The sequence below is a fragment of the Kogia breviceps genome, chromosome 15 (genome assembly GCF_026419965.1).
Source record: "Kogia breviceps isolate mKogBre1 chromosome 15, mKogBre1 haplotype 1, whole genome shotgun sequence".
Lineage (NCBI taxonomy): Eukaryota > Metazoa > Chordata > Mammalia > Artiodactyla > Physeteridae > Kogia > Kogia breviceps.
The window spans coordinates 77,207,796-78,341,876 of record NC_081324.1 but is presented as its reverse complement, the minus strand read 5'-3'; the positions used below and the strand labels follow the sequence as shown (position 1 = coordinate 78,341,876).

Genomic DNA, 1,134,081 nt, shown 5'->3' with positions numbered 1-1,134,081 from the left:
GGTGGATGGACCTAGAGTCTGTCATACAGAGTGAAGTAAGTCAGAAAGAGAACAACAAATACTGTATGCTAACACATATATGAAATGTAAAAAAAAAAAAATGGTTTTGAAGAACCTAGGGGCAGGGCAGGAATAAAGACACAGACAGAGAGAATGGACTTGAGGACACGGGGAGGGGGAAGGGTAAGCTGGGACGAAGTGAGAGAGTGGCATGGACATATATACACTACCAAATGTAGAATAGATAGCTAGTGGGAAGCAGCCGCATCGCACAGGGAGATCAGCTGGGTGCTTTGTGACCACCTAGAGGGGTGGGATAAGGAGGGTGGTAGGGAGACTCAAGAGGGAGGGGATATGGAGATATACGTATAGCTGATTCCGTTTGTTATACAGCAGAAACTAACACAACATTGTAAAGCAATTATAGTCGAATAAAGATGTTAAAAAATATAGTATCAACAAAAAAATAAATAAAACAAAAGATAACCAAAAGGACACCTTTAATTCAAAATTCAAATTGGGGATGATTCTTCTCTGGTTCCATTGGCGCTGAAACCAAGAGACCAAGACACATGAGACCAGCCTAAGGAGCTTAAATGAGCTCAAGAGAAAAGCTGTTTCAGAGTCGAGACACTGGTGTAGCCATTTCTGGGGCCTCCCTCCCTGAATGTAATTTACAATAGCGGCACTAATGCTTACTTGTTTGAAGTGGTGAGGTGTGGTCTGCTCTAAGTCAAAGGCCAAGCAAGATGGCACTTGGAATCCCTGTAACTTTCATAGGGTCAGTGGTCCCCAAATTAAGAAAAGTGTTTTGTTGCTCCCAGAACATTGCCAACCCTTTGGAGACCCCCCAGGCTAAGTGATCAGAGAGCCAGGAGAGCGATACCTACCTATGAACTGCCATCTACACAACTGCATACGTGTACTCTGAGTCTGGTTTACCATCCATTCTGAACACCTTGGTTTTCCCATCAGTAAAATGGGCAGGACTTCCCTGGTGGCACAGTGGTTAGGAGTCCGCCTGCCAGTGCGGGGGACACAGGTTCGAACCCTGGTCCTGGAGGATCCCACATGCTGCAGAGCAGCTGGGCCCATGTGTCACAACTGCTGAGCCTGCACTCTGGAGCCTGCGAGCCACAAGTACTGAAGCCCGCGTGCCCGGAGCCCATGCTCCTCAGCAGGAGAAGCCACTGCAATGAGAAGCCCGCACACCGCAACGAAGAGTAGCCCCCGCTCACTGCAACCAGAGGAAGCCCGCGTGCAGCAACGAAGACCCAACGCAGCCAAAAATAAATAAATAAATTTATTTTAAAAAATTTTTAAAAATTAAATGGGCGTGTATTGGGTACCCAGTAGTGTACACACTAATGATGATCTGTTCCTATCTTTTTCCTTCCAGACTCTGAGGTCAGAGACTGACCACCTCACTGTAGTATCTGAATTCCTGGCACGCAGTAGTGAATGAGTGAACAGGTGAATGAATGGACAAATGAACATATGAATCATAATAACAGCCTACTGTGTGCTGGTGTGCTGAGTTGTCTCCGACCAGCTTGCAAGAACAAATTATTAAACATTCAGGAATTTTGCAAGCCCATTGTTCCATTATTGGTAGCTTGAAATTGACCATGGTGGGAGTATTTACAACAGGGAAATGGGCAATGTTGCAAAGTAGAGCTTCCCCTCTGTTTTCTCAGGGCCTGTTTACCTGCACCCCACTGGATAGCACTTCCTGTGTCAGGCACTGTTTTAAGCCCTTTAGATATATGTATCCACATTTAATCCTCATAACATCAGGAAGAAGGCACCATTGTTATTCCCACTTTACAGATGGGAAACTGAGGCCCAGGGAGGCAAAGCCACTTGCCCAAGTGTGGTTAGGTAGTCTGTTTCCCTTAGATGAATGAAGACCATCCTCACCATCTCTGGGCTCAGCTGCCCTTGGTGGCCTCAGAGGTACCAGCCATTCTCACCGCAGCCACTGCTTGTAATCAGCTCCTCTGGGAGAAGAGAGGCAGTTGCCTGGTGACCAAAGTGTTCCCTAGCTCTCCGAAGGTCACACTGAGTGAGGGGGAGGATAAAGATCACCACACAGGGTGCCCCCTCTTCCAGGGCTCCAGACAACAGATCCAATCAGCCCAGCCAGACCCCACGCGGCGCTCCAGACCTCCTTGGTGCTCGGATGCCATTAGCAGGATTGAATTAAAGGCCTGACGTCCTGGAACAGTGGCAGCAGGCTTTGTGTGCAGAGAGCCCTGCCGTGTGTATGCATCATCGCCAGAGAAGGAGGCAAAGCCCTTTGAAATTGACCATGGTGGGTGACCACAGGGCCCCCAAACCTCACAGGTACTTCTGCCCAGCCACTATTTGCCTCTGGCATGTCCCTTTGGGGCCACAGTTTGGGACAGTCATGGACTCCCCAAAGCTCAGCTTAGGGATTAACAGGATCTCTCCAGCGGCCGTTCCAGCTCGAACATTCCAGATCTCTGCGGGGCCTTGTTTACCCCGCTGCGTTGTCACCTCCTGTGTGTCTGTCTCCCACTCCTCCAGGACTCTCTTAAGAGCAGAAGTGTGGCTCCAGGCCCCAGGCAGGCCCCTGTACACAGCAGGCCTTCGATAAATGGGCGATGAATCAATGAATGAACAAGCAAGCCTGCATATTGTGCCTTCCCGCTGCCTCAAGGAACCCCTGATTATTTCTCCAAGCTGTGCCGTCAGGAACAAACTGCCTGTGGTCATCACACCCAGCCTTCCAGCTCCCGCTGGCTGGTGAAGGCGGCTTGTATGGCAGCAGACCCAGGAGAGCGGATGGGGGCCCTGAGAAGGACTCTCCAAGGGGGTGATGTTTATGCTGAGATCTGAGGAGCCCCGATCACGGGAAAAGGGAGAGCAGCAGAGTTCCTGGCAGAAGGGACCAGCACAAATGCTTGTCTAGAAACTGACCGTGGCCAGTGGAGCTTGAGATGAAGCTGACTGTGTAGACAGATGATGGAGTAAAGACCACCTCCCTTCACCCCATACACTGGGAGTCTCTCCGCGATCACCCGAGGGGCAGAGCAAGGCCACGTGCCCCCTCCGTGCCCCAGGGCACTGTCCCAGGGCTTTTACCCCCACCCACCTGTACTGTACCAGCTCTGAGAGCAACCGTGCCAAGGGGGAGGAGATGCAGCCATGAGAACGTCATTTTCTATCTCCCCAGCAAAAAGCCCCAGCATTTAATCCTTGGATAATTTAATTTAATAAAATTCCAGGAACAGATATTTTAAGTCGGAACAAAATTGTGTCCAGCGGTGGTGGGTAATTCCCAAGGGGCCCAGGGCCCCATTTCTTGATCCAGAGGCCAGTTTGGGTTTCTAGATTCCTTCTGAGCTGACATGTAGTCTCCCAGGCAGCTTTCCAGTTTGCTTGGACCAGCTGATGCCCCACAGCCAACATTTCCCGGGCTTGGCTAGGTCTCAGCACCGCCCACGAGCTTTGCAAATGCACATTCCAGGTGTCACCCCAGCTCTGTGAGTTTCCTGACAGAGTAAAGGGGAGCTGGATTTTCAACCAGGAGGGGGCTGATTCTGCTGCTCTGGCAGGTTTCGGGAGCCCCCTGGTGACTCTGAACGGCATCCTTGTCCCTGGAAACGGCTATAACCCTCAGCTTGGACCTGTGGCCTGCAGGTATGGGCACCTGGTTCTCAGCACTCCCTCCCCAGCGCTCTGGGACGTGGACGTAGGTGAGCGGGCTCAAGTCTCCATGACCGCCGCCCGCCAGCGCTGTCAGCGGAGCCCGGCACCCAGGACACACCCTGAATACATGCCAATCCTTGATGGCCACATCACCAGGCACCGTGGCGCACAATGGCCTGGGCCTGAGACAGGTTAAGTGTTGACTTTGAATTGATGCCCTGGCTGTGTGACCCTTCTGAGAAGCAGTTCCTCTGTCGTAAAGTGGACATGATTCCACAGCAGCTCTCTTGCGCTGTGTCCCAGGCCAGGCCTTTCTGATGTATGTCTCATTAACTATTATTATCCCCGTCTTAAGAAGGAATCATGGTTAGATAGGTGGCAGGACTGGCCGGGGTCACCCAACCTGGTTTCGGAACCCAACTCCTTCAGCCAGCTTCAGGCAAAACTTCTCCCAGAAGGATGGCATTCTCTCTGGTAGTTTGAAATGCAGCCTCCTGGGCCCTGCCTGAGTCAGAATCCCTGAACCTAAAGACTGAGAACGTCCCCACCCTAAGCAACTAGGCTGAGCAGCTAGGACAGTCCAGTCTTGTACGTGGGTGTGCCCACTTCATCAGGGTGGGCTTTCCTGGAATAAGCCAAAGAAAGCCCCCCCACTTGAGCATGCAGGTTGGATTATTATTATTATTTTATCTTTATTGCTGTTCACCATAGAGATAATTAATGCTGTCCTTCTCCATTGTTCCCAGGGAGTTGCCCTCCTGACATCTGGGAGGATGTGTAGTGGAACAGGGGTGGGGGAGGGCATGGAACCTCCGTGGGGTCTGATCCCTCCTACCTATACCCCCAACTCTGCTCACACCTTCTTCCCACAGCCGGCAGGGGTGCGGAAGGGGTGAGGCGCGACGGGCACGGCCGCGGTTGTGGGGAAAGGGGAACCTGAGTCCCCCTCCTCTCCCCACCCCTCTCCCCGCCGTTTCCGGCCCGGGGCGGGGCGCTCCCCACTCCCGGCAATGCGCGAAGCCGGAGCGCACTAGGACCGTGGCGCTCCGCCCGCCGCCGCTATAAGAGGCCGCGCTCGCACCCCACGCGGAACCCGCGGCTCAGACCAATTCCTGGCGTCCCGACCTGTGTCGGACCCGAGGCCGGACCTGCCGCTGCGCAGCCGACGCCAGCCCAGGGCCTGGGAGGGACGAGCGCCCCCGGGCCCCCGCCGCAGGCACCATGGGCGCTACTCACTCCGCGTCGGAGGAGGTGCGGGAGCTCGAGGGCAAGACGGGCTGTGAGTATCCCGCGGGGGACGGGGGCGGGGACCGCGACCGCCGGCCGACTGGCACGGGGGCTCCCAGCCCACGGCCACCCGCTCGGCTTCGGGCCACCGCGCTGTGTGACCTTGGGCTGGTAGCTGGCTCTCTCTGCGCCTCAGTCTCCCCCTCCTTCAAATGGGTCCCCGCCGGCCACTTTGCAGGCTGCGGTGATGCTGAGTAAGTGTCGCGGCAGCTGTGCCTCGGTGCTCTCGGAGTTGGCTGGGAACCCCAGAACCTGGGACTGCGGACCCGGGAGGGAGCGGTGTCCGGGCTCCCGGGACCGGGAGAGCTAGCGCCCATGGACGCTCAGCTGTTGTACGCGACCCGCACCTGAAAGTCGTTTGGATTCAGGATTACCCAGGGGGAGGAAAGTTTTTCAGTTGGCAGGAGCTGGGTGGGAGCCCGGCCCCGCGACCTTAGCGCGGGTGAGCGGGTCTCTGAGCCTCCCGTCTGTAAGATGGGTTCAGGCGGGTCCCCCCTACCCCGCCATGGGTAACTGGGAGGATTAAGCGAGGCAGCGCCCGAAGAGCACTTTGCTGGAGCCCGGCGACCTTCGTGGAGCTCGCCCGGACTCCCGGGCCCACAGAGGCTGTGCGCCCCGTATCCGCCCGGGGCAGGGCGCACCGCACCGGGAGGCCGGGCTGCGGGCCGAGCTGACCGCAGGGAAGTGATGGCGGAAGCGCCTGACCGCCCAAGTCCAGCCGGGCTGGGAACTTGACCCTGGCCCCTGACCTCGGGGCACCCGGTTGTATTACGGGCTGTGAAGGGGGGTGTGGACTGAAGACCGAGAGAGGCCAGGTGAGTGGGCAGACTGGCTTTGGCAGTGGGCAGACCGGGTGTCAACCCTGCCAGCGCTACTTCCTGGCTGTGTGTCCTTGGACTAGTCACTTTACCTCTCTCTGTCTCTGTTTCCTTCTTTCTAGAATGGGATTTCTGCTAGTAACTTGTAGATAAATGCTGAAGAAAACGGGAGCTGCAGCTGTTATTTCCAATCAGGAGCTGGCTCCTGGTGCCTGCTTCGAGTTTAGTGCAGACAGTCAGCGTCCATGGTTGATCAGCTGGAGGGGGCGGCCAGCCATTTGTGCGTGGGCTGAAAAATGACCCCTCCTGACTCCCAATCTAAACACCTCTTTGCAGGAGAATTGAGAAAATTACAGGAAGCCCTTAATAATTGGTGTCTGCGTCTACACATGCATACATGCACAGACATGTATGCGGACACCTTTCTGTGTACAAATATAGAGCTATCTTCAACTGGAGAAAAAAATAGTTGCGGTGCATATATATCATATGGAACCCCTTTTTTTAAAGAGGGGGAGTAAGAGTATATTTTTGTAACTTATTTGCATCAAGGAATTAAGAATAATGAATACTTATTGGGGGATTTGGTAGAAAAGATGAAGGGGGAGTGAGCTTTTCACTGTTAACTTTTTTATGTTTTCATTTTGAACCATGTGTGACTATTTCACTTACTCAAAAAGTTTTATAAGGTCTAGTTCAACCCCAAGGCGCACGTGAGAGAGGAGGTAGGATTCCTGTCACCTGACTTTCTTGGATTTCCCCTGTTTTTATTATTTCTTGAGTGCCCTCTGGCTGCCTTGAATCTGGCTGGTTAGAAATGGGGGTTCTCTGAGGCTGGGATCTCTGTAGGAAGGGTGGGCTGGCTGCAGTCTCTCAGGCAGCCCCCCCACCCCATGGCAGGCAGTCTGGGGGAATTCCATGTGGTTGTGGGTTTGACAGGTGATGGGGCTGCAGTGCATGCTGGGAATCTTGTCAGTTTCCTGGGCCCAGCCTCCTACCCGGACGATAGAAGCTGAGGGTTCCGTGCTTTGTTGCTTTCCTAGAGGTGGCTGATGTGACTTCCCTTTTTGCTGCTCAGAACTCGGATTTCACACCCCAAAGAGGGAGGGGAGACAGAGGAGTTCAGGGAAGGAGTTCTGAAGTCAGACTAGAGGGGAGGATAATGCCTTCCGTTATCTGAACTTCAAGTAGGTGGAAACTTCCCCCTAGTTCTGTGAAAGGGGTTGGCACAGTCTGAGCACTTTTATCCATTCAGACCCAGAGAGGTTGATTTCCTGAGGGGAGATGCACAGTATAAACAGATCAACCCATTGGTGTCAAGTTCGGTGAAGAAGATACAATCCGATGGCGTGAGAGTTGGGGGAGGGGCAAGGAAACATTTCTTTCGAGGGGACCGGGAGGGCTTCTGGGGGGAGGTGGTAATGGAATAGACCCAAGTAAGAAAGAGCCAGCTGCGTGAAGACCAGTCAGAAGTGCATTTGAGGCAGAGGGCACAGCAAATGCCAAGGTCCTCTGGCAGGAACAAGTTGAGGACAATGAATGAGGTTTGTATGAGATGAGGACGTGGACATAGGGCTCAGGTTGGGATGGGAACCTGATTCAAGGGGTCTTGATAGGTATGTAGCCTTGGGCAAGTCATGTATGCCCTGAGTGCCTCAGTTTCATGCACTGTAAAAGCGGGATAAAAGTGAGTTGTTAGGAAGGATTAAGTGAGTGAATTCACGTGAAGTATTTAGAACAAGCACAAGTGTTTAGCATTATCAGCCATGCTTTTAATTACATTGATAGGTCCTGGTTGCTCTGAGCCGCAAGTAAGAGTTGAGTCTCGGTGCCACTTCTTCACAGCTGCATGACCTTAAGCAAGTCATTTTACCTCTCTGAGCGTTAGTGCTCCCACCTGGATCGTGGGGTGGAGGTATAGATTGAACAAGAGGGTGTATGTATGTGTGGCAGTGCTTGACCTGGTATGGGAACATCAGCTCCCAGCATCCTGCGGGCTGGGTGGAGTGTTCCTGTAAGAACCCTTGGGAAGCATCCCCGAGAAGGGGGAAGAGCCTAGGTCCAGGGCAGCCAGAGAACAGGCTGCGCCCACAGGCTTGCTAGGCTTCCCCCGCTTCTCTGAGGACCAGGGCGGTCCCCGATTTGAAGAATCAGCCTGGTCCCTTTGCATGCTCTCTCTTGGAACCCTCACGGTAATCCTCCAGGGAAGGTGGCACTGTGGCCGTTTTACAGAGGCTCAGAGGAGTAAAGCAACTTGCCTCCCTTCCCACGGCTCATAAGCGGAGGAGTAGGGGATCTCAGGATCCCCGGGTCCCCTGTCCTGCCACTGCTGTGCTTTCACTGTGTTTCGTTGCCCCTCAGATTGCTAGGAACCCAGAAGGGATAGGAACAGCCTGCCCGTATATTTTTCTCACCACCAGGCCTTTGTACGATCTGTTCCCTGCGCCTGGAGCACTCTTTCCATCTCACATAATTCGGCATTTGCATACGGCCGTACTTCTGTAACCACCACCGAGGTGAAGATCGCACGTGTTTCCTCTTTGCCGCATCTCTTTATGAAATTCATGCTCTTCCTTGTTGAGAGCTCAGCTTACCTATTGTTTCCTTCCAGAAAGCCATCCCCGGCTACCCTCCCTCCTACCTTTGTGTGTTAAATGCCCGACCTCAGCACTCCCGCAGCCCCTGCATTCCCTCCTGTAATAGCTCACGTCACACCCTGTTACAATTGTCAGCTCTGTCACCTGCCACCCCCTTGAAACTTGGAGCTCCCTGAGACTGGGGGGTGTACTCAGTACCTTTGTACTCGGAACACAAGGGGTTCACGTTGAAGGGGTGAAGGCCCTGGGGACTTTATAACCCAGGGAGTGTTGCCCAGGAGCCAGTGTCCGGTATACAATCTAGTGCCACACCAGCAGCTGGCCTTGGCCACGTCAGCCCCGCCAAAAATAGGCCTGAGCGCAAGCTCGCTCACGCAGGGCATCCTTGGGTCCGCACGCCCACCCCTCCTTGCCTGTCAGAGTCTCGTCGACTGATTTAAAACGTAGACAAGTACTCCCAAACATCTTTTCTGCTCCAGGAAAGCTGAATACCTAGACTGTTAAAATTCATATTAAACACCCGAGCGAAGGCATTCTGGTTGTGTGTCCGAGTGGTGAGCCGGCCTTTCTCCGTGGCAGGCGTGGTGTCAAGCCCAGCGTGTGTCCCAAGGTGTGACGTGAACGCTGGACAGGAAGAGAGGAATCTCTCACCGTAGCGTGTTCCCTGTCCCCTCCTTGAGCTGGCCTGGAGGTGGCCCCCGCTTCCTGTCCCCCCAACCCCGTGTCTGCTCCTGGAATTGGAAAGGAAAGCCTACGAGGAGGAATCTGGGAAAAGTGGAGGTGTCTATATTTTCCTTCAGGCTCCGAGACAGCTCCACAGGCATGTCTCCGTAGATGCCAAGAAGCTGCCAGAAGGAAGAAGAAAAAAATCAATCTCCCAGATCTAGAGTTCAGACCTCATGATGGTTAGAGCTAATGTTTATCGGGCGCCTGTCATCTGCGAAACACTGTGCTGAGCTATGAAGTTTCCCCACAGTGGCTCATGGAATCCTCCCAGGAACACTGTGGCCTTCCCATTCCAGAGATGGGGAAGTCAAGGTTGAAGAGAGGACGTGACTGCCACAGGCCACGGAGAAGCAGAGACGGGATTCAAGTCCTGGTCTGACCCCCGGACCTCATCCTCTGGGGAGGGAACCAGACATGCGGGAGGCCTGTGTGCCCTGGGCTGGCTTCTAGGGGTGGCACTGCATTTTCCACTGGAATCTCCCGGCTGGGCAGTACTCCTGGGTTATAAAGTCTTCAAGCAGCCCCAGACTGCAGCCTCAGCCCCTTCACCACATGCCACATTTCCCTGGTGCACCAGACACCTCCCCTGCCTTCCTGGAGCTCGGGTACCGCCTTGAGGGGTAAGGGCGGACCGGCCGGTACCACTGTGTTCATCCTGTTGTCCCCAAGGCTTGTGAAGCTAAATGGCCAACAAGACCTATTGGCTCCCTTTCCGTTTCCTCTGGGGTGGACTGCGGTTTTAACTTGGGATCCTTGGGGAGTCTCTGAAACCCATAGAGTGGGGTACAGAATTGTGTCCGTGGGGCTCTGGGAGATGTGGACCCTCAGCTTTCCTGAGATTCTTAAAACAGTGAAGATACATTCCACAGTATGTAAATCAGACCCCAATAAGAAAGTAACAATAAGAGCACTTAAACTTTTTTAGAAGAATGAAAACTGGTGGCTCCCTGCTGAGGGAGTAACAGACATATCTGGGAGGACTGGTCCCCAAAGGCTCAGCTCTCAGGGGCCCTGGGCGCAGTGGTCAAGACCACAGCAGGGAGGGCCAAGCGACCCCCGCCCTCTGGAGCCTTTTCTGCCTTGGGCGGGCGGGTTGTCCAGACCTCTGCCCACTCCCGGGCTGCTCCCAGTGTGGAAACGTGCAGGAAAGGGCTGGGTAGCAAGTGAACTAATTCCTGGGCACCCAGAAGCACCCCCTGCTCCGGCCCATTTTGCACTCTGTGCACCTGGATCCGGTCATCCCATGTTAGCAGTAGCTGCAGAATAGGGCTAGGAGGCCGGCAATCATCGGACTTGCCCCACGCGGCAGTGCTGAGACGCCTGCTCCAGGCCGCAGCCCTCTCTGAGCCGCCATTTCCACCCGTTTGAAGATGTGGCAGTCAACGAGATGGTCTAGAGCTGTGCATGAGGTAACAGCTGCTCCTTCTTGGGCCTTTTCCATGCATCATCTCATCCTCCTAAGAGCCCAGTGGGACTTTTGTTACCCGTTTACAGATGAGGAAACAGGCTCAGACATGCAGGTGACTGCTCAAGGTCACTTAGATGCATACGTATAATTGAATCACTGTGCTGTATACCTGCAACTAACACGATTTTGATATTATAAATGAATTATACTTCAATAAAAACAAAGAAAAAAATATATATATATTTTTTGTGGTACACGGGCCTCTCACTGTCGCGGCCTCTCCCATTGCGGAGCACAGGCTCCGGACGCGCAGGCGCAACGGCCATGGCTCACGGGCCCAGCCGCTCCGCGGCATGTGGGATCTTCCCAGACCGGGACACGAACCCGTGTCCCCTGCATTGGCAGGCAGACCCTCAACCACTGTGCCACCAGGGAAGCCCAAGAAAATATAATTTTTAAAAAGGTCACTTAGATGCTGTGTGTGGAACCCAAATTCAAAACAAGGCCTCTTTAATGGTATAGATGATCTTACTTGCAAAGCAGAAGTAGAGATGGGTAGAGAACAAATGTATGGATGCCAAGGGGGAAAGGGGTGGGGTGGGAGGAATTGAGAGACTGGGATTGACACATACATATTATTGATACTATTTATAAAATGGCCCACAGATGGGGGAGCATGCTGTATAGGACAGGGAACTCACCTAGTGCACTGTGGTGACCTAAATGGGACGGGAGTCCAAAAGGAAAGGGATGTCTGTACGTGTATGGCTTATTCATTTTGTCGTGCAGTGGAGGCTAACACGACATTGTAAAGCAACCAGACTCAATACAAATTAAATAAATAAATAAAAATAAATTTAGGGATACACTGTAGGAAAAAAAAAAAAAAAGAAAAAAGCTCTCTCTTTCGGGTGCACGGAGAAACTGGCTCTCCCGTGTGACATAACATAGGTGGAGAGTATGAGTGACCCAAGTCATGTTATCGGTGAGAGGCAACACTGCTGCCCCATGACCTTGTTAACAGTGTTCCACACACTTGTTTACCCAGTTGGCAAAAGGGGAGAATCAGACCTCAAGGCAGATAGGATTAGCCCTGGGTGATGTGGAAAGTTCTAGAAGTGTGGGCTGTGTCCCCCAAAGCCCCGGGGAGGGCAAGCTTGGTGATGAGCAGTTTGAGGGGTGTGGGGAGAGCTAAGAAGAGACCCCCTCCATTTCCTGGCTCTGACTGTGTGGCTCACGTCTGTCTCAGAAGTTCTGTTTTCTCTGCGTGAAAGTAACTGGCAAACCACTCCAAGACTTCCCAGCTCCACGGATTAGTAGTAATTAGATCCCTTATGCATCTTTCTTTCTCGCCTCCCCCATCCCCACGCTGGCAGGCTAATTTTTCTGTGAGTTAATGGTCCCCAGAATGTAGCATGGAATTTAATCACTGCTCAGATATGCCATACGGCCCAATCGTACAGAAAAAAATGCCTCGATAAGATGCTTCTACTTTTGCAAAGCACTTCAGTATCTGCTATCTCAAGCCCGGAGAACAAGGCGTTTTTGGCTCGGGAGTGCCCACTGCTTTGGGAAGATAAGGCAGGGCCTCCTTTTCCCAGCCTGGAGAGGCTGGGCAAGGTGATGAGGAGGAGCCTGGCACCCTGGTCCTGCCAGCCATCCTGTCGCCGGCTCCATCTTTATTATTAATTCATAAAACCAGAAGGTCAAGTGGGTGATTTCTGCCAGTGGTGGAAATCACCTTAAGCGTGAGGACAAAAAGGCCCTGTGTTGTCCCAACAGTGTGACTTCTGTGGACGGACAGGCTGTCAGAAGTGGGCCTTCTGTTCTCAGCACAGCTCCCTGGGAGGTGAAAGGGAGCAGTTAGGTCTCAGGGCCCAGGTACCTCTGGGAGGGAGGGCCGGTGGCCAGGCAGGAGACAGCAGCACGGTTGGTATGACTGAGTTATACAGCGATGGAAAGAGAAGGTGGGGGGGCCCTTCCCAGCTCCTGAGCACCCATGCCAGGGTCTCAGTGATCAGAGAGCCCCAGGTGGGCACCCAGCACTTCACAGGCCTCACCCACCTGGTAGTTCTCAGGGGTTCCCTTATCTTGTCCTCTCCCGCATCTCCAAGGCCTCAGCCAGAGTCCCACGTGGACACAGACTAGTCTTCCGCTGCCTTGACCTTTGCCAGCAGGTAGATGTGGGTTTGAATCACGACGCTGCTGTTTACTGTCTAAGCGAGACACTTTGCCTCCCTGAGTCTTAGTTTCCTCATCTATATGATGGGAATGTGTCCCAGGGCTGCTGTGAGGATTGAATGAGAATTTGAGTGAAGCTCTTCACACGTCATAAGTGTTCAATAGTTGTTGGCGGGTACAGATCATTTCGATTGTAAACCTTTCAGAAGCTGGCCCTATATCTCCTTTTTAAGGGTATTCTGTAACTTTCTTCAGTAATTCAGATCACTTGTGACACATCTGCCATCTTTGACATGCCTCAAGTTTGTCATTTTCTTGATGTACTAATGATCAGGGACCTTAGCATGCTTTAATTTGTATCACTCTGTAGTATTTCTTCTTTAATTTAAAAACCTATGTATTGGTTTTTGTTTTATGCAGACTATTGATTTTTGCAACCATTCTTCCTTACAGATTCAGTTTCTTTTTTAAAAAATATTTATTTATTTGGGCTGTACGAGGTCTTAGTTGTGGCATGCAGGATCCTTTTTTAGTTGGAGCATGCAGGCTTCTTATTTGTGGCACGTGAACTCTTAGTCGCAGCATGCGTACAGGATCTAGTTCCCCAACCAGGGATCAAACCCGGGCCCCCCCTGCCTTGGGAGCACAGAGTCCTACCCACTGAACCACCAGGGAAGTCCCCAAATTCAGTTTCTTCTTATGTAACACACCTTTCCATGGAGTTTGCCACGAGTCTCTGTGAGTTGTCAGCTTTGTCTGAGAATGTCTTTATTTTGCCAGGCTACAGGAATGATCATTTGGCTGGGTATAAAATTTGAGGTTGCTGCATGTTTTCTCTGAGCACTGTTTGGTCTCTTTTTGCTGTTGAAAAGTCAGCTCTTTTGTCTGATTGATATTTCTTTATAGAAATCTGTTTTTTCCCCTCTGTTTAAAAATATTTGTTGGTGGTGTTTTTTTAGGTGCTTTGTGTAGGTGTGGATTTAATTTATCCTGCCTGGGAATGGTTAATGCTGTATTATTCTAAAAATGACTGATATCTTCCATAATGAAGATATTATCTCTCCCCTTTCTCCTAATCTTTTTCCTCAGTAATTACTTTTGAAAGGTGATGAACTGTGTTATTCTGTCCTGAATGCCTCTTTACTTTTCTTGCATATTTCCTATCTTTTTGTTGCTCTGTGCTGTATTTTGATTTGTTTCCTTAGGTCTGTCTTCCAATTCAGTAATTCTCTCTTTAGCTATTATAGCTTTGCTGCCTTAACCCAAATTAGTTTTTTAAATTCCATAGACTTAAAAAAAACATTTTGTAAGTTCTATAAGTTTTTCAGATTCACTGCTTTTGTCATAAGGTACTGTTCTTATATTATTTGTAATTATTTAAAGCTTACTGTATAGTTTCTGCTATCTCATCTTCTTGGGGTGGGGTCCATTCCACTTATTAATTGTGTCTGCTGATTCTCTCTGATATGGTGGTCATTTGCTGTGTAGTTTGGTTTTTGATTCTGAGCTCATCTTTGGGCTGGCTCCCCCCTGGTTTTCACTCATCTCCAGATTCATGCTGAGGCCAAACCGAGTAGAGATGGGCTTAGCTGAAGTACCTCCCCCGTGAGAGTACCCTGTGCCCTGGGCTATAGAAGTACCTCGCACAGTGCTTTGCATTTGTTGTTCTAGGTACCTTAGGGCTCTCACTAGTCTGGAAACACTTTTTAAATTAATTCCTCAATTTGGCTTTCCTGCACCACAGAGGTTTGGATTTTTCTCTCATGAATGACACAGGCCTGGAGTTTTGATTCATCACAGAGTCCCCTTCTTCTCCTCTCTGCACCCTGCCACCTCTTCTGCAGAGTCAGCTTCCTTGTTGATTCTCTGGGCCAGCAGGGAACATTTTTCTGTCCCACCTTATATGGAGAGGCAGCCCTTTGTGCTCTACCTTTTGATAGGAGTCTCACTTCTAACTCCTATGGACCCAAGGCCACTCCTGTCACTCAGTGGGCTAGAAGCCACACCCTTTGCTGTGAGAGCCTGGAAATATTCTTGTACCCCTGGGCCACCTCACTTGCTGGGTCTGAGTCCCCTCCTTGCTTCTGGCACCTGGGGATTTCCTTTTCTTTCAAGCTTAGTGATGTCTTAAATTTGTTTCTAATTTTATCCAGTGCTTCATGGGTTCATAGTGGAATGCAAAGTCTGTGTTAGCTCCTTGTAGAAGGAACTGGAGTTCTTTTTTTGGTCTTTTATATATATATTTTTATTTTTTGGCCGTGCTGTGTGACATGTGGGATCTTAGTTCCCCAGTCAGGGATCTACCCTGCAGAAGCGTGGAGTCTTAACCACTGGGCCACCAGGGAAGTCCTGAAACTGGATTTCTTTACCTAAATGTCCTACCATAATAAGCCCTCGTGCTTTTGGTAAATCTGGAGCTGAAGATTGTTCTGGAAGAATGTGAAAACCAGTTCCCTAGAGGCTCTGAAAAGTGCCCAAATCTCTGCTGATTAACTGTTGCTTTTCTCCCTTCCTCATCTTTAGTGTTTTTATTAAAATGGAGACATCTCTCTTTGATTACTGATGTAAATGGTATGTATTCATTGTCCCAGTCACTTCTTAGTTTTGGCGGACAGCACAGCAGATGGTCATGAGAACGGATTCTGGAGTCACAGACCTGGGTTCAAATCCCGGTTCTGCCACTCATATCTGTGTGACCTTCAGCGAGTGACTCACCCTCTCTGAGAGTCAGTTTCTGTATCTGTAAAATGGGTGTGATAACCCCCAGGAGAGGCGGGCACTGGGATGATGCCTAAATAAGATCATGTGTGTCAGGTGTTTGGCTTAGTTCCTGCCTCTGAGTAAATGCTGACACTTGGTGGTTATGGTTACTGCTCTAAGGCAAATGGGAAAGAGCAGAGGCTAGCCATAGGAAGATGAGCGTGGATGCGCAGAGCATGGTCTGTGTGATTTTGAGAGTCATGCTCACCCACTCTAACAGCTTTCTGAGTTGTCTCATTGCTCATGAGGGGAGAATGTTTTCTAAAATCATGTCCCTTCAGTCTGTCCCAGTGTCCCCTCCAGTCCTGAGATTTGGAGGATTCATTCTGTGCAGAAAACAAAACAAAACGAAATATCCTAACAAGACCCTCGGTACCTAAAATAAATGCCATCCTCAGGGCTGGCATGGGCCTGGGGCAGCTCTTCCTGGGAACCCCTCAGCTTTTGCACTTACGAGGCGGGTTGAAGTTTTCAAGCAAAGGGTTGAAAGCTGCTGGAGGAAGGCCAGCAATTAATCTTCTTGTCGTTGTTTCTGCCTTGGAATAGAATTGAGTTTGATAACTTCATTCTCAAGACCGAGCGCACCCAGGTGCATCTTTGGATTACTTTACATTCCCAGCAGTGAGGTGTGGTCTGGAATGTGTACACGCCCAGCACACGGCTTCCAGGGGGCAGGCAGGTGGAGGAGAGGAGCGCGGGCATCCGCACCGTGAAGCATCTTGTGCGTGCCAGGCGTGTGAGGGGAGGGTCCCTTCCAGGCTGTGGAGGCCGGTCCCTCGCTCTCCCTCCCCAGGCCCCGGCTTGGTCATTGCTTGGGCTGTAATTCCAGGAGGTACACAAGTTCTCTCTCCACTGGGATCCTGGAGGCAGCTGAAGAGCCGCATAGGTACCATGAGATTATTGCTTTGGGGACATAATAATAGCAAGCATGGCGACTCTAGGATCTCATGCTCCTCCGGCCGGGTCCAGTGCTGAGTGTGTATATGATATTTTTTCAATGGGGGCAAAATTCATATAACATGAAATTTACCATCCTAACCATTTTATTTTGTTTTTATTATTTATTTATTTAATTTGGCCACACCGCGCGGCTTGCAGGATCTTAGTTTCCCAACCAGGGATTGAACCTGGGCCGCCAACAGTGGAAGCGTGGGGTCCTAACCACTGGACCAACAGGGAAGCCCCCCATCTTAACCATCTTAAAGCGTCCAATTCAGTGGCATTAAGCCCATTCACAGTGCTGTGCCACCATCGCCACTGTACTTCCTGACCGTCTTCATCACCCCAAAAAGAAGCTTCAGCAGTCACTCTAATCTCCCAACTCGTAGCCCCTGGCAACCACTAACCTACTTTCTGTCTCTATGGATTTGCTTACTTTGGGAGATTCATATAAAAGGAAGCGTACAGTAGTGGCCTTGCGTGTCTGGCTGCTTAATGTCATGTTTTCAAAGTGCATCCAGGTTGTATCAAGTGTCACTGCTTCATTCTGTCTCATGGTGGAATAATGTTCCATTGGATGGAGATGCCGCATTTTGTTCACCTGTTCACAAGTAGATGGACATTTGGGTTCCCACATTTTGACGATTATGCATATTGTTTATGTGATTTGATTGTTTTTCGTGGTGTGAACAGCCACATGTAGGCAGTGCTATTATTATCTCTGAATTACGGAGGAGGAAGTAACAGTCTTGGGGAGAAGGTTTAGTAGGACGAGAAGCTGGGGGTTGAACCTGCAGCTCTTGGCAGCGATGGGATTAGCTCACCTTTCTGTCTGGCTGGGCGCATCTCTGTGTTGCAGGACCTCGGCCAGTGCCTGGGCTGAGTACTGTCCAGTCTCGCGGGACACAGCCAGCAGGAGAGCTTTGGGGATCCCGGAAGCCACCAAGCCTTTCCCAGTGATGCCATTTGGGGTCCCAGAGCCTGCATCCAGGCTGGCACTGCTGGGGGAAACGGAGGGAGGCAGGGTGGCTGTGGGGTGCCCCCGGAGAAAGCAGCCAGCATGCTCTCCACCACCCTTGCTTCTCTCAGCTGTGTCTTGAGCACCCTTCCCTACCTGGACTGCTACAGCTGCCCACCTCTCAGTGGGTACCCAGCCGCATCACCTGCATCTGCCCTCCATTCGGTTGCCGGGCACATGGGATCTTGTTCTGTGGCTTAGCATCCTCCGGAAGCTCAGGGTGAAGTCTAAACGCCTTAGTCTGACGCGTGTGCCCCCCACTCCTGTGCCCCTGTTCCTAGTCCGCCTTCCACCCGTGCTAAAGGGCTTGGAGCTCCCCGAGTTCTCCCACTCTGCCTGCGCCAGTCCTCAGCCCCGGGGAGCCCATCGGGCATCAGCTCCCGCCCCATCCCCGTGGACCGGAAGCCCTACTCCAACTTTGGTGCTCCTTGGCAAGCGGACACTGCACTTAGGACCCTGGATCCCAGTGAGGTGAGGGCTCTGCCTTTTGTGTCTGCATCCTTGGCACCTGGCAGGTGCCCAGCAAACCAGAGGCACTTGGTAATTATCTCTTACTGAGTGTTGGGGGCACCTGTCAAGAGGGTTGAGCAGATAGAGGTGTGCCACGGAGGAGTCCGTCAGGCCCTCACACCCCTGAGGGCAGCCCAGATTCTGGGAGAAAGAAAGAAGCAAGTGGTATTCTGTATGCCCCTCAAAACCAGGCTCAAATAGTCCTGACCAGCCCGTAGCGGACGGGGGTAAATGGGGATCTTCGCTTGCCTCACAAGTCACGTGAGGGAGGCTGGACCTTGTGGGAGATTTCGGGCCTGTTTCTCGGCCCCTAGTCTCCTCCCGCCCTCCTTCCTGAGTGTTGTCTCTGACCCCTGGTCTGTACGACCCTCCTTCCCCAGTGACTCCTTGCTTAGCATACCAGGGCGGCAGCCTGACCATTGGGGCCAGGGCCAGGCAAAGACCCCAGACCCATTAGCACCCCACTCATCCAATTTCTGTGTCCGTAGATTTGCCTATTCTGGGCATTTCACACCAATGGGATCACACACTATGTGGCCTTTTGTGTCTGGTTTCTTTGCCTCAGCAGAATGCGTTCCAGGTTCATCCACGTTGTAGCAGCTGTCAGTACTCCATCCTTTTTTATGGCCACATAATATTCCATTGTATGGATAGAACACTTTTTCATTAAATCAGTTTTTAATCAAATATTGTTCTTTGTTTCCTTAAATATGTAGTTTTTAGTAAACAAGCAAACTGAATATGGGAGGAAAAAAACTGTGCTGCCTGCCTTTTTTCTTCTTCCAGTTTTACTGAGATATAATTGACATACAGCACTATATAAGTTTAAGGTGTGCAGCATAACGATTTGATATACATACATCACGAAGTGATGATCGCAATAAGTTTAGAGGACATCCATCATTTCATATAGATACAAAATTTAAGAAGTAGAAAAAAACCTTTTTTTCTTTTCTTGTGATGAGAACTCTTAGGATTTTCTCTCAGTAACTTTCATATATAACAAACAGCAGTGTTAATTATATTTACCATGTACATTACACCCCTAGTACTTACTTTTTAAATTTAATTTTAAATTTCTATTGGAGTATAGTTGATTTACAATGTTGTGTTTCAGGTGTACAGCAAAGCACATATATCCATTTTTTTTTCAGATTCTTTTCCCGTATAGGCAGAACGCTGAGTAGAGTACCCTGTGCTCTACAGTAGGTCCTTGTTGATGATCTGTTTTCTATGTAGTAGTTTGTTTATGTTTACCCCTAACTCCTGATTTATCCCTCCCCTCCATCTTTCCCCTTTGGTAGCCGTAAGTTTGTTTTTGAAGGCTGTGAGTCTGTTTCTGTTTTGTAAATAAGTCCATTTGTATCATTTTTTAAAATTCCACTTTAAGTGATATGATATTTGTCTTTCTCTTTCTGACTTCACTCAGTATGACAATCTCTAGGTCCATCCATGTTGCTGCAGATGGCCTTATTTCATTCTTTTTTATGGCTGAGCAATATTCCATTGTATATATGTACCCCATCTTCCTTATCCATACCTTTGTCGGTGGACATTTAGGTTGCTTCCATTTCCTGGCTATTGTAAATAGTGCTGCAGTGAACATTGGGGTGCATGTATCTTTCAAATTCGTTTTCTCCAGATATATGCCCAGTAGTGGGATTGCTGGACTGTATGGTAGTACATTTTTAGTTTTTCAAGGAACCTCCATACTGTTCTTCATAGTGGCTGTATCCATTTACATTCCCACCAACAGTGCAAGAGGGTTCCCTTTTCTCCACACCCTCCCCAGCATTTGTTTGTAGACTTTTTTTTAAACATATTTATTAGAGTATAACTGCTTTACAATGGTGTGTTAGTTTCTGCTTTATAACAAAGTGAATCAGTTATACATATACACACGTTCCCATATCTCTTCCCTCTTGCATCTATCTCCCTCCCACCCTCCCTCCCTATCCCACCCTTCTAGGTGGTCACAAAGCACCGAGCTGATCTCCCTGTGCTGTGCGGCTGCTTCCCACTAGCTATCTATTTTACCTTTGGTAGTGTATATATGCCCATGGCACTTTCTCACTTCATCACAGCTTACCCTTCCCCCTCCCTATATTCTCAAGTCCATTCTCTAGTAGGTCTGCATCTTTATTCCCATCTTACCCCTAGGTTCTTCTGACCTTTTTTTTTCCTTCTTGTTTTAGATTCCATATATATGTGTTAGCATACAGTATTTGTTTTTCTCTTTCTGATTTACTTCACTCTGTATGACAGTCTCTAAGTCCATCCACCTCACTACAAATAACTCAGTTTCGTTCCTTTTTATGGCTGAATAATATTCCATTGTATATATGTGCCACGTCTTCTTTATCCATTCATCTGTTGATGGACACTTAGGTTGCTTCCATGTAAGAATGCTCAACATCATTAATCATTAGTGAAACGCAAATCAAAACTACAATGAGGTATCACCTCACACCAGTTAGAATGGGCACGATCAGAAAATCTACAAACAACAAATGCTGGAGAGGGTGTGGAGAAAAGGGAACCCTCTTGCACTGTTGGTGGGAATGTAAATGGATACAGCTACTATGGAGAACAGTATGGAGGTTCCTTAAAAAACTGAAAATAGAACTACCATACGACCCAGCAATCCCACTACTGGGCATATACCCTGAGAAAACCATAATTCAAAGAGTCATCTACCACAATGTTCATTGCAGCTCTGTTTGTAGACTTTTTGATGACGGCCATTCTGACCAGTATGCGGTGATACCTCATTGTAGTTTTGCTTTGCATTTCTCTGATCTTCCACCTGTTTTTTGATGGGGTTGTTTTTTTGATATTGAGCTGCATGAGCTGCTTTCTTAATCCATTCACCTGTCGATGGACATCTGGGTTGTTTCTTTTGGCCGTTGTGCATGGTAGTGCTGTGAACATTCATTTATGGGTGTTTCTGTGGGCGTATGTTTTCATTTATCTTGGTTATATAGAATTGTGTGGTAAATCTATGTTTAATTTATTGAGGAGTCACCAAACTGTTTTCCACAGCAGCTGTGCAATTTTCCATTTCCACCAGCAATGTCTGAGGGGTCCAGTTTCTCCACAGTGTGACCAATGCTAGGTATTTTCTGTTTTACTTTTCATTATAGCCGTTGAAGTTAAAAATTTTTTAATTTAAATAAGATTACACAAGTAATCCTTATTAATTGCAGAAAAGTTAAAGGACAGATAAAGATAAGGCGCTAGAGGAGGGAACTGTCCTGTCATTCTACCATCTGGAACAATTTACTATTTTGTTGTGACCCTTTCGTAATTTTTCTTGTGCACACACTTGTATAACAATATGAACTTTCATGTAAATGAGATCTTTGTTGCCTGTTGGTTTTTCCATGTAATGATATTCCACGAACATTTTCTGATGTCCCACGATATTTTAAACATATTTTCTCAGGCCGTGTAGGATGCACCAGGATTTATTTAACCCGTTTCCCGTGGCCCGGCATTGCCCCAATTTTTTACTGTTTGAAACAGGTGCGATGATTACTCTTATCTGTTTATCTTTGTACCTATGTCTCGGTTCCTCGGGATTTATTCCTAGGGATCAGGTTGCTGCTTCAGAGAGCATATACCAAGCACTGTCCAGCACAAATCTAATGCGAGGTGGAATAATTCTAAATTTTCAACGAGCTATAGATGGAAAGTAATTCCCGATTTTCTAGTAGCCACATTAAAAAAAAAATAAACAGGTGAAGTTAGTTTAATAATATATTTTATTTAACCCATTATAACTAAAATATTATTTCAAATATAATTACTATAAAAATTATTAAGACAGTTTACGTTTTTTTCATTCTAAGTCTTTGAAAGCCGGTATGTTTTTTTTACACTTCAGCACATTTCAGTAGCCACATGTGGCTCTGTATTGGGCAGTACAGGTGTATACTTTTTTGTTTTAAGTTTTTGATACAAAATGACAAGTCACTCCGCGGAACACCCCCCCCCCCCCCCCCCCCCCGCCAAAATTGGGCAGATTAAACTCCCACCAGCCCCATGGAAGGGTGTACATTTCCCTCATGTTGAAATCTAATACCCAAAATAACAAGGTCGAGATGCCAGGCTCCAAGGTGTCTCTGCCTCTCGTTCCCATGGCAACTGTGACCTCACAGGGGCCTGGAGAGAGGGCTCAGAGTGAGGAGGGGGGAAACTGGAAAAGCTTTCGTCCCGGGAACCCTTGAGGGGAAAACAGACAGGGCCTTCCAGGGTGTGACAGGGGCACATGTGTATCTGGAGGTCACAGGACAGACCTTATAGGGGCCCCAGGGTCAGCCGGGGGGGGGGGGCTGGAGTTGAGGGCACAGGAGCTTAGCTGAGGGCTGAGCTCTTGGCTCTGAGGATTTGAGTGCCAAAAAGAGGGGACCAGAATTGGGGAGTTTGTCCTCCTAATTCCTTTGCTTTCAATCAAGCAGGACAGAAAGGTGCGTGTGTCATGTGTGCATGCCCTTTGGATGCAATTAGCTGGAAACTCTTCATTAGAGAAATCTGGCCTGAGGTGGTTTATGGTTTACACAGCGCTTCCTGTCTGTGTGACAGGTCTCAGTGTTCCCATATCGAGGTTGAGGAGAAAACTGTCCCTACCTGATAGGATTGATTGAGGGTTATGTGTGCCAAGGCTTGTCAAGAGTAGAGTGGAACACAGTGCCCGGGACACAGCTTGATGAATGCCTACTGTTAATTAATGGCTCTTGTTGTCATGATGATGCACTAACTTCTTTTTTAATGTCCTTACTGAGATATAACTCACATCCCCTGCATTTCACCCATTTAAAGTGTCCTCAGTTTGTAGTATAATCACAGGGTTGTGTAACAATCTAATTTTGGAACATTTTCATGCCCCTCAAAGAAACTCCTTTGCTATTAGCAGTGATTCCCTCTCTCTTTCCACAGCCCCAGGCAACCACTGGTCTACTTTCTGTCTCTATGGCTTTGCCTCTCTTGAGTGTTTCATATAAATGGAAACCCTCCAGGCGTGTCTTTATGAGGGGCCTCTCTCACTTACTTTTCATGGAGGTGGTTTAGGAGCCTGTGGTTGGCGTTAATTTCTGATCATTATTTCGCAACAGGTCAGTGTATTTTTAAAAAAATTATTGAAATATAGTTGATTTACGATGTGTTGGTTTCAGGTATATAGCAAAATGACTCAGTTATACATACATATATTCTTTTTTAGATTCTTTTCCATTATAGGTCATTATAAGATATTGAGTATAGTTCTCTGCTCTACAGTAGCACCTTGTTCTTCATCTATTTTATATATAGTAGTGTGTGTATTTTAATCGCAAACTCCTCATTTATCCCTCCCTCCCCCCCTTTCCCCTTTGGTAACCATAAGTTTATTTTCTATGTCTGTAAGTCTATTTCTGCTTTGTAAATAAGTTCATTTGTATCATTTTATTTTAAGATTTCACATATAAGCGATATCATATGATAATTTGTCTTTCTCCAACTTACTTCACTTAGTATGATAATCTCTAGGTCCATCCATTTTGCTGCAAATGGCATCAGTGTATTTTTTTTGATCTGTGGGTTAGAGCTGAGAACTCTGGCCAATGTAATCTGATCACCCAAAGCGAGGCAGTGTGGGGTGTCAGTTAAAAAGAAAGCCTAAACTAAACCACACGTGTTCTGCCAGACAAACTAAGTTCAAATCCTTGGTCTGCCTCTTTCAAATGTAGTGACCTTGAGCGGGTTACTGATCTCCTCAGAGCCTCTCTGTGTCTGTAAAATGGGACCCGTCTGTCTGTTGGTCATTGGGTCATGGAGAGGATTAAATAAGCACACACGTGCCCAGGATGCAGTACTTGCCAATGAATGATTCACCGCTAACAATATTTTTGAGATCCCTCGGCTGTCCCGTATGGGACCATATTGTGTGCTTAAAATATTCATTACATGACTAATATATATTGTATATTAGAGAAGGTTTGGAAAATATAAATGAATCAAAGCAAAACAAGCATAGTCTTTAATCCCAGCATTGGGAGATAATTGCTATTATTATTTGGGGAAAACAGGTCGATTTTCTTTCCTTACTTTTATACATTTGTATATACTTAGATGTTTTCCCAGTGGGGGTTCATGCTGTTTTCATAGCAGTTGTTTTTAGACAACATTATGTTGGAATGTATGTTCACGTTCAATACACAACTGTCACTTTTAAAGGCAGCATCTTTTTTTAAAAATTGGCTAAACCAACCATAAAGTATTTAACTGATCTGCTCTTGGTGGGCCCTGAGGTTGAGTCCAGTTTTTACACTGTTGTAGAGAATGCAACGGTGAACAGTTATGTACTCATTTTGTTGTACCCATTGGATTTATTCTTTTTTTTTTTTTGCGGTACGCGGGCCCCTCACTGTTGTGGCCTCTCCCGTTGCGGAGCACAGGCTCCTGACGCGCAGGCTCAGTGGCCATGGCTCACGGGCCCAGCCGCTCCGCGGCATGTGGGATCTTCCCGGACCGGGGCACGAACCCGTATCCCCTGCATCGGCAGGCGGACTCTCAACCACTGCGCCACCAGGGAGGCCCTGGATTTATTCTTTCAGGATAAATCCCCTCCAAGTAGAATTGCTGAGCTTCTTAAGTAAATGTTTTATTGCGATATCACGTACAGAAGAGTGCATCGCTAGTGAGCATGCAGATCCCAGAACTTTCTGAGAACACAGCTATGTGACCTGCAGCTGGATCAAGAATTAAACGCTTCCAGTTCCCAGAAACCCTCTCATGCCTCATTCAAATTACTGCCCCATCAAGGGCAACTTCTATACTAACTTAAAAAAAAATTAAGACGTTATTATGAGCCATTTTAGGTTAACAGCAAAATTCAGGGGAAGGTACAGAGATTGCTCATGGCCCCCTGCCCCCCACACACGCACAGCCTCGCCCACCGTCGGCATCCCCCACCAGAGGGGACATTTGTTACAACTGATGGACCTCCACTGATACATCATCACCCAGAGTCCACGGTTTACATGAGGGTTCTCTCTTGGCGTCCTACATCTTATGGGTTTGGACAAATGTATAATGACATGTCTCCGTAAGTATAGTATCATACAGAGTAGGTTCACTGCCTTAAAAATTCTCTGCTTTGCCAACTGATCGCTCCGCTGGTAACCGCTGACCTCGTTGCCGTCTCAGTAGTTTTGCCTCTTCCAGAATGTCATATAGTTGGAATCCTACTGTTTGTAGCCTTCCTGTCCTGACTTAACACTGCAGATGAGTTTTGCTCGTTTTTGAGCTTTATGTAAATGGAATCATAAAGTAGGTACTCTTCCGTGTCTGGCTTCTTCTGCTTGTTATGGTTTGGAACTCACCCAGGCTATTGTCCATACTATTTGTTCATTTTTCACTGCTGTATCCTATTCCATTACTTGCATATACCACACACTTTATCTGTTCTGCCATTGCAGGGCATTTGGATAATTTCCAGTTTAGGGCTCTTCAAATTGTACTGCCGTGAAATCCTTCTACACATCTTCTGATGTGTGCAAATGTGCAGTTCTGTTGGGTATGTACTTAAGAGTGGAATGGCCAGACCATGGAATACACGAATGTCCGTGCTAACATACATGTGATGTAAATGGCTGTCTTTTCCTCCAGAAAGGTGATAACTGTCCCCAAGGGTTACCTGACCTTTCTGAGTGTCAGTTTCTACATCTGTAACATGGGATGCAGCCTCCTCCCAGGGCGTCATGAGGAACAGATGAGCTAATGTGTGGAGATGAGCCCCATTCCCCCAGCACATAGCAGGCCTTCGGGATGGGTTGGTCATTGTAAAGAGTATTTTCTAGCCAACAACAGCTTCTAGAAAGCCTTGAGAATTCTGAGTTGCATATTCTTTTTTATTTTGAATATTTATTTATTTATTTTGGCTACACGGGGTCTTAGTTGCTGCACATGGGATCTTCATTGCGGTATGTGGGATTTTTTTTTTTTTTTTTTTTTTTTTTTTTAGTTGCTGGCATGCGGGATCTTTTAGTTGTGGCATGCGGACTTCTTACTTGCAGCATACACGCAGGATCTAGTTCGCTGACCGGGGATCGAACCCAGGCCCCCTGCATTGGTAGCGTGGAGTCTTACCCACTGGACCAGCAGGGAAGTCCCCCGAGTTGCAGATTCTTGAAGAGATCACAGCTCGAGCCTGAGGCTAAAAAAAACATGAAGTAAAGTAAGGTGACCAGTTGGCCCCAGAAATTAGCTACCTCTGGAACAGGAAGCAAAAAGATGCTTAAGGGATGAGAAATGCCAAGAGGATGGTGTGGGGAGAGAGCCCTTCCCCAGCCCAGCCACCATTTCGGAAAGTTTTGTTTTGTTTTTAAAAATTTATTTATTTTATGTTAATTTTTTGGGGGGGTGCATTGGGTCTTCGTCGCTGCACACAGACTTTCTCTAGTTGTGGCGAGCGGGGGCTACTCTTCGTTGCGGTGCGCAGGCTTCTCATTGCGGCGGCTTCTCTTGTTGTGGAGCGTGGGCCTTAGCCATGCGGGCTTCAGGAGTTGTGGCTCGCGGGCTCTAGAGCGCAGGCGCAGTAGTTATGACGCACGGGCTTAGTTGCTCTGCAGAATGTGGGATCTTCCCCAACCAGGGCTCGAACCCATGTCCCCTGCATTGGCAGGCGGATTCTTAACCATTGTGCCACCAGGGAAGCCCCATTTCAGAAAGTTTTGCCTGAACTGTCCATAGTCCCCAGGCACCAGGCCTAAGGGCCTCAAACACTAGGATAGTCTGGGAAAAGAGGTGATGTTGTGTAGCGGTTAAGGGTGGGCTGTGGAGCTGGGGAGATTTGAGGTTGAATCCCAGTTCTACCAATCACAGTTGTGTGATCATAGCACCCTCTGAGCTGCACTTTTCCAGTGATACAACAGAAGGAAAAAGTATCTATTCACAGGGTTGTTTTAAGGAGGAAGTGAGAAGGTACACATAAGGGTTTAATATTGTGTGTTTCAGAAAATAAGCACCGACACGTGGGTGGAAGCCTTCTAAAGCCTGGAACCCACCAGGCCCAGTCTTAACTGTGTAATAAATAGGGCCTACCCACCAAAAATGGTAATTAAAAAAGAAAAAGTGTACGTAGGTTTTCTAAAACAATTAGGAGTGGGGAGAGGGGGACTTGGATGACGCCACTCAGAGGGTACGATCTTGCAGTTATAAGATAAATCAGTACTAGGGATGTGCTGTACCACATGATAAATACAACGGACGTTGCCGTATGTTATACATGAAAGTTGTTAGGAAAGTAAATCCTAACAGTTCTCACCACACAGAAAAAAAATTGTTTTTTCTTTTTTTTAAAATTTCTTAACTTTTATTGGAGTACAGTTGATTTCCAATATTGTGTTCATTTCAGGTGTACAGCGAAGAGATTCAGTTATGCATATACATATTTTCATTCGTTTTCAGATCCTTTTCTCATATAGGTTATCACAGAGTATTGAGTAGAGTTCCCTGAGCTGTATAGTAGGTCCTTGCTTGTTATCTATCTTATGTACAGTAGGGTGTGTGTGTCAATCCCAAACTCCTGATTTATCCCTCCCCCCAGCTTTTCCCCTTTGGTAACCATAAGTTTGTTTTTGGTATCTGTAAGTCTGTTTCCGTTTTGTGAATAAGTTCATTTGTATCATTTTTTAAAATTAGATTCCACGTATGAGTGATATGATATTTGTCTTTGTCTGACTTCATTTAGTATGATAATTTCCAGCTGCATCCATGTTGCTGCAAATGGCATGATTTTCTTCTTTTTATGGCTAAGTAATATTCCATTGTGTATATGTACCACATCTTCTTTATCCATTCCTCTGTCAGTGGACATTTAGGTTGCTTCCATGTCCTGGCTATTGTAATAGTGCTGCAGTGAACATTGAGGTGCATGGATCTTTTTAAATTACAGTGTTCTCCAGATATGTGCCAAAGAGTAGGATTGCTAGATCATATGGTAGTTCTGTTTTTAACTTTTTAAGGAACCTCCATACTGTTCTCTATAGCAGCTGTACCAATTTACATTCCCACCAACAGTGCAGGAGAGTTCCCTTTTCTCCACACCCTCTCCAGCATTTATTGTTTGTAGACTTTTTGATGATGGCCATTCTGAATGGTGTGAGGTGATACTTCACTGTAGTTTTGATTTGCATTTCTCTGATAATTAGTGATGTTGAGCATGTTTTCATGTGCTTTAGGCTATCTGTATGTCTTCTTTGGAGAAATGTCTACTTAGATCTTCTGCCCATTTTTTGATTGGGTTGTTTGTTTTTTGATATAAGAGCTGCATGAGCTGTTTGTATATTTTGGAGATTAATCAATCCATTGTTGATTGCTTCGTTTGCAAACATTTTCTGCCATTCTGTGGGTTGTCTTTTTGTTTTTTGTATGGTTTTCTTTGCTGTGCAGAAGCTTTTAAGTTTAATTTGGTCTCATTTGTTTATTTTTGTTTTTATTTTCAATACTCTAGGAGGTGAATCAAAGAAGATATTGCTGCGATTTATGTCAGAGAGTGTTCTACCTATGTTTTCCTCTAAGAGTTTTATAGTGTCTGGCCTTACATTTAGGTCATTAATCCATTTTTTTTAAATGTATTTATTTGGCTGCATTGGGTCTTTGTTGCTATGTGCGGGCTTTCTCTAGTTGCAGCGAGTGGGGGCTACTCTTTGTTGTGGGGTGCAGGCTTCTCATTGCAGTGGCTCCTCTTGTTGTGGAGCATGGGTTCTAGGCACGCAGGCTCAGTAGTTGTGGCTCATGGGCTCTAGAGCACAGGCTTAGTAGTTGTGGCACGCGGGCTTAGTTGCTCCACAGCATGTGGGATCTTCCTGGACCAGGGCTCAAATCCACATTGGCAGGCAGATTCTTAACCACTGCACTACCAGGGTAGTCCCCATTAATCCAGTTGGTTTATTTTTGTGTATGATGTTAGATAATGTTCTAATTTCATTCTTTTACATGTAGTTCTCCAGTTTTCCCCAGCACCACTTATTGAAGAGACTGTCTTTTCTCCATTTTATATTCTTGCCTCCTTTGTCATAGATTTATTGACCATAGCTTTGTGGGTTTATTTCTGGACTTTCTATCCTGTTCTAATGATCTATATTTCTGTTTTTGTGCCAGTACCATACTGTTTCAATTACTGTAGCTTTGTAATATAGTCTGAATTCAGGGAGCCTGATTCCTCTAGCTCCATTTTTCTTTCTCAGGATTGCTTTGGCTATTTGGGGTCTTTTGTATTTCCATACAAATTTAAAAAACTTTTTGTTCTAGTTCTGTGAAAAACGCCATTGGTAACTTGATAGGGATTTCATTGACTCTGTAGATTGCCTTGGGTAGTATAGTCTTTTTGACAATATTGATTCTTCCAATTCAATGACATGCTATATGTCTCCATCTGTTTGTATCTTTTATTTATTTCATCATATCTTATAGTTTCCTGAGTACAAGTCTTTTGCCTCCTTAGGTAGGTTTATTCCTAGGTGTTTTATTCTTTTTTCTGCGATGGTAAATGGGATTATTTCCTTGATTTCTCTTTCTGATCTTGCACTGTTAGTGTATAGGAATGAAGAAATTTCTGTGTATTAATTTTGTATCCTGCAACTTTACTGAATTCATTGATGAACTCTAGTAGTCTCCTGGTAGCATCTTTAGGATTTTCTATGTATAGTATCATGTCATCTGCAAACAGTGACAGTTTTACTTTTTTTCTAATTTGGGTTCCTTTTGTTTCTTCTTCTCCTCTGTTTGCCGTGGCTAGAACTTCCAAAACGGTGTTGCATATAAGTGGTGACATTGGACATCCTTGTTCCTGATCTTAGAGGGAATACTTTCAGCGTTTCACCGTTGAGAATGATGTTAGCTGTGAGTTTGTCATATATAGCCTTTATTATTTTGAGGTAAGTTCTCTCTATTCCCACTTTCTAGAGAGTTTTTATCATAAATGGGTGTTGAATTTTGTCAAAAGCTTTTCCTGCATCTATTGAGATGATTATATGGTTTCTATTCTTCAGTTTGTTTCTGTGGTTTATCACACTGATTGATTTGCAGATATTGAAGAATCCTTGCATCCCTGGGATAAATCCCACTTGATCGTGGTGTATGATCCTTTCAATGTATTGTTGGATTCGGTTTGCTAGTATTTTGTTGAGGATTTTTGCATCTATGTTGATCAGTTTTATTGGTCTGTAATTTTCTTTTTTTGTGTGGTATCTTTGTCTGGTTTTCTTATCAGGGTGACGATGGCCTCATAGAATGAGTTTGAAAGTGTTCCTTCCTCTGCAATTTTTTGGAAGAGTTTAAGGATAGGTGTTAATAACTCTTCTCTAAATGTTTGATAGAATTCACCTGTGAAGCCATCTGGTCCTGGACTTTTGTTTGTTGGAAGTTTTTAATCACTGTTTCAATTTCAGTACTTGTAATTGGTGTTCATATTTTCTATTTCTTCCTGGTTCAGTCTTGGAAGGTTGTACCTTTCTAAGAATTTGTCCATTTCTCCTAGGTTCTCCATTTTATTGACGTATAGTTGTTTGTAGTAGTCTCTTATGATCCTTTATATTTCTGTGGGGTCTGTTTAACTTCTCCTTTTTTCATTTAGAATTTGATTGATTCTAGTCCTCTCCCTTTTTTTCTTCATGAGTCTAGCTAAAGTTTTATCAATTCTGTTCATCTTTTCAAAGAACCAGCTTTTAGTTTCATTGATCTTTTCTGTTGTTTTCTTCATCTCTATTTCATTTATTTCTGCTCTGATCTTTATGATTTCTTTCGTTCTACTAATATTGGGTTCTATTTGCACTTCTTTCTCTTGTTGCTTTAGGTGTAAGGTTAGGTTGTTTATTTGAGATTTTTCTTGTTTCCTGAGGTAAGATTGTATTGCTATAAACTTCCCTTGTAGAACTGCTGTTGCTGCGGCCCATAGGTTTTGGATCATTGTGTTTTCATTGTCATTTGCCTCTAGGTATTTTTTTTTTTTGATTCCTCTTTGATGTCTTCATTGATTTATTAAATTTTGCATATGAGATGATGGACCTTCACTAAACTTACTCTGGTCATCGTTTCACGATATATGTGACTCAAATCATTATGTGGTACACCTTAAACTTATACAGTGCTGTACATCTATTATATCTCAATCAAATTGGAAGGAAGAAAATGAAACAATTGAGGTTATCTAAATACATTGCCCACAACAGCAATGATCAAAATTCTATTTCTTTTCCTTCCACTGCTCTTGCTTTTCCAGATTCTCTGTACACTTCTTACTACGGGTCTCCCAAATCACTTCCGGCACCAGCCTGAACCACTTTCCCCCTTCCCTCCTCCTCTGTCTCTTTTAATGTGACACACGAAGCCCCTTTTTCAGTAGGGAAAATACCCATCTCCAGGAGTGGGAGGGGAGGAAGTCAGAAAAGCAGATACCATCTATTTAATAAGCTGAGGAAAGAGAGGGTGACCTGGTTCACGTTTGTCCTCTCCCAGGAGCTGTTATTAGTAGTAATTGTCTTATTGCTAAGGGGGCAGAGCTAATAATAATAACCCCAGAGCTGTGTTACCAGGAGGAACGGCAAACCCATTCTCTGCTTCTTCATCCTGAGCTTCGTTTTACCTTGGTAGGAGATGGCGAGAGAATGAATGGAACAGGAGGGTGAGGGTGAGGCTCCAGCCTTTCTCCCATAGCTCCGAGTTCAGAGGTCAATGATGCCTTTCTCACTTTTTTTTTTTCTTTTTTTTCTCCTACTTCTTAGTCTCGTCTGACCAGATCGAGCAGCTCCACCGGAGATTTAAGCACCTGAGTGGAGACCAGCCCACCATTCGGTAAGATCAGCATCTGGGTTTGGGTGTCGGACAGGGCCGTGACCCTTGGGGATGTCCCTTTCCATTTATCTCTTCCCCTGAGTGCTGGCTGGCTCTCCCAGAGCCCCTGGGTAGCCCCATGTCCTGAGACAAAGCTGTAGTTGTCGTAATGCTTTTGGTTCCTTCTAGACAAGATGTCCTTAGCCGGGAGGAAAAGAATCTCATCTGTTTCTACTGGGATAACTGGAGTGAAAACAAGGGGTGGGGACAAAGAGCTGGTCAGCCACCCCCTACCTCACCTTGCCTTCCCTGGAACCCCAGACACACATGACGGGCCTGTTGAGTGCCAGGATCACACCCAGCGCTGGGCACCCCAAAGATGAGTCGGTTGTGATGCAGCTCAGTTCAGGGCCTTGAATGCTCTCACGAGGCCCCGGCTCTTGACTCTGCTTACTCTGGCTGGTAGTTCCAGCCTCAGATTTCTGTCAGGGAAAGTCACCATTTCACATTGCGTTATTTAATGTGAATCTTGTAGAAGCTGGGTGGGTTAACTTTTTGTGAGGAGGAATGCCTTGGACTGTTTGCCTTCTTCTACGAGAGGGTGTTCTGTCTTAGGTGGTGGTTGTTATTTAGAACTAAGTTAGTGAGAAGTCTTAGTCAATGAGTCGAGCACAAAGTTGGTGAGGAAGCTTCGAGTTGAACTAAAGCAAGCAGTTTCCAATGTAAAATGAATACTGTTCTACCACAAACTTTCTAACAGATGTAGTTTCCTAAAATAGACATTCAGAGTCTCAAGGTTACAGTCTTGGAACTTTAAAATAAACCTTTAAATAGTCCAGGGAAACATGGGTTTTTTTTTTTTTTTTTTAGTAAATGGACTTAAAATTTAACTAAATTTTTATGGAAAGCAACATGTAAATACTATCCACTTTCTCTTGTCTATCTAAACAAAGGCATGTTGTTAATCCAGTGCGTTATATTCTCAGAGCATCCATTTCCAGAGCTCAGAGTCTGGTGGTCTCAAGCTTCTGATGGCCTCTGGTCTGTTTGATTATATCCAGGGCGGGAGTAAATTAAATCAGGACTGACTTCTTGAATTCTACACATCTCACTCACTAAGCCCAGTGAAGAGCCCAGCAAAAGTTCCTCTGGCTTCTCATTGGCTCTGATGGGGTCACATGCCCAGCGCTGAGCCAGTCACCATAGCCAGGGGTTGGAAATGCAAATTGTTTTTTCCCAGAGCTGTGAGTGAGCAGAGCTGGGTCATCTGCCAAGGGCAGGGGTGGAGGGTGGAGTGATTTCCAAGGGCTTCCTTGGACCAGGGGCTGAGGAATGGGTGCAGGTGTCGGGGAGGTGACACATGTGCACCTGGATTTTGGAACATGGAGGTGTCAAGGGCAGCCTTCATTCCTTTAGAAATTCATGGGCACATGCTCTGTGCCAGGTGGGCAATATCTGTGCTGGCAGGCAGGACCACCATGCAGCTCACACTTTGGGGTGTGTGAAGGCGGGGCCCCCTTTCTCGAGATAATTTTCCACCAAGCTGTGCCCCCAGCCCTATCATAAGCTGCCTTGGACTTCTCATTATTATGGGTCTGGGGTCCATGGGTCTTGGCTTGGTGAGAGGTCTCATGTTGAAATTCCACATGTGTTTTCAGACTTGGGGAAGCAGAGGCAAAACCCAGACTTGGGAAACATATCATATTTGGATCACCCATATCCCTGGCTGCATGACTTAGGGTTAATTGTTCTGTTTCTCTGAGCCTGTCTCCTCCGTAAAGTGAATGTGGTCATTTGGGATTTGATTTGAGCATTAAAGATGAGCATATGCAGGATGATTCTGCTCTGAGCTGGGTTCCTTGGCATTTGGCAGACAGGACTGTCACCATTCGACCGTTGGTGAGGTCATGAGGACCCACCTTGAGATGTCCAAGCAGTGGCCGTTGATTATAGGGCTGGAGTGGAGGTGGGGCGCACAGGTGCTGTGTGAGCAGGAGGTAGCAGTGCTGGTGGAGGCCCCTCCCACTTTGAGATTCCAGCGTCCCGAGCCCTGACTGTGTTGCCCAGCGGCCCCTCATGGGCTTTTGCAAGGATGTACTGAAACGTTGAGCTCTACACTGGTTCTTTTTTTTTTTTTTTTTTAATGTTATTGAAGTATAGTTGATTTACAATGTTAATTTCTGCTGTGCAGCAAAATGATTCAGCTGTACATATATATATTCTTTTTCATTATGGTTTATTACAGGGTATTGAATATAGTTCCCTGTGCTATACAGTCGGACCTTGTTGTTTATCCATTATTTTTTTAATTGAAGTATAGTTGGTTTACAAAGTTGTGTTAATTTCTGCTGTATGGCAAAGTGACTCAATTATACACATATATACAGACTTTTTAAAAAGTTATTTTCTGATTAATCTTTTTTTAATTTAATTTTATTATTTATTTGGTTGCACAGGAGGGCTCCGTAGTTGCGGCCCATGGGCTCCTTAGCTGTGGCATGCGAACTCCTAGTTGCGGTATATACTTGGGGATCTAGTTCCCTGACCAGGATCAAACCTGGGCCCCCTGCATTGGGATCGTGGAGTCTTAACCACTGCACCACCAGGGAAGTCCCTACATTCTTTTTCATATTCTTTTCCATTATGGTTTATCACAGGAGATTGGATATAGTTCCCTGTGCTATACAGTAGGATCTTGTTGTTATATACTAGTTTGCATCTGCTAACCCCAAACTCCCAATCCTTCCCTCTCCCTTGGCAACCAAAAGTCTGTTCTCTATGTCTGTGAGTCAGTTTCTGTTTTGTAGATAGGTTCATTTGAGCCATATTTTAGATTCCACATACAAGTGATATCGTATGGTATTTGTCTTTCTCTTTCTGACTGACTTCGCTTAGTACGGCAATCTCTAGGTCCATCCATGTTGCTGCAAATGGCATCATTTCATTCTTTTTTATGGCTGAGTAATATCCCAGTGTATATATGTACTACATCTTTGTCCATTCATCTGTTGATGGACATTTAGGTTGTTTCCATGTCTTGGCTATTGTGAACAGTGCTGCTATGAACATAGGGGTGTATGTATCTTTCTGAATTATAGTTTGTCCAGGTACATGCCCAGTAGTGGGATTGCTGGATCATATCATAATTCTGTTTTTAGTTTTCTGAGGAACCTCCATACTGTTTTCCATAGTGGCTGCACCAGCTTACATTCCTGCCAACAGTGTAGGAGGGTTCCCTTTTCTCCACACCCTCTCTAACATTTGTTGTTTGTAGATTTTCTGATGATGTCCGTTCTAACTGGTGTGAGATGATACCTCGTTGTAGTTTTGATTTGCATTCTCTAATAATTAGTGATGTTGAGCAGCTTTTCATGTAACTACTAGTCATGTGTATGTCTTCTTTGGAGAAATGTCTATTTAGGTCTGCCCATTTTTGGATTGGGTTGTTTGGTTTTTTGTTGTTAAGTTGTATGAGCTGTTTGTATATTTTGGAGATTAAGCCCTTGTCGGTCACATTATTTGCAAGTATTTTCTCCCATTCCGTAGGTTGTCTTTTCATTTTTTTTTAAATGGTTTTCTTTGCTGTGCAAAAGCTTGTAAGTTTGATTAGTTCCTATTTGTTTATTTTTGTTTTATTTCTATTGCATTGGGAGACTGACCTAAGAAACACTGGTATGATTTATGTCAGAGAATGTTTTGCCTATGCTGTCTTCTAGTCTTATGGTGTCATGTCTTATGTTTAAGTCTTCAGGCCATATTTTAGTTTACTTTTGTGCCTGGTGTGAGGGTGTGTTCTAACTTCATTGATTTACATGCAGCTGTCCAACTTTCCCAGCACCACTTGCTGAAGAGACTTTTTCCCATTTTATATTCTTGCCTCCTTGTTGAACATTAATTGACCATAGGTGTGTGGGTTTATTTCTGATTATTCTGTTCTGTTGATCCATTTGTCTGTTTTTATATCAATACCACACTGTTTTGATTACTGTAGCTTTGTAGTATTGTCTGAAGTATGGGAGAATTATGCCTCCTGTTTTGTTTTGTTTTTTTTCTCTCAGGATTGCTTTGGCAATTCTGTGTCTTTTATGGTTCCAAGTAAATTTTTGGATTATTCTAGTTCTGTGAAAAATGTCATGGGTAATTTGATAGGGATTACATTAAACCTGTAGATTGCTTTGGGTAGTATTGGTGTTTTAACAATATTAATTCTTCAACTCCAAGAGCATGGGCTATCTTTCCATTTCTTTGAATCTTCTTTAATTTCTTTTATTAATGTTTTATAGTTCTCAGCATATAAGTCTTTCCACCTCCTTGGTCAGGATTATTCCTAGATTTGTTTGTTTGTTTGTTGTTTTTGGTGTGATTTTCAAAGGTATTATTTTTTTACATTCCCTTTCTAATGATATTTCATTGTTAGTGTAAAGAAAAGCAACTGATTTCTGAATGTTAATCTTGTATCCTGCTAGTTTGCTGAATTCATTTATCAGATCTACTAGTTTTTGTGTGGAGTCTTCTATAGGGTTTTCTATATATAGTATCATGTCATCTGCATATAGTGACAACTTTACCTCTTCCCTTCCGATCATTCTGTATATAATAGTTTGCATCTGCTAACCCCCAAATCCCAATCCCTCCCTCTCCCAACCCCCTCCACCTTGGCAACCACGAGTCTGTGCTCTATGTCTGTGTGTCTGTTTCTGTTTTGTAGATAAGTATATTCGTGTCATGTTTTAGATTCCATGTATAAGTGATATCATATGGTATTTGTCTTTTTCTGTCTTACTTCATTTAATATGATAATCTCTAGGTTCACCCATGTTGCTGCAAATGGCATTATTTCATTCATTTTTATGGTTGAGTAGTATTCCATTGTGTGTATGTTCTACATCTTCCTTATCCATTCATCTGTTGATGGACATTTAGGCTGTTTCCATGTCTTGCTATTGTGAATAGTCTACACTGGTTCTTTCCCAGCATGAGTGTACATGCAAATCAACCGGGTATCTTGCTAAAATGCAGGTTTTGATTCACAGGACCATAGTGGGGCCTGGGACTCTGCATTTTAACGGTCATGGGCAGTGTTGGTGAGGTGCCTAGAATCTGGGGCTGGCACCCTGTTTGCCCTCCAGGCTTGGATAGGTGGTGCTATCCACCCCCAGGTGCTGAGAGGGCCATGTGCAGCCTCCGATTTCCCATGCCTCGTAGGTCAAGCCAGGACTTGGGAAGGTTTGAGCTGGTCACTCTGCCCGCCACCCTGCACCCCACTTACATATCTCCTGCACACCCACCGCTGGGAACGCCATATGCATTGCCCTTTCCACCCCTGCCCTCAAGCAAGCCCTGATTATATCTACCTGGACCCAGTGAGCAGCCCCTGCTCCCGAGCCCTCGGGGGCTCCCCAGTCAATGTCATGTCCATGCTCTTTAGCTGGGGTCCACCAGGGTCTTCAGCTGCTGGGTTTTGCTTTGCTAAGGTCTCAGTGTGGACACCACCTCCTCCAAGACACCCTCCTGCCCCCTAACCCCCACAGATTCCTCCTGGGGGTGCCCCAGCCCAACATTTACAGCACAGAGTTGTAACTGCCCCCCTTCCAGCCACCAATCCCCTGCAACAGACTATCGGCCCCTTGCGGGGCAGGAGCTGGGTCTGCTCCCCTGGCGCTGAGTCCAGGGCTTGTTACAGGGTGGATGCTCTGGGAGTAGTTGATTGATTGAATGAATGAGAGAGCAAAGAAGTGAGGAACAAGTGAGTGAGCATATTGACTAGAAGAGTTCTCTATAATCCGTCAAGCATGTAGAGCTGAGACCTGTTGTTATTAATAGTCTTTCCCTCACAGGGCTTACATATTCCTGGTAGAAGAATTTATCTGGGGGCCTGGCACATGGGGACTGTTCACAGGTAGAAGCTATTGTTTCAGCATGTTTGGTGCTGCAGAGCCTGTTGCTTCCGCCTTATACAGCCTCACAGGTAGTGGTAGGAACACCTATTCTCCCCATTTGACACATGTGAAAGTGAGGCTCGGGGAGGTCACGAACCTGGCTCCTGGTCACACAGCTCATAAGTGGAGGAGCTGATTTGAACCCGGTGCTGAGGTCCCTCTGTAAGGAAGCTGGGGGCATGGCTTTGACTTGCGAGTGTCCCGTGAGGGCCTCGGTCTCCCTGCTCTGCTCTCTGAGGACCCTCCGCCCTTACCGTCCTGGGATGGGGTGTATCATTCCCAACACCACAGCGCCTGCTGCAGTGTCTGCAGTCTCTGCTGGGCGGGTAGTGTCAGCTCCACACAGTGATAGCCTGGCCCAGCGTGCAGGAAGGAGGTTAACACCACTCGACTGCAGCGCTTATGCAAACAGGCCTGCAGGAAGGGCCTCTTCCCAGTCCCCTGGAACTGCTTTGCCTAATCCTAATCCACCCTCCAGGGCCTGGAGAAGGGCGACGGGACAGTTTTTCCAGTACTCCTCGGCTTTCCTGCACGGTCTCCCTGGGCAGAAGGGATGGGCGGCCCTGGACTGTGATCTGGTCCCCATTCTGCAAAGGGTTTCCTGTGTGACCCCAGGCTGGGCCTTCAACCTCTCTGATCCCTGGGGATGTCCAGGGGAACATCCAGGAGGCCCTGGGCCACGCTAGGGTTTTGGAGCATAGAAAAGAGCTTTGTTTCTTTAGCGTCAAGATTTGTGAAAGTCGTTGACTGGGGTCCCCTGAGCAAGGCCCCCAGTACCCCAGTCTGGGAGGGGTTTGGGATGTGGCCCCCTCTGCCCCCTCCCTCTCAGAGAACAAAGGTGCCTGAGAGCTTACTAGGGTCCCATGGGGGGACTTTGGAATACTTCCAGTGCAGAAAGCCCCTTAAAAGTGACCATTTACACCTGCAGCATTTATACATAGACTAGTAGGACTTGTATGTTGCATTTAAAAGCTTAATGAAGGGCTTCCCTGGTGGCGCAGTGGTTGAGAGTCTGCCTGCTGATGCGGGGAGCGCGGGTTCGTGCCCCGGTCCGGGGGGATCCCACGTTCCGCGGAGCGGCTGGGCCTGTGAGCTGTGGCCACTGGGCCTGCGCGTCCAGAGCCTGTGCTCTGCAGCGGGAGGGGCCGCAGCGGTGGGAGGCCCGCGTACCACAAAAAAAAAAAAAAAAAAAAAAAAAAAGGCTTAATGAAGAATTGAGTTTCTGAATTTATTTATTTTTTATAAATTTATTTATTTTTGGCTGCATTGGGTCTTCCTTGCTGCGCATGGGCTTTCTCCAGTTGCAGCAAGCGGGAGCTACTCTTCGTTTCGGTGCACGGGCTTCTCACTGCAGTGGCCTCTCGTTGCAGAGCATGGGCTCTAGGCACACAGGCTTCAGTAGTTGTGGCATGCGGGCTCAGTAGTTGTCGCTCATGAGCTCTAGAGCACAGGCTCAGTAGTTGTGGCGGGCTTAGTTGCTCCACGGCATGTGGGATCTTCCTGGACCAGGGCTCGAACCCGTGTCCCCTGCATTGGCAGGCGGATTCTTAACCACTGCGCCACCAGGAAGGCCAGGTTTCTGAATTTATGACTTTAATAAGTTGAATATAGCTTTAAAAAAAAATCCTATGGGGTAAAAATTGCGAAAATTGTTTTTAATTTTAACCCACCACTTCCTACCCATATTTGGTCATGTCCCCTCTTTTTCTGAAAAATCATGTAAGGACATCCAGGGGTGAGTTTACCCTGAGACTTTCAAAGCTAGCATGTCAGGGCCCCACTCTGTATGGGTTCCTTACAAGGCCCAGCAACTGACTTTTTTTTCTTTTTTTTTTCTTTTTTTGCGGTATGCGGGCCCCTCACTGTTGTGGCCTCTCCTGTTGCGGGGCACAGGCTCCAGCCGCGCAGGCTCAGCGGCCACGGCTCACGGGCCCAGCCGCTCTGCGGCATGTGGGATCTTCCCGGACCCGGGCACGAACCCGTGTCCCCTGCATCGGTAGGCAGACTCTCAACCACTGCGCCACCAGGGAAGCCCCAGCAACTGACTTTTTAAAGAATTGCTAATGCTGAATTCTTTTTCTTTAAGAGGGCCCCACAGATTATATGTGTTTCTGGACCCCCCAAACCTGAATCCACCCTGATCACAAAGCACTCTGTTTTGAGGCCTCTTGATGAAAAATGCTTGGATAGAAAATGTTCATCTGGGGCTTCCCTGGTGGCGCAGTGGTTGAGAGTCCGCCTGCCAATGCAGAGGACACGGGTTCGTGCCCCGGTCCGGCGGGATCCCACATGCCACGGAGCAGCTGGGCCCGTGATCCATGGCCGCTGAGCCTGCGCGTCCGGAGCCTGTGCTCCGCAACGGGAGAGGCCACAGCAGTGAGAGGCCTGTGTACCGCAAAAAAAAAAAAAAAAAAGTTCATCTGACTTATTAATTGAGCACCTAATATGCAGAGACTTCTATCCTCAGAAGCTTTTCTTCTAACAGGGAAGACCTTCCATAAATAAGCTTGTTAAACAATGCTGATTTTAGACAGTGAAGAAAATACAATAATGGCTTCTTGCACTTTTTCCTTCTTTAGAGGGGTCCCTTAAGCATCAAATTTTTTAAACAGCAGCCTTTGACTTCCTGATAGTGCCCTGGCAGGCTCACCAACCCCTAGAAATAGATGCGATGGAATCCTTCAAATCTAGCGATGGGGGCCAGGAGGGTGCCTGATTAGATAGAGCTGCATTACAAAAATATTTTTAGCTGCATCGAGCCAGCACATGTGGAGTGATTCCCAGCATGAACGCAGCCACAGATGTGCACGGGGAAGAAAAAGGACGCAGTTGCCCGCTGTGCAGTGCCGCCAAAGCGCCAAGCAGCGTTCTGATGGGCCGGGTGTCAGCAAAAGTCCTAACTCCAGGGCTTGCTTTGCGTCCCTCGGCCGTGCCTCTCACGGTTTATCCAGTGAGAGGTTAGCTGTTAGCTGTGTGGTCTCGAGGGTCTCGGGGACCCTCTGAAGTTCACACCATTACCCCATTTGTCAGATCAAGAAACTGAGGCTGAGGAGGTTAAGGTCCCATAGCAGGGCTGTGGCTGTTGGAATAGCCAGAGCCCTGAACCACTATGATCACATCGCTTTTCCCCAAATGAAGTCACTTTTTAACCCAGTCGCTTTGTTTTTTAACCTGTCAAATAACTAAGGACTTACTTTTTCTTTTTTAAAGAAGTGCTCACAACAGTGAAAGAATTGAGGCCCCACCTAGATGGTGAGACTGTTTCACTGTCCGTATTTAACGTATTCCAGGAGTTTACCAGGACTCTCTTTAAAGCCTCAGCTAGGACGGTACACATTCACTTAAAAAGAAAAACCCGCAGTTACTTGTAAAACTGCCCAGGAAACAGCAGGTGTGAGTGGCCCCGGGGCTCTCACACCTGCTGAGGTGACCATGTGAGGTCAGATGTGAGAAGGGGACCCATGAAGGCATCAGTATGGTGTGAAAGGGTGCCCAGGTGTCCCCAGATCAGGAAGAAGCTTCTTAAATGGTCCTAGATTTAGGGGACTCACATTAAAAAAAATTTTTTTAACAGATTCTTTCCCCAGGACCACTAATACTTGACTCAGTCCTTGCTTTACAAAAGTAGGTGCTAAGACCTTCCATGGGGCTTCCCTGGTGGCGCAGTGGTTGAGAGTCCGTCCGCCTGCCGATGCAGGGGACGCGGGTTCGTGCCCCGGTCCGGGAAGATCCCACGTGCCGCAGAGCGGCTGGGCCCGTGAGCCATGGCCGCTGAGCCTGCGCGTCCGGAGCCTGTGCTCCGCAACGGGAGAGGCCGCAACAGTGAGAGGCCCGCGTACCGAAAAAAAAAAAAAAAAAAAAAAAAAGACCTGCCATGGCAGGTTCTAGTGCCAAGGAGGCCAAATGAGAAGTGAGGCTCCCTCTGTCCCGTGGGGGGCTTCTGTTCAGGTGTGTGCCCGTGTGCGGGAGCGAGGTAACTAGCATATAAGCCAGCTCGTTATATATAGTGACGAAGGAAACGGGGCAGAGACGGTGCGTCCTTGGGACCGCCGTGTGGAGAAGGACCTTAGGACAGGGGGTCGGTGAAGGCCCCGCTGAGGTGGCCGCCCTGAGGCTGAGAGCAGAATGGAGAGAAGGGGCCGGTGTGTGGAGGGAAAAGGGAAGGATGCTCCGGGCGGAGGTGGGACCGAGCTCCGTCAGCCCGAGTGATGAGCGGACTGGAGAGTTGGGGGCAGATCACCGAGGCCCGCCTTGGCCGTAGGAAGGACCCAAAATAAAAGACTCAGTGCTGGCTCCAAATACCACCTGGATATTAACTACCTAATTTGTATCTCCGGCCGGGCCATCTCCTCTGAACTCCACACTCACCTAGCCCCTGCCTGTCCCCTTGATGTCCCAAAGGCATCTCACGCTTAACGTGTCCCAGGGCAAAGCCCCCACCCCGGACCTCCCATCCAGGCTGCCATCAGCTCTCACCTGGGTTATCGTAGCAGCCACAGCCCCCCAAGACCTCCTGCTCCTGTTCTCCCTGCCCCACCCTCGTATAGGCCCACAGTGATGCATGGTGGGGGGAGACCCCGAAAATGGCACTTCTCTGCTGAGAATGTTCCATCTCAGCGAGGAGAATAAAGTCAGAGCCGCCTGGCCGGTGCGTCTGCTGCAGATCCGTGGGGCCAGCACCCCTCCGATCTCCTGACCGGCTGCCTTTCACTCCTGCTGTTGCAGCCGCGTGGGTGTTCTTACTGTTCCTGCCTCAGGGCTCTAGCACGTGCTGGTGCTTCTTTCTAAAAGGCTTTTCCCCAGAGTAGGCTTGCCACTGGCGCTTGGAGCTGGATCATTCTTGTTGGGGGGGTGGGGGCCTGTCATGTATGTTGTACGATGTTGAGCCGCATCCCTGGCTGCCTGTAGCACCTTTTCCCAGCGTGACAGCCAGAAATGTCTCCAGACGTTGCCAGGTGTCCCCTGGGCTTGAGCACTCGCCTCCTGCAGGTCTGTGCTCACGTGTCACCTTCACAGTGAGGCCTTTCCCGGACCAGCCCACGGAGGCTCGCACCAGCTGCCTGCGGTCTCATCCGTCCCCGACGCGCTCGATGTGGCTGCGAAGCGCTTCTCGCTGCCTGAGAGGCTCCGTTTTCTTTTTTTCTTCTTTCTTTTTCAAAAGTTTGTTGTTTTCCTTCTTTAGCCAATGTGACTTTGATACTATTAACTCTTAGGTGTCATTTTCTTTTTCTTTTTTAAGTTTTTGGCTGCACCCCACGGCATGTGGGATCTGAGTTTCCCAACCAGGGACCGAACCCACGCCTCCTGCACCGGAAGGCAGAGTCTTAACCCCTGGACCGCCGGGGAAGTCCCTCCGTTTTCTGTCTCTATCATTTCCCCCCACTGGAACCCCAGGAGGGGTCATGTCTGTCCCGTCGCTGCTGAAGGCAGCACGCAGAACAGGGTCTGCCACCTGGAAGGTGCTGCAATACCTGTCGCTCCCCCTGTAATGAGTACATGACCGGTATTGGGGTGCGGCTGGGCCGGGCGTGGAGCAGCGATGGGGAGGCAGGGCGGGAAGCGCGTGCGGGAGGAATCACTTCGCTGGTGCTGCCTCGGCTTTTGGAAGAGGCATTTGTCCGGGGGCGGGGGGACCGGGGCTTTCCTGCTGGAATCTGTTGTGCAAAGGCATGTGGATGGGAGAACCGCCTGGTGCAAGTAGGGAATTCTCAGAGCTTCTCAGACACAAACGCGTATAGATCCTGGGGATCGAGGTAAAATGCAGGTTCTGAGTCAGCTGGTTGGGCCCAGCCAAGACCCTCCATTTCTCACAAGCTCCCGGGTGCTGCTGCTGCCACTACTGGTCCAGGCACTGCACTTTGAGCGGCTCAGCACTGCCTGGCAAGACACGCGCTAGATGAGATGTGCTCCTTCCTGCGTGAGCCCCCGTGGGTCCCCAGTTTCCCCGCTGTTTAACCATCACAAGCTCAACACTAAGTGCAGGGGCCGGGAGGGTAGGGCATGCGGCCCGCAGAGAAGACAGCCCCGTGGCTTTCCTTGATGTGGGAAGCCCTGGACCAGCAGAGAGCAGGGAGGCCGGGGTTCCAGGCTGAGAATCCTCCCCAAACTTGCAGAGAGAACTTGGCAGTTGAGCTGAGCCTCAAAGCCGCCGGAAACCAACCCACAGCGCAAGGCAAGAGGAAGTGCCCAGCCCACCCTCCTTGGTGGTTTTTTAGTCTTTCCTTCCTTTGTGGGCTGGACACTTGTCTTGCCCTCTTTCTGGGTGCCGGGTGGGGCCTCTTGGGGCTGGGTGGGATCAGATGCCCCATGAAGATTTCTCTCGTTCTCTCTCTTAAAATTAAAAACTACAACTCGAAGGAAATAGCAAGTGTGAGGAAGTGCATGGGGTGGTGAGAGCCGGATTCAAAGCGCTTCTACTAGCTGTGTGACGATGGCTTAGTCACTTCACCTCTCTGGGCCTCACTTTCTTGCCTGTAAAATGAGGGGTCATTGGCGTCGCCCGTCATTGGGATGTGAGGGTGATTAAACATGGCTGAGCTCACAGAGTACTCAGCCTGGCACAGGAGACACGAGGAGGACTCAAGGGGGAAAGTTGTAAACCCACAGGAGCTGTGTGCCCCTGGACCCCTCATGGGTAGACCCCTCCGCGCTGGTCACTGGGGCAGCATCGCTGGACCGCTGGCCACCGTGTGTCAGCTCCAGCCCCAGCCCTGGGCTCAGGGTGAAGCAGAGCTGCTCCCACGGGTGGCAGGGAGGCCTTTGGCTGAGCTGGTTCAACCAGCCCCATGGGCACCTGGGGACGGGAGGGGAAGAAGGAAAATGAGACTCGAACTGGCCTTTACGGGACTATTGAATCAGAACCTGCATTTTACCATGATCCCCAGGATTCGTGTGCAAGTTCATGTTTGAGAAGCGCCTAGAGTTCCTTGCTTTCTTTTTTTTATTCTTTTGTTTATTTTTTATACAGCAGGTTCTTATTAGTCATCAGTTTTATACACATCAGTGCACACACGTCAATCCCAATCGCCAAATTCATCACACCCCCACCCCCCGCCGATTTCCCACCTTGGTGTCCATACGTTTGTTCTCTACATCTGTGTCTCAATTTCTGCCCTGCAAACCGGTTCATCTGTACCATTTTTCTAGGCTCCACATGTATGCGTTAATATATGATATTTGTTTTTCTCTTTCTATCTTACTTCACTCTGTATGACAGTCTCTAGATCCATCCACGTCTCTACAAATGACCCAATTTTGTTCCTTTTTTATGGCTGAGTAATATTCCATTGTATATATGTGCCACATCTTTTTTTTTTTTTAGGAAATAAATGTAATTTTATTTTCAGGCTGGTCAGTTTGCTCTTTTAGGCCTTTAACTTTGAAGGATACATGACTTCAACAATCAAAGTGAATTAGAAAAAAGATGAGAAAATAACAGATGTCTTAATTAAAGTCTTTTGCACGGTCAGCTTAGATATAAAAAGAATTTCTTCAAAAAATTTCCTAAGTGTCACTCAGAAGCTTCCTTGCTGTCTGTAACATAATGTGCTGGAGTCCTTGGAATAAAATTATAGAGTGATTTAAAATATATATTATACATTTGCAATGATTGTAAATCAATCAATAGTTTGTAGCATGTTAATGGGGTGAAATAGAGATAAAAGGCAGTCCACATTCATATTTTCAAGATAAATTTACTTCAGAAGTCAAGTGAATTCCTTGCTCATGTTCTAAGTATAGCCATTGTGATAAGACCTAAGATATAAGCAGCCACTAATTTTTGATTGACACTTAAGTGGAGGTAGAGAGGCACCAGCAATTCCACATCCCCCAGCGTGGGAAGCATCAGAGCTGCAATACACACCACTCCCAGGAAGACAGTTAGTAAAGTAGGTCCTGAGGAGACAGTTCTGTTTTCTGGTTGAAACGACTGCTCAAAACATACACTTTCAGTTAAATGTTCCGTTATTCTTTTTTCCTCTTCTTCCTTTTGTTGTTCTTTTGCCGATGGGAGAAGAGTAGCCACGACCTCTTTCCTTCCTAAAGCCTTCCTCTGGCTTTGCTCGGAAACTTGGAGACGGAATTTGTCTATTACACCATAGTGACAGGATCGAACATCTCTATGACCAATCACAATATCCACACAGCCCTGAGGCTTTACTGCACCTGCAGCGTCAGTGACAACATACTTATTTGGAGTCGTACACAAAACTTTGATCTTTAAGGCAAACTCATAGGGATTATACAGCGTCAACATTTGCTTATGCGTTGACTGGTCATCTGCGTAAAATATCAGCCCTGTGGGAAACACAAAGACAGGAAGATTTCCTTCCACTAACTCTGGCTGTCATTTTTGTTGATGCATTGGCACTGAATCCCTCTTGCTGCGGCTTCAGTTTTTACAGTCTCAAATCTATTTTGGGCTTTTCTTAAAATCAGTTAAAAACTCCGAAGCATTTTGGCGATCTCGGCAACACCGGTTCCTCGGAAAGCAGCTGCGACCTGTGCCACATCTTCTTTATCCATTTATCTGTCGATGGGCGTTTAGGTTGCTTCCATGACCTGGCTATTGTAAATAGTGCTGCAGTGAACATTGGGGTGCACGTGTCTTTTTGAATTATGGTTTTCTCTGGGTATATGCCCAGTAGTGGGATTGCTGGATCATATGGTAATTCTGTTTTTAGATTTTAAGGAACCTCCATACTGCTCTCCATAGTGGCTGTATCAATTTACATTCCCACCAACAGTGCAAGAGGGTTCCGTTTTCTCCACACCCTCTTCAACATTTGTTGTTTGTAGATTTTCTGATGATGCCCATTCTAACTGGTGTGAGGTGATACCTTATTGTAGTTTTGATTTGCATTTCTCTAATAATTGGTGATGTTGAGCAGCTTTTCATGTGCTTCTCAGCCATCTGTGTGTCTTCTTTGGAGAAATGTCTGTTTAGGTCTTCTGCCCATTTTTGGATTGGGTTGTTTGTTTTTTTAATATTGAACTGCATGAGCTGTTTATATATTTTGGAGATTAATCCTTTGTCTGTTGATTTGTTTGCAAATATTTTCTCCCATTCTGAGGGTTGTCTTTTCATCTTGTTTATGGTTTCCTTTGCTGTGCAAAAGCTTTTAAGTTTCATTAGGTCCCATTTGTTTACTTTTGTTTTTATTTCCATTACTCTAGGAGGTGGATCAAAAAAGATCTTGCAGTGATTTCTGTCAAAGAGTGTTCTTCCTATGTTTTCCTCTAAGAGTTTTATAGTGTCCAGTCTTATATTTAGGTCTCAAATCCATTTTGAGTTTATTTTTGTGTATGGTGTTAGGGAGTGTTCTAATTTCATTCTTTTACATGTAGCTGTCCAGTTTTCCCAGAACCACTTTTTGAAGAGACTGTCTTTTCTCCATTGTATATCCTTGCCTCCTTTGTCATAGATTAGTTGACCATAGGTGCATGGGTTTATCTCTGGGCTTTCTATCTTGTTCCATTGATCTATATTTCTGTTTTTGTGCCAGGACCATATTATCTTGATTACTGTAGCTTTGTAGTATAGTCTGAAGTCAGGGAGTCTGATTCCTCCAGCTCCGTTTTTTTCCCTCAGGACTGCTTTGGCCATTCGGGGTCTTTTGTGTCTCCACACAAATTTTAAGATTTTTTGTTCTAGTTCTGTAAAAAAATGCCATTGGTAATTTGATAGGGATTGCATTGAATCTGTAGATTGATTTGGGTAGTATAGTCATTTTCACAGTACTGATTCTTCCAATCCAAGAACATGGTATATCTCTCCATCTGTTGGTATCATCTTTCATTTCTTTCAACAGTATCTTATAGTTTTCTGCATACAGGTCTTTTGTCTCCCTAGGTAGGTTGATTCCTAGGTATTTTATTCTTTTCGTTGCGATGGTAAATGGGAGTGTTTCCTTAATTTCTCTTTCAGATTTTTCATCATTAGTGTATAAGAATGCAAGAGATTTCTGTGCATTAATTTTGTATCTGGCAACTTTACCAAATTCATTGATTAGCTCTAGTAGTTTTCTGGTGGCATCTTTAGGATTCTCCATGTGTAGTGTCATGTCATCTGCAAACAATGACAGTTTTACTTGTTCTTTTCCAATTTGTATTCCTTTTATTTCTTTTTCTTCTCTGATTGCCGTGGCTAGGACTTCCAAAGTTACGGTGAGTAATAGTGGTGAGAGTGGACATCCTTGTCTTGTTCCTGATCTTAGAGGAAATGCTTTCAGTTTTTCACCATTGAGAATAATGTTTGCTGTGGGTTTGTTGTATATGGACTTCATTATGTTGAGGTAGGTTCCCTCTATGCCCACTTTCTGGAGAGTTTTTGTCATGAATGGGTGTTGAATTTTGTCAAAAGCTTTTTCTGCATCTTTTGAGATGATCATATGGTTTTTCATTTGTTTATTTGTTTGTTTGTTTTGCGGTATGCGGGCCTCTCACTGTTGCGGCCTCTCCCGTTGCGGAGCACAGGCTCCGGAAGCGCAGGCTCAGCGGCCATGGCTCGTGGGCCTAGCTGCTCCACAGCATGTGGGATCTTCCCAGACCGGGGCACGAACCCGTGTCCCCTGCATCAGCAGGCGGACTCTCAACCACTGCGCCACCAGGGAAGCCTGATCATATGGTTTTTTTCCTTCGATTTGTTAATATGGTGTATCACATTGATTGTATTGCATATATTGAAGATTCCTTGCATTCCAGGGATAAATCCCACTTGATCATGGTGTATGATCCTTTTAATGTGTTGTTGGATTGTGTTTGCTAGTATTTTGTTGAGGATTTTTGCATCTATAGTCATCAGTGATACTGGTCTGCAATTTTCTTTTTTTGTAGTATCTGTATGGTTTTGGTATTAGGGTGATGGTAGCCTCATAGAATGAGTTTGGGAGTGTTCCTTCCTCTGCAATTTTTTGGAAGAGTTTGAGAAGGATGGGTGTTAGCTCTTCTCTAAATGTTTCATAGAATTCACCTGTGAAGCCATCTGGTCCTGGACTTTTGTTTGTTGCAAGATTTTTAATCACAGTTTCAATTTCATTACTTGTGATTGGTCTGTTCATATTTTCTATTTCTTCCTGGTTCTGTCTTGGAAGGTTGTGCATTTCTAAGAATTTGTCCATTTCTTCCAGGTTGTCCATTTTATTGTCATAGAGTTGCTTGTAGTAGTCTCTTAGGATGCTTTGTATTTCTGCAGTGTCTTTTGTAACTTCTCCTTTTTCATTTCTAATTTTATTGATTTGAGTCCTCTCCCTCTTTTTCTTGATGAGTCTGGCTAATGGTTTATCAGTTTTGTTTATCTTCTCAAAGAACCAGCTTTTAGTTTTATTGATCTTTGCTATTGTTTTCTTTGTTTGTATTTCATTTATTTCTGCTCTGAGATTTATGATTTCTTTCCTTCCGCTAACTTTGGGTGTTGTGTGTTCTTCTTTCTCTAGTTCCTTTAGGTGTAAGGTTAGGTTGTTTATTTGAGATGTTTCTTGTTTCTTGGGGTAGGCTTGTATAGCTATAAACTTCCCTCTTAGAACTGCTTTTGCTGCATCCCATAGGTTTTGGATCATCGTGTTTTCATTGTCATTTGTCTCTAGGTATTTTTTGATTTCCTCTTTGATTTTTCTTCAGTGATCTTTTGGTTATTTAGTAATGTATTGTTTAGCCTCCATGTGTTTGTGTTTTTTGCGTTTTTTTCCCTGTAACTGATTTCTAATCTCATAGCGTTGTGGTCAGAAAAGATGCTTGATATGATTTCAATTTTCTCAAATTTACAGACGCTTGATTTGTGACCCAAGATGTGCTCTATCCTGGAGAATGTTCCATGTGCACTTGAGAAGAAAGTGTAATCTGCTGCTTTGGGATGGAATGTCCTATAAATACCAATTAAATCTATCTGGTCTGTTGTGTCATTTAAAAGTTGTGTTTCCTTATTAATTTTCTGTTTGGATGATCTGTCCATTGGTGTAAGTGTGGTGTTCAAGTCCCCCACTATTATTGTGTTACTGTCAATTTCCTCTTTTATAGCTGTTAGCAGTTGCCTTATGTATTGAGGTGATCCTATATTGGGTGCATATATATTTATAATTGTTATATCTTCTTCTTGGGTTGATCCCTTGATCATTATGTAGTGTCCTTCCTTGTTTCTTGTAACATTCTTAATTTTAAAGTCTGTTTTATCTTATATGAGTATTGCTACTCCAGCTTTCTTTTAATTTTCATTTGCATGGAATATGATTTCCATCCCCTCACTTTCAGTCTGTATGTGTCCCTAGGTCTGAAGTGGGTCTCTTGTAGACAGCATATATACGGGTCTTGTTTTTGTATCCATTCAGCAAGCCTGTGTCTTTCAGTTGGAGCATTAAATCCATTCACATTTAAGGTAATTATCGATATGTATGTTCCTATTACCATTTTCTTAATTGTTTTAGGTTTGTTTTTGTAGGTCCTTTTCTACTCTTTGTGTTTCCCACTTAGAGAATTTCCTTTAGCATTTGTTGGAGAGCTGGTTTGGTGCTGCTGAATTCTCTTAGCTTTTGCTTGTCTGTAAAGCTTTTGATTTCTCTGTCAAATCTGAATGAAATCCTTGCTGGGTAGAGGAATCTTGGTCATAGGTTCTTCCCTTTCATCACTTTAAGTATATCATGCCATTCCCTTCTGGCTTGTAGAGTTTCTGCTGAGAAATCAGCTGTTAACCTTATGGGAGTTCCCTTGTATGTTGTTTGTCGTTTTTCCCTTGCTGCTTTCAATAATTTTTCTTTGTCTTTAATTTTTGCAAATTTGATTACTGTGTGTCTCAGCCTGTTTCTCCTTGGGTTTATCCTGTATGGGACTCTCTGCACTTCCTGGACTTGGGTGGCTATTTCCTTTCCCATGTTAGGGAAGTTTTCAACTATAATCTCTTCAAATATTTTCTCGGGTCCTTTCTGTCTCTCTTCTCCTTCCAGGACCCCTATAATGCGAATGTTGTTGCATTTAATGTTTTCCCAGAGGTCTCTTAGGCTGTCTTCATTTCTTTTCATTCTTTTTTCTTTACTCTGTTCTGCAGCAGTGAATTCCACCATTCTGTCTTCCAGGTCACTTATCCGTTCTTCTGCCTCAGTTATTTTGCTGTTGATTCCTTCTAGTCTATTTTTCATTTCGGTTATTGTATTGTTCATCTCTGTTTGTTTGTTCTTTAATTCTTCTAGGTCTTTGTTAAACATTTCTTGCATCTTCTCGATCTTTGCCTCCATTCTTTTTCTGAGGTCCTGGATCATCTGCACTATCATTATTCCAAAGTGTTTTTTTGGGAGGTTTCCTATCTCCACTTCATTTAGTTGTTTTTCTGGAGTTTTATCTTGTTCCTTCAGCTGGTACATAGCCCTCTGCTTTTTCATCTTGTCTATCTTTCTGTGAACGTGGTTTTTGTTCCACAGGCTGTAGGATTGTAGTTCTTCTTACTTCTGCTGTCTGCCCTCTCTCCCTGCTTTTTCTCTCTCTCTTTTTTTTTTTTTTTTTGGCTGCACCACGTGGCTTGCAGGATCTTAGTTCCTCAACCAGGGATTGAACCCGGGTCATGGCAGTGATAGCACCGAGTCCTAACCACTGGACGGCCAGGGAATTCCCAAGAATTCCCTACTTGCACCAAGTGGTTCTCCCATCCACATGCCTTTGCACAAAAGATCCCGGCAGGAAAGTCCTGGTCCCCCTCCCCACGCCCCTTAGGAGAAGCTGCTCCCAGGCTGGAGCCTCCATGTGCCACCTAAGTCAGGGGTGTCGTTCTTAGCAGTAAGACATTTCTTCACCTCTCTGCCTCGGTTTCCTCATCTGTAAGGTGGAAACATGTTCTTACCTTGTAGCATAATAATGTAGAGCTCTCAGAACAGTACCTGACATCTCGGGAGTATGTAGAAGGTTAGCTGCTGCTGCTGTTATAATTATCACCATCATCATCATCATCATTTAAAAATGACAATCTCACTGCGTGTCAGGCATTATGCTAAGCACCTTACCTGTGTTTATCTCATTTAATCATTTCATTAACCCCATGATCCTGCTGGGCTATTCCCACAATCCCCATTTTACAGATGAGAAATCAAGGCTCTGGGATATGCAGTGACTCACCCAGGACCACATGCCTGGTCAGGAGTGGAGCCTGGACCGGCCCCCAGGTGTACTTGACTTCACTTCCCCTTTGATATTGGGGGGTGGTGCTTGGTCTGTACGCAATTCACAGGTGAGGAAACTGAAGCTTGGAGAGTCAGTAAGGTGCCCGTGGTGAGGGACAGTGTGGAGAAAGGCAGCTAGGCTTCAAAGACACCTGCACAGACCTGCCAGGGGCCGTGCGGCCAGGACCCAAAGACACTGTGTCCCCAGTTCGATTCCTGGCACCTGCCTCACCTCTGTCAGTGGGAGGTCAGACCTCTTTTGTTGTTAATTTTCTCCTCCAGACACACAGTCAGGCTTTTCGAGGTCCTTCTGCCTCTGTCCTCCTCCTGGGACCTTGCTGTCTGCTCTCCCTCCCAAGTCAGCCAGGGTCCCTCTGGCCCTTTGTAGGATGTCATGGTGCCAGGGTGGCCCTTCTTGCCACCTTCACAAGCATGGGGACTGGGTGTCTCCCAGTCCCGCTAGAACCTGCAGCTTCTGCATTTCGGGCCTCTGTTCCCTCCTGGGGAGTTAATCAGATCTACTTCCCAGGCGTGTCCCCAGATGTGGTCCTTCCAGCAGCGCTGGGACAAAGCTCCTCTGAGAGCCCCTTCCAGGACTCGGCAAGGCAGAGCGGGGTTGCGATGCTCTCCAAGGATCTGCAGACAGAGGACTCCTGGGGGCACCAGAGGGTGTGGATGCCTGGGGAAGGAGCAGAGCCTGGGGGCCAGGTGCCCTGCCCACACCCGCCATCCCTTCTGCTCAGCTGTTCGGTCCACACACCGTGTTTTGAGCCCCTGCGCAACCCTCAGTTGTGCGAGGCCTTGAGGATGTGGTGCTGGGTAGACGAGAGTCCTGTCCCCGTGCTCTCGGATGCCTGAAGGCCTCCATTCACGGAGCCCTTGCTCTTCGCCAGGCACCGTGCTGAGAGTGACAGCCGCCGGAGGCTCCTGTGCGTAGAGGAGCAAACGGAGGCTCAGAGAGGCTGAGTCACTTGTCCCAGGTAGCAGAGCTGGTAGAACCCAAGTCTGACTCCAGAGGCTGTGCCCACCTCACAGATGAGGAGACTAAGGCTGAGGAAGAGTTCGCAGTGGCCAAGATCCCTGGCCAGCGAGAGCCAGAGAAGGCTTGGGGGGTCTCTGCTAAGGGGCAGCTGCTCGCTTCCTCTCTCTTCTCCCCAGATCCCCTCTCAAGCTCCACGTGGCCCCTTTGACTTGACCTGTTCCCATCCTGGGGGCTCTGGGTTTTCTGTCTGTTTCCTCCTGTGGCTGCTTCCCACTCACGAGGACGAAGGGAAGGATGGGGGCCTGCGCCAGTGAGGGGCGACCGTCATGTGCTTGGAGAAAAGTGACGGGGGCAGTGAGATGATCTTTCACAGACTGAACACACCCGTGGCCCCAAACCCAGAGCAAGAACAGAACATCCTCAGCCCCAAGAGGCCCTCACGCTCCCTCCTAGTCACCGTGCCCGGAGACGGCTGACCGTGAACCTGCACACGTTAGCACCTCACTTTCTGTCCTTTATATCGATGGAGCCTTAGTGCAGTGGTTCTTTGCTTTTGGGTTTTTAAAAATAGTTTAGGGATATTTTAAAACAGCCTCATTGAGATATAATTCACACGCGACACAGTTCGCCCACTTAAAGTCTACAGTCAATTTTAGAATATTTCATCACCCCCAAAAGAAACCCTGTGCCTACGTACGAGCCATTAACTATCCCCCAGCCCCTGGCACCCACCAGTCTGCTTTCTGTCTCTATGGATTTGCTCATTCTGGACATTTCGTATAAATGGAATCATACGCTATGTGGCCTTTTGTGTGTCTTCTTTCACTTCTAAGTGGTGAAATAAGGTTCGCGCTTCTGAGGTTCATCTGTGTTGTAGCATGGGTCAGTACTGCGTTCCTTTTTTATGGCCAAATAAATATTCCACTGCTGCAGGCCAGCTGCTCTGTGTCGCCCCCTTTAGAACTGGGCTCTCAGGAATCTAAAATGTTGGCGTCCACTGATGCCGGCTCCTGAGTTTGGCCAAGTGCTGCAAGCAAGCCAAGCTGGGAGCCCTGGCGGATGGGGAGAGGAGGAAACACACAGACATGGGGAGAACACGGAGGCGTCCGGGCCCAGGCAGGTCCTGCTTCTCCTCCCTGAGCCTCAGCCTCCGCATCTGTAAGGTGGGGGCACGACGGGAGTCAGCTCTGTGATTACAGGACCTTCCAACTCTGAAGGTGCTGAATTCTCCGTGTATGTGGCACTTCCTCCTTCCCAGCATGGGTTGGTTCTAGTTTTGAGTTCTGAATCTGAGGGCCCCTGGGCATCCTCGTTTTAAGTGGCTGATATCCTTCCTCCTCCTCCCCACTGGGCGTGCCCCCTTGTTCGCCGGAATTACCAGCCTGTGCCCTGGGTCCCTTCCAAGGCCGCTGCCCGTTGAAGTCCAGGGAGCTGGAAGCAGATTCCGAGAACAAAGGATGGCCTTAGGCGGGAAGGTCAGGTAGGTGAGGGACCTACCTGCCTCCACGCCTGCAAACCCACAGCCTCTAGGACACCCAGCAACACCTGTGCCCAGCAGCAGAGCGGCTGTGTTTGAAATTCACCCTCTCCTGCAAGCATCTCTCCTCTCTCTCTCTTTTTTTTTTTGGCCGTGCTGCTCTTTGGTATGCAGGATCTTGTTCCCGGAGCAGGGAGACCAGGGATGGAACCCACGCCCCCTGCAGTGGAAGTGTGGCGTCTTAACCACTGGACGACCAGGGAGGTCCCCTTCGCTCTCTTTTTTTAAACAGCTTTGCTGAAATACAGTTCTCATATCCTACAATTCGCCCACTAAGGTGTGCAACGCGGTGGCTTTTTAGTACGTTTACAGTTAGGCGTCCGTCACCATATTCACCCACTAAGATGTGCAACGCGGTGGCTTTTTAGTACGTTTACAGTTAGGCGTCCGTCACCACAGTCGATCTTACGGCGTATTCACCATCCCCAAAAGAATCTCCATCACACCTTTAGACACCACGCCCGTTCCCCATCACTCCCAATCCCCAGCCCCTGGCACTCACTGAGCTACTTTCTGTCTCTATGGATTGAGTTTTTCTGAACATTTCATACGAATGAAATCATACACCATGTGGTCTTTTGTGTCTGGCTTCTTTCACTTAGCACTGTGTCTCTACGGTCCGTCCATGTTGTAGCCTGTATCTATATTTCATTCCTTTCTATGGCTGAATAATATTCTCTTATATGGATAGACCGTATTTATCCAGTTATCTGTTGGTAGACTTTTGGGGTGTTTCTACTGTGTGGCTGTTAGGAGGAATGCTTCTGTGAATATTCCTGGGCAAATTTTTATGTGGATAAGTGTTCTTATTCCTCTAGGGACGTAACCCAGGTATATACCTAGGAGTGGAATCCCTGGGTCACATGGTAACTCCATGTTTCTCACTTGTTGAGGACCTGCCACACCGTCTTCCAAAGCTCCAAGCCAGCATCCTGCTCCTCTGATTCCAGAAGGGCCAACGGAGGGTTTCCCTACCTGGGTTCTCTGACCCCTCGGAATGGGGTGCAGATCTTGTGTCGCTTCATCTTCCTGGGGGTGGGTGTCTAAGACGTTTATCAGATTCACAGGGGCATCTCTGAGCCTCCAGACCCTCTGTGGTCCTGCCAGTCCGGAGGTTGGAGGAGGAGACAGACCAGTGCAGCATATTCCAGTCCTGTCTCATTCTGGACTGTTCTCGTGGAGTCTGCTCAGGACAAAAAAACACAGCTTGAGAAGCGATGAACATGCTCTCTGACGTCTGCTTTCTCTTCTCACTCTTTCCCCGGCGCGCCCCCTCCTTGGTATCCAGCAAGGAGAACTTCAACAACATCCCTGACCTGGAGCTCAACCCGATCCGATCCAAAATCGTCCGTGCCTTCTTCGACAACAGGTGGGCCTTTCTCCTGGAGCTGCCGATGGTGGGTGACTTTGGGGGAGCATTTGCCCATGTAACTTCTTGCATGACTCGTGTGCTCGGAACAGCCCATTAAGCTGACGCAGAGAAGAGGGGGCTTTGTCAGGTAGGAGCTACAAGCACAGGTCCAGGGTCTGGCAGTCCTGGATTCATGGCTGGGTGACTTGGGACAGCTCACTCAATCTCTCTGGGCCTCTGTATTAGTTAGCTATGCCTTTGTAACAAATTATCCCCAAACTTATCAGTTTGAAACAATATATATTTATTGGCTAACCATTTTTGAGAGTCAGGGATCTGGGTTCTCAGGCTCAGGGTGGGTCAGCTGGGGCTTCATTCACCCAAAGGCTCGACTGGGGGAGGCTTTGCTTCCGAGCTCACTCTCCTGGCTGTTGGCTGGAGGCATCTCATGGACCAGTCACCAGGGCTACCACACCTGGCAGCTGGCTTCCCCCAGAGTAAGATGTTCCAATGAGAGAGAGAGAGATTGGGCACCTGAGATGGAAAACACCATCTTTTGGTAACTTCATCTTGCAGATAACATGCCATGACTTTCGCGGTGTTGTCCTCATCAGAAGTCACTGGGTCACCTCGCACTTGGAAAGGGGACTGCATGGGGCATGAATCCTGGGAGGCAGGATCACTGGGGCCCCTCTTGGAGGCTGCCTCGGTTTTCTCACATATAGAATGGAGGTAGTAATAGCACCTGCCTCTCAGGGATGCTGTGAGGCTGTGCTGAGATGAGATATATTAAAGAGCCAGTGTAGCTGTCATTACGCTCAGCACCCTGGCTCACAGACTGAGGCAGAGAGGCACCATGGACAGTATCCCGAAGCTGAGGCTGAGACCAGAGCTCATGTCCCCAAACGTCTAGTGTCGTCGGAGTTGAAAGACTCACATATCCTCACGGAGATCGCTGTGTCTGAGGCTTGGTGGAGAGGTGCAGGGGTTGGGGGGTGAGGGGGTCACGCCCTCTCCAGGCTGCCAGAACCTGTGGGCAAACACACCGGGGGCCCAGGCCTGACACGCTGTGTCTGCAGAGATCGCTGAGAAGCAGAGAGAACTGGCAGAAAGAAGGAAGGGAACAGGCATGTCCCTTCCTTGAGGTCGTATCAGGGGTGGGGACTCCCGGGTGGGTTTCAAGTTGTATGAGCCTGAACTGCCCAGCTCTGGTTCTGCCAGGGCTGCACGGCCCTGAGCAAGACTCCGGGGCTATGGTGTCCTCAGGCTGCCCCAGAAAATGCAGAGGCCTCCCTCCCGGACCTGTGGGGTGAGACCTGAGGAAAGAGTGCCCTGGAGTTAACTAGGCAAAACAGAGAGAGACCAGAACTGCACGTGCAAAGACCCTGTGGCACAGGGAGTGGTGCAAGTGGCAGAGGGGGCCTGGCTGGAGCACAGAGAGGCCAAGCATGGCGAGAGGTGTGGGGTGGGCAGGGCCCTCGGCTCCTTTTGAATCCTGGTTCTGCCTGCGGAATCCCAGAGGGGGGCCTGGGTGGGCAGCGGGGCAGAGCAGGTTTGGGGGCGCTGGCAGCGTGCAGAGGGGAGGTGGCAGGGAGAGCGGTGATGCGGCCCCCAAACGTGGAGACGGCATGGTTATCGGGGCCTAGAGTTGGAGACGTCACAGGAAGATGGTACAGGGTGACCAGAGCCTAGTGATACCTCACGTGTGTCTGTATAGCCACATGGCTGCATGTACGTGTCTGAGGGACTTCTTTCCAAACGGCTGGACGAGACTGGGCCAGCTGTGAAGTTGGCCAGGCCCCAGGGACCCAGCCTTCTCTGGGTTGGAGCTAGAGGGGCTGGTGTCTCCTGCAGTACTAGGTGTGCTAAGGGGAGGAGAGGATGACACCCCAGAGGTCCTGGCAAACCCTGCTTCCCCCGGGCCTGTGGAGCCCACGTAGGGCCAAGGGCTTGGTTCTTCCATCCTCACCGCCAGCCCAGGAGGAGACAGGTTGGGCTGGAGAGGGGCCCGAGGGAAACCTCTGGTATCCTGATTGGGGGGTGGGTTTCTCAGGTGCACACATTGCTCCAAACGTAAGATATGTGCCTTTTACTGTATGTAATTATTCCTTAAAACAAATCTGGGGACTTCGCTGGTGGCACAGTGGGTAGGAATCCGCCTACAGGGCTTCCCTGGTGGCGCAGTGGTTGAGAGTCCGCCTGCCAATGCAGGGGACACGGGTTCGTGTCCCAGTCCGGGAAGATCCCACATGCCGCGGAGCGGCTGGGCCCGTGAGCCATGGCCGCTGAGCCTGCGCGTCCGGAGCCTGTGCTCCGCAACGGGAGAGGCCACGGCAGTGAGACGCCCGCGTACCACAAAAAAAAAAAAAAGAATCCACCTACCAATGTAGGGGACACAGGTTCGAGCCCTGATCCAGGAAGATCCCACATGCTGCGGAGCAACTAAGCCCGAGCGCCACAACTACTGAGCCTGCGCTCTAGAGCCCGTGAGCCACAACTACTGAGCCCGCATGCTGTAACTACTGAAGCCCACACGCCTAGAGCCCGTGCGCCACCACAAGAGAAGCCACCGCAATGAGAAGCCCGCGCACCGCAACGAAGAGTAGCCCCCACCCCCGCCACAACTAGAGAAAGCCCGTGTGCAGCAGCGAAGACCCAACGCAGCCAAAAATAAATAAATAAAAAGTAAATCAAAATAAATTTATAAAACAAACAAAGAAAAAACCAAATCTGGCCCGAGGTGGCTCGGTGCTCAGCTGTCCCCTGTGGGAACCAGAGCAGATCCAGGAGTTGCGTTTTCAGCGCTTAGAGTGGAATTCAGGCGTCGCCGGGCTGCTGTCCGTGAGAGCTGCCTCTGCTGAGGGGCCAGTGCGTGGGCAGGGGCCAGAGGACAAGAAGGCGTGCCCCGAGTCCACGGTCCATAGTCAGGGGCAGGAGAGACCCCCCTGCTGTACTTGGAGCATCTGAGGTTAGGACAGAGCTCTTAAGGGGGGCGGCGCAGGTGCAGTGGCATCTGAAGAATGGAGGAAGGGGCCTTAGTCGACCAGGGAGCGTTGAGTGCCCAGGAGGTGGACATTGAAACAAGCTTCTGGGCCCCTGGGGAGGGGAGTGTGGCGGGAAGGGGTGGTGAGAGCTGGGCAGCTGGGCCAACCTCTTGGGTCTGGGAGACCAGGTTGGGGGCTTGGGGGTCAACGCAAGAGGTGGAGGAGCTTCCCAGAGGGCATCGAGCGGGGGAGCGACAGAGTCCGATTTGCTTTTTGCAAAGCTCACTCTGTCTGCATGTGGTGTGCCCGCTGAGATGGTGGAGGCTGGACCAGGCTATCCCGGGAGAGACGACGAGGGATCCCAGAGAGATCAGAGGAGTGAAACTGGAGATGGACTGGATATGATGGGGACGGAGTCAAGGGATTCCAGGGTCTGCAGGTCTGCAGTGCGGGCAGCTCACGCGGCACCTGCTCTAGGGAATTGCTGTCGGAAGATGACGCGTGACGGCAGGAGGGGGAGGCAGTGGCCGGTAGATGACGGCGAGAGCCTCTCCTGTGGGTCCTGGGGCCTCAGCCTGGGGCGGCTGCTTAGAGACATGGTGTGGAAAAAGGGAGGCCCCGGGTGAGTCTTTGGGCAGCCCAGAAGTCACCAGATAGGGGAGGATGAAGGAAAGGCTTCCCTAGCCTGGACCCAGAACAGCTTGGCGCCTGTGCGTCCTTCACGTCCTGTAAGTTCCAGCGAGGAGGTGGGGGAGGACTCAGAGGAGGGGCTGGAGGCGGGATTTTCCTTTCAAGAAATACCAGCGTCCTAAATACCTTGCTTCCTAAGACGTTTTGAACCAAGAAGCTGGTCTTGGAGGGCCGTTCGAGCTGGGTCTGTCCCCACCTCCAAGGGCTCCGATCCTCACAGGGTCATCGGAGAGTTAAGGAAGCGAGAAGACGGCTCTAAATCAGGCATCCTTGCAGAAAAAAATGCTCTCGTGCTGGGTTGCAGATTTGGACGTAGCCCCTGTTCTTCTGTCCCCCGACCCAGGTCTTGGGTGCTCCGCTGTGCAAGTGGACTGGAGTGCACGTGGGTCTGGCTCTGGGTGCTGCGTCTGGGTTTCCTCGGTCTCTGTGTTGTGGCCACCTTTAGAGACCATGATGCTGGCCCGTGTGGACCTCCCGGGGACACTAGGAGGAGAAGGGATGCCTAGCCCCTGAATCAGGTCCTGATGCTGAAGCAGCCAGGTCTCGACCTTCCCTGAGAAGGACCCATTCGTGGCCAGCCTGCCCCGGGGTTTATCACGTCATCCTTCTCGCTGCAGCCTGAACCCCTCGAGAAGGACGTGCGACCCAAACACAGTGAAAAGTACCTCCGAGGAGCCCGATAAATCCCGGGGCTATTTTTACGCCCTGTAAATGTGGACTGTGCCCCTGACAGCAAGAACTCTGAGATTATTAAAAATCCGCCTGGAGGAGTAGTGGAAAAACTTTGTAAGAGCGAAGATTTCCGGGAAGATCGAGAAAAAACACTAAGACTAGTCTTCCTGAGTGCAGGAGAAGATCTCGCCTTCCCTCTCAGATTTGTTTCCTGATCCACCTTCCCTGTTCCAGGCTTGGGAGCCACCTCTTTCTGGAAAATGTCCTGGAATGGAAGATTGGGAATAGCGAGATCTCTAAACTGTGCAGTGTGGTGCACACTTCGGGGCAGTATTTGAAAAGGAGTAGATGGGCCCCTAGAGAGAGAAGCTCGAATGTATTCCTTTAAACCGAGATATGGTCCTAATCGCAGGTGAGACCCAAATGCATTTGACTAGCACTAGCCCTTGGCTGTTCATTATCCCGGGCCAGCTGAGAACTGTCTCTTTGCAAAAGGATGGACAGTGAGGGCAGCAGGACCCCCAGCCCATCAGCCCGATGGCCGCCTGCACCGGCGCGAGTCGGTTAGTGATGAGGGCTTGGCAGCAGTGGGTCAGGAGCCCGTGTGTGGTTGGAGTCATCTCCAGGCTGTTTTCTCAACTCTTCTTCTCTGCCAGGGCCCCCACCCAGTGGCTTTTCAGTGCACTCACGCATTTGCCGAGTTCCCCGCCGTGCGCTAGGCACAGGGCAGACCCGGCCTTGGGTTCGCTCCCTGAGCCCCGCCTGCAACGCGAGCCCTTTTCTTGCCCCTGCAGGAAAGCACGTCCATAGGGATGTTGGAGTGGCGGGAAAGTGCACGGGGAAGGGAGGTGTGACGCAGGCCACCCTGGGACTCTGTGCCGTGATCTGTCAGAGAACCTGCAGACATTGGCGAGGTTTGCACTTCGGTGGGAAACGTTACTCAGAGCTGCCTGCAGCTGATCATCGTGCTCCGGTTTTAAACAGCTGATAGCAGGAATTGGCAAACTTTCTCTAAAAGGCCAGAGAGTAAATATTTTAGGTTTTGCGGGCCACATGGTCTCTGTCACAGCTGCTCAACTCTGCCTCTGTAGCTTGTAAGCAGCCACGGATACTATGTAAATCAATGGGCCTGGCTGTGTGCCAATAAAACTTTATTTATGGACGCCGAAATTTGAATTTCATGGAATTTTCACTTGTCATGAGATGCTCTTCTTTTTTTTCCCAGCATTTTCTTCAACCATATTAAAACATAAAAACCCTTCTTAGTTTATGGGCGGTATAAAAATAGGCAGCATGTGGGATTTGGCCCCCAGGTTGCAGTTCACGGACCCCGATCTAAAGGTAAGGGTCAGGAGACGTACCTGGGTGAATTACTGCCTCGGTTTCCCCGTGTTTAAGTGCCCAGCTCTGTGCACTGCAGCATGCCCGGGCAGCCCTCCATCCCAGCAGCCGTGCCGTTGCCCGTGTCTCCCCCCAGGCCCTCAGATGGTGATTTCGGGGGGGGGGGGGGCGCCAGGGAGGGGCTGGACTGAACTGCCCTGGGGCCCGGGGCCCCCACCAGCAGGTTGTTGGGAAACAGAACCCAAGGCTGGCACAGCCGTGGTAGGTGAAGTGTGTGTCCAGAAGGGCCGGGTTCTCGAGGGCTCTCGGTAGTGGAGGGACGAGATTCTGTTGTTACTGCACTTCCGACACCTCCTCGTTGCTCCCGTAGGAACCTGCGCAAGGGGCCCGGTGGCCTGGCTGACGAGATCAACTTCGAGGACTTTCTGACCATCATGTCCTACTTCCGGCCCATTGACAGCACCATGGATGAGGAGCAGGTGCAGCTGTGCCGGAAAGAGAAGCTAAGATGTGGGTGTCCCGGGCCCCGCCCCAGTGTGCGCCTGGCCGCCTGTGTGTCCTTTAGTCCCGGTGCACCCCCGGCGGGGGGAGGGAGGGTCAGGGAGCAGCAGCCCAGGCCTTGGGGAGGTCGGTCCCGATCTTTACACACAGACGGTGGCCTTTGCGCCTCCCTCTCCTCCGAGGCTGCTCCATGGCAGCCTCCTTGTTGACACTTCTCAGCAGCTGGTGGTTTCTGGGAACAGAAGGAGGTGGCAGTGATTGGAAAAGGTTATTAAGGCCCTTGGTTTGGACAGACCTGGTCCAATCCAGCCCCTTCCCTAAGCAGCTGTGTGACCCTGAACCTGATGGTGGGGATGAGGACTGAGCATAGGGGTGATTCTGAGGCTGGGTGGGATCTCGGTTGCTTCCTGAAAGTTCCTTTCTTCCCTCCCCTGGCCCATGACCGTCCACCATACGCAGCTTCACAAGGAGGCCTCTGTGGGGCTCAGCCGTCCCGGAGGAACCTCTGCTGGCCCTGGGCTCTGAGCAAGTTTAGCTGGGATCGGCCTTGGTGGGGGATGGCCACCCAGAGTCCCAGCGTGGCTTGCGTCACATCTCCCTTCCCCGTGCACTTTCTCACGACTCCAGCATCCCTCTCCGTGCCACCCGAGGCAGCAGCGTCTGCAGGGACGTGCAAACGCGGGCTTGGGCTATACTTAGCTGGGATGCGTCCTGAGGGCTGTTGGGGGCAGGGCGGTGATACCTGGTGTCCGTCCGGATTCCACACTGTTCCAAGGGCCAGGTCAAGGGGTGTGAGGGCTGTGGGATGGGACGGACTCTGGTTCAAACCCCCGGCTGCCCCTCCCTTAATGGGGTGGCTGCGGGCAAATGCCTTAGCTTTTGTGAGCTTGGCAGCCCCGTCTATGAAATGGGCTCAGGGCAGCCCTGGCCTCATGGGGTCATGTGAGGATGAGGGGGAGAGATGTTTGCACAGCGCCGGGCTGGATAAATGCCAGGGCCGAGGACTTTGTGAGCTTGAGGCTCCCTGAGGCTGAGCCAGGGGGCGGAGCGGTCACCTCCCCTTCAGCTCCTGGCTCTGTTGGGCTGAGGGATGCTGAGTGACGTCAGTAAAGGGACCACATGCTGTCACTAAGAGTGAAATACCCAGAGCAGGTGTGAATGCCCCTCGAACCATCCGGGGCGGCTCAGATCAGCCAGGGACAGGATGTAGGCAGCCGGGTCCATGATCTGCCACAGGCCTGGGATTACAGCCACCCTCTTGGGTCTGTCAGGAATGACACTTTGAAATAACGCTGATCTGGCTTCCTGTTAATGAGATTGTCACATCATCTGCACTCACAGTGTGCCAGGCGGTCACTGGCCCTCCACCAGCCTTAGCTCACCTGGCAACACCATGAGGCAGATGTGTGGTTACTCCCATTTTACAGACGGGGAAGCTGAGGCTCAGAAAAGTTAAGTCACTTGCCCAAGGTCCCCCACCAGGAAGTGGTCGGTTTGGCCCCATGGCCTTTGCCCTTTGCCCCCTATGGCTTTGGCAGTTAGGTTTCCGTTGCTGGGGCCTTTTGGTCAGTTTGCGGTAGGGGAAGGTTGGGGGGCCTTGCCTGACTCAGCCGCTCTCTCCCCCCTGCCGCCCCCAGTTCTGTTCCACATGTATGACTCGGACAGCGACGGCCGCATCACCCTGGAAGAGTATCGAAATGTAAAGTATGCTCCCGCGCCGGCGGGGCCCCGGCGCCTCCCCTGCCCTGCGGCCGGGGTGGAGGCCCGAGGTCACAGCGTCTCTGCTCCACCGGCAGGTGGTCGAGGAGCTGCTGTCTGGAAACCCCCACATCGAGAAGGAGTCTGCGCGCTCCATCGCCGACGGGGCCATGATGGAGGCGGCCAGCGTCTGCGTCGGGCGGATGGTGAGAGCTGCCGGGGCTGGACCCCCAGATCCCCCCTCCCCCGCCGCCCCCGCCGTGGTACTAGTCTGTGTTTCTGGAAGGCCCCAGCGGGCGGAGACTGTGCGTGTCCTGCTCGCCACTCTAACCGGGCCTGGCGCAGACCACTGCTTGGAGGCCTCTCGCTGCTTTCCTGTCCCCCCAGAAGACCGGCCCGATGTCCCAACCCCTGGGGGGTCAGGCCAAGCAGGGGAGTCTGGGCTTTGGGGGCCGTAGACCCCACTACGTAGCTTCCTCGGGCCCACGGGCAGCGCCAGGCCCGGTCGGCGTACAGCCCGGGCTTGCTCTCGTTTAATTATTACTGAGGGGATTTGTAGCCTGGAGGGCAGGGGTCAGCAGGGGGCTCTCTTGAGGGCCCACGATCTGGGGTCCAGCGAGGAGCTGGGAGCGGCAGGGGGTGACGTGCAGATGAGACAGAGGAGAGGGGCTGGGCCATCAGGGCTTGTGCGCTGATGAGGATGGGAGGCCCCCTGCTGACAGAGACGAGGGCATTGAACGCGAGGCACTTGCCAAGGCTGCTACAGTGGCCCGGGCGGGGGGCCGGGCTCGAGCTGTGATGGGGAGGAAGGCGGTGGGACCGCGTGAACAGGAGCTGGACCACAGCTGGACACAGCTGAGGCTTGTCAGGCTCCCACTGGCGTCGCAGTGGCTGGGTCATTTCTTGGAACCGTGCTGTCGGGCCTGGGGTGGTGTCGGTGAGTTAGAGCAGGGTTTCTCCGCCCGGCCTTGTTGGCACGTGGGGCTGTCCTGGGCTTGCAGGGGGTTGGGCCGCCTCCCTGGCTTCCACCCACTAGATGCCAGTCACACCCTCCAAGTCGTGACAGCCAACATGTCTCCAGACACGGCCCACTGTCCCTGGGGCGGGGGGGCGAAGTCACCCCCAGTGCAGAACCGTTGGCGCAGAGGGGCACAGGAGCGAACGGTCAGGGCAGTGGCGACTGGGACCTCGTATGAGCGGCCACTGCCGGCCTTGACGTGCTCACCTGGCGCTGTCGTCGGGGTGGGGAGGCACGGACTCCGGCAGGCACCCCCTGGAGGCTCCAGGCAGCCTGGTGCCCCCAGGGTGACCACACAGCGTGTGCGGGCGCCGTGCTGGGTTCTTCACGTGCATCACTTGATAGATTTGTAACCTTGCTTCACTGGTGGGGACATAAAGAATGTTCTGGACTTTGGGGGCAGCGACCTTTTTGCTGCGCTCGGTGGACTCGCTCTTGCAGGGCCGGGTCCAGTCCAGACAGCCCCTGACGCAGGGGCTCGGAGCCCCCGGGAGCCGTGCGGGCAGGCACGTGACCACCTCCATGGACTTTGTTCCCTGAGGGTGTCGGGTGGTCCGCCTGGGGCCGTCCCCTCTGACTCCTGTGTATTTATAGTGGCTGCAGCCCCAGACACCATCATGGCTTTGGGGTGACCCTAGGCCAGATGGAGGGGTGTTTTCCTGCTGGAACCTGCTGTCTGTGCCCAGGCCTGTCATCAGGAGATGGCAGGCGGTGGGCTGAGGTCACTTTCTCGGCCTGTATTTCATTTGTCTGCTTCCGGGGCCCAGGGAGAGGCTTCTGGCTTTGGCGAAGCCACCCCCACTCACCCCACTTTTGTAACTGCCGCGGAAAAGGCCGGTGGCCTCGGTGGGGAGCGCGGGGATTCCCCGGCCGGCTTGCCCGAGCCAAATTCCCACTTGATTTAATGACACTCTCCTTCGTTAAATTGCTCCCCGTCCCACTCCAGTTTCAGTTGGCGACAGTTTTCTTAATTTGCTGTAGTAAAATTGTTGGCAGCTGGCAGCTGCTGATCTGCATAAAAGCCGCACAACCTTGGAAGCTGGGGCATTCCGGGAGTCCGTGCCGGCTTCCTGGGTGTGCGTCGCGCTCACCGTGTGCATCTTTCTTTACGTGCGGATCCTCCGCGTGCTCTTTGAGTGTCTTCCCGTGTGATCGTCGACCAGATACACACAGAGGCGCAGGGTGAGGGGTGGCGGAGTCAGTTCACACCCTGTGGCCTCTGAGGACGCTTAACGTTTCTGCCCGCACCTCTCGCCAGAGACAAATGACGCATCGCCCCACTGTAACAGACCTCCGAAGCCAGCCGTCGACTGCGGCAGTGAGCTCTTTCCAGGGTGTTTCCCCGGAAAGCCTTGTTGTGGCTGGAAGCTGGGGCAGCTGTGCTGGGGTCTCAGCCTAGGGTGCTGCCCTGACCCTGCAGCCCCTCCACCCGGTGCCCGCCCTCCAGCCCAGGTCTTGGGCCGGCGGGGCCTTATCTGCAATGAGCTCCCCTCGACGCCCTAGGAATCCGGGGTCTCTGGCAGGGATGGGCGGCCACTTCTGTCTGTGCCCCTGGGCAGGAAGAGCAGACAGCCCTAGGGACAGGGCTGGCCCAGGCCTTCTAAAAAATTGGTGTTTCTCATAAAATTAAAAAGCATATCCAGGGGACTCCCCTGGCGGTCCAGTGGTTAAGACTTCACCCTCCGATGCACGGGGTGCGGGTTCGATCCCTGGTCGGGGAGCTAAGATCCCACATGCCTCTCGGCCAAAAAACTAAAACATAAAACAGAAGGAATGTTGTAACAAATTTAATAAGGAGTTTAAAAATGGTCCACATCCCCCCGCAAAAAAAAAAAAAAAATCTAAAAAAAAAAAAGTATATTCAAAATTAGATTTAGGAACAGAACCCACCTCTGGGAGCTGTTGTAAGGCTTGTATCAGTTCATGGTAATAACGTTTGTAAAGTACACACAGCAAACGCTCAGAGAGCGCCTGCCGATGTTTTCTTAAATACACGTAGGGACACATTTCCAAGCGGTACGGAAAGAGAAGCGCGTCTTTCCTGGCCCTCCTCCCATCGGCCCTGGTCCTTTTCCCAAAAGGGAACTGCCCTTGATGGTGTTTTTCCCGACACAGACCGACGTGTACACGTGTGTCTTTCGGTTCTGATTCACACAAAATGGCTCTGAACTGCCGCGTCTCCCTCTCCCCCACGCTGACCCCACAGGTCCACGGGGCAGGTGGCAGCCGTCTGCTTAGCGACGTAGGACAGAATCTGCAGCCATCTTTCTGCTCCTTGTTTGGTTTTTTTCCACCGTGTATGTATCTTGGAGCCATTTCCATATCAGCAGGTCTAGATCGACCCCTTCTTCGTGGTAACCAATAGTCAGGGCGACCACCATTCATCTGGTTGGTCTTGTATTGATGGGCAGTGGGGTGTCAGGCCAGCTTTCACTGTCGCAAAGGGCGCCGTGGGGACTTGGTCTTAGTGCCAGGGGCAGGAGCCCCATTTATCATCTCGTGTGTGTGCAGAGACTGGCACTGCCGGTGACTCAGCAGGTGGGAGGCTCCCGGGCCACGTGTTATCAGGGTGACTCACTTGGCCCTTTCCCCAGTGTCTGCAGTGCAGGCTGGCCCAGAACCGGTCTTACCAAGGCTGGTTTGAGGAGGCAGGACCAAGACATGGCAGGAGGTGTCTGCTGGTGGCCGTGCTGTTGGGGAGTGGCTGGAGGTGGCCGTGCCGGGTGGAGCGAGCCCCGCCTGTGTGCCCACCCTCTTCCTTTCCCACCCTCGTCTGCCCTGTCCTCCCTGGGGGGTGTGGCGGGGGGGGGCGGCCCCTGGTGAGCCTGCACCTCCTTCCATCCCACCATCAATCCAGTGAAGGGGACGCTGGAGTTCAGGGCGACCAGCCTCGAGCTGGAGGCGAACAATCCAGAATGTTCTCCCCATTCTCATGATTCTACCTAAATGGCCCCAGCCTTCTGTGTTGCAGGGTGGGGGGAAGATGGAGAGTGTCCAGGCGGAAGCCCCTCACTGCACCCTGTGCTCTGTCCCCAGGAGCCTGATCAGGTGTACGAGGGCATCACTTTCGATGACTTCCTGAAGGTGGGTACCTGGGGGTGGGGGTGGGGCACAGGGGCTGTGCTGGGGGCTTGAGGGGGGCCCCTGCTGGTCAGGAGGAGATGGGCATCTCTGTGGAAAGGGGTCAAGCCTGGGTGTGGCCTTGAAGATAGTTTAAACTGGTTTTACTTATTTTTATCGGAAGGGTGATGATAGGTATACACGGTCAGAACAGCTAAGCAAGTGCAGAAGGGCCTGTGAGGAAAACTCCATTCTTCTCCCCCCGCGAGTCCCTGGTCCCCCTCCTCAGAAGCACCCTGTTGACAATGGGCACCAGGGTTCTGGAATGTTCTGTGCCTGTACGAGAGCTGCTCTTCACAGAAGCACACACTGGCGCTGACTGCGTGTGGTTCTGCCCTGGGCCTCGCAGTCCGAGCTGTTTGTCTGGCTGCCCAACTTCCACCCGTTAGTGGACGTTCAGGCCTCGCCCAGCCTTCACTGCCACAAACCTGCTCGCAGGCTGGGAACCGGGGCCCCTCGCTGCTCTGATGGGCAGATGCCCGTGGCAAGGAGTCAAGCCCCCCGTGCCCTGCCCGTGCCTTGGCCCTGGGCATCCCAACAGCGGTGTTGCCGAGCCCCTTCCAGGAGGCGAGGAAGATGGGAAGTCAGGGGGACGATACCCAGGGTGGCCCCCTGGCCGGCCGCCAACTCTCCGGGTGGCCCCGAGGGAAACAGGCCTGTGCCTGGGTTGGGGCCGGGGACTCCGGTGAGCTGAGGGGCAGCTCGGCCCGGCGCTCCCCCAAAGTCGGCGCCGCCAACCTGGCCAGTCATGGCAAGAGGAAGGGGGCGGGTGGCACAGACCTGGGCCTGAGGGAGAGACCCGAAGGGCCTGCTGGGCTGGAGGAGGACAGGGGCCCCCCTCCGCCACCCCCAGGGCTGGGCAGGGCAAGCAGACTGGGAGAGGCTGAGTTGGCATTGGTGCCACAGGTCACCTTGGCTTGTTCTGAGGTCTGCACTCCAGAAAAGTGACGACACCCAAGCAAGAACCAGAATAAGGAGTTAGAAGACCAGGGAGGCCAGGGAAGGTTAGGGAGGAAGGACGGCTGCTTTGAGCCAGAGGATAGGATGAAATCCAATTTTGGCCTCAGAAACCAAGCTGCTTCCCCAGAAGGCCGCCTCCGCCACTGCCTCGCCTCTAGTGTTCCCAAGCCCGTTGCCTCTGCACCGTGGGAGTTTTTGCTGACCAGCCGGCCCATCCCGTTCTCTGAGCCCCACCACTAGCCTCTTGCCACCTGGCATCACCCGGCCTTGGGCAGAAACCACCCACCCTGGCATACCGGGTATCTTCTCCTGGGAACGTCTTGTTCACCCAACAAGGAAAGCACCTGGCAGACCGTAGGCATGTGACAGTGGCAGGAAATGTGCCGAGGCCTCCCTGGCACTTGGGTCCCACAGGGCTGTGCTTTCCCCAGCCTCAAGGCTGTCCCTGGAGATGTTGAGGGTGACAGCTTGACAGTTTGAAGTTCTTACATAAGCAGGGAGACAGTGACAAGTCACTGCCCACCACGTCCCTCGGTTCCTGGTCGCATCCTGCCCACCATCTCTCCATCCCCGGTCCTCCTGGGCCCCAAGTGGCCAAGGAGCTGGCGGACGCACAGTTCTGCCCGCGCCGGGGCTTCCTAGTGTGGCAGATACAGGGTCTGGTGGCCTGAGTGTCCGCTAGGGCCCTAGCCAGGATGGACCGTGACGGCAGTGCCAGTAGCAGGTATGTGGCGATGGATGTGGTCTTTGGCAGAAGTTACCTTTCCTGGTCATGAGCCTTGTCTGTCTGGAACATGGTGACCTCCCATCCCTGGGAGGTTGTGAAGACCTAACTGTTGTGACCTTTTAATTAATGATGATGCACAGCCCTTAACAGTTTATAAACCGCTTCTGTGCATGATTCCCCTGGAGCCCCCAAAACATTCCGTGAACGGGCAGCACAGGTGGTGGTCTCGCCATTTTTCTTGTGAAAAGGAGGTTTAGTGGGGTTAAGGAATTTACGTGAAAATCATAGAGCCTGAAGTGGTGGGTGGGATTCAAGTGACTTCAGCTAAGAGCTTGGACTCGGTACTTAATAATAACTTGCTGTGACAATCCAGAAAGAATCCAAATGTCAGAGCCCAATTAACCGGCAAAAAGGCAGATGGAAGTTTCTCTTCCACGCTTCGCACTGGATTCCACCTGCGGGCGCTTCTCCGTGGGTGGCGGAGGAGGGCGGGTGCGAGAGTGGCCGAGGACTCCAGCGGGGATGCCCGCTCACGCTGCTCTGTCTGTTCCAGATCTGGCAGGGGATAGACATCGAGACAAAGATGCACGTCCGCTTCCTTAACGTGGAAACCATGGCCCTGTGCCACTGACCGCCCCTCCCCCACGGAGAACCCGCACTTGGACCCGGGCAGCGAGGCCCACGGGGGCCCTTTTGCTACAGCTCTTGTAAATAGTCAACATCCCTCGCTCACCTCTCTTTCCAGCAGGGTATGGTACATGGGGCTTTGCTGTTTTTATCGCCAATAAAAAAGAAAAAGGGTTTGTTGATGAACCTGGCTCCTGTCTGTTCCCCACGTCCACGCACGCGGCCTGGCCATTTGGCGGCCCGAGGCTGGCCGACCGTGGGCGAGGAGCAAGCAGCAGCAAGTCTTCAGAGGCTGGTTTGCAAGGGGATTTATTTTTTCCGTCCTTTCTGGTTTATTTTGGGTTAAATATTTGCTGTTTTCCCTGCATGAGTGCTGGGAATTCACCTGCCTTCTCAAGCCTAGGCAGGAAAGTAAGGAAAAGCAGCTCCTCGTGGGGGCCGGGACTTGGGCAGGGGGGGGGGGGGGGCTTCCTTGGTGCCACGGCCGGATATTCAGACCCAAGGAGGAGACGAGAGAGAGGAGCTGAGCCTGGGCCAGCTGCAGTGAACGCCCGAGCTTGCCCCGCGGCGCTGGGGCCGCTGGCGGTCAGGGCCTGGCGGGAGCAGGCTGGGTGTGCCCTGAGGCCCTTCCTCAGGATGGGGGCTGGCTGCACGGTCTGCACTCCACCGTCCCAGCGCAGCAGCAGCAGCAGCAGGGGAGGTGACTGTCCCAGGTAGAATCTCCTGCAACTCCGGTTGTCACCTTCCGGCAGTGGGGTTGGAGGGGAGGAAGAAACAGAGGTCACTGATATCGGTTGGTGGCAGTGGCCCATGAGTCAGCAGAGGGCTGGCAGTCGGTGGTGCCCTGGTGACCTGCTGACTCGCTCGGGAGAGCTGCCATCACCGTGGTCACTGGTCACTGTTTACATTCCAGGCCTCCTCCTGGTCGTTGCTTTCATCGACACTTGCTGGGAGGCACCTTCCTAGCCTTCCAGGAAAGTTCCCCTGATAATTGGCTATTGCTATTGTTTGCATTCTTGAATTTGTAATTCAGTTTTGATATTAAGTGTGCTTTATCTGTCTTATACCCGCATGTTGGGGTTCAGAATGTAACAGGCGCCCCCTGGAGTCTCATCCGATGCCCAGCGCCTGGCCTTCCCTTCCGAGGCAGTCATGATGGTCCTTCTTCTGATATCCGCCCCCCCCCCCAGCTGTGTTGTGCACACATTGCTTAGGACGAGATTAACGCCAGTATTAAAAAGCCAGCAGGCGTCCCGAGGGCGGCAGTGGAGCTGGGAAACCCTCATCATTTAGACAGTGAGGGCTGGCGCGGGCACCCCGCCCTAGTGAGCGTGCGGTGGACCGGGCTGGGCCTCCGACCCCAGCCGTGCCTGAGGAACGCCGGGCTCCACGATGCGCCTGACGGGCAGGCGGCCAGGGCCAGCGCGGCCCCATCTCTGGTAAGTAGAGAGCGGTCTGAAGTCACTTCCAGAGCTCTGCTTCTTTTTTTTAATTTTTAAAAATTTTTATTTTTTAAATCGAAGTATAGTTGATTTACAATGTTGTGCTAATTTCTGCTGTACAGCAAAGTGACTCGGTTATACATACGTATATATATATCCCTTTTAAAATATTTTCCATTATGGTTTATCCCAGGAGATTGGATGTAGTTCCCTGTGCTACACAGTAGAATCTGCTTATTTAGACTTGTGCTTAATTCCACAGATATTCTGACATTTTCAAAGCAGTAGGCCAGGGCCAAGGCTGTGCTTCTTACCCTCCAGGTGCCAGCAGTGGGGTGGGAAAGTGGGATGTGATCTCCCTCCCCACTCCCCCCTTCTCCTGCTGCTGGGATCAGTTGCTCACACCCCTGGGTGCCTGGCTGCCCACAGAAGGAATCTAGAAAGGCCTGGTGTGGGGAGACCTCGTCCTGTTTAGGTGCTGGTTAGCTGTCGTCCAGGACGGGTCTCCAGTGCGACCCCTGCAGCCTGGCAGAAGCGCGCGTCCCCCGTGCCCTTCCCTGCCCCGCACTACCGCCAGGGACCCGTGGCGTTACAGAGCAGCCGGCACTGCTGGTGCGGCCACCGTAGGCTGGGTTTTCTGGGATTCTTCCAATTTGCTTCCGTCTTCTTCTCAACAAAGGCAGTCCACTGAAGTGTTTTTATAAATAATAGATCTTCCATCAGCCCCCCCTGCAGAGCCTGTGTTTGGGAGACACGGCCACTGTGGGCACAGGCGGCGTTTGCCCTTGTTCAGAGCACCGAGGGCCGGCCTCGTGTCTTTGAAGCTTTGAGCCTCAGCTTACCTAAACCGCTAATTGAAATGAGATTTATTCACCCTGAGCCCAGTCCATACTGCTCTCTAAACCAAGCTGTTTGTTCACTGTCACTGAGGATGTCGTCTAATCGGCAGGGTTGGGGCTCATTTCCACCAGAGGGTGGGCCAGAGTCCGCCTGGGGCTCCCCCGCCGGCCCCCAGGGCACTGTGTGCGTGATGTGTTTTCACTCATTTGGTCGTTCCGGGAGTGAGCGGGGTCAGCTGTTAGTTGGTGCGGACCTGCTCCTAGGAAGGGTGGTTACTCCCCACAGTCTGCTGGCCTCTGATTAGAAAGAACGAGGGTCACTGCTCTGGGTACGCATCTCAGGACGGCTGTCTGGGCAGTGCGGTCTGCGGAGGCTGGAGGCTGGAGGCTGGAGGCTTGGAAACGGCCCCTTAAGGGCTGGACTGGTGGGCGTGCCCAGGAGGGGCTTTCTGGCTGCAGAGACCCTGAGGGAGTGTAGCACCCTCCCCCCATCTGAAGCAGCCTGAAGCACGTGATGTTTGTTCTAAAATAGGCAAGTTGAGAAATTAATAAATGCCCTTGTTTTACAGCTTTCCTTTGATTAGGAATTATACCCCTGTGACTGATCAGTGCTAAGTCAAATATTTGAAGTCAGTGCTCTGAGGGCCTCAGGCTGTGGGTGGAGGGGACGGAGCAGGGACAGGGTCTGCAGCCTGTGGGATGAGGGTGAGGTCACCTCTCTCCATGTTCTCCACCCATTTCCCAGGAATTGGGTTGAAAGCATATCACCAAGGGGAAAAGTTACCAGAACTCGGCTTTTGGCCATTAAAAGAATACGGCAATTTGACACAAACACGCCGATTTGGTAGGTTTGCAAAAGGGCTGTGTAATGGAAATCTAATATGAGAAGCTCAGGGGAAGGCTTCTGCAGCCACGTTAAACATGAATTATGGATAAGGGAATGCAGTAAGATGACAGCAGCTTCCAATTTTGGCCAGGCATCCTCTGAGGGAACGAACGACTGCTAGACTTAACAAAACCATTCCATTTTTTTCTGATCCAGGCACTGGCAGGTTCGCGACGTGCGTCATGTATGGATCGGATCCTTGTCGCTGCGCATCTGAACCTGTCTCCACTGCCTGTGGTTCACCAGGCCGGAGCTGAACTGCAGACGGCACGGTGACTTACGCAGGCTGACGGAGAGTTAAAGATACAAGTTGCCTTGGCAAGGGCTCTGCCAGCACCTGCTTTGCAAGCTGTCCTCCCACACAGCGACCTTGGGAAGGCCTTGGAGAGTTGCGTGGGAGGAGCTGGGGTTTTCACCATGACTTCCCAGGGTGTCAGTGTTGCCTTTGTCTCCAGGCTCTTCTGGAATCAGTGAACAAGTGCCAGCAGGGATTTGGTGGTGGATGAACTTGGCCCCAGGAGGACTGAGGACTCTGACCGGCACACGGTGGCTGCTCTTCCTTCTAATCTGCATGTTGACCAAGTCAGCAAGGGGCTAGGTTTCTGGTCTTTACCCCAGGAGTGGTCCAAGGGGCAGCAGTAAGGCTGGAGGATGTGCCGAAAAGCAGTTTATGGCCGCCTCCATCTTAGAGAAGCGAGGCGGCAGCGTCAGTTAGTGCTAGCACCGGGAGAGGGGAGAGGAGATAGGAGATACAGTGGTGGGGCAGGGGGGAGCCTGCCCTCCCTTCCCAGGGGACAAAAAGGTCCCTGGCACAGAGCTTTTGCCTGGAAGCCCCTGCCCACCATCAGAGGCAGAGAGCAGGCTGGCACCCGCATGGCACGGGCTGGAGCCCAGCGAGAGGGGCCGTGCCATCGCCCATCCCGGGCAGCCTCCGTCCAAGTCGCCGCATGGCCCACTGCAGCAGCCAGGGAGCCATCTGGCCTGGCCGCTGGTGAGGTGGGCAGGTCTGCGAGGCTCAGGGCTCCGCGGACGGGCGGCCAGCAGCACCACACGCTCCCGGCTGCCACAGCTGCTGCCCGGAGCAAAGGTCCGAGTTGGGAGAGCCAGCCGGCCCCTGCCTCAGCCATTGTCGTAGACCTGGACGGCCTCAACGAGAAGGCTGTGCCCCTACCCGGAAGACGTTTCCGAGGATGAGCAAAGTTGGTTTTCAGTGACCGGTGTTTGTCACTTGAATGCAGAGTGGGATGCGCCATCCCCTCAAACGTGGGGCCTCTGGTTCCGAGCAGGGGTGCGGAGGACTCCGTCCTGGTGTGGTCAGCTCTCCTGCACAGGAAGGACCAAAACTCCACTGTCCGGGACTTTCAGTTGTTCCTCGCGTCAACGGGTCAGCCTCGGTAGGGGGGGTGTAGCCGGCCCTAGGGTGTCTCTGCGAGTGGATTATTGCCTGGCAGCCGCAGCACCAAGGCAGCACGCGGCTGAGGCTGCAAAGTACAGCCGAGCGGCCCAGATGAAACTCCCAGGGCTGGGCTTCCCATGGAGAATCTGATGACAGAGCCATACTTCCTCCCAGAAAATGCCCTTATGCACAGTTTCACATATGGTTGTGTGGGTTTCTTGGATCCTGGGCTAGGAGCCCCTCTAATGGTGGTTCTGGGAAAAACTATTCAACATGTCAGGTGAGATTTCCAGGGTGGGGGAAAGCTGGTAAAGCCAGGGGACTGTCACCATGCACCTTGCCAGGGTGACAAGTAATTTCAGCAATAAATACATTTAAAAAATTTAATACTAGAACCAACATGGACATGTTATAAAGCAGAAAGCAAAGTCATACAATGTTTCAAGATAGGACAGAGATTTCTGGTGTTTGGCCCTCTGGCTCCCCCAGCGGCATATCTGAGTCTCTTCTGTCTTTAGGGGAGACATGGGGCCCGAGTTTGAAAAGCAGAAGAGATACAGAAGAAAAGGAGACGATAAGTCAACTAAGAATTCAGAACTTGCCAAGAAGCTCCCACAGAATAGCCAACGGGGACAGAGGTAAGATGGGTTGAGCAGACGGGGGTGGACATGGGCTGAGATTTTTTTAAGCCACTGGTAAATGTTGGTTCATAAAGGAACTTTGATCCTTTCCCCATCAGGCTATTTCTTCCAGAATGTAAGGTTTACAGCAAAAATCACTGACTGAACTTGGTGTGCTTGGAGATTATTTGGGTCCAATAAACTTCACAAAACCCAGGTGGTTTTCGTGAATGGGAGATGTTATCAACAGGCTGGGAAGAAAAACCCCATGCTTGTAACATTTACACTGGACCAGCAGTTGGCAGTGAATGAAAGTAGTTTAAAACTGTTTTTACTTTCAGTAAAATTTTCTGGGTCTCATTTCTTTTGAACTCTTCCATTACCCTTAATTCCTGCAAAGCTAGGAGGGAGAATGTATCTGCAAAATGAACTGTGAAATGAGATTGGAAGGGGCTGCTTCTTAAAAGGAAAAATAAACTTTCCGCAGTGGTCCAGTTGCATTGAGGCTGTGAGAGGAGAAAACCGTATAAAGCGAGGTCACTAGGGGGTCAGAGCACCACAAGGCAGCGAGAGCGTAAATACGGTACATCATGTGCCAACCGCACATTGGCTTCACTTATGAAGTAACTGCGTTTTCTGAAAGGAAGCAGAAAACCCTCCTGACACAGCTGCCTTCCCGGGAAGGCAGCCTGAAGGAAAGCAGTGCTCTCGGGACGGAGGGGATGGTTCCCAGTCGCGGCTCTCTGTGTGGCTCTGTCTAGTTGGATGTGGGTTTTTTTATGACTGAGGATCTTAATTTGAAAAACCTTCCAAAACCCTCACGACTCAAAAAGTTCTAGGACTCCGTGTGGTGGTGCATTTCCCAACCACGCACGCTTGTGAACAGCAGGAAAGCTTCACTTTGCTCTTGGATCAGTGGGACGTTATCCCCATGCTGAAAATACTCGGTTTGACAGTCCCTTGTGCCTTTTTTTTTTTTTTTCCTTTATCAAGAGTTGTATATTTTGTCTTTCCAAAAACCTGCTTTCGGCTTTTATGATCAACTTCACTGTTTGTTGGTTTTCTAGTTCATTAATGTGTATTTTTTATCCTTTTTAAACTCCTTTAAAGAAGGATTTAACTCCTTCTACTTTGTTTGGGATCACTGTGACCTTTTTTAAGCTTTCTGGGGTGACAGCACATTGATTTTCTGTCTTATTTTCTATAAAGTCATGATGTCTCCCCGCCCATTCGGGCCTCATTCCCTGGGTCTTGGTGTTCAGTGCTTCCGCTATCACCCTGGTCTGGAGAGTTTCTATTTTCCATTTTTCTTTCCCTGTTTAAAACCAAGTTAATTCAGGAGTGCCTGGGGCTTCCAGGTGTATATTTTTGTTTTGCTTTTTGTTGATTTCTAATTGTACCGCACGGGGACTGGATTGGACCTGTCTGGTTTTGCTCTTTGTGTAATCTGAGATTTGCCTTGTGGCCTTCATCCGTGGTCATTTTTTATGCATGTTTTGTGGGTATTTGAAAAGGGACAGAATCCTATCTACATCCATTGTGTCACGCTTATAAATTAAGTAAATCCCTGACTCGCCCACCACGGGCGTGGGTTTTGTTTCTCTGAGCAGTTCTATCGGTTTTGGGCTTTGATATTCTGAAGGTACAGTAGATGGCTGCTGCTGCACACAGCAGTCTACATCATGGGTAACGCGAGGGGTCTGCCCGCCCGATCCTTGCAGACGGAAGCCAGTCATCACACGGAAGGGGCTTCCCGTGCTGCCCCACGTTAGCTCGGTGGTTGAACGTGACGGTCCGTCCGCGCTCTCCCCTCTCTCTCTCTACTCCAGAACCCGTCACCTTCCACCCCACGTGGAGGATGAGTGTTTACGGTACGTAGAAAGTGTCTATAAATAATAGTACGCAAAACAGTTATTAATGAAGTAGTTGTATAAATATATAATTATAACCGTGTTAAAATCTACCAGGAAAAAGTGCTGCTCTCCCAGGTTGGGTGATGGTGACAAGACAACGACCCAGAGTTGAATTCTTGGTCTCAGAGACTAGCATGTCCAAAGGCCCCCAAAGAAGAAAGGGTTTGGAGACTGGACAGAGGATGAGCAGGCGGGCGGGCGGGGGGGCTTATCTGAGAGCTGGAGCAAGGGCGGAGTGGGGTGATGCGGGGCAGTGGAGGAGGTATAAATCTGAGCCATCGGTGTGTGGTACTCAAAGCCATGAGAGAGAGTGAGAACAGAGTAAGATGAAATGAGCCCTGACAAACGCGGCTGCGGAAAAATGAATTGGCAAAGGAGAAAAGCGAAGGCAGTAGAGGAATACGTGGGGGTCACAGAAGCGCGCCCTGCGGTTGCTTTCTTCCCCCAACACTTAAAACCTAGTGAGGTGCTCCTCTGTAGTTCTAAAATACACAGAATTGGTTCTTCCCATGTTTCTCCCGGCTCCCAAATGAGACAATTCCCTAAATGTTGTCACAGGGAAAAGCGAGCGCCAGGTCGTAGTTGTAACCCGGTATGGTGTCACAGGACGAACGGCAGATGGGCACAGTGCTCTGAAAGGCCAGCCGGTCCACTGCAAACTCATAGGCCTGGATCAGCCCCCGGTGTCTAGAGAAAGCACAGAGACAGCGGCGGGGTCAGTCCTGGTCCCCAGCCCCCGATGACTTCTGTCTTTGCAGCAGACGTGCTAGAGACAGGAGAGTGAGTCATCGTGACACGTGTCTGCTTCGGCCCCACAGTGTGTTGTGGACGTTCCAGATCCCGGGACTACAGACAAACAGGTGAGCAGACAAGTTTGATGGAGGGAACTGAGTGCTGGGAGGCACCCGGCTGAACAGGGAGGCAGGAAGGGTCAGCCTCACAAGAGGCTGCTTGGAAGCCAGGCCAACAGTAATCAGAAAGGGTCCTGAGCCTCCGGCATGGGCCTCCCTCCTCTGGCAGCCGCCACCCAGCAGGCTGAGCGTGAGGACTAGGCTTTGCCACTGTCACTGGGATTCAACACCACAGGTCCCTACAGCCTTTTGTCATGGGCTCTTGGCACGTGTGGCCGCCTCCCCCCACCCCTGCCCCGCAGCGTCCTGCTGAAGTGCCGGAAGCAGGCATTCAGCACGTGGTGCTGGCTAATACCACCCTGCCCCCAGGTACATGTGTGTTCCTGACTTCTGCGAAGAGAACGGCTATGCCTGAGGGGACCATCCCGAGGGGACCAATGCGGCCTGCGATGCTCCATTAATAAAATCAAGCTAGGAGTGTCTCTTCTGAACTCCTACAAGCCCGGCCCAAGCACTGACCTGCGGTGGGTGACGAAGTTGTCCAGGTCAGCGTTGCGCACCACCCTCTCATAGGGCACGTGGGCCGTGATGAGGCTGTGGCAGTTGAAGGAGATGTGCCGCACGGGGTGTCTGGAGCAGGTGGGAGAGAACGCTCGTCAAGGTTAAGTCCACTGGAACTCAGCACGTCCCACCTTTGCTGCTGTGGTCTCGGAAGTTTGGAGCTGCAAGGGCCTCTAGAACCATCTAAGCCAGCTTCTTCCTTTACAGAGGAGGAAGGCGGGCCCCCAGAGGGGCAGTGTCTGGCCTCAGTTCCCAAAGCTAGCTGGAGCAAGGCCCCACGCCAAGCCTACTCTGTAAACACGTCTCAACGGCCCTGTGCTTGCTGGCTGATGCCCTAACACCTGGGTGTGTTGGGAGACAGAGGACAACCTGAGACAGTTCGGACACACACGGTGGAGAACAGCCCCACTTCTACCCCCCTGGCTGGTTGGCTGGCCCTGGGCAAGTCACTCCAGCTCTGAGCCAGGCTCCCCAGCGGCAGGGTGTGTTGAGTGGTGCCCTACAAAGGCCCGCCAGTCCTGAAGTCAGAGGGCTACAAATGATACACGTACTCTGGGTTGTGAAAGCACATTCAGAAAGTTTTGGAACAAAATAGCTTGAAACCTATGTAGCAAAGCCTTTTGTTCATTCTAAAAACTTTTTTCCAGTGGAGCACGGAGCCAGGGGACACAGGATAAAAAAGACGTCTAATGCAAGCAGATGACTGCCCCCAGAGGGATTCCCAGCTGTTAAGAAGGTGAGATCCATCCCCACAAAAAACAACCAGTGTTTCTAGAGCACAAGAGCTCTTAGAAGCCACAAGATGCGGCACAGAATTCAGCACTTGGCAGGAGGAAGAGGAGACGGCGGCACAGACTGAAAGGTCAGCCGGGCCCCTTCAGCAGGGCAGAGGGTGGCACGGAGGGGATGAGGGGGAGTCCCTTCAGGCTGAGTTACAGCTGTGCCAGAGGCAGGGACAGGCGTCTTGGCCACAGCAGAGGATTCCCTCAAGAGGGGTGCCTGAGTCCAGGGTTTGCGGCACCAACTGGAGAAAGTGTGGCTGGAGGACTTGGCTCAGGACCCAGTGAGGCGGGAGGGATGGAAAACAAAGCCGCGAGGAGGATGTGGAAGGGCGAGGTCGGAGCTCAGTCCCAGGCCTGCAGCTGGGGGACTGCTGGTGCCAGTGGCAGAAAGGGGAGGTCGAGGCAGAGCTGGCTGAGGAGGGGCGGGAGCACCCGGGGAGCGTGGCCGAAGTGGGCAGCGGGGCAGGAGACCGAGCAACGGCGGGACCGGAGCTTGAGAGGGAATCCAGACCAGCAGCAGCAAGCTCCGCCGCCAGGACCTGAGTGAGTACGAGAGTGCCGGGCAGGAGCCGGACGAGGCATCAGCCTTGCTTGGGTGACCAGTGCTCTGGGACAAGCCACTAAGCACTGGTGAGAACACGTGAGTTAGGAAGGCTGGGACAGGACAACAGTTCTGGGCACGACCTCGCTTAGCCTGGCTTCACCTGAATGACCCAGCCGAGGGAGTGCAGGCCTCGTGCACGAAACAGAGCTGCTGGTGGCGGCCCCTGGGGGCCTGGACTGCCGAGGAGGCTGTCCTAGAGGCCAGGTTGAGCCAGCTCTTTAAAACAAAAGGGTGTCCTGAAAGGCAGATAGTTCTGGGCTTCCAAGGTGTGAGTTTTAGTTGCCTTTTGGCACCACCTGGTGGCAACTAGGTGCATCAACACTGCAGGCAGGGCTGGACAGAGCCAACCAAGCAGCGTGGAGGGCACCGTGATGTGAGAAAGATGCGGGCCCAAGCATCGGTTATCGCCACCCTCCAAGGAAGAAACCAGTTCCTCTTTTGACCTCGTACTTCAGCTAGACTTGTGAGCAGCCTTCATTCTATCACGCTCTGCAGTTAGTGGGGACATGTCTCGTCCCAGAGGTGCTGAGTGACAGCCGGGGGAGCTCGGTGCCCGTCTTGCACAGGCACGGGGGCTGGATGGATGCAAGCAAGCAACGGGGGAGAGCCTTGGGTCCGCTCCAGGCCGCCTCTGCTTTAAAGGTCAGACGCCAGCACGCAACGTTTAACCGGCTGGGCCGCCTTATATCCATTTACCTACATCCGTACAGCCCTCTGCTGTGCTTGGGAGAATAGCTCTCTCTCTTGAATTTTAGAGCTAAAGGTTAAAGTTACAAATTCCTCCTTAGTTGAAGCCTGAATACTTTCAGTCTGAAGCACCCTTGTAAACAGTAAGGAAGATCAAGACTTCCTGGAGTGGAGGAGAGGGGGGGAGGCCCGGGCCCGCCCCACCTGGGGGCAGATGGGCTGCCTGCAGTGCCCCCCGCCCGCTGTCGTCTCTATCCAAGCTGGGATCTGTGGCAGTCTGAACCAGTGTAACAGGGACCAGCGCCATTTCTGAGCCCATTGCACAGCAGCTGACTTGCAGGGTTCCAGTGAGGACCACGTGGCAACGTGTGGACAGCACTTCGCACAGTACCTGGCTCAGTGGCTGACTGATGCCATCACTGCTGCTACTGTGGTTACTAGAAGCATCTGAGGACCCACCGTACCTGGAGTGTACCTCCCACAGCTTCTGGTTCATCCGATAATCCCACACGGAGACCAGGCCCTCCTCGCCCCCACTGACAATCTTCCAGTCGTCCATCTGGACTGAAGAGACTCCGAGTTGGTGGGCAGAGATGGACAGGGCGATCGTGTCAGTGCGGAGGTCGTGGATCCTCACCCTGCAGGGCCAGAGACGAGCACAGAGATTATTAGCATTAGAGCCTGAACTGACGAATTCCTCCTCAGCCATGCTGGTCTGTGTACAGCAACCCTAAGAAAACGGAGTATGAAACCCCTTCAGTGACGAACATCTAAATACGGATACTAAACTTTCACCGCTGCCTTAGTGTACTCTCAGAGGAGGCCAAGAGGTACCAGAGAGGAACTAGTTTAGCAAAGCACAGAATGAGGAGGACTCAGAATACACCAGCTGCCCTGCTCCTCACTTGTATGTGCTCCACAGGGGAGACGGCTGCCCTGGGCACAAGCCCATCGCGAGGGACGCTGACCTGACTGCCGTGGTGCCTCCATGGGGACGTCGGCCTGAGAACGCTGTCCAGAGGGTAAGTATACTGCCCAGCATGGCAGTTTTGTTGTTCATATAAAAGTCTGTTAAGAGCAAGTTGTAAAACAGCTACATTTGTCTGAAACCTGAACGCTTACCTGGTTGGAAGAATAACACTTTTCGGGTAATTTTTTTTTTTTTTTTTTTTTTTTTTTTGCGGTACGCGGGCCTCTCACTGTCGTGGCCTCTCCCGTTGCGGAGCACGGGCTCCGGACGCGCAGGCTCAGCGGCCATGGCTCACGGGCCCAGCCGCCCCGCGGCATGCAGGATCCTCCCAGACCGGGGCACGAACCCGCGTCCCCCGCATCGGTAGGCGGACTCCTAACCACTGCGCCACCAGGGAAGCCCTCGGGTAATTTAATTCAACTTTTAAGTTCATCACCATCTTGTTGAAATTTGGAAAGGCGACGCGTCTACAGTTGACTAAGCATAAGCGTAACAGAATCGTGATAGAGTATGTGGACACTTGGCAGTCACTTATCTGAAGTCTTGAGATGATTACTTACCTTGTAATAATCTGAAGAACATCTTTAAAAACTACTTTCTATACAAGTATATGCTGAATTTCCACATAAGGATAAATTAGATGAGACAGAAATCTCTTATCCACTAGAAGTACCAACACAGTTCTTGAAATAAGCCACATTTCAGTACAGGTGAATTTAACAGCCCCTATATGCTGCAAGTCACAAAGGAAAAGACAGTCGCTGCCTTGAAAAGATGCCACCAGCTAGTTAGCAGGGGAGCTGGACAAACATGTCTGACACAAATAATGTGGGGAGAAGGGATCATCTCAAACATGTTCTAGGTCCTAAACTCTTACAGGTACGTGAGCACGCACAGACACAAAGTACCTTCAGAGTTCTGAGGGGAAATTATTTGAACTGGAAATTCTATATCTAGTTTACCTACCAAGTTTGAGGGCATAATGAAGACTTTTGTTTTTTTAAACAGAAAAGGACTCAAAGTGAGCTACCCATGGAAACTCTCTGAAAGAAAGCGATGTAGCAAAATAGCAGAAGGACCAGGAGGAGCCGACACACGCGCCACAGAGGGATGTATGAGACAAACCCTGAATGCTAGCAGCCAGCTTATCAGAAAGCCCTAATGTGTCAGCTGGGTGGACAGACACACACAGGACAAACGCACCTCTTAAGAGGAAGAGCCTCACATCACAAAGCAAAACTCAATATAGGAACTTCCCTGGCGGCACAGGGGTCAAGACTCTGGTCAGGAAACTAGATCCCACATGCATGCATGCGTGCCGCAACTAAGGAGCCTGCCTGCCACAACTAAAACACAGCAAACCAAATAAATAAATTAATAATTTTAAAAAGCATGTTTGAAAAGAACCAAACAGTACTTAAAACAAAAAACCTTGGGCTTCCCTGGTGGCACAGTTGTTGAGAGCCCGCCTGCCGATGCAGTTTTTAAAGATGTTCTTCATCGATGCGGGTTCGTGCCCTGGTCCGGGAGGATCCCGCGTGCCGCAGAGCGGCTGGGCCTGTGAGCCATGGCCGCTGAGCCTGCGCGTCCGGAGCCTGGGCTCCGCAACAGGAGAGGCCGCGACAGTGAGAGGCCCGCGTACCGCAAAACAAACAAACAAACAAAAAAACCCTCAATATACGCTACACAGGAAAGGCACATTTGCATGTGACAAGGAAGAGGTGACAATTTTAATACCTGAAAAGGTAGATTTCAGAGCAAAAAGGATTAGCCTGAGAGTACTTCAAAATGATAAGGATACAGTTTACTAAATGTTTGATAAAACTTGCCAGGAAAGAAACAAAAAACCCCACATGATAACCGAAACTAATATAAAACTGTAAAAGACCACACATGGACCTAATTTCTGTAGGTCGATTTTCCCCCTTTTAGTAATTCAGTTTCTTTCATCATCATAATCTATTCAGGTTTTCTATTTCTTGAGTTCATTTTTTGAATCTCCATATTTGAAGACCTAGATGAATAAATGACATTGTAGGAAAATAAGAATTATCAAAACTAACCCCCAGGAGATAGAAAATCCAAATAGATCAAGGAACACAGAGCAAGCTGGGAAAGCTGTCAAGGAGCAAGCTGTCCCTGCAAAACAAGAACAAGCAAAATGGGTCCAACCTGGAAGGAACAGACCGCCCCCCTCATTCCCCAAATCCCGGGCTACATCTACTATTCCACAGCACAGCAAAGGGAGGAAAGCTCTGACTCTTTACATGGAGCCAGCATTCTGTTATTACCCAAAACCTGACGCTGCAAGCATGACAGAAGACGACAGATCTGCACCAGTGCCAAGAGAACTCACAGCAACTTGTTAACCAGCAAGTGGACTCTGTCCAGGGTGTCCATTCCTGTGGTCCACCACGCCTCTCTGACAACAAGAAACCCCCAGCGAGGGCCACTTCTGTGGGGACTGACGAGAGATTTGATGACATAGAACACTTATTCCTAATGAAAAGTCTTTAAAAAATAGTAATCTACTTTTACCAATATTATTTCATATTGTTTTTAAAAAATTAGATACAACTAGATAAAAGAAGAAAATAAGTGGACAAATTTATCATTAGGGTTGACAGTCCAAGGTAATTCAGTAATAGTTCAGAATCAAATGTATTTTCATATGTCAAAATCGGTAACTATCCTTTATACAGCCACTAGTTTTTAAAATGTTAATTGAAGAAAAGATCCCACTTAAATTCGCAATTATAAGCAAAATACCCTATAACAACTTTCTCAACTTGGAGCTCTACCGTATACATTACACCAATATTAATTCAAGAGGGCTCAGAGAGCCAAAACAAATATTCAGGATAGGAAGGCCTTTCTAAACGTTACCAAAAAAAAAAAAAAAAAAGTCAAGGCAAATGGTAAACTGTGAAAAATGTTTGCACCAGAGAACTAATTTCTTATTAAAAAAAATTCCTTCAAATTGATAGTAAAGATTGATAACCCAGTATTAAACTTTAATAAAGTTTAAGAAAAAAAAAATAGTTCACAGAAAAAGAAATACTAATGGCTTTTAAACACTTGTAAGATGTTCAAGTTCACTGGTAATGAGCGGAATTACGCACTAAGACTACACTGCAGCAATGCCACTCAACCTGCCTGCCAGCGAAGGTAACGTCCAGTAGCGCTCCGAGGCCCCTTCCACACTGGCGAGCCCTGGGTAGAGAGGTACTTCTGTACGGCTGATGTGAGCACAAGCCCAGAGAAAGTGACTGGGCGATATCCAAAAGAATAAAACATATACTTCACTTTGACCTAGCAATTCTGCTTCTAGGGTTTTATATAGGCCATATCTAACATACGTGTACATCCACATATATACATACAAGGCCATTAGCCACAGTACTTTTTCAGTAGCAAAGATGAGGCTTCTGTTTCAGGCACCCTGTTGACCCTCCCACTGAAAATCACTTCATACTGCTGCATAAGACGTAACTACATCCTTTTAAGTGCACTGCTGAGCTCAGAGTAAGCAACCTCCCTAGGGCCCATGCAGAAAACCAGACTGGAGAGCTTGAGCTGCAATTTTGGTTGCCTCTCTGCATGTGCGGTGGGGGTGAGGCTATTGGCAGGTGCCAATCTCAGGAAGCAATGGCACTGGCTCTTACTGTACCATGGGGGCAAGGCTGTAAGGCTGGGGTCCACTCAAAGGGGAGTATTGAGACCTTGCTTTATAAAAAAGCAGTACAGAACTTCTAGACATGCAAACATAATCCCTGCAATTAAACTCATTAGATAGGCTAGAAACAGATTAGACAAAGCATCTGTAAATTAGAAAATAAATCTAAAAAGTTACCTAGAATGGAGCACAAAGAAAAAAACAGATGAAAAATGTGAATGAAGCGTTAAGAGACAGGAAGGATGGAAGGGGATGATGGTTCAGCTTACGCCCAAAAGGAATCCCCGAAGGAAAAAAATCCAGTGTGTGGGGCAAAGGAGCGATATTCAAAGCATTAATGGCCGATGTTTTTCCAAAAGGAAAGATAGGCATACTCACAAGCACTAATCAGAATAAATGAAAAGAAATACGTATTACAGAGTATCATAATAAAGTGGGAAACCGCAAAAGACACAAGGGGTCTCAAAAGCAACCTGAGACAAAAAGACTTCTGATAATCAGACCAACAGGAAAAATGAGAAACAGTGTTTACACTGCCATGAATCTGAGTGACTCAACGGGGAAGGCACGTAACCTAGCGCCATCAGCAGATGCCAGCTAAAGCCGTGACGGTACATCCGGTACAGTGGAGACCTGCACGGGCATCAGAGAATGAGGCAGAGCTACACATAACTGAGGACAGCCGTCGCCCGAAGGGTCACACACCGAGCGCACCAGGCCCAGCTGCGTGAGGGCAGCTGGGGGGCGGGGGAGGGAGGCACGCATCGGTGTGTGCAGTCGGGGGGCGGGGAGGGAGGCACGCATCGGTGTGTGCAGGCGCCCTCTGGAGAACGCTGTAGCACAGCCGTCGCTCTTTAACTTGTACACAACGTACCTTGTATACGCTCCCATGTGGATGTTTAGTTTCAAATAAAACAGGGTTTTAGAAATCTATAGTCTTATGACACAGGGGTGAGTGAGGTCCATGGCTTCTTCCCTGCCGGCGGCGAGGCTGACTGAGAGCTCCGTTAGTACAGCAGGCCAATCAACACCCCCCCCTCCCCTCTTCCCAGGGAGGGGTCTGTGACCAGAGAGATGCAGAGCAGGGGACACACAGAAGACAAAGAGCTCCAGAGCTCCCTCAGTCAGCATTTACAGACACTAATCTTTAGGCATTTGTTGTGGGTTAGAGAAGGGAGAAAAGGTAAAGTTGCCGCGAAAGGAACTCTGCCTGGAGGCTACAGCTGCACTGCTTACTAATGGGAACTTGAAAAGGAAAGGTGGGGGGAGAAATTTTTAGCTTGAGTACTTTTCAGTGCGTATTTGGTTAATAAGGGTCTATTTTGCTCTAGTGATTTTCATAAAGAGCTCCTCTGTTGAATATTTATACTCCATAATTTACAGTTTGGCTGTTAAGGAGACAAAGGCAAACACAAATTTGGTCCAGAAGTTCAAAGTTTGCCATCTGTTTTCCTATTGTATTTAGATACCGGCATGGATGGCTCCAAACAAAATACACAAATACACCAAAAGATACAGCATTAGTGTATTTTATCACTAAGGAAAACAAAAATGGGCCAAAAACAGACTCGAACTTCTCCCCACAGGGAAAAAGGAGAAGCACTTAGAAGACATCTCCTCAAAGAGGCACTGCTCTGGTTTCTGGCTGACAGAAAGAGATAGCACACAGCACGGGGTGCCAAGTCCACGCGAACCATTCGAGCTCACATTACAAAATGCATCTCTGCTTCACACACCTGACGGCGCGGCCCCAGCGTGCACAGCAGCGTTCCCTGGCAGAGCCCATACCCTCAGCGCTCAAATCAAATTCCCAACGTGGGCAAACAGGTAGCACAGCAAATGGGTACGAAGACGCCAAGACAACTGATTCCAGGGACAAAAAGAAGCCAATGGTAGACACTGTGGATCCCTATCCAGCGCGTGTTTCATCAACTTTGCCCGTTGAAAAGAAAAAAATAATTGGTCTGAAAGCTGTAATTGTATTATGTTTAATATTCATGGTTGGGTTTGGAGGGCTGTTCCAACACTCCCTCTCTCCAGCCCCTCTCTAATGAAAATCACACCATAGGAGTCGGCTCGAGCCCGCCAATTAAAACAAAAGACACCAGAACCTTCCAAAGACTCCAACAGAGGAGCATCCATCTGATGGGCAGGAAAACGTGCTGGAACTGAGAGGGAGGCACGCTCTGGCTGGTCCTGTGCTAAGAGCTTTGAATAACTTATTACAACACTTGCAGATGGAGCAAATGTAACATTTACGCCCCACTCACTCTCCCTAACAGCCAGCAGCAGCACCAGAAGCCACCACAACTTTGTATTTGTCAAGGCGAGAAGAAAGCGCCGACACTCTAATTAGGGGTCACAACTCAGAGCTTGCTTCCCATTGGTTTGGATAAAATAGTCCCATAAAATAATAAGGCAAACTGTATTTGACGGCAAAGATGAAGCCTGTTCAGACTCTGGCTCAGCAGTTTCATTAAGAAGGACCTGACCTTCAGCTATATTTCTATCCAGAAAATAAAGGGAACAAGCAAGATGGCATTAAAACAGTCTCTCTTTTTATAAATGACCAAATTAATCAAGAAAACTCATTATTTTTTTAAAGAAATCAATAACAGGATTCTGTTTTGTCTCATCGAACCTATATTAAAGAGGATTTTTAAATACAACCTTATATGCCAAAATCAGTAGCTATAACATATATATAGCACCAATGATGGCCTTTGGTGAATGATTCATTTTTAATAGCCTTTTCAGGTAGAACTGCCCAGTTTAATCCAACTAGGCTATGGTTAGAGCTCTATGTATTGTAAAGCTGTATCTCTAAAGTTTAGAGTTCTTTGTTTATTGCCCATAAAGAGTAATAAGCTCCTTGGACTGATCACTCAACCTTTCTGGACCTGTTTCCTTAGCTGGGCCAGCATTAGATGGTCTTAAAGAGCTCTGCTAGACCGAACATTCTGCAACCCTTAGCAAGCCAGCCCGTAACACCACCTGTGGACAAAAATGATGTATGGAAACATAGAAACATTTAGCCTACTTTAATAAATCCTTTTAACTTTTAATCAGATGAGTATACCTAGAATAACCTCTCTATTTTATGGTCAACTGATTTTCAACAGTGGTGCCAAGACAATTCAGTGGGGAAAAAAATAGTCTTTTCAACAGATGATGCTAGGACAGTGGATATCCACATGCAAAAAAGAAGGGGGTGGGACTCCCACCTCACACCATATACAAAAATTAACTCCAAATGCATCATAGACCTCAGTGTAGGAGCCAAAATCATAAAAATTCTTTTAAGTAAACATAGGAGTAAATCTTTGTGACTTTGGGCTAGGAAAAGGCTTCTTCAATAAGATACCAATAGCACAAACGACAAAGAAAAACTGGATAAATGGAATTTCATCAAAATTAAAAACTTCCGTGCTTCAAAGGACATTATCAAAAGTGTGGGGCTTCCCTGGTGGCGCAGTGGTTGCGAGTCCACCTGCCGATGCAGGGAGCAGGTTCGTGCCCCGGTCTGGGAGGATCCCGCATGCTGCGGAGCGGCTGGGCCCGTGAGCTGTGGCCGCTGGGCCTGCGTGTCCGGAGCCTGTGCTCCGCGGCGGGAGGGGCCACAGCGGTGGGAGGCCCACGTACCACAAAAAGACAACCCATAGAACAGGGAGAAATATTTACAAATCATATCTGATAAGAGGTTGGTATCCAGACTATATAAAGAACTCTTGCAACTCAATAAATAAAAAGACAACCTAATTTAAAAATGGGCCAAGGATTTGAATAGACATTTATCCAAAGAGGCCAAAAAGCACGTGAAAGGATGTTCAACATCATACCTTTAGGACAGCTATAATCAGAGACCATAGCAAGTACTGGTAAGGATGTGGAGAAATTGGAACCCCCATACACTGCTGGTGGGAATGTAAGATGGTACAGTCACTTTGGAAGAGAGTCTAGCAGTTCTTCAAATAGTTAAACATAGGGTTATAAAAGCCAGCACTGCCACTCCTAGGTATATATCCAAGAGAACTGAAAACATATGTCTACACAAAAATCTGTAACCAAAAAATGGAAACAACCCAAATGTTAACTGATGAATGAATAAGTAAATGTGGTATACTCATACAATGGAATATTACTTGGCCATAAAAAGGAATTAAGTGGTGATTCAAGCTACAACACAGGTTTATCTTGGAAACATTATGCTAAGTGGAAGAAGCCAGTCACAAAAAGTCACACGTTCTGTGATCCGATTTATATGAAATGTCTAAAACAGATCCGTAGAGGCAGGAAGTGAATAGTGGTTGCCTAGAGCTAGAGAATTCGGGGGGACATGGAGAGTGACTGCTAATGGGCACAAGGTTTCTATTTGGGGTGATGAAAATGTTCTAAACCTGACCTGGTGATGACTGCACAACCTTGTGAACTTTACACTGGATTGTATAATTTAAATTGGTGAATTGTAGGTATGTGAATTCGATCTAATAAAGCTAAACATTTTTTAATCGGCTGAAGATGACAGGAGGAAAAGCAGTGGGATTTGTTGGCTCCGTGCATGTTGCTTTGGCAGCCCACTAACAACCTGATGTATGCCCTTACCACCAACTCTTCTTTTTGGCCGCACCGTGCCGCCTGCGGGATCTTAGTTCCCTGACCAGGGACTGAACCTGGGCCACGGCAGTGAAAACGCAGAGTCCTCACCACTGGACCACCAGGGAAGTCCCACCCTTATCACCAACTCTTATTTTGATTCTCCCCAGCAGAGCGTTCTCTGGTCTAGATCCCTGATTTTATTCGTTAGAAATGAGCAGATCCCAGATGAGAAGACTGAGAGCAACAGAACGGGAAGGGACCCCATTTCATACAGCCCTCTACTGCCAACTAAACAGTTTATTTAAATCATTTAAAGAGAGTAGGAGTTCTTCGTCTGACCTAAAGTAAGCCCACTACTGGCCCTGTCTTCTGCTGCTACAACCCAAACCCCTGGACAAAACACACAAACCAAACACCTGAGGACCCGGGGGAGTTGACTCACGACAGTGGATTGTGGGGGACGTGGCCACGGAGGAAGGAGCTTCTCTCTCACAGCCTCACCCCGAGTGGGAGCTCCTGTAGCAGAGCTGTGTGGTGGTACGGGAGCTAAAACGCTAACAGAAACACCCTCTTTCTGAATAAGCAAGGAGAGAAGCCCCTAAGTCCAAAGAACGTGGGTGTGGTGTCTTTGGGGATTCCTCCATCTCTTTTCTCTGTGGTTTTGCCCCAAGGCAGTCCCTGTTCACAAAGCTGTATGGTGGTAGGGATGCCAGCAGGTGAAACCCTGAGCGAAACCCCATCTTCTCGTCAGAGGCCCAGGGGACAAGGGCCCTGAAAGCTAGGAATCACAGGGATGAAGAGAGGGAGGAACTGGAGACGGGGAGCCCGTGATACCGTGTGCGACCCCACGCACGGCCCAGGCGCAGACCCAAAGCAGTACGGCAAAGGCTCAGATAAGATTTCAACCACTGCCAGCTCAGACTGACCTCTGGGTGGCACACGTGCAGGGCAGTCAGAGAAGCACAGCAAAGGTTTTGGAAACTGAACTGACACTGGAATCACCGCCCACGGAAGGCAAGACACAACTTGCAGTCTGGACCTAACCAGGGGGACTGCCTGTTTAAAACAAAAACAAAACTCAGCATCCTCCAGAGGATTATGTAACAGGATCCAAAGTGGACACAAAATGTCCAGGATACATCCAAAATTACTTGACATACCCCCACCCCAAAAGCCCCAGGAAAATGTGACCCATTCTCAAGGGAAAATGTCAACCCTAAAATAACCCCGACTTTTGAAATCATCAGTGACTTTAAAGCAGCTATTGTAACTATATTCCATGAGGGAAAGGTACAATGATAAGAAAGAATGAAATTCTGAGCAAAGAAACAGAAACAATGGAAATTTTGAACCAAGAAAGTATAAAATCTGAAATAAAAAATTCACTAGATGGGTTCAACAGCAGAATGGAGGAGACAGAGGAAACAGTTCGTGAACCCAAAGTTAAATCAGATATTTGCAACTTGAAGAATGTAAGGCTTGGGAAAGAAAATGAATAGAGCTTCAGTGACCTGTGGGATAATATCAAAAAGTCTGTTCTTCACGTCACTGAAGTCCCAGAGGAGAGGGGAAAGGGATCAGTGTGGAAAAAAAGTATCTAAAGAAATAATGGCCCAAAACATCCCAAATTTGGTGGAAGACATAAATTTACAGATTCTAAATGTTCAGTGAACCCCAAAGGTTAAATTAAAGAAGCAAAACAAAAAAACTCACAGTGGTCTATTTCCTGCAGAATTTACCTTGGTAACCCATTCAAGTTTCTCATAACTGTTCTAATTCCTAAGATTTATTTTTGCCTTCATTGAACAAATACAGACTTTAATTGAAAACACCATCCAATGCAAGAAGCAGCATTACTTTATGTAATATTTTAACATGCTGCCATTTGTAAGATGTTATTATAAAAGACACATCTTGGGACTTCCCTGGTGGTGCAGTGGTTGAGAGTCTGCCTGCCGATGCAGGGGACACCGGTTCGTGCCCGGGTCCGGGAAGATCCCACATGCTGTGGAGCAGCTTGGGCCTGTGAGCCATGGCCGCTGAGCCTGTGCTCCGCAACGGGAGAGACCACAACAGTGAGAGGCCCGCGTACCGTGCAAAAAAAAAAAAGACACATCTTGATTTCATAGATGTAAAAATGTAAAAAAAAAAAGTGCATCTTAGAATAAATGCAAAACATACAGATTTAAGCCCTCTCTGAGCACTAGACAGCCACTGTGGTAAGACACAAGCATCCAGTCCTAACACCGGATGCACACCCCTCCGTCCTCTAACGTTACTTACCACTCTTTCTTCTTGGCTTAGCAGGAAAGGACACAATATGCATTAAAAAAACCTCATTGATCTGTAGTGTTAAAACTCTTGTGCAGAGCCCCACCTATATAACCCCACTTTATAACCCTTCCCTCCCAGTGAGGGAAAAGTACAATCCAACCATAACTCAGTTCTCACCCTGATCATTCTCTTAATCTTTATCAGACTCTACTTAACCTCTAGTGACAAACTAGGTGAGCTATTTTTTCATTTTTAATTTCAGCTTATACCCCCCCCCAAAAAAACCCCAACTCCTTAGAAAAGTCCACCCATGTTATTAGCAAAGTTACTCAAGCTGATTTCCTTAAAGAAACATTATTTTTGTTTTAACCTTGAACAGTTTTATGTACCTTTAGAGTCCATTTCATTCTCAAGTTATTTATAAAGTACTAAGAGAATGCAATAGAAGTTCAGTTTTTTAAATAAATAAGGAGGTTCCAAGGTTTTTAAACTGCATCTGTCATGAAGTGATAGCCACCTAGCTCTCTTCATAGTATTTGCCCCCTCCGTCCCACTTCTGAAATAAAACATAAGCTGTACAAGCCTGGGTGTGCATCTCTGATGAGTTCCTACTCATAGCTATTAAGTCTTCGGGAATAACCCCACAAGACATGCCTCTATGCACTTAAAAGTCTAGAGTCCTTATTCCTTCCTTTTTCCAGATGTCTAATATTTTTAAGCCCCATGTTTGAAATTCAGATTGCTAACACTGTTAATGTGATTCATAAAGAACAATCTTACATATGATGGCAACCTCTGTGGTACCAGTAGTGGTCAAATAGCTGGCACACAGATCTAGAAGCGGCCCTGATTAAATGCCATTTTGGATAGCCGCCTCCCCAACTCCAAGTCCCAAGTCTCTTCTTTTCATCCCAAAAGACAAAGGGTGTAAACAAACAAACAAACAAAAACCCGTAACTTTGGTTTACTAATAAAATGGATCTTAACATGGTCAGATTTGGCCTTCTCCTCTGGCAACGGGGAGCATGCTCAGGCAGCCCTGCTCCAGAGGAAAACATCAGCTTTACCCGGTACATACAGGTCTCCTCACTGACAACAGGATGTGCAGCTGACAACGGCCATGACAATCTGCCTGTAACTGTGCTTCTAGAGCTAATTAGGCTACGTTATGCAGCAAGCAGAGGTCTCTTCTCTGGAACACCATTTTGGCTTCCTGGGAGCCTCGCCGTGGTTGAACACCTAAATGGTCATGCTGTCAACAAACTCTGAAGCATAACCTACAATCCCAAACCCTTCCATCTGGATGCCCCACAGAGCCCTCTGCATTTGCTCTCCTGGAGAGCGAGGAGCTGTTAGGTCCCTGCAGGTAGATCCTATCAGATAAGCTTGGAGCCTTTGTACAGCTCAGTCAGAAATGAAAATGGGAGAGTAAAACTATAAACTGATGTGTTTCATTTGCTGTGCCACAAGTGGGGCCACTTATCAAGCCTAGTTGTTTGTTTGTTTGTTTTTTAAAGAGAAAAACTGCCTGGACATATACTGAGGAGTTCAATTCTCAAGCATGAGAAGTACCAGCTGCTTCGGAAGGGCTCGAGGAAAAAAAGATCAAGTATTTTCTTTCAATAAAGCATACTCACATCTTTTTGCTCTATGGGAGGGAGACAGTAGTAGTGAAGGTCAGAAGTTGAAAATATCATCTGACAAAATAATTATTTTTGCAAGCTGCTGCACTGGTGCGACAGCGGTCTGGGATTTGGCACAAAGGAGGACCCGCCTCACGATCTGATACCCCACCAAGTGGCCCGCCACCTGCAGCCCGGGGCTGGCCAGGGGAGGGGCGCCAACTGAACCTGGCCTCCAGCCATGCTACCTCTCTTCAGGGCACTGGATCAGACATGACAGATAACCAGGCAAAAAAAAAGAAGAAAAAAAAAAAAGGAAGAAGAAGAAGAAAAAGGAAAAGACAAGGGGGAGAGGGAAGAGAAAGGAAAGAAGCCTAAAATTTGGACTCAGACGGACTTTTCAAACACTTTAATCCTTCCATGCTGATGGGTCCTGGAGCGGCCGGAGCTGGCACTGGACCCTGTACCGGGAAAATCCGACTCCCTAAGCCAATACGTTAAAGGGAAGACTGCTAATCAGCTAAATAGAAACTGGAATCTGTTCACATGAAGTCTCTTTTCTTCCCCCATCACCGGAGGGACACCACAGTGGTCTGAAACACACTCTTGACATCATTTGGCAGGCAAACCTATTTTGCTGAACATGATTCATCCCTTAGGTTACTGTTTTTAATATTAGAAAGTGAGCTTTTAAATGCCAAACAAATTTTATAGCAGGGGGACAAAAGACATTCCAAGCAGTCTCACTGGACCTTCCACCAACTGCGTCCACCGAATGGCCTAAAAGACAACCTTCCCCTGGTGTCTCAGGAATGGGGCAGAGGCGCGACTCTGGCCGATGATTACCTAAGACAAGACTTTGTCCTCCAGGTCCACAGGGGTGGTATTTACGGGATCAGGGCTGAACTCAGGTGGGCAGAGACGCGAGTGAGAAGTGAGGAGGGTGAGCCGTGGAGGCAATCAGCGAGCTCAGTGGAGGCTGAGCGGCCAGGCCTCCAGAGTAGCTGCCTGTGGCTCTAAGATGTGACTCTACTGACACCTACCTCCTGTCCATGTTGCCACTGACCATGAGATTGGGAGGGCTGTCCCGGAGGTTGACGCAGGTGAAGTCGCCAAGCGCGTTGCCCAGCTTCGAGAGGCAGCGTTCTGCTTCCAGGCTATACACCAGGATCTGGGGAGGAGGAAAAACACGTGGGTGTGCGTTAGGGGCAGCAGGTCCGCACAAACAATTTTCACCCAGCGTCGCCCCGGGGCACGGTCACAGCACCAGCTCCCATTAGAGAAGAGGCTCTAATACTTCATTTCCTGACCCCTTCCAGGTAATGACAGTATAAGGATGTGGCTCTTAGAATGGCACAAGGAAATGCAAGAGTAAAGAAAATCCAAAGAATTCCAGGCCAAGGTGCAAACAAACTCATAGGACACACAAAAAATGCCAAATGGGGAAATTCGGTCTCCCAATTTCTTAACACAGAAAAAGCAGCATGGAAACTAAGGGTCACTGACTGCTTCTGATTAGTTAATGGGGGAGGCCAACAAGAAGTCTGTGTACAGGCTTCTCTCTCTCTTTTCCCCTCTGTATTTATACCACAGAAGGTAAAAAGAACAAACAGTATAAGCATCCCGGATGATGAAGCTTGTACAGTTAACCACTAGATGATTCCTTTAGATTAAACTACAAACCAAAACATAAAGTCTTATTCCCAAACGTTAAAAAAATTTTTTTTAATTGAGGTATAACTGATATTCGCCAACATTTCTCTCTTCAGTCACTCTCCACTAACTAATTATACTAAGCTCTGTTCCATACGGTATGGAGGCAAGTAAAGTATCCTTGATCTCTAGACAATGTATTCATTACATTTGAACACTGCCTTTTCTCCAGCAAATGGGGAAACAGGATGATTCATAAGGAATCTTTCTAAAGATTATTTAAGTCTTTTACTAAAAAAATCTTAGTAATTCAATTAGCATTAAGTGCTTGCCATGGGTAATTGTTGTAAGTACTGAAGACACAGTCCTTGCACCCAAATTCACTGTTCAAAAGCCTCCTCATTTACACACACACACACACACACACGTGAGCATACATTATATTCTGTTGATCATGTGGTTAAAAATCACTGAACTCAAAAGTTTTAATGTTAATATTTTGTAGAGAGTCTCCTCTTAGCCCACCCATGAAAATGATGTGCTATTTTTTCTTGTTAACCTATACATTTATCAATTATCAGTACTGAGAGGTTAATAAATTGACTCTACCTTGAAAACCATTGATCTCAATTGTTAACACATATTTCTAACAATTGAATCTTTGGAAATTCCTAATAGTCAAAACAACACTATAATATTAAGTAAAATTGCTCACAGTACCTGAAAGGAAAGAGGGCAATTTCAAAATGTAAAATGCCTTCTTAATCCCTAAAGACCATAGAGAACAAGCTGACAACGGCCATGACAATCTGGCTATAACTGTGCTTCTAGAGCTAATTAGGCTATGTTACGCAGCAAGCAGAGGTCTCTTCTCTGGAACACCATTTTGGTTTCCTGGGAGCCTCGCCGTGGTTGAACACCTAAATGGTCATGCTGTCAACAAACTCTGAAGCATAACCTACAATCCCAAACCCTTCCATATGGATACCCCACAGAGCCCTCTGCATTTGCTCTCCTGGAAAGCGAGGAGCTGTTAGGTCCCTGCAGGTAGATCCTGTCAGATAAGCTTGGAGCCTTTGTACAGCTCAGTCAGAAATGAAAATGGGAGAGTAAAACTATAAACTGATGTGTTTCATTTGCTGTGCCACAAGTGGGGCCACTTATCAAGTCCACTTATCAATTAAAAGTCTTATCAAGAATTTTATTTTTATTTTCATGCAGTTGAAAATAAAAGTTTCTGAGAAAATTTCAACTGTAAAATATCCAACATAAGATTCTTCTTCCAATTATGGACATAGAAATAAATCAAACCTTCTATCTACAGTGAATATCCTAAACATTACATAAAACTCGGTTCCTGGAGGGCGAAAAAAAAAACCACCAGCAATCTCATGGTCTACCCTGAAAGTAACATTCTGCACTTATATATCACTATACAGCTTTGAAGAGGGCTTCTGGACTCAATCTCTTCTTCTTTTTAAAATACTTCCAACATCTATAGCAGGAAGAAATGTCCATGGTAAATATAAGAATTAAAAGCTGATATTGAGTCTGTTCCTATGTCTTTACTTTTTCTAGAAGTTCTTTTTTGACAAGAGGATAGATCATTTCTGAATGAAACAGTGGCATCTAATCCCTCTCCAAAAAGACTGCAAATTCATCGTATAAGTTAGTAGTCAGGAGTCAAGTATTTTCTAAAATGTTTAATAATTCAATGAATCAGAACTATCCAAAGAGTACCTTGACCATTACGTTTAGTTAAAGACCACAGAGATTAGAAAACACATTACCCATCTCAGAGGCAGTTCTTCCCACGTTACGAGTCCCTCAACGACCTTTAGCATCTCTCTCTCCCCTCTGCGCTCTCTCTCTTTTAATAAGGTTGAGCAAATGGGACTTCATTTTATCTGATTGCCACAGACTAGTGAGATTAATTATTCATGCTCACACTCTCCCTCTTGTTAAGACCATGCATTAGACTAATTTTTCTCTTTATTGCCCTAGTTGGGTGAGTCTCAACCCATGGCCACTTGACTCACTCTCAGAAGAGTGTGGATATGCTGGAAAGAAGGAAAAAATGACCCATAGCTAAAATCTTAGAGAAAATGTTCTGCACTAATGTGACCGCCAAATCAATAGAGGTTGCTGGGGATTTTTTTCTTTTAAGTACCACATGTATATTACAAAAGGGTTTAAATAGTGATTAAGGAGCAAATTTGTATAGAAGTTGGATGTTTCTTTAAGAATTATCTAAAATGCCTGAAGCATGTTGTATATTTTACAAAGGTAACTGCAGGAGATACAGTGTGTAGTCTCGGACACTGCAGGGTCTACTCCTTTCTCTTCGGCTTCCAGGGAGATGTAGAGGGCACCTGGTGGAAGCAAGCATTGCTTAAAAAGAACTTTCTGTTTTTTCCTTCTTAGAGATGTTAAGGTATTTTCACAAATCCTACTCTTAGAACCCTAACTTTCATTTTTGTCAATTATGCAGATTTCTCTGAAATTTCTAAAGAATCTTTGTTTTTTTCTGATTTCAAACATAATATATCTTGTGTAACCTTCTGGATAGCCATCTCTCAGAAATAACCACTTTAACAGTTTAGTGTATACAGTTGTCTCTCGGTATCCATGGGGGTTTAGTGCCGGGAACCCTCGGATACCAAAATCTGCCCATGCTCAAGTCCCTTATATAAAATGGTGTACTATTTGCACATAACCTACATCTTCTCATCTACTTTAAATCATTTCTAGATTACCTACAACACCTAATATGATGTAAACGCTATGTAAATAGTTGCTGGTGCTCAGCAAATTCAAGTTTTGCTTTTTGGAACTTTCTAGAATTTGGGGGGAATATTTTCGATCCGAAGTTGGTTGAATCCGTGGATACGCAACCTGTGGATGTGGAGGGCTATGTACTGCTAGACTTTTTCTATACACGTCTGTCTTGTCTGTTGCGTGCACACACTCTCTCTCTCTCTCTCTCTGTGTATAAAATTATTTTTTTCTCTCGATGGGACTGCTGTTCTACAACTTGTTTTTCCTACTAAATAACATGAGAGTTTTTTCTTCGTCAGTACCTATACATAGATCTTGTTCTTTTTAAAGGCTGCATAGAACATGTCTATGGATATATGATTCCATACTGATGGATATTTGGGTTGTTTCTAATTTTTCAGACAAAATAAATAATGCTGTAATTCTTTCAACGGCCAGTAAACAGATGTCTATGGTTCTGCTCCGTGCAGCAGGCACTGGAATGAACAGGGAGGGTGGGTGACGTGCAGGAGCCTCGGCCGGCTGCCAGCTGAAACAATCCACCTCTTCACCAGCTAGTGCATGGCCACCAACTGTCCTGGTCCGCCATTTGTGGGGCTCGCTGCTCTAAGGAGACCCACCTTACAGCCACGTCCTAGCAGGTGGTGGTGTAACAGTAGGGGCAGCAGTGTAGAGTCAGGATGGAGGTGGTGGCCACGGGCCTGACATCTGGGAAACATCGGCAACGCCCTGGTGCAGGCAGGCCCCGCCGCTTCCAGGTGTGACCCGGACCATTTAGTGTGCCTAGGGCCGGCTTTCCAACCAAACCATGAGGAGAGGGATAAGAAATGGCTACTGCCCCTGCAGTAGGGAGCTCAAGGCAGGCCAACTTCCTCCTTCACCCAGTAAGAACTGGATTTAGCAATACAAACATTGCCTAAATCTGGGACTGCTATTAGCCTCATAACGAAACAGGAACCACTGTATACAGAAACAGCTAGGAAGAGATTACAGAGCCTTGCAGTCCCAGATTTTGGCTGGGTGCTAATGACTGAAAAAAGGAATTCCATTTGTGTTTTCTTTAAGTTTACCAAAATAGTCTTCCTCACGCTCCTATGTGTCATCCGCCAAAGGCGTTACAGCACCTCCTCTGTCCAGCCGAGCAGCGGGCTCACCGCCTCCGGGCCCCAGGCACTGCCCCTCCCAAGGGGTGAGGAGGAGTCAGAAGGCTTCCTCGCAAGACTGTAGCTTTTTAAAAGGCATTGTGAATTAAAGATAATTTGTCTGCCACCATCTTAAAAAAGGGAAGCGACAGAGAGAGAAAAGGTTAGGAGATGCTGTGCTGGGTTGCAGCGAAGTAAAGGCTACAAAAAGGCATGGGGAGGAAGATGTGACTGAAATTCCTGGAGATGACTAAGTCCACCTACTTTCTTTTCTGATCTCTAACAACCCACCTCCGTCACTACCACATGTATTTTGCCCTTCTGAGGGGGTAAAGTCATGATAAGAAGCCAAATTCTAGAGAGTAAAGAAAATAAGCCTCATGTTCTCTCCTCTTCCATCCCAGTTAAGCTTATCGTGTGTTCTCTTTGAGCCCTTAGCAGAGTTTATTCCCTCTTGTCAGTGCTGAAGGTATTCACCATCTACGCACCCCCTCTGGTGTCCCCGAGGCGCCCCCTTGAACTGTACATCTGCTTCCTCCAACTCTTCCCCAGACCCATGGTTCTCAAACACCGGAGGGTAGGAGGGTCACCGAGGAGACTGTGATTTTAGCAGGCCAGCTGAGGCACTGTTACCAAGCGCCATGCCACATATTGTAAAACACTGTCCTAGACTTAAACTGCAAGTTCCTTGGGGCAGCAAATCATTCATTCCTGCAGCACGGACTCGGGGCCAGCATGTGCCAGTACTCAGTAAGTGCTTGTAGATTAACTGACTGGTACACGTTTATCAGGCAAACCCAGGGCTTACCATGGTCTGGTACATAATAAGTACTCAGATAGTCCTTGTTTTGCATATTAACACATTCCCCCATTTCTGGATGCCTAATCTTGCTGCTGGCTTGTACAAAGGAACCACTTCCTTGTACTCAAAACAGGAGGTTCCACAGATCTCTCTCCACAGTCTCCAGATTCCAGAACTCCCAAACCGTATCCAGGCCCAAGGTTCTACCTCTGACAACACAGCACACTATGACTGTCTGGAATGTCTGGAAGACCATCCTGTTTAAAACACTGAAGATTCAGTCTAGTAAACAGTCCTGTAAACATTCTGTTTAACTCCTAAGAAACCCGAGAAAGCGCGAGGAGGCGAAACCGAAGAGCACTGCAACCAGAAAGGGAGCAGCACTCATGTCAGGGCTGCTCTGGGGACACGTGCCAGCGTCGGGGGCCTGGGAAGCGGGGGAAATAGGAGGCAAGGTTTCCAGCCAGTGCCAGGGGGAACCAGAACTCTAAGTCTGCCTGAAGTTGGGCCCCTGGGACAGCTATGTACACTCAGCAAAAAGCAAGACAGGAATAAAAATCTATCCACTGGTGAAGAGAGCCTACGTGGCAACTTGCCTGTGTCAGGTTCAGCTCAGGATGGAAAATGTTTGCCCTCAGCCTGCAAGCCTCACGCAGGTTGGGAGTTTGAAGTTATACTACCTGCAAGGCCAAAAGACCCCAGGTCTAGTACTAAAAGTACTTTCATGTTGGTAACATGCTTCCTGGTACCTGGCAGAATCTTCTCAGGAGGAAGACCCTCTCAACCCAGGGCCCACAGGACATCTACAAATCAGTATCAGCCAAATATGAGCTCACAATTAAAAAAAAAAATTTTTTCCTAACACAGAAACAGCTCATCATAAGTGAGAGACAGAAAAGAGAAGAATTAGGCTTCCAAGGATATCAGATGTTTATCAGATGAAGAAAAATATGCATGCTGGAAATGTTTACAGAAATAAGAGAGGGTGAGGGGTCAAAAGCAGCAAAACTGATTAAGCAGCTTTGAAAAACAAAACAAATAGAATTTCTAGAAGTTAAAAAAAAAAAAAATCAGGGGACTTCCCTGGTGGTGCAGCGGATAAGACTCTGCACTCAAAATGCAGGGAGCCCTGGTTCGATCCCTGGTCAGGGAACTAGCTCCCACGTGCATACTGCAACGAAGGAGCCCGCATGCTGCAACTAAGGAGACCATGTCCTGCGACTAAGGAGCCCACGTGCTGCAACTAAGACCCAGCCGCAACCAAAGAGAAAAAAAAATCAATGGATGAGTTAAACGGAGTCCAAGGGAGAATTTGTGAACTGGAAGACAAAGATGAAGAAATTATTCAGGATGCAACACAGAGAGATGGAGATGGAAAAGATGAGTGAGTGAGGAAGAGCACAGAAGGGAGAACAAGTTGGTCTAACACACATCTAACCTGAGTTCTAGACAGAAAGAATAGAGAGAATGAGGGGAAATTTCAACAAGGCAATGGCTGAGAACTTTCTGCAAGTGAAAGGAAAGAAGTGCAAGAGAACCCCAAACAGGGAAAATAAAACTAAATCCACCCCTAGAGACAGCAGAGTGAAACCATAGAAAATTAAAGACAAGGAAAAACCAGCCAAAAGAAGAGAAAAAGTCCTAAATGGAAATGACAATTAAACAACTTCTCAGTAATAACAGTGGAAGTCAAACCAATCATCTCTTCAAGGGTCTGAGAGAAAATACCTGTCATCCTGGAATGATAAAGGACTAGTAAAACCACCTTTCTAGAATGAGTATGAAATAAAGATGTTTTGGGATAAAAATACCGAGAGCAGAGAGCACTTGTGGCCAAGAGACCCTCACTACAGAATATACTTTTGGAAGATATAAAATCATTCCAGAATAAAAGGTCTGAAATGCTGGCAAGAACAGTGAGAGAAGATTCAGGTAAATGTGCACGAATATATACAAATGTTGACTATACACAACAACAATACTGATTTGGGGTTAAATAAATAGAATAAACTCTGTCTAGTCCTTATTACTCCAAACAGTCAAGTGCCATGCATCAGGGCAAAGTACCAGGAGCACAAAGATGCCAGGTGCACGGGGGACCTCCAGCATCATGGTTTGGAGTGAACAGATAGTTTCTTGGATAGCTGTACCACGTTTGGCACAAAGGAAGGACTCAGTATCTATTTGCTGAAAGAATGAGTAAGTGCTGCACACCTCTGCCTGTGTCGATTACAGGTGAATGACACACCAGCCTTATATTAAAGATATGCCCCCTCACAGATGAACACATTAAGTCAATTTGCTTTCCACCAACAGCAGCGTATTTAGCTGGTTCATAAGTGGGAGGTACAGTTTTATTCCATACAGAACTTAAAGCACAAGACTAGTAATGTTCAATTAAAAAAAAATAAAAGACACAAAAGAAAAAGAGCTCTCAGTCTCTGGGGTAGAATTTACTCGCGTAAATGACCCAAGTTGCTCTTCTGACCCAACATAAATATGACCCACAAAAACGTGCTCAAAAATTTTACTACAAAAAATGCAGGGTCTGCATATTGATGTTCACATACAAAGCTAAGTGAACAGTCTCTATAAATTCACAGATGAGCTAAGATTGTAAAAAACGATGAGAAAGACAGTTGGGGAGGGAAAGCGAGCTAGTGAGAAAAGAGTAAATCATACAAAAAACAGCCAATAAAAAAGCAGTTAATATACATGAATAATGGATGTCTGATTTAAAAGCAGTTTACTCTGATATGATGTAATTTTTGACAATCAGCCAGAGAGACTATTTCGTAAGTCCATGCCAGAGATAAGTCAGCGCAAGAGGCTTGGTAACGCGGCGTATCTGTGAACATGTGGAAAATGACTTTCACCACCATCCCAAAGGTGACTCTGCTGGCAAACAAAAACTTGCCTCTCAGGTGCTTTTAGCAGCAGCAAACAGCAAGATGCAGAGCCGAAGAAATGGACCCCTGACATGAGCACAGCTCCCTGAAACACAGCAGCCCCTCAACAGTTTCCATGACATGCTTCTGGCACAGTCCACCCTCAAACGCGGCACAAAGGGAGAAGCAGCCTGAGCTGCTTTCATGTTTAAGTTTTAATGAGAGTCACAAGCCCACGAGGACAGGGTATTTCAGGGATGGGACGGTGTTGCTGAGCCTCGCCAGGCACCGGGTAGGCAGGCCTGTGTGCACTGCCCTCCACCACGTGCCAATGCACCTGCAACCCCTGCTGTTCCAGGACTGGACTCTGCCCGGAAAGGCACTGCCAATCACCGCAGACTGTGCCAAACATGGGGCTTTGTGATGTGGGCAGATGTCTACAAAGGACCAGAGCGAGGCCAAACCAACACCTATTGTGACCTAAGCCTGAAAAGAACCCAGAGAGCAAGAGTGCACTTGGGTGAAAATGCAGGCCAATATGATCCAATCTCTCTCTCCCCTGACCTCCATAGGTGCTGGAAATGATAAAGGAAGGTAGTGACCAGAATATGGTTCTCTGCTTTGCTTCAGGGATCTCTTTAGACAGTCTGTGTCCTAGTGCTAGAAGAAGGATAAGATACGACTAACAAAGAATGGGTTGACGGGGTACATAAAATGAACAGGAGACGTTCACTGTCAGAGCATTTAGCGCAATGAAGAGATTATAATTATTATGCAAATATATAACTCAAAGCTGAAAATCCTCACATACTCCTTTCAGGTTCCCAACAGGCTTCATCATAATAAAGAGCACGGACAGTTTCGGAGCACTTCACAAATATTAACGACATGTAACTAACCAAAGTCCCCACGAGAAAGAAAATGATCATTAAATCTGTGTTATATAGGGAGGAAAACTGAGGCTGCGAACTACGAAATGAATTCTTCAAAATTAAAGACAACCTGGACATGATTTTTTCAATGGGAAGATTGCAAGTGAGAGCTGGTCGTGTAACAACACTCGTGAGCCTGTAGACTTCACACCGTAGACGCGATTCAGGATATTACGGTGCTGGCGTGTCAGTTTGCAACCAGCCTGGCAACTTCTTATTTGGCCCCAAGTTAGACTAAGGCTTAGAAGGCTTAGAAATGGGTAGACAGGCAGGACGTGGCTACCATCAGATCACCGAGACAAATGACAGCAGATGCAGGAGCGTGAAAGACTGCAGTGAACTACTGGGGCCTTTGGTGCAGGGCCCACAGTCCGCCCCAGTCCCCTTCACACGCTTAAGGGCATAACCACCTTTCACTATATGGTACCGCGTGGCACACGACGGTGCCGGCACAGATGTGATCAGCAGCGTCGTGCGCACGAAGCACACTAAATGTCAGCTGTTAATAATCACCGTGGTACTCCTTTCACACAAATCCTTTCCGAGTACCGTTCCGTCTGATTCTCACAACCAGCAAAGGAAGACAAACACTGCCGTACACATTTTATACATAAAGAAACTGAGGCTTACAATAATTTAAATAACTTGCCCCAAATGACACAGGTAACAACATCAGCTGAGGATGCACTAGGCAGAGCCCAGCTACTCTCATTTCTAGGTCAATGTTTGCCACCATATGACAAGCCTTTTCCCGAGTCCTGGCAAAAATGGTCAGTAATGCCTAACCCTTACAGCGTCCCCTTAAGTGCAAAACACCGCGACTATGCGTCCTCTCACCTGATCCCCACCATGCCGTACAGTGGCCGTCCTGATTTTACTCACTCTATATATGAGGCTGCAGCAGAGGTGTCGAGAGGCCAAATCACTTACACAGAAGTGAAGGTTTGGAACCAGAATCCAAAGCCGAGCAGGTGGACCTCCAACTAGCCCGGGGTGCTCCAAGTGCGGCTCTGGACCGGCAGCATCGGCAGCACTGGGCAAAACAGACCCTCAGGCCCCAACCCAGTCTCGGTGAGTCAGAAGCCTTCAGGTGGAGGCCCAAGAGCTGTATTTTTCTGATACTCCCTGGCGTATGAGAACCCCCGCACTGCACCGACACTGCCTCCCAAGCCAAAAAAGAACCGGAAACATTAAAGCAGTGGTACTCGGCTCTGAATGCTCATTTCCTGCCTCCCAGCTGACGGCAACCGGGTTAAGAATAGCGCTGGGCAGTAACAGTAAGGCAAGGTGAGATGCAGACCCCGTGTGCTGTGAGCGTAAGGGGAGGGAGGTGTTCACTGAGAGCCAGAACAGTTGGGAAGGCTTCTTCTGAGAAGTGGGACCCTGGATGGACCTTTCCTGAAGGACATGGAGAGACAGGAGGGGAAAGGAGGGACTGCTGTTGCTAGTCCGGAATAAACATGGCATATTCTGGACTGCGCAGGCTCCTTCTGGAGGTGCAGGGTGGAGAGTGGGAGGCTCAGTCTCCAGGGTCTGAAGGCCAGGCAGAAGGCGCGCACCAGCGAGTCACCCGGTCCTTGGCGCGCAGCCACTGCTCCGACAAAATCTGAAAGGGGCCACGAGGAGGGACACTGACAGGTGGTACAAGAGACCAAAGGTGGGGAAAGGGCAGGGGCAGGTGAAGGAGGGGGCGCTGGGGAAGAAGTATTCTCATGTCATTTTCAACATATGCTTTAAAACTTATTGTGGAACATGAGATAAGAGTTCACACCCTAAGGAAACTCCACAGTCCAGAGAGGCCACCCAGGGGAATAGGCAGAGCCTGGGCCAGAGGTCCTAACCTAGAAAGATCCAAAGAAATCTGGGTATTGAATCTGGTCCTGGTCCAGTCGGTCAGTCCCATATCAATGGACCACCTGCGGCAGGAGACGGTCGGAACCCAGGTAACGGCAGAGCTGCTTCCTGCACGTGGCACATTCAGATGATTCCTGGCCTCACTGTGACCCACTGAAAACCTCCCAAGCCCTTTAATCTGGAATGCGATTGTTCAAATGTGGACTGAGCTGGGGTTTTCCTTTGACCCTCTACAAAACTGGATTTACCCTGTAAATTAATAACACACTGAGAGGATGCTTAAGAGAGTAACTTTGCGTCCATTAGAAGAACTCATCTGCAACTCAGTAACTGATAAGTTAATTATAAACTCACTCTCTAACACAGTGCCTTATAGACTGAAGTGCCGGGTAAATTAAAAAATCATATTCATCTATGTATTGAATAAAAAGGAAAAGCCCTCTACTTTGTAATATTTTTGTTAGCTTAAGCTGCTATGTGTACTTGAAAACAATAAAATGTCTTAAATATTGTGAAATTCAAACTCACTCAGGCCATTTTCTGTGTGCCCTCTTCTCCTACCCTCTATCAAACCAATACCATCTGTCTCAACTGTCTGGATATATACACAAGGAAAGCCTGCATGCAGCCTATTCTACAGTGTTACTGTTACTGATTATAGAGCAAAAAGGTAAACATTTCCAATAGGCCCCCGCGATCTTCATTAACTGAAAAACGAGCTGATTTTTAACCCTAACAAACTAGTTGCTGCTCATCTGGCACAAAGAAACCAAAGCCACCGTATTCAAAGAGTGAAATAAACGCCAAGATCAACTCCAAGTTCACACTCTCCCATAGGTATGGAACGGTAAACCCGGATGGAAATCCCACATAAATAATCAGGAAAGCCATTAGAAAAATTAGGCCCTATATAAAATTCTAAGCTTAATTCAAAAGACAAATGAGGGCTTCCCTGGTGACACGGTGGTTAAGAATTCACCTGCCAACGCAGGGGATACGGGTTCAAGCCCTGGTCCGGGAAGATCCCACATGCCGCGGAGCAACTAAGCCTGGGCGCCACAGCTACTGAGCCTGCGGTCTAGAGCCCATGAGCCAAAACTACTGAGCCGTTGTGCCACAACTACTGAAGCCCATGCACCTAGAGCCCGTGCTCTGCAAAGAGAAGCCACCTCAATGAGAAGCCTGCGCACCGCAACAAAGAGTGGCCCCTGCTCGCCGCAACTAGAGAAAGCCCGCGTGCAACAATGAAGACCCAATGCAGCCAAAAATAAATAAATAAATATATTTTTAAAGACACATGAGAAAGAAGGAAATGATCATCATATATGTCAATGTAATGGTCTTGTAAAAACTTGCTCAGTACTTCTAGAATTCTGATCAATGTTTTTAGAAATTAAAAAATGATACGTGTCATATACAAAAACTACACCAGTGTGAGCGAAGACAAAAGATACTTAAGACACAGCGCTAGCCCTCTCCAATGAGGCTCCACATCTCAAAGTGACCATAAACGAAGTGACTCAGCATTCACATTAACTTAACTGCATTCATCCTGCAAAAAGTTGAATTCCCCCAGCCCTCCCTATTCTAAATGCATTCTTGTAAAACAACTCTCAGGAAAATGACTCCTAGCAGGTATGGCTTTAGCACAGCTCCCACACCAGTCCACGGCACCTGTGCTCCAGCCCGCTTGGACCACCCCAGCACCACTTCCTGGCCCCCCAGAAACCCTCCTCCAGGCCTGGTGCCTCTGCCTGGACTTGCCCCCTTGCCCAGGCTTTCCTGATGAACTCTGACCTGACCCCAAAGCTGGTGGGGATGGGGAGGTGAAGGAGGCACCTAACAAGTCCTGAGCACCAGCCATAAGCACATTACCTCCTTTCCCCAGGTATTCTCCCATTTCCAAATGGGATGCTGAGGCATGTAAGCAACCTGCCTAAGGCTTATCTGACTCCAAGTCCCCAATGGTTATACCACTACCCGACTTAGCTGTAAATACTTTTCCCTATATTCACTTTCTATAACCTCCATCACTCCCTCCCAGGAGTAGCTCAGGATCACTGGAGATCCTGAAGCACTCTTAGCTTCTACAAGAAGTGGCAGCATTCTAACGAAGTTTTTGCAGAATCACCCATCGTGATTGTAGAGAATATCAGAGGTGGTCGGGTCCTCAAAGGTCTCTAAGTCAGAGACGTTGTCTTGAGAAACCCTTGGGGCTCTATGGAGGCATTTCAGGGTTTTCACAACACGTGAAAACTATTCATTATCAATAATACACTAACAATGATCAATTATTGATACATTCTATTTATTTTTTTTATACAGCAGGTTCTTACTAGTCATCCATTTTATACACATCAGTGTATACATGTCAATCCCAATCTCCCAGTTCATCCCACCACCACCACCCCTCCACTTTCCCCCCTTGGTGTCTGTATATTTGTTCTCTACATCTGTATCTCTATTTCTGCCCTGCAAACTGGTTCATCTGTACCATTTTTCCAGATTCCACATATATGCGTTAATATACGATATGGGTGTTTCTCTTTCTGACTTACTTCAGTCTGTATGAGTCTCTAGGTCTATCCATGTCTCTACAAATGACCCAATTTCGTTCCTTTTAATGGCTGAGTAATATTCCATTGTATATATGTACCACATCTTCTTTATCCATTTGTCTGTCAATAGGCATTTAGGTTGCTTCCATGACCTAGCTATTGTAAACAGTGCTGCAGTGAACATTGGGGTTCATGTGTCTTTTTGAATTATGGTTTGCTCTGGGTATATGTCCAGTAATGGGACTGCTGGGTCATATGGTACCTTCTATTTTGCTTTTTTTTTTTTTTTTTTTTTTTGCGGTATGAGGGGCTCTCACTGTCGTGGCCTCTCCCATTGCAGAGCACAGGCTACGGACGCGTAGGCTCAGCGGCCATGGCTCACGGGCCCAGCCACTCCGCGGCATGTGGGATCTTCCCGGACCGGGGCATGAACCCATGTCCCCTGCATTGGCAGGTGGACTCTCAACCACTGCGCCACCAGGGAAGCCCTATTTTTACTTTTTTAAGGAACCTCCATACTGTTCTCCATAGTGGCTGTTATCGATTTACATTCCAACTAACAGTGAAAGAAGGTCCCCTTTTCTCCACACCCTCTCCAGCGTTTATTGTTTGTACATTTTCTGAAGATGCCCATTCTAACCAGTGTGAGGTGATACCTCATTGTAGTTTTGATTTGCATTTCTCTAATAGCTAGTGATGTTGAGCAGCTTTCAATGTGCCTCCTGGCCATCTGTATGTCTTCTTTGGAGAAATGTCTATTTAGGTCTTCTGCCCATTATTTCATTGGGTTCTTTTTTTTAATATTGAACTACATGAGCTGTTCGTATATTTTGGAGATTAGTCCTTTGTCCATTGATTCATTTGCAAACATCTTCTCCCATTCTGGGGGTTCTTTTTTCATCTTGTTTATAGTTTCCTTTGCTGTGCAAAAGCTTTTAAGTTTCATTAGGTCCCATTTGTTTATTTTTGGTTTTATTTCCATTTCTCTAGGAGGTGGGTCAAAAAGGATCTTGCTGTGATTTATGTTATAGAGTGTTCTGCCTATGTTTTCCTCTAAGAGTTTGATAGTGTCTGGCCTTACATTTAGGTCTTTAATCCATTCTGAGTTTATTTTTGTGTATGGTGTTAGGGGGTGTTCTAATTTCATTCTTTTACATGTAGCTGTCCAGTTTTCCCAGCACCACTTATTGAAGACACTGTCTTTTCTCCACTGTATATCATTGACTCCTTTGCGTCATAGATTATTTGACTATAGGTGTGTGGGTTTATCTCTGGGCTTTCTATCCTGTTCCATTGATCTATGTTTCTGTTTTTGTGCCAGGACCATACTGTCTTGATTATTATAGCTTTGTAGTATAGTCTAAAGTCAGGGAGTCTGATTCCTCCAGCTCCGTTTTTTTCCCCTCAAGGCTGCTTTGGTTATTTGGGGTCTTTTGTGTCTGCATACAAATTTTAAGATTTTTTTGTTCTAGTTCTGTAAAAACTGCCATTGGTAATTTGATAGGGATTGCACTGAATCTGTAGATTGCTTTGGGCAGTATAGTCATTTTCACAATACTGATTCTTCCAATCCAAGAACATGGTACATCTCTCCATCTGTGTCATCTTTGATTTCTTTCATCAGTGTCTTACAGTTTTCTGAGTACAGGTGTTTTACCTCCTTTGGTGGGTTTATTCCTAGGTATTTTATTCTTTTTGTTGCAATGGCGAATGGGACTGTTTCCTTAATTTCTCTTTCTGATCTTTCGTTGTTAGTATATAGGAATGCAAGAGATTTCTGTGGATTAATTTTGTATCCCGCTACTTTACCAAATTCATTAATTAGCTCTAGTAGTTTTCTGGTGGCATCTTTAGGATTCTCTATGTATAGTATCATGTCATCTGCAAACAGTGACAGTTTTACTTCTTTTCCAATTTGTATTCCTCTTCTTTTTCTTCTCTGATTGCCATGGCTAGGATTTCCAAAACTATGTTGAATAATAGTGGCAAGAGTGGACATCCTTGTCTTGTTCCTGATCTTAGAGGAAATGCTTTCAGTTTTTCACCATTGAGAAGGATGTTTGCTGTGGGTTTGTCATATATGGCCTTTATTATGTTGAGGTAGGTTCGCTCTATGCCCACTTTCTGAAGTTTTTATCATAAATGGGTGTTGAATTCTGTCAAAAGCTTTCCTGCATCTACTGAGATGATCATATGGTTTTTCTTCTTCAATTTGTTAATATGGTGTATCACACTGATTTGCATATATTGAATCCTTGCATCCCTGGGATAAACCCCACTTGATCATGGTGTATGATCCTTTTGATGTGTTGTTGGATCCTGTTTGCTAGGGTTTTGTTGAGGATTTTTGCATCTATATTTATCAGTGATATTGGTCTGTAATTTTCTCTTTTTGTAGTATCTCTGTCTGGTTTTGGTATCAGGGTGATGGTGGCCTCATAGAATGAGTTTGGGAGTGTTCCTTCCTCTACAATTTTTTGAAAGAGTCTGAGAAGGATAGGTGTTAGCTCTTCTCTAAATGTTTGATAGAATTCACCTGTGGAGCCATCTGGTCCTGGACTTTTGTTTGTTGCAAGATTTTTAATCTCAGTTTCAATTTCATTACTTGTGATTGGTCTGTTCATATTTTCTGTTTCTTACTGGTTCAGTCTTGGAAGGTTATCCCTTTCTAAGAATTTCTCTATTTCTTCCAGGTTGTCTATTTTATTGTCATAGAGTTGCTTGTAGTTGTTTCTTAGGATGCTTTGTATTTCTGTGGTGTCTGTTGTAACTTCTTTTTCATTTCTAATTTTATTGATGAGTCCTCTCCCTCTTTTTCTTGACGAGTCTGGCTAACACTTTACCAATTTTGTTTATCTTCTCAAAGAGCCAGCTTTTAGTTTTATTGATCTTTGCTATTGTTTTCTTTGTTTCTATTTCATTCATTTCTGCTCTGATCTTTATGATTTCTTTCCTCCTAATAACTTTAGGTTTTGTTTGTTCTTCTTTTTCTAGTTCCTTTAGGTGTAAGTGGAGATTGTTTGAGATTTTTTCTTCTTTCTTGAGGTTGGATTGTATTGCTATAAACTTCCCTCTTAGAACTGCTTTTGCTGCATCCCATAGGTTTTGGATCGTTGTGTTTTTGTTATCATTTGCCTCTAGGTATTTTTTGACTTCCTCTTTGATTTCTTCAGTGATCTCTTCGTTATTCAGTAACATATTGTTTAGCCTCCATGTGTTTGTGTTTTTTACGTTTTTTTCCCCTGTAATTGATTTTTAACCTCATAGCATTGTAGTCAGAAAAGATGCTTGATATGATTTCAATTTTCCTAAATTTACCAAGGCTTGATTTGTGACCCAAGATGTGATCTATCCTGGAGAATATTCTGTGTGCACTTGAGAAGAAAGTGTAATCTGCTGTTCTTGGATGGAATGTCCTATAAATACCAATTAAATATATCTGATCTATTGTGTCATTTAAAGCTTGTGTTTTCTTATTAATTTTCTGTCTGGATGATCTGTCCCTTGGTGTAAGTGAGGTGTTAAAGTCCCCCACTATTATTGTGTTACTGTCAATTTCCTCTTTTATGGCTGTTAGCAGTTGCCTTATGCATTGAGGTGCACCTATGTTGGGTGCATATATATTTATAATTGTTATATCTTCTTCTTGTATTGATCCCTTGATCATTATGTAGTGTTTGTCCTTGTCTCTTGTAACGTTCTTTATTTTAAAGTCTATTTTATCTGATATGAGCATCCCTACTCCAGCTTTCTTTTGATTTCCATTTGCATGGAATATGTTTTTCCATCCCCTCACTTTCAGTCTGTATGTGTCCCTGGGTCTGAAGTGGGTCTCTTGTAGACAGCATATATATGGGTCTTTTTTTTGTATCCATTCAGCAAGCCTGTGTCTTTTGGTTGGAGCATTTAATCCATTCACGTTTAAGGTAATTATCGATATGTATGTCCCTATGACGATTCTCTTGTTTGGGGTTTTTTGTAGGTCTTTTTCTTCTCTTGTGTTTCCCACTTAGAGAAGTTCCTTTAGCATTTGTTGGAGAGCTGGTTTGGTGGTGCTGAATTCTCTTAGCTTTTGCTTGTCTGTAAAGCTTTTGATTTCTCCGTCAAATCTGAATGAAATCCTTGCTGGGTAGAGGAATCTTGGTCGTAGGTTCTTCCCTTTCATCACTTTAAGTATATCATGCCATTCCCTTCTGGCTTGTAGAGTTTCTGCTGAGAAATCAGCTGTTAACCTTATGGGAGTTCCCTTGTATGTTGTTTGTCGTTTTTCCCTTGTTGCTTTTAATAATTTTTCTTTGGCTTTAATTTTTGTCAATTTGATTACTATGCGTCTTGGTGTGTTTCTCCTTGGGTTTTGCTTCCTGAACTTGGGTGGCTATTTCCTTTCCCACGTTAGGCAAGTTTTCAACTGTAATCTCTTCAAATACTTTCTTGAGTTCTTTCTCTCTCTCTTCTCCTTCTGGAACCCCTATAATGTGAATGTTGGCATATTTAATTTTGTCCCAGAGGTCTCTTAGGCTGTCTTTTCATTCTTTTCTCTTTATTCTGTTTCATGGCAGTGAAATTTCACCATTCTGTCTTCCAGGTCACTTATCCATTCTTCTGCCTCAGTTATTCTGCTACTGATTCCTTCCAGTGTATTTTTCATTTCAATTATTGTATTGTTCATCTCTGTTTGTTTGTTCTTTAATTCTTCTAGGTCTTTGTTAAACATTTCTTGCATCTTTGCCTCCATTCTTTTTCCGAGGTCCTGGATCATCTTCACTATCATTATTCTCCCTTCTTTTTCTGGAAGGTTGCCTATCTCCACTTCATTTAGTTGTTTTTCTGGGGTTTTATCTTGTTCCTTCATCTGATACATAGTCATCTGCCTTTTCATTTTGTCTGTCTTTCTGCGAATGCAGTTTTCGTTCTCCAGGCTGCAGGATTGTAGTTCTTCTTGCTCCTGCTGTCTGCCCTCTGGCGGACGAGGCTATCTAAGACCTTGTGCAAGCTTTCTGATGGGAGGGAGTCATGGTGGGTAGAGCTGGGTGTTGCTCTGGTGGGAAGAGCTCAGTAAAACTTTAATCTGATTGTTTGCAGATGGGTGGGGCTGAGTTCCCTCCCTGCTGGTTGTTTGGCCTGAGATGACCCAGCAATGGAGCCTACAGCCTCTTTGGTGGGGTTAATGGCAGACTCCAGGAGGGCTCGTGCCAAGGAGCACTTCCCAGAACTTCTGCTGCCAGTGTCCTTGTCCCCATGGTGAGCCACAGCTGCCCCCCACCTCTGCAGGAGACCCTCCAACACCAGCAGGTGGGTCTGGTTCAGTCTCCTATGGGGTTCACTGCTCCTTCTTCCTGGGTCCTGACACACACACTATTTTGTGTGTGCTCTCCAAGAGTGCAGTCTCTGTTTCCCCCAGTCCTGTCGAAGTCCTGCAATCAAATCCTGTTAGCCTTCAAAGTCTGATTCTCTGGGAATTCCTCCTCCCATTGCCAGACCCCCAGGTTGGGAAGCCTGACATGGGCCTCAGAACCTTCACTCCAGTGGGTGGACTTCTGTGGTATAAGTGTTCTCCAATTTGTGAGTCACCCACCCAGCGGTTATGGGACTTGATTTTATTGTGATTGCGCCCCTCCTACCATTTCACTGCAGCTTCTCCTTTGTCTTTGGATGCGGGGTATCTTTTTGGTGAGTTCCAGTGTCTTCCTGTCAATGACTCTTCAGCAGTCAGTTGTGATTCTGGTGCTCTCGCAAGAGGGAGTGAGTGCACGTCCTTCTACTCCACCACCTTGAACCAATCTCTTACCACTGATACATTTTAATATTAAAACATGTACAAAATGCATATGAATATTCAATCCTCATCTATGTATTTACCTGTATAACTTTTCAGTACTTTGGAATTCAGCAAATTAACCGTGAAGGTCTCCCTACGACCTCATGTCCATCTCAACATGGAGAAAACCACCTCTGTATCACTAAGCTACTGTTAAAGCCCACGAGGAGGTAAGCCCCGACGTGGATGTCACGTTTGAGACATCCCTGTTTGCAGCATGGTCAGATATCCAGCAAATAGTGTGTGTTCAGTAAGCAGTCATTCACAATGACAGCAACGTTAGCAACAAAAGTGGACCCTTTGGTAGTCAACATCACTCAATAACCCAGAAAACTGGTCTCCAAGAGCTATTTTCTTAAACTTTTCCAAGCAGAAAGTAAATAAATATGAAAAATGTTAAAGGTTTAATGTGAAAGTGAAGAGGAAATGAGACACTTACTTTGTGAACTTTCAATTTCAAATAATTCATCCTGCTTGTAAAATACAGCTTTTAGTTCTCCTCTAGAATGGAGCCTTGAACAAAAGGAAAGATGGATTTCATATTCTGGTGTAGGTATGGAGAATGGTGCCAGAATCCATGACCCTCTGATCTCAAAGGCTCTTCCAGACAGGTATTTCAACTTGTGACGAGTGCAATAACCAATCCAGAGTATTTTCACGTCTGCATACAGGGAATGATTACCCTAAGAGACGTTAGCAATTATTTTCCAGTGTGATGTAAGCTGAGGCAGCAGTGCCAAGCCAGTGTCCTTGTCAAACACACCCCAGCCCCCTGGATTACTTCACTCACGTCACCCTGATTAGGATGCGTGCCGTGTTCTGCTAAATACAATCTGCCACCGAATGCCAAGCACTTCAGAACTAAATTAGGAAATATGTCCAAATACACAGAATGATGCTGAGAGCTGTAAGTGGGTCTCTCTCTTCCTTTATGAGGCATGAGACTCATCGTCACCATAATGCTCTTAAATGAGACAATTCTATCTCCTGACTCTCCACCTCTGAGAGCAAAATTTAATTCAGGCAGCAAAAGAATTAATAAAGATGATTAGAATCATAAAGACGTTTTCATGGGTGGAAGTATTTTTGACAGATTCAGGAAGTATGAGACTAAAAACAAATTTTAAAGGGCTATTTGGGCACAAAGGGCCACATTAACAGAGTTGACACTGATCTTTGCCCTGCAACATGATGAAGAGATGAGGCCAGAGTAACTGCTATTCCATTTGTTTTCTTTTATAATTATATGCCACTTAGCAATGACTACCTTTAAGATCATTTACGCCACTGAAGTGTGAGAACCCAAGAATGCAACGTCAACACTTAAGAGTCCATTTTCGGGCTTCCCTGGTGGCGCAGTGGTTGAGAATCCGCCTGCCGATGCAGGGGACACGGGTTCGAGCCCCGGTCCGGGAAGATCCCACATGCCACGGAGCGGCTGGGCCCGTGAGCCATGGCCACTGAGCCTGCGCGTCCGGAGCCTGTGCTCCACAACGGGAGAGGCCACAACAGTGAGAGTCCCACATACCACACACACACACAAAAAAAGGGGTCCATTTTCATCTAAAAGTAAAAGACCTTCAAAAGCAGTCCTTCTCACCATATACCCCTTGCCCAGAAAGACACAGGAATTGATGAAAAAGTACCAAACAATTTCCTGCCCAATCATTCCTGCCAGCAATAAGCACGGCCCTTAGGAGATCCCGCTAGAGAAGTAACAGGAGAGCAATGGGTTCCTCAACCCATTTCAGAAACCCTCAGCTTCCCAGAAACCTCCAAGGACAGACCAGCTCAACACGACTCCACAGGTAACAGAAAAAGTTTAAACCACCTAACTGCTTAAAGAATCAAGGGGGCTTCCCTGGTGGCGCAGTGGTTAAGAATCTGCCTGCCAATGCAAGGGACACAGGTTCGAGCTCTGGTCCGGGAAGATCCCACATGCTGCGGAGCAACTAAGCCCGCAAGCCACAACTACTGAGCTCTAGAGCCCGCAAGCCACAACTACTGAGCCCACGTGCCACAACTACTGAAGCCTACGTGCCTAGAGCCCATGCTCCGCAGCAAGAGAAGCCACGACAGTGAGAAGCCCGCGCACCACAACAAAGAGTAGCCCCCACTCACCCGAACTAGAGAAAGCCTGCACACAGCAATGAAGACCCAACACAGCCAATAAATAAATAAATAAATAAAATTAAAAAAAAAAAAAGAATCAAGGAATGTGGGTGCTGGACAGGAGACCAAAAGTTACATGTCCAACCCTCCTCATTTTACAAAAAAGAGGCAGGTGAGCCTACTGTCTTTAAAGAACCATGGGCTCTCCCTCAAATGGTAGCAAACAAACCAAGAAGGGGCACATATCAGTGTGTGTTGTAGCTCTGTCCACCCTAATAGTGGTCTGATAAGGCTGTCACAGTCCCACTGCACTGATTCCAGGTGAGGCATGTGATTCTAGATGAGGTCATTCATCCTCAAAGCAGAGAGCTACAAAATAACTTAAATGAAGGCAGGACCAGACAGAGAGCACTGTTTATTCCTTCTGGCCTCATTTTGTTGTGACCCTTCTGTAAAGCCCGTGAGAGGAAAGATGTTAAGGAACTGCTAGGAGAATGGGATGCACTGCCATCCTCCACTTTCCAAGGAACACCTACTGTAGAGGGCAACAGCTATCAAAATCATGAAGGCACAGCACCCTCTGACCCAGCAAGTCTTTATTTTGAGGAACTAATCCTACAAATACATTCATGTGGACCAAGTTGTTCAGAATAGCAAAAGACTGGGAGCAAGTTAACATCCATCAATAGGGGGCAGGGTCGCAGAATTACTTAAGGTACAACTACAAGGTGCAATATCATAAAATCGCAAAAAATAAAAAAAAAAAAACCTACCAGGAAGTTTTTTATTATGTTATAAGAAATGATCTCTAAGAGATTCTGTTGCACAAAAAAGTAAGATGCAGGACAAAAATAGAGTATTTTACTATTTATATTTTTTAGAAAGAGGGGATTGAGGGCATGTATGGACAATTTGCTTACATATGCATAAAACATCTCTGGAAGGATGCGCAAGACACTGGCAACACTGATTTAGCTGCTCCAGTTAGAGAAACCGGGCGGCGGGTTGCAAAGAGCGGGAAGGAGTCAGCCCACTGCACACCCTCCCTTTCATGTCTTTTGGTTTCTGAATCAGGTGAACGCATTACCTAGTCAAAAAATACTTTCTTTTTTTTTTTTAAAGATGTTTAAAGATCTGCTCTCTTAAGAAAGAGTACAAATAGATAATAGCCTTTTTTTTTCCTACAACTTTACTTGGCCAAAGAAAGAACATGCTGGCAAACCCAAGCGTGGCCCCTAATGTACCCGAGCACTAACGCTTTCTCTGAGCCTCCCCACCAGAGCTGGAAATGCCTGAACCAGCTGTATTCACAAGCCTTTTCTTCAGATTAAATGGATAAATTTCTGCTAAGTTACTTGGTTTCACTTCCTTAGAAAACTAAGGATGTTTACTAACAGAGCTAAGTTACTTGACAAATACCCATCTGCTGAAATCTGCGCACAATGTTGTTTTAATGCTCCGATGCCAGGACACGGCTGGTGCTCTGTAACTCTCTGTGATACACACATACAGGCTGGCTGGTAGATGTGTGAATGGATGAGTCTGAACCATTATTACTGATGCTCAGACAGCTGTGGTGCCTATGAAATGCTAACGTGATCATCACATGGTGTAGAGACTCTCTCCAAGTAAACAGAAGTAACGCTGCTGAGATACTCCTACAGGCCAGGGAAATTTCAGTTCCTGACTAAAATTCTACTACCAACATTTGAACTTCACGTCTGCTTTTATCACAGTTAATCAACAGTGGACTCTAGCTAACCCCCAGTTCTGTATCAGGTACAAAGGAAGATAAACCAGACTCTGTGTTCTCATAAAGCCTCCATCTGAATCCTAAACATACAGGCCCAGAGGCACAGACACAAACCCTCACGTGGACACAGCTCCAGGCAAACTCTACTGCTCGCCAGTCTCATAGCAACCTAGTAAAACGTGCTGCCAGGCCGGACGGAGACCGACAGGACCAAAGCGTGCAGCTCACAAGCAAGGTGACACACAGCCTGCACATAAGAGTTAAGAATTTTGACAGTACATTATGGGCTGGCAGGATGCTACTAACATGTCACAGAGCCACCCATTACATGGCTTAATTCACACAGAAATGCTGGTTTCTCTAACGAAGCAGAAAATACATTAAACATAATCAGATAAAAGTCCTACCTCTGCAAAAATAAGGAAAGTTTCACAGTTAAAGCCTGGCTTCCCTCACGTTCAAGTGGGTGGCGTTCATGTTGGAAAAGCATCTCAATGCAGAGTTATCACCAGCACTACTAACAACAACCCATCCACCCACACAAGTGTTGGAAGGTTTGGTGGTGTTCTCACTCACAAAATATTTGCATGACTAAATGCGACTGTCAGATTTCAAAGAGGCACTTAAACACATTCTTATAGCAAATTTACTTCCCCTCTTAATTTTATGTTTTGTTTTGTTTTGCGGTACGTGGGCTTCTCACTGTTGTGGCCTCCCTCTCCCATTGCGGAGCACTGGCTCCGGACGCGCAGGCTCAGCGGCCATGGCTCACGGGCCCAGCCGCTCCGCCGCACGTGGGATCCTCCCGGACCGGGGCACGAACCAGCGACCCCTGCATCGGCAGGCGGACTCAACCACTGTGCCACCAGGGAAGCCCTCCACTCTTAATTTTAAAACACCAGTGAAAACTACCGGCTAACAAGTTATTAGAGGGACTATAAACTTTTTAAAATGAATTTTTATCAAATTAATATAAGAATCAGCTAATTCTTATAATTAATTCTTTTTAATTGAGATGGAAATATTGAGAGGCATCCAAAAAAGTGCCTACTTACATCAACACCTAAAGGATGCTCCCAGGGCTTCCCTGGTGGCGCAGTGGTTGAGAGTCCGCCTGCCGATGCAGGGGATGCGGGTTCGTGCCCCGGTCCGGGAAGATCCCACGTGCCGCGGAGCGGCTGGGCCCGTGAGCCATGGCTGCTGAGCCTGCGCATCCGGAACCTGTGCTCCACAACGGGAGAGGCCACAACAGTGAGAGGCCCGCGTACCGCAAAAAAAAAAAAAAAAGGATGCTCCCAGTCTAATCTTGTGCTGAGCTATCCCTTTAACTGGTTTCTCAATATCCACTGCAATTGTATCACTATAGAAATAGATCCACTCAGGTAAGTCAGAGAAATAGGACCTGTTAGATGAAAAATGTATTAAAAATATGAAAAATTTGGGCTTCCCTGGTGGCGCAGTGGTTGAGAGTCCATCTGCCGATGCAGGGGACGTGGGTTCGTGCCCCGGTCCGGGAAGATCCCACATACCACGGAGCGGCTGGGCCCGTGAGCCACGACCGCTGAGACTGTGCATCTGGAGCCTGTGCTCCGCAACGGAAGAGGCCGCAACAGTGAGAGGCCCGCGTACCACAAAAAAAAAAAAAGAAAAGAAAAAAAGAAAAAGAAAAAAAAAAAGAAAAATTTAAACCAACTATCACCTCACTACACTGAGAACTCGAGAAATAAGTGCGATAACTGAAACTTGAAAGCATGATGGATGAAAAATTAGAAAGCAAACAGTCTCTCTCCTCTCATCAAATGAGCTCACCAGGGATCAGAAAAGAAAGTGTTTTCAAAGGCCAAGAAAGGAAACTGCCTTAGGAAGCCGACTGCTGTCCCTTTCCCCCCACTTCCTGGGAAGACAAAACACAGGAATTATATCATCACAGACTTTCCAGCTAAGATATGCTGAATATGCTCCAGCAAAGCAGGCCAACTTGAGCACAAAGGGATCCCTTCTCCCAGTGAGACTAAACTAAGCCACATGTATTTTCTACGGCTTTATCTATCTTCCTGGTTGAAGAATATATAATTGGAATCCATGTGGCAAAACCAGTGAACACCTAGACAGGTGAGATTTGACCTTACAGGTGACTGCATAGGAGAAACAAGATGTAAAAATCACAACCAGAGGCCAGACTCAAACTATGAGTGCTAGAAAGAACAGGAAGCACACAGTGATTGTTAACTTTCTAATGCCGGGTACTATGCTTAAAGCTTTACACATATGTTTTCACTTAATCCTACAATTCTGTGAAGTAGGTACCATTATGAACTCCCTTTTACAAATGAGGGAACTGAGGCATAATGAGGGTCAGGCAACCTGTTTAAGGTCACACAGGGTAGCAGGTGGTAGGCCTGTAGCTGGAACGCAGACGGTGTGCGTCCAGAGACTGGCTCTTTTCCAGTTCACAACACTGCTACGTGAAAAGGGCCTCCTTCCTTGGGAGAAGGACGTCGTCAGAGGAGCTGCTGGCTCAGAGAAGTTCCTTCCCAGGGTTACACCCACCGCCAGCAGGGTCAAGACCCAGCAAACTGGAGGAAAAGCAAAACAAAACGAACCTTTATCCCTCTCCCCCGATTCCACTGGAAGAGAAAGAGTTCTGTAAGTCAGCTTTAAGACTAAGTACTTGGCCTGCAGTCAGGATGGTAAAATACTAAGTAGTGATAAAATTGAGTCATCATGCAAAGAATTTCAACTAAAAACTTGTCTCCTTGTTTCTGGCTGACAGAGTATTAGAGGCACTTTTACAAACTGTGGATAAGAATGTAACTTTTGATGCAACCTTTTTAGAAGGCAACCTGGCAATGTCCATCAACCCTCTGACCAAGCAACATAATTGCTAGCAATTTATCCTAGAGATTTACAAGTTGCAACACACACTGTAGCACTGTCTACAACAGCTCAAACAGAGAAAGCAACCTAAATGCCCACTAGTGAGGAGACTGGTTAAGCAGACTACGGGTTGTAAGCATCGCGGGAATTCTAGGGAGAGGGAGCTCACATGGAGTGCTCTCCAGGGTACATTACCGAATAAAAACGTTGGGCACAGAACAGTATGTACACTGTGATCTCATCTCAACAAAGGTATGTTTTTTAGTGTATAAATGTACCTATATATGCATTAAAATTTTCTAGATGGATACCTAAAAACTGTTAATAGTTTCTTCTGTGGAGTAGGGCTGGGGGAAGGGAAGAGAAAGAAAACAATTACTTATCATATTATATCATTTTGAACTACCTGAATTTTTTTTAACCAGGCTGATATATATTGCCTGAACACATTTTTTAAAAATATATTAGAGATCTTTAATTTTTAAAAATTGCCTTTTAAAAAATAAAACCCATGTTCTTTTTTGTTAATTGCACATCTTGCTATTTTTGTACCTTGTTTCCTTCGTACACCCATCCCAGACTCTTCACACCAAAAGCAGCCTGGTTGGCGGAGACATCTAGACATGTGACAGGCTGCCCGTAGACATAATGGAGGGTTCTGGCAGAGTCTTCAGCTTTTAGCAGGTATACCAGATCTCCAGCAGTGGCTACTGCCACAGGATACCTTCCAGTATCTGGAACTATTTCAAGGTAGTCAACCTGTTAAAGAATAAGAGTCATTTTAGTCCTTCAGGTCTCGCCTACAATTCATCCTGACTTGCTCAAAAATACACAGTTCCTCCTACACATCAATGAGAAGACCAGCAATCCAACAGAAAAAGACGGGCCAAGGGCCAGTTCACAGGAAGTGAAACACAGTTCCTACACAAATGAAAAGATGTTCATCGTAAAAGAAACACAACACACTCCTAACGAGAGAAATAAAAGGTGAAAATTCACCAAGATAGCATTTTCATCTGTCCTATCAGTAAAGATCAATTACTCTGATAAGACATTGGGCTGGAAGTGGAGGGGGGACAACCCCATGTATGAATCCCATTAAGGTTGGTGGGATGTCATCTGGTCCAAAATCTGGGAACACTTAACACAATGTCAGATGTGCATACGCTCTGACACAGCAAGTCACTTCTAGGAATTTATTTACAAATAAACTCACATTTATGCAAAAACAACCGTGTACAACATTATTTGCTGTAGCACTATTTGGTCATAGCTAAAAACTAGAAAACCCTAAACACGCCTTACTAAGGGACTAATTAAATAACTTAACAGTACATCCATGTATCGGAATACCACGTGGTCACAGAAAAAAGCAGGAAGACAACCTTTATAAACTCATACAAACGGGGTCACCTCTAAGATAAACTTGGGGGAAAAAAAACAAGGTAACAGGATTCACAGGGTGCTACTGTGTGCAAAGGTGGGACAGAGAAAGCCTGTGACACACTTGTCTTGTATGTGCACAAATCTAACTAACAACGGCTGCCCTCAGGGAGGGAAACGAGTTGCGGGACAGGGTGGAAGGGAGATTCTCACTGTAAACCTTATCGTGTCTTTTAAATTCTGAACCACGAGGCTAGAGTAACTATTCAAAAATACAAGTTAGTTTTTATTTTTTTCACAAGAAACTGAATAAATAACATAAAATTCACTCAGTTCCAAATTAGACAAAATCACATTTTAACATTTGTGCAAATAGCAAAAATGTGTTGCTAAGAGGTTAAAAGCACCCGAGTTATCTACTTTCTCCTGGTTTCAATGCCATCCTAGGGTAGGAGGCCACTGCAAGCATTCTTATGCCACACAGTCCTCCGGTTGCGTTACTGCTACTACTTCCTCTAATCCGCATGGGTATGAGGAGCTGCCTTTAAGAATAATTTGCTTTCCTATGTTCGTAAGTGGCATGCTTCCCGCGAGTGCAGTTTACATCAGGTTTTCACCTCCCCGAGTTAAATTCTGAGAGCACAAAAGCAGAAGGCAAGCAGAAGGTAAGCCACCTATGTAATTATGAAAATCCATGGTCCCTGACAAGAAGCCAAGCGAGTTCAAAGGCCTGAATCCTGAGAACTGTCCAGAAGCGCTTGAGAGAGTAAACGTCTGGTGGCTCTGCGAACCCTAAGGACCCGCAGTGTGAGGGGCGGCCCCACATCCCCAGCCGAGGGCCCATCGCGAAGGACAGCTGTTCTAGGCCTGCGAACGCTGCCACTGTGATTCAGGGAGCCTATCTGAGGAAGACGAAGACGGCCCAGCAACCCAGGCCGGGGGCTGCCTCTTCCAGAGACAGTACATTGTGTGGCCAGCCTTCACCCAGGGTGAGAAATAACACATAAAGAGCGTTACAACACAGGCCTCCAGCAATGGCTGCTCCATCCCTCTCTCCCCCATCCTAAAAATCACCTCTTGCTTTCCTAAAATCAACATCCTCAGTCTAGCCATCTAATCCACCTTCACGCTGGATGTGTGACGGACCAAGAGGCTCAGACTGACTGCGGTTGTGCCATTTTCTGGGAACTGTAAACTACTTCAGAAAGCTTCCAGTTGGTGCCAGGATACCACCTTATTGCCAAGGCCGGATTTGCACTTTCTGAAGGGACTCACGTCTCAAGTAATTGTCTGAGTTCATATAGCTATTGTTGATCTACAGTGTTCTTTAGGCAGAAACCAAACAACAAGCACTATGTAGTTTTGAGAACCGAAAGAAATATGGTACTTTCAACATTTTTCTAATAAAACCCCAAGAGAAGAAACAGCATCAGGCAGTTTTGAGAACACTACACTAGAACCGCAGAGGCTGAGCATTAAAGGGACAAGCAACTTACAGAGGTGAAGCGGTGATGCCATGGCTTTTTAGTTATTCACGTCTAACAAGATTTTCACCAGGGGTAAAGGGAGAGGAACAGGATTTGTTCCAGGTCAGGCCGTCAATTCATTATTCAGCGTTGGCTTTTCTGTTCACTCCCCCACCAGTGCCAAAATCAAGTTTGCTTTAAATTAAATCCAAATTCAGCACAGACAGATTTCAGCTCTTCCTTCCTACCACCAAATCATCTCCCACCATGCAAATGTTGAGGCTCATGTACAAGTGAACTCAGAAACAGGCTCTATGTAATGAACTAGTAAGGTTAACTGAGCTTTACACATGACGTCATGGAACACGGCTACCCAATTAACACTGACTTGAATCTATACTCACTCAAGATTTACCCTTAATGTCAAGTGAGAAAATCTTCGGATGGAGAAAGTGTAGGATGGAAACTTTCTTTCCCACATAGCCTGCGATGGTACCACTGAACTCATCTTCACTTATGTATCAGGCCAGATCCTGATCTCAGATTTCCAGGTGTGAACGTCCTGTTAACGTGAAGGAGGCTGAGGACCACATGATGAGAAACTGCAGCCCCGATGTCAGCCTTGAGGTCAGAATCACAACTTCTTATCAGGGGCAAGTCAATTCACTGCTCTAAGACTTTATTGGCTTCTTGGTAAATGAGGAAAATAAAACTACTTATTTTGCAAGGCTGTTGTGAGATTTATGGACATGAGGCCCACAGAAAACCCTGGGTGAATGGGCACTGCCAACATCATTACTATCTGTTTATATCAGACCCAGAGACTCTAAGAATGAAAAATAAAATGACCAGACTAAAAGCTCACCAGTTTCTGAACTTCAAATTCTGCAGCTATTTGCCAATATCCCTCCTCATTGGGGCATAACATTACGACATCAAAAGCAGAAGCTGTGGCGACAGTTGCATCTTCCTGGCTGAGGGCTAGTGCTTGTATTCTTGCATCATGCTCAAAACGATGAATAGGATACCTTCCAGTCCTTAGATCCCAAATATTAAGAAATCCTATGTAGAAAAAAAATTCAGGTAACAATTTTAAATTCATTTAGTATGTACAATTATAAAATAATCATGCAACATAAAGAAAATTTTAAAGATAAGTAATATATTGGTAAAAAAATCTGCATCACATATAACAAAGAGCCTATTTCCTTAATATGTAAAGAGCTTCTAAGATTCAATAAGAAAAAAGCAACTGAAAAGTGAGCAAAGGACATGAGCATGCTATGGTGTTCACAGAAAAAGAAATGCAGTTGACATATAAACATTTAAAAAATATAAAAATTCACTCACAATTAGAAAAATACAAATAAAAACTAAAACAGGATACTATTTTTCACCAATCAAATTGACAAAGACAAAAAATTTCATAAAACATTTTGTTTTTGAGGATATGGGGAAATAGGCTTTCTCTTAACTTGTTCATAGGAATGTGAACTATTTCATCTAACTCTGGAAGCAATCTGATAATATCTACCAAATCACAAATGTATATAGAATAGTTACTACGTTTTTAATTATGTCAAAAGATTGGAAGCTATCTAAATGTCCACCAATAGAGAAATACTTAAATAATGGTATCTCCATAGTTTGGAATTTAAATAAAATGAGCAATTAAAAGAGTCAGCCTTATACATGAGCTATATAAAATGATCAACAAAATATACTGTTAAATGAAAAAAGGAAGAATAGTGGTATAGTATGCTATGTTACTTTTGCATTTTAAAAAATGTACACGCACACATACACATAAATGTATACACAGACTATCCTGGAAGGACACTTAAGAAGCTTAACAATGAAAAAGAAATTGTTAAGAATTGTTAAGGCCTCTAAGGAAAGAAACCAGGGAAAAGGGACAAGAGTAGGAGAGAAATTTACTGTAACATCCCCTTGTATATTCTGAAAAATTTTCCCAAAATTATCCTTGCCAAAAAGTTAAATTTTTAAAAAAATGCTTTTATGAGAGAGATCTAAGAAGAATGGGAGGACATAATTGCTGAGTAGTTTTAACATATGGAGTTCTTAATTCATTCTCTTATTTGTCTATTTATGCAACAAATTTTTTTCTAGTTTTGTTAAAATTGACACAGAACATTATATAAGCTTAAGGTGTACAACAGAATGATTTGATATATGTATATACTGTGAAATGATTACCACAATAAGTTTAGTTAACATCACCTCACGTAGTTACAAATGTCCATTTCCTTATGAGAACTTTTAAGATCTATTCTCTCAGCAACTTTCAAATATACAATACAGTATTATTAACTATAGTCATCATGCTGTACATTACATCCCCAAAACTTATTTATTTTATAACTGGAAGTTTGTACCTTTTGACCACCTTCAACCAATTCCTCTACCCCTGGCAACCACAAATCTGATCTCTGTTTCTATGAGGTTTTTCTTTTTCTTAAGATTCCACATATAAGTGAGATCATACAGCATTTTTTTCTTTTATCTCACTTAGCATAATGCCCTCAAGATCCATCTATGTTGTTGCAAATAGCAGGATTTCCTCCTTTGTTATGGCTGAGTAGTGTTCCACTGTATACATACACCACATCTTCTTTATCCACTCATCTGTCAATGGACACTTAGGCTGTTTCCATGTCTTGGCTATTGTGAGTGAACACGAGGGTGCAGATATCTCTTCAACATAGTGATTGCATTTCTTTCAGATATATACCCAGAAGGCAAATTGCTGGATCACACGGTATTTCTATTGTTAATGTTTTGAGGGAACTCCATACTGTTCTCCATAGTGGCTGCACCAATTTACTTGCCCACTAGCACTGCAGGAGGGTTCCCTTTTCTCCACATCCTCACCATTTGCTATCTCGTCTTGGATGATAGCCATTCTAAGAGGTGAAGTAACATGCAAGAAATTATTATTGAGCACTTTTTATATGCCAGGCACTAACCTAGACACTAGCAACATTTGAGAACAGCCATTAACCTACATTCTAAGAGGTTCTTATAAGTATTTTACATCCCTCCTCACCACCACCTTCTTTTAGCCACAGTTAGCAGAGGTGTTCTATTTTGCATAGTCTAAAACACGAGCTTGACTATCCCACACTTGTTAAAAAACCACGATTTAGGGAATTTCCTGGCAGTCCAGTGGTTAGGACTCCACGCTTCCATTGCCGGGGGCCCGGGTTCAATCCCTGGTTGGGGAACTAAGATCCTGCAAGATGCATGGATGGAGCAGCCAGAAAAAAAAAAAAAAAAAACCACCACGATTTACCCATATACTCTACACCCTCCTCCCCAGCCCCGTGAGTGCTGCTCCCCAGATGAACTCCTCTTACACACACTGGCTGTGTCTCCACCCTTCTCAAACTGCCGACAGCCAGGATATCCAAGTGTAGTCCCTGGACAAGCAGCGTCAGCAACACGTGGGGGCTTATTAGAAACGCAGCTTCTCGGGCAGCAAACTCTGGGATGTACGCCCAAGTTTGAGAACCAGCTGTCTGCAGGAACTTACGCTTGTCTATCAGAAATATAAACTTTTCTGTATTTGGAGGGCCACTTATTCTTTTCTTGCCAAATTTCTTTTTACCACGCCCATCCACTAAGCTACCTTTTTACCCACAAAGATTTATTCAAGAAAATAATTACTTTCTGCATCATGCTGGATAATGTCCTGTTCCAATTCCAGCTGATTTTATTTTTCAAAAATCAGTGAAAATAACTGTGTGCAGATAACACAGTCTGTGGTTGTTTGAGTTCAAATCCAGCTCCGCTGCTTGCTAGCTGAAGGCCTTGGGCAAGTTACTTAAAGCTGAGAGCGTGTTTTTTCATCTGTAAAACTGAAGGTAACATTACCCATTACACAGGACTGTTGGGCAGATTAAAGGAGATAAACCACACAAAATATTGGAGACAGAGCCAACATTTCTACATTTTTATGTATGCTATAGTGCCTGCCATGCTGTAGAGCATACTTAATCTATTAACAACACTAATTTCCTCTCTGTCGCCCATCCGTAGACCCAGTCCTATTTCCTACAGCTTTCTAAAATAAAGCTTTCACTTCTCATCTTTTTGCAATCCCTCTTCCCATTTTTCTTGTCTTGTACTTTGTCCTTAAACAGTAAATGCTTTGAACTTAGGATCTTACTGTAAGGTATCATTCATCACTAAATAAATACAGCGAGTCAGAAGAAAAGAATACTTGTGGTTTGCTTTGCAAGCCTTTCAAACTGTCAGTAGGCTGAGTAGGTGATTACAAACAAAAGCAGAGCTTTCTTCAAGTTAAATGTTGTTTCAGATGTAAAACACAGTGCACTCTTCTAAGAATTATGATAAACTGGGGGGATAAGCAGATTGCAAAAGGCTCCACAACACATTCCTCTGGCAAATATTTTAGCTAATTCTTTCCATTTTGACTCAGAAGAAGCAGATACACTGGAAAAAATGTCAACGACTCTACACATTAAATAGGAGACAGGCACATTCCAGGATGTACCTCTTCCAAACAGGCCTGCACTGCATTTGTTTGCAGACATTACAATAAAACAGTAATAAGGCAACCACTATTGCATGAAGCCTCTGAGTGTTCAATCACTTGTCTCCTCTCCTTCAGCGCTAACTTCCATCTTGGGAAGAGCATCATTATCTTCGTTTGACAAAACAGAAGAAACAGAAGCTCTGAGTGGTTCAACAGCTGGTCCAAAGCCACTTGGTGGCTGGGCTGGAAGTTAGCTAGAAAGTGCAGGATGAGCGGCCGCACTTACAAGTGCATAAAGTAACCATGAGCTCCGTGAGCAATCGACATAAACTTAACCTGTGTTCTGCCAAGGGTGGGAGTTATTCAACCACAGCTCACTCGAAGCACACATGGAGTTTATCTATAAACACACTTTTCATTACTAATCCAGTACTGGTTTCCTTGGCATCATTTCCCCAACAGAACTGTATGCAACAAAATACCCTTTACCACAAGGTTGCAGAGTTATTCTAAGAAGGGTCTTTTCAGAAACTGTATTCTAGGTGCCATCCATTTAATGGTCGCATCCTTCTCTTCTGAATGCCTGTTGTGTCACGACCTTTGTCCGTTTTCTCTACTGCAGCTATTAAGTGTATAACTCAGCCAGATCCTCACTTGTCATCAGTGCCACTATCGTTTGCACAGTCCTCCAAGATCACTTTTAGGTGCATTAACATTTAGGATTGTTGTGTCCTCTTCATGAAGTGACCCTGTAATTCCATGAAATGTCCCTCTTTGTGTTATGTTCTTTGCTCTGAAATTCACTTTGATATTGATATAGTCACTCCAACTTTCTTTCGGTTAGTGTTAGCATTCTACGTGTTTTTCTGTCCTTTCACTTTGCGTTGTGTCTTTATATCTAAAGTGGGTTTCTTGGGAGGCATTTAACTGATCCTGCTTTTAACTGGGGTATTTAGACTACTTATCTTTAATGTGATTATTGGTAAGGACGGGTTTAATCTACCACTTTGCCGCTTGTTTTCTATTTGTCCCATTTGTTCTTTGCTCCCTTTCCCCCCTTTTCTGCCTTCCTTTGGACTGAGTATTCGGATTATGTGTTTATTTCATTTTAATTCCTTTGTTGGTTTATTAGCCAAAACTCTTTGTGTTTATTTTAGTTGCTGCTTAGGTTTTTAGCATACACCCTCTGTAACTACCAGTCTACCTTCAAGCGATATTACACCACTTCACATACAGTGAAGCAGCGTACTTCCATTTCCTCCCTCACAGCCTCTCTTCTATTGTTGCCACATTTTTTATTTCTACTGTACGTTATAAACCCCACATACATTGTTATTATTTTTGCATAAGCAGGCAATTGTCTTTTAAAAAGAAATAACAAAAAAAGCCATTTACATTTACCCATGTAATGACCACTTCTACTGCTCTTCCCCTTACCACTTTTAACATTCTTAAATCCTGCAGCTTTTGCAAGATGTGCACTTTAACTTTGCAACTGTGTGGTTGGATATCTGACCCCAAGACACATGGGCAAGGTGAGCAGGAACAGATACAGCAGCTAACAGGATGGATGTTTGAGTGAAAGCTAATTTTATAAAAGGTCATTTTACTATTTAATATAGTCACATCGTGCTACTTTTACAACCTCAAAACTGCAGGGGCGGGGCTTCCCTGGTGGCGCAGTGGTTGGGAGTCCGCCTGCCGAGGCAGGGGACGCGGGTTCGTGCCCCGGTCCGGGAAGATCCCACGTGCCGCGGAGCGGCTGGGCCCGTGAGCCATGGCCGCTGAGCCTGCGCGTCCGGAGCCTGTGCTCCGCAACGGGAGAGGCCACAGCAGTGAGAGGCCCGCGTACCGCAAAAACAAACAAACAAACAACTGCAGGGGCTTGAACAGTGAATACTTGAATTATAAGAATGTTTCATAATATTGTAGTGGATTATTATCCATGTCAACCAATATTTAGCCAAAAAGGAGTTAATGCAACAATACATTCAACACGTATTTGAGCCCCTGCCTTTCTAAGCACTGGAGAAACTGCAGTGAACAAGACAAAATAAAACAAAAAAGTCCCCGACCGCATGGAGCTGACATTCTCGTGGCATCACCAAGCATCTTGATTGGGGGCATACAGGACGGATATGATCTCTGTTCTCAAAAAATTCTCACTGCAGAAAGACATGTTATAGTCATGAAAATATAACAAAAATATAAAAGATATATACACAAGCTGCAATAGGACAATGGCTAAGCTTAACAATGGATAAGTCCTATTGTCAAACTATTTTAAGATTCCCAAAAAGGAGCAGCTAACTTATGCAGACATTTCAAGTTGAACTGGGTCCACATACATTGCACAATATTACTCAATACCTATCAGAGCCAAATAAATTTCCTTCCCAAACAGGTAATGATTTTAAAACTTTGATGTAAATTCATTTGAAAGGCCAAGTTTTATCATATTGCAGACACAGCACTAACATGGATTTGGCTCCTAGTATTGGGTGGATTTCTGAAGTGGCAGGATTGTGTCCTTTTTCTGCTGCATTTCCTACGGAGTGACTTCACAGTACTGAAAGTGGCTGAACATCAATAAAGGTTTGCTGAATGTTTGTCTTACGGTTTAGCAATGGAACATTTGGCTGTAAGAAACAAATCCACTGAAACTGGTTTAAATACAAAAGGAAACAGACTGAAAAGGAACAAGGCTATTTCATGGAACCCAAAGGCAGGAAATGTAGCTGGACAGTAAAAGGGATCAGAACCAGAAGCAGGAAAACATTCAGATCAAGGTAGTACGTCCCTTGCTGCACCATACATCTTGCCTCTGCTTCTCTCTGTAACTGCGCATCCCTCTCTCTCTACACAAAGCAGCTTTCTCTATTCCCCACTTCACAAGGTCTTCTATTCCAAGCACACAACTGAGACTGAAAGTCTGCAGCCCAAATGGTTCAGCCAAGAACATGAATCAGCTGCCCCCGGGCCTGGGGTCCCCATCCTTGTCTACTCGGCTGATGTCAAAAGACCAACTCAAATTCTATGAATATGTCCACCTCTAGAGGGGCTTCAGAGCAAGGAGACACCCCAAAAGGTGTCTACCACCTTTATCCCGTATGCTAGGCCAAGGTGAAAGGAGAGAAACCTTCTCAGCAAGTGCAAAGGGCGCTTCTGTGTGGTTCCTCCGCAGTGACTCAGTACACGGGTCATTGCCATCATTCCCCGAACCAGGCATAAATAACCCTCAGCGGGAGCTGACGCCCACACCGGCAAAGCTCAAAGGAGACCAGGTATCTGTCTTTCTCCATGACAAAACCTCAATGGCTGCGTAAAAGATGTTAACCTCTGAGCTAGTGCTGGGATCACAATACAGTTTCATTCATGAGAAAAATGAAAAGGACACAGGCCCCCCCCAAAAAAGCGTCTCTCAAAAAATGCGGAAGACCACAATGAGTGCGGGCCATCGGCCCGATAAAGTGGACAGGAGTAGGGCTTGGCAGTCCCACCGCTCTCTGGGCTCAGCGCCCTCCACCTTGACGAGCAGCGCCAGGGCTGCGGGAACTCTGAGCTCACCCTAGCCTGGAACAGTCAGTAAGGGGCAGATGAGTAACGACGGCCAGTCTTTGGAGGAGACATAAAGTCTGCTGCTCAGCAGCTGTGGATGGGCACCCATGCCAGTTTGCAGCATGCCCCTTCCACCTCCCAAAGGAGGCCAGCCAGAGTGTGGTAATGAAACTGCACAGAGTGGAAATGGGATCTAAATGAGTTTAAACTGATTTATGTTAGCTTTTGTAAAGATTACTCGATATCAGGAAAGTGCTACCGCTGTGAAATAATGTCGACAATCCTTAAGACCTCCACCTAATGGTACTTGCACAGAATATTTATATTCCTCATCATAGGAACAAGGACCATAATGGATACCGTTTTTGTTTTATTAGGGATGCATATTTAAATTAATCTGCTATTTGCCTAAACAATTAGCTGCTTCTGTTTGCATGCACAAAGCCAAAACTGCAATTAGGCTTCCATCAAAAAGATAAGTCCCAACTAAAACTGTCCCAGTGGAATCATAAGAGCTCAGGGCAGAACTTCCCAAAATTGCTTTTTAGCATAATGGTAATTATGTTAATTGCTTGAAAGGTAAATAACTGCTGAACTGGTTTTGGAAAAAGACAATTGGTATTATCCCTCCCCTCTGATCTTTTTCATGCACCATTAAATTTAAAACAGGTTAACAGTATAGAAAGTCATAGACTGGTCATTTATTGAACTGCACAGTCTGTCTAGTGGTCTTTCGCGCCTTTTTAAAAAAAATTTATTAATTTTTTTTTTTGGCTGAGTTGGTCTTCCCTGCTGCACACGGGCTTTCCCTAGTTGTGGCGAGCGGGCGCTACTCTTCCTTGAGGTGCGCAGGCTTCTCATAGCGGTGGCTTCCCTTGTTGCGGAGCACGGGCTCTAAGCGCACGGGCTTAGTTGCTCTGCAGCATGTGGGGTCTTCCCGGACCAGGGCTTGAACCCGTGTCCCCTGCATTGGCAGATGGAGTCTTAACCACTGCGCCACCAGGGAAGTCCCATCGCACTTTCTTGATCAGAACTTATTTTAGCCATGAGCTCCTGTTCACTTGAGCTCACACAATAAACACCTGAGGCTTGGTCTCAGCTTCATAATAATTAAGTAGACAGGATCAACTAACTGCAGTTCAGAGACACTGAGTGAAGCTGACTATTCATAAAAGACAGCTGGCAATCTCAATTTCCACCATGTAAATAAACACTTGCCTATAAGAAATTAAGGAGTCAAAGGAAATTCTGCAATGAGAAAAAGCATCTTAACAGAAATTTAAAATACACCCATACAGGTCTTAGGTGATCAGTAAATGTTCCTTGCTCTTCCCTGCATGTCAGAGGAAGAGCCATGCAAGAAAGCCAATTCTGCAGATCTCTGGCCGACAGAGAAAAGGCATATTTTTACTACAGTGTAAACCTGGGGCAAACAGGGGCCCAGGGCAGGCCACCTCCCAGCCCTGAGGAGGCTGGCCAAGTGCATCTGTGTATGGGGGATGCTTCTGACCCAGGATGGGGTGAGGATGGAGTTGGGCCCCACCCAGTCCAGGGGCCGTGATATTTGCCCTTCAGACACTGCTCTCAGCCCAAATATTTGGAGGTTTGCCTGCTGAGTTTGTCCTTGGCCCACGGGAGCCATGGGAGTGCTGAGTGTGGGGGCCCTGGGGTGTGTGTGTGTGATGCAGTAACCAAAAATAGCTTTGATGAAGCTTGGACCATGGGAGTGCTAACTGTGGGGGCCCGTGTGTGTGTGTGTGTGTGTGTCTGTGTGTCTGTGTGTCTGTGTGTGTGTGTTTCTGTGTGTGTGTTTCTGTGTGTGTGTCTGTCTGTCTGTGTGATGCAGTAACCAAAAATAGCTTTGATGAAGCTTGGACCAGGCTGCGAAAGTGGGAAGAGCTGGGACAGGGGAGAGTCAGGAGGCAGCCAAACGCAGGTCCCGGCAGTAACATTTTTGGTGGGACTGGGGTTCATTGATATAGAAGCTTCTCATAAACCCACAGCTGAATGACTGCTTTCCCTTTTGCATGTCTCATGTCGAAGCGTAAGGCACTCCTTGTAACCAGTTATGTAAAATATCTGCATCACGGGCACGTGTTAAAGAATCTGTGTGTTAAAGAGACGTGTGCTGAAGAAACCAATTAAGAGATTTTCAAGGATGCTTCAAGGGTTATTTCTTCGGGCTTCTTCATGTTTGATTCATGTATTAAATCGGGCATTTAGAATAAATAAATAAATACATATACCCATAGCACTCACTAAATGTGTACCTCTTCACTCATTAAGTCTACACAACATCACTATGAAATGTAAGCCAGAGATGTGAGTGGCATAAAGTCTGAGAGGACAAAACAAGTTCTGCTTTCATGGGAGAAGAGGCCGGGAGGACATTAAGGTCAGCGTAAACAAGGGACATAAAGAAGGGCTAAATGGTGGAGGGTCTTGAAAAAGAAAAAACGAGATGAAATTTATCCCTCACCTAGATGCTGCATCCACTGTGCCTGTCATCCTCAACGTCCCAGCTGAACAGCGCTCTAAAGCTGAGCTCTGTCGCTTACGGCAGAAAAACAGTACATATGAAGTATTCTGGAAGCTGCTTTCCAGACTGACAAGGGAATGTGAATGGGCCGTGGACCAATGAAGTGACTGGTTAGTGCATAAGCAAAGGAACGACCAGACATAAGATCACCAAAGCAGAAACTGAGTCAAGAAGGAGGAAAGATGAATACATTTAGTTGTCTCAAGTTCAAAGCAGAAAGAAAGAACATGCTAAAAAGAATCAAAAACAAAGAGACAGTAAATTGAAAAGGAGGCAAGTGATATAGTGCGGGAATACGACAATGTGACTAAATAGAAGCATTTACAGTTAGCAAAGTCAAAGGACAAAGAGATCGATGGGGAAGAATTTGGACCAGCTCTTCTATAAGGGGAAGTGCAGAGAAGACAGACAGTGCAGGAAAGACATCACTGTGCACACCGCCACCAACTCCAGCCGATTTTCTCCTGCTCTATAACTAAGTGATGTAAACAATATAGAGTGTATCTGTAACACTGTAACAGACACTGGGAGTGGTCAACGTCTCTAGAGAAGACAGTGGGTGACTGGGGGGAACCAGGACCCGGTAGTGGTAGGGAGAGAAAGAACACTTTTTTACTACATGTTTTTTCTACATGTAATACTACATCAAACAATTTGTTATAATTTGTACACATATCTTTATAAATATTATCAGTGATGAGATATCTTTATTTTTCCCAATCACAATCCACATCATTTTATAATTAATATTTAACACAGATATACAAAATTAAATTAAAAACTCAAATTTTGCTTCCAATTCATTGATGGGTTAAAGTGAATTAAACTCCAAAGGAAAGGGCTTCCCTCGTGGTGCAGCAGTTAGAAGTCCACCTGCCAATGCAGGGGACACAGGTTTGAGTCCTGGTCCTGGAAGATTCCACATGCCACGGAGCAACTAAGACTGTGCACCACAACTACTGAGACTGCTCTCTAGAACCCGCGAGCCACAACTGCTGAACCTGCATGCCACAACTACTGAAGCCCACGTGCCTAGAGCCCACGTTCCACAACAGGAGAGACCACCACAATGAGAAGCCCGCACACTGCCGCAAGGAGTGGCCCCCGCTCGCCGCAGCTAAAGGGAGCCCGCGCCCAGCAGAGAAGACCCAATGCAGCCAAAAATGAATAAATAAAATAAATTTTAAAAAACAACTCCAAAGGAATCCAGAACATCACCACCACTTCTCCTGGATCAGGCTGGCACAGGGCCTGGGCCAGGACTGGCATTCAGTAAGTCTTTGCCTCCTTGTTCTTTTTTTTTTTTTTTTTTTGCAGTACTCTGGCCTCTCACTGCTGTGGCCTCTCCCATTGCGGAGCACAGGCTCCGGACGCGCAGGCTCAGCAGCCATGGCTCACGGGCCCAGCCGCTCCGCGGCATGTGGGATCTTCCCAGACCGGGGCACAAACCCGTGTCCCCTGCATCGGCAGGCAGACTCTCAACCACTGCGCCACCAGGGAAAACCCCCTTGTTCTTTTTCTTTTTAAAACTACTGTTTACAAAAAACAAAAACAAAAAACTACTGTTTACTGCTAACAGGAAAATATGTCTGTGTTCAAAAATAGCTCCACTCCTATGTTGAGTGATATAACTGTATAATATTTAGAAACCTGTGTAATTTAAAAGCAATGCTGGTAACTACTGAAGCTGACGGACAGGGATATGGGGGCTCATCATACTACTCTCTCCACTTCTGCATATTTTGAATTTTCCATAATAAAACGGTTTTTAAAAATAATTTGAAAGGCTATCCCTAACAAAAGTAAAAACATATTAACTTGTATCTTACAAATGTTTTCAGTAGCTGCCCTGAAAACTAAGTGACTTCTCCATGACGATGGATTTACAATGAAAGTTCTAATGATAACACTAGAGGACTTTTACATCTATGCTCATGAGGACTATCAATCTGTAGAATACTTGTTATCATATATTAGCTATTATTTTTTCTTCTTTAGTCTTGATAGGTAATGCTGGCCTCACAAGCTGAGCTGAGAAGCGTTCCTCTTAGTCTATTTTATGGAACTGTGTAGAATTGGTATTATTTCTTCCTTAAGTGTCTGGTAGAATTCACCAGTAAAGCCATTTGGCTTGCAGTCTTCTTTGTGGAAACTTCTAAATTACAAATTCAATTTATTTAATGGAAATATAGCTATTCATGTTTTACAGTTCTTATTAAGTGAACTTAAGTAGTTTGTTTTTCAAAATATCAATTTATCCATTTTATCTAACTGGTTGAATTTACTGGCATAAAGTTGTTCAGAATATAGTTCACTGTAACTTTTTAATATCTATAGGATCTGTAGTGATGTCCCCTCTTACATTCCTAATGTTGGTAATTCATTTCTTTTCTCTTTTTTTCCTGATCTGGTTAGGGTTTACCAATTAGATCAAAATTTTCAAAGGGGGCTTCCCTGGTGGCGCAGTGGTTGAGAGTCCGCCTACCGATGCAGGGGACACAGGTTCGTGCCCCGGTTCGGGAAGATCCCACATGCCGCCGAGCGGCTGGGCCCGTGAGCCATGGCTGCTGAGCCTGCACGTCCGGGGCCTGTGCTCCGCAACAGGAGAGGCCATAACAGTGAGAGGCCCGAGTACTGGAAAAAAAAAAAAAAAAATTCAAAGGAACAGTTGTCCATTTCATTGATTTTCCTCTATCGTTTTTTTCTCTATCCTACATCACTGATTTCTGCCCTTATCTTTATTACTTTATTCCTTCCACTTATTTTGTTTAACTTTTTCTTTTTCTAGTTTAAAGGTGAAAAGTTATACTGTTGATTTGAGACTTTCTCTTTTCTAATATAAGCACTTAATGCTATAAATTTCCCTCTAAGCATTGCCTTAGCTACATCCTATATACTGATATACTGTTTCTAATTTTCATTCAATTCAAAATTTATGAATCATGCTGTGTCATTAAAAATCAGTGTTCATTATATACGGAATCTTTAAAAATGGTTCTAATGAACCTAGGGGCAGGACAGTAATAAAGATGCAGATGTAGAGAATGGACTTGAGGACACGGAGGGGGAAGGGTTAGCTGGGACGAAGTGACAGAGTAGCACTGACATATATACACTACCAAATGTAAAATATATAGCTAGTGGGAAGCAGCTGCAACGTACAGGGAGATCAGCTCGGTGCTGTGTGACCACCAAGAGGGGTGGGATAAGGAGGGTGAGAGGGAGGGAGACGCAAGAGGGAGGGGATATGGGGATATATGTATACATATAGCCGATTCACTTTGTTATACAGCAGAAACTAAAACATTGTAAAGTGATTATACTCCAGTAAAGATGTTAAAAAAAAATCAGCGTTCAATATACACTATGGAATATTAGCCATAAAAAGGAACGAAAATGAGTTATTTTTAGTGAGGTGGATGGGCCTAGAGTCTGTCATACAGAGTGAAATAAGTCAGGAAGAGAAAAACAAGTACTGTATGCTAATGCATATATATGGAATCTAGAAAACTGGTATTGATGAACCTAGTGGTAGGGCAGGAATAAAGATGCAGACGTTGTGAATGGACTTGAGGATACAGTCGGGGAAGGGGAGGCTGGGACACAGTGAGAGAGTAGCACTGACATATATACACTACCAAATGTAAAACAAGTAGCTAGTGGGAAGCTGCTGCATAGCAGAGGTAGATCAGCTCGGTGCTTTGTGATGACCTAGAGGGGTGGGATAGGGAGGATCAAAAGGGAGGGATATGGGGATATATGTATGCATACAGCTGATTCACTTTCTTGTACAGCAGAAACTGACACAACATTGTAAAGCGATTATACTCCAATAAAGATGTATTTGGGCTTCCCTGGTGGCACAGTGGTTGAGAGTCCGTCCGCCTGCCGATGCAGGAGACGCAGGTTCGTGCCCCGGTCCGGGAAGATCCCACATGCCATGGAGTGGCTGGGGCCGTAAGCCATGGCTACTGGGCCTGCGCGTCCGGAGCCTGTGCTCCGCAACGGGAGAGGCCACAACAGTGACAGGCCTGCGTACCGCAAAAAAAAAAAAATTATATATATATATATATATATATATATATATATATATATATATATATATATATATAAAGATGTATTTAAAAAAAAAAAATCAGTGTTCAGTAAAACCACCCCCCAATTAACCAAAGGATTAACACCAAAACTTGTATCATAAATGCAATGTGCCAGTGTTTTCTGCATGATAAAACTATTTCAAATTATTTTCACTAGTAACTTCAAAATTTTGCAGTTATCCTAGAAATTGATCATCTGCTAATGTGTGCCTAAAGCATGAGAACTTCCCTCTCCAGCGTTTCTTAAATTTGAGAGCTTGCAGACCTCTAAGAATTCATCTATGAATCAGTCAGTGTGAGAAACAAAGCATTACAAGGCACACAGGTGATCCCTTGGTGCCAACAGCCTGTGACTACAAAATGCAAATTCAAATAATGAGATCTCACAGTATGGTTTAGTTACAAGGTCAAAAGAGCCAGATTCCTTTTTAAAATTACCATAAAAATACACAGACTTTGAAAAATTTCCTAGAGATCTCACAACTCTCACCCACGATTTTATCTGTGGAATGCTACTTAAGGAACACTGAACTATTATTTAGTCACAATGCATATTCAGTCCAAAGCACATATAAGCAAGTGTAAAACAAATATAACTTCAAACTCCCCTCACTGAAGAATAGAAAAACTTAAAAAAAGCATTTTTATTCAGCAACTTCCTCCATCACATAAACATAGTCTCTATGGCTTGTCTACGAAACAAAATCTAACACCCTAGACCATTCCAGGTGGCAGTCAACTTTGAAGTTCAATGCCCTAAGAAATACCTCCTCAGTACTGAAAGAACCACCTCAGTTCAAAACTCTGCATTTCAATTTTTAAATCCACTCTGAATATCTTTAAAATGTGAGCACTCTTACTGTTAAGAAAAAAGGACTCCATCTGGTATTTTTTTGGTTTTTATCAGAAAGTTGTTTCATATTGTTTTATCCACCGAGTGTCTGAATAAGACTCCTAAGACCTAAGGGTAGGCAAAGGTTTCAGGCAAGAATTACTTATTGAGACTTTTAAGAGAAAAATGACCAGAAAAGGCAGGCCTTGAAAAAACACAAAATTCTCCACAATCCACAGTCAGGTATCCTAGCCATCTCCCAAGCAATGCATTATCAGTATGTTAATAATCCACTTCTGAAACACCTGGGGAGAGGAGGAGATTGAATATTACATTCAAAGGTTATGTTATTAAATTGAAATGTCACCATCAACATACAAATGAGAGACATAAACAAAACTACTGAGGAACTGATTTTTTATTAAACATAAAATTACAAATAAAACTTTAGAAGCACCTAGTCTCTGTAGCCGTCTAAAATATGGTCCTACTGTTCACTGCCAAGAAGAAGCTTGGAGAGAGCCACTCCCATCCATTGTGTGCACGACGGCAAATGAGAAGCCGTAGTCACTTCGGCCCAGGTCGGGCACAGCCCTGGACAACGGAGCGTGCGTGTATTCAGACAACTGCACTAGGAGCGCTGCAGGAGCGGATAAGCCACTTCGCCTTGCTTGACGGCACCACAGAAAGACGACTGCCGGCTGTCCTATCTAGGCTTCCACATGCTAATGTGCACTGGGTCTTCTCTCTCCTCTCCCCACTGAGGGGGACAAATGAGAACTTCTTTGCACCTAAGAAGTGTGTAGTCTCATTTCTCACCAAAGAGTGAGTTTTCGTGACAAACTCTGAACGGGGAGCGGATTCGCGTATGCTGCCGTTCCCCAGTGCTGTGGCTCGAGGCCAAAGGCAGGCAAGCGTGCAGCAGATGGAGTCCTGGCAAGGTCTGCACTGTCCCTGCATTAGTAGCATCTGCTCATTACTCAGAACCTTCGCCTGCTTTATCTAATGCTCCAGGAAAAGCATTTTCATTTGATTCATTTCGGTACGGTACCGCGCAACACAATTAGTGGTAAAATCAAACTGGAGGACGGCCAGTGCTGACAATCGGAAACAAGGCAGAAGAAATATGAGGCCAGTGGGTTGGAATTCAAAAAATCGCAACTGTGGATCATCTTGCCAAATCTCAACACCCCAGGTGGGTGGTACAGTGTTCCTGCAGGGCCAGGAGGCTAAAAAGGACACGGGGATGACTAACTTTTTCCCAAAGCAGTTTCCATCTCCCCCTCTGGACCTGACTCCTTCTGCGGAGAATATGGGTACAGACAGACCATCAAGGGGGTCCCAATGGCTACAGAGCTTCCCTTTGGCACAAACAGGGAGCTGAAGTGCACTGACTCATTATCTTATTCTTCTTTTCTGTGGGGCACACTCATGAATTTCAGACCTCATGGGGTGAATTTCCTTTGTGCTGTGGCACTGCCTAAGAAGCGCATGTTCCCTGCTCCTAGAAAGAAGCAATACAAAATGTGTGTTTGATTATGTCAACCTGTCTCTGCCCAGAAGTAGTTACTCAGGAGTATGTTGGTACAAATACCACAGTGACAATCTGTTAAACTGAAGTAAGACCAAAGACAATGCTACCTGAGGTCTGGGGTGAGGCTGGAGGGGGGAAATGAGAAGCTGTTGCTTATCTCAGAAAGTAATTCCCATCAGACTGGTAAAACAAGCTGAGTGAGAGGAGCAAGGAAACACAAGAGCTTTTATCAAAGAAACAATCCTAATAGCAAAAGGAATTCAAGACAAAGCGAAGTACTATAGATTTTACCCACAGAAGGGTAAAATGAAACCCAAAATAAGACAGACAAACGTGATGATGTAAGTGTAAACAACTAGACAGATCAACTGAACAGAATGTAACATCCAGAAACAGACCCAAATACTAAAAGAGTTTCATATGCAAAAACTTGTAAAGGCAGCACCTCAAACCAGTGATGTAGGGATGGGCTTTCTAATAAGAGATGCTGGAAGGATATAATCAGATTCATATTCTATTCTAGAATGAACTCTATACTGGTCAAGATTCAAATATAAAGATAAGCCATAACACTATCATCCAAAAGAACACAAATAACAAATGTTGGCGAGGATGTAGAGAAAAGGGAACCCTCGTACACTGCTGGTGGGAATGTAAATTGGTGTAGCCACTGTGGAAAACAGTATGGAGGTTCCTCAAAAAAACTAAAAATGTAACTACCATATGACTAAGCAATTCCACTCCTGGGTATATATTTGAAAAAAGTGAAAACATTAATTTGAAAAGATACATGCACCCCAATCTTCCTAGCAGCATTATCTACAATAGCCAAGATATGGAAGCAACCTAATTGTCCATCAACAGATGAATGGGTAAAGAAGATGTGGTGTGTATACACACACACACACACACACACACACACACACACACACACACACACACTGGAATACTTCTCAGCCATAAAAAAGAATGGAATTTTGCCATTTGCAACAACATGGATGGACTTAGAGGGCATTATGCTAAGTGAAATAAGTCAGACAGAGAAAGACAGATACTGTATGATCTCACTTATATGTGGAATCTTAAAAATAAAACAAACTAACAAATATAACAAAAAAGAAACAGACTCACAGATACAGAGAATAAACTAGAGGTTACTATTGGGAGAGGGAAAGGGGGAGGGACAGATGGGGCAAGATGGGGTAGGGGTTTAAGAGGTACAAACTACTATGTATAAAATAAGCTACCAGGATATATTGTACAGCACAGGGAATATAGTCAATACTTTATAATAACTATAAATGGAGTACAACCTTTAAAAATTGTGAATCACTATGCTGTACACCTGAAATTTATATAGTATCATCTCAATAAAAAAAATTTTTTTTAAAGCCCTAACAGTAACAGAAGAAAAAAGAATTATAAGTATCAGGTACACATGTGAAAAAATGCAACCTCTCTCACACTAAGAGAAATGTAAGTTGAAACATTTGGATACCATTTCTTATCTATCAAAGTGACAAATACTGAACAGTCTGAAACATACTTTGCTGAGAAAATGGGCACAACTTCATACCCTGCTGGTTCCAGTGCAAAATAATATAAAGCTCATTCGCATCCACCTTTTTGTGTGTGTGTGTGTGTGTGTGTGTGGTACGCGGGCCTCTCACTGTTGTGGCCTCTCTCGTCGAGGAGCACAGGTTCCGGACACGCAGGCTCAGCGGCCATGGCCCACGGGCCCAGCCGTTCCGCGGCACGTGGGATCCTCCCGGACCGGGGCACGAAGCTGTGTCCCGTGCATCGGCAGAAAGACTCCCAACCACTGCGCCGCCAGGGAAGCCCTCGCATCCACCTTTTGAACCAGACATTTTTGTAGGAAATAATCCTTCCTGCATTCACATGAAATATCATATGTACAAGGCTTTTCACTACCACACTGTAATAGCAAAAGTGAAACACAAATGCTCCTCAATAAAGGACTGTGTAAATAAACCACAGTGCTTGTACACAATGGAATACCATGAAAAAGGAGCGTCTTCTCCATACACTGACAGGGACAACATTTCAAGCTATGTCATTAACAAGATGTAAGCATTCCCAGGTTTATTACAGTATTATTTACAATAGCCAAGATATGGATACAAGCCAAATGCCGATGAATGGATAAAAAAGACGTGGTATACACACACAACAAAATATTATTCAGCCATGAGAAAGAAGGAAATTCTGCCATTTTCAAAAACGTGGATGGACTTTGAGCATATTATGCTAAGTGAGATAAGTCAGACAGAGAAAGACAAGACTGTATGGTATCACCTACATGTGAAATCTAAAAAAGTCATAACTGTTTTAAGAAACGGAGTAAAACGGTGGTTACCAGGGGTTGGGGGGGTAGGCGGGATAAGATTGATGGTGTTTAAAGGTACAAACTTGTAACAAGTGGTGAATAAACCACAGGGTTCTAATGTATAGTATAATGAATACAGATAACACTATTGCACTGTAATTATGTAATGTGATAAATATCACTACAATGGCAGTCATATTACAGTATATAAATGTATCAAAGTAACACACTGTACACCTTAAACTTACACAATGTTACATGTCAAATTTATCCAATTTTTAAAAAGGTACGGGGCTTCCCAGGTGGCGCAGTGGTTGAGAGTCCGCCTGCCGATGCAGGGGACACGGGTTCGTGCCCCAGTCCAGGAGGATCCCACATGCTGCAGAGCGGCTGGGCCCGTGAGCCATGGCCGCTGGGCCTGTGCTCCGCAACGGGAGACGCCACATCAGTGAGAGGCCCACGTACCGCAAAAAAAAAAAAAAAAAAAAGATACACCATTAAGTGAAAAAAACCAAGTTATGGAATGATATAAAGTAGTATGCTATCTTTTGTTTAAAAAAGGTGGGGAGGGACTTCCCTGGTGGCACAGTGGTTAAGAATCCTCCTGCCAATGCAGGGGACACAGGTTCATTCCCTGGCCCAGGAAGATCCCACATGCTGTGGAGCAACTAAGCCCATGCGCCGCAACTACTGAAACCTGTGCCGCAACTACTGAAACCCGCGCCCCTAGAGCCTGTGCTGTGCAACAAGAGAAGCCACTGCAATGACAAGCCCACACACCACAACGAAGAGTAGCCCCCAGTCACCAAAACTAGAGAAAGCCCACGCGCAGCAACAATGACACAACGCGGCGAAAAAAAATAAAAGGGTGGGGGGAGAATGTGAATAGATACTAATACTTACTTGTATTTACAATAAACAAATACTGGAAGGATAGAAAACAAACTAAAAAATATGATTGCTTTAGAATGGAGTGGACAAAAATGGGTAGAAGCAAGACTTCGCAATGCATAACTTTATATATTAGCTTGACCTTACACCCCTTAAAATGTATTACTTAGTCAAATGCATTAAATTACAAAATAAAACCCACTCATTTATGGATTAAAAAATTAAAATCACATATACACATACACCCATAACTACTGTCTAGAAAAATAAACCATAAACAAAGTCCATTGACGAATAAGTGACAAATTGAAAAACTATTTAAAATCAACAAGGGTTATTTCCTTAGCCCTTTATTTTCAACCGCAGAAGGTAACAACCCAAAGAAAATGGGGAAACAATTTGCAGAGAAAGAAATACAGACACGTAAAAACACAATGAAAAGATGTTCATACATACTTATATAAAGAAAGGTAAACAAAAACAACACTGAAATACCATGTCCACCTATCAGACAAGCATGAGGAAGCAGTCATTCTCATATACTTTTAGTGAGACTATAAACTAGTGAAACCTTTTTGGAGGGCAATCTGGCAGCATTTATCAAAATGTAAAGCGTCTGTAGCCTCCAATCCGGTAATCACTGGTAATTTGCCCTGTGACTATACTTGCATAAGTCCATCACAATACTTGTTCAAGGATATTGTTTTGCAGCACTGCTTTTAATAACAACAACAACAAAAACCAATCCAAATGTGCATCGCTAAGGGCCCTAATAAATAAATTATAGTACAGCCACATAATGCAATACTACACAAGCTGAAAAAGAACAGGGTTTACCTATAAGTGTTAATATGGAAAGATCCCAAGATGTGTCATTAGGTGAAAAAGCAACATGCAGAAGAGTACACAGAGTGGGACATATGTGTGACACGTGAGAGGAACTAGAGTAGGGGAACAGGGCGGGACACTTCAACTTCTTTTTGTATACATTATCTTTTTGTGCTTTGTGTGAATATTAACTCAGAAATTTTTTTAAAACCAAGTATTTAAAATACATTATGACAATTATTTGCCAAGTATTTACTGAAAAAAGAAGTTTCCCTAGCCTACCTACAAGGTTTCCTAATATTTCTGTTCAACGCCAGGGATAAGGGTGGCGACTGCAGTTCTAACCAACAAGCTAAAACCAGCACCAGCTCACTCGCACGTCACCAAAAGCTGTGTTTTCAAGCTCACAAGATATGAGGTGTGAGGGTGCAAAAACAGGAGACGCACCTCTTTATAAGTGTCTCTGTGGAGTTATTACATAAACAGCACTACATCCCTGGCACGGCCTAGAAGACACAACCAAAGTTCTCGATTCGCTACTGATGAATGATTCAACCTCAAGGAAATAACTTAGTTGGCTTCTTTGGACCTCAGTTTCCCGATCTGAAGAAGAATATGTGTGTGTGGCAGGAAGAGGCTACTGGATGGTTCTAAAACTGTATATGATTCTAACTTAAAAGTATTACAACTTCTGCATAGTTGTTTGAAAAAAACCTCACTGATAACTCGGCACATAGGAATCACACTCAAGCTGCTCTTATGTTATCTATCCAGGGTGTTAAACATACATGAACTATGTATGACATACCCCAGAGACAGCTTAGCTGAATTTCTAGAGGCGGAAAGGAAAACCCATCAATGGTGCCCAACTAATGCCAAACCAAAATAACAGAGTTCATGTTGTTAAAGTAATAAAATGAAAATATTTACTATTTCAGCTCTAATTTTTATTTCTTAAATGGCATATGGATATAAAATTCCCCATTAGCTCCTTTACTACAGTTTTGTCCCTCTGAGCTACCTCTGAAGATCTGCAACCATGCCATGACAGGAATGCTAACATTCTACAATATCTTGTGATCCAACTTTCAGGCAAGTGGGGAGACAAAGCTTTTGGAGACTCAAACTTTACAACATAATGGAAGTTCGGAGCATGAGAGGTAGTATACAATATCACAGCCATTATTAGACTCTTCTTACCTAGTTCTGTAAATCCACGGTTGCCCACACACAAAAAGAATTCTGCTGGTCCCAGAGAGACAACCTATTACCATAAATTATCTCGTATGGTATGTAAGTGCCAGGAAAAGGTAGGCCCTGCTTTTATTTTTCTATTTCCATATTTGTCAATAGATTATCCATGTCTATCCTCTTTTCACTGTTCCCTTTGGATCAAGCAGAGACTAAAGGAAAAGTAGGCCAAGTATATTTAATACCAAGCAAGTTATTTGCTTAAGATGGCTTGGCCAGCCTTGTGTCTGGCTCTAAAACCCAGCCCTACAGTTCCAGTAGGAATTAAACACCAGTTTGAAAGGGCGCTGTGTTCCAATGCCTACTAATGCATTGAGGGTTACCGGCCAACTTCTTCACATAAAGGCAAGAATAAGGGGGTGTGTGTGTGAACGTGTGTGTGCCCACATGTATGTATGGAGGGATTATGGGTGGAGCCGGCCACAGCTGCTTAATTTTTGTCAAGCTTTTTTTTTTTCTCTTAACAGGGAGGAGGCTTGTGGTTACTTACCGTCCTCATAAGCCGCTACTGCCAGCGAGCTGTTTACTCTCACAAAGGAGACATATGGCTGCATTCCAGCCTCGTCCTCCTCGTAGTCCGATTCCAGGAAGGGGGCTGTGTAGTCCCAGGTGCGGGTGTCCCACACCCTCACGTCCCCTGATGTATATCTGGAAAAGAAGGACATGCTTGGTTCCAAATGGGGAGTGAAAAGCAGGGCCACCGTGGAGAGAATGGGGGAGCCTTAAAACGACAGCGGAGTCAGATCTGGCCAGTGTGGAGCCACTGCTGCAACACTGTTTACACGAGTCACTCCAGCAGAGGAAATGGCAACTCCGTAACAAAAAGGCCAAGAGCACGTTTCCTATTCTCATGACAATGGGGACAATTTCAAATGAGAATACTGTAATAAAAAATTGGGTAGCAAGATCTCCTTGCTTTTCCTTTTTCACTATTATAACCAATCTGCTACCTTAAGTCCTCCCAGTACAGGGATCACTAGCAGAAATGTGTAGAAGCCACACTATTTACACACAGACGCACACACACACGAAAGACAGAGAGGGAACTGCTAAGGACTAATGGTCTTACAGGCACAAGCTTTCTAATACTTCATCCATGCATCAGATTTGACTGATTAAAGTCCCTAAAGACTAATTGATTTGCTGAAACAATTAAATCTTGCCTTTAGCAGCCAGACGGTGCTGCCTTCTCATGAAAAGCTCTTGCCGGAATGTACGACAGTGCCCTGTTTTGCCCGCTTAGAGGACAGGAGCACCCACTCTCTCCGATTACTCCTGCCACTCCAGCAAATGCCTCACTCCATCAAAGCCAAGGCAGAGCCAGAAGCTGCTCAGACACCAGGCCCCGACGATAATGGAATGGCCACAGGATGAGGTGGTGCGCTGGCTGCCACTGCGGTGTCTGCGCTAAGTTCCTCACATCTGCTACAGGGGGGTTGATTCAACATGTAAAGCGACTGTGGGAAAGCACGTTAGAAACGGGGTACTGTATGTATTTCGATGCTCCTCTCACTTCACCCCAGCTTTCACCTCTCCCCTCCGGCCCTGTGTCCTCAAGTCCATTCTCTATGTCTACGTCTTTATTCCAGCCTCGCCACTAGGTTCATCAGTACCATTTTTTTTTTTTTTTGCGGTATGTGGGCCTCTCACCGCCGTGGCCTCTCCCGTCACAGAGCACAGGCTCTGGACATGCAGGCCCAGTAGCCATGGCTCACGGGCCCAGTTGCTCCGCGGCACGTGGTATCTTCCCGGACCGGGGCACAAACCCGCGTCCCCTGCATCGGCAGGCGGACTCCCAACCAATGCGCCACCAGGGAAGCTCCATTTTTTTTTTTTTAGATTCCATATATATGCGTTAGCGTACGGTATTTGTTTTTCTCTTTCTGACTTACTTCACTCTGCATGACAGACTCTAGGTCCATCCACCTCACTACAAATAACTCAATTTCGTTTCTTTTTATGGCTGAGTACAGGGAGATCAGGCTAGGTGCTTTGTGACGACCTAGAGGGAGGCTCAAGAGGGAGGGGATATGGGGATATATGTATGCATATGGCTGATTCACTTTGTTGTACAACAGAAACTAACATAGCATTGTGAAGCAATTATACTCCAATGAAGATTTTTTTTTTTAAAAAAGAAACGGGGTAAGAGTCTCATGACGAACGCACACAAACACAGAGACATGCAGACAACTGTATAGGTGTTCAGTCTTCCTGAGGCCAAGCCATAGTTCCTTCTTTGATCTCACATTACAAGTGTAGAATAGAACAAGACAACTCCAAGCTTTATTTAATTACTGAAGTCTATGACATGATGCATCTATGAAGTAGTTATAGATGAATTTCTCATGTGAGGTTTCTTAATAAAGAAACTGGGAATATTCTGATTCAGGAATGCTTCATTCACTAAATGTAGCAGTGTTTCCCTCAAATTATTAGTTGACAGCAAATACATACATTATGAATTCAAAGGCCATTCTGTCACACACATTCTCTAGGTTGGAGCACTGGACCCTCTCCCTGTAGGACAGTGCCTGGAGAGTGTATGCGTAGTATAAAGAGGCAAATAGGAGAGACGTGCTTTCTCAAACTGGACTGATGGGCCTCTGACCACTGATCCTCCAGTAAATAGAAATGCTCACTCCATGAGTGTCATTACACCTGGCAATGCACAGGCAAAGGCAGATACTGATATCGCCACGGCCAAAGCACAGCCGCCAGCTCCCAGACCCTCCAGGCAGCGCTCCAGATCACCTTCAGTGAGGAAGCCTCCATAAGAACACACACACTGTACTGCACCAAAACTACCAGGCTCACCCTGACACCCTAAAAATGACTCGAGCATTCCCTGCAATAAGGCCACATGCTTAGCAACAGAGACAGTCAACAGAGATAACATGGTTGAATTTCTAGGCTGTGTATGATTATTAGATTCTTAAGGTTAAATTCTATGTGAAAGGAACAAGCCAATTCAGAAAAGAAGGGTAAGAAGGATGGCAACATCTTTCAGAAATACAGAGAAGGTAAGTGAAAGACAGAGGGAACTCAGGAGATCAGAGGACTCAGGAACTCGGAGAGAAAGAAGTACACAAACCAGGAAAATGTATTTCCTTTCCATCAGTCTTGGTCACTCTGTTTCTTATGACCTGTATATGGGACCACACCAGCCGTCTTCACGTGGTCCTTTGAGGTGACCCCTTAGTGGGTACAGACAGGATTTGGGTGGCCTGAGCTCCACCATCCGCAAGCTCCCTTTACACAAGGAGTTCCGGGGTAAAGTAACAACAACCAAAGCAAAATTTGAAAAACTGCTGAACCACACAACCGTGAGCTATGAAATACAATCTGTCTCTCTCTTTTGGGGGAAGAGGAGAGACGCAGGGCAGAGGTCACACAGACAGGAGCATCTTTTAACATCTAAAAGGCTCCTGACCAGCCTTTTCTTCCATGAGGTTGTGCCCTTCCCACTGCAATTCCACCTAAAACGAAACGCGTGCTCTCCTCAGAAAGCCTCAGCCCACAGCCAGACTGGCCTGCCGCAAGCTCCTGACTGTCGGTGGCGGCGTCCATCCCAGGCCACTGGCACAAACCCGAGGGGCTCCTCAACCCCCCCTTGCCCGGCCACCCACACTGCCATACATGCGGTCAGCACGCCCTTCCTGCTCTTCTCGTTCCCAGGCTGCCACGGGCTCCCACTCCCGCATCAGCTCCCAGCCGCCCCACGGCAGCCTCCTCACTCCTGAGCCTCGCCCACCTGCAGCCAGCCCCGCTCCAGCCAAGCCCTCAAAAATACCTGACTGTGGGGATCTCTCTCCCTCGCCCTCCTGGACACTAGACCCCGAGCCCTATCATCTACCATGACAGCGGCCTAGACTTTCCTCTCGTGGCAACTGTGTGAGTACGTGTGTAGTCATGTGACTGTTCATCTCCCCCTACGAACCCACAAGCTTCTAAGGTCAGGGGTTGGGTCTTGCTCACTGATGTTGATCCAGTGACCAGAAGAGTAGAACTAGAATAGTACTTGACACCTAGGAAGCCCTCTGTAAATCCTGAGGCCACAACACCACACTGAATGAAGCTTTAACCACCGGCCAGGCACTGAGAACTCTCCATAAACTGGCCTCCACCCTTCTTCCAGCCTCATTTTCTCCCCTTCCTTAGCATGAGCTGGCCTCTAGCCAGGCCTGCCGTTCACTGGCTTCCACACCATAGGTGCCTCTGCACCTTGGCTCCACCTTTCTGGAGCCCCTTCCCTCCCCATGACCCGGCTGGGTGGGTCAACCTTGGCTACTCATTAGAGTCACCGGGGATGCTTTTAAAACTCCCAATACCCAAGGGCACACCAGATCAATGAAATCTGACTCTCTGGGGGTGGAACCAAACAACAGTGTTTCCCAACGTGCCACCAAGATTGAGAAGCACCTACCTCACTCAAGCCCACCGACGTCTCAAGGCCTAGCCCAGGCCCTCCTCCTCCATGAAGCCTCTCTGACTCAACTACCGTGCCCTTGGACCTGAAGAACGGCGTTCACTGCTACTTCCCACGTCTCCTCACCCGGACCGCGAAGTCCTCGTGAACGCCCTACCGCAATGCCACAGCCTCCATCACAGTGCCTTACGCACAGCTGAAAGAAGGGGGTCCCCAGCTAGTGTGAGTGGCATCTCCTTTTCTTTCTGCTGCCCACCTCCTAGTGCTAATGATCGGTGAGACACCCGGAACGCACGCATACAGATGCGTCAGACTCCTTGCATTTACTTCCAAACTGATTAAAACCTCTCTATAAAACACGGAATAAGCTAAATTATTTTGGTAAACATGAAATTTTCCATATATATCCGTTTAAATCAACTCCATTCTTCACGGCCAAAGAGCATGATAATAGCATAAATGCTGCAAAACAACTCACAAGGCAAAGATAAAAGATTCGGTGTCTCCTTTATGATGGGAAAAGAGAATAAATATCCTATTTGAGCAGGTACCACACGATGACTCAGCAAATGGCTCTAAAATCTAACACATGAAAGCAACCCCAGCAGTGCTGCTCGGACTGTGTTAACGAACTCGCGCTTAAGAAACAGACATTTTCATGAGGGTAAGACACTGGCTGGGGCAGAGGGACGTGGACCCACCTCTAAACGTGACCTAGAGGCGCATAACAGCATCGGCCAGGAGAAGCACGGACAGACACGAAAGGAAGGTAGGGGAAAGAGCCGATTTTTCTCCAGAGCTCCAGATGTCTTTATGGCTGCCTAATGACAATTACACTCAACCAATTAAGACACCACTATGACAGTTGCATTGTCAGTAAGCCTTTGGACCCCAATGTTGATGGCTCTCTAATTAGTGTCTGTGCAAAGTACAACTGCGACTAATATATTAGCTGATGTAAGAACACTAACGAAAAACTAAGGAAGAAAGAAGCCTTTTCCAAACGAGTAAGGACATCCCGGCCCACGGCTCGGGCCAGTGAAGCTGTATGCTTTTCCCAGTCTTTTTTAATGCTTGGCAACGTTGAGTTTACCTCCAAATAAATAGGTCAGAGGCCACAGCTGATTTTTTGTTGAAAGAATGGGAATACAGCCTCTTTCAAGCTCGGCACACCAGAGCAACTGCCAATTTAAAATGATTTACCACTGAAGAGCTTTCATTAACTAGTACATTTCCAATAAGCAGACTACTTATTTGGACTGGGAGACCTGAAGAAAATGGAAGAAATGCTGTACAGCTGCAAACAACCTTGAATCTTCCTCCTCGCCTAAGGAGCCAAGCAGGTGGGAGCTGTGGGGGGATGGTTCCATTCTGCTTCCAGCTGCCAGTGATTTGCTAAAAAAATTTTTTTCAAGGCTCTTCACAACCTGGGGCACTGTTTTGATTTAAGGATCTGGAAGTCAGGTTAAGTGACTTACCCAAGGTCACAAGAAACATTTTAGCGGCACAGCTGGGGTCAAACCGGGTCCCCAGGCTTTTCTCTAACTGCTGCTTTAGTCAACAAGTCACTCTGCCTCCTCCGACGAGTGTCTGTAAACACATATGGCTTTTAAGAACCATCCCGATTTAAGTGCAATACAAGGAATTTACTGTTTCCAATACTGTGACTCAGGCTTGTGGGACATAGCGCCTGATCCTCACTCATCAATTCTACCACTACAGCTCAACTGGAAGGCAAGAAGCCAACAACAAAAAAGCTCAGTATGCTGGCAAGGGGCGCGGGACTGGGCAGATGCAAAGGTGCCGCCTACACATGCTTCACAGGTGATGTGGGAGCACATGTGGGATGGCTGGTAAAACTTCACCCTCTACAGGACCATACTCATACAGCCACCCCCAAAGTCACACGTCTATTCTGATCAAGTTCGCACAGCAGACAAAAGGAGCCTTGTTATGAGGCCTCAGGCCAGGAACAGCAAATGGTTCCATTTGCGTGTCAAAGCCAATAAATCAGTAGTGGCTGCCTACAGCCCTGTGTTGAGAAGGATTCTGAAGCTGTCTTCCATCCAACTCACCAGAAAAATAAACGCTGTAAGGGATCTTTCAGGCCCACCTTGGTTTGGGAGTGAGGAGCCACAGAATCTATGCAAGTTACTTGCATCCTCACTCCATACAGAACTCTGCCTGGGGACCTCCCTGGTGGCACAGTGGTCAAGACTCCACGCTCCCAACGCAGGGGGCCCGGGTTCGATCCCTGGTTGGGGAACTAGGTGCCGAATGCCACAGCTAAAGGAGCCTGCGCGCCGCAACTAAGACCTGGTGCAGCCAAATAAATAAATAAACACTGCCTGGCCAACTCCCAGTCATCCCTTCCAGACTCAACGGCGAAGTCACTTCTCAGGAGAAACCCTGCCTGACTTGGAGCCTCTGCACCAGGTGCCTCTCCCCAGTCAGTGTGTTACGGTGCCCACTCCTCCCCTACCCTAACCTCTCTCACACTGTCCTGCAACCACCTGTAACTGTATCCCTTTGGCCTATGAGCAAGGGATGTGTACCCCTCCCCTCAGCAAGGAATGTGTCTGCAGTATTCATCTGTGCTTAGTACATACTGAATGAACGATTCTGACTTAAACTCAGAAGATGGAAGTGGTTTAAAGCCTACAAAGCAATTAGGCAGAGGCCCCTACAAGTGCAGTGCCCACATTTCAAGAAACGTTTATGCCCTTAACATGCAGAGGTTTTAGGAGCTAGTCACACATACTCCATACTTTCTTTAGTAATACCAAAGATTACAAATCAATGAAAGCAAGAGTATTTACTGTTTTCTATGAAACATGACTGTGTTGTATTATGCAATTAACAAAATGAACTCAATCCCACGGTGCAGTCTTTCTGTGGAAATGCACCACTACAAACATCAAGTGCAGCTTAAGATGCATCAATTGAAAAATAATGAACATCTTAATGGACCTTACGAGATCCATGCACTACACACTTAAAACTGTTTTCCATACATCTTGGTTAATCACAATCAATAGAGTCAGAGTCAATGATGATTATGCAGAGCTACTGTAGCTGTGGCCCTTCCCATTATTCCTTGGAGAACCAGAGATGGATAAATGCAGTCATGAGTTCACCAGTATTTATTAAGGATATTCTGGAGCTCCTTCATTAAGGATAATAATAAATGTAAAGCTCTCCTCTGGTCTCTTATCAATATCTTACCTCAGACTTATTTACCAGAAAAGCATGTACACCTCACAGCAGAAAATAAATAAATAAAAGTATTTATAAAAAGAGGTCCCTAACGGGTAATGATCGAATTCCTTATGGGAAACAATCCAATATCATAATAAGCAGCAGCACAAAATCTATATAACGCAAGGTTGAAAGGAACTGCCAAGAGAAAAAGTTTTTTAAAAAGGAGAAAGACAGAAAGCAAGTCCTTAGTAAGTATAAATATCAGGTGACATTTATCTAATGCAATTTTTATCACCTATCTGTATTTACAAAGCATCTGTTATCATCTCAAGAGCCTCAAAGTAATCCTAGGGATTATCCATTTTTATACATTCACATGAAGCCAGCAGAGTATTATAAACACCATCCTTGAGGTCCTCAGCTCCTGAATAGCAAGTGTTGTAAAAGTCAGGGCAAATACACACTATTTCAGATCAAAGCCATATTTTGGCATGGTACATGGTCAATACAAAGGTACATTTTTAATTACTGGGAAAAGTGGAGAAAAATGGCTAAAAGCAAGATATTTCAAGTTACCTTAGACACGTGCCTATGTCTGAACTATTATTTTCCAATAGTTCTTAATTATAAACAATGATAACATTCCAATAAAGTGTCAATAGGCAAAGTGAACCAACCAGAGATTCAGACACCAAATTTTACATATATAAACTGGAAGCTCAAAATGTTGCTTCATGTCTACGTAAGACTAGCAACCCTCTAGACTGTCCAGGTTGTGACAGACAGAGCTCTAGTAAGGATAAAAGCCAGAACGACAGCCAGAGGTCACTTGGCTGCTAGAGTCGTGTGGGCGGTTTTGCTTGGTGTCACTTGCCTCAGAGGGAATGGAGACGGAGGAAATGCAGGAGACCAAACAGGACAACCGAGTACTTTTCAGGGAAAGAAGACACCTAGCACTTGGTGACATCAGACGATCCAGTTTTCCCTCCAGTCACACTTGACAAGAAGAAACGTGGACACACAGTCACTGTTCCTTCCAGTCAAGGCAAGAGTTGCACCCTAAAAAAGCACATCACCACAGTAGAAAACGGAAGGAGAGGCATTTAGGAGTGTTGAGAAAAACCTTGACACAAAGAGGGGGCTTGATGTTTTTTAAAACCAAAACGGGGGCGGGGGGAGGGGAATGGTCCTCTAATGTGAATAGTGTGCTTTCTTATGCAAACTGAAATGCTTCAGACTTACGAATCTTAAGTAACAGTGAGGAGGGACTTTATTGCAAAACACCACCATACTCCTGGGCATCTGATAAAAGCTTCTCCAGAGCTAATAGCTTAATGGTTAGCAGAGCTGGCACAAGGCTCCCAGTGAGCCCCCCGCTTGACTTTCTCCCGCAAGTTTTACCCGAGATGCTCTCCTTCACTAGATGGCAGTAAAGCTAATATATTCCTGGCAAATTATACCCAGACCTACATCTCAGGTTATAATGTGACCCTTCTGAACTCATGATGTCATCTGTTTTCAACACCCTTAACTCCCAGAGTGCAACTGTGGAGAAAGAGGACAGTCTAGGCCTCACAAAACAGGACGGGGATGCCATCAGAGCCTTCATGCCTTCTAGTCTTTTCCCTCAATGATAAACGTATAATTTGATAAACGTATAATTTGAGAGACATTCTCAACTTCTCGGAGCTCTCACAACAAACAAAAACAAAGAAACAAACACCATGCTTCCTAATCACTTATTATCAACCAACTTTCTAGATAACATCTCTTCTTCTAAATCCAAGGAAGGCACACACTAAACCTCACTGCATTTCAGGAACGCCAAGAGATTACAAAGAAAACAAAGGCTGAGCTCTTGAGAGAAAGAGACAGGTGGCTTATAGCAGAGATTGGTGGCTTCTCAGCACAAATTATTCTCAGGTTAAAGAAATGGGAAATTTTAGCCAGAAAAAAAACAAAGGTTGTATTTGAATTACATACTTAGTCACCTTTGAAGGAAATTCCACTTACCTGACCAGCAAAGAAAACAACTGTTTCCGGTATTTTCTGGGATGCTGCATATCACTGCTAAGTGGCCACATGACACCACAGAGAGGCACGAGGAAGGGCCAGAGTAAGAGTTTGGTAAGTCAAAGATGTGGTAAGGAGGCTCAGAGAGTGCGGGGTCTCAGAAGTGCAAGGAGTCTTCCTTCTATACATACCTTCCCCAAAGTTTCCTCGGTGCTGGGACTCGTGTTAGGCTCTGAGGTTACAAACATGCTTAATACACGGCCCCCACCATTTTAAGACGGTACAGTCAACAAGATCAAACTCTTGATCTTTATCTTTATTTATGGCACTGACCGAAAAAAAGGAAGGTGCACTCAGGAGACCGGGTTTCAGGGATGGTTTAGAGACTTCAAGGCAAAAAGCTAAATGGGAAAGAAGTTGAGGATTATGAAGGCATTTTAAAATAATTTCTTTTTTAAAATTTTTTGGCTGTGCCACATGGCATTCAGGATCCTAGTTCCCCACCCATGGATCGAACCCGTGCCCCCTGCAGTGGAAGTGCAGAGTCTTAACCACTGGACTGCCAGGGAAGTCCCTAAAATAATTTTTTAATCTGGGGAACAAAAAAAATCCATCTGCCTAAATCCAGCAATTAAAATATGTATTAGGACTTCCCTGGTGGCACAGTGGTTGAGAGTCCGCCTGCCGATGCAGGGGACACGGGTTTGTGCCTCGATCTGGGAAGATCCCACATGCCACGGAGCGGCTGGGCCCATGAGCCATGGCCACTGAGCCTGTGCGTCTAGAGCCTGTGCTCTGCAACGGGAGAGGCCACAGCAGTGACAGGCACGTGTACCGCAAAAAAAAAAAAAAAAAAAAAAAAAAAAGTATTAAAAAAAAACAGGCAGAAAAATAAACGGTACACCCCAAAAACCACAACGGAAATTGTGGTAGCATGCTGGGATTTAGGTGGATTTCTCTTCTCCACTTTCTAACAGTTTTGCAAAGACAATGTGGTTTTACTACTGTTTTCATTTTTAACAGAAAGGAAAGGTCCATACATGCCATAAAAGAAACCAAAGTGATGCTATAATAGCCAAGCCATCAGAGTAGCGAGCGAGGGCTGGAGAAGGCAGCGCTGGGGCCCGGCTCTCTGCACACCCCCCACAGAAGCACAGCGGGGGCACACAGGGCACGGATGCCATCCCCACTCCCCGGACCTAACGGAGCCTCAGCTACCTCACCCAGAATGAGCGTTTCGGAAGAGAATCTCTAAGTTCCTTCCAGGTTTCAAGCTGTATGATTCTAAGTTGAAAAAAACTAAGAAACCGGAGAACAGACAAAAGAAATTAGGAATTCCTCCAGCTTCCCATGTAACATGTAGTATACAGGTTGGGGGAAGGGAGTCTATCAAATGCTAATGCTTTTTTTCAGACTAAAAAAATGTATTAGTACTACAGAGCATTTAATGAAATACTATATATCACCTCTAGTTTTTAAAGATGCTTACAAATTAACTGAAAAAAAAAATACATGGCTGTCAAGTTAAGACAAAAATGCTTAGGCGAAGCCTCAAGGCCGCGTGATTAGCTGCCCTATAAGCTACAGATAATCACCCCTCCGGAGGTGGGCGGAGGGGAGACGCTGGGGCGGAGCGGCAGGGAGCGCTAGTAGGCTAGCGCCCCATGGAACCTGTGGGAGGAGGCAAGACTTGAGCTGGACGGGAAAAAACAGGGACTGGGTTTCTTTTGGGGGTAACGAAAACGTTCTAGAATTAGATAATGGTGGGCAGTTACACAAACAACCTTGTGAGTATTCTAAAAAATCAATGACTTACACAATTTTTTTTTTTTTTTTTTTTTTTTTTTTTTTGCGGTACGCGGGCCTCTCACTGCTGTGGCCTCTCCGTCGCGGAGCACAGGCTCCGGACGCGCAGGCTCAGCGGCCATGGCTCACCGGCCCAGCCGCTCCGCGGCGCGTGGGATCTTCCCGGACCGGGGCACGAACCCGCGTCCCCTGCATCGGCAGGCGGACTCTCAACCACTGCGCCACCAGGGAAGCCCTGACTTACACAATTTTAAAGGGTGGATTTTATGGTCTGGAAATTGCATCTCAAGTTAAAAAAAGACATGGTCAGAGGTAACTAGGACAGTGTGAGGGGCGGAAAAACCAAAGGTGCCCTGGGAAGAGTAATGAGGAAAAAGGGAGGTTGGGAACAAATTTCAAAGGTTCCAAACATCAGGAAAAGGTAATTGGAAAACTATCACCCATGAGGTAGGAAAGGAGGCAAACACTCATGGACAAGAGTGAAAGATCAAAAGCTTTGAGAATAACGTCTGTTTCCTCTGCTGGAAAAACAAGCCTCAGGTAAGAGGCGTCCAGGTCCTTTCACCGGACAGGGACTTGAGTGTCTCAGCGTTTCCGAGTGAATGCGCATCTGAAGGGTGCCCCGGTTCTGCACACAAAGAAGAGTAAGGCAGAGCCAAGACTGGGTCCACTCTAAGCTTAAGTGTGACACAAATTAGTCTAAGCCTAAGCAATGCAGCTCCAAACTAGGAACATTTACACAAAAGGACTGAAAAGCTGGGAAGAACCTGGGGCAAGATTCTGCAACATAATCTTCATCAATTATATAAAATACATTTAACAGGTTTAAGTGCAAAAATGTCACATCGGTCAGCTGCAGATATTAAAAAACTAAGCAACTGAACAGATTCTACTTGTGTAAAAAAAAAAAAAATAGAGAAAAGGGAAGGGAAGAAGAAAAATAGGAGAAATGCAAGAGAAGTAAAAGAGAAGGAAATGGTGAGATGGCCACTGTCTCTTTAAGAAGCTCCTTGGAGATACATAACTGCAGAAAGCCTGGTGAATACAACATTGATTGGGAATGAGGTAACCACAAACACCACTGTCTCAAATGAAAAGGGATTCAAGATCTGACCCAGAAAACAAGCATCGTAACCACCAGATAAAATTTTAATGATAAACACAAAATGCTCTATATACAAGCAAGATTGAAGTATCTGATGCTAGGCCATAAACGTAAGGTTCTCTTAGAAAGAGGGGCCATGAGGAGCCTCTCTGACCCACAGATCAAGTTTCATCTTATCGATCCACTAAGCTCTGCCATCGCTTTGCTTTGTGCTGGCATAATCTGTGATGTTGAGCAGGCCTCGAGGGAACGGAGAGGCAGGAAAAGGACTGGCATCTGGACTAGTGGCCAAGCTGCCTTTTGTGAGGTCCGTGTCCAGATAAGAAATGCATAATTGGCTTTCGAGAATCGTCTCCCTTATTTCTAATCCCTCTTATGACTCTTTCAGTTCAATCTCAATAGTCTGTCCTCAAAGGCCTCTGACACATCAGGAGACCTCTTTAAGCTAGAATGATCCCAGTCCCTTTGGGAGTTATTGAGGAATCTCAGAATTAGCAGGTGAAAAGGATCTTACCTAGCATAGCTCTCAGGCCCATACTTGAGCAATGAGGGGCAGAAGCCTAGAGCCACACTGATAACTGAATGGACAAAATTCTAGATTTCTGGTCCATTAATTTTTCTAAAAGTAATAGTTCTATAGCACTCCCAAGAAGGGTATTTACTGGTCTCGACATCATGGCTAGTAAAACACAAGCTAATGGAAAGTGTTCCTCCTAAGGCTTATCTTGTTTGAAGCAAAATACTTTTACATAGGTACTACGGACCACAAAATATTAAAATAATCTGACCCTTGGAAATTTCAATTAAGGAATGCTTCTGAAGGAGTTTTCTTTAAAGAAAAAGGCTCGGGCTTCCCTGGTGGCGCAGTGGTTGAGAGTCCGCCTGCCAACGCAGGGCACATGGGTTCGTGCCCTGGTCCGGGAAGATCCCACATGCCGCGGAGCGGCTGGGCCCGTGACACACACACACACACACACACACACACACACACACACACACACACACACGAAAAACTCTCTCCTACTACTAAGCTGTTAAGTCCAAGGTTTGTTTTTGTTTGCTCCTCCAGGTAGAAACCTTTTGGGTGTCTCACTCTGAAGTCAATCCAGACTCAGAAGTTTAAGTGTCTTGGTCTCTATGGCATTAAGTACACAATGTGAGGCTCTAGTTCAAGACATCTTGTTAATCCAAGAAGAACGTTATCTTCTTATTATAAAGAAACACATAAAAACATCTCTAATAAAATATGAAGAATTCATGAAAGTGGTTTTTGGAACAGAAGCCAAAGGAATTTACAGAAGTTAAAATTAAATTTCTCAGCAGTGGAGACAAACAAAAAGCCTATTTCAGGACAAGTTAGCTGCAAACACGAGCCGTGTGGTGGGGAAGGAAGATTACCTGCGGCCACAGCCCTTCCTCATAATAAAGGCTTCAGAACAAGAGGTCAAGAATAGCACCTGTTTCTGCCAACACTTAACATTCTTGCTTGACTTTTTTATGTCTTCATAAAATAAACTGTTTGCCTTAATGAAAATCCAACAGAACATGCCGTAAGAGCGAGTTAAAAGCTCAAAAGATACACTGACACAAATGGGTTACAGAGCCGCTCCACACCACTCGCTTCTCACCGCTAGCTCAGAGCTCTCAACTAGTGGAGGACAGGGTCACGGCGACGCCCACCTCCACAAGGGTGAAAGCGGGAAGGCCACACTCCCAAGGAGAACGAGGCGGCTGGGAAGCAGAGGGTGGTCCGTGAAAGCGAAAGCCCTTAGCATGAAGAACATTAACTGAGAAACTGTTTCCGCTTACCCAGCAATGACAACACCATCGTGAGAATGCACATCACATAAAACTGCGTCAGGAATGTGTTCCAGCTCACTCACGGCGCCTTTGCGATTCTGCATAAGAAAAGGGGGTGCAGTTTATACCATTCTCTGGATAGCCAGGAGACAAAGCATTTCGCTCTCGACTACATTCATGGCAGTTTTTTTCACGGCATGGACCATGTCCATGGCTATCAAGACATTCGAAAGGACAAAGACAGCTACTGTGTCCAGCTCTGTACGTATGAGTTACAAACACACCGAATGAAACGACCGGGCATGGGGGGCACGAGGCGCCGGCCCGGTCCTTGAGGGGCTTACAGGGTGTTAGCCACTCTACTCCAGTGGGCTGCTGGTGAAGAAACGTATAAAGTGTATTTCAAAAGTTCAGGTCAGAGCAGAGAAGGTAGTTAATGGTATTTTACCTGTTAACACCCCTTATAAATGCTCTCAGAATAAAATTTAAAAGTATATACAACAAGATAATAAGGATGGGGAAAAGAAAAGACAATTGTTTCTGATTGAGAGGTCAGAGGTTCATGGAAAAGGTATTTAAAGGAAACCCTAAAACCCATAACACAGTTGCTCCTGAGGAGGGAACTAGGTGGTAGGTGGAGAGAGGTGAGAGGGAGATGTATTTTCCAGTATATGCCCTTTTATGACTTTTGATTTACTGCATCACGATTGTTTATTTATTGATTCAAAATATATATAAATAAAATAATTATTTTAAAAATAAAGGGAATCTTGAAGAATAGAAAGTATTTACATGTGGCATGTTGGGAAGGGCAGGGCAGGACAGTTAAGCCAAAAAGCAAGCATGAATAAAGGTATTCAAGAACACCAAGCCATCAAAAAATACACACACATAACTGAAGTGCTTTGCTGTACACCTGAAATAATATTGTAAGTCTACTATATACTTCAATTAAAAAAAAAATACCAAGCCATCCATAATCTCAACTTTGCTGTTCCAGCACAAGGGTTAGAAATAGTGTGTGTGAGCGGCAAGCACAGTTCTTAGCACACAGCAGGTCTTCAATAAACGGCAGTTACTATTACTCTTTACATTATTAGGAGACAGATGACGACATCCGTTCCATTAAAACCAACGTTTATTAAGCAGCTGTACTCCAGGCACGGTGCACGACGATCTGCATGGTGATCTCACTGAACTCAAGGACCAAGTCCAAGGCTGAGGGACACAACTGGACACATCCACGTGGGGCTGTCCTGCCCGTGGAGACACGGGGATGGAAGGGAAGGACTTGAGAATCATCTGTTCGAGGGCCACAGCCAAAATGACAAGAACAGCAAAGCTCTTCTGAGGGACAAGCTATCGAAAGAAAAGGAGAGGGCTTGTGTGCTCACGTCCTCCACCAAGTTTCATCACGTGGCTTCCTCCCCATCAAGGGCTCCAGCCCCACACTGGTATTCTGGATTAGAGAGATCCTAGAATGCCACAGTGAAATGAGTGTATGCAAACACCAGGGAAAGGAACATCATTTGCACGCTGGCTCTGAACTGCAGGTCCAGCTCAGTCCCTGCATTCACAGGTCATGCCCTGTGTGGAAGTACTGAGAACCCTGGGGTCCCTTCTCAGCTTCCTCAAACACCAACCTAGGAGATGCCAAACCAAACCACCTTCCCAACCCATCCTGAGGTTGACCATGAATAGCACCAAACCACAGCATCTGCGTGCCAAGGCCAATGCTAACTGAGCAGCAGACACAGGCCACGCCCTGTGGGAGGAGTGTTAGATATATCATTAGACAGTCACCCTCACGACGGTGCAAAGAGCGCAGCTACTCTCAGCTCCACATTAGAGATGAGAAAGCAGAGGCACACAAAGGGAAAGCATCTTGCTCTGCACTACCTTTCATGTTTTCACAAGAATTCCTTTCATTCTAGAATCACAAGAATCCCATCACTACAGTTAATGCAAGAGTCGTCACTTGACATCTCACTTCTGTAGTCCTCAGAGGTAACAGTGCAGGAAATGGGCCTGAGACCCTCCAAAGAGAAGCCTCCCTCCAGTCTCCCTGCAGTTTGACTCCAGGTCATTCAAGCAACGACCTCTTACTGAGCACTTATCAAACACATGGCTTTGGGCTTGTTGGAGAAAAACAACAAAACAGACGTTCAGTTAGATTGTATGTCATCTGTGTACTGGCATTAAGTGCCAGATGCTATGAGGCGGGTCTTTAAACACCTTCACTTCTGCCTGGATGAGGAGGGTGTACCTGCTTCCCTCCCTAGCTTTCTAATACCAAAGAGGAAACAAAGAACTCAGCTGCTGCTTTCTCTCTTAGAATCTGACATTTATGAATTCGAGCCAGGGTACGTGGAATATCTCCAGCTCTCATGCTCACACATCTCAAAAGTATCCCTCCTTCCCGGACAGAAAGGCCCTAGCAAATGCCTCACTCTCAAGCTTTCCTTAAATTATGGCTCCTCCTGCCAGGGTCAGACCCTCTGCTTTCCGGCCCCCAGCCTGTCTAAGCAGCTTTGGCAAACCCAATGCCTGCTCTCACTTATGTTCTTCACACAGACATAACCAAGCAAATGGGCAAGAGGGCGAGGGGGGCCCTCCACGCGAGTTTATTACCTGGAGTGGATTCACAGAGCGGGACCAGAGGGATCTGTACTTAGTGGAGGGTCTTCATGGCCTAAGGACGCCTATGCTAATCCTCTTTAGAAGGATGGTTCTCAACCAGGGCTGATTTTGCCCTCAGGGGACTTCGGACTGGTCTGAAGACTTTTTGGTTGTCAGAGCTGCGAGGGAGGAAGAGGACGCTCCTGGCATACACTGCGGAGAGGCTGCACATGCTGCGGAAGATCCTGCAACGCCCAGGACAGCCCTTACCGCAAAGTATCGGTCCCAGGTGGCACTACTCCTGGGGCTGAGAAACCCGCGTTAGAGGAACGCTACTCTTATTAACTTTGCTAGGGACTGTGACGCTGCCCATATCAAGAGTATCGGTCACTAATCAGGTTATGAGGTGACTGGGGACAGACATGCACATAGGCAATATGTCACCATCAGTAATGAGCAAAAGCTTGTTAATCTCAAAGTCTATTAGGATTGACCTTTACAGGAGGGGCAAGAACACAGTTCTGTCCCTTCCTTCCAACTGAATATCCAGCTACCCAGGTGGGAAGAGACGGGCACCACACTGTCGTCTGGTCATGCCTTAAACAGCTCTATGTAAACACTGTTCTTGACAGTTATTTTCTACAGAAACACCATTCTGTGCAAATTCATAGCTGTGATCTAATATTTCTGTAGAAAGTTTGAAGTGATAAATGCTATGGAAGCTAGCCAATGGGTTATGTGAGGGAAGAGAAGACAGTACTTAGAGATGCTTAATGATCTCCCTCTTACAATTTACTGGAAATAGCACTTTCAGCCCCTCTTTTGTATTCAGGTGGTGCTTTCTTGGTCCGTCCAGGGAGATGGTGACAGCAGAAAGGGGCTGCACTGAGCACTACCCCAAAGACCCCAACCGTCAGAGGCACGGGGGCCGGTCCCTCAGCCTCACCCCTCCTCGAGGACAACAGGATGCTGCCAAACAGTGCGCTTGGAAACAAGCGTACGTACTCTAATGGGCAACAAATCAACAGCTGAAGGGACGCTCACCATCCTCCTCCTCGCTTTGTTTTTGGCAGTTAATCTCAGGATGAAATTGGAAGGACTCGGTGTTTAATCCCAGGCTTGGATTCCTGTGTCCTTGCAGGCTATTCCCCTACAGGTAATGATATTGGCCACTGCCTACCTTCCAGTTGGTTCTTAACATGTGTTCCTTGGCTCGGCACTCTTGGAAGATGAGCTTCCAGCAAGAATAATCGGAGATGCTGCTCTCGGGAAGGTGCCCTTCCTGCTGGCACAGTCTGTACCAGAGTACTTCATCTTCTGCAATCACCTTCCACGTCTTGCTCACCTAAAACAGCAGAAGTGACACAAATGTCAAATTCTGCAATTAGAGAAGTCCCTTGTCATCCAAAAATCAATCAACACCTTTATTACTGCCCTGGGTTTATGGCAGTATAAAATGTCTCATTAACAAAACACTCTGAGGCGAAAAAAAATACAAGCAAATGTTTCCTGTTTTATCTTTCAAGATTTCAAAATTGTTGTACACCAACTAATATCACATTTTAAACTACTTGCTTAAATCATTTTATACATATATATGTATAAAATATAGAGAAAAATACACAAATACATAAAAGGCATAAAATACACACTAACACGTTAATAGATATAAAATCATACACAGCTTTTCAGAACAGAATCTCTTTACTTTTTAACCAATAAGCACTTGTATTTCCATCTTATAGAGCTAGAGACCAATGACCTCTGAAGTAAAGAGCTGTAATAAAATATCCCTAACCCAAAACTTCTGGTCATATGAGAAATTCAGATTTATACTATGTGCAAAAACTTAGATTTTAAATGTGTAGATTAAAAAAATTTTTTAACAGAAAACTCAAGCAATTATCTAGGATGGTAAGATCTGATAGAGAAATTAATATTATGACTGGACTGAATTTCAAATCCCAACAGTATCCATAGGAAATGGCCATTTTAGCTATTAGTGCCTTGTCTTCCAACCCTAACTTTGGGGGATGATGGATATACTTCATCATGGGATAATGTACAGAGCTGGGCAGACTGCAAAAGATGGACTCTGCTCGCAAAACGAGAAACTGATCCAGCAGAGCAACATGATCTGGGCTCTGCAACACATTCTGCTTGCTGTCCGCCCACAGGTTGAGCCTCACTTCTCATAACGTAAGAGTCATGACCAGTGGTTCGTGGTAACTTGTGCTCCTTAACACTCCCTTGGGGCCACTTCAAGACATCAGATACCCAGACAAGGAGAGAGAACATGAGACAAAGAGAGCGCACACAGCATGTGCATGGCAGACTCTCATTGCCTCATTTGAGAAACACCTATAGGGAGTTAGCTTCCAGGACTAGAGTTGAAGATCTCCAAAAATCTGCTCCTCCACAAAACCACCACGAATACTGCCAAAAACTGTCAAAATCAACTTTTTCAGAACTCTAGAAATTAACTAAAGGCTTGCAACATTCTGAGAAGCATTTATTCAAGAAAAATGGCTGAATCTTGGTAAGAATAGCAACCTTTGCATTGTTTTCACTTGCATTAATCCTATCCTCATCCTCTAGCTCCATGGTAGCCTTGAAAACCAACAGCCTCCAACTATAGCAGCTGTAAAAACCAGCAGTCTAGCAGCTCCCAGAGAGGCGAAATGGGTTTATAGCTCTCCAAAAGTACCATCCCCAGAGAACCGTCACTATTTGGCCTGTCTGGCAGCTTGCTAGAAAGCTCTGATCTCGAGGCTTGTTTTTATCTGATCTGACTTAGATCTAACTCTGTCCTATATCCAGGGCATTTGTCAGAAAAAAATAAGGGACAACTGTTTACCAGCGCAGCTGCCCGACATGGCACTACCAAGTAGGGCTAAAAGGAGGCTAATCGAAAGCCTTAAAAAGGAAAACCTGGGGAGTGGGATACCCCATTATAAATATATTCAAAATACTAAAGGAAAGCATATCTAAAGAAAGAAACTTATGAGCACAATGTCTCACAAAGTAGAGAATATTGACAAAGACACTATATATATATATATTTTTTTTTTTATTATTATTTTTTTAAAAAGAACCAAACAGGGCTTCCCTGGTGGCACAGTGGTTAAGAATCCACCTGCCAATGCAGGGGACACAGGTTCGAGCCCTGGTCCAGGAAGATTCCACACGCCATGGAGCAACTAAGCCCGTGTGCCACAACTACTGAGCCTGCACTCTAGAGCCCGCCAGCCACAACTACTGAAGCCCACACGCCTAGAGCCCATGCTCCACAAGAGAAGCCACCACAATGAGAAGCCCGTGCACCACAACAAAGAGTGGCCCCCGCTCGCCACAAGTAGAGAAAGCCCGCGTGCAGCAACAAAGACCCAACACACTTAAATAAATTTCTTAAAAAAAAAAAAAAGAAGATAGTAATATAGGAAAAGAGGAACAAAAAAGACATACCGATAGCTCCTTAAATGGCTGAAGGCAGCCATCACATTTCCCCTTAGTCACTTCTTCACTGGTCTAAACACACCCATTTTCTCTAACTAACTGTCATAGGACTAGCTCCCCTACCCATTATCTCTGAAAATGTACCCTAGTATTTATGCATCTCTGGTGTCCCTCTTCAAAAGTGATACTCAGGACTAAAAAATACCCCAGATATAGACTGTCAAGTGCCATGAACAGAAGGATTTTATCAGATACTAATTTGCTACTTCACTTGAAGATACATCCTCACGGTTACAGAACGTATGGTCCAGAGCTTCTGGAGTCCGTTTATCTTATTAAATATTTAAGGCAGACAAAAAGGTATACATTAGAAACACCCACGGATACACCACCCTGCTTAAGAAATATTACCAATAAGCTTAAAACTCCTATGCATCTCTCAGTGTCCACATCCTTTTCTCGCCAACAGTAACCTCAGTTTGGTATTTATCAATCTTCAGAATCTTTAAATACAAGTTGCAATTAAAAAAAAAAAAAAAGTCCCCATTTCTTACTCTCACACTATTACGTTTTAAACATAAATTCTTAACTTTCTAAACTTTCTATCCATTTAAAATCCCAGCTCATCGCACATACCCACCCCCAGCACTTTATATAATTTTTGCATCTCAATTCTGTCATCCATTGTAGGTATGCCACTTTTCCTTTACATAAGTCATCTGCAAAATACAGTCTGTGGGGCTTCATGTCTTAATTATTTTAAAAAATTAACCAGTATGGGGCTGAGGACGGAGGCCGTGGCAAGCCACTAGAGCCCTCCCCCCAGGCCGACATGGGTCCATTAAGCAGCCCACCCCAGGCACGGCCACAGCATCAGTTACAAATCCACTTAACCACACTGTCATCCCACACTTCTCCATCTTAGCCATAAGGGCACCGGGGAAACAAACCCTCATCTGATCACAAGTGGTCAGGCAATAAAGAATGGGATAACGACTCAGTAACACTGGAGTTCCAGTTTCGACGAGACAGAACCCCATGGTTTTATTTTTGGCATCTTTGGTCCACAGCTGAGCCTGTCCATGACACTGGGTGGTGTCTGTCCATCTGTCTGTGTCAAAGTGAGTCTCAGCACTAGACAATCATGAAGCACAGATAGGGACAGACCAACATCAGCTGTGACGGAGCCAGACTACAGCTCAAATAGCTCCAGAGCAGAGTATTTCTCTCACAGGCCCCTGCAACTCAGGGTATAAATAAAGTATACGGGTGAACACACAGACACCCTCATGGGTTCTCAAAGGCACACAAGTGCTAGCTAACCACACGGCAGTTTACTCTGATCCCTGGGATACATCAGCCCTTTTTTGTAAAAATTATAAAATGTAAAATTTTGTAGAATTTATGAAATGTAACTACTAGATGAAAAACCCAGACTCCTTATTTCACTACACAGACCAGCACTTCCCAAAGCATATTCAATAGAATAGCAGCTCCTTAGGGTATTAATAAGTTACTTTAAAAAAGGATCCCACGGTCACACGAGTTAGAAAACACTGGTTTAAACAAAACTAAGCAGGACTCTTCACTGCAGAACTTCTCAGAGCTTTTCACAGACTGACACGTGTTGCATACCTCTAAGAAGGAAATATAAGAGGCTGCATTCCTCGAACTTATCTGGCTCCTGAACTCTTCTTACAAGGAGTGTCTCAGCAGCCCAGTGTCCTCCAGAAGACACCTTACAGAACGTTGATATGGGTATCAGTCAGTCAATTAAAACATACGTTGGGCACCAAGTGTATGCGGGCACTAAGGCCAGCAATTCTTATCTACTTTCCACCTCAACCTGCCTAACTGACACCTTTTGCAGGTGGGTGACACCCCACGGACATGACCAGATTGCGGCCACCTGCCCATGGCTGGGGAAGCTACAGGGAAAAGTTCTGGTCTCTGCCCTCACAGTCGAGTTGGCTCACAAGACTGGCCCCCAACAGCGGGTAACCTTTGTAATTCTGCAGTCCAAAACTTAGCTACAAGGCTGCACTTTGTTAGATGAAGCCAGTGAATCACCATCATCTCAGGAGAATCCAAATTCAATGCTCAGTGACTACAAACTAGAATGTCCCAATTAAACGTTCTGGATGAGTTTTAATGAGTACTAAACTGTATGAATTCCAGCCACTTTAAAACACGGAAACTTTTCAGAGACTTTCAAGAACTCTCAAATATATGTCAGACCTTAAAAATCTTGGAAGCCGAAAACATTTTTTTACATCAGCTTCGAAGAAACTGTCAAATTGTCTTAAATGACACAATCTGAAATTTGTACAGCAGGGTCGTGGGGACAAAGAGCTGATGTTCCGGTGGTGCATCATCCCCACCGCTAACCCCTAGACCACAGGGCCTCTTCTGTAGAAAACAATATTCAGGATACAGTTTAATCCTGGAAAACAAACAATAAAGCTCTTTGAGGGATTTATAAAAAGCTAGAGGTGAGAATTACTTCCAAAAAGGGATCAGGATTGTATCTAGGATTAGGTATTGAACACAGGAATGTGCCAACAATTCTTTAGCGAATGATAGAGAGAGGGTCACCTTTTTATTCTTCTTTTAGAGGGGAACAAAAATGACAGGCTTTAAGAATTTCTTTTAATCCTGAAAGGGGAAAAAATCAACAAGAAAAACACCTAGTTAAACTTTCACAAGTAAATTTTAAAGAGTCTCACCAAAAGGAAATCTAATTGTTTTGATTTCTTAAATTACATTAAATCTAGAAAGTTTACGAGCCTGAATTTTCCAAAGGCCTAATGGTCTTTCTTTAATACACCAGGATTGGACTGGCCCTGCCCAGTAAAAGCCCCACTGAGTAAGCCTCAGCTGCAAGAATTTGCTAATAAAAATGTCTCCAGCATTTTGCTTTATAGCACAACTATGAATTGCAGCATTAAAAGAAAAAAAAAAAAAACAACCCTGTCTCAAAAACTAGCTTTATTAACTCTGCCTGGATTAAGGTTACCAGTGAGGCCCACAACAGGGGAAAAAGTGTCACTGTTCCAGTCACACAATGACATAATGAAGTCTACCTGGGGAGGACACACCACTGACCTCCCATTGCTAAACCCAGCAGTCTCTTCTCAGTCCTCCTCTCACCTGACCGCTTATTACCTTTGATCACTTTCACCTCCTTGAAAACTGCTCTCCCTTGGTTCAGAGGACTGTGCACCCTAGGTTTCTTCCCAGCTCACAGGTAGCGCCTTCTCGGTCTGCTTATCGTCTACTCACTGTCTGTGCCAGGGCCCAACCCCTAATCTCCTCCTCTATCTACACTCACTTTCCTAATGATCTCGTTCAGCTTCCCGGCTTTAAATACCATCCATGTGCTGACTGCTTCCGGATTTACAGCTTCAACCCTGAGTCCAGCCCAGAAGTCATCTGCAGCCTCACATCCAAGTACGGGTCTTCCCCCCACACTTGCTCACCCCACCATTCTCCCCTCATTAGCAACGGCACCCTCATCCACCCTGCTGCTCAGGCCAAACGCCCTGGAGTCCTGCTGACTCTTCCTCCTCTCCCCACACCCAAGCCATCGGCAACCCTGACTCCACCCACTTCTACCAGCACAGTCCTGGTCCAAACCATCATGAAGCCTTCAAACTGGTCTCCCTGCTGCCGGCCTTGTCCCCCGGCATATTCCTCACATGGCAGCGAAAATGATCCCTTTTAACATATAAGTCAGACCTTGTCACTCCTCTGATTAAAACACTTCAATGGCTTCCCATCTCATTCAGAATAAAAGTTCAAGTTCTGTTAACAGATTAAGTGCCTTTTGAATTTGGACCATCTCTCCTTCTCTTAGCCCTGTCTGCTCACTACATCCCTGTGTTAGTTTCCTACTGATATCCTAACAACTTATCACAAACTTACGGCTTTAAATGACACACATTTATTCTCTTACAGTTCTGGGGGCCAGAAGTCAAAAATCAAGGTGTTGGGGGAACTCTCTGGTGGTCCACGTTTCCACTGCAGGAGGCACGGGTTCAATCCCAGGTCGGGGAACTAAGATCCCATAAGCCACACAGCGTGGCCAAAAAATAAAATAAAATCAAGGTGTTGGAAGCAGGGTTGCATTCCTCCTGGAGGTTTCAGGGGACGATCCGTTTCTCTACCTTTTCCAGCTTTGAGGGGCCACGTACGTTCCTTGGCTTGCAGCCCCTTCCTCCATTTTCAAAGCCAGCAACATAGCATCTCCTCTCCTCTCTGACCTCCTGCCTCCCTCTAAGGAGCTCTGTAGTCACAATGAACCCACCTGGATAATCCAAGATCACTCCATGTGAAGATCCTTAACTTACATCTGCAAAGGTCTTTTTACCATAAAAGATAACGTAGTCACAGGCCTGAGGACTAGGGCATGAACATCTCAGGGAGGCCATTACTCAGTTGCCATAGCCTAGCCACTCTGACCTTCCTGCCGTTCCTCACACAACAGGTACACTCACCTCAAGGCCTCTGCACCTGCTGCTCCCCTCTGCCAGAGACCTGCCCAGCCTCCTTCTTCCCTGCTTCAGGTCTCTGCTGAAAGGTCACCTTCTCTATGAAGTCTTCCCTGGCCACCCCAGATGATGCAACCCCCAACATCATCTCTGCTGTCTCATTTTTCTCCATAGCACTTACCACCATCAGATATATTCTATGTTTAATGACATACTTCCTGCACATAATGTAAAGCTATCCAAAAGGCAGGGGTTCTTATGTTTTGTTCAACGTCTAGAATGGTACATGGCACACAGTAGGCCCTCTGTAAGTAACTGAATGAGAAGAATAAGTCCAACTTTTTTTTATTTTTTAAGTTCAACACCTAAACAAACTGGATTGCTGGGCACATACCCTGAGAAAAGCATAATTCAAAAAGACACATGCACCCCAATGTTCATTGCAGCACTATTTACAATAGCCAGGTCATGGACGTAACCTAAATGCCCATTGACAGACAAATGGATAAAGAAGATTTGGGACATATATACAATGGAATATTACTCAGCCATAAAAAGGAACGAAACTGCATCATTTGTAGAGACATGGATGGATCTAGAGACTGTCATACAGAGTGAAGTAAGTCAGAAAGAGAAAAACAAATATCACATATTAACGCGCATATGTGGAACCTAGAAAAATGGTACAGATGAACCAGTTTGTAAGGCACAAATAGAGACACAGATGTAGAGAACAAATGTATGGACACCAAGGGGGGAAAGCGGTGGTGGGGGAGGATGGTGGTGTGATGAATTGGGAGGTTGGGATTGACATGTATTCACTAATATATACAAAATAGATAACTAATAAGAACCTGCTGTATAAAAAATAAATAAAATAAAATTCAAAAATTACGAAAAAAAAAACTGGATTGTTTTTATTTTCAAAGGTCAGATCCTGGCATGTGCTGTCCTCAGAAGGCTCTGACTTTCTTATTCAAATATAATCTCTTGCTTTCTGATTTGTTTCTCTTTTAAATTTTAATATGAAAAATTTCAACCACACAAAAGTAAAGTGAACAGCGTAAAAAACTCCCAAGTCACCCCCACTCTGTTCAAATGATTACCAATATTTTGCCATTCTTGCTTCATCTAGTTCGCCATCTTTTTTGCTGGAGTTGCTTTGCTTCTCCCTAACCCCTTCTAGAGGGAGCAGCCACTGCAACCTGGGGAAGTAGAAGGAAGCTCCTGTGGATGCCTGGGTGTCCGGCATGCACATACCTCCCTGAGAGAAGTCTGAGGGCAAAGGTGGAAATTAAGAACTAAGGGAACCCTGCCAGCAACTCCAGGTCCTCAGAATAATTTCTCCTCTGAAAATCAACCAGGCACGCTTGGCTCTAAATTCCCAACCTTTAAAAATGTCATTAAGATCTGTAGCTAGAAAAACTCAAATTTTAGTTTCTCCTATTTGGACATCTGGGAAGATCATAAGATCATATTTGCCTTGAAACTTGAAATATCAAAATCTAATACACTGGGCTTTAGTTCCAGAACTACTTATTTATTTTGGTAACACTTCTTGCTTGCAATTTTAACATAAATCTTAAGTTTTTAACCTCTCCCATCTTCCTTTTCTTTATTACATTCTTTAAGGACGTTTTTCTACCTTTTACTTGAAAATCATGGCCCTGTTGCCTTTGCATCTCTATTTCTAAACTTACACATTAGGAAATACACATAACTAAAATATATGCTAAAATTGAAAAAGAAAAAATAAAGTAATAGAGATGGAGAACAAATTCGAGGTTGCCAGGGGTTAGGGAAGGGCATGGCTATAAAAGAGTAGCAGGATTCTTGTGATGAAAATTCTGTATCTTGACTGTGTGGTCACTCAAATCTACACACGTGATAAAACTGCGTAGACTTAAATACACACAAATAAGTGTGTATTAAACTGGTGAAATCTGAATAAGCTCCATGGACTTTGCAGAATGTCATTTCCTGGTTTTGATATTGGGCTACAGTCTGCAAGACATTACCAATGGAGGAAACTGGGGGAAGGGTACACAGAACTTCTCTGCACTATTTTTTGCAACTTCATGAATTTCTAATTACTTTTAAAGTTTTTTAAATGAACACTGGTAAATACTTAAAAACCTTTACTCCTTAGAATTACTCACGTTGTAATATAACAGCACACTCAGTTTTCTCATAAAAACCAAACAATTTTGTAATTTCGAAATCGACAATTTTGTCATTGTTGTCCATTTTAAACTGTTACCCTTTAAAGTGTCTGGAAATCCTGTGGACACACACACACACACACACACACACACACACAAAGTACAAAAGATTATAAGTAGCGAAATTACAAACTGCTCAATGAACTGCCCCAGCATAACTGCTTACTAAAAGCCACACTGTTTGAGACATCCCAGCATGATACTCTCCCACAGAGATACTAAATCCCTCGAGGGCCAAGTATGGATAGCAAGGAGCTAGGAAGGTCAGCATTCAGGGTACACGGGACCACAAACTAACGTAAGGGGACTTTAGTTTTGAAGTGTAAAGCCTCACAAAGCAGAAAAGAGAGAGGATGTAGAAAGGAGACAAAGTCAGAGCCAAATCAATTCTCCAGTATAGTCTGTGGCATAATGAAATCTCAGAAGTCCACCCCGATCAGGGCTCCTTACTGTTAGTTACCAATTTGGCATAAGGACCTAAGCAAACAGGTTTTCTCCAAGGGCACACATACAGTTTATGGTGCCAATTCCACATAACTGGCCCAACCAATTTCACTGAAATCCCAAGGCGGCTAGATTAAAAGAGAACCAGAGAGAAAGAGCGAGACAGAGAGAGCGAGCCCCCTCTAAAATAAAATCATAAAGCAGCAGGACATTCCATTCAACAGAAGGCCCTTTTCCTGTTTCAAAAATAAAAACACCGGGCTTCCCTGGTGGCGCAGTGGTTGAGAATCCGCCTGCCGATGCAGGGGACACGGGTTCGTGCCCCGGTCCGGGAAGATCCCACATGCCGCGGAGCAGCTGGGCCCGTGAGCCATGGCCACTGAGCCCGCTGAGCCTGCGGGTCCGGAGCCTGTGCTCCGCAAAGGGAGAGGCCACAACAGTGAGAGGCCCGCGTACCACAAAAAAAAAAAAAAAAAAAAAAAACACCATGAGAAACAAATGAAAGTGCTACTGATTTTTATTACTCTGTGGTTTTCTTTTAATGCTTGAAAACAACAAAGCCAAGTCACAAACTACTGGCCATCCATCGTCATCTTTGTGCAAAAGCTCCACGAAAAAAATCCCGGCTTAGAACATCAGAGCCACCTCAGGGGTTCTGTTTAAGGATATTTTCAATTCTTATACACGTGCTCTAAAAATTAGGTTCAACCACGAAAGCCCAAATCCAAGTGGCCCAAGAGGGCAGAATGCTGGTGCACAACTGGGCTACTGCGTCGCAAGCTAAACTGCTCACACCTGCAGAACAATCTCACCAGCATAACCAACCTACCCTGGAAGGCAGCCCCACTGTACCAAAAGGGGGGCTTCTTCTTCCACCAGATCCTGTCTTTCACTGATAAACTCTTTGGATGAGAAAACCAGCAGCAGATGTGAAAGCCACATGGCCCTCTACAAAGCAGGAGAGCAAAAGCAATGTAAAAAGAAATGATTCCTTAAACAGCAGCTCCCTATCAGGAATGAAGATTTTATCATCGAAGGCTGACTTTGTGGAAAGCTAGCTATTAGACCCTGTTCCAAGACTTTGGCTAACAGCATCAGGCTGAAATCCAGGAGCTGGACTCGTTTAGCTACACCCTTGTTTTCAACTCTTGGGAACAGGGCCAATGTGTAAAGTTAGAATATAACAAATCCAATTTCCAAGGCAAAGAAGAAGACAATGTAGGTACTCTTACTTAATGCAGTCGATAGGCTCTGAGCATGGTTTACACTTCAAACATTTTTTTGTGTGTGAATTTTAGCCTCTGCATAGTTTCTTCCGAAAGATTTCCACACCCTGCATCAAAAAATATTTGCCAATATCCCCCCGCTTAACTGATGCTGTGGCAATCAAAAATACTGAACACTTTCTCAAATTCATATTTAAGTAGAAAAATAATTTTGATTAAGCAAAATGCTTCATAATAGGGTAAAAACATAATAGGGGAATAGAGTAAAACCAGAAACTCTCTAAATTGTCCTGTATTTTGTGTCATTTCACTGAACTGCCATGGAGTTAGACAGCTCTAGAGTCTGTCTACAGTTTTCACCACCCTCAAACTGCCTTAATATTTTTAACTTCATATTCATGGTGGTGTTTCGGATTTTTATTGTATAGTTCTCCTACCACTCAATTTCACCGAACTCTTTCTCCTGAAGGTAGAGAAACTTGTTTCAAATGCGTTATAGGGTCCAGGGATGGGAAACAGTAACCACTAAACACATTAGTTCTTTGGCAATGGATACTCAAGTGCCGTCTGGGGAAGACAGTTGTCCACGAAAAGCCAAATGGTCAGCAATCACATACACATTTAACTTATGAGAAATTAGACATTCTTCACCAAAAGGGAGAGAATAACAGACTAACTTTAATGATATAAATGCTTCCCTCTTAAAGCATGGCCAAAGCCACACTGGCCTCACCTGGTAGAAATGCAGATCACTGGGCCACACCCCAGACCTCCTGAATCCGAATTAGCATTTTATCAAGATCCCCTGTGATTCACGCACACAATAAAAGTCCAGCCTAGACTGTACGTCCCACCATTCCACGCCATGGGCACGTGCCCCAGAGTAGGCATGAGATGGGAGACGCCGATCTGCAATTTCCTCAGTGGATCTCAGCTCTCACATGCCTCTCGCCTCACTGAGTGGAATTCTGGTGTTTGAAGGGTAATTTGGATCATACAGTGGAACATGACTTCACTGTTTCGTCCCCAGGCTGACCCTCAGCTCCCAACCTAACGTCTGGCGTGACTGAACCAAGGCCTTGCATCTTTGCATTAGAAACGGTGAGGACATTAACAGGTCTGGCGATCTCAGTAAAGGCAAGTACAACCTTGTCAGCCTTGAGCTGCCACAGGTCAGCCATAACTCAGACTGCAGGAGGAACACAGCTCTGGGACAGACAGTCACAAAAAGATAAACACGACATGGTGATGTGGAACATAATCGTTTAAGTTCAAGGTTGCTTTCCTTCGAGTAAAGCTGCTATCCAACTCATTAATTCTTTAAAGTTTGTCATTCTGTAAATTTCTGCTATGGAGGAGCTTCCCATACTTGAATTACACACGTAGGTAAATCTTGACCATCCGGTAATGACAGCTTACCTGCGCGCACCTTCCTAGTTCTTTTCTGTCCAGATACTGAAATATATTGATTGCCAACTCGTAAGGCAGTTGGATATCAAAGAAGGGCACGTCATCCATTTCATTCTGAGGAGGAAAAAAGAAAAGAAATAAGCTTAAGATTCTGAGATATGAAAATGTTCATATTTACAGGCCCTTTAAATGACCAGCAATAGCCTTAAGTGGTGACCAGAGAGCCGATGCTGCTTCCCAGGAGGAGCAAAGCATTCTCACTACTCCGCAGAGCACAGCCACAGAACTAATCCAGAGCTTGACAGCTACGCTCAATTCTCCGACCCCCACAAGCTTACCCTCCTTACATTCGCTTATAAACTCCACAAGACCATTTCCCGTAATGCTTCAAAAAGGAGAAGCAGGGGTGCCATCTCTCAACCTGGGATGTGCCACAGGAATCAATGCAAAGGTTTGTGGGAAAGCTCTCAGCTTCTAAGCAAAGGTGAGTGGTAGGCAGTCAAGAAAGAGCCTTGGAATCAGGGAGGCCACTGGTCCTTCCAGGACAACTGCTATTGGCCCCCAACTTGGAGGGGGGCGAGTGCCCACAGCGAAGAAATGCTGACCTAGGTCACTGCAGTGTTTTCATCAGGAAGAGGGGGATAGGGCTGTGAATGTGAGCAAAAAGTAAACAAATGAAGTGCTGCTCTTGAGTAAGGTGAGTCCGTCTCCCCGTGGCCACAGGAGAAGCACAAGGTTTCCTAATGCACCCGGGGGCTTGTGCTGCTTAACCTGAGTGAGCCAGTGCAAACAGAGCAGTTCTTCTTCGGTGTCATTTATTAATGTGGAGAAATTAGAGCTCGCCTGCCTTTGGATAAGCAATTAGGGATGAGGTAACAGGCTTTATTTGAGAGATAAGGCTGTCATGACGATCCTGGTAGCACAAAGAAATACGAGGGTGAAACAGAAAAAAGGCCAAGTGTGCACATGTATCCGTCTGCCGGTTCCCGAACCCTCCTGCCAAAGCTCACTTTGGTGTATGCTCCTGTAAAGCTGGGAAAGCAGCGCTCTTCATCCCAACAAAACTTGCTTAATAACATTCATTTTTAATAAGCTTTGGCTGACATCAGTGACTTACTGGTCGCAAGCAAACTATTAATTCACTAATCAAATACAACAGCTGTATACTGCAAGGCCGCATGAAAAGAATCTCAGCATTTTTAAGGGAGTGTGAGCACTGACTTAAACCCTACCACGATTCAGGGTGAAGATTTTTCTGGAATCATGTTTCCATTCATCTAGGAGTCTCAGGGCTAAAAGATAATCCAGGGCATAAGGAGGTAATGTATTCAACTGCAAAAATAGCGCAAGGCTAAGCGTGAAGGCCAAGAAGGATCTCTAGAGGAAAAAAGAGGAAAAGCTGACAGTTCTCGGCGGGTAAAGAAGGAACGGAATGTTAAATCAGGACAGAGGTGTTGGCTGTACAGAAAAACAACAGAAAAAAATCTGCAAGTGTAATTGGAAGACAAAGGGGTCCTTGCCTAAAAAAATAATGGAAAGTCATTTGTCTAATGTCATGCTAGGTCCCCTCCTACAGCTAATCAGCTTTACTCATCAAGAGAGAGAGGCACCACTTTCTCTATGCCCAGATCCAACTTGAGACTCCATATCATAACTACGGAGGGAATCGAGGAAAGCTGCACACAGTACAAGACTATCATTCACGGCCCTGGACTTCCTTCTGCTTTCTCTTTTGGATTTTTTCACTATGGTGAGGTGGAGAAGCCTACCTTATCCACTCAGTAAAGAAACAAGAGAAATGTTCCCTGTCCTCATACAAGCAGAATAAACGCAAAGAAAAGTCTGCACTCATGCAAACTGAACTCATAATTAGCTCCCCCCCCCGCCCCCCCGCCGCTGCCAGAGGCATTGCTTTCTTCATTCGGTCCCTTCGGGACTCCCTATAAACTGATGGCTGTCTGTACTTGAGACTACTGCGATGAAGCATGAGAAATCATCTCTGTTTTTAGTTTTGCTGGTGCAGAAAAGTCACAATTCTGGGGGCAGGTGCCTTCTCCCTTTTGCCTGCTCAGTTGGCCAGTTCTCTACTCTCATCCTAGAGAGTAACGCCTCTGCCGCTGGCGTACTCCGCGCCCTGCCAGCGCCCTCCGTCACCCAGCCCCCGGGGCCTCGGGCGCGGCGGAGCGCGGAGCCTTAGAGCACAGACTCCAACAGCTCGTCCCAGTTCTGCCGTCCGACCAGCCACGAGGCCAGGCTACATGCATCTGAGTCTTAGCTTCCTCATCTTTGAGACAGATATTAACACACCTATTATGTTAGTCATAGGGCAGTTATGAGAAAAAAATGAAATAATACGTGGAAAGGGCCGGGCACAAGTATCCAGGCTAAGCATGCAATAATTGATTGTTAATAGTACTATTCCAGGCCCCCTTTTTTTTCCTTCAACACGTACTTTTGATTAGGTCCACGTTCCACGTAACCCCCAGGTCAGCTTGTTGTTTACACAGAAAGCTGTCTCCCCTGGTCACGAAATAAGCACATGACAGTCGATGACAGTGGAAAAGGGATGGTACAGCAGAAGCTGTCATTCAGAAGTATGAATACTGAAAGTATACACACAACAAGGGCTTTTCCAAGAGGGCTTTTAAAAAAGAATCATCAATTTTAAAAGGTTATATACCACAGTAATAACTACAGACGGATCTGCTCTAGTGCACAGAGGATGAAAAGGAGGTAGCCAGCAGGGTGTGAATGACCAGTCCGGGGTATTAGGGCTCCCTCACCAACCAACAGTCAGAGATGCCATGCTGGTGTCTCACTGCTAACACACAGTGTGATTGTTCTTGATCATTTATAAGTTCTGGAGAGCAACAACTGCTTCAAAGCACTGAATCATAATTATGTAAACAGCAACATCACAAAGCCAAACTTTTTTTTTTAAATCTCTGTGCTCTTAGAAAAGGGAACCCTCCTGCACTGTTGGTGGGAATGTAAATGGATACAGCCACTATGGAGAACAGTATGGAGGTTCCTTCAAAAACTAAAAATAGAACTACCATATGACCCAGCAATCCCACTACTGGGCACACATCCTGAGAAAACCATAATTCAAAAAGAGTCGTGTACCACAATGTTCATTGCAGCACTGTTTACAATAGCCAGGACATGGAAGCAACCTAAATGTCCGTTGACAGATGAATGGATAAAGAAGATGTGGCACATATACACAATGGAATATTACTCAGCCATAAAAAGAAATGAAATTGAGTTATATGTAGTGAGGTGGATGGACCTGGAGTCTGTTATACAGAGTGAAGAGAAAAATACCGTATGCTAACACATATATATGGGATCTTAAAAAAAAAAAAAAGGTTCTGAAGAACTTAGGGGCAGGACAGGAATAAAGAAGCAGACCTAGAGAGTGGACTTAAGGACATGGGGAGGGGGAAGGGTAAGCTGGGACGAAGTGAGCAAGTGGCACTGACATATATACACTTCCAAATGTAAAATAGATAGCTAGTGGGAAGCAGCCGCATGGCACAGGGAGATCAGCTCGGTGCTTTGTGACCACCTAGAGGGGTGGGATAGGGAGGGTGGGAGGGAGATACAAAAGGGAGGGGATATGAGGATATATGTATACATATAGCTGATTCACTTTGTCATACAGCAGCAACTAACACAATGTAAAGCAATTATACTCCAATAAAGATGTTAAAAATAATAATAACCAAAAAAAAAGGTGTGGAGAGTAGGGAAAAAAAAAAATCACTGTGCTCTTAGAATTGCATCTAAACTCCAAAATGATGGTCAATCCCAAACAGATCAAGTCCCAGACTCTTATGTAAATGACCTTCCCTGTTGCTACCACTGGCTGGGAATGGCAGGAAAAAAAACCCCAACATACTAAAGGAAGGTCCACATCTCCACATCTTAAGAAATATGTAGACCCACAAGGTCAGGAGACCAAATGCTGAAGTTCCATGTTGCACCCTTAGAATCTTTCTGGCAAGACTTTCTATCATTGGCTCTTGTAGTGGAGGCTGTGGTGGGTCACTCAGATTCCCCCTCTGGATCCATGACACTTTCCCTCCAGATGCCCAGAATGCTGCCTGCCACTGGCTCATAGCTGTGTCCCTTCCCAGGCACTGCCCTTGGCCAAAAAGCTGCCTCATTCCAGGTTACACTCCCTCCTCGAGGGCAGTGTGCATCCAATGACTACTCAACAGCTGAGTATAAAGCCCTCTATGTGGGTGGGACCCCTCAGAAAGGTCAACCCACGAAACCACCTGCATGCAAATCTCTATCTCAGAGTCCGTTTCACGGAAAATCTAATCTTTATTCCCAAATAGTCCTGTGTTCAGCACATTCACAAGAGCTCTTATGCACAACTCCAGAGACATTAGTCTAGGTAACCTACTTCCCTTTCTACTAAGGAGGCAACAGTGGAATGCAGGTAAGTTAGAGTGATGTTACACCAAAACCCAAAAAACTAGAGCAGCTTCAAGGTTAAGTAAATCACTCATAAACTTCTCTCTCGTATTATTAGTAACATATCACTTGGGGAACACCTTACAAAAGATTGAGAGTTACAAGCATGCTTGATCCTTTGGTTAAAAATCCAATTCTTTTATAGGTACAGCATAATTTGACAAGGATGTGGAGCCACATCCTGGACAGAGGCGGCAGCCCAGTAACCACATGTACCTTAATAGTAGCAGCAAGAAGGTCCTAAGCACTCTCATTTGGTACTACCCTGGTTCACAAAGTAAAAAAAAAAAACAAACCAAACTACTACTTGCTACTAGTGTGCAGAGAAACACCCTGCCATCTAAAAGGTGCTGTCAGTGCTCGCTTCGGCAGCACATATACTAAAATTGGAACGATACAGAGAATACTAGCATGGCCCCTGCGCAAGGATGATACGCAAATTCGTGAAGCGTTCCCTATTTTTAGCAATTATACTCCAATAAAGATGTTAAAAAAAAATTTAACTGCAGTCTCTAAATTTTAAAAAAGTTAATAATAAAAAAATAAAAGGTGCTATCAGACTTCCGTCTAGGCTATTTTGAAGCATACAGCCACCCTAAACGTTATGGGCCACATTAACCAACTACATCTATACTAACTTAAATATGGAAATGGACAAGTTGGCAGTTCAGAAACTAAGATATTCCAAGAAGAAAAGAGACACTTGAAATACAGGAAACTTGGTCGTACTATAAAAATGTCAGTATGACTACAATGTTTAGAGAATAATTTAAAATGAACAAATTTATGCTACAGAAGACCAGTAAATTTAAAGTATTAACATTCCTTCAAATTTAAAGAAGGACACCCTGTGGACAACATATAACTTGGGTTTTAATTTTTTTTTTTTAATGGTTGAGATATTGATTCTCTCTCCAGTATTGGTGACTCTTGTCCTGTATTATACATCAAAATCATCTGTGGAGGTGGGGGGGGGTGTAGGGGGTGTGTGTGTAGGGGGGAGTGTGTGTAGGGGGGAGTGTGTCGGGGGTGTGTGTGTCGGGGGGTGTGTGTAGGGGGGGTGTGTAGGGGGGGTGTGTAGGGGGGGGGTGTAGGGGGGGGTGTGTAGGGGGGTGTGTGTAGGGGGGTGTGTGTAGGGGGGTGTGTGTAGGGGCGTGTGTGTAGGGGCGTGTGTGTAGGGGTGTGTGTGTGTGTGTGTAGGGGCGTGTGTGTGTGTGTGTGTGTGTGTGTTTTAAGCCAAAAGCCCAGGGTCTCACTCAGACCTAATGTCCCAAATTCCCAGGGATGGGGGCTCAAGCAGCTCTTCCTCAGGAATCCTCATACAAACCAAAAGTTGAGAACCACCAGCCTAACTTAACCAAAAGATGTTAAGAATCAATCCTTTCCCAATCAAGCCAAAAAAAAAAAAAAACCACAAAGGGGTCATGTTACTTTGTTAATTCAAAGTCAGTGAATACTAGATTTTCCCAAAGTCTACTGGACTTACTCCAAAAACGCTAAGAGAAATTGCAAATAGATCCATCCCCAGGGAGGCTGATTTGTACTCCTATGTGCTAATGTAAGACTAATTCTGTAAATGGACTGGTTTTGTGCCTTACTGTTAGAAATTTAATCTGTCTTCTCTTGTTTAGTAGGAGAAGGGATAATTACTAAGAGCCAAATCAGTAAAAAGTGAAGAAACTGACTTAAAGTTTGTTCCCAATGTAATCTCCAGGGCAAACAACATGAAAGATCTCTCTAGATGGTGTTTTAAGAAACTAAGAAAAGCACCTGAGTTCAAACAATAGATACATAGCATTTCTGCTAAATCCGTCACTGAAAGGAGACGGTTTTCTACATGAATTTATCTCAACTTTCTACATACTGATAAGGAGTAGACGCACACAATCTCAATCAGAAGGAATAGATGAGTTCCAGTTTCACCCGCATTTTCCTTAAGAAAAATATTAGGGGAAAAAAAAGGTCTGAAACCCTGTCAAGATAAACAGCCATTCATTTACATTCCCAAATGTGTCTCAAAACACGATCTTATTTATACAAAAGAAAAAAAAATGACAGAAGTCCACCAAAATGTTAACAGCTGTAGCCACTGAGCAATGACAAGAGATTTTGGTTTTCGTCTTTCTATTCTTCTGAATTTCCTCAATATGTTTACAATAACCATGTGATAGTTTCACAAAGAAAAACAATACTTTTTTTTTTTTTTTTTTTTTTTTTGCGGTACGCGGGCCTCTCACTGTTGTGGCCTCTCCCGTTGCGGAGCACAGGCTCCGGATGCGGAGGCTCAGCGGCCATGGCTCACGGGCCCAGCCGCTCCGCAGCACGTGGGATCTTCCCGGACCGGGGCACGAACCCGTGTCCCCTGCATTGGCAGGTGGATTCTCAACCACTGCGCCACCAGGGAAGCCCCAACAATACATTTTTAAGATAAGGTGTTTTATGTTCAAAACACTATCTGAATTCAGGTCCATGCCAGGTGCTGGGGGGAAGGAGGTACTGCTAGCAAATGCGTAAGAAATGATATCAACACTCAAAGAGCTAAAATCTTTTATAGAGCTAAATCACTGTCACATAAAATGGAATAAAAACTGGAGTCCACAAAAGGCAATAGAGATAGCCCCCCAAAAGTATTCCCAAGTTTATCAGGAAGCCAGCTATTTAGAACCTGGAAATCATTTCTCCGAAGCAACAATGCTGTAAGGAGTGGTTAAGCTCCCAAGCAGTCCACAAAAAGCCAGCTTATCTTTTAACATTTAATCTAATCCCTTGCCTCGCTATGAGAAAGAGCAAAAAAGATATTCAATTCATTTTTGTTGACAGCACACGTGGATGATATAACTGAACTTCAACACTACAATATCTAACAGGTACATTGCACTGCATACAGTAGATGCACATTAAACGTCCATGGGATTTGATTTTTTTAATGGGCTTCCCAACTTCAAGAGCCATTATCATTCACCACCCACTGGTATGATTCCCCTGGGCACTCTGGCAAGGGGTGGACACAAGAGAGCAATCTAAACGACTGGGCAGCGAGGGCGGGGGCGAACCCAGGAGACTGGGCAGTGGAGAAAGCTAGGGAGGCAGAGGAGGCACGACCTCTGCTTTCAAAGCCCCCTTTTAGTCTAAACTGGGATACAGTTCTTCTCTCCAGAAAGAAGTCAGGAGGGGGAGCGGGAGGGGGAGGGGGAGCTCCCTTATCAAAAGCTTCCGGTCCCAGAGGGGCCTGTGTGGGTATGGTTTGTTTGTGGAAAGAGTTTCACCTCAAGGGTCCCAAATACTCCAAGCACATTCATACCATCAGAATTGGCTATATAATTTCTAGAGCCCAGTGGAAAATGGAAATGCGGGGCCCCTTGTTTAATATTAAGAATGTCAAGATGGCAACAACAGAGCATTAAACCAAGCACAGGGTTCTTCTCAGCCTGGGGCCCTATGTGACCACACGGGCCCATGAGGCCAGCTGGCCCTGGCCACCACAGAACCTTTGCACTTGCCATTCTCTGCCTAGAATGCCCTCCCCCAAATCTCTGCACACTTGCTCCCTCACCTCTTCCGTAAGCATGACCTTCCCAGGAAGGCCCTCTTGGATAGCACCATCCCCAACACATACACACTCTATCCCTTCCACCTGCTTTATTCTTCTCCAGGGCATCTATTACCTGACTATTATTTGTTCATTGTCCATCTCCCTCTTGCCCAGAATGTGGGCTTTATAAGAGCATGAATTTTTTCTGACTTGTTCACTGCTGTAGCCTCAGTGCCTAGAAGAGTACCTGGTACCAAGAAGCCACCTAGTGAGCACCTGAGGAGTGAGTGAATGGAGCCCAGGCTGCTTCAAGCAGCAGAACCTTTCAACAAACCAACCGTCCTGAGTTACAAGCTGTTCTAGTGCCCACAGAGACCATTTCAAAACGTGCCCAAGTAGACATGTGCTCACTCGTAACAGGAAAAAAATGCATGGCACTGACAAGAGAACGTTTTAGTTGGCGTAAAGGAAAAGGCAGAGAACCCTGGGCTGGAGGGATCAGGGGAGAGTTAACACAGGAACAAGAATCAAGTTAAGCCTTAAAAGGAAGGCAAAGGACCGAAAGAGGAGGGAAAGTCACTCCAGGTAAAAGCCAGTGCGTGAGTCCACATTTGACTTGGTTGCCTTCTCATCTTGTATTAGTCAGTTTCCTTACTTGTTTCTAACTCTACAAAAAGAGGAAAGTCAAGTCATCAAATTGACCTGTTGACAACATAGATGTAGGCTCTGACAAATACTGACAAAGTGAGCAATAAACATTGGCCAACAGTATTAAAACTTTCATCAGGCCTGAAAACCCAAATCGTAACGCTCTGAATGTTCACAGGGGTTCGAACCATCATAGAGCCTCCTTATGAGGCTGCTGTTGGAAGCAGCAGCTCTGCCCATGTTATTTCAATTCCACACATGCCGACGGGGCCCCCACTGCACTGAGTACCATAGGTTGGGTTACAAGAGGAAGACAAGAGACGCTGCCCTCCAGGGATTCCAGGGGACAGCTTGAAGCAAGTGGCTCACCAGGGATAAGCTTTAGCAAAGAGGAAGTGAGACAGTATAATAAACTTTTCTGCAATACTACTAATAATAGCACCAGCTTTAATTTACTGTCTCCTTATTGTAAGGCCAGCTTGGTGCTAAGAATGTCCCAGCCTCTACACAAGATCATACTAGCCTGGTCCTCATTTGATAAGTAAGGCAGGGTAAGTGACCTGCCCAAGGTCAGACAACAAGTCAGCAGCAGAGACCGCATCTGAACTCAGGTCTGACCGATTCCGAGCCTGGACTTGTAACCAGAGCCATCCTGCCCCATTAATGTTACCCTTTCAGTTAAAAGAAGCAAGACTAGGCTTCTGGGGTCAGGGACTGTGTCCATTCTGCTTACTACTGATTCCCTGGCACCCAGCTGATCCATAAATATGTTGGATGAACAGAAAACACCTACATCGCTACAGTCAGTGCCGCTTCAAACGGTTACCCACTCAAAGCGGTCATCTGTTGTTTCTGCCCAACTCCCATCCCCTCTTTTCCTTTAGGAAACCACCCCACTCTTGGTCAACATGGCTTAGGTGGGGTTGACCCCACTCCTATCTTCAGGAGTGGGCAGTGGATATAAGCCTGGCCAATTTGCTTCAGTGACTGGTTTGAGGATGGCTCCATGACTCAGTCTGGATCAATGGGAATCAATGGGAATTTAAGTTCATGACTTCTGCTGCATGAAACAGATGCTCTCTTTCCGCTGGGTTGCTAAGCTGACAGCATATAAGACTGGAGTTGCTGGCAGCCATTTTATCCCAAATTGGGGTAAAGCCAATTCTATGAATAAAGCCAACAAAAGGAAAGCAGGACTGAGAGATGGAGAGATTTCTACAGAGAAAAAAATATTGGTAACTATTGAGGTAAGTGATGTTAACTAACCTTACTGTGGTAATCATTTTGTAACATATACATATGTCAAGTCACCGTGCTGTACCTGTCAGTGTTCTATGTCAATTATATCTCAGTAAAACTGGGGTGGAGGGAGGACAAAAAAAAGGGAGTTGGAGAGACTTCTAGTTGCATCATAAAACCACCCAGAACAAGGACCACACCTGGAATTTTCAGTTACATGAATCAACAGATTCCAGTTTGGTTTTTTTAAGCCAGTCTGAGTTGAGTGCTGACTGCTTGCAGCCCAGAGCCCTGACACATCACCTAAGCAGAGACGGGACCGAGCAACTGGACTTCATAACCACCACAGGAGAGAAAGCAGCAGCAACTATACTCCACTATCTGTGAGAAGCCTGAATTTACTGAGAAAGGGAAAAAAGACAAAAAAGACAAAGTGCCTACTGCCTCTAAAATTCTATGCAGGGCTGTCTCATTTCTTTCACTAACTGAAACGTATACCAAGAAGACAATTTAGGTGTCCCTAACTCACCACCTAAAACAGATGGTTTCTAAGCACTATTACTAAAAGCTTCACAAGAGAAGATGAGGCTCAATGAGAGCCATTTCTAAGTTTTCATCTCAGCTGGGCTTGTCCATCAAAGGTCTTGCGCGGCCATGTGACACTATAAGGCGATGCTGTTCACATACCCATCAAGAGGCAATTTCACTCCTGACTGCTAACATACTAGTTGTTCCTGCTCCAGTGATGATACTGAAAACTGAAGTGAAAGACACTGCACCAAAAATACAACAGGATGTGCTGGTATAACAGAGTGCTCCAAAGGTGGGGAAAAAAGGGGAGAGGGGGTGTTAGGTGGTACCGGCTTTTTATTTCCCTTTCATGTCAACTGGATGAGCCTGTCAGTTTCTGGGGAGTCCCAAATGGAACTAAATTTTCCTTTTCAGGAGTCCCCCACAGATCAAAGGATTCTTGGGAAGACATAAGGCAAAGACCACAAACTCATGGCCCAAGGCAAATCTAGTGGAAGGAGAGGCTTCGTTTTCTATCAGTTAACAAAAACTAAAAGTGGCAAGAGTTTTTGTGGTAGATTGTTATGTTAACTAGTCCCCTAATTTGTTCATGCTTCTCTGAGTTCAAGCATTTGGGTATCTGACTCTGGGTGAGGCCATATGAATTGTGTTGGTCAATGAGCCAGTAACAAACATGACCTAGGCAGAGACTTCAAAAGCACTTGGGGGTTGGGACTTGCCTTTTTGCTGCTCTCTTAACTCCAGTAAGGTCCACCCAGGGCTACCGAGCTGACAGTCCACACACACACACACACACACACACACACACGCGGAGCTGCCTCGCTGACAGGAGTTAACCTCAGACAGGTACACACACACACACACACACACACACACGCGGAGCTGCCTCGCTGACAGGAGTTAACCTCAGACAGGTACATGAGCGCACTCGTGCCCAGCTCAACCCCGTCACGCTGCAAGATGGTGCGGTAAATAAATCTTGGTTGTCTTAAGCCAAAGTTTTTGGGGGGTTTTGTAGCAAAAACTGATAGAGCCCACATAAAAATACATAATCGGGGCTTCCCTGCGGGCGCAGTGGTTGAGAGTCCGCCTGCCGACGCAGGGGACGCGGGTTCGTGCCCTGGTCCGGGAGGATCCCGCGTGCCACGGAGCGGCTGGGCCCGTGAGCCATGGCCGCTGAGCCTGCGCGTCTGGAGCCTGTGCTCCGCAACGGGAGAGGCCACCACAGTGAGAGGCCCCCTTACAGCAAAAAAAAAAAAAAAAAAAAAAAAAATCGCAATTTTGGGGGAAAAAACCCTCAAGACTCTGCAACACCAGGACCACATTCCTACACGGCAACAAGCAGCTGACCTGGGCAGAGGCTCTCGTTTTTAGCCCAGCCACAGCTTACATTTTCCAATTCGTCACCATCATCTCATCCATGCTAGGGTCACGTTCAGTTGCCATATGTCGTCTCAGTTGGGTGGTGGTATATTTATGGCAAAGAAGAAAGTGAAATACTATATTCCACATACTCCAGTTACTATGAAAAGTGAAAAACCAGTACAACCACTTTGGAAGACGGTCATTATCTACTAAGGCTGAACATACACATATCTTGTAACCCAGCAATTCCACTCCTAAGCAAATACCCAAGAAGAGTGTGTACATATGTTCCAAAAGATGTACAAAATGTTCACAGCAGCACTATTCCTGACAGCCCCAAACTGGCTATTAACTAGTTATCAATAATGCCCATCAACAGAATTAGTAAGATGTGGCATATTCATAGGGATAAATCTCATACATAATGCTGTGCACAAGAACCCAAAAGTATGTGTTGTATACTACTTATATAGTTCAAAATCAGATAAAATTAAAATAAGACGTTAGAAGTCAGGTGAGTGGTTACCCTTGGGTGGAATGGCCCACATAGGGGTTCTGAAAAGCTGGTAATGCTGTTCTGTAACCTGGGTGCTGTTTACATTGATGTGTACACTCTTGGAAATACATCAAGATGTATATTTATGGTTGGTACACTTCAATAGAGAGGTTGCGTTTTTTTTTTAATTTTTAAAAAGTGGGGAAACAAGACCAAGAGGAGGGCTGTGCTTCAAGAAAAAATGGTTAAGTATTTTTCTTTAAGGGTACTGTGAAGACAATATCTACACGGTTATGTTTACTACTTAATGTGACAAAAAGAACGGTAGCCGTTATTTAACAAATTATTACAAAAGTATGGCTGGAATCTGAAGACACAACACCTGATGAACTAGGAAAAAAAGGATCAAATGAGTAACATGTAGCCTACTTCACTCATTTGCACTTCCTCCCTGCCCTCTGTGGGCTTTGGGACTTACAACCCCTGAAATACCTTTTCTATAAGGCTGCCATCATTTCTCAGACTGAAGATACTGGGTGGGTCCCTTAAAACAATTACTTTCCTAAACCTCATCTGTCATATGGGGCTAATGCTGTCCACTGGAGAGGGTCATTGGGAGAACTGAAGAAGACAATGTCTCTAAACCCTGACAAGACAATACCCAGGAGACAAACAGGTAAGCACGCAATGAATTATTATTACTTTATTTTTTATTTATAGCAGTGTTACTGATGATTGCTAAGTACAAAAAACAAACAAGAAAACAAAACCACTAGCCCCAAAGTCTGGATGCTCCTCACGGTAGTTTAGAGCCTAGCAGAACCTAATGTGGCAACTCCAAAGGGAGCAGAAGGGATCAAGGGCATATACTCCAGGGCAGGCTTTTTCTAACCATAAGTGAAACAGATTCTGAAGTCCCTTGGATCCTCCAGCAGGCAGGCCGCTTCCATTTTTATGATACTTCAGTTAGGGCTCCACTATTTTTGGTATCAATGCCTGTGCCTCAGGAATGCTAGGACTAGAAAGAGGAGGGAATCAAGACCTCAAACCAAACCATGCTGTACAGCTGAGAACAATGTCTCAAACTCACCTGATCATCCCAATCACCAGGTTTCTGGGCCCCTCCTCTGGCAACTGAGGCAGCAGGGCTGCGAAGGGCCAGAACCTATATTTTAATAAGGCTTAATGGGATTGTTACAGCAAGTCAAGTTTAGGGAACTCCGACCTGGTGAAATTTAAAGTCCAACAGATCTGAATCCAAATTCAATCCCAAGAACTTGCAGTTGGGTAACCCTGGGCAAATTACAGAAAACCTGCATTTCCTCCCTTGTAAAATGAGACTGACAATACCTACCTCCCAAGATTGTTGAGATTCCTGAATACAATGCCACATTCAGTGGGGAGGATTTGTGACTCCCCAAATGTGCCTTTGTCCTAATAATGCACATTCCTGTTTCTCTTTACCCCCAGAGCTGGTCTTGCCTCAGCCTACAAGTTTACTTTTGTGGGGATAACTTCTGTGTAGATCTGGACTGGCCCGAACAACTCACCAGGTGCTAAGTCACCTTCCCAAGGCATTGAAAAATTTAATTTTTACATGTAAGACTTCTTCAGTGATGACCCGCTTATTACAGAAGCATGCATGACGCCAATATGAATTTTCATATATAAGAATTAACACATTAGGGGCTTCGCTGGTGGCGCAGTGGATGAGAGTCTGTCTGCCTGCCGATGCAGGGGACACGGGTTCGTGCCCCGGTCCGGGAGGATCCCACATGCCGCGCAGCGGCTAGGCCCGTGAGCCGTGGCCGCTGAGCCTGCGCGTCCGGAGCCTGTGCTCCGCAGCGGGAGAGGCCACGGCAGTGAGAGGCCCGCGTACCGCCAAAAAAAAAAAAAAAAAGAATAAACACATTAAATGAGAACGCTTATAACACACATATACACACACACACAAAGGTTATATCTAACCTTAGAGATAGGCAAGCACAGAACCAGAAACTCTGAAATCTTACAGCTACTAATGTTATTTGAATATAACTACATATTATGTTGAATAAGCCATTTCTTCTGGAAACAGCTTAGTAATTACAGAATTACTCCCTATTGAGAAGCCACAGACGCTGTCTTTGAGCCCAATTTAAGTCATTAAAACCTGCTGCCTTTTTCCAACTCTTAAACATGAATGTGTTTCAGGTGATCCTAATTGTGCCAACTGTGTGAAAGGGGCTTTTTTTTTTTTTTTTTTTTTTTTTTTTTAAAGAGAGAGGGTTCCTGGCTTCCTCCAGATTCTGGAAGGGATTCATGCCCCACAAAATAAGCACTATGATTAGCATGGAGGTTCTTATCAAAAGTTTTTTTTCTGCCTTAACTGAAGTAATACATGAACAGTTAGAAGAACTTGAACTGTACAAACATTATATAGAGAAACGTTAAAATTCCTTCCTATCTACGTCGTGAGTTCTCTTCCACAAAGGCAACCTTGTTAAAAGTTTAGGAACCCTTCTAGATCAGGATTTCTCGGTCTCATACTTGCTGACATTTTAGGCCAGATAATTTTTTGTGCGTGCTGTCCTGTGCACTGCAGAATGTTCATGAGCATTCCTGGCCTCTACGCACTAGACGCTTGCAGCGAACACACCCACGCCCCAATTGTGGCATCCAAAAATGTCTGCAGACACTGCCAAAACGCGGGACAAAATCGCCCCCAGCTGGGAACCACACCTTCCAGAGATACTCAATGCACGCACAAACACAGGGGTGTGTACCTCTACTCATTTCCCCACCCCCACACTGGTGGCACACAGTTACTTTCCAACTCATTAGGCCATTTGTACCGGGGCGACGGCCAGCCCGTGCCTCGGCGGGAGGCGACGGCCACTCACCAGGTCCCGGATGAGCTGGTCCACCAGCTGCTCCCCGCCGCCGGCAGCCTCGCGGGCCGGAGGGGAGCGCGAACGGCTCGCCGCCTCCTGCCTCTCGGCCCGGGTCGCCCGCGCCGCCGGGGGCCGCCCCGCGCCCTCCAAAAGGCCCTGGGCCAGCGCCAGGTACCCCGAGGCCTGCTGCTCGCCGCGCCCAGGGACCACCTCGGGCCGCCGCGGCCGCCGCTCAGCAGCCTCGGGCCGCCGCCGCTTCCTCAGCGCCTGGGCCTGCGCCAGCTCCTCCTGCCAGCGCCGGCGGAACTCGTCCAGACTGTGGTCGGCCATCGCTGCCGCTCCCGACCCGCCGCGTCCCCCTCGGCCCACCAGGTGCCACGGGACGGTCCCTCCGCGGGAAGTGTCCGCCGCCGCCGGAAACCGCCGCCGCTGCCGCGCTCGGGTTCCGGGTGGCCTGCCCGGCCCCGCCCTGCCCCCAGTGCTCCCCACCGGCTGTCCCTGGCGCTGTGGCTTGCGGCAACCCAGGCCGGGGTCTGTGCCCTGCCCCCGCCCCCAGCTTCTCAACTTTCCGCTTGTGGCTCTTGCCAAGCGCAGACTGTGCGCCAAGCCCCGTTTTTTCATTCAAACATGCATTGAGCAACTACTATGTCAGGTGCTGAGAATTCAGTATTTGAATCTGCAGCAACAAAAATAATCTCTTCTCTCTTGGGGTTTGCATTCAAGTGACGGGGTGGGAAGGAGGAGGCGTTCAACAAACGAATATGAATGTTTGAATCCGTGGGAGGCGTAATGAAGCTAAAACAAGGTAAGGTAATAAAACAAGGCGAGGGACGGCGATGGAGGATTACTTTTAGAAGGATGGTCAGAGAATGGACTGTCTGGTATGTCATGTGAACTAAAAGCTAAATGAGGAGAGAAACCAGCCATGGGAAGATCAGATCTCAGAAGAGATCTTTCCAGAAGGAACTGCAAGTGAGAGGGCTATGAGACTGGAAAGAAAGAGGCATACAATAGCATACCAACTTCTAAGGGTTTTGTATCTGTTGTTCGCTCCTCAGAGACTTTTATCCCCCCCTTGACCTGGTTAACTCTTACACATCTTTCATATCTCAGTTTTCCTCCCAAACCCCGCCCCCGCAAATCAGGTCTCCCTGCTATTCATTCTTAACAGCATCCCATACTTATAGCACAGAACACAATTTGTAATTTTATATCTGTGTGATGTCTTACTAACATCTCCCTTCCCTACTGGACTGTCAGTTCTTAACTTGGAGGTCAGTGATTGATAGGAGCTCAATAAATATTTACTTCATAACAACCCTTAAAGTGAGAACTACTGTCTCCACTTTACAGATAAATAGCCACAGATCACACAGCTGGTAATTTGCAGACCCAGGATTCTAATCCTCTTTCTTACTCTATACCTGACATATTAATTATCAGAATCATAGAACCCACACATCTAAATCAGCTAGGAACCATTTGGTGGCACCTCTGGTTACCATGCGTGTGTGTGTGTATGTGTGTGTGTTTTCAAATTCAGTGATATCACCAGCATGGTTGTTGACAACCTGGGTGCCAGAGTTGGATCTAGATGGGAATCCCAGCACCTTCAATTTACTCACATCCTCTTTCTTCCAGCAATTCCACTTCTAGGAATTTATGCAAGAGAAGAAAACTGAGGAGTTCAAAGAATACCTTCAAGGAGGTTCACTGAAGCTGCATTGTTTATAGTAGTAAATATCAGAAGCAATCTAAGTAGTTGACAATAGGGCATTGGTTAACTAAGTTATGCTCCATTAGAATGTAAGAAAGATCCTAACTGGCTTGTCAGCTTCATGAGAGCAGAGACCTGATCTATTTGTTCTTTGCTACATCTTCAGTGCTCAAAACAGTGTCTGGCACATAGTACTACAAATGATGAATGAGTAAATGAAAAACTGTGCAGCTATTGAAAAACTGTGCAACTATTAAATTACATTGGAGAAGAAAACTTAACTATGTGAAAATTATTCACAATATAGCAAAGTCAGGATACATAACTGTATGTATGGCATGATCCCAGTGGTGTCTCTTAAAGAGAGTATATGCATTAAGAAGCATATACACCCAAATCTTACCAAAAGAGATCTCTAGAGAGAAGAGAATTATGGGTGTTTTAGTGTTTTTTTCTTTATCTGTATAATTTGCTACAATAAATGTTGTCCCAGCCTGAGTTCCTCCAGAAAGCAGAGCCTGAGACCGAGGCTTGCAGGCAGCTAGTTATTTGTAGGAGTGATTCCAGAGAAGAAGCGTGGGGGACCGAGAAGACTGAAACAGGGAAGGAGGGACAGCTAATCCAAAGAGCATTCTTGAGTTGGTCCTGTTCTGGGCAACTTACACTCAATCTCACTGGGATCTTCTAAGGAGCCTTGAAGATTGTCCTCCCAAGAAGTAAGAGCTGGAAGGGAACATTTATCCACTGGCTCATCCTCCGTTAGAGAAAGGTTAAGCCATGGGTTTTTCATAATCTTTCACTTCCAGGTTGAATATAAGTAAACAGATTCCCATGGATGTCCCACACCAAGGCAGTGAAGAGACGCTGGGGCAAAAAGCAAGAGATACTCTACACAACTAACAGGAGGGACTGTCGAGCACAAGTCAGTTGCTACAGCCAGGGCTAAAGTAAATGGCAAATCAAGAGGATGTAGTGTAGGGCATTAGAAGTGCCCAATAAGTATTTTTAGCTATAAAGATAAAATGAGCTATTTTCCCCCCAGACACTCAGCTAACATCCCACTTCATTCTAGATGCTTTCCATATGAATTCCAAAGATCAAACTTGTTTTTATTTATCTGCTTGTGGGTCAGAAGGCAAATAAGGCTCTTTTTATATCTCTAGGACTTATGGAGCATCTAATACTTGAAAAGCAAACTAGAAAAAGTTGAAAATGCCTAATTTTGATGGTCAAAAAGTCAGTTTCCTCTTGCCCCTTTAAAAGAATTTTAAGGGGCAGACGGGGCAGGCTAATGGGGCAATTAGTCACCCAGGGAAAATGAAAACGGAGGGGAGAAAAATGCTAAGAGGAAGGGAAATACTGTCCTTTTCTCAGTATTGCCTACCATTCACTAAGAATATTATGTTGATTTCATATCTTCCCAATAAAATAGCAAATTTCTGGGCCTCCATATCCTCAAATGAAAAATAAAGGTAAAGGGCTTCCCTGGTGGTGCAGTGGTTAAGAATCCTTCTGCCAATGCAGGGGACACGGGTTCGAGCCCTGGTCTGGGGAGATCCCACACGCCGCGGAGCAACTAAGCCCGTGCGCCACAACTGCTGAGCCTGCGCTGTAGAGCCCACGACCCACAACTACTGAGCCCGCATGCCACAACTACTGAAGCCCACGTGCCTAGAGCCCGTGCTGTGCAACAAGAGAAGGCACCGCAATGAGAAGCCCGCGCACCGCAACGAAGAGTAGCCCCCGCTCGCCACAACTGGAGAAAGCTCGCGCGCAGCAACGAAGACCCAACGCAGCCAAAAGTAAATAAGTAAAATAAATAAATTTATTTAAAAAATAAAGGTAAAGATATCTGCCTTTCAGAGTAAGGCTGGTAAGATGCCATAAGGTGTGCCATATGCTAGCATCCATAAGGCACATGGCAGGCATTCTATGAATGATCGTTATGATCCACATTAATGTGGTTTTAGCAGTTAGAGATTATGTCTAACCTATCCTCTGTACGTCTAGTGTTCCATGAGCCCCACCTTTTTCCCTATCAAGAGTGTTCCTTGGGCTTCCCTGGTGGTGCAGTGGTTGAGAATCCGCCTGCCGATGCAGGGGACACGGGTTCGTGCCCCGGTCTGGGAAGATCCCACATGCTGGGCCCGTGAGCTGTGGCCACTGAGCCTGTGCGTCCGGAGCCTCTGCTCTGCAATGGGAGAGGCCACAACAGTGAGAGGCCCGCGTACCACAAAAAAAAAAAAAAAAAAAAAAAAAAAAAAAAAAAAGAGTGTTCCTTGCAAGTCCAATCCATTCGAGATCTTTGGTTGCAAGCAACAGATGTCAACTCTTGATTCCTCAAGCGTAAAGTAATCGAACTCGGAGAAATAAAGGAAAAGAGGAATGACTAGACCCTTGGAATGCCCAGAACCAGGTCAGATTCACAGATGTCATTATAGGAAATCCTGAACCATCCATTTTGGTTACACGCACCACCTGTCTTCCATGTTCTAGGATTCAAAATCCCAGAGCTGGAGCTCTCGGAGTGTGGCCCTTGGACCAGCATCACCTGAGGACTCCTTAGGAATGCAAACCCTCAGGCCAGACTACTGAATAAGATACTCTGAAGCAACCCTAGCAACCTGTGCTTTAACAGTCCCTCCAGGTGACTCTGATGCACAATCTAGTTTGAGAACCACCACCCCAGAGGATCACTGGAATGGCCTAGTTTGGGTCACATTCCAGGCCCTGACTGAGGAGCGGGGACTCCAGCGGGGTGCATTTCCAGGACCGTATGAAGTGAGGCAGCAGAGTTCCCCAAAACAGCAGAAGAGGGATACTGGACCAGGCTAAAACACTGCAAGGCTGTCATGGGAAGGAGGCTCCGGGAAGTCAGTCTTAGTGCTTCCCAGGCCTGCACACCTCCTCTGCCCATGGTCGAGATGTCGTACGCTCCCCTCCAACCCCAGCTCTTCCGGAGCCCCAGAAAGATGGCTGAAAAATGGCCATCACCCTTCCCCAAGTACCTCCCGCCTCACTCCTCCTCAGACCACTCATAAGCTGGCCTACAAGCGTTCAAGAACTTATTCACTGCAGAGTCAGGGAGGTCTCAAAAAAGTAGTTACAGTGGGGGACAGGAGCAAAGATCATTAACTTGCTCTCATGTACAAGGCAAGAGGGATTATCAGTTTCCATAGCTGCTGTAACAAATTAATAACACACAAACAAACTAAGGGACTTAAAAACAACACGCAATTATTCTTTTTCAGTTCTAGAAGCCAGACGTCCAAGATCTATTGCACGGGGCTGAAATCAAGGTGCTGGCAGGGCCCTGCTTCCTCAGAGGCTTGAGAGGAGAATCTGTTTTCTTACCTTTTCCAGCTTCTAGAATGTGCACTCCTTGCGTTCCTTGGCTTGTGGCTTCTTCCTCCATCTTCAAAGCCAGCAAGGTAGCGTCTTCCTTCCACCATCACAATACCTTCCGTCTCTGTGTTCAGATCTCCCTCTGGCTCCCTCTTATAAGGATTCCTGTGATTACATAAGGCCCACCTGGGGAATCCAGGCTCCTCTCCCCATCTCAAGATCCTTAATTTACTCTTTTTTTTTTTTTTTTTTTTTGCCACTGCGCAGCATGTGGGATCTCAGTTCCCCGACCAGGGATGGAACCTGTGCCCCCTGCAGTGGAAGCGAAGAGTCTTAACCTCTGGCCCGCCTGGGAAGCCCCTCAAGGTCCTTAATTTAGTCACATCAGCAAAAACCTTTCTGCCATCTAAGGTAGCATTCCAAGGTGCCAGAGATTAGGACCTGGCTATCTTTGGGGGCCATTGTTCAGCCTACCACAGGAGGCCTTCAGTGACCACAGAGTCAAATGCCTTCAGGTGACTCCACGAAATCAGAATGAGGCAAGTAGCGCAGGTGTGGACAGCGGCAAATGGAGTGTGGATGCCTGTCTAGAGGGGAAACCGAAACTCTGCTCCAGCCACCGTTAGATCTTAATCCAAATCTTCTAAAACCCAGTACTTGATTTTTAATGACTAGGAACAAATTTTGATTTTTAAAGAATAAAGATTTTTATTAAAAGTGTAAATTGCATTCAGTAGCCTCCAAACCCCAACGATAGTTCATTCTTGAGCAATCCATCAATTAGGACAAAGCCCCCTTCCACTTACCATTAAGATACCTCTTTAGCTCTTGTGAGCAGGACTGAGGAATGGCACCTCATTTGGGGCCACTAATGAGTGAAGAACACCAGGAGACTAACATGAAACTAATAGAAATAATTGTGACTTCAAAGTATAGTGTTTAGAAACATTAACAAAAACATCAGAGTTTTACAAGCATCCATTTCGCATATCAGCATGACCCTGGTGTATTCCTCGCTACAGGCATTATTGCCCTTTGTTGCTGTTTTACGCCTTCATAAATAGCAAAATATAAAATTCCTTGGGGAACAACTGTGGTCTTAAAACTATCTATAGCAAGAAACAATTTGCTTGTTCTTGAGAATTCTCCCATCAATAATTCCATTTTTTAAAATGCTGCACAGACGGAATTCAGTGTCAGCTGCCAGTTACAGACTTAATCACTTAAAAGGAGGTTGTCCCATATGGACACCAGTCCCCATAGCTGTTTCTCTCTCCTCAGTCTCCTCTTGTTTTTATTGAAGCCCTCACCCCTTTCATCTCCCCAGCCTGGTTCCAAAGCCCCTCCCTCCGTAGGTGTTACTCTCCCCAGGGTTCTATCCCTGGGTCCCTTTTATTTATCTTGAAAATTCAGTTCCACCTGAGGCTCATCAGAGATGCTCTGTTAATGGAGGTGGCCATGGTTTTGGGGCTATCACTCCAGCTTAGACTCTGAGACTCCAAGAGCTGATTTCCTTGCCTGCCTACTTAAGAAGCAACACACCAAGGCAACCTTGGGTTTTTCCTGGAGCCGTCCCGGTCTGGGTTCACAGGAATAGATTCTTGTTAGCATGACTTTGACCCTGACTCCGTCAAGACAAGAACGCTGACATCGTTTCTTCAATTCCAAATCCTCCCTCCCAACTTGTTTCTCTGCAACCCCAACCAAGTGTTTCCTATCTCAGCAAATGACGCCGCTACCCTGACGCTGCAGCCAAGAAGCTGGCTGTCCCTCTTCGCCTTCCTCTCACATCAGCAAGTCCTGACAATTCTACCTTCACAATATATCTTGAATCTGTCTGCTTCTCTCCACCTCCCCTGCCACCATCCTAGTCCAAGTAGGGTTGCCAGATAAAATACTGATGCCCAGTTAAATTGGAATTTCAGATAGACAATTATTTTTTTTTTTAGTATAAGTATGCCTATGCAAAATTTGAATTTCAGGTAAGCAAAGAATAACTTTTTAGTATAAATATGTCCTATGCAATCTGTGGGACATACTTCTATTTAAGAAAAAATATTTGCTTATCTGAAATTCCAATTTAACTAGGTGCCCTTTGTTTTCATTTATTAAATCTGACAGCCCAAAGTCCAAGGCACCATCATCACACCTGGAGTATCTCCTCACTGGTCTCCCTACCTCCACTCTGGCTCCTGGCAATGAATAAAAACCGACAGAGAGCTTTTGAAAAAGTGAATCATGGACTTCCCTGGCGGTCCAGTGCTTAAGACTCCGTACTTCCAATGCAGGGGGTGTGGGTTTGATACCTGGTTGGAGAACTAAGATCCTCCATGCCCTGCAGCGAGGCCAAAAAAAAAAAAAAAAAAGAAAAGAAAAGAAAAAGTGAATCAGATCAGCACACTACCCTGTTGAAAACACCTCAAGTTGCCTCACCTGTTCTTGAAATAACAAATCCTTTTTTTTTTTTTTTTTTTTTGCGGTACGTGGGCCTCTCACTGTTGTGGCCTCTCCCGTTGCGGGGCACAGGCTCCGGACGCGCAGGCTCAGCGGCCATGGCTCACGGGCCCAGCCGCTCCGCGGCATGTGGGATCTTCCCGGACCGGGGCACGAACCCGTGTCCCCTGCATCGGCAGGCGGACTCTCAACCACTGCGCCACCAGGGAAGCCAAACAAATCCCTTTTTAAAAACAGCTTTATTGAGATAAAATTCACATACTGTACAATTCACCCATTTAAAATGCACAATTCGGGGGCTTCCCCCTGAATAAATAAATTAAATAAATAAATAAAATAAAAAATAAAAAAAATAAAATGCACAATTCGGGAATTCCCTGGCAGTCCAATGCTTAGGACTCGGTGCTTTCACTGATGGGGCCCAGGTTCAGTCCCTGATCAGGGAACTAAGATCCCACAAGCGGAGCGGCGTGGCCAAAAAATAATAATAAAATAAAATAAAGTGCACAATTCGATGGCTTTTAGAATATTCACAGATACACGTAACCATCACCACATTTTAGAACATCACCACCCCAAAAAAATACCCCACTCCGTTTAAACATCACCCCTAATCCTCTCCTGGGCAACCACAGTTCTATTTTCTGTATAGATTTCTCTATTCTGCACGGTTCATAGAAATGGAATCATATGATATATGGTCATATGTGACTGGCTTCTTTCACTTAGCATAGTATTTTCAAGGTTCATTCATGTTGTAGCATGTGTCAGTACTCATTCGTTTTTACGGCTGAGTAACATTCCATTGTATGAATGGAACACATTTTGATTATCCATTCATCCACTGATGGGCATTTGGGTTGTTTCCACCTTTTGGCTCTTCTGAAACACTGTTATGAACATTCATGTACAGGTTTTTACGTAGTTGTGTTTTTATTTCTCTGGGGTATATAATGAAGAGTGGAATTGCTGGATTACATCGCTTTTAATCATGCTGAATCATTTGAGGAACTGCCACACGAGTTTTTCAGATTGGCTGTATCACTTTACATCCCCACCAGCAATGTATGAGGGTTCAATGTATATTTTACACCTTCCCGTTCAAACCTATCTGTGGTCTGAAGAAGCAAGCCGCTTTCCACCTTGGGGGGCCTTTGCACACACTTCCGTTGTCCTAAAATACTCTTCCCACATCACTCCTCAGTGCAGCTGACCCCATCCACCCTTTAGTTCTCAGCTTACGTGGGACCTCCTCAGACAAGCCATCCCTAAGTGCCGCATCTACGTAATGCATCCACACACAATTTTCACCATCACTGAAACTGACCCTTACATTAACAGTTAACTTGTTTTCATTATTATTTACTTGTTTGTGTGTCTCCCCCATTAGAATGTAGCCTCCCTGAGGGTGGGGCCATCTCTATCTTGTTCATCCTTGTGTTCTCAGCTTGGTTCCTAAGATGTGCTAGATAATTGTTAGTTGGTTGGTTGGTTGGTTGGATGAATGAATGAATGAATGAACGACGAAACGAATGAATCCATGGGTGATGAAGCTAAGAGAAGGAAGAAGGTGTTTCTGAGGTTTGTGACCACACATAGTAGATGCTCAATAAATATTTGTGTTACTGATGAGGCTGCAAGCAATAAAGATATGCACAACTACACACACACACACACACAACGTAAGAGAGAGATGAATTCACTCCTTTAAGAAAGAAGTGAGGAGGGATGTCACTAAAAGTCATAAATCTCAACACGAGTGCTCATATAGGAGATAGAAAGGGTTGCTTGGTATTTTCCACTTTGCAATCTGCTGAAGACATGCATCTCCTCTCCTTTCTGTTTTATAGAAAAATCACTCTGAGCACTTTGGTGCACTGAGCACTTTGGAACTCTAATTACATGTGACACACAAATGGAAAGAAAAATAGGAAATCAAACAATTGAGCCGATAAGTTGCAATTTATATGGGCACTTAATAGCAGCAAAATGCCCTAAGCCACTCAGAATTTCCTCAAAGCACTTTGCAGATGGACATCACAAGAGCTGTCGTGAGAATGAAGTCAAGAATGTCTAAAATGTGCCTGAGTTCCTTGGTGACATGTCAGTACTGTGAGTCTTTTTTAAAAAATTTATTTATTTTATTTATTTATTTTTGGCTGCATTGGGTCTTCGGTGCTGCATGCGGTCTTTCTCTAGTTGCGGCGAGCGGGGGCCACTCTTCGTTGCGGTGCGTGGGCTTCTCACTGCGGTGGCTTCTCTTGTTGCAGAGCACGGGCTCTAGGCGCACAGGCTCAGTAGTTGTGGCTCGCGGGCTCTAGAGCACAGGCTCGGCAGTTGTGGCGCACGGGCTTAGTTGCTCCGCGGCATGTCGGATCCTCCCAGACCAGGGTTTGAACCTGTGTCCCCTGCATTGGCAGGCGGATTCCCAACCACTGCACCACCAGTGAAGCCCAGTGCTGTGAATCTTAATGTCCATTTTCACAATATTTCTCCAAGGTCAATGCCACGTAAGACTTTCTGAAGTCTGTCTCTAGCTCACCTCTGTTGTCTGATTTCTCAACACTGTCCCTCAGTCTCTAAGCTCTAATCGTCTCAACCTCTTAGAGCTTTCTGCCCCATCATGCTCCTATCCCCTCTCACCGGCATCTGCCTAACTCCTACCAGGTTTCATTTTAGAGGTCACCTCCTCCAAGAAACCTTCCTTTCCTTTTTTCTTCTCCAGGCTGGGTTAGATTCTGTATTAGTTAAGATTCTTAGGTTGACTTCTGATTCTGCATGTAAAAAGCTCTGAAGTCTCCACTAACAACAAGTGAAAAGCTGAACAGACTGAAAAATCATCAACTCTTCTTAGATCCATAAAAGAGTTGAAGATAGAGCAAACCACTGCCCCCAAGACTGGTGAAACAGGTGAATACAGGGAGTCCAGCTTACTGAAGCAGCGGCTCACAAGCAGAACAGTGCTGGGGTAGGAAAATTGGAGCTGTAGTTGATGAATTGCCTGAGGTCCAGTGTGCACTAGTCTGAGAGTTAAAAGCTCCAGGGGACCCAGTCACAGTGGGGCTCCACACTTTTCTGAGGTTTTCCTCCAGAAGCTCCACCAAGTTCTCACAGTAAATATCAGAGAAAAGTCCCCTCAGTTCCAGCAGGGAGACAGGAAATGAACCATTTTGAAATACACCAGAGTATTCTGTTTTTCTTAACCAGGCCTGCCCTTAGGAGAAACTAGTTAACCAGAGGGGAACCTGCTAGGGTATTATCAGAACCTAACTGACTTGGAGGAAGGGAAATGTCCAAATCCAGTCAGCTCCAGCCTCCACGTGGGAGAAGGGAAAAAAAAGAGAAAGGATGTAAATTACTAATATCAGAAATGAAAGAGGGGATAGCACTACAGAGCCCATGGACATTAAAAGGATAATAAAAGAATATTATAAACAACTCTATGCCCACAAATTTGATAACTTGGATGAGAACCCACACAAGAAGAAATCAATGAGCTGAATAGGTTTACATCTACTGAAGAAATTGAATCAGTAGTTAATAACCTGCTAAAATGGAAAGCACTGGGCCCAGATGGGTTCACTAGTGACTTCTATCAAGCATTTAAGGAATAAATTATACAGATTCTCCACAATCTATTTCAGAGGATAGAAGCAGAGGGAATACTTCCTAACTCATTCTATGAGGCCTGCATTACCCTAATACCCTAACAAAGACATTATCAGAAAACTACAGACTATTATCTCTCATGAAGATAGATGAACATAGATGCAAATAGCCTCAGCAAAATATTAGCAAATCAAATCCACCAATGAATAAAAAGAATTACAGGGCTTCCCTGGTGGCGCAGCGGTTGAGAATCCGCCTGCCGATGCAGGAGACACGGGTTCGTGCCCTGGTCCGGGAAGATCCCACATGCCGCGGAGCAACTAAGCCCGTGAGCCATGGCCGCTAGGCCTGCGCGTCCGGAGCCTGTGCTCCGCAATGGGAGAGGCCACAACAGTGAGAGGCCCGCATACCGCAAAAAAAAAAAAAAAAAAAAAAGAATTACATACCATGACTGTGATAATTGTGACTTTTAAGAAAGACCTATCAATATAATTGGTCATTCGGATGACCAAATATATTTCTCACACGTATTTGCTTTTCCTCTTCGGTTCGTGGCTCACAGCTCCTGAAACCTTCGGAGTTTCCTAAGTTTTGAGAATGGTCAAGTTACCTTTTGTTATGCTAATGAGGTGCCTTTTGGAAGGCACCTAAGGATGGGCTGGTTGCCCATAGAACCAACCATGTGATTAGAGGGTTGGAACTTTCAGTCCTACCCCCCTGACCTCTAGGTTAGGGAGACGGTCTTGAGATTTGATTCGATCACCAATGGCCAATGATTTCACCAATCATGACTATGCCATCAAGCCTCCATAAAACTCCAAAAGGATGGGGTTTGGAGAGCTTCTGGATTGGTGAACATGTGGAGATGTGGGGAGAGTGATGAGCCTGGAAAGGGCACACTCTCTCCCCTCATACCTTGCCCTATGTATCTCTTCCATCTGGCTGGTCCTGAGTTATATCCTTGCGTAATAAACCAGTAACATGTTTCTGAATTCTGTGAGCCACTCTAGCAAATTAATCAAACCTGAGGAGGAGGTCGTGGGAACCTCTGATTTAAAGCCCACTGAGTCAGAAGTACAGGTAACAACCCAGGCTTTCAACTGGCATCTGAACTAAGGTGGGGGGCAGTCTTGTAGGACTGAACCCTTGACCTGTAGACTCTGATGCTCTCTCCAGGCAGAGAGCATCAGAGTTGACTTGAATCGCAGGACACCCTGCTGGTGTCTGGATAATTGCTTGTTGGTGGGGGGAACCCTCCCCACCAATGTTAGAACTGGATCCAGGAACCCAAAAGAATGACCAAGCAGGATTTATCCCAGCTATGCAAGGCTGGTTCAATACTCAAAAATCAATTAAGGCAATTAATCACATCAGCAGGCTAAGAAAGAAAAATCTAGTGATTATGTCAATAGAGGCAGAAAAAGCATTTGACAAAATCCAGCACCCATTCATGATAAAACGTCTCAGTAAAATAAGAAAAGAGGGGAACTTCCTCAAGTTGATAAAGAATAGCTACCGGGCTTCCCTGGCGCGTCCGGAGCCTGTGCTCCGCAACGGGAGAGGCCACGGCAGTGAGAGGCCCGCGTACTGCAAAAAAAAAAAAAAAAGAATAGCTACCAAAAAAACCTATAGCTAACATCATACTTAATGGTGAGAAACTAGAAGCTTTCCAACTAAGATTAGGAACAAGGCAAAGATATCCCCTCTTACCACTCCTTTTCATCATACTGGAAGATTCTTAGGTTGACAGAAACAGAAACCCAACTTAAAATGACTTTAGCTAAAAAGAGAATCTAGTTTTGCTCTGGGAGGTTCAAGGGTAAAGTAAACTCAGGCTTCAGATCTCTCTTACTGTTGGCTCTCCCCCCCGCTTCCTCCTTCTCTCTCCCTCTTTTTCTCTGTTGGGCTCACTTTCTTCTACTGCAGTTGGGGATAAGCATTCCTGGAACATTAGATGGCATAAAGGAAAGAGAATGAACACATGTACTACAATCCCTGACTCCATCTAGTACGGAATCTGGGGACAACTGGTAGGCAGAGTGTTGAGGAAAGAGGAAGCCCAAAGACTGGCTGCTGTTCTAACACATCCAGGAGCTAGCTCTGTGACCTTGGGCAAGTCACCTGACCTCTATCGTTCCCACTTTCCTCATCAGCAAAATATAAAAAATAACCTAGGCCATCAGTTTTCACACTTTAACGAGCATCAGAAACTCAGGGGGTGGGACGCTACGCCACAGTGCCTGACTGACTGGTCTGGTTAAAGCTGAAGAGTTTGCACTGCCAATGAATTTTCATCCGATCCTATTGCGGCCGGTCCACAGACACACACTTTGAGATGATTTCTGGGGACTTTCCAAATCTGAGATTCCATGGATCTAAAAGCTGTGGGGATAAGCAAAGGAAAAGATTAAGAACGATAAAAGGTTTTTAGACTTGGAATCATGATTGTATGAGGGTGTTTTGTTGCTGTTGATTTTATTTTATTTTATTTTTTTACTGTGCTAAAATATATATAACATTGGGGCTTCCCTGGTGGCACAGTGGTTAAGAATCCGCCTGCCAATGTAGGGGACACAGGTTCGAGCCCTGGTCCGGGAAGATCCCACATGCCGAGGAACATCTAAGCCTGGGCGCCACAGCTACTGAAGTCCGTGCATCTAGAGCCCATGCTCCACAACAAGAGAAGCCACCGCAATGAGAAGCCCACACACCGCAACGAAGAGTAGCCCCAGCTCGCAGCAAGTAGATAAAGCCTGCGCACAGCAACAAAGACCCAAAGCAACCAAAAAAAAAAAATATATATATATATATATATATAGCATAAAATTTACCATCTTAACCATTTTTTTTTTTTGGCTGAGCCACGTGGCTTGTGGGATCTTAATTCCCTGACCAGGGACCCCAGGCCCCAGCAGTGAGAGTGCCAAGTCCTAACCACTGGACCGCCAGGGAATTCCCCCATCTTAACCATTTTTTTTTTTTTTTTTTTTTTTTTTTTTTTTTGCGGTATGCGGGCCTCTCACTGCTGTGGCCTCCCCCGCTGCTGAGCACAGGCTCCGGGCACACAGGCCCAGCGGCCACGGCTCACGGGCCCAGCCGCTCCGCGGCACGCGGGATCCTCCCGGACCAGGGCACGAACCCGTGTCTCCTGCATCGGCAGGCGGACTCTCAACCACTGCGCCACCAGGGAAGCCCCATCTTAACCATTTTTAAGTGTACAATTTAGTGGCATTAAGTATATTCACACTGTTGTAACCATGACCACCATCCATCTTCAGAACTTTTTCATCATCCCCAAATGAAACTCTGTATCCACGAAACACTAAATACCCATCTCCCCTCCCTCCCCCCAGCCCCTGGCAACCACCATTCTACTGTCTGTCTCTGTGGGTTTGACTACTCTAGAAACCTCATATAAGTGGAATCATACAGTACTTGTCCTTTTGTGTCTGGCTTATTTCACATAGCATGTTTTCAAGACTCCTTCACTTTGTAGCATGTATCAGAATTTCCTTCCTCTTCAAGGCTGACTAATATTTCCTTGTATGGATAGACCACATTTTGTTTACCCATTCAGCCATCCATAGGATAGTTGTCTTTACCGTGTGTCAGGACTTTCATTTCAACAAAGGTGGAAGATTTAACATGGTTATTGTAGGGTTTACCAGGAAGCCAATCTGAGATGGAGATTAGCATACAGGGGTTTGTTAGGGACACCCTTGGGATTGCCACCTAGGGAAGGGAGGAGAAAGAAGCAGGACTGGGCACAGGGAGAAGTTGAACTATGATGTGGTCCCTATGACAGACAGCTCTGTACCTTGGTCATTTTCCTTCTGTTTCTGTCTGTGTCCAAATTTTCCTCCTCTTATGAGGACATCAGTCATTGGATTTGGACACACCCTAATCCTGTATGACCTTGTCTTAACTTGTTTACATGTGCAAAGACTCTCTCTTCAAATAAGGTCACATTCACAGCTTCCAGACGGAGACAAACTTTGGAGGACCTTATTCAACCCAGTACACATGTGATATCTGGAGCTGTGGCAGCCATCTTGCAGCCATGAGGCAATAAGCCTTAGGACCCAAACCAAAATACTGAGGACTGTGGAGCAGAAGCAAAGACATAGCCTGATTCTTAAGGAAATAATTGTACCACAAACCCAACCCTGAGCTTGTCTTCCTCCACACCAGGGGTTGACATACATTTTCTGTAAAGGGCAAGATAGTAATATTTTACCATTTGCAGGCCATATGATTCCTGTTGCAACTATTCAACTCTGCTGTTGCAGCAGAAATGCAGCCAGAAATAATATGTAAATGAATGAGCATGACTGTATTCCAATAAAATTATTACAAAAACAGGCAGCAGACCGATTGGCTCACATACCATAGTTTGCCAATTTCTGCTGTGGACTCATTATCAAGTAAATAATAAAAATTCTTATGATTTAAGTCTCTACCAAATGTATGCCACCTGCTATATCTAGGACGGGGTTTCCCACACTTGGCACTATTGACGTTTTGGGCTAGATAATTCTTTGCTGTCTGTGCATTGTAGGCTGTGAAGTGGCATCCCAAGCTTCTACCCATTAGACACTAGTAGCACCCTTCAGTTTTGACAACCAGAAAACATCTCCAGACTTTGCCAAATATCTCCTGGGGAGCAAAATTGTCCTTAGTTGAGAACCACTGATCTAGAGTAAATAGATAGAAATGTAATCACCAGGTCATAGGGCATGTGAATTTCCAATTTTTCCAGGTCTGCCAAATTGTTCTCTAGTATTTATCCTCTCATCAGTATAATTTCAAGTCTAGTGATTCACTTGTTTAAAGTAAGCTCAGTTGCCTACAATAAAGTGATTATTGCCTGAGCAAAGGACAATATGTCTGAATTTTCACAGCAGGAGTACAAGTTTAAATTTATATTTTATTTATTTTTTGCCTGCGTTGGTCTTCGTTGCTGCGTGTGGGCTTTCTCTAGTTGCGGCGAGCAGGGGCTACTCTTTGTTGCGGTGTGCGGGCTTCTCATTGCGGTGGCTTCTCTTTGTTGCGGAGCACAGGTTCTAGGCATGCGGGCTTCAGTAGCTGTGGCCCGCAGGCTCAGCAGTTGTGGCACACGGACTTAGTTGCTCTGCCGCGTGTGGGATCTTCCTGGACCAGGGCTCGAACCCGTGTCCCCTGCATTGGCAGGCAGATTCTTAACCACTGCGCCACCAGGGAAGCCCCAGCCCCATGGGAGTACAAGTTTAATCAGGCCTATCTCCTGTGACTCCAGCGATCAAGGAATTAGGTTTCATTTAAGTGAGCTTTACCCTTTACACTTAAAGTATTGATGAGACTATAATTATGGGGTGGTTAATCTTTTCTCTCCTGCTGTGGACATTCGTCTGCTGTTTTCTCTTTACTTACAAGAAAAGTATCCTTAAGGGAGAAGTAGCAAATGAATAATTCGGAGAACGCTCGAGGAATTACCCCATCTTTCCAGGTATCAGAGGGTTAAATAGGATAAATGTGAGAGATGAGCACCGTGCTGCTCTGGCTCTACTGAATGCAAAAGGGACTTTCCTCGGAATAACTGTGATGTAACTGAATATTGGACTCACTGAAATATTAATCCTCTTGTTTTCCCAGTGGGTCTGGGTCATGGTCCCTGTTCTGTTTCTTAAGTGGATGCTTAATAATCCTGATACATCAACAAGGGCCATAGCAAATATTTATTGAGTGCCAAGCACTTTGCTGAATGCTTGATACATTCTTTCTTTTAATCCTCACAACAACTCAATGAGGTAGGAGTTTTGATTATTATTCCCATTTTACAGATGGGAAAGTGGGGGCTCAGAGAGATGAAAATTATGCCCAAGGCAGGGCCCCACATTGCATGATGGGGCTAGAGTTCAAACCCAGGTTTCTCTGGCACAGGGTGTCAAACCACTGTGCTATAACTCTGATTTAGATTCAAGAACTCTGTTGTTCACCAGGCCAACTCCTGGCATCAAAGCTGGCCCTGGCATTAATACATGGCTTCAGGAAACACAGCTGTTTGGAGGAGGCAACAGCTGTTCATTCATTTATCACTTCACCAAGCCACATGAATTAAAACACCGTAAGGTAAGGCTCAGTTGGTCTCCAGCACCAGGATAGGTTATTATTGATTTAATTAAAGAAAAGAAATACTACCCACCCCCCCAATACACATACACTTCCTGCTAGAAACACTTGAGTTTTGATTTCCGTAGAAGGTAAAGGAATGATTTGCCGCAAAATTTTTTTAATGTTATTGATAATAACAATTCTATGTACATCACCATGCATGTCTGAAAGTGGGAAAGACAGATCAGGATGCTTACCATTCACTCATTCTTTCCTTCTTTCCTTCCCTCCCTCTTTCTTTCTTCCTTTCTTCCTCCCTTCCTTTCTTCCTCGCTTTCTTTCTTTCTTCCTTTTGACAAATATTTACCAAACACTTGCCATGTGCTAAGCCCAGTTTTAAGCACTGGGGTACCATAGGAAGTCTTCATGGACTAGAAAAATCTATCTTATTTCTTTATAAGAGAGAGGCTGCACATCCTTGCAATTGGTATGGAAAGTTTTCTCTGAATAAGTGTATCAACTGGATTTCATGAACTATTTCTCAAAATAATCCCCTTAAACTCCTCCTCCCTTAAAGATCTCCAACAGGACACGAAGGAGGAGGAAGGGAAACGGATGAAAAGTCCTAGAAAAATATCCAGGCACATGCTCGGCAGTAAAAGTGGCCATAGGCCTTTCTCACCTTCTGAGACGGCCCACACTCTGTCTGGGAGAGTGTGTTTCTCTCTAAATAAATCCACTTCTTACCTATCACTTCGTTTCTCACTGAATTCTTTCTACGATGAGACATCAAGAACATGAGCTTCATTAAGTCCTGAAACCAGGTGTATGATCTCAGTTGGAAAACCGTGGGTTTTGGCTGGGTTTGAGTCCTGGCACGTGGGTTCAAGTCCCAATCTGAGGTGCACAGTTTCAGAATTAGTAAGGCCTAAAAGCAAATAAAGCAACCTAAAAGAGAAAAAAATAATGGGGGATGGGGAGGGAAAAGAAAAGAAAAAAAAAAAGTGGCCATAGTCTGGTGAATATCTGCTTCTAGCTTCCCTTTTAGGGCAATTTTTCCCTCTCACTCCCTCTGTATTAGGGCTGCCATAACAAAGCACTACAGACTGGGGGGCCTAAACATCCGAAAGCTATTTTCTCACAGTTCTGGAGGCCAGAAGTCCAAGATCAAGGTGTCAGCAGGGTGGGTTTTATCTGAGGCCTCTCTTCTTGACTTGCACATGGCCATGTACCCGTGGTGTCTCTCCCTCTTTTTATAAGAAGACCAGTCATATTGGATTGGGGCCCAGCTCTAATGACCTCATTTTAACTTAATTACCTCTTTAAAGGCCTTGTCTCCAAATACAGTCACATTCTGAGGTCCTGGGGCTTAGGAATTCTGCACAGGAATTTTAGGGGGGACACAGTTCAGCCCATAACAGCCGCCCTCTCTCCCTCTTCCTAAGTCCCCAGTGGTGACAGAATGCTAAAGAGCATTAATTCTGGGGCCAGACAGCTGTATGACCTTGGTCAAATTATTTAAATGCTCTGCCTCAGTTTGCTCGTCCAAAATAAAGGACTAATAATCATACCTGTCCTATTACATAGGGTTGTTAAATGAGTTGTACATCTAAGGCACTTAGAACAGTGCCTGGCACACAGTAAGCATCGTGTAAGTGTTTATTAAACGTGAAAATCAAAAATGCATTTTTAGGGCTTCCCTGGTGGCGCAGTGGTTGAGGGTCCGCCTGCCGATGCAGGGGACACGGGTTCGTGCCTCGGTCCGGGAGGATCCCACATGCCGCGGAGCGGCTGGGCCCGTGAGCCATGGCCGCTGAGCCTGCGCATCTGGAGCCTGTGCTCTGCAACGGGAGACGCCACAACAGTGAGAGGCCCGTGTACGGCAAAAAAAAAAAAAAAAAAAAAAAAAAAAAAAAAAAAAAAATCAAAAATGCATTTTTACTAAAGCGTTAGGAGAGTGTAACATGTCACTCTCCCAAAGGATTTGCTTTTTCTAGACAATACTCAACATCAGTGACAGGATCGCCAGTTCACAATAGGGAAACCATATATATTTGAGGGTGCGGGCCTTCCAACATTCTTCAAAGCACACTGTTTAGTGAGTGCATGATCTACTATAAAATAGTAACAGTAGCCAACGCATTAAATGTTCCCAGGTGTGCTGGGCACCGTGCTCAGGGCTTCCTGGTAGGATCTTATTTATGAGGTAGGTGCTATTGAAGTAGGTACTATTATTCCCAATTTACAGTTGAGGAAATGGAGGCTCCAAAACACCTCATCTCAAGGCCAAGTTCCCCAGTTAGTGAATGGGGAACTTAGAGTGGGCCCACTCTAAGGTGAGCCAATCTAGGGACTGACTGTCACCTGCAGAGTATTGGGGGGAGAGAAGGAGGTCTTCTCTTCTCCCCCACTTTTCCATCACCCCCTCTTCTCCCTCTGCTGAAGTGACACATCCCCAGTGCCCACGGCCAAGGCTGCACTTTCTCTGCTACAGAAAACATCCAAGCTGCCGGGACCCGACCCAGCGGCACCTCACGAGCCCAGCATTTTGAGGGGCAGGCTTCCAAACAGGGTAATAATCGTCCCATTAAAATTAATGTCCATGAAGTGAGCCGTTAAAAGCGTGCAGATTAAAACGGGGGTGGGGGGGAGGGAATTGTTCAATTTAAATCCAAAGGGCTTTTTAAATAGACACTGTATCTTCATTCTTGGAACATTACACCGGGCAATGGATCAGGTCCCCTCTGCAAAGACTAGGGGGGATTAAGGAGGTGAGTCCCAGGAGAATGGGGAAGTGGTTCTGGCCAGAAGCAAAGGGAACCAAGGTTTATCCAGGGCCCGCTGCACGCCAGGTGCTTGGCATACATTTCTCTCATTTAATCTCTGCCCCGATCCTAGGAGGGAGGTATTATTATTCCCAGATTACAGGGGGCAGTATAAAACCGTGGTTAAGAGTTTAAAGCCTGAGGAAGACTGCCCTAATTTAGATCCAGGTTTATTCCTCATTGACTCTGTGATCTCCCGGCAAGAGACCTTACCTCCCTGTGCCTCAATTTCCTCATCTGTAAAACAGGAGAGTAACAGCACACTCTCACCACCCTAGAATGTGGAAACTCACTTTTGGCAGTGTAGACAGGGGCCTTAGCCCAGGAACCTACACAGAAGGCACTCAGTTAAGTGTTGACCATTATTAAATAGGAGAATTGGGGCTGGGTGGATCTAAAGAGCCACCAAGGGGCTTCCCTGGTGGCGCAGTGGTCGAGAGTTCGCCTGCCGATGCAGGGGACGCGGGTTCGTGCCCCGGTCCGGGAGGATCCCACATGCCGCGGAGCGGCTGGGCCCGTGAGCCATGGCCGCTGAGCCTGTGCATTCGGAGCCTGCGCTCTGCAACGGGACAGGCCACAACAGTGAGAAGTCTGCGTACCACAAAAAAAAAGAGCCACCAAGATCACAGCTGGGATCTAGCCCTGACCATGCTGCAGGTCAAGGGGAAATCTCTCCATGATAAATCCAGACCCAAACTAAGTTCATAGTCTTGAAGAATCTTTTCCAAGTGACCAAAGGACTCCTCAGGCCTTGGCAACACCCTGCCCGTGGGAAGAAGAGGATCAGAGCTGCCTCATCGGGATCTAGAAGGCTGGTGTGGAGCCACCTCCAGGCTCCCCCAGTTTTCTGAATCCCCATGGATTCAAGATGGGTGAAGGTCTCATTCTCCTCCAAAGAATCCTGAGAGGTCCCTTCATCCATCTGTACCTTCACCAGCATGGACAGTTCCAGATTTTCCAGTCTGGAGGGTCATAGGGGCAGTTCTCGGATTAGAAAAAAAAAAAAAAAGAGAGAGAGCTAAAATTCCCTGCCGGCGGCCCCCATCCCCGACCCCGCCGACCCCTTAGACTCGCCATTGAGCATTAAATCGGGATCACTGCTAGAAACTAACCCCTGCAGGAAAGTAATATTGACAAAGGAAGCAGACAAAAATAAGTTTCATTCTGGAAAACCCCTTGTGAGGGTCTTTCGGGCGGAGGCGCGGTGTGCCGGGAACAGCCGAGACTAAGGGCCGACCCCCTAATCCTCTCCCCGCCTCCATCAAGGTTTCTAGCAGCGCTGCGGGCGCGTAAGGGTCTGGCGGCCTATCTCAGATGCGGGTGGGGTTGTGCGTCTGGTGTGCTCATATCCGCAGCCTACAGGTGCGGAGTCAGACCTGAAAGTAGGCAAGTTGGGTTGAATCCGGCCCTCTCATGAGATTTGGAATCGACCCACCTCCCCCAAACCAAACAATAGCTTCGGAACATTTTTTGAATAATGCAGCCGAATTCGATATCGGCTTCATCCAAAACGGCAAACAAGCCTGCCCCCCTCGCCAAATCGGAATTGGAGCTGAATTCAGGAAAAAGAGAAGGAGAAAACCTCCCCCGGTGCTCCACGCCTCCGCGAGGGTCTCCCGCGACCCCTGGAGCCAGAGACCCAAGCGGCCGGTCGCCTTCAGGCGTCCCAGCGCCCCGCGCTCCTCTTCTCCCAACCCGCGCGTCCCCTCACTGCCGGCGCCGCTAGGGTTAAAAGTTACCTCTCGGTTTCTTCTGCCTGCAGCCCACCCCCCCCCGGGGCCGGATGATGTAACCCCCCTCCCCGCGCCCTCCCCGCCCCCTCCACCATGTGACACTTTAATTAATAATAGCGCCGTCAGCACAACAAACGCACAACACAAGGAGAAACTTGGTGTCCAGGGGAGGCCCCCGGCGACTGGAGCGCGGCGGAGGCAGGCGCAGAGGCCGAGGCAGAGGAGGCGAGGGGCGGCCCGACGCGGGGAGGGAGCGAGGCGAGCGGTCATGTGCCCGTGCCCCCTGCACCGCGGCCGCGGCCCGCCGGCGGTGTGCGCCTGCAGCGCGGGCCGCCTGGGTCTGCGCTCGTCCGCCGCGCAGCTCACGGCCGCCCGGCTCAAGGCGCTCGGCGACGAGCTGCACCAGCGCACCATGTGGCGGCGCCGCGCGCGGAGCCGGAGGGCGCCGGCGCCCAGCGCGCTCCCCACCTACTGGCCCTGGCTGTGCGCGGCCGCGCAGGTGGCGGCGCTGGCGGCCTGGCTGCTCGGCAGGCGGAACTTGTAGGAACGCGGGGCTTCTTGGTGGGGCCGGAGCCGAGACCCAGCCGGAGCGAGCAACAGGTACGCGAGCGAGCGCCAGCGCGCGGTGTCTGGGGACTGGAGACTTGCGGCCGGCTTGGGAGCGGGAGAGCCTCAAGTTTGGCGTTCTTCTCTTCCCATCTCCTTCCTCTGCTCCTTTCTCTCGCAAGGATCTCGGCCCTCCTCCTAGGCAGTCCCCATCTCTCCTTCCAAGTACCGGGCCCACCGTTTCTGCCCCTTCTCTCCGAGTCCTAAAGCGCACCTTGCCACTCTCTCCATCGGGGTGGCTTTGGGAGGACCTTAGCCTCCGTAAGCCCCACCAGCCACTCAAACAAACACACAGTGCAAGTAAAAACTGGGCTTGCTCTGAGAACGGTTATAGGCCAAGCCAAAGAATTATAATCTGTCGCGGTTTCAAGACGAGTCCTCAGTCCTCTTTCAGACGCCTGCCACTCCAGAGTCGCCACCGTTTCCATCACCGCCGCTCCAAACCCCCTTCTCCTTAAGTGTCACTTCTCCAGTTTCTGTTACCCGTCTCCCGGCGCCCCGAGCACTTCTCGCGACTTCCTCCCCCCTCCTGGTTTCTGGCCGGCTCCGTCTTTCTCCCTACCTAAAACTTTGCAGTTTTCCCTGCTCTGGCGACCTCTTCTCCCCTCCAGCGAGGTGTCCCGTTTGAGGAGCTTGGCCTCCTCTTCACCAAACGGACGAACTGAGATGAAGGAGATGCCCCCAAGTGAGCTGGGATCGGAGGCTCTCGGGGAAACTCCGAGGGAAAGCCTTAATGAAAGAGCATCAGTTGAGCCCTTTCTGGGTGCTAGGCCTTGTTGAGGGAGATGTTTGAGAGCCTGCAGTATGCTAGGCACTGTGCGGCGGGGGTGGGGGGTGAGTATGGAGCGCTTAGTGTGTCTGGTACCAGTAGGAGAAAGGTCCTGAGCACCTAGTGTCCGCTAGGCCCTTGGGACTGGGGAATTACTGAGCACCAGCTGTGCGCCTGGCACTGTGCTAGGCGCTTTAGGGGAGCAAACGTGTAAGGACCGTCTCTTCAGATTCTGGAATAGAGAGGAGAGCTGCAGTGAGTGGAGGTGGAGAGAGTCAGGCTGAGCCCACCAAAGGTGGGTCTAGGGCCGGAAGGTGAAGGTCGAAGGTGAGAAAGCAAGCCCCGGGATGCCATGGCCCACGGAAACCGAGCGCTCGGGTCGCGGCTGAGCCCCGCGGTGCGCCAGCACTCTGGGAAGCTGGCGCGGCGCCCGCGGGGAGAGGCGGCAGCCGGAGCGTGGGGGGTGGCAGCGCCCGGGGAGATGCGGGGGTGCGCGGGGTGTGAGCCGGGAGCGCGGGCGACAGATGTCTCGTGGGCCGGCGCAGCCCGGGCGCTGGCGAAGAGAGGTGCGCGCTTCGGGACGCTCTCTGCCCGGATCGGCGGTCCCATCCGATTCTTCTCCTCCCGGAAGAGAGGCCCGGGGCTGCCCTCGGCCGCAGAAACCCAGGCTGGGGCCGCCGAATCCTAGAGGCAGGAACAAAATTTTGGATGGGGCACGGGGAGGTGGGGCGGAAAAAGGGAGCCAAGCAAGAGACGCGAAGCCCAAAGTGTGTAATTTAGGGAAAGGCGGGATGAAGGTGGGAAAGGAGGCAAAGAAAAAACGGGCGGCGAGACGAGGAAAGAAAGGCGGGGGAGCTGGAGAAAGAGTTCCTGGAGAACAAGATAGTGGGAACGTGGATTAGAAAGATGGGAAGCGAGAGGAATCCAGTAGAAATGGGGAGGAGGGCTAGGACACCGCTTCCTCCAGTCTTGGAGACCAGGCGAGGCTGGGGAAGCGCTGCCTTCTCGGGACTAGACGGTGCAGGACGCTGGGCGTCCCACCCAGGGGGCGGAGAGCGCCCAGCCAGAGCCCGACTGGCGCGCGTCGGGGCCGGGGGTGCTCCCGGGGCCCTCAGGAGGAGGCTGCCGCCCTGGAGGTGGCCCGAAACCTCCGCGAGGGCGCGCGGGGCGAACACAGCGTGACTCTCTGAGCTCGGGCGCGGGGAAGGACCCACGCGACAAGGAAGGGGGAGGGGGAGGAGCTTTCTCTGGTGCGGCGTCGGCGGATAATTGTCGTCGCAGAGTTTATTTCCCCTTCCTGACTCTGCTTCAGCCCCAGAGCCCCGTGCTACGTCCCGACTCCAGGCCACCTCCTCAGCATACTCCTGGGTTCTCCAACATCCTGCTGTGTCCCTTCCGGGCGGCGTCCCCAGCAGGCACACCCTCTAGGGTCCTCCCACCTCGGGTGCCCTGACCCCAGGATGCCCGGCACGGCTTTCCTGCCGCGCTGCACCTCACTCCCTCGGATCGCCGGTAGAATGGTATTGAACAGAATGTATACCACTACCATCCCGGGGTTCGCCTTGCTGGGTCTCCCAGGCTCGGCCCCTATCACAAGGACTTGGCTTCTCTCGCTGCTGCCTCCAACTGGGGCCTTTCTCCTGCTTTTGGCTTAACCGGGGGAAACCCATCTTTCCCCAGCCTTTGGTAAGTTAGCAAGACGTGAAAGGAAATCCCCTGGAGAAAGATAGTTTGTTGACAGTTTCTGTGTGTGGTCCTCTCCACATTTCCTACCCCAGAAGAGAAATGGGAATGCTCACGGGGTGCCTTATTGGTTTCAGGGAGGCCTGAATCACCCATGTAGGGCAGCCCATTCTCTTAGGTTAAAGGTGAGCTTAGCTATATGCACGACAGCAGTTTCAACAAGCTTGTTTTGAGCCTCTACTGTGAGCCAGCAGTTTTCTCAGAAGTCATCATTAAACAAACAGACAAAAATCCAGCCTCCCCTCTGAGACTCAGTTTTCCCATATGTAAAATGGGGACAATAATAGTACTTAAATGCACAGCTGTTGTCAAGAGGGTAAAATGAAGTCATTTACAGAGAGCTCTAGAACAGTGCCTGGCATGTAAGAAGTGAATATAAATGTGAGTTATCATGACTATGATTGTGCATTTAATATCTTTCTTTCCGAAAGTAGACAACACTTTGCCATTGTCGTTGCTGGTGATTCCACACTATTCTTACTTGCCATTTTGGGGAATCAAGGCCACATGGGCCAGGATAGTATAGGGGTTAAGAGCATGGGTTTAGGGATCCGATGAAACTGGCTTTAAGTCCCAGCCCAAGAACCTTCTGGCAGTGTGACCTTGGGTAAGAACCGTAACCTCTCTGAGCCTTTATCTGTAAACCGGAGCTGTTATCTCTATCAGGATTGTTGGGAGGTTGATAGGAGAGCACCTATTTCACGTGCCCAGTGCAGTGCCTGGCACTCAGTTCAGTTGTCAGAGGATGCTATGAAATGGTTAATGCCATTCAAAGGGGAAACTGAGGCAGAGAGAGTCCACGTGAGTCGTCCCAAAGGATCTATCAATGGCAAAGTCAGAACTGGCATCGGAGTTTCTGCCTTTGAGGGCCTGCAGCACGCAGCCCGTCAGATGACTTGAGGGATGCAGGGGAGGAGATGATACCAGGGCGGCAAGCAGAAGGGGTGGTGAGCCTCGAATTCCCGCACTAGAGAGATTCCCTCTGGGGGAGCCTCGGGGGAGGCTCCTTGGAGGCTGGGGAGGCCAGGTGGAGAATGGCTGTGATTTAACCAGTTACTGCTCCAAGATACAGGAGAGGGAACAAAAGATGCTTTATGGTGAGTGCTGGCTGGTGGAAGCGTGGGAGGGAGAAGTGTCACTTGCCTTGGGTGGGGGTGGGGACGGAGGGAAAAAGGAGGAGGAGGATTCGGGCTGGGGTGGGCAGAACCTTGCCTTAGGACTAAGGAGAGGGGAGAAAGGGGTACTCTGCGCACCCAAGAGGCGACGACGTGGTCAGCAGCAAGGAAGATAATGGGCCAGCAGGAGCCCGCTTTGGTCTGGCCTGCCCGCCAGACATGCTAACTGGTTCTTGGCAGGTATTTTGGGGATTAAGTGGTTAAACCTGGAGGCGCATCCCTCAGGCCTCCCTCCCAGACTGCTGCACCCCTGCCAGGATTACTCTTAGAGCTTGAAAGCCTAGGAAAGGAGTGAGCCGAGGAGAAGGAGACAGCTGTTGGGGGGGAATCCCCGCCACCACCACCACCACCCCCCCCCCCCCGGGAAGGGGCCAGATGTGCAGGACGGTGGCAGCCTTCCTGCCACATGGTCGCTGTCTGGAGTCACTCTCTTGCCTACTGAGAGGCCGGGACACAAGTGACTGAGCTGTGGATGTAAAAACAGCCACACCCGGGAATAATTAAATACACCCCCAGATTCGGGCTGGGTGGATTTGGCAACTGCACCTCTGGTTTTTGTAAAGTCAGCTTTTCAGACCTACATTGGGGGTGGGGAGGAGTGCAGTGGGGGCTTCTGTCACCCTTCTGGTCATCACTGTGTTAGACTGCATAATCCAAAGATGGCCACAACAATATCTTCTCTCCCATTTGCTATTCTATTTGTGTGTGTGTGTGGTACGCGGGCCTCTCACTGTCGTGGCCTCTCCCGTTGCGGAGCACAGGCACCGGATGCGCAGGCTCAGCGGCCACGGCTCACGGGCCCAGCCGTTCCGCGGCCATGTGGGATCTTCCCGGACCGGGGCACGAACCCGTGACCCCTGCAACAGCAGGCGGATTCTCAGCCACTGCGCCACCAGGGAAGCCCCTTGCCTTTTCTTTTTTTTTTTCCATTTGCTATTCTAGAACCTTGCCACGCCCCCATGGGGTAGTGTCGGATTCCATGGCAACAGTGAGCTGCCCCACACCGTCCGGAGCCCATGGCAGCTTGCTTGCCACATAGTAGATACAAAATAACTACGATGAGTACATGAATCATTCAGAAACTGTGCACGGTGAGCACTAGTGTGTCCTAAATTTGGCTTCTTTCACTTTTTCACTTATTAATTATTGAGTTCCTACTGTGTGCAGGGCATGGTGGACACAGGAAGGACCGAGACATAGAAGCCCCTGCTCTCATGGAGCCTACATTTTAGTGGGAAGAGACAGATGATAAATCAGTAAAGATTGTTCTGGTTACAACTGCTGTGTAACCAATTACTCCAAAACTTAATGGCTTAAAACAATTATTCAATTAGGCTCATACCTTCTGTGGGTTAGAAATTCAGACAAAGTATAGCAGGGGTGACTTGTCTCAGTTCCAGGCTGACTCGGGGCTGGAGTCATGGTGATGGGATCTTCATTTATAGGGCTGGCTGTTGATGCTGGGTGCCAGCTGGGACGGCCAATCAGAGCATCTACACTCAGTCTCCTCTTGTGGCTTGGGCTTCCCCACAACATGGCAGCCTCACTGTAGATGGATTCTGACCTGGTATCTTAGAGCTCCAAAGGCAAGTGTCTCGGAGGGTCAGATGGAAGCTGCTTTGCCTTTTTTGACCCAGCTTCAGAAATCACTTTGGTTAAAAGCAGGTCACAAGCCAGCCCAGATTTAAGGGGAGTGGAATTAGACACTACCCCATGGGGCAGTGGCAAGGTTCTAGAATAGCAAGTGGGAGAGAAGATATTGTTGTGGCCATCTTGGGATTATGCAGTCTGACACAGAATTTCAGAAAGTGTTCAGGGCTCTGAAGGTGACACACGAAGATAATGTACAGGCATACCTCGGGGACATTGTGGGTTTGGTTCAGATCACTGCAATAAGGCGAGTCGCAAATTTTTTGGTTTCCCAGTGCATATAAAAGTTATGTTTACATTATACTGTAGTCTATTTAGTGTGCAGTAGTATTACGTCCTTAAAAACAATGTACACACCTCAATCAAAAAACACTTTATTGCTAAAAAATGCTAACCATCATCTAAACCTTCCATAAGTCATAATCTTTTTGCAATAATCACATCAAGGATCACAGATCACCGTAACAAATATAATAATGATGAAAGATTTGAAATACTGCGAGATTTATCCAAATGTGATACAGAGACACGGAGTGAGCAAACGCTGTTGGAAAAATGGCATCAACAGACTTTCTCGACACAGGGTTGCCACAAACCTTTGATTTGTAAAAAATGCAAATATCTCCGAGGTATGGCTTTCATAGCGAGAGCCTGGGGCGCTCCTTACCTGCAGTGGTTGGAGATGGCCACTTTGAGGAGGAGCCAAGGAACCAATGATGTGAGTGACGAAAAGGAGCCAACCACGTGAGTGCCTGGAAGAAAGGTGTTCTGGGGACGTGAGACTCTGCACCTTGTGTTTGAGGAAGAGGAAAACGAGCAGTGGGCTAAGACAACATGAACTTGGGGGAGAGGAAGTCAGAGGGCAGGCAGCGGCTAGATCAGGCCATGGGAGGGAGGTTGCGTTTTGTTGTCAAGGGATTCAAAAGTGCTGACAGTACGTGAAGAGGTGCTTTATAAGAGGAGAATTAGATGTGATGCAATAAACTACTCATCCTCGTGCATTTGCAAATATGAACTGAGCACCAGCTCAGGGCTAGGCACCAGGATGCAGGGATGCAGAGATGAGTAAGTCCTAGAACCTGGCCTCAGATGCTTCTAGACTTCAGGGGCAGGAGACCCCGGCTCTGACCCCCACCCCAGCCTACTCTCACTGGAGGAGACCTCCCACCAAGGTCTGAGAGATTCTGGCCCCTGTGCCAGCTCACTGATGCCCAGCCCTCAGTGCCCTCAGAAGGTTGTGGATACTGGCTGGATTTCCATTCAATTCCGTACTGTCTCCCCTCCCTCCTTCCTGCTTTAAACTGGTGCGCCTGCAGTTGGGTGAGGGATCTCTGTTTTAGGCCACATCAGTGAGATGTGTCCTTTTAGTACTGCTGGATACCCAGGAAAAGAGAAAGCTCCTTTCCCTGCTCTGTGGAGAGAAAATTGGCCACCCACGGAGTGTTGCCATCTTTGAACTTTTGCTCCACAGGCCATGGACTTGGGCAAGACGGAATGAAATTGTTTGGGGAAACTTTATGTAATATTCCTTTTTTAAAGAAAAAATAGCTTTTTTCCTGATTACAAAAAATATTACAAGCATGTTATCAAATACTTGGAAAATACTGAATAAAAGAAAAATTTAATCGATTGTTTTTATCTCACTACCCGTTGTTAACATGTTGAGAGGTTTCTTTCCATTAAAAAAAAAATGCACTGAGAGGTACTTTAACAAATAGAATCCCTCTAAATGCATTCTCTGTAATCTGACTTTGTCATTGTATCGTGGGCATTTCTCCATGCTTTATAGTATTTTCTACGACCTGCTTCTTAGAGGTTGCTCAGTATTTCTCTGTTTGGCTCTTCCACCATTTACCTTCTCATGCAGCTATTATTGGACATTTAGACAGTTTCCAGTGTGATGCAGAACATCCTTGGGTGTAACTCTTTGGGTACATCACAGATGATTTTCTTAAGAATGCCGACAAGTGGAACTTTGATATCAAAAGTGTAGGTAAACATTCTTTTCTTATAAAGGTTGTCTAGAAGAGTACAAAATCTTGTAGTTTCTAGATAAACTCTGCCGCTTGTTCCCTCTTCTCATTTACGTCACTGGCCACTATCCATAATGTGGTTATCGGCTTGGCTCTGGAGCAGGCTGTTACCATCCCCAGCTAAATCTGTGTTATCTTTTTATGGAATATTCTTCATGGACCACATCTCTAGCCATTGTTGGAGTGCATGAGTGAGATGACTGCTGACATGCCCATTCCAACTTCAGGGAAAGGCTGCAAGTCATAGCAGTGTCACTAAGAGTTTGAAGAGCTTCTCTGCCTGCCTGGCTGTACTTGGATCTGGCGCATGGTGCTTAATAAATACTGTAGGACGCTAACATATTGATGGTGGGGAAACTTAGACAAAGTGACTTTGGAGGGGTCCTCAGAGGGTGGGAATGTGTCAAGGGCCATGGGATAGATTTAAGAAGAGGTAGCATTTTCGAAGACAGCCCAGATTTATAATGTTTCAGCCTGTTGGCACACCATGGGGCCTCATTCTTTTTTTAAATTCATTTTGGGGCCTCATTCTTGATTCAGAAAATTTAACTTCTGGTAACTGTTTATCTACTTCACCCAGATTTTATGCCGAGGTAGGACAGCTTGATGGACAGTGACACGAACTTCGGAGTCAGGCTGACTTTCAGATCCGGCCCTGATCTGCCATTTCCCAGTTATGTGACCTTAGGCATGTCCCTCTACCTTCTGAGCAGTATACGGCATATCACTGATGTTCAGAAAAGGGTAAATGATAGTGCAGGATATGTGTTGTTCTTATTTGGTGTAAATTTCAGTCCACGGGCCCATATTCAGAGTATGGTGGGAACTCTTCGGGGACTTTTCTGAGCTTTTTGCACAAAGCAGTTGCTAATCCTGCCCCTGCCCCCAACTCTGTGGATCACCAACAGCCTTCTTAAGCCACTGCGCCGGGGCTGGGGGAACCTCCAGGACAGGACTCCCCAACCTGGGGGACACTAGCCTCCGGCTCCCGTGAGGGCCCCAGCCCTGGCGCTTTGTCCGTCACTGTATCCCAGCACCTGGCATGGTGACCGGTGCAGAATGGGCATTCACTAACTACTGAATGAATGGATGCCTGAATGAGTCAAGGAATGAATGAATTTGGGAGAGGCTCAGGGAATTGGGGACCCACCCCCAGAAATGAGACACAAAATTGGCAGACTTCATACTCCTCTATTCGCCGCCCCCGCCCCCCGACTTCAGAGAGCAATCATTGCTTTGATCTCAAAAGATCTATGACCCAAAGAGATCACCGTTCTAGAAACACGGCCAGAAATAGACAGGACTATAGAAACCACCTACCGCAACTCCCTCACCTTATAGACGGGGAAGCAAGGCACAGAGAGGGCTTCTGCAGGTGCAAGTGCGGTGGGCTTACATGCCGGCTGACTCTGTCGGAGAATGTCTTAGCGTCTCGGAAGAGGTCGAAACCTGGTGGTTTCCTGGCTGTAATCGGCCTGCCATTTAGCTTTATTTGACTTGCATGTCTTCCCCCACATGCTTAAAAATCAGGCACTTTCATATTGAAGCCCACGTTTCCAGTTTTTATTGAAAAAACGGAAAGAGCTGACAATACCAAGTCCCATGTGGCAGCAGAGAGCTGGAGATGGGTGTCAGAAACCTCTTTAGATGGGGCACAAAGTCTCCAGTGACCCTGGCCCCTCCTGGGCACACGTTACTGGGGCCAATGCATTTAAACTTATGACCTCTGGTTTCGGAGACCACCCTGCCAGACTTCCCTTGATGCGTAGACACACCCACACGTGTATCCTATTTTAAATAAATGAGATCATACTGTTCATGCTGTTTTGTAATCTATTTTTTCCCCAATAAAAATAGGTTGCTGAGATGTTCCCATGTCAACAGAGGTTTTCATCATCTTTTTCTGTAGCTGCATGGTGTTCCGTGGCTTGGATGGGCCACGATTTCTTTATCTGGTCACATCCCCAGGGATATTTACGCTGTTCCCCATTTTCTGATAGTTTGTAAGTGAGGTTTAGTCAACATTCTTGTTTGGACAACTTTGCAAAAAAACCACAAAAAACCTGAAGTTCCTAGAGGTGAACCTGTTGGGTGAAAGAATGCGTGTGTTGTAACATGTGATACATAAGGTGAGATTGCTTTAAGAAGGGTCTGTCCATTTGGTCTGGCATCGGTTGTGTGCTGTGCTACCCCCAACTTCTCAGTGCTTATTCTTTTGGACACCATGTTAGTTTGGCATTCAAGGCCCACCTGCCAGAACTTCACAGTGGGCAGAACTCTGAGGTCTCTGGGCTCTCTCTACAGACTTCATATAATCAATAACTGTTCACGGATAGCATTGATAACTATTCACAGATAACAGGGGCAATAGATAGATAGGCAGAGAGAAGGAAACACATCTTTCAGGAGCTGCCAAATGGCCTCTTCCTTTCTCGTACACCCCACACCTAGCCTTCTGCTTTTTTAGTCCCCTCAGCCACCATCTCCTCAGAGCCCAGTGTCCTAACTGGCCAGCATGAGCTACATGGACAGAGATTTAAATGATAACATGGACCGGAGCATCTTCCCTCTAGGAGGATTCCACATGGTGAGCTTTGTACCAATGATTCTTAGACATCAGGACCGACCACTGGTACCATTTGAACTCCATGGTCAAAATAAACCCGCTGAAACCAAAGATGGAAGAGTGGGTGATAAGAGCCTACTGTCTAGCACAGGAAACTCTACTCAATACTCTGTAATGACCTATATGGGAATAGAATAAAAAAGAGTGGATATATGTACATGTGTAACTGATTCACTTTGCTGTACAGCAGAAACTAACACAACATTGTAAATCAACTCTACTCCAATAAAGGTTAATTTAAAAAAACAAAGATGGAAGAGTGGGGAAGTTACCACCATTATTCACGTGCTCACTTAGCCACTGTCACTCAACACGTTGAATTGAATACCTGCTCTGTGCAGGGCATGGTGCTGAGCCCTGAGGATGAAATGGTGGGTCAAGGGGAGAGACAAGGTGTGTGTAAATGCACAGAAAGTATTCTGGGAGGCTTAGGGGTGGAGTGAAGGCGGGTTTCCTTTTATTTCTATATCCTTCTCTGCTATTTGAACTTCTAACTTATCACATATGCAAACGGCAAGAGCAAAAAAGATATTTTTTTAAATTAAAAATTGGGACCTCTTAGGAGGGAACCCAAGGGTCCTAACTCTTCTCAGATGTAGGGAAAGGGGGGTGAGGCTCCTGCTCTAACGCTGCAGCGGGATTCACAGCTCACAGCTCTCCACCTGCAGCACCCCAGCCCAGGTAGCCGGTCTCTGGAGGCTTCCTGTTCTCCCCCTCTGTCCCCCGCCCCTCCACTCTGTGGGTGCAAAGTGGAAATAGGGACATTTAAGAACAGGCGTTTCATGAATCTCTTCAGTTGTGAGCTTTGGTTGTGAGTCAGCATTTGAGAAAGTGCTTTATGAGCCAAGTTTGAGGAAAAACATCCCAGGGGCAGTTCAAGTGGTTCATAGGGAGCTGTGGACTTTATGTTTTTAAACCAGTTTAAAATTGTACAATGACTCCTTACTCCTTTCAAAAAAAGAAAAGAAAAAATAACATAAACAATACAGAAGTAAAGTATATAAAGCAGAACGCTGTAATTGTTCTTTTACTCCACCCCCAAAGCCACTCCCCTGGGGTAACTTTCAGTCTGGAGTATATAACAACAATAACAATAATAATAACAACAAATGCAGACCTTACTATGTGCTGGACTTCTAAGTCCTCACATATGTTAATACTTTCAGTCCTTACATCAACACAATAAGATTCGATATACTCCCCCACCTTTTCCACATAAGGAAACTGAGACCCAGAGAGGTTAATAACTGGCCCAAGGTCACACAGCTTTTAAGTGTCTGAATCAAGATTCCAACTCAGGTGTCGAGCTCCAGAGTCTGGGCTCTTAACCATTGTACTATTTTGCCTCTCTGCCATACTTTTTATATGGATATATACATAGATATAGCTATCTGTGTATGCACACACACACATATTCATTAAAGGAAAAAAGATCTGGGGCATTTGCTCTTTTCAATTAAAAATCATAGCTATCTTTCTGTCTCAGTTCATTTAGATTTACCTCTTTCTAATAGGCAGGTGGCTTAATTTTTAATCCAGTCTCCTATCAATAAACACATGGGTTGTTTCCAAACTCCAGATTTGTAATAAATTCCAAATTTATTACAAATAAAGCTGGAGGGAACATCCTTGAGCACATTTTTCTGACTGCTTCTGTGGGCTAGTGAAGGGTGTCCAATTTAATGTCCCCCAGAAGAAACAAGAAAAAGAGTTATACTTACTGACATAACATATCCTGAAGTGAAAAAAATGCTAACTAAAAAACAAACAAAACAAAATCCTCCAGAAGTGTATGCATAGGCCCACCCTCTGATTGTGGAACGTGCTGTCATGGCGTCCACTGGCTGGCTGATGCCGTGCGGAGGTGTCCTAACGTTCATGCTTCACTGTGGACGCCGACCGGTAATCAGTACACAAATGGGCACAGGAATTTGTCCATTTAGCAGCCCTGGGAAACCCTTAGAAAGACTCATCATATAGGCTCAATGATTTATAGGTAGGAAAAGTGAAAATCAGTTGCTGGTCCTAGTCTTGCAAGGAAACAATACAGTTTCTCGCCCGATGCCGCTGGTATTTTCCCTTCATCATCTCCATTCAACGCAGGGGTCGACACAGCCTCAACTGTCACAACTTTCAGATGCAGTTCCCTGCTCGTCAGGGTCCCCTGTTTGAGCCATACTTGTCACTGCCCTTACGCCTTGCTTAGGCCCTTTCCCCACCTAAATGATCCTGCCTTCTTCCGAATATGGCAAAAACATTGTCTGAGGCTTCCCTGGTGGCGCAGCGTTTGAGAATCCACCTGCCAATGCAGGGGACACGGGTTCGAGCCCCGGTCTGGGAAGATCCCACATGCCGCGGAGCAACTAGGCCCGTGAGCCACAACTACTGAGCCTGCGCTCTAGAGCCCGCAAGCCACAACTACTGAGCCCGTGAGCCACAACTACTGAGCCTGCACATCTGGAGCTTGTGCTCCGCAACAAGAGAGGCCGCGAGAGTGAGAGGCCCGCGCACCGCGATGAAGAGTGGCCCCCGCTCGCCGCAACTAGAGAAAGCCCTCGCACAGAAACGAAGACCCAACACAGCCAAAAATAAATAAATAAATAAAATTTTAAAAAATAAAATAACCATTTAATTAAAAAAAATTGTCTGTGTATCTTCAAGGCCCAGTTCAAATCCTGCTTCCTCTCTGAAGCTTTCCTGGTGAGTGTAACTGCATACCGACTTCTGGGCTCTAAACACACCCAGACCAATATGTCTGCACACTCATTGTCTGCAGACAATGGTCTTTTACAGTCCTGGCCTCTGGCATTTCATGTCTTCCCCAGTAAGACTGGAGGCCACTTGAGGGCAGGCACTGAGCTTTATCTTGTGCAGAGAACAATGCTTAGCACGAAGTCAAGCACACTCCATAACACACAGTAGGTGCTTAATAACCGTGGTTTCTTTCTCTCCCTCCATCGTTCCTTTTTTGTACCCATGCTTAAGGCAGCATAATCACCTCAGGCTAACGCTGCAGGGTTCCACTGACTTTGACTCTATAGTAGGGTCAGTATGACTAGACACCAACAAAGTGAGATTTTTAGGGGATACAGAAGCTGCTTTCCATGAACTAAATTGAGTGTGCTTCTCAGTTGAGTTGACGGTGACTCTGAGTCAGTATTCCATGAAAACATACAGCAGCTACACAGTAAAGCAGAATGCCTTCTTCGCTTGTGCCCTGATGGGACAGGAGGGGAATGGGGGTGGTGGCCTGATGGGACAGGAGGGGAATGGGGGGGGGTGGTTGGCAGGCTGCAGGGGTCTTCTCCCTCCACCTGAGCATGGCAAAAGCAAAAGGTTTGAAGTTGCTGATTCAGATCCTTGTGACCAGCAGCTAATGTAGATTGTGGGGTCTATGTGATTATGGACGCAGTTGTATGTATCGGTCAGGGTCCAGGTAAGAGGCAGAGAGCACCCCCAAACTGAGTAATCAGAGGAGACTTTAGTAAAGGTTCGATGGCAAAGTGTGCGCAGGGTTTAGGAAATCAGTGAGGGATCCTGCAGCCCCCCTCCCAGTCTGGCAGCCCCCGTGGCCTAAAGGTGAGGCGAGGGGACAGGACCCAGAGCCTGGAGAGGGGCCTGGAGCTGCGCCAGAGAGCTTCCTGGCAGGTTCTCCGGCTGACCTGTGGCCCCGTCTCACCATGGCATTGCTGCCGTCTGTGAACTAGACCCCGGAGGAGACCAGAGGCCAAGGGAGGCTGTTGGTCCAGTTCATACAAGTCAATATCCCAGACTTTTGTCCACTTGCAGGTCATAAAGTCATCTCTCTCCTACACCACGTGGTTTGTATGAGGCACATGGCAGTTTCCCCACCACCTGCTTTAGAGTAACGTACGAATTGTGTTTATCTCCTCTGCTGACTGTCCAACCTCATCTCCCCGCCGGCCCCAGGGCCCAGTCTTTGCTCGAGGCTCATCGAGCTCCCTGACCTAGTCATGGTATGTCCTTCCTCTGTGTCCTGTTCCTTCCATCTTCCTCCCCTCGTCTCTTCATCCCCTTCCTGTACTCCCTCCCTCTCCTCCTCTCCCTCATCCTCTCCTCCTCCTGATATGCTTCGCATCCTTTTAAAGCGCACAAGTCAATGGTGTTTATTATATTTCCAGAGTTGTGCAGCCATCCCCGCAATCAATTGTAGAGCATTTTCAGTTCCCTAACAGAAGCCTCATACCCATTAGCATTTAGTCACCAATTGCTTACGTTCCTCCCCAGCCCTGGGCAACCACAGATCTGCTTGCTTTCTTTACAGATTTGCTTATTCTGGACATTTCCTGTAAATGGAACCATACAACATTTGTCCCTTTCGTGTCTGGCCTCTTTCATTTAGCAGCATGTCTTCCAGGTTCATCCGTGTTGTAGCATGTGTCAGTGTTTCATTCCTTTTTATGGCCAAATAATATTCCATTGTATGGAAATACCCTACTTATTTATGCATTCATCAGGTGATAGGCATTTGGATTGTTTCCACTTTGGGGCCATGATAGATAATGTTGCTCTGAACATTTGCGTACAAGCTTTTGCATGGACATATAGTTTCCATTCTCTTGGGTATGCACTGTTTTTCTCTGCCCTGCCCGGAATACGTCACCTTATCCTGGCTAATTCACTGGCATCTTTCAGTACTCAGCAGGGGTCTTCCTCTTTCTCTGACTTCCCCTCCTGCCTCATGAGCTGCTTCTTCTGTGGGCTCCCATAGCCCATGTCTACCCAGATTGTAGGCTCTTCCCATGACACTGTCATTACTGATTTCATCTCATCTCCCTTTGTTGGCTTGTGAGCCCCTTAAGGGTAAGAGCTGTGTCATTGGATCTGTAACACCTAGTATGGTGCTTGGCATTTTCGTCAATGAATGAGTGAATGGATGGATGGGTGGGTGGATGGATGACAGCAGAGACTGTCCTACAAGTCTGCCTTGAATATGGATCCATGAAATGAATAGATGGTGGTCCCGTTCCTGACATGGAGGAGCAAAAAAGTAGTGTGTCTCTACATTGTCTTTTTAAATCACAGGAGATGCCTATGTAAACATGTAGGTCTGAAAACGAGTGTGTGTGTGTGTGTGTGTGTGTGTGCACGTGCACATATATGTTTAAGGAAGGCTGCTATGTGGACAGAGCTTTGGGGGGAAGGGCAGCACCAAGACTAGCTTTGGGGGAACCTTTCCTTCCAAATCAGAGCTTTGGTACCTAGCAGCTCTCGCCTGTCCCCCTCCCCCTCCTGACGAGTGGAGCTGGCTGTGCAGCAGCCCAAGGCGCTGACGTCATCCCCAGTGGCTGTCTGCACGTGCCTACTGATTGAAATACAAATCTTTATTTCTGCAGGTTGGTGAAAACCCTGTGTCCTTGGAGAAAGCCGGTTCCCATTTTCCTGAGGGGGGAGCCCAGAGCTTGAAAGGCCGCAGTTGGCACTTCGAGAAGGAAGTGGAGAATAAAGACGGCGGCGCCTAGAGCAACAGTGGCAACGCGGAATGGGACTGGGGAAGCCCTCTTTGATATCCAGCTGCAGAAACAGACACCCCAACGCTATTTACATACAGCTCTATATATATAGAAAAAGAAAATATGAATATTATTCTTCAGTGCATGCCTTGTCGAGGACGTGGTTCCCTCCCTTTTCTGCACCTTCCGATGTGAACTTTGATGCTCTTTCATGTCTGGGGCACTGGAAGAGAGATGCTTACTGTGTACCTAGAAATTTTGCAAAGACTGGTGGGAATTAGCCTCAGAGGCGACCAACTGCCTGGGAAGGGATGCCGGTGGAGGAGGAGGAGGTGAAAGTGCAAAAAACAAAATAGAAAAAAAAAAAAAGTGAGGACTCAGGGCCAGTTTTGTAGGGGCAGTCTGGGATACCTCCATTTCTAAGTCTTGACAAGTCCGAGCCTCTCTCTCTCTACCTACCTAGATAGATGGCCAGTCCCACTGTCATCAAGACAAATGCATTTCCCCCCCACTACCAATCTGGTGTCTCTGGTGCTTCGCTTAAATTTTGCTGGTGCTAAGTGTGTTCTTGCTGGTGCTGTCATGGTATGCTGTTGCCAGACCTGCAAGGCCAGGGGATGAGAGAGGTTTCTATTTTGCTGTTTCAGATTCTTATTTTAAAGGAATCAGTCACAAAAGTGCCACTTGAGAGTCTTTTCTCTTTCTCTACGTGGGGATGAATATACGGAGGTGTTTTGGAGCAAACCTTGGGCTCTGGGAGGGAGGAACGGCGGGGGTGGGGGGTGATGGCACTGAGTGGCTTGCTGGTTACGGGGTGACTTGTTTGCTGCCTCCTCCGCCCGCAAGTGCCCTGCGAGTTCAGACCACAGCCTCCCCGACTCCCCAAGGGGATTTCAGGGCTTAGGTTTTATGGATTGAAGAGCCAAGAAATGGCTACCTTCTGGTCAAGGGTGATTTATAAGCCAGGGACGTTGGGGGAGGGAGAGGGTCATTTCAATGAAATGCACCAGCATCTCACTTTCTGAGGGTCTGATTTTTTTTCCCCCCCCCAGGATAAGCTACTATTTTCAGAAGTTTCTAGAAGGGCTAAAAAAAGAGGTGTGCTGGACTGAGACTTGGCTGCAAAGACTCTTCAGGGAGTGATGATTATATTTTGCTTTCATTAAAAAAAAATATCCAACAACAACAGGTATTATTCTCTGTGCAGGGCTCACAATGCCCTTTTCAAAGCTGAGATGGTGAGGCACGAGGCTGCAGGTTCAGTCATTCTGCAAGGCTGCATTTGCAGGTCCCACGCGGTACCTGTGGAGGGGGCGTCTGCTGGGCTGGTCTGCAGACACTCTTCCAGTTCTAAGAAACCAGTAGAGGGACCAGCCGTTTTCAGGTTGACATGGGTCTGAAACGGCAGGCAACTCTTTCTCATGGGCGTTGCTGAAAATTACCAGGTCCTTTAGAATGCAGGAGCTTTCAGGGCTGCTGCAAGCTGAGAGCTGTCTTTGTTTAAAAAGAAAAAAAAAAATCCATGCCTTATGTTTTCCTAAATAGCCCTTTAAAGAAAACTGCAACCCAGAACTGCTGAATGTGAGGGCAGCTTCCCACCCCCCCTCCCCCCTGCCGTCCCCCACCCCCCACCCTCCCCCCCCCCCCCCGACAGCTTGGAACTCGGCAAAGCCAAAAGGAAAGCTTGTTTATACAGAATTTGTTTCCCTTCATGGCTGGAGCCCTTCCTGCAGTTATGTTTACAGGGGATGAGAATGTAGACAAGGTCGTCAGGGAGCAGCAGGTGACATACCCGCCAAGCCGTGAACTCAGAGAAGGCAAATTCATTAGAATGATGTGAAATACAGTCTCTGCTTTTATTTAGTCACTTTCCTAGGCAGACGCTAGACTTTCCAGCTGACCCCATTTTCTGGGGAGGGGGTTTCCATTACTGTAGTTGTACGCGATCATAGTAGCTCTCTGCTGCTTTAAGGCTGAACCTTCAAGACCACAGTGGGGATGTGCTGACCACCTAGACACAGGTTAAAGGTCAGAGGATCCTTTTTTTCGACCCTGTCTAGCTTATGACATTCCCACTGGAGGATCCAAACTCCAAATGCTGGGGTTTCAGGCAATTTTGATTTCAATGAAGCCACATCGCTTGAGAGAACTGGGCAGCCAGGACCCTCCTCATGGAGCTTTACAGCCAAGTCCCTTGTACATATTCTCTTATATTATTAGAAACTGTGTATTTATCTAACCCCGGCTTTTTCTTGCACATCATTAATTTGAGTGCATTTCTCAAATGCCCCGATTTTTGACAAGGGGTTGTTTTTAATGCTTGTTTTTATATGAGATTTGACTTCTTGATGGACATTTGTATTAGGAAATTGAAGCATGATATATATGTATATATTGTCTCCACCGTCTCTCCTGTTGCATTACTTGGATTGCATGAGATAGTGGGGTGGTGGTTTTTTTTTTAAAAAATATTTCCACAGTGTGCAAAGTGCTGGCACCATCCCCCCCCCCCACCCCGGCTTTTCTCTGGCTGCCAAGGAGTCATTGATTTTGATTAGCTTCACTGCAGAGCGTCTGTGAAGAGAGAGAGAGAGAGAGAGAGAGAGAGGGAGGGAGGCTTTGAAATAAATTTTAAAAAAGACCTCATCTCAGGTTTCAGCAGACAGCAGTGTGTGTGTGTGTGTGTGTGTGTGTGTGTGTGTGTGTGTGTGTGTGCGCGCGCGCGCAAAGCAGAGGGAGGCCTCTGAGATCATCGTTTAGGTAGCTTGCTGCATAATGAGGTGGGGAGCAAACAGAAGAGCCTCCTTCTTTCTGGTTGCTCTCAGAGGGTGAGGGTCCAGGAGCCACAGGGATCAGAAGCTCTTGGGACCTCAACATTCCAAATTAGATCCATTCCCTTCTGGAAGCTTCTCTCCCTTACCCCAATGCCCACGAGCAAATAAGATCTCTTTTCCCCTTTTCAATTTTGGGTTCCATTTCATATTCCCTTGAGCATAGCTTAACAGTTTCTTTGGAGGAGCCCTGCACCTCTCTGGCTGCTGTCCATGGTCCTAGGCTGTACGTCTCCTAGAACACAATTCCCATTTTGTTCCTCTTTCATTGGGATCCTGGAGGCTTTTTTTCCACTTCTTCCAGTGATCTCATTTTTAAATTCTTTTCTATTTTGATGAGGGGAGAAGGGTGATTTAAACAATACGGTCACAGTACAATGAAGCTGTGACTTTGGTTTCACAATTTATATATCTCATCTCATGTACTCCTAGCTTTATTATCATGTTTCTGACAGTGACAAAATATCACTTCCCCTTGCTTGGGAAATTGAGGGAGTCGTCCTCTGATGCTACACAAGTGTCTTTTGGGGACACTGGCTTACCATTGTGGACTTGTTGGGTGTCCACCTGGTATGAGAAGTTGCAGTGACCAGAATACAGGTTTCGTTCTTCCGTGTGGATACCATTTCCTTTTCTGAATGTCCCCTTAAGTCCACCTGGGCCCATCACAGGGTCAGAAGCTGGTTTGGGGGGTGAGGGGGCAAGCCTAGTCCCACGGGAGCTGATGGAGGAAGTTGATATCAAAAGTATCATTTTGAAGTATCAATCGAAAGCTTATTTTTAAAAGTTTAATTAAGTCATTCAGCACCTACTTATTGAGCACCTACAATGTTCCAGGTTGTAGAATCCCGTCTGGGAAGAGACTTATGTATTGATCATGGAGGGGTAGACCTGCTTGGAACCAGATGGTGCTGAATGTCCCTTTCCATTATGGTTCACAGATTTGTCAGGTCATCCCTGTGACCCCAAGCCTTGCTGGCAGATTGTTCTATAGAATTTATATGTACTGAGATCTACACTATCATGAAGGCAATTCAAAAGCCGACGACCTCAACTCATCCCCAGCACGAAAAGGCTGGTTCTTTCTGCTTCACACGGTAAAGAAGCACTGTGCTAAGAGCTTTACGTGTTTCCCCCTTAGCTATTCCTCACGCCCACTCTGGAAGACAGTGCCGTTATTATTCCCATTTTACGGCTGAGGAAGCTGAGGCTCAGCGAGGTTATGCAACTTGGCCAAAGTTGCACGCGAAGAGTGTAGTGGCTCAGCCCAGACGTGGACTCAGGTGTGCGTGGACCCCACCCCCACCCTGGCCTCACTTCCCTCCAAGCCCCCGAGCTAAGCTTCCTGGTCCCCCGGGGTTCCTTCCTGAGCTGGTTCCACTGGCATCGCTAGTTCAAGGGCAAGCATGTGCCTGGGGCCCCCAGCAAGGAGCAGGGGAGCCTAACTTAGGTTGCATTCAGGGACACTCCAGGACAGCCTGGATTGTTCAGTTGGAGATTTTATGTATTTGTTCCCTGCCCTTTGTGTCCCTGGCTTCTGTAAGGTCCCTGGGACAAGCATCTCATTTGCAAACAAGGCGTGTTTGACCTACTTCCTAGGACATGGGAAGTCTTTCTCAGCTTCTTCCTGTCCCCTCCCCCACTCGAACCCCCGTTTTCTCCCCTCAAGGTCTTCTGCACTCTAAGCGCCCAGGAATGCCTGTGCGCGGTGGAGATGGCTGTGGGGCTGTCTGGAAGCTCAGTGAGCCCTCTGACTCAGCTGGAGAGGCCATACGCTTGGGGACATTCCGTTCTGGTTTCTACCCTTGCTGGTTCGCTGTGCTCTTTTGTAAGAGGAATTTCATACCTTGGAGACGCTTTGTACATATTTGTAATGACTTTATTAAAAAAAAATACAAAACAAAATTGGTTGTGTGCTTCCAGCCAAAGGCCTTTGCGTTTTCATTTCCTTTTGGAAGGCTGGTCCCCAAAGACTACGGGAGGACCTGGCTGCACACGCCAACCTTCCCTGGGACAGAAGGCCACACGCTCATCTCCTGTCCCTGTTGTGTTCCTGGGAACACCCCAAGGGGAGGGTTGGCCTAAACAGTACCCTTGGGTTGAGCAACAGGTTGGGGGAACTGGTCCAACAGTTCAAGGTCAGTGCACAAAAGCATCGTTTATGCATGACATGATGCAGATAAGCAAGTGCGCCTGCGGACTGATGTCTCCAACTATGGGTGAATGGACCGCTCAGGGTGGGGTACTTTCACCTGCGTTTACCTGGTCTGAGTTGTACCAAGAGACCAAGTTCTAGTTTATTCCTAAGAATGGTAGGTTGAGGACAGGTGGTTTTTCTAGATAATAGATCCTCTTTTCTCCTTTGGGGACCCACCCCTTCCCCACTCTCAGTCCATGTGACTTGGAGGGATGGACTTCATTTCCCACCCACCTCTGTTCCCATGTCCAGAGCTCAACAGCCAACCGAAGCTTGTCCAGCGCTCTGATTCCCCAAGCCTAAAGTGATTGGTTTGGGGCCAAACTAACGAGAATCAACCTCAAAACTGCTGCTGGAGCTTTGGGGAAGCAGGGGCTCTCTTTGCTGGGGTTGTGAAGCTGGTAGAACATAAGCAAAGAGCTTCTGGAGGCTCTCTTCCCACCACGTGGGATCCGACTGCCTGAAGACTAAACCATCTCAAAGGAAAACGATTGAGGGATGGAAAGACATGATGCTACTATCATTCCTGGAGCCCTTGAATCCAGCTGTACCTAAAGCCCATACTGTTAACATGAACCAAATAAAGTCCTTCTTTTACTTAAGCTGTATGTGGCCTGGTTTACAAATAATTTCAACCAAAAAGTTCTGCTTGATGACGCTTCTGTGGCTGGCTTCATAATGTTGACCTGAGAGGCACCAACTGTCACCTAATGCTGCTTACATTTTAAATATCCATCGTCATCTGGCATCTGAGAAAACCCTTCTTGAATCAGCCCATGCATCTGGGGTCCAGTCAACCTATAGTTAATGGCCATAGTGGGCTCTGTAGCTGCCACCCCAAGATCCCTTCTACCAGTTCTGGGTGCCATCCTGCACCTTTTTGTGCTTTGTGGCACCCGACACCTTCAGAGGCCTGGGCCTCCTCAATGGAGTGCCTGAGAGGTCTCCCACCCCCCACATTGGCCCACAGCTGGCAGCACAGAAACCTCAGGGTGGGACAAACTCAGATGCAGCTGATGCTCTGGAACTCCCGGCAGGACCAAGCTGAGCTGGGACTTCTCTGAGAGTCGCCCTCTTGTTGGGCCTCATCCCCTCCCTCTCCTGTTTCACTCGTTCCCTTACTAGTTTCTCCTGGGAGCACTTCCTTAATAAATCAAGCACCAACTCAATGGGATCTGCTTTGGGGAGAAACCGCCATCAGATGACCACCCCCTGCATGAAGTGTGTCTTCGAATTTGTCCTAAAACAGGTCCACCTGGCTTTAAGTGGCAAACGGAGACTCCAGACCGTGGATGTAACTTTCAACGACAGATCGTATTTATTGGCAGAATGGAACTTAAGGGGACATTAAAAACACCAAATGCAGCTCTGTTTGGCCCAGAGCAAAAGTACTAAAAGATTCCAGGACTCGCTTTTTACATTTTCTCTTTCCAACCCCAAGTCTTAGCAGCCTGGAAGTCTCCCAATGGCTCTCACACGCTCCCCTTAGGAAGGTAATGAACCTATTACATCCAGGTCCAGAGCTTGCTTTTTTCATCTCATATTTATTATGGTCAAGACCTTTTACGTTAGGAGGGCCATTTTCCAAAGACTTCGTGGAACTTGAGTCAGTGAGTCATAAAATATTAAGAACAGGATTCTCCGACCTGACACTCGATTAATCCTGCTTTTAACAAATGAGTTGCAGAGCCGAGACAGGTAAAAGAGAGTGGCATTGTTCTTCCTTTCCAACGGTGGCTCTTGGCTGCTTCTACCAAAAACTCGTGTCGTGCTAGGGAAAACATGCTGCTTTATGTTTGGAAACCTCTGCCCTGGCCACTGTTCCTCCCTAAAGCAGAAGTTAAATCCTCCCACCCAAAAGAAAACCTCCAGACATGACTTTCCTCCCAGAGGGTAGGGAATGAATAAATAAAATCCTAAACTAAATCATCTCACCTGCCACAGAGTGTTCCCCACACGTGACACTCTTTACAGTGTCAGAGACATGGCTCATTATTTGTGGAATGTTAGAGGTTTTTTTTTTTTTTTTTGGTGGCATGAGTGTAATTGACAAAACCACTGGGGTATTCACCAGTAATCTACATCGTTAGTTTCCCTGGTTCCAGTAGATAATACACTAGGCTTTGTCACCCTGGCGATGGCTACAGGGAGGTGAAGTGACTTCTCAAAGTCACGCAGAGTTTGGAATCAGAATTCCAGGCCTGACTCCCAACAGACTGATCTATCTGCTCTGTCACATGCTGGCACTTTAATAAGTAAGTCTTCTCCAGCTGCAATTTCTCATACTTCTTTGATGGCATCTGCAGGCAAGGCGATCTTTCTGATAAAAACCAGTTGCAGAAGCTCCTGTTGCTTCCCTTCAGTTCTTCCTCAAGGCAGGGGGTACAGAGCAGCCGAATCTGCCCGGCCCCGTTTCCCTCCACTTCCCCTTCCGAGCTGATTATCCACGCAAGTGGGATTGTAACATCGAGGCCATTGCCATAGTAACAGAGCTTGAAAGATGCCACGCTGCCCTGGAAGGGATGTCTTGCTGGGTATCAGGAAATAGCCAGGGATGTCAGGCAAAGGAAAAGGTCCTGGCTTGACAGCACACAGGGGTGAATGTTCTGGATCTCTTGGGGACAGGATGGGCGTGTGAATACTGGCTGAGAGTGAGGTGGCAGCAAGGCTCCCACCATTTCTCCTGGGGCTTTCTCGCTAATCTGCTCAGTAGTCACACAGATTGCTTTCTCTGTAACGCCCTTGGCGCTAGCCTGTTGTGCTGAGGTTGACAATGAGAGAATAGAGTTGGGAGGCGGGTAGGGCAGACAAGATTCCAGTGGCTTCTAAGGGATTACCTGTGCCTTCTCCCAGATTTCAGAGCAGGGAGGGTCTCATGGGTGGAGAACTTGTGTTACAGACATTAGTAGCTCTGGTATAGAGATTCCAGAAACACTGATCACTGCTGTGCTGTATACCACCACCCTGGCTTGTGGAAAAATCCATAACATGGATCATGCCTTTTGCTCTGAAGGCTACCAGGGGAGAAGGCAATGGCCACAGGAGCTGTTGACAAGCCTGAGTCTTAAGTGAGGGACAGGACAAGAGGAGGAGGAGAGAAATAAAGATGGGAGTGGACACCCCACGCCATCTGCATCTGCACCAGAGCTGGCCTTTCTTGATAGCCAATCACGACTGAGCATCCCCGCCAGAGTCCAGCTCAACAGCAATTTTAAGGCCCAAGTCTTTCCATGGACGCAACCGTGACTAGATTTCAGGAGCGAGTGTTCACTGTTAGCATTCTCGGTGCAGTCCAAATCGAACGTGCTATGCACCTGAGCCACTGATGGGCATCAGAATCACCTCTTGTGCTTTTAAAGAAACATGTCTGGGAGGCCCCACGCCTGAAGTGTCTGAGCAGTGGGTCAGCATGTGGTTAAGAGTCAGGCTCCGAAGCCAGACAGGCCCGGGTTGGAAACTTGGTCCATCATTGCTCACTGGGTGGGACCCTGGGAAAGTTTCCACATGGAGCTCTAAGCCTCAGTTTCCTCATCTGTGAAACGAAGGAAAAAACAGTACCTCTGCCACAGGGCTCTTGTGAGGATTACAGGGGGTTGTCCGGGCAGGAGGCTCAACGCTAAGTGTTTGGTACACGTAGTTACTGTAGGTATAAGGTGGGGCTCAGCATTTGTATTTGGAAAATAGTTCACAGTGATTCTCATCTGCGGACTTGGGCCATTTAGGGGGAGATGGTATCTCCAGGCCTCTCTCCTAGTTTGCAGCATCAGGTATTAGGTCACCACGAGTTAAAATAATCAACAGGTGGGACTTGGTCCATTACCAGTTCCTTGACTTGGAGGGAAGTGGGGGACCTACATAGGTGGAGGCCAGGTCTGAGTGAGAAGGCGTCCCCATGTGTAGGGGTAGGATGCACACACCATGATCAGAACAAGAGAGGAAGGTGAAGGTGGGGAAGGGGACAGGGGCCTGGTTTTAGAGGAAGAGATGGAGAGAGGGAGGAAGGAGGACAGTCACTGCTTGAGGACTTTCTCCCAGGAAGCCCCCGGAGTTGGACCCAACACCGCTGACCCTCCGTCATCTCCCTGGTGTGCCTGGGAGCATCGATGCTGCAGTCTTCAGCCCTAGTACACCTGGAAGTGTGCCGAAGTGGCCCCGTCCTTCCAGCAGCGCAGGGTATCCACGGCAACTGAGCGACAGAGCGGGCAGGTGCGCTCACGGTCCAGCCAGAGGCAGAGGCACTCCTCACAGAACACGTGCTGCAGGGACAGCGACCGGACCACCGGGGTCACTCTCCCAAGCATCCACCCGGTGCCCGCCTTGGTCCCAAGAGCTGGAACCCAGTAGTGAACAAAACAGACACTTCCTGCCCTCACGGAACTCGTGTTCTAGCTGGGGAGACAGCTAGGAAGAGGAATCTCTAAGAGGCAGAGGCTGCCAGTTGTAAGTGCCAAGATGGAAAAGCAGGGAAGTGGGGATAAGAGGGCTTGAGAGGCCTGTGATGGTGAATGGGGTGGCCTGGAAGGATGTCCCTGAGATACCGATATTTAGGTCAAACTTGAAGGAGGGTGAGGAGTGAGCCCTGGTGATATCTGGGAAAAGAGTGCTCCAGGCAGAGGGAAGAGCACGTGCAAAGGCTCTGAGGCAGGAGTGTGCCTGGCGTGCTGGAGGAACAGCAAGGAGAGTGGGGCTGAGCCTGGGTAGAGGGCGGGATGAGGTCAGAGAGTTGTGTAGGGCCTTGGGAGGCCTTTGGCTTTTGTTCTGAGAGAAGCAGGGAGTCGTGGCAGGGTTTTGAGCAGAGGGCTGACTTGATATGATTTTTTAAAAAAATTAATTAATTTATTTTTTTGCGGTACGCGGGCCTCTCACTATTGTGGCCTCTCCCATTGCGGAGCACAGGCTCCGGACCCACAGGCTCAGTGGCCACGGCTCACGGGCCCAGCCGCTCCGCGGCATGTGGGATCTTCCCGGACCGGGGCACGAACCCGTGTCCCCTGCATCGGCAGGCGGACTCTCCACCACTGCGCCACCAGGGAAGCCCCTATGATTTGTATTTTAAAAAGATCCCTTTGGCAGCTGGGTTGAGAACAGACCACAGGGGTCAAGAGAAGCATGGGGAGACTGGAAACATTAACGGGTTCCACCACCCTCTGGCTCTATAACTTGGACAAGTGATTTAACCTCCCTGTGCCTCTTTTTCCTCACCTGTAAAATGGGGATACTACTATTGCCCTCATAGGAAGATTAACTCACATTAAAGTACTTTCACACGACAATCAAACGCACTGTATGATTCTTGATTGGATCCTGGATGTGGGGAAAAACCCTAGCTATGAAGGATGTTGAAGACGACTAGAGAAATTTGAACATATATTTGAATATTAGTTTTTTTTTTTTTTTTTTTTTTTTTTTGTGATACGCGGGCCTCTCACTGTTGTGGCCTCTCCCGTTGAGGAGCACAGGCTCCGGACACGCAGGCTCAGAGGCCATGGCTCACGGGCCCAGCCGCTCCGCGGCATGTGGGATCTTCCCGGACCGGGGCACGAACCCGTGACCCCTGCATCGGCAGGCGGACTCTCAACCACTGCGCCACCAGGGAAGCCCTGAATATTAGTATTTTATATCAATTAAAAATTTGATACTGTGATAGTAGAATTGTGGCTATGGGAGAGAATGTCCTTGTTCTTGGGAAATGTCTGCTGAAATATTTAGAGATGACAGAATCAAAATGTCAGCCACTAATTCTCAACAGGTTTAGGGGGAAAAATCTATACTAAGAAAAGACAATGTGGTAAAACGTTCATGATTAGTGAATCTAGATAAAGGATAAAAGGGTGTTCATTCTACTATCCTTCAACTTTTCTGTAGGTTTGAGATTTATAATATAATAATATTAAATATTATAAATATAATATAATAATATAAATATTTAATAATATAAAAATCCAAACAAAATATTTTTTTTAAAAGTTTAAGAAAAGGCACTTAGACCAATGAACGCCTGGCAAATAATAAGTTTTCTATAAGTGTTGGCTATTATACAGTAATAGTTATTATTACATTATATCTGTGTATTGTTTATTATCTGTCTCTCCGTGGCAGACTGTAAGCTTCTTATAAACCCATTCTGGCACGGTATGCAGTAGGTGCCTAATTGTAGAAAGTGTTCTAAAGAAGCGCTCCATGATGCTATAGGAGTATGTTACAGGGGGACTAGTCTGATCTAGGGGGTAGTTGAGGAAGGCTTCTTGAAGGTGGTGACACTGTGTTGAAGCCTGAAGCATGTTTGGGAGTTAACTAGGTGAAGAGAGGGGGCGGGGGCTAGAGCATTCCAGGCTGAAGGGAACAGATGTGCAAAGCTCCCGAGATGGGAAAGCGTTTAAGGCTCTCAGGGATGGCCAATGGGGCTTCAGTGAGGTGGGTGTAGGGGAGTGAGGGAGAGGAGGCGAGCAGGCCACACAGAGTCTGGACGCCCATGACCAAATTCTCACCATGGGCCGAAGGGCAGGACCCAGGGGTCAGCAGACCCAGTGGGCCCCATGAGGGCAGTGACTGCTGCTGTTGTCTCCGCCATGCCCAGCCCTGAGCCTGTACAGAGTAGGAGTTCTGACAAACAATGCCTTTCCAGGCAGGTTAGGTGGGAGATTCTGGAGATACTAGGATGATGAAGACGTGGTCCCTGGCCTCCAGGAGCTCACAGTTTCCTTCTCAGATAATCAGGCAACACCAAATCTGGTGCCAAATTAAGAGATTCAAAGAACACAGGACCACCCAGGGGCTGGGCTGGAGGAGTTCATGACCCAGGACTGCCTCTAGCATTTGGAGAAAGGAATGAGCTCCTACAGAGGGAAGGGGAGGAGGGGTCCTTCCAAACTGGGAAGTGTAGGGTTGGGTGGGTTTGTGGTCAGTGGGGAATGCAGGTGGTGCTGGATTGTTAACAGTTCCCTGGCTGTGCTTCCTGGAGCACGGAGTTGGGAAAGGTGTCCCTAGGGTGGGACAGGCTACCCCACCCTGATCCCAAGTTCTATCCAGACTCCCCATGTCTTGCTCAAAGATTAAGGGCAGGCTCTCTGAGCCTGTCTCCTTCTCTGTAGAACAGGGCTACTATTTCTCCCACAAGGTATCTGCAAGGATGCAAACAGGTAAAGCCTATCATAAAGCATCAAGTGTGAGGCACGTGTAAGTAAAAAATCAATGGGGGTCGTTATACTCTCGCCCTCTTTCCTTTGTATCACCAGCCCTCTGAAACCGAACTCCTGGTAGTGACCAAGAACCGGAGGGCAGTTTGTTCTGTAACATACTCTGACTCTTCTCTTTGGCAAGGAGGGCTTTAAATACGGCAGATTTCTGACTTTGTGTTCAAAATGCCCTTTCCCTGACCCCCTGTAGGCTGGCAGGAGGCACGCCATAAATACCGTGGAGTGACCAACCAGGCGAGAGCGCTCTGTCCGAGCGGAGAGTTCTAACCTCTGCACGTGCTCAGTGTCTGCCTGACTAGCTCCAGCTGACGATCTGCTTCTCAGGCCCCAGCTCTGGGAGGCGGTGGTAGGTGGTGGGTGTGAGTGACCCACTGAGCTAAATTTGATGGCCCTTTGAAAGCGAGATAGGACGTTCCTTTAGCCCAGTGGGCTCTTCATCTATCCATGCATGCATCTGCCCTTCTATTCATCAATCCAACTACCCATTCATTCACCCATCCATTCCCCCATCTACCCATCTATTCACCCACCCAGCTGTCAATCCATTTGCCCGTCCACCCAGTCACCCAAACATTTATCTTTATCCACCCACTTTTGCACTCACCCACCCACCCCTCCACTTGGCTACCATCCATCTCCATCCCAACCATCCATCCATCTCCTCTATCCCATCCATCCAACCATCCATCCACATATCCATGCCATTCTATCCATCCATCCCATTCCATCCCTCCTCCATCCATCTCATCCCATCCATCCATCCATCCATCCATCCATCCATCCACCCACCCATCCATCCATCCATCCATCCGTCCAATGTTTACTGAGTCGGTACTGTGATTCCACTACTAAGAAAGACGGACATGGTCACCACTCTCAAGTGGCTTATAATTTGGCCAAGAGGAGACAGACCTTACACAACCAGTTGCCCAATTAATCATCTAGCTGACAACTGAGATAAGTGCTATGAAGGAAAAACACAGGATCTGCGAGGACATGTAGCTGGGGACACTGATGAGACCGGAGAAACAGAATCAGAGAAGCCTTTATTGAGGATGTAAAGGCTCATTACTGACTCATTCATTCATTTGTTCATTCATTCAGTGCATTTAGGAATTAACAAGGCCCTTTCACCTGTAGAAGTCATCTCTGCCTTTCTAAGCCCGGCTCACAGCAGCAGAGGAAGACTGAGACGTGTGCTAGGCCTGGCCATGTATGTGGGCTTCAACCACCACTGGATGTGGCCTCTGCTCCTGGATCTGGGGTGACGGTGTCTTGTCCACCCCCCCCGCCCCACTAATTCTAATCCAGCTGTGGGAAGACGTGTGGTACCGGGAGAAGAACGGGAGAGAGTCAAACAGACTAAGGCTTGGAGAGACTGCCAGCAAGGAAGAAGAAAAACTTTCACCTTGACATCCTGTTCAAGGAATTGCTGCTACCAAGAAGGAAATACAGATGCTCTGATGCATATGAGAAGATGCTTGTTTGCTCTCATAATTAGGCAAATGCAAATGAAAACTGCACCAAGATAGTGTTTGTCACCTGTCAGACTGGCGACGCTCAAGAAAGGCTTGATAACACGGTATGTTGGTGAGGGAGGAGAGCAAGAGGGCGCGTCATGCTCCGCACTGGGGTTGCAAACGGATACACTCTTTATGGAGGGCGACTTAGCAATATCTGTCAGAACTGCATACCCTCTGACCCAGTAATTCCACCACTAGGAATCTATCCTACTAAGAGCTTGCACACATGTGAAGTGGAATACGTGCCAATGAGAGCTAATATTTATGGAACCCTGACCATGCACCAGGCATGGTTCTAAATGCTTCAGCTGAATTAACTCATTTAATCAACACGATGAGTCCAGGTAGGTGCTATAGATCTCCCTATTCCTGATCTCTCATAACAGCCATATCTGTCATAACAAAAGATTATGAACTGCTAAATGCCCATCAATAGGAGAATGGTTAAACAAATTATGGTCCACCCATAAAATGGGATGTTACACAAATAAGGAACAATCTCTTCAGGCAGAGTTTCAAGTCAAAAAGAAAAGATGTAGAATGCAGTTTGGGTAGAATGTGCCACAACTTACGTCTTTTTGGAAAAGATATGTTTGTGTATATGTGTGTGTATATATATTTAAATTCTGCAAAGCATCTCTGGGAAGATATAAAGGAAACTGGCCCAGTTGCCCGTGTGGGTATTTAGGGGCCTAGGGCTGGGGATAAGGGTAGGAACCCTGTTACCTCTTCCCTTTTTGTATCTTTAAAATATTTTTTTAAATGAATTTTTTATTTTGGAATAATTTTAGACTTACAGAAAAGTTGCAAAGGTAGTACAGACAGTTCTTGAATTACCCCCTCACCCAGTTTCAGTCTCCCCTAGTTATTATCCTCTTGCATCACCGTGGTTCATTTGTCAAAGCTAAGAAATCCACATAGATGCATGACCCTGGACTAAACTCCAGACTTTCTTCAGATTTCATGAGGCTAGTTTTTCTCTCCTGTTCTCTCTCTGTTCCAGGTCCCACACTGCACTGAGTCATCATGACTTCTTCATCTCCTTTTTGAATTTTTGAGTCAGGCAAATTTATTCTCAATTTAAAAATAAGTACAGTTAAAGATTAAAAACGAACCTCCTAAACATCCCCAAACAGCGAAACCAAAAAAATTTTGCTGATGCCAAAAAAGGACCCCACCTCCTGTCTTCCCACCCCTGGAAGGTTGGCGGGGAGACACACGTTCTCCCATTCCTTCTAGTCTGCAGGCTATACCTCCCACAAAGTCTTCTCAGCCTCCAACTCATGGCTCTCTGGCCTGGTCCCCTGGTACACTGCATGACTCTCTCTTACACAGCACTTATCACTGCCTGCCTTGTTTCACAGTTATTTATGTATGCGTCTGTTTCCCCAAGGAGACCGTGTGTTCTAGAGAAGGGGACAGGGTCTATGTGCTCTCTGCCTCCCTTCCCCCGTATCTGATAGGATGCTTTGACTCATACACATTTGCTGAATTGACATCTTAGCTCCTGATGTCGGCAGGAGGGGGAGGGGGAAAAGGAAGAGAAGGAGCGCGGGAAGGAGGCAAAGGGATACATTTAGGCAGTTAAAAGTAACTGACCAGTACTGACTACTATGGCTTGGTGACCCACAACTAATAACGAAAACAAATGGTAATAATAATTATAATGATACTAATAACTGTAATAATCGTAAGGTTTAGGGCTGAATAATTAAAATTTAGCTCTTTCCAGAGATGATCTCATTTAATCATAATAATAACTCTATAAAGTAGGCATTATTATGATACCCATTTTATAAATGAAAACGACAAAGGCTCAGAGAGATGGACTGAGGCACTGGGGGTCCACATTGCTGCTGAGATTCAAACTCAGGATATTCTGACACTATACCCTACTGAAATGTTCGTTTTCTACGTTTTACCACTGAAATCAAAGCTCAGAGAGGTGAAGTAAACCTGCCCAAGGGCAGCCAGCTACTAAAAGGCAGAACTGAGATTTGACCTTGGGTCCGAGGGACTCCAGGCTTGACTACACTGTTCCCAAAGACCCATCCCAGAGCCCCAAGGTTTGGTCATTTGGTTTTGGTCAAGTGCCCCATGCAGGCACTTGGGACTTCTGCCCCCGCAACCTCCGTCTCCAACGGCCCCGCCCAGCCCTGCTCACCTGGCACATAAGGATCAGAGGCTCTCGGAACTCAGCCTGGCAGATAGCACAGATATCACCAGCTTCTGTGCACTGCTGCCCAGTGGCCCGGACTCCATAATTCTGTTTGATGGAAGGGAGAGAGACACAGACACAGCTGTGGTCCCTCGCTGGAGAGACACCCTCAGAAGCACAGCAAGGTCTGTTTCCGGCTCCTGGTTCCTGTGACCTCGGTCAGGACCAGCAGAAGCCAACTCACCTGAGAGGTGCAGAGAAGCTTCAGGGCTTTCCGAACTCCACCCACGCGGCCACAAATGTCGAAAGACTGAAAGGAGAGCGAGGTGATGGCTGAAAAGTACCCAAGGATTGTTCGAGATCTCTTTCACCATTCCTGAACAACCACCATGGACCTCCTCATCTTTGACTCCAGATATTTTCAGGGCACATCCTCCCATTTGAAACTCCTCATTCCCATCAGTTTTGCTTGGCTTTTGTCTTGCTGCCTTCCATCAGCAGGCTCCCCTGCCAGTGGGGCCAGGATAGCGAATATATGGCACGCCTACTGTCTTTTCCCCCTCCCAAGCCCCGGGCAGGCATTGCTAATTGATCACAGCACTCTTCTTCTGAGTCAGGACATAATCATTCTTCTCTGTCCAGCACTCCAGTCAGCCACTGCCAGCAGATCAGAATCAGCAGGCAAGATAAGTCCCAGTGGTTGACAGTGCATGGGTTGCCTGGCTAGTCCTGCTTGGAGGAAGGAAAGGGAACATATGCCATTCCTCCAGAATTCTCTAAAGCCTTAAATAGATAAGGGAAAAGAAAGAGGAGAATGTGTTTATTGTTAGGGGGGAAAACCTGATTTGTACTAATGATGAAAAGAGAAGCACTGCGTACTGATTTGCAGAGCTGAGGGTATGCAATTTAAGAGGAACAGAAAATAAATTCTGTAGCAGTGTTGTCGGTGGGTTGAGAGCTCCAGACTTTGACACTTGTTCTGTGATCACTAGCTGAGTGATACTGGGCAAGTTACTTCTCTCTGAGCCTCAGTACCCTCACCCATAATCTGGGAGTGATAATGGTATGTATTTTGAAGGGTTGCTGTGAAGAGGACGACATGAAATGATGGCATATGGTGAGGTTTATGGGCAAGAAATTAGGATGGCTGTCACCATAAAAAGGAGTGAAGTACTGATATATGCTATAACGTGGAGGAACCTCGGAAATGACGCTAAGTGAAAGAACCCAGACACCAAAGGTTACATAGTGTATGATTCCATTTATATGAAATGTCCAGAAAAGGTAAATCCATAGAGTCTTCAGAAAGAAGACTAGTGGTGGCCAGGCACTGGTGGAGGAATGAAGAGTGATTGCTTCATGGGTACAGGGTTTCTTTTTGGGGTGATGAACGTGTCTTGGAACGAGACAGACAGAGGTGGGAGTGGCACAACACTGAGAATCTGCTAAATGCCACTGAATTGTTCACTATAAAATGGTTAGTGGTTAATTTTGTGTTGCGTGAATTTTACTTTTCAATTAAACAAAGAGATTAGGGTGTTATTCCAGGCTCCCCACTTGCCCTCACTGCCAGGCCCAGCTAGTGAATGGGTCTTCCTCAGGCCAGCCCTCCAGCCTCCCCCAGGCCACCTCACCTTGCAGAGGCTGTAGAGAACGATCAGGACCCCGCCGAGGAAGTAGCTGTTGGAGGCATCGTCACCCATGATGTATTTATACCACAGCTGGATGGGAACGAGTGATCGGAACAGCTGGCTCAACTCCTCGATGACCAGATAGAACTTTCCCTGCAACCACACAGAAAGCATCAATTATTATTAGCAGTAAAGACCCAAAGGACCCAGCTGGGGGGCCCCCCAGCCCAGGGAGTAATGACATTCCAGGTCACAGGCAGCCCATTAATCAGCTTTGTGAAGCACTCAGGCCAGCTCCTAATGGGCCTGCAATGTGGCCGGGGAGACACAGCCCCTGCCCGCTGCCCTCGCACGATGCCCACCAGCCCAGGAGACCAACCCTCGGAGGACCGCCTTTCAGGGAGGGAGAGACTGGCCACCTCTGGCCGAGGGCTGGGGTGCGGGTCACTCCCTGGCGCCTGCTGTGGCTCTGAGGGCTCAAAGCCAATCATGGGGGCACCGTCCCTGGGCCTGCACTCAGGTCACTCTCATCTCTAGGGGGCTGACCCACGCATCGAGGGTGACTGCCCGCAGTGGCGTGGGCAGGGCGGACCACAGGATGCAGGAAGGACAGGCAGAGAAGAGGAGAGGCGGGAAGACGTGCTCTCGCTCCCAGCTGCCCCACCTACTGTCTCCAAGGAGGCAGGATCATATCTGGTGAAAGAACATGAACTTGGCTTCTCAGACCTGGGGGACTCAGAACCTTATCTTGCTGCATGTTCGTGAGCCCCACTGTGCTCATCTACAGAATGGGAATCACAACCGCTACCTTCTAGGGTGGCGCTGAAGATGAAAGGAAATAAACAGGAAAAGCATCTATCGTTCTCTTTCTCTTCCTCTTTTGGCTTTTATTCAAGCTCCTCAAGCTTTCTGGGGCCTGTGCTATGAAATGGACAAGAAAATAACCCATCCTGTCGTGTCCAGTAAAGTTAAACAGACACCTGCTTAGGACTCAGTAATTCCACTCCCAGGTGTGCACCTGAGAGAAATGAAAACATGTCCATCTGTAGGCGAATGTTCACAGCAGCTTTATTCATGATATCTTCAAACTGGAAACAGCCCAAATGTCCATCAATGGAAGAATGGATAAACAAATTGTGGTATATTTATACAATAGGACATTACTCAGCAATAAAAAAGGAACAAATGTTTGCAATACACAGCAACATGAACGAATCTCAAACATTCTCTCCTATTAAAGGAGACAGATACAAAAGAGTACATAGTGTGTAATTCTGATTAATATGAAGTCCTAGAATAGGTAACATAAAACTGCATTGAAGACTTCCCTGGTGGCGCAGTGGTTAAGAATCCGCCTGCCAATGCAGGGGACACGGGTTCGAGCCCTGGCCTGGGAAGGTCCCACATGCCACGGAGCAACTAAGCCATGCGCCACAACTACTGAGCCTGCGCTCTAGAGCCCACGAGCCACAACTACTGGGCCTGCGTGCCACAACTACTGAAGCCCGCGCGCCTAGAGCCCGTGCTCCACAACAAGAGAAGCCACGGCAATGAGAAACCTGCGCACCGCAACGAAGAGTAGCCCCCGCTCGCCACAACTAGAGAAAGCCTGCGCACAGCAACGAAGACCCAACGCAGCCAAAAATAAAAAATAAAGTTAAAAAAAATAAACTGCACTGATGGAAATAAGATCAGTGGTTGCCTGGGGTGAGCTGGGGGAGGAATGACTGCAAGGGTGAGTCAAGGAATTTTGGGGAATGAAAGACATTGTAGATTGTATATGTAAATTTTTTATTTTATATAGGGATGGGGGTGGTGGTTACACGTGGGTATACATTTGCCAAAACTCACTGAAACGTGTGCTTAGAATCTATGCATTTTCTTGTACAGATATACAATGTTATACACCTCAATAAAGTTGACTGAAACAAATAAACAAACACAGAAACAAACAGTCCCGCCCCAAGCATACACAGCCTTAGAGATGTGAATAATCTTGGCTCCAGCAATTCTACTTCTAGGAATTTATCCTAATAATCAGGGATATGTGCTAATAGATGTGCCAGTAGGAATGGCCACTGTAGCATTCTTTGAAACAGTACAAACAAAAACAGTTAACAAACTAAATGTGCAAAAAGAGGGTCTGGTTATGGTAGGGATCGATAATGCAAAGCCATACAGGCAATCAATTATCATCCTGAAAAGGAGTGACTTTGCAGTGAAGAAATCCACTACATACCTCCTTAAGCAAGTGATCAAGGTTAACATCCCCAGTAATAAGTCATATTGAAGCCTAAACCCCTGATAAGATGCCCTGAGAAAAATACAGCATCATCCTGTGTATTCTGGTCAAAAACTTACAAGCTCAACTGAATCATAAGAAAACGAGACAAAGCCAAACTGAGGAACATTATACAAAATAACTGTCCACCATTCTTCAAAAGTGTGAAGGTCATGAAAGACAAAGAAAAGACCAAGGAATTGTTAGATTAGAGAGGACTAAGGAGACATGACAAATAAATGCAACGTGGGATCTTAGATTCGATCCTAGAGCAGGAAAAAGACGTTTGTGGAACAACTGGCAAAATGTGATAAGATCTGCAGTTTAGTTAATAATAACGGTACCAACGTGAATTTCCTGGCTTTGCTAATTGTACTATGGTTATATTAGATGCTAATATTAGGGCAAGCTGGGTGATGGATATATGGGAACTCTCTGTATTATTTTTGCAACTTTTCTCTAAGTCTAAAATTATTTCAAAAGAAAAAGTTAGAAAAGAAATCATCCTGGCAAAGGATATCTATTGATTCAGGGAAATGCTCATATAGTTCCAAGTGGAAAAGATACAGAATGCAGAAACTACTCATTTTCGTTGTGGTTTTCTGCCTTTTCCTTTTTTTTTTTTTGTAGTGAGCATAGTGCTTAAACTAGAGGGAGAAAAAAGTTATAAAAATGCACTGCGGGGCTTCCCTCGTGGCACAGTGGTTGGTAGCCTGCCTGCCAATGCAGGGGATGCGGGTTCGAGCCCTGGCCCGGGATGGTCCCACATGCCATGGAGCAACTGGGCCCATGCGCCACAACTACTGAGCCTGTGCTCAAGAGCCCGCAAGCCACAACTACTAAGTCCACGTGCCACAGCTACTGAGGCCTGTGTGCCTGGAGCCTGTGCTCTGCAGCAGGAGAGGCCACCACAATGAGGAGTCCGCGCACTGCAGTGAAGAGTGGCCTCCGCTCGCCGCAACTGGAGAGAGCCCACGCGCAGCAACAAAGACCCAACGCAGCCAAAAAAAAAACCAAATAAATAAATTTATATAAAAAATGTGTTGTGCATCCATCAAATGGATGATGTACAGAATGTGGACAGAGACTTTATATCTACCCCATTATATTCTGTCTTGATGGGCTGAGCACAGGTCGCTTGGCAGAGGACTTGTTGAGGCAGATGTACCCACATCTGCTAAGGACCAAGGAAAGGTGTCCAGTCATCCACTCACCCCAGTGTCTGACCTTGCAGAATTGGAACGTCACCCCAGACCTGCTGAATCAGAATCTGCAATTTAACAAGGTTCCCAGGTGATGTGTGTGCACGTTCACGTTTGAGAAGCACTATTTCAATGGATAAGTGGAAAAAGGGCAGTGAAGTAATATGGGCAGGTTAAGGAAAGAAAGGTGTTCCAGAAGCCCAGAGGTGATGGAAAGGATGGTCAATCTTTGGCCATCTTGCTGGGCAGCCTCCTGCTTTGTCCTCCTGGCCTCATGGTGGTTGAGGACATGACCACCTCATGAAAGGTCCTATGTCCCTGTGTCTCTTGGAACCCCTGCATGCTGGCATCTGGTTGACTCTGGAGACAGACCCTGCTGTCCCCTCTCAGGCTAATCTTGCACAACCAGCCTGGCTTGCTGGTTAAGAGTGTAGCTCAGGAACCAGACAGCCTGGTGTCAGATCCTGTTGCCAACCACCTTGCTATTACTGATCCTGGGTCACTGTCTTTGGATCCCCCAGTTCTCAGCCTCCACTAGCTGCGGGCTGGTCTCCTGGTCCAGACCCCAAGCTTCCTACTCACCTAACGCATGGGTCTGGAACAGAGGTCAGCAATCTTTTTCTGCAAAGGGCCAGATAGTGAATACTTTGGCTTTGAGGTCATACAGCCTCTTTCACCACTATTCCCCGCAGCTATCGACAATAGGTAAACAAATAGGCATGGCGGTGTTCCAATAAAACTTTACTTACAAACACAGATGTTGCGAGGCATATTTGATCTGCAGCTTGTGGTTTAACAACCCCTGGTCTATAACATCAGAACCTAGATAAGTCAAGTCATGATGGGGACTCCAGTACATCCCCAGAACTTCAGACAAGGCTCAGGGACCAGCTTCTTGGCCCTTCTTTCAGGTGCTCTGCTATGTAGACCAAGCTCTTCCTCTGTAGATGGATTAGCAGTCCCCTACTCTTTGCCGAGCTAATACCTGTTCATCTTCTGGGTCTCAGCTAACTGTCACCTCCTATAAGAAGCCTTCCCCAACTCAATTAAATTAAGTGCTCCTGTTACACCCTTTAAATCACTTCAGAGCACTTCTCACAATATTAAAAAAATTACTTCAGTATCTCTCTCTCCCACTGGACTGTAAGCCCCATAAGTATGAAGATAATTTGGCTCCTGGTCATGTCCCCAGCACGCAGCACACAGCAGGTGCTTATTTAAGAGCTAGAGACCTCTGAAGCGTAAGATTTTCCACCCTTATTACTCAGGTCAACATCTAGAGTTTGCTGATGGAGAAGGAGAGTTGGAACATGGAAGAGAGTACTTCTCTTCATAGGCAAGCCCTGATGTTCCAGAAAATAAAATAAAGGGAGAGAGTGCTAAAGGCAGCAATTAGCTGCTGGGGGGCTGGCCACTTGGAGAGGAGGTAAAACCACTGGGGAAAACCGGGCATATCCCAGTGAAACCATCTCTCTCTAATTAAGCAGTTTTATAATTCCAGGTTGCTTAAGCATGTTATTTCTGACGACCACCAAACGGAACATGTGGTTTCTCCGGGGTGTCAGACAACAAGGAAAGCGATCCGATTATGACCCGTCTGCCCTCCCTGCCACCCGTAAAGGGGGAACAGTAGCAATTGCTGCAGAACTTAGGCACAGAGAGCTCGCTGCTGGGATTCTGATAAAGGGGGCGAGAGCAGTCAAGGAGGGGAAGGCAGGTTCTGTTCTGACTTTTACTGTGAGGGTGGGGGAGGGACCAAAAGTGAAGTGGGAAGCAAGGAAACTGAAGGAGGGCTGACTGGAAGGGAGTGGGAAATGATGGCGAGCAGGATGCTGAGAAGCCGAAGAAAGGAACAGGTTAGGAGAACGCACCTACCAGGGAAAGGTGATGTGAAGGATCATGGGGATGAAGAGGAAGGGGAGAGAGTCGTAATCAGAGTTGTTAGCAGTGTAAATGTACAAAGATATAAAGAATGGATAAACATGGATAAAAGTTTCTTTCTGCATCAAAATTAATAATGAATATACGGCTTTACCTGTTTATAAATCTCTTTCATACACATTTTCTCACCTACAGAAGTAGGACAGCATGGCAGTTAAGGGCATGGGAATTGGGCCTCCAAAGTCAAATCCGCTACCTACTAAATTGGTTGATTTTGGACAATAATTTAACTTCTCTGAGCGTCAGTTTCCTCATCTGTAAATGGGGTTGAAAACACATACACACAGATACACACACACACACACACACACACACACACACACACACACACACACACACACACACACACACACACACAGTGGTGTGCTGGCAAATCAGTTCTCCGGAAAACAACCAAAAAAAAAAAAAAGGCCCTGATGTGTGTGCTTCCAATTTCTGGGGTGTAAGTACTCCCACAGGGCCAATTTCAAGCTTCCTATGGTTTAAGGACTGCTTGCAAATTTCCTGAAAATGTAACCATTGGCTTTCACAAGCCCACACAAACTTGCTCCAACAGGCCAAGGTGATTGTGAGGATTGAATGAGCAAATGCACCTAAAACATAGGTACCCAGGAAGGGCCCAGTGCACGGTAAGAGCTAGTAAAGAACCTCATGATGATCTGGGGATGTGGGCATTATTACTGTCACTCATGTTCTTTTACAGATAGGACACCTCAGGTTCAACAGAACTAAGGAATGAACGAGAATGAGGCAGAGGTGCTATCTGGGACTCCCAGGCCCAGGCTGCATGAGACCTGGCAGCTGTCACTGCCTCCCTCTTGCTTGCCCTTCCTCCCCTTCCTTCCTCCTTTCTCACGTTGTGAGAAACCCAAGGGGACAAGGGGAGACCACATGCAGAGGCCACGTGCAGAGGGAGAGGTTCTGGGCGACACTACACAGGGCAGAAGCATGGAACCCAGCCAACAGGGAGAACCAAGGCCCCAGATATAGGACCTGAGCAAGTCATCCCACCCATGTCAGCTGAGGCATTAGACCTGTGAGTAAAAAAGCCATTGTGCATGGTCCAGCCTCAGCGGACGTCACATGGAGACCAGCTGTCCCCAGTGTACCCTGGCTGAACTCCTGACCCACAGAATCATGGGAAATAATAAAATGGTGGTTGTTTTAAGCCAAAAGAAAGAAAAAAAGAGAAAAATGAACTAAAGTACTCATCTAAGGAGGTGATGGTGATGTTTGCCAGTGTTTCTTAAGGCTGGCTTCTTGGGTTAGCACTCCAAGATCCTGTGCCAAAACGCCAGCCACACTGCCATGAGGAGACAGATACCCGTGCTCCTTTCTAGAATGTTCTTTGAAGAACACAAATCTGATCATTGCAGACCCCTGCTTACAACCCTCCCTGGCTCCCCACTACCCCCAGGACAAAGGCTAAACTACCTACCAAGACCTCTCAACCTGGCCGTCTACAGTGGAGCCATAGGGCACTATGGAGGCTCCATGCATGTGCCACATTCTGGGGAAAACTTGTGACCTTGATCGTGACTACTACATAGGGATACTGTAAGCATCCAACTCAATCAGCATTTCTCAGAGTGTGGTCCAGGACCCTGAGGGTCCCCAAAACCCTTCCAGAAGGTCTGTGAAGTCAAAACTATTTTCATTATAATTCTCAGACATTAATTGACATTTTTATTCTCTAACAAGTATACAGTTGAGTTTTTCCTGAGGCTATATGACATGATTTGCAACAAATGAGAATGCAAGTATCTTCTATCAAGCCAGATATTAATTTATAAAAATGTAAAAACAAGTCCCTTTTCTCATTAATTAAAAAAATAATTATGTCTCTTTAAAATATGTTATTTATTTTAACACATAATGGGTTGATTATTATTTTAAGTTAATTAGTAAGTACTGTAAAAAGTTCTTGGTTTTAATTTCAATTGTGGTGAATTGATTTTAATTTCTATTATGGTTACATGGGTCATAGCAATAACCCATGTAAGCCAGCTCTTTAAGGTCTTCAATACTTTCTAAAAAGTGTAAAGAGGCCCTAAGTCTAAAATGTTTGAGAATCCCTGAGAAGCATGTGGAATAGAGTAAGTATTTAATAACTTTGACTATTATTATTTTTTTAAGAAAGCATTTTATTTTTAAAAATTTATTTTTATTTTGTGTTGAAGCATAGTTGATTAACAATGTTGTGATAGTTTCCGGTGTATAGTTTCAGGTGTATAGTAAAGTGATTCGGTTATACATATATATGTATCTATTTTTTTTCAAATTCTTTTCCCATTTAGGTTATTACAGAATATCCAGCAGTGTTCCTGTGCTACTCAGTAGGTCCTTGTTGGTTATCTATTTTATATTATTATTATTATCTATTTCTTTGATAGGCTGTGAGCTTCATGAATGCAGAGAACCATATCCTGTTCACCATCTTTCCCCTATGCTTAGTCAGGGTGTGTCCCTAGTTGCTGTCACCTTACATTCTTTATCTCCTTCTACCTTAGCACTAGAGTCCTCAATATTTTAGTGGATGATATCTTAAACAAAGACTACATCTCCCAGCTTCTCTTGCAACCAGGTGCCATTTTAGTGGCACTTCAGTGGCACTAAGCTATAGTAGAAGTGTCATGTGACAACTTCAGAGAAACTTTCACCTTATTCTTCCCCCCCTGTCCTCCTTCCTGCTATCTGGAACTTAGATGTGATGGCTAGTGCTCTAGCTGCCATCTTGGACCATGAGGAGAAGTCCCACACCCTAGGACTGGTGAAGTAGTAACCTGGAAGGCGTCACACTACCAGGTTTGGACTGCTTACCTTTGGACTTTACATGGGAAGAAATAAACCCTTCTTAAGTTTAAGCTATTATTATTATTTTTGCTGTTATTGGCTTATCCCAATTCTAACTAATACAAAGGATTTGGCACTGAGTAGGTGATCAAAAAATGTATTTTGAGTGAATGAATGAACAAATGAACAGGTGGGCTAAATGACCTTGTAGTTCAAACAGCTAGGTTTTCCACAGGTGTGGCTCATAGAGAACCCTGATGCCAAAGGTGCTAGGAAGCAAGGGTCGGTGTATAAGGAAGGGTTTATAAAAAAGATGGGGCTAGGAGAGAGGAAAAGGGGCTGTCCAGTGACTGCTGGGTTCAGCACAGTGCATCATGAGAAAGAAAAGCAGTGTGGAAGAAAGGACGATGACTTGGCTCATTACTATGTGCTAGGCACCTACTCTCTGCACAACACTGTGAGGTAGGTGCTATTAATGCTCCCATTTCACAGATAAGGAAAGTGAGGAGAGGATAGCCCCAGGGGACACAGCTAATAGAAAGTTCTGGACACCTCTACCTGGTAGGAAAGATGGCCACTAGTAGCCCCAAGCCAACACTCTCACAGCTTAACTCCAACAGAGAGAGAGGGGCCTAGTTTCTCCCGGGGGGGCCCATATGCCAACCCGGACAGTGAGCCTTGGATGGATTGGTCAGATGGGGCAGGTGGTGGGCGGGGCGCCGTGACTGACAGCCGCATCAGGACCACAGGGAGAGGGAGAGGCGGTTCCCCCGAGAGAGGGAGTGTCAGGAAAAGGAGGCCAGAAAGCTTCTCTGAGTTAAGGCTAGCACTGGGCCAAAGGGACTCCTCATTTCAGAGCCCTCCCCTAATGTGGGGAAAATAAGCAGGAACTGCGTCCAGCCTCCCGGGTGCTTTCCCTCATTTGCTTTTCTTGCCCTGGACCGCTGGTTAGCTCCCGGCCGCCACAGGGGACAGGGCCACCCTTCCGAAATGGGCGGGCTGGGCCCGCGCAAAGAGCTGAAAACAAAGACTTGTTTTCTTGGGAAGGCGGCCTGCAGGTCTGTTATGATTGCAGGCTGCACGTGGGACCGCGGCTGAAAGAGCCCTTCAGAACAGAACAGCCGCAACATCGACCCGCTGAGGAGCAGGCGGGCCCATCTAGGACTTCTCAGACTTGAGAAGGCTTGGCGGGTGGGGAAGAGCTTGGTAGCTGATTTCAGAACAACCTGGCCAGGAGTGCTGGGGGCAAGAGGTGTTGAGGGCACTGGGATTAGAAGAAAGGCTAGAGAGAAATGCAGGGGGTGGGGGAGGAGAGGGACACAGGAGAGGAACTAGGGGATGTGGGCAAAAGAAGAGAGGGGAGAAGTGACAGAGCTAGAGGACAGAAGAAAAAGGGCACCCAGGAGTGAGAGACCAGGCAAAGAGTGGGCCAAGGAGGAGAAAGTAATCTCATTATTAAGCACCTACCATGGGCCAGGAATTGTGTATCAAATGCTCCCCTGGTGGGGTAGTTATGACCCAGTCCCATTTCTCAGATGAGAAAGCTCAACATAGGCACGGGAGGCAGGAATAAATCGTGGGAGACTGAGCTCATGAGATAAGTACAAGGGGAAAGAGACAAGAAACTAGCAGCAAAAGAGAAGAACTAGGGCCAGTTAACAGGTGAGAAAACAGGCTCTAAGAGGTTGTCCAAGTGCTAGACAGGGGTAGAGCCAGGTTTAAATCCAGTCTGACTTCCTATCTCGTGCCATTTCGTGCTTTGAGTGCTATGAGGAGCAAAGAAAGGGAGACTCTAGTAGGAGTTAAAGTGAGATGTGGGGAGAGAGAACGAAAGATACAAGGTGTGGGAGGGTGGAGAACTGAAGAGGGAGGATAAGATTCAGGATAATGGGCACCTTGGCAGGGGTACTGACCAGAGGGGAAACGAAGGAGCCTTTTGGGTGCTGGAAATGTTTTATATCTGTGCTGCCCAATACAGTACAGATAGTACTGTAGTAGTCACATGTGTCTACTGAGCACTTTAAATGTGGTTAAATCTTTACTGAGATGTACTGAAAGTATGAAATACACAGGAAATTTCAAAGTCTTAGAAAAACAACAAAAAGGTAAAATAGCTCATTAAAATTTTTTATATTGATTACATGTTTAAATGATAATAGTTTGGACATTCTGGGATAAATAAAATATATTATTAGAATTAATGTTACTTGTTCCTTTTTGCTTGCTTAATGTGACTACTTGAAAACTGTAAATTGCTTATGTGGCTCGTATATTTCTATTGGAGAGCGCTGGTGATATCTTTACACATATGGATATACATGTACATATTTTACATACGGATACATACGTATGTAAAAACTCATCGAGCTTGTATACTTATAATTAGATCACTTTACAATATGCAATTTATGCCTCAAAAAATAAAGGAAAGAGAAGAGTGAGCCAGGTTGGGTACAAGCTGAGAGCTTGGCAGGTGGGGGGCGGGGTCGGAGGGGGCGGGGCCAGAGGCAGGCGGCCGCACGTTACCCGGCAACGGGCGCTGCAGGTGACGTCACCGGCAGCAGCCCGTCAGTCCCCCTCTGGGTGGCGGGTGGCGGGTGGCGGGGTGGGGGTGGGGTGGGGCCGGGCCAGGCCTCCTGCCTCCTCCTCCCCCAGGCCCGGATGAGATCACCGCAACGGGCGGCCGGCTGTCCCCGCGCTACCAACAAATCGACTCCTCGGCGAGCGCCAGCATCTCATGATCTCATGGTCCCGCGGGACGGCGCCGGACGATGAGGTCACAGCCCCGCGACCCGGGCCGCCCGGGTCTCTGCACCGGCTCCGGGCCGGGACCTCTGGGCGCCCAGCATCAGTACCAGGCAAGCCCCCCGCCCCCGGCTCTTCAGCCTTCAGTGACAAAGGAGGTGGCTGTTTGCGAAGGGCAAAGCTGCCCTCTCCACTCTTTTGCTGCATCTTTCCCCGCCCACTTTGTTTGAACATTTCACCCCTCAGGCCACGTGTCTATCAGGGAGTGACCGCACCAGCTCTCCAGGACTTGAGGTCAGGCGCAGTGCGAGATGACTTGCACGCATGATTTCACAGCCGCCCAGTGAAAGAAGTTCTATTCTTAGCTGTCTGACAGTCTAGGGAACTGAAGGCTCAGAGGGGTAAAGGCCCTGCCCCAGGTTACCCAGCTAGGAAAGGGTGGCTCTCCCTTTCTTCTCCCTAGCTGCACCCCAAACCTCTGCTCCTTTGCCCCAGTTCCTCCTTGCTCTGGTGGGAACAGTGATCATGGCCACGCTTGCTGGGTGCCCACGATGTGCTGGGCACTTTATATTAACAGTCACTGTTCCACATGCCAAACCCACAGGAGAGGTATATTATGGGCTGGTTTGTGGATGAGAACCAGAGGCTCAGTCAGAGGGGTGAAATGACTTGTGGCAGAGCTAGGGTTTGCTTCTACAGCACAGTCTTTGTATTACTCTATACTACCTTCCCCAGCAAAAGATGGAGCTTTCCTGTTGACAGTGGACAATATACCCTCACCTCTCTCCCTCCCCCCCGGGGTCAGCCATCAAAGGAAGTCAAAGAGGGGCCAGTGAGACCCTCTTAGAGAGCGTCCCAACTCCCTTGCCAGCAGCAGGTTTTCGATCACCTACTGCTCACTAACACAGCTCCTCATTCAATCTCCAGCAATATTCACTGCCCAGGCCAACAGGGAGGGAGGGGGATGACTTTTACTGAGTGGCTGAGCCAGGCACTGAGTCACAGCCATTACCAAGCGCAGAGCTGTGAGAGGGTCATTTCCAGCCTCATTCTGCAGATGAGAAAACTGAATTTATTTGTTTTTTGAATGAAGTTTTATTTTACCATTATTTTTTGGCCGTGCCGCACTGCTTGCAGGATCTTAGTTCCCCAGCCAGGGATCGAACCTGTGACCCCTGCAGTGGAAGTGCAAAGTCCTAACCACTGGACTGCCATGGAATTCCCCTGAATTTATTTTAACTAAAGGCAGATGGCAAGGAAGTACAAGTTTCAGCTCCAATATCATTTCCACAGAGAAAGGTCTTCCCATCTTCCTAAATGAGTCCTCCATGAATTCTGTGTTTATTTTATTCTTAGTGCTCATTACAATCTGTAGCTTTATGTCTGTGTGTTTGTTTAATGGTGATCTCCCCAACTCAATGAAAGCAGGGACCCTGTTTCATCCACCACTGCATCCCCACACCTCTGTAGTGCCTGTCATACAACAGACACTCAAGGAATGTTTTTAGAGTGGGTGCAAAGAATTGTTAGCTCAGGCTGGTGGGTAGTGCTGATATTCAAACCAAGGCTCATTTGAGCATTAAGCTTGGGTTTATTTTGTACTTTCTAGGAAGTCCACGCCTCTTTGTACATGTGCTTTATTCACAGCAAAGTCCCTTTGGTGCTCACTCACAGCCTATTAATTCTAAATTTACTCACAGTACTGACAAGCTTGATGTTCTGGTTTCCCAACCAGCAGTGTCCTTGCTTGGTAACAGAGAGGAGAGGGCAGGAGGAGGAAGTTGGTAGGAAATTAGGTGTGGAAGGGAGAAAGTTATACATGCTTATGCCTGCTCGGATCTTTACTAATAGCTCAGCAAGGAAGGAGACATAAAAACTACAGAAAGGCTTCCCTGGTGGCGCAGTGGTTAAGAATCTGCCTGCCAATGCAGGGGACACGGGTTCGAGCCCTGGTCTGGGAAGATCCCACATGCTGCGGAGCAACTAGGCCCGTGAGCCACAACTACTGAGCCTGCGTGTCTGGAGCCTGTGCTCCGCAGCAAGAGAGGCCGCGCCAGTGAGAGGCCCACGCACCGCGATGAAGAGTGGCCCCCACTCTCTGCAACTAGAGAAAGCCCTCACACAGAAACAAAGACCCAACACAGCCAAAAAAAAAAAAAAAAAAAAAAACCCTACAGAAAAGCAGACACAAGGAAAATGAGGGAGTGTTGACCACAAAACTCTGTGGTTTCTTATATGCAAAGGGAGGGAAGGAGATGGATGGAACCCAGGGGGTAGGCACAGGGAGTTTCTAAGCCACAATTAATTTTCTGCTTATTAAGCTGGATACATGAGTACTTATTGTTTACAGACATACAGAACACATTGTTTCTTGTTATAAGAAAGAAATACTATGCACCGTGTTCTTTCATAGAATGGAAGATATATTTGAAGTGTGATGCATATAGTACATTGTTTAAGAGATCTGTAATACTGCTCATCTAAGCCTTAGAATCTAAGGTACTTTAAGCTGCATGAATCTCTGTGTTCTAAAGGCTAGTAAGATGAAGGCCATTCACAGAGTAGGAAGGAAGCTTGCTTCCCATACAGAAAATGTATATGTTTCTTATAAGCCAGATGAACGAAGTTTTGTACAGATTGTTCTTTCAATGTATGGAGCTTGTACACAGGATTTGGAGTAGCCAGTGAAATGTTTGAAAAACCTGCAAATCTACTTTTTCCAAAGTTTAACTGAAAGCTGTGTGAAACTGTGTTCAAAGCCCAAATAAGAGTGAAAGACTTTCAGACTGCATGGAAAGGCTTGTTTCCCATTTAGTAAATGTATGTGTCTCTCATAAGCTAGATGAAAGAAGTTGTGTGTGTGTGTGTGTATGTGTGTGTGTGTGTGTGTGTATACACCTTACACATGTTATCTTAAAGAAAACCACAAGCAGAACATTTGCTTGCTTGCTTTTTAAACTGACTATAACAACCCCATAAGGCAGGGGGCAAATTAGTACCCCCAATTTCCTAGAAGGTACAAAATAAACCCCAGCTCTATGCTCAAATGAACCTGGGTTTCCCCACGAGCCTGAACCACCAAATCTTGGGAGAAACTGAGGCTCGGTGTCAGAGAAGGTCATCATTGTGCCTAAGGTCACAGAGCTAATAAGTGGCAGAGGTGGGGTTTGAATCCAGGTCTGTCTGATGTCAGCACGGATGCTCTTACCCACCACTACGTCCTACCTTCTGATAACTAGAGACTTGTTATTAAAGACCAGAGCCGGTGAAAACACCTGCTACTTTCTCCCTCCAACCTCCAGTTTCCTACATTGGTCCTCTGTCTGCTCTTTTGGCTTCCATGCCACTGGCTGGGACTGGCCTCTGTGCTGTGGCCCCAGGGGCCAGAGGACAGAGAGCCCTGGGGCTGGGCTGAGGCCGCATAAGAGTCTCTAGGCTGTGAGGAGAAATCTGCCCCTCAACAGCAGCAGTCAGGCGCCCAACTTCATTGGCTCTGGTTCGCCTGATTTAAAAGCCTCCACCCCATGAACGGGAAGGGCCCAGGCCACATGTCCCAGCAACATGCATATCAGGAGCTTCCTTACAAACACGGCCCTGCTCCTTGGGACCCAGGAGAGGCCTAATTATAAGGTGTTGATGATTAAGCCCGAAGTGGCCTGGGACCCTGTTAGCTGCAGAAAGGCGGCCTCTTCCCTCTGTCCCAGTCCTAGGTGGATGGATGTGCTTATCTGTCCCCATGGTCAGCTACAACCTTAGGCACAAATGCTCTGGGCCACAACCTCCCAAGCCTGTCTGCCTCCTAAAGCACTGGGGGTTGGGTGCATGGGGAGAGGGAGGCCACGATGGGCAGAAATGGTTCCTTCCTGGTGGTCTAGAGATCATGACGGGAACTAGACAGACACGGGCCCCAGCTGCAGGTCTGTCCCTTTTCTGGGAGGGTGATTTTGCCCAAGTTACAGCACCTCTCTGGGCCTCAGTTTTCTGCAAAGTGCGGGAGGTGGTACAGGCTGAGTAATGGCTCCCCCGATATGCCCACATCCTAATCCCTAGAACCTGTGAATGTTACCTTGCATGGCAAAAGCAATTTTGTGCATGTGCAGATGTGATTAAGTTTTAAGGATTTTGAGAAGGGGAGATTATCCTGGATTATCAGGGGTGGGGTGGGGGCAATGCCATTACAAAGGTCCTAATCTGGGAGGATGGAGGGTCAAAGTGAAGGAAGCAGAGGTTGGAGAGATGTGCTCTGAAGACAGAGGAAGGGGCCACAAGCCAAGGATCACAGGCAGCTTCCAGAAGCTGGAAGAGGCAAAGGAACAGATTCTCCCCTAAAGCCTCCAGATGTAACCAGCCCTACGGACACTTTGACTTTAGCCCCATGAGACTGAGTTTGGACTTCTAACCTCCAGAACGGTAAGAGAATAAATTGTGTTGTTTTAAGCCACTAAGTTTGTGGTAATTGTTACAGCAGCAAGAGGAAACTAATACACCCTGTATTAGTTCCCACTGTCATGAGGAAAGTGTCAGGACCAAATGGTCAGAGAATCTTAGTTTAAGGCCTCTCCCTGAAGGGCTGGCTCTAGGGCAGGATGGGAGGAGGCCAGAAATCACGTTTGGGGCTGGAGTGGCATCTGGTGCTGTGGTCCCCTACCGCCTCTCTGACTGTATCTCCTATGACCAGGACTGGCTACCTAATTTGCAATGCTCGGTGGAAAATGAAAATGCTGGGCCTCTTGTTTTAAAAAAAGTTTAGAATTTCAAGACGGTGACAGCAGATCACTAAAACAAGCGTGGGGGGCTTCCCTGGTGGTGCAGTGGTTGAGAGTCCGCCTGCCGATGCAGGGGACGCGGGTTCGTGCCCTGGTCCGGGAAGATCCCACATGCCGCGGAGCGGCTGGGCCCGTGAGCCATGGCCGCTGAGCCTGCGCGTCCGGAGCCTGTGCTCCGCAATGGGAGAGGCCACAACAGTGAGAGGCCCGCGTACCGCAAAAACAAAAAAACAAACAAAAGCAAGTGTGGGGCCCTGCTGCAGAGGTTGCACATCCGTGAATCTGGCCCTGTGCTGCACTCTGCTCCACCGCTACTGACTTGCTGCTCCTTGAACTTGCTAAGCATTCTTCCACCTCAGGGCTTCTGCACATGCTATTTCCCTTGCCTAGAATACCCTTCCCCAGATACCTGCATGGCATATTCTCTTGCTTCTTTCAAGTCTTTGCACGCATGTCACCTTCCCAGTGAGGCCTCCCTAGCTACCCTATCTAAAAGAGCATCCGCCACCACGACACTCCTGGTTTTACTTTCCTCTACCCGATATATTGCTTATTTATGTCAGCCTTTTGTTTACATAAGTCCCTTGAAAGCAGATACTGTGTTTATTCACTGGTATATACCTAGGACCTGGTATAGGGCCTGGCACAGAGGAGGTGCTCAAAAAAATACTGGTTCAATGAATGAATGTGGATGGATGGATGTAAAGAGAGTAGGATGGTGCTTGGCACGTAGTACGTGTGCTGTGATTGGCTTTTGCAATGACAATTCTTATCATCATTTATTCCTAGGTAATAACAGGGGTAAGGGTGGTGTCATGCCTTCCAGGGCCCCCTTTCCTCTGCTTACCTTGCATTTTCAGTAAATAGCATATTGTGGCTACAGTGATAATAAATAGTAAATTACTGAGCTGCAGTGATTAGACGACTTCATTCATAAGCATAATCTTGTTTACTCTTCACATTACTATGATTACCATCCTCATTTTACAGATGAGGAAACTGAGGCTTAGAGACGTCTACTGACTCACCCAAGGTCCCATGGCTAGTAAGTGGAGCAGCTGAGATGGAGCCTGCTCGTTTGATTCCAAGTCCAGGAGACCCACTCAACTCACTGCACACTCAGTTTGCCTTTGAACATTCTCACTAACTAATTACTTAGTTCAATGTCTGTGTTTTTGAGTGGCTACTACATGCCAGACACCATGCTAGGGAAAAAATGAAACATACGGGAGACCTGGTCCCTGGTCTCACGAAGCTTGCTGTCTAGTTGGGGAGGTAAGCCAGCAGTCACAACAGCACACGATGAATATGTGGGAGCACACAGGTGAGTGGTCCAGCCCCACTTGGGGCCAGGGAGGCAGTTTTCCCAGCAGAGGGAACAGCCACTGTAAAGGCCTGGAGGTGAGAGAACAGGAGCAATGATGGGGGTCGGGGGAGGGACCAAGAGAAGTTCAAAACATCTGGCAAGTGACGGGTGGGATGTCAGGCTGGAGAGAGAGGCAAGGAACAGGCAGGTGTTGAAAAGGACTCCTTGGTCGGCTTCTAGGTTACTGACGGTGCGCTGAAACCGTGGGGATGATGATGGCTCCCCCGCTTAAAATAAGAACAGCCCTGGACACAGAAGCTGGCTGCAGGGAAGCCTCCGCCTCACCTAGCGTGGGGACAGGTCTGCTCTGGGTAATACCAAGCCCCAGGGGCCTGCAGCAACCCGGTCCAGTTCACCAGGGAACAGAGCTCTCGCCCCTCCCCTCCTCAGCCATCCGCTGCCCCTGCTGTCGTCACTCAGCGTGTATTTATGTAGGGACGAAATGTGCCAGGGACCTTGAACAGGGACACGGCAGAGAGTAAGTCTCTGTGATCCGGGTTCCTCTCCCTCTGCCCTGTCCTTGTTCTTTTGTGTGTATCTCCCTCCCCGTCTCTGTCGGCGGGACCAGGTCTTACCCTCACAGCAAAGATTTTGCAGGCGCTGAAAACTCTGCTAAGCCTTCTAAAAGCACGAGCTCGTTCTCTCCTCCCCGGGCTCCTCTCTGACGCGGGTAATATCGTCTATTAGCCCCATACACAGAGGAGGCAGTGGAAGCTCAAAGCCCTCAGGTACACAGCTAGTGGCAAAGCCAGATTCAAAGCCAGGCTGCTCCAAGACCCAGCCAGGGTAGGAAGTGTAACAGTTCTTTCCTTCTTTGGCCCATTCAAGGTCTGACCTTGGCACTCCTAAGCCCCAGGAGAAGAAGCAGGGGTCCATCAAGCCTTAGTGGGCTCTCAGCCGCTGAGCAGTGGGCCTGGAGTTTACCTCCAATCTCTAAGCTCCAGCAGATCCTGACCCGCGGGTGCCACGGGGGAGAACGCACAAAAAGAGAAACATATACACACGTATTGAGAACCTACTATGTGTCAGGAGTTGCTGAAAGCACCTCCACCTGCTTTGTCTCAATTTATTTTTTAGCTTATCTCAAATCTCCCCTAAAACCTTGAGGGAAACAGCATTATCTCTTTTACAGATGGGGAAACTCAGGCACGGAGCGGGGAGGTGACTGGCCAGAGGTGACACTGATGGAAATGGCAGAACTAGGGTTCAAACTGGGATCCCCCTCCCTCCAGAGCCCAAGGTCTTTCCAAATGACTCTGGAATATTTTTGGACAAGCTGAAAGCTGAGAAGTGTAAGTGGTGGGCTCCTCGGACCAAATCTCAGCTCTAACCCCCTTTCTTGGCCCTGGGGTACCTGGAGGAGATGTGAGAGCAGGGCAGCCCTACCCACAGCAGTGGAAGCCAACCCCAGAAAACCAGTAGAGTGGCGGCCCCCCAGCACAACTCCGGGCCCCCACCCAGAGGGAGGGAGGAGGTGAAGGGGACGCCTCTGAGGCCACCTCAGGGAGTCTGGCTGCCTCCCTAATCATTTAGCTGGAGAAGAGCAAAATAATCACCACTTAGCTGGCTAATGAATCCCCGCAGCACCTCAGAGTAGGGGTTGCTACTGCACAGCCATAATGTGGTGTAGAAAGGTACAGGGTGGGCCTGAGAGCCAGGGATCAGGGCCTCCCTGCTCGCCCTGAATGCAAATTCACACCAGCCACTGACGTCACTCATCTGTTCATTTGAGAGTCACTGCACACCTACCACACGTCGCCTAATCAAGAGCATGGCAGACGTCACCCCTGCCCTCCTGGAGCTTAGAGTCTGGTAGGGAGGAGATATTCAACAGTTACCTGGGAAAATGCATACGCCAAACTGCTTTCCATTTTGGTACTGTGGCTCTGGCTGTCCCCTCTCCCTGGCCTGCCCTTTTGGTTTGATTTTGCCTGGCTAACTACTACCCATCCTTTAAAACTCAGTTCCAAGGTCACCTTATCAAAAAAGACTTTGCTGGGGGCTGGTTTAGGTACCATCTCTGTTTTCCAAGAGGGCTCTGCTTCCCTGCCTATCACCCCATCAGACTGTGAGCTCTGAGGTTGAACGTTCTAGGTCTGGGTAGCTCCCATGGTAGCCTAGCAGGGTGCCTGGCACTCTGTTGATGTCTAATAAATATTTGTAGAATGAATATATGAGAGGGTAAATCATGTGATCTGGAAGCAGTAACTTTGGGGCCTTGGTTTCCTCACGTGTAGAATAAGAAGGTCTTTCTGGGTCTAACAGTCTGTGAACAAGAGGGCAGGAGTATAACCCAGCCTCTGAGGGATTGAGGGGGCCTCTGGAATGTCCAAACTGGGCATTAATCATGGTGGTTTGGCCCCTGCCAAAGCCACAAGCAGGCCAAAGCCACAAGCAGGCCAAAGCCTCTGAATCCCTCCAGCCTCTGCCAAGGGAACTGACGTATATGTTAAAGTTCTCTCTGCCTGCAAGGAACTGAAACTGACTCTGACCCACCAAAGCCAAAAGGGACTCTGGAAGGATTCTGGGTTCTCTCAGGCTTCAAGGGAGTGCAGGATCACCAGGCCACCTCACAGCCAAAGTGGAAAAACCTCTCCTCTTGACTGGTGTTTTTCCAGCCTTCCCATGCACACGAGTTACCTGGGGATCTGGTTAAAACACAGACTGATGCGTGACACTGCTCCCAAGTGTTGAATGAATGAATGTACCCAACCTCTGTGTTCCTCTTTCCCTGGAAGAGGGCACTGGATGGGCCCTGCTCGGGTCAGGTGCCTGCCCCAAATTTCCAGTGGCGGGCCGGGCAGTAGAGGCGCCAACAACAGCCACGGCCCCAGCCCTGTTCCCAAGTATCCAGTTATTCCCAGAGAAGCGTGGGCCTAGGGATGGGCCGGCCACCCTAAGACAGGTTGGCTACAGCCACAGCCGGGGGGAGCCGCACCAGCTCCCTAAGTACACAGCGACCATGTGAGCTGGTGAAAGGTATCATCTTTCAACCTGGAAACTGATTTCCAAAGGCCCAGTGCTAGGGGGGCAGGTGGAAGAGAGTTTAAATAGCAGCTGTGTTCCTAATTTCCCCAGGAGGAGGCCTGGCCGCCCCTCCTCCATGTTGAGTGCTTGCCATTAAAAACAGACAGTATCATTTGGTTCAATAAAAAATGAATTAAAGGAAATTAAACGGCGGGGGCCATGCGACAAGCCTTGCCCCCCACTGTCTGAAGCTGTTTTTCACCTTCCCCAGTGGGGAGCACCAGCTTGGGGGGTGTGGAGCCGAGCAGGGCTAGATAGATAAATAAATAACGCAAAAGACCCCCCTCCCTCCCAGGGGCAGAGGCTGGGGTGCGGGAAATCCTGGGTGCCCGCGTGGGCCCTGTCCCTGCTGTGTCCCTTGGAGGCAGAATGTAGCCCTTGAGAGTCTCCCAGGGAACGGAGGGAAGGGAAACAAACAAGACAAGAACAAAAAATGATACGCAGGCCTCTGAGACAGAAGGGGGGTCAGGCTGGCTGAGGGAGGAGATTATGGACCAGAGGGGCTGGGAGAGGGGGGACTCCGGCACCTGGATGGTGGGGAGCGATTCTGGCTGTCCCTCAGCTGCACGAAGCAAGGCTGCTGCGGCCATCCGTGCTGGGGTAAGTGAGTCAGGAGGGCAGGCGTGGGGAAAGATGGGCAAAGAGGAGAGGACTGGGGAGCGGTTAAGAGTGGGGGTCCTGGAACTAGACTGCCTGAGTTCAAACGCTAGCCCTGCCACTTACCAGCTATGTGCCCTTGGCAAGTCACTTACCCTCTCTGTGCCTCTGTTTCCACATGTGCAAATTGGGAGTCATAAATGTCTACCTCATAGGGTTGCTGTGATGATTAAATTAGTTCATGTCTATGAAGCATTTAGAACAGCACTAAGCACACTGGCTATTTGTTACTACTAAATCTTATTATCATAGAATATTGATTATGTTCTTACTGTTGGTCCCTGGGGGCATCTCCCTTGGCATCTGCAGACCCAGCCATAAGCCACAGCTCTGCCCCACAGACCTGCTGTATGACCCTGGGTAAGTGAACACACCTTGCTGAGTCTCGGGTTCCTCATCTACAGACCAGGAACAATCATCCTGGGACAGAGAGTGTCGGTGCCTCCCAAGGTCCAGTCTTCCCTTCCTCCTTCAAAATAAGACTCCTGAACTTTGCTTAAGTCTACTGGCACCCAGCTGCAAGAAGATGCTCCCCAGCTCCCAAGCAGTGATTGTGCCTGAGTGGTGGCCAATGAGATGTAAGTGAAAGTGACAGGAGCAATTTCCAGGAATTGGAAATGCTCACCAACGAAGGGAGAGGAACACTAATGACAGCTGATGCAAAAACCCCATGTAAAATGGTAGCATGCAGGGCTTCCCTGGTGGCGCAGCGGTTGAGAGTCCGCCTGCCGATGCAGGGGACGCGGGTTCGTGCCCCGGTCCGGGAAGATCCCACATGCCGCGGAGCGGCTGGGCCCGTGAGCCGTGGCCACTGAGCCTGCGCGTCCGGAGCCTGTGCTCCGCCACGGGAGAGGCCACAGCGGTGAGAGGTCCGCGTACCGCAAAAAAAAAAAAAAAAAAAAAAAAAAAAAAAAGGTAGCATGCAGAATCCAGAAGCATATAAAAAAGATAATATATTATGACCATGTGGGGTTTGTTCTAAGAATACAGGGCTTAATAGGAAATCTACTAATGCCATTCTTCATATTAACAGATCTAAGGAGAAAAATCAAATGATTTTTGATCAAATTCAACAATCATTTTTTTACTTTCAAAATTTTAATAAACTGGACTTTATGGATGATTCCTTGACACAGTAAAGCATTGGCCTCAGTCCCAAAGTCTATATCTTGTTTTATGGGGGATTGTGATGGTTAGTTTTATGTTTCAATTTAGGCTATGGTATCTAGTTATGCAATCAAACACTGATCTAGATGTTGCTGTGCAGGTTATTTTGTAAGTCTGAGAAACATCTACAATCAGCTGGCTTTAAGTAAAGAAGATTCTCCTCAATAATCTTGGTGGGCCTCATCCAAACAGCTGAGAAGCCACAGAGCTCTGCAGAGGTCAGAATGTTCCACTTTCTTTAACAAGGAAGAACTGAAGGTAAAGGTTTAGGCTTCATCTTTTGTGCCGACATTGATTGACAGAGGCTGTCTAGATTGCTGCACTGAGAAAGCTGAATCTGGGTAAAGCAGGGTCATGATTGTTTAGTGATTCCTGACACAAGCACAGGTTGGCAAACGGTAGCTCCTAGGGTGTTGGCCATCTCTGGATTCAGCGCTGCTCTAGGGATTAGTGGGCACCTGGGCTACAAACATCAAGCAGAGCAAAGAAAGAACAAATCCTAGGGTTGTGTGTGAACATCTGATGCCTTGGGGTAAAACTAAAATTAGCCTTGTGATTTCAAAGAGTTAAGTTGGCCAGAGTCACTTCTGATGGCTTCCAGCACAGACTCCTGGCCACATTTCACTCCTCCGGGTCTTCTATTTCCCAAAGTATCCGTGTGCTGCAGAATACTGAGTCCCCCCACTCAGACAAAACTTTCCTGCAAAGGCCAAACTAGAAGGAATTAGGAATGCAAATGAATTCAAACTCCTGACCAGGGTTAGCAAAATTTTTCTTAAAGGGCCAGAGGGTAAATATATTAGGCTTTGTGGGCCACAGAGATTGTCACCTCTACTCAACCCTGCCATTGTAGCATGAGAGCAGCCGCAGACAATACATGAATGAGCATGACTATGTTCCAATAAATCTTTATTGATAAAAACAAGCACTGGGTCCATAAGCTGCAGTCTGTCTCTGAACTAGGTTTTGCAGCATATTGTGCTCCTTAATACAAGGTTCCATGGTTAATAAGTTGAGAAAATGTCAGGGAAAACAAAGTGAAACAATTTTCTTGGCTGCAAGACTTCTCAGAGCCTTTACTGTGTGCAAGTGGAGGATAAAGTTTAAAGCATTTCCCAAAGTCCTCTGACCATGGAACACCTTTTAACAAAATGCCTATCAACATCTCCCCAAGGTCCCAGAATCATAGATTGGTAAATGGTATTTTCTTCCATCTGATTTTGGTTAGATTCTGACTTTCTTGCTCACCTTGAACTATAAATGGATAACTGCAAATGCTCTCTACTTTCTTTAGAATAACAGTAACCAATAAGCAACAAGGATTTACTGTATAGCACAGGGAACTATATTCAATATCTTGTAATAAACTATAATGTAAAAGAATGAAAACTGGATATATACATATATATGTATAACCAAATCACTTTGCTGTACACCTGACACTAACACAATACTGTAAATCAATTATACTAAAAAAAAAAAGAATAACTAACCAGCCAACATTTGACTTGTGTTATCTTAGTCCTCACAACGTTGTAAGTCCTAATATTCCCATTTTAAAAATAGGGATACTGAGGCTCAGTGAGGTTAATCAGGGTGCCAGAGGGTGAATATCTTACGGGTCTAATCTAATCACATGAGACCTTTAAAAGCAGAAGGGGGGGCTTCCCTGGTGGCGCAGTGGTTGAAAGTCCGCCTGCCGATGCAGGGGACACGGGTCCGTGCCCCGGTCTGGGAAGATCCCACATGCCGCGGAGCGGCTGGGCCCGTGAGCCATAGCTGCTGAGCCTGCGCGTCCGGAGCCTGTGCTCCGCAACGGGAGAGGCCGCGACAGTGAGAGGCCCGCGTATTGCAAAAAAAAAAAAAAAAGAAAAGCAGAAGGGGAAGTCAGGGAGATGTGAAGCACATTCTGGCTTGAAGATAGAGGAGGCCACGTGAACAGACCAGAATGTGGTTTCTGGGAGGTGACAGTGACCCCTGGCCAACAGCCAGCAAGAAAACGGGGATCTCAGTCCTACAACCACACAGAACTGAATTCTGCCAACAACCTGAATAAGCCTGAAAGTCAGTTCTCCTCAAGAACCTCCAATAGGAGCCCAGCCGAGCTGACACTTTGATTTTAACCTTATGTGACCCTACACAGAGATCACGGGCAAGCCCACCTGGCTTTTGACCTACGGAACTGTGAACTAATAAACGGGTGTGTTTTTCAGCCACTGATTTGGTGGTAATTTGATAGGCAGCAATTGAAAACTAGCACGAATCCGTACTATTGTGATCTCATTTTATAGACGAGGAAGTGAAAGCCTGCAGAGGTGAAGGAACCTGCAGGGTGACACAGCTGGTAAATGGCAAAGGGTTTCTCAAACAGGAGTTGAACCCAGGCAGTTTGGCTTTTTACTGTTACGCTGTGTTTTACATATGTATTTGTCTGCAACAATCTCCAACACAGATTTTTTTTTTTTTTTTTTTTTTGCGGTACGCGGGCCTCTCACTGTTGTAGCCTGTGGAGCACAGGCTCCGGACGCGCAGGCTCAGCGGCCATGGCTCACGGGCCCAGCCGCTCCGCGGCATGTGGGATCCTCCCGGACCGGGGCACGAACCCATGTCCCCTGCATCGGCAGGCGGACTCTCAACCACTGCGCCACCAGGGAAGCCCCACAGATTGTTAAGTTAAAAAAAAAAGCAAGGTGGGAGCTGTGTATAGAATATTACTGTTTGATTATATAAAGAGAGGAAGAACATGTACATGGGTCTGCTTGTATATGTGCATGGTAGCTATGAAAAGATTCAAGGATGATATGATTATTTCCCAGGGGGGGAAATGGGTGTCTGCGGGCAGGACAGGGAAGGAGACTTTTCACCATATATTGTTTTTGGTGTTTTGACTTCTGAACGCTGTGATCGTATAACACATTAAAAAAAAGAAGTATCATCAATAATGAGAGGAGTGAGGAATGCTTGGGAGACATATGAATAGGTGAAAAAACACTCTCAAAAGGGCCCTGTACTGTAGGTAAACTGGTTTGTAGGTATATTAATTTGGGCTGCCATAACAAAGTACCACAGACTGGGGGGCTTATACAACAGAAATTAATTTTCTTACAGTTCTGGAGACTAGCAGTCTGAGAACAGGGTTTAAGTCCCTTCTGGGAGCTGTAAGGGAAATATCTGCTCCATGCCTCTCTCCTTGGCTTACAGATGACTGTCATCTCCCTGTGTCTTTACGTGGTCTTCCCTGTGGGGCGTGACTGTGTCCTAATTTTCTTTTTATAAGGACACCAGTCATATTATAGATTAGGTCCCACCCTAATGACTTCACTTTAACTTAATTACCTGTTTAAAGACTCTTTCTCCAAATACAGCCACATTCTGATGCACTATGGGGTTAGGCCTTCAACATATGAATTTTTGCGGGGGACACAATTCAGCCCATAAAAAGAACATTTAATCCAGGGTTTCTCAACCTTGGCACTACTGACCTTTGGGACTGGATAATTCTTGGTCTCAGGGGGCTGTCCTGTGCACTATAGGATGTTTAGCAGCATCATTGGTCTCTACCCACTAAATACCAGTACCACCCCCCATCCGATTATGACAATCAAAAATGTCTCCAGAAATGGCCAAATGTCCCCCTAGTTGGGAACCACTGCTTTAACCCCTTCTAGCCCTGCTGTGTGGGAAGCTGCAGCAAGTACAACTGGCTCTTCCAGAAGTTCTGCACTTTTATACACAGAATGATGTACTGTGAGAACCACAGCTGAGACCTAGCAAACTCAGACCTGCCCTGGTGGAGACCTGCGTCTGCTCAGGAGAGGAGCGGAGAGAGAGAGGAATGACTGACCCCCAGGAGAGAACATGACTCAGTCAATGGGAAACCACTTTGAGAGCGAAAGTGCTGGGTTCAGGGCCCAGAAAAGAGAGGGATTTTAATGGCACAAAAGGCCTCATGAATCCTCTTGGCTCTCACATCCAAGAAAACCACCTTTCTTGCTCTTGTCTGCCTTCCCCTGTACTTAAGAGATGAACCACCGGGGCTGAAAGCTCGTGGAATTGCATCCTGTGGAAACCTCTCTTCCAGGGGCTAGCTGTGCAGGCTGCACCAGGGGTCAGTTAACATGATTTCAGAGATGGGAAGGGCTTCCTCCTTCCCGTTCTTATGGGAAAACACAGGAAGTTGGTCACATGCTGTGTTTTTTGGAGGAACAGGTCAGCTAAACGTTTCCTTGCTTCTGATACAGCTAGTCCTAGTATCCACCCAGCAACTGGATACCCGGCCTTCTACCTTCTGATAACCTTAGTGGGATAAAAACAACCATTTAAGAGATGAGGAAGCCGAGGGCTCCAAAGAGTGAGGTCACCTGTCCAAGGTCACATAGGTAGTAAGTCCAAGAACCAGGATTTGAACCCAGTTTTGCTGACTCAAGGCCAGTTTTCTTCCTGCTGTGTAGTGTTTACTCATGACACACCCGCTACTGAGAGTTTTTAGAGAAGTACCTGCTTTTATATTTCTCCATCTGAAAAATGGGCAGAATGGCAGCTGCCTGCTACCTATGCTAGTGAGAGGTTGAATGAACCCTGCCCTAAGAATGTTCTAGAACAATGCTGTCCACTGGAATGTTCTACATCTGCTTTACTCAACACTGTGGCTATTGAGCAGTGCAACTGAGAGACTGAATTTTAAATTTAATTAATTTAAATGTAAATAGTCACCTGTCGCTTGTGGCTGTCATACTGGACAGTGTATTTCTAGAATCTTAAGCCAAGAGGATTTCATTTTAACAAAAGGAAGGAGCAATGTGGACCAGTCAAGTTTCAAATTATTACTACTATTAATGCTAGGAGTTGGAGTGTCAAGAAAATTTTCCAGGACAAGAAAATTTGCTTTCTTAACTAGGTTCAGGTTAGGTTAAAACAAAAGTTTCACTCGCAGAGAATCAGGGAGTACACGAAGGTGAGGAGGGCATCTTACTCGTTTTTATATTCTCAGGGCCTAGCACTGCCTCTGTAAGCAAATAAGTCCCAAATAATGTCCATTGGATTGAGGAGAGAAAGGGGATGTGGCTGAGAAGAACTCTACGTGGTGGGGTAGCAGCAGGCCTAGTTTTAACCCCCTAACAGGAAATTAACACGAGGCGCTTCATTCAGCCCATAATATCCATGTGTCAAGACAGACCTAATGGTCCTTGCTCTCATGAGTCTGTACTTGAATAGTGGGCACTGAAAATAAACACAAGACAATCCAATCATTTCAGATACTGGCACATGCGAGGAGGGAACTAAAATGGTGATGGGGTGATGCAAACTGGGGACCACCGCTCTGAACAGGGTGGTCAGGGAGGCGAGAGAGTCTCACAGGAAGTGACACTTGAATGATGGGAAGGGGACAGCCGTGGGAACATAGAGAAAAACCTCCCCAGGCGGAGGGAGCAGTAAGTGCGAAGGGCCTGAGAAGGAAGGTGCTGGCTGGTCCAGGGTGATGAGGTCGGAGAGGTGGGTAGGAGCCTGATCAGGCAGGGCCAAGATGCATGAACTGTATAAGTTATCTGGATTTATGATGACAAGTGGCTGCTCTAGACACCCGGCCAGTGTGATGGTTTGGGGCTGAGGTTACAGATCGGTGGCCGTCATTGTTAACTTACCCCCTTCTTGGCCGGCCAATGAGCATGGCTGTCCTGGGAGGCCCAGGTATGAGAAGATCCCGGACAGACCCTCTGGTGTCCGGAGGCACGTGGGAATCAGTGGCTCACCCAGCCCCACACACCAGGGACCGTGGGGCCATCAAGCAAACCCCAAAACCAGAAGCCCTTCCAATATAATTATAATTTAAAAACCAACCCACCCTCTCAGTGGACGGCGTGGAGGCGCAGGAAAGAGCATCTGTGCTGTGAGCCATTACGGGTCCCTGACAGATGTGCTCCTCTCCCCCCTCCCCCCACCAGCTGCAAATGAAGACCCGTCCTTTTCTTCTACCCAGACAAGGATTGATGAGGATTCGGGAGAGCACTCCGACAGGCAAGAAAAGGCTGTGAACCTTTTCCAAGCCTGCAATTTATCTTGAGGGGACTATTCACATCACTTTTTACAGGCTGGATTATGCTCTGACCTGGCACATTAATCTCGCCGAATAAAATAATAATAATCAGAAAAAGGGAGCTGGACAGTTGCCAGGGAGGCATTAATAACTGTCGCCCACACCTCGGAGGTGCAGGGAAGGGGTGCCACCTCCCATCCCCGCCCCCTGGCCCCCAGTGGTGCCCGTTGAAGGGGAAGGAAGTGAGGTAGCCATTGCCTGAACTTGGAGGAATTTTATAGAGATGGTATACGGGGACATCGCTCCTCAGTAAACTCTGAGGAGTTTTCCGAGCAAATCCAGAGAACTTCCATGGGAGGGGGTGTGGTCCAGTAACTCCCTCCCAGAGCAGGGGTTCTGGAATCAGACTGCTTGAGTTCAAATGCCCACTCAGCCACTTATACACTGTGTGACCTTGGGCTACTTCTTAACCTCTCACTGCATTTGTGTTTTCCTCTGGAAAACAGTGATAAAACCAGCAACTGCTAGGAGTGTAAAATGGTGTAGCTGCTGTGGAAAAGTTTGGTGGTTCCTCAAAAAGTTAAACATAGAATTACCATATGACCCAGCCATTCCACTCCTAAGTATTTATCCAGAAAAACTGTGTTCAAACAGATACTTCTACACAAATGTTCAAAGCACTGCTACTCCCAATAGCTAAAAAGTGGAAGCGATCCAAATGTCCATCAATGGATGAATGGATAAACAAAGGGTGGTCTATCCACACAATGGAATATTATTCAGCCATTAAAATGGAATGAAGTGCTGATTTCTGCTACAATATGGATAAATCTTGAAAATATGATGCTAAGTGAAATAAGCCAGACACAAAAGGTCACATAATGTATGATTCCATTTATATGAAATGCCCAGAATAGGTAAATCCATAGAGGTAGAAATCAGATTGGTGGTGGCCAGAGGAAAGGGGAAGTGACTGAATGGGTACGGGGTTACCTTTTGGGGTGATGAAAATCTCTTAGGACTAGATAGAGGTGATGGTTGCACAGCACCGTAAATGTACTGAATGGCACGGAATTGTATACTTTAAAACGATTGCTGGGACTTCCCTGGTGGTCCGGTGGAGGACTCTGCACTCCCAATGCCGGAGGCCCGGGTTTGACCCCTGGTCAGGGAGCTAAGATCTCACATACCGCAACTAAGCCCGTGCGCCACAACTAGAGAAGCCCACAGGCCACAATGAAGACCTAGCACAGCCTAAATAAACAAACAGACAAATAAATAAATAAACGTCAGTTCTTGAAGACCCACCGAAGCCAAAATAAATAAATAAATGTCAGTTCTCTCTAATTTATAAAAATAAAACAAAATAAAATGATTGCTGGCTAATTTTATGTTATGTGAATTTTACCTCAATTTTTAAAAAACAAACAAAACAACAGCACTTGCCTTGTGAGACAGATGTCAGAGGGAAAAGGGTTAGAGCAGGGCCTGGCCCACATGAAGGGCTGACTCCACATTAGCTGTTCCTATTGCCATCAGCGTTGTTACTCTGAGGTTTGCAATCTCTGGCAAACTCAGTTTTTGCTCTGTGCAGAGAGATATCAACAGTATCTACCTCCCAGGATTCAACAAGACGATGTCCTCAGTAGACTATAAACTCCATGAGTATGTAGATTTTTGTCTACTTTGTACTTTGATACTGATGTATCCCTGTGCCTAGAACAGTGCCTGGCACACCGCTGGCACTTAGCAACTATTTCTTGAACAAATGGCAGTGCTTAACACACTGCCTGACTCCTGGTTATTGTTTAGCAATGTTTACTTGCATTTATTACTATTGGTCTGGTTGCTGCATTTCTTTGAAGGTTTGCTGCATGTTCCTTTCGAGCACAGGGAAGTGAGTACTACTTTGCCTTGTAGATTTTGGTGTCTTCATGACAGAGGTGTCTGGACATCTACCATATACGAGAGGTCTGAGCTGAGCTGACAATGGAGTCTAAGCTCTCACTGTGGTTACAAGAGGAGGTGATGAGAGTTAGTGTAGCTGTCTAGACTATCAACTCATCCACTCACCCATCCATCTAGCAACCTGTCTGTCCATCCTTCTAAATATCCATCTGAATATCCATCTACCCATCTAAATATCCATCCGTCCATCCATCCATCCAAGTACCCATCCATCATCTATCTAAATATCCATCCATCCATCTATCCACACAATCACTGGACTATCCATCTGTCACATATCCACCAACTTTCCCATCTAGCCATCCAATTCATCCATCTACCTATATATCCATTCACCCATCCATCTACCCACCCAAACATATATACATACATACAATGAATGCTTCCGAGTGCATATCAGATGCTGGTGATCCATCAACAAAGAAACCAGATGCATTCATTTCCTGCTGTCACAGAGGTTACAGTCGAGCACAGCAGGCAGACAATTAAACAAGCAATTACAGTCAGGGTGGTGAGTGCTGGAACAGGGGAAGTACAGGGTGCTGTGAGAGTCCCCAGTAGGGGCACCACACCTCACCTGAAGGGGCAGGGGAGGTTTCTAAGAAGCTATGATCTGCAGGAGGAGCAGGAGTTGGTTAAGACACAAGAAAGGAAAAGGGTCATTGAGGTAGAAGGGCAGCACATAGCTGACTCTGGAAGCTGTAAGGGTTAGTTATTCAGTCTCAGTGCCTCAGTTTTCTCATCTGGAAAATGGGGTTAGAACATCGACCACATGTCAGACTGGGACTAGTTGGTGTATGGAAGGAAATGAAAGAAGGGTCTGGCTGAAGCACAGGGAACAGAGGGGAGAGGGGCAGGAGAGAGTGAGAGGAAGAGTAAGGATGCTGGACTGGCAGGTGGGCTGCAAAGCCTCACCTGCTTCCTCTCCAGGCAATGACAACCCACCCCTCATTTCACCCACATACATAAAGTCTTTTTATGTTTGCTGCATCTCAAACGGGGTTTTGTAAACATCTCAATTTTCTAAGGGAAGAGACATGTTCAGGCACATGTAGTGACTCACCCAAGGCCCCATGGCTGGAAAGTGGCAGGGTCAGGAATGGCCTAGGAATTCTGACATCCATTCAGCGCTGGGCAGATGATCTCCTGACGTGGCCATGGCCTTGGGAGTTGGAAGATGTGAATTCTGATTCTATAACTGACCAGCTGGGTGGTTTTTGGACAAAATATCTCACCCCTCTTTCAGCCACAGTACAGGGTAAGTGAAAAAATGGCCACCCAAAGATGCCAAGTCCCAACCCCTGGAAGCTGTGAATGTGACCTCATCTGGAAAAAGGGTATTTGAAGACACAATTAAGTTAAGGCTCTTGGCACGGGGAGAGTATCCTGGATCGTCTGGGTGGGGCCCAAATGCAGTCACATGTATCTGTATGAGACAGATAGAAGGAGATGTCATACACAGCAGAGGCCAGGTGACCGCAGAGGCAGAGACTGGGGTGATGCTGCCATGAGCTAAGGAATGCTGCCAGCTACCAGAAGCTGGAAGACGCAAGGAAGGATCCTCCCCTAACATGCAGCACCGCCCCCCCCGACACCTCTGACACCTAGATTTTGTTTCAGTGACACTGATTTTGGACTTCTGACCTCCAGGACTGTGAGAGAACAAATTTCTATTGGTTTCAGCCCCAGGCATGTGGTGATTTATTATAGCAGCCACAGGAAATGAACACAGTGGGCCCTCTGTATCCACAGGTTCCTCGTCTGTGGATTCAACCAATCTCACATAGAAAATCCGAGGATGCGGAACCGCAGATATGGAGGACCAAATGTAAGGGACTTGAGCATCCACGGATTTTGGTATCCGAGGAAGATCTTGGAACCAATCCCTCGCAGATACTGAGGGATGACTGTACTCAGCTTCTCATCTAGAAAGAGGTGATAATAATCTCTCTCTCACTCAGAGGGGTCTTGAGAGCCTTATACGAGTCAAGACATGGGAAAGAATCTAGCAAGAACCAGAATGCACTAGGCAATGAGTAACCATTCTCTGTCTGTTTTCCTTATCTTTCTCCCATACCCACTTTGAGGTACAGCTGGGGCCCCGAAGCTGAAGCCCCTTGGCTGGAGTCCCAACTCTACCACTTAATAGCTGTCTGCCTGCTCAACCTCCCGTCTCCTCCTCATCAATGACAGTAACTGTGCCTCCCTGAGAGGAACAGCAAGAGGCTACATAAGGTAATTCATACGTGAAGTGCTCTTAGTACAGTCTCAGGTACACAGTCGGTACTCAATAATTGCGAGCCATTATTATTCCAGGCAGTCAGTGCGGAGCCAGCTTCCTCACATGCCTGGATTCACGTCTCCTGCCTTCAACAAAGTGCCACAACTGCTATGAAGGAAAAGGTTCGGGGCATGTAGAACCAACCCAAGGGGCACTGAACCCAAAGAGGGGGTCATGGGAACCCTGATTTGCAGCCGGTTGGTCAGAAGTACAGGTGACAACTTGGGGCTGGTGACTGGCATCTGAAGTGACAAGGGGCAGTCTTGCAGGACTGAGCCCTTATCCCGTGGGATCCGACACTATCTCGAGGGGGACAGTGTCAGAACTGTGTTAAACTGAAAGATACCCAGCCGGTGTCAGAGAATTTCATGATGTGTGGAAAACCCACACATCTGGTGTCAGACGTATTGAGTGTGTGTGTGTGTGTGTGTACAGAAGAAACACAGGAGTGTGTTTCTCCTATACACCTGGCCAGTGATCTGATCAGTTGTCACTCTAGACAGATGGTCAATTCCAACCTGCTCTTCTGCCAACCAATGCCTGGGACAAATTCTGAGCTTTCTGACCTAACCGTGATGTCTTTTCCTCACACCGCTCAGTCCTCTGAGTTACAATGATTATCCTCCAAGACCTCTTCAACCCAGCACCTCCTGCAGGCCTCTCCCTAAGGTACACTCCAAAGAATCACTGCCACCAGTCTGCTTCCTGTGTCCATGGCAGGCATCACTCATGGATCACAGAGTCCTTTCCTTCTGAGCCTCGGTACCCTCTATATAATGTGCCCCAGAAGCCACAAAGAGTCAAAAACCTTTGAGAGCCATCCTTCCCTGGGAGAAGCAGGACCCAGGGAATGTCATTGTGCTTTTTTTCCTTTCTTGGGTGAAATTTAGATGAAAATTGCATCAAGGCCAGCTTTGAACAACAAAACTCAGGAAATGCACTTGGAGAGCAGAGACGTGACAAGAAGGTGGTGACAATAAAGAATGATGCTCAGCTTCAAGGGATGATGAGAGGTGGGGGACAGCATCTACTAGCTCAGGCTCTGTTCACTTGATGCACTGACATTAGCTCTGCCCAAGTCCAACCTTTCCTTCTCCAGAAGGCGTCCTGAAACCCCTGCGTGATTGGCGTGATGGGCCTACCTTGGACTTGACGGCCAGGATGATCTTGGGCAGGGCCACGACAAGGCACTTGAGGGCGATGGTGATGTACTTGAGCACAAAGTCTGCGATGCCCACGATCCACAGCAGGTCAAAGAAGTCCAGCGTCTCCAGGTTGGGCTTCAGGAATATGAGGCTGGGGGAGGAGTAAGAGAGTCAGGATGCTCACTTAGGGTCACTGGCCCTTAGGGGCCCTCCTACTCATTCTGGGAGGCTTGTAAATATTACCTGTAGAAAGAGCACTAAACTGGGAGTCAGATATCTGTGCCCTGTTCCTGAATCTGCTATTAACTTGCTGTGTGACCTCAGGTGGGTATCTTAACCTCTCTGAGCCTCAGTTCCCCTGAGAGTTAAATGATGAGACTGGCCTAGAGCATCATTAGTTAAGTAAGGTCCCCTCCAGTTTTATGGGCCACAACAGGCTTCACAAGAGGAAACAAAAGGAAGGAAAGAAGGCCGACCAATAACATGAAGGAGGGAGAGAGAGAGAGAGGAGGGAGGAGGGATTTGATGTGCAGACACTGTGCTAAGCAATTTACTCACTGTATCTCATTGTCCTGCAGAGTGAGCACTGCTCATCCCCACTTTAAAAATGAGGCACAGAAGCTTGAAGACATGAAGTTAAGTTGCCCAAGGTCACACTGCATGATAAGCATATGTGCATCAGTATCAGACAGACTTGAATTTGAATCCAGGCCTCTCCATTACTGGACCCTAGGCAGATAACATTCTTTCTGTAAGCCTCAGTGTTCTCATCAACAAAATGGGAATTGTTCCCTTCCTCCGTGTTACTGGTGGGATTCAATGAGATAATAGGTATACCACAGACTCTGCCATGCAGCAGTGACAATGATAACAACATCTCTACGAGGTAGGCACTGTTATCTACCCATTTTGCAGATGAGAAAAAAAAGGCACAGAAAGGTAAATGAACATGCACAAGGTCCTACAAATATGATGGAACAGTGGTGGATTCGAACCCAGGTGTCCCGGCTACAGTTACTGCTCTCAATCCTTATTCCACAGCAGTACTACTCGGAGTGTGTAAACCCATTTTACCCATCCGTGACCAGATAAGTCAACCTCACACTCAATTTCTGTACTTCCCTCACTGGAGACAGACAATAAGTCATTCTCGAACTGCCACTGATCCATACACCACATGCTGAGTACCACTGCTCTCCATCACCTCTTTGGATGATGATGTTACTCGTATTAATAATATCTTGGCTCTCTACATCATGCTGGCCCTACTCTACATGCTTTACACTTCTCAAGTCATTTCGTCTTCCCAAAGGCTCTATGTGGTAGGCGCTATGATTATCGCATCTTGAGCTGGGGAGTCTGAAGCGCTTTGACGTGGAGTCACCGCCCATGGCATCTCAGCTAGAATGTGGAGCTAGGATTGGAACCAGCACCCAAACTGTGCTGGTCCCGTCGCTTTTCTTCCCGCCAGATTAGAGGCTCTGAGCAAAGGCCACTCCGAGTCCTGCCTGTCCACCAAAAAGCAGGGGACAGTGCACACAGCCCAGAGTGAATGCTTTCTAAACGCTTCCCACATACTCTGCTGGGCTGGTGGAAAACAGTGCAAACTGAGGCCCCCTGAGGAGAGCATCCTAGGAATGAACTGGTCTATTTTTGTACTTTTCTTTTTAAAAGTCAATTTCAATTGAGAATAAAAAATCTTTGAAGGGCTTCCCTGGTGGCTCAGTGGTTGAGAGTCCGCCTGCCGATGCAGGGGACATGGGTTCGTGCCCTGGTCCGGGAAGATCCCACATGCCGCCAGAGCGGCTGGGCCCGTGAGTCATGGCCGCTGAGCCTGCGCGTCCGGAGCCTGCGCTCTGCAACGGGAGAGGCCACAACAGTGAGAGGCCTGTGTACCGCAAAAAAAAAAAACTTAAAAAAAAAAAAATCTTTGAAGAGCGAGAGTAGGGTTAAATCAATGAAAATAATCTATTTTTGCAATCTCTCATGATACCTTTGGTGTCCTTCCACATCTGAGCCCTGTCTCTGTGAGATGCCTCATCTCCAAGTTTGAGTGGCATCCGAGTTACCCTGAGCTCCCCTTTTTGTCTCTGCTCTTGTCCCTCCCTGGGCATAACCCAGGCTGGTTGGTTGACTTCCATGCCCTGCTTCTCTATTATGCATCTCTGATTGCAAAAGAAATGAAGGTCTACCCTCCACTTTCCATTTTATCTCAGAGACACCAATCTGTTAAATTCACCCAGATATGTTTTAGTTCATTGTCTTAGAGTTTTTTCTGTTTTGGCTTTTGGAGCCAGAAAGATGCCCAAGTGTTTTTCCGCAGATTGATCACTAAGTCCACTTATTTCTAACGTACACTATGAACTTTAATGGATGGATACATTTTATTGTCAGTTTTCTGCCCCATTAGCCATCACCCCCAATAGATAAAGTAATTTATCATAAAAGAATAATATTGTGATATGATATGACATATCAAATGTTTCACAGTTTTCCCAGTACTTTTCACATATTATTAACATTTGGCCTCTCTAATAATTAGCCTGTGGGTAGGTAATGACCTTCAGGTGGGTAAGGCAGAAATTAACTTGCTCCCGGTTTCACAAATGCAGAAACTAGGCGAGGTTCGAAGAGGTTCCACTATTTGCCAAAGGGTACAAAGCTGGTACGTGGCAAGACTAAGAACCTCTGACACTGGTCATCAGACTTCAAATCCTGGGATGATTCAAACTCTCTGTTACCTACTGGGACAAAGGCTTATTAGAAAGGGTTTCATTAAGCCAAAGTTTCCTCACCTGTAAAATAGGGACAGCAATACCCTGCTGAGTGCGAGGGCAAAATAAGATAATGGCTATTGGTATCATTTACAAACATACGCTAGGCCACTGACATCAGCAAGGAAGGAGGCTCTGCTCTGTTGCTTTTCTCCTAGGTCACTCTCTTTTTCTTTGTGTGCTGCCAGTTTGACTCAGCACTGGTTTGATGAGGGCACAGAGGTCTGAGCCTGTGAATGTGATCATGCCCAGAGAATGGCATGAGCTGGAAATTCCTCCAAGGTTCTGGGAAACTCCATCTCCTTTACCCTCCACCAGGACCTTGATCTTCTGGGCCAGGCAACTAATGCAGTGTACGGGATGCATGTTGATGCCCTGGAACTAACTTCCCAAATTGCTTTCATGCAACTTCGGGTGGCCCCAGAAAGTGGTGAAACGGGTCACTCCTCAAAGTCCATTTTTAAAACAGATGGACATGATCTGAAAGCTTGGCTTGAGTTTCAACCCTGTGCTAGAGACCATTACTGGCCAGTCCTCCCCCACCATGCACTATGTCACTGCTAGAAAATGCAAAATTACACATGTGGCTTGCATTATATTTCTATAAAGAATTATGCTCTAGGCACGTGTATATGACAACAGGGTGGGATTTGAAAGTTACAACATGACCTAGAGTTACTGCATTGTTCTCAAATGAAGGGGCTGTGGGTCCCGAGTCCAAAAAAGCCCCCCACTTTCTCACTGGGGGTCATACTCCCCTGCTCACCTGTTATACAGCTGCTGGGAACTGAACGTGTAGAGCACATACAGGGTGTTCCCCGCCAGAAAGGCTAAGATCCACAAAATGACCAGCACCGACCTCTTCTCCTAGAGACAAAGCAAGAGATCTGTGGGGATGCTGAAATGCCAAAGGTGCACCTGGCAGGATATTCCAGAATGTTCCCCGACAAATGGCAACTTTTCCCTTTCTCAAAGGTTTGGAGGAAGCGGAGCTAATGGTGAAAGGAAGGGCGTTGGCATCTTTCCATCCCACTGGAACCTAAGGGATGGTTACCAGAGAAGGTAACAGAAATGTGTGAACCTGCTTGGAGAACTATCCAGAGAGTCAGGAGGGCACTGGTTAGCAAAACAGATTCTGGAGCTGGGTGGCCTGGGTTCAAATCCGTGGTCTATTATCTGGAGGTTGTCCATTCCTGGCTAATTACTTAAACTCTCTACATTTCTCTTTACTCATCTGTAAAGTGGGTATACATTGTATCTCTCTTACAGAGTCTGAGAATTAATGTACACGAACTACTTAGAACAGTGTCTGGCATGTAAGAAATGTTAGTTTACATTTACTGTTAGGAACTGAGGCACAGAGAAATTAATTAACTCTGGCTCAAGGGCACATGTTTTAAGCTCCAGTGCCCTCATTAAAAAATGAGGTTATGGGACTTCCCGGGTGGCGCAGTGGTTAAGAATCCACCTGCCAATGCAGGGGACATGGGTTTGAGCCCTGGTCCGGGAAGACCCCACATGCTGTGGAGCAGCTAAGCCTGTGCGCCACAACTACTGAGCCTGTGCTCTAGAGACCACGAGCCACAACTACTGAGCCCACGTGCCACAACTACTGAAGCCCATGCGCCAGAGTCCGTGCTCCACAACAAGAGAAGCCACCGCAATGAGAATCCCGCGCACCGCAATGAAGAGTAGCCCCCGCTCGCCACAACTAGAGAAAGCCGGTGTGCAGCAACGCAGGCAAAAATAAATAAATAAATATTTTTTAAAATGAGGTTTTGTTAAGGATTAAGTAAACTTGATAAATGTAAACATTCAGTCTGGTACAGGCTCACATTTCAGGCTCACTAAATGGTAGGACTTGTTGTTCTGACTTTACAACCCAATAGTAAATTCAGATCAACAGGTTGGAAACTACTGTTCTAACTTTTTCCGGCATGGACCTTTGGGCTACTGCCCTGGACTGACCATTCAACATAGGGCCACATTTATAGGATTAAATTCAAACTCGTACACATGGATGTCAAAGCCCTTTGCAAGCTAGCCTCATTTCTCTTTCTCCGGCCTTGTTTCCGATTAGTCCCCAGCAAGACAAGCTGGGAAACCTTCTCAGTTGGCTGTTTCTCAGTAGTCTCTCAGCCTGACAGCAACCTGAGGAAATTTCTAGAGGAGGCGTAGAGCAGGGCATTCCTGCCTGTGTACCCGGGGATACATAATCAGACCCCCGTGCTGCTGACAAGCTGGAAAGCTTGTCTTTTCCTGGACCAGGGCGGCTGCATTGCTGGAATAAGATGAGGTCATAACTTTCCCAGTGTAACCTTCCCTGTGGTTTCGGTAAATGCTCCACTGTCTCCAGACACAGCTCAGTGCTCGACACACTGTTACAACACACATTTCCATAATGTAGACAAAATAAATGCATCTCCATCCACCCATTATTCCAGGAGGGGTCAAGGTTAACGGCCTGAGAAACCACCTCCAACCAACCAACTGCTCTTATCAGTGATTAATCCACTCGGCAGCCCTTTTTATGCCAATAAATAATAGATTCCGGTTTAATCCCCTGTAAATCCAAACCAAAAGTGGAATAAAAAGGGAATTAGCAATGCCCCGAGAAGCCAGACTCTGAAGGACAAATGGGGTACTTCTCCAGTAGTAAGTTGAGATTCCTAAACTTACTAAGAGTCATGCAGACTCTCTTCCGCTGAAATATACACAGACAGGCAAATCATCACCTGTGTCTTCATAGGGTTCAAAGACCCCTAGAAGCCTGTCCATGGATACAGGCATCCCCTTGCCCCTAAAAGTCAAGTCAAGGCACCATGCAGATGTTACGGCATCTGAGAAAGAGCCAGCCCCAATAGCCTCCACTATGACATTGAACAGCTTGCTGTTCTAATAGCAGCAGAAAGGGGTCTGCACGAACAAGATGAGACTAAGGGTCAAGAAGAACCTCTGGCTCCATGCCCAACTCCAGACTTCAATGTGCTCATGTATCAAATAAAGACTGAGCTGGCATCTGTGCCTCATGGACGCCTAGGTGCTTCTGAGAAAAGCAGATGACCCCAAAGCAAGGTCAGAGAGGATGGTGGCTATTATAGGATCACAAGTGCAGCAGAAAACACAGGCTTGTTAAAAATAACTCAATTAAGTTGTTCTTATGAGCCAGGCACCGCACTAAACACCTTCCATGCACCATCTCATTTAATCCTCTCGACGGGTATATGAAGTTGGTGTGGCAGTTCCTTTTCCAGAGGTGGCACCTAAGGCTGAGATCAGAGAGGTAAGCCATCAAGGGCTTGCAGGAGGGTGGAGGAGCTGGAATTTGAAGCTGGGGGGGAGTACAGGCTCTGAGCTCAATGCCTGGGTTCATATCCTGATGCCACCCTTCACGCTGGCTGTGTGGCCTTAGGCAAGAAACTTATATCTTAGCCAAGAAATTATGGGCCACTATTTCCTCACTGGGAAAATGAGTTCAGAGTGATTTTGCCTCCCTCCCAGGTTGCTGGGATGAATCTGCAAGAGGAGCTGTGAAATGGGTCCAGCACCGTGCTGGACACGGTTAGTGCTCGGCAGATATCAGAGGGCATTCGGGATGATGGTTGTGAAGCCGTAGGGCCACCCAGCAGTGCCTGTGGGGCGGCCTCAACCATGAGCGTGGGTTGGAAGTGAGCTAACTGATTCAATGCCGGGAGGATGAGGGGAATGGGGCACTTGGGGAGAGGCTGCTGTTGGAAGGGAGAAGGATGGCACATCCGGGGATCTGCCCAGGATGGGAGGCAGAAGAATGGCCTCCCAAAGGTGTTCCTGTCCTAATCCCTGCAACCTGTGAATATGTTAGGTTACGGGGCAAAGGGCAATAAAGGTTGCAGGTGGAATTAAGTTTGCTAATCAGCTGACCCTGCGTGGGGAACAGTCTCCTGGATTATCCAGGGGGGTCCAATGTAATCACAAGGGTCCGTAAAAGTGGAAGAGACAGAAGAGGAGAGTCAGAGAGGGATGTGTCTATGGAGGGATGGCCACAGAGATGCAACATTGCTGGCTCGAAGAAGGAGGAAGGGGCCATGAGCCAATGAATGTGGCTGACTTCTAGAACCTGGAAAAGGCAAGGAAAGAGACTGTCCTCTGAACCCTTCAGAAGGAACACAGTCTTGTTGACACTCTGATCTTAGGCTAGAGGGACCCACTTCAGGCTTCTGATCTACAGAACTGTAAGTAAATCTCTTTGTGCGGTTTTAAGCCACCGAGTTTGTGGTCATTTGTTACAGCAGCCCCAGGAGAGTAACTTACCAGGTGACTCACCTTTAGAGAGACCTGTTCCCGGAGCGTGGAGTTGGCATAGGCGAAGGTGCTGGCCATCCCGATGCACACGGCAATGCCTGCAGGACAGAGGAGGGGCCGAGACCACCCACTTAGACTCGTCAGGCCTGGCCCGGGCTTACTAGGGACCCATCCCTGGTCCCCTGGTCCCCTCGGGGCTGACACGCTAACCACAGAGGAGAGAGAAAAATCCCATTTCTGGGGCATTTGGGCTGCCTCGTATATCACTGGGAACCCCAAGCCACTCTTGAGAAGCGGCCTCTGACTTAGGGATGGGATTGAGGCCACTGTGGGCGTATTTTATAGAACCAGTTAGAAGCATGGGCTGTGCAGTCTGGTAAGACCTGTGCTCAAATCTCGGCTTGGACTAATCAGTGCACCTCTCTGAGCCCCACTTTCCTCCTCTGTAAAACAGACAGAATAATAACAGTACTTAACTCAAGGAGGGATACTGCTTACAGCGCACAATCTCTAGCAGTTAGTAAGTGGTGCCTATTATTATTTCTACTTTCAAAAAGAATCTGAGGCATGTTATTTGTAATAAAAGCATATGTAGAAAAAGACCACAACACCATAAGAAATTGAAGTTTCATATTAAAGGGGAAAGAATTCCTAGCTGACAGGAAAACATGACCCTTGCAGAGTAGGGAAAAAGAACTGAATTTTATTCCACAATTTAGCAAGCTACCATCTTGGAATTCTCCCTAAAGAGGGATTTTCGAATCCTACTTTTTGTTCCCTGTGGAAAGGATTCTGCTTTCACATGACATGCAGAGTTCCCATGCTTGGAGTTCACTTTTACTTTTTAAATAGTACGTGTATTCCAGGCATTCTTCCAGATTTTCTTTGTAAAAGATGTGTTTCTTCATTAAAAACATATAAAATCAAAACCAGTAACCCCACAATCTCTTCTTGTACTCTTCTCTTTGATCAACCAAAAAACCCTGCCAACTGAGAAACAAAATGACCAAACTTGAGAATAAAAATTAGTGGTGAGTTTGCTGGAATTCAGGGTAAGGGAGAACACGCCAGTTTCCATTTCTAGGAATAAAAAGGGAGGGACTGACATGGTAGCACCCCAAAAAGGAAGGAGTGATCTGAGTCAGCTGGAACCCACCAGAAAGGGGCAAATGAGACACAAATGATGGCCTAAACTCCTCTAGATATTTCTTGTGGGATGTAATAAGCCAAGAGATAGTAATTAGTACCGTAATTTCTACCATAAGATAAAAACAATAGCCTAAACTCTCCAGGGCACGGCAACATCATGATCTAATAATAGTACGTAACAGATAATAACAACAGTGGACCAGAAACCACATTTATTGAATGTTAAGTGTGTGTCAGGTACTAGGCTAAGCATTTTATGAATCATTATCTTACTTCCTAATAATAATAATAGGTAGTATTTACTGAGCACTTGCTATGTGCAGGGTTCTATGTTAAGCATCTTACATGTGTTAATAATGAACATAATAAAAATAATAATCTACACTTGCATAGCACTTACTCTCTGCCAGGCACTGTCCTAAGTGCTTTACATATGTTTACTCATTTAACCTCACTCAATCTCACAAAGGCAGATGCTGTTCGTATACTATAATAGTATCTGTAACATACTATTATAGTCTATGTATAGCTATAATACATATGTAATAGTATTTGTAATAGTTCATATACTATTTTAACCCCCACTTTATGGATGATTGGACTGAGACACAGAGAGGTTAAATAATGTACCCAGCATCACACAGCTAGGAAGGGGGCAGAGCCCAGGTTCAGACCCAAGCAGTCTGAACTCCTGGGTAGTACACTCTATACCTTCACATCACCCAACCAGCTGTGGAAGTTTCTACCACAACCCCGCTGGAAAGATGATGAATCTGAGACTCAAACAATGTGAGTGGCTTGCCCCAAGTCACACAGCTAGTCGGCCAAGATTTGAACCCAGGTCTGACTCAGAATCCTGGACTCTTAAGGACTTTGCACCATAAGGACCTCTACTGCCTTCCCTTGGCACTTGGGATGGAGACCCCACCCCGCTACCCAACATGAGGCGGCCGTCCGTGAGCCCTGCATCACTCCACACTCACCCAGCTTATGCTGGAAGCACACTTTGGCCAGGAGGATGAGGATGAAAGGCAGCCCTTTCTGGAGCCAGCAGATCACGGCCTTCAGCTCGGACAGGGCCGGGGCAGGCGTCCCCGGCTGCTCGTCGCCCGCCTCGTCGGAGTGCGCGCGGTGGTCCCCGCCCACGTGCTGCAGCAGGGAGCCCCCGCGGTGGCCACCGTGGTGGAAGTGGTGGTGGGGCTGGCGGTGGTGGTAGGCGCCCCCCTCACCGCGGCCCCCGCCTTCCTCCCTGGATGTGGGCATCTGGAGGAACACGTCCCCGCCGCCCGCCGCGGCCCCCAACACCAGGCTGGACGGGAAAGGGGTGGCGGGGAGGCTGCCTGTCGGGAGGCCCGATAAGCCGGAGAAGAGCGCTGGCGGGGAGGCCGCTTCTGCCTTCAGACTCTCAAAGACTCCGCCTTCGTCCACACTCGCCTCAGAGCTGAGCGCTTGACTACGATTTCTGGGCCGGAAGGGAGGAGAAAGCCCCCACCAAGTCAGGCAGTGGAGGATGGGGGGCAAATGACCTTATCAATGATGTTATGGGCCGAATTGGGGCCCCTGCCCCAGGAAAATCATATGTTGAGACCCCAACCCCCAGTACCTCAGCCTGTGACAGTTTTTGAAGACAGGGCTTTTGCAGAGGTAAGTGAAAATGAGATCATCGGGGTCAGCCTTAATCCAATATGACTGGTGTCCTTATAAGAGGAGGAAATTTGGACACAGACACATGGGAGGGAAGACGATGTGAAGACACAGAGAAGGTGCCCATCTGTAAGCCAAGAAGAGAGGCCTCAGAGGAAACCAACCCTGCTGATGCCTTGATCTTGGACCTCCAGCCTCCTGAATTGTAGAAAATAAATTTCTGTAGTTTAAGCCACCTAGACTGTGATACCTTGTCACCCTGCAGCCCTAGCAAACTAATATAAGTAATAACAGCAATAGGGTCATAATCTTTACTGAAATTTTACTATGTGCCAGATACTTTTCTAAGTGCTTTCCATTAATTAACTCATTAAATCTTCCTATCAACCCTGTGAACTAGATACTAATAATACCATCTTACAGATCAAGAAACTGAGGCACAGAAAAAAGTAACTTGTCCAGGATCACACAGCTGCTAAGGTATGGAACAGGGAAGAGTCATACCCAGGAAGGCTACCTCTGGAGCCTGCTTTCTTAACCACTATACTTTACTGAAAAGGGAGCGCAGAGGCCTCTGATTCTAGAATAACCTCAGAAACTCGGGTACCCCTGGTTCTGTAATCTCCAAGTTCAATGATTCCCAGTTCCCAAGAGGATCCACCTTGGTCACAACTGGTATTTGGAGGGCAGCAGAAAGTAATGGGAAGAAGATTTAATTGGAGAAGTCCACATTTGAACCCTGCCTCCACCCTTCCCAGGGGTCTTAACAATCCTACACTCAGTGTTCTCACCTGGAAAATGGGTATAAACACCATTCATGCACAGAATTCCTGGGGATCAAATTTAGAATACCCATTTCAGTGTGCCTGGCACTTAGTAAGTGGGAAATATTATCTCTAATCCCTATGGAACACCTCCAGGGCTAACTGCCATTTCTAGTTCTAAGCACAGGCCTGCTGTATTGGAATCAGGTAAAGGGTGCTGATGCTCTTTCAGAGCCATTACTGGAGAAGCAGAGAGCCTAGAGCTACCCTTCCGAGAATGGTGAGCCCCCAACTGGGTGCACTTTCCCATGAACACCATGCCCCGGAGTTCTGGATGTCATGTGTCTTCTCTTGGGCTTGTCCTTTGCAAATGGAATCAGTTTACACAACAGGTGGAGCTGATTAGCTCAATGTGCTGTGTCAGTGGAAGGGGCAAAGAGCCACCCTCCCTTCCATACCTCACCCCAGAGTAGGGTTCCCAAGGAACCTCCACAGACCCCAATGGTACTCTATATACATCCTGAGTTTACTGAAAGTGAGTGCTGAGTTCCACTCATCCTGTGGAACCCACAATCCAGGGCATACAACCCAGGTGCTTAATAAAAGTATGCTAGTTATTGGGCTTCCCTGGTGGCGCAGTGGTTTAAAATCCGCCTGCCAATGCAGGGGACACGGGTTCGAGCCCTGGTCCAGGAAGATCCCACATGCCTCAGAGCAACTAAGCCCACGTGCCACAACTACTGAGCCTGCACTCTAGAGTCCGCGAGCCACAACTACTGAAGCCTGCATGCCACAACTACTGAAGCCTGCATGCCACAACTACTGAAGCCTGTGCGCCTAGAGCCCGTGCTCCACAACAAGAGAAGCCACCGCAATGAGAAGCCCGCGCACCGCAGCAAAGAGTAGCCCCCGCTCTCCACAACTAAAGAAACCCTACACGCAGCAACGAAGACGCAACGCAGCCATAAATAAATAAATAAATAATAATTTTTAAAAAAGTATGCTAGTTACCATCCAGGCACAAAATGGCCCCAGAGGGAGGCTGCAGGGGAGGTTTTACACTGCTTTCATACTTGATCTTATGTAATCTATTCTCCACTCAGAGACAAGAGTGCTTTAAAAAAAAAAACAAACCCCAAAAACATATATTTAATTATTTCGCTAACCCACTAAAAGGGCTTCCCATTCTAAACTCCTTCCTGCAGTCTCAGATAAACCCTATAGATAGGGACTAATATCATTTCTATTTTACAGATAAACAAACTGAGGCTTAGAGAGATGAACTTGCCAGATATCTTGGATTATCTTGCCCTGAACTCCAATCTCACCACGTGCCTTTTTCTCACTGCCCAGGGGCTTCCTACGGCAAGGCCTTTGCTCAGGCCATGCCCTTCATGGGCTGTCCCCCAGCCCCACCCTGTCCCACCTGGGTAACTTATACTCATCCCTCAGATTTTGGCTAAAAATCTCTTTTGCTTGGTGGAGGCTTGCCTACCTCCTGGACAATGACAGTCTTCTTGCTCTTTGTCCTCACTGCACTCTAACCTCCCCTGCACAGGACTGATCATATTTATTGTTTTACTCCTTACCTGTGACTCTCAACCCTGGGTGTATATTATAATAACTCGAGGGAGCTTTGTTAAAATGCAGGTGCCCTGGACCCAATGTTGACCACCTGAATCAAAATCTTTGGGGTTGGGCCTCAGCACCCCTATTTCTTCAGAGCCTTCCGGGTGATTCTAACATGCAGTCAGCGCTGAGAACGGCACTTGAGACTGGGCCCTGCTCCATAGGGTCAAAGACCATGACTGCTTACTCCCCATTGGATTACCACTTACCCAGCACAACGCACCTTGTGCACAGAACATGCTCAATAAATATTATTTGAAAGAATGAATGAATAAGCATACTAAAGGCTCTGAGAAGGCCTGCAACTGAAAAAATTAACTTTGTTAAACCTAGTGTTTCCAAACTTATTTGACCATGGGATTATTTTCTTCCATGCAAAACCTATTCAATCTTGTAGAACACCTGTGAAACCCAGCAGGGGAGATGCCGGTCTGGAGAAATCTTGGGGTTGGCTTCGCTGGCCTTACAAACTTGAGCTGGGGGTAAGTTATCATAAACCACCAGGTTTACACCCCAGCAAGGGAGGGAACTTGAAGATGGTTACCCACCCCCCCACCTCCCATGGCCCATCCCTCCTGGCTCCAAAAGCCCAGGAAATGTGTGGTCCTATTCTTTTGGGTTTGGGATAATAATAAAGATAGTATTAATAATGACAACAACAACTAACACCATGGCTATGATCCTCAAGGGGACTTGAGCTTTTTCTGCACTTCAAGAAGCTGAGCTCAGAAAGCAGGAGTCCTGGCAGGTGCCCACAGTGGCCGCCCTCTCTCCCCAACCGCCCCACAGGGACCTGGAAAGCCTCCTGTCTGCCTTGAGCTTGCCAGCACTCTGAGTCCACTGGGCTCAGGGGGCTCCAGTACAACAACCAGGGAAGACTCAACCCATCAAGGACCTTTTTATAGCTGGTCTCCCTTCTCTGGGCCTAAATGGGTAAGAATATTCCTTGGGGGGCAGAGGCTGAGCTTACAACTTAACCACTTAAAGGCTAGAACGTGAGGTAGCCCGGGAGAAGAGTGAATCCACCCAGATAGGAGGCAGATGAAATGTGGTATCTCAAAGCACAGACTCTGCAGGGGTCAAATGCACCAGGGCCTGAATCTCAGTCCTGCCACTTCCTGGCTTTGTGACTTCAGGTAACTTATCCTCTCTGAGCCCCAGTTTCCTCATCGATAAAATGGTGATAAAAACAGTCCTACTTCCACAGGCTAATGTGAGGGTGACACAAATAAGCACACAATACACAGTGGCCATTACTTCTTCAGCATGGTCTCTGTCCCCAAAGACCTCACCGTTCATTTGAGAGCAAAGAGTAATTCTGTCTTCAGAAGCTGGAAAAGCTCCAACAGCCATGCTTATTAGATGCTGGGTTCCGTGTTTGTGCATCTTCACTCATTCACTCATTCATAAGCAAACCTGAGTTTTGTTATCTGCCATTTATGGATGCGGAAACTGAGGCCTAGAGGTGAAGGTGCTTGCCAAAAGCAGCAAAGGGGGAAGTGGCTGAGCTGGGACTTCGGCCAAGGATTGTCTGACTTAAGGCCAGTGCCCTTCCCTGCAGAACAGGCAGGCTTGATGGAAAACTCAATACTGCACTGGTGGGTACTTTGTGATCGTGCGGCCAATCTCAAGAATTGCAGGGGACTTGAAATGGGCTGCAAGGGAGGAAAAGCTTGGCTGCCTGTTCCTTGGATGTACGGTCCCGCATGGTGAGGGGGTTGTGGCTGGGAGACTGTCACAACCTGAGAACAGGTCCCCATGGTTTGTACTCTCTTTGGCTTAAGTAGATAGAAGTTCTAGCTTATTAGTGTTTTAACTGCGTTGTAGATTCTGTACTTGTCTATCTGGCATCTACACATTACAGGGTCAAACTAACGGCCAAGGTTGTTTACAACTCCCCTGTGATCCAGAGCTCACATCCCCAACCACCTCCTTTATCTAATTCACATTCTCAGCCAATATTTCCTCTGCCCCAATTCACTCAGAGCCAGGTACAGACAACTAGAGACCACTCCTACAGCCTAGAGCCCACCAACATTATTCAAACTCGTCAATCCTAAGCTGTTTCCCCTCCCCTGCCTTACTCTGTGTGGAAAACACAGTAAAAGCTGTGACCTATGCTTTCTCTTTGCTCCTTTCTGCCTCCTGGCTGAGCCCGGTGCTTCCCCATGTGGCCCTGCATAGGGCGACATGACCCCTTCTCTTGGAAAATGCAAGGAATAAAAATCTTCTTTCAATGTCATCTGCCTCTCCATGTTGCCACTCAGACACCTCTATAAATTAAAATCCCCTGGGTACAATCATTGATACAATGAGTCAAGTGGATCACTGTTTGCACAGGCTTTGAGATTACCATAAGAGTAACAGCAAGCTGTCACGTGTTGAGGATATGAGGCCATTGCTGTGCAAAGCAGTTTCCAATCAGATCTCCTCTGCTCTTCTAACAAGTAGCCCTGAGGGGCGGGTATTACTCCATCCAGTTTTGGGTTGCCCTTGACCACCTGAAGCTCAGAGCCTCAGATGGAATGAGGGGATGCCTACCTTTCAGGTGGAACGTTATCCGTGTTGCTGCTGTGGCGTCTCTGCATTTTCCTTAAGACCTAAAAGTCAACACATGCATGAGCCAGTCTCCCAGTATTCTCAGTGCCTGTCAGACCACCATGGTAACCATAAACAAGTACTACTTGTATCTTACTTCCCTAGAGCTCTCTGACATTTTGCAAACTGTGTTTCGGTCTGTTATGCCATTCAACCCTCAAATCAACATCCCGTCCCATGAAGAAAGTGTCATCAGCCCATTTCATGGATGAGAAGGATGAGACCGGAGAAGGAGGAAGTTCTCATGTCAGAGGAGAAAGAAGTGAACTGTAAAGCAAAAAGGGTGCTGGAGGAGGTCAAGTGAGCAGCAGACTGACAGTTAAGAAACATGGATCCTGGACTGATGCCACCCCTAATTTGCTGTGTGACCCTGGACAAATTGGTAACCTCTCTGTGGCCTCAGACCCCCCCATAGGTTAAATGGGAGAGGGGTGAAGTGTCCGAACCCAAAGCTTCCTTCCAGCCCTCACATTTAATACAGTGGTAATGAAGATCTGAATTCTCATGGAGACACGTCACCTGGTTCACTGTGAGGAACCACAGAGACTTCAGAACTCCATGTTGACGACACCTGAGGTGGGCATTCAGGTGGGGATGTGACCACTAGATTCCAGAGAAAGCAGGCCTCTCCCTCTTCTTCCTCTCCAAAGGGGTGCACGGGTCACAGGAGCTTACCAGAGGCTCCAAACCCTGGATGGAATAGAACATTTAAGTGAATAGTCCATGGGTTGCCTTGAAGCTGAGAATAAGTCTTAGGGCTTCATGGGTGGTTATAAGCAGATGGTTCTGTTGCCTCCTTGTCCCTTGTTAGCCTTCCATTGATACCTTGTTGGGACTCCTGAGGACCGTTATGATCTGAATGTATTAATATCTTGTCCTATTGTCAAACTCTGAGTCATGATTGGGGAATACAGAAAATATGTTTAAAGCCCTCCGCAGGCTACCCACTGCAATCAGAATAAAATTCAAGCTCTGTTCCTGGCCTGCAGGCCTCACCTGTTCCCAACCTCATTTGCCTCCACTCTCCTCCAACCACACTGGCCTTTTCGTTTTTCAAACGTGCCAGCTTGTCCCTGCCTCCGGGCCTTTTTACTTGCTGTTCCCTCTCCCTAGAATGCTTTTCCTTCTGGCTAGCTCCCTCAGGACAAATGTTACCTCCTTCCAGAGGCCTTCTCCTCTCACCCTCCTGACCCAACATACATTGCCCCATTTTACCTTCTTCATAGCACTTATCATTTATTTACACGTTTGCATATTTATGACCTGTCCTCCATTAGAATGTGAATGCCACAAAAGACACGATCGGTCTGCCTGGTTTGCCCTTCTGCTTACACATCTAGAATGCTGCCTGGCACAGAGTAGCACTCAACAAGTATTTATTCAATGAGCAAAACATCAATGGGTCTCTCACTTACCTTTTTCTACATCCCTTGTTCCCTCCCTGACCTCTCACTCTAGAGAAGAAATAAAGGCCAGAGACTTTCCATGAGTTGGTTTAGCTTCCTTGAATATTTTTTTTGTACCAGGACCAAAGATGGCGCTCTTAGTTCAGGGTGCCATAACAGGTTGTTGAATGACTTCCTGATCCTGACCAGCCTTCTTCAGGGGACAGCATTGGTGTTACCAGGGCCACTGATTAGCGAGACAACCCACCAGCTAAGCCTCCTTTCTCATTTGGAAAATCAGCCAAAAAATGGGTCAGTAGCACCATCTTCATATATGAAGGAAAGCTCATCCCCTAAATCTGTTTCAAGAACTTGAAATCTCACCTTAATGCCCCCTCCCCCCGCAATGATTCCTCATCGCCTGCAAATCCTTGGGGAAAATAAAATACAGAATCTCAAGTTTCCATCCATAAATTTGACACAGCCTCCTAAATAAAATACCCAAGATTCCACTTCCAGATGCTTGCTTTCGAAGGGGCTTCAGGTCCTGTGTTGGCAGCAGGCCGTACATAATTATTCCAATATCGAATTCTGTAATAAAACGTTTGCATGTGGGATGCATCTGAATGACTGAATGAAATGCCTTTTTATCCTCTGTTCCATACATCGCGCTCCATCCCTAATAAGAATTTCACCAGAGTTTTCAATGTATGAGAGGTTTTAAGTTGCACCCCCGAGCCGTTATATGACTACATCGAAATGCATGCAAGAGAGCATCTCCTGCATCACTTGCACTGGAAGCAGGCAGGTGCGCTACGTATACAATGCTGCAAGCGTTTTTTATTCTTGCAACCAAAGTTTACCGCGAAACGCCCCTGGACTGCAAGGGCAGGAGATTACGCTGACCAAACCGGAGGGAAAAAATAACGTTCTCTTTTTACCTGCCCAGACGATTCGGCAATCACAGCGGCATCATTCTCGTGCTTCCAAGCCAATCACTCGCGCGGCCGGGGGAGCACCTGACTTCCGAGTGCTTCCGGCCTCTCCCCAGGTTCTCTCAGGTCGGGACGCCCGGCGCTGAGACCCGGGCAACAGCTCCACCGGCCGCACGCACACGATTGCCCGCCCCCTTCCCGGAATTCAGCCAATAGAAAGCCGCCGCTCTACAGGGACCAATGAGGAGGAGGCCGAGCAAGGCCGGCGGGTGACGCGCGAGGTGTGGAGGCAGTGCGTGGGGTGAGGTCACGTGGGGAGGCGCGGGGTGGCTGACGGGAGCTGGCTGGGCTGAGGGCTGCGGGGCCGGCTCCCGCCGCGAGCTATGGGGCTGCCGGCCGCGTAGGGGCCATGCCGCCCGGGCCCCGGGCCTGTCCCGCTCCGCGCCGGGATGGTGAACCTGGCGGCCATGGTGTGGCGGCGGCTCCTGCGGAAGAGGTGGGTGCTCGCCCTGGTCTTCGGGCTCTCGCTCGTCTACTTCCTCACCAGCACCTTCAAGCAGGTCAGTGGCCGCCCTCCCTCCCCGGGTGAGGGAAGCTGCCTCTGCAGCCGCGCTGCTGAGTGTCCGGTGCGCCGGGCCGCCTGGTCCGGAGATGGGGGCGTTCGTGTCCCGGGTCTGAGGACGGGCGAAGGGACCCGCCCATTTCGTTGGTAGGCCTGGGGCAGAGCTGTGACTCGAACCCTGTGCTGTGGGCCCTTACGCTGTGCTTGTTATCACCTTGAGGGCCGTCTCCTTGCCTCCTGCCAGCCAGGCCGAGTGCTGAGCGGGGGCGAACATTTCTCCCTTCTCCTCACGGCCGTTCTGGGGGGCGGTGTCCCCGGATTCCAGCGGGGTAACTCGAGACTGGGAAAGGTGGAGATGCCTGGGCCAGTAAGATGCCCAGCTGAGCTACGCAGCCAGCGCTGGTGTGCCTGGTTTTCATTTAATTTAGGAGCTCGGTTGTCCGGCAGGGAGACGCCTCAGGACCCACGAGGTGCTCTTTCTGTGCATGACGTGGTTGGGTGGAATTTTCTTTTCACCTCCCCATCCGCTTAGTTTTTCTTCTCTTTGAGACTTTGTGGGAGAAAAGGCAGGATGCTTTGGTGGGAAATGTTACCCAGAGCATTGTCCCTTCGTTTAGAAGTCCAGTTCAGGCGTTTAGGTTTTTAGAAAGGGTGAGCATATGCCGGGGTGTACCCGCGACAACCTGGTTTATGCGCTTGCGCTGATGGAGCTAGAAAAGCTCCCCTTTTCATTCTCAGGGGTCATATTCGTATAAAATTTGTCAATGAATAGAAAAGAAATACTAAATGATATGGTTACCTTAGTTTTAGGAGATTGTAAAACGGAAAGTTAGGGAACCGTATCCCATCTCTCACCTCAGGCCAACAGAGAGGCTGAGTGTTGTAAGCCTCTTCTGGTGACTGGGATGCGTTGGTGACATTCATGCAAACTAAGTGCTTGCACTTGTGTTTTCACAACTTCGCAGACACCTGCTCATGGTCACGTGTTGTTCCTTCCCTGTCAGGTGGGTGCTGTAGTGACCCCGGACTCAGCCCTCCACCTTCCTCCCAGCTGATCCAGCTCATCTCTAGCACCATTGGTTTAAATACCAGCTGTATGCTGTTGCTGTCCTGATTTCTAACTCCAGCCTAGACCTATCCAGAAACCCCAAGGTTCTTATATCCCGTTGCTTGCTTGACGTCCCTTTTTGAGTGCGTTGTCGGCTCCTCATACTTGGCCAAAACAGAACTCCTGATTCTCCACCACCACTTCCTCTCCAGTCTTCGCAGCCTCACTGAGGGGCACTCCCATTCCCCAGCCACAGATACCTTCTGCTTTTCCCTGTCTGGAGCGCTGCAGTAGCCCACCAACCAGTCTCGGCTTCCTTTCTTATCCTACAGTCTGTTCTCTACCCAGCAGGAGGAGTGATAATCTGAAAAGAAAAAAAAAAAATCCCAGCACTCCCTTGTGTATAGTTGTCCTGCTTCATTTTCTTTGCCATAAGCATCACTATTTCTGGATCATTTACTTGTTTATCTGTCTCCCCTCACTCTCCCTTCTGGAACGTAATTTTTTGGAGACCAGGGACCTTGTCTGTGTTGTTCATAGAATCCCAGTCTCTAGAATACTGCCAGGCACTTCATGGGTATTCAGATATTGGTTGAACAAACAATCAAATCTTTTTAATTGGGGTGACTTTTCCTTTCTTCCCAGCCTGGCACACTCCTACTAATTTTTCCTTTCTGACTCAGATGCTGTCTACACTGTGACTTTCCCTACAACCACTTTTTTTTTTTTGGCTGCACCGCGGGGCTTGTGGGGTCTTAGTTCCCTGACCAGGGATCGAACCCGGACCCTCAGCAGTGAAAGTGCAGAGTCCTAACCACTGGACCACCAGGGAATTCCTCCTACAAATGCCTTTTACGTACTCTGGTGTACCTTGTTCTTTATTTTTTTTCCCCCGTGTGTCTTTTTTTTTTTTTTTTTTTTAAAACTTGTGATCTGTGACTACAGTCCTAGGGGTGTGTGTGGGGGTGGTGATCGTGAATCCCCTGAAACTTTTGGCAACAGTTTTGTTTTGCAGATTTTTCTGGATCTGATTCCCCCACTGCCTAAGAAACGCGTTAGCTATAACCTCTCTATCCCTGCCCATCAAGCCCCTGGCAACCACTAGTCAACTTTCTGTCTCCATGGATTTATGTATTCTGGACATTTCATATAAATGGAAATATACACTATGTGGTCTTCTGTGTCTGTCTTCTTTCAGTTAAAAGCCAGTTTTCAAGTCTCATCCATGTTGTAGCATGTATTCGTACTTCATTCTTATGTCTGATAAATATGCCGTTGTAGGCATCTAACACATTTTGTTTAGCCATTATCATTTGATGGAAACTTGGCTTGTATCTGCCTTTTGGCTATTATGACTAGGGCTGCCATGGACATTGGTGTACAAGGTTTTGTTTGGAAATACGTTTTCAGTTCTCTTGAGTATGGTCCTAGGAGTGGAATTGATGGGTCACTTGGTAACTCTGTGTTTAATTTTTTGAGGAACTGCCAGGCTGTCTTCCAAAGTGGCTACACCATTTGCAGTGAACTTTTAAGAAACTATACTTGTCAAGTTTTGAAGTAGTATCAAAGAAGATTATCCATAATTATCTGGAAGAGCCATTAAAATACTCCTCCTATTTCCAACTACACATTTGTGTGAGGTAGATTTTCTTCATAAGCTTCACTCTGAACAATGTATTGCAATAAATTGGATGTAGAGGGAGTTGTGAGAATCCAGCTGTTTTCCATCAAGCCAGACATTAAAAATATTTGTAGAAATATAAAAACATTTTCTCATCTCACCAAATATATTTTTTTGTTTTGAAAAACATTTTTCCCCACACACATGAAAAACTGTTGACGTGTAATGGGCACATTATTGTTATTTTTAAACAAATAAATAACTTATTTAAAATAAATGTTTTAAGAATTTGTTTTAATCTCCAGTATGATAAATATCAATAGCCATAACCCTCATTAACTCACATACTGAAGTCCTCAATAATTTTTAAAACTAAAGGATCCTTGGAGCCTATTCTGACCGATGCTCCTCCTAAATGCCTGTGAGTTTGCTCCTCCTGCCCTACTTTGCTGCAGTTTTGGTCCTCCAGCACTCCTGAGCTATGTGGCTTGAGGGAATCTGCTCCATTTTGCCTAGCCTCAGGCTCCATCTGTAAGGAGAGCTGTGCTGTGTGTGGCACAGCTATCTGTCTGTTGGGCGGGAAGGCGGGGTGGGTGTGGTTAGAATTAATTGAGAAGAGGCTGTGAAAAACTCCAAAGCTTTGGAGTTTTTCATATGATCCTTAGCTCTGCTTCAGTGAGACTGTGAACTCGTGGAGCAGATGTGGCCACTTTTTGCCTAGAGAATAGTTGATTATTCTCTATAGCTTTGAATTCCTGTTTTGATTTTCATGTTAATTAATGCTTTGGGGGATAGTTTAAATTGTAGGGATGGGAGCACAGGAGAAATTAGTGACCTTGGTGGGGATGCCATTGGGGGTGAGGGCTGGGTGCTAGGTGACTTGGGCACATTGATTTAACAAATGGTTAGTGAACACCAGCTGTACCAGGCACTGTCTGCCAGATGATGGAGATACAGTGGGTGGCAAAGCAGATCCAGTCTTACGCTCCCAGAGCCTATATTCTGTAGGGGGTGAGGGGTAGAAATGGCCAATGAGCAGAATTATTTCAGATAATCATTTGTGATACAAAGAATACAAAATAGGTACTGTGATAGAGCGGCAAGGTGGGCCTAACTCTATGGGGCATTTGAGCTGAGATTAGAGAAATCCCAGTCTTGGAGTCAGAAGGGTCCTTAGAGGTCCTCTCATGTAAATAACTGTTCTCATAGTTGTTCAAGTGGTGCAGTTCCAGAAAGTGTCAGGGCTATTTGCATAACTCCTTGAAAATATATGAACATCTTTAGCTTTAACGTAATTAAGTATGTAAATTGGTTTCAAGTTAGACACTGTATAAAGTGTAATAAATCATAAGAGAGAGTTGCTAATCTGTTTTTTCTGCTCTGTTTTTCACCGTACCACCAAGGTACATATACCTTTCAGAGTCTGTAAAGTGCTGCACAGGGTAGAGGAAGAAAGCAATTATCTTTAAACTCACCAACCAGAGGGATGATATTTGATGATATTTGGGCATATTTTCTTTCTTCATATTTTAAAAATATAATTAGGGCCTACTGTTTCTTCACTTAACATATATGCAATTTCCCCATCTTTAAAAGCTCTTTCTAGGTGTAAGTTTTTTTTGTGTGTGTGTTTTTGGTTTTTTTTTTTTGCGGTATGCGGGCCTCTCACTGTTGTGGCCTCTCCCGTTGCGGAGCGCAGGCTCCGGATGTGCAGGCCCAGCGGCCATGGCTCACGGGCCCAGCCGCTCCGCGGCACATGGGATCTTCCCAGACCGGGGCACGAACCCGTGTCCCCTGCATCGGCAGGCGGACTCTCAACCACTGCGCCACCAGGGAAGCCCTAGGTGTAAGTTTATATAACTAAAAATTTCCATGATCAGGCTATATTTATTAGCTATTCCCCAAATATTAGACATTGGGATTCCCTCTGGCTTTTATCCCCTTTTTTCTTTTACTTTTGAGACTCATAAGTGATTCTTTTAATGACAGTGCCTTATGTTTAAGTGCTTTACTGATTACATGGGACACATCTCATTTGACCCTTATGATAACCCCCGAAAAAGAGACAGGACAGTTATTAAAATACCGCTTTTAAAATCAGAGGTTAAGTAATATACATTAGTAATAAAAACATTTCTCTAGCGCCTTGTAGTTTATGAAGAAAATTCTGGAGACTCCTTTTTTAAAAAAAATTAATTTATTTATGGCTACGTTGGATCTTCGTTGTTGCGCGCAGGCTTCTTCTAGTTGCCGTGAGCGGGGGCTACTCTTTGTTGTGGTGCGCCGGCTTCTCAGCGCGGTGACTTGCTGCAGAGCACGGGCTCTAGGTGCATGGACTTCAGTAGTTGTGGCACACGGGCTCAGTAGTTGTGGCTTGCGGACTCTAGAGTGCAGGCTCAGTAGTTGTGGCACATGGGCTTAGTTGCTCCGCCAGCATGTGTGATCTTCCCGGACCAGGGCTCGAACCTGTGTCTCCTGCATTGGCAGGTGGATTCTTAACCACTGCGCCACCAGGGAAGGCCCTGGAGGCTCTTTGAGAATAGAGAACCTGCCTATCTTTGTCTCTGTATCTTTAACACATTGTAAGAACTTGATACCTTTGAATTAATCTTGAATTAAAAAATACACACACACACACATACACACACACACACGGAGGTGGTGCTTAAAATTGAGACAGCCTAGTAGGGTAGTGTGGGAAAGGTTTAAAGCCACCTGTCCAATGAAGGAATCCCCTCAGTGCCCTTTCACCACACCCTTGCAAGACTGGACCTTCAGGAAAGCAACCATGTGCTAATTCATTACATTTGCCGTTATGTCTTACACAATCTCTTGTACGGTCTTTTCTGGTTGTACAACTCTTACCAGTTCTTTTGGAAAGGTCTTGAATATTCATGTTTGAAAACAAGTGCAAGTGCTGGGAGAATTGCCATCCTGTTTACCAGGAACATAGTAACATGAAAAGGTCCTTCTGGGTTGCCCATGTCCGTGAGCTCTCATTTTTTTTCAGAAGGAATAACAGGAAAGTTTGAGAGTGATGTCAAGAGCACTTTCAACCTTGTTGTGCGATCCAGTTTACTGTACTTTGACCAGCTTCTTAAGTCTTTATGGCTATTAATTTATCTAGGGTAGCATTTGAAGTGCACTTTAGTTTGCACATAGCTTGATTATGCTGTTAACTGACACAGTCCCAGCAGAACTCATGAATTTACAGGTGGTTAAGCATTGTGCACCTAAGTGATTTGTCCCATATTCTCAAGACTTTTGCATTTAAGTCCTCTTCTTCCCCCAACCAAGGAATACAGATGTTGTTTTTCTATTGATATAACCCGTCCTGTTCCTGCTAGTTCCAGTTCTTTCCTATAAAAGAAACAAAAGAGAGGGGGCAGAATAGAAATGAAAGCCACCTTGAAGGACTGTTTTACCTTAGTAAATTAAGGAACAAAATTCAATAGTGGAGTGGCACACTGTTATTTAAATGCTGGTAATGTTACAAATGGCATATATAACTTTTGGGAAATTATCAATATTTGGCACTATTTAGCATTGACTCTACTAATAATAATTCCTATCACAAATTACTCAAGAGAATAAGCAAAAGGTCTACATTTTTATTGCAGTGCTATTTATGATAACAAACACCTGGGGTGGGCTTAAACGTTGATCTGTAGAGGATGTTTTTACTAATTTACAGCACATCAACGTGATGGATTATTATATAGCCTTGAAAATGTGATTATCAAGATAATGTAGATACTTGAATGGTTACCATCCAATTAGTGTCAAGAGTAGCTGAATGCGAAGCATCCTAATTTGTAGTATAAATGCTGGGGTCAAAGGCTAGAAGTTAATATGCAGAAATAGATACAGCTTTATTCAAGTGATGGGATTGTGGGCAATTTATGTCTTTCATGTTGGTAGTCACTTTTTTAAAATAAAATTTTAATTTTGGAGTAATTATGGATTTACAGAAAAGTTTCTAGGATAGTATGGAGTTCCTGTAGATTCCTCATTTAGTGTCTCCTGTTGTTAATGATCATCATGTTTTTAATAATTTTTTATCATTTTATTTTAAATTAAAAATGAAACTATTCCAATGATGATGAAAAATGTTAATAATCACCTATGTCCCTTCCATGTTAATGGTCTGTAGTATCTTTGCATGCCTTTATCTCAGCTCTTACAAACCCATATGTATGTATTAATACAATTATCATAATACAATGTGTGATAATATGCACATTATTTTGTAACTTGTTTTTTCCTTAATATGGATATCCACCAGGGATCTGCAGCCCTCTATATGAAAATCATCCGAGTGCTTTAAAAATATTGATTCCCAGGTCCCATCCACAGAGCTTTTTACTCAGTCTGGAGTTGGGCTCAGGAATCAGAATTTGAAGTCCTTACATAATCTGATGTGCAAGTCAGGTTTAAGGACTCCTGCTCTGGATAAATACACATCAGTCGTATGTAATTTTTAGGTAATAGCTATGGCTATCCAGTGTTTATTCACTCATTTCTCTGTGGTTGGGGTTACAGGTTTTTTCTACCACATAAACGGTACTGTAGTAGACATCCTAGTACACCCTTAAAGTCTGTACTTTCCAGAGGCTAGGCCTCAAACATGTATTTGCTGTGCCAAAGTACACGTGGATGTGCATGTTTTAAATATTAATAGCTCTTCCCACATAGCTTTCCTAGAGATATCTTAGTAACTGTATAGCTCTTTCCCATTGTCTTAAAGTATAACCTTTGCCATCAACTTTCAAGGTTAGTCCCTTTTTCTCAGACAGTGACACATTGACAGATCATTCTTAATGGCAGAAGCCACAGAGCTCTATTAAAATGGTAGAGTGGTTAAACTATTATGTATAAAAAGCCTCTTGGAGGGAGTCTTATCATTGTTTTGTTTTCCAGTGATAGGTTGAAGAATCCAGAAGATGGCTGTTTCTTGCATGGCTCATTTTTTGGCACTCAGGCACCTTACTTAGTTTCTTTAATAGTATAACAAAGGCAATTTGGAAAGCCCGGCTGTGCCTTGGGGGCTAGGAGAAAAGATCTAAACTCTTGTCTCTAGAGCAACTCCTCACTTTGCATGTCTAGGTAAAGGGCTGGCTGGCATGGGTGTCTTTTATAAAGAAAGGTATGTTCTAAGGGCCACATACTTAGTATTTTTTTATAGAAGAAATTTGCAAGTTGCCATGCTTCTTTTTGCCCCTGAAATCAACCTCCCAATTCAGCGTTCCTCTTAGTTTACCACTAAACAAACTCCTCACTGCAAATGAAAGTAACCTGTGCCCTAGACCTGTCCAGGTATTGTCTGAAATGACAGTTGAAAAGTTTCTTTGAAGTTTCCTCTTCTATTTTAAAAGTGTATTCAGATTTTACATTCTATTCCACAATGTATTTGTTTTAATATAAAAAATATTTTAAATGATTTGCCATCAGAAAAAGTTCAAAACTTTTTCCCTACAAATATTTTGACAGAATTAATGCTTTTGTACACATTTATAACGTGCATGTAATCCAGGGGCATTTATGTAAGTCTGCCAGTTTTGAAGCATAGCCCTAATTTATTACTTCTTCCGACAGGTTTATTTTGCATTAAAATAAATAAATAAATTTATTTATTTATTCTTGGCTGCGTTTGGTCTTCGTTGCTGTGCATGGGCTTTCTCTAGTTGTGGCGAGCAGGGGCTACTCTTCGTTGCGGTGCACGGGCTTCTCATTGCAGTGGCTTCTCTTGTTGCTGAGCACGGGCTCTAGGCGTGTGGGCTTCAGTAATTGTGGCATGCAGGCTCAGTAGTTGTGGCTCACAGGCTCTAGAGTGCAGGCTCAGTAGTTGTGGCACATGGGCTTAGTTGCTCCACGGCATATGGGATCTTCCAGGACCAGGGCTCGAACCCATGTCCCCTGCATTGGCAGGCAGATTCTCAACCACTGCGCCACCAGGGAAGTCCCAGTGGGTGGATTCTTAACCACTGTGCCACCAGGGAAGCCCTGCTTTTTTTTTCATGACTTTGGCTCAGACTTTGCTCGTACTAGGGGCGTGCAGATTCCTGTTGTGCAAGCTGTTTTATATTATTTCTTTCCTATTACTGTAGTTTCTATGAAAAAATTGCTGAAAATGCAAGAAGTGATACTTTAACCTTCTCATTTATGGTGTCTTTGTAGGAGGAGAGGGCAGTGAGAGATCGGAATCTCCTCCAGATTCAAGACCATGATCAGCCCATCCCATGGAAAGTGCAGTTTAACTTGGGCAACAGCAGTCGGCCCAGCAACCAGTGCCGGAACTCCATTCAAGGGAAGCACCTCATCACGGATGAACTTGGTTAGTCTGGCTCCCTTCCTCTCCTGCAGTCCCTGGGCCATTCATAGGTTTTTAAATAGAGATTTTATATGCTGCCTTTCCCCCTCTTGCCCTTTTCCAGCACTTCTCACGTCTTTGTCTTTTATATCTGACTTATCATTCAAGGTTCCCCTCAACATCAGAGAAGCTTGGTTTGATAAGAGACACTCTCCAGAGTTAGAATTACAGTTTTAGCATTTTATCATACGTCAGCCCCTTGACTACTTCCTGCCAGTCTCTTCCCAGCCCCAGTACTTTCAGATCTTAACAGTCTTTTTTTTCGCATTTTGATGGTGAACTCTGCAAGATAAACAGTTTTCCTTCTTGGTGACGTGAATCGTATCCACATAGTGTTGGCATTTAGGATGGGAATGAATGCACTTGTTGACTGCATAATCTCAGATGAATTATAAACACTTCAAAATGTTTTACTGTTACTATTAAAACATCAGTCTGTTTCTTTTTTGTTATATTCACTAGTTTTATTTTTAAATTCCACATATAAGTGATATCATACAGTATCAAAGTATTTGTCTTCCTCTGTCTGACTTACTGCACTAAGTGTAATACCCTCCAAATCCATCCACGTTGTTGCGGATGGCAAAATTTCATTCTTTTTATAGCGGCAAGATAGGGCTAGGGGATTAAGAGGTACAAACTACTGTGTATAAAATATAAGCTACCGAGGTATATCAAACAGCACAGGGAATATAGCCAATATTTTATAATAACTATAAACGGAGTATAACTTTTAAAAATTGTGAATCACTAAGTTGTTACATGAAACTTACGTAATATTGTAAATCAATGATACCTCAATTTTAAAAAACTGTCTGTTTTGGTGCCTTCTCCCAGAGTTTTAGTGTATAAGAAAGGCGATTCCTGTGCTGGCAAGGCGTTTGGATTAGACAGCTGCTAGAGCTCTAACCACTCTAAGACTGGCCCAGTCCCCCAGGGAGAGACTCCTGGTAATGCTCTGCCTGCATTAATTTAGCCCTTACTACATGCTGGGCACTGGGCTAAAAGCTTTCCTTGAACAACATCTCATTTGATTGTTGTAGCAGTCCTGTGAGGTGTAGGTGTTGCTGTCTTCACTTTGTAGTTGAAGATACAGGCACAAAGTGGTTCAGGAACCTGCCCAAGGTGGCAGGGGCTCTTTTATAAATCATAAATGGGATACCATTATCACGCCAAGAGAGTACCACTTTTCCTTAATGTCAGCTATCCAAACAGTGGTCAGAGTTCCCTGATTGGTTTACAGATTGTTTATTCCCTTTTCACCTGGTAGTTTGCAATAATCTGGTTAGTTTGCAAGAGTAAAATTTGCTCTCTCTTAGAGAGTCTCAGAACAAGTGGGTTATGAGTGTGACAATACTGAAATTGATACAGGTAACCTTGAATTAGAATCTTCATCGATACCTGATGAAGCCCAACAAAATGAAGACACATGCTATCTTCAAAATGAAACTGTAGTGCTTTTTATATATCTATATTTAAAGTTTGCAACCCCAGCAAAATAATTAAAAAAGAAGAAACTTTTCCAAAAAGATCTCAAAGGAATCAGAGCAGATGAGATTATTTGGGATTGAAGGAAGGAATCAGGAAAACCTCCCACCTAGATTAGAAGAGCTGGAAAATTTTGCACAAAAATGCACTGATGACTCAACAGTGCCCAGCTCTGTTTTTAAGATCACATTGAAAAAGCAGATTAAATTGCAACTAGCATTTGTCTTGCTTTGTTTTAACAGAGTAAAGTTTAGCGAAGGGAAGTTACTTCCATAAGATGACCCAGCTAGTCAGTCAGGGGCAGACGTAGGACTAAGACGAGGACTGAACTTGGAGTTTGGTGCTTTTTTCTTACAGGCTTTTGTTTGTATGATACTCGGTGAGAAAGCGTGAAATCTTATGACTTGACTTTAATATTTAATATTAGTTATGAATGACAGTTTGTCCTTTTCTTTTGTCATAGCTAGCAAAAGAATGATTTCCCTCTGCTTAATTCAAGTGAGACAAAGACTCTCAGATTTCTTAAGTTCCAAGAACCAATCAAAAAAAATCCAAGAACCGTAGGTTTTATTTTACCTCCATGAATGCAGGAGAGGAGATAAGCAGTATAATAAAGAAAACTTGCAGGAATTTTTGCCTTTTAGCAAGCTGATGCCACCCCCACGAGTGTTGCCAGGGTGAGACCTTATTCAGTAAGACAACCAACAGAGTTACAAACTTTTCAAAGGTTAGAAGTTGGTTTCCCAGTCAGTAGCAGCACACTCTGAGGTTGTGATCTCACAGGACTCCTCATTTGAAATAATGTTTGCAGGAGTACATTTCTGATGCAAAAGGAAAAATCTTGATGGACTTTCACCAGAAGTTAGAAAGACCTGCCTGGTTTCAAAGCTAAATACTTGGCAGTTTGTACTGGGGAAAGACAGAAGGCCTGAGATGCTGACACTTATAACATGGAAAAGAGAAAAGAGCAGAAAGAGCATTTCAACAAGTGTAATGTTTTACATCTTTCTGACGCAGATCATATGATAAGATGCTCTGTATTTATCATTTGGGGCAGAATTTTGAGGAACATGCTGGCTTATTCAGATTTTTAATTTATAACCCTTCTGAAGAAAGTGAGTAAGAATAGTTAGGAAGAATCCCAGAAACTAATGTGGCATTAGAATCAGCCTGTCTTAATTTGGAAGACAAAAGGCATAGTTAAACCACCACAGCAGCCATCTGGTTCTCATAGGCCTCAGTTTCCCCAGTGTGACGGAGGGCCCTTCTGGTCCCTTCCACTCTTATTTTAATGGTGCCTCCTGCTTTTGCACAGACTTTGTTTTCCAGAGTAGTTTCTGAAAACAACCTCATGCTTCACGACGTCTCATTCTCTGAGGATTAAGAAGCTGGGGCATTTAGAATGGAATGATGTGAGGAACAGCTGCTCTGCACCTGTGTGCACCCGTGGGCCTGTGTGTGTACCTGTGGGCCTGGGCCTGCACCTGGGAGTTTCCCATGGACCACATGGTGTCCCTAATGAACTTATTCTTACACTTTTCTGTCCCACTCCCAGAAGAAATGTGTATTTAGCAGCTATGAACAATAAATTAGCTTTTGTGAGGAGATTCTTTTCTTAAAGTTGAGTATGAATGAATGAACTAGGTTGGAGGGGGTGTGTTTAGATGATGAATGGAGGGACTTGGGAGGATTTGTCTTCCTTGGGTATCAGAGTACTGTCATTCCCTAGCGCCGAGGGGTAGTTGAATCCCTGCAGTGTATACTTACAAGGAGCCTAAATCAGTTTATAAAGGTTAGGTGTGACTACTGTTTTAAAAAATCCTCCAAACTACTAAATAAATGGTAAATATTTAAAAGGTATTTAAATGTAAAAAGTATATGTGGAGGTTTTTTGTTTGTTTGTTTGTTTTAAATCTAGAAGGATCTCACTTTCAGGAGTGAAAACCTTGGTTTTTTTCCTCTTTTCAGCTTTTTCTTTGAAAAAGAATGACATTTTTCCCCAGGCATAGATGAAAACTTGGCTTGCATAGGTTAGCACAGGAAAACATAGGTGATGTGATGAGTGCATCAAATATGTGACAGCAGACTAAAAGGTAATTTTAGGTAGATTAGGATATATATAGCCTACTTATAAAATGGGAGTCCATGTTTCCTGTAAACTGCCACATGCAGGAAGCAAGCTCTGATTAGACATTGTCTGATTCCAGGTTCTGTGGTCCTTAGGATGCCCCTGACTCCAGACTCCATCTTTATGTTCTTTGCATGCAGGACTTTCATTGCTGCCTCGTGATCGCCCCTGGTGGGCAGGTTGGGGGACTGCTGGGTTTATACTCAGGTTAGTCTCTGACTTTCAGGTTACGTTTGTGAGAGGAAAGATTTGCTGGTAAATGGCTGCTGTAACGTCAACGTCCCTGGCACAAAGCAGTACTGCTGTGATGGCTGCTTGTCCAATGGCTGCTGCAGCGCCTATGAGTACTGTGTCTCCTGCTGCCTGCAGCCCAACAAGGTATGGAGAGTTGCTCCTTGTGCTGCATCTCCTTTATTCTTTCCGCCTGCATTTCATGAGGAGCATTAGAATCTTATTGTGAGATTCTTTTGGAAATAGAACTTAGAAGGGAACCTTGTCATGTCAGAAAGGGCTGGTTTCCAGTTCCTCCAGTGGTTCTTTGGCAGAATGGGCCATTGTATTCCTAATCAGATATCTAAAGAATAAAACATCAGCCCTCCTGCTCACTTGAGCTCCCCTCTCTCTCTCCTTCCCCCTCCTCTTCCCCGTATCAGCAGTCTGTTTGGGAGAAATTTCCAAGGTTACCTTGTGCTTCTGAGTTTGGAATTTATTACAGGTACTAACTTTTGTTTCCATAGCAACTTCTCCTGGAGCGCTTCCTCAACCGGGCAGCTGTGGCATTCCAGAACCTCTTCATGGCAGTCGAAGATCACTTTGAATTGTGTTTGGCTAAATGCAGGACCTCATCCCAGGTCAGAAGCTGTGATGCCTCTAGCTGGGGTATTTGCTGGTGGGAGTCAGGGTCTGCAGGAAAACTTGAAAATACGCACTGGGGGCTTTTGGTGGGGTGATAATGGAGAAGAGATTTAAATGAAGTTGTGTGGAGCTTTGGTGGATTGATAGTACATCATCCCTTGGTATCCGAGGGTGATTGGTTCCAGGACCCCAAATCCCTAAATGTTCATATAAAATGGCATAATATTTGCCTATTACCTACTTACGTCCTCCCGTATGCTTTAAATCATCTCTAGATTACTTACAATAACTAATACGATGTAAATACCATGTTTTGCTTTTTGCAACTTCTTGGAATTTTTTCAAATACTTTTGACCCGTTGAATCCACAGATGTGGAACCCATGCTATGGAGGGCTGATTGTATTTAGAATGTGAACATGAGATTTATACAAGTTAGGGATGTAAAATATTTATATCAAATCAAGGTCTGACTAACTTGCATCTTCCCTTTCTGATTAGCTTGTCTGTATTTCAAGTGGAAGCTTAAAATTGTTTTTAAGTCTTGGTGGAGTCCTAATAGTCCAATTCCTGAGAGAAATTCTCTCCTCCGTCTTTGACTGAAATTTAAGGCTTTTGAGCAACCGCCCGTTTAGAGTGGGTACTAATTCTGGGACAAAGTTGTGGTTTATTTTAGGATTCAAGGGGATGGGGCAGGTGGGTGTTGAAAAATACACAGGTAAATCTGTAGGTTGCCAAGCTCTCAGTACTTTTCAGCATGTTGTCATTAAATGCTTTGCTCTTGGACACTAAACACGGCACCAGCTGCTGAAAGTGTCTGAACGCCTTTGCCTTTCCATCATTCCGCATCCTCTACTCTCAGCCTTTGTGATCGGGCGGTTGTTGGAGCTCTCTGTAAAATCACCAGACGTGTTTGTCATACGGGCGCTCTTCCTCTGGCTTCCATTCTGCAAGATTGTCCTGGCTCCGTCTGAGATAAATGACTCATTTGTCATTCTCTGGAACTCTTGTACCCTTTGCCAGATTTCTGTAGTCTGCCTTTGGGTTTTATGCCACTCTTTATGTCTCTGGTCTGCTCTTAGAGCATTCAGCATCACTGGGTAAATGTTTCAGGGATTATAATGAGCATTTGAAACATGAAGAAATTCCTGATGTCCTTGTTTTGCTGGAAGAGCTTTACATTTGAATGGGCTTTAAAGGAAATGTGGAGGACGGCTGAACCCATGACTTACTTTGATTCATACTCTCATTCTGAGAAATGCTAGAAAAGGCCAAGTATTTTCTTCTTTAACTGATAAAACCCAGGAGTTATTTCCAAACTTGAGTGAAGATGCTAAAATTTCGCTTTGCATTTTCATTGTAAAGAGAAATTTCCCAGTTGGCAATTTGCCTTTATAAGTGTCCCAAGAAAGAAAAGATTTGGCTGCATGTCTGTAAATTGGGTTAATACTTACAACTTAGATGTTTAGCCTTGGTTTTAGGCTAATTAATGAATTCTAGACTAGCCAAAAACTCAAGTTGCTCGTATGAAAACAAATTGCTGAAAAATTAGCCACCAAGGATGATTGTCTGTGTTAAATCACACTTTGCTTGGCCAGATGAAGCTTGTGTGGTACTGTGGGATTCAGCTTGTGTACCAGCCCTTAGGTACATAAAACTTGACGAAAGCAATTTGAAGTGCATCTCCTTCATCTCTGCAGGGTTCAGTGCCGGGGACTGAATTCCTTTGAAGCACAGGGTCAGGTGCAAAACACCCATTGGATCTTAATCTGACTTAAAATACTTTGAGGAAAATTTTTTGTCTCAAGTTATCCTAGTCACAGCTAGGTTGTTAAAAAAAAAAAAAAAAAAAAAACTCACTAGTGTGCATAAAAGTAACAGTCCTGCGGTGACACTATGTCCATTTTCATGCCCTTCATTGGCATTCTGTGCTGAACATCTGCCTTTGCTCCAGAAAGTGCCCTGGACCCTTTTGGTGACATTTGGAGATGGACTCACCCGGGCTCCTGCAGGGAGCGTCTGCCGGACGCCATCCTGCTCTCTCTCACGGCGCTCTTCTCTTCCCTTTTGCCAACAGAGCGTGCAGCATGAGAACACCTATAGGGATCCCATAGCAAAGTACTGCTACGGAGAGAGCCCTCCCGAGCTCTTCCCCGCGTGACGGTGAGGGAGACTCAACCCACTGGGAGGATGCCCTGCTGAAGAACTTGTAGCCTGAAGCCCTTCTCTGGTCTTCAGGAGAAGACTTGACCTTGACCACTTCTTGTGTTGTGCTCTTTGACCTCACTCGCCCCCCGGGCTTACCAGATGGACTTGTTCCGTAAAGCAGTTGGAAATGCCAGCCAGCAGGTTACATTCAAGAAAGACAAGACTGTGGGCGACCTGGTGAAGGCATCAGCACTCTGAGCGCCTCTGCTCTGCGGCTGCTCGGGGACCTGTGGGCATCTGTGTGTGTTTTCCCCGGGCCCTTCACTGTAAAGTTATTTATTGGACTTCTTTAGAGTAGTGGGAAAATTCTCATGTTTCCTATAGGAAAATTCCTTGATAGTTGAGTATATTCAAGGAGATTGTTCTTGTTATTTTCTTGTGTTCTTGAGTTTCAAGAGTGAGATCGACCCTTCACCCAGATAAAATGTTTGGTCTCTTAGAACATGTATGTTCTCTCGAGGTGGTTTGTTCTTGGTTTTGTTTTAACAGCATCTTCAAGAGTGGGCCCTGAACACCGTGTCCTGACATCTAAAATTGTCTAGAAACTCAGATGCTGTTCCCTTCTCATCCTGTGCCAACTTTCTAGCAGCTGGCACCATGTGCTCTCAGGTTTTTTCCTAGTGGTATTTGGATATGCTTGTTTACCTGTGTGCATGCACCGTTTTAACCAGAAATTCTGCCTTGTTGTCCTGGAGGGTTCTGTTCTTGTTTCCTCTGCCCCTGTTGAAATGACTGGTCTGCTCAGCCGTGGGACAGTGGGAGCCTCAGGAAAGTCATCTGCTGGGCGGCCTCCTCCTCTTCTGTCATGGAAACCCATCTTAAGGCGATTCCTCAGTGGGGATACATCTCGCAACTGACTGTAAGTGGTCGTCCTTTATCGCTTTCAGCTTCGGGAGATGTAATAGGTACAGACATTTGGTTTCCCTGTGATTTACAAAGAAGAACAAAACTCAAGTTTCTGTCAGGGTGCCCTAAGAGACTCACATCTACCCTCCGTGGACATTGGATGTGCAGGCTGCTGGTCCACATGCTGGAGGCGTCCTGTGTTTCTAATATGACACTAACCCTCTCTGGTCAAGGCTGAGAGTATTTGGTCCTCAGATCAGGACATCGTGCCCCTCTTTGCTCTCCGGAGTCACATTACCACACACTGTTCTTTCCCAGAGCCCCTCACTAACCCTGGGATTGGGCAAGGTCTTCCTTGTTCTTTTTCGGTGGTTCAGCGGTTGCCCTCAGAGCAGAGCACGAGATTTACAGCACGCTTTCAGCATTTTTATTTCAGTGGAGCTTTTTCCTTGGGCCGTGTTTGCCTTCCTGTATGTTTCTTCAGTCTATTCAATGGACTAATTTCCCTTAACTCCTTCCTGTTACTCACACGTATCTTCCCAAAGTAGTTTGTCCCACTAAGTCAACTTTCTTAGACGGTGAACTGTCTGGCAGTTGTTTTTAATGTTAGATCCCAGTAAATCTATTCAGTTTGCATCAGGTTTTTCAGATTCTGTGTGTGTTCACTGGTGCTAAATCAGACTGTGTGTGAAAGTAATGGACACGTCTGCATGTTTTACCAGCTCATTGCTTTTGGTAACTCAGTCTGTCTTCTGGTAGTTGTCACTGGCCAGCCTCTCCTTTGAGCTTATTTGAACCCTTGGGCAATAACATAGATTTACTGTGAAAACAGTTTATATCAAAGGTCAGCCATAGCTGTTTATTCTGTATATGAATATTGGCAAGCACGTTTTGCATCTTCACTGCTTTCACAGCCTCTGCAACTTAGGTAGAGAATTAAGCTCGTTTGTTCCCACCTCGTAGATGAGGAAATGGAGTGAAGTGACTTCCCTGGGCCCCATGACAGAACCAAAACACGACCTTCATCTCCGGCGCCGGGTCCACTGTCCTTCCCACCACCCCTTGCCAGCTCCAACGCTGACTCATCTGTAAACACTCCTCTGAGAGTGTACAGATCTCGGTTGTCCAGGCCAGCAGAGGGGAGAGGTGGTATAAGTAGCCAAATTGGGTCAATAATCCAAAGGTCATTTTCATCCAGCCCTGGAGTATGTTTTTCTATACTCCTAAGAGGCATGTTCGCTGTTTTGGAAAGTCACAGTACTGCAGACTCTGTAATGAAGCCACCCAAGGACGTGGAACGTCATGGGTCTCCCCAGGCTTCTAGCCCGGACCCCACCCTGCTCCCCTCTCTGGTTTGTTTCTGGTTCCTTCAACTGAAGGTTTCCAGAATTAGGGAACTTGTCGTAGTTTTGTATGCCCAGAGCTTAGCAAAGTGCATGATACACATCGGATTTTAAAAAAAGATCAGAGAAGGAGTGAAAACACCTTTAGTTTAGAAGAAAATTTTTAAAATTGTTACGTTTGGGGTGAAAGGTAATTGGGTAATTCAAAGCATTTCCCTCAGTTCTGAATCTTAATTGCCACGCTAGTTGCTGGAGCAATAAAGATAAGATCTGTTCTAACAGGGAAAGAAGCATTCTGTAGAAAAAGGCACTGCCTCCACAGGGCCTGGGACTTGGGGTGGCCCTGGACCTGGCGACGCTGGGGCTGGCATCGAAGGGCGAGCTCAGCAGCTCGTGGAAAAGCTGGGGATAGGATTTTAGAGCAGGATTTGCAGTTTTTGGCCTGCTCCCGGAGCTGACTTGGAGGCTGTCCAGGGAGTGCCTCAGTTGGTGAGGCTGCAAAGGCGCTGTGGGAGCTGTGTGCAAGGTTCCGAGCAAGCTGTTCCCATCGTTGGGATTTGCAGGTAGATTGTAAATGAACAGAGATGTTGCTTATTTAGTCTACTCTTTTTTTAAAAAAAAAATGGTTATTGGACTATAGTTGCTTTACTCTGTTTTGTTAGTTTCTACTGTTATTTAGTCTACTCTTCATAGGCTGGAGAGAATTCGGCCTCACAGTCCGTAACTCTTACTTACTAAGACATGGCCTTGCATAGTCTTTCCTCTTCTGAGTCCCAGGCCCTGCTCTGTGATATGGGATCGCATCTGCTCCTCGTGGGGTTGTTGCGAGGTGTTGGAGTGAGTAAAGGCCCAGTGCTGGGCATGAAGTCCACATCTGCAGTCCAGTGGGGGTCTGACATCACATAGTTGGCAAGGTGGGGATGGGTGGGCCCCTTGGGTGGAAGGGTGGCAACTACAGAGCTCTAGGTATTATTTTTACTACTATTTTTAGAAGAACTCATGATAAAGATAATTTTTAAAATGCAGGTAATTCAGAAATGTGTCAAGATGAAAGTAATAATGACCTAAAATCATACAACCTAGAGATCAGCCCGTTTTTTCCTCTTCCCTCATGACTTCTAGGCAGATATGAGAATACTTTTTCTTCTTGAAAGCAATCCTCTGATGGACATCCTTCTATGTGATATATAGGCCTATCTAATAATTTTTAGTGACCACCTGGTGTCAGTTTCATGGATATACCGTAATGTTATTAATCCCAGCTGAGGTCATTTAGCTTATTACTGTTCTTTTTTTCTTTTTTGGCTGCTACAAATAATGCACTGATGATATGCTTTCACGTACACATTTGTATGTTTATTTGAGAATGATTTTCACCAATTTATACTCCCACCTAAACTATGTGGGGAGTGGGACTTCCCCGGTGGTCCAATGGTAAGGGATCCGCCTTACAATGCAGGGGACGCAGGCTTGATCCCTGGTCAGGGAACTAAGATTCCACATGCCATGGGGCAACTAAGCCTGCGCGCCACAACTACTGAGCTCACAAGCCTGAACTAAAGAGCCTGCGTGCCGCAAACTACAGAGCCCACACACCCTGGAGCCTGTGTGCCACAACTAGAGAAGAGAAAACCCCCACGCCACTACTAGAGAGAAGCCCGCTCACCACAACGAAAGATCCCATGTGCCGCAGCTAAGACCTGACACAGCCAAAAATAAATAAAATAAATAAAGTATGCGGGGAGTGTCTTTTGTCATATACCTAAGAACCCCTTGGTATCATTTTTTAACTCTTTTTGCTAATGGATCTCTATGTTCTAATTGATATTTAATTTCTTCCCATATTTTGATTGGGTGTTTATCTTTCACATGTGGTAAACTGCTCTTCTTGACCTTGGCCAGTTTTTCTTTTGTTGGTCTTTTTCTTATATCTTCACTGAAGGAGCTCTTAAACCCCTTTTCTTGTTTTTTTTCAACCCTGCATTACTCAGAATCAAGTGGCTCACTTGTTAACTAACTTTTCCAATTGATCTAGGGCAGCAAATGGGGGCAGTTTTGCCCCCAGGGAACAGTTGGCAACGTCTGAGACATTCTTATCACAACTGAGGGCAGGTGGTATGTGTAGTGGGTGGAGCCCACCACTGCGCCCTCGACACAGTCATCCAGCTCCATGCATCAGCAGTGCCGGCCGAGGCAGAGAGGCCCTACTCTCGGGTCACATTTTACCCCCTTCGGTTAAACAGAAAAACTACCAGGAGCTGAGAGCAGACTTGATTATTTTGCTGCCCTTGCCTTCTGCCGTGGGCAAAGTGCTGCTGATTAAATTACCCTGGAATCCCATAGGACGTGCTGCTTCCTCCCTAGTCTCTACCAGCCCAGTGCTGCCTCCAGGAATGGCATTGTTACTCTGCGGCAGCGTCCCTCGTGTGCTGACCCAATCCAAGTGCAGACACCCTCCCGTGGGCAGAATGACCAGGTTTACAGAGAGCCCTCTCCCCTCCTGGCAGATCTGCCCTCCCCATCCCCCTACAGTAGCTCTTTGCAAGGAGGGCCTTTGGGGGTGGGGCGAGGGGAAATGAGTCACTACAGATGCCATTTGGAAAACTGGTCATTCTACTCTAAAAAGGTACCACATAAGTAAGTAGTGATAATTAAAAGAAAAAAGAAGCCAGTGGGATTGTGAGAGTTTTTTCCTACGCAGCACTTTTCCGGACTCTGTGGCATCAGTGCATTGCCTTCCGGGCCCTTTGCCTGTGCAGACTCTTGTTGCATAGTGTGTTGTCATGGTGTGAGGACAGTTTTGGGTACTGGGATCCCCGTTTTCGCTCAGTCACATGTCTGCAACATTCAATGTCCAGTCAGCTTACACAGACACGAAGAGGAACAGGTGGCCCCCGAGGGCCTGAGTGGGGAACAACAGGGGTTGTGTTTGTGCGGCCAGCTCTGTGTCCCAGCAGCCCCTCGCCACGTACCTTCAGTTGTACAACTTGATTCATGTCTGCTGTTAGAGTTGAACTGCTGGACTTTTTAAAAATAGAAGTACACCCTTTAATATTATAATAAAACAACTGGCCAGTTACAACTAGCGGGCCCTGCAGTCAGTCAAATGTTTGGACAGGGGTCCAGCTGTATTGTTTCTCAGGACTGCACAGTCTGTGGGCTCGGAGGAACCAAAACATATCACTGCTAGAAAGGCATTTTATTTCTAAGTGGGTACTTTCCTGGTTTTTGGTAGGATCAGTAGTTCCTCAGGTCTTTGGACTTTCTAAATTCATACTTTTTTTATGCAGCATAGAGTAGGCAAGCTCTGGTCAGCTTACATCTGGGTTATCAAAATCAGAAGTGTTTGCTAAATGAGAAAAAGTGGTGTTGGCTATCAGTTAAATTCAAGATTTCAGACTATGTTGGTCACATGTCACTATTACTGAGGAGGAGTGTGTATGTTTATAAGTGTAACAGCAGAATGAAGTCTGTGAGTAGCATCCTAATTTTACTGATGAGAGCACAGGCATTAATGACCTTGAGTAAATTAACCTCTTCTGGCTTTGGTTTCCTTATTTGTCAAAGGAGGGTGATTGCTAAGGTATCTTGCAGATCCAAAATTCTGATTTTTGTGCCAAAGATCCTGCCGCGTGTTAAAGCAAGACCAGAGCGCAGCGACTTGGTCTTTGGCTTTGATTTTCACAGGGTAAGTGGAGACCAGCCATCTGGAGCCTGTTTTCTTCAAATCAGGGCTTCCCCTTCTCTCTTGAAAATTTCAACTGGGGCTCACCATTTTTTGCCTTTTTCTCCTCAGATTTTAAATAGAGACCATATTCTTCTCTGCTGGGACCAACTTATTATGTATTGCTGCTCTGCACCTGTGAAGACAGCTGCTGTGTTTTCCATCATAAAAACAGCTGCCTTTTGGCAGGGAAGCCCACAATGTGCTATGTAGCTATACCTTAATACAGTGCTAAATTATTTAGGTATGCTTAACCTGAGATGCTCAGAGCATCTTGGAATTCCTATTAAGGGCTTCTGTAGTCATTGCTCAGTAAAAGGTTTCCCTTTCATTTCTTTCGTGATTACTAGGCAGAAACCTGAAAATGTAGGGAATTACATTTTAAAATATAGAAAATTACAAAGATACTAAATTGTGCCACAATAGTCAGATTCCCCAGCCTCCAAAGATAACCACTAATTAAAGTTTTTGTGTAAAGTTATCTTTTTTTGTACATGAATGTGTATTTTGTTTTAGTACATAAATAAAGGTAGAATCTTGCTCTGTACATAATATTTTAAAACAGTTCTTGTTGTGTTGGCTTAACCCAACTATAGCTAATTAATTTACAGGGCGGGAAAAGTACACATTTGTTATTTATTTTTAAATTTTTGTTATTTTTATTTATTTATTTATTTTAAAGTACACTTTTTTTTTTTTTTCTCGGTATGCGGGGCTCACACTGTTGTGGCCTCTCCCGTTGTGGAGCGCAAGCTCCGGAAGCACAAGCTCAGTGGCCATGGCTCATGGGCCCAGCCGCTCCGCGGCATGTGGGATCTTCCCGGACCGGGGCACGAACCCATGTCCCCTGCATTGGCAGGCGGATTCTCAACCACTGCGCCACCAGGGAAGCCACTAAAGTACACATTTTAATTGTGTCATCTGGCCTCTAAAATAAAGCCAGGGTAGGATTGAAAGCCCTTTTAAAATGCATACAAGTTTGTCATTGCATTTCTGCATCCCTTTTCTGTCTGATTTTTACACAGTGGGGAGACAAGTCTTTTGTGTTCTTCACAAATAAGTTACAGACATTCTATTTCAGCCAGAGTTGACCTGCAGGAAGTGTGCTGAGGTCAAAGCCTGTCACGGCAGAATCCCACTTTCCTGAGAGAGCTAAGAGAAAAAGATGGGGGGAGCCCCACTCCAAATCTCTGAAGTATGTCATTCATTTCAGTTAATCACTAACTGCAGAATTAAAAATATATATAAAATGGCTGGGAAGGACACATGGGGCCCGTCTTTCTGGATGTCTAGTTTGGGGAAAGGATGAGCTGAGCTCAAAGCAGCCAAGTTTCCCCAAAAGCCAACTCTGCTTTGTCAAGTTTGTGACCCATATGATGGTTTTTGAGGGCAGGAGGGATGTCATTTTCTAAAGATGTTCCCAGATGCTCCGTGGGCTGCTATTTGGAGCTGGAATCTTCTCTGCTCACCTCCATAGTCTCAGAGGCCCAGAGTCCCCCCCCTCGCCCCCCCCCCACCCCGCACGTGCTGGACTCGGTTTCTCTCGGGAGGTCTTTATCTGGGCAGCAATCCAGGGCGTGCTCCGAGAGCTCAGGCCCTGACACCCGTGCTCCTCCTGAGCTTTGCCTGCAGCCTGCTGAGTGCCAGCTTGGAGGCCTGAGATAAATAGTCTTGCAGCTGCTTAGCCATCAGCCGGGCTCATTTATTTGACACAAATAAGCTCATTGACCTGATTTAGTGCAGGGAGGAACTACGGAGTCAAGTCCAATATGATCTTAAAGCCCTGTCTTTTCACTGCAGCCTTTTCAGACCTTCAAGGATGGCCACTGAATTAAACCATGGTCGTAGGCACTCTTTCAAGGAAAGAAGGAGGAAGAGAGATAGATGGGAGGAAGAGGAAGGGGAGAGGAGAGAAGAAGGAGGTGCCAGGGGCACAAAGAGCAGTTGCTCTCTGTGCCACTTGGTGGCACCAGTTCCTTAGGTTTTCTGTCCTCAGCATAGTCCTTGTCGGGAGACTGTGGGACCTGTGCCTGAGTGGATCCCCTCTCCCTAAGACAATGAAGGACCATCTGGTAGTGACGACAAACCAAGACTCTTTCCCGGGGCCTGTCGATTTTGTGCACGGGGACTCAGGGGAGTATCCACTGCAAGGAGAAGGAAATAGATCTGCTGCTGGTGCCCTCGAAGACGCCAGGCTTAACTCAGTGCCCGTGACTGACCCCTTCTTCCTCCTCTCCCGTTCACTGAGGCAAAATCTAGAATAGTCTCTTGACCATTCCTACCCAGACAAAAAACATTTGCACCATCACTTTCACACGGCACTGTCTTCTGAGGCCAGTATTCTTTCTCATCTTCATTTTAAGAGCAAGGCTCTGATGCTCAGGTTAAATTTTGCTCCAGGTTATACTGTTAGATGCCAACTTCAGAGCCCTGGAAGGTGCACGCGGGCCCAGCCTAGGAACACTGTGATAGCAGCGACTGTCTTCCTATCATTTCTGGCGCTAAAGGCCTCTTATTTAATCCTAACAACCACGCTTATGAGGTAGTAGGTCTTTTTATCCTCATTCTAAAGAAACGAACTCAGATTAATTTCTTCGCATAGGGGAACACTGTCTTAGTGGTTTAAACCAGGATAGTGATGGAACCCAGATCTTTTTTTGCTCTTGGACCTGGACTTTTAGCCCCTGTGATGTAGTAAGTGCCATACTGGCTCTGAGCTCTGAGAAGGAGGTCCTAGATGGAGGAGGGGTTATTTGCTCTGAAGCTTGCTGTTTGACCTTGGGTTTGGATCATCCTTGATTTAAGCAGAATGTTTCACCTCGATGCTGGGCCTGCGAGGAAGGGTTTCTGAATAATGCATTGAAAGGGGATCTTAGCCTTTCAGCACAACCCAGGTGAGAGGGCTCTATCTTAACATCCTTTTTCCCACTGAGCAGAGTCCTTCCCCCCTCCCATCCCCCATGTACGCGGGCCTCTCACTGCTGTGGCCTCTTCCATTGCGGAGCACAGGCTCTGGATGCGCAGGCTCAGCAGCCATGGCTCACCTGCTCAGCCACTCCACGGCATGTGGGATCTTCCCGGACCGGGGTACGGACCCGTGTCCCCTGCGTCGGCAGGCGGGCTCCCAACCACTGCGCTACCAGGGAAGCCCGAGCAGAGTCCTTATAATGGGCTGAATTGTCTCCTCACAAAATCTGTATGCTGAATTCCCAGCCCCAGTGCATCAGAATGTAACCTATTTAGAGAAAAGGCCTTTGAAGAGTGATTAAGTTAAAGTGAAACTGTGAGGGTGGCTTCTAATCTAATAGGACTGTGTCCTTCTAAGAAGAGGGAGAGACACCAGGGCTTCAAGAAGGCAGCCATCTGCAAGCCAAGGAGGGCCTCAGGAGAAACAAACCTACTGACACCTTGATCTTGGACTTCCAGCCTCCAGAACTGTGAGAGAATAAATTCCTGCCATTTAAGCTCCCCAGTCTGTGGTATTTTGTTATGACAGCCCTCACTGACTGATAAAATCCTTGAAGGAAATGATGCTGAGTTACTACGCAAACCCGAAGGGCAGCACGGGGTAGGGAGGCAGCACTGAGCTGCTATGCTGGAGTCATCTTGGCTCCAGCGTGTCTCTTTTCTGGGCCTGTTTGTTTGCCCATCTGTGAAAGTGTACTTGGGAGCACGTATGAGGGTCCTTCCAGCCCTGGCATTCCAGGATTCTAGTTGGTAGCTTCAGGACCTGGAAAGTGTTGCTTTGAACCTGTGATGTTTAACTGCAGGGAGATTTTGCCCCCCAGGGGACATAAGCCAATGTGTGAAGACAGTTTTGATTGTCAGGAAGTGTGTGTGTAGAAGTACTGTTGGCCTCTAATTGAGGCACAGCCTCCACTGTCCACAGTGTTGAGGTGGAGAAACCCTGGGTTAAACTTCGTTGCCCCTTGAATGGTGATGACGTGGAATTGCCAGCCCCAGTCATTCATTCAGCACCTATTTACTTGGCATTTACTGTGTGCTTAGCTCTGTGCTAGGGAGTACAGAGAACTGGAAGACAGTCTTCTGGAATTTAAAATCGAGTTGAGCCCGAGCCTCTGGTTTGGGGAACATAGTACCTAAACATTCTTAGGTGTCGATGCTACCGTCCCCCTTACGATAAACTGTCACTTTGGGTTTCCAGAGAAAGTCTTTTATGCTTGGACATCCAGGAACCATTTATTTTAGTCCCACCTCATTCATAGACCTACACTAGTATAGCTTGTTTCTTTTCAAAAGATTTGAGGAAACTCTATGTATTTGTATGTAGTACTGATTAGTAAAACAAATTAGAACCAGTTTAAAATAGAATGCCGACATGCAGTTGTGAGACAGCAACACAGTTGATGCATATACACATATATGCATTTTTCTAATTTTTCCTAATTACAAAGTGACATATTGCATTATAGAAAATTAGAGAAGTAAAGAGAATAAAAGCTTTCATAATCCTTCCATTTGTAGATAACCACTATTTGGTGTGTATCTCTTTTCATACACATGCACATATATTAATATAACAGAAAAGAAAATTGGGATCCTATTTTACCATTTTGTAACCAAATGAATGACCCTTGAATGGGGCTTTGACATCTGATTTGGTGATCACCAGGCAGAGAAAGTGGCCTGCATGCCAGGCTGGCTGTGGAGTTACGGAACCAAGGTCACCGCCCACCAAGAATGCATTGATTCAGGGAGGTGGGTGAAGGCCCACATTTCATTTCACAGCTCCAGGGGGCATCATTCATTTGGTAACAAAGAGAATGGTGTGTTCCACGCCACCCCTTACCCCTCCCCCGTTGTGTGACCCAGCAGCCCTGGAACTCTTTTTTGTAGCAGCTTGTTGAGAATACAATTCACTTACCATGCAGTTCATGCAGTTTAAAGTGTACAATTCAGTGATTTTAGTGTATTCACAGAATTGTGCAACCATCACCACAATCAATTTTAGAACATTTTCATCACCCGAGAAGGAAGTCCCATACCTGTTAGCTATCGCCCTCCCATTTCCACCCAATCCTTCCAGCCCTAGATGACCACTAATCTACTTTCTGTCTGTAGATTTGCCTATTCTGGACATTTCATATAAATATAATCATGCAATATGTGATCTTTTGTGACTGGTTCCTTTCACAAGCATGAAAGCACCATGTTTTCATGGTTTGTCCAATTATAGCATGTATCAGTACTTTGTTCTTTTTTAAATATTTATTTTTTAGTTGAAATATACACCATACAGTTCACCCTTTTTAAGTATACAGTTCAGTAATTTTTCCTATTCACAAAGTTAATGCAGACACTACCACTAATTCCAGAACATTTTCATCTCCCCACAAGAAACCCCGTACCTGTTGGCAGTCACTCCTCATTCTTCCTCCCTGCCAGCCTGTGGCAACAATTAATTTCCCTTCTGTCTCTACGGATTGACCTATTATGGATATTTCATATAAGTAGAATCATACAGTATGTAGTCTCTTGTTACTATCTTCTTTCATTTAGCATGTTTTCAAAGTTCACTCACATTGTAGCATGTCTCAGTACTTCATTCCTTTTTATGGCTAAATAGTATGCCATCATATGAATAGACCACATTTGCTTATCCGTTTATCAGTTGATGGGCATTTGGGTTGTTTCCACTTTTTGGTTATTGTGGATAATGTTGCTGTGAACATTTGTGTGTAAGTTTTGTGCAGACATAATGTTTTCTGTCTAGGCATATACCTAGAAGTGGAATTACTGGGTTATATGGTAACCCTATGTTTCATCTTTTGAGGAACCGCCAGACTATTTTCCAAAGCAGTTGTACCATTTCACATTCCCACCAGCAGTGTATGAGGATTCCAGTTACTCCACGTGCTTGCTAAGACTTGTCATTGTCTGTCCTTTTGATTGCAGCCATCCTAGTGATGATGAAGTGGTATCTCATTGTGGCTTTTGACTTAACATATCCCTGATGGCTAATGATGTTGAACATCTCTTCATGTACTTAGTGGCCACGTGGACATCTTCTTTAGAGAGATGTCTATCCTAATTCTTTGCCCATTTTAAAATTGGGTTGTCTTTTTATTCTTGTTCGAGTTCTTTATATATTTTGGATATGAGCCCCTTATCGGGTTCATGATTTGCAAACGTTTCTCCCATTCTGTGGATTGACATTTCACTTTGATGGTGTTCTTTAAAGCATAAAAGTTGTAATTTTGATGAAGTTCAATTTAACTAATTTTTCTTTGGTTGCTTGTGCTTTTTGGTGTCATGTCTAATACCACTTGATTTTTAATGAATGATAATATTCCTTGGAATAGATGTAACATAAAGGGATAATTATTTGATACTAACTTGCATAATGTTTTAATACCCTTATCCCTACCTCCACCCCCAATAACTTTATTCTGGTGATATCTGGAGTTAGACCTCAAGCCATTTGCAAATTTCGTCAGATCCCTGTAGCCTTTGTAAACACATCATTGTTCATCATGTCTCTTTTTCTCCCCTGGAATGTGCTTAGCGATGCCCAGACCTCTGCAGTGCAATTGATAAGGTGCACAAGTCTACAAGCAGCACAACTTCAGGTGCCCTTTGTCCCTGTGATTCCATCGCCAACGTTGCACTAATGCAACCTTGTGGGACCACGTCGCCATCTTCTGGCAAAGATGGGAAAGTGCAATGCCAGGAACTTGAACGTTCTGTGGAAGGTCTTTTCCTTTTTTCCCTTCTCCGTGGTAGATTGTCAGGTACCAACTAATTGTTTTCATTCTGATCTACTTCTGTTGCTTTAAAAGGTTTTTCCACCTTTGGAGGTAGCGTTTAAAGATTCAACCACTTATGAAAACCAAATCTGTTTTCTATAAGGCAGGGAAGTTTGTGTGTTTCTCATTCTACAGGCAGTTCCTGGTGTGTGAAACGTTTCATCATTGAGTAGAAAGCAATAGTTTACCTTCGGTGAGGAAAGGAAAATGAATGCAAGTCATTTCTCTTGTCATATGGGTCATATTATCATATTTGTTGAGTCCCTGATAGTCTAGGACTCTCAGGTGTATCATTATACCTTCTTCTCCCAGCCCTCCCAGGTATACCCAGGTGTATGTATTGTCCCCACTTTGCTGATGAGAGTGAGGCCTTGGAAAGATAAATGACTGGCCTTTGTTTTCTAGGACAGAATGGGCAAAAACTTTTCTTTTAATGAATGATAGAATAGTCAGGATGTGAAATCATTAGTATCCAGTATAATGCCTTATACTGTATTTTAATAGGTCTTTACTGAATGAATGAAAAAAATAAATTCTGTGCTCTGACTCCTGACCTACTTTCTTTTCACCACATCCAGCTGCTTCTCCTGTCATAAATGCCTCATCATTTCAACAAATATTTGCAGTGTTCAATGAGAGAACAGGTGTTTATAACTTTCAACCTTTAATAAAAGGAGTAAAAATGTGAGTTTTTAAAAAATGTGCAGAAAAACACACAGATATTCATACCAGTGTTGTTCACAACAGCCAAAAAGTGGAAACAATCCAAATGCCTGTCAAAAGATGAATGGGTAAACACAAATGTGGACTGTCCATATGATGGAATATGATTCAGCCATAGAAAGGAATGAGGTACTGGCACAAGCTACATCATGGACGACCCTTGAAAACATGATGCTGAGTGAAAGAAGCCAGTCCCCAAAGACCACATGTTGTATAATTCCATTACAACACATGTTGGGGTGGCTGCACAACTCTGAATATATACTAAGAAATATACTAAGAATACACTTGAAATAGGTGTGCATTTTATATTTATATCATGTCCCAATAAAGCTGTTTTTAAAATGTGTACAAGAAGCTTTGCAAAGGGCTGGTGTGTGTGTTGGGGAGAGCTGTTGTGCTTGGGACCCCCCACGGAGGAAGTGGAACCCAGAGTGGAGAGCCAGGCTCAGCCAGAAGGACCTGAGCTTATACTCCAATTCTGCCCCTGACAAGTAGTGTCATTTTACCCTAATACTTAGTTGCTCTGGAGCTTGGTTTTCTTATTTGTAAGACAGGCATGACAGTACCCTCCTCACAGGCTCTTTTTGGCTTAAATAGATTATGTATGTAAAGTTTCTTGAACATGTCACATTCAGCAAATATTCATTTCCATCTTCCAACCCTGAGTTGCTATGATTCTGTGACTTTCAGGCTGGTGAACGGGCTGTTAAGCCCCTTTACCTTCAGAAGCTTCTAGTGGGCAGTGCAGCTGAGTGGATCCAAAATGTGAAATGAGGGGTTTGGACTAAGCTAAAAGCCTGGCCACTTGCAGGAGTCTGTGGTTTCCTCGTTTAGATGCCCTAAGTTAGCGGTCTGCTTGAGCCCTCTGTGGTCTACACTGCAGGACCCCAGTCCTGCCCAGGGCAGTTTGCGAGTCTGTGGGAGACACACGCATTGTCCTCTGATTCTGAAAGGCCTGTGTAGCATCTGTAGGCAGGGCCCTTCTCCTGTCTGCCAGTCACCCCCAGCTCTGCCTCCCCAGTTCCTTCTTCAAGGGGCCGATTGGCAGAGGGGCCTTGTTATAAGGGGGACGCTGGGAGTGTTTCCAACAGCAGAGTTTTTCTTTACCCTTGTAAAGCAGTTTTATCCTGGATGAATAAGGGCCCTTCAGGCTACTCCACACAAAGGCAGATAAGCATGTACCAGTAAGGCTGGGGGGAAAATGAAAGGGTGTGTCTAGAATGTCTCTGCCACCCCCAAGCCGACAAGTCACATCAGTCCTGCTGTCAGACACCTCGGAACCAGAGGAATTGACTCCATTGGTGACCCCTGACCCCTCCCAACAATCCTAGGCAACCCTGGGACCTGGCGAGCTCCATCCCTGTGCTCTTCCTTGAACTAGAGGCTTCACCCAGTGGGCGGTGCTCAACACAGGGGAGTGAATTCCGAACATGGAATTTTCAGATTGGGTGGTGGGGCCTGGGGAGGGAGGGATGTTGGGGATGAATTGCAGGGGAAGGCTGGTCCTGCGATTCTTATGAAAATGAAATAAGAGGGAGAAAGAGTCTATTGGGTTTTGACATTTCCTAATTGTCACTTTTACACTAGGGGAGTAAATTCAAATTGCCCTCTTTTTAAAATTACATAACCCTTCTCCTGTCCTAGGACACTTATTCAAAGGCCTTCATTTGGGGTCTTGTGCTAATAACTGTAATGAGACTCTGGGAGGAGAGCTGCAGGACCGGGACCGGAATGGGGGGGTTTGAATAGGGGGAACACCAGTTAACGGGGGTCGGTCCTCCCTTCTGGCCCTCGGTAGAGGGAGCGTTGTGTGGCAGCATTGACAACGGAGTCTCGAAAGACGTAGTGAAACACAGCACAGCATCCCTGCAAAGCAGGTAATGTTTCCCACTTTACACAGTAGGAAACGATCCATGAGAGGGGATGTGGTTTACCAGGCCCGAGGAGCCAGGAAGTGGGGCTCAGACCCAGCCCTGCATTTTGATGCACTGCAATGGCCTTAGGCAAGAAGTGACTTAAAATGAAGGCCGTCTGTGCTCTTTCCCGGCCTTCTCTCCCCTTCCGCCAACAGCATGCACATGTCTAGGCTGAGCCCCTTGTCCTGTATGAAGAAGGTTTTCTCCCCACGTGGGCGTGCTGGTTCTTGTTTGGGCCTGGAGTGCAGAATCTCAGAAGCCCTATTGATGACACAGACACTTGGAGATGGATGCATGAGATAAGCCTGGTCAGGGCCAGGGGCAGTTTGACCCTCCCAGGTGGAAGATCACGGTCAAGGCAGATGTGAAGTGCAGAAGTCAACAAACTTTCTCTGTGAAGGGCCTGAAGGTAAGTATTTCCAGTTTTGAAGTTATACGGGCTCTGTTTTAAATGTTTTACTTTGCTGTCATAGCTTGAGTGTGACCAAAGACACTATGTACGCAAATGGGCTTGGCTGTGTTACAATAAAACTTTATTTACACAGGTCAGGGCCGGATTCAGCCTGCAGGCTATAGTGTACTGACCTCTGGCTTAGCGAACCAATCTTAATTGGTCAAACTCCCTTCTTAGTGTTGTCCTTAATTTTAGAGACAAAGTGCTAGAAAAGATGGAGTCTTTTCAGTGATCCTTAGAAGGTTGCTAACAACCATGAAAGGCCACCTTCAAAGAAAGAACTCCACCAAATGAAAGCAACAGGAATTCGGAGCTTTTACCCTCCAGCAGATGCTCAGAAATGAAGATTCTACTTTCTTCCCATTGTCCCTCAACGGAAGGCTGGGTGTTTTAATTAGCTAATGTTGGCAAATTGCTTTGAAGAAGATTGTAAAACGTTTTGTGCTACAAGTGCCAAGAATCCTAATTAGCTTTCCTTAAAGATACCACCTGGAAGTGTGATAGCTTGTTGCTAGAGGTCCAAGCCAGCAAGAATAACCTGCGGACCCAAAACCGGTTTTAAAGCAAACACAACTGAATACAATCGGATCTCTACATCGATATCACATTTTCTTCCTTCTCCCGAATCTGATTCCTAGCAGCTGGGATATTAAACCATGAAAGTCTGCTAGCGACACAGGGGCATGAAACAAATTAACCCATCCATTTGTTGCCGCCGATGTTGCCTTTTGGATTTTTAGCTTGTGCGTTGGAGGCCCTGCCCCGACGGGTCAAGGTTACAGGGAGGAGGAGGCTGGCAGCCACTTAGTCATACAGCAGGGCTGGCTCCCAGGTCCCCCAGTCTGAGAGAGACGTGTATATGCTGTCGCTCTTAACAGCTGGATAATGAATTTGCTCTCCAACACTCTTGTTTCATGTGGTGGCAGCGGCGACAGCAGCAGCATCTGATCTGTGTCACCATCAGAAGCAAGTGAGATGTAGTTAATATGGACCTTAGCCACTGACATGCATTGATTCGGAATCTCCAGGCTCTGATGAAGTCCTGCTAAATTGGGGGGGGCGGGCCCTGTGTGAGAGGATGTGGCAGGGGGCAGGGGTGGGGAGGGATTCCTCACCCTCACCACTGTTGACATTTGGGGCCAGATGATTCTTTGAGGTGGGAGAGGGGGAGGCTCTGCTGTGCACTGTAGGACATTGAGTAGCATCCCTGGTCTCTACCCACTAGGTGCCAGTAGCAGCCCTCATTCCCAGTGGTGACAACCCACAATGTCTCCAGATACGGCCTAATGTTCCCTGGAGGGGACAGTCGTCCTAGCTGAGAAACACTGGGTTAAGGGGAGGAGGGGGGCATGGAGTCACGTTTTTCAGGGATGCACTTGGACCAGGGACCTAGTGGAAAGTGGGCTCCAAGCATCACTCTTGACTCCTCTGTCACACCAAGTCCCAAAGGCTGTACCTTGACGGCATGTTCTGCACCAGACCACTTCTTGCCACCCCGCCTCTCCTGCTCTTGTTCAAGCCCCTACGTTTCTGGTCTAGATGATGCTAGCAGCCTCCCAGCTGGTCCTCCTGCTCCCCTTTGCTCCCCATAGGCAGAGGGACTCTCCGGAAAGGTGAGCGAGAGCATCTCACCATCTTGCCAGGAACCCCCAGGCACCCTCGCACTTAACACTGAAATCCCCAGTCCAACCACGTGCTGCGCCCTGTGTGCGCCTCCCCTCTGCCCATAGTCGTCCTTCACTCCCCTGGGTCTCTGCTCAAATGTTCCTCTCCAGGGGCTTTCCCGCACCCCTATCCTGAAGAGCACACCTCTGTCTTCTCTGCACCGGGGGTCCTCAGCCTTGGCACTAGTGACATTTGGGGCCAGACGATTCTTTGCAGTGGGGGCTGTCATGGGCGTTATAAGATGTTGAACAGCATCCCTTCTGCCTTCCCCACCAGATGACAGTGGACCCCCCCACCCAATTGTGACAACCAACAATGTCTCCAGACATTGCCCACTGTCCCCTGAGAGGCAGCATCACCCTGGTTGAGAATCACTGCTGTCCTGCAAGTGTTTTTCTTCACGGCGCTCTCCGACAGGACATCCTGTTTGTCTTCACTGGAATGCAAGCTTTAGGACGTCAGGACTTAGATTTTTCCCCTGCTATATTCTCAGGGCATAGAATAGTGCTTGGGACATAGTAGGTGTTCCGTAATTGTGTTGAATGTTATGAACTTCATACTTCTAAGCAACCTGTGAGGTGATGGGGTCATGGATCCGGGCAGGACTGACAAGCAGAGTGTGTCTTACTGGTTATAGACATCGAAATGCTGTGCCTTGGACACCTGCAAGCTCTTTAAAGCACAGAGAAATCTTTGGGAGCCCTAAGCTAGGGCTCTAGTGGAAGGGCAGCTACAGAGCCCCTCCCTGGAAGCACTTATTGCGGGGATAAGGTGCATTTTTCAGGGGCACCCAGATGAGCCTGCAGACCACACTTGAAGAGACTCTAGGCTCTGTTGAGAGTAAATGGTCCCTGGCCAGCAGACATTTCTCAAACTGAAGGGTTTGTGTGGTCTGGAGAGCCAGCGAACATTCTAGCTTCTGTTCGTGGATGCGTTGAGGATTTCTTTCCTGGCTACAGGTGATACCTGGAACTTGGCTGATGAGGGCGATTCTCCTCCTTTCCTTCATCCCCCTCAGCATCACCAAGACATCCAGATGGATGGCTCTGGTTAGGTGTGGTGAGCCCTACAAACACAGCCGTGCACCATCGTCATGGGGGGTTGGCCATGTGCAAAGCCACTTCTTCCTACTCCTGGTGCTGCTCTTCTAGCTTCTGGTGTTTGCATGTTATTTCTCCCACCCTCTATTCATAGCGGAGGGGACATACTGTAAAGTGTAGCAATTATGAGAAATCTGACTTCAAACTGAGACTCTTCCACTGGCCACGTGACTTTGGCAAATGACTTAACTTTTAAAAAACTCGGTTTGCCCATCTGTACAATGGGGATAATACCCAGCTCTCCGTTTCCTCCTGAGGATGCCATGAAATGAGCAGGGTTCCTCACCTGGCCTGGCCAATGTAAGTCCTCACTGAGGAGTTGCTGTTGTTATTTCCTGCCTACGGGCAGTGCCTTCCAGCTCAGCTCTCAGCAGGGTTCACCTGCCTCTTCCCTTTTCCTCTCGAATTTGGCTCCTGTTGCCTCTTTGGTGTGTCATCGTCCCCACTAGCAAGCAGCTTCCCCCTCCTGGCTCTCACCCCCTCTCCCTCCCTTCCCAGCATGCGTATCTCATCACTGTGATTACACCGTATTAGCCACCGTGATTGCTCCCTGCCCTGGCACCTCATTACTGAAATGAAGTTATAACATTAATGGGAGTCCTGCCGCTAACCCCTCTGCTCGCCTCTCCCGAAAACGCACTCCAGTGATTAGCAGGAGAGACACATGCATACATTCATTTTAAAACTGTTCCCCGGCGCCCACCTCCCTCCACATCTCCTCAGTCACTGCAGAGACGGAGGCCAGGGGGCCTTTTAGCTGCCAGTGGGTGGAGGAGGCAGTGAAGTCCTTCCCAACTGGGGCAGGCAGGATTTTGGGAGCAGCCAACTTTTCCCCCTAGAAAAGAAATGCATTCGGTTTTTTTTAGGGCGGGTGCAATTAAAAACAAAACCAACCCACAAACAAAAAGCCTTAGAGTGAAACAGACTGGGGGTGTGTCCTAGCCTTGCCACTTTCTCCTAGGAGACCTCTGTAAAATTGGTTTAACCTTCCTGAAGTGCAGTTTCCTCCTCTAGTGAAGGGGAGGATATGTCAGATGAGGAATGTGGAAGAGCCTAACGCCTCAAGGATCGCTTCCCTCCCCTCCCCTGGCCTGCGAAACCAGAGGTCAGGGGTGTCCACGGGGCTCCTTGAGGTATCCAGTGTTGGGATGGTGCTGAGCACGATGAAGATGAATTTCTCAGTGACGTATTATTATTTATAAGAACTTGGGTGAGACTCACTCCATCTTCCTGCCCCCTGCCCTGGGGAATCTGCAAATCCACAGACTGACAAATACCCTCCCTCACAGGGCTCAGGAGCTGGGCTCCTAGGTCCTCTCCTTTCCCGCATTTCCTCTGTCCTGATTAAAACTGGGGCCAGGATGACTCCCCCCGCCCCGCCGTGCAGCTCCCCCTCGGCAGCAGCCAAGAAAAGGGAGCAGGGGAACAGCAGAGAGAGGCGAGGGGCTGTAATGAGATTCACCGGCGCCCTCGCTCACCCTCCGTGTCAAGGAGACATTTTCAAAAAGGTTTGACACAGCATCCTCGCAGAGCCCTTTGCCAAAACGCAAGGTGGAGGCCCCCGGAGTACTTTAAGCCGGCTTCTGTTAACAGAGCGGCCCGTCTGCATATTATAATCACGCCGCTCCAATTCCCCGTTAAGCAGCTGTTCCCACAAAGAGGGACAATAGCTCAGCCCCACCCCTTTGAGAGCTGATTTCAGTCTTGTCTTTGCCGGTGCCAATTCTTTGATCAGTTTTCACTTAGGATCTGGAGGGCATGTTACAAAGTGCTTTGGGATGGCTGCCAACAGGCGCCTCACTGGAGCATGACAGGGGCCCAGAAGTGTCAGTGTTGGGAGAGAGACAGAGCTCACAGGATGCCTTTTAAAAAATAATTATACTTGAATTTTAAAAGCAATCTTCATATATGTTAGTAGATTCATTTATATGGAAAGCTATGCCAGTTCCTCTACCCTTTTAATATTTGATGTTGCATCAGCTTCCTTCACAGTTGGAATAAGCGTTCTCTGGCATCTTGGAGACTTTTGGGACTCCTGGGTTAAAGAAAAAGCAATGAGAGGCTGGATACTGTCATTTCTTTCCCATTCCTCACTGGCTCTCCTTCCTCCTACCCCTCAACCAGATGCTTTGTTGCTAAATTGATTGTAGAGGATCCCAGGGAGCAAGGCAGGAAATGGGGGGGGGGTGTCCAAAATAAATTTGGTTTGGTGGTGGTGGGAGTGGTAACAATATCTATCATTTATTTTATTTTTTTATTGTGATAAAATATACCTAATATAGAATTTACCATTTTAACTATTTCTCAGTGCACAGTTCAGTGTCATGAAGTACATTCATATCGTTGTGCAGTCTTCACCACCATCCAGCTCCCGAACTCTTTTCATTTTCCCAAACTGAAACTGTACCCATTAAATACTCACTCCCCTCCCCCACCCAGCCCTTGGCAACCACCTTTCTACTTTCTCTCTCTATGGCTTTGACTTCTCTAGGTACCTCATGTAAGTGGAATCATGCAATATTTATTCCTTACTGTCTGATTTCTTTCACTGAGCATAATGTCCTCAAGATTCATCCCCGTTGTGGCAGGTGTCAGAACTTTCTTTTCATAACTGAATAATATTTCATTTCTGTATATACTACATTTGCTTATCCATTCATCAGTGACGTCCACTTGGGTCGCCTCCCATTTATTGAATCTTACAGTTTCCAGCCAGCCACGTGAGGTATTTGCCTACCTACAGATATCGAATTTAATTCTCACCAATGCCATTTTATAGTTGAGGAAAGGGAGCCTGGAGAGATGAAGGGGCTTGCTTGAGGTGACTTGCTGTTAATTGTTGGGGCTGAGATTTGGTTTGGGGAATGTCTCACTCTAAAACTATAGTTCTCAGTCATACCAGGTTTGCTTAGGAGGTTCCTGGGCCCTGTCTTGACCTATTCTGGTCCAGAAAGTCTGCAGTAGGACACAGGAATTTGTGTCTTAACAAGCACCCTTCTCCAATACAGGTTATCAAGAACTAGAGTCTGCTTAATATGTGTGAAGTCTAGGGTTTTGACAACTATCCTATATGACCTTGTTCCTAAGGGAATTGGAGTCAGCTTTCCCCCAGACATTTTAAGATAAACAGAAGTGTTCTGTGTAGTAAAGAGAGAGTTGGGAGAGACTTCTGCATGCAGTCCATAAGGCATTCATACACAGGGGCATGTGTGAGGGCCTGCAGTTTGGGCTGCATGGTCACTTCTGAGCTTCCTAGCAGCCCAAGCAAGGAGTGAAACAAAATTAGCCACAAGATATATCCAGCTCATAACATAAAACGTACCACCAGGAGCACAGCTATTGTGTGCATTTGGTCTGAGGGCTCCTCACTGAGAAGACCCCGTGCTGTGATGGAAAATAGTCACAAATGCCCCTGAATCAGTTTGACAGGACTGTCCTAGGGCTTTGTCTTTAGGGCAAACTGAGGTGCGATGCTAACGAACCCTTCTGGTAGAGACAGACCTAGAGAAAACTGCACTGAGCCATTTCAAACCTGCTTTCTGCAGGGGTGTGATAGAGTTCTTCGTGTTCTAAAACGGATCCACTGGCTTTTTGTTAGATTGCTGGCCTGCCTCGGCAGCTCCATTCTTTCCAGCTCCTCTCCTGAGCCTGCAGGTCCCCCTGCCCTGGAGAAAAGAGCCCAGCGGGGGGCCTCTGCTTTAATGACTAGGATGCTTGTCTTTAAAGTTTGCAAAGCCCTCGGCCTCCAACCAGTGGCCAGTGTGGCCCTTCTCTCCTTCGGCATGCAAGAAAAGCTGCTGTCTGGTTGAGTGAGCTCTGCTATAAATCAAAGTGTCACCACTTAGCCAGTAGAAGTGATTTAATTAATCCGCTGTGTTGTCCCCTGAGCATCACTCCACCTGACTGCTAATCAACTTCCATCAGCAAGAGGAAAATACAGGTCCTCTTTTACTGAACCGCATTGCATGAGATGAAGGAAGAGAGGGAGGGGGAGAAAAAGTTAATTGCGGCACGGGAGCTCAAACTGTCACAAGAAAAAAGTCTCTCGTCTGGCATCTGCCTCTTTATACACTGTTGTCCCGTCTCGGGTGAGCTGCAGGAGAGGACCACATTTCAGTGATATTAATAGAGACATTATCTATTGTCCATATCTATTTATAAGAAATAATATCTTGCCTGGAAACCCTTGACAGCTGGCATATTGCAAAAAGCAACTGTTCTTTTATCATGGACCCAGTATTTAGACCTTAAAAAAGAAAAACCCACACAAAACCTTCATTGATAATCAGATAAGATTGAAAGTTTATGTATATATCTCTCGGGCACAGGAACATTTTTGACAGGTGACCACCCCAATTTCTGTCACATTCAGGTGAAATAAATGCAAGGCATTTCTCTGCAATGTAATTAGGCAGATCTAGTTAATGCTCTAGTGCTTTGAAGGTGAAATGAGCTTTTGTAATGAGAATTCCAAACCCAGGATACTTGAAACCTTTAATCTTATAATCTTTAACCTTATATCTCGAACCTCTTCATTAATGGGAGCTCGCATGGCTCCATTTTACAGTAGGAGAAACCGAGGCAAACAAGGGTCAGGGAAATTTCCAGAAAGTTGCAGAGCCAATATGAGTGTTCTGAAACTGGGATCCATCCCTTGTTGGGGTGGGGGGAGAGGGGGTGCCTAAGATTCTGTTTTAAAGCATGGGCTTATCTGGAATTGGATTCTTTTCTGATTGCTGAGCACTTACTCGATAAAAAGAAATTTATAAATTCTCTTAAGTAGGATAAAGACCAGAAAACCTTTCATCTGATCCAAAAAATGACATCTTGCATCAATTATGCATAAACCTTGGTTTTTCCCCATCAGAGGACTCCCCTTCCTCCATCCCCCCCACCCCAAGCAAACATGGAATTCCTGCCCAGGTTTTGTGGGTGAGTCATTGTCTTTAAAGGTTAGGGGCAGTGTATAGTTTACCTGCTCAGAACACTGTGTTTCAGCAAAGATGTGCTTGGGATCAGAGCCTCTGCTGTACTAAAGTTGATGGATGTGCCTTTTAAAAGAAAGAGAGCCCTGGAATCTAATTCCAGTAACTCTGAGTGCCCAGGGCCGTTAAGGACTTCCCTGGGTATCTCCACACGTGACCTCTTTATGTGCATTATCACTGCTGGGCCAGGGCCACCCCTACAATTCTGGATGGGTGACAGGGTGAATGACAAGGGTGCTTCTCCATTACTATTAGGTCAAAATCTGATTAAAATGGATATCTGGGGCAGCTTTAAAGGGAAAGAGCTGCCATAAGAGATGCGGAGATGTGTGTGGTCCGTCGAATGCTAGAGGGCAGTACAACCTTCTCCCGTACCCTAGGATGTGGCTTCTCTAGGCGGCTTTCCTCTTTCCTGAAGGAAGGCCAGGGCTGCCTGGGCAGAGGAGAGAGAGGGAGTCACTGGCTTCCACCAACTAAAGCTCATGGGCACCCAAAGGGCAAGTGCTCCCTCCTTGTAGAGGGCGAGGGCCTGCCCCAGTCTGTTGCTGGGGGGAGTGTAACAAGGGCTGGGATTGGAGCCCCATGGAGCTGGGTGGAATTCTGACTGAGTGCCCCTCTCTGGACTCAGTTTCCTTATCTGAAGAATGGGAATGCCCATCTCCCAGAAGGGACATCAGGATGAAATGAGATGGTATATGTAAACGTCCCCAGCACGGCACTAGGCACATAGGAGCTGGTGGATAAATGCAGCTTCTTTGTCCTCCCCTGCACCCTCCTTCCTCCACTCCCCCATTCTCTCATTCCTTTCACCGGCCCTAGAATCTATGCTACAAAGTGCTCGATTTGACAGAGGGTACTCAGATCCCAGAGTCATGCAAGGATCCAAATCCTGCCAAGGCTCCCCCTGCCCCCCCGCTCGCCCGCAGGCAGGCATCAGAGAGTGCCCACCCCTCAGCTCAGGGCGCTGAGACCCCCCTCTCTCCACCCAGCTCTCTTTTCCTTTCTTGCATTTCTACCACAGCCATTGAACCGCACTCCAGGCTGACGCTGGGCATGTGGGAGCCAGCCAGGGACCCCTTCATTGTGGCTTTGTTTATTTTTATACACAGTTTAGAAACATCTGTTCTGACATTTTCCGGGGTCGAAGACAGGAAGAGAACAAGGCTGATATTTCTCAGGTGCTGGTGCCCTAGTGCATCTGTAATTGGAAAGCAAAATGGTTGGGTTGCTTCTCCATTTGTCATAAACATTTCATTTGAAAGAGAAGGCAGTGTTATGGTGCCCAGGGGTCACATTGTATGCAAACAGGTAAACGCTAAAGGGAAGTCTGAGAAGTGAGAAATGGCAAAGCATTAAGAAACCCATGGCAAAGGTCGGTGCAACTTTCTTTGAGACAGAAGACGGGCCATGGGGAGATAGATGAGTGCAGCTCTTCTCTGCTTTCTTGAATTGGAAGCCTATTTTCCTTTTCTCAGTTAATCCCCTTCTTAAGGTGAACATGGTAAAGGTGGTGTCCGGAGGTTCACTGAGGGTAGGTGATGAAATGTATTCGTTCAGAAAATATTTACTGAGCACCTACTCTGCCCAGATCTGTGACACCGCTCATGCCCTAGGTAACATAGTTATAATACAAAGTGGTGAGTATCACCATGGACAAGTGAATTAATACTAAGGGAAGTCAGAGAGAGAGTCAGGAAAGGCTTCATGAGAAGTTTGCCAGGCAGAAGAGGAGGAGGGAGATCAGGGGATAGAAGGAAGAGCTTCTACCAAAACCAGAAGAGGTAACAAAAAAAGTGCTAGGGCTTCCCTGGTGGTGCAGTGATTGAGAATCCGCCTGCCGATGCAGGGGACACGGGTTCGTGCCCCGGTCCGGGAAGATCCCACATGCCGCGGAGCGGCTGGGCCCGTGAGCCATGGCCGCCGAGCCTGCGCGTCCGGAGCCTGTGCTCCGCAACGGGAGAGGCCACAATGGTGAGAGGCCCGCATACCGCAAAAAAAAAAAAAAAAAAAAAAAAAAAAAAAAAAAAAAAAAGTGCTAAAGCCATCAAATAGCATCATTCGATTATATACCGAACAGTGTGCTAACTGCTTTCTTGTTAAATCCTCCAACGTCCTGCATGGAGTAGGTGGTATTATCCCTGTTTTTCAGATGATGCTGGGGGGAGACTTTATTGCTCAGCAGAGGTTAAGGCTAATGTGTGGAGAACTAAGATTTCTCCCCAGCCCTGTCTGTCCCTTGTGCCCGCCATGCTTTCCACTAGTGCCGCACTGCGTGGTCTGACTCGAACGTGGATGATGAAGCTGGAGAGGTTAGAGGGACAGATTGCAAAGGACTTTTCTTGCTGTGTTATAGAGTTTGGACTTTTTCCTGTAGGCATTGGGAAGCCAGCACGGGTTTTTAAGTGGATATTGATTCCGTTACCAATGGGAGATGGGATGGGAGAAATACCCTATGCGAGACTGTGCCCAGAACCTTGACCGGCCGTCAGATTCAAGTCCTGCCCATCCGGCTTCTTGCCCAGCCTCCGGGTTGGCTGGCTGCTCAGCTGAAAGAACTAGACCATTAGGGAGGATGAGTCTCATAAGTGATGTGAAAAGAGAGCCTTTTTCTGTTCTTTATCTTTTTTGGCTTGGGTATGCCTTTTTGTTCTTTGCTATAAAGCTCACATAGGCATCTGAGATTTAAAAATATAATAATGTGGTATAAAAAGAGAAATGAAAGTAAAAATCGTCTTCCAGCTCATCTCATTCCCCAGGTGTAAGCACTGTTAACAATTTCTTGTATAGCTTTCCTGAAATTTTCTATTCAGGTATAAGGATATGTATTTACGTGTAACCTCTTTTAATTTTGTCTATTTCTGAACAACTAATACATGTACATGGTTCAACATTAAAAAGGGTTTTACTGCGAAAAGTCCCTCTCCTACTGCTGTCCCCAGTTTCTGTTTTCTTCCAATGTCACCATCTTCTTGTGTTTATGCACGTGCAAGCTCATACTTTGCACACGTGATGTCTGTTTTTCCTGTAAGTCCAAAAGCTGTGAAGAGTGCTGTCTACACCATTCTATCTCTTGCTCTTTTGCTTCATGATAATTTTAAAAATTCCAATATTTAGATAGTGCTTACCAACTGCCCCAAATTCATCTAAGTGCTTCTTGTATTATCCCACTGAATCCTGTGACAGGGGCAAGTGCTTACATCCCCATTCACTTGGAGGACACTGGGGCACAGAGAGATTGAGTGACTCACCCAGGTCATTCAATTAGCCCTGACTGTTGGGCTGGAATTGAAATAATGCAAGAGGGGAGATACCACTGGTAGTCAGGGCCAGTCTGAAGGTGTTCAAGTCTTGCTTTTTGGGGGATATCAGCGTACCTTGGAGATCTTTCCAGATCAACACATATAGCCTTAATTATTTTACATGGCTGGATACTTAACTTCAGTTACTTCATCATTTGCCTGTTGATAGATGTTTGGGTTTTGTCTAATGTTCGCCTACAAATAGTGCTGCTGCTGGAACTTCCTTGTATGTACACCTTGCAGTGCTAGAGCCAATGTACTGTAGAATAAATTACTAAAGTGGGCTTGCTAGTCACCAGGTATGCACACTTTACGTTTCAGAGGTATTGTTAAATTGTGCTCCAAATATCTGCACCAGTTTTCCCTCCCCAAGAATGTGTGAAAGTACCAGCCCCACATCCTCACCCTCCCTGGGCATTATCAACCTGTTTCATCTTTAACAATCTTCCTGCTGAAAAATTGGCTCATTGTAACGTGCATGCATTATGAGCGCATTTTTTCATGTGTTTATTTGGCCATTTATGTTTGTTTTTGTTTTGTTTTGTTTTGTTTTTTTGCGGCACGCGGCCCTCTCACTGTTGTGGCCTCTCCCGTTGCGGAGCACAGGCTCCGGACGCGCAGGCCCCGTGGCCATGGCTCACGGGCCCAGCCGCTCCGCGGCATGTGGGATCTTCCCAGACCGGGGCACAAACCCGTGTCCCCTGCATCGGCAGGCGGACTCTCAACCACTACGCCACCAGGGAAGCCCTGTCTTTTATAATAGAGATATATAAGAGCTCTTTGAATACTAAAGAAATATGTTACGAATATTTTTCTAGTTTATTGTTTGCATTTGTATTTTTTTTCCACCATGGAGGAGATTTTAATTTTTATGTAGTTAGATATATTACTCTTTAATTTATGGCTTTTGTGTTTGCCTTTTCCTCTCCACAATTATATATTTTTTTAATGACCAATTTTTTTCTCCTTAGCCTTTTTATGGCTTTAATTTTTAAATTGAACGCTAGTGTGTTTGGAATTTATTTTGGTGTGAGGAGTGATATAGGGGTCTGGCTTAATTTTTGCCTTTGAGGGGAACCTGTTTGGACTCCTTGGTGACCAGGCTTCACCGGATTGGGGGGGGACCACTAGCAGAAGTCTGGAACTGGTGGGAGAATTTCCAAAGGGCGGGCCAGCGCCACAGCATGCTGGGGCCTCAGCCCCCAGGGGCTGCCGGAAACCCAGAGTGGCCAGCCCTCTGGGCACCTGGAGGAACAGGGACTCCTCTGGGGTGCATATCTGAACCAAACACAGAGCCCTTATTGTCATAGGGAGAGAAGTGCATCTTATCTGTCTCTGTATATTCTCAGTGCTGCCCTCAGGGCCTGGCACAAGCTTGGTAATTGTCACGTTGTATGGAATCAACTAATTCTGACCCCCAAGCTGCTGCTCATTTGGTGCATTGTGACCCTGGGTTGTTGAGTGCATCCCTCCACGTCTCTTGAGCCACAGTGTCCCCATCTGTGAAGAGAAGATGGGTGATCACAGTACTTAACCCAGGAGCTATTTCAAGGGGTTTCTAGAGTAAAGGGAGAAATGGGTGTGATTGTGCTTGATGAACCCCAACGAGCTCTGTGGATGGAAAGCTGAAACTCTCAGCCACTCTCTGCTGCTATTCATATGTCTTAGCCTGTTATCAGTTGAAGTTGTAAAAATTACAATTCATCTCCTTGTGGGACATGGCTTTTTTATTTTTTAACTCTTAATGAGAAAAGGCAGCTTCTAAACTTTTTTTTTTCTGAATGCGTTCTTATACCTGCCAAAAAGTTGTCTACCACTATCCCCAAACCTCTGACATTTGAGAAAGTAAAGATGGGCTCAGAATGGGAAGGTCTGTATAAAGCAGAATCAGGTACCTACAAGGAACTGACCAGGGAATTCACTTACGGTTCACATGGAAGAAAGTCCTGTGCACTCAGGCTTGATTTGATCCTGGGTGAGACTTGGGCCACTTCCGTGCTTCAGTTTCTCTCACTTGGTTAAAAAAGAGACCTCACACCCAAGAAAAATAAATCTAGAATAGCCATCTAGACTAGTAGTCAAGAGGGTAGGTTCCAGAATCTGACCGCCTAACTTCAAATCCCAGCTCCACCATTTACTGGGTGACTTTGGACAACTCACTTAGCTTGTTTGTCATGGGGTAGGTGAAAACCTGAGTACCTAAGGAGCTTAGAACAGAGCCAGGCATACAGCAAGTGCTTAATGAATGCACCTATTATCATCTTCAAAGATTTCATTGGAATTGACAGCCTGTTATATATCAAGTCATCTTTGTTTGATAGTCCCACAGGAGGTTGTTAGTTTCAGGGGCGGTGGATACAAAAAATAATTAGAGGGATGGTCCTCAGAGAACCTAAGAGATATGCTCAGATAGGAGAGATGCCACAAACACATATGAAAAGACTGTAGGCTTGGGACTTCCCTGGTGGTACAGTGGTATAGAATCCGCTGGCCAATGCAGGGGACAAGGGTTCAAACCCTGGTCTGGGAAGATCCCACATGCCGTGGAGCAGCTAAGCCCGTGCGCCACAACTACTGAGCCTGCGTTCTAGAGCCCGTGAGCCACAACTGCTAAGCCCATGTGCCACAACTACTGAAGCCCGCGTGCCTAGAGCCTGTACTCTGAAACGAGAAGCCACCGCAATGAGAAGCCTGCACACTGCAACGAGGAGTAGCCCCTGCTTGCCGCAACTAGAGAAAGCCTGCGTGCAGCAACGAAGACCCAGCACAGTGAAAAATAAATTAAAAAAAAAAAAAAAAGACTGCAGGCTTAGGGTTGCAGACTCTAGCGCCTATAGAGGACAGACAGGCATCAGACAGGAGTGATACATACTATCTATATAAATCATACATATATGATTGTACACATTAAATCACAAAGGAATAATCTTTTTCTCCATAAAGAAATATGCTTTCTCCATTTGTCTTGAAGTTTGCTCAGCTAGATTTCCTCATGTTTGGTGGAGGCCTGGCTGCAGAGAGATGGTTCTCTAGAATCATAAAAACAACAATGCATGTAAATGACCCATGACAGCTGAGCCTGGCCTCAGAGCCAGGTAGACGAAAGGGAACCGTGGGGTCTTGGCAACTGCAGTAGGGTGACCCCATCTGAAAGGGCAAGTACTTGTGAGTCTAGAGCTCCTACATTTTCAAGAGAAAGCAGAAATCAAGATTTTTATCATATTTTTAAAATGTTGGATACAATAATTTTATCCAACACAGCATGCCTGTGGGGATGAATTTGGCCTCTGGGCGCCAGGTTTGCACCTTTTGCATATGGCCTGTCTCATAAGTGTACAGATGTGCAAATTCACGCACATTGCAAAGTTGTCACGTAAGAAGCATTGCCTAGCTAAGCAATTTTGTTTTTCCAAATCATTCAGGTGTTGTCTCTTCACAAATTCCACCTCATAGGCTGCCATGATCCCTTCACACAAAACTGCCTTTTAGGAAAAGATAAAATGGAAAGCATAGTGTGTTTTCATACACTGTTAGGTTAGAAGAAAGTTATGCAGGGTTTGAAGTTGTGGGATAATCAGTGCAATTGCAATTTTATTTATTAATTTTTTTAATGGTACGCGGGCCTCTCACTTTTGTGGCCCCTCCCGTTGCGGAGCACAGGCTCCGGACGTGCAGGCTCAGCGGCCATGGCTCACGGGCCCAGCCTCTCTGCAGCATGTGGGATCTTCCCGGACCGGGGCACGAACCTGTGTCCCCTGCATCGGCAGGCGGATTCTCAACCACTGCGCCACCAGGGATGCCCGCAATTGCAATTTTAGATGTTACTTGGTTGAGCGTGCCAACATTCACAGCAGCATTACTCATCATAGCTCAAAGGTGGACACAGCTCAAACGTCCATCAGCTGATGAATCAATAAACAAAATGGGACATAGCCATACAATGGAATAATATTTGGCAATGAAAATGAATGACGTGGCACAGGTAGATGCTCCAACATGGATGAACCTTGAAAACATGATGCCAAGTGAAAGCCAATCCCCAAAGATAACATTGTATGATTCTATTTATATGAAAGGTATAGAATAAGCAAGCTATAGAAAGAGAAAGGAGATTCGTGGTTTCCAGGGGGTGGAGGGAAGGGGAACTCGGGACTAACTGCTATTGGTACAGGGTTTCTTTTAGGGGAGACAAAAATGTTCTAAAATTAGATTGTGGTGATGGTTGCATGACCCTGTGAATGTACCGAAACCCACTGAGGTGTGTGGTATGCGAATGGTGTCTCAAAAAGTTGTTTAAAGAAAAAGATTATATGATTCATTCTTTGGTGCTCTTTGGTGTTCTTTGCCAGGTACAGGTACAATATCAGTCATCCCTGAATACAAAGGACAGTGACATAATTAGTGATAATTACAGCCTATTAAATGCATTGGCAGTCAGTTGCCATAGGCAAAGATAATGCAGTTATCTTTGACATTGGAGCACTGGATCATTATTATATTATTTACTAATATTAAGTTCAGAATCCATATCCAGCAGTGTAAACAGTCTTGCTAATTTTAGGTCTGTGAGGACAGGGGAATTTTAAGAATGCTGGTGCCTCTTCCCATAATCTGCCTCATTCCGGCAAAGGGAAGCCTGACTGCTTTGCCACCAACCCAGAGTCAAGTGTGAACCCAGAGGTCTTGGCTCGTGGCCACTGGTCCATCCTGTTTGCTACCACTTGGGGGTTGTGTGTGTGTGTGTGTTGGGGGGGGTGGTTATGTTTTCTTTTTGGCTGCCAGTCAGGCCTCCCCTTTATCCTCTTCACCCTCCAACCCCATCTATGTAACCCCACCAGTGAAGGTGAACTGGACAGTCCGCTCCGCCTTTGCTGAGTGGAAATGAATGAGGGCAGCCAGATGGCCAGAACCAAGTGCCACATCTGGCAGCAGCCTCATCTGCTTTCTCTTAACGGTCTCCTGTTGTCCTCCAACCGGCTCCATGCATTTCCCATCCGCAGAGAGCACCAGTGGCCATGCAGACCATCCCGGGGGGCCAGGCACCACTCTCCAGTCCTGTTGCCAAGTCTCACTACTTTCCCCCAGAGCACCTTGCCCAGTGATTCAAGCTGGCTTGGCCAGTTCCCCGAGTTCATAATATATTTGTGTTGTTCCCCCTCCTCTTCTCTGAACTCTGAGGTCAGTGCCCCTTCCTATTGCTTTTTTGCTTGCTCCAGTGTTTCACTCTGGACTGTCACTTAGCACGCTTCCTGCCTGAATAGGCCAAGACCTGCTAATGAAAGTCCCCCTTCACTCCGGGGGGCCCTTAAGCATTAATGGCCTCTGGAAGCAGATATTGTCTGACTTCCGGGAGTCTAAAGTGCTTGACCTGCACATAATTACAAAATGACCTACCAGACAAGGAAATGTTTGTTTACACTCCATCTCTGTCATCCCCTCCGGCCACCCCCCCAAGGGGAGAAGTTTGGCAAGGTCCATTCCCCCAGGTCCATTGTGAGTCTTTCCTCTTGGTTTCCGTCCTGTCCCCTCCCCTCGGACCCGCCAGTGAGGCGGGCAGTTAAAAGCAGATCGAGTGAGTGTTCTTGCTGAAAAAGTAGTCTGAGTTGTGTAGGTGGATTGCCTTCCATCACACCTGCAGCGTGTATCTCTTGAACTTATAAGATGAGCCAGGTGCCATGTCAGACACAATGCTGTCGGAGCATGTCTGATGTGGTTCCTGCCCTCGTCAAACTTGCAGTTTAGGGAACAGATGCAAGATGAGAACTGCAGTAAATGTTCTGATGGAAGAGTTCAGGGCATCTTGCAAGCATTTAATGGGGAAACCTGACCTAGTGGTACTGGGAGGTTGAGGAGGTCAGAAAAGGCCCACGCTGCATTATTCAGGCCTTGGAGGACCCTGTTCTCATTAAAAAAATTACATTTTACAATGGAGTTAGTATAAACCCAGGCTAGATTCATCAATATATAGTTGTTATTATAATCACTTTGTTCTTCTGATTTTAAAAGAAATTAAGCATTTTTCTCACGGGCCCCTAAAGGTATTGTGGGTCCTCAGCTGTGTCTGATGGAGAAATTAGCTCAGGAAAAGCTGCCCTGAGGAAGAAACAACTGAATTGAGATCCGAGGAATAAACAGGAGTTAATTCAGTGAACCAGGCAATGGAGACAGCATATGCAAAGGCCCTGTGGCTGAGGAACTGACCCTTGGAGAGTGTCAGTGACGTGTAGTGCAGAGAACAAGGGGACGCAGGGATAAAGTGAAACTAGAGAGAAGGCAGGACCACGTGGGCCATGAATGTCATTGTGATCTTTACCCCAGGGCAGTGGGAGATCATTGATAAATTTCAAGCAGAGGGGAGTTTCCCTGGTGGTCCAGTGGTTAAGACTCCGAACTCCCAATGCAGGGGGCCCAGGTTCGATCCCTGGCATGCCACAACTGAAAAAAGATCCCTCATGCCACAACTAAAAAAAGATCTCACATGCCGCAACTAAAGATCCCCTATGCCGCAATGAAGATCTTGCATGCCTCAAGGAAGATCCCACAGGCTGCAACTAAGACCCGGTGCAGCCAAATAAATAAATAAATATTTTTTAAAAAAGTTTCAAGCAGGGGGGTTTGAATGACTTCTGAAGATATTAATAGGAAAAGCTGACTAGAAAACCGTAATGCTCTCCACCCCCAAATTCTCTCTATTGAATCTAATCAACAGAATGAGAACCGTTCTGGAATTGGTCAGGCATCAATGATACTCATATTAAGAAGAAATTGAGACATGGCTGCTGGTCTGTGGTTAGTGGAGAAGAGAAGACAATATTTGCCCCCAAATTTTGTTATGCTCCCCCATCCTGGATCGGGTCCTCAGGAAATAGATTCTGAGACAGAGATTGCGTGTGGCTTTATGGGGGTGTGCTCTGGGGAAAAGCATCTGTAAGGATGTGAGGGCAGGACCGAGCAGATGCAGCAGATGTGTCAGGCATTCCCATGGGGCTCCCTGGAGAAGCATCACCAGTGGAGGCCAGGGAGCAGGGCCTTTGCAACTGCCGGATGAGGGCTGCCACAGGGGCGGCGGAGAGTCTCGGGCGAGCAGCTCTGAGGGCAGTTCCCGTGGAGGGTCTCAATGTCCAGCAGCCAACACCACTGGCCCCTGGGGAATGCACGTTTTCTATAAAGGGCCGGATAGTAAATATTTTTAGCTTTTGGGGCCATACAATCTCTGTTGCAACTACTCAGCTCTGCAGTTAAGGCACAAAAGCAGCCGTAGACACTACATCATGAGTTGGCATGGCTGTTGGCCCATAAAACTTTTTATGGACAGAAATTTTAAATTTCATATGGTTTTCATGTCTCACAAAATATTCGTCTTTTGTTTTTTCCCCCAACCATTTAAAAGTGTAAAAACCATTCTTAGCTTGCAGGCCTTGGACCAGGGTTGGCCTGTGGTCTGTAGTTTGTGACAACCCCTGGCCTAGAGGGATTTAGGAGATACAGGAGTTGGAATCTTTGGTGTTTGAGTTGTCAGCTGTAGGCTGATTGACAGGGGACTTTTCCCTTCTACCTTCAGCTTTCTTGTCAGTAAAATAGGAGTAACTCTGAAACCCCAGGTCCCGAGGTTGTGGTCGAGTAGGGCTGGGGGCGGGGGCAGGCTCTGTTAAAGCAGTTGTGAATCACATTCAGAATATTGAGTACCGCGGGTACATTTTGCCATCAGTACCGCCCCTCAGGCCCGAGCCATGCGTGAGTCTAAAGAAGGTGAGCGTGTCTGATAAGGCACCTGGTGACATCCTAAAAGTGTACAAGAGGGAAACGGAGTCATGGCTGGTTGAGGATTTGGGGGAGTTTTCCCTAGTGTGAAAGTCACTTGGGGCCCAAACCCAAACCAGACGATTTCCTTTCCTGTTTCTCTTTCTGGAGGGATCAGTAGCCCACTCTCCCCACCTCCCTCCCTCCCTGGCCTTCACTTCTCACCCTTTCACACTCCTGTGCGTTAGCAGCCCTTGTGACCGCTGGACTGGTTTTCCAGAGCTGCCTGCAGGAGGCCTCCGAGCACTTTCAGATGGAAGGCCACAGTCTCCCTGGCAGCCTCCTCTCCCCAGCCCCACACGAGCGAGCGCAGATGACCAGTACGCAGCCCAGGAGGCTCCGAGGGAACATTCGGTCTGGGTTAGTGACCGAAGACCCACAGGTTGCAAGAAGAAACTGATAGAACATCAACCTTGAGTGTCACCCCCGGCTCGACCTCTTTCCTCTGCAGGTGCGAGTGCCCCTCAGCCTGCTCTCGCAGCTCACATCGCTGTCAGCTGCTGTCCGATTCAGGGGTCAGGAAGTGGTTGGGAGGGAGCAGAAGGCCATTTTAGGGAGCCGCAGTTCCCACAACGTGTTGCGGAAGTCAGTGGCCCTCCTGAGTGTCTGCAGTCACACCTGACCCTGGGGCTGGCTCTCTGCTTCCGGTACAGCGCGACTTGGCTACTACCGCGCCTTGTCATTTGTTGTCCCATTTAGCTGGTTCACTTGCACCCCACCCTTGTCCTTGTTCTGTTCGATTTCCTTCCTCTCTTACTCTGGAATTATTCTGGTTCTCGTGGGAGGAAAAAGGTACAGCGTTTCCATCTGTCACCCAGTGGTTGTCTGGGTCCTCAGAGGCAGCACATTTGTGACAACTGGCGCTGAAGGAGCTGGGCGATCTTTCTGTTCCCTTTCTGCGTTCTGTATGCCTGGGTCCGAGTGCCATTTTCATTTCTGCCCCTTTAGTCCTGGGATGAGTTTTCTTCCGACAAAGTCTGTTAGCCTTGTTGAAAATAGTTAATGGATAGTTAGTGGATCAATTAGATATCAACTCCTGCAGGCTCAGGAGCATGTCTTGTGTTTATTTTCCTGTGTCCCTGCAGTGCCTGGAATAAACTAACCTTCTAGGGTCACCTATTGGTTGACGGACAAGTCTAGTATTCCACAGGTGGACTCTTTCTTGGATCCCACCCCCCCTCTGCCACCTCTGTTTCTTGGGCTTTTATAATAATTTCTTATTTCACCTCCCTGCCCTCCCCCATTCTCTGGATGGTTCAAATATTTGAGCCTATAACTTCCATTTTTTGGCCTAAGTCTGTTTGGTGGGGCAGCAGGGAGCCCTGATATTCAGATTTTCCTGGACTGTGTGAGGGTGAAGGGGGCCCATTTCTCATCCATCTTCATATCTTCATTGTCTATCACAAAGCCCAGCTCTTAGTGCACATTTAACAATGTGTGCTGAGTGAGGGAGGGAGGGAATGAATGAATGAATGAAAAGGAGGAACCTCTTTAACTCTGCCTGCCTCTGCCTGCCTCCAGCTCGCTCTAACCCCAGCCAGGAAGAATTCTTCTGACTCCAAGCAAAATCTTCTGACTCAGCGTCTACCAGCATATATTGCAAAATCCTCCTCAAAGGAGGGATCCAGAGGGGGCCAGCATCAAATGAGTTTGAGCACTGCTGCCTCCTCTTTCTATATTTCAAGACTGACCATGCACTTTGGTATTTAAAGCCTCAGAGACATCCCACATTTAGAGATCTCCTTAGCTCCGTTTAATCCCAAATTTCCCAAACTCATTTGACCCTGGATCTCTTGTTCTCAGAGAATCTCCCACAACTAGTCTTCCATAACTTAAGAGGTTAATTTGTACACCTGGTATCCTTATTTATAGAATACAGTAATACAATGCCTGATGCCTCAATAGAATGATCTTCACTGGCAGCCCCTGATTGTCTGTTTAGGTCATTTCTAAGAATAAATGGTCAGTCCACAGAAACACGCATTAGCAATGCAGACATGCACAGAAGTGAACGTATTGAAATGACACAGATGTACGTAGTGATGCATCCTCATGGATCCCCATGATGCGACATTCACTGGCATATCCATTCCCATGCTTGTTTATTCATTCAACAGACACTTAATGGAAGCCCATTTGGGGACAGGCACTACTCTGGCCGCTGGGGATGTAATAGCGAGCAAAGCAGACATAGTCCCTGAGCAGCAGATGTGGGTATAAAGAAATTAACGGATGAGACTGTGCCTCCCAACAGGTATTGGGAGAAGCAGGCCTTCCCCCCCACAGTCCTTATCCTTCAATTAAAGGAGACTGTTGGAATCTTTAAAGATCCCTTCCTGCTCACAAATAGATTGTTCTATGGAATACGATGATTTCTGTGAAGGCAAGAGCGTGCCTCAGATGCTCATTTTATATAAACAATGTGTTCTGGATTTAATTTGTATAAATAAAAATTTGTTAAAAGTATAATCCCATTATCTAATAAATGTACATTTTCTTTTTGAGATGTTTAATCCTCATTTCTAATTGAGCTAATGATCACAGTGATACGGGAACAGTTCAGTATTGAAGTCTACCCTCCTCCACCATAGATAATTGCTAATTGTTTTTTATTGTGGTAAAACAAAAACACATAACATTAAATTTACCATCTTAACCATTTTAAAATGTACGTAGTGTTAACTATATTTACATTGTGTGCAACAAATCTCTAGAATTTTTGACCCTGCAAAATGGAAACTGTGTACTCACTAAACACTTACTCCTCTTGCCCCCTTCCCCCCAGCCCTTGGTAACCACCTTTCTCCTTTCTCTTTCTTTGATTTTGACTATTTTAGATAGGTACTTCATATGAGTGAAGTCATACATTATTTGCCCTTTTGTGTCTGGCTTATTTCACTAAGCATAATGTCATCCAGGCTCATCCATGTCAAAGCATGTGACAGGATTTCCTTCTTTTTTAAGGCTGCATAATATTCCATTGTATGGATATAGCACATTTCCTTTATCCATTCATGTGTCGATGGATACTTGGGTTCCTTCCACCTCTTGGCTATGGCGAATAATGCTGCAATGAACATGGATGTGCAAATATCTCTTCAAGATCCTCCTTTGAATTCTTTTGGATATATACCCAGAAGTGGGATTGCCAGATCATACAGTAGTTCTATTTTTAAATTTTTGAGGAACTTCCATACCGTTTGCCATAATGGCTGCACCATTTTATATTCCCACCAACAGCACACAAGGAGTCCAACTCCTCCATATCCTCACCAACACTTGTTACTTTCTGCTCTTTTGATAGTAGCATCCTGACAGGTGTGAGGTGATATTTCATTGTGGTTTTTATTTGCATTTCCCGTGATGTTGAGCATCTTTTCATATGCTTGTTGCCCATTTGTATATCTTCTTTGAGGAATTGTCTATTCAAGTCCTTTGCCCATTTTTTAATTAGGTTATATGTCTTTTTGTTGTTAAGTTGTAGAAGTTCCTTACATACACTGGATATTAAACCCTTATCAGATATATGGTTTGTAAATATTTTCTCTCATTCTGTAGATTTCCTTTTCACTCTGTTGATTGTTTCCCTTGAAGCACAGAAGTTTTTACGTTTGATATAGTCTCATTTGTCTATACTTGCTTTTGTCATCTATGCTTTTGGTGTCATATCCATGAAGTCATCGCCAACTGCAGTGTCCTGGAGCTCTTCCCCTTTGTTTTCTTCTAGAAGTTCTATAGTTTAAGGTCTTACATTTAGGTATTTAATCCATTTTGAGTTAGTTTTTGTGTCTGGTGTAAGCTAAGGGTACAGATTTGTTCTTTTGCGTGTGGATATCCCGTTTTCCCAACACCATTTGTTGACGAGACTGTCCTTTCGCCCACTGTGTCAGTAACTGCTGATTTTTCAATCAGAGCTTAAATGGACCAGGATAGCAGTGGTAGTGGTAGAGGAGGGTTTGTTAGCATTACCTGGGCCCTAGGGACATCTTTCAACTAACTCCCCTCTCCAGTTTGCCTGGGAGTGGGAAGCATGGGGACTGGCCAGGTGAATGTTGAAAAAGCTCCAGGTGATCCAGTACTTGTGCCCCTCTTCTTCTGGTTAAGAGTCTAGAAGCAACGGAGGAAAGAAATCACTAAATTGGCTAGAAGGGTCTCTGTGCAGGGTAGAGACACTTTGCCCCATAGGAGTCCGCTTCGCAGATGTGGACTTTGTTCCTGCTGGGTTTTCTCAAAGCAGGGTGCACCTGTGAGCTCTCCGGGGGCTCGTGGATCTGGCTGCCCAGGTACTGAGGAAGCAGTGCTGGCTGCCCTGTACCTGGGCAGTCTGGGGAGCACTGCCCCCATGTGCAGCTGCCTCCAGTCTGCACATGCATTTGAAAGGCCTTCTTGGGAGGGAGGGAAGGAGGAGCAGCTGGAGGGAAGAGGGGAGGAAGGACAGACAGTTCGTCTGCGTGGAAGGCAGCGAGTGCAGGTGTTTGCAGCAGCAGATGGCAGCCTGCCTCCTTGGACCCCCGGAAATGAGAGGGAGGGGAGGCCAGCCAGGCTCCTGTGGAGCTGCAGCCGGGAGCGGCAACGCCCACCTCAGTGTATATAACATGCACATCTGCTCCTCCCCTCCTATCGATCCAAGGCCAGGAGTACACAGGCATCTCAGAGAGCCAAGTCGTAGCTGCGGGCTTACTAGTGCTTCTAAACGATTGTCGCCCAGAGGCTGTGCTGCTGCATTTCTGAACACCTCCACTTTGGCCGCTAAGTGGATGAGGGAGCGGCCCAGAGCATCTAGCTTTTCCTGCTGGAGAAGGCCATTCACAGGCTGCTCAGCCCTTCAGAACCCTGTAACTTTATGTTTTGATTTTTTTTTTTTTTTTTTTTTCGCGATACGCAGGCCTCTCACTGTTGTGGCCTCTCCCGTTGCGGAGCACAGGCTCCGGACGCGCAGGCTCAGCGGCCATGGCTCACGGGCCCAGCTGCTCCGCGGCATGTGGGATCCTCCCGGACCGGGGCACGAACCCGTGTCCCCCGCATCGGCAGGCGGACTCTCGACCACTGTGCCACCAGGGAGGCCCAGAACCCTGTAACTTTAGATCAGGCGGAGGAAGAAAAGAAGTCCAGAAACAAAGCCTGAGCAGCCTGGGTGCAGCAGAGCTTATATCCCTTACTCTCAGTGAAGGCACTATTCTCTGGCAGGCAACCCAGTGGTGGGTGGGAGGTGGAATGGGCAGGAGATGAGTGGGGGTAGCAGGGAAAAGCAGGTACCACCACTCTGTGTTCACAGCAAAGCATAACTTCCCCATCAGCATCTCTACTGTACTTCAGAATCCTCCTCAACACAGCTCTTCAGGAAGCTACCACTGGCCAATTGGCATTGGCCCTGGAGAGGGAGAGGGAGACCTGTCTTGTAGGGTACTGATCCTGGTTCTGCCTCAGTGGCCTCTGCTCCTCTGGAGGAGTCCCTACACCCTGGAGACCTTAATTGTCCCAGCTGGAAGAAACAGGAAAGTTACTCCACCCCAAGTATTTGTTCTCTCTTTGCACGGTGGCTGGAACAGAAGTCCAGAAGTCCCTGCTCCCGAGTTCTGTGTGGTGTGGAACCTGGGAAATGTGGGAAATCATCTACACCAAATTGAAAGGGAAGGGATGGGGCAGGGGTATGTGTGTCCAACGTTATGAGCGACCGGGGAGATGATAAAAGCCCCCCTCAGCGCGCCTGCACGGGCCACGTGTAAGTTCATTCAATGCCCCCAATCACCACGGAACTAACCCCCAAAACCTTTCCTATTCCACACATAAGGAAATGGACTCTCAGCCAGGGTTAACCCGTCCACACAGCTGCTGCTACTACTACTACTACTGGGCCCGCATCAGATCTCAGGGAAGCTGGGTGTAAAGTCCACGTTTTTAACCACTGTTCTGTGCCACAAAACAAACAAGCAAAAACAAACCAAAGGCCAAAAGCCATTTTCACCCACCAGACTGACGACAAATAATAGGTTTGATACAATCAGTCAGGATGAGGCAGTGGTGGAGGGCCTGCACCTAATTACGTCCAGGAAGGCCTGGAGGGCTAGGATTGGGGCTTGAGGTTGGTGGGCACTTTCATCTTATCTGTGTTTATTTTGCAATGCAGAATATAGTTGCACATGGCTTGGGTTCATAACTCATGAGAGAGAGAGAGAGAGAGAAAAGTGAAGATGGTCAGGAGACGAGAGCCAAAGATAGATGGAGGGTTTTCAGAATCTAGAACTGCCTTTGAATGTGACCTCTTGGCTGCAGAAACTGATGGCTTTGAGCCTTGGAAGAGCTCGTGCTTTTCTCAGCACACCTTTCTTTACTGAGGACTCCTATATTCGAGGCTCCAGGTTGGGCTCTCATCTCTTTCCATGCAAACCCAGGGTGTGTCCTGGTGGTACTGTCTCACGTCTGTCCCCAGTCTGGGTGCCTCTGTGGCGATGAGGTCATGGCCACATACAGGGAGGAACCGGTTTACCCCTCAGCTTCGATTTGTGATGGGCTGTTCCCCCAGAGCAGCTGCTGCAGCAACATTTACTTTGTACAGTGGCCAAGAGAGAGTGAGAGAGAGAGAGAGCGAGAGCGAGAGAGAGAGAGAGAGAGAGAGAGAGAGGGAGAGAGAGAGAGAGAGAGGGAGAGCAGCCGAGCCAGCAAGAGTAAGTGCGCATGAGCCTACCCCATTCCAAAATGTTTCTGACAAAATCTGGCACTCCTGGTTCTAATCAAAATACTGAACTTTGGAACAAATTAACATTCCACAGCCCTCACAGGGAAGGAGAACTCAGCCGAGACAACTTCAGTTCACAACCACAACAAAAATAGCTTCTCCCGGGGAAGACACAGTCTGCTAACAAGGTCACTTTTGTTTTGCTTCCCCTGCCATCTGGCTGAGCGGCACCAGCGGCTGGATTTGGTACCGGCGTCTTCTGCCGAGAGTGGATGGGAGCCGGGTGGCACTGCAGAAGGCTCCTCAGCCTCCTGGCAAAGGGTGCCGGCACAAAGTTACCTTCAGACACCCCCCAGCAGGCACGCGGGCAGATGGAGCCCCGGCTTCACCCAGCCCGACTCTGCTCTGAGCTCCGAGTGTGCAGAAGGTGTGACACCAGCAGACAGCAACAAGCAGGTGGGAATCAGGGGAGAGCGAAAAACACGACAGGATGGGAAAGCTATCTTGGTCTTGAAAAACATTCCAGGACTCAACGTAATGCTCGTTCTGGCAAGTCGGGAGTCTGAGTTCCAGAAGGCGAACAAAGAAGCATGATTTTGGTTTGGGGTTTGGGTTTTTTTCTTTTTTCTTTTTCTCTTCCCTTCTGCTTGCAAGATTCAGCTCCTTTCAGTCATTATCAGGGACCTGCAGTAACCTCCCTTGGTCTGTTTCCTCGTCTGTAGGACGGGAATCACCTGCATGCTGTGGGTGAAAAAAGCGGATGTCATTGCTTAAGGGTGCCTGGCTGGGGTTCTCAGAGAACACACGTGCTCTCTGACCTGGTAGCCCAGGAGGGCTTCCATGTAGAAAGACCCCTTGATAGCCCTCTGCAGAACTTATACATGACAATGGTCTGCCCAGAGTTGCTTCATTTTGAAGGTGTGGAGCTGGGATTTGAACACAAGCATTTTGCTTACAAAGATGCTGCTGCTTCTTCTGTATCAATGATTTTCAATCTTTTAAAAAAAGATCAAAAGCCATGAATATCCACAAGGGGTACATGACCTACTAAAACCATGCTCCTCCTATGAGGAGTCTAGGGATCTTGGTTAATATCATAGTAGACCTGCTGGGAAAACAGACAAACAAACAAATAAACAAAGCTTTAGTAAAATGGAGAAGGAATCTTTAAAATGACCTAAAGCCTCCCTACCCTTAAATGAAGGAAAATAATTTCATTAGAGCATCTCCTTTAGGATTCTGCCCCATCACCGCAAAGACACGTAAGGAAACTTTGATTTCAGGTGAGTTGAATCTGGTCTCTGAGGACTCGGAGGTGGGGTGAGGCTGGTGAAGTTCATGGGACTCTGAGTTTGTGTCACTGCTGTCCCTGGGGAGTGGGGTGAGCAAGGGCGTCCAGGGTCCCACTGGTGCAGGTGGTTCCTAAGTCAGAACTGAGCTATGACAGCTGGCATAGGAGTTAAAAGGTTGGGAAGAGTCCTGGGGCCATTTGCAAGTGTTAATTGGTATTAAGGACTGAGCCCTTCTCTGCTGCTGGTACCCAAGATGCTTGCTTCCCCAAATAGCATGGGGAGGACTTGGCACTGCCCCCCAGCAGGGCATATGGTGGAGGGCAGGCCACTGAGTATTGATTATATACCAGGCAGTGTGCTCAGCTCTGGTGTACAGCAAAGAAGAGAGATAAAGCTCTTGCCCTCAGAGGGCTTTCAGACTTGTAGGGAGCTAGACATTTAACTCAAAGAAATAGCACTTTACATGCCTTTGAGGCAATGAGAATTGTCTAAATCAAAGAATGCATGTGGGAGGAGCTGATGGAGACCAGTGCCCATGGCTAAAGCCTAGACAAGGGCCCTCCTGGACCCCGCCATTGGGAAAGGACTCTCTGCCTTCAGAGGAAAGGAAGGGGACTCGTGCACTTGGGGATCATCAGCCGGGGAGAGTGAGCAACATGGAGTGAGAGGAGGAGAGGTTGGGGAGGCCAGATCTGGAGAACAGAATTTCTGAAGGGGAATCCATGGGTCACCCACATCAGGATTTCCTCAGGGACTTGCTGCCAATTGAGATGCTTGGGCCCATTTCAGACTTCTGGAATCAGCATCTCTGGACAAGGAATCTGGAATCTGCTTTATAAGCAAGTGCACTGGGACATTGTTCTATGCACAGGGGTTCATGGTCCACAGGAAGGCTTTCTGGATTTTATCCCAAATGAAAAGGGAGGCAACTGAAGGGTTTGGAAAAGAAAAATGATACAGTTCATCTTAAAGATGTTGTTCTGCTTCTTGGGTAGGTATTGAGTGGAGTGGGATTGCAGGGGGGAGGTGGAAAGAACACCTGGGCAGCCGAGGCAGAAGTCCACACTGCTTCCTTGTCCTTTGCTTCCCTGCCAGCAGCACCGGGTAGACTAACTCCTTACCTTATTAACCGGTCCTGTGACACCTCCTGGATTCTCCCTGGTCATCTAGGCCCTCGTGTGTTGGCCGCCTGGACCCCAGAATGATAGGTGGATCGACACTGACCCTTGGCTTGTCCACATCTTGGGCCTCAAATTGTCCCTTTCTCCTTTAACATCTCACACAGTCACTCTCTGTCAACACAGCAGTTTGTTATCCAAGGTGTAGGGCAAACTACCCTCTCACCTGTCCAGGATGGCTTAGGTAACATCAGGCCTGAGAACGAGGTGAACCTTTCAGGCATTGTCTCGGTGCTGACGGGCCCTGCAAGTCTGTGACATGAGCTTAGGTGGTAGGGAATCAATGAGACTGCCACCTCCGATAGGTCAAGCTCCTCACAGGGGTCCAGGAGACCCCACCAGGACTCCTGGTTTGCAGATGGGCAAGGAGGAGCCGAGGGTCACAACTCTTCCCAATCAGAGCCTGTGCTAAGTGACTTGATTCAGGCTGGTGCTTACACAAACTGGCCTCCGTCTTTCAAGTAAAGGACACAGTTTTCACTCTCTCTGCGTTTTCAGAGAAGCTGACAGAAAGGGGACATTGAGAATCACAATCAGAGTTCCCTGCCACAGAGCACACAAGATGAGAATTGACTCAAAACTTTTACTGTCATCATTTACTGAGTACTGGAAAGACACACACAAAAGTCAGCAGAGAAAAACTCAAGAGTCCTGGTCTCTAGCTGCATGTCAACAGAACTCCTGAATAATATCGCCTGCTGCAACACAAAGCAGAATCAAACCATGACCCAGCCAAGCCTCCTTAGGTTCCCAAAGTATCAAAGAGATCTTCGTGCTGCCTTCATTATTCTTTTAATCAACTTTATTGCGGTATAATTTACACACAATAAACCCGTTTTAAGTGTATGGGTTGATGTTTTGATAAATGTCTACACCCGGATAACCATGACTTCAATCGAAGTATAGAATATTTCCAACACCCCCCATCCCTGCACATTCCTTCCAGCCTCTTAGAAGAAGTCAGTCCCCCTTCCACCTCTGCCCTCAGGCAACTACTGATCTGCTCTCTGTCACTCCACTTTTACAATTTGTATAATTTCATGTAATGGAATCAGACAGTATGTACTCTTGTGTCTGCCTTCCTTTACTGGTTTATGAGATTCAACCACATTGTTACATATATCAGTAGTTCATTTCCTTTTACTGTTGAGTAGCATTTCACAATTTGTTTACAGATTTACCTGGTTGATGGGCATTTGGCTTGTTTCCAGGTTTGGGATATTATGAATAAAGGTCTTATAAACATTTGTGTATAAGATTGTGTGGACATATGTTTTCATTCTCTTGGATAAGATAAATAAATACCTAAGAGTAGCTGGGTTGTTTAGTAGGTATATATTTATTTCTTAAGAAACTGCCAGACCTTTTATCCAAAGTAGATGTGCCATTTTCACATTCCCACCAACAATATCTGAGTTCCAGGTGCTCCATATCCTCACCAACAATTGATATTGTCAGTCTTTTAATGTTATTCATTCAAATGTGTGTGGTGGTGTCTCGTTGTTGTTATTATTTGCATTTCCTTGATTAGTGTCAGGCACTTTTTTATGTTTATTGGACATTATATACCTTCTTTTAGGACTCTCTTTTTAAATCTTTTGTTCATTAAAAAAAATGAGATTGGGGCTTCCCTGGTGGTCCAGTGGTAAAGAATCTGCCTTCCAATGCAGGGGACACGGGTTTGATCCCTGGTCGGGGAACTAAGATCCTACATGCCGCAGGGCAACTAAGCCTGCATGCCACAACTACTGAGCCCAAGCGCCTCAAATAGAGAGTCCGTGTGCCGCAAACTACAGAGCCCATGTGCTCTGGAGCCTGTGCGCTGCAACTAGAGAGAGAAAACCCACATGCCACAACTAGAGAGAAGCCTGTGCGCTTCAGTGAAGAGCCTGCATGCCACAACTAAGACCCGATGCAGCCAAAAATAATAAATAAATTAATTAAATAAACATTAAAAAATGAGATTGTTTGAATAATGAATAAATTGTAAACATTCTTTTTAGATTCTCTCTACACGTCCTTTGTCAAATATATATATTTTCTCCCAGTCTGTTGCTTGGCATTTTTTTTTCTTTCATTTTCTTTTTTTTTTTTTTTTTTTTTCGGTATGCGGGCCTCTCACTGCCGTGGCCTCTCCCGTTGTGGAGCACAGGATCCGGACGCGCAGGCTCAGTGGCCATGGCTCACGGGCCCAGCTGCTCCGCGGCATGTGGGATCCTCCTGGACCGGGGCACGAACCCGCGTCCCCTGCATCGGCAGGTGGACTCTCAACCACTGCGCCACCAGGGAAGCCCTTCTTTCATTTTCTTAACTGTCTTTCACAGAGCCAAGTTTTAAATTTTGACAAAGTTTAATTCATCAATTTTTTTTATGGTCTTCGTTTTTTGTGTCTTATCTTAGAAATATTTACCCATCCCAAGATCCAAAGTTTTTCTCCTGTGTTTTCTTCTAGAGGTTTTATAGTTTTAGCTTTAACACTTACATTCATTATCCATATGCAGTAGGATTTGAGTTTTATTTTTTCCATGCAGATATTCAGTTGTCCCTTCACTATTTATTGTAAAACTTTTTTGTTCTCACTGAATTACCTTGATGTCTGTATCAAAAATCAATTGGCCATATACCTGTGGGTATATTTCTGAACTCTCTGTTCTGTTCCATTGATCTATATGTCTATCTTTTCAACCAATACCACATAGTCAGGTTAGTACTCCAACGTTGTTTCGCTTTTTAAAATGTCGCTTTGTCTATTCTAGGTCATTTGCATTTCCACATAAATTTTAGGATCAGCTTGTTTCTATTAAACACTGCTGGAATTTTGGTCGGAGTCATGTTGAATCTATTTGGGGAGAATCAGCATCTTAACAATTTGACTCTACCCATCCATGAACATGGTATATCATTCCATTTATTTTAGTCTTTTAAAATTTCTTTCAGCAATGTTTTGCAGTTTTCATTGTACAGGTTGTGTACATACTTTTTTTTACATTTATTTCATTTTTTGGTGTTATAAATATGGAATTGTATTTCTTTGTTTCCATCTGTTCATTACCTCCTCCTCCTCTCCTTCTTCTTTTTCAGTTATCTCTTCCTTTTTGATTCTAACCTGACATTAAAGCCTTAAATATATCTTCTTATCATTGAGACTACTGATATCCAGGGTTCGAAAATTTCCCAGTTGATGGTTTAGTTAAAAATTGGCATTGATGCCACCCTACATCTTGCCTCTCATCTTAGAATTTACAGCTTTTCTTAGCATAATTCTCAGCTTATCAAACCTTCTCCCTTTTATCACTTTCATTCTTTTTCACAGCTCCCACAGTCACACCTCCTCCATATAAGCCTTCAAGAAAAATGTGACAGGTTCTCTGGTATCTTTTCAACATTGAATCTTCCGTTACTCACCACCACATTGATTGAAACAATTATCCAGTTGTTCAAAATGAAGGAATTTTGTGTTATTTAACTCTTGTATGCCTGTGTTAGCTTCTTTGGGGTGCTGTAACAAGCTACCACAAACTGAGTGGCTTACACCAACAGAAATTTATTTTCTCACCGTTCCGGAGGCTGCAGTCTAAAATCAAGGAGTTGGCAGGGCTCTACTCCCTCTGACATCTGTAGGGGAGAATCCTTCCTTGCCTCTTCCAGCTTCTGGTGGTTCTCAGCAGTCCTTGGCATTACCTGGCTTGCAACTGCATACCTCAATTTCCACTTCCATCTTCACTTGGCATTCTCCCTGTGTGTGACTGTGTTTCTTGTTCTCTTCTTATAAAGACACCAGTCATATTGGATTAAGGGTCTGCATACTCCAGTATGATCTAATTATTACATCTGTAATGACCCTATTTCCAAATAAGGTTACATTCTCAGATATGGAGATTAGGACCTTAACATCTCCTTTGGGGGAATACAGTTCAATACATAACAGTGTCTTAGCTCTTTTTGTCTCAAATGTTCTTCCTCATTTTATTCTCTTGAAGAATTACTAGAGGACCTAGTTCAAAATCCACCTTCTTGGTTATTTTTCCTGAATACCACAGGAGAAGTGAATCGCCTCTTTGCCTATCTTTATAAGCATTTTTGAATGACTATTAGAAAATTTCTCACATTGTGTGCCACCTGGGAACAGAAGCCGTCTTATTCATCTGGAAATAGAGCTCGAAGTCCCAGAATCCCATTTAGACTTCCTCTGTGGTGTAGCTGTTCCTAATGTGGGCATTTCAGGCGCATATTCAAACAATCCCTAGTCTGTAGATTTGTAGATTAAGGAAGAAAACTGAGGAAGCTTTCAAGATTCTGTGTTATTTAATTATTTATTTTAGGAATTTTATCATTGGGAAATACCCTGGATAAACATTTGAGGTCCTATTTATATGTCTTCATATGTAAAATTCCCTTTTCTTATTGACTACTGTATGTTCAAAATATAAAATAAAAATAGTCTTGTAATGTAAATGCAATACAACTGAGTTTCTCAACCTTGGCACTATTGGTATTCTGGGTTGGATTATTCTTTACTGTAGGGGGCTGTCCTGTGCATTGTAGGATGTTGAACAGCATCCCAAACCTCTATCTAATAGATGCCAGTAGCACCTTCTTTCCTAGTTGTGACAACCACAAATGTCACATAGCCAAAAATCCCCCAGTTGAGAGCCACCATAGAGAATCTTAAGGCAAATTTCTCATCATTCTGCTTTCTTGTTAGTACTCTCCTCGGCCTGTAAAGCTGCTCTGCACTGAGGCCACTGGCGTTGTGAGTAAATTGCATGGCTCGGCTTTCCCTTGCTGCTGCCTCTGTACATCTGGGGCCCGTGGGTGGCCTCATTCACACAGAGGGAAAAATTAACGCCCCTGCTTATCATAAAGACTCAAGGACTCAAGGAACATAAGGAACCAAGTCAGTGCCCTGGTGTGCCAAACGCTGTTAACTTCACTCTCACCTCAGAATCTTCTAAAGCGCTCGCTGAGTTCCTCCTCAACTAATTGAACTAGAAGGAGAAAGATTGTGCTTTTAGAAGAAAGACCAAAAACCAGGGGTGGAAATCATCTGGAGGAAATTTTTAAAAATAGTGTATACGTGGACAGGAGGACTGGGAAAAGAATTCTGTCAGTGGCCCCGAGCTGTCCAGAACTAGAGGTATTTCCTGCAGCGGTTTCCAAACGCAGACCTGGCCGCCCTCCTTCCCAGGCAGGCCAGATCGTGACCCTTTTAAGTGTAAGTTCTGTTTTGTTGTTCAGAGGGAGAAGGCAGGGCTTACTGTTCGGAAATGACCTTGAATCTGCCCACTTTTCTCAACACTTTTGTTTCAGTTTGGAAGCTGCTGCATTGCAGGGTGGGGTGTGAAGGCCCCCCCTCTTTTGACTGGCTGGCAGGTGTTCCCGAGGAATTAGGAGAATGTTTCATCAGAGTGGAGACCCCGCCTTGGGTGTGGGGCTCTGCTCAGTAATATAAACCCTTCAAATTGTGGGACAGATTTTTGCTGAACGAGAAGGCTTTTCCACTCATGCTTTAAAAAAAAAATGAGGTAAAATTCACATAACATAAAATTAACCATTTTTTAGAGTCTATATTTCACGTATATTTAGTACATTCACAGTGTTGTACAACCATCACCTCTATCTAGTTCCAAAATATTTTCATCGCCCCCAAAGGACACTTCATACCCATAGGCAGTAACTCCCCATTCCTCCTTCCCCAGCCTTACAGCTATGAATCTACTTTCTGTCTCTGTGGATTTGCCTATTCTGGACATTTCCTATAAATGAAATCATACAGTATGTGACTTTTTGTATCTGGCTTCTTACACCTAATGTATGTTTTGGAGGTTCATCCATGTTGTAGCAGGTGTCAGCCCTTCATTCCTTTTAATGGCTGAATAATATTCCATTGTATAGATATGACACATTTTGTTTATCTACCCATCTACTGATGGACATTTGGGTTGCTTCCACATTTTGGCTATTGTGAATAATGCTATATGAACACTTGTGTTTTTCATACTTAAATTTAAAAAAATTATTATTATTATTATTTTAAAATTTTATTTATTTTTGGCCGTTGGATCTTCTTTGCTGCACCCAGGCTTTCTCTAGTTGTGGTGAGTGGGGGCTACTCTTCGTTGCGATGCTAGGGCTTCTCGTTGCGGTGGCTTGTCTTGTTGCGGATCATGGGCTCTAGGTGCACAGCCTTCAGTATTTGTGGCACGCGGGTTCAGTAGTTGTGGCTCACGGGCTCTAGCGCACAGGCTCAGTAGTTGTGGCACACGGGCTTAGTTGCTCCGTGGCACGTGGGATCTTCCCCGACCAGGGCTCGAACCTGTGTCCCCTGCACTGGCAGGCAGATTCTTAACCACTGCGCCACCAGGGAAGTCCCAAATTTTTTTGGAATTGTGGTGAAATATACATACAGAAAATATGCCATTTTAACCATTTTAAAGTGTACAGTTCAGTGGTACTAATTATGTTCATAATGTTGTGCAACCATCACCAGAGTCTGCTTCCCAATCTTTTCCATCACCCCTAAAGGAGACCCCTTACCCAGGAAGCAGTAAGTCCCTAACCCCCCACCTCAACCCTAGCCTCTGGTAATCACTAATGTACTTTCCATCTCTGTGAATTTGCCTAGTCAAGATAATTCATACAAATGGAATGGTATAATATTTGTTTGTTGCTTCTGGCTTCTTTCACTTAGCATAATGTCTTCAAAGTTCATCCACATTGTAGCATGTGTTAGTGCTTTATTCCTTTCTGTGGCTGGATAAATACCCCATTGCAAGGACACACCACATTTTGTTTATCCATTCAGCTGTTGATGGACATTTGGGTTGCTTTCCCTTTTGGCTGTTGTGCATAGTGCTGCTGTGAATAGTCATGTCTCTCACAGGCATTTGAAGAGTGCCCATAACCCTTAGCATAATGTCCTAACTCCTCAGCATGACACCCATCGTGAGGCCCCTTTTATTCCCCTTTGCTGGCGTGCACCCTCCTTATGGCCTGGCCGCACGAACTACTTATGATTCCTGGAGTTTGACTTAATACGCTTCCAACTCCTGTGTCCTTGTACAGGCACATCCTTGGCTTGGAACGCATCTTCTGTACCTTCTCCACCTGGGTACCTCTCTCTTAAGCGTCCTTCAAGGCTGGGATGAAGTGTCGCCTTTGCTGGGAAGAGTTCCCTAGCCCAGCATACCTTGCCAGCTTAGGCAGAGTAGCCAGGCAGAGACCAGGAATGGACCCAGGAACCCAGGCACTGGTGAACTAGTAGGGCGGTGGAGGGTATGGTGCAGTGAGGCAAGGGGGCATTGTGAAAGGTGTTGGGGGGTCAGGGAGAGTTTTACTAGGGGTGGTTTTCTGGCTTCGATGGGACGGATGGGCTAAATGCATCCCAGGTCTGCTGGTTCCCATTGTGTTCCTGAAGCTCTCTCTGCCTCTCTCTGTCACAGCTCTCATCTTGTCATTGTGTCACAGTCTGTTAATCTTGATGGTCTCCTCTAGTGGACGCATAGCCTACTACCTGTACTGAAAATAGGCACACTTCCTAAGGAAAGAAGACCTACTCTTATTTATTGAGCCAGTTAGATTGCATCTTTTTTTAAAAAAATAGATTTATTGAGATATAATTTACCCATGTAAAGCGTGCAGATCCGTGGTTTTTAATATATTCACGAAGTTGCGCAACTCTTACCATAAGAATTGCATATCCGTTGGCAGTCACTTCCCGTGCCCCTCGCTCCCCCACCCCACCCTAGGCAGCCTCTTTCCTTTCTCAGACTGAGTCTTAAATACCCTGAGCATTAGATACCCTCCCTCCCCTTTGCATGTCAGGTTTGAACATCTGAGTTAGTAAGATTTTTCTAGCCAGAGGATGAGAGAGAGGAAGGGTTGTCAGAAAGAAGAAGGAAGGAGGGGACACTCTGGGGCACAGAGGCAGCAGATATATATGAAACTGGGACCGGCTGGCTCAGAAGATTCGTAAGGAAAGAAAGTATTGGGTTGGCCAAAAAGTTCGTTTGGTTAGTGAATACGTTGTTCAATAAAGTTCTTAGTGAAAATGAAAAATGTTGTTTATTTTAACTTAGAACCGAACGAACTTTTTGGCCAACCCAATAGAAGATGCAGAGAAATAGAGAGAGAGCCAAAACGTATTCCTGTGGGAAAGTGCAGAGTTCTCTTCTATCAAAAGAAACAGTGATGTCATGGAAATTAGGTGGCTGGGCATATGGTTGGGATGACTGTTCCCATTGATGACATGAGCTGCTGAGGAGCTACAGCAGAGATGCTGCTGTGTGATCCGTGTGCAACATTTTTAAAGAAAGTGACGAACATTATCCAAGATCCTCTTTCCATCCCCCATTGTTATGTGTATGAGGTAAGCGATCTGCCTTTTGGATTCTAAATCTCCTAATTTAATAGGCTTCTGAACATGTAAACGTGTCTGAGTATAAATACTGTATTGAAATGCAGATTTCCATTTTTTTCCACTATGTTCAGTAAGAAAGAAAAAGAAAGTAACAGGTCCATTTAGAGGACTTCTTCCCCCTCTAATGGGTGAAGCAGAGCACTGAGGGTTTCCTTGGGCAGCAGAATAACGGCCCCTCAAAAATGTCTGCAGCCTAATCCCAGGACCCTGTGAATATGCTGCCTTGTGTGGCAAAGGGGACTTAGCAGATGTGGTTAAGAATCTGGAGATGGGGGGATTCGCGTGGATTATCCAGGTGGGCTCAGTGTAATCATAAGGGTTCTTATCAGAGGGAGGCAGGAGGGCCCGAGTGACAGATGATGTGACCATGGAAGTGGAGGTGGGAGTGAGGCAGGGCCAAGAGTCATGGAACACAAGTGGCCTCTAGAAGCCGGGAAAGGCAAGGAAGCAGAGTCTTCAGAAGGAAGGCAGCCCTCACGACGCACTTCAGACTTCTGACCTCCAGGATGGTGAGATGATAATTGGCGTTTTAAGCCTCTCAGTCTGTGGTAATTTGCTACAGCAGCAACAGGAAACTCACCTAGATTTCTACCTTCAGTTTGAGTTTTACTTTGACAGGACGGCTTTTCCTTACTGAGATAATATCTCAACAACTGCTGTGTGAGTGATGTGCCAGGAGCTGTGCCAGACTCGGAACAGATGTCATCCCATTGCATCCTCCCAGTGACACTACTAGACAGGCACCATCATTACCTGTGTGTGTGTGTGTGTGTGTGTGTGTGTGTGTATGTGTGTACACACGTGCACATGCATATTTATACAGTCTGTATGTGTGCATAAGTGTGGGCCCAGAATCAAGGTGTCGGCAGGACCACATTCCCTCCGGAGGTTCTAAGGGGAATCCTTAGATTAAGCCTCTTCCAGCGTCTAGTGGCTGCTGGCTTTCCTTGGCTTGTGTCCACATGACTCCAGTCTCTGCCTTCACTTTGCGTTCTCCCCTACGTTTCAGTGTCACACCTCCCCATGCCTGTCTCTTCTAGATACATGTGATTGTATTTAGGGCTTGTCCAGGTTAATCCAGGATGATCTTCCCATCTCAATATCCTCAACTTAATCACAACTTTTGCCACATGACTTAATATTCACAGGTTCTGGGAATTAGGAAGCAAATATGTATCTTTGGAGGGCCATTTTTCAGCGTACCACAAGGGGATAGGCACTTTATATATCTTTACCTCTCATATCAAGCCTAAAAGGTAGCTATAACTTCTGAAGTTTTACAGATGAGGAAATCAAGGCTCAGTGAGGTTTACTATCTTGCCAGTATTTGTCACGCAGCTGGTAAGTGGGCCAGCCTCTTCCCGCTACCCCCAAAGAATGTTCATGGGAGAGATACTGGATCACGCTATACCATCCTATGTGACTTCAGGGAGTTTACTTAGTTTCTCAGATAACTTCAGTATCTGAATTTTCATCTGTAAAATGAGACTCAATTAGATAATTTTGGGGGGAAATTCTTTGAAAAATATTATGTTATACAGATGCAAGGGATTGTTATTATTATCTAGAGTGGGTCAAAAGAACATATTCATATAAGAGGAAAGAGATGACTTAACTGAGGACCATGAATGAAATGCCAAAACATTCATAGTTATCATCACCCTGGCTTGGAGTGCTGAGTCTTCACTTAAGATAGTGAATAAGGTTCTGATGTAGATACATTTAAAAATCTTCCCTGGGCTTCCCTGGTGGCACAGTGGTTGAGAGTCTGCCTGCCGATGCAGGAGACACGGGTTCGTGCCCTGGTCCGGGAGGATCCCACATGCCACGGAGCCGCTGGGCCCGTGAGCCACGGCCGCTGAGCCTGCGCGTCCGGAGCCTGTGCTCCGCAACGGGAGAGGCCACAGCAGTGAGAGGCCCGCCTACCACACACACACACACACACACAAAAACAAAAAACTAATAAAAATCTTCCCTGTTTGAGGAATTATACCTGGAGAAGGACAGGAAGAAATGCTGAATTATTTCAAGTTGAGGGGGGAAGGGGAGGGAAGTTTTACTCCTTCTGACGCTTATTTGTCTCTTCATGCTTCCAGGCATTCATAAACCAGTGTGTTAGAATTTGGTTGCAATCGTACCACATGCTGTTTTTGTCTGTTAACTCTCTGTGGTTCTGTCATCTGGGTAATAGAGAAAGGATGGTGGGAGAGAAGTGTGGGTGGAAGGTTGCATAGGTAAGCAGTAAAATGACACCCGGAAGAAAAAGTCAGGCACGGTGAAGAACATTTAGTAAGAACCTAGACGTCTTTATCAAAATTGATCTTTGACTGGTCAGACCTCTACTCTGCATTCACGTTGTATTTAAAAATCTAGATCAGACGTGGAAAACATTTCCCCTTAGAATAGAGCACGTCCAGTGCCCTGGCAGACCGTGCTAATCAATCACAGCAAACCAGTGTTCCAGGAGGCCCCTACCAGTCAATGAACCCTAGCTTTTGCCTCTGTACTAGATGATAAGCCTAGGACGCAAATTTTACTGCATTAACTTCTCTAATTCAGAAGAGTCTTTAGCCTGTTGTTTATACCCAAGCTTAAGCTGCTCGTTTACTATTTTAGTAAAACCTGGTTTCCTTGCGACCCAGTAATACCAGCTACTCATCACTCACTGTGTACCGAGCATGCTACATTTAATCCTCACGAGTGTTTTCTAGGTAACCAAAGCTCATCTGAATATGATATCAATCAAAGGAAGGGTTCTGTTGCTCACACAGTATTTGAAGATCACTGCTCTAGAGAGTAGTGTTTCTGGAGATGAGTGAGACATTGCTCTGCATTTATTATCCAGTGTTTGTTGTTAGATGGCTTTGGGAATGCAAAAGGTGTTGTTTACCCTCAAAAAACTTATGGTGTGATCCAGTTAAGGAAAAACAAAAACCAAACCGTGTGTGCATGTGTGGAAAGAAAGTGAGAGGGCATTGAAGCAAATATGACAAGATGTTGGCAGTTGTTGAATGTGGGTGGAAGATATTCAGGAATTCATTCTTTCAACTTTATGTTTGGAACTTTTCACAATAAAAAGTTGGGGATGGAATAAAATACAGAGAAAGATGTATTTGGGAAAAACAACCCTCTTCATTTATGAGGTTTTTGTCACTTCTGTTTTTATTTTTTAAATTTTTATTGAAATATAATTAACACATAACATAACATTCACCCCTTTAAAGTATATATTTCAGTGGGTTTTTTCTGTGTATTCACTATGTTATACAATAATTACCACGATCTAATTCCAGAACATTTCCATCACTCCAAAGAGGAACCCCATACTTAACAAGCAATTAGTCTCTATTTTCCCCTCCCCTGTCCCCTGGCAACCACTAATATACTACTTTCTGTCTCAACTGATTTGCCTATTCTGGACATTTCATATTAATGGATTGATACAGTATATGGCCCTTTGTGTCTGGCTTCTTTCACTTAGCATAATGTTTCCAAGGTTCATCCACCTTTTTGTGTCTGGATAATATTCCATTGTATGGATATATAACATTTAATTTACCCATTCATCCACTGATGGAAATTGGGGTCGATTCTACTTTTTGGCCATTATGAATGATGCTACTATGAACGTTCATGTTCAAGCTTTTGTGTGGACACATCTTTAATTCTCTTGGCTATATACCTAGGAGCATAACTGCTGGGTCGTATGATAACTCTATATTTTACCTTTTGAGGACCTGCCAGATTGTCTTCCAAAGCGCTGCACCATTTGGCATTCCCACCAGCAGTGTATGAGGGCTCCAGTTTCCCCACATCGTCACCAACACTTGTCATTGTCCTTTTTCTTTTTTTAACAGCCATCCTATTGAGTGTGAAGCGATATCTCATTGTGGTTTTGACTTGGTGGTTTTGATTTCCACCACTTCTGTTTTTTATTTTAATTTTGATGGCTGACTTTCAGCTGAGAAACTGGACCGAGAAAAGCAACAGGGGATCCTAACAGCAATTGCATTCTGCCCTTACTTAGAATCATCTCCTCGTGCTCTACAGACTACCCCTGAGTTGATTGAATCTTGTATTAGTTTTTCTGTTGCTGTCTAACAAGTTACCACAAGCTCAGTGGCTTAAAATAACACCCCAAGTGTTACCATTTCACAGTTCTGTAAGGGTGGAGGTCCAGCATGGGGGAGCTAGGGTCTCTGCTCAGGGTATCACCAGGCTGAAATCAGGTGTCATCTGGGCTGAGTTCTCATCCGGAGGCTCTGGGGAAAATTCCATTTCCAAGATTGTTCTGGTCGGTGGTGGAATTCAGTTTCTCATGACTCTAGAATTTGCTGACTGTCAGCTGGGAGCCACTCTCAGCTCCTAGAGGCTCTCCACATTCCTTGGCACGTGGCCCCCTCCATCATTAAGCCAACAATGGCGTATAGAATCCTCATTCTTCAAATCTCTGACTTTACTGTCTCTGACATTTAGATTCAGCTTTATAGGGCTCATATGAGTAGGTGAGGCCCACCTAGAAAATCTCTGTCTCTTAAGGTCAACTGATTTGCAACCTTAATTACTTCTGCAGAATTCCTTCTTAGCAGTACCTAGATTAGTGTTTGAAGAACTGGGAAAGATGTATATACAGCAAGAGCTGGGCATCTTGGGGGCCACTTTAGAATTCTGCTTCCCACAAGGCTTTTGACACAAACACTAAAATAGGTCTTTTGCTGACCACGGCTTCAAAATGTTTTAAAGCACCAGCCATGCAAGAAGTTCCAGCTTTACAGTGGATATGGGCCAACAATCGTTTAAAATATGACAGTTTTCTGCAAATTCGTTGATATTGTCTCTACTGACTCTTTTTGTTGATTAATGATGGCTTGTTGTTGAATTGATGGCTCCTGTTGGTTTCAGGGACTCTTAACATGTGGACTGGGACCTTGACAAAGTGATAAGTCACACTTTTATGTCCTTGTTTGATTCTGTGGCTCTTTTGAAAGGAATACCCTTCTGATGTGCCCAATAAAATCCTCTCTGATGTGCCAAATATGGACAGTTGAACTTTTAAGGAATTTTAAGCACAAAAAATTAGTATTGGTCCATATTGATGCAAGTACCACTTTATGTTTATTCCTTACGGTGGACATTAGATTTAGGAAATGCTCCTCATTCTCAGCAATGTCACTTCTCTCCCCTGTGTGAGAGTCTACCTCTCACATTCCGAAATGGGAAAAAATTGCCTATTATTATATTAAGTAAATAAACCACAGTGAGCACATGTGAAAGCAGAAATGACTTTGAAAGAGAAAGCCAGTGGGAACAGAGGTCAAGTCAGAAGTGACTAGAAATTCTTTTAATACTGTTGAAATGCAGTAGGTTTCAACTAGTCTAAAAACAGCATTTTCCAGCATGTGTTATTGGGACACTAGTTTCATAAGATGAATAATAGATGTTAAGTGAAAAAGGGTTCTGTGGTCAAATAGGTTTGCCATTAAAGTGTATTAAAATTTCTGAGGGAGAGATACAGTATGTTGTGATTTCCAAACTTAGAGGTTGAATGCTCATTTTGGTTTTCCATTTAGGAAATATTTATGAGACTGGAGCTTTAAGGAACATGCTTTGGGAAGGATTGTATTGAACAAATTCTCTGACTTGGAAAGCAGGACTATGTGTGTTAGCATCTTTGTGGCACCAACCCAGAAATGGACACGTCTCCACATTTGTGTCACAGGTACCTGTATATGGGCCATAGATGCATACATTTGGATCATGAAGATAGATAGCAATTCTTCTTCCTCAAATAAATTTCCCAGTATAATTATTTCCTAATTCCTTAATAGTCTATTAATACTATTCTCAATCTAGCCTTAGAAGTCGCCTCAGACACTTATTACAATTTTATATCTAGTGAATGGAGAAGAGAAAGAAATGAATATTTATTGATTATCCCCAGTGGGGTGGGTGCTTTGCATACTTTGTCCTACTTAAACTTCACCATAACCCTGCTGAAGTGAGTGTTATTACCTTCAGTGCATAAATGAGGACACTGAAACTCAGAGAGCTTAAGCAGTTTGCCTAAGGTCACACAGCTTAGAAGTAGCAGAGGGCATTCAGATTTGGGGTCCAGGATGGTCTGACTCCAAAGCCTCTCCTCTTCTCAATATACCCCCCTGCTTCTCTGCCCTTGTTGCTGATCTATTTTAATTTATGCTATAAATGAGCTTGCTAAAAGATGGGTGTAGATCAAACGTTTCAAATCGAGTTGTATTTTCCCACTGATCAGCATTATGATTTCAGTGATGTTTCATCTGCAACCACCAGTGGTTTGAGGTATATATTTGAGTTCTCAGTTTCCCCATCCCTTCCCTATTCTCTATCAAGTGATTAATGATCTGAAAAACAAGCTTTTATAATGCACTAGGGAAAACAAATTCTGATTTCATTTATTTTCCATACGTCTGTGCTACGAGGGGAGCGTATTTTTCATTTATTTGCATAGTTATAGAAAGCCTACAGCCAGACAGACTCAGGCTCAAATCATTTGACCCTTGGCAAATGACTATTTCTGTGCCTGTTTCCTCAGTCTGTAAAATGGGGATGGTAACTCACTCTTAGAGGCTAGATGAGGACTAAGTTCGTGAAACGGGACAATTTAAAGCACTTTCATAGGGGTGCTTAGAAAAATGTTAACTTCTCTTCTTCCTCAATATCAGGGCATAATATTGGTGGTAAAGATGAAAAACAGGGAAAAAAAAAATGCCAGGACACCATTTAAGGGCTCTGAAAGTAGTTACGAAGAAACTAGCGTCTGTTCCGCTGTTGCTCTTACCGGTTTTGCTACTAGTTCATTTATGGCTAGTTGGTACCAATTCAGGGTATACTTGAAAATTCGAGCAAACATGAACATACATTAATATTAACCAAAGAGCAAATATTTGTGAAACTCCCTTGGCCTTCATGTTTACCTGCACTCTGAGAAGCGTAGTTGGCAGAAGTAACGTGAAACAAGAAGGCTGTTCCCATCATCCATGGAAAGGGATGTCCCCTGTTTGCCACACTGGGCCACTACCTGATCTATGTCCTAAATTGAGTAAGATACATTGGTGTTTAAGCACAAGGTATTTTTACTTAAACATATGTCATTTAAAAATGCTCTTATCTTGATATCCACAGACCTAGAGAGCATAGCGCCTTGCCCATGCTAAGATCATTTTGCTGAATCAATGAATATTTACAGAAACATGCTAAACTCTATTTCCCTGCATATTTAACTCCCAACGGCATGAAAAGGTTTTGTGTCTGGACACAGTTCAGCTCCTGGAAAATATTTTCCCAAGGAGCACAGTGGAAGATGAAATAGCCTGACTGCTCAAAATAAAAGCTATGCCAATATTTGTCCCCCAGACTCACCAGCTCTGACTTTCGGCTGTTTGAGACAGACTTTCATGGCTCAGCAGAGAGAGCAGCAGGACGTCTCACTTCTGCCTGAATCTTAGGTTGACTCTAGACCCCACCACACACATGCGCGCGCTCACACACGCGCACACACACACACGCACACCATAGTCTTCCTGTTTAGAATTGTCAGCTGTCCAGTTCACTCATACCTCCGTCTGTAGGGTAAATAAAGAGAGCTAAAGCAATCTGGAAAACTCGCCACCTTTCCACCCTGTTAAATGATCCTGTATCCACTGTGTACACACCGCATAACCCGTTCCACGCTGCCCCTCAAGCTGCTTCAAAGCAGCTCCTAATCACTGACCTGGGTCAGCTTCTCCTCTCGCCGACTGGAGCCGCAAGGTTTTCCAACCTTGCACCCTTTTGCTTTTGGGTCCTCTGGTGGTCACCTTTTGGACCGTATAGATTAACCCCATTCACAGCAAATTCCGCTCAGAGGCCAGGTGGGAGCCGGTCTGACCAGTGAACTGCACAGTCCCAGAGGGAGCGCTTGGCAGAAAGCCCACTGAGACGGTGACAGCGGAGCCTCCCCTCTGTCACTCACGGCGGCGGATCGGAACAAATTGTCCTCAGTTTTTCATATTTGGGGGAGTCAATGGGTTGAGCAGGGTGGAGCGGGCAATCTGCCAGCGGAGGAGGTGCAGTCTCCCTTTTTGCCAATAGGGGCTTTAAAAATAGTGTCTCAAGATAATCGTTGCAAACAAGAGATCGCAGGGATGTTACACAGAGACACACGAGGAGGTTGTTGCTATTTCTGTTAGCTGCTTGGGTTAAGATGATGAGTGGTTTTTTTCTTTAATGTGGGGCGGGGGCAAGGGGAGAGCAGCAGGAGTTGAGAAACAGAGAGCGCTCTCCAGGGTTCTCTCCGGTAACTGGCCTCCCGGGCCTCAGGCAGCCCAGCTTCTCTCTAGGACGAGTGCAGCTGTGTCCGTATGCTCTCCTTCCTCTCTGGCGGGGAGAACAAAACTCATGACAGAGACAAGAATTCAAGTATCCAACTCCAGTGCTTTTGCCACATCCCTGGCATTTCCCTATTGAACTCAGCTCTAGTTCCTTTTTTCTTTAAATCACTTATTTTACTATTATTTTTAGCTGTGGTAAACATACATACATAAGATTTACCATCCTAACCTACACTTTTAAGTGTACAGTTCAATGACATTAAGTACATCCACATTATTGTGCAACCATCACCACCAACCGTTCACAGACCTCTTTTCATTTTGCAAAGCTGAAACCCCATACCCGTTAAATACTAACTCTCCTTTCCCTGCACCCTCCAGCCCCGATAACCACCATTCCGCTTTCTGTCTCTGTGAATTTGACATGTTTTGTTGTCACAACTTGGTTGGGGTGCTATGGGCATCTGGTAGGTAGAGGCCAGGGATGCTGTTAAACATCCTACAGGGCACAGCACAGCCCCCAAAGACCAAGAATTACTTGGCCCTGTCAATAGTGCCGAGACTGAGAAACCCGGGGTTAAGAGATACAAGGAAGAAGGAAGAGGAAGGAAAAGAAATGGATGTTGACCCGGAGAAGGGAGAATGGAGAGAAAGAAACAGGAGTGGACACATTTACCGCAGGTAGCCAGAGCCAGAACTGCAGCCTGGGAGTCGGAAAACGAACTGGGCTTTTCTTCCCGCCTCTCCAGTAAGCCTGGTCCCCTTCCCTAGTCACTGAGTCCCTTTTTTTCTCTGCCTCAGTATCTTCCTCTGCTTAGTGGGGCTAACGCCAGCCCCCTGTGCCTGACATAGTGACTGAGAGTGACTTCTCAAGGTACTGCCAGGGGTTGAACATGCTTGACCTCCGGGGCCTCTGATGGCCCCCATGTCACCCACCAGCGTAGGTTCGTAGGTTTGACCCTTCTGATCCTAACAGAGGGCCAGGAGCTGAGAGAGTAGGGAGAAAGCATGACTGTGGTCACAGGGCAGTTCCCACATGCATCCTTGCCTAATGCCACCTGCAGACTCTCACACGCCACTGACTGACTCCCAAGAGACTCCCTGGGTTTCAGATCATCAACTGACATTCCCAGAATACCCAGATGATGCATGTCTTTTGAAAGTCCTGTTTTCTTCATTTGAAGGCATTCTAGGTTAGTGACAGAATGCAGAGGAGAGCCTGCCCCGTCCTCTCGGGTCCTGTTTGTAATGTGGTGTATTTCCATATGTGTGCCCGTCATAACACCCGGTGACATGATCGTCTTGGTTGCAAGTGCTCACCTGTCTGGCCTGAGCTGAATTTGCAGATGCTCCCTATCAGCTCCCTATAAATACTCCTTAATGATGAGGTCAGATGAAGCTGTGGAATTCAGCAAAGGATCATTATTGACACAAATCACAGCCTTCTCCCCACCTGAAGGGACCCTGGGCCTTCCAGTAGGAGCAAGGAAGGCACAGGATCACATGTCAAGAGCTTAGAAGAAATCAGACTGAGTTTAAATGAAATCAGGACATGAGAAGATGTGCCAGATGTTAATTACAGGGGAAAATACACGCCTGGTGACAAATGCGCTGTTCTTCTAGGCCTTGCTGCCCTCATTTCCTCTATTGCGGCAATTTCCCTAAGTGCAGCGGGGGCTGGTGAAAAATCTTTGTGCCAATAGAATATTTGTAAGCTACTCTTTTTTTTAATTTGGTAAGCCCACCTGGAATGCTGGCATACATACTGATGAGCTGGAAAATCAAAATGACCACAGAATTCACCTTCCAACAGGGGAAAGGTAAATACTGAGGATTGTTTTCATTAGTCCACAGATCAAATATGAACAGCCTCTGCTGCCAGGGTTTATTGGCCTTCGTGTAGGTCTTTGGATTCTGGGGGGGGGGTGGGAAAGGGGGGCTGCCTCAGTTATAGACAAAATAGATGGCCAGCCCAGTGCCGATTAACCTCCCTTTAATTGATAATTAATTTTAAAACCTATTTACTCTCCCTGGAACAGCTGAGACTTTAAAGAGACCACTGTGAAAACAAATAGAGAATAAAGTCATCTCTCAGGAAATGAAGGGGGCCTCTTGGGGACTGAGAAAGAGCAGACCTCTCGGACAAGCCATTTTATTAAACGATTCTGAATGTTTATGGAGGTGACAGATAAAGTCATGAGGTGGTAACAGCTGCCTTCTAAGTTTGCTGTCTCTTTACAGAACTGCCTCACTCCCCAGTGAGGCTGACCAACTGTCCCCTTGTGCCCGGGACTGAGGGTTTCCCAGGACACAGGATTTTCAGTGCTAAAGATGGGACAGCCTCGTGCCCTATGTGAGCCCTAAACCCTCTAGATCGATTCTTTCCATTTCCTGCCTCCTTTGGGCTCCAGGCATTTGCCAGTCTCCCCTCAAACCTCTTTGGCAATGTTCTCCATCCCCCCACTCCCCATCCTTTAGCCTCATTGCCCTGTGGAACTTATAGAATGGCAAGGTTGCCACATTGATGGATGTCCAGAGTGACTTATCAAATGCATTCCTTTGGCTACTTGTTCAAAAATAGGATTATTATTGTTACTATTTAATTATAAAAACAACTAAAACATCCTTACCAACAAAGAATACCTGGGGTGGGGAAGGGATAAATTAGGAGTTTGGGATTAGCAGATACACATCACTATATATAAAAGAGATAAACAACTAAGACCGACTGTATAGCACAGGGAACTATATTCAATACCTTGTAATAACCTATAATGGAAAAGAATCTGAAAAAAATGTATATATATTATATATGTATATATATAACTGAATCACTTTGTTGTACACCTGAAACTGACATAACATTGTAAATCAACTATCCTTCGATTTAAAATTAATTAACTAAAAAAAGAATACCACCAAACTCAGAAAATGCAGAAAAAAATAAAGAGAATATAAATATACAGAGACTATAAATGGAGCAAAACAGAGATCACTTGAATCTCAGCTCTTGGGGGAAACACCATCAGTATCTTTGTGCAGACCTGTTTATTAATCTTTAAAACAAGGAAGTCTCAAATCTTCTGGTCATATCCTATTTAATCCATTCACTTTTTAATGGCCTGGGGAAAATATGACTGTGGTTTCCACTGTATCTCCATCATGACTATTCTAGATACTCAGAAGAGACCCAGATATGGAGATTCTATTGTTCATAACATCATCTGTAATGGTATATTACAACATCAAAACAGAACAGTTAATGGTAAATATCATCATAATCATGACAAAATGGTATTTTCTACCATTGCTAATGAAAAATGCACTTTGGCTTGTTCAGAATTCAGTCCAAAACATGTTTGGGGTTGGTGGTGGGGCAGCTAAGAGAATCATTACCTGCATGTGTGAGTTTGACTGTGCTCAGGGTGTGAACTGAGATGTCTTGGAGGGCTCACCTTGGCTAATATCTAAACCTATTGACCAGCCCAGTTATTCCTGCAGGGTTTAAATTGGTAAGCTCAAAGTCTTCTCTTCCTGGGGGTCTCTGAGTTTCACAGGAGGGTCTATGAATCAGCACACAGTGAAAGATCTGTGACTCTGAGTTTGAAACCCCAATTCCCTTGTGAGATGTGGCTGTAATATTTACTGGCGTCTGGCAGGGGGATTGGTAAAATATCCACATGCTCTGTGAGTGCAAATGCTCATTACATACAGCAGCCCTAGTCAGCTTCTATTCAAATAATAGAGTCCTAGGACTCGAAGGAATCCTTAAAGATTGCCCTGCTTCTGGAAATATTGGACTTATATACTTTTCACTCATTTTTTCACTCATTACTTTCCCTTCCTCCCTCCCTCTCGTCCTTCCTTCCTTCCTGCAAGGCAGCTCTAGTTGAGACTATGGATTCCCAAGCTAGTCTATCTAGGTATAAACTACACTCTCCATTTACTAACTGTGTGCCCTTGGGCAAATGACCTAACCATTCTATACTCAATTTTCTCATCTGTAAAATAGGGAGAATAATAGTACCTACGTCATAGGGTTAGTGTGAGGATTCAGTGGGTTAATATGTATGTATAGCACAGGTTCTATAACGATTCTAGCTCAGTCAATGCTAATTCATTCGTTCACCTAAGACCTACTGAGTTATTACAACGGAGCAGGGAGTCTGCTAGGTCTGGGGGCCTTGGATTAATGAGAAAACTGATCTCTGCCCTCATAGAGTCTACCATCTAGAGGTAACCAATAAACAATACAAGTAATACAATAAACAATGACATGACAATAAACAAGTAAACAGGTGAAATAATTACAAATTGGGGTAGATCCTCTGAAGGAATCAACAGTGTGGTCAGATGGAGAATAATGAGGGAGGTGTGCTCTTCAGCTACTGCGTGGTTCGGGCCAGCCTTTTTGAAGAGGTGACACTGACCTGCGGTCCATGGGCCAAGCATGGGAAGGGCCGAAGGGAACACTTGCCTGGCAGAGGGGATCACTGGTGCCGAGTCGGGAGCCGGGCAGGTACTTGTGTCAGAGCCAGTGTGGCTGGAGCAGAGCCAGCAAGAGGATGAATGTGGGGTCGGATGAGGATGGAGAGCTGAGCGAGGTCCCCTCACACAGGGGCTCTCGAGGAGGCAAGGGGTGCCGTTTGATTTCAGCTTTTAAAAAGCTCATTTTGGCTGTCGCCTGGAGAACAGACTACAGAGGGGTCTATCAGGCAGTTCTTAGGGTAAACAGAGGAATCCACCCTGGTTTAAGCAGAAAAGAGATTTTTTAAAACGATGTGAGGTCACTCTCAACGTTATTGAAGAGGACCAGACTTGAAACTAAGCTTCCAAGAGCAGCTCCCCAAATGATGCCTGCAAAGGGGCCTGATGCTTCAGTCCCTGTGCAGCTGATGCTGAGCACCACATGCCCCGAGCACAGCTTTCCACCAGGGCCCCAGCTCGACTGGCAGCCTCTGCACCACTGCTGCTGCTGTTCTGGCCACAGGCAGTCGGGGGTCTCTGCCATCTACACCCGCAAACCCAGACCTTTGGGACTCACTGCGTGAGGAGTGGCCGATGCATGGGTTCTGGGTCACGCGCCCACAAGGGGGCCTGGGAATTTGCGTTCTGTATTCTAAAACATTGAGCAGGTGGGACTCACGTGAGGGCAATTCTTTATTCCAAGAGGGCAGCCAAGAATACGTCATATTGCCAGAACACGACAGCAGCCCATGTTGGCAGGGCAGGACACTTGGATCCGGTTGGGGAGCGGTTGCAGTCACAAGGGCGAGAGCCAACAGAGTTGGGACCAGCTCGGTGCCTGGAGCTAGGCAAGGAGCAGCAGGTGGTCTTGAGAAGTGATTTGGAGGTCACAGCTGTAGGACTTGTTAATGGCTTGGATGTGGGGGAAGAGGGAGGGAAAAATCAAGGATGAATGCTGAGGTGCCGGCCTCTAGTCTATAGAGATTTTGACCATATTTTTCGAAGGAAAAATAAAGATACCTCACCTAGCAACAAGACGGGGTTTTGAAATTAAACAATTCCTGGGAAACTGAGGACATTATCAGATCTATCTGCCTGTTCCTCAGAAGTGGATCTGTTATCCAGAATATTCTTCTGCATCTACTTTCTTTGTTTGTCTCAATTATCCCCAGATACCTTGTGAATGAGTATATGGAAGGAACTGATAACCTGGGTCATCATGTTAGCTCTTGAACTCCCCCCTCCCCTCCATTGTCTCCTCTAAATGGGCTTCCAGGTGGTGAAATGGACTGATTTGAGTTTCAGCTCCTCTGTGACAGAGTGCTAACAGGCTGTGAAACGGTTGAGAGGCAGGCTGAAGGAGGTGGCAGGAGAGACCCCATCCTTCCTGCAGGAAGTGAGACTCACGGGCTCACCCAGCCTGTGGTCCGTGTCAGGTCCTTTGTACATAGCCCTTAATGGGGACGACGGTGCATGGATTTGGTGAGGGACATGCAAGGCCATCAGCTTGAGGGCTCCTGGGTCTGCCTTTGGCTCATATAGCAACACAGTCCAAAGAGTAACTCAGTCCCACACGCCATGGGTAAACAAAATCTGCTTTGCTGCATTGGAGGAGGATGAGAAAACAAGTTAGATGCAGAGGAAGGACCAGAAATCCCCTAGACTCTAGCGAGTCTAGGCTTGTGTCTTGATTACTTCTCCTCCCAGGGTGTCTGCAGTCTTAAAAAAACCAAAGGAACAGTCAGTGTTGTCCGGGAGTCCTGGGGCTCCAGGGTTGTTCTAGAAACATCTTTGTTACCACCCGTTAATGCACACCGTGGAGATGGGTGCCTCCTCCCCTGACCCCCACCGTGAGGGTTGGGCTTGCTTTGGGGTTGGCTTCTCACCAATCTCATGTGCATGGTGGCTTTGCCGCGTCACCTTGACTGGGATCACCCTCGTTTCCCAGAATCCCCATCCCTGTATGTTCCCGACGATTCAGTCAATCATGCCTACGTGACGAAATCCCAAATCTCTGCACAAAAGAGCCTGGTAGAGCTTCCTGGTTGGTGAAAACATAGCTGTGCCAGGATTCACGTTGATGATGGAACACATAGATGATGCCCTGATTCCCGGGGAGAGGGCAGGGGGGCTCCATGTTCGGGACCCTCCCAGATCTCACCCTATGTGTCTCTTCCTTTGGCTGGTCCTGATCTGTGTCCTTTACAACAAAACCGTAATCATAAGTCTAGCACTTTCCTGAGTTCTGTGAGTTGTTCTAGGGAGTAATCAAACCAAGGTGGGTCATGGGAACCCCTTGGTTTTGTGGCCAGATGTGCAGGTGGCCTGGGGACCCCACTTGGGGCTGGTGTCTGAAGTGGGGGCAGGTGTGTCTAGCGGCCCAGGTTTTCTGATTGGCCTCTGAGCGATACACATGCCTCGTCTGCTATGCTCCCTGCCTCTTCCACCCAGGTTGCTCTTTGCTGTCCGCCCAAACCCTCTGATCTGCCCTTCTATCACACACTTGTCATTTTCCAGTTCCCTGCGTGTCAGAGAAGGAATGATGCCAGTCAGCGCTACGAACACTAAATGGGTGAATATTGCAATGGCGCTCCAAGAAAAGGACAGAGCCTTGGCAGACCGGGGCAGGCTGGAAGAAATGCAGCATTTATCGGCTTCAGAAACTTGGGAGAGATTTCTATGACTAGAGATTGGGTGAGGTCTTAGCAAGAACCTTTCCTTCCTGAGAATTTTTCTGATACTTGCTACCCAAACCATACAACCCTGGGATTGTATGCAATTTTCCTCCTTGTTTGATTTCCCCTTGCTTTTAAAGATCTTTCTTCACTAGACTGTCAGAGCAATAATAGCAGCTACCATTTGTAAAGAACCCACTCTGTGCCAGCCACTTGCCATACATTATCCCTAAAGCTTGCAGCCCACAAGTTCGGATTATTAGCCGCACTTTGCTAATGGGAAAACTGAGGCTTATAAAGCCGCGTGCTTCGGGCACAGGACCGTAAAAACAAGTATAAATGGCAGAGCTGTGATCCGAACCCAGATCTCTCTGGCTCTGAAGTCCGTGCTTTGCCCTCACCTCCATCTAAGCTCTTTTAGTCTAGGGAGACACCTCTGCGTCTCTGGCACACAGCACCAGGTCTGGCAAAAGTTGCTTTACCTTTTTTGATAAATAACTATATTTTGAAAAAAAAAAAAAAGAGTTGCTTTACCTTGTATTTGGTGAATTCTCCTGCCCCACCATCTCCACCTCCTTCACTGGCCCCTTTTCTTCCCCGACACAGGGAGGTGGGGGAGGAGGGGGGAGAACGGCTTTCCTGGCCTGCCCCCGCTTCGAGCAGATCGCTGGGTATTTTTAACAGCCTGCGAGGACTGCTAGGCAGAGGGGCTCAGGTTCTCAACTTGCCGTGTCAGCCCTGCCTCCCGAGTCCCCCACGAAAGGCTTACAGTCAGCTCGGAGCAGGTTTGCTGATGCAGCCACAATCAAGCATTCGGAGAGCCCAGCGCTGATTCCTTGCCCATCTCTGTCCTGTAACAGAAGATTTTTCAATCGAGTAGGTTCGTCTCATGCACGACATTAGTTTTAAAATAGCTCTAGCCCAGCTCTGAGGATGGCACGAGGCCCCACACAGGGATTTGTACTCGAAGTCATGGAAATACATTTATTTTGCTTTCCTCTTTCTCTCTCTTTGAGAAATACTCATGCAGGGGTATTTCTCGCATGTCAGGAAAAAGACTCGCTCTGCAGTGAAGACAAAGAGTGGTGTGTATTGTGTTTGTAGAGAGAGGAGAGCTCCGTTTGGGCTCACCCGCAGGCTTCTCAGGACTAGATAATGAGGGGCTTCCTTAGCACTTGACCCCGGGAGTGTGAGCTGGAAACTTGCAGCAATGGTGGTCTTCCTGCAATTTCAACACTGGACGCAGGGTTGGCAGAGAGGTGTCGCTTTGCCAGTTTCAGTGTAATGGGAAAGATGAAGCGTACCTGGGTGTGACTGAGCCCTACAGACAGCATGAAATCACAGCCTGAGCCTGTTCTTGGACAGAACGGCTGACCTGCAGAGATCAATGCATAACCTCGTGCGTCATCATTTTGTACCTACTCAGGTGTGTCTACACGATGAAGTCCTAGAAGTGGGGTTACTGAGTGGCAGAATGTGTGCTAGTTTCCTCTGGCTGCTTAGCCACAAACGGGTGGCTCAGGACAACACAGAATTTGTTCTCTCACAGTTCTGGGGGGTCAGAAGTCCAAAATCAATTTCATCAAGCTAAAATCAAGGTGTTGGCAGGTCAGATTCCTTCTGCAGGCTCCAGAAAAATCATTTCCTTGGCTTTTTCAGCTTCTGGTAGCCACCTGTCTTCCTTGGCTTGTGGCCTCTTCCTCCATCTCCAAAGGACACTAATCTCTGCTCTGTCGGCACATCGCCTCCTCCTCTCTGATCTCCTGCCTCCCTCTTATAGGGACCCCTATGATTACATCAGACCCACCTGGATAACCTAGAATAATTTCCCCATCTCGGAATTCCTAACTTAATCTTAAATCCTTTTTGCCACATAAGGTAACACACATTCTAGGGATTACGATGTGCACCCTAGCATTCAGCCTCAAAGGGTCTGTACTTTTATACTCTTGACAAATTGTAAATTGCTCTCCATAAACGTGGTAACAATTTACCTCCTCACCGTCACTATAAAGGCAAAACTATTTCTTATACCTTACCAGCACAGCTTTCTCAAACTGACCTTTTCAAACGTGATGATAAAAAGTCATACCCACTGTGGGTTTAATTAGCATGTATCTTATGAGTGAGATAGAGAATAAGTTTATAGGTTGAAGAGCCATTGTACTTCACCTTTGGTCCTCTGTCTTGTCGCATCTTTTGCCCATCTTCCTTTGGGTTGTTGGCCTTTTTGGCCTTTGAGTTGAATTGCTAATGGTATTGTTATTATTAACCCCTTTTTACAGGTGAGGAGGTTGAAGCATGGAAACCTTAAACAGCTTGCTCAAGGCTGTGGGGTGGTAAATGGCAGGGTGGGGATTGAAACCATCCTTGACTTGGAACTTTATCTATGTTGCAGTCTTATCAGCTGGCAGCTAAGCTAGAGTAGATTATTTCTCTGTCAAAGCACACATTAGGGATAACAAACAAAAAACAAAACAAACAAACAAACAAAAATGAAAAAAACAAAAAAGAGGTTTCTCTTATGCTGGATGGTGCTACTGCAGTTTTCCAAGAGCTTTTATTACCTCTTTTTACCTTCCTAGATATTATCATCCCATTTTATAGGTGAGGAAACTGAGGCTCATGGAGACTTAGGAGCCTGGCCTCAGCCATATGACTGATGGGTATAAATCTAAGTTCAGAACCTGCTCTTAGCCCAGCACCTTTGTGCTATGCCATCAGCCATTTGTGGTATAAGGCTTTCGTAAAGCACCTTCAAATTTTGTTTCCCCAAGTCCAACTATATAATCACTTCTTTACTATCATTTTAAAATTGACTCATTTTCTAAAAATGTATCCCCATTCTAATCAGTAACAGTCTGATGTGCCCTATTTGCTCCTAATTCCACATATCTAAGAATTTCCATGTCCCACCTAAAACTCTCTCCCCGTTTCCCATAAGTGTTAAAAATACTGCACATTTTGGAAACACTGCCTTACATTCATAAGACCTCATGGAAAATGACAGACCCTTATAACCATTGCCCTTTATTAAGCACCTACTAAATGTCAGAGGCTTCATTTAATTGCTATAGCAACTCTAAGAGACTGGGTTTTCTCAGTTCATGGAACAGGAAATGGAGGCTCAGAGAGGTTAGTTGACTTACCCAAGGTCACACAACCAGCAGATGGCAGAGGTGGGATTTGAGCCCAGGTCTTTCTGACTCAGAAGCCCATGCATTTACTCCAGACCTACACTGTCCCAGGTCCCCACAGCCTGGGCACTAGTCAGGTGATTGCAAAGTCTGTCCCCAGTTGGTGATCGCTGGCCAAGACCTCAGTCATCTCTAAGCTCTTTCACTATGCACAGTTAGGATTTCTGAGGCAGCCCACCAAATGATTAAAGGGCCTTACTGGTACGCCCTCAATTGTTTTATGGGCATAACACCTCCACGAGGTGGGCAAAAACAATGAACCCATTTACAAGTGAGTAAAGTTGGATAGGTTACATGATTCCCTAAAGTCACCCAGTAAGTGAGCTGCAGAGCCAAGAATAATAAATAATATTATTTCAGGAGACTCAAACTCAGTGAACCTAAGAGCTTCCCAGGGCCCTGTGGTACTCAGGTCATCAGAAGGTGTTTCCCGGCCCTGACCCTTCAGAAGCAACGCTTCCTCACCAGTGCAGAGGTCAGGGTGCCGTGCTTACGTCTGGGAGTTATTCAGACTGTCCGTGTGAGCTCAGACCACCCAGAGCATTTTCTCACCGTTATTCCTTTCACATCATAGCTAGCGTATGTTTTCCATCAAGAGAACGGCACTATGTATTTTGTAGTGGTAAAAATAATACAGATTTTATTTAGTGGAACGCTCCCAGGGTTTCTGTGAAGATGAATGAATTAGCATTCCCAAAGCACTTTTGAATCCTAGACAGGCTGAAGTGGAGGGCAATTCTATTGTTGTTCATCCTAACAATAGTACAGGCAGAACCCAGAGATATTGCGGGTTTGGTTCCAGACCACCGCAATAAAGCAAATCACACGAATTTTTTGGTTTCCCAGTGCATATAAAAGTTATGTTTATACTATACTGTGGTCTGTTAAGTGTATACTAGCATTCTGTCTTAAAACAATGTACATACCTTAAGTTAAAAATCCTTTATTACTCAAAAATGCTAACCATCATCTGAGCCTTCACCAAAGGTCATTGATCACAGATCACCATAACAAATATAATAATAATGAAAAAGTTTGAAATATTTCGAGAATTACCAAAATGTGACACAGAGACAGGAGGTGAGCAAATGCTGTTGGAAAAATGGAGCCGATAGACCTGCTTGACGCAGGGTTGCACAAACCTCCCGTTTGTAAAAAATGCAGTATCTGCAAAGCATAATAAAAAGAGGTATGCCTTTAATTGATTGGCGGGGCCCGGGCAGGGGTGGAGGGAGTATTTCCTTGATAACCTTTTGATTCTGCTATGAAAAACGGGTTGAACAAAAGGTTGTTATTCCCATGGGTATAAAGATAATTCATAGCTTCTGATCTCCACTTCAGCCATTTCCCTGGTATTCTTAGCTATAGTTTTTCAGATTCTAGTGGCCGGTGTGACTGACACAGCAGAGTAAATTCCTTTGGGCTTACTTCTAGACTGCAGACTATCAAAAGGGTGCTGTATATCCGAGACACAGCTGGTTTGGTTTTCAGACTTCGGGAGTTAAAAACTTACATCCACACAAAACCCTGCACACAGATGTTTATAGCAGCTTCGTGCATAACTGCCAACAGTTGGAGGCGACCAAGATGCCCTTCACTAGGCGAATGGATAAATAAACTGTGGTCCATCCAGACAGTGGTCTATTATTAGCACTAAAGAGAAATGAGCTATCAAACCATGAAAAGGCATGGAGGAAAATCAAATTCATATTAGTAAGTTAAAGAAGCCAATCTGAAAAGGCTACATACTATATGATTCCAACGATATGACATTCTGGAAAAGGCAAAGCTGAGGAGATGGTGAAAAGATAGCGGTTGCCAGCGGTTGGGTGGGAGCAGGGAAGAATAGGCAGAGTGCAGAGGATTTTTAGGGCAGTGACACTGTTCCGTTTGCTACATGTATGGCTGATGCATGTCATTATACATTAGTCAGAACCCATAGAATGTACAACACCAAGACTGAACCTGAATGTAAACTATGACTTTGGGTGATTATGATATGTCAGTGTAGGTTCATCGATTGTACTGTAACAGATGTACCAGTCTGCTGGGGGATGTTGAGAATGAGGGAGGCTGCACATGTGTGGGTATGTGGGAGGTATATGGGAACTCTCTGTACTTTCTGTTTAACATTGCTGTGAACCTAAAACTGCTCCAAAAATTAAAGTCTATTAAAAACAACACACACAAAAAACTTAGAGTATGTCTCCTGGAGATTTCCAGTTTATACATGAGAAGGCTGAGGGTAGACTTGGGCATGCAGTGGGCATCTGACTCCAGATCTGCTGACCTTGAGGTCATTATCCTTTCCACCGTGCCCTACCTGCCAAGGAAAATGTCAGCATCACCCCATCCGTGACCTGGTTGCCCACACTCAGAATGGAAGCCGCAAACACTAGCGTCTGTGGCCCCCATGAGCCACCCCCCGCCCCCGGAACTTCTTCCTCAAGCATTCTTGCTGTTGAAGCCAGACGGTGGCAATCGCCTCTTAATGACAGTGGTGCCTGTTGGCCTGGATGGTAGTTGAAATCTTGTGTGCACACTGGCTGGGCCTTAGGGGGTGTTTATGTTGTGCCTTGAGCAAAGGAAGGCATTACTCACACCAGCATCTGCTCCCGAGAAGTCTGAGAAGCACACTTACTCCGCAGAGCACGATGGAAAAATGCAACCCTGAGCCAAAGGTCATCCTTTGGCTTGTTTGAATGTGGGGAACCAGGAGTCCTAACCCTTTCCTTTCATTCGCCCCAACTGTTGCTTGAAACTCTTCAATCTTAACTTGAACTCTGTAAATATAAATACTTCCAGTTTTTAAAAAAGTATATAAAACTTTTTTTTTTTAGTAAAAAACTTTATACCAGGAAAGTTTGCCTCTTATATCTTTGAATGGATTAAGTTTCAATTTATAAAGTCAGATTAAAATGGGGGAGCCAGATTCCCACTCGCACAGGGTGTTTACTCTGCTCCTGGAAGCCCCGGGAGGAGGTCTGGCCCCTTAGCCATTTCCTCTGACCAGCAGCTGATTCCTTTGATATCCCATCTTGTGTCCTGTCCAAAATAAATGATGGGAGCGATTCAGGCTCCAGTAGCATGGAGAGACCGTCTGCTGGTGCCATCTGATTCCTCAGCAGGCGGAGCTGCACAGCCCTGGGATGCAGTGGCCACCGAAGCGGATTTGTCGGCTGCGGGTTGGGGGATACCACCTTGCCCTTCACACAGGAAAACAGCCTACGAAGAGAGAGCGCTCTGCATAGTCTCAGGTTCCAGGCACTGGAACTTGTGCCAAGAACTCGCCTGGGCCTCTGATCCTACAGGAAGCTGCCTCCTGTGTGATGGATCGCCACTAAGTTGCTGTGTGACCTTGGGCAAGGCACTTCCCCTCTCTGAGAATAATTTTCCTCATATGTAAAAGAAAAGAGCATCATCATAATAATAGTTAATGAGTATATCCTAGGCACTCCCTTAGTACTCCCCTCCCAGAGGTCCTCTGTGATTGACATTATCATCCTTATTTTGCAGGCTAGGGATTGTGACTGAAAGAGGTTTGCCCACAGTCACAGAGCTGGTAACTGACACAGCCAGAATCTGGGCTCAATCCATCCGACTCCAGAGCCTACGCCATTAACCTTCCACGATACGATATCAAACACCTTCCGCACGGTCTCTGCGAATCCTCAAAGCAACCATAGGAGTCTGATGCTATCATTACCCACGTTTTATAGGTGAGCAAAGGTCTTGTAACATCTTTTCCACCTGTGAAAAAACAATTATTTTTAAGTTCAGGAGGCCGGTGACAGAAACATGAGTTTAGGAAGGTCAGCGCTCAGACTTCCTGTTGGCGGAGGAGGAGGGACAGAGGGCATAGAGTGAAGGGTAAATGAGAGGAGCGAAAGTGGCTCCGCAGCCAGGTCTGCAAAGCCCTTTCCAAGGGACCCCTCAGCGCTCCCAAATCATTGATTGCAACAACCCGGGGAGGTAGATGCTGTCACCACCCACTTTTTACAAAGGAGGATGGGGAGACAGAAAGAAGATGCTCCAGGTTACAGAGCTCTTAAGTGGAGCCTTGGGGCTTGAGCCCAGGCCCCCCTGATTCCAAAGACCTAACTCTTGGGGCTTCCCTGGTGGCGCAGTGGTTGAGAGTCCGCCTGCCGATGCAGGGGATACGGGTTCGTGCCCCGGTCCGGGAAGATCCCACGTGCCGCGGAGCGGCTGGGCCCGTGAGCCATGGCCGCTGAGCCTGAGCGTCTGGAGCCTGTGCTCCGCAAAGGGAGAGGCCACAACAGTGAGAGGCCCACGTACAGAAAACAAACAAACAAACAAACAAAAAACAATACAAAGACCTAACTCTTGAGCTCTTTGCCATCCATCCTGCCTCCTGGCCCTGACCCCTGACCCTCTATTCTGTCCACCTGAGCCCTCCAGATTCTATAAACGCCCCATTTACTTTCCAACACCTGTGCCTTTCACTGTGCAGTTTCCTCTGTCCAGAACGCCCCTTCTCCCGTTTGTCTGTTGGCCAGTTTCCTTCACAGTTTTCTGATCAGGCCAGCTCTGGGCTCAAATCTTCTGAAGTCTTTCCTGAGACCCCTGGCAGATGGCACATCTCTCCATCTGTGTCCCCTGAGCTCTATCATGGAAATCAGAGGGTCGGATGATGACGGTGGCTGTAATAATAATCATTGTTGTCGTAAAAACTGCAGCCTTTCTTGAGTCCTTATTGTGTGCCGGGCCGGGTGCTCAACATTCACTCACATACCTCATTCAACGTGCTCCCATCACCTCTTTCTGAAGAGGAAACTGGGGCTCAAAGGAGTTAAGTACCTTTCCAAAGACCCCTCAACTAGTACACGCCTGCACCTGTGCCGTCGTCAGCAGTAGGGGATGTGATGATGGAAACAAGAGACTGGAAGGATGCAAGGAATGCGCCACAAGCCAAGGAACATGGGCAGAGCCTCCAGGAGGGGAAAAAGGCAAGGAAACCCATCTCCCCTGAAGCCTCCAGAAGGAACCAGCCCTGCTGACACCTTGATTTCAGACTTCAGGCATCCAGAACATAAATTTGTGTTGCTACAAGCCACCAGGTTTGTGGCCATATGTTACAGTAGCAAGAGGAAACTCGTAAGGCAGAAATGCTTTTCAAGAGAGGAGCTGACATTCTGTGGTCAGCACCTCAGCCAGGGCCCTGCTTACAGAAAAACATGCTTGTTCAATGAAGATGTGCAGGCTGGGTGTTATCCATGAGCAGGACTGTCAAAAGATTTCAGTCCACCCCCCAACCCTCTACCCCCATCTGGAATGTTGGCTTTTAAACCCGGATCTCTGGGGTTCAGCCTGGCCTTTCTGTCCACCGTTCCGGGAGAACAAGCACATCACCCCCAGCCCCTCTACCCGTCCTGTTCGAATGAATGGTTCTTTTCTATCTGTATAAGGGATTATTGTTCTAATTATTTGTGCATCTCTATGGAAACATTCCTTAAAAATACTATATGTCAACTTGAATTTTCCACCGGCAACGTCTTTGCAACATCTGTCTGTGACCATGGACTTGGTTTACATTGAGGGAGGAGGTACTTCCCTTTTGTCCACGCATCAGTGGTAGATAAAGCAATGGAAAAGCCTCTGGGCGTCAGGAAGCCTGAGCTCCGTCCGGCCCAGCCCTGCCCTTAACTTTCTCTGTGACCTTGGACAAGTCACTTCACCCCAAATCCATGTACTTCAACTTTACTTCCTTACTTGTAAAGTGTGTTGAACTGAATAATCAAGAATACGCCTTTCTGTTCTAAGATTGTATGCTTCTATATCCTCGGCCAATCAGAAACAATGCTTTTCTACCTACCAGCCAGCCTTGTTCTCCATCACTGTCCCTTTGCACTCTGTGTCCAGGGATTACAAAGCTATTTACATTTTTCTGAATGTAGAGTAACAATATTAGTAATAATAATACCAATATCTGCTTCCCATTTGTTGCTACTCTGCTAAGCACTTTATATGCATTATCTCATTTAATCATCACTGCCCCAGGGGTAGATGTGTTTTTTTTTCCCCGTTTTACGTATGAGTAAAATTAGGCTCAGAGAAGTTAAGTAACTTTTCTGTGGTCACACAGTAAGTGGCAGAGCTGGCATTTAAGTGAGCTATCTGATTTCAGAGCCAGCATCAATCTTAACCACTTGTTCATAGACCACGAGGAACGTGGTTAGGGGCCCATCAGCATTTGCAGAATGTTTGAATGAATGAACCTGAAAATCATTCCAAGAAGCAAAACGGTTATCACATTTCCCTGCTTGGGGCTGAAGGTACTTCTTAGAGCAGGCAGCCTCCAGCCGAGCTTCCTGGGGGCACACGTAGGAGCTTCCTGGTTGGTTTACGGCATGCCCTGCCTTGGAGGTCAGACCCGCAGGAAAATGGCAAGGTCTGAAGCACAGGTTTGGATTGTCCCTTCGAAGCCAGAAACCCCAGGGGGAGGGTGTCCCAAAGGAATGCATTTTATTGCGTTTGCCTCAGCTCTGCATTTACAGCATGAATTTCTCAGGCTCACTCCAAACTTGTGTTCTTAACCATGGAATTGGGTTAGTTATATAGAGAGACAACTTTATTCTGGAGTAGACCTGAAAAGAGTTTTAAGCCAGCCCTTGGCTCCCTGCCTTTCAGCCCAGCTGCTCCTGTCAGCAGCGCCTACCTGGTTTCTGAGTGAGAAGTCCAGGCAGGAATTCTTGGATGCTGTAATGAGGAATGAGCATGCTTCCCTTATTCATTTCCCCTTCTGTGGCTAGTTAGGAAGCAAAGAGAGAACCTGAGCATTTCCCCCTGTACATCCCAGAAAGTCTTTTCCCAGAAGATCTTTGCTTAGAAGGTCTAATTCTGTTTCACAGAAGACCAGTCCTAGGTTCCTTCTAGGGCTGCCATGGTTAGTGGTCTGGGTCGTTTCCAGAAGGACACAGAGAAATGCTTCTTTAGAGGGGCTGTGCTAGCCTCTTAGAATAGGTTCATCTTTTTGACCTTTTTTTGAGAGCTTGCTGTGTACATGCTAATCACTTAGAATAGGAGTTCTCAGTGGGGGTGGCTTTGCCCCCAGGGGACAGTCGGCAATGTCTGGAGACATTTTTGGTTGTCACACCTGGGCGTGTGTGTGTAAGGGGTGCCACTGTCAGCCGGTGGGGAGGGCCCGGGGATGCTGCTCAACACGCTACAATGCACAGGAGAGGCCTCACCACAAAGAATTGTCTGGCCCCAAATGTCATCAGTGCCGAGGCTGAGGACCCCTAGCTTGGAGAAGACAGAGTGTGTTCTTCAAGGTAGGGGTCAGGGAAGGCCTCTGGAGAGGGACATTTGAGCAGAGACACAGAGGAGTGAAGGAAATCTGTAAGCAGAGGGGAGGCGCACTGCCTGGTGGGACTGGGGGGTTTCCGTGTAAGTGCGAGGGAGCCTGGGGGTTCCCAGCAGGACGGTGAGATGCTCTCATCCTGTGCTGGTGGGAGTTGGAGGTACTTAGCAGGAAACACATGGTTTAGGTCCTTAGGAATTTGTAGTATCATCAGAATACGAATATAAGTACACATTATATTTAAGAGTCTGGAGACTGATAGTGGCAGTAAGTCTATAGGTGCCTACAGCCATTTCCAAATAGTTTTGGGGATTCCACTCAGTCTTTGCTCACCTCTTAGCCATTTGTTCAATAAATACTACTTAGCACCTATCAAGTACTAAGACCAGGGTAGGCACTGAGGCTTCGAAGAGGCACCACAGGCAAGAAGGAGGAGAAAACCCAAGTTCTGGAGTCCAGTAGGTTGCCTCCTGCCACTCACCAGCCGTGTGACCTTGGACAGGACATTTCTTTACCTCTCTGAGCTACAGGTACATCGTCTGAACACTGGAGGGAGTTGTTGATGGCATCGACCTTCTGGCATTGTTGCGAGTGTTTAAGTCACTTAGCACCACGCCTAGTAAACAGGAAAGCCTCAGTTAACGGCACCAGTGATGAGATGCTATCCCTGTGGCCCGGGAACTCACAACCAGAGCAGAGAGCCCCAGAGAGAACAGTTTACTGTCACTGTTTTATTGTTAAATCACATTTAAACTCATCTCTACTGCAGTGGATGCCCAAGATACACTGTCAAGTGAAAAAAAAAGTATATTGCAAGAATGCAGGCAAAGCACAGTCCCATTCATGTAAAAGAAGAAGTTTTACGTATCACACGTGACTGTGTAGTAGAGAGGTTATGAGCAACGTACGCATATATTAGAGGACGATCTGGAAGGGTACCGACCCAGCTGTTTCCAGGAGCTAGTTACCTCTGCAGAGCGGGATCGGGGCTCGGAGATAACCTTCCGTTTGTGGCAGAGACAGTCACGCTTACTGCATAGCCCTGTGTTCACATCCGTTTCCTCGTCTCCACGTGGTCTGATAGGGGCTGAGTGGCTAATCTGGCCATTGGAGTGAGTGTGTCTGTGTGTCCCTTCTGGGTGGAGGTATTTAGAAGCCGGTGGGAGTTTTTTTACTTTACTCTTCCCTTTGCTGCAGCGACTCCGATTCAGCTGAGATTGGGGGGGTCCCCATTGTCCTGCATCAGACTTTGTATAATTGAGAAATGGACTCTTTAGGAGTGACTGAGATTTGGGGGCTACAACATAGCATAGCACAGGCTAGTTCACACCAGAAATGGCATCTACTTCTGTGCGGTTGGGTTTTTCCACATTAAGCATGCGTTTTAAAAGTTAAACTTTTCTCTGAAAAGGCTGCACACTATACGATTCCACCTATATGACATTCTGGAAAAGGCAGAACTATGGAGAAAGTAAAAAGGTGAGTGGCTGCGAGCAGCTGGGTTGAGAAGGATGCATAGGTGGGGCACAGAGCACTTTTCAGGGCAGTGAAGCTAGTCCGTGTGATCCTGTAATGGGGGGTACATGTCATTATACATTCGTCCGAACCCAGAGAGCGTACGACGCCAAGGGTGGACCCTCATGTCAACTGCGGACTTGGGCAAGGATGGTGAGTCAGGGTAGGTTCATCGACTGTAAGAAATACCCCACTGTGACGGGAGGCCTGGATAGTGGGGAGGCTGTGTGTGTTGGTGGGACGGGGCACATGGGAACACTCTATACTGTCCACTCAGTTGTGCTGTGAACCTAGAACTGCTCCAAAAATGAAGTCTGCTTTTTAAAAAGTTAAACTTTCACTGTGGTACGGACAAGTCCTGTGACTTTAGAAACATACAAATTCCTGAAAACACCGATTATTGTCAGGAATTAGTCAGTCATGGGAAGTCTAGGGGTTCAGTGCCAATGTCAGTGGTGATTTACATCCTTGGGTGGAAGGCCAGTCATTTGGGGGAGCTTCCAATAGTTTGGGGACTCTACGGCTTAGGAAGGAAAAGGGGAGTGAAGACATTCAGGAGGATAACGCTGAAAACAGGAGGCTTTGAAATGGAAGGCAAGTTTCTTTTTGTGAGGCTGAGTCTAGGAGCTACGAGCTGCCTCTTTTCCTTTTAGTATCTTTATTCGGAATGAGACCAACAGCCCAGCCAATATCTATAAATAAACAGCCCATGATGATTTGTCCCTCCTGGTTGCAATTGTCCAAACAAAGGAAAGTAGCCCATTCCCGGATCTAAGCCCCCCTGGCCACTCTGAAGCCTTGGCAGCCCTTGAGTCCCCAGAAAGAGATTTTAGCGGTTGCCGTGCAAGAACCCTCAAAGGCGGTTCAGCTCCGGTCGCCGGCCACAGTGTAAGGATGGAGTCAGCCAAGCATTTGTGAGGCTAAGTGGGAGGAGAAAGAGCAGAAAGAGGAAGGCATTTCTTAGCGCCCAGGGGCCCACATGAGAAGCAGTCTTTCAGCAGTTTGATTTTGTTTTTTTAAATCACTTTTGTGGTGCCACAAACTTGCCCTCTGATCTTGGCAAGGGGAGAACTTCTTGAGATAAGAATGCCAGGGCTGCCCTGCGGCTCCCGCACTTCCATTCAGCCCACTGTGTAATGCAGTCGGCTTGTGCCTCCCCGCCTCCCGAGAAGCTGGGCTTCCGAAGCCAACAGCAGTGTCCCAGTTGGCAAACAGAGGGGCTCCTTCAACCCCGGTGGCTCTGACTGCGTCTTCCTCTTCCTGCTTCTACTTGCCGGCTACTCCTTGTGAGTTTCTCTTGCTGCGTGCAGTGAGGGTGGCTCTTCCTTAGCTTTCTTCTTCCTTTTTTTTTTTTTTTTTTTTAAGCTTCTTTCTTGTCTCAGCGTCTTTCTTCGTGCCTGCCTTCATACAGATTTCCTGCAGCAGGGCCTGAGACCTGTGCGGTCACACCGGGCCCCACTCTCAGAAGGACTCCGTGCTTGGTTGTTTAATGTTTGGCCCTCACCGTCCTGAAGTTCTTAATACGTTTTGAACAAGGTGTTCTCATTTATATTTTGCAGTGAGCCCTGCAAATTACGTAGCCGGTCCTGCCTACAGGTACTTTGTTTTAATACTTCCCCCCAAAAGTATGTGGGCAAGTGACTTAATTTCTCTGTGTCACAATTTTCCTGGGTTATTAAGAGAATTCAGTGACATCGTTCTCGGAAAGCGCGAAGTGCAGTGCCTGGCAGGCATACAGCAGGCACTCAGCAAGTGCTGCTTAGGGTCATCACTGCTTCTGGCCTCTCTCCTCCCTTGAGCTGGTTCGCTCTTGCTCATCTCAGTGAAAGAGATGAGCAGTCATTCAGAAGTATAATCTGTTAATCGTAGGCTCCTCCCACCTCCCCTCTCCACATCCCGACCGTCAACAGCTCCTCTTTATTCTGCATTTGAAATGTTTATTAAACTTTTCCTCTCCTTCCCTCTCGGCCGCCACTGTGCAGACTTCGCTTACACGAGTTATCGCAATGGCTTCCTAGTTAATTTCCTCGCCTCCTGTCTTTTCTTTTCTTTTTATTTTTTTCCCCCCAAAACAGAGCCACTTGATCCAGCAGCTTAGATTAAGTCAAGCTGGTCCAACAGGAATTTATGCAAATGTCCAGGTTTATCCTTGAGGATGGAGTGTGCTCCACTGAAAGGGGTTGGGAAAAGAAAACGAACATCGAACATCGGTGCCTACTTCTGTGCCGAGCTTTGGACACAACAGTTTTGCGTGCAGTCATCACCAGGATGCTGTTAGGTGGAGACGGTCACCTCCCATTTTATGGGGAAGAAACCAGGGCTCCGAGAGATGGTAGGGCTTGGGCAATTTCACGGTGACAGAGCTGGGATTCATACCCAAATCTCTCTGACTTGAAAGTACCTGCTCACCAGAAAAAGGACATGAGTGGAAAAACCAGTGAAATGGGAATAGGACCTGTAGGTTAATTAACAGTGATGTGCCAATGTTAGTTTCCTGGTTTGGCTCATTGTGCAATACTTGTGTAAGATGTTAACAGTAGAGAAAGCTGGGTGAAGCATATACGGGAAATCTCTGTACTATTTTTGAACCTTTTCTTCAACTCTAAATTTATTTCAAAGTACAAAGTTAAAAAAAAAGAAAAGAAATACCTTTCCACTACGTACTCTGTGCCCTTCACTGAACTTCTTGATCTTATTGTCTAGAACAATCCCCACTTCGTGATACTGTCCCCCCAAAACACACACACATGCACACACATGCACGTGTGCACACGCACATGCTCACGCATACTCCACACAGTGTCTTGCACAGGAACGTCGGCCCCAGCTCTCTGCACCCATCAGCTGATGCAGCCCTGGCTATGACCTACCCCAAGGCATCAGTGGAAATTATGGAAAGAGACAGTAACTGGGTGCCTGTGATTTGCACTATAACTGTGTTCACCCCCCCCACACCCTTTGGCTATAAAAATGCAGCGGTGTTTCAATTTATACATTGCAAAATGCCTGTCCTGCCCCCCACCCATCCCCTGCATCACCTCCTCCCCTGTCTCTGAGTTGGCGTGTAACCTTGATGATCCAGCCAAGTGAGTTATTTGAGATGGAAACGTTAATTTATTTGAGCAGATGGGTGTCGCCGCTGCTCTGTAAAAAGGTGGCGTTTTGCCGTATTGGCCCAGAGTGCCGCAGATGAAGTCCTGGCTGCGTCGCTGAATCACCGAGTGTGAACGGAATCATATGTTAACGGCACTAAGGGAAATGCCTATTTAAGCCAAGCCCTTCCAGAAAACAAATCCTCGCCCCCCCCACCCCGATTTTTGTTTTAAATCTGGATTTTCGCATCTCTGATTTGCCGAGGGTCTGAAAAACCTGAAACTCATTATTTCTCAAAGTGTGGTCCAATGTCCGCCCACATCAGAGTCAAGCAAGGGTTTTATTAAAACGCAGATCTGTGGGACCCACCCCTGACCTACAACCCCCCACCCTTGGGAGTACAGGCTTGGGGATTCTGCAGTTTTAACAAGCTCCCTGGGTGACTGTCACACACGCTGAAAGTGGGACCCCCGTGGCTGAAATGATGCTATCAAACTGCCCAGGAAAATCTTCAAAACAAAACAGAACAAAGCAAGAAACCTTGGGATCCGAGGTGGTTTTTTGGGGGGAGGTGGGGGGTGGGGGAGTCCTGTTTTGTTTCTTTCTACTTTCCTCTCCCTTTTCAGATTTTGTGCAAAAAAAGTATTACTTTTGTAGTCGAAAATAAATACGTAAAAGGGATAAAAAGATAGCACAAAGAGATTATTTGTGCACTAGAAGCCAAAAACGGTTTGGAAATGTCAGGAATTTCCAAGACAAGGGGTGTCGCTGTCCTTGGCCCTGAACTTTCAATCTATACTCTCTCCTCAGACACCCTCCACCACCCCACCCCACCCCACCCCACCCCCTCCTCCCCCGACCGCTACCTTCTCTAAGTGTTACATCCAATTTTCTCTTGAATACATGTAGTGAAGAAACTCAATGACCTCCCAGGGGACCTTACTTATAGGGAAGAAGCACAACGAGAGGATTTATGGAACGTCTGTAAAATATGTGTGTAGAAACTCACGACATTTTGATCGCTACCAAGGAGAAAAATGGACAGTTTCTTACCAGTCAGTTGCATGAGCCTTTTTTTTTAAGGGTTTTTAAAATTAATTAATTTCCCCCCCTTTGTTAGGAATTCTTGGCACAGACACAGGCCCTGGAGAAGGGAAACATTGCCCACGGGCTGTATGTCCAAACTGTCAGGATTTCAATCCCAAATCTCTGGGGGCAAAGCCAGATTTCTTGTGCTTCTCATGAAGTGGGGAGAGCCCTGTCAACGTTCACGGGAAGGAGGGTATTATTAGTAATAGTGCTGCCTCTTCTCTAACAGCCTCTGTGCCACTTCAAGCGTCACAGGCTCCCAGATAGCCTCTCCACCGGACTGCCTCTGCACCCAGAGCCATTTTCAGGGGAGAAGAGCCTGAGATGTTTGCCATGCGGCATCAGGCCCTGTCCACCTCCAGCCCCTTGTCAGATGCAGGAGCATCGATTAGGCATCTGGTTTTTCTCAACCTTGCAGGTTCCATTCCATCCCCGCCCCCCCCACCCCCACCCCCCCGGGAATTTGCAGCCAAAGACAATGAGCTGAACGGAATTTCCCGAATGGCTGAAGGAGGAAGAGCCCTTGGAGGAGAATTTGGGCCCTGCATCCTGCTTTTGTGACCAACTAGTCTTGGGCCCTTTCTTGGCCTTGGTTTCTTCATCTGTAAAATAGAAATCCAGAGGAGTTATGAAGATCAGAGAAAATCTATAAACAAAGTTATCAACCAGAAGCGACTTTATCCCCCATCCTCCCCACCCTGGGATGTTTGGCAATGCCTGGAGACAGTTTTGGTTGTCATGACTGGGGCGGGAGGCAGTGCTACCGGCATCTAGCGCATAGAGGCCAGGGATGCACGGGGCAGCCCTGCACAACCAAGAATTATCCAGCCCAAATATCAGTGGTGCTGTGATTGAGAAACCCTGATATAAAGGGCCTGGCAAACAATTAGTGATTCAAGTGGTCCTTGTGAGAAAGGGTGTGGGAAAAGGAATACAGTAAGTGTATTCAATAAACCTTAGCTATTATTAGTAGATCTGAGTTAATTGGTAGTTGCTTCCTGGAACGCCTCGAAGGATTCTAAGGCTACAAACAAGCTCAGCTAGACAGTGTCATGATTGATTAGCGATGTCTGCCACGGGCTTGGCAGTGGGAAGTGGCAGCATGAGTGCAGTGTATTTTCTGACCCTGGACTCTATGATGTCTAGCATCTGTTTCTACTCTGACATTCTGTGATCCTATTGCTATGATTCTGTGAGTCTATCTATAAAGTTCTGTAGTCAGCATTATTTACAGAATATTTAAGCAGGCCAGGCTCCTGCAGGCTTGCTTGGCAGGGGAGGAGGGTGAATGGAAAGCCAGGACGACAGATCTGGCTCTGTGCAAGGTAAACTAGATAGCCGCTGACAGGATGTGGGGGATGTGATGCAGGCAACCCCCCTCTTACTGCCCCTAAGTCTTCCGCACCTCGCCTGGGTTAAAAATGTTTATGGTTAGAGTCACTCCACTGGATCAAACACTGTCTCCAGGAGGCCTTTGTTTAAATGCACAGAGATTACCTAGAAGGGATAAGCATGCAATCCATCCCTATGTATTAATTCAATAAACTAGTCGTTGCTCGGCAGAATAGAACTGAGGGACAGGAGACAGGTTATCTGTGAGAGCAGGTGAGGAGGTGGGGGAAAGCATGCCTCATAGGGCAGGAGTTGGAATCAGTATTGCACAACTCCAGGAGGTACTTTTTGCACTGAATTAAGGTAACCAACTTGTCCCGGGACTTCCCTAGTTTTTTTTTTTTTTTTTTTTTTAATGTTTACTTACTAATTTTATTTATTTATTATTCTTTTGGCTGTGCTGCATGGCATGTGGGATCTTAGTTCCCGGACCAGGGATCAAACCCATGCCCCCTGCATTGGAAGTGCAGAGTCTTAATCACTGGACCACGGGGAAGTCCCAGGGACTTTCCTAGTTTTAAAACTGAAGATCCCATGTCCCAGGAACTCCCTCTGTCCTGGATGATCCCGGATAGTTGATTATCCTACCTCGAGGCCACATGGCATGGAAGGAACTGTGTAGTCCTTGCTGTAATTTATCCCTCATGCAGCTGCCTGAATTCTCTTTCTGGACATGTTCCTCCCTTGCCTGTGAATCCTCTGTGGCTCCCTAGGGCCCTCCAAACTAGCATGGGACTCTCCATCGTGGTGCCCAAGGTGTCCCCAGCCTTGCTTCCTGATGTCACCTGATCCACCTGCCATGAATCACTCCAACTAGTTGCCATATTGGAGACATGCTGTGTATTATTCTCTCTCTCTCTGGGTTAGAGGAGGAGCTTTCCTAGAGAGGGAACTCACTTCTTAGAGTGTATTCAACTTGTGTCAGTAGCAAAAGAGTTACTTAGCCCAGCCTTTGTAAATAGTATAAAACTCATCTGAACACTCCCCCCCACCCCCGCAGTGAATCAGGGCTCAGGGATATGGCTACCACTTTGTGTCAAGAGAAATCCCACATACGCCAGAGAACTCCAGGAATCCTTGGAGGATGAGGGTGAAGCCACCAGGCACATGGAACCACTCTAAATGAAAATAAAGCCTGCCTTCCTTCCTACACTCTTTAAACTTTTCAAAGCAGTTTCACACACACCCCTGGACAGATCCCCTTTGTATCTCTGAGAAAAAGGGAGGATGGGTGTCATGCCCATCTGACAGGTGGAAAAACTGAGGTCCCGGGCAGAGGGTCCTATACTCAATAAAGAAACGTTTCTGGATTAGGAGGATCGGGCACAGTGTCTCATGGCACGTTTGTGCCTGGTCTATAACTAATCAAAGTCTTCTGCCTTCTCTCCTCTGATGTTTTTATTCATTCATTAACTGAATGCTTAGTACGTGTCAGGCACCGTGTTCGTCTCATAATAACGATTATAGCTAGGGTCGTGGGGGATTTTACTACCTGCAAGTCCCTCTGCTAAATTCTGGATGTGCCTTCATTTCAGTGCTCAGAGCAAGCTTTGTGGTATGGGTACAACTACTGTCCCAGATACAGGGGAGGAAACAGACTGAAGAGGGAAAAGCAACCCATCCAGTGTCACTCATCTCACAAGTGGGGGCTCTGCTGAGGCTCATCGTGTTCCTTGGTGTGGTGTGCTTGTGTGGAGCTCTCACTCTCGTAAGGAGAGAGACATGCCAATTTTCTGAGGTCCAGCCTTTTCCTGTAAGACTCTTCAGGCTGTTCCCTCCCAATGAACAACACTCCAAATAGGAGAGAAAGGAGACCAATGTTAATGAAGCACCTTCTGTGGGCCAGGCATGTGCACCTATGTTTTCCACACCACCTGGCAAAGTAGCTGCAGTTGATTCCAGAAGAAATCAAGGCTCCTTGGGTTGACGTGATTGGCCAAAGCTGGCACAGCTGGTGTGCGGGGAGTGGAGACCTGGCCTTGGATGGCGATGCCACATGACTTGCTTTCTCTGCCAGTCTTGGCTCTCCCAAAGGACGTATGGTGGGGAGAGTTTGCTGCGAGTCTTCAGGTCACATAGGAACCACAGAACAGTTCTCTTGCTCTTGGTACGTGATCTTAAGCACACACTCTCGGGACAGGAGCCCCACCCGTTCATTGTAGGGCAGGGGAGCTGGGGACAGGACCCAGGGCCGGGCCCAGTGGAGTCCTGCTGCCAATGTCAGGCAGCAGGTGGCGCTGTGGCCCCGGTTTAACAAGGACAGCGGGAAGGTGGAAAGGAGGGGGGAATCCAGAAAGAAAAACTTGTGGAAAACAAGGATTTAAAAAGAAGAACAATTTGTTCCAAAACATTTGCCTTGTAACAGGGTCATCTATAAATTCTGGGATTTCCTGTTTGCTGCTGGGCAGGCTGGCCGGCGGGCAGGCCACTCTCTTCTCTGCAGGCTGGAAGAATCATTGAAGCCCAGCTCACGAGCTCTGGCCTCCCCTGGCCCAGACTGGCTCTGAAATTTCCTGGCTTTTGTGCCCATAAGCAGGATCCTGTGACAGCAGGTCTCCTTGAGCCGTGCTCCAGTTTCCACGGGGGTGGGAGGAGGAGTGAGATCATGGTCATTTTTAAAGGAGAGACTGTCCTCATGAGCTCCCTGTGTTCTCCGTGCTGCCAGGCTTGTTTGAAGGCATAAAGTAAGAGAAGAGAACAAAATGAAAGAGACAGAGGTGGATTCTTCTATTTTTATTTTCCATAGTTACAATTTTGTGTGTGTGGTGAGAACACTTAAGATCTACATTCTTAGCAAATTTCAAGTATGCAATTCAGTACTATTAACCAGCAGTATTATTAAATCGATTCCCCAGAACTTACTCATCTTCAAACTGTAAGTTAGTAACCTCTGACCAACACCTCCCCGTTTCTTGTACTCCCCAGCCAGCCCCAGCAGCCACCATTCTACTCTCTGCTTCTGCAAGAGCGTTTTTAGATTCCACACATAAGTGATACCATGCAATATTTGTGCTTCTGTGTCTGTCTTATTTCACTTAGCATAATGTCTTCTTGTTGTTGCAAATGGCAGGATCTCCTTTTTTATGGCTTAATAATATTCCTTTGTGTAAATATGCCACGTTTTCTTTAGACATTCGTCTGTCGGTGGACACTTAGGTTGTTTCCATATCTTGGCTCTTGTGAATAATGCTTCAGTGATCATGGAAGTTCAGATATCTCTTCAAGATTCTGATTTCATTTCCTTTGGATTTATAACCAGCAGTGAGATTGCTGGGTCATATGGTAGTTCTATTTTTATTTTCTTGAGGAAGGAGTTAGCCCCTTTAAAAAAGAGAGAGAGCTGTTCTAGTCAATATGGGGAGAAACATTTCACTGGAAAAGAGAGAGAAAATTCTTTTTACCAGCCTGGTAGAACTTGAACCAAGCCTAAAGCCCAAGGCCATGAATGAATGAATGGCTAAAGAAAGTGCATGCATGCATCCACCCATCCATCCATCTATCTACCCATCCGTGTATCCATCCATCCATGAATCCATCCATCCACCACTCATCCATCCATCCATCCAATTGCTCACTCATTCACTCAGCAAACAATTATGGAGTACCTACCATATGCTTGTACCTTTTCCTGTTTTTACTCTGAAGGTAAACCTAGACCAGCTCTGTGGTCTCCTCCTGGGGTCAGTGGCATGTGGAGGACATGCGAGTAACATCTGGAGTTGGGATCCAGAAGGTGGGCTTGTGAGTCCTGGACAAGAACTGTTAGCAAGGATTGCAACATATTTGGCCAGGGTGAGGGGTACAGTTTGTGGCTGAAAACGGAGTTTTTCTCTGAATAAGTCAAACGAGACTGTCTGGGATCAAATCCACGAGGGCTGGACAATCTGGTCCCAGCAAATTAAAACAACATGGGCACCAGCCAGCTACATTTTTGAAAACAGTATTTGTGCTGTTTTAATCAAGGACACCACCTCCTCTGTCCTTTGCTCTTGACAAAAAGCTCTGAATTGAAATGGGGCAGAATTTATAAGAAAATAAAACAATTCTTGGGCATCCCAGCACAAACTCATTTTCCTTTTCATCAGCTTCACAGTTTAAGGGCCTCTCTCTATCTCGTTTTACCCTTCTGCCTGCAGGATTATGAGGATTAATGAGCCCATGCCAAGATAGTGTCTAAGTGACACAAGAGCAACACTGCTCTTTCCATATGTACCTGAACCCAAACTGTTGCATCCTCCCCACAGGTGGCGAGTCCCTTTTAGTAGGGTCTCGGTCCCTGCAGTGACTGTGGACAGCCAAGGGGGCAGCTTGAGCCCCAGGCTGAGTCTGTGTATTAACTGTGTCTTATTTTCTATATTCTGATGCTTTGAACATCTTGGAACCTTGCTACCCAGGGAGGGACTGCTCCTCCTGGGCTTAGCCAGTCCCTAGAGATAGTGAACAACTAGCCAGGAAGCACACCTTTCAAATGCAGACCAACCAATCCAAAGCTCACATCTCCAGCCCTCTTCTTTATGGGGCTCTCACCCTCTGAGCCACTGTCTACCTGCCCTAATCACTGCAGGACACACAACTTGGGCACAGCCCCCATGCCCAAGATCTCGATGAGATTATTCAAACTAGCTCCTCCTGAGCCTGTTTACCCTGCCTCGCCCGTTCCTTCCAGGAGAAACCACAATAAAAGTTCTTGCCTGTGTTTTTCCCTTCCTGCCTCTGCCTCCTGACCGACCCTGGTGCTTCCCCAGGTGACCCTGCATGTTGGGCCCTGCCTCCTGTGTCTAGAGATCTGTGAGTACAATACACTTCTTACTTCATGACAGTCATTTCTGTGTCTGAGTGTCTTATCAAACCTGCTGAAAACGAATCCCAGGTACCCTTAACACAGCGCGCTCTGACTGACTGTGACTGTGGCGGGTCACTGTACTGTCCTGCCTGCAGCCTCCTCTTGGACAGTGATGTCCAGTGCTTGTGGGGATCGAGCAGGTGACAGAAGTGATTTCCCAGCCTCAAGGAGCACCTCTCCAGAGACCTTTATCCCATCCTCACCGTTCTCTCTCTTTTATTTTATTGGCCATGCCACACGGCCTGTGCAGTCCTAGTTCCCCGACCAGGGACCAAACCCATGACCCCTGCAGTGGAAGCAAGGCATCTTAACCACTGGACCTCCAGGGAAGTCCCTGTTCTCTTTTCTTTATAACATTTATTTGTAGTTGAAATGACTCCTTTCTTTCTTTGCCTGCCCCACCCCCACTAGAATGAACGCTTTTGTTCACTGCTGAACACCTAGACCAACGCTTAGACCAGTGCCTGGCACACAGTAGGTGCTCATTTAACAATATGGAATGTGTGTGAACGCGCCTAGCACTTAGCACGCATGCTTGTTGCTTTCCTCCCTCTTTGGTCTTCCGATCTTTCAGGATGCTCTTGCGCGAACTGGCATGGATTTGGGCCACTTTACAGATTGGAAGCTGTTGAAGGAGATTCTAGTCCTTTCTGCTGGCCTGTAAAGCTTTGTGCTTGTGTGGAGGCTCTTGTCCAAGACACTCAGAGCACTTTATAAACATTGATGACATAAATGGTGTACTTTGTTTGCAGCAGGTGGGGCATGATTTGCCGAAGCAGGATGGTTCCCAGTGAAGCCAAACCTGTTCTGGAAGTGAGTGGAAAGTTTGAGCGCAGTCAGAGACCTCAGGGGCCATTGGGCCATTTGCCCAGTGACGTCCAGTGAGTGGCTCAGGACAGCGAAGATTCCTGGAAGGCAGCCCCTCACCCCTAGGTACCCCTTCCTGCCTGCACAGCCCCGTGCCCTGGAGCGGGTATTGTTTTGCTCCATTGGCAGAGCTTCCAGAATCGAGTTAAGAGGATTCTTCTGCTGCCAGAAGGCTCCTTGCATGGATTTATTGAGCCCTCACTTAGCGGAGGCATTGAGGCTGCAAGTCACGTGGTACTCACACTCATTCATCCAGCAGAGCCTTCTGAGCATACAGTCTGGGCAAGGGCTGTGGACAGAGGGGTGAGGAGACCCATGAGGGGACAGTGACTCTCGCAGAGGAAGTACTTGGCTGAGTGCACACAGCACAGGGTCTGTAGGAGCCCAGAGAAGACGGTTGGGTCAGGACAGGCTTCTTGGAGGTACTCCTGTTGCTTCTGTGGACACCCAGGAGTCTTTCAGTTATAGGTTACAAAACCCCAACTCAAACAGACTTAAGCCATAAAGAAAATACATTAACTCACAGAATGGGCAAATGCAGGAGGAGCTGGCTTCAGGCGCGACTGGATCAAGGGGCTGAGACGAGAACTCCATCTCTTGGTGCTGTTTCTCTCTCTGCCTTGGCCTCATTTCCTCCAACCATAGGCAGCATTTACCCCACTTAGGGGCAAAGATGGGAATTGGAAGCTCCTAGTTCCCATTCTTCTCCTTCTATTCATACGTTTACTTAACCAATATTTACTGAGTGGTGAACAAGACAACTTCTTACAGATTTAGCCAACAGTTAAACTTGTGTTTTGGGGCCAAAGACACGTGTGCAAGAATATTCATGGTAACGTTGTTTATTCTAACCAAAGACCAGAAACAACCTAAGTGGCCTCCCGAAAGGGACTGGGTGAGTAAATTATGCAGCAGAAGCCTGGATGGCAATTGGAAGAATGAGGTAGATTTATATCAGTAGTTCTCGCTCTGGTCAGCTTTACCCCCCGGAGGACATTTGTCCAAGTCTGGAGACATTTTTGGTTGTCACAGCTGAAGGGGGAGGGGCAGCACTACTGGTGTGTAGGGGGTGGAGGCCAGGGACGCTGCTCCGCGTCCTACAACGCACGGCGCAGGCGCCACGGTGAGGAGTTACACAGCCCACAGTACCAGCGGTGCCACGACTGAGAAACCTTGCTCTGTATCTGCTGATGCAGAAATCTGTAGGGTATGTTAAGTTAAAAAAAAAAAGCACTGTGGAAAACGATCAGTATAGTAGACGACCATTTGTGCAAAACAAGGAGCACATCTATACATGTGCTTATATATGCATAGAATTATCTCCAGATGAATAAATAAGAGAGCGGGGAGCCGTGTCTTGTGAAGGCCTGGGGGAGGGCTGTGGAAGAGAGATTTATTTTCACTGTACAGCTTTTTCTTTTTACTGTTTGAATATTTTTAAACCACATACATGGATTCTTTAAAACATTAAAATATAAAAACGATGAAAGTTTGACTCGACCTATCCACATTCCCTGTCTGACCCCTTCCTACCCACGTCTTCTCCTTTTGAGATGATTAACTTAAGAGCAATCCCTCAAAGTCACAGTTGGAACAGATCTTAGAGATCATCAAATCTTAGCAGTAATCAAAGAGGTCGTGGAAATGCTGGATTAGATGTGTTTAAGTGAGTCTTTTCTGGAGGACTTCTTAGAGCTATTTTTTTTCTTTTAAAATATTTATTTATTTATTTTTATGGCTGCGTTGGGTCATCGTTGCTGCGCGCTGGCTTCCTCTAGTTGCGGCGAGCGGGGGCTACTCTTCGTTGCAGTGAGCGGGCTTCTCATTGCGTTGGCTTCTCCTGTTGTGGAGCACGGGCTCCAGGCATGCGGGCTTCAGTAGTTGTGGCGCATGGGCTCAGCTGTGGCTTGTGGGCTCTAGAGCACAGGCTCAGTAGTTGTGGTGCACGGGCTTAGTTGCTCAGCAGCATGTGGGATCTTCCTGGATCAGGGCTCGAACCTGTGTCCCCTGCACTGGCAGGCGGATTCCCAACCACTGTGCCACCAGGGAAGCCCCTTCTTAGAGCTTTTAATGCAAGAGTATGACTGGTGGTCTCTGAGGGGGTGCGCCGTACAGAATTAGCAGATGTCCTGACTCCTTTAGCAGGGCCCTAGGGCGGCCATAACAAAGCACCATGAACTGGGGGGCTTAAAACAACAGAAGTTTGTTGTCTTACAGTTCTGGAGGCTAGGAGTTTGAAATCGGGATGGCAGCAGAGCCATGAAGTCTCTAGGGACGGACCCTTCCTTGCTTCTTCATAGCTTCCGGCAGTCTCTGGCAATCTTTGGCCTTCCCTGGCCTGCAGCTACATCCTGTGATCTCTGCCTTCATCACCATAAGGGCTTCTTTCTGTGTGTCTGTCTTCACATGGCTGTCGTCTTATAAGGACACCAGTCATACTGGACTAGGGGCCTCCCCTACTCCACTGTGATTTTATTTTAGCTAATTACAATTACTCTATTTCCAAATAAGGGAACACTCTGAAAGTCTGCGAGTTAAGACTTCAGTGTTTCTTTGGCTGGGGGGTTGCTGGGGGACACAATTTAACTCATCACAGTTCCTAAGCATACACATATGTAAATAGTTTTTCCATTTCATTTCAAAAGACTACTGTTCTTCTGATTCTGTTTCAAGAGACGTGGATCTCATATAGTTCCTTCACTTTGCAGTTGAGGCGACTGAGGCCCAGAGAGGGACAGTCACTAGCTCAAGATCACACAGCAGATTAGGGGCAGGGCTAAAACGAAAATCTAGGTCACTGCTCTCCTGGAGAAGAGAGTCAGTGAACCCTGTCTGTCCTCGATAGGAGCTGCTCTTTATATATGAGGCTGCGACTGACTGGTGATCAAGACAGCATTCATCAATTCATCAACTCATCCACCCAGCTACCATTCCACTGCTTTATCTCCCAACATGCAAGCAAAGCTACCTGATGGAGCAGTTCCTACTCCTATGGACACGGGTCTTATTTCTGAATGTTCCCAAGTGTGTTCTCTGGGACTCTAGGTTGTATGTGATAGAAACCACCGTAGGCTGTTGAAGCCATAAGAAGAATTTATTGGCTCATGTATCAGAGGAGACACGGCTGGATCCAGGAGGCCAAACAACACCGTCCTCATCCTCCCTCTCTCCTCCTCTCGGTCCTTCTTCCCTTGTGTTGGCATCATTTTCAGACACACTTGCTCCGTGGTGGGAAGCATGGTTCTGGCAGCTCCAGACTCACCAGCGCTGAAAGAGTCTTCCCTTTCCCCAGGCTCCCACCAAGGTCCCGAGGAGGGCTTGCTGCCCACACCCCAGAACCTATTCCTATAGCCAAGAGTATTTGGTTCTTTGCTTGGCCAGACCTGGAGCAGGTGAGTGGGGTCAGCTCCACCTGAACCACGATGACTGAGAACGGGAGCGTACTCATTCTCCTCAAAGGTGCTAGTCAGGTGAAACACAGTGGTGGGTTATCTCTGCTGCCCCTTTGCTGACTCTTCAGCAAATACACAGTTACTTACCGTGGTGATTGGGTGGAGACTGAAAGGCTCTGGGCAGCCTCATTCCCACTGCTGCGGGCCAGTTTGAACCATGGGCTCTTTGGTCTCCTCTGTGTTTCTCTAGACTCTTTTCACTCTAATGGATGTTTACTTTTCTATCCCCCACCCATAACCAGACTGTAAACTCCTTGAAGGGCCCTGCTTTATTCCCCTTTGCAAATCAGTATGTAGTACAGCAGGCACAGAGTAGGCTCTCAGTAAATGCGCATTGAATTGGGAATCTCTCATAGGTCCACGTATGTCCTAGGTACTCCAATAAATTTTGCTGAATGAATTAGTGAATGATTGTATTGTTGTGTGGATGGATGGATGGATGGATGCATAGGTGGATGGACACATGGGTAAGTGGATGGATAGGCACATGAATGGGTGGTGGATAGATGAATAGATGGCTGGCTGGCTGGCTGAATTGACTGATGCATTGATGCATGGGTGGATGCATGAATGGATGAATGGATAGGTGAACAAGTTGATGTATGGATGCATGGATGGAGAGGTGAGTTGACAGGGGCTATCATCATCATCACTGTGTCACAGCCTCCACTGCAAAGAGCAACCTCCTATCAAGGGCAAAAAACTCACTGATTCTTTCATTGTCTGGCTACCTGTCTGATTTCTGTAACACAACCTGGTCACTTTCATTTACAAGACAAGGTGTTAGCCCTCATTTGCCTAGTGAATTGCATCTTGATTCTACTGTTGATCATCACGGACAGTAATGAACCGTGCTGCAGAGGACAAGGACCCAGCTGCCTGCTCAAAAAGAGAAGGAAACGGTTAAGAAGTAGGAGCTATGTGCCCCCCCCCCTCTTCCTGTAGACAGACTTTATCCATACGGTAGTGGAGATGGCTGGGGTAATCCTCAAATCACATCCTTCCGGCTCTGTAGAGTGGCAGCTCTCTTACCCTGGCTTGTACAAACCAGGAGAAGGACCCAGGCATCCTGGGTCTGATGCTCTGGAGACAGCCCTGCCTTGACTTTCCTAAATGTGCTGCCCGATGGAGACTCAGCCTGCCTCCACTTCAGATGGAGTCGATCCCAACAGGGAGAGCATAGCCCTCTGCCCTGTGGAACTCTGGCTTCCCTACCCCCCTTGCCTCCTGAGAAAGGGACCAACTCAGCAGTCTGGGAGACAGCCCAGAGGGACCACCCGCACTGACGGGCAGCAGAGCTGTAGGTAGCTGGGCAGCCCCCTGGAGTCCAGCTTGCCGGTCAGAGAGTGCTCACCGTCAAGCACAGCAGACCCACCGTCTCACTTAGGAGTCAGCTCTTGTGACGTTCAGTGAAGTCGTTTGCTGGATGCTGAGCGGAAAGGCTCTTTTCCGCTGCCTCTGCCACGCTCTCCACGGGGCGCTGTACAAGAGCACTGTGCATTCAGCTCCTCCTACGTGCCAGGCTCCCTCCCACCCGCGTGAGACAGCTATTAATATCCCCACTTTACGAAAGAGAAAATGGGCTCAGGGAGATGCGTGGACTCACTCGTGTTCATGCACGAGCCAAGACTCAATCTGGGACTCCCTGCAAGTTCACAGCCACCCCTGTGGACTGGTGTGGCCAGGACTTCAGTGATGCTCACTGCTGGTCCATTTTGGAGTTGAATCAATGGAAACCTCACTTAGCTATTTATTTTTTTGTATCAGCAATTCATGAAGCATCATAGCCTGTGAGGGAGACAAGTTGCCCACGGAAACAAAGGTTGATGCTAAAAACTGGAAATGAGTCAATGTTAGGCACTTGTGTGTCCTTTCTGTTTTGGCTGCTGAAATTGAGTAAAAAGCATGGGACCCTGGGAGAAGTGATGTGAGGATCCCTAAGAGCTCCCATCACCTAACAGCTCCTTGATTTCCTGAGATTTCACCTGGAGACCTTCGTTTCTTAGGGTCTGAAATCCATTTTGATTTTTGAAAGACTTTAATTAAAATGACAATACCTCTGAGAATGGTCAGTCAAGATTTGAGCCTGTGCATCAGCTTAGAGCTTAAGCAAAGGAGCAGAGAGTGTGGCCTTAGGAAAAGGCACACGATGCACAAAGGTGAATGGGAAGCAGGTGCAGACACTGAAAAGAGGACCGACTTTGCCTCCATCATGATTCCACCCAAGGCCAGCTGAAAAGGGAGAATATTGTGTCAGCTCTTTACTGGTGCATTACAGATTATTCTGACACTTAAAAGCTTAAAGCAACAATAAACATTTATCATCGCATACAGTTTCTGTGGGTCAGAAATCTGAAGATGGTTAGTGAGGTGGTTCTGACTCCTGCTCTCTCAAGAGGGAGTGGGTAGGAGCTGGGGCTGCAGTCTCATCTGAAGGCTTGGCTGGGGCTGGAGGATCTGCTCCAAGTGACTCACTCACATGGCTGTTGGCAAGATGATGCTGGCCAATGGCAGGAGGCCTCAGTTCCTCTCTACATTGACGTCCCCCTAGGGCTGCTTGAACATCCTCACAACATGGTGACTGGCTTCCCTCAGAGCAAATGAGCTGAGAGAGGGAGAAGGAGAGAGAAGAAAGAGGAGGCTGCGATGTCTCGATGACCTTGGCTTAGCAGTCTCACTCCATTTCTGCAATATCCTACTGGTTCCACTGTTCATTGCGGGAGAGTACCACACAAAGGTGTGAAAACCAGGTGGTGAGATTATTGGGGACCGTCATGGACACCAACCCGTGGCTTCTGCAGTCATCCTCTTTATTTGACAAGTGACAAAATGGAAGCATGAAGAGCTTACCTGAACACATCCTGGATTTTTTTGTGAGACAGGGGTCACGTCTGATTGTTTGCTATAACATTCCTGGAAGTGCCTACAACAGTGTCCAGTATTTAGTGGCTATTCAATAAACACTCACTGAATGAGACGTGTGAATGAACTCATGCTTGAGAAAGTAAAGTGGTTCTTGAAACCTAGTCCATTTTATTTACTGTCCTGTTAGATGTCTTTAGGGAGCAGGGATCGTGGAAGAGGATTTTGCATTGCTAGATTTCTCATATCATTGACTTTCTGTGCACGTATATCGTTCATTGGGTCCTCTGTTTCTTTAAGGCCCGAGTCTCCTGGTGTGTTGTTGAAGGGAAGGGGTTTGCAGAAACCCCACAGGGAGGAGCCCTCCCCTTCTTTGGATGAAAAAAGGGTCACTGTCCTTGCAATAGAGTTATAACTGGTTACCAGATTTAAACATAGGGCCTCTCATATGTCAAAACCTCAGAGCAGAGAGATTATATATATGGGTAGCATATATATAAATGTATGTATAATTTATGCAATATTTCTCCTATTCACGCTCTCTACTTAAGCTGTCCATTAAAGCCCATCACATTAATTTAATTGAAAAATTCTGGGGGAATTGTATTAGTTTTTTTCCCATTAAATTAACATTACAGTCTTTAAATAGATGTCCTGGATGCCTATTGTTGCTAACAAAATTATTATGCAAATTGAAATCTGCCCTTTCTGGATTTGGCCACCAGCTTCTCACCCTCCTCCTCTTTCCGTGACCCCGTTAATTTAATTGCCCTTTCCCCTGAGTTCCCAGGCCACAGAAGTGGGACAGGAACCCTGGCCTAAGCCAGAGGCTCCAGGCGGGGCTGTGGGGCTGGGGCTGGGCTCAGCAGAGCAGGTTAGAGTTTTAGTCTCTGGTCTCCAAGGCCCTTGTGAAAACACTCTTATCCCGAGAAAGAGAAAAAGGTTGGGTGGTCTTTCCCAGGCCCCTCTGTGGCCAAGATTGTGCTTAGTATTAAAGCGTGTGAGTCGGAGGGGCTGGGTTCAAAATTGGATTCCGCCCCTTAGTGAGTCTGAGATTTGGGGCAAATTTCCTAACCTCTATAAAACCAAAACAACCACCCTTCCCTCAAGGGAAGCTGAAGGAGGCTGTGAAATAATGGACAGTGCCTGCCTGGAGCAGGTGCCCCTGAAGGGTTGCTATTATCATTTATCATTCACTCGTTCATTCATCCATTCATTCAGGAAGTAGTCTTGGAGCCCACTGGGCTGGGTGCAGGGGCTGTGGCGAGAAGCAGATGACCCAGTTGTCTGATCTCCTGTAACTTGTATGGTGGGGTGGGGGTGGGGAATAAACAAGTAAGTAATATGATTGTGCATAGAGGTAGGTGTTATTGCCATTATTAGCAAGTCAGACGTGTGTTTAAAAAGTGAAAAATGCAGCTCTGCTAATTAATCAATCACGCTGATTTGCCTGCCCCACTTAAACCTCCAGGAAGTAGAACCGGCCGGCCGTTTCCCTTGGGCTGGGTCCCAGAGGCCTGGTTAATCCCTGGGTACTAGTTGGAAGGAGCTTTTTCTTTAACGTGAGCTGCTAGATGGCTGGAAACAGAAGCTGAGTGACAGGGACTCTGGAGCAAGGAGATCTCTTTGTGAAATCGGCCATATTCCAGTTTTGGATGGGGTAGGGGTTCCCCCAGCCCTGCTTTGGGTCTTGTCTCTCTGAACAAAGCTCGTGAAGTGATCCTCAGCTAATCTCTCTGGATGAACACCAAGACGTCACTACCCTTCAAGAGTATCCAAGGGGGATGTCTTATCTCATCTTTCCCATCTGTTTGATCTCCAGGAGTCTTTCTCCTTTCATGAATGGGCTCCTCCATTTGCATAGACACTAAGTAGACTGAAATGAGGTTTGAAAAAGGAAAGTCAAAGCTTCCTTTGTCTTTGGGGTTTGAAAACACACCCCTGAAATAAACAGCAGGGGTGGAAACCAGCCTACTCCGGTCCACAGGTTAGTTCTCCCAGTAAAACTAGTGCTAAGCTAGAGCCTGGGAAGATGGGTCCCTTGGCCGGGCAGTTCTAGCTCAGGGTATCTCCTATGGCTAGGGCGGGGGTCACCTGGAAGTTTTCATGCTCATGTCTGGCACCTGGATTGGGAAGACTTGTACAGCTGGGAGCTGGAACAGCTGGGCTTCTTGGGTGTGTATTGTATCTCAGTGTGGTCTCTCCAGCATGGTGGCTTTAGGGCAGCTGAATATCTTACATGGTGGCCAAGGCACCCAAAGCAGATGTCCTGAGACAGAGAGAACCAGGTGGAAACCATATCACTTTCTGGGACCTATCCTTGGAAGTCATGCTGTCACTTCTGCTGCCTTCTGTTGGTTGAGGCAGTCAGAGGGGCCAGCCCAGGTTGAAAAGAAGGGAAAAGAGACTCTACCTCTTGATGGCAAATGGCAAGATTCTGGAAGAACACAAGGGACTGAAAATATTGCAGTGGGTAATGTTTACTCCTAAACATTCCCGGTTGAGATTATCAGGATGGTTGTAGACTCAGATGTGCAAGGTAAAACAAGAACATTTCTAGGAGATAACATAGGAGAACGTCTTCGTGACTTTAGGATAGGCAAATGTGACATACTAAGACATATGTATTGGACTCTCTGTTTCCTGACACACAGCTCCTAAATCCGTTGGAATTTCCTGAGTGATAGGAGGTTCCTTTGTTCTAATGAATCAACTCTCCTGGATAGCTTCAGGATGGGGGCTGGTCATCAAAAAGATCAAGCCATGATTAGAGGCTTGGAACTTTCAAACCCACTGTACATCCTCTGGGGAGAGGGGAGAGGCTGGAGACTGAGTTTAAAGCCAATCATGCCTATATGATGAAGCCTCCATAAAAATCCCTGAACTGTGGGTTCTGGAGAGCTTCTGAGTGGATGAGCACATCATATTTCAGGGAGTGGAGCATCCCTACTCCATGGGGATAGAAGCTTCTATGATTGTGACCCTTCTAGATCTCACCCTATGTACCTCTTCATCTGGTTGTTTATCTACATCCTTTATAAGTAAATGTTTCCCTGAATTTTGTGAGCTGTTCCAGCAAATTATCAAATGTGGGGAGTAGGTGTTGTGGGAACTCCTGACTTTTTAGCCAAGTCAGACAAAATTATGGGTGCCTGGGGCAACCGTTACTTGTGACAGGCGTCTGACTGGGGATAGTCTTGTGGGACTGAGCCCTTAACCTGTGGAGTTTGATGCTAAATGCATGTATTTGGTGTCAGAATTGAATTAAATTATAGGACACCCAGTTTGTGTCCCAAATTTGGAAAATTGGTTGGTTTGGGGGAAAAAAAATCCAACACATTTGGTTCAGAAGTATTGTGAGTATAGAAACAGTTTTCCTTTAACAAATAGTTCTGAAACAGGGCACACACACAACTAACCAGAAAAAACAATTGATCAGTTGTTCATTAAAATTAAGAACTTCTGTTCATCAAAAGACTCCATTAAGGCAATGAAAATGCAAACCACAGACTGGGAGAAGATAGTTGGAATAAAGATATCAATGGAGGACTCATATTCAGAGTATTTCAAGAACTCCCGTAAATCAATAAAGAAAAACAATCGATTTTTTAAAATAAGCAAAACATATGAATATGATTTTCATAAAAGAGGAATCCAAAGGGCCAATAAACCTGTCAAAGAGTCAACATCATTAGTAATTAAGGGAATATGATTCAAACTGCAAAGAATTTTTATATGAGTAAAAGCTTTCAGCTGGACACCTAACATTTTTTAACTTTAGTGTATATAAATTTTACACATACACATACAAGAATGGCTAAAATTACAAAGAAAGAAATCTGTCAATACCAAATGTTGGCAATGCTGGGAGCTGCTGGAACACTCATATACTTAAGATAGGAGGGCAGATTAGGACACCCACTTTGGAAAGTTACTTATTCAGTATTTACAAAAACCGGTTGTAGCACATGTACTCTAGGAATATGCTCAATAGCAATAAGTCAATGTGTGCACCAAAAGACATGGCTAAGAATATTCCTAGTGGTATTATTTGTATTAGCCCTGTCTTAGTCCATTCAGGCGGCTATAACAGAATATCATAGACTAAGTGTCTTATAAACAACAGACATTTATTTCTCACAGTTCTGGAGGCTGGGAAGTCCAAGATCAAAGTTTCAGCCAAGTTAGTGTCCAGTGAGGGTCCACCTCTTGGTTCATAGATGGCCATGTTCTCACTGTGTCCTCACATGGTGGAAGGGACAGAGATCTCTCTAGGTCTGTTTTATAAGGGCACTAATTCCATTCATGAGGGCTCTACCCTTATGACCTAATTACCTCCCCCAAACCCCACCCCTTAATACCATCACAATGGGGATTAGGTTTCAACATAAGAATTTTAGAGGGACACAAACATTCAGTCTATAGCAAGCCCCAAACTGGAGACAACCCAAGTATCATCAACAGCAGAACAGATATATAAAGTGTGACATATTCTTACAATGTGATAATTGCAACACTGTGTATAGAATACTGTATAGCAATGAAATTGGACAAACCCACACAGTAGCATGGAGGGATCTCTCTCACATATCACTGAGTGAAAGAACGTGCTGTATGATTCAATTTACCTAAAGTTTACAACCAAGCAAAACAAATGTTAAGGACAGAAGTAAAATTAGTGGCTATCTTTGGTGGTGGGGGTGGGGATAACTGGGAGGAGCACAAGGAACACTTTTGGGGTGTTGGTAATGTTCTACATCTTAACCTGGTGGTAGTTAGAAAGATGTGTTCACTTTGTAAAAATTCATCAGATTGGTGTACTTTTATCATATGTATATTATGTAGACTTGAGTGAAATAGTTTGCTTTTTTTTTTTAAATAGATCTTTACTGGAGTATAATTGCTTCACAATACTGTGTTAGTTTCTGTTGTACAACGAAGTGAATCAGCCATATGCATACGTATATCCCCATATCCCCTCCATCTTGAGCCTCCCTCCCATCCTCCCTAACCCACCTCTCTAGGTCATTGCAAAGCACTGAGCTGATCTCCCTGTGCTATGCTGCTGCTTCCTACTGGCTAACTATTTTACATTCAGTAGTATATATATGTCAGTGCTGCTCTCACTTCGCCCCAGCTTGCCCCTCCGCACGCTGTGTCCTCAAGTCCATTCTCTATGTCTACATCGTTATTCCTGCCCTGCCTCTAGGTTCATCAGTACCATTTTTATTTTTAATTCCATATATATATGTTAGTATACAGTATTTTTTTTTCTCTTTCTGACTTACTTCACTCTGTATGACACTCTAGGTCCATCCACCTCACTACAAATAACTCAGTTTCATTTCTTTTAATGGCTGAGTAATATTCCATTGTATATATGTGCCACATCTTCTTTATCCATTCATCTGTTGATGGACATTTAGGTTGGTTCCATGTTCTGGCTATTGTAAATAGTGCTGCAATGAACACTGGGGTACCTGACTCTTTTTGAATTATGGTTTTCTCAGGGTATATGCCCAGTAGTGGGGTTGCTGGGTCATATGACAGTTCTATTTTTAGTTTTTTAAGGAACCTCCATACTGTTCTCCATAGTGGTTGTATCAATTTACATTCCCACCAACAGTGTAGGAGGGTTCCCTTTTCTCCACACCCTTTCCAGCATTTATTGTTTCTGGATTTTTTGATAATGGCCATTCTGACCAGTGTGAGGTGATACCTCACTGTAGTTTTGACTTGCATTTCTCTAATAATTAGTGATGTTGAGCATCTTTTCACGTGCTTCTTGGACATCTGTATGTCTTCTTTGGTGAAATGTCTATTTAGGTCTTCCACCCATTTTTTAATTGAATTGTTTGTTTTTTTGATATTGAGCTCCATGAGCTGTTTGTATATTTTGGAGATTAATCCTTTGTCTGTTGTTTCATTTGCAAATATTTTCTCCCATTCTAACGGTTGCCTTTTTGTCTTGTTTATGGTTTCCTTTGCTGTGCAAAAGCTTTTTTAAAATAAATTTATTTATTTATTTATTTATTTATGGCTGTGTTGGGGCCTCGTTGCTGTGCACGGGCTTTCTCTAGTTGCGGTGAGTGGGGGCTACTCTTTGTTGCGGTGTGCTAGCTTCTCATTGTTGTGGCTTCTCTTGTTGCAGAGCACAGGCTCTAGGCGTGCAGGCTTCAGTAGTTGTGGCACACAGCCTCAGTAGTTGTGGCACGCAGGCTCAGTAGTTGTGGCACGCTGGCCCAGTTGCTCCACGGTATGTGGGATCTTCCTGGACCAGGGCTTGAACCCGTGTCCCCTGCATTAGCAGGCGGATTCTCAACCACTGCGTCACCAGGGAAGCTGAAGTGCAAAAGCTTTTAAGTTTAATTAGGTGCTATTTGTTTATTTTTATTTCCATTACTCTAGGAGGTAGGTTAAAAAAGATCTTGCTGTGGTTTATGTCAAAGAATGTTTTTCCTATGTTTTCCTCTAAGAGTTTTATAGTGTCTGGGCTTACATTGAGGTCTTTAAACCATTTGGAGTTTATTTTTGTGTATGGTGTTAGGTAGTGTTCTAATTTCATTTTTTTACATGTAGCTGTCCAGTTTTCCCAGCACCACTTATTGAAGAGGCTGTCTTTTCTCCATTGTATGTTCTTGCCTCCTTTGTTGTAAATTAGGTGACCATAGGTGCATGGGTTTATCTCTGGGTTTTCTATACTGTACCATTGATCTATATTTCTGTTTTTGTACCAGTACCATACTGTCTTGATTACTGTAGCTTTTTAAAAAATACTTATTTATTTATTTTTGGCTGCATTGAGTCTTCACTGCTGCGCGCAGGCTTTCTCTAGTTATAGCGAGTGGGGGCTACTCTTCATTGCAGTGCGTGGGCTTTTTATTGCAGCGGCTTCTCTTGTTGCAGAGCACGGGCTCTAGGCACACGTGCTTCAGTAGTTGTGGCACGAGGGCTCAGTAGTTGTGGATCGCAGGCTCTAGAGCTCAGGCTCAGTAGTTGTGGAACACGGGCTTAATTGTTCCGCGACATGTGGGATCTTCTGAGACCAGGGTTCAAACCCATGTCCCCTGCATTGGCAGGCAGATTCTTACACTGGGCCACCAGGAAAGCCCCTTGATTACTGTAGCTTTGTAGTATAGTTTGAAATCAGGGAAGCTGATTCCTCCAGCTCCGTTTTTCTTTCTCAACCTTGCTTTGGCTATTCGAGGTCTTTTGTGTTTCCATATGAACTGTAAAATTTTTTGTTCTAATTCTGTGAAAAATGCCATTGGTACTTTGATAGGGATTGTACTGAATCTGTAGATTGCTTTGGGTAGTTTAGTCATTTTCACAATATTGATTCTTCCAATCCAAGAACATGGTATATTTCTCGATCTGTTTATGTCATCTTTGATTTCTTTCATCACTGTTTTATAGTTTTCTGAGTACAAGTCTTTTGCCTCCTTAGGTAGATTTATTCCTATATATTCTTTTTGTTGCAGTGGTAAATGGGATTGTTTCCTTATTTTCTCTTTCTGATTTTTCGTTGTTAGTGTATAGGAATGCCAGAGATTTCTGTGCATTACTTTTGTATCCTGCAACATTACCAAATTCATTGATTAGTTCTAGTAGTTTTTTGGTGGCATCTTTAGGATTTTCTGTGTATAGTATCATGTCATCTGCAAACAGTGACAGTTTTACTTCTTCTTTTCTAATTTGTATTCCTTTTATTTCTTTTTCTTCTCTGATTGCCATGGCTAGGACTTCCAAAACTATGTTGAATAAGAGTGGCGAGAGTGGGCATCCTTGTCTTGTTCCTGATTTTAGAGTAAATGGTTTCAGTTTTTCACCACTGAGTATGATGTTTGCTGTGGCTTTGTCATATATGGCCTTTATTATGTTGAGGTAGGTTCCCTCTATGCCCATTTTCTGGAGAGTTTTTATCATAAATGGGTGTTGAATTTTCTCAGAAGCTTTTTCTGCATCTATTGAGATGATCATATAGTCTCTATTCCTTAATTTGTTAATATGGTGTATCACACGGGTTGATTTGCGTATACTGAAGAATCCTTGCATCCCTGGGATAAATCCCACTTGATCATGGTGTATGATCCTTTTAATATATTGTTGGATTCTGTTTGCCAGTATTTTGTTCAGGATTTTTGCATCTATGTTCATCAGTGATACTGGTCTATAATTTTCTTTTTTTGTGATATCTTTTTCTGGTTTTGGTATCAGGGTGATGGTGGCTTTCTAGAATGAATTTGGGAGTGTTCCTCCCTCTGCAATTTTTTGGAAGAGTTTGAGAAGGATCAGTGTTAGCTCTTCTCTAAATGTTTGATAGAATTCGCCTGTGAAGCCATCTGGTCCTGGACTTTTGTTTGTTGGAAGATTTTTAATTACAGTTTCAATTTCATTATCTGTGATAGGTCTGTTTATATTTTCTAATTCTTCCTGATTCAGTCTTGGAAAATTGTACCTTTCCAAGAATTTGTCCGTTTTTTCGTGGTTGTCCATTTTATAGGCATATAGTTGTTTGTAGTAGTTTCTTATAATCCTTTATATTTCTGCAGTGTCAGTTGTGATTTCTCCTTTTTCATTTCCAATTTTATCGATTTGTGTCCTCTCCCTTTTTTTCTTGATGAGTCTAGTTAAGGGTTTATCAATTTTTTTTAATCTTCTCAAAGAACCAGCTTTTAGTTTTATTGATCTTTGCTATTGTTTTCTTCGTTTCTATTTCATTTATTTCTGCTCTGATCTTTATGATTTCTTTCCTTCTGCTGACTTTGGGTTTTCTTTGTTCTTCTTTCTCTAGTTGCTTTAGGTGTAGGGTTAAATTATTTATTTGAAATTTTTCTTGTTTCTTGAGGTGAGATTGAATTGCCATAAGCTTCCCTCTTAGAACTGCTTTTGCTGCATCCATAGGTTTTGGGTCATTGTGTTTTTGTTGTCATTTGTCTCTATGTATTTTTTAATTTCTTCTGTGATTTCCTCCGTGATCTCTTGGTTATTTAGTAGTGCACTGTTTAGCCTCCATGTATTTGTGGTTTTTACAGTTTTTTTTCCTATAATTGATTTCCAGTCTCATAGCATTTTGGTCAGAAAAGATGCTTGATAGGATTTCAATTTTCTTAAATTTTCTGAGGCTTGATTTGTGACCCAAGCAAGATGTGATCTATCCTGAAGAATGTTCCATGTGCACTTGAGAAGAAAGTGTATTCTGCCACTTTGGGGTGGAATGTTCTATAAATATCATTTAAATCTATCTGGTCTATTGTGTCATTTAAAGCTTGTGTTTCCTTATTTATTTTCTGTTTCGATGATCTGTCCATTGGTGTAAGTGGAGTGTTAAAGTCCCCTACTATTATTGTGTTACTGTCGATTTCCCTTTTCATGGTTGTTAGCATTTGCCTTATGTATTGAGGTGCTCCTATGTTGGGTGCATAAAGATTCATAATTGTTATATCTTCTTCTTGGATTGATCTCTTGACTGTTATGTAGTGTCCTTCCTTATCTCTTGTAACAGTCTTTATTTTAAAGTCTATTTTATCTGATACGGGTATTGCTACTCCAGCTTTCTTTTGTTTTCCATTTGCATGGAATATCTTTTTCCATTCCTTCACTTTCAGTCTGTGTCCCTAGGTCTGAAGTGGGTCTCTTGTAGACAGCATATATATGGGTCTTGTTTTTGTAGCCATTCAGCCAGTCTGTGTCTTTTGGTTGGGGCATTTAGTCCATTTACATTCAAGGTTATTATCAATATGTATGTTCCTATTACCATTTTTAATTGTTTGGGGTTTGTTTTTGTGGGTATTTTTCTTCTCTTGTGCTTCCCACCTAGGGAAGTTTCTTTAGCATTTGTTGTAAAGCTGGTTTGGTGGTGCTGAATTCTCTTAGCTTTTGCTTGTCTGAAAAGCTTTTGATTTCTCCGTCAAATCTGAATGAGATCCTTGCTGGGTAGAGTAATCTTGGTTGTAGGTTTTTCTCTTTCATTACTTTAAGTATATCTTGAAGTATACTTCAATGAAATAGTTTGCTTTTAAAAAATAATTATGTCCATGTTCTGTAGCAGAGGTCAGCAAACTCTAGCCCCTGGGTCAAATCCACCCCTTACCTGTTTTATAAATAAAGGTTTTTTAAAAAATATTTATTTTTTATCTACTGTGGTTGTGCTGGGTCTTAGTTGCGGCATGTGGGATCTTTAGTTGCGGCGTGCAGGCTTCTTAATTGTGGCATGTGGACTCTTAGTTGTGGTGTGCAGACTCTTAGCTGCGGCATGCGTGCAGGATCTAGTTCCACGATCAGGGATCAAACCCAGGCCCCCTGCGTTGGGAGCGTGGAGTCTTACCCACTGGATGACCAGGGAAGTCCCTATAAATAAAGTTTTATTGAGACACAGCCATGCCCATTTCATTTACATACTGTCTATGGCTGTTGATGTGCTACAATGACAGAGTTGAGTAGTTGTGACAGAGACCAAATGGGCCACAAACCCTAACATACATACTATTTGGTCTTTTACAGAAAAAATTTTGCTGACTCCTTTTCTATAGACTATCACTTGGGGTCTCATTCAATCCTTATATTAGAGAAGAGTCAGGACTGTTTTTCAAGGAAAATGTCAGCCCTATTAAAAGGCTTTCCTTCAGTCTACTCCCTTACATAGTTGTGGTGCCTTCTATTAGCTGTATATCTCCTTGGGTTTAGTGCTTTAAGACCCCATACCAGAAGGCCAGCCCTGGTCCGCCTTCCAGTGATTGTCAAAGTAATTTGATTTACTTTGAATTTCCTGTCCTAATTCTGTTTTTAAAAATTCTGGTCATTTGAATTACAAAAGTAATACTTATCTTTTGTAACATTTCACATAATAAAGTATCTAAAATAAAATTAATAGTCTCACCACTCCTCTCCAATCCAGCTCCCTGATGCAATCAGTGTTAGCAATTAGATATAAATGTTTCCCTACTGTTTTCTTTATTTATAAAAACATATAGAAACCCACTTACTGGGTATGACTTTTTTTGGTCTTTTTTTTTTTTAATAAAAATAGGATCACATTTGCTTTTATTCTATTTAACAAGGTGTCGCAGGCATATCTCCCAGTCAGTGTGTACAATTTTATTTTATAATTTTTGATATCTGTACTGTGTTCCTTAATATAAATACATCCTGATATTTTTCAACCATTTTCCTATTAATGTACATTCAGATTGCTTCTAGGTTTTTTTTGTTAAACTATTACAAATGATACTGTAATATACTTCTTCATATATTTGTGTCTTTATACACTGGCATTTTCATTTCTGGTGGATATATTCCCAGAAGTGGGAGTGCCGGGCTACAGTTTAGATTTTCAAAAATACCAACAGTTGATTTTCCACCACTTTATAATAATTTACAGTCCTCCCCCAATGGTGTTTGAGAGAACTAGATTCCTTACACCCTCGCCAGCTCTGGATGTTACACATATTTTCCATTTTTGCCAATCTGATGGGTAAAAAATAGTATCTCATTGTTCTCATTTGCATTTCCCTGACAAGTGAGCCTGAGCATCTTTTCATATGTTTATTGAATATTTGCATTTCTGCTTCTGTGGATTTCTGTAGCCTTGGCCCATGTTTCTACCGGGTTATTGGTCTTTTCCTTATTAATTTGTCAGATCATTTTATAACCTAAGCATATTAGCTCTTTATTAATTATACAGCTGCAAATATTTTCTTTGTTCGTCATATGTTTTGCCATGGCTCTGCTTTTGATTTTTTAAAAATTAAATTTCTGCCCACTAGGTTCTTGCTAAGAATATAACTAAAACTGTTAACTTTTCAATTCTTATCAGAATCTCAGCTCTGAGAAATAATATATGTGGAGCTTTATTTAAGCGGTGGTTCTCAAACATTTTCTAATTTAAGTAACCGAACTCCACCCCCCCTTTTTTTCCAGATACGTCCTTGGGTTGAAAAAAGAGAAACTGATGTGGTTGAATTGGGTCTGGGGGCTCAGATCTCTGCCTGAGAGGGACCTCTCCCCGTCTCTTCCTGCTGTCCCTGAGACACTGGGGGAACCACTGGTGCTCCATGGAACCTAGTTTGAGAATCCATCTTGAAGGCTCTGCCGTCCCTCCATTCATTTCATTAGTTTTCTACCGTGAGTTCTGTAGAATATTAAGTAGGATATTAACAAGTGCTTTGTGAAGAAAGGACTCTGAGATTAGTCCATGGCCTGCCAAAATCAGGCACGCTTTCCCTTTTTGAACTAGCTCACATTTGGATTCTTTTGAGATGGAAATGTTAGTGCACCAAGAGACAGAAACTGGACAAAGGGTAACACACAGCCTTAATTTCTTTTCATAGGCGATGCCAAAACAAACAGCCAGTTACTGCCCTTGCTGCTCCCGCCATCGGCCAAAGGTGCGACACTTGTTTTCTGACCGGTCTGAGTAAGTACTGCTCACTTAGCGCGAGTTATGGGTAGCCAAGGACATGGCTATGGTTATGAGTAACTGAGGGGTCTTATCTGACATCTACAGAGGTGACCAGCAAGGAAAAGGGGTATGCTGACCCCTTTTTAGTTTCTCAGGGGCAGAAATTGTGGGCTCTTAGTGACGGTCCATCACACCTTTCTTCTGCCTTATTTGGAATTTGAGTGACCAAGTTCTTTTCCAAAAATCATTTATTTATTTGAAGTCATGCCTAGAAAAAAAGAGCAAAGAGGAGTTTAAATAAAGGTGCTTTAAGGAAGAGATTTGAACATACTACTTTGTTTCCTTCCTAGGTCCTTTTAAGAAGGGACAAAGGAAAGACATTGGCATACCTTGCTTAAGAATGGCAGTCTGTTCATCTTACCTGTTCTTATGAGAAAGAAAAACTCTTTACAAGAAGGATCAATGGACCTAGGTCCCGTTTGGAAACTGTCCCTAGGTTCTTGCACAACAGTGGGCAAAGGAGCTTGGGAAGTGCTGGATTTCTTTACTGCAGGACTTCTCAGAGCCTTTAAAATGCTAGTGTTCACTGTGAGGTCCCAAGAGGAAGCCCTGGAGGGTTTCCCACCTTTCCTTGACTGCAGAACCTTTTGTGGGAAGAGCTTCTCCAGGACTGGCATTCCATCATATGTCCTTTAGGAAAAGCTGGACTGATAGCCTTACATTTTTCCGTGGATAAAACCAGACTCTCAGAGGATTGCAGCCTTTTATTCCTTTGTTTTGGCCACTTATAGGTTGGCTTGTATTGAACTTCCCTTAACCTGCATTGAACATAAACTTGCTATCATTCTTAATGCCAGGTGGTTGCAATTTTACTAGTAGGAGCTGTGCTTTCCTAAGCAATCAGTTTGCTTATATCCAACACCATCAGTTTTGTTTCCCTCTTTGCCCATACTTCCAGGATGCTCAAACCAGATTTCTGGGTCACTGCCAATAATGGTATAGAAATCTGTGGTATATATTTTGGGTACCGATCTTATCCTTTATTTCAACATATTTTCCTACCTTTTCACTGAGTCCCCATTTCCTTGTTTAAACATTTTTATTATGTTGTATTGATGTATGTAAATAGGCTACCTTCTAATCCTATTTCTGAAATGTCGTGGAGCCTAATAATAAGATAAGCACATACCTGTGTATGTAATCCAACTCGTGTATATTAAGTGCGTACCATATGCAAGGTACCCGTTAGGGCCCTGGGGAAATGGAAACGAGCACGTTGTAGCTGTCGTCCCCGGTGGACCACAGTGCTGTTGTTGGTGAAACAGACTAAGTAAATTAACCACCATCAACAGGCATAAATAGTCACGACAGTACTGTGTGTTAAATTGTAAAAGAAGTAGGTGTAAAGTGCTCTGGACGTTCCAGAGAGACTGAGTAGAGAGAGAGAGAGACAGGCAGAGCTGCCCCAGGACCCTGGCTACTGCTCCTGGCTGTCTAGGCCTTTCCAGCATCAACCTCCAGGTACAGGTAGGTGAGAGAGTCTAGATGATTCCAGCTGCAATCTCAAGCCACCCCAGCTAACAGAGCGGAGGGTACCTCTGAGCCCTGCCCAAATGACAGATGTGTGAGCAAAATAAACTCTTGTGGGGTTTTTTTGGCTGCATGGGGTCTTCGTTGCTGCGCGCGGGCTTTCTCTAGTTGCAGCCAGCAGGGGCTACTCTTCGTTGCGGTGAGCCAGCTTCTCATGCGATGGCTTCTCGTGTTGCAGAGCACAGACTCTAGGCACGTGGGCTTCAGTAGTTGTGGTGCATGGGCTCAGTAGTTGCGGCGTGCGGGCTCTAGGGCGCACAGGCTTCAGTTGTTGTGGCTTGCAGGCTCTAGAGCGCAGGCTCAGTAGTTGTGGCCCACGGGCTCAGTTGCTCCGCGGCATGTGGGATCTTCCCAGACCAGGACTCGAAGCCATGTCCCTAGCATTGGCAGGCGGATTCTTAACCACTGTGCCATCAGGGAAGTCCCCAAATAAACTATTGTTGTTTTGAACTGAAAAGAAAGTGCTGTGGGAACCCAGAGAAGGAGCAAATAACTTTGTGGGAAGGAAGGAGAGGAGGGTTGGGATTGTTTGGCTGAGGCTGTGGGTGAGGTTCAGGGTGCTTGCTCACAGCTGGACAGGATCTGCAAATTCGTGTGTCTGAGTCTGTGCATTTTTTGAGAAGAGGCTCCACTGCTCTCATCAGATTCTCAGAAGAGTTCATGACCCGCAAAAGGTTAAGATCCATTGCCTTAAAAGGGTGAGGAGACAATCGCCAGGACAACAAAGAATGGAAAATATGTGCGAAGCCCTGGAAGCCCTGGGGTCTGTTTTGGCGAATATGTAGGGTAGGAATGACTGAAGATTCACATTCACTCCATCGTTCTTTCGTTTGACAAATAATTTCCTGAACACCTACCATGGATCGGGCATTGTGCTTGGCTCAGAAATACAACAGTGTACATGATCTTTTGTCCCTCTACAGAGCTCACAGGCTCCAGAAACCTCCCCAGAAGGCTATCCTAATCCCCATATCTTTTTCCCAATGACCTGGGAGGCGAGCTTAGTCACTGGAACGTACCACGATTTCTTTCTTGGGAAAGAAAAAGCCCCAACAAGGAATGAAAAGACTTCTTTCTAAGTCGAACTAGACAATGGATGCAGTTAATAAAGAAAGCTGGAGAAAAAAAAAACCGTAGCCACGTGATTCGATGTGCTTTTACTTGACTATGATTTCAATTTAAATCTTGATTGTATACAAACAGCATCTCTCAACACTGAAAACCCAGCACCTGTGAAGACTTGTTTTCCTTTTTATCTTTCTCTCTCCCCTCTCTTTTACCTCCCTGCTCCCCCCTGCTAATGCTTTCAAAATTGTTTTCGAGGCATCAGGAGAACTTTATGCTGCAGTCGTGAACTTGATTCTTGGTTTTATCACTGACTCACCGTTCCACGTACTGTACCTCTGATTTTCCATCTCCGAAATGGGTATGATTATACAAGAAAATAATGTCTGTGGAAATTTTAAGAACCTCAGGTGATGAGTTTTGTAGATCTTTCACAAATACGCACACACACACACACACACACACACACACAGAGTATCTGATTAACCTGTAGGCAGAGTGGGGGTGGCAGAATTTCCTCAGGACAACCTCAGCAGACAGCATGTGGTTCCCTTACGTGTTGATGCATTTGTCTGTATGTTTGGTTGAATTATGTCGCTGGATAAACCAGCCTGCAGCCACCTCATACTCGCTCCTGAAACACAACACATTCTCTTTCAGATACAGAGCTTCCAGCTCTGGCTGCTTATGAGGAGGGGAAGGGGAATGGATACGTTCTGTTCCTTGCTGTGTTCCCAGGACACGGGTTCAAGCTTGCCTCCCCACCCCCATCCCATGAGTTTTATTCTCTGGAAGTCTTCCATGAACCTTGGCAGACTCAGAGAATCTGTTACCAATGAGCCCTAAACTGGTGTTTCTCACCTCATGTAAAGTTCATATTGTCTATATGTTGCCCATAAAGAGCAATTGTCTCTGGGAAAGTCTTTCTGTGTTGCAGGGGAAGGTAGGGATTTCAGGGGAAGGACAGCTATGCAGTCTAGTGTGGAAACAGCAAAAATAAACACCAAGGCTCTGGGTTTAAAAGTCAACCGTTTTTTTTTTTTGTTTTTGGGGTTTTTTTTTGCGGTACGCAGGCCTCTCACTGTTGTGGTCTCTCCCGTTGCGGAGCACAGGCTCTGGACACGCAGGCTCAGTGGCCATGGCTCACGGGCCCAGCCGCTCCGCGGCACGTGGGATCCTCCCGGACCGGAGCACGAACCCGTGTCCCCTGCATCGGCAGGCGGACTCTCAACCACTGCGCCACCAGGGAAGCCCCAACTGTTCTTAAAGATGTTCTCTAGTGGACGTTGGGTACTGTGTCTATTGGTTTTGCTTGCCTATCAGCCATTCTCCTTTCTTCTGGAAAGAGCAACCCAGTTTTGTTTTGGTGATCCATCCTCCCCCATTGGATGTCTTTTTGTTTGTTTGTTAGTTTAAATACAATCAATTGTACAGATCATTTATTTATTTATTTATGGCTGCGTTGGGTCTTTGTTGCTGCACGCGGGCTTTCTCTAGTTGCAGTGAGCGGGGCCTACTCTTCATTGCGGCGTGTGGACTTCTCATTGCGGTGGCTTCTCCTGTTGTGGAGCATGGGCTCTAGGTGCGCGGGCTTCAGTAGTTGTGGCACATGGACTCAGTAGTTGTGGCTCACGGACTCTAGAGTTCAGGCTCAGTAGTTGTGGCGCACGGGCTTAGTTGCTCTGCAACATGTGGGATCTTGCTGGACCAGGGCTCCAAGCTGTGTCCCCTGCACTGGCAGGCTGATTCTTAACCACTGTGCCAACAGAGAAGTTCTGGATGTCGTCTTGGTAGTAGTGTCATTAATCAGAGTGACTTACTCTCCTTTGGCCAAGATATAAGCCCATGACTGTGGCTTGTCCAGATATATTCTCCCAGAAATTTGAGTCTTGAAGGACTCCGCAGGGTTGGAGCTCATTCATCCAGGTGTCTGTGCCCAGAAGAGACTGTCTCTTAGTTCCCCTGGGTCTCCAGAGCTGCTGTGGCCTTCTAAGGACTGTTCTTTGGCTATTACATCTATTCTGTGACTCTCCCTAGGCCCTTCCAATGCATACTTTTTTTTCTCTCAAGTTAGTTAGAGTAACCTTCTGTCTCTGGCCATAATGAAGTAACTGGCACCAGACTTGTTTTCCAGCTGTACACAAGTAGAAAACTGGACAAAATATATGAAACAACTGGTTTCAGATACTGGGCAACAGGCTATGCAGAACTGTGAGCCTGAAAGAAAGGACGCAAATGAGTGGGCCTGTGATCACCTTTCTTCCTGGAAGTACTTTTTAGATTGCAGCACAGGAAGGATGATTCTAAGCAGAGCATAGTGGCCTCTTTGAGTTGAGGAGACATAGATGATCATATGCAGAGGTTGATGAGGCTGGAATTTGTGAGGCAAAGTTCCAGAGAAGAAGGTACTACATAGATAAACAGTGCCAGAAATTTGTATAAGGAGCCCTTTGAGTCATTGGCTGAATACTTAAGTTGCTCAGGCTTTGGATAAAATGCTACAAAGATGGCAAAGAACAACTACTGTGGAAGTATACACTGAATAATTCCCAGAGCTCTTATGGGATTGGGGGACCTTCAAATTTCAGCAAGCCTGGATGGCAATAACCTATTGAACATCCAGTGCATTCATTAGAGACCACAGTGAGGTCAGACCTTAGCAGTAGGGCTAAACTAGCCTTAGAAGAAAGGCTCCTCTAGATCCACCCCAACAAAGCTTTTCAAAAAGCCTCAAAAAATCAAGCTGACCAGTAAATAACGTAACTTCTCTCCAAAATCAACAACAAAATCTAGACATTCAATTCATAACATTAATAATATCTAGCATCTAATAAAAAATTACTAGACATCTAAGGAAGAAGCATAGAAATGTGAACCATTACCAAGAGAAATATCAGTCACTATAAACAGATTCAAAATGATAAAGATGGTGTAATTAACAGACAAGGACTTTAAAACAGCTATTAGAAATATGTTCAAAGATTTAAAGGAAAACATGAATATAATGAGAAGTGGAAGAAAAAAATTTTAAAGAACCAAATGAAACTTCTAGAAAGGAAATATATACTATCTAAAATATAAAATTCACTGGATAGGTTTACATATTAAACAGCATATTAAACATATTCTTAGCATATTAAACAACAGCACATTAAAAGTTGCATAAGAAAAAATTAGTACACATGTTGACACAATAATAAAAGTTATTCAAACTGTAGCACAGAAAGAAAAAAGACTAGGAAAAAAATGACCACAGCATCAGAGACTCTGAAACAATATTAGAAGGCTGACCCTACATGTAATTGGAGTCTCAGTGTGGAAGGAAGGCAGAAGTTTGGAGGTACTGATGGTTTCAGGCTCTGCTGGATCCAGGAACTCAGACAATGTCATTGAGAATCTATCTCTCATCTTTGCTTTCCTTGGTTTTGGCCTCATCCTCAGGCAGGCTGTCCCCAGATAGTGGCAGAGATAGCGTCCAGCAGCTCCAGGCTCATATCCCACTCAGATGTAGATCCAAGAGAAAGTGAATTTCTCTTTCCCCATATTTCAACCATTGTTCAGTCTGATTGACCCACTTAGGATCACACACCCACCCCTGAGTAATTCCTGCCTCTGATTGGCCAGGTCTGAGTTGTATATCCTCCTTCCAGGGGGGTGGAAGAGAGCTGCCCTCCCAAAGATAAATTGGGACGCTGTTACCAAAATATGGTGTCATAGATGCTGAACTGCCAAAAAAAAATAGTCAGTTACTACACTTGTATAAAGCACTAAACAATAAGAGCTGTTGAGTACAGCCTCATCCAAGTACAACGTTGCATGTACCAACTCACTTAATCCTTACAACTGTATCAGGATGGAAGCTCATGAAGGACCCAAGTTTATGGTGGTTTTCTAGTTCCAGCTCCCAGCCTTGTGTGACCCAAGGTGGTGCCTCCTGTCCCCAGTCCCTTCAAGTACTGCACTATCAACTTTGGGCTTTCTTTCCTTCTTTATTTTTGGCCCCTGGGAATTACCCCGATTTCCTTAGAAACTTTGTTATGCATTAACAGTAATTATTCTTTTCAACATCTCTCTATATGTTTAATAGCAGGATGGTTTTCAGCTCATCTCCCCATTGTATCAGTGAGGAAACTGAGGCCCAGAGAAGTTAAGTAGCTTACCCCAGGCCACACAGCTAGTAAGTGGCAGAACCAGTATTCAAACCCAGAGCCCGTTTTCTAACGCACCATGCTCTGCTACATCAGTGAATGGTGGCTGGTTAATGAGGTCACACACCTGCGTCTCTGTCCGTGGCAGAGTCTTACCTTGACCTAGGGATCCCAGCTCCTCCCTAGACCCTGGAGTCCTTGAGGGCACCATCCTACTTCCTGATAATTACTAAGCCCACAGGAAAGGGAACCTCAATGTTTATGTAAGACACCTTGCAACCAAGATACTATGAATGTTTTCAGTCTGGACAAGGGGAAAGGGGTGGTGGGGAGAAGACCTGGTAAATGGAAGCCATGGTGGCTTTGTTAGTTTCCTGTGGCTGCCATACCAAATCCTTGGTGTTCCTTGGCTTGGAGCTGCATAAAGTCCAATCTTCCCGTCTTCACCTGGCCTTCCCCTCTGTGTGTCTGTGTTTATGTTCTCTTCTGAGTGTCTAATCTCCCTTTGCCTCACTCTTCTAAGGACATCTGTCATTGAATGTAGGGCCCACCTAGGTAATCCAGGATGACCTCATCTTGAGATCCTTAAGTTTGTTACATCTGAAAAGACTCCTTTTCCAAGTGAGGTCACATACACAGGTTCCGGTGGTTAGGATACAGACATCTCCCTTTTGGGGGGAAGGGGACACTACTTAACCTACTACTATGGAAAAGCTGCCAGACTTTGTTCCATCTCTGAGCTGTGACCGACGTGGAGAGAGCCCCAGGCTTGGCTGAGTGAGCGAGCCGTGGTGGGTTTTTGACAGTGCCTCTTTGATTGTTTTGTACTTTTCTCTTCTGTTTTGAGGTTTTCTGCCCTCTTTTCTGGAAGGTGCACGATGCTCAGTGCTGGGCTCTGTGGTTATTTTCACCTAACAGCTGTGTTTCCGGCGAGCAGCTGGGGATGCTTCTGACTCAGCAGAACCGTAGCAGTAACCGTCAAGAAGCCGTTCAAGCAAGGCTAGAAATAAAGGAGCAGTTTCTTCCCCCATGTCCCCTCCTCCTTTCACTTCCCCACCCGCCAGGACCTTTCGAAAGTCTCAACAAAGCACTTCTTAAAAAACTCCCGCTTCGACCAGTATGCTTAGGCCTGGCTGAAGGTGGCCCTCAGCTAGGCTTTCCGAAGGCAGATGGATTCCAGAAAGGACTCTGGCAAACCAGCCTGGCTTTGTATGTGGGAGGCCCCTCCCAAGATGCCCACATCCCCTCCCCACACGGCTATGTCTTACAAGTTTCCCACAGGTCTGAGCAGTGAAAGCAGAGGCGGGCGGGACTTCTGTGGTTTTCCAGGGTGTGGCCACAAGGGCCAGGGTATCTACATTCAGCAGCCCTTCTCTTTTTAAAAGGTAATGATTTCACCCTGGGCCTGGGAGGCAGCGCCAAAGTTTTACCCCCTGGAGAGAGGCCCTGGAAGTCCTGCCTGCAGCAGGAAGGGAACCAACCGGGAAAAAAAAAAAATTTGCGTCCTGGAGAGCCAACGTCTGTGCATGCTGGTGCCTGCACAAGGCTCACGGGAGAGCGAGACAGCTGCATTCTGAGCCTCGTTCCTGCTGTTCCGAGAAAGAAAGGAACAAATAAATTTAGCTCCGTCCTACGCATCCTTCACAGCTGCTTATTGACCAAACAGAAAGAGGCCTCCATTTCAACCCTGGCTTCTCAGCTTTTTTGCCTGATGAGGTCTGCCACCGCCCTTTACAAGGGGCCTTTCTAGGTGGTGACTGACCCCCGCCGCCTTTAGCTCTCGACTAGAGGCCGTACAAGGAGCTCAAGTTCAGGGTGTGAGGTGCCTTTTGCCATCCTGAAACAAAATGGCGGCCGGTAAATGTTTCCACCTGGGCCTCGGCTACTGGACTTTCTAAGGTATTTCTTTGCAAGGCAGAACGTGGGGAAGGCTTGACCGCTCAGAGGCCAGCCTGTTGTTCCCAGAGACATTCGTTTAATAGCACCATTTGTGGAAATAAAGAACTCGCTTACTGGGTTTGCAGGTTAAGAGACTGGAACGAAGCACTGAAGAGGTTTCATGGGGCTCACCAGCTTGGAGGGGTTCCTCTGGGACAGGAGCAAACTGTGGACCTCGAGTCAGACAGATCTGGGTTCAAGTCCTAGCTCTGCTACCTAAGAGCAGAATGCTTCTGGGCAGGGAGGGCTGTCTCCTCACCTGGAAGTGAGGTGTTGGCCACGATGCCGAGGCTCTCTGAGCCTCGTGAAACAGCAGTAATGATACAGGGTTGCTGTGACATGACATCATGTATTGAACATGCCCAGCCCAGTTCTTGGTGTTCCAGGATGGCACTAAGTCCGTCTGCTTCACCTGCCTAAGCCTGATCCCTTGCCTTCTGGCCACAGCATCTGACTCTTTTCTGTAAAGATTTCGGGCTCACCTTACTCTCAAACACTGGAGGTGAGTTCGTGGCCCAGGACTGATCATGGAGAATCTCACACACCCCTGGCCATAGTGATTAGTTCCTGGATGTTCATGGAACCCAAGCTGAGATCATCAGAGCCAACTTCAGGGATGTTGGTGGAATTATTGGGATGGAGAAAATCTTTCTGCTGGGTTTCTAAGTGGTCAAATTTTAAACATGGTGATGGTGGTTGATCTCTTTATGTAAAGGAAGGAAGAATCTCCCTGAGAATAAAGCCAACACAGAAGAAAGCAAACAAACCGACAAACAGACTGTGTTCTGACCATTTGAGGCCCTTGATTCAGCCATGCCTGAAGCCAATCATCCCATGATCTTTCCAGTTATATGAGTCAATACATTCTTTTTTTGATTTAAGCCAGTCTGAGTTAGGTTCTATCTCTTGCAATCAGATGAATCCTAAGTATTACATAGCTCAGTACATATCTTTTTGTATTTGAATTTACTTGTGGCCTCATCCAGAACCAAGAGGTATGCAGATGACTGCTCACTGCCACCTCCAGGAGTGAGAGACTCTGAAGATTCTCTATGTTCTGGCGTGCTGATTTCCTTTGGGCCTCTCTTGCAGCTAGGGAGGCAATATAGTGTAGAAAAAAGGAAGGAGTTTTAGGGTAAAACAGATTGAGCTCAAATCTCTTCTTCATCATTTACTAGCTCAGAGACCTTGGGCGAGTAACTTATTCCCTGTGATCCTCTGTCTTTTCACCTGTGGAATGGGATAATACTACTACTTGTGAGTTGCAGTGTGTATGGGTACTAGATTCTAAAGCCAGGGTGAAGGCAAAAACATACCTGAAAATCTGATAGACTGCCCTCCCCCTGAAGGCTTGAGAAGCGTTGTTCTAGAATCACACTTAGCGCAGACAGCTATTCATCACAGGAAAGGCTCCCAGGACTGGAGACTGCAGATGAGCAGGTCCATATATTCCATTTCCATGCTTCCTGTGTGGCAAGTCCACATGTGGACAAGACGGGGGGCATTGTCCACACGCTTTCAATGAGCATTTCTCTCTCTTATTTTTGGCCAACGGTGTGTGGCTGAATTGGTGAAAGTCAACGCTCGCAGGGTGTACCAGTCCTGCTTCTGCCTCATAGAGTTGCTGCGAGCATCCGAGAGGCCCTTGTGTAGAATGGGCTTTGCACAGAGCGAGCCCTTAGGCGTCAGACTTGGTACTTGTATGATTTTCACATGTAGCGCAAACCTTGTGCACAGTAAGTGTTCAGCATGGGTCTGCCGAACTGCCTTAAATTCGGAACGAGAGCCCCCAGCCTTGTGGGGAGGAGGTGACAGTTCCAAGGGAGTCTCGACACGCATGGTTCTTGTCTGAACTCGCAGCTCTGACAGGGCCTCTCACCACCACCTGCCTCAGTAGCTGTCGCCCCTCTTGTGCTTTTCCAAGCCCTCAGCCCCAGCACATGGAACATGGGATCAGTTTGCTTGGAGACCACACTCTGGCCCCCAGCCCCAGCTCCTGCCCTTGACCCTCATCCAGTTCCTTTATCTCTTGGAGCCTCAGTTTCCTCCCAGTTAAAACAGGGATCCTAACCCCCAGCTCTTCACGAGGTCATCTGTCGGAACTTACTTAAGTGCACCAGACTTACACCTGGGCACCACAGACCTGAGATTCAGTCTGTGGGCTTGTTTTTTTTTTTGGCCTATATATTTTCTCTTAAATATTTGAATTACATATTTTCTGGTATTTTAAACTGAGGGGCAATTTACATAATATGAAATTATCCATTTTTAAGTGAACAATTCAGCGGCATTCAGTACAGTCACAATCTTGTGCAACTGCCGCCTTGATTTAGTTCTAAAAAACTTTCATCACCCAAAAGGAAGTCCAATACCCATTATTCATTTGTCCCCATTCCCCTCTCCCCCCAGCCCCTGGCAACCAGTAATCTGCTTTCTGTCTCTATAGACTTGCCTATATTGGACACTGTGTATAAATGGAATCATACACTATGTGACCATTTGTATCTGGCTTCTTTCATTTAGCATCATGTTCTTGAGGTTCATGCATGTTGTAGCCTCTGTCAGTACCTCATTCCTTTTTATGGGCAAATGATATTCCATTGTACGGATAGACCACATTTTGTTTATGCACTTAGCCATTCATGGACTTTGGGTTGTTTCTACCTTTTGGCTCTTTGTGAATAATGCTGCTGTGAACATGCTTGTAGATGAGCTAGTTTGAGCACCTGCTTCCAGTTCTTTTGGGCACATAACGAGGAGTGGAATTGCTGGGTCACATGGTAATTCTATGTTTAACTTTTTGAGAAACCACCACTTTGTTTTCCACAGTGTCTGGGCCACTTTTTATTCCCACCACCAAAGTATGAGTGTTCCAATTTCTCCACATCCTCCCCAACACTTGTTACTTCCCATTTTATTTCTTTTATGATAGCATCCTAGTTGGTGTGATGTGGTACTTCAATACAGTTAGATTAGATAGTAGAAGGTAAAAGGAAAAGATTTCACATGAAAATCCAGAGCAACAGCTTCTCTTGAGAAAGAGTTGTCAACACTGAGACTGCATTCGGGAGAAGGCAGGCATTGTCTGAAGCTCAGTGGCAGCTGCCCCTTCAGCTGGGGTGTCCCTTCCGGGTCCTCCACAGGTCCCAGCCCGCCCTAGCGCTCCCCCAACTCTGAGTCAGCTGCTGCTTCTCATCACACTCCACTGCTCTTTCCCTTAAAGAAGAAACCGGCACCCATGTCTCCATCAAAAGTGAGGAAAAAGAGACTTGGAGAGCCCTGTGGTTTTGAAGTAGAGGAAGACCCGCAATTCTCTGTGGAAGTGTTTCATATGCGCCTGCGTCATTTACTCATTTCTGCCACCTGGTCCCCGTGGGCATCTGAGCAGGTGACACAGCCACAGCTAGCTCTGTCCGCTGTCCTTCCTTAGGAGTGGGGGGCGGACAGAGAGATGGCACGGGGACTGTGCCCTTCTCCCAGGCTGACGCACCCAGGCCAGCCTGGGTCTTCCTGGGCTCACACACATGTGGTCCTTCTGCCTGGAACTTTCTGTCCTGCTCTTCCCCACCCAGCACAACTCTGGTCCTTCTCCACGTCTTAGCGTAAGTGCTATTTTCTCCACAGAGTCTTCCCTGCTGCTCCAGAGCACGTCAGGTGTCTCTGCTGTGTGTCCTTGCAAGACCCTGGACTCCCCCCAGGTCCTCAGCACAATTATCACTCATCTATCCCTTACAGGATTTCTTCCCTCTTTGTAAAATGTGGACCCCGATGCACACATGCATAGAATCACATGTCCTGGTTTAGGCCACAGGCCCAGCGCTTGTCCATCCCAGACCCGCCTCGTGCCTGCCTTCATCTAGGGCTGCCACTCTCCCTGCTTCCCGCGGGCAGCGACTCCAGTGTGCACAACATCAACTTTCCAACCCACTTTCCAGTGCTTATGAAACATGCATAATGTTGTTCTTCGGGCGTGTGTGTTTTAAACTTATGTCACTGGGGTTGTATCATAAATCTCAGTCTAGTTCCTACTTTTTTCATCTCGGGCTATGTTTTTAAGATCTATCCATGGTCATATATGCAAATCCAGTGTATTATTTCTGCCTGATGCGTATTATTCCATGATCTGCATTTATCGGATGTGGTTTATCTATTTCGCCTCTCATGGACAGGTAGGTCACCTCTGGCTCCTTGCTGTGACAAACCTGGCCTCCACCAACATCCTCATGTGTGTCTCCTTGTCATCCGAGGCAGGGGTGTCTCTAGGATACACACCTGGGAGAGGCACTGCTGTTTCATAGATTGTTATGGGTTGAACTGAGTAACCCCCGCAAAGGTACGTTTGAAATCCTAACCAAGAGTACCTCAGGATGTGACCTTGTTTGGAAACAAGGTTGCTGCAGGTGTAATTAGCTAAGATGAGGTCATATTGGAGTAGGCTGGACCCTTAATGCAGTACGACTGGTGTCCTTATAAGAAGAGGGAAAACAATGTGAGAAGACAAAGGCAGGAATTCAAATAATGTAGCTGCAAGCCAAGGAGCGCCAAGGATTGGCGGCCACCGTCAGAAACTAGGACGAGGCAAAGAAGGGTTCTACCCAGAGTGTAAGTGGCCGTGCGACCTGCTGACGTGCAGCCAGGTCTGCGTTCGTAAGCTTCTCGGAGCATCTGGGACTTAGAACTTTCTCTTGATGATGAGTACTGGTAATTTGGGTCACTCTCATTTACAAACACACTACATCCATCCATTCATCCATCCATCCACTGTCTGTACATCCACCGATCGTCTGTCCGTTCTTCCATCCATCTATCCATCCATCCATTTATTTCTCCATCCATCCATCCATCCATCCATTATCTATACATCTACCTGTCATCCATTCATCCACCTATTTATCTATTATCCATCCCTCCCTCCCTCCCTCCCTTCATCTATCCATCTATCCATCATCCATCCATCCTCTCATACCACAGATTTTTACTGGGTGCCTGCTCAGTTCTGGATTCACAGTAACGAACAAGACAAACAGTTCTTTGCCCTCATGGAACTCATCATTAGTGGGGAAGACAGACATTAAACTGACAATTATTTAGATACAGATGTGATAAGCTCTGTAAAGGACAAATATAGTGCCTGTGAGAGCAGAGAATTGGGGGCCTTGGCAAAGCCTGGGGGTCATGGAAGACTTCACTGCAAAGGTGACATTGAAGCTGAGGCCTGAAGGATGGGTAGGGATTGGCCAGAGGAAACATGGGCAGGAAGGGCCTCCCACACAGAGAACAGGTGTGCATAGTTTGAGATTGGAAAGCATTTGGTGCTTGTAAAGAAGTAAAAGAAGGTCAGCATAGCTGGAGTGGAGGGAGGGTGGGAAAATGCCTGAGATGTGGCTCAACAATTGGCTGGGCCAGTATCCCTGAGTGTCCCCTGGGGACTTGTGCATGGCGGGGAAGAGCCCCACAGTAGATTAGGAGTAGGAATTACTTTCGTCCACATGGCTCACTTCAAAGCCAGCTCCCTTAGTTGCTGACTAAGAAATGGGCTTAAGGATATCCACTCCATAAAAGAGGTGAGCAATAAAACAGTACTCCAGAAATGCCTCAAGGCACCTAGGAAAAAACAAAACAATTGCATAAATCCACTCATTTTTGCCATTATTTTAAAAATCCCACAAGTTAGTAACACACACAGCAAAAACAAAGGAAATGGCTACCCTTAGCATTTACCTGGTTCTGGTCTTTCTTGGGGACTAAAATATGCTTTTAGAGGCTTGTCTCATTTATCCTAGAGCAGGACTATGAAGTGATAAAGGGTGGATCATTACAGATGAGGCAGCGAGGGAGTTGAGAGGTTAAGTTACCTGCTAAGGTCATGCCACGAGACGGGGAAAGAGGTTGGGGAAGAAGACAGGCTTCCTGCCTCGCCTCTCGGTCCATTGCCAGACCCCTTACAGCCAGACCAGGGAGAAATTGCTTCTCTCCATAAGTGGGAATACCACTGAGAGCTAGATCCACAGAATGGAGAAGAGCACTTGACCTGGAGTCTTGTTACAGGCATGGTCTGTGGTGCAGACTGTGAAAACTATCAGGGAGCCGTCATATTTCCATTTCTCTTGGGCTGCTCCTGTCCAGAGAGAGAGAGAGAAAGGGAGACCCAGTCAAGGCTGGAAGAGCCGGCCTGCAACACATCCACTCAGGGCTGTCAATACTTGGGTTTTATGGACACCCAGATTCAGAGGCAATAGCTTAGTGCCTCTTCATCGATTTAACTATCATTTCAGGTCCATAGCTCACAGCTAGAAACCAGCCTGCATAAAACCTCACATTATGGTGCTTCTCTTCTTCTTAAGGACACTACATTCCATTAGGAAAGCCAAACTCTTAGAGGCAGGCTTGATGGATGAGCCTGACGTTATTATCTCGCTGAACAATTACAGGGCCAACCTCTTAGAGGGGGACTCCCCAGTACACACGTAGGATTTGGTCGACGAGATGTGCGGAATGCGGGGAAGGGCTGGGAAGACAGAGGGCAGCCAGCAAGCCCAGGCACTCAACCCTTTAGTGGGCGTCCAAGTTTACTTGCAGAAGTCCTTAGGGAATTGTGCTTCAGAGAGAGACCTTTCTTCTGACCTAATTTCAGAGTCCAAACAATGAAAATTAATTACTGAACAAGTATGGATTAAGTGCCTGCTCCATCTCGATCCTGGGCTAGACAGCAGGGCCATTTGGAAGCTTTAGGCTGTGGTGTGGTCTGAATGTTCTCGGCATCCCCCTCAACAGGCTGCCCCGGGCCTTCCCTGCCTGTTTGATCCAGGTTGGTACTGGAGACGAAACCTACGTGTTATCTGTGGTCTGGCAGTTCAGAGAGTGGTCAAGCGAGGCCCTTTGATAAGGTGGAATAGGCGAGGCTTTGAAGGACAGGCAGAATAGAGTTGAGGGGTTTGGGGTGTCTGGTAAGGCAGTATTTTGAGACAGACCAGTTTTCATCCATTTCCATCTTCCATCCATGGACATCTTAGCTGATCTGGGACATTGGTGAGGCCACTTCAGGGCAGGCTTGTAGACATCTGCCTTGCAGCCACACACCAGAGCACACACATGGAGCACGCACACACACAAACACACACACAGTATATCTATTCTGGGCATGCTCATTAGCAGCTAACTTTAATCTTCTTTAACGCTTGCATCTCAAATCCCAAATACTTTAGTGTGTGCTGTCTATGAACACACACCAAAAATAGTTCTGGGTAGATAAACACTGAGCCAAGAGGCTGTCTGATTGCAGTTTGAGTCGCGTGAAGTCACTGCCTCCCAGATCGCTTCAGTGCAGCCGAGGAAGGAATCTTAACACAGAATATCAATAGATAACTAACCTGAACCGCACCTCCTCCCACCCGCTGCGGCCAGCAACGCATGCAGCTCACCCCACCCCCTGTGGGAAAGCTGAGATGCTCTGTCCCTAGGCCTTCGGCAAGATGTGTCTGCTTGAGGGTCTGACCACGTGGCTGAAACTCACTGTTTCTTGCGCCCAATTCACCCCCTGCATTGCACACCTAGTTGCAAGATGCAGCAGCTCTTGCAATTAGGTGTGCAATGGCTGCAAACCTGCATCGTTGAAAGAGTTGATGAATGTCAGTGAAAAGGAGAAGTTGACGGTGACTTTCTGCCATCTGCCTCTTTGCTTCCGCATTGCCAAGTACCTGACGCTGGCTGCTGACTTGATATATTCATCGTTATAAGGATTTGAAAGTTCAGAAAAAAATTACAGGAGTATGTAGACTTGTCCCCGTCCACCACCCACAAAAGGAAGGACCCAGTGTCATTTTGTAGTGGGTGAATGCTGGCCCCTCCGCAAAAGTTATGTCCATATCCTGACCACCCAGAACCTGTGAATGTGACTTTAGAAAAAGTGTCTTTGCAGATGTAATTAAATTAAGGATCTTGAAATGAGATAATCCCGGATTTATCTGGGTTGGCCCTAAATCCAATGACAAATGTTCTCACGAGACACACAGAGGACAGACCCACAGGCAAAGGCCATGTGAAGACAGACGTAGGAAGTGGAGTTGTGTGGCCACAAGCGCAGGAATGCTAACAGCCACCAGAAACTGGAAGAGGCAAGGAGCAAAAATCTTCCCTGGAGCCTCTGGAGGGAGCACAGCCTTACTGCCACCTTGATTTTGGACTTCTGGCCTCCAGAACTGTGAGAGAATAAATTCTTATTGTTTTAGGCCATGAAGTTTATGGTGATTTGTTTTGGCAGCCCTAGGAAACTCATACACATTTCTTACTGCATTAATGGAAAAGTGGGCCAAGTTTAAAAATAAAATAAAATAAAAATAATGGAGAAGCCAATAGGATTTAAATAACAAGTTGCATTTATGGGGCACTTACACACCAGGTTCCCGCTCAAATTAGAGTGACAGAACTGAGTTTGTACCTGGCAAGGTCAGCCCCAGAGCTCATGCTTTTAGCCAGCCAGCTACCCTATACTTCTGGAAAAGAGTGGGAGCTGTATTTGGAAAGGGAGATGGGAGGGGAAATGAGAAAAGTTAAGATATGAAAGAGAGTTGGGGAGAATTTGAGAGAGATGTGGGGGCCAGGTGCTGTGGAGGAGAAGTACAAAAGTTCCAAAGTTTTGCTTTACGTTATAAATAGGATTTTTTTGGTGTTCCCTGAGAAATTTGGTAAAGATTTAAATTGCTCTCCAGTTAATTTTTTTTTTTTTTTTAAGAAAAAATTTTTACATGACATCATGACGAGACTTGCTTATGTGTTACCTGTGTTTTATACAGGATACTTTTTCACTCGTTTGACATTTCTTTATTCCCTGTGCTCTAGCTTATCTGCCAAAATCTGTGTTAGGTGCTGGGCAGACGTGCAGGTAAATGAGAACCAGACCCTGCCCTGGGGTGCTCAGCTCATGAGGTGGGCAGGGTCCGGCAGACGAAGGTCCTTGAGTTTGGACATCATTCTGTGGGCAGTAGGGATTTTACGCAGGGGACGAAATTGCGAGAGAGTGAGAACTGGCTCTGTGTTCCCCAGGCCGCTGTGAATCCCTGCCCCCTCTGACCTTTAGCAGCTGGTGACTAAGTGGATAGACTGATAAACTTGCTAGACTACTGAGGACTAAAGAGTTTCCCATTAAGGTGACACCATCGGATTTTAACTTTTTTATTTTTTGGCTGAGCCTCGCAGCTTGTGGGCTCTTAGCTCCCTGATCAGTGATTGAACCCAGGCCCTCGGCGGTGGAAGTGGGGAGTCCTAGCCACCGGACCGCCAGGGAAGTCCCAACACCATCAGATTTTAAAAGTTTTTTTTTTCTCTAGACTTTTTTAGTACGGGGTGGGGAGGGAATGGGAAATGGGGCATGGAGTGATGGTGACTGACTTTCTTCAAATCTTATTGCCTTGGTGGCCCCTACTGAACCCAGTTGTAAGCTTGGTCCTGGCTTTCAGAAAATATTTGCCTTGACAATACGGACAAAATCAGTTTCTGTTCATCTTTGCGATTACATGGGAGTCACATGGGAGGTGATAGTACAGCTCTACAGTTAATAGAATTCAGACTATGATCAGAAATTAACCTTGCAAGCCCTTGGAGAGACATTACATTGGAGGCTGTCATGGTTTCTTGCAGTCAGTCCAGCATAGCTGGGTTTCTACGGCATTGGAGAAGGTTGTTGATTGCTCAGTTGAGCACCAGATGAAGCTGGCCAAATTTTAGAGGCTGTATTATATGAAAACAGCAGATATTTAAGCACTGGACTCATGCTCAGGGCTGAGAGGTGCTTGGAGCTGAGACTACTGCATGGACCACAGAGAAGACTGGCAGGTGAACCCTTGCCTGGCACTTACATGTATTTATTCTACATCTTTTCTCTCGTTATCATATTACTGTTATTATTACTATTCTGCTGAGTCCCTGTTGTTGGATGAATGTACAGAACACAACTGCATACATTGTAGGACTAGACTATAGTATAAATTTTTCTTAAAAGTTCTTGCCTTTCACTATGAGAGTTATCCTTTCTCAGAATAAATTTGGCCGGCTTAACTGTCCGTGTGGCTCTGCCGAGGGATTACAGTCTTCCAGCCTTCCAGCCAAGTTGGGTCTTGTCCACAGTGATCCAGAAGCCAATTTTCTGAATAAATCACAAAAATGCTCCAGAGTTGGTATATTTACCGAAAAGCTCATCTTCTCTTGCTATGCACACATAATAGTTGTGAATGTACTTTGCATTTTGCAGTATTTTATATAGTGTGGCATTTCCCAAAGCGTGGTCTGGGGAACACCAGGGTGGCGGGGTGTTCTGTGGAACAAGAGTTTCCTGGGCGGAATACGGTTGGAAACTACCTGCTTTTGGATGTGTATTCACATGTCAACTGAGTCTAAAGTAAAGACAGCTGGGTAACTTGGTTTAATGCAGCATTGGCCAAATTTGGTTGCCCACGGGGTCACCCTATGTGGTGCACTCTGGCAACCAGAAGCGTACGGGAGGAGCAGGGCCAGAGGGGGCCAGGCCCACCCTGGGTTTCTCAAGCCCTGCGGCAAAATTGAGTTGGAGGGTGGGAGACTAAGCTGGATGTTTTATACTGGCTAGACCTGAACGGGACTTGTTAATATTGGAAACTGGCCAGAAAGCTATAGGATATGCCCAGGACGCCACTAAGAGCTGGGAAAGGGAGATTTATAAGAATATGGCTGATAACTGTCTTTGGAGGAAAATTCAGCCCTTTTCTGTTTGTACCCATTGGGTTCAATAACCTGTTATAAAGAATAGGGTTGAGTAGCATCCCACCAAAATTCATGTCTACTTGGAGTCTTGAAATGTGACCCTATTAGGAAATAAGGTCTTTGCAGAGGTAATTAAGGTGATGATCATACTAGATCAGGGTGGGCCCTAAATCCAACAATGAGTGTCCTTGTAAGAGATGGAAAAGAGGCACACAGGGAGAAGGCCACGTGAAGACAGAGGCAGAAATTGGAGTGATGTGGCCACAAGCCAAGGAATGCCAGGAACCACCAGAAACTGGAAGAGGTGAGGAAGGATTCTCCCTAGAGCCTTTGGAGGGAGTGTGGCGTGGCCCTGCTGCCACCTTGACTTCAGACTTCTGGCCTCCAGATCTGTGGGAGAATAAGTTTCTGTTGTTTTGAGCCACCAAATTTGTATTCATTCATGATGGCAGCCCCAGGAAATTAATACAAGCCGATGCTAGTCTCACCCTCGGGTGGGACAGGATTCCCGCACAGCCTGAAACTGTGAATCAGATGCATCCCTGTGGATGAAGGTGTAATGGATACATGTGAACTCGAGACCTGCTAACTTCTGCACCAGCGGTGGATAATTAGTTAGAGGCTGCGTGACAATCTTGAGGGCTCCATGCAAACGTGGAGGAGGAGAGATTGCAGAGGAAAGGGGCAGTTTTAGGGACACTGAGGGATGATGGGGTACAGGGAGGGCAGGTGAATCCCATGAACTATGAGAGGTAAGTCAACTAGAAAAGATATAAGGAGCCTCTTGTTGGCAGACCTAAGAAAGAGTGACTCAATGAAAAGACACAGCTGGGAGGTGCTTCCAGGCTGGGTCTGCAGTGAGTTGCCATGTCTGGGACCTCAAAGGCCCAGGCAGCCCTTTTGCAATTAATCATTTGTGCCCAGGGTCAGCGTGACATTCCAGTGGACTTGGAGTTACTTCTCATACTGTCATTTAACCTTCCCAGAGCTCAAGTCTCTGCTGTGTGACCTTCAACTACTGGCTCCACCTCTCTTAGCCGGTTTTTTGACCTACCAAATGGGGGTAATAATAATTTGAACTTTATGGGGATTACGTGAGATAATGCACATGCAAGGCGCTCCACAAGTTCATGGCACATGGCAAATACTTGCTTTGTTAGTACTAGTACTAACTAGTTACTAGTTAGTTAGTTACTAGTTAGTTAGTTAGTTACTAGTTACTAGTTAGTTAGTACTAGTTAGTTACTAGTACTAACTAGTTAGTACTAGTACTAACTAAGTACTAACTAGTACTAACTAGTACTGTTACTGTTCCTGTTCATGACCTGTGATCCTACCTACCAGCTTTCACACACTGAGCACTTACTATGTGCCTGACAGCGCTGAGCACCTTACATGTTTTTAATTCTCACAACAACTTCAGGAGGAAGCAATTACAAGTCCTGTTGACCCTTGAACAATGCGGGTCCACTTACACAACCAATTTTTTTCAGTAAATACTACGGTACTACACAACCTGTAGTTGGTTGAACCCTCCGTGCGGAACCATGGATATGAGGGCCGCCTGTGAAGTAATATTCGGATTTTTTGACTGCGCAGGGGTCCATGCTGCTAACCTGTGCGACATTCAGGGGGCCTGGGGGAGGACAGGACATTGGTCAGTTTCAGATGGCAAAACCAGGATTCAAAGTCAAGGCCGACCACATGCAGAGTCCAGGCTGTTTAACTACTGCATCTGAGAGTACACCGGGTGATTTTATGTGCTACACCAGTGAAATTTTTACTTACAATAGTTATATATCTATTCTGTTTCCTATTAGAAAAATACAGGTTTCCTATTTACAGTAATGATTAAATTTTCCTTTTAAAATAAACATTCAGTGCTCACTGCGGCACCACGTATCCAAAAAATTGGAACATACAGAAAAGATTAAAAAGCCCCTGCGAAAGGATGACATGTAAATATGTGAAGTGTTTCATGTTTTTACAACATTATATGTCAATTATATCTAAATGAATGAATGAACAAATGAAGTAAACTTATTTAGCAGCACTATTTGCAATACCCTAAAGGTAGAAAGAGCTCAAATATCCATCAATAGATGAAAGAATAGACAAACTGTGGTGGATGTAGACAACAGAATATTATTTGGCCATAAAAAGGAAGGAGGCACTGACACGTGCTACAACATGGATGAACCTCAAAGACATGATGCTAAGTGAAAGGAGGCCGACACGAAAAGATCACATATTATATGATTCTACTTACGTGAAATGTCCAGAATTGGCAAATGCATAGGAACAGAAAGCAGATTCGTGGTTGTGAGGGGGTTTAGGGGAGGTGGGTATCGGGTTTTATGTTGGAGTGATGGAAATGTTTTGGAACTAGACGGAGGTCGTGGTTACACAGCACTGCGAATGTACTAAATGCTATTGAATTGTTCACTTTAAAACGGTTGCTTTTATGTTACGTCAATTTCACCTCAATAATTTAAAAATTAACTTAAGTTTAGCGAAGGAGATTAATTTCCTTAAAAATTAATTTATTTAAAGAAAAATATGAAGTAAATCATAGCACAGGGGGAGAGTGAAGGTGGTACTTGGAAAATATGGCACCGTGTTATGCGTTAAAAGCGCAAGGCATCTCCTTAAGGGCCAAGTCTGGCAGAGTCTGAGTCTTGCCCTCCTTTGTTTTATTTTCCCCCTGCAGCCAGCTCAGTGCTTAAGAAATACTTGTTGAGTTCAGCGCAGCCTGGCTTAGTTAATTGAGTTAAGGCGAGCTGAGTCGTACTGAATGCACCAGCTGGCTGGCCTGGAGGAGATCCAAGTTGAAGATGTTAAGAATCACACTGATTCAATAAGCGGCTGCAAGGTAGTCTAAGTAATGAGCCCACGCGCCTTTCCTTACCCACCTTCCCCGTGTTGCGCCGGCACCTTAGGAGCCTTCTCTTCCTGAAATCCCCCGTGTGTGTTTGCTGGAGACACCAGGCAAGAGAGTGTAGGAGACGAGGTAAAGGGACGTGGGGAATTTTCTGTCTGTGTACAAGTGCGGCTACAGCTACCTCTTCCTTGTCCCCACACTCAACACGCACCTCACGTAGCTACCTAACTGTCAGCTCGTGCTCTTGACTCTGACTGCCTGAGTTGGAAGCTGGCTGAGCACCTTGGAGAAATTAATTCATCTCTCTGCACGTTTGTCTCCTCACCTGTAAAACGAGGCTAATAATAGTACCTACTGTATGGGGTTCTTGGGAGGATTCGATGAAACAATACCTGTCAAGCGCTTAGCATACACTTTTGGGAACATTGTAAGCACTCAGAAAGGTTAGCTATGATGATTAGCAGTGACCAGCGTGGTAGAGAGGTGGGTTTGAAGTATGTGGCAGGGCTGGTGCCTGGAGACACGGGAGGACGAGCAGAGAAGTTGTTTGTAAACATCTTAAACAGAAGCACATGGCTCACTCATGTAAGTTCTTCCGGGATGTGATGTAAGCTCCCCGCACGAGGCAGGAGTAGCAGAATCTGGCTGTTTTTCTCCATTCTGGTAGGATTTTACCTACCGAGAGAGTCCCCAGTGGCTGCCTGTACCTGGAGAGCAGAGAGAAAGCCACACAAAGTTTCCCTCTTTCTGCTCTCCTCAGGGAAGCTGCTCCATTCTGCATTCTAGGCTAACCAGTCAGTGAAGTAGGGCAGAGGTGCATGTGGTAACCTCTTTCCCGGATCTCTGACCACCCCCCCGCCCCGCCCCGCAAGGCTGCACGTGGGAAGGGCAGGACATGGGAATCCCAAGGTGTGATTTCTCAGACTATGCATTTTGTTGCTGCTGCCCGCCTGGCCTTGGTCAGGCTCCTGCCTCTTTCTGGCTATTTTTCCTCATTTATGAATGAGGGAGAGGGCAAGGGTTGCAGAAAAATCACTGATTTTCAAGCTGTAAAAATATGAGGAGCTGTCTGATAAAATAAAATTGTTCAAGGGAACTGAATATACAAATGGACACAAGAGTTGCCACATGGTTGGGATAGGGGCGGGGGTCCTATATAGTCCCAGACGCTGAGCTTCCGTCACCCATCCTCCTTGCTTCCCTCTGCTGTCTTTCTCCCTCCAGCAGTGCCCAAGATGCATATTTTGAAAACTGCCAACTGGAATGAATTCATGGGGTGGGGCAGGGCTGGAGTCCCAGGGCTGGATAGAGCGTGAGGGGGTCCCAGAGGTAGTCTCCAGCAGCGTGGAGGAGGTGGAGGGCAGATCTATATGCAGGCTTGCCTGCCCATGTCACACTTGGCAGCGTGACATGGGAGTATAGGACACCATGGCTTTCTGCCCGCCCATCATCCATTCCTCCTGGTAGGAGCACCCTGATATTCTTTGGAGGAACCACTCACTCTCACTCCGCCCTTGTGGGTTAGCTAGCCTTCGGCAGTGAGCACTTGACGGGGCCCTGGGCGATCAGATTATTCCAGACCCCTTGCCCTGATCATTGGTTTAGCAATGGGCAGCTGAACCTATCAAAACCCACCAGACGTGACCCTCTGACTTTTACAGAGGCACGCAAGTGAAACCCTTGATTTGACTCTGCGACGATGTACAACAGGTGAAGAAAGCCAATCTCAAAATGAAGCCAAAACAGGGAAAAGCAGAGCTGAAGAGATGGGGAGAGGCGGATTCCTGAAGACTTAAAGGAAAGCCTAGATCCTGCAATGCCTGAAGTTAATATGGCCCTTGCTTCGCCGTTAAAAACTTCAATACGTTTTTGATCTGTCTTAAGTCCATTCAAGTTAGGAGTTTGTCCTTTTGCAACTGAAACCTCCCGACTACTACAGTGGGCAAGTTTTTCACCCCCCTTAAGTTTCAGTTTTCTCATCTACTAAGTGTCTCTAAAAATCCAGAAACCTCACCTTTAATGGGATCTGTAAACACATGTATTTTATCACAGCAGCAATAGCAAGACATTAGCAAGAGCGGTTAAGTATTTTGAATATTTATTAGTTCTAAGGAAAGCAAAACAAGAGTTGGTTAATATCAGTTCACTTTGTTCTCTATAGGGGGTGGGGGGAGCAAAAGACAAATAAATGTCCATTATAAATGGGAACGGAGAAAGCAGGAGCAGACCCCATATTAACGGGAAAATGCCAGGGGAATGCATGTGAGTCCTCAATTTTGGATTTTTTCAATTAGATGGTGGGGAAGAGGTCTGCAGGGGTCTAAGGCTCCTACAATTATTCAGGTAGGTCTGAGCCCCAGGGAGACCCCCCCCTAGTATAGGTAGGGCTGAGCCCCAGGGAGACCTCCCCCAGCCCCGCCCCACCCCGCCCAGGCTCTTGAGGCCAGGGAACATCTAGAGGAAGAGTTGAGAGGGATTTGTCTTGGAGCAGAAGGTTCAGAGGCCCGAGCTCTACAACTGTGGATGAGCTCCCAACAAGCCACCGCAGCTCATGGCCAATGCCATGCACGTGGCCAAACCTTCCCTGACAGACTCAGGCTAGCGTTTTGTGGCCCATAAGAGCTGTTTCTGGGGACTGCCTCTCAGAACGCTATTGTGGTCTGCTCAGGAACCTTTGAAATCAAAAGCCCCAAGCTCCCCTTGTCACTGCTGGCGCACATAAATACAACCAGGGGGGATTTCCCACGGAATTTTTTGCAACCACTCAAATGTTTCATTTCCCATTGTTTGCCAGCCCCTCTCCGAGCCTCAACTGTCAAAGCAGCAGCAAACACAGGCTGCTTTTCCCTCAGGACCCCACGCACGGCAGCTTGCTCCCCCTCCACATCGGGAAGCTGGCGTTGGCAGGATATGATGGGCTCGGCCAGGGAATAAGGTCTGTTAGTCGACTAGTGAAGCAAGTCGGCAGGGGGAATACCCGGCCCTCCCCAGCCCAGCCTGCTGGGGAGGCACAGCTCTGTGCCATCTCCCTGGTTATTCGTATAATCATGGCGACTAGTAATTATATTTATGGAAAGAAATCCCTTCCACAAATCCAAAGCACTTGGCCAAAATATACAATGCAGCTGTTAATTTTTTGCTTTTAAAATATGAACTTGAATCATTTTTTTTCCCTGACCCAGCATGTTTTAATGGAATCCTAAGTTTTATTCCATACATCAGTGCTTAGAAAGGACCATCTTTATTGATTGAAAACATCTGTTTTAGACAGGCAGTATGCTGGACATTTGGGGGACCCAAATACCATAAGGAGGTATAGAGATTTCAAAGCAACACTGGGTGGAGAGTGATAAATGGGAAGTTTATCCAGGGGATGTTGGTCTGAGGGGTGGGTAGGAAGCCAGGCAGACACATCTGTGATCTCTCACCAGCTGGCACTGAGCACACGTAGTATGCATAACCCGGGGCACCCACAAAGCTGATTCTGTGCGGGTCACGGGTAGTGAAGATACCTGTAAACATCCATTCACCAGGGCCCACCCTCTGCACCACAGAGGTTACCCTAGTAATGAATCTATTCATGTAGCCACGCATTCACTCATCCATTAAAGCCACGGATATTTACTGATTTCTTTAGGATGTGCCAATTTGAGGCTATACGCTGGGGACACAGAGATGACCAAAGTCAGCCTGGTGCCTTTCCTCTTAAAGTTTCCATCCCAGTGGGGCAGGCAGCCATTAAACAAGTACCTACGTAGAATAATAAAGAAATATAAATACAATAAGGAACAATCAAATACCCATGAGAGTCTGCGTGCTCCTCTTACTGATCTCCCACTCTGTGCCACATGCTGTGAGGGCCACAAATTTGAATCAGTGCCTGTGCCAGCAAACCCCAAAGACCAACCAGAACTCCTGACAGAAAGAGGCTGGACCGCAGTGACGGTGGCACTTTGCAGTTTACATGGCACTTTTTACACCATGGGCACTCTGGATCCTGCCAGCAGGACTGGGCTGGCTTGTTAAGGAGTTATTCCCTCCACTTCCCATGGGAGGAATCCGAGGCCTGGCGAGATGAAAGGACTGGCCTGCCTGGGGTCACACGGCTAGAAAGAAAGGCCAGGAATGCTACGCCTATTTTTACAATGACAGAAGCGGAAGCAGAGCAAAGTGGTCATTTTATTTTCCCAAAGTCACACTAAGACACACTGTGTGTCAGAGCAGAGGCAACATAAGTGCAAAATTCTACCTGGAAAGAGAACAGATCCTGAGACAGGTGAGTCTCAGAAAGTAGAGACTGAGGAAGATTATAACACAGGACATGAATTCCAACTCACATCTCTTCGAAAGGGACCTCTCCTCTCGGCCTCCCGATGGGTGGCTTTTAGTGTGGCCAGGGAGTGATCTGAAGTCACCAGAACTAACACTTAGCGACCCCTCTGATATCCCAGATATCACAGGATTCCTGCGAGGAGCATATTAAAACTCCCATTGTTCAGATGAGGAGGTTGAAACCCTGACCACACACAACTGGACAGTAGCAGAACCAGAATGTAAACTGTGGTCCCTCTGATACTGGGACCTGTAGAGCTTCTGATACCCAGAGCTGCCGCCCTCTGGGGGCCTAGGAGTCCTGGCAACAGGATGCTGGAGGAGGTGGCCTGCGGAGGCAGGGCCCAGGGCTTGAGGCTGCAGTGCTGCCCAGGAATGCAGCCTAGCCCGCCCACTTTTTAACACAGTGGCATCCCTGACAGACACCCTTGTCCCTTTCCTGTGCTGGCCTTCGTAACACAATAAATAAACCCCGAGAGAAACGTGACCTGAGCCAGGCAGTAAATGATGGCACTGTCAGTTGTACACGACTGTTGAAACAAACACAGACTGTAATCATCGTGCTGTACGGGGAGAAAGACATTTGGCAAATGAGATTCCATTTTCACATTGGTTTGTGCTGAGCATATAAATTTCCTGCGGGCCGGCCAGCGTTGGGGATGTGTAATTGATTGCCTGCGTTATAATAAACAAGCCGTGACAGGTGATCATTCATCATATTCCACTGAACGTTCCAGCACACCAGAAAACGGAGGAAGAGAGGGAACGCGCGAGCGAAGGCAGAGGAGAAGGAGGAGCCTGGGGGAGGGGAGAGGGTCGGAAAGACGGAGTATTCCCGACAGACAGAAAGCCAGGGAAGGGGCGGGGGAGAGAATCCGCAGAGCGGGCTCGGGGAAAGTGAAAGCAATTACTATAATTCTTTTGATTATCTAATTTGTTCTTTCTGGTCTTCGTTATGTGACCCTCCCCCCATCCCACTCCAACACAGGAGGTCCCCCTCGGGGACTTGGGAAGACACAGAAAATGCTCCTCCCAAGATTGAGGAGAGGAAGAGGAAAGGCGAGGTGGGGGAGGGGCCGCGTCTAGTTGTAACCGGAGTAGATATCGGGAAAACCTCGGGAGGGTGCTGCGTGTGTGTGTGTGTGTGTGTGTGTTCGGGAAAACCTCGGGAGGGTGCGTGTGTGCGTGTGTGTGTTCGGGAAAACCTCGGGAGGGTGTGTGTGTGTGTGGCGCGAGTGTGTGCGGGACTCAGCTTCGCCTTTTGCTCTGTGATGCCTCCAATCAGATGGATAGGAACCCGTTTTGTTTTAATTAAAAAAATTTAAAGCGTGTTTGAAAAATAAAGTGAAAAGTTCCTTTTATTGAAGGAAAAAACAGAATCCAAGTTGGCACCGGATCTGGTTCCAGAAGCCTGTCATGTGGGGCTGTCACTCCTCCCCCCTCGTCCCCCAACCCCGCCCCAGCCCCAGCCTCTCTCTGCCCTTGGCCCGGGGCTGGGGTCGAACAGGACCTGTTGGGCAGCACCCTCCTTTCCAGGAGCTTCAACCTAGACCCGAGGCGGAAGCACATTGGCGTATGAAGGACAGAAAGACAAATGCAGAGCTCTCGAGGCAGCGCACGCATTATATAAGTACTTACATTATGCAAAAGCCAAGGCCCTCAACAAGGGAGTGAGTGAAGACAGGGGACAGGGCGGGATTCGTCTCCCCAGTTCTCACCCTGTCAATTTCTAGCCCTCCCATCCTCACCCATCAAATGCCCTCTCATCCCCTCTCGGGTACCAAATGCTTAGCGCAGGTGGGAGCCTCCAACCCTGGGAGCTGGGAGTTGAGGGGGCGTGGCCCGCGCTAAAATAGGGGGCGGAGACTGGGTGTGACTTAGCCAGGGGCGGAGCCCGCGCTGGAGGGGGCGGGGTGAGTACAGAAGAAAGACAGTAACGTGATCGGCGACTTTGCTTCTCATCTCCCACCGCTTCCTACAGTCCTCTGTCTTTTTACCCTAGCTTTAACAACTGTAATCTGTTACTTTGGAGATTATTATAAAGTCGCCGCTTTGGGAAAATCTGTTCAAGAGACCTGCCTTCTGAAAGCTGTGACATCAGCCCCAGCGGTGTGGGCTGCCTTCTCTGGGTGATCTATGTGGTCTTTGAAAGATTAACAGCTCCTTTGGGTCTCCCAAGAATCCCGGAAGAAAGCTAGGGCAGATGCCGTTTTCTCAGTACGCTTATTTCTTCCCATCTCCACATAACAATTTATGAAATGGATCTTAGGGTCCCGAATTTTACAGGGGAAGAAATGGAGACACAAAGAAATGAAGTTACTTGCTTAAGATCTGGCAGCAAAAAGAATTTAAAAAATTGAATCCAAGGGTCTTCCTCCAGCATGCTTTCCAGACTCCCTATGAGGACACATACTTTCTCCCTTCAAGCCCCGTGAATGATAAGTGCACACATGTATGTGAGGGAGAAGAGTTGGGTCTGTTTGGAACGGCCAAGCCCTCCTGCTACGTATCACTCAAATTTGCCCCCTTCTCTCCACCACCACTGTGCCCCCTGGTCCAAGCCATCTTGCTCCTGGACCATGCTCCCACCTCCTCAGGGCTATGCATCTGAACACTGTCGCCCACTCCCATCCATTTTCCACCTGCAGTCAGGATGATCTGTTCATTGATCTGAGCATGAAAACACCATCCAGGTCTTTCCCCAGCTGGCTCAGCCTACCTCCCTAGCTCCATCTTTTATTATTATTATTGTTAATCACTATCATTATTATTATTATTATAAAATATACGTAACATGAAATTTGCTGTTTTAATGATTTTGAACTGTGCAACTCAGTGACATTAAGTAGATTCACACTGTTATGCAGCCATCACTACTATCTAGTCCAGAACTTTTTCATCACCCGAACAGAAACCCCTTACCCATTAGAGGTCACTTCTTATTCTGCCCTCCCTCAGCCTCTGACAACCACCAATCTGCTTTCTATCTCTCTGGGTTTCCCTACTCTGGAAATTTCATATAAATGAAATCCTATAGTATGTGGTCTTTTATAACTTCCTTCACTTGGCATAACGTTTTCAATGTCCATCTATGTTGTAGCAACTTCATTCCTTTTGATGGTTGAATAATATTTCACTGTATGGATAGACCACCTTTTGTTTATTCATTGATGAACATTTGGGTTGTTTCCAACTTCTGGCTATTGTGAATAGTGCTTCTGTGAATACTTGTGTACAAGTATTCACAGAAGCTTGTGTACAAGCTTGTATACTTGTGTACAAGATGTTTTGTTTGAACATCTGTTTTCAGTTCTTTTGGGTATATACTTAAGAGTGGAATTGCTGGGTCATATGGTAATTCTATGTTTAACTTGTTGAGTAACCACCAAAACTCTTTTCCACAGTGACTGCACCATTTTGCATTCTCACTAGCAGAGTACAAGGCTTCCAATTTTTCCACATCCTTGCCAACAGTTGTTATTTTCCTTTTTTTTTTAATGGCCATCCCAATGGGTGTGTCTAGCTCCATCTTTTAGATCTCTCCCCTTCACTTTTACTTCTCTGGGCTTTCATATCCTCAAATATACCACTCTCTCTTAAAAGGGGGCTTGCATATACAGTGACTTCTGCCTTCCCTCGTGTCCAAAGCTAGATCAGATTCCCCAGTGATGATGCATCTAAGTGTCGTAGCCTTCCTTTCATCGGTCCCAACTTGGTTATGAATTTACCTTCCCTGTGTGATTACTGATTAACATCCATCTCCTTGACTTGACTACAACCTCCCCCCGGGCACGGACAATTCTGCTTTTGCCATCCTCTGTATCCCCAGCATTTAGCACAGGCCCAGGTAGATTCTTGGTGCTCAATAAATACTTGTTGGATGGATGGATGAACAATGAATGAGACCCAAGTTTGGGTCCTGCATCCTTATGAATTTCTCTTTTCTTTTTTTCACTTCTCAGTGGAGTTGGTAGGTCTCCATAAATTAGAACCTGAAAAGCCTGCTCCATGCATAAGGTATGTGGAGGCTGATGAAGTTCTGGTTGCAGAATTCATACTCACTAACATGTCCCTCTAGAGCAATGGTGATTCTGGCCCGGGATTCTGAGTCTCGCGTGGGAACAGTGCTGATTCTGCCCTTCAGTGCTGCTGAAGGTTTAGGAGCTTGAAATATACATGCTTGGTGTAAACATGACCTCGGCATGACAGGGTGATCCCTGTGTTTGCCAAGCCATTAATTTTTAAGTAATAACAGCCACTGCAACAAACTGCATTTCCCCCACATTCTGAGTCATTCTTAAGGTCAGAACTATGCGATGGTATGAGACAAAAACCTTATAAACTAGAGTGTAGTGGTGAGTTCTCTGTGTTTACAGCTCTGCTCCTCCACGCAGGTCCAAAGAGCTGAAAATAGAGGATTAAAAATTCATGCAGCTACTCTCTTCCAAGGAATTCCAAATGCTTAGAAGACGATCTTTATCCCACGAAGTCGTCAGCCTTCGGATATCACCATGCCCGTCTTGAAGACAGGGAAACAGAGGCCCAGGATGTGAAGGGACTTTGCCAGGCTGATACGGGAGCCACAGGCTCAGGCAAAGAGCCCCCTCTCACCCATCTTTCTAGCCCATGCCCTCTCCATTAGGTTGATTAAGACAACTGATTTATTCATTCTCGGTGGTTGAGAGGGGAAAAAAACCCAACATGCCATTTGTGTGATATAAATATCGCTGGAAAAAGCTTAAAAACATTGTGTCATACATATTTTCTTAATACCACAGTCAATCACACATGTCCAAGTGCACAGTTCCATCATCCGAGGGGGCGGAGGGAGACCCAGGAGAGACTTAGCTCTGAATCCTGAGTCCCAGCTAAAGATACACTGGCCGTTTTCTCTTTAGCATATTGCCTTTAAAGAACCTCCTAGAGGTCTCAGAAGCTTGATGTTGGGCCAGAACATGAGTAGGCAGGGAAGCAAGGGTGCCAGGGTGCCTGTCAAACTGGACAGTTCCCAAAGAAAAGATGGGGATGGCCATTTCTCATTCAATGTGCTCCCTGGACTCACAGAAAGATTTGGATCTCAACGTGGTTCCTCTTCCCCGGCCATGCACTACCCTCCCCCCAACCCCTCCCACCTCCCCACCCCACCCCACCCCCCGCAGCCACCATCATCAAAAAGCCTTTAATCCCAGTGATTCTACTGTTAGGAATTTAGCCCAAGGAAATAATTAAAGACGTGAAAAAGACTTAGTGACAGGATGTTTCTCACAACACATAGACTATGGCAAAAGATTACAAACAGCCTCCATAGCCAACCAACTATAGGTGATTGATAAGTAAATCATGAAGTTCATCCCCTAAAACCCTGCTCAGATTTAAAAAGAAAAAAAGGCTAGAAGGAAATAAAGCCAAATGTCCACAGAACTTGTCTTTGGGTGTGGAAATATGGGTCATTTTTCCCTTTCCTATAGTAAGCTCTTATTTGGGGGTGATCTATTCAAATTTGGTTGACTCTACTGGAAGCTTTATGAAATCACTAAGATTTAGAAGTCATAAATGGAAGAGGAAGGGACATAAGTAAAGGCCCAGAGGCAAATCAGTGTCAGGGAGAAAGCAGCCGAATTGCAGTGGGAGATTCCAAATGCTGAATGCTGAGAAATGTGGTGGGTCTGTGGGTTGTGGACAGACTGTGAATCTTTTGAAAGCCAAGGAAAGGAAAGTACACTGGATGTGACAGGCACTTGGGAGCCACTGTAGATTCTTGAACAAGAAAAGACATGGGCAATTCCAAGTCAGACCAAGAAGAGATAGTCAAAGAAATGAATGAGCTAGGAGTGAATCTGGTGGTCTCATAAATCTTTTATGGAAGGATTTGATTTCATTGGTTTGGAGGTAAAGCGTTTTTGAGAATAGCGAAACTCTAAAGAAGTCTGAGATTGTTTTCATTTTACAGATGTGACAACTTCAGCCCAAAGAGTTAAATAAATTGTTCCCAGATCCACAGCAAGATGGTGGCCAAGTTGGGAATGGCAACTAGGGGTCCTTATTCCTAGCTCCAGTCCCAGCCCACCTCTTTGCTACCTGGGATCCCAATTCTGAGATGTTAACCATGTGTACAACTTTCTAGGAGAACCAAAGACCCTGGCTTACTTTCTGGAGTCCCACCTAAACCTCCATCTGTTCATTCATTCATCTGTCCATCCAACCATCCAACACTTATTAAGCACCTATTAGGAGACAGACATGCTAAGTGTTAAGGTGGGGGTAGAGAGGAGATGATGGTGGCACATAGTAGGTGCTCAATAAATATTTGTGGAAGGGAAGGAGAGAAGGAAAGAATAGTTCCTGCCCTCAAGTCACACAAGATCTAATTCAGGAAACAGAACCTTATGTGCGGGTTGAAAGCCATGCTTTCACGGAGATGTGAAAGATGTGTACTGCAGCCCCAGGCAAGATACATAACAGAACCAAACCAAAAAGAGTCGACTTCCTCTTCTTATATAAGAGGACTTAATTCGAATAGCATTTATGGAGCAACTATAATGGGACAGGGATTAAGATTGTCTCTGTTTCCCCATGTTTACACATGAAACCCAAAATGGCCAGGAGGAAGGATCTGTGGAAAGTGAAAAACCAAGGGATCACCAAGCGTCCAGAAAGGACAGATGTTGTTTGTTTCTTTGAACGACTTTGACTTCTTTTTCACACTCCAGCCACTTGGTCTGATTTTCCTTTGGTTACTGGTCCTGGGGTCCTTGGCTCTGGTCTGATGGAGGGAGGGCCAAGCTCATGCCACAATCAGACCCTCCCATCAGCCCCACCCTCCTCCATTTCCCTTTTCCAGTTATTCAGGCGTCTCAGACCATTGCAACGTCTCATTGCCAAGTGAACATAAATCAAGAGACCACAGCTCCCGGATCTTTGAGAAATGGGGACTTTGCGGAGCCTTTCCAAGGGGGTGCATGGGGAAGGAAGGGAAAAGAGGCATAAGGAGAAAGTTCCATGTGGTTCCTTTAATCACTGGGTGGAAGGAGAGAGGAGAAAGTTCAAACAGAGCCCCGCAAGCCAGGCCGGGAAGCCAGCTCTGAGCTCCACTGTTTAAGCAACTGCTGCTGGCATCACCGAGGTTTGTCTTGGCCCAGACCTGTCCTGGGAAACAAGAGAAGCTCATGCTCTTGGAATTCGCTCCCTTAACGATTCACTCAGCAACTCGGCTTTGGTGGACAATTTTTTAACAAAAAGAAAGCAAGCAGAAAGAAAAGAAAAGCCAGGCAACCAATGGTTAGATATGCACTCCCCAAACTCATCAGCTTGGACCGGGCTGGGAGGAAGAGAGAAACTTCCTGAGCCTCCCACGGGGAGCCTCTCCCAACTGTGAACCGCCACTTCCTAGAGTGGGATCCTGGGTGAGACACAGCGAAGCAGCGATCTGGAACATTGTGATTCAAATGCTATCCGTTGAACGCTAGGGACTTTGGAGAGAGGCACTCGATAAACAATGAAAGCGTACGGTGGCTCTCAAACAGTTGTCTTTTATTGAGTGCTTTCCATGCACCAGCATTGTACCAGAACTTTCCAGCCCTTGTCTCATTGGGTCCTCACAGCCACTCCACCAGGGCATATGTTTCAGTCCCACTGCACAGGTGAGAGAGCTGAGTCCCGATTCGTCACTGACCCGCCCAAGGACACACAGCTAATGAGTGGGGGGCATCCAAGTGTGAATCTGATCCCCTATGACAGCCCCACCCCCAGTCATGCTCCTGACCACGCTGCCCTCCTGCCTTTATTTGTTGCTTCATCGCCACGTGTCATCACCGTACCTTCTTGGATGACATGGAAAAACTGAACAGGCGTGCACTCAATCACAGGACAAGATAGGACAGTGACCCCGGGCGGCGTCTTCCCCGCTTGGTTACTGAGGTTCTCAGTAGCCCTGGCTGCTTATGGAAAGTAGCACAGTGTGTGGAAATGCCACTGGATTAACACGGGTTCGAAACCTAGCATCCTCAGACCCTTTGCAGGTGCTTGGGTGGAATTCAGGGGTCCATGAGTTTAGCTGGGGAAAAAAATGACATCTCTACTTTCACTAACCTCTAGTAGAAAGGCAGCATTTTCTTCTATGAGGAATGAAGGTGACAGTCCACTGTAGCCTCAGCAGTTCCTGGGACTTCAGCACACATGCAAATCACAGAGGCTTTCCTGTCACTAACAGTTGTTGGAAAGATACCAAAGTATTGTCTGTGCTCCTCACAACTTAAAAATTGCAGTAGTAGACAGACCAGCAACTAGATCTTGTTACGTAAGGCATAATAAAGAAGCTCGTATAGTACCGTTTCACAAACTCGGGTTTTCATATTTTGATATCTGTATTATAGTATAATTGGTTTCCTTTGCAATCCTATGTGCTTTATTTTATGTAGCCTGATTCTGAAAAGGGGTCCCTGGCCTTCACCAAATTGCCCAAGGGACGCATCCATGGCCCATGCCTGGGAAGCTGAGGTGAGGCTCCTGTTCTTAAAAAGTCTGCAGCCTAATTGGAGAATGAGACAGATACACATATCAATATTTAAGATGCAACCTTAAGTGTAAAAGAAAAGAGTAAACTCTTTGAGGGCAAGCACTGCATTTTTTTAAAAAAAACATGCTCTTGAGGGGTGGGGTAAAGTACCTATATATTCTTATATCCATAGCACCCAAAACAGTGCCTGATAATCAGTTGTGATAGGTCATTAACAAATAGTGCCAAATGCATAAGCTCAGCCTCTCAACCTACGCTGCTTACAAGCTGAGTGATCTCGGGCCAGTGATGATGAGCTTTCTGTCTTGATTTCCTCACTTGGAAGAGGGGCTTAGCAAAACCTTTTCTCAACGTTGTTGACACAGTCCAATAAGATGAAGAGTGTGCATGCACCTAGCCTGGTTCTGGGCTCATCATAAGGGTCAGTTCCGAATGACAGCAGCCTCTGTGGCCCCCAAAGCTCTCTTCTGTTGGAGATCAACTTTGAGAAACCTGCCCAACAGTCTCCACCCCTGGGGTGGAGGTGAGTCACCCTGGAGGGTCTGCATCAGAGCTCAAGGCAGATAAATCAGTTGATGTGGGTCTGTCTGTCCCTTTCGGTGCCTCTCTGATAGCCTGGCCGCCCTGCACACCTCCACGGAGAAAGCACTGTCTCGCCTCCATTGTCGCACGAGGAGGCAGGGTGGGGGAGGAGAGGCAGGACTGGACAGTCAGGTCCCTCGGCCTCCTGCCCCACCACACGCCCGGGTGGCATGATCCGTGATTGGAGAACGCCTACCTTATCTTGCCACTTTCATGCTCACACGCTTGCTTGGAAGATGTCTGTGTCTGCAAGGGCTGGTAAGAACCTGGAACAGGCTTTGAAGGTATCCAGCCAACTGAACTTAATTAAACTGCAGTTCCAGAAGCCAACAGCATTTTCCTAAGAAAGCAATACAACTTCTAAAAGTCCCCTAACACTCCCGTGCAGCCCATTTCCTGTGCTTCAGACTGTGTCATAAAACTGTCCATAGGGTGGTTTCCTTTGATGATGGATCCAGTTAGCAAGACATTTTTTTTTTAAGCCAGCATCACTGTCTCATCTTTCTTAAGTTAGGAGCATCCCGGCCCTCCCCTTACACTGCATTTGTTCTTGCTTCTCCAAGCTGAAGTCATAGGACCTTTATCTTTTCAACTTGGCTTCTCGCTTGGCCGCAGAGGCCACCATCTTGGAGAGTCATACGCCCACTAGCTCAAGATGAGGGCACCGTCACACTCTGGAGCCAAATTTGATTGTATTGCTGCACGAAGTAGGGGAAAGTGGTGGCTGAGGAGTGCTCCTGCTTCCAAACATACTTTTCAGCCGTTCATTCTTCAACCGTTGGGCCCTTATTATGTGCTAGGGGCCGGGGATATAACGGTGAACAAGGTAGCACAGCTCCCATTTCCATGGAGCTATATTTATATGGTCAAGGGAGAGAGAGAGATAATGAGGACATAAGCAAATAAAGACATAAAACAGTTACAGATTGTTAAAAATGCTAAGAAGACAGAAACAGATGGCTGGAGTATAGTGGAGGGATGTTCTTAGATAAAGTCAAAGAAGATCTCTCGGAGGAAGTGACATTCAAGCTGAGACCTGAGGGATGAGACTGAGCCAGGCATGGGAAGAGCCAGGGCACGAATATTCCAAGGCAGCAGGAACAGCATGTGCAAAGGCCCTGGGGTGGGAAAAGCTTGGCAAGAGCTAGGAATTGACAGAAGGTCAGGGTTGCTGGAGTATAAGGAAGAGAGTTGCAAGAGGTGAGGAGAGAGAAAGGCGGCAAGGGGCCGTGGAGACCATCGTGAAGAGTTTGGATTTTATTCAAGTTGGTTGGGGACTGAAATTCACATGGGAGATGCTCCACATATGAATTTGTTGGATAAATGGATGATTTAGAAATATCCTTCCGTTTGGAGGCTTAGGCATCAAAAAGTCTTCAGCAATTGCATCCCTATCAGAATTTCCCCCAGGACTCATTTTTCTATCATTCAGTTGATCCATTTGCATATATGCCTATAAATGAGCTCTAAAGACATGGTTATGGGAAGACCCAGGCATGGGTTTACCAGGGCAGCTGCACTGGCTGACTCCAAGAAGGTACCATTCTCATTGTGTTCTCTGTAAATGCACTCCTGGAGCACAGCATCGAATTGGATGAAACGGTGACTCCTAGATTTGGGCAGCACGAGGTCCTGGTCCCAGCTTGGACGCTCACTAGCTGCGCGAACCAGGGCAAGTGTCGTACTCCCCCTGGGCCTCGGATTCATGAAAGGGGATGATGCCAACCTACCTCCCGGGGTTGTTGAGAATTTTCAAGCTAAGGCAGTGAAAGCACAGTATTTGAACTTGGTAAAGAAGGGTAACTAACTGGGGTCCTAGAATGAGCTTCGAGGATCAGTGGACCCCCTGAAATTGCATACAAAGTGTGCGTATCATGTGTGTACATCTGCATACAAAGGTCAGTGCATTTTTCAAAGGAAAGGATCCAAAACTCTCTCCTCGGTTTCTCAGAGACCCGTGATCCACCATAGGGTACATGGTATTATACACCTGGCAGTTGGGACTGCTACTGGCCCTTGAAGTTGTTCTCTTGCTCTGAGATCTAGTTAAACATGTGCTTGTTGATGTCTTGTTTCCTCTGGAGTCTGTAAGCAGATTGCTGGCAAGCGGCTGCCTGCACTGACCCTTCCCTCCCCACCTTCCAGTCATGCTAACCCCTGACTTCCCACGGACCCGCCCAGCAGCGATCCATCAGCCCAGGGCCAATCCCTCCCCGCCGTGCACACAGGAGGCTCAGGTCCCAGCTGCATCAGTGGCCAAGAGTGGGTGAAATCAGCTAAATCAGTGTGCTCTTCCCGAGCCAGGCATTGCCTTACTCCTCCTAGGTAATAAGATGCCTTAACCCAGATACACATTCTCTGCAGGCTACCCCCAAGGAGCAGTAGCTAATGGCAGGGATTTCTGGCACCAGGTTCCGCCCAGGGGGAAGATGCTCCCGTTTGTGAGAAGAGGAGACGTGAGAGCTTTAACTTCCACCCCCCACAGAAGGTTGACCCTGGGTGGTTTGTCTATGTCCGTGTTCCACACACATCCCACATGTGCCCAGCACATTACAGGCACTTAACAAAAGCAATAAATAAATAATGGTCATTTCCAGCCCATCTACCCACCACACCCTCCAGGGATCTTAATGCAGTACCCTCACTTCTCATCTAGCCGATTCCTAACTGGTTCCCCGACCTCTTCCCTAGAAGTAATAAAGTTAATGATACTTTGTGTAGATGTTGCATCTTTCTTCTCAAGAACTCCAAACACTTGACTGTTATTAGCTCTTCATCCTCATTTCTGAGTTAGGTTTAAAAGGCAGGGGTGGGGTATTCTACCCACCCCTATGCCCTCCCACCAAATCGATGTTATTTCAAGGAGCTGAGGCCTAGGACAGGAACGTTGCCCAGATCTGCAAGTCACAGGCAGAGAGAACTAGGAATAAGGGCCTGCCCCCCAGGTCCCCATCCCCGAATTTGATCTAAGACCCCCAAAACCTTTTTTTGCCTGGAAGCAAAGCAGATCTTTCTAATTCTGCTAACGTCCCGAATATTCTCTCAGTTCCTGAGGTTTGAGAAAACCCCTTGCTTAGGAAGATTGCCCACAGGGAAGAAAAGGTCCCACACAGAGTGACGCAGCCAGACACTGGACCAGGACGCTGCTGCCGTGTGGACCACCTCAAATTCAGATGAAGTCCCTCCAACACACCCCAGAGAGTGTGAGTTAGAGATCCTCAGTGGACTTGGATCTCCACGGTAAGCACCTCCCTCCACTTCTAGAACAAAGCCCACAGTGCTGAGAGGCTATACCATGGGAAGCAGCATGGCTCAGGGAAACCGAGAGGCCTGCTCCTGGCTCTAATTATCTGAATAACCCAAGGAGAGAATGAGTCGGAAGTTTCCAGACCTCAGTTGCTTCATCAGTTAAATGGGTCTAATATTAGCCATCCTGTGTGCCTCATCAGGAGGTTGGTAGCAGATGTGAAAGTGCTTTGAAAAAACTAGACATTCTGTTGAGATGCTGCTGCCGTGGACATCAGGAGAGATGCAGTCTGTTCTCTGAGGATCACCTACAGATTTTTGGAGCCAGAGGGGAACTTGAGCCTCACCAGCCTGTCCTTTTTCCAGAAGAGACCAAAGATGGGAAGTGAGTGTAGTAACGTGAAAAATGCCCCCCTGCCACGAAGATAGTCCCATCAGGTCCTTGGAACCTCTGAATGTGATCTTATTTGGAAAACAGTCTTTGCAGATGTGATTAAGTTAATGATCTTGAGATGAGATCATCCTGGATCATCCAGGTAGGCCCTAAATGTTATCACATGTACCTTTATAAACTAGCCATGCAGAGAGAAGAGAAGGCCTGGTGACCATGGAGGCAGAGATAAGAATGATGCAGCCACAAGCCGAGAAATACCTGGAGTCACCAGAAGCTGGAAGAATCAGGAAGGATCCTCCTCTAGAGCCTTGGGAGGGAGGGAGAGGACATGGCCCTGCTGACACCTTGATTTTGGACTTATGGCCTCCAGAACTGTGAGAGAATAAATTTCTGTTGTTTTAAGCCACCGAGTTTGTGGAAGTTTTTGACAGCAGCCCTGGGAAACTAATGCATGAGGTGGGCAAACTCCCACCTTTTATTGATGGTAGAACCAGGGGTCCTGGCTCTGCATCCAGCACGTGTCATGTCACATCCCTCCTGGCCTCTTTGAGAGGTGAGTAATGAAGCCATATGTTACCCAGAGGGCCATCTCTGAAGCTCAGGGTCAAGGGAAGAGAGCAACAGCCGCCGAGACCAGCTCCTTTTGGTAGCACAGAAAGAGAGCTGAAGGAGGCCACTGCACATGCAGAAAATGCACCTCATGAACCAGCTGGTGCCGGCACCCGCAAAATATCCCCGAGACCAAGCTGGCTGACTAGCAGTGTCCTCTGCAAGAAGAGGAATAGGTCTTAGCTACAGACTAGATGCCTGGAGATGCAGAACTCTGTGTCCTCCATGCCCTGAGCTGGCTCCCGTGCTCCTGGGCCTCCCAGCGCAGTGCAGAGCTCGTGTTTTTGGAGGATGGGTACTTGGATCTGATTTTTGGTGTGTCAGAGAGACAGTGGTTTGTGTTCGGTTCTTGCCTGCCATCTGGCAAGGAAGGCCCTCAGCGCTGAGTGAGTCTTCTCCCCGTGAGAATATTCTCATGTTCGGAGAACTCCAAAGATTAATTTCTGACCCAGAGCAGATTTTCACAGCACTGACAGAAACCAGTGCCTTGACTTCTAGTTTCCCACTTAGCCAATCACTGATGAGGGAAATTCCTGCTGAAGTTATGGCTTTTTTCTGGTTCTGGTTCCCAGGGTTTCACAGAGGAGCGGCCACAGTGGGATCGGGGAGCAGAGCAGTCTTTGGATGGAAGGCGTCTTTCCTTTCTGCAGTCTTAGCTGAGCGTTGATGACACCTCACATTGTCGGGGCTGCACTAGGCGCTTGCCCTCGTTGATGGGGACTGACAGCCATCAGTCCCCAGCTTTCTGCAGGGTGTGCCGGCTGTGTGCCCTTCTGGGGCCCACACGGAAGCCTGAAGGGTCTGTCTACCCCAGGGGCTCTGAACCAAGGCACGATCAACCTCCGGGACCGGGCGTTCTTTGGGACCCCATTCTGTGGTGTCTCTCCTGTGTATTGTAGGGCATTTAGCAGTGTCCTTGGCCAGTGGCACCCTCCACCCTGCCGTGACAACCAGAAATGACTCCAGACATTGCCCACATATCCCTGAAGGGAAAAATCACCCCCCTTTGAGACCCACTGGTCTGTGCACACCTGGTTTCCCTTTCTCCTGGTGATAGAAGCTTCCTCTGTGCAGCGTCACCCCCATGATATCTCAAAGTTCACTGTCCTGTAACACCACTGCTGTTTCCCCTCTATTGGATGGGAAGTAAAAATAATCGTAACAACAATTTATTGTATGCTGATTTGAAATCAGTCACCTCATTTAAATCCTTGTTAGCAACTCTATAAAATTATTCCGTTGTAAAATGTTATGAGTAACCAGGAATAATGTATTACAAGACGAGGAGACCAAGGCAGAGAAAGTCAATGAACTTGCTCAAGGTCACACAGCTTTTAAGGAACTGAGCCAGGATTCAAGCTCAGGCAACTGAGCTCTTAAGCACCATTCTACACTACAACTTCAGTCATACGAAATGTTTGGGACATGCTTTCAAATTTTTAACTCTGTAAGTTGTCATTTATACCATTGGGTGCGAGATGGCATGGCAGGTAGCAATGATATTATTATCATCCCCATTTTTCAGATGAGGAAACTGAGGCTTGTCCAAGGCACGTGGTGTTTCAAAGACAGTCCAAGGACCTGAATCCTGGTTTCCTGTCATAGAATTCAAGCTTTTCCTTCTATGCCAGGCTGTATCTGGGCAGGAACTTCAGTGAGAGGGGCTGAAGGTGTAAACATTCCTTCAGATATTCTAGCTGTTAACTGTCAAGCCAGGGAATTGAAAACGGGAATCTGTCCTTTTTCATAGCCATCTTGGAACCCCAGATGAACACCGCACACGGGTAGTTGGGTGCCTGTGTGCATTCTGCATATTTAACACAAGGTATAGCAGAATCTGTCTTGCACCACCCAGACCCTGGAGACAGCTGCTCCTTGCAAGGGCTGCTGGGCACTGCTGGGAGGTGACAGTGGCCATAGCTGGTCAACTGCAGTTGCTTCCTGGACAGAAAAGCCCCCCTTGTTGGTATCCGCCCCTACCACAATCCACTCCCCACGTATCCAGTATCTCGGTGAACAGCCTGTGCAGGTGTTGCGTTGGGGGTGGTTATTATCACTCATGTTTTGCTGCTGAGAAGACCGAGGATTGGAGAGTTTCAGGGACTCAGTCAGGATCCCACAGCCAGTAGGAGGTAGAGCCGAGGTAGCATGCTGGGCCTCTGGCTCGCCTTCGTCTGCTGCCTCCTCTGGTGCCCAGGCCTTCAGGCTTGCCAGGTTTTGAGCACAGAGTGCTAGAGCGGAAACGTGGGGCGCTCAGGGACAGGCCTGCATCCTAAAGGTGACCAGTCTCCTTGCTAGGGGAGTTCTGTCTAGACTGTTCTCTCGTTCAACACGTGGTAGTCCTCGAGGGCCTACTATGTGCGCAGTGTTGTGCTAGTGTGGGGCACAGAGGTGAATGAGTAGATAAGCAGTGGGGTGAATGGTGACCCAGCCCCCCCCCACCCCAGAGGTATGTCCACCTCTGAATCCCCATACCCGTGAATGCGACCTTTTTTAGAAATAAGGTCTTTGCAGATGTAATCAAGTTAAGGATCTCAAGATAAGTTCATCCTGGATCCCTCAATCCAATGACAAGTGTCCTCGTAAGAGAAAGGCAAAGAGAGATTTGAGACATCCACGTGAGGACAGAGGCAGACGTTGGAGAGTTGCAGCCACAAGCCTGGAGCGTGAGACGTTGGAAGAGACCATGAAGCGTCCTCCCCAGGAGCTTTTGGAGGGAGCGTGGCCCTGCCAACACCTTGATTTGGGAGCTCTGGCCTACAGAACTGTGCGAGAATCAATTTCTGTTGTTTTAAGTCAGTGATTACCCCTTCGTGGACACTTGTTATGGCTGCCCCAGGAAAAGAATATATCCTGAAAAGGGATAATTTTTAGAATGAAGGGGAAAAAAAGGAGTGTTGGTTGCAATATGACCCAGGTAGCACATATTCAAATTCACTGGAGCAGACCCTCTCATGCCCTGTCGGAACAACCAGGCAAGTTCTTCATGGAAGTCGCTAAAACAAATGCAGTGGAATCCTCACCCCCGAAATTCCAGCTGTTAAAAGAAGGCAGCCGACAAGTCAGCAGGGTAATTAGACAGAGACAGGAAGTCAAGTTGCTCCAGGCACCTTCACGGGAAGGGTGTCATCAGCCCCAGGTTTATTCATTAATGTCCAAGAATGCCTCCATCCCTCCCTCTCCCGCAAACATGGAATGTGTGTGTGTGCGCATGCGTGCGCTCTGTGGGAGGCCCTGTGCCGGGCTCTGAAGAGAGTACCACACAGCCCCAGCCCCAGCCCCATGGGGCTCAGAATCTGGTGGGAAAGCAGTGATGTCAGCCCCCGTGCTCAGAGGCTGCGCTGGCATTCACTGGGAGGTACTGATACAGCAATGCTGTTTGTTGAAATGGTGGAACACTTCTGTCTGGAGCAGTTGGTAATGAGCTGTTGATCTGAGTCCCTAAGTGCCACCTGCCACCTCGACTGTGCCAGCCCCTCTCCTTGCAGGTCCCCATGGACCTCTTCACCATCCAGCAATAGGGGGAGAATGCTACCTCGGTACAGTGGACCCCTCCAGGATCCTGCTTCTGTGCTACAACCAGGATCTGTTCTGACTGGTCCCTGCTGTCCTGAGTGTCACATATTTTGACTATCATCGCTGACTAGACCTCAGTGCCAAGAGAATAAAAGGCTGGCTTTGAACCTGTGTATCTCAGCTATTTAATCCCAGTTAGTCATCTTGAAATTGCATGCCTTAGGTGCACGGAAGAGAAGCGATGGGGAACCGGTCTGGGTACCTCATTCTGCCATGCCTGGAAAGTAGCCTCAGAGATATCACCTGTTCCCACAAGAGCACTGAAAAGGGTCTGGGGAGAGCTCTGGAACCCAGACCAGTGAACAGATTGGTCAGACCCATGCCTGCAAGTTACCAAGGTCAAAGGAAGATCAGAAGCCAAGTCCAGGCTGTGGACCCCACTGTCTGTGCACCCTGCTGAAAGTCAAGGGTCTGGAGCCAGCAGGCAAGAAGACAAAGCCAGCTCCAGGGTTTACGTAGAGGAGTTTCCAGATGGACCAGAGGTTATCAACTCAAATACTCACAGGAGCCGGGCAGCTAAAGCAGCAGCCCCCAGCCTAATGCTGGGACAGCCTTAACACACTTCCAAAAGCCATTTCTATAATTCTTATTGCATCAAAAAAGAGTACTTTTGTGGTGGGAGGGCTACTGGCCCAGGGATATGTCAGGAGATTGGCTGCAGGTGCCGTAGAAGGAGTGCATTTCTATCCTTCTTTATTTTTCTCCATGAGACCAAGGGACCAAACATGAAAGTTTCCAGGGTCCTTCCATGTGTTTTTTGAGAATTGAAGTTGGACAAGCCCCTTCCACCTGGTCATCAGCATTGTTGCTATTATACAGGGATGAGGATGTTTGGTCCATGAAAGGACAACGTTTTCCAGTAGTTGCAGAAACCAAAGATGGAATGGACTTATATCACTTAACCATTAATTCATTCCGCAAATATTTTTGCAAACCCATTATGTGCAGAGCCTTTAGGGGCTGAGGTAGGGAACAAGTCAGAAATCATCTCTGCCCTTCCGGCACTTTCAGTCAATTGAGCACCTACTATGTGCCAGGCCTCTTACAAAAATAATGTGAAATAATCCCCACTACCCACACTTATTGAGGGCTTATGCTGCCAGGGACAATCAAGTTCAAGTATATACTTCCACTAATAATTGCAGGAACACGAATTAGCTCTTGTCACTTGCCACGTATGTGCTGGGTGCTTTGTGAGCATTATTGGGGTTAAACCTCCAGCAACATCTCCAGGCTAAACACTGCCACTACCCCCATCATCCAGATGAATATACAGAGGCACAGAGAGGCTGTGACTTCTTCCAGCTAGTAAGTGGCAGAGGGGTTTGAACTGGCCAGATCCTAGAACAGATGCTCTTAATTATGCTGCCTGCCTTTTAATTCTCAAAACACCCCTGTAGATAGTCATTCTTAGACCCATTTTGCAGATTAACCTGAGGCTCTGAGAAGTTTTTATTGTGTCTGCTGCTGGGGGCTGGGGCTATTGGCTGCAAAAGTTAAAAGGGCACCAAAAAACTCACTGATCAAGATGATGTTCTTTTAATGGAATTTTTCTTAAACTCAAAATGAGTGTCAAAAACTCCACCATGAACAAAACATCAGAATTTTTTTTTTTTTTTTTTTTTTTTGCGGTATGTGGGCCTCTCCCGCTGCGGAGCACAAGCTCCGGACGAGCAGGGGCCAGCTGCTCCGCAGCATGTGGGATCTTCCCAGACCGGGGCACGAACCCGTGTCCTTTGCATCAGCAGGCAGACTCTCAACCACTGCGCCACCAGGGAAGCCACAAAACATCAGAATTTTAAAGAAAGATTCCACCCTGAACTCGCAGGACCTCGTTTGACAACACCCTAACCCCAGTCCTGTCTTTATTTAAAATTTTCATCATTTGTTCATCATTGATTTTCTAGCATTACTTTTCTTAAAAATATTGTTTTAAAATTTTAATCTTGGGCTTCCCTGGTGGCGCAGTGGTTGAGAGCCCGCCTGCCGATGCAGGGGACACGGGTTCGTGCCCCGGTCTGGGAAGATCCCACATGTCGCGGAGCCGCTGGGCCCGTGAGCCATGGCCGCTGAGCCTGCGCGTCCGGAGCCTGTGCTCCGCAACGGGAGAGGCCACAACAGTGAGAGGCCCGCGTACCGCAAAAAAAAAAAAAAAAAAAAAAAAAAAAAATTAATCTTGATTACTGAGTTGGGGCCGCACTTAAGTTTTGTACCCAGACGGGGACCTGTAGTCCTTCTTCTCACGGCTGCCTTTTACTGAGCGCTCACTCTGGCGCTATAATCGTGCTTTGCCTGTGTCTCAGTTTATCCTCTCAACCGTCTTAGGAGGCAAGCATTATCATCGCGCCTGTTTTACAGATGAGGCTACTTCGGACCAGAGAGGTCCAGAGCTCTGATTAAGGTCACACAGCGGAGGGGCGGAAACTTGAACCCAGCCAGGTTTCCTCGAGAGAGGGAGTGAGCTCCCGGTACTGGGAACGGCCCAGGCACAGGCGGAGGACTGCGGATCGCCCGGCGTGTAGGGAATTCCTGCTGGGCGTAGGAGGCGGGACTTGATGACCTCCGAGTTCTCAACAACGCCCAGTTCCAGCTTTCTACGATCCCATTGTTTCCGAAGAAACGGTCCCGTGGCTCGGCGGCGGCGCCGGGCCTGGGCCCCTGCCTCGGCCTGGATAACCGGGGTGGGGGACGCAGAGTCCCCGGCGCATCAGCGGGCGGAGGGGTCCCCGCCCGCCCGCCGAGCGTGCGGAGCCCCGATCCTTACCGCGCCGGAGCAACCCTGGGAGGGCGAGGCATTGCGATGCAAGAAAGCTCTTGGTAATAAGCAGAATTGGGTTTTAATGGGGTTCGCAGAGATAGAACAGAAATCAAATTAGGGCCTAATTGGCACGCACGCGGCAGTGAGAGCGGTGGCTGCGCGGCGGTCCCGCTGGGGCTGAGCAGCGCAGCAGCCCTGGGGACGCGGCCTCCCGCCGGCGCGAGGCCCCAGGCTCGCGGGGACCCCTCCGCCGCCGGCTCCCCCTCTCCCGCCCGTGCAGCCCGCGCGCCCGCCCCGCCCCCGGAGGACCCGGGCATGGCCTGGGAACGCGCAAATACCGGCCGGCTGCCGGGCAGGGGACCCGGCGCTGGGGCAGCCACACTCAGCACCCACCCCTGACGTTGACCCGGCTCCTAGAAAATGCCTGAGCGGCTGAGCAGCGTCCACGGATGGCTTTTTTGTTTGTGTTGATGGAAAAGATAAAAGGGTGTCGGGTAGATGGCCGTGGGGAAAGGACAGGAGAGGGAAAAGATTTATCAGCAAAAGAAACAGAGAACCCAGCGCGTAATTATTAAGAGTAGTCGTAGTATGAGTGATATTGGGCGCCGACCCTGGGCCAGGTCCTCTGCCGGCACGTTTTGCTGTTTTACATCGTGACTTCTATGAGGTTTGGTAATCCTCTTTCTCTCCATTATACCCACGAGGAGTCGGAAGCACAGAGGGGTTTAGTTGCTCACCCAGGGTTATCCAGTGAGGACACCTTGTAACTGACCCTCCATCCCAAGACAGGGCGACTACGGAGGCTATGCTTGTATCTGCTTCTGCCACGGACAGTACAGACAGTACATGTAGTTAAATTTCTTTTTTATCTATCTTTAAAAGCACTTACAAGATTCTCCTTAGACTGATGATGTGTTGGTTTTGTAAGATGACATTTCTTTTTAAGGTTTTTCAATTTGGGTTTTCACTATATCTGAGGAATTTTATTTTATATCTGCCATATTTCCCTGTAGTGTCCTTGGAAGTCTTAACCCTCTTCAGGCCCCGTAGGTCTGTGCCAAAGAGCACTCCTAGTGTTTGGGGGATAGAAATCGAGAGAAGCAAAGAGAGATCCCAGCAGTTCCACAGGTGAGCAGAGCAACGGTGGAATGAATAACTTTAGGGAAATACCAATAACAACTCTCCCTCCTCAAGCATCCTCTGTATAGTATGTCCATTCCTCAAAAAATTCTTGAAGGGAGGCACTTTAATCCTCATTTTTAAATGCGGAAACAGGTTCAGAGAAGTATAGTGACTTACCCAAGGCCGTGCAGTGAGTCCATGGTAGAACTGTCCCAGAACTGTCTGACCCCAGATCTCACAGTCTCTAGATCATCTGTTCCAAAAGCACCAAGAATTGGTGTGCTGTGCCCTTCTAGCAGTTGGGAGGCGGATGATTTGCTTCCCTCCACACCATGAAGCCTTTGCCAGATTTTTTTCTTTTTTTTTTGGACCAGATTGGAGGAAACTTAGAGCACCAGTACTGACCTTTTTTTCAAGCCTCGGCTGGAGCCTTGATCTGCCTCCAAGGCGGATCAAACATTTCTTGGTGGCAGCTGATTGAGAACATTCTAGGACAGCATTCTCCAAAGTATATTATATGAAACATGTCCAGAATTGTTCATGAAACAACAGGCTCTGTGATCAAATGATCTGGGGAAATTTGGGGTTGAGCAAAGTTCAACCTGCTTCTTCACTGCAGGACTTTTCAGAGCCTTTAACACACTCAGGCATGCGATCTCCAAGAGGGTCCATTGTAAGAAGTATTTTCCAAATCACGGATAGTCTTTTTGACAGAGTATTGTGCAGGACTGGGGTTCCACAGAACCTACTCTGGGAAACATGACCTACTGTGTTCTGGAACTCACGCCTTTAGAATTCTGTCCCTGATTGGGGGTAGAGCTTGCCCTCTTCGTTGCTACCTGCTGTCTCCTTTTGTTAGGAGAGATGTTTTAAAGTCTCACTCAGAAACATGTTCGCAGTTGAACAAGGAGCCCCGACTGTATATTTCCCCAAAGTGTTGCCAATCACATTCCTCAATCAAAAATATTTATTGGGCCCTTATGCCTGCACGGGGCAGTAAGGGGCTCTGAAGACTTAAAAGTAAACGAAATTAACTAGGTGATGTATGTAGCACGTGTAGCCTGGGGAATGGTGGAGTTAGTACTGGAATTTCTGTTATCAGCACAGCTATTAGACCTGGTCCCTGCCATTGTAGAGCTCAGAGACTGGGTGGATAATTAAAACACATGCACTCAACATGATAAAACAGCTTGGCACATCTGTGACAAAGGCCAATTGCAAGTATTTTGGAAGCATAGCTATTCTATTCCCCGAGCACATTAAAAAATCTTTATTAGATTTTTAGTTATAAAATTAATACAATGCCTTTTGGAAAAAAATAAACACTTTAGAAAGAAGAAAACGAAAAGCAAAAGGTTCCTGTTCATACTCCCTACTCTGCCACCCCTAAGTCCCTAGAAGTAATCACTGTACACGCACTGTCTACCATTCCAGACTTTTCTGTGCATGAAACAAACATGTAGATATGGAGTTTTCTTTTTACAAAAAAAGGGGGTCATAAGACACTGCTTGCTTGTAACCTACTTTTTTCCCATTTCACTATACACTGTAGACCTTTCTAACACAACAAGATCAACCTCCCTCCACTCCCAGACGCTCCCAAGACCCAAGACACCCCTTGTGTGCCTCACTTTGTGAACCCCTGAGGAGGGAAAAGCCATACAAGTCCACTCATTTGTTGGACATCTACCGAACGCCATACACATGTGTGCTAGGGGATTGGGAAAGATGGAGAAGTATTTAAATGGAGGGAACACCATATGCAAAGGTGTGCAGGTGGGAAGTCAGGTGAGTGGTACCAGGTGTGGGAGATGTGCCTCTCCCTTTTCAATGCCCAAAGGCCATCCCATTCTATGCACGAACCGTGGTTTACTTGCCCAGTCCCATTCATTTTAAAATGCTTGTTATAAGAAAGATTAGAATATTGCTGATCTGCTGTGGCTGGAGCCTAAGCACCTAGAAGGCAGTGGATCAGATCTCTATAGTGTTTTATCCAGCATCCTCTCCCTGTAAATGCCATGACTATTAAATCTTTTAGCCAATTTCATGATTGTTTCCAAAGGCGCTCTGAATTGGAATCACCTGGTGTGAGACCCTTTTACTTAAAGAGCACAGTCAAATGATAAACTCCGCGACACAAATGAGTGACTTGAGCATGTCACCAGCCACTTGTCACGTTCATTCACACACTCAAGGGGTCAGTTGTAGCTGCAATTAGCTGGTTAACTAGCATTTGTTGGGCTCTCAGGAGTTGCTGAAATATAGCAATGATGGCAGGAGGAAGCATTGCAATTGCAAGGGCAAATGTCTGTCCCTGTGGCAAAGGGAATAGGGGAGAGGGGCCCCTTTAAGAGTTTCCCCGGGAGGCAGTGAGGAATTAAAAAGCAATCATAATTAGTCTTCCAAATGAAACACGATGGGCCAAATGTCAGACGCTCATCCTCTCTCGATGCTGCAGACTCAACCAGACAGGCCCTGCTTGTGTTCTGGCACTCCGGTTCCCTGCAAGGAGGCACGGAGACTATTAAAAATCCCAAATAGCTGAGATTCTCCAGGATCAGCAAATCCGCACAGAAGACCTTAAATCAGCAGAATCTGTGAGCTTTCAGCTTCGGTGGCTGGTGTGCAGGGCTTTTCAATTGTCTCCATTCAGTTCCTCGAGTGGATCTCATAGGCCGAATGAGATCTTTATCATCTGTCACCGGGGCGATGCACACTGGGCCTGCCACGGCAGAGTCCATCCCAGCTGCATAAAGACATCAGCAGCTCGTCGGGGCTGAGTCCCTGCCCTGTCGCCACATATGGAATGCATGGCCCCAGCTGAGGATGCCACACGCCCCTGGCCTCACTTACCCGGTCCTGGAATGGCATCACCTCTTTTCCCACTCAGCTACAGCCCTCTCACTGCCGAAGTCAAAACCTCTGAGAAGCAATTTAAGTGGCTTGTCAAAAAGGAGGTCATCATAACCCAGCAGGTGGCTGTAGATAGGTAGTGGGGAGGTAGTGGATCTAGGGGGCTGTGCCAGCTCTGCTACCTGCCTGCTGAGTGCCCTCGGACGTGTCATTAGAGCACTCAGAGCCTCCACTATAAATGGGCACGAAAAAATCTCCCACCTTCTTGGGAAGGTGAAATGATTTAGTTAAAGCAGAGACTTAGAGTACATGACACATTGAGAAAAGCATGTCTAGTCTCGAGCAAAATAAACACCATTAAGTCTTCTGACATCATCATCATCAAAACACTTATTGACACAATAATGTGAAGGTACTTAATGCCACCTAATTATACGCTTAAAAACAGTTAAAATGATACATTTTATGTCATGTCTATCTAAATTTAAAACAAAACTTATTGAGCAACTGCTTTATGCTAAATGTTGTACCTGCACTTAATCTGCACAACTCTTTAGGTGGGAGAAATTACCCCCATTTTAAAGAAGAGGAAGTGATCTCCGAGCGGCCACCCAGCTAGCAAGTAGCTGAGTCAGGATTCGAACTGAGTCTGCCCGACCCCAAAGCCTATTCTCTTAACCTCGACGTGTTTTTTGTCGTTGTTGTTTTTTAATATATATTTTTTAATTTTTAAAAAATCTATTTTTAACTGCATTGGGTCTTCGTTGCTGTGTGGATGCTTTCTGTAACTGTGGCGAGCGGGGGCTACTCTTCGTTGCCGTGCACAGGCTTCTCATTGCGGTGGCTTCTTTTGTTGCGGAACACGGGCTCTAGGCACATGGGGTTCAGTAGTTGCAGCACTCAGGCTCAGTAGTTGTGGCACGCGGACTTAGTTGCTCTGCAGCATGTGAGATCGTCCCGGACCAGGTATCGAACCCGTGTCCCCTGCATTAGCAGGTGGATCCTTAATCACTTTGCTACCAGGGAAGTCCCAACCTCGACGTTTTGATGTCTTGTTTGCCCGAGGGTGGTATCATCGGATGTCTATTCAGTATATCACGGCAGCTCACAGCCCCATTCATACATTCAGTCAGACTTGGGTGACTACCCGATGGGTGCCAGGGACCAAGTCAGGTACCAGGGAGGCAAAGATGAATGGGAGTCCGAGAGCACTCCTAGCACAGGCCACGGCAGGCAGAAACAAAATACCGAGTCCTTTAGGAGTGGAGCGACTTGTAGACAGAGGACCATGAGGAGGGGTGTCTTTGCAAAGGAAGTAATGGCTGAGCAGAGGGGGATGATTCTTTTCCCAGGACGTGGAAGAGGGGACGGCATTGGCCAAGGCATTAGTGGCAGAGGGGCCATGACTAGTGTGTCAAAAAGTGCAGAGGGATCCAGGGAAAGGAGTTTAAGAAGATGCTGGGAAGCTAGCCAGGCGTAAGCAAAGGAGACTGCATGGTTATCCTGCAAAAATTTTGAAGGAGAATGACAAGGTCATGTTCATAGAGCTACAGAGAGAAGACCCCACTTCACTTTTTGTTTTTGGCACGGGGGCAGGGGTGGCACGGTAAAAACAATATAATGCAAACACCCCAAATGTCTATCAACTGCTGCATAGATAAACAAAATGTGGTACATCCACACTGGAGATTCTACAATGGAATAGTATTCAGCCGTTAAAAGTAATGGAGTACTAACTCATGGATGCACCTTGAAAACATGATGCCAAGTGAAAGAAGTGAGGCATGAAAGGCCATGTACTATATCATTTCACTTACATGAAATGTCCAGAATAGGTAAATTCATAGAGACAGAAAATAGATTACCAATTGCCTGGGGCTGGGTAGGCAAAGGGAATGAGACTAATGAGTGTGGGGTCTCTTTTTGGGATGATGAAAATACTCTGAAATTAGATCTACGCACAAATTTGAGAACGTACTAAAAGAAATAAAATCACTGAATTGTCTGATTTTAAAGGGTGAACTTTATGGTATATGAATTATATTTTAGTAAAGCTGTTATTAAAAAACAATATAACCATATTAAATAAAAGTTTGAAAAATAGAAATCCCCTCTAGTCCTACACCCCCAACATACAGCTATTTCCCACTTGTACATTTCCTTCTTTGTCCCTGCACTTATATATTTTACATGTACACTATCAGAGAGTATCATTTTCTATTCCTTTTTTATCTTAGCATTTCATCACAAACATTTGTTCACATTCCTATGAGGTCTCCATAATTGTTTTCAGATCCAAGTTTTAGGAAGATGAATGAATTCATTCAACAGATATTTTTTGGGCACATGCCAGGAACTGTTCTAGGCACTGGACAAGGCCCCTGTTCTCCTGGAGCTTATTTTCTGTTTGAGAGGACAGACAACAACAAACTGATAAATGAAGAAGATAATTTCTGATTGTGAGGAATATGATATGAACAGAAATCCAATAGGGAAATGAGACAGAGAGGCATGGCATGGAGGTAATATTAGAAAGGGTGGTCAGGGACAGAAGTGACCTTTGAGCGAAGACTTAAGTGAAGAGAAGACACCAACTATGTAAATTCTGAGAGGAAGTATTCTAGGACAAGCATACAGCAAGTGCAAAGGCCCTGAGGCAGCAACATGCTTACATGCTTTAGGATCAGTAAGAATTTGGGTGACAATGCAAAGGGCAGGTTTGGGGAAGGAAAGTTGTGTCAAGGGACCAGGTAGGTGGCAATGGAATTTGAATCATCTGAGACTGCCGTGAACATCACTTTGGCCAGAAGCAAAGACCAACGAGTCCTAGTTGTTCAAGTCCAGTCCTAGCGTAGTTGTCAAAGTTACCTCCTGGCCTGTGCTTGTGAAGGAGCCCGGGAGCCAGAGCTCAGGGTACACTCTGAATCAGAGCCAACACCAGGCCCCTGCTCAGTGCTCTGGCTTTCCCAGGTGCTTTCCAGCACAGCCACATGAAGCCACACCCAGAGAGCCCCTGGGGGCCTCCACAGCCCAGCTAGTGTGTGGGCAGAGCCAGCAAGTGCCAACCTGACAGCTGATGGCAGCCCAGCCCCTCCCTGCCGCCTCACCACCTGCACATCAAAGTGGCAACGCTCCTGGCACATCTACTTCCTCTGGCCCCAAACCCACAGGGCTGGCACTGCGCCCCCAAGCACAGAGCCTCTACCCCTCACCTCGCACCCACGGCTCCCAGCCCTGGGCTTTGTAACTCTCTCCTTCCCTCAAACCACAGGCTTACTTTGGAGACAGACCAATCTGGATCAGGTCCCCTGTGAAACTCGCATGGCTCCCTGATTTCTGCCCAGTAACACTCATTATCCTTTGCATTAATCACTTAATATCTCTCTGTCTTTTGCTTTTGACTGTAAGCTCCAGGAAGGCAGGAACAATGAATGCATAATGTTTAGTACGTCTTACAGTGCTGCCAATAGAAATAGAATGTGGGCCACATACGTAACTTAAAATTTCCTAAGAGCCACATTCAATAAGCAAAAAAAGGTAAGGGCCAAACAAATTTTAATAATACATTTTCTTTAACCCAACAATCCAAAATATTATTTCAACATGTGGTCACTACAAAGACTGTTAATGAGATATTTTATATTCTTTTTTCCCCATACTAAGCAGTCAAATTCCAGTGTATATTTCATATTACAGCACATCTCAGTTAGGATGCTAAATTTTCATGTGAAATAATCTTAGCTGGATTTTATCAAATTTATGGGGAGAGTCCATTCACTTACCCAAGTTGTGCCGAACATACATAAAAGTTTTCCAGTAGTGGAATGAACAGCTTTTAACTTTAAATTTAAATAAAGTAAAATTAAATAAAGTTAAAAATACAGTGCCTCAGGCACATGCCATATTTCAAGTGCTCCATCCCCTGTGTGGCTAACGGCTACCATATTGGAAAGCAAAGATATCAAAATCCCCATATTTGCAGAATGAATGGATTGATATATCCCACTTTCACCATTTCCTTTTGATATGACTTGGGCCTTGGGGTGGTTTTAAATACCCACCGATTCTTTGATACTCCCCCTGCCCAAACGTGGAGCCTGATTCCTCTGCCCTTGAGTGTGAGCCAGACTCAATGACTCACTTGGAAGGAATGGAATGTGGCTAAGTGACAGCGTGTGACTTCCGAGACTAGGTCATGCTGTGTGCTGTGGGTCTGTCTGCCCGTTCTACGTCTTGACCCCAGATCCCCCCAGAGAGAAGGTCTCCCCGGCTCTCTCGCTGCTGTGCAGTGGAAGCCACCTCCGTTGGTCAGCGCTCTCACCCAAGACCACGTCTGAGCCTCAGTCTTCGGATCAAGCCCATGCCTGGTCCAGGGGGCTGTGGTCAGGGTAGCGAGGCCATGAGGTCACAAGGCCAACTTTTCTCAGAAGATGCCCAAAGCACCAAGGACATAATGGTCTTGTCTAAGTAGTGCCCTTGGGTGAGTCCACTAATGAACACGGACCTGTTTCCTTGTCTGTCAAATGACAGATGATAGGAGGACTTAGACCACCCATCAGGTAGCTATGAGGGTCCAAGGAGGTGGTTCAAAGAAAAGCCCTTTCCAACAGGAGTGTCTCATTTAAATACTATTGCTGTGACAAAGGCAGCTTGCTGTGTACATGAAATAGAAAAATGTAACCATCGTCCGATTAATCAGGACTGTCCTAGTCAAAGAAGTCACAGAGGCTTAGGACACTGGGCACATTTTAAACACCAGCGAGATTAAGAAGATGAGGGTGAGTTAAAAAAAAAAAAAAAAAGCAGCAGCTGTTTCTTGCCTGTGGCGTTTCTAGCTTGTGCACATCATCCCTGTAATATTTCTTCTTCCTTTTTTGTTAATGGCTTGGGGGTTTGAACACTGTTTTGTTCAGCCACATGGGGAAATGTTTAATGAATCCTTGTGAATATTCATTAAATGCTGTTAATATTTTCTGGTGGGGGAGGCCCTGCTGCCCGTCCGGCGGGTCTTGGAACGGTGGCAAGGAAGCCGCCCACCACTTGATTTCTGTTACTTGTTTTCCATTTCGTTTGCCCTATTTTCTGAGACCTCAGGTGGTTTGCAGGGGCCAAGGGTGGAGGCAGAGCTGGCTTCCTTGCCTCCTCTCCCCAGACTCACAGGGAGTTTTAGAGAGGGGTGGTGTGGAGTTAAAGATGACTATACCCTACCCCGCAGCGACCACACTCCTTGATATGTACCTCCAAGAAACCCTCACACGTGCACAAAGAAATATGCAGGGAATGCTCCTGGCAGCACCGCTTGCGACAGCAACAAAGAGAGAAACCACACAAGTGTCCCTAACGAGAGGATGGATGGATTTAGAATATTCCTACTAATGGATTACTACGATCCAGGAGTGAAAATGAATGACCAGGGCTATGTGTTACCGTTGAGTCTCTTTTATTGAGATGTAATTCACACATCAAGCAGTGGTGTTTAGGATCTTCACAACATTGGGCAACCATCACCACTAAGTCCAGAATATTTTCGTTACCTCCAAAGAAACCCCATACCCGTTAGCAGCCACTCCCCATTCCTCCCCACCTGCAACCCCAGGCCACCCCTAATCCGCTTCCTACTTCTATGGATTTGCCTATTCCTGACATCTCATAGAAATGAAATCATACAACATATGGTCTTTGGGAACTGGCTTTTTTCATTTAGCATAATGTTTTCAAGGTTTGCCCACTTTGTAGCACATAACAGTACTACATTCCTTTTTACGGCTGAATAGTATTCCATTGTACGGATATATCACTTTTGTTTATCCATCAGTTGATGGACATTTGGGTTGTTTCTACATTTTCACTCTTACGAGTAAGGCTGCTATGAACATTCACATACAAGTTTTTGTGTAGACATTTGTTTTAATAATCTCTTTTTAAAATATTTATTATTTATTTTGGCCGCTCTGGGTCTTAGTTGCAGCATGTGGACTTCTTACTTGTGGCATGCGGACTCATAGTTGTGGCATGCAGAAGGGATCTAGTTCCCTGACCAGGGATCAAACCCGGGCCCCCTGCATTGGGAGTGCGGAATCTTACCCACTGGACCACCAGGGAAGTCCCTATTTTAATAATCTTGAGTATATACCTAGGAGTGGAATTCCTAGGTGATAAGGCAATTCCTCATTTAACTTTTTGAGAAACTGCCAGATTGTTTTCCAAAGTGGCTGCACTATTTTATGTTCCTACCAGCAACGTGTGAGGGTTCCAGTTTCTTCACACCCTCACATGGTTGAACCTGACAGACATAATGTAGACAAAAAAACACGTTGCAGAAGAATCTGTTCGGTATAACCAAACAAATGTACATTTGTACATTTCTATTAGAAACATACAAAATAATACCATAGATTACACAGAGCTACACTATGTGAAGTTAAAATACAAAGAAAGTGATGGGCATGGAAAACACTGAAATGTGGATAATGCTTCCCACTGGGGGTGAGGAGACCAATTCGATCAGGTGTGTGAACATATGGGACTTCCATTACATGGGTGTTGTTTTATTTCTTAAGCTAAGTGCTGTTCATGGGAATTTTGAATTATTCTTTATACTTTGTAATATATTTTTCATATTTCCTCATAATGTATTATGTTTACATTTATTTTTAGGTAGGACATATTTTAGAGGTATGCCTATCTTTTTTTAAAAAAAATTTCTTTCTTTAGGCTGTGCAGGGTCTTAGTTGTGGCACTTGGGAGGCCCACTCTATGGGAGTCTTATGGAACTGGAGAGTTTCCAGGTGGGAAAATCTTCTGAGGGTTTGGGTCTCCATCCCAGCACACAGTTTCCGCCACCCAAGATGTTAGTGTCGTAGGGGTATAAAGAATATTGTCTTTGGGATCTTTATAAGTAAAGAAGACCCAACTACAAGTAACTGCAGTGGCTTTAAATCCAAAAATTCTTTGCTACCCCTCCCTTTAAGAACTGGAGCTTAATTTCTCTCCTGTTGAGTGTAACCCGGTGTACATGACTTGCAACTAGTGAATAGAAAAAGGTAGAAGTGACAATGGGTTATTTTAGAGACTTGGTCATAAAAAGCATTGTAGTTTTTTCCTTTCTCTCTCTTTTGATCACCAATCTTGGGGAAAGCCAGCCACCATATTGCAAGGACACTCAAGCTGTCCTATGGAAAGGCCCGTGTGGTGAGGAGCTGAGACCTCCTGCTAATAGCCAAGTGAGTGAAGCATCTTGGGAAAGGATCCTCCAGCCCTAGTTGAACCTTCATATGACTGCAGCCCAGGACAGCCTCTTAACTGCACTCATGAAAGACCCTGAGCCAGAACCTCCCAGCTAAGCTGCTCCTAGATTCCCGACTCGCCACACTGTGTGAGATAATAAATGTGTATTGTTTTAAGCTGCTACATTTAGTGGTAATTTGTTAAATAGCAATAGATAAGTGATAAGGGATTTATTATCTCACATAGCAAGCTTCTTGAGGGAGAATATTCCAGAGTGGTTAATTCAGTGATACATTGATACCATCAATGACCCACATTTTAAAAATCTCCTCACTCTACCATCTTGAATGTGCTGGGTTTTGTCTTCAAGTTTGTCTCTTCATGATTTCAAAGTGGCTGCCACAGCTCCAGACACCACATCCTTATAGAACTGCACTGAGTGAAAGAGGTAAAAACACTTTTCCCACAAGTGCACCAATAGACTTCTCCATATGTCTTATTGGTCCAGGCACATCACATACTCCTGCCTAAACCAGGTGCTGCCAAGGGGAGTGGAATCACTTTGAATGGCTTGGGCTAAAGGCAAGCACCAGTGGTGGCCATGGAGGCGTGCTACTCACATCTCCCTGATGCAATGAGGGAAGTTATCTGACAGCCTGCAGGTGCTGCACCTTCATATCTGCTGCAGCATTCATGCAGATACCCTCCTCTCCCCAGGCTGTTCCAGAATAGTAACTGTATTTGGTGGGGGTCCTAGAGCTGGGACGTTTCTGTCCCATGTGGGACTCTAGCTCCACATCAGCCCAGCTGAGACTTCCTCAGAGCTGCACTGCAATCTGAGGCTCCTCCTCACCAATCCTCCTTCCTTCCTTCCCCCTACCCTTTCCCATGTGTCAGACCAGCATTGTGGTCTGAAAGCTGCCTGCCTCCTCCTGCTCCCTAATACATCTCTCGAGCCAGTCTGTTGTCTTGACGTCTGCTTCTCGGGGGACTCAAATTGCCTCATAGCCCCCTGGGTCTAGAAATAGGCTTCATTCCCTACGCGTGAAATGCTGTACACACAAACAAAGTCGGCAAAGAGGAATGGCTGTTGGGTAGGTAGCCTGCCAGGTGTGCACAGTATCAGATGAGCACAGACCCCGGCCCCACTTGGACTGCTCGTGTGGGACCTGGCGCGTTACTAACCTCTCTGGTCTCAGCCGGCTCCTTTGTAAAAAAAACACTCAGGGGCTTCCCTGGTGGTGCAGTGGTTGAGAGTCCGCCTGCCGATGCAGGGGACGCGGGTTCGTGCCCTGGTCCGGGAAGATCCCACGTGCCGCGGAGCGGCTGGGCCCGTGAGCCGTGGCCGCTGAGCCTGCGCATCCGGAGCCTGTGCTCCGCAACCGGAGAGGCCACGACAGTGAGAGGCCCGCGTACCGCAAAAAACAAACAAACAAACAAAAAACAAAACAAAACACTCAGGATCGTGGACAACTTGAAATAGCATCTGTAAATCTCCTAGCATATAATAATAACGACAGCTACCATTTGAGTGATTCCTGGTTTAAGGTTCTTTATGTGGCTCATTTCTTCCTCTCAGCTACCCTCTGGGGTGGTGCTATCTGTGGCCCCAAGTCTGAAGCTCAGAGAGGTTAAGCAGTTTGCCGAGTCCCACGTGAGTGAGTGGCAGCGGGGGTATGGAACACAGATCATCCAATCACAGCACTGATGCTTAGGGGGCATCGGGCTGCACAGGACACTGTAAGTGCTTGACGTATGCTGGTGTTGGGCTGGATGGTTCCATGACGGGGCAGTTCAGCATGATGATTGCTGTCATATACGGAGCGCTAGCTGTGTGCCGGATGCTTTAAATAAATTATCTCATTGAAATTTCACAGCAGCCTGTTGAGGGAGGGTCTCTGCAGGCCATTTTACAGTCCAGGAAACAGATGCACAGTGAGGAAGGTACGAGGCTGGGATTCCAGCAGGGCAGAATGACCTCAGAGTCCACATGCAACTGCTGCACTGCCTCCTGGAAAGAACCGGAGCTTCCCCAAGAGGGTGGGCCTGCTTGGAATCCCAGCTCTACCTGTGAGCCCTGTGACATCGGGCAAGTCACTTAATATCACCAAGCCTCTGTTCCCCCACCTCTTAAATTGGAGATAAATAACACCTGACTCAAAAGTTTTTTGTTTTCTTTCTCTTTTTTTGTGAGATTTAAATGAGAAAAAAATCTTTAAAGCTAGGACAGTGTCTATTACCCGAGGAGGCTCTTAATTAATCATCACAGAACTCCAGGCATTGTTGACATTTATCTCGGATTCTTGTCTTCCCAGAAATCATAAATCTGGTTCTGATTATCACCTCACGCAAAGGTTCTTCCCAAGGTTTCTCAGTCTTATTCTTTTATCTATTCTCTAAAATATGATCCAATTTATAAAACTTGGACTTACAACTCCTTTAGAAGCCCAGCTGGTGTGTAAAATGATGCATTCTGTGACACCGCAAAGAGCACAGGCCCCCAGGGGCCCGGCCAAGAATGGGATCCTCAGTTCTTTGGTACAATAAAGGATCCTTTTCTAAAACAAGTAATACCAGCTCACGTGTTTGTGGGGACAATCCAGATTTTCCAGTTTAAAGCAGAGCCCCCAGCATCTCATTCCCACAGGGAAGGCCGGCAGGATAAAAGGCGAATGGCCACACCACCAGCTGTCTTTAGAACTCCTCACAGATCACAGGGCTGTGGCAGTCGCCCCTCATTCAGTTTCCTCATCTGTGAAATGGGCATGATATTTGCATTCTACAGTATCCTACACCCAGCAGGCGTGTAAAGGGACTTGGTGCCGTGAACGTTTGTAGAACGGGATTTAGTCATTCACAGCACTCAGCAAGGGGTTGTTGTCATTCACATCACTTAACAAGAGTTTGTTGAGCAATTTCTTGGATCCAAAAGAAAGATAAGATGGGATCGCTGCCCTCCGAGAGGGTTACTATTCGAGTGGCATCAAGAAGACACTTTATTTAAACCTGTGCCTTGTCTCTTCACACACTCAACCGTTCCATGTTTTAATGTTACTTGGAATTTCAAAATAAATGAAACACGGCCAGGAAAAAAAGAAAACAATTAAAACAATACACACTCTAAGAGATGAAAATAAATGTCCACAATTAGAATTTGTACCCGAAAGTTCATAGCAGCACTATTCACGAGAGCCAAAAGGTGGAAACAACCCAAATGGCCATCAGTGGCCGAATGGATAAACCAGATGTGGTCTATCCATACAATGGAATATTACTCAACCATAAAAAGGAAGGAAGGAAGGATGGATTCACACCACCGCAAATATTAACCTTGAAAACATTATGCTAAGTGAAAGAAACCAGTCCCAAAATATCCTGGATTGTATGATTTTGTTCACACAAAAGTCCAGGATAGGGAAATCTATAGAGACAGAAAGTAGATCAGTGGTTACTTAGAGATGAAGGCAGGGAAGCGGGGTTGGAGATTGGAGAATTAAAATAACAACAACGGCAACAATAATAATGATAAATATTGACTTTGCATGTCCCTCACCCTCTCCCATTTACCAAGACACTTGCCCCCAGAAACAACCATTGTGTAGAAATGCACGTCCCCAAATTTGTGAGTGTCATAGGAGGTGCCGGAGGAGCGTGGGCTGAGAGTATGGGGGAAGCCTTGGAGAGGAGGTGGGAGTGAAGGAAAGGTAACATAGTCCCCTGAGAGGGAGAGGGCAGGGGGTGGGGCCTTGGGGAAGGAGCACAGGGAGTCCATCCCAGGAAGGGTTTGGGGCTGGGAGTTACCAGGGTACATTGGGGGGATGCTGAAGAACCTGTTCTGGCTGGAGTGTCAGGGTCATTACAAGAGAAAAATAGTAGGTGGGGTCAGAGTGCTGGAAGGATAGGACCATGGGGGTCCTTGGGTGACCATGGCTTTTGAGCCGGGGGCTAACTGATTTAAGAGGCAGTGAGGCTGTGCTTATGCGCAGAAGTCTTCACACACACACACACACACACACACAAACACACACACACACACACACACACACACACACACACACACACACACACACACACACACACACACCCCAGCAGCAACAGCAGCTCAAGTCCCAGGGCTCAGATACTCAAGCTTTCTCGAAGGAAGCAACCAATAGCCTAACCCAGGGTGGGGAGTCCTCAGGGATTCATTTCCAGGACCTCCTGTCTTCAGAATCAGGCAAAAAGATTAAGCTCAGACCAAACAGCCCCACCTGGACCCGCAGCACCAATAAATTCCACCCCAACCCCCAACCCCAGGAATTGGGCCCCCGATCTGGGCCCCCGATCTGGTCCCCCCCGGGGCGGGACGATGAGTCCTCACCTGGAGGAGGCCTGGGTCAGTGCACTTCCGCCAGCCCCTGCCTCACCCCTGGGGCGAGCGGGAGGAGATCGGCAGGTGCAAGGGATGGGAACGAACAGGACAGGTGAACTGGGGCGCGTGGGGTGGGGGGTGCGCAGGGAGACCCCGGGAGACTAAGGGCAGATGAGGGGAGCGTTAGCGCCCACAGGCCGGATGTGGCTGCCGGGCTGAGCACTTTCTCCCTTGGCTCGGAGTGCCCGGCTGCTTGAATAACCGTGTTAATCTGTGCGCATCCCGATGGGGGAGCCCCTAGACTCCATCTGTAATCAGGTCGCTACTCTCATTTACAGGGTTTAATGTACCGTCGTTCATAGTGAGACACGCAGTGTCAGCCCATCAAAGGAGCTGCTTTTCTGTCTCCTCCACCCCTTTCCCTCCACCTCTGCCCATGAATCTCAACTGGACCCTGGTCTGCTGCCCCAACCTGCCACACGGCTGTCCCTCTCTCCTCTGAGATGTCCTCACCTGCAGTGCTGGGGGATGGTCCTAAGGTGCGAGTCTGCCCCTACTTCAAACCCTTCATCTCCAGGCCTCACTGCCCAGCCCACCACCATGGCGTCATCGCCTGCGTTATCCTCCCCAGCTAGGCACCAAGCGCGCAGCATGCAGCAGACACCCTGCCTCCCCTGTGCTTTGTGGTGGAGCCGTCCTGTGCGTTGTCAGATGCTGAGCAGCATCCCTGACCTCCACCTACTAAATGTCAGTAGCGCCCTCCACCCCAGTTTTGGAAACCAGAGATGTCTCCAGATACTGCCAGATTTCCCAGGGGGCCTGATCACCCCCCCCCCATTGAGAATCACCGCTCCGTAGGCATATACAGAAGGCCAGGACCACCTGCTCTCAAGCCAGACAGGCCTGGATCCACCCCTTTGCCCTCCGAGCTACACAGCACTGGGCAAGTCACCTTAAATGAAGACAAAATGGTTCCTCTCTTGTAGGATTGGGTGACTGTCAAATGAGGTGATCCATGAAAAACAGCTGCACAGCCAGCACGTAATAAATGCTGGCTGGTACTAGTATGCCCTGCTTTGTTTAGTTCCGTATTCCTGGCATCACCTTTCTCCCCCTTCTGTTGGCCAGCAAACTGTGTTTGTTCTTCAAGATCCAGCTCGCCCATCAGCTCCTCCAAGAAGCCCCTCTCAGTCTCTCCCAAATCCTGGACATTTCTCCTCCTCCACAGCATGTCCCACCTTGTACTGAAGTTGTGTGTTTAAGAGTCTGTCTCCCGCACCTGCCTGTGAGCCCTTAGGAGCAGAGGTCTTTAACCCCAGCCCCTGCGTTCACGCTTAGCTTTGGTTGGGATGGAAAAGTGCCTGTCAGTGCATGTCTCTGTCAATCTGATCCGCAGAGATTGAAAGCCCGTGTGTCTGGCCCGGGTTAGGTACAGTGGGCTGTAGTCACCACAAAGAAGGCTGGAAGCTCATTAGCTCAGAGCATGTCACCCACATCCTTGACCTCATCAGTTTAAGGCAGGGATGATGCAGATGAGGTACCCTGTCTCCAGGTCTCAAACCCGATCTCTGTGGCTCACAGAGTCAGTTGACTCTGAGAATCTCAGTTTTCCCATCTGTATAATGGCAATCATCACAGCTACCTCCCAGGGTTACTTTGAGGACAGAGGTGATGCACCCTGAGCAGTTTGCTCACGATAAAGACATGCATTAGACAGCAGGCAAGCAAACCTAGCAGAGGAAAAGGATTCATAGAGCACATTGCTTTACTAGAGAAGACCAGCCAGGGGTGGCAGTGGTGGATGGTATGTTTCCACATCAGGGAGAGTTTCCTCCCCTTTGTTTGTGGTCTTAATCTAGGAGATGTATGGGACACACAGCTTATTTTTCCTGTTGAGATGTACAGAAGGTCTCTGTGTCCGCGAAGGACAGAAGCAAAAGAAAGCCGCTTAAGTCGCAGCAGCCGATATCTAGCTTGGAATCCAGGAAGAATTAATTGATAACAAGGGTCATTAATCCCCAGAGCAGGATGCCACCAGCACAGATAATAGAATTTCAATTACTGGAGGGTTTCTTGTCTATTAAAGCCCTCCTGTTTCTACAAGGCAGTGTTTAACTATCAGAGCCCCCAGGACACCCTCCCTGCCACATCACTGCAGACCATTCTTGGTATCCTTTGACCTGTAGAAGAGCTAACTGCCTCTGTTCTGTATTTTTTTTTTTCGCGGTACGCGGGCCTCTCACTGTTGTGGCCTCTCCCGTTGCGGAGCACAGGCTCTGGACGCACAGGCTCAGCGGCCATGGCTCACGGGCCCAGCGGCTCCGCGGCATGTGGGATCCTCCCGGACCGGGGCACGAACCCGTGTCCCCTGCATCGGCAGGCGGACTCTCAACCACTGCGCCACCAGGGAAGCGCCCTCTGTTCTGTCTTGTCGAGTGTGTGTGGAGGGGTGTGTGTGTGTGTGTGTGTGTGTGTGTGTGTGTGTGTGTGTAGAGAAAGAGAAAGAGAGTCCCAACTAGATCCTACCTTGCAGTAGCTTTCTTTACTAAAATGCCTTTGGAAGGTATTCAAACAATATCATTCCTCTTACAATTAAAAAAAAAGTTTTAAAATTGCACAGATAACCCATATTCATTGTAAAAAAAAATCAGAAAAATCCTGACAAGCCACAAGAGACAAAAACAATCACCCATAACCCCTCTACCCAGAAAGACCCAGTGTTAACATCTTTCCATGGTTCTTCTTTGTTTGTTTTTCAAGTTCAGCCAATTGCATGAATGCATGCAAACTATTCAAGACAAGTTAGGATATAAAAAAGTACCCCTTTTCCTTCTTCCCCAGTCCCTCCACAGAGGTCACTGCTATTAACTGTTTGGTGTGAACTTGTCCACTGTCTTGTTTTTTGTAGACATGCATGTATGTATAGATAGATACGTAATATTATTTAAAACATACACAGGATCATGCAATGTGTATGTTTCTCTGATTTGCTTTTTTTGTCACCTGACAATGTGTCTTGGAGAGCTTTCTGTACGCACTCATTCAGATCTTCCTTATTCTCTTTGACAACTGGATAACATGCCATTGCATTAACAAACTGTGATTTATAGACCCACTCCCCTCCTGATGGGCACTTAGGTTGCTTCCAATTTGTCACTAATGCAAAGTGTATGTCTTTGTCCACCTGTGCAAGCATTTTTTGTGGGAAAGAGTCATAGAAATGAAGTTAGTTACAGATCACTTGATTTAAATTTTCGTAGACATTATCAAGCGCCTCTCCAAAATGACTGTCCCAAATTATACCTCTCCTTAACAGTGCATGAGAAAATATGATCCCCCATGCCCTTGGCAACACTGGAAATTATCAGTCTTTTTTCTTTTTTGGTCAATTTCCTGTGTAAACACATCATCTTCATGTGCATTTCCCTGATTACTATGAAGCTAGGCATCTTTTCATATGTTTATTGGCCATCAGCCTTCTTTCTATACATATGCAGCCATATACACTTTTTAGATGTATTACATTGCTTCCTTGTAATCTGCCTTTTTTCTCCACGGTACAGGGAGGACATCTTTCTATGTCAGCACACGCACTTTTGCATCATTCGTAGTGCCTATATCACGCGTCAGTACCACCCTTTTCAATCAGTTCCTTATTGTTGGGCATTCAAGTAGGTCCCCATCTTTTGCTGTTTTTGCCAAAACTGTGGTGAATATCATTACAGCTAAGTGACACATTGAACACTCTGATTTCCTTGGGATGAATCCCTAGGAGTGGAATTGCTGGTCAAGAGACACACATATTTTAAGGCTATTGCTACTTATTGCCCAAGTGCTCCTCAGAACAGCCGGCTGGCAGGTCTGCTTTCCCACCAGTTCATGAGAGTGTCCTTAACCAGACATGGCCAAATGTCCCCTGGTGGGGAGAAGTCACCCCCAGTTGAGACCCACTTATTTAGAGACAGGATGATTTCAATGCCCAAACATCTCTAGACAAATATTCCTTTTATTCCCTCCTATGGTCTGACTCAGTGGTTCTCAAACCTGAGTGGTTTATATACAATACCATATATACCCTACTTTATGGGCGGGGAATTTTCAAGGGTAAATCGACTCCATCCTTTACGTCTTATGTGCTGACGTGAGAACCTAAAAGCTCCCTTAAATTTAACACCACCAGTCTCCTGAAGAGCCCTGCGGTGGTCACAAAGGTCTTTCCAACACAGAATCTCTCTCACACCCAGGCTTCTTCTGTGAGGTCAGTGATGACAACTGCCATTACTGGACATATCCCACCGCACCCTCACGTTGGCTCTGTGAGGTAGGCACTATTACTGTCCCCATCCACAGAGGAGACACTGAGGCTCACAAAGCTTGAATAACTTGCCCCACATTACACAGTTAGTAAATGGCGAGGGCATTTGACCCCCAGCTGTAGTGCCTTTCAATAAAAAGCATGCACCAGTGGGTAAAGAAAATGTCTGTAGCCAGCTCTTGTTTACTGATTGACATTTCTGCCTTCATGATTCCAAATCAAGTAGGTGAAAGTAAAAAATGCAGCCTCCGTGGCTCCTGGCTTTTGTCTTCAAGGGGGCAGGGGTTGGGATATCCTGAGCTATGGGCATACAAACCCGAGATTCTGAGTGTTGTTGGAATAATTTCCGCTGTAGGGTTGCCATTTGGCATCTGGGAATGATTCTTCTTTTGTAACTTAAAAGAATATTTATTTACTTATTTTTTGCAGTTGAGGAAACTACCCCTTACCCTCCTCCTTCACCTCCAGAAAGACTGTTTTTTGTTTTGTTTTTTTTTTTTTTGGTGGTACGCGGGCCTCTCACTGCTGTGGCCTCTCCCGTTGCGGAGCACAGGCTTGGGACGCACAGGCCTAGTGGCCATGGCTCACGGGCCCAGGCGCTCCACGGCATGTGGGATCTTTCCGGACCGGGGCACGAATCCGTGTCCCCTGCATCGGCAGGCGGACTCTCAACCACTGCGCCACCAGGGAAGCCCCAGAAAGACTCTTGAGCCTAATAAAACTAAGCCCTTTGAGCTCCTTGGAGGAAGGGGTGCCTGCAAAGCCAAGGGTGTGATTAGATCAGGCAGGATCTTCCTGTTCTGACCAAAGGAACCAATTAGATGATCTAATGGGAAACATTTTTGTCATCCAGAAATTATATGATGTTGTAAAGCTGCCCACTATTGTGTACCCTTGATGATAATAATCATGTCTCCTTCATGTAACAAAATGTAATAAACTCTTCTGACAGCCTTGGTGTTAATGGCCCTGTACCCATTTAGCTGCTGGCTAGAGTGAGGCAAAGAAACACCACGGGCCTGGCCCACCTTGCCGCAGCAGGGAGACTTGTCCAGTGGGCTCAGTGAAAGCAGGAGTCATATTTCTATGCCGTCAATCTGAAATTCCAGCTACAGCAGAATTTCCCCAAAGTGTTTTTGGGGAAAAGTAGTGTTTGGGGGAAATACTAGTCTCAGAAGAAATTCTGTGGGGAGCTTGGAAAATGCTCATTTCTAGTCTTTCATTGTATTTTCTTATGTACGTTGGCATATTAAAGACTCTGAGGAGCCCTGTAGTAAAGGCATCTCTTTAACTGTTATTAACCAGATAGTTCCAAAAATTATTTGACCACAGAATTTTGCGCATATCCCTTAACACCCCCTGGATGCCCTTCTGGTAATCCCGTGTTTGAGATATTTAAATGATCTCTGTTGTCCCAAAAACTTTTGCAGAGAAGACCTGTAGTCAGGGATAAAGGAAGCAGAGGCCATCGTTGGAGGATGGGCTTGGTGATCAGGATAGCAAGACACCTTCTGGGGAATCTTCCCCACGTTTCGCAAATGCCCTAGGTCTCTAAACCTGAAGGCCCCCAGACCTGAAGAATGCCCTTGCCCATGTCAGGTCAGATACAGTTTCACCATTGGCATATGTCAGTATTTTCCAACCATTTTTCAACTGGGGCGGAATTGTTGCCTGGTGCTGAAATTGATGGGAGTGTGACCTTGGGGATAGTTTCGGGTTGAACTGAGGAGGATCCCAAGGAGGGAGTGGAGATGGAGCCAAGAAAACAAGGAGTGATGTTGCCCCCCAGGAGCGGTGCACAAGCTTAGGACTCAGGTCAGGAGCCTCTGAAATGCTCCTTGAGATCATGCCACATGGGCATCGATGGCATGAAAGGAACCCAATGTCACCTACTCCAAGGCAATATGGCGGCAGGGATGTCTAGTGTCTGTATGTCTACACGCCTCCTTCCACAACCATCCAAGGCAGCTGAAAAATTCAGCCAAGTGACGTTAACTGGAAGGAGATGAATGGGGGAAGGCAAGACAGACAGAGATGGAGACAGAAAATGAGACAGGAGTGAGGCTGGTGCAATGATGCTGATCATAGTGTCCTTGGCATTTGCTGGCTTGCAGCCAGCTGCTGTCGGCTCAGACGTGTTAGGTGTCTGTTTGCCTAGGCGGGCTGCAGTTTATTGAGCACCTACTCTGTATTGATTCCTGTGCTAATAAACACGTTCTATATTTTTTTCCAAGGAGAAGACTAAACACATTGTACATTTTGTCCTATGGGGAAGGCTTTTCATCTCCATTACAGAGATGAGGAAGCCGAGACTCAAAGGCTAAGCAATCGAGTAGTGGGGACAGAGCTAGGGTTTGAACTTGGGACTTTCTGAATCTTGAGACTTTCTGTTCTCTTGATCCTGTGCTGCACTGCCTGAGCCATATGGACCAACAGATGCCCCCCTTCCCTCCCTGCATTTTCTTTTACTGAGAGATGACCTACATATGGAAAAGGGCGTGAAACATATATGTCAGTATAAAAATACTTATCAATTATAAATACAATTATAAATACTCATATATCAACCACCTAAGCAAAGAAGTAGAACACAGCCAGTGTCTCTGGGGCCCCTGTGTGTCTCTTCCAGAGGTATCCACCATCTAAACTCTTTAGATATTTATTTTTAATTGTTTTGCCACATATGTTTACATCCCTAAACTATTTCGTTTTGTTTTGCCTGATTTAGAACTTTATATAAATAGAATCATGCTCATAAATTCTTTTTTCCCTTGCTTCTTTTTTTTTTTTTTTTTTTGCGGTGCGCGGGCCTCTCACTGTTGTGGCCTCTCCCGTTGTGGAGCACAGGCTCCGGACGCGCAGGCCCAGCAGCCATGGCTCACGGGCTCAGTTGCTCCGCGGCATGTGGGATCTTCCCGGACCAGGGCACGAACCCGTGTCTCCTGCATCGGCAGGCGGATTCTCAACCACTGCGCCACCAGGGAAGCCCTCCCCTTGCTTCTTTGTGCTCAAGAAAATGGGAGATTCAGACATATTCTTGTCCATGGTGGTAGTGCATTCGTTTTTATTGCTTTGCTGTGCTCCATTGTACGAATGTGCAGTAGACCATCCCTTCTACCGTTGATGGACATTTGGGCCATTTCCAGTTTTTGGCAATCATGACAATGATGCATTGTTACATGTGTCTATGAGTGCACACAGTTAAGAGTTTTTCTAGAACATAAACTTGGAGTGGAATTGCTCAGTCATAGACTGTGTGCATTTCAACTTTACTAGATAAGTGGTTGTGCAAGAGCTCCTGTTCCTCCATGTCCTCACCAGCATTATTGTTTTTACTATCTCCTGTCTTTTCTTCACCATGATCATCTGCCATCTTTATCCTTCACCAATCTGTTCATAAATTTTCAAAGGCACGTGGAGGAGCCCAGCATATACACTGGCTGTACCTGCACTGGACCCTGTATTTACTGAATCAGAATCGCCAAGGGAGCAGCTCAGGAATCTGTGTTTTTCATAACCTCCCCTAGTGGTCCAGATAATCGAGTGGCCCTAATCTAGTGACCCTGTTATCTAGAGCCTTGACATATTTTTTTACGTCCTGGGGTCCTTGTTCCAAACTAAATCTTATGCAGAATGCTGTAGATAAAATAGATAAAATCAGAATTGCCCTGCTTGGAGCAGGAAGTGGGAATGGAGGGTCCCATGAAGCAGACTGGCTGGCTCTCCACCACACTCATTCCTCTTCCTCCTGTAACAGAGCCAGGCTGCATTTCCCAGCCCCCTCTGCAGGTAGGTGTAGCCATGTGACAGAACTGACTACATTTCCCAGCCTCCTTTGTGAGTAGGTGAGCTCTAGCCAATGAGTGGGAGTGGAAGTGATGGGGCATATCCAGGCCTGGCCCGTAAAACGCCGCCCCATCTGTAGGCTAAATGCAGAGGATGCTGAGGCTGAGAGATGGGCAGAGCCAAAAGCTGGAAGGAAGTGGGGTCCCTAAAGGATCGTGTGGAAGGCTGCCTGCCAATCAGCAACATCCATCTGGGATTTCACATAGTAAAAAATAAATGTCTGTTGTGTTAAGTCATAGTTTTCTTTTGGGGGGGGGTGGGTGTCAGTTTGTTACAGCAGCTGGCATTGCCTTAGCCCATCCCTGCTGTTTGCCCCCAGGGCACCTCCACAGACTCTTGGTCCTCTGTGAAGTCATGTGGAAAACCACAGGTATAGATGAAAGGAAACACCACACACAGTCACAAGGCCTGGGCTTTGAATCTCCATCCCTCCATAAGAGGAGGGAGAGAGGACCCCGCCTCCCTCCACTTTTGTATGGATTTAATGAGATAATATATCTGGAAAGCACTCTGGGTACAGTGAAAGGCATTTCAGATGTGAGTTATATTTAGTTATTGATACTGTGTTTCTGCATGTGTTTCTTTCACTACATCCGCAGCCAAGCCTCTCTCCAGTGGCTACTCCACAGAAACTGGAGAAGCATTAACGCAGTAAATCTCGAAACTCAGCCCCTTGCTCCCTACTCCAGGCAAGGCTGGGCCGTGGTCCCCAGAGCAGCTGACCCTGAGCATAATGCAATACTGCGTTCTGTCAGGCTATTTTAAGGCAAGCAAGGAATAAGGCTCCCACTATCCCCGTAAGAAATACACATCATTCCCTCTTCTCTAATTTCCTTTTGATTAAAAAAAAAATCAGCCTATCTGAAAACTATCTGCTATCTCTCCTTATGCTGAGAGATGAGAAGTATATTTAAAAAATGTCAAATATGCTTTCTGGCCTTTCAGAGTCACAGGAACCATTTAGGACTCTTTGCTGGGAGAGTTGCGTGGATGCTTTTGGTGAATGACGAGGGTTTGGGAATCCGATTATCTTAGTTCTCTGGGCTGGAGAAAGAGACAGGTTTAAATTCCTCTGAAATGTGTGATGGAGGTTGTAGCCTCCAAATTAGCCAAGCCCTGTCTGATGGCTGAAGTAAAGAGAAGAGGGGGCAGTCTCTGCTTTTCTTCTGGCCCCCAAACCTTTACCCAGACCCTTCATCTTCTCTCACTTCCTTCCTTCCACTCAATCCGTCTCCAAGGTGGTCACGTGCCCATTCATAGATCAGCACCTAGTAGGGCGGACAGTTCCCATTCTTGCCGGCACACCTGGAGCCCCTTCTGTGTGCCGGGCACCGTGCACGGCCCTGAGCACATATTCCTGTGGACGAAGCCCTGTTTGCCACTCTCAACCACAGCAGGCTTTCTAACTGGGGTCCAGTCCACCATCCCCTCTTCCGCTCTGTCAGACCAAAGCAGAGAAAGCCAGGTCTTCTCACTCATAACAAAATACGTATTACTTTCCTAGAGCTCCCATAACAAACTGCCACAAGTTGGGTGGCTTAAAACAACAGAAATGTACTCTCTCATACCTCTGGAGGCCAGAAATCTGAAATCAAGGTGTCAGTAGGATGCGTTCCTTCTGGAGGCTCTGAGGGAGAATCTGTTCCACATCTCTCGCGTAGCTTCCGGTGGCGGCCAGCACTCCTTGGCGCTCCCTGTCTTGTCACCACATCACTCCAGTCTGCCTCCACAGTCACATCACCTTCCTCTCCTTTTGTCTCTGTGTCCTCTCCTCTTTTATAAGACGCCAGTCATTGGATTTAGGGCCCACCGTAAACCTAGGATGATTTAATCTTGAGATCCTTAACTAATTACATCTGCAAAGATTCTATTTCCAAATAAGGTCATATTCTGAGATGCCAGGTAGACATGAATTTTGGGGGGGACACTATGAAACCCACTACGCACTCTGGACCCGCACAATTCACATCTATCCCACAATGCAGAATACTTTCACCCTCTCCCAACATCTGGAAATGGAGGGATGGACACTGGAACATGGGGGTGATGATAAAACCTCTCACAAAGTGCCATTTGGACAGCAAAATAAGTCATTAACAGGCTTAGCACAGTGAGTGACTGATAAAGAAAGAAATGCACTGATGAAAGGTAATAGTAAAAGTATCTGTACATCCTGTGATGGTGTACAACTGGAGAGATTTTCCCACGGCACTGGTTTTTGTTTTTTTTTGTGTTTTTTGGGGGGCACTGGTTTTTTGTTTGTTTGTTTGTTTGTTTAATCACTGTCTTCCTTAAAAACAAACAAGGTTTCCCATTGTCTGCAGAGCAAAGTCTGAACTTGTTCGTTTAGTTAGCAAGGGCTTTGCAATTGGTCCTCCATCAGAATTACCTCTCTTTCTCACCTCTTACCCCCAAGCCCAGCTGATAACCTGAATTCTCCCAGTTTTTTCTTTGTGTCCTGTCTACTTGCTTCTACCGAAATCCTCCCGCGTCGGCTAGGCAGTGCCTCCTGAAAGCCTGCTGTTCCCAGTGAAGTCTGCCTCTGCTGGACTTGGGTCACTGACTCCGACCTGTGGTTCTTTTGCCACATGTTGATCTCTCTGCTTCACCGCAGACCATGGCTTCATGAAGGCAGGGACTGTGTTTCTGTACGAGCACTCTGCCACAGAGGAAAGCCCGTGGGCTCTGGTCTCACAGCTCTGCCCTTTAGGCAAGAAGCATTAACATCTCTGCACCTCAGTCTCCGAATCTATAAAACAGGGGTCATTCTGTCTCCCTGTTAGGGTTCTTGGGGAGTTAAGCAAAGTAACGCAGGTAAAGTGCCTGGTACCTATGTAAGCAGTCAGTAAGTTCCCATCCACAGATGTGTGTTACCCCCTGCATCTGGTACATAATGGGTTTGTACCAGATGGGGGTTTTGTAAATGTTTGTGGGTGATGGTGAGCCTTGAGAGGAAAGGACACATTCTGGCATAAATTAGGGCATACATTTTTAACCGAAACAACAACAGCAACATGTATCAGGCAAGGTGCTAATGCCTTCCATGCATCATTATGTAATCCTCCCATCTTACCAAGAAACGTATGGCACCTACAGTGCCCAGTAGAGGTCCTGCTATGTTATACAAGTCAATAAAGGCAGCCCTGGGAAAAATCATCCTGGCCAAGATTCAGTGGGGATGTGCCCCTAACTTTAGGCCCCCCTCCCTCCTTCAAAGTTATCTGGCGGCCCCACAACCGCCAAAGTTCCCTCCCTGTCCCCATCCCCAGTGTGCCCTAGCGAAGTGCACTTGTCACCGAGGTCTTCCAGGGGCCAGAGATCTGACTCAGGGCACTGGGGGAAATGTACAGGAAAGGAGGTTGCAGGAAGAGCCGCTGAGAAATGGATGGGCGCTATTCCCATGGTGACTTGAAAATGTTTATGAGGCAGATGCTATGGGGTGGGGGGCAGGGAAATTGAGACACGTGATCAAGGAGGCAGCACCAACCGACGCAAATGGAGTAACAATTCCTTCTCTTCCTCTGGGGTTCTATAACTGCACAAAGTACTTTCCGGTGGAGGGCAAGAGAAGTATAACACTCTGGCCAAGCCTGGAGCTTGCCAGCCTTTGGGTTCCGAATTTGGAATGTGGGCGGGGCAACTTTTTAAAACAATCCCAGCTGCCTGCAAGGTTGGCGCCAGAGTCCTTCCTAGGAAACGTATTTTCACAGCAGCCTGCAGGAGTCGGAAACAGGCTGCCCCGGAGCCCACGAAGGTCAAATATAGGAAGTTCAGGCCACGGCAGGCCAGCCAGTGGGAAGGCAGCGGCAGGGACGGCTGGAGCCAAGTGGTGTCTTTTGCATCCTTCAGATGGCCACCTGTGAGTCAACTTGCTGATAATGGCCCAGCTATGATTCTCAACATTAATATTTACAGCCGGCAGGGTTTGCACACCTTGTACAGATGCCCCAAACAGCAGACCTTGTACTGTGCGTGCGAAGGAAAATTATCACCTTGGATTTGAATAGCTCCTCTTCCCTGGGCAGCTCCAAGGATATGATTTAGTACATTGTTCCGAGGACATAGAAAATACAGAAGGTAGAGCTGCTCCCTTACTACAGAATAATGCAGCTAAGAGTCCAGTCTCTGGAGAAACGTAAGTGTGCGTTTGAATCCCCTCTCTGCTCACAGAGCTGCGGCTCGTCCATCCATCACCACCGTGGGAATGAGGAAAGGATGCCCATCCTTCGAAAGGACACCACTGAGTCCCCCACCCACCCCCTATTTGACCTTGACTAAGTCATTTATCCTCCCTGAGCCTCAGTCTCCTCATCTGTGAAATGGGGATAATAACATGAAGTCTAGCATAGCTCCTGGTTGGAGGCCAGTAAATAATAGTTCATATCAGCTGAATGCTTGCCCTCTGCCAGGCCTCTGGTCTCTGCTGTCTATATGCCCTGTCTCATTTAGTCCTCACGACAACCTTGAGTGTCAGCACCGTCATCCTCAGGAGTTCATAGATGGGGACGGGAGGAGAGGAGCTCCCCTTTTCGTGAAACTCTTAAGAAATCCATTTCTCTCAATACTGCAGTCCCTCCGGCTGGATTTACCCACCTTCCTCTTTGAATGTGGCTTCATCATAGAGAGAGGTTGCAATCATACCATCTTTTCTGAAGTCCAGTGATACAACCCAGTGACCAGGTGTAAACTGGCATTTCCAGTTAAGAGTCACCTTGACTCAATAGGGCCATCATGTAAATCAAGCCGTTTCTGTATGTGGATATGTCCAAAAGACATGTTCTGTCCCAGGGTTGCTCCGATGTGGATGGAAAAGACTTGACTAGTTCGTATCCATAGATGGGTCCCCACGCCTGGGTGCAGCATCACTAGCCTGGCCAGGTTTCGTACTTTGAGCTTCACCTGAAGTTACCACTTTGATCCCTGTTATTCTCACTCTCTTTTGACACACGAGGAGACTAAGGCTCAGAGAGGTGGAGTCAGTTGCCCAGGTCACACAGCAGAGTGGCAGAGCCAGAATTTGAACCCAGATTTCCTGCCTCCAGAGCCCATGATTGTGACCACTTCACTGTACTGCCTTCATCTGTACCAGGAAGGCCTTGGACTACTAGTTCAGGGGGGTTTGGGGGAGTATCTTTTTTTAATAGACTTCATTTTTTAGAACAGCTTTAGATTTACAGAAAAATTATGAAGATAATACCAAGAGTTCCTGTATACCCTATACCCAGTTTCCCCTATAATTAATATCTTACATTAGTCTGGTACATTTGTCACAATGAATGAACCAATATTAATACATTATTATTAACGAAAACCCATACTTTATTATTCAGATTTCCTTAGCTTTTCCCTGAGGTCCACTCTCTGTCCCAGGATCCCATCCGGGTTACTACATAACATTTAGTCATTGTGTTTCCTTAGCCTCCTGTGGTCTGTGGCAGTTTCTCAGACTCTCCTTGTTTTTGGTGACCTTGGCAGTTTGGGGGAGCACTGGTCAGGGATTTTGCTGGACGTCCCCCCCCATTAAAATTTGTCTGATTTTTTTCTCTTGATTAGACTGGGGTTTAGGTATTAGGTATTAGGGAGGAAGACCACAGAGGTAAAGTGCCATGTTTCTCACATCACATAAAGAGTACACACTATTGGGCTTCCCTGGTGGCGCAGTGGTTGAGAATCTGCCTGCCAATGCAGGGGATATGGGTTCGAGCCCTGGTCCGGGAAGATCCCGCATGCCGCGGAGCGGCTGGGCCCATGAGCCACAATGACTGAGCCTGCGCGTCCGGAGCCTGTGCTCCACAACAAGAGAGGCCGCGGTAGTGAGAGGCCCGCGCACCGAGATGAAGAGTGGCCCCCGCTCGCCGCAACTAGAGAAAGCCCTCGCGCAGAAATGAAGACCCAACACAGCCAAAAATAAATTAATTAAATAATTTTTTTCAAAAAAAAGAGTACACACTATCGACTTGATTTACACTTGATGTTGACCTTGATCACCTGACTGAGGTAGTGTTTGTCAGGTTTCTCCCCTGTAAAGTTACTTTTTTTTTCCTCCTGGGGGTTATCTTTTTATCACTTACAATTCACATTCTTTCTAGCGAGGGAATCTTTCTTTGTTTCCACCATATGAAATCTCACTTCTAATCACAGCTGACAAGACTCACGGTTGGGGCCGGCTGCGCGGGCAGGCGACAGGTGCCATCCCACAGGGCACGCACTTGGGGATTGAGGGCTTAGAGCCTTGGCCTTGGGGTCTTGCTCCTGCTACCTTCCCGTCTCCCCAGAGTGGACTCTCTCTGCCTGCCCCCCAGCCTCACCCAGGACTATGTGCAGTACAGGCAGAGTTGGGGTGGGGCGTGTGTGTCCTGTGGCACCTCAGAGCGGGGACAGATTGGCAACCATCTGTACCCTAGACTGGCGGCGCCATGATGCGTTCAGCAGGCAACTCAGTCGGGGCGAGCCTGTTGCACACCCCAGTCCAGGTGCTAAGCGGGGTCTGGCACGGAGACTGCAATACCCATGGGTCACCGGCCCAGCAGGACCGGGGTGGCGGGCCTGTGGGAAGGGAAGATGTCCTGGTCAATTTCCCCACCCTACCCAGGGGACAGCAAGTCAGGCCGGTGGCTGGTGGGAGGGGATCCAGCAGCCAGTGGGCCACACATGCATGCATGCCAAGTCATGGCAGGGCCCTGGGCACCCGGGTCTGCACTTGCCCCCAGGTATCTCCACGCCCGAGAGAGCACAACATGGAATATCTAATAAAAACACTCAGGTCAAAAGAGAAGGAAAAAGCTTTTTATATTTTGGTATTTTAACAGCCCTGTTCCTCTCTTCTGAACAAGAGCCCCACATTTTCAGTTTGCACTAGGCTCCACACATAGCCAGTCCTGCCCTCACTGTCCTTAGTGTCCCCACCCCACACTGTACCCCAAATCTGTCTGAGGAACCCCACCTCTCCGTGGGATGGAGCCCTGCAAGTGGCATTTTTGTGGGCCCAGCGGACTCTGACCTGAGGCCGGCCACGGACCCAGAGGGCACAGCCCTTCTGGGCCATGCAAGGCCCAATGTCACCAAGTAATGGATCATTGGATGAAGAATGACTTAACTTATTCTGCACACAGCATGAAAGCCAGGGTTGGACTAGGCGTTTCTTCCAGCCCCACCCAGAGTTGTGTGACAGCTGTGGAACGCTTGGGGAGACCCTGAGATGGTAGAGAGATTGCTGTGCCAGGAGTTGGACAGAGCTGGGTTCTAGACTCAGCTCAGCCAACTCAGGCAAGTGTGCTTTCCTCTCTGAGCCTTGATGTGCTCATCTGTAGAATTGGTGTAAAACACGAGGTGCCTGGGACTAAGCTTGATCAAGATAATGCACGCAGGTCTCTTAGGTGCGGGGAAGCGTGACTTGGATATGAGGCGTCGTCACCGTATACAGCCAAGTATAAGTGTTTGCTGCATCATTTTGCCCATTTCTGCTTCACACTTGGATATATTTCAATGTGTCCATGCTGCCTGTTTGAGGACGTGAATGCCCAGAGGGTCAAACCCGCCGTCTGTTTAAGTCCCTCCGGGCCCTGGGTGGAGTAGACTGTGGCTTAATGAGAACCTTGAACAGGGAGGGAGGTGGAGGTGTTCCTGATTCACCTGGAGCAGGCTCCTCTGTTTCAACTCCATAAACTGTGAAGGCGACAAAGCCCTTTCTGTATTTTGCGAGAGATACAGTTTGCACATGATCTCATTACCCCTGCAGCCATGAACAGAGTTATGTCGGGCCTTTCTAACAAGTGGCAGTAAAACATTTTATAGGCCCCTCGCTCCCCCTCCCTCTCCCGCACCGTGTAATTTGCTCTGTTTGGGGTTAGACTTGGTGTTTTCCCTCTTTCCTTTCTCTTTCTCCTTGCACTTTCTCTCATGTTAATTACATTAGTCGCCATGGAAACAGTGATGTCATTGGCACGGGAGCGCTCGATGACATCCAAAAGCACAGTTTATAGCATGGTTTGAAATTTATTCCATGGCTCGCAGCCTTGAGGGGGTTATACCTCGATTATATTGCAGGCACCATCTGGGCCTGAGGGTGGGAAGTGGTAGGAAAGCAGCTGAGTTTGGGGTGCCTTCCAGAACCCCAGATACTGGGGTTGGGATGGTTACATTTGGACAGCCTGGAGGACACCTTGGGTACCGTGAAGGGCTGTCTGTTGGTTTTTACCTACACTCACTGCCCAACAGCGCCATGCCCCATGTTTGTTCCCGGTTTAGGATTTCAGAATCCTGCGTGGAGGGGTGCTTAACACAAGAGGCATGTGTGCACGTGCACATGCGGGCATGTCTCTAGCGCGCCCAAACCATGCTGTTAGTATGAACGTGCGATCTGCGGCATGCTATGCACGGTAGTTCAGGCACTGGGCTCGCACACACATGAGAACGCTTGCCCATCTGTGGTTCATTTTGGAAGGTGCAGTTGCATCCACATCAGTGACTTTGGGGCCCTGCCCCACCCCCCGTCCTCCACGGCTCACTTCTCAGTGAAGTTGCCTTTGCCCAAGCTCTGGGGGCGGGCAGGGCTGTGCACGGAGATGGTGGGGCTGTGGCGGAAGTCGGAGCGCTCTGTGCATCTCTCGCGGGGAGGCGTGCAGCTGTGGGCCAGGTGAGGTCGCCCCTATGCCCGGCCTGCCGTTGTTCTGTGGGGAGGCCTCGTGTCTTGATCTGACACTGAGCAGACAGACGCCAAGGTGAAAGCCACTCGGCAGTCCCCTCTTCCTCCCTGGGGACCCACGGATGTGTTTTCAGTACCTGATCTAAGTATCCCCTTGAGTTTGCTGAGGGAGGGCAGGCAGCAAACAGCGTGCAGAGCTAAGGGGACCTCCAGGTGTCCCTCATCAATTTTGGAGCTCTTGGGTCTGAGATCATAAGCATGAAGGGCTCTCTAGCAAGGAGGACTTGGAAGAGCACTGTAGGAGGCACTGAAGCTCAGAGGGCACTGGTTTGGAAGTCAGGGGGTGTGACATTAAGGGACAGACAGTTCACTCCAAACAGCTTCAAGGAAATAGGCAAATTTTTAGCCCCAGAAGTGGGGAGTTCAAGGTGGAAACTTCAGGCATCACCTGCCCCAGGGCTTCAAATAGTGACATCCGGGCTCTCGCTCCATCTTTCAGTCCTGTCTCTCTCAGTTTGGATTCCCCTCCAGGTGCCATGATGGCTGTAGGGACCCTCAGGTTTCCCTTTAAGTCTTCTTTGTTCCAAAAAATGTCATTGGACCAAGTTGAGTCATGTGCCCATCCATGAGCCAATTATTGTGGCTGGGGGGTGGGACTTCCCCTGATTGGGCAGGCCTGGTTCACGTGGCCGCCTCTGCCGTCAGTAAGAGAGGGAGGCTGGGCAGTGTGGAGCAAGATGGGGAGAGGAGAGTTGGCGCTGGGCCGGCTCCTCTTTTTTCTGCCTCTATCATAGGCTTCCCACCCAAGGTACTTGACCTGCTCTCGTCAGAACTTTCAGTGGTCACCAAGCCCCAACCGCATTTGCCACCAGGACACAGAGTTGAGCGAGCCATCGCCTCTGCCCCCACCCCCAGCTCCCAGCTTGCGGGGAAGTGGGGGGCAGGGGTCCACTATGGGAACTGCTGAAAAAGAGATAAGAGCTTCCAATGGAGGAGCCCAAGGGTGCTCCAGGCCCTGAGGAAAGTCTTTAGAGAACCAATCAGATCAGAACCAGGTCCTGGGGGAAGAGGGGGAGGGTGCCAGGTGGAGAAAGGGGGCGAGGTCCGTGCAAGTAGAGGGAAGGGCAGGTGCAAAAGCACAGAGGCATGAAAGGGCTTAGGGAAACTAAGACCCACATGCAGTAGCAATAATAATGATAAGTACTGGCTTAGCCCTGGGCTAAGGGGCGCTGCTTTATCATGACCAACCTCACCAGCCCTGTGAGATAGGTGCTGGGAAGTTAGTTCATACATATACAAAGCACTTAGCCCAGCTCCTGGCCACATAGACAGTCCCAGATAGACGTTTGCTATGGTAGTAATAGTAAATAGTAATAGTAATAATAATTATAATAGGGAGCCATGGATGATGTTAGCAAGGGAAAAGATGAGAGTGAGGAATTCGGGTAAAAGGAAGGGCGCAGAGATGGTTTTGAACTGTGAGTCTCAACCAGGGTGATTTATTTACCCCCACCCCAGGGGACATTGGGCCAAGTCTGGTGACATTTTTGGTTGTCACAATTTGGGAGGAGGGGTGCTACTGGCGTCTAGTGGGTAGAGGCCAGGAATGCCATTAAATATCCTACAGTGCATAGGACATCCCTCACCAAAGAATTATCCAGCCCACATGTCAATAGGTTTGAGGTGGAAAAACCTGAGTTTAGATGAAATATGATGGGGGCCGTTGCAGGACACAGTATGGGTTGTCAGAAGGAGGCTCTGGGCAGGACAAGGGCCCTGGGGTGGCCAGCGGCTGGAAGAGTCTCCCTGCTGCCTCCCATCCTCTCCTTCCCTCACCAAATGAGCATCAGAGAAGGGGCTGGCTGGGGAAGGTGTATGTCGCCAAAAGGTCTGCAGGCCCTGGCAGACTGCGGGCTATGCTCTCTCCCGTTGCGTGTGCAGTTCCCAAGTCACAGGCCCAACAAGTTCCTTGAGTGGGTGCAGATGTCCCGCATCCATGCTCCTCTTGCCACTTGGAGCCCCCTGCCAGAAACCTGGACCCCTCGCTGCTCAGCTTGCAGATCACAAAGCCTGGGCAGCGGGCCTCCCCTTCAGTCCTCTGAGTCAGAAATGTTGATTTGTTATAGTAACATGAGCACAGGGGAAGGACAAGAGGAAAGTGAGCAAGAGAGAGAGAGACATCGACAGCGAGTCAAAAACAGTGAGGCTGGGCGACTTCCCTGGCGGTCCAGTGGCTAAGACTCCACACTTCCAATGCAGGGGGTGCGGGTTCGATCCCTGGTCAGGGAACTAAGCCCCCACATGCCTCGTGGTGCAGTCAAAAAAAAGCAAAACAGTGAGGCGGACCAAGAGAGACTGGGAGAGACAGACTCAGCAGGAGAAAGAACCCCCAAGAAAGAAAAACACAGACCGAGACTGAGAGATGGAGACCGAGACTAAGAGAAGGTAGGACAGATTGAGGTTAGCGAAAAGAGAAGCAGACCGAGAAAGAGCCAGAGAGAGAAGGATTGAGTGGAAGGGAAGACGGAGAAAGTGAGCAAGAGAAAGATTTCCTTGCAAACCCCATGGTCCTGAGCCCAGTAACTCTCCAAGGCTCTGCCCTATTTCAGCCATGAAACTGGGGAATTGGGGACGTTTTCCCGTGGCAGGTCCGGGACGAGCAAGCGAGCGTTGTTCACATTACTGCTGGTGTTCCCTGCTAACTGGACATTAGCCAACAGGAAATTCCTGGGACAAATCTTTCCACTCAGTCTTTTAAAACTTTTATTTATTCTTTTTTAATTTTGGGGGGATTAAAAAAAAGAGGGAGAATGAAAAAAAACAAAAAAGAAAATGAAATGAGCCATTCAGTATAAGAAAAATGTATCTAGCAACAGCCCCAGGCCAGGCCAGGGGAGGCTCGGAATCCATTGTGTCCACTCCATCCTGTTCTTCCTCTGGAAGGATTTATGACCTCACACTCCCATGACATCACAGTGCGTTGCCATGGCCCTACTTTATTATCATAAACAAATGGCTAGGGCTGATCCTTGGGACACTGGCTGGCTGAGCAGGAGGGGGTGGGGAGGCTCTGTGTAATGTGTTTTCTTGGGAAGGCAGCTTGTTCGGAAGTCTGAAAAGCTGTGAAAATAGTTGTACACACAGTACCCTCCGTGCAGCCCTGTAGCCTCTGGACAAGTTTGGCGATGAAGTCAGCTCCCTGCAGGAGGACCCTCTGGCTCAGCGTGTTCTCACTGCTAAAGAGCAGCTTCCCCGGACTTTCCTCACTGCTCCAAACAAGGTTTTCATTCATTCACCCAAAAGGCATTGAGCACCTACTATGTGCTAGGCACTGACAGATGTGGGTTATTATAGACTGATGAAAAACCCAGATACGGGCCCTGCTGCCCCCTCCACCCCTCTCCCGGAACCTGGAATACTCAACAAGTATGCAGATAAATCAATAGGAATGTGTAAAATTGTCTTGGGTTAAGTGTGCCGAAGGAAGCAAACAGGAAATGAGGATGAGAAGAAGTGAGGGAGGAAGCTACTTAGACCAGCAATCTGGGAGGGCCTCTCTGAGGAGGTGACATTTTAGACAAGACCTGAAGGAGGAGAAAGAGTCAGCCGTAAAGAGTGGGAACAGGTGGCAGAAAGTGGGCAGAGACAGCAGCTCCAGGGAAAGTGACTGTCAAGATTGAAGTTCCCATCAGTGGTCTCTTCCTACATATTTTACAGCATCCTGGACAGCTGACTCAGATGAGAGGGCTGGTAAAGAGGAGTCATTTCGTGAATCCGAGTTGAGTAAAGATTCTTTCTGGACCCTGCTGCAGCAGTGCCAGTAAACCCCCATTTCCAACTCAAAGAGAGGTTTGCAGAACTGTCAGACTGGCACTTGGTGAAAACAAATGAGCCAGGAGTAGAAACACCTGTAGGACCCCAAACCCGCTCTCCCTGGCTGAGTCACGTGATGCTCTTAAGCCACAGAAACGAGAGAAGGAAGGGCAGCAAGTGGGACAGATGTGGGCACTGCCTGCTGGTCAGGAGGCCAGATGAGCAACAGAGGGGTAAGCCATTCCCCCCTCCCAGGAGATGGACCCTGAGGGAACCAGGACCCTAGAGCTGGAACGGGATGAGGACTTCTAGATCATCAGTCCAATGATGGGGACAGATGGGGACATGAGGCCCAGAAAGGGGAAAGGCCTGGCCTGAGGTGGCACAGGAAGTTAGGGACAGAACTCTGCCCCTCGCTTGTTTTGTCATCTTGGGGAGCTCACGTCACGTCTCTGAGCCCCCATCCCCATTGTGAAATGGGAAGAATGTACAGAAAGGGCTTTGCACAGCTGCAACATAGTTGCTGTTTTCTACCCCAACTTTTCCAAGAACACATTTATTAAACCCTGCCAGGCACTGTGCTTTGGACCTCTCATACACTCAACTCCTTTAATATTCAGGGAAGTGCTAAGAGGTAGACACAGCTGTCCCCATTAAGGAAACTGAGGCCAAGAGAGGTTGAGTAGCATCTGAGGTCCCAGGGCCAGATCCCACCCCTGACCTTACTGACTTCAGATGGAGCCCATGTTCTGGACCACGGAAGGGTGGCCTGTTCCGTGGTACATAGCTGCGTGCAGGCAGGAGGTGGCGATGGCGACCAGAGAGGACTGACCTCTGACGCAGAGCTAGGAAGGAGTGAGGGCTGCAGAGCTGTGAGAGCAGGCTTGCAGGCCAGCAAGAGCAATGGCGTGCCAGAGGCCCACGGGACAGCAGAGAAGAAAGGACGTGGGAGAGGAAAGAGGACTCCATTCTTCATGCTGAGTGATAGTACCAGAAGCATGAATCTAATTTTTGTGTCCGATGCACATTTAGGCTTCTCCAGATCTGGGTAAGGAAGTGTCAGTTCACACACTAGTAACTCAGCTGGGTCAAGCTAACCAGTTGAAAAAGCATCTATTTGGGAAATTAGGGGGTGGGTGGACCATTAGACTAGGTGTCAGGCACCTCAGCTTCTAGGGAAGTGTCACATTTAATGAATATCTACCCCTGGGCTAAGCACTTTACTGCCCTTGCTTTATTTAATTCTCACCACATCTTGTGATGTTGTTTCCCGATTTATAAATGTAGGGACTGAGGCCCAGAAAGATTCCAGTCCTGGCTGTGTGCCCCAGGGTAGAGATATAATTTCTCTGGGCCTAAGTTTCCTATTACAAAAAAAGTGGAAGAATGGGTCTTAATCAGGGGTTGGTGAACTTTTTCTGTAAAAGGCAAGATAGTAAATATTTTAGGCTTTGCAGGACACATCATCTTTTTTCAACTGTTCAGTTCTGCCCTGTGGCATAAAATCAGCCATAGACAATATGGAAATGACAGATGAGCATGGCTGTGTGCCAATAAAACACTATTTACAAAAACAGGTGACAATACTTTACACCCACTAGGATGACTATAATTGAAAAGTTGGTGAGGATATGGAGAAATCAGAATCCTCATATACTGCTGGTGGGAATGTCAAATGGTATAGAACTTTGGGAAACATGGTACCTCAAGTGTCAAACATAGAGTTATCACATGACTCAGCAATCCAACTCCTAGGTATATACCCAAGAGAATTGAAAACATGTTTACACAAAAACTTGTACACTAATGTTCACAGCAGCAAAATAGTCATGAAATGCTAGTCATAAGAGTCAAAAAGTGGAAACAACCCAAATGTCCATCAACTGATGACTAGATAAACAAAATGTGGTCTGTCCATACAGTGGAATATTATTTGGTTATAAAAAGCAATGTAGTACATCTGATACATGCTACAACACGGATGAACCTTGAATTATGCTAAGTGAAAGAAGGCAGACACAAAATGCTCCTATTGTATGATTCCATTTATTCGAAGTGTCAGGAATGGGTAAATCCATAGAGACATAAAGTAGATTAGTAGTTGCTTAGGACTGGAGTGGGGAGAATCAAGGGGCTGGGGGCGGGGGATGGGGGGGATGCTGATGGCTAAAAGATATGAGGTTTCTTTTTGAAGTGATGAAAATATTCTAAAATTGACTCTGGTGATGGTTGCACCTATCTGTGACTGTACTAAAAGCCTTTGAATTGTACACTTTAAATGAGTGACGTTCATGGTATGTGAATCGTATCTCAGTAAAGCTGCTATTAAAAATTTCATTTACTGGGACTTCCCTGGTGGTCCAGTGGGTAAGACTCTGTGCTCCCAATGCAGCGGGCCAGGTTCGATCCCTGGTCAGGGAACTAGATCCCACATTCATGCTGCAACTAAGAGTTCGCATGCCGCAACTAAAGATCCCGCGTGCTGCAACTAAGACCTTCCCGGCATAGCCCCCCTCCCCCCAAAAAAAATTTCATTTACTGATAAAGCCAAAAAAAAGAGGGGGCAAGAGGGGAATCTTGGGAGTGGATAGAAATGTTCCAAAAATTGATTTTGGTGCCAGTTGCATGACTGTTTATATTCACAAAAATATATCAAACTTTACATTTAAAATGGGTGAATTAATTTATGTAAATTATATCTCACTAAAGTCCTTAATGAAGGGGGGAAAGTAGGCAGCAAATTGGAATGGGCCCATGAGCCATGGTTTGCTGACCCCAATCTACATGATGATCATATCAGGACTCTTTAGATTTCAAGTAGGCAATAACCCAACTCAAGCTGATTTAAGCAAAACGAGGAATTTCTTGATGCACACAACTGAAAAGCCTAGAGGAGAGGTGCGCTTCAGGCACTGTTGGATCTAGGAGTACAAATGTCACCAGAACTGCATATTGCTTCCACTCTCAGTTTCCATGAAATGGCTGCCAGCAGCTCCTGTCACATTTTCCCAGGTTCGAGTCCAGCAGAGGACAATGAGTAGTCTTTTCCAAAGGATGTAACAAAAATCATTGTGTCCTGTTGGTTCTGATTGGGCCACATGCCCATTTCTGATTCACTCCCTTTGTCCAGGAAATGCAGGGTTCTGATTGGCCAGTCCAGAGTCACATGATCCCTGAAGCCCAGGGACTGTGCATAGGGGTGGCAGGGGAGAGGTGGCTCCCTAGAGGAAAATTGGGGAGCTAGACCAGGGGGACCCAAGAACAGAATTCAGGAAGTGTTTCTTATGCCAAATATTTTTGCTTAAGTAGTTCCAAAACACCAAAGGAGTTAAATCAACATTGTTAGTCATGTTCTATCAATGACAAATTGAAGCCCCCAAGAGTGAAGACGGCCTGCAGGTCACTGGCAAAGCAAACCACCCCCAGCCCCCAGCCCCAGCTACTTCACCTTTGCTCTCAGCATGAGGTTTAACTACCTGTGAGTCAAGACAGAAGGGGTCATTTATTCAACAGACGGTTGTTACAGCCAGCCGCACACACCGTGTCTGTAAAATTATCTGAGATCAGGAAATTGAAAGGCCTGGAAATTAAGGGGCAGACAGAAAGGCTGTGCAGCAGCGCACACTGGCTGGCTCTTGGGCTCTGGGGGCAGTGCCCCTCTGCCCAGACAAGCCAAGCCTTTTTGCGGGTGGCAGCAGAGCCTTGAAAGGTCTCCTCCAACACCGCCAGCTGAGTCACTGTCTTCACCTCCCCGGAGGGGGAAACAGGGTCAGATCAAGAGGAAATCAGAAAGTCGGGCTCCTGGGTCCTAACCTCAGCTCTGATGCTAACATGCCGTGTCACAAGAGGTAGCTTGTTTGTCTGGGCCTCGGTGTCCAGTGAGAACGAGAGCCCTTTCACTCATCTTTCACTTCCTCCAGGCTTGATCGGACCCTGGCCCACTTCTATACCTGCGTCACCTCCCACGTCCCCCAGTCTCCCACTCCATCCATCCTGGCCTCTCTGCTCCTTGCACATTGTTGATCGCTCCCACCTCTGGGCATTTGCACTTGTTGTTTGCTCTGCCTGGAAGACTCCTCCTCTCCCCGCATCTTCCCGGGACTGTTACTTCTGGATCACTGGGGGTCAGCTCAGGGAGACCTTCCCTGGCCACCCACGCCCCCTCGAGCCCCAAGGTGAGACCCTCAGGTCTCTCTCCCTCACAATATCCAGTTTTGTCTTCTCAGTAATGGGGTCCAGCTCCAAGATGCTCAACACGGGTTTATTCATTGGACAGAAACAATTATAGGACAAGTAGGGACAATGTGCATCTCTGACCCAAACTCCAAGGAAGACGCAGTGCCACCGTCCCATCCCCCAAACTGGGGCCCAAGCATAGGATGGTGTCCAGTCTGTCCTGACTTTTCTTTCTTCTGCTTGTTTCTCCCAGCAGTTGTTGGTCCTGAGCCAAGCATGCATGTCCTCCCTCCCCTGCACCTTCCCACAGTGCTCTGCGCCAGCAGCCAGGGCAGCTGCCCCGTCCCCAGCCAGAGTGGGTTCAGGCCCTAAACACCTCCCTTCAGTCAAGAGCCGTCCACAGCTCCATGCTCTGTGCCTTTGCAAAACAGACGTCCTCCTCCCCTGCCCTTTCCTCGCCCAGCTTCATCTTGACGCCCCCCTGCCGCGGGCCCGCGCCTCCTCTCGGCACCAAAGCACCATATTTGTGTTTCCTGTGGGCCCCTGCCTGGCTACCTGTGTTCCGGCCTATCCTTTTGCCTCAACACCCTTCCCTATTCCTCTGACCGGCTCCTGCCACCTCTCAGCGCCACCTCTTTCCAGAAGATTCCTTGAAACCCCCCCCGCACCCTGCCCTAATAGGGTTGGGAGTCCCTTTTCTCTCCTGAGGCCTCTCCAGCCACCAAATTCTGCAGCAGCCCTTCCCACACTGAAGGGGATTACCTGCCATCCTCTCCCCAAGTAGACGTGAGCATCTTGAGATCAGAAACGACATCACTTACCTTTGCTGTTACTGCACCTGAGTGCCTGGCACCCAGTACGTGCTCAGGAGATGCTTTCTTGATTGACAGGTGTGTGTGTGCAAGTATGCATATGCAAGTGCTCTGGAGGCAGGGGCTGTGTCCAGTGTGCCCAGTGCCTCAAAGAGCCTGGCCTATGGTGAGTCTCAACAAATGTTCAGAGAGTGAATGAATGAATGAATGATTCCTTCAAGGCCTGTGTGAAGTTACCTCCTCCACACAGAGTGACCAGCCGTCCCCACTGGCCCAGGATGTGGAACTTCCAGTGCTTAACCCGGGCAAGTCCCAGGCAAACTTGGCTGAGTTAGTCGTCCTACTCTACCTACCGCCTCTGTGACCCGCTGTAAGGCCTGATCCCAGTCAGGCTGCACTAAATCCCAGTCACTTGCTACTGTTGTGTATTTTAATGGCTTTCTAATCATTTCACACAATTTGTGGCAATCTTCCAATATTACTAAAGGACAGGGGCCATCTTTCTTTATGGCCCACTATAACCATTCAGGGCCAGACAGAAACAGGCTTGGAAAGATCTTCATCTTTCTCATCACCATTTACTAAGGCCTTGTCTACGCTGTTCTTGTACATTTTCTTCTTTAATTCTCCCAATGACTGCCCGAAGTAGGGATTGTCTTTCTCATTTTACACATGAGGCTGTTTTCAAAGGCCAGAGTTGAAGGCAAGACCAAGGTGAGCTCACATACCTTGGAAGTCGCAGGATAGGAACCCAGGACTATCAGAGGTCATAGCTTTTGCTTAAAGAAGACCCAGAGGTAGCCCCTCTCCGGCACCCGGGTCCTCTGAGGTCTGGTGGCTCCCTTAGCCCCCCTTAGCCCCTGCTGCACAGCTGGATGAAAGTGTCCCCCACTCCGCCCCAGCCAACAGACGAAGATCCTTCAGCTGCCAGAGCAGGGACCTGAGTTTTGGAGAGGAGAGAATAAACATGATTCCCAGGTGGTGAGAAAACAAGTCACTCTCCAGCTCTGGAGATTGGACAGGACCAGATTTGAGGGCCGGGAACCCTTCCTTATCTGTAACAGTTGTGCCGTCATCCTGTCAGACCCAAGAGCAGGCAAAATGGGTCCCCCAAGGACAGGAGGTTGTCTTAGTCTCCTGGGGCTGCTGTAACAAGTTACCAGGAACTCAGTGGTGTAAAACAGCAGAAAGGATTCTCTCACGGTTCTGGAGGCCAGAAGTCCAAAATCAGGGTGTCAACGGGCTTGGGTTCCTTTTGGAGGCTTTAGGGGAGAGTCGGTCCCCTGCCTCTCTCTTAGCTCCTGGTGGCTCCAGGCAATCCTTGGCATTCCTTGGCTTGTGGTTGCATCACTCCAATCTCTGCCTCTGTCTTCCCACCACCTTCCTCTCTTTTTGTCTCTGCATCCTCTCCTCTTATAAGACACCAGTCATCAGATTTGGGGCCCAACATAAACCCAGGATGACTTCATCTCCAGGTCTTTGACCATATTTCCAACTAAGGTCACACTCTGAGGTTGCCAATGAACATGAATTTGGGGGGACCCTATTCAACCCAGTACATACAGAGGTTCATTGCCTTGGGCCCTCCCGATGTCTGCTGAAAACCTTACCTGCATTCCCGTGCCCTCCCTCCGCAGGACACCCCTGCAACAGCTGCCATCGGGGCAGCCACACACCCCCTCTCCCCAGACCCATGGAGCCTCCTGACATGCTCACCCCACCCTCCCAGCCTCCGTGGAAGTCTGAGGGCTCCACGACAAGCCCCACATGCTTGCGGGAGACCCGCGGGAAGGACCACAGTTGCAGAATCCCAGCATTCTGGGAGATGGAGAAGGAAAGTGCTGACTTAAAAATTGAAACCCCGACAGATGCAGCACTCTTTAACTCTGCGATGGACGTGTTGGCACTTGTCAGATCGCAGCACGTTTGCTAATGTGCATTTTCATCAAAGGGCTGAGCCTGCTCCAGCTCCCACATTGTCTGCCTCACCTCTTTGCTTCCAATTCCTTTGCTGGGTTGGTCCTGCCTGTTCTAGTTCCTGATTACTAACCTCCCCTCCCCTTTCCCTCTCTCTCTATCCTCCCCGGAGCCCCCTACCCCAGGCTTTTCTTTCTTCTGTCTTCTTTCCTCTCCGACTCTGGGTCCCCTCTCCTCCTCTTCACTTGGTTCAGCGAGATAAACATTTGTGGAGCAGCTACAGTAAACAGGGGGCTGTGAGAGTGACAGGATGGAAAGACAAACAAGGCGGGTTGTACTCACCCCTTCCTGCCCTGCTCTGTTCTCTGTGTCTCTCTCGCCGTCCCTCCCCTCCTCGCTCTCAGCATCTTGTCTCTCTCTTCTGTTTCGCAGGCCAGTTGAACCGACTCTTCCCTGCTTGCTCTACTAGGTGTTGTGGATGCAAACAGGACCAAGATGAGGTCTCTGCTGTCTCAGAATCTCCTGGTGTTTCTCTCTCTCTCTTCTTTCTTTTCTTCCTCTGACATCCTTCCTCTCACTCCTCCCAAACCCTTACCGCCATTGTCCGTCGCCTTCACCCAAGCCCAATCTCAGGCTTCAGCCTCCCAAACAAGAGAGGCAGGGTGCTCATCTCATGCCCCCCCCCCCCCCATTGATGGGGCCAGGCCCAGCCGTGTTGCCCAACGGTGCTGGAGCCGCTGTCTGGGAACAGCTGATGCGTGTGGACAGACAGGATCCAAAAGGCCCTTGCCCCTGCTGGCCTCCGCCCAGAACTGCTGATCAGCCAGATATGTCTGACTGCACAGGAGCAGTTCCGAGAGGCCTCAGCCCTGCGGGCAGTCAGGAAAGGCTGATGTGGGTGGACACATGATCAGGAGAAGAGTGGAAAGTTCTCCGGCTGGCTCTGTGCTGGGCTGGCTGATTGGAATGGACGTGCGGGGTCGCTGGTTGGCTGGACACTGGGGGGTGGGGGGCAGGGGGCATTGAAGGAGGATGATGCCCTGGTGCTGGAAACCATGGCTAAAAAGGAAATCAGGAATGGAGAGTGACTGGGCTGGAGGTTTCAGGACAGCCCTTGCCACCAGCATCACACCCAGAGTGTGCCCTTCCTCGGATTTCTTACTTTGTGAAATAATGACTTTTAGTATTTAAGGCCATTTGAGCCTAAGTTGTGTTGTCTGTAACTTGCAGCCTAAAGCATCCTAAATAACAGACGAGAATCATTAGAGATCATAATGCCTACACCCCAGGATTGCCATGAGAATTCATGAAAGGATGCATTTAGCTCAGTCCATGGTGCATAGAAAGCACTCATAGACACCACTGTAATTATTACTTACAAATCAATACGTTATAAACAGTACATTATTTGCAGTCAGTTATACATGGGAGTCACGAGTGCTGTTTGCCAAATGTTTCTGGTTCTCTTCCCTTGCAAGCCTAATGCAGCAGTACAGACCTCTGAGATATTGTGGGGTTTGTTCCAGAGCACCACAATAAGGTGAATATTGAAACAAAGCGAATCACATACATGTTTTGGTTTCCCAGGGCATATAAAAATTACATTTACACTATACTGTAGTCTGTGAAGTCTGCAATGTGCATACCTTAACTAAAAAATACTTTACTGTTAAAAAATGCTAACCATCATCTGAGCCTTCAGTGAGTTGTAATCTTTTCCCTTTAGTCACATCAAAGATCACTGATCACTGATCATAAATCACCATAATAGATATATAATAATAAGAAAGTTTGAAATATGACGAGAATTACCAAAATGTGACAGAGACAGGAAGTGAGCAAGTGCTGTTGGAAAAATGGCGCCGATAGACTTGCTTGACGCAGGGTCGCCACAAACCTTCCATTTGTGAAAAAATGCAGTATCTGCGACGTGCAATGAAGCAAGGCATGGCTCTTCTTGGTTCCTTCGCGGGTGGGAGAAGTCATGTGACTATTCACACAAGCTGGCCCTGTTCCCACCACCTCCCAGTACCCGAGTGGCCCCTCATTTTGTCAGCATTGCCCTGTGCCAGGTCCCTCAGACCATCAGTGCTCTGGCAGAGCTGGCAAAACATCGCCTCCCTCGGTGACACTCAGGCAGAGGTGTCCGTGGCAAAGCTGGCTGGGCTCCAAGGGTCTAGGCTATCTCTCAAGTCACACACAGCCGTTTCCCCCCATGGCACCCACATGGCACCTGGGGGCAGCTTGCCATGTTGAAATCATCACCAGACCCCGTAGGACTGGTGTAGCTTGGAGCTGCTGTTTTTATCTGTCTCTTTCTGTGTGATGAATTATTTCCGGGGGGAGCCAAATTGTTCCTCCTGCACTCTGGCCTTTATAGGGCTTTCCTGTAATTCCAGAAGACATGGCTCTATGTTTCATCCCCAGTGGCAGACAGGAGCTTACCTCAGCCCCCATGAGAAATCAGTGATTATTTTAAAAATGAAAGAAAGAAAAGTGTTGGCAATGGTGTGGAGGTATCGGAACACTTGTGCATTACTTATGGGAATGAAAAATGGTACAGGTGCCATAGAAAGCAGCAAAAAGCTCAATATAGAGTAACCCTATGACCCAGCAATCCCACTCCTAGGTAATGAGATATATATATATATATATATATATATATATATATATATATACATATATACTCAAGGGAACTGAAAACATGACCATACAAACACTTGTCCACAACTGTTCACAGCATTATTTATAAAAGCCAAAAAGTAGAAACAAACCAATGCCTACCAATGGATAAACAAAATGTGGCATATCCAGGCAATGGAATATTATTTGGCCATAAAAAGTAATAAAGCATTGATGCGTGCTACCATGTGGGTGAACCTTGAAAGCATGAGGCAATGTGAAAGAAGCCGGTCCCCAAAGGTCACGTGTGATATGATTCTGTTTATATAAAATGTCCAGAATAGGCAGATCCATAGTGGTTGCCAAGGGGTAAGTGAATAACAGGTACAGGGTTTCCTTTTGGGGTGATGAAAATGTTTTGGAACTTGATAGAGAAGAAGATTGTGAATGTACTACACTATTGTATATAAAATAAACAATGAGGACTTACTGTAGAGCACAGGGAACTATATTCAATGTCTTATAATAACCTATAATGGAAAAGAATAGGAAAAAAATATATATGTATAACGGAATCACTTTGCCGTACATCTGAAACTAACTAAACTGTGTTAGTTTCAATTTAGAGGAAAAAAAGTTGTGCATGTACTAAAGGCTGCCAAGTTGTACACTTTTAACATGGTTAATTTTATGTTATGTGAATTTCACCTCAATTGTGAAAATATCAGTTATTAGAAGTGTGTGTGGAGGAGGGGAGGGCAGGCAGGCAGGGAGGGGAGAGGCATGACACCCAGTCCCAGAAATGCCCAAGGCCCCTCCTGCCTGGCCCCAAACCAAGTCTGACACATAGTAGGTGCTGAACAAATGTCTGTTCCTCCCCTCCCCCTCCCCACTACCTGCTCCCTATAGAAAAAGGAAGAAAATTCTTTTAACCACCATCATTGCCGTACTTGAACATTTGGACTGAGTCCTGTCTGCCTTTAGGGAAGGTCTTGTTTACCTTTGTGCCCTGACCACAAGCTTGCCCTGAGATCTGCATTCCCTCCGGCATTGCTGGAGAAAAGGCTGCCCAGCTCCAGCTCCAACCGGCATAATTACACATTACGCTGGGTCTCACTGCCACTGTTTACAGAGCCAGCATCATAATTAACTGTTTATTAGGGTCTTCTGGCCGGCTGGGAGTCCCCAGTTGCAATGCGCTACAGTGTCTTCTGGCTGCACCTCCCTTTTCCTGCCATTCAGGAAAGACCTGGTTTCGGTGGCCGCTGGCCAGAGTCCCTGCATGCTTCAGGAAAAGTTTCTTCGCTGACAGTTCCTGAGGTTCCCTGGGCTGGAAGCTCTTTTTGGGGTGCTGAGAGGAAGTAGGGGCGGGGACAACAGCTGTGACTCTGGCCACCTCTGTCCCTCTCGGCCAGAAGGGGAGCACCTGCTACCTGCCAGACATGGAGTAGGGTGGATGGAGAGATAAGGTACCTCCCAGTCTAGGTGGGGGAGGAAGAAAGAGGAGGAGGTGGTCACCTCCTATAAGATTCTGAGCAAGACCAGCTACGGAATTTTCGGGGCCCAGTGCAAAATGAAGATGTTGGGGCCCCTTGTTAAGGTTATTGAGAATTTCAAGACAGCGACAGAGCATTAACAAACGTCACCCTTCTAAGTGCCAGGCCCTGTGGGACTGTGCAGGTGGTGCATCGGTGAAGCTGGCCCCGGCTCAGAGCATTAGTAACAGCAAGCGTGAATCGAGCACTTACCGTACGCCCGTGGCAGGAGACAGCAGGGTCGGGAGCACGGATCCCAGCTCGGCCTCATCCCTGTGGTCGTGGACAAATTACGCAGCATCTCAGTGCCTCACCTTCCTCATCTCTGAAATGGGGTGATACTAATAAAAAGTGTGGATCTGTGTCTGGCACGTAGTAACTGCTATACGAGCATTCACTGCTATTATTTAGTTTGCAAGGATGGATTCAGCTGATAGCCAGAAGAATCTAAAAGGTGGATGCTATTACTGTGCCCAGTTCCAAGTGGGGAAACCAAGGCACATACAGGTTAGATAACTTAGCCTCAGTCACTCAGATGAGAGGCTCATATTTGAACCCAGAAACGCTCTAGCACCTGGGCTTTGTTGGTGATGTTGGCATGGAAGAAGGGGAAGATCAGTGTGAAGGAGCAAGAGGGGAAGGCCTCGCGTCCACTCTCGGGGGTCAGAGGGGCACAGTGCACCCCCTCGAGGACCGCACTATGCCTGGCTCTGAGTCTGTGCTCTGTAAGCGTGGGTGGAATTGAAGCATTGATGCCGCTTTGTGCCAGGCACTGTCTTAACACTTCATTCACATCTCGATGTGTGTTTGATCATTTCCCTTGCAGATGGGGGCCTTCACCCAGCGCCATGAGATCTCTCCCAGCCAGGGTCACCCAACCAGGAAGGGGCGAGTCAGAGGCTGCCCTCCCGGCTCTCTCGGATTCCAAACTCCTGGCTCTTTCCTGCTCAGCCAGCTCCCCCCCACCCCCCGGAAGGAAGCTCTGCCCAGAAACATGCCCTGTTGGCATTGCTCAGCCTGGGAGCCTCGGTTGGCCCGGATCCCAATACCACCCACGCTGCCCTTCTTCTGGGCCATAAAGATCCCCTCCTCTCACCCCTGCCTGGCCCTGGCAGGTAAAACAGCGAGACCACCCCAGGTAGTGCTCTCAATAACGCTTCCTGACAGAGGGCGGCTGCCCTAGCCCCTCACCTCCATTATCCTCTACTTAGTGGCTCTGATTGGAATCCTCCAAATCCAGATGGGCAAGGAAGGCGGAGCTGTGAGTCCATGGCCGTTGGGCCCCCGGGAGCTCCCAGGGAAAGCTTTCCCTAGCAGTCCCCTCAGAGCCTGCGGGCTCTCGCTGTGAACAGTCCAAAACCCACCCTTGCCTTCAGAGAACCCTGGGCGTGAGTGAGGGTGAGGGGGTGAGTTTAAGGGTGGCTCAGGCTGGCCGGTGGCTCCCTGTCCCCTGCGTGCTGTGAGAGGGAGATGGGAAAGGAGCAGAAGTCAGCTCGGAGTCAGGCATTTCCAGGGACAGTTCTGCCCCCAGAGGGGATCGCTTTTTCCTCTTTGGGGGCAACCGTGCGCCTACCACAATTTGCTTCTTTCTTTTTCTTTATTACTTTTTATGTGAATATAATTCGGGGCTTACAAAAAAGTTGCAAGAGCAGTACAAAGAATTCCCATACACCCTTCCCCTGGATTCTCCAAATGTAAACACTTTATCACACTTGCTTTATTCTTTTCTGTTTCTCTCTAGATAGATATATAGGAGAGAAAGATGTATTTTTTTTCAGAACCGTTTCACAGTAAGCTGCAGGCAGAACACCTCTTTTACCTCTGAATACTTCAGCGTGTATTTCCTAAAAACAAATGACATTCTCTTACAATATGATATCTTACAACGTAATTACCAAAATCAGGTAATTAACACTGAGACAGCATTATAATCTAATCTACAAACTTTATTCAGATCTTGCCATTTGTCCCTAGAATGTCCTTTATAACAAAAGGAAACTCTGGACCCCATATGGCATTCGATTGTCATATCTCTCAGCCTCTTTCAGTCTAGAAGAGTTCCTTAGTTTTTCTTTGTCTTTCAAGACATTGACGATTTTTAAGAGAAGTGGTCAGTTAGTTGTAGCATGCCCCTCGGTTTTGGTTTGTCAGATATTTCTTCATGATTACTTTCAGGTTATACACTTTCAACTGGATGATCACAGAAATGTCCTGCATTTTTCTCAACGCCTCCTTAACAATTTGCCCCATTCTGGTGATGGGGTTAACTGTGATCAATGTGTTAAGGGATGCCTCTATATTTTAAAGCTAAAAACAAATAGAAAAGCTTGAATTCCAGTCATACCCTCTCTAACTCCCAGCTCAGAAGCCACAAAAACCCCCACCACCAATTTGTTTGCTTACTCAGAAAAAACTTAATGTATCAGTTATCTATTGCTGCATAAGAAACCATCCCACGACACAGTGGCTTAAAATAACAGCTATTTTACTGCTTATGATTCTGTGGATCAGGAATTCAGATGGGGCCCAGTGCTTCATCTTATGTGGCTGCACTCTGCTGGGATCTTGGCTGGGGCTAAAAGATCCAAGATGTCCTCCCTCATCTGTCTGGTAGTTGGTGTTGGCTGTCAGCTGGTGTGCTTGGTTTTCCTCCATGTGGCCTTTCCAGCAGGATAGCTTGGGCTTCTTGACATAGTGAAAATAGAAGCTGCAAGGCCTCTGAGGGCTGAGGGCTGGAAGCTGACCAACCTAACTTCTGCTGTGTTCTATTCTGAGGCCAGCCCTGATTCAATCAGAGGGGAGATAACCCTGCCTTTGGATGGGAGCAGGGACAACACTGACTGCAAAAGAGCATGTGAGATGGGATTTGTTTGCTCAGCCATCTTTGGAGATAGAGCACACCAAGGGTGCCTGCTTACTCACCCAGAATGTACAAGAGAGCTACAAATGAGGAACTGGGCAGTCAGCCTTGGCTACGCCTTTCCCAGGGGATTATCAGTCCCTACTCTTGGAATGTTTCATTTTCACTCTCCTTTTCAATTCTGTGCAATTCCAAAAGCCTTTCTTGGGCATCTGTTATGTAGCAATATATATGGAGCACTTACTATGTATGCAGGGCTCAGCGCTGAGGATCGAGGCATGAAACTGAGTTAGTCCTTGATCTCTGGGAGCTCGTCACCTAGAGATAAAACTGAACTATAAACAGACCTTTGCAGGTGGTTGTCAAGAATGTGGGTGTGTGAAGGGTGGACTCCAGAGGAAGGAGGGGCTAAATGTGGCTGGAGGCACTGGGGAAGGGACATAGAAGAGACCATGCAAGAGCTGACTCACGAAGAAGGAGCAGGCCAGGTAGAGGGGACAGCCTAGGGTGGGCGGTGGGCGTGTTGGGGAATTACCCCTACCCAGGAATGGCTGTCAGCAAGGTATAGTGGGGCCCAGGGGAGAGTGCAAAGAGATAAGACTAAGGGGTGATCACGGACTGGAGTCTACAACCTCCAATGCTGGTGTTTCTACCTCCTTCCCTTTCTTCCATCTGAGTGTTTGCCAGCCCAGGCCTAAGTCCTTAACCCTGTAGACTCAGTAGAATCTCCATTCAATACAGACACAGGATGGGACAGGTGAGGAAGGGGGAAAAGACTTTGTAGAGAAACTTCTTTCATCTACATAATTAAGAGCTGGGAAAATGAGAGAGCAAATGCAGTCTGGGAGTTTAGGAGTTTGGAATGGGGGATGAGAGAATGGGGGAAAGGAGGGGACAACTTGCATTCGGTGCTGCTGCGGGGTTTGGACTCCATCCAGTAAAGATGTGATTACTATTTGATAGCTAGATGGCAGTTCTTTGCATGCAACTAAGTCATAGAAGGAGCCATATGGGAAGCCATAATTTATATGGGTTACATATTTTTATATACATGCACCAACAGTCATGAGGGAGGTCACAGTTTTAAAAGGAATGTATTCTTGAAAATCTTTACATAATTAAAACCTCAACTAATTCAAGCATAGCCCTGAAAGGGGTGGCGAGCCTGTCTGTTTATATCCATTAAAATGTCTCTAACACATGGCTGCTATGCGCCACTGGTTAAATTTCACTCAAGCCATTCGGTTTTGAAATGATGCAATTACTGATGCCTTTTTTTTTAAACTGGGAAGATTTGCATGATTCCACATTTTGCACCTAAAGGGAGGCTTTATTTCATACATATTTTTATGTTGCAGTATGTCTTATTTCATATTCTCTCTCTCCCATGTTAGACCGTCACTCACATAGAAGGGAAGACATTGCAGTAGGGCGGGTGTCTTGGGAAGAATCCTGTGGTTAAGAGGGGACCTCTGAGGGTTTCTGGTGCCTCCCTCTTCATGAATGAGACAATAGAGGCTCGGAGGGTTTTGTTTCCAAGATGCTACAGTGAAAAGCAATGAGAGGTAACAGAGGAAAATCCCTCACTTGAACTCAGACATGTGGGCCGATTTTCCTGTTCCAGCCAAATAACATAGCAATGGAGAACTTGGGTTTTGTAGTCTCTGCCACCTGCTAGCTTTCTGACCTTGGGCAAGGCATTTTTCACCCCTCTGAGCCTCAGTCTCCTCATCTACAGAAAGTGGTTCCTAATAGCCACCTGAAGGTGGAGATAATAGGTGACGTGGTTCTTCGCACAGGGCCAGACTCAGTAAATGCGCAGTAACAGGTAGCCATCACGCTCACCGTTACAACATCACCTTGGCCTCTGTGCCTTGCTTATCTGTTTACTTTGGTTTCCCAGCCAGACTGTGAGTCCCTGAGGGCTCACTGGTGTTTACAGTCCCAGCCCAGCGCCCAGAGCGACCCAGGGAATGCGGGATGTCTGCTGGACTCCACACAATGCACCCCACACAATACGGTGCAGGGAGCTGTGGGGGGTTCCATATGACCTCGGGGATCTTTTCCTTCTTCCTTCAAGCTGCGATCCCGGGAGCTTCCTTGTTATATCTGGGGGCGGGAGGGGAAGCAATCCCCACCTCCTCCCTTTCTGGTGAGATGTGGCACCCACGTTTCTCTGTGCCCCACCCTTCCGCTCAGTGGCGGATGGAACACGCTGGTAAACGTCTTTTACCCCCAAGCACTGGGTGCTAAACACAGAGAAAGTGCTCACTAATGCTAATGGGCCGACTATCTAGGGAGTCTTTCCTAAAGAGAATAATCTTCTACCTGCTCAAGCCGCAGAGGGCTGGTGCTGTCAGCACCCTAAGTATTGGTTTCTGTCCCCTAAACAGAAGTTGACAGAGACCAGAACTTGGAGAGGAAAGAAAATAACTTTTACGACACCTATTTCATCTCTGACTTCAAATCTTGCCGAATGCCCCAGCTCCCAGCAGTATGACCTCCACTTTGCAGATTAGGAAACTCCCGCTCAGAGAGGTTAAGTGACTGGCTGGAGAACACACAGCCTACAGGCTGCAAAACCAGGATCCAGACCTGATCTGTGCCACACCAAGGCCAGTGTGCTTTCTTGCATCTTTCCCTCAGGCAGAGGCCATGAGGCCAACTCAGAGGAATGGAATGTCTGACATTCGTGGGCCTCTCTGACTCCCCCAGAAGCTCCTGGGGGATCTTGACTCATGTGCAGGAAGTCAGTCCCCTCAGCCCCCAGCCTGCCTCCTCCCCAAATCCACCAGATGTCTCAGCATTCTCAGAACCCACCTTGTACTCCTCGCGGTGCTTTGGTACACACTGTTCCCGAGTCTGGTTTTCCCTTTCCCCACCCCTTTTGCCTTGAAAACTCCTTTACCTCCTTAATGATCCAGATCAAATGTCTCCCTGACCCTACACATATAACTCACACCCTTATTTTTTCCCCCCATTCAAGCAAGGCTTCCATGTACCTTTGTACAGGTTGTGCACTGCACAACTCTAGAGGCACCATTTGCAAAGATCACAGTGGTATTGTCTAGATGTTCCTTTATATGAGTTGTAATAATGTCCGTTTGTCGCTGTAAATCTGAGGGTAAGGATGAAATCGTGATAGGCACAACACCCAGTGCCTGGTACAGGGCCTACTGCTTAACAAATGTTGAATGAATGAATGAATGAATAGATGAATGAATGAATCTTACAAGATACAGCTCTAATGTACAGAAACCACACACATCCCAGTACTTGCCCTTCCAAACAAGTGTTTCCCCTGCCATAGTCATCTCTCCAGGGACTTACTCTCTTATTCCAGGAAAGCTCCCAATGCTCAAAGCCCTTTTGGAACTCCTCTCTGGGGGTTTCCTTCAGAGCCAGGCTCCAAGCCAGGCTCCCAGTCATCCCTGCTCGTTATTTTGCGATCACGGATTTTTTTCTCACCCAGAGCGACGCCAGCCAGCTTCATCTCCTACCTTGTTCATCAGACCGGGCTCCATTTAACTTTGGGCTCCATCCAGAAAGCAAGTCCACTCTCCAAGAGCAAGGACCTGCCTGTCTCTGAGGAAACATCAGGACAAACTGTCGAGGTGCTGAAGACTAGTCAGCAGCCAGCTCCTGAAATACTGTGCCAGGGCTGCTGTGTCCGGGCAGCCTGTCTGGCCAGGGGTTGGGCTTCCCAGGGACCTCCTTTGAAGCAGCATGCTTACTTCACCATGTATGTTCTGGGGTGCAGTCTTCAAAAATTCACTTTTAATTTCACAGCCTTGTCAAGAACTAACTGAGTGTTAGTTACTGAGCATTCACTGGCTGCTACAATTTTTATGAAAAGTGTCTCCTTTAATCTTTGTAACCATTGGGTGGGATGGCTCTAACTCTCCCCATTTTACAGATGAGGAAATTGAGGCTTGGAGAGGTAAAGAGACCTTCCCAGGTGCTGTACTGGGTCACTGGGGAGCTGAGACTTGGACCCGGATCTGTCTGCCTTCAAAACCAATGCTTTTTGTAGTTGTTGTTTTGTTTTACTCTAAGCACCAGCATTGCCCTTTTACCCTTCAGACACTGTTTCCTGTGCTATTTTTTACCATCCGGGAGGTAGAAATCTGGGTTTCATGTGATTCGCCACTCATGAGGCATTGACGGCTCCTCTCCGTTGCCAGCGGCCGTGCTGGGCTCCTGCCCCCAGTGCCTCTCTGATCAGGCTCATTTGTGCAAATTCCTCCACACTCTTCCCTCGCCCTCCTTGTGATCATGGGCACCCACATCTCCGGCTGGGTCGGGGTGCTGTCACTAGATGTGAAACCAGGCTCAAAATGTGGGCCACATTGAGCTCTAGGCTCTAAAACAGGTAAAACTCACAAACTGGATTTTTTTCTGCGATTAGATACCACAGTTCTTCACACTTGCATATTCAAGAGTGTGGGTCACAGAGCATTAGTGATGAGTTTTAGTTGTTTATTAATTTCTGTCCTGAGTCCATCCTCTGTGTTCAATACATTTCAAACACACTGAGGATTGAAGACTCAATCAACACTTACTAAGCACTTCTCCATGTTCTAGAACAGGGGTCAGTGATCTATAGCCCTTGGGCCAAATCTAGACAGACACCTGTTTCTGTAAATAAAGTTTCATTGGAACGCAGGCACCCCCCCCCCACCATTTGTTTACAGAATGTCTATGGCTGTTTCCATGCTACAAGGGCAGAGTTGAATAGTTAACTGTATGACCCTCAAGGCTGAAAATATTTACCCTCTGACTCTTTACTGAAAAAATATTGTGACTGGGACTTCTCTGGTGGTTCAGTGGGTAAGGCTCCGAGCTCCCAATGCAGGGGCACCAGGTTCGATCCCTGGTCGGGGAACTAGATCCCGCATGATGTATGCTGCAACTAAAGTTCCCACGCGCCACAACAAAGGATCCTGCATGCTGCACGAATATCCCGAGTGCCACCGCCAAGACCCAGTGCAGCCAAAATAAATAAATAAATATTTTTTAAAAATAAGTCTTTAAAAAAATACTGTGACCCCAGTTCTAGAAGACATTGGATGTTTTTCTGACTGCCCAGCCTCTGAACCCCCTTCTTATAATTAAGGAATCTCCCATCTAATGAGGTGGGGCTCACTGCCTACCTTAGAACCTGAAAACACAGATACTCAATGCAGTGGGTTGAATAGTGGCCCCAAAAGATATATCCACCTCCTAAACCCCAGAACCTGTGAATGTGACCTTATTTGGTAAAAGGGTCTTTGCAGAAGCAATTAAGTTAAGGGTATGGAGATGAGATCTTCCTGGATTATCCAAGTGGGCCCTAAATCCGATGGCAGATATCCTTATAAGAGACACACAGAGGAGAGACACAGAGAGAGAAGAGGAGAAGGCCATGTGAAGACAGAAGCACAGAATGGAGTGGCATAGCCACAAGGAATAGTGACAGCCACCAGAGTCAGAAGAGGCAGGGAAGGATTCTTCCCTAGAACCTCCAGAGGAAGGGCAGCCCTGCCAACACCTGGAATTTGGACTTCAGGCCTGCAGAACTGTGGGAGAATAAACTTCTGTGGTTTCAAACCACCTCATTGGTGGTTATTTGTTACAGCAGCCACAGAAAACTAATACGCTCACTTTCCCAGCTTCCCTTGCAGTGAGGCACAGACATGTGACTCAAATCTACCAATCAGATGCACCTTCCTAGGTTAAATGGAAGCTAATGATGAGAGGAAGCAGGGACCACAACTGTCCCGTGCCTTCTCTGTGCTGGCGAGAATGGCATTAAGAGCAGCTCTGTGGGGTTTTCAGAGATATCAGTGGCTGCAGTTTTAGCGGCATTGACCAGTGTCCAGAACTGTTGGTGATGACAGACATGTTACTGTAGCTGTGCCAGAGGGGACAGTAGCAGCATCTTCACTATTAGACTGCTTCTCCGATGATTTAGGGTATAACTCCTGGCTGCACAAACTCCAAGTTTAATTTACCAGCTGGAAATTCTGCAAGCTACCCCATATCCACTGGGTGCATTTTCTTTTGTGATAAAATTAGCCAGAGTTTGTGTCTGTTGTCTTTAGGGCTGTACTCAAGCGGGCTCATCTCAGCTCATAAGACCCAGTGGTTCACTCCTCTTCCCAACTCCTCATTCAGCAATGTCATGTCAGTAGCTTAAACTTGGCAGTGATGGGAGTATTTACACCATAGAAATTGGCAAGTGCTACAAATCAGAGCTTTTTGTTTTTCAAGGAGTTGATTTATCAGCAGTACCACAGGATCTTTCCAACTAAAGCTCTGATTGATAGCCATGGAGTATCTCATTTCATCCTTGTATCCCTCCAATAAGATTCTTTTAAAATATATATATTTATTTATTTGTTTATTTGGTTGCACTGGGTCTTAGTTGTGGCTCGCCAGCTCCTTAGCTGCAGCAGGCGGGCCCCTTAGTTGCGACTTGCCGGCTTCTTAGTTGCGGCACATGGGCTCCTTAGTTGTGGGATGCAAAGTCTTAGTTACGGCTTACATGTGGGATCTAGTTCCCTGACCAGGGATCGAACCCGGGCCCCCTGCATTGGGAGCACAGAGTCTTAACCACCGTGCCACCAGGGAAGTCCCCCACCAATAAGATTTTATGGTCATCTTTCTACAATGAGCAATCCAAGAGAGATGAAGGGATTGTTCAATGTAATATATCTATGAGGTGATAAATCAGGGACCTGAACTTCTGATTTCCCATCCTCTAAATCAAAATAAGGCTAATGACCACTTTTTTTTTGAAAGTGAAGATTTAAAGATGGACAGCACCAAAAAACAAACAACAAAAACCACACAAACCTCCACAATACCCAAGGGACACTGTCTGGCCTAAACTCATCCAAATCGCCAAGGGTCTTGCAGAAGAGGGTTCCCTCCTGGCAGAAAGTTTTCAGGTGAGAGCCTGGGTTCAGAGGCATTTCGACTGGATCGGAAGCACGGTCTGCTTTGCGGTTAAAACTCCCTTGATACTCTCAATGAAGAAGGGGACAGCCTTCCACATTTGGAGAGGAGGAGATTGCCAGTACAATGAACAGGCTAGAGGGAGGCAGACAGTCTCACCTTGACGCTCACAGAGTCCAAGCCTTGCGCTGTGGGTGCAGACAGATTTACCATTAGCAGGAGACATAGAGAGCCTCGGTGCCTCTCTGCAGGGGAGAGATTTATAATGCCCACACAGCTGTTGGAGCACGGCTCTAGCCAAATACCATGTCCTGGGCAGCTTCCAGTCTGAGGCCACATCTTCACTCCTGCTGGCTCATCCTGGAGTCTGGAGCTTGGGAACATCAGAAGGAATCCTGTGGACGTTTCCCTGGTGGAGTCACACCACCTTGTCCCTTTGGCTTCCCCCGGACACGTGCTTGCCTGTTGTGAAGAATGCCACACCCTGACCTCTGCCCAGAAGACGGGCAGGTGCACGGGGAGGCGTGACCCCATGACTGCGTTCTGCTGCTCCCGGCGGGTGCCTGGGGCCGCTGCTGTGGGTCACGCTGGAAACACCTGGAGCCAGAGTTTTACACCAGCCGCAGGGGCTGGGCACCTCCAAGACAAGAGTCCTTCGGTAATAAAGATAAAGGCCAGGCTTCCCTGGTGGCACAGTGGTTGGGAGTCCGCCTGCCGATGCAGGGGACACGGGTTCGTGCCCCGGTCTGGGAAGATCCCACATGCCGCGGAGCGGTTGGGCCCGTGAGCCACAGTCGCTGAGCCTGCGCGTCTGGAGCCTGTGCTCCGCAGCAGGAGAGACCACAACAGTGAGAGGCCCGCGTACCAAAAAAAAAAAAAAAAAAAGATAAAGGCCTCTTCTGTTTTGTGAGACGTGCTACGTGTTCTACGTACATGAGTTCAAATCTTTACAACGGTCCTGCTGGGCATGCACTATACCCCCATTTTTCTGATGTTGAAACTGAGGCCTGGCGAGATTAAGAAGTATACCCAAGTCCACAGTCTGTAAGTGCAAAGGCAGAATCAGAACCCAGGACTACATGATTCCGGTGCTTAGGTATTGAACGGGGCTGAACAGTGTCCCCCCAGTTCATGTCCACCCTGCACCTGGGAATGTGACCTTAGTTGGAAATTGTTTGTGATTAGTTAAGATGAGTTCAGGCTGGAGTAGGGTGGTGTCCCTGTGAGAAGAGGGAGATTTGGACACAGAGACCACAGGGAAGGCAGTTATTGGAAGATGGAGGGGTTGAGACTGGGGTGATGTGTCTCCAAGGAACACTGAGGATGGCAGGCTACCACCAGCAGCTAGGAAGATCAAAGAAGGATCCTCCCCTAGAGACTTCGGTGGGAGCATAGCCCTGGTGATGCCTTGATTTTAGAATTCTGGCCTCCACAACCGTGAGAACAAATTTCTAGTGTCTTCAACCATTCCGTTTGTGGTACTTTGTTACGGCAGCCCTAGGAGACTCAAACAGCAACTTTGCCAAGATGGGCTTTCATGCCAGGGGGCCTGGGAGAGGCAGGGAAGACTGCTCACACGCCCTGTCCTCTTCTGTCCTAACTTCATCTGTGCTCGTCTCCTCTCTGCCAGGACCACACCAGGGAAGCTGTAGGACCAGGCTGCTTCCCGGGCCCTGACCAGAGAGAAACCCAAGAGAACTCTCACTGGGCCCGAGGACCCACGGCCACATGACTAGCCCCTTCCCCTTCCCTTTCCTTTTCCTCAGCCAACGCTGTGGGCCTCTGCAGCTGCGGGTTTGATGTAAGGTGGGGGCGTTGGGGGGAAGGGAGACCCATTTCTGTCAGTAAACAGCCCTCTGGGGGCTTCTTGACTGGTCGCTGGTGGCCTGGAGGGCCCCGTGTCAATTTGGGGTGATGCTGGGCGAGTCATTTTACCTCAGAGAGGCTCCTGAGGAACCGGGCTGCACCTCAGCCTTCCCCAAACAGGTTCTACAGGCAGGGACGCCCTCCAAGTGATAGCTCGGCAATGTTTTTCTTCTTCTGTTCTTGTTCGTTTGTCTGGGATCGGAAAGCCCTCTGCTGTCACCCTGTGTCTCTGGGGACCACCACAGCAGTTCCAAGACTCTGCGATTGGCTCCACCCTCCCAGTGGGCCCACCTGCCAGGGAAGCACTGGAAAGAAGCGTGTCACCCTCTGCTTGAGCAAATGTCTCTCAGGAGAGGCATGGCGAGCAGACTACATATGTTACCGCCATTTAGTGGCACCCTTCTCTCCTACACAGTGGTCCAGTCTCATTTCCCATTGAGTTCCCCAGATCTGGCACATAGCAGTCTCTCCGTAAGCATGTGTGGACTGAACAACCCCCCAGCTCACCATCATCATTTTGATTGTCTCAAACCAGTCCATTCACTGATTGAATTGATCCAACCAACAGAGCTGCCATTTTGGACCTCCTACTATGGGCCTGCAGTCTGATATCTGTCATCCCAAGAGAGTGTATTACTATGGCATTGTTTGCTCAGGCCCACACGGCTGAGATGCAGCAGAGGCGAGATTTGAACCCAGGTCTGTAGAACTCTGGGGTTCCCTCCAAACCCAATCCCTTTCTAGTACACCTACTCCCCTCAAGCCAATCACCTGTTTGGGGTCTGTGGACACACAGCCTTAGTCCAGATCTTTCAGAGAGTGAATTTTGAAAAGTTCCATCTTGAAGTCAAACATTCTTGATACGGGGTTTCTCAGAAACTCTTCAGCCCACAGAGTTCCCCAGGAAGCTGGGGGACGGCGACCTCTTACCAGGAAATCTTGTCGCTATTTTTATGGAGTTGATCTCATCCCGCAGCAAAAGTGACCTGGAGGGTCCAGAAGTGTGGGGTGAGTTTTCTTAGCCCCCTCAGATCATTGAGCTTTGAGTTTCTCAGGATCTCCATTGCTAGGGAAGTAGTCTTTTCATGGGGAGATGATGATGATGACGATATTATGACACTAACGATGACCACTTCTTAGGTCTGCGCCATACACTGTGCTAAACTCTTCCACATCTACTTAGTTCTCAAGGAATCCTGTGCCAAAGGACACTATCCCCATTTCACAGACGAGAACGCTGAGGTCACTCTCACAGGATTCAGCCCTTATTCCAACCAATAAGCTGCCTCTTATTCGATGACGCACGGATGCCTCTGGACAGAAGTGACCACAGAAGGGTCTACTGGAATGATCTAACAGTAGCCTGCCTCCTTGGCCTGCAGAGTTTTGCCCTGGAGACATCAATAAGAGACTCAATTTACTTCTGTCCAGAAACCAGCAGGGCCTCCTCGGGCCGTGGCCCTCAGGTAAGTGGGACCCAGCATGGGGCCAAGGATTCCTTGAGCCTCCCTTTGACCTGTCAGTGGATTCCTTCAAATCAGCCCAGTTTTCCTGTGTTTAAAAGGAGGCTAATCACAGCTAAGCAGTTTGAAGTCCTGGTCTGAAAAGCATCATTATTACTTGCTTGAGGGTCTTGGCATCTCAGGGCCTGAAGAAAAAGAAAAAGAAAAAAAAAAACCACCACATTGATTTCTAATGCAAATTGGGTTTGAAGAGGATCCCAGGCTCTCTGGAGTTCCCAGTCACCCACAGAGGAGGGCACACCCCAGGGGGGACTGTTGCCTCAGGCAAAGAATTTCCTCTTGTCAAGACAAAACCCAGATATGGTCCTTTCCCGCTTTCAGACCCCACCGCTGCCTGCCCCAGGAATGTGCAGCCTCGACTTGACTTAAGTCAAAGCAGAATTCCCATGTCTGTGATCCCAGGGCTGCTTTTCTGTACCTCCCCCACTTCCCTCCCACTGCCCTACCCATCATGTGTGCACACACGTGTCCTCACATGTACACGCACGTGTGTGCACTCACAAACACATGTAGTTCTCACATGGACACATACAACACATTTGCAGACACACACACACACACACACACACACACACACACACTCACTCACTCACTCCCTGGCCCTTCCCCGTTAGTACTTGTTTCTCTGTGGCATCATTTTCCTTGCCGTTTTCTTTGTGGTTTTGCCTGCTAATCACCCCTCTCCCCAGACCCTGGGATCTTCAGCCTATGTGTCGAAATACCTGATGTATTTGCTCAGAAAGACAAGAGCAAATGCAACTCGGGTTTGATGGAAATTCTCTTCTCGTAAGTCTGCTATCAACTTCACCCTGCCCCCACCCTGCCGGAAAAAAAAAACAAAGGGAAGGAAGTGGATTCTTGAAGGCCTTCTCCCTTCCTGGCACCGGGCACAGCCTTCTCTCCCTCCCATCCACACTCAGAGATCGAGATTATTTTTCCCATGTCTTGGATGAGGAAGTCAAGGCACAGAGAAGCTCGGTGATTCATGTTAGGTTAATTAATTCTTTCAAAACGTATTTCTTGAGTACCTACTGTGTGCCGGGTCCTGTTCTGGCAGTGGAGGATGCCACGTTGAACAGGACAAAGAACCTGGTCCCTGGGTGCATGCTCCAAGACCAGTGAGTCGTAGAGCAAGGAGGTGCCCTCTGGTTTCTGTAACTCCAGATCCTTCCGTTTGCTATGTTCCTGCGGGGCCACTTTGGTGCACCTCAGTCACTTTTGCCTTTGTGGATCCCTTCCTCCATAATTACATCTTATGGCTTCTTTGGTATAAAGACAAATATAATCTAGGCCAAATTCAAAATTAAAACATTTTCTTTGACTCTGGAAGTCAGGTTTTTTTACTTCTGATTTTCAAAGAAATGAAGACATTTTCCTGGGCCCTAGGCACTGTGCTGCTGTGCATAACAGGTCCATCGGAGCCCCGTGTCCCTAAACACCCGGGTGGGGTTACCTCCCCTTAAAAAGTGAGCCTTGGGGGCTTCCCTGGTGGCGCAGTGGTTGAGAATCCGCCTGCCGATGCAGGGGACACAGGTTCGTGCCCCAGTCTGGGAATATCCCACATGCCTCAGAGCGGCTGGGCCCGTGAGCCATGGCCGCTGAGCCTGCGCGTCCGGAGCCTGTACTCCACAATGGCAGAGGCCACAGCGGTGAGAGGCCCACATACCAAAAAAAAAAAAAAAAAAAAAAAAAAGTGAGACTTGGGACTATTCACCATAGCTGAAAGGTGAAAATACCCAGATATCCATCAACGGATGGATAAACAAAATGTGGTCCATCCAGACAAAGGAATATTATTCAGCCATAAAAAGAAATGAAATAATGACGGATGCTACAGCGTGGAAGATCTTTGAAGACATGATACTAAGTGAAAGGAGCCAGTCACAAAAGGCCACATACTGTAGGATTCCATGTATCTGAAAGGTCCAGACTAGGTAAATCCATAGAGATAGAAAGCAGAGTAATGGTTGCCAGGGGCTGGGTGTGGGGGACAGGGAGTGACCACTTACCAGGTACGGAGTTTCCTTTTGGGGGTGATGAAAGTGTTTTGGAACTAGATCAGGATGGTTGTACGACGTTGTGAATGTGAATGTTATGTTCTGTGAATTCCATCTCAACTAAGACAAAATAACACTGGTGCCTGTGATTTCCCTCTAACTCACGCTGGAGGCTCCGGGTAGGAGCCGCTGGCCGTTCCCCCCATACTTCTACTACCACCTCCCTCCTCCCATGTCGTGGCCTTTTCCTGGCGTGATAGAAATTACCTTGGCCGAGGAATCCTGGCTGTGCTTCCGATGTCCTGTGGGGCACAGGCCAGAGATTGCACGTGGTGACCCCAGGGCCCAATCTGGCCTGCTGATATATTTTCCTTGGCCTGTACAGCGTTCTTAAGAATTTCCAGTTAGGTGCCAACATTTCAAAACCGAGAGATTTCACATGAAACACACCCGCATATTTCCAGCTTCTCAGGAGAATTTTAGAGGCGCTCACCACTCTGGGGCCCCTTCCCTCATGGCTGTGGGAAACAGGCCGCTGCTGCTGCCCCGTTAAGAGGGGCCCTTCTCTCCAGTTTGCCACAGTTCCCACCGCGCCTCGTCATCTTGGACAGTGCTGGTTGCTCCTGGCTGACCCCTGTGGCCTTGGATTTTGTGACCCCGGCCTTAGGCAAATGACCGAACCTCTCCAGGCCTCCTCAGCAAAATAGCAAAATCAGAAGATGGATTAGGGGATCGTTAAGGGTCTTTTCAGCTGACAGTCGGTGATTCTTAGCCGCAAACTTGATTGTCTACCTGCGACTTTGCTGGCCCTGGGAGTCTGCCTGATGTGAAGGTTTGGGGATGGAGGGCGAGAAGTTGTTCAAGGATACTCTGGGTGCCTTGCTTAGAATCCCTTTAGAGGGGTGATGTGCACCGCCGCCCCCCCGACTCTGGGAGGAACTGGGAGTGTTCACTATCCATGAGAGGCATCCGTCAGACACCATCACAGCCTCCCCTTCTAGGACTGCCAGATTTAGTGAAAAACAAAAACACCTGGCACCCACTTCGTTTGGCGTTCCAGAGGAACAGTGAATAGTATTTTTAGTATAAGCGTATCCCATGCAGTAGTTGGGATATACTTATACTAACAAGGCAGCTTGTGTTTTATCTGGCAGCACCCCTTTTACAGAGGAGGAAAAGGAGCCTGGGAAGGGTGAGTCACTTACCCCAGTAAGTGGCAGATCCAGGAGCCCAAGCTGGGTCAGTCTGAGTCTAGAAGACTCCTCAAGCCTGCGGCCACTAAGACTTCTGGGAAAATCAAAGTACTTGATGCACAGGAGACATGATTTTAAAAGCATAAGCCCCGCTCAGGTGGGAGAGGTGGCTACATTTTTGTGCGTCTCTCTTGCTCTCCAGACTCTTCTGTTGCCTTTCTGTTGGCACAGTGTCCAACATGGGACCCAGCACACAGTAGGCGTTCGTGCAGCATTTTGTCCCAGGGAAGCAAAAGATGGGTTCTGCAAAGTCCCGGCATTCAGCAGAGTGCCTGGTGCATAGTGGGTACTTGATAAATATCTGATGACTGGGTGATCGTTTTTACAGGGACAGGTGACATTTCCCTCTCTGATCACTGTCAGAGGCCACCACAGTGCAGGAAGCCCACAGTGGCCGCCCACTGAAACCCATAAATCACCGCATACCTTAACGGCTGTGCCGCCACCTACATCTGTCTCCCTCGCCTGTGAACATTCTCTGAAACTCACTCATAATCACGACTGAAAGCAACATGTTCCCGATTTCCATATTATTAGAAAGAGGTGGAGCTCGCCATAAATGATTCAAGACGTGTCAATCAAATGACAATACAAATGATGCATTTATTTATTTTCGCCTCTCGCAGCAGACTTGCTTTGTTCCCACATTCTCCTTCTGGGGGGTTTCTCGCACCCTCCTTTCTCTTTGAAGTGCGTTGGCTAATATTTTATTCATTATAGAATTTAACAAAGGCTACATGATGAAAGAATCCAGCGTGGTATCTCTAAGACAGTGGTTAGCAGTACCATGTGGAGACCTCAGGGCTCCACTTGGTTCCAGGAAATTCTGGTTCTTCTTCTGAGTGGATTCAGTCGTTGGGGGAGCAGGGACACAGCAGCGAGCAGGGCAGACACAATCCCTGCCCTCGTGGAGCTGACATTCCAATGGTGACGATTTACGTGCGCCCTAGACGGGAGGCTCAGCCCTTCTGGGCCTCTCCTCTCTCGTTAGGCTGCCAATTCCTACTTCAGCAGAAATCCCACGTAGCCCATTTTAAACAGTTCCTGAGTGGGGAAGGAATGAACAAATCCGTCAAAATGTGCATCCTCTTTGACACTGAAGTTGCACTCCCAAAAACTTATCCTGAAGAAACAATTAAGGATGTACCCAAAGACTTAACCATAAGCGGCTTCCTCTTGCCGTCTTTCGCAGTGGAGAGAAAACAGAAACCCTCTATCCATGCAACAGACTTAAAAAGTGGCTCCAGAGCCTGTGGTCTGAAGCTCTGCACCATACGCACTTGGTACATAGCTTCTAGAAAACTCGGAAAGGATAAAGGCAAGAGCAGTGCTCTCTGGTGATTGGACCATAGGTGGTTTTGATTTTTTTCCTTTTGGCCCCTGTGTGTTTTGAGTTTTCTACTAAGACCATCCACTACTTACGTACCTTACCGAAAATAGAAAGTGAAAAAGAAATATCAGTATTGAAGCCAATCAATCGATGTGCTATTTCCGTGCGCCTTCTGTTGTGAATGAACCACCCCATGTCACAGCCAGAGTCACTTGTCCCCAGACCTTGTGACCACGGGGTTCCCTCCCTGTTCTGTCAGCCAGGGTGTACATCGCCGTCCAAGTTGCCTCCTGGTGCCATGTGGGGCTTTTGAAATCAAGGCAGGTTGCATAAGGGTGGCTTGCCCTGGAGACACAGAGCTGTTTATCACCCCTGAGTTATTTTTATTGGTGTGTAAACCGAGCTCTCCTCCTTGGGAACTTCCTGAGGCTGTAGAGAATCCTGAAACCCCTGCCAGGGGAGGATGGGGTTGGCCAGAGCTGGCCTGGGGTTTTGCAGGAGGCCCCCTGTCCAGAGTCAGAAAAAGGTGTCAAAAGGAACTTGACGCCTGGCCTGGCCTCCTGGGTGTCTGCCAGACCTGTCTGATAGAGGAGATGGCGGTGATGATCGTGGTGATGTTACAAATAAAGCAGATAGTCCTTGCTTTACACAGTCATGCTGACCGTAAGAACATGCAGCTGAAATTGCGCAAAACGATCTTAAAAATCAATGTGATAAGATAAGATGATTCTGTGACCTTTAACATTTTTTGTCAAAACATTGAATACTCTCTTACTGTCAGTTATAAATGTTTAAGGAAATGAAAAACGAGTAAAACTAACATGTATTTAGTATACCTCCATTTAGACCATTGCAAACATTTAGAACCAAAGTGTGGTATTTCGTTGTATAAAAATTATCAAGAATAGTTTGAACAGCAGTTGCCTTCTTCTTCTGGTTGTTTAACTAATAATACAGAGGGAGCATCTTTTATATGTCTTGGCAAATTGTCATCTTCCTTTCTAAGACTGGCTGCGTTTCCAACATTTTATCCTTTGTACTTCCAATGTTGTGAAATATCTCAGAGTTCCTGCCGGCCTCACTTCCTCTGGGATATCTTCACCCTTTCTGTCACAGCAACTTCCCTCATTCATGTCAGTAAATCTGTCTTCCTCTGGCAGCAGGTCTAGAGGCTCTTAAATGGAGACAGTGTCAACAATCCCATGATGATCTATTTCTTCTATAAGCCTGTAATCCTCTCATGGTTAATTTTATATCAATTTGGCTGGGCCCTGGTACCCAGATATTTGGTCAAACATTATTCTGGATACTTCTATGAAGGTATTTTCCAGATGCAATTAACATTTAAATTGGCAGACTTTGAGTAAAGCAGATTACCCTCCTTAATATGGGTGGGCCTCATCCAATCAGTTGAAGGTCTTAATAGAAGAAGACTGACCTCCCCCAAGGAAGAGAGAATTCTGCCAGCGGATGGCTTTTAAACTCAAGCTACAGCATGAACTGTCTCTCTAATCTGCCAGCCTACCCTGGAGATTTTGTACTTACCTCCTTTATCTGTCTATCTATCTATCTATGGAGAATATATCATATCTGTGCATAACCGATATATATAAGTGTATATATACATATATCTCATATATATACATATATACTTCATATATCATCTACTATTTCTGGTTCTCTGGAGAAGCTCAACCCCTGATGTTCCCCAGTGATAAACCCCACTGAAGCTTGATTCAAATCTCATTTCCAGCTTCACTTCTTCATTTCTTTGCTGCACTGCACTTTCATCTTTGTTGGCCAATTCTTTCTTTTTATTATCTATTTGTGTAAAATGTCTGAGAGACAGGGAGGGTACACGCTCAGCTGTCCGTATGTCGACCAAATGGCAGATGCTCAGTGACCAGTCACCAACAGACTTGGAAAGAAGTGACGTGACGGGTCACTGACCGTGACGCCCATCAATGATTTACATAGTGATCTGGGAACTGAAGAGCTAGCAGCAAAGTTTGTACTTCGTGCAATCACTCACACTTAATATGCTGTGGTCAGTGAAATTTGAACCATATGGTGGGGGGGCGGCCAGTGCTATTTTTTTAAACTTGGTTACTGAAGTTCATGCATATCACAACCATGCAAAAGCAAGGACTGCTGTAATAATAAATAATAGCCAAGACTTTATGCCACCTGTGAGTCACGAGCCCTTGGGCCAAAGATATGGGCTTTCAGAGCCTTTCAGAGCCTCAGCTTCCCCATCTGTAAAAGGAAGGCTCAAGCCCTACCTCATAAAGATCAACTGAGATAATAATACATGTAAAGTGCATCATAACTGGCACGCGGCAAGTACTCAATAAATGTGAACTCACCTCCTTGTTACCAAGCAGACGTTCCAGCGCTCACACCGAGCTGGAATTGTCTGCTCTCCATCTCCCCAGTGGACTGGGAACTACTTTAGGAAAATGAACTCTTCAAGCTCTGGCCTCTGCCTCCAGAGCAGTGCCTGGCACAGAGTAGGTGCCCATTAAATGCTTGTTAAGTGAGTGAATAAAAACCAAGACGAGCTTGTTCCCCAGCTGCCCATGTTAAATGTAGCTGCAGAGAGTAGCCAATAACATTTACTGAGAACTTGCCAGGTGCCAGCAGCTCATGGTGCCAGGTCCTTTATGTGCGTTATCCAGTTCACCATCCAAGCAGCTCCGTAAGGTGGGTGTTGTTATCATCTATGTATTGAAGTTCCAGAGAGAAAGGGCTGGGGTTTCCACCCAGCCTGCAGGACGTACCAGTGTATGATCTCTGTCCAGCAGGGTCTGGCGTGCCAGCAAGTGGCGGGGGCGGCGGGGGCAAGGGGGTGCAGGAGGGGCGGGGGAGTGCTTTCCAAAGGGTGAGTCCTCATCCACAGGGTGCAGACCTGCAGTGATTGCAGAGCTATACCAGCCTTTGGTACTGCCCTTTTTGCTCAGAGAGGCTTCTTGCCTTAACACGGCACCTCGCCAGTCCTTACCCCCTCCCACTGGGTCCCTTTCCTTGTGTCTCCTCCCGTCCAAACCTGCCCGGCCCAGGTTTCAGGGCTCCAGCCCCCTGCACCCTGTGCTGATCAGGGGTGGTGCTGGGTTCCTCAGCTAAACAGATCCTCGCTCTCCCTTAACCATCCAAGTCACTGCTGAAGCAATTAGTTAGGGAACCAGATGCAGCCGTGGGACAGCTCATCTGTTGCTAAATTGAGCCGTTATTTACTTTTTTTATTGTTCTTCAAGTTTGCACAAGTGGGTTGTTTTGTAAGCTTCCCTTACACTCCCTGAAGTGGCTCTCCCTGCCACTCCAGGCGCAATGCGCAATAGGTATTCAAGAAATTCTTGTTTGGTTTTCCTGTTGTATTATCTCTCCTGGAAAATCGAACCGCTTGTACCTCCAGAGATAGAAGAAAGGGGAGTAGATCTTGTTGCCATGTCTGGGGAGCCCGAGGACTAGTGCCACCCAGCTGTCAACCCTCTCCCACCTCCCAGTACCCAGGGGACCTCTAGGGCACCAAGTTTGAAAAGCCCTCGACCATTTTCTCAATTGGCTGACTTGTCTGTTTTCTGTAAACTTCCTGAGAGCAGCAGGGATGAAAAAACAAAACCGAAAAACAGCAAGAACTTGGAGCCAGACCCAATTTGCCTGCTCACTCTGCTACTTACTACATGCTTGAATTGCAATAAGCCCCTTAACCCTTAACCTCATGGGACCTCGGTTTTCTCCTCTGCAAAATGGGGAGAATCATAAATACCTGCTTTATAGCATTGTTGCGATGATCAAATTAGCTACTCAAACACCACGTAAATTATCAAACGTGAGTGGATCTTTCTCCCACAATGGTCTGTACGCAATAGGCACTAAAGAGGTATTGGATGAGTGTAAGTTGACAGATCACATTTCCTGAGACCTTTAGGAGCAGACTGAATGGTGGAAATCTCAGGTGCAGTGACTGGCCTGTGGGTGAGTCGGGGGTGGGGGTGGAGTGGGAGGGGGGATTCCTCTCTGCCCCTTCAGTCATCTCCATGGCGCAACTACTACTCTGTTTACACGTCAGACTAGTCCTGTCTCCAATACCTCTCTGGGTCTGGGCAGCAGTTCTTCCCTAAGAGGGAGAAAGAGGAACTAGTGACTTCATAGATAGCATCATCCCACCCCACTTTCCAGGGCACCCCTCCAAGCTTCCTTCTCCCCTTGACGTATGTTGGGTGGAGCCAGCTTCCTGTAGCCCCAGGAAAGGAAAACTGGGCTCCAGTCTACACGAATTTAGGTGCCTGGGGTTTGCCAGCTCGCAACTAGGTGATCTATTCCAATACGTTTCTCGAGAGATGCATTAGCTGAGCATTTACTATGTGCTAAGAATTTTACGTGTGTTGACGAATCCTCACAACAAACCTGCAAGATGGGCACCATTGTGAACCCCATTTTACAGATGAGAAACTGAGGCTTAGCAATGAAAGGGAACCAGGAAGGGGCTGAGTCAGGATTCTGGGCCAAATCTGGTGGGCTCCAGAGCACTTGCACTAACCACTGCCCTGCACTGCTCCTAATGCCTAAACCTCCCTCAGGACCCATGGTCACACCGTCATGGTCTGGGTAATGCTCACACTTCCAATGGGGCTCCCTTGTTGGTCCTCATAAAAGGAGAAAAACGGGCTATTTCAGCCCCAGACTCTGACCTTGTGCCTGAGGGTCTTCAGGTCTGACTCTTTGTGTTTTGCAGCTGGGTTTCCCTGATCTTCTGGGGGCCTTGGAGCTCACTCATCAATTTAAAATTTGACACATAATGATGGATCAGTCATGCTATGCCATACACTATGCAGGGCACTGAGATTAGAGATATGGTGCCTGCCTGCAGGGGACAGAAAGTAAACAGACGATGGTCTTTGGGACGGAGGCCCTCCTGCTCCCTCATAGGGTGGAGTCCAAACCCAGTAAAAGAGACTCATAGAATCCCAAAGTTTGGCAATCTGTCCTTTTCTCCTGTTTTAGTTATCTATAGCTGCCTAAAAATGTTCCCACGGCTTAGAGGCTTCAAACAACACATATCTATTATCTCACAGTTTTTGTGGATCTGGAGTCCAGGCAAGGTTTATCTTGGCCCTCTGCTTAACATCCCTTACTGCAGTCAAGAGCTCAGCTGGGGCTGTGATCTCATCTGAAGCTCAACCAGGAAAATATCTGCAGCTGTGGAAGGAGAGGGACAAAGGCACCCATTAGGGTCTTGCCTCAGCAGGAATAGCTAAAAGGTACCTTTATCGCTGGGAATACTAACCCCCATTGGCTTTTCTACAACTTACCAAGCTGGAAGAGTATCTATCTTCTTCGTAGCCTTGACTTAACTTTACAAAATATGCTCCACCAAATGCAAATTAAGAAATAATGAGATACCATTTTACACCCATTAGATTATCAAAAATGAACAAAATCTGATGATTTCAAGTGTTGGCAAGAATGTGATAAAATTAGAATTCTTGGGCTTCCCTGGTGGCGCAGTGGTTAAGAATCCGCCTGCCGATGCAGGAGACACGGGTTCGTGCCCTGGTCCGGAAGGATCCCACATGCCGCGGAGCAACTAAGCCCGTGAGCCATGGCCACTGAACCTGCGCGTCCGGAGCCTGTGCTCCGCAACAGGAAAGGCCACAACAGTGAGAGGCCCGCGTACCGCAAAAAAAAAAAAAAAAAAAATAGAATTCTTGTTTGTTACTGGTGGGTTGGCAGTTGCTAGTGGATTAGATATTTGGAAATATCAAGCAAAACTAAAGATACAAAAAAAAAAAAAAAAAAAAAAACTAAAGATACATATACCTTATGCCTCAGTAAATATATTTCTACATGTATGTCCTAGAGAAGCTCTCACATGTATACAGAGACATGTGCAAAGATGTTTATTATAGTATTATTGATAAGAACAAAAAATTAGAAAACAATAACTGTCTCGTACTAAGAGGGTAGTTTAATAAATGGTGGTTTATTTACAAATTAAATACTATTCAGCAGTTAACATGAATAAATTTGGTCTCAACATACATATAAAAAGGAAACCATAAGAGAACAAGTGCATTGTTAAATTTTATACACATATGGGAGCACTACCAGAATGGGAAAGGACCTCCGAAATCCTGCCTCTCCATAAAAGCAATGAGAACACTATAAAAAAAATTGTCAAAATCAACTTTTTGAGGACTCTGGAAATTAGCTAAAGGCTTACAACAACCTAAAGATTATCTTTGTAATGGCTGAATTTCAGCAACAACAGTGAGCGTCGCAATGTTTTAACTTACCCTAATTCCATCCTCCTCCCCCTAGAAGCTGCTGGAGGGATCAGGTGGGTTTAGAGCTCCCCAAAAGTCCCATCCCCAGAGAACTGTCATCATTTAACAAGTCTGGTGGCTTGCTGGAAAGCTCCATCCTTAGGGCTTGTCTTTATCTGACCTGACTCAGAACTCACCCAGTTCTATAGCCATGGCATTTGTCAAAAACAGTCAGTGGAAATTTTTTAACATCACAGTCACCCAAGGCAGTTTTACCATTTAGGGTTAAAAGAGGCTGACCTGGGACGTCCCTGGTGGTCCAGTGGTTAAGAATCCACCTTCCAATGCAGGAGACGTGGGTTCAACCCCTGGTCAGGGAACTAAGATCCCACATGCCATGGGGCAACTAATGTGCCACAACTAGAGAGCCCATGCGCCGCAATGAAGGATCCCACATGCCACAACGAAAGATCCTGCATGCCACAATGAAGATCCTGCGTGCTACAATGAAGATCCCATGTGCTGCAACTAAAAAAACCTGATGTAGCAAAATAAAGAAATATTAAAAATACATATATATTTTTTAAATGGCATTTTAAAAAAAAGAGGCTGACCAAACATCTGAAAAAGAAAAACAAAAAAACAACCAAAAAAACGGAGCTATCAGCTTTCCATAGGGGGCTTTGAAAAGCTCCGATATAAACCTGGGAATCTAGAAGGCCATGCACATATGCAAGACTATGTGTATGCTCAAGAAATACGTTAGAAGGCCCTTATGTCTCAACTCTAGCTGACCTTGAGGAGGTTTACAAGCAGAAGTGAAGGTTAAGGTATTTATAAAAACTGCCTGGGGCTTCCCTGGTGGCGCAGTGGTTGAGAGTCCACCTGCCGATACAGGGGACGCGGGTTCATGCCCTGGCCCGGGAGGATCCCACATGCCACGGAGCAGCTGGGCCCATGAGCCATGGCCGCTGACCCTGCATGTCCGGAGCCTGTGCTCCGCAACGGGAGAGGCCACAACAGTGAGAGGCCCGTGTACCGCAAAAACAAACAAACAAACAAAAAAAAAAAACCTGCCTGCCACAGCATGGAACATATACCCCAACACACATAAGCCTTCAGCAAAGATTGGGAGACTAACTGGTTCAAGGCATTTAAGAAAATCTCTGTTCAATAAAAAGCTGACCACTAAGCTAGCCAAGTAGAGATTTCAGTAACCATGCACAACAAAAATTAAAGACTTCACAGAATAAGTACAGAAAAGTCACTAAACAAACAGTAACAACAACAAACAGCAAAAGCAAAAGCCCTGGGGGAGGGAGTCTGATTTCTAGAGTTGCCATATTATATTACTAAAAATGTCCAGTTTTCTATAAAAAATATAAGACATTCAAAAAACCAGGAATATATGGTTCATACACAGGAATTAGTCCCTTGGAAAACCAAGACATTGGACTTACTAGACAAAGATTTTAAATCAGCTGTTTTAAATTTGTTCAAAGAACTAAAATCAACCATGTCTAAAGCATAAAAGGAAAGTATGAGATGAGGTATTGCCAAATAGAGATATCAATAAAGGGATAGAAATTATTTTTTAAAGATCCACATAGATATTCTGGTGTTGAAAATTGCAGTGCCATAATTAGAATGAAAAATTTAGTGGAGGGACTCAAGAGCAGATTTGAGTTGGCAGAAGAAAGAATTAGCAAACTTGAAGACAGGTGAGTTGAGAGTATCCAGTTTGAGCAACAGAAAGATAAATGAAAAGAGCCTCAGAGACCTGTGGTATACCATCAAACATACTAACTATGCATAACAGAAGTCCCAAAAGGAAAAGAGAGAAAGGGGCAGAAGGAATATCTGAATAATAATAATATCACAAATTTGATTTAAAACAAACTAATCTCACATCCAAGAAGCTTAACAAACTCCAAGTAGGGTAAACTCAAAGAATCCATATCTAGACACGGATATGTTACAGGTAGTCAAACTGTCAAAAGGGAAGACCAAGAGAAAATCTCGAAAACAGAGAAAAGTGGCCCATCACCTCAATAAGATTAACAGTGGATTTCTCATCAGAAATCATGAAGTTTGGGAAGCAGTGGGATGACATATTCAGGATACCGAAAGGAAGACTGCCAACAAAGGATTCCATACACAGTATATCTATCCTTCAAAAATGAAGATGAAATTAAGACATTGACAAATAAACAAAAACAAAGAATATTTATTGCTAGGAGACCTGCCCTACAAGAAATACTTTAGTATTAATCATTCAGGTTAAAATGAAAGGAACCTAGGCATTAGCTTGAATCCACAGAAAGAAATTAAGAACACATGTACAGGTAATTACATAGGTAAATATAAAATAATGCATAAATGTATTTTTCTTTTCCTTTCTTATTTAAAAGACAACTGCAGGGCTTCCCTGGTGGCTCAGCAGTTAAGTATCCGCCTGCCAATGCAGGGGACATGGGTTCGCACCCTGGTGCAGGAAGATCCCCACATGCCACAGGGCAACTAAGCCTGTGCGCCCCAACTACTGAGCCTGCGCTCTAGAGCCCACGAGTCACAACTACTGAGCCCACATGCCACAACTACTGAAGCCCGCGTGCCTAGAGCCTGTGCTCCGCAACAAGAGAAGCCACTGGAATAAGAAGCCCACGCACCACAAGGAAGAGTAGCCCCTGCTTGCCACAACTAGAGAGCCTGTGCATGGCAACGAAGACCCAACGCAGCCAAAAATAACTAAATAAAATAAATAAATTTATTAAAAAAAATTTTATTTCAATATAGCTTGTTCTTTACTCCCTCCTTTGTGCATTGCTGTCTCAGAACACAATACACAGAAAAATTACATCTTTCACATTATAAGCCCATCAACACAAGTTAGTACTTATGACTTTATGCAGTTGTCTTTTATTAATAATAATAAATTTATTTATTTTATTTAGTTATTTTTGGCTGCATTGGGTCTTCGTTGCCGTGCATGGGCTCTCTCTAGTTGCGGCGAGCAGGGGATACTCTTCATTGTGGTGCACCTGCTTCTCATTGCGGTGGCTTCTCTTGTTGTGGAGCACAGGGTCTAGGCACACAGGCTTCAGTAGTGTGGCTCGCAGGCTCTAGAGCACAGGCTCAGTAGTTGTGGTGCACAGGCTTAGTTGCTCTGTGGCATGAGGGATCTTCCCGGACCAGGGCTCAAACCCATGGCCCCTGCATTGGCAGGTGGATCCTTAACCACTGCACCACCAGGGAAGCCCTGAACTAGATTGTTTTAAATGAAGGTGTTATATGTAATCCCCAGGGCAACCACTAAGAAAATAACTTTAAAAATATAGTAAAAGAAATAACAAGGGAATTAAAGTGGTATACTAGAAAATATCTATTTAACACAAAAGGAAGCAGTAATAGAAAAAAAGAGGTAAAAGAAAAGGGCATAGACTCATAGAAAACAAATAGACAAATTACAGACATGTCATCTGTAAATTACATTAAAATCTACCTTGTCAGCTATTATATTAAATGTAAGTGAACTAAACATGCCACTCAAAAGGCAGAAATGAGCAGGGTGAATTTTAAAAATCCAACTGTATGCTGTCTACATAGACACAGTTTAGATGCAAAGATACAAGTAGATTGAAAGTAAAAGGATAGAAAAAATATACCATGCAAACAGCCAAAAGGGAACTGGAATGGCTATACAAATATCGGGCAAAATGGACATTAAGAAAAAAAACTGTACTTGAGACAAAGAAGGACATTTCATAATGATAATCAATCACGGAGGCAACAGAGCCCTGAAATGCATGAAGCAAAAACTGACAGAAATGCGAGGAGAACTAGACTACTCAGCAGTAAAAGCTGGAGACGTCAGTACTGTACTATCCAAACGGGAGAAGATTAACAACGAAATAGAAGGCTTGAACAGTACTATAAACCAACCAGGCCTCTTAGATGTCTGTAGAACACTTCACTCCAAAACATTAGAAACCATTCTTCTCAGGTGCACATGGAACGTTCTCTAGGCTAGACCATATGCTAGGCCTTTGAAAATTTTTCATTAAATTTTAAAGGATTTGATATGTAACTACATAAACTTCCTATGAAGAAAAGCCCAGGCACAGGCGGCTTCACTGGTGAATTCTACCTAACATTTAAAGAATAATTAACACTGATCCTTCATACACTCTCCCAAAAAACAGAAGAAGAGAGAATACTTCCCAAATCATTCTATGTGGCCAGTATTACCAAGATACCCAAACCAAAGACATCAAAAGAGAAGTATAGACAAATATCTCTTGTGAATATGGATGCAGAACTTCTCAACAAAGCAAACCAAATCCAGCAACATATAAAATGGATTATACACCATGACCAAGTGGGATTTATTCCAGGAATGCAAGATTGATTTAACATATTAAAAAACTGATCAATGCAATGTGCCATATTAATAGAATAAAGGGGAAAAGCCACACAATCATTTCAATAGGTGCAGAAAGAGTATTTGACAAAATCCAACATCCTTTCATGATTAAAAAAAAAAAAACTCAAAAACTAGGAATAGAAGGGAACTTCTTCAATCTGATAAAGGGCATCTATGAAAAACCCTACAGCTAACCTCATACTTAATGATGAAAGACTGAATAATTTCTCTCTAAGATCAGAAGCAAGACAAGGATATCCACTATCACCACTTCTATTCAACATTGTACTGGAGGTTTTAGCTATAGGGCAATTAAGCAAGAGGAAGAAATAAAAGGAAACCAGATTAGAAAGGAAGATGTAAAACTATCTCTGTGTGCAGACGGCATGATCTTGTACATAGAAAACCCTAAGGAATCCACAAATGCAAAAAGCAAAGGCAAAAAACTATTCGAACTTTAAAACAAGTTAAGCAAGGTTGTAGGATACAAGATCACTATACAATAATTAATTAATTGTATTTCTATACATTAGCAATAAACAGTCTGAAAATTAAGAAAAAAATTCCACTTACAATGGCAAAAAAAGGATAAAATACTTAGAGATACATTTAACAAAAGAAGTATAAGATTTGAATATTAAAAACTATAAAATGCCATTGAAAAATTAAAGACCTGGGCTTCCCTGGTGGCTCAGTGGTTGAGAGTCCGCCTGCCGATGCAGGGGACGTGGGTTCGTGCCCCGGTCCAAGAGGATCCCCCATGCGGCGGAGCGGCTGGGCCCGTGAGCCATGGCCGCTGGGCCTGCGTGTCCGGAGCCTGTGCTCCGCAACGGGAGAGGCCACGACGGTGAGAGGCCCGCATACTGCAAAAAAAAAAAAATTAAAGACCTAAGTAAATTGAAAGAAATCCCATGATTATAAGTTGAAAGACATAATATTATTATGATGGCAATACCACCCAAATTAATCTACATATTCAATGCAATCTCTATCAAAATTCCAGCTGCCTTTTCCATAGAAATTGACAAGCTGATGTTACTATTTAGATGGAAATGCAAGAGATCTAGAAGAGCCAAAACTCTTGAAAAAGAAGAACAGGGGACTTCCCTGGCAGTCCAGTGGTTAAGAATCCGCACTTCCACTGCAGGGGGCTCAGGTTTGATCCCTGGTTGGGGAACTAAGATCCCACATGCTGTGTGGCACGGCCAAAAGAAAAAAGAAAAAGAAGAACAAAGTTGGAGGACTGACATTTCCCAATTTCAAAACTTACTGCAAAGCTAAAATAATCAAGACAGTGTGGCACTAGTATAAGAACAGACATACAGATCAATGAAATAGAATTAAGAGTCCAGAAATTAACCTTTACATTTTGTTCAATTGATTTTCAGCAAGGTTGCCAAGACAATTCAATGGACAGAGAACAATCTTTTCCACAAATTGTTCTGGGACACATGTAAGAATGATGTCCACATGTGTAAGAATGAAGCTGGAACCCTACTTTATACCATCTACAAAAATTAACTCAAAATGGATCAAAGGCCTCAACATAAGAGCTAAAACTGTAAAATTCTTAGAAGAAAACATAAGCATAAATCTTCATGACCCTGGATTAGGCAGTGGTTTCTTAGAGATGACATGAAAGTAAAAGCTAAAGTGACAAATGGAAAAAATAAATTGGACATTATCAATATTTAAAACTTTTGTGCATTCTTCCCCAGAAAGGGAGAAAATATTTGTAATTCATATATCTGACAAAGGACCTGTATCCAGAATATATTTTTATTTATTTATTTATGTTTAACTAGGAAATATATTTTATTTTTTTAATTTAAAAAAATTTTTATGTCTTTATTGGAGTATAATTGCTTTATAGTGTTGTGTTAGTTTCTGCTGTACAACAAAGTGAATCTGCTATATGTATACATATATCCCCAGATCCCCTCCTCTTGAGCCTCCCTCCCACTCTCCCTATCCCTGCTCTAGGTCATCACAAAGCACCGAGCTGATCTCCCATGCTATGCAGCAGCTTCCCACTAACCATCCATTTTACATTTGGTAGTGTATATATGTCAGTGCCACTCTCTCACTTTGTCCCAGCTTCCCCTTCTCCCCCATGTCCTCAAGTCCGTTCTCTACATCTGCATCTTTACAGAATATATATATATATATATTTTTTTTTTTTACAGAATATATTTTTAAAAATTCTTACCACTCAATAATAAAAAGAAAAATAACCCAATTTTTTAAATAGGCAAAAGGATTTGAATAAATATTTCTCAAATGAAAATATACACAAATAGCCAATAAACACATGAAAAGGTGCTCAATATCATTAACCAACAGAAAAGTGAAAATCTAAACATCAATGAGATACCACTTCACATGCACTAGGATGGCTACAATCAAAAAGATAGCCAGTAACAAGTATTGGCAAGGATGGGGAGAAATTGGAACCCTTATCATTGCTGGTAGCAAAGTAAAATGATGCAGACACTTTGGAAAACAGTTAAGCAATTCCTCAAAAAGTTAAACATAGAGTTACCATGTGACCTAGTAATTCCACTCCTAAGTATATACTGAAGAGAATTGAAACACATGTCCACACAAAAACGTGTACACAAATGTTCACAGCAGCATTATTCATAATAACCAAAAAGTGGAAACAACCCAAATGTCCATCAACTGATGATGGGACAGACAAAATGTGGTCTATCCATACAATGGAATATAATTCAGCCATAAAAAGGAATGAAATATTGATACATGCATGCTACAACATAGGCGAACCTTGACAACATCATGTTAAAGATCCCCAGTGACCGCATATATTTCATTTATATGGAGTGTCCCGAATAGACAAATCCATAGACACAAGAAGTAGACTAGTGCTTGCCAGAGGTAGGAGGGAAAGGAAAGGTGGGAGCAGGGGTGTGATTGCTAATAGGTATGGGCTTCTTTCTGGGGTAATGAAAATGGTCTGGAATTAGATACTGGTGATGGTTTTACAATTCTGTCAATATACTAAAAGCCACTGAATTGTACACTTTAAAAGGATGAGTTTTAGGGCTTCCCTGGTGGCGCAGTGGTTGGGAATCCGCCTGCCGATGCAGGGGACACGGGTTCGTGCCCTGGTCCGGGAAGATCCCACATGCTGCGGAGCGGCTGGGCCCCGTGAGCCATGGCCGCTGAGTCTGCGCATCCCAAGCCCATGCTCCGCAACGGGAGAGGCCACAGCAGTGAGAGGCCCGCCTAGCACACACACACACACAAACACACACACACACACACACAAAGGATGAGTTTTATGATGTGTGAATTATATCTTTATAAAGCTGCAGATTTTAAGAGGGATAAATACCATGTGATACCATTTATGTAAAATTTTTAAAACATACAGGAACTATCAATTGTTTAAAGTTACATACACATGCAGTGAAAGTATAACAACATGCACAAGAGTGAAAGACCAAATTCAGGACTGTGATTCTCTCTAAGGAGAGAAGGAAGGGAAGGGATGTGTTTGTTATGTTTTATATCTTTTTTTTTTCGAGACAGAGATCAGAGCAATTATGGGAAAATGTTAACATCTGTTAAATTGGGGTTCTGGGTAGATGGCTGTCTGTTATTTTATGTTCTGTACTTTTTAATGTTTAGGAGCATTAATGATTGTAAGTTTTAGGGGGCAAATGAACCCTTCTATTTCCTAAGCCTGTAGCAGGTTGAATGGTGGCCCCCAAAAGATATTTCCACTTGTGGATATGACCTTATTTGAAAAACAGGTCTTTGTAGATGTAATAAAGTTAAGGATCTCAAGATGAGATTATCCTGGATTGGGGGGTGGTCCCTAAATCTGAAGACAAGCATCCTTATAAGGCAAGAAAAGAGAAGGCGGGGAGACGCACATAGAGGAGAAGGCCATGTGAAGACAGAGACTAGTTTGTGGTCATTTGTTACAACAGCCACTGGAAACTCATACACTACCCATTTCTTTCTGCTCAGCTGGCCCCTCCTTCTCCCAGGCACTGCCCCCACCGTCCCAGGAGTCCACAGCCTTTCCTCTCTCCTCAGTTTCCCTCTTGCTCAGCCAAATCATCTTCCCCGCTGCAAGTAGAAAGGAGGGGTGCCTTTGTGGCTATACCCAGTGGGGCCACATCGTACGTGATCTAGGGGACCACTTTCACTGGTTTTGCTGGTGGATTTGGAGGTCTCACCGCTCACCCGCCAGGCTCTCTTCACCCTTCTATGGCTGCTTCCTACTTCCTCCAACCCCTGCCAGCGCTCTCGGGCCCCCTCTGATCAGCTGCTTCCTGGCCTCGGCACCGCAGATTCTCTGACACACCCGGACACGGGGGCAGACTTCTGCTTCCAGCTGCCAGGAGCCCGAATATTAGCCTTACATGTAAAACAACATGCAAGATGAAATGCAATAAGAGCAAATGATCATTTAGCTATGTTCACATATATCATCTCACTTAAATTTATAAACTAGGTACTGTTACTCTTCTTGTCTTCAGATGCTCAGAGAAGTTAAATAAGTTGCCCAAGATCATATAGCCAAGCTGAGCTGGGCTTTGAACTGGGATCCGGCTGATTCCAGACATGCTGCGTGAGCATCCTGGCACAGCTGCTTTCTGGCTCTGTGAAATCAAACCTTGTTACTGAACGTCTCTGCATGTGTAAAATAGGTAATAGTTGTCATTTCTGTCTCAGAAGTTTGTTTGGAGGATTAAACGAGGTTTCTGTAGAAAGCCATCACTTGGCACCTAGGAAGTACTTGATAAATGTCAGACAGTATTCTCAATGTCAGTGATGGCTCTAGCAAACATTTGGTCAGCATACATTTTACTCAGTTCAACACTCCATGGGGAAATGGTTTTGTTTGGTTGGTTAATTTTTAAGAAACAATGGCTCCTTTTAATTTTATTCTGAGCCAACGTTATTTCTCCGAGTGGACCTAGACGTGCATTTCAGGGTTTCTGTTCACAGCCTGAAGTCAGGGTTGGTGCTTGTGGCTGTCTGTGCCCCTGTGCTCTGGGACTAAAGGGAAGCTTCTCAAAGGGGCTGGCTGTGAGTGGTGAGGGGCTCCGCTGTGCAGCACACCTTTTGCAGCAAGCTTGCTTCCTTGCAAAGCTGAAGATCTCCCAGGCTCTAAGGACTCTGTCAGAGGGAAAATGCCTTCTTCTCTGGCTTATTTGCTCAGGGTTTAAAAGGTATTTCTGGGCTTTGGCTAAGAGGAAATTTAGCTTTCGAGCAAATCCTCGTGCACTGGTTTTCTGTAAACATCTGAATGTAGTGTGTGCAGCTTGGAGCCCAGTCTGCTTGGCTTTTCCCAGATTTGACGGCCAGTTAGGATGGAATGAAGTCAGCTTGATATTTGTAGAATGACGTCAGCCTTGACAAGCAGGTTCTAGATGTTACTGCTGGGGTTGTCTCCCCAGCACCCAGTACTGGGGACATGCAGGGAGGTAGATGAGGGTTAGTTAGCATGAGTGTTGGGAAAGGATGGATGATTAGGTGGCATGATTAAGACCTCTTCTTGCATCACCATCCAGGAAGCTTCCCAGCGGTCCAAGGACCTCTGAGATGGGAGGTTCATTTGGTCACTTCCACAAATATTTCCTGAAGACCTACTGTGTGCCATGCCCTGCACTTGACACAGGGGACTCTCCTTTTATGAAGCGTGAGTTCTGGTGTAGGTGAGTCCTTTCCCAAGGAAACCCTAGACCAGAATCTCATTATATCAAAAACCCCTCCAGTAATATCTGTATGAGTGAGGATAGTCTAGCTGCTGTAAAAAACCCCCATCTCAGTGGGCACCCCAATAACGGTTGAGGTGCACATTAAAGTCCAGTATGGCTCATTGGAAGAGCTTGTCTCCAGTCACTCAGACATCTTCCAGTTCAGTGGTTCCACCCTCCCCTAGGGTCTCAGAATCTTCCATGGGATCCTCTGCATCTAAGCAGCAGATAGAGGCTCATGGGCTTTTTTCAGGGCCAGGCTTGGCAGTGACCCTCGTCACTTAGCCCACATTCCACATTGGTCAGAATCCAGTGGCATGAACCTGCCTAACTGCCAGGGTCCATCTGTGTGTCTCAGAGAATGAGGACATGGGGTTTGGTGAGCACACGGCACTGTCTCTGTCACAGGATCTATGTGCCCGCGACAACGTAAGGGTCCCGGAAGGAGTGTCCATGGTGCTGATGGTGAGTGTGGCCAACAAGAATGGGACACACATGCTAAGTGCCAGGCTCTCTGCTCACAATGAGGACAGAGCGTCTTCTGAGCCCAGACTGCCTGCTCTCCACCCAGCTCTTCTGGGTAATAGCCATGCCTCCTTGGGCAAGTTGCCCTGCTTCTCCAAAATGTAGTTTGCTCAGCTGGAAAACAGATGCTAATTGCAGTCCCCACGTCACAGGTTCCTGTGAAGAACCAAGTGGGCTGGGAGTGGAGAAGCAGGTTGTAAGTCCAGTGCCTGCCACGTGGTCAACACCTTATAAATATGGGTCATGATAAGAGGAAGCCGGGCTTGACTTCCTTCTGCCACTTATGAGACGTGTAATGACTGTGGCCAGATCACCTTGACCCCTTTGAGCTCCCGTCTCTGAATCTCCAAAACAAAGATAATAATCATCCCTGCCCCAGAAAGCAGCGTCAGGATTAAAGGCATTAAATAAAGCCTGCTTAATTTATTGCCTTATTTATTTTTAAAAAAGCTTAGCATCAGCTTGACACATAATAAGTGCTCAATGAGGATTAGCTATTATCATTATTATTGTCATTATTATTATTATTTAAGCCTTTTTACATATATTACCTCATTTAAGCCTCACATCTACTCCCTGAGATAGAAAACAATCAGCGATTCTGCCCATGTGTGTCTGTGAGAGATGATTACGTGCTCTGGGAATAAATGAATGAATGCAAAGAGGAATGAATGAATCACCACAATAACCTGTCTTCTGCAGCAGTAGGTGCACAGTCTCCATTTCTCAGAGCAATGGTGAAGTCTGCCAAAATAAATTAACTTTCCCGCATCAATGACTCATTTGGCAGGAATAACAGCCTTGCAAACCGAATAGAGAATGGAGAGGGGGGAGGCCACAGGGCCGAGGGTGGGACAGGAAGAGGAGCTCTGTGATGACTCAAGATAGAAGAAGCGGCTTCTCGTTCTCTCGCTCTCCCTCTCTCTTCCTTTTCAACCAAAAAAATATTATCAATATATAAATGTGTACATTTAAACTTTGGGGGTCTTCCCTGGTGGCGCAGTGGTTGAGAGTCCGCCTGCCGATGCAGGGGACACGGGTTCGTGCCCCGGTCCGGGAAGATCCCACATGCTGCAGAGAGGCTGGGCCCGTGAGCCATGGCCGCTGAGCCTGCGCGTCCGGAGCCTGTGCTCCGCAACGGGAGAGGCCACAACAGTGAGAGGCCCGCATACCACAAATAAATAAATAAATAAACGTAGAGGCTCCAAGCTATCGAGTGGCTTTGGATCTCAGGAGCAAAGAAGGGGGCTGAGATACAGCATCATCAACCCCTCGCTGGGTGGGTGAGGGTCCAGGAATCACCATGGCTACATCGTGTGTGGCCAGGACAGCCCTTCAGCCAGTGCTCCTTCCTTATCGCAGTGGCTCTGGGTGAGTCCTGGGTGTCCTCAGACACTTGCCCTTGCCCAGCCATTCTCACACCCTGCTATTCTCACACCCTGCTCACACCCCCTTCAGTGGCTGGGGAAGCTTTAGGGCAGAGAGGGAGGAAAGATCAAAGACTGAGACCACAGGTCCTACAAAGGAAGGGACTTAATTACCTGCTTCTCGTCCAAGCGGGGGGTTATGAGGAGGCCTCTAGGAGGAGTTCTGCCTGTCTCCTAGAAACCAGGCCAGAGGCAGCGAGCCTAGGATAAAAGAGATTGACGACAGACACAAAAAGGAACTTTTTGATGTCTGCAATGATGACATTCCACCTGAAACGTGGCTCGGTCGGGCCACTCAAACTTTCTCCAGCTCCCAGCTGCCTGCAGTATACAATCCATTTTAGACTTGTGGTTAAGACCATGGGCTTTGGGGTCAGAGAGACCTGGGTTGGAATCAGTGCTTGGGAAATTCACTTAACTTTCCCAGCCATCACTCTGTAAAATGGTGTCTTCTTTTGCTAGGGCTGCTGTAACAAAGTACCACAAACTGGGTGGCTTAAACAACAGCAATGCATTGTCTCACGGTCTGGAAGCTAGAAGTTGGAAATCAAAGTGATGGCAGGGGGCTTCCCTGGTGGTGCAGTGGTTGAGAGTCCGCCTGCCGATGCAGGGGATACGGGTTCGTGCCCCGGTCCGGGAAGATTCCACATGCCGCGGAGCGGCTGGGCCCGTGAGCCATGGCCACTAAACCTGCGCGTCCGGAACCTGTGCTCCGCAACGGGAGAGGCCGCAACAGTGAGAGGCCCGCGTACCGCAGAAAAAAAAAAAAAAAAAAAAGTGATGGCAGGTTTGCTTCCTTCTGCGGGCTGTGGAAGGAAGGATCTGTCCCAGGCCTCTCTCCCTGCCGTGTAGTTGACCATCCCCTCCTTGTATCTCTTCCTACTGCCTTCCTTCTATGTGTGTCCAAATTTCCCCTTTTTATAAGGACATCAGTCACATTGGATAAAGACCCACCCTAATTACATCATCTTATCTACTTACATCTTTTTTTTAAAGTAATTAACTTATTTGTTTTTGGCTGCGTTGGGTCTTCATTGTTGCACACAGGCTTTTCTCTAGTTGCAGCGAGTGGGGGCTACTCTTCGTTGCAGTGAGCAGACTTCTCATTGTGGTGACTTCTCTTGTTGTGGAGCACAGGCTCTAGGTGTGCAGGCTTCAGTAGTTGTGGTGCACGGGCTTAGTTGCTCCACGGCATGTGGGATCTTCCCGGACCAGGGCTCGAATCCGTGTCCCCCTGAATTAGCAGGTGGATTCTTAATCACTATGCCACCAGGGAAGTCCTAATTACATCTGCAATGACCCAAATAAGATCACATTCTGAGGTACTTGGCAGGGGGACCGGGGCGGGGGGGAGTAGGACTTCAACAAATGAATTTGGGAAGGACATAATTCAACTCATAAAAAATGGGTACTAGGTAGAACCTATCTCATAGGGTGGCTGCAGAGAGTGAATGAGATAATGCATGTGAAGTGCTTAGCCCAGAGCCTGGTGGGTTGTAAGTGTCCCCCAAAAATGTGACCTAAGGTAATCATCATTATGGTCATGGACACTCTTGGTCACTTGCCCAATGACCCCTTCTTTTTTCTTTCTTGATAAATTCCCCTGATGTTGTTCAAGATAGCAGCCGGTCCAGGCCCAGTAATGGGTCATGTCTAAATTAGAAAAAAAAAAAAAAAAAAAAAAAAGGCAGTGTTTTTTCTCTTTGCCAGTAATTTGTTTAGAGGTAGGCAGGTGACCTAGTTCTGCCGAAATAGATATAACAAGAAGCTGGGCACAGCTCAGCTGTGTCCTTTGCTTCACATTATCTCACAAGGCTGCTATGAAGGTGTCAGCCCTGGGTCTACAGTCTCATCTGAAGGCTCAACTGGGAAATGATCCACTTCCAAACTTACTCAGTGGTTGTTGGCAGGGCTCAGTCTTTTATAGGATGTTGGACTGAGGGCCTCAGACTCTCACTGACTGTTGCCTTGGCTGGAGGTTGCCCTTACTTCCTCACCACATGGTGGCTTATTCGTCAAAGCATGCAATCTGAGAGGGAACTAGAGATCGCCTGCTAGCATCACAGAAATCACAACCGTTTGTAACTTAATCACAGACATGACATCCATTACTTTTGCTGTATTCTATTGATTAGAAGCCAATCATTAGGTTCAGCCCACACTCAGGAGGAGGGGCTTATACAAAGGTGTGAACACCAAGAGACATGGATCATGGGGCGGGGGGGACAAGGGAGGATCTTGGAAGTCTGTCTACCACACATCTGTACAAGCCAGAGGTGAAGTCAGTTCCTCCTGAACCATGGTGCATGGAGAGTGGAGGGAGTAATCCCCCCAAGGAATATTGGGATGCTTTTACCAGAAGAAGGGAGAAGGGGTCCAAGATGGACAAAACAGCAAAGGCCTCTGCAAAGCAACTGAGGACATTTGTGGTGAACACCAAGATCAGGATAAGCGTTATCTACCTGGCTTGTTTCTGGAAGGTTGTACCATTTACCCTGAATGAAAAATGTCTGGCTCACCAAATCCTCACCAGCATTGACCACCACTGGGTTTTTTTTTTTCCCCCTTAACTTTGCCAGCTTGAAAGTCTAGGGACTTCCCTGGTGGTCCAGTGGTTAAGATTTCACCTTCCAATGCAAGGGGTGTGGGTTCGATCCCTGGTTGGGGAGCTAAGATTCCACATGCCTTGCGGCCAAAAAACCAAAACATAAAACAGAAGCAATATTGTAACAAATTCAATAGAGACTTTAAAAATGGTCCTCATCAAAAGAAAAAATCTTAAAAAAAAAAAAGTCCATACAAATGATTTCCAAGTGTTGTTTGATGTTGCCTCTCTTGAATAATAGTTGTTGAAATGCCCTCCAGATTTGTTAAATGTCTGCATTTCCTCTCTCACTTTTCTTCAACCATTTGGTATAAGGTTGCCTTCGAATCCCCAACAAGATTATAAAATTCCCAGGAGCAAGCATCTGGTCTCTCCAAGGGCACCCAGGCCAAGGTCTCTGCCCTCCTAGACGCAGAACAAATGATATTTACCAACCGATGAGTTTCAGGCTTTTCTGATATTTGCTGAGCTCATGATTCTTTCACAAGAGGGACCTTGAATCTACATAAAAATACATGTGTAACTGAAAGAAGCAACAAACCTTGCGGGGTCCACAGAGTTCAGAAGAACTGCAGTTGCAGTCTGCAATTAATAACATTAATTTAACACCACACCTCATCATTTAAAAACAGTGGATGGGAATTTTGTTTTGTTCTTGGAATAAATGAAAGATTAATTTTTAAGGCTTCTTTAAGTACCCCTCAAAGAGACGCTAGAGATGACATTACCTTTAATTGGCCAACTTAGCACTAGCTCTTGAAGGCTCAGGTGAGTGGAATGTGATTTCAGTCTGTTGAAAACTTGACCTTTTCTTCTTTTGTCTTTCTCTCCCTCCTTTCCAGGCCAAGGATTTACCTACCACTCTTCTCTCTGAATCAGAGGCCTTCTGCATGGCTGGTGTCTCCAACCACCTTCAGATTTTACTCACCAAACACAAGGCAGCACCTGGAGGTTGGGGTAGGTTGGAAAGGAGTGAGCTTCTGGATTTTTTTCCTATCTTCGGTAGACATGAAGGTGTATCAGTGCAGTGGAAATGCCATGAACTGGGATCTTATCCCAGCCCCATTACTTTCTAGAAGTTGACCTTGGGCAAATCACTTAGCATCTCTGAGCCTCAACTGCTTCATCTGTTCAAAGGGGATGATTAATACCTACCACAAAGGTTGTGATCGGTGGTATGCAGGTAAAATTTTGATAACTGACTTCCCGGGGGAAACCCCTGATTTGCAGCATTTGCCGATTACAGTGGTGTAAATACTCCTGCCATGGCCAGTTTCAAGCTACCAAAATGAAGTCACTGAATACAGAGTTGGGAAAAGATGTGCAGATGTACAATAGCAAATACCATATAGTATTTTCACCATACAGACATAATAGACATAAAAAAAAATCTCAAGAGCATAGACAATAGAATAATGCAGTCAATTGATTGAGGAGTTTTGAATACTTATTTCCTTTGTTTTTAAGAGAATTTATTTAATTGTAAATTTATATAATTTCTTTTTTAAAATGATAGCTGTGCTTCTCTGCTCTCTCAGACTCTATACCCTAGCGGACATGGGGACCCAAGGTTGAGAGAGGGGGAGAAGTCTGCAGGTAACCGAAGTACAGGATGGCTTATTGGGAAATTTAGGACCCAGAATGTGAAGTTGAACAGAATTGTTTTCAAACCCTGCCTCCCTGGGTGGGTGGGCTCGGTCAAGTAGCTCATTCTCTCTGTAAAATAATCCTCTCACATAAAATAATTATTTTACGCTCATCTGTAAAATAATCCTCTTCTCTTGGGGTTACTGCCAGGTCTAAATGAGGTAACGTAGGAAAGCTTTTAGCACAGTGCCTGGCACATAGTAACAGCTCAATAAACGATAGACGCGCTCGTTAAGAATGCGATAATTGTGCTAATGGAAAAGTGTGAACTTCACATCGGGAGCCTGGCAAGGGAGAGATTAAGGAGCTGGGTTCAAGCCAGGCATGAGCAAGCAGGCGGGGGCTGTAGTTTGAGCTGGAAGATTGGGAGGTGGTTGCCTTGGGCTAATGGGCAGCCACACCCTTAAAAGAAAAAAATACCCAAATAGGAACTTGGAGCCTGCGCCTTGCTTTGGATGTTCTCTGTCTGGGAACAAGGGTCAGGAGGGCAAATCAATGAGCTTAAAAAGTAAGAGCAGGTAAACGATGTGAGGCCCTGTCTGCCTTCCTCACTGGGTGGGCGCCAGTTGTGGGGCCTGGCAGCCCACCACCGTCAGCCTGGAGAATCGTGAACTCATGGTGGTGAGGACAGGAACCTCCACCACGGGCAGGGCATCAGCCAGAGCTGAACTTGAGAAGAGATCTGTCGCTCGGATAAGGAACAGATTTGGTTGCTCAACCCAACCTGTCCTTGTCGCCAGGGACCCAGCCCGATGTCCCCTCTGGCTCAGACAGAAACGCCAGGACACTGGGAGGTGACCAGCTCACATCCTCAGAGCTGAAACTGGGGTACCTGGGACTCTCTCTCCAGCGTTCCCCTACCTGGAGATGGTCCGGGCAGTGCCCACAGGAACTTTATGGTTCCCGTCCAGACAGGAGGAATTGGCTGGCAAGCGTGACTCCCTGCAAAGGGTTGTGAAGGTTCCTAAAGAGCTGTGTGCACCAGCTACCTCGCCCTTCCAGCCTGAGCCTGGGTTTTTCTTCAACAAGAAATTACCAGTTATCGCTCACTCTGAAGCTACACCCAACCCGCCCATCCACTTGGCTGGCCACCTCTGATCTGCCAACAGATGCAGCCATTACTCACGTTGCTACCCCCCAACTTCCTCTTTCCGAGCTGCAAATATGGTGACAATATCTTTAACCAAGTGCCAGGCATGTCTTGTGTCAACTCATTTAATCCCCACCACAACCGATGAGGTAGGTTTTAGTCTATTATCCCCATTTTATAGATGAGAAAACTGAGTTCAAATAAGAGAACAGACCCATTCACGGTCATCCAGCTAGTAAGCGGCTAAACCCAGGATTTACATCCAGATCTGTGTGGCCCCACAGCCCACTTGCTGCCAGTAGCCCAGAATGCTCTCTGTTCCTCTGATAAGTTACCCCCAGGGCAGGCCAGGACTGGGGTGAGGCAAGCAAAATATAAGGAGGCCCTCACTCTCAGGTTCATGCAACCCGGGACTGGGCCCTGGCACGACCCCGAGAGAAAGTGCCTCCTTGAATTCTAGGTCCTGGGCACCTGCCCCAGCCCTGCCTCTAGGTAAACACCCAGGTTTAGTAGCAAGGTCAGGGCAGCTCCTAGACAGGAAGACCAGCTGTGACCAGAATTTCTTTCTCTCACAATTACACTGGTGGAATTTTTAGACCCACCCTCGCCCGTGCCCCTGCCCAGGTACTCTCAGACTAAGAAAGGATCCCTGAGATCCCATCTCTCAGACCCCTCAGCACAGCTACCTTGACAGCCTGTTAGCTGGGGGCAAAGGAAGCCAGTGCTTGCCTTCCCTTCCATCTTTCACAACATCTGTCCCCCGCAGAAACGTCCTTCCTGGGTGAACTCATCAGCACAGGCTCCAGGCACCAGAGTTAGACCTCAGTTTGAATCCTGCATTCACTTCCAACCAGCTGTGTGATTTTGGACAAAGGACTTTCCCCTCTCTGTGCCTCGATTTCCCCATCTGTAAAATAGGACCAATGATGCATGCTTAGCAGGGTGTATTAGTTTCCTGTGGCTGCTGTAACAAATACCATCAACTGGGTGGGAGAAAACAGCAATTTTTACTGTCTCACAGTTCCGGAGGCCAGAAGCTGAAACTCAAGGTCTGAGCAGGGCCGCACTCCATCTCAAGGCTCTGGGGGAGGGTCCTTCCTTGCTTCTTCCACCTTCTTGTGGCCCCAGGCGTTCTTTGGCTTGTGGAGCATCCCTCCAGTCTACGCCTCTGTCTTCACAGGGCCTTCTTCCTTGCGTCTGTCCTTTTCTGTCTCTTATAAGGATATTCTCATTGGATATAGGGCCCAACCTAATCCACTATGGTCTCCTCTCAATTCTAGCTTAACTGTGTCTGCAAAGACACTATTTCCAATGAAGGTCACATTCTGAGGTTCTGGGTAGAAATGAATTTGGGGGGACACTAGTCAACCCCACTGCACAAAAATGGGCCTGACCCTCAGCCCTCAAGCAGCCTTCCCCTCTGCTCTCTCCTACCCCAGTTGGAGGCTGTGATGTTCAATTTCCTGTGTCCACTTGATGAAGCCACAGGGTGCCCAGTTATTTGGTCAAACATTTTCTGGGTATGTCTATGAGGGTGTTTAAAGGGTGAGATTAGCATCTGGATGGGTAGACTGAGTAAAGCAGAAGGCCCTCCCACATCCAACCCCTTGAGGGCCTGGATAGAACAAAAAGGTAGAGGAAAAGAGAATTCACTCTCTGCCTGATGATTTTTTTATTTTTTTAAATTTTTTTATTTTTATTTTTTGCGGTACGTGGGCCTCTCACTGCTGTGGCCTCTCCCGTTGCGGAGCATAAGCTCCGGAACGCGCAGGCCCAGCGGCCATGGCTCACGGGCCCAGCCGCTCTGGGGCACGAACCCGTGTCCCTTGCATTGGCAGGCGGACTCTCAACCACTGTGCCACCAGGGAAGCCCCTGCCTGATGATTTTTGAGCTGCGAGGCAGTCTTTTCCTGCCCTCAGACTGGAACTTACCCACTGGCTCTCCCAGGTCTACAGCTGACAGACAGCAGACTAAGGGACTTCTCAGGCCCTATAATTGTGCAAGCCAATTTCTTATAATAAATCTCTCTCCCTCTCCCTCTCAACAGATAGGTAGATATAGATATAGATAGATGTATATGTATATGTGACATCTGTATCATATATATATTTACAGTTGTCCCTTGGTATTCGTGGGGGATTGGTTGCAGAGCCCCAGCAGATACCAAAATTCAAAGATGTGAGTTTCCTGGTGGCCTAGTGGTTAGGACTCTGCGCTTTCACTGCCGTGGCCCTGGTTCAATCCCTGTTTGGGGAACTGAGATCCCACAAGCTGAGCTGTGCAGCCAAAAAGAACAAACGAAAGAAACAATGAAAAAAAGATGCTCAAGTCCCTTACATAAAATGGCATAGCACAGAGAATACAGTCAGCCCCCTGTATCCGCAGATGAGAAGTCCACAGATAAGGAGGGCCGACTGTACATCTAAATCTATATATGGATTTATCTATATCATATCTATTCTACATATAGGATATCTATCTCATATCTATATCTATATCTCTACATACAGAACTATCTATGTAGATACAATTATAGAGAAACGCATGTCTCCATGTGGATAGCTCTGTTTGTTTCTCTGGAGAACCCTAAGACAGAGGCTTTTCTTTCCCCCATGGAAAGAGAAAGGATGCTTCCAAGAGCCCTGAACTTGGACGGGTGGCAGACGTTCCCTGTGCGGGCAGCCAGTTCCCTCCTCATCCCAGCTTTCCTCTCTGGTTTCTGAGTAAGTGTGGAGGAGGGTGAATCCAGGCCAGATCCTCCCCTCATCTGAACTGTACTTTCCATGGAAATGAACTTTCCCAAGGAGGCTCGCCGCCCCCTGCTACTCTTCGCCCAGAGGGTGAGCTGACAAACATGTCAGTCAGGGCAGGAGAGACACCCTGGCGAGGTCCCGGCTTGTGGAGTGTCACGTTCAGTTGCCACAGGCCCGTCGGGGAAGCTTGACGATGGCAGTTTGCAGGGGAATGGCTGAGGGTCGGAGGAGTCCAGTAAGGAGCCCAGGGGCACACAGCTTTTATTTCCGGGGTGCGGGGCGTGGTTTGAAAGTTACGACGATGGCACTCCACCCCAGCCCTGAGCCCAGGCCGTTCGAGATGAGACACGCTTTGCGCCGGGCTGGGCGCGATGATTTGCATTCACCTGCTTCATCCTCGCCGCCTTGCGAGGTGGCTGTCGCCCTCCGCCTGCGAACAGGGCTCAGAGAGGCTCGAAGAAGGGCTCTCCTGACTCCCGGCTCAAGCAGCTGTCAGAGCCAGGGTCCAGCCTGAGTCCGCCCATCCCCAAAGCCCTCCTCCTCCCTCTCCCCATCCCCTTCCCAGCTCACACCTCTCCATCTTCCTGAGCCTTCCCCGGGTGGGGCAGGTGAGGGAGGAGGGGCTCCCTGAGGAGGGGGCGGGGCAGGTGGGCCCGCTCCTTCATCTGGTCCGCTTTCTGCAGAGAGCGAGAAAGTGCCTGGGTGTGTGAATGCGTGTGCCTGCGGGCCTGGGTGTGTGTGAGCCTGCGTGTGTATGTGAGAATGTCTCCGTGAGAGAGAGAGAGAGAGAGAGAGAGAGAGAGAGAGAGAGAGAGAGAGTGTGTGTGTGTGTGTGTGTGTGTGTGGCTTGGGTGGGGGGCAGGGAAGGGACAAGGGTGGGAACAGACATTCCTGGGAGGTTGGGCCGGGGCTGGGGAGGTACCCACCTCCTCCCTCCCTTCCCTCTCTCCGCCTCTCCTCTTCTTTTCCTCCCCTGGCCCATTCCCTGAGGATTCTGTCGGGCAGCCCGGGACAAATGAAGAGAGCCAAGCCAGGGCGGGCACACCGCAGGGGGGTCAACGGGGGCTAAGCCCTCGTCAGGGGTCAGGGCCCTCGTCTCTGCCTCCCCGGGTTCCTGAACGCCAAGGATTACAGCTTCAACTTCTGCTGTTTAATCAGCTGGTAGCAATTTAACCATTACACCCCAGTGAGAGAATCCAAGACATTTCCTACAGGAGGGGGAGAGGGGAGACTAAGATGGGAGGAATGCAGGAAGGGGGGAGCGGTGGAGACACAAAACGGCTTTATTAAAAAGAAAAAGGGGGGAAGAAAAGGAACATGATCTGTAATTGTATCTCACATTGAAATAGAGCTCCCAGGGCTGGGTGGGGAAGCAGACCCCTGGAGACGCTGGGGAGGGGGAGGCTGCAGGGTTGAAATGGGGAAGGTGGGTGCTGGTTGGGGGCAGGGGTGGGGGACACCAGAGGAGCTTGGCTGTGGGATGTGGGAAGGAGTTTTGTCTCCTGCATTGAGGGGCGGTCTCCAGACCCAAGGAAGGCCCTGCCCCTTGCAAGCCGTGCTGGGTCTGGCCCCTCTGAAACTGCAAACAGCGGAGCAGCTAAGCAAGGATTGATTCACTTTACACCACGGGTTTATCTGTAAAGTGCTTGGAAGATGAGATCGGCAGGCTAGGTGAGATTCTTTATCAAATGCATTTTCATTCTGTAAAAAAACCAAATATCTTCTCCAGCCCACTCCCTTTTTTTCTGGGCCCCAGTGCACCTTAAATGCTCACACCTGAGTCCAGGTGGCCCTGTTGTCAGCTACTGCACTTGGCCCCCAAGCCAGGTGGGAGGGAGCCTCCTCTGTGTGGCTTGATGCCGAGCACTGGGGTACATCTGTGGAAGGGGACTTAGAAGAAAGCCAGGATGGCATTTGGGGTATAGAAAGGGCACCACTTTGAAGCCTGGGGTTCCAGGTTTGAACCCCAAGGCTGTCCTTGGCTGGGTGAGTTAACTGGGGCAAGTTGCTAAGCCTCTCTGAACTTCAGATCTTTACTCTGATTTACAGAGGCCAGCATACTTTTTCTACAAAGGATCAGATAGTAAATATCTTTGCAGGCCATGCAGTTTCTGTGGCAACTATTCAACTCTGTCTCTGTAGCATGAAAGCAGCCATGGACATACACAAATGAACAAGCATAGCTCTGTCCAATACAACTTTATTTACAAAAACAGGCAGCTGGCCCACAGGCTGTAGTTTGCTTTCCCATAATCTAGAAAATAGAAATGATGATGCTTCTGGGGCTCCATTAATTAAACACAATGTGTTAGCACATTGTCAGGGTCTGAAACACGATGGCTGTTTGTCATCCAGATGGGGTGAGCAAGACAGCTGAGACTTCTCTGACCAACAAACTTTCCACCAACTTTCCGTCATTTCATGGCAGGCACGGACAGGTGCTATGATTAAATCAGTAAAGAAGCCACTAATGGGAGTCTAAAGGGACAAGGGCCTGGACATTAAGGAGCTGGGCTTTGCAGGGTGAATAGGAGTTTTCAGAGAGAGAGGATGTAGGGTGTTAAGGGAAAGTCACTATGTTCCCTTGAGTAGGGAAAATACATGCATGCATAGACACCGAGGCAGGAGGGTCCAGGGTGGGCAGTGGGTGTGGGAGAGAAAGGGGAGGGAGAAAGGCAGGTGTCAAATATCAGGCCCCTCCCCATGCCCTACCTTGGGATTGTTCCAGGCTGGAGCCAGGGTTCAAGGCCTGGCAACCAAAGGCCTTCTCAGCTCTGCCCACTGACCTTCCCTCTCCATTTCTTCTGTAATGCCTTACAGCCCCAAGTGATGCTCCACTCCTTCCAGCCAAGGAGGCTACAGGGCATTGTGCTAAAAAGCATGGACATTGGAGTAACACTGATGTGGTTTCAAATGTCCCATTGAACACTTGCTTGCTGTGTGGTCTTTGGTAAATGTCTTCACCTCTCGAGATCTCCATTTCCTCATCTGCAAAATAGGGACTATGATCTCACTTACCCAGCAGGTGTCCTGCTGGGGGGTTACATGGGATGAGGAAAGACAGTGCTTTCCTGGCACATAGTAAGCACTTAATAAACAGAAGCCATTATTAGTATTAGCATTATTACTACAATATTTTATAATTATCAAATCGTTTATAATGTAAATATACTGCTTTATAATTATAATATATTTTACCATTATTATTATTATACCTCTTGTGCTCCTCAGCCCCCACTGCCAAAGGGTCTAAATGAGCATGGGGACATGTTGGTGCCCCAGACTGGGAGGTCTGGGTGGTGGCCTCAGCCCTTCCCTCTGCCACAGGACATGGATTTTGAGCACTTCAAAAGCATCCGGTGGGACTCCCTCATTGTTAGTTCAGGGAACCAGGAGACTACATAGTAGGTGTAGAACACACATCGCTTCCTCCATCAATTACAGCACTTCTGCACAATGTACTTTCTCAGCCCCATTTTCCAGATGAGGAAACTGAGGTTTAGTGAGGGCTTAAGTGACTTCCTCAGATTCAAATGACTATTACAGCATAGACAGAGCTGGGGTTTGAAACTAGGAAGAGGGCATTCCAAACTCTGGGCTCTTTCTATGTCACACCAAGAGCTCCTCCACCTGCTAAGAACCAGCCTATTCAAGCATCAAACCTGCTATCTTGGAAGGGTGACCCACCATCCTGCTTTGTCTGGAACTGAGGGGGTTCCCGGGTGCCAGACTTAACAGGGCTAAACGGAGCAGAAGCTCTAGGCGAACACAGCTTCCCCCTACATCTTGGTGTTACGGACCCCAGGCCCGTAAGCCATTGGCACCCCCAGCCTGCCTTCAAGTGTGTCTGCTTCCTGCCCTGCATTCGGACCCTCTTTCCTCTGTGCGGTGCTGTGTGTGGGTAGAGCCCCCAACGGCCGCCGCTGTGAAGCCCTGTCGATTTTCCAAAGTGAACTTTTGTGAAATCACCAAAGGGCACAACATCCTAAAATTAAAGCATTGGTTAAAATACATAAAACATGAAACAGCGAAAGCAATGGAAACAGCTGAAATAGTATAATAAAACATGTCATTACAGCAGATTAAGATGAAAAATAGTTCTTGCATCATGCCCCGAAGGTTGGCAAACTGGGACTTCGTAAATATGTCAAGAAATGTACACACAAACGCACACACAGAGATATTTATATACGAAATCTCAGAAGCAGTGGAAACAGCTGAAATGGTAGAATGATGTGCATTTCGAGTATATAGTGTGCGTTCTTGCCCCGGTTTATATAACACGATCAGGTACATATTGGGGAGGGGGGTGCAGAGATTCTGGACTCTGCAGAGTGTCACTGGGCCCTGCAATTTTCCATCAAGAGTTCTCTGGGAAGTTAAAAGCAGTCTGTACAAGATCAGCGTTTGGACCCCCGCGCCTTTGCCTATCAGAGGTCTCCCTGGACGTTTACCTCGGTGTGTGCCCATGCGACGTCACATTCCTGCTGCTGATGGGTTCACAGTCTGTTTTGCCGTATGGGGGGAGGTAGAATTTCTAATGGGGAAGCCACAAGCCAGCTTCTGCCCACTAGTACCCCGACCAGGATTGACTGATACTCATACTTGGGGCCTCGGGAAGGGGACATAAGCAGGGTGACCAACCATCCCTGTTGGCCCGGGACTGTCCCAGCTCTAGCACTGAAACCCCTCAGTTCCAGGCAAACCGGGATGACTGGTCCCCCTACAGTCAAGTCCCAATGCCCTTGGCTCTTTCAGTGTTCAATTTCCTTCTATTACCTTTTTAAATCAAAGATGGACAAAGCCAGTGAAATCACCTCAACCCATTCCTGAGTCATCTTTTCCCCGCTGGAGGCAAAAAGGAACATGTAACTCAGGTTATAAAAATTAGCAGAAAGACATGAATTTTTGGTGTGCCACCAAAATCCTACTGTCCTCTGCTGGTCAGCAAATTAGCGAATTGCTTCTGGATTGATCTTTCCGGTGGGTCTTAGTGTCTGTTTTATTTAACTGACAGCATCTGTCTCTGATAGCAGGGCTCTCTTGGAGTGATAAATTGCGTCCATATTTACTCTTCTTCCTAAAGCTAATTGTTGGGGGGTTGTGTTTTAAATACCTTTTTGATGTGCTAAGAGCTCCCCGTGAGGTAAATAAACAGACCTTTAGGTTTCACCCAGAAGTGTCTGCAGAAGCGCCATCTCCTAATTCGTGGTAGTTAATGGACATTAACCTCTCCAGCTCCCTCTCTCTGCTCAACCCTCATCCTATAATCATTGTCATTACTTATAATAACATTTTACACTTGCAGGTCAGCTTTTCTTTCTAAGTGCCCGAGTCTCGCCTAATGAGTAGCTTTTGAATCTAAATAATGAAGTATTTGCCCTTCTCAAGTTTCCATGTCTAGGAACAAGAACGCTCTTCCCCTGACCTTTTGGCTGGAGCCTGTGCGCGAGTACACAGACACACATATTCACACTCACGGGCACAGGCACACGTGCATACGTGCACTCGAACACACACGCACACGCGCGCGCGCGCACACACACACACACTCTCACACACACACACACACACACACACACACACACACACACACACCCTCTGAGTTACCAACGGGAAGTAATACCACTTGTTATTTCCTTATCTTCAACATGCAAATAATCATGATAGCCACCATTTCTGGAGAGCTTCGGCCCAGTTACTGTGCTAAAGACACTCAGCATGCGTTTCATTTTTATAGCAACACTTTGAAGTAGATAATCAGCCCATTCTACAGACAGGGAAACTGAGGGTCCCAGAGGTGCGGTAACCTTCTCAGGTTCACACAGCTAATAAGTTACAAAGCGCCATCCCAACCCCGTGGCTGTCACCAGGGCCCACACTCTTAAGCCACCAATGACCCAGATGACCCCAGCCGACTCAGATCCTTCAAATGCCCTTGGCCACTGGCCTGGGGCAAATCCCAGTGGGAGAAGAGTGCTGGGGAGCCCCTTCTTCTGGGCAGCATTTTGCAGCTCCAGACCACTGGAGGCAGTTTGCCCAATTACAGGGGCCAGGAATGGCGCCGACCTTTCTGGACCCAGCAGCATGGGGTTGGGGCAGTCTGGACCCGGAGCTGCCATCTCCCAGAGGAGGCTGAGATGGGCCTGGCTGGACCCTACTGAGCCCCGACCCAGTCCCCTGCCTCCCCTTCTGGAAGAATATAGCACTTTTCCCCCTTCCCAGCCAAGAAGGAGGAGAATGTCTGTGGTCTGTGTCACAGCTGCTACCACAAGGGAAGGGCCTCCGAGGGACAGGAGCCCTACAGAGACAAGACTGTGGAAAAGAGAAAAGGAACCAACCCTCTCAGCATCCCTCCTGCTGGCAGCTTGAAGCTATTTGAGGCGTCAAACGTCCCCCATTTGGTTTCGAGGCAAACGCCACTTGGCTGGGGAGGGGCCCCATTTTCAGCAAGTGTTTTAGCAGAATGCCAGAGACCAAAATTATATGCCTTCCCCTCACGGCTTAAAAAGCAGCCTTCAAGGGGGTTTTGCCCATGTATAATTCAAGAAGCGCCAAAGCTGGAAACTGCAAACTCGGTTAGATTTTCCTTCCCCGGGCGGATCTTTGTCTCAAGCCACAATTGTTGAAAATTGCAGTGTCGCGTGCGTGGAAGGGAATGGCTCTGACCCCTCGTTCAGGTGACACTTGTCGGGACCTCCTCATTGAGGAGGCTGCAAGAGCACACACAACGGAAAACCTGAGTGGCTTTGGTCTGCATCCAAAGTTCTTTTTCTCTGTTTTTCTTTGTCCTTTTGAAGAACACAGAAGCATGAAGCAAATAGCAACCCGGTCTGCTGGAGTTTGGTACTCGGTGTCTCAGAGGCCCTGAGGACATCTTGCTGCTTGGGGGTGGCAGCTTAAATGCCCAGAGACTGACTCCCAAACAACCAACTTGAGCATGTCACCCAGCTCCCACCCAAATTAGCAGGCAACCCAGAGGCCAGGACACTCGGGGTCCTCCTGCAGGTTGCTTCCACATTATGGGCCTCGCAGGAGGGGGCTCTGAATATAATCACAGTTTCCATAACCGAGGGACACGATCACTCAGGCTTGGCAGCCCTCCAGATTATCTCACTTCCTGGGGCATGACAGCAGGGCAGACTCCAGAATCAGGGGATCTGGATTCAAATCTCTGCCCTGCTACTCAGTGGCTGTGTGACCTTGAGCAAGTTCCTCAGACTCTCTGGGCCTTCTTTTCATCGTCTATGAATTGGAGCTAATAATGTCTGCCTTGTGGCGTTGTGAAGATTAAAAGATTAAGGGCTTGCCTGTAGTGCCCAGCTCTGACGTCTCCATCCGGCACAGCAAGCACAGTGCTGCGGCCATGGTACTTTCAGGCCATTGTACTTTCACGCCCCCCACCAAATATTTTACTTCTTGAAATAAGCAACATGCATACCTGAGTGCGTTGGTATAAAGGTGAATATAATTGAAGCGGATTGCATTCATCTTTATAACTATGCAGGGATAAAAAATAATTTTTAACGGGGAAAGGAGCCCACAAAAATCAAGATGTGGCCTTGTTGAGCCCCACCGTGCACATTATAATCATCTCCTGTAAACCTCACAGCCCACGGTGGCAAATATTGTGAGCCCCAATCTAGAGGTAAAGAGTCTGGGACTCAGAGAGGTTTGGTGACTGTCAAGGCCACACTTCTGATAAGCCCCGTTCTCTTCTTCTTAAGCTCCTGCTTTAAATCAGAAGTCACCTGCATACAACAAGGAATAGAAGAGAAGGTTAGCTTGGCCCTGCCTTCGGAGGGGTCACAGGTGGAGCCTTTGCCCAAGTATCCCCCAACCAGGATCTTGGTACCATGCACAGACCACTGGCTCTATTATTCACTAAATAAATTTCTTTAAATTATTTATTGAAATTAATGTATTTTTAAAAGAAAAATGGTATATCTCTACCACAAATAGAAAGCTGGGATCGCTTGCCATAATTTTTAAAAAATACATAAGTATTAAAATTTTAAATGTTCCCATGTGGACCACTTAAAATCATCTTGCATTAGGGCTGGAAATACAGAGAGATGAGTGAGGTCAAGGCCATGTGAGTGAGGGTCAAGGCCATGTGAGTGACTGTCAAGGTCATGTCAATGAGGGTCAAGGTCATTTGAGTGAGGGTCCAAGTAGAGTGAGTAAGGATAAGATCCCTGTCTTTATTATAAATTTTGTTCATCAGGGATGTTTTTCATTAACCTTATTTTTTTTTATATTGCCCGTATTTATTTATTTATTTATTTATTTTTTAGATGTTGGGGGTAGGAGTTTATTAATTTTTTATTTTATTTATTTGTGCTGCGTTGGGTCTTCGTTTCTGTGCGAGGGCTTTCTCTAGTTGTAGCAAACGGGGGCCACTCTTCATCACAGTGCGTGGGTCTCTCACTATCGCGGCCTCTCTTGTTGCGGAGCACAGGCTCCAGACGCGCAGGCTCAGTAGTTGTGGCGCACAGGCTTAGTTGCTCCGCGGCATGTGGGATCTTCCCAGACCAGGGCTCGAACCCGTGTCCCCTGCATTGGAAGGCGGATTCTCAACCACTGTGCCACCAGGGAAGCCCTGCCTGTATTTATTTTATCTTGATGACTGAGTTTTTTGTCAGCCCCTTAAATTTTGGACCAGAGGCGAGTGCCTCACTTGTGTTATGTCACCTGTGTTGCATATAGAAGGAATGTGCTCCCCACTTTGAGAAACCCAGTCCAAGGTCAGTGACTTCCTGGGCCGGTGCCTTGGAGTCGATCAGACCGAGGAACAGTGAATGGAGATGTTCCAGGGAGGCATGGGCAGGGTGTGGAGATCAGCGTGGGCCGAAGTGGTCAGCAAGTGGATTTTGAGAACTATTTTCAAGGCTGAATTAACTTCCACGCCTGGAGGCACCATTAACGTCTGCTCTCAGACTCCCCTTAATGGACTGAAGGCTCACTCCCGACCCAAGGTAAACCCTTTACCCCACCTTCCTCACTCGCCCTAGGCCTGGTGTTTATAAAGCCATTTGCACTCGCAGGAGAAGGGAGAATGAATGGTGATTGTTTCATCATTAAGTTAACTCTGCGACAACTCAGACGCAGCACGGGGGTGTCCCCATTCCTGTCCTCCCGCTGACCCACGAGTGTCTACTGTCTGTAAATACCACCCAGTGCTGTGAACAGGTGTAAGCTCCAGCTGAGTGAGCCCAGGCTGGGGCTGGAATGCAGAATTGCACCTTGAGTGTGCGGGGTTCTCCGGCTGCAGGGTTCCAAACATTTCACAGGCCCTTTCTAGCAAAGCTAATTAACTTCCCACTCCCCTGTCACCGGTGTAGAGCAAGGCATAGGAATTATTGATGTGACCGAGTTTCCTAGTAGCTGGTGGGTTGGGGTCACCTTCTTGCACTGATCTGAGGGGGGAACAGAGGACCTCGAGGTATACACACGTGCATGCGAGCACAGGAACATACGGGCCTGAAATCACACCATTTGATGTCATTAAGCTTGTGGGGAGCTTTCTGAAATGCACTATGCAAATGCAGGTCTCCTTGAAAGGGGGGCCCCTGAGCCTTTGTGGGTAAATAATCTCACATGGTTGGGGGACATTCTCAAAGCTAGGGTTTGGGATGCATGGGACACCAAAGGGAAGACAGGAAGCCTGCGGGGGTGGGGGGGGGAAGAGATGCTAAAATATGCACAGGGAACGTGTTGAGAGTGTAGGAGGCAGCGTGGGAACACATTCGTCCATGGATTCAGCCAATATTTACTGAGTACCTGCCATGTGCCGAGTACTGGGCTAGAGGCTAGGGTTACAGTGGTGAACAAGATGGACAAGGGCCCCGCTCTCAATGGAGCTCACAGTCTAGCTGGGAGACAAACCACAAACAATGAACCAACTCCTTATCTCAGCCTCCAAGGCCTTTTATGATCTGGCCCCGGCCTTGTCTCATCTCCTGTCACCCTCCCCTGGACTGCCAAGCTCTAGCCACTTGGCTTTCTTTTACTTTTTGAACACACCAAACTCATTCCCACCCCAGGGCCTTGGCACGTGCTTTTCCTTCTGCTGGGAGCATGCTTTCCTGGATTTTCATATGACTTTCTCCTGCTCACTTCTCAGATCTCATCACAAACATCACCTCCCCAAGAAGGCTTCCCTAACCACACACATCTAAATTTCCATTTCTCTCTCTGTCACTTTCCATTCCATTGCCTAGTTTTATTTTCTCCTCAACACTTACCACCATCCTGGATAACTATTTGTTTCTGGGTTCCGTGTCTTTCTTCTCCATGTAAATGTGAGCTCCTTGGAAGTAAAGCCTTTGTCTAGTTAAAGGAAGCAAACAAAAAGTTAATAAGTGATTGTGCTTGTGACGCAGTGAGCAGCTCAGTGAGAGAGGATAACGTGGACAGGTGTGGCCTGTTCCGGGCTTGGGGGATGGGGGTGGTCAGGAAAGGCCTCCCCAAAGGGTGATGTTTAAACTGAAGTCTGCAGGACAAGAAGGAGCCAACGTGGAAAGCAGATGGGGGCTGGGGAGTGTTCAGCCGGAGGAGAGGCACCTGCAGGAGAAAACCCCAAGATGGCATTTTTTAGTTGACATTTTTCAAGGAACCGAAAAAGACACCCCTCTGGACAGTCAGGCCTGAGTTTGAATTTCAGCTCAGCTGCCTCCAGCCGTATGACCCTCGGGCAAGTCACCTCCCTCTCTTGGCATTAATCTCTATCTTTATAAAATGGGGATTAAAATGCCTTCCTTGAACTGTTACTAAAATTACATAAGGTAATATATAGAGAGAGTTTGGTACATAGTTGGAGCTTAATAGATGTTCATTTCTACCTCCCTGCCCTTCACGAGGTTGCTAGGAGACACCCCAGGCTTCTAGGACTGGCCTCCTTTAAGACAGGACCCTCTCCACTCCCAGGCCTCATGCCTGCTACCTTTGCCCCTCTCCTTGTATCTGAATCCCAAGCCTCCCCCCACCTCCACCCCCGCTTCTTCCATCTGTATAGCCCACTTGGCCCCCCACGGGCCTTTGTCTACAATCCCCTCACTGAAGGCTGCTCAGAGATGGCAGTGACAGCTTGTCCCACCTCAGAGCTGAGCTGGGATCAGACCCCAGATCATCTAAATCCAAGACCAGCGTTCCTTCCATTATACCAGACTGAGGTTCAGAGACGGGAGGTTGTAGCTGTTCACTATCAAGGATGCTCCCTCCTTCAGGTTCAAGACCCAGGTTCAAGACCTCCTTCAGGTTCAAGACCCAATAATGCTGACCTGCCCACTCTTGAGCTGAGACATTGCCAGCAGGATACTAGTAACTACCAGTTACCAAGCACTGTCAAGGAGCTAGGTGTGCTTCTAAGTTCTTTTTTTTTTTTGGTGCTAGGCGGGCCTCTCACTGTTGTGGCCTCTCCCATTGCGGAGCACAGGCTCCAGACGCGCAGGCTCAGCGGCCATGGCTCACGGGCTCAGCTGCTCCACGGCATGTGGGATCTTCCCGGACCGGGGCACGAACCCCCGTCCCCTGCATCGGCAGGCGGATTCTCAACCACTGCGCCACCAGGGAAGCCCCTGCTTCTAAGTTCTTTACAGACATAATCTGATTTTGCAGTCTCAGTAATCACAGGAGGTATTATAGTCCCACTGTATAAATGAGCACGTTAAAACTCAGAGGTGGGGCTTCCCTGGTGGCGCAGTGGTTGAGAGTCTGCCTGCCGATGCAGGGGACGTGGGTTCGTGCCCCGGTCCGGGAGGATCCCACATGCCGTGGAGCAGCTGGGCCCGTGAGCCATGGCTGCTGAGCCTGCGCGTCTGGAGCCTGTGCCCCGCAATGGGAGAAGTCACAACAATGAGAGGCCTGCGTACCACAAAAAAAAAAAAAAACAAACCTCAGAGGTGAAGTGACTTGTACAAGACCCATAACTGTGAAGACACAGAGTTTATAACCCAAGCAGGGGTAATGTTACAAGTCTTTAATAACTGGCACAGCATGACCACTGGCCAATCAGAAGAGACATCAGCTTTGCAAACCTGGCATGGCATACCTAGGAACATCAGCTCCCATGAGGCCGACTGCAGCCCATGATGCCGTGGGGCCCCCTGGGGAAGCCAGTGCACTTGGGGTAAAAATGAGGAAGCTCCCTGCTGGGTCAGACAGTTTGGGAGAAGACCAGAGAGCTGGCCCCAGCACCAGGGTGTAGAGAATATGATATCCAGACAAGAGGTCATCTCCCTGAGGCCACTTAGCACAGTTCGAAGTAGGAGGCAAATCCCAGAAGCATGGCCCCAGAGTCTGGGTGCAGTCAAGTGGAGGGACATGGCCTGGCAAATCTAAGTAGAGGAGCTGAGGTTGGTGTTCAGAGACCCACAGGGGCCTGAAGCCACCAAAGCAAGTGAGTCCTGAACATCTAGGCCAAGGTCCATGTCTCTGAACCCAGTCTGAGTTCCTTCACATTATTCAGTCATAATTCCTTTACTTTCATCCAAGACGGCAGCCCTTTGGTCAAACTGTCTGGACTTAAAGCCCAGATTCATTCCCTGTTAGCTCTGCAACCTTGACTAAGTTGCTTAATCTCCCTGTGTCTCACATTCTTCATCTACAAAATTTTATTGAAGCAATGATTACATAAATTGTACTTTTTAAGCCCTGTGTATAGTACTCAATAAATAAATAATTTTCCCAGGATGCTTTTATGAAACACCAATCATACCAAACTATTTGCTTTTCTCCTGTCACTTTCACACCTTGTATTGGTTAGGAATTGTGCCTGGCTGCTGGTAAAATAACCTAAAATAACAGTGGTTTAAACAAGATAGGGGTTTATTTTCTTCTACTTAGAAAGAAGTCCAGGGCTGGCATACTATGTCCTCAAAATCATCAATGTCCCATGTTCATTTTTTTTTCCATTATCCATGGTGCATGGTTTCCATTATCAAGGTCACAAAATCGCTGCTGCAACTCCAGCCATCATGTCTTCATTCCAGGCATGCAGAAAGAGGAAGAGAGAAAAGCAAAAGGGTGCAGTGGCTGAGTCAACCCATCTTTAAGGAGCTTTCCTGAAAGCTCCACACAATTACTTTCCACATACTATTGATTGGAAATGGCTTGTGTATCTGCAAAGGAAGCTGGGAAATGTAGTTATTTTAGTTGGTCTGTTGTCACTTAACAAAAATCAAAGTTAGGTTGCTAAGGAAGGGGGCTATAGATATTGTGTGGGCAACCAGCAGACTTTGCCTCTTTTTGTCCATGGTGGTTTGTGTACTTGACATATTCCCTCCCTGTTAAAATCATACTCATCCCTTGAGGCTTGGCTCAAATGCATCACTTCCCTAAAGGCTTACCTAGACTCCTCTATCTAGCACATACCCCTTTCTACCTGTATTGCTCAACGCAGTAGCAGCCACTGAGCAATGAAATGTGGCTAGTGCAACTGAATAATGGAATTTTTAATTAAAATGACTTAATTTTAATTAATTTAAGTTAAAAAAACTAATATTGCATTCAGTTATTGGAAAACTTTAAGTATGTTTGGAACAACTTGGGTATGCAAATCTAGCTTTTCAACCATAAATTATATAATCTAAATACAGATCAAGTATTTTCAAGGAAAATTTAACATCTGAATTGAGATGTGTTATATTTACACACAGATTTCAAAGACGTAGTACCAAAAAAAAAAAAAAAGAAGAACATAAAATATCTCATTAATTTTTATATTGATTACATGTTGAAATGATACTATTTGGGATATATCAGGTTAGATAAAATATCTTATTAAAATATTTCATCTGAAAAAATATAATTGCATCTGTTCCATTTTACCTTTTGGATGTGGCTACTAGAAAAATTTTAATTATATATGTGGCTCTGAGTATATTTCTACTTCACATCTCTGCTTTCTATTTTCTGTATTTCTTTCTATTTTCTGTCAGTTGTTAATATATCTGTCTCCCTCCTCCGTGTACATAGCTACATAAGAGCTGGAAGCCTAGTAGGATTTATAGCAGCTATTTACTGAGCACTCGTTCTGTGCTAGAAACTATGCTTTTTTTTTTTTTAAACTTAAGAAAAAATTTTTAAATAATTATAGATTCACAGGAAAGTATCAAAAAAAGGGACAGGGAGGTCCCATATACCCTTCACCCAGTTTTCCCCAATGAGAACATCTTGCATAACTATAGTATAGTATCCAAACCAGGAATTGGCATTGATACAATTGACCAATTATTCAGATTTTGCCAGCTTCAGGTGTACTCATCTGTGTGTATGTGAACATTTCTATGCAGTTCTAACAATCAAGATACAGACCGTTCCGTCACCACAAATCTCCCTCATACTACTTCATAGCTACTATTCCCCTCCCCCAGTCCCTGACAACCATTAATCTATTCTCCATTTTTTTATTTTGAAAATGTTACATAAATGAAATCATACAGTATGCAAACTTTTGAGATTGGCTTTTTTCACTCACTTGAGATATATCTGAGTCATTGTGTGTATCAATAGCTCATTCTTTTCCATTACTGAATAATATTCCATTGTATGGATGTACCACAGATTTTTTATCCATCCTCTAGTTGAGGGACGTTTAGGTTGTTTCTAGTTTTGGATAATTATGAATAAAGCCATAGTAGACATTCATGTGCAGGTTTTTGTGTGAACATTGGTTTTTATTTCTCTGGGATAAAGGCCCACAAGTGCGACCGTGCACTACGTCTTTTCATGTGACATCATGCCACTATATACTCTCTATTGTGGTAAACAGCATGTGAGAGGAGAGGGAAGAATACGGGCTTTGAAGAAACACACCAGGATTCAGATCTTGACTCCGTCACCCACGGTGGGCAGTGCTCAGTTTGCACCTCTGTAAAATGGGTGTGTTGAACACAACTCTCAGGGTTCCTGAGGCCAGCATATAAGCAAAGGCAATTGTGTGGCAGGTGGTAGGTGCTTTACTAATGCAGATTTCTTTCCTTGCACCCCCTGTGGATCTAGCATAGGCACTAGCATAGTGCCTATGGCGTGGAAGTTGTGGGATCAAGGAAGGAAGCTGGGGGTGGGAGGTGGGGCGGCAAAGAACGGAGCCCAGCTGGGGTTTCAGAACAGGTGGGTGGGCTCACGTACTCAGCACACAGCCAGGATCTGGCCTAGGATGGAGGCCGCCTGCTCTGGCTGGATTGGAATCCCTTCTTGGAGTGGCAGGTGGCAGGTGCACGCTGCCCGCTTAGCAGGTGCTTGTGGCTGGCAGTGTCAACAGAGGCTCAGAATTGTTGGTTAGAACCACAGTGAAGGCTTTCAGAGCCCTCCCCTCCATTGGCCCCACATCGCACCGGAGGCCTGGGAAAAGAACCCATCTCTTCTACGGTGGGTTGTCTAGAATTAGCTAATGGCTGCTATTTCTTGAGCATTTACTATGCACCAGACACTGAGCATAAAACATCCATACAACGGGGAGAGACTTTCATTCTTCCCATGTTACAGATGAGAGAAGTGAGGCTCAGAGAAGTGATGTTAGTTGCCCAGCCCTATCTAACCCCAGTACCCTTCATTTGATCCTGTGCTATACCACTCCAGAATAACCAGTCTCCTCTATCTGTCACCTATATGCCATCACACCGACACATCCCTCCCTCCACCAACTAAGCAGAAGGAACCAGTAAGAAACCACACAGGAAGGGTCTAGTGGAGCCTTAAATCCATCCTTGAGAGTAAGAGTAAGCCTTGCCTGGTGGTTGGGTATATACGTGAGGACTCTTTTTACCAAGTTAACAGATACTCAACCTGATCTGACTTATACCAAAATGAAAATATATTGGCTCCATTGACTAAAATGTGCAGGGCACAGATGGGTCCAGATGCTCCAACAACATTATCAGAAATCAGTCTCTTTTTTTTTTTTTTAGCATTGACTTCATTGTTGAATAGCTTCTTTCTTTCTTTCTTTTTGTGTCTGGTGTATTTCACTTAGCATGTTTCAAGGTCCATTCATGTTATAGCACATATAAGAACTTCATTCCTTTTTATGGCTGAATAATACATACAGACATATCTATACATTCCTGCCTGTCTGTCTACCTATCCATCTATCTATCATCTCACATTTTATCTATTCATCTATTCTTGTTTTCAGAACGGTTGGGTTATATGGTAATTCTGTTTACCTTTTTGAGGATGCTTTTTTTTTTAAACATCTTTACTGGAGTATAATTGCTTTACAATGCTGTGTTAGTTTCTGCTTTATAACAAAGTGAATCAGCTATACATATACATATATCCCCATATCTCCTCCCTCTTGCGTCTTCCTCCCACCCCCCTATCCCCGGTCACAAAGCACAGAGCTGATCTCCCTGTGCTATGCGGCTGCTTCCCACTAGCTATCTATTTTACATTTGGTAGTGTATATATGTCCATGCTACTCTCTTACTTCGTCTCAGCTTACCCTTCCCCCTCCCCATGTCCTCAAGTCCATTCTCTACATCTGTGTCTTTATTCCTGTCCTGCACCTAGGTTCCTCAGAACCTTTTTTTTTTTTTTTTAGATTCCATATATATGTGTTAGCATACGGTATTTGTTTTTCTCTTTCTGACTTACTTCACTCTGTATGACAGACTCTAGGTCCATCCACCTCACTACAAATATCTCAATTCATTTCTTTTTATGGCTGAGTAATATTCCATTGTATATATGTGCCACATCTTCTTTATCTATTCATCTGTCGACAGACAGCAACTTAGGTTGCTTCCATGTCCTGGCTATTGTAAGTAAAGCTGCAATGAACATTGTGGTACATGACTCTTCTTGAATTATGGTTTTCTCAGGGTATATGCCCAGTAGTGGGATTGCTGTAGCTTCTTTGTAGGGGCAAAGATGGTCACCATCAGCTCCATGGCTGCTTTCTATCAGTTTAGCAATCTCAATGAGAAAGAGAGCACCTATTCTCACGGAGTTCCCATCAGTGTCCCAGGATTGACCATCACTGGACCACACGTGCATGACATGCCCAGTCCTGATCAGTCACTGTGTAGCCAGGAGAATGGGACATGCCAATCGCCAGGCATGGGACACATGCCCATATCTAGAGTTGGTGGGGGGCTCCCCCTGCATTCAAACAAAGACTGACAGTGATGACGGGATGATTCCCCAAAGGAAAAAAAATGGATGCTATTCCCAGGAGATCAAATGGTATCTGGCCAAACCAAACAAACAACGTAGAGTGTCCCCCCGCCCCCAATTCCCATGAACTATTTCAGCTGTGTCACATCTCTGCCTGTGCCAGTTTGGGGAGGAGGGGTTCCCTGTGGTGAGAGATGTTGGAAAAATTCCTAGTGGCTTTAGGAAACCAAATAGGCAGTATCATAGGAACTGCCAGACATTTCAAGGGCAATTGTTTGAGAAGGACAAGCTTTTAGGGTGTGTGAAGCTTGAAGTTATCTATTTTGTTACCTCTACATAATCTCTCTCTCTCTCTCTCTCTCTCTCTCTCTATCTCTAGCTCTCTCTCTCTCGTTTCTCTCTCTCTCTCTCTCTCTCTAGTTTCTAATAGATTTCAACTCTTCAGAGGTATTGAAATTGGGAACTTCACACTGAGGGGCCAATTGCCAGAAGCTCACAAGTCAGGGAACTTGATTCTCGCTTTGCCTTGAACCTGGCAAAGAGAGGTAGGGAAAAGTCAGGGAGGCCCCAACCTCCTATGCTTGCATTTCTTTTGCTTTGGAGTCAAGATCACAGCCAAAGACTTCTACTAGCTAGCTGGCTCACAGAGTTTGGGTCAGGCTGGGGCTTCTCAGAAACCACTAAGCTGCAGAGGTTCGTGAAGTCCCCATGGCTCATTTGGAATTCACCGCTTTCCCTCATGTCGTTTTTGTTCAAAACACCAGTCAACCCTGAGTAAAGGGATAGAGCCGCCACACAGAGAACAAAATGCTCTTCGGCCCTGCGTCTTTCAGTTCTGGCTGTACAAGAGCACTTTTCTTTTCCCCTAACAGGAAATTCGGGAAACCAGCACTAGCTGATTTTTTTAAAGGGGCTCACACATATAATAATGATAGTGATAATAATAATAATAAAAAGCTTTTCAACTTATCCAGAAACTTGCCCAGGGCAATTCTGACCACGTTTGGGCTGGGCCTTTGTGACGTCACACTAGCAATCAGCCAGTGGACGGGTGGCTCCGACTTCCTAATCTGCATATTGCCTCGCATTGGTTCAAATTTCAGGACCATCTGTATTGTGGTGGTTTCTTTATGTTCAAGGTTACCCACGTCAGGCAGAAGAGAAACTCCGCTTCTGGCCTTCCTGCCTGGTTAGATTTAAGGATCGGAATCAAGGCAGTCAGTCGCTTCTGGGAAAGGGGCCTCGTGGTTATGAAATCCAGCGGGGCGTGGAAGGAGAAAGTGTTGGCAATCCAGAAGGGTTGGAGGCAGGAGTTGGCTCGGTGAACCCGTCTTTATTTTCTTGACCCTACGAGCACTCCCCCTACATTTCCCAAGTGATTTAATTATCTATTCTTTGGCTCAAGGGCGGTCAGCCCTGAAATTTGGGTGAGGAGAAGTCAGACACAGGTTACTTAAATTATTATGCTTGATTTTATCTTGCTGACTGGTAGCTCAGGCATGTGAATTGAACGTATGCAAATGTGAGCACAACAACATGCATAATTTAAGATCCTCAAATTAACAAGAGGGAAACAATTGTAATCTTACTGCTTTCGCAGAAGCCCAGTTTTCTGAGAATGTTGTAACTTTTTTTTTCCCGGCTGTCTGAAAGGAGGGCTTGGAAAACAAGGAATTTGAAACAGAAGGGTGTACGGAGCTACTAGTGGCAAGGAAAAAGCAGGAAGACTGTGATATTACAATATAGTCAGATTTCACTTAGGTGTCATTTAATTTGGGTCTGGTGTAAATAAACTCAAACAAGCTTTTCTTTACTTTGTACAATCAATAAATATGGCATCTACTAGAGCTCTGGTTCTCAACCCACCCCCGCAAGGTTTTGATTCAACAGGTCTGGGCAGAAATAAAGACATTTAAACAGATGTCCCAAGTGTTTTCTGCCAGAAGAGGACTACCCTTGAGAAGCTCTGCCTTGATTTTTTAAATATTTACGCCAGTGGTCTTCAAAAACTATTGAAATATCTCAGCAACTGAAATATTTTTGCATGCAGTCGTTATCTCTTCACTTGCCTCTCATACCCAAAAGCTATGCAGAAACCCCTAATCCAGACATTCACAGATCTGAACTTGAAACTAACTATGAAGAGAGGTGGAGCAACCATGACAATGTGCCTGGAGGACCTCTTACCGCAAGGCTGTTAACTGATCAAGGGCCCCAGTGCTGGCTCTGATGTTCCCAGGGCTGCTGCTTCCAGCCGATGATTGAGCAACAGCAGCTGTGCTCCATGGGCCTTGCCGCACCTTCCTCAGACTGCACGGTGGTCTAGGATGCTTCCCACAAGACCTTTCTTCCCTCTCCTCTTCACTGGGATTCTGATGGTCTTCCTAACTTCCCTGGCTCCCTCCCTGTTTTGTCTCACACGGACCTTCCCCCTAATAAAATCCTTCTGCTTTAAATCCGGCAAGGTTTTGACAAAGAAATTAGTAGTGTAACAGGTATAGCAGGGATGGCATTTTTGGACCTTCCTTTACTGAGAAGCTTCTCCCCTTGCACCTTGTCTACCTTACGTTCTAAGACGAAGAGCACAGTGAACGTCATCTCAAGAAAGCAGGACCATATGATGTAGGGGAAGCCCATCCAGACAGGAATAGGAAGGGCAAACACTTTCTTGAGGACTTCAGGCATCATTTCATGAACACAATTACGTTCTATTACCAGATAAGCTTCCTACATTCATCTGAGGAGATGCCTCCCCCACTTCCTAACATTCCTTCTTTTGCAACTATACTTTCTTCCAGGTAATTAAATCGTTTCTTTCCAAATAAATTCTAGCATTTGAACAACTTACTCGTTTAGGTTTTCTCTCCTCACACAAGTCATATTAGTGAGTTCAGATTTCCAGGTGCCATGCTGTGAGTATTAGCTAAGAATAGGCATGTGGGAGAGGGGAACAAACCTTACTTTTATGGCATTTATTTTGCTCTTTTCTTTGACTTGGTCTGACCCCAGGACTTCCATACTGCATTGTTTCTTGGTTTCTCATCTCATGGAGATAAGAGCTCAGTTTCCTTCTAATTTTTTTCTTAGAATCAAGGAGCTCTTTCAAAGCCCTGTCCCCATTATCTCAGGGCAGAATTTAACATCATTGTGTTTTCAGTAATTTCTCCAACTCTTTCCTTTTAGGCAGAAACACCACGTTTGCTTTAGAGCAATATTTCTTTGGAGAGGGGGGGCTCGATAAAGTCTCCCTCTGTGCGGACAGTGCCTGGGCTGGCCCTCCAGAGCCTGTTTATCAGACCAGCTCACGTGGCCTTGGTGGTTGCCATTCTTGGACCATCAGTACTTCCCCCCCAGAGGAGGAAGTGGCTCTGGTTTCCAGGGCAGGGAATTCTGGGGCAGTAATTCCCTGGGGTTTCCATTTGGAACCCATTTGGCGTCTGGCACCATTTTCATCTTTATTCTAGTTCTGACTTCTCCTTGTTGGGAGATGCTGTGATGGTTCACAGAGCTCTCATCCTTCTGTTTTGGCTCTTAACAAACTGCATGGAAGTTGCCTGTTTACATATCTGTCTCTCCGAGAGGTTTTCATGTAATGACTGTATATATCCAAGCTGCAATTAAATCCCTCAGGCCTGCTACAGTGCCTGACACATAGTAGGTATTCAATAAATGTTTGATGGAAGAACGCTGCCAAGAGAGATCAGGAAAGGCTGCTGTTGGGGACCTAAGCAGATCCACAGGTGTAGACATCCTCCTCTCATTCCTAAGGCCAAATGGACCCAGGAGAGAGAAGGCTACAAGATGCTATGGGTGTAGAGTCCTGGATTTGGCTAATGGTAACCCAAAGCTGCCAAGGGTGATGTAATCAAAGGGACTAGCATGAACCTTCATCGAGGAGAGAAGGCTGAGCTCAGTGACACAGTTTTGGTGTAGGAAGTCAAGTGTGACCCCTTGTCCCAGAGGGAACTATGAGATCACGGCCAATATGGAAACATAAATCAATCTGGGGGTTAATATAGGGGCTGGAGCCAAGATACCTAGCGGCTATTAGGAACAAAAGCCAAGCTAACCAGGTCAAGGTGAATGATCCATGACAAAGACTGTGAATGAGTTGACTGTCAGTGTGGTTCATCTGGGTTGAACGCTAGCCATGTGGCTAGGGTGAGACCTGCCAGCTTAAAGGCACATGGCCAGGCCAGGCCCCATCAAATGTCTGAACACTGAAACAAGCCTAGGAGCCAGGCATCCTAGACTCGGGCACACAGGGCCAAGAATCCCCAGCCGAGTTGGGCACTTGGGATTCTTTCCAGGGGAAAGTAGAGCCTATTAATCAAGATCCAAGTGAACCCGTTCCCAGCTCAAACAGAAGGGTCAGTCAGTGGAGATCCAGGTGGTTGGAGTCAATACATCAGCAATTATCTCTGAAGAACCAAGATTTGAGACTCGGGACATTTTTTTTTTTTTTAACATCTTTACTGGAGTATAATTGCTTTACAATGGTGTGTTAGTTTCTGCTGTATAACGAACTGAATCAGTTATACATATACATATGTCCCCATATCTCTTCCCTCTTGCATCTCCCTCCCTCCCACCCTCCCTATCCCACCCCTCTAGGTGGTCACAAAGCACCGAGCTGATCTCCCTGTCGGGACATATTGTATAGCGTTCATCCACCCACCCATCCATCCATCCAACCATTCATTCATTCATTCATTCGCTCATTCTTTTATGTATTAGGCAAGCAGGAGGATAATGCAGAATCCCTGTATCTGGTATACTAACCTAGGAACCTCAGCCCTGGCATTGAGGTCCTGAAGTCTGAGCAGGACCAGGTGTAATCACACTCCTTTCTGGATCTTTGAAGCTGTAGACTATCTTGTAACTCTCAGAACAGTGACAGGATAGGTCAGAAAGTCTAGACCAAGACTGAGCTGGAAGGTAGGGTTTTAAGTAGACCCAGTTTCCATGCATTGGCTAATGCAGAAAGAGGACACCAGGCACACACAGACACACGCATATGCACACACACTCCCCATGCTTCAAATATCAGTCTAGTTGACCTTCTCGATATAGACAGCTCTTGACTGCCAATATATGGATTATCTACCTAATGATCCCAACACCTAGCAAACTTCCCTCCACCTTCACTCAATCTGTGCAAAGTAAGTTCTGTGTTAGCCAAAGAAGAACCTAATTAGGAAGGTAAATTTGCAGAATTCAAATTATATAATGCATTCCAAAGTCAAATAGAAATTATTATGGATTAGCACAGACAGGAGCAGGATGGAGTCTGCAGGACCTGCTCATTCATGCATTCAGTCACTCACTCAGCAAATGTTTATGCATGGCGGGGGGACAGTGGGGAGAAGGAACTACAGCCCCTTGCTGTTTTAAGCCTGCTGCCCTATCATCTTTCTACCTTATTCTGAGCAGCAAGTGAACAAAGGGAGGAGGTTGTAAAAATAAGACCTCATGAGAGGCAATCAGAGAAATAAAATGCCAGGTCTATTGAGGAAACAGGGCATGTGGTAGAGTGGGAACCTCAGATCCAGTCAGGGTGTTTGAGCCCCTCTTGTCCCAGCTGGAGACCCATTCTTCTGGCCTCGACATGCCCCAACCTGCCAGGTTGGATGGAGGCACTTCTTCCTCCTCCAATTAATCTGCTGCCAAGTTTCTGGCTTAGGAAAGGGGCAGTCAGCTTCTCTGTGTTCCAATCTTGGCCTTACTGCAAGGACCAGAGTTCTAAGTTGCTGAGCTTGCCTGGTAACCTGGCTCTAGGCCCCAGACTCCCATGGCTTGGTGCTTTGGTTTGGTGCTCTTGGCTCTGAACAGAAAGCTTGTCCATGAGCAACCCTGCTCAACCAGTCAGGATCACCTTTGGCACTGACTGTAACCAAAACCATTACAATGGCTAAACACATGAGGGGCTATCTTTTCACCAGAAAATTGTGGTGTTGGTTGAGTGGCTCAGTCATGTCAGGACTAGTCTCTGAGAGTCTCTTGACCACTTGCTCATGACCACATTGAGGCTGCCACAGCTCCAGCCATCACTTTCCCAATTCAGTGCAGGAAGACGATGGCAGAGGCAATGCCTGCTGGGACCTCATTTGTCAAGAAAGCAAAAGCCTTCTGCTTAGGTCTCATTGGCCAAAACTGGGTCACATGGCCAGACTGGCTTAGACCCATCACCACCCAACCTCAGAGGCTGGCACGTTGCTAACTCAAACAAAATTGTATTCTGTTAGCAAGGGAAAATGAGGGAATGGATATTGGGTAAACAACTAACAGGCTCTACACAACTGTCAAAGTGCTAAAAGGCAGGAGTCAGATTCCTCTTCTAGAGATATTCATTAATAAATGATAACTGTCAGTATCATTTAGTAACTGTCTAGCATCCATCCCCCCCTTCTCTTGCCTGTGGGTGGGGAGTAGGCAGGAGGGAGCAGTTGGTAAAGATAAATATACATAACAATATCTAGCTTTTACTAGCCCCTAAATGTTTTGCTGCGTCGTTACATTTTATCCCCATGACCGCCCTGTGGAGCTCTCTCATCACCTCCACCGTTTAGATGTGGAAACTGAAGCACAGAAAAGCTTCAGCATCTCACCCGGCCTCCCACAGCAGCCAATTAGACATTGTGGGTCTAACCAAAAAAAGGCGGGGACCTAGCAAGCCTTTCAAACTACATTCAAGAAGGAGCTACCGGTGTAACAATATGCCAAAATCACAAGGACCGTCTCTACTTTTCCCTTGTGCTGGGATTTGGATGCCTAAGCCCCCTTCACATCTGGGCCACCCCCCATTTATCCTTCAAGGGCAACTCACACTCTTTCCCCTCTAAGAAGCCCCTAGGGCTGAACCTTTAGGGTGAACTGATTCCTCTTTCCGGCGAGCTCCCTGCAATGTGTGCCTGGCTGCCCCTCTCAGCTTTAAGCTCCTTGAGGACAGGAACCATGTCACTCTTGTCTAGAACAGTGCTTTGTTGCTTAGATGTTCAGTTACGCAGTTTTGCTAAGTCTATTCTTTTTTCTTTTTCTGTTTTTTACTTTTAAAAAATGTCAATGCCTCCAGTGCCTATAGAAGAGTCCAAATTACTTAACATGGTACGGAAGCCCCTCACTGTTGAACGAATGAATGAATGAAAGAAATTGATTATGAACCATTTTGGTACAGCAAGATATTGATTGCATTTGGGGTGATGAAGTTTGACCAATAGACAGTCCACACCCCTGGGAATAAGGACAAGCCTGCAAATCGTAGGCACTCGTATTTAACACATCTACTGAAATGATACTAACAGCTGTCCACCAAGACCCACCGTGGACCAGGCACCAAGCCAGGCCCTTCATGTACTTTGCCTCATTTAATCCACCCAAAAAGCCTATGTTGGACGCATCATTAATCCATTTTACTTTTTGGTGGTCTGCTGTGACAGATTGAAGTGGAAGGATTGGAGGGCATGAAAAACTAGGTGAAGCTGAATAAAACTAGAAGGTTAAGACATGGGGGGGCTTCCCTGGTGGCGCAGTGGTTGAGAGTCCGCCTGCCGATGCAGGGGACGTGGGTTCGTGCCCCGGTCCGGGAAGATCCCACATGCCGCGGAGCGTCTGGGCCCGTGAGCCATGGCCGCTGAGCCTGTGCGTCCGGAGCCTGCGCTCCACAACGGGAGAGGCCACAACAGTGAGAGGCCCGCGTACCGCAAAAAAAAAAAAAAAAAAAAAAAAAAAAAAAAAAAAAAAAAAAAAAAAAAAAAAAGACATGGGGTTTTCTACTCAAAGGGCACAGGTGGGTGATACAGGAGGTTGGGTGGTGAAAATTTCAGGAAAACTGCAGTGAGAGCAGAGGCACAGCGATAAGGGAACAGCAGAACCCACAGGTTCTGTTGAGCCAGGGGCTTTCGGTCACATATGAGGCATCCGCTGTCTAATATTTGTTTTTATTTCCCCACGTGGTTAATTATTGTAGCCAGTGTCTGATAAGGCAGCGTCCCTCCCGCCCAGAGAGCCAGAGTTATCTGCAGTTTTATGGCCCTGTCACACGGTAATGAAGCAGATAAGCTGCTAGGTGGTGGCTGCTTGGACAGTCATTACAAACCCTGCTGAGAAATATGACTGAGAAGTGGGGGCTATGGATGGCGAATGAGACAAAGGGGTGATGAGAACAGAAGTAGTGATCGGAGCTGGTCCAGCAGCCCCTGGGCCTCCAGAGCAAGCTGCCTGGGGCTTGGCTCAGCACCCCTGCTCCTGATTATGTGGGGAAACTCAATCTTGACACCCCAAAGGGAAATTCTGTTCTAGGTGCATAGCCCGTATTCCCCCAACTTATCCCCAAGTATTATAGGTATTCATACGATAGGTATGGGCAGGTAGCCCATCATATGTTCAAGGAAACAGCCTCAGAGAGGCCAGTGGACTCCTTTAAGCTTAAACCATTGCTCGTCAGGTTTTGTGTCAAGCGTTTCCCATGTTTTAACTCAGGAGTCAGCAAATTATGGCCCGTGGACCAAATTGGGACTGTCATCCATTTTGTGTCACCCATGAGCTCAGAATGTTTATACACCTATAAATTGGAGGAGTGAAATCAAAAGAAGAATACTTTTGTGATATGTGAAAATCACATAAAATTCAAATTCCAGCCACAAATAGTTTTTAAATAGCTCCACTGAGATTTAATTTTTATATTTTCAAGGTCTTTTGAAAGTGCACATTTCAATGCTTTTCTTTTTTTTTTTTTTTTTTTTTTAAATATATATTTATTTATTTATTTTTGGCTGTGTTGGGTCTTCGTTTCTGTGCGAGGGCTTTCTCTAGTTGTGGCAAGCGGGGGCCACTCTTCATCGCGGTGCGCGGGCCTCTCACTGTTGCACCCTCTCTTGTTGCGGAGCACAGTCTCCAGACGCGCAGGCTCAGTAGTTGTGGCTCACGGACCCAGTTGCTCCGCAGCATGTGGGATCTTCCCAGACCAGGACTCGAACCCATGTCCCCTGCATTGGCAGGCAGACTCTCAACTACTGCGCCCAGGGAAGCCCTTCAATGCTTTTCAATACAATTAAGGGGGTGCCAAAAAAATTGGGATCAAGGTAAATAATATTTTAATATGATATTTTAAAAAAATAAAAATCGATGCTCCCAAATCTATAATGAATAAAATATCAGCATTTCATTTATTTATTTATTTTAAAAATCTTTATTGGAGTATAATTGCTTTACAATGGTGTGTTAGTTTCTGCTGTACAACAAAGTGAATCAGCTATACACATACATATATCCCCCATATCACCTCCCTCTTGCGTCTCCCTCCCCCCCTCCCTATCCCACCCCTCTAGGTGGTCACGAGCTGATCTCCCTGTGCTATGCGGCTGCTTCCCACTAGCTCTCTATTTTACATTTGGTAGTGTATATAAGTCCATGCCACTCTCTCACTTTGTCCCAGCTTACCCTTCCCCCTCCCCAATATCAGCATTTTAAATAAGGATAGTCACAGTGCAGTGCCAAGCCATATTGTGCCCTGAGGCAAGAGGAAAAAATCAGTCATACTGATCCTGTCTTTATTTAAAATGTTAATATTTTGTTCATTATGAATTTTTCCCATTAATTTTAATTTTTGAAAAATACAGTATTAAAATATTTATCATGACCACTGAGTTTTTGGTGTCACCTTAAATTTTGAACCCAAAGCAAGAGCCTCAGTCCCCTTGTGACCTCAAGCCTGTGTCAGAGAGCCTCAGGCTGGAGGATGTAGCATTTAAGGTGGAGGCAGTGTTACAAGGCGGCCAGCAGCTGGGAGGGGACATTTTTACTCAGATTCCTGTGACTTTGGCTGCGTTGTAAATGGCACATTTTTCTTTTTTACTGTAAAAACATTTTAACAACATTTAAAAAAAGTTTTTATGAGAATACTTTCTGATTCTAAAAATAATAAATGGTCCTTGCAAAAAAACCCCCTAAATCTTCAAATAGCAAAAAGAAAAAAATTCACCCCAAATCCCATCACCCAGAGATACTTGCTGTAAACATATTCGATGTCTCTCCTTCCAGATTGTTCTCCAATCTTCTACATAGAGATGGATCCGTATTCAATGTAAAGGCGAGATAGTTTGGGTTCAGTTCTAAGATCACTGTGCTAAAGCAAGTATCGCCATAAAGCGAGTTACACACAATTTTTGGTTTCCCGGTGCATATAAAAGTTATGTTTATACCATACTGTAGTCTATTTGTGCAATAGCATGATGTCTAAAAAAATAATGTACATACCTTAATTTAAGAATACTTTATTGGGACTTCCCTGGCGGTCCAGCGGTTAAGACTCCACGCTTTCACTTGCAGGGGGCACAGGCTCCATCCCTGTTCAGGGAACTAAGATCCCACATGTGGTGCCCTGCGGTGTGGTGAGGAGGGGGTGGGGTGTGTGGCAGAATACTTTGTTTCTAAAAAATGCTAACCACCGTCTGAGGCTTCAGCAAGTCAATCTTTTTGCACCAGTGACGTCAGAGTTCACTGATCACCACAACAAATATAATAACAAAAAAGCTAAAAATATTGCTAGAATTACCAACCTGTGACACAGAGACACAAAGTGAGCAAATGCTATTGGAAAAATGGCACTGTTGCTACAAACCTCGAATTTGTAAAAAATGTAATATCTGCAAAGCACAATAAACCAAAGTGCAATAAAATGAGGTGTGCCTGTATATAAATGAGATCACACTGTACATACTGCTGTATAACGTGCCTTTTCACTTGACATATGTCATGAGTATCTTTCCATCTCAGTAAGTACAGACCCACAGCATCCATTCTTGATGGCTGCATAGTACTCCATCATAAGGACACAGCGTTTACACAATAAACTCCCTACCCTTGAGCATCTGGGCTGTTTCCAATAAGAAGGAATTCTTTTAAGAAAAATAAATCATTTAAAATTACTCCCAAACAACAGGTTTCAGTTTTTGCCTTCTCTTCCTCTCTGTATGGCATGACATACTTTCACATGGTTGATATCATAGCAAGCACTCCATTTATATTTTGCAAAGCTTATTATAAACATTTCCCCGTGTTGTTTTACAGTCTTCATCCAGTTTTCTCTTCCTCCAGGGTCTGCACTTCACATATCCTTTGTTTGCTTGCTTATTTTAACAATCTTTTCAGAATGCTTTAAAAAATTTTTTTTTAGCTTGTTGGCCATATAAAAACAGGTCTCAGGCTGAACTTTGTCCATAGATTTTCCAGCCTACAGGTTATTTTGCCACCCCTGTCTCTATGCTGCCGGGAAGGTCTCTATGTATACAGCTTTTTCCTTCTTTTGAACCACTTCCTTTGGATAACTTCCCAGGAATGAGATTACTGGATCAATGGACAGCACTGTTTTTAAAGGCCCCTGGTATATATTGCTGTATTATAAAACTGTGCCAACCAGCAACTTGTGAACATATAGGTTTCTTACAACCTCACCAAAACTTGTTATTATCAGATTAAATCTTATGCTAATTTAGTAGATATAAAATGATACCTTGTTTTTACCTCCATATCCGATTGTTCTCAAAGTAGGGGATATTTTTCATGTGTTTGATTGCTCTTTGTTGAGTAACTTAGAGAAGCCAAACATTAGAATCCCCTGAAAAGGAGCTATCCCGAGCCCCTTTCTTCAGTTCAAGAGATGAGATGCTCCTTTGGTTCAAATCTGAGTTTGCATGTAACTTCTCAGTGAGTTCTGCGGCATTAAAATGACAGAGAGAAACCCAGTGAGGCCTTATCCCTCTGTGGCAGCAAAAAGGACTGGAAAGTAGGTCGAGGAATTAATCCTGCTGGTTCCAGTAATTAGAGTAGACAATGGGGTCGAAAGTTCAGGCTGAGCTGGGGAATGCAGCTGAAGAGTCTCTTACCAGCCTTGGACGCCTTGCCCCTGGCCCTCGGCACTGTCCCTGGACCAGGCTTCCATCATGGCAGTCTCAAAGTGTATTTTCTTTTTCCCGCTCTTTAGAGCGGCATTTTTTGGCTTTTCCTCCCATGAGAAGTCAGGTGGTCCCAGAGGCAGAAATGATTCCCCCTGAGAACCTACTCCCTTCCAAAGGGAACACCCGAGGTTATTTTCCTCCTCAAGCTTCAGCAACTGGTGAGAAGTATTAGTTCTCCATCTGTGACTGAGTCCAAAATAATGTGAGATGCTCTTTTTGCTTTCAGTGCAGGTTTGCACCTAACTCTTTAGCACATTAGATGCATGAAAATGATGAACAGAGGCTGATAAGGCGGGAGGGACTCTGGTAGAAAGATTTCAAGTATGAAGTCAGGGTTGAACTTAATGATAGAGTCCTTCTAACCCTTTCTTACCAGGTTTTTTTTTTTTTTTTTTTTACATAAAGCACAGATGGTAATCTCAGCTGGCTGCAGAAGCCAGACAAGGGAAGGAAGCATTGGATGGAAGATTATAGGGAGTGGTGAGGACTACGGTGAACAAAAGTGCTTTCCTAGCCCAAAGCATTTACACTCAAATGTTTGAAAATCATAGTTCCAGCCCAAACATGTTTGCAAGGCTGAAGTTGGGCCCCCAGTCACCCCAGTTTCTGAATTCTAGAAGCACTGCCAGCCTCTTCCATCCATCCAGCAGCCTCCATTGTCATGTTTCCATTTCATGTCTCCACTTCCCTATCCTTCCTCAGCTCTTCTCTACTAGGCTCACCTTGACTCCACTATGATAAAAGGCCAAACCTTCAAGCTAAACACTCTCCCAAAGAGTCAGCTTAGGGTGGGCAGACAGTACTTCTCCAGATAATGACACTCTGGGCTCTACTGGATAACACAACTGAGGGCAAAATTGAAAGCGGGTGGTCTAGTCTGAATGTAAGAAACAGAGACCCACTCAGTCTCCCCCGAGCAATACAAGATTTATTGTAAAGACACAATTCTCTCGGGAATCAATAAAGAACTGAGAAGCCTCCTCAGAAACAGAAAGCCACTGGGAAGCATTCCAGGGCAGGGTGGAGGCAGGACCTCAGCAATGGGACCTCTGGGCAGGCAGGTATCTTAAAATGAATCAGTTTCATAGGATTTAGGGGCATATTTTTCATTCAGTTTAATAAGCTTGGGATTTTGACTGTTTTAAACTGAAGATCCAATGAGTGCCCACCAGGAATTCAACTTACGGCTGAGAACCATGCAGACACACCCACCCATCTGTTTTCCCAGCCTGCATGTAGGATTCAACTTTACACCAAGGCATCAGAAATAAGTTGATAAAGGCTCATTAATTAAGCTTAACGAGCTGTGTGTGGCCACTAATTAAGAGATATGTGGAAGGATTTCTCCTTCCCTGGTGCTGAATTGGAGCTCCACAAAATGAGCCTGGGTAGTGAGATGGGGAGAAAGTCCACCTTGTCTGATGCCTGGCCTTGTGTTTTCAGAGGGTCTCCACTGGGTTCAGGCTGGGGTTTTGTTCATGGGGTCAGAACTGGAATGGGCAAGTAGGATACTCCAAATAACTAAGAGTGGGATGAGCCAGAGACAACTGAAAGCTGAGTCCTTAGAGAAGTGGATGGTCAAGAAGAGTGAATCTGAGTTGGGTCAGCAAGTCCAAGGACATGAGAGTGGCACCAGAAACATGAGTCCAAGCTAAAGGCTTGAAAATAGAGAAAATGGAAACAGAGTAAGTAATAAGAATGAGGATGTTCCAGCCATGCTGAACTTCTTTCAATTCCTAAAAAATGCCAGGTGCTTTCCTACTTCAGATCTTTGAGCATGTGATTCTCTGACATAGAACACTTCACCTGATTCTTTGACTGGCTGATTACTTTGCAAGCTTTAGGCCTCAGCATTTTTTGGTCACTTTCTCAGCAAGATTTTCAATAGTTGATACCCATTAATTTTGCCTGCCCAACATCCATACCAATTTGGGGGTATCAGCATCATTTTCAGTGTATTGGTCAGTTTTGTTGCAGTAACAAAGAGCCCCAAATTTTGTGGCTTACAACAACAACGATTTATTTCAGGTTTGGCCCATTTCAGCTGCTGCAGCTCAGCTCCATGTATCTCTCATTCTGGGACACAGGCTGAAGGAGCAGCCTGCATTTGGGACAAGTTGCCTTGCAGTTGACAGAAACAGCAGGTAACAACTGAAATGCACAATCTCTCTTAAAGCTTGTAGTTTGGACTTGGCATGTGAAAGACAGTCATATCTGCTGACATTCCATTGGCCAAAATAAGTCACATGTCCAAGTCTGTCAGGATGAGGAAGGATAGAACACCTCTGGGAGGGACTGCAATTCATGTGGCAGTGGACAGAGATGTATAATCTTGCTATAGGGAAGGGAGCAAATGGTTGGGAACAGTGATACAATCTACCACAATTTTCTGAAAATATGGTTGGCTGCAAGTAACAGGAGAATGCCTGACAAACAATAGCTTAAAAAAAAGTGGTTTATTTTTCTCACGAAATAAGGTCTCAGGTGATTCCAGAGTTTGTTTGGCGACACAGCAATATCCAGACCAGTATCTCTGTAATCCTCTTGGGCTTTCTCTCATGGTTGTCAAGAAGGCTAATGGCTGCCATTCCAAACTTTTTTTCCACATTCAAACCAGGAAGAAGTGGGAAGCGGTGGTACTGGCAACTTCTTGTCCCTTCTTATTCAGAAACAAAAGCTTTTCCAGAACCCTCTGCCTGACCCCCAGCAGCTTGTTTCATTGGCCAGACCTGTGTCATATGGCTCCCCCTTCCTGCAAGGGAGGCTGGGAAGGCAAGGAAGTAGCTTTCATTACCTTTGACAATGGAAACACACAGAAGGGAAGGAGGTGGAGACGTATATGGGTCTGGCCAGCCAATGGGATCTGCCATAGAACCCCTATTTCCCTCCCCCTGTTCCGTGTGGTCTTGGAACAACTATCAGTCAAGGTGTCCTGCCCTTTCACTATTTCTCCAGCAAGGGAGGGGCCCTTGACTCAAATGAACCAGGAATGGGAAATGGTCAGCCCTGATAAATCCTGTCTATGAGACATTTAAGACACTCCATTCCTCTTGCACCCTAGATCCCCAGCACTTCCCTGGTTCCTGTTCTTCCTGCACCTTGTCTAGTTTTTCCATTGCTTCTGTGAGCCACCTCACATCCTTCCAACCAAATTCCAGCATCATTTTCTGTTGCTTGCAACCACAGAAGCCTGGCTGATGACACCTTCCTTGACACGTGGTGTTTAAACAGGGCCTCCCCTGCTATTCTCTACTTCGATACCTTGTTGAGTATTTTAAGCCCCTAGAATTGTATAACTGCTTTGCTGTTCACTTGTGTCATGTCTTTTTCTGACACCAGACTGTAAGCTTAATGCAGACAGGGAGTGTGACAGACAATTATCACCGTAGTGCCCCAGAACTAACACATGCCTTATACATTTTAAAGTCTTAATGAATATTTATTAAATGTATGAAGGAGGTCTTAGGCATCTGGAGGTCAGAACTGGAATTTTAATGTTATTTATGGATACTTGTTGTCTAAAACGTGTTGTGTGGGTAACTCATGGTTTAAATGTGTGGGGTCAGTATGATGTAGGAGCAGCTGGAAATGTCAGGGCTACTGAAATGTGTTGTGGGAGCACTAAAGCACCCCAGAGAGGGGGGTTCTGAATTTCCAGCTCCTGGAAGAGTGGCTCTCAAGTTCTTTTGACCTTCGGCTCACTTAGGCATGGCCGAAGACCCTTCATCCTGTCTCCATCACCAGTTCCCACTTTCCGATTTGTGCAGTAGGAGTTTTACAGTGTTGGCAAACATGGAGTAGGAGCCAGACTTCCAAGAAGAACACTGCTGCTGAGTTCTTAGTAAAGCCTAGTAACATACTAATTTTAGTTAGGAGTAGTAAATTGCCGTAACTCAGTTAGTAGTTTCCTAGAAAGTGGCACTTAGTCACGCATAAAGCTGGAAATCCATGGATGTACTTGTTACTTTCTCGGAAGAACTAGAAGAGATGGCCTTTCGGGACCAGGTCACGGCCTTCAGGAGGCAGCGGCATACCCTCTCAGTGGGCTGCAGGCCACAAACTGAGAACGGCTCCATTGTGACCTCCAGACGGCAGACGTCTGGGGGGATGGGCTCCAGAGTCACAGCGAGGGCCTGCACGTCCAAAGTGCAGCTGGAGTTGTCCATAGAATGAATAAACAATACCTCCCACACAAAGACATATGACTAGATTTTCAGCGCTGGTGAAATGAAAAAAAAAAAATTCCTTTAAAAGCAAAGAATAATTCATAGTGGCTTTTTGTTGTTATCACTTCTTTCAAGCAACTGTTTCATGAGCAGGTTGGTGAGGTTTTGAGAGGTTTAAAAAAGGGCATCCTAAGGTGCGGAACATTGGGATGGTTGGGAACCAGAGGGGAGAAGGGCGGGGCTTGGCTTGGAGCCTCCCTCGGCTACGGAAGGCACTGAGGGACAAATCAGATCTCACCTTTCCAGCAGGCACCCAGCACCTCCTATCTGGCCCTTTGCTTCCTGAGGACTGCACTCACTTCCTCATCACCAAGGCGAGCACGTAGAATTGGATTTGCATAAGTTAAATGCGTGTATGGTGCAAGCCCCTGGTAGTAAGTGTTTTGGGTTAATTTGGCGGGGCGGGGGGGGGGTAGTTTTTAAAGTTACATTTTTTTTTAAAGTCGTCACTTTCTGTCCACCTCTCAGCTCTGCCTTCTCTCGGTTGGCTTCCTTTGCAGGCGGGACCTCCCACAGATGGCCCCCTGCAGCTCCCGGCTCACATCCTACCAGTTTAGCAATCCTACTGAGAAAAGAAAGCCTCTCTCCCCATGGTTTTGGCCAAAAAATAGCTGCCATTCATTGAGCGCTTCTTCAGAGCCAAGCCCACCTCCTGAGCACGTTCCAGGATTCGCTCACTGATTCCTCACAATGACTGTCTGATGTCGTTGCTATTATTATCCCACTTAAAAGCGAGGAGACTGAGGTTACATAAACTAGCCCAAGGTCACAGGGCTACTAAATGACAGCTGATGCCCTCAATCATCACACTTTACTGCCTGCTGCTACCTCGGACTTTCCTGTAGTTATTTCCCATATCTCTGGGATTGGGCAGGGCCTGTTTTTAACACTTACTGAGTATTAGCTCTGTTGCACTTGCTTTGTGGGTATTATCTAATTTTTATCCATTTCCCATATAAGGAAACTGAGGCTCAGAGAGGTTAATTAACTTTCCCGAGCTCACACAGACAGAAAGTAGAGCATTAGCAATTGGAACCCCGATCTGCTGGATTCTAAAGCTCTCCACTTAGGGACATTGCACTTATGGGCCTGCAACACCCTTACTCCAGGCACCCGTGTGACGCAGCTGCTGTTCTTTCCTCCAATTCCTCCTTAGTGAGGCCACCGCTGGCTGAGTACAGGCAGACCTCATTTACTGTGCTTCGCTTTATTGTGCTGCACAGATACTGCAATTTTTTTTTTTTTTAACAAATTCTAGGTTTATGGCAACTCTGCATCAAGCAAGTCCTTAGTCGCCATTTTTCCCAATAGCATTGGCTCACTTCATGTCTCTGTGTCACAATTGGATCATTCTCACAATATTTCAGACATTTTCATCACTGTGTGTGTGATGGTGATCTGTGACCAGTGATCTTTTATGTGACTCTGGCAAAAAGATCACAACTCACGGAAGGCTCAGATGATTGTTATCATTTTTTAGCAGTAAAGTGTTCTTAAATTAAGGAATGTGCATTGTTTTTTGACATCATGCTATTGAATACTTAATAGACTACAGTATAGTGTAAACATAACTTTTATATGCACTGGGAAACCAAAAAATTCATGTGACTCGCTTTATTGCAATATTTGCTTTATTGTGGTGGACTGGAACTGAATCCACAACATCTCAAGGAATGCCTATAATCTGTTTAAAACTGTAACCTGCCCCTCTGCTTCTTCCTAATCTCCTTACCTTGTCCGACTTTTTCTCCTAGAGGATTTATAACCTTTTCATATACTAGACTATTTGCTCATTTATTATGATCTGTTACTTATTATTTAGTCCTCCTGCTGTAAGCTTGACAAGGGCAGGGATCTGCTATATCCCATCTTTCCAGAACAGGGCCATGCATAGTAGGTGCTCAATTAATACTTGATAAATGAATGATGCTAAGACATGAGTCTCGACAGATGGCAGGTCAAGAAATCATCACAGCATTATGTCATAAATTCTGTAGAGTTGACAGGAGCATGGAAAGGGGCTAAGGGCATGTGGACCCGGAACGTTAGATGGACTGTGAGTGACAGGTGTAGGAGCCAGGAGGAACCCAAGCCCAAGGAGAGAGGGGCTTGGTTTGGTGTCTCCTTCCGTTATGGAAACCACCGAGGAACAAATTCAGTCCTCACCTTTCCAGATGGCATGCAGCACCTTCTATCTGGCCCTTTGCTTCCCAAGGATTACACTCACTTCCGCATTAGCAGGTGGAGGTCAGGCTGCCAACAAAAGGGTGGGCACTTGGAAAACAGAGTAAAAGGGCTACATCTTGTTCTGAGTTGGCTATTGACCAGCCAAGCTCCACAGGAACTCAGGAAAAGCTCCTCAAAGCCCACAAGTGATACTGGCTCTGGGATATGGGGCAAACCCATGCCTCAGTTTCCTCCTCTGCAAATGAGCAAATGAGCCTCAGTTATGAAGATCAGTCTATGGTTAGGGTTCTGTGATGGAGAAGCAGAAACAGTCACATGGACAAAGAAATAACTGATTAGAAGGTTGTAGGGTAGTTCTGGAATTAAAGAAGAGATGAGCCCCCGGGTCCCAGGAAGAGGGTGGACCAAAGCAGACCTGCAGCCCTCAGCCATGACCAATGACCACCAGATAACTGCACAGGTACCCAACTCCTGGGTGAAATCTCTCACTGACTTTGCCTACGTGACAGCCCCGAGACTGGGTCAGTTGAGGCAGGTTTTTTGAGCCCCTGCAGTATCTGAGGCTCTGTTCTAGGAGCTGGGGATGCAGCTGTGAACAAGACAGACAAGATCTCACCCCAGGAGCCTCATGGTAGGGAAGACAGACCATAATCACATAAACAAGTAAGGGAGCCTTAGGCCCTGACCAGTGCTTTGAAGAAAATAAAACAAGGCAGATCAGGAAAAGGTTCCTGGAAAAGGTGGCCTTCCCGACGGGCTTGTCGGATTTCCATAGGGAGAGACAGAGGGAGGAGCGTGCTGGACTTGAGAGACCGAGCGGAACACACAAAGGACGGAAAGTGCGGGGCACATCCCGGAAATGGGAATAAGCCAAGGAGGAGTGTGTAGAAGAAGGAAAAGAATGTGGGCTTCACACCGTGGAGAGGCCCTAAGGGCTGAAGGGTTTATGCTTTACCTCTCGGTTCAGATGGGTCTAGGGGACAGCACCAACTCATACAACGTGGAATCTGCCTCCCTCCTGCTAAAACTACATTTTAGAATTACCCATTGGGGGTGCTGCTACCAGGAAAAGGAGAAAGGAGTACTGAACACAGTATAAAAAGAGATCCGGGGCTTCCCTGGTGGCGCAGTGGTTGAGAGTCCGCCTGCCGATGCAGGGGACGCGGGTTCGTGCCCCAGTCCGGGAAAATCCCACATGCCTGCGAAGCTGCTGGGCCCGTGAGCCACGGCCGCTGAGCCTGCGCGTCCAGAGCCTGTGCTCCGCAACGGGAGAGACCACAACACAGAGAGGCCCACGTACCGCAAAATAAATAATAAATAAAAAGAGATCCCGTTGTAAGCAAATCCATTCATTCATTCAACAACAAACACATACCGAGCACCTACGCTGATGTTCCAAGCCTGGGCTTGACGGAGAGCCATGGAATCTTGGGCTACAGAGTCTTCCCTTCCCACCCACGGACTCCGCTCTCTCCACTTGCCTTCAGTTGTTTCATTTCTTCAAGTTCAAATCCCCCAAAGATGTCTGATTCTCTTGTGTTTTGTGTCCCACCGTGGGACACAAAATAGCCGATAGTGGCTCCTCAAAGCATGGCTGTTTCCATACAAAGGGAAGCTGGGTGGATGGGCGCCATGTCAGCATAACACTCACAGTCATAAGCTAGGATCATTATAGCGGGTCAGCCTCATATCCTCCTTGACTGAAGCCAGTGCGTAACTCCTGACTCATAACCAGAGTTACCTTAATGGTACTGGCCAGAGTCCTGTGCCAAGACTGTGGATCCAGTCCCACAGGCTGGGGGAGAACGGGTCATGAACTCTCCCAGCGCAAGCAGTCATGATCATAGAGATGCAAATTGTTACTGACAAATTTTTACTGCTGCATTTGCATTAAAACATTTGAATACTATTAAACAACTTATACTTTGAAAAGGTCCCCATTCCCCATTACAGGGGGTGGGAGGCACAATTAGCTAAGGACTAGTGATCTCTGAGGAAGAGGCATAGTGGGACGGAGTGCAAAAGCAGAAACTCATATGTTGCTGTGGGATTGTACACTGGGCCTGCCTTCCTAAAGAGCAACTTGGCAATACACTAAAACACTAAAAATACCCAATCCCTTTGATCCAGCAATTCTAGGAATTTATCCTAAGGACGTAATCAGAGGTATATTTGAAAATGTTCCTCCAAGGTGGCTCACTGTAACAGTTAATATAATCCTGAAAAATTAGAAGTAACTTAAATGTCCAATAATCAGCGATTAGTTGAGTAAATTATGGCACATCCATATGACAGATTCAATCGGTCCCAAAAAATTGCATAGAAGCATATTAAATAACATGGGAAAATGTGGTATATGAAAAAGCAGGCCATAAAACATTATGAACAATATGTCATTTTTGTAAGGTTAATTTTGGAAATCTTTGGGTAATAGGATAGAGTAGAGGAGTAATACAGGGGATAAGGATGAAGTCTCAGAGATCAGATTCAGTTTCCAGTTCTACCACTTATCAGCTGGAATGCTTTAAGCCTCAGTTTCCTCATCTGTGAAATGGGGCTAGGGTGGTTCCTGGACTATACCTAGGGCAAGGTACTCATTAAATAGATATTTCTAACTAAAATGGTGTATATGTGTGTGTATGTGCTCACTGTGGTGCTTTCTGGATGTGTTCAATTCTTTCTGAATTAGGTCGATATTGCTTTTGTAATTAGGAGCAAAGTCGATAACATAAAAATGGAGAGGCAGAAAGGAACCCTGAGAATATTATTCAACATAAGAAATGTCATCAGGACCAGAGGAATGTCAACAGTGTGTTAATTTGCCATCTCTGTCTGCTCTCAGAGTTGTCTGTTTTGAATCATTCTGTGGCATTTTTTTCCTCTTTTTTTAAGGACTAGTTCCAAGAATTAGAAAAAAAAAAACAAAAACAGAAAGATAGAAAGAAAACCCCCCAAACTTCAAGCCATGTGGGTGAGTGCAATTTGCAGAAAACCATTTCCAAAATGTTGCAGCCAATACAGGTCACATTTTAAACCTCAGATATCTAAGCAAGTATCTAAATTATGCTTGTAAAGTTTCTCTGCTTGATAACACCTTGCTTGTTGGAGATAATTTAGAGAGAAGGTTCCAAGGACATTCATTGGTTTTGCCTGCCCAGCATCCACCCAGTCTGTATCCCTGCCCCCATTGCCTGGAATCAGAATTTGGATACCTCTCTGGGATAATGCTCCTGTCCGCCTTCATCCTTGTGGCTCCATTGGGCCTGCCCATGTCTTGGCTTTAGAGGTAGGCATGATCCAGTCCTGATTAGTAAGAGTACAGTGTTCTTCTGGCCACTGGGATTGGCTCAGGGATGGACATGTGACCCAAGCTAGGCCAATAAGAGCCAAAGAATCTTAGCCCTGTGATTTTTTTTTTTTTTTGGTGGAAGTATTGATAACAAGAGTGCTCTCTTTCCACTGGGATGCTAAGCTGGTAGAATGTAAAGCTGGAACTGCCAGGAATGGCTTTAACATCATTTAGGGGAAGCCTGCTTGAGAATGGAGCAAACACAAAGGAAGAAAAGCCAGGAAACGACAAAGTCAGATTCCTGCTGACATCCTTTAAGCACAGGGATTCAGCCCTGCCTAATGCTAACAAACATTCCTTTCTGTTTAAGCCAATTTGAGTTGGTTTTCTGCTGCTTGCAATTGAAAAAGTCCTGACTGCTCCAGAAGATCAGTCTGAAGTGGCAGATACATTCATTTCATTTTAAGTTCTAAGCGTCTATAGTGTTTATAGTATTTCAGGTGCTAATGACTCATTCAGTGTCTCTGAAGTAGAGCTCCTCCAGGACTGGCTGCAGTGAACACCTAAGAGCCCTTTGCAATTAGCTCGTTAAAGGAACCCTGGCAAAGTGGTTGTCAACTTGCTTGAAAAGAGTTGTCTTGAGTAGGCTAAACCTTTCCCCTGCTACCTTGCACACACCACTCGACTTTGCAATGCATTTTTCAGAGTTAAGGCAGATATAGGCCCACATTCAACTCCTGGCCCAGTTAATAGAATTCTCACTAAAATATTTAACTCTTTATTTGTAATCCTTTCACACTAACAGAAACAGTGACACAAACAAAACATTGCAAAGAGGTTGTGTTTTCTGTAGAGAGCAGACCAGCCACTGTTACGCATTATAATGTGCTCTGCAGATAATGGTACGGTTATTTATATTTCGTTTCATCACCCTGTTTCCACTCCTTTTGGTGTGTTTACCAAGCTATAGATTGCTTGAAATGTTGAGCTCCTGCGTAATTGTTCTTTTTGCCTTGTCAAAATGTTTTAAAGGACAGTCAACAATCTAAGAGGTTGATTCACGTCAAAACAAGCTTTATTGAATTCCTAGGATCAGGTTTGGGGGAAACAGAAAGATGAGGAACTCTAATCTAAGTCTTCTGGGCATCACTGCCTAGCTGGGGAGAAAGGAATGTGGTTTAGTGTAGATGGCCCAGTCTCTTGGGGTTCAAATACTGGTTCTGTCACTTCCTCGCTAAGTTCTTGGGCAAATTATGGAATCTCTCTATACCTCAGTTTTTTCATCTGTGAAATGGGAATAATAATGATAGTACCTACCAAATAGGCTTTTTTTTTTTTTTTTTTGCGGTACGCGGGCCTCTCACTGTTGCGGAGCACAGGCTCCAGACGCGCAGGCTCAGCGGCCATGGCTCACGGGCCCAGCTGCTCTGCGGCATGTGGGATCCTCCCGGACCGGGGCACGAACCCGTGTCCCCTGCATCGGCAGGCGGACTCTCGACCACTGCGCCACCAGGGAAGCCCTAGGCATGTTTGATGATTAAATGAGTTAGTATATATAAACTTCATAGAACAATACCTAGCACTCAAAAAAATATCAAAGCTGTCTTTCTTTCTTGTTTTATGTCTTCACAGATCTCTTGCATAAGGTCTGGTTTTGATGTTTTCCCAGTAATTCTCAGGTATATCTTGGGATCAGAAATCGGCATATTTGGTGATAGTCACATGCATCCCTCAGAAATCCCTTAGGAAGCAGCCACGTTGCTCATCCACAGACCATCTCTCAATAGAGTAAGTTCTGCCCAGCCAGTTCATCCCACATTATTCTTTGGTTTAGTACCAGAAGAAGCAATATCCTTGTATTTAGGGGTCAGCTTGGATGAGAAATGATGACCCTTAAATACTTTAAAAGCACTTATAAACACTGGACTCCCACTCAGGGCAGCCAAAGGCCACATATGAGAAGAGGCCGACAATTCCTGAGACAGGGAATCAAGGGATCAGCCATCCTCCTGTCCCACCCAGAAGTCACCACGGACATGCCCACATCCCATAGCTTGCTATGAGAACTACCTGTACTTGTTACATTGTTCTCTCCTTCTCTCCACAAGCATGTGTGGCTGAATCCATGCACATTAAAGGCTTGTAGGAAGCAATTTCCCTATGTTTAGTTTGCTTCATAGTAAGACAGTTCAGAAACGTTAGACATCAGGGCCAATGCTAGCACCTGGGGTTCCCAACCCACCTTTACCTTGGAAGCCCTTATTGTAAAAAAGCATGAGATCTGGGGTTCAAAGCCTGAGACTTGAGTCCACAGTTTTCCACAGGGTGACCTTGTTACTGGTCACTTTATCTTTCTCAACTTCAGTCTCTTCCTATGAAAAAGAGGCTCTTGAAAATATATGCCACCCACGATTACTGAGAGAATGGAGATAAAGCATGCGTGTTAGGTTAAAAAGTGTATGTATGTATTATTCACTAACTCAGCAATTGCAGTATGGGACCAGGGTCTAGTGATGATGCTTAAGTTGGTCTCTGACCTCAAGAAGCACTCCCATGTGGGAAAATGTAGTAGCAAATGTGTAATGATACTACGATGTGGCGAGCATGATGGTGATTATTGTATAGTACCTGCCGATACTGCAGTCTTTCCGTAGTTCCAAAGGAAATGATCTATTTTATTTTGACAGTTAGTTAATGCATGTTTCGGTAGCTTCTGTTTTGTGTTTTAGAAGAGAAACACAGTTTGGGGTATATATACGTATATATCCTGAATATCCCTGTCCTTGCTAGCCATGAGGTTAGGAGGATTGGGCAATCCAATCAGGCTTCTTCAGTTCAGGGAAAGAATTTTGAATAACTGCTCGTGATCAAATTAGACAGATTTGTTTCCCACTAGTAAGCAGTCACTAATAGTTATTGAGTGTATGCTGTGCATATTTTCTTTTGAAAAGCCATACAGCTTGGCATCAAATGGGTTCCACCATCTACTAGCTATGTAATTTGTGACAGGTTATTTAACCTGTGTGAGCCTCAGTGTCTCCTCTCGAAATGGGGCAGAAAAAGTACCTACCTCATGGTGTCGACGTGAGGATTTAGTGAGATGGTGGGACACCAGGGGAAGTGTTCAATAATGGCAGCTGTCAGCTTTGGCTTCATGGGAAAGGCCTGGGCATGAGAGAGATTCTGTGCTGGAAAGATCTTTGTGATCACTGCAGGGCTCTTCAGGAGACCGGTGGTGTTAAATTTAAAGGAGGTTTTAGGTTCTTATGTCAGCACATAAGGCAAAAAAGGATGCAGTCAAGTTAGCCTTGAGAATGTCCTGCCCATAAAGTTGGGTATATATGGTATTGGGTATAAACCACTAAGGTTTGAAAACCACTGAGTCAGACCATAGGAGGCAACAAAAGGAATGTTTATCTACCGCTGCCTGAGGATTCAAATCATTCTGTCTCTAAGGAAGAGGGTCTCAACTGGGGGCAATTTTGCTCTCCCAGAGTACGTTTGGCAATGTCTAGACGGCATTTTTGGTTGTCATAACTAGGATGGGGCCTGCTATTGGCATTTAGTGGGTAGTGGCCAGGGATGCTGCTAAATAGCCCACAATGCACAGGACAATCTCCCAAAACAAAGAATTATCCAGCCTAAAATGCCACTGGTGCTGAGGTTGAGAAACCCTGCTGTAAGGTAACTATCAAATCCACATTTAGGAATGAGAGATGAAGGAGTCTGCTTGGATGCTTCTGCTTGTCAAGGCTGGAGGTTGAGGTGGGGTGGGGAGATTAATGAGAGGCCATATGTAAGGGTCCTTAGCACGGGGCCTGGCCCAAAGTAGGTGCTGAAAAAATATTTGCTGGGTTTATAGTTAAATCTTGCTTGATGGGTCCCATCACATACACTCAGTTTTTGAGATGTGGTGGAGAAATGCCGGGCCACCTGCTTCCTGTCTTCCCAAGCTGGCACTTCCACGTTTGCCCACGAATCAGTGGTGGACCTCATGTGGGTATCTTCCATGAGGGGGAGGTTCTGAAGCCAGCACCAAATTCAGATGTGTTTCTGCTATATCATTATTACTTAAACTTTCTAATTTGGATTCAGAATTACTGACCTCTCAACTCTCCGTGGAAAGCCTTCCCTCACAGCCACATGATTTTAAAAAGGAGCTCTCACGAATACAAACTCCATTTTCCCCCCAAACAGAAGGGGTCTGAAATAGGAGTCCATGTGTCCAAAGCAAAGCTGGGGCATAGGAAACTCTCAAGGACCACAAAGGCCAGAAAATTGCTTTTAAATGAAAGAGATATTTCCATTTCATTTTAGCCCCTAATGTATCACGTAACTCTAATATCATTCCTTGTCCAACTGAAATACTTGAATCCAAATAATTCTTAAGTCATTTGGACTCTATTCAAATGTGAATTCATCTCTTTAATCATCCTTCCCCTTATTTTTGAAATAAAGACTAATATTGAAAGTTGAGTCTATTTGTGGATTCTTTTTTTTGACTCTAAGATGTTTCTTTTTTTATGGTCACTGTTGCTTTCTTCCCCATCATTACTTACTCATCAGTGTCTTGAAAATCCTAAACTTGTCTTTTTCCATTTTTTCATTTCCCTTCATTTAAATATTGTGGACAGCAGGCAGACTGAATAATGATGAATATGATTAATATTCAGACTTAATAAGTCTTGTGAAAAGACCTTTTTATTCCAAGGAAGGAGGATGTGTTGTTTCGGCAGCATATGGTGTCATGGTGACAGAGTCGAATGTAGGGTAACCGGATGGGGGGAAACGGCATGTCCTGGCCATACTGACCCTGAGACGGGGGCGGGGGGGGTCACACATATGGTATCCTCTTCCAGAAGTGTGTTTCTATGTCACGTCTGTCTTGGGAGCTTTCTTGAATTGAAAGATTGTCTTGGTGTGTCTCTGTGACATGGAGTGAGACACATCATGCTCAGATGTGCAGCACCTTCTCCTTGATGTTCTCCTTTTCCTAAAACACCTATGATAGAGAAGACCGTATGAGTATCCAGAAATGGCAAATACTCAGCTATTTCACCACAACTCTCCACTCCTCTGCCTATGGCAGACATCACCAATCGATCATAGCATTGTTTTCCAGAAACCACACATACAGCCACTATTAGCTGATTGCAGAGTAAGCATGCAAGATAAAGAAGATTTTCTGCCTCTACTAAGTAAAGAAGGATAATACTTAGAAGAGCATTGGAATGTCACCACCACCGTATCCTTTTCCAGAAACCTCTTCAGTGCTCCAAATCCCAGTTGCCCAAAGTTTGAAAGAGAAGAGGGAGAGGTCAGCTTTGCTTTCTACATAGCAATTTGGTTTGAAAACTTGTCTCCAAGTCTCTGAGTGTGTAGAAACAAGCAAATTGAATGAATTCACTTTTTTTCTTAAAAGAACCCCAGTCCATAGCTTTTGAGCAAGGTGCAGATTTACCTTTGTTTATTTGCAATTTTCCTCTTGAAATCATATAAGATTACCCCTCCCCACTCCCAAACCCTACAACTACTGTTTTTTCCTCAAATTCATGGTGTTTTTACTACAGGGATTTTTTTTTTTTCTAATAATTTCCTGATGTTACTTTATCCATGAGGCCTCAGTCTGAGGTGGAGTTTTAGAATCAATCTAGAACCAGAATTAATTCTACCATTTTATAATTTGCCCAGTCAGATGCAAAAAGAAAAAAAGTATATGATTTTCAAGTACTTTCTACACTTGAGACTAAAAATGGCATTTTTTTTTTTTTTTTCTTTAAGCAAATGCAACTCTCTGGGTACTTACTGTAAGAGGATTTTAGTCACTGGAGACTTTTAAAAAAAGATCTCAAGCGAGAAGCTTCATTTTTTTTTTTTTCAAAAGGATATTTACTTTGGAAAATGCTACGTTTAGAAAAATTGTGCTTTGGATGACAACTGACCCACTAAGTTTTGCTGTGTTTTGAGGGGTAGAGAGGGGCGGAGGTTGGAGACTGTGTGAAGGCAGTTCTGTTCACCCACCAGCCAAGCAGAATTTGGGAGTTGATTTTCATTCATTTATTTTCATTCATTCATTCAGTCAGTCAATCAACAAATGCATATTTAGGGTCCGCCATATACAGAGCACTGTGCTAGACAATGAGACTACAGCCATGGGCAAAACATTTTCCCCGACTTCCCACTCTTCTCAGCTGGGCATGCCAGAGGATGAGGCCCTAATGTCCTAAGGCAGTAGTTCTTGTAGGGGTAATGTTGCCTCCCAGGGGACCTTGGGCAATTTCTGGAGATCTTTTTGGATGTCACAATTGGGGGATGGTACTACTGGCATCTAGTGGGCAGAGGCCAGGGATGCTGCTAAACATCCCACAATACACAGCCCCTCACCACAAAGAATTATCCAACCCTAAATGTCAACAGTATGGAGGTTGAAAAATCTTGCCTTAAGGCGTACACGATGTTTAAGGAACTAGCTTCTAGTCAGTGCTCCTAGATAAGCACCATCCTTAGGAGAACTGAGAAGATTGTAGCTCAACTCATTTTCTGTCAGGCTTTCTTCTCTCACCGAACTGTGATTGTGAGAGGTTGGTACCATTGCTCTCAGGGTGTGGTCCGTGGTGGTCCTGCAGCATCAGTATCGCTGGGGAGCTTGTTAGAAATGCACACTCTCAGACCCCACCCCAGGTCAGCTGGATCAGAATCTGCACGTTAACACGATCTCAGATGCTTCGTGTGCACATCATAGTTTGAGAAGTTACAGCTCTAATCAAACATGAAACAGAAGTTTTAAGTTGCAATTTTGATAAGTGCTAGTGCCATGGACTGAATGTTTGTGTCCTCCTCAAATTCATATGCTGAAATCCTCACCCCCAATGTGAAGGTATCAGGAGGTGGGGTCTTTAGGAGGCAATTAGGTCATGAAGGCAGAGTCCTTACGAATGGGATTAGTGCCCTTGCAAGAGAGACCTCAGAAAGCTCCCTCATGCCTTCCGTCATGTGAGGACATGGCCAGAAGACAACCGTCTGTGAACCAGGAAGTGAGCCCTCACCAGACACTGACTCTGCCTCGATTTTGGATCTCCCAGCCTCCAGAACTGTGTGAAATAAATGTCTGTTGGTTAAGACGCCCAGTCTATGGCATTTTTGTTACAGCAGCCCAAAGGGACTAAAACAGCTACAAAGGAACCCAGTCTGAGGGGTCAGGGAAGCCTTCCGTGAAAAATCATCCTGTAAATCGAGGGATAGATTAGGAATCAGCCAGGAGAATAGGGTTCCTGGCAGGGGGACTATCACGTGCAAAGGCTCAGAGGCAGGAGAGAGCTTGGCCAATGGAGGATCTGAAAGAAGGTGCTTTGTGTCTAGAGTCCTGTAGCATATGGTGTCCTAAGTAGCTGAGCGAACTGGTCAGACTAGGGTTGGGACCCCATGAACGATAGTTGTCCCAGGTGCCCCAAGTCCTTCTGTGAGACAAAGCAAGAGTGATCCTGCTGAGAACAAATGCTCCCCGAGCCCTTTGACTTAAGGCTACAGAGCCATTATGTCGATATATCTCAGTACAGATTTTGTAGTTTATGACACATTCTGGCAACGTTTAGATGCAATTTCAATGAGCCAGAATGTAGTATTGTAAACCTAAAACTGGATATCCCTTGAAGCTGTTAGAATCTGGCAGGAGACCTGCTCCCAATTACAAGCACAGTTTCCAACTTCACTGTTCCGTCCTCAAAGCGTTGAAAACAAAATCAATTTTTAATGAGGGACTGCTAAGCACTTTGCACTCTATTAACATCCCCTTTCGACTTCCAAGCCCCAGTATAGCGTACACCCGAGAAATGAAATGACCCCCGCTAACTGATTTGCCAGGGCAAGCGGGTATCCGGGGGATCTTGCTGCCGTTGCAAATATGGCGACCAGTGGATGGGAACGGAAGCGTTCTGTTCCCATCCCCCCCGATTCCCATCAGCACGTGGCCAGCCTCCCAGGGCTGGGTGGGAAATCGGGATCAGGAGAAGTTATTTCAATACGCACAGACAGTATACCCTTGGCCGCTTCACTCCTCATCCCTAGCCTATTACTAATCTTACAAACCATCCATTATCCACTCGGTATCTGGCAAATGTGAACTTGGCCCACGTCAAAGCCGAACGATGAGATCCAAGTTAGAAGAAGCGGGAGAAAGAAGAGAAAGTACAAAGATGAGCCAGACAGTTTTCCAACCTGTAAGGACATGTTGTATTTAACCAGGCCGGCTACGAAAGCCAAGCTCTGTTCCCGTTGTTTGTGTTCTGCTTGGGGCCTGGGTTATGTTTGGTGCAAACAGGTCACCGTTCCCCCTCACTTCCATCTGATGATTGGCGTATTGTTTCGAGCCGGCGAGGGATGATCCTGTGCTCTGGAGGAAGTTGGCAAGAAAGTTTAATTCTATAAAAAGAAACGCGCGGTCAGGATACGGTTTTCTATTCTGAGTCAAGGCAGAAGGGAGTCAGAAATTCCAACCCAGAGGGTCAGGACAGGCTCCAGGACCTGTTGAATCACATCTGAAACATGTTCCCCATCCTCCTTTCTCCTCCCTGTTCTTACAAATGGCCAACTGGGATTACACAACTCGCACTAATTTTATTCCACATGTGGCTGTTTCTTATTAGAAGGCTGTATCTTATTTTTTCCTGTACCATGTCATCTCTCCCGATTCAGGTGAGTAATTCCGTTTCTTAACAGGGAGGATTCTGTTCACACTCTTGGCTAGACTCAAAGAAAAAACGTGCACTCGAACTTTTTCATAAGGTGAGAACCTTCCGGTGTCTTTTAACCCTAGAATCTTTGTGGCAGAGCCTTTGTTTCCCCGTTCTGAAGAGCTCAACTCTTCAACAGGAACCCATGGAAAAGTGAATATTTGAGTCAATCAGCAGAATGGTTTTGGTCACCCAATACCCAACAACTGTTTCTAAAGGGTCTTGTCCCCACCTCCACCCACCAGCCCCCAACTGGAGTGGCGCGTTTTCTTTTTAACTGAATTCACCAGATGTTTGGGCGGTGCATAAACCTGGCTTTCCTGTCTTCCAAGTAGATGAAATAGGATCCAAATCACAGCATGTCGCCTCAGCTTCTCCAACCAAGTACTTAATGGTTCTTGAGAATAATGTAAAGATCGAGTCCAGTTTTCTTTAGGCCTCGGGCCTGTCGGATCCAGGTGTTGGCATTTTCTGGCCTTCGCCTTAGAAGGTTTCTAGGGAAACCCCAGATTCATGAGTGTGAGTCGATTTCCCCCGTTACCTTTCTCTATCACTTTAATGTTTCTGTCCATGTATCAGAAACTGTAAAAGTACACCCCCAAATCCCCCGAAGGGTGAGCTGCAAAAGTGGCACACACATGATTCAACCACATCTGGAGAAAAACTGCTCGCGATTCCGGAACCTTCTGTCTTTGCAACTCCGGGCCCCCCTGAACCAAAGGGGAAATGGGACCCTTTCATCGGCCTCCAACCTCTCTCTGCCTCATGCCCTGTTTTGCTTAGAGCAAGCCTCAGCATGCCATGCCACCTCGCCAGCCCTTTGCCAAAATCCACGAATGGCACAGAGAGCACATTAAACAGATGGAATGCAACATACATGTAAAGAAATAAGAGCTCTGCCAGGAAAGTTGGCAGCAGCGCTGGAATGCTTTAAACAGTGTGTGTGTGGGTAGAAAGAGTGAGCCCAGAGTCGGCGGGGCTGCCTCATTCTCAAGAGCTGTTTCTTTTACAGCCATGACCTGTTTTGCCAGTCAAAATAAATACGGTATTAAATGCCCCCTTTTACTGGCTCCCGATACCTTGGCAATGCAGTTTGAAATATGACCTCCTCTCCCTGGAAAAATGGCCTTTTAACTGAGTGGAAAGGATGTGCCCCTTCTAGGCAATAAGTAGGAGGGTCATGGATGGCGGGGCCTTCTGAACACAGACCTACTCAGGAAGCAGGAGCAGGAACGGCCGTGGAGTCAATATTGCTTGTTTAGAAGTCACTGCCTTTAGGAGGTTCCTGGCAGACACAGGACGACACTTTGGGAGCACAGGGCTGACTTGCAGGGCTTTCTGCCCCCTTTGATTTCAGCGGGAACAATAAAGCAGGAGGCCTGAGTGTGGGCGATCTCACGAGGCACCTCGAGACAGCCAGGCCCTCCCTTCTAGCCATGGTAACCGGGAACGGCCACAGGGCCCGCCAGCTCATGCCGTTTCGCTCTGTGCACACCCCACGGCCGCAGTCACCCCATGAGCACATTAGCCTCTTGCCTAGATGGAAGCTAGGTGGATTTCCCCCCAAGAGTCATCCAAAATCAAGTCATCGCATTTTCTGCATACTAGGCACATGAGATGTGTTTTCTGAATCATCCCATTACCTCATGAGATAAGGGTATTGCTACTCCTATTTTATATATGAAGAAACTAAAGTTCAGAGAGGTTGACTCAGCTGTCCAAGATCGCACAGTGTCACCTGTCCAAGATCGCACAGTGGTTAAAAGGGAAGCTGGAATTTGAACCCAAGTCTGTCTTTTCTCAATGATCAGGCTGTAAGGGCCCCATGCTGGCTTCTACCCAAACAGCTCAAGGCAGGAAGCCTGCAGAATCACTCTTCTTCATCCTCAGAACCGCCCTGTGAGGCAAGGTATTGCATTCCCCATTAAGGATGCCATAGGATGTGTTAGTCTTCTGGGCGGCTGTAACAAACTGCGTGCTTACAACGACAGAAGTATATTTGCCCGCGACTCTGGAGGGAGGCCACAAATGAAGGTGCTGGCAGGGCCATCCTCCCTCTGCAGGCCCTAGGGGAGTCTCCTTCCTTGTCTTTGAGTGGTTGCCAGCATTCTTTGGCTTGTGGCTCCATCCCTCCAATCTCTGCCTCTGTCTTCACGTGGCCTTCATATGTCTCCTCCCTTTCTCTTCTCTTCTAAGGACACTTGAATTGGACTTAGGGCCCCTTCTTATCCCAAGACGCTTAACTTAATTACATCTGCAAAGATCCTTTTTCCAATAAGATCACATTCCCCGGTTCCAGGGATTTGATTCTAAATCTTGGCAGGGGCACGAGGGGGCATTTTTCAGTCTACCGCGTCGGGAGCTGAGGAGATGATTTATGCAGTGAGGGTCTTCCCGATTTTGCAGGTCTGCAGGGTATACTATAAAATTTTTAAGAATTCTTGCCATCCCATATCCTTTGTTTAAAAAAGATTTATTATTTATTTATTTACTTACTTTCTCTTTGGCTGCATTGGGTCTTAGGTGTGGCACGTGGGATCTTTCGTTGTGGGGTGTGGGCTCTTACTTGGGGCGCGCGGACTCCCCTCTAGCTGTGGCGTGCAGGTTTTCTCTCTCTAGTTGTGGTGCGCAGGCTCCAGGGCACGTGGGCTCTCTAGCTGTGGCCTGCAGGTTCTAGAGCGTGTGGGCTCTGTAGTTTGCGGCACGTGGGCTCTAGTTGAGGCACACGAGCTTAGTAGTTGTGGCACGTGGGCTTAGTTGCCCGGCAGCATGTGGGATCTTAGTTCCCCGACCAGGGATCGAACCCACATCCCCTGCATGGTAAGGCAGATTCTTTACCACTGGACCACCAGGGAAGATCCCCCATATCCTCTCTTTTTAAAACAATGAGTATAATAACAACCAACGCTTCATGACATCTCACCAAGTTCTGCCACTTAGTGTCACTTGGTTCTTACAGAAACTCTGCCATATAGACATTGTTCTTTCCTTGCCAGACAGCAGAGAAAAATAAGACTATGACAGGTTAAGAGCCTTGTCCAAGATCTCACAGCCAGGAACTGGTAAGGGTAGGATCGGAACTCTAATCTGATTCTGTAGTCTGAGTTCTCAGGTGGGATACAAAACTGCCTTTTCTTGGAAACTCAGGACTTGGTTGGGAGACCGTGGTTTGGAAGGAGGTGGAAGTATGGGGGCAGTGGGAAAATTTATGCCATGTTTAGCCAAGAATTATTCTTGGGCGGAATATCCATAAAGGCAGAAAACATGGCACTTGATTGGGAAGGCAATCAGTGCCTTGGTTTCTCTCTTGATTTTTGTGATTGAGGACCACTGTCTTCTCTCTCTGGGCTGAGATTAGGGTCTCCCTACAGAGAAACAAGAAGGTGGGGGCCAATGAGAAAACGCCCGTTTTTATTGTCTTCCAGATTTCGGTTCAGTGACATCTGCCAATAGTTATATTCTTATTGCAGAGAAATTTTCACTTTTGTTGTGCAGTCATCTGACGCAGGAGATGAGGTAGACCATGGAAGACAAAAGTCAGAGCCGCCTATTTGAGGATGGCTGCAAATGGCAGGTGACTTCTTTTCCTGTCATCCGGTGACCACATCTACCGATTCAGGCTCCCTGGTGAACAAGATCCAACTTCTCTTTCAGTCGGAGCTGCTGATGCAGATATTGTCTCCTTTGAGCTTCTCAACAACCCTGTGAAGCCAGTTCAATACCGACCTGGTCTGATGCTCAGGGAGGTCAAGTCTCTTGCCTGAGCATGCCGACCGGCAAGTGCTAGGATCTCTCCAGGTGGCCTGAGTCCAGAGTCTGAGATCTTAGCTGCTGCAATACCCCCTCACCAAACCCATGTACCAAGTCTCCCCACTGCCTCGATTAAAGGAACTATAGATAAGGTAAAGAGGACGTTCAATCATTCATTCGTTCACACATCCATTCACACGTGTATATCTGTGTCTGCACCATGTGCCAGGAAAGCCAAAAGAAAACCCTTTCACTTATGTGTGCACCCCGGTCTCTGTGGGTCTGGCACCTCGCTGGACTATGGGAATAGGAAGACACCAGCTCAGCCTTAAAGAACTGGAGAAGACAGATGTCAGTTCATCTAGGACAGTGTGGTAGATGCTATTATGGAGATATGGAAGGAGAGAGAGAAGATGAGAGAAGATGGGGTCAGGGAAGGCTTCCTGGAGGAGAAGACCCTTAAGCTGAGATTTGAAGGAGGAGGGGGAAAGTGTCAGTCAGAGAAAGAAGGACTGGCCTGCATTTTAGGCAGTGGGTTGAAGATCAGGAGGCACAGACGAATCTGGCTATGCCAGGTCACATGTTTGATTACTCTGTATTGATTGGTAAATAGCCAGTGCCTGCAGCCCACCGCGCGCCTCCCTCCCCACCCTCTCTCCCCTGGGACTCCATCTATTTCCCCGTAATGGGGAAATGGAAGGGTTAACACCTGGTACAGCAGGAAGCTCCAGCACTCCAGTCCAGCTCCTTAGTCCTTTCCAGGTAGTGCTGATGTCCTACCGGTTATTAGTATTTGATTTTTTACTCCTGGGCGGCCGGGAAGCAGTTGAGTAAGAAGGCACAGAGGTGGGGCACGCTGCAGCCAGCACAGCTAAAAAATAGGGAGCCACAGAAGTGCTGGAGGTGAGGCTGGAAAACTATGAATGGCCCCCTGGGCAAGGACCCTGTGTGACATATAACAAAAACAGACTTTATCTTGAGGTTAATGTGGAGCTATTGGGGGTTTCTTAGGCATGCTATTTCCTATTTGATGTGTAATGATACTCAGTGTAATGCAGTCTTCTGAAGTCTAGTTTGATGAGTTTTGACAAGTGTTTACGCCCCGTGACCACCACCCCTACATAGATATAGAACATTTCTGTTCCTCCAGAAGGTTCCCTCTGTCCCGTCCACAGGAGGACAGGGGAGCTCCATGATGACGCTCTGCATTTTTCAGGATTGCATTTGGAAAATTCTTTTGCTCATTTCTTGAGCCCCTCTCGGATGCCGCACACCGTTCCAGCTGTAGAGAAGAGGGATGGGGTGCTTTCTGGTGGGGAGATGCCTTTGGGGAAAAGGCAAAAGGCGATTGTGGTATGCAGGACTGGCTTCACCGGCAGGTGACCTAAGCAGTCACAGGGCCCCACGTTGGATTTAATACTCTGCTGTCACCATCTTGAAATCCCACATAATTTTTGACCAAGGGGATGCATGTTTTTATTTTGCACCAGACCCCACAAACAATGCAGATGGGCCTGGTGGTACAATAGAAATTAGCAGGGAGCCACGAGAGAGAGGATGTAGAGGGTCTTACAGAGAAGACCATCTCGGGAGGAGTAAGGAAAGAGGTCAGGCGAAGAATCAATGTCACCCGAAGGATCCAATCCCCCAAAGTTCTCTTTCTAGGGATAAGCGCAAGGTGGTGGAGACCTTTCATATCTGCTGCTGTTCCTATAACTCTCCCCACGGCACCAGTAAATGTACATGGACTCAATTAATTACAATAATTAACACATCTGACAATCCAAATATTAGCTCGCAAGAACTGAGCACACTTATAAGTATTAAGTACAGATACAAACAATTAACAATAAGCTCACTGGCATTATTATCTTCTAATCAACTGTAAAAAAAAAAAAAATCACACCTTAATCCAGAGCAAAATGAAAAAAAAAAAAAAAAAAGGGAAGTGAGGCCTTTGCCAGCTCTAGAAATGCAGGTGATACAACGAAGAGAGATACAGTTTGGTAGGTTTTATTTGCTCTCTTGATGAATTTAATCAGCCTTCCTTTGCTGATGTCAAAACCAAAGTAAGTGCCTTGGTCCCTGTTTCTCCCTGCTGGGGCCAGATGTCTGATGGGAAGAGGTTGGCAGAGGGCTTCCAGGAGGCATAATTACCAGAGGCTCAAGGAGTGATGCTGGCAGCCCCCTTGGAAAAATCCATCTGTATCAGCCTCAGAAACGAACTCTTGTCTCATCTCTGGAATTTGGAATGAAGAGAAGGTAGGTGGCAAGGAATCCAGTTGACTCTTGGCGATTGTTTCTTCTTCTTAAAAGGAATTCTGGAGTTAGGCATTCAATCAAAAACCCCAAAATAAATACCTGGGCTGCAATGATATTGCAAGTAAATATTTCCAAATCCAGGGAATCTCGAAACAAACATTTCTCCCAACGGATGTTGCCTTCCACACACTATGAGAAGGAAGCTTTTGCAGTTATCTGAAAAGCTTGCCCCTAAAATCTCTATTTTGGCCTAAATGATGTGGTTTTGCTGCTTGGGGCTTCCCAGTTCTCTGGAAGGTGCAGAAGCCCTTGTCTTCATCATGTTAAAGTCTTGTTACCTTTGGTGGCCTTATGACTCACTGCAAATCACACAGGAAACTGAATACGTTCTCTCTTGCCCACCTTGATAACAATGGTGGCTACCATTATTTTGTATTAACTACATGCAGGCTCTGTGATGAGAATTTTGCCTACATTATCTTATTTAATCCTCCCAATAGGAAATTGTGTTGGCTCTGCCTTCAGAATGTATTCAGAATCTGGCATTTCTCACCACCTCTGTGCCAGCACCCTGGTCCAAGCCCCCATCTTCTCTCACCTGCATGACTGCAGTATGTGCCTAACTGGTCTGCCCGCTGCTGCCCCTGTCTGTCTGTGGTCTACTTTCAACATAGCAGATTAAATGATGCCTTTGAGATAGAAGTCAGCTCAGGTCAAAAACCTACAAGGGCTCGTTATCTCTCTCAGAGTAAAATCCAAAGTCCTCAGCATGGCCCACAAAATCAGCTCCTTCTGTTCTCCCCCAAAGGCACGCTAGGCCTGGCACACGAGTTTCCTCTGCTTTCTGTGAGCATGGCAGAACACTCGTGCCTCAGGGCCTTTGCACGACCTGTTCCTCTTCCTCCCAGATAGCCACATGACTTATCCTCTTTCTTTCTTCAAGTCTTTGTTCAAAAGTCACCTTCTTAGTGGGGCTTATGCTGATCACACCATTTAAAACGCAGACCTTCCCTCAGCTCTCCTGGTCTACTTTTTTCCCCATAAAATGTATCACCATCTAACCACTTCATAATTACTTATTGTTATGTTTATTTTTTGTCTCTCCCCGCAAGACCAGGGACCTCTTTCTGTTTTAGTCAGTGCTGGTTAACAGTATGTGTTGCACAGTGGGTGTATTGATATAATAAATGTTTGTCGAATGAGCCATGAAGTATGTTCTATAACCATATTACAGAGGATGGAACTGGGAGACTCAGAGGGGTTAAGTGACTTCCCCAAGGTAAGTCAGTTGACGGCAGAGTTGGGACTTGAACCCAGGCCCTACTGTCCCATAGCAATTTAACTACTCTGGTTTTACTGATCCCAAGTGAAGCCCCCCTTAAGATACGCTGATTATTGCAAGCTACCGTTCAGCAAAAGCCCATTTCAAGACCCTGCTCACCTGGTCTGGTATGTGGACAATTCAAGGTGAGTGCACCTGTGCTTAGTCGTAGTCAGAATTGTTAAATTTCCGCAAGTGTAACAGAAAGTGAAACTTACACGAGAAATCCTGGGTGACCCGTTTGATTCGTGTACTTTGGATAACAGCTCCTCAGATGCTCATGTGATAGTGATAGTTGGAATATTCTAAAAGTGAGATCTTAGCAGATGGAGCTCAAAGCATAGATAAGGTAATTACATAGTAATTATCTTCATCTATGTACTTACCCTGCTAGACTCGGGGGACATGATAGAGAAACTTAGGGGAAGTTTTTCCCACTCAAGCTATGTCCTCTATGGTCAGGAGACCAGCCTTCTGAGATTTTAAAAGCAAATCTTGATAAGGTTAAACATATCACCCCACAATTCCATTCCTACGTGTATACCCAAAAGAGTAGGAAACAGCTGCTCAACAAAAATATGTATGGGAATGTTCATAGCAGCATTATTCATAGTATCTAAAAGATAAAAACATCCAAAATGTCAATCAACTGATGAATACATGACTTGTGGTCTATCCATACAATGGAATATTAGCCATAAAAAAGAGTGAAGTACTGATGCAACATGGATGAACCTTGAAAACATTATGTTATGCCAAAGAAGCCAGTCAAAAAGGCCACGTGTGGTATGATTCCATGTGTACGAAATGTCTGGACTAGGCAAATCCATAGTGACTGAAAGCAGGTTTGTGGTTTAAGAGGGGCTGGGGAGAGGGCAACGAAGAGTGACTGTTAATGTGTATGAGGATTTCTTTTGGAGTGATGAGAAAATTCTAGAACCACACGGTGCTGGTGGTTGCTTAACACTGTGAAAGTACACAATGCCACTGAATTGTACACTTGAGGATGGTTAAAATGGTACATTTTATGTTACTTTTCTTTTGCCACAAATTTTTTAAGTAAATCTTTAAATCCTGGCCTTGGTAGCAGGACATTTTGGTTTGGTTCTGATTTGGTATGCAGATAGCTAAGGTTGAAGTCTCTTTATGACAACTCTAGGCTAAGAAGAGCTGCAACCTGTCAGATTAGGCTGTGTAACAGACTTGCATCTGTGGCTTGATTGGATGGTAAGCATTGTGGAATAGAGGCCTGATTCTCTGCACTCTCAGAAATGGTGGTGAGTACAGTGCTATTCAGACATGCCAGAAAGCCAATTCTTTATTTCCTTTACCATTGCCAAAGTCATATACCTTTGTTGTAAAAAGTCTAAATCTATGGAAGGGATGTTTTCCCTCTCATCTGCACTATTCCCACTCCTGGGTCTAGCCACCACCATCTACAACCATGTGTATATCCTTTCAGACCTTTCTCTACTCAGGTAGAATCATCTACATATAAATGTGCACATCATTGAATAGGCTTTTTTTTTTTTTAACAAAAACAAACTTATACTATACATATTGGTCTGCAGTTTGCTTTTTTTCACTCAATATCGTATCACAAAAATCCACATGAAAAAAAAAAAAATCCACATGAACACACACAGATTTATCTGTTTCTTCTTAATGGCTACATAGCTGGAAATATCACCATTTATTTAACCAGTCCCCTCTTGTCGGACAAATTAACTTTCACCCTCACAAACCAGGTTGTAAGGAACACCCTGTTCATATATTCTTGCTTAGTCGTGGGAGTTTTTCAGTGGGAGAGATTCCTAGAAGTGAAATTGCTGGGTTGAAGTCAGATCCTTTCTGTTCTGTGACTTTTCAAGATCACATCAGTTTGGGACACAAATGTATACTGTCTGTGGCCTTAGGACAAAAAGTCTAGAACTTAGAGCTTGTGATCAGGCTTTGCTCAGCTCAGCGTTCTACCCTGCATTTTGCAACTGTAGCTATTTTCATTCATTTTATAGGCTCACTATCTTCAGATTGATTCCAGCAGAGGGAAAAGAAATCAGGTCCTTCTGTGCCATTCCTCAAACATTTAGAGGAAATTGATTTTCCACATGGGCTGTAGCCAAGCGAGGAAAGCGCCGGCACAGAAGTCCCTGCTACAGGCTATTACAACCAACACTTGCAACAATTAGACTCAACCCAACTTGAGATACTCTATTAGTGAGTGTAATTCCTCATCAGGCTAATATTGCAGATTGCCAAAAGCAGCAGCAATTCTAAAATAGGATTTCCTTCATAATCCCTTTTAAAGGGAAGAACTTGAGGAGACTTGAAGTGTCTGGAGAAAGAAAGCTTTTATTCTCTTGACTGAGGAAAGAAAGCAGTTGGTCTAAGAAGCTGATAGCGTACCTTCCCTTTCTGCTCTTACCTCTTTAAGGTGCTTTCTCATGGCATTAGCTAGGAGGTTTTCACCTGCAAAGAACAGAAACAGGCAGGTTTGGGGTTGGTTGACTCAGCATCTCAACAATCTCACTGGGAATCCAGGTTCTTCCCAAAGTGCTTAAGAACACTGACTCTGGGGCCAGACATTTTGGTAGTGAATCTCAAGTCTACCTTGTAATAGCTGTGTGACCTTGGACAAATTACTTAACCTCTCTGAACCTCAGTTTCCTCATCTGTTAAAAACAGGATAGTAACAGTACACCAACTCATAGGGCTGTTGTCTCTGCTAAAGCAAGGGCAGGCAAACTTCATAAAGGACCAGGTAGTAAATATTTTAGGCTTTGCTCTTGGCAAGGTAGTTGGTAGTTTCTGTCCAACCACTCAGCTCTGCTCTTGTAGCATGAAAGCAGCCATAGACACCCGATAAATGAGTGGGCATAGCTGTGTTCCAATGAAATTCTATTTACGGACACTAAAAGTTAAATTTTATATAATTTTCATGGGTTGTGAAATACTGTTGTTTTGATTTTTCTTTAACCATTACAAAATGTAAAAACCATTCTTAGTTCACGGGCCAGCAAAATAGGTATGGTCACCCCTCTAAGCTAAAGCACATAATACATTTAGAATAGTACCTGGCAAGCCCTAAATGCTCAATAAATGTTTGCTGCTATTATTGTTGTTATTATTACCACATCCACCATCATCCTCTGGCCACCCTTCCACCTTTCCATGTTGCCTTCATCCCCCAGCCTGATAGCAAGGTGGTGGCCAGAGTTCAAGGTGGGGCATCCAGAGGGAGAAGACTCTCCTTTCCTGTGACACTTTGTTAGGAGCAAGGAGATCTTCCCTCACCTGTCTCACACGTGCCCACTGTCTCAGTCACCAGAGTGGGGTCACATGGCCTCTGCAGAACCAATCACTGGTAAGAGGAGGGATAATTCTTTGACCAATCAGGCCCACCCCTGCAACTGGGGGTGGAGTCAGTTTGCCCTGAGTCACTGCTGAACGGGGACTTGGCAAATGCCTGACCCCAACAGAGCTTTTGTTAGGACAGAGCAACGTACGACATGGATACTGGGTAGACAAGCAGCAAAGCCTGCTACACCCACTCTTTTAAATCCCCATGAATTTATCACAAGTAGAGGACCCGCTAATCTGGTTTATATATTGATATATCGTCCTTAACAAGAGCCAGCCTTTTAAAGATTTGGGCTGGAGAACATTGGCTCTGCTGACCTTTAAGTCTTTTTAAATAGACACTGTGGTCATAACTCACTGGATCATAAGCATTCCAAAGAACTTTATGGCTCTTTTGAGTTTACTACATACCCTCCCCATCTGATCCGTCATTTGACCTTCACAGTTCTCTGAAGCAAGGACCATGGTCCTCATTCTACAGGCAAGAGGAGAAGTGACATGACCAAGGGCATGTGGTTAGGTCCTGAAGCTGGACATTGAACCCTGGTTTCCAGCCTCCAGATTCCTGGCCCTTTTTTACTTTACCTGCTGGTTGCAGTGGCAGCTGCTGTATGGCAGGAAGAGTTGGTGGCCGAGAAGGTACTGGTGACAAATAGGGTATTTGCTGGGAGTCAACACCGCCCAAAACATTTGTTTTGGGTGAAGACGATTAGGTATAATTAAGGATTTTCTCTGGAGTATCCACAGGTTTTGTATACTATGAAATCTCAGGAAATAGTAAAATAATAATAATAATAGCAATGATATTATATTATTATAATAATAGCAATAATTATTCTGATGGAATACAAAAGTGCCTTTTTCTGATCTCAAAAGGGAAACATAATTGTCCAAGCATCTCTTTACGTTTAAGTCATAATTGTAATGTGTGCCTCCTTACATGGAAGCCCTGTTTTGGGCTTACTGACTTGCAAGATGAGAAAAGGGAATTCCCCCTCAAATAAAAGAAATCTCGCTGAGTAAACTGAGTGTACCCAAGTGAAGGAATCTTATGCAACCATGAGCTTTAATGCTCATGAAAAATTTTTAATGCCTTGAGAACACTCTGAAGATAGAGCGTTAAGGGATAGAAGCAGGGCACAAAATTACATGCGGAGATGAGATCAACTTTGTTATAAGGACCATGGAAAAGATCGGCAGTCAGGAAACCAAAGCATTAACCCGTTTGCCTCTGGGTCGTGAAGTCATGAGTGGTTTCTTCCCCGCAGCTTCTTTTTTTTTTTTTTTTTAACTTATGCATTTTTTTTCTTCCTTTTTTTTTGCGGTACGCGGGCCTCTCACTGCTGTGGCGTCTCCCGTTGCCCCCCAGCTTCTTTATATATTTTTTCTATTCTTTCCAGTCTGTCTACAGTACTCATTTTTATGATCAAAGAAAAACATCAAGTTAAAGCCAGAGGAAGACTGGGTAGTTTTGCAGGCTAGGATTTCTTATTATATAGACAGATCCTGGCAATAAAGGTCTAAGTGAGGCAAACCAGGGCTGTTTGCAGAGTGAAAGGATGAAAACGGCATCTCGAAGGATGCTCGTCCTCCAGAAGTAGCTGTGCAGCCTCAGCACAGCTGGCTGACAAGGAGAAAATGGACAGAATCCTCCAGCTATGGAGTTGGAAACTCACAAGCCGTGTGGCTTTGAGCAAATTAACCACTCTGACCTTCAGTTTCTTCATCTGTTACATGAGAATAATAACACCAAGTACATTGGGTTGAATTTCTTTCAATTACATAACATATTTTTATTGAGTTCTTACTGTCCTAGGAGCTAAAGATGCAACAGTGATCAAAGAAATAAGGTCCCTGTTCTCCAGCACATTCATTCTAGTGGAAGGTTAGGGTGGGGAGATGAGTTGAATATTGGGAGAGCAACAAAAGCAAATGTCCTGGGACAGACAATAGCTTGGCACTTTATTCCAGAGAGGGGTCTTATGTGTCTGGAGCTTAGTGCGTAGGTGGGGAGTGGAGCAGTTAGGGAGAAGTAGACAGGGGGTGAGTCTGGCAGGCCAGGGCAAGAAACTTCGATTTCATTCTAAATATAATGGGAAGCCACTTAAGGGTTTTTAGCCACAGACTAGCATGATCTGATTTAGAGTTTATGTCTTAAAAAGGCCACTTTGCTGCCATGTAGAGAATGGATTGTAAGATTGTGTGGGACAATCGATACACGAAAGCACTTAACATTGGGTCTGGCACAAAGTAAGTGTCTTAATAAGTGGTAACTGTTTTTCATTATTATCATCATTATCCTCATTATTATTACTACTCTTTTGTCTGCCTAGAGCTGGCTCATGATTCTTGGACATTTAGCTTCACGAGATATTGACAAAGCATTCTGCTAAGCCGGTGAATTTTTCAAATGTGTTCTCCAGGTGTTTTCACATCCTCAGAGAGGTGATAGTTAGAAGCCAAACACAAGCTGGTAACTGTAAACTGAAAAGAAAAAAACCAAACAAACAAAAACAGTGAACACATGCCTGAACCCAGTATTCTTTCACCCTTAGAGGGTGAGCTCTGGTTACCTCGTAGCTCAAAGACGACCCTGGGTCTTGATTAGAGGTTTTAATCTCCCCCAAAGTACTGACGAAGCACCATCCCTGTTGTGAAATCCAGCATATTTGGGTATATTTAAGAATACCTCCCCTCCTGCCAACTTCTCCTTCCTCCAGACTTGGCTCAGAGATGACTTTCTCTGGGAAGCCTCCTGTGACCTTGTCCCAGGCCACACCCCAAACTAAGGCTGTCTTCTCTTCTCTGTGCCCTTGGAACTTGGGCAGAGCCGTAGCATAACACCTACAGCCTTGATTAACGTGAATTTCTTCATCTAGACTCTGAGTTCCCAGAACTGTACTAGTTAATGTAAGAGCCGCCAGCCAACTGCGGCTATTTAAATCTACATTGAAATTAATACAAATTAAATAAACTTTAAAATCCAGTTCCTCGGTGGCATTAGCCACATTTCAAATCCTTAGTAGCCACTGTATTGGATAGTACAGAGAGCAAATATTTCTGTCGTTGCAGAAAGTGCTAGTGGACAGAACTGCCCTGAGGAGGTGGGGCAGGAATCGTGTGTTATTTATTAGTTTAGAGCTAGCAGAGTGTTTAAGACATAGACTTGGGCTTCCCTGGTGGCGCAGTGGTTGAGAGTCCGCCTGCCGATGCGGGGGACACGGGTTCGCGCCCCGGTCCGGGAAGGTCCCACGTGCCGCGGAGCGGCTGGGCCCGTGAGCCAGGGCCGCTGAGCCTGCGCGTCCGGAGCCTGTGCTCCGCAACGGGAGAGGCCACGGCTGTGAGAGGCCCGCGTACCGCAAAAAAAAAGAAAAAGACATAGACTTGAGAGGTGGACAGACCCTAGCTCAAATCTCAGCTCCTAATCTTACTAGCTGTGTGATCTTGGCCAAGTTCATCTTCTCAATACAGGTGTCCCCTGCTTATCAGAAGTTTGCTTTACACCACTTCACTTTTACCAAAGACCTACATCAGTACCTGTTTTGGTAACTGAAGGAAATCTGAAGAGGATTTTCACTTTTATGGGAAAAAAGGCTAAAAGCCAAAATAGGGTTCAGTGTTTGTTTTGCTGTTCGGTTGTCTATAGAGGCAACAGGTGTCCCAAGCAGCAAGAGTCGTGCCGCCAATCTCCTTCCCCGGGAGCTACGCTCGGCATCTCGGCATCAAGTCACCATACGTTGGACTGTGTGAGTGTCTGTGCTTTATCTCGATTTATTTTGTGCAACCATTAGCAGGATGTGTCTTAAGGTAATTGCTTCTTTGCTTTAAGCCGTTCTGGCTTGCAAAGGCGTCATAGGAACGCTGTACTTTCAGACAGCAGGGGGGGCGGGGAATGTACCCACCCCACCGTGTGCTTGTGAAGCTTGTATAAGATAATATATGTGAAGGGCTTGCAACAGAGCTTAACTCAGAGTACGCCCCAAGCAAGTGATAGCTGCTATTATCATCGCCTCCAGTAAAATAACCAGCACGTAGTAGGCCCTGATCACTGTTTACTGATTGCCTCAACACGTGCATGAAAGAACAAGTGAATGAATGGACTTTAATTTTGGCTTTAATGAAAACAGACTACCTCTTCTGAAACCAAATATGTTGCCATTAATAATAGCTTCTACTTATTCAGCACTTACTACATACCAGGTGCTGTGCTAAATGCGTTGCACACATTTCTCCCAACAGCCCCGTGAGTAAGGGACTATTATTAACCACCTCTTTTTAGTGATAAGGACACTGAGGCTTAGAGATCAGAAGCCAAAGGGTAGAACACTAGCAAGATGGGAAGCTGCACCTCTCTGCCTTGGTGGAGATGTCACTGCTTCTCGAGTACTGGCTGCCGGGATTGCTTCTAGAAGTGATTCAATCTCACCCTCTTCGCTTCTGCTGTCGTGGAGAGATGGGGGCTGCGGGCAAGTGCAGGCAGGGGCCTTGGTGCTCCCCTTCCTCCCTGACCCTCGGGGAGGGCCGTGGCCCCGCACGGTGAAAACACACCTGCAAGGAGCCAGGCGGCCTGCTCAGTTTTCTTTCCTCTTCCCAGAAAGACTTTTGACCCTGGTTTCTCGGATTCTTTTCTTTCCCTATCCAGCCCCAGGGTTGCTGGCCCTCTGGCCATGCCCACCCCTCCCCACCGCCCCACGCGTACCACGGAGCAATGGCCAGGCCGCAGACAAGGGCGCCTTTCTTCAAAGTGGTTCCCCTTCATCTCATAAATTCTCAGCCCCGGCCTGATTGGCTGCGACAAAAAGGAGCTAGGCCCCCACTCTGCTCCTCAGATACAAAGTGAGTTGTGTGCAGTTTTTGCCCACATGAGGCCAATCACAGGGGCCTGTGCCTGTCAGAAATCCCAGAGGACAAACTACCAGCGAGCCCTCGACACAGCAACTGCCGAGTCACAGGATCAAAATGATCTCTGGCCAGACAATGGACAGCAGATAGCTGGGAAAACCAGGACAATGAAGGGGCACCTCCCCAGTCACTTCTAACCTGAAGACTGGAAGGACGTTTAACCCTTTCCCACCTGAACCTTTTAACTTCCAGCCACGCTGAGTCTGTGTACAGATTGGGATGGTGCCCAAACCTTGAGGGAACGGTTCCCGATTCAACCCATCCTGATGGTTCCTTTTGCCACTTTCGAGAACTTGCTTTTCCCATGAAGCGTGATTCCAATGTTTCCAATTTTTAGGCACTAAAATTAGTCCAACTGTGCCTTCTAATTCTGTAGACACAACCCAGCTTGTGCAAATGTCCCTCTCTCCCATTTCTGGGTGAATTTTTGCATAGTACAGACTGCCAATTTTGTCGCGTGTTCTTGGGGGAAGATAGAAGTTTAAAATCATCTAGCTGCTTACCATGAAACAAATGCTGTGGAACACAAAGTTCTGATTTAGAATGCTGCATGTAACATTCTCATGAAGAGAAAAATACAGACAAATGTCTTACATGGATCACTGCTGAACACAGCAGTAGGAATATGAACTAGAAGATACTGAACAGTTACTATGTACCTACTCATTCTCCAGGCTTTTATTTCTTTGTCAGAATTTTATTTGACCCTCCCAGCCAGCTTCCCTCTGAGGTAGATAACCCTTTATACCCATTTTACAGACAAGGAAACTCAGTCCCAGCAAGATTAAGTAACTTGCCCAAAGATATAGCTAGAAGTTGACTGAGCTGAGATTGGAACCCAAATCTGTCTACAGAGGCTGAATTCTTAACCACGTGCTTAATAAATGGCGATCATTATTGCTATTGTCCTAAAATACGACACTTTATCTGCAGGAATACAAAGATGCGCCCAACATGTAAGTGAAAATACAGGCAACAAGATTGCACATAGTCTGTGGTACTATTAAAAACAGGTAAATGATAGATGGATAGGAGGAAAAATACTAGAACAATCTTTGCCAAAAGCTTGAGTGATTTTCTCTCGTGATTTTTTGCTTTTTTCTCCCCCTTGGAGGTTTCCTTTGCCTTCCAATGTTCTTCGTGAAGCATGTATAACTTTTGCCATTAGGAAAGAAGTGTGTGAGTGTGTGTGTGTGTGTGTGTGTGTGTGTGTGTGTGTGTGTGTGTGTATGCTTTAAAAGCCAGAGGGAATAGAGAAGACGGCAAAGTAGGCCAAAGAAGCTGGAATTGCAGTTATTTAAATCTTGCCCACAATTGCAATTTGGGGAGTTCAAAGTTATCTCAAAATGATGAAGCAAAAGTCTTAAGCCATCTGCCCCCTAGACCAAGTGAAGCCAAGTGACAGTGACAGTGAGAAAGTCCTTTAAACAATGACCTAAAGGGTGTGCTGTGAGCAGGGAAACAGAATGAGGGGAAAGTGGTAAAGTTCATCTAAGGAATGATAGAGGTTTTCTTCCTAAGGACCCTCCCTCCTAAGCCATTGTATTTGCTGCTTGGATTCAGTCAGCTCGAGCTTGACAGAGAAAGACCAGAGCAGTCAGGGGAGAAGGGGCAGAAAACCTTCAGCCTGGCCCCCAAGACAAATCCCTAGGAGTCTGGCAGGAGGCGGCCTTGCTGATTCCAGGCCTATATTTTTCATTTCTTGTTTTAACAGTCATAAACGCCTTCCGATGCCAAAGCAGAACATGACTTTAATCCAGATAAAATAAAATTCCCAAACCCTGAAAACTATACAGAGATTTACAAGCCAATTTTAAAAAGCAAAAGCCTTGGTTCCAAGAGTGGTACATTCCACATGGCCAGCACTGGGGGCTGCCCCGTGGCCTGGCCTCCTGGGGACGAGGTCCCAGGACTCACCACTCGGCCCCCAGATCCACAGCCCCCTTGGCAAAGAGAATGCAGGCAAACTCGGCCCTTGACGTGGACTCTTCTCAGATTCCTGGGCTCTGGGGTCTCTTGGCTTTCAGGAGTCCTAATAGATTCCAGCTCCCCTCTCTCCGCCTCCCCTCCACCCCCCAGCTGTTGCAGAAAACCACAGTCAACCTCTTCTTGCTCTCAGCTGCCAACTTTTCTCTAAGTAAACACAGAATGTAGCAGGAGATCAGCTCAGTTCCATTCCCAGCACTGTAGGTTGGGTCGAGCCTGGCCTGATACCAACCTCAAGGACCCAGGCTAGGGTGGGCTCTGAGGTACCCACAGGCTGCCACTTAGCGAAGCCTTATTACGTGCTAGATGCCGTATGGATATGAACTCAGTTAACCCATTGATCCTCTGAGGTGGGACCTTTGTATATTAGATTTCATCGCTTTGCTCCTCTAGGTCTTCTGGCCCCTTTCACCTCTTGCTCTGAGCCCAGGAGGCTGACCCGTGTGAATGGCACCAGTGGGCTCCCATGCATTCTGGCCTCTGGCTGGGTTTACCCAAGAAGAAAAGAGGCACTGGCAGGAGATCAGAGGAAGGAAGCCAATGAGTTGGGGCTGTTAATCCCCCAGATTCCCCCTTGCTTTGTGGCTATGGGCTGGCTGTGCCTCTTCCAAAAGCCACAGCTCCTGTTGGGTGACTGTCTCCATGCGGCTCCCCTTTCCAGGTGCCGGAATCAACCCTTCTCCTTTTGCTCCTGCAGACCCAGGGCAGGAACAGCGCTTCCCTCTGCTAGCCCCAGGTACTGCACTCTGCCTTGATCTTGATCGGCACTGCCCACACCTGCGCAAATAATCTCTCTGTTAAACTCCCCTCCGATTACCCGATTTCAGTGCACCCTCAGTTTCCTGCCAGGCTGCTCACCAGTGCATTTGCATCATCTCTGGTTTATAGAGGAGGAGACTGAAGCTTGGAGAAATTAAGTCACTCGCCCAGGGGCAATTATCTGCGATTTGAATATGGATCAGCCTGACTCCAGAGCCCGTGCTCTTAACCTCCTAACTACTTTATAAAAAATAAAATGAAATAAGCTTTTATTCGGTGCCTATTGTGTGCCATACAGTGTGCTAAGCCCCTCATGCCTTCGTTTCGCAGGCACTCTATGGACAATACTGTTAATGCTTACTATCCCCATTTCACAGATGAGAAAACTGAGGCTCAGAAAGGGGACTTCATCTGCCCTTGGACACAAAGTTAAAGAGATGCAGAGCTGAGGCATGAACTCAGGGCTACCCCAGGCTTCTCTCCACCTTAGGTAACCTGCTTCCCACAGAAACCGTGGGGATCAGTGGAAGCCAGAAGAGAGAATGAATCCATGTTCCAAGAGGACCTCCCAGGGTAGGGCTGGAGAAGTGGGTTCATTCATCATGTCCGAGAGACAAGCTTGAGTGGAGGCTGGAAGGCAGAGCCAGAGGCTGGGAGACTGTGGGGACAGAGGCAGGGCCAGGCCAGGAGCGGGAAGGTGGTCCAGGCCTTTGCCAGGAGGAGGGCTGGGTCCCTTGGGACACCTGTGTGATAGTGCTGACTGCATTGCATGGGGCTTTGATGGGGACAGTTCATGTTGGCGAGCATTTACTGAGTGCCCACTGTGTGCCAGGCACAGTGCTTGGCTCTGGGGCCACCATCGTATTGGGGCTGAGGGGCCGAGAACAGGCCCATCCCGTGGACGGAAACTACTGTGGTTTGGGGCTCAGATATGAGGCCATTTGCCTTGCCCATCTTCTCCTCCCTAGAAGCCCTACTGTTCAAGGCTACCCCCCAAACACCTCTCCACACTGCGGTGTCCCACTGTAGTCCATATTATACTCGACTCTGCCTTTTTCCCCAGTCCCCAGCCCAGCAAACCAAACCGGTCTCTGCCGGATCTCTTTTCTCTTGTGGACCTTAAAATGTACCACCCCTCAAATGTCTGTCTATCACCATCTATTTTATAGCTTTATTCAATTATAACTGACATGCAATAATCTGCTTGTATTTAAACTTTGTAATTTGATACGTTTTGACATATGTATATACCTGTGAAAATATCGCCACAATCAAGATGATGAATATATAACCACTCAGAAAGCTTCCTTGTCCACCTTTATCCTCCCTCCTGTCAGCCTCACATCCCAACAGCCAGGCAACTGTTGATCTGCTTTCTATCTCAGTTATTTTTTTTAAATATTTCACAAAAAATTTATTAGAACTAATAAAACAACTTAGCAAAGTTTGTTTGCAGAATATGAAGTCAACATATACGCATCACTTGCATTTCTGCACATTAACAATGAACAATCTGAAAAAGAAATTAGGAGAACAATTCCATTTACAGTAGCATCAAAAAGAATAAAATACTTAGGAATAAGCTTAACCAAAGACATGAAAGACTTATACACTGAAAACTACAGAGTTATTGAAAGAAATTAAGGGAGACATAAGTAAATGGAAAGACATCCCATGTTCATGAACTATTGTTAAAATGTCCATATTACACAAAGCTACCCACAGATTTAATGCAATGCCTATCGAAATCCCCTATTTTTGCAGAAATGAAAGAAACGACTCCATCTATCTCAGATATTATATAAATGGAAGAATATATATATATATACAAGAAGTCTGGCTTCTTTCACTCAGCATAATTAATTTTAGATTCATCCACGTTGTTGTGTATATCAGTACTTCATTCCTTTGTATTGCTGAGTGGTATTCTATTGTACGGACATACCGCAATTTAGTCATTTATTTGTTTCTCTGTTTATTTCCTTCCTTCCTTCCTTCCCTCCTATCTATCTATTTATCTACCTACCTATCATCTATTCACTCCCTTTAGAATTGAGCCTATTTGTAAGGATGTTCATCACAGCATTTATATTTAATAGCAAAAGCACTTATAACAACCTACATGTCTGCCCATAGGGAAATGATTAAATAAAGTTTAATGAGGCCTTGGAACCTCGTCAGAGGAGAGGCAAATACAGAATCCTAAGCCAGCTTGCTGCAGTTGCCAGGAGGGCTGTGTAATTCTTGGTTCATGGCTAACTTTCTACTGTGCCCTGCCACAGTTCTTGATTGGATGGAGATAAAACCATTCACTGACACATGGCTAGCATGTCCAAAGTGCCACCTCTCCTTGTTTCTTTGCTTTGTGAATATCTATCTATCTATCTATCTATCTATCCATCCATTCATCCATCTATCATCTATCCACCCACACATCCATCAATCTATCCATCCATCCATCCATCCCTATCTATCATCTATCATCTATTTCTTTATTTATGTATATTTTCTTCCTTTTCCTTTGACCATCCTTTATCTGTCCACTGATACCCATGAGGTCAATAGATGTCAATGTCCTCCTGTAGCTGGAAGAAGACACAGATTACTTTAATAGTAAATATGACCATCTAGTAAGAACCTATTAGTTACCAGGCACAGCATGAAGAAATCAGAAAGTGCTTAGCACGTGGCCTGACAGACATAAGTGTCATGGAAAAGAACATTATACTGAGTTCCTTCCTTTGTTGGTGGTTGTAATTACAGATCTTTTGCTACTGCTTCAATAAAACCTCATTCATTCATGACAGTATGTATGAAGGGCAGGTTAAGAGATCCATCTGCATTAAAAGACCTGTTTAGGATCCTTAAAATGAACCTTTCTTTCTTTTGGTACAGAGCAGAATTTGACACAAAGAAAGAGTTTCCAAGTAGTATTACTTCCTGGCTGCTCTAATCAACATTTAAAACTCATCTGGATTTGGCAGGAATTTCTTTGGGTAAGATGAGGTGCTAAAAGCCTTAAAACAGTTTATTCTTTTAAAGACATGAAACGCTCCTTACACAATCTTTACACGATTATGCCAGTAAAGTTTTCTTCACAGGTAGAGCAAAGGTAAACTGCAGCTTAGGCCAGGCTGACTTATAACAAATTCCATTATTAGCACAGTTCAAATTAATGAGATTTTCCTTTACTTGGTTTCAAAAGAGGCTCAAAGCCACTTAGTAACTTGAGACCTCTTGTGAATCTCATTACTAGAAGAGTTTTTACAACACAGTTTGGTCTTTGGTTACCATAGGAAATTGCGGAGGCCCAATGACTGTGTTTCATTCTGGATCCAAGTTTCATGTTGGGTGATTCATTTAAGCTTTGATGATTTTTTAATTTAAAAAATTCCCCATTAACGCTCAAAAAAAGAAAAGAAATCTATTAGCACACGGTGAACACATGAGAGGGATACTGACCAGTCGAGTTCATTATCTGAGTTCTATGCCCCCCCACAAAAAAGGATGAAAAGTAAACAAAACTTTCAAACTTTACAATATTTACCTTTAAGCTCTTAGTAGCCGCAGATGCAAAAGTCTTTACTTGTGTTTTAAGGCAACCTCCTAAATTAAGTTGGATTTGTCCCAAGGACCAAATCAGAACATTAATTCATGAACTAGGGCCCTCCAGAAGGTTTTTTCCTTTCATTTTGTTTAATCACTTTTATAGTCCTTTCCTTCTTCGAAGTAATTTGGATTTGATTGCTTCTTCGTGAAATTCTAATGTCAAGACTGTGTCTAATTTCTGTTTTATGAAGAAATCTGGAAACTATACAAAGGAATGAATTGAGATGCAGAGTCAAATAAAATCTGTAATGTGATAACTCTATCAACCCTGCCTGGAAAGATACTGTATTTCAATTAGATCTTGAGACATGTTCTTACATAAACTGACAGCACTGGATTGACAGTGTTCATCTTCCCAGAGAACACAATTTACAAGGACAGAGTGGTGAATTTGGTTCGGTATTCCAAAGGTATGTTGCATTGCTTACCCCTCCCCAGCCTGAATAGAGGTGTGATTTAACAGACAGGCTCCCTTTCAGCATAAAATAAAAATGCAAACATATGAAAGATTCCTACCAGCACCCCAAAAAAGGTATTTAAAATTTTAAGTAATAATAATAATAATAACACTTAGCGTTTAAACAGTACTTTACATCTTCAAAGCACTCCATAAACATTGGTTCCAATTCTCCAGGCGTTCAATGGTCTTTGATGTGGAGAAGAAACTCCAGGCACAGTGGGGGAGATAAAGCCACATCCAGAAGAACTGAGTCCAATTAGCTAATTGTAACACTTTCATTTCTCCCCTCATTCAGTTTCATTTTTTTGCCAGCTACCTTTTGTTGTTCTCAGGTAAAGCCCTTGCAGGGTCACCTATGCAGGCCTGCTGGTATTAACCAGGCTCCCATACAAACTCATCTGCAAGACCCGGCTGCATTCTTTTCCATTCTTTTTCCCAATTCACGGTGAAATGGAAAAGCCAAGTCCAACTGGATGACAATTAGAGTGATTTTATTCTTATAGTTTGCCTTTCCAATCTTTCAATGGAGTGAGATATCCTTTTATTTATAAGACCATAGGAGGTACTATGTTTCTGTGTTTTACAGATAGATTTATTTTAGTCTTGATGCTTTTTTTTTTTTTTTTGGTCTTTTCTTAGTAAAACAAGAAGCTAGCTGTCTTGTGTCAGTCTCCACCATTCTTTCTGGAGAGTATGAAATCCAAAAATCCAGGAAGCCCTGGTCTTGATGACTCTGACACCTCCAGCAGCAAAGATGTAACACTTATCCCAACTGGCCATCCTCACTGTAGGTAAGGCTGTGGCAAAACAGATAATCTCTTGCAGCAGGCTATGTCCTCCACTCTTGGCAGAAGTGTAAATTGGTATAGCCTTTTTGCAGAATCTATGAAAGTTGCAATCTTTTGTATCCTTTGACTCAGCAATTCTACTTCCAGGAATTTGTTTTAATGAAAAACTCACACAAGTTTGCAAAGAAATATGCAAGTCCATCAATTGAGCCTTGTCTTGAAGTGAAAAACTGGAGGGTACCAAGGACTCACAGCAAGGGGACCAGTGGAGACACGTGAGACACAGCCAGACAGCAACATCCACAGCGCTGCCGCTAGTGGGTTAATTACATGGTTCTATGTTTCCTCACACGGAGGGAGGTCTGTGGGTTCAGGACTCATTCATCCTACTCACGTTTCTTGAGCACATACTATGTTCCAGGCACTGTTCTAGGCAGAGGATGCAGGAGTGAAGAGAGGAAACAATGTCCTTGCCCTCATGGAGCTTACGTTCTGATGGGAAAGTTTTTCACAAACAAATAAATACGTATTATCAGGTAATAACATATCTGCTAAGTCAAAAGTAAAAGCAAGGAGTGTGGAAAAGCCCCTTTGGAACACAGTTTGGCAGTTTCATATAAAGTTAAATATATATTTACCATATGGTCCAACCATCCCACTCGTGAGTATTTACCCAAGAGAAATGAAAACTTATATTCACCCCCAAAACTTGTGTGTGAATGTTTATAGTGCCTTTATTTGTAATCACCCTCAAAATGGAAACAACCCTAATATCCTTCAACTGATGAATGGGTAAACAAAATATGGTACATCCATACAATGGAATATTATACACCAACAAAAAGGAAGGGGCCACTAATTCATGCAACAAAATGGAGGAACCTCAAATACATTATGTTGAGTGGAAGGCCATGTACTCTGTAATTTCATTTATAAGACATTCTGGCAAAGGTAAAACATAAGGACAGAGAACAGCTTAGTCATTGCCAGGAGCTTGGGGTGAAGGAAGGGGTTGATTACAAAGGGGCAATTGGGAGGATATTGGAACTGTACTAAATCTCTATTGTGGTGATGCTTACACAACCCTAGATGTTTTGTCAAAACTTGTAGAACTCTACACTAAGGCCAGTGGATTTTACCGTATGTAGATCATACATCAATAAACCCGCTTAAGGGAAAAAAGCAAAGTGCAAAAGCTGTATACAGTATGATCCCATTTTTGTAAGTGATAAGAATAATAGTAAATGTTAGAATATGCTTAGGGAAAAAAAATATCCAGTACGCTGAATTGTTAACAGTAAGTTACCTGGGTTGCAGGGAAGGGGTGTTTCATTTTCTAAATTACACATTTCTTTGATGCTTGAATATTTTATAGGGCGTGTGTTACTTTCAGAATTACAGGAAAAATCGAATTATGATACAAAATTTAATCCTCTGTGCAGGCCAGTCTGTTGTGGTGAGGCACAGAGCTCAGCTGAGATGCTCAGGCTATATCATGTGACTCTGATTCTGGCTCTGGAGGGCAATTGTCTGCTCAGGCTATCAAAGATACACTGTGGGCTTCCCTGGTGGCGCAGTGGTTGAGAGTCCACCTGCCGATGCAGGGGTCACGGGTTCGTGCCCCGGTCTGGGAAGATCCCACGTGCCGCGGAGCGGCTGGGCCCGTGAGCCGTGGCCGCTGCGCCTGCGCGTCCGGAGCCTGTGCTCCGCGATGGGAGAGGCCACAACAGTGAGAGGCCCGCGTAACCACAAAAAAAAAAAAAAAAAAAAAAAGATACACTGTGACTTTGCAGACCCCTGAGAAGCCTTGGGAGACGCCCTCCTCTTTGGCTTGGGACCCCTGCCCCGCCTCCAGGCAAGGAAGGGCTGCTGTCCCCTCTAAGCTGCTCCTGGGGGGAGCCAGCCCTTTGGTAGCTCCCATGGGACTGATTTTTCTGGACGGAGGTGGAGTAAGGCTCAGGGCTGGCGCTGCCCCCGCCCTCCCGCCATGGAGAAGAGCTGTCTGGGGCCCAAGGTGGTTTAACACCTCTGATAATAACAATGTTTATTGACACTTGCTCTGCGCCAGGCACTGGCCAAGGACTTACTACTTAGTATCAGTTTGTAATTCTTTCATTTAACAAACATTTGTTAAACACCAACAATGTTCTAGGCACTGAGGATACAGTAGTGAACAAAGAGGAGAAAAAAACAACAACCTTATACTCTATCACCCTGATGTTCTAATAGGAGGAGGGGGAGACAGCAAAAATATATAAAAACAAATATATGTCAGGGGATTTTAGATGCTAAGAGAAAACTAAACAGAGTGAGGGGTGTAAGAAGGCGGGATTGGGCACACTGTCTTAGGTTCAGTGGTCCGAGAGGGTCTTTCCACTGTGGGGGCCCATTTAAGCCAAGGGGAGGAGAGGCCTGCAAGGGCCAGGGCCCTAAGGCTGAGTCTGTGAGAAGATCTCCAGGGAGGTCACGGGCCTGCAGCAGAGTATGCATGGGGGACACTGGCAAGAGAGCAAGAGGCCAAGTCACAAAGGGCCCTGCAGGTGCTGATGGAGTGTTTGGCTTTTACCTTGAATGAGGTGGGAGTCATGGAAAGGTTTAGAGCAGAGGAGTGACGTAATCTGACTTAGGTTTGATTAGGTTCCCTCTGACTGCTGTGTGGAAAAGAGAACATAGTGGGGGTGGGAGCAACAGAGGGGCCAGTGGCTTAGGCTTGGAGGTGGCACATTCTGGATATTTCCACCTCAGCCTTCACTTTCCCAGTCTGCAAAATGGGATGATAATAGTATCTCCCTCACAGGAGGATTAAATCAGCTCATGGTATTAAAGTACCTGGGCCTGGGCCTGGCACATGGGAAGTGCTCAATAAATATGCCTGTGCTCGTTATTATTATTACCAACGTTCCCATGAAGCCAGGATGATTATGCCCACATTATGGATGAGAAGACTGAGGCTCAGAGGGGTGAGGCTGCTTCTCCAAGAGCAGATGGCTGGTAAGTGACAGAGCTGCATTGCTCCAGGCCCCTGTGGAACATTTGTGGGGAGGTACAGTGGGCCTATGAAGAAGACAGGAAGCCCAAATAAGGGGCAGAGGGTGTCTAAGCATGGGGGAGCCTTCTAACCTCATCTTAATACAGATGGCAGCAGTGGCCAAGCTTCAAGTAGGATAGGATCCTAGGATAGGGATAGAATCTACCTCATAAGATAGTTCTGACAAGTAGATACCTGGCATAAAATGAGCTCCGTAAGCACATTCAGAAGACAGCCCCCTCCTGAAAAGATGGTACAGTAAGGAGGAGTGTAACTGGGTATATGGTTGGTGGCATGTCTTTACTGGCCTCCTTCTGGTTGCACCACACAGCTCTGCCTGGGAGAAGAAAGCCCGTCTTCTGTTGGGATTTTGAGAAGTGGCTGATTAGATTATAATGAACAGGCTCATCGGGGTACACATGCTGTGTAAACAGTGACCTCTTCATAAAATCACAAATATAGAACAACGCAAAATGTGGTTTGAGTTATGGCATGGTTAACATGAAATAAAGTCTGCTCATTGGAAAATCGTTTTAAGGGTCTATTATTTTTTTTAAGTATGGGGAATATTTACCGAGGTATTTTTGGTAGAATATAGAAGGGGCTTCTATGTTCAGTAACCATTGTGAAATGCCGGTAGCAAATCCCATAACACAACTCGCTAACATTTACAGAAGCTGTTGTGATTAAGTGGGAACCAAGCTACCGGAAAATCTACAAGAAGTCAGCAAAGTAAGATCAAGAGACTATAAAGTAAACAATATATAATGAAATGTAATTTATTTCCTTGGGGAAGCGATCTGTACCGACAATAGCAACAGAGTGACTCTGTAGATATACTCCATTTCCATCCTCGACCGACTATTGCAGTCAGCACATTTGAAAATGGAGAAATTGTGTACGCAATTAAAAAAAACAAACAAACAGTGGATTATAACTCACCGACGTCCTGAGAGGTTGGCAGCCCATTTTAAAAAGGAAAAACTGAGACTCAAGCGGGAGAGATGAGTTTCTTGACTCATCCTTGCTGAGAACCTATAACCCAGGTGACTGGAGGAGGCCAGTGAACCTGTCACTGAGGCCACGTGAAGACAAAATGATGACTCAAGTTTCACATGTGGCATTTTTCCTGCCTCCAAAGTGCTGTCTGAGCAAAGGAGCGTGCTCTTTCCAAGGTTTGCTTTTAAATAAAATGATCTGTTGCAGAAAAGCAAGATCTGGCCCCCAGGCAGGGACCCAGCCAGCAAGGAGCTGGCACCCCTGTGCCAGGGAGCAGGAAAAGTGTCCTCTCAGGCTGGGAACTTAAAGTGCCAGATAGTTTGGAGGGAACTGGTCTGGTCCCTGGAGGATGGTGGCCTTTGTCTAAACATGCCAGGACCTGGATGTCGCTTCTCAAAGAGCAGTATCACACGGGAAGGGCGGCTTCATCAGTTGCCTTCTCACCTATCCAGACCTCAGCCGAAGTCCCTGATTTAGGCCACCAGTGAAAAGACCTTTTCTTCCTTACAAAACCCCTGGACACTCGGGTCTGGCAGCAGAAAGGGTGAGATAGGCTGGCACAGTTGCCAGAGAAGTTGGCATCTCCTCTCCCAGTGCACAGTCTGGCTCTGGGCCACCCGGGCAGGCCGTTTCTTTCATGAGCACTGACTTCGCACTTGCACAGCCCTGGAGAGGAAAAGTTATGGAATCCACCTTGTGAACACCCTCTTCTCTTAGAGGTGATTTTGTTCGCCCTAAAAGCAGAGTTGGCTGTCGTGAGTGAGGCCGTTCAGATTCCAAGAGAGTGTATGTGTGCATGTGGGTCCATCCAGAGGAAACAGAATTTAGTTTCCTGTGATATATTTCACCACCTGCCACGGCCAGAGTGTGCAATATGTAAACATAGTGGAGGCCGAAAATTTATGAATGTGGTCACTTGTTTTTGGTCAAGTGGCAGCGTAGTCAAAGAAAAATTTCAGGGGACATTCACACACTTCTTTATTATTGGCTATTAGAATGCAATATATCGTGGGCTGCTAAATGCATTCAAAAATCAGCACTACCGGAAGCAAGAGTCCTTTGTATGTAAGTGTAGGTAAAATGCCACTAAGTACAGTTAATTTAAGCTCATTGGGATTTTTAAAAACTCAAATCATGGCTTAAATGATCTCTTTGGTAGTGTTTCTTGGAGTTCCGTCTCCACCTACATTTTATAAAAAGCTCTGGGTCTGAAGAGTCACTGACATTTATTGAACACCTATTATGTGTTGGGTGGGTGCTGAGTGCTTTGTGTGCAATAACTCATTGAATACTCACATTGGCTGTAAGAGGCAGATACAAGGATGACCCTGCTTTAGGGATGAGGAAACTGAGGCACAGAAAGGTTAAATCACCATCCAAGAGGTCAAAAAGGTCCGTGGCAAGGCTGGGATCTGGACCAGGTGTCGTCCAGCCCTAAGGTTCTTGCCCTTCGCCAGACCTCAAGCCGCGCCCCAACCAGCAACAACTGCTATTGTTTGTACTTCATCCTCTGCACTGCCTTAGGGGAGGGGTTGGAACAGTTAGGAAATCCTTGATGGTTAGGAGCAGAGCTGTTATTGCCCAAGCCACCACAGCTTGACTGGTCTAAGACCATTCTCTCAGGGGGAACTTAAAACCTCAACTTAAAAACTGAATTATGAAAGTGAAGGAATGAAAAGGATAGGCCTGCTTCGTGGAAGCGTCTGTAAGTGTCTTTATGGAATCATGGAATGAATAGCCTTGTCCACACCATGTGAGAGGGACCCAAGACCAGTGTTTCTCATTGTGCCAAACCCCTGACTGATCTCGCTGGGACTGCCTTTGTTTCTCTTTTTGTTCTCAGCTGCTGATTTGAATAGCAAAAAAAAAACAAAAAACAAAAAACAAACCTCAAGAGGAAATGCAAAGTGTCAAGAGAACTAAGAGAAGATCTACCTCACTGGAGTTTGGGAAAGCAAATTCAAACAGCAATGACACCATTTTTCACCGTCAGGTTGGCAAAAATTAAAAAAAGATTGGCAACATCCAAAGGCTGGCCAGGTGGTGAGGAAGTATAATCTCTTCCGGTATTGCTTGAGGGAGTGTGAATTGCTACAATGTTTGGGGAAAGACTTCTGGTTGTTTTTATTAACAGTAAAAACGCACATTTATTAACAATAAAAAAGCAATCCTATTTGGGGGACTTTATTCTACAGAAATAAAAGTGTCAGTACATAAGGATAGATGGATAAGGATATTTACTGCACCCTTATTTATAGTAGGAAAAAACTGGAAACCACCCAAAGTTTCAGAAATAGGGGAATGATTGGATAAATTATGGCACAGGTGTTCTATGAAACACTATACGACGAATAAAAGATGGAGTTGGATCTAGATATATAGGCCTAGAGGTATATTTGTGATAAATTAAGTGAAAAAAAAAGCAGCTTGCAAAGTAATATATGTGACATGATCCCTTTTTCATAAAAAGTAAAAAAAAAAAAATTCCCTTAGGAATGTGTGTTTACACAGCATGATTTGGTATGAGCTTGTAGCAAGCAGAGTAAGGATTCATAACAATTTGGTTGAGTTTGGATAACTCAGTGGTAGAGAAAAGAGTGTTCCTTCTTCCTTGGCATACTCCTGTGTTGTTTAACTTGTTACAGCTAGCATTTTGTAACTTGTTATTTACAATAAGATAAATCCAATAAAGCTGAGGTTAAAGGGGAAAAAAACCCCAAGTGATGTGACTGGGTGCCACTTTCCATTGTACGAGGATGGACAAGTGACTGTGCTTGTTATAATTTATTGATCACTGCCGATGGGGCTGTGCACTGTGCTAAGACCTCGTCCTGTGCTGTCACTCTGGAGGTCAACCCACCGGAAGAAACGGGAGTCACAGGGCTTAAGTGACCTGCTGAAGGCTGCACAGCTACTGCACCACAGAGCAGAGATTGGAACCCAGATCTGTCTTACTCTGAAGCTGTATTCTTAACTCCTACAAAATACTCCTACCCTGCAGCTGCGGCGACTTCCTGTGGTCTTTCTAATAGGGTGGTTCCTCCTCTGGTTATATTTTTGCTTCCATTTTCTCTCTGCCATTATATTTGGTAACCATGAAAGGGAACTAAACTGTCATTCTCAGAATACGACCTGAGACTTGTGCAGACGGGCACGTCTATTTCCTGCCTGGGCAGTTAGGCGTTTTCACAAATGGGGAAACTTGGTCATGAACAAGGATGCTTCTGATGAGCCCCCCACATAGGGAACTGGACTCAGAAGTACCTGATGTCTTGCTGCTTCCTAGTCACCAGTATGCGTTTGGTTTTGTTTTGATCTTATCTCCTGAGGCTCTCCATCACCTCCCATTGCTTTCTCTACTAAAGACTCTGCAGATATTTATCAGTCATCTCCACAGTGCAAAGTCAAGGGTTTCTTTGCTAGAAATGACCTAGCATGGAGCATCACCCATGTTGCCTTTTCACACGGGAGGAAACTGAGGCCCAGAGCAGTCAGGAGGTTTGTCTAAGATAACAGGGCCGCTCAGTGGCACATCTGAGACTAGAACCTGGTTCCCTTGGCTCCTCATTCTGTGCTTATGTTGCCAGGGCAATTGCACACTGCCCTTCTGACCTTTTCTTTTCTACTCTGGGGCCTTGGCTTTGACAGTCAAGGAAATCTCCCCACCTGAAGTTTTTATCCCCTTTTGCATTATTTGCTTTTTTATTTGATTGATTATTCTGTTTTCAATTTTATTGATTGACTTGTGTTGTTTATAACGTATTGTATTGAATAGGTAATATATACATTTGGCTAAAAAAATGTAAACAGTACAGTGAAAAGTAATTTCTCTTCCCACTGTGACTCTCTATCCCCAGAGGCAACTGATATTACCATTGTCTCCAGTGCAACCTTCCATGGGTATCTCAATTAATAATCTCTTTTTGTGCTAATGGTAGTGATCACTGTCAGTACACATAGTGCTAACTCATTATTTTTAATGGCTGCATGGGATTAAATTATACTGTTAACTACTCCCCAAATAACGGGCATGTAAGTTGATTTCTACAAGCAGTACTATAGTTCACATCCTTGCACTACAGGTCTTTATGCGTCTGTGCAAGTATCTCTGTAGGATAACCTCCTAGAAGTAGAACTGCTCGGTCAAAAGGAATGTCCATTATAAATTTTGATATTTTCCAAATTGACAGCCAAAGCTGTGGTGCTAATTTATATTCCCACTGACAGTGAGAGTTCTGCTTCCCTGCACAGTTGCCTAAGCTTTGAAAATATTGTCAATATTTATTATGCTATTTTGTTGTTGTTTGGCTGCACCACACGGCATGCGGGATCTTAGTTCCCCGACCAGGGATGGAACCCACGCCCCCTGCAGTGGAAGCACAGGGTCTTAATGACTGGACCGTCGAGGAAGTCCCTTATTATGGTTTTAATTGCTGTTTTTTTTTAATGATGAGTGTCTTACTCTGCTTGTTGGGCTGCTCTAACAGGTTACCATAGACTGGTTGGCTTAAACAAGAGAAATTTATTCCTCCACAGTTCTGGAGGTTGGGAAGTCTAAGATCAAGGTGCCAGCCAACACGGTTCCTGGTAAGAACCCTTTTCCTGGTTCTGTCTTCACAGGGCAGGGGGTTTGGGGGGGTGGGGCAAGGTGGGGAGAGAGTGAGATGGAGGGAGGTTAGGAGGGAGGGAGGGAGGGAGAGTGTTTGAAGGCTGGAAATCTTTCCTGTCTCTTCACACAAGGGCACTAATCCAATCATGAGGGCTATACCCTTGTGACCTAATTACCTGCCAAAGGCTCTATCTCCAAATACCATCACAATGGGAAAGTTACAGCATATTAATTTTAGGGGGACACCAACATTCTGTCCATTGCAACAAATGAGGTTGAACATCTTTTTATATATTTGAAAGCCATATGTCTTTCCTACTCTGTAAACTGTCCATGTCCTGTTCTCATTTTTCTAATATTAGGTTGCTTTGGGAGCCTTTTAAAAAACTTACTGAAGAATGAGAATTTGGTGACCAGGTGTGTAAGATGATATCCTGGGATATAAACACACCTGGATATGATGGACCATCACACTGTCTGATTGCTCAGGCTGAAGTAACACCATGCATGTTGATAAAGTGGTTTGACTTTTTTTCCCTAAACATTTTCATCAACAAATCTTAATAGAAATGCACAAAATTGACCTGAGGTCAGTGGGTCAGCAATTGGGACCCCTTTTTGACAGACTGAGAAATGAGGGTCAGAGAGTTGAACCATGTGGTCAAGGTAACACAACGGGGCGTGCCAAAGTCATCTACAGGCCTCTGCTCACAGAGCCTTCTGGATTCAGGTTTGGGCTCTGGAGCCACATAGACCTGGGTTTGAACCACTCACTAACTGGAGAGCTTGGAGGTGTCACTGCACTCCTGAGCCTTGACTTGTAGTCTAAGGATAATAACAGTATCTTCCTTATGTGACTGTTCTGAGGACTATGTGAAATAATGTAGGTACATTTGTTATAACAGTGTCGGTGGGTTATAACATAGTGTCAGCCATGATACTATACTTCATAACATGCTGCTCCTGGGTTTTGCTTTAGCAGTTATTTGTCGTACTTCCAAAGCTCAATTCGCATGTCTAACACTTCTTTCTTTTTATTACACTCCATCTTTCTGCTGTTTTCCCACTCTTCCTTTTTTAAAATCCAATCTACATGGCTCTTCCATGTTTGGGGGCTTATTAATGAAGTTATCTCCTCCCCACCTTTGCAGGGAGCACAGGCCTTGAGGGCTGGGAAAGAGCCTCCTTATACTGGCATTCCAACGGACTCCCATGCCGTATGCTCAAGAAATGTTGGTTATTGACTGAATAGAGCCAGGAGGGAAGGTCTGCTCCCAACCAGCCCTAGTACAGTATCTGGTAGTTTAAAAAATATATACGTATTCTGGCACACAGCAAGAGATCAGGAAGCATTTATGCAAAGAATGAATGCATACACACAGTGCCTAGGAGTAAGGGCTCGAAAGGCATTTCTGTATTCACAGTAAGCGCTCCCTGGGTGAGGCTTATAAACCTTAACGCAAGACCTTAGCTGCGCTGTGCCTGGGTGCAGGGGTTCGAATCCCACCCCCTCCTCTTCCCAGCTGTGCAACCTCGGGCAAGTGACTTAATCTCTTTGTGCTTCAGTTTTCTCATCTGCAAAACGCGGAGGACGGAGTGAGACCTCGAGGAGACACCCCCGAAACACTTGGATCTTCTGCTTGGCCCACGGCGAGCCCTTGCCACCCAGCCGGCCGGGACGGTCCAGGGCACAGGCAAGGGGCCGCGAGCCCTCCGCAGCCACCTCCACGGGCATTCCCAGGGCTCACGGTCGCGCCCAGCGGAGGTCTGTGCACCCGAGGAGGCGGGGCGCGGGGCCGCCGGCCCGGCCGCTGCCTGCGCGCCCGCCCCAGAGCCGCGCCGCCTGCACTTCTTTCTCTCCCTCTCCGTCTCGGTCTCCGTCTCCCTCCCTCTCTCGGCCGGAGAATCCAGCCCCACTCGGCTCAGCAGCGCCGCCCGCGAGCCGCCGCGGCCGCCGCTCCGGCCCCTCCCCCGCCCCCTCCGGCCCCTCCCGCGCGGCCGGCGCCCGTCACGTGACTCAGCGCCAGCCAATGGCGGGCCGAGCCGCGGTCGGCGGCCGCCATTGCTGTCAGAGCTAGCGAGCCCCGGGAGGGAGGAGAAGCGAGGCTGACTGGGGAGGAGGGGGGGGTGGGGGAGGAAGAGGAAGGAGGGGACGTCGCTCGGCTGCCGGGGTCGCCCGCTGGCTTCGTCCGCACCCCCCCCTTCGCGAGTTCGCGCTCCGCGGCGGCGGCGGCTCCGAGGCGGCGGCGGCGACTCCGGGGCTCGCCTCCCCTCACGCGCCGGCGGGGGCCGAGGGGGAGTCGGTGGCTGGAGATAAACAAGGCGGCGGCGGCGGCGGCGGCGGCGGCGGCGGCTGAGGAACAGGGAAGGCGGAGGCGGCGGCCGGCCCGCAGCGCCGGCCCGGGAGGCAGCGGCGGCCCTGAGAGGCGGGGAGGGCGCCGGGCCGCGCGGACAGCGCCCCCCGCCGCCGCCGGAGCCGCGGGAGCCGCCGCCGCCGCCCAAGCAGGAAGGAGCCGCGCGGTCGCCGCGGACCCCCCCGCCGGCCCGGGCCCGCCGCCCCCAACGCGGCGTCGCCGCGGCGCCTCCCGCCCGCCCGCCGGCCCTCGCGCCCTCCACCGGCGGCGGCGGCGGCCCGGCCGCCCCGCGCTCCCCGGCGAGGCGCCGCCGCCCGGCCCGGCCTCGCCTCGGACGCCTCGCTCCGACATGCCCCGCTCTGGCGGCCGGGCTCGCGGAGGATCATGACTGCGGCAGCGAACTGGGTGGCGAACGGGGCGAGCCTGGAGGATTGTCACTCCAACCTCTTCTCGCTGGTGAGTAGTCGGGCTGCGGGGAGGGGTTTGTGTCGTGGGGGGGGGGTCCCCGACCTCTGCCGCCGACCTCCGCCGCCGACCAACTTTCTCCTCCCGCCGCCGGGACTTCGCCCCTCCCTCGCCTCTCCCCGCCGTTCGCCTCTCGCCGATTCTCCCCCTTTTGGATCGTCTCTCCCTCGCCTTGGATCCCATCCAGTGTTTATTTGGCTCTTTAAAAATCATTTGTGAGCGCGGCGCTCGGCGTGGAATTTGCATGTGGAAGTCTCAAAGCTGTGGATTCTGGGTCGCACTTCGAACGCCCACCCTCTGTTGCAATCGCACTCCCCTTCCCCTCCCATTTCCCCCCCTTTTCTTCCCTAAATGTGGAAGGCTTTGCCTTGTGATGCCCACGCCTCTGATAAGCAGCTTTTTCCCCCTTGTGTCGGATCGGCTGCCCGCCCGCCCGCCTTTTGAATTTAAAAAAAATTCCATAATGACACCTGCAATTTTGCCCGAAAACAGTTGATTGAATGCGATTGTGTCAGTAAAGGACTCTTGCACCCGAAGCTCCCGGGATTGTAAACATCGACAGCCGTCTGCCTCTCGGGGCTTACTACGCTGGAGAACCGTAAAGCCATTGCACCGAGCCGACGGAAGGTGGAGAAAGCTTTTTCTTCTTTCTCTCCTCCTGTGTCTTTTAAAAACTGTTTTCTCTCTCCTAACAACGAATCCACACACACACACAAAAGCAACAAGCTGGGCGGTTTGATAACATCGCTTTTATCTGCTTTCGCCTCTCTCTCGCGCTGTCTCTGATAATTGACAACTTTTCCTTCGGATTTGAATCGCCTGCCTTAATCTTGAAGCAGTTAGGGTGTCAATTGTTCTCCTGGAAGCCTGGCACCCGACGATGCCGTCTAGGTTCATCGAAATTAAAAATGTATAGGGCTCCAGCAACTCTTTCCTGGCGGTGGCAGTGACGTTTGGTGGTAAATGCCATCTTTGCTTTTTATTGGGTCGTATTACCTAGCTCTGAAAACATTCACGTTGTTAAACCTGGCGTTTAGGCTAATAATTGCAGTGCGTGGTCTTTAAATATGTGCTTTGTGCATGAGTTACTGTATGTAGAGCTATGTGCCCGGGAGACTACGAATTTGTTTAAATATTGAGCAAAGATTTGTAAACAGATGTAGGGCAATTATGTTTCAAGCGTAGAATATAATTGGAAAATTGGCTGAACGGTTTAATTTAGGCTTGAAAAAACCCAACTTAGTTTAAGTTGTGTACCCTTTTGGGGGGACTGCCTTTGGGAAACATGCATTTTGGAAATTGTTTTCTGTAACCTCTGCTGTAGATAGAGCTTTATTTCCTCTTAATCCTTGTTTACACTGGATATATAATTTAGTGTTCAAATTGTAATTAGTTACATTTAATTATGGGTAGCATAGATTTTTTTTTTTCTTTGAGACTAGTGGAGAAATACAAATTCTTGCCAACTTTTCAAATGGAAGCTTTATTTTATTAAATATATTTCATTATGCAGATAAAAAAAGTCAAAATGTGATTTTTACCTACAAAGACGGAGTGACATAGTATCTGTGCTTTGTACTAGGATCAGGTCATTTTTTTTTCCCAACATTTTTATTCGGATATTTAATCTTAAAATTCAATTATAAGTTGCGATTCTTACTCTCCGTACTGTGATACTTTTCCCTTGATCTTTTGATATATGGGAATAAAACTCATTTTGCCTCCTGTTTTCTTCTCTCAGTCTGTCATTTAGTATTAGTCAGATTCAGGGACTTCCATAGATTAGCAAACATATTGATTAAGGGGTATTTAAAAGGTTTTTGCTTGGCGGCTGGTGACCACGTTGACACTTTATCTGGGAATTAAAATAACCAAGTAGACCAATAATAGTGAGGAGAGATCCCCCAAATTACCATATATCATGCTGACTGGTAATGGCTTGTATATATGTGACTAATTTATATACAGTACGTTTTGTAGACAAATGAAAATCCATGTGTAGCCAGTGTTTAGTATATATCATTTCTTCTACCATTTTTCTTTTTCTTTTCTTTTCTTTTTTAAAGCTTAAGTAAGGATGATAATGTTGATAGAGATAAGATGTTTAAGATTCTTTTGTAGAAACAATTTGTGGGAGCGGATTCTGTGCTTTATGACTGGCTAAAGGTTTGTGCTTTGGGTATTTCTCTCCTAAACCTTTTTAAACCAGGAATTGATTTTTGAATATACTTTTTTTAGAAAAAAACCCAGAATTGCTCTTTAGGTAGCAACTTTGAAATGCAGAAATTCATGGGTTGATTTTTTTTTTTTTAAAGGACTATATAGAATGTCTACATTCTCTTTTGAGGTGGAGGGTGGATTGGTGCTAATTAAAAAAATTACGAATCGGTTAAAGAACTGCTGATATTGTAAATTTTTCTCATTCCAAATTGAGCATTTTCTTGTAAATTAGATATAGCAGCAACCTGGAATATCAAAAATATGTTGCCTGAAGTACATTGTATAGAATAATTCCAAAGGAGATAAAATCATTACCCGTTCAAAATAAAGCATGTATTATAAGAACTCTTGGTGCTTTATAATGGCATGTATTTTTCTTTTTGGCCTGCAGTTTTTTTGAGCAGAGAAAAGTATTGCTTATAGAGAATTTACCTAGATGCTCATATTAATGTAGATTGAAATGTAAGCTAGAGATTATAAAGTTCTGTAACACAGTAATGATCCACCCACTTTTTGTTACCTTGAGTTGTTCATATGGCTTAGCAAAAGTTGATTTGTGCAGTCAGATGCCTTAAGGTTTTTGTCAGTTCTTATTTTGCTTTCTGATATTTCTGCTGCATGGCATCACATTTCCTAAATTCTTTGTCACCCCCTGCCCCCTTTTCCTAACGTGTGAAAGATGCCGTTGTGTATATATGATATGGGTCATTGTATGTGTTTCTTAACAGTTGTGAAATTTGTAGCTACTGCATGCCTGGCTGTTTCTTTGTGACTCAAAACTGTTTTCTCATGCTGTCCATCACATTTCCGGGAGACTCTTGTTATATATTCACTCAGTTATAATTCAGTTAAGTGTGTTAAATCTGCCCTTTTGGAAGGTATACCAGTGCACCCTATGGTATGTCAACTCACCCTTGTGGAAAGACATATTATAATTTCCAGATGTAAGTATATCTTTAGTTTTGTTTCTTTACTTTTGTTTCTCAATTGAGGTGATATGGAGAAAAGCGATTTTGTGTCCTTTAACTAGATTTAAGTATATACTGTTTGACACAACAGCAGTCTAATTCTTAGTTATGTGTGCTGCACATTCATGTTGTTTTATTTGCTTAGCATCTTCCTGACTATGGGGTAGTTGGGGGATGGTATCATTCTTCCTTCCTCAATTGAAACACACATTAGTACATAATTCCTATTAAGGACCATTCATTCTATATTTGAAGATTTTAAGGTAATCTGTTGTTGACCTGCTTTCTTTTTTCTGAAGAGATTTATTCTATTTTTTGCAGAGAAGGAAGAAAGTTGTAAATGTAGAAACTTTGAGATCTATTCTTTTGAGTTAGAACCAGATGGGGAGGACTATCAATTGAAAATGAGGAAGAAGGAATGATTAATCTTCTCAAGTGCCAGTAAATATACAGGGTATTTTTTCATCCCAATTTCCAATTTTAGTATTTATACATAAAGTATCTTTTTTTCGTGATGGTTCATTTTGTTGAATGAAAATGTTTATAATTTGCTAATGTATGTTTTCTGTTTAGTGTTTTGTTGTTAGTAGCACATGGTGTTGCAGTATTTATATATTTTTAATAGTAATAATAGCTACCCAGTAATAATTGCCATATTAACCTCCAATTGCTAGTAAATATTTTTAAGTACATAATAGACAGCAATTTAAGGCATAGTGTAGCAGTTTACTGGACCGTTTTAAAGAGCCATTTGTACGTGTGATGAGTTCATAATTTTAAAGAGACAATAATGTACCTAAGACTTGTATGCTGCAAAATATGTCTGTGTTATTGCTTGAAGTGCTCACTGAGAGGAAGTTAGGTTGTGGCTGTTTCTTTGTGAGAATAAAGGCAGAGGGGGTGCCTTAGGACAATGAGTGTTGAGTTTATGCCAGGTGCTTATGTAGTTTAGCACTTTCTTTGGAATATTTTGGCATTTTTTTTTCATGATTGTGTTAGGTATTTGGAGAAAAAATCTCTTAAGGCATTCTTTTAATTAACATTAAGTTATAGTAGTGGATTATATTAATTAGGTTTGGAAAGACTGATTCATCTTTTTTGTTCACTGGCTAATTTAGCCTAGTTAATTGTGAGTTAATTGTATTCATCAAACACTTTCAAAGGTCTCCTCTGCTCTTGAGATTAATAAGAAAGATACTGTCACCAGTTTATACTGTTTTCTATATCATATATTTGCAAAAGATAAGCATATTCTATAGTTATATTTGTTAAATTATTTAAAATTGAGGTGAAATTCAGTGTAAATAGTAATAAGATTGTTTATGTGGATTTTTTTTAATGAACAGTTAATTCAGCTGTTCCTCAAAGTTTGATTCAAAGGTAGACTAGATATTTTTCTTTATTTTGGCCATGCCGCCTGGCTTGCGGGATCTTAGTTCCCTGAACAGGGGTCGGACCTGTGCCCTGGCAGAGTCCTCACCACTGGACCGCCAGGGAATTCGCAGACTAGATAGTTTTCTGAATGGTTTGACTTATTTTCAGTAGAAGAAAATAATAATCTCCTTCTCTGAAATAGTAGTAGAAGGTACTGATTTGTTGTTGTTTTTTCTGAAAGTGGGTGATGTAGTAATTTCACAGAAGTTAGCTAGTGAGAGAGATTAGACAAAGTTTATAAGAATTAGTAATATGGTTGAATATTAGGTATTATTACTGAGCTGTGCATTGCAGCCATTTATTAGAAATGGAGAAAAAGGATTTCTGTGACATTTCTTTTAGTGTCAATTATTTAAAATGTATTGTGTGCTAATCTGCTTTACAAACTGTGTGTGTTGTAGCCACCAGAATTCCTATATTGTCATTGTATATACATTGCAATTTCGAGACATTACATTTAATGCGTTGCAAAGTGAGGTAATTAGGTAGATAGCCTAAAAATGGGCTGTGGGAATAGTTAAAAAAAAAAAAATTTGCACCCACATTTGTTTCATAGGACTTGCTTAGAGATTTGGAGTTAATGAATCAATATTTGTAATGTGTGTTGGAATTTCGGACTTTTCTTCCCACTTGAATCATTTAACAACTTTCTGATCCTGTTCAGATAATTTCCTTTTATAGTATAAGCTTTCATTGTTTATTCGAAAGATTTGAAGGTGTTAGCTTTGTTCTGTTGGGGGAATTCACTTCATTACATAGGGGAGATGATATTCTATTAATCTTGGTAAATATTAACATAAATGAGGAATTGTAAATTCACATTCATTTGCATGAATGAAATATATATGTTTGCCCAATTTTTGTTTAGTATAAAGTCACTTATGTCCATCAGTATAGTTTTCTATCTTTGCTTTAGCTGATACAATAATAGTTTTAAATGCTTTTAAAATGTTATGGTTGGTGTTTATTTCAGAGGTAGCTCCCCATCCTACTAGAGTGTTTTGTTACTTAATTTTTGAAATCGTTGGATTCTGTCCTCATAAATTGGCTATCATAGTTTTCTTTTAGGAACTCCTGTAAAGTGCATTTATATTAGCATGTTTTAGTTATGTTTGTTGGAGTAGAGTTGTTTTCCTTTTTTAAGCTGATAAAATGTCTCTTAGAGTGCATTTGGATTCTAGTCAAGAAAGATGAAGTTTTTTTTTTTCATTAATTTCTAGGTGAGAATTAGAAGAATCAATGGTGTCCAAGGGAGAACATTTATGTCACTGGCATTTTCATACTCTATAGTTTATTATGTATATTTCTGAGTGTTTATTTTCTCATTCCAGATGAATTGCGGTAGGAACTTATTAAAACCGTATTTCTACTACTGTGAAATAGCACAGAGCCTTGGTTGACAGCTTTCTGCATTTTGTACTTTTTCCAGTACAGTGAAATTCCATTACTGTTAAAGGAACCTCCTGAGTTAATTATTTTAAAATTTCATTTGTACCTTTATTTTACATTGTTTACATTTGTAACTTAAAAAAATGAAAAGGGGAAGATAAAGAGAATTAGGTAGATTTGCAGGTAAATATTTTTTTCTCAGTCTTCACTAGGTTTCTTTACTGGAATAATTCTTAATTTGTATTGTCACTACTTTAATGGATATACTTAAGACATTTGATATTAAAATTAAATTTGAAATGATTTGTTTCAAATAAAATATGTAATTGTGTATAGAATTCTTTATAATATTGAGTGGAAATTTTAAAGATTGATCATCTAAAAGGTATTAAATTGCATGAAAACTGTGATTCCCCCTCCACCCCAAGATCATTGATACATTTCTGAGGAAGTATTTTTGCATAAGACACATAAAGCTTCCTCATATAGTTCCACAGTCCATCTGCGCTTAATTTGAGAGGTAATAAGGTATTCAAAAGTATAATTGGTGTGAAAAAACATTTTGTGTTGGTAATTCTCATGATTGAATGTTAATGTCCTAAAGAGAAATGAGGAAGAACGTACATCCAACTCAGGAACCACCTCCTAGTTTTTTTGCACGTGTATATGTCTGGCACAATCCTACTCATCTTTTAAGGAGGTCAAATGTCACCTCCTCTGTGAAGATTTCCTAGACTCCCACAGATAGAACTTGTCACTCTTGCTCCTTCGGTGTACCTCCTTCTCTCTACCTCTCATAATCATATGAGCTTCAGTAGGGCTATGACCCTAAGTCATCTTTTCATTCTCTTCACAGTTAAGTGCTAATTAACTCTGTTAAATAAACGAATGACTGGACAACTATTCTCTTTGCCACCTTGTTCCCTAAGGGAGTTCTCATTGCCCATTTAGGTCCTGAACACAATATGTTATTTATTACTATTTTAAAAATTTATTTAGCTGTTTAGCTCTGTGTTCTGAATATACATTATCTAGGCTGTATGTACTGTGGATTGGTAATATTTTAGATGAGTTCTAGAAAATCTTTATTAAAGAGAATTCCAGCTGATCAAGGGAGACATGCTTATAATAACCTCAAAGGAATAGGAATTCAGTTAGTATTTAGGTTTTGTCTAATGTGGTAGGCAACCTATAGATTTCGGAACCTGTTGGAGATTTTGTTTGGGGCTTGATCCAGAATTCCTTCATTTCCATTCTCTAAGCCATATAAGAGGGCTTTTGCTCAACCTTCAGTTGTAAGATTACTTTGCATGAAATGGGTAGTAAACCGGTTGGTAATAGGGAAAGTTGAGTGGTATTCAAACTTTTTTTTTTTTTCCTACTAGTGACTAGATCTGGTTGCTTGCATAATGGTTTTGTGCCTCAGTTCCTCCTATAAACTTGAAGGAAATATGGAGGTCAGGAGGTGTGAAAAATCACTTTGAGTATATTTTAAAAAAAGTATTTTGTTTGACTAGATAATGTTTTTTAATAGGAAGAGACTTCTGGCAAATTACAACTGAAGTTATAGAGTAGCCCTACGCAGTTAACCTGGAAGTTGGAATGGCAAAATTACTTGTTTTAAGTACGGCAGCTATATTGTATTTGTGCTTTTTTGGCGGGAGCAGATTAAATTATTGTGTTTTTCTTCGTAAATAATCCATCTTTAGATGTTAACAACTTTTCACTTGTTTATATGATTCTCAGTTGTGTGGTGTCTTTAATAAGTTAGGTGATTCTGCTGTACCAACCCTGAGCTCTGACTGGCTGAGACTGGAGATTGAACCGTGGCTCTTATTTAGTAGTTTAAGCTATTAATTCCTTGGCAGCTCTGGAGTGCTCTTTGAACTTTAAATAGCAGTTCTATTAACATTTTGAGAGTTGTCTCCGGAATGTCAGAAATAGTACTTAATAAATATCTTTTTCTTAAAAAGACTAAGTCATGTTTTAGTTTGACACACATGTCACAACCCTTACTTTGTTTTGAACACAGTATATATCCTCAGCTACCAGACAGTTTCTATTTTGCATTTAATAATGTGGCAACATCTAAAAATATTGTTTAGACTTTGTTGAAGGAAGGAAAGCCCCTCGCCCATCTGTAGTTTTTGTCTTAGTCATGTCGAATATGAATAGTGTCCTAAGTTTTTAAACAAAGTGTAGAATTTTACATGTAGGTGGTTTTCAGCATTCTAAATATCAGAAAAAGTTAATTTGTATGTAAGTTTGCTTTCACATAAAAACCTATCCTTAATTCTGTTGCTAAAAATGATGGTTTGCCTATTGTACTTAAGTACTTGTGTTATAGAACTCGAATGCTATTTATGGGAGCCTTTTTGTGCGCAAGTTTAGGATATAAGGAGTCCTTTCCTCTGAGTAGTTTGCTGGCAGTCAGAGCAGGCACTCCCAAAAACCCATCTTAGATGCTGCAGGCAGTGGCAGTGAGGATGACCCAGACTCGAGGCCCACTTCAAGGCCTAGGAGAGGATTGCTGTCTGAACGAGAGGATTGAAGAGGGTGTTGAGAGGTGAGGGTGCTTCCTTCCCAATGGGAAGAACAGCAGTTTTGGAGCAAGGATTGAAGCCAGTTTTCCCATCCCTACCTGAAGGTATCCGCTGCTCTGCTGCTTGCTCTTTACTGATATACTTTTATTAAAATGTAGGGAATAGTGATAGGTTCTGTGATGTGATCAGGAAAAGATTTTGTATTTCTTTGCCCTTTAGCTCTTCCCTTCTTTCCTCTTTCACTCACCCCTAGAGAAAAACTTTCTACTTGCTATTTTGTGTGGTAAATGAGGACTTAACGAGCCTCAGTGAAGTGAAAAGGGAATTGGGGGTGACACTGGATGGTGTAACCAGTAAATTAGTATTTAGATATTAATTTTTTTGGTATGTTATGCTTGAGAAATTTAGGACAATATATATTCATTTTCCAGTCATGTATATACATCAGAAATGATTGAAATCAGGCTTGGGCTTACAAAAGGGCTAAGGGTCTGATATGTAGGATAAAGACCTACATATACTATTTAGTTTCTAAGATTGTAGATGGTAAGTGCAGAGGGAAAGCAGCATGGACAGATAGCATAGTAACTCAGCCACAAAAACTCAGAAGGGGAGTTTTAAACTGGATCTTGAAGGAATGGATGGATATGGCTTGCTAGAGGGGAATGCAAAGGATATTCTTTGGAAGCTCAGTTGACAGCTCTGGGTCTGTCCTTGAGAATATTTCCTGAAGTGGTATATAGGAGAGCACTTCTAATTTATGGTCTTGCTTCTTGGTTTCCTTTTAAAAAACAGTACAAAAACGTATTGAAATCTGGTTTTTGTTAGGTAGAAAATTTGAAGTGTGGGCAGGCTGATATAGGTTAAGAAATGGTGATGTTAAAATAATCAGTTTTCTAAAATAATTCGGTTCTGAACTTTAAAAAAAACAGTGCTATATTACACAAAATGCTAATGACTAAAGTGACAAATATTTCAGAAACTGGACAGACGTGAAACTTAAATGAGCAGATGGAATATGAAACTAAAAGCGGGAGATAATCCAAGACAATATAGAAACTATTATGAGAAATGAATTGAGGAAAAACAAGTGTGTTAAATGGTATTACATTTACTAATATGTTTAAAAGCTTTTCTAGGATTGCTCTCTTACATAGACAAATTGGAATTGTTGAACTGTGTTAACCTATCATTTAAAAAATTTTGTTCATTTAAAACAAATTAGATTTTAATCCAGAATTACTTCTCATGAAGCCTAGACATTTAAGTCATGAATATATATGTTAATGTGCTTTCAGTAGGCAATATAATTTGTTTTATCTGACTTAAAAATTAAAAAAAAAGAATAATCATAATTTTCAAAGACAACTGTGGTGGACCTTGAAGGGGAGAGGTAGGGGTGAAAGATGAGGAAGTTTGCTGTTTGGGCAGCTTGGTACTTAATTGAAATCATTACATATGATTCTTGAGGGTAGAATCTGGATTACAGTGGCTTGCATAATGAATGAATGGTACACTTTTCAGTTGAAGGAGGTTGATGTGAGGCAAGCAGTGATGTGGGAGTGGGGAAGGTAAGAGATTGAAAGGTAGATGAAGGAAATTTTTCAGAAGGCAAGAGCCTCATTTGTGTTTATACATTAGTAGCAACAGTAGTGCAGAGATGGAAAGAAAGATGAAAGATATAAGAAAAGTTGATAATTGATGAAACAATCTGGCTGGAAATGGTATTAGGAACCCAGGTGATGGGGTTAGCACTGGAAAAGAGCAAGACACCTGTGAGAAAAGATGTGAGCATATAAGAAATGAATAAGTGTGGACAATCTCAGTTGTAGCTTGACTGCTTTTTAAATTCACAGATTAAAGATATTGAGCTGGAGCATGAATAAACACTTACAAAATTTTTTTTAGCTAAAAAATATGCATTTTACTTGATATGCTTGTTACTATTAACCATTTTTGTTTTTATTTTCCTTTAATGGTTGTTTTAAGTAGGTCAAATGTCACCTCCTTCAGTTGTACACTTCACAGTTACGAAACTGATTTTGAGCTAGTCACACCAGAACAGGTACACATCTGTCCAAATGAGAAGCCTTTTTCAAAATAAGCCCCCTTGAAATGAATCAGATATTGGTGCCATTGTCTGTAATATTTTTTTGGTCTTTTTGCTATGGAATTTCTTTTAGAGACAGTTTAGTCAGCCACCCCAGAAAATCTTATAAATTTTAGGGTATACTTCTTTGGTCAGTGTCTTTTCTTCTCTCTTCTCTTAGTTCTGCTTTGTGCTCTAAATTGTTGCTTAAGTCAGCAATTTAGTGCCTTCTGATGGGGGTCTTATGGGTGATGAGCAAAAATCCTGGGAAGAACTCTACTTTTGGATATACAGTTGACCCTTGAACAACATGGGTTTGAACTGCATGGGTCCATTTATACTCGGGTTTATTTCAATAAATAAATACTACAGTACTATGCGATCTGCAGTTGATTGAGTTTGTGGATAAGGAGGGCTGACTGTAAAGTTACGTGTGGATTTTCAACTCTGCGGGGTGGGCAGTTCAACCGCTAACTCTGTTGGCATGTATACATTATGCATGTGTGCCAAGGGTTCCAGCCTTGCGTGTACGGTTGCCTCCCAGGTTCTTTGTCTAGTGCTTCAGTGTGCTTTGTTTCAGTACAGTTTCAGTGGAGGTAGATGTAGTGGCCCATTGATTGGTAAGACTAGATATTGGGACAGATTAAGCGGGGGTGGCATTTTTGCTTTCTGGGGATCAAAGCAAATTATCATAAGAGGGGGAATAGAATTGTAAGTTGTGCCCTGTCTCTGTCTGTCTAGCAAACGTTAGATATCATCCTGAGGTTCATTTTTGGCTAGACTGAAGTAATTAAAAAGAAGAGCCTTGGGATAAATAAATTGAGATAATTTCTTAAGATTTTAACAGAAAGTTTGGTCTTTGAGACCAAAGTACTTACCTTTTCCCACTTAACATTGCTTTACTCATTTGAGACTGCCTAGGAAGTCATCCAGTGTCCCATACACGTTCTTTCAGCAGCTTCTTCCACAGGCGAAGATTAGCACACATACGTATTTAGGATTTTAATTTCTCATGGTCTGCCTTAATATTCAGTGTTAGGGGAGGTGCAGAGGATGTTTTACCTATAGCAGGCATACGTGTATTATTTAGATTGAGTTGCAGTGGCAAGTATTGTTTTCTACTTTTGAATTCAATGAGATTTTTCTCAATAATGGTTTTCATGTTACACAGATGATTTTATTTATAATTCCTTCTCTTTTTAAAATACTTTTCACATTAAAAAATGTGAATTGAAATCCTGTCAGAAAGTGTGGCAGTATAATCCTAGAGCTATAGATATTTTAGGAAAATTTACTTAAATGATAATTATGCTAAATAAATAATAGGCACTTTTAAATTGTACAGATTTATTTAACACATGAACAGTCTAACATTTAGAATTTATACCAGAGCATAAATCTACATCATAGCTACTAAAACCCATAAATATTTACCTTCTGAAATATAAATCCTAAAGTCTAAGTTACTAAAAACATTTTTCAAAGTGTATTGGTTTACATACAGAGTGTACAGAGTATAATCATCTGCATGGATTGAATCAAGTGTCGTGATCCCAAATGACTAAATTCTTTAGTTGTCTGTAAATTACTTGAGATATGTATGAAAATAATATTTTGTCGCTGTTTGGTGATATCATGGTGAAACTGTGCTATGTAACCCAGACAGGTGGTGCTATTCTTGAGTCTGTCTGCAAGATCCTATAACATTTAATTAAACAGAATGATTCTCATGAGAACCCATACTTAGATATGTGTAAGCTAATAAACTGTCTTCTTTAGTAAATTTTATAAATTTGATTTGAAAAAGAAGTATTTACTTGTTCTTAGGAAACTTTTCTAATGACTGTGTTAGGATGAGTAGTCTGGTTTGGTAGTTTATATGGTAAACTCAAGGAATAGTCTAGATGGAAAACAAATGGGATTCACTAAGGTAGGTGCTTATCTCCTACAGTAACTTTGATTTTGTTGTCAAACTTTCTCATATGGTAGATGTGATGCCCTGTTAAGAACTCCAAGAGCTGACTTTAACAATTCCAGAAAACTGTGAGAAATTTGGCATATATGTTAACTTTCATTTTAGAAAATAGCTATTGATTTAAAATTCTTGTGATCTACCTTACATTTTAATATTAGAATTGAAAATAGAAACAGCTCAATCCAGTTTTAATACATTAGGTGGATAGAACTTTATTTAGCTGTTTTGTAAAAGTTTGAGTTTGGAGGTAGTAGTATATGGTTGAGATGAATAAATCTATCAGTTACCTAAATAATTACATAAATAATACATTAATAAGTCATACAATATTTCAAGATATCCTTGGAAATTATTCTTTTATTAAATTCACTTATTTTTATTTAATGCTTAGTCTTTTAATAGATAGGAGACAAGCCTGAAAGGTGATGTTTGACGCCAGATTGGATGACATGAAGGAGCTGGAGGTTTATTCTGTACGCACAGGGGAACGCCTGAAGGCTTTTGAGGAGGGTAATGACCTTATCAGATTTATATTTCAGAGAGAAAACCGACGTGGGCTCTGTGTAGTATTGATTGTAATAGTGGAGAAACCAAAGGCAGAGAGAAGGCTCTTAGAATAGTCTAGATCTGAGAAATTATGCAGGGCCAGTAGGAATAGAGAGAAAGAAATGGGTTCAAGTAGTATTGGAGGTAGAATTTGACAGGACTTGGTGACCAATATTGTGTGTCATAGGAGAGGAATCAAATGGCAAACAGATATTCTTGGTTTTATAGCATTTGCATTCTCATTTATACAAAGCAAAGAAGAACTGTTGGCAACATCCATGAGCTGTAGTTGTTAGCAGAAGACCTGCGCTTTGATTACAGGCATATATGAAAGTATTCACTGAGCCTGGGTTCTTGCTGTTAAATTAAGCCTGTGGAACTCAAAAATTAACTACGGACAAGAGCTGGGGGCAGAAAGACAAGAGATAGTGAAAAGAAAGTAAAAACAAACATTAGCCTAGGTAATCTGCCTATTTTCAGAAAAGGTTTGAGGCAGTGGGAACAAGATTTTTTTCCTAAATTGAGAATAAGATTTTTGAGAAAGGAGGGGTGGATTAAAAAGTTGGGGAAGAAAGGAGAAGGCAAGACTGGTGGGGTAGGTGGAGAGGTGTGGGTTGTGAGTGGTGGTGGTTGTAGGTGGGAATCAAGAATATTTTGGTAGGGGAAAAGCTCTTGAATTTTTGATTATCAGAAATGGGCATGGAGAAACTCTGATAGAAAGAAAGAAAATAGAGGGCGTGCCCTAACAGCAGTTGGCTCTATCAGCGTTTGTTCCATACAGGCTCTGCTTTTAATAGTGGTAAGCTCACAACATCATGGTTGAGCCTCAGAAACACAATGTAGAGACCAACAGCTGACTACCGGCTCATAAGGGATGCAGTAGAGGTCAGAACAACTCTCCACTGTATATTCCCTTGTAATAATAAAGACGTTGAATTAAACCAAAAAAAAAAAAAAAAGTGGTAAGCTCAGAAAACAGATTACATTCTCCCTCTGTAAATCTGTTTTGAGTTATTTTCACTTAGTTTTTTTATTTAAAGGTTTCTTTCTATCAATTTCCTATTAGTGATATTTTTGGTAGGATGAAATAGACTTTTACCCCTATTTTTCTTCTTGCCTTTGTGTAAATTGCCGGTTTTTAGGAATTGGCATAGTGGATAGAATAGAGAGGACATTTGTAAAGACCACAAAACAGTGTGTATCTTTGGTGCTATTCTTCATTCTCATTTTGGGTTCCTTTAAATTTTCATTCCTATCATTCTATTCTCTGTTCACTCAGCAATTAGCTTTCTGATTGGACAATATTTTTATAGATACTGAGAGTGTAATTGTTATGCCGTATCAGATTTCTGCCTCTCATATTGGGAAAACTTTTCCCTTTCTCTCTCCCTCTCTGCCCATCCTTCCATACCCCTTTCCTTTTTCAGCACGTTCCTGGACTCCCTCTGCTCTGGAGCCTTCCCTACACCGCTGCACATTTACTTGGCAGCACCAGTTCTCAGTTAAGCGCTAAAATGTACATATGCACTTCAGAACCTTTTGATGTAATCTCCTTGCTGTGGTGGGGATCCTCTCCAGTTGTTTTGAGTGCACTTACTGGCACAGCATGTGCTATCCATTGTCAATTGGCTGTAATTCATTCAGCCTTCCCATGTGGGTAGATTTTTCACTTGGCTACCCTGAAGGTGGAGAGTTGGCTTTCTTGCAGTTGTCATTTTTCTTTAATTTCTCTCCAAGTGAGGTCATACTAATGAAAAACAAAATATTTCCAAGAAATAAAACTTCCAAGAAATTAAAACTACATATAAAAAAATTACACATAATCCAGGCACTCCATTAGATGATATAAATTCCAGCTCTTCCTGTTAATGTGCACATTTTTTGGTAAGTAGATGTAATCACAGGGTATAGTTCTTTATTCAGCTGTATGCCTAACGTATTTTCCATGTGGTTACCATTTTCATAATTATAATTTTTAAGAGAAAAGTACTTTATAAATTTAATTTTATAATTTATAATTTAATAATCCAATATTGTTAATATTGGAGGATCTGACATAAAACATGAAGGTTCCCCTCCCACATATAGAGGTAACTACTGGTAATTTAATTTTTATCATTATATATTTTTAAAAAAATATATATTTGTGTGCCTATACAATGCAGTTTCAAAATTGTTTTCATTAGATAATAGTGTGTATAAATCATAAGGTAGAAACGATCATGATACAGTGAACACCCATGTACCTAATACTCAGAGTAAGAAAAAGAACATTTTAGTGTTTGTGAAGTCCTTATGATAGCTTTCCTTTCCATTCTCTTTCCTCTCCTTTCAGAGGTAACTATTCTGGATTTTATGTTTATCATCATTTTTTTTTTTTTTTTGTGGTACGCGGGCCTCTCACTGTTGCGGCCTCTCCTGTTGCGCGGAGCACAGGCTCCGGACGCGCAGGCTCAGTGGCCATGGCTCACGGGCCCAGCCACTCCGCGGCATGTGGGATCTTCCCGGACCGGGGCACGAACCCGTGTCCCCTGCATCGGCAGGCGGATTCTCAACCACTGCGCTACCAGGGAAGCCCTATCATCTTCTATTTTTTAAAAAAGGTTTTAATCATGTGTGTATGTATATATATAATTTTGGTTTTTGGAACTTTTTGTTTGTTTGTTTGTTTGCGATACGCGGGCCTCTCACTGCTGCGGCCTCTCCCGTTGCTGAGCACAGGCTCCGGACGCGCAGGCTCAGCGGTCATGGCTCACGGGCCCAGCGGCTCCGCGGCATGTGGGATCTTCCTGGACCGGGGCACGAACCCACGTCCCCTGCATCGGCAGGCGGACTCTCAACCACTGCGCCACCAGGGAAGCCCCATGGAACTTTTTATAAATGAACTATATTCCTCTGCAGCTTGCTTTTTTGGTTTAATATTGTGTTCCAACAATGTGCAATTATAATTCACTCTTCCACCACAGTTTGTGCATATTACATATGCATATTGATGATGGACATATTTGTAGTTAAAAAAATTACAGGTAGGGGCTAATTCTCCAACGTTTCCTGCAACATGCTTTTTCTGCTTAGCATTTAAAAATATTAGTCATAAAATCAGTCTCAAAATATTTTCAAGTCAGTAAATTTAGATATACTTCACTCTTTTTTATTATTATTTTTAAACAGTTGTATCCTGTTTCACAGGATGGGATGTACTATTGTTTATTTAACCATCAACTGTGAGAAACATTAAGATTCAGTTTTTTCTGTTACAGTAGAGTTACGCATTTTGATAGTTATAACCATAAATTCCTTGAAAAGATGTGTCAGTTTACATTTCTTTGGGCAATACATAAATGCCCAATTCTTCTATCCTCACCTATTGTGAAACTTAATCATTTTAATTTTTTATACTCTGAGCAAAAGTAATCTCAGTATTAAAATTTTCAGGTTTTTTATTCCTAATGAGGTTATGAGCATCTTTTCATACAAACGGGCATACATATTTTGTGAGTTTTATTTTTCAAAAGCATTTAATCTCTAAAAAGCCTTTTGTTTTCTTTTTCTTTTTTAAATTTCCAACCATTCACTAACAAGAATCTTTATTTCAAGTCAGATCTTTACATGTTATACACATTCTCATCTCAGAGATTTTGCCCTTTCTAAGAGTGCTTACTGAATGCCTGAATTGCTTAACTGCTTGCCAGCTACATAAATTTTCTCATCAAGATCCTGATGAGATAGAAACTACTGTTCCCATTTTTCAGATAAGAAAACTGAAGCAAGAGTTTAAAGTAACTTGCCCTAGGTCACACAGCCAGCAAGTGATGGAGCCCAGTCACTGACTTCAGAGCCCGAACGCTTAACCAGTGCATTGTATTGTGTACTCTTTCTTTTCTTGTCTAAATCCTTTAGAGCTTCTGTGAAGCTCCTCCTAACTATTCCAAACATTATTGGTCTCTTTCCTTTCTGAGCCTTTTAAAAATTAACCATGTAGACCATATAATTTAGCATAAGCATGAAGGTAGAAATCACTGGAGCATATAGATTTGCCTGAGATTAATGGAGTGATAATACAGTTTACATTTTTAAAAAGTTTCATCAGATTAATGGAGTAATAAGGCAGCTTAAAATTTCTTCCCAAAGATAGGCAGATTTTTCTCTCCTAGACTACTTTATTCCAAATAGAGAAACCAGATGGAAAATGATTTAAGATAGTTTATACTGATCAATGACTGGGGCAAGATAAAAACCTCGGTAATAGTCTCAAAAAAATTCATCACCTCACTAAAAGTCTTTTAGTTTTTTAAAAATAAAAAGTCAGTTGCTGAAATGCTCATCAGAAATTATTTATTATGGTAACATAATCATGTGCTTATTAAAAAGTAGACAAATAGCTTAAACAAGATAGAAATTTCTTTTTTGCATACACGCAAGCTGGAGGCAGCATTTCAGAACTGGTTTCGTTACTTCTCAGTCATCAAGGGACCCAGGTTCGTTCTTTCTTATTATTCCATCATCTGTAGTTTATCACAAGTAGCATATTGTCCAGGATGGCTGCTCAAACTCTATAATCATCATGGTGACATTCTAGATAGAAGGCGGAGGAAATGTAGGAAGGCCACACCCCTCCTTTTAAAGGAAACTTCTAGGAAGTTCCTTACAACACATCTGGCCATGCTTAACCTCAAGGGAGGCTGGGAAATGTAGTTACTCAAGTGAGCACATTGTTATCCCCAGCAGTATAGAGTGTATGTTACTGTGGAGGAAGGAGCCGTTCATGTTTGGGTCGGCAGCCAACAATGTCTGCTATACTGAGAAAGGAATATAAATTTGTGTTTATAGTCTGTTATTGCAGTTGCGTAAGAAATCATCCCAACTTCAGTAATGAACTTCATTAAATAGTTCGGTTCCCAGAAATTTCACGAGTTCTCTTTTAGTTAAGGTTAATAAATATAAATCATTAACCAGTGTTCTGATGTAGTTAGGCATGAAAATAATTTTTTCGAAAATATCTTTCTAAGAGAGATTCACAGTTACCTTGGAGATACAGAAGATGATTACTTTGGCTATATTAAAAATAGATTTTTTTCTTTGAGAGTTTTTGTTTTTACATGGATTCTTCCATTAATACGTAAATTTTTGATGATCTTTATTGAGGTATAGTTTACATACAATAAAATGTTACCCAGTTTAAGCAAGTACAGTTTTATGAGTTTTGACTAACGTGTAGTCTGTGAAACGACCTCCCACCTCCAGGCAACCACTGATCTGCTGTTACTGTAGACTCATTTTGCCTTTTCTAGAATATTTTATAAATGGAATCATATAGTATATAGTCTTCTTTGTCTGGCTTCATATTGTTTCTTAAGTAGGTAATTCCTTTTTAGTGCTAAGTTGTAGTCCCTTGTATTGATAAACCACAGTTTGCTTATCCATTCATTTATTAATGATTATGAACTTTCACATACTGGTTTTTGTGGGGGGGGGCATATGTTTTTATTTCTGTCAACAACCAGGAGTGCCCTTGCTGAATCATGTGGGAAACAACAGGTTTCACTTTGTAAAGTACTGCTCAACTTTAAAAAGATGATTGTACCGTTTTACATTCCAGCCAGCTATATATGAGTTCTAATTGCTATTCCAGGGTAGCAAAGATTTCCTCTTATGATTTCTTCCAGAAGTATCACAGTGTTCATTATTAGGTTTAGGTCTGTGATTAAGCGATCCATTTTGAGTTTTTTGTGTGTCGTATGAGGTAAGGATTGAAGTTCTTTTTGCATGTGGGATATCTAGTTATTCTTGCATCATTTGTTGAAAAGACTATGTTTTTCCTATCACTGTCAAAAATCAATTGAATGTATTGAATGTATGTGTGTAGTGCAGCTTGCGGCTCAGTTCCTCTACCAGGGATCGAACCTGGGCCCTCTGTATTGAAAGTGCAGAGTCCTAACCACTCCGCCAGGAAATTCCCTGTATTCTGTTCCTTTGATCTACATGCCTCTTCTGCCACTACCACACTGTCATGATTACTGAAATCTTACAGTATATCTTAAAGTCAGAGTAAATTCCCAACTTTGTTCTTTTTCAAAATTGTTTTTGCTCTCCTGGGTACTTTGCATTTCAATATAAGTTTTGGAGTCAACCTGTCAATTTGTTAAAAAAAAACAAAAAACAAACAAAAGAAAACAACCTGCAGGGATTTGATTGTGATCTTGTTGAATCCATAGATCAATTTGCAGAGAATTGATAAGTTAACAATTTTAGGTATTCTAAGCCGTAAACATGTTCTGGCTCTCCGTTTCTTTAAGTCTTTAATTTCTCTGAACATTGTTTATAGTTTTTGGTGTACAGGTCTGCAACATGTGTTATCAGATTTATCCCTGAGTAGTTCATGTTTTTCAATGCTCTTATAAGTGGCATTGCTTTTAAATATTATTTTTAAATTGTTCACTGCTAGTATGTAGAATATAATTAACTTTTGTATATTTATCTTATACTCTGTAAATTCCCTAAACTCAATTACAGTTGACCTTTAAACAATATGGAGGTTATGGGAACCAACCCTCCCCACAGTTGAAAATCCGAGTATAACTTATAGTCAGCCCTACATACCCACAGTTCCGCCTCCACAGATTGAACTAACCACCGATCATGTAGTGCTGTAGTATTTTAAAAAATCTGCCTATAAGTGGACCTGCTCAGTTCAAACCTGTGTTGTGGAAGGTCAACTGTATTAGTTTTAGTAGATCTTCTGAAGTCCTTTAATTTTTGTAAATGTACATGATGATGTCTGTGAATAAAGATGATGTTATTATCTTCCTTTCCAATCTGTATGCCTTTTATTTCTTGCTTTATTGCATTGATTAGGACCTACAGTACAAAGCTGAATAGAAGTGTGTTAAGAATGTACATCCTTGCTTTGTTCCTGATCTTAGTTGAAAAGTGGTCAATTTTTCATCATTAATTGTGATATTAGCTGTAGGTTTTTGAATATCCCTTTAATCAGGTTGAGTAAGTTACCTTTAATTCCTAGTTTGCTAAGTCTTTTTACCATGAATAGGTGTTGAAATTTATTTATTTATTTTATTTTTGGCTTTTGGTTGTGTTGGGTCTTTGTTGCTGCGCACGGGCTTTCTCTGGTTGCAGCGAGCGGGGGCTACTCTTCGTTGCGGTGCACGGGCTTCTCATTGCAGTGGCTTCTCTTTGTGGAGCACGGGCTCTAGGTGTTCGGGTTTCTGTAGTTGTGGCTCACAGGCTCTAGGGTGCAGGCTCAGTAGTTGTGGTGCACGGGTTTAGTTGCTCGCTGCATGTGGTATCTTCCTGGTCCAGGGCTCGAACCCATGTCCCCTGCATTGGCAGGCGGATTCTTAACCACTGTGCCAGCAGGGAAGCCCTAGGTGTTGAATTTTGTTAAATGTTTTCTCTGTTGATATGATCACAGGTTTTGTTTTGTTAATATGGGGAATTTTATTGATGGGTTTTTGAACTAAGCTTGATTCAGATTACATTGCTGGGCTTTCAGACTAATGCAACTGAGCTTAAATTCCCAAGATAAACTCCATGTGGAGGGTATGTTATTTTTATATATTGTTGGATTTGATTCGCTAATATTTTGTTACTGATTTTTAAATCTGTGCTCATGAAGGATGTTGGCATGTAGATTTCTTCTCTTGTAATGTTTTTGGTCTTAATAATGTTGGTCTCATAAAAATGATTTGGGAAGTAGTCCCTCAGTTTTTTGAAAGTTTGTGTAGAACTGGTGGTATTTATTTCTTAGATGTTTGATAGAATTTACTAGTGAAGCCATCTTGCCTTGGAGAATTCTTTGAGGGAAGATTTTAATTTATGAATTCCATTTCTTTAATAGATACAGGGCTGTTCAGATCTTTGTGTGTGTGTTACTTTGGTAATTGTTGCAAAGGACTAGTCCATTTAATCTAAATAGTTTTAATTATTGACATACCATGGTTTATAGTAATTTCATTATCTTTACAGTGTCATTATGATGTGAAGTAATTTCTCATCTTTCATTTCTGATGTTGGTAATTTGTCTTTTTTTCCCTCTCTTGATTAACCTAGTGAGAAGTTTGTCAATTTTATTGATCTTTTAAAATAATCAGCTTTTCATTTTATTGGTTTTCTCTATTGTTAGTCTGTTTTACATTTCATTTATTTCTTTTCTTCATCATTTCTATCAATTTACATTTGGCTTAATTTACACCTTTTCTAGCTTCCAAAGGAAGCTTTCTTCCTTTCTAATATAAATATTTAAAGCTACAGATCTCTCTTTGAGAACTGTTTGACTTGTATCCCTCATATTTTGGTATATATTTTTTCCATATTCAGTTCAAAATATTTTCTAGTTTCCCTTGTGATTTTTTATGAGGTGGTTCTATGCATTATTTATAAGTATTATTTATTTGCAGATTTTCTGGGGGAGGGGAGCATTAGAGTTATTTTGTTAATTTCTAACTTAATTCTATTCAGAAGTTTCAACTTTTAAAAATATATTGATAGGAGACTTCCCTGGAATCCACCTACCAATGCAGGGGACATGGGTTCAGTCCCTGGTCCGGGAAGATCCCACATGCCGTGGAGCAACTGAACCCGTGCGCCACAACTACTGAGCCTGTGTACCACAACTGCTGAAGCCCGCATGCTCTAGGGCCCGAGTGCTGCAGCTACTGAGCCCAAGTGCTGCAGCTCCTGAGCCCGAGTGCTGCAACTGCTGAAGCCCGCGCACCTAGAGCTCATGCTCTGCAACAAGAGAAGCCACCACAATAAGAAGCCTGCACACCACAATGAACAGTAGCCTCCACTCACCGCAACTAGAGAAAGCCCGCGTGCAGCAACAAAGACCCAACACAGCCAAAAATAAATAAAAAATGAAGAAAAAAATTAAAAATATTTTGATATTTATTTTATGGCCCAGCATATGGTTTCTCTTGGTGAATGTTCCATGTGCATTTGAAAAAAAAAAAAAGTGTATTTTTTTGTTGAGTTATAATGTTTTATAAATGTCAGTTTGGTTATGTTGGTTGATAGTGTTCACGTTTTTCTATATTCTTATTGATTTTCTGTCTACTTGTTTTATCAGTTGTTGAGAGGAAACCTGTTGAAATCTCCAATTATAATTCTGGATTTGTCAGTTTCTCCTTTTATATATATGTGTTTGTGCTTCATATATTTTGAAGCTTTGTTATTAGGTACCTACACATTTGGGATTTATGTCTTCTTGAAGATTTGACATTTTTATCATTATAAAATTTCTCTCTCTATTCCTGGTAATAGTCTTCTTGGAGTCAAGAGGTATTGGTATTAATCCAGCCACTGCAGCTCTCTTACAAGTTATGTTTGCATGATGTATCTTTTTCCACCATTTCACTCTTAATCTAACTTGTCTTTAAGTGCATTTCTTGTGAGCAGTATGTGGTTGGGCCTTTGAAAATTTTATCCATTCTGAGAATTGATATCTTTTAATTATAGTACTTAGACTATATTTAATATAATTATATTGATATGATTGGGTTTAAGTCTACTACATTGGCTTTTTTTTTTTCCTGCCTGTCTCATCCATTTTTTTCTCTCCCCCACCTTTTATTTTTGTCTTTTTCTACTTGCTTTGGATTATTTTGAGGTTTTTGTTTTGTTTTGTTTTGTTTTTAATGAGTCCATTTTGTCTTCAGTATTGGTTTGTTAGATATACCTCTTTGTTTTACTTTTTAAGGAGTGGTCAAGGGTTTATAATATGCATCTTTAACTTATTTCATTGTGCCTTTAAGTAATACATTTTTTCATTTATAATGTTAAAACCTTAGAACAGTATACAATCCATTTTCTCTTTCTGGTCTTTGTTCTGTTGTCATAAATTTTTCTTCTATATCTAGTATACAGTCCATGATCCATTATTTTTTCTGTAAACAGTTAACTAGCTTTTAAGGAAATTTTAAAATTAGAAAACATGTTTTGTATTTATTTATATATTAACTTTCTGGTGCTTGTTATTCTTTTGTGTAGATCCAGGTTTCCATCTATTTTCCTTGTACTGGAAGAACTTTTTTAAAAAGCATTTATTCTAGTTACATTTATTATAGTGCAGTTCCATTGGCTTCTGTTGAACTAAGAAAATCTGTATTTTAGCTTCATTTTTGAAAGTTATTTGCTTGATATAGAGTTCTAGATTTGGAGGATTTTTTTCTTTCAGCTTGTTCCATTGTTTTCTGCTTGCATATTTTCTGATGAGCAGTCTGTTGTAAATATTGTGTTTGCTTCTGCTTATGTAATGAGTCTTTTTTTCTCTCAACAGCTTTTTTTTTTTTTTTTTTTTTTTTTTTGCCGCACGTGGGCCTCTCACTGTTGTGGCCTCTCCCGTTGTGGAGCACAGGCTCCGGATGAGCAGGCTCAGCGGCCATGGCTCACGGGCCCAGCCGCTCCGCGACATGTGGGATCTTCCCAGACCGGGGCACGAACCAGTGTCCCCTGCATCGGCAGGCGGACTCTCAACCACTGCACCACCAGGGAAGCCACTCTCAACTGCTTTTAACATTTTCATCACTGGTTTTCAGAAATTTAATTGTATATTTTGATTTTTTTTTCTTTTTTTCTTTTGGTTTATATTGTTTTGGGTTCACTGAACTCCTTGATTCTGAGATTTATTGTTCTCATGAAACTTTGAGACAGTTTGGCCATTATTAAATAATATTGTTTTTGGTTTTGTCTTTGTTTTTTTTCTGGTCCTCCCTTTCCCCCTTTGTGTGCCAGGACCCTAATTACATGTATGGTAGACTACTTGATATTATTCTGACTGCTTCGGCTTTACTCATTATTCTTTGAGTTTTAAAAAATTCTCTATTCTTAAGCTTGGATAATTATTATTGTATGTTTTCAAGTCTCCTGATCTTTTTTTTGGCAGTGCCTAATCTGTTAAATCCACTCAGTGAATTTGTCATTTCATTTTTTTTTTTTTTTTTTTTCGGTACGTGGGCCTCTCACTGTTCTGGCCTCTCCCGTCGTGCAGCACAGTCTCCGGACGTGCGGGCTCAGTGGCCATGCATGGCTCACGGGCCTAGCCGCTCTGCGGCATGTGGGATCTTCCCGGACCGGGGCATGAACCCGTGTCCCCTGCATCAGCAGGCGGACTCTCAACCACTGCGCCACCAGGGAAGCCCTGTCATTTCATATTTTGAATATTTGAGGACTAGAAATTTTTTGGTCTCTTTTTTATATCTTTAATTTCTCTCTTTAAGCTTGTGTTTTTCTTTAAATCCTTGACCATACTTATAATAGCTGTTTTTAAACTGATATTTAATTCCATCATCACACTCATTTCTGGGTTTGTTTCTCTTCAGTGATTTTTCTCCTGGTCATGGGCCTCCTTTTGCTGTTTCTCTGAATGTCTAGTATTCTTTTATTGGATACTAGACACTGTGAGTATTATGTCATTGAAAGTCTGGATTTTATTTTTTCTTTTAAATAGTTGAATTTTGTTTTGGCTGGCAGTTAAGTTACTAATAGATAAGATGATGATCATACTACTAGATAAGATGATGGTGGTGGTGGTGGTGGTGGTGGTGGTTGAGGCCTGATTATTTGGATGGGTTAAAGCAGTCTTTATGTTAGACCTAGGTTTCTCACTTATGAGGCTTGACTTTTCTGTGGTCTCTGTCTTATGCCCAAGGTGTTTAACAATGTTGTGATTTTTTGTTTATTTTTAAATTGGCTGTTCAGAACTAGATTATTTCCCAGCTTCCGCTCCCCTCCCTGTCTCACCGCGCCCCCCGCCCCCTGCCCCCCACCCGCCCCAGCTTTGTGTGAGCTGTTGGAATGATGATATCTCTCTAGTAGTTCTTTGCCTGGCCCCACTGAATTTTGTTGTTTGAATGTGCAACTTGGTATATAGGAACAGTCTCAAAAGAACCCCTATCAGGTCCATGGAGCTCTTTTTTTGCCTAACTTTCTCCTTTCTGGTGATGTGCTTTCACATATTCTAGCTGCCTTAGGCTTTATAGAACCTACTTCATTTGTTTTCTTTCTCTCAGATATTCTACCTCTGTGTTGTTTGCTGTCCAATGTCTGAAAACAGTAGTTTCATATTTTTTTTGTCTGGTTTTCTAATTGTTTATGGTGGGAGGATAATTCTGGTGCTTCTTATTTATATTTTAAATGTTAAATTTTAAATATTAAATATTTGCCTATGTATATTATCCTAGCTTAGGGATGAGCAGACTTTTTCTTAGAGAACCAGAGAGTTAATTACTTAAGGCTCAACACTGTGGTTGTAGTGTGGAAGCTGCCACAGACAATATGTGGTATAGTTGTGTACTAATAAAACTTAATTTACAAAAACAAGTTGCCTGCCTGTGGGGCCTAGTTTGCTAACCCCTGAGCTAGTTGATTGAGATACGAATGATATTAGAGTTTTGAAATCTTATGCTTGAAAGGAAGGAATCTTTGAGGTTCATATTTCAGGTTTGAAAGGAACCTTATAAATCATATTGTTTAGCCAGCTCTTTGGTGTTTGAAGCCACATCTACTATTGACCAACTTCTCCCTAACCCCCCATATCTCTGATTCTCAGGGATGTCAGGGGATTTTTCTTGAGTGAGCTCTCACTGTTGTTGTTGTTTTAGTTTTTTCCATTTGATTCTCTGCTACCACTTGGGTTAGTTCTGAGCAAATTGAATCCATCTTTCATTTATCTGTCTTCTGTGTAACTGAAGACTTTTCAAATTTCTTCAGAATCTTAACTTCATATTAACTTCATTCAACTGTGGCTTTATTATTTTATTTTATTTTATTTTTACTGTTTATGTTTATTCTCTTGGAAAGATTGAACATGAGGCCGTATAGCCTCTAGCCATTTGACATGTTTAGATTTCCTCACTAACCCAGTCCTTCATCTGTTAATTTGTTCCACCGTATGTAGATTTCTCTCAAACTCTGGAGTTAGGAGTTAAAAGCAATATTGACTAGTGACTCTTATGATCTGTTATGTAGGATCTAGATACTATACTTCTATCAAAGTAGCTTATTAAGATGGCAGTAACTTTTAAAATAGTTACTTGACATTGTTTGTGTTAAAGTCATTGTCAATAAAACGTTGGCCCTTTTCACTCATGCTTATGCTAAATTCCATTTTTTTTATGTTTATCTTTTTGAATTAATATTGGTAAACTGAGGGCTGAAAAGAAAATTATAGTTGAGGAAAAAAGTTATTATGAATCAGCAAAAGTGTATATGTGTTAGAAAGCATCTTTATTTTTTTTAATTTAATTTTATTTTTTTTTTTGCGGCACGCGGGCCCCTCACCGTTGTGGCCTCTCCCGTTGCTGAGCGCAGGCTCAGCGGCCATGGCTCACGGGCCCAGCCGCTCCACGGCACGTGGGATCCTCCCGAACCGGGGAACGAACCCGTGCTCCCTGCGTCGGCAGGCGGACTCTCAACCACTGCGCCACCAGGGAAGCCCAGAAAGCATCTTTAGTCCACAGCTTTATTGTATGGAGAGTTATCACATTGCATTTCTCACAACATGAAAATACCATGTTAGATTAGAGTCAGATGAGAGGCCCAGTGCCCTGCTGTCCTCATCCCCTCTGCAGAGGGGATCCCTGGTAAGTCACTTAGTTTGGAGTAGGAAGAGTTTGAGCAGAGCTAGGTGCGGTGGGGGGGAGGCGGGGGGAGCATGCCGCTGGAAGTGTGTCTCTGCCCAGCTAGAGTTTTAACAGTCTAAAAATGGAGAGAAGAGACAACTCATTTTAACACCTGGTAAATAACTCTTTGGCTTTTGCAACACAACTTATGGGATGCTAAGTTGTTCTTTAGGTTAGGAATTTGTCTAGAATCAGTCTATAAAAATGTGTAAGTGAGTTCTCAATTTTAATAGTAACTTTTTGTATATATTAAATATATTTTGTTACCACATTTTGATTAGTTAAAAAAATTTTTAAAGCAGAGTGGTACTCTGACATAGTTAAAAAATCAAATAGTTCTACAAGATTTTTTTTTTTTTTTGGGCTGTGCCATGCAGCTTGTGGGATCTTAGTTCCCCCACCAGGGATTGAACCCAGGCCACGGCAGTGACAGCACCAAGTCCTAACCACTGGAGCACAGGGAACTCATAGGTTTAGTAAAAATAGTGTTCCCCTACTCCTGGCCCCTGTTTTACCTTCTCCAGAGACACACACGCTCACCTACTTTTGTTGATTATCTTGATTCTTAAATGTTACTAAATACTAAGTTTATAGTTATTTTAGGTTTTAAAAATGTGGTTCTTCCACTATTGAAGATGAGGATTTAGCTTATTTTCTCTCCCTCTTACTAAGCAAACATGCCTTTTTCCATCCTTCCATTTTATCAAAATAGTTGTATAGTAATTTTGGTTAGCTTAATATTCAGTGTTAACATTCACTTGATTACGTTAATGTATGGCAAAGTCATGCAATAAACTCTGATTACTTTTCCTTCTCTGTGTAACTTGAAGATGGTAATTATCTGGGTTTTGTTTGTTTGTTTTTGGACTGTTTACTATGTATTTTAAACTAATTCATCCCCAAACTTTTTGCCCATTATTTGAGTCTTCTTTTAAGTCTTTCAAATACAGGGTGTTCTTTCAGTTTCAAATTCTTTAACAAAAGTCTTTCGTGGAGCCATCTGACCTGTCATAATCTGGATTGGTTTCCCTCTACACTGGTGCACAGTTCACAACCTGGAATCATCTGATTATTGACTGTAATCTTAGGGATTTGTTTTGCTCCCTTTCTTGTTGGATCTATTTCCTAAACCTCATGGCTTCTTACTTGGTTTATTCCCTCCTTTTGGTGGGGTATACCTACAGTAGCTTCCTGAGAAAGGGTGCCTTTTTTTTTTTAAACACCTTGCATATTTTGAAATGTATTTATTCTGCTTTTACACTTGATAGATAATTTAGATTGGCATAGATATCTAATTTGGAGTACTTTTTCTTTAGAATTCTGGAGTTATTGCACCATTGCCTTCTTGCTTCTAGTATTACTTCTGATTCCTGATTCTCTGTATGTGTCCCCTTTTTACTATATGGAAGCTTTGAGGCCCTTCTCTTTGTCTGCAATGTGTTGAAAGTTTACAGTAATATGCTTTCTGTGAGTCTCTTTTAATCTATTGTTCTGGGTACTCAGTGAGCCCTTTCAATCTAGAAATTCGCATTCTTCTCTCATCACCCCCCCCCCCCAAATTTTTGTGGATTATTTTGTTGGTCATTTCCTCGTTTTCATTTTCTGTGTTTTCTCTTTCTGAAAGCTCTTGTATTTAGTTTTGAACTAACTGGGATGCTCCTCTAGTTTTATCTCCCCCCACCCTCCTATTTTTTATGTTTGTTTATTTGCTTTACTTTCTGGGGGAAACTTTATCTTCCAGCCCTTCTGTGGAGTTTTATCATTTCTGGCATCATTGTTTTAAAATTTCCAAGAGCCATCTTTTAGGTCTCTGTGCTTCTTTTCTGAAATAGCATCCTGTTCTTTTCTGTATCCTTCTTTTTTTTTTGTGGTACGTGGGCCTTTTACTGTTGTGACCTCTCCCGTTGCAGAGCACAGGCTCCAGACGCACAGGCTCAGCGGCCATGGCTCACGGGCCCAGCCGCTCCGCGGCATGTGGGATCTTCCCAGACCAGGGCACGAACCCACGTCCCCTGCATCGGCAGGCGGACTCTCAACCACTGCGCCACCAGGGAAGCCCCTGTTCTATTTTAATGGTTGTACTATTTTATCTCTTTGAGAATATTAATGATAGATTTTTTAAAAAGTTTTCTTCTCCCGATGTAGTCTGTTAACTCCAAGTCACTTTTCTGTATTTTTGTCTCTATAATTCCTCAGTGGTTTTCCTCAACTTTTTAGTAATTCCTGGTCATCTGTTCATGTTTAGGAAAGATGGACTAAAAAACTTCCTCGAAGTAGTATGTGAGTGATATTTGTTTATTGTGCAGTTCACTGATTGGGGTGGACTCTTTAGTTGGGGAACCTTTGATGTCATTATCTTGAGGTCTTTTCTGTTGAGCTGTCAGTTTTCCCAGAGAAGACTTTTCCAGACTCCTTTCTGGGGGATGAAAGACTGGCTGCCAGCTTTCTAGGTGCTTAGAGGGAGAGGGTTGGAGAGGGTGATTTTTGACCTTCATTCTGTACATGGTCACCTGATGTACTGTTTTCACTCTGGTTTCCTGCCTTCATCTGTGCATGTGTCCATGAGTTCAGATACCCTGTGTTTCACTGGCCCCAGAGAATACCCTTCCAGTGATTTGCTACTGTAAAGACAGGCAGTGGGGAGGGTACCTGGGTTCTGAGTGTCTTCTAAGCAGGCTTTCAACTAGTTTTCCTCATCTGCTCTTTTCTCTGCCTTTCTACTTCCACAAGATACCTCCATATCTGTGGGTTCTGCATTTGTGGATTCAATCAACTGTGGACCAGATATATTCAGAAAAAAAATTCCAGAAAGTTCCAAAAAGGAAAACTTGAATTTGCTTTGCACCTGCAACTATTTACATAGCATTTACATTGTTTTAGGTATCATAAGTAACCCAGAGATTACTTAAAGGATATGCGTAGGTTATATGCAAATACTATACCATTTATATAAGGGACTTCAGCATCCACAGATTTTGGTATTTGTGGGGCATTCTGGAACCAATCCTCCATGGATACTGAGGGACAACTGTACCTGTATTTATAATTCTGTGTAAATTGGGTTGTAGCTCTGCTTTCTCCACAGTTTTATTTGGTATTATAAGTCTTTGACCTCTTGAGCATCTGCTTCTTACCTTTCAAAACCTGGATGCGCTCATCTCTACTACCTACCATTGTGATTTTATGGTTTAAGGGAAAAAAACAAAACAAAACAACTTCTTGACTGGGTTTTTTTTTTTTTTTTTTTTTTTTTGCGGTATGCGGGCCTCTCACTGTTGTGGCCTCTCCCATTGCGGAGCACAGGCTCTGGACGCGCAGGCTCAGTGGCCATGGCTCACGGGCCCAGCCGCTCCACGGCATGTGGGATCCTCCCGGACCGGGGCACGAACCCGTGTCCCCTGCATCGGCAGGCGGACTCTCAACCACTGCACCACCAGGGAAGCCCTACTGGGTTTTTTTGAGGGATTTAAGAGCGAGCAAAAGCAGATGTGTGTGTTTACTCTGCCGTCTTTACCTGGAGCTGATTAGTTATGTTTTAACAGACGTTTTCTATGATCCTGACTTTTTTCCTTCCTATGACTCCAGTTGAGAGGTGACAATATGTTTGTTAGCTGTATTTCCTTGGTCTACTCGCATAGTAACCCTATCACAGGAGGAAGTGAGGTGAGGCAGACTTGGAACTTCCTAGTGTACTCATGTTAGTCTCAGGTGATCACAGCTGCCTTTTCAAGCAACATACCATCCTAGAATCCTGCCAAGGATTGATATTAAGCTAATTGTGCTGTAGTTGGAAAAATCTTTCTTTTGACTATTCTTGAAAATTCGTAATATCTTCTGGTTGCTCTCCTATTCCCGCTGATCATTGTAAGGCATCTAATAAGGGTCAGTCTAATTTACAGGTTGCCTTTGTGAGTGGGATGTAATTAGCCTGGGTCAGGAGACTTGAACTCATTTTATAGTATCTAGGTCAACCATATCACCTTACAGGCCAGGAAGCCAAGGTGCCCAGAGATGGAGATTTCCTGATATTGTTTAGGTAAATAGTTGAAAAACTAGGACTTGAACCTAGATCTCCTGACCTGCAACCAGTGTTCGTTCCATGATACTACACCCTGGGTTCATTCTTACCAAGTTACGTTAGTTTTATTCTATTCCATAACCTCTGAATACAGGTTTAACTTTGGAGAGCCACATTGCAAGTATATGTTGGTCATGAGGGATCTGATTACAATGGGTTAGTGCAAATAAATGACTTCCATTGGGAAAATTTATTAGCTCATTTCCTATGTATAGTACCTAAAGAATAGGATATTAAAAAAAAAATTAAAAAAAAAGAATAGGATATTAAGAATCAATATAAATTTTCTTTAAATACATTCATGTCATAAGAAAGTGCATTTATCCTGATTCTGTTGTAATCTTTTAAATTAGACCCATTCTGTATTGAACTTCTGTTTAGTCCAGGGTAGTCTCTGCCAGTTAAGTTCAGTTCCCGGAGGATGCTGACTACCTGTACAGCTGATACCAGCCACTGCTGAGAAAATTTTCCTCCAGTCTCTCTTGCTATTAGAATAGTTATTTTCTTGGTTTGTTATACATATCTTCTAAAAATTAACTTGTATGGGTTTGGTCTTGTAGTGGTAACATGTAAAGAAGGCATGTAATTATCTGAGTGAAATAAAACATGTCTCTCCTATTTATGGGATGGTGTAGTGGGCAGTTTTATACTAGTTTTCTTAATAAATCAGGAAGAGTAAAGAAAGATTCAGGAACTTTCTTAAATTAGAAGGTTTGGCGATGAGCTCTTGTCATTGCTAAATTGAGTTGATGACTGTTTCTTTGTACTATTTTATAATCCTCTAGGGCTAATTTTTACCATTAGCCCTGTGAAACAGCATGGCAGAGTGGAAAGAGTTTATGCTTTAAATTCAGTTATGCTTTAAATCCAGTTAAGTTTGGCATCTGCCAGTTGCTACCTGTGTGGTTATTGGAGAATTATTTAAGCTTTGTGTTTCTGAGAATTATTTTAACTGTTTGAGAAGATTAGAAATTATATATGAAGACACTAGTATGGTGCCTCATATTAGAAATTCTATGTGAAGACCCTAGTACGCTGCCTGGTATTAAGTAGGTGATGAATAAATGATGATGGTTGTGGTTATTGTTCTATCTATATGCAATACTGATTTATTTCCTTGCATATTTTTTTCGATTCTATATTTTAAAAACCATGTAATCTTAAACTTAAATATAAATATGGATTGTTCATCTTTGACAGTGAGAAATAATTGCATTTTGGGGAAAATTTGCACCTAGAAATATTTTAAAGGGTTGCTTGAAGAATTTTGAGTCTTGGAAATACAAATTTGTCAGAAATTGGGTCAACAGAACTTTGTGTGGAATTTATTTTTAATTATAAACATGGTCATGGTATGTGAAGATATATTTTAATAGTGTAATTGAATATGCATCCATGATAGGATTTTTTTTTTTGGACAAAGTGTTTCAGTCATTTTTCCTCTTAATCAAATATTAACTCAAAATTTAAAGCTGTCTTTGAACATTCATTTTATACCTAGGTATCTGTTAGGCTTGAATGGTGTTTCACTGTTACATTTTCCAGTGAAGACTGGTATAGTGATATTTAATTTTAGTTTTAAGGTAAAGGGATAAATTGTTTTTAAATGATTGGACATTTTTAGTACTTCTGGCTGAATGAGTTATGAAGAGTTTAAGTTTGTAGCCTTGATGTTATGTCACTTGCATTTGTATTACATCACTTGCTAGAACAACTCCATAAAGATATAGAGCAGGTGGCAGCGGCTTTCTTTTACTGCTGAGACCATAGAAGCACTGATAGGAAGTTAGTGGAAGTGCTAGGATTAGGAAACCATTCTCCTGAATCAAAGCCAAGTATTTTGTCTGCTGAACCATGCTGGGTGTTACAGGTGAAAGTATTCTTGTGATTAAGTTGCTGTTCGTAGATTTTCTTGGGGACTGACTCACCTGATATTTAAATCTCTGATGTATTTTAATTTTCTAACCTTTTAAATATGGTTAATATAAGCATTAGTGATTCATATTTATTGGTATATTTTCCTCCTCTTCTCTTCCTCCCCTCCACTTCCTCAGGATCCTTAGGCACAGAACACTAGCTTAGGTGATATAAGAAAAGTTAGTCTTCTACTTGACTTTTCTGATTTCAACTGCCCCCACTTAGTCTTTTTATTTAGTTTCCTTCTTTGATATTTATTTAAAAATTGATCTTAGGCTTTCTGATTAAAACATAATTAGACATACACACACACTGCTTTTATTTGAGGAAAGGAACTTATATGATAGAAAAACAGAAATGATGTGAACAGACAACTAAAGGGAAGTAGTACTACTACACTAATACTACTAGTAATGAACCAGTATCATTGATATTTTTTGCCGTGTGCCAGGCACTGTCCTAAGCGCTTTCTGTATATACTAACTCATTTAATCAACTCTGAATACCATTATTCTCATTTTACTGGTAAGGCAACTGAGAGACAAAGATTAAATAATTTGCTAGGTACTTGCTACTTTCAGTTAGTAAGTACACAGCTGGGAATCAAACCCAAGAAGACTGGCCCCAGGTTATATACTTCTGATCAAATATATGATAATAATTTCCTCTTAGTAGAATGAAGACTACCAGTTGGTACAAGGGCATATCATTTTATTAAATTGACAGGTATTTTAAAAGATATGCAGTTTGGCAGGAGGTCATTTGTATGGGTGAGACTACTAAAAAGCAATATGGTAGCATTCTTACATGAGTCCTAAAATATTTACATTCTTTGGTAGTTCTACAGCAATCAATCTCTCCTAAGGAAAGTAATCAGGAAAATAATGTTCAAGGATGTTCACCAATTATAATAATTATAATAGTGAAAAAGGAAGATTGTCCAGTTGTTATGGAATAAATTGTTTTCTCCAAACAGTGAATAGTATGAAAACATTAAGAATTGTTTTAGAAGAATAATTAGTAATATATAGAAATATTTATAGTATGTGAAAAAGGATATAAAACCATGCAGTATGATTCTAACTTCAAAATGTTTAAGCACAGAAAAACAGGAAGAACATAAAGTACGATGCTAATAATTATTTCTGATGTGATTGGAGAATAATTATTTCTTGTGTGATTAGTTTACTCTTTGTTTGAACTTTTTCATTCGCCAGGTAGTTCTTTTGTAGCTGGAGGAAACCAAGTGGTACAAAGGGAAAGCCTAAATGATGCCAATACCAGTTTTTACGAAGAATATTCATTAAAGATTAGATTTCTATATCATAGTGTGAAAGGAAAAGTTAGTGACTTTCAGACAGTTTTGGTTTGGATATTATTATTTTTGGAGTCATTTTTTAAGTGAAGCTTTTTTGGGAGATTGAAGAAAACTGATATTTTTTTCTTAGAGATGTTCATTATAATTGTTTTAGCACTTTAAATTTGTTTCAGTTATGGTAGTAGAAGATGCAGTTATTTTTCTCACCTGTGGTACTTGTTTTTTGAAAAACAACTTCTTGACAAAAATTACTAACTTGGTTGTGGTGGGAGGGTGAGGAGGGGGTCTTTGTGTGAGTAAGGATTAAATGCAAGGGACACATGGACTGTTTTGTACAGAATTATATTATGGAATCAGTTTTACTATCAGTTTTGAATACATAGTTGTAGTTTATAGTTATTTAAGTAAGGAATTTAACTTTTGTTTGTGTTGAAACATCCTTGAAATTTAGTTCCTTTTAAACCTAAGATTTAAAAATTATAGAATACAAATCCATGTAACAGAATAAAGACAGAGGATCAGCTGTCAGCTGGTTTAAAGTTACCATGTTTTAAAATGTGTTTAAAAAACAAAAGACAAAGCTATGTTAGGGAATTGTTACAGAAGCAAAGCTTTTCTGTGTGCTACATGTTAAATAACATGAATAAATTGCTGATAACTTTCCATCAGTTTTATTAGCAGGCTATTTTGGCTTTCATAATGAAGCACTGTGGTACTGCATTACTGTTTCCCTGGTTAGAAAAGATTTAAACTGTAGCTTCTGGATGGGACGAAATTGAGGAAATTCTTCGAAAGAAATTATTTCAATTCTACAGACTTATTTTTTAAACTCTTACTTGATTTCTAAATATAATTTATGAATTAAATAAGGCATAATAATATAGAAAATTTTATTTATAGGGACTTTAAAGTAAAATGTTAGGTAAAAAATGGTTCAACAGGAAATAATGATTATCTGTTTGCTGTATTTTTTTTTTTTTTTTTTTGCGGTACGCGGGCCTCTCACTGTTGTGGCCCCTCCCGTTGCGGAGCACAGGCTCCGGACGCACAGGCTCAGCGGCCATGGCTCACGGGCCCAGCCGCTCCGTGGCATGTGGGATCTTCCCGGACCGGGGCACGAACTCGTGTCCCCTGCATCGGCAGGCGGGCTCTCAACCACTGCGCCACCAGGGAAGCCCTGTATTTTGGTATTTAATATAAAGAGCTATGTAGAAATCTTAATAGGAGGAAATGAGTTGTTTTCCCCTTAAAAAAATCAAGGGTTGACATAAATTTTTCAGTGGAAGAAATCTTACTATATGAGGTGTACTGTAAATATTTATTTTAGCAAATTTATTTATCTGTATGGAAGCCTGTTTTTAGTGTTAAGTAAAAAGAACAGTCAAAACTGTTGTAATTTTCTTTCCTTTTTCCAGGCTGAACTCACGGGAATCAAATGGCGTAGGTACAATTTTGGAGGGCATGGGGACTGCGGACCCATAATTTCAGCCCCAGCCCAAGATGATCCAATCCTGTTAAGTTTCATCCGCTGTCTGCAAGCCAACTTGCTGTGTGTATGGCGTCGTGATGTCAAACCAGACTGCAAAGAGTTATGGATATTCTGGTGGGGAGATGAACCCAACTTAGTGGGTGTAATACATCATGAACTACAGGGTAAGTTTTTTGTTTTTTTCTTAAAAATTAATTTGCATTGTATATTTTTTGAACAGTGGTAAATTCTGAAAAGGTTATTAAGACTTGCTGAGAAGAAAAATCCAAGTGTTTAATGGGTTGTGTGTCAAAGGAACATCCTTACTCTCACTCCTCTTCTTTCCACCCGTTTTTTTCAAATTTTCTCGTCGTTTCTCAGTCACGCTGGGAATCAGAACTTTGTGAGCCACTCTAGTGTCCCCTGGGTGTTTGGGTTGGGATTGAGGTTAAACTCCACTGTTTTAAAATGATAGTGAAATGTGAGTAATTAGCAAGTCAGTGAAATGAACAGAATTGGTTTTTTTTGGACTGTTGCTGTTATGGTTTATTGCCAGCTGAACTCTGGTGGAAAATTGTAAAGTGATAATAGAAATTTAGTGCAAGCCTTGTTGGACAAAATTATGAGATGACATTGGATAATATTTTGAAGAAAGATTTATGTAAAGAACCTACTCCGATTTTGGCATAGCAAGTTTTCCTGTGTTTTGTTCCTGTTTTTTGTGTAATTAGGTGATTCCAGGAAATATTTGCTCCAATGCTGCCTAATTTTTAGCTTCAGATTACATCTGATATCTGGAAATTTTGAACTAATGTAAGAGTTTCATTATTCTGAGCTACTTTTTGTATTTACCACTGATTTATAACCAGAGGAAATTTTATCGATATTCTTTGAATTTCTAGTAAAACTTTCCACCTCTTCACCTAAATCTTTCTATCTAGTATGCTAAAGAATTTTTCTAAATCAGGACTAATTCTGATCTTTAGTTAGGGTAGGGCATTAACTCTTTTTGACTTAGTCTCCTAGAGCCATCTTTTATTATGTCTAAATTACTCTATATTTTATTAATTTGTGGTTGAAAAATTTCAGATAGTGTTTGAAATGTTTTGTTACTTCATATACTTCATAGTTTTTAAAGGAAGGAGTGAAACTAACTTTAATGTATTTGAGGATCTATTCTAAAGCATTGAAATTTGCCTAAAGGATTTCCTGCCAACTTCTGCCTGACACCTTCCTAGCTTTTCTTTACAGCCATTTTTGATCTGTGATGTCTCCTGCCACAACAGCCAGAGGGCAGTAAACCACAGTGGACTAACTGAGCTGTTTACTTTATGGTCCATTTGTTCAACTCAAACCTTTCTCCTATAGTTTTTAGCGTATTTGGTTTATAAATATAAGAATCTATTCTGGGTAAGATTTCTTACTTAGCTGGTTAGTCAACAATATCTCAGAATTAAATGCATCTCGAAGCTTATTTCATGTAGTTAGCAGTGAACTCAGGTAAAATTAGTTTTAAACATCTGGTTTCTGGTTATAAGAATTTTTAAAATAAAATGCCTCCTGAAAGATACTTATAACATTTATATTTGTCCATTTAAATATCAAAACATATCTTTTTGTTCTTTAAAAAAATTTTGCGCATGTGGTAGAGGAATATAGCATTTTTGTTTGTTTTATTAGTAGTTTCATTTTCCTTCATTTTGCATGATTGTTTCTGACTCTTAATCTCCTTCCGTTTTTCTACTCCCTATTGATCCCTGTGTTTTAACTTTCTGGTCTGGTCTTTATTTGTTAGCAACATAAATCATCATTTTACAGTGATGATGAAACCAAACCCAACGGTTATTTATGCTTATATTTAGTTCGTGTATAAAGTTATTTATCCATACCAACAAAGCACAGGATCAGTGTTTTTAGAAATAACTTATTAAGTTATTGTGTTATTTCTCACGGACTTTGTTACTGAGTTAACAAAAAGATGTAGGCTGTTTAAATATTTTATAGCTGCTTTAGATTGCATATGTAGATTCGTTAGTATATTGTTTTTGTGGTAAAGAATTAAGCAAAGATTAATTTCTTTTAAATTGTTTTTATAAATTACAGAAATACTGCATTTTAATTAGAAAATTAGGAAAGTAGAACCACCAAAGGAAGAGAACAAAGAAACAAAAATCCTGAAGTCCAAAGCAGAGTTTTAATATTTGGTGTTTCTGTGTATAAATGAAAGTGGTATTGTACTGTTTTGTAACTCAGGCCTTTTCACTTAACAGTATCTTGTGAATGTTTTTGCCTCATAATGATTACTTTTTAATTTTCTTTCCTTTTGAGTCTGAAAATGGTGTAAACTGTTTATTTTTTTGTGTGCCACCAGGGAAGTATTACAGTGATGGAACAATCATAACTTTGTTAAGTACATCTACCCTTTTAAATATGTTGAATTTGTGAAAGTTATTAGATTGAAGCAAATGATCTTTTCTGTAGGTAAAAGTGGTTGTAAAGGATAGTTTTGTGTTTCAAGCTAATAGAAAATATTTGAAAGGTAATTAGAAAAATGAGTGGCATAAAGATAACTTTGTTTCAAGTGAGGGAGAATATGACAGGCAGAGCAATAATGAAAAAAGGGTACCAGGGGAATATTTTAATTGGTAGTCTTACACATTGAGGATGTTTTGCAATCTATTTCATTCTCTAGTATATATGAGTCATTTCATTTTGGCTAAAATAAATTTTATCAGAATCCTTTAATATTAAGATGATGGTACTATTATTTGTAGCATTCTCTTTTTTAGGGACATTTTAGTGTTCTTTAAAATGCTTTTTAGTTATGTTATTAGGCATTTCCCTTTGTTTTTACAGTGTAGCCCAAATAGCATACTATTAAGAAACCTCACAAAGCACCATCTTGGATTTAAATGTATATAAAGTAATCCCTACAGAAAGAGAATAAGCCTATGGGATACACGCAGTTTTATTCTAGACTTTTTGTTTAAATGCTTTGAATATCTGTGAAATAGCCTGTGAGAAGACCAAGACACATTTATAACCTGTTCCTGTCACTTGGATAAACACTTTTGGGCTCTTGTTTGGGGAATTGCTATTTATATTGTATGGCATAGTGGTTCAGAGGCTTGGGTTTGAATCCCTGCTTGTTGACTTGCTAGCTCTGTATCCTTGGTCAAGTTATTTAACTTATCCGTCCTTCAGTTTCCTCACTCTCAATTGGGCTATAAGGATTTAAAAAAAAGTTAAGGTACTTAGAACAGCACAGAGAACGTTAATCTATAATTGTAACTCTTGCTGCTGCTACTACAATGCCAGCAGTTAACTCAGACATCAAAATTAAAACATTTTGGCAGGGCTTCCCTGGTGGCGCAGTGGTTGAGAGTCCTCCTGTCGATGCAGGGGACACGGGTTCGTGCCCCAGTCCGGGACGATCCCACATGCCGCGGAGCGGCTGGGCCCGTGAGCCATGGCCGCTGAGCCTGCGCGTCCGGAGCCTGTGCTCTGCAGTGGGAGAGGCCACAACAGTGAGAGGCCCGCGAACTGCAAAAAAAAAAACCCCAAAAAACAAAAAAACATTTTGGCAATTGGTCCATTCTGTATAACATTCAGTATTTGCTAGTGTTTGTCAAATATTAGTTTTCAAAGTATACTTTTAGGTTGAAGTAATCATTTTTGAGTTTGTTAATGTTTGGCGGAATAACTGGGAATAATAAAATATTAGAGAGGAGGGAAGATACCCCTGCTCATAGGAAATTTGTCTAGACTTAGGCTGTAAATGGAGTTTCATAACAAACCTTAAATTATGTTATAAAGAGGTTGGAACTTTAAGATTTGACTCTGTTGGATCCCTGTAAAGTAGGTTTGTAACTTAACTGCCTTCTCTGCATAGTGGTATTGAAGGGCACTGGCTGAACACTGAATATACACATATTTCCTTCCTTGTGTCCATCCATATGTACCTGTATCAGCGGGTCATTATAGGGGTTTGATGGAATCTCTACCTTTGATAAGTTATAGTCTAGAAAGGGTATAAGACAAGCACACAAATATGTATAATGCAGAGAACACTGTAAGTATATAAGAGAAATATAGTAGATTGACTACTTTCCACATGAATGGACATTCAGTTCCAGGACTAATGCATAAATAAGTGTTCTATAAACTTATAGAAACTTTCTTATGCAAGAACACTGTGAGCCCTAGTGAGAAGCCTTCTTGGTTTCTGGTCTGTTTACTCAGCCTTTATTAGGCAAGAGCTGTGATGCAGTCCTGGATATGTAAAATGAGTCCTCATCCTTAAGGAGCTCACAGTCTTACTGGGGAGGTAGCTAAATGAATCCATAATTATGATACAGTGGAGTAAGCAGCAACTGATTAAGTTAGGGATCTTGCAGAAGTATCAGATTCAACCTCAAGGGAAAAGAACAGGGAGATAGTGGTGAAGCTCAGAGTTGGTGAGACTTGAGGTAAGTCTTACAGGATACATATGTTACCTAGGTTGGGAGGGAACTTCTCCTAGTTAGAGGAAGTAGCTTCTATAAAAGGGCCTGAGGGCAGTGAATGAATTGTGGGAAGGGCATGTTTGCCCAGAACATAGTGTGTGAGTGAGATAGTTGGGGGAAACTGAAAGACTGGGGAGGTGGGCCATAGTGTGGAGTACACTGAAGCAAGGACTTAATCTGACAGATTTTGAGGAATTGTTATAGGTTTCTGATCAGGAAAGAGATAACAATTAGATTATACATAAGATGAATATGGACAGGAAGACCATAATATTTTAATAAATTATTTTATTCTGAATTGATCTATGAACTTAAACATTTTGTTTAGGATATAGATTTAGTTAAAAAATACCTGTGACTATATACTGAACTTTATATTGATAGTCTTTGCCAATTTTATTTTATTATAATCTTGTTCTTTTTCCTTGATTAAATTCTTTCCCACATTTTCAATTTGAATTTTAGAGAATAATATAGTATGCTAAATTGACTTCTCCTAATCTACCAAACGAAATCATTTTACAAACACAATCTTTTGGCCATTTCATTGCCTGTTAGTCAGTAATGTGAAAGACGTGCAATCTTGAAACCCCAGAATGGTACAGACAGCAAGCACAGACTTCTAGGGGTTGGAGATGGCTTGACCCAAAGCATTAAGAGTCCCTGGCCCAGAAGAAGTATCGTATACAGATTAGTAGTATGTGTACTTAATAACATTTGTTGAATAAATGAATGAAACCTATCTTAAATGATTCTAGCATAGCAGTTTGTACTCTCAGAAGGTTGACTTATAATGAATACACTTAAAATTTTTAATGATTTGGTAATGTGAGGAGATTGAAACCTAGTTAAAGTAAGGCATTATTACTTCTGTTTTTAATTCCCAGTGAGGTATAAACATTCATTTTTTGGTATATGTTCTATAAAGAAATTTAGCTGTAAATACCTACTGTCTGTAATTTTAAAATTTAACTTATCTGTGCTGTGCCCTTTCCTTTTAATGATTACAAATAGACATGTAAATTGTAATGGGGATACATCTGTCCACCTCTATGATTGTCCCACTGTGAGTATTAGAAATCTTAGGAATTGGCTTTATTATCATTGTAGAGGCAGATTGGCAGTTGTTAGCACTTTGTTGTTGTATTAGTCATAAGTATTGCCTTTTTTCCGTTTTTCAGTGTACTGCCACCTATGCCAGGAGCTGTGGGCCATTGCAAAAACAGCATTAGACATTAGAGAGCTAGGAAAGATGGATCTGGTTTTCTGACATTTACCAGTGTAAGATAATTTAACATACTCTCATAATATTTTTTATACCACTGAACTGATTGCAAGCCTCTGGAAGAAGAGTGGACATTTTGTGGAGATGTCCCCAAAATGGAGAAGGGCTGAAAGAAGAGAGTGGAGAGCTAGTTTACCATTATTATAATCTTCATATATAGATTATAGTCTGTAATCTCAAATGATGGGATTGATGTAACCTTTGTTTAGATATCTCCAAGGAAGGATCTAACTCCCTCCCCTCAACTTTTTATTTTGAAAAATATTTACACACATCTGAGGGTAATTTACAGAGTTCATGAATCTTTACCCCTGAATATTTTTGCTTGTAACTCCTTTAAGAATATGGGACTTTTTTTAAAAACATAAACATAATATATTCATACTCAAGAAATTTAACATTGATATAATTAAATTATTAACTTTTCAGTCTACATCCAATCTACATCCTCAGTCTTCTCCCAATAATGCCTTTTATAGCCTCCTCCCCCCAATCTGGTATCCAATCAGAAATCACATGTTGCATTTAGATGTCTCCTCTCTTTAGTCGCTCCTAATTTAGAACATTCCCTAAGTTGTCGTTTTCTGCGGGGGATGATCCTTCAATGATACGGATGTTATTTGAAGGGAGAAGTTGTCCTGTCAAATGTTCCATATTCTAAATTTGCCCAATTGTTTCCTCATGGTGAGATTCAGGTTAAACATTTTTGGTAAGAATATTGAGTAGGTGATGTGTACTTCTTGTGGCATCACACTGTAGGCACATCATGTCAATTTGTCCCAGTATGGATCCGGCTTAGTTCAATTGCTTGGTTATGGTAGTGTCTGTCAGATTTCTCCAGTGTAAACATACCTTTCTACTTTTGTAGCTGTTAAATAAATTTGGGGCAAAACTTTGATACTCTGATTATTATTTCCCCAATAACTTTTCACTCTGGCTTGAGGAAAAACCTAACTTTGAGCCTGTTTAAAAATAACAGAAAACTTTTAAAAAAAATTAATTAATTTAATTTAATTTATTTTATTTTTGGCTGTGTTGGGTCTTCGTTGCTGCGCGCAGGCTTTTTCTCTGGTTGCGGCGAGTGGGGGCTACTCTTCGTTGTGGTGCGCAGGCTTCCTCATTGCGGTGGCTTCTCTTGTTGGGAGCACATGCTCTAGGCGTGTAGGCTTCAGTAGTTGTGGCACACGGGCTCAGTAGTTGTGGCTCGCGGGCTCTAGAGCGCAGGCTCAATAGTTGTGGCACACAGGCTTAGTTCCGCGGCATGTGGGATCTTCCCGGACTAGGACTCGAACCCATGTCTCCTGCATTGGCAGGCGGATTCTTAACCACTGTGCCACCAGGGAAGCCCCCAGAAAACTTCTTGAATCATATGCTTTTACAAAAGCAGTTAAAAGTTCAGATGAACACTATTCTTAAGTCATAAGAAAGAAAGGGGGCGGGCAGAGGAGAGGAGAAATGAAGAAAAACATTCAGGATATAGCAAAGGTAAAGTATGATGGTAAAGCCAAACTCTGAAAATTAATAACCACTTATTGCTTAGCATACTAAAAAGAGAAGTATTGACATTGAATTTTCTAAAATCGTAGACAATAAAGTATGCACGAATGTATTACCATGTATGTGTATGTTATAGTCTGAATTTTCAGTTGATTTTTGGTGATTTCTGTTTATCTTTGACTAAATGAAATGAATTTTAGTCAGCATTGTGAATGGGTTTATTCTCAATTGAAATGAAAAACAATTGCTTTCTGTGAAAATAATGGCCCCTTTACATATAAAATTAACAGGAATGAAATTATCTTTAGGTAAAATGTCATTCAGCTTGAAAATTTCTTCTGAAGAGAAAATCTGATCCTTGACTTTCTACTCTGTTTTTATGTTTTTTTCATTATTGATGGTCCATTTATTATTCATGAAAATTAATCTCTGACTAGCTTGAAAAAGACTTTTTTACATTGTTTGCATTTATTTATTCTTCAGGTATACAAATCTGATGATTCTGAAAACAGGTGAATTATATCATTCTACAGCATTCTAAATTTGTAGTATTTTATGTATCAACATTTATATTAAGATTTCATCACATGGCATTAATAATTCTTGAGATTGTTAACACCATGTACCTGAAAAGTAAATTTTAATTTTCATGTTTACTGTTACTTTGTGGAGAATAGTATTCAATAGAAAAATACATTTGTGTTTCAAGAGAAACAAGCACTTTGAGGGAAAACATGGACCCCGTGGTAAATGGTAGCTAGTTCTAAGTAGTTATAAAGTAAGTATTCCTTGTTTTCACTGTTCAGTTTTGAAAGAATTAGTTTGCTAAAAAACTATAAAATAGTAATAGCTTTCATTGTATGATTATCCAAATGATTCTACTATATAATTACTGAAATATTAGATTTAATAGAAAATTATACATTTTATCCTTAAAAGAGAAAGTAAAATACTTATTAAGACTTTGGTAAGCAGTAAATTTATATTATAAAATTATGGTTAAGATCATAATCACTTCAGAATTCTTTCATATGAGGAAAGATCTAATGGATTAGAGAGAATTATGAAGCTAAATGTGCTTGAAATTGAGAGAATAAGCTAAAGTCTAACTTTTGAATGTAAATAAAATCGATGTGTTCAGCAGGCAACTTGCTGAACCATGTAATTAGTTTTTTTCTATGAAAAATGAACCATTTATACAGAGATTGTAGTGAAATAGCATGTAAAGGGCTTATGTTCTAATGATCTGAAAGTTAAAGAGTTGGTTAAAAAAAAACACACTTTAAAGATTAAAGTTAAATCTAATCATTTGATTTGCGGGGTGTATGTTTGTGGAGATTTATGTTTTGGTAATTATAGGCATTATATATAAAGTTACCTACTCTGTAAAATAAACCTGAGTAAAACTCCCCAGTAATGAGGTATTAAAATCACCACCACAAGTAGGGTTGAAAATTAACCTAAAAGTAGGTAAACTGTCATTTGGTGTATTCCAGCTTTTTTTTTTTTTTTTTTTTTTGCTTGATATGTAAATAGTTGTAGTGATGAATACAATTAAAAATCTTGTTCTTTAATAGTAAACTTTAAGATTTAAAAGAAGTTCCTATACATTAAAGTAGTATAAAAATTTCTTTGCCCAGTAAAGCAATTTCTTTGTTTTATCTCTTGTTCAGAGAGGTTGATTTAAGAGTCTAAACGTGTTAAATTGGAGAAAAAGTTAACGTATTAGTTGAATTAAAGGCCTTATTAATTCAAGAAAAAAATCTGAATTTGGACATTAAAATTGAATGATGTGGAGATATAAAATTACACATATAGAGAACAAACAACACTTTGTGCTACAAAATTTACAAGCAGATTCTTTGCTAACATTCAGATGGCAACAGGTCAGTCTTATTGTTTGGAGTATTTTATATAGAAGATGTAATTAAAAGTCTCTAAAATAAAACAGGACTTTTTTAAAGGAAGGAAGAAAGTGGGACTGGATCTTAGTGGTTCATCATTGAGAGGATTCAGTATCTTCTCCCATTCATATATTTAAATTAGCATACCCAAAGGGAAACTGAAGCTTATAAAAAGCCCTGACTTAGTCATGTCACTAATTGTAGGGGAACTCAAAGTTGTACTTTTAAAATTAAAACCATTGTTGGCTGCAAAGCTATATGTAATGCAAAACTATGTGTTTTACTCATTTTAAAGAGTAATTCACTTTTACCATATCATTTAGAATAAAACCTATTTAACTATTAGAGTTCTATTTATATCCAATCAAATCCATTTCCTGAACTTATAGAAAGAACACGGCTTGCATAATTCTGGACAGAGGGCTTATCTTTTAAAATTTTATTTATTATTATTTTAAAAAATTTAATTTTTATTTTATGTTGGAGTATAGTTGATTTACAATGTTGTGTTAGCTTCAGGTGTACAGCAAAGTGATTCAGTTATACATTTACATATATCCATTCTTTTTCAGATTCTTTTCCCATATAGGTTGTTACAGAATATTGAGTAGAGTTCCCTGTGCCATCTTATACACTAGGTCCTTGTTGATTATGTCTACTTTGTATCTTTTTTGATTTTAAACGTTTTCTGTGACACTTGGCAAATATTGATTTCAGTAATGTCAGCTCCTTCATTTAGTCTGGGTCCTCTGAACTGAGCACACACCTAAGTGATAACAAGGAAGTAACAATAAAATAACTAAAAATAGTTCGGGAGTCATAAAAACTTGACATGCATATGACACATTTGAATATTTAGACTTGGTATGAGATTAGCATTTGCTTTTATAATCTTACTGAAGTAACTGAAAAGCTAGAATTACGTATCTGTTGTCATTAGAGGTCTTTTTTTCCCTCCTCTTTTCTTTTTATAGATCTATTATCATAGGCCCAGTTCTTGAAAAATCAGAAATATACAGTAAAAGAACAGGATAACTGTTGAGTGAAGCAGGAGATAGTTGTAGAAACTACCATTTAGTTAACTTATGTGGTTTCTGGACCTGTTTAAATTATACTAGAGTAAACCAATTTATAGATGTCTTAACTTTCATAGATAATTGTTTGAAAAAATATTTATTTACAGATGGTTTCCATTTTGTTTTATGTTGTTTGAACAAATGCTAACTAGAACTTGATATCAATATACTCAGCCATGAGCATCATTAGGAGCTAAAATTTTTTGTTCTGTATAAAAAATGTTTTAATGGCAGAAATAACATATAAATATGCTTCTTTCCTCCCTCCTCCCAAAAGATCCCAAAGGTTTAGAAGTGTTTCAAGCACTAGAGAATTATGAAATTGGATTCTGTTGTTTTAAATATTTCATACCTAAGCTGGCCTGATGCTACCTGAAGAGTTTCTCATTGAGTATCATTATGGCAAGTGTTTGATAATTTTCTTTACTGCTCCATCTATATAAATATTCTTGTACAATTTTCCACGAGTACAGGGCCACATACCTATTTCTTATAAATCCAACATTGATAAAATGCACTCTGTATAATTGGGTCTTTTTTAAAGAAAATAAATTTATTTATTATTTTTGACTGCGCTGGGTCTTCATTGCTGCGTGCGGGCTTTCTCTAGGTGCGGCAAGCGGGGGCTGCTCTTTGTTGCTGTGCGCTGGCTTCTCATTGCGGTGGCTTCTCTTGTTGTGGAGCACTGGCTCTAGGTGTGCGGGCTTCAGTACTTGTGGCACCTGGGCTCTAGAGCACAGGTTCAGTAGTTGTGGCGCATGGGCCTTAGTTGCTCCGCGGCATGTGGGATCTTCCCAGATGAGGGCTCGAACCCATTTCCCCTACATTGGCAGGCGGATTCTTAACCACTGCGCCAACCAGGGAAGTTCCTGGGTCTTGTTTTGATTCTGGCTCTTTCATACTGTGATTTGTGAGTTCAACAGAATAAGCATTATCCTCTTGAGGCCGACCTAGGATTGAGCTAAAGGACTTCTGCAGTATCCACATGATTATACAGTTAGGTTTTATTTTTTTTATGGGTGCTCTGACGGTGTAACTGAACATGAGCTGGTTTCCGGAGTGTTGTGGTAGAATAATACCCTGCAGTTAGCAGTTAATTGTGCCGCAAAACTGGCTTGACTTAAAAATATATTTAAGAATATAAAAATTGGATAAAGATGAAGTGTCTTTGTGTTGAAAAGGATTGTGTGAATACAGTGGTAAAGCGAAGTAGAGCATTCGCAAATCTTTTTGTCATCAAAAACCTCTTTCTCATATTTAATATAATGTCATATACAAAATATATTTCATTAAAAAAACCTACTTTTATTTATGGCTTTACTAGCCTTGGGGGGAGGTAAGACTTTTTGCTAATCTTCTTGAAGGTTTATTCTCTGCCATCAGTAGGAAATAAGTAAATATTTGTGGAGTGACTGCCTGAAGAAGGAAAGTATGAACATCATCAAGATGAGGTCTCTTCATTAAGATTATTTCATTTTTTCACTGGTAATCTTGGGCTTGTATAAATGTTAAGCAGTTTTGACATTTGCTGTTTATAGGAGGACATGTTATTCACATTGAAATATATTTAGTCTAAAGGAAAAATTTAGATTCATTTGAGTTTCAGGCAATATATTTTTAACTTATTTTAAAAGTAGCCTAGTAGATATTAATAATGGAAAGGACGCCTGCCTTGGCATCCTTGGACGAATTGCGTACAACTCTGTTTAGGGAGGAAATAACATTTGTTGTCAATGACTGTTATGGAAAAATTTATCATGCCATTTATTGGTTTCATGAAGAGTGTAACAAGGAGGGGCCCTTGATTCCAGTAGCAAATCTGGGGCTGGGGCAGTTATCCCCACTGTTACCGTAAAGGTTTTGTTAACCACAACTCAGTTTGCCAGAGCCCTCACTGTCAGTTTGATTCACAGTATGATTGAGACAATGAGGTAGACTATACTCAGGGGGCAAAAACATTTTCCTGGGATGTCCTGGAGTACTGACTCAACTCAGTTGCCCACACATTTAAATTTATAATATTTTGTAGCAGCAATAAAATAACGTGTGAAAGGATGTTTAAAAAACATTCTTTGAGCCTTATAAATTGTTATCACTCTTTAATGATCTTTAATATTTAGAATTACCACCGTGTATTTATCCAAAAGATATTTATTGAGCCTACATTGTTTTAGGTGCTGTACAGAATACAGAAATGAATCAGAAACATGCTCTGTTTTTCAGAAGCTGACAGTCTCATAGGGGAGATAGCATACGTACCTAGAGCATTATTACAAACGTCCTAAGCGGGGCACACAGTATTATTGGAGTTATTTGGAAGGAGACAGAGCTTTGAGGAACAGTTAATTCTTAAGCTGAGCCTTAAAGAATGGGTAGAATTTGGGTATTTGGATATATGGCTATGTCAGGGCAAGAACATTTCATTTATATGAAGTTGCATGTGTAAAGACACAGAGTAGGAAAGTTTGCAATATCTGTTGGGGAAGAGTTAAAGTTGATTGAAACTGCATATTTGTGCCTGCTGGTGATGGAGCTTAAATACTAGGCTGAGGAGTTTGGACTTACAGGTAGTTTGGTGGTTTTGAGAGTTTTTGGATAGGATTAGATGGGAAGCTCCCTATAGGCTGTAAACTGCACTGGGGGCAAGACCTGCATCTGGCTTTGCCCATTATTGTGATCGCAGGACCAGCATAATTCCTGACACATTTATGGAATAAATTAATTAGTAAATGAATGTGAGTGCAAGAGAACTTTGTATAAAGATTATCAGTCTAGCACCGCTGCATACTATGAAGTCCTTCTAGTATTCTGGATCACATAGGAAAACATGCTGTTATAGAATACTGTTTTAAAGAAAATATATGACCACATTTGAAAGATTTTCTTGGTGCATTGATTTCTTCTTAACTGCGTATTAAAAAGACAGTGATATAATTTTCTTCACTTTTTTGGGGGTAGTTGCTGATTTTTTTATAGTTTAATTTTAAAGGTTTTATTAAACTTAATTGAATAAGTTTATTCAATTATTTTCCATAAATTTTCCGTAAATTATTTTTATTAGTTTGTAGATGGTAAGTAGTTTGGGCAGTTGGAAAAAAGCTTGTGTCATGTATTGATAGAACAGGGGCTTTGGAAGAGTACTGTTTATTGGATTAAAGTGCTTAATGATATTTGTGTGTCAGAAACCTTGTTAACTTACAAATATGTCACGGATTGAATGACCTTGGCTGTCCTACCTGTGTTATAAATTGCCAGCCCAATACTAAAGTTCATTATTGCTACATAGAAATGATTAGCTAAGATTGCTTGGCCGAGGCTCTCACTGGTAACTGCATGTTTTACTATAGAATTAAATTGACCCAAAGCTTTCATTGAGCTTTCTCACCCTAAAATCCTTAATTAATTACTAACCTCTTTAAATATCATGTCTACAGACTACATGATAAAATGAGTTAGTATAAAAAAATTTAGGCAAACATTTTCAAGGAAATCTTTGATAGACGTTTTTTAGTGTCAGTATACATCTTTTTTTCTTTTGTTATAAAGATAGCCTTTTGGTTCCATCTACTTTGTAAATATTTAAGATAGCAAGTTATTGCTTTGTTAGTTATATAATTTTAAAACGGCATTTTTCAAAGACAAAGTTGATCTGTCCGCTCCAAAGGTGCTTGAAACATAGTCACATATATACCCGCAATTACTCGAATTTCCTGTGCTAGTTGAAATTTTCCATTTGGCAGCACATGGAATGCAGCCCTGTCTCACAGAGAATGCTTGAAGAGTCCTTCCACCTTCAACAAATCACACCTTCTTGGCTAGAAACCATTTCTCATTCTCTTTTTCTATTTGTGACCTTAGCTCAGCTGGCATTCAGCAGAAGTATAGGTCACAGATTGTGGATTACTCCCTCCGATTCAATCTCACGTATCCAAAATGAAACAGAGACCAGGAGGAAATTTACCATTCTTTTGTTATCTTTTACCTTTGTAGAGGTAGAGACCATAAGTATGATAAGTAAACTAAAAAAAAAAGATTGAGTGTTCACAGCATGTCTCTTCCTGTGATACTTGTCATGACAGACAAGGCATTTAGTCTTTTATTCTTGGCTGTAATATGGGAATTACAGCTTTACTTTATGATGCACCATGAAGTGAATACAAAAAGTTCATAGATTTTAAATGCTGTATAAATGCTTTTCATAGTCATACTTTTCCTTTAATGAACTCTGCTGTCAGAATATTTAAATCTTTATGAACTTATTTTATAATGCATAGTTTTGGTCATAATTTCTGCCTGTAGATAAAATTTGAATTCTTTTTCACCTGGCATTGTCAGTGTCATCTTAGTTAAATTATATGTAGCCATTTGATTTTTTAAAAAGTTGTTTCTTATAACTGACTTTTCTGGCTTTGGCAGTACAAGGATGATTGATAATATCTATGCCTGTGCTGAAGGGATTTTAGAATAAAAAATTAAAATTGTGTCCCAGATTGTTTTAAATAGGGATTGTGATCTGATCCTTGATAATTATGGTAAGTGTATGGTGTATGTGAATTATTAATTGACCAGAGTGTTTGGGACTTTTATTGACTGTTGCATATAGAGAATTAGCAAGAATATTTGATTAACAAGGATTACTACAGATTTGTGTTACATGCCATAATCAGCCTATTTCTCTTTCCACATTTGGTTTTTAACTTGCAGAATAGTTTTTATTTATGCTTATTGTTTCTAATTTTATAGTGGTAATAAACTAAGAGTAAATGATAGCTTGAAATAATTATATGTTGAAACTGGGAACCAGACAAAAATCAAATATTTATAGTTCACTTGTTATGTGCTAGGCATCATGCTGGGTGCTTGATGATCAATCTTGCATTGGAAAATAGTTTTGTTTCTTTTTAAATCTTAATTTGAATGATTTATAGGGAAAAATTTAAGATTCTGCTGATACTTTTTGTACCTTGTTTTGTGTTTATTAAATTCAATTTTATTTAGTATGTGCAATAGATTTAGTAGTTAAGAAATAAACAGTCTTTACCATTTCGAGACTGTTAATGTAACTAGTTGAACACTAGAGGGACTGCAAACTAACCACTGACTTTTTAGTTCAGTAGTATATTAATTGAGATGCTTTATTTAAATAGCAGAGCCACACAGCTTTTTCCAGCTGTTAGTTTTCCTGAGGTTAAATATTGTATCCAAAAGTTTACCTGTCATCTTATTTGGTTGATTCATTCTCAAGTGTATGGACTATAAAATTTAAGCTCTGCTAGTCTAGGTCTGTCAAAGCAAAAAACCTTTGATTGGTTGTAGCCTTCTTTAAAACTCAGTCTATATATTTGCCCTGCTGAAAGAAGTGGGAAATTATATAAATAAATAGTTTTCTGTTGGAAATCTCTGAGTAGAAGAAAATAAGAGTTTGGAAAAATATTCATTGGAACAATAATTCAATTTATTGTCTTATGGAGATTTAAAATGATTCTATGATTATTGAATATGTATTTTGTGAAAATTCATCAATTTAAAATAGCACTGACAGAGCTAAGGTAACCCATACATTATAGTTTTAGTCTCTATAGGTGGCTTTACCGATATTTTTGCTATTTCACGTGAAAAGATGTTTGGCAGTTGAACTTAATTTGAGAAGAGCTTTCTGGAATTCAGTCTTTAGGCATTAAAAGGTTGAATACTTCTTGAAGAAGAACTGTGGTTCAATTTTGCTATTAACATTTTACTCTCAAAATTATTTTGCCTTGGAAATGACGTAAATTTGAAATTACAAAATTTAAATTACAATTGATGTACAATAGATGAATGCTTTTGATTTGTTGGTTTGGTTTGTCAGCTATCCAGGGATTTTATTTCGGGTCACATTATGAACATAAAAAAAGAATCAGTCTCCATATTTGTATATTTCTCTTTAAGAAGTCCTAAAGATTCATAAAATGAATGAGTTGGGTGTAGAAATCTTTATTTTCTTCTGAAATAAATTTATTTCATTTTTATATTTATAATGCTGTTCTAAAGTTTATCCCCTAAATAGTTTGTTATAATACTGGAACACTGGTAAAAATAGACATCTGCCTTTACCCTTAACAGTTTGCTAGATTTTTTTTAATGTGGCAGAAATATGAACTACACTAATAACATAAATTTAATTATTCATGTTTGTTTTAATTTCATTTTCCTTGATTATATATTTTAAAAATTAAGTATAAATTAAAAATAAGTCCAGTTATAAATAGGAAAAGAAAATTTTAAATCCCATCTCTTTATTATTAATATTCTGTCTGCTTCCAGAATATTTTGAGCTGACTAAAATGGTGTATGGAATTGACTATTATACCTTAAATATCCATTGATACTTTCATTCTAACTTATAAGAACTATGATATAAATTCTTAAGGTATACATTTGTTTAGATCATTTAAAAATTATATATGTATCCAATTCATTTGTGTTCCTTTTATAATTGGCAGAGTCTTTAAAGTTATCCTTTGTGGACTTTTGGATTTCTGAAAATAGTGAGGAAAATATAAATTACCATGGAATTCTAAATGTAGTCAGTTCTTTGGTAAAACCAACATTAGAATATTTTACTGCTAGTCTTAAGTGCTTTGCAAAATGCTGATAAGTATTGTATTAAATTACAGAATTTGTCTTGGGTTATTTGAAGAAGAAATTTGATATTAGAGAGTCTTTTTAAAAAAAGTTAATGTATTTATCTTTGGCTGCATTGGGTCTTCCTAGTTGCGGCGAGCGGGGGCTACTCTTCGTTGCAGTGTGTGGGCTTCTCATCTCGGTGGCTTCTCTTGTTGCAGAGCATGGGCTCTAGGCGCGTGGGCTTCAGTAGTTGTGGCATGCAGGCTCAGTAGTTGTGGCTTGCGGGCTCTAGAGCGCAGGCTTAGTTGCTCCACAGCATGTGGGATCTTCCTGGACCAGAGCTCAAGCCCACGTCCCCTTCATTGGCAGGTGGATTCTTAACCACTGCGCCACCAGGGAAGCCCTAGAGAGTCTTTAACAACTTCATTATTCTTTTCTCAGAAATGTGGTTTCAGTGTCATAAAAAAAATCCTGGTGTGTCAAGTATGAAACTGTTTTCTGAAGACTGAATTTCTGGAAAATGCCGAAAAGTACAGAGTACCAAACTGTGAATTGTAGAGTTAGGATAAAGGCATGTTGGATATAAAAAGCATGTTTTTATTGTTAATGTTGGCTAGTTGACATAATTATAATTGTTGGCATTGCAGGAGTTGTCTTCAAGTGCCTGTTGTTGTTGTTTTAATTAATTAATTTATTTTTGATTGCACTGGGTCTTCGTTGCTGTGCGGGCTTTCTCTAGTCGCGGCGATCGGGGGCTGCTCTTCGTTGCAGTGTGCGGGCTTCTCATCTTGGTGGCTTCTCTTGTTGCATAGCACGGGCTCTAGGCGCGCGGGCTTCAGTAGTTGTGCACGCGCACTCAGTAGTTGTGGCTCGTGGGCTCTAGAGCGCAGGCTCGGTAGTTGTGGCACACAGGCTTAGTTGCTCCACAGCATGTGGGATCTTCCCGGACCAGGGCTCGAACCCGTGTCCCCTGCATTGGCTGGCGGATCCCTAACCACTGTACCACCAGGGAAGCCTGTGCCTGTTGTTTTGAACAGAGTTATATTTAGGGGCAGTGGGTAATAATTGTTTTGACTTGGTTATATTTAGAGGCAGTGGGTAATAATTACCTAATGTATTGAATAATAGATTTAAAGAGAGTTTTTTGCTTATAGAGCTAAATTAAGGTTAAGATTAAGGACACTATTAAGGAAAGTTAGAAGAATTAAAATCCTGTCTTTTATTCTGTGTTTTAGCTTAAAAAAAAAGTATTATTTGAGGTCAGTTTGATCACCGAATGCCTCTGGGTTAAAATAAAATTCTGTACCTCCTAAAATGACCTGGCAAAGGTTTAATTAGAAAAAGACTAATTAGATAGTTATTTTACTGAATCTCTTTGTATTATATCTCTCATACTTGGAGGAGGAGGGAAGTGTAGAATTCAGTTCAACACGCATTTGTCAAGTGCTAGGCAGTCCTGTGTGCTGGGAATGACATGATTATTGCCTTCTAGGATCTTGACATATGTAATTACTTGTTCATTTTCCTAGAAATTTAATTAATGAAAATTTGAATTTAGATCATCTTATTTTGATGTAATTCTCAGGAGCATGAGTTTTCTTTACTCTTGCTTTTTGTTTATTCAATCTTCAGGTATTGTGGTACTTGGAACATGGGCCAGATATCATGCTAGGTATTTGGCACTCACTGGTAGATTGGACAACTCAGTTCTTGATCTCTCAGATTTATTCTTTAGTGGGACAATTAGATAAGTATACAATACAGTGTGATAAATGCTCTGATATGGGTAGTACTTCTGTTCATGTTTTGTTTCTCCTCCAAGTTCCTTCTGTGACATCAGGGATTTGTTTCTTTAGTTTAAAATGTTTAGCCAGCTAAGTTTTTCAAGTTTTTGCCTTTTGTAAGATGCCATCTTGAGGTGATAGAAAGATGAGCTAGACATGAACTTTTTTTTTTCCTGTGGGAAGAAGATGATAGAACTTTAGTACTAATCTATGTTTGAAATTCAAGGGATATATAGTTATGGTTCAAGACAGCTAAATTTGCAGGTCCAAAAATATAAAGTTAAAAAAAAATTGCTGGGCTTCCCTAGTGGCACAGTGGTTGAGAATCTGCCTGCTAATTCAGGGGGACATGGGTTCGAGCCCTGGTCTGGGAGGATCCCACATGCTGCGGAGCAACTAGGCCCGTGAGTCACAACTACTGAGCCTGCGCGTCTGGAGCCTGTGCTCCGCAACAAGAGAGGCTGCGATAGTGAGAGGCCCGTGCAGCGGGATGAAGACTGGTCCCCACTTGCCACAACTAGAGAAAGCCCTCGCACAGAAACGAAGATCCAACACAGCAAAAATAAATAAATAAATTAATAAATCCTACCCCCAACATCTTTTTTTTTAAAAAAAAAACTGCTTATTTATCTTTTCCTGCATCCCAAAATTGTCTTTCCATGTTGCGTACTTAGTAGCAAAAGACAGATGGTTATAAAAATGCAACTTCTCTCTCTGGGCTCCTGCTTCTTTCCCACATAGGTTGTTACTTTCATCTAGATAGATAGGTGCCCAAGCAACTTCTTAGTCATGCTCATGTGTTGCACTGTCTTTGTTGGATAGTGATAACCTTCAGAGGGTGAGAGCAACATTTCAACCCAATTGAGTGAGGGTCTTCAGTTAATATTCTATAAAGCTAAGAGTTAAGACTTCGCAAGTTATCAGGTTTGTCAAAAATGTCAGAATATTAAAGCTTTCTTCGAGTGCAAGACAAATGGATTTTGCCCAGTTTCCTGTCCTTAATATCAACTTTGCTATCATATATTATTATGACATGTTTTTATGTATTACACATACCAGATCTCCTTGTAGTTAGATACATCTTTGTTGGGGATTTTCAGTGTCAAATCAGACCTCGTAGTAGCTTGTTGGTCTTTGCTACAGTTACTGTCTCTCAAGCCACTGAATTTCTCTTGACCAGCTGTAGTTCTCTTACGTTGAAGACAATGTTTGTTGAGTATGGAATGCAGGAGGATGGATTCAATACTCCGCGTGGCTCGTGCTTCTTACATTGACCAGTAAAGGAAAATGATGCTTTTGAGAGTTGGTTTGGGACATGTGACTTTAAGGGGCAGGAGGAAGAAAAGGTAATCTAGTAAAAGTGACTAACCAAGGGCAAAAGCAAAGTAGAGAAGTGTTGGTCATAGCTAGAATTTCAGCTTGGCTGTTGAGAAGGGTGTGGTAAAGAGAAGAGGAAGAAATAAGATTGGAAAGGTAGTTCAAATCAGATAACGGGGGACCTTGAGTAGTGGGTCAAGGCATTAGCACCATTCGGTAGACCATTATTAGTAGGATCTCTTCAGAGTCTTGAGCAGTTAGAAGGATTAATCTGGGCTGCAGTATGTTAAATGAATTGGAACAAGGAAGTTGGTGGCAAGGAGAATATTAGGAGTCTGTTCTATCATTCTTGGTGAAATACAAGAGCCATTAAATAGCTGTTTTGTATGTTTTTAATCACATCTTTTTTTTGATTCTTTAGTATTGAATTTATGTGTGTTTTAATTTATTGATATTAAAATTAATCAACCTGAAGTGTAGGGAAAGAGGCTGGATCCACATTTTGTCTACTAAACATACTTTGAACAATTACTCTGTCCTAAATACTGTGTTAGGCATTGTGGATCTAAAAGTAAGAAAGATATGATCCCAGCGCTGTAGGTTTTTGTGTTTTAGCAGGATAGGAGAAGTTGAATTGAATTGAGGCTGATTAACTCCATTTGTTCAGGGCTTACAGGATATGTGGTAGAAGAGGTGACTGGATAGGGGAGGGTGGTTGAGGCTGGAAAGAGATAGATAGGAATCAGGTTGTGCAAGGCTTCCTTGGGTTTGCCCCTGAGACGGTAGACAGAGCCACTGAAAGTTATATGGAATGCATGGTGACCGATTTCTCTAAGACTGCTGAGAAAAATAGCCTGTAAATATGCTTTTGTCATTTCTGAAAGAAAGATATTAGGGAATGTTCACTTAAAGGAAGTATTGATTATCATTTAGACAACTTCATTTGCAGGTGAGAAAGAACAAAGATCGTATTATAATATGCTAGATTATTGAGCATAACTAAAGCAAAAATAAAATCTTTTAAGCCACCCCCTTCCCCCAAAATATTTTTATTGGAACATTTAAAGAATTAACCTATTATTAGTTCAGTTTGTACATATATAATGATATCCTTTGAAGTTTTTATGTAGATTTTGATAATTTGTAAGATTAAGAGTGCCCCCAAAACATTAGGATACACTATTTGATAGTAGTTGTATGAGGCCAGATTGGTGGGCATACATTTTCAAATAAGGCAGCCTGAATTTAATTTGTCAGTCCAATAAATGCATATATCTGTGGGGAAGCAAAGATTATTATGTATGAGGATATTTTTTAGTGATAAAGTAGAACAGAGCTTACCAAATACACTTTGGGGCCACTTTATAGCAGTTACAATGAGTTAGATAAAAAGTTTTTAGTTGTAATATGGACTGGACTATTTTATTTACTTTTGCATATGTTGAATAAAGTGATTTTGAGCTAACATTTTTACTCATTCCTATCTAAGATGCTTGATAGGAAACCAAGAGAAAGAAGCTGTTTCTGAAAACCATGTTTTCCTTAGATATTGCTGGTGCATGAGCGGGGGGAAATTTTTTTTTTTTTTACGCGGGCCTCTCACTGTTGTGGCCTCTCCCGTTGCGGAGCACAGGCTCTGGACGCGCAGGCCCAGTGGCCATGGCCCACGGGCCCAGCTGCTCCGCGGCATGTGGGATCGTCCCGGACCGGGGCACAAAACCATGTCCCCTGCATCGGCAGCTGGACTCTCAACCACTGCGCCACCAGGGAAGCCCTAGTGGGGGGAAATTTTAGTGTTACTTCTATTTCATCCAAATTGGGGCTGAATATAAATATAGTATTGAAGTTTTGATTTAGGGTTAATTGGGTTTTTAGTTAATATTTTGAAAATATTTGATCTAGCTTCACACCTTTGAAATAGGTGTTGCAAAGCTTTTTTCCTTTTCCTTTCCTTTTTGTTTTTAAAAAAATCTTTTTACAGTCTAAGGGAAGATAGATGGTTTCTTTGTAAGTCATTCCAGTTTCATTAAGTGGCTCTTGACTCTCAGAACTGAGTTATTACATAACAAGATGAGTCAGATGGGAAAGAAATAGTTTAGTATTTTGTTGTTGTTATTACCATGACTACAACATATTGGCAGGAGAATATTATATTTTGTAGCTGTTATTTAACCTGACCCGTTGATTAGAAAAAAAGTTTCAGAACTTTGTATCCAGTAGAGTTGTTTACATCACTAAGGAATCCTACAGTTTACTCTGTGACTTAATTGTACTTTTAGAGATACCTCAGGTTTTTTGTTTCTTCCTTAAGTGGGTATGTGTGGGGGGGAGGGGGTGACAGAGGGAATCTATACAAGATGGATGTAATGCTTTTTTGCCTAGATTAAAAACTTTAAATTCTAGGCTTGTGAGCATTTCTTGGCTTTTCTACCTTGTACCTAAATTTAGTCTTCACCAGAAATATGCCCTTTGAAATAAAAGGATCTCTTATTTGGTAGTGATCATTTTGTGCAAGAAATCAGAAGGATCAAATTTAGGAATTTGGAAGAATAGGTTGCAAAATGGTAGGCAAGGGGCTTCCCTGGTGGCGCAGTGGATAAGAATCTGCCTGCCAATGCAAGGGACACGGGTTCGATCCCTGGTCCAGGAAAATCCCACATGCCATGGGGCAGCTCAGCCCGTGGGCCACAACTACTGAGCCTGCACTCTAGAGCCCGTGAGCCACAACTACTTAGCCCGCGCACCACAAGTACTGAAGCCGTGTGCCTGGAGCCCGTGCTCCTGCAACAAGAGAAGCCACTGCAATGAGAAGCTCGTGCACCACAACGAAGAGTAGCTCCCACTCACCACAACTAGAGAAAGTCTGTGTGCAACAACGAAGACCCAACACAGCCCCCCGCTCCAAAAAAAAAAAAAAAAGTTAGGGAAACAAGTAACCTGTACTGCAGGAGAAACTTGCAAATAATTTTAGTATTTATTTATTTTTTAGTTCTAAAATATTTTGCCTTCCATACTTGCTTTTGCCTTTGATTTGGAAGCAAAGGTAAAAACTCATGGTTTGTTTTTATACAGCTGGGAGGTCTTACCTCCCTCTTTGTTCCCCTTCCTTTCCCGTTTGTCTCTCAGCCCATTGGTCCCTGTATCCTTGTGAAGGGGAATTGGTGGGAAGAAAACCTGCTTAGTTTATTGAAGGAGAATGAAAACTGAAGTTTAAACTGTACAAGTTCATCAGGCCATGCAAATTACGGGAGCAGTAGGTTTTTTTGTTTTTTTTTTTTAACATCTTTATTGGAGTATAACTGTTTTACAATGGTGTGTTAGTTTCTGCTTTACAACAAAGTGAATCAGTTATATATATACATATGTTCCCATATCTCTTCTGGGAGCAGTAGGTTTTATACTTCATTTATAAAATGGTTTTTCTTCCAGTATTGGATTTGTTTTGAGATGCTAGTATTCAGACTATAATTGATAATGGTAGCTGCTTTTTTCTTTTTAGGATAGCCATCTCTGATTGCCATAGCAACATCCCAGAAGACAGTCTACTTGATCTAATGGCAGCATGTCAAGGAGTTGCCTTGAGCATTACTCTCGACTTATGAGATTTGTGTTGGGATTTTTAGTTTCAGAAGGAAGGCGATAATGTATGTTATAGTTCTCTCAGTGTCCTTTCTGCTGTAGTTCTGTTGTCTGTGAGAACTATATATTTTTAGGAATCACTTGAGTTTCCTGATATTATATAAAGCCTGTTTTTTTTTTTTTCGTATAATTTGATTATTAGGGAAGAACATATTCGATTTTGTTTCCTCTACATGTGTTTTGCTCAGGCTGTAGGTTAAAATTGTGTGTGTGTGTGTGTGTGTTGTTTTTGTTTTTTGTTTTGGAAATAGATTTTATTTTAACATGCTCCATATGTACTATACTTATGGAATAGTTTTAACTATCTGTAATTGTTTGGCTTAAAAAAAATCATTCTAGTAGAAAGGCCAAGTTATAAGAAATATCATCATAGTTGAAAAGACCAGAGAAAATTGTGTGGTCAAATTCTGTGGTTCTCAGAAGTTTTGATGATTTCAGATGAGAGAAGGTATTATTCTTGAGTTATATTTTTCAAACAGGGAAGTAACAATAATATCAATTTTAATCATTTATAAAAATTAACTTAATATCATTATCTTCATTTTTTATAAATTTATTTATTTAATTTTGGCTGTGTTGGGTCTTCGTTGTTGCGTGCGGGCTTTCTCTAGTTGTGGTGAGTGGGGGCTACTCTTTGTTGTGGTACGCGGGCTTCTCATTGCGGTGGCTTCTCTTGTTGTGGAGCACAGGCTCTAGGCACACGGGCTTCAGTAGTTGTGGTTCGTGGGCTCTAGAGCGCAGGTTCAGTAGTTGTGGCGCACAGGCTTAGTTGCTCCGCTGCATGTGGGATCTTCCTGGACTTGGGCTTGAACCTGTGTCTCCTGCATTGGCAGTCAGATTCTTAACCACTGCACCACCAGGGAAGCCCTTAATGTCATTATTAAACAATTAGCAACTTAATCTCGTGGGTTTCTAAGAGGATGTTATTTGCAAACTTTAAAATTTAATTACAGAAATATAATACGATTATCTGGTAGATTTGGCTTCCTCAGGGAAAATGTTATATATACACTTAATTTAATAAACATTTAAAAAAAGCTGTTTTTCATTATTTCAGCTTATTTCAGTGCTTATTTATTGAACTACTGTAGTCCTGTTCACATGTTGCCTTACAGTGTTCTTAAGAATATGTTACAGTATTCTTAGAAAATGTTACCTAACAGAGCCACGTATAACAAAGTTTTAAAACTGAATGTAATGAAAGATTAAAATATGATACAGACAGTAGTATAATTGAGAAGGAAACTTTTTAATAGAGATGTAGTTATTGGCACTTTGGGACCTGTGATGAGTAGCTACTTTTATTTTATTTTTTTGGCCGTGCCAGGGGGCTTATGGATCTTAGTTCGCCAACTAGGGATTGAACCCGAGCCCTGGCAGTAAAACTGCCAAGTCCTAACCACTGGACCTCCAGGGAATTCCTGCTTTTATTTTTAAACAGGTTAAACTAAGACAAATCTTGGAGCTTTCTGATTTATTTTTTATTCTATTCTTTTGTCACTTATCTTTCTTGCATATCATAAAAATTATTTCTGACTCCAAAATTCAGCTGTCTTAAAGTATAAATAAAGCAATTTCGGGGTATGCCTTTCAGTACAAAGGACCCTGCATGGCTGATGTATAGAGAGATGTATTCCAGAAAAAATTTTTTTTCTGAGTTTATGCCTCAGTCAGCCACATTAAAGGTACCTTTTATCAGTAAAACTTCCTTCAACAATAAAATATCAGATTACTCATTTTGACTCTAGGGTTGCATTATTCAGCATGGTAGCTACTTACTGTGTGTAGTGTGGCTATTTAAATTTAAATTAATTAAAATTAAATAAAACGAAAAACTTAGAACCTTTATCACACAAGATATTTCAGGGGCTCAGTTGCCATACGTGGCCACCCTGTTGGATAGTGCAGACCTTTCCATCACCACAGAAAGTTTGATTGGTGGGGCTGGCTGGTCAAGGGGGCAAAATCAACAATGGTTGGAAATGGCAGAAAGGCCATTTTTGACACCATCTTTTTAAGGCAGAGGCACTAAAGGGTTCTAACAGAAGGCCATTGATCAGGGGAATGTGGTAGAAAGTTTTCTTCATCTGGCTGGGGGCTTAATAAGTGTATCCTGAAGTTTTCCCTAAGTCCTCCTTTGGCCCCTCCCTCTTTTCTTCTATCTGTGTGTTTCCTCCTTTTCTTCCTTTTTGAGATGGTGGTGAACTTATTATGCAGGAAATTAGTTTTCTTGATGATTTTCCTAGGCTTTTCAAGTTTACAGCTTCAAGTGGTAAACCTAAGAGTGCTTTTCAGCGTCTGCTTTTCACATGATTTATCTTGATCTCCTGATGAGCTTTCATGTATAAATACCTTTCCACTTCCATTAGCTTTAGGTAGAGGTTTCTTTATTCGTGATCTTGCCAGTTTACTATTTACATTTTTCCTAAACCCAGGCAGGATTTGTGAAGGCTTATTTTGGTACAATTCTGCTTGTGTGCAAATATAAATATGATAGATTAATTGTGCCAGTTTTGGATTTTAGAATCCTTGGTGGCTTTTTTTTTTTTTTTTTTTTTTTTTTGCGGTACGCGGACCTCTCACTGTTGTGGCCTCTCGTGTTGTGAAGCACAGACTCCGGATGCGCAGGCCCAGCCGCACTGCAGCATGCGGCATCTTCCCGGATCAGGGCACGATCCCATGTCCCCTGCATCGACAGGCGGACTCTCAACCACTGAGCCACCAGGGAAGCCCTCCTTGGTGGCTTTTTTGTAGTCTGTTTGTGCAATGAATGTTAGGTGCTATACAGAACATACACGTTTTCCCTGAAGGAACATGTGGTTGGATTTTAGGGGTCTATGATACCATTATGGAAACGTCATATATGTTGGTTACCTTCTAAGATTGATTTTGGGCCGTTTGTTCTATTTTGGGGAAATGGTAGAAAGATAATTAGGAGCTCTGATATGTATTGCATGAAATAAGGCAATTCATTCAGTAAACATTTACTAAATGCCCTCGGGTTTGGGAAAAGTGAGAATGTTATTCATACCATTTGTTTAGTGGTTTTTGTGATTTCCTTTAGAATGTAAATGTGGCAGCATTTCAAAGCAGTCTACTTTCCTTCAGTGTAGCTGAAGTTCCATATGTGCAATTTAACTTTCACTCTATCCTGAAATGATTTCACTGACGATTCTTATCCTTTGAATGTATTATAGAGAATGTCTGTGTGCTATTGTGATTGGAATTCATTTTGAGGTGCCTCTGCTAACTATCGAGACTTATGAGGCTTATTCTTAGAGTAAACCTGCCTGCCCTCCCACTTAAATTGGCTTAGTGTAGTTTGTGGCAATTGACTGCCCATAACATTAGAGAAATTTAGGGAAAAATAGTTAACTTTCTTAGAGTTTTTAGAAGAGTATTTCAGGAGGAAGGCTAATTTTGGTTATGCCATGGTTAAGTGTTATTAGCATTAAGAACCTAGATTAGAGTAGAACCACTTGAAAATCTTCAGGGCTTACCACAGTTTGAGGACTCTGTATCATTTGAGGAAGTGTCATCTTGGTTTTATTTTGGCTTTGGGACCATGTAAGTAGGTCTGGAACAGATCTCACTGTGGTAGGAGGTTGGCCCTAATAATTATCTGACCACTCCCTTAGCAGTTGATAGGAAGCAATGAGGAAGAGTAAGAAAATTACTTAGGAAGGAAAGCATGGTAGAGGATAGTTGGATTTATACGCTCTAGTATGTAAACTGGGAAAAGAGCAGTGATTTTTTTTTTGAGTCAGAGTTTGAAAAAAATGTGGTATGCTCTTGGTTAGCTGGACAAGCATCAGAAAAGTCCTGAGATTGATCATGCAGCACAGTTGTAGTTGTAATCTTTTTTTAAAAAACAAAGCCATAAAATTTAAGAGGAGTAAACCTCTAGCTTGTGTGATTTTTCGGGGGACGATTTAAAAATATTTCCTCAGTGTGGCCTTAGGGTTCTCATTTAGTCCAAAACAGAAGTTATTAAAGGATGTTGAACGTTGAGGTGTTTGTCCTTGGTTTGTAATTTTTACTCAGGAGTCAGAGACTTCAAGGCCTTCCCCTCTCTGTAATATACTTGCAATACTTAAAGTCCAATGGTAACGGGTACCTAAAATGTTGGCAATTTTAAAAACCTTTAGACTCTCAGCAGTCCCCTTAATCATTGATAATTCTTGCATAGATTTTTTAAAAAAACCAGGTCATGTATATGTAGACACGTTGATTGGAATGCATAAAATATACACTACAACCCTTTTTGGGGAGGGGGGGCGTTAACATTTCCATCTTTTATATCACACTTTTGACCAGGTAACACCATTTCTTCTTTTTTCTTTTCTCTTTTTTTTCCTGATGCTTTACTCTTCATACAGAATATATGAATTAGTTTTGCTTCCATTCCCCTATGAATAGAACATTTGAATCTTATTAGAGTTATTATTGAAATGGCAGGGGTGATATGACTAGTATTTGAAGAAAACTCTTTAATTTATGGAGTGAGAGTCAACTGTGAGTTTTTGTTTTTGAATGTTTTGAACTCGTGGATTTGAACACATTGTTTCAGTCAGTTGCCGTTGTCATCCTTCTTGATGTTTAAACTGTCTCGTTTTTGGTCAGTAGAAGCCTATGCAAGATGGCTTCTGGGTCCTTTTTGATATAACTCTAGCAGTCGTTGATACAGTCTAGGAATAACCCCTGTCTTTGGTCCCAAGTAACTGATGAGAAGAGGTCTGGTCCTAATTGAGTGTCAACTAGGTGAAAAGAAGTTAGGGGAAAAGAGGTTAAAAAAACCTCTTGGAAAACAATTTTTTTGCAGTACATGTTTTTGAAGTGCCATCTTATTTTTCATGCATTATTGGAATACACTAGGGTTTTATGCTAAGTTAGGTTCTGTTAAGTTCACTTCTCTCTCAAAGTAGACAGATTTCAATATTGTGGTCCATAAAATCTTCATCTGTATGCAGGCACTTAAAGTTATGTTGACTTTTGGAAGCAGTTCACTAGTTTATTGTGATATAATACATCATTGACATTCGGAAGAGATGCATCTTGAAGCCTTGTGAAAGTCCCAGTTTTTTGCAGATACCATTATGACATAGAATTTTCCTCCATAAAATATAATTTTTGCCCTGGCAGGTCCACTTACCAGAAATACTTTTGCAGATTACTTTTTCTTGTTTCTGACTAAGCATATGGTTCACTGGTTCAGTTCATGAGTCTGAGGGGTCCCCAATGACTTTCCTCCCTTGTATTTTTGGCTAACACTAGTCATTCCTTAGACCTCTTCACATCTACCACCAGCTCTAGCAGTTGGCTGGTTTTTTATTTTTATGTCCATTTCTGATTTAAAATAAAACTTTTAAAACAATAACTTCAGGAAAGTTACTGTATTTCTGGCAACAAGTAGAGAGGAATAAACAGCAAAAACCCGTAAACAATCCACTTGGGCTTATTTGCAAGTGAAATGACTGCTCCCTTTCACCAACCTCAATGTGCCAGCAATTCACATTCTAGCCTTTGCAGAATTGCAGGTTACTACATTTCAGTGGCCCTTTTTTTGCGTCTTGAGTAGTTGGAAGTAAAAACTTTAAATCTGTCAGTGCCAAGGAATTTCTGTATATTCTTACTTTCATATGTGGGTTTTCTTTGGAAAAAATTCAAAGCAATTCATTTGTAAATTAACACTAACTTTAGCAATAATTGGGTTGCAGGGATTTTATGATTCTAACCATACTAAATAACGTTCTTACATATTAAATAAAGTTCTTACAAGAGACATAGAAGAATTAAACAGTGTGTATTTCTGTATCTGACTTTGTTAGTTTTCTGGTATTTCCCTCTAAAACTTCATGAAGATAACATTTTTGATGTTACCTTTGTCCCAAGGTGGGGATAAATGTAATTGTATAATTTTCTGACATCCTGCTTATCTGGAAACATATGTTTGTGATTTCTTTGGGTTATTGCTTCTTTTTTTTTTTTTTTTTAAATTTGGAAATCTCATCAGTTTATAAGTTACTGTAGCTATTGTCATATTTTGGTGCATTACCTTCTGTTATCCATGTTTTCTACTCTCATCCTACCACCACCATTTTTCATAAACTATCAATTAGTAATGTCATGGTCTGAACGCGGGTTGGAAAAGAATTTCCAGACACAAGGCAGAATGTAAAGAAGAGAGAATTTATTAAAGGGAAGAGTCACTGCCAGAACAGCGGGCCGACTTCCTAGCAGTCTGGGAGAGTCGAGCCCAAACATGTGCTATTGATCAGTTTTTATAGCCAGAAAACAAAGGAACGGTCCGAGGTGAAAATTGCATTTACTAATTGGTCGAGGCACATATACCTTCCTTCTGTAGGGTGGGAGTGGGACAGGGCATATGCTTTTCCTTATTTGGGACAGGTCCTGTTTCCCAGGTGGGCGTCACCCAGGGGCGCTCAGGAATTTCATAACCATCTCAACATGGTTGGAGGGCAATTAAGAGTCTGGTAGGGGCTGTAATGCTGAAACTTTTTCAGGCAGGGTCATCCTTTGTCCTTGAATCACCATTGTCCTTGGAGTACCACAAGTAACACTTCCTGCCCATAGAAGTAAGAAAGTAAGCATGATTGTTTGGACCTATCATTAAGGAAAGGCTAAATGTTTATTGGTTTTTCTTACACGTCTTTAAAAGTGAATCTCTTGCATTGTCTTTGAAGTTATATAGATCAATTTTGATACTACATTTGAAAACCATGGTTAAATATACTTAATACTTCAACTGTGTGATAGAATTTTTCTTGATATAGAAGAATTTTGAAGTTTATAAAATGTTTATTGCATATTTTGTTCAATGAATTTCATTTAGAAATTCTTTTGGTGGAATAAAATTGTGTCCATAAAATATTTAATTGAGTACAAGGACTTTATCTCTCTCCTCCCCTCCTTTAAATTTTTGCTATCAAATACTTCAATATGTCTGTACTTGTCAAGTTATAGTTTCTTTCAAAGTTTGGTTTTAAATGTTATGTACCATAATGTTAAATATATCTTGATGCTGTAGTTATTGGGACTTCTTATTTAATCATTTATCCCTCATTGTGTTGCTTTTGGGGGATCCCTATGCTATAATAATTTACAGTTGGGGGGGTCCCTTCAGTGGTAATGCCAGGCTTTCAAGTTTATAGCATTTCACACTTTTCTTAGTTCTGACTGAAAGAATTAATGAGTTTCAGTAAGAGTTTTAACATTTAATAAAGAAAGTCATCTTTATTTTACCCTTTCTTTTGAGGCTTTCAATTAACTTTTATAGGTGGCACCACACCATGATATTACTTGAAAAGTAATGCTAGGTATCTCTCGCAGTATTATTAAATAGATGTAGCCTATCATTGTATCTACTGCAAAAGCAAATTTCTCTAAAGCAAATCTCATTTTACTGTTAAATTCCATTTCAAAATGATAGTCGTGAACTTAGAGAATGTCAGAACTTTTTTTTTTTTTTTTTTTGTGGTACGCGGGCCTCTCACTGTTGTGGCCTCTCCCATTGCGGAGCACAGGCTCCGGACGCGCAGGCTCAGCGGCCATGGCTCACGGGCCCAGCCGCTCTGCGGCATGTGGGATCCTCCCGGACCAGGGCACGAACCCGTGTCCCCTGTATTGGCAGGCGGACTCTCAACCACTGCGCCACCAGGGAAGCCCTAGAATGTCAGAACTTTAAGAACTATTTATTTTGTGCATCATTTGCCAGCATTTATAACCAGAACCTACTTGTAAGACAAAATCTTACGTGGAACACTTACATGATTTTACCTTAATGTAAAACCAAATCATACGTAAAACAATACAACTGTTACTTTTCCTGCTTGAAGATGGTGAGAAGACATTGTTCCTGAGACCTATGAGGTACTTTCACAGGACCTGAGAGTTCAGAGGAATGTGGTTTGAAAGCCACTGATTTTAGTTCATACTCCGCCCCTCACCTCCCCCTACCACACACACATACCTTGGCTGGTGAGGAAACTCATACTAAAGGTCCCACATAGATTTCTGTGGAAAGCAATCATGAATCAAATCTGAAAAATTTTAGCAAAGCTCATTCCTCTGGTTTCCAGGTATTTAGCTTGGGTCCTGGCAAAAACAGCAGTGCTTTTGTAAAACTTTGTAATTTCTTTCTTTTGTCCTTCTTTTGCAAGATGTTTTTACATTTTTGAGAATCTTCTAGCTTTGCATTTACTCCCAAGCCTTTTATGAAAAGGAATTTAAATTTTCCTAAAGTATTAGAATTGTCTTATTAAGGAAGACTTGAGCTATGGGGTGGATAGGGGTTGGTGGTTAATAGGGGAGATTAGGAGTTCCTCGTGCATCACAGCCCCAGGCAGCTTATTTATATATTTATTTAAAATGTATTTTTTATTGAAGTGTAGTTGAATTATAGTTTTGTGGTACTTACTGCTGTACAGCAAAGTGCCTCAGTTATACATACATATATACATATATGTATGTATGTATACACACACACACGTTCTTTTTCATATTCTTTTCCATTATGGTTTATCACAGGATATTGAATATAGTTCCCTGTGCTATACAGTAGAACCTTGTTGTGTATACATTCTATATATGCCAGTTTGCATCTGCTAATCCCAAACTCCCAATCCATCCCTCTCCCACCCCTCTCCCCCTTGGCAACCTCTAGTCTATTTTCTATGTCCCCGATTCTGTTTCTGTCTCATAGATAGGTTCATTTGTGTCATGGTTTAGATTCCACAGGTAAATGATATCATATGGTATTTGTCGCTCTCTTTCTGCCTTACTTCAGTTTGTATGATAATCTCTAGTTGCATTCATGTTGCTGCAAATGTCATTATTTCGTTCTTTTTTTATGGCTGAGTAGTATTCCCTTGGGTATATATACCACATTTTCTTTATCCATTCGTCTGTCAATGGACTTTTAGGTTGTCTCCATGTCTTGGCTATTGTGAATACTGCTGCTATGAACGTAGGGGTGCATGTATCTTTTTGAATTATAGTTTTTTCTTGATATATGCCCAGGAGTGGGATTGCTGGATCATATGGTAGTTCTATTTTTAGTTTTCTGAGGAACCTCCATACTGTTTTCCACAGTGGGTACACCAACTTACATTCCCACCAACAGTGTAGGAGGGTTCCCTTTTCTCACACCCTCTCCAGCATTTGTTATTTGTAGACTTTTAAATGATGGTTATTCTGACCGATGTGAGGTGGTACCTCATTGTAGTTTTGATTTGCATTTCTCTGATAATTAGTGATGTTGAGCATTTTTTCATGTGCCTATTGGCCACCTGTATTCTTGGAGAAGTGTCTATTTAGGTCTTCTGCCCATTTTTTGATTAGGTTGTTTGTTTTTTTGTTGTTGAGTTGTATGAGCTCCGTATATTTTGGAAATTAAGCCCTTGTCCATTGCATTGTTTGCAAGTATTTTCTCCCATGTGGTAGGTTGTCTTTTCGTTTTGTTTATGGTTTCCTTTGCTGTGCAAAAGCTTGTAAGTTTGATTAGTTTTGTCTGTATATATGCCATTGTTTATTTTCCCATTTGTTTATTTCTGTTTTTATTTCTGTTGCCTTGGGAGACTGACCTAAGAAAACATTAATATGATTTATGTCAGAGAGTGTTTTGCCTATGTTCTCTTCTAGGAGTTTTATGATGTCATGTCTTATGTTTGGGTCTTTAAGCCATTTTGAGTTTATTTCTGTGTATGGCGAGAGGGTGTGTTCTAATAACTTCATTGATTTACAGATGGCTGTCCAACTTTCCCAATGCTGCTTGCCAAAGAAACTGTCTCTTTCCCATTATATATTCTCCCTTTTTAAAGATTAATTGACTGTAGGTGTGTGGGTTTACTTCTGGGCTCTCTATTCTGTTCCATTGATCCATATGCCTGTTTTTGTGCCAATACCATGCTGTTTTGATTACTGTAGCTTTATAGTATTGTCTGAAGTCTGGGATGGTTATGCCTCCTGCTTTGTTCTTTTTCTTCAGGATTGCCTTGGCAATTCTGGGTCTTTATGGTTCCATATGCACTTTAGGATTATTTGTTCTAGTTCTGTGAAAAAGGTCATGGGTAATTTGATAGGGATTGCATTAAATCTGTAGATTGCTTTGGGTAGTATGGCCATTTTAACAATATTAAATTCTTCCAGTCCAAGAGCATGGGATATCTTTCCATTTCTTTGAATCATCTTCAGCTTCCTTTATTAATGTTTTATAGTTCTCAGTGTATAAGTCTTTCACCTCCTTTGTGAGATTTATTCCTAAGTATTTTATTTGTGGGGGGTTGTGATTTTAAAAGGTATTGTTTTCTTACATTCCCATTCTGATATTTTCGTTGTTGGTGTAAAGAAATACAACTGATTTCTGTATGTTAATCTTGTATCCTGCTACCTTGCTGAATTTGTTTATTAGTTCTAGTAGTTTTTGTGTGGAGTCTTTAGGGTTTTCTATATATAGTATCATATCATCTGCATATAATGACAGTTTTACCTCTTACCTTCCAATTTAGATACCTTTTATTTCTTTTTCTTGTCTGATTGCTGTGGCTAGGACTTCCAGTACTATGTTGAAGAGAAGTGGTGAGAGTCAGCATCCTTGTCTTGTTCCACATTTTAGCAGGAAGTCTTTCAACTTTTCACCGTTGAGTATTATTATATTGGCTGTTGGTTTATCATAAATAGCTTTTACTATTTTGAGATATGGTCCTTCTGTACCCACTTTGGTAAGAGTTTTTATCATGCATGGATGTGGAATTTTGTCAAATGCTTTTTCTGTATCTGTTGAGATGATCATGTGGTTTTTTTGTCTTTTTGTTGTTGTTGTTGATGTGGTGGTGTATCACATTGACTGATTTGTGTGTGTTGAACCATCCTTGTGAACTTGGGATGAATCCTACTTGGTCATGGTGTATCATCTTTTTTATGTGTTGTTGAATTCAGTTTGCTAATATTTTGTTGAGTAAACCAAGGCATAAAGAGGTGAAGTAACTTGCTCAAAGCCATATAGTTTGCTAGTGGCAGAGCCAGAATTACAGCCTGATCTATAATAAGGCTGTGCTTTTTCCTTTTCCACTGTGCTCTTTTGCCTCTAACTGTTGGCTATAATATTTGAGAGGAGGCAGTGTTATATTTCTCAAGTAGATGACATTTCATCCTTAAATTCAAGACTTACGTCCTGTAAGTTGGTGTTTTTCTTTCTTTTAAAGAATCTTAAGCTGTGTAAAATGATTCTGCTTTGAACGAGGGGTACTGATATCTGCCAGAATCATTATTGAACTTCTCTAGTCATTTACTTTCTTGAAATTGAAATGAAACTTTTCTGAACACAGCCTTACTGAATATGGATTTCAGAGCTGTAATAATGCTTCCTGCCTCTGCAGATTTTGAATTGATCTGAGTTTGGCAGTGAATTATGTATGTGTTATTTCAGGAATTTTGCACATGCCCTGCTTTAAACCACTGATTATTTTTGTAAAATGCTGTTGTGTGGATTCGCCTCATTCCATTGACACTGAAATCATCAGATGGCTATATTGTCTTCTAGGAATGTGACTTGAATTGATTAAGTAGCATAGGCAAAAACATCTGTTTTGTAAAGCTAGTTTAGTTTCATAAAACTTTAAATTTTCAAATTTACAGCTTATAAAGTGAATAAAGTATTTTTCTTTTATGCTGTAAAAAAATTTCCACTGAGTTTTATGATAGCTTGTTTTAACCTTATTCTTAAGCTAATTCTTCTTATAATTTGTTTTCTTATTGTTCATTGTCAGGGAAAATTAGTATCAGGAATGTTGGAAACTTACAGTCTTAGGTGAATGACTCTTAACTTTTTTAGGTCATTTATCCATTTGAGATCTGCAGAAAGCTTTGGATGGTCTAGAAAAAGCACCTATGCACATGCTTCTAAAACTGTGTACAGTTGCAGGGAAGTCGAGCTCCCTAGGGCGGATGCCGTGAAGTACATTGCTTCCTGGTTGATGTCCTTTGTTTCACATGTGTTATTATTAAGTACATGAATAATGTTGTTGACTATGGACCAAAGTTACCTTCTTTATATGTGGGTTTTAGATTCATTGAATATTTGAGTCACTATTTTAAATAAAATGTATTATGTTGATCTACATATGTATCATTTTTATTTCCCTGTCTTACTGTCTAATTTTATTCTTTTTCCTCGTTCTTACAGTTTTTTCAGTGAACGAAACATATCCATGTCAGGGTTTCTTGGTTTCTACAGCCCTTATTTGGATACATTTGATCACCAAAGTTTATAAGATAGATTATATGGTATTAAAATAAGAATAGGCTTATCTGATTTCATCTTGTAGAGGTTCTTTCCTTTATGCTTTCTGTATATAACATTTCCAAATGGTATTTTCAAATTGGGATAGAATACTTTAGAGAAAATTAAGACTTAGATGGAGATAGATACTCTCATATGACAAGCCATGGGGGCCCATTTATCAAACCAGTGGAATGTGTATTATTATATTTCATTGATTCAGTAGTCTTTGTGTAGTCAGTTTTCTTTTACAGTTTGGAATCTTGCCAGTGGCTTCAAGGCTGGCATGTATATTTATTAATTTATCTTGAGGATGGCTGTTCTTCTTTTGTAACCTCCTCTCCAAATTGGATCTTTGTCTATTTTAAACTCAGAGGATGGGCCCATTTGTATGCTACTCCCCTCTCCCCCTTTTAAGTTATAACAACAACAATAGCTATCATATCTACTGTGTGACAGGAACTTTTATGATGTTCTCTATCTCCAGCCCTTTATTTTAAAATTTTAACTTGCTGACTAATGTTCTCTAATTTTATCATTTATCTTTACTCATTAAAACAATTAGAATTTATTGATAGAAAATTGAGGTTCTGTGAGGGTACTGTCTTTGAAGCGTGCTTCATATGTATGTATCAGTTGTGTTATCATAGGTTTCATGCACCAGAACTGTTAGCTTACTCACCCTCCCAGTGGGCTGTAGGCTCATTGAGGATGATCTCCATACATACTCTTAGCACTGTTAACATAGTGTTTACTAAATAATTCAACAGTAGTTGAACCATTGCTAGTTGAATGAATTCCCAAGAGTTTTACCATTTAGACCTGGTAAGAAAGATTACTTTCTTTACTTGTTTCTCTTGATGGTTCAAATTATTTTGAGCTACAAATGGTGGTGTTCTAATAACTGTGATAATTTATTGTGAATATAACTGATGTCTTGGTTTAGCATCGTTTGTGCAGCCTGTGATGAGAATGGTGGCTAAATTATATTGAACTGTTAACATTATAAAAAGCATAAAAGTGCTTTTGGGGCTTCCCTGGTGGGGCAGTGGTTAAGACTCCACACTCCCAGTGTAGGGGGCCCGGGTTCAATCCCTGGTCTGGGAACTAGATCCCACATGCATGCTGCAACTGAGAGTTCACATGCCACAAGTTAAGGGGCCGTCGAGCTGGAACTAAGGAGCCTGCCTGCCACAGCTAAGACCCAGTGCAACCAAATAAATAAATAAAATTTTTTAGAAAGTTATAAAAAGTGCTTTGGAAATGTTGAATGACTGCCACGTGGCCATTATTGCTTTTTTCCCCTGGTCTAAGAAGGAAATGAGACACTTAAAAAAGGCAGAGGACTGGTGTCACTTTATCAAACAAAACTTTATGTTGGGGCTTCCCTGGTGGCGCAGTGGTTGAGAGTCCTCCTGCCGATGCAGGGTACACGGGTTCATGCCCCGGTCCGGGAGGATCCCACATGCCGCAGAGCGGCTGGGCCCGTGAGCCATGGCCGCTGAGCCTGCGCATCCGGAGCCTGTGCTCCGCAACGGGAGAGGCCACAACAGTGAGAGGCCCGTGTACCACAAAAAAAAAAACCAAAACAAACAAACAAAAACTTTATGTTGGTAAGTGAATTTAATTACATAATAATGTTTTTAATAGGCTGCTTAAAATATGTTTGTTTTTCCTCCTTTATTTCAGCCATAACAAAGCATTTTGGCTCTTTGCTGATTTAAATTATATTACCTAGACAACACAATCCAGGATAGAAAATCCTCATATAGGGAATTCCCTGGCAGTCCAGTAGTTTGGACCTGGCTCTCTCACTTCCCGGGGCCCAGGTTCACCAGGTTCAATCCCTTCCCTGGTTGGGGATGTATGATCCCACAGACATGTTGCGTGGCCACAAAAAAAAAAAAGAAAAAGAAAAAGAAGAGACAGAGAGAGAGAGAATGCTCATATAATCTTGAACGTGAAATTATTTTCCTGAGAAAATAATTTGCCGTTTTAACTGATGTCCTTTACTGTATAAAGTTAATAATTTTAGTTGATCAACTTCTTAAATGTGGGAAGTATGGTGTTAGGGAAGATATTGATACATTTCTTTATTTGGAGGAATGTGGGGAAGAGTAGAATTTGATACTGGATCAAAATATTACTTCTCTTGGTACAGGTTTGACATCCTCTCCCCCTCTCCCCCCTACCCCCTAGCCCCCACCAAAGTGTGTAAGTATGGAGTCTCAGTCTTAAAATTTGATGACTGTTTAACCAAATAGGAACTGTTTTCCTGAAAGTGTTTTAGGGCAATCAGTGGTAATGTTTTTACACTTACTGAAAGGAGAAATTTAGGCATTTGATGAAAGTATTTTCTAATAGAGAATGTTTAGAAGTCAGATGATAAGCTTCTGTAAACCTGAAGGGTGACACAATTTAGCACTCCTAAATGAGGACTTAGTGTTTACTACAGATGAGGATATTGCTATAGGAAGCTACTTGACATAAAAATAAAGTGTACATGAAGGCTGTATCGCTTTTGTGTAAACTCTGTTCTCTATTTTTTTAGGCAGAAATGGCTGAAATTATGTTTACAAAGTCTATTAAAACCAAAGCTTGCTTTACTGCATAGAATAAAATGTGTTTCCCTGGTTGACTAGCATTGTATAAAATGGGCCAGCCCTCTCATGTAAAAGCTGATATATGAAAGAAGATAGAAGAGATGGGAGAGATGAATGGGACTGGAGAGGGAAGGGAATCACGGAGGTGGCCAGTATCAGATGCTTACAGCAGACAGAATAAAAAGCAGATAAGATTGAAACTTTTTCTCTGAATGGATCAGACAGTAACCCATACATACTTTACAGTCCCAGGTCAGTGTGTCAAGCTGTAGGTATATACATTTTAGTGGTTCCTAGGGGTAGAGAGGGTGGGTATTAGGGCTTAGAGAGACATAGTAGGAGACACTTTGTGTAATTGTACTCTTAAAGCCTTATGTTCCTTAGCATCTATGTCTTTATCCAAAGATATAGCTATACTTCATTGTACTAATTTTCTCCAAGTGTGTTCATGCTTTCAGTTTTCATTATTCATCAAACAGTTTTTGCATGGTCATCATGTGGAGAGCTGTTAGCTCTATGTGGTAAGAGGCATTTCTTGAGGCCCTGCTTTAAAGGAGCTTTTAGTCTAGCGGAGGTGTTAGAGGCAGGATGACTGATACTGAGAAAGGTAACCATCATGCTGTAAGTTGTGGCAACAGTATACTATTCAGGATGTTTTCCAGTTGAAACACTCTTGTTTGCCCTCAACCCCCTGAGTGAAGTTGTCAGACAAGTCTCAATGTAAGGAGGCAGGCCTAAAATTCTGTATGGCGTCATAGGAAGAAAGCAATTTATTCTATTTGGTTATTGATGAAAACTTAGCAAAAGTGGGTGGAGCTACCATCTTTAAAAAGAGTTGGATTTCACTAGGAAGGGAAGGAAAAGTCACTCAAAACAGACAGTACAATATAAGAAAGGCATGTTTTTTGTTATTTGTTTATTTATTTGAGTATACAACACACACAGGATACACTGAATACTCTTAGGTCGCTTAAACATAGAATATTATGTCAGCGGGGGAGGAAAGGGCAGATTGAGGCTAGGACGTGATGTTAGATTGATGGTATAGTTCAGACCTAAGCAGGAAAAAGGATGAAATACATTTTTTTTTTTTTTTTTACATTCAGTGAAGAATTATTGGTTTGTTTTTTTTAAGATTTTTTTTTGATGTGGACCAATTTTAAAGTCTTTATTGACTTTGTAAGTCTTTATTGACTTTGTTACAATATTGCTTCTGTTTTATGTTTTGGTTTTTTGGCCTCAAGGCATGTGGGATCTTAGCTCCCCCACCAGGGATCGAACCTGCACCCCCTGCATTGGAAGGCGAAGTCATAACCACTGGACTTCCAGGGAAGTCCCAATTATTGGAATCTTTTTTTTTTTTTTTGCGGTACGCGGGCCTTTCACTGTTGTGGCCTCTCCCGTTGCAGAGCACAGGCACCGGACGCCCAGGCTCAGTGGCCGTGGCTCACGGGCCCAGCCACTCCGCGGCATGTGGGATCTTCCCAGACCAGGGCACGAACCCGTATCCCCTGCATCGGCAGGCGGACTCTCAACCACTGCGCTACCAGGGAAGCCCCCATATATTGGATTCTTGATGTGTGGAAGGAAATTAACAACAGCTGATGTTTTGGTTATCTGTTATACTTAAACACTGTTGAAGTTATTTCTTATTGTTAATGAGTTTGTGATTTCATAGATATTTTCTAAGTAAGTGTTCACTTACATAAAATTTTTATTAGTGGTTGCTTTTATGTGAACATGTTAATATGTATATATTGATACATATGTGTGTGTGTATATATATATATATTTTTGGCTTTCTATAAAAGAGGATGGATTGCTGGGCGGTAAATGCCAATTTGAAATGTTATGCTCCTTTGATTAAAAAAATCACAAAGTGTTGCTTTCTAATTTTCATGATTTTGGCTGCCAGCTGGTGAGTAACTGCTTTTGAAGCAGTTGGAGCTCCCATTTTTGTCCCAGAAGAACATCTTACTGATGAAAATAGAGTAGTGGTTGTGCTAAATGACTGAAGAATGGACAGAGAGATAAAGCAGAGCACAGAGATAGGAGCTCCTTATGGCAGTGAGCCAGAGGGCTACTGACATTTACAGATAACTGAAAAAAGCACTTGGAGTGTTTCTCTACTGTCAGATAGATGATGCCTGAACTTGGCTCGTTAGCAAGGCCAACCCCTCTGCTGCATACAGTTTCATTTTTGCAGTTAGGCTGCATTGTCTTCTGCTGTATTTTCATCAATTGGAGCTCAGTGTAATTTTATGCATCACCTGGGTGGAGTTTTAGACTAATGCCGAACTGATGTTCTATCTATAGTTTGCGTTTCATTCTTGCGTAATTTTCAAACTATATCTCTGAAAAATGCCTAAATATGTATTCCCGTCAAAATAAATGATTAGTGCAGATGATTGTTTGAAGCTATGTCTGCATAATGATAAATGCAGTAGTCCTGCATTAATCTAGTAGTCCTGCTAAAATACACAAAACTTTACCCAGTTGTGTATCTTAACCAGTTCAGGTAGAATCAGCAGATTCTTCAGCCTTATAGGTAGCTGAACTACCAAAAACTTTACTGTAAATGCAGGCTCCATTGTCAGCTTTACAGTTTTTCTGACTACTTCTTTTAAATATAGAGGGGAAAGTTTTTTTTTTTAAATATAAATTAATTTATTTATTTGTTTGTTTTTGGCTGCGTTGGGTCTTCGTTGCTGTGTGTGGGCTTTTTCTAGTTGTGGTGAGCGGGGGCTGCTACCCTTGGTTGCAGTGCGCGGGCTTCTCATTGCGGTGGCTTCTCTTGTTGTGGAGCACAGGCTCTAGGCACACGGGCTTAACTGCTCCGCAGCATGTGGGATCTTCCCTGGCCAGGGATCGAACCCATGTCCCCTGCATTGGCAGGCAGATTCTTAACCACTGCGCCACCAGGGAAGCCCCTACAGGGGAAAGTTAACAGATACTTTGCTTGAATAATTTATTGTTGACAGCTCTAGTTTTACTCTTTGTTTATTTATGTGATTTTAGTAAACTAAGAAAGTTTATTCTTTGTTGGAATTCCTGTTATTCAGTTGTATAATCTACTATTCTGTTATTTTTCTACCCCATTAACGTATTTTATTACTACACTTTTGACAAGAAAAGCACTCTCATCTGGTGCCACATTTCTCTGAGTGTTAAAACTGAATTTCAAGGACTATTGGGATGCAGCTGAAGACTGGGCCAGCTGAACTTTTTTGTTATTACATCTTATTTATTGGCTCTCCATTTCAGTTTTATTCTATAAAAAACACCCAGAAACCCCTGTGGTGTTCTTGGGTAGCATGTAGGCGATACATATTTTGGCTCTCCAAGGCAAGGTCACCTTTAAAAAAACTTTCAGGGACTTCCCTGGTGGTCCAATGGCTAAGACTCCATGCTCCCAATGCAGGGTGCCCGGGTTCGATCCCTGGTCTGGGAACTAGATCCCACATGCCGCAACTAAAGATCCTGTGTGCTGCAACTAACAGCCCGCATGTGGCAAGTAAAAGATCCTGCTGGCGGCAGCAAAGATCCTGCATGCTGCACTAAGACCATGCCGCACTAAGACCCGGTGCAGCCAGATAGATAGATAGATAATTTACACACACTCAAAATCTTTCAAAATATAGTTTTAGAATTAGGTTAGATGAGTTGTTAGTATTTTTCTCCTTGCCGCTTGGAAGATTTTACATTAGTTTAGAATGTTCCCTTTGTGTAAGATATTTTTATATTATTCATCCATCTGGATAATATGTGATTAATTGTAATTTTTCTCTTTTCTAATATAAGGTTAAATCTCTTACTGCACTGCCTCTTTGCTTGTTCTGAAACTGATGTTAAATACATTTTGAAACCTCAGTATCTGTCCTTCATAGTATGTATTTTTAAAAACTCTGTCTGTTATTATATTCTAGTTCATTAATTCCTTTTCAGCTTTTCCAGTTTAAACTTTATCTCTTCTTTTGAATTTTAAATTTCATTATTTATTTAAAATTTTAAAAACTTAATTTTCAGCCTTTCTGATTTTCTCATTTCCACCTGATCTTGTAATCTCAGGTAATTTTCTGATTCTCTTTTGTTTGGAGGGATTTCATATTGCAGTTGCTTTATTTGTAGGCTGTCTTTCTTACTATTTTTCCTCTATGTCACGGTAGGCACACCCCGGCCCCCCCACCCCCAGTCCCTTCTTAACTAGTTGTTTTGCAGGTGTTCTTAACTGGTCCTCCCTACTGTCCTCTTCCCCTCAACCCCCAATCCAAAACCAGGTCTTAGATTGACTGGTCCTCCTGTGATGCTAGGTATTTGTTCCATTGGCCAGGTAACTAGATGGTGTGGCTCAAGTCCTAGTTGTTAAGTTGGATATTCTCACATTCCTAGACAGTTTAGAAGCCACACTTCCATGCACACAGCTTACTTACCCGTGGGCAGCTGTTAACAGCAATTCTTTTTCGGCCCAATTTCCACTCTAGTCTCTCATCTTGGGTGGGCCATTTTTATTTCTTTTCTCACAGGATCTGAAATCTACGCCTCTGCAGTATCCTTCTGAAACCAGAGCCCCAGTAGGCTCACTGCTTACTCTTGTGTGTTTCTTTGTCATGATGTTTGTCTTTTTTTTTTCTAAGTGTAGTCATGCCTTGTAAATTTGTCTTTCTGTATTTAATCTGTCATTGCTATATATTTGGAGCAGGATGGGTTTCCAAAGCAATTTATGATGTCATCTTGACTGGAAGTCCTGAGGTTTATTACTTTAAGAATGACTGAATTAATTAAAAAAATTAGAATGGATTCTAGTTTATTATATTCCCAGTCATAGCTTATATTTAACTCATTTGATTTTTTTAAAAAAACAATCTTCTGAATCTCTTTATATTCTGTAAGACATATAAATTTTTGTCCTTATGTAGTTCAGTCCAAATTTATTTTGCTTTGTGGGCTTTATATTTTTGAAGTACTTATCAGTGTGGTGAAAGTGAATTTGATCAGATGGATTAAAAATTTACAGATGAAGTAGTCTTAAAATGTATGATTTTTACTATCCCTCTAATGATTAGAAATCACCCTGTACTTTAAAAAAAATAGGGATATGGCTACAGATAGGATTTTCTTCCTTTTCTTCCCCTTCATTTTTCCTTCTCTCTCCCTTCTTTGTCATTTTTGTTTCTCTCTGTTAAAAAGTGGAATATAGAAAAGACTCTGCTTTAATATTCTTATTTTTGAGATCCTTGTCAAGTAATCAGTTTCCTGGTGAATTGAATTTCGCCTTTGGAGTAGAGGCAGTTTCTGATTATCACTCACTATTCCCAGGATGATTTCCGTCTGAGGCATACACATGTGGTTTTCTTTTCTTTGTGCCTTTTCCTTTAATTTTGGGACTCTGATTACGAGGAATTAGGAATTCTTACTTACCTTTTTTTGGGGGTGGTATTGGCGATTGTCAGGAGCTGGGTTTTCCTGAGATTTCTGTTTAATGCTAAATCTTCATCTTGACTAGATTTGATAATGTATTTAAATATGCTACGTGAGATTTTTTTTCTTTTGGTAGAAGTAGTTGGCTCACATTTCAAGTTATTTCTAAAATAATAAATAAATATGTAGACATATTTTCGATTGATATTTGTGCTTACTTAAATTTAAAGTTCAGGGTTTTAGGTTCTAAGACAAAACACTGGCAATATCATACTTCTATTACATTGAAAAATTCTTCTGATTATTTAAAAAAGAAATTAGTTTTTAAATGATTTAATTGAGTGGTGAAGTATAAAAACACGAGTCAGTTTTTCTTGTTTCCTTCCCTTGTTCTTTTGTCGCTGTCCTGGAAATTGATGAGTATAGAACTGTCCAGTTCCTGAGTACGTTTCTAACACAAGTTTAACACCGGTGTATTCCGGTCCCCAGTATATCTTATGTAACTTAAGGAAGTACAGTTCTGCATTTGCAGAATAAGTCCTGTGAAATCATAGACAATAAAACCTTTTATTAGTGATATATTCTGTTAATTGAGATTAACTTCTAATTTTCATTTGTTTTTCTGTTTTTTTTTTTTTTTTTTTTTGCGATATGCGGGCCTCTCACTCTTGTGGCCTCTCCCGTTGCGGAGCACAGGCTCCGGACGCGCAGGCTCAGCGGCCATGGCTCACGGGCCCAGCCGCTCCGCGGCATGTGGGATCTTCCCAGACCGGGGCACGAACCCGTGACCCCTGCATCGGCAGGCGGACTCTCAACCACTGCTCCACCAGGGACATCCCTGTATTTTTGTTTTCTTACTCTTCCTTTGTTTACTCTTTTAGATTAAGCAGGTAGAAATCCTATTTATTTCCTTTATCTTTAAGGCAAACATAACTAACAGATATTAGAGAACTAAATTTTCTCCAGCTATGCTAGCTAGCAATTTTCAAATTTTGCTACACTTGATTTAAAAAGTATTTTATTATGCTTTGTCATTTGGGGTGCAGAAGCGTCTAGCTGCAGTAGATCAGGGGTGGGGTATCTTCACTGAGGAATATGTGGAGGGGGCTGGTCCTCCCAAGGGCAGCAGCCACAACCCTTTCATAGCCCTGTAAGCTTATTACTGTTGCTTTTGGTTCTCTTTCATTAATTGTTTTAGTGGATGTTAAACTTTAAAGAAATCTTACCTTAATAATTTTAATCTGTTTTTCTAGCATTTGAATGTTAACTAGCTTAGCATACCTGTTTTAACTACTTTTTTTCTATTTATTGCCCTTATTAACTAAGGAAATTACTACCATTTTAGATAGGATACAAATTATTGATACTTCGGGTGTATTTGCCTCTCCTTTGTCTTCCCTTTGATAGTCCCTTGGTGATATGAAATAATTGGACTGTTAAATTTTGATGCTATAGTTTAAATTTAAATTAAATTTCTGTGCCCTTAAAATTCTCAGTTTTAAAATTGAGTTAAAAACAGATGCATGTTTAAATTCAGAGTTTGATTAGTGTTTTACCACTAATCCTTGAGTGGTACTCCTTGAGAGTACCACTGCAGTTTAATACTAGATAAATAGTGATGGGAGGATAGAATTTTGTTTGAGGTATTTGACAGGAAATGACTGTTTCTTGACTGAACTAAGCTGTGATTTTCAAGGTAGCAGCAGAAACATCCCAGGATAAGAAAATCACTCATCTTTCCATTGACAAGGTCAAATTGTGTTGTTTTTATATGTTTAAAATGGTATAGTACATCACATTTTATGCTGAAATTAAAACAAGTTAACTTTTAAGAGCCTAGAATGCAAAGCAGTACTTAGTTTTGATGAGTATCAGGTTGTTGACATGTTGCCCAAATGATCGTGTTTTGGATTGCTTCCTGGGGAAAAAAACAAAACAAAACAACCCTGGAAGCTATTGATATAAGGCATAGTTGTATAACGGAGAATGTACTTTAATTCAGACTTGATATAGTGAGCACCTTTCTCTATTCACAAGCTTAATACTTAAAGAACAAACAACTGAAAACTACTTCAGAGCAATACTTCATGAATTCCCTTTGCAAATAGTGACAAACTCAAGTCCAAAAATTAATATCCATTCATTGTAAAAACTCTCAGAAAAATAGTAATGGGGGAATTTCCTCAATTGGTAAAGAATATCTATAAAAATCAACAGCTAACATATTTAATATTGAAAGACTGAATACCTTCCCCCCTAAGATCAGGAACAAGGCAAGGATGTCTGCTTTAACCATTCTTTTAGTCAATTTAATGTTGAAGTTCTAGCCAGTGCAGTAAGGCAAGATAAAGAAATAAGAGGCAGATCAGAAAGAAGGAAATAAAACTGTCCCTATTTGCAGATAAAATGTTTTTTGTAGAAAATTCCAAGGAAGCTACCAATAAAAAAGACAAATCTAGAACTAATAAGTGAGTTCAAGGTCACAGGATAAACATACAAAAATCATTTGTATTTCTGTATATTGGTGATGAACATGTGGATAACAAAATTGAAAATACATTACTGCTTGTAATTGTCCCCCAAATCTAACAAAGGTGTATAGGTCTCATATGCTGACAGTTCATACACCTTTTTGACCATTGGTAGTGGAGTAATTGAACATCCAAAAACCAAAAAAAAATGTACCTTGACCCAGGTCTCATACCTTATCCAAAAATTAACTCAAAGTGAACCATAGGCTTGGGCTTCCCTGGTGGCACAGTGGTTAAGAATCTGCCTGCCAGTGAAGGGGACATGGCTTCGAGCCCTGGTCCAGGAAGATCCCACATGCCATGGAGAAACTAAGCCCGTGTGCCACAACTACTGAGCCTGCCGCTCTAGAGCCCACGTGCCACAACTACTGAAGCCTGTGTGCCTAGAGCCCGTGCTCCACAACGAGAGAAGCCACCACAATAAGAAGCCCGCGCACCGCAACGAAGAGTAACCCCCCCTTGCTGCAACTAGAGAAAGCCTGCGTTCAGCAATGAAAACCCAACACAGCAAAAAAAAAAAAAAAAAAAAAAAAAGTGAATCACAGGCGTTGAACGTAAAACTATAGAACTTTTGGAAAAAATAATGTATATGAAAATCTTTATGATCTAGGAGATTTTAGACCTGATAGCAAACACATAATTTATAAAAGGAAAAATTAACAAATTGATTATTAATTTTAAAAACTGGTGCTCTGCAAAAAACCCCTTTGAGAGGATTAAAAGCTAGAGTGGGGGGGCTTCCCTGGTGGCGCAGTGGTTGAGAGTCCGCCTGCCGATGCAGGAGACGCGGGTTCGTGCCCTGGTCCGGGAAGATCCCACATGCCGCGGAGCGGCTGGGCCCGTGAGCCGTGGCCGCTGGGCCTGCGCGTCCGGAGCCTGTGCTCTGCAACGGGAGAGGCCACAGCAGTGAGAGGCCCGCATACCGCAAAAAAAAAAAAAAAAAAAAAAGCTAGAGTGGGGAAAGGTATTTGCAGATCCTGTATCTGACAAAGATTTAGTATCTAAAATATGTAAAGATTTCTTCAAAGCTCAGTTGTAAAAAGCCAAATAGTTCACTTAGAAAATGGCCAAAAGACATGGAGACAAATACACAGGCAAATATATCTATTTAAAGCTTTTCAATGTCATTAGCCATTCAGGAAATCCAAATTAAAACTATAATCAGTTATCACTACATACCTATCACAATGGCTAAAATGAAAAATAGTGACAACACCAAATGCTGGGGAGGATGTGGAGAAATGATCACATATGTTTCTGGTGGGATTGTAAAATGGTACAGCCACTATGAAGAACAGATGGGCGGTTTCTTAAAAAACTAAACATACAACTACCATACAACCCAGTAACTATACTCCTGGGCATTTATCCCAGATATATGAAAATATATGTTCACATAAAAACAAGTTTTAATGTGTATAGCTATAAACAAAATAGCTGCTTTATTCATAAAAGCTCCACATTGGAAACAATGCAGATGTCTCTCAACACGTGAAAGGTTAAACAAACTCTGATACAGCCATACGATAGATTACTACTGGTTAATAAAGAGGAGTAAACTGATACAGCAACCTGGATGAATCTCCAGAAAATTATGCTGAGTGAAAAAGCAAACCCCAGGTTACATACCCTATGTTTCCATTTATATAGCATTCTTTTTTTTTTTTTTTGCGGTATGCGGGCCTCTCACTGTTGTGGGCTCTCCCGTTGTGGAGCACAGGCTCCAGACGCGCAGGCCCAGCGGCCATGGCTCACGGGCCCAGCCGCTCCGGGGCATGTGGGATCTTCCCGGACCCGGGCACGAACCCGTGTCCCCTGCATCGGCAGGCGGACTCTCAACCACTGCACCACCAGGGAAGCCCTACATAGCATTCTTGAAATGACTTAATTATACACGTAGAGAACAGATAAGTACCTGCCAGGAGTTTAGGTCAGAGTGGGAGAGGTGTAAAGCTATCATGGCTATTAAAAAAGGAACATGGGGCTTCCCTGGTGGCGCAGTGGTTGAGAGTCTGCCTGCCAATGCAGCGGACACGGGTTCGTGCCCCGGTCCGGGAGGGTCCCACATGCCACGGAGCGGCTGGGCCCGTGAGCCATGGCTGCTGAGCCTGCGCGTCTGGAGCCTGTGCTCCGCAACAGGAGAGGCCACAGCAGTGAGAGGCCCGCATACCGCAAAAAAAAAAAAAAAAAAGGAACATGAAGGATCCTGGTGGTGATGGAAATGTTCTCTCTTTTGATGTATTAATGTCAGTATCCTGGTTGTGATATTGTACTATGGTTTTGTAAGTACTTAGCATTGAGGAGGACACTGGATAAAAGGTACATGAGATCTTTCAGTATTTTTTTTTACAACTGCATGTAAATACACAGTTATCTCAAAATAAAATGCTTAATTAAAAATTAATATAAGTGAATTATTTCCACTTTTACTAGATAGGGACTTATTTTCTGTTTTACTTAGCTTCTTGGTATCTGTATCATTTGCTGGCTGTATAAAATTTAAACTCAAATCATTATCTATTTCCATGGCTATTCTTATCATTTTAGAGTTGTTGAAAATTGAGGATCTTTGAATAATATATCCTTTAATCTGGGCACAGATTCCCCCCACCACCCTTTTTTTTTTTTTTTTTTTTTGAGGTACACGGGCCTCTCACTGTTGTGGCCTCTCCTGTTGTGGAGCGCAGGCTCCGGACATGCAGGCTCAGCGGCCGTGGCTCAGGGGCCTAACCGCTCCACGGCATGTGGGATCCTCCGGGACCGGGTCACGAACCCGTGTCCCCTGCATTGGCAGGTGGTCTCTCAACCACTGCGCCACCAGGGAACTTCCCCCCACCCCCCCCTTTTTAAAAACATGAATACTTAGCTATCCATAAACTACTCAAAAAAATATGGTTTTAGAAATGTGAAATTGGTCTCACTGGTCATAATACAGTTTTTTCCTTCATGTTTAGAATTTCCTTTCAGGACTAATAATAGCAGCTGTGATACGACAGTGATTTTTATGATTTGTTAATTATGTTATGTAAAATGTAATACTGGTGAGGAGTTAATAACATTGCACAGATTATTGTAGTCCTGAAAAAACAGGAATAAATCCAGTGAATGAGAAAAGTGACACTATTGTTGGCACTCTGAAATTCTGTAGGGACTTACATTGTATCTAAAATCAACCTTATCTTCTTGCTGTGTTCAAGAGGCTTTTCATTAATTTCTGTTGAGAGGAAAAGCCTTTTTTAACTTAAAAAAGAAAAAGAAAAAAGGCAGTACTCTCCAGGCCCTGTGAATTATTAAGATCTTTTAGCAGGCACTTGCTCTTTGTCTGAGAAATTGGCTGTTAAAGTCAGAAGGAACTCTTAATAGTCTGCATGGTGTTTGATTAAATGAAGGGAACAGTTGGATCAGTACAGATTCCAGATTTAATGGAGCAGATATTCACCTCTATTCATCCCTTATGATTAGCATAGTTATATTTTCTATATTATTAAAAATAAAAATTTAGCATGTACTGGTTTGCCTCATTAAACAAGAGATCTCAGAAAACATGATAAATTGAACTTTTTTTGAAAGACTTAAAATAGCATATTATTAAAATATAACTTATAAATGAAACAATATGTGTGTAGCATTGTGGGATAGTTAATAGTTCTGAGGAGATAAAACTAACCATGGTACTGAAAGAAATGACAATGATAGTTGCTAACTTTGGAGCATTATTTACATGTTGGGCATTGTTCAAAGCATTTTAAAAAAATTTATTTATTTTTGGCTGCATTGGGTCTTCGTTGCTGTGTGCGGGATTTCTCTAGTTGCGGCTAGCGGGGGCTACTCTTCATTGTGGTGCGTGGGTTTCTCACTGCAGTGGCTTCTCTTGTTGCAGAGCACGGGCTCTAGGCATGCTTCAGTAGTTGTGGCATGTGGTCTCAGTAGTTGTGGCACACGGGCTAAGTTGCTTGGCGGCCTGTGGGATCTTCCCGAACCAGGGATTGAACCCGTGTCCCCTGCATTGGCAGGCGGATTCTTAACCACTGTGCCACCAGGGAAGTCCAAAGCATTTTTTTTTTTTGTATTAACTCAATTTATCATGATATCATTACTGTGAGGTAGGGACTATACTATGATTTCCTGTTTATAAATAGGGAAATTGAGGCATGCAGAAGTTAACTCCTAGAGGACACATAAGTGGAAGAGAAGGGGCATCTGGCTCTGGGTCTTTGGTTTTAACCACTACTGTATACTGACTTCTGCAGAGAACCAAGAGCACATATAATAAAATGTGGAATATGATTTCATAGGCAATAGGCATTAAGGCAGTTTGCCTGGAGAAAACAAAAAATTAGGACACGTGTACATAGGAATGTGTTAGCAGCCTGAGCACAAAGCGTTGAGTATTAGTAAACATGCTGCATGTGGCATAGCAGTAAGCAGCTGTTGGGAGCTGAAAGTTTGTTTGGGAGAGCAGTAGAAACATGGGTTAGGTTAGTTAGGGTAAGAATTTTGAATTGCGAAGTATGGACTCGGGAAACATTTTCTAGGTTGCTGTTTAGAGGAACAACAGCAACAAAATCTATCATAGATACATTGTATGTGGACTCTTACAGCTAGAGCTGACTATAAAGGTTGCTCTTTAGTCTCTCTTCCCCTAGGCTAAGTTTTGTATTGGTTATCCACAGACGGGATAGTGTGGTGAAACAAAAACAATAAACCAAGTATCACAAAGCTTGGACTCTAGTACCAGCTTTTCTACTTTCTTGCTGTAATGACCTTGAAATGGGTTACTTAATCACAAGATTTAATTTCCTCAGCTTTATAGGGTAATTTCACGTACCTAATTTAGGACTTACGTGACAATTAAGTGAGATATTCTAAGGCTTTTAACTTATTGGATCCATATAAATTATTCCTCATAAAACAATTTGCTAAGCAATAAAGCTGCTAAACAGGAGTTAAAATACATGTGAGTGGGAAGAGAATGCTTCTTTCTATATACCTGATATCTGATCTCTTCTGGCTTTGCGGTTTATGGCTCACTAATGTTTTTTATTCAGCAGGTATGATTCGGTCACAGGACACTCAGTCAAGTAGAGGAGAGAAACATATTCAATATAACGTTATATACAAAATGATGTTTCTTAAATAATTATGGCTACGCTATGCTAATTCAAAAGAGATTATTGCTGCTTGGGGGAAGTGGGAAGGCTTTGTGGAGGAGGAGGAAGTACTGAAAGGAGGGGTGGGCTTCCCTGGTGGCGCAGTGGTTGAGAGTCCGCCTGCCGATGCAGGGGATACGGGTTCGCGCCCCGGTCCGGGAGGATCCCACATGCCGCGGAGCGGCTGGGCCCGTGAGCCATGGCCGCTGAGCCTGTGCGTCCGGAGCCTGTGCTCTGCCACGGGAGAGGCCACAACAGCGAGAGGCCTGCGTACCGCAAAAAAAAAAAAAAAAAAAAAAAGGAGGGGTATGATGAGATGCTGAAATGAAGAGGTTTTATTTATTTCAGGAGAAGAGAATACAGTGAATAAAGGCACAGAGAAAGAAAAATGTGTGGCCACAAAATATGGTATTTTTATAGTAAGTGGGATGGGCCAGAAGTAATAGGAAATAGATCAGAAAGGTAGGATGGGACCAGATTACCAAGGGGCTTGATTGGTGTGCTCAGGAACTTTGGACTCTACATGTTAAATGTCATGATTAGCAATCCTGTTGATTATCATAAGTTATTACCTGAGAGTAATTTATTGCTTTCCACTGACTACTTTTTAAGAGAGTACAGATTCTGTAGTTTTTCAAAGTTTGGTTGAATTGTATCTCAGTTTTCAACAGTTACGAATTTTTACCAGATGAGACACTTCAGGAATAAAGATGTTTGGGGACTTCCCTGATGGTCCAGTAGTTAAAGACTCCACGCTCCTAATGCAGGGGGTCCGGGTTCGATCCCTGGTCAGGGAACTAGATCCCACATGCATGCTGCAACTAAGACCCGGTGCAGCCAAATAAATAAATAAATATTTTTTAAAAAAGAATAAAGGTATTTGTATGTTAAAATTTCTCAGTGATAAAACTTCCTGCTGACTATATGATGCAAATCATTTGGGTGTGCTGGCTTCTCTTAGGCCTTTTGTGATTCCCTAACGCTGGAGACACTTACTATGATGATATTCCTGAATGTTTGAAATCCCACTACCATGCACAATAGTATTTCTAACAGGCATGGGTCATAGATGTTTGGTAGTGATTGTCAAGTAAGCCTTATGTAGTATTGAAACTTTAATAGGAATGACTTTTAGTTCTCTTGTAAAACCGAGAATGCCAGTTCAAGTGAAGAATAGTTAATGGTTTTTAGATATGTGATTTAAATCAAAAGTGACTTTTATTGATTTGTGTGTGTGTGTGTGTGTGTGTGAGAGAGAGAGAGAGAGAGAGAATATTTGACATCAGAAAAGTATTGATAGTTCAAACCTGCAGCTTAAATAGAGGTCTGGTTTAATTGACGTCTCCAGAAATTATTCATATTTGAGGTTGGATAAAATGATTTTGTTACTTTACTGATATTTTGAGTATTTGCCACAGAATTTTTTCTTAAGCTGAGTTTCCTTGAAGCCTACAGTTTTATTATTCTTATTGCTTCCTGGAAAACCTCATTTCAGTCACAGATTTGATTTAAAGTGAGACATTGGCTAGTTGCCACTTAGCTGAAAACATCCCTCTCTTTGTTATACAAACTCCACATTTCCTGAAAGTATTCAGTTTCCATTTGTGCACTTTTAAAAACTCTGTTTTGTATACCATCCATGTTCTTTAATTGCTAATTTACTTCTGTTAGTTTTTGTTATTTAATATTTCAGTAGAATATTGTTCATCACATTTACTTCAGATTGATTGTAATTACTATAAAAGTTTAAGGTTTAACTAAAGTTTGTGGCAGCCTTACCAGAGGGGGTCTGATCTTCTGAACATTGAATAGCCTTCTCCATTGTGTTCTCTGTAACTTATGAAGAGTACATTTGCTGAAACCCCATGTTCGTTTAGTCAGTTCTTTGGACTTACACTGAAGCAGTGGTAACAGTGAGGTTAGACTGTAGGCAGTAATCCTGAAATGAGACTTAAGGGGAATTGGAATGGTGGTTTGTAAACTATTTGGAGCTTTTCTGGTTTCCCTCCAGTGTAATGTTCAAACCTCTGAGAGTTCTCTCATTTATTTGCCAAAGAATTTATTGTTTTGTTTTGTTGTTCATCTTCTTTACACTTACACACCCCCCCCCCACACACACACCCCTTCCTTTTTTCTACACAGGGAGAATGTATAACCCATTTAGGAAAGAATCTGATGTTGATTTCCCCTTCCCATCACGCTAAAATAGTGCTGTTTAATTTCATTGACTCCTATGAATTTTATTTTATTTTTTATTTTATATTTTTTAACATCGTTATTGTAGTATAATTGCTTTACAATGGTGTGTTAGTTTCTGCTTTATAACAAAGTGAATCAGTTAAACATATACATATGTCCCCATATCTCTTCCCTCTTGCATCTCCCACCCTCCCTATCCCACCCCTCTAGGTGGTCACAAACCACCAAGCTGATCTCCCTGTGCTATGCCGCTGCTTCCCGCTAGCTATCTATTTTACATTTGGTAGTGTATATATGTCCATGCCACTCTCTCACTTTGTCCCACCTTACCCTTCCCCCTCCCCATATCCTCAAGTCCATACTCTAGTAGGTCTGCGTCTTTATTCCCATCTTGCCCCTAGGTTCTTCATGACCTTTTTTTTTTTCTTCTTAGATTACGTATATATGTGTTAGCATACGGTATCTTTCTGACTTAACTTCATTCACTCTGTATGACAGACTCTAGGTCCATCCACCTTACTACAAATAATTTCGTTTCTTTTTATGGCTGAGTAATATTCCATTGTATATATGTGCCACATCTTTTTTATCCATTCATCTGTTGATGGACACTTAGGGTGCTTCCATGTCCTGGCTGTTGTAAATAGAGCTGCATTGAACATCGTGGTACATGACTCTTTTGGAATTACGGTTTTCTTAGGGTATATGCCCAGTAGTGGGATTGCTGGGTCGTATGGTAGTTCTATTTTTAGTCTTTTAAGGAACCTCCATACTGTTCTCCACAGTGGCTGTATCAATTTACATTCTCACCAACAGTACAAGAGGGTTCCCTTTTCTCCACAACCTCTCCAGCATTTATTGTTTGCAGACTTTTTGATGATGGCCGTTCTGACCGGTGTGAGATGATATCTCATTGTAGTTTTTTTTTTTCTTTTGGTGGTAAGTGGGCCTCTCACTGCTGCAGCCTCTCCCGTTGCGGAGCACAGGCTCCGGACGCGCAGGCTCAGCGGCCATGGCTCACGGGCCCAGCTGCTCCGCGGCATGTGGGATCTTCCCGGACCGGGGCACAATCCTGTGTCTCCTGCATTGGCAGGCGGATTCTCAACCACTGCGCCACCAGGGAAGCCCTCTCATTGTAGTTTTGATTTGCATTTCTCTAATGATTAATGATGTTGAGCATTCTTCCATGTGTTTGTTGGCAATCTGTATATCTTCTTTGGAGAAATGTCTATTTAGGTCTTCTGCCCATTTTTGGATTAAGTTGTTTGTTTTTATGATATTGAGCTGCATGAGCTGCTTGTAAATTTTGGAGATTAATCCTTTGTCAGTTGCTTCATTTGCAAATATTTTCTCCCATTCTGAGGGTTGTCTTTTTGTCTTGTTTATGATTTTCTTTGCTGTGCAAAAGCTTTTAAGTTTCATTAGGTGCCATTTGTTTATTTTTGTTTTTATTTCCATTTCTCTAGGAGGTGGGTCAAAAAGGATCTTGCTGTGATTTATGTCATGGAGTGTTCTGCCTATGTTTTCCTCTAAGAGTTTTATAGTGTCTGGCCTTACATTTAGGTCTTTAATCCATTTTGAGTTTATTTTTGTGTATGGTGTTAGAGAGTGTTCTAATTTCATACTTTTACATGTACCTGTCCAGTTTTCCCAGCACCACTTATTTAAGAGGCTGTCTTTTCTCCACTGTATATTCTTGCCTCTTTAATCAAAGATAAGGTGACCATATGTGTGTGGGTTTATCTCTGGGCTTTCTATCCTGTTCCATTGATCTATATTTCTGTTTTTGTGCCAGTACCATACTGTCTTGATTACTGTAGCTTTGTAGTATAGTCTGAAGTCAGGGAGCCTGATTCCTCTAGCTCCGTTTTTCTTTCTCAAGATTGCTTTGGGGGCTTCCCTGGTGGCGCAGTGGTTGAGAGTCCGCCTGCTGATGCAGGGGACGCGGGTTCGTGCCCCGGTCCGGGAAGATCCCACGTGCCGCGGAGCGGCTGGGCCCGTGAGCCATGGCCGCTGAGCCTGCGTGTCCGGAGCCTGTGCTCCACAACAGGAGAGGGCACAACAGTGGGAGGCCCGTGTACTGCAAAAAAGAAAAAAAAAAAAAAAAAAAGATTGCTTTGGTATTCGTGGTCTTTTGTGTTTCCATAAAAATTGTGAGATTTTTTTTGTTCTAGTTCTGTGAAAAATGCCAGTGGTAGTTTGATAGAGATCGCATTGAATCTGTAGATTGCTTTGGGTAGTATAGTCATTTTCACAATGTTGATTCTTCCAATCCAAGAACATGGCATATCTCTCCATCTATTTGTATCATCTTTACTTTCTTTCATCAGTGTCTTATAATTTTCTGCATACAGGTCTTTTGTCTCCTTAGGTAGGTTTATTCCAAGGTATTTTATTCTTTTTGTTGGTAAATGGAGTGTTTTCTTAATTTCACTTTCAGATTTTTCATCATTAGTGTATAGGAATGCAAGAGATTTCTGTGCATTAATTTTGTGTCCTGCTACTTTACCAAGTTCATTCATTAGCTCTAGTAGTTTTCTGGTAGCATCTTTAGGATTCTCTATGTATAGTATCATGTCATCTGCATACAGTGACAGCTTTCCTTCTTCTTTTCCAATTTTGATTCCTTTTATTTCTTTTTTTCTCTGATTGCTGTGGCTGAAACTTCCAAAACTATGTTGAATAATAGTGGTGAGAGTGGGCAACCTTGTCTTGTTCCTGATCTTAGTGGAAATGGTTTCAGTTTTTCACCATTGAGGACGATGTTGGCTGTGGGTTTGTCATATATAGCCTTTATTATGTTGAGGTAAGTTCCCTCTGTGCCTACTTTCTGGAGGGTTTTTATCATAAATGGGTGTTGAATTTTGTCAAAAGCTTTCTCTGCATCTATTGAGATGATCATATGCTTTTTCTCCTTCAGTTTGTTAATATGATGTATCACATTGATTGATTGGTGTATATTGAAGAATCCTTGCATTCCTGGGATAAACCCCACTTGATCATGGTGTATGATCCTTTAAATGTGCTGTTGGATTCTGTTTGCCAATATTTTGTTGAGGAATTTTGCATCTATGTTCATCAGTGATATTGGCCTGTAGTTTTCTTTCTTTGTGTCATCTTTGTCTGGTTTTGTTATCAGGGTGATGGTGGCCTCATGGAATGAGTTTGGCAGTGTTCCTCCCTCTGCTATATTTTGGAAGAGTTTGAGAAGGATAGGTGTTAGCTCTTCTCTGAATGTTTGATAGAATTCGCCTGTGAAGCCATCTGGTCCTGAGCTTTTGTTTGTTGGAAGATTTTTAATCACAGTTCCAATTTCAGTGCTTGTGATTGGTCTGGTCATATTTTCTGTTTTCCTGGTTCAGTCTTGGAAGGTTGTGCATTTCTAAGAATTTGTCCATTTCTTCCAGGTTGTCCATTTTATTGGCATACAGTTGCTCGTAGTAATCGCTCATCCTTTGTATTTCTGCAATGTCAGTTATTACTTCTCCTTTTTCATTTCTAATTCTGTTGATTTGCGTCTTCTCCCTATTTTTCTTGATGAGTCTGGCTAATGGTTTATCAATTTGGTTTATCTTCTCAAAGAACCAGCTTTTAGTTTTATTGATCTTTGCTATAGTTTCATTCATTTCTTTTTCATTTATTTCTGATCTGATCTTTATGATTTCTTTCCTTCTGCTAACTTTGGGGTTTTTTTGTTCTTCTTTCTCCAGTTGCTTTAGGTATGAGGTTAGTTTGTTTATTTGAGATGTTTCTTGTTTCTTAAGGTAGGATTGATTGTATTGCTATAAACTTACCTCTTAGGACTGCTTTTGCTGCTTCCATAGGTTTTGGGTTGTCCTGTTTTCATTGTCATTTGTTTCTAGGTATTTTTTGATTTCTTCTTTGATTTCTTCAGTGATCTCTTGGTTATTAAGTAGTGTATTGTTTAGCCTCCATGTGTTTGTATTTTTTACATATTTTTTCCTGCAATTGATATGTAGTCTCATAGCATTGTGGTCGGAAAAGATACTTGATACGATTTCAATTTTCTTAAGTTTACCAAGGCTTGATTTGTGACCCAAGATATGATCTATCCTGGAGAATGTTCCATGAGCACTTGAGAAGAAAGTATATTCTGTTGGTTTGGGATGGAATGTCCTATAAATATCAATCAAGTCCATCTTGTTTAATGATTCCTATAATTTTAAAACAGAAATAAACTTTCAGAGATTGTGAACATATTTATCTTATAGTTGAAAGTTGACATTTCACCTTAATGGTTGTTTTGCTTGTATTACAGAATTGACTTAAAGGTCTTAGTACCAAAGTACCTATTTGTTAATAAATGCTGGGAATTGGCAGTTAAGGAATTTATAAGGTGGTGTTCAGAAATTTGAAATTTTGTATTTTAAAATCAAATGTCGGGGCTTCCCTGGTGGCACAGTGGTTGGGAGTCTGCCTGCCAATGCAGGGGATGCGAGTTTGTGCCACGGTCCGGGAGGATCCCACGTGCCGCGGAGCGGCTGGGCCCGTGAGCCATGGCCGCTGAGCCTGTGCGTCTGGAGCCTGTGCTCCTCAGTGGGAGAGGCCACAACAGTGAGAGGCCCGCGTACCACCAAAAAAATAAATAAATAAATAAAAAATCAAATGTCATTCTTGGTGGTACTTAGTCATTTTATTTGGTATGCTTTATAATACTATTTTATGCATTAACTCAGTTTTAGAGATTGAGATTTTAAAATGTGCATTTGAAATTTAGCCCACTGATCTTTAAGTATCAGTGAAAAGTTGCTCATAGGTGATGTTTCACTTAAGAACTGTATTAAAATATTTAATTGCCCATAGCAGGGTTTGTGAAAATCTCAGAAGTTTTAGCACTGTTAAAATCTGCACAGCTGCTTTACACTGTGAATTTATTTGCCAATATTTACACCCAAGCAAGTATCTGTTATAAACTGTTGTCACTTGTGGATTCGAATTAAGTTCAAATCGTTCTCTGATCCTTTTTAAAGGTGCTTACCGTAAATTTATTTAAATCAGCTTTTCTCTCAAGAGATTTTTGGTCATGTTTTTTCAAATTTGTAAACTACAGGAAATATATGCAAAAATTCATTCATTTCTTCCTTTGATTCACACACATCAGGGAACTTAAAATCTCAAGAGGGGGATAAACATATGTATCTTTGTGCAATACTTGAAGAGTAGCGTGTTAGCAGGGTGATCAAAGTGCTCTGATAATGCCCTGCAGGAACTTTAAGGGGGAGGGCACTTTATAAAGGGGGTGGTCCTTGAATAGTGACCAAGATTTCCCAGTGGGGAGAGTAATCATGTGATGTTTGTTGTTTGGAGTCCATTGCTTCCCATGTTGTGTTTTGTGGATCTCTACATTTATGAGAAGGTATCTATGTCTCTCTGCTTCTCCCGTCTTGTCTTTACTTGTTTGATATGTTGGGAATGATACAGTAGAGAATGAGTAATTGACAGTGCCAGAGGGGATAGGTAGAATTTGCTGGAGCAGTGTTCCTCAGTAAGCCATAGGAAATGGGGAAAAGTGCAGAAGTGAGAGGTTGGCTTTAGATAAGAGCAAGGACATATGTGTAGTAATAAGAGAGAAGACAGAGTTGATGAGTACGGATGCAGGTAGGTGGTAGATGTGGAATGTGGAATTTCTCTTTCAGTGTTTTTTTTTTTTTTTTTTTTTTTTTTGGCGGTACGCGGGCCTCTCACTGTTGAGGCCTCTCCGGTTGCGGAACACAGGCTCTGGACGCGCAGGCTCAGCGGCCATGGCTCACGGGCCCAGCTGCTCTGGGACATGAACCCGTATCCCCTGCATCGGCAGGCGAACTCTCAACCACTGCGCCACCAGGGAAGCCCTCTTTCAGTGGTTTTTAACTGTCATTGAAAAAGGAAGCCAGGTCATCACTTGAGAGCAAAGATAGAGGAAGAGGTGTCCGAGATTTGTGGAGGGTAAAGAAGAAAAGGGTTAGTCTTCTAGGAGAGCAGTAAAGTGAAGGGCCTAGGGAAAGGTGATTTAATTCTCTGCATGATAGCAAGAGCCCACTTTAGTTGGCGGTTTTGAATTTACAGTATGACCACTTTGTGGTTTTGTAGTCACATTAAACTGTACAGGTTTGAGGCACTGATTAGGTGGGGAATTGGATTTAACTAGAGTTTTTGTCAGGGTATACAAGGAAATGAGAGAGGGCCAAGTAGTTGAAGGTTTATGCACAGGAGTGACTAATGAGCGACTATGGAATTTAAACTAGGAGAAAAGCATGAGAGTGAGGGCCGTGAAAGGTGGTGGGACCTGTGGGTTATGAACTCCACAGAGTTTTCCAGTTGCCTGAAGTTCACTGTGGTAATACCAATTTGAAATATGACTTTAGATCTTAGCATTGGTAGTAAGAGTGTGTTAATCTCCCCCCCCCAAAAAAAAAGGTTGTTTTGAGATTCTTCTAGTGTTTCAATTTTTTTTAAAGGTGTAATCTATATAAATACAATCTTTCCCCCCTTTTGTTCCATCTCACCAACATTATTTTAGTTAAAACTTTGATTTATTTTAAAGAAATGATTGTTTTACAGTGTAATTTGTGATGACATGAGAGAGTGTTTTATATTCTTGTTGTCTAAATTGCTGGTGCCAGATTCCAGTTGGATGATGTGCAAAGGAAATTTAGGTTTAGCTGATGTTATGTGTAATCTCAAAAAGAAGACCGAATGCTTGAATGAGAATTTTTTTTAAAGTTAGATTGTACTTTTTGTTAAAAAAAAAAGGAAATGTTCATAAACGATTTATGTACATAAAAATTTCAAAACTTGTTTCTATTTAACAAAGAGCTTCTTTCCAAGTTCTTTAGAAGTTTCTTCCACATACAAACAATGTAATTATATTGTAAGGAGGAACTGCTACAGTTTTCATTAGCCCTTTAGGTTTGATTAGTACTGTAGATAGCTTAAAATATATATTAATTTAAATAAAATTCGATTGGATCCCTGAATTAAGATTCTGCCTTTTATTGCACACAAATTGATATAATAGTGATGGTTAGAATTGTTGGACCAGTGTCTTGTAGTAGTTGAGGGGGATGGGATGTAGTGCATCCTCTTAGGGACTTGCTTTAGCTAGCAGCATGGATAATTCATTTGTACCAAGGTTTCTCAGTCTTGACACTGTTGACATTTTGGGCTAGATAATTCTTTCTTTGGGGGACTGTCCTGTGCACTGTCTTGACAATCAAAAACTTTGACCTTAGAGGTCCAAATTGCCCCATGTTGAGTACCAGTGATTTATGGTAATAGAAGAGGGATCAAGGTTCTGGTATTTGGGTAGATGTGGAGTTCTGAGTCTGAGGAAATTATTTTCCAGTTACTTTCCTTATTGAAGTTGGAAGTGAGGTCATGAGAGGAAGTGGCAGACAGGTGAATATTTCTTTAGCTTTGTCATTGTTCTATGATAGTTGACACGGAAACACTGGCATTTTAGAAATTTATGTTGCTTGGTCAAGATATAGTCCCATAGCACTTCACCCTGCCTTGGTCAGCTGTAATCTTTATAGACCTGTTCAACAAGTCATATTTTTCTATGTATGTTCAGTGGACTTATTAAAAAGTAAAGTTCTCATTCTTTTTGACTTGACTTCGGGCACATCTAACCATTTGTTCTATCCAGAAAATATTTCCATTCTTGCCTTCTGTTGAGCCTCACTTTCTTGGCTTTCTTTCTTCTCCACTTTCTTGAGTTCCATTGCACAGATAGGCAATAATAGTAATAAAGAGTTTTCTGTTGTTAGCAGCACTAGGTTGGGGATTTATGACCAAGGCAGTGTGGCCAAGCCACAGAGACTGAGGTGAAATCCTTACAGTTGCTCCTGTTAGCAGTTTGGAATGGAAAAAGCTATGAAGTAAGTCACTTAGATTATAGAGACACTCAAATAAAGAATGTTGACAGTTATGAGATGTGACCAGAATCTTAACTGGTGCTTACTGGTATGTCATTGGAATCTTTTACAATAACCCTTTCAGGTAATTACTTAAATTCCTTTTAATAGATATGCTTATAGATTCAGAATATAGATGGTGGTAGCTGGGTAAACAGCTACTAATTCTGTAATGAGGGACTGTTCCATGGAGAATGGCCATTGCATCTATAGTTGTACTTCAAGATTTTGCCCTGAATCTCTTTGGTTTCTCTTCCCTTCTCCCTTTTCTTTCTTCCAGTCTACTCTCCTGTAACATTTTTTTTTTTAAATCAATTTATTTATTTATTTATTTTATTTTTGGCTGCGTTGGGTCTTCATTGCTGCATGTGGAGTTTCTCTAGTTGTGGCAAGCAGGGGTTACTTTTCGTTGTGGTGAGCAGGCTTCTCATTGTGGCAGCTTCTCTTGTTGCAGAACACGGGCTCTAGGCGCATGGGTTTCAGTAGTTGTAGCACGTGGGCTCAGTAGTTGTGGCTTGCAGGCTCTAGAGCACAGGCTCAGTAGTTGTGGTGCACGGGCTTAGTTGCTCCGCGGCACATGGGATCTTCCTGGACCAGGGCTCAAACCCGTGTCCCCTGAATTGGCAGGTGGATTCTTAACCACTGCGCCACCAGGGAAGTCCTTCCTGTAGCATTTTAAAAGCAGTTTGTTTCCTGCTAAGGTACATGAATGTCCCCATTACTTGACACCAGTGTTTGACCTTGAGAAGCCTTCCCAGTTATCCTTAACCCATATACACAATGTTATTTTTTAATCTGTGTCCACAGTTTCTCTGAGTTTAAATACAGGCAAAATGAGTTTTACTTTAAAATTCTGTATTGCAATATGAGTTTTAAAAAAGGAGATAATCCTTGACAGGAAAATATTATCTCTTTTAAAAAATATTTATTTATTTATTTTTGGCTTGTGTTGGGTCTTAGTTGCGGCACGCGAGCTCCAGAGTGCATGGGCTCTGTAGTTGTGGTGCGCGGGCTTAGTTGGCCAGCAGCATGTGGGATCTTAGTTCCCTGACCAGGGATTGAACCCACGCCCCCTGCACCAGAAGGCGGACTCTTAACCATTGGACCACCAGGGAAGTCCCCCCAAATATTCTCTTTTTAAAAAATTGTGTTCATATACACACATAAGTAAATTGGAGATTTTAAGTCTTTATTGGAAGAACTTCTTAAACAACTCTGTCTAGTCTTAAGAAGCATAACCATAATTACTCATTACCTTTCCAGTTTGAACAACTGTGTTCTGCTTTCAGTATTCCCCTTTTACTTTTGTTTTATACAAGCAATATATGTATGTATTTTTAAAGTGCAAATTCTGTGGAGAAAATAAGTATACTTTAAAATGGGCAGTGCAGAGTATTAATTCACTTCACAAAAATTCATTCCAATACAGATTGCTTTGCTAACAGCAAAACTATGTAGTCTCTGGTAAGTTATTTATATTAATTCAGAACCCACTTAACAAAAAGATGAGTTAGATCTTTTTCTCATTTCAAACTGCCTTTCAAATGCTAAGTAATCAGAATATTTTAGGAGTGAAAAGTCATCAAGAAAAAGTTTGGAATTCCTAATATGTGCTGGGTGCTACAAGATTGATTAAGACACTCCTTTGTCAAGAGGCTAATAGGTGGTCAGTCAGGAAGGATGTTATTCTTTACTAAGAGGTGAAGACAAGGTAAGTGGGTATTAAGAATGGTATAAATGTATCACAGGATTACAGCGTTATTTTGCTATCAATAAAAATATATTCATCTTCTTCTGTTTGTGTAACGTGAGTAGGGAAATTAATATTTTTCTTTCAAATGACTGCATAGCTTTCCATAGTTACATAGTTGAGTTTAGCTCTAAATTTGACTTTAATTTTCAGGATTATTTATTACATATAGCTTTGCAGGTTAGTCTCAAAGAACAATTTGCTCTGCAAGTCCTTAGGCCTCTAGGTCTTCCTAACTATGCAGAAATTAGGATCTTTTGTCAAATTGTATAAAGTTAAATCTCTGCAAAATATTCTGTTATCAGAGTTTTTGGCTGCGTACCATAGAGTACTATAATATCTGGCCATTGTAAATATAACAGAGATCTGTGGAATTAATTCTGAAGATTCTGTGATCTATATATTAAGAGTTCTGTCTTGGGAATTCCAGTGAAAGAATTGATCTTATAAAATTTAAGTTGCTGTTAGTAAATATTTTTTCTGACACTGGCTTTCTTCTAAATGTTATAATGTACTCTTTTAATGTAATAATTTTTTTCACATGACAGATTTATCTTTTGGTGTGTTTTTAATAACACAAAATTAACTATGCAGGGAGATAATCAGTAATGAAAGAGGCCTATTAAATATAGTAAGAATAGTGTGGTTTGGTACCAAATTAATAATATCAGTATAAAATGAAATTTTAAGATTATACTAATTATACTTGAAAAATTTTTATGTGAAGTGTCTGAGATTTAAGGCAGAGTGATGTTTCTACGTACTTAGGCACAGGGAGAACAAGAATTACATTGGAGAGACAGATAAATAACTATAAAAATGGGTATAAATTATGTAAGAAGCCTTACTTATATCTTTTATTATGTGGTGACTTTTTCTAGTTTGTATACTTGTAGCTGGAATATTCCCTGTTTAGCCAGTAAGAAACCTTCATCTCTTTAGGCTATTATCTTGTCTATTTATATTGTGTAGTAGTTTGGTTAACCTTTGCCTGCAAGTATGGAGTTATGTTCTCAAATTTAATATCAGTGTTTGCACTGGGTTATCCTGGCTTTGCCATTTTTCCTCTTTCTCATATATAGTATAGTGTGGGATTATTTTCTCAATTGACCCTTTATATGGATAGTCCTTTTTCCTTTTGATTCCTGTAATGCAAATTGTATGATACTGAAATGTTTAGTTTTATTAATTTGGTGAGGTGGAAATAATGTGTGATATTTTGTTTGTCAGTCATTGGCCAATATTTAGAAATAGTTACTGATTTCACTGCATCTCATATTTCTCTATCTTGATATCTAACAAATGTACACACTATAAGGCAGTTGAGGAAAGGAAATGTAGTATGTTAAACATCTCTGATTGAATTGTCTTGCCATGCTTGCAAGGGAAGAAAGAAACAAGAATGTATGCTTTTTATTATAGCATATATGTGTTTTATTATACTATATTTAAAATATCTCCTTTACTACCCTATATCCTGCCATGTTAAAATAAGACAGCCAGTCCTATGTCTTTGTCTCTGGATCATGGTGACATAGTTTCTTGATCTTGTTGTTGTCTTTGCTTGTAGTGGTTTTATTGTTGTATGTGATAATTATATTCGAAGAACACCTACAGTGCCATACCTAGCCAAGTTATATTTAGCCATTGAAATTTTTATTTTGGGGTCTTACAGTTGTGTTTTTAAAAACACGCAATGGGTACTTTAGATTGAAAAATATTCGCTCTTAAGTCTGTACTTTTTTCCACGGGTAATAGTTTTTTAGATTGAGGATCACTAGTTTGGCAAACTTTCTCTTTTCTTTTCCTTTTTCTTTTTCTTTTCTTGTCCCTCCCTCCCTCCCTCCCTCCCTCTCTCTTCTAGTGTGCAATGCACCTATATCCAAAGATGAGCAAGGCCTATTTTCTGATCAGTTTTATCACAATCTGTAATGCTCTGTATGAAAGCTGTTACCTCTTGGACTGGGAGTGACAGCTTTTGTCTTCTGTGGGAGCTCAGAATAATACTTGGTTTTTACCTTAAGTGGGTTGGAAGGAAGCACAATGTTGTAATGTGTGAATGCTTACTCCTTGAAAGATACTGTGGCAAGAAGGATGGAAACTCATGTATATTGAGAACTTTCCTTTGTGCTGGACAGTTTATGAGGCATCTTCATGTTTGTTATCTCAGTTACTATTCTTTTTTTCTTTTTTTTGCAGTACGTGGGCCTCTCACTGTTGTGGCCTCTCCCGTCGCGGAGCACAGGCTCCGGACGCACAGGCTCAGTGGCCATGGCTCACGGGCCCAGCCGCTCCGTGGCATGTGGGATCTTCCCAGACTGGGGCACGAACCCGTATCCCCTGCATCGGCAGGCGGACTCTCAACCACTGCGCCACCAGGGGAGCCCTCAGTTATTATTCTTTACAGTTATGCTATGATGTATGAAATTTTCTGAGTCTGCTGAGCTTCCAATAAATGGACAGATTCAGGGTTACACAGATGCAAAGTGAAGGCTCAGGGTCACCCAATTTTAAGGTGGTGAAGCTAGGGCTCTAGGACTTTTTGACTTCAAACCTTTTTAGTATGCTTTGTAGCTTTGGGGGTAGATGCTTAGCATTCCAGATAAAGTAGCTAGTAGGGAGTAGAAAATGGCCTAAATTCTATAAAATGTATTTTCATTTTCTGTGGCCATTTACAGAAAACAGGTTTCTCATTTCTAGAGCATAGAAACTGGAAGATGTTCTTTCAGATATGTTTACTAGTCTAGGATGTGTGGCAAAAAGGATCTCTTTGGTAGTGACATAACTGGCTACCTGAAATAATACAATAATAGCACTTTGCTATAACCTTTCTCTTTGAAGCTGAAGGGAGGAAGTCACATGCTGGTATCTGACTGAATTTTTTACATCTGAAAACATGTGAGTCTTTCATTTTAGAAAAGAGCTCTTCGGTCCTTTTCTAGAGTCATTGACTTAGAGGTAAGCAGTTGTACAGACTTCTAACTTCTGTGAAATTTAGGGGTATGTGTTAGGGGGACTTATACCCAAGTGGGTCTTGATTGAGTTTTTTGTGGCCCAGAAGGAGACTCCACAGTTTGATGTCACTGGGCTTTGCCTGTGGTTTTGCCTTATTCACCACTTGTTGATTTAGAAACAAAAACAACAAAAGTCTTGGATAATGAGAAAGAAGTCATATTTGTAAAATCTGCTTAAAGCTGATTTAAAAAATAATAATGAAGTTGAGAGTTTTCAAAAGATTACCTTTGGTCTGTGTATCTGATCGACAGGGTAAAATAACAGGGATAAAGGTGAAGCCCTGCATTGACGTTTTAAAAAAACAGATTGGCAGGTATAGATGGAGGAGATGGGGCTTGACAGTATCGTGAGTGAAAAAAAGCTTGTTGCTGTTTTGGTAGGTGACTAATGAAGTTAATAGGCTGTCTTGGTATAAGCATTGTGTCCAGATCAGGGTACTTTAATAGTTTCACTGCTCTCTATCTTCATCAGAGATGTCTGGAATTAGATGCTCATTTTAGAAAGCTTCATTTTACAGAAGGACTTTGAAAACTGGAGCCATGACAGGACAGAAAGGGTGGTTGGGATGGTGCTAAATCTGTCATCTGTCCCATGACATATGGGGAATGGTTATAACAATGATATATTTAGCCTAGAGAGGAAAATAAAAATATTGGTCTTTTGGAGACCTATAAAATAGTCTCCACTGTAGGCAGAAACTTATTTTGTGTTACTCTATAAGAAGTGGATGTAATTTACAGGACTACAGATTTAGCTCGGTATAAGAATTATTAGAGGTCTATATAAATCCATTGTCTCACTAGGTAGGGAGCTTCCATCTTTGCAGCTAAAAGAAATTTCTGGGAGAGAAGCCATTTGGCTATTTCTAACAAGGATTTCCAGTGGATGTTTTTTAGATGCTCACTCAAGAAACCTTAGAAGTTGATTTATAATCCATCAGTTTCAAGTATGGTCTGCAGTCACAGGGGTGAGAGGGAGTCCTTTAGACTCTTTTCAGGGACTGAAAACAGTTTTTGTAGTATTTGCCTTTTTCACTGTGTTGACATTTGCACTAATGGTGCAAAAGCAATGGTGGGTAAAACTGCTGGTGCCTCAGCATGAATCATGGCAGAGGCATCAAACTGTACTAGTAGTGATTGTATTATTCTTCACTGTCACACATTCACAGAAGACAATACCTTATATTTAAGAGTGTCACTTATCAAGATGTAAAAATTATTAATTTTATTAAATCCTGCCCTTGAGTACATGTCTTTTTAATATTCTATGAGAGAAACTAGCAAGTATATACATACATAAAGCACTTGTGCTGCATATGGTGGTTATCTCAAGGGAAAGCATTTGTGCAATTATTTGAGTGTTGTGTTAAACCAGCCACGTTTTTGGTTTTCAAAGAACAACTGACCAGCTATAGTTTCTCAGATTTAGGTGCAGATATTTTCTCCAAAATGAACTTGAAGTGAGCTTGTCAAGGAAGACAGTATTTGTTGCTTATGATAAAATTCGTGATTTAATGTGAAAATTATGGTTTTAAAAACTTGTATCAGGAACTTCCCTGGTGGCACAGTGGTTGAGAGTCTGCCTGTCAATGCAGGGGAGACAGGTTCGATCCCTGGTCTGGGAAGATCCCACATGCCACAGAGCAGCTAAGTTTGTGTGCCACGACTACCGAGCCTGCGCTCTAGAGCCCGCGAGCCACAACTACTGAGCCCGTGTGCCACAACTCCTGAGACCCATGGACCTAGAACCTGTGCTCCGCAATGAGGGAGGCCACCACAGTGAGAAGCTCACGCACCACAACGAAGAGTAGCGCCTGCTCGACACAACTGGAGAAAACCCAAGCGCAGCAACGAAGACCCAATGCAGCCAAAATAAAAACTTGTATCAGCTACCGTGTCTTGTTAGGTTCCCAATACTTAAAGGTTTTTCTGATGAGATCATTGGTGATAAAATAAATGTGATTTTTTTTATATTGTATGGTAAAATGTGTCAGCATATAGAAGATCTGCATAACTCAGAACGAGTATTTTCCAAACAATCAATGCATGATATTACAAAATCTTGCATGGGTAAAAGGTCCATTCAGAGGGCAAGACAAACTGTTGGATTTCAATGTGACAGACTATGGAAAGTTCATTGATACAGGTGTTTAGATTCTACTAATGTTTTGGAAACTACCATTTATCAGCTTTTAGTATAGTAACCACAGTTAACTGAAAGGGTTATAAAAATGCTCCTGTCTTTTCCAGATACCTATTTGTGTAGAGGTAGATTTTCTTTGTAAACTTTAACCAAGACAGCATGTTAAAACGTATTGCATTTAGAAGCAGATTGACAATCTAGTTGTTTTCTATTAAGGCATACATAAAAGCGTACCTGAGACACTTTCAGAAAGAAATGATTAGGAAACGTCGTTGCTCTCCAGCATCTCTTTTTCATGGTGTCTTGGTACCTGGGAAACTAAACTAGCAGTGTTAGAAAGGGTTGCTTGGCAAACATGGGATCAAAGGAATTGGATATGTTTCTGGGACATTTTACTTGGATTACGAGAAATCTGATACTGTGTTCCTGCTCCACAGTAGTGAGCTCCTCTCTGCTGTCTAGCGTCTGTATGTTTACCATTGTTTCTGCTTTGGGCAAACTCCTTTTTTTTTTTTTTTTTTAAAGTGAGTGAGGGTTTAAAAAAATTTTTTTAAATTTATTTACTTTTGGCTGTGTTGCATCTTAGTTTCTGTGCGAGGGCTTTCTCTAGTTGTGGCGAGCGGGGGCCTCTCACTGTCGCGGAGCACAGGCTACAGACACGCAGGCTCAGTATTTGTGGCTCACGGGCCCAGTTGCTCCGTGGCATGAGGGATCCTCCCAGACCAGGGCTCGAACCCGTGTCCCCTGCATTGGCAGGCAGACTCTCAACCACTGTGCCACCAGGGAAGCCCCTGGACAAACTCCTTTAAAATTTTAGTTTATTTATTTATGGCTTCATTGGGTCTTTGTTGCTGCGTGCGGGCTTTCTCTAGTTGCGGCGAGCGGGGGCTACTCTTCCTTGCACTGTGCAGGCTTCTCATTGCGGTGGCTTCTCTTGTTGCGGAGCACGGGCTCTAGGCGTGCAGGCTTCAGTAGTTGTGGCTCGCGGGCTCTAGACTGTAGGCTCAGTAGCTGTGGCACACGGGCTTAGTTGCGCCACGGCATGTGGGATCTTCCCAGACCGGGGCTTGAACCCGTGTCCCCTGCATTGGCAGGCGGATTCTTAACCACTGCGCCACCAGGAAAGCCCTTAAATTCTTTAAAAAACATATATTCCCCAAAGCACCATTGTCTCATAATTGATTCAATGTAACAGTTGTAACAATTGTATATAATATTAACACTTTAGTAATGTTTTTCTAAGGCCAAGAGTCTGATCATTTTGATTGACTCACCAGACAACTTAGTTCTGTTACATTTTGAAGACTCCTTTAGGCAGCTTATGCTTCTTATTGGCTTTCATTTCATAGGGTGTTTTTTTCCCCACCCTGACCTTGTCTGTAGCATCTGGAAGGTTTCCATTTTGGATCATGTCCTTTCAAGAAGTGTTTCAGTGTCTATATTATATGCCTGGCACTTGTTTTTTCCTCCCTCATACAATCATTGTTGGAATTGTTTAAACAGAAGCCTGTCTTTTCAGGGATGTTGAAGAAGAAGATTCTAATTTTAGTTTGCATCTTGGATCATGGGAGTTTATAAAACAGGGAGACTTCCAAGAAGTATCTGGCAGCATTAAATAGTTGTACATGTAGAATTCGTTGGATTCTGTAGGGTATATAAGACAGGTTTAGTTTTCTCACCTTCCTTCTGGTTAGAGTCCAGGGAATAAGATTCTCATCACAAAGATTTGTGCCATTTATTTGTTCATTCACTTAGAAAATGTTTATTAAGCACCAGGTACTGTTCTAGCAGTTAAAGAAGTGTGTTCCTTCTGTTTAGTACTCTTATTTGTTCTCATGACTAATTTAGTTAAATCTTTGTCACATTTAGGGTTTTATATATAGGAATAACAATTTCTTCATTTTGAACTTAGAGAACTACAGTTACATAAGGCTCTTTATTTTGTACTCCTGACAAGTGGGTAGCACAAGATTAGGTTGGCTTAACAGGTGTTGGTGATAGACTTGGTACGCCTTAGGTGGTCTATGAAAATTACATGTAAATTTGTTATAAAGTGTTAAAAGATTCTCTAAGTTACGCTTTTTTAAAAAAATGTAACATATTTTATCTTGAATGTTTTAAATGTGGTGAAAATGTCTTTTTTTTTTTTTTTGCGGTACGCGGGCCTCTCACTGTTGTGGCCGCTCCCGTTGCGGAGCACAGGCTGTGGACGCGCAGGCTCAGCGGCCATGGCTCACGGGCCCAGCCGCTCCGCGGCATGTGGGATCTTCCCGGACCGGGGCACGAACCCACGTCCCCTGCATCGGCAGGCGGACTCCCAACCACTGCGCCACCAGGGAAGCCCAGTGAAAATGTCTTAGAAAATGTTATTCCTTTGAATAAACATCATTAAACAAACTTGTTTGTCAGTTCATATGGATTTTTATAAAATACAGTCTGTTTCAGGCACAAGAAGCAGTATTATAGCTATTAGAATGATCAATACACATCAAAAGGAAATGTTAACATTGAAGCAATAATGAATAAGGAAGTCAAAATAAAAATCTAGGTGATGAAAGAACACACTGGGATATCTACATGACAGTAGCACAGTCTTTTTTAAGGTAGCTAAGTTTAAATTGTTACTATTTGACATTGTGTATTTGGGTCTGTCTAGTAAATTGTGTCGTAAGGGAGTACGCGTAATATGATGAATTGATCTCTTGACACTTCATAGTGATCTCTACATAAAAGAAGTACCTGTGATGGCCTTTACTTAGAGAATGAGATTTTTAGAAGATTAATTACGCGGAAAAATTAAACCTCCACATGTTAAGTCAATATAACTCTAACAAGGAAAAATGAATGTTATGCAATATGTGCTGAGCTGTTGATTATGACACTTTTATAATAAAGTATTACATCCTTAACAGGCTTGCATCTAATTTGCATCTTCCCAATTAAAAAAAAAATCAGTGGTTTAATCTGCCTTCATTTAGGGGATCCTTTTTTTTAAAAAAAAAAAAATTATTTATTTATTTTTGGCTGCTTTAGGTGTTCGTTGCTGTGTGTGGGCTTTCTCTAGTTGCGGCAAGGGGGGGCTACTCTTTGTTGCGGTGCACGGGCTTCTCATTGCAGTGGCTTCTCATGTTGCAGAGCACGGGCTCTAGGCGTGCGGGCTTCAGTAGTTGTGGCTCATGGACTCTAGAGTGCAGGCTCAGTAGTTGTGGTGTATGGGCCTAGTTGCTCCACGGCATGTGGGATATTCCCGGACCAGGGCTTGAACCCGTGTCCCCTGAATTGGCAGGTGGATTCTTAACCACTGCGCCACCAGGGAAAGTCCCAGGGGATCCTTTTATGTATAAACAAATCATATTAATCTTTTCTTGCCAACAGTTTCTAGTATCTTTTTATTTTAACAGTGAATTAAAATATATTCTTTTTTGTAAACCATTTTATTCCCTTCAGGAAGTTGCTTTATTTTCTGAGTTTTTTTTTTTTTCACTCCCTTCTCCTATCCATTTCTTTATTTTTATAAACTCATCTTTAATCCTTTGTCTCTCTAAAGCACAGTCTGGTTTTTAAAGATTTAATTCTAGAATAGCCTGTTATTTTTGTGGTGTACATTCATGGGGTTATGTATGAAGAATTTTATCCTCATGCTTGAAGTGAAAGCATGAAAAATTTGTTCTCTAAAGGGTGCTTTTCACAAATTTTCAATTCAGTAAAAATAAATTGTTGTGAGATTGCAGCTGAAAATGTGGTAATAAATTTTCCTACTGAAAGATGTATATTGATTTTTTAATCCCCTCCTCTTAACTCATTCGTTCAACAGATATTTATTAATTGCTCAGGTTGTACCAGTCACTGTGCTGTAAGCACTAGGCCGTTTAGTGGTGGGTACACACTTGGACTTGGCAAGCTTTGAATTTAGACTGTGGGAGAAGGGGAGGCATTAATAAAGTCACATAAATAAATGAAAACAATTGCAACTAAGTTAATTACAGGAATTGTGAACTGTATGGTGCTATGTAGATAGTATGGGACTTACTAAAAGAAAATTAATTATCTGAGAAAGTGGTGTTTGAACTGAGATGTGAAAGTAGAATAGACTTGAAGTAGATGAAGAAAGGAGTGACAGTATTTCTCTGGCAGGTAAGACAGCAGCCCTTGGTGGCAGGAAGCTTGGTGTATTGCAGGAATGAAAGAAGACCAGTATAGTTCTAGCAGAGAGAGTGACTGGGAGTGTGTTAGCAGATGAGGCAGATCTGAGTGTCAGTGGGGGGTTAGACTAGGCAGAGCCAGGCTACAAATAGATTTCCAGACATGATAGGGACTTATCCTAACAACAAGGAGAATCCATGTCACATATTTTAAGCAGGAATTTGGGGTGGGGGAGCTGGGGGAATGTGTACAGATGAGGATTGAGACAGGACTGATGTGACTTTGGCAGGCTTTAGTGTGCAAGGTGGGCAGAAGTGGATGTGGCCAAAAGGGGGCATGGGCATTCTGGTCAGGAAGCTCTTGTAGTCGTCCAAAGAAATGAGGATGCCTTTTTAAAAAAAATTGTTTTAAGCCCTTTTTCAGAGTCAGATTCTAGTATGTTTTTGTGTTAGGAGTCTGGATGTTATTTAATCCCAGCATTTTACTGCAGCACCAGGGCAGAAGACTGCTTGTTTCTTTAGATTATTAGCACAGAATCATAATCCAAAAGCTGGTATACGAAAGCTAGTATTCATAAGCGTGCCTTGTAATGTGCTTTTGGAAGACTGACTTAAAAATGTAATTATATGAGTATAAGGTGATCCTTAATTGGTCTATACTCCAGCTACACTTTTTTTTTTAAAGTAAATTTATTTTATTTATTTATTTTTGGCTGCATTCGGTCTTCTTTGCTGCGCACAGGCTTTCTCTAGTTTCGGTGAGCAGGGGCTACTCTTCATTGTGGTGCGCGGGCTTCTCATTGTGGTGGCTTCTCTTGTGGAGCACAGGCTCCAGGCACGCAGGCTTCAGTAGTTGTGGCACGCAGTCTTCAGTAGTGGCTTGCGGGCTCTAGAGTGCATGCTCAGTACTTGTGGCACACGGGCTTAGTTGCTCCGCGGTATGTGGGATCTTCCCGGACCAGGCCTCGAATTCGTGTCCCCTGCATTGGCAGACGGATTCTTAACCACTGTGCCACCAGGGAAGCTCCCAGCTACACTTCCTGCTAGTTATTACTTTGGCAGTGTACACTTCTGATATAAACAAATGACTAAAAGTGACCATAACTTGAAATATTTATTAGTACAGAGTAGTCTTTGAATTGTGTGTTAGATATAGCTTACATTTAAGGCATTAGTTCTTTACCTAGGCTTTATGTTTTGCTTCTTGCTTTGTCTTTGAAACTAGCAACACTCTTACAGATGTAAATTATGGTAGGTAGCAGTTATTTATCATAATCTGTGGTCCTGTGTGTAACGTTGTCAGTGATATCTGTACTGAAGCTGTAGCAGAAAACTGTGTCCTCTTCTCTTTGGCAAATGTGACTGAGAGTGGGAGATAATGCCTGAAGCCTTTAGCCAAATAGCTGTCTGTTCAAAGTGTGTGTTTTAAAATGTAGAGACTCACCTCCTAGAGAAATGGAAATAAAAACAAAAATAAACAAATGGGACCTAATGAAATTTAAAAGCTTTTGCACAACAAAGAAAACCATAAACAAGACCAAGAGACAACCCTCAGAATGGGAGAAAGTATTTGCAAATGAAGCAACTGACAAAGGATTCATCTCCAAGATTTACAAGCAGCTCATGCAGCTCAATAACAAAAAAAACAAACAACCCAATCCAAAAATGGGCAGAAGACCTAAACAGACATTTCTCCAAAGAAGACATACAGATTGCCAACAAACACATGAAAGAATGCTCAACATCATTAATCATTAGAGAAATGCAAATCAAAACTACAGTGAGATATCTCACACCGGTCAGAATGGCCATCATCAAAAAATCTGGAAACAATAAATGCTGGAGAAGGTGTGGAGAAAAGGGAACCCTCCTGCACTGTTGGTGGGAATGTAAATGGATACAGCCACTATGGAGAACAGTATGGAGGTTCCTTAAAAAACTAAAAATAGAACTACCATACGACCCAGCAATCCCACTACTGGGCATATACCCTGAGAAAACCATAATTCAAAAAGAGTCATGTACCACAATGTTCATTGCAGCTTTATTTACAATAGCCAGGACATGGAAGCAACCTAAGTGTCCATCATTGGATGAATGGATAAAGAAGATGTGGCACATATATGCAATGGAATATTACTCAGCTATAAAAAGAAATGAAATTGAGATATTTGTAGTGAGGTGGATGGACCTAGATAGAGTCTGTCATACAGAGTGAAGTAAGTCAGAAAGAGAAAAACAAATACCATATGCTAACACATATATATGGAATCTAAGAAGAAAAAAAAAAGGTCATGAAGAACCTAGGGGCAAAACGGGAATAAAGACACAGACCTACTAGAGAATGGACTTGAGGATACGGGGAGGGGGAAGGGTAAGCTGTGACAAAGTGAGAGAGTGGCATGGACATATATACACTACCAAATGTAAAATAGATAGCTAGTGGGAAGCAGCTGCATGGCACAGGGAGATCAGCTAGGTGGTTTGTGATCACCTAGAGGGGTGGGATAGGGAGGGTGGGAGGGAGGGAGACACAAGAGAGAAGAGATATGGGGACATATGTATATGTATAACTGATTCACTTTGTTATAAAGCAGAAACTAACCATTGTAAAGCAATTATACGCCAATAAAAATGTTAAAAAATAATGTAGGGACTCATGTTACAGAAGAGGTTCCTTGCCAGCTGCAGCAGCTTCTGTTTTAAATAAACAAAAAGTGTTTCTCCTTCATATTTTATTGCTCTGTTCCTAAGTCTCCTTTTTGTTTTTTTAATAAATTATTTTTGGCTGCTTGGGTCTTTGTTGCTGTGCATGGGCTTTCTCTAGTTGCAGCGAGCGGGGGCTACTCTTAGTTGCGGTGTGCATGCTTTTCGTTGTGGTGGCTTCTCTTTTTGCGGAGCATGAGCTCTAGGCGTGTGGGCTTCAGGAGCTGTAGCACGCAGGCTCAGTAGTTGTGGCTCGCGGTCTCTAGAGCACCGGCTCAGTAGTTGTGGCGCATGGGCTTAGTTACTGGGCATGTGGGCTTTTCCTGGACCAGGGATCGAACCGTTGTCCTCTGCATTGGCAGGCAGGTTCTTAACCACTGTGCCACTCGGGAAGTCCCCTAAGTTTCCTTTTTGTTGTTGGATTTTTTTCTTTTGTATACATAGGATTTTGGTTGAGGAAATGGAATTGTTTATAGACCGGTGGGTTCAGCTCACGAGTGAATGATCTGAGAGTGTTGAATACTTTTTTATGGCAATCTGAAGTAATAAAGGTAAAACTACGTGGGAGGAACGATTTGATTTTTTTTTTCTTGATGTGCATGTTCACAGTGCCTTGGCACACAGTACTGATAGGAAAAGAATGACATGGATAGGATCAGAGATTATGCTTGAGGAGCAGCAAGTAAGTACCTGTGGGGTAAGCAGACCCACAGCATTTGAACCCAGTGTAACTTATGAATCTGTGAGTGGACCTATATTTTTTTAAAGATGTAAAATTTTATAGTAAATATTACATAGGCCATCTTGCCTTTGCAACTTAAAGTGTTTTCCCCCTTTCCCCAAGATTTTCAATTTTACTTCTTTTGTCATGTGATGCATTCAATGATTTAAAAAAATCATTATTTTGTTCTTTTGATATTATAGCGTTGAAAATACATTATTGTGAGTTTGATTACTATAAAAGGCTTAGCAATGTGAAAACAGTACTGGAAAGTCAGTTTATATTAGTCTGTTTTATAAAAATTTAAAAAACTCAATTTCAGGTTAATTCACCTCTAAGCAGATATTATGTGTGATATGTGTGTATTCTTCTATTTAGAAGACCTTTACTATGAATCTTTTAAAAACCCTTTCCATGTACATTTAAAAATTATTCATCTTATAAACAATGCAGTTATTCACAAATTTTTATTATATAAAGAGAGATGTAGTTACTGAGTATCTTGGACTTGGTATATATTTTTCATTATTAAGGGTGATATGGTAATAAGCTTATTGATTTTAAGTAAATACCTGCTTTGGTTGTTTTCTGTTATACCTAAAGCTTTGTGGGTTCTTTTTCCCCCCAAGTATACTAAGCAGCTTTGTTACTATTGGAGAGTTGTAAAATGTATTTTGCATTGAAAAGGTCTTGATTTAGTAGGACTTTAATGGCCAGTTGAACTTGAATTTTTTCATCAACTAAAATGTTAAGATGTAGTAAAGGAGAAAAATGGGTAAAAATCACTTGCCCCCAAACAGTAATTTATAAGGAATTAAATATAAAAATTGAAGGTCAAGATAGCAAATTAATCAAATTATATTACTTCCATCATAGGGTTATTTGGAGACATAAGATTTTATTGGTTCTGAAAAAAAATCTCATAGTTAATATATATATAGTCCTCAGATCTTCTCAAAACATTAATTTCTCTGTTGGGTTGAGAAATGTGACAACATTGAAACATTTAAAATATCTTTGGACCTTAAGAATATACTGAGCATAAAGTAGCCCTTACCCTCAGTAGAAATGCATGGATAAAGTTTATATCAATAACCACGCAGCCTTACTCCTCTGCAGCCCTCTGTATTAACTCACACCCATGTGGATATTTCCATATAGCACTCACTCTTGAAAGCATATTAATTTTCTTAAATGAGATACTCACATGGACATACCCATTGTCAGTTTTACTGAGAACAGTAGAATAAAAGTGAGGAGATTAGGGACTTCCCTGGTGGCACAGTGGTTAAGAATCTGCCTGCCAATGCAGGGGACACGGGTTAGAGCCCTGGTCCAGGAAGATCCCACATGCCACGCAGCAACTAAGCCTGTGTGCCAGTACTACTGAGGCTGCGCTCTAGAGCCGTGAGCCACAACTGCTGCTGAGCCCACATGCCACAACTACTGAAGCCCACATGCCTGTAGCCCGTGCTCTGCAACGAGAAGCCACTGCAGTGAGAAGCCCGTGCACCGCAACAAAGAGTAGCCCCCGCTTGCTGCAACTAGAGAAAGCCTGTGCACAGCAACGAAGACCCAATGCAGCCAAAAATAAATAAATAAAACAACTTTATTAAAAAAAAAGAAAAGTGAGTAGGTTAGAATGTGTGGGGAGTAAGGGAGAGACTTGCGAGGAGTGGTTAGAAAAGTGAGTGAATTCACTCAAGTTAGAGCACTGTCATTTATGACATATGGCATATATAGCTTCAGTATATATTTCATTTGTTAGCTTAGATGTAATTTTTTTCTGGCAAGCCTTTCTTGACACCTCCAATTTGAATAAGCTGCCCCTCCTATGTGTCTTAGTAGCATTTTCTGCTACTCCCACAATAGCTTTTGCTTGTTTGTATTGTAATTGGTTGTACCTGTGTCTCCTATAGCTTGTTGGCTCATTTTAAGGGAGGGACAATGTCTTATTTGCCATTAAAAGATCTAGCATCTGGTAGATAATTCAGTAAATATTTATTGCATGTAATTGCTTTATCCAGTTTCTGATTGACATTTTTGGGAGTGGCAATGCATTGTGATTGTGTTAATTTAATCTCAGTACAAAGCATCTGGGAGTTAAGTGCTGGAAGTTGTTTGAGTAGTAATAAGTATTTTCAAACCCCCAGATTTCTGGTTGCACTCTACTGAGGCCCTAGGTGCTTACTCGGTACCGCTTCAGGAATTGCTGCTGGATAGAGTTCAGTGCAGTTCTACTTTTATCTGTTTTATTCTGGGGGCATAATTGTAGCCAGGATTCTCCTTTAAAAGTCTGCAAACTAAATTTCTAGTTCAGTTTCCTCCTACAGATGAGAGCCAAGGCCCAAGGGGCTAAGTGACTTGTCCAGTTCCATAGCAAGTAGTAGGAGAGGAGGAGGATCTTGGTTCCCATCCCTTTGCTCTTGCTGTTTCCTGCTATACCATAGTGCTTCTGGGGTGGCTATTGCAGTGCTTACAGACCTTTGGAAGAATAAGAGTTGGTCACTACTGTGATGCTTTCATGGTTCATATTAACTGTTTTATGTTGACTAGGTTTGTTTCATTCAGTAGCATTGAAATGTATGTTCATATACATCATAACAGTTAAACCCTATTGCTTAAAAATCAATTTTTTAAAAACTATAAGTTATTGAATACTTATTTGGGACTTATATATTCCTTTGTGAAAAATTTGCAATTTCTCTTGATTTCATTGTAATGAAATTTGACCTGATGATATGTTGATGATTTGAATTGTAATGGAATCATTGGAAAACTCAGCTATAAAAATGGTATAAATTATTTCTTAGTTTATGTTATTTTTGTTGCTGTGCAAGTAGTGAAGTAATGTTTATGGAGAAGAAATCAGAGTCTGCGTAACTGACTCCATACGGCCAGAAGCATGTAGTGAGTCCTTAAATGGGACAAAGAGATGAAATTTTAATGAAACGTACAGTAATCGTTAGGACCACATTAGCTCTTTATTATTTCACACTGACACTTTGAAATAAAGAACAGGATGTGGCACATTTACAATTCTTTCCTCTTGAGAATTGGTTAGCATAAAGTTCAAGATTTAATTTAAAAAGCAAAAGAAGCTGTTATTATGGAATTGAATGTATAGATGCTGCACATATGATCCGTAGATAACTGTATATATTTATATGTATTCACAAACACAGTGCAACCTTTCTAATTCTTTCCAGACAGTTAAATAAACCCATGTATGTTCTTTTAATATTACATCCTTTTCACAGATGTTACCTTACAAGACAAGATATCAGTTTTGGTAGTTTAGTGCTTTTTTCCTTAAATCTCCAAAATTCAATTCAAATATAACTTTAAAATATATAAGACTGTGAACTGTAAGTTAAAGTGATCAGATATGAATTACTGGATGTAAACAAATTACCTCTTCACTTCCCAAGTCTAATTATATGTTAAAGTAATGAGAGGAAATTGTGGTGTTATGTAGACCTTAGTAGATTTAAAGTGGAGTCTATCCCACTTTGTTTTCTGTCCACTTGGTTAAAATGTATTCTGGTATTCCCTGGGCAGACAGCCAGTACTAAAATAAATGCTTACCATTGAAACAGTTTCTGTAATGTCTACATAAGCTTTAGATTGGGACCTTCATTTGTTGGACATAAAAATCTCAGAGCCCCTACTATGACCCTATTGTATTCAATGATGCAGGAAAGATAATTCATTTATTTATTTTATTTTAAGAAACTTAATACTGTAGATCTTCAACTCTTTTTTTTTTTTTTTTTTTTTTTTTTTGCGGTACGTGGGCCTCTCACTGTTGTGGCCTCTCCCGTTGCGGAGCACAGGCTCCGGACGCGCAGGCTCAGCGGCCATGGCTCATGGGCCCAGCCGCTCCGCGGCATGTGGGATCTTCCCAGAGCGGGGCACGAACCCGCGTCCCCTGCATCGGCAGGCAGACTCTCAACCACTGCGCCACCAGGGAAGCCCCTTCAACTCTTAATGTTGTCCTTCTTTTAAAACTTAAAGAAAACTCAATAAAGAAAATCCTTTCCTAGAAAGTTGTGGTAGTGGGTTTTGTTGTTTGTTGTTGTTGAAGGAAGGTGAAATTGAATGTATGTTTTGGTTTACAGAGAGAAATAAGATGTTAAGAACTGTTGTTTGATGGTTGACACAAACCATTTCTTCTAAATTTCTGGGTTTCTTATAGAATAGAAAAACATTTAAATCCAAATGAACCACTCACTATCCATGTGATTTTGGAAATGTTACTTTTGCTTTATGTGTCCTCATCTGTTATGGGGATATTAATGGTATTTACCTCATAGGGTTATAGAAATTAATAAATGAGATAATATCCAATATCTTTTAACCATTATCAACATTATCAAAATGCTAGTCACATGAGCAGCTATTTTGGTTCCTTATCTCTTCTCCTTACTTCATTTCATCTCTACTTTATGCCTGCCGTTTTGTTGGTGTTGTGTTCCCTTGTATTTGCAAATGCTGAATCTTTTATGAACATGCTCTCTTAGAGTGAGTCATATATTCTCTATTTCTCTTTCTTTCAGATTCTCAGAGTTAATATCATGTATTGGTTTAAATAACACCAAATCTGACTTAACTTTACCTATTGCTTCTGCATACATACACCTATAATTGTTGTTTATACTTTTGACGCTTTGATATTGGTTGGATAAGGGGGAGGTTGGTACTTGGAAACCTCACTTGCAGGGTGCAGCATCTATCTGTTCCTTAACTTACCACTGATGTTTGATTTGGAATGAACATCACTTTTCTCCCCTCAGATGCACTGAACTTAATTTTGGACTATTAAAGCTTTTTCTTAGGCATTGGATATGCTTCACATAATATAGTTTACTGCCTTTAATTCAGTATTCTTTCATTAGTTAATTTGGAGTAAAAAATGGCATCTTAATGGATGTACTCATGTGTTATGTATAGTATATACTTCAGTGAAAAGTTATAACTTATTTTTGCTGGAGAATGTTCATCATACAGTTGGAGAGATATTTAGGACCATTGAAAACTAAAACTGAAGTCAATGAACTTGAACCTTAACATACTGCTAATAGTAATACAGACTTAAGAGATTTCACTTATTTTTTTTTTTGAGAAATAAAATCATGACAATTGTTTACAATAAAAGAATGAAGAAAAATTCTTAGGCTGAATAAAAGGTTTAAGAAAAAAATTCTAGAGTGAATTGTCTGTAGAAACATGGAAATAATTGATGTGCAGACATTTTTCCTCTTGAGTTGAGTAAAAAATTAATTGGAGTATAAATTTATATATACAATAATGGAAATAGTATTTTAAATTCTACTTACTACCTTGCTATTTTAATCATTAAAATATATAGTATATAGTCATAAATACTGTTGGGTATACTTACATATCTTTGATTATTTTATTAAAATGAAAGAATGAATACTTGGAAACAATAATCAATATATTTATGTTTTTGTGTTTTGGAGGACAAAAAAATTCTATGAATAGAATCAGTAAAGAATACTAATATGTCAACAGTTTCAAGTTTGTTTTTTAAATCTTGGTTATAGATAAGTATGAACCAGACACTTGTTTAAGACAGTGTTTGTCAAAATGCTACTCCCAACAGTTAAGTGAACCCCTGCACTGCCCATAGTACTAATAGGCTCAGATCAAAAGGCCTGTCCTACTTCAGGCTGTGAGCATTTTTCATGAGCAAATATGAAATGCACATATTGTGACTGAACTGTGGTATATTTGCTCTATCTACCTCATTGGCCTTCCTTCATTAAATTCTATTAATTTAAAATAAATATGAGATTTGGAAGTATTCAGAGCCTGAAAAAGAGTATTTTTAAATTTTTTTATTATAAAGAGTATTTTTAAAATATTACTTAAAAAATTTGAGTATTTTCTATGGATGGGATTAAATATCTGTCTCTTTTAAGAGTTTTTCTTTTTTTTCTTTTTTGTGGTACGTGGGCCTCTCACTGTTGTGGCCTCTCCCGTTGCGGAGCATAGCCTCCGGACGCACAGGCCCAGCAGCCATGGCCACGGGCCCAGCCGCTTTGCGGCACGTAGGATCCTCCCGGACCGGGGCACGAACCCGTGTCCCCTGCATCGGCAGGCGGACTCTCAACCACTGCGCCACCAGGGAAGCCCTTCTTTTAATAGGTTTTAAAAAGTAAAAGTTGAGTGTGTTATGTTATGCTGACATGTACTTTACATGTTATTTTATTGAATTACTAGTGCGTCTCTTAATCATTGGCACAAAATTTCCATTCTTAAGTACATTAATGCTTTAATTGTCTGAAACTCTGAGAGAAGGAATCATTGTAAACTGAAGTTTCTGAATAAGATGAGTTTGAACTCACAACGTGGGAAAAATAAGTGTCTTGCATGGAACTAATTCTAAAAAAACAGTAGAACTTTTAAAACGTGTATACTTACTAGAATTAGCTTTTAACATTTTTTTTTTTTAATTGGGAGGTTGCAAGATGATTGTGGTTTATCATTGTCAGTGCCCCTAATTGGCCTTGGCAATAACAGAGTCGTAGCTCCAGGCTTATGGAAGCTGTAGGGATCCATTTGTGAGAGGCTGTGAAGTTCAGTAATTAACAGCATGGGCTTTGGCTTTAGACTCAGGTTCAAATCCCATCTCTCCTGTATGCTAGCTGTATGACCTTTGGCAAACCACTAAATTTCATTTTCTTCATTTGCAAAGTGGGGAATTAGAGTCATAATGGTTCATTGAATTCAAGGATTACATGAGTTAACACATGGAAATCACTTAGCACAGCACTTAGTTCATAGAAAACTAAGCATAGGCTGTTAATGTGAATATCATCACTATTTCTGCTACTGCCACAAGAACAATGCTCCAGGCAGTAATGACTTTTCTGCTTGTTGCTGTTATGTCTACTATTCATTAGTTTTCATTTCACTGACATTGATATGTATTAGGATGTTTTCTGTTTTCTATTTTTAATGAAGGAGTTGTTTCCTTTTTATCTGAATGTTGTCAGTTTGGGGAAGGGAAGAACCTGTGAGGCTATGGCCTAAGTCTTCAGCCTGCTCGTGGGCAAATATATTCTAAGCACAAAAGGAAGAATTAAGCTAAGTATAGTCTTTGCATATTTAAGTTAGAAGGTTTTTCTGTTTGGTTACAAAAATTTTCTGCAGTAAGGGGAATGGGTTGAAGTAGAAGCAGATGTGTCTGGTCTGTTTCTTTTGAGAGAAAACAAATCATTTGCTTCCCGTGTGCAGGTGCCATTGGAATACTGATGATTATTTCTTGTAGGAGAGTGAATTTAACTTGCTCTCGGCCTTTAAGTGTACACAGCTCTTACCTTTAATTCTTTATTGTGCGAGTAACAACTGATTTTTGTGGTTGACATATCAGATTCTTGCTGTTACAAAAAACTTGATTGTTTCCAGTTCTCTGTTACTTGTTTGTGGAGGTGGAGGTGGTGGCAGTGGGGATTTGTGGCAGCTGTCAGTCACAGAAGTAAGCTTTATGTCTTCTCTTGCTGATGGAGGTGGCACTTTAGCTTCTTCCTTTGTTTTATTTTGTGGCTTTTAGCAGCCACCGTAGTCTCTTTACAAATACTGGACCAGAGAAAGGGGGTTGATCTTTTCCTCTAGGTACCCCCTCTGCCATCAGCAGTAAGTTCTGTATACAGTGGGAAAATACAACTGTTTAACCAGGTTATTCCACCTTCCAGCAGGAATAGTAGTAATAATAGCTAACACATATGGTGTAATTACTGTGTGATGTTACCGCCCTCATTATGTTACGTACTGATTTAATCCTGGAAGCTTTGTATTAATTTGTATTTAATCTGAGCTTTGTATGATTGTCATTTTTTAACAAATGAAGAACTAAGACTCATAGAAGTTTAGTTTACTTATCTGTGTCCAACAGTACATGCCCTAGCTGGGACTGGAATTCATGTCTCACAGCTCAATATTTTTTTCAAGTTTTTTATTCTTTTTAAATTTTATTATGAAAAATTTGAAATATATGAAAAGCTAGATAGAATATTATACTGAATACCTCACAGACATTTCACCTCTGTTTAAAAGTTCTGTTTTGCCATATTTGCTTCATCATTTTTTTTTCTTGAAAGTTTTAAAACAAGTTCTATAAATTATTTCATTATAATTCTTTTTAAAAACGGTTGTTTTCTTATAACCACACTGCACTGTTCACACATTTCATTTAGTTATTTCTCTTAGATTTGTTTTTGATTGTTGAAGAGCTCTCCCCCCATCCCCTGCTTCTGTTTCCCCATACCATCGGGTTTTTGCAAAGACTGGGTCCTGTGACTCCAAATTCTTACCCACGATCCCCTTTTGCTTTCTGAGGCCTGGGTACAAAGGAAGTGGGGAGCAGAGAGCAAGAGTGTAGGAAGCCCCCAAGGTGTATAAAATGTTACTAAATTGTGGCTTGCATTCTTTGAGTAGTAGACATGTGCTGGAAGTTGAAGCAACTTTAACTGCAGACAAAATTTGATACTTTAATCACCTATTTCCACCCCCCACAAAATAAATCCACAAAATAATATCTTTTTATTACCTCCTGTAAGTTAGCAGGACATGGACCATTGTTGCTATTAAAGTTTGTTTAGATATGGAACAGTAATACAATTATGCTAGAACATAATTATGCTAAAAAAATTTCAGACTTTGCAAAAATTACTTCCCTTTCATTCAGCAAACATTTACTGAATATTTACTCTTTCACAACTCTTTTGGGGCTTTATAAGAACATTCTGTTGACAGTGAGTTTGTAATCCATTGGGGGAATGAAACAAAAGACGTTTCCATATAATATGGAGCATGAAAGGTACTACAAGTCAGGGTAAGTGAAAATGCTGAAGAGATTGTGAAAGGCGGGAGGGGAGCAGGAAGAGATGGTATTTGAGTGGTCCAAATAATCAGAATTTGGCATTCAGGCATCTTGGATAAACTGAAGAAGATAAACAGAAGTATAGAGGTGAGAAAGCATATAGGGAATAGAAGTTGAGTGTTAATGTATTTTACTGTCTTTTGAATTTAGGAAATACCTAATTTTTAGATTTAGGAAATGTCTTTCTAAAAGACCTACATTACCTTTTGCTTCCCTCTGTTTTTGTACTTACCGTCACCTTTGGGAATGTTAACAATCAACATACATTGGTCTGCACCGTTTCCATAGCCATTGTAGGCAGAAGGCATTTTACTTTCTGACATTGTGGTTAATTCTGATTTTCCAAAACTTGCTGTAGATTTGTTCCTGCAGTTAGGTCTGTTGTAATTGGCTTCCTGTTGCTCAGGTTCAGCTACTCCACGGGATGCATCACACCCACATTTTCCTACAGACAGTGTATAAGATAGTTTCACTGTTTTATTCCAAAATCAGTGCAACAGAGGAATTCCATTGTATATATTTGTTGTTAAATCTCTGTCCTAACCCCTTGCTAATGGAGTCTCTTCATGATACCTTTTATTTTTTTTATTTTTTTTATTTTTTTGTGGTACGAGGGCCTCTCACCGCTGTGGCCTCTCCCGTTGAGGAGCACCGGCTCTGGACGCGCAGGCTCAGCGGCTACGGCTCACGGGCCCAGCAGCTCCATGGCACGTGGGATCTTCCCGGACCGGGGCACGAACCCGCGTCCCCTGCATCGGCAGGCAGACTCTCAACCACTGCGCCACCTGGGAAGCCCCCATGATACCTTTTAAAATAATTTTCTTTTTCATCGAAGAAGCAATTTAAAGATAGAATGTGAAGAAACATTTTCGCTTAAAGCATTTAACAGTTCTGACATTTCTATAGTAATTTAAGACATCTCTGATCTCTTAACCAATTATATGTAAAAACTGGCTTCTTCATGAAGACCTCTTATATATATTTCTTTTGAATATCAATGTTATAACTAAACAGCACCCCCCCCCCCCCAAGTGATTCTGGTGGCAGCAAGCCTGGTTAAGATGAAATTTAAATTGTGAGCCCAGTTTATTCTCTATCATTTTAGTTTTTTTTCTCTCTCTCTTTCTCTTTTTTCTTTTTCTTTTTTTAATAGTAAGGTGATGTGATGGACCTGTGGGGAGTTGAGTGGAGGCGTATACAAAGCTGAATGACAATAATAACTACCATGTATTAGGTCTTACCATGTGCCTAGTATAGTGCTAGATGCTTTACATACGCTAGCTCTAATTCTTTGAATAACTGGTACTGATATTGATTGCATTTACAGAAAAAGAAACTTAGACTGAGAGAAATAAATGGCCTGCCTAAGACTATACAACCAAGAAGCAACAGATCTGGGTTTCAAATCAAGATCTGTCTAATTCCAAAGCTTATATTTTTTCCATTATTCTAGAGTACCCATTAATAAGGTAAGTTTTCACTATCTTCCCAGCTTTAGAATCCTATACAGATAACCGTGAAAGTTAGGAAATGCCAGATGTAAGAGCAGTGTGCTTGAGTTCTGTGGGAGGGTCAGAGAAATAACAGATGAGTCTGAGTGTCAGTGGAGCTCCTTCAGGGAGCAGCCAGTGGAATTTAGCTGGAGAATAGAGGTGCATTCAAGGGAGCAGTAGAAGATGAGACCAGGATGGATACTTCGGAGATTTGGAATGCCAGCCTGGTGAATTAAGGCTTTCTCATCTTATTCATTATAGAAATTTGGTTTACTAAATGATGACAATGTCTGGATGTTAATAAGAAGAGCAGAAATGACTTTTTTTGTCTTGTTGGATTTCTTTCCAAGACTTTGTTGTAATATTTTGAGTATGTTAGTAATCTACTCTACTGTAAGTGAAGGTAGAATCTGGCCTTAGGCAGACACAAGAGGACTAGATACTTGGTGGCTTGTTGCATGTTGTGTGAAGTTAATGTCCAGTGACACAGTCTGCATGGTCAGCCAGAACAGGAGGTTTGGCTTAGGGCCATACTGGTATAGCAGCGATCTCTCCGTCAGCTCTGATTCCAGTTAGGTCTTTGAAAGATTTTTTACAGTTAGAACCATTCTTTTGACAGCTGAATCTCTCCATGTGTGCATTTATTAAATGTATATACTTAAGGATATTTTTTTTGTACATGATTCAGTATGAGGGAAATGAGTGTATCCATTTATGTCACTATGGAATTATCAGAGGCCAAAATGAAAGAAGTGTCAAACTCTCTGTCCCCCTCCTTCTGTCTTTCCCTTTCTTCTCCCTCCCACCACCCCCAGCCCCTTTTCCTTAAACGTCATTTTATCATTCATTTACCAAATATATTTCATTTCCAACTAGTTCCAGGCTCTATGGGGACATCTGAAAGGAACCTAACATTTTCCACTCATTTCTTCTCTAGCCAAACCATTCTCAATGCCAATTCTCTCTGTGCCTTTATTCATGTTTCCTCTGCTTGGGTCATCTCTGTTCTCCCATCTCTCCTTAGTCTCCCTGTTGCCTTATTCCAATTATTACCTGTTCTTCAAGGTCTGATTAATTATTGGTGGAGGATTGGCATTTAGATAAACTGTGAGAAACTTCTGTCAAAAATACCAGATATCAATCTTCAAGTTGCTTTCTTGTTCAGTCACAAGCCATTTGAGTTTTTGGACAGAGCCTGGCGTCTTCTTTATGAAGCTAGCTCTCTTTGTCAGATGAGAATAAAAAATGAAAACATGGAAGCATGTTTCACAGAATCACAGGTGAATCTAACATATTTATTGACTATCTAAGACATGGAGTTCTTTTTTAGGGTTGTTGGGAGGTATATTTAAAAGTGATTGCTGAACTCTAGGCAGTTCCTTTTGATAAGCTTATAATCTATTGGGGTGTAAGACTTATTTTACATAGCTAATTATAGTGTATGACAAGATGTGAGCAGGTCTGTAATATAAGAATGCCTTGAGAAGTCATGAAAGAGAGAAATTAATTCCATTTGGAGTTATATGAGGAAAATTGTATGAAAAACATGGCATAGTAGTAGGCAGAGACAGAAGCTGGGTAACCTATTGCAGGTACATGGTACAGTCACTATACTATAGTGTATGAGCAAAGGCATGAATATAGGGTATGATCAAAGTATCTAAAATGGAGAATGGTTAGTGGTTGGGAATGTATAGACAGAAGGAAGAAAAGACAAATAGTGGGGCAAGAAGAGTGCAATTCTGAGATCTTGGACTTTATTTAGGCAGTGAAATTTTTTGAACGAGGAAGTCGCATGATCAGAGCTGTGTGTAAGACAGCCTGAGAAGTGCTGAGAAGGGTGGATCAAAGGCAGTAATGAGGAACAAATTTAGATGGGAAACTGAAGACAAGTGAAAAATTTGAAAGGGTCAATATTGATTGAATAGATGGACACTGTGTCCAATTCCGCCCCCCTCCTCAATGCAAGGCTGGCATTCTCCAGAAAGTACCCTGAATTCCAGTACTTCCCCTTCCTTTTACTCTCCTCTCCCCAAGATAACAGAGTCAAAATAAGCTGTTTTTATTTATTTATTTTTGAAATCAGGGTGGTTTTAGCTTAAAAATGCAAAGCGGGTTAGTGGGCATACATAAAACAAGCAGACAAATTTCTGGTATAGATTGAAAAATGAACACATCACTTTGCTGATTTTATCTCTAGGTGGTTACTATATAAAGCACTTCTTTGCTATTGACATAAAATTTATTTTAGACTTTATTCCCTCTTTTTCGTATTTTGAGCTACCTGCACTAGCTCTCTTCATTTTGCAGGCACGACAGAAATATAATCCACATTTATAAAGTTTCACCAACAACAGTTACACAAATAATTTTATTGTAAGATATTGCATCACTCCATAAGAGTACATTTAATATTTGTTCTTTTTAAAAAACAAAATACAATTGTAGAGAGGACAGTTGAGTACTGGTACAGTGAAAAATTCAGGAAATATTTGAATTTCTTTAATCCTTTTTTCTTCCCCACCTGAATTTTCATGTAATTACATAAATGAACATGTGTGTATATGTATGCATGGATTATTGTAAACAAGTGACTTTAACACTAAATCACTCCTAGCGGCTTGAAAAAAGTTCATCTTTTAGCAGTATATTTAACAATTTCCTGTTATCCAACACCAATAATATTAATAGGGTAATTTCTCAGATTAAGGAGTCATTTTTATTTATAATTTACTTTTCATGATCACAAAATTTTTAACACATGCTCTCGGACTTCCCTGGTGGCACAGTGGTTAAGAATCCGCCTGCCAGTGCAGGGGACATGGGTTCGATCCCTGGTTGGGGAAGATCCCACATCCCGCGAGCAACTAAGCCCGCGAGCAACTAAGCCCGCAAGCTACAACCACTGAGCCCACGTGCCTAGAGCCCATGCTCCGCAACAACAGAAGCCACCACGATGAGAAGCCTGCGCACCACAACAAAGAGTAGCCCCCGCTCGCTGCGACTAGAGAAAGCCCGCGCGCAGCAACCAAGACACAACGCAGCCAACCCTCCCCCCCCCCCCCCCCCGCCCAAAAAATGCTCCCTGTATAAAAGCATTTGAAAACTTTGTATAAAGTGTAAGTCCACATCATTCTACCTGTAAGGTAACAAAATTATAGTTTGGTATACTAAGGATGAAGTTATTTTAAAGCCTAGAAAGAAATCTTTAGCGTTTATGTTGAGAATTTTATTCTTATAATAAGGTTTGGATTTTGCATCTGTCACCTGAGTTATCTGTTTAGCCTTAAAAAAAATTGAAAAAGACAATTTCATTATTCTTTTTCATCCTATAAAGGCTGTCCTATAACCTGTTCTCCCAATTTGTAGGGCAAGACTAAATCTTTATACGTTTCTATGCTCATCTTAGCCTCAAATCCCACCCCCATCCCCCACCCCCACGGGCATTCTCTGATTTTGATTTTGTTGCTGTTATTTCAGTGCCGGAGTAACAAGGGTGATCCTCATATACAGTGAGGGAGAAATTTTGTTACCATCATTAGGGTATTAATAGTAACTTGCTGTCAAGATTTCTGTGGCAGATTTGTCAGTGCCAGATTGCCTTCAGGTTGCTTTAAGCCAGAAATTGCTCTGTTGTCTAGAGGAATGTTTATAGGTGTGGACATATTTTCCAATACCTTTTACAGTGGTTGTATCCAGCAAGGATAGCAGTAACAGTAAAACAATTGTTTTATATTTTATTGCTACTGATAAAAATTATTCATGATGTGAAGAGTCCTATAAGATGTAAGTATCTGGTATTACTCTTAAGTTTCAAAGTCAGCAGTATACCCAGGCCATGAAGAAAACTAGATGCATAGATCCAATATAATATTGTTAAATTAGACAAGTATATGGAAGTAAGGTGCTGTATTTTAGTATGTGGAATAAGTGATATCAGGGCTTCAGAAACATGGCTCTTCCTTACATTTGTAATAGGAAAAGCAAAAAAGCTGTTTCTCGTAAGTTTTTTGATTGACTACCTTTTTTTCATTTTTGCCAAAACCTGACACTGGATACATGGATTAGCACTCTCCTTCCCCCCCTCCCCCTGCCAGTGCAAGCTGTCTAAATAAGCACAAATTTTGCATAGTAAATATTTGTTGCGGGAATTCCCTGGTGGTCCAATGGTTAGGACTCCGTGCTTCCACTGCAGGGGACATAGGTTCAGTCCCTGGTCAGGGAACTAAGGTCCCTCGTGCTGCGCAGCCAAAAAAAAAAAAAAAAATCGCGCTCGCGCGCTCTCTCTCTCTCTCTCTCTCTCTCTCTCTCTCTCTCCCCCTCTCCCCCTCTCTCCCTCTCCCTCTCCCTCTTCCTCTCCCTCTCTCTCTCCCTCTCCCTCTATCTCTCTCTCTCTCCCTCTCTGCCCCCCTTATATATATATTTTGTTGTTGTTGTTGTTGAATATTATTTAAATGGATATATGTCTCGTCGTATCTCACGGCGTGGGCCCAGGGGTATATTTATTGTTGTAGCTCCAGTAATACCTTCTTGCACATAAAAGGCACACCACAAATATTTGAGAGGTATTTGTCTTTGTTGTAATAGACATATATTTGATATTTCAGTCTGTACCATTGCCACTCTTCTTGACTTGGGGCCACTTAGAGGATTTTATCAAAATTTAAAGTACAGTTGATCCTTGAACAACGTGGGTTTGAACTCCACAGGTCCAATAGTATATACTACAGTACTACACAATGCAGTGTTGGTGAAATTCAGGAACGTGGAACCTTGGATGCAGATAGAAGCAGATTTTCCACCGCACCAAGGGTCGTTGCTGCTAACCTGTGTTACTCAAGGGTCAGTTGTAATTGTATTGCTAGCACGGTTTTTGAACATTTCTTGTCACAAATAGGAAAGGATTCAGTTTTTCTTATTTGTTGATTTGTTTAGATATTGCAGACAACCTGGAACATGCTATTCAAACATGTTATTATTGTGCAGGGGATTTTTAAAATTTTCCCTCATTAGGCTGAGACTAATTGATAAAGTACCTGAAACAGTTCCTCAGGAACTACTATATGCTATTTACTTTGAAAATCGTATAGGAGTAGGAGAGAACATAGAATCTCAGGACTGGAAGGGACCTTTAAAGATGAGTTAGGCCAAGCTTCCAACTACCCTGGGACTCAGCTCTACGAAATCCATCCCAAGTTGTTTTTCAGCCTATGATAAGTAACTCCTAAAGGAAACATACTGATGTGCATAGAGGTTAAGTGTCAGAATTCCTCTTTGAAAATTTTTATCTGCCATTTAGACCTGTCATTGATTTGGTTGACATTAGCACTGCCTTGTCAAACAATATACCAGGAGCTATAGAAGAAGTAAACTTCCCTCCATCTCCTCCAAAGAGCACTTATCTTCTAGAAGTTTGGCTGCCCTGTTTGGTATCAGATGAATAATAATTTGTTGATCAGAAGGAGGTGATTTTGACAAGCCAGTTTTATTTAAATGGCTGTGTGAAGGTAGTGGGATCATAATATGAAGTTAGTGTCCTGACAACAGAATCATTTGCCCTGCAGTGTGATTTTGTTGGACACACAGACACGTGTAATCACCTTTATAAATGGTATGGGGTGAATTAAGTGGAGCAACCATATGGCAGAAACACTGTAGCGATGCTGTGAAGTGCAACTTGAAAGCAGTGTAGCATAGATGTTGATTATTAGATAGCAAATAATTAAATCCGTTAGATGTATTAGCATACAGCAGTCAGACTGCTTATGTGCACAGACTACCATAATCTTTTAAGGAACATCTACTCTCTGCTGGAGATGCTGTTTTAGGTACCTTTAGATATTATCTCTGTTAATCCTTTAAAAGTCTCTCCATGAAGTTGTTGGAGTTTTAGAGAATGTACATTCACAGTGGCTATGAATTCATAGTGAAAAGTACAGTACGTGAGCTATTAGTTATATTAGCCAAATTGATTAACCATTAGCATGCAGAATTTATATTGAGAATGCTTTGAGCAAAAGTTCCATGTTTTGGGGTAGGCTTTCTCATTAAAGGAAAAAAAAAATTTGGTGGGAAAATAGATTTGGGGCAGAGATCCTCAGCTCTGTCAGTGTCAAAATCACCCAGAATTTTAGAAAAGCTATCTGAAATCAGTCTTACTTAGGGTGAGACCGTAGGGGAGCCAAGCTCTTTGGAACAGTGGAGGGCAGGAGATAGGGGAATTTTCGGGAATACTTGGGCACCAACTTTGCTTTCTCACCCTAGATGAGGGAGGATGTCGCTTTGTTGCTGCTAAGTTTGATTTAGGAATCAGGAAAGCTTATTTTCAAACATTACTTTAAATAGAATCATGGTGTGAGTACTTCCAAATGGTGAGTTAAGCCTTTGGGACTGTGGAATAGCAAGAATTTCTCAGTTCAGTCAGGACCCTTGCTAGTGTGTGTCATGTGGAACCCAGGGGCAAAGGAAAAGCCGAACAAAGATAAGCTGCATATGTACCTATTCTGTGGCTCTGTGTAGCCACCTGGCTTTTATTAAGTTCTGTAGCATTGGCTAAATAATTGGGAATTTTAAGGAGAGGTATGTGTGTGGTCTCTTTTAGCCCATCTATAACCTAATTTTATAAAGGTACAAATTACTGTGATATTCTTTTTGCTTGAAAATAGGTTTTGTATACTAAATTTACATGGTTTAGGATTTGTAACTTTAATCTATCCCATTGATGAACATGAACAGCTCATCCGGGTCTCGGCCTCTCCAGAGACATGAAGAACGGAAAGTATTCTCAGTTACTCTTCTTTTTTTGCCTTGCCCTTCAGGTTGCTTGTTTTCATAGCAGTATGTAGGAAGCATGGTGGTGATACCTAGCTTAGACCACAAAAGTCAGTTAATACACAATTTCATTAAAACCTTTTAGAAGAAAGGGATCCCAGAGAAGAGTAATGGAGGTGAGTTAACTCTTAAAAGGAAGTGTAAATTAAGATAGTATCAGCTGTTACAGACAAGCTGGAAGCCTGCCATATTTTTAACATTGTTACCATGAGAGAACAAAGTTTTGAATTCCAAGTTAGTGATTTACAAATGAAAGTTCAGAACACAACCCATTTGTAATTGAGATCTTTCTAAGCCAACTTTCAGGAAACAAGGCTATATCTAAGTTTACATGGCTCTGGTCATCATAGTTTCTTTGTAGTTAATTTGTGCCCAAGAAATAATTTTGTGTTGTATTTATTTGTTATGTGCATAAGATGTGGTATGATAATTTCCTGTGTACATTGCTGTGGCAAAGTAGCACATGGCCTTGTTTAGTTTGACACCGAAGGAACAAGAAAAATATTACACATTCGTTAAATTCTAAAATTTCTCTTCATACTGTTACCCTTCCTCTCCCCCCTCTCTACTCTGAACAACAACAAAACAATACAAAGCAAAACAAAAACAAGAACCTTTACCAAGCAATTTTATAACCTTTTCTTTGGAACATGTACAAGTATGCTTATGTGAAAAAAAAGCAGTTGCCACATATTACAGTTAAGAAGTGACAGTGATGGCTCTTTCACATATGTGTTTACAAAGTCACTTTTTCATGAGGTTAGCTATAATATTGATCATCCTGACAACGGACATGTGAGAGTTTTAAAGGTATACTATGTTTTGAAGATTCCTTAAGGTTCTTTCTTATCTCTTGCTCAAATGTTTATTCTACAGAATGTAAACAGTAAAGAAAATAGACTAAATCTAGGCATCTTATAATCAGTGGTTGGCTACTGATGTAGTTCGGAATTAAGCAGTCAGCACCGATTATAGAGTCATTTGGTGGAGAGCAAACCTGTAATTCTTTCCCTCTATGAAGCCAGCACAGCCTGAACCCACAAAGCTTGTCAGTAGACACGAGAAAATATAGCAGGCAATTTTGAATTCACCTGTTTGGTTTGAGTGAAAGAACTTGGCTACATGCAATTCTAATATTTAAACACACTAACAATAATTATTTTTTAAAAATATAATTATAACTTATCAGTATATCATATTTTAAAAATATAATTCTAACAAAAATATAATTCTAACATATTAAGTCACTGTAACACATTTGACTTAAGTTCATATTGCTTTAAAATGTATTTTAAAAAGTCACTTTATTTTTATACATACACTCGAATTGTGCATACTTGAACTTAAAAGTAGTGAATAAACCAGTAGTAGTCTTGAACTTTTAATGCAGTCTTATGTCTGAAGTAAGAAACAGGTATAAAATTATTGCTGTATGCTTGTTTGATAATAGGAGTCATTTACTGACAAATATTTGACTGCCACTGCTTACCTCCTGGTACTGTTTAAGGCACTGGACCAAATAGTGAACAAAACGTACTAAAATGTTGGTTATTGTGGCTTTTAAGTTCTAGAGGAGATGGTAAAGAAGTAAACACAAAATACAAAGTGTGTCAGATCCCGATTAGTATCATGGAGAAAAACAGAAACACTTAAGGTACAGTTGCTGTTTTAAATAGAGTGGTCATACAAAGTCTCACTGATTGAGGTGGCATTTGAGCAGAGACCTGAAGGAGATGTGTGGGAAAAACTGGATGGCTGTCAGAAGAGCATACATACCAGGAAGAGAGAACAGCAAATGCAGAGGCCCTTGAGGTGGAGAGTGCTTGTTGACTTGATGAAGGATGAATATGGTTGGAGTGGAGTGAGCTTGGAGAAGAGTAGTGGGGGTCAAGTTGGGGTAGGCTGTACATGTGGTGGGGGGCAGTTCACAAAGGGTTTTGAAGACAAAGTAGGGCTTTCCTCTGAGTTGGAAAGTCATTGAAGGGTTCTGAGCAGAGTAAATGAGGTGACCTAACTTAACTTGTTTAAAGGATCCCTCTAAGCTACCTTGTGGAGAGTAGACTGGGTGGGGCTGGGTGGGGCTGGAATGGGGAGGGCCCAGCACAGAAGCCGGGAAGCTGTTGTAATGATCCAGGTGAATGCTGATGGTGGCTTGGACTGCGGTTGGTATGGTGAGAAGTGGTCATATTGTAGATAGAATTTTGAAGGTAGGAATTGGCTGCTTGGATGTAGATTGTGAGAGAGCCAGTATAAAGCAAAAATTTTAATACATTTGTAGGGAATTGCCAGTGATTTTTGATATTGCTGTTATTAAAGAAATAATTTGAAAAATCTGGATACAAAGAGAATGTTATTTTTATGCTTTATTATTATTGTACTTTCAGTTCCTTTTGCACATTTTATATGTGCAAAAGATTATTTAAATGTAGCCCCATTTATGGATCAGATTTCTATATATGAGGATATAAAAAATCAATTTCAGGTTTATAGTACAGTGTACCGCTGCTGCCACCTAATGTTTATAGCCTTTCATTTATATAATTACAATAACTGGTTATGCATAGCTTTAATATTGGTTTGAAACAGAACGTTAACAGATTGAGGCTTACTTAATTGCCTTCCTATTAGATTCTGGTATGGATCTTTAATATGATAATTGAATTGTCTGGAAATAAGGTTGCAGATTGAAGATTAATTTTATTGGCATCTTGATCTCTGTATTGAATTCAGTTCAACAAATATTTATTTGTTGTACTCAGCCCTGTCATCTCTCTGCCCTCATGATTATTGTGTTCTAATTGACAGGAGACAGGTTTTTTGTTTTGTTTTGTTTTTTGAGCAAACAAATAATGAAGTAGTTAACAATTGATGGAGACAAACAGGGCAACAGGTACAGACCCTGTAGACCAGGAACTTATAGTTGAACAAGGCAGGTAGACATTTAAAATGTAATTAGATTAAAATGTAGTGACTGTCATTTTAGCCATTTTTCTTACTGCATAGGAATAATGCTAGTTAGACACCTCTCTGAAATAACTTAAGAAGTTACAGAAATAATGTTAGTAATGTGATACTTTCCAAGTCAGTGCTGAATCAGGTTTTTGCTGTTGTATGAGAGCTATTTAACGTGAGGGATGACCAATTGTTATTAAAGGTTATGGTTTTACGCTAGTTTTAGTAGTTGTCTGCTTTTCTGGGTCCTTTTTTGTGATTAGATGAGGATGTGATGGCTTGCTATCTCAAACATGCCTTTCTCCAGGTACCTGCTTTGTTACACCTCAAAGATAGCAGTATTTCATAAGGGATGAAATAATTTTTGATTATGTGCATATACGTCTGTAAGACTTACTCATTTGTTGGTATAAAGCCAGAGCTCTAAAGATGTTGCTAGAAGAAATAAAAACACCATTAATGAACCCTGAAGATGGACTTGACAGATACTTAACTGAATGTTTACTGTGTCCCAGGGAATATTCTGAGCACTGGGAATATAGCCTTGAAATAAAGCATGCAAATCTTTGCCTTCATTAAGCTTACATTCTAGTAGGGAATGGCGTGAGGAGACAGACAATAAACACACAAGTATATAGCAGGATAAGGAGGATAGCGCATGCTGGAAAAAGGGAGAGGGATATCCTTTTTGCTCACTGTATGCAAATTTTCCTTTCCAGATAATTTTGTTCCTAGGTGAGTTATAAAGTATACTTAAAATTGTTTTAAATGTCCTATCTGCCTTGGAAACTGGAACAGTTCACATCCATCTATTCATCTAGTGAATACTCAGCAAGCATATTACCTTGTCCTGTGTACTCCATGAAACAAAGGAGATAAAAGACACACTCTCTACCCTTAAGGAGTTCAAAATCAGATTGGAAAGATATTTTAAAAAATAACACGTTACGGTAACTTGTAGGAGAATCATTTATCTTTTTTCTTTAAAAAAAAAAAAGGGTAGGTATAACAAGACATTTTAGCTTTGACTTTATATGACAAACTGTTTCTCTTTTGAGCTGGGACCCCGTGGTGGGATTATAATACCGACTGCTGAAAATCAGTGTTTTCTCTAGAGACTGTGATATCTCTCTCTGAAAAAAGTAGAATCTGCATTATGATTCATTATTTCCTGCTGAGTATATTTGGAAAACAGACCAAGTTTTCATCAATCCATCATTGAATCACCTTGTGATTTATCTTTTAGTTTATGTGATCAGGGCACTATATAAAGTTCCCATTTTTCAAACTTTGAAATGTTGGCATAGTTAAAATTTGAGAAACATGCTCAATGATGTTCTTGGTTCAAAGGGCCTTTGGTTAAGCAGTGTTAAGGGTTGGCATATCATTGCATTTCTGTTTTTCTCATGAAAGCTCAGTGTGTCATCTGTAGCACACTTCCTTCTTTCTTTTTTTTTGGAGTAAAATTGCTTTATAATGTTGTGTTAGTTTCTGCTGTAGAATGAAGTGAATCAGCTATATGTATACCTATATCCCCTCCTTCTTGGACCTCCCTCGCACCCCCCCTCACCCCCATTCCACCCATCTAGGTTGTCACGGAGCACAAAGCTGGGCTCCCTGTGCTATACAGCAGGTTCCCACTACCTATCTGTTTTACACATGGTAGTGTATTTATGTCACACATAACCTCCCAATTTGTCCCACTCTCTCCTCCTTCCCACCCCCCGTGTCCACATGTCAGTTCTCTACGTCTGCATCTCTATTCCTGCCCTACAAATAGGTTCATCTGTACCATTTCTCTAGATTTCACATATATGTGTTAATAGACAATATTTGTTTTTCTCTTTCTGGCTTACTTCACTCTGTATGACAGACCCGAGGTCCTTCCACATCTCTACAAATGACCCAATTTCGTTCTTTTAATGGCTGAGTAATATTCCATTGTCTATATGTACCACATCTTCTTTATCCATTCATCTGTTGTTGGACATTTAGGTTGTTTCCATGTCCTGGCTATTGTAAATAGTGCTTCAGTGAACATTGGGGAACATGTGTCCTTTTGAATTATGGTTTTCTTAGGGTGTATGCCCAGTAGTGGGATTGCTGGGTCATATGGTAGTTCTATTTTTAGTTTTTTAAGGAACCTCCATACTTTCTCCATAGTGGCTGTATCAGTTCCCACCAACAGTGCAAAATTGTTCCGTTTTCTCCACACCCTATCCAGCATTTATTGTTTGTAGATTTTTTGATGATGGCCATTCTGACTGGTGTGAGGTGATACCTCATTGCAGTTTTGATTTGCATTTCTCTAATAATTAGTGATGTTGAACATCTTTTCATCTGCCTCTTGGTCATCTGTATGTCTTCTTTGGAGAAATGTCTGTTTAGGTCTTCTGCCCATTTTTTAATTGGGTTGTTTGTTTTTTTTTGGTATTGAGCTCCCTGAGCTATTTGTATATTTTTGAGATTAATCCTTTGTCTGTTGCTTTTTTTGCAAATATTTTCTCCTATTCTGAAGGTTGTCTTTTCCTCTTGTTTATGGTTTCCTTTGCTGTGCAAAAGCTTTTAAGTTTAATTAGGTCCCATTTGTTTATTTTTGTTTTTATTTTCATTACTGCAGGAGGTGGGTCAAAAAAGAGCTTGCTGTGGTTTATGTCAAAGAGTGTTTTTCCTTTGTTTTCCTTTAAGACTTTTATAGTGTCTGGTCTTACATTTAGGTCTTTAATCCATTTGGAGTTTATTTATTTATTTATTTTCTTGCAGTACGCGGTCCTCTCACTGTTGTGGCCTCTCCCGTTGCGGAGCACAGGCTCCAGACGCACAGGCTCAGTGGCCATGGCTCACGGGCCTAGCCGCTCTGTGGCATGTGGGATCTTCCCGGACCGGGGCACGAACCCATGTCCCCTGCATCGGCAGGTGGACTCTCAACTACTGCGCCACCAGGGAAGCCTCTGGAATTTATTTTTGTGTATGGTGTTAGGTAGTGTTCTAATTTCATTCTTCTACATGTAGCTGTCCAGTTTTCCCCGTACCACTTATTGAAGAGGCTGTCTTATCTCCATTTTATGTTCTTGACTCCTTTGTCATAAATTAGGTGATCATATGTGCCTGGGTTTATCTCTGGGCTTTCTATCCTGTACCGTTGATCTATGTTTCTGTTTTTGTGCCAGTACCATGCTGTCTTGATTACTGTAGCTTTGTAATATAGTTTGAAGTTGGGGAGCCTGATTCCTCCAGCTCCATTTTTCTTTCTCAAAATTGCTTTGGCTATTTGGGGTCTTTTGTGTTTCCATACAAATTGTAAAATTTTTTTTGTTCTAATTCTGTGAAGAATGCCATTGGTAGTTTGATAGGGATTGCATGTAGCACACTTATTTCTTGACCCCTTGGTGGTACCTCTAAGGTGGTAATCATTGTAGATTCAGAGAATCCAGAAATGTTTCTCAACTATATTATGGTTTTGTGATGTCTTCCATTAACTAAATGTGTTAATTGCTCTGATTTTCAGCAGTTACTAATAAAATAGGCATTTAAGGGTGGTTTGATTTGAAAATACTGGTTCTTTCCTTTTTTCTTACGTAATAAAATGTCCTAAGGCAGAGATTTTAGTTGTCTTAAAACATGTTGGACGTAGTGCCTTACATTCATTGGCTAAACAAAACAGAACAAAGAAAATACTACAGAAAAAAAATTTCACACCTTTCTGGTAGGTCACAATATTACAGATGTATTTTGAGGAATTATGACTTGACCAGGGTCAGACATGTGTTAAGTTGAGCTTCCCCAGATTTATCCTGATGGCCACAGACAAATGTTTGATATAGGAAACAGCAGTTTAACTCATCACCCACCTCACTGAATCATAAAACTCTAGAGCTAGATAGAAAAAGTAAAAAGGCACTGTAGCTATAGGAGCATTCCAGCTTGGACTTTGGTACTCCTGCAGAATAGAGGGTTGACAGACAACAGGGACCACCCAAGAGGTTTTTGATTCTTTCCCTTTCTTTATAGTCTTTCCCCTCAGCCTTCTATGTCATTACCATCCATTCTCTATCCTGTACTCAACCCCTCCAGTCTTTATACTTAACAACACCAACAAACTCCTATATGTTTAAAAAAAAGAATCCTTGAAAACATGGAAATTATAGTTGTTTTCTAAGTGTAGACTGTATATACCTATAGAATGGGGACTACGTTTTATAAAATTTATCTTGTAGAGTAATTAGATCTAATAGATTATATTTTATATAATTTATATTATATAATTTTAAATTATAAAATTTAAATAATGGCTTATTTTTGTCTATATTCTTTAGACAAGGGAGAGCTATATAAGATTGTTTATATTCTGAACAAATATAATCTAGATGGAGGCATCCAGTGCTATTCAGTGCAATGTATTTCTTAATCTTCATTGTATATAAGAATGTACCTGGGAAGCTTGTTAATAGATTCTCAAGATCATTTTCCCTAGATTTTAGTGTAATTTGGGATACCTAAGAATTTCTGTCTAACTTACAGACCCCTGTGATTCTGATATTTCAAAGGTCCATTCTTTGATTAACACTGGTGTTACAAAACAGATCGGAGTTTTTGAATTCTAGCTCACCCAGTAGTTTTTGTGGCCTTGAGAAAATTTCATAATTATCCGTAAGATGGAGGAACTTCCCTGGCGGTCCAGTGGTTAAGACTTCGCCTTCCAATGCAGGGGGTGCAGGTTTGATCCTTGGTCGGGCAGCTGAGATCCCACATGCCTTGCAGCCAAAAAAAAATACCCCCCAAAACAAAAAAACCAAAACCATAAAACAGAAGCAATGTTATAACAAATTCAATAAAGACTTAAAAAAAAATGGAGATTATCATGGAGCACAGTGAATTTTCTGCTTGGAATGTAAATTATCACTTAGTAGAGGATAGCTGCTGCCATTGTTGTCATTATTATCACAGCATCTACATCAGCATTGTCATCTCATCATCAGCCATCTTAGTGACAAGAATGCACAATGTCAGGAAGCATGCCTAGGAATGGCGTAGACATTATCTGGGAGCTCAGAGGTACTGAAAAGAACTTGTGCTGGAGTGGCCTGGGATGTTCATGGAGAGAGATGGTACTTAAATTAGACTTTGAAGAATGAAAAAGATTTAGTCAAGTAAAGACAAGTTGGAAGGAGAAGACTATTCTTTAAAACCCAGAATTAGGGCTTCCACTGGCGCAGTGGTTGAGAGTCCGCCTGCCGATGCAGGAACACGGGTTCGTGCCCTGGTCCGGGAGGATCCCACATGCCACGGAGCCGCTGGGCCCGTGAGAGCCATGGCCGCTGAGCCTGCGCGTCCGGAGCCTGTGCTCCGCAACGGGAGAGGCCACAGCAGTGAGAGGCCCGCGTACCGCAAAAAACAAAAAAACAGAATTATTTGAAAATAACTAACTATTGGTTATTTACTGTTGATTCACCTTAGTTACCTTGTGTTTATGCTAACTTAAAATAATTACATAGGGATCTTAAGTTTACTCAGGAAAATAAAATGTTGATGAAAATGTGCATATAACGTGTCATACTATATGATGTGAAAGTCACCGATTTATAATATATTCATATATATGACAGCATTTTATTATATTGTGATTTTAAAGACTTAAACACCACTAATTTGAAATAAATGCCTTATGCTTAATATTATAGCATGTATAATTATAAAACTTAAAACTATAAAACAATTTTACAGGTGTAAATGTAACTATCAAAACTAACCAATGAAATTACAGTAACAACATAGTATTTTATGCTACCTGATGTTTACTTGAATGTAACTTTCTGCAAGAGTTTGGTACTGTCTGCTTTGAAAGAGATCTGTTATTTTGACTTGCCTATTCTGTGGATGGTGTGATGACTCAGTTCTTCTGGCATTTCCTCCTGTTGGAACTGCTGCAAAACTTTCCTTTATGCAGGTTACTGGAGCTTCATTCTGCCCTCATGTGGTGTGAATGCAACACTCTCTCTCTCTCTCTCTCTCTCTCTCTCTCTCTCTCTCACCCTCACCCATTCCCCACCCCCCCGTGTGTTGTTTGCTCATTACACCTCCATGGGGGAAACACACATGTAAATGCATGCACCCAGAAATTGTGTGGTGGCATTCAGTTATGAGGAGGTCATTCTGATAACCCGGTTAAGTGAAAATACAAGGTAAATGTATTGTGGAGAGCTTAAGGATCTTCTAGATTTGAAAAACACTGACTGTATGGATGGTAGACCTAAAGGAATCATGGCATTTAGTTCAGTTTCCTCATTTAACATAAAGAAACACAGCTGCCAAAAGGATCTTTGAAAGACTGTCCTACTTTTAAAGCATTACAGTGGCTTCCTTGTACACCGAAGATAATTTCTGAATAACTCAGCAAGGCGTACAAAACTGTATCATGTAGCCTTTGCCATCTGATTGACTTATCTCATACCTCCAAGTTCCTTCCTGCTTTAGGACTTGTACTTGCTGTCCTCCCTTTTCGGATAGCTTTTCTTCACATCCTCATGGCTTGATAGCATTAGTTCTTGGAACCATGGCTACCTCCTTGTAGTGATCTTCCCCTTATCATTTACTCCAGTTATCTACTGCTGTGTAACAAACCACCCTAAACTTGGTAAATGATAACCATTTTTTTATGCTCACAGATTCTTCAGGTTAATAATTTGGACAGGGCATAGTAGATCTGTTTTGCCTTTGCATCATGGTGTCTGAGGCCTCAGCTGGGAAAACTAGGACACCTGAATGGCTGGGTGCTAGAATTATCTGGCGGCTTCTTTACTCATCTGTCTGAATACCATCCTGGTACTCTGTTTACATCATAATATTTCTCATAGAAATTTCCTATATTAATATAATGCTATAATGCTGTAAATTACAAATTCACTATTTCATTTCACTGAATCTCTATATCTTTGTTTATGTTGTGCTTGGTAATGAAATCATGTGCCTTTAAAATGTAACATTTTCACTGTCAGTATACCACCTAGACCTTAATGATTTGTGACCCAGCAATAAATCATCCAGATTATGTTATAGCAAAACTAGTGTGAAATACCGTAATGACTTTGTTTTTGTGAATGAGGGACTGAATCTTGAATCTACTCTGCCTAGGATGATGGTTGCACTGGATGAGTTACTTAGTGACAAAAAACAGCTGTTTTATTATGCCCATGGACTCTGTGGGTCAGAACTTCAGATTCAACAGGGACTGCTAGTTTGTGCTCCAGGATGTCTGAGGACCCCTAGCAAGACTCCAAGACTTGGAGTGACTCTATGGCTGGGGCCTGATATTCTCTGGAGATGTCTTTACTCACATAGTGATGCTGTCTGTTGGCTAGAACCTGAGCTCAGACAGCCAGAACAACCACATGTGGCCTCACCATGTGAACTGGGTTTCCTCACAGCAAGGTGGTTGGATTCTAAAAATGAGCATTCCAAGAGGCAGGACGTGGAGACTGCCAGTTTCTGAAGCTTTGAACCTGGAGACTGGCATACTGTCACTTTGGCCAAATTTTGTGTGTTGAGGCACTCACAAAGAGTCATCTAGATTCAGGGGAGGCGACATATTCCCTATTACTTGATGGGAAGAGTGACAATGTCACAATGTAAGAAGAACATGTAGGATGGGATATGTTGTGCCAGCCATCTTTGGAAAATAGACTGTCAAACTGGGTGAGCTATGGCCTTGAGGGCCTGTCTATATCCAGAGGCCACAAATTAGTCACCATGGTCTTGAAGCCTGTTGAGGCCAGTTTTTGAGCAGAGCGTGAGTTGTAGTACCAGCTCTATAGTCATCCTGGATCTAGCTCTCCTCCATGCTTACAGAGTTCCCAGATTGTTAGGAGTTCCTGTTTCTACTCTTAGATTGAGCCCTTTGCATTTGGAGAGGGAAACCCAGTATTGGACTTTTAGGCAGTGCTGACTGGCAGGGTGAGTGTTGCAGGGTAAAGTGCTATGTTTTATGAATGCACTTTGAGAATTTGAAAATAAAGGCTGCTTGTGTAGTAAAGAACACAGAGAAGTGTCGGAAGAAGAAGAAAATCTGTGGGGCCTGCCAAAAATTGGTTCTGGTTTTGTTCAGTATTGCTAATGGCCTCTACTAGTTGGGGGAAAATTTTCCCCTTCACTCATGTCCTTCTATCAGATTACCAAGGATTCTTTCTTCTCTTTATGCCTATATTAAATCCAATTTACTCATGGTTTTCAAAAATTTCTGGTTTTAATTTTTCCTAATCAAAGAATTGCAACTGTGCAGTAAGTAATGTTGAGTCATTTCCCCCAGTTAGTCTCTTCTTCCCACCTCCGCTCTTTATCCACCTTTTTTGCTCAGTAGTAAAATTGCATAAAGAACAGGCAGAAAGAGAATGAGGAGAAAGAGGACTACATTTCCAAGTGCAAATAGCATACTTAATTTGATGATGGGACATTTACTCCAAGTGCTAATATTTTGTAGTATCCTAAAACAATATTTTAAAAGAGATTTTGTGCTTTATACTTAAGAAGAGCATTACATTAGAGGTGCTGCAAAAATGACAAACTAATCCTCTCCCGAATAACTTGAGTACATTGGGCGGGTTCCAGAGATGTGCAAGTAAAATAACATGGTCATACTTAATTTGGTACCCATATTTCTTAAATGTGACTACATTGGGATTTTGAGTATATACATGTACACACATTTGTATATATATGCATAAATATGACTTTTTTTTAAAAAAACAACATAAAACCTAGAGAGTTTCATCTCTAAGCATCTGTTAAAGTTGACAATTCTGTAAATCAGTGCCCAGCATAATGGAGACTTTATTTGATGAGGATTTGTGACGGAAGTGTCATCAATATCATTTGTATACAGTGTTGTTAGCAAAGCTATGAATTTTTTTCTGTTTTGCAGAGAGAATCAAGCACACTTCTCATGTTTGTTGATGGAAGTTGCCTTTCCAGTTCCCTCTGCAACCTGTTGAACAGTTTTGCCACTGAATCTTTAGATGGCCATTCCTCTTCATAGTAATATGTGCTTTAGCTGATCCACTCTGTATAGATTATGTTTGAGTATTTTGCATATAATTTCCATGAATAAACACTCCCCTTATACTCTCTCCCTCCCCTCCAAAATGCACGTTAGAATTGGAAGAGTGCAATTCTAGGCTGTCTTCTCCAGTGGTTCTTAAGGAGGGTGGTAGTGTTATCCCCCAGGGGACATTTAGCAGTGTTTAGATACATTTTTTGGTTGGGTGCCATTTGGTAGGGTGCCATTGCCCTCTAATGGGTAGAGGCCAGGGATGATGCTAACCATCCTGTAATGCACAGGACAGCCCCCTACAACAAGGAATTATTTCACACAAAATGTCAATATCACCCAGGTTGTGAAACCTGAAAATCAGGCCCACAATGGATGTTTTTTCTATGTACACCTGTATTTCTAGTTACCTTGGTTATGAAACTCTAATAACTTTTTGAGCAATATGTATTTTTCATATGTTTTTAAATGAAAAATGTTACTTTAAGTTCTTTTCTGTTTTTCTATTTAGTTTTTAGCTTGCCCAGTGTTTAATTTCTTTCTTTTTTCAAGGTGGTATAGATACTTGCAGAGAGCTTACATTGTATAATGATCCACATATATTCAACCTACAGACTGTCAAAGGACTGCATGCAGTTACTTACTGAATGCCAGGATTGCTTGCATTGTCTGTTGTAGGACTTCTGTAGTCACTAAATTATCAGTCTCCATACAGTACATCACAGGAAGTTGGCAGATACAATGATCCATCTGTTATCACACCCATCAAGTGCATTGGCTCAGAGGGAAATGGCTGCAGATTGGCTCAGTTTGTGAGAGAAGTAGTGAGATTCCAAGATGCTTATCAGTGTTTCCAGAAAGTCCTTTCTGGTCTTTAGATGAGCTTGACTCGCTCATTTCTAAAAACCAACTTTCAGTTTATGCTATCATTACCTTTTCATTAGTATTTACAGAAAAACTGGATATGTTATCAAATATATTTATTTTTCTGAGAAAAAGGTTTCAGAATATCATCTCCCCTCCTCACCAGAGAAATTCTTGGTCAGATTGTCATAGAAAATGAGCAGTGGAAAATTGAAACTGCACAATCTGGAGTTTTATTTTAAAAATAGTTGTTTTTAACCTGAACTAAAGCAAAGCAAGTATAAAAACATCTTTATGTTATTTCATTGCGGCCAATAAATTTTTTTTCTTAAATTTATATAAGTATGATCAATCACCTTCAAAGAAACAGGTTGTGATTTTCATTGCTAATAAGAAATGTTTAGGCAGTTTCTTGTGAACTTAAGAAACCTGTTTGTTTCCTGGAAAGTCTTAGATATTTATGAAACCAAGATCGCTTATAGTTTCTGAGATCTCTTAGACAAAAGCATTGATACTGTGCTTAGTGGAGCTTTGACGTTTCAGTGACTACCCTGAAGGTACATATGGGCATGTGCTGATGCTTCCTATCTTGTGAATAGCTTTATTTATACAGTTTCTCCCTTGGCAAGGCATAATGTCTGGTTTGGGGAGGCAAAAATCCACTTCCAAATTATTGTCTGTGTATTACATGTTTTTGACTTAATTTGAGTTCACCTTCAAAAGGGCAAAATGGTTAGAGAAAAAATTAAATGGGACAGCATATGACTGACTAATTGAAAGTTAGAAGGGGCCTTAACTTTTTCCAGACTGAAGGATACAAAATGAATGTGAACAGTGAATAGTTGTCTAGTTAATTTATTTATTTATTTATTTATTTATTTATTTTTTTTTTTTGCGGTATGCGGGCCTCTCACTGTTGTGGCCTCTCCCATCGCGGAGCACAGGCTCCGGACGCGCAGGCCCAGTGGCCATGGCTCACGGGCTTAGTTGCTCCGCGGCATGTGGGATCTTCCCGGACCAGGGCACGAACCCGTGTCTCCTGCATCGGCAGGCGGACTCTCAACCGCTGCGCCACCAGGGAAGCCCTGTCTAGTTAATTTAAAAGAGCTATTGTGTTACAGTTTCTTCTCTATTCACCTTCATTTTTAAACATCTCTGCTGAAAATGGGTTTTTTAATAACTAGCTCAAAGTATATTTGGGTTACCCTCAGATAAAATATGTCTTAAATATTGTCTCTCAAATTGAGAATTTACTATTGGTAAATTGATCAAGTTATACTTTGATTAAAAACAATAAATTCAGTTAAAATTTCTTTGAGAATCATAAAATTTGGTGTCCATGAATATGCCAGAGATAAGTTGAGAATAGTGGTATTGAAGCTGATGTTCCAGGAAGAAAATCATATAAAATTGTTAAAACTTACACAGAGGGCTTCCTTGGTGGCGCAGTGGTTGAGAATCTGCCTGCCGATTCAGGGGACACGGGTTCGAGCCCCGGTCCGGGAAGATCCCACATGCCGCAGAGCTGCTGGGCCCGTGAGCCATGGCCGCTGAGCCTGTGTGTCCGGAGCCTGCGCTCCGCAATGGGAGAGGCCACAACAGTGAGAGGCCCGCGTACCACAAAAAAAACCCCCAAAAAAACAAACAAAAAAACTTACACAGAAATGATTTTGCAATATTTTTTTACAAAATTTTTTTTGCCCCCGACCCCCACCCCTTGGAAAATAAAAAGTTCCCGTGGCCTTTGTAGATGTGGCTTCAGATAACTATAGTGAGCCTTTTGGCTCACTGTACCTTAGAGAATGGAAAAGTAACACATTTATATACAGCTATATCAATATATGATATGAATTGAACAATTTAATATTGCTCCATAATTGTGTAACTTTATTTTGTTGTTCTAAATTTGATGAATGTGACTGATAGTCATTAGAAATTTGAGGACATTGTGAATTTATAGCGGTGCAGAGGCCTTATTAATAATAATAGTAATAAGAACTATCTTTAGAGTTGATTACTAGAATGAATTATGCCTAGGAAAGACAAGTTAATAATTCCATTTCTAAATGTTGCTTATTGGGGTAGAAGTTTTATAGTTTAGAGTTGGCTGATTTTAACACACAAACCTCATAGGCTCGCATCCTTACATTAACTGCTTTAAATTGTGATAGTTTATTGTCATTATTTTAAAGCACTTTAACTTAATCTAATTCCATTGATTTTTTTCCCGTCAAGAATCCTTCGCATTAGTCTAATCTTGCTAATAGGTTCAAATAAGATCTTATTTTCATCACATCTTTCATTTATACTGTTTCTCTAGAAAAGTTTTTATGCTTTAATAATGACCCTATTTGGTTTCCATGGAAACCGTATAAAATCACAACTCTGAGAATGCAACTTTCCTTAAATCATCAGTAGGAAAAAAGCTAAGCATTCTGTGGAAGTGTCTGTTTTGCATAGTTTCCAAACCCTTAGACTCATACTATACCATGCTACCATATCATATATAATTCCCTTGTCTGAAAAGTTGAGTAACATTAAATTGTCTCTGTGTCTTTGGGTGGTAGGTTGCCTTTTGTTCCACTTTGAATGTTTTTTATTTTGGGGGGGATCACAGTGTTTTTCCTTGTGGAAGCCTCTGTGTGGTATACTAAGCACACAAGTATTGACATTTCCCTTGTGCATATGGAAGTGGCATTTTTCTGTGACTAAAAGACAGATGATAAATAAATAATTTCGTATGGTCATGGGCTACAATGCAAATGATGAGAAAGTGAGTGATTAGGAAAGGGCAGGGGTACTTTATATAAGGGGGTTAGTTAGCAAAGCTTCTGGGAAGAAATGACATTTAGGTTGAGACTTGAAGCCATCCAGGCATGCAGACACAGGGAAAAGTAAGGGCAAAAGCCTCCAAGCTCACTTTGTTGGAGAAACAGATAGAAGGTCAGTGCTGTTGAATAAACTAGTGGGAGATGGAAGAGGTAGCTAGAGATGAGATCAGATGGAACTTTGTAGGCCATGGTAAGGAGCTTAAATAGATTATTAATGCCATGTGAAGCCATTGGAGTAGGGTTTTAAGCAGAGGAATGCTATGGTGTGATTTAAGTTTTGAAAAGATCACCGTGGCTCTGTCATGGAGAATGGACTTTAGGATGCTAAGAGTGAAAGCGGTGAGAGCAGTTTAGAAGCTTTTGCTTCTTGATGAAGCTGGATTGTAAAACAGTATCTTTACATAGTGTTAGTATATGTTTTGTCCAAACAACATCTATTTCATGTTTGTCTTTAGGCTATTTTCTTTATTATCTGATAAACGTTTGATTTGCTAAGCCCTTCCTAGGAATAATATTGCCTTGAATATATGCATATTTTAGTGAGGGTATTCACTGTTATTTTAAGGACTATATGCATGTACTTAAATTTAAAATTTATAGCAATTATTATAATTTTTGTTTATTCCATTACAAGATATTTGAACATGCATCTTAAAAGTTGTGATTATAGTATATATACAATTGAATTTTAACCTTGTATTATTCCATATATATTTTTTGTTTCTGGAGCATAGTTGAAAGCAAGCTTTAAAATTGTGAGCTATGATAGAGAATTACATTCAAAATAAATAAATTATTGTACAACAAACATCTAATATATAGCTCCTGAGAAATTTTACACTCCAGAAGCTTCCTGAGTTTCTTCTTCACTATCAAAACTCTCTCCTTTTCCTTTCAGTAATAAATGCTTATTAAGGTAACTTAATTGTTGTATTCTTTTTTTTTTTTTTTTTTTTTTTGTGGTATGCGGGCCTCTCACTGCTGTGGCCTCTCCCGCTGCGGAGCACAGGCTCCGGACGCACAGGCCCAGCGGCCATGGCTCACGGGCTCAGCCGCTCCGCGGCACGTGGGATCCTCCCGGACCAGGGCACGAACCCGCGACCCCTGCATCGGCAGGCGGACTCTCAACCACTGCGCCACCAGGGAAGCCCAATTGTTGTATTCTTAATAGCTGGTTTTAAAAACTGGAAAGGAGACTCAACATGGGCAAACACCAGTTGACAAAGTAAATATTAATACCGTGTTTTCCAAAAGGTCATTTATAAGTTAATTATTTGGAAAATACATTTTTTTTTCCCCATGAAAAACCTGTTCTAACTGGTGGATCGATTCTAAGGCTAGCCCTATGTAAACTGGTTTAACCAGTAATGCTTAACTTTAGTGTTGAGTTGTGTACTGGGTTTTGTGATGAGAACCAGTGGATTGGGTAGGAATTGACTTTGTATTTGAAATCCTCACCATCTGTCTTGGAGGGCTTTCCCACCTTCTAGAGCACATAGTTAGAATCATGCAATTGCTGAGCTGGAAAGAATCTCAAGGAAAGTGGAGATAACTGTGAAGGAAGCAGCGGTACCAGGGAGTGTTAGTGCTAGGGAGTGACCCAGGCTTTGTGGGTTTCTGGTCCTATTTACTCCTTTTCCTTTTCCAGTGGTTTGTAAGTTCTGTCCTCTTTACAAACTCTTTGTACTTGTTTATGTTTTCAAATGAACCCTCAGCAGAACTCCATTATTTTATAACTGGATAAAACTGTAGCCATACTACTTTAAATGTGGAGATGGAAAAGACCAGAAACTTGCTGGGGCTCTTCCACAGGATATCGTGCTCCCAGGATCACAGGGACTAAACCACTGCCTCCTGTGTTATTGAACCTACTCAGCCCTTCCCAGCTCCAGATTGTGCCCTATCCAAAATTACTGGGTCGCCCCACCCTCCAATCAAAATGCCATATTGGCCAAGTTTAGAAAGAAAATAGGATTGAACTCACTCACACCACTGTGTAAATAACTGATCTTCATTTCCCAAAGCACTTGTAAATTTTGTAATTGAAGCGTGTTATTGCAAAGGAATCTTTTAGTGTTGAAACACCTACATGAAGTAAAAATGTTGGCAGTGTTGTAATATTTAGGTCATTTATAAATTTTTTCGCTTATGAGTTGGAAACTTTAAAAGTTTTGGAATAAAGACAGCGTCTTTCTGGATATGTTTCAATTTAAAGTTTTGAGAAGCTTTTATTCCTTTCTAATAGGTGGTTAAAAAATTTTTTTAAGCATAAATTAACTTTGAAGACTTCATGGGAGAATTATACATTCCACCTTATAAAAGTGGAAAATAATGATTTGAGATTCTTCTAAGAGCTGGGTTAATATAATGGAAATTCATATGTAAACCACCAAGTTACTTATTAAAGTAAGAATTCATTCATACTGAAGTTTTAAAAATAATGTTTGTGGTGACATATTTGATATTGGTGGTTAATTTTGTATTTTCCAAGCATGAAACAGGCCGGGAAAGCTTTTGGAAGTAATTTGATTAGTTTGGGGGGACTTATGCTTTTTTACAGTAAAAAAGACCAAAATAAGGGAGGCAAGACAGGCACTTATAGAGTAGAAATTGTATAAATGTTATCTTCTATAGTAGATGTTATTTTATGCCAGACGATAAAATTTTTAAAAGTGTAATTTTAACATAGTATGGTGCACATCAGACTTCTCTTCAAAACACACTGTTTAAATGCGTGTAGGGGGTCAGTGGTCCTCTTACAGAAGGACAGGCAGCAGATTTAAAGATAGGCAGCAGATTTCCTAGCTTCTAGCCTGGTGTGGTAGCTCAGGTCAGCAAGCTCTAGAATCCAACGGCTAAAAATTGCTTAAGCATTTTGCTGTTTTACAAAAACTCATTTGCTCTACATAACCATTTTTTAAAAAGGCTATTTTTAGGACTCAAAGTTTTGTGAACCAGACTTTTTCAATTATTTGCTCACTTTTGGTTCTTTACTGTTTTAACAAATGTTCACATGTACGAATTGTTTTGGTAGTTTTGTAGCACATTCTGGGTGTAAAATAGAGTAGTGTTATAGAAAGCTTAAAAGAGAGACTGACCATCTTTTTTTTGTTGGTTTTTTTTTTTTTTTTTTTTTTTTGCGATACGCGGGCCTCTCACCGCTGTGGCCCCTCCCGCCACGGAGCACCGGCTCCGGATGCGCAGGCCCAGCTGCTCCGTGGCATGTGGGATCCTCCCGGACCGGGGCACGAGCTCGCGTCCCCAGCACCGGCAGGTGAACCCCCAACCACTGCGCCACCAGGGAAGCCCGACCATCTTTTAAAAAATGTTTAATTATATAGTCTGCTAACCTTGAAAAAAATACTTTCCAATTTTTTGGTTTAACGTATAAACTTTCAATTCCTGGCTAATAAATATATTTTTTATGTCAACTATCAAACTCCTCCCCATAAATAATAATCCAGCAACATACATACATAAACCCACAAAATACTGCAATTGTATGGGTATATGGAGAAGTAAGAAAAATCCTGTAAGAAAATTGACTTTACATGTTGTCAGTATAATGTGGCTTATGACTTTTTTCAGTTTAAATTAAGTCTTTTAAATTTTATAATTCAAACCTTTGTTGGGTGCAGTGATTGAGGAAGCTGGGTGACATAAAATAATTATTCTATATTCCTGTTTTTAATCAATATTACATTTTTTGCTGTTTTACTTTAAATAGGAGGCAGGTTTTCTGTTTTGGCCTAGCATTTTATGTAAAAGAGGATAAGTTATTTTGTAGTAAAAGTAGGATAATGGAAAAAGAGAAGAGGATTAATACTACTGTTGAATTCTGTAGTCCTATGGTGAGAGAAGTGGAAAGAAGGGAGGTCAGTAATAATTACACATGAAGTGACCAAAGAAATTCTGTAATTTTTACCTGTAAAGAATTAGATGTATAGAATGAGATTGCTTGATAAGGGCCTGTTCTATTTGTCATAGACTGTGTAGCTTCAGTATAAGCCAAGGTACCCACCAGGTCTCAAGGATATGACACTGAGCCTGCTCTAAGAAACCTGTGTACGAAGTCTTCATCGTAGTCATCTCCCCTCCCCTCCCCTCCCCAGCCCCTCCCCTCCCAGCCCCTCCCCTCCCCCTCCCCCTCCCCCTCAGGCAGATATTATTTTTGCTACATTTGCTATTTTAACCTGTCAGTTAAAAAATAATTATTCTGTCAGTATGGCTGGCGGCTCATATAGGAAAAATATGCTGTCTCTTAATCAAAGGTGATTACAGTTTTTTCCTGTCTATAAATGTGCTTGTTGTGTAACGAGAATGCATTAGTCTCAGCCTGATGTACGAAGTGAAAGGCAGCAAGAAGCAGCACCATTGTTATCACTCCAGGCGTGTCTAATGAATCGTGTTTCCATGTTCTCTCGGTCGGTCATGCCGTAGAGTGCCCTCAGCCAGGGCTAAGCCTCCTGTAAAATGCTCTGTAAGATTATTGTAGCAAGAACAGAAATGCTGGATGAGTAGGGGTGGGGAGAGAATGCCAACGAGACAGCTGCATTTCAAACAGTTACAGCTGCAAGGATTACTCACTGTAAGAGCAGTGACAGACAACTGTTTGAGCTTTAGTGTAAAAGGCAATCTGGGGACTCGCTCTGTCAGAATTTTAGTAGCAGTCTGGTATGTGAGTGTGTGTGTGTTGTGTTTCAAATCAGGTTGTGTCTGAAGAGTGGAAGGAAGTATTTTTAATTTTTACTGCTCAATTGTGCCAATCTTGAAATCGGTAGTTGAGTCATCTTGATTAAAGTCATTGTCTTAGAGGAAGTTTGTAAAATGTTTGTTTTGCAGTGTTGACAGATTTTAAATATAAACGTTCTACCTGAATCACGTATCTGGTTTTCCTCCTCTTGCAAAATTTAATTTTCTCCTGTGGTGATTCCTGTCCTAAGAATGTTGATCTTTCTTGTAATTTGAACACACAGCATTATTTTTTAAAGTATGTGGCTGTTTTATAAATAATAGTAGCCTTATTTTTAAAAATCTATTTCAAATATGATGTAGCTTTTTAAAGGAACATGTTCATTGAAGAAAATCTCTAACGTACACAAAGAGATGAAGAAGAAAATAATAATTATTCCAGCAACCAAAGATAACTGTTAATTTTGATGGCTGTCCCTCTAGGCCTTTATTTGTTTACGTGTATTATTAACAAAATTAAGAGCATATTAATAGCTTGAAAGGGTAAAAAGTAATAATTACTTAAAAATCTTTGAAAAGAGTAGCAAATGGGGGCAAGTTTAGTTCTTAGAAGTCAGTAACAGCCATTGTGCAAGATTTCTTTTTCACTGTGTGACTATTAAAGTAACACTGCAGCCTGACTGTTTTCTGTAGCAGTTGTCTTTTGAAGGTCTTGTTCAATTTATCTAGAAATTTAGTTTTATGGTCTCCTTCAATTTAAAGTTTAGTGGCTTTACATGGAGTCCTGTGATCCATTGAAATGCTAACTTGGGTCATGTCTCAACTGCTACAGTGCTGTGTAGAAACCGTCATTAAAATTCTGGTTATACTGCAACTGGCAGAGAACTCATGCTGTTAGAGATTCCTTAGTTAGACATTATACTGTTAAAATTTTGAGTTACAACGGTGCTTCTGTCTGATGAATATTGTCAACGTTCATAATCATTTAAAGTGGCAAATAGGTCAAAACAAATGGAGCATTTTGATATATATATCTTCTATCTCTAATTCTTATTTGATTGATGAATTGACATTGGGATAGTTAAAATCCATTCCAACATAGATTTGTTAACTGATACCAAATATTCTACACCCACAAGCAAATTAAGGAAATCAGAACTCTAAATGGGTTGAATTTGAATTAAGTAGTAAGTCAGTCCATTTAGTTATTAATGACTTCAAATATAGATTTTACAAAGCAGTCGATGGCAACATAACTGTGATTAATCAGTAGTGTTGTTATGTAATTGGATTTTTTATGGGTATAATGCTGTATTTCAGAATTAACATAGCATTATGCTACTTTGTTACTCAGTTTTTTTGTAAGTCAGTTTTAAGAAGACACTGTAAGTCAACTATACCCCAATTAAAAAAAAGGAAAGAAAGCAGACACTTCAAAAATCTCTATATATTTATCTTTAAAATATTTCATTTGTTGCAACCTTTAAAATTAAATGGATAAATGATAAATTGATAAATGTTATTATAATATTTGCTTAGTACAATTCCTAGGTAGTAGATTTAATAGTTAAAAAAAAAACAAAACTAGTGGGCTTTATATATTGCAGATAAAGGTTGAACACAAAGGCAGTGGGAAAATTATAAATCCTGGATTCAGAGCTGCATTATCTTTTGCATTTTGTCACTGAAATCTAACTGGCAAATAATCTCCTCATTTCATGTGCCTTGCTTTAATCTATTTGTGTTTCTGGAGTTTGGAGTACAATTTGATTTTCAGTAATTTTAATAGCTGAATAAGGAGTGCCAACCCTGAAAGTGTCCCTCCCCCCTCCAGTATTTGCAATGGCCAATGTGGTTACTGAACTCAATGTTCTGGATAATAGGTTTCATTAGTTTTGATGCCTGAGGTAAAAAAGCAGTAGGTGGGAGCAAGAAGTGTTTCTGATGTCTAGACGTTCATTTCAGCTGTTGCTGCAATATGATACATTAAAAGGAAATATGTATCATAGCTCAGAGGAAATATGTATTCTTTGAAAGTAATTCTACTTTTAAACTGTGTAAGGCATGGTGACCTGAATTCTAAAAGCATGAGCTTGAATTTCTTGAAGGTTTCACAATCTTGATGCTCCTCCCTACCCTATTCCATTCTCCCTCTTCCCGTTTTTTTCCCCTTCAAGTAAAGTATGTCAGTTTCATTTGTCGAATTGGAAAAGATATCTTTCCATGATCTCTGCTGGGAAACACAAAATCATTGAAGTATATGCTGCTTTGATATTTTGCCATATTGACTTTTTTTCCTGAACCTTTTATATGATTTTTCTTTCACAGAAGCTTATTAGTTCTGCGAGGAGCCATGTTTCGCAAAGTTGAAAGAAGTTGTATTACAATTTGTGATGATTTTGAAAAATTATTTGGGAACTAAGAAGTAATTAGACTGCTATTTAAATTTTCCTTTCTAAAACACTGTCTCTCTGCTAAAAGAAAACATTTATATAATATTTTTGCAGTTTAAATATTTGATTATGAGGATTACTATATTTAAAAAGGTTAAATAAGAGCCATTTAAACAAATTCTGATTATAGCTTTTGCAATTTAAGTGAGGTAACTTTAGTGCCAAAATAGTTTTTCTTTTTAAGTAGGCAGCTGTGGTAGTACTTAGTTTTATTTTTCAGTTTCAGTCTGGCTATAATTGACCACATAACATCAAGAGAAAGTTTTAATTTAGGAATTTATTTTGGTTGAGTTTTGCCAGTCATTTATTGTACATACATTTTACTTCTCTTGGTGCTTTTATTTCCTGAGACTGTTAACAAAGTTTTAGAAACAATTTTCCATTATACCTAAGTATACACTATAGAGATAGTCTTCTTGCTAATTTATAATCTTAAGCAGTTGATAAACATTTAAGTTGAAACTTGAAAGATCAGAAGAATTAGAAAGGATTTTTCTTTTCTTTTCTTTTCTTTTAAAGATGAAGACAGTTATGCCCTGAGGAGGTTGTAGGTTTCATAAGGATAGGGCCCTGCACCTGCTGGCGTTCTTGTAAAACTTCTTGGCAATTGTTATTCTTCTCTGTTCACATTGGAAGGGAGATAGAGAATTAAGTAGTAAATGCGCCTGTCATTTATAGAAACTTAACCTAGACCAACTATGCCCTGACTCCCACCCCCCCCCCCACCCCCCCAAAAGAGGATACTTTCTGAAAAATCTCAATATGAAGCAAATGAAGTGTTGGTTTAAATTTTACCTTGGGAGGAGGATGTATCAGATTAATTAGTTTAAAAACCTGTTTCTGTGATTTCAGTTTTGTTTAACCTTTGCAAAGGTTACTTTGCAGCTATTTAGAAAACAGTAATTTAAGGTGCAAATTGTGAATCTAAGGGGAAATTTTAAGTGTTGAAGGTTGCCTTTCTAGTCAGTCCTAAGAATAAAAGGGGGGTGGGGTAGTTTAACAACACAAGCCTTATGGAGAAGTGGTGTAATGGAAAGAGCATGGGTGTTAGAAAAGTTGGATTTGAATCCCATCTTTGCTACTAATCCTCTTTACTGAATATAAGGAGATTTTAGATTGAAGCTAATTCTGATGAAATTTGAAAAGTATGTGTACACATAATAAGTTCAAAACAGGTTTATGAATATCTGAAATGTCCTAGTCAGTGCAGTTATGAAAATAAATTGCTTCCCCTGAGGAGTTTAATTAATGGAATAATTTGTATATTTACTACTTATAAAAGTAGATATAAAATGCATTTGATCCCATTAGCTGTTGAGTATAGATACATTTAAACTAGATTTTTGAATATATTATGTGACCTTGGGCAAGTTTAAGATTTTTTTTTTTTTGGTGGTATGAGGGCCTCTCACTGTCGTGGCCTCTCCCTTTGCGGAGCACAGGCTCCGGACGCGCAGGCTCAGCGGCCACGGCTCACGGGCCCAGCTGCTCCGCAGCATGTGGGATCTTCCCGGACCGGGGCACGAACCCGTGTCCCCTGCATCCGCAGGCGGATTCTCAACCACTGCGCCACCAGGGAAGCCCCCAAGTTTAAGATTTTTAAGCCTTAGTTTTTTCATTTATAAAATAGAGATAAGAATAAACTATTGGTCATTGTTCTTAGTTGTAAACTATGAAAAGGAGTTGGTTAAAAGAATACTGAGTATTCACTTTTAGGATCAGTGCTCCAGGTTGGTCTGATGAGAAACTGGTGCTATCACCACCAAGCACTGGATGCTACAGTACTTCTGCTACTTTAACCTCAGGAAACTTGATCTTGTAGCCTCTCTTTTTAGTGCTGACAGAAAGATCTCTCCATCCACTCCCTTTTGAGTCCCTAGATCCATGGTCAAAGTATGGTGCTGGAGCATCTAGTAGTTAGGATGTATATCCTTGTCCATATTGTAGGAGAATCAGCATTTTCAACTCCTGTTAAGGGTGACTGACCATCTTCGTCCCTGACCAGAACTCCTGAAATAGGCAATTTGCAGTGATGGGAAGAGGTCACGCAGAAGTGAATGTTTTGTGTCCTTTACTCTGTCTCATAGTGTTGTGATGGAAGGTAGCACTGCCCCTCCCCTCCATTTATATGTAGTGCTTGGTTCAAACTTGGTACATAAAGCCTCATAAAATGAGAAAGATTGTTTTCTGGGTAGAAAACTAACCTTAACTGTTTAAGTTATTTTACTTTCTTCTTATTATTTTAAAATAAAAGGCTTTCAACATTCAATAGCAGTTCTGCCAAGTATTTAAAGCAATTTTGCCTCACAGTGGTTTTCAAAGTCTCTATTTGATTTTTGAGAGCATTCCTAATTTCTGTCCTGGTGCTTGATGTATAACACAGCCAAGAACTGTTGGACAGTGATTATCGGCCAAATATCTATTATTAGACTCTAAAAATGTCATTCTAGATTTAACTTATTTTGGAATTTTAGAGATGCATTGAAATATACATCACTCTTGTATTTTTGGAAATTTTTTATGTGAAATAGATAAGAAATAAAGTATGGTCTGACTTATGTTCCTTTCCACAAATTTATTTGCTATATACAGATAGTAAATTTAAAGGGTTAGCATATTAATGCATTATCCTTAAATCAATAGCTTAAATAATAGTATTTATTAGAGTGGTTAATCTTGGATCACAGTTGTTGACTTCTAGTAAATTACTGACTGCTTTCAAATCTTTAATAAAATATGTAACTTATGAAATTTAAATGTTTATATGAAGTCCAAACACTGTATCCTTTTAAATTACCTTTACTGACTTATTTAAAATTTTACTGGTTAACTTATAGGATAATTCATAATTTTCTATTTTTTTCACCTTTAGCTTACTTTTCTTAAACAAGAGCTTAATGTAGTGGGATCTGTTTTACTTCATGTAATTACTTTCTTCCCTGTTTTCTATTACATTGGTTCCTAAACTTTGTAATACTATATGAGGGAGATAAAATAATTTAATTAATTATTTAATAATATTAATAAAGGTCCTTTTTCAAATTAATTTTTAGTATTTAAAAAACAAAAGTATTTTCCTGAATTACTTTGTTCTATTTGTATTATAGTAATTAACATAAAGTACATTATATAAATAACAGTATATTGTGTTGTTGGGGAGGAACACTGTGATGGAGTCTGCGGTCTCTTTTTGCTTAAACTGTTCTTTTGTTTTTTGCTTTTAATAATTTATGAGTGAAGGTTAACCAGACACCAATCCTTTGGGTAAAAACAATTATGTTTAGAATACATATTTAGAATAGGAGTCCTTTTAATTCACACCCTGTTCTCATTTTTAGCACTAAAAATGTATTTCAAAAAATCAGTGTAAGCATAATCCAGAAGCTGCCCCCCCCAAACCCCATCTACCCCTTGCACCAATTTCTCATGTCCCTTTGTTATCAGCCCTCCTCCAACCACCCCCATCCCTGGAAACCATTGAGCAGTTTACATTACCTCATTTACCTTTGCAGGAATGTTATGTGCATGAAACCACATAGCATGTGGTCTTTTGAGTGTGGCTTTTTTCACTTAGCATAATGACATTCATTCATGTTTTGAGTGTATCAGTAGTTCCTTTTATTTCTGAATAGTATCCCATTATATGGTTTTTCCACTGTTTGTTCTTTCCCCAGTTGAGAGACAACTGTTTCCAGTTTTTGTCAATTATGGGGGGAAAAGTAAAGCAAGTAAAAACATTTGCTGCAGTTTTTCATGTGAACCTAAGTTCTTATTCTACTTGAATACATACATACTTAGGAAGGATATCGCTGGGCTGTATGTAAAGTGTATGTTTAACTTTAGAAAAATTGCCAAACTCAACTTTTCCACAGTGACTGTAACAATTTTGCATTTCCGTTAGCAGTGTGGGCCAATGCTAGTTACTCTGTGTGCTCACTAGCACGTAGTATTTTCAGTTCTTCTTTTAAGCCATTCTAATGGGTGTTATCTTACTGTGATTTTAATTTGCATTTCCTTAATGACTAGTGATGTTTTGAGCATATTTTCATGTTTTTATTTACCATTCATGTATCTTCTTTGGTGAAGTATCTGTTCAAATCTTTTGTCCATTCTCTAAAATTTTTTTAAAAATTTGTGTTGTTTAGGGATTTTTTCAAGAATAGCATCTTCTGAATACAAGTCCTTGTCAGATTTGTAACTGCTTTTCCCCCCATCTGTGGCTTATCTTCTCCATAGCTAAATGTAACTTTTGCATGCTTTTTAAGGAACTGAGCTCTTCATACTGATGAAGCTCTTTTTAACAGTTTTTATTTCTGGATCATGCTTTTGGTGTCATATCTTTGAAGTCTTTGATTATCCTAAGCTTATAAAAGGTTTCTCCTATATTTTCACAGTTTTATAGTTTCAGGTTTTGCATTTTGTTTTATGATCCATTTTGAGGTTTTCTATATGGTGTGAGGTAGGGTTTGAGGCTGACTTTTTTACATTGGGATATTCATTAAATCCAGCACCATTTGTTGAAAAGACTGTTCTTTCTCCACTGTATTGCCTTTGCAAGCTGTGTTGAAAATCAGTTGACCATATATTTGTGGGTCTATATCCAGACTCTCTATTCTGTCCTGTTGATCTGTATATCTATCCTTTCTGTAGTGTACCATATTGTTTTGTTTATTCTAGCTTTATAGTAAATCTGGAAATCAGTTGGTGTAAGTCTCCCAACTGTAAGATTTAGATCCAAGGATTTCATGGGTTTTGGTGCTATTATAAATGGTACTCAAATTTTTAAAATTTTCTAATTATTCATTATAGTTTATAGAAATATGATTGTTTTGTGTCTGTTGACCTTAACTGACTTAAACTCAGTTTTAGTTCTAGTAGCTTTTTTTTGTTGTTGATTCTTTAGGACTTTCTCATAGTCATGTCATCTGCAAAAAAAAGATCATTTCATTTCTTCCATGCCAGTTAGTATGCCTGGTACTTCTTTTTCTTGTACTGGCTGAGACCTCCACTGTAATGTGGAATAAGAGTGGTAAGAGCAGACATCCTTGCTTTGTTTTTGATATTAGGGGAAAGTATTCAGGGTTTTAACCTTAAGTACGATGTTAGGTGTAGGTTTTTTGTAATTGCTCTTGTAAGATTTTTTTTCAAGACCTATTTTAAAAATTGTTAAAGTCAGGATAAAATCATAATGGTATCTTAAGACAGTGATGTAATTGGCATTGCCTGTGCATGCTCACATTTGTTTAGTGTTCCACATTGCATCTCTAGACAGCTATAACCCTTCAACATTGCAGTTAACAAATTATTTGAGGATCATATGAGGAAGAAATAGAGCTCTGTTGTTTGAGAACTTTCCTTTGACATCTTCTGTTAAGGTCAAAGTAGCACCAACATTAAAAAATAATATCATGAGGAAACAATCAGATGAGAATGTGAGGTATTCTATAAAACAACTAACCTGGTTTCTTCAGTAAATAAATGCCATCTTTGAAAAGAGGAGATGAGTTGTTGCAGGTTAAGGAGACTTAAGAGATATAACTTAAGAGGTAATTGATAGACCTTGTTTAGATTCTGATTTGATATATAATGAAGTACTTGGGAGTGGGATTTGCCTCAGAATATATCAAGAAAAACAAAAAGAAAGAAAGAAAAAAGAAAGCAGGGTGGTTAAGCAGATGACACAATGTTGATAATTTGGTTTAGGAATTTATTTGAGGCCTGTTAAAGGTTTGAAGGTTTCAAATGTTTGAAGGTTTTAATTATAAAAGTTTTTTTTTTAAATATGCAGAATAGGTGTCACTAACTTGGAAGAAAATCTTGGAAAGACGAATGGGACACTTTTTTCATAAATACTGCATCACTAGTACTGTTTAAGGCACAAAAGTCTAATATGTAGAAAAAACTGTTACTGGTGACTGATTTGAAGAGTAATTCAGAAGAGTTGGACTTTGAATGTTGATGAAGTTTTAGGAATTTTTAGCTTACATTAGGAAATAAAAGCAAATTAATATGGGATGTTCCTTTTATTGAAATGTTAGCTTGCTTTCTCGCTCAGGAAAGCTCTACCCCAAAGATAAATGTGTGAAAATAGAGATTCGTGATGCCTTTAGAGGACTGTAGAAAATTTTTGGATGTTTTGTCTTGAACAGAGATAATGTATTGATAGCAGGAATGTTTATTTGCTGTACTTTATTTCCATTTCTCTAGTTATAAATAATATAAAATGTCTCTGACAGAGGTTAGTTTGGAAAAATTTGGTAGGTCATGATTAGCCACATAGGAAGATAAAGAGTTATCTGACATCCCAAGAAAAAAAATATTTATCCAGTTTTATCATTTAAGAAAAGTCCTGTAGAGAAAACCCTTAAATGTAAGTACACTTTTTTGAATTCTTACTGATTGGAAAATAAGGAGAGATGCATTTTGAGATGTCAGTTGGTGTGGTAAATGCATTAAAAATGCGTTGTGAATTTAACATGTGTTTCAATTCTCTGTCAAAATTTTCTCTGGTCAGTACTTTTGTCAAGACACCAAGTAAAAGGCAGAGGAAATTTTCTTCTGCAAATGTCGTTTTCATCCTTTCAATTTTTTGCTACGTTGAAATGAACTAATATAGTTTAGAAGAAAATTAGCTATCTTTTCTAGGGCATTTTATAATTTTTACCTATGAAAAGAACGTTAGGAATACATGAGGCATTGTTAGTCTGTTGGAGTCTCTTGTGTTAGAGTTACTTGTGGGTCTAAGTAATGCTACAACATATTTTAAAGGCAAATATGATGCTTCCCAAAATGTTAAACATTAGTGAAATCATGAGTTCAGGAAATAAATTTGATGTTATATTAAGATTTAATTTTCTGACATTCTCCTTAAAATCATGTCCTTAAAATCCTATTCATATACTGCTTTCAAAACATTTAAAGAAATTTGTGTAATGTCATTTTTGGATATTTTTTCCTGGTTTTCTCTCTTAAAATATATATGATAACCTTTGTATTAATTTGTGACATTTTGTTACTTTAAATAGAACTTTAATAACAAAATTAGTCTTTGTGGCACTATTAGGTAGAAAGATTAATTTGAGAATTTTGGATGATTTCAAACTTTGAAGAGGCAGGTTGGTAAGACCTTTATGTGTGTGGGGGGGATTGTACCATGCCTGTATTTCAATAACTTTAAAATCAAAACACATTATTCCCTTCTGTACATAAGTATCTTATGACTTGGGGCAAGCATTTAACTTCTTTTCTGTGTTTCAGTGCGATTTAATCTACTTAAATTAGCTCATTAACTTTGCTTTAGAAAAATATTTTTAAAGTTTCTTTTATTTTTATTTGGATGCCCTGCTTACTGGTTCATTTTTTTGTTTTGCTTTGTTTTGTTTTATTTTCAGTTGTGGAAGAAGGACTCTGGGAAAATGGCCTTTCCTACGAATGTCGGACGCTGCTCTTCAAAGCGATCCACAATCTGTTAGAAAGGTAAGAGAAGCAATATCATCACGGTGGTTTTGACATACCCAAGTATAATGCTAGATACTCAGAGGATTTCCTGTAATTCTGAAAACACTTTCACATACAACTTTATAAAAATGTATATAAATCTCTTCTTTCTTTTTATATTGATACAATTTCAAACTTAGAGAATTTCTAGGAGTGGCACAAAGTACTCCATATATCCTTTCACGCAGCTTCACTAACAGTTTTTCTTTTGCCCAGTTTGCTTTATAATTTGTGTGATTCCTCACCCTCTCACCCACCCTGCTTTTGCACCCAATGTGAATCATGTGTGTGCATGTGTATGCATTCAGATTTATTCCCTCAAACTCCTGAGAGTCATTTACACACTTGAGATTCTTTTTCTGTAACTCCGAAGTATTTAGGTGTATATTTCCTGAGGACAAGGACATTCTCTCATATAAGCCCAGTACAATTATGAAAATTAGGAAATAAAACCTTGACAAAATGCCATTATCTAATCTGTAGTTCAACTCAGATGTTACCATTTGTCCCAGTTACGTTCTTTTTAGCTTAACCTCCCTCCCGCAAGATTAGCCTGTAATCATGCATTTTATTTAGTTCTCATGTCATTTTAAATCTAGAAGAGTTCCTTAACCTTTCTTTTTCTTTCTCAACATTGACATTTTGGATGAGTTCAGGCCATATGTTTTATATTATGTACCTCAATTTGAGATAGTTTCCTCATGATTAGATTTAGTTTATGCTTCTTCAATAGGAGTACCATAGAAATTATGTTGTGTCCTTCTCAGTGTATCGAAAGAGGAGGCCCATTTGTTGAGCCTCTCATTATTGATGATTATTAACATTGATCCCTCTCGTGAGTGGTGTTCTGCCAAGGTTCTCCACTGTAGATTAATAAGTAACTATGATCTTTGTTATTTCTCTCTTTGAAATTAATAAGTAATTTGTGGCCAGATCCAATGAGATTGTGTAATTATCTCATTTGTTATGAAATTCTGAGTCACTTGGTTAAGCTTCTATTGATGGTTCTTGTCTGTATCAGTTATTACTTGTATGACTGTAATGTCACCATTCCTTCTATTAGTTGGCATTCTTTTGTAAGGAAAAGATTTTCAGTTTCTGCCATGGATTTATGTATTTCTCTCTTTCCCTTAATCTTTCTATCTATATAAATTTGGAAAAGAGGGATTCCTGTTCTACTTAGTCAATTATAATTTATCACTATCATTTAATTTGATGCGTAAATTCTTGCAGATTCGGCCGGTGGGGAGCCCCTTCATGATGGCTCCTGTGGTTTTTTGACCTGTTCTCATCATTGTTTGAGCACCTCCTTACTTCCTGGCATAACAATATGTCCCAGGCTCTGGATGGTGTTTTAAGGGGAGGCATAGATGAGAAAGGATGGATTATTTAAGAATGTCTATGGGAAAAACTTTGTACTTCCTTCCCTGAGTTTATATATAGTTATTTTAGGTGATCAAAACTGGAAGGACATTCTAGTACCTTTAAGTTTCTTATCCAAGCTATTATCTAGGGTAATATCACTGCAGTATCACTGCTTAGGATTCTTAAGTTACAGTTAATAAGTTGTCATAATTTAAGTCACTCAGAAAGACCTTTCCCACCAAATTTATCTATTTTCCATTCTGAACTTTTGTTCCTACTTCTGTGATTTGGAGTAGACCTAGAGGCTATCTGTTACTAAGGCAGTATATTTTAGAAGCATTGATTTTAAGAGTTGAGTACTCTTAAATATTCCAGATATTTGGCAGTTCTTTCTCCCATTGCAAAACAAAACAAAACACAAGTATACACAAAGTCCCTTCAGGAAAGTGTGGAAAATTTACTACTTCCATAATCCTGTGCCAGAATAAAGCTCTTATATCTGTATAGTAATTAATGTACCTTTAAACACAGTCCTTTTTACATAAATTTTAAAAACTAATTAATTAATTAATTAATTTTATTTTTGGCTGCGTTGGGTCTTCATTGCTGTGCCCAGGCTTTCTCTAGTTGCGGCGAGCAGGGGCTACTCGTTGTGATGCGCGGGCTTCTCATTGCAGTGGCTTCTCGTTGCGGAGCAAGGCTCTAGGAGCATGGGCTTCAGTAGTTGTGGCGCATGGGCTCAGTAGTTGTGGCTCGCGGGCTCTAGAGCACAGGCTCAGTAGCTGTGGCACACGGGCTTAGTTGCTCTGCGGCATGTGGGATATCCCTGGACTAGGGCTTGAACCCGTGTCCCCTGCATTGGCAGGCGGCTTCTCAACCACTGCGCCACCAGGGAAGTCCAATAATTTTTTAATGTATATGGAACAAAGTACATATTTTTAAAAATTGTAGCTCACTGTGTTGTTTTTTATATCATAATTTATTCTTTTCAGAAAAAATATTAATGAATTTGTGATTGAATTGTATTCTTTTTAGTATTTTGTGTTTTAAATGGTAGCATGTTTCTTTGTTGGAAGAAAATTAGAAGAGCAGAAAAACTGGGAGAAAAGAGAAATGCAGAAAATTTATTTATTCTGTGCTCATGTATTCAGAATTTATGATAGAAACTGTAGTCTAGGTCAGATTGAATTATTATTTTATAAGAAAGTTAATTGTGTCATATGCAGTAGTATGTCATGCAATAAAGCTTGAGATAGTGCAGAAGAACTTTGGGTTGGGCCTTGGTTTGATTTCAGGGTCTGTTATTTGGACAGTTGCCCTAACCTCACAAAGTCTTAGTTAATGCCCTTTAAATTAAATGTAGGATACTGTGCATCTTGAGCTTTTGTTAGATGTTGTATATGATGCCTGCCACATAATACTTGACCTATTTTGAATAATTATTAATTCCTTTTCCCCATAAATTATTATTTTGCATATTTTAATTTGAATCCTCCTATAAGAGTTTATTTTGAAACAAAACAGTGTTTCTTTTAGAAAATAGTGAATAATCAAGCTGTTCAGCTCCCTTTCTGCTATTAGAATGGATGAGTTGAGATTCTTTTGAAAATTTTTAATAGTTCTTTTGTCCTTTAAAATAGTGTTGTCTTTTCATCAAACTTTAAGTAACTGTGTTTTCTATGAATGAAAATTACCCTAACTCATGAGACAAGGAAGCATTTTACATGATTGTTTTTAGCTCTCTTTATTCATTGTCAACAGAAACTGGGTTGGCTAATACATGCTTGCCCTTCTGTTCTTCTCATAGTTTAGAGCACTTGCTGTAACTTACTTATCTGCTTACAACCTAAATTTATTGAAATGCAGTTTACTATCTTATTCTCAGCAATTTTCTGTTATGTCTTTGCATTTCTGTTTAGATAAGGTTGACTTAGTTTCGCTAACATAAGTATTGATATTACTATTTCCAAGGTTGGACACAACATTAAAAGTCAGTCTGTTTACCCAGCTAATTCTGGAATACCATTCTAAATATAATATCCTTTTTATGTGGTCCTCCATCCTTTCCTTGAATACTTCTGATTATGTGAGCTGAACTTTCCAAAGTTCTTTTCATCTTCTGAGAATACTCACTGTTAGAAAGTCTTTCTTACGCTGAGCAGAAGTCTGTCTCCCTGTAGTTTTCTTTTCTTTACCTTGATTATGTTCTTTGGGGGTCATATATAATTCGTCTAATCCTACTTCCATGGGGTGGCCTGTTTACTATCTTGGTCCCCTAAGTTATTTATTTTTCCTTGTTTGTGGTTCTTACTATATATTACTATATATCCTTATATATTCTTACTATATATCCTCACGCCTTTCTTCCAGCCTTCCAGATGTTCCTCTAGTCAGTTCAGTTCTCTTCATTTTGATTGCCACTGACCTACTTTAAAACTTCATAAGTGTTTCACGAAGTATTGCAGTGGCCTCTTTAATCAATCAGATTAGACTCAGTTATGCTGCAGTAACGAAAGACCTTGAAAGCTCTTACTGTCTTTTGACAGTTGAGGTTCATTTCTTGCTCATGCTGCTGACTATTGTGAGTCATTTATTGTAGCACTGCTCTATGTCCTCTTACCTCCAGGCAGGAATTATGCTGTTGGGGCACCCCGTGTCAAAGATTCCTGATAAAGAGCAAAGAGCAATGGCAAAATACATAATAACGCATTCATTGAAGCCTCTGTTCAGAAGTGGTACATGCCATCTCTGCTCATATTTCATTGACCAAGATATTTACCACCAAGCTTAAAGTCAAGTGGATGAGAAGGTATTATTCATCAGTGGGAGGTACCAAGTCACATGGCCAAGCTTGATGTCAGTGGGACAGGGAGGGATAGCACATATTTGGGAAAAGGATACAATCTACCATACCTCTTAATTGAGGTCTTCTCTCTTCTAATAAACTATACTCCAAACAGGTGCTGTTTATATTACTAAAAACACAGATATGTTTCTAAAACACAATTATCGGTGTATTTATACATGTTTTTGAAACCTTTGAGCCATATTGGCTTCTTACGGTGTTTTCTTCACCTGTGATTTCTGAGTCAGAATTTCAGTATCTGAAAGTGTGTCGGCCTGCTAAGTCTTATGGTTTTAGATCATACAATCATGGTTATTTTTCCTCTCTTCTGAGAAGGTAGTGTGCTTTCTGTTTTCTTAATGATCGATTATCCCTTTTTGGCAAAATGATCAGAATAATAAAATACCATTTTGTATTTTTTACTTCTATAGAATCTGCTAATTTGACTTGACCTCCTCCCCGCCACCCTTTTGTGCCTGCTTTCTCTCTCTTTCTCTTTTTAAAAATAATGCTCTATTTCAGACTGTTCTTCATCAGTCTTTGCAATTTCATGGGGTTTTGTATGTATTTCTAATGAACTTGTCAGAGGTTACACTTCGTATTTTAAGTTTAGGTTGTCTCACACTCCTCACTAATAGAAAAGCACTTTGCTGTGAATAGAGTTTGGAAAACAAAAACCTGCAGGTTTTTTCAGAAATTTCTTCATTTGGCATTTTTAATATTGCAGATTTAATGGCTATTACTCTTATGTTATTATAATTTGTATAGTTTTCATAATATACCATATCCTTCTCATGTAACTCTATTTAAATAAAGTAAAACATTTGGTTGAAAAGCTCTAAAACAAATCCAGGAAATGTATGCAGTTCATATCACCCAGAGTTTTTATTAATGCTTCAGTGATTTGCACCATATATGGGACTTAGGAATATCTTACTTTTGTAGCTTTGAAGAAATACTTAAAATGTCTGCCATAATGCTGTCAGATTGGCATTGTGTGTGGTAGTATACTTTAATTATAATTTTCTTAAGTTTTTAAAATTAAACACAGCTGATTTTGATGGAAAGGTTTTGTTGTGTTTTTTTCCCCCCTCTAAAATGCAAATCATTGCTTTGCACACAATGGAAGATTACATGGGTCTCTTGAAGCTGTTATGCTCTGTCTGGTCCATGCTTACTTAGGGAGACTTTAATCTGTGGGTATTTGATATTTGTAAAACATAATGGCTCTTTGGAGTAGTCCATTGTTGCTGCTTTCCTAATGGATTGTCAGCCTATTTACTCATGGTAGTTTATAACACAGCTGTAAAATTGCCTTGGCTCAGAGCTTCTTATTTGCCAACAGTTGGTGTTTAGAGTGAAGATACTCAATTTGGAAAAGTACAGTAAAAATAACATGGAGAAAATTGGAATTATATGATAACAGTAACATTATATTTGTAAATTAGTAGCTTTCAGTGCCCTGCGGTATTGTGATCCAATAGAGGTGATTATCCGAGGGCAAAGGAGCAAGGTCCTTGGATGTGGTGGTTCAAGGATTTCAAGATGATGAGTATATTCGGTAGAGAATGGTGATAGAGTATAGCTCTAGTTGAAGAAATGGTTATGTGATACTACAACATTGAGGGTCCTTTGGTAGACAAGGTGATAAGAGGAGCTAGAAATGAGTAATTAATAAATTCCCATTTTGTTAAATTGCTACAGTGTGCAGTTCTTTAAAAGAAGTAGAAAAATGAGCCTTTAGACCTAAGGGGCATGTATGTTAAAGGAAGAGACACTACAGACATTATAGACACAAGTGAATGAAAGCATATATCTAATTGTAAATGTCTAGAGAAAAACATGTTCACCCTAAGACTAATTATTTCATCTATTAATATTTTTAGGACTGGGAAAGGATTAAGACTTTAACTTTTAAATTCATTATTATTATTAGTGGGGTTAGACACTAAATGTTTGAAAGTCGAATGGATGTTTCAGGTGAGGCTAGTCCTACAAAAGACCTTAGCCTTAGAGTTTGGAGAGGGTGGAAATAATAGGAATTACTTGGCCAGAGGAGACAGCATCCAGTAGGACAGCATCCACTAGGGCACAGTAGGAATCCAAAGTAATGAAGATAGAAGGGATTAGTTGAAAAAGGTTTCTTCAACCTTAAATTATATGGGTTGGGTATTTTTTGTTTTTTGTTTTTTTAGTTGGGAATTGAGAGCACTGCAGTTTCTTGGGAGGAGACTTCATACATGTTTGATGTAAATTGGATTGATGAGGTAAAGATTTTGATGCTGGTGAGGATGTTCTGGTATGAAGTTATATAAAATTTAGTCTATCTGAGCAGCTCTGTAAGTAGATGATAACACTGAGGGGCAGTTTAGTTGAGGATGCAGTAGAGGAACACTATCCTTGGACTTGTAAAATCTATGAGAACTGTCACACCTGCGTAATATGAGGGGCGCAGAAGAGCCAAGCCAGTGGTGGCTCCCTTCTAAACCTCCCAACTATCCCGTCTGGGAAATGGCTTGCTGATTTATGCTGCGGCTGCGGCTGTGGCTCTTGTAAACTTAGGTCAAGTCTGCCCATGGCTTTGGGGTTGGAGATTGGGCCTTGCCAGCTTCAGAGTCAAGTTGTTCTTGTAGTTAATTATTTAGAGCTGTTGGGCATGACACAGAACCATGTACACACACATACAACCTGATTTCTTTTTTATTTTTCAGCATGTGTTTGTTTCTTTTCTTCTTGAAACAGTGATTTTTTTAGAGAGGTGGTAGGGGGCTTGGAATTATTTCTAAAGAGGAATACTTACCTAGAACTGTTGCTTATGAAACATTTTATACATCTGAAATCACATTGTGATCTTTAAAGGTAATATTGAACTACTTTACAGAATTTTGTCATATCTTAATAGTAAGGTAATTTCGAAAATCTCAATGATTGACGTTACTGAGTGGACAGCCAGGGTTAACTGATACATAGTCTTAGCACTATTTGTGATGTTGATTTAAAGCACTTTTTGGCAGATGAAGTTTGTCTGCTAGGTTCATATATTTATCAACTTAAATATAAATTTTGTCCCTCAAAAACAGTAAAATAAAGGTTGATAGAGTTAAAAAAGAGGGAAATTATATTTCTGATATTCTGTAGTTTTTATACCTTAGCATTCTCTCTCTTAAAAAGATTTGCTTAACTTTGTTCTTCAAGTATAATTAAAACATAATGGGCAGTAGTGCCAGTCTTCCTAAACATTTATTCTATTGTGTTCTGTTCTGTTCTATTCTATTCTGCTTCATTTTGGCTGCGTTGGGTCTTTGTTGCTGCACACGGCTTTCTCTAGTTGCGGTGAGCGGGGACTACTCTTCGTTGCGGCGCGTGGGCTTCTCCTTGCGGTGGGTTCTCTTGTTGTGGAGCATGGGCTCTAGGCGCCCAGGCTTCAGTAGTTGTGTCACGTGCACTTAGTAGTTGTGGTTCGCGGGCTCTAGAGAGCAGGCTCAGAAGTTGTGGCTCATGGGCTTTGTTGCTCTGCGGCATGTGGGATCTTCCTGGACCGGGACTCCAACTGGTGTCCCCTGCATTGGTAGGCGGATTCTTAACCACTGCGCCACCAGGGAAGTCCCTACCTAAAATTTTTTAACACCTATGTGATTTCTTACACGTTGAGTATGTACTATGATTTTAGTCTGGAGTGAGTGGTGATGGACTATAAAGAAATGAAGTACATAATTTTTTTCTACCTCAAACACATGCACACAAGAAAATTCAAATAACAGTGTGAGTCTGGCCATGATTAGTGATTACAAACAAGAAGGGTAACAGTATTATACTGCGAATAGGAAAATACTCATTGGTGTATAGCATTCATTTCTCAGATATTTATTGAAGACCTATTACTTTAGAGCAGAACATAAAGCATATTACATAATAGGCACTTAAATATTTGTTGAATATTGCCAGTAAATAAGGTAGATAACTGTGTCTGACCCCAAATTGCTCATAGCTTCTTGGGAGAAAAGAGCCACAGAAATGATTTATTACAACTCAGTGGTGAAAGTACAGATTTGTAGATGTTAGAATGCTGTGCTGATCTGGGACAGGAAAGATGAATAGAATTAAATAGAGGAGGAAGGGATAGAATGGGATAATAGGGAGGGATTCTAGGCCAAAGCAGGGTTAGTAGTGATTAATGGTAGTGTTCAGTAAAGAAGTTCTCACTCTAGGATCTGCTTCAGAGTTCATCAACGCTATGGAATTGTATGCAGTATTTTGCTTTTCCTTGCGTTTTTTTTAGGAGAAAGAGTCTATAATAACTTTCATTAGATTTTTTAAAATATAGAATCATGACTCCAAAATGATTGAGAACCAAGAGCTTATTAGTACCACAATATATTATCTGCTCCTGAGCCAGCATAGTCCCAGGTATCAATCAGGTGGTAGAACTGTCTTCCTTAGCAAAGCCACATGTCTCATCACATTTCTTCCCATAACTTAAAGTACAAAACACCAGATGGAAATTCTTTCTGTATTGCTTAGTCTTGGAGGCTCCATGTGTATCTGTGTGTGTGTGAGGGGGGGGGGGAGGGAGGGAGGGAGAGGCAGAGAGAGTTTCTCTTTTGGACCAGCCATAGTTGAGATTTAAGAGACTGAGGAGTGTAAAAATTGATAGTGATAGTTGCTGAGTTCTTTTTACCTGTTTCTTGAGTAAAAGGAAACTTTGCCTTCATACTTAACCATATCTACATCTAACTCAGCAATTCTGTAATTCTCTATTGAGTTGCAGGTCAGGGACAGAGAAAGGGAGCACATTCAGCGTCTTCATTAATTTGGTCCCAACCTTCTCTGAGGTACTTGGTGACTTTGCTAACTTTCTGCCACATCATTGGTGACAGTATGACTTTTGACGACCCCCTTATGCAGAAATGTCAGTTGCAAATCCAAACTGTGTTAAAAACACTGCTTCATTCAGTGCAATTGTGTGTTTTCATGTTTTCCTTTCAGTGAGAGGGAAATCACTGATCATATAGAAGCTGATTAGTGGTTGAAAATCACGTAAGTCATTCATGACTCTTATTTGGAACCAGGTGATTTTGGATCGAAGAATCAGTAGTTTCCATGGCTGTTTTGTGTATTAGTGATAATAACCTTTTGTTGACTTTGCCTGACAAAGAGATATGATCTGTAGTGGAAACTCCAGGAGATACATTAGCACAGAGAGTTAGGCTCCCAGCATTCTCATTAGCTTTTTGCCTTTTGCCTTTGTCCTTGAGTGGTCTTGGCTGTGCACTGCTACTCTTCCACTCCAATCCCTCATTTGTTCTGGAGTGAAAACAGTAAATCGAATTTGTGGGTTTTACTTCATAGAAGGGCAAGGGTTTTGAAACAAACTTTATACATTGTCCTCTTTAATCAGAGATATTTTATGTTTTTCCTTCATATTATACTGTCTAAAGCCTTGAAGTTTTTTCTATCCATAAACTGTAAATTCATGTTTTCTCTGTTGTTGAATAAATGATTCTTTTGAATTCTGACCTTCAAGACTTCCCGAGATAATGAAGTGGTATTTATTTAAGTGAAGATGTGTGTCAGTAGAAGACATTGTTTAATGTTTGATGTGATTCTGTACATGTCCTGTTGCTTTCATTCTAAGCATTATTGATTTTAAGATACACCTTCAATTTAATAACAGCTTTTGGAGAATAAAGAAACATTAATCAATAACAAGATAGATCTGGGCTTTTAAAATGAGTAAAGAACTGAGGAAATGTGACAGCATATATGTAGTCTACCTAAAAAACACAGTTAAGTCCCTTAACTAGGGAATAAACTGCGGCAATTTTATTTTCAGTTTTGCTTCTTGAGCACTTTCACCTTATTGTGTTTTCCATATTTTCTATTCTAACTTTAATGGAGTCATATAGCCTTTAACCCTAAAAAGCAAGTTCACTTATCATCTTAGGAAAACAGACTGGTTACTTTGAAAGTGATTTTTTTTCCATTGTGAACAAGGAAGATTGTTGTAGAAGTTCATTTTCAAAATAAAACTAGTTGAAGCAAGTGACTTTTTGATGAGACACTGCTTCAAATTGGCTCTGCCCATAGGGAGTTACATTGTGGCCAGCAGAAACTATTGCCATTTACTAACGCAAATCTGTAATGAGTTGGGCAAAGGCTTGAATTGTTTCCATCCTCCTTGATGGAGTGAAAATTACAGAGCCAAAAGCCACGTGCAGAATTACCTGAATATTCAACAAAGAATTGCTGTGCTGCTCTTTTGCTGGTAGGTAGAACCTTGTATAGAAGAATTATATCCAACTTTCTGACAGGTTTTCTTACAAAATATGTATCATTTCATTGAATAGTATTAGAGATTACTGTATTTCATCAGTTTCAAAATGCACATTTTCTCCTGCCTTTTTTTTTTTGCGTTACGCGGGCCTCTCACTGTTGTGGTCTCTCCTGTTGTGGAGCGCAGGCTCCGGACGCGCCGGCCCAGCGATCCTGGCTCACAGGCCCAGCCGCTCCGCGGCACGTGGGATCCTCCCGGACCGGGGCACGAACCCGCATCCCCTGTATTGGCAGGCGGGCTCTCAACCACTGTACCACCAGGGAAGCCCCTCTCCTGCATTTTTATATTGTTAAAATTAGGGATGCTCTTTACAAATGATGGCATCTCACAATTGACGAGTTATGATATAGTTATCATCTGCCTGTACTCTAGTGAACTTGAGCATAGCTACTTATATTGTTACTTCAGCTGAATTGTGTGCACCTTAGGTATTATATGAGTTGAGTTCAGTTGCCATTCACATGTCTTCAGAAAGAGTACCCTGTGATTTGACACGGAAAAACAATGTACACAGAACGGCATGAAAACAGAAGCGGGGCACAATTTAGATATGAAGAAAGCAAAATATTCATTACTGAAGAAATGATGGCAGTTCCTCATTTTTTTGCAAAGCCATAATCAAGTGCTTTACCATGTCTACAAAAGGAAAATACCTAAGTAGAAGAGGCTGTGCTTTGCTTTTATCACCGAAATCCCTGCTAAAGAATTGACTACCACACACCAAGCAAGAAAGATCCAGCATTAAAACTTGCAAAAAAGGGCATCAGTGGCTTGGAAGAATTATCTCTGAGGTACTCTTAAGAAATGCTGCCTATATTCCCAACATTCTTGATCACACAAAAGTTAAAGTAATATAGAAGTGTGATTGGATTTGAAGCAGTTCAAAAGTGTAAAATGTTTCAGGAATATATCAACCAATTAATTGTGATATTTTTTTACATGTGTAAGAATAATACATAATAAAAATCTATACCCAAAGTCAGAAAATTCTTTCAGTAAGTATAGTGTAAGAATTTTAAGTACTAGGAAAACATTTTGACAGTTTAATTGGTGAAGTTTTTATTTTCAGTGGTGGATCTTATCTGTGATTATTAATTCAGCGACTTGCTATTTTGTTATTGAAACTGTATTCTTGATGTAATTATTGTAGGTGCCTAATGGATAAGAACTTCGTTAGGATTGGGAAATGGTTTGTCCGACCCTATGAAAAAGATGAAAAGCCGGTCAACAAAAGGTGAGTCTTTAGAATGCTTTTGGGTTTTTGGTTTCTTTTACTTGACCACAGCTATCTTTGGGGAAGAGGTGAATGGAGGAAGTAGCTTTTATTTATTTTCCAATAATGTTAGTAGTTTAGTTGTTTGAAATAGATTCCTGGATCACATTTTATTAAATACTCTATCATTAAATTTTTGTGGAATATTAAATTTTGACTAGAAAAATGATTATCAGTAACCCATGTCTAAGTCCCTTATAACCACACTATTTGGAATTGAATTACTCTATTTTGTTATTTTCATTATTCTAATTTATCTTTCTTCCTTATAGTGTTATGTGATATAACTTTAAATCAACAGTCGAGTGAATTCAAATGGTGACAGTTTTTGTAGAATTGTTTGATGCCCCTTAAAAGTCAGTCAACACATCCTTGGCAGTTGTCAAACCAGGACTGGGAATTACTTCTCTAAATAATCCTAAACTTTTAACCATCATTTATTATATGCATGGCTATAAAGGCAGCCTTTGATACTAAACAAATTTGGAGTTTTAGATCAATCAAGCCAGAATCAAAAATGAAAACTGTCAAAATCTAATATTTATCTCACTTTCCTTTGAACACAGTGTAGATTTAAGTAGAAGTTGGTGACTGTTTCTTTTTTTGTAGAGCTGGGTACACAATCTTGATTCTATTTTACTATCCATGAACTTGCCCTAAGCTAAGGGTCCCAGCTTCTGGCTGCAGACAGGTGCTCTTGAAACCTTATGTGGGAGATGAGTTCTTTTGGACAGCTGGCCAGAATTCAGCTGGCTACTCCTGCCACTTCTTCCTGTACGAGATGTAATAGCAGCCTCTTCTCTCCAGCCTGTATGTCTTAAAGCTTTGATGAAGTGATTTCTGAGCAAAGTAACCACTTCGTCATTAACTAAATCTAATTTATGAAAATTGGGATTTCTTTTTTCAAATCAGATAAATTAGGGCCTGGCTTTTTTTTTTTTTTTTCCCAAATCACCATGAACTTCTTTGAAATAGTCCCCCTTTTTAGTACATTTAGGATTTATTAAAAATTATATTTAAGTAGACAGTAGGTATTATGTGTATCAAAGTTTGCCTGAAAAGGATAGTACTGATTTTAGAAAAAGGTACTAGTGTGCATGGGTGTGATTCTGTTTACAGATGCTTTGATTGATGGAGAGGAACTTTTTTTTTCCTTTTATTTTTATTGATTTGGACTAACTAACGAATGTTTCATGGACATAATTCATCTTAGCATTTTCCTAAAATTTACAGAGGACTTAGATTTTCCTGCTGGTTAAAGTTTGGGCTTTTATTGTCAAGGAGTCTTAATGGTTATATATGGATTTGCTTTAGTGCATTGTTCTTCTTTGCCATTCCTAGTGTGCCTCTCCATGCTTCGTGTGCCTTCTCACAGCGGGTCACTGATGAAGTGACTGAGCCAGTCCTAAGACTTTTGATCAATAGGTATAGATGTTTGTGTGATGATTTGAGCGGAATTTGGGGATGAAGAAGAAATGTAGAAATAAAAAAGGGATTGAAGGAGTAGCAGTTAGTATTTTAATGTAAAAAATAATGTTTAAAAGTCAGATGTGCTTAATGATCTTTTGTATAGCTTGTATATCTTTACACTTTATTTAGATACTCGGAGTCTTCCTAACTTAAGCAAGCCAGATGTAAATAATACATGTAATATATTTGGTTATTTGATTTTGTGTAAAACTGGGAGGCTGTTGATTTCTGAGGAATGTAATTAAGTTATTTTATTATTTTTAAGACTTTATACTTGTGGTTGAACCTCGTGGAACTTTGTTTTCTTGTAGTGTAGAAATATTGATGATTTAAAAAACCATTTTAGAAGTCATTAACAATTAGAAAACATTTTAAAGCAAAGATTCAATTTAAAAATTCGGCATTTGCTATAATAAAACTTTATTAGGTGTAATGACTTTTCCACTCATTCTCTGAGTGGAAAATAGAGCATCTTGTTGGATGTTGAAACAGGATCTCAGTGCTTAAGTCATTTTGGATGGACAGGGTGGCCCTGTAGAGGAGGGCATTTAGAATAAGAAGAGTTGGGATCACAACCTGTACCTCTCTTTACAAGTTATTTGCTTTTAGAAAAGTTGTTTAATTTTTCTGGGGTGAACTTTTATTTTTGCTGTTATTGAATTGATAATAATTAATATCTTAGAGGGTTATTGTAAAGATTAAGTGAGTTAATTTATGTGGCTAGTTTATAATTTAGTTGAGAAAAAGCAAGAACAAATTAATCTTCTTGAAGCTTAATTTTTTTTTTTTTTTTTTTTTAAGTACATACCGATTTAATAACCAGGGGAGAGGAAAATTTGCTGCCCAGTGTTAAACACGTTGTATATACACATTAATATTTTTAGGAATTCTCTTATTTGATATCATTAGACCCAGATAAAAGGAATACACTTTTAAAGTAGCGATATTAGCCTATAGATACTTTTTTTCAATAGATTAAAAAGACGATTTAACACACTATTTTATGTAAGCTAAAATAATTCTAATAGTGGCGACAAATGAATATATTGATGATTAGGTTTCACCTGTTTGATTAATAGCATATTATTTTTTGAGCTATCATTTCTCTCCATATTGATAGCAAAACTAAATCATTTGCTGGTGGACTCTTAAAGAGTTCTCAGTGTTGGATATGAGATGAAGTTTGGGATAATTATAGAAATTTGACCAGGCAGGTTCAAGAAGATAAAAGAAATTTATATCATTTTTTTGCTATAGTAACATATCTTTTGTTACTCATCCTTGGGAATATAATAAGTAGGAAAGAGAACTTGGCTTTGTCCTAAGGAGTTGTGACAACTAACATCAAGCATACAAAATTTCTGATTTCTAAGGTATGTTGAACTTGAAAAAGCCTTTGCTTTCAGAATATTCTTAAAAACAAACCAATAAAAAAAAATGTTCTTTTAAAATAATTGAGAAATTGTTCCAATGGTGGAGTTTCTTTCTATTGGAAAGGTGTTTATTTTCTAATTTAGTCTACTATCTACCCACATTTGACTGCCATGGAATTTGAAGTTGATATTCCTCAGTCTTTGAATGCCAATTTTAGCAAAATAATTGATTGCCCCCAGTAACAGTTTGGACCTTTGATCTTTCCTAGTATCAGATGTACAGTAGCTGAGTTAACACAAATACCGACTTGCCAGTGCATTTTCTGAATTAATTCACCATTTCTTCCTCGTGAGCAAACCTGCCCTACTCTGGGGTGATACTCCAAATAGCCTCACATGTTTTCAAGTATTCTAATTACTTTTGTGTGTGCTGTTAACAGATGCACACGCACATACATGATGGGAAGTACATCACTTTGGGTGCTTTTGTGTCATTTCATCTGTATATTTTCTTGACTCTTAAGCCTGAGATTATTTCTTTAATTTCTTTTTTAATGTTCTCACACTACCTAATGTGCAAGAGATGCCCTTGTCTTTTGGGTTTAGTAGCAAAAATCAGTTTTTGTGTAACAAGATGAAATATTTTGATGTAGGAGAATATTTTTTAGCACTTTAAAACTTTCATTCCCTCTTTTTCCTCACCCTCCCCTGTTGCTTCACCTCTTCTTGTTCTCTTTCCCATCCTCCTCTTGCCTGTACTTCCCTTATATTATAGCCCAGTCATCTGTGTTTCCTTCTTGAGATGCAAAGATGAAAAGTCAGGGAAAGGGATCTCTCATTCGAGGGTACACAGACATGTAAACAATTACTTACAGTGTGAAAGATAAAGGGAATCTCTTACTTGTGTCCAGAAAAATTAAGGTCATTAGTGATGTGGTACCTTTAACAAGGACTAGCCAATGGGAAATTCATAAATAAAAGTAATGGGACAACTTAGATTTAATAATCATACATAACAGTTTTACCATATTTTTTGTCTGTTTTTGGTGGATCTATAAAAAATGTCATTTTCTGCTGGTTTATTTAATGGAAGATATATCAAAAGGTTCTGTGTGTTTTGTCACTTGAATTTGAGAATTGTGTGAAAAGTGAGAAGACGGTGAGGTTAGAGTCCTGGGGAGCATCTACATTTACAGGATGGGTAGAGAAAAAGGAGTACATAAAGGAGACTAGGAAAGGTCTGAGAAATGAGAACCAGGAGGATCGGTGTCACCAAAACCATGAATTTTTAAAGTTTCAAGATTAATCAGCTATGTCTACCAGAGAGGCCATATAAAATACATTCTAAAAGGCAGTTATGCAGCCATGATGGACATAGCATGAGCAGTTTCAGTGCAGTAGTCAATTTCAGGTTGCAGTAGCGAATTTCAGGTTACAGTAGCCTGAGTTACAAAATGGCAGTTGAAATGAAGATAGGAACGTAGACTTCTTATTATATTTTGTTATAAGTAGCTGCAAAGTAGAAAACTGTTGGATCTAGGAGGGGAGGAGACAAACTTTTAATAGCCTATGATAAAACTAAGTGGTACTGTCTGTTGTTTTTAAGTGTCTTTCATGTACCAGGCACTCTGCTTTGTACTTTCACAGACATTATGCATAGAGTGTCAATTTAAGATCAGCTCAACCAGAGGTAGCTTGTTTACTTTTTAAAAATTACTTTTTTTTCTTAATAACTGAAAGGCAATTACCACTGTTTTTGTCCTATTAGCAGTCTAAAAATTACACAATAAAAACTTATATCCTGAATATCAATAATTTATTTTCACAGTTTAAATATATACTGTCAGTTTCAAAAAGGATTTTAAACACCTTACAGTAAGAGATACACCTTTAAAAAATGTATATATTGGGCTTCCCTGGTGGCGCAGTGGTTAAGAATCCACCTGCCAATGCAGGGGACATGGGTTTAAGCCCTGTTCCGAGAAGATCCCACATGCCACGAAGCAGCTAAGCCCATGTGCCGAAACTGCTGAGCCTGCACTCTGGAGCCTGCGAGCCACACAACTACTGAGCCCACATGCCTGGAGCCAGTGCTCCACAGCAGGAGAGGCCACCGCAGTGAGAAGCCCGAGCACCACAATGAAGAGTGGCCCCCGCTTGCCACAACTAGAGAAGGCCCGCGTGCAGCAACGAAGACTCAGCGCAGCAAAAATAAATAAATAAATAAATAAAATAAATACATTTATTTTAAAAATGTATATATACACTAGAGGGGGTTTGTGATTATCATTGTTAAAATTTCTGCTAGAGGACTGAAACTAAGCTGGAAACAGAGCTCTCTGTGATCACCGGTCCATCTAGAAATATGGACGATCTTCCATTAACTGTCTGACTTTGTGGGACTTACTGAATTCCTCTGGACTTTAGTTTTAGCATTTATTATTTCTAAAATATTTTTCAGTTTTTTGATTCTCTGATTCTAGGAAAATTGTAGAATCTAGGCATGTCCCCAGAAAGTACGTAATGTACTTTATAAGTATTTGGTTTACTTCTTTGATGTTTTTGGAGTGTTAGAGGATATTATAAAAATAAAGATTTATTAAGAGTGGTTCTTAGAAAGCATTAAATTCCTATCTGAGAACCTGACAGGAGAGAGTGACAGTGTACTTCATGTAGGGTTTGGTTAATAGTCGTGTAAGTTCAAAGTATTATTATAACTTAATATTTATGGCTAAAGAATATAGAATGCTGTGAGTGCTAAGATGAAATACTAAATTATGTAACTGTGAAGCTTCCTCTTTGTTATAATGCTCATATCTGCTCTGCTGTTACCGTCTTCTGCCTGTCTGGGTCTTCGGACTTCTCACGGCTCATGTGTCTAATCCCTCTGCTCTGTGTATCCTTCTGGTAGAGTCTACTTTTGGTGAAGCACTCTGCCGCGTAAGAACATAATGTGGCGTCAGTGTTTAGGATGTTACCGGAACTTTATCTGGCACTCCTGTTCCCCAGTAGAAGCCTTTTGTCCAGCCATAGTTGCCCTTCACAATTCCTAGCATAGTCTAAACTCCTTTTCTCTTTTGTTCCTGTTGTTGCCCCCCCAGCCCCCACTCTTTCTGTCTTCCCTGGCAAGTTAACTTTGATCTCTCTTCTTTGAGCTGCTCCCCTGAGGCATCTTTTCTAGCTGTTTATTTCTGACATTTTACCTCTATATTTATCAATAGTATGTTTTTACTGTTGTTTTTTATTTTAAAAATTTTATTTTTCTCTTGAATTTGTACTAAGGAAGATGAGAGTTTACTCTCCTTGCTCCTTTTCCCATTCCTTCATTATTCCTAAATTGAATCTTTAAAACAGAATCATACTTATTTTGGTGTTTGCTATACATCATTATTTCTCCTTTTATTCTATTCAAGATCTATTACAATCCCTAGTACAAAGGATATTACAGGTTTGGAGGAACTGAATGGAACTTCTTTCTATTGTAAATCTATTTAATTTTCTAGGATCAAAATTAAAAATGAGGTCTTAAAACTCATTTAATGTAAAACAAAATATTGAGTTATGTCATTAAGACAGCAACATTCTCTTTATTATTCTTATTTTAAAAGATGATCCTTTAAAATATTATCTTTTATAAATGGGTTAAAATCCTTGTTTCTTATAATTGTCAGTTTTGCATGAGTTTTTCCTCAGTATTATTTCTTATTGAGTGGTTTGTTCAAGTTTCAAGTTTGAGCAGTTGGGCTCTTTATGATGGTTACTTTAATTCAAGTATTCCCTAGTAGAAAGAATACATTATACCCTGTTGGACTTTGTCCCCCATTGCTAGCCCATGAATTGCAATTCTGCTAGTGGAAGCAGACTCAACACATTTTGAGATCTTAACAGGCCTCATAGAAAGAAGAGGACCTCTCTAATTGGTTGCACACAGAAGAGCCTAGAGGGAACATTTGAAGGATTATTATGTATCGCTGAAATTGACCAGTGTTGTTTACAGAGTTGATCTGGTACTAAGAATCTAAGAAAACAAAGGAACGTCTTAGTATGTATAATTGAAGACAGTTGACTAAAGTATTTCTATGTTAGATGAATTTTTAAAAAATAAAAGACTGTAAAAGGTAGGTTTCACTGAAGGAGAAAATTGGACTATTAGCTGGAGAATTTTGAGTTTGTCTCAATGGTCTTTAAAGTATTCTATCAATTTCAGTGTAGCATGCCACCTCCCCTCCTTTGTTTCTTACTTATAATTTCAAGATCTAGAACTGAAGCTTTCTATCAGTATGGTTCACATTCCTGAAATAAATAACAGCTTTCTTCTGCTAATGATTTACTGTGTCCTTAAGTATTTCTAGGCCTTGATTTCAACTAGAGTTTCTTTTTTTTTTTTGCGGTACGTAGGCCTCTCACTGCTGCGGCTTCTCCCATTGCGGAGCACAGGCTCCGGACGCACAGGCTCAGCGGCCATGGCTCACAGGCCCAGCCGCTCCACAGCATGTGGGATCCTCCCAGACCAGGGCACAAACCCATGTCCCCTGCATCGGCAGGCGGACCCTCAACCACTGAGCCACCAGGGAAGCCCAACTAGAGTTTCCTAGGGAAAGAATAAGACATTGTGATAGCCCATAAACACCCAGTTTGTGAAAATAGAAAAATTGGGATTATATGCTTTTACTTTTCAACTTTATCCCAGTAGGCCTTCCTTTTCCCAGTCTCTAAAAACTTATACTACTGGATTGGGACACATGATTATGTTCAAGTATTAAATTAAACATGTACTGTCTTGTATTACACTTGATCATTTTAAGCGTGTTTTGTAGGTTCATAAAGGTAAATTACAATACTAAAGGACACTACTTTAATAATGGCAAGGCCTCCCTTTCTCCCAACCCTTAGAAGCACATGCTGTTAAAAATACCCAGTGAAGACTCAATAAAATACTTGCTAAGTACATTTCAAACCAGAGGATGCTTTGGTTGAAGTATATTATGGATACATTCGAACATGACTGTGTGTTTAAAGTACAATACAAGGTATGTTCTGTAGCTGCTGTAGAACAAAGTATTCTGTATTTGTGCTTTGATTTTCTGTAAACTAAGCTTCCCAAGTTTCAGAGCTTTTTAAATTCTTCTGAGTATGTCATGGCGAAGCCTTCAGTTGGGCCATTGGCACCTTGTGTATCTGATCTCTTTTAAGGATGCATGCAGTACTCTTGCAACTCCTTTGAACAAGTAGGTTATTTTCAGAAACAGCTGAAGTTACTGAGCAGCCAAGTTGGAGCTGAACCTGGGGTGAGGCAGATGAGTAGGGGCCAATCATCTTGGCCCGCAGTGTAAGTATTCAGAATCATAAATATTGACTCCAGGAATTAGAACTTTTTGTGCATGTGACTTTTTTAGGAATCTGATGCACACACATATACATTATTACAAGTATTATTGATGGGAGTAAATGACAGAAGTTTAGGAATTTGTTATAACTCCTAGTTATGTTCTCAGTGAACACAGTCAAACTGATCCTCTTAGTATAGCCTGTGTTTCTGTTCCTGCGTTTTTTAAACTCTGAGTAGGAATAATAATAAAGGTATAATGATGTCTACCTTATATAGGTTGTTTTGAGGACTAAATGAGATAATGTGAATGTCTAAATAATTAGACAGATTATTTAAAGCCTGTTTCATAAATTTCTTCCTAGATTCTTATAGCACTTTATATACTATTCACTATATTATGAATGAAACCATTCAACTTTTCAAAATTAAATGATCATAATTCGGGAATAGCATTATGTATCATTTTATTTTTCCATTTTCAGATCATTTAATATTATTTATATATATATGAAAGTTGTATAATTTATATAAACCATGCATTAAAAGCAGATGATAGAACTTCCATAAAATTCACCTCCTTTACACCAAGTATTTTCGTAGGTTTGATTTTGGTCTCATATACATGTGTACTTATAAAGAAACCTGTTGACTATTAAGGTTCACTATAAAGCGTGATAGTCTATTTTCCATATTTCACATATAAAATACACTTCTAGGTAATGTTAAGCCAAGTGTCTTTAGTAGTAAGGTGAGATAGCTACCCTGGATAATAAAAGGAGGCAGCATAGGTGAAAAGTGACCCAGACAGAAATGGATCCAGCAGTCACAATTACCAGATGAGGAAAGAAGGAAGCTCCTTACAAACCACCACCACTTCCAAGATTTTCTTCTCACTTGGATAGGTATCATTCAGACCTTCTAGAAACATACTTATGCACTTGCTTTTTGCTTTGCTTTTTTCCCTACCATTCTTCATAAGGGTACCAAAAAGGGGAAAGTTTTTTCTATTCTTTTTCCTTCTTAAACACATTTATCACTTACGTAGCTTGAAATGAGAAGAATGGTCTAGATAAGAATATTTGATATGGAGTGAAGAATAATAGAAAAAATAAGTGGGAGGTTGAGGATAAAATAAATTGTTATCTGTATTTTTAGTTTACTGGCATATCTGGCATTAAAAGTACTAATTATACAAATGTGACCATTTGTTCTTTTGTTCTTAGCCCTGTGTTTAATGAATAATATTAAAATGTTTCCTTGGAGGGAATTTAATTCCATATTTCTCACTCACTTTTTAAAGCTTTCCTTCATACTGCTTTGTTTTAAGAATGTGTTCATAAGTCATTCCAAACGTCTTAAAAAATTTGTCGTGGGCTTCCCTGGTGGCGCAGTGGTTGAGGGTCCGCCTGCCGATGCAGGGGACACGGGTTCGTGCCCCGGTCCGGGAAGATCCCACGTGCCACGGAGCGGCTGGGCCCGTGAGCCGTGGCCGCTGAGCCTGCGCGTCCGGAGCCTGTGCTCCGCAACGGGAGAGGCCACGACAGTGAGAGGCCCGCCTACCGCGCAAAAAAAAAAAGAAAAATTTGTCGTGTATTTTCCTATAACAAAAAGATTGAATGTATTTATTAAAAATTGTAAAATTCAGAAAACCACATAGAATTATTAGAGTTTAATTGAATTTTAACACACAGGTATGTCCTTTATTTGAACATAGTAATGTATATGGAGTCTTTCTTGATACTTTATATATTCCTATACATACATCCCTCCATAGTGCTTGATGATTACTTAGTGAATTCTTGAAAATTTAGCTTTTAAAAATAGAGTTATTTCTAGATACACTGGAAAAGGGTCACTTCAGCACACTAAAGTATAGTTTACAGAAAGGTAAAATTTGGACTCTAATACAAATATAAAATGAACAAATGACATACATTTAAATCAACTCATTAATTAGTGAAAGAACAGGTAAGATGTGAAAACCAGTTCAAAGAGTATTTGAGTAGCTAGGTTCTTCTAGAAAATTGATAGGTATATATATATGTATCTACAACTTAGTAGCTATTTGAACAAACAATGAACATAAATTGAAAGGATAAAATGTATTTTCTTCTTACCCAGAATTGCTGATAAATAGGACATGTATGCCTGTTGAGCACTGTACAACTTCTCAAACCTTGGAGTCAGATTGGATGCTACTACTCTTATTTCCTGTCCATATTGATTTTACTTTATGTCATAGTCACAGCTGAGACCACCCCCACCACCACCAAATTTAAAATATCCCACCACATCCATGTGAATTTGCTGCAGTGTTTTGGGGGGTTTGGTGCACAGCTGAGGAACTGAGGCACTAGATAATCCTTGGATGGGTATTTCCCCTATATGGCATTGAAAGGACAAGCTGTCTTCCATTGACCTTACTTCAAAGTTTTGAATAAATCTTATTGATTGATTGATTGATTGATTGAGCTAGCTAGCTAGCTAGCTGCGTCAGGTCTTCATTGCAGCACGTGGGATCATGTTTGAGGCATGCGGGATCTTTCGTTGTGGCGCGTGGGCTTCTCTCTAGTTGTGGCGTGTGGATTTTCTCTCTCTAGTTGTGGCGTGCGGGTTCCAGAGCGCATGGGCTCTGTAGTTTGCAGCACGCTGGCTTAGTTGCCCTGCAGCATGTGGGATCTTAGTTCCCTGACCAGGGATGGAACCCCGGTCCCCTACATTGGAAGGTGGATCCTTTACCACTGGACCACCAGGGAAGTCCCTTGAGTAAATGTCTTAAAAAGGCCCCCGAGGAGATTCTAATGAGAATTGTCAAATTTTCCTTCGAAAACAGCTTGAGGGATGGTGGTGTTGTCATTGATTGTCCTGGTAATGTTCATGATTAATAAACTACTCTGTGTTTATCCACAGTCCCTGCCCAGTGTATTGACTGTTCTAGTAGGCCAGTTAATCATGCTGCTGTGATGCACTAGAGCTATAGTATAGCAGATTCTTGAACTTTTTGTTGTCAAACACCTATAAACGTTACTGAGCACCCAAAAGAGCTTTTGTTTATTGGGTTATACTTATCAATATTTACTCCAAAGAATTAAAACTGAGAAAAGTTAAAATATTTATGACTTTTAAAAATAACAGTAACAAACCCATTATATGTTAACACAACCTTTTAAACTAAAATAACACTTTTCTAAAAGAAAAAAATACTTAGAAGAGTGGTACTGTTTTTGCAAATCTCTTTAAACTCTGGCTTAAGGGAAAACAGCTGTATTCTTGTGTCTGCTTCTGCTTGTAGTCTGTTGTGACATCGCACACGATGTAGCCTCTGGAAAACTCCGTTGTGCACTTGGAGAAAATGAGAGTGAAAAGGATAAATAATGTCTTCGTGTTATTGTGAAAATAGTTTTGACCTGCTGCCTGCTCGGCATTCCTGTACTTAAAAAAATTTCAACAAAGATGTGGTTTGTCTGCATTTTATTCTTAGGCTGGAGGCAGGTAAACTTTTCCTGCAGATAGTAAATATTTTCAGCTTTGCAGGGCATATGGTTTCTGTCAAAACTAGTCAAGTCGACATTGCACTGTGAAAGCAGCCATAGACAATATGTAAGCAAATGGGCAATAGATTGTTCAAATAAAACTTTATTTTACAAAAAATAGGTGACCGTGAAATGGAGCAGGACCCTGTGGTCCTCCTCCCGCCCCCACCCATGTCCTCAGCCTGCCTTTTGTCTGTGGAAAAACTTTAGCCAAAGAATAAGTTTAATCAGAGAAGTAAGAAAATGCAGAAACAAAGGAAAACAGTCAAAGGAGACCAAATAATAATAATTTACTCATTAAGCAAAGTCAAGGACCTTTAGCTCCTCCTCAAGGGCTATAGATAATATTCTGAGGCAAACCCTGTGAGCTGTCTTATAGATACTAAAACCCGAGCAGGTGACGTTAACTACATGATGACCAGACTGTAGCCATGACCTAAGCTACAGTTCTGAGAAATGACCTCAAAGAAATGGGATCAAACCGATCCTGGAACTGAAGATTAACTGTACTTAAAACAATCAAGATGACGCTGGGCAGACCACCACATGACCAATTTCAAGATGACTGTCAGAGCTGACTGTGCTGTTTCCACCTGTAGCCCCTTCCCTCTGTCTATAAAAGCTCTTGCCCACTGATTGTCAGTGGCAGGGAGTTGGGCTTCGGACAGGAGTCTGCCCTGCCCCTGGTAGCCAGCATCTGAAATAAAGCAAACTTTCCTTTCCACCAACTTGCCTCTTTATTGGCTTTAGAGTGGCGAGCAGCCAGACCCCCACTTTCAGTTACAACGGGGTGGAATTGGCCCTGGTACCTAACTTTGTTGACCCCTTAAGAGGAAATTTGCTGTCCAAGATACGCTGAAGTGGTTAGCTGAGAAGCCACACAGCTAGAAAGCTGAGGGTTCAGATCTAGGCATTTCTAGTTTCACAACTGCTATTTTTCTCAGTTCTTCATGCTGTCTTCACTAATAAGGTTAATGATGATACCTTTAATGTAGGAGGAGTGATTATTGATTATAAATAAATTTTTAAGGTAAAAATTTATCTGATTACAAAGTTATATAAGGGGTAGAATTTAGAATCTTCATAGATACCCGAGAAATAATTGGATGAGTGTGTGTCTTTGTCATAATCTTATGCACAGCGCAGCATTTTAATTCTTCTGATAATTCACTAAAATATACATACCTGAAAGTGTTTTCTTTTCAACTGATGATCTCTCTGAGTAATTATTTTATCTTATTTAAATTATTATGTGGAATGGGCAATACATGTATGTAGTATAAAATTTAAACAGCACAAAATTATATAGGCAAAAAAGTCTCTTCCCCACTCACTGCCCAGCCAGCCAATTTCTCTCCTAGTGTTAAATCATATTACCTGTTTCTTTTTGTCTTTCCAGCGATTGGTTTATGCAGTGTGTTGTATATATTTCCCTTTTCTATACACATAGTATAGCAAATGGTACATATACCCTACCCATTGTTCCACTGCTTTATTTTACTTAATAGTGACGATGTGTTGAAGATCAATCCAAGACATGCATATAGGACCATATAGGAAATTTTCTCATTTCAGAATTTGTCTGCTTTGTGATCTGTGTTCTGTGAGTAGCTTTTCTAACAGGTTTTTTTTGTTGCTTTTGGGTTTTTTTTTTTAATGGTTTTGTTTTGGTATTTGGTTGACATAAGTAAGATAACTTGACAAAGTCCTGCTAAAGAACTTAGTATTATCCGGAAGGTAAGATATAAACACTTAAAGCAATTAGAGATAAGACACTATATATAATTAGTGTCTTGGTTTGTGAAATATTAAGTGCTAAAGGTGAAAATTGGAAGATACTGATGTGGGTTCTAGTGAAGAGAAGAGATTCATGAAGTTAAATGTGTTTTGTCAAATCTGAGGTTTGGATGACTTGGGGTAGAATCGTGGAGAGGAAAATAGCAGTAACAAAGACATGTACACAATGGTGTCTCAGGGAAAGACTTGGCTTCTAGAGAGGAAAGTTCAGCTTAACAGCAATGAAGATAGGAAGAGGTAACTTCTAATAAGAGAACTCCTTGAGTGATCTAGACAGTTAGATAGAAGTTCTGTGACAAAGTTCTAAATTAATGAAGCTTAGATTAATTGTGATGGTTCATGAGAATAGAGACTTAAATGTTGTTGTTTTTTGTTTTGTTTTTTGTTTTTTAATGGTACGCGGGCCTCACTGTTGTGGCCTCTCCCGTTGCGGAGCACATGCTCCGGACGCGCAGGCTCAGCGGCCATGGCTCACGGGCCCAGCCGCTCCGCGCCATGTGGGATCTTCCCGGACTGGGGCACAAACCTGTGTCCCCTGCATCGGCAGGCGGACTCCCAACCACTGCGCCACCAGGGAAGCCCTAAACGTTGTTTTAATAATGACTAAATAATTAGAGTAGTTCCTTGTTAGAATTTAAGAATTGCAGAAGAGCCACCAATAAGCGTTGTCCTGAGAGTTAAAGATCTTAAACAAACAAACAGGAATACCAAGCCTTCTTTTGATGGCCCAGTCCAAACTTGCCACTAAATTATGGCAATTCATGTATAACTTTTCCCTATTGCTCTTGCCTCCTTGCTTCTGCAGATTTTATTAACGTATCCTGGGACTGTTTTTAGTTACTGCCTTTTGTATTGTCATATTTTGTCTCTTGCCAAGGATTTTAGCATTTACAACCTGCAGGTTCTTATTGCTCATGATAAATTTTTTTTGAAGCTAGGGTATGCCTCACGTTATTGCAGTTGAGTAGCACCTAAGCCTTATTATAGCATTAAAGTGAATTTCCTTATCGCACTCCCTGGTGCCACTATAGCCTCTCTGTATGGGTTTAATCAGCTGGCCTCTACTTCAAACTTGAAGAGAAGGCACCAGGAGAAAGGTAATCATGCTTCCCAGAGTCCACAGTACAGGTTTGGATGTGCTCTGAAAGACAAATTGAAATGGTAGAATAAAAAGCAACCAAGATAGAGATACTCAATAAAACAACTTCAAGTTGGAAGGAAAGGGAGCTAATATTTGTTTAAGTTAAGACTATTATTTATTGAGATACTGTGCTAAATGCTCAACATAAATTATTTCCAGTCTTCACTATATACCTGGAGCTTTGTGTTATTTACTTTGGTTTTACAGATGAGAACATGGAGACCTAGAGAATTTCAGTAAAAGACTAAGAAAGTGCCAGAGCTAAGAGCACATTTTCCGGGAGAGGGACAGGACCTTTCTGCATACGGCTTGCTACGTACTTGTGTCTTGTTACTCTTCACAGCAACCCTGTGAGGTCAGTGATAGGAGGAGTGGTGGTGAGAGATGGGGAGATGAGACTGCTACTGGGGCAGAGCTAGATCTCTGTGCTACCAAGGCTCTTGCCCTTAATCTTAGCAAACAAATAATAAGTACTGTCTTCTTCCAAAACAAATAAAAAACAAATGATTCACTTTTTAGTTCCTGGGCTAACTGCAAACAGTGGAAAAACAAGTTGTGGAGAAGGGACACAAAGAGAAGACTGCAGAGATGGCTGTGCTCAAGGTTCTGAAGGATATTTCTAGTCATGCTTCTTCTGGACCTTGCTTGCACAATAAAGCCCCAAATAGGAAATTTCAATGCATATTTAGAAGGAAGAAAGAGGTTCCCGGCCTTAGGCATTGGTCAGGGCACTTGCCCCTTATAAGGGGCTAAGCTGATAGCTGCTCAGTTGACGGCTCCCTTGTGGTAGTTAACATGGTTTGCGTATTCCCCTAGAGCTGTCAAACTGGAGGTCTTTCTAGGTATCAGTTTGAATCCTTGGGTCAAAGGAATAGAGATCAGGGGTATGGAGAGGTGAATTTCTGTCTTTCTTTTGAAGCTTTGCCTAAATATTCAGTGACTGGTACTTAATAGTAAATTTAAGAATACAATTTATTTGTGGCATTTAGCCAAATTTAGAATTACAGAGGAGAAAAATGTTACTTTCCCCTCTTTTATTCACTTATCTATTAGGTGAGGTGTAAGAAAAAGAGCAGCATCCTTTCAAACCTCAGAAATTGAACATAGCTTAAATCCTTAAGAAAACTTTGGGCTTCCCTGGTGGCAGGCACAGTGGTTGAGAATCCACCTGCCGATGCAGGGGACACGGGTTCATGCCCTGGTCTGGGAAGATCCCACATGCTGCGGAGCGGCTGGGCCCGTGAGCCATGGCCGCTGAGCCTGCAGGTCCGGAGCCTGTGCTCTGCGACAGGAGAGGTCACAACAGTGAGAGGCCCGCGTACCGCAAAAGAAAAAAGGAAAACTTTAAGTTTTAATATTTAACAGTATTTTTTTTTCACGGGATGTGAAATGGGAGAAAAATACAATAGAGAGATGCATGTTAATAATAAGTTTTGAGAAAGCTCCTTTGATAACCACATGACCCTTTTATTGGTCACATAAAGCTGGGAAGGACAATACAATAACAAACCTTATTTTTCTCTGATAATAGGATGAATGTTAAGCTACAAAGAATAATTTCAGGCATTCAGATCCATCATTAGGAAGATCAGTAATGGGGTTAGTATTTAGGGACAGAAAGTTTGACCGTCAGTCAATTAAGAAGCAGAAGACAGGGCTTCCCTGGTGGCGTAGTGCTTGAGAGTACGCCTGCCGATGCAGGGGACATGGGTTCGTGCCCCGGTCCGGGAAGATCCCACATGACACGGAGCGGCTGGGCCCGTGAGCCATGGCCGCGGAGCCTGTGCTCCGCAACGGGAGAGGCCGCAGCAGTGAGAGGCCCATGTACTGAAGGAAAAAAAAAAAAAAAAAGACAAAATTTTAAGGGCTTCCCTGGTGGCGCAGTGGCTGAGAGTCCGCCTGCCGATGCAGGGGACACAGGTTCGTGCCCCGGTTCGGGAAGATCCCACGTGCCGCAGAGCGGCTGGGCCCGTGAGCCATGGCCGCTGAGCCTGCGCGTCCGGAGCCTGTGCTCCGCAACGGGAGAGGCCACAACAGTGAGAGGCCCACGTACCGCAAAAAAAAAAAAAAAAAAAAAGGAAAGAAACAGAGGACAGTTTCCTAACCCCAGCAGAGTTATAATTTATGGATTGATGATAATTTTTTAATTTAATTACTTTACTGACATATGTTTGGAAAGCATTCTAATAAAACATTCAGGTCAAGGTCTGAGTATATATTTATTTACCTTTCTCAGTAATAGATTTTGGGTTTTCACCAAGTTTATCTTTTATCCCTTCTTTATTTCCAGAACTCTGTTAGATTGTTTTTGGCTGTTAATTATTTTTATTATAGGGAAATTAATTTGCACTCTATCTTACTTTTGTTTAGTTCCTGGTGCTCTTTCAGTGTTTGATGGACGCACTTAATGACTAAATGAGAGAAAAGTAACCAAAGACCAGTTAATATAAAATTGAGTCCAGCAGGATAGTTAACACACTGAGCAGTCTCATTCTTGTTTTCATAAGAAAGCTAGAATGTTGTAGCTCAAATATACTTCCCAAGGTCACAGAGCTAGAGCGGCAGACTAGTAATCTTTTCTCCCCTTCTGTAGTTCATTGTACTTTCTGCTACGTTACATTGCCTTCTATGATTTAAGTGCTCATAAGTTTTTTAAAAATTGGAGGTTTAAAGAAATTATAAAAGTAATACATGCCCTTGAAAAAGGTAGTTTCGAAGGCAACAAAAACCTCCCTCTTCACCTCTTTTGCTCCCAGACTTGTACGAGATAGTCCCTATGAATGGTCTTTTATGTATTCTTTCAGAATTTTATTCAGAGGACTCTAGTATTGTATCTCTATAATAATAATTTTTCTTTAATCTACCATAAAATTAAGGAAAATTAAACATTTTCCATCTTAATCCAATTTCCTAGCTTCCAAGTGTGGACTTTCAAACTACTCAGTGGTACTTTTTAATAAAAGAATCCGATTTGTTATGTTACTGGAGTTGGAAGGACCTGTGAGGTAAGAAAGTCCCCTTAGCTTTTTAAATAAGAGGTTAAGTGATTTGCGTAGAGCTCCACAGTATTTAATTCCGGTAAGTGGTTCCAGATTTCTGTTCTTCCCACTAGTCCATACTGCCTCTCAACTCATCTTACAGGCTTAAAAGTGAACTGTATATCATAAACAGGCGTGTTTCGTGTGTGTACTCAAGAAGTCTCTTTTAAAAATCGAATCCGTAAACTAATACCCAGCACACAGCAGATACTTGAGTATTTGGATTGAAATAATTTAAACTAATTTTTCACTACAGTTCGTTAAGAAAATGAGGGGGTTGGACCAGATCATTTTAAGGACTTTTCCACAATAAATGTCTATGATTTTAATTTTAGTTTCACTCTGTCCTCAGAGTATCAAGCTGTTTTTCTTCAGACTCAAAAGCTATTCTGTTGGGTGGCTAGTCCTGACTACCTTTCCCAGCAAGACAAGAATCTACCTGTGCCCTGTGCAGTGTTTGGTGCACTCAAGTGCCAGGTTTCCTGTTCATCCTTTTCCTTCAGTTAAAGGGAAATTTAAAAATTATGTAAAGTTGCAAAATGGAACCAGGTTCCCATACATTTCAGATCAGATTACAACTCTTTTCTGCATACTTTAGTGAGCTGATTTATAAGCCGATAGTCCCCCTCATATGGGGTTGGAGGGGGAGTACGGCTGGAAATTGGAGTATGAAGTTTGGGGCAGGAAGCTGGTTGGAATTTAAGTGGTGGTCCTGGTGGTGGTGTAGTGTTAAGCGGGATAGTAGTTTTAAGGGCCTGTGTAAAATAATGTTTACTGGCCAAGATTTGGCAGGAAGGCATCTACCAGTTACCTTGACATACAATGTAATATAGTGTGCAGTCAGCCATGGGTACATAAACATCTGTGAAGTTTAAGGGACTCTGTCATCGAAAGAATTCTTGCTTTGTTTTGTCACTGTATATGAAATATAACAAAAATATTCGTTGTGTTTAAACAGTGTGGTTAAAGACAAGGCATAAGGGGTCATTAACAAGAGTATCTGGCAGAATGGCAAGCCTGCTTATTCTTCAAATAGCACATGAACAACTTGCTTAGAGACCTGTTTGCACATATATTAAAAACCAGTGCTAGCTTGATTAACATTAAATCAAATAAGGTATAGAAGCTGAAAGCTTTTACAAGTTTAATTTCCTGAAGTGTAAGGAGTCACTTCCCAAAACTGATGTGAATACTGAATTACCACAGTATTGGAGTACCTTTACTAACCTGATTTATTTGAGGTGACTCAAATTAATGGATTTAAAATTAAATTAAATTAATTTGTTTAATATAACTAAGTTAAAATTAAATTAACAGATTTAAAATGACAAAAAAAAGATATTTAAAAGAATTATTTTAAGCATTAAGTCTTAATTGTTACTAGTTTGGAAAATTGGAAGGTACATAAAGAGTCTTACCTGTCCTGTAAATTAAGAGTAAGATAAAATCATATCAAATAAGCCTTTATTATGGTAGAAAACCCAGAAAGATTCCATAAGACTATCAGGGGACAGGTGTGGGAGGAGAAGAGCAATTTACTTGAATACTTTTTAACACTATTTTTCTTGCCCTTTGTTGGAATTGGAAGGTTGGCCTCTGAGGACTATTGATGTTAATATACTGAAAGTGTAAATGCCTTTTGAATAGGTATTCATCTAAATAGTATTGGTTTTGCCTGAAAGTTCTTTTTCATAGGGTATTCCATTTAGAGGAACAAAAGTTACTTTTCTCTTCCAATTTGTTAGCATATCTGGAACCAAGCTAAAACATGTTATGCTTAAGCGATACCAATTGAGTGATTTGGCCTTATCTGTACTGTGGAAGAGAATTAATTTTAATTCCAGTGTTTGTCATTAATTAGTAATCAGTTTCTAAACATGTGACTGATTTTATCAAAATTTGTTTAAATTGTTTTAAAAAACAGTTAGTCGGATTCAATCATATCTGTTGACTGAACTTAGTTTATATTAAGCATAAAGAGTAGAGAAAACATTCATTATTTAAAGCAATAGTAAGTGGAGTTAATGTTTCTCACTTAATTGAAGAACATTTCTTTTTGAAGCACCTTGACAATAATTACTTTAGTTCATGAAATTTCATCTGTTTTCAGAATTGAAAGAAAGCAGCTGTCATCATCTGAAAATTAAATATCTCAAACTACACGATGATATTGAATTACTGGTGATTCTTGTTTTCTTCCCCCAAACCCCCTGTATTTCTTAGCTTTCTATCATGAACATATATTACATTATTAATCAGAAAACATAAAATAATACATTTAATTTTCTTCTGAATCTTTATAGTAGTAAAGTACACTTGAGCACTTCCTTTTAAAAGTTAGTACCTCTAGTTTATAATTGAAATTGAGTGATAAATGTCGATAGTACCAAAATATCAACTGCTAGTTATTTTTAAGATTCATTTAACAATGTTAAGAGAAAAAACCAGGCTCTCAGTGGGAGAGTGATTTATAGTATAGTTCATTAGTGATTTCTTTTTAAATTCTTAAAGCAGTATTATTAATTTGTATTTTTAGAGATTTCTGTACTGTGTAATTTTAATCTAGAAGTACTCGTGTATTTTATAGGTCATCTTTTTTTGTTTGTTTGTTTTGGGTTTTTTTTTTGCGGTACGGTACGCGGGCCTCTCACTGTTGCAGCCTCTCCCGTTGCGGAGCACAGGCTCTGGACGCACAGGCTCAGCGGCCACAGCTCACGGGCCCAGCCGCTCCGCAGCACATGGGATCCTCCCGGACCAGGGCACGAACCCGCGTCCCCTGCATCGGCAGGCAGACTCTCAACCACTGCGCCACCAGGGAAGCCCCTATATGTCATCTTGATCAACATTGGGGCCCCCAGCCATCTTTTGGCCTCTAGGGGACTGTATGTTTCTATGCTGGGCTGGGCACTGTGTGCTTAATCATCATTGTTATCATTATGCTGGGTGCCAGGCAAGTGCTTTTCAGTATTTTGAGAGACAGTTAAGTGTGGTGCTTAAGAGCGTGGACTTTGAGGTCAGACTGCCTGCCTGGATTCAAACCCTAGCTTTCCCAGTTACTAATGGTGTGACCTTAGGCAAGTAAAAGTTACTTAACCTCTTTTTTTCAGTTTATCTGTGAAAGAATGGTAATTGTTGTCCCTATGTCATAGTATTGTTATGAGAATTAAATGAGTTAATATTTACAAAGTACTTAGAAGAGTGCCTGACATATTTAATGTTTATTAGTCAAATGAACATTCATGTAATCTGCATAATAACCTTAAGAGAGAGATGATTATTTTACAGACGAGAGATTATGTGATTTGTTTAAGGTCACACAGCTAGTGATGTGGACCTGAGATTTAATTCTGGGCTGTCCAGAAATGTGTGTTGGGATTATAAGTGCCTGTCTTATAATAGCCCTTGCATTTGGACATGTCCCCTGGCAGTTATTTTATCTAGTCTATCCCTTAATGCATCATGTCAAAAGTGATTGATGCTTAAGCTATATAAAACTTGACATAATTATAGTCAGGTATGCTTGAAAAAAAATCAGACATGATTCTAATGGGTAAAAAGGACATATGTGGGATTGTATCACCCGTTTCTAAGACATTAAAAAAGTACAAGTTGTTTAAATTTTATGATCTTAAAACTCAGCAACACCCCCCCCCCAAAAAAAAGTTACACAGGATACATAGTTTAGAATAGAATCAACTGTATATGAATATAACAAATACCTGTTTGGGTGAAATAAAATTATTGTGAAAAGGAACATTATAATAAACTGAGAAAAGTGTGTGTTAATATGGAAAAAACCTGAAACTGATAATTCAGGATATATACGTTGAAGTCAAATGTGGAATGAAACATCCTCATTAAAAATACATACACCAGAAAAATTTATTTATCTTGGCTGTAATTTAAAATAAAGCTTTAAGAAAACCCTATTGAAGCAATAATAATTTAGTCAGCCTTTTTTTTTTTTTGGCTGTGTTGGGTCTTTGTTGCTGCGTGTGGGCTTTCTCTAGTTGTGGCTAGCGGCTACTCTTCGTTGCGGTGCGTGGTCTTGTTGCGGGGGCTTCTCTTGTGGAGCATGGGCTCTAGGCATGCAGGCTTCAGTAGTTGTGGCGCACGGGCTTAGTTGCTCTGCTGCATGTGGCATCTTCACAGACCAGGGCTTGAGCCCATGTCCCCTACATTGGCAGGTGGATTCTTAACCACTGCGCCACCAGGGAGTCCCTCAGTCAGTCTTTACAATAATCTTTATAACAAACTTTACAAGCAAAGTATTTTGTTCATCCTATTTCTTAAAACAAATGCAGATGGAAACAAATGGGAGGTACCCATTCACATATATTAAAGAAGCAAAAATAAATAAAATGGACAAAACCAAGGTTGGTGATATTTAAGGGTAGCCTACTCATTTATTGCTAGTCTTCAAAAAAAAAAAGTCATTAAATCCAGTCTTTCTAAATAGTGATATGGTACCACAAAATGAGAACTGTAAAATTCATATTATTCTTTCACCTAGTAATACTATTTCTGACAAATGGTATTACAGAAAAAACTCTTTTTTTCATTGATGTTTCTAGTTATATTATTTATATTTAGCCCAAAACTGGGACCTCCCTTAATTTTCAATAGCTATGCAAAAATATTTGTTCAATATGGATTTATATTTTCACTATTGAGGTTTCTTAATATTTAACATGTGCTTCTAAGTAATCAAGAATACCAAATGTACATGATGCTTACATACATATAAAATAACTTATTAATAATGATAAAGGTTCTGTACAAATATTATTTCTAAATACCAGTTTCTTTTATCTGTAAAATGAAGGTGTGGGACAAAATGATTCCTGACACTGATTCTGTGAAGGCTGTGAACCAAGAATAGCAAGAGGGGATGGATTCTTATAATTATTTTTTGTGGCCATGAAGTCGTCCCCCCCCTTTCCTCCCCCCACCCCTGCTTGACTGATACTTGATACTTGACTAGTGACTAATGTGTTAAGAACAGGGCCCAGTCTTTTGTGTAGGATTTCAGTAAGTCAGTGGATGATACATGGATAGATGAATTAATGACTAATCCTGTTATATTTTTTATTTCTTTAAATTTTTTCCAGTTTTATTGAGATATAATTGACATTAGCTAGTTTTTATTTCTTTTGTAAAGCTGGTTAAATAAGGAACAAATAATACTCTTGCAGAATTTTTTTGCAGTAAGCCTTTTGTTCATATAAAATATAAATGAAATTTCTTAACATTTATTAAAGTAGTACTGTGTACTACTCTTCTAAGCATTTTTTCAAAGATTCTTTAATCCTGATAATAATCCTATTAGGTAATAATTATCCTCAGTTTATGGATGTAAAACCTAAGGTGCAGTAAGGTTCAGTAACCTACTCAAAGTTGGACAGCCAGCAAGTTAAAGGGGGCTGGGCTTTGAGCCTGTCTTCATACTTTCTGCTCTCCCATAAACTCTGCTCATACCTCAGTGCCCTTGAGTTTGGTGGGTTCTGATAGGCATGTGTTGAGACTGGGTAGCCTGGGCAAGAATGTGGGTCAGGCAGGGTTTTACCACTAGACCAGGCAGTGCACCTGCTGGTTGGAGATGGGGAACCCAGGCCAATTGAAAAAACTCATCTGGACTTGAAGAGTGAAGGAAGCTAGGGTAGGCAGCATCATCTTTTAGGGAAAAAGACTAAAGCTAGGATTGTTTTAAATGAGGGATAAGTTTGGCTAACAAGTCTTGGTTCCAAGTGTTGGCTTTAACAGGGCTGTTTAGGATTCCTTTGTTATTATTATCCATTTGTACCACTAAGTTTCTGATAAGAAGCATCTACCTTATGAGCTGTTGCAGGGAGAAGATGTTAAATCTTCAAATGAGCTAGAACCTCTGTATTCCTCGGCCCTGGAGTTTTTCTTAGTCACTTTTGGAAACAGCACCTTTATCATTCTCATGGACTAGGTCATGACATCAGTGCTGCATTCTTTTGACTACCTTGGCCTTGTGCCCAGGTTATTTCCCAGGTTATTACAACCAGAGAGCTCTCTGGTGGTGGACCTCAAATTGGGACCCTGCCTTTTTTCCCCCATTCGATTTTTATATCTTGGAAACATATGCTTTTTTAATGTGGGCCACCATGAGTACATAAAAGGTGATGCCAGTGCTAGCATATGGTTGTGCACAACAGTAACAGACCGGTATTATTTCAGGTTAGAATCCTAACAGTTCTAGAGAGAGCACAGACTGAGTGTCCTTACAATGTAATTTAAGAGTTCAAATCCAAAACACTGACATTCTGAAGAGCATATGTGGCAAGTCAGTTCAAGGTAGTACATAGAATTCAGATTTCTTATTCTGAGAAAAGCGATTGCCAATCCTAAGGCAATGAAATAAACAGAGGCAGTAGGCATCAGGAAACAAACTTATAGGCCAGTGATTCCTGTTTACCACAAACATTGTAAGTATTTCATCATCCACATTTGGGTTTATGCCCAGGTAGAATTCTTTAGTTGACCATTTTGGAAATTCTAAACCATATATCAGGAGTGTTTATTTTTGAAAAATGTTAGTGTTTGAAAAGTGGTAATCAATAGAATACATTCTTACAGAACAGATTATCAGTAAGTTCTTACTTAAACTGGTATTTCTTTTAAAGACACTTGTTAAGAAGACCGTGTCTTGTTAAAATGAACCCTGCTGTTTTTGGAGATTCTTCTGGCTTTGTGTTGTTGATGGTGTACTTTACTGTCCCATTAGTATTGTCAGCTGCCAGACACATCTGAGGCCTCCCCAGGGCTAGATTAACAAAGCACCCCACCACCCAGATCCTGATGTCAAATAAAGAAGGCAGTATGTAATTTTTGGTGCTGTTCCCTTATTTGCTCTTCCCTCCGGTTATAGATAAAAATGGATTTTGATTTAAGGATTCATCCCATGAATATTTGTGTTAGAGTGACATCTAAACATGGTCTTGGTGAATAAGACTGGTTTTAAGTCAAATACTTTCAAATATCATTTTTGCACCTGTCACCTCAGGTAATCTAAAGTAATTTAAAAGGTGAAATTAATTCCCATATATGATCCCTGTGTTGCCATTTATTGAGTCTTGTTATGTTTTGAGAATCTGCTAAAAGCTTTATGTGCATTTACTCATTTGATCCCCCATTTTAATCCTGTGATGTAAGAACTGTTACCTTCATTTTATAGGTGAGAACTCTGAAGTATCATGCCATGGTGTTTTTCATAGTGAGTGGCATAGTCATGCTACAGATTCAGAGCTGTTCTGCTCTAAAATCTGTGCTCTTTACCCCTACATTTACTCTAATGAAGTTAAGAGGGGTGGTAATTTATGAGAAATATTTATTGTCTGCTTTTCCTCCTTTTTTCTTGTTGAGAGTTCATCATAGATCATGTTCATGTGATGTGTAATAAACGTAATAGAGGAGATAAAGCATCTACTTCTTCATTCAGTAAGCATTTATTTATTGAGATCTAACATCATCTTCTACCAGTTTCCTTCTTTCATCCTATATTCTGATAAGGATCTCCAAACTTGTATGCAAAAGACAATCTGTTAAAGTGCACAAATAAAAATGTTATTTTGTTTCTTTTTTCCCTTTCTATTTAAAATTCCAACTTTGTGGATATTTTAAAGCTTACAAATAGATTAGTGTTAACCACGTACTACATTTCATTGGCTCTAAGATGTATCCCCCCCCCGCATTTTAACATCTCAAATTGTGGTATTTCTTACTTATGTAAGAATTAATTAGTGTTTTTTATTCCTTAGTGGTTAATAAAATGGCAGTATCTACAATTTATTGTTTCTTAGAGTCAATGAAATACAGAGTTATGTGTAGAAAATTAGAATGTAAACAAATAGACACATATTGGGGGATGTGTGCTCATTTATTATTTAGCTGATAGGGGTATGTAGTCAGAATGTTTTTTTTGACTTTTATCTCGCCTGCTTAGAATTTTCTGATTTCCCATCATCTGTGTTACAGGAATGCTCTTGCCAATATAAATGCTACCCAAGTGTCTTTTCCCAAGGCATACTGATGTGGACCATTTTAGAATTGTTGAGGCAGGTAAACTCCCGTCGGATGATCAGCATAGGTGTCATAGAGAGCTGCGTTGTTGTAGCACCCGTTTCAGTGTTGTGTAGATTTCATCTGGCCTTGAGCCCATTCACTGAATTCTTCCTCTGAATATTTTAATCCTGTTTATCCTCTAAATTCTCCTGAATTAGTAGTATTGGGCAAGAAAGCTTTCAAACACTGATGCTATTCTTCATACTGTGTTTTCCCATCTTACACCTTTTCCTTAGCTCTTGTTTTGTTTTGTTTGTTTGTTTGTTTTGTTTTGGCCACGTCATACGGCTTGCAGGATCTTAGTTCCCCAACCAGGGATCAAACCGCAGCCTCCTCCCCCTGGCAGTGAAAGCACTGAGTCCTAGCCACTGGACCGCCAGGGAATTCCTGACCGTACCTCATGTTGATATTGTTGTTTCCGGTAGTGCAGGACCCACTTTGTATCCTTCACAGTTATTTCCACTGATGTTCATCATTTTCTCATCACTTTTAGTTTTAAAAATGATCTCAGATTTTATTTACGTAGACTATATATTTTTTCTTTGTCCTGCTTTTTTGTTTGTTAAACACGATAGGTTCAGTCATCTTATTAAAACTCCGTAAAACTAAACATGAACCTGCCGATTATAGAGGATGAGATAGCAGATACTGGAGTGGCTGCTTGTGACCACCTGTGCCATCTGTTGGTAGCTGGTAGAGTTGATTCTTTTGCTAAAGAGATTTTTTTCTTCTTTACAGTGAAAATTTGAAAGTTGAAAATTCATAAATAAGAGTTTTCTGCTTTTTGTTACAGATAAAACTCTTACATGATTTTGTAATGAGATTCTATATGAACTTAAAAGTAAAGCTCTTACATTTTTATAACCATAGTATTGAAGGGTTCTTGTAATTTTTTCTAAAAATTTAACAGTATAGTAGTGTATAAAATAAAGATCTCACACAGTACTTTAAAATAGCACAATAAAGAGGTTAAAGTAAAGCACTGGTTTTTAGAAGTAAATCTGATATTTTATGATATCTTTTAAGCAAGGTTAAAGGTAAGAGGCCAGTTTTATTCTCTGAATCCCATGAAAATAAATCACTCATTCTTGCTGTTTTCCTGTACAAGATGTGACACAAATTGGTTTTCTTTGTCTAGAAATTAAGTTGGATTCTTAGATCATAGGTCACGTTAAAGAAATATCCTTCTTTATTTTTATGTCTTATTATTTTCATGGGAAAATATTAATGTTCCCCCCAATAAAGAGTATTGACCTTTTAACCTGTGTGTTTCCCAGGGGCATGTGCTTTTTTTCATGGTGGCTGCCCATGGTAGTCCTATTTAGAAGAGAATGGAAATGTACGTGTATGACTGAATCTGACTTGTGATTGCTTTTACAAAATAAATTTCCCTCTTCTCTCACCTTTCTCTTCCTTATGCATTTACACCCAGATTCTGCAGAATTACGTGCTTATATAGCTCCTTCTCACACATGGCTGAGTGCTCTACTTGAGCAGAAAAACCACAACTGATGCACTGTTTTCTTTACTGCAGTTGTCCAGTGCTGCCTAGAGCAGCTGTCATTGTTTTGCACAGTTCTGTTTTTCCTCTAAAACTGCCTGTGGCAATTTGTACTCATTCTTTATTACCCAAGGGTTTTGCAAGCAATAAAATAATGTATCTACTACTTAATGGCCTAATGTGATTCCCTTTTCAGAGAAGCAGCAAAGTAGAAGACTCCTTTCACTTTTCCTCTTCGCTGACCATGCAATATTAGGCCTGTTGGGACAGGTTTTTTGATGTGCTGCCAGAATGCAGAAGGGGATTCTACTGGATTGCAGTTGTATTTTCTTCAGATTCTTAAAAACTGTTTATAAGTTAAGCTCAGATCTGGTCAGAAATAATATTAAATATTCTACGTGTAATCCTGCCTTGCAGGGCAATTTATTAATGTGATAGCTTATATTTAACGTAATTTAAAAAACTATCTTCAGGTCATATTGTAAAAAATCAATATGACATTGTGATGGTGAGTATGAAAACGCTTTTCTTTGTTCTTGCCATCCATTTATTATACTCAGCATATATGTATACATATACATAGATTCCCCCATCCCCCTTTTAAAAGAGCCTGCTGTATGCCATACATTGTGCTAGATGCAAGGGGTTTAACGATGGACAGAAGTGATGTGGCCGCTGTCCTCACGCTGTTTATAATTGAATAGTTCACAATAAAGCAGAGATTGACTGTGTGCTGCTGTGATGAGTCTTAATGCTGAAGGAGTGTCAGATGGAAGCGCTGTAAGGAGAGGAATCTGCCCTTTCCGCAGCTTAGTCCTGTAGAAGGCTCAGTTGCTTTGTTGTGCGTTTAAGCAGTCTTCCTTGTCTGCCTTCGCCAAAGCAGCCCTCTGTTAGAATAGCTGAGTATTAATGAGACCCTGGGAACGCCCTTCTTAGTCTAAGACTTAACTAAGCTGTGGTCAAAGCCTCTTGCTTTCTCAATCATGCTTTCTTTCCCAGGCAGTCATGCTCCAGACATCCGGGGCACCAAATTCCAAAGATTTTAAGAGCAGAGAAGTTTAATCAAATTAACCTCTTTCCGTAAGAAGTAAATACTAACTGTTGTTTGTATTTTTGTGTTAGTAATAACATAGCAGTACTACTTAATGGAACTAAGTGTTCGTAGCACAATTTTAAATCTGTATATTGCAATTAAAATTTTTTTTTTTTATGTTGGTGCTTAAAAAAGCCTTTTGCCTTAGGTCAATGAGATTCTGTTTTGGAGGTATGTGAAACTAGCAGTAGCTTAGATAATCCAAAACAGTGCGTAATTATAATAAAATGACCCCCCCCCCCTGCATTTCTCAAAGCACACTCAGTGCCTACAAGTAATACAAAAAAGTGATCTGCTGGGTCCTCTTCAGGACTGTTCAGAGGCTAACACATACCTTGTTCTCACAGGCGGGACTAGGTATGCAGAGAAGACAGAAATGCCCCAACTTGAATAATATCAAGCAAGGTGCTGTCCTGAGGGTCCAGATGAGTGATACAGAAAGGATACTCCAAAGAAGGGTATTGTTCTGGGCTATACTGTAGAGCCTATGGGAACAATCTTGATCTTCTTCTTTTTTTTTTTTTTTTTTTTTGCGGTACGCGGGCCTCTCACTGTTGTAGAGCACAGGCTCTGGACGCGCAGGCTCAGCGGCCATGGCTCACGGGCCTAGCTGCTCCGTGGTACATGGGATCTTCCCGGACTGGGGCACGAATCCGTGTCCCCTGCATGAGCAGGCGGACTCTCAACCACTGCACCACCAGGGAAGCCCCTTTTTCTTCTTTTGAGGAATAAAGTAGACAGAAAGGTGAAGGAGCCGGTACCTTGCAAGAAGGCAGCAAAGGCACAAAGTATGTCCACTTTTCTGTATGGGACATCATGTAGACAGATTAGATTAGCATAGAGTAAGTAGTTCTCAGGTAGGGGGTATGAAGAGCTCTGGGACTTTGTGTGGTGTGCAGGACTGTGAGGCCATCTGAGTGAAAATAGCCTTCACTCCAGTCTGGGCCACTCTGGTCTTTCCTTTTTAAAATAGATTCGGATGCTGTGTAAAATTTTGTATGAAAGGAAGACAGTATTGCTCAGAAGAGTTTAAAAATCAGTGGCACAATTGATTTAAGGTTTGGATGTGACTTTTGTAATACTTTGTTATTTGGATTTTTGGAGTGGAATTTCCTTTCTAGTATGTTTTCTCTCTCTTTTTTAAAAAGTTATTTATTTTTTTGGCTGCATTGGGTCTTTGTTGCTACGTGTGGGCTTTTTTCTAGTTGTGGCGAGCAGGGGCTACTCTTCGTTGCAGTGCGTGGGCTTCTCGTTCCGTGGCTTCTCATTGCAGAGCACGGGCTCTAGGCACGCGGGCTTCAGTAGTTGTGGCTCATGGGCTTTAGAGCGCGGGCTCAGTAGTTGTGGCTCACGGGCTGTAGAGCGCGGGCTCTGTAGTTGTGGCTCATGGGCTCTAGAGCACAGGCTCAGTAGTTGTGGTGCATGGGCTTAGTTGCTCTGTGGCACATGGGATCTTCCCGGACCAGGGCTGGAAACCATGTCCCCTGCATTGGCAGACGGATTCTTAACCACTGAGCCACCAGGTAAGCCCTAGTATGTTTTCTAATATGTTTATATGAATTGTAAAGTTTGAATTTACATTCCCAAACTCACATTAGGTAATTTGAGATGAGTACTGATGAGTAGATGATTTTATTCTGATTTGTGGTGAGAACTTTAATTAATTTCAGTAACTATTATATCCAGAGGATGATCACATCTTATCTTATGTTTATATCTCTGTGAGTTAGGCATTATTATCTCTATTTTAGAGCCTTGAAAACTGAAATACAGAAAGGTTAATTAACTTAAGGCAGTTAATAATGGATCACATTTGAACTCAGGTCTGCCTAATTGTAAGAGCCTCTCACATTGCCTTTCTTGGTGCTGAACAATTGAGAATTAATTTTATAGCCTTGCATTAAAATAGGCATGTTATGTGTAACTACAATTTTTTAAAGTAAGTTTTTATTTGAATACCTGGGATTTTGTTTGTTTTGTTTGGTTTGGTTTGGTTTTGGCTGTGCTGGGTCTTAGTTGTGGCACGTGGGATCTTTAGTTGCAGCATGAGGGCTCTTTTAATTGCAGCACGTGAACTCTTAGTTGAGCGGCTTGCAGGATCTAGTTCCTTGACCAGGGATCAAACCCGGGCGTCCTGCATTGGGAGCATGGACTCTTAACCACTGGACCACCAGGGAAGTCCCTAACTACAATTTATTTTCAAATAAACAAAAAATTCATCTGGGTAAAAAATGTTTATGTGGACAACTTTAGAAGGTGGAATTTAAAAGTTAGGCAGGACAAACAGTGTATGTTTAGTTTTGGAGATAAGTGAGTCTCATGACTTGAAAGAAACCTTCCCCCTCCCGCCAAATTGCTTTAAAATTACTTAGAATTTTTTAAGTTAAAGATGAAAAAAAGTAATTTATATTCTTACCAAGTTAGTGATAAGAAGGCTTTGGGTTAGTGGTTAGCATGTTTATAGATGTGACCTGAGCCTCAGAGATGGAAGGGGAAGGAAAGCAGACTGTAGAATAACAGGAGACACAGATACTCTTACACCACTGTCTTCAGTTTCCACTTCCTCTTCTTAAAGATGACACCGTGCTTTTATGTTTTTAACTTTCTTCTCATCTCTATACTTTCACTTCCATTTATCTTCAGTGAATTAATAATTCTGTGAAAGTCAAAGCTCTATAAAACAAGCGTCATTTGTGTTGGTGTATGTATACTTAAGATATGGTTGAATCTAGAATCTTTCCTCCCAATGCAATCTAATAATTGTAATCTATAGTTAAATTATCAAATTATTGGTGTACATATGGTTGCTTTTTAACACCTTAGGCCTTAAAATATTTCTCAGATTTTTAATACTGAGTATATTAATATACAAAGTGACACCTCCTGGCTTATTAGAAATTTGCCTAGTTGGCACAACTCCGATACCTTTAGGGATACACAGAGATGTTCTCCAAGTTCAGAGAAGGTGATCCTGTACTGTTTCCTGTGGAGTGTGCAGGAATAGTCTTGAACTTATTTTACTTTTCTCTCACAATGGATGAATTTCATATGTGGAATTGTATAGTATTTGAAGGGTTTTTTTGCCTCACAGTTGAGAAAAAGACTTTTTCCAAGTATTCTGTTAAAGGTGATAATGTTGGTTTTGGTTTTTGCGGGTTTTTTTTTTTTTGTGTGTGTGTGTGTGTGGTACGCGAGCCTCTCTCACTGTTGTGGCTTCTTCCGTTGCGGAGCACAGGCTCCGGATGCACAGGCTCAGCGGCCATGTCTCATGGGCCCAGCCACTCCGCGGCATGTGGGATCTTCCCAGACCGGGGCACGAACCTGTGTCCCCTGCACCGTCAGGCGGATTCTCAACCACTGCGCCACCAGGGAAGCCCGATAATGTTGGATTTTATGACACTGATTTATTTTTGTTACTTCTGTAACTTTTTTATTATGTTAAAAATAATAGCACATAAATCAGAATTAAAATATAATTTCAAGCCCTTTTCTTGGTGCCTCATTTATGTTTTTTGTTCCTCAGTGGTTTTTTTTGTTTCATTACTGTAATATTTTCCCTCAATATTTAAACAATTACATTTTATATATTTTATACTATAAAACATTTTTCTGCAGAGTATGATTTTTGGGAGGCATTGCCTGTGAAATCAAGCTTATTTAAGGACACTTGACATACAAATTTAAAATTTTTGTTCTGTTACATCTATTTAATATAAACCTATAAATGGAATGATTATTTCATGTGTCTTTATAAGCATAACAACTTATTACTTTGTTAAGTACCATCTACATATACTTGTACCATACTAAGATCTTTAATTAATGTACTTGTATTTTACATTTGTGGTTATAAGACATTCAGCTAAAAGGGATGAAGAACTACTGATGTTTTAGAATGTTAACTGAGGGGCAGTGGAGGAATATGATAATATTTGAGAATAAATAAATGCTAAATTTGGAAGTCCATAAACCACTATGTGCTCTGTTATGCTGTTTTATAGTTATTATATCTGTTATCCTTGTTTTATAGTTGGCTAAATTGTTTTTAATTCAACTTGCCCAATTGGACAGTATTCTCTTTCCAGCAATACTGATTAAAAACAGTTATTAGCAACTTATCTCTGAAAGAAAGCCTTCCAATTTCATCTTTTGATGACCTTAAAAAATATTTGGGGAGTTAAAAATGGCTGTATAAATGGTTAACAAGATACCAGATTAGCCTGTGGTCAGTTTCTTTTCCATTATGGAGATGAAAAAGTGAAAGGTCTTATTGCTGATTTATGCTATAGTATAAACTTCTTTGGACTTTTAATAATCTCAACATTTGTTTTAATTTTACTACTTATACAGATGTATGAGTATAATAATTATACATACTTATCTCCAGAATATATATGAGAGAAATAGTACTTTTGAATTTTAGAAGTTTAACATTGCTTAGGTTGAACATAAACAAATGAAGGTATATTTTCTTTGTATCCTTGTTCACGTCTTAAAATAAGAAATCAGATCAACTGAGAAGGATGGGTGCCTCAAATCAGAAGCTGATGCCGTTCCTTTAGAACTTAAGTGGGAAATAATCGCCACTTTTCAATTTAAGAGTGCTAGCTGATTCCTTTTCTTGGTCAGGAAGAAAATATAATTTGTCTTTCAGTTGACTACAGTTGAATTCTTTTAGTAATTTAAAGGGCTTAAAAACTTTTCTGTTATACATCTTGCCAGAAATAAGTAAGAAAAATATGTGAAGTTTTGATTGAGTCCTTGACTAAATGATAGTTATTTCAGAATGCATAAAACATTGGATCAAAAAACATATGCAATAATACATTTTAATGAACTGAATCCTGTTTATAAATGTGCTAGATTGCCAGGTGAATGTAAAGGTACTGAAATTGACTTTTGGACTATCTCCATGTGTAAACTGTTTCAGAGATTGCAAAAAAGACCATTAGTCTGAGTATGGAATAGAATAGGCTTATCCAGCAGCAAAAGAGCAGTCACCAATATTTCATAAACAGAATGCTACATCTTCATTTATTAGATCATTACCTAGAAAGCTCTCCCTGGAATTTAAGTTCTGATGACAGGGCTGATGGCAGAGATGGCATGCAGCTCTGGATAGCATGTGAATCCTGAACTACTCATTTAATGCAGCTAATTAGCTCTGCTGCACGAAATATGGGTAGATAGAGCTTTGGAGTTTGGATGCTGAAGATTTGGCTTCTCTTCTGAGGTTTACTGCTACTGTCTTTGTCATCCTTTAAGAGTATATTGTATCTTTCCTGTGGAATGGGCCTCGGGCTGTTTCAGGGGGATTATGAAATGTAGTCTCTCTGAGCTCTTGTCTGCCTCATAGAGCTTTATTTTATAGGCTGTGTATCTGAGCAACTTGGAATAATCTTCTACCATTAATTCTTCAGGTGTTAGCCAACTTCATTTTCTGTTAAATCTCTCTATTACTTTTCTCCAGGGATTCTCCTGCCGGTCACTTTTGCTTCTAGGTTAACTTTGTTTCACACAGTTATATATTTAATTTTGGGGAGTGGTAAAAAAAGACAGTTTTTATTCCTTTACCAGAACTGTTTGCTCCTTTACTATTTATGTCAGTTGTGGAGGAAATACAGTAACCAAATTCACGTAACTGCAGCATATTCCTGATTTTAGTAAATCTGCCAAATTAGAAAGACAAATTAAAGAGGTCTGTTAGTTTTTTTGTTTGTTTGGTTTTTTTTTTTTTTTTTTTGCGGTATGCGGGCCTCTCACTGTTGTGGCCTCTCCCGTTGCGGAGCACAGGCTCCGGACGTGCAGGCCCAGCGGCCATGGCTCACGGGCTCAGTTGCTCCGCGGCATGTGGGATCTTCCCGGACCAGGGCACAAACCCGTGTCTCCTGCATCGGCAGGCGGATTCTCAACCACTGCGCCACCAGGGAAGCCCAGTTTTTTTTTTTAATTAATTAATTTTTAATTTTTTGGCTGCATTGGGTCCTCGTTGCTGCGCCGGCTTTCTCTAGTTGTGGCGAGCAGGAGCTACTCTTAGTTGTGGTGCGTGGGCTTTTCATTGCGTGGCCTCTCTTGTTGCGGAGCCCGGGCTCTAGGCACATGGGCTTCAGTAGTTGTGGCACGCAGACTCAGTAGTTGTGGCTTGTGGGCCCTAGAGTGCAGGCTCAGAAGTTGTGGTGCACGGGCTTAGTTGCTCCGTGGCATGTGGGATGTTCCCGGACCAGGGATTGAACCTGTGCCCCTGCATTGGCAGGCGGATTCCTAACCACTGTGCCACCAGGGAAGTCCTGGTCTGTTAGGTTTTAAGGAAAGAAATAAAGATCAGAAACCCAAGCAAAATTTATCTTTTATCTCTAGTAATTGATTTCTCTAGGATCATTAAGTGCAATTTGAATTAGTACCCAAGATATTAATTTTATCTGTTAATTATGCAATCATTTAAGATTAGATAGAATGTAATTTCTTGAAGAATCTTAGAGAATCTCATCTGATGATGATTCCCTTCTTCATGCCATTGCTACTTGGAGAATTCATAGAAAACAAATGTAGTTATTAGATTGTGAGTTTATCATCAGCAGCAATAGTTGGAACTGATTCTTATACTTAACAGTGTCTTAACTAAGGACCTACAGATGTTTACCTTTAGTAGATGCTGTCAAGCAGTTTCCTAAAAGTGGCTGTGCCAGTTTAGACTCTCACTAGAGGATATGAAATTTTCTGGTTTTCTGCATCTTGTCAGCACTTGGAACTGTCTGTTTTAATTATGTTAGCCATTTTGGTGCCCATGAACTGTTTACTAATGATGGTGTTATTATTATTATTATTATTTTTGCGGTACATGGGCCTCTCACTGTTGTGGCCTCTCCCATTGCAGAACACAGGCTCCGGACGCACAGGCTCAGTGGCCATGGCTCACGGGCCCAGCCGCTCCGCAGCATGTGGGATCTTCCCGGACCAGGGCATGAACCCGTGTCCCCTGCATCGGCAGGTGGACTCTCAACCACTGCGCCACCAGGGAAGCCCCATGATAGTGTTATTTTGAAAGCATTTCAACTTGACAGAATCTTTATGGATTTAAGTGTCTAGTTTTTAAAATATATATGAAGGCTACTTTTTTTCAAGCCTGTTCAGTTAAGGTTGTAAAGTTCAGTGTTTTGAGAGTATAGTGCTTTTGTCAGTCAGACTTGCATTTGAAAGATGGCCCTACTCTTGACAAATGATGTGACCATTGGCAAGTTACCTTAACTCTCTGTATCTGTTTTCTTATCACTTCAAAGTAGGGAGAATAACATATAATGCCTATCTCAGAGTTTCTGTGAGATCTAAAGGAGGTGATATATGTAAAGCACTTAGAATAGTGCTTGCCAAAGTGAGCACCCAGTCAGTAAACATTAGCTACTGATTAGTATTTCCTTTCCTGCAATGCCTTCCTTCCTAAGCTTTCAGTCTCACAGTATCTCACTAAATACTTCAAGGCTCAGCCTTAGTCCTAACTCTTCCACAAAGCCACTTGATTCTCACAGGTAGAATAATCTTTTCTGACGTTTTAGAGAAACCTGTACTTGTCCTCTGGTACCCTCTATTATACTTACCTATGGTCATATTTTTAATTTTCTCCTAGAGCATAAGTTCCTTGAGGATAGAGATTATGTTTTATTCATATTTTTAACTCCTTAATTGTGTGACATCTTCCCAAGTATTTAGAAGTCACCCAGTAAAAAAATTTTTTTACTTTTTAAATAAGAAACTCTAAAGTTAGTACTGTAGTTTTGTTTTTTTTTTTTTTTCCTTACATAGTGCATGATACAGGGAGAAACTGCTGTAAATCTCTCAGGAAGATAGATATTTGCATAATAAGTGGAATAGTGGATTATTATTTTATTTCTTGCAAAATGTCTTAGGCTTTTTCAGTGCTTTTGTAAGACATTAACGATGAGGTTTACCTTATATTACTCATTACATTGCCCATCGCTTTGTTAAACTGTATTTAACTTCCTCATTTAATCAAGAGACATTAAACTCCCAATTATTCCCATATTGATTATTCTTGTAAATCCTTTCTTACTAATTTTTCATACTTGTTTAGCTTCTCCTGTGCACCGCGGACCAGGTGCCACTGCTCCCTCTTCCCAGTCTCTGAGACACATAACCGGGTTGTAATATTAGATAAAGCAAAACAAGATTGGAATGGTTAATTTGTCAAAACCGTGTAATGCAAACCAGAGTCCAACACATGACTAGTGATCTTTGTTCTTAACTGGCTGTCTTTAAGAGTGAATGATGCTTTCCAGCTTTTTCCCCCACAAAGATCACAATTGATTTAACACCATTTTAGAATGACACCAAAACATTTTTCTCAATGGATGATAAAGAGTTAATTTCTACAGCAAAACACAGTAAAATCTTGGAGCAGTTTTCCCATTACTTAAATGCCTTTAGGTTCTGTCTCTTGCAGAATGAAACAGATGCCTTTAGGCATCCAAAATTGAGTTTTTGGCCCGGTAAGACCCACTTCCAGTAATTTCGGACCTAACAACACTCCCTCTCTCTCAACGTTTGTATTTCCTAAAGACTTTCATCATCTTTTCAGTCTGACCTTTTTGTGTCTCTGTCCTGTGTATCAGGTTATCTCTTTGAGCTCACAAAAGACAAGTCAGTCATGGCTTTGAATTCTAATCCTTGCCCCCTAATGACTCCTTTGCACTGTGAAAGACATTTACCCCAAGAAACTGTCTTTCTGCTTCTCAGCCAAATGAAATGTACTTTTGAAAGTTAGTTAAGCACGTAATATACTGTAGACTTCAGTAACAGAAAACTGGTTGGCTGCTGCTGTTAAATTGAGTGGCAAGCTATCATTTGATTTTGGCTTTTTGGCATGTGGTTTCTTAGCGTACACATCTCTTGAAATGCTAGAAGTATGGCTGTGGTTCACTTTGTTTCTTGTCTTCTTAGCAATTAGCGTGCCTCCTTAGGGACAATCTCTTGATAAAATTTGTTGCCATTTATCGTTACTCTTTGCGTATCACCCTATTAACCAACTTTTACTTGTAATGACAGAGTTAATATCTAGGTTAATTAGAATTAATTATTCATTTATGATTTTGAAATCATAGAGATTATACAGGCGATCTCCTCCCCTTATAGGGAGAGTAAAACTGTATTTCAAGTTTAAAAAAATTATTTAAATGAAATACTGACTAATTGGATTCTACTGTTTTATCTTAGCAAAATATATCTTCTGTTTCTTGATGTTATATAATATTCTTTCATATTTTCATTCTGTGGGAATGCTTATGATATAGAAGAATCTACAAATAACCCATTTTTTTAGGATTAGACTTTATAAAACATTGGCTTCCTAATTTAGGTATTTTTATGTGTTCGGTGTTTTTTTTTTTTTTTTTTTTTTGGTGGTACGTGGGCCTCTCACTGCTGTGGCCTCTCCTGTTGCGGAGCACAGGCTCAGTGGCCATGGCTCACGGCCCCAGCCGCTCTGCGGCATGTGGGATCCTCCCAGACCAGGGCATGAACCTGTGTCCCCTGCACCGGCAGGTGGATTCTCAACCACTGCGCCACCAGGGAAGCCCATTATGTGTTCGTTTTATGAATACAGTTTTGTACAGTATATGTTTTTAAAGTATATTGTTAAATATTTGAAAAATGAGCATTTTTATTATGTTTGAAGAATGTACATTTCTTGAACTATAAACTTAAAACAAGTGAATTTGGATATCTATAAATGGAGCTTGCATAACGATTTAATGAAAAAAAGAATTACCATCTTCTATGTACGATGTGCTTTTAATTCAGAGGGAGAAGTCTTTAAACTTACTGCTTTTGTATGAACCAGGCTTGGCTTCCTGCCACTGGTTATTAGAATGTCTCAGTGGTGTTGGTTCTTAATTTCCCATTCAGTAGATACATTTAGTTTATAGAGAGTTTTAGTATTAATGGTCCCTATTCCATGTGTACACAGAAAAAAATTTTTTAAATTGTTTTTTAAAACTTATTTATTTTTGGCTGCACTGGGTCTTCGTTGCTGCGCGTAGGCTTCTCATTGTGGTGGCTTCTCTTGTTGTGGAGCACGGGCTCTAGGCGCGTGGGCTTCAGTGGTTGCGGCACATGGGCTGAGTAGTTGTGGCTCGCGGGCTCTAGAGCGCAGGCTCAGTAGTTGTGGTGCACGGGCTTAGTTGCTCCGTGGCATGTGGGATCTTCCTGGGCCAGGGCTCAAACCCCTGTCCCCTGCATTGGCAGGCAGATTCTTAACCACCGTGCCACCAGGGAAGTCCCGCACAGAGAAATTTTGTAGCACGCACAGACTGGTCTAATAAACTTTAGTGAAATTGTTATTTCTATTTTCAGACTTCATGCGTCTTCTCGATTATTTTCTGAGTGCATATACTGTCCTGGCCTGCTAGGGTACTAGTATTAGAAAAGCAGAGCCATGAAGGAGTTAATTGAACTCTCAGAGTCAAAATTTTAACTTTCATGGAGTTATACCTAGAAGAATCTAGGTGTGAATTATGGTTTGGGGCTTTAACAGCATTTTCAAAGGCCAATATAATGAAAAATCTTCATGTTATTGGGATATTAAATTGAGGTTTACCACAATATTTGATCTTTCAAAGAACTTTTAAATTATTCTTAACTGCATTCAAAGAAATGAATCTTACATTGCAACCAGCATACATGTTTGTGTCTTTCTCTTGCTTTCTTGAAAACAAGTCTGAAATTCTGTTATGTTTTCTATTCTATTTTATTCTGTTCTATTTAGTAAAAAGATATTGGTTGAGATTCACTAAACTGGTTTCATGACCCCAACTGTTTGAAAAATCCTGTCCTAGAATTTTATTCTCCAGGGATTTCCTTTTTTCTTTCTTTTTTCTGTTCTCTCCTTTCTTCCTTTTCCCTTTTTCTTTCTTTCTTTCCCTCTCTCTCTTTATCGCTCTCTCCCTCTCTTCTCTCTCTCTCTCTCTCTCTCTCTCTCTCTCTCTCTCTCAAAATTCCTTTTTCATTTTCCTCTTTTTAATGTAAATCTCTCAAATATGTTCCCGAATTCTCTTTGTAATCAGAATATTTGGAATATATTTAATAGTTCCCGGAGGATGTAGGACCATCATCATGAATCTCGGTTGTCACATCTGAAATCATATCATTATTATGCTCCCAGAACCATTTCTCCCCATGTGGAAGGGCCCTGGATGGGTGCAGTTTCTGTAAGGTTCTGTCTCCCAGGTGTTTTCTTAATGTTTATTTTAGTTTGTTGAAGTATAGTGGTAAATGAGGCTAAGTTTTGAGTTAACCAGGCTTCCTTTACCATTTGTATACTTTGGGCAAAATAAAATGTCCATGCAGTGTTACATTTTTAGATTCAATATCAGTTATGTTAGAACTGCCTGGTTTAAATATTTCTAAATCTTTAACAAGAAAACATTTATTTAGAAGTATAGAATGTAATTATGGAAGAGAATTCTCTGTATTTCATTTACTTTTTCCTAAGTCTGCAAATGATTCATGTACCACTCTTTCTTTGGCTATGCCAAAATGTTAAATGCTTTCTCTAGAAAAGGGCTGGTTATAAAAGGTAGGAGATTCACAGTTATATTATTAGAAATTATGTAGTATATTCAAGAAGATTTATGCTTAATTGTTGTTGGGTTCTTTTACTAATATAAAATGTATAAAATTTTTAAAAATTAAGTCATTTTAATCTCAAGCTATTTGGTCATGGGAAATATGTTCATCTATGATGGTTTATGAGCAGTTATCTCCACTTTTAACAGAATGACTTCAAAACTGAGTTTCTTCCAAGAGGCGGTCCCTAGTATCTAAAAATAAAGATGGTTTCAGTTCCATCTTTGTTTTAGTCTAGAATAGAATGCCACTGAAAATAGTAACATTCTACACTTGCAGACATGTTAAGTAATGTAACCTATTCCTGTCAGCATATGCTTAGTAGAAAGTATTGGTCTCTATATGAAAATCAGAGACTTTTGTTTGATATTAAGGCAAAAACCAAGCTGGTCATTTTCATTCTGCTAAAGTGCGGTCTCTCATTGTAGCATACTTCCTTTGTAGTCAACAATCTGATTTTGAGACTTAAATTGTTTCCTTGGGAACAAGGTTAAGTAGAGACAATGTAAATATCATTGTCTCCTCCTTAAAAAAATTATTTAAAAACACAGCGATTTAAAAAATAGAAATCAGGGCTTCCCTGGTGGCGCAGTGGTTGAGAGTCCGCCTGCCGATGCAGGGGGGACATTGGTTTGTGCCCCGGTCCGGGAAGATCCCACATGCCTAGGCCCGTGAGCCATGGCTGCTGAGCCTGTGCGTCTAGAGCCTGTGCTCCACAGCGGGAGAGGCCACGACGGTGAGAGGCCCGCGTACCGGAAAAAGAAAGAAAGAAAGAAAGAAAGAAATCAGTAATAGTAATGGCTGTCTGTTATTTGATGCACTGCCCCACCTCCCATTTAAAAGGCATAAGAAAAGACTGCAAGTAAGATGTGGATAACTTAGCTCATTTTTCTGCAGAAAAATAATTTTTCTGGATATTTAAAAAGACGAAGCTTCATTCTGATTTATAAATTATGTCTTAAACATTGCAAGTTGAAGAATATACCCATTATGGTATCACAAGTTTATACTTCTTGGTTTGTCTACCTATAAAATGTATTTCCTTTTCATTTTCACTGTCATGTTCTAATCTTAAATTTTCATCACTACACTCTGGGGTACTGTGCTAGCCTTTTAATTCTTTGACTCCCTACTCCTTTCCCTATATCTCATCACACACCCCACCCCATGCCCCTTTCCTGAAATGATCACATACACATATCAGGGTTACGGGTTCTAATAGGTGCGATGTACTGGAGAGACGAGAACTCACTCTTTCTATCCCAGTTTCAAGTGCTGGGAAGGAATTGGCAGGGTGGGTTGGGTTCCCACCCCTCATTCAGCCCAGTGGTTTCTGAGGAGCTGCACCCACGACTATTTCTACTCTTGGTTCCCTGAGTAGGTATCAGTGCCTGTTCCCCTTTGTGACTGGTGATAGTCAGGGATTTATTTATTCTCTTCCAAATTTTTGTCCCCAGATTTTTCAGATAGTAGTAAATGTGTTTTTAAGTAGAACAATTAAAAGTAACATATCTTTGTAAGCACAGCTGTTACTGTAGGTTTTTCATAAAACCAAATAAAAACTAACCTGAATAAAAACACATTCCATAAATGTTGTAGTTAAACTTCCCTTTTTCATAACACCATCTAGCCTTTCCATACTATTGAAAGAGAAAGCAAGAGGGACGACTGGAACCCTATCTTTAACCTTTTAGTGTCCCAGGTACAATGTACAGGTTATTCAGATAGAAGGGCAAGGGGAAGGGTCCCAGTATTGAGGACTGGGGTTTGATCACGAGGACCTTGCTAGAGGGTGGAGTGGGACAGGAACTACTAGTAAAGATCCCTAGGTCTCACTAGGAGACCCTGGAGAATATCCTTGAGCTGTCTCTGGATAGTGTTACTATCAGCTTCTGTTTCCCCATTATCTTAATCTAGTTTCTTTAATTCTGTGTTTTTAATCACTGACATTATTTTACCTTAAGTTATATTGACTATCAAGAACATGTCACTTGTATCATGTAGCTAACCTAGGCAGATTTGTTGGGTAAAGGGAACCCACTTATCAAATAAAATGAAAGCAGTAGTTTTTTCCCACTATCAACAACATTTTTCTATAAACCTGTAAAACAGCTAGCTCGATTCTTTTGTCTTTATTTTTTTTATGTCCTTGTCAGTAAGGGTGGATGTCCTACTTGTGTGCTGAGGAAAAGAAGGCATTTTCTTTTTAAAAAGAAAATTTAATTCACTCTACGCAGGTGGAAATGAAAAAGAAATACTATGCTGATTCTCCCTGCTATTAAAAATTTCCTTATGAAAGAGACAAATATCATATGAGATATCACTTACATGTGGAATCTAAAATATAACGCAAATGAACGTATGTATGAAACAGAAACAGACTCACAGACATAGAGAACAGACTTGTGGTTGCCATGGGACGAGGGTAGGGTAGGGTGGGGAGGGAAGGTTTGGGAGCTTGGGATTAGCAGATGCAAACTAGTATATATAGGATGGATAAATAACAAGGTCCTACTGTATAGCACAGGGAAGTATATTCAATATCTATGATAAACCATAATGGAAAAGAATATGAAAAAGAATATATATATTTATAAGTGAGTCACTTTGCTGTAGAGCAGAAATTAACACAACATTGTAGATCAATTATACTTCAATAAAGTTGTAAAAATAAAAAAATAAGTAGTATAGATTCCTAAAAAACAAAAAATTTCCTTATGAATTGAACAGGTATATTTCATTATATTTTCATGTGTTACTACATATATATTGTTTAAATATTCTAATATATATAAAGTACTGTTGGAGTTATATTTGAATGTTGAATTAATTCCATTTAACAAAGAAGATAACGGAATATATGATAAATGCATTACATATACAAAATTTCTTTTAAATAGCCATTCCAGCTATTATTTTGGGAGGTAGAATTATTTACCTCCATTTGGCTCTGGATTTTACATCACAGTATTAACTATTTCTTTTGTGATTTTTTTTTTTTTTTTTTTTTTTTAATGAGTCAGTGGAGGGGCATTCCAGTGCCTTTCAAATAGATACTCAGTGTGTTTGTTTGTTTTTTTTTAAAAAAAACAATGACTATTTAAAATTAACTGATTCAACTTTTTAAAATAAGAGAAGAATCAAGAATTCTTTGTGTGAGTAACTATAAGCCAGCCTATCATATTTTGATTTAGACATGGTATATTAAAGAATATGTAGAGAATAGTGATTGAATTTTAATATTAGCTTTACAACTAAGGTGCTTTTATAAACCTGTTTTTCCTTTATTAAGCATTAATCTCTTCCAGAGCAACTTTTATATGTTGACTTAGAAATATCACCATTTATTCACCTAATTTTTATTTATTACCTACTACATCTTGTTATTGATGATTTTGAAAGGCTGCTTAAAAACTTTGTGAATTAATAATTTTTGTTGCATTAATATGCTTCTTTTCCCTTTTTACTTGTAACTTGTCTGAAGATGACTGCTAATATAATCATAACTCTAAATTGGATCGTCTTTGGTAATCATAATGCTTATTGGGTTATGTATTTGACAGTCTGGTGTCTTTTAAAAATTTATTTATTTATTATTTTTTTTGTGGTGTGTGGGCCTCTCCCTGTTGTGGCCTCTCCCGTTGCGGAGCACAGGCTCTGGACGCATAGGCTCAGTGGCCATGGCCCACGGGCCCAGCCGCTCCGCGGCATGTGGGATCTTCCTGGACCCGGGCACGAATCCATGTCCCCTGCGTCGGCAGGTGGACTCTCAACCACTGCGCCACCAGGGAAACCCCAGTCTGGTGTCTTGATGTTGATGAAATTATGTTCAATGTAAGATTTATAGAAGAGCACCAAATATGCTGTGCCTCATACTTTGTGTCACACTATAGTTTTCAATACTGACTGTCCATAGATATGTTAGTCGCAAGTACACACAGCCTAGTAAAAGAAGAGAGAACCTACCACGTCAAGGGCTCTTAAGAAGTACCTGAGGGACTTTCCTGGTGGCGCAGTGGTTAAGAATCCGCCTGCCAGTGCCGGGGACATGGGTTTGAGCCCTGGTCCGGGAAGATCCCACATGCCGTGGAGCAACTAAGCCCGTGCGCCGCAACTACTGAGCCTGCACTCTAGAGCCCATGAGCCACAACTGCTGAGCCCGTGTGCCACAACTACTGAAGCCTGCACACCTAGAGCCTGTGCTCCACAACAAGAGAAGCTGCTGCAATCAGAAGACCGCGCACCGCAATGAAGAGCAGCCCCTGCTCGCTGCAACTAGAGAAAGCCTGCACGCAGCAATGAAGACCCAGTGCAGCCAAAAATAAATATTTAATAATAATAATTAGTATAAAATTTTTTTTAAAGAAAAGAAGAGGTATCTGAGATCCCCATCTAGAAGCTGTGCAGCCTCTGCTGCCAGGATGATGGGAGGGAATTGTGCGGAGCAGCTCAGATGGGGGCTGACCCTGAGAGAGGAGCACTCTGGGGACGTGGTAAGGTTTTCATCTGCTGTCTCAGTCAGGGGACGTCAGTGCCGTCTGGGCCCAGATTTAGGATAGCTGCATTAGAGATCGAGAAGAGAAAGGAAAGATACACCAGTGTTCAAAAAGACTGTCTAGCATTTTATGATCTTCTTTTGAACACTATCCTAAACTGAATCCAGAAAGCATGTAGCGTTTTACCCCTTGGGATTCACCATCTGAGAGGTACAGTCGCTGAAATAGAGTAAGAGTGCATTTTACCCAAACACATACAGGAGACTTTTTTCCCCTTGCATTTAACTCCTGGAATTTGTTTTTTTAGTGATCTGTATGGTCTCTTACCATCTCCTTGTCTGTTTGTGGCACTTTTAATTCTCACTTAGCAAGGGGAAACTAGACTGAGTGTGAATGAATCCCAACCACCATGAACTCAACACAAGGCAGACACATCCTGCTGATGGTAGCTTGTTAGCTGGTGTGACTTCATATTCTAGGGACAAGGTGATTTTTTTTTTTTTTCCCCCTGTATGCAGGCCTCTCACTGTTGTGGCCTCTCCCGTTGCGGAGCACAGGCTCCGGACGCGCAGGCTCAGCGGCCATGGCTCACGGGCCCAGCCGCTCCGCGACATGTGGGATCTTCCCAGACCGGGGCACGAACCCGTGTCCCCTGCATCGGCAGGCGGACTCTTAACCACTGCTCCACCAGGGAAGCCCTGACAAGGTGATTTTTGATGATGAGCTTTGGTTCACTTGTTTAATCTCGATTAGTAGTGTTCTATTCTGAGAAGAAAAAAAGACAAAAGGCTTGTGTTCTTTCTAAATGTTTCTTTGATATGACTATTCTAGGGATTAGAGAGAAATGACTCACTATTTTTCCACCTGATGATCATTATTTGCAGGTCATAGTTGTCAAACAGATTTTCAGAGGCTGTCACAGTTCACACACCAGAGAAATATTTCTTCAATGTGACAATTAATGTAGTCAGGCTTTTGAATTTCTTTCTTTAGATGCTGTGTGCTCTTAGGAGTTCAGATTACCTCCTAAATCATGGCCTCTTTTAAAATTATTCTTCCTGCTAGTATTATAGACCTGATGTTAAACTGTTGCCATTTGATTTCTCTGTGTTGGTGTGAAGTGAACACAGAGCTAACATTCACTGTGTGCTTCCCTTCCTTTGGAACTGTTTGAACTGGCAGAGATCCTGAGTCAGCAGTGCGTTTGGGTTATGCCAGCATACAGACACCACTTTTTTCAGTGCTGGATTTACATCCAAAGTTAATCAGTTAAAAATTTTTGAAAATACTCACTTATGGACTGTTTGAAAAGTGCTTATATTTGCTCTGAAATTTCTGAAACTAAACCCTGCATTTGTAATCCATGGTGTGGCCACTAGAATACAAAATTGACTTATTCTTGTGAATAAGATCCAGGAACAAAAAGGAGCACCTCCTTCTCATGCTGTTGGTCAGAGTAAGAAGTAACATTCTAAATCACATGAACTCTTAATGCTTTCTTGACACATTTATTTAGGGAAAATATTCTTAAACATGAACAACTGCTTTACATGCAGTGGTAAGGATCTTTAGACAACACATGACTATTGCATTGAATTAATGCTATTAATTAGGCTTCAGAGTTATTCAAGGAAAAGGACACAGCTTGTAGCAAGGTGCCAAACACAGGCCAGTTTGAATAAAATACATGCTTTTCTGTTACTTTTCCTGTTTCCCATTGTTTGAGCATCAAGTCATTCTGCTTTGGGTTGGGATGGGGGAGAGGAATCTGACAGCAGTGGGGGGGAGAGGTTGTATAGAGTGGCTTTACTCCTGGATATATATTTTATACACAATCAAAATATATAGATACAAAAAAAAAAGTAAATAGATACATGCATTTCGCGTACTGCAAAAAGGCAGATGAAGGGTACATTCTTAGCTCCAGGTTTAATTTCCCTGTTTTACTTAAGAAAATGACAACACATACTGATTATGATAACATGTTTTAGAGCATGTTTTACTTTCTGTAAGAGATTTCTCTGATAATGCATTTCTTTTTCTATTACTAAACATGATTAATGTGCCACATAAGTGTTAACTGTGCTTTTTCCCCAAAGACATCAAATGGGAGGCAGCATGTAGAAGCTAAATTATTCGGAGAGGAGTCAGTGATTGATTTAAATATAAAAGGATTAATTGGTCCCTGAACCAGACTATTAAACTGTACTGTGATCTTGACTGAAAGTGGAAGAATTACAAGTGCATTGCGTAGAATAAATTAATACATTTTTCATGGCTTTAATCCTTTTTTCTGTATTGCTTATTGTGATTTTATGTACTGCACTCTATTGTATGCTTAACTGATGCAGAGGGGATTCAGTGTATAATGATTAAATGGGATGGAGGGATGGAACCATCCATTGAGTCTTTTTTTAAAAAATTAATTTATTTATTTTTGGCTGCCTTGGGTCCTCGCTGCTGTGCATGGGCTTTCTCTAGTTGTGGTGAGTGGGGGCTACTCATTGTGGAGCACAGGCTCTGGGCACGTGGGCTTCAATAGTCGTGGCTGGTGGGCTCTAGAGCGCAGGCTCAGTAGTTGTGGCACACGGGCTTAGTTGCTCTGTGGTATGTGGGATCTTCCCGGACCAGGGCTCGAACCCGTGTCCCCTGCATTGGCAGGCAGATTCTTAACCACTGCGCCACCAGGGAAGCCCCATTTTAAGATGGTAGTTCTTCCAGGGTAGCTGAAAATATCTCCAGAGAAAGAATATTTCTAAGAACTCTTACCAGTGATGACCCCGGGCACAGAAGTTAAATGTTACTGAATAAGAAATTTAGAAGTTTATGTTCTGTGAGTACATTGTTCAAGATGAACATGGGCTAACAGTGGGTAAATACAACCCTTTATCCATGAGAGAATTGAACTGAGACTTCAGCTTTTGAGGGTAAACAGTGTAATGGCACCATACTCAGTGAATGTTTTCTTCTTTTTATAACTTTTTCTGTTCAAACGATACTGATTTTTCTCATTCTAACTCACAGGCTGATACTTCAGTCTGACAGGATGCTGCTCCTGAAGGCTATCAGATCAGTCTCATGTCTCCTTTCCAGGGAGAGTAAATTTGTGTTTATTCACCTCTGTTATATTGCTGCTTTTATAAATAGGTATTCATGTAAGCTCTGCTTTCAAAAAGTAATCCTGGTAACAAAAGGAGAGCAGAAAAGTTTGGTTTGGCAGACTAGATTTAAGAATTTATAGGGATAAATTACGAGTTTGGGGTTAACGTATACATACTACTATATATGAAATAGATAAACAACAAGGACCTAATGTACAGCACAGGGGACTATACTATATTCAGTATCTTATAATAACCTATAATGGAGAAGAATCTGAAAAAGAAATATATATAACTGAACCACTTTGCTGTACACCTGAAACTAACACAACATTGTAAATCAACTGTACGTCAATTAAAAAATTAATGAAAGGACTTCCTTGGTGGCACAGTGGTTAAGAATCCGCCTGCCAATGCAGGGAACACAGGTTCGATCTGTGGTTCAGGAAGATCCCGCATGCTGAGGCCCAGCTAAGCCCATGTGCCACAACTACTGAGTCTGTGCTCTAGAGCCCATGAGCCGCAGCTACTGAGCCCACCTGCTGCAACTAGTGAAGTCCACGGGCCTAGAGCCCGTGCTGTGTGCAACAAAAGAAGCCATTGCAATGAGAAGCCCATGCCCCGCACTGAAGAGTAGCCCCTGCTCGCTGCCACTAGAGAAAGCCCACGTGCAGCAACAAAGACACAACACAGCCAAAAATAAATTAAAAACAATTTTTTAATTAAAAAAATTCGTGTATTTGTGGCTTTACTAGCAATATACATTTCAAGTTTCAAGAATAGTGTCTTCAAGATACTTCTCTTTACCCTGTCTCAGTACATCTTCCCTTTATAATTTGATGTGCTTTGCCTTTCAGTATTCTGTCTGCTTCTGAATAATCAGTCCGTATGGGATATTTTATTTTTTTTAGCGGTACTCGGGCCTCTCACTGTTGTGGCCTCTCCCGTTGCAGAGCACAGGCTCTGGACGGGCAGGCTCAGCGGCCATGGCTCACGGGCCCAGCTGTTCCGCGGCATGTGGGATCCTCCTGGACCGGGGCACGAACCCCTGTCCCCTGCATCGGCAGGTGGACTCTCAACCACTGCGCCACCAGGGAAGCCCTCATATGGGATATTTTAAAATAGGCACAACTTATCTGAGAATCGAAATGTGGAATCATTAGAATTTCAGGATCAAAGGCATCATTAGAATTTCAGGATCAAAGCACCATTAAAGGTCATCCTGTCCCTTTCCCTTTTCAATACTCTTGAGTTTCCTTCATCACACCTTCAGGTACAGCAAATATATTACCCTTCTTGTAAGCCCATTTTTTATTTAAACAACCTAGTTAGAAAGTCTTTATACTGAATTGAAATCTGTTTTTCTGTAGTGTCTACATCAGTGGTGCTAGGCCAGTGTGCCTGTGTTCTCTAGTATACCATGAAGTTTTGACCAGTGTGTCGCCACATTTTGATCAGTGTGTAAATTTGATATTTGCCACAATTGAGGACAGCACATACTGTTGCAACAATGGTTGTAAGATAACCATGCTGAGCGAAATAGGTTTCATGACTTGGTATACTTGAGTGTGGCTTGTGTATGATTGTTTATGTCTCTTCCCTAAGTTGTCATGTCTCTTGGTTAAATATCTCCACTTCCTTCAATTGTTGTCATGTTGGGTGGCTTTAAGTTCTTTTGGTCATTTTCTTTTGAGTGTGTTCCAGCTTGCATAATATCCTTTTAAAGTGTGGCATCCAGAATTAAACCAAACAGTCTAAGCATTCTCTGACTAGCATAGAGCTGGAGTAGAGTAGATCATTAGCTCCCTTTACAAATTTATTATCTTTTCAGTTCTGGAAATCAGAAGTCTGAAATGGGCCTCACCAGGCTAAAATCAAGATGTTGGCAGGGTTGCATTCCTTCTTGGACACTCTAGGGGCAAATCTGTTTCTTTGCATTTTCCAGCTTCTAAAGGCTGCCCACATTCCTTGGCTTGTGGCTCCCTTCTGTTGTCAAAGCCAGCAGTGGCTAGTTGGGTCTTTCTGACATTCTGCAGCTCTGACATTGACTCTTCTGCCTCCTTCTTGCACAATTAAATAAATTTATTAAAATCAATCAAATAAATTATTTAAAATTATTTATTTTTAAATAAATAAAATAAATGAAAAAAATAAATTATTATTAAACAATAAATTAAATTAATGACTCTTGTAATTACGTTGGGCTCACTTCATAATCCAAGATAATCTCCCTATTTTAAGGTTATTTGATTAGCACCTTAATTCCCCATTGCTGTGTAGCATAACATATTCACAGGTTCTGGAGATTAGGACACAGGCATATTTGGGAAACCATTATTCTGTTTATCATAGTGAGTAAGATAAATACTCACGCTTTTACAACTCATTTAATCTAATGAGGTCCAGAATGTTTACATTTTGCTATATTTCTTTCATATTTCATGTGTATAACTTTTTACTGAAGTATAATATACAGTACAATGTATAAAGCTCAATGAGTTTTTCCAAATTGAGCACATTTATGTAATCTGCACTCATATCAAGAAATAGAATATTAACAGCACCCTGAAAACCTCCCTCATTCTACTTACAAGTCACTGCCTCTCCCCTCCCCAGCATGAGCACTATTCTAACAGTTTAGTTTAGTTTAATTTGTTTTTATATTTCATATAAACAGAATCCTATGTATGTATTTTTTTTATTTGTCTTCTCTTCAACATTGGTTGTGCTAGTTATTCAGGTTGTTGTGTGTAGTTGTAGTTCACTTATTATGGTTGCTGTATAGTTTTCCATTATGTGAATATACCCCATTATTTATCTCTTCTACTATTGATGGGAGTTTGGGTAGTTTCCAGTCCTGATACCTGTTTAAAGTTAGTAAATGACTTTGTCAGAGTCATTCAGTGAGAAAGTGGTAGATCTGTTGGAGTCTGGTGTTTTGAGTGGATGACCCAGCCTGATTCATAGAAAAAACAATGACTAACACATTTCTCCATCACCTGTATTAGCATTATGAAAGGGGAAAATTATTTTAAGTGGAAATCTCTGAATTTAATGTAAAATAAATTGTATGATTGATTCATTTATTGTTAAGATTGTGATATTAATCAGAGTTGTAGGTGTGATTACTAATTAGAAAAACTGGTATTCAGATAATTTGAATCAAATAGTATTTTATAACTTCATTATTTGTTTTCAGTTAATTTTATTACTAAACTTAGCGAATTCTACTTTTTAAAAAGATAATTTTGAAAGGAGAAAATCTGAATGGGTTCGTTTGATTCAGTTAAATTTGTTAAATATCAGATGGAAGTCAGCACATGGGGGTGGAGGGTGGGGGAGCTTCTGTCACAGAAACGAATAAAAATTAAGAAAAATATACCGTAACTTTCTTTTCTCTCTCAACCTATTGTTTGGAGAAAGATCATTAAAAGATAGGCTTCACATACTGGCTTACTGAAAACACGGTTGCATTTCCCCCCCCCCCCCTCCACCTCTTTAAAGAACCAACAGAGGTTGAGTTGTATCATTTTTCTATATCTGGGGTCTTTCAGACTCAGACCTGTGTGCTCTGACTTATCCCCTTGGCTTTAACTACCATCTCTAAGTTAACATCTTCCAAGTATGACATGTCACCCTTACCTCTTTCCTTACTAATGTGTCCGACTTCCGTCATAGTGTGTCTGCCTGTATGTCCTGTCAGCTCTCTTTCTGAAATACATTTCGAATCCATGTCCCTTAGTTTTCACTGCTACCAACCTACTCTAAGCCGTGTTTTTCTCTCACTTGGGCTTCCAGACTAGCCTTCTAAGTGGTCTTCCTGCTTCTACTGTTAACTCCTTCGTAACGAATTATCAAGAGAGGAACTAAAGGTGATCCTTTCAGAATATAAATGAGACCATGGTAATTCCTTTGCTTTAAAATCCTGCAGGGTTTATCAGTGTATTTAGAATAAAATTCAAGCCCCATCTCATTGTTGAAAGGTTTACATGATCCAACCCCTTCTCATCTCTTTGATCTCATTTTGTACCTGTCTCCTTCCTGTTTATGAGCTTTCAAACACAGTGACCATTCTGTTCCCCAAACATATTAAGCTTGTTCCTGTACTTCTGGCTTTCATATGTGCCCTCTACCTACACTCCTCTCTCTGAGGTCTCACCAGGGCTGACTTCTCGTTTGCCCTTCCTCAGAGAAGACACCTTCTGTACCCACCGCTGCCTCCCGTCTTATGTGTCATCTCTTCTCCCCTGCTTCCCTCCACTGCCACTCTTTTTTTTTTTTTTAAGAAGATGTTGGGGGTAGGAGTTTATTAATTAATTTATTTATTTTTTCTGTGTTGGGTCTTCATTTCTGTGCGAGGGCTTTCTCCAGTTGCGGCGAGCGGGGGCCACCCTTCATTGCGGTGCGCGGGCCTCTCACTATCGCGGCCTCTCTTATTGCGGAGCACAGACTCCAGACGCGCAGGCTCAGTAGTTGTGGCTCACGGGCCCAGTTGCTCCGCGGCATGTGGGATCTTCCCAGACCAGGGCTGGAACCCGTGTCCCCTGCATCGGCAGGCGGATTCTCAACCACTGCGCCACCGGGGAAGCCCCACTGCCACTCTTAAACACAGCATGTTTTCTTTTCTTCAGCGCTTTTTTTATCCCCTGAAATTATCTTTTAAAAAACTTCTAAACTATCTGAAAGGTGGCTAAGCTACTGATTCTTGATGATGAAAGGAGATTCTCTGTCAGAATTTTTTTTTCCTTGAAACCTTTTGTAAATTGGTGCTCTCAACAAAAAAAATTTAAACATCCATAATTTAAAGCATTCATATTTTTGGCAATGACCAGATGCTGATTGTATGTCATTATCATTAAATAAGTGTTGCTGTAACAACTGTATATATTAGAATAGTTTGAAGAGTGAGTTTTTATTGGATGTCTCTGGGGTATACACCAACTCTTTAGGTGCTGCATCCATCACCTGAAGGATCTTGTGTATTCTGTTGATCTCTTAAATGAGATGCTAATGCCATCTTTATTTATAGCAACTAATGACTCCGTTAGTTCCTGTATCTACTTTTTCTTTTATATCCTCTCAGCTGAATTTTACCTCATTAGGAGAAATTGCTTATAACTGTTAAGAATCAAAGTTTATTCTGTTCAGAATTAAACATATTGCTAAGCCTGTAGCTATCTTTGACTTCATAGTTTTAAGTACACTATAAGAAAAGTATAGAAGCATCTTACGTTTATTTTTGTTCATTTTAGCCAACAGATTTATTTTTCTTATAATAGGGATAGGGGAGTTGGGATTGCAAGCAGTGCTGATGATTAAAGGCTGCACTGTGTTTTGAATAAAGAAGAGAGAAAACTAGCTTCTGGTGTAGGCCTGTGGCATGGGAAGAGTCTGGAAGATAAATACTTGCCGATAACAGCATTCTACCAAATAAGTGTCAGCTCCAATTTTATTTTCCTTTTGCTGGGAAAACTGTGACCTCCTTTGAGTACTGGTGAGTGAGACATTTTGCAGCAAAGCTGAATAGAAAAGGCCCTGCTCTCTGGTAGGCTAATGCCAAATGTTGGAAAGCCTTTAAAGAACTTGCCAAGCTACATTGGGTGTCAGCTGCTAGATCTGAAATAGAGCAACATAAAAAGTTAGATGTTCTTCCTGCTTTATTGTAGACAGTGTCTTAAAAATATAGCTAGAACCATCACTGTAAATAGAGACATAAAATAATTTTGTTGTTGTACTGTTTCTTTATGTATTAGCTCTCATTAAATGCATACTATAACATAACTCTATAACACTAATCAGTTCCTTAAATATTGGTTTGGCCAAAAAGTTCGTTTGGGCTTTTTGGTAACATGATGGAGTAGAATTAGGGTATGAGACAGAAAGAAAATCTCAACATGGATCCTTCCCTCTTTTACCTGCCTCATCTTGTTCTAGAAGTATTTAAGGTAGTTTACATATAATAAATATAATGAGGCAGGAAAAAATAATACGGGTTGATACTCATAAGTGATGGAAACTGTAGTAATGGAGTATGGATGGAAAAATAGTCTATGAAAGCAAAAAGGCTATATACCTAGCACTTATTTGTTAACAGATTTTCTTTATATTTTTGTCTCTGTTTTTTTGTTTGACCACATAGGTAAAGTCCTACTTGCTGTTGTTCACCTGATGAATGGCAGCATGTGGAATTCCCATCTGCTTTATGCTTCCTGGCAGGTGATTTCTCCCACTATGAGCTGCTTGTGGGAATCTAGACAGATGTCAAAGGTCTGTCCCTATGTTTCTTTCAAGCTGGCAAGAACTTCGCCATGTCTGTCACTCAGGCTCCTCCTCCAGCAGCATAATCTGTCATGGTGGTTGGACATTTGTGTAAAATACCAAGTAAACAGTCACTGATTTTAAGATGTACTATACAAATGTATTTTGTAGTTTGGGAAGATATAGCATTTCAGTTTAGCGGTAAGGAGTGACAGAGAAAGGCTAGTTTATGGTCTCAGGCATATATATAAAATCTTAGCTATTTTAGTGTCAGTTGATCCTTTTTTGTTCTTAGCGATATATAATGCCTTATTAGTACTTCATGAGAAAATGGTAGAAAAACGTCTGTGGTTCCCTATACCCTTCCACTACTCTATCCCCCACCCCTACCCCCCAGCGTTGTTACTGTCTTTTAAAGTAACCAAAGAATAGATTAAAGGTTCTGTTTTATACTTTAAAAAAAAAGAAGAAGAAGAATCCAAGCACGTCTGAAAGTGAGCAGTAAAAGTACTTTAATGGTTATGAGTTACCTAATATAAATGTCACTTTAATCTGTGTTCTCTTCCAGGCAGTCTCCCATTGAATTTTCAAAGGGTTATCCAGGGACTGAGACTACATAACCTGGCCTAGTTTAGTAAACCTCAAGAGAGATTTTAATAAGATGACATTCATAAGTCTCCTCAAGTATTGTGTATATCAGCTTCTGATTTCCAAGCACACATCACTAACTAGAGCAGCTCCTCTGTCTATTTTGGCATCTTGAAAATTATATAGTTTGTACCGTCAGGATGGGAACCCTCACACTCTTCCTGCCTTTGGATCAAAGGTATTCTGAGTCAGAGCCTCCACACTGTCATTTGCTTCTAGGAAGTGAGATACCCAGGGAGAAACATTAAGTCCTTTAGGCCACTAGAGCATTGTTTTTGCATTAATGCAAGAGGTGTTGCTGCTCCGTTACCACTACAGTGCCAGGAACAGTACCCTTGTGATGGGGAAGAGTTAATGCACCACCACAGTGCCGAGTTACTGCTGAGGAGGACCGACTTAGCTTTGAGGTTGGAAGGGTAGAAAGGAACAGTCATAGAGCTTGCTGATTTAATTTCTCTTATATATATTATATTGCATGTGTGTGTATTTATAAATATATACATATGTGTTGTATCACATATGTGTATACCTATATACATGAAGAAAAATTGTTCACTGAGGCAATTTTGTATTGAAACAATGTAACTGGTAACTTTCTTAGAAGGGTGATTATTCATAGAGTTGTAATGGTAATTTAACAGTTACAATGCAAGTACTCTCTCATTAAAAAAAAAAAATTATGTGCCAGTAACTTTCCTGGACATTTTCGTTGCCTTTGTAATCAGGTTTAACTTCTAATTTAAAAGGAAGATATATGAAATAGTGAGAGCATCTCAGGATTTTATAAAATAATTTAATCACCTCTTATTTGAATATTATATAATGTCACCATCTTTTAAAAAGGAGATGAAAGTTAAGGCCTGTCCAGTAAGAGAAAGGTCAGTATGCCAGTGAGCAAAGGATCTCAACGTAGTCTTTGTGAAGGCTGACAAAGTAAATGGCATATATATATATATATATATATATTTTTTTTTTTTTTTAACATCTTTATTGGAGTATAACTGTTTTACAATAGTGTGTTAGTTTCTCCTTTACAACAAAGTGAATCAGTTATACATATACATAGGTTCCCATATCTCTTCCCTCTTGCGTCACCCTCCCTCCCACCCTCCCTATCCCACCCCTCTAGGTGGTCACAAAGCACAGAGGTGATCTCCCTGTGCTATGCGGCAGCTTCCCACTAGCTAGCTATTTTACATTTGGTAGTGTATATATGTCCCTACCACTCTCTCACTTCGTCACATCTTACCCTTCCCCCTCCTCATATCCTCAAGTCCATGCTCTAGTAGGTCTGTGTTTTTAAGGAAAGGAAATGATAAAGTAACATTAGCAAAATATTCCCAAATGAGGTTGTATAGAGTGAGGCAAATTACTTCTTGCAAGAGATTGGGTTAATGACAACTTGGAAAATTTTAAGATAATAATTTCATAACACAGAAAGCATTTCGATGAAATTATCTAAATGCATTCTGCATTGTGAATGTTACCAAAAACACTTTTACACTGTGAAAAGAACAGGAGTTTATTAATATTCATAATGCATTTTGAAAGCACAGGTAATACTTGCATTCTGAAAACTCAATGTAAGAAGTAAAAAAAAAATTGTTCTTAAGATTTAGAATATTGTAAGAGAATAAAATGATTTGGAAGACAGTACTTCCTTTTTTGCATTTTTGCAAATCCTTTCCCAACTACACAGATGCAACCCACACCAACCCCCTCTTGTGTTTCCTAAGTAAACAGTTTTTAAAGTTCCCTTTTTTCTCTCACTGGAAATTATATTCACCTCCTTCTATTAATAATAATTAATCTTCCCACTTCAAAAATATTCATTGTGCACATCAGCTGTTCTTGTTCTCTTCATGATGGAACTCACTAAAGAAAAGTCATTTAGTCTTTGGTTATGACTAAAACTGCATTCATCCATTCAGTGACTATTAAGTGTTACATGTCTAGGTGCTGAGGATACAGAGGGCAGTGGGACAGACATGGTTCTTCCTTTCAGGGGGCTTTACCTTATGGTGGGGGGACCGTCACAATAAATACTTGCAAATTATGACAAAGGCTATGAAGGAAACAAATTGGATGATGGAACCACTGGATGAATGAATTAATGTAGCAAGAGATGACACTGGAAGATAGATTGAAATTGGCTTTCTTGGAATATAGTTTAATTTTACTTACTGGACCCCTGAGAAGATAGAATTTGAGTCAATTTTAACACTAAGATGGAATATATGATATTTTATAAATAATAGGAAAGTTTGTTTTGTTTTGTTTTGTTTGCTAGACCTCTCCTCATTCCCATGGGTTCATTTCATTCCTTCTATAAACTGTTAATTCTTTAAGATTGCATAGGGTACAAACCAATATAAGATATTGTAATTATATGATGAGGGCCCCTTTTTTGAGATTTAATATTAAAGTACACAATTTTAACTGAGGGTAACCAGAATGTCTTAATCTTCGTATTTCTACCCCGTTGAAAGTCTCTGGGGTCTTGCTACCTTTTAAAGTTTTTAGGTACTTTGCTTAAGAAACTATCAAATACCCAAGGGCTGATTCTGGTCTTGTTTATTTCCACATGTCTAAGTCCAGCAGAGTGTTTGGTACAAGATTGGTAGGTGTGCTTGATAAATACTTGTTAATTAAATGAGTTCTTTTGAAAGTATGGGTGCCAAACAAGGGTAAATACTCTTGGTAGCACAGAATGAAGAGGTCTGCGTGAAAAGAGCTTATATGAGAAGGCTCTATGGAGAAAGTAGAAGTGATATTGGACTTTGAAAGATGGGGTTTAAGGAGAAGGAAGGAGTAGGAAATTGTGTGGAGTTACAGGAATGTAGGTGGGATATGCACAAAGTATTAAACTATTCCAAACTGGCTGTCATCGAGAGTTTATACATGGAAGTAAGGTTTTAAATACTATGTTTAAAAAAAAAAGTGGGTTGTACCAGAGTCTAGAAGGCCTTGCCTGATATGAAGAGGGGTGTAGTTTTTTCCCTCTGGGCAGTGGGGACTATGACATGGGATTGATTTAGTAGTATAGATTTTAATAATAAATGTTTTAGGAGGACTGATTTGGCCGTACTACTTAGAGTAGATAATAGACAGAGTAGAGGAACAGAATTCCTCAATGGCATTTACAGAAGAGAAGACCCTGTTGATCTGTATGGTTAGTCCTGATTTATTCTGTGCTAGTCTCCTTTCTAGTTCAGAGAATATAAACTGCCTTGGGTCCCAAAGAGAGTCATACCATATTATACTCCGTTAGCTGTCAGTGATATCCCCCAAGCAGGTTCCCTCTAGAAGAACAGATAGAGGGATCGTCAGAAATTCTCAAGACTAGGGGTAGGTTTCCCCTAATAAATTCTTGGCTGGAATATCACAGCTTTTTTTCCCCCTCATATTCTTCCCTGTCTCATGACTCAGAATTCCATGTTTATTTCACACTCTCCAAATAAAATGCCAGAAAATTTTAGAAGAAAGGTACAAAGTATCACAAACTCAAGTAAATGATTAATGCAGCATCTACCCAGTCCAAGGACTGGGTAAGTATGGGGGTCCAAAATGATAGATAAAACATGATTTTTGTTCTCACAAAACTTAGTCAGATGGACTAGACATAAAACTTAAGAACACTGAGGTGCTTTGAGATATATACAGAGTAGTTTGGGAGCATTTTGCCTGTTCTGGGGCTTTAAAGATGATTTCTTGAAAGAGATGAGTAGGAATTAGATGAAGGAGAGGGGAAGTTTATTCTAGACAAAAGAATAGCATGAGCAACAACAAAAAAAGGCATTTGCAGTAAGTGTCCAGTCTTGGTGCCCAGTGGTCAGTGCCTCAGGTTACTTCCGCTTTTCGGTTTTCACGATTGTTTGATGGTGACCCTCCCTCCTTGCATAGGCATCTTCCCTCCTCCTCTTCCTCAAATCAGTTGGCTTAGTGGTTTGTTTTAGTGTGCTCAAAGAACAAGTTTTGATTTTGTTTTTTTAAATAAAGGATACATGTCTTTTTTAAAATTAATTTATTTTATCTCTGGCTGCGTTGGGTCTTCGTTGCTGCGCATGGGCTTTCTCTAGTTGCAGCAAGCGGGGGCTACTCTTCGTTGCGGTGCGTGGGCTTCTCTTGTTGCGGAGCACGGGCTCTAGGCGCGTGGGCTTCAGTAGTTGTGGCACACGGGCCCAGTAGTTGTGGCTCGCGGGTTCTAGAGCACAGGCTCAGTAGTTGTGGCTTGTGGGCTCTAGAGTGCAGGCTCAGTAGTTGTGGCTCATGGGCTTAGTTGCTCCGCAGCATGTGGGATCTTCCTGGACCAGGGCTCAAACCCATGTCCCCTGCACTGGCAGGCGGATTTTTAACCACTGCACCACCAGGGAAGTCCAAGGTTTGATTTTGTTAATCATTTCTATTGCCTCTCTTCTCCCCCCGCCCCCCACCTAAGTTTTTGTGTTTTTGTCATTATTTTCATCCTTCTATTTCCATTGAGTTGACTGTTTCTTGTTGTCTCCCCGTCCAACTTTTGATTTGAAAGCTTATCTCACTTATTTTAAGACTTCCATTTAGGCGTATAAGGATATAAATTACTTCAAAGCACTGTATCTCTCAGATTTTGACATGTATTACTTTTGTTGTCATTCAGTTTTAAACATTTTTTGATTTCCATTGTGATTTCCTCTGTAACCCATGATTTATTTAGGGAGTGCATATTCAAGTTTCCAAACAAAGGGATTTTACTTTAACCTTTATTTATTTATTTATTTATTTATTTATTTTGTGGTTCGCGGGCCTCTCACTGTTGTGGCCTCTCCCATTGCGGAGCGCAGGCTCCAGACGCGCAGGCTCAGTGGCCATGGCTCATGGGCTCAGCCGCTCCGTGGCATGTGGGATCTTCCCAGACCGGGGCACGAACCCGTGTCCCCTGCATTGGCAGGCGGATTCTCAACCACTGCGCCACCAGGGAAGCCCTTAACCTTTATTTTTTAAACTGTTGATTTCTAACTAAATTGCACTGTGATTAAAGATTGTATAGTCTGTGTGATATCAGTTCTTTGAAATTTAGGACTTGTCTTGTATCCTAGTTCCCAGTCCTTTCTTGTACATCTTCCATGTGTCCTTGGAAAGAGAATAGATTATTTCTTGAAAGCCAACATATATATTTAAGTTTGTATATTTTTGTCTTTTTTTGGTATTCTGAATAATTTGCTTATTAAATACTGAGAAAAGTGTGTTAAAATATTTATCAAAGATGTATAAGTTTCTCCTTGTAATTCTACCATTTTTTTCTTTATATATTTCTAAGTTATGTTGCATACCATATGGCTGTGTACTTAACACACTCAGGACTGTTTAAATTTCTTATTGGATTCCTCTGTTTATTACTCTGTAATGATGAACCTAAGTTAAAAAAATATTTTGTTTTTTGCTGTTTCTATACTAGCTTTATTTTTATTTAGATTTACCTGGAATATCATTTTCTACTTTTTTTTTGGTGTGGTTTGATGTCTTGTGTAAGCATTATATAAATGGATTTATTATTTTTCAGCCATTCTGATGATCTTTATCTTTTTGATAGACAGAGGGAACAAAATATATTTGTATTTCCAAATTCATCTTACAGTTGTCTTCATTTTCACAATGATGCAGCCATTAAAATGTTTTTAAACTTTTTAAAATTTCCATTTTTAATCAACTATACTCTAATAAAATTTTTTTTAAGAATAAATGCTTAAAAAATTTCCTTTTAAAATTTCCTTTCCTTTTAAAAAGGAAATATCTCTAATTCAATATCTTTGCACGTATAATTTTCTTAAGATTCAAACCTCAGTTTAAATGCTCCCCCTTCTTTCAGAAAAGTTTTTCTCTGACCTATTCCTTTTTAAAATAGCACTCTCATTATTTTATATCATAGTGTATTTATTATTTTTTTTGTTTTTATTTCTTTTATAACACAAAAGTTATTTATAGACAGGTTATTTAGTGATATTAGTATTAATACTACTATTATACTAATCATTTTATTTACATGTTGATTATTTGATCTTAGTCAATAGAGGGAGAAAGATAAAGGAGCCCTAAAGGAGTAACATGCTCAAGTGAAGAGCAAGTAAAGAGGTAGAAATAAAGACTACTCAGGAGTGGCAGAGAATGAGAATGGGAGTACTTTTACAGAGAAAAGGAAATCTGTAATCCTCTAGGACTCTGGGGAAGAGTGAGGTAAGTGTAACTACACACATGTTTAAGGCGAAAAGGAGGTTAAATGAAGAATTGCCTACATCAGACCTTGTTAACTGAGTAAAGAGGGGAGAATAAATGGAGCTGAGAACGTTGGAATATTTGTTAAGTGGAGTACCCTAAAAGAACAGGGGTTAGGCTCCAACTTTAATTAGGGTAAAATTACAGTGTGTATTCATTTGAATAGTACCTTCTGGTCTATGGCAGTAGGTTAATAGAAATGATGCAGGGAGTGAAGTTACGAAGCATGTGGTCATGCTGATGACGGAATGTATTATACAGGGCGAAGGTAGCATTGACCTAAGGTAGAAACATCCAAGGTAGAAACATCGTGAATGCACTGTGAACAACACCATGTTAAGATGGGGACCTGAATTCTTATTCCAACTGTGCTCTAAACTATTGTGTAACTTTGGGCACAGATTTGCCTTCCCCTGAATTAGAAAGGGGTTGAGCCTGATCATTTCTAAAGCCCTTTTCAATTTTCAGATGATGAGAGTATATGAAATAGATGGAGTTGAATGATTAAAGGTTCAGGTAAAAGTGGGTAATGGGTGAGAAGAAGCAAGAACATGTATGAAGCTTATAATAAGTTTTACCTCCTAACTGTAATAAATGTTACAAAGTTCATTGTAATCAATGAACTTGTTTTCAGTGTTCATTCACAATTCTGATCTCATTTACCTACATAAAAATATAAGTTGGTAGAGATAGAAATTAGTATTCTCATTTATAGACAATCTAGCTAGAGGAAAGATCACTAAATTTCAAGTCTAATTCCAGCTGTATTTCTAAGAATGGCATTTGCAAGCCACAGTTTTTATCCTTATTTTCTCATCTGTAAATTAGGGGGGTTGACTTCTCTATCATACTACCTGAATTTTACTTTTAGGCAGGTTTCTAGGTCAGGGTAATATGGTAGTTGTTATGTATCTGCATTTTATAAAGACATTTGACATATTAATATTTTAGATTGTCCTTTGTAGACAAGAAATAGTAAATGTGTGGCAGCACTTGGGAGAATTTGCAACTTGGGAATTACCTCATAAAATGACACAGGATTCTTTCCTCAGTATAGTCTTATTCACCGTTTTTAGCAATGACATGGATAAAGATGTTGATGGCTTGCTGATTAAATATCCTATATGCTGGATAACAGAATCAAAATCAAAGATGATCTCAGCAGACTTCAACTAAGAGCCAAATGGCAAGATGAAACACTGTGGATTCCTCTAGTTGGGCCAGCAAGCACACGGCACAAGATGAGAGGCAGGGGCTTCCGTCAGATCTTGCCTCCATTACTTCTGTGTGACACATGGCCCCACATGCAAAAAGTAGAAAAGAATATTTTGAATTCTTTTTTTATCCTGGAGTCATGCCACTTCATTCCCCAAAGGCAACCAAAATTATGAGGTTTTTAAGTATAGACTTCAGGAGAATTCTACTCTGTAGTGTCAGAGTTGTCCTCCTTGCCCTCTTGTTTCATGTAATATTAGAGAAAAATAAATTTTATAGCTGGAAAAAGATTTATGTACCATAAAGTTCAGTGATTCTCAAAGTGTGGTCCTTGGGCTAGGAGTAGCAGCAGCAGCAGCACTGAGAACTTGGTAGAAATGTAGCTTCTTGGGGCCCATCCTGGACCTTCTGAATTATTACTTCTGGGGGCCCAGCAGTTTGTGCCAGCAGCAGCTGATTTTACATATGAGGAAACTATGATCAGAACAGTGAAGTAACATATCAAACATTATATAGTTACTGGTGGCTTCTCTTATATTTCACCCATAACTTGCTCTTTTTCTTGTGTAGTTTTGTCTCTTTTAAAAAACATGTTTTGTTTTTAAAGTTATCAATATAAAAAATAGGCCATTGATTCACTTCCTGCCTTTTTCATTTGTGCTTCTCTGTGTCTTTTGGGACATAGCAAATTCAGATGAATGCTATTTTGAGGTTTCTATCACGATTCTTTAGACTTAGCTGACTTTTAAAAACCAAACCTTAAATTGGCTCCCTGCTATTTTTTACATGCAAGACTTTTGGTTGTCTCAAGGGTGACCTCTGACTTCTTTTCCAGACTCCTTTCCCATCATGTCATGTCTCTCCTCATTTTAGAATTTCTAAGGTATATCCTGTTCTCACTGCATCTACTCCTTGCCTCATATTTCCTCTCTTTCTTTTCTCTCTACACTGAAATCAGCCTTTCATTTGATTTCATCTTCTTGAAGCATTTGGATCTTCCAAATTGGAAAAATTAGTATCCTTTAGCCTTCCCATGGCATTTTGGTTTTTCTATTTCTATATTTGTACTTGGATTTATTTTGTTAATATGCATTTATATCAATCTTTTGTTAGTTTATATGCTCCTTGAGGACAAGGATCGTATTTTATTTGTTGTCACTTCAAGCTTCTTGCACCATTCTCCTCACTTACTGGTTGATAGACAAATGTTGGTAGCATTTGTGTTCAGTGGAATGAGAACATACTCTGGGCTGTACTCAGTATCTATAACTCTAACCAGTTGTCTTATAAATATTCTGATGACTGCATGGGATAGTAGGCACAATAGGGATAAGTCAGCTCCAGCTCCTCCACTGAATTTTACAAATGGAAAATTACAAATCCACAATCAGTTAATCTATATTTTGGTGTTCTTATGTGCCTGGCATAATGTTGTGCATGGAGGATGATATGTTTTCAGTGTCATTTCCATAAATAAAGGACAGCACATTTTTACTATTGATACTGCTTTATACTTATATACATTTAAATTACATGAATAGTACCTCTTTGTGAACTTGAAACTTAGATGTATGGTGTTAAGGAGATGTTTAAATTTTTCAAAATTCTTAACAAAATTTTAGTTGCTATCTTAAGATTAAGATACTCTGTTGTGGGGCTTCCCTGGTGGCGCACTGGTTGAGAATCTGCCTGCCAATTCAGGGGACACGGTTCGAGCCCTGTTCTGGGAAGATCCCACATGCCGCGGAGCAACTGGGCCCATGAGCCACAACTACTGAGCCTGTACATCTGGAGCCTGTGCTCCGCAACAAGAGAGGCCACGACAGTGAGAGGCCCACACACCACAATGAAGAGTGGCCCCTGCTCCCTGCAACTAGAGAAAGCCCTCGCACAGAAACGAAGACCCAACACAGCCATAAATAAATAAATAAATAAATAAATAAATAAATAATTTTTATAAAAAGATACTCTGTTGTGCTAAATAGCCAAATATCAAGACTAGGTGTTTCCTACTGACGAAGCTTCACATTCTAGTAAAATACAAAATTTTCTCAGATCATCTCAACATACTTGTCAAGGAAGAATATATATGCTTCACTGTGGGATAGAGTGAAAATTTTATCATTTTTATTTCAGTTTTTCTTAAAGCATTATAATTTTATACTTAAATTTTAATTTTTTTTTTTTTTTTGCGGTACGCGGACCTCTCACTGTTGTGGCCTCTCCCGTTGCGGGGCGCAGGCTCCGGACGCGCAGGCTCAGCGGCCATGGCTCACGGGCCCAGCCGCTCCACGGTGTGTGGGATCTTCCCGGACCAAGGCACGAACCCGTGTCCCCTGCATCGGCAGGCGGGCTCTCAACCACTGCGCCACCAGGGAAGCCCCCAAATTTTAATTTTTTCAGTAGTACTCAAAGTACACTTTATAATATTTTAGAGAACTTTTGAAAAGAAGGAAATGTTGGAGATGAGTTTTTAAATGGTGTGCCTGGAATACAGTGATTTTGGTTCATCAGGCAAATGTTCTTATAAGCTGTCTTGAAAAATGGAGATGTTATGGGTGGCTTAGGGCCAAAGTTAACAACTTTGAAAGAATGTGCCACTATATTAATTTTGAAATTATTTTTCTCCAAGGCACATCATTTTTATCAATTTTTAGCTAACTGTGTGGAAAATGGAGAAGTGGGATGCTTTAATAAAATTTTGTGATCAGAGGTAAATTGTAAAAATTAAATATAATAGATTACCAGCCCATTTAGAGGCTCATATTACCTTAGCAGTTGTATATGGGGAATTTACATACACCAGGGTTGTTGATTGCTGTTTTTAGATCAATAATTTTAACCTTATTGTAACATTGTAAGCTTGTAAATTTGATCTTATTGTTATGTCATACCAAACATATGCAGAACTCTTTTGTCATTGTTCTAGAGTCATTTAAAAGGCAGTTCAGATAGTAATACATGAGAAGGTAGAAAAATGTTATGATTCTTCTTCTGTCCTTACGAGTTGGCATAGGAGACTTTATGCAAAGGAAACAGAAAGCATTCTGCACAATAGCTTTCAATTTCAGAGTGGAACATAACTAATTTTTCTATTTATCTGGCATCTTTAATTTAGTTTGTCAAGTTATTGTTATTTGTCCACAGTCAACTAAAAGTTTGTGCTTATTAATATCATCAGGGGCAGGCTTTGCTGGATGGTAATAAGGTAAAGCTGTGTCACATCTGTAGTTCCTATCTCTAGCACCTGTTTCCTACCAAAATGTAGAGCTGAGTTTCTCATTTTTTCTATTTTAGTGAGCATTTGTCCTGTGCTTTCACATTCTTTCTTCATGGGGAAAGTAATGTATGCACAAGTGTGGAGATTGCCCAGCACCAGCCAATTTATTTGATCAATGAGGAGCATATACACATGGCTCAGTCTTCACCTGCACCATTTCAAGGTAAGTAAAAGATGATGTCCCTGCTCTCCACCCCTCCCCACCAAGTGGGTAGCCACCTTTCCCAGTAAGGCTTTACAGAATGAGATACTATCTTGAATAGTTAAGCTAAGCAATAAGGATCGATTTCTGAGGAAGAAAGAGAAGACCACAAGTAAGTGATAATAGCTTGCTAGTTTTTTACTGAAAGCTTCTCACATACAACATGGTCTTAGGTGTATTGAGGAATAAGATGTGGAGAATTTCCTTTATATCAAAAGAGGATTAATAAGTATTTGAAAAATATAATCCAATGAGTAATTGACAAATATTATAAATTAAAGGTTTTCATTGTCCCATGGTTTTAGGAATGTAATGACTTACAAAAAATTACTGTTAAACTTTGTACTATTTGAAATTTCAACCAAATCAAATTTCTAGAGTTGTATAGTATGTAGTTTCTTCATTGATACTAATATCTTATTTTCTTTTAGTTATAGACTACATTGTTTGTAGATATTTGGTTGTAATTTAACTTACATTCATACTTTCATTAGTTCTCAACTAATCACCTAGATATCACCAAAATAATGCTATGTCCCTTTTTCTCTAGCTGTGCATTCTAAAGCTTTGGTTTTGTGTTTGGAGTTCATAATTTTCTACGAATAACTCTTTTTAAATGTTATAATATTAAATTGAACCATATAGAAATATCTTTTTTAGTTCAGTCTGATTTATCAGTTCTAGCAATGTCTGGTTGAAACAGTCTTAGTATATCACAAAATGTAATTTAAAAAATTTTTTTAAATAAAATTGACTAAAGTATTTTTATTGATATAATAGTCTGTCAAATGAGTATTTAGCCTCCATATTATTTATGATGGCTTTTTGGTTTCCTACAAATGATTCTGATTTAATTTGAAGAAAGCATCTTTTTCTTACCTTAAAGATTATTAAGGTTTTTTTTAAGGTAAAAAAGAACATTGAACCTCATGTAATTGTGTCCTGATTATTGCCTACATTTTCCTCCATCTTGCAACACATTTTAAGCTATTTACTTTATTATTCTGTAATTTTGGATGTTTTATGTATGAACTGCAATGTAATTCGAAACGACCCAGTTCTCAACTGTACACTTAAGAGTTGTACATTATGTGCATATTTAAAACCTGTGTTATTTAAATACTGTGTCAGGATTATTTAAATACCATGTTTCCTTGCTCTAGAGTCGTTTAAAAGGCAGTTCAGATAGTAATACATGAGATTATTTAAATACTGTGTTTCCTTGACTCTGAAAGTGTTGAGGATCATCTGACTTTAGATTTTTAAAATTGATTGATTGATTGGCGTTGGGTCTTCGTTGCTGTGCGCGGGCTTTTTCTAGTTGTGGTGAGTGGGGGCTACTCTTTGTTGCGGTGCGTGGACTTCTCATTGCAGTGGCTTCTCTGTTGCGGAGCACAGGCTCTAGGCATGTGGGCTGCAGTAGTTGTGGCTCACGGGCTTAGTTGCTCCACGGCATATGAGATCTTCCTGGACCAGGGCTGGAACCCGTGTCCCCTGCATTGGCAGGAGGATTCTTAACCACTGTGCCACCAGGGAAGTCCCTGACTTTAGATTTTTGTCCAGCAAAATAAAAGCATTTACTTATGATAATAACAGAGGGCATTACTAGTCATGAGGAAAGATAGTATTGGCAATACCAGTTCCCTATAGGCTACTTATTTTAAATCTTACTGGTTTCTTACTAATACCTTGAATCATGGAAGACTTTGTGGGGCATTATCCTGCCTATTTCCCATGATTGGTGAGGAGAACGTACGTTCTTAGGGCAGGTGTTGGCATATAGATGATTATAGTGAACATAGTTAACCATATTGATGTGGAGATTTCCTAGAAGTGTTAAAACAGGAAAATTGCCCTTGATTATGTGTGTTGGTTAGATCAGTATTTTTATCCTATTTGGGTCAGTACGGAACAGCAGAAAGGCAACACGAAATATGTGATGTCTACAGCCATCTCTGTCTTGATTAATGTGATACATCATCCAGCTGTTAAAAAAATAAAGCCATCCCCAAAAGAGGACCTCCCAGTTAATGCCTATGGCTGAGATTTTTTTATAAATCAGGATTAAGGAAAAGAGACCTTTATCCCCAGAAAAGTGTTATTCGGAAGGCCAAAATACTCACCATGAGACTAAGAACTGGCTGAGTTATACAGTATTACATTAACTACATTTTTGTGTCTAGTTCAGTGAAAATGACATCAAGGTCAGACATTGAAAGAATAAGAGAAAGGGACTTTGAGTCCTTTACTTTGCGTAAAATAAATTTTATTTAGAGTTGTTTAATTAGTAGACCTCCAAAACACTCATAATTGAAATTATACATAACATTATGTTTCAGACTTGGTACATTAAGACTTTCCTGCTATTAGATGTTTTATGTATATATTATTTTAAAATTACCTCAAATATTTAGGAAGTCGCAGGAAACCATAGGAAGAATATTCAAGTCCTAGACTGGTTTTGGGGTATATGTATTGAATGGTCTTCTTCTATCATGGAAGATTCAGTATTCACATCGTATAAGCTATTACCAAACAGATATTTATGTGCTTTAATGTATAAATAGTTTATATATTGTGTGTTGATATAGCTGTCAGACAGTGTTATACCTCCCCCATCTGATTTCCTTCAAAAATTGAGTTGAGAGGCATATAAATAAGAAGTACTAAAATGAGAAAGTTTTAAAAATTACACTTTAAAAGGAGTTAGGGGGCTTCCTTGGTGGCACAGTGGTTAAGAATCCGCCTGCCAATGCAGGGGACACGGGTTCGAGCCCTGGTCCAGGAAGATCCCACATGCCGCAGAGCAACTAAGCCCGTGAGCCACAACTACTGAGCCTGCGCTCTAGACCCCACGAGCCACAACTACTGAGCCCGCGTGCCACAACTACCGAAGCCCACGTGCCTAGAGCCCGGGCTCCGCAACAAGAGAAGCCACCGCAATGAGAAGCCTGTGCACCGCAACAGAGAGTAACCCCCGTTCACCGCAACTAGAGAAAGCCCGCGCCCAGCAACGAAGACCCAACACAGCCAAAAATAAATAAATAAAATAAATAAATTTATAAAAAATAAAAAATAAAATAAAAGGAGTTAGGAAATAAAGAGCAATATACATTAAGTGATACTATGCTTCACCCTAAAAATTACCGTACATGTAGCATTACACTTAAGCAGGAATTATTACTGTGATCTGTAACAGATGTTTCTCCTCTCTGCTTTAGTCCTGGTAAGTCCTTATGGCTTAAATGGCACGCTAACAGGCCAAGCATACAAGATGTCAGACCCAGCCACCCGTAAGTTGATTGAGGAATGGCAGTATTTCTACCCAATGGTGCTGAAAAAGAAAGAAGAATTGAAAGAAGAGGAGGAGTTGGGGTATGATGATGATTTCCCCGTGGCAGTAGAAGTAATTGTTGGTAAGAGAAAATATTTTGCCTGAAGAACTTAATTCTGTCTTCTTCATCTTCCTTAATTTAAAAAGATAATCATTCAGATTCATCAAAAATAATCTCCATAATTTTCCCATCTTTTTGAATTCTCTTGACACAGTGGTATTTGCTGAGTAGTTATCTTGCCTGAAGCACCAATGGTCCCTGTATTCCAAATGCTATTATGATAATGTTGGAACACATGTTTAAATAGCTATTAACTTATGAAAGGACGAAACCTATCACTTTTGGCAGTACCTAGTGAGCTTTGACTCTGACCACTGGAATAATGCATTTGGCGGTCGAGTGTGAACTTTTTCTCAGTCCTGGTGCTCTCTCTCTCTTTCCTCACAGGTGGTGTTCGGATGGTTTATCCTTCAGCTTTTGTTTTGATCTCTCAGAATGACCTCCCAGTTCCTCAGAGTGTTGCTGGTACCGGAGGCCATATTACAGTTGGGCAGCAGGGACTTGGTAGTGTGAAGGACCCAAGTAACTGTGGGATGCCACTCACCCCACCCACCTCTCCAGAACAGGCTGTCATAGGTGAGTGTGGTCCGGGTGTGGAAGACGTCCCAGAAAATCATGTAGTTCCCTTGCCGTGGAAGAGTTGAGAAAACACGTTGAGAAATTCCTGGCGGAAGAAATGGAGATAGAGTAATGTGGGGATTTTACAAAATGGAGAAGGAAAATTGTAAACAAACAGAATTTATGAGCTTCAGAATTTTAATTGTGCCTGTATTAGTCTTTACTCCAATTACACAGTTTAATTGTTTCTCATAAGTTCTCCATGTGCATCTGCTCTTCTATACTGAAGAGGTTGCATTTAGGAGACAAGATGTGAGTTTCTTTTCTTTCTTTCTTTCTCTTTTTTGTAAAAAAAGAAAATACTAAATCAGAGAATAGTTGATGCCTTTGCCCAATTGGCTGTTGCCAGCCAGGGACAAGTCTTGGATGAATTCTCTTTCCTTATTATATTATAAAGTTAGTCTAACATCCAGGATCTCTGAATAAATGCCTTGTCCTTTCAATAATGTATTTGTCTACAGTAATGACAAATACTAATTACATTTGAAAAATTTGTCAATTTCAACATTCTTCCTTCTTGGAAAAATACTGAAATTGTTTAATTTGGGAGAATGTTGTCTTCTTTGTTGAGTAGTATATATCCTATATTAACTTTTTTGTTGTTGTAGTTGACTTCATTTTAATTGAAAATCTAGTCACTAAGAAAAGGATACTCATCATACTTGAGCTGAAATGAGATTAATTATACATATTTAATGTGGGCCATGTTGGCAGGAGCATCAGAGTAAATAAAGCCTTGGCCGCTAAACTTTGAAAACAGACTGTCAAGCATGATACATGCTCATAATGTGGTAATTTTCTTGAGGGTTAGATAAGACCGTTTTTCAGAGTTTCTAGCATAGTGCTTGGCATGTAGTGGCATTCAGTAAATGTTCATGGTTAAATAATATATTGGGGAAAAGTATAGACTTTGTGATTGAATCTAATTTTAAAACCTAGCTGTAGTTTCTACTAGGTGAGTGACCTTATTTAATTCTCATACTTGCTCTGAACACCAGTTTCCTTCTCTGTTAAATACTATATAGTTTCCAGGGTTATTATACATATTAGATCATGTACTTGACAGTGCTTAGTAAACAATAAAGCAATATACAAACAGTAGTGTAAGAAATTTAAAGCAGTGCTCAAAACTCCAGTTTCAGCACACAGTATTAAGTTATCTGGAAGGAATTACTCAGATACTGTGTGGGAGACAGAAATGGACAACACATAGCCTTTGGGTTTCTGGGGGTGTGGGGTGGGGAGGGGGAAGGGTTTGGCCGGGCCACATGGCTTGCGGAATCTTAGTTCCTCTAACAGGGATCGAATCCCTGCCCCTTGGAGTGGAAGCATGGAGTCCTAGCCACTGGACCACCAGGGCAGTCCCTAGCCTTTGTTTTTAAGAGCCTTGTAGTTGCTAAGATGGTGAAAAAATGTACTACGTCTGGCTCTAATATGGTAGAGCAGAGAATCTGGATGATCTCTTATGAAAGGATTTGCCATCAATCAGTTTTTATTAAAACTACTTTAGGGCTTCCCTGGTGGCGCAGTGGTTGAGAGTCCGCCTGCTGATGCAGGAGACACGGGTTCGTGGCCCGGTCCGGGAAGATCCCACATGCCGTGGAGTGGCTGGGCCCGTGAGCCATGGCCACTGAGCCTGCGCGTCCGGAGCCTGTGCTCTGCAACGGGAGAGGCCACAACAGTGAGAGGCCCACGTACCACAAAAATTAAAAAAAAAAAAAAAAAAAAAAACAAACTACTTTAAACTGAAAAAGCATAAAAATACTTGTACAGTTTTTTATAATAATATCATAGAGAAGATATATTTTTAAAAATCTAGATTTACCAGTATTTTGAAAAATGTTAATCATATTTCATATCAAAGTTTGGATTTGGATTTTTAACAGTTATACTACATAAGTTGGCATCAGTTTTTGTTTATGTTTGTTTTTGTTTTGCCTGGTACTTAGTGAAATTTGTGTTCATCTTAAAACTCAAGGCCTGCTGTGTGCATGATGCCTTGACCTTTGATCAGTTCGGAACTCTAAATCCATAATTCAAAAAAAAGAAGTTTGGGGACTTCCTTGGTGGTCCAGTGGTTAGGGCTCTGTGCTTCCACTTCAGGGGGCACGGGTTCGATCCCTGGTCTGGGAACTAAGATCCCACATTCCGTGTGGGGCAAAAAAAAAAAAGAGAGAGAGAGAGAGAAAACCTAAAAAATAAAGAAGTTGTTTTGTTATGGTGGGTTTCAAGTGTGTACTTTGTAACTATAGATGTTCAGATTTCTTCCCTTCTAACTCTGTGTGTCATTGTGCTAGGTCCTGGGTAAATAAATCTCTTGATGCCTCCTCATTCCCCAAAACAAACAAAAAAACCTAGATAACAGTGACTGATATATTTGTCATAAAATTAATTTGTCCAAGTTTATGCATCATAATAACGTTGAATTACAGCTTAGGACTCCTAATATTCCATCAGCGAGAATCCTGCTCAGCCTTGTCATTCTGCACTTGACTGATGTTGAGCATTGCCGTGTTTTCTTGGACATGGGACAAAGTGAGTTACTTTGTCCCTTAAAATGGCCAAGAGTCTCCTAGATTAGCATGGGTTCTCGGAGGGCCAAACAGTTCTGCCTCGTGTGGATAGGTACATCACCTTGTGTTTTCTGTTTGTGGAGATAATTATGAGAAGAAACATTCAATATGCATTTAACAGCATGGAGTACAGTTCTCATTTAATTCCATATAACGTCTAACTCACATTTTAGTTAAATCATTAAAAGCGACTGAAAACTGTTAACCCAACTTTAATCAGAAAAGATTCTGTGGCTTGCTTTCCCCATGCCCTCTCCTGTTTTTGTCATAAATAATTCCCTATGATACCATGGATTTATGATCTGTTTGGCTGTATTGTAGGGTGCTTGGGAGCAAAGGGCTATGTTATCTATTTCTGTTTGTTTCTTCACTTTGCCTAGTTTTATAATAGGCATTTGAAAATCCACTGTAAAATCAAAATGATTTATTTTGTACCATGAACCAAGTCAGAGAACTTTTAAGGTAAAAGGTAGCAATGAAAGATCAAATTTCTTGTCTCCGTTAATTTATCTCATTTGTATTATAACAGTACTTTTCTGGGGAACAAAAAAGTTTCTGTTCCTAAGAATGTAAGCGTTGGGGTTTGTTTTTTCTTTCTTTTTGTAAAAAATAGAGCTGAGACTAACCATTCAGCTCATATAGTGGTTGTTTTGCAGTGATAGCAAGAATATTAATTTGTGATATAAGGTTGGTTGTTTCTTTTTCACACGAGAGTGGAGGCCTTTCAGAGCACTTAAAATTGATTATTTCAATCAAGATGTTTTGCATCGTAGTTCTATCAAGAGTAAAACCCACAATATGTTTATGAACTCAAATAGATAAAAGTAGTTGAATCAGAATTTAATACTGGAAATTGACTTCAGTATTTGTCTTGTATGAGATGGAAGTCGTAAAATACTTATAACCAATAACTAGTATTATCAGCAATTATAGTAGACATAGTAGAAAATGGATTACAATACCAAGTACAGTTGGAAAAACTAAGTGGAGTTATTAGAGAGAAACCAGTGAATTTTTAATCGTCTGATATAAAATGTTGAGTCAACTTCTTTCAGTGTTTTAGTATTAGGCTTTCATAAGTAGTGTCAGGCATAAGGATGAACAGTTCCACACACAGATTTAAAATTTGACCTTCTTAAGAATTTCTTTCTCTTACCCAGGGCACTGCGTGCAGATGTTACACAGCCGTTTAGCTACATGAGCATAAAGCTCCCTCTACTGTTTTGTTCTGCCTTGAGACTTATTTACTGCATCGGGCTTTAAAAATTCAAACAACCCATGCACGTTTATATCTTTAATATTGTCATGTTTGAATCCTCCCGTGTAAGTTGTCTCCAGTACCTGTGGAGTAGGAATGCCTCTGGATGGGTATGCCATTGAGGGTATGTGAGTGTGAGTATTGATGTGATTGAAAGCTATACTGACACTAATTCGCTCATAGCTACAGATAGTGTTATTGTCAGGGCTAGCAGCAAACATGAAACATGGTCAGTTTCAACAATTAAATATTTATGTTAAATAAGCCAACAGTCTGTGCAGCAGGAGACCTTTTCAGAAAATTCTGACATTCCAAATTGTCTTTCTTTCCTAGGTGAGAGTGGAGGGACACAGAGTGCTGTCAGTCACCTAGGTTCCCAAGATGGGGGGATGATAACTATGCACAGTCCAAAGAGGTCGGGGAGGATTCCTCCAAAGCTCCACAATCATATGGTCCATCGAGTCTGGAAGGAATGCATCCTCAACAGAACGCAGTCCAAGTATGTATTTTTGCATTCTGTCTGGGTCGTGGTTTAGTAACCATGTCTTTTATTACTACATGAAGAGGATCAGTCACATTGTGCTGTTGTGTGACCAAACCCTGAGGGTTTTGAACTAACTGGATTGTTAGTTCATCTTTTTGAACATAATAGGGTAAAGTTCAAAACAAAGATGTTAAAATAATTTGACTATCCAGGAAAAATTTGAAGTTCCTGATCATCTCAAGATTGTCATGGTGTTCATCTGACATTTTTTAGCACAGCTGGCTCAGAGATTGACTCTGAGTGTCAGGACAGTAATTGTGGGTTTGGTTTTTCCCTGTATACCTACTAATTAATGTTTCCTGTTTACAAAGGGAAATGACCTTCTTTGCCATGTTTTCTATTATACATTAGCCTCATGCTTTAATTGACAATGCATTTCTGTACTGAACTGAAGACAGAGGGGTGTTTAGTAGCTGCTGTGCTTCTGTTTGTTGACTTGGGGAAATTCTTTTCTTCCCCTACCAACCTTCCCTTCCTTGCCCCACCTCCCTCCCATCCATCCCCTCTGACCTCCCTCCTTCCTTAACATATTTTTGGAAAAGAAGAGGAATTGATTCTAAGAAGAGATGGCTGGTGATTATTTTAATTGCATGAATGATAATGTTAAACAGTAGTCAGTAAATACTATTTCACTTGTCAAGATTTACATAAACATATTCAGCATATTTTCACATCTGTTTTGATATGACTGAGGTGTCCAACTTTTTGACTGATACAGGTAAACAAAAGAGTCATCATTCTCTGGAGCAGAATAAATATGGACATTCTTGTCAGTAATTCCTAAGAACTTGTTTAGAAGCCAATTAAGTGTTTCTTCAGTGACTGCTATTCAAAGCTTTATATACACAATTAAAACCTGTCCTTTGGACCTAGCTTTTAGCAAATTCCTACTATATATTTATTTCCCAAATAGTTGGCTCTAGAATAGGCTACTAAAGAAGATTTAGTAGAAAAAAGTCTAAAATAATTGCAGTGGGAAATCATATGTCAGGTTCTAGAATTTAAAAGGTATCTCTATTCACTTTAAAATGATCTTTTCCTTTAGAATTATTGGTACAGATATTTTCACTTACGTCTGCAATGCCTAGACAATTTCCATGTTAACATTTTCTTTTTCTTTTCCTTTTATTTACCATCTTTGATTTTTTTTTTTTTTTTTTTTTTTTTTTGTGGTATGCGGGCCTCTCACTGTTGTGGCCTCTCCCTTTGCGGAGCAGAGGCTCCGGACGCGCAGGCTCAGTGGCCATGGCTCACGGGCCCAGCCGCTCTGAGGCACGTGGGATCTTCCCGGACCGGGGCACGAACCCACGTCCCCTGCATCGGCAGGCGGATTCTCAATCACTGCGCCACCAGGGAAGCCCCCATCTTTGATTTTTATCACCACTAACCTTTCCACCAAGTCTAACAAATCAGAGCCCTTCTATCAGCAGCACCGAACAGGGAAGTGAGATGCCCAGAAAGGCAGGGGAGGGTGGAGAGCAAGCGAAGTCCTTGCAGAGCCATCAGTGAAACACTTTGCAGTATCAGCTGTAGCAAAATCAACAGTACAGAAATACTGCCCAGTGTTCTTATTTATGCAGTAGTAGACATCTGCTTTTTGCTACCAATTATTAGTGACATGCAGGAGATATATTTGATTCTTGTGTTTTAGTTCACATCACTTGTGTGGAGTGCTGCCCTTAAATGCTAGTAAGTATAGGTGTTTTAAAAGTGATTTAAACAGTCTATCTGAGGGTATATAATTCACAGATGCTGTGAAAAGATAATTTTTTAAAATCTAGGTTATTTCTGCAGAATTTAGGTGACTTTTTAAAAAACAACAGATAATAATGCCAGGTAGTGTTTTAATTGCTATGTGTACCACCCATGTTAAAATATATATTAAACTTAAATAAAAATATTTGGAATCCTGACTCTTCTCGTGCATGGCAGTAGTAGTTAGTTGCCTTTCCCACCCCCACAACCTCCCCCCTTGAGTTGCTCTCAATCGTCTATCAACAAGATACCATTACTGTGTAAAATGTATTCATGTCTTTCTAACATTTTCCCCCCAGAGGTATGGATATTATCTCCTGTTTACACAAGCCACATTTTTTTGACCTTTTTTAGGAGGAGCCAGATGTCAACTCCAACTCTTGAAGAAGAGCCTGCTAACAATCCTGCTACTTGGGATTTTGTGGATCCAACCCAAAGAGTCAGCTGTTCTTGCTCTAGGTAGGTAGGGGCCAAGGCAGAATAGTATGATAGAACATTTTTTGCTGGTTGTCTCCTGGCCTCTCAGACCACTTCTTCCACATCATTTTGCTTTATTTTGTTTTATTATTTATGTATTTATTTATTTTAAATTTTGTATTATTTTAAAATTATTTATTTATTTATTTGGCTACGCCAGGTCTTAGTTGTGGCATGCGGGATCTTCGTTGCGCCTCGCAGGGTCTTTAGTTGAGGCATGTGAACTCTTAGTTGCGGCATGTGGGATTAGTTCCCTGGCTAGGGATCGAACCCGGGCCCCCTGCATTGGGAGCGTGGAATCCTAACCACTGGACCACCAGGGAGGTCCCTGCTTTGTTTTGTTTTAAATCTTCTGCTTCCAGTGTTGGGAAAAAGCTTGGTGTTTTTCTTCTATGCAGATGCTACAGTTTTATTGTCGGGACTCAGAATGAGCCTTTTTAGACAACTGGCCCTGGTACCAAATTGCACCCACAGATTTCTTCAGGATAACTTCTTCAGAACTGAAAGCATCAGTTTGACAAGACAATCTCTTGCCATTTAACTGAGTTTATTTAATTACTCTTAATTATAAAGTTGAGATAAATATGAAGCAGATTGGCTTGAATTAATAGAATGTGGATTAAATAGACCTTTCATAGAAAGTTTTTGTTGGTGCTTGTGTTTTTTGGTGACTGAAGTAGGTATGTGGTAATAACACCTGCTGAAAGCTAAAATCATTGCTCATTCATTTAGATATTTGCATAGAAACCCAAATTATTATTTTGTTTTTTTAAAGAAGATGTTGGGGGTAGGAGTTTATTAATTTTATTTATTTATTTTTGCTGTGTTGGGTCTTCGTTTCTGTGAGAGGGCTTTCCCTAGTTGTGGCAAGCGGGGACCACTCCTCATCGCGGTGTGCGGGCCTCTCACTATCGTGGCCTCCCTTGTTGTGGAGCGCAGGCTCCAGACGCGCAGGCTCAGTAATTGTGGCTCACGGGCCTAGTTGCTCCGCGGCATGTGGGATCATCCCAGACCAGGGCTCGAACCCGTGTCCCCTGCATTAGCAGGCAGATTCTCAACCACTGTGCCACCAGGGAAGCCCCCAAATTATTTTCTGTAGAAAACTTTTGCACTCCTCATTTATGTTCCCTTGACTTATCACTCCTTGTGGTAATAGAGAATCTTATTGTCACAGATTTTCATGGAGGTTCTTAAATTTCTTAAGTGTATATCAGCTTTACCCCCCTCCCCCGCCAGCTCAGCTGACTGTAGGAGCATGTGGTGATGATTATTCTCTTAGTGAGCAACTTAGAGTATCTTTGCTTCCATTTGACATTGCTCAATATTTAGGTCAGTTGAGATAAGTGTACTTGGAAGATGGCCATTCATTTCTCTAGTTTAGATCACGGGGTTCTTAATGTGGCATATATGAATAGGCTTTGTGCTAGGGAGGTGGTCATGATGCCCGAGAATCTCTGCAAACACACACACACACATGTGCACATGTGTGTTTGTACACTTAGGCAGCAGTTTTGACAGATTCTTCCTGTTCCCCCTTCCCTATAAATTGATTCTCTTTTATCAAGCTCTGCCTTGGTAGTCAGCTTTTTGTTGAGATGCTGTAAGTACCTAATGAAACTCTTTGATTGATTTTTCAAGGAGGATGTTTTCAGTGATATTATTTGCTCATTAAGAGTCCTGTTTCTGAGCATGTAAGAATCTCTCTGGTCTCAGGATAGGTGTGGTATACCAGCTGAATACCTGGTTTACTTTCATCTCTAGGCCATTGTAAATTGTGTGACAAAACGTATTTTCCTATTAACAGTGACTTCTAAACAGCTTACAGCCAAGTTGTGGTCCACCTTTAGAAAGTACATAGGATAAAAATTTTAGTGTATTTAACTTCACTTGTGCCTTCATCTTATTTTTCCTGCTCTTTTCCTTAATCTAGATTTTTTCCACATTTTTTTTTTTTTTTTTTTTTTGTGAGGTACGCGGGCCTCTCACTGCTGCGGCCTCTCCCGTTGCGGAGCGCAGGCTCCAGACGCGCAGGCTCAGCGGCCACGGCTCACGGGCCCAGCCGCTCCGCGGCATGTGGGATCTTCCCGGACCGGGGCACGAACCCATGTCCCCTGCATCGGCAGGAGGATTCTCAACCACTGCGCCACCAGGGAAGCCCTTTTCCACTTTTTAAAAATAACTTTTTTACTGATTTCTATCACATTTTTACTTACTACCTTGCATTATTTTTACCTGAAGTGTAAATTTAAAAAATAACACTTTTTCTTTTGTCCTCCGGAGTTATTACTCTGTTTCCTCACCAAATTCTTATACCCTTCAGGTCTTATTTGTAGACATGCATTCTATTCCATTGACTTCTAAATGTTTATCTCTAGACCCGACTTCTTACATGTACTCTAGTCTTGTATTTTGGGGAGTGCTTTTAAGATAAACCCTTAATATCGATATACCTGTTTCCTCGCAAACCAGGTACCCGATTGCAGTCATTTTTGTCACAATTTTCCCCTTTGCAGCCTAGAAACTTTATCATTTATTTATTTTTCTTAATTTTCTAGATCAATTTTATCATTGCATTTCACAATGATTTCCTTTGAAACGTCTGTTATAGTCATTCTACTTTCCTTATTCTTTTAGTCACCATGTGTTTCTACACTATTTGTCCCTGCCTCTGATTTCCTTCCCATTAAGGCCAAACCACTCATATAGTTTGCCTTCTGAGCCCGATCTTCCTGCTGCCTGCTTCAGTGAGGTCCCTTACCTCTTCACAGATTTGCAGTGATGGTCTGTTACTTACTGGTGTATCCCTTATTCTAACCATTCCACAATGTAGTTGAGTTGTTAAATGCAATTGAAAAAAATGACTTTATAAGATTATCCACTTTGCAAAAAGTCCTTACTTTGAAGAGGCTACTATAAAATATCTATCAAAGGACTGGCGTGGTTAAATGCTCTTTGAGAAAATCCAAATCAGAAAGTTTTATGTGAAAGACTTTTAGAGCTTAGGTCTTAAAGTAAGCACCCTTAGAAGATATTGAGATAATTGAGATATTTTCAGATGAGACATTCATCTCTTACTGTGGAACTTTGCCCTGGAGATTTAAAGTCCAATTTTTGCCTTATTGACAGTAGCCTTATGCATAGACAACCTTCTTCAAAGTCAGGATTTTCTTTTTTTTAAAAGTGTAGCAAAGACTTTGGCAAGAGTGTTTTCAGATAATCTACTGCAGGATTACCGAACCCATTATGGAATGATCCACTCCTCACACTATGTAATGGCCTTATGGGGCAGGGTGGCCATCCTGCTGTCCCACTAAACTATCCCATTATGCCACACAAATCCGTTTTACTTCCCACTAAGGCATTGTTTAGTGCAATGCAACAGTAATTTAATGCCACCCTAGTGGCCTCAGAGAGTTACTGATACACCGGCAGGAGAGCTTATATTTTTTCTGGGAGTGATTTATATATTGGGAGGAACTGGCTGACCTGCTATATAACTTTTTTGCACAGATTAAACCTTAGGATCATCTAGTGGGCCCTTACTGAGCAATTTCTCGCACCCATGCTTGCCAAGAAGTGTGTTAGGATGTGAGCAGACTAGCTATTCCTGCTTAGATAGTACAGATGCATTTGTATGTGTGTGTTGTTTTAATATTCACTCACAACCTTCTTCTTCTGTCTCATTTTAACATGTTTCTATAAGATCCAAAGTTGTCTTTTATCCCTTCTTTCTTGGATAATAGTAGCATATAAGGTTCCTAGTATATTTATCCTATTAAATATTCTTATTTATTTATTTATTTTTTGCCTGCTTTGGGTCTTCGTTGCTGCATGCGAGCTTTCTCTAGTTGCGGCGAGTGGGGCCTACTCTTCGTTGTGGTGCGCGGGCTTCCCATTGCAGTGGCTTCTCTTGTTGCCGAGCGCAGGCTCTAGGGCGCGCGGGCTTCAGTAGTTGTGGCTCACGGGCTTAGTTGCTCCTTGGCAGGTGGGATCTTCCCAGACCAGAGATCGAACCCGCGTCTCCTGCACTGGCAGGCGGATTCTCAACCACTGCGCCACGAGGGAAGTTCCCCTATTAAATATTCTTAAAACTGACCCTTAGTTTCACACTTAGGGGGAAAGTTGCCTAGTTATCTTACTCCTGATTTACAACACTATAAGCTTTTATAAACCATTTTTTTTTCTTTGATAAGCCATTCTATATTGGAGTTAGTAGAGTGTTGTAAAATAGAAATTGGAAGCTTTTTTTTTTTGGTTCTTTTTTTGACAGATGATCTCATTACTGTTGGTTTTAAAATGCAATATGAATAGATTGTCTGAGGCCCTCACCAAATTTGAAAGATTAGGGGATTTTCAAATTAGTATTTTTGTAGAGGTTAGCAGCATATTAATTAATGTTTCTTAAGTTCATCTCTTATCTACTTAACTTGTATGTAATTGGTTCATCATTTTCTGTCAGGGTGTGTTGCAGTTTTTAGTCATTATCAGTATAGTTAACACCCAGAGTCCTTTAGATGTATTATTGCATATAACATGTGCTTAAAAAGACGTAACCTTGTTAGCGGCATCTCTTTTGTAATTAGAATGATGCAGTTATTTTTATCTGTGTATTTACTGACTTCATTTTAATTCTCATTTCAGGCATAAACTTTTAAAACGTTGTGCAGTAGGACCCAGTCGACCTCCCACAATATCACAACCAGGGTTCAGTGCAGGACCATCATCATCTTCATCTTTACCACCTCCTGCTTCTTCTAAGCACAAAACAACAGAAAGACAGGAAAAGGGAGACAAGTTGCAAAAGAGACCCTTGATACCATTTCACCATAGGCCCTCTGTGGCCGAAGAGTTATGCATGGAACAAGATCCACCAGGACAGAAGCTAGGCTTGGCAGGGATAGACTCCTCCTTAGAGGTGGCTAGCAGTAGGAAGTATGATAAGCAAATGGCTGTGCCTTCCAGAAATACAAGCAAGCAAATGAATCTGAATCCTATGGATTCACCTCATTCCCCTATTTCCCCTCTGCCGCCAACACTCAGCCCTCAGCCACGAGGTCAGGAAACAGAGAATTTGGACCCACCATCTGTCCCTGTGAATCCAGCCCTCTATGGAAATGGGCTAGAACTCCAGCAGTTGTCTACTCTGGATGACAGAACTGTCCTCGTAGGCCAAAGACTGCCTCTGATGGCAGAGGTCAGCGAGACCGCCTTATATTGTGGGATTAGGCCCTCGAACCCAGAGTCATCAGATAAGTGGTGGCATAGTTACCATCTCCCATCCATCGATGATGCTGAGTTCCAGCCTCCAGAGCTCCAGGCTGAGAGGTGTGATGCCAAAATGGAGGCAAACTCAGAGAGCACTGCATTGCAAAGGTAAGGCGACTCTCCACCCCATCCTCCTGGTCACCCATCAGAAGGCCAAGGCCGTAGTTCCCAAGAATCAGGGCCTTCAGATCCAAAATTGAAGAGGCCTTTCTTCACCATTCTGGACTCTGCATTTGGAAAATGTTTAAAAGTCAAATGCTTTATCCATCGTGAGGTTTAACACACATGTCATTATTTAAATGCTGGCATAAAAAGGTTTCATCATAGGATTAGCTATACTAGTATTGCTTTATTTTTGGCCTGCTGTTTGTTAATCCAAGAATATAGCTTTATGGGACCTTCCATATTGTGGTCAGTGCCCTCTTTGTATGTTGACACTTTTAAGGAAGGCTTTGCATGTATTCAGGTATGTATCACACATCTAGTAATAATACTTCAGAGTGCTTTTGAGCTACCCATTATTCTAAACAGTTTACACAGATTATCTCATTTAATTTTCACCACAACTGTATTGTTACCTAAATTTCATAGCTGAGAAAGAAACTACGGTCATGCAGTTAGTAAATGACACAGGTGGAATTTGAACCTGGACAGTCTGTTGTCAGAGCCCACCTATGCTTTTAAGTGGAATCCATGGAATCAGAGACAAAAATATATGTTCTTGATAAAAGCTACTAAGATTTATTTAATTGTGAATACAATCTCTAAAATATACTTGTAGGTGAATTTTTAGGTGTTTTTTTTTTTAAAGTTTAGTTTAAGCTTTGCAAATGCTCTAAATCATTAAATGTTGCTTTAAAAAAAATCTCATCTTTTTATGTTTCTTGCTTAAATTGTCATTTGTTTTCTCTTTCAGACTCTTAGCACAACCTAACAAACGGTTTAAAATTTGGCAAGACAAGCAGCCCCAGATGCAGCCACTCCACTTCCTTGACCCATTGCCTCTATCACAACAACCTGGAGACAGTTTGGGAGAAGTCAATGACCCGTACACCTTTGAGGACGGTGACATAAAATACATCTTCACAGCGAACAAAAAATGCAAACAAGGGACAGAGAAAGATTCCCTGAAAAAGAATAAGGTACCATTTAACATAGAGAGAGTCCAGCCTGGTGTGGGTTTCAGTCTATGTCAGTACAGCACATGTGGGAAGACTTTGGAGGCAGAATGTTTGAGATAGTCTTGCCTGATTGCTCTGTCCCCATATTCATGCTCTTGGTACTATTGTATCGAACAGCGTATTGTTCCTTTTTATGTCATGGCTCACCTTTGTTCAAAAGTCAGCCGAACATAAATGAAGCCTCATATTTTCCAGGCTATAGCTTGTACAGTGCATGTTTCCTCTCATATGCTAATTCCTGTTGGCCTATGCTCCCTGCTTATTTCTTTTTAATTATTATTCCAAAATACCCAAAATGTAAGAAAAAATCTTGGTAACAATATCTATTGTTTATTGAGCGCTCACTGTGTTTACTGTGCTAATAAGCGCTTTACCTCTATGTCTCTCTGAATTAATACCAACACCACTCCAAGACTGTGTCAGTATAATTTTACTGGTTCCTTTGTCATAAAAATGAGTGCTGTGGGTGTCTGCTGTCTTTAGCCTTAAGTTTTAAAACATTCTAAAATACTGGGCCATTTAAAGAGGTATTCTTAAGAATAGAGGAAGTAAGACAAAAGAGACCAGTATAGTTCAGAAGAATACTTCTTAGAGTCCTTTACAGAGATCTATCTAGATCCAAAAAGCTTGAACCGTAATTCAGCATCCAAAATATTATATTAAAGGCAGCTTTTAACACCATGGCAGGTCTGTAATCAAATGCCACCAGTACCATTGAGGCATAAAACCCTGACTGACTCAGATTGAGGGGAAAGCGTGGGAGATTTTGGTTCGGTTTAAATTCAGGGAAAAGGACACATCTTTTATTTCCTTTGGTTGCATAGACCATGGTTTATCATACTTGTGCTCATAACAAGTTCCATTCTACCCTCTAATTCTTTGTGTTCTCCCTCATATTCCACACTTTGGGTTGGTGTTCATGTGTTTTGTTTGGCTGAATTTATTATACAGTCAGAGGATGGATTTGGTACCAAGGATGTCACTACACCAGGTCATTCCACGCCGGTGCCTGAAGGGAAAAATGCCATGTCCCTTTTCAGTTCTACTAAAACAGGTGTGTACAATGATTATTTGCCTCACTTGGATTGTTGCTAAAATAAAATGCGAGGGAGATGCTTCTCTATTTAAAATTATATCCTTATTTGTAATAGCAATAATTTGATCTCATCTTTAATATATTTTTCAGTTTGTTTTTCAGTTCCTTTCAAAACTGATAAACGTATTTGGCAGTAATTGTCTCTAAATTTAACCGAAAACATAGGGAAACAGTTCACAGGCAGGGCTTGCCCATTGTCCTCTCTTCACTCCTTCTTCCTTGATGAAGTTGCTCATTCTGTGCCTTTTGCCTCCTTTCCCACAGATGTTCGGCAGGATAGTGCTGCTGGCAGGGCTGGCTCCAGTAGCCTTACACAAGTGACAGATTTGGCACCTTCCCTTCATGACTTAGACAATATCTTTGATAATTCTGATGACGACGAACTTGGGGTGAGTCTGCTGTGGCTACACAAACAAAAATTCACTTAAGTGCATGGACTTATATCAGTGTTTCAATATTTCTTTATAGTTTGTTCTACTGGATTGGGGGCTCTTATTTCAGGTTCTGAAAGTTCTTCAAAAATGTTTGTATACCTTGAAAGGATTCTAAAAGTTATTAGTGTAGTCTGTAATACCCCTTGGGTTTTGTTTGTTGATGGCTTTTTTTTTTCCATTAGTGTTATTCCTGTTATAAGTATTAAAATCTTAACACGTTTAAAAAAAAAATCCTTCTCAGTATCATGAGACCAACAGGAATGTATCATGTAGTCCCTTTAGCTCAGATTTTAAATATAATGCCCATATAACTTTTTATTCATCTAATAAGTCATTAGGTTAGTCAACATTTTGAGAGAGATTACAAGTATGATCTATACTTTTTAGGATTATAGCATCTTAAGTTGGGAAATAGAATTTATACACACAGATGTTAAATAATACAAGGTGTCATATGATTAAAGTGACAGATAAGAATTTATAATTCTCTGGTGAGTAACTGAGCTAAGTCAGGAAATTTGTGTCCTCGTCCTCCTAACCAACGCTGTACCTTTGTGCAAATAAAAGTGCCTGGTATCTCTGGGGGACCTAGAGATGAGTAAGATAGGCCCCTCTTCAAGGAGGTCAGTTTATTAGTTTATTTTTCTTTCATTTATGTATTTACTTTCCCATCTATCCAGTTTACATGTATTCGTTAATCATTTAATGATGAGTTCCTTTGTGGCAGGTACTCTAGGTTTACAGATACAATTAAATTACTACTCTTATACTTGAGGTACTCACAGACTTCAGGAGAAATAGCATATAAATAAAGTTAAAAATATACTGAGTCCTGTGAGGGCAGTAATTGACCTGAATCTAAAGATGCTGCATGTTCAAGTACAACATGACAGGCAAGCAGTGTCTAAGTAAAGACTTGAAGGTTAAATCAAGAAGGAATCAGATTTCTACAGCCCCTTCTCACTTTAAAATAAAATGTATCCGATTAACAGATATTGTACACCATTACTATTCTAAGTACTTAGAAGATGAGGAGATAATAATGACCTCAAAGAATGAAATTGACTTGAAATGTGGAAAGACTAGGTTAGGGGGAGGCAGGGGAGGAATGTTACTTTGAGCCTGGAAGGAGACTTGGTTAAGCTACAAGAATGAACTTGCTGGGCTTTGGGGGACAGTGTGCACATGGATCTGTTTTCTGAATGGAAGGTAAAGATTGGTGGGGCTGGGAAGGTTTGTGGCCACTCTTAAGGCTTTAGACTTCAAACTGTACTGGTAATGTGCTCCTCTGGAGGCTGCTGAGTGTGGAACTGACCTGGTAGAAGTGAGTGTCATTTTCCATCAGTCCGATACACAGAAAGCAGGAGTACTATTTGGTAACTTGTTGGATTGAAACATGGGGACCGAAAATTGGGCAGTGGAAATTGGGCAGTGGCTGCATGAAGGGAAAGAACATGGCAATGTGAAAAACTTTAGTAGAAGAAATGGCACGTTTCCTTATTCTGTGACCCAGGCATTGGAGATCCTTTTTGAACTTGACTGTCTCCATTAAGCCATGCATTATCTAGGATTGGTTTTAACGAGGGCTAGTTCAGATGCTTTAGTGTGGTGACGGTGGGAAGAAAGTTTGAAAAGTAAAGGAGTCAAAAAGAAGTAGAAAGGGAGATGTAAGGAAGGAAAATAAACAAACCGTGGAGTAGCCTGGTTTCTGTCCACAGCCACCATCCCTAGTGATTGCTGTGCTCTGAGCCATTGTCCTTACTCTCTGTATAAATTATGAATTACTATTGGACTAAATGAATAAATGTTTACTCTGTTGTTTGAGTATATTGTTAATAATGTTAATATGCAAAGGAGATTGGACATTGTTTATCTAATTTTCATTTCTCTGAAATGACTGTTTCTACTTTGAGTTCTAGCCTGATATTTAATCAAGGGAACAGTTTACCTTAGAATCATTTTACTAATTAATCTTATTAGTAACTGGAATTGGGAGACTGTTGTCCAAGTTTTCATCTCATAGGGTTTAAAGTTAGTTTTATGTTTCAACTCTATGATATTGAATAAGTGTACATAAATAAAAGGCTTTCTACTTGTGAGAATCTTTTTGCTTTATTTTATCTTGCCATCACTTCATTTGAGTTCTTAAAGATAATCTTGCCTACTAAGGGGCTTAATTTGTTTTGAATAACAAATCAGAGAAAAACCTCTGTGCATTTCAGTAATTTTGTGAGATAAGGTTATTTTTCATGAAGATGAACAGTAACTGTAGAAATAAGAATAGGAGATATGTATTTTTTTGTGGTGAAAAATAAAAGAGTAATAGTTTGGGAGGGCTTGAGGTCCTCCCTTTTAGCTGCCTGCTTCCAAACAGAAGGAAAACCAGACTGATAACCAGTCACTACTCCGAGGCACCACCCTAATGTGATTATTGTGTCCCTGAAACTGCATCTCTAATGACCCGGGAGGGGAGATTTGCTGAAGGTCTGCAAGCTCTGCTTTGATGGCACAGTCTGCCCTCACCAGATCCATGACAAGAAGACTCAGTCAGTCTGTTTCTCATACTTGATTAGCTTGTAACCATCTCTTCTTTGTCACTGTCTGCCGGTATTTCTAGAAGTTGACCTGATGAATGCTATGTAAGGAAGCATCTTTCCTTTATTTTAAAATATGAATAGGCATACACTCTAAGGAATAGTGGACTGTCACCCTACTTACATACAAATGTGTTGCTCCGCTTTAATAATAATAATCTGTTCATAGGCTGTGTCACCTGCACTACGCTCATCAAAAATGCCTACAGTTGGGACAGAAGACCGACCTCTTGGGAAGGATGGAAGAGCTGCTGTTCCTTACCCACCAAGTAAGAAAAGGAAACTGAGCTTCGGCTCACTGCTTATCATTTACATATTATGTTTTCATACTCAGTGGTGCCTTGTCTGAGATTCCCGCCCCCCATTTTAACAGAATACTGGCAGTGAATTAAAACTTGTATAAATTGGTGTTCCTAAGGTGGCAGGCAGCTAAGAGACTCATTTAAATTTGAATTCCTTTTCCTTTTGTTTTCAAATTAACTTCTGTGGTTTAAAATGTGGAAAAACATGTTATAGGTTTGTTTTTGTAATAGCCCTTTCCTAGTAGGATAAATGCTGCATAGTGGTTTTCAGAGCGATATTCCACTGCAAGAGCTTGTGTAAAATGTTTCAGTTTTCATAAATCTAATTCACACAAGGATAATGAATGTTTGTTTTCTGTGGTCCTTTTTCCAACATACTGAAGTTTTTGTGTTTCCTTAAGAGATCAACTAGTTTTATTATGTATGTGGACAAAAAGAGAAAGTTCCTTTTCTCTACTTACTCTTTACCCTAAGAAACAGTCTACAAGAGAAAAGAAAGTCAGGATAGCTTATATGGATACTCTGAAGCTGAAACACAATTCCATTGCAAATCATTCTTTAATATCTTCTCATTAATTCAGCTGGTAATGAGAACAAATTGAGGGGAAAAACCACCATGTCATAGGGATGAGTCAAAAAGTTTTATGAACCTATAAATGTAGCGCTGATTTACTCAAATGTGGAAGTGTGAAGTGTACAGAGATTGGATTTTGACAGCTTTAGTGGATCCATAGCTTTTTAAGATATGCAAAGCTTTCTCAAGCATGACATGTATGAAAATGAATAATGATAGCCAGCCAGTTGCTGTAGTTTTTTTTAATTAAACATTTTTCTTTTTTTATTACTTTGCACTGCAGAATTTTACAAACATGAAACTCACAGATTAAAAGAAACATGATTAAAGTAGACTCATCTGGAGTGGGGCAGATGAATGAAATTTTCCCTTGTATTTAACCAGTTACTCCTGCTTTTTTTGACATTAAGTGATATGTAGCGATGTTAAATGTTAAAATGTCTGATAATTTGTCCAAGATTATTGACTCACAAACCATCCTGCTAGTAAGTGTCATTACCCAGTAAAGTATATGGTGTACTCTCTCTTCTTTCTCTCATTTTTATTCCAAAAGGAATTGTTTCAAAAAGAAGCTACTCAGAATTTTATGATAAAGTACAGGTTATAAAAATTAATGAATTTGAAATACAGCAAAAATATTGGCATGAGGAAAATACAGATAAACCAAGGTCAGGAGGGTCTTATTACTGTGTCAAAGTGTGTGTGTATAAGTGCGGGTGGGGGACATATACATAGTATTTCCTCCCAAGACATGGCATTGAAAAGAGCATGGCAAGAAACTGTCATCTCTGCAGTAGCTTACTGTACATGGAAGTGGAGAGACATATAATATGTAATGTCTAGAATAACACCATCCAACAGAAGTGCAAGGTAAGCCACAAAGGAGGGCCACATAAGTAATTTTAAATTTTCTAATAGTTACATTAAAAAGTAAAAAGAATCATGTGAAATTAATTTTAATAATATATTTTAACTCAGTGTATCCAAAACATTGTCATTTTTATATGTAGTCAGCATAAAAATATTAACATGTTTTACATTCCATTTTTGTACTAACTGTTTGGAATCTGGAGTATATTTTATACATGCAGCTCATCTCAGGTTGGATGGGGCCCATTTTGAATGCTCCGTAGCCATGTGGCTAGTGGATACTGTGTTGAACAGCATAGGTCCATAATTATTCATTTGTGTATATAATAATGAAAGAAAGCGACACACAGTGTCAGTGAGGTTTAGTTTAGTATCAAGTTTGTGTTAAGATAGTATTGTGTTACATTAATTAAAACAGAAGTGTTTTTCTTAGGTTTTATTGTTAACCAGTCGCTTATGAATTTTTCTCTTCGAAAGCATGTCAATTTTGAAGGATGGGTCTTTGAGGAGGCAAAATGAAAGAGTTGGACATTTTATTCTACAAGAACACTTACTATTTGTGAGGGACTCTGCTAGGTGCTCTGGGCTGGGAAGAATACTGAGAAATTAGTGATGATGCTTTTGTTGGAGGGCTTCAGTCTTGTGCATAAATACTTGATGTTCAGAATAGGAGATGGTTGGTGTCCTTAAATGGTGAGCTCCTGCTGAAGTGCAGTGGATCTTGAGGATAGGTGGGTATAAGTAAGTGGAGCATTGGGAAAGACATGTCAACTCCAGTCCATCCTGGTAGCTGTTCCCCACACTCACTTTAGTCATTTTATGGGAAGAAAATTGAACAGGCAAGCCATGTATTCCTACTTTGGAGGACCAGAATGTTTCTCTGGGTTTCTGTTTTCTTTCTGCCTTACCCACTTTGAGTCCAGTTCCCTGTTTTTCATCTCAGAACTTCTTTAGGGTGATTTCTTTTCAGAAATTCATTCCGTGTGACTGAACAGCATTTCCATCTTTTTCTAATCAAACCAAAATTGGGAGGAAGGACTAATTATTGCTGACTCTCATCACTTTATGAGTGTTTAGATGTACCTGGCAAAGTGTTCACTTCAGTGCATACTTTATCTCATTTAATGTGCAAAAAAAAAATGAGGGAAATATTATTCTCATTTTGTAGATGAGGAAATTGAAGCTAGAGAGAGGTTAAGAGTCTTCCTGAAGAATATCTGATAATAAGAATAGTGAAGACCACTTTTTAACGTGAATCTCTGGCAGGTGGAATCTCATTTCATCCATGCTTTTTGTGTATGTTCTCTTTTACATTTGACAAAAATTATCAAGGTGGCTGATGCTTTGAAAACTGAGATACATAACTGTGTTAGGTAACATCAAAGAAGTTGAGTAGCCCTGAATGGAAAATGCCTTTATTACATTTCTCAGGGAAGATTTAAAAACAAATTTAATAAAATAATTTGAGGATAAAATTTTGTACCGCGGCCCAAATACTTAATAAATTAAGGAAAGGCTGTGTTTAAGTTCACTGTCATTTTAACTCAAAGTGAATTTATATAGTTTCATATTTTCCAAATACTTTGTTAATTAAGATTTGTCATGTTAATATGAGTTTGAAGATTTTATGAAGCAGACTTGTGGTTTAAAATACTCTACTTACAAATTAATTTTATATTAAAATTGACTCTTTGGCTTGGGAAAAGGTATAGAGACTAAAAGTTAAAGATGATGAATGTATTTCAACTTTATATTATGAAGGTACTTCAACTTTTTATTAAAGTCTTTAGCCTTGTTTTAAAAAAAATGTGTTGATCTGGTTGGTGCTACATCTGAAGAGCTGTTTTTCAGCCACAGAACTTATCAATTATATAGTCTGTCCAATGGTTCTATGATAGTTTCTGGCTTGGCTTGTATCCCTAATTCTGTGAATTGTTATATGTTCTTAAGGGTAAAACACTGTCACAGCAAGGTGACTTGAAGATCAGCTTGGGGGTTGTAGGTTTTCTTCTTCTTTTCTGTCTTTTAAAAGTTTTTTTTTCCTTAGCAGCAGCAGGTACCATTTTGTCTAATGAAATCTCATACAGAATTGTATTGTAGAAAATAAATAGAAGTGCATCTTCTCTGAATGGAAGTGAAAGTTTAGATCTGAAACCCTGCCTGTTGGCCTTGTTCTCCCCTTGTTGGCCCCTGAGGCCAAGAGAGGGTAAATTATTCAGGATTATATAATTGTTTAACTAGGAAACATGGTAAAAATCGTCTAATGCAGAGGTTCTCACCTTTTTTTCTGCTCCATATCGTGGAGGCTTTCCCTTCCCCCCATAAACAAAGGAAAGAAAGCAAGCCTAATGAGAATCACACATCTAGTCAAGCCTTCCCTTTTACATGATGGAACTGAGGCCCTGAGGGAGGAAGTGACCAGACCACAGCAGCGCTGTGCCGGGAGCACGTGGGTTGGGGAACCCAGCCCACTGCTGCTTCTCTGTACAGCGCTACCTTAGACTCTCTAGCTCAGGTCAGAGCATGGTACAGCTATACTTTATTTATTTCTGATTCAGAGCTGTAAGTCATATTAAGATCTGTTCAGTGGTTACTGTTTACCTGTTTAAATATTGAAGTTGCTAGAAAGAGCAATGTGATTGGAAATTGGGACACCAGATATGATTCCAAATCACTGATTTGAACTTTTGGCTCCAAATGTGTAAATAAATTTGCTGTACGGGACACCCCCTAGTGGCCAAATTTCACAACCGCATTTCATTGCGTACACTCCTACTTAAGAATCAGTCCCTTAATGAGACACTATTAGTGATGATGATTAACCTCATGTATATAACAATGATTTTTGTTTTAAAGGTTGAGAATCACTGATCTAAGTATTTCTTAAAATATACTTTTTTCCCCAGCTGATTTTCAAGAAATTGTCTTTTGGTTCTAGATAGGATTATTAACCCTGACTATGAAGTTTCATCTGCTTAGATTTTTCAGGGAATCAATTGTTGGAAGAAAAAATGTATGTTATGTAGACTTTGTTCACATAATTAATGTGAAGCCAAATCATAAAGCATCAAGAGTATAGTGATAAAGTTGCAGCAAAGGATAATTTTCTGCTGATGGCCTTCTTCTTAGATACTTCCATTATTAATAGTCTATTATGTAACTGATATGACCATTCAATCAGCATTATTTCTGATGCCAACTAGAGGGCCTGACTATGAACTAGGTTGTTGTCTTTTCTTTAGAAGTCAGGCCTGTTACAAAGTTTTGTTTTCTTTCTTTTTTTAAAAAAATAAATTTATTTATTTTATTTATTTATTTTTTGGCTGTGTTGGGTCTTCATTGCTGCACGTGGGCTTTCTCTAGTTGTGGCGAGCGGGGGCTACTCTTCATTGCAGCACGCGGGCTTCTCTTGTTGCGGAGCATGGAGTCTAGGCACGCAGGCTTCAGTAGTTGTGGCGCACGGGCTCAGTAGTTGTGGCTCGTGGGCTCTAGAGCACAGGCTCAGTAGTTGTGGCGCACAGGCTTAGCTGCTCTGCAGCATGTGGGATCTTCCCGGACCAGGGCTCAAACCCGTGTCCCCTGCGTTGGCAGGCAGGTTCTTAACCACTGTGCCACCGGGGAAGCCCTTTTCTTATTTTTTATCTTTATTTTTTTTAGCAGTTGCAGACCTGCAAAGGATGTTCCCCACTCCTCCTTCTTTGGAACAGCACCCTGCATTTTCTCCTGTGATGAATTATAAAGATGGAATCAGTTCAGAGACAGTGACAGCGTTAGGCATGATGGAGAGCCCGATGGTCAGTGTGGTTTCAACACAGCTTACTGAATTCAAAATGGAAGTGGAAGACGGGTTAGGAAGTCCCAAGCCAGAGGAAATAAAGGTAATTGCCAGTATATTAGTTATACAAAGACAGGGTGGTTTGAAAGCAGATTTTTATACAACTTCTTTAAAATAGTATTGTCTGTGTGCCGTGTATACATAAGTTCCTAAGAGTTCTCTGAATTAGGTCATGAGGTAATTATAGTGTCTTTTGATTAATTTAAAATTTTGGCTTTAGCAGTTTTCTGTTGATCAGATAAAAGAGAAGTATTAAATTACAGTGATTTTTGTTGCTATTATGGTGTGTCCTAAAGTTGTTTGCCAGCATTATCACCAGCCCCACTTTGTTGTCACAGGACTTTTCATATGTGCACAAAGTTCCAACCTTTCAACCTTTTGTGGGATCCTCCATGTTTGCTCCACTGAAGATGTTGCCGAGCCAATGCCTGCTACCTCTGAAGATTCCTGATGCCTGTCTGTTTCGGCCTTCGTGGGCAATCCCTCCTAAAATTGAACAACTGCCCATGCCACCTGCAGCCACTTTCATTAGAGATGGCTACAAGTATGTGCTGGGATTGTGTCGAATTATCTGCTCTATTTAATATGATTTTTTTTTAACATCTTTACTGGAGTATTAATTGCTTTACAATGGTGTGTTAGTTTCTGCTTTATAACAAAGTGAATCAGCTATACGTATGCATATATCCCCATATCTCCTCCCTCTTGCGTCTCCCTCCCATCCTCCCTATCCCACCCCTCTAGGTGGTCATGAAGCACCGAGCTGATCTCCCTGTGCTATGCGGCTGCTTCCCACTAGGTATCTGTTTTACATTTGGTAGTGTATATATGTCCATGCCTCTCTGTCACTTCGTCCCAGCTTACCCCTCCCCCTCCCCATGTCCTCAAGTCCATTCTCTACGTCTGTGTCTTTATTCCTGTCCTGCCCCAAGTTCTTCAGAACCTTTTTTTTTTTTTAATTCCATATATATGTGTTAGCATACAGCATTTGTTTTTCTCTTTCTGACTTCCTTCACTCTGTATGACAGACTCCAGGTCCATCCACCTCACTGCAAATAACTCAATTTCGTTTCTTTTTATGCCTGAGTAATATTCCATTGTATATATGTGCCACATCTTCTTTTTTGTTTGTTTTTTTGTTTTGTTTTAATAGTTCTGTAGTGATCTCCTTTTAAAAAATTACTTATTTATTTATTTATTTTTAACATCTTACCCTTGCGCAGGGGCCATGCTAATCTTCTCTGTACCATTCCAATTTTAGTATATGTGCTGCTGAAGCGAGCACTGTGCCACATCTTCTTTATCCATTCAGCTCTCGATGGACACTTAGGTTGCTTCCTGATTTTTATCTTAACTAAATATTTACTTTAAATGATGACAGCATTTCATTTGAAACTTTCCTTTATTGGCCATTCATGTTTTTGTGCATATTATTTGCTGTTGAAAATATATGTTGAAAATTTTCTAAACTAAATTTCAGATACATGGAAAAATTAAGGTTATTTGTATAGAGAACCATGATGTTCGTGGTCATTCAGTGTCAAATCAGTGTCTATCACAGAATCAAGCGTTAGTTGGAGTGGGTAATATTTTTAGGGTGATGGTGGTAAGTACTTTGTTTTACATAATTTGATGATTTCAAATGTGTTTACTTAAGGCACTTTAAAATGAAGTATTCACACGATAATTTCTCTGTTACTGACCCCATGTCATGTAAGAAAGCAGCAACAGAATGGTGCTATGATACGGGGGAAGGAAAAGGAAGTGTTTACTGTAGCTTGGACATGTTTCATACTGTCACCAAAAAAGTTCTTACTGCAACAGTGTAGAATCAGTTTCCCCTTTGAGTGATAATTTCTTAATCAAATAATTTAAATTCCATAAAATAAAAGGCCACAAACTCAAATTTCTATCAGGACCAGGTAAGCAACATGTGGATGAAATGGACTGGGCAGAGCGGAAGAGTTGGCACTGCTGATGCGCGGAGGTGTTGCGAGGGGCAGTGGGAGCTGGCGGGGTCGGAGATGAACTGCTGAGAGTGCCCCCCCCCCCCCCCCCCCCTTTAAAGGGACTGTGTGTTTTGTTCTGTTCTGTTCTGTTTTTGCTATTCAAGTACAGGGAATTGGAGACCTGGAATTAAATGTAGGAATGTATTTCCTTGTAAAAAATGTTGACAGTTGCGAATTCCCTGGTGGTCCAGTGGTTAGGACTCAGTGCTTTCACTGCCTAGGGCACAGGTTCAATCCCTGGTCGGGAAACTAAGATCCTGCAAGCCGCGCGGCAAGGCACACCCCCCACCCCGGCCAAAAAAAGTGTTGACAGTTAATCCAGAGTTACATTCTAGGAGCTAAGAAAAATTTATGATCCAGGTCCAGTCTGTGGGCTACTTCTTTGTGACCTCATATAAAAATCATCTTGATGAAATCAAGTTTAATTTTATAAACAGGCTTTATGCTTGTGTATATAAAGTCTGTATGGGAATGAAAAAGTGTGGCAGAGACGTGGTTTAAAAGAACCATAGGGCTTCCCTGGTGGCGCAGTGGTTGAGAAGCCCGCCTGCCGATGCAGGGGACACGGGTTTGTGCCCCGGTCCGGGAAGATCCCACATGCCGCGGAGCAGCTGGGCCCGCGAGCCATGGCCGCTTGGCCTGTGCATCCGGAGCCTGTGCTCTGCAACGGAAGAGGCCACAGCAGTGAGAGGCCCGCATACCACAAAAGGAAAAAAAAAAAAAAAAAAAAAAAGAAAGAAACATAGACTTGGGGAAGTACAGCTATAGAGTCGTAGGGCTCAGATTCCTGCCTTTTTTGTTTAGTCTCTGTATGGCCTTAAATGACCATTTTACTGGCTCTTCCCTTCTTTAAAATGGGGTTATCTTGCCCTACTTCCCACATAAGATTTTTTTCTGAGAACTCTGAGTACTTCCACAACCACCATCAGTGGGAAAGCATGTGTTCAAAAGCACCCTGGATGGGAGGGCCTGGCTAGTTCTCTGCTGCTGTTCTCCAGTTGTGCCCTCGCTTATTTAATCTGAGACTGGTCCAGCACAGCTAGAGTGACGAGCACACCAGGAGTTAGCAGGCCATTCGCAAGTAGTGCAATAGCTTCCGAACCCATTCCACAGCTTAATCTCTTACACACACAAGCTTCTCAAACAGTGACATGCAACCCTTTGCTGTATGATGGTTTCAATAACAAACAATTTAGATCATTGTTTAGATCTATCAAATCTGTCATTTGCCACCCCATAGATTCTTGGTATTCTAAACTGGTGCTGTTAATAGAACTGTCTCTGATGAAATAAGTGTTTGTATCTGCACCTTCCAGTGCAGCATCCACTACCCTGATGTTGTAGCTGTGCACCATTTGAACTGTGGCTAGTTGAGATCAAGACTGACTTTTTATTTTTATTTAAGTTGATTTAAATTCATCACATGGGGGTAGTGACTACCTTACGTACTGGACAGGACAGTGGTAGCCTATGGGAAATCCTCCTGCTGTGGTCTCCATCGCCCTGGACCTCCGCTTTATCACAGAGCACACCAGCACTCACTTGATGCCTGCCATACTTGCTATGAGCTAACTTTTCTTCCTCTTTTTCACTGTTGCATATGCAGCATCTAGCATAGGGTTGGTACTCAGTTCATTTTTATTGAATGGGAAAAGTCAGGTTACTGTACAAGATAAACCATTTTTACTGCCTCGGGAGGAATTTAATTATTTAGGTTTTCAGTTAATCGTCATAATTCCTTTTGTGATCTGAACTGCATAATAATTTGGGGGTTTTGTTGAACAGAAAAATTTGAAAGGAGTCCAATTAGAGTAAAGATCATTATTACACACTTATTATTTTGGTCTCTGGGATAGCAATGATTGCTGATCAAGGTTTCTGGGTCATTTGTTATCTGCACTCAAAGATACCACTGTGCCTCAGATTTAACATTTCGTTGCAGTGACTGATTTGGATTTTCACGCTGCTAAGTTAGGCATAGCTGATTAAAAATCATAAGAAAATGATTTGAAGAGCCATTACTTTATGACATTCTTCTTTCAAATTATAAGTGAATGAATACGTACTTTATTGGAGGAACATTAGTTTAAGCACAGTATTAACAGATTTCAGAAGAATTTTAAGTATTTAAAAAATCTGTTTCTTTTGATACCTACTAACTGGAAAGAATAATCCTGCACTGTTATACATGTACATCTAAGAATATATATCAAGAAAATTTTATTACAATAATAAAATAGCAGAACATTGCAGACACTGTTTTGTTTTCCATGTGGCTATTCCAAAAAGAAGTCGCTGTGTATGAGAAAATAGGTAGCACAGTGTGATCAATCTCTGGGAACTAAAAATAATCGTGCTATATAATGCATGACATATTGAAAAACAAAAAAATGAATGAATTGCCTACCACTCTACAGAAATCTGTTAGAAGTTTGGAAACTGTGATGCAATATATATACTTCTGGGCAGCTACCTAACTAATACTAAGTCCTTTTAGCAGCATGTGTAGTATTTGTATTAATTGTAATATAGTACTGGCCAGTGGGTTTCCTAAAATAGAATTCCCTCATGGTCACTCATTACTATAAAAATGCTAGCCTAGATAGGACTACATTTTGGAAATTAGAAAAGTGTTAAATTTTCATGTGCATTTGATTATAACTACTTTAGAATCATATGTAGATTATAGCCTCAGAGAACAAGTACACTGGCAGAATTTCAATTTCAAAAAATGACAAAAATGTAATTGCAAATTAGATGGAAATTTCATCCTATGGTCTTCTAGCTACTTTGGCATCTGAACTCAAGTGTTCAAGTTCTATTTAGTAGTTATAGTTTTTCAAAACTACATTGCCCAAATCCAGCATCATGTTTTCTTGTAAAAATAGTAACAGTTCCCACAAAAGATTAAGATGAGGCTTAATAGAAAACTGAATAAACCGGGTGATAGCGTGCATAAATAACACATGCACGGGCCAGGTTGGGGTGATTATGTGTGTATTCCAGCACCTGTGACCTGCCTCCCATTCTCACTTGGCACTGTCTCTTTGTTGCAGTAATGTGCCTAGTGTCGGGAGCCTAGCAGACCCAGATTATCTGAACACACCACAGATGAACACCCCGGTGACGCTGAACAGCGCTGCCCCAGCCAGCAACAGTGGAGCAGGAGTTTTGCCATCTCCAGCGACCCCTCGCTTCTCTGTCCCCACACCACGAACCCCCAGGACCCCAAGAACTCCCAGAGGAGGGGGCACTGCCAGTGGTCAAGGGTCTGTTAAATATGACAGCACCGATCAGGGGTCACCAGCCTCTACCCCCTCTACCACACGGCCTCTTAATTCTGTGGAGCCTGCCACCATGCAGCCAATTCCTGAAGCCCACAGCCTCTATGTGACTCTGATTCTTTCTGATTCCGTGATGAATATCTTTAAAGACAGAAACTTTGACAGCTGTTGCATCTGTGCCTGCAACATGAACATCAAAGGGGCGGATGTTGGGCTTTACATCCCCGATTCTTCCAATGAGGACCAGTACCGCTGTACCTGTGGGTTTAGTGCGATCATGAATCGCAAACTTGGTTACAATTCGGGACTCTTCCTGGAAGATGAGTTGGATATTTTTGGGAAGAATTCTGATATTGGTCAGGCTGCCGAAAGGCGCTTAATGATGTGTCAGACCACCTTCCTTCCGCAGATGGAAGGAGCCAGAAAATCCCAGGAGCCACCGATAAGCCTTCTCCTCCTCCTGCAGAATCAACATACACAACCTTTTGCTTCACTGAGTTTCCTGGACTACATTTCCTGTAACAATCGCCAAACTCTTCCCTGTGTGAGCTGGAGTTACGACCGGGTGCAAGCAGATAATAATGATTACTGGACGGAGTGCTTTAATGCCCTGGAGCAGGGTCGGCAGTATGTGGACAATCCCACAGGCGGCAAAGTGGATGAAGCTCTGGTGAGAAGTGCCACTGTGCACTCCTGGCCTCACAGCAATGGTAGGTTTCCCAGAATACACATTTGCTCTGAAAATTGTCTTGGTGTGATGATAACTTGCAAACTTTCTTTACTTTGTTATATGACAAAATTTTAAATTTCATTTATTAAAAAATAGACATAACTAAAGTGAGAGCTGTCTTGATATCACCCTAAAGTTAAGAACGGGGAGATGTTTTATATTGAAACACATTTGGAGAAGAGTAATTATTTTGTGGAAAAAAAGTTGTCTAGATTATACAAACTGATAATTTGCATACCCTTTCATGTTTAAGTCTATGCATTCTTCTGGATCAAGTTTCCATGATAGTTCTTCCAGGAAGCCTTCTATCTATTTACCAGAGTATTTTCTCTTTCCTCTGATTTCCCAGTATTTTGTGTCTCAGGTAACAGTGATCACATTTTACTTTGCATTGTGGTTACTGGGGCATGTCACTGTCTTAAAAACTCCAGTTGATAAACGTCTTTGGAGTTGGGCTGTAAGAGTGCTGAGCGCCTTGCTGTTCCCTCTCCTGATTGATTCACTAGCTCTGCTATGATGTGTCCTGGGGGGATAAAATGGTGAATGAAAGAGACAAGGTACCTGCCCTCAGGGACTTTCTAATCTATTTTGGAAAATGGATAAGCCTTCTCCTCCATCCTCCAATTAAATAAGCATATTATTACAAACCATTATAAGTGATGAAAGCACGGGATGTCAGGGTACACTTTCTTGAAGAAGCAGTAACATTTGAGATCCCAACGACGATTACAGGTTAACTGGGTGATGAGGGAGGGAGCAGGGAGTTGTGTTCCAGGCAGAGGAGGGGTGAGTGCAAGGGCCCAGAGTTATGTAGGGTGTGGGGCCTCCAGAGAACTCGGAGAACCCTAGAGACCAGCCATGCTAGCTTGTCAAGAGCCTTTTGAGACACGCTGGGCACTGGGTCTTCATCCAAAGAGTCTTAAGTCAATGATGGGTTTTACGAAGAGACATTGACATCAGATTTGTGTAGTTAGGAAAAAAATGTACTCTGACTATAACGTGGGCTGTGGATTAGAAAATGGCGAGAATGGATTTGAGGAGACTGAGAAGAAGTTCCTGCAGTAGATGAAATAAGAAACAGTAGCTTGGCTTAGTGTCCTAGCAAAGGAGATGGAAAAGAAGTGGAAACATTCAAGAGATGTTTGGGAAGGATTATTGCAGGACTTGGAAATGGGTTGGATTTGGGGGATCAGGGAGAGTGAGATATTCAGGAAGACACCCAGGTTTGTGACATGTATACCTGGACAGACAGTGGTGTCTATCAAAGACAAGTGTACTGGGAGCTTCCCTGGTGGCACATTGGTTAAGAATCTGCCTGCCAATGCAGGGGACACTGGTTCGATCCCTGGTCCGGGAAGATCCCACGTGCCGCAGAGCAACTAGGCCCATGCGCCACAACTGCCGAGCCTGCGCTCTAGAGCCCGCAAGCCTAGAGCCTGTGCTCCGCAACAAGAGAAGCCACCACAATGAGAAGCCCGCGCACCACAACAAAGGGTAGCCCCTGCTTGCCACAACCAGAGAAAGCCTGTGCACAGCAACAAAGGCCCAACGCAGCCATAAATAAATAAATAAAATTATTATTATTATTATTTTTAAAAGATGAGTGTACTGGAGGAATATCAGGTCTGGGGAGAAAGGTCATAAATTGAGTTTTGGAAGTTTTAAAGATTTCTCTTGGGATGTCCAGGTAGAGGTGTCAAGTACACACTTTGGACTTCATGACCTGGAGCTCAGGGGAAAGGGAGTATATGGCACATAGATGATAACCCAAGTCAGGGGCGCAGAGGAGGAGGAGAGCTCACTGGGGAGGAGGACTATATGGAAAGAGAGGAGGGCCTGGGACAGAGCTTTACTGAGTTCTGCCATGTAACCAAGTTCCATGAATGAGAGTGTGGTCAACAGGCATTCAGATTCAGCCAAGCTTTTAAGATAAGGATTAAACCAGTCTTTTGACCATGGTAAGAGCTGTTTCTGCAGACCGGTGGGAGCAGAGGCCAAGCTGGAGGAGTCTACGTGTGAAAGAAACATGAACCCTGCTTCAGAATAGTCGTCAGTCTTGCAGGGGAGAAGGTTATATAAGCAAGGAGACTTCTTGGAGGTGGAGACTCCTGAGGAAGTATTTCAAGGGTTATACTCATTTTTATAACTGCTTAGGTTTAAGTAGAGTGCCTTATACTTAGCAGGCCTTTAATTAATGTCTGCTGCATGAATTTATGAATTAAAGTCTTTCCTCTAAAGAATTGTGGGTGATTATCTTAGGTGGTTTCTTTTACTAGACAGTGGCCTTCAGGTAGAAAATCATTCTGTGTGGGTGGATCAGTAGTGGCATGTTTGGATATGAAGAATAGCACATTTTATTGTAGGCAAGTTGTGGGTTCCAAATTCAGATGCTTAAAAGTACCAGACAGATAATATAAATGAATGATGTGGAGAGCCAGGTTTGCAAAAGGCAATGACCTAAATAGTGTCCTTTCACAACATACTTTCTATTTTGTATGCACAGGAATAGAGTTCACAAAGAATTACTTCTACTTTTTTCTCTAACCAGTGGTTCTCTTGGTCTGTCATTTTCCTACTTCTGATAGAGCCATGGGTACAAGAGGTACTTTACTTTTTTCTTTCCTATAAGAAGAAAAGAAGTACAGGTTTGAAGATCAAGGTGATAAATGCTGCTTCAGTCTCAGGCCCGCTGGGGTGGGGGGAGGCGCGTGGGGAGCGTCAAGACCTGTCTGAAGGGGACAGCTACTCCTTGGCTCCAACAAGCGGTGGTCATCCGGGAATGTGACGGTCTCAGCCCCAGGGCTGTCAGGCAGTTTTCCAGTTTTTCAAGAGAAGCTGGAAATCCAGATTTGCATATGAAATTTCCCGAGAAATTCGTTCCAGATTGAAAAACAAAAACTCTGTGCCATCAAGTTGCAGCCTGTGTTTGATGTGGGGACACATCTAAAAATGTCTTAAGACCCCTTAAGCACCCTGTGTTTCAGATTTAGTTGGTAAATAAATCACAGATTTCCATCCATGCCACTTTCCTAATCAGCTAGAAAAGCAAGAGGAAGGAAAGGTCTTTAGGAACCCAGCTGTGCAGATTCATAGCTGACCCTCTTCAGCTTAAGTAGTTCTTTCTTCAGATCTTTTTGAGAATTTGACGAGCATTATGGACCTTCTCCCTTGGGGTAAAATACACCTATGCTCATGCATGCATCTGCAGTTTGGGGTAGAGTTTCAGAGGTTTTTCAGATTCTAGGTTAAGAAACCCTCTTAGCAGGAAGAACATATGTTCTGAAACCATGAATCTCCTACCTTCCTCTCTGTACAGATGAATTTCAGGCCTGTCATTGCCTCTGCCCTGTTTTCATGTGCCTCTGCCTGTGTAGAAGGTCGTCTTTCTCTTTGTGCATTTTCTATTTTGTGAAAATACTTTCATTAAGAGCAGTTTTTATTTTTTATTTATTTATTTTTTTGCGGTATGCGGGCCTCTCACTGTTGTGGCCTCTCCCGTTGCGGAGCACAGGCTCCGGACGCGCAGGCCTAGCGGCCATGGCTCACGGGCTTAGTTGCTCCGCGGCATGTGGGATCCTCCCGGACCGGGGCACGAACCCGTGTCTCCTGCATCGGCAGGCGGATTCTCAACCACTGCGCCACCAGGGAAGCCCAAGAACAGTTTTTAAAGTTTGTAAAAGCTTTTAAGTTCCTTTTTCCCACTCATCATATAGTCAAAACATGGATATTTGTAAATAAATGTAATTAAGAAACTAAAAGTAAGAAACAATAATTAAGAAATTTTTGCTGCTCTCTTTTCTTAAGAACAACCTTCGAAACAAGTCTGTATGATTTTTAAAAGTCAGGCCAATCTACCTTTCCCCTTTTAGGCAATCCTATAGTTAACCTCTTTTATATAGAGTAAACTATTTTCCCTTTTATTATTTCCAATAATAAATAATAAACTATCTTCTACTTTAGAAGATTGTCTTTCCTCTTGACTCCTAGGTCGGGTATTTTAGAATCTACTGTAAGTAGACCCTGCTGCCAGTGATGTCTCTGTCGTGGAGTATAACTGAGGTCCACAATGATGGCAAGAAGAGGAGTGTGCCAGCCCCCCTTTATGATTCCCGTTCCTTTTCATTTCATTTCTCTTCCAGTGCTGGACATCAGCATGCTCTCCTCCCAAGATGTGGTCCGTATGCTGTTGTCCCTGCAGCCCTTTCTCCAAGATGCCATCCAGAAGAAGCGCACGGGCAGGACCTGGGAGAATATCCAGCACGTGCAGGGACCACTCACCTGGCAGCAGTTCCACAAAATGGCAGGACGGGGAACCTACGGTAGAATCTTTCCCCTGTTTAAATTCCTTCAGATTTTTGTTCTATGAAAAGCAGCTTTAGTTACTGTCAAGTCCTTCCCTTACTGACAAAATAGAATCTTTTTCCTCCTGACTGTTAAGTTTTATAATCTCCCTATTTTCCAGTGGTCAGTTTTGGAGATAATTTTTCTAAATGTCTTTGGCATAATCAAGGTCATATAATCCCTAAATAGACTATTTGTTAGGGTCTCCTCGTCTTCCTGATCCTCACTGCATTTCCATCTGGATGAACTTCTGAACTAGTTCTGTCAGCTTCTTCATAGTCAGGATTATTATAGAGCTTATCTTAAAGGAAATGACATAGTGCTGTTTGGAAAACTAACTTTAACCTGCTCTAGTGTGCTCTCTGATCTTACTGAAACTTTATAAGCATGTCCTGACTCATTTAATTAAGGTTCTTCATCAGGGGCCATTTAATTAGAGGATCTGAAGAGTACTTTTAAGAGTATCATGTCAACCTACAATAAAATTTCTGATGCCAGAAATAAGACTAATGCACCAGAGAATTCTCAGTTGTCGAGGTTGTGGGAAACAGACCCTCAAGCGCTTTCCTAAACTGCAGTCTTGTTTTAGGTTCTGAAGAATCTCCTGAGCCGTTGCCCATCCCCACGCTGCTGGTAGGCTATGACAAGGACTTCCTCACCATTTCGCCATTCTCCTTGCCATTTTGGGAGAGGCTGTTGTTGGACCCATACGGGGGCCACCGTGATGTTGCCTATATTGTGGTGTGTCCAGAAAATGAGGCCTTGCTCGAAGGAGCCAAAACTTTTTTCAGGGACTTGAGCGCTGTATATGAGGTGAGAAAGACATGAAAGATGAAAATTGTTTGTATGATGCGAGTCCTCAGGTTGTTTCTAGTTATGACTAACTTTTAAAGAACAAATATTTTCAAAGTAGGACTCAAAGAAAATTTTCACATAGTTGGAGGATGAAGAAAAGGATTACATTGGCAAGTTTTTCTAGGAGTACGTTGCTTTCCCATCTTAGCTTTTATATTTTATTAGATTTAAAGATTTTCCTCTACCAGCCTTACCACCCATCTTAAAGTCCCATCAGCTGTTTTTTCCCCATTTATGTGCTCACGTTTAAAAGTATTACTCACCAGGGGATAGTAGTTGTTCAGAAGATGAGCTTTACAAAAAGAAAGCATATCTACTCTTGGGCGGGGGTGGGGCAGGGGAGTTCCTGAAAACAGTATAAAACTGTTTAGCTTGAAAATTTCTGACTCATAATAAGTTTAATGACTCATGTCCCTGTTATGTTTTATTTAACACTCCATTCATCTTAATACTAAAATTTTGGTACAGATTAATAATGTGATAAGCATAATAATGTATAATTACTTTATACATAGTAATGTAAAAGCCACTTAGATAATTTTATATATTAGTACATAAATTCCTGTTACCTTTGAAAAATTAGAATCATGTCTGTCTTTGAAGAGTTAGTGCCACGTTTCTTCTGCTAAAGTACATAGACACTAAGGTTTTTGTACCTTATACTTCTGTTATCTTTATATTTGACAAGAATAAATGAAATTAGTATTTGCAAAGTATTTAGAGCTGCGACAGGCATATTATAAGCATTACAAAAGTGTTTGCTAAATAAGATGCCAAGTTGAATTTCAAAAATACTCCATAATGGAACATTCACTATCTATAAATGTGTGAGTACACCCGAAAAAGTAAACTTATACGTGTTGCTACAAAGAAGTGAGAAGATGCTAAAGTATGAGATAATGGCATCAATTAAGCCACTGAAGGAAATTCTTGGATAGAGTAATTTCTAAACAGTGCCTGGTTCATGATGCCTAATAATATTAAATCATAATTAACCTAACACAGAAAACTTGTATAAGGAATCTTAAAGCCCAGCCATTCTTTTGAATGAAGCTTTCAACATAAGTTACAAAACATAAAAGGACTGCCAGATCATTTTAGGATTGCTCTTTTGGCAGTAATGCGTACCTGCTTTAGAAGAGTGTACCCTAGAGGATTTTTAGGGGCTTGGTAAGCCTCCTGTTCATCAACTCTAGTAAGGGCTAATAATATGGGCTCTTCTGCTGGTGAACAAGTAGCTAGGTAGCTTACTTTCTGCGGGTATATTAATTCTCTGCCATAAGCATCCATTTAATGTCCTGCACATCAGTAACAGAATCTCATTGTGCTAAAACAACTATTTACTTTTAAAAAGTGATCAGCATATCCACTGTTGCCGTGGCCTCTGCTATTGGTGATCTCCAAATGTCTGTAACAATGTAACAGATGGCCCATACAATTTTAATGTTATCTTATGGGAGAACATCATCATAAGTCGGGATTACTTTAGAGGTTTTAGTGGACATATGTCTCAGTCAGCCTAAGTAGGCAGGAATCTGGTTAATTCTTTATTTGACCATTAGCAATCCGGTAGTGCTCAGCAATCTTCCCTTGTGCTGGAGGAAGTGGTTGGGGTGAAGAAACATTCATTTTTCTTTAAAAGAAACATTTTTCCTTAGAGAGCCTATCCAGGTTTTGGAGAGACAGAGAACAGTTTCAGGTACATTATAATTACCAGAAGGGACCAGCATATAATGTTGGTTTGGTTGCTTGTGGTAACACTAAAAGACAAAGGAAAATGCTCCCATGTGTATGGTCAAGAATCTCCGTGGTAACGATGTGTACTGAACGAAGGAGTGGTTCCTGTTGTAAACAGCGATCTGGTTTGTGCCGTCAGATGTGTAGGCTTGGGCAGCACAAGCCTATCTGCAAAGTGCTGCGCGACGGGATCATGCGCGTGGGGAAGACCGTGGCGCAGAAGCTGGCGGAAGAGCTTGTGAGCGAGTGGTTTAACCAGCCATGGGGCAGCGAGGAGAGTGACAATCATTCCAGACTCAAACTTTATGCGCAAGTTTGCCGCCATCACCTAGGTAAATGGGGATGTATTTGGCAAAGTAGAATTTGAGAAATAGCAGATCGCTCCCCCTGCTCCCTATTAGACATGCAGCATTATACTTGTTTTGTCTCAGGAAATGTTAGTGTTCCATTACTGTATTTATTTAGGTCTAATTTTTGCATTCTAAGTACTTAAATGCTAATTTTTATGTGCATGTATATTCTTTAGAAGCTATTTACAGTAGCCTAAGGAAGTCATATCTAATTTACTCCACATTTCGAAAATGTAGCAGCATGACTTGGTATTAACTGCTTAATTTTAACCCAGATTCCCAAGAGGATCTTAGATGCTTACAAAGCCTTTTGCACACAGGAGCATAATATATCATGATGGCTGTAGAATCAACGGCCTCTCAGTTTTCAGTGAAGGCGTATGGAATCAGTCTGAAAGGAAAATGTTACAAATGATTGATTTTCTCCTCTCCCCCGCTGCCCTCCCCAAATAAGGCTCTTCCCCAGAATTTATAATAAGTAGCTCCATGTTTATTTCCATGTTTACAGAACATACAAGCTTATGTTCAGTGGTAGAGATAGCATTTTGGGTGTCATAGAGTAATGCAACCTGGAAGCATAATTTTTTTAAAAGTGACTATTCTAAATATCTGCTTCAGCCAGACACTGCAGAACATTCCTAAAGTCACCTCTCTGCGTGTACACTTTCAGCACCTTATCTAGCCACTCTGCAGCTCGACAGCAGCCTGTTGATACCACCTAAGTACCAGACCCCACCAGCAGCAGCACAGGGACAAGCTACACCTGGGAATGCGGGGCCTTTAGCTTCAAATCCAGGATCGGCAGCCCCCTCAGCTGGCAGTGCATTTAATCCCACCTCCAATGGCAGTTCTGTGAACCCGGCAGCAAGTAGCTCCGCATCTGGTTCCTCTGTGCCACCGGCCTCGACATCTGCCTCTGCTCCCATTATTAACCAGATAAGCACTACCTCTTCTTCAGGATTCAGTGGTAGTGTCGGAGGGCAGAACCCCAGCACTGGGGCCAGCTCGGCAGAGAGAACGCAAGGGAGCATAGGCTGTGGTGGAGACACTGAGCCTGGGCAGAGCTCCTCTCAGCCCTCACAGGATGGACAGGAAAGGTACGGTACTCTGACCAAGACGAGTGGCTTCGGCTCGGACCCTTTGTCTACTCTTCCTCTGCACCCCCAGCCCCCTCGACTTCGAGTCTCTAAACCTTGTAAAGGGTGTTATTTCTCTTCTTCCCTCACGAGAGTAACAGTTGTCAGTCTATAGTTCAGTGTTAAGAAATCTGAGAACTTCTTATAAACTTATTATTATTATATTACTAGTATAATGGTAATATATACTTACTAATTAATATACTTAATATAATTAATATTACTGTTAATACTTTTATTATATGAACATAATAAATGGATAATAGTAATAGTAAGCTCTTACTATTAACGTAACAGCCTTATAAAACATCTTTGTAGAATGAAGCCATGGTGTGGTGGGGGGCGAGTTAAAAAAGAGATCTCCCATTTTAGAGGAGCATATTGTTGTTTTCCATCCATCTGGATGCTAACTCATTTGGTTTGCCTTCATTTTGGTACATATTAATGTTGCATTTAATCTGTAATCATTGTCTAGAGAGTCAGTGTGCTCTGGAGTTGATTTATTTTGTATAATTTTTATTTATGTTGTGCATCTCATAAGTGACTCTCTCTGCAGTGTTACAGAAAGGGAGAGGATAGGAATTCCCACAGAGCCTGACTCTGCAGACAGCCAAGCCTACCCTCCAGCTGTTGTCATTTACATGGTGGACCCCTTCACTTATACCGCAGAGGAAGACTCCACTTCTGGAAATTTCTGGCTGTTGAGTTTGATGCGCTGCTACACAGAAATGCTGGATAATTTACCTGAGCATATGAGAAATTCTTTCATTCTCCAGGTAACTATTTGCAAGTTTATTTTTTATGTTGTTGTTTTTATGAAAGTAAACAGGTTCATGATTTTTTAAAAAATTGTATGTATATGAAAATAGAAAAAAGTATTCTTAATTCTACCTTTTAAGTTCAGCCATTATTAGCATTTTGGTGTTTTTCTACCCTTTTTCCTGTGTTTGTTTACACAATTGAGATCATACTTTTCACATAATTTTTAGTCTTTTTGTACTTAAAGTTATTCATGAATACTTTTCCACCTTATTTAAAATTCTCACCAAGCAACATATTTTTTATAGACTGCATATTTTCCATGTGTAACTTTTTCTACAGTTAGATATAATTATTATTATTATTTTTTTTAACTTTTCACTGTTACAAATACAACTATAAGGCGGTCCAGTGGTTGGGACTCCGTGCTTCCTATTCCGGGGCCTGAGTTCAATCCCTGGTCAGAGAACTAAGGTCCCACAAGCTGCACAGTGTGACCAATAAATAAATAAGTAAATGAATAAATGAATGAATAAATAAATAAAGAAAGCCATAATAAACATCTTTAGGTATAATCTCTCTTTCACATTTCAAGTCATTTCTTAAAGTGGATTCTTAGATAAAGATACTGATAAATAATGCCAGATTCCTCTCCCAAAAGGTTATAGTTAATTACATTTCTTTCAGGAGTGAAGGAGCATGCCCATTTTCAGTGCACCCTTGCCAGCTTTATAGTGTAATAATTTTTTAAAATTTATAGTTTAATAGGTGAAAAATGATGTCTTGGGTGTTTGGATTCTTGTTTTTCTGTCACTTTAACTCAAGCCATATTATAGAATTAAAAGATTGAAATTAAAGCTACCAGTGTAGTTTGTTGATAGTTTTTCATTGATTTGAAGTTTGTGTCTCAGATGACTAGACAATAATTCCAAAGATGCCGTGTATACTAAGCGTATACCTTACAAAAGTGAGAAGTATATTTAAAAGCAAGTTTTTAAATTTTGGGGCATGGGAACAATAAATTGAGAATTTATCTGTAAAATGGGAACAGGGTAATTTCTAAGTGACAGTGTAACTTGACCAGCAGAGTGACACCTCTTCTTAAATTGCTGGTATATTTGGAATATAGGACTTTATGTCACTGAAAGGAATTAAGATTGAATTATACTATGTTTGGCATTTCTGTATTTTAAAACTAAAGTTGCCTCCCCCATTCAAGTAAAGAATTCATACCATTTCATTTTTGAACTGCCTTGTTAGCATATTAGATCTCTATTTCTAGTTTTATTTGTATTTGTGTCTATAGATTGTGCCTTGCCAGTACATGCTGCAGACAATGAAGGATGAACAAGTTTTCTACATTCAGTACTTGAAGTCCATGGCATTTTCAGTGTACTGCCAGTGCAGGCGACCTCTGCCTACACAGATCCACATTAAATCCCTCACAGGATTTGGGCCTGCCGCCAGCATTGAGATGACTCTCAAGAACCCAGAGGTAGGTGGCAGCAGCAGGGAAGAGTGTGGTAGGTGTCTTTAATCCTGAAGTTGAAATAGAGGAGATACTTCTCTGAACTCGTGTAATTTTTTGAGAAAAGAGGCAAGCAAACTCTTGCCATTTTCTGATGTAAGACCTATGGCAACAATACACTTACCCCTTTTACTTATGAAAGTTCAATTTTCCTATATTTATTTTGTTCATCATTGTTTGAAGCTAATCTGTGTCTTAAATCACTCTCCACCTTCCCCAGTTCATTTTTTTTCTCCTGGAACAGCCTCTGTGTCTGTGTTTACTCTGCACGGGCCCCTCCCTCATTTTCTGATGCTTTCTCCTCCCCTTGTCTCAGTGCTTCTGTATGTAAATGAACGCTTTTTCTCTCCATCTTTGTAAACCTGTTTCCCACAGATAAGTACCTCAGGGGGAATTCTAAAACACCAAAGCAAAACATGTTTTAAACAGAAGTTGTACACTTCTTTTGCATTACTAATCACCTTATCCTGAAGGTAGATATACAGGGCAGTGTTTAGAACTCTCAAAGCCTTCAAAAATCTGTTCCCACAACTTTTGCATGAAAAATTGCCCATTAATAAAGACCAGCAAACACCTCTTCACCATTAGAGAACTTAAAAACAGCAAAAATTGCTAATTTTAGTTGGTAATGTAAGTTTTTGTGGAAAACTAAAAAAATGGAGTACTACTTAATACTGCATTTGTTGTAACTTGGTTCAGGTCAGCTTGGTCCCAAGAGAGGAAACTGCTTAGCTGACAACTTACATTCACTCTGGGGTTATAGAAAATTTCTCTCTTTGGCAGTTTTAGGTTAGTTTATTCTTTTGAGTCTGAATTTTTTACTTTTGTGAGCATGTCATATGTTTTCTCTACTACTAGCTTTTTCTAGAATAAAAATAAATATGTTTCTACTTGTTTCAAATTTGTGTCCAGAAATTGAGTTTGTGCCTTTCTTTATAAACTTTGAATCTTTTAGTTTTTTACCTCTTGTGGTTATTCTGCAATTCAGATACAATCATTCCTTATGCTTTGGTAAGAAGTTATCACAATTCCAAATGACAACTAATAGTAGTCTGCATTTTCAGAGAAGAGAGTAAAGGCTGACTACCTATATTAAGATCCGAGGCATTATGTAACGTTTTAAAAGATTATATAACATACTGGCAGAACACCATGAGAGTTCATGAGCTATATAGTGAAGCTTAGATTAAAATAAATCACAAAAAATATTCTTTCTTTCCTTTTGCTTTGGAACAGGAAGAGGGAAATCAATCATTTGACTTAATTAAAAATGTAAGAACCAAATGTTGTGAACATTTACTGAGGTTTATAAATTTTTGCTTGCATTAAGGTGCAATGTCTAATTGCTAAATGCTGCCTCTCCCTCAGTCTGCAGCTAGAATTTGTACTTTCATTCAGCAGCTATAGCTGAGTGTCAGCCGTCTGCCAGACACTGTATTAGGTGTCGACTGTGCAGTGGTGAACAAGACACCAGTCCCCTGCTTCCAGAAATTCTCATTTTCTGCAGTGGCACAGTCTCATGCAAGCTCCTGGCAACCACTGTTCTACTTGGTGTCTCTGTGGAGTTGCCTGTTTTGGATGTTTTTTGTAAATGGAATCTTCCAATATAGAATGTTTTATGTCTGCCTTCTTTCACTTAACGTAATGTTTTCGAGGTTCATCCATGTCATGGCATGTATCAGTAATTCATTTCTTTTTATGGCTGAGTACTATTCCATTATATGGATAGACCACATTTTGTTTATCCATTTATTAGTGGATGGGCGTATGGATTTTTCCACTTTTGGGCTATTGTGACTAACTCTGCTCTAAACATTTGTGTATGAGTTTGTGGCTGTATGTTTTCAGTTTTCTTGGTAAGTACCTAGGAGTGGAATTTCCGGGTCTGTGGAGAGTGAATGGATCAGTGATGAGGTTAGCTTTGAAAGTTGAGCAAGTTGTTGAATATGTATCCCTAAAATGAAGGAATTGGATTAACTTATCTCCAAGGTCTCTTTTAAGTTTAAAATTCTGCAATTCCATTATTACTCTTTCTTATGCTATATAGTTCAGGGGTTGGCAACTCTGTGGGCTAAATCCAGCCTGCAGCCTGCATTTGTATGACCAGCTAGGTAAGAATGATTATTACATTTTTACAAAGAGAAGATTATGTGACAGAGACTCATAAAGCCTAAAGTATTTACTGTCTGATCCTTTACAGAAGTTTGACCCCTGCCGTGGTTTACTAAATATTGAAATGTATATAAAGCTGGAAGCAAAGATGACAATTAAATTTCGTCACAGTTTATCTAAAATATTTGTCTTAGGTAACAGCTAACACTTTGATCTCTTTAATTACTTATATACACACATCATAAAGTGTAATATACATACTGAAAAGTACCCAGTCTTAAGCATACTGCTTGATGAATTTCCACTAAGTAAAAATATTACATAACTAGCACTAGAAACAGAACATAACAAGCATCCAGAAACCTCTCTAGTGTCCCTTCCAGTCACTCCAATGGTAATCACTATTCTGACTTATATAACAGCATAATTTTGCCTGTTTTTGGCTTTATATAAATGGAATCATGATTTACAGTGTTGTGCGCCTGGCTTCTTTTACTCAGTGTCGAGAATCATCCATTTTGTTGCTTGTAGCAGTAGTTCTTTCATTCTCTTTGCTGCTGCTTAATATTCTGCTTGTGTAACTTTATCACAATTTATCATCCATTTTACTGTCGATGGTTATTTAGGTTATTTTCTCTTTGGAGCTATTAAGATTGATCGTGTTGTAAACGTGCTTATACCTGTCCTTTGTAAACATATATGTGCATTTTGGGGGGTCAGAGGCTATGTGTTTGTTCAGCTTTTACAGGTGTTGTCAAATACTTTTCCGAAGCACATCATACTCCAGCAACGTATGAAAGTTCTAATTGCCCTGTATTCTCACCAATACTTAATGTTTTCTTTCCCTTATATTTCAGATATTCTGGTGGGTGTGTAATGGTTTTAATACACTTTCCTAATGACTAATGAAGTTGGGCCGATAATAATTTCTTTTAATAAGGAAATAATTGGCTTGATTGGGTTCCCTACCTTAAACAATGTTTTTTGTATCATTATTATTTGTGTATATAGGACTAGTCGGGAGTCAGTCTATTGTCATTTCTCCCTGTTGGTTTCCCTCAGTGCTGTATGGGTTTCGTTGTAAACATGGACTGGCTTTATGTTGATACTGATTTTGATTTTGATTTCAGCGGCCCAGCCCAATCCAGCTTTACTCCCCTCCTTTTATATTGGCCCCAATCAAAGACAAGCAAACAGAGCTGGGAGAGACATTTGGTGAAGCGAGCCAGAAATACAATGTGCTCTTTGTGGGCTATTGTCTGTCTCACGACCAGCGCTGGCTTTTGGCTTCCTGCACTGACCTCCATGGAGAATTATTAGAAACATGTATTGTAAATATTGCTTTACCAAACAGGTGAGGAGCCTTGGTGTTTATGGTGTGTGTAAATCGATGCTGTGCCTTTTCTCAGATAATGGATCTTTCTAACTTTCCTGTCTAAATGCAGTGGGTAACATGTGGGTGGGTTCTTTGGAATTTTCTTGGTTTTGTCATACTAAATGATAGCTTTGATTCATTTGGCAACGCTTTTCCATGTCTCTTTTAGATCACGGAGGAGTAAAGTATCTGCACGTAAAATTGGACTACAGAAGTTATGGGAATGGTGCATAGGTATTGTCCAAATGACATCTCTGCCCTGGAGAGTTGTAATTGGGCGACTTGGGCGTCTTGGCCATGGGGAACTTAAAGGTGAGAAATTCCTGAAACAAAGGTAAAAAGGGCTGAGCTAATGTCATTAACTAAGCTGAGGGAGAAAATTATAAAGTTGGTAGTAAGAATAAAGCAGATTATATTTTCTGATTCTTTTAAATGTACAGGATAAACCAGTGGCTTTTAGACTTTTCATTAGCAACAAAATCATTTACACAAAGAAAATCTTAAATATAATATTGAACCCCAGTATATAAAACAGAAAAAGAATTTTTTAAATATAAAAATGATACTTGGTAAATTTAGAATTTCTAACATTTATTTATATATTGTGAGAAGAACAAGTCAGTTTTAACTGGAAAATTTTATATAAGAGATTATGGATGAGAGTAGAAGTCATATACAGCCTTTACTTTCGTTTGCTGGTTTGTTTTTGGTGGTTGACGGTGATGAGCTTTGTATTTATTTTTGTTTCGGTGGCTTGATTGCAAGATAATCCTGATTGACAAGGACAAGTAGTTGCAAATTGGAAGAGTCTTTATTCACATTGCCACTGTCTGATATTCTTCAGTCTGGAAATTTAAGAGAGCAGATTTTTTTAAGTTGAATCCCCCAATATATCTACCGACTGCTTATATTTCTTATCATAAATATAAGAAAACACTAAAAGTAACTGCAACATAACACAACTGACCACTGGCAGCTGCCTTGCCTGGCGTTGAGCCCAGCTCATTTATTATCCTAGTGTAGCTCCTTGTACAGTTTTATATGAGCAATATGAACAGGCCTAGATTATTTTTTTAAAGCCCTATCGATTAGTGACACATTTATAAAAAGTTCAGTATATGCATATAGATGGGAGAAGTTTTTGGTTTTGTTTTTAATATTTATTTATTTGGTTTTGCCAGGTCTTAGTTGCAGCACATGGGCTCCTTAGTTGCAGCTCGTGGGCTCCTTAGTCATGGCATGTGAACTCTTAGTTGCATCATGCATGTGGGATCTAGTTCCCTGACCAAGAATGGAACCCGGGCCCCCTGCGTTGGGAGCACGGAGTCGTAACCACTGTGCCACCAGGGAAGTCCTGGGAGAGGTTTTTTTCTAACGTCTGCACAAAAGCAAGCATATGTCACAAATTAGCTTGGTGGTTTTGCACGTGCCAAGTATGTATCAGAACAGAGTTGGCGAACTTTCTTTGTAAAGGGCAAGGTAGTAAATATTTTTGACTTTGCAGGCTAGCTGGTCACTGTTGAACTACTCAGATCTGCTCCTGTAATGCCAAAGCAGCCATAGACAATACCCCAGTGAATTGGTGTGGCTGTGTTCCAATAAAACCTTGTATACAAACAGGTGGTGGGCAGGATGTGACCTGCGGACCGTAGTTTGCTGACCCTTGTGTTAGAGTGTGCATCTTATTTCTTTACATGAAATTTATATCTGGTATTTGTGGAAACCCTGAAATAAAACCCCTGATACAGATATAACTTGCCTTGTAGTAAGTGCCTAAGTGAGTTAATTAATTATTAGGGTTTAACAGCAGTTTATACAAATATTATATAATATGTATTAAGTAAGTGTTTTCTTAGGAATCTATTATACACAGAATTTTTTTGTATTAAATTTTACTGTAGACCAGCAGAAAATATTATCCTTTTCATTTTTAAAAGAATATTATACTTATAATGAATCTGTATCAGTAGCCTGGAGGTCTGATACATTAGGGGATTCATCATTTCATTTCTGTCAGAATTCCTATCTTCTCTCTTAGTATGCCTTTTAGTCAATCTTATTTCTTAAAGGCTTTGAGCTACTCTTTAACCCTTGGGAAAAGTTAGAATATAATAGAAGTAGAGGGGATAAAAATGTAGCCTAGTAGTCTAGTTACTTGGTATTTTGGAAAATTATTAAAGCCATTGCCTTTCCTTTTATGATTTTTTAGAAGGGACACACTCTTCTTTCTTATCTCTTGGGGGAGAAGAATGTAAGTGTGACTGAGGGCTCCATCAAAAGACTGAGAGCAAATGTACTTTCAAGGAGTAAAAACACGGAGAAAAGCCTAGTGTCCAGGACATCAGCTTCCCAATCCACAGTTTCTTCCTTTGGGGAACTGAAGTCTGCACCACGTTGCATTTCTGTGGGGCAGTATCAGATATGAGTCCACAGATTTCAGAGTCAGTTTTGTGAATCTCTTTTCTTTATCACCAGAGTGTTTGTGATAAAAATAATCATACTGTCTTTTCCTTCTTACTTGGTTTTTATATACCGAACTCACTTCTGTTTGGTATTTCTGTGGTTTTTAAAAATACTCCCTCCTCCGTGTTCCTTGACCCTTTTATTTCAGCCACTTCAGTTCAGTGTTCATTAGGAATATGAAATGTGAATGTTGTTGTTTTTTTTTCCACTTGCTTTTTAAGGGGAGAGCAGGTTGTGTGAAAAAAGTATGTGGAGGTAGAGAGGTGGAGTGGTGTTACATCAGTGGGAAGTGACACGACAGCAGTGTACGGCTGCAGTAATGTGACGTGCTTCACGTGTGTCGGGGGTCAAAATAAAGGGAGTACCAAGTGCTTTTCTATTCCCGGAGTAACATTACCCTCAACAAACAGTTCTGTGAGGAGACGTAGTGCCTTTGTTTGGAGGCAATAAACAGACGATAGAAAGAAAATTTGTGGCACCTTTTTAATCTGAACAATTAATGTGGCATCATTTGGAGCACTTTACTTGCACCCATTGCTTATCGGATCTCTGGACATGCCAGGAAAGGGTCCCCTTCGTTTCTTCTGCTGCTTGCCTTTCATGAAACAACCAATCTACGTTAGCAGTGAACAAAACTGAGGTTCACCCCAAACTCTGCTCTCTTCGGAAGAAAAGTGTTCATAGGGGTAGTGAAAGAACCGGACCTGGAGAAGGAGAAAGGACAGAACATACTGGCATCACCATTGAAAACTATTTTAAGTGCCTAAGTCGGCCCGGGTCTGTGCCGGACTCACAGGTCATTTCAGACATGATTTCAGTCTCTATAGTCGTTGGCCTTTGTTTCTTTGTTAATGAAGTGTAATCGAGGTCAAGTAACATTTTCTTTGTAGCAAGGAGGGGAACCTGTATAAAGCCATATTCCCTTCAGGGCCCAATCCTAGAAATTCAATTATCAGGCAAAACTGGTAAAATGCTCAAACCTCACATCATTATGAATTTCTGAAGACTGTGTGTGATTGTGATATTTGATTCCAGATTGGAGTATCCTCCTTGGAGAATGTTCACTACAGACAATCAGTAAACGGCTCAAGGACGTGTGCCGGATGTGTGGAATCTCTGCCGCAGACTCTCCTTCTATCCTTAGTGCCTGCCTGGTTGCCATGGAGCCCCAGGGGTCCTTTGTAGTGATGCCAGGTAAATCTCCTCAGTTTTGTTATTTAGGTTTCAGAACAGTTCAGTCCATTCAATCTTAAGTCCGCACACAAGTATAGAATGTATCTTTATTATCTTTATGAGAAAAAATTGTACTTAGGGCTCAAAATGGAAACCATTTGGTCTCTTCCAAGGGGAGTGGTTTGTGATTTTATTTTCTTTGTTGACCATCACTTGGGAGAGAGCCCAAGTCCTGGGTGTGATTGAGAGCTCTTAGAATCATGGCGAATTATTTGACCCCAACCTGTTGTTAGTGTATGAAGTTCACCCTCCAAAAATGACTTACGTGGGCACCAACATGATATGTATTTTTTGAAGAAAGGTATTTGATAGACTCTTCAAGCAGCCTCAAGAGGATGTTTAGAATCTCTCTGTGGTGGAGGATGAATGTGAAGTAGACAGGGGTAGAGCATTTAGCACAGTGTCTGGTAGCCACAGTAACTCAGTAAGTGCCAAGATTTGGGCAGCCGAAACATCATGGCCACAGAATTTTTTCAAAAACAGCAACTAAGCTGTTTTATAATTTAACAGCTAAGCAGTTTTATACTTTTTAAAGCTGTTTTTACCATCCAGGTATTTATTTGATCAAACAGCAGATCCTTGTCCCCTCCCTGTAAAAATCAACAGAAATGTTGTGGTATGAGAATGTGGTTGCTTGTGGTCAGTCTAGAGAGAGACAGATGTCTGTACTGGCCTGCTGGTCAGACCTTGGGTTAATTGTCACCTGCACCAGTTGGGCAAGTTATATCATTTCTTTGTGTTCTGTCCTCCTCATGAAATGGGGGTAGTAGTCCCTACCTCTGAGGTGTAGCTTTGATGATTGAATGGTATGATATGAATAAAGAATTCAGTAGAGAATCTGGCATGAGGTACGCATTCAATAAATACCAGTTGTCACAATTATTAGTTGAATGGTACCATTTCTACAGAATTGCATTGTTTGGGAGAACAGTCCGTTATAAATTATTAGCAGTCACAGGAGGAAAGAAAGTTTTATTTTTAGAAATACTTCTTATTTAAGTAATTAAAACATATTTGGTCGACTCAATCCAATTTTTTCTTAACCTTGCCAGTGTGAAATGTGGTTTGAGTTACCATAGCCAACTGCTCGGAGTCAGTTTCTTGAAAATATTTAGACAAGTGGGCTCAACTATAAATGTGTATCCATCATGGCAGTTGTGTCAGACTCACATCAATCCAGCTCGGGTCATTTCTGGAGTTGTTCACTGCTGCACAAACGGCATTGATACATTTTTTCCCCCCTTTTTAAGATGCTGTCACAATGGGCTCTGTTTTTGGCCGAAGTACTGCACTGAACATGCAGTCTTCTCAGCTTAACACCCCTCAAGATGCTTCCTGCACGCACATCTTGGTGTTCCCAACATCGTCAACCATCCAGGTGGCTCCAGCCAACTATCCCAATGAAGATGGGTTTAGCCCCAACAATGGTGAGTGGAAGACGCTGTATGCATAGAGCGACTCTGCTCCTGCAGCAGGACACAGTGCTATAGAGTAAAGAGTCGCCTGGCCACCGCACGTTCTTCTGTGTCGTAGTGAGCAGCATATGAAATGTGAGGAGGGAATTGAAGGTTTGAGAATCTTTTTGGTTTTGAAGATTTAATTTGTGCTGTTGCCAAGACCAAATAAACACTTTCCTCTCTTGGGTAATTAACTTTCTCCTGTTTTTCATTAAAGGCAAAAAAATAGTATCTGCTTGATAGTGTCCTGTACATGGACGTCACTCTTCCAATAAAGATTTCTTGATCTGATTTGAAATGTATGAAGACTGCTAGGCAGTATGAAGATAGCACCTGTCTTTAGCTGATCATTGGGAATCTAACTTGCTCTAAAACAACTCCTTATTTGATTAGTCTTGAAAACTTTTTTTAAAGTAATTTATTTTTGGCTGTGTTGGGTCTTCGTTGCTGCGTGCGGGCTTTCTCTAGCTGCGGCGAGCGGGGGTGGCTCTTCGTTGCAGTGCACGGGCTTCTCCTTGCGGTGGCTTCTCTTGTTGCGGAGCACGGGCTCTAGGCGCGTGGGCTTCAGTAGTTGTGGCTCGCGGGCTCTAGAGCGCAGGCTCAGTAGTTGTGGCACCGGGCTTAGTTGCTCCGTGGCATGTGGGATCTTCCTGGACCAGGGCTCCAACCCGTGTCCCCTGCATTGATTGGCAGGTGGATTTTTAACCCCTGCGCCACCAGGGAAGTCCCCTTATTTGATTATTAATAGATTTTTATGGTTTGAATATCTTAAGGCATTTGTTAAGCAATGATTATTTATAAACTGTAAAACGTTCAATATTATGCAGCCGTTTGCATTGTTTTTTGAAGAAAATTTAGCAGCTGCCAGCATTTACTCCTGTTAAGTGGGGAGGGTAAAAGGATACTGTCCTGCGTGTGTGTATATAGAAAACACACATAATATCACAGTGTAATAGTAAATACAGAAAAAGAATCAGCAAAAATGTTCACGGTGATTGGGTTTCCCATTTTATACTTTTCTTTCCAAATTTTCTGCTGTGTGTATACCTTTTATGATACGGGAGAGAGGATTTCTTAACAAAAACGTCATTCTTTGATCTGCTCGTATAATAGGCCTCCAGTTTGAGGGCAAGTTCACACTTATTAACATGCATTAATTCCGCCTTAAGTATTTTAGATGCTAATTGGATGCATAGATGGTGTCTGCTGTTTTCTTGGATGGTGTCAATTTTAACTTTGTTTAATAATTAAATTGCTTCTTTAGCTGTTTTGCCTTCTTTTTATGTGCCTTTGGAGGCTATGCAGAGTGCGGAGTTTTACGTTCTTTCTTTCTCCATTCTGTTAATACTTCACATTAGGAGATCATTGGAGAGAATACAAAATGCAAGAATAATTTGCAGCACCTTGAACCCAGTGGGCACGCATTAAGTCTTACTAAGTTGTTAACAACACATGCCTGTAATAGTCATAGGCCAATAAACCGTGCATTGGTTTAAATTGGGGCTATGGATTAGCTTTTTAATTTTTGTCCTTTTTTTCTCTCCCTCTAGATGACATGTTTGTTGACCTTCCATTCCCAGATGATATGGACAATGATATTGGCATATTAATGACTGGGAACCTCCATTCCTCTCCCAACTCCTCCCCAGTTCCCTCCCCAGGCTCTCCTTCTGGAATTGGTGTGGGCTCTCACTTCCAGCATAGTCGGGTAAGGACGACTTGAAATAGGTTGTTTAAAACCACCTCAGCCTTCAGGAAAATCCTCCAGAAGTGCTGTCATCTTTTACTACATGCACCTCTCTTCCTGATGGTCTTGGGTCCCTGGTACGAGAGAAGTAAGTGTGGGACAGTGACTCTGTAGTTCCATTTTGAACAAAGCAGGAATTCTAAAGAAATGTTATTATTATTCCTGATGAATGTGTTTAATCAGAATAGTCCCATTACAGCTGCAAGGGTTTTATGCAATTACTGTTTTCTGAGCAAAAATTAATTTTGGTTGCTTGCTGCTTCCCAGTTATTTTTTAATTTTTTTGCCAGAACAGTGGCTTTTCAGAGGCTAGTTCAGTAACCCTGCTTATTTAACATGCAGAGTAACTGTGTTAATTGAATAACACATTGTTGATGGTTAATTAATTCGGAAAGGAGCTTAACTGGTCTTGGTTTATGTCATGGTGCCTTTATTTAGGCACGTCGGATGTTCTCTGTAGCCAGCCTGCAGGGGTGGGAAGAGCCCACAGGAGGTTGATTTTGGAGAAGTGTCCAGGTTAATACCAGTGTATTAAGGAACAAACAGAGCTTACAGCTAGTTTCATCTTTAAATATCCCAGGATATTAGAGGTGAATTAGCAGAAGATTGACGCGTTAAAGGTTCTGCCATCAGCTCACGTTAAGTTTCTTTAAAAGCTAGGTGATTTATGCCTTATCCCTGTATTACACTTTTTACTTAAAATGTTAAGAGACTGAGCGGTTAAGACAGAAAAATAGCTATGTCTAATATCTTAAACTGGACAAGTATAAGCAACCTGCTTACACTCATTAGGCACAAAGATGTTCTTCGAGGACTTAGGTTTCTGTCAGGTGGGACTTTTATTGCCAGCGCTGAGTTCACTGAAGGACAGTCTAGAGAAAAGAAGATTGAAAACTTTAGTTTCAGAGAAGATGAAACCAGGGAAGGCCACCTCAGTAGACTGCCCTCATGTTACTGCCTGCCCCCTAATTCTCCCTTCTGCAAGGAAGGGATTGTAAATGTCTTTATCTCCTCCAGTCATTTTCCAGTTAATGACAATTTACTGGTTCACTGGAGATCGTTGTGATGGGGACCAAGAACACAAATATTACATGGGATAGTTTTAACTTAGGATTAACGTGAATTCTAGAGGCAAATAGCATTGCAGCTAAGAATGCATGCCCTGGAGCTTGATAAATATCGCTCTGAATTATAGCCAAACATCTTCCTAGCTTTGTGGCTTTGGGCAAGCTTACTTTACCTTTCTCAGCTTTAGTTACCTTATCTGTGAAATGGAAATAATAGCAGCTACCTCCCAGTACTGGTTGTTATAATTTAGCTCCTCCGTTAACAAAGAATTGGTAACTGAAGTGTAGTGTTAGTTTTGTGAGAAACAGAGGCGTGCTTTATTTTCTCCCTTTGTTGGCACCTGAAGCCATTGAATGTCACACTTCAAACAGCACTATGCTGAAGCTGGTCAGGTGGCCTTTTCTAATCCTGAGCACCTGCAGCCAGGTGACCCCTGAGAGGCTTTCGGCATTTCCTCTTTCCGAACCATTAAACATTCTTTGATATCCAGATAAGAAATTACCACAGGAGAAAAAATTTGTTCAAGGTTGCAGTAAGCTTTTATTTTTTAACCAACTCAGAAATGATACAACTTGGTGTAGTAGTTGAGGATTTTTTTTTTTCCTTGAAACAGAAGGCTTTTGAGAACAAATGGATTACTTATGATTGCTTTTGCATAAAAGGTACATTTTTCAACTCTTGAAGCTAGCTATAAGAGTCAAAGACAAGGAAAATGTCAACTGCAGAAACGCCCAGTAAGGCTCTCACAGGAGTCCCTTATTACCGGGACTGCTGGAAATTGAAACAAGGCTTCTTCGGGAGCAGATCTCACGCTACTGGCAGGTCAGAGACCGGTGAAGTTGTTAGAACGTTATTGACAGTGGACAGTCAGGTGTGCGCGTGTATTTTTGGTTGGCTGCTGGTGAAAGAGCACGTGGGTGTGGTGGTACCTTCAGCTGTCAGATTCTACTCTTTCCATTTTTAGTTTATTACCTAATAATGCCACGGAGCAGATTTTACATTCTGCAGAAAAGGAACCAGAGTAAGTAAACCTGTATTTACTTGGCTGATGTTGTTAGTTTTACTGGTACCTTCTGCCTGAGCCATAGTTTTCATCAGCTATCTGTGTGTGCAGCAAAGACACTGCCTCCCCTGTTGACATTTCTTGGCCAGTTGACATTTTGGTGTGAGATGCTGCCAGGAAGGGCACTAGTCACTGCAGCGCGCAGGGAGAGCTGATCAGCAGCTGGGTGCAGGCGGTCGAAAAGCACAAACTTCCAGTTACAAGATAAGGGTCCTGGGGATGCCATGTTTGGGGACTTCAGTTAATAATACCATATGGTATATTTGAAAGTTACTGAGAGTAGATCTTAAAAGTTCTCATCAGAAGAAAAAAAAATTGTAACTCTGTGTGGTGTTGGATGTTAACTATACTTGTGGTGGTGATTATTTCCCACAGTTAGAGTCATTATGTTGTACACCTGAAACTAATATTACATGTCATTTATATCAACTTCTTTTAAAAAGTTGGGTTTTAAAAAAGCTTTATTTGGTAATAAATGCTGATCATGCTTTTGGGACTTTGTTTTTCAGAGCCAGGGTGAGCGCCTTCTTTCCAGGGAAGCGCCTGAAGAGCTGAAACAGCAGCCCCTGGCCCTTGGGTATTTTGTATCGACTGCCAGAGCTGAGAATCTCCCCCAGTGGTTTTGGTCATCGTGTCCCCAGGCTCAGAACCAGTGTCCCCTCTTCCTCAAGGTTGGTTTGGTGTCGTATTTGAAGTGGGGGGGGGCGCGGTGAGTGACTTATGCTCAAAATCAGTCTTGGTTAGAGCTGGCCTTGGGCACCGTAGCCTTATTCTGCTCCCCGACTCCCTCACATCTACTTAAGAGTCGGAGGGTATGTTCATTACAGGTAGGGGTGGACAGCAAAACTTAGAAACGGATGACATTCACCCAAGGAGGAGACTTTCCGCGGCCCAACGGACACATCTAGGGTGGCCGTGTGCTTCTGTATAAGGCACTGCGGTCAGGGAAGTTACGCCGGGGGGCGGGCGGGGGGGATAATGATGACTGGTTGTCCTCTTCCTCTGCTGCCACAGGCGGTCAGCGTTCCTTTTTAGAGTAGGGCAGGAGTCAGCTAAAAAAATTACACGTTTCTGCTTGCGCCTTCCTCTATATTTCTTGGAAATTTTAAATCCAAAGTTTGACAACACACTGTGTTGGCAGAGCTGTGGGGAGATGGCCCCGGTACGGTTAGAAGGCCAAATATTACAAGCCTGCACACTTCCCTTTGGATGCACAAGTCCCACTACACAGTAATCACTAAGATACACACACGTACACATACGTACACACACACACACACACACACACACATCTGGAAGGTTAAAACCAAAAACAATTGAAGTAATTTTCTTTTCCTGATGACTTTAACATAGTATTATGAGATCGAAGAATTTATATAAAAATCCTGCAATCTCTCAATTAGAATTACTAGTCTGAACCTAGATTTATCTTTTCCTCTCTAAAAAGTATACACATTCTTTAGCTCTGTTTACTGAAAAGGCTTAGGAGCCATGATAGCCTAGCAGCAATAAACACCTTTATTGACACAATTATGGTTTCTCAATACTGTTTATCATTCAGAAGAACCATAGTTCTTTGAGGAAATGACTGATTCCAGGGCGAAAGTAAGAAATATTCGAGGTGTACCTGAGACATCTTGTCACGCCTAAAATCAAGGAAGCTATCAAAGATTATTAGAGTCTTATCAAAGGACCCAGTAGCCAACTTGGAGGGATCCCCATTGCCCAGAGATGGGATCATTTAGTCATTAAAATGAACAATGGTGGCAGTAGATAGATATCAGTCTATGGGTTCATAGTTGTCATTTATAAGTCACCTTTCGAAGCTGCCAGAGCAGCAGCTCATTAATCAGAAAATCAAAAAGTAAGGAGAATCAAGCATTTATATTGCCTCTTCTTCTATTTTACAATTAATAAAGTAAAACTATTACGTTAAAAATTGATGGGGAACTTTATAGTAGATGGACTGTGCTGGTACCTGCTGGATCCAGGGATCTGTCATATTACTTCTGATGACAGCAGACATCAGGTGCCTTTGGATGTGATGCTGTAAGAAGGACGTGAAGTACGGGTTTATGAAGTACGGGGATCAGGATAGAAGACCACCGCGATGACACACTCAGCCACATCCCGACTGCGGAGCCTTCTACAGATTAAAACCTGAAGAGGGGCACTATTTAATTATTTGCAGTCCATTTGCAAAGCTAGCTTTTTTTTCCCCCTCTACTCTAGGATATGGAGTTATTTGGGATCACGTTGGGGTTACTGAGCAGCTTACGTTCATGGGCTCAGAATAGAAGCCCTGACTACAAAGGACTTTAGAGAGCATCTCTTTCTGGTAGACGTGGCCTTATTTCTGCCCCATGGTTGACTAGACCAGGCAGGTAACTGTCTTTGTTCTTTCACCAGGCTTCGCTGCATCACCACATTTCTGTAGCACAGACGGACGAACTTCTCCCTGCCAGGAATTCTCAGCGGGTTCCACATCCTCTTGACTCCAAAACCACGTCTGATGTTTTAAGGTAGATTCAGACCTAGGCAACATAGCAGTACAGTTTGAAATTATATACTTTACTCTTGTTTTCCCAAGGTGTTTTAATTAAAGTGTGGTATTTTTTGGAAGAGGTGCTACCTTTTGTGCAGTGGAGCACTGTCTGATTAGCCAGTGAGAGCGACATCCCCCCAGTACCTGCATAGGACAGACAGTGTAGCATACTTTGTTAAATCCGGTAGGTATGTGCAAGTACAACTGCCCTTGCTTCCCATTCAGAGGAGGCATTTCATGGTGATGAAAATAGATCAGAATAAGGGGGTGGATAGTCAGAAGACAAAGTCTGGAACTTAAAGCACTTGACTTTGGAAACATTTTCTGCCCTCCCTGACATAGATTATGTAAATAAAGTTAAGTAAAACATAAATTCCATAGCTGGGAAATACCTCCCCAAATTGTCTTGTACTTTAGCAGGCTGTAAACATTCCTCATGTACCTTGAGAAAATATGCAAGCTTTTCCTAATGTTTTCTAACTCTTAAATGATTTGGAAATTATAGTTAAAGCAAGAACCTACCTAATCTACATGATTTGGGCTTCCAGGGCCTCTAGAGCAACACTGTCTAATAGAAGTATAATGTGAGTCACATATAATTACTATTTTAATGTGGCTACTAGAAAAACTTTAAAAAGAAATCAGTGAAGTTAACTTTAGTAACAATTTTATCAGTTATATAAAAACATGTGATAACGACGTCAAAATATAAAAAATAGTGTCATTTGAACAGTAATCAATATAAAAATATTCACGAGCTATTTTCCATGCTTTTAAAAATACTAAGTCTTTGAAATCCCGGTGCCTGTTCTCTATGTACAGCATATCTGAGTTCACGGAGTGGGGGGCCAGTGGCTGCCATATTGGACAGGGCAGGTCTAGAAGGAAGGGGGGACGTGAGGAAACGAACTCTGGGAAAGAGCCTGGGGCAACTTACGGAATGACATTAGGCCTTCTTCCTGCTCACATCTGGCACTGGCACGTTAGAACTTTCAGACCAGCCTCCCTTCTCTCGTGCCTGGTGCCCTGACCCGTGTGTTCTCTCCGGCAGGTTTGTTTTGGAGCAGTACAACGCTCTGTCCTGGCTCACGTGCAATCCGGCCACCCAGGACCGTACCTCCTGCCTTCCCGTCCACTTTGTGGTGCTCACTCAGTTGTACAACGCCATCATGAATATACTCTAATTGGAAAAGCACTTGTTCTCTCTGGCTCAGTTCCTTCTCCCCGCAACCTCAGTCCAAGGAACCTGCTACACTCTGCAAATACCCCACTCCCTCCTCTTGAGACCACTCTGCACAGTCCTGCACTGTGATTACTTCTCAGCAGGCACATGTCATTTCTGCAGTGTTCATTACCAGTGACTCACAGACACTTCTCTCATGGACCTGGAAACTTCCATAAGCAGTGACTTTCAGCCAGTGTTATGGTGTGTGCGGCCCCAAACCACTGGGCCACAGGAAGTTTTTTGTTGTTGGTTTTCAAGAGGGAAACAGAAGAGACAGTATCCTTTTGCACAAGAGTCTGTGTTTTCAGCCTCTGTTTAATAAGGGCAGTTCAGCCCTCTGGATGAAATCCTCTGGTTATTGGTGTATGGCCTGTGGGTTACCTGAACTCCATAATCTGAGACTTTTGAGAAACAAGAACCAGCTCAAGTACATGATTTCATAATGGGGTTTCTGTCTCCCTAGTGCTCCCATCTAGATTGGCATGAGTGCTTTGGTTGACTTTATACCTGTGTGTAGATACAAAAAGGTCTCGAGACATCTTCATTTTGTTTATTTATTTTAGGTTGTTTTGTCATATGGTTTTTGTGACTTTCTTTTAATTTTTTTTAATTCGCAAGGACCAGGTACAGTAGCTGAAACCCAACTCAGATCCACCATAGGATTCTTTGACTACATACCTCTGTCCTAGAAGCCAGAAAAGGAGTGAAAACAAATTGGGGAGATCCTGCTTACAAGTAATATATTCAAAACCACCCAGCAGTAGGTTTTGTTGAGAATAAACTGGGTAAACATTCTGCCATATTCCTTATTAAAAGTGGCCAGTGTTTCATGAAGGACAACATTTTTATACAGAAGGCAGTCAAGCTCAACCCAGAGCCATGGAGGCAAGTACCTTCATTAGTTTTATATAGTCACAATGGAAATATATTTTCTAGTGAATTCTTACTGAAAGCCAGGTCTCTCCTCTCATTAGATCAAAAGGGACTCATGTATATATCACAATCGAAAGTGTTTGCTCATAAAATCAGTTATAAATATGGTGAATTTTTTCTGGACCATAGGAATATTATTTCAAAGAAATATTCAACTTAACCATTAAATTAGTACTTGAAGTTGAGCCTTCGTGGTGGGACTTTTTTAAAAAAAAACATGCCTTTTTAAATCATTAAGGCTAATTGAAGTATTTTATCCAGGCCCGAGAGGGTTGTCTTTAAAGACTCCATTTTTTACCCCTACCTTGCTGTGCGTTTCTGTCTGAGGGCAGTGGGCGTGGGCTTGCCTCCCATGAGCCCCGCTCTGGTCAGGCTGTTGAGCTCTAGTCATCTGTGGAGAGAATCATGCAAATTTTAAAAGTTCTTCCAAGAGACTTACATATTCTGGTTATTAACAAAAAAAGGAAAAATGTAATAACTGATATGATTTTGTAAAAGTATTTTTCTTGAAATAATCTAACGTTTAAAACATATTAAAAAAAAAAGTTGTGTGGTGGGAATGTGAAAGCAGAGAAGTAACTTGTAAATGGATAATTTTGTTCTCTGTACCACCAGTTGGGGGGGAGGGGTCGACTTTCGCAGTGTATAGGTTAAAAAAATCTGATATATCAAACCATTTGTATCTAATGTGTACAGTGTAAAATTGACTTTAAAAATATTGCAGTGCTATTTTTTCTTAATCAGAAAGGAAAAATTCTCAAGGCCTTTTGAAGAGCATAAGATGATGAAGATTGTAAACTTGTATAAAGTTATCTTGGTGAGAAGACAAATTGTAAAGTAGATATTTGTAATCTTTTACCACTTTGGGGTTGCTTTTTTTTCCCAGAATTCATCAGAACTTTGAATTTTTTTTTTTTAATGGGCTGTTTTTAATGCAGGGGCTTTTCTTCCCTAGAAACCCAATTCTCAGCAAAAAAAGAAAAAAAAATACAAAAAACAAAAAAACCCCTACAAAAATTAAAAAAAAAAAAAAAGGCAGCAAAGGGTAGTTTTCATCTGGTGTCTTTTATTTAAGTTTTTTAAGTTAAGAAAAGCTGGTGACATATTTATACGTTTTTGTGCAAAAAATAAATGAATGGCAATAGATTTTAAAAAAATCTTATTATGTACTTCTGTGTGAAAAAGTCTGTATAATATTTCCCTTAAATATGCATTATTTTACTTGTGAGTTTTTTACTGAATTAATCTGAAATGTACAAGCCCTGGATTTGCTACAGAGTGAGAACTTATTTTATTTTTTTTTTATTTTTAATTTTGGAAATTCTGCAGAAATCAGAACTCTTACCATGGTTTGAACTAAAGAGGGGAAATGGGGGAGGGGAGAGGGGTGGGTTGTCCAGCATGCTTGTATGTATATTTCAGAACCTTTTTTAAATGTAAAAGCTGTACATTTCTGGGAAGTTCTGAATTTCTTTTGTTTCCTTTTTTCCTTCAAGCATTTTGCAGTGAGCTTCTTTTATATATAGCAAACAATTTGAAAGAATACAAAAATATGTGAAGTTCATTTAAAAAAAACTACAGTATAGCGCTGGTACAGTACACTAAAAGACTTTGATAAAAAGAAACAATACTAAAAGGCCTCCATTTTAAATGTCATTCATATATACCTTGTGAATGAGAGCTATATACTTTTACACACTTTTTTAGAGGAATAAATTATTGAATTACTGAAACGTTGAGTGGCTTTTTTCCCCTTCCATCCTGCTTTTGTAATGGGAGTGATCTACGCCTATTCAAAAGGTGTTAAGTATTATGGATTGAACAGTCCTTGACCAGCAGCCAGGCTCTACCTTCCAGCGTAAAGTTTTACTCCCCTGATCAGCACATCTCATAGCTGTTCTCAGACGGTTTTCACATATTCCAGGATACAGGGGCATTCCTGGATCAGTTTTAGCGTGTACACACACACACACACACACACACACACACACACACACACACACACACACACACACACACACACACACACACACACACACACACACACACACACACACACACACACACACACACACACCATTGGATTTGGAGCTCTGGTGTTTAGTTTCTTAACTGTTCTGAGTAGATCACATCTTAACAGTGATCACAACGTCTAACAGTGAGCTACTTGTCTCCTAGCTCTTAAGATTGCGGTCAATACTAGAACAAATTACAAGTCTGTTTTCTACTTGCTTTCTCTTCACGGCCTCAGCCAGTTTCTTTTTGATGTTCCTTAAAAAGAACAGTTCCATCGCTTTGCTGTTTTCCCAGTTCACAGCCTGGTGACAGCAGTATGCCATCTAACACACATACAAGCAAGGCGCTCATTGACTGCATGGCACCCACTACGTTGTTCTCTTCTTGGGTCCATTCCGTAGGAAAAAACCCTACAGGGGCAGAAGCTTTCGCTAAAATAGTAAACACCAGGACCTGGCAGAGCCTACTGTCGAAATTTGAATAAATTGAAAGACCTTGCCTTTAATCTTCCTCCAACTCTTTGGCAGTATACATTGTTCTGAATCTAACGATAAAGTGTTGAGACTACTCAGCCTCAGTTATTTCGTCTGCAAATGAGGGATGAGGGCAATACCATGAGAAATGCTTTGCAAACTAAAAAGCTGTGTCCATGTTTTTACAGTTGTACTATTGAAGAAGCCTGAGAAAAGTGAGGCCACTTTTCTGTTAACAGATAATATCGGTCTCTGTCTCATCCAGTTGCCACTGTCTTATGCATAGTTCACAGCACTCTTGGTAACGCTGCCTGCCCAAAGCGTTAAAGAACCACACATTTCCTAGATCCTATGTGATCAGGTCAGTCCGATGATTCCTCTGTCCCGTAAAAATCAGAATTAGGTGGTATTTTTCCAAACAACTGATTTGCTTGGGTTCTGTGCTCATACAGTGGATGGCACTTTATCCAACAATCAATGAATGTTGGTTTTATTTATACTAGGAACTTTGTTTTCATAACCACTATTTGCTGTACCAATTCAGCAATACTAGCTAAATCTCCTTGAGGTAGGAAAAATTGTCAAATGCATTGAAACATTTTGCAAATTAGATGTAGGTAAATCTGACCTGCCACTCAAGAACTATCAGCCGCCAACCGTTTGCACTGCTCAGATCCTGCTTAACACCAGTTCATCCCCTCCAAGGATGCCATCAATTAGTTTATGTTCCTGCTATTCGAGAAGTCACAGGACCAGGAACTTGTCCCCAGCTGGTGTCAAAGAGCTAAAAAAAATCTTATAAAAAGTGCAGTTTGTCCATAGGAGTTTTTAAAGACAGACTTTTCATAAGACTTAGTGCCTAAGCGTGAGAGCCACATACTGAAAACAACCTTTGCCACTTGTCATTTCTTTCTCTTCTGAATTTGCCAGTTGCTAAAATCCTATCAAGAGGCAATTTGAATGTATTACCGTTAAAATTTTTATCTTGGTGTTAAACGGTTCGCTTGTTTATATCCCCTTGACAAAATTGTCACTTTAACAGTAATTATTTCATGTCATTAATACCTAATGAGACGCCATTAGAAAATTCTGTGGTGCCAGGTAATACGTGGTTGCAGCAGTTGCCCTGGCCATCTTACTCTGCTGGGAACCAGATTTACCAGTCTCCCACCACTTCACTTGAAATTCTCAGGTCAACTTTATTAAAGATTTTTTGGCACTTAACTGCTTCTGGTTAGAACTCCAAAGTAATGAAGCAAGTAAGAAATAGCAGTTGATGAGGAAGAAGACTTGGCTAAGACTTAAAAGTGTTGATTTTTCTCAGCAAAGGTTATTTCCTCAGTGAGCATTAGTTATCAGGGAAGATGGAGACAGACACTGGGGTCAGCCTCACTTTTTCCTTTAAGAAAAGCAGGGAAGTGAGAAAAGCCTGTTTTATCTTAATAATCTAAAAACAGTGTTGGTATGGGCTGTGACCCAATGCTCTGTTCAGATACAGGAATCAAAGCAGGTCTGTTACAGAGTGCTTAAAATCACCCAAATCTCAGAACAGGCAAACACGTTGAAATCAGCATCCCCTTTCAGCATTTCTCTGGCTATTGCTATTTTATGCCTTCATTGCCTTACTAGCAAATTAGGCAGGTTTCAATCTACCAGTTTCATAAAACCACATGATATTCAGGAAAATTGGCCCCACAAGAGCTAAGATGAGAGGGCTGACACAAGGAGATGTTTGCTGTGGGAGTAATCAATTTAATTTAACGTGTAAGATAGTAACTGTCTTATTTCACTTGAGCTTGAATGTTTTTCAGTAAGCATTTACAAATAGCTCCTCTTACGTAAATCTTACTCTGTTCACTTAGAGGCTTGGCTTCATGTCGCTCTTATTAACGTATATGCATTATTTAATACGTAGATAATTTCCTATCTGCTTCCTTTAAGTATGTGGTTTTTAATTGTAGAAGAGAATGTTTATACAGTTATACATGCACACACCAATATTTTTTTTCCCTGTTGATCTCTCTTATATCACCACAAAGCTTAGGAATTTATTTCCTTATCAGGTCTAGAGATCAAGGTCATTTTTGTTTCACAGGATGAACTAATGACCTTCCAGTCATTTCTGTGACATGGGAGAGTTTACCTTACCTGACAACGACTTTACATTGGGCTGACTACATACTGCACTGAGAGTGGGCACCCAGGAAATGTTTGTTGAAAGAGTGGAATGCATATCAATAATGAAATTTACCAGCAAATTCATCCCATTCTGCTGCTTTTTGGAGGAGCAGAAAATATATATTTTATATACTAGAAAAATATAAGAATTTCTTTTATTTTTCTGTTGCTGATTTAGGTTTTCTATTTCTTATGTCAATTTTGGTAATTTGGATTTTTTACAGGGGAAAAAAATTGAGTTTGTCAACATATTACTATGCAATTGTGTCGAGTATTCCCTTAATTCTGAACCTATTGTTTCTGGTAACGTATGCTCCTCCTCATTTCTGACTGTTTATGCATTTTTTTCCCTTCTCCATGGATTATTCTAACAGTTGCTGTTTTTTAGTTTTGTTTGATTTTTCCAAAGAAACAGCTCATGCATTTAACAATTCTGCTGTTTTTATCCTGGCTTTTAATCTTGTTCCTTTTCCTAGTTTCCTTGAGGGTTTTGTTTTAGTTTCCTTGAATCTTAATTGCCTGCTTAGTTAATTTATTTTCCGTTTTTATGATACAGGCATTTATAGCCTGGGGGCTTTTGGATGTGTGTGGCCCTCCTCAAATTATATGCAAAATTCTTTGTATTTGCATTTTTTCTAGGGAGGGGATCTATTGTATCAGATTCTCAGAGGTATCTGATCCTAAAAGAGATAAAAATTACTGCTCTGGGACTATGTTAAAGCTGATTGCATCCTACAAGTTTTGATGTTTAATGTTTTCATTTTTATTTTTAGACTCAGTGTTTTATTTCTTTTTTGATCTGCCCTTTTTTTAATAAAGGAAAGTTCTCTTTGGATTTCAAGTCTCTTGGACTGTAATTTTCTCTTACTACACATAATCTAGTGATGATTGGGTTTTGCAAACAGTCTCCAAAGCCTTCAAAGCAAGGCGTATCCTATTTCCTAGTGCTGTCCAACAGAAATATGTGAGCCATATAAATGTAATTTTATATTTTCTAGTAGCCACATTAAAAAAGTGGAGAACAGGTGAAATTACTTTAATATTTGTATTTAACCCCATATATCTAAATTTTCATGTTTCAACATGAAATATAGAAGTTATCAGTGAGATATTTAGCATTTTTGCAATGTCTTCAACATCCAATATTTATTTTATGTTTACAGTGTATCTAAATTTGGATGCTAAATTTTCAGTGGTTAAGGCAAAATGTAGTTGTACCAAAACAAGTTGGATTTAACAGAAAAAAATATTGTATACTGCTTCTGGTTTTAAATTTAAAATTTTTAAAAATTAACTTGTCCCTGATAAATTTTTTTTATAAATTTATTTATCTTTTATTTATTTATTTTTGGCTGCGTTGCGCCTTGGTTGCTGCGCACGGGCTTTCTTTAGTTGCGGTGAATGGGGGCAACTCGTCCTTGCGGTGCGCGGGCTTCTCATTGTGGTGGCTTCTCTTGTTGCGGAGCACGGGCTCAGTAGTTCTGGCTCATGGGCTTAGTTGCTCCGTAGCATGTGGGATCTTCCCAGACAGGGCTTGAACCCGTGTCCCCTGCATTGGCAGGTGGATTCTTAACCACTACACCACCAGGGAAGTCCCTTAAATTTTAATGAAAATTAAATAAAATTTAAAAATTAGTTCCCTCAACCATGCTCACCACGTTTCCAAGTGTTCAACAGCCAGCCACACACTAACCTGCTGGACAGGGCAGTGCCAGCCTGTAAGATCTGAGATGGATTAATTCTGCCTAAAGTATATTTTCCATATCTTCTGTCTGGATCTCAACTCTGTCTCAGGCAGACAGGAGCCAAAATTTCCCACTGTGATATTGGTCTGTCCTTTTTTCTTTTGCCCTACATTATTGCTGCATAAAGGTTTATGATGTATCTCTGTATAATGACTATTCTGCATATATTTTTTGCTTTAAATTATCCTTTGATATGAATATTACCACCCCTGTTTCTTTTCTTTTCTTTTTTCTTTTTTTGGCTGTGTTGCATCTTCATTACTGCGCACAGGCTTTTCTCTCCAGTTGCGGCGAGTGGGGGCTACCCTTCATTGCAGTGCGAGGGCTTCTCATCGCAGTGGCTTCTCGTTGCAGAGCACGGGCTCTAGGCGTGTGGGCTTCAGCTGTTGCAGCATGTGGGCTCAGTAGTTGTGGCACACGGGCTTAGTTGCTCTGCTGCATGTGGGATATTCCCCAACCAGGTATCAAACCTGTGTCCCCTGCATTGGCAGGCAGATTCTTAACCATTGCACCACCAGGGAAGTCCCCCCTATTTCCTTTATTTAGAATTCTGGTGTTATATCTTTGACCAACTATTTATTTCCAAACTCCGTCATTTTGTGTTAGTTGTTCTTCATACAAATCATTGCATTTCTTTGTTCCGTAGAATTATAATCTCCTTTTAATAGGGTAATTTTTACCATTTGCATTTCCTGTTCTGTGTTACCCTTTGACTTATCAGCCAGTTCTTAAAAATGAACGTATATATTTATTTGCTTCCTTTTACTTTTCAATTTTGCCTTTTTGTGTATGAAGTCTGCGTTTATCTTTCAAACATTTTGGAAAGAAACCTTCATTTTCAATTAGCGATTACCTTAACAACAGTCCACAGACACAATGCACTTCTTGCTCTACATGTACCCATTCTAATTAAAAAAAAAAAAATCCTCTCATCCATCAGCCCCACCTCCACCTCCATCCTCTTCTCTCAAGACTCACTCGGCTGTGTTCATTTCCTAGGCCCCAGGGAAATCTGTGAATCAGAGCAGAATTTTTGTTCATCTCTGTCCTCCTTTTACTTGGACGCTGCCCTTCAGTCTTGAGTAGCTCCCTTAGTTTCAGGCTTCTCTCCCTAAGAAATGCAGAAGCCACTTCACACCGGAACATTTTACCATCAGGTCCCCTCAGTCCCTGTCACAGAGAATCATAACATATCTGCAGAAAGAATCCGTTGATTCTGTCAACAGATACCCTGTGCCTCTAAGGTGCCAGCCCTGTGCTAGCGAATGAAGAGATACCCCACCCATATCCTGAGGGTCGAGGAGGCCAGTGTCTGTGACACAGTGGTCCCGCCTCTAAAGGAGACCCAAAAAGGAGCGCGCTTCCCAGCGCAGCCTGGGCAATGAGTAACCCCCTTGCCTGTCTTCAAGTTCCAGTCTTCTGGGCTCTGTCCCCAACCAGTTTCCGTCAGAGTGCCTCTGTCATAAGGCGAAAGTCACCACAGCTGAGCCGTCCAGCACTCTGAGCTCCTATCTTGCTGACACTCTCAATTGCCTACCCCGAGGACTTCTTAAAAATTGAACTATAGTTGATTTACAATGTTGTGCTAGTTTCTGGTGTACAACAAAGTGATTCCGTTTATGTGTATACATATATATATTTTTTTAATATATACATTCTTTCCATTATGGTTTATTACAGGATATTGAATATAGTCCCGTGTTCCACACAGTAAGTCCTTGTTGTTTATCTATTTTATATATTGTAGTGTGTATATGTTAATCCCAAACTCCTAATATATCCCTCCCCCTCCCCCCTTAACCCCTTTGATAACTGTTAATTTGTTTTCTATGTCTGTGAGTCTATTTCTGTTTTGTAAATAAGTTCATTTATATATTTTAATTCCACATATAAGTGACATCATGTGGTATTTGTCTTTCTCTGTCTGACTTCACTTAGTATGATAATCTATCTCTAGGTCCATCCATCCATGTTGCTACAAATGGCATTATTTTATTTTATTTTTTAATAGATGAGTAGTATTCCATATTGTGTGTGTGTGTGTGTATGTGTATGTCACATCTTCTTTATCCATGCATCTGTTGATGGACATTTAGGTTGCTTCCATGTCTTGGTTATTATAGCAGCACTATTATAAATAGTGCTGCTATGAACATTGGGGTGCATGCATCTTTTCAAATTAGAGTTTTCTCCAGATATATGCCCAGGAGTAGGATTGCTGGGTCATATGGTAGTTCTATTTTTAGTTTTTTAAGGAACCTCCATACTGTTCTCCATAGTGGCTGCACCAATTTATATTTCCACCAACAGTGTAGCAGCATTCCCTTTTCTCCACACCCTCTCCAGCACTTGTTATTTGTAGACTTACCTCATTGTACTTTTGATATACATTTCTCTAATAGTTAGCGGTGTTGAGCATCTTTTTATGTGCATTTTGGCCATCTGTATGTCTTCTTTAGAGAACTGTCTATTTAGGTCTGCTGTCTTCTTTTTTTGTGAGTTATTTGTTTTTTTGTTATTGAGTTATATGAGCTGTATGTATCAATATATTTTGTAAATTAAGCCCTTGTTGGTTGCATCATTTGAAAATATTTTCTTCCTTTCTATAGGCTGTCTTTTCTTTTTGTTTATGGCTTTCTTTGCTGTGCAAAAGCTTAACAGTTTGGCAGTGGTTGAGAGTCCGCCTGCCGATGCAGGGGACGCAGGTTCGTGCCCCGGTCTGGGAAGATCCCACGTGCCGCGGAGCGGCTGGGCCTGTGAGCCATGGCCGCTGAGCCTGCGCGTCCGGAGCCCGTGCTCTGCAACGGGAGAGCCCACAACAGTGAGAGGCCCGCGTACCGCGGAAAAAAAAAAAAAAAAAAAAAAGCTTAACAGTTTGATTAGGTCCCATTTGTTTGTTTTTGCTTTATATTTCTATTGCCTTGGGAGACTGACCTAAGAAAACATTGGTATGATTTATGTTAGAGAATGTTTTGCCTGTGTTCCCTTCTAGGAGTTTTATGGTGTCATGTCTTATAGTTAAGTCTTTAAGCTATTTTAAGTTCATTTGTGTGTATGGTGTGAGGGAGTGTTCTAACTTCATTGATTTACATGCAGCTGTCCAGCTGTGGGAAAGATGTTTTTGCCCGTATCAGAGAGGTGCCAGTGAGGGATCTCCATTATGGGCTCCATATGGGCAAGTCTTCAAAGAACTCACCAAAGCACCCATGACACAGAGTCAGACTCACATGCCTGCTGAGACTGCGTTTTGTAACTTAAAGTAATAGTGATCAGAAAAGTTATGAGGCCTACCCTAAAGTTTATTTAGGACCAAGGGGAGAAATAACTCTGTAGAATAAATTTAAGGGGTCAGTGGAAAACAAAAATAAAGCTGCTTAAAGTGACCTCCCAAATGTTGTGCTTGTTCAAAGTATTCGTTACATTTGGAGTGAAGCTGCACTGCAGGTTAAATGGCTAAACTAGGGGAACCAACATAGATTAAGCTTTCCCAACACCACTTGCTGAAGAGACTGCCTTTCCTCCATTGAATATACTTGCCTTCTTTGTCAAAGATTTATTGACTGTAGATGTGTGGGTTTATTTCTTCATTTTACCTAAAGTTCTCTAAGTTTAGGAGAAGCAGTTATCTTGTGTCGCCTTGAAGGGCTGTTTTGTTTTGTTTTTTTATAAACTTATTTTATTTGTTTATTTTTGGCTCTTGGGTCTTTGCTGCGCGCGGACTTTCTCTAGTCGCGGCGAGCAGGGGCTCCTCTTTGTTGTGGTGCGCAGGCTTCTCATTATGGTGGCTTCTCTTGTTGAGGAGCATGGGCTTCAGTCGTTGTGGTGTGCGGGCTTCAGTAGTTGAGGCACGTGGGCTCAGCAGTTGTGGCTCGCGGGCTATAGAGCACAGGCTCAGTAGTTGTGGCACACGGGCTTAGTTGCCCGGCGGCACGTGGGATCTTGCCGGACCAGGGCTCGAACCTCTGTCCCCTGCATTGGCAGGCAGATTCTTAACCACTGCGCCACCAGGGAAGCCCCAGGGCTGTTTTTTTGTGGGAGGTCCCTGTGTAGCCTGTGTGAGTCTAATATTTTCGGTGCGAGGACTGTTTTTAGTGTGGATGCCTGTCGTGTCTTTCCTCGGTGTGTGCTGACCATTATCCCCTTGAAAGGGGGTGTGATTGGTGTTGTGGTGACCAGAGCCTGCACTGGATGTTGAGCAGGGCCTCCTCTTTGCTGTGTGGTTATCACAGCCCTGTCAGGGGCAGGGACTGTCCCTCAGTTGTTGGAGCCCCCAGGTCCGTTTCTGCTCTGCACTATGAGGTAGGTGCACTGGAGCACTTATGCTGGGGGAGAAGCCACTGAGGATTCCTCTACAGGAGCTGTCCACCAGGGACTGCACTCTGTAGTGTCACCTGTTACCTGATGTGCAGACTTACAGGTGAGCCCTGTTGTTGGCACTGCCCTCGGCCCCTCCTTAACGATGGGAGTACAGGCAATTGGCCTGAGTGTCCCTTGGGCACTGTGCTCACAAAGCCACCAGTAGAGATCTGTTGGCCCAGATCCACTGAGGCACTGGGACAACTGCAGTCACGCACCTGGACCCTCCACGGGGGCTATGGAATGGGCCCAGACCTCAGTCCCACCTCGGTGTGCGGGTGCAGGCGAAGCCCACAGCTGCGAATTCCAGACGCGCCCAACCCCCGGAGCACCGGCAATCCCCTCGGATGTCCCACAGGCGCTGAGCTTACAAAGCCACAGATGGCAGCATAAATCTGCAGGTGGCACAGCCGCTGGGACACTGCTCAGGTTTCAGCCCCGCGTCCGCATGCGGGCAACCCACTGGTGTGGTGCGGCCCCAGCACTTGTAGAGGCGGAGCGGTGCCCCCCGTGAGAATGAGGCTGCTGTGGCGGGGCCCCGCGCCTCCCTTCGTGCACGTGTTAACAATGGTGCTCCTATGGTGGACCCGGGCTCCATCCTGTGCATTCCCCCAGTTGCAGCCCAGCCCACACACCAGCCCCTTCAGGCTGTCTCCGCACAGCCAACCCTGGTCCTCTTTCCAGGTCTGTCCGCTGAAGCCGAAGTTGCAGCACCCAGCCCCATGTGCACCAGGAGACGTGCGTCTGGGGCTGGGAGTGCAAGGAAGTGGCCAGGACCGTCTGTGCTGGTCTCTCTCTGTTCTGCGTGCTGCAATCCAGCTGCTGCGTTCTCTGAGCCTCTGAAGCTCCCTTTCTGTCCTGGCTGATCTCTCAACCAGTGAAGGAGGTTTCCAGGGTGAGGGAACCTCTCCTCATTCACAGCTCCCTCCCAGGGGTGCAGGTCCTGTCCTGATTACTTTTTATTTGTCTTGTGTCCTACCCAGTTGCCTGATGATCTTTTTTGCAACTTTGGTTGTATGAGATCTTCTGCCAGCATTCAGTAGGTATTCTGAGAAAATTGTTCTATGTGTTGCTGTATTTTTGATGTATTTGTGGGAGGAGGTGAGTTTCAAGCCCTTCTATTCCACCACCTTGACCTCCTCTCCCACTGAGGATTCTTCATGCCTCTTGGCATAGTCTTAGCCCTTGATCTGCTGGGAGCTGATTAACATGCAGATTCCCAGGCCACCCACAGGTTCTGGTCCAGTCAGTGGCGGGTAGGGCCCAGGAGTCTGCATTAAATGCTCTCTACACCCCAGGTAACTCTGATACAGGGGTCAGTAGACCACAGTTTGAGAAATACTTGTCCAATTCAACTTTTTTGTACTAGGGCAATATGGGCAGGCAGGAGTTAGCAAAGGATACCTTAGTACATCAGACTGCCTTTACTCTGTTAAAACTTGGGATATTTTTTCTCCTATACACTCTTGTTAGATGAGCTCATTCTTCCCCACAACTCCCAAATCTGTAGCTATGGATTCCATACTTCCATCTACCTACCAGATAGTTCCATCAGGAAATCCACAGTCACTCTAGATTGAGTCCATCCTTCCTTCAAACTCTGTTCTTTCTCCTCCTCCTCATCAAGCCTGTACAAGCCTCTAGACCAGCCTCACCCAGCCAGGGGCAGACACCAGAAGCAAGAAAACTACAGTTCTGCAGTCTGCAGAGTAAGCCCGCAAATGCAGGCCAGACACTACTCTGGGACCAGCTGGCCCCTGGCCCTTGCAGGACAGGAGGGGAGTGCACTGCTGGGACACATAGGACATCTCCTATGGAGAACCACTTCTCCAAGGTTGAGAGATGTAACCAACCTGCCACATACATAAAAATACAAATATCAATTTAGACAAAATGAGGTGACAGAGGAATACGTTTCAGACAAAGTAACAAGATAAAACCCCAGAAGAATAACTAAGTGACGTGAAGATAGGCAATCAACCCGAGAAAGAGTTCAGAGTAACAATCGTAAAGATGATCACAGAACTCAGGAGGAGAATGGATGCACGGAGCGAGAAATTAAAATTTTGTTTTTTGGCCATGCCACGCAGCTTGCAGGATCTTAGCTCTGCAACCAGGGATTGAACCTGAGCCACAGCAGTGAAAGCACTGAGTTCTAACCACTGGACTTCCAGGGAATTCCTAGAAGTTTTAAACAAATAATTAGAAAATATAAAGAACAACCGAACAGAATTAAAGGAAACAATAAGTGGAATGAAAAATACACTAGAAGGAATCAGTAGTAAATTAAATGAGGTAGAAGAATGGATCAGTGAGATGGACGACAGAGTAGCAGAAATCACTGCCACCAAACAGAGAAAAGAATGAAAAGAAATGAGGACAGTTTATTAAGAGACCTCTGGGACAACATCAAGCATGCTAATATTCACATTATAGGAGTTCCAGAAGGAGAAGAGAGAGAGAAAGGGCCTGAGAAAATTGAAGTGATAACAGCTGAAAACTTCCCTAACCTGGGGGAAGAAAACAGTCACCCAAGTCCAGAAAATGCAGAGTCCCATACAGGATTAACCCACAGAGGAGTCCATCACAACACATTGTAATCAAACTGACAAAAATTAAACAGAGACTATTAAAAGCAACAAGGGAAAAGCAACAAATAACATACAAGGGAACACCCATAAGGCTATCAGATGATTTTTTTTTCAGCAAAAACTCTGCAGGCCAGAAGGGAGTGACAAAATATATTTAAAATGATAAAAGAGAAAAACCTACAAGCAACCAAGAATACCCAGCAAAGCTCCCATTCAGATTTGATGGAGAAATCACAACTTTACAGATGAGCAAAGCCAAAAGAATTCAGCACCACCAAACCAGCTTTACAGCAAATGCTAAAGGAAATTCTCCAGGCAGAAAAGAAAAGGCCACAACTGGAAACAAGAAAATTACGAAATGGAAAATCTCACTGGTAAAGGCAAACATAAAATAAAGGTAGGAAATCATCCACACACAAAGCTAGTGGGGAGGTTAAAAGACAAAAGGGGTAGAATCATTTGTATCCACAATAAGCAGTTAAGGGATACAAAAAATAACCAGATGTAAAATAGAAAAACTAAAACAGTGGGCTTCCCTGGTGCCGCAGTGGTTGACAGTCCGCCTGCCGATGCAGGGGACACGGGTTCGTGCCCCGGTCTGGGAAGATCCCACATACTGCGGAGCGGCTGAGCCCATGAGCCATGGCCGCTGAGCCTGCATGTCCGGAGCCTGTGCTCTGCAACCAGAGAGGCCTGCGTACCACACACACACAAAAAAACAATAATCGAGGAGGAGAGTACAAATGCAGTGTATCTAAAATGTGTTTGAAATTAAGAGATCAGCAACTTAAAACAAGCATGTATAAATATAGACTCCTATCAAAAAACCTCATGGTAACTGCAAAACAAAAATCCATAATAGATATACACACAAAAAAGCAAAAGGAATCCAAACGTAACACTAAAGATCATCATCAAATCAGAAGAGAAGAGAACAAAAGAAGGGGGAAAAAAGACCTACAAAAGCAAATCCAAAACAATTAACAAAATGGCAATAGGAACATACAAAATGATAATTACCTTAAATGTAAACAGTCTAAATGCTCCAACCAAAAGACACAGACTGGCTGAATGGATACAAAAACAAGACCCATATGTTTGCTGCCTACAAGAGACTCACTTCAGATCCACAGACACATACAGACTGAAAGTGAGAGGATGGAAAAAGGTATTCCACACAAATGGAAATCAAAGGAAAGCTAGAGGTGCAATACTTATATCAGACAAAATAGACTTTAAAGACTGTTTCAAGAGACAAAGAAGGACTCTACATAATGATCAAAGAATTAATCCAAGAAGAAAATATAACAATTAGAAATATATATGCACCCAACATAGGTGCACCTGTGAGTCACCTCAATATATAAGGCAAATGTTAACAGACATAAAAGGAGAAATTGATGGTAACACAATAATAGTGGGGACTTTAATACCCCATTTCTATCAATGGACAGATCATACAGACAGAAAACCAATAAGGAAACACAGGCCTTAAATGATACATTAGACCAGATGGACTTAATTGATATTTATAGGGCATTTCCCCTGAAAGCAGCAGAATACACATTCTTTTCAAGTGCACATAGAACAGTCTCCATGATAGATCACATCCTGAGCGACAAAGCAAGCTTCAGTAAATTTAAGAAAACTGAAATCGTATCAAGCATCTTTTCCAACCACAACACTATGAGGCTGGAAATCAACTACAAAAAAAAAAAAAACTGCAAAAAACACAAACACATGGAAGTTAAACAACATGCTACTAAACAACTAAGGGATCACTGAAGAAATCAAAGAGGAAATCAAAAAATACCTAGAGAAAAATGAAAACACGATGATCCGAAACCTCTGGGATGCACCCAAAAGCAGTTTTAAAAGGGAAGTTAATGGTGATACAAGCTTATCTCAGGAAACAAGAAAAATCTCAAACAACCTAACGTTATGCTTAAAGCAACTAGAGAAAGAACAAACAAAACCCAAAGTTAGTAGAAGGAAAAAACAACATAAAGATCAGAGCAGAAATAAATGAAATAGAGACTAAAAAAAAAAAAAAAATAGAAAAGATCAGTGAAACTAAAATCTGGTTCTTTGAAAAGATAAACAAAATTGATAAATCTTTAGCCAGACTCATCAGGAAAAAATGGAAGAGGGCCCAAATCAATAAAATTGGAATGACAAAGGAGAATTTACAACCGACACTACAGAAATACAAAGGATCATAAAAGTCTACTATAAGCAACCATATGCCAATAAAATGGACAACCTAGAAGAAATGGACAAACTCATAGAAAAGTTTAATCTACCAAGACTGAACCAGGAAGAAATAGAAAATATGAAAAGACCAATTACCAGTACTGAAATTGAATCCGTAATTTAAAAACTCCCAACAAGCAAAAGTCCAGGAACAGGTGCCTTCACAGTTGAATTCTACCAAACATTTAGAGTTAACACCTATCCTTCTGAAACTATTCCAAAAAATCACAGAGAAAGGAACAGTTCCAGACTCATTCTATGAGGCCACCGTCACCCTGATACCAAAACTAGACAAGATATCACAAAAAAGGAAAATTAGAGGCCAGTAACAGTGTTGAACATAGATGCAAAAATTGTCAACAAGATACTAGCAAACTAGGACTTCCCTGGTGGTGCAGTGGTTAAGAATCTGCCCCCCAATGCAGGGGACATGGGTTCGAGCCCCGGTCCGGGAAGATCCCACATGCCGCGGAGCAACTAAGCCCACGTGCCACAACTACTGAGCCTGCACTCTAGAGCCCACGAGCCACAACTACTGAGCCCGCATGCCACAACTACTGAAGCCCGCCCACCTAGAGCCTGTGCTCCGCAACAAGAGAAGCCGCCGCAATGAGAAGCCCGCGCATCTCAACGAAGAGTAGCCCCCGCTCACCACAACAGAGAAAGCCTGTGCACAGCATCGAAGACCCAACACAGCCAAAAATAAAATAAATAAATAAGCAATCATTAAAAAAAAATACTTTGCTGAAAGCCTTAAGGGAGCTCAGGGTTTTGGGGCACAACCACGTGTCCTCCTTCTATTGGCACCTTTACAATAAAGCTGTACTTTCCTTCACCACAGCCAGGTGTCAGGAGATAAGCTTTACTGCTTACGGGTGAGCAGACCTGAGTTTGGTAAAACTCGTGTAATTTATTCTGGCCAGTTATTTTCATATCATTGACTGAAAATCCGTTTTCCTCTATGAATGTGGGAAACACTCACAGCACCTTCATTGACCTTTCAGAGTCTTAACTATTCTGGGCAAAGCCAGAAAAATTCAGGAACCAGGACTGTAGCTCTCTGGCTATTTCTCCTGCCTTCTCACTTCAGGGCCTTAACAAAACAAAAGTAGTGACTACAGGTCTGAGTTCCAACCAGCAAGTGTTACAGTGAATACATATTTCTTCAACTAATTTATTTTTAAAAGACAAACCAAAAAATCTAATCTCCTCCAGGTCCAGGCACTTTAAGAGCTTGTTAAGGTCTCAAAATGGCCATGTGAAGTAGATAGTACATCACCCACCTCACAAAGGAGACAATTAAAGCTCAGAACAGTTAAGTGACTTGCCCAGGATCACACAGCATGAAAGAAGTAAAGATAAATTCAAACCCAGCTCAGCCAGGTGGCCAGGCTTACTCACTCAGGATGCATGCACGTGGTGCTCACTCAGGGCTGGCTCCCTTTCTAATTTCTACTCCCGATGGGTCCTGCCAGGAGTATGCCAGCTGAGGGAGAAGGGACAGTCAAGAGACACAGGCCTGCAATCGTTTGGGCTGGAAGCAGGGTCAGACACTGGCCCGTCCTTGGACTTGGTGCTGCTTCCAGCACACAACCCGAGTCCAGCTGGGCTTCTCCATAAATACAACACCCTGTCAGGGCCCCTGGTCCAGGTACCAGTGAAATCCAACCTAAAGAAATGACTCAGTGCCAATGCAGGGGACACAGGTTCGAGCCCTGGTCCAGGAAGATCCCACATGCCGCAGAGCAACTAAGCCCGTGCGCCACAACGACTGAGCCTGTGAGCCACAAATACCGAGCCTGAGTGCCACAACTACTGAAGCCCACACGCCCTAGGGCCCATGCTCCACGACGAGAGAAGCCACCGCAATGAGAAGCCCGCGCACTGCAACGAAGAGTAGCCCCCGCTTGCCGCAACTAGAGAGAGACTGTGTGCAGCAATGAAGACCCAGTGCAGGCAAAAATAAACAAATATTGTTTTTAAAAAAGAAAAGAAATGGCTCAGGGGACACCAGGCCCCACAGGTTTGATGAGCAGAAAGGGCCTCTAACGATACATGCATTCAAAACCCACTAGGCCACATCCCGTGTACCGCTCCCTCCACCCGGCCTTGAGCCTGGACACCTTTTCTTAAATATTAAAACGTGGCCTCTAAACTGGGAGATTAACGGAGATGCAGCCTTCTTATCTCAGGTAGGAGTTTCAGAGGCCCTCCCGGTGGAACCGTAACAAGATCCCTCCATGAGGGAACTAATCACCCTGAAAGCTCTGGAGGGTGGAGGGGAAGCCAGGAGCAGAGAGACAGCCCCACCCAGCCCAGCCTCATTCTCCACAGTGACCCAAGTGAGGGGAAGAAATCTACCTGCTGCAAACCTGGGCCTCAGCCTCCCCGCAGATGCAGAGCCCAGAGCTGAAGATACGGAAGGCAAGTTATGGGCAGACCCATTTCACAGATGGGGCTCATCAAGTAACGCTCAGTAAGCCGCCCAGGGCCCAGGATGTGCAGGTCCTCTTGCAGTTGTAATAACCAGCGTGGCTGGCCTACCACCCAATCTGAAAGGTGATCCAGGAGCGTGCTGGACTCGGATAGTTAAAAGAGTCAGGGGTTTTGTGAGTCGGTAGTTGAACTGTCGGTAGCTTGAAATCAGCCACCGCAATCCTTCTCCCAGCAATTTTTTTTATGGCCCAGATTGCCGGCGTCCTTTGAAAGCCCACGTGCCTGGGTTATCATGATATGAAGGCAGAAGGAGGTAACCGAAAGAATTTGAACTTTAGAACCCCAAAGACCCGTGCAGCGTCCCAGCGCCTCAGCAACTAACTCTCTGCAGGTGCTTGATTGAGTCACGTGACTGCTCTGACCCGTGCTGTCCTCCTGAGTTAAAGCGAGAGAGGATATCTACCAGCAAGGCTGCCTCCAGAATTAAATGAAATAAATGTTTGTAAAGCATACACAGGGGCTTGCTGCAGGGCATGGCGGCTGATGAAATTGACACGGGGGTCATTTTCAGGCCAATCCTCCGCACCGAATTGTGAGTCTTGCAAAGGCAGGTTCTGTTCCTGGCACACGGTAGGTGCGCAGTGAATTCTAATTGAAGGAAATCAACACCAAGGCACTAACAACTGCCTTTCTCACCTCCACTCTGGGGGGTGGGGGGGGGAGCGGCAGCTCTGTTGCCTGCGGCAGAATAAATGTTTCTTGAGAGGAGCCAGTAGAATGGGCACTCATCTGGCAGCGCCCTTCAGAAGCCAGAGGCGTCGTGGGACCCAAGCCACCATTCTAATCAATACCTCTTATCAGAAGAGGTACACAGGGGCCAGCCGGTCTGGTTGTTTAATTATAATCCCCGTTTCCCAACGCAACATACACTGTGCCATCTGCACGAGTCTGCGCCAGCCCTTCCCTCTACTCGGAATACGTTCCCTCCCCTGCTCTGGGAGTCCTGCGCATCGTTCAAGGCTCAGCTCAGGTAGCTCCTGCCCAGTGAAGCTTCCCTACAGAGGAGGGAACCTCCCTCTGGTTAGGGACACGCCGACCTTCTCTGCTAGAGGCTGAGACACAGGCTCCAGACACACAAACCTGGGTCCCCATCCACTTGGGTGACTTTGAGCAAATCATGTGATTTCCCAGAGGCTTGAGTTTTGGAAAACCTCCCCAGAACTACTGCAGGCCTTGAACAAAAGTATGTAAAGCACAGGACCTGGGACTCAGTGAGCCCTTGATAAACGAGACTTGTTATTTTTACTGAGGACAAGGCCCATATTCTCCAACTCTACACCCCACTCCCCAACACACACTCAGACACACACACGCACACGTATGCTCGCACACGCACACACACGCACGCTCACACACGCAGGCCTCTACACACACGTACACGTGTGCTCGCACACGCACACGAGCACACGCATGCTCGCACACGCACGTACACGTATGCTCGCACACGCAGGCCTCTCTACACACACGGGATGCTCAGCGTGCCTGGCTGGTGAGTGGCTGGTGGTGCAGGACAGCAGAGGGCAAGCAGCACACCTCGTCTCCAGCAAGCACCTACTGTGTGCCAGAATCACACACTGAGAAAAATGGGGATAAAGGGATGAGCTGGGGCGTCTGGATGCGAGGGAGGCCGACTTGCAAGGGGAACAGGTGGGACTTATTAGATGCCTACTGTATCCCCGGTCCTGGGCCTGATACAGTGGGGAGTACAGAAGACCCGGCTCCTGCCCCTAAAAGGACAATAAAGTCAAGTCAGAGACACAGCTGTCTAAAGAGCGGACCCCTCAAGTGCTCCAGGCCGGCCAGATTCTGTGGGTCTCAATGCCCTGGGCCTGCAGAGCGAGCCGGGCCAGCGGGTGTGGAAGAGGCGAGGGCACTGAAAGTAAATAAAAAGTAATTCAATTAAAACTAGGGTGTTATTCGGGATCTAAAAAAATGGTACAAATGAACGTATTTATGTAACAGAAATAGAGCCACAGATGTAGATAACAAACTTATGGTTACCGGGGGGGAGGGGGGAGGGATAAACTGGGAGATTGGGACTGACACATACACACTACTGTATATAAAAGAGATCACTAATAAGGACCTACTGTACAGCTCTGGGAGCTCTTCTCAATACTCTGTAATGACGTATATGGGAAAAGAATTTTTAAAAAGAGTGGATATATGTTTTTTTTAAAAAGATTTGAGATATCAATCCATTGGTTTAGAACAGTGGGGAAAAAAAATTCGGCTGTGTCTCTCAGAAGGTCAGAACCTTGTGGGCAAGGAACCTGGTCAGAGCTCGGCTTCTGGAGGCAAACCTGGGTTCAGATCTTTAGTCTGCAACTTGCTGAGTGGGTGCTGTGTGACCCTGACCAACTGTCCTCACCTCTCTGGTCCTCTCTCCTGCCTCTGTAAAACGGAGGTAAGCAAACTACAGACTTCAGAGAACTATCCTGAGGCTCGAAGAGTAAATACACGCAATACACTGCTTGACCAGTGAAAGTTATTTCTCAGAACCACAGGAAAGCACCTCAGGGGTTTGACGGAGACCAAGAACGCTGGGGCGGGACTTGAGCAGAGTCACCCAGCAGGGTAGAGAGCCAAGGAGCACAAGCCTCCAGGTTCCGAGCCTGGCCACCTCCCTCCACCCGCCGCGGGGCCAGGGAGCCTGACTCACCTGGTCCCCAGGCGCGAGGTGGGGCTCCCGGCTCTCACCTGGCGCTGCAGGCGGCCCACACCCGCCACCCGCCTTTCATCTCCCCTCCCCGTGGCTCCGGGCGCTGCTTTCCCAATTGCCCAGGTGACGCCAGGGCCCAGGCTCTCGGCTTCCGCGGGGTGCGGGAAGGGCAGTTGCTGCCGCCGCCAGGTGAGGACGCCCCGCGGGAGGCCCGCCCACCGCGCCGCTTCGCCTCCTCCCGGTCTGTGGCGCCATCTGCTGGCCTTTACTGGAAGGACACAACCTCAGCTCTGATTTCTGCCTCAGCTCAACAAATTAATGGATATGGTGTTAGGTGTCCCAGATTCGCACCATCCCATGCTCTCCAGGAATCTGCAGACTACCAGAAAGCTCGATGTAGAGAAGACAAGCAAAGAAAAAGATGCAAGTTGCAATTATTCCTTGTTCAGATACAGAATAACTTTAGTTGGGGAGGTACCAGCCCATCCTCTCTGAGATGAAAAGACTTCAAAGAAACCAAGAAAATCTCCACGGAAAGAGGGTGAAAGTAATCCACGCAGTGGAAACAGAATGTGCAAAGGCCCTGAGTTAGGAAGATACCTGGCTTTTTAAAGAAAGTGAAAAGCCCAGAGGCTGGAACATAATGGCTGTGGTATGAATGAAATAGGTAGAGATCATATAAGACCCTCTATCTATACTCTCACTGTTCCCACGAGAGAACCAAGATCCAGGGAAAGGACTTGCCCTACTTGCAGAGTGAGGCAGTGACAGCCAAGCCTAGAGGACTCCTAGCCCAGAGCTCTTTTCACCACTGCACCACCCTCTCCAGCCTTGACTGCTGTTGGTGTCCGAGAATCCATTCATTCATTCATTCAATGAACATTTCTTGAGCAGCTATTATGTGCCAAAGACTGTGCTAAGCATTAAGGACAAAATGGTAAATGAGATATATTCCTTGAGATCCTCCTAATATAGTGAGGGCATCAAACCAGTCTAGGAAGATTAGAGAATGTTCCCCATCACTCACAAGAGACAAACCCAAAGGAATGAAACTCTAATGGTGGAAATCTGGGACAAGTAGAGGCCAATAGAGAAGACATCTCGGCAGTCTTCAAAGCATACTATTGGAACAAATTATTTTAATCAATTTCTATCCCCACTTTTACAGAAATGAAAAATTAGGTCACAGAGGGATTGAGTCAAGATACTCAGCTGGATCTCTACTGAGATGCCAGAATCCTGGTGGCTGATTCAGCTCAGGGGATATGTTAGTAATAGGAGTTCACCCCAGTTCCCAGAGGAGAGAACTTGTCCTCAGCCTTCTGCAAGAGGGTTCTCTACACATAGTGGGCCAGTCAGGCCGATGGGGCTAGTGTGACCCAACCCCACCCTCCTCCTCTTCATCTGGAATCATCATTGGCATTATTCAGAATTTACTCTATGGTTTGCAGCATGCTGCTTTAAACACAAAGTCTCCATGACTTGGATAAAATTTGAAAACATCTAGGCTGATGAATACAAACAGGAGTTTCTATGCTGTATGGAGTTTGTATCTTTTCTTTTCTCTTTTTTTGGCATGGAACGCACGTGGGATCTTAGTACCCTGTCCAGGGATCGAACCCTGGCCCCCTTCAGTGGAAGCGTGGAAACCTAACCACTGGACCGCCAGGGAAGGCCTTGTATGCTTTCTTAAAGAAAAGATCTGTGCATTCCGTGTTCATCACTGAGTTACCCCTGCCTAGCAGAGAGCTTCACACCTTGTAGACCCTCAATTAACGTTTGCACACGAGTTAGGTATTGAATGAAACTCCTCATTGTATAGACGAGAAAGCTGGGTGGGGCTCACAGTGAAATGGTTCAGCTCAAACCAGCTGCTAATATAGAGGGAGAACCCAGGCCCAGCACCTGAGACCCTCAAATTCTCCAGATGGTTCCTGCACTAGCGCTTCTCAAAATGTGTTCCCCCGCTCTGTTGAATTTGGGCAGGGCCAGCAGTAAACCTGCACAGCCTTGCCCCAATTTTCCTGTTCTCTGCCCTAATAGAGCCCACAGAGGCCTCCATTTCCCTGGTTCACTACATCGAGAACATCATGCTGATGGGATCTGCTGAGCAGGAAGTAGCAAGGTCTTCAGGGGCTTTCAAAACACATGCAAACAAGAGAGAGAAGAGAACCGCCACAAGCACTCAGGGCCCCGTCCTCAGTGAAGGGTCTGCGACACAGTGGTCCGGAGTAGGTGGAGATCTCTCCCCCAGGGTGAAAGACAAGTTACTGCACCTCCTGCCACCTGCAACCCAAAGCCAGATGCCACGCCTGGCATGCCCTCTCAGATTCTGGAGGCAACAGAGAACATGTGTGAGTGAGCTCCTTATCCATCTACACAGTCACCCAGAAGGCTGCCAGCTTCGAGTGGGGACCAGAACAGAGGGAAACTCTGCAGAAAGTCCACGCTGCAGCACAAGTTGCCTACAGCCTGGGCCCGTGATCTGGTGGAGACACCAGTGCGACAACGGGTGCACAAGAAGGAGACCACCCGCTGGACACTGTGTGCTCGTTACGCCACTGAGACAGCAGGGGAAACGAGGAGGAGTTAGCTTACTGGCCAGAGTGGTTGATCCCTATCACCAAGTGGGAGCTGAGTTGCTTCGACTCAGTGGGGGTCAGCAGGGTGCTGTCTGGAAGCAGGGGGGTCTCTGGGTGCCCCGGCACTTCCAAGCCAGATAGTAAAGGTGGATGGGAAACCACAGCAGCCAATAACGTCAGGACGGTTGGGGACTCAGACCCCTCAGAGATGAAGGCTTGGGTCACACCACCAGGTAAAATATCCGTCCCACCTGGCATTCTGGCTGAGAGTGGGGGAAGATACAGAACGAGGGGGTGGAAGGAGGAATTTGTGCGTATCTATGAGGGCCTCACAAGCAGGATTACAGAAACGAGGATGTAATGACTTGGCATATCTTCTATTGCTGTTTTAGGGATGTATTTGCTTTTATGTGCTGACCATCCTCTTTTCTTCCCATCATTACTTTATACACGATTGTCGGACGTTTAGTTTACGATTTAGCCTTTAGGGACTAGAGTATTCAGCGGCGCTGTGACTGAATTTCAGGAGTGATGTATATACAAATCAGTTATGCATTCAGTGACACCCCCCCCCCCGGGTGAAACTGTGCATCCCCTCATTTTGGGGAAAAGAGTGAGAATTTATTTGGAAGAAGCATGGCTGTTATCTTGTCAGAGAGGAACATAAAGTTGTTTGTTGTGTATAAAATTACAATGTGTGTAGCAGGTACTATGGAAGCTGAGTCGTGGAAGGAGGAGACTGTGCTGTTTTCAATTTATTGCCTCTGGTTCCAAATTCACCCATTGTTGCCTGCTCGGGGAGAGGAATCCGGACCTTTTAAGCATTTTCCCTTTCCCACATGGCACGATGTTAAGTGTTGCCAGGAGAGGGCGCCGGAGAGACACTGCGGGAGGAAAGGGCTCTTCCTAGTGCGGATGGGTTGCTCACCAGGCTTCTCCGGCACGCCCCCCAGTGGCAGGCTGCCGCAGTGCATGGCAGTCAGCCGCATCCAGAGGCTTCCCCCGACCCCCGCCCCACGCCCCACAAAGGCAGCTTTGTCACAGAGTGCCTCCAGTGAGACCCCTCCCAGTGCCAGCTTTCCCTGGCACCCTGGGAGGGGCAGGTGTCCAGTGAGCTCCTCCAGCACGGCACCGCAGCGCTTCTCTGCCATCTGCTGAACCGTGGCCATGCCCTCCCAACAAAGTCTGGATCTCAGCCCTGTTGGGGTTCAGGGTGTGAGGGTCTCTTGGGTGCTCTACCTCAGCCCCAGGGGGAGGAGCTAGTCCTTACAGCTGCTCTTCCTGGATTCTGTAGACGTCTCTGTACTTCTTAACTTATTTCTCACTAACAACTTAAGGCAAATACAAAGTGCCTTCAAGGAGGGGGGCCACCTGGAAGTCATCTCAGGACTGCCCTCCCTGCACACCCCCTCTTCTACCTTTCTGCCCCTCCTCCCAGGCCCCCCATTTCCGTCCTCTCCTCTCTGTCCCCCTGTTCTCCCTCCTCCTCTTCCTTGCCTTATCACCGTCCTCCCAGCACCTTTGAAAAATAAACACACCGTCCAGCTTTTCTGCACTGGAGACAAAGGTTGCATCAAATCCCTTAGTGCCTGGCAGAGGGCTCCCTTCGTTCCCTGTGAGGTCACACTGGGAAGGCGTGGGCAGAGGGCACCAGGCAGCCACCAAGGGCCCTCATGGTCACCTCCCCAGCCCCGAGGCCCATACAGCACTGGCCTCCCTTCAGGCACTTCCTGCCACCTTCCTCTCCAAAACTCCTTCAGTGACTGTGGATTGAAAAATGTACACAGAAGAGTCTAAGGAAAAACTGAGACACACGAAGACGCCCCAAGGCACGGAGGGACTGGAAACTTCCTTCTGGAACCAGAGTTCATTGTTTCCCACCACCCACCACCCACCCCTCCCGCCCCTGTGGGAGTGAGGAAATTGGCAGAGCGCGGGTCGGTCAGTGTGCCCCCTACTGGCCAGTTGTATGTATGGACGTAGAGAAACACGCACGTTGTATGCTACGTGATAACATGAGTTATATGTTATTAGGTGGCTCTTGATAACAGATTGCAGGATACGCTGTGCCTGTGCATCAACCAGGGGCTGTTGGGTGGTTTGCAGGAGACCCCCACGTTGGACTGCAAGGCAGCCATTTAAAGAAAGGGCTAGATCTGTGTATTAGCATGGAAGCGTGTCTGTGATGCATTGATGAGGGAACAGAAACGGTCTGTAAAAGTATATGTAAACACGACATTTTCTATTAAACCCGGAAGGGTTAAGCCCCACCTCGTTAAAAATCATAATCTCAAGGACGAAGGTGTTGAGGAGCAGACACCATCACTTTCACCCTGGGCTCTGGTGCTATTTGACTGCAATGTGCATACGAGCATTCTGTAATAGAACTGAGAGATTTCCAACCTGGAAAATGAATATATGAAATACACAAACAGACTTAAGGCTGGTCAAGTCCCCTCCCCAGGCCTCAGTTTTCTCATCTGTAAAATGGGGATGACCTTCTCTTCTTCTCGTAGTTTCATCTATGGAACAAAGATTTGTAGAAACAGTTGTGCTGTGCCAGGTACCATTCTAAGCACTTTCTACATATTCACTAAATCAATCTTAATAACAAGCTAATGAGGGAGGGACTATTATTATCCCCATTTTATAGATGGAGGAACTGAGGCACAGAGAAGATCACCCAGCTAATAAATGGCAGAGCTGGGATTTGAACTCAAGAAGTCAGCCTCCTTGGCCTGGCTTCTTAGGTACCATACAACATAGCAAAGAGTCGGTGAGAATGTATGTGAAGTGCCTTCCGCATAATATGCGTCAGTGATATTTGTGGAAGGTGACAATGCTTCTCAGATCTACCTAAAGTGTGTGCTCCCCACAAACTCCCAGAACGGCCCCTTGCCCCCAAAAGCACACAGGAACCAACTGCTGAATTAACGAATGTGTGAATGAATGAATCCACAGCTCTCTGGTTTAAAACCTTGCTTTTCTAAGCGGTTTCTCGCACGGCAGCACCTAGCCCACGAGTTGGCACACAGTAGGGCTAAGAGATGCAGAGATGCATAGTGAGATGAACAGCACTTGGCACACAGTAGGCTGGCAGGAATGACGGATGAATGACAGCAGGATGGTTTTTCTTCTGCTTCCGACGGCTCCATCCTGACTCCCGCTCGCCTGGGAGCTTCAGGCGGGCAGGGACCCCGGCGCCCAGCCCAGGGCCTGGCACACAGGAGGCACTCGGGAAAGGCTGAAGAACGTGTGGCCGACGAGAGTGGGGCTTGCAGGAACAGAGCGGGTCAGAGCTGGGCGAGCCTCAGTCCTGAGAGCTCAGGCAGGATGACCGCGAGGGGCCGGCCCACGGCCTCCGTGCGCAGCTCAGGATGGCGCCCGGCCGCGCCCTGGGTGAGAGACGGGAGGAGCTGCCTCTGTGAGGGGGGGAAAGTGGAGAGGAAGGCAGCTGCGGGGGCGGCCGGAGCCCGAGGCAGGCGGGGCCCAGGAGGAAGCCCGCCGGCGTCAACTGCGGGTCTGAGGCCAGGAAGAGCTTCCCCGCACCATGTCTTCTGGGGGGACCTCCTCCTGGCTCCCTCCGGCAAAAAGCATCCTGACCTCAAGGAAAAGGCTCCTGAAGGAAAATACATGCAGGCTCCCTGCAAAGTCCTCCTTCCACCCCGCAAAGCTCCCATGTCCGCCCTGTAAGTAATCCCACGCCAGGAAGAGTCTCCCTGCCTTGAAGCCCCCAGAGGCAGAATTAACAATCCAGCTTCCTTCTCCCGGCTGCCCAGGCCCCTCCAACCCCTGCTGAAAGCTGGCCCCTTGCAGCCCCTCCCACCTCCTGCCCTCCCGGGGAGGAGACTCATCACTCACCCTCGCCAAGGTCCGTGTGCGTGCCGAGAACGTGGGTCTCTAACTCTGCGGTTCTAGGCGTGTCCGTGGGAGCTGGGCCGTTAACTGCGTGGTTCCAATCGTCTGCGTTCTCACCTCCTTGTTACACAGCTGTCAACTGCTGAGAGAGGCCTGTGAAAATCTCCCGCTGTCATTGTGAATTGGGGATACGATAAGTGCACCCAAGTTTGAAATTACTATATCTTCCAGTGAATTAAGTCTTTGGACAGCATCGTAAGCCTCTTCGTTTCTGACAGTGCTCTTTGCCATAAAGTCTTTCTGGTCAGATATTAATACAGTCTTACACGCTTGCTCTTAGTATTTTATCTTTGCCCTTGTAGTCTTTCTGTGCCCTTATAGTTTTAGCTGCATCTTTTACAGACACTGTATTGCTGATTATTATTTTTATTTCTGTTCTTATTCCAACATGACATGGCTTCTTCTTGCTATTACTGATATACTTAGGTTTACTGTGATTGCTGATATATTTGAATCCAGACCTAACATCTTCTCTTTGCACTATTTTTCATGTTTTTTCTATGCACTTCTTTTTTTCTTCCCTTTTCGGCCTTTCTGCTGGACAGAGTTTTCTCTATTTCCCCTATTTTTTAATTATTTTTTATATTTTGTAATTTTTTATTTTTATTTTTCAGTACGCGGGCCTCTCACTGTTGTGGCCTCTCCCATAGCGGAGCACAGGCTCCGGACGCCCAGGCTCAGTGGCCATGGCTCACGGGCCCAGCCGCTCCGTGGCATGTGGGATCTTCCCGGACCGGGGTACGAACCCGCGGCCCCTGCATCAGCAGGCGGCCTCTCAACCACTGCGCCACCAGGGAAGCCCTCTATTTCCCCTTTTATTTTTCATGTTGGAAACTGTACATTCTGGCCCTCTTATTTTAATGTCGACAATGACATTTAAATTTTTCCCCTTGGCTTCAAGCTAATTGTGGATAATTGAGTTAATCAATATCTATACCTTCCTCTCCAGCAATACAAGGACTTAGATCACTTTATTCAGATTATCCTGTGAGAGGACTTATTTCCACATGGTTTTATAACCTCAAAAACACTGTTACTGTTGTTTTCTATAAATTGTGCATTTTGTTTTACCCACATATTTACCAATTTCCCTTCACCACTGCTTCCCGTGGTCCATGCTTCCTCATGCATTTGGTTTCCTTCTTCCTAAAGCATGTGTCTCAGCAGTTATTTCAGCATGGCAGGTGATGATTAAAGCTCCTTTTTAAAGAAAATATTTATTTATTTATTTGGCCGTGCCGGGTCTTAATTGCAACACGGGATATTCGATCTCTGTTGCAACGTGTGGGATCTTTTTCGTTGCAGCACAAGGGATCTAGTTCCCTGACCAGGAATCGAACCCTGGCCCCTTGCATTGGGAGTGCATCGTCTTAGCCACCGGACCACTAGGCAAGTCCCAAAGCTGTTCTTTTGTCTAGTTGAAACTGTCTACTTCAGCTCTCATTGTTGACTGCTAGTTTCACTGGGTATAGAATTCCAGGTTGTCAGTTACTGTGTTCTCAGCACTTTGAGGACGGTGACTTTTATCTTCTGCTGTTGCCGACGAGATGTGTGATGTCAGGCCTTCCTTGGCAATCTTTCCTTTCAATGGATTGTGATATTTTCTTTGGCTCTGTGTTCTGCAGTCATAGTATGTCATGGATTTCTTTTTACTTATCCTGCTTGGTTTTTATATATGATCCAAAATTTTTAGGTATTTTGTAAATGCAAGGGTTTTGGGTTTGGTAGTTCACACTATAGCAGTGGCGGTGGGGCGGGGGGAGCCGAAATCACTCTTGGAGGCGCAAGTGTGTCCCCAGCACTGCCTGGCCCCTGGCCATGTGCAGGTCTGGCAGGAGAGGGATGGAGTGAGAAAATTCCAGGCCTCAGCTCTCAAATGAGCCTGGCCTTCAGTTAGCCCTCTGGGTGCAGGACATCGGGGTGGGAATAATTGGCGCCAATAAGTAAGACAACTTGCTAGATACTCAGCAATGTTCCTCTGGAAGGGGATCTCCATGACTGAGAGCAGAGAGAGGGTGGAACTCCTGCCACGTGGCAGGGCTGGTCCAGTTCCTGAGAGAACAGGGACAGGTGAGGGGAGAACCCCCTTTGGGGAGCTCACAGTGCAACAAGGCCAGGCCCGCTCTAATGTAACATCGGGGTCGGGGGAAGCTGAGACTCCCCAGTGCTCCCCCAGTCGTTCGCAAACATGTACCCATGTGGCAGGCGCCCGGTGCAGAGGCTGCCTCTCGGCAGCCACGATGCACGTGTGCGACACTCTTCACAGCCTGCAGATTGCTTTCGTCCTCACAGCGGTCTGTTGAGCCCCCCCCCACTTAAAGACGGGGAAGCTGAGCCTCAGAGGGAAAATAGGCTAACCTCTCTGTGCCTCAGTTTCTTCATCTGTCAGATGGGATAATACTGGTACCAGTCTCTTCTGGCTGGTATGAGAATGCAGTGAGTTGATGTCTATGAAGTGCTTTCAGTAGAGCAGGAGGTAATAGCAAAGGAAGGTACCACACAGGGGTTAGTGATGACTATTACCCACGTCAGCCCAGAACCCACCCCTCCCCACTGCCCCTCACCCCCTCGACCGCGGCGCCCCGTCGTCGATTTCTTCGTAGCACCTGCCCCTGTGCGAGATCACACGTTCTTTGACCCGTGCGCCTGTGTACTGCGTCTGCCACACGCATCACGCGTGCCACGAGGGCAGGACCTCACCTGTTTATTCCCTGAGTGTCCCTGACCAGGCGGCACTCCAGAGACGTCTCCGAGTCTGAGCGTAACTAACTAAGCAACTGATGGAGGCTACACTCCAAGGGTCCCCAACGGACCCTGATCCACGGGCCAGCCGCTCACTCTGAACCATGGAGAATAGCCCGTGAAACGCACACTCCCGGTCAGGCTCAGCCGCGCAGAGTCGGTGTCAGCGCACCCAGCCCCGCCTCCTCCAAGGGCGTCCTCATCCCTGGGCTACATTTATTTTGTGCTCAGAATACTGTCTCCTTGGACCTCTGTTTGCTACCTCCACCGGCAGTTACTGATCCCCTGCCCAGCCCGGGAAGGTTCTCACGGGCAGGAACTAAAGCAGTCATCTGAGTCTCCAGCAGGTGCCAGGTATCTGGAAGGGATTCCCTCGCCCGGATTCGGCAATTATCAAAGTTTCGCCGACCTCACCGTATTTATGCCCTCCCCCCGCCCCCGCCAGCACGCACTTATTTCCCCCATGCGTATTTTGAAAGCGAATCTCAGACGTTGCATCATTTTATCCAACTTTACAATTCTAAGGGGTCTACACACCCACCGGGTTCTCTCTGAGAGGTGGGTGCCGTAATCCCATTTTACACATGTGGAAACTGAGGCCCAGAGAGCTGAAGTTCTTGTCCAAAGTGACAGAAGTGAACGGTGGGTTGGCACCAAGCTGTCTGGACCCCCGGTCCTGAGACGCCCCTCCCTCCCCGGGGCCCCTGGCCAGCCCTCCTCCTCTTCCCCGGGGCGGGGCTCCCAGGGCCAGACTTTGATCTCTTCCAGGGCCAAGTTCCAGATGGAGGCCTCACCAGCCGGCTCGGGCAAGACGACTGATGGGGTGTTGATGACGTCAGGGTTTACAGACAAGCTCCGGGCTGGGCCGGGGTGCTGTGGGCTGATTGTCAGCCGTGATGGGAACCAGACGCCTCGGCCCCTGGGCTCCCGGAGGAGAAGGTGAGGGGCCGGGAGAGGGGCCTGGGGGCTTCTCACCCTGGAGCAGCCACAGAATCAGGAGTACCTCTCAGGTGAGAGCAGGTTTCCTGGTTCCTCGAGGACCTCAGGGTGGCCCTCGACGTGTCGGGGGTGCCCTGAATCCCCTCCGTGTAGGATCTAGCAGGAAGGGCTCTCAGAACTCACAGTCCGGTGTCGGCCGCTGAACATGACCTCGCTCCGTCTTTCCCTCTCTGGCCCTCAGTCTGTTCATCAACAACAAAAGAAGGTGAGGCTAGATTGGGCGTCTACACACCTTTTCTGTAAAGGGCCAAATACTTCAGCTTTGGGAACCATGCAGCCTCTACTGCCACTACCAGACTCTTCCACTGTAGCCTGAAAACCACCAGATACAAGATCTAATCAAGTGGGAGAGGCTGTGTTCCAATAAAACTTTATTTACAAAAGCAGGTGCTGGGCCAGATTTGGCCCTCCAGCTGTAGCTGGCTCACCCCTGGAGTAGCCAGTCCCTAAAGGCCCTCTGAACTGTGGAAAATGTGCAAGTCAGAGATTAGGGGGGCTTGTGGGGGCTGGTAGACAATGTGAATGAACCAAGCAAAACCAGCAGAGGCGTTAGGGAGTGGTGAGGACTGCAGCAAACTACAGAGCTGTGCCTTGACTCAGAGGGGATGTGGTGGGCTAGTCCTTGCTCTCGCCAATCACAGCCAGGTGGAAAACCACTTACTCCCAGATATAAACGAGTATTCCAAAGAAGCTGGAAATCTGCTTGTTAAACAATATACGAGTTAGCTGATTTTGAAATGTTACCTATAAACTCAATCTTGTAAACACCATTGTGTGGTCCAAATCCCCTCACACAGGCTCACGGGCCCTATTAGGCCCCAGAGCCTAATATGATCTGAACACTCTGCTGTCCATTCAGATCTTTCCCCCCAGCTGCAGCTACCACGTCAGTGTTTGCAGGAGCACGGAGATTTGGGGGCTCACCTCGGTGGGCTGGCTTTTTCCTTCCACCCTTGGACGTCCACGGGGTGATGGGAAACTTAAACCACTGATGAGGGAAGAAGCCGGCCGCAGCTCGTGGGCCTTCACAGGCTTCGGGGGGCCCGGAGCAAAGAACCCCCTTGGGGAAGCGGCTCTGCTGCCAGGCTGGAAGGAGTGACCTCCCGGGGTTCCCTGCCCGGGACTGGGGGCAGCACGGGGCCTTCCTGCTTGGGAGGGAAGCAAGCAAGGCTGTCGCTCCAGCCCCCTGCCCCGATGTCCCCAGACGGCCAACCGGCTCCGGCTCCTGGGGGCTTGTCCGCGTGAGCCGTCTCCCCTGGGAGGGGCCCACGCTGCTCCTGACAGTCGCGTTCTCCTGCCGGCGTGGACGGGCCCGGCTCTCCAGCCTGTCGGGGTTTCGGCGCCAAGTGTCTCTAAGGCAACATCCAAGCAAGATGTGCGGTTCTGGAAATGGCTGTGAGAGGCGGGAGACCGTGGGCGGAGGCGGAGGCGTGGGGCTGGCCCGGGACGGGGATGTTTATTCTTCCTTCGGGGCCTGTGGGCCTGGGAGCCATTAAAAGTGCCAATTAATCTTCCTGCTGGTCTCAGAGGGTAAAATTAGAGCCAGAAATCAGTCTGGAGCTACAAGGACATGGGAAGGATCTGCAGAAGCTCCGGCCCTGCGAACTGGTGAGGAAAACAAGGGGCCTTCCATTGCCACTCCAGAGTGATCCAGCGGGTCTGTCTTTCCATCTGCCCTTGAGAATCAGGTTAATTGAGGTATAGTTTACCTTCCCCCAAATACACCCATTTTGGTGCAGCTCCTGGGGAAAACGGGAGAGGGGAATTCCCCGGCGGTCCAGCGGTTAGGATTCTGTGCTTGCACCGCACGGGCTGCGTTGGTTCCCTGGTCGGGGGACTGAGACGATTCCTCGTGCCACGCTGCGTGGCCAGACCGGCAAACAAAAAACACTAAAAAAGAGAACGACCGTATGATCCAGCAATCCCACTTCTGGGGATCGACCCCCAGAGAACTGAAAGCAGGATCGCAAAGAGATGTCCGCACGGCAGCGGCAGCAGCCTTCACGGTCGCCGAAGGTGGAAGCAACCCACGTGCCCACGAATGGACAGACAGAACGTCGTCTATTCTACCAGTGGACTGTTATCCGACCTTAAAAAGGGAGGAGATTCTGACACACGCCACAACTTGGACACGCCTCGAGGACCCGATGCTCAGTGAAGTAAGCCAGCCCCAGAAAGACACGTGCTGTGCAATTCCACGCACATGGGGCTCCTGGAGCGTCAGATTCATAGAGACAGAAATAGATGGTGGTTACCAGGGGCAGGAGGGGGAGGGAGGGGGGGGAGCTGTTGCTTAACGGGGACAGAGTTTCCCTTTTGCAAGATGGAAAAGTTCCGATCAGTTGTAGCAAACTGTGAATAGACTGAACACTGCTTAAAAGTGGTTAAGATGGTCAATGTTATGTTGTATGTTTTTCCCCACAATTAAACATAAAAAATTTTTAAATGCGCCCATTTTACGTGTACAATTCCTTGGACTTTGCCAGATAGAACATCACCCCCGTCGAAATAGAAAGCGTTCCCTCACCCGGAGAGTCCTTTGTGGCTCACTGCAGTCTATGCTGGTTTTAAACATCCTGCTGAATTCAAGTTTAATTAAAAGGGAATGAAACCCCCAACTGCCCTGGGGTCTGGGTCAAGCCTAAACCTCTGTGGCTGCTGGGAGCTGTTTCCCACTCAGGCTCCGTCCTACCTGGTCCTCGAACCTGTCTGTGGGAGGGGACGGCGGCATACGCACGGACACGCACACATGAACACGGACACACACACACACACACACACACACACACACACACGCGCGGACATGCGCACACCCGCACTCCGCCTGGCGGCTCCACAGCCTTTGCTCACTGCCCGCTGTGCTATAAATTGGCCACGTAGGAGCCAGGCTGCTCTTGAAAACCACCTGCACCCATGGCCCTGGTGTGCACCCCGGAGTGTGTCCCCTGGGGCTGTTCACCCACGCGAGGGCTCCCCTGGGAGACTGAACGCAGACCAGCCTCCTTGAACGCCCCCTCCTCACTGCCCCCCCCAGCCTTGACCTCTGGCTTTCAAACTCCCTGACTTCTGCCTGTAAAGAATCGTCAGTGAAGGTCGCCCCCTGGTGGAACATCTGGAACATAACAAAAATTGGTCTCTGCTTTCGTGGCGTTTCATTGAATTCATTCAATTCCACATATTTGAGGGGGGAAATAATGACAGTGGAGAAAGCTGGAAGACACCTTAGCCAAGTGATCAGGTTCGTGTCACCTGGAAGGGGACAGAGGGACATCGTGTACCCCCGACGTGATGCACTGAGAAGGGCACCTCCTTTCTCACGTGTTCTTACCCCCAAAGTCTGTACTACTTTTGCAACTTTTCCGTGAGCCTAAAATTCTTTCAAATAATTTTCCAAAGTTTCAAAATTATTTCACAATAAAAAGAGTATTTGTGGGCCTTCTTGCATATATGGAAGGCACCGATGTTTAAGCTGGGGATACCTGCCTTCGTGGAACTAACGTTCTCATGGGAGAGAAGACACAAACCAACCCAATGGTTGCATCTTTGTCAAGTAACAAGGGCTGGGAAGCAAAAGAAGGAAGGACAGAGGGTCGGGGTGAAGGGCCGGGGGCAGCTGGTGGCTGGCGATGAGGGCAGGCTCTCTGTGGAGGTGACTAAGTGGCAGGGCCCTGAGTGGCTGAGGGGGGGCACACAAACTCATTCATCAATCCAACAGATATCATCCCAGAGCCTGCTATGTGCTAGGCGCTTGGGGACACAGCAGTGAGCAGATTCTGTGTCCCGTGCAGTGCTTACCTTCCAGGAGGGCAGAGAAAAAATTCAGTCAATAAGTAACACTGTGTGTCACATTGTGCTCAGTGCTGTGAGCGAGAAGCCCACCCCCGGACCTTTGCACATCCTGCTCCCTCCACCGGAAATTCTCACTCCTCTCCTCCTCTGGCCTCTGCTCGCCCATCACTCGCCCAGCAAGACCTGTGTCACACACGTTCCGTTTGAAGAGCACACACACCCCCTTTCCATGCTGCCAGCCCCTCCCCTGCTACCTGCCCACAGCACTGAGCGCGATCCATCACACGATGTTACTTATTGATGAAAGTAACACTAACCACTGGACCGCCAGGGAATTCCCCTCTCCTGTTTTCCACAGGAGCTGCACCAAAATGGGTGTATTTTGGGGAAGGTAAACTCTACCTCAATAAACCTGATTCTCAAGGGCAGATGAAAAGACAGACCCGCTGGATCACTCTGGAGTGGCAATGGAAGGCCCCTTGTTTTCCTCACCAGTTCGCAGGGCCGGAGCTTCTGCAGATCCTTCCCATGTCCTTGTAGCTCCAGACTGATTTCTGGCTCTAATTTTACCCTCTGAGACCAGCAGGAAGATTAATCGGCACTTTTAATGGCTCCCAGGCCCACAGGCCCCGAAGGAAGAATAAACATCCCCGTCCCAGGCCAGCCCCACGCCTCCGCCTCCGCCCACGGTCTCCCGCCTCTCACAGCCATTTCCAGAACCGCACATCTTGCTTGGATGTTGCCTTAGAGACACTTGGCGCCGAAACCCCGACAGGCTGGAGAGCCGGGCCCGTCCACGCCGGCAGGAGAACGCGACTGTCAGGAGCAGCGTGGGCCCCTCCCAGGGGAGACGGCTCACGCGGACAAGCCTCCAGGAGCTGGAGCCGGTTGGCCGTCTGGGGACATCGGGGCAGGGGGCTGGAGCGACAGCCTTGCTTGCTTCCCTCCCAAGCAGGAAGGCCCCGTGCTGCCCCCAGTCCCGGGCAGGGAACCCCGGGAGGTCACTCCTTCCAGCCTGGCAGCAGAGCCGCTTCCCCAAGGGGGTTCTTTGCTCCGGGCCCCCCGAAGCCTGTGAAGGCCCACGAGCTGCGGCCGGCTTCTTCCCTCATCGGTGGTTTAAGTTTCCCATCACCCCGTGGACGTCCAAGGGTGGAAGGAAAAAGCCAGCCCACCGAGGTGAGCCCCCAAATCTCCGTGGTCCTGCAAACACTGACGTGGTACCTGCAGCTGGGGGGAAAGATCTGAATGGACAGCAGAGTGTTCAGATCATATTAGGCTCTTGGGCCTAATAGGGCCCGTGAGCCTGTGTGATGGGATTTGGACCACGCAATGGTGTTTACAAGATTGAGTTTATAGGTAACATTTCAAAATCAGCTAACTCATATATTGTTTAACAAGCAGATTTCCAGCTTCTTTTGAATACTCATTTATAGCTGGGAGTAAGTGGTTTTCCACCTGGCCGTGATTGGCGAGAGCAAGGACTAGCCCACCACATCCCGTCTGAGTCAAGGCACAGCTCTGTAGTTTGCTGCAGTCCTCACCACTCCCTGACGCCTCTGCTGGTTTTGCTTGGTTCATTCACATCGTCTACCAGCCCCCACAAGCCCCCCTAATCTCTGACTTGCACATTTTCCACAGTTCAGAGGGCCTTTAGGGACTGGCTACTCCAGGGGTGAGCCAGCTACAGCTGGAGGGCCAAATCTGGCCCAGCACCTGCTTTTGTAAATAAAGTTTTATTGGAACACAGCCTCTCCCACTTGATTAGATCTTGTATCTGGTGGTTTTCAGGCTACAGTGGAAGAGTCTGGTAGTGGCAGTAGAGGCTGCATGGTTCCCAAAGCTGAAGTATTTGGCCCTTTACAGAAAAGGTGTGTAGACGCCCAATCTAGCCTCACCTTCTTTTGTTGTTGATGAACAGACTGAGGGCCAGAGAGGGAAAGACGGAGGGAGGTCATGTTCAGCAGCCGACACTGGACTGTGAGTTCTGAGAGCCCTTCCTGCTAGATCCTACACGGAGGGGATTCAGGGCACCCCCGACACGTTGAGGGCCACCCTGAGGTCCTCGAGGAACCAGGAAACCTGCTCTCACCTGACAGGTACTCCTGATTCTGTGGCTGCTCCAGGGTGAGAAGCCCGCAGGCCCCTCTCCCGGCCCCTCGCCTTCTCCTCCGGGAGCCCAGGGGCCGAGGCGTCTGGTTCCCATCACGGCTGACAATCAGCCCACAGCACCCCGGCCCAGCCCGGAGCTTGTCTGTAAACCCTGACGTCATCAACACCCCATCAGTCGTCTTGCCCGAGCCGGCTGGTGAGGCCTCCATCTGGAACTTGGCCCTGGAAGAGATCAAAGTCTGGCCCTGGGAGCCCCGCCTCGGGGAAGAGGAGGAGGGCTGGCCAGGGGCCTCGTGGAGGGAGGGGCGTCTCAGGACCGGGGGTCCAGACAGCTTGGTGCCAGCCCCACCGTTCACTTCTGTCACTTTGGACAAGAACTTCAGCTCTCTGGGCCTCAGTTTCCACATGTGTAAAATGGGATTACGGCACCCACCTCTCAGAGAGAACCCGGTGGGTGTGTAGACCCCTTAGAATTGTAAAGTTGGATAAAATGATGCAACGTCTGAGATTCGCTTTCAAAACACTCATGGGGGAAATAAGTGCGTGCTGGCAGGGGGAGGGCATAAATACGGTGAGGTCGGCGAAACTTTGATAATTGCCGAATCCGGGCGAAGGAATCCCTTCCAGATACCTGGCACCTGCTGGAGACTCAGATGACTGCTTTAGTTCCTGCCCGTGAGAACCTTCCCGGGCTGGGCAGGGGATCAGTAACTGCCGGTGGAGGTAGCAAACAGAGGTCCAAGGAGACAGTATTCTGAGCACAAAATAAATGTAGCCCAGGGATGAGGATGCCCTTGGAGGAGGCGGGGCTGGGTGCGCTGACACCGACTCTGCGCGCGGCTGAGCCTGACCGGGAGTGTGCGTTTCACGGGCTATTCTCCATGGTTCAGAGTGAGCGGCTGGCCCGTGGATCAGGGTCCGTTGGGGACCCTTGGAGTGTAGCCTCCAGCAGTTGCTTAGTTAGTTACGCTCAGACTCGGAGACGTCTCTGGAGTGCCGCCTGGTCAGGGACACTCAGGGAATAAACAGGTGAGGTCCTGCCCTCGTGGCACGCGTGATGCATGTGGCAGATGCAGTACACAGGCGCACGGGTCAAAGAACGTGTGATCTCGCACAGGGGCAGGTGCTACGAAGAAATCGACGACGGGGCGCCGCGGTCGAGGGGGTGAGGGGCAGTGGGGAGGGGTGGGTTCTGGGCTGACGTGGGTAATAGTCATCACTAACCCCTGTGTGGTACCTTCCTTTGCTATTACCTCCTGCTCTACTGAAAGCACTTCATAGACATCAACTCACTGCATTCTCATACCAGCCAGAAGAGACTGGTACCAGTATTATCCCATCTGACAGATGAAGAAACTGAGGCACAGAGAGGTTAGCCTATTTTCCCTCTGAGGCTCAGCTTCCCCGTCTTTAAGTGGGGGGGCTCAACAGACCGCTGTGAGGACGAAAGCAATCTGCAGGCTGTGAAGAGTGTCGCACGCGTGCATCATGGCTGCCGAGAGGCAGCCTCTGCACCAGGCGCCTGCCACGTGGGTACATGTTTGCGATCGACTGGGGGAGCACTGGGGAGTCTCAGCTTCCCCCGACCCCGATGTTACATTAGAGCGGGCCTGGCCTTGTTGCACTGTGAGCTCCCCAAAGGGGTTCTCCCCTCACCTGTCCCTGTTCTCTCAGGAACTGGACCAGCCCTGCCACGTGGCAGGAGTTCCACCCTCTCTCTGCTCTCAGTCATGGAGATCCCCTTCCAGAGGAACATTGCTGAGTATCTAGCAAGTTGTCTTACTTATTTGCGCCAATTATTCCCACCCCGATGTCCTGCACCCAGAGGGCTAACTGAAGGCCAGGCTCATTTGAGAGCTGAGGCCTGGAATTTTCTCACTCCATCCCTCTCCTGCCAGACCTGCACATGGCCAGGGGCCAGGCAGTGCTGGGGACACACTTGCGCCTCCAAGAGTGATTTCGGCTCCGCCCCCCCCACAGCCACTGCTATACTGTGAACTACCAAACCCAAAACCCTTGCATTTACAAAATACCTAAAAATTTTGGATCATATATAAAAACCAAGCAGGATAAGTAAAAAGAAATCCATGACATACTATGACTGCAGAACACAGAACCAAAGAAAATATCACAAGCCATTGAAAGGAAAGATTGCCAAGGAAGGCCTGACATCACACATCTCGTCGGCAACAGCAGAAGATAAAAGTCACCGTCCTCAAAGTGCCGAGAACACAGTAACTGACAACCTGGAATTCTATACCCAGTGAAACTAGCAGTCAACAATGAGAGCTGAAGTAGACAGTTTCAACTAGACAGAAGAACAGCTTTGGGACTTGCCTAGTGGTCCGGTGGCTAAGACGATGCACTCCCAATGCAAGGGACCAGGGTTCGATTCCTGGTCAGGGAACTAGATCCCTTGTGCTGCAACGAAAAAGATCCCACACGTCGCAACAGAGATCGAATATCCCATGTTGCAATTAAGACCCGGCACGGCCAAATAAATAAATAAATATTTTCTTTAAAAAGAAGCTTTAATCATCACCTGCCATGCTGAAATAACTGCTGAGACACATGTTTTAGGAAGAAGGAAACAAAATGCATGAGGAAGCATGGACCACGGGAAGCAGTGGTGAAGGGAAATTGGTAAATATGTGGGTAAAACAAAATGCACAATTTATAGAAAACAACAGTAACAGTGAGTGTTTTTGAGGTTATAAAACCATGTGGAAATAAATCCTCTCACAGGATAATCTGAATAAAGTGATCTAAGTCCTTGTATTGCTGGAGAGGAAGGTATAGATATTGATTAACTCAATTACCCACAATTAGCTTGAAGCCAAGGGGAAAAATTTAAATGTCATTGTCGACATTAAAATAAGAGGGCCAGAATGTACAGTTTCCAACATGAAAAATAAAAGGGGAAATAGAGGGCTTCCCTGGGGGCGCAGTGGTTGAGAGTCCGCCTGCTGATGCAGGGGCCGCGGGTTCGTACCCCGGTCAGGGAGGATCCCACATGCCGCGGAGCGGCTGGGCCCGTGAGCCATGGCCGCTGAGCCTGCGCATCCGGAGCCTGTGCTCCGCTATGGGAGAGGCCACAACAGTGAGAGGCCCGCGTACCGCAAAAAAAAAAAAAAAAACAAACTTAAAAAATAGGGGAAATAGAGAAAACTCTGTCCAGCAGAAAGGCCGAAAAGGGAAGAAAAAAAGGAGTGCATAGAAAAAACATGAAAAATAGTGCAAAGATGATAGGTCTAGATTCAAATATATCAGCAATCACAGTAAACCTAAGTATATCAGTAATAGCAAGAAGAAGCCATGTCATGTTGGAATAAGAACAGAAATAAAAATAATAATCAGCAATACACTGTCTGTAAAAAATGCAGCTAAAACTATAAGGGCACAGAAAGACTACAAGTGCAAAGATAAAATACTAAGAGCAAGCGTGTAAGACTGTATTAATATCTGACCAGAAAGACTTTATGGCAAAGAGCACTGTCAGAAATGAAGAGGCTTACGATACTGTCCAAAGACTTAATTCACTGGAAGATATAATAATTTCAAACTTGGGTGCACTTATCGTATCCCCAATTCACAATGACAGCGGGAGATTTTCACAGGCGTCTCTCAGCAGTTGACAGCTGTGTAACAAGGAGGTGAGAACGCAGACGATTGGAACCACGCAGTTAACGGCCCAGCTCCCACGGACACGCCTAGAACCGCACAGTTAGAGACCCACGTTCTCGGCACGCACACGGACCTTGGCGAGGGTGAGTGATGAGTCTCCTCCCCGGGAGGGCAGGAGGTGGGAGGGGCTGCAAGGGGCCAGCTTTCAGCAGGGGTTGGAGGGGCCTGGGCAGCCGGGAGAAGGAAGCTGGATTGTTAATTCTGCCTCTGGGGGCTTCAAGGCAGGGAGACTCTTCCTGGCGTGGGATTACTTACAGGGCGGACATGGGAGCTTTGCGGGGTGGAAGGAGGACTTTGCGGGGAGCCCGCATGTATTTTCCTTCAGGAGCCTTTTCCTTGAGGTCAGGATGCTTTTTGCCGGAGGGAGCCAGGAAGAGGTCCCCCCAGAAGACATGGTGCGGGGAAGCTCTTCCTGGCCTCAGACCCGCAGTTGACGCCGGCGGGCTTCCTCCTGGGCCCCGCCTGCCTCGGGCTCCGGCCGCCCCCGCAGCTGCCTTCCTCTCCACTTTCCCCCCCCCACAGAGGCAGCTCCTCCTGTCTCTCACCCAGAGCGCGGCCGGGCGCCATCCTGAGCTGCGCACGGAGGCCGTGGGCCGGCCCCTCGCGGTCATCCTGCCTGAGCTCTCAGGACTGAGGCTCGCCCAGCTCTGACCCGCTCTGTTCCTGCAAGCCCCACTCTCGTCGGCCACACGTTCTTCAGCCTTTCCCGAGTGCCTCCTGTGTGCCAGGCCCTGGGCTAGGCGTCGGGGTCCCTGCCCGCCTGAAGCTCCCTGGCGAGCGGGAGTCAGGATGGAGCCGTCGGAAACAGAAGAAAAACCATCCTGCTGTCATTCATCCGTCATTTCCTGCCAGCCTACTGTGTGCCAAGTGCTGTTCATCTCACTATGCATCTCTGCATCTCTTAGCCCTACTGTGTGCCAACTCGTGGGCTAGGTGCTGCCGTGCGAGAAACCGCTTAGAAAAGCAAGGTTTTAATCCAGAGAGCTGTGGATTCATTCATTCACACATGCATTAATTCAGCAGTTGGTTCCTGTGTGCTTTTTTGGGCCAGGGGCCGTTCTGGGAGTTTGTGGGGAGCACACACTTCAGGTAGATCTGAGAAGCATTGTCACCTTCCACAAATATCACTGACGCATATTATGCGGAAGGCACTTCACATACATTCTCACCGACTCTTTGCTACGTTGTATGGTACCTAAGAAGCCAGGCCAAGGAGGCTGACTTCTTGAGTTCAAATCCCAGCTCTGCCATTTATTAGCTGGGTGATCTTCTCTGTGCCTCAGTTCCTCCATCTATAAAATGGGGATAATAATAGTCCCTCCCTCATTAGCTTGTTATTAAGATTGATTTAGTGAATATGTAGAAAGTGCTTAGAATGGTACCTGGCACAGCACAACTGTTTCTACAAATCTTTGTTCCATAGATGAAACTACGAGAAGAAGAGAAGGTCATCCCCATTTTACAGATGAGAAAACTGAGGCCTGGGGAGGGGACTTGACCAGCCTTAAGTCTGTTTGTGTATTTCATATATTCATTTTCCAGGTTGGAAATCTCTCAGTTCTATTACAGAATGCTCGTATGCACATTGCAGTCAAATAGCACCAGAGCCCAGGGTGAAAGTGATGGTGTCTGCTCCTCAACACCTTCGTCCTTGAGATTATGATTTTTAACGAGGTGGGGCTTAACCCTTCCGGGTTTAATAGAAAATGTCGTGTTTACATATACTTTTACAGACCGTTTCTGTTCCCTCATCAATGCATCACAGACACGCTTCCATGCTAATACACAGATCTAGCCCTTTCTTTAAATGGCTGCCTTGCAGTCCAACGTGGGGGTCTCCTGCAAACCACCCAACAGCCCCTGGTTGATGCACAGGCACAGCGTATCCTGCAATCTGTTATCAAGAGCCACCTAATAACATATGACTCATGTTATCACGTAGCATACAACGTGCGTGTTTCTCTACGTCCATACATACAACTGGCCAGTAGGGGGCACACTGACCGACCCGCGCTCTGCCAATTTCCTCACTCCCACAGGGGCGGGAGGGGTGGGTGGTGGGTGGTGGGGAACAATGAACTCTGGTTCCAGAAGGAAGTTTCCAGTCCCTCCGTGCCTTGGGGCGTCTTCGTGTGTCTCAGTTTTTCCTTAGACTCTTCTGTGTACATTTTTCAATCCACAGTCACTGAAGGAGTTTTGGAGAGGAAGGTGGCAGGAAGTGCCTGAAGGGAGGCCAGTGCTGTATGGGCCTCGGGGCTGGGGAGGTGACCATGAGGGCCCTTGGTGGCTGCCTGGTGCCCTCTGCCCACGCCTTCCCAGTGTGACCTCACAGGGAACGAAGGGAGCCCTCTGCCAGGCACTAAGGGGTTTGATGCAACCTTCGTCTCCAGTGCAGAAAAGCTGGACGGTGTGTTTATTTTTCAAAGGTGCTGGGAGGACGGTGATAAGGCAAGGAAGGGGAGGAGGGAGAACAGGGGGACAGAGAGGAGAGGACGGAAATGGGGGGCCTGGGAGGAGGGGCAGAAAGGTAGAAGAGGGGGTGTGCAGGGAGGGCAGTCCTGAGATGACTTCCAGGTGGCCCCCCTCCTTGAAGGCACTTTGTATTTGCCTTAAGTTGTTAGTGAGAAATAAGTTAAGAAGTACAGAGACGTCTACAGAATCCAGGAAGAGCAGCTGTAAGGACTAGCTCCTGCCCCTGGGGCTGAGGTAGAGCAACCAAGAGACCCTCACACCCTGAACCCCAACAGGGCTGAGATCCAGACTTTGTTGGGAGGGCATGGCCACGGTTCAGCAGATGGCAGAGAAGCGCTGCGGTGCCGTGCTGGAGGAGCTCACTGGCCACCTGCCCCTCCCAGGGTGCCAGGGAAAGCTGGCACTGGGAGGGGTCTCACTGGAGGCACTCTGTGACAAAGCTGCCTTTGTGGGGCGTGGGGCGGGGGTCGGGGGAAGCCTCTGGATGCGGCTGACTGCCATGCACTGCGGCAGCCTGCCACTGGGGGGCGTGCCGGAGAAGCCTGGTGAGCAACCCATCCCCACTAGGAAGAGCCCTTTCCTCCCGCAGTGTCTCTCCGGCGCCCTCTCCTGGCAACACTTAACATCGTGCCATGTGGGAAAGGGAAAATGCTTAAGAGGTCCGGATTCCTCTCCCCGAGCAGGCAACAATGGGTGAATTTGGAACCAGAGGCAATAAATTGAAAACAGCACAGTCTCCTCCTTCCACGACTCAGCTTCCATAGTACCTGCTACACACATTGTAATTTTATACACAACAAACAACTTTATGTTCCTCTCTGACAAGATAACAGCCATGCTTCTTCCAAATAAATTCTCACTCTTTTCCCCAAAATGAGGGGATGCACAGTTTCACCGGGGGGGGGGGGTGTCACTGAATGCATAACTGATTTGTATATACATCACTCCTGAAATTCAGTCACAGCGCCGCTGAATACTCTAGTCCCTAAAGGCTAAATCGTAAACTAAACGTCCGACAATCGTGTATAAAGTAATGATGGGAAGAAAAGAGGATGGTTAGCACATAAAAGCAAATACATCCCTAAAACAGCAATAGAAGATATGCCAAGTCATTACATCCTCGTTTCTGTAATCCTGCTTGTGAGGCCCTCATAGATACGCACAAATTCCTCCTTCCACCCCCTCGTTCTGTATCTTCCCCCACTCTCAGCCAGAATGCCAGGTGGGAAGGATATTTTACCTGGTGGTGTGACCCAAGCCTTCATCTCTGAGGGGTCTGAGTCCCCAACCGTCCTGACGTTATTGGCTGCTGTGGTTTCCCATCCACCTTTACTATCTGGCTTGGAAGTGCCGGGGCACCCAGAGACCCCCCTGCTTCCAGACAGCACCCTGCTGACCCCCACTGAGTCGAAGCAACTCAGCTCCCACTTGGTGATAGGGATCAACCACTCTGGCCAGTAAGCTAACTCCTCCTCGTTTCCCCTGCTGTCTCAGTGGCGTAACGAGCACACAGTATCCGGCGGGTGGTCTCCTTCTTGTGCACCCGTTGTCGCACTGGTGTCTCCACCAGATCACGGGCCCAGGTTGTAGGCAACTTGTGCTGCAGCGTGGACTTTCTGCAGAGTTTCCCTCTGTTCTGGTCCCCACTCGAAGCTGGCAGCCTTCTGGGTGACTGTGTAGATGGGTAAGGAGCTCACTCACACATGTTCTCTGTTGCCTCCAGAATCTGAGAGGGCATGCCAGGCGTGGCATCTGGCTTTGGGTTGCAGGTGGCAGGAGGTGCAGTAACTTGTCTTTCACCCTGGGGGAGAGATCTCCACCTACTCCGGACCACTGTGTCGCAGACCCTTCACTGAGGACGGGGCCCTGAGTGCTTGTGGCGGTTCTCTTCTCTCTCTCGTTTGCATGTGTTTTGAAAGCCCCTGAAGACCTTGCTACTTCCTGCTCAGCAGATCCTATCAGCATGATGTTCTCGATGTAGTGAACCAGGGAAATGGAGGCCTCTGTGGGCTATATTAGGGCAGAGAACAGGAGAATTGGGGCAAGGCTGTGCAGGTTTACTGCTGGCCCTGCCCAAATTCAACAGAGCGGGGGAACACATTTTGAGAAACGCTAGTGCAGGAACCATCTGGAGAATTTGAGGGTCTCAGGTGCTGGGCCTGGGTTCTCCCTCTATATTAGCAGCTGGTTTGAGCTGAACCATTTCACTGTGAGCCCCAGCTTTCTCATCTATAAGACGAAGAATTTTATGGGTCAATGAGCAAATCAAAATTTAAAAATACCTTGATATAAATGACAAAACACTACTATACAAAGTCTATGGGATGCAGCAAGAGCAGTCCTTAGAAAACTTTCATAGCGATTCAGGCCTTCCTCAAAAAACAAGAAAAATCTCAAAGAGCCTTAACTACCACTTAAAAGAATTGGAAAAAGAAGAAGAAACAAAATCTAATGTCAGCAGAAGGAAAGAAATAATAAAGATCAGAGAGGAAATAAATATTAAAAAAATAATAGTAAAAAAATGATAAAACCAAGAGCTGGTCCTTTGAAAGGGTAGACAAAATTGACAACCCCTGGCCAGGCTCACCATGAAGAGAGAGGACTCAAAGAAACAAAATACGAAATGAAAGAGGAGAAATAACAACTGATACTTCAGGGAAGAAAACCCCATAAGAATACCGTGAACAATTATATGCCAACAAACTGGACAATTTAGAAAAAAATACACGTTTTTAGAAACCAAAACTGAATCAAGAAGAAATACTTTGAACAGACCAATTACTAAAAGTGAAATAGAATCTGTAAAAAAAACAAAAGAAAACAAAAAACTCCCTGCAAACAAAAGTTCAGGACCAGATGGCTTCATTGGCGAATTTTACGAAACATACAAAGAAGAACTTATACCCATCCTTCTCAAACTCTTCCAAAAGACTGAAGAGGAGGGAACACTCCCAGACCCATTCTATGAAGGCACCACCACCCTGATTCCAAAACCAGACAAGATGCTACCAAAATAGAAAATTACAGGTCAATATCTTTGATGAATACAGATGCAATAATTTTCAACAAAATATTAGCGAACTGAATCCAACAACACATAAAAAAGATCATATACCACAATCAAGTTGGATTCATTCTAGGGTCACAAGGATGGTTCAACATATGCTACATCAACAAAAGAAATTTAAAAACCACATGATAATCTCAACAGATGCAGAAAAAGCATCTGATAAAATTCAACATCCATTCATGATTAAAAAAAAAAAAAACTTTTACCAAAAGTGGGTATAGAGAGAACATATCTCAACATAATAAAAGCTGTTTATGACAAACCCACAGCCAACATAATACTCAGTGGTGAAAAGCCAAAAGCCTTCCTGTTAACATCTGGAACAAGACAAGGATGTCTACTCTCACCACTTCTATTCAACATAGTATTGGAAGTCCTGGCCACAGCAACCAGACAACAAGAAGAAATAAAAAGCTATCCAAATTGGAAGGGAAGAGGTAAAATTGTGATTTTATGCAGATGACATGATACCATATATATAGAAAACCCTAAAGACTCCACCCAAAAACTACTAGAACTAATAAACGAATTCAGCATGGTAGCAGGATACAAGATTAACCTACAGAAATCTGTTGCATTTCTTTACACTAACGATAAAATATCAGAAAGGGAAAGTTAAAAAAAATCCCCTTCAAAATTGCATAAAAAAATACTTAAGAATAAACCTGACCAAGGAGGTGAAAGACTCATATGCTGAGCAAAAAAAAAAAAGATTGATAAAGGAAATTGAAGATGATTCAAAGAAATGGAAAGATATCCCACACTCTTGGATTGGAAGAATATTATTAAAATGGCCATACAACCCAAAGCAATCTATAGACTTAATGTGGTCCCTATCAAATTACCCATGACATTTTTCACAGAACTATAACAAATAATCCTAAAATTTACATGGAACCATAAAAGACCTAGAATTGCCAAAGCAATCCTCAGGAAAAAGAACAAAGGTGGAGGCATAACCCTCCCAGACTTCAGACAATACTACAAAACGACAGTAATCAAAACAGTGCGAGACTGGCACAAAAACAGACATGTGGCTGGATGGAACAGAATAGAGCCCAGAAATAAACCCACACACCTACAGCCAATTAACCTTCAACAAAGGGGGCAAGAAAATACAATGGAGAAAAGACAGTCTCTTCAGCAAGTGGTGCTGGGAAAGCTGGACAGCCATATGTAAATCAATGAAGTTAGAACACACCATACACAAAATTAAAACTCAAAATGGCTTAAAGACTTAAATATAAGATGTGACACCGTAGAACTCCTAGAAGAGAACATAGGCAAAACATTTTCTGACAAAAATTGTAGCAATGTTTTCTTAGGCCAGTCTCCAAGGCAAAAGAAATAAAAGCAAACCATCAAACAAACAAAACCCAAGCTAAATGGGACCTAATCAAACCTTTAAGCTTTTGCACAGCAAAGGAAACCATAAACAAAATGAAAGACAACCTATGGAATGGGAGAAAATATTTGCAAACGATGCAACCAACAAGGGCTTAATTTCCAAAATGTACAAACAGCTCATATATCTCAATAAAAAGCAAACAATCCAATTAAAAAAATGGGCAGAAGACCTAAATAGACATTTCTTCAAAGAAGACATACAGATGCACAATAGGCACATGACAAGATGCTCAACGTCACTAATTAAGAGAAATGCAAATCAAAACTACAATGAGGTATCACCTCACACCAGTCAGATTGGTCATCATTAAAAAGTCTACAAATAACAAATGCTGGAGAGGGTGTGGAGAAAAGGGAACCCTCCTGCACTGTTGATGGGAATGTAAATTGGTGCATCCACTATGGAGAACAGTATGGAGGTTCCTTAAAAAACTAAATAGAGTTATCATATGATCTTGCAATCCCACGCCTGGGCATGTATCTGCAGAAAATTCTAATTTGAAAAGATACACGCATCCCAATGTTCATAGCAGCACTATTTACAATAGTCAAGATATGAAAGCAACCTAAATGTCGGTCAACAGAGGAATGGATAAAGAAGGTGTGGTATGTATGCACAATGAAATGCTACTCATTCACAAAAAAAGAATGAAAATGCCATTTGAAGCAACATGAATGGACCTAGAGATTATCATAGTTAAGTGAAGTCAAAGAGAAAGACAAATAGCATATAATATCACTTATATGTGGAATCTAAAATATGATACAAATGAACTTATATGCAATCAAAAACTGACTCAGACATAGAAAACAAATTCATGGTTACTGAAGGGGAAAGGGGATGGGTGAGGGATAAATTAGGAGTTTGGGATTAGCAGATACAAACTGCTGTATATAAAACAGATAACAAGGTCCTACTGTATAGCACAGGGAACTATATTCAATATGCTATAATAAACCATTGGAAAAGAATATGAAAAGATATATATGTATATGTGCAACATGTATGTCTCTATATAACTGAATTACTTTGCTGTACACCAGAAACTAACACAACATTGTAAATCAACTATACTTCAATTTAAAAAAAAAAAAAGCAAATACAGATCACTTAAAGGCAAGGAAATTCAAACCATGTGTTATCAAAATCAGCATTCTAAGGTTCCCCTGGTGGCTCAGTGGTTAAGAATCAGCCTGCCAATGCAGGGGACAAAGGTTCAATCCCTGGTCCGGGAAGATCCCACATGCCGCGGAGCAGCTAAGCCCGTGCACCACAACTACTGAGGTTGTGCTCTACAGCCCACAAGCCACAACTACTGAGCCTGCATGCCACAACTATTGAAGCCCATGTGCCTAGAGCCCGTGCTCTGCAACCAGAAGGCACTGCAATGAGAGCCCGCGCACCGCAAGAAGCGTAGCCCCCACTCACTGTAACTAGAGAAAGCCCGCACGCAGCAATGAAGGCCCAACGCAGACAAAATATAAATAAATTAATTAATTTAAAAAGATACAATTTAATTAAAAAATCAGCATTCTAAGTACACTTGTTCTCTCGAGAGGAACAAATCTAGTCCTGCACCAGCCTTTTTTTTTTTTTAATTAGTTGTGACAACTTTATTTCAGAATGATGGTAGGATTGAATTTCACAGGTATACAACTAATTTATAGCTCCAAATCACAATAACACTGAATCAAAAACACTATCCTGCAAAGAAACTTGGCACAGAAATGTTCATTTGTAATCTACTTACGTTTCACATTATAGAACTGTACATATAAAAACACTAACACAATTGGGGAGACAACAGCTTACAGATTTAAGTAAATCATTTGTAGCAATATCTCAGTTATCTTGAGGTCACAGATCTGACAACTGCAGCTGAGGATCAGAAAGTAAGTTAGAGGAAGTAGCAGAGCCACTAAAATAACGTCACCAAGTCAGTGCAGCAATGTTCATCCATTTCACTGCTAAAGAAAGCCTCCCAAAGACTCACTCAGCTCCTGTTTACTGTTACTTGACATACAGCATGCAGTTACAGCATTTCCCAACTCCATACAGTAAAGGAGAGCAAAGTTCCTAGAGACAGGCAGAGTTAAGGAGGAGAGAAACAACAGGGAACAGGGACGGAAAAGAAGAAACTATGAAACACATGGCAAATCTCAAAGAGCAGAGCCATTCAGTGGGGGGGGGGGGGGCTTTAATAAACCTAAATAGGACCTGAAAGAATTCAAAACCTAAATGATGACCCTGAAATGATTTCATTATCTTCAGTACATTCTGTTTGCAAAAGCAGGGAAAGGTATACTAAATTAAGAGAAGGCTCAAGATGGAGGGGATATGGGGATACACATATACGTACAGCCGATACACCCTGCTGCACAGCAGAAACCAACACAACACTGCAAAGCATCCACACTCCAGTAAAGATGTGAAAAAAAAGAGTTCCGTGTAAATGGCCGAAATGGAGCAAAAAAAGATGTGCAGCTTAAAAGAATAAACTTGAGTCAGCTATACCATGCACCAAGATGTCGTAAATGGGATATTCCTACACGGGTACTGTTTATAAAATACACAAAGCAGGGCTTCCCTGGTGGCGCAGTGGTTGAGAATCCACCTGCCAATGCAGGGGACACGGATTCGTGCCCCGATCCGGGAAGATCCCACGTGCCACGGAGTGGCTGGGCCCGTGAGCCACAACTACTGAGCCTGCGCGTCCGGAGCCTGTGCTCCGCAACGGGAGAGGCCGCAACAGTGAGAGGCCCGCGTACCACACACACACACACAAAAATACACAAAGCAATTTATATCAAAAGAATATAGCACCTTTTTTAACCCCATGATTGAAACCATAAAAGCCCATTCATGGAAAAAGCACCCTGATCATGTCGGGATAGCCTAAGTCAGCTTCTCTGTGCATGAGAACTTTATATTGTGTCCTGAGTGATCAGCTGTATTGATCAGTGGGCCCAACTGACTATAAACCCTTCTTAAAAGATAGGAGACACAGAAGCCGCAAACACCTCCCCTAAATCACTGTTTCTCAAAATCTGGTCTGTGAAACAGCACGACCACGTCTCCTGGTGAACCTGTTTTAAAATGCAGGTCCCTGAGTCCCATACGAAGTTCCATGAATCAGAATCTCTGGGGGAGGCCCTGGGAACCAGCAGCTGAGCCCACCTACCCAAGGATTTCTCGTACAAGTAGAAGCCTGGGAATCACTGTAATACATCCGCACCTTCCTGTGCAGGATCAGCAACGCAGCCAGCAGGAGCCTGGCCAGGTCTGTGAATTAACCCATCTCACCCTTGTTTCTAATGTACCCAGCAAAGCTATACTCCCGGCATTGACATTTTATAGATAATCAAATTAAATGTGGACTTCTAAATGTTTTATCTCAGGGAGAAGATTCTGACACATAATAAAAAGTTTAACAAGCCCTAATTAATTTTAAAAGGAGCATATGATTTCTAAGCCATATATGTGAAGCTGGAAGTAATGGATGTCTGCAGGGGGGAAAAACATGAGGAAAAGTGTCTGATGCAAGTTCAGAGGATTGCTTGGGAATGGGGAGGAAAATACATGTAAAAGCAGTCTTGGAGGAGAGACAGAAAGCAGCTTACACCCAGAATAGGGAAATGAAAATCTCTTAAAAGTTGGCTGAGATGTTTAAGCTGATTCTTAACACCCCTGAAGCAAAGGCTGGAAACTACTGGCAAACATGTTTTGTTTGGCCAGCACAATGCTTTAAACAATCCTGAATTCATTGCCAACACATAAAAATCGGGTGATTTCTTTCTCTTTTTGTACTCTATCTTTTCCTGGAAAATTAGAAATTGGAAGAACTAGGAAAACCAGCCAGTTGGCAACACTGTGCTGGAACCGGGCAGCAGCTGCCCACCTTTCGCCAGACACATGCTCCTGGGGTCTCCGCAGTGGCCGCCAGCCCGCTTCACGCATCAGGTCACCTGCCAGACCCCCGTAGGCATTTCCATTGGCCACCCCAGCTTCAAGGAATTAAGGCAAAAAGTCAGCCTCTCTGCGCTTCACTCTTTCTAACAATAATTCTTGCTACAAAGCCAACCCTGGAGGCGTTAAGAAAGGAATCACATAATATCTGCAAATCACCTAGAATTCACTGTAGTGTCCGAGGCCCATTGGAATCACCTAGGGAGCTTTACAAAACACTGAGGCCTGGGTCCCACCCCCCAGAGACTCTGACTTATTGGTCTGGGATGTAACCTAGGCAGCAGGAGAGCAGAAAGCTCCCAGGTGGTTCCAAAGGACAGCCAAGGTTGAGAACTCCTGCCTTCACAGAATGCAAGTTGTTGAGTATGAAGGGTTACGTTTATTCTTTTTTGGGGGCTGCACCACAAGGCTTGCGGGATCTCAGTTTCCTGACCAGGGATTGAACCCGGGCCCTGGCAGTGAAAGTTCAGAGTCCCAACCACCAGGTCACCAGGGAACTCCCAGGGTTACATTCATTCTAACATCAGCCTCCAAGTACAGATTTCTTGCCTCTCACCTCTGTGATAATTCACATCACCTTTTATTTTTGGAAATGCGCCATTATTCCAAAAGCCCACCAACTGCCATTTACAAACTGGAAAAGGAGGTCAAAGTGTGTTCTACCATTCATTTTCCCTCCAACACAACTGAGGAATGAAACACTAAGGAAATGAAGGCAAATTATCCTAAGACACAAAACTCAGGCAGCACAAACAGCTCAAATACAGTAAGAGGAGCTCACAGTGGCAGGCTTGTATAACAAAACGAAACAAAACAAAACCACCACCAATTGCTTTTAAATCCATCAATTCGCTAAATGGAAAATTTTTCAAATATTAAAAAAAAAAGATTTCCCCAAGACTTTCCAGTAATGGCCCAATTTTTTTATTTTAAGAAGATGAATTCCAAATTATTGCCCCTCTTCAAGCCTTCTTTTAGGTAGTGTGGATTTACATCTTGGCTTCCAATCGTGGGAAATACAAAACTACCCTCATCTAATTTTCAAACAGTAATACACGTTACACTACGTTCGAAAAGTACATTTCCAAACTGGTTTCGTGTACTAATAATAGCTTCTATTTACTTCTGTGCACCAGGTGACATGCTAGGCACGTTATCACATGATCTCCAATTGTTCCAACAACATCATGAGGCTAACTCGATAATCTCATTTTACAAACCTAAAAAATGAATTCCAGAAAGATTTTAAATGACGTACATGATCACCCAGTTATTGCATGGCCGTGCTCAAATTCAAACCCGAGTGTCTCTGACTCCCAAACCTGTGCTTTTCCTACCAAACCACCTTGTTTAATCATCCCAAATAGAAAGATCTGTGCCTGATTATCCCCCTTTACCCAGGATCTGCTCCAGATCCCAGAGTGAGTTAGAAGGAGCCAAGATGATAGCCCACCTCCCCACTTCCCAGGTTCTTTTAAGGACCAATCACAGTTCATGTGTTACGTTCGAAAAGTCAGCTGATGGCAGTTATGTAGTACTGATGGGTAGAAATCAAACGCTCCCGATTTCTGAGGATCTTTAACATTACTATGAATGTGGCTTAACTTCAACACAGGTCTGGTATATTCCTTTCTGTTCCAGGCCACCTAAGAATCGGGTATCAGGTTTAACTCCTTTATTTGTCCCAGAATCCTCTCATGAATCCTATGAGCAATGATACCAAGAACAAGCCGGGAACAAGCAGCACCTGCCAGGCCTCTAGCCCATCCTTGGCTGCTCCAACACCGCCACCTGGCGATCAGCAGGGTATGCTGAGCAAGGGCAGACATCACCTTCTATGGGATTTTTCCTTTCTTTGTAAAATCATAGAGATTATGCCATAAGGATCAGCCAGAAGGTCTCAGCTCCACTAGAGCCGCTATTTGAGGCCAGCTCCCAGGGGGAGTGTATCTTGTCATGTCCTGGCAGGAAGGTCTCCTCTTCTGTAAGCTGCCAACACCACATCCTTAAACCCGTATTTCGAAAATTGTGTCTTTGGATGTGTTGTGTCTGAGAAAAGATTCTCGAGAAAAAGTAGACACAACACAACTTCCTGGGGATTCTTTATTCAGCTAAGGGGGCACCACACTGTTCCTTTAGCAGTATCTCCGTTCTTCTAATTCCCTTCTGGGCGCCCTGTCTTAAAAATGTGCTGGCAAAGGTTTCCAAAACGCAGTTGAGAAAACCAGCCCCTGTGATTGAAATCCCACCTTTTTGAATGAACTCTGTCCAATTTGGATTTTTCATACTTTCCCAGAAGACAGACTCTTCCTTCATGGATGCATACTGTGTCCACCTAAGACAATAACTCCTTATAGCATGTTCCTTTCCTGAGGATTGAACCACAATTCCCCTTCTAACTGGATATTAGGTACCTTTAAAATGTTCACCTTCCTGAACATTTCTGGAACCACATTCAGACAGACTGCAATCCTCTTTCTATAGATGATTCCTGTTGACACATCCTTTTTTTCCTACACAATTTTTACAGAGATGATATTTTTATGAATGGGGTTCAGATTCTTTCGGCGGAAGCTGGTGACCACCTGCTCGAAGGGGTGCTTGGACACCTCGTGCACGTCTACGGTGACCCCCACGGTGACCGCCAACCACGCCTCCACAAGCACACTACTGCTGGAGCTCTCCACCAGCCTACTTTTAATAACAAAATCCATTTACCGAATTACGTTTACTCTAATCTCAGCCTGACCACGCACAGAACTTTTTCAGGGCTCCCTTTCCACAATCCTTCCACAGCCTTCTGTATCCATATTAGTTTTGTCCAATATTTTCTTCCCATCTAGAAACAACCAGCTCTAGGACCAAATCACTTTCTCTTCCTTAATAAAATGCAATTCCATTCTTCATACCTTCTTTCACTCAAAACATATATCCTACTGTATACTGAAATGTTTCCTTTATTGTTTTGAGTAGCTTTAATTACATTCGTAAATTAGAATCCTCAACTCTCAAAAACCTTTATTTCTAGTGAAAACCAAGAAGCAATTATAACCTGTCTTTTACATTAGCATTCTGTAAGTTGGTAAACATAAATACCAATAATTTCTAAAAACACGTGCTTTTTATAGAAAATATCTCAGTGTGGCACCAAACATTTAGAAATAGTCCTAAACACCTTCAGTTTCTCTGTAAAGGGAAGCCAATGTTTAGTAATTAATTTTCAGTATCTTATTATGTTTGGGAATGACTTAGCTATTCAGTAAACTTCCATCATTTAACTTAATGTAGCACAACTCTAAAATTTCAACTTACCTAATACCGGGATAGATCATTTTAAAGTAGACATTTCTAAAACATAATTATTTCTAAAGAGTTCACCCAAAAGCTCTTATCTCATTTGCATTTATTTTTAAGAATTTCATCATACCAAGTTAATTTTTTTCTTTCTGCTGACAAACTGCAACACAAGTAACATAAATTTATTGACCTTCAGTAAACCTTAAGCTTGTTGAGTATACCAACAAGCTTAAGCTAGGTTTAATACCAGATATTAATAGTGAATATTTCCTAGATCATGTGAACCCGAAATTTGTTCCGGCTAGCATCTTTTATACTTAGTATTTAATTTGCAGGCGCTTACTTTTAAGTCAATTAAATACAGCTTATTTACAAGTTAAGTTTTACATAAAGACAGAACCAGAGATCTTAGTTTTTCTGCTTGAGAAAAAAAGAGACTTTTTTTTTCCCCCCTCAGCCTCAGGGACACAGATTATCAGATAAGTTCCTGAGATCCCAGGTAGATCCTGAGATCCCAAGTAGATCATTTACATCTCAAAGGCGCAGGAAGAGAAATGTAGATTCCTCCTTGAAAACTGCCCAGCCATCTTGGCCATTTTCAGGATTCCTCCCCGCCCCCGCCCCCCCCCCCCCCCCCCCCCCCGCCAATTTCCAAATACCCAATTCAGTTTAAACAAATAACAGTAATAGAAAATAATATATCTATAATTTACTCACATTCTCATGCTTTACTTTCAGCAAAACCAGGAAGAGAGAACAGGACTTGAACTCAGGTACCGGGACACACACACACACCCCAAGGTAAAAGCCAAAGCAACTGAAAAGGCTCTCTACAGGCCACTGTTCTCCAGGTCTCAGGGAGTACTGAGGCCACACAATATTACAATAAAAACATCATTTTCTTTCATTTATGAGAGCATAGCTGAAGATCTCCCAGTTTTGCAAAATTCACCCTAGGGGGATTTTAAGATGAACAGAGCTCTGATTACCCATAATTAACTATTTATGGCAGGTGTTATGAAATATATCCAATGCAAAACTGTCTCTCAGGGTCAAAGTTCCCGAGCCCCAGAAAGGGAGAACGCCAACTAACGGCCCATCAGAGATGAGGCTGAATGAAATACCAAGGCTGGTCCAAAAGGGAAAATCCCAACCAATGCTCTGCCGCAGGCAAAGCCAATGTGATAGGGAAGGGTACCCGGGTGTTATCACACCGCGAGCCCCATTACTCACCAAAGATGGCTCCATTGGCCAGTGCGAGTGCCTTGTTTCCATCACCACCAAAATCCAAAGGGCCGAGGGCCAGGGACGCCCGCTGGCCAGTTCTGGGGGCGTCTCTGAGACAAAGGTGCTCAGGCAGCTGCTGGACAGACCCCCCCGGAGCAGCTGCCAGCCAGGGCCCACGCGCCAGGGTGAGGCGTCCACGCGAGACTGAGCCGCAAGTGGGTTGTCAAATTGTTACCAAACCAAACTCAGGTCTGCTTGCTCATGCGCAGTAAAAGCCAATCTACTGACACCTGGTTGTGGTGAAGGAAAATGCAGCTTAATGGTAAACACAAGGAGGACAGGTGCTTGCGCTCAAACCCGCCCCCGCCCCCCGCCCCCAGCTCCCTGAAGGCTTACAGCAAAGCATTTTACTTTATTTTTTTTTTAACATCTTTACTGGAGTATAATTGCTTTACAATGGTGTGTTAGTTTCTGCTGTATAACAAACTGAATCAGCTATACATATACATATATCCCCATATCCCTTCCCTCTTGCGTCTCCCTCCCACCTTCCCTATCCCACCCCTCTAGGTGGTCACAAAGCACCGAGCTGATCTCCCTGTGCTTTGCAGGTGCTTCCCACTAGCTATCTATTTTAGAGTTGATAGTATATATATGTCAATGCTACTCTCTCACCTCGTCCCAGCTTACCCTTCCCGCTCCCCGTGTCCCCAAGTCCATTCTCTACATCTGTGTCTTTATTCCTGTCCTGCCCCTAGGTTCTTCAGAACCTTTTTTTTTTTTTTTTTTTTTTTAGATTCCATATACATGTGTTAGCATACGGTATTTGTTTTTCTCTTTCTGATTTACTTCACTCTGTGTGACGGTCTCTAGGTCCATCCACCTCACTACAAATAACTCAATTTCGTTACTTTTTATGGCTGAGTAATATTCCATTGTATATATGTGCCACATCTTTATCCATTCATCTGTCAATGGACACTTAGGTTGCTTCCATGTCCTGGCTATTGTAAATAGAGCTGCAATGAAAACTGTGGTACCTGACTCTTTTTGAATTCTGGTTTTCTCAGGGTATATGCCCAGTAGTGGGATTGCTGGGTCATATGGTAGCTCTAGTTTTAGTTTTTTAAGGAACCTCCATACTGTTCTCCATAGTGGCTGTATCCATTTACATTCCCACCAACAGTGCAGGAGGGTTCCCTTTTCTCCACAACCTCTCCAGCATTTATTGTTTGTACATTTTTTGATGATGGCCATTCTGACTGGTGTGAGGTGATACCTCATTGTAGTTTTGATTTGCATTTCTCTAAGGATTAGTGATGTTGAGCATCCTTTCATGTGTTTGTTGGCAATCTGTATATCTTCTTTGGAGAAATGTCTATTTAGATCTTCTGCCCATTTTTGGATTGGGTTGTTTGTTTTTTTGATATTGAGCTGCATGAGCTGCCTGTATATTTTGGAGATTAATCCTTTGTCAGTTGCTTCATTTGCGAATATTTTCTCCCATTCTGAGGGTTGTCTTTTTGTCTTGTTTACAGTTTCCTTTGCTGTGCAAAAGCTTTTAGATTTCATTAGGTCCCCTTTGTTTATTTTTGTTTTTATTTCCACTTCTCTAGGTGGTGGGTCAGAAAGGATCTTGCTGTGATGTATGTCATAGAGTATTCTGCCTGTTTTCCTCCAAGAGTTTGAGAGTGTCTGGCCTTACATTTAGGTCTCTAATCCATTTTGAGTTTATTTTTGTGTGTGGTGTTAGGGAGTGTTCTACTTTCATACTTTTACAGGTAGCTGTCCAGTTTTCCCAGCACCACTTATTGAAGAGGCTGTCTTTTCTCCATTGCATATCCTTCCCTCCTTTATCAAAGATAAGGTGACCATATGTGCGTGGGTTTATCTCTGGGCTTTCTATCCTGTTCCACGGATCTATATTTCTGTTTTTGTCCCAGTACCCTACTGTCACTTTGTAGTATAGTCTGAAGTCAGGGAACCTGATTCTTCAGCTCCATTTTTCTTTCTCAAGATTGCTTTGGCTATTTGGGGTCTTTTGTGTTTCCACACAAGTTGTGAAATTGTTTGTTCTAGTTCTGTGAAAAATGCCATTGGTAGTTTGATAGTGATTCCAACAAAGCATTTTAAAAGGACAGATGAGGGAGGGTCTTCGCATAGTATGGGATCAGCTCGTTCACAATTCTTTGATTGGTTGATGGTGATCAATCCTTAGACACCAGAGGGTCGAGGGCTACAGGCTCATGATCATCAAGTAGTTAATTTCTTCCATTTGGTGGTGGTTTTAGGAGCTGAAAAACAACTCAGGAAATATGCATCAGATACTGTTATCTGGGTACTTCAGACAGGAGCTAAAGCAGAGGATATGGGGGAGGGGTCTGTCCCGGGAAGGCCCCGATAGGGTCCTGCTGAGTTAAAATACGTATAGCTTTGGTTCATTTGTTTTTTGGTATCATGTGATGGTTCATTCTCCTGTTGATAACTTATGTTGTTTCCATATCTCCAGACACTGACAACTAATATAGCAATTAACTTTCTTCCACCTAATTTCTCTAGAAGTTTCTCCTAAATGAAACTTTTCAACCTTACAGTCAAGTTTTAATGATACTCACATAAAAATGAAATGTGTAACATTTTGCCTATGAGCATTGTTAATTAGAGTGGATTAATTAATTAGAGTGGATCAGAAACCATGAAGATGACCATGATGATTATAAAATTGGGTTTGGGATTAGGACTGGTGTAAAAAGGTCGAGGACATTATAATTCAAAACTCTCTCTCAGCATTTTGGGTTGTTGGTGACTTAGCCACAGTAAAGCACATATATAAATGCCCACTTAGGATGACCAGCTGTCCTGGTTTGTCCATGATTTAAAGGTTTTCTAGGATGTGGGACTTTCCGTGCTAAAACAGAAGTGTCCCAGGCAAATGAACGATTGGTCACTCTATCCCTTATGTGACCACATTTGTTCTTTCTGGTGTGGTCCTGACAGTCTATGACAACACTCACAGAATTAAGATGAGAAAATAATTCTGAGAAGTAAAAGGGAATGGAAAAGCTGGGTGAAAAGAAAAATCAGTAGTTTCAACCTCAGTACTGTTCCCAGACACTGGGATCATGGAAAATTACCTGGATGCTTGTTGAAAACACCGGTTTACAGGCTCCTCTGCATTTTCCTGCCTCACCCAGAGGTTCTCAGTCTTCAGGGAGCATTAGAATTACCTGGAGAGATGTTAAAACACAGATTGCTGGGACCCACCCCAGAGTTTCAGGTTCAGAATTTGCATTTTTAACAAGTCCTCAAGCAGTGAAAATGCTGCTGCTTCAGGACAGCATTTGGGAACTACTCCAAGTATGTAGTACTTGGAGAACTACGGGACTGGAGGTTCAGATGAAGGTTTTTGTGGTTCACACAGGACTTCTCTCTCAAGACCTCCCCAGGCAGGATGAATCCATGGTCTTACCGTGCTTCTTCCCAAGTGGAAAGTACCACCATTGCAGCACTTTTTTTCACACCAGGTTGAAATGATTTGTTTAAATATCAACCTGCCTCTTCTGTGAGCTGTTCAATGGTGGCTTTTACCTTTCTAAGTGTGTCCCAACCCCAAATGCAATGCTGGGACAGGGGCGGTGATCAATAAGTCTTTTTGGTTTAATAAATCAAGAATTGGAAGGTGACTGAGAGTAATTTCTGAATAATGCCAATGATGATGAGTCCAAATGATGATGATAATGATGATGAGAGGAGGAGGGTGGGGTTGGGTCACACTAGCCCCATCGGCCTGATTGACCCACTATGTGTTGAGGACCCTTTTGCAGAAGGCTGAGGACAAACTGTCTCCTCTGGGAACTGGGATGAATGCCTATTACTAACATATCCCCTGAGTTGAATCTGCCACCAAGAAGCTGTCATCTCAGTAGAGGTCCATCTGTGTATCCTGACTCAATCCCTCTAGGACCTAATGTTTCACTTCTACAAAAAGGTGGGGATAGGGTTTGATTAAAATAATTTGTTCCTATGGTATGCTTTGCAGAATGCTGAGATATCTCCTCTATTGGCCTCTACTTGTCCCAGATTTCCACCATTAGAGTTTCATTCCTTTGGGTTTGTCTCTTGTGAGTGATGGGGAATGCTCTCTAATCTTCCAGACTGGTTTGATGCCCTCACTATATTAGGAGGATCTCAAGGAATATATCTCATTTACCATTTTGTCCTTAATGCTTAGCACAGTCTTTGGCACATAATAGCTGCTCAAGAAATGTTCATTGAATGAACGAATGAATGGATTCTCGGACACCAACAGCAGTCAAGGCTGGAGAGGGTGGTGCAGTGGTGAAAAGAGCTCTGGCTAGGAGTCCTCTAGGCTTGGCTGTCACTGCCTCACTCTGCAAGTAGGGCAAGTCCTTTCCCTGGATCTTGGTTCTCTCGTGGGAACAGTGAGAGTATAGATAGAGGGTCTTATATGATCTCTACCTATTTCGTTCATACCACAGCCATTATGTTCCAGCCTCTGGGCTTTTCACTTTCTTTAAAAAGCCGAGTATCTTCCTACCTCAGGGCCTTTGCACATTCTGTTTCCACTGCGTGGATTACTTTCACCCTCTTTCCATGGAGATTTTCTGGGTTTCTTTGAAGTCTTTTCATCTCAGAGAGGATGGGCTGGTACCTCCCCAACTAAAGTTATTCTGTATCTGAACAAGGAATAATTGCAACTTGCATCTTTTTCTTTGCTTGTCTTCTCTACATCGAGCTTTCTGGTAGTCTGCAGATTCCTGGAGAGCATGGGATGGTGCGAATCTGGGACACCTAACACCATATCCATTAATTTGTTGAGCTGATGCAGAAGTCAGAGCTGAGGTTGTGTCCTTCCAGGAAAGGCCAGAAGATGGCGCCACAGACCGGGAGGAGGCGAAGCGGCGCGGTGGGCGGGCCTCCCGCGGGGCGTCCTCACCTGGCAGCGGCCGCACCTGTCCGCCCCGCACCCCGCGGAAGCCGAGAGCCCGGGGCCTGGCGTCACCTGGGCAATTGGGAAAGCAGCTCCCGGAGCCATGGGGAGGGGAGATGAAAGGCGGGTGGCGGGTGTGGGCCGCCTGCAGCGCCAGGTGAGAGCCGGGAGCCCCACCCCGCGCCTGGGCACCAGGTGAGTCAGGTTCCCTGGCCCCGCGGGTGGAGGGAGGTGGCCAGGCTCGGAACCTGGAGGCTTGTGCTCCTTGGCTCTCTACCCTGCTGGGTGACTCTGCTCAAGTCCCGCCCCAGCGTTCTTGGTCTCCGTCAAACCCCTGAGGTGCTTTCCTGTGGTTCTGAGAAATAACTTTCACTGGTCAAGCAGTGTATTGCGTGTATTTACTCTTCGAGCCTCAGGATAGTTCTCTGAAGTCGGTAGTTTGCTTACCTCCGTTTTACAGAGGCAGGAGAGAGGACCAGAGAGGTGAGGTCAGTTGCTCAGGGTCACACAGCACCCACTCAGCAAGTTGCAGACTAAAGATCTGAACCCAGGTTTGCCTTCAGAAGCTGAGCTCTGACCAGGTTCCTTGCCCACAAGGTTCTGACCTTCTGAGAGACACAGCCGAATTTTTTTTCCCCACTGTTCTAAACCAATGGATTGATATTTCAAATCTTTTTTAAAAAAACATATATCCACTCTTTTTAAAAATTCTTTTCCCATATACGTCATTACAGAGTATTGAGAAGAGCTCGCAGAGCTGTACAGTAGGTCCTTATTAGTGATCTCTTTTATATACAGTAGTGTGTATGTATCAGTCCCAATCTCCCAGTTTATCCCTCCCCCCTTCCCCCCGGTAACCATAAGTTTGTTATCTACATCTGTGGCTCTATTTCTGTTTCATAAATACGTTCATTTGTACCATTTTTTTAGATCCCGAATAACACCCTAGTTTTAATTGAATTACTTTTTATTTACTTTCAGTGCCCTCGCCTCTTCCACACCCGCTGGCCCGGCTCGCTCTGCAGGCCCAGGGCATTGAGACCCATAGAATCTGGCCGGCCTGGAGCACTTGAAGGGTCCACTCTTTAGACAGCTGTGTCTCTGACTTGACTTTGTTGTCCTTTTAGGGGCAGGAGCCGGGTCTCCTGTACCCCCCACTGTATCAGGCCCAGGACCGGGGATACAGTAGGCATCTAATAAGTCCCACCTGTTCCCCTTGCAAGTCGGCCTCCCTCGCGTCCAGACGCCCCAGCTCATCCCTTTATCCCCATTTTTCTCAGTGTGTGATTCTGGCACACAGTAGGTGCTTGCTGGAGACGAGGTGTGCTGCTTGCCCTCTGCTGTCCTGCACCACCAGCCACTCACCAGCCAGGCACGCTGAGCATCCCGTGTGTGTAGAGAGGCCTGCGTGTGCGAGCATACGTGTACGTGCGTGTGTGTGCGTGTGCGTGCGTGTGCGAGCATACGTGTGCGTGCGTGTGCTCGTGTGCGTGTGCGAGCATACGTGTACGTGTGTGTAGAGAGGCCTGCGTGTGTGAGCGTGCGTGTGTGTGCGTGTGCGAGCATGCATGTGCGTGTGTGTGTCTGAGTGTGTGTTGGGGAGTGGGGTGTAGAGTTGGAGAATATGGGCCTTGTCCTCAGTAAAAATAACAAGTCTCGTTTATCAAGGGCTCACTAAGTCCCAGGTCCTGTGCTTTACATACTTTTGTTCAAGGCCTGCAGTAGTTCTGGGGAGGTTTTCCAAAACTCAAGCCTCTGGGAAATCACATGATTTGCTCAAAGTCACCCAAGTGGATGGGGACCCAGGTTTGTGTGTCTGGAGCCTGTGTCTCAGCCTCTAGCAGAGAAGGTCGGCGTGTCCCTAACCAGAGGGAGGTTCCCTCCTCTGTAGGGAAGCTTCACTGGGCAGGAGCTACCTGAGCTGAGCCTTGAACGATGCGCAGGACTCCCAGAGCAGGGGAGGGAACGTATTCCGAGTAGAGGGAAGGGCTGGCGCAGACTCGTGCAGATGGCACAGTGTATGTTGCGTTGGGAAACGGGGATTATAATTAAACAACCAGACCGGCTGGCCCCTATGTACCTCTTCTGATAAGAGGTATTGATTAGAATGGTGGCTTGGGTCCCACGACGCCTCTGGCTTCTGAAGGGCGCTGCCAGATGAGTGCCCATTCTACTGGCTCCTCTCAAGAAACATTTATTCTGCCGCAGGCAACAGAGCTGCCGCTCCCCCCCCCCACCCCCCAGAGTGGAGGTGAGAAAGGCAGTTGTTAGTGCCTTGGTGTTGATTTCCTTCAATTAGAATTCACTGCGCACCTACAGTGTGCCAGGAACAGAACCTGCCTTTGCAAGACTCACAATTCGGTGCGGAGGATTGGCCTGAAAATGACCCCCGTGTCAATTTCATCAGCCGCCATGCCCTGCAGCAAGCCCCTGCGTATGCTTTACAAACATTTATTTCATTTAATTCTGGAGGCAGCCTTGCTGGTAGATATCCTCTCTCGCTTTAACTCAGGAGGACAGCACGGGTCAGAGCAGTCACGTGACTCAATCAAGCACCTGCAGAGAGTTAGTTGCTGAGGCGCTGGGACGCTGCACGGGTCTTTGGGGTTCTAAAGTTCAAATTCTTTCGGTTACCTCCTTCTGCCTTCATATCATGATAACCCAGGCACGTGGGCTTTCAAAGGACGCCGGCAATCTGGGCCATAAAAAAAATTGCTGGGAGGAGGATTGCGGTGGCTGATTTCAAGCTACCGACAGTTCAACTACCGACTCACAAAACCCCTGACTCTTTAACTATCCGAGTCCAGCACGCTCCTGGATCACCTTTCAGATTGGGTGGTAGGCCAGCCACGCTGGTTATTACAACTGCAAGAGGACCTGCACATCCTGGGCCCTGGGCGGCTTACTGAGCGTTACTTGATGAGCCCCTATCTGTGAAATGGGTCTGCCCATAGCTTGCCTTCGGTGTCTTCAGCTCTGGGCTCTGCATCTGCGGGGAGGCTGAGGTCCAGGTTTGCAGCAGGTAGATTTCTTCCCCTCACTTGGGTCACTGTGGGGAATGAGGCTGGGCTGGGTGGGGCTGTCTCTCTGCTCCTGGCTTCCCCTCCACCCTCCAGAGCTTTCACGGTGATTAGCTCCCTCATGGAGGGATCTTGTTACGGTTCCACCGGGAGGGCCTCTGAAACTCCTACCTGAGATAAGAAGGCTGCGTCTCGGTTAATCTCCTAGTTTAGAGGCCACGTTTTAATATTTAAGAAAAGGTTTCCAGGCTCAAGGCCGGGTGGAGGGAGCGGTACACGGGACGTGGCCTAGTGGGTTTTGAATGCATGTATCGTTAGAGGCCCTTTCTGCTCATCAAGCCTGTGGGGCCTGGTGTCCCCTGAGTCATTTCTTTAGGTTGGATTTCACTGGTACCTGGACCAGGGGCCCTGACGGGGCGTTGTATTTATGGAGAAGCCCAGCTGGACTCGGGTTGTGTGCTGGAAGCAGCACCTAGTCCAAGGATGGGCCAGTGTCTGACCCTGCTTCCAGCCCAAACGATTCCAGGCCTGTGACTCTTCACTGTCTTCCTTCTCCCTCAGCTGGTATACTCCTGGCAGGACCCATGGGGAGCAGAAATTCGAGAAGGGAGCCAGCCCTGAGTGAGCACCACGTGCATGCATCCTGAGTGAGTAAGCCTGGCCACCTGGCTGAGCTGGGTTTGAATCTGTCTTCACTCCTTTCATGCTGTGTGTTCCTGGGCAAGTCACTTAACTGCTCTGAGCTTTAATTTTCTCCTTTGTGAGGTGGGTGCTGTAGTATGTACTTCACATGGCGGTTTTGAGACCTTAATAGGCTCTTAAAGTGTCTGGTAGTAGGTTAGATTTTAAAAAAATAATAAATCCGTTGAAAAAATATGTATTCATTGTAACTCTTGCTGGTTGGAACTCACACCTGTAGCCACTGTTTTCCTCCTAGGCCCTGAAGTGAGAAGGCAGGAGAAATAGCCAGAGACCTACAGGCCTGGTTCCTGCATTTTTTTAGCTTTGCCCAGAATAGTTAAGACTCTGAAAAATCAGTGAAGGTGCTGTGGGTATTTCCCACATTCATAGGGGAAAACGGATTTTCAGTCAATGATATGAAAATAATTGGCTGAAATAAATTAGATGAGTTTTACTTCAAATTACACCACCTAAGAGTTCCTCCCAAAGAACAACCTTCTTTTAAGAAGACAAGCACATGCAGTGTATATTGCAATATAAGTTTCTATTTTTGCTTTTAAACAAAACATGAAACTATGACTGTACGTTTTGTTTCTTATTCAGTGTAAATTTGCAATCACTTCTTTTATATTTTTAAAATTAATTAATGTATTTATTTATTTTTGGCTGCGTTGGGTCTTTGTTGCTGCATGCGGGCTTTCTCCAGTTGCGGCGAGCGGGGGATACTCTTCATTGCGTTGCACGGGCTTCTCATTGTGGTGACTTCTGTTGTTGCGGAGCATGGGCTCTAGGCATGTGGGCTTCAGTAGTTGTGGCATGTGGGCTCAGTTGTTGCGCTCACAGGCTCTAGAGTGCAGGCTCAGTAGTTGTGGCCAATGGGCCTATTTGCTCTGAGGAATGTGGGATCTTCCCGGACCTGGGCTCGAACCCATATCCCCTGCATTGGCAGGCAGATTCTTAGCCACTGTGCCACCAGGGAAGCCCTAAATAACCTTTAACCTACAAGTTCAAAGAGAGCAGGAGAGAAGAGATTAGGTTACAAAAGATCATGACTCTTATCTTGGGTATTTCGTTGCTTACCTCCTCCTCCAGACACACCATCAAGAAATTTCAGAAGTCTAGAGATAAAATAGAATGAAGATCAGCAAACTTTTTCTATAAAGGGCCAGATTGTGAACGTTTTAGTCTCTGCAGGCCACACAATCTCTGTTGCAACTACTCATCTCTGACATTGTAGCAGGAAAGCAGCTGTAGATGACATGTGCGCAAATGGACATGGCTGTGTGCCAATAAAACTTTATTAATAGAAACCATCAGTGGTCTTGCCAGTGGTGAACCACTGATTGTCTCCTGACATAGTATTGTCTAAGCCAGTGGTTCTCAAAGAGTGGACCCTGGTACCCCATTATCAGCATCACCTGGGAACTTGTTAGAAATACAAATTCTTGGGTCCCCACCCCAGACTTTCTGAGTCAGAAATGTTAGGATGGGACCCAGCAAACTGTTCTTAACAAGCCCTCCACTTGATTCTGCTACATGCTCAATTTCGAGAACCACTGATCAAATTCTTGCTCCATGTGAATCTTGGCTGCTCCCTGAGGATACTTTCCCCCTACAGCACTCTTCAGGGAGGCTGTGGTTTCCTCCTAGCTCCCAAGGAACTCCACACCTGGAGATGGGGTGGGTGTCCTCTTTGCTTCCCATTGACGCTTTGAAATGATCTCTAGTCCTTCCTCCATAAAAACTCCCAGCTAATGTGAAGGGCATTTCAATAAACTCCTGCCTGTCTTGGCAGCTGGTTCTCTGTCTCACTTTCCATCACTTCTCTTACCATCATGCTTCTGGCTTCAACCATGACATTGCAGATCAACACTCAACACTCTTCCCTCTCAGTTTCTGGACCTTCTTGGCTCCAGTGATTATTTTCCTTGCCCTTCAACCATCCACTTATGTTGTCATTACTCTGGACTTGACTTAAATGTCACTTTCTCAGAGAGGCCTTTTCTAAGCTAGCTTCCACCCACAAGCCAGTCCTTTCCATATTTACCTTATTCCCAGCACTGATTAGCACCTGAAAGTATCTCATTTCACAGTTAACTTGCATGTTTGTTGTCTGTGGTCTTAGGTCTAGTTCTCTGGGAGGGAGACGCAAGAGGGAAAAGATATGGGAACATATGTATATGTATAACTGATTCACTTGTTATAAAGCAGAAACTAACACACCGTTGCAAAGCAATTATACTCCAATAAAGAAGTTAAAAAATAAACAGAGCCTGTGATGGGAACGTTACCCAAGTAATTCATTAAGAGAGTTCTCTTAGGAGATGAGGGGTGAGGGAAAGATGGTAAAGCAAGGAAAAAAATCTAAGCAAGAATATGACCTCAGGGATAAGCAAATAGATCAATGCAACAGAATCCAGAAATAGGTTCACACACACATAATTTTCAGCAAATGCCCCAATTTCATTAGGAAAGTCTTTTCAACAACTGGATAAATGTTTGAAAAAATGAACCACAATCCCTGCTTCACATTATACACAAAAACTAATTTGGGAAGGATCATAGGCCTAAATGTGAGAGCTAAACTATAAAATTTCTAGAAGAAAACAGTGGGGAATATCTTGGCAATTTTGGGGTAGCGAAAGACTTATTAGAAAAAACACAAAATGCACTAACCATAAAAAAATAGTTAAATTGTACTTCATCAAAATTAAAAACTCCTGCTTACCAAAAAACCCCATTAAGAAAATGAAAAGGCAAGCCACAGATATGAGAAAATACAACACATATATCAGTTGTGGACTTGTATCCAGAATATATTTAAAATACTGACAAATCAATGATAAAAAGACAACTCAATAAAATGGGCAAATACTTGAATAGACATTTTGGAAGGAAAGATACATGAATGGCTTGTAAGCACATGGAAAGATGCTCAACATCATTATCCATCAGGGAAATGCAAGTTGAAACCACAATGAGATATCATTTCACACCCACTAGAGTGGCTAAAATAAAAAATCTGACAACACTAAATGTTGACAAGAATGTGGAACAATTAGAACTCTCATACATTGTTGGTGTAAAATGGTACAATCACTTTGGAAAACTGGAGGGTTCTTATAATATTACGTTATCCATCCACCTGTTACCCAGTCATTCTACTCCTAGGTAGTTGCCCAGGAGAAATAAAAACGTGTGCTCACAGAAAATCTTGTGCAGGAATGTTTATAGCAGCTTTAACCTATAGTAGTTAAAAATTAGAAACCCAAATTTCCAACCACAGAAGAATGGAAAAATAAATTATTGTTTATTCATACAGTTGAATAGTACTCAGCAATAAAAAATGAACCTCTGATATATACAACACATTAAACTCAGAAATATTATGTTGATGGAAATCTATATATATAAAAGAATCCATACGTTGTGATTCCATATATATAAAGCTCAAGAATAGACAAAATTATTCTGTGGTGATAAAAATCAGAAAAGTGGTTGCTCAGTGGTTGGGAAGGGGGCAGGAGCTGATGATGGGAATATTAAATTGTTGATTGGGTTGTTGGTTACATTGGAAGACATTTGTCAAACTCATTGAATTGTACTTTTAATATTTGTGGTTTTTACTGTATATAAATTTTATCTCAATCGACAAAATACAAAACATCAAAAAAAAGAAACAAAAGAATGTAACAGCTGGAGACAACTTCAGTCTGATCCCAGGGGGAACTCTGGAACATAAACTGCACCATGGAGTTGGTCTCTCTTTATGGCAAGGGGGCTGGGATTTTGTACCCCCATGTCATTTAGTCAGTCTCCCCCAAGGGGGGGGTAGCTTAGCTTCCTGGAAGAGGTTGTCCCATGTTGGCTTAGGGCAATTATCTGGAGAAGGAGTCAGCTATGGGTTGTATTGAGGCAACAACAGTGCAGCTGGGGGATGGGTGCACAGTCCAGTTAAGAGGATCTGGATGGGATACCAACATCTTCTCCCACACTCCACCCCCAGCACAGCCTGGAGCCATTTGCTTCTCACATATGTTCATTTCATCCAAGTGTGGTTCCTCCAGGACTCCGGTTGGCCACAATTTCTGAAGACATTTCTAAGAGGAGGGATAGTGGGCTGAACGAGAGCCCCCACTATTGCAGATGGTGTCCATGTCATCACGAATATCCATCATCTTCCTCCACCACCACTCATTCCAGGTTCCCCTCTCCCTCTGGTTGTCTGAGTGGCTGGCCTGGTGAGGTGACCCAGACCCTCATCCTGGAGGGGTCTGAGCCCCTGGTGACCACGTCCTTATCAGGCTGGGGTGGCTGTATTGCCCATATAGGGTTACTCTTAGGCACGTAGGCACCAAGAGATGTCCTAGCAAACTGCCCGAGCAGTAACCAAGCAGTTACCTCCCTGTCTCCACTCTGTGGCTGCAGCCCCTCCTCCTGATGGTGATCAAGGTCAATGCCCTATGCCAGCATGGCGGCTGCTTCGCCTTCTGGATGACTGGCATGTGTTACTCAAAGGGACCAGGAGGCAGCCACAGCTGTGCGTTGAGTGGGATTATTATTGAGTCCTGTGGGGGAAGCATCCTCCTGCCGGGTACTAGTGTTTCTAGACCCACAGACTTCCAAGTCGCAGAGAATTCCTCAAGCAAGTTGCTGGAGAACGTGGTGGGCAGAGCTGCTCCTGCCCCCGTCTTCCTGCCATTAAACTGTCAGACCTTTGAAGTCAGCTGCTCTCTGTCTATTCACCACTGTATCTTCAATGCCAAGAACAGTACCTGGCATGTATTTAGCACTTGGTTATTATACTTACAGGCTGATTGCCAGAAACTGACTTGATGCTTTATGGGGTATGTTTAAGGAATATCAAACAATGCCAGTTTTCTTTAAGATGTTCCAATTTATTTTATGATTATGGAGTTATACATGTTCATCGTAGAGAATTTAAAATACAGAAAAAGCAGAAGAAAAATCAAAATCGCCTGGAGATAACCTACATTAACCAGAACTATGCCATGAACTTGGTCTATGTAGTGGTTTTCGAGCAGCTCTAGGGAGCACTTGTGGTTCAGAGAAGGTGCCCCAGGAATTGTCTTGAGAGTAAAGGGGAGGGTATGTCTCCCCCAGAACAGGAACGTTTTTCACAATCTCATTGAAATTTTCTTTGAAAGAAAGGATTTGCAGCAAAGACAATAAAAAAAGGTGGAAACCCACCAGTCTACACTGTGGAGCTGGCAGTTTTCATTCAGCTGACTTTCAATTTCGTATCACCATCAATAAATAGCGCAGATGGTCCAGGCTCTGCTATTGTACATGGCAGTTCCTGGCATTTGACCAGCCCCTGGTGTAGACTCCTCTTCTCCTAAGAACACCGCAGAGTTATGTGACAGACAGAGGGAAACTTTTACTGCAAAAAACCAGATGTTGCCTACTGGAAGCGACCAGTGGTGGTGGAAAACGGAACCATGAATGAGTCATGTTCAATCATCTCAGACAAGCATAAAAGTATATAAAAGATTAGTGCAGAAGAGAATTTATACCAGGCTCTGTGCTGTCTGGGAACATGATTTAGATTAAAAAGAGGGAAAAAAAAATATCTCTGAGCCACCTGGAGCACCGTAGTCAGAAGGCTTTTAGGATTTGGATTTCAATATCCATCACTGTACCTCGTAGAATATTTTTATTTTTGAAAGGCATTTGGATGCCTGTCAAAACAACCAGACCTGCATTCGGGCAATATGTCGGCGAGAGATGACTCTCCACATACCCACTGGCTCTCCAGACACAAGGTTCAAGCATGCAGCTGTGTCAGAGATGGCATATCCATCTCTGCCCCTTTGGTTTGGCGCTGAGGTCAGAATATATGCCCCTGTTCAACTGTGCTTGGGTTTGTAGCCTTAATGGGGAAAACCAAGCTGGCTGAGGGGCTTAGGAGGGAGAATGGTAAATTTGAGGCGAGGGAGGGCTCGAGAATTTGCCTGGTGTCTGTGTTTATATTGACAGAGCTACTTGGTTGATTTGAAGTCTGTAATCAGTTGCTGTGGTTCTTGGTTTCCTTTGGTTTTGGTGAACACAGTCAGTTTCTCATCCGGGAACCTGGTTACCACACAGCTCGGCTTGATGAAAGAGGAATGCTGTGATACCGCATCCTTACCAACACTTAGTATTTTCCAACTTTTAATATTAGCCATTCTGGTGGGTATGTAGTAGTGTCCCCTTTAGGTTTTTAATTAGCATTTCCTTGGTAACGAATGATGTTGAGCATCTTTCTTATGTTTATTAGCCATTTGGAGAAATTCTTTTACTACCTTCCCGTTGACTCAAAAGTCCATTACAGTAGAATGGAAAATTGGGTATCTTTGTGCTGAGGAATATTATACAGCAATAAAAAGGGGAGGCCCAGGCCTTTATACCCCTGTGTGGATCAGTCTTTGGATATGGGTCACCCTGTATTAAGCATATCTTTGTATCCTGATGTTTTGACATCTGGGCCCTTGCTGACCCTGCAGGGACTGTCCCTCCCAGGGCTAGCCAGTCCTTAGAGATAGTAAATGATCCACCTGTGAGCTCACCTTTCCTATGCAAACCAACCAGTCCAGAGTTCACACCCCAAGGGCCTCCTTTATGAGGCTCTCCCATTCTGGGCTACTATCCACCTGCCTGAATCACCCCAGGGCCAGTTACCAGACAACTGGGGCCAGCCCCTTACACCCCAGAGCCTGCCAAAACGATTCAGACCAGCCAATCCTAAGCCTGCTTACCCTGCCTCACCTCGCCCATGTTCCTTCCTGTGGAAACCACAGTAAAGGCTCCTGTCCGTGTTTCCTCCTTCTCTGCCCAACCGTGGTGCTTCCCCAGATGGCCCTGTGTGGTGAGTCACTCCTCTTCAAATCTGTGAGTATAACAAGCTATCTTTTCAATGGCAGTCATCTCCTGATCTGTTGGCCTTACCATACCTGAAAGATAACAGCATCCTGATTTAAAAGCACACCCTGGGTGGGACTTCCCCGGTGGTCCAGTGGTTAGGGCTCCATGCTTCCACTGCAGGGGGCATGGGTTCGATCCCTGCTTGGGGAACTAAGATCCCACATGCTACATAATGTGGCCAAAAAGGAAAAAAAAAAAAAAAAAAAAGCACACCCTGGGAAGGGGTGGGTCCCTGGAGGAGGCAGGTCCTTGCATCTAGGGCCATCCCTATGGGGCTCAACAACTGGAGACCATCTGCCAGCAGCACCCCTGGTGGGTGGGGCTACGAGGCCTTCCTTGGAGGGGGTGGTTGGTGTCCATCGCAGATTCCTCGCATCAAGGTGGAGGTGACCTTTTGTTCCAGGGCCTCACCCGCCTCACCCTAGTCCCTAACAGAGCGATCCTGTTGTCCCTCCTCTGTCCAAAACCCACCCAGGACCCCCTTCTCACTCAGGATAAAAACAAAGGCCTTCCTGTGCCCTATGAGGCGTTATGGGATCTGCCCCTTCTCCCACTGGCCCCCCTACTTTGCCCCAACCACACTGGCCCCTTCACTGTTCCTCCACAGGCATGTCCCACCCCAGGACATTTGCACATCCTTTGCCCTCTGCCTGGAATGCTCTTTTCCTAGATCTACCCTTGGCTCATGCCTTCATTCCCTTCAGATCTTCGCCCATCTATCACCCCCTTCTTGGACACCTGCTCTAAAATTCCAACACTTGCCCCATCCCTGACGCTTCCTATCCCCCTTCCCTGCTTTCTTTTTTCTCTGCATAAGGTACCATGCATTGTACTCACTATTTCATATAATGTCTGTTTTCCCCGCTTGAGTGTGTCAGCTCCAGGGAAAAGGGGAGGGATTGTTGTCTATTTTGTTCATCGCTGCATCCCCACTACTGAAAACAGGGCCAAGCTCAGAGCATCAGCAAGTGATCTGTTGGTTGAATGCAGAGGTGCACATTTTGGAGAAGGTGTTCAGGTCCGTTCCCGTTGCTCCTTTGGATAAATGCTGGTCCAACACCCAGAATGTGCAGTTTAATTACAGATGCATCTTAGTTTCACCCGCTCTGTCCTCTCGTATTCCTCTTTCATGTCTCCCCCCTCCCTCTCCTCTTTCATATCCATTTTCTTTCTTTCTCCCACTCCTTCCCGCTTTTTGGTACTTGATGGAATCACATTAAACTAATAAAGCTTTCATTACTGGGTTGTACCCGTAATTACGCACCCTGAGAGCCAGGTTTGTTTTGATTCTCTGTGGACTTCTGGTCGCTGATGCTTTTGAACACTTGCTTTTATTCTTCAGTTGCCACTTGACCCCCATGTTTTAAAAAGGATGAAAAGCTTAGAAAAACATCAGAAATATCCTTTTATTTTTTCCTGCAAATTGATTTGGAGGGTTTTGTTTTGATTTCCCTCTTGGAAATGGTGGGTGTTAAAAAAGAATCACACTTTTCTAAACTGGCCACAAGGCTGTGAACTCTGAGATGGGAAGGAGGTAAAGTTTATCATTTATCGGGGGGCTCTGAAAGAATCCCCACTAAAGAGAAAGTGTGGTATAGTCCCTATATGCCCACGGAGGCTGGGAGAGGTTGGATTAGAGCAGGGTCTCTCCGCCGCAGCACTAGTGACATTTGTGGCTGGGTCACGCCTGTGGTGAGGGCTGTCCTGTGCACTGTAGGATGTTGAGCAGCCTGCCTGGCCTCTATTCAGTAGATGCTAATAGCACCTTGCCTCATTTGTGACAATCAAGAATGTCTCCAGACACGGCCAAATGTCCCCCTGGCGGGGCGGGCACAAGGGCCCTCTGTTGACAACCACCGAATTAGATCAAAACGTGTATGATAAGCGTTCATAACATCACTATTTTTTTTTTGCTGTACGCGGGCCTCTCACTGTTGTGGCCTCTCCCGTTGCGGAGCACAGGCTCCGGACGCGCAGGCTCAGCGGCCATGGCTCACGGGCCCAGCCGCTTCGTGGTGCGTGGGATCTTCCAGGACCGGGGCACGAACCCGCGTCCCCTGCATCTGCAGGCGGACTCTCAACCACTGCGCCACCAGGGAAGCACTCATAACATCACTATTTAACAAGAGCTAAAACATGGAAACAATCCAAATGTCCCTCAACGGATGAATGGTTAAACAAAATGTGGTCTATCCATACAATGGAATATTATATAGAATGATGTAGTGATACATGCTACAACATGGATGAACCATGAAAAAATCATGCTAAGTGAAAGAAGCCAGACACAAAAGATCATATGTCGTATGTTTCCATTTATATGAAATGTCCCAAATAGGCCAATCCATAGAGACAGAATGTAGATAAGTGGTTTCCTGGGGTTGAGGGAAGGAGCGAATGAGGAATGACTGCTTAATGGGTAAGGGGTTTCTGTTTGGGGTGATGAAAAAGTTATGGCATTAGATAGTGGTGGCGGTTGCATAATATGGTGAAAGTACCCAACGTTGCTGAAATGTACACTTTAAAATGGTAAATTTTATGTTATGTGTATTTTACCACAATTAAAAAACTCAACAACTCATGTGAGCTGATTTTACCGGCATGTATGAGCTTGAAAGAGAAAAGGTTTGGTCCTTCTGTACCCTTCTAGGAGAAGAGGGGTCCTCCCATCCCCCAATCCCTTTTACTCCACCCCAGGGATAGGAATCACTGATTTGCATAACTGAGATTCTAATACACTGATTGGAGACACTTTCTTGGGGATGGATGTTTATTTCAGTTATCTCTTGCTATAAACAAGAGATAGTGGCTTAAATAGCAGCCGTTTATTGGCTCAGAGCTCTGCTGTGACCACTCACTTCTGCTCTGCGGTGTGTTGGCTGGGGTCATTCGTGTGGCTGCAATCTGTTGAGAGCATGGCCGGGGCTGGAATGTCTGAGGGGACTTCATTTTCACAACTGTCCATTGCTCTGGCTCTTGGCGGGGGGGGGGGGGGGGGGGGGGGGGCTTGCTTCTCCACTGGTCTCTCTGCCTCCATTGTTCTGGACCAGCTTCTTCACAGCATGGTGCTGGGTTCCCTGGGGATAAATGTGGAAGCTGAAAGTACCCTAAGATCTAGGCTCTGGAATCCCCAAATGTCACTTCTAGCATTTTCTATTAGTCAAAGCAAGTCACAAGGACATTATGCTAAGGGAAATAAGCCAGACACAGAAATACAAATACTGCATGATCTCACTTACATGTGGACTCTAAAATAGTTAAACAGTAGAATGGTGTTTAACTATTTAAACACCATTAAATAGAAACATAGAAACAGTGGAATGGTGGTTTCCAGGGGCCGGGCAGGAGAAATTGTGGAGTTGATGGTCTAGTGGTACAAAGTTTCAATTATGCAGTTAAGTTCTGGAGATCTGATATACAGCATGGTGACTGTAGTTAATAATACCATATTGTAAACTTGAATTTTGCTAAGTGGGTAGTTCTTTAAGTGTTCTCAACACCCCCACACACACACGCACCCCCCAACACACACACAAAGGTAACTATGTGAGGTGGGGGCTATGTTAATTAGCTTGATTGTCGGGATTATTTTCACAGTGTATTCATATACCCAAACATCAAATTGTATACCTTATACCATCTTTATTTGTCAGTACCTCAATAAAGATGTCAAGAAAACATTAGTAAACATTAGAGAAGGTTCAGGAAAAACACGGAGAAAGCCCAGTTAGAAGTCTGTTGTGATCATCCAGGTGGGAAACAGGGCAGACTTGGAGGGGACCAGTGAGTGAATCCCTGCATCAAAAGTAGTGATGCTGAAACGTAGGCGTGAATGTAGGGGATGAAATAAACGGAAAGGGCTCTGGTCTGCTTTTGTTCTAGGGCTACTGTAACTGAAGTGTCTTTCCATGGTCCAGGTGTGATCATTTGAATTAGGCATGAGAGTTTATGGTCAGTCTGCAGATTCACCTTCCGTGTGTCTGTCCCACGCACAGAATTCCCTCAGGACCTCATGTGGTCTGGGGCAGGGTTCCAATATTCCTGAATCCTCTGGCCATATCATCTAGTAGCATTCCAACTAAATTAGGTTCCTGGACCCAATTCTAACTTTCCCACACCAACAAGCAATTCTCAGACACCAGCAGGGTTTCAACTCAGTCCTAACACTATCTACACTGAGATAGAATCAGATTCCACAGGAGCTCAATCCCTCAAGATTTCAAATGCCAATCCAATCGTAAGCCCAGGTCAGAAGGCCTTCTGACCAACTGACTGCAAATTGGAGCTTTCAACGACCCCCTTCTTGGGTTCAATTAATTTGCTAGAACAGCTCGCAGAGCTCAGGAAACCCATTAACTCACTAGATTACCAGTTTATTATAAAAGAATATATAACTCAGAACCAGCCAGATGGAAGAGATACATAGGGCAAAGCTCCTGAACAAAGAAGCTTCTGTCCTCCTTGCACTTGGAGCCCAGCATGATGGCACGTGGAAGTGTTTTGGTTCCCCATACTGGAAGCTCTCTGAACCCCCTCCTTTTTGGGGTTTTATGGAGGCTTCATTATATAGGCATGATTGATTAACTCATTAGCCATTGGTGATTGATTCAACCTCCAGCCCCTCTCCCCTCCCCAGAAATCAGGAGGTGGGATTAAAAATTCCAACCCTCTTGGTGTGGAGAAAAGGAAACCCTCTTGCACTGTTGGTGGGAATGTAAATGGATACAGCCACTGTGGAGAACAGTATGGAGGTTCCTTAAAAAACTAAAAATAGAACTACCATACGACCCAGCAATCCCACTACTGGGCATATACCCAGAGAAAACCGTAATTCAAAAAGACACATGCACCCCAATGTTCATTGCAGCACTATTTACAATAGCCAGGTCATAGAAGCAACTTAAATGCCCATCAACAGTTGAATGGATAAAGAAGATGTGGTACATATATACAATGGAATATTACTCAGCCATATAAAGGAATGAAATTGGGTCATTTGTAGAGACATGGATGGACCTAGAGACTGTCATACGGAGTGAAGTAAGTCAGAAAGAGAAAAACAAATACCGTATATTAATGCATATATGTGGAATCTGAAAAAATGGTACAGATGAACCGGTTTGCAAGGCAGAAATAGACACAGATGTAGAGAACAAAGGTATGGACACCAAGGGGGGGACAGTGGGGGGGTGGTGGTGGGATGAACTGGGAGATTGGGATGGACGTGTTGACACTACTATGTATAAAATAGATAACTAGTAAGAACCTGCTGTATAAAAAATAAAATAAAATTAAAAAAAAAAAAAGAAAATTCCAAGCCTCTAATTACATGCTTATTTGGCAGTTAGTCCCCACCCTTAGGTGCTTCCAAAAATCACCTTCATTATCATAAGCCCAGCTGAGGTGGAAAGGGGCTAGTTATGAAAAACATGACACCCATTTCAACCTTTAAGGCTCTGAAGTTTTTTTTTTTTTTTTTTTTTTTTTTTTTTTTTTGCGGTATGCGGGCCTCTCACTCTTGTGGCCTCTCCCGTTGCGGAGCACAGGCTCCGGACGCGCAGGCGCAGCGGCCACGGCTCACGGGCCCAGCCGCTCCGCGGCACGTGGGATCCTCCCAGACCGGGGCACGAACCCGCGCATCCCCTGCATCGGCAGGCGGACTCTCAACCACTGCACCACCAGGGAAGCCCTGCCTTCATTTAAAAAGGGCAAGATTGCACATGAGAATCTGGATTTCTGTCTCTTAGTGTTTTCCTCTCCTGGGGACTCAGTATCCCTGTCTGTAAAATGGGGACACTGATATGGTGGGTGTTATTCATCTGCCCCTCCCCTACCCCCGTATCTTCCCCCCACCCTTCTCTCCTTGCTCTGTGCTCCCTCCTGGGGGCTGACCTGCATGGACTAGGTTCCCTTGCCTTCTGCTTCCTGGGATGGGAGCCCAGCACGGTAGCACGTGGAGGTGTTCTTGTTCCCCAACCTGGAAGCTCTCTGAACCCCCTCCTTTTGGGATTTTTATGGAGGCTTTATTACATAGGCATGGTTGATTAACTCATTGGCTATTGGCGATTGATTCAACCTCAGTCAATGGGCCAGTGGGAATCACTGGTGAGAGACTGGAGGGTACTAGGAGGGAACAACCGGCATATTCTATTTCCCCAGCTCCTGTTGGGTGGCCCCTCTCCCATGGTGCCTCACCAGGGAGCCCATACACCCCTTCATTTGGCTGAGGGTGGTACCAGCTCCCCACCCATTGCTGGCCCCAGGAATTTAAATATCCCTTGCTGGTTCCTTTAACGCTGTTAGCACCTGTGAAAATAGACCCCTTTATTAGATTCCCCAGAATTTATCAATACCATATTATGTACTTGAAATCTGCTGAGAGAAGATATTACATGTTCTCACCACAAAAAAGAAATGGTTATTGTGTGACATGATGGAGGTGTTAGGTAAGGCCATTGTGGTGGTAATCTTATTGCAACATATAAATGTCTCAAATCAACACTTTGTACGCCTTAAAATATTCAATGTTACATGTCAGTTACATCTCAATAAAGCTGGGGAAAAAGAAAACCATGGCAAGACATCTACAAAAAAAGAGAGACCCTTTATTAAGCTCTCCTCAATTAAACCCTTTGAATGTACCACCTATTTCCCACTGGGACCCTGACAGATGCCGTAATATCCCAGAGAAATCGTGACACATGGGCTGGCACTTAGCAAATGCTCAATCCACTTGTTGTTATTTTCATATTATCACACTCCTGTTATTTTCATTACTGTCATCTCGGTGTAATTAGAATTATAGACTCTGCTAGTTGGAAAGAACCATAGAAATAATTTCCTAGGCAGTGCCAGGAGAATAGTACCTGGCCTGTTTGTTGAGTGAATCAATGAAGTTTTTCAACTGGGGATACCTCTCCTTTCACACCTCCTGTCATGGGGAGCTCACTAGTGGAAAAGGTAGCTTCTTATTTCATTGGATGGCTTTGTTAATTTTACCAGGAAGATGAGCAGACACGGGGCATGTTATCTAGTGTTTTGCTGCCCCTGGCTGGGTGGTTGGAGGTGGGGACACAGAGCTGAGAACACAGACACTGTAGACCAAAGACAAATGCTCACCCAAATCCTCAACCCTCCCAGGCGCCTCGCATGGCCCAGGAGGAAAAAGTCAGTCCCCAATTCAGTTATCAGCTAGACTCTCCAGAGTCCCCAAGATGGAAAAGCATCCAGAGTTTTCCCAACGTCCCCATTTCCCCTGATTTCCCACATAACTTCATAGGAGACACTCAGATGAGCAGAACAACTTCTGTCGCAAAATGAGCTGCCCAAACCAGCAACTGAAGGGATGAAGGCTGAGTAAGGAAGGGTGTGCTATTATTTTTATTCTCAGGGGACTAGAAGATACTGGAAGACACTCTATACTGTCCTTAAAGATTCTTACTGACACCTTTGCTGCGCCTGTCATGAGATCTACACTGCAGATGGCAGATCCAGAGGGGAAAATAAGTCAATAAACACACGCATAAAACCAGACAACATCGCTGCCTTGGCTGCCTGCCCCTGTGGCCCCAGGTGCGCCAGGGTAGAGTGCATCACCTTGCCTTTGGACTGCAATCAATGGAGCAGGCAGGAAATGAGAGGAAATTAATTTTCCCCCCTCTCCTCTTTTCCTCCCCTGCTGTCCCTCCTGTTTTTACACAAGGGCCTTTTAAAATGTTGGTTCCTCTCTGATTAGAGCGCCGTAGAGGTTTGAAACAGCCTCTTCTGGACTAAACCCCCTCTGCCCTTAACCAGAATGATTGGCTGGTTGCCTTGGTAATTGTCCTCATTCGCTGTGTAGAAGCCACAATTATGAAGGTTTTTCTGGGTACTGATCCTCTTAGTGCCTTTTTCTTATAAGTCCACAACAAGATGGGACAAAGGAGACCTAATAGATTTTATTGCTCAGGCCCCTTGGAGTACTCAGAGCCCATGACCTGCGGGCATGAGCCATTTAAATTGGTTGGCTTTGCCTGGAGATAAAGCTTTACATTCAAGAGAGTGGCTGAGGTTCTATTAGCTGGAGAGCCAGGGCCAGAGGATGAACTCACTGACCCGGTTGGTCTACCTCTGCTCCTAATGCAAAACCCAGATGGGCATCTGAGGCTGAGGGCTGGAGCACTTAACCTTTCACTGATAATCGAAGAAAATGGACATGTAACTGCTCTCTCGAAACTCAGGCATGATTCAGGTTCAAGGCAGGAGGGCTCTGTGGGTTGTTGAAGAACCCAAGCTGGAAATGTTCTGGGCAGAGGCTGCTTTCTACACTTTAAAGGGAAACAGGACTCCATTAGCTGTGGTAATTGGAGAGCAGAAAAAGGGGGAAAGATCATGATTAGGATGATGTTGATAATCACGATCACTATAATCATATAATTTAGCCAGAAAGGGTACAAGATGCTTGCAATCCTTACCTTAGCTGGTCCTCATAACAGCCTGGGGGTTGTATGTTCCTTACTGGAGATGGGGAAACTGAGGCACAGGAAGGTTAAAGCAACTTCTCAAGTTGGAAGGTGTGTTGGGAGAGATGGTGCCAAACACAAAGAAATCTGACTGCTAGAATCTTCCAACCACATAGAACCTCCTTTCACCAAAGTAAAATCAATTCTAAGTTTTGGTGGGAATAAAGTTTTGAATGGTAGTTTGTAGATCCTCTACCTAGGTGTTCCAGGAGCTACTGCACCTTCATTAGAAAGGCTTTGGGGAATTCCCTGGCGGTCCAGTGATTAGGACTCTGCACTTTCAATGCAGAGGACCTGGGTTCAAACCCTGGTTGGGGAACTAAGATCCCACAGGTGTGACCAAAAAAAAAAAAAAGTGTAGAAAGGCTTTGAATTTTGACAAGTCGCCATTGGAACCGAATACTCTCAGAAAGGGGTCAAGTCCGTGGCTATTTCATCCAGAGAGTCAGCTCATTTGCTTGGTGGTAGCTGTGTTGAGCAGGATTCTGAGTTCGTGTCTGGATTTACTATTAAAGATGCCATCTTTTTTTTTTTTTTTTTTTTTTTTTTTTTTTTTTTTTTTTTTACAAAAGCATCACAATTTTATTGATAGAAAATTAAAAATTGCAGATTCGCAGAAAGATTACAATGAAAAAATATCAGGACTCCATGTAAAGATGCCATCTTGATTGGTAATGTTTACCCCAAAAGAGGGATCGGGAATCATGTGTTTGCCTCCTCTGCAGGCTTATCTGCTGATGCTCTACTGGAGATTAGCTCACTAGATAGTTCTTCAGGTGTAACAATGATCTGAAAACCTAGAACTGTAATTTGGTGGTTCCAGATTCATTCCATAATTTGCAACAATCTTTCTATCTGGAAATAATTTCAAACTTATTGAAAAGTTTCAAGGATAAGAATAGCATGAGGATTACATATAGTCCTTTACCTGGAGTCACTTGTCAGTATTTTAATCTGCTTTTTCCTTTTCTCTCATATGTGTATAATTTTTTGAAACATTTGAGTGTAAATTGCATATATCATGGTCTTTTACCCCTGAACATTTCAGTGTATATTTCCAAAGAATATGGATAGCCTCATGTAACCACACTAGTTGTCAACGTCAGAGAATTTAGTGTTGATAAAATACTTTCATCTCATCTTCATCTGTAACCCAGCTTTGTCAATGGACCCAAGAATGTCCTTCTTAGCATCAGCGATTACATTTAGCTGTCACGTCTCTTTAGCTTCCTTCCATGATGCTGACATGTTTGACATTCTCAGAATTTTGAACTGTCCTGGCAGAGAGGTTTAAAATATCCATTTAAGTGTTCAGTATTTTTTTTTCGAAGTTTAAAACAGCAAAGGAAAGTCAATCTTCTCCTTTTTTAATCTTTATTGGAGTATAATTGCTTTACAATGTTGTGTTAGTTTCTGCTGTACAACAAAGTGAATCAGCTCTATGTATACATATATCCCCATATCCCCTCCCTCTTCAGCCTCCCTCCCACACTCCCTATCCCATCCGTCTAGGTTGTCTAAGTGTTCAATATTTTTGAGAACCAAATGTGTGCACTCTGCTAGGCGTTGGGCCTTACAAAGATGAATTTGACAATTCTTGCTGAAGTGAGATAATAATCAGAACAATAAAGCTAACGTTTACTGAGTACTTGTGATGTGCCCAGCACTTTACACACATTATCTCATTTAAACCTACAATCGTCCCATGAGGTGTGGGCAGTATGATTGTTCTCCTTTATAGATGGGGAAAGGGAGGCTCAGAAATGTTAACGAGCCTGCCCAGCACCATGCAGGTGGTAAAAAGAGTTAAAATTTCGTCTCAGGCAGCCTGACTCTAGAAACCACACTTTTTTTTTTTTTTTCAGTTTATGTTATTGAGCAGAGTTGATTTACAATGTTGTGTTAATTTCTACTATACAGCAAAGTGATTCAGTTGTACAAATATACATTTTTTTCATATTCTTTTCCATGATGGTTTATCACAGGATATTAAATATAGTTCCCTGTGCTATCTAGTAGGACCTTATTGTTTATCCATCCTATATATGCCAGTCTGCATCTGCTAATCCCAAACTCCCAATCCATGCCTCCTCCACTCCCCTTCCCCTTGGCAACCAGAAGTCTGTTCTCTATGTCTGTGAGTCTGTTAGAAACCATACTTTGAACCACTGCATTATTCTGTCTTTGAAACATTAATTCAACACCATGGTAGAGATTGGATAAATAGCATATAAATTATTCATTCATTGATTCATTCGATTAATTCATTGATTCATCATTCATTCATTGTTTCATTCACTGGTTAATTCATTAATTGGTTCACTCAACCATTCATTGATTCATCCATCCATCCATCCATCCAACCATCCATCTATCCATCCATCCATCCATCCATCCATCCATCCATCCTTCCATCCTTCCATTCATGCCTCCCGTGGTCAAGGCACTGTGCTAGGTTCTAGGGATACAGCAGTGAAACAGAGCAGATATAGTCTCTGTTCTCATGAAACTTACTGTCCAAAAGGGGAAGACAGACAATAAAGAAAGCATAATTAGTGATATGAGAGTAAAAGTATAAGAAGTAGGAAAATCTAACCTCATCCAGAAAGCCAGAGAAGGCTCCCTTGACAAAGTAGCGTTTAAACTAAGTTCCCAAAAGCTGTGTGGAAGTTAGCTCAAAAGAGGGAGGGGTTGCTTCTGTGTAGAAAAAAGAAAAGAGAGCTTCATGGAGGAGGTTGCATGCAAGCTGGGTTTTAAAATGTGGGTGGGATGTGAAGAGTCAGAGGTGGGTGAAGTATTTCCCAGGTGAGAGTAACGGTGGAAACAAAGGTAGAGCACTGGTGGGAGCGCATTAAGGGAAGTGCCAACCATTTAGTCTATTCTCCTAGCTGCAGAGATTCATTAGTGACCATTCCTGCCTCTGGGGCTGTTAATCGGGAAGCCATGTAATAATCTTAATGCAAATGAAATACATTGGGCCTCTAGATCTCTTGTTTTCCTGACTTGGTACCCCAAATGGGTACCACTTTGGATACAGAGCCTACTCAGCACTACATGCATCTCTTGAATCCAGGGACAGTTGCTCCTGAAAGCTTATTCCAGAGAAATGTATTTTCTACCACATAGCAGCTGCTATTCTAGGTGTTGAGGTTACCGTATTGAAGAAAACAGAAAATAATCCATGGTGTTGTCAAGTTTTCATTCTGCAATTTTAGTTTGTAATTTTAATCACAAACTTATTTATAATTTACAATTAAAGGGCATTTAAAATTTTTTATTTTTATTTATTTTTTAAATTTTTATTCATTTTATTTTTGGCTGCATTGGGTCTTCGTTGCTGCACACGGACTTTCTCTAGTTGTGGCGAGCGGGGGCTACTCTTCATTGCGGTGCGCGGGCTTCTCATTGAGGTGGCTTCTTGTTGTCGGAGCACGGGCTCTAGGCGCACGGGCTTCAGTAGTTGTGGCGCACGGGCTGTAGAGCACTGGTTCAGTAGTTGTGGTGCACGGGCTTAGTTGCTCCGTGGTGTGTGGGATCTTCCAGGACCAGGGCTCGAACCCGAGTGCCCTACTTTGGCAGGCAGATTCTTAACCACTGCGCCACCAGGGAAGCCCTAAAGGGCATTTTGGAGTGTGAAGATCCCTCTGGTTTGAGTGCAACCAGATAAAGTGGGAAACTTAGCACCCGACAAGCAGGTGACCTACAGTCAAATCTGGAGCAAGTCAGCCCCTCCTCTGAGCCTCAGTTTCCTCATCTGTCAAATGAGTGGGCTTGGTCAGACGTTTAAGACCTTCCTAGCCTTGAAATTCTTGGATTCTACAAACCAGAGGAGCAGACGCAGCCTGGCAACCGCAGGCGTCTGTGTCTGGGCGAACCTGGACATTTACTGCTTTTGTTCCCTGTTTGACAAGGGGCTCCGGGGGCTCTTCCTGACAGTTCACCCCTCTTGGCTAATCAGAATTCTCTTTCTGTCTGCCTTGGTTTTCTGCACTTCAACTTGCATCATAAATTATTCTTTCTCTAAATGGCAGGCGTAGGTAAGTTACCAAAAGGTCACTCACAACCCCAATCAATCCCAGCTGCTTTAATTACTTTAGTGCTGTTTGGACTTGTGTGTGTGTGTGTGTGTGTACGTGTGTGTGTACGTGTGTGTGTGTACGTGTGTGTGTGTGTGTGTGTGTGTGTGTGTGTTGTAGCAGCAACTCACAGGAGAGGATCAAGAACCATTTTTCTCAAAGGTGATGGAATTTCCTTAAGGAAAGTTAATTGTGTTGGCTTCTGTGTGTGGTAGGAAAACCCCCATTCAAAGAGACATTCATATATACTATACGAATAACAAAAGAGAACCTAGCTGCTGAAGAATCACTTGGCTTTGACAAGCTGATGGCAAATTCTGGAGACTAAATAAAAGCTGAAACAAATGTGAAACTAAGATTAAAACCAGATGAAAATAATCCATTTAGTAAAATAGTCACCCCCCACCCCCCCAATCCCATAACTTTGTCTCAAAGCTCCCACGAAGGTTCTAAGTGTTGTGTTTCATCTTTAGTAGGAATTTAGAGGCAAAGTGTGATAAATACTATTCAGCTTTGACCCTGCTGGTTTCAGTGTGGCTGTCTCCTGGCTGGCCTGTGGGTGCAGAGAAAGACATTTTTACACTCAGTGTCTTTGGTGAAAGGCTCAAGTCCTAAAGAGTTTTTGGGAAAGGCAAGGTTCTTGGTGCTGTTTTCTTTGCTTGTGAAGGAATGTTCCCCCTTACTCTGTTGATTCAATCTCTTCTCTGTGAGAAACATTATAAAACAATAATTTATCATATTATAACAAAATAATAACTCAAGCTAACTTCTGAGTGCTTTTACAGGTATTATTCTAAACATTTTGCATTAATTGTTGTATTTAATTCTCATGACTGTTATTATTCCTACTTGACATACGGGAAACTCAGGCACAGAGAGGTTTCATCACGTGCCCGAGGTCACACAGCTGGGAAGGGGTGGAGCCACGTTCAGAACCTTGGCAGTCTAGACCAGACAGTGGTAACAGCTGACTTTTATCCTGGTGCACTGAGTCCCCGGAATGATGTGAAATACTTTGTATTTAAAATGTGAGGATTCTCACAGCAACACGGTGAAGCTGGTACTCTTATTTTTCTGAATTTTCACATGAGACTAAGGCTCAAGAGACTTAGGTGACATACAAGGACACACAGCACAATGCAGCTGGGATTTCACAGCTTTTGCATTTGGATCTAGATCCTGGGTTGGTAAACTTATGGCCCAGGGGCCAAATCTGGCCCACTGCCTATTTTTGTAAATAAAGTTTTATTAGAAAACAGCTATACCCATTTGTTTCTGTGCTGCCTATGGCCACTTGTGTGCCACAGTGACTGTCTGGCCTGTGGAGCTGAAATATGTACTGTGTGGTTCTTTACAGAAGAAGTTTGCCACCCCCTGCTCCAGGCCCTGTGTTCTCAACTTACTTCCATCTCCTGCTTTTCCATGTACCATGATTCCTAGGGCTGGCGGTTCCAATGCTCTGGTCTGATATTGGAATGCAACCTGGTCTTAGCCAGAGGTGGAGAAAGCCATCTCATCTGAATTCCTGTCCCTCTTGGGGGAAAAAAAAAATTGTAAACTCTATCTTGTTCAGACTCTCTCCCTTGCTGGCTTTGATAAAGCAACTTGCCATGTTGGGGAGACCCATGTGACAAGGAACTGAGGGTGGCTTCTGGTTAACAGCCAGGGAACTGATGCTCTCAGCCCAATAGCCCAGAAGGAACTGAATCCTGACAACAACAACATAAGTGAGCTTGGAAGAAAAACCTTCCCCAGTTGAGCTTTCAGATGGGACCCCAACCCTGGCCAATACTTAGATTTCAAGCTTGTGAGAGACTCAAAAAGAGGGAGCCTAGGTAAATTATGCCTGAATTCCTGATGTGCAGAAACTGTGAGATAATAAATGTGCATTGTTTTAGGATGCTAAATTCATGGTGATTTTTTATGCAGAAATAGGTAACTAATACGACCATGGAGAAGGAAGAGATATAAATATCTCTCTATAAATATAAATATCTCAAAACTCAGCTCATAAAAAGAGATATAAATTTATAATCTAAATATATTGATTTTTTATGAAATCCATATAACAAGTCTAAGAGCCTGTTGTTTCTATTCACATTTATATAGATGAAAAAACCAAGACTCATAATTTAAGGGACTAGTCCACAATCATACACCTACAAAGTAGCAGAAATAGAATTTGAACCAAGTCCTGTCTGACTCAAAAACTACCATGCTCAAACATTTTCTAACCTATATTTCATCCAGTTCCATAAAGACTGGGGACTAATGTCTTTTTCTTGGACTAGTTAGAGGCCCAAAGTACTGAAAATATACCCTTTAAATTCAATTTTTTAAATATAAATTTATTTATTTAATTTTTATTTATTTTTGGCTGTGTTGGGTCTTTGTTGCTGCATGAGGGCTTTCTCTAGTTGCAGCGAGTGGGGGTTACTCTTTGTTGCGGTGCGCGGGCTTCTCATTGCGGTGGATTCTCTCGTTGCAGAGCATGGGCTCTAGGTGCGCGGGCTTCAGTAGTTGTGGCTCGCGGGCTCTAGAGTGCAGGCTCAGTAGTTGTGGCTCATGGGCCTAGTTGCTCCGCGGCATGTGGAATCTTCCCGGACTAGTTATCAAACCTGTGTCCCCTGCATTGGCAGGTGGATTCTTAACCATTGCACCACCAGGGAAGTCCCTGAATTCAATTTTTGCTATTATGATGACTTGTATGGTTTTTCAGGGAGGATATAAAATAAGAAATTCTTACAAAAGACTTTCCTTCTTAATATTTTGATGCCCTGTGTTGCCGATACTTTAAGTTCTATCTTTTTAAAACATTTGTATTCACCAGTGCCTATCACAATGCCTAGCACATTGCCAGCAATTAGTAAACATTTGTTGAGTGAATGTATGCAAGAACTGTCTTCAGGACTGATGCAGGTTCCTGCTACCTGTGCAAGACTAGGATATGCACAATGAGCCCAGAATTGGTTTTTAGGGAGAGGTGAATCTATTTGGGGAACCAGATCTAAATTTGGCCTTGAGGAACCCCTGCATGCAATATAGGCTTCCTCAAATGTGTGAGTCTGAAGATGGCCTTGAATTTGTAAACTCCTAGAGGGGAAGAACCCTGTGCTTTAAAACTGAGCGTTCCCTGAAGCCTAGGGTTCTCAGTCAGGTTTGGTTGATTTTAACTGCATGATGGGAAGAGGCAGGTGATGGTGACTTTGGGGCGAAAAGCTACGGGCCAACGGAAGGTCTGCTTCAGTTCGGTGAATGCATTCCTGGAGGGGTCCTATGCACTCGTGTGGCACGGTGGTCAGGAACCTTCCTCAGCACTGGGGTCAGTTAGCCCAAGTTTGAATCTTGGCTTCTCCCATTACCGGTTGGGTGACTTTGAGCAAATCGCATGTCCTTCTATGGAGACAGCTTCCTCGGCGTGTGTTGTGAGGATCAGGAGATGTCATGAATGCAGGAAGCATGTTCTCAGTGGTAACTTCTATAACCCTCCACCACTCCTGTTTCTTGACTCTCTCTTTGTCTTTCTCCAGCCTCTCTCCTGTCCCCCCATCCATATGCTCCAGGAATATCCACCCCCTCGATGTCCCACCAGCCCCTCACGCTCACCACGTGTAAACCTAACCTAAACTCATTACTCTAACTCCCTCCTGTGTCCCCAAACCTGCCTTTAAAAAAAGTGTCCATCTCTGTTAAGGATGCTGACATTTACCTGCTCCCCTGGAAACCTCGGCATTACCCGAAGCTCTTCCCTGTCCGTTACGTCCCACATCCAGTTGGTATCCAGGCGTTCCCTCTTCTGCCTCCTGACTGTTCTCATCCCTTCCCTAATCTCTATGGCAACTGCGTTAATTGAATCTGTAGCCATTTCTTAGGTACCAGCTTCCTAATTTTCTTCCTTGCCTCCCCCAGTTCTCTGTCCTCCTTTTGAGTCCAGAATGATTCTTCTCAAATCAAGCCACATCGTTACCCCTCTGTGTAAACATCCCAATAACTTCCCTCCTACCCTCTGGAGTCCAATTTCCGTAACAAGGCATACACAGTCCTTCAGATTAAGATCTCTCTCTCTCTCTTTCCGTCTCCTCTTTGTTCTTCTCTCTCTCTTTTCAAAGCATAATATAATTTACACATGCTAAAATGCACGTATCTTACAAGTTTTATTTGGCACGTTTTGACAAATTTGCACACCCATCTAACCACTGCAACAATCAAGATATGGAACATTTCGATCACCATGAAGCTTCCTTCATTGTCTTTCTAGTGACACTTGCCCCTAGAAGTAACCATTGTTTTTGATTTCTCTCATTTAGTTTTTTTGTGTGAGAATTTTATTTAAATGGGATCATACAGTATATACTCTTTTGTGTCTGGTCTGGTTTCTTTCACTCAGCATAATGGCTTTGAGATTCATCCATATTATTGCATATACTAGTTGTTTCTTTTTATATAAGAGTAATATTCCATTGTAGAGTTCCGCCATATTTTTAAAAAATTGTTTTACCTGTCGGTAGGCATTTAGGCTTTTTCCCCACTTCATAATCTAGCCAACTAGACATCCTTGCTGTTCTGTAGAGACACAGCATGCTTCATAGATCTCCCCTCACACTTTGCTATGCCCCCTGTTGAAATGCCTTTCCCTATCTTCATTTCGTAAACTCCTGCTTATCCCTCAAAACTCAGCTCAGACAACATCTCTCTTTTTTTAAAAAATTTATTTATTTTACTTATTCATTTTTGGCTGCACTGGGTCTTTGTTGCTGCACGCGGGCTTCCTCTAGTTGCCACAAGCCGGGTCTATTCTTTGTGGCGGTGCGCACGCTTCTCATTGCGGTGACTTCTCTTGTTGTGGAGCATGGGCTCCAGGCAAGTGCTCTTCAGCAGTTGTGGCTCGTGGGTTCTAGAGCGCAGGCTCAGTAGTTGTGGTGCACGGGCTTAGTTGCTCCACGGCGTGTGGGATCTTCCTGGACCAGAGCTTGAGCCCGTGTCCCCTGCAGATTCTTAACCACTGCGCCACCAGGGAAGCCCCTTAGACAACATCTCTTGATAGTCTTTGTCCAACTCAGGTTGTTATGTGCTTCCTCCTTCACTCAGGCATTTTTACACTGTGTTAAATTCCCTATGTAAGTGTTTGTTTCTTTGATGCACTGGTGAGTTCATGGAGGATAGGCAGAACCTCTCACTCACCCAGAACCCTGTGGGGTTTTAGTCAGTGTTTGTTGATGAATGCTATTCTATAAAGAAAGCAGAGCTGAAGAGTTAAAAGCTCACATTCTGGGGACTTCCCTGGTGGTCCAGTGGTTAAGACTCTGCGCTTCCAATGCAGGGGGCGTGGGTTCGGTCCCTGGTCGGGGAACTAAGATCCTACATGCTGCATGTTGCGGTCAAAAAATTAAAAAAAAAAAAAAAAAAAGCAGCTCAGATTCTGGAGTCGGGCTGCCTAAGTTTTAAAATCTTACTTCTGCCGTTTACTAGCTGTGTGACTTAGGCGATTGACTCAACCTCTCTGAGCCTTAGAAATTATCTGTGAGGTTTTGGTGAAGATTGAACAATGTTGTATTTATAGATATATAAAATGCTTAGCACAGAGCCTGACACATACAAAGCACACAGTAAAACGTGGGCCGCTTTTATTATTACTATGGTTGTTACTGTTGTTACTTAAAGAAGAGGTGTTCTAGGAACCAGGAAACCAATAATCCCAGTCTGTATTTAGGCAGGACACTTTCCAGCTGTGTCTCAGTTTCCACATCTATAAAATAAGGAGAGTTTCTTCTTCTAAGATACTAGCCAACAAGTTTCCTTCCCTGTGTTTTCTACCTGCTATAAAACATTCAAATGGTGAGTCAGCATTTATCTTCTAAGTCCATCACAATATTACCCCCAGTCTGACCAGTTCAGCCTGTCAGAGCACCTTCTGCCCTGAACTGTGCTGGGAAAAACAAACAATGAACAAAAATACCCTTCCTTTCCAACTTGGGCCTCACCAAGCTCTCTGCCCTGACACCTTTATAATTCCACTTTGCTAGATTCCATCCATTTCCTCCCTTCTAGTTTGGATGAGGCCAACCTCGATTTAGAGACCTGGGTCCAAATCCCAGCTCCACCACTTAACAAGCTGGATAACTTTGGGTGAGTGACTTAACTTCTCTGAGCCTCACCTGTAAAATAGGGATAAAAGTAAGTACCTCTAAGGGCTTTTGTATTAAATGAGAGAATGCATCTAGAGTGCTCGGTGCATACAAGTGATTTAAAAAGGCTCTGCTTGTTATGTTTAAGTCTTTATTATTCCAACAGTTTGTGATTAGAGCTTACTCTTGAGGATCATGGGTCCCGTTTAGTTTTGCTGCCTCAGTTTCTCCAAGGCAGTGATTTTACCAAGTTCCCCCAAGGTCATCTCAGTTTCCCCAAGGTCAGAGTGATTCAGGCAATGCTTCCGATTGAGGGCAGGTGCCCAAGGGTTATTTATTGGCCATTGTGGGCTGGAGACAAAGATCATTTCCTAGAGAGGCTCACCTCTGACTGACGGGTCCCAGTGTCCTCTAGGACAAAGCACATTGTTGGTGCATTTAGAAAACTATGCTCATCCCTGGAAGCTCAGTTGATCAGAATCCCAGCTGATTGCCTTCCTGGGCTCTCAGTTTGTGACCTTTTAAATGCCCTGGAGCCAGCCTGTCTGCTGCTAGTGTCCAAAGCTCCACTAATGGGTAAACAAGACATTCTGATATAAGAGGAACTAGGCTGGATCCCATCTGAGAAAGCTCTCAGCCTCCGTGTGCACCTTTGCCCCCAGTGACACTGATGGTTCTGAAGTTCTGGAGGTGGTGGTAGGGGACAGTTCATTCTCACCTCAAGGATATGTAGTGGGGGTGGGAAGAAGATGCAGAGAATGTTTGTTTTGTGAGCAGGTGGGGAAGTTGTGGATGCTGATGGCTGGGAGAGGAGAATACTTGCTTTCTCCAACTCACCTGCCTGCTCCAGGTGCTACAAAACAGCGTTTTGTAGCTATTAGCTAGAACAGTGCAGGCAGTGATGAACATCTTTGCATTAGGTGTTTCCTGCCTCAGTCGATGATTAGCCCCTCCTAGTCCTAGGGAGTCATTACTTGGACCCTCCCTGCATTTTATAGAGTGCCTATAGCAGCCTATCCTGTCCAGCAGGGGCTTAATAAATGCTTTGTGGGTCCCCATACTTATGTATGGGGCCTGTTACAAAAGTTGGGCTCAGAGAAGGATGTTCAGAAGTACATACATCAAAAGAGAGGCCAGTTCAGTTTGTTTCAGTGTTTTTATCACACACCTTATTCAATGCCTTCCAAGATCGGGGGTCAATTTTCCTTTTCAGCTTTGTCCTGCTATATACTTACCACCATGTATGCAAGGCTTCCTCAAACCAGAGGATAAAGGGCTAGTAATTTTGGGTTAGAATCCAGCGAATCCAGTTCTCAGAATCCTAGGTTGGAGTTTGGAACTCACTCACAAGCTGGAAGAATGGCAGCATATTTTGAAAGCCATCGTTGGTTAATAGAACATAGCAGTTAAGCGTCTGTGCCTGGAAGTCCAGAAAACCTGAGTTCAGTTCCTGCTTTTCTCACTATCGTCATCTGGAAAATGAGGATGTCACCTCCCTCGTGGGGTTGTTGGGTAGGTTTGATGAGTACCCACCCATCAACCCCACGAGGAAGGTAATATCCTTAACGCAAGGTGCATTAAGCACCTTGCCAAGTACCTGCCACAAAGTCTCTCCTCAAAAGGTGGTCATTATGATTGTAATAGTATTATTTCTATTATTATCACCAATCATTATTACGAACTATTTGTTATTATTAGTTTTCCTAGAATAATGGCCATGGCCATGGCCATCCAAGAAGCAAGCTGCAGGCCCCTTCTCTGCTGGGAGGCTCCCCTAGGTCAGTGGTTGGATAACGCAGTGCTGCGTAGGCACTAGAAACAGATGCCGGGAACAGGGTCCTGACATGAATGGGGCACGGTGCCTGCTGCTGGGGCTTAGTCTAATTACACCTGGCGGCTCCTGGCCCCCCAAGCGAGTGGTGCCTGCCTCTTGGAGGACAGATCACGTTTCTGTCTTCTGAGTAAGCTGTCTTGTGTCATCTTCTGAGTCCTGCGGTGTTCTCAGCCCCGCCCCCGCCCCATTGCCCCCCCCCCAACCTCCCCATTTTGGCATCTGGGTGAGCTCTCCCATGGGCAGGGAGAGGTGAAGGGGAGTGCATGGGAGATCATGGCTGCGGGGAGACCGTGGAGGGGGGCAGAAATTGCTGAGGTCCTGGGAACAACCCCTGGATTGGAAATGGAATGATCAGGAATGTTCAGCTGTCTGTGGGTCATTTTGACCTCCTCCCAGGTCAGGTCACACATGTGCTTCTCCCGCCACACATGCCAGCAGAAATTAGATACCAGACACACTCCCACGCCTACCATGGGGTTCTAGGCAAAGGTCCATTCCTGCTCGCTCATCCCTCCTCACACGTGTGCTTAATCTCCCTCTTTCCCCCCTCCTCCTCCCCTCTCCTCCTCTTCCTCTTCTTCTTCTTCTCTTCCTCCTCCCTCTCCCGCTCCACCCCCTTCTCCATCTCTCTCTCTCTCTCTGCTAGGGATGGAATACAATGTCACTTAAATAATTCCTCTTATTGACTGGGCTTAATAAGGCTGCAGAGCCCCAGATGAATCAAGACATATGTTCCCAATTCCATCACTTGAGAAATTTCTTCATGGTTCAAACCAGGCAGAAAGTCTTTGAGTCTAATTTTGAGGCCTTCCCTGACAGCTATGGGTTTTAAGAGATCTGGGAGGTGCTTTGTCTTTCTCTATTTCGAATTAAACCTCTCATCACTCTTTGATGTCTTTCTTCACGTACAGGTTGTTAGATGTTAATCTAGGGACTTCCTGATTTGTGTAGAAAGGAAAAAGAAGGAACAAATGCTCTGGCCTACTTTGATCTTGGACATCTCAAAGTGCCTATAAAGATTGATTGGTGGCATGGCTGGGGCCAAAGACTACCCAGGCCACACGATGTCTTAAAGAAGAGACCACATGAACCACAGAAACTCAGAATGTGAGTAATAGTTATCAGTTGTTGAACACACTGTGTGCCAGGCACAGTGCCAATAGTTCCTTATGGATCATTTCATTTAATTCTCTCTACCAGCCTGTGAGGGTGGTACAGTGACTCCCAGTAAGTCCAGACCCAGGCTATGGGTCATAATTGGTCTAAGTTCTGATCCCTAACTTCCCAGTTTTCTTTGCACCTGGAGGGAACGTGACCCAGTTCTGTCCAAAAGGTCTGTTGCAAGAGATTCTGGGAAAAAATTTATTCTCCTAGAAAAAGGGGACAGGGCTTTCTTGTGGCGCAGCGGTTGAGAGTCCGCCTGCCGATGCAGGGGACGCGGGTTCGTGCCCCAGTCCGGGAGGATCCCACGTGCCGCGGAGCGGCTGGGCCCGTGAGCCATGGCTGCTGAGCCTGCACGTCCAGAACCTGTGCTCCGCAACGGGAGAGGCCACAACAGTGAGAGGCCCGCGTACCACACACACACAAAAAAAAAAAAAAAAAAAGAAAAGGGGGACAGATGTGGCACTTTCTCCTTCCATGTTTTTCCTGTCTTGAATTTAGATGTAATGGCTGGAGCTGTGGGAGCTCTTTTGTCAAAACTTTGGTCAGGACATTGTTGAGCTGCTGAATCCAGATGCATAGCTGACCACCTCCAGAATTCTTATGTAAGAAAAATGAATGCCTATTAATTTAAGGCACTGTAATGAGATATTCTATTACTTGAAGCTGAATGTATTACTAATGGATAAAAGGGTATTTCCAAAGCTTTCCCTCAAACGTGAAATAAATTACTAATATTTATAGGCTTACACTGACCCCGCCTCCCTTCCCGCAAAGACTTTAAGACCTTTTATTCTGTGCCAGAATAAAACACTGCTGTACCCATCTAAAAGATGATACTGCAGAGGAGTGAGGGGCAGAGTCTCGCCATTCAGAATTTCAAAGTGTGTCCAAGAGCCTTGAAGTACGTGCTGTGGCTTCCATTCAGAGACCACATGCTATCTCTCATTGGCTTAACACAGTATCCATATCCCTTGGAAGGATGAAAGGGCCATATTGATGCTGCCAGAACCCCAGACAGTGGTTCCAGGGAGTCTAGAGGGTTGAAACCCAGCACTTAAGGCTTCCATGCTTTTCTTCTGGCTTGGAAATTTATGCCACAGCTTTGAGATCCTGGAATCCATTGAACGGTGATTGGTGACTGTAAGGGGGTGCTTAGGCAGTAGAATTGCTTGCATCTTCATGAAGATGGCAGATACTGACCTGAGCCTACAAACTGCTAACATCCTGCATATCAACATACGCACACCCATCAGTGCTCAAGCAGGGACATTATGCTGACAGAGAATGTCGTTGAGAGCGAGTGGGTAGGAAGGAAGACTTACCAGGAAATGTCAAGATATTTTCTTCCCCAAAGGAAACCACCAAGTCATCAATTCCAAATGTTGAACACAGTGGAGCTTTCTCTAACAAAGAGGCTGACTTATATTCAGTCTTTCAAGCCTGACTCCTTTATGCATTTTCAGCATCTTTTCACTTAGTCAAAACCCATTTTAACTCAATTTGTTAGCTATAAATATCTTGGTCCAAAATGTAATCCCATCATCATAAGACACTTTATTTTCAGATTTGCGATTTCCCTTTGTTTTTTTTCCAAGGCTTTATTCGCTTTACATTCCATTGAAGATGGTTCATACATTGCACTTTCCCCAGACGCCTTTAGCCGTTCCATTTCTCTTTTGTACTATTTCCAGAAATTTCCTGTCCTTTATAGTCATTAAAAAAAAGCTAACTCTTACCTAGTCTTTACTATATGCTGGGCACTGTTATAATTGCTTTATATGTAATAACTCACTTAATTCTCACAGCACCCTATGAGTTAAGTACAATTATTGATCCTCATTTTACAGAAGAGAAAACTGAAGCACAGAGAGGTTAACTAACTCACCCAATGACACACAGCAAGTAGGTAGCCAAGCCAAGAGTCAAACTGGGCCGTGTTTTGCATTTCCAATGTCAGTTCTCCGCTGGAATGTCCTCTTCCCCTCCACCCCACCTCTTTGCTTGGCTCATTCCCGCTTATTGCCCAGCTCTCTGGAGACTCTCGCATGGTATCCCCACAGTCTGATTTAGATGCCCCAGCTCTGTGTGTACATTACCATATACTGTAGTAGCTGATTTCCTTATCTATCCCCCCACCAGACTGTGAATTCTTTATACAATATATATTCATAGTAAAACAAGTATTAAAAACACCACAAATTATGAAGAAGAAAACAAAAACCACTCCAAGTCCTTGGTAGCATCTAGGCATCTCTCCTATTAAAAAAAAAAAATATATATATATATATATATTTGTACACATATTTTATATATTTGTAAAATAGACAACATAAAATTTACCATTTTAACCTTTTTGACCATTTTAAATGTACAATTCAGTGACATTAAGTACATTTACAATATTGTACAACCATCACCGCTATCTGTTTTCGGAACTTTTTCATCATCCCAAACAGAAACTCTGTACCCCTCTTCAATACTAACACCCATTTCCTCCAGCCCCTGGTAACCTCTCTTCTACTTTCTTTCTCTATGAATTTTTCTGTTCTAGGTACCTCATGTAAGAGGACTCATATAATATTTGTCCTTTTGTGCCTCACTTCTTTCACTAAGCATCATGTTTTCAAGGTTCATCCATATTGTAGCCTGTGTCAGAACTTCATTTCTTCTTAAGGCTGGATAATATTCCATTGTAGGTACATACCACGTCTTGTTTATCCATGCGTCTGTTGATGGACACTTGAGTAGCTTCCACCTTTTGGCTGTCGTGAATAGTGCTGCTATGAACATTGGTGTGCGAGTATCTGTTTGGATCCCTGCTTTCAGTTCTGTTGTTGTATATTCCTAGGAGTGGAGCAGCTTGATTATATAGTAATTCTATGTTTAGCTCTGAGGAGCCACCAAACTATTTTCCACAATGGTTGCACCATTTAACACTCTCACTACTAATGTGGCAGGGCTCCGATTTCTCTACATTTTCACCAACACTTGTTATTTTGTTTTTGGTTTTGATAATAGCCATCTGACTAGGAGTGAAGCGGTATATCATTGTGATTTTGATTTGCATTTCCGCATGACTGATGAAGATGATGAAAGTCTTTTCATGCATATGTATATCTTCTTTGGAGAAGTGTGTGTTCAAGTCCTTTTGCTGCCTGTTTTTAAAATACTTCAAAAATCAAAGCATAATTTAAATACAGTAGAATTGTAGTGAACAGTTCAATGCATCTAGTCTGGTGGCCACTCTGTATCAGTTTCCTGTGACTGCTGTAGCAAATTAACACAAGCCTGGTGGCTTACACGACAGAAATTTATTCTCTCACAGTTCTGGAAGCCAGAAGTCTGAAACCAAGGTGGCAGCAGGGTCACGCTCCCTCTGAAGGCCGTAGGGAAGGATCCTTCCTTGCCTTTTCCAGCTCCAGGCATTTCTTGGTTTGTGACTCCGTCACTCCGACCTCTGCCTCTGTCTTCCCATGTCCTTTTCCCCATGTGTATCAAATCTCCCTTCCCGTCCTCTTATGAGGACACTCTCACTGGATTTAGGACCTTCCCTAATCTAGGATGATCTCATCTTGATCCTTGCCTAATTACATCTGCAAAGACCCTATTTCCAAATAAGGTGATAGTCACAGGTACCGTGGGGTTAGGACTTGGACGTATCTTTTGGGGGGATGCAATTCAACCCATGACATAGCTCCCACAATCAAGATAGAGAACAATTCTATCACCCCTCCCTCAAATTCCATTAGTTTTTTCTTTCATTTAAAAAAAAAATCAAGATGGAACCGTAGTGTCCTTACTGTTTTATAACCTGCCTCATTCATGTAATGGTGGACTCTACACACCTTTTGCATGTCAATCAATTCAAATCAAAGTGCTCCATTATCATGTAAACTAAATGCATATTTATAGATGTGAGTTTCTTGAATGACATGTTGTACTGAACTTGAACCCTCAGGGCCTAGTATAATGCCCAGTGCATAGCAGGTGCCTGATCTGTGTTTGTTGAGTGACTAAATGAAGGAATGACCTTTCCAGCAGCGCCGAGGAGGCTGCCTATGGCTGCCTGGCAGGCCTGGGCTCTCCACATCTCCAAGCTCCCCCTGCCCTGTCTAGGTGAGACTTGCATTGTCCAGTCCCAGATCGGACCAAAATGACTTGCTTCCCTTTCCTTCCCTAGGAACCTCCAGAGACTTTGCAGCTGACTGCCTGGGAGATCAGAGGTGTGTTTCTCCCCACTATGGATGCTCCCCCCTTGAGGGTTTTCATTCCAGAGAGGGCTAAGTCGACTCTCTCCAGGTTTTATAAGCTGATAGAACAGAGCTGTCAAATGCTTTTTATGGGAGGAGAAACAGGAAGATGGTTTGTTTTGCAGACAGCGGGTTATTGGTTAATTACATTTTTATAGAGCGGTTGTGGGACAAATCAGGGCCCTGCTGTCTCCTTTGATGCTAAAAGGCAGACGGCCCCATAAAGATCAGAACAAGGGAAGGTGAAAGGGGTCAGGGACAGAGCTGCCCCTTGGGGGTCAGCTTCTGCCTGGAAGCCTCCCCACCAGGTGCCCCTTTGAGAAATGTCCTCCTCTTCCTAGGTGTTTTGCTTAGAGTCATATTCAGCCAAACTCTCCTACCTCCTTCGCTAATGGCATATAGAGAAAAGGAGAGACAGAAAAAAGGTATGAACCCTAGGGCCACCCCTGAGGGAGCCATCACTATTCATTCTCAGTCTTTTGCTTACTTATTTGCTCATTTAATCACCCGTTCATTCATCTCTCACTCTGATTCATTCGCTCATTCATTCTTTTGCTCACTCATTCATTCATTCATTCACTCATTCGTGCATACATTCAAGAGTTTGGACGCTTGCCTGGGAGCCTGAGCGCATTTTTTCCTGAGGGTCCATTTATTCATTCATTGAACCCATATTAGTTGAGGGCCTACTATGTGTCATGCTCCGTGGCCCTCATGGTGAGCGTGACAGAGGGACTGGAGAAGAACTGCAATAGACAGCTGCACCTGTAGCAGACGTGCAATGCTAGCTGTGATAAAAGCATCGACAAGGCACATTTTGGAGAGAGGGGAGGTACAGGAGAGTCCATTGCATGGCGTCTGAGCTTGTCAGAGTGATCAGAGGAGGCTTCCCTGGAGGACCGAGGTCTAAAGGATGAGAAGGTGGGGATGGTGGGGATGGTCAGGGTGGTGTGGAGAGAGTGTTCCAGACAAAGTGAGAAAACTCTGCACGGCTCCATGGAAGAAGAGAGCATGCAGCTTTCGGGAAAGGAGAGCAACTGTGCTCAAGGCAGCCCGGCTCTTGGAGAGGCCCCATCCCGGATGCACTGCCCAGAGCTTCCCTGCCCAGGAATTCCCTGTTCAGACCTTGTCTTGGTTCCGTTTCAAAGACAACCTCCTTTTGCAGAAACAAAACACGCCACTGGGCTACCATCTTAGCTCCAGCCAGAAACCCAGAGGAAGCCGTGTGGCGACAGGTCTGGTGGGAGCCCAGGCAATGTAGCCTGCATGGTGGCCTGGAGAGGGCCATTCTTTCAGGCCTGGAAGTTTCTAGAAAGCTGTTCATTGCTCTTCCTTTTCCTGCAAGGTTTGAAACCAGTCTGAGGGCCTGCGTTTTTACTGGTCCCATCTGGAGACAAGTGTTTCAAATCAAGTTTTCCTCCCCCCTCTCTCTTAAAGATGCCTGCCCTCTTCGGGAGGCTCCCCGACCCCCATGCTGATTTCCTGCTGTGGAGACAAGTACCTTAATAAATGACTATTTATTTGGCTGGGCAGCCCTTCTCTGTGTGTTTGATTTCCTGCTGAGACCTCCAGCCAGAGTCCAGAGGTGTCTTTCTTAAAGGGGTAGAGGAGATGCAGGCCCTCTCTTAGTTTTTTTTTTTTTTTTCCTGTTTATTTGCTGTGAGCTGACAATGCTCCACTAGGCGGCTTTGCTCTAGGGATGCATTCCTCTCCCCCAAAGTCTTTCCCTCATTCTGCTTGATACAGGCCCTCCCAAGGCCCCCCAAGCTGCTGGTTGGGCCTGGCTGGCTGTACGTCTAGCCCCGGGGGCTGGAGACTAAGGCAGCAGCAGCCCTGGGAAAGGACGAGGGAGATAAAGAAGGGTTTGGATGACGTATCGGTCCGAAGTGTTTTAGCTGGGATTCTAAGGGATCAACGCATCTGAGATTTTGGTGGTATGCAGAGGCCATTTCCCCGCAGTTGAGGAGGTGGAGTCAGGTTAAAGGAGCCACATCTGCGGCTCCTGCTGGGGTCATGCTCTTTTCCCCACTGCCATGCCTTTGCTCAGGCTCTGCCCCCTTTGCCCGAAACACGAAACACCCTTCCCTCCCGCCTCTTGGGGGAGCTATTATTTACCAGGGGCCCGAAGGGTGAGAGGTCCTGTTCTAAGTGTCGGGGATGCAGCGATGAACAAAACAGAGAGGACGTACCTGCCTCCATCAAGCTTACGTTTAAGGACGAGATATGAATCCACAAATAAACAGATATATGGTGATAAGTGTCAGGGAGAAATAACCCATCAGGATAAGGAGGTAGCTGGTCGGGGACGATCGGCTTGATAAGGGACACTTGTGCGAGATTTGAAGTGGCCAAGGGAGCCACGGGGGTACCTGTGAGAAGGGCCTTCCTGGCAGAGGGAACAAAAGGTCCAGAGGCCTGCAGGCAGGGCGGAGTTGGGTGTGTTTAAGGCACCGCCAGGAAGCCAGTTCATGGATGAGGAGTGAGTTAAAGGATAAGACCGGAGAGGGAGGTAGCTGGACAACCAAGCCCTTGTCAGACCCGTGGGCCCCTCCCTGTAAGGAATTAGGGTTTTATTCCAAGTGAGATAGGAGCCAGTGAAAGGGTTTAGTGGAAGAGTGATGTGGTCTGATTTATGTTTTTAAAGAGCTCACTGGCTGCAGCAATTAACACGAATGAGCTCATCTCATCTTCACAATTCTAGGAAGCAGTACTTTTATTGTTCCCATTTTACGGATGCAAAAATGGAGGCACAGAGAGCTTAAGGAACTTGCTCAGGGTCCCACAGTGAGTGAACAGCAGAGCCCGGATATGATCCCCTGCATCTGGTGGCAGATTCTGTAGTCGGGCACCGCCACCTCCAGGAAGCCCCCTCTGTGTTCTCCAAAGCTGGGTGAGGAACCCTTATGGACTTAACCTTTCTGAGCCTCAGTTTTCTCTAAAATGGGTATGATAGAAACCATCCTTGTCGTATTTAATGCAAAGAGCTATTGGCAAAACCAAGTGAGGTAACCTGTAAAATAAATTATACTACTAAAAAATATTGTTTTAATAACTAGCTCCTATTTATTGAACACTCATGGGGTGCAAATTCCTGCTTATTGGGTGTCATTTAATCACCAAACCACCCCAAGGCACAGGTGCTATTATTATTCCACAGAGCCTGGAGTAGAGAAAATGATCAGGACACTTGGAGAGATTTCCTTGGATTGTTTTCTTTTTGCCCCAGTGGGTCTTCAAGAATGCTCTGTTCGTAGTGTCTTCATCTCCAATGATTATAATAATATTTTTTACCTAAAAAGATTGTGAGGCTGCCCTGCAGCCACCCAGGTCCCTTCCTAGGAAGCAAGGAGTTACCCATTTCGTTTGCTTTTTTCCAGATAGCCTACACAAAGAATGCATGCAAAGAAGTTACAAAGCTCTAAATATTTGTAATGCAAATGGTATCATACAAAAACCTCTTATTCATTTCATTTAACAATAGGCCTTGAGATGATTTCATTATAATACAATAGACTACTTTGTGTTTTTTTAAGAGTTACCTAGTATCTTATCCTAAGGCTGTCTCATAATTTAACCTTTTGCTATTAACCAGAGCTGCAATGACTATTATTCTATGTCTGTCTCTTGGCACACAGGTGAGGATATTGGTTGGGTAAATATCCAGAAGAGGATGTGCTGGGTTAAATTATATGTACGTTAAAATTTTGGATAAACATTGCCAAATTCCATTTCCTAGAGATTGTATCAATGTACACCACCCACCAGTAATGAATGAGAGAGCTTATAGTCCACAAGCTTGCTAACACAGTGTATTAACAAACTTTAGAAAAACATACTGTGAGAACTTGTTATACATACTACTTTTTTTTTTTTTTTCTCCATACGCGGGCCTCTCACTGCTGCGGCCTCTCCTGCTGCGGAGCACAGGCTCCGGACACGCAGGCTCGGCGGCCATGGCTCACGGGCCCAGTTGCTCCGCGGCATGTGGGATCCTCCCGGACCAGGGCACAAACCCCTGTCCCCTGCATCGGCAGGCGGATTCTCAACCACTGCGCCACCAGGGAAGCTCCATACTACTTTTTTGAAATGCTTATTTTTGTCTTAATATTAAATTACAAACGTCTTTCCATTTCAAAAAATATTTTTCAGCAAAGTAATTTTTAATAGCTGTACAATATTACACTGCATGGGCATACTATAGTTTATTTGATCAGTGCCCTCTTGTCAGATACTTAGTGTTTTTTTTGTTTTTAAAGAAAAAGATGGATAAACTTGACTGTTAAAATCAAGAATTTTGCTCATCAACAGAAACCTTAAAAGGTGAAAGACACATTACCAACTGGGAGAAAGTACAATACACAGAACTCACAAAGGAGAGTATTATCAGGCATATGTAAAGAATTTTTAGAAATCAATAAGTATAGCTCGACGACCCAATAGAAAAATGGGCAAAATACATGAACAGACATTTCAAATGAGGGACATATATGGCTAATAAATACATGAAGAGATGTTGAACATCGTTAATCATCAGGCACATCAAGACCAGAATGAGATAGTATTTTACACTCATTTGTTTGGCAAAAATTAAAAAAAAAAAATCTGACAAACCAGGATGAAAAAGGATGTGGGGTGCAGCGGGAATGCAAATTGGCACAAGTGCTTTGGCAAAACAGCTCATGTTATAGTCTCATGTTGAAAATTCATAATCCTCTGATCTAGTAATTTTTCTCCTACATGTATATCCAAGAGAAATAAGAATGATCCCAGCTACTGTTTACAATAATGGCTAGAGACAAACTGAGCGCACATGGGTGTTTTCAAACACTGAAACATAACACAGCAGGCAAAACAATGAAGGATGCTGATGGCAACAGTGTGTGAACTTTGGTGCAGGTGACACTGTGCTTGTATCTTCAGCGCCACCAGCTGGAGCCCACTTACTTTGCCATTTCCATTGCAGGCTGGAAGGGCCTGCAAAATCGCATCCCTTAGGGAGGGTTCTCCACCCTGGACTGACATTGGACACCCCAGATCCCTCACCACTTGGGGGAGATAACTCTTTTGTGCGTGGATGACACACCCTGAGTTTCCCCAGAAAGATTAAGCTCCCCAGTGAGTTTAAGAAATTAAGAGATTAAATCATCCACCGTGTGGTAAAATTGATAAAACACTTTAAAAATGAGACAAAATTCGTATAACAAAAGTTAACCATTTTAAAGTGAAAGATTCAGTGAGTGGCATTTACTGTATTCACAATGTGGACCAACCCTCGCCTTTTCTAGTTCCAAAACATCCTCATTATCTCCAAAGGAAAGTCATATCTATGAAGCTGTTGCACCCCATGTAATGTGCATTTACTGGCTGTCTTCCTCTCCGTGATGGTCTGAATGTTTGTGTCTCTCTCCAACTTCTGGATATTGAAGCTTATCCCCTCTACCCAGCAGGCGATGGTAGGAGGAGGCAGGGCCTTTGGGAGGTGATGAGGTCAAGAGGGTGGGGCACTCACTGATGAGATTCGTGCTCTTTCTCACCCGAACCTGGACCATACTAGCTCCTCGATCTGGAAGCCATAAAGATGAAGAGTCAAGAGATTATATATTAGTTAAATACGTGTAATGGTAATCAGTTCTTTTCCTCGTATAACTGTGTGAAATTCTTCAGAGTGTGTCCTCAGCCGTTCTCTCCTTGCCTATGAAAGTGGGTAAATCCACACTGCCCTTTAAATTATGTTGCTTTCGTCCCACAGAATCCACATTTTATCACCAATGACTCTTCCTCCCCATCTTTCAACCTCTTTGAAAAACATTTCCCTTCCTGCTTGCTTCTTTTTTCCACTCTCTTAGCCAAGTCTACGTCCTTTGGTCTAAAGTTGCATTTTTTTTTTTACAAAAGACTATAAAATATGATGTTCATCTCTGACATAGATGAATGTTAATGGCATTGTTGTCCAGTGTATAATTTGATGACAGTGTTCTGGGAGATGCTGTATGGAGAGAAAACTTCTGCCCCTGACATTTCAAAACCCAGAGCTGTAGCAATTTTAGAAAATTGAAAACATGAGTGGCAACAACAGAAGAAAATGAAAATTACTCCATGTCTTGGACAGAGTGGTTGTTCTTCCTTTGCCTCACTCTGCTTGGAATGACCTCTCCTTTACGTGTCCCCTGGCACACTGTTATTCTTCTGCCTTGACGTGGAGACTAGGGCTTTTCCGGTGGCTGAAACGGTAAGGAAATTAGACACAACTATATTTCTTTTTTCTTTATTATTCTACTAAAATATACATACCATAAAACTGAACATCTTAACGGTTTTAAATATACGGTTCAGTAGCGTGGAGCACATTCGCAGCGTTGTACAAGCATCATCACCATCCGCCCCCAGAACTCTTTCGTCATCTCAAGCCGAAGCTCCCATACTCCAAAAATACTAACTCTCCGTTCCCCTCTCCCCCCAGCCCCTGGCAACTACCACCACTTTCTGTCTCTATGAGTTTGACTCTTTTGGGTCATATGAGTGGGGCTGTGCAATATTTGTCCTTTTGTGTCTGGCTTGTTTCACTTAGCGTAACGTCTTCAAGGTGCATCCATGTGGTAGTATGTGGTGGGATTTCTGTCCTTTTAAAGGCTGAATGATATTGCATGGTATGTAGATACCACAATTTTGTTCATTTTGTTCATCATTTGATGAACACTTGGGTTGTTTCCACCTTGTGGCTGTTATGAATAATGCTGGTAGAAACATGGGTGTACAAATATCTGTTTGAGTCCCTTCTTTCAGTTCTTTTGGGTATATAGCTAGAGGTGGACTTGCTGGATCATATGGTAATTCCATGTTTAATTTCTTGAGGAACCACCATACTGTTTTCCACAGTGGCTGCACCATTTTGCATTCTTACCAGTGGTAATGGAGGAGGGTTCCAGTTTTTCCACGTCCTTGCCAACACTTGTTGTTTTCTGTTTTTGTGTGTTTGTTTGTTTTCATAGTAGCCATCACGATGGGTGTGAAGTGATATCTCGTTGTGGTTTTGGTTTGCATGATATTTGTTTTGAATGCAGTCTGAGGACCTTTCTTCCTGTGTGAGTGTGGTTTTAGGTGTCTTACTGGGAACCTGGGAAGTGCTTTTTTTTAATGATATCCACTTGTCACAATCTGTGCCTGGAATTACCTGGACCTTTTCTGGATCCTGATTCTTAACAAATCAAAAAAAAAAAAACCCTGAATAAATGGTGATTACACTTATCATGGAGATGATTTTGAAATGTCTAGAAATATTGAATTACTGTGTTGTGTAACAGGGGCTAACATAGTGTTGTAGATCAATTATACTTTAAAAACAAACAAACAGCCTCATAGAAGAAGAGATCAAATTTGTGGCTAGCAGAGGCCGGGGGTGGGAGGTGGGGGAATTGGAGGAAGGTGGTCAAAAGGTACAAACTTCCAGTTATAAGATAAATAAGTACTAGGGATATAACGTACAACATGATCAATGTAATTAACACTGCTGGATATTATAGGTGAAAGTTGCTAAGAGAGTAAATCCTAAGAGTTCTCATCACAAGGAAAAAATATAGTTTTTCTGTTCCTTTAATTTTGTATCTATATGAGATGATGGAGGTTCACTAAACCTATTGTGGTCATCATTTCATGATGTATTTAAGTCAAATCATTATGCTGGACACCTTAAACTTCTACAGTGCTGTATGTCAGTTATATCTCAATAAAACTGGAAGAAAAAAAGAAAAATAAATAAATATGAAAAAACTTTAAAAACTGAAAAAATAATTAATGACACGTATGAGATTACTAGAAATCTGAATACTGGACTGGACATTTGATAATATTAAAGATTATTGGTAAATTGTTAAATTTGGGGGTGTGACAGTGGTATTGTGGTTATGTTAAAACAGAAAGCCTTTATCTTTTAGAGATACATTCTGAAATATTTGTGAAGGGCTTGATGATGGATATGATGTTTGGGATTTGCTTCAAGATAATGCAAGAGATGAGGGAGGGAGATGGAAGGTGTAGGTGAAATAGAATAGCCGTGAGCTATTCTATACTACCTCAACAACTAGCGTGTTGTTGAGGTAGTAGAATTGACAGCAGCGAGTGGGAGATACATGTATAGACCCAGTTTCTAGCATGAGTGCTGGGGTAGATGGTGGTAATATTTAACACGATGAGAAGAAAGAGGATTCTAGATAACTCACAGGTCATCATTGAGCAGCTGCTTTGTCCCTGGCACTGTGCTGGGTTCTTGGGATGTGCAGCTCTGGAGGTCAGATGTGGTCTCACTGGGCTAAAATCAAGGTTGGGCTGCGTTCCTTCCGGAGTCTCTAGGGAAGAATTGTTTGCTCACCTTTTCCAGTTTCTCAAGGCTGCCCCCACTCCTTGGCTCATGGCCCCTTCCATTTTCAAAGCAGCACTGGCTGATCAAGCCTTTTCCTCCTGTCCACCTCCCTTCCTGCCCCCCAGTTACACTGGGTCCACCCAGATAAGCCAGGGTATGTTACAGTCAGTTGAGTAGCAACCGTAATTCCACCTGCTACCCGAATTCCCCCTTTGCCATCATGGAACATAGCAGATTCACAGGTCCTGAGGATTAGGACGTGGCCATCTTTAGAGATGCCTACTATACCCTTTAAATTTCCTTATGGTTCAGATAAACCTGCAGTCATGGCGTGTGCAGTGGGAAGAGAGAAGGAAGGGAGGGGTAAGGGCCCATTGTGGGTAGGGAGGACCTTCCTCTGTAGATCATACTATTGTAGAATGTTAGGGTTGTTGCCTAAATCATCAGACTTCTCTTGAAGCGTTGATCTGCTTCTCAGATCCTGGAATGGATCTCCCCTAAAGACGACTGGACATATAGGAATTGATAGCTGGGGTTTATTTTCCCATCTGGTCCATTGGCTGCTGACGGATGAGCTTGGTACCGCTTCCACAGAAGACACTGCGATACTGTCATGTCACGGTGGTGTGTGGGGTGAGGGCTCCCTTCCCCCCACTACCTTCCTTAATTAAACGGAGGCTCAACCTCTGCTTGATTTGCATCTCTTTTCCTTGATTCTCCCTCACTCACCCTCTGGTTCAAAACTAAGAAAGGAGGAAGAAGAGGATGCAGGGCATGCAGTGGGTGATTAAGTACACGGGATCCAGGTTAAGACACATCTGAGCTTTTAGCCCAGCTGCGCCCCTCAAGAGCTGCGTGACCTTGGCAGGTCACCTACCTGCAGCCCAGATTTCTCATCTGGAGCCTGGGTGTGGCAGGACCACCCACAGCCTATGCCCGTTGGGTGGACTAAAAGAGGTAGCCATTTGGAAATCCGTCTGCACGGTGGTGAGTGCTGCATACAGTAGGTGCTCAATAAACGCGCACTCTTGTTATCATTGTTCTTGTGTTATTGAAATTACCTGCTTCATGTCCCAGTTCAAAATTTACCTCCCCTCAATTAGGAATTCTTTCCAGGTGTCCCTGCCCTATTCTGAAAACAACCGTACTCTGTGTTATTCCAGAGAGGTCTGTGCTCCATTATGGCAGACTGGATGATATGCTGGATTCATCTCAGTGCACATTAAAGAGTGTGCCGGGCTCTGACATGTTCCCAGAGAGCAGGGACTGCGCCTGCTGATGTAGGTCTAGGACTTGTACCGGGTAGGTGTTTGGCAAACTCCTGGAGGGAAATGACGGCCAATGTGTGTGGCTTGTGAGCCCTGCTCCCCAGAATCCCCTTTCCCATATTTTCCACCTTTTAGGAGAGAGGGATGACAGGAAGGGGGCTTTGGACCCCTCCACACGTAATAGGGAGAATCCTACAGAGAGAGGTATTTACTTTATCCTAAGGCACCTCCAGGCACTTAGCTTCACTGCAATTAACACAATACCCAGCTACTGGATTAACCTCTAAGCACAACCTGGCTATGTCACTCACCTCCTTGGTGGTTCCCCTCTGCCCACAGGACAAACCCACGCATGTTAACCCAGACTTACAGAGTCCTTCCCCACCTGGATCCCACCCTGTGTCCTCTATCTGTCCTCAAATGCACGCTTTTTATCTCACCTCTGGATCCTCTCTTCTTCGGCTGGTCCCTCTACCTTTAGCACCGTTCCCTCCCAGTCTATGTCTAGCCAACTCCAATCATCTTTACACTTCAGCAGAAAACTCACCTCTTCCTGGAAGCCTTCCATGATACCTCCACGCTAGGTGCCCCTCATCTGCCCTCCAGACAGCCCTGGGCTCTCTCTTTCCCAGGACTCACCGCATTGCATTATAACTGCCTCATCCTTGTCTTTCTCCCAGGGACACTGGAGGCTCCTGTAGGTAGCAGCTGGCTCTGTTTTACTCACCGCTGAGACCATGGTGCCTGTTCTAGTGTCCTGGAGCTGACGTAACAAGTTACCACAGACTGGGTGACCTGAAACAACAGAAATGTACTCTCTCATGATTCAGGAGGTCAGAAGTCCAAAACCAGGGTGTCAGCACCCCTATTTCTAAATTAGGTCACATTCACAGGTATGAGGGGTTAGGATTTGAAACATATCCTCTGAGGGGCACGATTCAACTCGCAACAGTGCCTACCATATCTATTCATTCTAAATATTTGATGAATGAATGATTGCATGGAGAAATAAATGAATACATGCGTTGTCTGGGAGTCCCTGTTTCTCCAGGAAATGTCAAATCTAAGTTGGTACGTGAAAGGTTCTGTGGAGAGTGGAGACTAGGAAAATAAATTGTACGAGAGGATTCGGGTGAAAATACACACAACACATACACACTCTTAGCCTCCCTGTGCGGGCAGCACTGGTGGGAGGCTGGGAGTGGTGGCCTTTGGGTGGGACTCTGGATGGCTCTTCCACCCCCCGACCTGTCCCGCAGGGCCACGCTGCGGTGGGGCTCAGGCACCGTTTTATTAGTTGTGACTACTGTCGTTAATTCCCTTAATCTAGACTTGCTTGCCCATAAAGCCCAGACCTCAGGTATTGGATTTCCCTGATCAAAGGGCGGTGTGTGGAGAGTGCTGCCCAGGAGGGCTTGGCAAGGCTCATAAACACAGCCGGGCGGGGCGCAGCACGTACCCTCCCAAAGATGGGCCGGTGGATGTCTGGAGCAATCGCATGTGAAATATTACTGCTGCTTAAATGCCGCTTCTGGGATTTACAGCTGGGTATTAATCGGCCCTGCTTAATGCATTGACCATTGCCCTCCAGCAATTCAGGGAACGGCGCTGGTAGGGCCAGAAGCTAATTCCGTGGATTAAAGCAGAAAGAGCCCCCAGCATTTGGAAGTGTAAGGGACGGTTTTGACACCAGCAAAATGTCTACGGCTTTCCCCATCACAGCAGCCGGAAGTCAGGGCTTTCCAACAGGCTACATGTAAAAGGAGAGGAAAGTCCCTTTTGCTAAATGCCATCAGTTTCTCCGTCTTGTTCAGCCCTATTTTACTTAGCCACTCTCCCCTTCTGCTCCAGGACTTTGCGCAACTGTTTCCTACCCACTGCAATGCTCTTCCTTCCATGCGTCCTCAGGTCATGCCTTGGAAGTCCCCTCCTCCAGGCAGTCTTCCTAACCCCCAAGTTTTGTTCAGCCCGTCATCACGGTCATAAGGTTGTCGCGCAATTGTCATTGTGATTTTTCTAGCCTGGCTCATCCAGCAAACTGTAAGCTGCTGGAGGGCAGGAGTTGAGTTGTGGGTTTTTTTTTGTTTTGTTTTGTTTTGTTTTTTTGCGGTACGCGGGCCTCTCACTGCTGCGGCCTCTCCCGTTGCAGAGCACAGGCTCCGGACGCGCAGGCCCAGCGGCCATGGCTCACGGGCCCAGCCGCTCCGCGGCACGTGGGATCCTCCCGGACCGGGGCACAAACCCGCGTCCCCGTCCCCTGCATCGGCAGGCGGACTCTCAACCACTGCGCCACCAGGGAAGCCCCTAGGAGTTGAGTTGTTGCCCAGATCTCCTACTTACAGAGCCAAGCTCAGAGTAGACACTCAGTAAATCTTTATTACATGAATGAATCAAAAGAGGCCAGCAACAGCCAAGGGTGCAGTTGACAGTTTTTAATGATGACATAATTGCATTTGGTGTGTTACGTCTTTTGACCAGGGATGAATAGGTGGAACACAGAGGATTTTTAGGGCAGTGAAACTATTCTGTATGATATATAATGGTGGATACACGTCATTATACATTTATCCAAACTCACAGAGTGTATAATACCAAGAAAGCGCCCTAATGTCAGCTGTGGTCTTTGGTGATGATGGTGGATCAGTGTAGGTTCATCGATTTTAACAAATGTCCTGCTCTGCTGGGGGCTGCTGGTAATGGGTGAGGCCATCTTTGTGCAGGAGGTAAGGGGTGTATAGGAAATCTCTGTACCTCCTGTTCAATTTTGCTGTGAACTTAATACTGCTCTAAAAAATCAAGTCTGTTAAAAAATCTATTGAGCCAACACTAAACGTCAGATTTCATATAATAATCTCAACCTCTCAGCTTGAAAAGGTGGGAGATCTAGCCACACCGGACTCATGTCCTGATTGCCAGCAATCCGCAGGTGAGCAGGGCCGGCGCTTTCAGATGGGGCACGTGGCCCCGAGTTTGCCGGAAGTCCCCACCGCTCTGCTATGTATGCTTATGTATTTCTGCTCAGATGCCTGCGGTGTTGGTTTGTGTTCCTCACTTGGTGTTGACCCAGAGGGAGAAGACAGACCTAAGAAAGGGCACAGGGGCTTCCCTGGTGGCGCAGTGGTTGAGAGTCCGCCTGCCGATGCGGGGGACACGGGTTCGTGCCCCAGTCCGGGAAGATCCCACATGCTGCGGAGCGGCTGGGCCCGTGAGCCATGGCCGCTGAGCCTGCGCATCCGGAGCCTGTGCTCCGCAGCGGGAGAGGCCGCAGCAGTGAGAGGCCCGCGTGCCACAAAAAAAAAAAAAAAAAAAACAAAAAAAAGAATCTGCCTGCCAATGCAGGGGACACGGGTTCGAGCTCTGGTCCTGGAAGCTCCCACATGCCGTGGAGCAACTAAGCCCACGATGCGCCACAACTACTGAGCCCACGTGCCACAACTACTGAAGCCCCCGCGCCTAGAGCCCATGCTCCGCAACAAGAGAAGCCACCGCAGTGAGAAGCCCGTGCACCGTAACAAAGAGTAACCCCCGCTTGCCACAACTAGAGAAAGCCTGCACGCAGCAGTGAAGACCCAATGCAGCCATAAATAAATAAATAAGTAAATAAATAAATAAATAAAAGGGCACAGAAGGCAGGGCAGGGCAGGCTTCCTGGGGGCAGAGCAGGCAGGGGGGCTGACCTCACAGCATCCATGCTCTCATTGTCTCCCTCTGCACGCTTGGGCTGGCCTCAGCTGGACCCTTCCCAGGTCGAGCTCCAGGAGGGGCACTGCTCCTCTGTGGTTCTACAAAGTTGTGGGAAGCTGATTATGGACAGAGGGGAACTTTCCGTGTGGAGGGCAGGGATTGCAGGGGTGAGAAGCATCTTGATCTCAGATGACAGTCATGCAGGGGAATTTGCATCCAGGACAACTTGTGCTGTTCAGTACAGTAGCCGCCAGCCACGTGTGGCTGTCGAGCACATGAAGTGTAGGTGATCCAAACTGAGATGGGCTGTAAGTGCCACACATGTGCCGGCTTTCAAAGACTCACAAATGACACAACATGTAAAATTCCTAATATTTTTCACTTGATTGTATGTTAAAATGATACCATTCCTCCTCTATGTCGACATAAATAGCTTTGTGAGAGAGCTATTCACGGAGCGAGCCTGGAATGAGATAATACTGGGAAAAGACTCACTCAAAAACTGGTAGGCACTCAGAAACTTGTTGTTGATTTCAAATTAAAGGACAATACAGCCCACGAATTTAAAAGAATTAAACCTTAATATTTATGGAGTACTTAGTACGTGCCAAGCACTTTGCACAGACCATCTCACTTAAGTCTCCCAATATTCCTGGGAGACTAGAACTATCCCTATTTTATGGATGAGGTGCAGAGATGTTAAGTAAGTTGCCTGAGGTCACACAGCTGGTAACTGGTGGAGTCAGAATTTGAACCCAGGTCCATACAGCCTTCCTATAAATCCTTGCTGATGCCAGCGTATGTCCTGGGAAGAACTGAGTTAAAAAGTATTAAAAGGCAATGTATAGTTTTTCTTATTTTGGTCTTTATCTGGTTTTAAAGTGGCAGGTGGTATAATCCAGATCAGTTAGATAAACCTTTATGAAAAGAATTTAGGAACTACTCATCCGCACTCTGGATCTGTGATGGTGGTGGGTGACAAACCTCGAAGAACGTTCTCTAAGGTGATGAAAGTTGGGTGAGCAGTTTTCTCACTCTTTTTTCTGGGCTGTGGATTTTACATGGCAACAGTGCTGGTCTCCACCTAGGGATCTAGTTTGGGTATTTGATATCCTACCTTTGGGTTCAGGTGTGGTTAAGGTTCTTGAAGAGAAATCCTGGACCCCAGGGGGCTCCAAACCCTCTGGGTTCATCTGCCCCTTCTGAGCTCACGTGGAAAGGTCTCAGGCTTTCAAACCACAGGGACTGGGGTGACATACCAGCTCTGACACTTACCAGCTCGGTACCCCCATAAATTAGCTGATACCTGAGACCCTGAGGTCGCTCATCTGTAAATTGCATTAATAGTAATTTTTGCTTCACTACGTTATGAGGAACATTTTTTAAAAGGTCATATTTATCATGTAATTCCTTGAAAAGATATTTGATTACCAACTGTGGCCCAGGCACTGTTTAGGTGCAGAGGACACAGCAGTAAATAATGCAAACAAAGTCCCTCATCTCAGTAGGACATACCTTCAGGTTTGGGGAGCCAGACAAGAAACAAATGATAAGTATTATGAAGTCACTTAAAGTAGGATATAGGGCTTTTATAAATAAGGTAGTCATGGAAGGCCTCTCTGATAAGGTGACGTTTGGGTGGAGACATGTAGGAAATGAGGGAGTGAGACATGCAAGTATTGGACTAAGGTGTTCCAGGCAGAAGGATTTGCAAGTGCAAAGGCCCTGGGGTGGGCTGTGCTTCTCATGTTCAGAGAACAGCCAGGAGACCCATGTGGCTGGAGCAGAGTAAGTGATGGGAAGGCGTGTAGAAGATGAAATCAGAGAGGTCCAGGGGGCCTGATCACACAGGTAGACGTGGTAAGGATTTTGGATTATACTCTGAGTGAGACAGGGACCTGTTCTGACTTAACCTTTACGAGGTTAACTCTTGTGGCTGTGCTGAGTGGACAGTAGGGTGCAAAGGTGGAGAAGGGGAGACTTAAGAGATTATTGCAATAGCAAAATATACATCAAGTTATTGGCGACGTTTTAGGGAAACAAAAGCATCACTATATCAACTGTACACATCAGTTTTAATACATATTTGGATTTCAGAATTTTTTTTTGAGAATCAAGGCAATAGGGTGCTGAACGTTTTTAATTGAAAAAGTATGTACTGGGAACTCAAAGTTTGTTCTCTTTCTTTCCAAGTTTGGTCACCTTTGGAGCTTCTAGTAGGTCGACAGTAAACATTATGTTTCTGTAGCATCACTGGCATTGCTGTATGTAATACATTATATGTATGTATTCACATGTATTAACTCTTTTGACTTATGAAAAGAAATCTCAAAAACCAAAACATTAGGGTTTTTGGGACTCACCCAGTTGACTGGAAATAGGAGATGTGCTCAGTGATGTGATACTGAATGTGGGATTCTGGTTAATCCAGTGTCATGGTGGACTGAGCTTTATGCTTTGCAGTTTTGGGGTATATGGCACCTTAACTGTAATGATGCTAAATATGAGGTGGAAATTGGACCTTAAAAGCATCTGCTTGGCCTTATGACATTCCCTGGATCCTTTCTGCTCCCTCCAAATATTTGAGGATCAGCAGCCTGCATATCACCTGGGACTTTGTAAGAAATGCAGAGTGTCAGGCACCAGTTAGAATCTACATTGTAACAAGGTCCCTAGGAGATTTATATGCTTTTTAAAGCATGAGAAGTACAGGTTTGGTTTGGTACCAATCTCCAGTAAGGAACTGAGACCATCAGTTGTATAAGCTGCAAGATACTGGATCCTGCTAATGACACAGGAGCTTGGGAGTGGATCCTTCCCCCATAGAGCCTTCAGATGAGACCCAAGCCCTGGTTGACTCCTTGACCGTGGCCTCAGAAGAGATACTGAAGCAGAGGCTCCAGTTGAGTCATGCTCAGATTCCTGACCCACAGAAACCATGGGACAGCACATGTGTTGTTTGGAGCCCCTATGTTTGCGGTAATTTGTGATGCAGCAATAGACAACTAACACAATCACCTAAGAAACTCAGAGAGCAAACACAATACAGCCGAGTCCAACTTCTGGCCAAACAAACCAGAATCGCCAGGGTTGGTCCAAGCAACGGTACTGAAGAAACTCTTCCCCTGTGATGTTGGTGCATAGCTGAGGCTGAGGAGTCCTGCCCAAGATACTGCTGTTGGAAAACAGTCTCCAGTGATTATAGGCTCCCTGGGCACTCTCCCCCCACACCCTCACCCCAGTGTGTGGTCATTTGAGCTTTCTGATCGCTCACCCCTGGGTTAGCAGGAGTTTAATCTTTCTCCCAGCTTTCTTCTTCCAGCCTCGCTCTGGGTTGAGGGAGTTCTGGTGCCCTTTCTGTCAGAAAGACAAAGACCTTTGGGAAGATGGCGCCACTGCAGGCACGTGTGATGGCTCCATCCATCCATCCATCCATCCATCCATCCGTCTGTCCATCTAGGGGAAAGGACCTTAATGAAGAGCCTGAGGACCAAGAGGCTGGAGCCTCAGTCCACAGGGGCTTTGAAATCAGAGCTTTCATATCATATTCACACATCTGAAAAACATCAGAGGGTGAAGGACAGACAGGGGGTAATGGATCTGGCAAGATTGGGGACGGATGAGAGAAGACCTCTGGTGACTTCCTTGTGGCGTCTCTCTGGGTCAGGCCATTTTTCAGGGGGAGGGGAGAGTTGGCTGGTCTGCTGCCATTGCCCAGCTGGAATGTCAGGAACATCACCCAGATACTCCATGTCCCCTGGCCATCTGCTTTATGACTTGGCCTGCCCCCACCCGGCTTTATCCCGGGTCATGTATTCCAAAGATAAGCTGTTAAGGGGCGTGTGAGAGACAGGGAATTTATGGCCGAGAAACTTAACTTCCCTGGCCTGGCTGTCCCCTGATCCTGCCTGGGGCCCCGCCAGGACTGACCTATGGAAGAGTAATGTGCATAAGAGGATTTCCAGGAAGCAGGACTAAGGGTGAGTCTACACCTGAGAACTGTGCAATTTTAAGATCTGGGAAGGGCTTGGATATCAACCAGTGAGGCTGCTGAGCAAAATGTTCTAAATGTATAGCATCAAACAGCCCAGGGTTCAAAACCTGCCTCTGCCACTTGGCTCCACCAACCTCAGTGTTCTCATCTGTAAAATGGGGGTAACAAGGATATAGGCTACAGAGGGTTGATGTGATGCTTATGTGAGATGTAATGTGTATCAGTGTATGTCACCACTAGTATAGTATCTGAGAAGGATAAATGCTCAATAAAAGGGAGTTGTTAACCCAGTTTTTCTTTTCATAGCCAGGAGAGATGAGGTGTCCAGTGCGCATAGAGCATCCTTGCAGTATTATCGCAGGGAAGACGGGGCCACACAGAATATCCCAGCAGGAGTCTGTCTGCTAGCTTAGAACCTGTGTGAGCAGACTGCCCCCAGATTCAAGTTCATATACATGTTTTCCCCTGATTAACCAAAGGTTCATCAGATAATTTATTTTTTGTAGTGGTTTTTCCAAAGCTTGTTTGTTAAGGGTCTTTCCAGAATGGCTCGATGCCTGTCTGGTGACTGCCTTTGACTTTTGATGAAGGAAATTCTTGAGGAAAGCTCATTCATGGCTCTAATCATAGTTAGAGCAACGGTAAAGGCTAGCTCGGCGAGAGCACAGTCTACGCACCAGGGGCTACATTCAAGGTCTTGTGTTTTTCATGTAATTCTCAGGCTAGCCAGTCTTTTTACAAAAACAGGCTCAGAGAGGTAAAGGTAAGCTCGGCTAACATTACAGATGTGAAAAGTATGGGAATGAGGATGAAAATATGGGTCCTGATCCATAAAAAGTTACTTAAAAAATGAAATTCCTGACAACCATTTATTTTTGTAACCTCTTCCAGGTGAGAGTGTGGAAACCAGATTAGAGTTAATTGAGGCTCCTACTGAAAATGTCCTCTTCCAGGGTCACCCTGTGTGTTTGTGAGAAAGGTCTTAGCACGGAATGGCGTGTGGGATGAGACAGATGGGACAAAGACAGATGGTTGCCCCAGAGTAGCAGTTGGAGGTGGCCCATAGGTGCACTGGTTTAGGAGCCAGAAAAGTGGAATTCACATCCCGGCTTTAGCACTATGAGCTCTCTGCTTCAGAGCAAGACATTTCACTTTTCTTGGCCTCAGTTTCCCTTCTAGGAAAATGGGTATAATAATACTTACCTGGAAAGTTGAAGGGAATCATAAATAGGAAAGCAAAAGTGGAGGACTTCCCTGGCAGTCCAGTGGTTAAGGCTCCGTGCTTCTGCTCCAGGGGCACGGGTTCAATCCCTGGTGAGGGAACTAAGATCCCACATCCTGGGCAGAGCAGCCCAAAAATAAAACAAAACAAACAAACAAAAAAGAAAAGCAAAAGTGCTGTGTAAAGGCAAAGTGATAATAATACTCTGGCCCATCCGCTTGTCCGGGGAACTGTGCTTAAGCCATGCATGTCTATCATTCACCCCCACCTTATTCCAACCTCCTTTCCAAAATCTCTCCTTACCTTCCTTTTGCTTATGCAAGCAAACAAACAAAGCAAAACCCAAAAGCCCTAAGTTAAGGCACGTCAAGGACATCCTTTGCTGCTTGGGCAAGTGACTAAACCTCCTTGACCTGGGTTCCTACCTGTGAAATGGAGGTGAGATGTAGCATCAATCTCTTGAGCCTGCTGCTACCTTCCAGCCCTATCTCATTCCTTGCTCTCCATAGCCCTCCTCCCTTTCTACCCTCCAGCAATACTCCCTGTAACCACAGGGCCTTTGCACCAGCTGTTCCCATTGCCTGGAACACTTTTCCACTCCCCTCCTTGCCTGCTTAACTCCTATGTACTATTCTTCAGCTCTTAGCTTTCCCCAATCAGTCCCCTCTCCTGACCCCATGGTCAGATTCCTCTATAAACACTCTCATCACCTTGGATGACTTCTCCTTGGTGTACTTGTCTATAGTCTGAAATAATATACTTATCTGTACAATAAACAGAGCTATTAGCTCCATGATGGGAGGGACATTGTCTGTTTATTTTCCCCCTTTATCTTCCTGGAGCCTGGAACAGTTCCTAACACATAGAGATGCTCAACAACTATTTATTGAAAGAAAGAGTGAATGAATGAACAAATGAAGTGATCTTTCTTCTTGGGTCTGAGGGCACAAGGGAGCTTGCGAAGTCCCTGTGTCCTGTTTCTCTGTTGAGCGCCACGATTGATTAGCTTGAAGTCACTTGTAAGATTTATGGCTGTCCTATCACTCCTGTTGCATTGCTGGGAAGCCGGGGCCATGTCCTCAGGGCAGATTCCCACGGTGCAGGACTGGGACAATTTTACCCCCAGTCCTTTGTGGTCCTGAAAAATCTTTGCTGATGGATGAATGCCCTTAAGAAGGATGCCAAGGAGAATGTCTGTGGGCTGAGAATGAGGGAGAGGAAAAGGATGGTCCCTTTGCATCTTTCTTCCACAGTCAGGGAAGCCCATGGCCACACAGATGTTTCCAGCTCACCCAATAATAATAACACAAATAAAAATGATGGAGAACATTTACTGGGTGCTTCTTACATGCCTAGCCTGGTGCCTGGCCCATACGTGGCTCCAACAATTATGAATGGAATGAATGAATGAATTCCAGGCATTATCTTAAGCACTTTCTACACCAAGTGTCATTTTACCCTCAGAAAATCTGACAAGAGAGATTCTATTATGATCCCCATTTTGTGGAAAAACAAACTGAGGCTCAGAGAGATGCAGAGTTGTGTCTCAGGCCCTCTCAGAAGCATTGGAAGGAGTATGATTTTTTTTTTTTTTTTTTTTTTTTTTAGGTTTTCTCTCTGCATTTCTCCAGCCTGTCTCCGGGGTCCCTTTCCTCCCCATGTACGTAATCTGAGGTCTTCTCTGCTTTTATCCTGCCCTTCCCAGCTCTCACCTCTGATGTCTGGGGCTGGTCTACAGGAATGACAGATTGCTCCCTCTTCACTTTGTGTGTGCTAGACAGTTGTCTCAAGTCATGGGGATAGTCTGTTCATGGCTCTCCCCTCTGTAATTGATAGGCTTGTAAGAATTATAATGATAGCAGCCCTGAAGACAGCCTTGAATCGAATCTTCCTGCCACCCCTGAGGGGTAGGTGTTACTATTGTACCCATTTTAAAGACAAGAAAACAGAGGTTTAGAGAGAATAAATGAAATGGCTTGCCTGGTATCTGTTACTGGTTTCCAGGACTGCTAAACTTGGTGGCTTAACACAACAGAAATTTATTCTCTAAGTTCTGGAGGCGAGAAGTTTAAAATCAAGGTGTCAGCAGGGTCATGGCTGTCTCTGGAGGCTCTAGGGGATGATCCTTCCTTGCCTCTTCGGTTTCTGGAGGTGCCTGGCTCTCCTTGGGTTGCAGACTCATCACACCCATCTCTGCCTCTGTCTTCAGTTGGGCTTCTCCTTGGGGTTTCTCTGTGTGTTTTCTCTTTTGTTTCTTTTATAATGACACCCATCATTGGATATAGGGTTCACCCGAATTCAGGGTGGTTTTATCTTGAGATTCTTACCTTAATTACCTTTGCAAAGACGCTTATTGCAAACAAGGTCACATCCTGAGGTTCCAAGTAGACACAGTTTTGCGGGGACTGGTATTTAACCCACCACAACCTCTCTGCCAAGTGCTAGAGCAGAGAATTACCACCAGATGGGACTAACTCCAGAGCCCATGCATTTAACTGACACATGATGGTAGGATTGTTCTTTAGAAAACTCAAAATGGTGGTGAGCTTCCTTTACTAGGGACCTGGGGCCTGTGGCTCGCTTCCAGCTTCTCTTTTTGCGTGAAGTTGTCTATGTCAAGCATAGATTTGTAATTTTCAAACCAAAGAGAAGAAACGACTTTGCATTTAGATGCACTCTTTCCCTGGTCCCCACCATGAGCCCCTGGTCCAGCCACTCACTAGATGTGTGTCTGAGCTCTTCCTGCCTCCACACCCTAACTTCTTCACATACCCAGGTGCCTCCTCATTTCTTACCTCCTGTCCCAGATGGAAGCCATTATGGTGGCATTTTCGGCTGGAACAGAGGGGAGGAAAAGGGAAGTGCTGAGATTACCTTTCGTGAGAATATTCCATTGACAATAAGCCAGTCACTTTTAGGAAGCGCAAAATAAATCAGAGGAACCGCTGTACTGTTTTCCATAGTGGCCACGCCATGTTACATTCCGACCAACAGTGCACAAGCGTTCCCTTTCTCCACACTCTCACCAGCACTTATCTCCTGTTTTTTTGATAATAGCCATCCTAACAGCCGTGAGATGATGTCTCATTGTATTTTTTAAAAAATATTTATTTATTTTCTCAATTATTTTGGCTGTGTCGGGTCTTTGTTGTGGCACTCGGGCTTCTCTCTGGTTGAGGCATGCGAGCTCAGTAGTTGTGGCATGTGAGCTTAGTTGCCCCGTAGGATATCTAAGCTCCTATGGGATAGGAGCTATGCATGTAGGATATTAGTTCCTCAACCAGGGATTGAACCCACGTCCCCTGCATTGGAAGGTGGATTCTTTACCGCTGGACCACCAGGGAAGTCCCCTCATTGGTGGTTTTGATTTGCATTTCCCTGATGATTAGTGATGTTGGCCATTTGTACATCTTTAGAGAAATGTCTATTCAGGTCCTTTGCCTGTCTTTTCATCAAATTATTTGCTTTTTTTTTTTTTTTTGGTGTGTGTATGTTTTGGGGTTGTATGAATTCCTTACATATTTTGGATGCTAACCTCTTATCAGATGCATGTTTTGCAAATATTTTCTCCCATTCCAAATGTTCAGTTATGTAAGATGAATACGTTCTGAAGAGCTAATGCACAGCCTGATGATTATAATCAACAGTACTGTATTGTATACTTGAAATTTGCTAAGAGAGTAGATTTTAAGTGTTCTCATCACACAAGAAAACAAAAGAAAATGGTAACTAGGTGAGTGAAGTGATGGATATCTTAGTTAACTTGATCATGTTGATTATTTCACAGCATATATGTGTATCAAAACATCATGTTGTACACCTATATACAGTTTTTATTTGTATACATATATACAATTTTTATTTGTCAATTATACCTGAAGGGACTTCCTTGGTGGCTCAGTGGTTAAGAATCCACCTGCCAGGGCTTCCCTGGTGGCGCGGTGGTTGAGAGTCCGCCTGCTGACACAGGGGACACGGGTTCGTGCCCCGGTCCGGGAGGATCCCATGTGCCGTGGAGCGGCTGGGTCCGTGAGCCATGGCTGCTGAGCCTGCACGTCCGGAGCCTATGCTCCGCAACGGGAGAGGCGGAGGCACTGAGAGGCCCGCGTACCACAAAAAAAAAAAAAAATTGACTAAAGAGTTGGTGGGGGGTTGGAGGTGGGTCAGGAGAAATGGAGGAGTAGCTGCATTTTCTCCTGACAGATGTTCTATACACTTGACCCTGGTCCCTGAAGGAAAGGGGCTATTGGTAGGAAACACTGACTTTTGATCTACCAGAAAGATTTCTGTATACTCCATTCACTCATTCACCTGGTCCAAGCATTTATTGAGCCTCCGGAAGGAACCAACTCTGCAGACACCTTGATTTCCGACTTCTGGCTTCCAGAATTGTGAGAGAATAGATTTCTGTTGTTTTAAGTCACTCAGTTTGTGGTAATTTGTTATGGCACCCTAGTAAATTATGACAGAATCTAAGACACAGACCCTGCTCCCATCCTGGTCGGGAGCAGATTGACACAAACACAGGAAAGTATAATAAGAACATCAGTAGATACATTAGCCCAGAACTAAGGGAGCACAGAGAAAGGATCACAACATCTTCTTAGAGGCAGGACAGGAAGGCTTCATGGAGGAGGTGACTACACTGCGTTTTCAAAAACTGAATTTTTTAGATAAAGGGGAGGGAAAATGGTGATACAAGCAGGCAAGGAGTGACCCTATACAGAGGCACGGAGGTGATAAAGAGCATGGTGACTTCTTTGTGACTGGAGAGCAAGGCAGTTGGGAGGAAGGTGGGAGTGAGGAGAGGACTTTATTCAGGCTTGGAACAGAAGTTAGATTTGATCCAGGTTCTGAAGAATCTTGTGAAAGGGTTTAGCATTTCAATGGCAAGAGGGAGCCATAGAAGGTTCTTGAGTAGAGGAGTCCATCAGCAACAGCATCTGCTTTAACCCAGGGGTCCCCAGTCTGCAGGCTGTGGACTGGTACTGGTCCGAGGCCTGTTAGGAACCGGGCACACAGCAGGAGGTGAGCGGCGGGTGAGCGAGCGAAGCTTCATCTACCGCTCCCCATCGCTCCCCATCTCTCACATTACTGCCTGAACCATCCCCCCCAACCCCGGTCCGTGGAAAAATTGTCTTCCACGAAACTGGTGCTTGGTGCCGTAAAGGTTGGGGACCGTTGCTTTAGTCAGTTTAGGCAGAAGAGGATTGCGTTGAGGGTACCAGAAAGCTCACTGAATTTCCAGGACAGAAAATAAGGCTTAAAATCTGCACAGTTTGAATTGTACCCCGGGTTGCTCCACCAGGCCTGGGCACTGCAACGTGACCTGCTAACACTACCGAAAACAGCACCACTAAGACATCTGTCACTGGTCCCTCTGCAGGCTGGATGTCTCCCCACCACAATGTCAGAGTGCATTCCAGGCCATCCCCTTTCAGTGCAATGGAAGTTACACCGGAACACATCTGATTGGCTGATCCTGGGTCACATGATTGGGTTCTAGCTGCAAGGGAAGCTGGGAGAGTGAGTTTCAGGCTCTACCTTTAGGAGACTGACTTCATAAAGTGGGTGTGACCTTTTTGTTTGTTTGTTTGTTTTGTTTTTTTTCCATTAGTGCTTCCAGATCCACTTTCTCATCCTGGGAAGTTGTCCCAACTGGAATGCATCAATGGGGTTATCTGCATTCTGGCTTTGGTTGGATTCAGCTATTGGGAGGAACCAGCATGAGATGTGGGGCTGGTTTCAGAGAGATGGAGCTGAGTGTTTATAATCCAGGCTCCTCCTGCCAGGTTGATCATGGCCCTCCACCAAAGCTCTGTTTTTATCAAGGCTGCCTCATCTACTTGACTTTCTTCTTTCAGTGTTTTTTTTTGTTTTGTTTTGTCTTGTTTTTTTTTTTTTTTTTTTTTTTTTTTTTTTTTTTTTGCGGTACGCGGGCCTCTCACTGTTGTGGCCTCTCCCGTTGCGGAGCACAGGCTCTGGACGCGCAGGCTCAGTGGCCATGGCTCACAGGCCCAGCTGCTCCATGGCATGTGGGATCTTCCCGGACCGGGGCACGAACCCGTGTCCCCTGCATTGGCAGGCGGACTCCCAACCACTGTGCCACCAGGGAAGCCCTCTTTCAGGTTTTAATATCACTTTCCCCCTTGACTCTTGCGAACCAGGGTATTAATGGCTCCCAGCTGTTGTCAGCCCCTGGGTACTACACCATCCCTTGCTGAATCTCCTTGATCCTGCTAAACCTTTGTAAATAATCCTCTCAGCAGCACAGATGGAGTGGGTCATCTTTTTCTTTCCAGGACTCTGACATATACTAGGGTCACTCCCTGAAGGATCCTGGACAAAGAGGCAGATGAGATATTTCACCCTGGCAGTCTGGTTAGGTGATGAATTTATATTGTAGATTTTTTCCCTTTAGGATCTTAGAATCTTTTCTTCTATCTACCCTCCTAATAGCCCAGAAAGAAGACAGAAAAAAATATCAGTGACGAAGAGGAACAGGAGCATGTGAAAGGCCAGAGGGTCTCCAGAGTCAAGACTAAATCAAAGGCTGGCTGATTTGCAAACTCTTACACACTTGACCCAGACTTGTTCCCTCCTGGAAAAAGAGGGTCAAAACTTGTCTTGTATTCCTGGCTAACTTCTCTGAGTTAGTATGGTGCTATGGTAAAAATCAGGCTGAGGAATCGAACAGATCTGAGCTGGAAATCCAGCCCTCTGGCTTACTGGCTGTGCAATCTTAGGCACGTGACTTAAGGCTCCTGAGGCTCAGTTTTTTAATCTGTATAAAGCGAATTAACGTCAGGCTTATTGTGGGTATTCAATGACCTGGTAGAGCTAAAATGCTCAGAACAGTGCCTGGTGCATATACAACAGAACTCAAAAAATGTTGGCTATGACTAATTATCATTTCTGTGCCTTACACACTTCTCATCCAACAGTCCTTAGAGGTGGCCCGAGTCCCTGGTACTCTGTGCCCTTGTGCTCTGATCCCATCTTGAGTCAGTGCCACCCGTTCCCATCTCACCGTGGAGCACGCAGCTTTTTCTCTGCTTGTTGTTTTCTTTCCTATTTGCTGAGGGTTGATGTCATTAGTTTCATGCAGTCTCCCAGACATCAAGGTCTGCGTCTCTGTAACTTGTTTTGTATTTATACTGAAAGAATGCTTAATAGTGTTTGGTGACGCTGGTGTATTACAGATGACAGCTGAGTCAAGAATGCGCTCGCTCCCACTGGCTCAGATTGGTCAAGGGAGGGTTTGAATCATCATTCTTACCACAAACAGATGTTTAGCACATAATAAATGCTAGGTGGGAGGGATGTAAAGATGATTAGGATAGGTCTCTATCTTGTTTACTTATCTGTGTAATCTGAGCTTTTTGAGGTCAGGAACCGTGTTTGATCACTGTCACTAAGTCTAGGGCTTAGCACAGAGTCTGACACATAATGGGTAATAAATACATATCTGTTTTATCCATTGTTAATTTGAGAATTATTTTTGTACTATCTACTGTATGTGAGCCTCTGTCCAAGACTTTGGAAGACAACAGTGAAACAAAATAGGCAGTCTTCTAGGGGGGTGACAAATGTGTAAATGAGTAATTAAATTCACGATGACAAGTCTTGGAGTAGAGGTGAGCTGGGACCCCAGAGAACAATTGGTCAGCTCTACGTGGAGGAGTTGCAAAATAGGAGTATTTGAGTTGGGTCTTGACAGAGGAGTAGGAGTTCACCAGGTGAAGAATGGTGACAAAGGTGTTCGGACAGAGGGGACAACATGTGCCAGGTCGTAGAGGTGAGAAAGCACCTGGTATTTTAAGGAATAACCAATGACTTGTTATGGCCAGAGCTCAAAGGATGAATAAAGGAATGAATTTGGCAAGAGAATTTGAAGGCAGATTAGCTATGGAAGCATTGATATGGAATGCCTGAATCAGATTTGTGTTTTCTGAGGGTGGATTGGGGATGGTAAACAGATCCTTCTCTGATCCTCTTGGTGGATATGAAGAATAAAAAAGGTCATGATTTGTAGCTTTTGCCAGTTTCCTGGTAAATATCCCCCCATGGCTGATTCCAGCTCCCAACGTTATGTCGACAAATGCAGAGTGGGAAGAGATGTGTGGCCTCTTGGTGAACGTGGTGGGAAACATCAGAGCCAAAAAACTTTATTATGTTCCTTACAGAGCCTTTGTAAGGTTCCATAGTGATCATCTGTGGGAAAGAGCCTTGGAAATTGTAAAAAGGTAACCTAAATGTGAGGTGGTGGCCTGTAGTGGGCATACCATCATTCGGTCCACTCTTTCCCCACTAGCACTACCTAGAGTTTCTCTCCGCAGGGATCTGTCCCTCTTAGCCACAAGGTTTGGGTGGGATGGGCCCGACATCCAGCTCCCAGCTCCAACTGGTGCAAGCAACGAGCAGATCTCTATCCAGACTGCAGTCATTGGCTCAGGGATGAATATCTAACGCATCAGAGCCTGTGAAATGCAGGAGGACGTTTGACTGGGTTTCTGAGAGATAGGGTGCCTTCCCCTTCTGAGGGCGCTACCAGTGGAGACCCTCGAACTTCCTCAGAATGGGGGATGAGCCTTTGGCAATCATGCTCCTTGAACATCACAGGGTGGTCTTGTAGAGAACTCCAGCAGCAAACTAACGCTACATAAAGCTATCAGTTTCCAAGACAGAAAGGAAAGATGGAGAGCAGCTGGGTGCTTGTTTTAACTCCTGGCTCCTTGTTTTAAGTTGCCTGAGCTGACATGGAATTTTTGGTTAGGTGGACCAATGCATGCCCCACCCCACCCCCGCCTCTTTTTTGTTAAGCTAATTAGAATTGGGCTTCTATTCTTTCTAGCCGATGGTATGATTCTTACTATCACTGGCACTCACCACAACTATCATGACTCAGTTTATGAAATGACCCACCCTGAACGCACAGCCTGTTTGTGAGGCAGATCAAATGGCTGTAACCTCAAGGAGGTTTCAGTTTGTACAATCCACCCCATTATTGGGCAGTGGGATTGTAGAAGACATTGATTGGGTTTCAATTTCATTATTACTTATACAAATATGTATTAGCATTTCCTATGTGTTAGGCTCTGCTCTAGGGGTTGGAGATATAGCACAGAGAACCAAACTCTGCCTTCATGAAGTGTGTATGCTTTCCCGCCTCTTTGCTCATTTGGACTTCAGGTGACCATCTGAGACGTGCAGGGGAAATCAGATTACCCTCTCTTGCAGTAGAGGAAAGCCATGAATTATAGACAAAAAGAAGCAGCATAGTATAGTAAGTCTTTATATCTGAGAAGGAATTGCAGATCTGAGCTCCAGAATGTGACATGTGGGGAAAGGCGCATGATCTGGGTGACCACTGGTACAAGGAGGATGAAAGACACTTGAAACAGATTTGAACTCAATTCACAGCCTGGAGCCCACAGTCAGAATCTGGAGGCGGAAACCTATCTTACCTCTGCTGGTTGCACTCAACTCACTGATCTGCAGACGTAAGAAGGGTAGGAGGGAGATGCAAGAGGAAGGAGATATGGGGATATATGTATATGTATAGCTGACTCACTTTGTTATAAAGAAGAAACTAACACACCATTGTAAAGCAATTATACTCCAATAAAGATGTTAAAAAAAAAAGAATACCTGATTGTCCTTACAATCCACTGAATTTTGGGATATTTTGTTATGCAGCATTGTTGTGGCATGGCTGACTAATACAGATGGCTTGGGTCACTTGGGCAATGGTTCTCCTATGCAGCAATGTTGGGTCAATGACCCCCATATATTGTATTTGATAAATCAGCCAACCTCCCATTCCAGTTTTACAATCATGTGCCTGCCTCTGAACCCCATGCAGATTAGCTCTGTTATTTCCTTTCCTGATAACCTCTGTACTCCATGGTGGATAGGGCTTATGCACATATCATTGGAAACAAGACCTATGGGATAATGAATTAGAAAATCAGAAAGTCCTTTCCCCAACCACCTTTCACCCACCTTCCTGCTGCCCCTTAAGCCATGCAGTTTAGGATACCTCTGAGCTTTGAGTGACTCAAAATTTATTTGGGGAAAGGACACATGGAGGGTGACATGTGGAAGAAGTTACTTACCCAACACTGAAGACGTCATTTAAGTGTAGGAAGGCAGAAACCCACCAAACCAGGGTGAGACATTTCCTCTAGGAAACAGCGTGCCCTGATGTATTGAGTGTTTGGCCGTGTTCAGCACGAACACAAGTTAGCTTTTCTTTTTATGAAAGCAAATCAGCAGTTATAAAATTCTACCCCTTCCACCCTTCACCTAACTTATGAGCCCTTTAGCTATAACCTTCTTATGACCTGCAGCGTATATGGACCCAAGTCATTTAAAACTCAATCCAAAGTGAAACACGTTTCAGCCATGCTAAAATTAATTCCCTCACTCTTCATTGGTCTGAGACCTCATGGGAGAATCTGTGGCTTAAGGGGGGGCTGAGGGGAAAAAAAAAAAAGCAAAGAAGGAGAGTTTTGTGAATAGAAAGAGGCTTCTAACAGGAAAGATATTTATAAAGCTGCATTTGGGTACCGTTCAGTTTGGAAGGAATTTGTTATAATGGCAATATATAAATCTCTGAATGGTCTCATAAATCAGAGCTTCATGCCCAGCCAATCAGAAGCCACGAAAACCTGGCACTTTGGAACACTCAAATTGTTACTAGAAAGATCCAGTGTGGCTCCTTGGAAGTGGAATCGGAAAATCTGGCTACATTTGGGGATGTGTGGAATGTCTTGAATTACTTCTCAAACATTTTAGATTTGATAAAACCCAAGACACGGCTTTTCCAGCCCCATTTCCCTTCTCCCCCACCTCCTATAATTATTAAACCCATGTGTACATCAAGAGAAGCTTAATCCATGTGTTTCTGATTCATTTACACTTAACTCATCAAAATATTGTTTTTAAAGGGCTGTTTGTTGTCCAAAAAGCCTTTTCCCCTAAGCTTGAAAGCTTTAACGTCGCAGAAGCAGGAAGCTGCCTTTTGCCAAGAGTAAATGGGTGAGAAGTCCAAGGGATAGGGTTTTTGAAGTATGTGCAACGAATGTTCAAACAGGTTCTGAATGGAGCCAAACCTACTTTTCTATCTCTGAGCAATCTCGGGAGAGCCAACGGGGCGCAAGTTTCAAGGAACATCATCTCTTCCCAAACCGCGTGAAATTGCATTCCAGGGAGAAGCATGGCCAAACCAACCAGAAATACAAAATGCAGGCATGGAAGGAGACTGGGGCCGGTGACCTTGTGAAATGAGAAAGCATTGCCTTGAAAGTTAGTAAAAGCCACATGGTTTTGGTCACAGCAAAGTCACTCATATGCTTTTTTGTTTTAATAAATTTATTCATTTATTTATTTATTTTTGGCGGTGTTAGGTCTTCACTGCTGCGCGCGGGCTTTCTTTAGCTGCGGTGAATGGGGGCTCCTCTTCCTTGCGGTGCGCGGGCTTCTCGTTGCGGCGGCTTCTCTTGTTGCAGAGCACGGGCTGTAGGGGTGCGGGCTCAGTAGTGGTGGCGCACGGGCTTAGTTGCTCTGCAGCATGTGGCATCTTCCCGGACCAGGGCTCGAACCTGTGTCCCCTGCATTGGCAGGAGGATTGTTAACCACTGCGCCACCAGGGAAGTCCCACTCATATGCTTATTTGGGCGTTCCCTGCCTGAAGGGCTATCATTGTATTCTGGCCCTGCTCTAGGCACCAGTGTCCATATTTTCCATGTGTATGAATTCACTGAACATCCTGAGGAAGGAAGTACCGTTATTATTCCTATTTGACAGAGGGGAAAACAGAGTCGTGGACCAAGATCATTCCTCCAGGAAGAATTGGAGGTGGGATTCAAACCCAGGTGGTCTGCCTCTGAAACCTGAGCCTGTAAACCTCACACTCCCCTGTTTGTGGCTAGTTTGTGACTGGTTAATTCATTGAACAAATATGGGTGGAGGTCCTACTATGTGCTGGTCACCAGAAATAATACATAAAGGAGGCAGTACAGTCCCTATGTCATGGGACTTAATCTGGTGGTGGGGGAGAAACATAAAACAAATAATTTATTTGAGCTCTGAGAAGTGCCACAAAGGGAATGCACAGGTATAATGCGTATGGGGATGGGGGAGGGGGCACCGCTTAGTCCGGGGAGTCCGGGGAGACTGTCTTGTGTGACATTTTAATTTCAGACTTGAAGGATGGTGTTGTGGGTTGAACTGTGTCCCCTCCCTCACTCCCCCAATTTACATGTTGAAGTTTTAACCCCCAGTACCTCAGAAGGTGACCTATTTGGAAGTAGGGTCATTATAGATGCAATTAGTTTAGATAAAGTCATCCTGGAGCCGGGTAGGCGCCTAATGCAGTATGACTGGTGTCCTTATGAAAAGGGGAAATTTGGAGACAGACACGCACACAGGGAGAACGCCCTTGAGAACAAGAAGGCAGAGATCAGGGTGAGGCATCTACAAGCCAAGGAACGCCGGAGATTGACAGCAAACCCCCAGAAGACAGGAGAGAGGCGTGGAACCATCGTTCCCTAGCACCTTCAGAAGGAGCCTGACCCTGTCCACACCTTGATCTTGGATGTCTAGCATCTAGAATTGTGACCCAACCCCAGGACTATGTTTCAGCTGCTCACTTTGTGGTGCTTTACCATGGCAGCCCTAGTAAACTCCTACAAGTGGGAAGGTGTTAGCCAGGGGAAGGAGGCGTGGGGCATAGGAAGGAGGGGGGAGGAAGAGAAATCCAGGAAGAAGAATGAGCTTTGCCAAATCCCCGAGAGAGGATGGAACTTGTAGCATTTGGGGACTCAGAACCAGGGAGCGAGGGAGATAACAGGTAGGAGATGAGGCAGATTGAAACCAGACCCTGGCACCTGAAATACGTCATGCGGCATCTGTATAAGGGAGAGTGTGGAACCGGTGAAGGGCTTTAACTGGGGGGTGGACATGAGCGGAGGTGAATTTTATTTATTTATTTATTTATTTGGCTATGCCGGATCTTAGTTGCAGCATGCGGGATCTTCGTTGCGGCACGTGGAGGCTTTAGCTGTGCCATGGGGACTTCTTAGTTGCGACATGCGGGACCTAGTTCCCTGACCAGGGATTGAACCCGGGCCCCCTGCATTGGGAGCATGGAGTCTTACCCACTGGACCGCCAGGGAAGCCCCAGAGGTGAATTTTAGAAGCAGTGCACTGACTGCTGGAGGGAGATTGAACTTGGGTGGTGGTGAGCAAGAATGGGTGTAGAAGTACCATTTGGAGGTACTGTGTCATGCCCAGCGGTTTCGGCTTAATTGCTCTTCTTCAAAGGCCATATTCATCAAGTCATTCCCTCCCCACCCACCTGCAGGCTTCATGTGCCTGAGGAAGAAGGGTAGACTAGGATACGGAGGGACAGCCAACCATGTATTCTGTGCAGTGTGAGATCCTCTGACCGTGTGCTCCTACTTCAGCTGTGAGCCCTAGCACATCCTCTGCAGCGGCAGACATCTGTGATTCCCACCTGCTTGGCATCCATTCCCCCTTCTTTCCAGTAACATCTGTCTGCTTTTGCTCTGGGGATGCCACCCCTCTCCCAAGGGTGGGCATGTCAATCAAAGTTCTGTCCTCCCCGAGTCGTGGGGTGATTGTGCAACTCAGGAGGATCAGATGGGCTCTCCGGAAAACTGAAGTCTTGAGTGGAGTGATGCCAGGACTAAAAATGGTTGGAGCTGATTCATCCAGAGTGTGATGCCTTGAAGAGTGTCACCATTAGTTCTTGCTTTTGGACATAGTGCTCTGCTTCTTGTTTTCTGAGTCGATTCTTTAGGCTTTGTGAGCCACCCAGTAATCTTCCAGAAAAGTCCTGCTTTGCTTATGGCATCCAGAGTTGGCATCTGTTGCTTACAACCGAGAGCACCCTAGATGAATACTCTTGTATGGAGTCAGGGCTCAAAGATGGGTAGATGGAACTAATCCACATGGATCGCAAAACCCTCCCCTTGCCAGCTTCAGAAAATGGCTGTGTTTGAATTGGGTCAGGGCATGGATGATTTATGTGACCTGAGGTACCATTCAAAGAGGAGGGAACACTTGAGCTCATGGGGTTTTAGATGTCACAACCCCCAGGCCGCAGTCTGAGAGGGTCTCATGTTTTACATGCTTGTCAGATTCATAAATCTGAGATGGAGAAGGTTAAAAAAAAACCCCCTCAGTCCACTTCCTGGAGACCCATGCCAAATATTTCCCTGCCATGGATTATTTATCTTTAGATGCTCCTTGGTCTGGATCTTTGTAAAAGTTGCCCTCTACTGATGGTGGTGCCCTTATTTCTGGACCATCAAATTCATCCTAAAACAGTGAGATGATTAGGCAAACTAGTTAAAAAATTTAACACTCAAGGATTAGGCTACTACCTTCACCTTTCACCTTTCCTAAGGTCTGGAGCATCTCTGCGAGCCTTCCTATCTCTTTCCAACCATCAGCACCACCACCACCCCATCTTAGGCCCCACAAGCTTTTGAAGGATTCGGACAAATGCCACCTCACGAGTGGGATGTGTTCCAAAAATTTACAGTAAGTCAGTGGATGGGAATAAATAGGTATTTTACCATAGAAGCAATGTTACACATATGCAGAGTGATATGCTTAGAAAGATCTCCTTTTTGTTAACCGCCCTCAAAAAAACCCCGTCACGCTCACACACACACACACACACACACACACACACACACACACACACACACACACACGTGTGTATCTGTGTCTATATAAAGATATATAAAAATGTAGGCTACGCACCGGATTGCTAATACAGATATCTTTGAATAACAAGATACTGGGCAATTTCTCTTTCCACCTCTTACTTACATTAAATTTTTTTTCCTTTCAATGAGCATGATTAGTTGTCTAATTAATCAACCAACAACTACATAACTATGAAAAGAGAAAATCTATAATTAACCAAAAACTACAAAACTATGAAAAGAGAAAATGTATTTCCAAAGGTACCGCATGCTCCAGGCCAGCACTATTCTAATAATTTAATTGCAGTGGTTTTAGAATATTAATATTTACAAGCCAACACAAACATAATGCTGATTCTGTAAGTGAGCTTATTTAAAAAATGGTTTCTGAGTGTAGCACTAGGCTGGAGGCGTGAATGCCGGGACTGTGTGTTTGTGTACCACTGTTTAGCACATAATGAAATAGTGCATAGCACATAAATAGTTGTTTAGCACATAATGAAGAGAGGAAGACAGGAAGGAAGGGAGGAAGGGGCCATCTAGTACAGTGGAGAGAGTTTTAAAAAGTGCAATCAACATTTTAGGCTTTCAGCTTGAGCTCTGACTTGACCTAGGTGTGTGGCCTTGGGCAAGTCATTTCCCCCCTTGAGCCTTGGTTTTTCCATCTGTAAAATGAGAAGATAGGACTAAACTGTCCTGGATCAGGGGTTGATGAACTCTGGCCCTTGGGTCAAAGCTGGCCCACTACTTGCTTTTGTCAATAAAGTGTTATTGGAACAACTCACACTCATTTCTTTACATATGGTTATGGCTGCTTTCATGATACACTAGCAGAGTTGGGTAGTTGCTACAGAGACCTTATGATATGCAAAGTCTGAAATATTTACTATCTGGCCCTTTACAGAAAAAGTTAGCTGGCCCCTAGTCTAGAGGACTCTCGATTGAATCCACATAGGAATCTGTACTGCTTAGGGTTTGGTTTTCCACTCCTGTGACCTTGGGTTTGTATTTTCCTCCCTGATCGCTCCCCATCTCGGCCCAGTGATAGGGAGGGAGGGTGGGCAAGGGTTGCCTTTGAACTTCTGTGAGTCATTCTAGTGCAGGGTTCACCCCCTTAGGCTCCTGATCTGCTGTTCGAGGGTGATCAGGAGCGACTGATCTGGGAGGAGGAATTTGAGGAGCGGGAAAGGAAAAAATCTGCCTCTTGCATGATGCTCTCAAATTAGAAAATCACCCGAGTAATCGATCATGCCGTCAGCACCTTTAAACGCTCTGTAAAATAGATACTCAGATCCTCCCTGTCCTGTCTCTTTTGCCAGCTTATGGACATTTCTGAATACGAATCTTCATTGATTATTGGAAACATTTTTCCTTCCTGTGCAAAATAATCATAATCATTTTCCTAAGATGGTCAGGCGACGGAACCCATCCTGCATGGGCATGTGCTTTTCCCTCTGATGTAGTTCTCCTGCTCTGGTTGGGCTCATGAATTATAGATTATATTCTTCTCTTTGCCTTTTAATTTGTCCCATGGATGCTGAAACCATTTCAACCGACCCTGCACCTTCCCCACTTACGGCTTTGTAGGCAAGATAGACCTAATTTTCTGGGCAAATAACCCCTTGCTGCACCAGCTGTGTCTAATCAAATTCCAGGGCCTTCTCCCCACCAATGATAACACTGATTCACAGGTATCTCAGTCTGATTCTTCGGGGGGAGACAGACCTCTGGTCCCAAAGGCTTGGAGATGCTGAAGTGGTGTGTAACCAATGCTGGTAATTGCTCCCCTTTCTGGGACCTTACAAGAGCTTATTACAAAGGGTTCTCCCACCTCCCGAGAAAGCACACTGGTCATGACTCAGTGCGGCTGTTTGGTCCCTGTTTTCCTCAGGGGAATCTGTCCCCATTTGACTCTGATTTCTGGGGTAAGCTGAACAGAAAATGAAGACCAAACATTTCTGAGTTTCCTCCCTTCTGAGCCCTTCTGACTGATGAGCCCTTTCCAGATCCAAGTGTTTCTCCTGAGTCGCGCCCCTGCAGCCCACATGGTCACTGTATTTCTCCAGGGCTATTACCAGAAGTTACAATAAGTCAAAGATGAGGGAGAGGATGATGTAGTCATATTTTGCTGATGGGTCCATATCTTTTAATGTCTTTCTTCCAAGGATGCAATTAAGTGATGGGTCCAGAGTGTTCTGTAGAACCATGAGTCTCAACCTAGAATGGTCATACAAATCTGTTAAAAATGCAGATTCTGACTCTGTAGATCTGGGTCGGACCAGGGATGCTGCATTTCTAATAAGCTCTCAGGTGATGCTGTTGTTGCTGGTCTGAAGACTTTCCTTAACAGGTTGGGTAACATAACAAGGTTTGAATGAAAGGCATCCCATTGGATACAGGTTGGCTTTCCCTTACCAGTACACTAGACCCTAAGAAATGGGGTAGGGATCCAAACCCAGGTCAGTTGGACAAGCCTGCTACAGTGCTCTAGGGACTTCTGGTGTACCCACAACAGCTTGACTGGGTAAAGGGAGGATGGCACAGGACTAAACAGGTGAGGGGTTCTTCTGCTCAAGCAACAAATAGGTACGGAACACCTACTCCTTTTTTCAAACCCAGTGATGATTCTAAGTTTTGGCTGGAGGGGCTTTTATATGTCCTCATTTCTGTCTCAGCGTGTTTGAACTTGTACCCCCTTCTTGAAATGTGCTTTCTCCGGGTCTTCCTGTGGGCTGGCCCCTGCAGTTCTTTCAGGTCACAGCGAAAATGTCACCTCCTCTTAGAGACCTTCCCGGAGCATCCAGTCAGTCCAAGTGACACCTCCCATCATGCTTCACACTATTTTGTTTCCTTCAGAGCCCTTATCACTCTTTGACATTGTCTTGTTCACTTGTTTATTTTCTGTCTCTGTCCACTAGACCGTCAGCCCCCGAGAGCAAAATTTGCCATGCTTTGTTTACTGTTTTTCTCCCGGGGCCTGGCACAATACTGGATATACGGTTGGTGTGCAATAAATGTTTGTTGGATGGATGAATGACCCACAGGAAAGTTAACGGGGACAATGTTTATACTGCTTCTAATAACCCCTGCTGATCATAGCTAGCAGGATTTATAGGACATCTACTAATATAGCAATGCTAAATTACTCTTAAAGGGCTAATAAAGCTACTCCCATGAAGAGCTTTGTGGTACGTCAGTATTAACAGAGTCTCAGCTAATATATATAACCGAAAGCCGCAAAACCAAACACCCTTGGTGTGTTAGTCTGCTTGGACTGCTGTAACAAAGCGCCATGGACATGCTGGCTTAAACAACAGAAATTTATCTTCTAACAGTTCTGGAGCCTAGAAGTCCAAGAGCAGTGTACCAGCAGGATTGGTTCCTAGTGAGACCTCTGTCCTTGGTTTGCACATGGCACTTTCTTGCTGTGTTCTCACATGGCCACACAGAGAGAGCTCTGGAGTCTCTTCCTTTTCTTTTTTTTTTTTTTTTTTTGTTTGCGGTACGCGGGCCTCTCAGTGTTGTGGCCTCTCCCGTTGCGGGGCACAGGCTCCGGACGCGCAGGCCCAGCGGCCATGGCTCACGGGCCCAGCCGCGCCGCGGCATGTGGGATCTTCCCGGACCGGGGCACGAACCCGTGTCCCCTGCATCGGCAGGCGGACTCTCAACCACTGCGCCACCAGGGAAGCCCTCTTCCTTTTCTTATAAAGACACCAGCGCTACTGGTTTAAGGCCCCACCCTTATGACCTCGTTTAATCTTAATTATGTCCTTAAAAGCCTTATCTCCAAATATAGTCACATTGGGGGTTAAGGCTTTGAATAGGAATTGGGGTGGGCGGGGAGACGCAATTCAGTGGATAACACTTGGTTTGTAGAGATTCTGACTTAGGCTAACTCAAGGTAAAGGGGCTTATTGCAGGAATATAAGGGGGAATTCAGGAGGGTTTCTTGGTAGAAGGGGCCCTAGGGTCCTCAGAAGCTAGTCTGTGATTTATATTCTAGCTTCTACCATCACGGTGGCTTGGCTCTTTACTGAGCATCTGCGGTGAGCATCCACTGCTTTCCATCTCACTTTTTTTAAACCACTTTATTCAGGTTTGTTTGACAAACACAAAGCCGTACCTATGTATTGTACAACTTGATGAGTTTGGAGATAAGTAGGCACCTGTGAAACCATCACCACAATCAATGACATAAACATATCCATCACCTGCAAAAGTTTCAAACACTTAACATAAGATGTATCCTCTTAGCAAAATTTTAATTATACTATACAGTGTTGTTAACTATAATCGTTATGCTTTACAATAGATCTCTAGGACTGCGCCACCAGGGAAGTCAGTCCCTTTTCTTTGCTGCGAACACCATCCAGCTTTCTAATTTTTGCTGAATTTTAAACCATCAGGGCCGCAAATATTATAGAGAAGAATGTTAAACTAGCGTGACTTCCTATTTGCAGAGCACACTTTTGCAAGTACCGGATCCCAAACCAAGACATTTCACCAGAAAACAGGAGTTGATTCTGTCCCAGAAAGCTTGTTTGTGTGGTCCTGTTCCCTCTCCTCACATCAGCTTCATGAGTTCTACTCTTTTTGGTCTTGAGTAGACAGGCTTTGACAAATAAGGAATTCCAGAGATACTCTTGAACGCTAAATACCTCAGCACTCATTGTAAACCTTCCCACGCGCAGGGTATGCAAGCATCAGAGCTGATGGGGATTATTTTGCATTTGGTTGATTTCACTAAACATCTTTTTCTCTTGTTGCTTTTGCTTTATTTTTATTTTAAAATCTTGACCCAACACTGTCTGCCAGGTTTGAGTAGAGATGCAGCAAGATTTTTAAATCAAATTCCCCACCCGTCCAGAATCTAGGAAAAAGCCCACAGGATGTTATGTCAAAGGCCACATGAATAGTTCATTTCTGGGGAAGGTTGGAAATACATGGAGAAGTGTGTTTCCTGGAATCTACTTAATTGTCCAAGCAGGGCTTGGGCCCTGCCCTCAAGCCTTAGTCAGAAGCCCTGGGGTTAATCTTCCTAAATGATGATTAACAGGTGGGACATCTTGAAATCCCTGTGGCAAGACCTCTGGGTCTATAAATCTGCAATGGGACCAATGCTCTGAATTCTTAATCAAGCCTGTTTCCTTTATTAATCTCTAAGAGCGGCAGTGATTTATAAGGTGGGCTTCTATTTGGTCCAGAAAATGAAATTCATTTCACAAACCTATAAGTGTGGTCCAGATCAATTGGCCATGAGACTTTCCTATTTCATGCTCTGTGTCACAAGTGCTCTTTTAACTTGATTGTTCCATTACCAGGTATTCACTTAAAAGCCTCTGCTGGGTCTCTGTGTCCGACGCAAATAATATCAACCCCAGTGCCACGATCACAACTGTGACTGAGACTGGGCTTTCAGATGACTGCAATTGGAAAGGAACAGGAGATGAGCTGAGAAAAGAGGGGGAGGTAATGGAGACCTAAATCATCTGGTGCTGAGGTTCCTGAACTGATGGAGAATGGGGTGATCATGGGGTGCCCGTTCAAGTGCAGGTTTCCAGTCCCACCCACGCCCTGTCAAACTGGAACCTCTGGGAATGGGAAAAAGACATCTTGAGAATCCTACCTGTGAAGCCAAAGATTCTAGGGATACAGGGAATTTCTCCCTCAGTCTGACAAGGCCAGCTTGTTCATTCATTCACACATTTGTCGAACACCTACTATGTGCCAGGCACCATGGTGGGAGCCTGGGATACATCAGTGGACAAATAGAAAAGAACCTCTAGCTTTGCGGATATGGTGACCACTTCCTCCATAGTGGAAAATATAATAATAGTGCTTATTAGAGCTCCTTGAATACTCACTAGAATATCTTATTTAATCCTCAGTGTAGCTATAAGAAGTGGTGAGGCTACCCCCCATTTAGAGATGGGAAAACCGGGACTAGAAAAGTTGAGTTACCCAGAGCCACTGCCGATAAGTCGTGGAGTGGAGATCTGGACCAAGGTCTGCCGAACCAGCCTGCTACAATGGGCTGTGGACTGTATGTCTTCCTCTGCTTCAGAGTGTAAGGTGAGGATGGTATTGGACTAAACATGTGGCTGGTCCTGGTGTTCAAGCAACAGGCAGTTATAGAGCATCTGCTCTGAGAAGACCCCTTCCCCAGAGGCGGAGACCCAAGGGTGAACGAGATAGCGCATCCGCAGGTGGGAGAGCCTCATCAAGGCACAATATGACACAGGTGGTAAGAGCCGCAATGGGGTTCCGGACTGGTTACTCAGGCACACATGGCAGGGGCTGCTGCCCATGGCTAGGAGGTCTGCAGAGGATTCGTGGAGGAGGAGGACCTGTGAGAACTGAACGGCCTGGAAGATGGGGAACTGCATGTACGGTAGTTCTCAGGTTCTTAGCCTGGCCAGGGGGTCCGGCGGGAGATGGAGCTGGAGAGGAAGGCAGAGGCCAAGTCATGGCGGTGTTCTCAGGAGTCTGAACCTTCCCGAGGGTGTTTGGAACACGTTGAATAGTTTTGATAGTTCCGCACTTAAATTTCAAAAAGAGACTTTCTGCTGCAGCGGATTTGGGAAACGAGTTTAGGTGAAGCAAGGAGCCCACTTAGCCAGGTCAGAGGTAATGGGAGGAGACATTGTCAAAGGATATCTCAACAACCTCACACGTGTGTGTGTCCATGAGCTGGAAATGTTGGGGGATCTCCTTTCCGAAGAAATGGTGCTATGGTACCACTCACTCAGCTGGGGTGCTAGCCATCGGAGGAGGGTTAGTTGCACTTTGGAATAGCTTCCAGGAGTCAAGAGCCAGGATGAGGCAGGCACTGGTTCGATGATGTCAATACTGATAGCCTGGAGCCTTGTCGGTTGCTGTTAATAATATCCAGATAATTTGGCCCCATACACCACATATTACCCAGGCAATGATCCACTTGGTTTGGGCAAAAGGCCATGAGCGACGAACACATGATATCCATGGGGGCAGTTGGTTGGATTCAGGGAATTTCTGCTGATACCAGAAGGAAGTGTAGAACAGGGATGTGTAAGCAGAACAAGTGTTAGTCCTGCTAATGGGTGCCACCTGGTGACCTTTCGGTGATAATGGTGTCAGGCACATGATAAAGACTTGTGGTGGCAGGAAACACCCTATGTTTACAGAACAATTTTCTCAGCATGGGTTCAAAGTGCAAATTGCCTGTGTTAATTTGGAAATCCTCAGAACAGCTCAGAAAGGTGAGAGTGTGTCTGTGTTAAGCCAGGATGCTGTTGCTGGAGGGCTGGGTGCCACATCCTATCACATCGCTGTCATCCTTGCCATCATCACCGTCAGCATCAGCCTCTTTGCCATCATCTTCATCACCAGTCTTCCACTTCTTGGAATCTTCTATGGGCCAAGTTATGGTAATCATTTCATATGCTCCTGTCCTTAGAGTGGCCACAAGGTCCTGCAGGATCGGATCCCTTGTTTCTTCTCTGTCCATCTCCTTGCTTACTCTTCTCTAGCCTCAGTAGGTTGCTTGCTGCGTTTGACTAGACCAGACACATTCCCACCTCAGGACCTTTGCACTGGCTGCTTTCTCTGACTGGACCACTCTTCCCCACCTCCTCACCCCCTCACTCACCTTCTTCAAGCCTCTGCTCAAATATTGCCTTCTCAGTGAGACTCACCCTGACCATCTTACTCAATACTGAAACTTTTCTTTCAAATACTCTTAATTTCTGCTACTTTGATCTACATTTCCCCCCCTATAAAACTTATCTTTTAACACTCAAAATAACTTACTTATTTCTTAATGTCTATTGTCTGTTTCCCCTGCTAGAATATAAGCTCCATAATGGTGGAGAATTTTGTTGATTTTGTTTCTTTTTATATTTCCCAGTACCTAGCACTGTGCCAGGCAAGTGTAGAGGTTCAAATAATGTTGAATGAATGATTAATCCTCAGAACAACTCTATACGGTAGAGGTTATTTAACCTCATTTTATGGATGAGGAAATGGAGATTCAAAGAGATTAATTCACTAGCCCCAGGTTATATAGGAGAGCTGCCAATTTGAACACAGCTCTGATTCCAGAGAAGCTTTCACCCACCCCTCTTTGTTGGGTAGAATCCAGTGAGGGGCTTAAAGAGATCATTGGGCTTGATTAAAGTTACTCCTTGAGATGAAGAAAGAAATCCATCTTTTTGGAACCTAACCCCACATGTTCCCTATGGGGTCAAGCCTCTTCTCATTAGCAGTTTGTCTTTGATGTAACATTTAAGCCACAGTTAAGCCAACTGAGTTGAAAATTCAAGAGGTTCAGCAAATTTTAGAATATCGGGAAATGGGGTAAAACTCCAGAGGGGGGACTAACCTGTCTTGAGGAGGTCTTATGAGGATCATTGAAATTAGTCCTGCCTCTGTATTCACCCACCACTGGGATCTAGAATTTTCTGTGTGAGAACCCAGAACAGTTTACTGCACTGGTCTATTTATGAGCCTTGTAGGGACCCTGCTGCTTCCCTGCCCAGAATCCCTTCCTTCTTCACTGGAAGCAGCCTCCTCATTTCTCTTTGGAGGATCACCCCTCTCCACTTACAGGTCCTGTGGCTTGGGTGGGGCTGACACCCATCAGATTCAGAGCTGTGCATGAGACTTAGTCCGGCCAACTGGGCAGTCCATCCCTGGGCCCCAGTGATTGGTTGAGGGACAGGTGTGAGACTCAAATGGGTTCAGTGAGAAATAGCTCTGGGTCTTTTGCTGGAGCTCTCAGGAAAGAATTATTTTCCTTCGAGTGGGTTTCTAAGCTGGCAGAATGCGAGTCTGGAGCTCCCTGTGGCCTTTTTTGAGACTGCATGTGGAAAGTCTGTGTAGAAATGACGTTAACAAAGAGGGAGGAGAAGGACTGAGAGCTGGGAAAGCGTTACTGGCATATAATTTGAGCCCCTGGATCCAGCCATGCCTGAAATCAGTCCTCTACACTTCAAAGCTACACAAGCCAATAAAATTTTTCTTTTGCTCCGGCTGGTTTCAATTTGATTTCTGTCACTTGCAATCAAAAAAGATTTCTGCTTAATACAAACGGGTTTGGGTTTTAAGTTGGAGAAATAAACTGTGTACCAACACAGTCCCTATAGGAAAGTCCATAAAAGGGAGGGGATCGTTTCAGACCCTCCTTTATAGAAATGAATGATACCCAAGTCACTTTATAGCTACCTATATGAGCCTGTGCTCTTATTCCTTTAAATAGGGGTTTGAGCTGGAAGGTTCATGTTTTTCTGCATTTGGGATCCCTCTCAGTCAAAAAGCCTGGGTCCTTTTTCCTCCTCTTTTATACCTTCCTTTCCCTTCCATTGAAACTTGCTGTGACCCAACTGTGCAGAGAATTAAATGCCTTTGTACTCTTCAGTGTAGCAGCCCTCAGTCCTCCTTTCCTCCCGATAGATTTCTATCTTCTGAAGGTATCCTTGTATGTCCTGTTCCCAGAGCCCTAAATAGAGTGGACGGACTAACTCATACTAAACTGTAAATGGCTAACAACTCAATATTTCAAGTGGAGTATTTGGATAGGGCAATACTTTAATCCAAAAGATGGGAATGGTAGGAAATGTTAGAGGCTATTGAATGTGAATCCTTTTGGAAGGAGTGGGGAGATTTCCAGTATGGTTGTTCGTCTGTTCCACCTGTATGTGAGTTTAGCCTCCCCCGTGTTGGAGGCTGGTGGGGGCATTTTCCAAACCTCGTATGCTGTAAAAAGTGAGAGGGGTAAAGGAGCAATGACAGTCCAGCCTGGGCCTCTGCATCACTCCCCGCACTCCCATCCCACGGGGTTGGCGTTGACACGCCGCTGACCAGCAGCCGAGAATAGCCTGGCACTGGTCCCAGAGGCTATCCTCCCCCATCAAGGACTCGGAGGACAGAACAATCCATGCCCTGTAGCAGGAGGGTTTCTACCTAGCACCTGATAAGCTGGAGCTGAGTTTAAAGAAAGCCCATCAGATGGGACATGTTTTCAGGAATAAGACGCCCCTATCGGTCCCAAGTGGGGGGTGATGGAGACACTGGTGGACTTAATGCATTGCTGGCCCAGACCCAGTCTCTGGCGGCCCATTCCTCTCAAATTCCTCTGTAATCAGCTAAATTAGCCCATTGATAGAACAGCTCATCAAGGGGCAGCTCGGAGGAGGGATTGATGGACGGTCACCTTTTCAAGGAGCTCCAGACTGGGGGATAAATGGCCCATTTACTCATGAGGTTGCAATCGAGTGGTCTCCCTAGGTCAATAATTTTTTCTTTCTTGCCCTCACTCTTCCTGGTCCTGGGCAGGAAGAGGCCCATGCCATGTCAGGTCTGACTCTTTCCCAAGCTGGAGTGCAAAGCTTGTCCTTAACCCACTCATTGCCGACAGAGCACAGCCGTCCTTTCAGAGGGGAGGTCTTCCCTTTCCATCCACCGCACATGCACAACTATAACGTGAGAGGCCCCTCCCCATAATTATCCTGCAGGAGAGAAGAAGTTGCAAACACTTAGGCCCCTGTGAGGTGTCTCACACGATGGGGCACTCCTGCAATTATTTTATTTAGACCAGCAAGGTCCTGTTTAAGAATAACTTGGTAAAAAATAAAAATAAACAAAAAAAAGAATAACTTGGACATCAAAGCTAGTTCTTTGGAAGATTCCAGCATTCACCTGTCAGAACCAAAGAGACGTAACAGTAATTTTGTCCCAGCTGTCACCATGCTGTGTTGATCAGTACCTGTGGTCTGAAATAACAGTTCTAGTGATGGCACATTGCATGGGTTAAAAACGGCTGCGTTTCTGAAACACTTGGGCAGAAGTGAAGTGAACGTGACTTGAGCTGAAACGCCATGTGAGATGGTACAGAAAGGGGCTTTCTTAAGACAACGATGCAGGCAAAGGGTTTGAATGAAATTGTTGCATGGTATGTGAGAGTGGGAGAAAGTAGATTTTCTACATCAACATTATTTTACATTGTATGTAATTTTAAAATATATGTCAAACTCAATACATTACATATGATAAGTATAAACACTGGACTCCCAAGTCCCTAAAAGTTGTAAAGTCAAGTTTTATATATATTTATATATATATATATATATATATATATATGTGTGTGTGTGTGTGTGTGTACATATATATGTACATATAGAATTAAATATATATAATTAAAATTTATTTTTAGATTTTCCCATTGGGAAAAGCATGAGTTCGTCTTATAGGTGGGGTCACCTTATATTTGGAATTCTCTCATATTCAGGTATATACCTAAGAATCTTGGGTATTTCTGAAGGCACAGGGATGATTTCGGGACAGACCTGGATAATTTTTCTTTCGGTCTTAGATTTAAATGTGTTTAAACTTTTCTACTGTTTTTTTTTTTTTTTTTTTTTTTTTTTTTTAATGTGCTCGGAAAAACAAGCAAGGAAAAAAGAAGGTATGTTTGATTTGGAATAGCATTTTCTAAAGTGAATTCTGTCCTGGGAGATGCTTCATGAGAAAAAGGTTTCCATCATCAAAAAGTTTAGGCAACACTGTTCTCAGTTGCACCTCGTTGAGGAGTCGGAGATACTCGGCATATCAAAGGCTCAGAAAAGTCTCGCAATAAGGGAATGTACCCAAGAAAACTAATTTAACTTAGAGCTCCCTAAAATCACTAGATCTTGAAACTCTTTTCTTACAAAACACTTATTACCATCACACAAAATAAAACTGAATGGTATCCCAGAAACAGTGAATTTGAGCTGGCATGAAAAATTTCAAGGGAGGTCACAAATATGAAATATTTTGCACTTATCTTTGGTATTATTTATATAGTAGAGGGTGTCTAGGTATTTAATTGACCATGTAAGAGTCCATCCCCTTTCTCTCTGACGGAGTACACAAATTGTGTACCATGGAAGGCTTAGATTTTGTGGCCAGGTAGGCGTAGAATCAAACTCCGGCTTTGCTGCTATCAGCTGTGTGTCCTTGAACAAGTGTCTTCACCTCTCTGAGCCTCCATTGCTACCTCTATAAAATAGGGGACCAATCAGTACTTACCTTAAAGGATATCTATGAGAGATGACATGAGATGGTACAGAAGTATCTAGCATCGTGCCTGACACTTTTAAGGACTCAGGGAATTATTGCTGCTGTTTGCTATAATATTTCTTCTCACAGCCCCTGAAGTTTTGTAGGTTTGCTCACTTGGCCCAGCTTTACCTGGTTAGCATGCTTGAATTGAGTTGAAAAAAAGAGGGATTGTAGCGATCAAGTTAGGGCAGACTTCATTGTCAAGGCATTTATCTTGGGAGTATGCAAATGACCTTGCTGATTCCCACCTGAGCGATTCGGGAAGACTCCGTCTCTTATTCTCCACCCCACAGAGAAGAAGCCTTGTCCCAGGAGTGCGGACACATCACAACCAGCTCACCAGAAATGAGGCTACTGGAAACTTCAGAAGTCATACAATTTCTTTCAGGAGAGCTGTCAGCTTCATTCATTAAAAAACGAAACTCCGCTTTATTGTATTTTAATGACGAAAGTCAAACATACACATGATAGCAATTGAAATACGACAAATGTCTGATGTAAACAGTGAGAGCCTCGCTCTCATTGACACTCTTCTCCAGGGAGTGGACACTGTGAAAAATTTGCCGGGTTTTCTTAAGGACCTTTTCAATATCATCATCATCATCATCATCATCTTACAAGCATCTTTTGAGTGCTTAATGTACCAAGCCAATAAAAATCCCTTCCATCCATCTCTCATTTCACCCTCACACCACATCGCGCATGGGCTGGGCGCTAGGGTTTCCTCTTATTTTACGGGGGAGGCGATTGGGGCTCAGAGAGGTTAAGAAAATCCAAGGTCACACAGCTAGGAAGTAATGGAACTGGGTTGTGAACTCCAGTTGGTTCGACCAGGGTCCATATCCTTAGTGATTATTACACACACACAGACACACGAACACCCCACAATTTTTTATCACCAGATAGGATCATATTACCCCCAGTGGTTTGCACCTTATCTTTTTGCCTTAGCTGTATATCATGAACACCCTTCCTTGACAGGACCTATAGCCCTAGCTCATTCCTTTTAACAGCTGCATACATTCCATTATGGGGATGGACATAATTTATTTAACCAGTTTCCTGCTGACGGGAATTTGTCCATTTGTGACTCTTCCCTGTCCCTCCTTGGCCCCAGAAGGGTTGAGCTTCCTTCAGCTCTCTGGCTTTCAGAGGAGAATCAGCATTGTGTCTCCATCAATCTAAGCTATGTGGTCTTTAAAAATACATAACCCAAAAAATAAGGCTCCATTAAACAAACTTATAAAATATGAATTAGTTGCTTACCCTGCTCCCTGTTCAAGAGCATAAAGGTCATCCCCCCGGAACTTAGGAATGGGGGTCTTCTCTGGTCTTCCTCCCTAGGTTTACGGGAGGGGCGTCACCCTCTCAGATATGGGGTCTTGAACCCAGTTAAACCGTGCACCTCAAATGGAAACGACTTAGGAAATTTGCTGAGCCATGAAGCACAGCTAAATGTACTTGAGTGAGTGAGCGAGTGTGTGTGTGTATTCAGGTATGCTTTTATCAGATCATGCACTGAACAGAAATGTGTTCAGATAAACTCTTAGGAAGGCAGTGAATTGACCACTGATGGAGAGGCTGGGGAGTTTAGTGGTTAAGGCCATGGGTGTGAAGCCAGACCACCTGCTTTGGAGGCTTGACTCTGCCATGTGCCAGCTTTGCCATCTTGGGCAGTCACTTAATCTCTCTGTGCCTCAGTTTCTTCATCTGGAAAATGGAGACAATAACAGTCCCTACCTGGTGGGGTGTTTGTGAGGATTAAATGAATTCAAATAAATAAAGCAGTAAGTGCCTGACACATAGTATCATACATGGGTTGGCTGTTATAGTGATTAGATATGTGTACACTATTATAAATCTTTTAGAATCACACAATTAATATACGACCACTGAAAAGGCAGTACTGATTAGCAGCAACAAGGAGCCACGCCTTTGCTCCCTCCGATCACCCGTACTCCCACGTAGAAAGAACCGCTGTGAACACTTTGGTCTGTAACACTGCAAACATTTTCCTTTGTGGGCGTGCACTCTCTCTTTTGCACACACACAGATGCACACCCCTCCACATTCACATGTGTGATTTAATCATACAAAATTATGTCTGATGTACTCTTTTATAACTTAATTTTTTCACCTAACAAATTATCAACATACCCACTGTATTAGTTTGTCAGGGCTACCAAAACAAAATACCATACACTAGGTGGCTTAAACAGCAGAAATTTATTTTTTCACAGTTCTGGAGGCCAGAAGTCTGAGATTAAGATGTCAACAGGGTTGATTTCTTCTGAGGCCTCTCTCCTTGGTTTGTAGTTGGCTGTCTTCTTCCTGTGTCCTCACCCGGTGTTCCTTCTGTGTGTGTCTGTGTCCTAATTTCTTCTTCTTATAATGACATCGGTCATAGGAGATTAGGATCCACCCTGACGACCTCATTTTACCTTAATCACCTCTGCAAAGATCCTGTCTTCAAATACTGTCACATTCCAGGGTACTGGGGCTTAGGACTTCAACGTGTGAATTTTTAGAGGACACAACCCAGTTGATAATACCCGTTTTTGGGGTCATCAGATATTCTCTGAACCAGAAATCATAGATACATCTTTGTCTTGTGTGATGACTCTGATCAGCTGGTGTATCAGCTGGTATAGCCTGGAAGGTTCAGTGTTGTGAAGGATTCTGAGGTCCTCTCTGGGCACAGTGGGGAAGGTTAAGATGATGTCTGCTGTAGGTGAAGGCCTGGGGAGCGGTGATACGCATGTAGTGGGTTGTGCTTTTGGCTGAATCCAACTTGAGCTGGCCTGCTTTGTGACTTAGCTTTAGTCTATCTCATTACAGAGAGTCATGTTGTGTGGTAGCCACACCTGGAATGTGGCTTTGCCTACACGGGTTCCTCCCATCCTGACCACCAGGGTGATAATGATGCTTGAGGGGTGGATGGACATGGTTGAGTCCATATGGCTGACACCACTGACCACATAACTCTCAGCTCTGAAGAATCACCTGCAATGGGCTTGACTAGATTTTCTCCCCTCTGAGATGACCAGGTGCTTTGGATCATCTGGCCACAGTGACTGACGTTTATTCTGCTTGTGCCACTGCTAAGTAAGGCCCGATGTAGGGCAAGGAAATAGAGTCCGTGTGTATCCTTCCTTGGCTCACAATTTCATTTTGAGGGACCCCAATCAATTTGTCAATATATATATTTTTAAATTACATCCTACCGGTGATTTGGAGATCAGCAAGAAAAAAAAAAACTTGTGGGAATAGGCTTTCTAGATCACTCATTCATTCATTTCATCTTTTATTTTAATTCAGCAAATATTTATTGAGAGCTTAAACATACAAAGCATTATAGCCCATTTAAGAAATGCAGAAAGTGAAGCAGAGGAAAGGTTAGAAACTCTCTCTTGTATTTGATGGTTAGTCCATTTTTCTTGACTCCCATCCCATTATTCTTTCTTTTCCCTTTTGTGCAAGAAATGCACATCTTAAGACACCAGGAAGATCCTGGCACTGAGAAGAGAATGAAACAACATGTCAGCATCGGGGCAGGGCCGGGGAGAAAGCTTTTATAGATCAAATTTAGCTCCTGCCTTACTCAGGTGGTGAAATGGAGTTTGTGAGAAATTAAATAATTGTCAAAGACATATAGGTTGCTGGTGGCAGAGCATGATCCTGGAGCCAGGCATTCTCCTTCTTGGCTTGATCTCATTCTTGGGCACCCCAAATTTGACTCTTTTGTTATGTTGGAACCCCCAAATGTGTAGGAATCAGGTGTTGTTTTTATAAGCATTTGCCAAGAAGAGTTACGTTCAAAAACTTTCCACCTGAGGGAAATTGACAGTCATCTGAAATGTTTCCAAGGGGTCTTTCAGTAATGTACATTCCTCTCACCTAGGTAGGAGAGCACCTGGTCCGCCTTATCTCCGTTCTCACTGCATGTAGCCATTCACAGTAAGGACAACTACAGAAACAAAACTTTGCTAATTCGATAGCGGGAAAGATGACATCACAGTCATTTTAATGTTTCCTTCTTTGACCTACAGTGTTGTTGTTCATTTTCTGATATGTTAATTGCCTATATGTATTTATTCTGATCTGACTTGCCTATTCATGTCCTTTGCTCATTTTTCTATCATAAGGTTTTGCAAGTGTGCTTTACATAGGAATATTAATAACTATTTTTATAATTAAAACATGAACCTTGTGGATGCTGCAAATATTTCAGCAAATGTTTTTGTATGGATTAAGAGGCTTTGCCATTTTTAATCTTTGCCATCTCTGTAGTTATTCCACCAACTCCCTTCCTCCTAATTATGTGTATCTTGCTTATTTTTTTCTTGATTAAACCCCTCAGAGTTTTGTATCTTTGCTTTGGATTTTTAAAATCTAAACTCACATATTTCTTCTTTTCTCTTTGTTAATAGTTCTCTGTATTTTCCTCCAGTTGTTTTTTGTTCTTTTCTAACTTCCTGAGTTGATGCCCAACTCATTTATTTGTATCCTTTAAAATACAATAACGGTAGCATTTAATACTATGACTTGCACTTCTGATTACAGCTTTGGGCACCTCCCATGTGATTTTTAAAATACACAGCATTCTCATTATTGTTATTTTCCTAGTTGTAATTGTTGGGTTTGATTTCCTCTTTGTCTCATGCTATTTGGGATGTGCCTTTAAATTTCTAAATGGGCAGGGTTTTAAAAAATAAAGTAATATCTAGTTTTATTACCCTGTGGTCAGACAATTCAACTTTGAACCACTGCTTGACATTTTGAGTTCAGAAGCTCATGTTTCTGAGACAGGCCTGAGAATGCCCTTGCTCTTTGGGAAGCTGGAGGTCAGAAGATCCTCTGACCCAGGATGGAGTTGAAACTCTCTCCAGAGAATTCTCATCTATAGGCCTGGTGTGGATAATAGTGATGGTTGTTAAAAAGTCAAGGGTTAGAGGGGCAGCTTCAGAATCTGCTTTTTTATCCCCACCCCACCACTGTACTGTATATTTGAAAGCTGAAAGGTACCTGGCAATATTGGAGGCTAGAATTTTCTCCTTTTCAGTAGATGACGGTGTGAATGATATAGAACATAATAGTGTTCCCTCACTGCAGGGACCTAGGGTTCGAAGCTGCTTATGCTACTTCATCCAGAGAGAGTCCCAGGACTGAGTATGTTTCTTAGGAACTTTACCATACCTTGTGCTGGGTTCTCACTATACCCTAGAACTGTTGGTCTAGTTGATTACTTGCTACCCATAAAGTTGAGCTTTAAGAGGGGCGCCTAGGCAGTTGGCTGAAACTACCTTCTTGAGTCACTGAAAAGGCGTGTTGTTGAACTGTGGATTTTCATTTGAAGAAAAAAAGTGTCGCCCATTCATTATAGCATCCACTTAAAAAATAGAGTAAGGGAGAGATTTTTATTTCCATATGGGTTATGTTAAGGAATGTGTGTGCATGTATGTATGTGTGTGTGAATGTGTACACATACGTTAGAAAGAGAAATGGCCCTATTATGGGAAGCCTCATTAAAGAGGCCTGGAAAAGGTTAGTCCATTTGCAGACTATACATCTTAATCTCCTTACACAGCACACTAACCTGGAAGGAGACAGAGAATCTATGGCCAGAGGGACCCTGGCTTCAGTCCAAGCCCTGGATCAAGTAGACCTTGCCTTTTCCCACCGGCTACCCGTCATTAGCACTATATATTAATCTGGAGAAACTGTTCTCCCAAGGGGCCCCAGGAAACGGGAGGACATGGAAGCCAGAGCAGAGTCGGGGAGACCCACGTCTCTCCTCTGGCTGCTGCTCGTTTGCTGGCAGGTGCATCTGGGGATTGGGCCCCTGGAAATTGGGGAGAGGAAGCCAGGAGCATGCTATAGCTTAAAGCAGTGCTGATAGGTTGAGCGGCCTTTCACCTGTTGCTGGCTGGTTCCCATGTGTGTTAACAGCTTCCAACTGGCCTCGTTATTTGAGAAACCAGAGGCCTTTTGACAAGGACCCTTAAGCTGTTTCTGCACACACCCCCAGGTCCTCTCAGGGCCCCATTTTAGGTTCCATGTCACAACACAGAGGAGTGGGAATAGGCAGGGCCTGGCTGCTGGGATTCTGGCTTGACTCTACCCAAAGTGTAACCTGTGACTAGTTACTCATCCTCTGAGCCTCAGTTTCCCCATGTGAAAGGTGTGCACGTGTGTGTGCGTGTGCGTGTGTATGTTGGGTTGGGTGGGAAACAGCAATTCCACCTACTTCTAAGGTAGAAGGATTAAGGGGAGAAGGAAGATGGGAACTTTTTATGTTTATTTAATTTTTAATCATGCATCAGGCTTTAGACTGGTACTTTCAAGCAGATGTCCAGAACATCACTCATTTCCCTTCCTACCTTTGTCCTATGCGGTGCAGCTTCCCCTCTCCCTAGTTCCCTTCTCTGTCTTCCCACAGCATCTAGTCTGTCCATTAGCCAGCACCATGGGCATCACCCGGAAGCTTGTTAGAAATGCAGCATCTCTGGCCCCACCCCCGATCTATTGAACGAGGCTCTTCGGTTGAACAAGATCCGCAGGTGACTCCTGTGCACCGTAAGGTCATCAGTCCTGCCCAACAGGCTCTTCTCCACTTGTGTGCATGTGTTGGTAACATTCAGGAGGCTTTCTCCGTGAGTAGCTTCTGTTCTGGGCATTGGCATGAACAAAGGAAGCACTGAATGGGCCAGGCCTAAAGGCTTAGTCACGCAGGGGACCGTGTTCTGGATACACAATGTTCTCTCTTTGTCAATGCTCTTCCAGGTCTTCTGATTACATCAAGAAGGGAGCCTCTATTTGGGGCTTTATAAGGCTTGGTGCATTACAAAGGGATTCTGAATCCATAGTCAAGAGCAGAGACAGCTGCTCAATCAGGGCGAAAGATGTTCTTTGGAACTGAAGACAATTAAACCTGGGGGAAGTGGGTAGGAGCCACTGGGAGCATCGGAGGCTGAGAGTCCATCTGATATCCAGCTGCTTTCCTAAATGTCCAGTCTTCCCAGGTAAAAGTAAGCTCCTTCATAGAACAAAGCTTGCATTCAAAGCTCCATTTTGTATGGCCCCTCGGAGGGATGCACAATGTGTGCTCCAAAATTTACTGCCTTGACCTGGATTTTAGCCTGTTAGAGCAGGAAGGTGTCATCAAGATATTCCATGATAAGACACACACTGCAAACACGCTCCTATCCTTCTTGCTTGTGCCCAGGGCAGACATCACTAATCAATTATTGCACTCTTCCACTCTGAGCTCAGGTCTGGATACAGCACTATAGACCATCATCAATTGATGAGGACTGGTTTGGTCTGCATCAGCACAGTTGGCCCCAGTCCGGATCTCCTGAGTGCCAGAGAACCTGTCTGGCAGGTCTGTTTCTGAACAATCCGTCTGAATGCCCCTACAAGCTAAGTATTGGTAATGGTGATGGATGTAATGAGGATGATAATTAGGATCCTTTGGAGAGAGAAAACCTCCTTGAGTGTGGAATTGGAGACAGGAATCATCTCAAATAATTGGTTCCTTTAGCACAGATGGAAGGAATATGTCATTTTTGTCATTCCAGCATCCATCATCCTTATTTTCTTTGGGAAACCCCACTCTTAGTTCTAGTGGTTCAGGTAGGATAGACACTATCTCCTTAGTCCCGGGACTAGCATGTGACCAATCAGAGCACTCCATCCCTCTAGCCTCAGTGATTGGTTCAGAGGAGAGCATGTGACCCAAGCCAGGTGTGTTAGACTAGATCACAAGGTTTAGTCCAAGTTTGAAGATGGACAAGGATAAGTCCTTTGGACTTGGTGCCTTTTACTTTTTTTGTTTTACTACTAAAGTAGTTGATAAGCAATATGAAGGAAATAAAGGACACAAGCCTGTAGGTAGTGAATGTGGTTCATTATCTCCTTGAGGCATCTGTGACCTTTGATTGTCTCAGTACAGTGGGATGTCTGTCATGTCGAAGGTGGGAAGGATAGGGACTTGTTGTCTTTTATATTCCACCGTGTCATCACCCAGGCACAATATTTATTATATATAAGGTAATAATTCTCTGACTCAGAAACCACATGGTCAAGCTCTGAGGTTCTAGGCCTTGAACTCAGCACTGGGGCAATGTCCTCTTATCTGCGTCTTTGAGGTAGGCCTAGGAGATTTTCACTTGGGACTTTTCAGCTGGGAGGTCTGGATATAGCTGTCATCCCAGGCTTCCATTCCAGGACTTATTGGACTGTTGGCAAAGAAGTTCTTGCTGTCTAGTGGAGTTGGATCTGGGAGGAAGTAAGCTTAGAGATACTATAAAAAAAGAAAGACCGCAAGCTCTAATGATTTTGTTTTAGCCCCTGGATCCCACTATGCCTGAAGCTTGCATGCCTGTAGATTTTTTTCAGTTAATCGGGTCTTCCCCTTTTTGCTTAAGCTAGTTTGAGTTGCGCCTCTGTCGCTTCTACAAAAACAGTCCTGACTAAGGCAGATGGAAAGTGGGGGTGTATGAAGTGTCTTGTTTGAATTGTGTTGCTAGTCAGTATTCATCACTGGAAAGGGTGATGGCATGTGAACCAGGAAACCTCCAGCTTTGATCATCTCCCCGCAATCATTCACCTTCTTGGAGTAGCAGTTTCTGCTTCTGTGGTAGAAGAGGGTTTTGCTGGACGGTTGCTAATGTGATAGAGACACTCTAAAGGCAGAGGAGAAATTCCTCAAGAACAGCCAGGAGCGACCAGATAAGCTACACGACAACACTAATGGTTGCTTTTGTGCATTGAGCACTTACTCTGTGCCAGATGGTACAGTCATCAGCTCACTGAGTCCTACCAACAACCCTATGAGGTAGGTACTGTTGTTATTCCCATTTTACAGATGGTGAGACTGAGGCACTGGGGGGGGTAATTTGCCTAGAGTGACCTTGCTAACAAATGGCAGAAAGAAAGAAAGGGGAAGAGAGAGAGTGAGAGAGAGATGGTGGAGTGCTTTGCCTTGCAAGCCCTTTTCCACGTGCATGAGACTGGCAGATTAGTAGCCCAGGAATAGGTTCCACTGCGGTAGGTCATGCGGCAGCGCTCACCATAAAGGAAACAACATCTTCTTGGGTGGGTGCACACGCTTATACCTACTTGGCTGGTGTAGACTCCAAGTTAATCTACCGATCTCACTAGCTACTGCCTATTTAATCAGGTATGCTTTGTTCACATTTAAAATTTTACTTTAAAAAACGCTGCAGCTGACAAGATCCAGGGATGGATACTGAGACAAGTGGTCCAGAGTTTGAGAAGTAGGCTATTTACCTAATCTCAACTATAGTATCGCCTCCAAGATGTTTATTAATTACAAGAGACTACATCGTAACTTTATAGTAGAGAAACCTGGCAGACACCCATATTAACCAAGTGATCAAGGTTAATATCACTAGTAAATTAGACATCACAACATCTTAAACCTCTTGACACAATGCACTGAGAAGGATGCACTATTGTTTCTGTAGCGTTCTTGCCCCAAATGCAAAACCTCCATGCAATCATGGGAAAATCAACAAATCCAAATCAAGGGACATCCTACCCAATAAGTGGCCAGTCCTCTTTAAAAGTGTCACGAAAGGCAAAGAAAGACAGTGGAATTGTTACATATTGGAGAGGATTAAAGAGAAATGACAACTAAATGTAATGGGGGATCCCAGATTGGATCCTGGAACAGAGAAAAATCATTAGTGAAAAACTGGTAAAATCCAAATAAAGCCTGTAGACTAGTTGATAGCATTGTACCAATGTTAATTTCCTGGTCTGGATAATTGTACTTCAGTTATATAAGATGTTAACATTTGAAGCTGGGTGAAGGGTATATGGGAACTCACTGTACTAAATACTTTTACAACTTTAAGGCTGAAGTTATTTAGAAATAAAAAGTTAAAAAAAAACCCTGATGCTGCATCTTTATTTGTAAGCCAAGGTTGTGGAAAAACTGGCATTTTTTCACATACTGCTGGTGGGTTGACAAGTTGAGAATTAAATTTAGAGGACTGAGAAATACGTATCAAGAGTCTTATTAAACATATGTGTCCCTTTGACATAGCAATCACATTTCCAGGAATTGACTTAAAAACAAAACAAAACAAAACAGGAATGGTGTGCAAGATGTATGAACGAAGATGTTCGATGCTGTGTTGTTTATAATATTGAAAAATTGGAAACAATCTTTTTCTAATCTTATTTTTTTAGGCAATAACACAATTTTTTATCGAGAGAAAAAATGCAGGGGGAAAAAAAAGAAAACCTTGATTACAGTGTGTATTACCATTATTTGAAATGAACATTTCTCTCATAATTTTCAGGGTCAATTACATTTTAGGATTGCCAATTAGATTGCCAATTAAAAATTGGAAACAATCTTAATGTCTTATATTTAAGTGAAAAAATGTAAATTACAAGATAATATGTGTAGGATAATCTTATTTATCTAAAAAAAGTCTTTAAAGTCTGGAAGGATGCATCAAACTGGTAACTATAGATATCCATGGGAGGTGAGATTAAGGAAGTATTTTTATTTTCTCTATATTGGAACTTTAACATACATCAGATATATTATGGAGGAAAATGAACGTATGCCCTTCTTTTTGAGAAACAGGCATGAAGGACTGCTAGGAATAAATGAAGTCAGCCCTTCCCTTTGCTCCCCCGGCAGTGGGGTTTTTCATGTGTGACTCCTAATATCAGGCCCCTGATTTGCCTCCATCAGCTAGAGCTGTAAGCCCAGCCGATGGGAGGGAATATGCCTGTTAGAGAAGCTGCAGAATTGCAGGTGCTTTCTGCTGACTGTGAACTCAGAGCAAAGGTTAAGGCATGGGTCTCTCTGGGTAATCTCCTGGCAGGAAGTGGTCTGGTCCGCTTGGGTTGGACTCCTGAAAGTAGGAGACCACTGCTCCCTGGGGAGCCCCCGACAGAGCCCTCCACAGGGACTCAAAACCCAGAAAGGGGAAGGAGAAGGGAATTTTAGAGGGCAGGGGAGGAAACAGGAGAATTCGTGAATCTAAATTCCAGGCATGGAGCATCCTTACTTTCACTCTCCACCGGGAGATGGTGAATAGGAACTTTGTGGGAAAGATGGATTGACAGAGGGGAAATTGAGTAGCAAGGGTTAACACCTACCTATAGCTACAGCCACAGAGAAAGTACTGAGAAATAGCTGTGGAGCTTGGCCCTCCTTTGATGTTCGGGGCAAGTCATGCAATTAAAAAATTTTTTTTATTGAAGTGTAGTTGATTTACAATGTGGTGTTAGTTTCAGTTGTAGAGCAAAGTGATTCAGTTACATATATATATAAATTCTTTTCAGATTCTTTTCCATTGTAGGTTATTAAATGATACTGAGTATAGTTCCGTGTGCTATACAGTAGGTCCTTGTTGGTTATCTATTTTATATATTGTAGTTTGTATCTGTTAATCCCCAATTCCAAATTTACCCCTCCCCCTTCCCCCTTTGGTAACCATAGTTTGTTTTCTACATCTGTGAGTCTATTTCTATTTTGTAAATAAGTTCATTTGTATCGTTTTTTAGATTCCATATATAAGCAATATCATATGATATTTGTCTTTCTCTGTCTGACTCACTTAGTATGATAATCTCTAGGTTCATCTGTGTTGCTGTAAATGGCATTATTTCATTCTTTTTTATGGCTGAGTAATGTTCCATTGTGTATATGAACCACACCTCCTTTATCGATTCATCCGTTCATGGACATTTAGGTTGCTTCCATGTCTTGGCTATTGTAAATAGCGCTCCTATGAACACTGGGGTGCGTGTATCTTTTCGAATTAGAGTTTTCTCTAGATACGTGCCCAGGAGTGGAATCACGGGGCAAATCGTGTATCCTTTCTGAGCCTCAGTGTCTCCATCCACAAAATGGGTGCGATACTATCCCAGAGTGCGGCTGTAATGCTGCAAAATGGAATAATGCAGACGACGCACTCAGCTCGCTGCATGGCACACAGAAAGCGCTCCCCGAATGGTACCCGTTAGTAGAAATTTTGTTATTGGGAATCTTCCCATTGTCTTCTCTCATGGTCCCAGTCAACTGGGACCCCCGCTTCCTTATTTATAGTTCATACCAAATACTTTGGCCCTTAAGTAAGTATCATCTTGGATGGTTATTTAACCGTTTCGCACGTGGGTGTTCACATTCATGCCACCTGTGAGGTCTGTCTGAGTTGAGATCCAATGTTGCTCTTCTGATACCCAATACGGTGGTGAGCATAAAGGAATAACATGGCCAGTAATCATTTGATAAAGTGGTTGGAATTTTTCAGTTTTGGGGTCTCTCTAGGTGGGGTGCCCCAGGTCTGGCTTCCAAGTTGGAGTAGAGTGACTTCTTAAAATGTAAAAATTCCTTAAATTTCTTTCCAGAAAAATCCCTCATGGGTATTGGCAGGGGAGGACCCAGGTTTTCTGGGGGCTAACAAGTGTGTATAATCTGAGAGGCCCTTTTAAATAATTTGAACACAAAGTTATGATTGCAAAATTGTTAGGGCCTTGCAAGGACCCTGTGTGTGTGTGTGTGTGTGTGTGTGTGTGTGTGTGTGTGTGTGTGTGTGTGCGCGCGCACATACAACAGAATCATCCAGGGTATGTCCAGGAATTAATGTGATACAAAGAGAAGCAGCCTCTCTATCTAGGTCTGGATGTATATTCATCCATGCATGAGTGAGTAAATGCTGCTGAAGATTGTAGCTTTGGCCCTTTTCTCTGCCTCTTCTGTTGTTTTCTGGGGTCATTTATCCACTTCAAAAGCCCTGTGGCAAGTCTCTGTCTGGTACCAGTCTGGGTGCCGAGCACACAGCAGAGAAGGAGGCCTCCTGGAGCTCATGGTCTAGTGGGGCGACCAGCACCCCGAGAGGCAATTATTGTGCAGGGCAAGGTGTGCACAGGGGTGGGGGGGTGGGGCGGGAGGAAGGGCATCTAACCTAATAGGGGAGCCAGTGATTTCCAAGCTGAGAGATGAGGATGGCAAGTGTTAGCTGGGGAAGTTGAGGGTGGGGTTAGCAGGAAAGTGTCAGCTGGGGACATGGAGACTTGAGTAAAGGGAACTTGCTCCAGGCGGGGGTCAGTGATCCCTTCTGGGCTCTGCCTGTTTCACACTGATTCCTTCTTCTCTCATCTCTTCTTTCTCCTCTCCCTTTCCTCTGTCGAGACACCTTTTCTTACCTCCTCCACCCTAAGTCTCAGAGTGAGAGTTAGATAACTTGCTTGGGCAGAAAATATGGACGGGAAAACTTTCCTCTTCATTTGTGCAGCCCCTTGAGTGTCAAGCCCCAGCTTGACACTAATTCTCCATGGGAGCCAATGAAGAAGTGAGACAACAAAGACCCTGCACCTTTGCTCAAGCTGTGACCCCCACCTGGAATACCATATGCTGCTTTACATCCAGATCTGTCCCGACCTTTAAGGTCCAGCTCAAATGCCACCTCCTCGATGAAGCCTTCTCTGATTTCCAAGATGGGACTGACCCACTGTTCTGATACCCTCCAGCCCCCGTCTGAACCCTTGTACCTGCATTATAAAGCTTAAGTCATTCTGCTGTGTATGAAACTCGAGGGAGTAGGGTGTAGTGGTAGGAGCTTGGCTTTGGAGTCAGATGCATGTTGGGGTCCAATGCTAGCTCTATCACTTATTTGCTGTGTGACCTTGGGCAAATTACCTGGCTCCTCTGAGCCTCACTTTACTTATCTGTTAAATGAAATGAATTCTGTAGAGAGATGCCATGTGTAAAGCATTGGGTACAGTGCTGGCCATAAGGCAACCACCAAAGAATTAGTAACTGCCATCGTGGCACAGTTTGCATATCTCTCTCCCTCACTGTAAGCCTCCAAGGAAAAGTCCCATCCCTCATTCACTTCTGCATCATAGTAAGTGTCTGGTAAATATTAATTGAAGAGAATCCAGAAAGTATCTCCTCTACCCAGAAAGACTCTTTCAGCAGCCTGGCTGGAGGGAATGTCATGGACTTCATTTATTCATTTCGTGAAATATGTATTGAGGACCAGGGTCCAGGGATTTGGGAGGACACAAGCCCTGGCCACATGGAGATTCTATTTTAGAGGGGAAGGTTGGTATTAAAACAAGGACCCAAGAAATTATTTAAATACAATTGTGATAAGTTCCAGAAAGGAGAGGCACAGGGATTACCAGAGTGTATACAAGTGGCCCTTGATGAACTCTGGAGAGGGTATCAGTGAAGGTCTCCCTGAGGGAGGGATGTTAGATGAGATATGGAAGATGCACCGGAGTTAACTGGGGGAAGAACTTTCAAGGTGGAGGGAGCAGCTTGTGCAAGTGTCCTGGGGTGAGTGGGAGCATGGAACATTGGAGAGGAGGAGGGAGGCCTGCACGTTTGGAGCCCAAGGGTGAGGGGTCGCGTGGGGTGGGATGGGGCCAGAGAGGCGGGCAGGAGTAAGACTGTGGTGGACCATGGTGAGGAATCTGGATTTTATTCTGGGGATGGCAGTCCAACAAAGGACACTGGAAGCTGAACAGGCACTCGGGCGCCTTCTGAACCCCTCGGAATGTTGGAATGCCCCTGGCCTCTTTCCCGCCTGGGACTTACTGGAGAAACATCACAAGCCTGGGAATTCCCTCAGAAGTCCCAGGATATGCCCAGGTAAACAGAATGTCATCATGCAGCCCCCTCCAATCATATGAGCCACGGAGGCAAGGGGTGGGGGAAGCAGTAGAGAGTGGCGGGGATTTCCACAACTTCCTTCACACACCAAGGAAAGGCCACACCAGCGACCAGGGGGCCAGGGTAGGAAAGGAAGGGACATTGTTGAGGAGTAGTGGCGGTGAACTTGGCTCAAATCCTTGCCATGTACCAGACTAGTTATTGAACTTGTCTAAGCCTCAGTTTCTGTCTCTGTAAAATGGGTATAAGAACAGGGGGCATTCCGGAGAACTTTTAGGAAACTAACTGAGATAAAATAAGTGTTTAGCACAAAGCTTGGTGCTTAGCATGTACCTAATTACTCCCCCAACCAGGGGAAGCAATTCCTCCTCCAAGAAGAACCCATGAACACCAGGCTGTGGTTGGCTGCTGTGTCACATACTGTTGTTGTTAATACATTATCTCTAAGCATCTTATCCATTTCTATCATATAAGCTTTGGAGAATATCTTTTTAGCTGAAACATGGAAGGAGAGTCTCCATAGTGGCTGAATGTGGCTTCAAATCCCATGGGTGTGGAATAGAGTTTTCCCCCCAGCAAAGCTGTCCTGTGGCCCCATTAATGTTCTCTAGACACTCCTACCCATGGCTTTGCTGTGTCACCTCCACCTGAGATACACTTTCCTTCTTCTCCTTCAGTCCAAATTCCACTAACCTTTAGGACCAGCTTCAAACACACCATCTCCCTGAAGACTCTGAATGTTCTATTCATTTATGTCCTCTTCAAAGCCTTATATTTCAGTTCTAAGCTTTCAATTGTATGTGTCTTACTTCCTCTACATGATCTCGGAGGTCAGAGAGATGAGTCTTTCCTCATTGCTGCAAAATGGCTGCAGGGGCTCCAGACCTCACATCCTCTAAGCTTCTTGTACAGAGAAAAAGAGAACCTTCATTGGCCTGATTTGGGTCAGATTTCATCTATGGACCAATCATGGTACCCAGTAAATGGGTAGGGTGATTAGTTCAGACCCGGGATTGGCAAATTTTTTCTTAGACAGCCAGACAGTAAATATTTTAGGCCGTGAGCCATATGATCTTTATTGCAATTCAGCTCTGCTGTTATAGCATGAAAAGAGTCATAGACCATATGTAAACGAATGGGCGTGGCTGTATTTAAATAAAACAAAAGTTTTGTTGTTTACAAAAGTAGGTGACTGGCCCTTGGGCTGTAGTTTGCTGACTCCTGGTTTAAACCAGTTAAAGACCCATCCCTGGAGAAAGATGGACCCAAAGTAGATGGACTGAGTGTGTGAAGGGTCTGAAAGGAAATTCAGTGTACTAGTTTGCCATGAGAAAAGTTAAGGTTTGATGGGCAGCAGAAAGCAACTTATTGACCACAAGGATTATTGTTAAACAAGGGTCCCCTAGCCATCAATCAGTCTCACGCAATGTATTTAAGTAGCAAGAAGAGAAACAGGTTTATCTTCTCAGAGAACCTCCTTACTCCCAAGGGCTCCTCCCCACGTCATGGGGAGGAGGGAGTTGGCTGGGAAGCTCTCACATTTATGTATATCCTATATCTTTCCAAAGCACTTTTAAATTTATGATTTCAAAGTCTTCCTGTGAGGCAAGAAGGTCAAGCATAGGTATTATCCTTGTTTTACAGATGAGGACACTTAACCTCTAAATGTGAAATGGAAGACTTGAAGAAGGAAACAATATATCTTAAATATTGGCCATACAAGATTAGTAGCATATGTACCCCTACTCCCCACCCCATTCTCATGGCAGACATCAATAATCCATCACTGTACTCCTTCCCACTGAGCTCAGATGGTATCTAAGAGTCATTGCCTCGACAGGGCTCTAGGCAGCCAACTCCCACATGATCAGAGATGGCACGTGAGAGGAAACACATTTGTTATTTTGAGTTGACCGTGTAGTATTTGTGGAATTACCAAGTTACTCAACACTCCCACTTGGAACTCTTATTTATTGAGTGCATTGAGTGCTTATTATCTGCCAGGATCCATGCTCATCACATTTATTTTTTGGTCGAAGAGTTTTAGGTGGATGTCCCAGGTGCTGTCCCTGTTCCACATCTTCTCCAGTCAATTCTGATTTCAGCCTCAGCAGTGGTGGACAGTTCCCTGGGAACTCAGACACACCTTATGTTGACAGTCTCAAGGACTTGTTCCCTGGATTTCTGCATTTGTCCCAGGACCTTCTCTGGTGCTCTGAGAGCCTGCTAGGTGGCAACCCAAGCTCTTTCTAGAAGTGCAGGGACTTAACCAATGGACCACTGAATAAATACTCCATGCAAAATCAAGACCCTGTTGCCTATGGCAGAGACCTTGATAACACAGTTATAAAAATGGTCTTTTTCCTTCCTCATTTGCTCACTCCTACTTTCTGAGATCACGTTCCAAATAAATTACCTGCACACAAGTTCATGACATAGGGTCTGCTTTCGGGAGAACACCAACTAGAACAATTAGGACATCAACCAGGACAACCATGGTTCCCCATTTTGCCTGTTCGAAAACTGTCTCTAAGAATTCAGGTAACTTCCCCAAGGTCACACAGCTGGTCTTTCTGATTCTAGAGTTCATGCTCTTACCCACAAGGCAGTACTACGAATAGGACTTCAGACCACAGCTGGGCACCAAGTAACAGCGTTCTGGTACATTCAGCGCTACGTTTTGGTAGGTGAAAGAAGCTAATTGGATTTGACAAAGAAATGAGCCAGTTTTTGCTCTTAAAAATAGCCTGATTTTCAGTCATCCCTTTCAGGAACAACCACGCTCACCCAAGGAAACACCACCAATGTTTCAGAGAGAGTTTCTAGGAAATTAAGGTGCTTCACTAAATCAAATCCCAGGAGGAGAGTATGGCAAAGATAAGCCTTTCAAAGCCCACAAAATGGAATTAATGAGCAGGCATATCCCTCTGTCCTTTATTGTAGCATTTTCAATCCAGGTCAATGCCTAGGTACAGACAAGGGTAGAGGATGTGGCAAAATGATGCTCCTTAAGGCATCGAGGGAAACTCCTGGCTAGTTGAGTTGAGGCTGAAAAGTGTGCCTTTCGTTGACTGTTTAGTTCCCAGTGCAGGTCTGCTTGGTCAGGGGCCATTGTGGCTGGATCTTTTTTCTGATGGTCAATAGATGCCCAGTTGCAACTCTTCTGAATAGGAAGCTCTAATGCTATGTCCTAGTTTAAATATATTCTCAGAGACCACTAATGTTTACTCATTTCCACTGAGTGCCAGTGCCTGCCCTAAGCATTTTGCATATATAATCTTGTTTATCCCTCACCATAATCCAATGAAGCAGGTTCATTTAAAATCCTATTTTATGAATGAGAAAACTGAACCTCAAAGAGGGTAAACCACTTGCCCAAGGCCACTGAGTTCTCAGGTGGCAAAGCTAGGATATGAACCCAGGTACCTTTAAGCTGAAATTTGGTTCTCTGTGAACTAAAATAAGATATTTTTGGTGGGAGAAAAGTCAGCTGATTTTAGCTTGACCAAATGTGAAAGCAGTTTAAGTTCTCTCCCTTCATCTATTTAAATATATTTATTGATAATCCCTCAGTGGATTATCCACCTGTGTTAGGTGCTGAGGTCAGGACAGTGAAGCAAACAGGTCTGTCCTTCTCTTGTGGCATTTAGAGGTTAGGGGGGTCTCCGTGATAGCTCAGCGACATTCCAGGCTCAAGTCACCTGTGGTTGGGATAGGAGCACAGGATAGCCCCACCTGAATGCCTTCAAGTGCATTCTCCAAAGGATGAAGGATTTTCTGTTACCAGAGAAGAAAGAGAGAGAGATGTGAGACTAACAAAACAACACTATCATTCAAAGATGCTTAACACTCTTCGGGAGGAGAGGTCAAGAAAAATTCCTGAAGAGGCAACATCTGCGTTGAGGGATAAGTAAGAGTGAGGCAGCCAGTGAGTGGGCAAGAGGACACCGGCGGTGTTGGAAGACTGCTCCAAGGAAGTTGGGCAGAAAGCTTAAAAACCTGGGAGCCAGGGGGCATTGAAAAAATTTTGGTATAGCCACAGCATGGATTGGAAGGAATGGGGATGGGGAGCATGTGAAAGAGATGAAACTCAAGAGGCTGGACAATGAAATGCTTTGTACACTATACTGAGGGCTTTGGACTTGATCCTGTGGGTAATGGGGAGCCATTGAAGGTTTTAGACAGGGAGCATGACATGATCAGATCTATGGTTCAAAAGATGGTTTTGGGAAAGCTGTCTTGTTCACAGCTGTGTCCTCGGTACCTAGAACAGTGGCTGGCACATAGTAGGTGCTCAATAAATATTGGTTGAATAGAGAGTCTAGGTTCAGATTGCTATGGGTCATCAGAACCTCTTTTTCTCCCCCAGGAAGAAAAGTAACACTGAGCATAGATTTAACAGTGCTTTTGGGGCTTCCCTGGTGGCGCAGTGGTTGAGAGTCCGCCTGCCGATGTAGGAGACACGGGTTCGTGCCCGGGTTCGGAAGATCCCACATGCCACGGAGTGGCTGGGCCCGTGTGAGCCATGGCTGCTGAGCCTGCGCGTCCGGAGCCTGTGCTCCACAACGGGAGAGGCCACAACGGTGAGAGGCCCGCGTACTGCAAAAAAAAAAAAAAAAAAAAAAAAAAGTGCTTTTGGATTGGGGGTTCAAAGCAGTGTGACAAGAATATTATGTCATTTCCCTCATCTTGTCTGCTTTCAAAGGCCTCTGTCCTGCTTTATTCCATACCCATCAGACACCCACATTTTCATAGTTTTGCCTTTGTATTCACAAGTGGGCTGTCCTAACTGCCTTCCACATACAGAGGCACTGATTCCTGGAAGCGGAGGGAGCCTGCTGGATGTTGGCAGCCACCGCCCTGGGTGTATTTCCTCTCAGGATCAAACTACCTGCAAGCAGTTGTGCTGCTGAAAAGAAACATCTCTTGTATCAGGATGTGCCTGGTTAACTTCAGACCTTCAGGCCCAGGCAACCCCTTGACATATCAGAGCAGAAAGAGAAGAGGGAGAACTCCATTGAAAATGCTGGCATCCGGACCAATGTGTCACTGGTGCAGGTGACAGTCGGATGTAGTTGTAAAAAAAAAAAAAGGGATAGTTTTTTTTTTTTTTTTTTTTTTTTTTTTTTTTTTTGCGGTACGCGGGCCTCTCACTGTTGTGGCCTCTCCCTTTGCGGAGCACAGGCTCCGGACGCGCAGACTCAGCGGCCACGGCTCACGGGCCCAGCCGCTCCGCGGCATGTGGGATCTTCCCGGACCGGGGCACGAACCCGCGTCCCCTGCATCGGCAGGCGGATTCTCAACCACTGCGCCACCAGGGAAGCCCCAAAAGGGACAGATTTTAACAAGATCTGGGTTCAAAACTCCAGGCTCTGCCACTCGTTAATTAGGTGGCAATTTAATTGCTCTATGGTTCAGTTTTCTCCTCTGCAAAATGGATATAACTTTTCTATTTTGCAGGTGTTTGTGAGGATTAAATGAGCTAATGTAGAAAAACGTGGTAGCTGTTTGGTAAAGAGTAGCCATGATTTTCTGGGGAAACTCAAACCCAGATGACATCGATGCATGAGCTATGGCCTGGGTCAGAGACTGAGCCAAGACTGGATGCGGAGGAAATGGCGATTTGGGGCCTCTTTTTCCTCTCCATATTTCTTCCTTGCCTCTTTTTCTCCCTGATGTCCTTTTCCAGATCTGTTTCACAATTCTAAGTAGTAGATGTAGAGTGTGTGTGTGTGTGTGTGTGTGTGTGTGTGTGTGTGTGTGTGTGTGTGTGTGTGATGGGATATGGCCACAAGTATGCAAGACTGGTCAAAAACTCCTCTTAGGATTCTATTTATGCTAATGACCAAATGACCAGATCCCAGCTCAGACCCTTACTGGCTCAGTAACTGGGAAGGACACGTGTGGAGCTGGTTTCAGCAGCCCATCCGTGGGGTGAGGGTTCCTCTCTTCTTTTCTCCCATTTCAGTTTCTCCGTTGGCCACATTATTCTATCTGACAGGGGACTTCCCTTTCATGGCACGCATGGGTAGGGTGGCCATGGGGCAAGGTCGTTGGAAACTCTAAGCTTCTATCATGTCGGCTTAGCAGCTCTAGAGAAAAGAGAAAGCCTCTCTTTCCCAACTTCAGACCAGGGGAGGGCTGTGATTGGCTGCCTTGGGTCACATGTCCAGTACCAGAACCAATCACCAATCACCAATCATTGTGACCAGGCGATGGCTACTATCACACTATGATAGAGCAAGCATGGGTCACGTGACCTAAGTCCTATGTGACTGCTGCTTGAGAGGGTTGTGTGATTGGTGGTTCCATCAGAACTACAAGGATGGCAGAGGAATATCCCCTAAAACTTTGTATATCTGTATATGTGTGAGACACACCTTTACACGCACCCCCCCCCCCCAAAAAAAAAGGAAAAAGGGAGGCTGGGCAAACAATAATGGTGTTACTACCACAAACAGTCCTTTTCCTCTTTTGTCCCTGCCTCACATGCTAACTAGGGAATCTATGTCTGTGTTCAGTAAACACAGGCCCTGCCAGGACCTGTTAGATTTGTGGACAAAGGAAGGGGAGGGTGGACTTTGGCTTTAGACACATCTGAGATCAAATTCCATCTTTTCCCTTTCCTGGCTGTGTGACTTTGGGTAAGGTACATAACCTCTCTGAACTTCAGTTTCCTCCTGTGTAAAAATGAAGATCATAGAGCTACCTTATATGACAGTTGCAAAGATGAAATAAAAGTGCTTCAATAAGTGGTAGCTAGTATAAGAATAATTACTATTATTGTCATAATTATTATTAATATTTCTGGAGTTGAGGTGGATGGATAGGAAGGGGTTCCAGGAAAAGAACCTAAGGGAGACTAACAGTGTTAGCGTTGGATTAGAGATGATCTAACCCAACGACTTCATTTTACAGGTGGGGAAAAGGAGGCCCAGCATGTAGCCTGGCCTGTGTTAGGTACATGAGGGTGAACTGAGGAACGGCAAAGATGAGATCTTTGTAGGAAGCTTGAGCCTGGAGTCAGTTAGCCTTGCCAAAAGCTTTCAGAAATTAGGAGGCCACAAAAATGCTTTTTGGCTGGAAGCATCCAAATGGGCCCCACCCATTTTGCTTACAGTCAGGCCTCCTTCTCACTCCCGGACCCTGTGTTGCCAGGTTGGTGAGTCTGTATTTTTTTTTTTTCCCAATAATTTGTTCTGAAATTATTTAGATTCACTGGGTCTTTTCGTATGAGAATTAGACCTTTGAAAAACTTGGTATGGCATGACTTTTCTCCAGTACTCACATAGGATGCTTTTTTCTTCCTCCCTCCCTCTCCTCCCTTCCTTCCTCCCTTCGGCTTCTTCTTCTTCCCTCCTTCCCTCCCTCCCTTTCTCTTTCCTCCCTTCTTTTGTCCAAAGTTTAAATCTTCAGTGCATTGTGCTAGGCGCTATGCCGAGGGTGGGGTCAAAGAATCACTCATTTGTACATTTACAATATTTCTCAAGTTCATCTATATGCCTGGCATTGTGCCAGGACCCTCGATACTGGGGATGTTGCAGGAAACAAAACACACGTTGTTTCTGCTCCTATGGGGCTTACGGTGTAGTGTTTCCCATTCTGGAAACTGGATGTTTAGTCTGGGTTGAGTGTCTTCAGTGAGAAAGGCTGGCATGGGGTGAGGTGGAGAGGTGAGCGGGGCCAGAACATGGTGAGGGGTTTGGAGTTCATTGTGAGGGCAGGGGGCAGTCACTGAAGCATTCTTAGCAGGTGAGGGTCACACTAGGACTCATGTGTGGGAGGGGGCACTGCCCTCTGCTCACCTCTGTAGCACCATCTAGCATCACTCCTTCCTGCATGCTCTGGGCTCTGGTCCCTCTGAGCTCTCATTTTCAGTAATGTGCTGTGCTTCTACCCCTCCAGGCTTTTGCAGAAGCCATTCCTTCCACCTGGAAACCCTTCCCTCTCTTTGCCTAGTTAACTCCTCATTCTTAAGTGTTCACCTCAAATGTGTCTTCCTCTGGGACACATTCTTTGACTCCTACCCTCACCTTTCCCTACCAAGCTAAGCTGAGTCCCTGATCTCTGCTCTCAGAGCATCCAGTATTTTTCTTTGTTGCGATGATCACAATTAAAAAGAAATAATGAATTGTGTAATTGTTAAATTTCATTTTTTCTGTTAGACTGTAAGCTCCCTGTAGACAGGATTGAGTCTATCTTGTTCATTTTTATGTCTCCAGAATCTGGGAGAGTGTTTGGCACACAGAATGTAGAATAAGTAAATACTGGTTAAATTAAAGAATGAATGACAGAGGGAATGAGTGAATGAATGATTGAGGGGTGAGTGATTGAAGGAATGAATGCACAAGAAAATGAATAAGAGAGTGAATGAATAGATGAGTGAGTGAATGAATGAGTGGATGAACAAATGTGTGGATGGAGGGATGGATTAGTGAATGAATGAATGCAATATCACCCACAATGTTTGGAATGTGACTAGACTGGGAAGCCTAAATCTGGCTGTAACCTCTCCCCTGACCTAGTCACATAATGGCGTTTTCAGCAGACACAAGACCTTATGAATCATTTGTGGGTCTCTCACATGCTAAGTGGAAAATCATTTTCATCTGCGGGTCCACTCTGATCGATTGCTCATGGCTGCCTAGAGCTCTGTGAGAATCCTTGGGAGGCTGCTTTGGGCTTGGTGGAGGATGCCACTATCTGTTAGTAATGTCTGCCATGGGTACCTTAATGGAAACAGCATCACCCATTCTTCCTGTTTGTTAGCTTTGGGCTTTTGGGGTAGCTGTCCCCTGATGGTAGGGCTCCTTTAAATGTTCAAAGTAATTTTTCTCTCATAATTGGGAAAACTCAGTGCTCTTTGGGGATGTGCGCTGACTCAAATATCAGTTTTGCTGTTACTTGTTATGAAATATATGTTCTTTTCCTTTCTCATGCTCCTCTTTCCCTTCAAATCTGGTTTCTCACAGGCTTGATCACAAGCCCCTTGGGGGGCCACTTAGCCCCTTCTGGAAAATTAAATGGACAAATTCAGTAGGTTATTTTGTCCCTTGGGCTGAAACCAGAAAGTAAATCAATTCCCTTTGGGAGACTTTCTCGGAATGCAGTTGTGGGACCAGCTGCAATAGGATCACTGGCAGCTACTGGTTAAAAAGCAGCTTGCTGGACCTCACCTTCCCTTACCTCTCAGTTAAACATCAGGAGGTGGCATCATCCATAAAAGGCAGTGAATGAGGTCTGGTGAGGACAGAGTGATTTCTCTGGCATCGTAAAATGAGCCTGGAGTGGAGGGGAGGCCAAAACCACACTGATTCTCAGCCATGACCTGACCTGCAGTTCCCAGCTTCCTTCAGCCAAATCCTACTTCACTTATTTTTAGCATGGGACAGTGGCAGAGGCAGTGGGCCAGCTCCAGGGAGATGGATTTCTACTTTCAGCTAGGCTGGTTATTAGAGTAAAACGTTGGGGTCTCAATTTTCTCAGCTGTTAACTGAGTGAATTAACATCATCACCATCATTCCCTTCACGATCAGAATCATCACAATCGTCACCAATATCATCATCTGCATCACCATTGTCAACATCACCACCCTCTATTATTACCACTGTCCTCATCAACTCCACCACCACCCTCATCCTTATTCTAGGTAACTCGTAGTGAACATCTGCAATGTTCCTGGCACTCTCCCCTTCACTGTATAAAGCATTTTCTTATCTAACCCTCACAACCCTCTGGGATATGTATTTATGTCTGTGTTATTAATACTATTATTCCAGCTTTATAGGTGAGGCCACAGAGGCCCACTTTCCTAGTGAGTGGTGGAGCACAGATTAAACCCAGGCTGCTTTTGTTCTTAACAACTTGATGAAGTCTCTCTAAATATTCTCTTAAGGTCCATTCCAGATTTAGAAACCCTACTTTCAAAAGAATAGATACAGGTGTGTGTTTAACTGAATCCCTTTGCTGTGTACCTGAAACTAACACAACATTTTAAATCAGCTCTACTCCAATATAAAATAAACATTTTAAAAATGCAAAAAACGAACAAACAAAGCCTAGTCTTTTCAAGTTTTGCCATCTCTGGGTACAGACAGAATGTCTGATGAATTTTTGAAAACATATTTCTTGACAGAGCCAAGAGTGGTGAATGATAAAGTTATTTGATGGAGTTGCTGTTAGGGGACCTCTCTGACTTTGTCCAGGGAAAACGGAGGTCCTGAGGAACATGCCTTGTCCATGGTCAAACAGCAAATCAGGGCCAGTCTTGGGAGGTCATTCAGTTTTCCCCTAGGTAGGGAGAAAATTACCAACAAGATCACTGGTTAATTTTCCCCATGCTCACAGAGGAGAGGAATAGGAAAGCTGGGTTTGGAATCCATGGATCTTGGTTCAAAACCTTGCTGTCCTCTTTACTATTATACAATCTCAGTTGGTAAATGCCTGAACTCTCTGGGCCTCAGTTTCCTCACCTGTAAAATGGGGATCATAGTACCTCCCTAATTGTGGGACCATAGGATTAAGACGACAGTGTAGTCAAAGTACTTACTTAGCACATACCTAGGACATAGTGAATACCTTCTGCATTTTGATTATAATGGCTGTTATTTTGCAATACAGTTTATAAATTATATCATATAGAATATATTTTTACTATATCTTGTATTAACTCTCACAGCTTTGTTTTTCTTCTCTGCATATCCTTTCTCTCCACTATATTATTTCATTGAGACAAAAAGGCTTAATACAATGTAAACTAAACCCAGAATTCCTTTTTTAACTCAGCCTACAAGATTTTCAAAGCAACAAGGTTTTGCTAGAATTATGCAGCAAGGGGCCTCAAGATTTCCCCTGACTTATTACATCTGTGTGCAGCTGAGAAATTGACTTCTCCCCGCCCAGTCAAATTATTAATTAGTTGCCTTATTGACTAATTTCTAAGTAAGCACTCAGTCAAATTGCGTAACCAATCCAATAGAACAGCGAAAAGCTTTAGTTCATCCATTTTTCAATTGGGTGCTTGTCATTGTCTGGAAAAGAGACTTTGAAACAAGGCCTCAAAACCTCACTCGAGGTTGGAAAATCCAGGGACAGAGATTGCTGAGCAGTTTTATCTTATCTTCATTTCTTCCTCAGCTTGATTTCCTGTAATAAAAGGGGTGGGTGGAAACCTTTCTAGTTTAAAGGTGGGACGAAAGAGTTTGAAAGGCTGTTACTTCTATTAAAATTAAATAATAGCTATTGAATGCTTACTGTGTGCTGGGTACTTTGCCCTATTAGTAATAATGATTAGGCACTTTTAATGCTTTCTTTCATATATACTTTGTCATTCTGACCAAAAGGATGTCAGGAATAGAATGAAAGTCACTGTCGTAATGTAAAAAACAAACACAACAACTCACTATTTTTACCCAGCTACTTGCTTTTAAGGATCCCCAGATCTTTCGTAAACATCTTCTCTGACATCTTCCAGATGGAAGGCAGTGGATCTTGCTGTTGTTTTACAAAGGTAAAGATATTAAGGTGCAGAAAATCTGGGCTGTTTTCTGAAGAGTAGCAATCACTTCCACAGCCCTCTGTGTTGGCAGAGATCCTAAAACAGCCAGTGAGAGGGAAACAAAGACACAGCGGCTACCGGTTTGCCGACCTGGCTGAGAGGCAGGTACTTTCTCTTTCCTTTCTGGGTGACACTGAGGAGGCAGTTAGCCCACGACAAAAGCCAGCGCGTCCCCCCCATGTTCCCCCATCGGAGTGAGACCCAAGTAGGGTGGTCCAAACCCCAGCTCTCTCTCAGAAAATCCTTTTGCGGAAATCAAAACAAATAGCATAGAAAACTGGCTTTCCATGTTGGGGCGGGGGAAGGCCTGGTACCACCCCTCCATCCCAAACAGGCTTTGGATTCGGTTTTATTGGCTAGTGAAAAGAATCATTTAATAGTCAAGAGCCAAGTGGTGACAAAGGAATTCAGGTAAATTAGTTTCAGTTCTTACGTAGATAGTCCTTCTTCTTTGGAATTAGAGCTTTAGAAATTAAAGCCTCCTTACCACTCATTTCCCCCACCCCTCCCTGTCCTCTAAGCTTTTTAAAAAGGATTTCTCTTCCCTTGCTAAATCTCTTCAAGAAAGAATTTCTTTTGTTTCATACAGAAGGGTTGGGGGAATTAAATTCACCAAAATATCCTAACATCAGTGCATGCAGAAAATTCAATGAAATCCAAATTAGGCGCACTAAAAAAAAAAAGTTGTTTTTTTTCTGGGACCGTTAAAATATGCAGACATACACCAAGAGAGAGCTTCAAAGCCCATTTTAATAACTAACTACTTACCTGCTCAAAGCATTTACTCATAGGTCCCCCTTTCACCCCAGTCCCAAATACTCAAAGTGTAGTTAAAATTTAAGCTTTTATCCTCTGAAAGTACTAACAGGCGCTTGTACAGAAGCGGTGTCCATAAAATCGACAAGCCCGGTTTTCCATTACTCCATTGTAATTAACAATCCAGTAGTAAATTAATGATCTGGAATCCACAAATGGTGTGGAACTTGAGGGTTTAAATATTTAGCAAGGGCTCCTGACAGCGTGTTGGGTTCTATAATTTGATTTTGTAACTGAATCCTACACAAAGGCGTGAGTCCCTGACGGTTAATGATTTTCTAGGCACAGCCCCCAAAAGTGTCATGGACACAATCTGGGGTTCCCCTACCCCCCAATTCTCCACCTTTTCATCTGACTTATCTTTTCCTTTTTATTTGCTCTATATCCTCGGTTTCTCTCAGCTTGGAAACCCCGATTCTATGATTCCTCTCCTCTCCTGTTAAATTGAAAGAAGAATTCAGTTTCCCCAGAAAGCATATCAGTCACTGGGGTTAAAATGCAATATAATGTATACATTTCAGGTGATGTGAAACAAAGACCAGCAAAGATATAAAATATACATGGGGAAATACAAGAAGCAAAAAAGAAAAAAGAAAAAAAGGGCAATCAATCCTTCTATGACCGACTGATGTTTAAATAACAATTTAGTGTTTAGACGTGAGACGCTGGAAGTTAGGAAATTTGAGGTTCCCCTAGACATTCTGGGCTCTTAAATCTGTTGTCAGTAAAGGGGCACAATGGTGTGAATTTTTAGCTGAGCATCAGTTGAACCTCGAATTTCCTGGGTTTTTGTTGGCTCACATCACAGTGAAACCTTATATTCTTTTTCCCCAAATATATATCTAATTTCCTTTACAAAGAGCAAAAAAAATTTTTTTCCCACCAAGTTATAAGAAAACACACGTTATCTTTCCCAATAAGGCATTATCTATTATTGGATGTTTTTGGAGAGCTAAAAACATGCACCAAAATAATGTTCCAAACCCGTTTATTGTGTTTTGTCAGATAAAAAAAGCTGAGTTTGATTTATTATTTCATGTAGATATTATGTAGATGCTCGTGTTCGACATTTCCTGAGAAATATTTCCGTCTCTGAGGTCTTTAAAAAAATGCATATTTTAAAAGAATTAGGGTGTTGTTGTTTTCATTTTCTGTGTTTGTATGTGTGGTGGCAGATGGGGGGCTGCTTTTAAGGTTCTTTATGTTTAAGATGTTTATTAACTTAAAAGAATTTACTGGGAAATTATGAACTTTATAAAAGACAGACATTTCTTGAGAGTCAATTGCTTCCAACAATCCCTTTCTTTAAAGCCGTTTTTCTATTCTTTCTTCCTATAATTACAGAGTGTTTTAAATGTGAGTAATTATACCTTGATGTAGCTCATGATTTAAAATGGACCTTTGAGAATGATAGCAAAGTGGTTTCTGCGTTTCGTAGTTCAATAAAATCAGAAGCAGTTAAAAAAATAAGTATACAACTGGATTTGTTATTCTTTCAAAATCAGTCATACATATAGACCTTTCTTGGGGGGGCGGGTGGCGGGGTGAGGGTGGGTGAAATTTCAGATTAGAACGAAGTTATAACCCACATCAGGAAAATCGGACCTTTAATGAAAGAAATGGAAAAGACTTAATCACCAAGACCCCTCCAACGTGACACTTCAAATTACATCAGAACCCTGCCCGGTAATGCAAAATGAGAGCCTTTCATCTGAAAAATGAAATGTTTAATGATTTCAGTGAGTTCGTCCCTCCCCAAATTCTAGATCAGAATAGAGCCTGGATTTCTTTTATATCTGGGAAATATGTATGGAAATGATTCTTTCTCTTGGGTTTTCCACATCCCTCCCCGCCCAAACCCCTCTCGCGACAGGAAGGTAATTTGTTTTCTCCGGGGGAGTTGGAGGCGTGGAGGAGAGCAATGTACTTATAGAAAATGCTACATGGCATTTCCTAGCTATCTGAGAATATTAACGTTTGAGTGGGTCACGTCTGCCCAGACGCAGAAGGCAGAACTCAAGATCATTTTTTCTCAGCTGAGTTTTGGTGATTAAATGTATTTGTCTGAAAACAAAACAAAAACAAGAGGAGGGAATGAAAAGGAAAAAAAAAAAGACTTAAATGTAAGGAGAGTACCTAATGAACTAGTTAACATTCTTACTATCAGGAAAGTCTAACCCATTCATAAATAAACAACTTTAAACCACCTTTCTCTCTCTCTCTCTCTCTCTCTCTCTTTCACACACACACACACACACACACACACACACACACACACACACACACACGCTCTCTTTGAGCTTCTTTTAGCAATTTGGAGTACAGGAGATTAAAGTCTTTTGGAAATTTCCAAGGTCAGACCTCAACTAAAATAGGATTAAGGGGGTAAGGGGGAAGGCAAAAAAAAAATGAAGAGAAGGAAGGGTTTCATTCCCTCCTTCCCCTTTCCCCTAACTATCCGAAATCAATCGGAAGTTATTTCTCAAAATCCTCTCTTCAAAAGGTTCTGAGATTGTTTCAAAATTTTCCAATCCTCTTCTCCCCTCCTCCCCTCCCCACGGTAAGAAAAACAAGTGAAGAGTGAGGAGTTAAAGGGGGGAAGTTAGCGTCCCTTCCAGGCCGTACTCCAGGGGGCACTGTGACATCAACAACTTTTGCTGAAAGAGGCTGGCTAGTTAGACCACTGCTGAAAGAAGAACAATTCTCCAACTTTGCGACCGTTTTCTCTTCAGATGTTCCAAACCAGTATTCCAACAAAGGAAGTGAACAAGGGAAACTGACCGTTTTAACCCCCTCTTTTTGCTGTGTCCCATATGTAAGGTTTAATTTCTGCACCAAGGATGTAGGGCTTTGAATAGGGAAACACAGGAAGATAAAACAGCTCGGTAAATGTTTTTCTCTTTCTCTCTCTCTTCTCCCTCCCTCCTTTCTTTCTTCCTCCCTCCTTCTCTGTTTCTCGCCCCTTCTGTATAAATGTTTTCTTTTCTCTTTTTCATGTTCCCTTCCATCCCCTTTCTCCCATTTTCCTCTCCTTTCCTTCTCTTTCCTCACGCATCTCTACAAGAAAACAACAACAGAAAGCACAACATCTTTTCATCTACCTTGGTTGCATTTCTCCTGATTCTTCATTTCATCCATCCTTTTAAAAAGCCTTCCTACACGCTGCTTGCCTGTTCATTCACCAGATTTGAGTAAGGAGTGCTGTCTCCCAGTACATTTTGGTAGATCTTAACAGTAATTATGTAGCAACTTCAAAGCAAAACTATCTGTGTGCTTTTCTCTCTTTTTCTCGATCTTTCTGTGCACACACATGCGCCTGCAGACACACTCTCAATCCTAACGCCACTAAACCCAAGCAAAAAATCCTTTTCAAACAGGGCAGAAAATTGGGTTGAAGTTAGCTGCTGGTATTTCAAATGTAAGATGATTGCAAAAACCTCCCCTAATTTCTGGGGAAGTAATGAAAAGACCCTGTAAAGAAATAAAACTTTAAAAAAAAATGAAAAAAGAAAAAAAGAAAAAGAAATAGAACTTCTTATTGGACTAGTTTCAATTAAAAATATTATTTGATCATGTCTTAAAATGTCAATAGTTTAGACCAGGGACCATGAATAACACATAATGATAAACAACAAACAAAAAACAAAACAAAAACAAACAAAAAACAGGCTGAGACATACATTTAATTAGGATCTACCAGAATTGAATCTGGGGCTGACATACTCCAGTTCCTAAAGTGAATGAGTTGGTCTTAGCAAACCTGTGCTTTTGGAAAGGCAATTTTACGGCAAAGAACAAACATTTAAAATAAGATTTTTACATCTTAAGATAGTTTAAAACTCCACCCAATTCTGCCTTTGTGTCTGCCTTTAAATAATCAGAGCTGGGTTTTCCAGGTTTCAAGGGGAAAAAAAAAAACAACAAAAAAACCCTTCATTCAATAAAATAATGAACAGCAAAGCTGAATGTTTCATTGACGAAATGTTTTCCAGGGATTTTGACTTTATTATAAATGAGGTTTTATCTCAGGAACTAAAAATACTAGAAAGGAAGGAAATCAACGAAGGGGCTGAAAATACTAGAACTATTAACCAAATCCTCCCCTTGAAGTAAGGACTGTAGCTTGTAGATGCCTCTGGAAGCCTGAGCAGAGCACAGACAAAAGGAATGATTAGAATCCCAAAGACTTTTTCGGTGTAGAAAACTTACAGGCATTCAACCAGAGGACAAGCCTTCTCCAGAGTGCACGTTTCCAAGTGTGGCCGATCTGTGTGTGTGTATGTGATTTGTACTATTCTCCATTTATTTGTCTACACTTGTGTAGATGATCATTTAGGAGAACTTCCATATGGAGCAAATGGAAAGAGAATGTCTGACTTTTGTATGTGATTAACACACTTCCCGGCGAATATTACAAATAAAAATGTTCTGTAAGTTCTTTCAAAGAAAGGCATCTCTTTCCCTCCTGTCAGTTTTGCCAATTCACTGTTTAATTTGAAACCAGAAAGAATAGAAGCAAAGTAAGCTCTAAAGAAGCACATTTACACATGAGATTTTCTGTTTTCTCTCTTGGAAGAGGGTCATTATTTAAAGGGGAGAATCCCCGTGTTTTCTCTGGATTTTAGGAGACTACACAAATGTAATAGCCTGGAAGAAAGAAATGAACACATAGGACCTTGAATAGAAATGCTTATTAGCACATGGAACATATCGGCCTCATCACAAAAACATAGGTTCATTAGCTGTATTCTTGCTCCTCTGGAAAGGGGATCGATCATTCATTTCAGTTTTATTTTTCTTCTTTTCCTTTATTTTCTTGCCTTTGTTGTGTTAAAGTCTTGCCGAGGATCATAAATCCCTTTGCAAACCACGATGTGCTGATTTAGGGGGTCCTGATTACAAGTGTGTAAAACTGAGTTTCCTAAGAGTTTATTATTATTATTCACCAATATAACACTGTAACAGCAACAATTTAAAAAAGCAATTATAAGCAGAGTCAGTCTCTCCCAGATTTCTGATTTTGCCTTTAAATACCTAAAAAATTAGTGAAAGAGAACGAGGCTTTATTTCTAAATGCATATTCTCAATAATAGGATATTAATACAGTAAAAATCATTTGTTCCTAGGCCGGACCGTCAGATTCTTTCAGCAGCTTTGAAATGAGGGAACGTTTTCTGGTGTGGCCTGAGAAGCTGGAAGCTGTCTTATAAAAGTGGCCAGCAGATGGCACTCCACCCCAGGTTACTACTCCTGGACATGATTTTGGTGCTATTCTTGGTCTTTTGGACAAGGGTGTGGACAGGCAGTTTGAGGCTGATTCTGGGCGGTCAACAATAGCATCAAAAGACAAAGAGAAGGAGAAAAGTGATAAAGCCGAGGAGCTGTATTTGCAGGTTGTGGGGCTGTCTTGCTTTTTAGAAGCTTGCTAGAGCTAAAAAAGAACCATTTGTGTTGGTGTGGGTGGATTTTGGTCTGGCACCACTGAACAGAAAACAAGACTATTACTTTGTAGGATTATCCAAATCCTTTTAGTTATTCAGGGAAAAAATGGATTCTTTGGTTAGGAGTGTAATTACAACACCTTCACATACCCTGTGGTAATGAAAGGCATTTTCGTTTTTTTCTCAAACCTTTTAACCAAAATTTTTGTTGACCATAAATCATAATGATGGGGATGCCCATGGTGGAGGGAGAGAAGGGAGTTGACCAAGTGTGGTGTTTGGGTGCGTGTGTATGTGCATTTGTGTATGTGTGCGTGACATTGTTAGAAATGGGGAAGGTGATTGACAAATGAATATAATGATTGGATGATAGGGAAGGATAGTTGGATGAAGGAAAAAATGAGATATATCATGAATATAGAGTCAAATGATCTGAATTAAAATGGGGAATGCTCAGAACTAACAAAGAATTTTTCTTGACCACTTCTCAGTGTGAGAGGCAAGGCAGGGAATTACAATTTAGATGCCAAAATGCTATACTTCCTGGGACAACTGATAGTTATAGAATCATTTCTACAGAGTATTTGAACTTGGACAGTCCTCCAACTCTGAGGGGTATTTGGCCACCACACTCTAGGGAGAAAGGGGAAGAAAAGGAAGTTTTCATTTTCGTGGAGGCTTCAAGGTTTTCATAACATAGCTTCCAAATGCAGTAAAAACCTCAAGAAACTGGAACTCGGCCAGTCAGAGCCAGAGAGGCAAATAACCAGGAAACAAGTGGCTATCAGGAATGTATTAACAACAGAAATAACAAAACTTCTTCATGATACATCCTGGAGTCAGTGCAAACCGGCTTTGTCTCGTGTGGATTTTCTGAGGCTCTACATGAGTGTAAAACAGAAAGATCTATTTTTGTTTATTCAACGTACTTTGTTAGGATTACAGAATCGGAGTTGGAAAAAACAGTGGTCTAAGGCAAGTCCTCATTCAAGAAAAGAGTGTACTCCAATGCAGCAATAATAATTGCTGGTTATAGGTGCTTTGTGGAAGCCATGCTTGGTGCTTTCCCTCTAACATCTCATTTCATCTTCACAAAAATTTGTGAGAGAGCTCTATTATTATTCCTACTTTACAGACAATTCTCTGAGGGGTTAGCTCACTTGCCTAAGATCACACAGCCTGAAGGATGTAAAGATAGGGTTCAAACACCTGGGAGAGTGTGCATCAAATTAGGATAGCAAAGCATGGTTCTCAAGCATACATTTTGAGGTAAGAAAGGGATCTTCTGTTCAAGAGGAAAACTCCCTGAGCCTGGAGTCCTTTTGTACTTTCCTTAGAGTGATGACCCAGGGACAAGAGAAAATTGAGGTGCTGAGGAAGAGAAGTGTAAACTTACTGTCCCAAGGAGGTGCCATGTAGGTGGAGGCTGAGAGAGCCCAGTAATTCTTGCTCAGCAGTGAGCTTTGCACCACCACTCTCCTAGAGCAGAATAGCAAAGCCCACTCACCTGATAAAGCACTGTGAGGGACAGAGCAGGCAAAGGGTAAAGTTTTCCCCAGGACTCCGAAATCTGGAGGCAAAAAGTCTCTTCCAGTTTTTAAGAGTCTTTGCCACCCATTTCCCACTGTAGCTTTATTATTGAGCCCTGGCTTTTTGGCAATTGCTGGACAGGAATATAAGCAGAACGCAGAGCCAAGCAGAGACAGCATTCCTGTCCAAGTATCTCTATCTTCCCGTCGTCGTTGCCTTTTCTTCTCAACCAACCTTCTCCATGACCTTGAAGGCTCATTCCAAGTGGCTTGTCTTGCAAGCCAAATCCTCTGGGTCAGCCTGTGGGGCAAAGTTAGCTTGCTTGGAGAACAATAAGCAGACCTGTTTGGCTGGGATTATGTTGTAGGTCCAAGTTGATTTCCTTGTTGGGACCATGGTAGGGGAGATTTAGTCTTTGTGCCCCTTGGGGTTGAGGCAAAGGGTTGGAATATGACTGTCATCATGATAACGTGCAACTCACCCGTTTTTTTTTTTTTAAAGAGGATGTCGGGGGTAGGAGTTAATTAATTAATTAATTAATTAATTTTTGCTGTGTTGGGTCTTCGTTTCTGTGCGAGGGCTTTCTCTAGTTGTGGCAAGCGGGGGCCACTCTTCATCGCGGTGCGCGGGCCTCTCACGATCGCGGCCTCTCCTGTTGCAGAGCACAGGCTCCAGACGCACAGGCTCAGTAGTTGTGGCTCACGGGCCTAGTTGCTCCGTGGCATGTGGGATCCTTCCAGACCAGGGCTCGAACCCGTGTCCCCTGCATTAGCAGGCAGATTCTCAACCACTGTGCCACCAGGGAAGCCCCAACTCAACCATTTTAATGAGGAAAATTCAACGTCTTTTACCTGATGCTATGCACCCTCCCTTGCCCTGCCCACATTTATGTATTTATCCTGTTCACTCAGCTGTTCATTGAGGGCTTAATATATGCCAGATTGTGAGACTCGGCACTTAAGGAATTCGGGTCCAGTGAGAGTGATGGAGAAATAAATGGGCATTTATAATATGGCCATCAGTGCTGGAAGAGGTGAGATGTGATAATGCTGGGGAACACACTTGATTCAATTCTTCCAGTGGTGGGTAGAGGGAAGAAGCAGGGAAGGCTTCCTGGAGGAGGTGACATCAAAGCTGAGCCCTGATGCTGAGTAGACTAAATAAGGTGGGACAGAGAGGATGTTTCAGGCAGCGGGAAGAGCACATGCAAAAGGGCTGGTGGGGAAGGGGGGAAGCAGGATGCTGGATACTGCAAATAACTTACCTGGCTGGAGTCCAGGGGGGGCAGACTTGAGGTTAGAGAGTAGGCAGAATTGAGGCTTGTGAACCATGCTAAGGCATACGTTCATTATCCAGATGGCAGTGGGGAGCTATGGAAGAATTTAGGGCAAGGGCTTGATTCAACCAACTCCAGCTATATAACTCAGTGGATTTGGAGAATCATGTTTTCTTAAGGATCATCATCTTTCCAAAATTTCGATGCCATCTCCACTCCACAGCTTCTGCCTCCCCAGGCTCTGGGATGCAGGGACTCCAGAGAGAAGAAGGTGCAGAGTCTCTATTTAAGCTGAGTTGTAATTAATGGTCAAACCAAGGCAGACACAAGAGCCAGAATGCACATCCAAGGAGCTGCAAAAAATCAGGAAGAAATAAAACAAACCCAATGAAACCGTATCTTACAGATTGTTCTTGATACTATCTTGGGGAGGAGAAGCTAGATCTCAATGAGAAACGATTTTTGGCCAGTCACAGTGAGCAGCTCATGCCGGCCAAAGAAATATTTTTAAAGACACGTTAAACAAAGGCATAGATTTTTTTCCCTCCGCCAAAAGGACCTTATCCCACCAGCATCTTTTCTACAAAGGGAAAACATCTTGCACGTTGTGACCGATTTCTGGTCCGCCCGGCTGTCCTTCTCCTATGGAAGTAATTGGGGGAGAAAGGTCTGCGAGCATAAGCTTTGATGTCTGGGGGAAGGGGGCACCTTTTCAGCAAATGTCTGCCGCAGTCACAGTGATTGAGAAAGGCACATCCGTTTTGGAAAATGCCTGCTAATTAAATGAATGTTTTCAACTGGAAAGCATGTCTGAGCTGTTAAGATACATCCCTGATGAAGCTGGAAGGAATGCTTTAGACGTTGGCCTGAAGTGGGTGTTTTATATACCTGGGCTCTTCAAGTCTCAGATATCACATTTCATTCATTCATTCATTCATTCATTTATTTGCTCATTCAGCAAAAGTTTGGTGGGCTCCTCTGTGCCAGGCACCGTGGTAGGTGCTGGGTCTTCAGTAATGAACCAGGCTCCTTGTAAGAGCTTGTATTCTAATGTGTAAGGCAGATCTTTATTAAGAAACTTTTTGTGTCCCATGTTCTTACTTCTGAACATGAATAAAGAAAGGACAAAACTGAGACATGAGTCCCGGTCCGTCCAGTCTCCTCTGTTTATTAGCTCTGTGACCTTGAACAATTGCTTAGCCTTTTCCAGCCTCAGCCTCCCCATCTATACAATGGCCACTACAGGGACCTTCCCCAGTGGTCCAGTGGTTAAGAACCCGCCTTCCAATGTAGGGGACGTGGGTTTGATCCCTGGTGGGGGAACTGAGATCCCACGTGCCACGGGGCAACTAAGCCCGCATACTCTAGAGCCCGCGAGCCACAGCTAGAGAGAAGCCCACATGCCCCAACGAAGAGCCTGCGCGCTGCAACGAAAGATCCTTCATGCTGCAACTAAGACCCAACTCAGCCAAATAAATAAATAAATATTAAAAACAATGGTCATTACAACAGTACGTACATTATAGGGTGAGAGTGAATATTAGGTGAGATGATACATGGAAAGTGCTCAGTTTAGTGTTTGAGCCACAGCAAGAGCTTGACACAGGTGAGTTATGTTTATTACTGAGGCCAAGGACATCAAAGAATTTTTAAAAAGTAAATCCATGCTCACTGTGAAAAAAATCAAACAAAAATAGAAGCCCCTGGAATTAAAAGTGGAGGTCGTCCTCTTACCCTACTGGCCAATGCCACCTATGCATTAATGAAGGTTGCAAGTCACTGCCAACCCTACCTGGCTTCCGCATGAATGAGGAATCTGTTGACTTCCCACTGGGCAGTGCTGCCTTAGACCAGTGTTTCCAAAAAAAATAGCATCAGCTCTCCACTTGCATCTTAATCATCTGGGAAGAGAGTGCTTGATGAGATGAAGATTCCTGGGCTTCCCCCCCTCCCCCCACCTTTTGAATGTGGCTACTAGAAAATTAAAAATTACAAATGGGGCTTGTCAGCTCATGCAGTTCAATATCAAAAATACAAACAACCCAATCCAAAAATAGGCAGAAGACCTAAACAGACATTTCTCCAAAGAAGATGTTACAGATTGCCAACAAACACACGAAAGGATGCTCAACATCACTAATCATTAGAGAAATGCAAATCAAAACTACAATGAGGGGCTCCCCTGGTGGCGCAGTGGTTGAGGGTCCGCCTGCCGATGCAGGGGACATGGGTTTGTGTCCCGGTCCAGGAGGATCCCACATGCCGCGGAGCGGCTGGGCCCGTGAGCCATGGCTGCTGAGCCTGCGCGTCCGGAGCCTGTGCTCCGCAACGGGAAAGGTCACAACAGTGAGAGGCCCGCGTATCGCAAAAAAACCCCAAAAAACTACAATGAGGTATCACCTCACACCAGTCAGAATGGCCATCATCAAAACATCTACAAACAATAAATGCTGGAGAGGGTGTGGAGAAAAGGGAACCCTCCTGCACTGTTGGTGGGAATGTAAATTGATACAGCCACTATGGAGAACAGTATGGAGGTTCCTTCAAAAACTAAAAATAGAACTACCATATGACCCAGCAATCCCACTACTGGGCATATACCCTGAGAGTCACGTACCACAATGTCCATTGCAGCTGTATTTACAATAGCCAGGACATGGAAGCAACCTAAGTGTCCATCAACAGATGAATGGATAAAGAAAATGTGGCACATATATACAGTGGAATATTACTCAGCCATAAAAAGAAACGAAATTGTGTTATTTGTAGTGAGGTGGATGGACCTAGAGACTGTCATACAGAGTGAAGTAAGTCAGAACGAGAAAAACAAATACTGTATGATAACACATATATATGGAATCTTAAAAAAAAAGGTTATGGAGAACCTAGGGGCAGGACAGGAATAAAGATGCAGACGTAGAGAATGGACTTGAGGACACGGGGAGGGGGAAGGGTAAGCTGGGAAGAAGTGAGAGAGTGGCATGGACATATATACACTTCCAAATGTAAAACAGATAGCTAGTGGGAAGCAGCCGTATAGCACAGGGAGATCAGCTCGGTGCTTTGTGACCACCTAGAGGGGCGGGATAGGCAGGGTGGGAGGGAGATGCAAGAGGGAGGGGATATGGGGATATATGTACACGTATAGCTGATTCACTTTGTTATACAGCAGAAACTAGCACACCATTGTGAAGCAATTATTCTCCAATAAAGATGTTAAAAAAAACCCCAAACAAATGGGGGCTTGTGTCATCTTTCCTTTGGGCGCTCCAGGCCCCTATGACTGCAACCCAACAATCGTGGATACGACAATGAACAAAATAGCAGCAAGCGTCTGTCCCTCTTCTTTCCAGAGAAAAGCCTCAGATCACCCCCTGCCACCTCACTACACCTTCTTTGGTTGGAGGAGCCCCATCTGTGGCTCATGACTTGTGCGGTGCCACCTCCATTAGCACATTAAGTGGCAGCGGGTTCAAAGCCCATCCAAGGTCACCCTCCATGACACCCGGCCTGGCGCCTTGGGCTCCTACTGTCCAGGGCTGGGCGGCTGTTTCTCGGTTTGACACAGCTGCTCACCAGGTGATTTTTTACGGCTCTGAGTTCATAAGAGCTTCTTTAGCAAAGCAGAAAATGTTTCAAGTGAGCTTGGAGAGATGAGTGTATTTACCAGGACAAATATCTTGCTCTTTGTCAGCCTTTGATTATATCTGACTGCACTTTCCTCTTTGAATGGAGTTGGGAAAAAAAACAGTTCATTTAAAGCTTGAAAATACTCATCTTCTCTTCCATTTTGCACCAGCCTTTTTCTTGCCCTAAACAACAACACTTGTGTCTGCCTCCTTTCCCTGGTTTGTTTTCCAGAACAATCTCGCTTCCCTTTGGCCTTTGTTCTGCTCTGCTTCTGTAAATCAGTTTACCTTGCTAATAATAATAATGATCCATAATATCAGGGAAGTGCTTTCCTAGAGCCTTAACTCATCTGACGTGTATGAAATCTTTATGAGATGGGCAGGGGAAATGAGCTTCATGTACGGTCAACACCGCATGAGTGTTGGATGTTACGTGCATTGAATACTTCTCACAGCTTCAGCAAGTAGGTGCTGTTCCCATTTTACAGATGAAGAAACTGAGGCTCAGGGCAGTAAAGTGACTCACCCAAGCTCTTGCAGCTAATAAGTGATGGAGCACAAATTTGGATCTAAATCTGTTGACTCCAAACGGAGGCACAAAGAGATGAAGGGGCTGCAGCTATTTGTAATCTTTCAAGTGTTAGTAGACCCAGCTGAAACTGGATTTCACACAAAAGGGAATTTAATGTAATTGAAATGTTAGCAGTAGGAATGGCTTCAGGCAAGCCCTGATCCAGGAGCTCAGTGTTTCAAGGAACCTGATTTTACCATGATAGTTCTCTCAGTCACTCAGCGAACACTTGTTGGCGCTGACGACTGACCCAGAACTGTGCTAGATTCTGGATAGGGGTCAAATCTGGTTCCAGTCATGGAGGTCGCAGCTCCCAGGAGAATGGGCAGAGAGTGATCGTTAAAGCAGAATATTCCCATGGAGCCTGGTATTTGTTCTCTCTCACATGCTTATTTTAACACAGCATTACAGATACAGTTGAATGTCCTGGTGAACGCTTCCCTAGCACATTCCCCTCCCACCTTCCTTACTATATAAAAAACAATAGGAATGAACTGCTCTGGATTCACTGTGTTTGGAAGCCTGAAGTCTTATTCACCTGGCCTCTATTCTGCTCTGGGGGCCCCTCTCCCTAATGAGAATTAGGAATTCCACATGACTCTCTATGAAACAAAATTTTAAAACTACTCTTTTTCATCATTAAAGTTTTTTCATTGGACTAGAACATAGAAACGGAAGAAATGCACATATCAAAAAGCAGAGTTCAGAGAATTTTCACAAAGTAAATACGTCCTTGGAAACAATACCCAGATCAAGAAACAGGAGATGTCAGCCCATCTCCCAGTCTCAATCTCCCGAACAAAATGGTGTATCTTGATTTTGACACCATAGATTAGTTTTGCCTGTTTTCTACTGCATACAAAACAGAGTCACATAAGTATATACTCCTCTGCGTATAGTGTCTTCTGCTTGACATTATGTTTATGAGATTTCTACCCTAATTTTAATGGGTACATGATACTCTATTTTACGAATATTTCATAATTCACTTAACTGATCTTATATTGTTATAAATAATTAGGTTGCTTGTAATTTATGCTTATTGATTTTCTTTTCAGTTTTGTTTTGTTTATTGGGAACTAATGCATTTGCCCAAAGCAATGATAAAGTATTGGTTAGACTTTACTGTTGGGAAGCGACAGAACCAACCCTGGTTTGCTCAAGCCAAGAGACAGTTTCATCAGAGATGCTGACAGGAATGAAGGAAGTGCTGAGGGACCAGGCCAGGAGAGGCCACAGGCAATGGGGCTGTATCTGGAAATACACAGGGACAATTCACTGAAGGGAAATCAGTGTGGTCAGAGGCTGGGCAGTAAAAGCCAATGTCCTTTTAGGTGGCTTTTAGCCATGTAGAAATTTGGGCTTGAAGGAGGTGTTCTGGGGAACAAGTTCTTCCTGGTAACCAGGAAACACTGTATGGACTGGTTTACCTATTTCTAAGACTGGCCCTGGGTTGTCTCATTGTGGCTTGTTCAGGATTGAGATATTCGTAGGGCAGGAATTCTCAAACTTTTCTTCTCAAGGAACCCCATGCCTATCACAGAAGTGTGGATAAGAATCTCTGATGGTCCTGGGGATGTGTTTCTCTGTGTCTTCAAAACCTTGGGATTTATTTTAAAAGTTCATGTGAACTTTTCATTCGATTCCCTCTATATCCATGTTTATATGGCATAAAAATAATTTTATTTTCTAAATCCTCAAACAAGTAGATACTCTAGGACCCTGTTACCAAGTGTGGCCGGTGGGCCAGCAGCATTAGAATCACCTGGAGCTAGTTAGAAATGCAGAGTCCCAGCATTTTAACATAATTCCCAGAGTCTGCAATTTCATACAATTCCTAGTTGACTCATGTGCATAGTAAAGCCTGAGTAGCACTGCTCTGTCTTTCATCCATCCATCCATCCATCCATCCATCCATCCATCCATCCATCTATCCATCCACCCATCCGTCCATCCATCCATCCATCCATCCATCCATCCATCCATCTATCCATCTATCCACCCACCTATCCATCCATCCATCCATCCATCCACCCATCCATCCACCCATGCATCCATCCATCCACCCATCCATCCATCCATCCATCCATCCATCCACCCATCCATCCATCCATCCATCCACCCATCCATCCATCCATCCATCCACCCACCCATCCATCCATCCATCCATCCATCCACCCATGCATCCATCCATCCATCCACCCATCCACCCACCCATCCATCCATCCACCCATCCACCCATCCACCCATCCATCCATCCATCCATCCATCCATCCACCCACCCACCCACCCATCCACCCATCCACCCATCCATCCATCCATCCATCCATCCATTCATCAAAAATGCATTTAGCATTTGCTCTGTACCAGGCCCTGGGTTTACTGCAGTGAACAGAGAAGACAAAGTTCCTGACCTCATGGATGTCCAGCCAAGTAGTGAAGACAGACATTGAATAAGTACTTACAGAAGAAGAAAGTGTGCAAGGATCTGTGTGGACATATATATCCAGGAGAATGGGGGAGGTCAGGGCAGGCTCCCTGGAGCAAATGAAGGTTCAGTGGAGACCAGAAGGATGGGTATAATGTAGTTAGGCTGAGGGAGGGCTGCAAGGAGTCAGAAAATGAGTGCTAGTGCCCTGGGCAGAGGATATGATATGTGTCAAGGCCTCAGGAAGGAAAGTCTGGCTTATCAAAGCAAAACTACTTCATTCATTCATTCACTCATTCATTCACTCATTCAGCAGACTTAGATAAGATGGCTGTTACATTTATAGCCAGCACTTTGCTTAATGCTGGAGAGGTGCTGATGATGGTGATGGAGATGATGACAATAATGAACACTTAAATAGCCAGACATTATTCTGGACTCTTTATATATATTAACTCACTCAACCATCATCATTAATAGCCCTATGAGACAAATTCTAGGATTTTCCCCATTTTACAGATTAGGAAACTGAGGCAGGGAAAAGTTAGTTAACTTACCCAAGATGATGCAGCAGAGCCTAAATTCAAGCCCGCAGAGACCAGCTCGGAAATTCATGGTCTTCATCATTACATTCTAAATAAGATGCGGGTCTGCCCTCCAAGACCCTGCCCACTGCCATTTTAGGCACCCTTTTCCCTACACAATTTCTAGGATCTTCCATGCAAAATCAACATCTGGTTCTGAGCTTCTCACATCTAATTGTTCTCTTCACAGGTTTGTCGGGGACTGTAATAGGCATGACTTTGTGGTTTCACTCTCTGAGGTTGACTACGAGCCCGCCCACCCTCCATCTCATCTCTGCTTTCCCACAGGAGTGCCTCTTGCCTGGACAGCCGAGGTCTCTCTCCATCTCTGGTCCCGGCGACTTTAGGCTCATCCTCACTGCACTGTGTTCCCTGCTCCGTGTCCCCGTCTCCTTGCTTGGCACTTGGTACATCTTTTCAAATACCACCATGGCTTGGTTTAAAGCTCTTGCTAGGGCTTCCCTGGTGGCGCAGTGGTTGAGAATCTGCCTGCCGATGCAGGGGACACGGGTTCGTGCCCGGGTCCGGGAAGATCCCACATGCCGCGGAGCGGCTGGGCCCGTGAGCCATGGCCGCTGAGCCTGTGCGTCCGGAGCCTGTGCTCCGCAACGGGAGAGGCCACAACAGTGAGAGGCCCGCGTACCACAAAAAAAAAAAAAAAAAAAAAAAAAAAAAGCTCTTGCTAACTTACACACACACACACACACACACACACACACTCACATTCACTCACATGTACGCAAGAGACAAAAGGACATCCCCACATTCATTCATAGCCTTCTACTTATTGACACACATACACTCACACGTATACACACAACATATACATACATATATCCAAAGCACACTCACTTACTTACATACTCATTCACACACCCACTCAAACATATGAACAAACACACATGCCACTTTCTTTCACACACTCATTCAAACATATTAGTACACACACACACATATACACACATCCCTCCTGCCCTGCACATAAACACACACAAAGGCCAGCAGATTCTCTGTCGCATACACACACTGGGGCCTTGTTGGCTGCCATCTACCAAAGAACTTTGCAGTCATGTCAGAGAGGAAAAGTTCAAATGAAAATCAGACCCGGTAATTATAGGGTTTTCTACACACACATTTTTTTTTTTTTCCCAGGCTTGAAAACGAAAGAGGCCCAGGAGATGAGAGCCTTTCCAGGGGGCTGGGGAGTAAGTAAGCAAAACCACATTTAAGAGAGTGAGAAAAACTCCCTAAACTATTTTTAAAAACCGCTGGATGGAGAAGAAGAGGACTGGTGACACAACTTGCTTGTCAACTGTTAGGTCTGAGTTTAGCATCTTGGTGCAGTGAGGTTCTGTGGGTTTTTCAAGGACAAAGCCAAGGCGTTTCCCTGTCAAGGCCCCATTTCTATCTAAAGCAAGACACTAAATATCCAGATCAACTCACTATGGCAGACGTAGTGAATATCTAATAGATGCTGGGCATTGGATAAGCCACCTGGGGTACACGGATAACTTAGGGGTGTCCAGAATGGTAGGGGAAAGAGGTAAGTAGTAGCTGGGGTGAATTCATTGCAAGGGACAGAAAAGGAACAGAAACATCTAAGGGTAGCTGGCTTCAGACACTGCTCGATCCAGAGGCTCAGACAGACTTTTAACCCATAATCACACTAGGGGTGTGGCATGGTCAGATGTGGTCACTTGGGCTGCAGGGTGGAGAAAAGACTGGGACAGGCCTGGGAGCTGGAAATCCAGTTTTGGGGAGGGGAGCATTGCAATAGTCCAGGCAGAAGAGCGTCGTGGCTTGGACCAAGCAGATGTGAGGCTGGGAAGAAGTGAATGAGAGGTGACGTAAGTTGCAAAGATTCGGTGATAGAGGATGTGGGGCGTGTCAAGGAAGAGGGAGGTGTCAAGAATAATTCCTAAGTTTCTGGATTTTACGGCTGCATGGCTGGCTGAGATAGGTTATTTCTCTTACCTTAACCAAGTAGATGGGTATACAAATTTTGACTGAAAAATGATGGTCCTTTTCCCCCCAACATTATTGAGCTGTAATTGACAAAACTGTAAGTGTTAAGTGTACAATGTGATGATATGACATATGTATACATTGTGAAAGGATTCCCACCATCGAATTAATGAACACATCCATCACCTCATGTAGTTATCCTTTCTGGTTTTTACTTTTTTGTGAGAACACTTAAATTCTACTGTCTTAGCAATTTTAAATTATGCAACATGGTATTATTAACTATAGTCACCATGTTAAACGTTCTATCCTCAAATCAGATTCATCTTGTACATGAAAGTTTGTACCCTTTTGTCTACCTCCCCCTATTTCTCCCACCCCGCAGCCCCTGGCAACCACCATTCTACTCTCTGTTTCTAACAGTTCAACTTTTTTTTTTTAACATTCTACGTATAAGTGAGATCATGCAGTATTTGTCTTTGTCTGTCTTATTTCACTTAGCATGGTGTCTTCCAGGTTCATCCATGTCACTGCAAATGGCAGGATTTCCTTCTTTTTATAAAAAAGAAATATTTAATTTATTTTTGGCTGAGTTGGGTCTTCGTTGCTCTGCGTGGGCTTTCTTTAGTTGTGGCGAGTGGGGGCTACTCTTTGTTGCAATGCGCAGGCTTCTCATTGCAGTGACTTCTCTTGTTGTGGAGCATGGGCTCTAGGCACGTGGGCTTCAGTAGTTGTGGCATGTGGGCTCAGTAGTTGTGGCTCGCGGGCTCAGTAGTTGTGGTGCATGGGCTTAGTTGCTCCACGGCATGTGGGATCTTCCCGGACCAGGACTCGAACCTGTGTCCCCTGCATTGGCAGGTGGATTCTTAACCACTGCGCCACCAGGGAAACCCTGGATTTCCTTCTTTTTTAAGACTGAATAGTATTTCATTGTATGTATATACCGCATTTTCTTTATCCATTCAAATGTTGTTGGACATTTATATGTCTTGGCTATGTTGAATAACTCTGTAACAAACACGAAAGGCAGATTTCTCTTTGAGGTAGCAGTTTCCTTCCCCTTGGGTGTATACCCAGAAGCGAAATTGCTAGACCATATGGTAGCTCTTTTTAAATTTTTTTGAGGAACATCCATACTGTTTTCCATAGTGGGTGCACCAATTTATATTTCCACCAGCAGTGTACAAGGGTTCCCTTTTCTCTGCATCCTCACCAGCACTTTTTATCTCTTGTCTTTCTGATAATCATCGTCCTAACGGGTGTGAGGCTATATCTTATTGTGGTTTTGATTTACATTTTTCTGATGTTTAGTGATGTCGAGAACTTTTTCATATACCTGTTGGTCATTTGTATATCTTCTTTGGAAAATATGTCTATTCAAGTATTGTGCCCATTTTTTAATTGGATTACTTATTTATTTATCTTTGTTGTGAAGTTGTATGAGTTCCTTGTATATTTTGGATATTAACCCCTTATCAGAGATGTGGTTTGCAAATATTTTCTTCCATTCTGTAAATTGTCTTTTCATTTTGTTGATTATTTCTAAGTGTCCATCAAACCAGATAATGTATGGTAAAACTGTACATTAGGGAGCCATTTTGCTTTACTTTCTCAGGTCACCCACATAAAAATCACAAGAGTCAGGAATTATCATTATCGTTGCATAGATAAGGAAAAGTGGGCCAAGAGAGGGGTACTAGTAGTGGTAGCAATAGTAGCACTGGAAGGCATTATTGCAGAACTGTTAAGAGGACAAGATCTAGAGGCAGGCTACCTACTTGGGTTCAAGTCTCAGCCCAACATTTTACTAGCTAGGTGGCCTTGGATAAGTCACTCCACTTTCCTATTCCTCAGGTTTTTTTTTTTTGTCTTTAAAGTGGGGTAAATTTGCCGATCTCATAGAACTGTCCTAAAGGTTAAATGAGACAATATGTGCAAACTATTTAAACTCACCTCTGCATATAGGAAGCAGTCAATAAAGATGAGCTATGTCACTATTGTCAATGACACCCTCCTCATAGATAGTGGGATGTGGTTATAGTCGAGGTCATCGTTGCTACTCAGTATTTCCTGACCTTGTTTTGGAGGGTTTGCACTTCCCTGAAGCTTGGGGTTAGGAATGGCCATGGCTAAATGACTTACTTTGGCCACAAAATGTAAGCAGAAGTGATATGTCACTTCTGAGTGGAAGTTTTAAGAGCTGGTATGAAATTGAGCACATCTGTCTTTCTCTCTGCCATGGTGACCAGCAAGGTTTTGGATGTTGGATGATCTGTCAGGCTGGTTCCAGAGTGAGGACATGGGGACAGAGCCCCCAGTTGACCTACAATAGCAATGTAGTGTGAATGAGAAATAGAGCTTTGCTGTTTTAAGATCCTGAAACTGGGGGCTGTTTGTTACTGCAGCAAAATCTGTCCTATTCTGACTGATACACCGATGGGCACTAGAAACTGAACCATAGGAATTGTTGTTAATCAAATAAATATTTCAGAGATTCACATCTCCATGACGATGTGCAGTAATCCCATTGTATAGATCCAAATAAAGACAGGGAAAAAAACTTCTTTATAAAGCTTTTGGAGAGAGATTCTACTCAGCTCTGAAGTACCCTGAAATGGATGTTTATTGAAAAAAAATACAGGCTTGATGGAAAGTGTACGCTTTTATATATAATGAAAATGGAAGTGGGTATCACTGTACATGTGAAAAGGAAATCTATAAAAACCACAGAGCATTTCACAGAACTAGAAAAAAAAAATTCACAATTTGTATGGAAACACAAGAGACCCGAATAGCCAAAGCAATCTTGAGAAAGAAAAATGAAGCTGGAGGAATCAGGCTCCTTGACTTCAGACTATACTACAAAGCTACAGTAATCAAGACAGTATGGTACTGGCACAAAAACAGAAATATAGATCAATGGAACAGGATAGAAAGCCCAGAGATAAACCCATGCACATATGGTCAGCTTATTTTTGATAAAGGAGCCAAGAATATACAGTGGAGAAAAGACAGCCTCTTCAATAAGTGGTGCTGGGAAAACTGGACAGCTACATGTAAAAGAATGAAATTAGAACACTCCCTAACACCGTACACAAAAATAAACTCAAAATGGATTAAAGACCTAAATGTAAGGCCAGAAACTATAAAACTCTTAGAGGAAAACATAGGCAGAACACTCTATGACATAAATCACAGAAAGATCCTTTTTGACCCACCTCCTAGAGAAATAGAAATAAAAACAAAAATAAACAAGTGGGACCTAATGAAATCTAAAAGCTTTTGCACAGCAAAGGAAACCATAAACAAGACGAAAAGACAACCTCAGAATGGGAGAAAATATTCGCAAATGAAGCAACTGACAAAGGATTAATCTCCAAAATATACAGGCAGCTCATGCAGCTCAATATCAAAAAAACAAACAACCCAATCCAAAAATGGGCAGATCTAAATAGACATTTCTCCAAAGAAGATATACAGATTGCCAACAAACACATGAAAGGATGCTCAACATCACTAATCCTTAGAGAAATGCAAATCAAAACTACAATGAGGTATCACCTCACACCAGTCAGAATGGCCATTATCAAAACATCTACAAATAATAAATGCTGGAGAGGGTGTGGAGAAAAGGGAACCCTCTTGCACTGTTGGTGAGAATGTAAATGGTTACAGCCACAATGGAGAACAGTATGGAGATTCCTTACAAAACTAAAAATAGAACTACCATATGACCCAGCAATCCCACTACTGGGCATATACCCTGAGAAAACTGTAATTCAAAAAGATACATGTACCACAATGTTCACTGCAGCTCTATTTACAATAGCCAGGACACGGTAGCAACCTAAGTGTCCATCGACAGATGAATGGATAAAGAAAATGTGGCACATATATACAATGGAATATTACTCAGCCATAAAAAGCAACGAAATTGAGTTATTTGTAGTGAGGTGGATGGACCTAGAGACTGTCATACAGAGTGAAGTAAGAAAGAGGAAAACAAATACCATATGCTAACACATATGTATGGAATCTTAAAAAAAAAACGTCATGAAGAACTTAGGAGCAGGACAGAAATAAAGATGCAGACGTAGAGAATGGACTTGAGGACATGGGGAGGGGGAAGGGTAAGCTGGGACGAAATGAGAGAGTGGCACGGACCTATATACACTACCAAATGTAAAACAGATAGCTAGTGGGAAGCAGCCTCATAGCACAGGGAGATCAGCTCGGTGCTTTGTGACCACCTAGAGGGGTGGGATAGGGAGGGTGGGAGGAGACGCAAGAGGGAGGGGAAATGGGGATATATGTATATGTATAGCTGATTCACTTTGTCATAAAGCAGAAATTAGCACACCATTGTAAAGCAATTATACCCCAATAAATATGTTAAAAAAAAACCCCACAGAGCATTTTAAGGGGTTAAAGGTAAAAGGAAATGGGCTTGTTGTGTGTCAGTTAAATAAACAAGGGCTTCTTGGACCAGAATGGGAGGGTTTCTAGTCACCATTCAACCTTCCAGAGATGTATTTAAAATATGGCATTAGGTGCATGTGGAGTTGTGTTTTTGTGTTTTGTCACCATTCTAAACTGAACACATAAGAGCAGAGAACTAGACTTAGAAACTGGGAGTTTTAGATGTCTCAGAAAATTGAAATAAAACCCAGGCTTCCAGGAGGGTTTGCAGATCTTGGGAAACTAAGGGTTTAAACTCAGTCATGATCTGTGAGTTGATTTTTCCCAATTTCAGAAATGTATTTAATGCTTCAGACATATTTACTGTGGACCCTGGAAATGATGTTATTGAGGGTGAGACACTCCCAATCCTCTTTCTTGACTGTAGGTATTTTGGGGTGTGTGGTTAACATAGAAGTTAATTTCCATGTTCCTGTGGCTTGGTTGTTGATGTTGTCTGGGAAAGGAGTGGGACAGAATTCACAGTCCCCCAGGTGCTCACATGGGCTTGTCTGTGGTTTGCATGCTGTGATGTCAGTGGGAATAGATTTGCTGGAGCCCATGTGTGCAGAGCCGTGGCCTCAATGACAATAATGGTAAAGGACACAGACTTAGCAAAGGATAAACCTCAATTTCTATCTCAGTTCCACCTTTAGGCAATTTGTATTCTCTCTCGAATCCTTAGTTTATTCATCTGCCAAACGGGCACACCGGTGTGTCTTAGGGTTGTTGTGAGGATAAACTGAGACAAAAATGTAAAGTAAGGCTTATCCCAGCACATAGTATATGCTCAATAAATCTGAGTGGTGATGATGATAAACGGTCATGAGTTGGTGGCCTGTGGTGAGATCAGGTCAGACCTTGGTCTTTGGTGATTTAATTTTGCTCAGTGAAATACCATATCCAAAAGCACAATTGGGTTGACCCAGTGTCCACTGAGATGCCAGGATTGTGGAAGTGATATTTGGGATTTTATTAGCCAATCCCACAGCTGTAGTGAAAGCCAAGGCCTTGCTCTCTTTCAACTTGAGCTTTTACCCAAGAGTGAATTTATAAATAATTTATTTCTTCTTTTTAAAGCATCATTTTGATACCTAATGACTGGCTCCATGAGAAAGAAGATCAGGTTCACAAGCTGTTGTGGTCAGGAACCAAATATCATGTAGCTGCCTTCTAGTTATTCTGTATACTATAGCTCTAATTTTATTTGGAGCCTCTCTTTTTCAAGAGCTCACAATTGCTCCTTCTTGCCCATTAAATCAAGTCCAAACTCCATGTCCTCACAGAAAATAACTCTCTGTGATGCTCCCTAAGATAGATATTTATTTATAGATAGGTATTTCACCTTCTTGCTTGCTCATTCTTTAAAATACTCTGTTCATTGCATCTTATAAGGGCAGATATATGGTACTTGTACTACCAGGTTCTAATCTAGTGTCCATGGAAGACATCACTAAGTGATT

At 44.0% G+C, this 1,134,081-nt stretch overlaps 6 protein-coding genes, 1 long non-coding RNA gene, 3 other non-coding genes and 2 pseudogenes across 24 annotated transcripts; 7 read left to right on the top strand and 5 right to left on the bottom strand.

The window, feature by feature from the left end:
- The first annotated feature begins 4,675 nt into the window (after positions 1-4,675).
- Positions 4,676-70,202, top strand: TESC (tescalcin). The gene is made up of 8 exons (XM_059040400.2): positions 4,676-4,954; positions 31,683-31,752; positions 55,616-55,696; positions 61,736-61,875; positions 63,504-63,565; positions 63,663-63,770; positions 67,619-67,666; positions 69,943-70,202. The coding sequence occupies exons 1-8, from the start codon at positions 4,897-4,899 to the stop codon at positions 70,018-70,020; spliced, it is 645 nt and encodes a 214-aa protein (XP_058896383.1). The 5' UTR covers positions 4,676-4,896; the 3' UTR covers positions 70,021-70,202.
- LOC131742502 (motile sperm domain-containing protein 1 pseudogene) lies at positions 45,225-46,035 on the bottom strand (annotated as a pseudogene).
- Positions 70,203-74,216: 4,014 nt separating the features above from the next.
- LOC136792749 (uncharacterized) lies at positions 74,217-94,021 on the top strand. Of its 2 annotated transcripts, none has more exons than XR_010837083.1 (6): positions 74,217-75,217; positions 77,029-77,070; positions 77,871-77,972; positions 79,172-79,386; positions 81,520-81,619; positions 93,631-94,021. It is a non-coding gene; the product is annotated as an uncharacterized lncRNA (long non-coding RNA). The 2 variants fall into 2 exon arrangements; XR_010837082.1 differs by lacking the exon at positions 93,631-94,021 and adding an exon at positions 86,830-87,187 and having other exon boundaries at positions 75,098-75,217.
- On the bottom strand, positions 77,111-191,951 carry FBXW8 (F-box and WD repeat domain containing 8). Of its 3 annotated transcripts, XM_067016025.1 has the most exons (12): positions 191,550-191,950; positions 176,378-176,482; positions 164,301-164,465; positions 160,511-160,599; positions 146,638-146,795; positions 124,617-124,813; positions 121,455-121,661; positions 94,779-94,906; positions 83,924-84,031; positions 81,062-81,235; positions 78,483-78,593; positions 77,111-77,799 (listed from the first exon to the last, which is right to left on the bottom strand). In XM_067016025.1, the coding sequence occupies exons 1-12, from the start codon at positions 191,868-191,870 to the stop codon at positions 77,655-77,657; spliced, it is 1,908 nt and encodes a 635-aa protein (XP_066872126.1). In that variant the 5' UTR covers positions 191,871-191,950; the 3' UTR covers positions 77,111-77,654. The 3 variants fall into 3 exon arrangements, with proteins under 3 accessions (XP_066872126.1, XP_058896340.1, XP_066872127.1); XM_059040357.2 differs by lacking the exon at positions 83,924-84,031 and having other exon boundaries at positions 191,550-191,923; XM_067016026.1 differs by lacking the exons at positions 77,111-77,799; positions 78,483-78,593; positions 81,062-81,235 and adding an exon at positions 83,643-83,706 and having other exon boundaries at positions 191,550-191,951.
- LOC131742973 (U6 spliceosomal RNA) lies at positions 181,213-181,319 on the top strand. Its single transcript, XR_009331631.1, has one exon. It is a non-coding gene; the product is annotated as a U6 spliceosomal RNA (small nuclear RNA).
- Positions 191,952-213,485: 21,534 nt separating the features above from the next.
- HRK (harakiri, BCL2 interacting protein) lies at positions 213,486-230,891 on the top strand. Its single transcript, XM_059040401.2, has 2 exons — positions 213,486-213,913; positions 229,273-230,891. The coding sequence occupies exon 1, from the start codon at positions 213,582-213,584 to the stop codon at positions 213,855-213,857; it is 276 nt and encodes a 91-aa protein (XP_058896384.1). The 5' UTR covers positions 213,486-213,581; the 3' UTR covers positions 213,858-213,913; positions 229,273-230,891.
- Positions 230,783-297,642, bottom strand: RNFT2 (ring finger protein, transmembrane 2). Of its 8 annotated transcripts, none has more exons than XM_067015247.1 (11): positions 297,464-297,636; positions 295,657-295,827; positions 295,081-295,139; positions 289,486-289,964; positions 287,375-287,451; positions 283,839-283,939; positions 280,296-280,449; positions 246,929-247,078; positions 245,539-245,604; positions 245,301-245,402; positions 230,783-230,883 (listed from the first exon to the last, which is right to left on the bottom strand). In XM_067015247.1, the coding sequence occupies exons 3-11, from the start codon at positions 295,125-295,127 to the stop codon at positions 230,857-230,859; spliced, it is 1,203 nt and encodes a 400-aa protein (XP_066871348.1). In that variant the 5' UTR covers positions 295,128-295,139; positions 295,657-295,827; positions 297,464-297,636; the 3' UTR covers positions 230,783-230,856. The 8 variants fall into 8 exon arrangements, with proteins under 8 accessions (XP_066871348.1, XP_066871346.1, XP_066871347.1 ...); XM_067015245.1 differs by lacking the exon at positions 230,783-230,883 and adding an exon at positions 231,225-231,963; XM_059040358.2 differs by lacking the exon at positions 230,783-230,883 and adding an exon at positions 235,713-238,673.
- Positions 297,643-297,748: 106 nt separating this feature from the next.
- Positions 297,749-323,113, top strand: SPRING1 (SREBF pathway regulator in golgi 1). 2 transcript variants are annotated; one of them, XM_059040396.2, is made up of 5 exons: positions 297,749-298,017; positions 306,866-307,022; positions 310,901-311,052; positions 311,412-311,525; positions 313,606-317,663. In XM_059040396.2, exons 1-5 carry the CDS (start codon positions 297,907-297,909, stop codon positions 313,687-313,689), a joined length of 618 nt encoding a protein of 205 aa, XP_058896379.1. In that variant the 5' UTR covers positions 297,749-297,906; the 3' UTR covers positions 313,690-317,663. The 2 variants fall into 2 exon arrangements, with proteins under 2 accessions (XP_058896379.1, XP_066871426.1); XM_067015325.1 differs by having other exon boundaries at positions 297,767-297,953; positions 313,606-323,113.
- On the top strand, positions 314,542-942,786 carry MED13L (mediator complex subunit 13L). 4 transcript variants are annotated; one of them, XM_067015324.1, is made up of 33 exons: positions 314,542-314,595; positions 423,377-423,462; positions 556,643-556,757; positions 678,979-679,216; positions 802,694-802,778; positions 814,494-814,577; positions 879,878-880,023; positions 883,284-883,478; positions 883,845-884,033; positions 888,240-888,405; positions 890,560-890,664; positions 895,324-896,055; positions 896,864-897,089; positions 898,080-898,182; positions 898,489-898,613; positions 901,422-901,521; positions 906,656-906,876; positions 907,172-907,377; positions 911,899-912,836; positions 916,996-917,175; positions 917,787-918,010; positions 919,929-920,121; positions 920,810-921,236; positions 921,832-922,051; positions 923,341-923,529; positions 926,805-927,028; positions 927,219-927,361; positions 930,548-930,706; positions 931,996-932,172; positions 933,753-933,910; positions 936,590-936,751; positions 938,490-938,602; positions 939,677-942,786. In XM_067015324.1, exons 1-33 carry the CDS (start codon positions 314,542-314,544, stop codon positions 939,807-939,809), a joined length of 6,816 nt encoding a protein of 2,271 aa, XP_066871425.1. In that variant the 3' UTR covers positions 939,810-942,786. The 4 variants fall into 4 exon arrangements, with proteins under 4 accessions (XP_066871425.1, XP_058896322.1, XP_058896321.1 ...); XM_059040339.2 differs by lacking the exons at positions 314,542-314,595; positions 423,377-423,462; positions 556,643-556,757 and adding an exon at positions 643,272-643,440 and having other exon boundaries at positions 906,659-906,876; positions 939,677-942,785; XM_059040338.2 differs by lacking the exons at positions 314,542-314,595; positions 423,377-423,462; positions 556,643-556,757 and adding an exon at positions 643,272-643,440 and having other exon boundaries at positions 939,677-942,785.
- On the top strand, positions 444,803-444,908 carry LOC131742997 (U6 spliceosomal RNA). Its single transcript, XR_009331655.1, has one exon. It is a non-coding gene; the product is annotated as a U6 spliceosomal RNA (small nuclear RNA).
- On the bottom strand, positions 908,008-908,118 carry LOC131742990 (U6 spliceosomal RNA). Its single transcript, XR_009331648.1, has one exon. It is a non-coding gene; the product is annotated as a U6 spliceosomal RNA (small nuclear RNA).
- Positions 942,787-994,395: 51,609 nt separating the features above from the next.
- Positions 994,396-995,006, bottom strand: LOC131742187 (PRELI domain-containing protein 2 pseudogene; annotated as a pseudogene).
- Between the last annotated feature and the right edge of the window lie 139,075 nt (positions 995,007-1,134,081).

Bases quoted from the DNA above. Each gene is read 5' to 3' on its own strand.
- TESC (XM_059040400.2), top strand. From the start codon at position 4,897: ATGGGCGCTACTCACTCCGCGTCGGAGGAGGTGCGGGAGCTCGAGGGC. The intron at 4,955-31,682 runs GTGAGTATCCCG...CCTACTTCTTAG, and splicing joins GCTCGAGGGCAAGACGGGCT to TCTCGTCTGACCAGATCGAG. The intron at 55,697-61,735 runs GTGGGCCTTTCT...TTGCTCCCGTAG, and splicing joins CGTGCCTTCTTCGACAACAG to GAACCTGCGCAAGGGGCCCG.
- FBXW8 (XM_067016025.1), bottom strand. From the start codon at position 191,870: ATGGCCGACCACAGTCTGGACGAGTTCCGCCGGCGCTGGCAGGAGGAG. The intron at 146,796-160,510 runs GTAAGCGGAAAC...CTTCTTTTCCAG, and splicing joins GATGGTGTTGTCATTGCTGG to ATATACATCAGGGGACGTGA. The intron at 121,662-124,616 runs GTGAGCTTTTAG...ATTCTTTAACAG, and splicing joins AATTTGAAGTTCAGAAACTG to GTTGACTACCTTGAAATAGT.
- HRK (XM_059040401.2), top strand. From the start codon at position 213,582: ATGTGCCCGTGCCCCCTGCACCGCGGCCGCGGCCCGCCGGCGGTGTGC.
- RNFT2 (XM_059040359.2), bottom strand. From the start codon at position 295,127: ATGCAGAGACGCCACAGCAGCAACACGGATAACGTTCCACCTGAAAG. The intron at 280,450-283,838 runs GTGAGCAGGGGA...CTCCTCCCCCAG, and splicing joins TCCCAGCAGCTGTATAACAG to CCTCATATTCCTGAAGCCCA. The intron at 245,605-246,928 runs GTGAGGTGGCCT...CTCTCCTTTCAG, and splicing joins TTCTCTACAGCCTCTGCAAG to TCTTTCGACATTTGTGGCCG.
- SPRING1 (XM_059040396.2), top strand. From the start codon at position 297,907: ATGGTGAACCTGGCGGCCATGGTGTGGCGGCGGCTCCTGCGGAAGAGG. The intron at 311,053-311,411 runs GTATGGAGAGTT...TTGTTTCCATAG, and splicing joins GCTGCCTGCAGCCCAACAAG to CAACTTCTCCTGGAGCGCTT. The intron at 311,526-313,605 runs GTCAGAAGCTGT...TTTTGCCAACAG, and splicing joins AATGCAGGACCTCATCCCAG to AGCGTGCAGCATGAGAACAC.
- MED13L (XM_067015324.1), top strand. From the start codon at position 314,542: ATGGAAACCCATCTTAAGGCGATTCCTCAGTGGGGATACATCTCGCAA. The intron at 314,596-423,376 runs GTAAGTGGTCGT...TTCTTTTCATAG, and splicing joins GATACATCTCGCAACTGACT to GCGATGCCAAAACAAACAGC. The intron at 423,463-556,642 runs GTAAGTACTGCT...CCTCCTTTCCAG, and splicing joins TTGTTTTCTGACCGGTCTGA to GCCAAGGATTTACCTACCAC.